This window comes from Girardinichthys multiradiatus, chromosome 22, assembly GCF_021462225.1.
Source record: "Girardinichthys multiradiatus isolate DD_20200921_A chromosome 22, DD_fGirMul_XY1, whole genome shotgun sequence".
Classification (NCBI taxonomy): Eukaryota; Metazoa; Chordata; class Actinopteri; order Cyprinodontiformes; family Goodeidae; genus Girardinichthys; species Girardinichthys multiradiatus.
In genome coordinates this window covers 8,712,048-9,703,809 of record NC_061814.1, presented here as the reverse complement: position 1 = coordinate 9,703,809, position 991,762 = coordinate 8,712,048, and the positions used below count along the sequence as shown (strand labels likewise).

The following is a 991,762-nucleotide window of genomic DNA, read 5'->3' as shown; positions in this document are numbered from 1 at the left end:
AAGTCTGTGGGAAGGAAAAAGTGTGGCAGAAAACGCTGCACAACGAGAAGAGGTGACCGGACCCTGAGGAAGATTGTGGAGAAGGGCCGATTCCAGACCTTGGGGGACCTGCGGAAGCAGTGGACTGAGTCTGGAGTAGAAACATCCAGAGCCACCGTGCACAGGCGTGTGCAGGAAATGGGCTACAGGTGCCGCATTCCCCAGTCCTGGGCTACAGAGAAGCAGCACTGGACTGTTGCTCAGTGGTCCAAAGTACTTTTTTCGGATGAAAGCAAATTCTGCATGTCATTCGGAAATCAAGGTGCCAGAGTCTGGAGGAAGACTGGGGAGAAGGAAATGCCAAAATGCCAGAAGTCCAGTGTCAAGTACCCACAGTCAGTGATGGTCTGGGGTGCCGTGTCAGCTGCTGGTGTTGGTCCACTGTGTTTTATCAAGGGCAGGGTCAATGCAGCTAGCTATCAGGAGATTTTGGAGCACTTCATGCTTCCATCTGCTGAAAAGCTTTATGGAGATGAAGATTTCATTTTTCAGCATGACCTGGCACCTGCTCACAGTGCCAAAACCACTGGTAAATGGTTTACTGACCATGGTATCACTGTGCTCAATTGGCCTGCCAACTCTCCTGACCTGAACCCCATAGAGAATCTGTGGGATATTGTGAAGAGAACGTTGAGAGACTCAAGACCCAACACTCTGGATGAGCTAAAGGCCGCTATCGAAGCATCCTGGGCCTCCATAAGACCTTAGTGCCACAGGCTGATTGCCTCCATGCCACGCCGCATATAAGCAGTCATTTCTGCAAAAGGATTCCCGACCAAGTATTGAGTGCATAACTGTACATGATTATTTGAAGGTTGACGTTTTTTGTATTAAAAACACTTTTCTTTTATTGGTCGGATGAAATATGCTAATTTTGTGAGATAGGAATTTTGGGTTTTCATGAGCTGTATGCCAAAATCATCTGTATTAAGACAATAAAAGACCTGAAATATTTCAGTTAGTGTGCATTGAATCTAAAATATATGAATGTTAAATTTTCATCATTACATTATAGAAAATAATTAACTTTATCACAATATGCTAATTTTTTGAGAAGGACCTGTACTCTACTTCTGTAGATGGAACATTCAACCCCGCTATGTGGATCCTTAGAACCATCCAGTCAACACTAACACTGAATATGGGTAGTATTTATCAAAGTAATTGTGAACAAGGCAACACCATGTGTCTACTTGCCCTTTAGTTCATTCTGGATATTAAATTCTACATGTAAGTAATGGAAAAACCCAGGGAGCGATGGAAGAACGTGGGGCTCGAGGGCTATATTGTGAATGATCTACTCCTAAGCTGCCAGCAGTCATTTAAGATGGAGGCTACAAGAGGTATTGCCACATGCCACTGGAGACTGGCCGAATCTGTCAGCACCATTTCAGATCTTCTTAGTGGCACATCACCCATTTCCACCTGCCTTGCCGATACTGACCATGTTCTGAATGTTCCACCACATGTTTTCAGGGCCTAAGATTGCAAGGCATCTAGGTTTTTGCAAAATTAAGAGTCAGCAGCTGACATATGAGCAACACATCCATAATCCAGCACGGATCTCAGGAGTACCAAACCTATTTTGGAGAGAGAACCTGCTTACACATCACTTCTGTCCTGCCAACCAGCCAAGTACATGAATCATATTTTTTTTACATTGATCAAAAAGTGTTTCAACATGTATGGTCAAGTGATCATCACTGTTATCGAAAAACAGGCCGGGCAGGAAAATTGGAAGCGTGAAGATCGCCCAGTGAAAAGAAGGAGCATTCCCTCGGCCAGGTGAACGGGGACTTCTGCCGCTGTCAGCCTTTTTTCTGAGAGGAGAGACTACTAAGCTCATCAGGTCACACCAAAACTAATAGTCAGTGTAAGATGGAAAGCAATTAAATGTCTTTTATTGAAAAATGACAACCTCAAGCAACATTTCAGGATCAGAAACAGAAAAAAAAAGGAGTAGTGTTTCACACGTACAAGGAATTTGCTTTGGTGGTAAGGTGCTAGACATAGACACACATACAGTTGACATAAATACATCTGGAAATATATAGTTAAAAAGCAAAAACAAGTTGTATAGGAATGTCATGAGAATACAATAACAATATAAAATTGAATAAAATAGTATTGACATGTGCTGAGATATTCGTATTATTTGCAAGGGGGAAGTGTCAGTGGAGGACCGGGGCCTTGTTAATGAGGCTAGCTGCAGAGGGAAAGAAGGTATTTCTGTCGCGAGAGGTTTTAGTCTTGATGGACTTCATTACCACAGAGGGCAGGGTGATGGGTCTGAAGTCATTTAGTCCTGTGGTCCTTGGTTTCTTGGAGACAGGGATGATGGTGGATGCTTTAAAGCAGGCAGGTACATTGCATGTCTCCAGTGAGGTGTTAAAAATGTCTGCGAACACCGGAGACAGCCGATCAGCACAGCGCTTCAGGGCGGATGGGGAGACATAGTCCGGCTCAGCTGCTTTACAGGGTTCCTGCCTCTGAAACAGTCTATTGACTTCCTTCTCTGACACGGAGAAGGTAGTGGGTGGAGTGAAGTGCAGCTGAGGGCGAGCATGTGAGCAGAAACAGGATGCGATTGGTCTATGTACACTCTGTGACATCCAGCCTCTTCTGCTGCTGCTGTACAGTTCTGGCCAAATTCTGTAAAGAATAAATAAATAATAGGAAGAAGAAAACAGTAAAGTTAGCGTTGAATAGGGGTGGGTAGGGGGGTAGAAGATGCTACACAATATAAGTCTCACATCAGCTGCTCAGAGGATTCTGCTGCTCGTAGGCTGAGAGGTTGGCAGGTCTGTTAGGATCCTCTTACGGTTGCCGTTCGGACTGTAGACAATGCGTGTTGTTGGCACCAAACAACATCAATCCTTTTACTTTCCTCATCTGTACCTGGATCAGGAGATAACGTGGCTTCAGCCGGAGGTACGGATGCTTCAGCAGCTACGCAACAGAGCTCCTCTCTCTGGGGTTTCCTACCAAGCACCTGGGATAAAAACAGAGAATAAAAATGACCATTAAGACTGGCTGTATACTGGCAGCGTGATGCATGCTTTGAGAGCAGACAATGTTATGGTTTATTTCACCTAGATGCATCCCACGAGTGTCCCAGTTTGATCTCAAGAGGTATGTCAACTACAGTCCTGGCATGTTACCTATTATTTTCTTGCTGAAAAACACACAATCTGAAAGATTGGACAGCAGTCCTTTGAAGGAGATGACAGAGAAAGTGCACCGGCGATTTCTCCATTTTTCCTTCTCAGGAAAAAAAATGACACACGGTGTGTAAGCTAAAGGAGTCCAAGCTTTGAGTCTTATAAAGGCAACCGTGTTTTAAAGCCACGTGGAACTGCTACACATCTACATGTAGCTGCAATGTATGGGAATTGAAATAATAAATGATGTAGATAAAGTATTACAAGTGTCAGTTCTTGTTTAAACCCTGTGACAATGTGCTATTTTTCCTGAAGGTTATGAAAGTTTGAGAATGTGATAGCGACGACCTATGCTTAGACATGATGATTTGAAGTGGGGGGGGGAAGCAAAATTTCGGCATAATGAAGCAGAAATGCATACAGTAAAGGAAAAAGAGAGAGGAGATAATGTAAAAAGAACAAACGCATGTTTAAGGAAAAGGAAAAACAAAATATATAAATTTCTGCTTTTATTTTTGTCAGGATCGTCCCTCAATACCGGCAGGCTGTAGCTGCCACCGGAACTGCCAGTTCTGCCTGTCACTGCCACAAATTGAGCTCGGCCCTGCTGAAGATTGGACAGCAGTCCTTTGAACGAGATAACAGAGAAAGTACACCGGCGATTTGTCCTCAGGAAAAATTACAGTCAACGTAAATGAAAGAAATGTCCTGTAAAGTTGGAATTTCAAAAGTTGGTATTTCAAATGTTACTTAAAATAAAACAGGTTATCTACGCTTTTGATAATTAACAACTATGTACAAGAAAAAGAGATTTTCAGCTGTTGGTGCTTATATACCCAAAGGTCTAAAGCTGTTAAAAATAATAATTGAGAATATTGATAAGAAAATATCTTGAGCTATATTAGGTACATTTTAGGTGCTACTATTAAAAGAAAATGACGGTTTGAATTGAGGGAAAAAACATTGTCCCCTCCGAGGCGGAGTTGAACCAGCGAGTCCCACGAGTATCAGCTTCAGCTCTACAACGGAGCTGGCGTGCCCAGCGACTCCAGCTCGGTTCTAACGTTGGCTTGTCGGACTGAATTTGAAACCGAAAAGCCAAGGTTTCTGTGACTGGCGTTGAGCCGGGGTCGAACCACCGACCCAAGGCTTTCAGTACTGCTTAATAAAGCTCTCCGCGCTAGCGTCAAGCTATCGAAGGGGAACCCGTCCGAACTTGGCGAATCGGGCTTTTAACATGGCTGAATCCTGAACTCACGCCTCGGCTGTTTTCTGGCATTTGTGGGTATATTACTGGCTTCTGGAAATGTTACTCCCATTACATAGTAGGTCAGCTCACCACTAAGCTTTAGCCTATAAATAACATCACATTTACAAAAGTACGGGAATAAAACTGGCCCATTTCTATTTTCCAGTGAATTTAGCTAACAGTGCGTCCTATGAAACACAATAATTAGCCGTGAACTTCCCGCCTTTTCTCAAAGTTTCACATAAGATCATTTTGCGAGCCTTTATCATCATGGTGTGAGTGAGAAAACTCATCTATAAGTAATAAGTTATTCCTTACAGGTTAGACCCCCTACAGACGGGTAGTTGTGCTGGGTCCATGCCGAAATAAACCGGCCTAAAGCAAAGCTGCATAACCACCTAACTCCTGTTTAATTTAAGCCCTACGTGTAGCTTCATCCCATCGTCAAAACAACATTTACTCTCAGATTATAACAAAGTTACCTGAAGCCTGTTTGACTAACCGAGTTTAGATGGAAAACACATGAATGCGTTTAAAACGGTGTGAATGTGGGAGTTAAAGCCGGTCAGGCAGCAACTCACCATGTTTTCTCGGACCGGAAGCCAAAGCTGCTGCGTGTCTTCGTCTCCTTTTTGAACGGGAGCTGCAGCCCACAGACAGCTTCTTCTTCTTCTGTGTTATTTTTTGCCAGTTGGCAAATAACGTTATGATGTGCATTACCGCCACCGACTGGTATGGAGTGTGGTTCTTCATGGTTTTAAATCTTATTTACTATTACAACAATCAAATTCTATTTATTAATTTAGTGCTTTTGAAAAATCTAATTATAATTTGAATATGCTTGCTACCTAAACTTCTTTGCAAAGTATCTCTCAAAATAAAATTTTCTTTAATACCTACAAATTCTCTCCTTAAAATTGTTCTTTCTTGTTCACATTTCTGACACTTCAATATTACATGTTCTATTGTTTCCTCCTCTCCACAATGATCACATTTTCCTGTATTATGTTTCTTTATCTTGAACAATGTAGAATTAAGTCCTGTATGTCCTATTCTTAATCTTGTAATGAATCTTTCCTCTTTTCTGCTCCTTCTTCCTGTTCTTACTTCTCCTACTATCTTGTTGATTCTGTAAAACCATCTTCCTTTCTTTTCTTCATCCCACCTTTTTTGCCACTCTTTCCTGATTCTCTGTTTAATTATATTTCTTGCCTCTGACCTACTAATATTTATTATAAAGCTAATGTTCTTTTGTGTTGCCTTCTTTGCCATCCTGTCCGCCTTCCCATTCCCTCCAACTCCTACATGTGCTGGTACCCATAAAAACACTAATATTAATCCCATTCTTTGTATTCTAAATAAAGTATGTTTTATTTCCAACAAAATGTCTGGTCTACCCTCTGAATGATTATGTTTTAAACTTAATTATGCTGAACTTGAGTCTGAACAAATGATTGTTTTTAATGGTTTTATATCCTCCACCCACTGCACTGCTAACAATTTTGCTAATAATTCTCCTGAATATACTGACAATCCATCTGTAATTCTTTTTCCTACTTTTATTTTAAATTCTTGTATTACAAATGCTACTCCTATTTTTTCATCTGTTTTTGATGCGTCTGTGTAAATCTGGACATAATGATAGTAATTGTTTATATATTCTTGTATTATACTTGAATCTAAACTACATTTCGTATCCTTTTTCTTTTCCATCAATGCCCACAGACAGCTGCAGTAAAGGGGCCTTCAAGTAGCCACCATCGTTGGTGTTCTTCGTTTTCTTCTTCTGTCCATCGGCGGCTGGCAGACTAGTTTAAGGGTGCAATACTGCCATCAAGTGAGCTTGGACTGCAGGACAGAAGTTTATTCAGCCAAATAAAGTCTTTTAAAAAACATTTCATTCTCAGATAAAAAGGAAAACATGCTTTACTGTTTCAAACCGATTGATTGCATTTGTTCTTCTTCTGATGGTTTCAGGGCAACGACAATTTTAAGGTGCATACTGCCACCTCCTATATCAGAGTATGTAGCATGAACTATGTTCAATGGAATTGCTTTATTTCACAAAAAAAAAAAAAAAAAAGTCCTATAATATATCCCTATATTTTTCAGATATGGTATAACAGCGTTATGTGTTTCATTTACCCCCTCTCCTGCTGTTCCCAACAGTCCTTCAAGGTTCCAGTTCCTTCCTGCCTGACTTATCTTTTGATTTAGTTTCATCCTCTCATCCTTATATATAGAGTGAAAATGAATGATGAGAGTACAGTTCCCTGTGGTGCTCCTGTGCTGCTGACTACCTGGTTAGACACATACTCCTTCATTGTCACAAACTGTGGTCTGTTTGTCAGGTAGTCTACAGGAGGCCTCCACCTGAGTCTTCTGTAGTTTCTAATGTTGCCAATGTTCCTGCAGGGCCTAAGACAGGCTCAAACATGCCTTTTAAAGGATAGGTTGTTTGCATTAGAGGAAATAATTACACCGTTGAGTGTAAAATGTGTGTACTGTGCCTTTAAAATGAAGGTAACAAACACTCAGGAATAAAGTTAAAGATAACTGTTGCTTTAACATATTGGATGCAAATCACCACTTCCTCCCTAATGGTCAACTCAGAATGATCTGTATAAACGAGCAGAGGATGTTGAGCACAACCAGGCCTCATTCAAAGCAGCTAGCTGAATTCTGGAGATAAGGAAGCTGCACCAGAAACTGGCTTCCTAGGAATCATACAAACTGTCACGCAGACACTTTATGCAGTCAGTAACCAACCTGGAAACTTCTCTGGCTCCCTAAGAGGACCCTGAGATATTTTAACAAAATATTGACACCCAATGAGGTTTTCTTTCTTCAGCTACAAACAGTCTGGAGTCACAGCAAGTTGTTTTAAGTAGATGGAAGTTGACTAATTCTTCACAGGTAAGAGGAGGAAGAACTTTTTTAGTACAAGTTGGAATTAGATTTCTTTAATGGCACCCTAAAACTAAATCATCAAATTTTAGCTGTTTAAATTAAGAGGCTTATTAAGTGATTAATATATTGTAAATGTTTTCATTTTCCAATGATAATAAAACATGCATAATTTAATTAAATGTGCCTACATGTTTCAGCCTGTCTTCATCCAATTTAATTTGATGTTTTACAGAAGCTGGATTGTATTGCTCATTCTAAGCAGGAAATTTGCAGCAAGTACATCTGGTAAAGCTTCCTTTCACTACCTGTCTATTGCACAAGGTAGCAGTAGAGCATAGAGTTAAAGTTTATTCAGTTAGGCAAAAATTTTGTATTTAGACTATTTTCTCAAAATGTTCACGTCAAACAAATCAATTTTTGTCATGCGATAATGAATAAAATCAGGCTATAGTTTGAGAGCAGAATAAAACTGTTTGATTAGTTGTTTATGTTCAAAATAAAACATGATGCTAAACCTAAAAATAAGTGAGTTCAAATGAATAACCCAAAAGTCAGTATCAACAGATTCACAAATAAACTTCCCTGCCTGGCAAAGCTAATATCTCATCTCTGAACTTACTAAATAGTTTTCTCTCTCTCCCAACTAAATAGTTTTCCTCTTAGAAGTTGGACAACCAGTACGATTCATGAACAAGTATGTTCAGTGACTATTATTAGTAGTTTATAAATACGGATAAATTTGTATTTTTAGTTTCAAACACTGAAGTAATATCGTCTCTCTTGAACGTTCTTCAAAAGTGTCAATATTTCTTTTACTATGGCAGTCACTTACTTGCCTATGCAAGGAAGCCATATTGGATTTTGAGATTGTAACTGACAAGAAACTTCTAACTTTCCCACTTCAAATCCTGATTAAGGAAATCTCTTTGTTAACTTTCCTGGAACTTGGAAATCTAAGCTTCTGAGTAAAAGGAACGTTTAATTAGTTGCATCAATTAAGCAATTATACAGAACCAAAAGGATACAAATGTTTTTGTTCTGCTCTTTGTTATATCCCCATCACATAATAAACAATTGTAAATCAGCTGGAAATTTGTATGGCACTTTGAAAATTGTGTGTGTAATGAGGTAGTAATTTTTAAATATTTGAAAATGAGTGGTTTAGTGAAGCATTTTTATGTTTTAGAGTGGCCCAGTCAAAGTTGAGACCTAAATTCAATTGGGAATCTGTCAGTCATTTTCTACCGCTTATTCCATAGTGGGTCACGGGGGAGCTGGTGCCTATCTCCAGCAGTCTATGGGCGAGAGGCGGGGTACACCCTGGACAGGTCGCCAGTCCATCGCAGGGCAACACACATACAACCATACACACACTCATTCATACCCCTAAGGGCAATTTATAGTGACCGGTTAACCTAACAGGTATGTCTTTGGACTGTGGGAGGAAGCCGGAGTACCCGGTGAGAACCCACGCATGCACAGGGAGAACATGCAAACTCCATGCAGAAAGACCCCTGGCCAGGAATCGAACCCAGGACCTTCTTGCTGCAAGGCAACCGTGCTACCAACTGCACCACCGTGCAGCCCCCAATTGGGAATCTAAAATGAGGTAAAATGTCCAAGGGGTCTGAATACTTTTAAATTACATTGTAATTGTCTTCATTAAAGCCATACCCCTAAACTAAACCTTCTTTGAAAAAGTTTCACATCCTCATTTCAGAGGATCTTCCTGACCTCCTGCTGTTCATGATATCAGCTGAGAAACATCTTCACAGGACCTCTGTGCAAGCTTGAACAACAGAAAACATAAACAGAGACTGTGCTGCCTCTTATGGCTAACAGCAACGCAGTGGGCGCAACTCCTGAAATCCTCAACATCACCGGCAACTTCACAGGCAACAGCACCACATCTAGCGCTGTGCATGTGGCCAGTGTGATCAGCTGGTTGACATTCTGCATCGGGCTACCCGTCCTCGGTCTGGCTCTTTACGCCCTCAAGAATCTGTCTAAAGGTTTGACATGATTTGTTTTAATATTTTGCACAAGATTACACTGCATAGCAACTTTATGCAACTTTTATGAGATGATTGAGTACAAGCTCTATAAGTAGAAGTAAATAGTGACAGCAACCCTTATTTTTTCCTCCAGGTAAAGATGTGTAAAGAGTCTTCAAATATGATGATCTTTTTTTTTTACTGTGGCCTAATTTCGCATTTAAAAAAAAAAAAAATCCAGCATTTAATTTGAGCAGATTGATTAAAGGTGGAAATAGTTGTCTTTAACAAAATCACTGACCGGTAAAAGTTTTGGTCACCCTGTTGTAACAGGTTGTACAACCCACTTTTGAAAATAGGACAGCATTAAGTGCCTGTGAAATACCTTTCCCGCAAATGCAGGAATAGAAAGAAAACATCTTAATATTGAAGGAATTGGGCTGTTATTGACGTGATATTAGTATTAAAGACATGATAAAGACAATTGGGACACAAAATAAGCATATTTCGATATTAAAATTTGCAAGTCCAAAGTCGCTGGAAATGATCTCTAAGGGGAAGTCTCCAGTCATTCATTGTGTGAACATCAATGATAAATGGTTCAGGTAGAAGCCAAGTTGAATTAAAAACAGCGTTAATATGGTGAAACGGTGCATCGCTAGTGGTGGCAGTATTACAACGATAGTTAGTCTGCACTACTTTCCTGAAGCAAAGAGGATCAGAGCTGGCTGGATCAGAGCTGGAAAACTGACGACGGACAGATTGGCTGGTCCCACCAAGCACAGCCAGTTGTGAGGCAAACTGCTTCGAACAAGAAACCTCTGAATTCACAAGAGAAATGATGTCGGAGGTCGGAATATCTGACAAAAGAAGAAGAATGTTAAAGCAGATGCTATAGCCATTCTGTTTAGAGCATCTGATGGGAAAAGATTGCCAAAGAAAAGGTTGTTGTTGCTAAACGGATCAAGGCTCGGCAGCTAAGAACACTTCATTGTTGCAAAAGTACATTCTTCTTCTTCTTATTATTATTAATCCAATTATTAATTATTATTAATAATCTGGATTTATTATTATTATCATTTAATTAGGATAAATTACACGTGAATACGACATATTTAAATAAATGTTTCTCTAAAGATTCTGATATAAAGTAAACAAAATGAGACACCAGGTAGTATCTCCAGATCTTGAATCATCCCTTGTGTTTGCTGCTGCTGCTCCATGCTGCTCACTTCGCCTCCAGTTGTTTCACTGAGTGCCGTATTTACTGCAGCTGCAGTGTACTGTGAGCGCTGTATCTGCTCCGGTCCGGTCCAGTCCGGTCTTGTCCGCTGCGACGCCCGGAGGAGCTCCAAGAACCATACGCAGATTGCGCAATAAAATCCAGTGATAAATGCGGTACCAAGTCCAAAACAACTTATTCTGTGGAGGTTAAACCAGTTAAACTGCTTCATTTTTCGTTTTATACATCCAGATATTTTCATGTGTTTTGTTCCACAATGGGTGAGTTTATTGAGTGCAGTGAAGCTGTTTGTTGCTTAGTTTGGTGCCTTTAACGTTTAATTGCTTGGTTTATAATACCTTAGTTAACCAGTAACTGATCTAAGATATCTAATGTTACTAATGTTAACAACTGTTAATATTTACACGTGTATATATAAATATGTGTTTGTTTACTAATATAGTGAGTTCTTTTGACTCTGCTGCGTCTCTCTGTGAGAGTGAGATACAGCTATAGAAATATCAGATTCTTCGCTGCTGTCTGTGTTGTTGCCATATTAGCAGCAGTCAGTTTAGGTGCAAGGGCTCCGACGTCATAAAAGAGCGCAACAAAATTGCAAAGTAGTAGTCTGGAAATGCTTTTTTACTGAAATTTATGACCATGTATCTCAACAACTGTTCATTTCAGTGGCATGAATTTACTTTTTGAAATATTGTATCAATGTTTCCTTTCCATAAATGTAAATGGATTTATCATGAAAATTCGTTGTCACAGAAACGTTAAGTCTTCTCTCAACACATTTCAGTGTTGGAGCAGACAGAGATTGAATCTCTGTATATATCACATTTTCTTGACATCATCCGGACTCCTCGGTCCTCTCTGATGCTCTTTCCTCTACAGTTCAGCACACGGGGTTTCTAAAGGATTTACTGTAGGTCCTGGGACTGAGATGACCATTGGAGAAGGTTGAGTTTGTGTCTGTTAAAGCATTTCTGTGGTGATTTCAGTAAATGTTTTAAATCACTATCCTACTGAAAACCCCAGTTTCGACCTATTTTCACTTTACTCATATGGTTCATGGCTGCACAGTGGCATAGTTGTTAACTTCACAGCACAAGGGTCCTGGGTGTGAATCCTGACTGGGTTCTGTTTGCATGGACACACACACACACACACACACACACACACACACACACACACACACACACACACACACACACACACACAAACATTCTTCAAATAATACAACAGTGTTGGTTGGTGCTGTGACAATTTAGGTTAGTGTAGCTATATTTTAAACATTTCAAAAGAAGGTTTTAAAAGGTCAACAAGGTTAATTAACATTACCCAACTCTAACAAAAATGGCATCAATGATCTATGCTCTGTTTGTGCTACAAAAGTTTGCAGAATCATAATTTTTTTAGACATTATAGCATAGAGGTCATCCAAAGGTTGTAGCTTTTCCTGGTGGTCATAAACAAAAGGCACCTCACAATTTTGGATTTTTTGTATAGAATAACGTTTAAAATATTGAAACATATGGTGGCACAAACTAATTTGTTGCTGCACAAACACGTTACAAATCATTTTACCGTTTGTGTGACAAGGTAGTGTGGAGGAGCCTGGTTGACCTTTAGAGACCTACCCTCAAACCTTAAATAACGTCTTTAAAATGAAAGCAGAGTAAACTAAACTTTTACTGCACAAGCCATCACAAACATGCTCATAGTTTAATTCCTTCAAATCTGATCATTATAAAGGTGCTGATGACAGGATTGCTTTTACAAAGTAAACTTCACCAGGGAGAGTCATTTCTTCAGACTAATGTAAGGACCGAAAACCCACATTCCCATTTTGCATTCACCAACTACAGCTGAAACCAAATGTTTACAATACAAATACTTAGAAAAAAAGTATTTTTTCTCACTGTCTGACATTAAATCAGACTAAATGTTTCCTGTTTTAAGTCAGTTAGGATTACCAAAATTATTTCTATTTGCTAAATGTCAGAATAGTGCTCTGTTTTGTTTATACATTTCTTTCTTGCGTTCTTGAAAATAAGTTTAAGTCCTTTTAAACAATATGAAAAAGATGATGATGTCACAGCTTTGTAAGCTTCTGACAGGTTAATTCACAACATTTGGGCTAAATGGAGGCACATCTGTGGATGTGGAGACAGAGATCCATCGAGATATCAGGAGGAGAACTGTGGACCTCCACAAGTCTTGTTCATTCTTCAGTATAATTTCCAGACAATTGCAAATTAAACCCAATTTCTGTCAGAGGCCAAATAGGGCACAACACCTCCTACAAAAAACCAAGAGTCTTACAATCTGTTGTTCAGTCAGATATATTCTGGGTGCATTTTGTTCATTTGGGAAATGCAGTCAGGAGGCCCAGTGGCCTAATGGACAAGGCATCAACTTTCAGAGCTAGGCATTGTGGGTTTAAGTCCCACCTGGGTTATTACTCTGGCTTTTAGAGCAAATGGAGAGATAGCTCCAAAAGGGAAGAAAACGTCTTGTGATGTTCCACCTACTAAACTGAATTAAAATCACCCTTAAAGACAGAGGAGCTCTATCATTCAGAGGTACTTAATAAATGAAACCTGAGATGATCAACCTAGCTTTGTCTCGTAAGGATCCATTGGGTTTGTGCATGTTTTATTTGTGCCCCATAACATAACATAACATAACATAACATAACATAACATAACATAACATAACATAACATAACATAACATAACATAACATAACATAACATATTGTAACATGACTGTAACATGAGAATTTACACCATCTTTTGCCACAGATGGCTGTAAACAGATGATGATTTAGTGATTTAAACTTGTTTTAAACAGTTGGCAGGTGATCTTTCGACTTTTTCAAATTGATATGGATGAATTGTAAAGATAAATTTCAACCAATTACAAAATGCTCAGCATTCTCCCTCCACCAAACCCCATCCGAAAGTCCCTCAGAAAAGGAAAAAGTATGGCCTTCTTACGTAGGCCTATTTTTGGGATAAACCTCTGTTCTTGTAATCTGTTTTTATCCTGGTAACTGCAGTAAAAGTGCACTGGAAACAGATAACTATCCTGGTTCCTAGAGAACATAACGTTAGTGGAAGCCTATTGTGCTGAATATTAATCCATACAGCTATTCTCTCAACATGTTAAATAAAATTAGCATATACACACCATAAAGCTTCTAACCTAGATATCAATATATTAATTTCCATCTCTGAAAACCCTGGCATTGAGCCAAATGTTGCAGAGCAGTGATGAAATTACATATGGAAACTAAAGCTATTATTTCATTGCCGTACTAGCGTACCAATTGGAAACCAATACAACAGCAAGACCTTAAGATACTCCATAAATGCCAAAATAAATTCAGTTTCATAAAGGCCTGTCTCTAAAGACTGTGTCAGAAAAAGATTTTTAAAGTGACGTAGCCTCAAAATCAGTAGGAAGGTTGATGGTGATTAATGTTAGAACGTATCCTTTTGGAAATTATTTTACATTTCAATTAAGTGATGCTTTTGATCACAATACTGTGCAAATGTCCTAAGCCATTTCAGATTTTTTTTTAAATTTCTTTCAAGGAGCCAACTTTTATTGTTTCAGAAATTTTTATACTTTCTGAAGGTGTGTAAAAAAGTTTCTAATTCAAAGAGTTTTCTTTATTTTCATGAGTATGAATATTGTAGCTTCACACTGAAGGCATCAAAACTATGAATTAACACATGTGGAATTATATACTGAACAAAAAAGTGTGAAACAACTGAAAATATGTCTTATATTCTAGGTTCTTCAAAGTAGCCACCTTTTGCTCTGATTACTGCTCCGCACACTCTTGGCATTCTGTTGATGAGCTTCAAGAGGTAGTCACCTGAAATGGTTTTCACTTCACAGGTGTGCCCTGTCAGGTTTAATAAATGGGATTTCAAGCCTTATAAATGGAGTTGGGACCATCAGTTGTGTTGTGCAGGAGGTGGATACAGTATACAGCTGATAGTCTTACTGAATAGACTGTTAGAATTTGTATTATGGCAAGAAAAAAACAGCTAAGTAAAGAAAAACAAGTGGCCATCATTACTTTAAGAAATGAAGGTCAGTCAGTCCAAACAATTGGAAAAACTTTGAAAGTGTCCCCAAGTGCAGTCGCAAAAACCATCAAGCGCTACAAAGAAACTGGCTCACATAAGGACTGCCCCAGGAAAGGAAGACCAAGAGTCACCTCTGCTGCGGACGATAAGTTCATCCGAGTCACCAGCCTCAGAAATCGCAGGTTAACATCAGCTCAGATTAGAGAACAGGTCAATGCCACTGGTTCCCACCGTGAAGCATGGAGGAGGTGTGATGGTGTGGGTGTGCTTTGCTGGTGACACTGTTGGGGATTTATTCAAAATTGAAGGCATGGCTACCACAGCATCTTGCAGCGGCATGCTATTCCATCCGGTATGCATTTAGTTGGACCATCATTTATTTTTCAACAGGACAATGACCCCAAACACACCTCCAGGCTGTGTAAGGGCTATTTGACCAAGAAGGAGAGTGATGGGGTGCTGCGCCAGATGACCTGGCCTCCACAGTCACTGGACCTGAACCCAATTGAGATGGTTTGGGGTGAGCTGGACCGCAGAGCGAAGGAAAAAGGGCCAACAAGTTCTAAGCATCTCTGGGAACTCCTTCAAGATTGTTGGAAAACCATTTCAGGTGACTACCTCTTGAAGCTCATGAACAGAAGGCCAAGAGTGTGCAGAGCAGTAATCAAAGCAAAAGGTGGGTACTTTGAAGAACCTAGAATATAAGACATATTTTCAGTTGTTTCACACTTTTTTGTTCAGTATATAATTCCACATGTGTTAATTCATAGTTTTGATGCCTTCAGTGTGAAGCTACAATATTCATAGTCATGAAAATAAAGAAAACTCTTTGAATGAGAAGGTGTGTCCAAACTTTTGATCTGTACTGTAGGTAGGTAAATTGCATTCTTAGACACTTTGTTACCACTTGTTCCCATTTCCATGTCAAACCTGGCATGCAGTAGATGTTTGACTGAAGGATGAGTCAGGTCTTTGCTGGAATTTCTTTGACTTTTAGATTCTAAGCTGCAGTAGATGTAATGGACGAGGACACACTCTCTTTTATCCTGCACCTGTCCCCTATTCTCACTTCTTTCAGTCAAACACTGCAAGATTTTGTCATGGTCAGGTACAGAACCAGAACAATAAATAACTGAAAAGAAATGAAAGTATCAAAGAAAACATGGATGTACAGTGAGTTTGTTACCAACTAACCTCTGGAGTTTGTAATTTATCTAATCAAAGCTTTGCACAGCTGCAGTACACAGACCAGTCCTCAAGATGGAGCTAAAACTTCTTTAAAAGCAGAACCACTCAAGTTCAGTCTATTTAGTAAGAGGAACTTTAACAGTAAAACAGCTCGGTGGGCTGATTTTGTTAGTAAAAAAGCTATTTATGATCTGATAATAATGCTACATGTTGACGTGCAGTTGTGCATGTCAATCTCTGCCATTCAAGACGCACATGATGTCTCCTCCCACAGAAGTACACACTGCTGAGAGGAGAGCAAAGTCTGGAAGCTCAGAAAGAGAACCTTGCAGGTGAGAGAGACCAGATTTATCTGTCTGGATCAGATGTATTTGTATTCAACATGGTTTCTTTTTTTCTTTTATCATGTGCCCTGTCTTGGCATTTCAGACATACAATAGAGAAGTTGGGTACCTACATGTGCCAGGGCACTTTTGCTCTACAAGAAAGATATCTGAAGGCAGAATCCTAAGTGCGTGATTGACTGTATTAAATAATGACTGGATCCAGCATCAAAGTAGGAAGGCCACATTGATGTAATAGTAACCTGTGTTTGTATGATCTTTAGACATCTGGATTGTGTTTCGATGCGTCTGTGTGTGTCTGTGAGTGTGTGTGTGGGTGTGTGAACGTACGTGTAGAAATAATAGTGTTTGTATTTTGAGTAGGTGTATGTGAGCAGGTTTGTCACCTGGAGATGCACAGCAGTTTGAGTGGGGAAAACAGCAGAAGGCCTGCAACACACAGCACCTAAGAGCAGCAAAGGACAGGTGGATTTAGTTCTGGAAGGCCCCAGGGCAGCCATACCTCCCACACAGAGGAAGGTTGTCAGTGAAGCACAGTAGCAGTGGCCCCCGGGCCACAGATGCACAGGGTGATATGTAGCTCCCCCTATCCAGTCACATTGCCATCTTCAGACGCGCAGGCCAAGCTCTGAGACCCAGTCCCCCAGGCAGAACAGGGCCAGCACCAAACCCTGGCAGCAATACCCTGCCTGCACCAAGCAGGGAGATCCCCCAGAGCCACCAAAACCCCACATAGGCACCAGACAACCACGGCAGCTGGGACTTAGAAGGACCAATGTAGAGAGGGCACCTGGTGAGCTAGCCCCTGGGAGGTCAAGACAAAGGGATGTCCACCACAGCCCAGAGTAGCCTATGTGGCCCACAGCACATCCCCAGGGAACCATTGGCTACTAAATGGGAGACCACCAATGCAGGACGTGGCCAGAGCACCCACACAAACAGCACTTAGACTTTATGCATCAACTATGACAATACTTCTGATAATATCCAACAGTTAAGACAAACCTCACAAATGAAAGGTCACACAACGGTGCCTTTTACATGACCCTTGCTCACAGAGTTTGTATTTTCTTTGTAGATGCAAATCGCCTACATACAAACATACACTGCTCAAAAACATAAAGGGAACACTTAAACAACACAATATAACTCCAAGTAAATCAAACTTCTGTGAAATCAAACTGTCCACTTAGGAAGAAACACTGATTGACAATCGATTCCTCATGCTGTTGTGCAAATGGAAAAGACAACAGGGGGAAATCTTTGGCGATTAGCAAGACACACTCAATAAAGGAGTGGTTCTGCAGGTGGGGACCACAGACCACTTCTCAGTACCTATGCTTTCTGGCTGATGTTTTGGTCACTTTTGAATGTTGGTGGTGCTTTCACACTCGTGGTAGCATGAGACGGACTCTACAACCCACACAAGTGGCTCAGGTAGTGCAGCTCATCAATGGTAAAATAGTAAATTAACTGAACTTATATAGGGCCTTTCCAGTCACACAGACCACTCAAAGCACTTTACACTAGAGCCACATTCACCCAATCGCACTCACTAACACATTCATACACCGATACACAGATCAGGAGGCAACTTGAGGTTAAGTGCTTTGCCCAGGGGCACATCGACATATGGCAGGAGGAAGCTGGAATCAAACACACTACCTTCTGATTGCAAGATGACTACTCTTCCTACTGAGCCACAGTCGTCAATGCGAGCTGTGGCAAGGAGGTTTGCTGTGTCTGTCAGCGTAGTGTCCAGAGCCTGGAGGCGCTACCAGGAGACAGGCCAGTACACCAGGAGACGTGGAGGAGGTCGTAGGAGGGCAACAACCCAGCAGCAGGACCTCTACCTCCGCCTTTGTGCAAGGAGAAACAGGAGGAGCACTGCCAGAGCCCTGCAAAATGACCTTCAGCAGGCCACAAATGTGCATGTGTCTGCACAAATGGTTAGAAACTGACTCCATGAGGATGGTATGAAGGCCCGACGTCCACAAATGGGGGTTGTGCTCACAGACCAACACCGTGCAGGACGCTTGGCATTTCTAGAGAACACCAGGATTGGCAAATTCGCCATTGGTGCCCTGTGCTCTTCACAGATGAAAACAGGTTCACACTGAGCACATGTGACAGACGTGACAGAGTCTGGAGACACCGTGGAGAGCAATCTGCTGCCTGCAACATCCTTCAGCATGACCGGTTTGGCAGTGGGTCAGTAATGGTGTGGGGTGGCATTTCTTTGGAGGGCTGCAAGGCCTGACTGCCATTAGGTACTGAGATGAGATCCTCAGACCCCTTGTGAGACCATATGCTGGTGTTGTTGGCCCTGGGTTCCTCCTAATGTGGGACAATGCTAGACCTCATCTGGCTGGAGTGTGTCAGCAGTTCCTGCAAGATGAAGACATTGAAGCTATGGACTGGCCCACCCGTTCCCCAGACCTGAATCCGATTGAGCACATCTGGGACATGATGTCTCGTTAACATCCACCAACGTCACGTTGCACCACAGACTGTCCAGGAGTTGGCGGATGCTTTAGTCCAGGTCTGGGAGGAGATCCCTCAGGAGACCATCCGCCGTCTCATCAGGAGCATGCCCAGGCGTTGTAGGGAGGTCATACAGGCACATGGAGGTCACACACAATACTGAGCCTCATTTTGACTTGTTTTAAGGACATTACATCAAAGTTGGATCAGCCTCTAGTGTGTTTTTCCACTTTAATTTTGTGTGTAACTCCAAATCCAGGCCTCCATTGGTTAATAAATTTGATTTCCATTGATGATTTTTGTGTGATTTTGTTGTCAGCATATTCAACTTTGTACAGAACAAAGTATTCAATGAGAATATTTCATTCATTCAGATCTAGGATGTTTTATTTGAGTGTTTCCTTTATTTTTTTGAGCAGAGTATGTAGAATCTTAGAAGAGATTCTCATGAGAAAGTTAATGTTTTCCCTGCACTGTCTCGGCTTTCACTTAGACACACGCTGTCACACACACACATTAAAGGATGCAGCGCTGTCTCTGTCATATGTTTGTTTCCTTCACCCAAAGGAAGTGCCCTTGAGGTTACCTAGAGGTTAGAGGAGGCAGACGGATTCGAGGTCAAAAGATTGCTACAGAGATCACAAGATGTTGCCTGGTGTAAGGCCGTCTATTTCTTACTTCAGGTTTAAATAGGACAATCAAAGTCACACAACATGTGTACTTAAACTCCACATAAATGAAAACAATAAAGGAAAAAACTTGCATGAATGCATTGTTCAATTTTTAAGTGGCTTTACGTAACAGACGTTTTTAAAACAGGTGGTTTGGACAGAATACAGTTTGCAGAAACTAACTGTGCAGTGTGTGTTTTCTGAAGGATACAATCAGGATTCTGTATGTACAGTTTTTCAGTCTGGGTTAATTTCAGACGTCAGAACAGCTGTTGGGTTAAATTAGATTGAGTTTGAATATCAAGACAAATAAAATCCATTTCTTTGAACCTTCTACAGATTGTTTTGATAAGAAAGAAGTAAATGTATTAAACTCAGGCCAACAACAGTGATCTTGAAATGATCCTTTTTCTCACTGATGTTAAACCAGACCACACCTTTCTTATTTTAGGTCAGTTAGGATTACTAAAATCTGTTTTATTTGTTTAATACCAGAATAATGAAGTAGTTTTTTGAAATTAGGAAAATACAAGAGACTTTTGTATCTCAACAAGTATGGTTATTTGTTGAGTACAATGTCCTGAAGGTGCCACGTTTATCTTTTCAAAGATGAACGCAAGTGTTAAAAGCATGGGAATGTCCAGCCATCGCTCTGTTCAGTAAAGAGACAGATTCTGTGTCCCAGAGACAAAGTGTTTTAGGGAAAAATGTGTGAAAAAACCCCAGAGGAAAAGCAAAAGACCTCGTGAAGTTACTGACTAATGCTGGAGATTATCATTATTCAAAGTGAAACGAGTCCTGTACCGAGATAGTACTTAAATGGAAGAAGCCATTCCTGTAAAACATTACCATAAAAATTCAGATGACACCTTTCAAATGAACCTGGTACAGAGAGCCCTAATTTTGGGGACATGTTCTGTGGTCTGATAAAACTGAAATTTGAACATTTGGTCATAATGAACATTATTCATTTGGAGGAAAATGGGGAATCTTGCCATTCTGAGGATACCATCCCTTCTGTGAAGCACCGGGGTGGCAACATTATGTTGTGTGGGTGTTTTGCTGCAGGAGGGACTGGTGTACTTCACACAATACGGTGGATGGCATCATAAAGAAAGAACAGTGACATTTTAAAATAGTGTCAAAGGACTTGAGACAGGAAGGGAAAGCTTGGCGCAAATGAGTCTTCCAAGTGGAATATGATCTTCATCAAATTAGTTACAAAGTGGCTCACAGACAGCAAAGCCATCACAAACCCCTAACTTCATTCAACCTACAAACCTGACTCAGTTACTCCAGTTGAGAAACTAGTGGAAGGATGCTCAACATGTCTGACACAGGCCATACAGTTTAAAAGGCAATTCTAGCAAATATTAAAAATATGAAAGGAAACTTGTGAACTTTAAGGCTGCTATTGTTATATGTTTCTAAAGCGCTTATATAACAAGGGAACTGGAAAAAAATAATCTTTTGTCCAATTTATCTTTTTGTCCCAGCTAATAATATCAATATTTTGATACAGTTTGTATATTTGAATCGATGACAATTTAATTTCCTGTCAACATGTTAATTTAAGTCATTTGACCTTATCCCATCAAAAGGCTTATTTGTTGGGCCTTTTCCTGACCGGTCCAAATTGGGATTGAAAAAGGTCAAACAGCTGAATGATTGAGTAACCAATGCATAAACTCTTTATTTTTGTGTTTCCGAGATCAAAACAATTGCTGATAACACAATTCTAGGCTGAAGGGGCTTGATCTGACCAAGTATTGTATGAATGCTGAATGAAAGCATTCCCATAGGGAACAAAAACTTGGAAAAGACTTAGGACATTCAGTTTGTAAATAGTTAGGAGACGGTAGATAGCCATTGTGTTTCATTCTCGCTAAAGGACCAAAATAGTTGGAGTCCAGAGTTGTTAACACATCGAATGCTGACTGATTCAGTGAGGTCTGCATTTCTGAGAATGGAGAATTTTAGAGCAAAAAAAAGAAGGTAAATTTTCTCTTTCTTTTTAGAAAACAAATTTAGAGTGAGTTGGCACTTTATTTTATAAATTATAATAAAGCTAAGCAGTTTCATAGAACACAGGAGTCACTCTCATAAATATTAACTCATTCAAAAACAGCTGATTTCTGTATTTCTATTGGTTACAGTGTCCGTTTTTATTAAAAGGAACCTGTGGAGTTTAATGTTTTTTGAATAAAATTATTTTCCCATACATCCTTTTTTGTTTCAGGAAGGACCAGTACTTTTTTAGTGTACTTTTGTGTGAGCTGATGTGCTGTTAAAACTTAACATTGCTGTAAAAGGTGACTAAATTACTGCAGTCTGGAGCCATAAGGAATTTTTTGCTTTAGCGATATCCTGTGAGATAATGTAAAAGGAATTTTATTTTGGAGGTGCATTAATCAGAGTTTTAAAGCAGATTTCTGATCTCTGGTTTTTGTGAGGCTTTGATCTGCTAATAATAATTTTAGCCAATATTGATTCCTCTTTTTTTAGGGCGTGGCAGTGGTGCAGGGGAAAATCGCTTCAGTCCTTGATGCATCTGTCATGGGTTTGACTCCTGGCCCAGGTGACCTTTGCTGCATGTCTTCCCCCCCTCTCCACCACTTTCCTGTCAGCTTACTGTAAAAAGAAGACTGCCATAAATAAAGGCCAATAGTGCCACAAAAAACATTTAAGAAAGAACGATAATATAAAAAGACATGAGAACAACATTTACATATATAAATATTCTTTTAACCTTTCTGTTGTGAGCTTTGATCAACTATTTATATTAGCAGCATTAGTAAGAGAATAATGGCTGTAAAACAGGGTTTTTTCATTTAAAACAAAGGGAAAAAGATTAAGGAGTTTACATTTAGGTATTTAAGAATAAAGTGGTTATAGAAAATGGATGGATTGAAATGGGTCCTATTTGGATTGTCTCTTGACTCTATTACTTAAGGTTCACAATAAAGTGAAGTGGTTTAGTAATATGCAGTTGTGTTACCTAAGCATAACATAAACTCAAATTGGCATGTCAGTCTTGAATCATTTGCTAAAGTAGAAAGGAATGCGTGTAATGGCCATCTTTATTAACGTTCTGTAACACTAACTAAACACTTAATCCACTTGTTGAAAATTCTTGTGGAGTCACTATGAGCAAGGTCCTGTTTTGTAATCTCTGATTTTGGTTACATAGTTAATACAATAAGTAGTTTTCTCTGAAAAGCCTTTTTTGAGCATTAGGTCAAAATGTTGTTCAATTGGGGTCAATATGTGCTTTCAGAACTGCTATTTTGGTTGATAATGCCATCAATTTAACAAAGACTCACTGAGCATTGCCTTAATCTTATACCTTGTTTTAGAGTAAAATAAATGTTGTAATTTGTGAAGTAAGACATTGTTTTAGATAAACACTTCTAAAGGGGATTTGGAAATTCATCAAATTGTATAAAATACAGGAAAAGGAGAGAAGCATCTGAAGGTAAACAAAAACTGAAAGAGGTAAGATAGCTAACAGCACTGAAAATGTTAAATCCGAACATATGCACCCTTAACATGGGAAACTGCATGTTGTTTACAGTTTTATATGAGCTCTGTTGGGGGGAACAGTCCCACCCGGAGCAGAGCGTTGTCTTGGGATTGGATCGCAAAGTAAACACAGTCCTCTGGGCAGCTCATAGGAGAACTGTCCCAAGACACGCATGTCGCACAGGACAGGCAGGCATGCGCATAAACAGACGGTGGATTGAAATAAGATGAGTCAGATCCCATCATGACATAAAAAAGAAATGTCTACTTTATGTGTTTTACCTTTAACAGCAGATGTTTTTTGGACAACAATTTCTTATTCTTTGAATCTTTTTCGCATTTCGTCACATAATCCCAAACTTCAATTTACTTTAGGGATTTTTTGATGATTGACCAACACAAAGGTGCATAATTGGGAAGGTTAAGAAAATACATTGTTTTTTAGAAATTTTTTACTAATCAGAACAGTTTGGCATGCACATGTCAATACTAAGAACCACAATTTTCTCTGAATACAACTGCAAAGGGTTTCTTGTCCACATTCTTGTAGATGGGCAAAACTCTGCCAGTTTCACACATCTAGAAAGTGTTGCCCATTCTTTCTCACAAACTAGTTCAAGCTCAGTCAGATTGAACTTAGAGAGTCTGTCAACATCAGCTGTCAAGTCTTGCTAAACATTTCCAATAACATTTAGGTCTGGGCTTTGATTGGGACCAATTTAACACATACATATGCTTTGACCTGAAACATTCCACTGCAGCTCTAGCTTCCAGCGGGACAACGACAGTGTAGCTGTCTAGCTGGAGCGTGAAGTTCCACCCACGACCTTCAGAGTCTCTTAATAGCTTTTCGTCCAGGATTGTCCTGTATTTAACTCGATCATCAACTCTGACCAGCTTCCCTGTCCCTGATGGAGAAAAGTGCCAATAGCATAATGCTGCCACCACCATGTTCCTCTGTAGGGGTTATGTTTACAAGGTGATATTCAGTCTTAATTCTTTTTTTTTTTTTTTCTCCTCTGACCGCAGCACCTTCTTCCACACATTTCCTGGGTCCCCTTCATGACTTATGCATTTTTCTTGTGAATTCTTTACCAATATTTGCTACTTCTTTATATTGGACTATCACATATAAATCCGAAAGGAACACATTTAAATTTTTGGTTGTAAAGTGGCAAAATGTGAAAGAGTTAAAGGATGAACTTGAACAATGAAAACTGCAAGACACAGTGAGAATTACAGAAAATTACATTTAGTTTTGTCTGCCTGACATTATTTGCAGTTACCACCAGGGCCAGAGCTAGGTGGTGTGCATCTTCCAGTTAAGCATGGACCCTGCACACTTAACACTGTGATCTAACAAATCTGGTTTTCCCTTACCGACCAAGGTTGTTTTGACACCTATAGTTTGTTTAGGTCGGTCCAAATCAGTTAATGCATTTATTAACCTGTAACTTTTTTTGATGGCTCAGTTATGTATACCAAAGTATACCGAGTTGATTTAAAAAAAATTCTTGAAAGTTGCATAGAGCTTTATGCTTTACAAAAAAGATGGTGGTCTTTTTTATCAGCTTGTCTACTCTACCACGTCCCAAAATAAAATGCAAACCTGGCTACGGGAAGGTGTTTGGATCAAGCTTGCAGTGAACACCTGGTAGATGTGTTGGATCGAAGTAGGCTCACATTCACACTATAAACAACCTGCTCTAGATGTTATTTAGAACCATACTGAGACCACCTCCCAATGGTACTTTTTTTTTTTTGCGAGTCCGATTACTGTGTTCACATCTATACAAACACCTCAGGTGTATAGTCACCCTAAGAGATTTTCACCCAACACATTGATAAATAAAAGAGCAGTGATCTACTTGTGCGATGCCCAGATGAGGCTCCCCTCTCCTTTTGACCTAAAGCCTTGTAAGGGAGACCTGAGGACAACACGGAGCTGAAGTACCTTAAAAACAAAGTGCTCTGTGCAAAAACTTTACATTTATGTGTCAGGAAATTTAGTTCGCATTTAACTAACGAGGAAAACCTGTTACAAGGTGATTTATTAGAGAATCATATCAGAACGGAGAGAAAACAAGCTAGTCTGTTTATTCAGAAAGATGCTTTCTATGCAACGACCCTCTGTAGAGGGGATATGTGAGTTTACTTAAGAGGTTTTGTTGCCATATGTGCTGAATCAGACATTCCTTTAGAAATAAAAAACAGAAACAAAGTTTTGTGTGTTTTAAATGAAGTTTTGTTTGAACATTGCAGCAGCGTTTTTAAAACCCTTTTAAATCTGTGCTGTAGTAGAAACTCCCGCAGAAACAGCTGCTGTCATAAAGAACTGACAGGAGGAATCATGGGAGTCAGTACAGGACACAATGTTGAGCATGTTTTACTGATGAAATGATGTATACATTCTTTAGGTTATGGCTCAGTCACATTTACTTGATTAAAGGAAGACTGTTCTTTAAACTTAAGGGAAAAAACAAAATATTTCCACTACTTGATTTTATAATACAAAAGTCTTTTAGTCACATATGTAGAACTACATGATTTGCCACTTTCTAAGCAGTAAGACAACTGCCCTTTTTGTAAAATATAAAAATTTAGAAAAATATAAATACATGGATCTGTAAAAATATTTTGATGTAATAAATGCAGTGACTTTTCAAACTTAATGAGACTAATGTTCATGATCTCTACATAAACTTGAATAATTGTGCTTCAGATTGTTTCTATAATCAAGCTGCCTTCTCCTGGTTGCCACAATGAAACTAATCAATAAACATTCACCTGTTTTTTAACTAAAGTGTCTTTCAATCACTTCCTGAAAGCTTTCTTTCAGGAAGCAACATTAGAAAGGTAGCATTCTTGCACCTCTGGTTTACCGTGAACTCATGTGCCTTGCTGCAAAATCTAGGTTTCTAGCTAATGCAAAGACTTTCATGCACATTGGAGTCAGCGATCTGCGGGGTGTTGTGTTTGTGTGGTGTTTTTCTCCCAATGAGCTGCAGGTTTCCTCGGAGGGCTGGACTGAGCGATGTGCTCTTGCAGATCCCAGAGCTCTGAGTGTCCACCTGTCCGTGATAAAGGAATCCCTCAAACCAAGACGTCTCCATTCACTTTGTATTTCAACTAACCGGTTAAACTTTGATCATTGTCTCCTGAGCGTTTTTTGCATGTAGGTCAGAAGTTTGCCTTAAAACTTGACATTTGGCACCAGAAGCTGTATCCCCTCATGTCATTGTTGCATGGATAAAAAGCTTTGGGGAGCTCCTGCTCCTTCTGAATCAATGTAATACATGTTTCTGCCTACTTCACTGTTTCTTGTCTGAACTAATGCTTTTTTATCCCAGATATTTTCCTCTTCTGTAAATGTTTTATACATTGAAACCTCATTAGTTTGTTCTATAAGTGTGTCAGGTACTGCAGCACATTTAGCTCTCATTTGGAATAATGAGATTCTATAATTGTTTAGAAAACATTTTTGTGCTTTTTCAGTGCCTTATAAAAGAATTAACACCTTAACTTTTTGGACATTTTCCTCTTTGATGTGTTTGATTTAGATTTTGTGTGAAGACTAACACTAAGTAGCAAATAATTGTAAAGTGAAAGGAAAAGGAATGCAAACTTTTCATAATGTTTTATTAATAAAAACCTGAAAGATTTTCAGCCCCTTTTTGCTGATGCCATTTTCTGAATAAAATCAATTTCAACCAAATGCCTTCACAATCACCTAAAAATTGAATCTCAATACACTAAAATTGGCTTTTCTTTGAGGTTTGTTAGAGAACAATTGTCAGCACACAGCATCATGAAGACCAAGGACCACAGCAGGGATGAAGTTGTGGAGATGTATAGAGGAGAGTTTGGTTATTAAACAATAGGCCCAAGCTTTGAACATCTCACGGAGAACTGTTAAGTCCACTGAAAACAGGAAGGGTCTAGGGCAACTGCAACCCTACTAAGACATGGGCGTCCACCTAGACTAGCAGGTCAGGCAAGGACAGCATTAGTCAAAGAAGCAGACAAGAGGCTAATGGTAACTCTGAAGGAGCTGCAGAGGTCCACACCTCAGGTGGGAGAATCTGTTGACAGGACAAATTTTGATTGTGGACTCCACACATCTGGCTTTTACACAAAGATTCAGGAAGAAAGCCAATAATGAAAGATAGTCAGAAGAAATACCAATTGTAGTTGGACCCGAGTCATGTGGGGGACACAGCAAACATGGAAGAAGGTGCTCTAGTAAGAAGGCAAAAGTTTACTTTTTGAGCTACATGTAAAACGTTAACCCCAAACACCATCCCCATTATGAAAACATGGTGATTGCAGTATGATGCTGTGAGGATGCTTTTTTCAGCAAGGACAGGGAAGCTCTAAATTTACAATCAGAGCTACAATGGAATGGTGTTCTTAAAAACATATTTATGCATTAGAATGCTGAAATGTATGTGCAAAGTTGTCAGAGACATACCTCAAAACATTTGCAGCTGTAACTGCAGCTAAAAGTTGTTCTACAGTGTGAATTCAGGGGGCTAAATGGGGCATAAATTATTTACTAGTTTTTGACACATGTTCTAAAAATGGACACAAAACCAAATTAAATAGAGAAAAACATACAGAATTATTTGTTGTGCTCAATCAGCTTTTTAGGTTCATGAGACAAATCTTAATCAGGTGTTTTTGTTGTTGTGATGAGAGTTGCATGTGAGGGAGCACCCTGGTTTAGTGTTTCTGATTCTCTTTCATTATTCAAATGCATCTGCCAGACTCTCCACTCTGTCATGTAGAGACGCACGTTTGACACATGATGACATGTTTGCAGAACCCATCTTGATTACAGCCCAATCAGTTCAACACATACAGTATGTCAAAAAAAAAAAAAAAAAAAGATGATGCACATTTCAAAAACCACCCAGTAGCTGTGTGGAAGAAGTTGTTGTTTGGATGTGTGGGAGATTTGGGAACATTCTGGTGCGCCATGAATTGTTCTGAATAAAGAGGTGCCTCGGAAACCTGAAACAGGAGGAAGCCGGCCGACCCGAGTCGCCGGTTCCTTCCATTTTTTACCTCCACCGTGTTTTTCTGACTCCCTGCTTGAAGGAAACAAAAGGGCTTGGAAAAAACCTGGAACAAAAGGGTGTTTGTGTGTGATGTTTACCTGTGTTTCTCTGTGAATGTCCCACATGCTTATTTTGTGTGCCCAAAAAACTTTGGGTTCCTGTCTTCATCCAGAGGAAGGAAGAAGTGCAAAAGACACAATACAGCTAAATGTATTCTCACTGATAAGCAGACAGTCGGACCTGTCAGAATGTGGTGGCACAACAGTTTACAACAGCCTGTGCCAATGGTTTCAACTTTTGGTTTTCACTGTTTTATTTGATTTCAGAATATCCAGCGGCATTGGTTGACACAGCTATTAGCTAAAATCCTCATTTTTTGAAAGTAGGTTTATATAAATAGATCTCACACTAATTTTCTTTGGAGGTTTATTATTTCCTCTAGATGTGTAACATATCTTGTTCTGAAAAGAAAGTGACACTATAACATCTAGCATTGTCCTACAATTACAAACTATTCTGTACAGTGCTTTGCAAAAGTATTCCCATCCTTTGAACCTATTCACCTTTTGTCACTTTAAAACAAGCTTTATGTGGGTACTGGGATTTTACGTGATGGAGTCTGACATTTGAGGAGGAGCGGTAAGTTGAAAGAAAGCCATAACGAGATCATTTACTGATTTCCCTTGATTGTTGAACGATGGCCCTGTGTTCCATACAGGCCAGGGTTCATATTGATGGCGAGTTACGGAGAGGCCTAGAACCTGAATGAAAGGATATGCCTTAAGGAGGATTCAGACTGTTAAATCTCTATCCTGAAGGATTTCACCTGCTCTGTCTGTGCTGGTAGGAGGCTGCCTACAGCCAGTTTAGTTTTCCAATTAATGGTGGTGTTTTGTATGTTTATTTTTGCCCCTTAATAGATTGTACCATCAAAACATATTTTCAGCTTCTGTGTCCATTTTTACCCTCCAAGCTGAGTCTTACCTGCATCTGTAGAACTAGCTCAGTAGTTGATATTAATTGGTGATCATTCTAATTACTATAACTATTCAGGCTTAATATGATAGCCCTGCTACAGAGGCATAATTTTAATCTGCAACTGTGTGGCAGTGTGGAGCCATTTGTGCCGCGTATGTCTTTCAATTAAAGTAAATGAAGGGTGTCCATTATAATACAAGACAAAACATATGTAAGAATTACAATTATAGATTAATTAATATTTATCTAGAATTATAATTTTAAATCGTAATTTAAAAAACATTTATTTCTTAACCAAAAATCATTACTTACAAATAGAAATTAGACATATCCTCTGGAGTTGTGACTATGGGCTCAAAGCTCTTTAATAATTACAATTAGCTATTCATCATTAGTAATTGATAAATTATTAACTAAACAAGAAGGTGGTGAACTTCGACCTTGTTTTGACAGCTAAATCACTCTTGCATGAAATAAACACAAACACTACTCTTAATTATATATATAAAGATTTATTGAAGCCAAATAATTCTGATATACCATTATTCTGGTCCAAAAACCTTCACCTAACTAACAACCACCATTCTACACAAAGGGGATTAAAATGACTACCTAACAATTATAATAAAAGAAAAATATATATGCATTTCTGTGAAGATCAAACCAGCAGTTTTATGGACAAAATGTGTAATTTGGGTTAAATGGAAAGAAATCCTCTTGGTGTCCTGATGTCAAGCTTGCAGCGATCAGCTGATGAAACGGTGGAGCCACGCCCCTTTAGCCACAACCAGCTGATCGCCCCAAATCTCGAACAAAGAGTCATAAAACTCTGAGGCGGGAACTTAGTGGAAAAACTCCAGTAATAAAACTAGAACAAAATAGTGGTCAGGTGAGGCCCAGACCACAGCTGCTTTGAATTAAAACTTTTTTAAGTCCAAATTCTAACTCCTGGCTGATTTGGGATCAGCCGGACAAAAACATGAACCTCAACAAAAAAAAACAGTAAACTTCTCATCCGTCCAGGAGGGGAAAATATCAAGAACCGTTTAGTTGACTGAATCAACAAGGAGGAAACTCATCTCCTTGGAAATAAACCTCTGTGGGTTTCCACCTGCGCCGGGTGTCAGCGTGGTCTTCAATCGGCAAATAAATCCTCTGACCATTTTGTATTAGACAGATTTCCAGCTTCCAAGCTCTTCCGGGAATGGCCTTGCGGCTAATTAGAAATGTGCCTCCATTGCGTCGTCACGTGAGACAAGCTGGAAATGGCAACGAAACTTTATTTTGTTTTTTCCGGTGGATTTATAATCCCGGTGACGCCAGAGCTGCGATGTTGTTCCACTGTGCGACCAAAATAGATGACTCCAACACATCAATAAGAAGGGCAAAGTTGAATGAAAGCCTAGAAACCTATTCTATATAACAATGAACTAAATCTGGCTTTCAAAGCATTTTAAACATTTTAATACCAGGGGAAAATTAAGCTGAAGTGTAATTCTTGGTGAGATTTAAATTAAAATTCTTAAAATTGTCTAGTTGAATAGTTGTTGAAAGATAATGTTTTAAAATCTTCCTTCGAGCTACCTCAGTATTACAATTAAAGTGTAGAGGTACATACCTCTACATTAGCATTCTGTTAAATGTCCAACATTTTGATTTGGAAACCACATGGAGAACAAAAAGAAACAGAAAACAATTGAAAAAAAAATCAAGGCTTACTTGCTCGAATGAGCCCTTATAAAGGTAGATTTGCAAATATTTTCACATGCTTGCAAAAAGCAATGAAGAGAATGTTCCCAAATTAAACTGCTTGACTTGGCTAAATGGACTTGAACAGAACTCTGCACTGACTGCAGACTAATTCAAACCATAAGAGACACACACAGTCATACAAAAACATGCATGGGAAAACTAACACCTATCAGATTAATAGTTTCATAATCTAATCTACTGTATATATTATTCTTTTTTCTATCAGCATGATACTTCAGTCTTTTATGATTCACATACTAGTCACATACTTTTCTGGAAATCCTAACTTATCTAAGGTTTTAGGTCAATCAGGGTTCATTGTAATTATTTCTATTTGCTAAAGGCCAGAACAATAAGAGATATACAGGTCCTTCTCAAAATATTAGCATATTGTGATAAAGTTAATTATTTTCCATAATGTCATGATGAAAATTTAACATTAATATATTTTAGATTCATTGCACACTAACTGAAATATTTCAGGTCTTTTATTGTCTTAATACGGATGATTTTGGCATATAGCTCATGAAAACCCAAAATTCCTATCTCACAAAATTAGCATATTTCATCCGACCAATAAAAAAAAAGGGTTTTTAATACAAAAAACGTCAACCTTCAAATAATCATGTACAGTTATGCACTCAATACTTGGTCGGGAATCCTTTGGCAGAAATGACTGCTTCAATGCGGCGTGGCATGGAGGCAATCCGCCTGTGGCACTGCTGAGGTCTTATGGAGGCCCAGGATGCTTCGATAGCGGCCTTTAGCTCATCCAGAGTGTTGGGTCTTGAGTCTCTCAACGTTCTCTTCACAATATCCCACAGATTCTCTATGGGGTTCAGGTCAGGAGAGTTGGCAGGCCAATTGAGCACAGTGATACCATGGTCAGTAAACCATTTACCAGTGGTTTTGGCACTGTGAGCAGGTGCCAGGTCGTGCTGAAAAATTAAATCTTCATCTCCATAAAGCTTTTCAGCAGATGGAAGCATGAAGTGCTCCAAAATCTCCTGATAGCTAGCTGCATTGACCCTGCCCTTGATAAAACACAGTGGACCAACACCAGCAGCTGACACGGCAACCCAGACCCTCACTGACTGTGGGTACTTGACACTGGACTTCTGGCATTTTGGCATTTCCTTCTCCCCAGTCTTCCTCCAGACTCTGGCACCTTGATTTCCGAATGACATGCAGAATTTGCTTTCATCCGAAAAAAGTACTTTGGACCACTGAGCAACAGTCCAGTGCTGCTTCTCTGTAGCCCAGGTCTGGGTAATGCGGCACCTGTAGCCAATTTCCTACACACGCCTGTGCACGGTGGCTCTGGATGTTTCTACTCCAGACTCAGTCCACTGCTTCTGCAGGTCCCCCAAGGTCTGGAATCGGCCCTTCTCCACAATCTTCCTCAGGGTCCGGTCACCTCTTCTCGTTATGCAGCGTTTTCTGCCACACTTTTTCCTTCCCACAGACTTCCCACTGAGGTGCCTTGATACAGCACTCTGGGAACAGCCTATTCGTTCAGAAATTTCTTTCTGTGTCTTACCCTCTTGCTTGAGGGTGTCAATAGTGTCCTTCTGGACAGCAGTCAGGTCGGCAGTCTTACCCATGATTGGGGTTTTGAGTGATGAACCAGGCTGGGAGTTTTAAAGGCCTCAGGAATCTTTTGCAGGTGTTTAGAGTTAACTTTTTGATTCAGATGATTAGGTTCATAGCTCGTTTAGAGACCCTTTTAATGATATTCTAATTTTGTGAGATAGGAATTTTGGGTTTTCGTGAGCTGTATGCCAAAATCATCCGTATTAAGACAATAAAAGACCTGAAATATTTCAATTAGTGTGCAATGAATCTAAAATATATGAATGTTAAATTTTCATCATGACATTATGGAAAAGAATGAACTTTATCACAATATGCTAATATTTTGAGAAGGACCTGTATTTGATCTTTTTCTTGAAATTGAGAAGTTTACATACATACATATGTTTTTGAACAATTTGGGAAAGCCCATATGAGGCTATCATGTCTTTGTAAGCTTCTAATTAGCAACACTTAATTTAATTGGAAGCCATTGTATGGAAGTATTTCAAGGCACATTTTGAGTTTGCCAAGAGGCATGTGGGCGACTCCCCAAATATATGGAGGAGGGTGCGCTGGTCGGATGAGACTAAACTTTTCGGCCACCAGGGAAAACACTATGTCCTGCACAAACACAGCACATTCCATCTCTCCAACAACACCATCCCATCAGTAAAACATGGTGGTGGCACCATCATGCTCTGGGGACATTTTTAGGCAGCAGGGACTGGGAAACTGGTTCGAGTCGAGGAAAAGAGGGATGGTGCTAAATACAGGAAGTGAAGCATGGTGGTGGCAGCGTCATGCTGTATGGGTGTTATGCTGCAGGAAAGACTGGTGCACTGAACAAAAGACGTTGCAATATGAAAAAAAGCGTTATTATGAAATCTTGAAGCAACATCTTAAAACACTAGTAAGAAAGTTACAGTTCGGGAACAACTGGGTTTTACAAATGGACAATGGCTCCAAGCTTAACATGACCCTACAGACAACTAGGTCAGTGTTTTTATTTGTCATTACACAACATTTATCTTAGTTCCAAAGAAAATCTTGAAGTGTTTGTGAAGCTTGTGGAAGGATATTCAAAACGTTTGGACCAAATCATAGTGTTTCTTTTTATACACTATTTAAACATCTGGCTTCAACTGTATATTGTCAGGACATATGGGTATAATTTTATTTTTTAAATTTTCTTTAATTTTAATTCTATTTATAATTTTATTCTATTTATACAATACTTGTGATCCTGGAATCTTATATTGCAGAATGACATTGAAGTTGTTAGTTATAAGTTATCCCAATTTTCCTAAAAGTCGAAAGTTCCAAAAGGAAATTAAACAAAAATCACAGATTTTGGGGCAAATTTCCCATTATCAACTCCAAAATCAGTTGATTCTGATTTTAGCCTTTTCTGATTTTTCATTAAGAGCTGTAAATAATAACATTCATATTTACAAATTTCTGTATTAATTGAAATGTAACAGTTTTAACAATAAAATCAAGGCCTCAGAGTCTGGAGGAAAAATAAAGATTCTGTGTGAAGTTGCCACAGTCAGCAATGATTTGGGGAGCCGTACTGTCTAATATTTTGGAGAACTTCATGCTTCTTTCTGCTGACAAGCTTGATGGAGATGCTGATTTATTTTCCAGGAAAAATAGGAATATCTAATGCTTTTTTTAGTAATGGAAATCTTTGATAATGAAGCCCTTTGTTTTATCACAATTCAGTGTTTATTGAGAAGACAACATGTAGAACATCACGTCAAATTAAATAAACTCCAACAAACACACTGAGCCTTTTTGCATAGGTAAGATCAGTATGCTTTAATAAGATATCAGTGCAGAAACACAAACTTCTTATTGGGTTAAAGTCCCCATATAGTAATAATGATAACAATGTATTATAAGATCATTATGAATTTTAGTATATTAAAATATATCTGAATTAGCTAATATAACTGTATGGTATGACAATGACAACAGCAGGAAACAAGTAGCTGAACATGGATCCCAAAAGAAATAACAAAAACACTGTCGTTATACACGACAAAAGACAAAATGCTAACAATGTGGTGAAAGAGAAAGCGCAGTGAGTAAGGGGGGTTTACTCCTGAATGATTTCTCACTTTAGTTTTTTGGAAAAGCCCTTCAAGGAGCACAGTATGTTGAGCACTAGAACAGGTTTTGAGTTAAAATAGAACGCCTATGTCCCGTCTACTTTACACGCCAAAGCTTTTGATTCTCACAATTAGTTTTTTGGATTTCTAAATATAAAATTAGTTTCTGGTTAAAACTATACGAGCAGAAGCTCATTTAAATGGGAGGTGGGACTTATAATAATTCCTAAATCATTCGGCCTAACTGTCTCCACATAGAATAATGCAGCTTATTTCTTTTGTCAGGAGCTGCTTAAAGAACAGCCGAATCCATTTTAGGTGCTGTTCTGGGTTTTTTTTCACATCACTTGTTTCCTGCCTGTCTGTCTGTAGTTGCTCTTTGGTCTTTAAAAACATCATCTTAGTGATTGGACAATATTGCACTTTTTTTTCCCAACAATAAAATTTTAACAAAGATCTAGTAAGGTGCTTTTTACTGGAAACCTTTCAATAATTCAAAAATTCTACAACACTATACATAGTTCTATAACCTTTATAACATTTTCTCCACTATGAAATATGAATCTTATTCGATTAGCAATAAAATTGAGTTCTTGTAAGGATTATTTTAATAAAACATATCACTCGACAAAGTGATATGTTCAGTGGAAAAATGACTGTTTAGGCGTTAATGGTTTAAACATTTCTCATGTTTTGTAGTAGAAGTTGCTTTTTTGAGGTAAACGTGTTAAAACATAGAGGAAATGTTCAGTTCCGGGGCAACATTTAGGTTTAGGCGATGTGACTTAGAGGTATACTTTCATTTTTTTTAGCTTTAGTAATAACTGACCAAAAACAGGAAGTATTTTAAACTGAAAGGGTAAGCAGTATCTGCAGTCTGTTTCTCAGACGCACTTAATGTAAATCGTTAGCCTCATAGAATAATTGCCTATGATTGTGCTATGAGACTAACAAAATGTAGCTTTTAACAACTTAACAAGATTGGTTAGTGAAACTATCAGACATTTACAACCTAAACTGATTTAATCACTCATTAAATTAGATTATGTTTATAAAGCTTATACGGTCTTATAGTACAAAGTGTGCAGTAAACTGTGATACTTGCTTATATTCCCAATTAACAGAACATTTAGCTTGTATTTAAACCATGATAAAAATTTGGAATGAGCTAACAGATACATGTTTGATAATTTTCAAAGGCTTCTAAACTCCTAAAGGAAGTATAGTTTTGCCAGACTTTTACTGTAATCTACTGTATATGCACCTTGCAGCTGTTACCTAAAGTGTGGCGCTAGTGCCTCACCCTGAACATTCATCCGAACTAGAGTAAGGGCTCAGCTTTCTCCCTGAAGTCAAACCTTTTCCTGCTAATAATAAAATCTTTCAAAGAAAAAAAAAGCAGCTTCATCAGCAGAACCGACGTTCCTGTTTCTCTGATGAGTTAAATGTTTATTAAAGCTCCCTCACAAAGTTTGACTTGTCATCACCAGAGGATCTATGATTTTTTGCTTTAATGGGAATTCTGCTGCATCACTGGTATTCTGCTTTGGGCTATTGGATATAAAAGGAAGCTGTGAAGGAGTGATTCAATCAAAATCCTCAGAGGTCATTATCAAAACATCCAAACTTTTACATCTAATCTTTGCTTCCAAATTCATTATATATACTTTGTAAAAGATTGCATAATGTAACAATTAACCATGAGGCAGTATGGGATATTCATGGTATGATGACCACAAATAAAAATACCATGGTTTAGCTTTATCATGATATTACAAAAATGTAAAACACTGCTTTTTTAGAATTAGAACATACTTATTATTACAGTTCTAATGAAAATATCTGGCCTATTTTATAATAATAAAATATGTAATTAACACCCGGTAAATTTTAGTGGTAGTTCTTAAAGGCCTATTGCAGTAAATATTATACCCTTCTGCTCCTTATTTAGTAACAACTATAACATGAAATTAGCTAGTTAATTAGTTGGGCTTTATCCTCAGGTGGCTAGCCTGCAGTCTGCTGCTTTACAGACATGTCACTTGTAAACTGTAGTAATTTTTAAAGTCATGGTCAATGGTAAAGTCAATGGTACCTTACATTACCTCATAGCATTAATCAGACCATACTAATATGAACATCAGGTTACATCACTTTTAGATGCAAATTTCAATTAAAGCTACCACCCTAAGGGAGCATTTGGACTTTGTTGCAGCAGATTACTTAATATTTTGAATATTTTAAGAATTTCCTTTATTAATTAATAAACCCTGAAGCTGAATGATTTTGTTGGCATTTTGGAGGGAGCAAACTGTGCACTTGAAGGGTGAACTCACTACATCATGTCACAATAAGGCACATTGTATGGTTTCACAAAAAAAAAAAAAAAAAAAACATAAAGCAGAGAACATCAAAAAAATACAGTGTTAGTGGATCCAAGACATATAATAAAAGTTCTAAAAATGACACATACATGGTCTATGAAGCCCAATTGCTTTTATATATGCAACTTGAAAACTATGCGATTATGCGGCAACTTCACCTTCCTTACAATAATTAAGATGCTACATATCTGTAAAGTGAAACTTAGAAAACTCATGTTTACTTTTTTTACTCTGATCTTTCTTTTTTCATGTAAAAGTATGAACATCAACAGTACTGGCCAGCCAACAGATTCAACATATATTTTAGCGTAAAAGATAAAAAAGAAAATGGAGGGGGGGGACCAATACCACGACACGAAAACAGGACGAGAGGAAACGGCACAGCAAAAGTTCTTACCTAAACAGCATCTATGGAAGGAGGGGTGTCTGAGGGTAAGTACCAGGACACATTAAACGCTAAAAACACTATGTTCAACATCAGTTCTGTTTTCTGTTTTTGAATACATAACGTGTGTGTGTACAAAGATCTATAGTTTAAAAGTGGTCACCACACAAAGACATTAACCTCGGAATGGACAGTAAGATGAAGAAAAATACATGAAAAAGGTGAGAATCATCTTTCACTTAAGGCATAATGACATCACTGGGGTGAAAACTAATTTCTAGCTAATAATATTCTGTAACAAAGCTCTCTGGTGTTGGCAGCCACTCTGGTGTGAGAAAAAATAAACTGGCCTTGTCCAATAACTGTAAAATATCTAAACTTTGCTTTCACAGAGACTGTGGTCTCTGCTTTTTACAAACTTCCATTCAGAGTGAAAAATCTGTGACTTTCTGCTGTCGCCTGATCTTCCTGTGTCTGGTATGTGCAATGGTGAGCACAGGAGTCATGGGGCTGACCTTCGTGCTCTAAAGGGCCAACTAAGGTTACAAGACTTACACAAGTAGCTGCTTTCTTAGTCACTACCAAACCCATAAAACCCTCTAATGTGTCTACATGGTTAAAGTGCCCTCTTGATTGGCCAAAATGCCCTTTTAATCCCTCCAAACGCCCTCTGATTAACCTGAGTTACCCGTGATTGTCGGAAATACCCTTAAATTCGCTTCCAGTCTCACGTTCCTTTCATTTATACCCTTTCCATTGCTGCAAACTGCCTTTTCTTTCATTCCAGGTCATGATTTCAATTCATTTCACTTTTGATTGTGCAACAAAAACTTGCGCAAAATACTGCATCTCTAGTACTTCTTTCATGTCTCTCTCTGCTATGCGGTTGTAAAGTAAATCTTTGGCTTTTGGACTAAACCTAATGAAAAACAAAGCATCAAGCTGTGATAATAGGCCAGTTTATGTAACATTTTAAAGCTAAAAAAGCAACAAAAAACCCCCAAAAACTACATTTACCTGAAACTAATCTTTCATATTTTTTAAATTTAAAATTCTTTTAAATTTTTGGGTTAAAATGATGATTATCTGCAGGTTTTTTCAGTCAAGTAATTTAGAAGTATTCAATTAGGTCAGTCTTAAAATGAAAACTAATAGCAAGAGATGCACCAAGAAATCAGCTGATGACCAGGTATTAAACATTCTTAGCTTGATCGACACCGACTGGTGAACAGCTAGCTGGAAAAAGAACAAAAGGGTCTTTATGAGATCAGTAAGCATACCATTGGGATAACAGTTAGCGCTAACCCCTGCAACCGCTGTAAAAGTTGTTACTAAATAAAGTTAGCTATTTTCATTATCGGTGAAGTGCTCAAAAACAGAGTCAGAGGAAGCGCAGTGATGTAAGAAGCTCCTTGAGAGAAAACTGTATTTTCTACAGAAGCATGTCGACTGTTCATTTTAGCTGCTACAACAGAGCGCCCGAATTTAGCAGCTTCGGGTCTTTTCAGGAAAAAACCTGGTGGCAATTTCAGCAGATAACAGAAAGAAGTTCTGCTTTATTCTTTTGAACGTTCAACCTCTGTCTGTAAAGGTACATGGTGGATTAGAAACTTTTGCCAGCCTTTTTGGAAAACCTGAGCCAATATACTCGGGGACTGATGTTTTAGTAAATCTAGCTGTGCTAATCGCTAATACAAGATGCCAGAGGCAGCTTCATCATTTTGTCTTAGATTTAATAAAGTAAAACTTGGTTTTGTGATATTGCTTCTGCTACCTAATCAGTGTCGCCAGGTCAAAGCATAAAAAAATTAGACAATGGTAATCGGGAACAAATCTCTGTTCGATGCATCTCTGCTAATAGCTGTTTGTAACTGCAGAAAATCTTTAATGACTCTGAAATCATATGAATTTCTTTACTTAAACCATTAAATATAATCACATATCTGTATGTACGCACAACCAGCACCCATTTTGAATTCTCTCCCCTGGTCATCTGTGCACACCACTTCTTTTTATGCTTTTCTGTCCCATATGAGCACGTGCAAGTCAAATTCTTCTGTGCAAGCTGTAAGTTTGGTGAATAAACAGCACAATAAGAAAAATACCCTGTCGCCACACAAGATGTTACTCTATATTAACACAGACACATTCAAAATAATCAGATTTAAGATAAAATGTATAATATTTAACTTACACAGGAGTACATGTATGTGTTATACTGATATGTGAAAGAAATACATAAATAAGAATCTAGCTGGCTGAGTAAGAACAGAAAATCCACAAGAAGGCAGTCTTAATACAGTGTTGCATCAATTGAATTAGGATAATCAATTTGGTTAATACAAGTAGAAGGAATTGTGTCAGTACAGACTGATGAAGACTAAAGTAAAAATATAAAATAGATTTTATTGAGATTTAAGGCTGTGACCAGTTCGTGTTACAGTGACTGCTCGAACAGATTCAGGCAAGAAGAAGCAAGATAATGAGTGTCTGTTTGCATGTAGAAAAAGGCTCAAGTTGGTCAACAAAAAAAAAAGTAAGAGCACAGTGTCTCTACTAATGTGTAGGTAGTACATATTCTCCTCAAAGCTACATGGTTCAGGTGATGGAGAGAAGGCAGGGCTGAGACTGAAGCTGCAAAGACCGCACAGCTTCAGTGGGAGTAAGCTGCTAGTCGGGCTGTGCAGCTGGAAATGCTTTGGCAGAGCCTTTTTATATGCAACCCAATCTGTAATTCCCAACATGCCGTCAGAACTCTTTCATACACAACACAAGTGAGAGTAACATTATATAATCTGTTAAATACCCAGCATTGACCTTTTTTTCTCCCCCCAGTGACCCATTTAATCTCATACGGTGTAGGTTGGTCTTCTCAAGCAGGGTCACTCTTTCACTCAGCTTGCATCTGATTTAAGCTGCAGAATTTGGGGGTAAAAAAGGGTGAATGTAGCTTGAGCCTGGTATCATACTGCATATTTAGTTTATGCTGAAAACTACAGGCAGGACGGGAAGAAGGGGATGAGTAAGACAGGATGGGGCCAAGAATACTGTGCTCTACAAGTAGCCTAGTCTCGGGGCTCTCAGACGGCTCAGAGGTACAAAGGCAAAAAAAAAGACTTAGTCACGGGCTGTAGGCTGAGGCCCAGGCCTAAAGTCCAGGCTTATAATGGGGTTTGAATCGGGGGAGGGAGGAGGGGGGCTTTAGGTGCTCTGGTCCAGGGCTTGCAGCAGGTCACAGCCCTGGAGGAGGTGGAGGTTGCCCTGCAGCGGGACGTTGACCTCACAGTCATAACGGGTCAGCTCTGGCAAGCAGGAAGGCTCAAATGAAGGGCCCAGTAACCAACTCGCTATGCCTGGAAAAGGGACAGAGACAAAGAGGACATTGAACTTCTTACCACAGCTCCTTATTTCTTTAAACGGAGAATACAGACTGAAACAGTAGTAAAATCGCTTCAAGGTCAGTAGAAATTTGCCATAGCTTTTAAATGAATTGAACACATTATGTCTAGCTGTCTGCATAAGCAACGGTCAAATTAAGATAAACAAAATCCTCTATTGATATACATCAAAAGATTTTAAATATGAAAAAAAAAAAGAGGAGCACTGCCAGTTGCACTTAAAGCTTGGAGTGACCTTTTGTTTTCTGTGCAGCTACACACACAATTCAATGTAAAAATCTCTTAAATGTTTTAGAAACTAATTCATATTTGATACAACACATTTTCTCCAAGCTTGGAATGGTTTACTGTTCAATGTAGACTGTAATCGCATAAAAACCAGTGATAGACTAGCACAACATAGCAAACTACTGTTAAATGGAAGCAAAGGACACATGATTTTCAACAATTTTAAAAGTTATGAAAAGTACGTTTATATTCAACCCCCTGACTTTGATATGGCTATATAAAGTCTAAAACTGAACTTTTTGTTGTTTTTGTTATAGAAAATCCTGTATAACCAATTGCCCCCAGAAGCCACCTCAATAGTAAACATAGTTCATCTGTGTGTAATTTAACCATAGTAATCTTAAACACAGCTCTTTTTTGCAGTGAAAGAAAAATTAAGGATGCTTTTCTATTTTTTGCAATAAATCTAAAGTGTGCTGTGCATTTGTATTCAACCCACCAAGAGTCAAAAATAGTGAAACCAACTCTCTGCAGTTAGAGCTTCAAGTCTTTTTGGAGTGTTTCTGCCAGCCTTGCACAAACTGAATTTTTCAGCCCATTCTTCATTGCAAAACAGCTCACACTCAGAATGGACGGAAAGTGTTTGTAGTTATTCATTTGCAAGTCTTGCCACATATTCTCATTTGGATACAAGTCTAACCTTTGACTTGGCCACCGTAACACGAGAAGATGTTTTGATCTCAAGTCTTTTGTAGCTTCTAACAGGCTTCCAACCAGGATCCATCCATCTTCCTATCAACTCTGACCAGTTTGTAAAGAAGAAAAGCATCTCCACACTATGATACTGCTAGCACCACGTTTCACAATGAGGATGATGTTTCCTGCAACACAAAACACTCTGCGTGCTAATGAAATGTTAAACTTTGGATTTTATTTGGGGGCATATGAGTAAAGGGGGTTAAATAAAAATGTATCTATCCTTTTCCATGTATATCAAAGTGATGCCTTGGTCGATAAAATTAAATCCTAATAAAACGGAAGGTTTGTGGCAGATACAGTCTAAACTAATGCTACTTCAAATAAGGAAGGCACACATATGCACTGATTGCAGCTGAGTCAATATTTAAACCTATTCAGCTCACCTTCTGTCTTGTTAGAAGGCAACAGGTTACACACTGTGTAGCTGCAGCTTTGTCTGGAAAAGGGTTTTTCATTTGGGCCCCTTATCCCCTCCACTGGATACTGAGATGTCCTGTGTTGTAGTGAGCTGGGAAACAGGGGTCCGTTGCCTGGAATCATCCGCCCCATCAATCTCGTCTCTGAGAAAAGAGCCGCAAGTTAACATAATGACCGACGATGTTTAAAAACGACCAGGTGAGTAAAAGACAAAAACTGTACCTGTGAGTGATCCTGCGCTAAGGGAGCGATCCATGCATCCATCACCTCTCATCTTCTTCCATATGATGTCTGTCAGTTTCCTTTCGCCCTGAAAAACAATAACCGCCACGAGGCCATCTATACTTTTAAGATCAAAATCGATTTTTTAAAGTTGCAAGCAGTTTAAACCTGTTCAGCCCTGTTCAGCTTCTACGCATTGATATACACAGACCTAGCGTAACATACAGTGACGACTGTAAATCAACTGATAATGTCTTTATTTTGCAGTATTTAAATGAAATTTATTCTCATGCCTTTTACCTTCCAACTGTTACCTGTTACCTGCCACATGCACATGTCACATGTATCTCTGCTACTTTTACCCTTTAAAATAAAACTGTCTTTACAGTAACACAGGTAGGGTATAAGCACATTGTACAGTACATTATAGTTACTTCAACCTTGCAAACAATACCAACATTTCTACCACTAAAGTACCACTAAAGGCAGGCCAAGTACCACTAGTAGTACCTCCATCATAGATTGAGGACTAAGGCTCTAGGAAGTGGACAAAAAAGATGACTTTTACAATTAGTAATGCTAACCTTATCAATCATGTTAATCACTAATATTAGATGCTAAAGGCAGCTTAAAATGTATGAGTGTGACATTGTAAAAACTGGAAACTTTCCACAAACTGATCACTTGTTATTTGAGAAACTCACCAGAGCCATCTGGTTGAAGGAACGCTTGATGCTGTTATTCATGGCCACTCTTGTGGGATTCACATCTTTGTAGGCTTGCACAAAATTGTCAAGGGACCTATTCAAACACAGATGTCAGAATAAATAAATAAAAATTGATCAACATAGTCCACAGGAAGAACTTTTCCATTCAAAACCCTAAACTAAGTATGCACCGATGTTACCTCACCTCTGTTTGTGCATTAGATGTGATATGTTCTGCTGGCATGATGGGCGCTCTTCGCCTGACAGACTGTCCATCAGACAGGCCTTTGGCGCCCGGTGTTGTTGGTAGGTTATTATTGGGTCTGGAGGCCACTGCATGGAAGACAGAGGTGTGCTGGCTGGGCCTCGGAAAGAGTGATTCTGTATAGGGCTCATCATGCATGACCTCTGTCGAGAGTCCACAGAGTCCGGGTTGGAGCCTCTCCTCTCACCAGTGGCCCAGGACGCTTGTGGTTGTGGTTGATAGCAATTGTGAGGCTGAAGAGGAGGGGCCAGAGGCTGGAAGAGGCTGGCGACATTGTTGCAGTTCTGATGGCTGTTTAGGCTGCTGATGCTCCCCATGGATCCTGCTTGAGCCCCCTCCATGGGATCTGACTCTAGAATGATTGGATTCAGCTGGAAGTCTTCTCCATCCATCGGGATGTAAGGAGCCAAAGTCTCCAAATCCAAGTCACTCAAGTCCTCCTGGGAAAGAGGTAATATAATAAAAGGGTAGCATGTTTGAAACTCTTATTTTGAAGTAAAACAGGAAGTAGTTCCTGAGTTGCCCTGTTGTGTGGATAGACTTGACTAAGATGAGATAGTTGACAGAAGACTCCACTTGTTTTAAATCGCATTAAAAAAACAAGAAACAGTGCCAAAGAATGATTTATAAGCTACAATATACCTCATTTCAGGGTGGAGGCTACACGTAGGCCTCATTTAAGCGTGATTGTGTCGTTAAAGTTATGCGTAGCTCAGATGTACGTAGATATCTTGTCTATATTTGCACCATATTTAGGTTTATAAATTATACATAACTGCCAAAAAGCAAAACTTAAGTACCTTCTTAACCTGGTGATAGCGTGTTAATAGTTTCAATGTGTGGGAAAAGTTAAAATGTGAGGGAATAGTGGTTAATATTATGACATATTTACATATCATTACTGTACTGGTAGATAGAAACAATGCAATTTTTCATTAAAAGTGTTGAAAGCAACAAGATGCTTTTTGGATATCATTAGCGATTAAGTTAATAAGGTGGCAGCACCTCTGTGCCTCTGAAGTTTATTTGTTCATTTGCCCTGGTAAAACACAGACTACACCTTGTGCTAAGAGGATACAGAAAAGGAACATCTTACAATGTACTTGTTCAAAAAAATCAGCCATTTTGCACAGGAATGTGCACTGATAAGTGTGTACTAGCTATGTAGCTCAACTCGTTAAGATGGTGTCCTTGTTACTGAGATCACATCAAGTTTGATCACATCATGTAAGATATCTACATGTCACCCATAAAAATCCCAATTAAGACGCCCTAAAACATTTTCAATTTAGATCAAATGTACCCCAGTTTTAGCCCTATCGTTTGGAACCATTTAGATGTAGTTTAGACGGGACGGTGGAGAGCTCATCTCTAGCCGTTAACAATGCTAAAGTTAGCATCTGATCTACAGCTTTCCATCTAGCCTAAAGAGACATTTTACTGTTTTTTATTGATCACTGGTTGTTAAAAATCTGAACTTGTTAATTGTACACAAAACATAGATTCTTTAAAGGATTGTTTTAATACCGTTTAGGCATTATGACCACCTTAGGATTAGCCATGTATAAAAAGCACAATTGATGACCTGTTGAACCCTATACTGGAATAATTCGAGCATGACTCAGTTGTTAAAATCTTGTAGTCATAAAATGTTTTGTTACCCCCCTACTGAATATGAGATGACGTTGGTCTGGCAGACACCCACCTCTCTGTGTGCAGAGCTGTCATTTCCCTCGGTCTCCAGAGCAAACAGCTTCTCAGTAAGCTCTAACCTCAGGTCACTCTCCACTGAGCTGTAGTAATCACCTGGGCTGCTGGGCTGCAGATGGAATACAGAAAAATGAGACGAAAGGATTGTGGCAAGAGGAGCCAGGAAGCACAGACAAAGGGATAAAATGTGAGAGAAAGAAGGAGCAAGAGATGAGCTCCGACAAAGGCTCCATTCACAGCTAACGGACTGTTCCATCCAAACCTCCACCCACGACATTCTCACACACTTTGCCCACTTTTACTGACCTCACTGAACACACAAACATTAAACAAGGAAATAAATGCAACCAACCAGTGGGTGCCTAATTAAGACTTTCAACTGAACAATCGGGCTCTCAATCTTCCCCCTCCTCACCGTGGAGCAGCTGCTGAGGCTTGGTGTGGCGCTGCCTGGCGGAGGTTTCTGCTGCACGCTGAAGGCACTGGCTCTGTTAGGTATGTCCCCTGACACTGAAGCTGGGGTCTGGGCTGTAGCAGCAGGAGCTGGCTTTTGGTTCTCGCTTGTCCAAGATGAAGGTCCAGGAGGGGGCATTGATGAAGAAGACACCGGGGTGAATGGTGCTGGCTGCTGGGACTCCTCAAACTCAGGGTGACCTATGAGAAAGAGTCAAAGACAAATGTAAAAACAAATAAAAGTGTGTCTTTTTGAAACAACAATTCCCAACAAGTAGAAAATGTCAGACGTCGAAACTGACCAAAGTCGAGGGAAATGATGGTGTCTCCATGTGTTGGAGCCAGCTGAGCCAAGTCGTCTGGCTCTTCCTTGAACGTGGTGAAGAGAGAAGCTGTAGTCATGCCTGCTCCTTCAGCTGTGAAGAAGGTGCTCATGTGTGGCGGCTTGAACAGCGCCTCCGTCTGTTCCAAGGAGAAAATCACTGACTTCTCCTCCACATCACTGCACGATAAACAGTTAGTTGGAAAGGGAATTCAGAAAGAGCAAAAATATCTTGTAGGCATTTTAGCAAAGATGTGGCAGAAGTTTACCTCAGCACGTAGTTGATGCACACAATGCACTGTGGCTGAGAGTTGCGGCTGTTGTAAATCACGGTTCCCTGAGTCTCCACCCAGACGTAGCCTCCGTTCTTCGACAGCATGCGATACTTGCTGCTCACTGCCTGACCCTTGGTGCACACTGTAGAGAGAAACGGACATAAAAAAGCTATGAGCAACTTATGATCAACACCACAACTGATTTATGTTCAGTTACAAAGCTATAGCTCCAGCTTAATTGTTCATAACGTTATTTTTTAAGTCTTGCCACAGATCCCTGATTGGATCTAGATCTGTCCTTTACTGGGCCATGTTTAGAGTTGTTGTCCTGCTGAAAGACAAATCTCTGTCCTAGAGACAACTCTTTTGCAGCCTCCAACAGGTTCTCCTCTAATACTGCCCTAGATTTAGCTTCATTTATCTTCCCCTCAATGCTGACTATCTTCTCTGTTCTCTACCACCACCATGTTTTACTCTGGGAAGGTCCGTTCAGGGTGACGTTTCATGTTTTCTGCCACACAGTGTTTTGCATTTCGACCAAAAAGTTACGTTTTGATTTCCTCTGACCAGGGCACCTTCTTCTACATGTTTGCTGTGCCTCCTACATGCAGGTTTTGATATGGACAACATGAGCAGATGGCCCCCTCCTGTGTTGCGTAGGTGCACGCTGTTTGCTGCTGACTTAAGAAGGAACAGCCTACCTGACTGTGCTGCACAGCATTCCCCTCCACCCCAGATCCGAGCGATTTCCTGGATTTGATTGGTTTGAAGGAGGCATAGCTTCAATCACACTTAGCCCACAAAACCTGTGATGTCCTCTTCGCCTCAGGGAGGCATTCATGTAAGAACTGCCACTGCCTACATGGCTAGTGGCAAAGTAAAAAAAGGACGTTTTATGGCTTTCTCTCAACAGTGGCTTTGTTCTTTTATTGTCTCCCCTATAAATGTTTACATGATGCTTTAAGCAGTGCTCCTTTTCAGTAGATGTTTAAAGCTTGGGATATTGTTTTTTAACCTGATATTTGTCCACATGTTTTTTGCTGACCTGTCTGCTGTGTTCCTTGATCTTCATGATGTCGTTTGCTCTCTAATGAACCTCACAAAACAGCTGGATTTATTCTGACATTAAATTACACACTAGAAGACTATGTACCAATTAGGTACCTTCTGAGTCCATTTTTGTTAGGGGTAATAAAAGGGGTGAATAGAAATGCACGCCATACTATTTAAATTATAATAAAAAAAAACATGAATAATTTTTCTTCCACTTCACACTTATGCACTATTTTATGCAGGTCTATCACATAAAATTGCAACAAAATACCTTGAAGTTTATGGCAGCTGAATAATAAATGCTCCTCTAAAGAACTTTTTATACAATCAACTTATCAACACAAATAAACACAAACTGACTTCTCTTTTTTGGGTTTAAAGATACTATTTCAAAATCACAAGTCGCAAGAATCATGACAATGTCCAGTTTTTCTTTTAAATAATCAAGTATCTCATAAATTTCTGTTGCAAACAGCATGACAAACTGGATGTTTGACTTCAAGCTGAGAAAGAGATCTGCTGGCCTCAGTCCAGGGTTCTCAGAGCTGGCGTGGGAAAGGAGCACGGCTGGTCAAAAAGCGTACATTAGGCCACTGACACCGTGTGCTTGTGTGTGTCTGGGTGACTCCCCGAGGACGTTTAGGCAAAACGCTGAATGTAGCGGAGAACTGCGTTACATGTGCTGATCAACAGGCTAGTCACGTTGGCAGGGAGAGCAGATCATGGCCATTTCTGCATGCTGACAGAAAGCTCCTTTTATCTGTACAAATTTCACCCAGCTGATGTCTGCAAACACTTGAAGCAGAGGAGAGGAGCACCATGAAGAAAAAACACAATTGGAAACTAAAATCACTTTAAATAAATGTATTAAACAAGAACATGCAGCTAGAAATCTGTTGGTTCCTGCGACAATTAAAAAAAACCTTTTTCTTTAAAAGAGACTTATTGGTGAAATTGGCCTTTTAAAACATGTTCATATCAATGTTTTGTAAATGCTTGTTTCTAGTTTGTAACAGGACAGAGAAAGCCTGCCTTTAAAAGCTCAGCTTGTTTCCTACAAAACTGACCTCATTCCAAGTCAGGTTAGATTCAAGAACACGTCTATATAGAATTTCTTAGGAGGTTTCAAAAGAAATGAAAAATTCAACCGGACCACTAAAAAAATTGCATATATGAATTGTGAATATGTCCCCTGCTAACAACTAATTAGGTTTTTTTTAAACAGATACCGTGAGAAGGATTTGGGAATATTAATGTTAACACATTTTTTTTATTTTTAACAAACAATGTCTTGTTTTGTTATATGCTACTGATTACCCCAGGGGTCCCGGAGCCACATGTAGCTTTTTAGGCCCTCTTCATAACTTTCGTCAAATTAAGAAAATGGAAAAATGAGGAACGATGACGAAAGAAGAATGCATTAATTAAAATTAAGATGTTAAGCTCTATTTGAGGTGATTCTTTGCTATAGCAGTTCTTATATAAAGAAATGAGCAGTGTCTTTAAACATACAGGTATGAAAAAGGTTTCTTGGATTTTCAAGCTAAATCTTCATAAGACTTCCAAAACAAAATGGCCTGATAGTGTTGGGACCCACAGCCATGGATACAACATGAAATATGTGGTACAAACTTTTCTGGAATTTTCAAAATAAATTGCATTGAACCGACTTCCAGCACAACTTCAGAAGGGGAAGGGGGGGTAACAGCGGACTTCCCATGATGCCACTGGCCGTATAAAACCCCCACCTTTCCAATGGTCCTTTCTCTTCCACCTGGACTCCATGCGAGGCTGGCCAGGGAGACAGTGCGCTAATGTCTCTTTGCTGGCCAGCAGGCATAAACTCTTCAACTGGATCAGAGAGTGTCATACAATCACACGATCATATGCACGAGTTAAGTACGAATGAATCACTGTTTGTGTACCCGGTATTTATTCATAAAAAGGGGAAATTAAGGTATAAGCATTTTGCTTGACTTTCTCTCTGAGGCCTGCAGAAGCAAACTGTGTTCCAGAGAAGCCTCCAGTAGAGACGCTGTCTCTACAAAGCCGAGTGAAGCGGTTTTCCCAGTCTGGAAAGAGGACAACAGGAGCCGCATCACCGTGGTAACGTGCAGTTTGGTCAGCCAACAGCGGCCCTACAGTCACAGCTCGGGAGGTTAGCTGAAGCTAACCTTTGTTCACAAAGCTTTCTTCAAACGTCGTTGTCGCCCAGACAACTCCTCCTCAACACGTTTCAAACGAGGTTAGGGTTTGGGCAGAGAGATTTAGGGTGAAATGATCTAAACGTTTTTCATTTTCTGAAGTTTGGTTTTGTTTGTGAAACTCTGCTATCCTGGTGCTAGCAGGCTATCTGCTCAGAACGTGCTCAGTTTTGTGTTTTGTTTGTGTGTTTTTAAAGTTAAGACAAACTTTACTTGAAGGGTGATTTTAAACACAGAAGATTAATCATAACACGCCGTCCGCGCTTATGCATTTTAACCCTTTTATTAACGGTATTTTAAAGGTGTGTGTTTGATTCTGGTGCTAAGCTATCAGCTTCTTTTGTTAGCTTTAACTGCTAACAGCTAAGAACGTGCTTGCTGCTAAATAATATTTACCCAGAAAGGTTGTTAGTTTTCAATCTAGTAAATAATATTTCCCTAAACATTATTTTACTAAACTTGATAACTAAGTAAACACCGTTAAGCCCCATTTCCCCAGAAAGATTTGGCTCTTTTCCCAAATATTTCCTTGAATATTTTACCATTTCCTTAATAATATTTATTTGAATATTATTTTAATAAATAAAGGCATATATTGAGACACCGTTGAGCATTAGTCACCCAGAAGGTTGGTTTTATTCAGTAAATCATTCTTTAAAACATTATTTTATTAAAATAATTTATCTGATCTTGCATTGTGAATGATTGTCTAAACGTTTGCTGATTATTGCCTAAGTTAGTTCGAAGACTAACTTAACTTAACTTCCAGATTCTTAAAGATAATCCTTGGTTCTCAAACATAAACATTGCATGGTAATGTTGCATCACTCTTTTGGTCATGGTTTTCAACCATCTTTAATCAACTTGTTTATATTGTACATAGCCCATTAATCCTCCTTATTCTTTATTTCTGCTTGGTAGTTTAGTTGGATTGTTTTAGCATAGTAAAGTGTTTGTTAATTGAAATATGTTTGACTTGAGTTGACTTATTGTGGTTAATAAATTCTTGTATTTTAAGAAATTGTGTGAATTCATTCCATGTGTGTGCAGAGTTTATGCTGTTCAATAATGTCAGAGCTCGTCTCACACCTTTCTATTTTCTCCTAATACCATTGCCTTATTGGGCTGGTATTCACAGGACAACCCTTAACAGACCGAAATATTATTCAATAAAATATTAAAGTATTAATATTAAATATTAAATAATATATTCAGATTCATAGTCACAACAATAGCAAAAGGAAGCCTTTCGTTGTTAAGTGTTTTCTTCTTGTCAAAATGTATGCGTTTTTCTCTTTATGGGTATATTTTTTTAAATACATTCAAGAAAATATTTTGCCTCTCCTCTTGATGTTTTTCTTTGCTCTAAAACTTTGAATTATGTATGAAAATAAGGTTCCCTAAATTAACCAGAAAACGCATGGTAAATTTTTTATGCCTCCAGACAAACTATTTAGCAGCAGCGAGGGCAAAAATAACTCTTTGGGTTGCCACGGTTGTTGACCTCTGGGCTATACTATAAAACGTGATTTAATTAATGTAGACATGGTTTGTCACACAAATTGCTGCTGTTTTGTTATCAAACTAAGTAACTAAACCTTCTAAAAAAGCTCTTTTTCTTGATCACGCGTGCAGCGATTATGCTGCAGGTCTTTGTTGCTTAGAGTGGCTAATGATACGTTCCTGTCAGCGGAGAGAATAGCCATGACACTTCAAATCCTTGCCTGCACACAGATGCACACAAACAGTGTCATTAGATCGTAATAGAGGCCACCTGGTCCCCTGTCCACTGGGTTTGGGTTTGTGGCACCAGATGTGTGCAAACCTCATCAGGCCATCAGTGGCTTTACTTAATTTGATAAAAGACATCTTAATACCCCTTAATGCTCCAGCTCTGCACACACACTACACACAAAGAGAGAGGTGCATGTATATGACCAGAAATAGATGTATAAGTGATTGTATACAGCCTGCTAGCTACGCCCGACAAACATTTAGTCATTTATGTTTACTCAATCAGCAGATGTGGACTTAAGAATGAGTGACAACATTTAACTTTCTAAAAATTATTAACTTGAATCCAAATATAGTATAGAAAATGTCAGAATATCACAGAATTATAGCAGGTTCAATTTAACATAGAGCTCTAAGATAGGACAATACATATAGGACACTAAATTATACTATATTTTTTGTAGACTTAGAATGTAAAATAATTTTTTCCCAGGTGCTTTTCTGATTCAGTCTTCTATGTTTGATAAATACATCCTGAAATGTTCTGACTGAAGCTCCTGTGTTTTATACCACATTTTTACGTCATTGTTCATCTTTTTTATAGCCATCTCAAATTGCTTAAATGTGACAAAAAAAAAAAAAAAAGTTGTTAATATGTTTAAGGAAGTCGCGGTTTTTGATATGGGCCATATGGGCAGTTGCCCAGGGCATCATTAGAAAAGAAGTGGGGGGTCGGGGGAAACCTTAACAACAGACAAAATAAAAATAAAAAATAACATCTGTGAGCTGCACCCTGAACAAATTTTCTAATGTTTTTATGGATCTATGGTCAATGGAGTGGTGGAACCTGATGCTGAGAAAAAGACTTGGATACTTGCTCCTTGTAAAAATGCACTGCATTTTATCCATATCACAGAAGATCTCTCCATTTTGGTTGGTCAGGGGGCAGCAGAGAGAGTGGCATGCCCACTAACCTAATCAGAGGGTGAATTTAACTGCTGGCACTATAATAACTTGAGGGACAATTGTACTGACCTTTTAGTTAGAGAGAAAGTCACACATTTGAAAGCCAGCACCTAGTGGCCAACAGTGGTACTTGCACATTGAAAGTCTTTAATGGCTATGCACTTCAGATCTTTGGGACAGAGCAACATTCAGATTCTCTTTATCTGGAGCAGGCGCATCATTGCTTTGCCTAATTTGTGCAACAACATGTAAAGCTCTTTAAAACATAAAAGCTTACAGTGAACCAAGTAGTCATTTCAGTGCATGTACAGCACAGATTCACCTTTGGTCAGAATGAGTAAATATGAGTGAATGTTATATGTTTCTTATGGCTTCAAAGCTGCGTGTGGATGTCCTTTTGAACTCACCAAAGTGTGGGAATCAATTATTATCTCTTTCCTGAAGTAAAAAACAGGACAGAGGAAAAAAAAAAAGCCAAAAAGCTACATGAAAGCTCATCATGCTGCTTGATCTTGGCAGTCTTAACAAGAATGAGTCTTTGTCAAGTTTTTTGCCCCATTCCTTCAATTCAGTTCTCATATGTTTAATTATGATTTGGCTTTCTTTTTGCTAATCTAATATACAAAGAGACTCAATCAAAGAAAGTAATGACTGTACTCCTACACCTTCTTGTTATCATACATGAAAAATAACCTCTCTGCTGATCTGCTCCAAAACCAAGGCTTTGCTTGGTTTTCTACCTTTAATCTTCAGCTTTTAAAGGGATCTGGAAAAAACCCAGATAAGTGACTTTATAACACAAGTTTAGGGAATTCTCAAGCTTAAAAAAATGTCTAACCAAATGGGAATTTGAATTTAACATGCTTCACTTACAGTTGTGATGGCTCTTGGTGACGCTGTCTGAGTCCAGGGCGTGGTAGAACTCGTAGACTGATCGACCCAGCAGGTCCTCGGGGGTGTACCCTATTAACTCTGTCACCCTGCAACACACACATACACACACACACAACTTTAAGAATATTATTATTGCCACATTTTAATTCTAATCTCACATGCAATGACCCTTCACCCCATCCTGCTCCCCTGCACTTCAAAAGGCATCATACGTGATTTAAAAAAATCAAAAAGAGTGAAGGAATATTATCAAGAAAGAAAAAAAAAATCATTCACATTCTTTGCCTCCGGTCACTCAAGCTGCTTGTGAGAACGGTTAATCTCTTTCCGTCACTCTCATCACGAATTCATCTCCTTAATGAGGACTTTCCCAACAGCTTGGTGTTGCCAAAAGGAAAAATCTAATTTTCTTTCACTTCTTTCTAGCTCTTTTTAAAAAACCTGTATACAAGGCTCGGGAGAAAAATATAGCATTACAATGATAATGTTTAAGGTGCAAACTGATACACATAGAGTGCCTCCTTGCCTGGGTATTAATATTAAATGTAAATAAATGTTTTTCACATATTTGCAAGTTAAAACAACAAACTATAAAGTACTTTATTGGGATTTTATATGAGAGACCACCACAAAGAAGTGTATAATTGGGAAGAGGAAGGAATACATGGATTTCACAAATTTGTTCAAGCAAAAACAGTATTTATATTGTGTCCCATTTACTCTGATAGCCTTACATAAAATCCAGTGCAGGTGAAATAGATGCAAAAGTGTATTTGTGGTGGAAACGTAACATTGCAGATCACCCGGGAGTCCAGTCTGAAACTTGGTGGTGGAAGAATCTTGCTTTGTCTACATTGACAGGGAGGTTGGGCAGAGTTGTAGGGAAGATGGATGAACTAGAGGCTGCAAAAGACTTGGGGCCGAGGTTCATCTTCCAGACTGTGAGAAGACTCTCAAACTACAATGGAAGATCAAAGGATATTTGGGTGATATAATGGTCCAGGGAAAGCCTAGGCTTATATAATACGGAGAATCTGCAAAATTGCTGTTCACAGACCCTCATTCAAATAGGCTAATCTTGAGCAATTTTACAATGAATAATTGAGAAAAATGTCAGTGTCTAGATATGTAAAGCGTGTTGAGACATACGCCAAAAAGTTGTAATTGCTGTAGAGGTGTAAAGGGTGGATCAACAAAGCACCGAGTAGTGTACCGTGTCAAGTAGGCTGATAACAAATTCATGCCAGATTTTTATATTTTCTTTTTTCTTTTGAAACTGCACATCTTGTCCCCTTCACTTTCTAATTATGCATGACTTTATGTTATTCTATTTCATAAAACCCCAATTAAATACACTGAAGTTTATAGCTGTAACATGCTAAAATATGAAGAGGTTTAAATACTTGCCAAGTATTGCCAAATGGTTTTAAAGTAGATCCAAAACAAAATCAAATAGAGATCCAATATCGTACATGATTATTATTCTGTAAAAGAAACACCAGAGACTCTTGTTTTCTGTTATTGTGATGACATGTGAGTGAGCACCCTGGTTTAGAGTTTCTGATTCTTTTTCATTATTCATATACATCTGCCCTGTTTGACACGGCCTGTATAGAGCCAGTCTGTCCATTCTGTCTCATGTTTATGCACATGTTTTAGAGGCTGTGGTAAGACTTGAAAATTGCTGTTCAGAAATGTTCTCCAGCTCTAACTAAACGTGAGCTATTCTGCAAAGAAGAACTAGCCAAAATCTCAGTTCCCAGATGTACACAGCTGGTAGATAGATCCCCAACCACAGTGAAAGGTGGCAAAAGGTACAACATATTGACGTGAAGGGGGTTGAAAACATAGGCAAACAACAATTTTCACTTATTAGTTGTGAAAAAAAAATAATCCCAGTATAATACATTGAAGTTTGTTGGTTGTAATGTGAGAAAATGTGGAAAAGGGCAAGGTCAGGAAAATCCTTCCAAAGCAAACATAAAATACAGTTTCAGTTCTTTTTTTTTTTTTTTTTTTATCAGACTTTTGTTATGTTGGGGTCATCCATTTTGGTTGCACATTTTGACATGCGCAGCTCAACAGACGTCGCAGCTCTGACGTCACCGAGAGTTAAAACCGGGGAAAGTTTCGTGGCCATTTCCCACATGTCTCACAGGACAGCGCAACGAAGGCGCATATCTGGAAAGACAAAAGCTCGCAGGTGAACTTTTGCTCCACAAGGCCATTCCCAGAAGAGCTTGAAAGCTGGAAATCTGTCTGATACAAGAATGTCATCAGATTTATTTGCCGATCGAAGACCACACCGACACCCGGCGCAAGTGAAAAACCCACAGAGGATTATTCCCAAGGAGATGAGTTTCCTCCTTGTTTATTCAGTCGACTAAACGGTTCTTCATCTTTTTCCCTCCTAGACGGATGAGAAGTTACCATTTTTTTTTTCTTGATTTAATCACGGACGCGTGATCCCCCCTCATTCTTCTTCAGACCGGATCCCTCCAAAACTGGTGGAGAGAAGAAATCAACGTCAAAGTAATTTTGTTCTTTTCATATTAAACCGGATAGGTGCATTTAGAGGTCTGGGCAGGATGAGGCAGTTAAGGTGATGTAGGATCATCTGTAGTTAATCTAAGGTAGTAACTTATTGCATGCAATACTGATTGAAGTGTTTTATGCAGAGCTGTGTTTTGATTTGCTGCACAAGCTGCTGTATCATGTGTGGTTCATGTTTTTGTCCGGCTGATCCCAAATCAGCCAGGAGTTAGAAGTTGGACTTTAAAACTTTTTCATTCAAAGCAACTGCGGTCTGGGCCTCACCTGACCACTCCTTTGCTCCACTTTTATTACTGGAGTTTCTCCACTGAGTTCCTGCCTCAGAGTTTTATGAATCTTTGTTCGAGATTTGGGGCGATCAGCTGGTTGTGGCTAAAGGGGCGTGGCCCCACCGTTTCATTAGCTGACCGCTGCAATCGAGACATCAACACCAGGAGGGCTTCTCTTTCCATTTAACCCAAATTAAACATTTTGTCCATAAATCTACTGGTTTGATCTTCATAGACACTAAATGCGCATATATTTTTCTTTTATTATTATTGTTAGGTATTCATTTTTGTTCCCTTTGTGTAGAAGAGTGCTTATTAGTTAGGTGAAGGTTTTTGGACCAGAATAATGGTATATCAGGATTACTGCTCCTCAATAAATCTTCATATATATAATTAAGAGAAGCGTTTGTGTGTATTTCGTGCAAGAGTGATTTATCTGTCAAAACAAGGTCGAAGATCCTCCACCTTCGGTGAAGTGGTTGAATAAACAATGACAGTTTGTGGTTTTGGTTAATAATTTGTAATTATTAGAGAGCTTTGAGCCCATAATCACAACACCAGAGGACATCTCTGATTTCTATTCGTAAGTAATGATTTTTGGTTAAGAAATACATTTTTTTTTTCCAAATTATGATTTTAAATTATAATTCTTGATAAATATAAATTAATCAATAATCACAATTCTTACAGTTAGCTGTTTGGGTAAATTTAAAGTCTGCTGTAAATCAAAGCATCAGGTCAAAGTTCAGTGGTGGAAGAGGCTCTTCCCAAAATAAGAACTCTCAGCAGGAAATGATCCTCTAAACCAAGGCTAAAAGAATCTCAAATAATAAAAAATGAAAACTAAGATAAATGCAAAGAAAAAAACAGACAGTTTAAAGAAAGAAGCTCAAATAAAATTCCTGTTTAAATGCTTTATTTTAACTTTTTCTGTGTGGTCAAATTCTGAGAAGCAGGATTTAAATGTTCTGAATCCCACATTTTTATCAGTTCTTGGATTTTTGAATTTTTAAACCCAATTTATGATTGGTTTTGGATTACTCTCCCACCCCTTTTAATTAAAGTTAAAGTTATAGATTTACATTATTTGATCTAAATTAAGGACTAGTCCACACAAAGACGAAAACGCTCAGGAGAGAAAGCAAAGGCAGGAATGTAAAATGAATGACTGGACTGGCTCATCTTTAGGACGGGGCCAAACTTGGCAAAAAAAGAAGAGATCATTTATAGAGAAGAAAGAGTGGAAAGTTTTTTGAAATTCTTATTACGTCTTATTATCTAATTGATGAGATTTATTCTGTAACATAAAAATTCACAGCATTCACCCTGAGCTGGATTTGATTTAGGCTTTATTTGCTTTAAACAGAAAACCTTCTCTCCATTTTGAGCAGCCATCAGCTTGACTAACCCTTCTCCATGTTTCTCCAAACTGATGACTGGAGCTTTTGACCAAAATCATAAGTTAACTCACGTTCCCAAACCTCAAAGCTCTAAACACTTTAATCCAAAGTGTGAGGAACATGTGGGCTAAACTGGGGAGGTTGGGAATTAAACCAGCAACTACCTGAGTGAAGACAAAAGCTCTTACATATTTGAGCCATCGTTTTGGATTTTTGAACATATATACAAGATGCACCAAGAAACCAGAGCGTGACCCAAATCGGACAGTTTTTTAGATTGACCTGCCTGATCAGCGACTGGCTGGTGAGACGCTAAAAAATCCAGTCTTTATTCCAACCAGTGAACTCAACACACTAAATGCTACTAACTCACACAAACAACAGCACTCTTCAGAGTTGGCTATGTTCAGTCAAAGCAAGTGGCTTAAGATAAAATCAGTGGAAGCGCAGAGATGTATGATGGTATTTAAAAATAAACCGGATTCTCTTCAACATGTCTGTGGCTATTTTGGGCTACAAAAGAGTAAGAGAGAGCAAGACTTCAGCAGAAAACAGCAAAGCTGTATATTTTTAACCTTTTGAGCTTTAGAATGACAGGAACTGAAGGCTGTTTAAAAAATAGTAAAATTCTGTGGATATAGCTTGAAGATGTACTCCAGATATAACAAGATGGATATTCGTTAAACTGTCCATCAGAAAGACCTGCTCATTTATGACGGCATGATAGCATTCTGTCGTTTAATATAAATAGGACTAAAACGTTTTCTTTATAATGTCAGGCTAAATTTATTTCAACCACGTATGAGAATGGCAGGAATACAAACATGACATTTTTCAGGTTTTCCCAAGAAAAGTAAAACAATTTTTAAGTCTTAAAACCATCTACAGATAAGCTGAGAGAGCAGGTTTGCTTTCCAAAATTAATTTCTTATTACAGCATGTTTTATAATGTTAAAGTTGCTGTGACCTTCAGTGTTTGAAGTCGAATCTACCTAGATTTTATTTTTGAGGTCATTTAGGGCTCTATTTATTTTTGAACTTGAAGATGTAGGAATGTAGGAATTTATGGGGAAAAATCTTCTACCTTCAGATGTAAACCCTGATGTAAACCCTCAGTTGTGAAAAAAAAAGAAAACCTCTGTTAAAAAACTTGAAAGCTGTGCAAACAGAAGATTTTGGACTTGCTGCTGCTTGTTGAAACCTTGTTCTTTCCCTTTCTTTTCCTCCGCTCTTCTCACCACCTCTCCTTTTTTGTTCTCCCTTCAGCAGCCGCTCACACTGCCAGAACTGAGCTAAAGAAACTCTCTGTCCCTTCTCTAATGAGTCCAAGTCCATACAGGGCCTGCAGACTGACACACCTTCAGGACACTCATTTGCTTAATTGGAGAAAATAGTGGAGCAGCTATTAAACTGGACTTAAAAGGTAAAAAAAAAGAAGAAAGAAAATCAATAAAAAATGAAAGCAGCTCCATGTTTTTGTAAAAACTCACACACGTTTGTGTAGCTCCCAGTTCTGCAAAGAAACTAAATAAATCAGTTTTTGGGCTTTAATATTGCTGCTGTGCAACTAATGAACATATTATAAATCAGCAGCAACAAACAAAAATCAGCTCTAATCGCATGTGGTTTTCCAGGATTGTCGACAGTTATTCATGGGCTAAAACCTGTTGATAGGCTCTGAAAACATCTTCTTAGTGTATTAATGTTTCATGCTTGGCTTAGAGTTCATGGTGTTGTTCCTGCCAAGTCAAACTGATCAGTCAACACACCGTAATCACTCAGAAAGTGGACCTTCTTTGTGTGGGTGCTGCTTTAATGGTCCTGTTTTAATTGGCAGAAGTCCAGTGTGCGAAACTGCAGCTCTGTTGAACTCCTCTGAACTCTGACAGAAGTTCTGTAAGGAGTTCAGCAGTTATTTATTTTCTGTTATTATTCTCTGTTAAGTCTGTTTGTGTGGGTTTTTTTTTGTTTTATACAATTCACTGTTTATTTTTGAATCATTATAAATGAAAATTATTTTAAAATATAACATAAACAGCAGTTTATTGAAAGATTGACCACAATTTTGTAATTCAATGAAAGAAGGTAAGAAAAATTATTTTAGGAGTGCAAAAAGTTGTGGAATTACTAATTTTGTGAAAACAAAACTACAAGTGTGTTTTTGGGTCACATGAGGACAAAACAATGGAACCAACAACTTATGTTACATCAAACCCGGAATACCTTGGTGTGAGGTTATTAGGCCAGCGACTGGTATCATGGACGGCCATGGTTTCAAAAAGGTATGATCAGTAAAATTCCAAACAATTTTTAAAATTCTTTTTATAAGGTGCCAATGAAAGTGCCTGGATCATGCAGTAGCGAAGTATCACCCTTCCCCCACCTGTTGTTGTGCAGCTGGTTACAAAAAAAGACACATTCAGCTGTTTGGGAACATTTCTTGTTGTGAAAAACTAAGTAAAACTACGGTTATCAAGCGGAGAGCAGCATGTCTGTTAAGCAACAGACTGCAAGCTGGTAACCGGAGCAGCAATTAAGTGACCAGCTAATATTAGGTTGTGATATTTGTGTTGATCTGTAAAGAGCAGAACCGCAAACAGGGATAATACTCACAAATACACACAAAAAGAGAGTTTATATAATTAACTTAGCTTTATTATTATTATTTTATTATATATTATACTTTAACAAAACTACTACTTACATTTTTCTGCTATTACCGTAACTGTGAACCTGTGGTATTATAACTCAAAGTTAGCAGATTTATCATACCATGACCATTTTACTCCAGCCTAGCGGGGGTGTATAAACATATTCAGGGATGCTGTATCCAGGAAGAACCTAAAGCATGAAGGATCCAGGGACATATTCATATTTCGGGCCTCTGCTAGATTACATTCCCATGCCACACAAGTGGCTCCACCTGCCACAACCCCTATTAGGTAATTAATTTTAACTTGTTTCTCCCTGCCGCTCTGTTAGCTCTGATTAATCTCAACTGATTAGTTCAAAGTCCTGCACTGAGTCATCTTTTAGTCCCATCTTTGTCCACTTTGTGCTGTTCGGGGTCGGGGCAGGCAGCGGAACAATACACCCAGGATAGTTTGCTGGTCAATTGCTCTTGAAAACCAAATAAGTAGCTGCCAACTGGATGTGCCAACTTGGCCACCATGCAGGTATTATACAAGCATTTTTGATGATGATGATGTCATGCTGCATGTTTTGATGACAAACATGCAACCATGGCTAAAACTAAGCACGTCCTCTCTGTTTCCATAGGACTGAAGATGGAAAGTAGCAGTCAAATGCTGCTAATTAAATGCCCTTGATTAAATGATCATTAAGTGTGGGGAGTGCTAAAAGCAGGTGGTTTGCAAGCTTGCTGATCTTGACCTACTGGTGTCTTTAAATAAAACACAAATGATGAGATATACCAGTAATGAACTAACAGAAGCATCTATTGCTGCCCATCCATGTGGGAACGGAAATAAGACCGTTTTCCGAAAATCTGCAGTTCATCATTATGCAGGAAAAAACATTTACAGTAGCATTTAAGACAGTTGCCAGTCTTCCCAGGAGTGGACGTCCCAGCCAATTTCTAAGGTCACATCTTGCAATGCTCCAAAGAAAAAAAACCAAAGAGCCCCAAGTTGGACTCCCTGGGCCTCAGTCAGCATGTTAAATGTTGCAGTTCATGAAAGGACAACTCGAAAAAGACTGAACAAATATAGCTTGTCGGGAATGGTTGCTAGGAGAAATGTTCTCTCAAAAAAAATATGGAAGCACAACATAGGTTTGCAAGACTTCTGGGACCACGTCTTTTGGACTGATTAGACCAAAGTCCAAATGCTTTATTTTCATCATGGCCAAAAACCGCATACCAGCACAAACAGCTTATATTAACTGTTAAGCACAGTGGTGGAGGGATGATGATTTGGGCTTCTTTTGCAGTCACAGGACCTGGACACCTTTGTGGTCCTTGACCTCACCATGAACTCTTCTGTATAACAAAATATACACTGTAACTGGCCCCACACACGTAAAGGGGCACACTTTAGATAATTTTTTCCCTTTAGGATTAAATATTAATAATATTTGTATTGCAGATGTATATGCAAGTGACCAGCTACATTTTTTAAACCTGTCATTGAAAAAGGAGAATCATTAATCAAGATAGACCTGAAAGCTTTTCGGCCCTGTTTGATTTTAATTTAGATGAAAATGATGTTTCTGCACTTGTTAAAACTTTTGACAATCATTGTAAAACTATTTTAGATACAGTAGCTTGTTTTAGGGTAAACATAGTTAGACATTCAAAAGTCTGTCCTTGGATAACTGAAGCTATACAAAAAAACGTAGGAGATTGTCGCAAAATCGAAGGCATCCACACTCAAGTTTGGATGTCAATTTTCTCAGTAAATGACATGTTAAAAGAGGCTCCAACTGAGTTTTTTGCAAACCTTATAGCTTCTAAAAAGAAAAACCCTAAAGCACTGTTTGATATAATTAAGAATATTGTGGCTCCTGATGTTCCTCAGATTCCAGTCAGTACTAAGGCTGACGGAAATCAGTTTTTGATATTCTTTTCAAACAAGGCTGCCGACTTAAGATTGAGCATTTTTCCTTCACCCTTGCGTTATCAAGAATGTACTGTGGGCCCCGTCCTTTTTACCTGGTTCATTTTTGATCCTGTTACTTTGCAGGACATTACTTTGCTAGGTCGTATAAAACCAACTACAAGCCCTTTCGATGTCCTCCCCGCTAGTTTATTCATTCTGTGTTTTATTTTATTGGGCCCTGTATTGTAAAGATTCTTACTCTCTCGTTTCAAACGGGAATAGTTCCTGATATTTTTAAACAAGCAGTTGTTAATCCGATTATAAAGAAATCCCATCTTAATCCATCGCCACCCAGCAGTTATAGGCCAATATCTAAAATCCCTTTAGTGTCCAAGCTTCTAGAAAAGGTGCAGCAGAACTTACTTATTTTCTGAAAAGAAACAATATATTGGACAATTATCAGTCTGGTTTTCGCGACATGCATTCAACGGAAACCCCTTTACTTAAAGTGTCAAGTGACATACTGATGGCAGCTGACTCAGGAGAGTAGATTTAGGAGTTTCTGGTGTTGTTTTATATCTTACCTTTCAAAGAGATCGTTCAGGGTTTGCATAAACAAAGTGTTGTCTGACGCATCAGATCTGCCATGTGGTGCACCTCAGGGATCTGTTCTTGGCCCAATCCTGTTCTTTTTGTATATTACTTCATTAGGCTGGATCATCTGATGTTTTAATCATGTTTCTTATCATTTTTATGATAAAGACATACAGTTATACTGTTCTTTTAAACCCTCTCAGTTTTTCAAACTATCAAGTGATTGCTCGGTAGAGATTAATAAATGATTAAATGTAAATTGCTTACAGCTAAATACCAACAAAATTGAAACACTGATTGTTGGACCTGATGAAAAAGTCCAGAAATCAGAAAGCACATCGAATTTCAGAAATCTTGGTGTGACTTTTGACAGTTGTATGTCTCTTCATCACTATTCTAAGCAATTAGCTCAAAATTGTTTTGATCTTTTAAGAAATATTGCTAAGCTCAAACCTATGGTATCTAAATTTGAATTAGAAATTATTTTACATGCTTTTATTTAATCTTGGGTGAATTATTGTAACGGAATTATTATCTGTTGTAACAACTCTCAGACGGTGCAGAATGCTGCAGGAATAGGCAGAAGAGTCTACTATCTTAGCTTCACTTCACTGGCTACAGGTTAATTTTAGGTTTCATTTCAAACTTCTTTTTTTAACTTTTAGGGCTCTGCAAGGTCAGGCCCCTCAATATATCTTAGATATGCTCAAGCCCCAGTCTTCTGCCAGAGCTCTGAGGTCTGCTGATCAGGGTCTATTGCTAGTCCCACGAACAAGGATTAAGACCCATTGGGATTGGGTGTTCCAGGCCGTTGCACCCCGAATGTAGAATGTTTGTACAGACAAGCTTTGAATTAATGTGTTTATATTTGCCTTGCTTTTCTTATGTGTTTTGTGAAGCATCTGTGCTATACAAATAAAATTTGATTTACTTTACTTACAAAAGAATTGATGTTAATAAAACAATCAAGATGTTGCAAAGGCCCATCAAAAAGTCCAGACTTCCATAGACCTATGAGAAAGAAAGGTCTGCGAACCTCAATGATGGAAGCAACACTATACAGAAGAGTCAGGTGACTGAATTGAGGGATGTAATTATTTTTCTCAACTGTGCTTACCGTCAAGACAAATCTTTTTCATGACTAAGTTTTGTATTCTTTGAACTGGTTTGTAGATATTACAAATTGCAGAAATCAACAGGAATGGCCCCCAAAGTCAAAATGCGAACTCACCAAGATTGATCCTAACTATCCTATCCAATATGGCTGCACAGTACATCAAGAGAGATACTGGCTTCAACATGTGAGTTTGTATCACAAGATATAATCCACACACAGTAGTTTGGTTCTGACATCACTCTGACTTTCATGGTTAATTAAAAACAGTTACGGTGTTTTCCATAAAGTGTTTGTTCTAAAAAATGCCAGATAACACTGAAAATAAACAACTACAAGTATATAAGATCTCCTGCAAGTTAGAGAGCTTTTATATAATGAACTAAAGTATACTATACAATATATAATAAACTAAACACCGAAAACACTTTAGCAGTGCACTTTACCACTGTATAAGGCTTCATGTTCTGGCTTCAGCTCAGAAAAACAGACTCGATGAGTGGCGTAGCACTATAGCTGTTCTCCTTACTTGTCGTCACAGTAGGTGAACTTCATGTCCATGCTGTGTCGGCTCAGGAAAGTCCTGCTGTCCAGCGGTGCGTCGATGTTGGATGGGTGCGGGATGGGTTCGCACATCAGGATCGCGCAGGTGAGCGGAGGCTCCTTATATCCACAGAGAACCCGTGACGGGCAGCCGTCGTAGATCTTCAGGTGGCCGGTGCAGTGGAGCACCTGGAGAGAGACGCGGGTGGTCATCTGAATGGAAATCACATCTGTGCAGGCATGTCTTATACAGCATCAAGTCTTGAACTAATACACTGATCAAGCAAATCTTCTTCACTTTGTCCTTTAACTTACCTGAATGCCCAAATAATGTCACTGAATGGAAAAAATGGATTTTAACATGAAAAAAACTTACACTTTGTTTGACCCTGTAATTAATTACCATGTGAGTATGTGCATATGTTGCCTCCTGAAGGCCTTTACAATGAAATCTGATGAATCCGTTTGAATGCCAGTCTCACCATCACATGTGTAGGACTTCCTTACCTTCCAGCTTGCTGACTTGAGGTTGACAGTGCGTCCTCTGTTGGTCACAGTGCATTTCATCCTCATGAAGAAGTCTCGCTCTGTGCTCAGTTCTTTGCCTTTTTTACGGAAGCTCCCTGAAAAACAGAATATCCTCATGTAGCCCAGCATGCAGCAGTTCTCTGAAATCCATACTTCATTAATCATTTGAGGTGGACTCAAATGAAGGATAACAGATTTCACAGAATCTCGTCCTTTGTGATGGCCACTACAATCCAACACCTAGGCTTTTAAAACTTAATTTCAATGCTTCATTTGTTTTCCAGTTTCTAGAAAACTCTTTCCTATCTTCTCAAAAAGTAGAATTTTATGCAGATTTTCATGTACCTTCTCAGGATTTTATGTGATACATCAACACCAACAGGAAGTAGTGCAAAATTATGAAGCGTAAAAAAAGGAATACATGGTTGTTAAACATTCTTTTAAACTACAATCTAAAAAGTGTGGCAAGCATTTGTATTCGGCCCTTTTTTACTCCGATACCTCTAAATAAATTCTACTGCAACCAATAGAGTCCCCCTATGAGTGTTTAAAAGGGTTTGAATACTTCTGCAAGGCACTGTAGTAATATTGAAAAAAGTAACGGAAGATCAGAAATTATTCAGATTTGTAAAGAAATCGTTGCCCATTCTCCCTTAACACCAGATTCCAGCTGCTCCAGTCTGGTTTTCTGCTACTTTTTAGTTTATTTTAGTTTCTTCTTCAAAACAGCCCTAGATTTATAGAAATGTCAGAGGAGACAGACTGAAATGAGCTAAATGTTGGTCTAATCTGACTCTGTGCCCAAAATCTCAGTCTTGGGTCTTTCCAGACTTCAAATATGTCTTCCTCCTTGTATTAGAAAAAGTGCTGGACTATGGTGAAAGCTGATCATTTCCCAAAGTACTTTGAGCCTGTGGAGTTACGCTGATCACACTCTCATGATGATTTATTAGACAGCCTGAGGGATAAAAGGTCATGAGGTATCAGTGTCTAGCTCTAGCTGTTACGAACTAAGATTTCCTCAGAATTCCTGGATCTGTTTACAATATTATAGTCTACACAAATTAAAATACATGTTCTTGGCAATTAATTGTCTGCATCCATGCAGAACTTGGCAGTTATTTTTGCCCCCATAAGCAACAGTGACTGTTATCAGTGGCCAGACTATTGGCTGAACACAACTTTATCAACCATGTTTTTGATTATAAGCTGTAAATACAAGTTGTATCTTCTGACAACAGCAGCTGTGACTTACCAAACTGGCAAATTAAACAATTTTTATAATGTGACTTTTGAAGGTCTCTTTATTTTGTGCCCCACCTTTTTCCCTTGGACATGGAAACAAAGGGACACCACAGAAACATTATGTTTCAACTGATTTCATTTTATGCTATTAATAACTATGGTCCTCATACAGATATACACAGCATATGTGTTTATAATCACTTAACTGCTCCTTTTAGTGATTAAATTCTATCTTTCTCTCTTTTTGTAGATAAAAGACAAAATGTTTTTCTCTTATTCACATACAGATTTTATTTGATATTAAAAAAGTAGACTTTTTCCCCTGTCCCATATATGCGAAACGGTGGATTTAATTTCTGAGTACAAGACTGAGTCTGTTTTTAGCAAATAACTTCCACTTCTGTAAATAAGTACTTTGATCCATGTCTTGTTGAAAAGTCTACATTTTGTGCCAGTCTTCCTTCTTTTAGCATGAGCTGGCATCTCTTAGAATAAACTGCATCTAACTTTGACTCGACACAGGACCTGCGTACATATCCTGCTTTAGGATTGCATGATGTAGCTTACATAAAAAAACAAAAGGCGTCTCATTCAAAGATAGAAAAAGAAAGCGTTAGTTTTTCCACAATAAAAGCTGCCCATTTGGATTGTGCACAGAATTTACATGTCCTTTAAAGGGCCAGATGTTGCCCACAGGCCATACTATGATTTAGTAAATGGTTTTTATGCAATTTATTTGTTTGTCCCCTTTACCATTTAATAAGCTCCAACTCATATCAAATTTTTTATCTTTATGCTTTCAAAATATATTACATCTGTTCAATAAAACCCTGAAAATGGTTCTCTTTTAGCCTAAACCTTTGTTTTATTTTCGAAAAGTTCCAACTGTTCTTGAATTGTTTTTTCTAACCCTCATTCTAAGCAAAGAGTGTCTTGTAAATATAGCGTGCATCCTGCAACTTGCAAGCAAACTCTTAAAAAAATTCAACACTCCCATTATCTGCCTTCCGATGTGTGCAATGGAAAACAGCCCAAGAGAACATGGAATTAGGTTGAGCTGTTACATCACAAGGTCAGGGTTCAACTGTGGAGCTGGAGCCACAGAGCCAAGTGTTGTATGGTATCATTCACTAACACTATGATCATGAGCGTGTTTCCATCGTTATACCGGGCGGAGGACATTCTAGTATGAAACACAATCCGTTTAATGAGATTATGCATCATTTAGCAAAGTAACACAATGTATCAGTCCTCATCATTACCAGATATTACCCTATTCCCTTGTATGAATCTTCCCCACTCTTCCATGATCCTACAACTTCTTATTCTCTTTGTTGCAGTACACGTTAAGCACACAGAAACCTACACACATACTGTTCCTCTCTGCAGTATGTGACCCCTGGCCTTATGTCCTTATTCCTTTTCTGGACATTTACCCAAATAAATATACAGGATTATGCAACATCCTGTACTACTGTGAGGTGTTCTGTACTCCACACAAGAGCTCAGCACAGTAGATTTAAAGGTTGCAATTTGGTTCTTGTGTTGAGGCTACACATCAGAGTTGCAAAATATAAATGGACCATAGGAACCAAGGAACAGAGCAAATAGGTCAGGTTTAAAGTTGTGAAGACGTTTAAAGGTGGGTTAGGTTATAAAACAATATCCTGGGCTTTGAACATCTCACAAAGCGTTGTTCAATTCATTATCCTAAAAAGAAACGGTATGGGACAACGGCAAACCTACTAACAGACGGTTGTTGTCTAAACTGAGGCCGGGAAGGAAGAGGATTATTTCAGAGAAAATGTTGAAAGGCCTTCCTAATTTCCCTCCATTCTACAATTTGTGTTGGTCTACAAAATGTGTTTGTGGCTGTAATGTGACAAAATCTGAAGACCTCAATGGGTGTGAATTATTTTGAATAGGACTGTATGAATATTAAAAGTGATGCAACACTTGTGTCAGTTTCATGAAATGCAGCAGTAGAGGTATCCCGTTAAAAGATTAACAACTCCAAGTTGTTCATGGTTTAAAGAACTAAGGGGGGTGATATGGCATATATATATATATATATATATATATATATATATATATATATATATATATATATACACACACAATACATACAGTACTGTGCAAACGTTTTAGGAATTAAGAACTATCTTCAGTGTAAAGAAGAACAGGACTTACTGGAAGTGATGGTATGGCCCCCACAGAGCCCTGATCTCAACTTGATCCAGTGTGTCTGGGATTACATGAAGAGACAGAAGGATGTGAGAAAGCCAGCATCTACAGAAGATCTGTGGTTAGTTGTCCAAGATGTTTGGAACAACCTACCAGCTGAGTTCCTTCAAATCTGTGTGCAAGTGGACCTAGAAGAATTGATGCTGTTTTGAAGGCAAAGGGTTGTCACACCAAATATTGATTGGATTTAGATTTCTCTTTTGTTCATTCACTGCATTTTGCTGATTAATGAAAATAAATAATTAGCACTTCCATTTTTGAAAGCATTCTTTGTTTACAGCATTTTTTCATACATGCCTAAAACGTTTGCACAGTACTACATATATATGTATTGTGGCTTTCAGCCCTGTTTTAGAGTCAACAGTGATGAGCAAGTTTTAGAAATGGGCAGCTCAGTCTCAGCTCATTATGCATGGATTTGTGTCTTCTTGTGGAGCAGAAATGAAAGGTCTAAGGGCATCTGAAGGAAGATTTAAAGAATGAAAGGCTGCACACACTGGCCACAAAAAAAGAGATGTACTGCTTAGTAAAGCAAGATTTGCAATGAGTTCCCCTGAGAAGGCTCAAATGATAAGGATGACTGCAGGTACAATATTGCTCAAGACCAATATGAAACAGAGGATCATACATGATTTTCATGACACTCTGGACTTTCCCCTAGCTCCACCAACCAGCCAGCATTAATTAGCAATTTAACATTCAGCTAACATTCACAAGTCTTTCACTTAAAGATTCTTTCCATAGGCATTGATTTAAATGTTAAATCGGTTTTGCATCTTTATCCATTTTATCACATGTCAACATCTTTGCGTTTTAATATTGCTTAGTTAAACTGTTATAAAGCAGAACTCTTAAAAAAAAGAAAAACAAATATTTTCCCAAACAAATTCCAAAACTGTACAAACTAGTTATTTTGCTTTAGGCTTCCGGATGTAATCAAAACCCCACATAAAGGCAAGTATAGCTAGTCAAATGCACAGTGATCCTTGCATGCAGTTAGCAAGATTTAAAACTGCTACAAACAAGTGGAAATAATGCACGCCCCCAATCCCATATTTTCCTATTCACCAACACAGCATAAATGAAGCAATGTCTGTTGGCTGTTTTCTGCTCAATCATTAACTCTGCTGTGTGCTCATTTTGCCCTGGTTTCCAGCTCATAGAGCAGACTCCTTCATTCATTCGGCTTTTCATAGGTTTCCCAATCTTTGCAGTGGAAATGTGTTTATCCATATTTACACTGTTTCAGTTTTCCATGATTTAAAACGGTATAATTCAAAGAACACAGCTGCTGTAATACCCCTCCCTCCTACTTCCTTAATTCTAAAAGGGATTGCTCAATCCAGCTCTCCATCCAACGGGTCCGGACTTCCCTAAACCTGAGAGGTCTTACTAAATAGGTTTACTGAAAGTTCTGTTTAAGCTGGTGTCGGGAAATGACTCGCCTAGCCTCTGACAGCCTACATCCAAAAGTCTCACCCTTCTTCAACTGGAGGTCCGGGTGACCGAGTAGCCTCTCGCAGTCATCCACACCTTCGACAGTCACTTTTGTTCACGGCTGCTCATTCCCTAATTTACAACTGGCACTTGGTATATGGGCTAGGTTAATTTTAGTAGCTTGGGACAAGCTTCAAGGGCGTTGTTTTGTCAAACTTTGGCTAAGGCAACCAATAAAAACCTCCTAATACATCTCAGAACCAGGCAACAAGACTTTTTACCACCACTGAAAAACCAACAGTATAGTGACTCATATAATTGAATGTCCACGAATGAACTAGAATTTTATATGCTTGCTTTAATTAGTAACGCTTTGGCAGGAGTCAGTAACAGCTTAAATTCAGCAATACAATTAATTATCACAAAAATAGTAATGAATCAATCAACTCAACCTGTCTTTCCCTGATGCTGAAACTAGTGGATTAAAAGAGGCTTTTGAAAACGGAGACTCATCCATGAACCTGATGGAGAAGAATTCTTCTGGTGACAACGAGTGGTGAATAGTGCATGTATACTGGGGACAATGGAGTGGAATTTGCAATATCCACACATGTCAGGAACGAGTATATGACCTTTATGTTTGGGAACTCACTGTCTGGGAATGACACTTCAATGCTATATGAGCGCCCCAAAAAGGGTAGAATAACTGTTAGCCAAATGAATTAGAAATAAGGTTATGCTGTCAGTTTCCAGCAACCAGTATACAGTGGTGAGTGACATATGTCCAGAGCATAGTGTGATTAGATAAAATTACTGGGTTCATTGCAGGGATATGATCCCCAGTTGCATCAAATCTGTAGCTGTGGGACATATGTGTGGTGTACATGTGGCAGAATATTTTTACATGTCAGAAAAATCTTTGGCAACCTGGCTTATCTGGTGATCAAATTGTCTATGCTAGCGTGTCAGATGTGTAATATGGTAGTGTGGCAGCGTATCTTCCTGTGGTCTGTTTTCTTATGTCTTATGCCAAAAAGGCTGATTCGTAATCGTAAGTAAAATGGGTAAAACAGCCAAATTAGCAGAAGTTAAATGAATATACAATGTTTAATCATCCTTCCTAAAGATCTTTATTACTTTGACATAGCAAATCACCCCAGGTTAAAAGAAAAGGTAAACTCTGACCAGAAATATTCTAATGTAGTTTGCCTTGCAAATAACTAAGTATATTTCTACTCTGTGAAGAAACATTAGACTTGAGTGAGAGACTAAAATCAAACAGAATCCGGGTGAGATTATTCATTAAAAATGTATTGTAGTTGTAATGTGGGTTGGTAAGGCTGTGTGCTTACCTGCTGACTTCAGGCTGAGGTTTTCTCTGATGTCCTCATGGTCACATGGGTGGGTAAAGTCAAAGATGCTGTGACCTGTGAGCTCCACCTAACAAAAAAAAAAACAAAACATAATGAATGTTCATTAGAATCAGACATGAACAGGGTTCCCATGCTCTGGGGGGCCTTTGTATGTCTGTGGTTCAGATCTCCTCTGTGTCTGTCTCTCCGGTGTAGCAGGTCTGTGGCTCCTCACACTTGTTATAGCATATTTTCCATGGAGAAATATTATATATACAAGTGCAGCCACACATAAACCCAGAGGTGTTTAGATTCAGGTGTTAACAGATACACAGATGTCATATATTGAGACGCAGTTACCACCAAATATGTCTTGCATTCATTAGTACATTTGCACTTTTTGATAACATTGCTATTGTTATATACGTTTCATTGCAATTGAAATAATCCCAAAGCAGTTTCTAATAAAGTTTCTTTTATAAATATCAAGCGAAGCAACATAGCATTAGCTGTAATGCTCCACTTGTGAAAGTAAATCTGTCGGGTTTCTTCTTAGCACTCGGGCAACACTAGTGAGTGCTACTCTGCCGGACAGGATATGGTAAAAAAAAAAAAAAAAGTTCTCAATGTTGAAAGATTCAATAAACAGAATCTGATGTTCGTCCAATAAAAAAAAAAAAAAGAAAAAGAATCAGACGCGAACAAGATAACATCACATCTTGTCTTTTAAATGTCCAATAACCGTTATGGCATGAAGTAGGAGCCAACTTATCAAAGAGTCAGATCAAAACATAAAGGAAACATGCTAGCATTAGCCTATCACTTCAGCTAAACTGTTCTGCTTAAAAATGTCATCAATTAGAGCAAAATGTGAATAAATTAAAGAGCTACACGTGTCTTGTCAGGTATATCTTTAGAAACAAATTAAAAAACATTTTGTGTTTTTGGTTACACATCAGAACATTATAGTAGTTTTCTTAATATAGTTGAGCTCGTTGATTTTAAGACCCCAAATCTCCAGTTGGGACGAAATATATGTTGGACTCAAGAAATGACAGATACTACAGCATCATTGACGAGATACTAATGAGACAGCGCTAATGTGCCCATTGCTAATGGGCCACATAGTGTGTTACTTTACTGTACTTTAAAAGTTACTGAGTTTGCAAGGAAATACCTAATACCTATTGACTTGGACCACTATCAAGAATGGGACTTTCGCAAATAAAAGTAGAGGTGGCAGAGTAATTGAAATAATAGTTTACATTTGTTTTGTGTACCAAATAAGACTGTTAAGTTCCACCAAAGTGGTACTTTTCTAGAAAATACCATTTTGTCATTTCACTAAAGTACACCTTTTTAGATTTTTCTTTTCAATAAGATTTTTGTCTGTTATTTTAATGAAGGTTAGATATTCATACAGGTTAGCTAAGGATTAAAGGATGCTACTTAGCATAAAGCATGAATGTAACTTAACTAGCTTACTGCAATGTCCCACTGAATAGTAACCATAAAAGCCTAATAAAGCTTCTCCGTAAAATAGTTACTTTATGCCAGTTTAAGACATGAAAAACCTATGACTAGCAACATTCCTAAACTTTCATACCAGTAGTCATTTAGTGCGGTCTTACTATCAAACAACCCAACACTAATTTAGTAGCACTCATGCAAAAAGGGATGGAGGCAGTGCAGTAGTTTAAGGTACTTGGATGTACTCCTCAGATGTTCATTATTACTAATTGTGCAGCCATCCTGTCGTTGGGCTAACAAGCACAATAGATGAGCATAAAAATGCTTTTCTCGTTAGCTGGCAATAGCGCTTTATTTTGTGACAAACTCATGAAGAACTCACTGATGATGAGCATGATGAACAACAAAGAAAAGTGTGTCACCTCCACAAGCACACCTTGTTGTAACCAAAACAGAAATACATCACTTCAGATGTTCTGCAATCACACAACAAACTTCCTTTCTTGGATGATCCGCTTTTGAAGTCGGTGCCAGAGAAAACAAAAGAAAAGCTCATTGTGTTTAGAGCTAAAACTATCTTGTCTTCAGAATACGCAGAGCTGTCCTCAGAAGGATTTCACACAAACACAACAAGGTTATGTGACAGGTTACATTCAAAAGCCTGAGTTAATGTTCTCCAGTCCATGATTATTTGTTTTAAAGATAGAAAGAGGGGATTTAGTAATAATAGTACAGGAATTTAGTTTATTAAATGCAGAATAGAATCAAAATAAATTTTTTATCTCCTACTTTGCTCAGCTATGCATGGCTGAATATGAAAAGCTCAAAACACAGTCCCATTAACCGCAAACGCATCAAAATCTTCGTTCAAAAAATACTTTTAAACAGAAAAAAAATATATTTATACAAAACCCCAAGACACATTTTTACAAGTCCTGGAAGACATTTTAGGCAAAAATGTCATAAGGGTTTTCTGTGTTTTCATTTTTGTTTTCTTCATTATTTGTATTATTGTGTTTCCTGACTATTATTCTGAATGTATTTTTAAATAATCAGCAGGAAGCCCCAGTCTAAACCCTACAACTAATCCTTGATGTGGGTGTACTGATTGATTTTATGTCACTTTCACCTATAGTGTTCGCTAGTGAACTGTGTGGCTGTGTTTTGCATGTCCAAATAAAGAAAAAAAGCCTCACCTATTTTGCTGTTCATTGATAGAAAATCTGTATTATTGGCCTAATAATTATATATATATATATATATATATATATATATATATATACACAGGTCCTTCTAAAAATATCAGCATATTGTGATAAAGTTAATTATTTTCCATAATGTAATGATGAAAATGTAACATTCATATATTTTAGATTCATTGCACACTAACTGAAATATTTCAGGTCTTTTATTGTCTTAATACAAATGATTTTGGCATACAGCTCATGCAAACCCAAAATTCCTATCTCACAAAATTAGCATATCATTAAAAGGGTCTCTAAACGAGCTATGAACCTAATCATCTGAATCAACGAGTTAACTCTAAACACCTGTAAAAGATTCCTGAGGCCTTTAAAACTCCCAGCCTGGTTCATCACTCAAAACCCCAATCATGGGCAAGACTGCCGACCTGACTGCTGTCCAGAAGGCCACTATTGACACCCTCAAGCAAGAGGGTAAAACATAGAAAGAAATTTCTGAACAAATAGGCTGTTCCCAGAGTGCTGCATCAAGGCACCTCAGTGGGAAGTCTGTGGGAAGGAAAAAGTGTGGCAGAAAACGCTGCACAACGAGAAGAGGTGACCGGACCCTGAGGAAGATTGTGGAGAAGGGCCGATTCCAGACCTTGGGGGACCTGCAGAAGCAGTGGACTGAGTCTGGAGTAGAAACATCCAGAGCCACCGTGCACAGGCGTGTGTAGGAAATTGGCTACAGGTGCCACATTCCCCAGGTCAAGCCACTTTTGAACCAGAAACAGCGGCAGAAGCGCCTGACCTAGGCTACAGAGAAGCAGCACTGGACTGTTGCTCAGTGGTTCAAAGAACTTTTTTCAGATGAAAGCAAATTCTGCATGTCATTTGGAAATCAAGCTGCCAGAGTCTGGAGGAAGACTGGGGAGAAGGAAATGCCAAAATGCCAGACGTCCAGTGTCAAGTACCCATAGTCAGTGATGGTTTGGGTGCCGTGTCAGCTGCTGGTGTTTGTCCACTGTGTTTTATCAAGGGCAGGGTCAATGCAGCTAGCTATCAGGAGATTTTGGAGCACTTCATGCTTCCATCTGCTGAAAAGCTTTATGGAGATGAAGATTTCATTTTTCAGCACGACCTGGCACCTGCTCACAGTGCCAAAACCACTGGTAAATGGTTTACTGACCATGGTATCACTGTGCTCAATTGGCCTGCCAGCTCTCCTGACCTGAACCCCATAGAGAATCTGTGGGATATTGTGAAGAGAACGTTGAGAGACTCAAGACCCAACACTCTGAATGAGCTAAAGGCCTCTTTCGAAGCATCCTGGGCCTCCATAAGACCTCAGCAGTGCCACAGGCTGATTGCCTCCATGCCACGCCGCATTAAAGCAGTCATTTCTGCCAAAGGATTCCCGACCAAGTATTGAGTGCATAACTGTACATGATTATTTGAAGGTTGACGTTTTTTGTATTAAAAACACTTTTCTTTTATTGGTCGGATGAAATATGCTAATTTTGTGAGATAGGAATTTTGGGTTTTCATGAGCTGTATGCCAAAATCATCCGTATTAAGACAATAAAAGACCTGAAATATTTCAGTTAGTGTGCAATGAATCTAAAATATATGAATGTTAAATTTTCATCATTACATTATGGAAAATAATGAACTTTATCACAATATGCTAATATTTTGAGAAGGACCTGTATATATATATTCCTTTGATTCCTTATATATATATAAGTCATTATATAGTCCTTATATATATATAAGGAATCAAAGCAAAGTGCTATGTTCATGAAGCAGAAAAAAAAACTTCTACATTTTTAGTGCGAGTGAATACCTAAAGCCCCAGGTCAATATGTTATGTGAAGAATGATCAACAAGTCAGATCAAAACAAAGAGGAAACATGCTAATGTTAGCATAACCCTTTAGCTAACTGGCTCGCATGAAAATATAGTCAGTAAGATCTAGATGTGTTTATTATAGACCATAGTTGTGTGTGCTGTATCAGTTTTATATTTAAAAACAAATGATAAAGCTTCAAACATCTTATGTAACATGCAGTTAAAACAGAATAGCAGCTTTCTTTATTATAACATAAATAAAACTAACCCCTTATCGAAGAGGCATAAGGTTGTCCTGTAAAAACTTAACTTTGATGTAGTTTTGGAACCTTACATTAGTTGAATCGGGATTGGGGACAACAAAATCCTGAGTGGGATTTTCCTAGTTTTGTCTTTTTTGTAAGATATTGTTTCATTTCTGTTTTAGATGTATTTTACTTGTGTTTTATGTCACAGCCAACAAAATTAAACATTCATCTCTGAGCTTGGACCAGGCTAAATCCCTACAATCATCTGCTTTGCTTCTACAAGACCCTGAAAGATGCCCTTTTGAAAGATCATTGGTCAGCATTTGTGTTTCTGAATATTCATGCTAATGTCATAATTAAAGCCTATAAAATCACAAATCTATCAAAAAAACCCATCATTTCTGATAGTGATTGGAACATTGATCTTTATATTATCACAATAATTTGATGATGAAAATGATTAAGTCAAACAGAGTTATTTCAACATGAAGCACTGCTCCTCAACTTCAGCATATAAAGCGTAAAACTGGAGTGATTTACATTATACAACAATTGCCTTAGATCAGGGGTTCCCAAACATTGGGGTCACCAGACTCAAATGGGGGGTCTCCAGATGATTTTCTGAATCACCATGAAATGACCCCCTGAGGTGTATGGAGGACCAAAAGGGACAAAATTACATAAATATATCATGAAATAAATGGCAAAGCCCCATCAAGAAAATAACAAATGAAATAAATGTACAATTTATTTATGTAATACATTATTGAATAATTAAATGTATCATGAAATTATGATATGCACAATTAAATAATGTCCCATTAAAAACTAAATACACCTTTTAAATGATGAAATTAAATTGATTTAATGTCATTAAAAAATACATTTAATTATTTCAAAAATTTTATGTATTTTTAGGGGGTTGACCAGGTCTACAGTAGGGGTCGCCAGTCCCTGGCAGTGTTATATTGGCCGTCACAGGCTAAAATGTTTGGGAACCCCTGCCAGGGGCATAAAAGTTTGAAGACCAAAAGTAACAATCCCAACCATAGTATCACTTTTCTGGGGCTTGCGAACATAAAATAGATTTTATTGTTATTCCTACTGGGTGACTTCTTTTCAAATTTTTCTTTGGTATCTGATAAACAACAGATGGAAACAAAAAAATTGAAGATATGCACTTTGCAACCTGTATTAGAAAACTGATTGGTTTCTCGGTAAAATATTTTTATAGTGTTATAAAAATTCTTTATTCCTTCTTCCTTCTCATATATTGTTTTGGCCTAAAACAACCTGAACTAGCTGCAACACCCCCCACGGGAGTGACGCCATCTTTTGAACTCTTTGTGCCTTTTTCTTTTTTTAGCCTGCTGTTCCCTTGGAGTGCTTGTGTACCTGCGTTAGGCCCATGAATTTGTTGATGTTCTCAGACAGGAAGATCATGTCGCCGTCCGCTGTTACCACGGTGATGAAGCCCTCCAGAGACTTCAGGTACAGATTGTCCATGAGTCCATCCTCTCCGCCGTTGCAGCTGCCACAGCCTGGGGGGCGAGGTGAATATTTCAGTCACTTGTTGCTGATGTTAAAACTTATACCAGTGTAAATCTCTACAATAGGCTTGTTTTCCTTTTGCAACAGATTATATACAAACTACACAAGCATTTATAATCGGCTGCCTGATTTCAGTGCACAACTCACACATTATGCAATTATGTTCAAATATACTCAGCTCATTATCCAAACATTTACACAGAGAGACTCTGGTCTGTCCGCGAGGTCTTGTTTCAAAGAAAATTTATATAAAAACACTTCTAGCTCAGCTCAGAGGGGACCCTGTGTGTGTGTGTGTTTGTGTGTGTGTGTGCCTGGACAGCAGCTTCAAACTGAACAAAGCCCAATAGTCGGTTGGGGAGGAGGGTGGGAAGCTTGCAGTTCCTCATCTGTGCTTCCCTGAGATAAGAGGACAGCAGTTCTCAATACTCCCGGTGAGGCCTGGGGATTGAGTTTGGATCCAGGCCCGGTCAGTGTAAACTCCCATAGGAGTGCGGGGCTTTCTCATGGGCCCCAAAGCACAGCGGAGTTCTTTGGGACCCTGATCCAAAGAATAAGTGCCACCTTTGGCCTACATTCTCTACTTAGCCATGATTACCATTCATGTTGGCTGAGTCGCACTTTTCTCTCCTCTGTTGTTCTCCGGTTGTGTAACCGACCTCGTTTAAAAATAAGGGCGTGCAGAACATAGTCCGACACGCAGCTGCAGGACTGATAATTTCCCCTCTTTCTTGAAATTTGCAATGCAGCCTTGTGCAGAAAACAGTGGTAGGACAGGGATTTGGTCTCAGACTGTAACAAGAGGCAGAATTGGACTCAAACAGGAAAAAAGAAAACATAAAAAGACATACTTGAGGGTGTGTAGCTCCCAACAAAAGTGTCAGGAAACCTTGATAACATCATCTGTGCTCTGAGGTGGGCTTAGGGGACTCAGGCTCATAAGTTTTCTATGTCAGGATTTGATAACAAGGGAGGAAAAGAATACAAAACCATCTTTTAATTTTACAGAAAAATGCAGTAAAGGAATATATATTTGAAAAATTGTAAATGAGAGAAACGCAAGAAATTAAATCAAATATTTATATCTCAAAAATATACATCCCCCTGCTCAAATATCTAGTTTTGTAATGTTAAAAATGAAACCATGATAAATCATTTTAAACCTTTTGCACATATAATGTGATATATACTCTGAACTATTCTTGGGCCACAATTCCAAAAGTGATGTCTGCATCATATCAAAAGAACATTACACCCACAATTAAACATGGTGGTGGCAGCATCATGGTGTCCGGTTACTTTTCTTTAGCTAGAACTAGGGCTTTTTTTTCCCAACCTGGATGAATTGAGTGAACAATTCCAAATATGAGCCAGTTTTGGCCCAACACCCTCTGTGTCTGTTTGAAATCTGAAGAGGAAGAGGAGTTTTATTTTTCAGCATCACAGTGAGTCAAAGCGTAAAAACAAACAAGCCAGAGTTCAGAATTACACTACCGGTCAAATGTTTTAGATGGACTTTCTCCCTCAATAGGCCGCTTTATTTTCATGACTTTTTAAATTGTAGATTCTCACCAAAACACATAAAATTATGTTGTAAACAAAAAGTGTGAAATGACTATATTTTAGCCACCCTTTGCTTTGATTATTGCGTTGATCTCGTAACATTCTCTCCATGAGTTTCATGAGGTGGTCACCTGAAATAGTTTCCCAAAGAGTCCTGAAGAACTTCCCAGAGGTTCATTGAGAGACGGCCAGAGGTTAATGTCAGTCATCACAGCGGCGGCTACTAAGGCGGCTACTTTAAGGAATCTAAAACTCTAATTGGGTGCCAGTTGAGACTTAATCTAACAGAGTTTTTTTTAACATACACTTACTTTACATAATATTTATTTTTCGGTGTATTACAAACACCGAAAAACAAATAAAGTGTGAAGATAAGTGAAGTAGTATTTCGGGAGGGTGGATTGACACAGAGCCAAGGTTCAGGTCAAATAACATCCGACAGTTTTTATGTACAGTACTCACTCTATTTCAAACCAGTCTTTTATTTTTCTATCATAGAAACACGATTTACAACATCAATGTTTTCTTCAATGGTAGGTTGTAGGCTATCTTCTAAAGATATCTGTTTTTTTTATTTTAATTCTAACTTTCTAAAATGTATCTTTTTAAGGGAGCATTTACATAAATTAACTGTAGAAACATGTTTGTTTTTTTTTAATGTACTTTGTTAAAATTTTTCATTCGGTCAGAGTTTTCAACCAAAAAAATAAATAAATGTTAAAGACTTTTCAAACAACTTCTCTGTGTAAACCTGATCATCTGAAACAGGTCCTCATCATCAAAGTGCTTTATCTCCCAGTGAGCTCATGTTATGTGACTGAGGTGTTTTCTAACAGCAGCTCGCTCCAACTGCCTCTACATGTACAGCACGCTCCGCCGTGTGTTGAAGCACGCGCGGTGTGTGCACGCCAGCTCGTTTTAGCGCCACATCGGTCGGGTGTTATGGCTAGTGGGGATAATGCCAGCACCAGCTGAACGATGGGCAGAGCTCTCTGCTTCCTCTCCAGTATCTTGGCCCATCATGGAGCAATCAGAGCGGCCCGATAACGTTATCTGCCATGCATCGCATGGATCTCCCTGTTCTCCCCTGCCCTCTCGCCGGCTTCTTTCCTACCCTCATTACCTTTACTCCTCCTCTTCCTCCTCCTGCACGCTCCTTCTCTGTCTTGTCTTTTCTCATGCTCACCTGCTGTCTGCCCTTCTCTTTCTCCTCCTCTGCATCGTTCCTTCAGAAACCCCTTTCAATGTGGTGATTTCACTTGAACTTCAGGAAAACTGCTTCTTAATTTAAGCTACATGAAGCTTCACTCAGCACCCTTATGTTCGGCTTCCAGCAGATGCTTCAAAAGGAGGTATCTGAAAACCTTGGAAAATAAAACTGAAAACACCATTGAATAGCTTCTCCTTTTTTGCATAGTTGTATTCTTTTTGAGCTAATTTAACTGTACTCTACTATAAACAATTCATCAATGAGTTTACTGCATATATTGTGTGCTGTCATTGTCTTTTTATCAACGGCACTGACCGTTGATGTGGGCAGGCTTACGTGAATACCTATTCTGTTGTAGCCTCTTCTTGGCGCATGAAGATCAGCACACATCTGCCTTATTTGAAACACATACCCTCTTGTCTGTCCCGTTTAAAAGACTGGTGAAGAGAAATGGACCTCTGTTTCACTTTGTATTTATATAGGAAGTCATGGATTCATTATTGAGAGGCTACAGAGCTCTGATCAACTCAAAAGAGTAAAAGTATAAATAAAAAAATGCTTCAGTCAGACTTGCTTTATGCTAATTACATTATGTCAAATTAGCTACTTGTCAATGAATAAATAAATTTTTTCCAGAGGGATATTATAATAAAAACATTAACTATCACATTATTTCAGGATTTTTACTTGACATTCCTTGAACAACTGCTCTTAAACTCAATATTACTGTCGTTTTGCAGCCCGTGAAAGCACCTTACCCAGGTGCTACCAGGATGCGGTAACTACAACACTCTTCAGTACGGAAGTTATAAAGGCAGGAAGAGGTCTTGAGAATGGTTATTTCCATTATCAGTGAGGCTAGTGGAGTGGCTCGAGGCTTAGTGGTAGACCCATCTTGGGAGGCCTTAGTCCTCAACACAGATGTCCAGGGTTCGAATCCTGACCCAGCAATACCTTTCCTGCATATCTTCCTCCTCATGGACCCCATGTCAAGACTGACCACTTAGAAATAAAGGGCATTAGTGCCACAAAATAAAAAATGGGTTAAAACTTTAAATTGTACTGGTTCTTTTTGTCCTTCTCCATTCTGTACTTTTGCAGTTTTGGTTGCCTGTTTTTGTACCTGGCGACAATTGGTTAGGGTTGGACGAGGGGGGAATGAAATGTTGTTAAAGCAAAGTTGTTCGGTTTTATGGAAAATAATGGGTTTGGCAGCCTTTTCTTAAATCTATGTAGTAATGATCTATATTCTCTAAGAAATACGCAGGGAGACTGCTGCTTACAGCTAGTTATGCTAATGGTGCTAATTGTGCTAACTGCCAATCAAAGAGGCTAAAGGCAATCAACTCCTTAATCATGTTGTGTTTGCTTTGAAATAATACTATAGTTTTAGAACAACTGCTCTCTCACACAGAGTGATGTCGCCTCTGCTTCTAACATTAATAAACTACGACCACTTCATAAAAAATATTCTGAAAGCTGTTGGTCATAGTTCTTCAAGTGAAATCTAAATTTGTATCGGCTGGTCAGAGCTGTGCAAAAACCAGAGATTGGATCAGCGCATTTCTAGGTTTGACACAAGTTTATCACAGGCCCAATAAAACAAAAATGCAACGTTGGGCTGGATTCTTTGGTTGGGAAAAAGTCAACACAAGAAAGATGCTAAACATTATGTTTACAAATGCTTTCATCTCTTATAATGTTAAAATAATTTTTGTTTCTGTGCACATTCATTTGATTGTTTCTATTTAAATTCTTGATTTTTTTTCATTACTTACATTTTCAAAAATGATTTACCCTTCTTGGTGACATATAAGGTCATTTCAGCAGCTCTAAAACTGCAGAACTGTGAAATTATTGCCTTGATAAATGAAGGTGAACAAATCAAAATGTCAGAGCTAGCAATCGTTGTTTGTTAAGGAAGCATTCACTGTGTGCATGACTGTATCCTCCGCAAACAATGCAAAGCAGTCCATTACAATATAAACAGAACATCAAATGATACACATGAGCAGAGTGACGGCGGATTACAATGGCAGTGAAGATTTATAGAGATCACTAAGCTTTCAAATTAGTCAAAATTATTTCCTGTTTCTCTGACATGTTTTTAGAATAAATTGTTGAGCTGGTAGTAATTGTTTGGACTTACACAAGATCGGCATCATTAAGTACAGGAAAGCACTTATCTATAAAAAGGCATCTGAATTATGTAAATGATAAATTATCACTCTAAATATATCAGTCTGTGGAGTATTACCCTGAGAAAAGATTGTTATTATTCGCGGATGTTTGGTTAGAAAACCTGTTCATGTTGTCGAATAAAGCCGCTGCAGTAACAGTTTCAGTCATTTCACATGGAAATATACATAAAATAGCTTGAAAAAACATATTAACAATAAATAATCCAAAATTTAAACAGAAAGTTGGCATAACCTTGTAAAAGGATTCATACTGTATGAATCTTGTCACATTGCGTCACATTACAATATCAGACTAAATGTACGTTACTGGGATCCAATGTGATAAAACAACACAAATTAGCTAATATTTGAAAAGTGGAGATACATGACAGATAATTTTCACTTTTCTTCCAAGTAAAATTCTAGAAAATGTGATGACATTTATATTCTGCTCCCTGATTTAATACTTTATAGAAGCAGCCCTCATTAACATGATCACCCTGAATATAGCATCATCCATCCTGCCATCAGTGCTGACCCATCAACCGTTATGTCAAGAGATTCTCCCTCCTGCGCTGTGGACCTCTGCAGCTCTTCCAGAGTTATCATGGTCTCATGGCTGCTTCTTTGGTAGGTTTTCAGTGAACTATACTGTTTTTAATTTTCAGATGCTAGATTGAACAGAGTTCTGTGACAGGTTCAAAGCTTGGGATATTCTTGTATAACCTACATGTGCTTTAAACTCCACAACTTCTCCCTGTCCTGTCTGCTGTGTTCCTTGATCTTCATGATGCTGTTTGTTCTCTAATGTCTTACCAAATAAAACACATTCATGTTTCAGGTTAAAAACAAAATGTAAAAACATTGAAGAAGCATAAATAGTTTTTGAAGGAACAGTAAAAACTGCTTTAACATGTCAGACTTGAAATTTTAGAATCTAAAAGACTAATGCATACTCTATTTCAGTAACTCTGTATATTATTTGACTTTACTGAAAACAAATAACGTCTCTTGTTGCCTTTACAGATGCCAAATATCAAAGGGTCCCCCAGGCTGACCACATTTTTGTTTCATTTTTTCATTCAATATGAATATATTCATAATTGTTTTGTTATTTACTAAATTAACAGGAAACCCCTTCATTAATAAGTAACTGAATTTAGATAGAAACCTAAATAGATATAGGGAAAACAAACTGTGGCATTTTATTTATTTTTTCAAACTTAGTTTCCATTCGTTCTTTTTTCTTTCTCATATCCAAATGAAGAAATTATAGCTTTCAGATTTAGCTCAAGCAGAACCTCGATCTAGTCTGAAACTACATATGCTAACTAGCTTAACATTTCAAAGAAAGAAGTTCTTAAAAATCAAACCAAGATTTGACTTTAAATGAACAACTTAGACTTTTTTATTTCCTACATGCGTTGCAGACCGAAGCCTTACCTCACCTTTGCGATTAACTGAACACACAAAGGATTTTGTAATTTGGTTACATAAAAAATAATTATTTTTTTTTACCCCAAACAGTTGTGACATTGACCAGTGACGTTACAGTTGTTTAATTTGGTTTCCCTTAGATCTCATTTTGAGACACCAAAGCAGAAGAACAATAAGTTTGCTGCTTTTGTTGAATTTCCGCAGGTTCTAATTTTACTAAGACAAAGGAAGGAGGAGGAGCCTTCCAACCTCAGTGGACAATGAGCCACATACCAACACTTCCACTCAAACTAGATGTCGCAGAACCTGCAGCGGGGGCTGTGCTCTTTATTTGAATTTTTTATCTTTCTGCACCTTGCACCTGTTTGTGTGTAAATAAGTGTGTATGTGGTCATTTTTGTGTTCATACTTGTTGCGAGCAGCTTGTGTGTGCGCAGGAAGCTGATGGCGAGCCTCATGATGGAGGCCTTGTCCAGGTGGCCGCTGACGCTGTGGGCCAGAGGCAGCTGGTGCGCCAGCTCGTAGAACACCTCCGTCTCTTTGCTGCGTCGACAGCGCGCTGCATCCCGTGACTTCTCCTTACGCCGCTCTGAACTGCTCCTGCACCACAAAAACACACAGGAAACAAACAAACAAAAAAACTATGAGTGTGTGAAAACCGCTTCAATGTTTCTGGCTTTCCTGGGATTTAAATTTCTGCTTGCTTCATTCATAAAGCTGCTTTTAGTTGAGGGTTATATACCTCTGATTTGTTTGAATCATTTCACAATAATTGAGCTTGAATTCCCACACTGTTTGGGGTATTTCCTGTTTCTAATTGGACACTGTTGCAGTCAAAAATCAGTGTAAAGACGCCATCTCATAAATTCCTGTGTGATTCAAATGCAACACAAAATGTAGCCTTCATAGAGCTTGTACTGCAGCCTCTGTCACACGGCCCCTCTTACATATCCCCAAGTAAGCACGCAACATGGAGTGATTTAACCTTGTGGATCCATGAGGTTATCGTGAAAGTGATAACATGAATATCGTTTAGAATTTCTGTTGTCTATTAGTCAGTTTTTTGCAATCAGCAGTATTCTTGTTGTCAGTATGCTTTTACTTTTCAAAAAACACTTTTCGTTTGGTTATTCAGGCATTCAGGGACTATTTCCACGCTGCCATTGAATCTGCATTGACGTTCCAGCCTGACGGTCCTCAGAGGTCATCTTGACATGCACATCCACTCCTCCCACCTTAGATCAGTTGTTCTGCTGCAGGGGATCTCCCCATCTCAGGAGGAGGAGGAAGTCATTTCAGCTCCATGGTCGGGTACGTTCGGCAGGTTTTGAGGGAAGGAATAGTTTTGCGCATCAGGGAAAGACAGAATGGGAGAGCCAGAAATAGACTGCTAGAGTTTTTTGTTATGAGTTTTCATTTTCTCATGACATTTAAAGCATTTTACTATCATCTACTAGTGGTAAAACATAAAGTAGGAGTTCACGAGACCGTAGCTTTAAAAAAAGGAGGGTAGATGTCACGTTTGTGGCCCATGTACCTGTTTGTGTCCCTGTTTGTTTGTTCGTGTTGATTCTGATTGAGATGACACATACTGGGTCAAAATATGAACCTTGGAAACAGGAGGAGAGATAGGTGTACCCAGCAACAAGGGTACCGAGCAGATGTTCCATTTGAGTAGAAATTAGCTTAAATAGAAGCCGATTTGTCTTTGAAAACACAAGTTTGAAAATGGACAGCCACTTGAAGACTCAGAGCCAAGTGATTATTTTCATTTCCTCCGATTAATTCTTGCTCAAAGACGTCACAGGGTTAAAAATAGGCGTTCTGTGTTATGAAATCTGTTCCCAGTTTAAAATGAAAAGTCAAACCTCCACCCCACATTAGAAGATTTTAGCCTTTGTCACATGTTCACATTCCTGTTGCAACATATCAGCCCCTTTTATGCAACCTATAATGAATGCATCGGTTAATGTGAAGCGCAACAGTGCTCAGGAAAAAGGCCCGAGCAGCAAAGCGAGCGGTGGAGAATGCGGGTTCATAACTGATGGCAAACATGACGTTACCATGCTGGGTTTACCCCACTTCATCTTTTCCAGACAAGCAGCAGCCTGCTGCAACACATTTATGTAATAGGACAGGTTACCTACAGGACACGTATAAATGGACAGAGACCCTCCATGCAAGTTAGTTTGATCACATACAGCAGATGGTGGAGAGGTCCATATGCTCCCTTAGAGAGGAAAGAAAGCTAAACGTTCAACTTCTTCTGTCATTTAGTTAAAAGCCTGAAGATAAATCAAACTGTTTTATCACTGTGCATAAGGTGGTAAACAGTATTAAGGCTTACCAAAAAAAAGGTTTTCCATCATACATTTCCTAGGTTAATGTGAGATTAAAACCAGAGATTTCTGTGGCTGTACAGAGTTTAGAGTATTGCAGCACCGCCGGCCACATTTGACTACACACTGCCAGTCAGCTGACTGAAAGAACTCTCCCTTGCTTACAAAAAGGTATAATATTGTCCACAATAGCCAGTGTTATCATTGGAAGCTACAACTGGAAACCAACTTCAGCTTCGTCGCTTCCTTCTGGGTCAAAAGAAGAGCCTCTGCAATGTGAGCAAATTGGTGAGTCACGTGATCAAGTGAGCGTAATTTGATTGGCTACAAGCCCCTTGACTCTTCTTCTTCTTCTTGGATTTTTTTGGTGGTTGGCATCCAACGTTAAGATGCATTATCAGTCGCTTGACTCAATCTAGTGTTGATTGGTTTGGCTTGAGTCACCAGAAGGTCAACACATTTGCAGGCTAATTTTTGCAGATGAATTTTCGCAGTTGATTTTTTTCCATCGAATGTCCGCAGTTTAATTTTTGCAGGTGAAATTTCTGCTGGCGAATTTTAAGGAGAAAAAGAAATGACATACATAATTGCTCAGGATAAAAATTCTGTTATAAATTCAAAGTCTATTGAGTGTTATGATACTATTTTACTTCCACAAATTCCCCTCGTCAAATCTCCGCAGAGAAAGGTTTTACCAGTTTACATACTGCATTTAGAAGACAAATGTGTTGTGTTTAAACACAAACCAAAACCAACAGGTCTCTGATCTGTCTGCAGGCTCTCTGCTGAAGATAACTTTACCAAACCACAACAGAAGAGCTGCAGCCCCGCTGAATTCCACACACCCGCCCTGAGCAGTGACACGATGCACTTTATCAAACCTGATCACATGCAGAAAACACTGAAGGACAGATAACATTAACATTTTGGCTGTAAAACATGAATAATGATGTGCAAAGAATCAAATAGAACCACTGCAAACTCTGGGTTTCATGTTTCTCACCCACAAAGATAAGTAGATTGAGCAAAAGATGATGAAAAACAGAGCTGGGTAAAGTTAGAACTAAAAAAAACCTGTTAAATCTGTCATCTTTTAATTCTCCTGCTGCACCCACATTTAATCCATCAACACAGGCAATGGTGCACGACAGAAAAATGTGAAACCAACATCAGCTGTGTGCGTGTGGAACAGCAATCCCTGGCGCAAAAATATTTGGAATGAGAAATCCAGTTGGAAACTGCAGTTTAATTTACCACAGAAAATAAATGTCTTCATTCTGGCCAAATATTACATCCATTTCTCTGAATGTTCCTTAGCTTCATAAAAACACAAATTCTAGCCAAAACAAGTATTTGAAAATCAACCGATTTTATCCTTTACTGACCTTCATCAGTTTCCTTACTCTTCTTCACGGCTCAAACAGAGAAAACAAAACAGTCCAAACAACTAAGACATTTCTATGTTCTCATCACCAAACCCCTTGAACAAACCAAGTTGTAAAACCAACGACACAACTTTTTCTTGAAGTAAACTTTCTCATTCTTTAAATGCTGACGGCAGCTGCGAGCTGTTTTTAATGAAAATCTTTTAGGTTCTGAAATCTGTTTTGAGTAAAACAACAAAGCTAAAAACAATTACTACAAAAGAAAGGAACAGGAAAGCATTTCTGAGCATTTTGCTTGGCAGCAAATCCAGTTGAAATTTCTATTTAATTAACAGCACAGGTTAATTTAAAACAACATAATATTTAAATTTAGCCAACAGCTGTCAACATGCGACTTTCTCTGGTCAAGGAAGTGTAAGCTATTATTATAAGCTCCAGAATAGATGACTACTTTAAGCGTGACACCCAGCTATATTTTTGTTTGAGACTCTTAATCTGAAGCAAGAAAGGAAAACGTTCTTGTTCTTGCTGTGTTGTATTGACAGAGTTAGCTAAAGACTAGGGTGACCAGACGTCACCGTTTTGACTACCTGTTCCCAGCTAAAGCTGTCCCCAGTAAATGTCCCTGATTCTAGCATTTTGCGAATGACAAAAAACATGTTGAGTATAGACTGTTATTACGGTAACCGGGGGTAGAAATGTGAGTGAGCATGTTGTGTGCAACAACAGCTGTTACGGGCGCCTTGGACTGGACTGTCCTTGTCCGGATGAAGGTTTGGTTCACAGCAGGAAACAATACTAGTGTTATCAACGTTAGCTGTGCCCCGGTACAATATTATAAGGATTGGATGTGTTTTCTTTTACTAAAGGTGAGGTCCAATATGCAAATAAACAAGGCTTTTATGAACAAACAGAACATAAGGCAAGACAAAAGCACATGGAGTAGCTCCAAAACTGAGTGGGTGAGTTAGGATTATTCTAATTTCTCATCTAAAAATAACCAACTTCTAAATGGTTTCTGAAATAAAAATATTATTTTATTTGTTAAATTATATTTTTCAGTGTATTATATGTTCTAATATTTTTGAAGGACATTGTGATTATATTATGTCTCTGTTTTAGAGTAGTGAAAGACTGATAAAAGAGCAGAGGAAAATAGAAACACAGACAAAAGAGTGAAAGAGCAGAGAAAATTGGATATGTTAAAGAGAGAGGAGGGAGATAGAGTGACATAAAGAAGAGTAAAGCTAAGAGGGGGGAAAGAAAGAGCGTTAGACATTAGACCATTAGGCCATTTAATTCTTTTAATCTCTGTGCTGGAAATGTCCCTAGAGTTGATTTCAAAAATCTGGTCACCTTACTATAGATGGCTAGTTGGGCTGGCTGACAAAACCTTACAATAGAAGCCTACAGCAGTTTTGGGTTCTGTGGCTGCTTTTTTGGTACTCAGTTACAGAGTTAGGGACAAGATGATAACAATTTATAATCACTGAAAAAACACAGCTGATGGTTAACCGTTAGCAAGGTTCATAGTTGCTTCCCAGCTTTCTATCGCTGCTAAGCTAAAGGGCTACTTCACATTATTAAGACTGGACTACATTTGATTATCTGGTTAAAAATGTAAAGTGGTAAACAGTTTGAGATTCATGAAATCTTTATTCTATTTGCAAAAGCTCAAAAAGCAGTATAGGACAACCACAATATATGGACCTGGATTGGAATATTCCTTACTAATTACAGACAGTTTGGGGTTTTTGAAACATCTACTGCTTATTTAATAAGGTCATGTCTTGTGTGCTAAATGTGTCTTTACATCCTTAACAGCAGGTGTGATGCACAGGCCTGCAAAACATAAATTAAAAAAGGATAAATGTTATGGTTTTAAACTTTTAATCACTAGTTGGAAGGATTTTTGAGAATTTTTTGTTTTCAAAGTCTCAAAGCATCTGCAGCTAGCTTGAATCACTTGGTATAAGTGAAGATGGGACACTAGACCTCTGTGGTTTCTGTTATAGGATGCTCACTGAAAAACTATTTGAGTTGTGGGATGAATCCTTTATGGACTGAACCTCCTCTCTGAGGTGTCATTAAGCATCCCATTCTGCCCCTTTCTACATATATATACATGTCATATTCAATAAATTACATTATTTAAAATGTTTATTTATTTCAGTAACTTAATTAACTAACTGATCCACATTATATAGAATAATTACACACAGACTGATGTTTTCAAGCCTTTATTCCTGTTAATTATGATGATTTTCTGCTTACATCTAATGAAAACATGACATTTGAGATTAGAATATTACATCAAACAAATAAAAATATTTTAATACAGAAATATGGACTTAATGAAAAGTATGCTTAATCCCTGCTTACATGTTGTTATTTTAGTTAGTATGATGCATTTACTGATCAGGAAAAGATCAGATTTTTGACTTTCCAACTTGTGTGTTATCAGTCAGGGCGTCATCAACCAATTCTATTTAAAAGCTATTTTCTCTGTGGATCTCTAGATTGTGTGTTCATTTTGTTTAATATTTCTAATTATTTCTAAGATTTTTGATCTTTTGAAATCAGTCTATCCCTCTGGTGCTTAAACCATGCAACATTTTCCAGTTTAGGGACAAATAAATAATTGCTGTAATCTAAATTCTTTCAGTTATTACTCACATTTAGAGCGCATGTTTAATACTGATGCCCTGAAATAAGAGAAGCCTGAAAAGGTCTAGGCAGTGATCTGTGTTACAGCAAATCAAACAAACGAAAAAAAAAAAAAGTGAAATATTTGTGTTATTTCCATACAGAATACACTTTATGTAATAAACAAACACATGATATGACCATCAGGATATGGTCGTTGTCATGCTAATATCTGCCTCAGATAATAAAAATACAATATTACCTTTCGGGCTATGATCTAGATCTTTCACAAAAATGCAACAAACTGCACAGTCAAACATCCAAACACTGATTACAGAGATGATAACATACAATTAGCAGGAAAGGGAGAGCACAGAAGCGCCATTATCTTATCAGATGCAGCATATGTCCCATCATCTGCCCATCTCTGAGGTTTAAACTCATAAACCCCGACTGACAATCACCCAAATCCCCATTACTGATGAGACAGCACAGCAGATAGGCCGCGGCTACCACATCAGGTCAGCTGAAAGGGCTAATTTCAACCAGCCCCTGGTGTGTGTGGTTCCACTCTTTGATCGTCTGGGATCATTGTTGCCCCCCCCACCCTGAGTCCCTGCAGTCTATTTCAGGACATGAAACAATGAAAGTCGCACAGCTTTACCGGGCCACAGAGCCTTCTGATGCACCCACTGAACCCGTCCGCATCCACCCCGCAAACACAAAGCAGAGGTCAAAGGTGACACTAATGGTCACGCACTCAGGTGAAGTTCAAAAAGTAGCTGTTTGCTCTCTTTTTTTTCTCCCTTCGCTTTGATGTTACCGCCTCTGCTCCCAGTCCTATATTCCTTTTTACTTCTGACATGCAGCATTATTTTTCACGTTACGGATTTAAGTAAATATGTAAACATGTCCTTAAATGCAAGTGACAGGAAATCAATTTCTATAATAAAAGCATTAAGGAGTTTAACCTTCGTGTCAAGTGGAGAGTCTTCCTGAAAATGTTTGCTCAGATTTATGACAAATCTTGTGTCAAATTTAATCCTGTTAAGACGACTGTGACTCAACCTTGGTGTTTCAAAAGTTCAATAGAAAGCAAATATGACAGCAATGATGAGCCTTTATCAGCTAAATCTATATTCTCCCAGGTTTGATGGGATGGGTTTGATGGAACGAAAACTAGCAGCATCAGCACTGGCCACTCAGATGTGCTGCTCCGGGGCAGCGAGAGTCAAAATAAATTTTCCTGTTCAAACCTGCGTTGGTTTTCCTGGACTGTGCGTTATTCTGTCATATTGTGATGCAGTTAGTTATGTCTAAAAGGAAAGGTTCTGTGCAAATAAACATCGACGTTCAGCATCAGTGTTTGGATTGAAGCTGCCGCTCGATGCGAAGCCAAATTTTGGCAAGACACCTCTGTCTGGCTGCAAAGGGGAACGAGTTCATGTCATCCAACCACGTGGAAGTTTATTCTGTGCCAATACTGCTGCAGTCAGACACTCAACTCAACACAAGAAAACTGGTTAAATCTCAAAAAGCAACTAAACCCATGCTAATTTGTGAAGGCCGGACCTTTTTTTCTTTTTTTAATCAGCGGTAGAATCTTTTAACAGTAACGATTGAATTGGTTGAAAGTTTAAATAAAAATAAAGATATTCCTTGGAAATATAATTCAGTTCACACTAGTGGTCCAGTATACAAAATATTTACAATTTCTAACAAAACCTATTTACAGTATCTAGATGGTGTAAAGTACCATAACATAATAATAAAAAAAACCATACATTTTTTCGAGAACATCAGCAATGTGCTGATGTTTGATGTTTTAAAAGTAGCTTTAAACTTGCAAGGTAAAAGTTGCCATTTTAAACTCGTTATAAAAAAAAAAAACGGTAGCTTGTGGAAAAATTCAACTTTTATTCATGGTGTAAAATGTATCCAGGTGCACAACTCTCCAAACCTAAATCTGAGTTCTGATTTGCATCTCGTTGTTTGTGAGCGAGTGAACACTTTTTGTTGAAATTTGCTGCAGCAAAATGAAACCGTATACTCTTCTCAGACAGAATTCTGACATGATTTGTAATCCAAAAGGACTTAAAGAACGTATAGTTGAAAAAGAAAACATTAAAAAGTGATTCTGTTTAGCTCAGTCTTATTTGTTAATTGAAACAAAGCTCTTATTACAATGACCTTTTTCAGTAAATTTTAAAAACAATTCACCCACCAATAAATCCATACATGTATATACTGCAAACGCTTGAATGTATATAACTCTGGAAGTGAATCTTGGAGCATCAATCTGTTTCTAGTATCGAAAGTTTTTAACGGAAACAGATCTTTTAATGACGCACAGAAAGTGACTGGAGTTTTGTTCTGGCTGTATGCTGCATAGAACAACACTTCAGTGCCCCTCTCCCACCTGTTCCTGGGCACTGCCTCTGTTCCACTTCAATCCTGAGTTATAGAAAAGACTAAGTCTACTGTCTAGAAATATTGCTGTTTACACAAAAATTGTGTGGAAACTATGAGCCCCACCCATGCATACTGTTAAAGTAATGCTGTTTTAAATCTAATGCTGGCAAGCTGTAAGCAGCATGTCTGTTAAGGAGCAGACAGCAGGCTCGTTCTATGAGCAGACAGACCCGCTAATTAAATAACTAACATTATTTTGTTATACCTGTAAAGAGATGAACAACAAAAAAAATATCTTCCACACAATATGTACACTTACTTCTTAAAAATCTAGCAAATGTTCGTTCTGTCAAGATCAAAATAACAATGAACTGATACCATTATAACTATAATAATCAATGTTATTTTTTCCTGCACCTATGACCTTAGGACTAATAGTTGTTTTTCTGCTTTAAACAAGACATTTAATCATGTTATAAATTTTGTTTGTATTAATATGGCAATGCTGTTTGTTTTTTGTTTTTTTTGCTGTGGCATTTTTTTTACAAAAGGTTTTTGTGCTGTGAGAATATCTTATTGGGTCATGCCTTCACCCAAGTAAGCCTTTTTACTACGTTGTTTCTGGACTGGTGTGTTAAGTTGGTCGCTCTAGATGGCCTCTCACACAAAGTTTGGATCTACTGGAGGCTTCTTCGTGTTAGAAGAGTTGTTCCTTTCCAATGCCACCAAGTGCTTGCTCAGGAGAAGGGGTTGATGCAGAGTTAATGGCCCAGTGCAGTTTGCATAAGATTGTTATGAGTTTAATTAGCTGAAATTTGGACCTAATTAATTTCTGAATAACTCCAAACGAATTGGACCTATTTGTAAAGAGCTTATTGTATTTTGGAGATATTAAAATTAAGTGAATGGAACATGCATCATCATGTCTAAATGTATTTTAAGTATGTATTTTGAGCGCCATAAATAGGCTGATCATTCAAAAATAGCACCAATAAGCTTCGGTCTCTTATACAACCACAGCAGCTTGGTGACAGCATTTCAACTGTAGCCAATTAGAGCTCTGTGGGCAGCAAACATTAGCCTGTCACAACTGTCTTGTGATCTCAGCTGCTACCGATATGGATTCATCACCTCTGACCCCGCCCTTTGGCTACAAACTAATCCATAAAGACATAATGTCAAAAATGCCGCGACCCAACATACCACAAGTTGCTGCCACAGCAGACTGACACACACAACATGTAATCAGAACACTGAAAACACTTAGAGAGGTCACCTTTGTAGAGTGGTGACTAATGTGCCTTCACTTGAAAGATTCCTAAGAGGGGATGGCAAAATAACATCAGGGAAAAAAAAAGGCAAACCCCGTGGCCTCACCTTATCAACCTCAGTAGTCTTTGATATCAAAACATCGCACGAATCGCAGCTCTGACTACTCTCCTTGCCAGACAATGATGTAAAAGGGCTGATAACATTCTTTGTTCTGCCTCGATTTGCCAGCACATCTCCATGCTGCTTTTAGACCTGTGAGAATAGCAACCTGAGCTGGGCGATGCGGGCGGCCGCCGATTTTCATTATCCTGGACTCACGCAAACATCAGTGAGGAGGTTTAAACGGATATCTTGGGGTCGACATGTTTGGACCGTTTAGGTTTGGGCTTAAACACATCCCTTGTTGATGCAGCTCTTGGAAGAGCACCATCATGGAGAATCTCATAATAAAATCAAGTAGAAGTACCATGTTGTTTAAAAACAAACGGACGCACAAAACGGCAGTGAAGCAGGGAGAAAACACATACCTGGCATACTGAAACCTCAGTGAGAGAAGTAGAGCTGTCACTCTAAACCACAGTGGGTCACATGACAACATAACACACACAAGACTAGAGCACACACACCTCAACCTGACCGGATTGAATGCAAAGCTCCAGCAGAGCGAACTATGCTGAATACTTACAACTATTCAAACAAACTCTATATCCTTCTGCAGATCACTGGGATCAATTGGGATTCCACTTTCAGCAAAAACATTATCCAGATTTAACCTTATATGCAGCATTTGTCTGAAGTCTTCCAACTTAGTTCCAAAAGCTTTCATAAAACCAATTATCAAATATATGCTAACACTCGTATTTAAAGCTTCTTCATATCTTCTGGAACTCATTCTGAATCTGGATCTAGTCTTGTAGACATGTCCTGGCTTATTCTTGTGTTGGCGTTGATCTAAATGTCTTTGGTTCTGCTTATCCAGAGGCTTTTTAGGGAATTGATCACTAGCTCTCAAGGAACTGGAAGGATTAAAAAAAGTCTATACTTTCAGTGTTCTAAGCTTGGAGTTGACCTGTTCGGGTTACACCTTGAGTCTTGCCCTTTAACAATTGGAGATAGGCACCAGCCGATTGGTGCCTCTTCATGGAATAAGCGAATATCGATAATAGATGGATGAAAGATCACAAAGTCACTCTTGCCATTATGACATGGTCGGGTCTAAGAACAGTGAAAGGACTCATGATAGCGCTCAGTGTTTCTATACCAGACAAATAGTTTTCTTTCTTCTAAAGATTCTTGGGCACTACTGGCCTTCATTGACAGTTACCAGACAGGAAATGAGCATGGAGAGAAGGGGGCAAGACTTGCAGCAAAGGTCTCGAGGTTGAGAATCGAACCCAGGACGGCTGCGTCAAGGACAATAACTCATGTTTTTGGGGCGCATGCTCTACCACTACACCACACAATGCCCCAGACAAATAGTTTTTCTATACAGTCAGAAGAAGGATTAATCAGAGATGACAACTTTATACCAGTCGTGTGCTGTCCATCCTTTCTGCAGAATTTCTGTCTGTCCTTGATATTTTTTCTTGGATACAGGTCAGTTCTTTGCTGCTCATCACATCGCAAGGCTGTTGTCAAAAAGTCAGGTCACTGAGCCTACAAGTGCACCTGCCTGCTGCCAATGTTGTTCAAGCTCTACATTGGCGGTAGTGAAGTTCTGTAAGACATTTCTGACAATCCTGGATGTTCTGAACTAGGGTTGAAACAATTAATCAAATTAATCATGAATAATTGATTATTGAACTATTCATCAACTAATTCAGTAATCGAATAATCGTTAATTAGAGTACACAGACCCTAAAACATGCAATTTGCTGAAAGAACAACCCTCTCAGAGCTTTAATTAGGCAAACATTGTACAAAAAATATATACATTTTGGATTTAAGATGAAAGACCTTTGTTTGTAAATATGCTCTATCCAGAACTCCTCAAGTGGCATAGCTTTAGCTTCACCTGGTTCAAATTCTGTCAGAAATCTCCTATTGGGCACCATTTGTTATCCGATTATTAATCCGAGTTATCAAAAAAATAGTCAACAGATTAATCAATTAGCAAAATAAACATAAGTTGCAGCCCTATTCTGAACCACTGTCCACTGTATTTCAATCAATTACTATAAATTCTTGAAGATCCAGAAATCTGTTTGGTCATGTTGAAATATTTCGATGCAAACCATTGATGGTTTGGAACCAGAATGGGATGGAACCATTGCTAACATATAAAGACAATCAGTTCAACCAGATCTGTCTCTCATAGCGTTCAGTAGGCTAATTAGATTGACAGTTGATTTCAACTTTATTCTTTCACAGTTTCAACTATGGTTATGATATGACTGTACTGAAAGGAAGATAGCAGATTAGAGTAAAAATCTACTGAAAACAGGGTTTTCATATAAAGTAAAGTTTTTAAGTCAAAAAAGCTCTTTGCAGTTAAGAGAAAAACTGAAACTATGACGTTTGCAAAACTTTTGTGCTACTGCCAAAATATTCATGCCTGTCAGTAAACCTCTTATACAAGGGGTAATTCATATATTGCGTTCAAGTTATGGTCAGGCTTTTTTGGTAGTTCCCTGAATGTTTTTACTGCTGCTGGTTAGTGCTACAATGTTTTTATCATTTTATTACCCTCAAAAAATGGTGTTTCAATTTACACGGTTCAGCAGATGATAAAATCCAGTCTCTTCAACCTTAAAGGACAATTTAAATAATCAGCTGACCAGACACCTCTATATTACTAACAGCTAAGAAAACTCTTATGGCTAAGGGATTACAATATGATTACAGACAGATGTTCTTGGAGAGTTTATTTTTTGACAGTGTGTGATCTTTGTGGTTTATCCTTACTGAAATTAATATTTCACAATTTTCTAGTAGGAGAAAAACATTTAATAAGCAACATTCTTTTAATAACAGTGCTGTGAAAAGGTGTTTTGCCTTTTTAAAATGAACTGTGATTAACTACAGTTTTTTTGGAAAGCTGAGTTCAATTTCACCAGCCACACCCTGGCATGTAGAATCGAGAAATCACTTAAATAAAGCCCACAGAGAAAACATGGAACAATGGAGTGGTCGGCCTAACAAAAGTACCCCGAGAGAGCATCATCGACTCATCCTGGAGGGTCACAAAAGAACTTAGAGCAACATCTAAAGCACTGCAGGTCTCACGGCCCTTAGTTAAGGTCAGTAATCATGATTCAACAGTAAGAAAGAGACAGGGCAAAAACTACAGGAGAGTTCTAAGATAAAAACCACCACTGACCAAAATAAACACCAAGACCTTGCCAAAAAATTTCCTGATGATACCGAAGACATTTGGGAAAATATTCCATAGACATAGGAGACAAAACTGGAACTTTCTTGTAGGTATAGATGCTGGTAAATTTGTTGGAAAACTAACTGCATACACAGGTTCTTCTCAAAATATTAGCATATTGTGATAAAGTTCATTATTTTCCATAATGTAATGATGAAAATTTAACATTCATGTATTTTAGATTCATTGCACACTAACTTAAATATTTCAGGTCTTTTATTGTCTTAATACGGATGATTTTGGCATACAGCTCATGAAAACCCAAAATTCCTATCTCACAAAATTAGCATATTTCATCCGACCAATAAAAGAAAAGTGTTTTTAATACAAAAAACGTCAACCTTCAAATAATCATGTACAGTTATGCACTCAATACTTGGTCGGGAATCCTTTTGCAGAAATGACTGCTTCAATGCGGCGTGGCATGGAGGCAATCAGCCTGTGGCACTGCTGAGGTCTTATGGAGGCCCAGGATGCTTCGATAGCGGCCTTTAGCTCATCCAGAGTGTTGGGTCTTGAGGCTCTCAACGTTCTCTTCACAATATCCCACAGATTCTCTATGGGGTTCAGGTCAGGAGAGTTGGCAGGCCAATTGAGCACAGTGATACCATGGTCAGTAAACCATTTACCAGTGATTTTGGCACTGTGAGCAGGTGCCAGGTCGTGCTGAAAAATTAAATCTTCATCTCCATAAAGCTTTTCAGCAGATGGAAGCATGAAGTGCTCCAAAATCTCCTGATAGCTAGCTGCATTGACCCTGCCCTTGATAAAACACAGCGGACTAACACCAGCAGCTGACACGGCACCCCAGACCATCACTGACTGTGGGTACTTGACACTGGACTTCTGGCATTTTGGCATTTCCTTCTGCCCAGTCTTCCTCCAGACTCTGGCCCCTTGATTTCCGAATGACATGCAGAATTTGCTTTCATCTGAAAAAAGTACTTTGGACCACTCAGCAACAGTCCAGTGCTGCTTCTCTGTAGCCCAGGTCAGGCGCTTCTGCCGCTGTTTCTGGTTCAAAAGTGGCTTGACCTGGGGAATGCGGCACCTGTAGCCCATTTCCTGCACACGCCTGTGCATGGTGGCTCTGGATGTTTCTACTCCAGACTCAGTCCACTGCTTCCGCAGGTCCCCCAAGGTCTGGAATCGGCCCTTCTCCATAATCTTCCTCAGGGTCCGGTCACCTCTTCTCGTTGTGCAGCGTTTTCTGCCACACATTTTCCTTCCCACAGACTTCCCACTGAGGTGCCTTGATACAGCACTCTGGGAACAGCCTATTCGTTCAGAAATTTCTTTCTGTGTCTTACCTTCTTGCTTGAGGGTGTCAATAGTGGCCTTCTGGACAGCAGTCAGGTCGGCAGTCTTACCCATGATTGGGGTTTTGAGTGATGAACCAGGCTGGGAGTTTTAAAGGCCTCAGGAATCTTTTGCAGGTGTTTAGAGTTAACTCGTTGATTCAGATGATTAGTTTCATAGCTCGTTTAGAGACCTTTTTAATGATATGCTAATTTTGTGAGATAGGAATTTTGGGTTTTCATGAGCTGTATGCCAAAATCATCCGTATTAAGACAATAAAAGACCTGAAATATTTCAGTTAGTGTGCAATGAATCTAAAATATATGAATGTTAAATTTTCATCATCACATTATGGAAAATAATGAACTTTATCACAATATGCTAATATTTTGAGAAGGACCTGTAGTTTCCCCAGTCAGAAAAACAGCAATTTGCATGTATTTGGGTAAGATTATCTTTGTCTAATATTAAAATCAGTTTGATGCTCTGACAAAGAAGCAAAAACAGTAGAAATGTGTAAGGGAGCTGGTAGTTTTTCACAGCACTGTATATCAGATGCACATCTACCCACTCAGGTTTGAATTAATTTCTAACCATCATTACGTGATGTTAACATCTGTTACTCGGGCCTAATAACCAGCAATCAACAAACATCGTCAGGTCAAACCCAACTGGATCAACCCAGCTGAGCCAGATGTGTTTTAGAAAAAAACCTAAAGCTCAAGTTGGAGGAAAGGTAAACCTTGATAGCTGCTGTTCTTCACACTCTCGTTCATTTTCCTTTCACACCCCGCAGATTTTTCAATCACTTCTCACACAAAGCATGTGTGTGATTAACTTGTCTGTCAGCGACAACAGGAGCCCGAGGCGATACATGTGCGCATTACCTGTCATGCAATGTCACTGACCCAAAACAAAGAACATCTCATAATCTCACTCAAACCTTTTGGAAAAACAAAGTGCAAACCAATAGAGAAAAAAGGCAGAAGCAATATTTCTGTTTGTGTCTCTGCTGGCAGTAATGGGACAGTTAATGCAAGGTTTTCCCCCTGCAGCGCTCTGCGCAGCGCTTCATCTGTTTAGATCTGCATGCTAACGTGAGTCAATGTGTCGTTCACAATTCTCCCAGGCATCCTTTCACGTGAGCTAATGTAAGAAAATTGCGCTCATGTACTTATATATATAACTGTCAACTCCAAAGTGACACACAGAAATAAGACAAAAGGCATTAGGAGCTGATGTAACTTACAGGTGCACACTTCTAGAAGGCTCTACAGCGTTTAATGGCTTCAAGAGACAATCAAGAGTTAGCATTATGTAATGCTGATTTAACTTATACAACCATGCCATCATCACATTCATTTTAAACAGTTTTCTTTCATCATTGGAATAAAGTTGTCTGCTTTAAATGTATTAAAGACTAGAGATGGAAAACTATGCTGTAAAAAAGTGCTGCTTTGAATCATGAAACAACTTTTCTCTTGTTTGTTTAGCCTTTTTAGTGTTCTCATTCTGCATTTTATCTGCAGCAGATGCCTACAGCGGCACTTTAGAGGAAAAAAACAACTCATTTTCTAAAGAGTCCTTATGCATCCATGACCTGTGTTTTTTTACCAGCTAAAAAATGATAATAAATCTGTGAATTGTGGCACATGAGAAGTAAAAATGCTCAAAAACAGAAAAACATATTTTATATTAAATAACAAAAAACTGCAACAATCAGCTTTTGTATGGATCATTTCAATTTTTTTTATGTATTTTGACCATATTAAATAAGTAACATTGTTAGTTATTTATTTTAAATAACTAACAATGGACTGCTAATCACGTTACAGAAAAAATCTGGAAATTTCTCACTTTTATTTCAATGGCTTCGCCACAATCTCACTTTCAAGACGGACCTGTTCACACAATCAATCACACTAACACAACACAAATGAGATGATGAGTACCCATTTAGTACCCATAAATACCTGGCTTAAAAAGATATATTATGGTCAACTCCTTGCTTTCTCCCCGTTTATGTTCTAGCACCTCCGTTCTTCCTCCATGTCTCAATACTGTCCTCTGAGCCCAGTGACTCTTCTTCAAAGGATACAGAACTGTAATAGTTACACAAGAGTCCAGACACAAAAGGACACAACAAAATTTGACATGCTGGATTTAATATTAGCTGCTCTTGTAGGTAAACGTCTATGCACTTAAACTTTGTTTGGTATCCTGCAAATAATCTCGTCACAATGCTTTGTCAAGGACACGCGTATGAAACCTATTGTGCCTGAACTTAACTGCAACACAATACATTTCTACTCTACCAGGCAGCAAACAGGCCTGTTATTCAGAAAGCCAATTCAACAGCCAAGTTTTCCTCTTGTGACAAATGTTTTCTCTGTTCAGTATTCTCATCAGCAAAACAGGTTATAACATCTGAAGCCCAAGTGATTTTAGTAATAACAAGGCAAGAGGTGTTTATAGCAAACAGGTCCTGAAACCAGAGCAGGTTTGTGTGTGTGTGTGTGTATGTGTGTGTGGGCCCCGAGCCGCCAGGCTGCATGGAACATTTGCACTTTGACTCTGTAACTAAAAAGGTTTTCATTGCTTAGTTACTGCTTCCATGATTCTCATGAAGGACAGATGGACAGATTTCATTGAGACCAACTGAAACTTGAACATCTGACCACACCCTTCTTCTGCTCTTAAAGGAATAGTGAACTTTTTTTGGAAAATCGGTATCGATTCTTGGAAGGAATGTGAACTCGCGAGCTTTGCTAAGTCAAAGGTACATTTCAAAACAACCGTCATGGTTGGTTTTAATGAATGCAAGCAGCTTTAAATATTCAGCCAGATAAGAGCGACTTAGAAGAAATTTGAGTATACTTGGAAACAGATAAAAAGGAGGAAAGTTGGCATTTAACAGTTTTTTTCCAGAAATCCAGAAATTATAGTTTTTTTTAATGGTGAAAAACCTGTTACTTTAGGATATAAAGGTGGTTTAAGGTGTAAAAAGACCAACAGCTTGCCCACACCCATAACACACACACACACAGTTGTCCTTGCTTACAGTGGGCCTTCCTGAAGTTGTGGCGCCTGGCCGAACACAAACACAGAGCAACAATACAGTACTGGCTAATCTGTGATCCTGAGGAACATGGAGTTCTGGAAACATAGCCAAATACACACACACGCACACACACACACACACACACACACACACACACACTAACAAACAGCTATCCCAGACAGGGGCCCCGACTTCGGCTCAATCAGGGGAAGAACGATGCAGGAGATTGCTGATGATTTTGATAGTCCATGAAAGAGGCACAAACATACACACACACACACACATACATATAAATACACACACCAACACACACATTGCGGCACAAACAAACAAACACGCCCACAGCACGCTGATGGTTGGGATAGACTGGCTGATTGAGAGAGGCACAGAGGGGGCGCAGAAAAAGAGTCAGAGAGAGACCACAGGTGGCGAGCTAAGAGGACCCTGCTGCAGAATATCAAACAAGCAGCACGGGCAAAGTCTAACTGAAATATAATAATGATGCACAAAGACGTAAAGCCATGCAAGATCATGCAGATTGCACAAAAGTTAAAAGGTATGCAAAAAAATCTTAGCCTGCATCGTTACAGTTATTTAAATCCTAAATGTTTGGGCGGTCTGTTTCATATTTATGCTGTGTTTGCATTGGAACTTTTCATCAGTAAACAAAATGTCTAAGAATTGCAATAAATATTGGCTAAAACATACAGATAAGGCATTGTTTAGGCTGGATGGGGCTAACTTATTGCTTGGTAAAAGAAAATCTTTCTTACTTCTTAGTACTTCTTATGGACTGTACGGTGGCACAATTGATAGCACAGTTGCCTTCCAGCAAGAAGGTCCTAGGTTCTAATCCTGGCCTGGACTTTGAATGTTCTGCCCATGCATGGGTTCTCTGGCCTTCTTCCCACAGTCCAAAAACATAAATGTCAGGTTAAATGGTCTCACTAAACGATGGATAGGTTTTGTTTTCCGTCCATTTATCACTTATCACTGTTTCCTCTAAATATTAAGGTACTGTATATGTCAACTTTTCTAAGTCCCGGCTTGGTGAAAAGGGCTGAAAGTGTTGCCTTTTTAAAATATTGCATCTTTTTATTTGTTGAAGTATGATTCCTGGAACCTTGTTAAAGAAAAACATTTGTTACCTTTGGGTAGAGACAATAAACCATATCTATCAGACAAAACAGCTACTGCTGTTAGAGAACTGAACTGTAATAGTTGACCTTTGAATGTCCAATATGTCATTGGATTGCAATATTCCCATGCATTTTATTAAAGAGACTTCCCCGTATTCAAGACACAAACCGCTTAAATTATAAGTGGTTCAAGAATAAAACTTGAATTTAATGTGGAAATATTCAAAAATGTACTCACTTCAATATCTTTTTTGAACCTTTTTCAAACCAGAGTCAAGTCTTTGTTATTTGTTTTCTTAGATTTCCATGATCAAAGGGACAATTTCCCACATATCGCACTACTCTGAGGGATATTTCTGATTACGGCTCACCTTTTCTACTTCATTGCTTAACCTTGTCAAGCATATTACCTTTGTAAACTGATTGTAATTGTATTGTGCATCTGGCAAAAACTTTTTATCCGTATAGCAGCCTTCTTATTAAGGTGTAAATGTTCACACCTCATTAAAGCATTTGGGTTGACTTCTATTGCTTCTAGAAACAATTTTGACCTTTGGCCTTTGTTTTTCTGGCAGGAACAGAGCTAATCCGAAGGCGCTTAAAGTTACACCAAAGGTTCTCCTATCTTTCAGCTCTTCTCAGCCCTGTTCTCAGACTGCTGAATGTAAGGCTAAAGGAGAAAGCTCTTAAAATATGCGAGGGACAAACAGAAAGGGAAACCCTAATCTCTTTCAACTTCTTTTTGGAACAGAAAAACTGACTGAGAATGAAAACGGTTGGGAAAACAAACCAAGAAACCTGCATTTTGCCAGAAAATTAGTTCCCTACATTCTGAGCATGCCAATTATAAAGTAATTTTTTACAGTAGTTGACAGCTCCCTCTTGACCTTAGAAAGTTGAATACTTTGCTTAACTGATTCATGGCTGGTAGCAGGAAACGAAGCCTCAAGGGGCCACACCAAGTTTACAGAGGACTACAGACAATAACTTCTGTGTACTCTCAGCGACTCAAAACATCAAAGATTGTAGAAATGTAGAGGGTTTTTTATATTTTTATTTTGCATGAAAACCCCTCAAACACAGCCCTCTTATGTATAAAATGTAGAAATTAGAGCAACAAAATGAGAGACTGTTATGTGACCTGATTTTTGATGTCCGGACTTTGTAAAGTGTTTTACTGCTGATCTCGACTGCAACCGATTCCGGTAGCCTTTCCACTGTGGTCGATATTTATTTATATAAGGAGGAAAGGCAGGTCTATCTAAACTGAGATTTCCTAATCCAGCAAGTCCCTTAAGAAACTCAAGATGGCCTGGCTGTAATAAATTCAGCCATCCTGTTATCTGCCAATTGTCTCTCTCTCTCTCACTCTCTCGCAGCCTGAATTATCTGCGGAAATGTATCAAAATGCCATAGAAAATAAGGTTTCCTTTTTAATAGCTTGTTAAACATCATTGTGCTTTTACCTAATTTTGAAATACCTTTCTGATCATTAAAATGCTTAACTTTGAGTCTTCTTCGCTTGACAAGATCTCCTACCCCAGAGATTGTTGCTGTGGGTGTGCAATGACCTACTTTCAACTGTTGATTCTGGTGAATCAGCCGTTTTAATTCCTCTTGATCTTACTGCTGCTTTTGACACAGTAGATCATGACATTTTAATATCACAGCTGGAGCAATCTGTTGATATTACAGGCACAGCCGTAGAATGTTTAAGTCCTACTCATCCAATAGACGTTTCTCTGTCCAGTTGGGACAGTTTTTGTCCTCTGTTGCTTCTCTTAAATATAGGGTACCTCAAGGCTACATATTAGGTCCTGTTTTATTCTTGTTGTACCTGCTTCCTCTGGGGTCCATTCTCCAGAAATACATTGTGTCTTCTTAACTTCCACTAAAATCCAGTGAAGTGAGCATAGAGGCTGTTGAAGTGTTAGGCAGATGTGAGAGCATGGATGGAGCTGAACTTTCCTTATTTAAATGATAAAACGGTACAGTAGTCCAGTCTAGCTTTCATCATCCATGGTTTATTTGTAAAGTCAATGATTATCTTCCCTATGATGCCCTTGAGAGGGCTATTTATGCTTTATTATTTCTAGATTGGACTGCTAACGGGGACAAGACGACATGGTCATATCACCCAGGTTATGTATTCCTCCAAGGTGCGCCTGTTTCTTTTAGGTTTGCTTTTAAGATTTCACTTTTAGTTTTTAAATGTCTAAATGGACTTGCACCTCTATATCTCAAGGAGCATTTACATCCACACATCTCCAGCAGATCTCTAAGACCTCAAGACCAAAAGCTCTTATTTGTTTCCAAGACTCGGCTCGTGACCAGAGGAGACAGAAACTTTTTAGTCACAGCTCCTACGCTCTGGAACAGTCTCCAACTTTCTCTGAGGTCTGGCTTTTAATTCCGAAGAGCAGGACCATAAGTCCAGTCTGTTTCTTCTATACCCTTTTTGCTGATTTTATTGCTTATATGGTCAACTTTGTATTTTATCGCATATTGCCTTTTTATAATTTAGTTACTTGGTTGCCCTTTGAAACGTAAAGCGCTTTATAAATAAATAAATGGCGACGATGTCAAGCCTGGTAGCACTAATGCATGGTGTGTTCAATGGACAAAAAAAAAAATAATCTGACTTGTGAGTTTCCAGCTGACCAGTTACAGGCCAGGACCAATCAAGTCGGAGAAATGTTGATTCCCAGCCAGCCTCGACTTATCTTTAGCTTAACCTGTTTTCTTTTGTGTAAATGTTGGATTAGCTCATTCCATCTAACAAGGGAAATGCACCTGAAAAACTGATGTCTTTTCATGGAAAATAGCACTAAGGTTATGATTACTCAAGGTACACAAACAGATGAAGGAAAACAATACAGTTTGAGTTAAAATTACACCTTTGTTCAGATTGAAGGGGATTTATTTTTTAAAAGGAGGCAATGATTAAAAAAAACAACACAGTGGATGTGCAGCTTATTGAAAATCATCTAGCCAATATTTTTCAAATAATCTCTTAACTACATAACAACAAAGCCTAAACTTGTTTTTCTTTATCTGACGTTGAACCCGGACGGCAAACCAGGGAGAGGAAAGTCTGAGTGTACGTGGATCTGGGCCAGATGAGACACAGTGGATGCTGGAACTGGGTCTGTTTCGGTAGCAGAGGAAAAGGAAGAAGGGGAGCTGGCGGATGGAAGAAGAGAATGTCAAGGAGACAGAGTTATGAAGGAGGGCTGGAGAGTGTTCGGGTCGGAGGGAGCAAGGGAGGCAGCAACAACAACAAAGAGAGGAGGGCAAACAACACATCTGGGAGTCAAGGATGGATACGTGACATTGAGCGAAATGACAGATGAAGAAAAAAGGCAGAAAGGTTAAAGAGGGTGGGAAGTGTGGGCAGGTGAGAAGAAGGGAGATAAAAATAACAGAAGAAGAGGCAGAGAGATTTATCAGACCCCTTTCTCTCCTCCCCTGCTGGTTTACCCTGTCTGAGTGCGAGGCCTGGGGGGCCAAACAGAGATCTAAACTCTGGCCCCAGGAGCCTGAAGGTTGACCAACCTAACAAATATAATCCATACTTTGATTTCTGCTATATAAACCCTTCCTGGTTTTCACACACAACAAAAATAAACAGAACTGTGAAAATTGAGATTTGTAGCTACACCTTTAACTTTCACATTGTGACACATTTTTACTTTGCAACTCACTGTATTTTATTACGATATTATGTAATAGACCAACACAAAGCAGCACCTAACTGAGGTGGAAGGAAAATGATACCCTGGTGTCTCTAAATAAAGTTCAGTGCGACCAATTACTTTCAGAAGTCACTTGCTTAAAGAATAAAGTCCCCTTGTGTGTAATTTAATCTCAGTTTTAATCCAGCTGTTCTCTAAAGGCACAACAGGTTTGTTTGAAGTAAACAAACAGCAGCGTGAAGAACAAAGAATACAGCAGACAAGTCAGGGAGAAAGGCGTGAAGATGTTTGAAATCAGTGAGAAGAAAGCTGAAAAAAAGCCATAAGAAGTCAAGAAGTCCAGTTTGAAGGAGGTACCAGTCACAGACACGTGGCAGAAGGTGCTCTGGTAGAACCGGACCATAACTGAAACTGCCGGCCTACAAACAATGTGCCACATGTGACAAAAAGATAACATCACCCAGAAAACATCATCGGCACTGTGAAGCATGGTGGTGTTTTTGTGTAATTCCACAACGCATTGGCTGTAGGGTGCTCAATACAAAAACTTGCCAAACCTTCCAGATCTTTATTTTGTGAAGAAAATGTTGGAATGTTGGAATAAATCTTATTATTTTTATTGTTTTTCTCTATGCTGATTGTTTTTTCCATTATTTATATTGATTTGATTACTTTCTATGGGTCGGTTTTATGTCTAGCTGTGTATTGGCTCCTAAAGCTCTCAACAGCCCTTTGACTGAAAGGGTTTTATAAATAAATACATTTTTATTATTATTATCATCATTATTATGCACTACTTTTCCACTGCATAAAATCCGAATATATTACATAAAAGTTTGGAAGTTAATGTGACCAAATGTAGCAAAGGCAGTGTACGTTACTGAGAGTGAGAGTCAGTGGAATTGTTTTTATTATACTTTATTATTATACTATATTCAAAATGTTTTTGACCCTCAAACACAGACCCAGAGGACCGGCGACAGCAGGAGAACCGGCTGGCTTGAACTTACGTAAAAACCATCAGCCGTCCAAGCCTGACTCTCTTTCCTCTGACCTTTTCTCCAGTTTGTTTCTATTGTCCTGCATTTCTATCTTCGTCTTCCTCTCACTTGTTTACACCAAGACACACACTAAAGAAGGACTTTAAAGTCTGAACAAAAGCAAACATTTTAAACCAGATAGTCAAAATGAATCATAATGTTGCTGCTGATTGAGTAATCCAAAATGAATCTAACAAATATCCCCTGCAAAAACGCAAAGGTATGGTGTAATAATACTATAATATATTTTAACAGGAGCCAATAAAGACAGTCCACAGGTGATGGTTGTGGTAAAGTTCACCTCTGGACTGGGAGGAGCGAAGGTGGCTCTGGTAAACCATAAGACCAAACCCAAATGGGAAAATTCCAAATCCATCACAACTTCCAAACAAAGGGATGAGCCATGAGGAAGAGACGCAGCATTTACCGAAGGCTTCTTCTGCTGTGAACTTCCTTCCGTGAAACCAAGGTCAGCTTTATGTTCAGGAAAACCTACAGCCAGGCTCTTAACAAAAGCAAACACGTCAGCAGTAAAAACACTGATAAAGGAGTCATCTGTGCGTGATTCTGGCTGACAGCATATGAGTTGACAAAAAAACTTGCAGTGACTTTAGACTGTAAAGAGTGGAGTTGAGGAACCTTAAGAGAACTATCCAATCTTCCAGGATTGAAAGTAAATGCAACTAGAGAATGTAAAAAAAAAAAGTATGTCAAGGGATAAAACATCTTTAAAGTTTTTATACAAGAAGATAAACTTCCAAAGGGGGATTTAAAAAGAATATCCATCCCTCTTGAGACAGACACACCAGAAATTCTCAGAAAAAAAAAAAAGAAATCATGTAAGAAAATTATGTCATAAATTTCTGCGAAATAACAGTAATTTCAATCTGCAACTGTCTTGTTCCTTTCTCTGTATACATTGAAAAAAAACCTTCTTCTAGGGATTTTAATCGAAATGCTGTAAAATTCCTCCTTACACTCCATTCAGAGAGCCCGTCAGCGGGATGGTTCAGCTAAAGAGGCAGTAAATCCCCTCGGATCTCCTCTTTGACTGTCCGGCCTACACTTTCCATCTCATTTCTGCTTTCCTCCGTCCTTCAGTAGGCTGCTGTGCTATAAGTGATGTTTTGGTAGTGTTGAGGGACCGGATCTGACTGGCAGCGGTTGAAGTGCACAAAAGAAGCCAGACCGGCTCTATGCCAACCAGGCCTTGGGTTCACAGCAGTGATGTGAAACACTGAGTCGACAGGCTTGTAGTGCCGTCACAGCGCACTTCTGATCAGTCTTTCAATTGATTGATTCAACTTTATCGCCTCGGCATAGGTGAGGCAACTGAGCAGGGTGCAGAAATGCAACAATCTGATGCACTGATTAGACTTCTTAGGACCCAATCAATGCTTTAAAGTGAGATCACTTCAGCAGCTAACACAATCCTACAAGAGAATGAGACGTAATTTTTTGCAGAAAATGCAGCACAAGGCAGAGAACATTCAACATTCCCAGCATGCTGTACACATTTCCTCTCATTATGATAATATACTGTATCATGCACTTACTTGCTGTTTCAGAATCAGCTTAATTCGCCAAGATTGTGCACACACACAAAGGATTTAACTTCAGTTTCAGTTTCCTCTTAATCAAGACATTTTAAATGTAAATATATACGAAGGGAAATAAATAACTTATTTATATATATAAGTGTTTTTCTATTTTTGTACAGTCAGGTTTATCAGTGGTCAGTGTCAGTTCCAGATCTCCTGATTGCAAAAGTGCTGAGATGTCTTTGGAAGACACAGAAAACCCAGTCGTATGGATCACCCAGCGTTCAGCCGTGAAACCTATATCTCCCAGGCAGCTGACCCGGACTCCAACCTTTGCACGTTGTTTCCAGTGGAATCACATGTTGGGAGATGAAAGTGTGTGTGGTTATGGGGGTGGGGGTTTTTTTTGGGGGGGGGTGTACTCCTGACACACCAGCCACTTATTTCTGGTGGCAGTCAAGGAGTCGTGTTTAAATACAGTCGTTTTATGGAGTCAGCAGCGGGAAGAGTAACGGGATAAACACTGCTGATGTGCAGCAGCTGTGACAAACCACAAGAAGGCACAACTGACCTTGCGCCTGTCACCACTCATCAGAAACAACTCAGCTGAGAGAAGTTCTGACAGCATGGACGCCGTGCAGAGCTCGGTATACTGTAGCTTAGACAGGTTAGAAACAGACATTTGTTCTCTTTCTCTTTAAATCTATAGAACTTCACTGAGAGACTAAATGGATCAGCTAAGATAATAATTATTGCTGATTTGTTTTTTTGTTGAAATATGGTACAAAATTTTATTGTCAGCATTTAGTCAGTTATAAAAAACTGTTATAATGAGGGATATAACTATCCCCCACTATAACAATATGCTAGAGACTAATTCCACTTTTAGATCCGATGCCTGGCGCTTAGAGAAATTAATGTCAAGCATTTCAAATTTAAGCTTAATTGGCCTTAATTGACCAGTTATTGATATCAAGATACGTCCTTATGGTTTTTAATTAACTAAAAATTTCCATCAAACCATTACTACAGTCTAAAGTACTTTAGTAAAAGTAGATTAACTCAGCGCTGCCACTCCCCCACCTGAACAGTTCTGGTCAGCTGGCTGAAAGACAGCTTTCCCTCGCTTACAAGAAAAACTAATTCTGCTGTTTTCCAGTTGAGTAAAACCCAGTGTGGAGTCCTTGTGTGGAAACTAAAGGAGTACCATGAATCACTTTTGTTCAGGTTCGGTGTTGGCAAGCTACAAGCGGCATGTGTGTTAATCAGCTGACTGCAGGCTAGCAAGCGGAGCAAAAAGCCCGATAGTTGACCAGCTAATATCAGCTTGTTCAACTTGAGTTATAAAAAGAGCAGAGCAACAAAATTTTTGTAACATTCTGTCCAAAAAGTCAGGGGCAGGGCATGAAACACTTGGGCTAGTTTGTGTACATCTACCTTCGCCGTATGTACCAGGAGTAGGGGTAGGGGAAACGCTGCAGGTGCTTCCTCAGATTAGAAGTATTCCTGCCGCTGGTCTTGCACATTGCATTACAAATATTGCAGCGAGCATAATCTGAATAGCATTTTGAAAAGTGGGGCCATACTTTCCAGCACGTTCTATCAGCCATGCTTTGTTGACGGTACCAGCGGCTACTGACGTCATTACACTCTTGTGCGTGCAATGCTATGTTCATGTCCAGCATGGAAAATCACCCACTCTTCCACAACATTACTATAACACTAATAAAGGTTATATGATGTTAGAAAATTTTAGCAACATTAAGACCAATTGTTGCTTTTGAATTAAAGTAGATAGATAATGGTATACTGATTTTATTCTTACTCGAGGCTATCACACCCAGGGACTCACATGCCAGTCAATATGTTGTTTGGATCTGAGGATTTAGTCTCAGACTTCCTTGTTTATGACAAAGACTTCAACAGTTAAACCTAATTTGAAAATCTAGTTTACTTTTCTCCGGAAATCTCAACAAGCTTCTCTTCATTTTAGGTATTTTACAATGAATAAACTTCAATTCATGGCTGTAATTGCTAGATTTGCCCAATAAATAAGATTATTTTGCTGTACATGCAGGATTTGCTTTTTTGTAATTTTTTTTTTTTTTAGGGATAAATAAGTTAGAAAATGATAAAGTAAATAAAAACAAAAACTGCAATATCGAGCTAGATAAAGTTCTGATGCATGCGTTGAACTCCTGGTTTACACAACCTGGAGATAAATACCCGCTATAACTATGTTGCTCAAAAAAATTAATTTCCACACTGGAGAATATCTGAATTAACCAAATAAGTGCGTTCATACAATCGGCAGACACATTAGACAGCTGGAGTCCTAAGAGGAATTGTTAAAGTTTGTTTTGTTCTAAACGGGATCATAAACTAAAGCCATAAAACAGAAAGTAAAAACTGAAAGTAAGGCAGACTGGGGAAATGATTAATCTCTTGCCCTTTTTCTCTTTGTTTGCTTTCAGGACCGCTGGTGCTGCAGAATCAGCATTCCAGTTTGCAAATCAGAGATTTTTACAACCCTAACAATAGCAGACACTCCAGTGATTCATTCCATCACATCTTTTAATAAATCCCAATCTGAGGGACATCAGCTTGTCCGTGTTTGCCGGGCAGCTGTCGTGAATCACACAACTTTTCAGAGCAATTATGACTTCCAGGCAGCAGCCATGACAAAGAGCTACTGTGCAACACAACCACAAACACTCACATCAACGGAAAGAGCGGACAAAAACCACGAAACCCTCACAAACACACAAGTCTCACAACTCCCTCCCTAAAATGGCAGCGAGGAAATGCTTGTCTCTGAATCCTCGGGTAATTTTTTATTTCTTTAATTGTTTTTTTTAAAGCCTTTATGGATCCTGGGGTATTTATGTCAGCAGCCTAAATTCTTGCTCTGTTCATGTTTAGGACCAGCAGAGCCACAAGCGTTGGACTGGACAGACAGGGCGGCGTCAGGCAAACAGCAGCTGATTGAAATCAATTTCTTCCCTAAGAGGTGTGTAAATAAATCAACAAATATTCAAATAAATTCAGTTTTCTCTTCATGCTTAACTTAAACCATCTGACTGGATGATAGTTTTCCACAGGTAGGATGTTAATTGTCTCCTTTGACAGATGTAGTATAAGGGTTTATTTGGGCTGTATACGTTGGGACAGGCTCAAACCAGCAGAGATATTATGCAAGACCGGCTCTGTGGCCTCCTTACTGCAACTCCTATCACTACTACTACTACTACTGGTGATCAATTAAAAACCAGGATCTGCACACAACACAGTCAGGTCAAAATAAAAAAAGGTCTTTAAAAGGTCAGTTTTTATGGCAGCTATCCCAGCAGAAGACACTTCTGTTTAAGAAACTGGTTCCAGGACATAACATAAAACATTAATGTGTCATAAAGCTCCATGAATGTTGCCAATTAAGCTGCAAAACATGCAGCGGGTCCAAAGCGTCACGGAACCAGATGTAATCATCTTCTACTGACAGTGGAGATACCTAAAGTTCTGGAAATTTCCTGAGCTGGCTGGCGTGATATCTGTTGCGATCACTGAGCGCTGATTGTCCAACACACACACACACACACACACACACAGAGTCTGGATATCTTCTCAAATAAGGTCAAGGGTCACAAATGGAGATTTTGATCTGCGTGCACTGAAAACCCCATGTGGTCATTTTGTAGAAGTCATCACAATTTGAATGATACAAAACGTGCATTTTATGCACTATAAACCAGTTTTTTTTCTTTTGATTTGGACAATCTTTAAATTCAAAGGGCAATTGTTTACTTGGAGAAGCCAGATATGTCACAAATGTGCTACTACAGCTTTAGCAAATAAAGAATAGTGTGTTTACAGTTTTTTTAAGAATAGCACATCAATCAGCGAACAGAGCATAAAAAACTTAAAACAGTTGAATGATGCTTTTAATTAGAGATGCACAGGCCTTTTCAGGCTGATACTAAACTATAAAAATTAAGAAAAGAAGAAAGGAATTGCAAGATTATCTCTATATGGCATTAAAGCATACTTTTATTTAAATTAATTAATTCAAATTACAGGCTGTTGGGTTGGTTGGGGGTGGGGGGTGTCTGACTTGTCACTATTTGACCTGAACAAAGGTAAAATGGTCAATTCTCATCAATGTTTGGATTATAAGCAGGTTACTTGATGCAGAAAATAAAGGAATTATTCCCATTTATGCATCAATGCATAAAGCCCTAACCCTTTTATGACCTTTATTCAACTTTAAAAAGTAAATCAGAGTACATGCTGTTTGGGGACTCAGATTTTTCAATATTTGACCTGCCAACCACGGAACATAACTGATCAGGTTCCGAGCATCAGCTGATTGAGTGGCGCATCTCTAGTTTTAACTGCATGCTGTCAAAAAATAAATCAGGCTTATTTTGCATGATAATAATATTTTCTCACTGTTGCAAACAAATGCCATAGACTTACCTTGCATAAACCCTAATCAAGGTGACGTTAAAAAAACGTTTTACATTCGCACACGTTAAAGCAATCAGGGCCGTGTGAGATGGGACGTCAGGTATCTTCCTTTCAGTGTGATTACTGTCAGATCTTTTCGCAGCTTAATAATAAATTATACCAATTGTGATTTAACAGCCTTCCAGAGATTCAATTAGATTTCTTACCTCTTTTTCTCCTTATCGGCCGTCATGTTTTCAGTTAATCTTAGTTGAAGTGTTGCAACTCCGACCATCTGAGTTAAGTCCAACTTTTGAGTCAACAGAAGTTTGTTTTTTGTGAAAAATGCAAAAAATAAAATAAAATATTAATAATAAGTGCCGGTTTTAGACCCAAGTGCGCAGGTCAGAAGGAGCCAGGTGCCGGATCATGCCATGAAGCAGAGAACCGCTCGGTTTGGTCCGTGAATCCAGGCTGGGGGGTGATGGAGGGGGTTCGGGGCCGTAGGGTCTCAGAACACTGCCGAGGATCGTACAGCCTCTCACCCGCGGAGGGAAGCAATCCACACAGGCTAGACGTGAGCTGAGCTACCGTCGCCAGAAATACGCCCGCAGGTCCGCTTGTCAAAACTTTTCCTCGCTTTCTGATACGAGGAGTCCCTCCGCAGGCTGCCCGGTCTCTGACCTGAGTGTCAGCTGGTACGGTGACAGCGGTCCCGGGGCGCTGATTGGCTCGCACAGCCGCCGGGAGCCACCCCCTCTCGGCTGATCTTGTCCGCCCTCCCCGGTGAGCTCGGAGCTCCTACCTGTTTGTCCATGCAGCAGGTGTCAGGGGACCCATTCATTCACCATCCTGTGGCCCACTATTATATCAAAATTTGGTGTTTAAAGGAAGAATACTCCTGGATTCGACAATAATTTAAAAAAAAGTTAATAGAAGGTTTAATTGTACATTAGGGGAGGACAATTTAAAACCGAATGGTAGCCCCGGACACCCCTCATAACCAGGAACCCTGAGCCGAACCGCATGTGTTAAATATTTATTTATTCCCCTGTAGTCCAACTTGATAGCAGACTCGCATATTAAAGGAACATTCCTCTGTTTCACGGTGTAAGATCCTGAAAAGGTCATATGGTGGATCCCACTCAATATTACAGGTCCTTCTCAAAATATTAGCATATTGTGATAAAGTTAATTATTTTCCATAATGTCATGATGAAAATTTAACATTCATATATTTTAGATTCATTGCACACTAACTGAAATATTTCAGGTCTTTTATTGTCTTAATACGGATGATTTTGGCATACAGCTCATGAAAACCCAAAATTCCTATCTCACAAAATTAGCATATTTTATCCGACCAATAAAAGAAAAGTGTTTTTAATACAAAAAACGTCAACCTTCAAATAATCATGTACAGTTATGCACTCAATACTTGGTCGGGAATCCTTTTGCAGAAATGACTGCTTCAATGCGGCGTGGCATGGAGGCAATCAGCCTGTGGCACTGCTGAGGTCTTATGGAGGCCCAGGATGCTTCGATAGCGGCCTTTAGCTCATCCAGAGTGTTGGGTCTTGAGTCTCTCAACGTTCTCTTCACAATATCCCACAGATTCTCTATGGGGTTCAGGTCAGGAGAGTTGGCAGGCCAATTGAGCACAGTGATACCATGGTCAGTAAACCATTTACCAGTGGTTTTGGCACTGTGAGCAGGTGCCAGGTCGTGCTGAAAAATGAAATCTTCATCTCCATAAAGCTTTTCAGCAGATGGAAGCATGAAGTGCTCCAAAATCTCCTGATAGCTAGCTGCATTGACCCTGCCCTTGATAAAACACAGTGGACCAACACCAGCAGCTGACACGGCACCCCAGACCATCACTGACTGTGGGTACTTGACACTGGACTTCTGGCATTTCCTTCTCCCCAGTCTTCCTCCAGACTCTGGCACCTTGATTTCCGAATGACATGCAGAATTTGCTTTCATCCAAAAAAAGTACTTTGGACCACTGAGCAACAGTCCAGTGCTGCTTCTCTGTAGCCCAGGTCTGGGGAATGCGGCACCTGTAGCTCATTTCCTGCACACGCCTGTGCACAGTGACTCTGGATGTTTCTACTCCAGACTCAGTCCACTGCTTCCGCAGGTCCCCCAAGGTCTGGAATCGGCCCGTCTCCACAATCTTCCTCAGGGTCCGGTCACCTCTTCTCGTTGTGCAGCGTTTTCTGCCACACTTTTTCCTTCCCACAGACTTCCCACTGAGGTGCCTTGATACAGCACTCTGGGAACAGCCTATTTGTTCAGAAATGTCTTTCTGTGTCTTACCCTCTTGCTTGAGGGTGTCAATAGTGGCCTTCTGGACAGCAGTCAGGTCGGCAGTCTTACCCATGATTGGGGTTTTGAGTGATAAACCAGGCTGGGAGTTTTAAAGGCCTCAGGAATCTTTTGCAGGTGTTTAGAGTTAACTCGTTGATTCAGATGATTAGGTTCATAGCTCGTTTAGAGACCCTTTTAATGATATGCTAATTTTGTGAGATAGGAATTTTGGGTTTTCATGAGCTGTATGCCAAAATCATCCGTATTAAGACAATAAAAGACCTGAAATATTTCAGTTAGTGTGCAATGAATCTAAAATATATGAATGTTACATTTTCATCATTACATTATGGAAAATAATGAACTTTATCACAATATGCTAATATTTTGAGAAGGACCTGTACATGTCGATTTGAAAAATTCATCTTATAAAATTTGTGGCTCAGTAGGAAGAGTAGTTGTCTTGCAATCGGAAGGTTGTGGGTTTGATTCCAGCTTCCTCCTGCTGTATGTTGATGTGTCCCTGGGCAAGGCACTTCACCCCAAGTTGCCTACTGATCTGCATATCGATGTATGAATGTGTGAGCATTAGTGAGTGCGATTGGGTGAATGTGGCTCTAGTGTAAAGCACTTTGAGTGGTCTGTATGACTGGAAAAGTGCTATATAAATTCCGGCCATTTATTTGGTGCTAGTGCTGCTGCTTCTTCTCTTCTTCTGCTGGCGGTTCGCAACAAATTCAGAGGTGCATACTGCCACCTACTGTACATCATTGTATACTCCACCCACTATATTCTGAGCCTGAGATCACGTGACACCAAGTCGCTGATGTAAATTCGTATTCTCAAAGAAAAGAAATTGTATTCACAAACTGTTATTGCATATTGTATCCATAAAGAATAAACCACAACTGTAAACTTGAACTTTGTGTTTGTAATTTCTTGAAGCTGTAACATTTTATTTTGTATTCTTATAGAGAAAATATACAATACCTCTTTTAGATTTTACTTATGCACAACAATTGACTAATATGTACACATTTCCGTCTTTACATACACATTGTTTTTGACAGCGTTCTTACCCCATAGTATCTGAACTGAAAGACGGTGCGTTTGCTTTGTATTGTGAATGCACATGCTATCACCAGGCAGTTAAGTGAAGCTTAATCTTCAGCAGAGTTAAACTTTTGTAAGACACAGGCCCAAAGTAAGCAGCCTAATGAAGCAGTCCTGGTCACACTGGTTGTTGAACAACTGCCTTAAAAGCGGGTCTGACTACATTTTCAGAAGCAAAGAACGAGATAAACTACCTCTGACAGTTGTTCTGATTAACAAGATAACTGAAACTGCAAGATAATAGCTATATAACTGTTAGGTAATAATAACCTAATATAAGTACTAAATTTAAATGAATAAACTGTTAGTATATACAGAATTGATAAAGAACACAATGTTGTTTCAACATCATGATATTTAATTCATTTCAAAAATTAAAATACACCTTCATATCCTTTAAAAATACAGTGCATTTGGCACAAAGCGCAACAAAAAAAACAACCTCAAAACCCAATATAAACTAACATGACGGGCATGGAAACAACAAAATAAAACCACAGGTTTGACTACAGAATGTACAGTCAAATCTTCACAAATACAGGAACTTCAAAAAACCCCAGAATATATGAAAACAGTAACACTGTATTTGAAGAAGACCGATTTTAACACCTGACATGGTTTTCACTGTTGGTTACCGCTGTGAAAAAAGTCAGTGCATGGAAGCTTGTTACACGAAGGATGTTTTTGTTGGAAACAGCATTCGGCACAGAAGACCTCTGGGACACAACGTCCTTTTTTGGGGCGTAGTGGGACAAACAACTTGACATTTTAACATTTCCAACTAAACAAAGCTGCAAAGGGAGACATGAAAAGGGGGGAGATGTAGAGGAGGTGAAAAAGAGAAGTTGAAAGTGATGGACAGAAGAAATGTGGCTATGATTCTCTTCTGTCTGCTCGGCTTTCTGTAAAGTTTGCGTTTGAAGTCAGTTAAAAACTGCTGCATCAAACATCTGCTCCATATTCTACCGCTACAACGGGCTTCATGGGTACTGCTACATGTATGTTCTTACCTGTTAGGTATAGTATAATAGCAGGTCACGTAACAAGTCTCCCAAACTGTAATGTTTACATGTTGAGATAAATGCAGTTTGCTCAACAGGTTCTTTTGCCAGCCATTCATCCAGCCAGCCCAGCTCGATGTAACAGTCCATATCCTGCTTGTTCAAACATTAACTGCTATTAATTTTCACATGCACCATTTAAAAAGTAATTATCTTTCTTTACACTGTGAATCAGTGCGCAGTTTTTTTTAGAAATGCTTCCCTGTCACTTTAAAATGTTTTCTGATTGGCCAAATGTGGATCCAGTTTATTCCTTGCTAAAATATCAAATTAGCTACTGAAGCACATTATTTAAATGTTTTTTTCACAGTGATTTCATAAAGTTTTATAAGTGATCTGTTTTACCGTGCCTTGCAAAAGTATTCATCCTTTTTCATATTTTGTACATCTAAACAATTTAACGTAATTTATCGGGATTTTATGTGATAGACCATCACAGAGAAGTGACTAACTGTAGTAGAAAAACAATGATAAATGGTTTTCAAAATTGTTTAAAATCAAAAATCTGAAAAGTGTGGCTTGCATTTGTATTTACTTCACTCTAATACCCTTATATACAACCCAATACAACCAATTGTCCTTAGAAGCCACCTGATTAGTAAACAGCATCCACCCTACAGTAATGAAGGGTGGATACTAAAGGTGCTCTCAGAAGCTGCTCTGATCAGATTGGAAACGGCACCACCAGCAGGATGCAAGGGAAGGATGACGGAAACAGGGTTAGGTTATAAAACATTATGCCAACAATAAACCTAAGCTTTGAACATCTCATCGAGCACTGTTTCATCCATCATCTGAAAATTAAAGACATGGCTGTTCATGGACAGCATTAATCAGACAAGCAGCCAACTCTGGAGGAGCTGCAGAGACTCACAGCTCAGGTGAGAGAATCTGTCGACAGCCCAACTATTAGTCATGCACTTCACAAATCTGTCCTTTCCTGAAGAGTGGACAGAAGAAGGTTATTGTTGAAAGAAATCCTGTTAGCGGTTTGACTGATGAAGGCCACAAGCCGAAACGCTTTAAGGGTGGAGGCAGCATCATGGTGTGGGGATGATTTTCTTCAGCAGGGACGCTGGTCAGAGTTCATGAGAAGATGGATTTTGCTGAAAAACAATAAACTAGATGCTGCAAAGGTTTTCTGGAAGGAGGTTGACATTCCAGCAGGACGTCTTGGCCACCATCTTTGGACACCTAACATTAGAACACCGTGTGCCAGGGTCTCTTTCATTCCTGCAGCCACTGAGCTTCATCTACCTGGCTAGGACTGCACTACCCAGACTAGACTACCTCTCAGGTCCCTGAACTGAAATGAACTTTGATGTTCATGTCATCCTTGGAGAACTAAGAACTTACATACAGTATGTGCAATGTTTGCGGTTCACCATGCACTAAAATGTATCAACAGCATCTGAGAATAGTAGTTTTTAATATTGGTGTAATCCTCCTGAAATCTGTTGTGCTGTATGGTTAATTGTGTTGTGATAGCTGCTAATCGAAGTTTCTTTGGGAAAACAATAAAATTGAACTTGACAATGACTCTAATGACACAAAGCCAAAACTACAATGGAATATTTTAAATCAAGCATGTTATGTGTTAGGATGGCCCAGTCATAGTCAGGACCTAAATCCAATTGAGAATCTGTGGTATGATGCAAAAATGGATGTTCACATTTAGTCTGAGCAGAAGCTACTTTGCAAAGAGGAATGGGCATAAGGTTCAGTCTGTAGATAGGACCCAAAGGGCTGGTTGCTGTAATTACAGTGAAAGGTGGTTCCACAAAACTATTGGCTCAGGGGATCTAAATACAAATGCACAAAACGATTTCCACTTTTTTTTGCAGAAAATCATGAAAACCTTGTATCCTTTTGTGTCCAATTTATGCACTGTGTTGTTTGTCCATCACGTAAAATCTCCAAAAAAATACAATGTAGTTTGTGGTTTTAAAAAAAGTAATGACATAAAGTAGGCACTCTAAAGGCTGTAGAGTGTCCTCGTCTTTCAGACAGACCAGTGATTTCCTTTTTCACTCGGGTCTGTAAATAACACTCTAGAGCTGGGCCAAACCAGCCCACCTGTTTTAACCCCAAACCTTCAAGACCTTTCCTGCTTTAAACCTGGAATTTCATCTGAACTGTCTGCTTCTTTTAAAACAACTTCTAGGGAAGCATTTGGATGTTACACACCAGATGTGTTGCTACTGTAGCAGCAGCATTTAAAAAAAATAAATTTATGTCCACAGTAGTCAGTTACACAATGTTAGAAGTCAGTAAACTACAAATTTGCTTTGTTTTTACGCTTCAATTCTTGCAGTAGTGGCGGTCCCAAATGTTCTGCATCACACGCACAAAAATCAAGGCCCAGTAGTGGGTATTAATTGCTGGAGAAATCATGATAAGTGCAAAAACAAAATTGCATTGAAATGCTATCTCCAATGATTCCGACTGAAATATGACGACTATGTTGAAATATGTGGAGTCCTTCTTACTTCTCTGCCTCATTAGAAGCTGAAAGTATATCTGTGTAAGGGCTTGAAAGCAAGGCATGGGAATGAAAGGAAAGAATACAAGAAAACGAGTACATTTGCCTAAAAGAAAAATCTCCTGTGGAGTATTGCACATGGAGTTTTAGATCTTTTCTGACCTGTAACATAAAGCAAAGCCTCTGAAGGAACTTCTGAGGTGGGTATGAAGGGTCTCAGAAGATGAGGGTGTCACTGAAGTCTATCACATGAACTCTACAGACAGCAACATGGAGACAATCCAGTAAAAACTGAACAGCAATGAAAACACAGATGCTTTAAATAAAACATAAAGACACAACAATAGCTCTTTGGATATGTAAACACACACACACACACACACACACACACACACACACACACACACAGCAGAGCAAATACATTCAGCTTCACATGTTATTCAGTCACGTGAGCCCATATGCTCTCCTCTGAGTAGGGTCCACCAAGGAATCTTGGTTTAGTTTGTGGTGCTCGGCAGTGTAGGTCCAGTAGATTAACTGCTTACAGTCACTGCTCAAAAAAAAAAAGGTGTCCTATGGAAATCGTGGTCTTAAAATGTTCAAAGGAGCTGACCTGAGACCTGGACTACAAACCAGAATAAGCACACTCATCAAATCCTTTGGTTATCTGGCTAAACAGTTCAGAAATGTTATCATCATCTTGATAAGAGATCCAAAATCTTCAGGAATGGCTTCACCGACTTCCAAGGTGCATAAAGAAGACCAAAGTCCTGGAGAGGTGAAGACTTACAACTGAAATACTGAGGAATCAGCTTTATGAACAGACCAACACGTTTTGGCTTGTGGCCTTAATATTACAGGGTCTATTTTCAAATGTTGTTGGAGTCTTCACCTCACCACCACCTTGATAAGCAAATGAAGATTTTTTGGTTAAAGTTTGCCCATGTAACAATGGATGAACCTTCTAGACATGTTATTATTAAAGTAAAACAGTCTTATTGGGTATATACTGTATAATCAACAGTGAATACCAATAGTGTGCTGCTGTTTTACAGTTTGGACTTTATTCTTTTAAAAGCAATCCTGATTGTTTCAAATGCTTGATAAAGACATGTGAAATCAAACATAGTTTGGCTAATATCAGCATGCATCAAGGTTTATTTCAGATGTCATACAGACCAGATATTCGCTATTTTTTAAGTATATTTTAGAATCTAGATGTCTGTGTATTGCAGAAGTACTCATGCCACTCGAACCTTTTCCATATTTTGTCAGGTTGCAACTGCAAACTTCACTGAATTTAAGTAGTCTTTTGTGATAGAACAACCCAGAGTAGTGGATAAAACTCAGAAAGGTGTGGTGTCTATTGTATTCGGCCCCCTTCACTCAGATACCCCTAAATAAAATCCAGCAGAACAAATTACCTTCAGAAGGATGGAAAACTGAATTTCACCCCTAACACGGCACAAGCAGGGTGAAACATGTGAAGGAAGAGGGAAGCTATTCAGAGTTGATGGATGCATCTGTACAGGTCAGTACTGGAACCAAACTGGTTTGGTGCTTTAAAAGCCTTTAAATGGAGCGGAGGTTCACCTTCCAGCAGGATAACAATCCTAAACATACAGCCAGAATAGCATTGGAATGATTTAGATCAAATGGTATTTTTGAGTTAAAATTGTCCTAGTCAAGGTCAAAACCTAAATCTAATTGAGAATCTGTGTCAAGCTTTGATGTTTACAGTTGGTCCCCATCTAAACTAAGTGACCCCGAGCTTTCTTGCAAAAAGAATGGGCAAACATTTCAGTCTCTAGATGTGCGAAGCTGATAGAGACACACCCTAAAAGACGTGTAGCTGTAACTGCAGCAAAAGGTGGTTTTACACAGTAATGGCTCAGGCGTATTTGTCAAAATGTTTGTTATCCACGATTCATTTCCCTTCCACTTTTCAATTATGCACTACTTTATGCTGCTCTACTACATGTAATAAAAATGATAAAATAACATTAAAAAAAAAAAACTGTTAAAGTTGATGACAAACTGTGAAAAGGTCCAAGTGCTATGAAAACGTTTGAATGGCATTGTATGTAACTGGATTTTGGTGAACAGTCTGAGGTTGCAGGAGTCTGAGAACTTTGATTGCTCAATGATTTTTGGCAGAAAACAAAGTATTTCATGATACACAAGAAGCTTTGGGATACCTTTCGCCGAAAATAAACATTCCTCTCAGCTGAAAAAGTGGTCAGAACTCACTGCTTCTCTGTAGCTCTAAACCAAAATTGTTATGAAGTAAGTTATCTTCCTAGTTTGAGTTGCAATGCCAGTGCACTTCGCTAAGAAAAGCACAAGCAGCTTTATAAACCTGAAGGCAGATTTCCAATAATCCTGGTTCGTAGCACAGGCAGTGGCTCAGATTGGCTCCTTACCAAAGGAAAAAAATCTTAAAGGGCCTCTTCAAGAGCTCAGTATGTCTGATTATTTGACTCAATGGACGCTCCCAGTGTTATGCTACTTCAGGTCAGTTAGCCAGCAGCCCATGGTACCACTTAGAGCTTAATTAAGACCTGGAACACCAGTTTTCTGCTTTCTCTCTGTTTATGTTGGAAATAAAATTAATGGACTAAAATTAAATCTTAACAACACAAACATTGTTGCTGTGGTGCCTCTTTCTAACATTTATCTTTCTGCTTTGACTAAGAAAGCAAGAGATAACCTCCAAAACGTCTTGTTCTGCCTTTCCTTATCTTATTTCACCAGGAATAAAGCACTTTTTACCTTTAAATACAATCACTTGTTCATAGTTTTTGCCATTCATAGACAGGGAAGAAACACGCAGATACAGGATACATCACATTATGTGAAGGAATGAGCGTCTCTTTCAAGATGCATGCATGCCGGTACACACATTACCAGGCTGACCTGCACTCACATGATACTGAAGCATACAGTTACAGTTCGTATGTACGAGTGGACAAACAAGAACACACAATCCATAATGAGACACACAAATGGTCTGGTATATTTCCTGGAATAGTCAGAATCTGGAGGAGATTGTGTTTCTTTAAATGTTTTTTTCTGTGTGTGGGGGATTCATTTCTATATGTTTGTGCCTCAGGGAGCGGATCTAAGCTGGGGCGTCATCTCCAAAGTAGGAGAATCCTTTAAACTCATCTTGGTTGATCTGCTTGATGATGTTATCGTCCACAGGAGTCAGAACAGGTTCTTCACGTGTAAAGTCCTGGTCAAAGTTATTGACATCCCTTTTGGTTTTCTGTAAGAAACAGAACAATTGATAAAGTGCTGCTAGGTTGGATTTCAGCCTTTGTACTTGTGGGGAGGCTAGTTCTGCAGCTATGTCAGCAGTTCTAACCAAGTAAGATAAAGATAAAGATAATTAATAATGTAATTTCTCAAAGATTCTTTTTTTGCTACATCAGTGACAAAGTATGAAAGGAGAATGCATGTTTCCCCAGACTGAACTTACAATGCGAGGTTTAAACGGTGGTTTGACCTTCCGTTGGTCCAGCAGAGTCCAGTCGATCTCTTTGAAGAAAGGATGGAGCTTAATGGCCTCCTCAGAACCCTGGGCCACCGCGCAGCCCAGGCGCTTGTTAGGACTCTTCGTCATGAACTGACAAATAAAAGGAGACAGACAGGATAATTTTTTTAATAGACTTTAAGTGATATTTTGGCAGCAAGGTCACAATCTGCAGAAACATTCCCCCTGCAAAAAAAACCCCATAAAATATCTAAAATGTTTTTCTGCAGTCAGACTAAAATAACTGCACTGGTTAAATAGCTAAAACAGAAAAATCAAACTTTCTATATTTTGTAAAGAAAAAAATATTTTTTCAAATTAATTTGTATTAATTTGACAAATTACACCTGCAGATGAAATAACTGACATTGATGAGCTGCCTCTGTTTCCAAAGACTAAACAGATCAGTGCTCTATAACATGAAAAAATAATTACCACGGCTAATAAAAAAAAGGAATTCTGAAGACCACACTTTATTTTAAACCGTTTATCGGTAAGGGCTCTGGTGTTTGTTTTCTTCCTCCAGGCTTTGGTTGGAAACCAACACTGTGCTTACTGGACCCATGTGACTTACCCTATACCCTGCTGATAGTGTTACATGACCTTATTTATTCAATTCAAACAAAAATATGCTTTATCCTGACAATTTGATAGAGCAAAACCTACTTTGTTTAAAAAAACCCCACAAGGATTCCTATCAGCATATCTGTGTTTCACAGATCTTAATAAATCCACAGCATTATAAACAGGGTTTAACTCATAGAGTACAGGAAGTTAATGTCTTAAAACACTTTGTTTTGACACCTTGATTTTAATTAGCAGCAAAGACACTTCTATAATTACAAATCTATTTAGTTTATGTTTGACCTATGAAAATAGGTAATTTTTTGTTTTCAGGTTTTTGGACCTGCATATTATTGAACCCTTTGGAATAAGAACGGGATGTCACTTAAGGTCATATGCGAGTCAAGGCAGGTGAGCGAATACGTTTGGCAATATAGTGTAAGTTGGTGTATTAAAAAAAGATGGTCTGAATATGAGGGAATGAAGTACATTTTACAAATCATGATTCACAGCCTATCATGCATTTGAAGTATGTGTTATGATGCATCCTGTTTCTGTCGCACTTGTGTATTGGGATGAAGAATGTTAAGTTTATAGTGTTTTACTGCATAGGGATGGAGAACATTAATTCTGCTGTGCCATCACCATCTTATTATTTATTTTTCCATATTTAAGGATCAACTGACTAACTGGTCAAATATAATTTTGATAAATGAATTAGAAAATAGGACACACTGCTCTTGGAGCTGCTTCAAGCACTGAGCATATGGAGGTGACTGAACCTTCATTAGTGCAGACAGAGCACCACAACATTGGTGTGGTGGATGCTCCTACAAAAGGACTGGAGGGGGGAATTCTATTTATTAAAGTTAACCTTAGTTATTTATTTTTGTCACTTTAATATTCACTTATTACTTGTGCTAAGTTAAAGATAGTTTTGCTTATTTGTCTTATATGTTGCTTTGCTAATTAGCTTTTTTTGTAACTTTGTTCCTTCGCTATGTGTACTTCTCTCATGTGGCAAGTTTAGGTTACTCCACCCCTTATTTAAGCAGCCTTTGTTCTTTGTCTGGAGGTCAGTTTTTTTGAGTTGAGCATGAGATTAAGTAATGTTAATATAGTGTCATTGCTGCAACATTTCAGTAGTTTTTCCATCAATTTTCTGACAGAGAAACATATGTGTGGTACATATGGTGTCTTGAGGCTGTGATGCTCAAACCCGAATTTTATTTGTCTAAAAAAAATTAGGATGTTCTGTCTACATTCGAGAATGGCTGCCTACCAGTTCACAGCAACCTCTCTTGCTCCAGGGAAGTTAAAATTTGGCTTCGTGAGCTAGAATATATATATATACATACATATATTTATAGAAGGCTTTTTTTTTGTGCTTTGGATGGAGATGAGGATAACCTTTGACAAGATATGGAGGATGGTGGAGGAGGGACTGAATGGCCAACTACTGACGGGGCTAGAACACACGCAATGTGTCGCAATGTGGGCTTGCCGTTAGCCAAGCACAGCTTCATGAAGCAGCTAGACCACTTCTTTCACCTGCCAATGTTTGTCTCTTAAATAACGGGATGGAAGATTTACAGCTGCAAGAAAACAAGCACCATGTGCACTAGGACATAAAAGACTGCTGTGTTTTTGTTTCTGATCGTAACCATAGCGGCTTTTCCTGATGCAGCTGGATTTACTCGTGGGCTGGCAGCTAACATCCTATCGATGCAGTAATAAAAGTAGTGGAAACAACCACCTTCCATCAGCCTGTACAACAGTTGGTTGTCATGGAGATGGACCGCAGACTGGTGAATTGATAATGTGGCTGAACAAGGAGTTACATTGACTCCTTTCGTAGCTCCCCATGCTGCTTGAGCACCAAGAGATGTAGCAGGTGCAGCTCCTCTCCCAAGCTTCATTTGATCTCCTAACCCACCAAGCAAATCTATGTTGAAAAGATATAGAAAAGACAACGTTTCCTTTGCTCTTAACAAGTTGAAACAATGGTTTACAGATTTACAGACAGGTAAAAGGTCTGAAAAACGACATATGTTGACATCTAAATGCGTTTGATCATGGCTAGAGCCGGTAATGAGCTAACCAAGCTTGACTTTCAAAATTCTGAATTTGTATGGGACGTATTGGATAAAAAGTCCAATTCTAAACATGTTTTGGTAGGCTAGATAAAGACAAGCACTAGCCAGCCTTAAATAAACATAAAAAAGATGCATAGAGGAAATATCTGACGGAAGACTCTTCCACTATACAGGTCCTTCTCAAAAAATTAGCATATTGTGATAAAGTTCATTATTTTCCATAATGTCATGATGAAAATTTAACATTCATACATTTTAGAATCATTGCACACTAACTGAAATATTTCAGGTCTTTCATTGTCTTAATACGGATGATTTTGGCATACAGCTCATAAAAACCCAAAATTCCTATCTCACAAAATTAGCATATCATTAAAAGGCTCTCTAAACGAGCTATGAACCTCATCATCTGAATCAACGAGTTAACTCTAAACACCTGCAAAAGATTCCTGAGGCCTTTAAAACTCCCAGCCTGGTTCATCACTCCAAACCCCAATCATGGGTAAGACTGCCGACCTGACTGCTGTCCAGAAGGCCACTATTGACACCCTCAAGCAAGAGGGTAAGACACAGAAAGAAATTTCTGAACAAATAGGCTGTTCCCAGAGTGCTGTATCAAGGCACCTCAGTGGGAAGTCTGTGGGAAGGAAAAAGTGTGGCAGAAAACGCTGCACAATGAGAAGAGGTGACCGGACCCTGAGGAAGATTGTGGAGAAGGGCCGATTCCAGACCTTGGGGGACCTGCGGAACCAGTGGACTGAGTCTGGAGTAGAAACATCCAGAGCCACCGTGCAAAGGCGTGTGCAGGAAATGGGCTACAGGTGCCGCATTCCCCAGTCCTGGGCTACAGAGAAGCAGCACTGGACTGTTGCTCAGTGGTCCAAAGTACTTTTTTCGGATGAAAGCAAATTCTGCATGTCATTCGGAAATCAAGGTGCCAGAGTCTGGAGGAAGACTGGGGAGAAGGAAATGCCAAAATGCCAGAAGTCCAGTGTCAAGTACCCACAGTCAGTGATGGTCTGGGGTGCCGTGTCAGCTGCTGGTGTTGGTCCACTGTATTTTATCAAGGGCAGGGTCAATACAGCTAGCTATCAGGAGATTTTGAAGCACTTCATGCTTCCATCTGCTGAAAAGCTTTATGAAGATGAAGATTTCATTTTTCAGCACGACCTGGCACCTGCTCACAGTGCCAAAACCACTGGTAAATGGTTTACTGACCATGGTATCACTGTGCTCAATTGGCCTGCCAACTCTCCTGACCTGAACCCCATAGAGAATCTGTGGGATATTGTGAAGAGAACGTTGAGAGACTCAAGACCCAACACTCTGGATGAGCTAAAGGCCGCTATCGAAGCATCCTGGGCCTCCATAAGACCTCAGCAGTGCCACAGGCTGATTGCCTCCATGCCACGCCGCATTGAAGCAGTCATTTCTGCAAAAGGATTCCCGACCAAGTATTGAGTGCATAACTGTACATGATTATTTGAAGGTTGACGTTTTTTGTATTAAAAACACTTTTCTTTTATTGGTTGGATGAAATATGCTAATTATGTGAGATAGGAATTTTGGGTTTTCATGAGCTGTATGCAAAAATCATCCGTATTAAGACAATGAAAGACCTGAAATATTTCAGTTAGTGTGCAATGAATCTAAAATATATGAATGTTAAATTTTCATCATGACATTATGGAAAATAATGAACTTTATCACAATATGCTAATATTTTGAGAAGGACCTGTATCTTCCAAACATAAGAACTGCAAGAACTGTATTTTAATATATATAAAATCACCAAGCGGAATGCGTTACTTGTTTATTTGAATGTGTCTATAGTTTCTATATAGTGTATTAATACTGTTGACCTGAGCTGCCTCCTTGGGCTCTTATTCAATTCAATTCAAAAATACTATTAAAAAGACATTTCAGATATCAAGAGTTTTCTATGTCCTGATCTCATTAAAGGTTATATTGTTTAAAAACATAATTAGCGTCACAGATTCTCAGTCATCAATTAAGTTTTGGAATAAATAGCTTCTATGTTAATGAAAGAGGAATGACGTTTTTAGACCCATGAATTAATTTCGTTTGTGCTTTCCACACCTCATTATTTGGTTCAACACATTTGTGTGTTTTTGGATGTGTTGAGGACATCGGGCACTTCTGTTTGTTCCACCTGATTAAACCAACTAATAGCCTATAAATTGCCGGTCACCAAAAGTTCCCAAAATAGACAACAAACGTCCACAGGCTGTGTGGACAGAACATGAGCTGTAAATAAAAATAAATGCAACCATTTCCACAAAATCAGAAGATAACTTTCATATGCAGTTTGCCATGTGAGCACTCACACTGGATGTGTTTTTACATCTTGATCCAGGGACCATGAGCCCTCAGGAGCAACCTGCAGCGTTCAGGAGATGTAACTCAGCAGAATTAAAATAATAAAACTGAAATACTAATAATATTTGGATTAGTCATCAGCTAAAGTTGGTTTAATCACAGTCTGATCAATGTTCAAATCATGTTCATGTCTATGATGAAAAAGCAAGATGTCTACAAAACTGTTGAAATCACTCACATGAAAGTAAAATCGATCTTGCGCTGCATCCTAGCATCACTTGGGGGAAAAGAGGATATTTGAGCTCCTACACTTTAGGCAAATACCAACTTCAGACTTGGAGGCAGCTACCACCTTTTTCTGACTGACAGCCATGAGATGCAAAATATGGGTTATGCATTTATGCATCATTGTATGAATTAGCAATACATAATTCATAAGATTTGGTCCTTGGCCTGCAGCTTCAATATTATTTTTGTAGCTAAAGGGCATTGTTGTCTCTTGTTTTTGATTTAAAGCTACTTTTTGTTTTACCACTGTCGAGTCCATCACATAGAACCGGCAGTCAGTTATTTAGTTTTTTTGGTTGATCTCTTGTTCGGTTCTTCACATCAGAATAAACACCATAGAATTAAATAAATTTATTGGTACAAGGCTTACAGATCATAAAGTTTAAGGTGTATGAATACATTTGGAAGGCACTGTAGCCTTAACATCATCAACATGGTAAAAAGAATGCATGAGTACACAGTTTTAGTTATAATTTGTTCTGACTGACTCTTTTGTTACGTAAAACATTTGCTGCAGGTAGTAATTCTACAGCGACAACTGTAAACAGAAATGCATTCTTGCATTTATTTTTCTTGGTATTAGCACATACAAAGTCATTTCCACCATTTTGTTATAGAATCTGCTTTAAAAGAAATTCTTGGAACATAACTGCACATTAACATCATATAGGGGCTCTGGTAAAATTCACATGTGGTGTGACAGCAGTGGGAGATTTTCTCATGCACTTTGAACAAGAGCTGAGATGTCAACAAGCTGCTCGGTCATCACAGTGAGCTAAGAGGGTTTGTCATGTGACCTGAAGTCCTTCAGCTGGGTGACATGTCCAATCAGAGTCCAGACTTCCGGTCAAGAGACTGTCCAACATAAACACACACTTTCCCACAAGGCTTTGCAGTGACAGTGTCCCAACAGCCAAGCATTTGTGATGGAAACATAGAGAAATTCACAGAACGATAAGCATTAGTGCACAGATGCACAGAATTTGACCAACACAAAGAGACAAAAAAGTAACAGAAAGGGGAGTTATCTGAGGTTCTGCCTTCAGAGGAACAGGAAACATGGATCAACAGACGACAGTGAGAAAACGGCTGCATCCTTGCTCACATGGTGCGAAATTAGAGAAACAAACTTGTCCCCAAGATTATTCTGAACCAGCTAGAGTCTATTAATCCATCACAGGCTGGTGTTATTTAAATATTTCATCACATCTTCAGAGAGCACAAACGAAGATGGATGAAGGCATGAACAACCAAAAGCCACGTAGCCAACAGTTCTGAGCCACATTACTGTGTAAATATCTGCTGCAATGATGCTTACAGGTTGTTGGGACCTCCTTATAATACTTTCTGAATATCTATGCAGGGAGGCAATTTGTTTTCTGTATGGATCCTTGTTTACCATGCAACTCTTGGAAATGATGTAGCTATTCCTTTGAATAATCCAGATAAACATAGCTCTGATTGCCTTTTTTCCAGCACAAACATACTCTAACATGCAGTACTCATTTCTGGGTCACACAGGGTCTTCTCTAAAAACCAAGAAGGTCCTGATGGTTCACCACTGCAATATACAAGGGTTGGACAATGAAACTGAAACACCTGTCATTTTAGTGTGGGAGGTTTCATGGCTAAATTGGAGCAGCCTGGTAGCCAGTCTTCATTGATTGCACATTGCACCAGTAAGAGCAGAGTGTGAAGATTCAATTAGCAGGGTAAGAGCACAGTTTTGCTCAAAATATTGAAATGCACACAACATTATGGGTGACATACCAGAGTTCAAAAGAGGACAAATTGTTGGTGGACGTCTTGCTGGCGCATCTGTGACCAAGACAGCAAGTCTTTGTGATGTATCAAGAGCCACGATATCCAGGGTAATGTCAGCATACCACCAAGAAGGACGAACCACATCCAACAGGATTAACTTGGACGTAAGAAGAAGCTGTCTGAAAGGGATGTTCAGGTGCTAACCTGGATTGTATCCAAAAAACATAAAACCACGGCTGCCCAAATCACGGCAGAATTAAATGTGCACCTCAACTCTCCTGTTTCCACCAGAACTGTCCGTCGGTAGCTCCACAGGGTCAATATACACGGGCGGGCTGCTATAGCCAAACCTTTGGTCACTCATGCCAATGCCAAACGTCAGTTTCAATGGTGCAAGGAGCGCAAATCTTGGGCTGTAGACAATGTGAAACATGTATTGTTCTCTGATGAGTCCACCTTTACTGTTTTCCCTACATCCGAGTAAGTTATGGTGTGGAGAAGCCCCAAAGAAGCGTACCACCCAGACTGTGGCATGCCCAGAGTGAAGCATGGGGTTGGATCAGTGATGGCTTGGGCTGCCATATCATGGCATTCCCTTGGCCCATATACTTGTGCTAGATGGGCGCATCACTGCCAAGGACTACCGAACCATTCTTGAGGACCATGTGCATCCAATGGTTCAAACATTGTATCCTGAAGGCAGTGCCGTGTATCAGGATGACAATGCACCAATACACACAGCAAGACTGGTGAAAGATTGGTTTGATGAACATGAAAGTGAAGTTGAACATCTCCCATGGCCTGCACAGTCACCAGATCTAAATATTATTGAGCCACTTTGGGGTGTTTTGGAGGAGCGAGTCAGGAAACGTTTTCCTCCACCAGTATCACGTAGTGACCTGGCCACGATCCTGCAAGAAGAATGGCTTAAAATCCCTCTGACCACTGTGCAGGACTTGTATGTCATTCCCAAGATGAATTGATGCTGTATTGACTGCAAAAGGAGGCCCTACACCATACTAATAAATTATTGTGGTCTAAAACCAGGTGTTTCAGTTTCATTGTCCAACCCCTGTAGTATAATGTTTTTACAAGGACAGCGCAGAATGAAGATTTCTGTAAGGATGATTTTAAACACAAGGGGACATGGCAATTGCTCTCCACCCAGGGTGCCCTTCTGCTGTAAGACACAGAAACTTGCATTATGCTCAGTAACAAGTAATGATGGGAACTCCTGCTCCTTTTAGGCAACAGGTTCTTTTGGCTCCCAAATGATATCATTTATTGCCCACAATGATGTAAATAACCACACTAAATGATTTATGAATTTCAAATGCAGCCAGACCAAGATGTTGAATCTCATTTTCAGGAAGAATTGACTTAATCTCAATTCACCAATTTTTCTTTTCTCAGTTATATTTTGCAGCTTAATAAAGTACAGAACCAGAACCAGAATTAGGATCTGGTCCTGAACTAACTTTGAAAGGCTTAATAAGTTTCAAGGCAACTCAGGGTGTAAAAACTAAAGAGATAAAACAGGAGGTGTCCCTTTGACTGACCGCTCTCAGGATGGACACGGCTTCCTTGCTGAGCCACACAGGGTAGAGAACATCATCGTGGAGGATTGACTCGAATAGGTCGTCCTCGTTATCGGCTTCGAACGGCGGCTGTCCTGCCATCATCTCGTACATCAGCACCCCCAGAGCCCACCAGTCCACTGACGGACCGTAGTCCAGTTCCTGAAGGATCTGATCATATGCAGAAAAACAAAAATGTTTCAAAGATCTGCAACTTCTCTAAAGCACCAAACTGCTTCCACTCCACTTGGAGATTTTGTAAACAATCAAGCTTTAAGGCTCAGTTAGATACAGGATGGCACATCATGAGTAAAACAAACAGGCAGACTTCAAATCGCTCATGGAAATTGTGAAGAATGCTGTCAGCCTGTAGAGCTAAAGCTGATGGACGACAAAGATCTTCCAATGTTTGCACATAAAAGGGCAAACATTGCTGCTAAAGCCAATCAGATCAGAGATGAGCTGGGTTCAAAAATACAGAGTGTTGTTTAAAGCAGCGTCAATAAATGAGGAATGTGATATTAGGGCATCTTTTTGATGATAAATAGTGTTATTCAATGTTCTCTATGTATTGTATTCTTCTGCAAAGAAATCAGAACAAACTAGACAGCTAATGAAACATTTCCTCAGTGGGTCATTCATAGAGTGACTTGGCTCCGAGCTATTTTTCTACTGGGTCTTTTACGTAAACAGTAAAGAACTGGCTCTAGCAACAGCCCTGGTTAAGGGAAAATACCCACCAGCGAAAACGTTTAGAGCATTTTAGGAGATCATCACCAGAAAATGTTATATATTTTATCATTAAATCTTAAGACTTGAGAATAATGTCCATGTATTTGGATTTTGTGCTGCTGGATCATTGTCTTGTATAAAGTTGATCTGCAAAACGAGAAGGTATGAGTAAGAGACAGAACCGAGTAGGTAAATGTTTTAAAATGACAAACAGGGTGTTCCCTTAGCTGATCAAAAGCTTAAGACCCTTTACCTGAAAAATGTGAAACAGAACTAAATGTTTAAAAAAAAGGAGTAATGAGCATTCCCTTTGTTATGGTTAATCATGTCAAAAATTTTTTAGACATGCTTGATATGTTGTGCGGGGTGGTCCAAAAGAGGTCAGTCTTTCTCCTGGACGAAGTCTGCTTTCAGAGGGGTGCTGTGAACTACAGGGTTGCAACATCTCCACATGGCCAGCCTTGACTTGATGCCCATGCACAAGAAGAAGCTCAATTGTTCCACTGAGGGAAAAAGCTCATGATCATGATAGAGCCTACACCACTGTGCAGGGTAGAAAAACATCTCCAGTGAGACATCTTTGTCAAGCCAGTAATCCTGGAGGCCATCAGGACCGTTTTTAGGTTATTAGGATTTTTTTTTCCTCATCAGAGATTAAAACTTTCTTCCACCTTTCAGTGTCCCATGTTTGATGCTCCCTTTGCAAAGTCCAACGAAGCAGGTTTGTGGCCTAGGAACAGATGGTGCCTTTGAATCTAGTGCAGTGAGCATGTACTTCTGAGCCTAAACCTGTCATATAATGGGCTTTGTCTAAATGAAGCATGACGGATATTACACTTGACTCGTGTGAGTTACTGAATGCTGTCGCTTTAACATACCGATGAACCCATTAACAATCTAATGTGAAACTGGCTTCATTTTCTTGGATTGTTTACCTCTGGTGCAATGTAGTCTGGCGTCCCACAGAAGGTGGTGGTAGTGACTCCGTTCAGGATTCCCTCCTTACACATCCCAAAGTCAGCCAGTTTGCAGTGACCCTCTGCATCCAGCAGTATGTTATCCAGCTTCAGGTCTCTGCAGAGCAGGAAACGATGCGTGGATGAATGATGGCAACACATTTAAAGATTTTAAAGAAGACATTTACCACAAATGTATGTGTACATTTTTTTTTAATACAAGACAAATCTAATACGATCTGATGTTATGGATGCTTCTGATGCAACACTAGTTATCTTAGGTGACAGACTGAACTTGCAAGGACAACTAACAACAAATCCCACATGGGTTGAAAGAAGATTAACTCGCATAAGAGAAAGATGGTCACTGAACGGGTGGAACGACATAAATAGCAAAGAGAAAGAGACAGAAATAAAGTCGAAGAGATAAGAGCCACTGTTTTGACAAAAGACAGGGCTGGTCATGAATGCAGCCGCTCTCGACTTGATGGTTGATTGCTACAAAAATGTCAACATCTCCTCGCTGCAGTCACTGCATCCATTCAACCAAAGGTGTCTTCAGAAACCGCAGCCACCCGAACGAGCAGCAGAGGAGCCGCAGCGTGCATGCTTCTTAAGTCCGGGACTTATGCAAGTGTTCTGTTATTATAAGCCCTAAAAATAAACGTTAAAGAAAACAAACGGCAGAAAAAAAACACAGTTTCGAAATCATCATCGGGCGCTGCTGGGATTGGCTAGTGGAAAGTTTGTTCTTTTCTGTCCCATCATGTTTGGCTCGGAGGATTTCCACTGGATTAGCGGTGAGAAAACATTTAGTGAGAAAATGATGGAAACATTTGGATTATGTCAAACAGCATTCACCTTTTTTTTTAATCATTGTCTGGATGTGAACTAAATCCAGCCTGAAAAAAGTGAAAATCTGGAACAGAATATACAGCACATCAGACAACAAACTAAAATGATCAACATGTTCTTCATTCTTACCCCAATTCCAGTTTACATTTGTCCACACACTCACAGACACGACATTTCCTGTCAGTTATAGCAGGTATCTGGATATTGTGCGAAGCCGCAACAATCCCTGGTATGCTAGTGTTCTTCGGGTCCTAAGGACTAATGCCACAGTATACCGGATGATGTGGAGCTTGTCAGCTGGCTTTGAAACTGGTTTTTAGGTTAAGCTCTGGTCAGTTAAAGTGGACGGTAAACATCATCAATAACAGACCTTTGGGATTTTGAAGGTTTAAAATGAGCTAACCTTTAGGCTGATTTTGCTTGACAAATGAGAAAACAGCGACTTAGACCTTCCAAAAGTATTTACACCCCTTTAACTTTTTTCAACCAAACATTTCATTTTATTTTCCCATGACTTTATGTGATGGACCAAAACAAAGTAGCATATAAATGTGCACTGTGAGAAAAATTATACAGGATGTGTTTTTTTTGGGTATGTATCAGCTCTGCACATCTAGATACCAACATTTTTGCTGATTCTTCTTTCCAAAATTGCTCAAGCTCAGTCATATTGAATGAAGAAAATTAATAATTGTTGTCAGATTTGGGCCGTTATAACAAATTAATATGCTGTAATCTAAACCACTTCATTGTAGGTCTATTTGTACGTTTTGGGTCTTGAGTCTTTTACAGACCCCACCAGGATTGGGATTAATATGTAGCTCTATCTTCCAAACAACTATGACCAGCTTTCATATACCTTCCCCACAGCATGATGCTGCCACTACCAAGTTTTCACAATGGGAATGAATCTTCCAGGGTGCAAAGTTAGTTTTTTTGTGACACACAGAAGCCTTCACTGGACTTATAGTGAGACTGAATTACACTCAGGTGCACAGAATTCTATTTAGGAGTAACAGAGTAGAGAGGGTGAATACAAATGCATGGCACAATTTTCAGATTTTTATTTCCTAAAGGGTTTCAAAATGGTTAATCATTTAATTACTTATTTCACTGCTTTGTGTTGGTCTATCACATAACATCCCAATAAAAATACATTGTAGTTTGGGGCTGCAGTGCGACCAAATGTGAAAAAGTTTAAGGTGTATTGATATTTTTGCAACCTGTGTTCAGTTTTTACAATGTTTCAATTTCAATGTTTCTGCAGGGCTCTTCCCTTTCATTTTCCTGCACTCAGGCTGAAATCCAAAACATTGGTAGTCAGTTGCTCTGCATTCATTGTACTGCGGCTCGTGACACCAAAAAGAGTGGTGCTTGTTTCGAGTCTCCCAGACGACAGATTAAAACATGCCACCCTCGGCCGCCTGCTCACATATCATGCCTCCAGGTGACTTTCAGAGGATTAAACACCTCAACTGCCCCGAGCAGGAACATTACATATAAATTTAATGCATTGAAGATTGAATTTAAATTGGCGCTGGCGTTAATTGTTCTATTACACATCAGATCCCTGAGGGAAGATTTAATATTAAGTGGCTGCAGGTGTTCGGCAGAGATAATGGAATGATATTTATTTCAGAGGAAATGTTTAGCAAGGGAACTAGAGCAGTCAACAGGAGCTAACAGTGTGATGCATTCATAGACTGTGAAAAATATACTTAATGTTTAACTCCCCTTTAGTCTTTGTGGTATTTATTAATGAAAATACTTGTAAACGTAGATAAATGGAAAAATAAACAGGTGAGACTCAGTGTAATCAATACAATCAAAACAAGTTTCAGGCTTTAAGAAATGAGAGAACTCTGAATTAGATATTTTAAATGTAAGCCTACAATAAACCTCTGTTTGTACAAAACTGCATAAATCTAAAATGGTTTAAATCCAATTCAGTCCAGTTTAATAAAGTCCAATTCAGTCCAGTTTAATAAAGTCCAATTGAGTGACTGACTCCGTCCACATATGACACGACATATATTCAGATCCTGAAACATGCAGTCCAACTGTAACATGATTTTTGCTGTCAGCTGATCATGTTATGTCATTTAGTAAAATATTTTCTGTCTAAGCAAGCTCTGATTGCATCGAGTCATTGACTTTGATCCAATTCCTCTTCCTGAGCAAGCATGTCGAGACAGTGGAAATGAGTGGCTTCTTTTTCACAGGATGAAAAACCTCCAACGGGAACAGGGGCTCACTGTGAGAAGCCATCTGATTCCAAACCTTGGGTAGCAGCTCCCTCACCGAAGAGAATTTGTCAAGAGCTGCAAGAACGTAATGAACAGATGGGGTCCTTTAAGTATTCAGTAGGGGTGTGACACAATCTCGTTATAGTAGATACACTACAGTCAAAGTGAACTTGCATGATACTGTAAGTGTTAGCGAATATGAGACAGACAGCAATTTTAGCTTGAAACCAGGTTGTATCTATGTTAAGTTGGAAGGAGGGAGAAATTCCTGCTTTGCTGCTTGTTATATTCACACCCTCCACTGTCACACCAGTTTTAAGTTATTTTTGTGGCAGCATTTTGTGGAAGTCATTGTGGAGAGACAGACAAGATATGAAATGAAACCTGGCCAACCACTTGCTGCTAATGATACCAAAGTTGCTTCAGAGCAGTGCTATAAAGGACAATTTCACAAATTTTATTGAGAGATAAGACTGAATTTGATCTTCTGTCATTCAAAATCTAAAACAGTTGGACTAATAAAACTGGAACTGGATAATTCTACACTGAACAGTGAAGATTTATATGTAGATAGAAATTAGCAGGAAAAAAAAAATCTAATTCATTGCAGTACATCTTAGCTCTTTGTGCTAAATGTTTTGTTCAAATTCTTGCAGATAAATAATGAAATAGATGAAAATAGATTCCTTAAAACATAGTTTTACACAAATCAAACTTTTATTCTGTTTTTGAAACACTAATGCTATAAATGTTTAATACTTTTCTGCCATTAGGACACTCCCAAGAATTAGATAAGCATTAGAACATCAATATATGGACTAGTCAAAACTGAATTGAGTTGTCATACACTGAATATGGGTTTAAAATGAAAATTGTACTATGAGCTTGTCTTGTTCTCATGAACTCAATATCATTTATTGTCTCATCTTGTAAGCTGGATGTATTGTTGCAAACCGAGTACTAAGGAAAATAACAATCCAACAGGCCAACATAGAAGTAAAAACCATGTAAATGAAAGATTTTGAGTCGTAGTTGTCCACAGTGCATTTATAGAGGTTTGTCTATTTCTTAATTAGTAAATAATTCATTTTGTACACCCTAGGCAGGAGGTCGATGATCGACTTTGTTGTCGTGCCGTCAGACCTTCGGCCGCATGTTTTGGATCACCATCTGCTGGTGATTTGGATCCGGTGGAAGTGGAGAAAGTTGGACGGACTTGGCAGGCCCAAGCGCATAGTGAGGGTCTTCTGCCAACGTCTGGCAGAGCCCTCGGCCAGGGATGTATTCAACTACCACCTCTGGGCGAGCTTTGACCAGATTCCGGGGGATGTTGGAGACATAGAGTCCGAGTGGACCATGTTCTCCGCATCTATTGTCGATGCTGCTGCCCATAGCTGCGGCCGTAAGGTCTGCGGTGCCTGTCGCAGTGGCAATTCCTGAACCTGGTGGTGGACACCGGCAATAAGGGACACTGTCAAGCTGAAGAAGGAGTCCTATCAGCTGTGGTCGGCTTGTGGGACTCCTGAGGCAGCTGACGGGTACCGTGAGGCCAAGCGTGCCGCAGCACGGGCTGTGGCAGAGGCAAAAACTCTGGCCTGGGAGGAGTTCGGTAAGGCCATTGAAGAAGGACTACCGGTTGGCAAACTGTCTGGCGCCTCAGGAGGGGGAAGCAGTGCTTCGCCAACACTGTTTACAGTGTGGGTGGGGAGCTGCTGACCTCGACTGGGCGGTGGAAGGAGTAGTTCGAGGATCTCCTCAATGCTGCCGTCACGCATTCACTGGTGGAAGCAGAGGCTGGGGACTCGGGGTTGGACTCTTTCATCACCCAGGCTGAAGTCACCGAGGTGGTTAAAAAGCTCCGCGGTGGCAGGGCTTCGGGGGTGAATGAGATCCGCCCTGAGTACCTCAAGTCTCTGGATGTTGTGGGGCTGTCATGGTTGACGTGCTTTCAACATTGCGTGCCGGTCGGGGACTGTGCCTCTGGACTGGCAGACTGGGGTAGTGGTCCCCTTTAATAAAAAGGGTGACCGGAGGATGTGTTCCAACTATAGTGGGATCACACTCCTAAGCCTCCCTGGTAAGGCATACGCCAGGGTATTGGAGAGGAGAGTCCAGCCGATAGTCGAACCTCGGCTTCAGAAGGAGCAATGTGGTTTTCGTCCTGGCTTTGGAACACTGGACCAACTCTACACCACTACAGGGTTCTCGAGGGTTCATGGGAGTTTGCCCAACCGGTCCACATGTGTTTTGTGGACCTGGAGAAGGCATTTGACTGTGTCCCTCGTGGTGCCCTGTGGGGGGTACTCCAGGAGTATGCAGTTGGGGGCCCTTTATTAGGGGCCATTCGGTGTCTGTACAAGCGGAGCAGGAGTTTGGTCCGCATTGCCAAAGTCGGACCTGTTCCCGGTGCATGTTGGACTCCGGCAGGGCTGCCCTTTGTCACCGGTCCTGTTCATAACTTTTATGGACAGGATTTCTAGCCGCAACCAATGGCCGGAGGGGGTCTGGTTTGGGGACCAGTGGATTTCGTCTCTTCTTTTTGCAATGATGTGGTCCTGCTGGCCCTCTCTAGCCTCTTCTTAAAATATATTTACTTTATATATATTCATACTATACTATACTATTTTTGACAAAGCACACCTCCTATGAGAGTAACAAGAATTGCACCAAGGGGTAATTATATTATATTATATTTGTTGGGGTTATCCATTTTGGTTGCACCTTTTGACATGCGCAGCTCAACAAACGTCGCACCTCTGACGTCACCAAGAGTTAAAACCGGCCGAGGGGGAAAGTTTTGTTGTCATTTCCCACATGTCTCACAGGACAGTGCAATGGAGGTGCATATCTGGAGAGACAAAAGCTCTTTCCTTTTAACCCAAATTACACATTTTGTCCATAAATCTGCTGGTTTGATCTTCATAGACACTAAATGCGCATATATTTTTCTTTTATTATTATTGTTAGGTAGTCATTGTTATTCCCTTTGTGTAGAACGGTGCTTGTTAGTTAGGTGAAGGTTTTTGGACCAGAATAATGGTATATCAGAATTATTGCTCCTCAATAAATCTTCATATATATAATTAAGAGAAGCATTTGTGTTTATTTCGTGCAAGAGTGATTTATCTGTCAAAACAAGGTCGAAGATCCTCCACCATCGCTGAAGTGGTTGAATAAACAGTGACAGTTTGTGGTTTTGGTTAATAATTTGTAATTATTAGAGAGCTTTGAGCCCATAATCACAACACCAGAGGATATCTCTGATTTCTATCTGTAAATAATGATTTTTAGTTAAGAAATTTATAATTTTTTTAAATTATGATTTTAAATTATAATTCTTGATAAATATAAATTTGTCATATTGAGTTTAAAGGATTTGACCCACATGCAGAAAGCAATTCAGGAGACGGTATTGTTCGGTAAAGTGTTTATTTACAACTGGGTGAATAATGCAGGGAACTGTAACCAGGATGCAAACTGTAGAAATAAACAAGAAGGTAAGCAGGGATAACTCTGGGGCTGAACTCATGAAAATAATAAATCTGTCTTACAAAGAATGGTGGAGGGATCCGCCAGAGGGGGAGTGGAGAAACCAAATGGTTGTTTGCCGGTGAGACTGAAGTTGGTGGATGTGGTACGCCAGGAGAGTTTGTAATCCACGAGGTGCGATGGAGGGAGGAGGGTGGACAGGGTTCGCAGATGGAGGTCCGAGGTACGCAGGAATCAGGAGGCTGCCAGCCGGCGTGATCCAACGAAATCATGAGCGACTTGAGTCTTTGTTCATGGAACTGGATTGCTTCCTTCCGGGAGACAGTTTATCCAGGCAGGATTCAATGCATGGCAAAATCAGGTTCAGGAAACCTGCAGGATACAAAGACAAAGTTACTTGGTGTACAAGGCAAGGTCAAAGGCAAAGGTAACATGACTGAGTAGTACCACTGAGGGCAACACTCTGGCAGTGAGTTGCTGGCAGCCTCCTCCTTAAATAGTCCTCTGCAGAATAATCAGGGGAATAGCGAACACCTGTCACCTCTCCTCCAGATTCCACGCCATCTAGGGGCTGAGCACAGTAAAAGCACCAACAGACACACAAAGCACAGATCCTGACAAAATTAATCAATAATCATAATTCTTACATATTATATTATATTATATTATATTATCCTGTGTCAGGAGCATAGAAAAATGAGTCATTGTTTGGTTTTGGTGTGCTGTCCTTACATTATCATTAGCTCCCATCTTAGCACACCTCCCCCCCATCCCTTTGCAAACTTCTTTCAGGCACCCCCGCAGGATGAAATTTTATGGAAATTTAGGCTCAGCGTGACACAGATCCTATCGCCAGGGGAGACGCACCATTATATTTTTCTAAAGGAGCTTTAATAATGCTCAAGAGACTCTGTCAATAAACAGAAGCTGCTGTGAGGCGCAGACACACATACAGGAGGCAATCAAGCTCATTTGAGAGCATTTCCTGTGTTTCATGGTAATACAGAGTGATTTTTCCATTGCATCCTCATCGGCTGCCCCTGAGCCCTGTGACAGCTAACCCCCCGTCCTTTTTCAGCCCTCCTTCGCCTCTTCTGGGTGACTAAATGTTTCAAACACACATCTGCTCAGATACACAAACACAATACGTTGCCACTGGTATATTTATTTGTGTGGGATCAGGGCATGAGAGGCTCATCAGGGAGAGAGGATATTAAAATCAATAAACTGAAGGGTTTAGTAATTACATTTTAAAATGAATATTAGAAAAGACACATCATCATAAAGTTTAGATTGGACTCCAAATTTAATGGAAACAAACTATGATGGATCTTGAACTAATGCAGCATTTTTATTATTCAGAGGCTTTTGGTTGTCAATGCAGAGAAGCAAGTTAAAGACTGTTTTTAGAAAGCAGAAGAACTGGATCTTGCCCAAAGACTCTTAACTTCTAGAAAGAGAAGCATCAGAAATGAATTGTGTGATGCACTAGGTCAGTGGTTCTCAAATTATTCATTTCATGTACAGAATGGTGATAGTGTCAGACAACTGAAGATACACCTAAGAGAGGGATGTGCATCTTTATCTTGCTGTTTTTTAACAGCAGTGCTTTAAATGTACACAGTTCCTGTCAAATAACCCTGTTCTACACCATAATTAATCCTAGCTTCAACCTTGGGTTTACATCAGCTGCAATTCAGCTTCTGTGTTTTGTTTTAACGAGATGGCAAGTGAAGCAAAGGATCTTCACTTTACTGTTGTATCCACAAATCGAGCCAGGATGAACCTTTGAATGCAGAATTCAGTGTTTCAACACGACAGTTCTATCAAGCTCTCTTGATCACTGAAAGTTGATACCTTCGGTATGTCAGAGGTGTTGATGATGAATGGGTTTCTAATCCAGTTGTTCCGGACGTCACAGGGAAAACGTCTTGGAACTGTTGCCTGTGAGAAACGAGGTGTGCAACAATGTTGTCCCTGACTGAACCTGAAGAGTCAGGCTGTGTTCATACATACCAGAGTATGTTGCCAAGGTGGCAATGCGCATAACGTCTACACCACTATGTGATGTATTCAAATATTGGAGACTAAACCAATTCAAAGTTATTCTGTTGGTTTTTCTGACAAACAGATCTTCTATGCATAGAAACAAAATCTAATAACATATTCCAGTACCAGTTCTTACATGTTTTTCTTTTCGCAATGCTTAAAACTGCTAGAAGGATGTGGCATGTATTTGTTTCGTAATTTACTTTTGTGATGTCACCAAGAAGGCAAAGTGAAGGACAGATTGGAACTGTATACTAGACAAGTTGGTAGGTCTTCAGATACTTTTAGCCAGAAGCCATAGACAGACGGACAGTGCCAGAGAGCATGTAGATAATGTTCAGATAAATCTCCTATGCAGTTTAGACATGTTTTAATAAGTGAGTAACCCATTTGAAACATCTTTTTTTCCTGTGTAGTGCGTTCTATGAAGGATTTTGTATTGTATCAGCTGAAGGTTGGCAGTTTGAGTCATTCCAAAAACATTTATGAAAATTTTACTCCAATAGATAATATCTGTACCGGTAGATAAATCAGCGTCCCTTTTACTATTAGGAAGGGAGATTGTTAAATCTACCATTATGTTAATTTGTTTAATCTTAAAATTGTACAGCATAACAGATTCTAGTTGGTTTTATTTAAAGAAGGTATTTTTGTCAATGCCATATGATTCTTCTAAAACATTAAAGGGTATGAAATCATTTCCATCAAATATGTCCTCTAAATGATTTTTTCGTATTACTGTACCATGTAGAAAACTTAAGAGCCTTTTTAATTTGCAGGATGTCTGGGTTGTTCCAAATGGGTGTTCATTTGCATGGGAGAATTGAAGAACTTTTCATTTTGAGATATTCCCACTAGGTTGTCAGAGATGTGCTGATATTGATACTTTTAAAGATCTGTGCTGCTTAATTAAAAGAATAATAAATGGAATATCTGAGATACAGGTTTCCTTACATAGCGTTTGTTTAATTTCTATCCATATATTGTCTGACGGATTTTTCCGAATCCATTTTAAGATATATAGTAATCTATGTAGGTAATATTTATAACAATCTGGGAGTTTCAATCCTCCTAAACTTTTAGCCTTTGGTAAAGTTTTTAATGTTATACGTGGAGGTTCAGATGCCCATAAACAGTGTGATATGACAGAAACTAGGCTTTTAGATACTACATGGCCTACTCCTTCTTGCAGAATTGGTTTAATTCAGCCACACTGGAGGGTTTTAAGCACGAATGGCCTGTTTAAGGTCATGTCGAGAATGGACTTTGTCTAGGCCACTCAAAACGTTCATTTTCTATTTATTAAGACATTCAGAAGTGGGCCTGTTCTGTCACTCTAGATCATTGTCCTGCAGTGTGCCCGAAGAAGACTTGAGGTTAAGGTCACCAACTTATGGCCAGACATTGTCCTTCATGATTTTTTGGTGGAAATTAGTGCAGTAAAATTTGATAGGAAAAAACTGAAGTACAGAGGTGGTAAGTTGATGACGTAAAAATGAACAGGTAATCATCTTAGAATGCCACTGAGATGCCATTCATCCCGTACAATTCAAAGGAAAAACTAATACATTTATGAGAGGATAAATAAATATGGAGGATTTTCTCATTCTCCTCAGTCACACAAGTTCTATGAAGGAACTGGCCAACTAGTCAGGATAGAGGGAATGATGTACAGAGAAATCCTGGATGAAAACCTGCTCCAGAGTGCTCTCGATCTCAGACTGGGGGGACGGATAATTTTTCATGCAGGACAATGACCCAAAGCACACCACCAAGATCTCAAAGGAGTGGCTTTAGAACTACTCTGTGCGGTGCAGGCTGTGTCCTTTGTTGGATGTGGTATGTTTGTGTGGATGTGGGGGCATGGTGGGGGCCGTCGGCCCCGGGTGCGTGCCACCGGCCGGGGTCTATTGTGAGTACGGTGTTTGGTGGTGTCTGCTCTGTTGTCCTTGTGGGCGGAGGCTGGGGAGGCATTGCGTGGGACCCTTGCCTTGCTGTTGCGGTTGGGGTTCATTGGGGGTGGGGGGCTCATGGGGTTGAGAGCAGAATTCATGGGGGTTGGACTGCTTTGTCCGGGGGTGGCTCATGTATGGGAAATGTGAGTGAGTGTACGACATGGTAGTGGCAGCATCATGATCTGGGGTTACTTTTCTTCAGATGGAACTGAGTTTTTTACCAGGGAGGTTTTAAATACCTGTACATTCTCACCAGTAACCTTTAACTATCTGCTCAAAAGCTAAAGAAGAAGCGGAACCTCATCTTTCAGCATAACAATGTGTCCAAGGATGCATCCACTGTATGCAGAAGTGGCAACCTGTGTGTTTGGTTAAAAGAAATTTGCTTTCCAACTCCTAAATGAATTTAAAAGCTATTTTTGAAATCAAATTTAAAAGATTTTCTAAGTTTGCAACAAATTCTAAAGATTGATAACCAATCTTAGCAGCAATTGTCTATGTTTGTGTTTGTACAGACTTCCATCTGCCCCCTGAACCACTCTCAACCACTCTCAGCTCTGTCAACTGTATCACCTCCAAACACCCCCTCAGGCTACATGGTCACAGAGCAGTGCTAAAAAGAAAGGGAACATGTGCTAGAGTCCTGGTGGTGGAGGGAGCTTCAATGAGGGGCCGGAAGAGGGAGGGAGGTGGAGAGGAAGAGGTGGGAGGAGATCGATAGTCAGGACGTAATGTTCCCACAAAACTTGTTGTTCATTCGCCTCCGGTCAACAAAATGGGTCAGGACTGAAACAGACTGAAAGGCAGACAGAAGGAGAGGATCAGGTAGCTCAGCTGTCATGAATTAGCACGCAATGTGTGTGCTGCCGCTAACAGAGTAATATTCCCTATCAAAACACCATGTCTGGGAAAACAATGTTGAAAGACTCAACCATTAATCTTAGTGCTTCAAACTGTCAACTTCAGTCGGTCTATTTAAAACCCCGCATCTAAAATAAATTCCTTTTGGAGGTGAGGACAAACGAGACAGATATTAAAGGTTAGAGCTGCTGAGCAGAAAATTTGCACTGATTTAAAGTGAAACTAATTTAGAGCAATTTCACAATGATGAATGTCTGTTTTATTAACTGATGCATATTGAGAGAAAAGAAAGGATACTGAGAATTCAGCTGATAAAAGTGGAGCCAACAAAGATGATCAAAGTAAATGTTTATATGGTCAAATTACTCAAATCTACCTGATGACTCAATATCCTGGATCTTTGGTGATGTTTTGCTGTTCATCCTCCCTCCATAAGACAAACACCAGAGAGGTGGTCGTATTTGTAGGTCTGTGATGCAATGATTCCAATCCACAAAATGACCAGTGAACTGGCCTGTTTCTCAACCTGGAAGCTAATCAGTCACTAAATCAAAACTCAACACAAAACACAGACGGCATCAACAAGTATTTTAACCTTTTCTGACAAACGTTTCTATTTGCTTTCACAATTACAGCTAAAATATGCTGGCAGCATATTTTACAATAATTCCAAAATGACAAACACCATGTTTCACAACCCAGCGTTGACCCCAACGAAGGGATCCACTAAACTAAAAGGTCATACAGACGTTTTCTTTAGCTAAGATTGTAGCCTGATACTGATTGCTCTGTTTCAAAAACCTATGGCTGCTGCAAAATTTAGGTTCAATGAAAAAATAGGAACCCAGTGATCTTCAGAACAAAGTTCAAAAACCCAGAGCGCTGCATCTCAAAGTGCTGAACCATAAATTTGGATTAAGAAGCAACATAAGCTGCCATCTCATAAGAACCAGGTAGTTATGTGGAAAATAACTATTTCTAAAACTGTGTACAGTAGACGCAAATCAAATGTCAAATTATTACTTAAAGGACTTCAGTGCACAGCATTTAGATACTGATCAAATATTAATATAAAAATGTTGAAGGAACTCTGCTACTCAACCCACAAATGCATTTTTCTTTTAACCGTGGCACCACTTAAAGGGAAATAAACAGACTTTCCTACTTTATTTACTGCCAATGAGCATTGTTACAAGAAAAAAAAATTAACAGAACTAAAATGTTCTTATTTTGTATATGATTCTTATTAAGAATAGTTAAAATTTAGGACTCAAACAAAATGACATACCCTATATCTATAGGACATTGAAGACGTAGGCCATGATATAGTTAGCTTGCACGCCATTATTTTCTGTATATTTGCAAACTTGATGGAAGCAAGAGAAAATGTAGCCGGCTTATGTCAGTGTACAGCAACAGGTGGGGGAGGGGCAGCATTGTGTTACGTCATGCTCTATAAAAAATGAGAAAATGGTGGTCACTGCAGCACTTTCTCTTGCATCTCACTGAAAAGACTCTAAACCATAGGGACAGTTTTGAAAATCAAATTTTTTTAAAACCTCGGTATACATCAATAATGGGAACCAGCCCATTGGTGCCCCCCAAAGTCGGCACTTTGAGTCGCAAAGTTGGAGCAACCGGACCACACCTGACTTCCAGATTCTGGATACTTGTCATTGTTATTGTTGTAAAACTGCTGTTACAGTTGCTATCAATACGAACAAAAACAAGCAGGAAACTGGAATGCATAACTCAGAGATGACATAAACTCCGACTTCCCAGTTCTAACGTCCAAGGTTAATGGAATGCATCACATGCCTGATCGGGATTTTTTGTTGAATAGCCAGAAGGAAAAACAAAGAGGTGTGTTAAATATGCTCCACAGTACACCCCTCTGATTTTTATGTTTTATAATCTGCCTTCACCTCTTCAGCTTTGGATGCTCTTAAACCAAGCAATGATGTAAGCATCGGAATCTTTTTTTCAAACAAAGATCTACCATCTGATATACAGCATGTCCATCTGTGCATTACTTAGGAGCAAATACAGACCTAAGTCCAATACATTTAACAGAGTCCTAATGAATTCTGAAAAAGGTTCTTCCCAATGCAGTAAAACAACAGAACAGCAGGTTCATTATAAACAAGTTTGTCCTTTGTTCGAAACCTTGTTTCAACTTACTGTTGATCCGCATCTAAAGGCCAAATGCTCTAATAAAAATAAGGCTCAAAGCTTTCAACTCTGTCATTAAAAAACACATTTACACATTCATAGTGTTGAAACATTATGATTACACAACCCCACCCCCCACCTTATTCATTAATAAAACAATTGTCACAAAAACTGAGTGAAACAATGAGTCCTAGTCAGCAGGCACCAGCAGGACTAGACATACTGGTCAGAGATCACGTATCCAAAACAGCTCCAAAAAACAGGCAGAGTTCTGAAAAATATTTTTATTCCACATCATCATATAATAAAATGTAAGTTATTCAATCCTGCTAAACTTTCATGTTTTACATTTTTTTATATTTAAATAATATTTCCACAGTTGACACTGAATCAGTCTGGACCCCTGTTGGAATATATATACCCTGCTAACAAAGTATTTTATGCCACTGATTTGATTTATTTATTTAAGATTTTTGCAAGGTTAAATTTTCAGCAAATGTTTTCTCATTTGTCCTTAAACAGCTGCAAACATCTCTTCACTGAACTGGTTTTATTTATAATTCACAGGTGTCTTTGCATCCTTCCTGAGCCTTTGTAAATAATTTCAACATAGAACTATTCATATTCCTTTACTTTCCCACATTTTATCATGTTAAAACCTAACTTTGGTGTATTTATTTAAGATTTTATGTGATAGATCAACACAAAACTGCTTACCACAACAGACAGGTCACAGAGAAAGATGTGGAGCACAACAGCAAACCTACTAAGACAAGGCTGTCCAATTAATCTGACTAGGAGAGCATTAATCAGAGTAGCAGCCAAGAGGCCCATAGTAACTCTGAAGGAGCTACAGAGCTAGAAATGTGAAAAAAAGAAAAAAAAAGAAACGTTATGCTTCAGGTTTGCCACAAGCCATGTAGAGGACACGGGAAGAGCTTGGGTCAGATGTTGTCAAAGCTGAACCTTTTGGCTAACAAGCCACAATATGTGGTGGAAAAATAACTCCGCACATAAAGCTGCCATACACTATTCTTACAGAACTACATGGTGGTGACAAGATCATCCTGTGGGGCACTTTTTCTTCAGTGGAGCCTGTATTCACAAAGATTCTCAGAGCACTCTAAGAGAGCTCCTATCTTAGCCTAAAAATTCTTGCCAAGGTCTCCTAGCTTAAGAGTGATTCTGTTCTCTGCTGAGGGCGACTCTAAGCAAGGAGACGACAGAACTTCCAATCTTAGAGAGGAGGTGTGGTTGACCACGATGTTAGGTGTGACGCTGTCTTCTAAAAGCTCTGATTGGTTGTTAAAAGAAACAAACAAACAAAAATGACAAAAAAAAAAAAACCCAAAAACTAAATGTGCTCCTAGTAATCAAAGGGTAGAAGTTAACAGATGATAGATTTTGGCTGGATTCAGAAATGTGTAAATAATGATGATAAAACTTAGCAAAATTAAATTGTCACACAGCATCACCATGTTTGAACGTAGCTCATTAACATGCTCGTCATTATTTTGATTTGTTTATTATGTTTACTCGCCATGCTGGTCGTTTTTATACTGCATCTACAGGGGTTGGACAATGAAACTGAAACACCTGTCATTTTAGTGTGGGAGGTTTCATGGCTAAATTGGACCAGCCTGGTAGCCAGTCTTCATTGATTGCACATTGCACCAGTAAGAGCAGAGTGTGAAGGTTCAATTAGCAGGGTAAGATCGCAGTTTTGCTCAAAATATTGAAATGCACACAACATTATGGGTGAAATCCCAGAATTCAAAAAAGGACAAATTGTTGGTGCACGTCTTGCTGGCGCATCTGTGACCAAGACAGCAAGTCTTTGTGATGTATCAAGAGCCACGGTATCCAGGGTAATGTCAGCATACCACCAAGAAGGACGAACCACATCCAATGGGATTAACTGTGGACACAAGAGGAAGCTGTCTGAAAGGGATGTTCGGGTGCTAACCCGGATTGTATCCAAAAAACATAAAACCACGGCTGCCCAAATCACGGCAGAATTAAATGTGCACCTCAACTCTCCTGTTTCCACCAGAACTGTCCGTCGGGAGCTCCACAGGGTCAATATACATGGCTGGGCTGCTATAGCTAAACCTTTGGTCACTCATGCCAATGCCAAACGTCGGTTTCAATGGTGCAAGGAGCGCAAATCTTGGGCTGTGGACAATGTGAAACTTGTATTGTTCTCTGATGAGTCCACCTTTACTGTTTTCCCCACATCCGGGAGAGTTACGGTGTGGAGAAGCCCCAAAGAAGCGTACCACCCAGACTGTTGCATGCCCAGAGTGAAGCATGGGGGTGGATCAGTGATGGTTTGGGCTGCCATATCATGGCCTCCCCTTGGCCCAATACTTGTGCTAGATGGGCGCGTCACTGCCAAGGACTACCGAACCATTCTTGAGGACCATGTGCATCCAATGGTTCAAACATTGTATCCTGAAGGCGGTGCAGCAGATTTCCATGATACCACTGGCTGTATAAAACACCCCCTTTCCAAGGAATCTTTGGCCCTGTCCCAATACCCGCACTTCCACCCTTGTGTCCCTGTATTGCGGGTTCCTGTTGATGGGTTCGAGTGCGTAGTGTGTCCCAATTCTCCAGAGTCGTCCTTAGCCCCGCCCCCTTTGTGCCCCACATCCGCCCGCTTCTAAGCGGACTTCGCCGAAGTATATTACCCACAATTCACTGCTGCAGAGGACGTTCTGAGCAAAAAACAATCACAACTGTCAACGTAACCAGCCATCAAATCAGAATAATAAGAACTGCGTAAACTTTAGACAGCAAGCTGACAAATATATTTTTTTACTGGTTTTCCAGGCTCAACATTGTAAGATACCACTGGGTTCAGAGTGAGTCTGGGCAGTGAGTAGGCCATAACACTGAAGTTACCTTTCAAACAAACAGTGGCGCAGCGAGAGTCTTGTGTAAAAGCCTCCTTCGCTTCCTGCACAGGCTATCTGCAGCACACGTGCTCAGTTTTGTGTTCTGTATTTTTTTTTTTAAAGTTAAGACAAACTTTATTTAAAGGGTGATTTTAAACACAGAGGAATGATCATAATGCGCCATCTGCGCTTATGCATTTTAACCCTTTTATTGACGGTATTTTAAAGTTGTGTGTTTGATTCTGGTGCTAAGCTATCAGCTTCTTTTGTTATCTTCACTGCTAACAGGTAAGGACACGTGCTTGCATACTTAGGCCCATTTCTCCAGAAAGATATGGTTCTTTTCCAAAATACCTCCTTAAATATTTGACAATTTCCTTAATATTTCTTTGAATATTATTTTAATAAATAAAGGCAGCAAATTAAACACTGTTGAGAATTGCTCATCCAGAGGGTTGGTTTTATTCAGCAGATCATTCTTTAAAACATTATTTTATTAAAATAATATTTTATCTGATCTTGCATTGTGAATGGTTGTCTAAAGGTATGCTGATTATTGCCCAAGCTGGTTCCAAGACTGACTTCACTTCACTTCCAGATTCAAACATAAACATTGTATGGTAATGTTGCATCACTCTTTCGATCATGGTTTTCAATCATCTTTAATCAACTTGTTTATATTGTACATAGCCCATTAGTCTTCCCTATTCTTTAATTCTGTTTGGTAGTTTAGTTGGATTGTTTTAGCATAGTAAAGAGTTTGTTGACTGAAATATGTTTGACTTTGAGTTGACTTATTTTTGTTAAATTCTTGTATTTTAAGAAATTGTGTGAATTCATTCCATGTGTGTGCAGAGTTGTGCTGTTCAATAATGTCAGAGCTTGGCTCACCCTTTTGATTTTGTCCTATTACCACCACGGTACTGGGTTGGTATTCACAGGAAAACCCTTAACAGACCGAAATATTATTTGATAAAATATTAAAATATTAATATTAAATAATATTCTCAGATTCATAATCACAACATATGGTAATAATAAAAAAAGAGCATTCAAGGTACTATAATCTGTCATATTCACTGCATTCCAACACAAAAATGTAGTAGTTTGTTTTTTCTCCCACAGGCTGCACAAAAGGAGATAAAAAATACTGCATTGAGTTTGACAACCCTTGATTTGTTTTGGCCAGGTTATGATTGTTCATTTGGGTCGGCTGACGTTGGTCATATTTCATCCTGCTGGAGGCCAAAGAATAAGAACATACCGGGCAATATTGTGATCAGATAAAGCAAAATGAGCCTTTATTAAAATCCTCTGACATCAATGGCGCAAAAAGACCAAGACTTTCAACTAAAGAACGAAAGCATGTTCCAGGAGTTATTCAGCAGATGGCTTGAAAAGAAAAAGCTGGAACTGAATGTGACATTTAAAGACATTATATAAACAGCTAAACAAGATGAGCAGGGATAAAAAAGTTATAAGAATAATATACCCTGCAGAAGAAGACATGGAACGATACACTATTCAGCTCCGTGGCACACTCGATGCATATGTGTGTTTATGCAGCAAAATTTCATCTTGTTAGTTTATTTGTTGATTTAAACCACTGCTGTACATGGACAATAATAGGATAAAGTAAACAAGGACTAGAAGCAGAAAAACACTGAGGCAACAGCAACATCTCAAGTCAATATTTGTTAATGCAATATATTATTTTAAGACATGTCTATCTTATTTTAGTAAAACAAAAAATGCTTAAAGTTCTAGCTACGCTTTTTTTCTAATATGATCAGTCATTTCGGATAAAGTTTGTCATTTATGAAACATTTGGTTATTGTGAGTTTTTCTATTAGTTTGCTAAATCATAAACAGCTATTTAATTGTTATAAAACGTACCCTTTGAAACACACTTCCTCTTCCTCTTGTGAGATTACAACAGGCATAAATCAACAGATTAGCGCACTTCTGACCACATCTGATTTTTTTCTTTGCTTTTTATCAAATTCGTTCTTCAGTTGCTTTACAATAAAGTCTGCAGCAAAGCTTTTGAGCCTAACATGAGAGCACCGCATTCATTTCCAGAAAATGTGGCGATGGGAAACACATGGAAGTTGTTCATGAAGATGACCAGGGCAGACTGGAATGGCCAGACCTCGTCAGTACAGATTTGCATCTTTCAGTTTCAACTCCAAGTAAAAGGCTAGTTCAGTGTAGTGTGGGATTATGCAGTCCAGGTTTGGCCACTCTTAGTATTTTTTGATTTTCAATTAATCTAAAGTAATCCAGTATTTAAAAACAGTAAAAAAATCTTTACCGAAGCAGAAGCTTCTATTCAGATGCTAACTTCATAGTTGTCACTACAACTGAGAATAATTCCCAGGTAGGACTTGGTGAGCCTGAATAATTACACTACTGGAGAAACAGGTATAAGCGATGGATGGATGGAAGGATAGATGGATGGATAGATGGAAGGATGGATGGAAGGATGGATAGATGGATGGATGGAAGGATGGATGGAAGATGGATGGAAGGATGGATAGATGGAAGATGGATGGAAGGATGGATAGATGGAAGGATGGATGGAAGGATGGATGGCTTCAGCAGGTAGCTGGGGTAGGGATGCTCAGGAAACTGATCTGTATTCTCAGGAATGACTCACACCCACTGCATGACCTGAGAGTGTTTAGGCAGAGCACCTTCAGTCACAGACTAATACCACCTCAGTGCAGGACTGAACACAGCAGGAAATCCTTCCTGCCATCAGCCAGTAGACTTTATAATGATTAAGATTAGCTTACATTTGTTTTCTGTGATTCATAAGTGCTGCTTCTGTAACAAAGCAATTTCCTGTAAATGATTAAAAAGGGTTCAATTCAATTCAATTCTATTCTATACTATTCTATTCTATTCTATTCTATTCTATTCTATTCTATTCTATTCTATTCTATTCTATTCTATTCTATAACGTCATGATCATCGCACGTGAGAAGTCTTTCCGGTGGCTTGCAGCAAGAAGGTCCTCGGTTTAACCCATGCCCGTGGGTCATTCTGCACGGAGATTGCATGTTATCCCCGTGCATGCAGGGGTTCTCATCGGGTACTCCGGCTTCCTCACACAGTCCAAAAACATGACTGCTAGGTTAAATGATCTCTCTAAATTGCCCTTAGTTAAGAATGGGTATGTGCATGGCTGTTTGCCCTGTGTGTCTCTGTGTTGCCCTGTGATGGACTGGCGACCTGTCCAGGGTGTACCCAGCCTCTCGCAAGTAGAATACTGGAGATAGGTAACAGCTCCCTGGTGGCCGTGTACGGAAGAAGCGGGTATAGAAAATGGATGGATGACATTGTCTGTTCTGTTTCTCACCATTTATTTGGTGAGTATTCCAAAACTGGCCTGCCACTATTCTGGCATGTGACATAACTAGCCAGTACAAGCAGACCATTGACATTTACTCGTTTTACAAATAGCTAAAATGCACAAAAAACAATAGTCAGTCAGTCATTTTCTACCGCTTATTCCATAGTGGGTTGCGGGGAAGCTGGTGCCTATCTCCAGCAGTCTATGGGCGAGAGGCAGGGTACACCCTGGACAGGTCGCCAGTCCATCACAGGGCAACACACAAACAACCATGCACACACTCATTCATACACCTAAGGGCAATTTAGAGTTACCAATTAACCTAACAGGCATGTCTTTGGACTGTGGGAGGAAGCCCTGTTCATAGCAGCATGTGGGGATGACCAGAGTCAAACTCTAGCTTAAACCATGCTCTTCATAGTTTTAGTCATATTCCTCAGGAAAAAACCAACACAAAAGATTATAACCCTTCAGACTCTGCTTCATGGTCTTCATGGTGGTCAATAACACCAGGGGGTCCTCTGCAACTTTACAGCTTTCTGTCGAATCTTGCTGCTTATTGTCAGCCTCGCTGCCCACTCTGAAATATCACTGTGTCTAGTGTCAGTCCTTACTGTTTGGTGTGACCTCATTGACCCAAAAACATTTGGTTGGAGAGTTAGCACATTTTTGTTAACAATTCATAATAAGACCACCCACACACTAGTAGTGTTATTAGGCATTAGTCAACAGGAAAAAGAGAATGGACAAAGACCAGTTTCTTAAGTTGAGTGTATGTGAAACTCAATGTGTTGAACCTTTTGTTATTGTCTAAGCAAGTTGACCAAAGATCTGTATGTCTGTCATGTTCTTTTATTTTAATGTGAAAACAGTAAAAATAAAAATGTAAAACAAAAATAAAATAAAAAACAAAATAAAATAGCAATTCTGTATGTATGTATTAACATTTCTTTATAGGTCTTTATTATAACTGCTTACTTATGGCTTATTCCGTTTTTTTGTTTAAGTATTTACAGCCTAATTAATAAGGGGCTTGTGAGCTATTTACCCTATAAGGTTAGTCTTGTTTTAAAGTGGTGCTGTTAATTCTGAAACATACATTTTAAAATCTTCAATATTTTTATAGAAATTGTGTCCTAGTCATCCATACTTTATTATCCAACTGTTTTATTTATTTATTTTGTTGTACAGTGAAAATAAATACTCCAGTGGCATTTTGCTTGAACAGAAAACAAGCTAAAGCTTAATGATAGATAACTAGATGTTTTAGCTACCCCAGACTTATATGATTTCTTTCCATATTAGTTTGTAGTATTTTAAATAAATACATGTTGACGATACGATGTCTCATCATTTTTCATTTATATCTGGTTAAAAGTTAAAAGTGATTTAATTACAGGTATACACCAAAATAAACCTTGTTTTACTCATTAAACACAAAATGTTGACACATATGTGTTTTCTAACTGAGGAAAAAGTTAGTGCACCCTAGCTTACGATAGCTCTTCATACCAAAATGACTTATTATACATCTCTGACATTGGTTCTTGAGTTTGACCCACTTCTCACTTTCAGCATCTCAATAAGATCAAGATCTAGGCTTTCCCATTCCTACGTCTCTGTTGTGATTTGGGGTTTTTTGGTTTTTGGTTGTGGGTTTTTTCTCTTAGATTTCTCACAGTTAAGGTTTTGAATCATGCTTCTGTTTATTATTTTCCTGGTCATACTTTAGTTTTTGTCTTCTAGTTCCTGTTTTGTCAAGTTAGGTTTTTGGATCTGGTTATGCTTTAGCTTCATGTTTTTCTAGTTATGTTTCTATTAGTTTGTATCCTTGAATTTCTGTTTTAATCCACTCATGTTGTGTTCTGTCCTGTCCTGTCTGTCAATTAACTTTATTCGGTTCACCTGCACTAAGCAAATCACTCTCCTCTTTTCACCTTGTTCTTGCTCCATATATACACCTCTGTTCTGTTCATTCCTCGCGGAAACATTAAGGATCATGCCATGCCTGTCTCTCCTGCCTGTTCACTGTTTTGTTCCTGCTGCCTCTAATAAGTGAGTTTTTGTTTTTTTCCAAGATTAAATATTCACTTACCATCATGCTACCTGTTCGTCTGCATTCCGGGGTCCTCCGTTACACCGCACCTGACAGTCTCAGCCAGTGCTTGCTGGTTTTACTGGTATGTTTTGGGTCATTGTCATGCTGCAGGGTCCAGTTCTGTTCAGCTTAGATTTTATATGGATTGTCTCACATTTTCCTCAAGCTCCCTCTGATACACAGTAGAATTCATGGGGCATTCTGTCCTGGTGAGCTGGCCCAGTCCTTCTGCAGCTAAGCATCCCAAACCATGATACTTTCATCTCCATGCTTTATAGTTGCTATGATGTTCCTTTTCTGGAATACTGTATTTCCTTTATGCCAAACATGTCCTCTGTTCTGGTGTCCAAATAATTCAATTTTAGATTGACCATACATTATTCCAGAAGTCTGGCTTTCACAGTTTTTTGGAGAGCAATAGTTTCATTATTTAACACCTTCTATGAAAGTTAAACTTGTGCAGTCTCTTTCTAAATCTACAGACATGCACCCTCTCAGATCAACAGGAGCAGTTATGAAGTTATTTGCACAGATAAACCTGGGCATGTTAGCAGTTGTTTTAAATGTTTTCCACTTGTGCACTATTTTCTGTACATATGAATGGTTGATTTTACACCAAACTAAATGGCTGATCTCATTCAAAATTCTGAGTAATGGTATCCCCATCATGTGCACCTGGTGTTATATGCTTGTGTGTGGTTTTAGTCATTTTAGGTAGGAGTATATGGGGCTTTTCTAATTTATTTCTTGCCAGAATGACACTTTTCTTAAATTTTACAGAAAATCTTAAAATGTCTTTTCTGTGGTTTTTGTTTATTTGAAATGTTCAGGAAAGGATTTACGCAAAATGCGCCCTAGTAGGAGCATCCTTTTCTGGGCAGAGGGACAGCACTGCTCTGCCTGGATTTGTTGATTCATCGTGATTAGAAATGACAACGTGTTGGTCCCAAAGTGTTCTGACAAGGCCTCATCTCTCCTTCAGAGAAACCATCTGTTTTAGTCGTTGACAGTGGGGGAATGTTCGGCAAGCGGCTCAGGCTAATCACGTTCTCTACAAGTGAGAAAGTGATTAGCTATTTGGAAACACTTAATGGAAGAAAATACTTCAGAAAGAATAACAACTACAAAAGTGTGTAATCTTTTCCTGAAGGGTTAATGGTTTCAGAAAGGGAGAGGACATTTTCAGAAATTTAGACATTTTACAGACAGTTTGTTAAAAAGGTTTAATTTAAGAAAAGTCTCAAAGTAAAAGCGTTTATCAAGTACTGAGAATCATCTTTAAAAAAATAGGAGTGTAAAGAAAACACAATGTAACACACACAGAAGTTGCATAATGTGGAACTCCAAACACCTAATTACACCGTACATTTCTGAGGGAAAAAACACAAAACATAAAATCTATTTTCTTCCTATGCAGATATTTTTGGAAATAAAACAGCCTGAAACTAAACTGATCCTCCGTCACAATGGTGTTGTGGTACCATGTTTTAGCGACCTGCTATGTGTTTGCAGTCAGCTGACAATGATATTATGACTGAAGGAGTCCACGCAGACAGATAATGCATGAAGCATAAAGGGCAGTGGGGCAATCTTGACACGCAGATCCAAAAAGGTCAAAAAGTTTGCAGTTCATAACTGAAGAAAATATTTAGAAATGTGTTTCATTGTGACTGAACTCTGGAGTACACCATGAAAGGCCGACAACAAACATTGCTTTGTTATAAAATAACATCTGACAACTTCCTGCACGAGTCATTATGACCTCTCCAACCTGACCATTGTTAGCTCAGCTGTCAAGATCCGTCACTTTCATGTTCATATTTTTACAGAAACAAATTGTAATTTTACCTCCCCTGCCCTGAATGACGTCACGCAAGCAGAGCCTCAAAGTGAGCTTCATTTTCATGGGGACATTCAAGATGTGAGGCATACTGCTTTCAAAAAAATAGCTTCTGAGCTCAGTTTTATTTTGAAAGTTGTGAAATTTCAAATTCGTTATATGAAAATTGCTTTTTGTTAAATGTGTGTTAGTATTTTCCCCTTTAAATAACGCAGCATCTTGTTGGTATTTTCCTGGTGTCTTTGTTGGGGGAATTTCCGAGATGAAGTGCTGCTATTATCTTCCTGGCTGTGCAAATGAATATAGGGCTTCAGAGAAAAAGCTGTTAGAGACCATCCTCCTCATGTTATGATTTGCATCAGAGTTGGCTGGAGTAACTGTTTAGGTGGTAGGCTAGATGAACACTGGAGAAGCATAAAGCTGAGCTGCTCTGATTGCTGTCTTTGCCTTGTGTTGTATCACTACGTCACACAGGATTCTGTGATCCCATCTCATACTCATTAGGCCCTTGTGACTGCCTCACAAGGTGGATCATAGCAATAAGCAACTTTGACCCCCCTATTTCTGTTTTGGGACTTGTCAGCAGATCGCGAACCGTAAAGAACACAACACACGCAGATCAGGCATTTAAAGGATGATCTGAGAGGGCTTTGTGTTTCTCATCTGTTTGGTGTTTAGTATCTTTTAGTAGGCAGAGGCTTTTGTGTTGGAGTCTGGTTTGATAGTCTTTTGTTATGTATTTCTGCTATGTTCATAAGTGGCCATTGAAGGCTATAAGTGATACAGTGTTTCTGTTTGGACGTCAAATATTTCACACTTCAAATTTCACACAATATTCATGTATCCCTTCTGTTTAATTAGTGTTTATGACATACATTCGAGAGTATAGTCACTTATTGAGACCATATGAAATCAGCCAAAGTGAGAAGAAATCACTCAGGTTAGAGCGGTTATCACACAGGTTATTTGAACAACCTGTGTGATAACTCTACCCAGCTTGTCAACTGCTTAGGGGATTCAAATTGACATGATCAGATACTACAAATATTTAGGTATTCTGATTGTTGAGAATTTATCTTTTTAACCTCATGTTGATAAACTGGTTGTGAAGCTGAAACTTAAATTGAGTTTATTTTTTAGAAATAAACAAAAAACACTTATTCATCTCTACCTGTCTGCAGAATCTCTTACTGGGTATTTTTTTCATCTATACATGCATTCTTGGGCTTCTTCCTCCAGATTTATGCTCATTTCTGTGTAAGAAACTCAAGCATTATGATCTGCGCTATCAGGACATCATCTGGATGCAGATCCCAATAGGTCAAAACCGAATCAGGTAAAAAGGCCTATAAATATTTGGTTCCTTGCTACCTTGAATAACATGAAAAAGTATTTAAAACTGTCATCTCTTATGATTTTGAGGGAATTTAAGTGAACTTAAGGACAAAGACATTAGCTCACTGAAACTGTCCAAATGTGATATCTCAGGGGTATTTTTATGAACTGTGAAACTGTTGTTTATATGTTTGTAAATTTGTTTTTGGTCTTGTATGTTTTATGCTGCTGTCTTGGCCAGGTCTCGCTTGGAAAAGAGGTTTTGATCTCATGGGTTTTTGGTGATGCATAAAAGACACAACTGCACAAATTGTCCAAAGGGTAAAGAAGCAAGGGAACAATGAGGAATTCCTTTGTAAGCTGGAAAATTCATGTGCAATTATGTAACATTTGTGAAAGTAACAATATTTCAGTTTTTTAAATGGCACAATCTATTTCACGTCTCCACATTATTGTTTATTTTACTTTTAAAAGGAATCATTCCATTTGTCCTGTAACAGAGATGCATATCACAGCTGGTGGCACTAAATCAAATAAGCATTAGATTCAAACTTCACAGTATATCAAATGATAGGATAAAAGAGAGAGAGACAAAAGGAAAAAAAGAGCACTCCTCCCTGTGATGGGGAGAGATACTGCCAAGCAGAGGCCAGAACGCCTCAAAATGTTCTGGTCACGGTGTTTGGAAAGTGCAGATCATACCTGTAGACGACTCCGTGGCGGTGCAGGAACATCAGGGCAGATGTGACCTCGGCGGCGTAGAAACGGGAGCGGGCCTCGTCAAACTTCCTCGACCGCTGGATCTGGAACATCAGGTCGCCTCCGTTCACGTACTCCATCACGAAGAACAACCGGTCCTAGATGGAGAGAGAAGGAGGAATACAAAAAATGCTCTGAATTTATGATGTAGTTACAGTCAGGTTGGAAAATTCATGGTGCAGCAACACGTGTTTAAAAATCATACTGTTATTGTCCACTTTGCTGAAAATTATGTTAGAATTATGGTTATATTGAGTTTTAAAGTCAGGTTTATAGATTAAATATTATAGTAACTTGTCTCTAGTTATTGTTCACTTGGAAAAGTCTTGTAAAAGTTTTTTTCCACATTGATTTGTTCTTGGAATGTTCTTGTAACAACTGTGCTGTTCTTATCTTATTATTTTCATTTTCTTGTTTTATCTTGTAATTGCTATGTAAAGTGACCTTGGCTATGCTAAAATAAATAAATAAGCATAAATAAAATATAGTATGATTATAAGGCAGACATTTGTTTTTTTTCTTAATTAGCAGTAGAAAACACCAACTACTGTACACCCCACCCTCTGTGCCTTATGCTCTTGGTAGAACAAAATGTCTGGGCAAAAACAACCCCCTTCCTGAATTCCAGCTTCTTTTCTTTATATAGGAAATAAAAGAGAGAGAGTGTGTGTTGCAGATGTAGCTGTGATATAAACAGCAGCATATATAAGAAACAAGGAGAGATCTGTAGGAGTCATAGCAGGAGTAATTAGGGTTTGCACTTTGAGTTAGAAAGACATCCTCCAAAGGTAAATGCACATACAGTATATTCGTCTGTACGCTTGTTGGTTCTATCCTACAAAACCTATAAAAAGACACAGGAAGTGTGGTTTTTATTTAAAGGATGGTATAGATAGATCCTTTCAAGATCAACGTTGATGATAATACAAACACTTGAATTTATAAAAGTATTTACGGTAAAAACCACCAAAAAAAAGTTATTTAGTAGGTCCGTCTGAAACTGGCTCCTGGCATTTCCAAGGCATTTCAAATTATTGGTATTGAAACCCTTTATCAAACCAGTCACTGCTGTTGGTGTACTGTCTTGATTTTAAGTCTGTCACACTCAATAAGGGCAATCTTTTAAAATCATAGCCGGTTCTCATGTGATCAGCTTGCAAAACTGTATTATTTCATTATTTAGGCCATGCATACTATGTTGTTGATTGTTAAATTCAACAATGACACTGACCATTTTGACCACTGCAGCTCTGCGCAGTTGAAACATAACATTTTATGACGTTCAAAGGAAAACCCTGAGCTTAGAAAGCAGAACAGATTTTTTTAGGTGTTTCCACACACAGTTAACTGGAAATGCATTAAAACATGTTACGAGCCAAAGTATCAACAAGTCATATCAAAACACAGAGTAAACAGGTTAGTGTTAGCCTAGCAGTTCAGCTCTGCCCCAAAAAAACATCATCAGCCAGAGAAAGACACATGTTTACTGAAGACTGTAGCTGTCTTGATGAACACATTCTTCTTTTGTAGTTTAATGGGCATATACAGATGAATTGAAAGTGAAAAGCCAGTAAAAGAGCAGGTATATAACATTACAGTGTACTCTCACATTCATATTTCAATCAAAAACAGGGAGGAAATTGTTTTAAGTTCCCGTGTTACTGACACAGAATAACCCAGCAGAGACCATAAACAATGAGGAAAGGATCATTTATATCTGGTTAAAAGTTAAAAGTGATTTAATTACAGGTATACACCAAAATAAACCTTGTTTTACTCATTAAACACAAAATGTTGACACATATGTGTTTTCTAACTGAGGAAAAAATTAGTGCACCCTAGCTTACGATAGCTCTTCATACCAAAATGACTTATTATACATCTCTGACATTGGTTCTTGAGTTTGACCCACTTCTCACTTTCAGCATCTCAATAAGATCAAGATCTAGGCTTTCCCATTCCTACGTCTCTGTTGTGATTTGGGGTTTTTTGGTTTTTGGTTGTGGGTTTTTTCTCTTAGATTTCTCACAGTTAAGGTTTTGAATCATGCTTCTGTTTATTATTTTCCTGGTCATACTTTAGTTTTTGTCTTCTAGTTCCTGTTTTGTCAAGTTAGGTTTTTGGATCTGGTTATGCTTTAGCTTCATGTTTTTCTAGTTATGTTTCTATTAGTTTGTATCCTTGAATTTCTGTTTTAATCCACTCATGTTGTGTTCTGTCCTGTCCTGTCTGTCAATTAACTTTATTCGGTTCACCTGCACTAAGCAAATGAGGAAAGGATTAAAAAAGGCTGATTTACACATAAGTGGAACTAACTATGCCATAGAGGTGAATCTGCAGGTGCTGACTCATCTGGCCCATGTTGCTGATTTCGCTGCATTCTTCTGGGTATTTTTAAAACTGACCTCAGACCCTTTTCTTTTCTCTGTTGTCACTTTGAAGGGGTCTCAGGATTTGGTCTTGCATAACTGAGGAACGCTCCACCTCTCACGATTTTTTTTTCTTCCTCCGCTCCTCCTAAAAGCGACTTTAAACAGGATGCTGAAATAGTTTGTTTAAATGTACCCAGAGTCCCGACTGGTCCCACCCAATCAAACATGAATAAACATTTCCTGACTGTAATTACAAATGTACAGATACTAGCTTCCCCTCTCCTGACACACACACACACACACACACCAATGCACGCACTTTCTCTCGCACACACATTTATTCCACGTTCTATAGGCCCACAGCCAGATGATCCACAATCCAAGGCAGACAACAACGTCTCGATGGTTATCTCGGCCTTGTGTCTACATGTCCGATGTTTGTGTGTGCCGTGCCCTCAGAATGCCACCCTGCTGTAACATATGTCGCCAAGTCCGAACTTGTGCTTTATATAACCATTAACCTGTGCTGTTTACTGTCACACACAAACACACACAGAAATTTCAAGTAAAGGCGGGTGCAGTCATATCTTTGACATATTTTAATGATGCCATCAACCCACATTACAGATCTAGAGGTATTATTTATAAAATATTTAAAAATTAGAAACAAGTATCAACAGGATAGTTTGAGGGCTGACATCATCCATCCATCCGTCCATCCATCCATCCATCCATCCATCCATCCATCCATCCATCCAGCCATGGTGGAGCTCTGGAAAGCAGTGCAGGAACCACTGGAACCCTCGGTGAGGCCATGGATATCTGCGGCGTAGCCATTGAGGCTCAAGAGATGGAGGCAGTTCGTCCTCAAGCTCCTCTGGGACAGGAACAGGAAGTGGGGGCGGTTTGTCCTCGAACTCCTCTGGAACAGGACCCAGAAGCGGGAGCAGCTCATCTTTGAGCTCCTCCGGGACAAGAACAGGAAGTAAAACACAAACTAATAGACAGACAGATCTTGACAAATTTATTGTTGTCACAATAAATCCAAACTATTATTTTTAAAATGTCTTTATGGTAATGATACATGATGCAATACCGTTCACGGCTTGTTGGATTACAAGTCATTTTGATGCTGATTGATGTGGCTTTTCAGATAAATAATTTTACCAGCATTTTCTCCCATAAAATAAGCATCTCACTAAACTCTCTATAGTTCAGATTTAGAAGAAATGACTGGTCAATCTGGAAATAATTGCAACACATAGTTGACAAGAGCATTTTTTCATAACAGCTTATACAACACCAGGGCTAATAACAATACTAAATGTTGAAGTAAAAACCTTTCCGATCAGAAACTAAATGGTATATAGGCAAATATTTAAATTCATGCAACTCGATCAGTGAAAAAAGGGTTGGGTAAGTGAAAGAAGAATAGTAAAACTGCTCATATAACCTATACCATATTAGCATGACTGCTGATTCATTTATGTCCTTCTGTTCATCACTACAGTCTTTCCAAACTGTTATTTATAATTTTAATCATATCCAAGGATAATCATCAAGTGGAAGCTAAGAACAGTTCTCTCAAAGCATGAGGGGTTAAATTGCTAATCTAATCTAATTAAACTCAGGTAAGATAACAGTTATGTTGCACTTCTGAAGTTATGACAGTTTTCCAGCAGAAGCAAGTATTTGTATTTAATGTCTAAAAACACAGACCGTTTTTCTGGTAAATGTAACCACGTTGAATAAAGTTACAATAAATACATTCATCATAATCACTCAAAACAGGGAGAAAAAATAACTGGAGGGTTTGAACTTTTGTCCGTGTACCAAGAAGAAGGAAAAAAAGAAAAGTGAATTGCTGCTCTATTTTCCTCGGAACATTACGAGCCATTACCGTTTGGCTGCTGGCCATTACCACACAGAGGCAACCAGTAAAGATGCGCTGAGTGATTTCATTCAGCACAACTCAAAGCCTCAAAGAATCTTTCTGGGGTTAAGTTAACTTTTTGACACTAATAAATCTGTTTTAAAACAGCTCAGAGCAAAAATAAATAAAGGAATAAATAGTCTTATTACATGATTTTTTTTTTTTTACTCATATTTGTTTTTCTGTACTTCTTATATTATTTTAAAAGATGACATCTGGAAATTATTGTAATTGGTGCAAAGTGTTTGTTGTTTGGGTGTGTGGCAAATACAACAAACAAACAAAGAACCGTATTTATTTATGTGTGATGCATCTGACAGGCCTGAGCCTATAACTGAAAGTTTTTAAATTATCCTTCAGAGACAAAATTCAGGAGCTATTTTTTTTTTATTAAAACAATAGAGTTTTTAGCCAACAGAAATGGCCCCAAACAATTTTTGGGCTAAGTCTGTTAGCGAGATGTTTTAAAAAATGTCTCCGTTTCTTTTCGGATATAGAAATGTTTGGAGTCAGCACCTGTTGGCCATCAGTGGGACTGCATCCCAAGACACCATTGAAAATTCTGTTGTGATTCTGTTGTTGCATGTCCAGTTGGCAGTACGGTGCCATACAAAGTATTTGTCCCCTTGCAGATTTCATCTGTTAAACAAATGAATATAAGACAAAACTAACACGAGTAAATGAAAAAGCAGCTTTCAAATAATTTCATTTATTAAGGGAAAACAGCTACCCTGCTCTAAATGAAAATATAACTGCCCCTCCTTGTTGAACTGTAAGTAACTGTGGTTAACCACATTTTTGGACAGCTGAGTTCAATTCCACTGGGCGCACCTACGCCTGATTACTGCTAGACCTGTAGAATCACGAAATCATATAACAGAACCTGTATGACGTAGGCTAAAAAATCAAAACATTTAACACATCATGTCCCAATCCAAAGAAATTCAAAACAGATGTTACTGATGTCTATCAGTCTAGAAAGGGTTGCTAAGTCATTTCTAAGGTGTTGGGAATCCAGATAACAACAGTGAGGACGTTTATCCACACAAAAGAAAACATATAACAGCAATGAACCTTCCCAGGAGTGGCCAGCCAACCAAATGTACTTACTAAGAGTATATCAATGACTGTAGACCTGACTTGCTTCAGTGAAGACATGATTCAGCCATAAGGAAGAGACTAAACAGAACTGGCATCCATGAGGGAGCCCTGAGGCGAAACCCATTCCAGACCAGAAACAACAGAAACCCCCAAATTTGACAGAAAATATCTTGATGTGTGTATTTATGTACATTTACAAAGATATTCTTTAATTTTGACAGTAAAGTGTACCGGAGTCAAATTCCTTGTTTGTCTGTACAAACTTGGCAATAAAGCTGATTCTGATTCATGATCTCCAGGAATTTTAATAAAAAATCTGTGAACTGACGAGACAGAAGTGGCGCTTTCTGGAGAGTATGCATACCATTATATCCTGACAGAACAAACAGTATTTCATAACACAATTTCTGGAACACAATAAAATCACTTGAAAATAGTTAATGTTGTTATTTTGGAACTTTCAAATATGACTGTGCCGACATTTGAGAATAAAAAAAGATTTAAATCAATTTGGAGTTGTTTGGATATGTTGACAATCCAGTGTACCAGATGTTCTCGGATGCACCGTCACCTCTGGTAAGAGGGACACCTTAACAGTACAAGTGTGTTGTCACATCTGATATGCTATGCAGTATTTTGGACTGGCTGAATACTTCAGGCAGCTGGATTTGGACTTTAACTGATTTTTCTCCAGTACCAGGGATGTTTACAGTCAGACTGACTTTGTTTCAAGTAGGTTATTTGGTTAAGTGCAGTGCAAGCACACACACACACACATGAAGAGGATTGCCGACCTTACCTTTAAGGAGGTACTGAGAAAACCATGTGACCTTTAGATTCTACATGCTTCACCTTTAAAATAAATACACTACAAAGTCATTCAAATGTGTTCTAATAAGAACTAATAAAACTGCAATTTATGCACATCTAAAAGCAGGTGAAGCTAATTAAGGTCCACATCTCTCTATTAAAGGCAGCACATTAAATAACACTGTTGCTGTGCAAAATTCTACTTCAACACATCTAATCCAGCCACAGATCTGTTACTAACTCAAGTGGAATGCACCTAGTACAAGATGAAGGCAGCACAACAAGAACAAGGCTGTTTACTGGGCTATATGGGTTCATCGGTACCCATCTTAATATAGAATTGATACACCTATAAGGGTAATAACAAAAAAAAGTATTTTTCTTACAGAAGAGATTTACGTAGGTAATAAGCATATTGGTCATTTGATTTTCCAGTCTTCTTCAAAGCCACCCACACTGCAGCTCAGAGGTTTTCTATGAATGTTCTCTCAACTGCCAACTTTGTGGTGGTAACATCTGAGTAAAGGTTAGGCTCTAAGGCCCATACCATGTCAATAAGACTCCTATCAAGGATGAAATTACTAAAACTGTTTTTGTATGCTCCAACTGCAGCGCAAGAGCAGCAAACAAGTCTACACTAATTACCGCACCTTAGCAAAATAAAAAGAAAGAAAAAAACATTACTCAGATATTTAGCTGGGTAAACAACGGTAGCTACAGTGCTATTGTTAGCTAAACAGGAAAAAATGTTTTCCACTGTGTTTACTTTTTCTGTACTCCCCCTTAATGGTTAATGGTTCTACTGGTGATACAATATTCTTTGAAAATAATAAAGTGTTCTGCTGCTGCTTTATATATATAAAACAAAGTATCATAACCATCCCTTCTTTATATGTATATATATATATATATATATACAGTATATATATAAGATTGGCTGTACTTCATGTTTCGTTCAACGTATTTTATTTCCTTTAAAGTTTATAAATTTATACCTAATGTCTGTATGCTGCGAGCGCTTGAAACCGAGGTCAAATTCCTTGTTCATGCACAAAATCTTGGCTAATAAAGCTGATTCTGGTGCAGGCCTAATAACTGCAGGCATCTTTAGGAAACCTAGCTCTGCTGCAACAAGGTGAAACGTAACGTTGAGGATTTGGGGTTAAGGTAGCATGCATTACAAAACAATAACAACCTTTCCTGCGTCTGTAGTACTATGGAGCTCCCATGCTTCCAATGGCTGCTGTCAGAACCTTCTCCAGCCATATACAGTGGAAGCTCCAAATACAGTCTGAACCAGATTTTTCCCAAAGATGCCTGACAGCCCCAATTTCAAACATTACTTCGAGTATAAATGTCTAGAATTCCTTTAAGGATGCATGGTTTCATCCAGAGTCCACAACTAGAAAATGTTTGCTAACATTAGTCCTCAGTAAGATGATGCTAAATGTTGGATCTCAGATTCCTATCACTTAGTTGCATTGCATTTTCTGCTCTGTGTGAAACAGCTGTTAAGAGAGACATTTTTAGCCCTACATCATAAAGGCCTAAACATGCATTGTGAAAAGCTTTGAATGGCTTTGACTGTGTGCCAACATCAATGACTCAATCAGCATTTGATTTGTTCCGCCTCAGTCCTCTGTATGAACCTCTCCCTGTCCAAGCCAGTCTTTATCTGTCTATCTCTCCGCATCGCTCCATCAGTCTGTCCTGTCCTGTCATGAGTGGCCGAGAACAAAGCCTCATTAACGCACCTGGCTGGTTTCTGGTCGCCTCTGCTTCCTCTGATATTCACCCATTACAGTTCATTAAAAAGAAACACTCTCTCTTTACTGTACTGCATGTTGTTCCGGACTCTTCTTCCCTGTTTCCCTTCGCTTCATTTTCTCACTTTCTTATCACAAACACTGAAAGAAAAAGATCAGAACTAGATGTCCCTTCTTCGTTCTCATTTTCCTCTTTCCTTTTGTTCCTTTCTTTGCTTACTTCAGTGTGAGCAGCAGAAAGAGGCCCGGCGTTACAGTTATATAATGTTATTTACATTTCTCTGTGGTAATTAGGCCGATAAGGAAACGGCTGTGATCCCACAGTCGATTAAGAAGAATGAGAGGGAGGAGGAGGAGAACACAGGAGGGGAGGGCGTAGGTTGGACACAGGTCACAGAAAGTACAAACACACCTTTAAATAAGGTGATGTCCTTGGGCAAAACATGGTTTCTACAGAAGGGGGGCTGTTTCACATAATAAATTAATCTATGAATTCACTGATATAAATGTGAGCTTTTGTTTGAATAAATTCTAAAACTAATTTGATTTAAATGCACCGAGTCTTTTCAGACTGCTCTGGCAACGACGTTTACATCAAGAATTTAAGTAATTCTTTCAAAATGACTTCAAAAGACGAAAATGTAACTGCCGTCCAGCTATTCAGCATCATAAATGTGTGAAGAACATATCTGAACGCAGAGTTCTGTGCCGAGGTCCTCCAGGTCAACACCACCACAGGTGGAACAGAAAGGAAAGGCCAGGAGTGGAAAAAGCAGGTGTAGGCTGCGTGGCTAAACTCATTAATAGAAGTAAAAACGTTATAAAACAAAAATATTTTAGGTACGGAGCAAACTAAGAGACGTTGCTTTGTAAATTGTTTTGTAATTACTTTGAATCATGTTTTTTTTAGGTCTTTAAAGTGTATTTTGGGTTAAAATGAACTTCAATTGGATGTAATTAATTTTGTACTTTATTTGATTGAAAGCATATTATCTGTAAAATAAATAAAAATAAACTGAAACTTTATCAAAACTCATTTAAATACTAATCTGAATAAAGGTGCAAAGTTTATTTGAATTTGAATAAAATTGCAGTTAAAAGTAGAAAACAATCGCGGTTCATAACTGTATTTATTGACAGTGGCTGAATAACCAAATTTATTGATAAAATTAAGTAAATAATAAAGAAAATATTTTCCCCATATCACTTCTAGAGACTTCCCTTTCAGTTGTTGACAATGCACTGGCTAGAAGTGATGACGAGAAATGAAGGAGGAGTTTCTTTCTAAAGGGAGGGAAAAGTGTTTGTCAATGAGAGGAGCTGTCACCCTAAATCAGGGATGATCTATGCAAGCAATCAAGGCTTATATTGTCATAAAATGTTCACAACATAACTGTTCAATCAGAAAAAAACAGGTAGCAGAGAACACCTTCTGATTAATGTACAAGCCCAAAATCAAAACAACATTGTTAACATATTGTCATAATGTTGTTTATATTAATCTCATTGTGAATGTGGGTGTAAGGAGCTCAGTGGGAAATTCGCAGTGTGTCTGACATAATGCATGGGACAAAGTGTAAACTTCACCTTTTTAGAACTGTTGCCTTGCTGGCGTGTGAAAAATGCGGAGCCACTTTCTGACACCAACACAGTTTTATGACATTTCCCATTTAGAACTTATAGGCTGGGTGCTTTCCTCAACAGTCAGCCGGCGGACCGCCCGGAAAGAAGCAATGAGAAAGCAGTGTGCAAGGTGCTTATAATGGAAGGCAAACTGTTTGTATTTGTGAGATGACCTGTCAGTGTGTAAGTCATGTGAACTGCTCACCACATAAACATGCAAAAGCAAAACTTTCTGATGATTAAATATTCAATAAGTTTTTTATTTTTATGCCAGCACAGAAACAATTCTGCTTTGTTTATTTAAGTCCGATGGCTGAGGTGGACATCGATGTCAAATTCAACATCTGAAATGGTGCGCAGCCAGGCCTAGCTGGTGCACCAATTTCCTCACTGGGTGACAAATAGTGAGCATCCACTTTATGTAAAAAATATAAATCAGGTTGTAAAACACTGAGAATGGGGAATATCCCTCAATGTGCACTAATGAAGAATATGGTGTGTGCAAAATGAAATGTGGTTTTATATCAGGCAGGAAAAATGTTCCCAAGTCTATTAAAGTGACAAGTCTATATATATATATATATATATATATATATAAATATATATATATATATTTCTCTACAGTCGGTTTGCCTATAAACCTTTTTTTGTCAAACAGTTCTGCCACTCTTACATTCTAGTTGAAAACCATGCAACTGAAACAGCTCCTCTGCTGGTGCTGGGTGGAAATGTGGATGAACATTTGCAGAAATTCTGGGACTAAACAAAAATGAGGGAACTGACAAAGAAGTAAGGGCATTCAAGATAAACCAGACCTTTGAGACAGAAATCTGCACTTAACTTGAGAAAAAAGGACAAGAATTTGAAGAATCTAGCATTAATCAAAGGGAAAGTGGAACATTTAGATACTAAAGGAGGCAGTCAGAAGTATGGCAATCAAAGAATGAAACCAGGTGTACCTCTAAAGCCCGGAAAACGTTTCCATGCATTTTCCAACAGGGTTTAAAGCAGATTTACCATGTTTAGAAACTTCTGATTTTAATATAAAATGTTAATAAACTCTACATTGCAGGGCACATTAAGACAAGTTTGCAGGAACAGTACAAAATAGGGTCTAAAATTCTTTATCTCTTCGTAGCCTTTATGCGAGAAAAATTCAATGTTGGAAGATTTAAAAGCTTAAAAATTACAAACTGCCGTTGTTGTAGGCCTTAATTACATTGCTAACTAATAACATGAAGTTAATTAGGTAAACCTCAAATATCTTGAGTTCATTTTGTCTACTAAAAGACAAAGTTTAATGTTAATGTTGGTGGAGTCCTTAACGTCAGCCAGCAGATCAACCAGGAAGAAGTGATGAAGAGCTGCTATCAAAGGAGATTACCTCTTAATTGGAGGACAAAGCTTTTTCCGGGGTGTGTGAGGAGAGAGACGACCAGTTAGAGCAATTTGCATTAATAAATTAATTAAATTAATGCAACTTTAAGGATCACACAGGTTATACATTATTTCTGACAATAATTCTATCTCTGGCCCCTAAAACGGTAGAAGTGTGTGTCCGCTGCACTCGCTAGTGGATCTGTACGGTCCATCCGGAGTGAGGCCCATCCAAACTAAGCTGGGTGACAAATGGTGCACAGTGTAAGCCAGTGTGGTTTTTCATTTAGCTGTCAGAATAACTTGGAAAAACGATTAAGCATTTTTAAATTTGATCACATTACAACCACAAACCTGATTGTATTTTATTATTGTTCGTGTGACAGACCACCACAAAGTAGTGCATAACTGTGGATGGGAATAAAAAATTATGTTTTGTTTTCAGCTCCCTCTCCTCTGATACCCCTAAAAAAAATCCAGTGCAACCGCTTGCTGTCAGAAATCACCTAATTAATCATAATTAATTATAATTAATGATTGGCAATGCTAATCAACAAAAGGTATGTTGGTATGTATTCTTGCTAATGTAAAACAACTGTAGTAAAAGCTGTAAGAACAATGTCAGCATCACATGTTCTTGTTCCTGTTTTATTCAAGACTTTTTCCAACATTTTTCAGGGTGCTGTTTCATATTTAATTAATTAATCCCATCTTGCTTTGGCCTGATCAGCAGTCAAAAATATATCCTTTATTTGCAGAGATTACTAAGATCAGAACATGAATATATTACATTATATGTTATATAACAACTCTAAAAAGTGTAATTAAAAATATAAATCTTCTTGCAGAAATCTGAGCAGCACCTTTGTGTCACCTCTGTTGCCACGGATCAGCCTGACGGCGGGCTGACTGGGCCCTTGTGCATTACAAAAGAGGTGCTGCGTGACACTGCGCCGAGGCCGTGACTGTATATACAGCACAAGTATATACAGGGGTTGGACAATGAAACTGAAACACCTGGTTTTAGACCACAATCATTTATTAGTATGGTGTAGGGCCTCCTTTTGCGGCCAATACAGCATCAATTTGTCTTGGGAATGACATATACAAGTCCTGCACAGTGGTCAGAGATATTTTAAGCCATTCTTCTTGCAGGATAGTGGCCAGGTCACTACGTGATACTGGTGGAGGAAAACGTTTCCTGACTCGCTCCTCCAAAATACCCCAAAGTGGCTCAATAATATTTAGATCGTGTGACTGTGCAGGCCATGGGAGATGTTCAACTTCACTTTCATGTTCATCAAACCAATCTTTCACCAGTCTTGCTGTGTGTATTGGTGCATTGTCATCCTGATACACGGCACCGTCTTCAGGATACAATGTTTGAACCATTGGATGCACATGGTCCTCAAGAATGGTTCGGTAGTCCTTGGCAGTGACGCGCCCATCTAGCACAAGTATTGGGCCAAGGGAATGCCATGATATGGCAGCCCAAACCATCACTGATCCACCCCCATGCTTCAATCTGGACATGCAACAGTCTGGGTGGTACGCTTCTTTGGGGCTTCTCCACACCGTAACTCTCCCGGATGAGAGGAAAACAGTAAAGGTGGACTCATCATAGAACAATACATGTTTCACATTGTCCACAGCCCAAGATTTGCGCTCCTTGCACCATTGAAACTGACGTTTGGCATTGGCTTGAGTGACCAAAGGTTTGGCTATAGCAGCCCGGCCGTGTATATTGACCCTGTGGAGCTCCCGACGGACAGTTCTGGTGGAAACAGGAGAGTTGAGGTGCACATTTAATTCTGCCGTGATTTGGGCAGCCGTGGTTTTATGTTTTTTGGATACAATCCGGGTTAGCACCTGAACATCCCTTTCAGACAGCTTCCTCTTGCGTCCACGGTTAATCCTGTTGGATGTGGTTCATCCTTCTTGGTGGTATGCTGACATTACCCTGGATACTGTGGCTCTTGATACATCACAAAGACTTGATGTCTTGGTCACAGAGGCGCCAGCAAGACGTGCACCAACAATTTGTCCTCTTTTGAACTCTGGTATGTCACCCATAATGTTGTGTGCATTTCAATATTTTGAGCAAAACTGTGCTCTTACCCTGTTAATTGAACCTTCACACTCTGCTCTTACTGGTGCAATGTGCAATCAATGAAGACTGGCTACCAGGCTGGTCCAATTTAGCCATGAAACCTCCAACATTAAAATGACAGGTGTTTCAGTTTCATTGTCCAACCCCTGTATAAAGCTGTTTGTTGTACCATGTTCCCCGGGACATTTAGCATGTGTTCCAAGAAGAGTATGGTGGGAGGGCGAGGGGAAGTGAGCGAGGTAAGGCAGGTGAAGAGAGACGCTTTATACAACATATGGAATACACATCAGGTTGCTGATAAGGATCAAAGCAGTTATATAAGTGCCACAGTTCCTTTGTTTCGTCCGAGGACACACAGGCAATCACCCCTGACAGGCCGCTGTGTGTGTGCGACTCAGACAGTCTGATGGGGAGGAATGAGAAGAACAAAATAATGCAGTATAAATGGAAAGAGAGAAAGAATGTGCAACATCTGAGAATAATGTCCCGTCTCTCCCTCTGCTTCTAATCTGTCCACCCTACATGTGTTTGTGTTTGCTGCGAGGCATAATAACAGGAATAAATAAAGTGAAAAGGAGACACCAATGTGAGACTTCCCAGAACATCCAGAAAAAATAAACAATGCTGAATATCTCCTGCTTATCCTCCCTGACCTGCCTGAGTCGAGCCGAACCCCGGAAAATGCAACAAATATGTTTTTTCTACAAGAAAACTCTCTTCAGATGGGAGAAACGAAAGTTTAGCAAAATAAAGAAAAGAAACTGAAGGTGGAAGAAGTTCACGGTTGACTTTGCTCTAGTCTCGAGTAAACTGTAACTTAACAAAAACAGTAGCTTTTCATTTCGACCCCTAAGACTCCTAGAACTAGTAATACCTGCTCTTAATTTGTAAGTATGCCATTCCCTGTTAAATATTTGCTTCTGTGGTATGTAATCCTAGGCATACATGATCAAGACTCTGTGTAATTAGTGCGCTCATCTAAACTGGGACACAGATTGGTGAATTCACTAGAAAGGAGCTGGGATGTGTGGTATTTTAAAGGGAATATATTGAGTCACTTTAAAAAGAAAAAATGTTCTTAAATAAAAAACTTTAAAAAGTCTGAAAAAAACCACTGCTGTTTTTATTGCTGGTTTTTTTCTGTATGGAACCTCAAGAGTGTGATTCAACAATTCAATAAACCATTAAACTATTACTTAAATATCTATAATATCAATAATTAAATAAAAAGATGAATGAATAAATAAACATTATTTGACATGTAAACTATTACTCATTCATATTTTGGTCATTTAGAAGAATATGTGATTATTTTACTTTTAATTAATTATTTCATTGTTCTGCAGCCGTGATAAATTTAGATGTAGTAATAGATTTTTGACCAAAAGCTACGTTAGTTTTTTTCTACTTCTAGTCGTCTTTCTGCACATTAACTGAGTGAAGCCACAGAAGAATGCATTTTAGGATCTGCAAAAAAAATTTTTTGACACCTATGTGACATATTTACCCTAGGATAGAATGAAGTTAAAAGTAGATTTTGCCAGAGCACAGAGATGCACATTTCTTTTTTGATCATAAAGTGTAGATGAGTTTTTTGTTTGAACTACTGAAATCATATTGGATTAACTTTTTCAATAGTTTCAAATACTTTAAAAATTTTAAATAGTAATAGTGTCTCTTGCTCCAGATTTTTTCAAAATGTCTACATTTTGCTGTCAAATTTGAAATGTTCCTGTCTTCTTTTTATGTCTATATGTCGTCATTTCTTTGCATTGGTCTAATAGATGGCCTTATCCTCATCCTCAAGCAGTCATTCACTTCCCATAACTCTAGATGATTAAGTCTCATTAGCTAGTTTCATCCCCCTCCAATATTTCTGTCTCATTTTTATTGGTTTAAGAAAATATTAATCTTTTTCGTCATCATTCTAGACATACTGCATGAGTTTATATTTTGTTTTCTGAGTGTTTAGGTGGTTTTCTACTGAATAAAGGGTAGTTTTTATGAAAATCGTTCTTCAAACTTAATGCCCTGAAGTGTATTGTAATTTAATTTTATCTGTCACCTCATAAAATGTCTCCTTTCATTGCTTTTTTCTAGTAAATGCAAACAGGAGTTGAACATTTCCTTCTACAAAGTGAAACAAGCTAATAAACTGAAACCAGTTTTGCAGCTAATTTATCTTGTGTTTTAAGTCCCAACTAGAAACATTTATATTATTGGTAAATTTTTACCAGTCAGAATTTAAATTCTGAATTTCCAAATGCAACAATAATGCCAGCTGGCATTATTGGTTATCACTGCTGAAAATGACACCATATAGGGAAAAGTACCTAACATTAGCCTCTAAAAACATGTAAAACAGAGCGACTGAAGCCCAGGATTTATGAAGCCAGATGTTGATGGAAGAAAAACATCATAATTATTACATTTGTCAATGTTTTTAGCTGTGAGGAGGCATTAACTTGCTCTGTCAGTTCTACAAATAGCTCATAGTGAGATTGTGTCTAAAGTGGGACTATTGCCAACTATCTATGACCAAATTACAGACAAGGGAGCTACGTAGAAGAAAGGGGAGGAGGGGAATCCAGATTCTAATTCAAGCGGATTCATAACTCTCAGTGCCCTCTACTAGCCTCTACTTGAAGCAAATTAATGCTGTAAAATTTTCTTGTCGCCAACGATTACACCAAATTCTCAGTCAAAGGAATGGACTAAACACATAGCAGAAAACAATTTTATGAGCGGAAGAAAAAAATCAACAAAGACACTTGTTTTTTTAAAGAAATACAATGTAGAGCAGTGTGCTGCCTTCCCTGTTTGGATCAGTAGTCTCTCCGTACTAAGAAAACTGCAATGATACCATGATATATATTACTTATTATTGCCAATATTAAGACTGTGATTAAGAATGTATATTTCTGAGTGAAACATTGGGTGTGAATGAGTGTGTGCCTGTGTTGCCCTGCAATGGACTGGCGACCTGTCCAGGGTGTACCCCGCCTCCTGCCCATAGACTGCTGGAGATAGGCGCCAGCTTCCCCGTGACCCACTATGGAAGGAGCTGTATAGAAAATTACTGACTGACCGACAATGTGACTAAACCGGGCCAGTACTGGTGCGTGTGTGTTTCTATGGTCCAAGAGGCGTGAGTGCATGGAGACATGGAAGTATGTGGATATAAGTGCTGCAAGTCTGGAATATTTTAGTAATCCAGTACTCTATCAACTTTTTCTTTGATTAATTGAGTAATTGGACGTATATATCTATATACACGGCTCAAAAAAATAAAGGGAACACTCAAATAACACATCCTAGATCTGAATGAATGAAATATTCTCATTGAATACTTTGTTCTGTACAAAGTTGAATGTGCTGACAACAAAATCACACAAAAAACCATCAATGGAAATCAAATTTATTGACCAATGGAGGCCTGGATTTGGAGTCACACACAAAATTAAAGTGGAAAAACACACTAGAGGCTGATCCAACTTTGATGTAATGTCCTTAAAACAAATCAAAATGAGGCTCAGTATTGTGTGTGGCCTCCATGTGCCTGTATGACCTCCCTACAACGCCTGGGCATGCTCCTGATGAGACGGCGGATGGTCTCCGGAGGGATCTCCTCCCAGACCTGGACTAAAGCATCCACCAACTCCTGGACAGTCTGTGGTGCAACATGACGTTGGTGGATGGAGCGAGACATGATGTCCCAGATGTGCTCAATCGGATTCAGGTCTGGGGAACGGGCGGGCCAGTCCATAGCTTCAATGTCTTCATGTTGGAGGAACTGCTGACACACTCCAGCCACATGAGGTCTAGCATTGTTCTGGATTAGGAGGAACCCAGGGCCAACCACACCAGCATATGGTCTCACAAGGGGTCTGAGGATCTCATCTCAGTACCTAATGGCAGTCAGGCTACCTCTTGCGGCCCTCCAAAGAAATGCCACCCCACACCATTACTGACCCACTGCCAAACCGGTCATGCTGATGGACGTTGCAGGCAGCAGATCGCTCTCCACGGTGTCTCCAGACTCTGTCACGTCTGTCACATGTGCTCTTTGTGAACCTGCTTTCATCTGTGAAGAGCACAGGGTGCCAGTGGCAAATTTACCAATCCTGGTGTTCTCTGGCAAATGCCAAGCGTCCTGTACGGTGTTGGGCTGTGAGCACATTTGTGGACGTCGGGCCTTCATACCATCCTCATGGAGTCAGTTTCTAACCGTTTGTGCAGACACATGCACATTTGTGGCCTGCTGGAGGTCATTGTGCAGGGCTCTGGCAGTGCTCCTCCAGTTCCTCCTTGCTCAAAGGCGGAGGTAGCGGTCCTGCTGCTGGGTTGTTGCTCCTACAGCCTCCTCCACGTCTCCTGGTGTACTGGCCTGTCTCCTGGTAGCGCCTCCAGGCTCTGGACACTACGCTGACAGACACAACAAACCTTCTTGCCACAGCTCGCATTGATGTGCCATCCTGGATGAGCTGCACTACCTGAGCCACTTGTGTGGGTTGTAGAGTCCGTCTCATGCTACCATGAGTGTGAAAGCAACACCAACATTCAAAAGTGACCAAAACATCAGCCAGAAAGCATAGGTACTGAGAAGTGGTCTGTGGTCCCCACCTGCAGAACCACTCCTTTATTGAGTGTGTCTTGCTAATCACCAAAGATTTCCCCCTGTTGTCTATTCCATTTGCACAACAGCTGTGAAATTGATTGTCAATCAGTGTTGCTTCCTAAGTGGACAGTTTGATTTCACTGAAGTTTGATTTACTTGGAGTTATACTCCGTTGTTTAAGTGTTCCCTTTATTTTTAATCAAAGTCCACAAATTTATACCCTTTTCAATATTTAGTGTATAAATCTTTATTGGCCTGACAGTAAGGAAACACTTCTTATCGCTGACCAGTCTTTGCGTGGTTGCAATGTTTTTTTGTTTTTTTTATCTGTGGTGCTGAGCTCAAAGTTTTGGGGGTAGAAATCCTATGTGCCATCACCCTAATCTTTAGCTCCCTCCACAGATTAGATTATTGTATTATATTGTTTTGTTTAAGTGTTCCCTTTATTTTTTTGAGCAGTGTATATAGATATATATAGATATATATCTATATATATATGAGAGGTGTTCTCAATCTTCATTTTCTCATGGCCCTCTGCTCAAATCTACAATAACAGTGCTAAACCTTCCAAACCGAACCCACTGCAGATTTCTCCATCTCAGCAATTCAGGTTTACATGCATGCGCATATTTTAGCCCACCATTAACTATGTTGAGCGATTCTTATTTATGCATGAAAAACTTGTTTCAAGACATTTTCTTTTCAGAAGACAGCTAGTATATATATATATATATATATCTATGAATCTATGAATGTCACAAACTTCTCTGACTTTGAAGTGATTATAATTCAGTTTCACAGTTTTAAATTCTTTGTAACGATCACAAGTTTATGGCTAGAATGAATAGTTTTACCCAACCACAGCTGTTTGTCCTCTCGCCCTAAAAGCAACAGAACATGGATGTCAGCGTCACTTTGCAGTGACTGCATATATGCTACAATGTGTAGTTGCTGCAACAGAATCAGCTGTTATGGTTTTATTGCAGAAAATCAGGGCTTTTAATTCCGTATTGGGAACATTTCTCTCCGGTGACCTCGGTCGACTCCACACTCACATTTGCAGTGAGGGGAGTTACCGCTTATCCTCTGCAGCCCTAACATCTCTGTTTCACAGTGGAAAGCTCTCTCTCTCTCTCTCTCACACACACACACACACACACACACACACACACACACACACACACACACACACACACACACACACACACACACACACACACACCAAAAAAAAACAGGGTAAACAGGCAAGGTAAAGGAAAATTCTGGAAAAATATGTTCTGGGTTTCATAGTCGAAACAAACTTTTGTTTGTGAAAGTGCCAAACAGGACATTATGGGTCTTATTCTCAGATTCTGCCCTTAAATAACTCCCATCTTTTTCCATCACACTTAATGTAAACTGTTGCATGTTGTATATCAATCTGCAGTAACAGTACCTGGGGAAACACATGACCGAGAATGAAACAAAGTATCGAGACAGAGATTTTGTCATATTGGAGGTCCTTACTCTCCCAAATCAGGGACACTAAAACAGGCTCTGAAGACTGACTATCTAGATCGCTTTGGTACTGTACTGGAAATAAGCTGCCCCCAAGCTGTCACTTGGTACTACATGGTACTACCCTTTCTTTCAGTACCTACTTGGCCAAGGTTCCACGCGAACCGAGTTGAGTTGAAAACACGTCAGAAAACTGTCGTTCACTGATTGGGTAGAGAGTGTCACAAGCTAACTGCTGGTTAGCTAGTGACACTGCTAGCTAACTGGAGCGACTCCATGACAAGAATCAGACCCGTCATTTGTAAAAACTCACAACAACGACTGAGCACATTCCAAGCTTTAAAAAAAACATAGAAAATGGCCATTAGAGTTCAGAAAATTGGGTTATATATTAAACATATAGTCTATACCAAAGCTAATTTATCTGCTGATAGATTTATCCATCCTCAGGTTTCTTAATCACCTCACGTGCCGACTGTCTGTTCTATTTTAATAAATGTCTGATGACAAAGGTCAACACCTGTTCAGCCCTCAAAGGCAAGAAAAAACAACAGTGTAACACCGTCAGGCTCAAGTTGCAATAAAAAGACAAACACTAACACGGTACAGTAACAACAAGCACTTACATAAATGTACAAACCTACTATATGTTTCCTGACAGGGACAAGGGTGGCTTTTGTGTGGCTGGCTGTCAGTTTCAGTGCATTGAGTATATAGGCTGAAAGTGAAGATGATGAAAGCTGAGCAGCTGGCTGAAATGGTGGGATAAGTACGGATCTTTCACTAAGCGGGGGATCCTGATGGCAGCAGCTCCGCTGGTGAAAATTCTGTTTTGAGTGTTTTGTTTTTACTATTCAGAGTAAAAAATATGAAATTGCATCGATCTCTGACAAACTTTTAAACAGCACAGTTTACATACAGTGTTCAAACTTTTTGAACACTGGACTACTGGACTGCTAAACTTTCTCAGGCTTTTGTAGGCCCAGACTGAAAGTTTGACTGTGATCCTCATGACTGTTTGACCCAATTCACTAAATGAAGTTCCATCTATAACCTGATTGTAAACAAAAGTTGGGATTTTTTTTTAAAGAAGCTGAAAATAAAGTTTTTCGATAAGTAAAGTTAAGTTAATATGACTTTTGGACCCCATACTGACATCATTTCTGCACTGAAGAGTGAGGTCACTGATACACCCGTGATCCAGACAGCATGGTCCTGTTTTGCTGCAGGCCACTTTATGACTCATTTTAGCTTGGAGGTTTAAGCTTAAAACCGAAACCTTTTGCAGTATAAATAGATCTTAGACTGTAATATGTATTTATACTGACTTTAAATGACACACAGGGAGGTGTAGGTGACCAATGAAGTCAGTTTGTTCCAGTAGATTTATTTAGAGGAATCAGATTAAAAAGGGCTGAATACAAATGCATGTCACAAAGTTTAGATTTTCTTTCATAAAAACGCTTGAAAATAATGTGTATATTTTCTTCCTCCAAACAAATAAACAGTATTTTATGTTGGTCTATCACACAAAATCCCAGTAAAATACATTTAAGGTTGCAGTTGTAAAGTGACTAAAATGTGTAAATGTTCAAGAGGCATGAAAACCTGGATAGATGTTTTGTACATATTTATTTACATAAATGCATGTATCTGAAGAAGCAACACAAAGTTTCAGTAGCAACTGGAAGGCTTACTGGAATGTGGATGGTACCTTTATTTTCTAATTTTGAAAATCTATCAGCCATGGAATACAAACAACTAGGAAGTACTGTCAGTCTGTTGGAAGACAGAGACTTAAAGTAATGGTAATTCTGATGCTAATAGCAATGGTAATTGCTAGAAGGTCTACACATATTGCTAGTGAAAGTTGTTAAAAGTAGTTCAAATTGTGCTGATTGGTTTACATTCCCCAGCAGGAGTTCTGATGTTTTCTTACCAATTTTCAGTGAACATAGATGATAACCAACCTCCCTGTGCCTTTGTCTCTCACTCACACAACCCAAAACATCAGCGACCCACCTCTGTGTTTCACAGTAGGAGGGATGCACGTTTCACTACGGGTCTTGGCGACTCCTCGCCAAATCCATTTTTCGGCTGCGAAGTACTGGAGGAAACCTGCAGGGGTCTGTCAAGAGCCGTGCAAGTCACTGACCTTTTATAGAGACACACTAGCTACAAGCAACTTGATCACTGGTGAGGGTAGTTACCTTTAGTTGCCATTTAAACCACTACCTATCATCTTGCAAGCATATTATAATGCCAATATAAAACACATTGAAAAGTCCAGGTAATATAAACTTTTGATCAGGGTCATTTGGGTGTTTGGATGACCACTTCGAAAAAATGTCCAAAACAAAATCATAGATTCTGCCAGGGTATGTAGACTTATGAGCACAACTCCAGACATAGAATGTGCAACGAGACAACTGACAGTGTCTGGTTTATATGTTTTAGCAACAAGGGTAAAAAAAAAAAGGTTAACATATCTGTGTATCAGAAATAATCTGAACCCAAAAAACTTGGATTAAAGCATCCCTATTCACATCATCTTAGATGCTGCTGGTTTATCATGAAAATAAACCCTGAACATATGGTTGACTGTTTTACCTTGAGGCCCCAAAAAAAAAATGTCATTTTTGTTTTTTTATTTATCTCAAGGGGACACAGCAGAGATCTGTTTATTTCTTTTTGAAATTAATAGTTAATAGTTCATTTTTATTTTTCTGTCAAAAACAGTTTTGTAAGTTAATTCCTGTAATTATCTGAAAAAATAATGTCTCAGACTATATAGTTTTATTTGTGTGAGAGCTGTCAGTGCCACAGCTGGAAGCTCCAGTTCTAATTTGGCCTAATGCTGCCCTCTGGTGGTGCACAATGTTTCTGCATGTGTGTGTTCCTACTTTAGTCTGGAAGCAATAGAAGAGCTGTGTCAGGTAAGGGTGTTTCCTAGCCAGCGCTAGGATCCTTTTCTCAGTCATGGTGCAGTCCACATCGTCGTCCTGCTGGATAATGTCTTTCTTCAGCACTTTGACAGCGTAAACCTCATCGGTGCCTTTCAGCTCGGCCAGCATCACCTGGTCAGGGGACACATGATGCACAGAATCAGAAGGGGTGCTTGCTTTTTTACTCTCAGGTGAGTGGAAATCTTTCACCAACCTTTCCAAAGCTTCCTTTCCCCAGAACCTTTATGAACAAAAAGTTGTGCAGGTTCATCCTTTTTGCCTCAGGAGCACTGTGACCTTTGACCTCTCCGTTCTCCTGGCTTCTCTCTTCCTTCATGCCATTTCCATCCCCAACCCCTCTTTCTCCTCCCCCTCCTCCTCTCATTGTGGCAACTGACGTGAGGGAAGAAAGAGGGTGTGTTTTGTGCTCCTCTTCACGATGGTCAAAGGACAGAGCTTTCCGAATGTTCTCCAGCTCCTTCACATCTGCACAGAGACAAATGAAAGATGACCTATGATTGCTTGTTCAACACTTTTATTTCTCACTGCAGAGTGGATGTGATCAGTATCAGGTTCCCTTACCTTGGTCACATGGGGAGGTGGGCGCAGACCTTGAGCGGTCCTCCTCTGTCTGAGGTATCTCTGATAGGGGCTGCTGAGGATCCTGAGCCTGAGGGAGCTGGTTGAAGACAGTTTGTGACTGCTCTTAGTTCCAATAAATGCACACTTTTATCCTTAGACTTCATATATATATATATATATATATATATATATATATATATATATATAGGGGTTGGACAATGAAACTGAAACACCTGGTTTTAGACCACAATAATTTATTAGTATGGTGTAGGGCCTCCTTTTGCGGCCAATACAGCGTCAATTTGTCTTGGGAATGACATATACAAGTCCTGCACAGTGGTCAGAGGGATTTTAAGCCATTCTTCTTGCAGGATAGTGGCCAGGTCACTACGTGATACTGCTGGTGGAGGAAAACGTTTCCTGACTCGCTCCTCCAAAACACCCCAAAGTGGCTCAATAATATTTAGATCTGGTGACTGTGCAGGCCATGGGAGATGTTCAACTTCACTTTCATGTTCATCAAACCAATCTTTCACCAGTCTTGCTGTGTGTATTGGTGCATTGTCATCCTGATACACGGCACCGCCTTCAGGATACAATGTTTGAACCATTGGATGCACATGGTCCTCAAGAATGGTTCGGTAGTCCTTGGCAGTGACGCACGCGCCCATCTAGCACAAGTATTGGGCCAAGGAAATGCCATGATATGGCAGCCCAAACCATCACTGATCCACCCCCATGCTTCACTCTGGGCATGCAACAGTCTGGGTGGTACGCTTCTTTGGGGCTTCTCCACACCGTAACTCTCCCGGATGTGGGGAAAACAGTAAAGGTGGACTCATCAGAGAACAATACATGTTTCACATTGTCTACAGCCCAAGATTTACGCTCCTTGCACCATTGAAACGACATTTGGCATTGGCATGAGTGACCAAAGGTTTGGCTATAGCAGCCCAGCCGTGTATATTGACCCTGTGGAGCTCCTGACGGACAGTTCTGGTGGAAACAGGAGAGTTGAGGTGCACATTTAATTCTGCCGTGATTTGGGCAGCCATGGTTTTATGTTGTTTGGATATAATCCGGGTTAGCACCCGAACATCCCTTTCAGACAGCTTCCTCTTGCGTCCACAGTTAATCCTGTTGGATGTGGTTCATCCTTCTCAGGAGCACTGCTGACATTACCCTGGATATCGTGGCTCTTGATACATTACAAAGACTTGCTGTCTTGGTCACAGATGCGCCAGCAAGACGTGCACCAACAATCTATCCTCTTTTGAACTCTGGTATATCACCCATAATGTTGTGTGCATTTCAATATTTTGAGCAAAACTGTGCTCTTACCCTGTTAATTGAACCTTCACACTCTGCTCTTACTGGTGCAATGTGCAATCAATGAAGACTGACTACCAGGCTGGTCCAATTTAGCCAGGAAACCTCCCACACTAAAATGACACGTGTTTCAGTTTCATTGTCCAACCCTTGTATATAATAAACGAGTTTCACATTTTAAATTGTAGTACTTGCATAAATTTAATTTATGTCATATTTAGATCCAAAGGGGACAGAAAGTCGTAGATTACTAATTATTATATAAAAAAAGCAACAAAAGATGGTTTTATGTAAAGGATTTTTACACATCTTTACCAGCAGTACCAATACATTTGTCCCAGTCTGTACATCTACAGATTAAGCACTAAAGCCAAGTCGTCCAGACCTTTTTCCGCCTCTGGGCACTGTTGGAGATCTTATCTGGTGTCAACCCGAGATCTGACAACACAGTTGCAATTCTTCTAGCATCTACGCCACACGTTGGAGCAACGTTGCTCTCACACCGCCTGTGTACGTTTACTTTACATACTGAAACACAAACACACAGAAGAAAGCCTCATATATGTGAACAGGCAGACTGAAATAAACAGCATGTTGTACATTTCTGAGTGAAACAAGCTCATTGGGCTCTTGGCACCTTTACACTGGAGTCCCTGTCGCAGCAGACCCCACAGCAGAGAGCCACAATGGTCGCAGAAGGTGAGAACTTTAAAGTTGTGGATGCTGAACTTGTGTGGTACGTTGACGCTGAACCTTTGAGACCCGACTTGCTGCAAGAAACACAGCAAGACAAACCAGTGTGGTTGGTTAAATAATCTGGAAATATCTGGAAACCTGACTGCCTAATTTTAAGATAGAACTAGACAACATCTAATCAAATGACAGAACCTTAAGCATGGGCAGAAGGGAATCAGAAGCAGTAACAGGGCTTTGAGTTCCATTAAGGTCAAAATTGTTCTGTTGCGGACATCATGTCCGTACTTTTTCATTAATTTCTGCTGTCTGAACCGCAAACTAATAAGACAAAACCAACCCAAACCATTAGCCAGGGCTCTCACCTCTCCGACTGTGTCATCCTGCTTCTTCATTCCAGCGCACTTAGTAATGATGAGCTCATGGCAGCGTTTATGGACCACGCAGGTACAAACTGCAGCAGGAACACAAAGTCAGCACTACAAATCCTTTCTAATTAATTACAGGTTAAATCGTTTGTCAACTGATAAACATAAACACAGAAGTAGCTATGCAATTAATACTGTTTATTATTACTGTTAGTAATTATTTAATGATTCAACGTGTAATTGTAGAGCAGTGTGGGTCTTCCTATGTGATTTTGCATGTTCTCCCTAGGCATATATTCGCTTTCCCTGGGTACTCCAACTTCCTCCCACAGTGTTAGGTTAACTGGAGTTAGCACATTGGCCTGGGGCTGTTGTGAATTAGTTCATGGCTGTCTATCCTGTCTCTCTTTGATGGACTGAGGACATGTCCAGAGTGTTTCCTCCTGCTTCTTCCTCTTGTCTGCTGGAGTGGCAGTCATGTGAAATGAATAACCCTAATAAATATTCAGTTCTTGATCAAAACATTTTCGCATACTAATGTCTAATGTAAATTTCTTATCTGGAATAAAAATGTGTTTAATTGCACTTAAACAAGAAGATCTAGAAGTGTTCCAGTTATTAAACAAAATATGTCAAAGAAAATGTGGATTCCAGCTAAGGGAAAACGTTAAGGCACCCTAGCACTTAATGGCTATTGTTACCCTGTTTTGGATGAATAACTTCAGTGAGACGCGTCTTTTACCTCTACATCTACCAGTCTCTGACGTCAGTCTGTGGGACGTTTGCCAAACTCTTTCCTTTCAGCTGTGAGACGTTTGAGGGATTTCTTACGTGTTTCACGTCACCCCGCAGCATCTGGACTTTGAGTCAGTATCTAACTAGCTAAGACTCTGTAGAAGTATTAGAGCGTGACACTTACATGCTTTACAGTTGGTATGAGTTTCCTTTCTTAGAATGCTCTATTTGATCCTCCATTCTGGGGTGTAAATAATTCAGTTTTAGACTCATCTGTTCAAAGAACATTATTGGGGAATTTCAGACCAGCCTTCATACTTTACAAAGATTTCCTCCTTGAACACCTATAATGAATTATACATTATGCATTCTGTTCCTGAGTTTTCAGGCATCCACTTCCATACCCAGACCTGGGCATGTTTGCAGGTGCCCAGTTGAATCTCCTCCCCTTATAGGCTACTTTTTGTACAGTGGATAAGCTGATTTCAAGGTCTTTTGAGAATTCTTTAAACCCCTTATAAGACTCAAAATCACAGTGAATAAAAATTGTCAGTCAGTCATTTTCTTCCGCTTATTCCATAGTGGGTCACAGGGGAGCTGGTGCCTATCTCCAGCAGTGTATGGGCGAGAGGTGGGGTACACCCTGGACAGGTCGTCAGTCCATCGCAGGGCAACACACAAACAACCATGCACACACTCATTCATACACCTAAGGGAAATTTAGAGAGACCAATTAACCTAACAGGCATGTCTTTGGACTGTGGGAGGAAGCCAGAATACCTGCTGAGAACCCACACATGCACGGGGAGAACATGTAAACTCCATGCAGAAAGACCCCCAGCTGGGAATTGAACCAAGGACCTTCTTGCTGCAGGGCAACAGTGCTAACAACTGCACCACTGTGCAGCCGCGGTGTTTATAAACATATAAACAACATAATTGTTCATTCATTCTGTTTAGGTTTGCACTGTAAATTGGACAAAGTCCATCCCTTTAAGTCAGTCTGCTTATAAATTGGCTTAAAGGGATAATGCGCGGCAAGGGGGTTTTGTTCTTAAACAGAAGGCAAGGCGTTTGCCAGCGTGAGGAGGAATTTCTCTTAAATTAGGCACAATTGGTCAGAAGAATCTAATCTATTAACTCATTGCCTAAGTTCCTACTATGTAAATATTATAAATCACCAACTGATTATGTACAAAAGTCAAAGTCCAAAGAAAAACTGTAAAAAAAAGTAAAAAAAAACTATTGATCAAGACCTTCTTAAGGATAATAAGTCGTTCTCTAAATAAGCAATTGTATAAAAAGGTGAAAGGCAAACTATACCATAAAACTATAAATTATTTTTTCTTTTTAACTATATCAACTCAAATACATATTCACTTTATTTATGGACTAAGTAATTAAAAAATTGACATATTAGTATTTTACTGATGGTAGTTTAAAATTCTTATTAAAGGGAAAAGGTTTAAAAAGTGACTAAAAAAGACATTACCTTGACACTGGTAGCCCTGCTTTCCTAAAACGCCCCTGCAGAAACACAGACACACATGAGAGGAACACAACATTTCTAACTGGTTCTAAAATAGATTTCTGGAAACGCAGAAAAAGAAGTGATAAAGAGAAATGTTTATTCCCTGGCCAAAACCTCTCTGTTAGAAACCTTTTTACATCAATGATTGTGAAGCAATTATGCTTTAACGGAAAGACCAACCCAAAGCTCACAAAGAGAAGAAGACACAACACAGTTTTATTCCATGGTGACAACAGATTGCTCTAGCGCAGCCAGCCACCAGAACATTGAAGCCAAGGCAGGTGTTGTTTGTTAGCATAAAGTTGGCTAAGAAAGCGTGTTTCACTAACATTTTAACTTTGTATTTATCACCTGTCAGAACATGTCATTGATGTCGATGGATCGCTTTATTAAATAAATCATAAAGCAACCCAAACGATCCTCATGCATATCTACTTGTAATAATTAGGTGCACTAGCAACTCTTTTTTTCTAATTGAGTGAGCGAAATTACTAACAGATTGTATATCAGTATTTTGACTTCCCTTCCAATGACCACGTGTGTAGCACTAGCTTAAAGTGACTCTTAAGAGCCAAACCGACATTGTGTTGAGAGAAAGCTAATTGTAGATGGACTCATTGAACTATATTGTAGTGACAGACAATGTCCTCAGAATAACATTTTGACATCTTTACTGTCAGGTAGCTAAAACCTCATAATTAAAACATGAACTCATTATGTGTAGAAAAGTGAGACCTACACAGTTTCTGCAAAGTGAGCAAATTTAAGGTAATTTAAGGTTGTGGTGACACAGCTGCACAGCAGATTAACAATGCTGGTTAAAACCCAAGGAAAATGTCTACCAGAATTTTAATTTCAGTGGTTATCCATTACTGCAGTCAATTACAGGGAGTTTTTAAATCCCTGACTAGAGTGCTGGGGTCTCATTTTGTAAACATTGCATGGGATCTACACTAAAAGTGTATGTATGCATAAAGGCCGTAAATTGCGTATGCCATAGAAAATGCGCACACACACCGCAAGCAATTTCCTCTTTATAGCTGTACCTCAAAGTTTGCGTACAAGGTTCCTCTTCATGTTCTGCTCTCCACGTATCCACATTCAACCATATATGGGCAATGCAAAGCACTTCAGGACTGGCAATGTCTATTTCAATGAGCCAACTGATCAATGTTATTTCATGGTTAACAATGGCAACCATGGAGAAAAGAACAAAGAAACGCAATTTCGCCGAGGAAGAAATCGAGGTGTTGGTGCATAAGCTCCAAGAGCAATGCTCTAGGGAGTCTAAATCAGCATATTAGCCAGTCATTGTCATGGGCCAGGAAACCTTGGTAATCCCTGAAAACGCGTTCCCTCCTAATTTTCCTATTTGCAGGATCTTCCAGCAGTGCCAATGCATCCATTTCACAGCATTAAGCGCTAGTGTCACCACGATATTTATATGTGTACAGCAGTCAGTGTTATTGCCTCACACCTTGACACAATTTATGTGTTAATCTGTGGTACACATCCCCCTGGTGATCATCTGGGAGAGGAATGTGATGGAGAGAAAACTTTGATGAAATGTTGCAAGGACTTTGATTTAAAATTTAAGTTGGCTTATATGCCTTTTTATTTATTTATGTGAAAGCTCTTTATGTATAGTTATGGCTCATCAGTGGGAGCATATATTACACTGCAGTTTGTTTATGATGGTGTTGATGATTAAAGTTTGATATGGAGTGGAACTGAATGTCTGAGAGGAATCATGATGCTGTGTGGCTTTAATTCCCCACCTCACCATCTGTGTCACCAGTTTCCTCTGTTTCCAAAACAAGCGTACGTAAGGGTCAGAGTTTGCGTGAGGGCCACATTCTCCCGTCACGTTTTAGTTTTATAGATTACAACCTTTGAATGAAAAGTGGCGTACGCCAGTTTCAGCCCCCGTTGTGTCCATACACCATGTTTATAAATGACTTCATCCTTATCACTGAGGAAAACAATGAATCTTTAATGTATTACCTTGAATAGTAGCTGACGACTTTGCTATCTCTAGTCTTTTTCTTGTAAAACCACTGTATGATGCATTCCACGTTCCATACATAACACCACCACTCTTTATCAACCTCTGGCTTCATGCTCAGCTGCCTTGTTCTCACTTTTTGTCTTTTACATGTTTTTTCATATTTCATTATTTTTAACAAGGAGATGAGCTACAAACCCAAACACATTTGAAAGGGAATAGCTGTATAATTTGTGATTGGAGTCTTTTTAGGTTAATTTACATCAGAGGGTCTGCACATTGAGGGGCTCAAACAGAGTTCTTGCCCTGACTGATTACACACCAACTTTCTCTCAGAACGCCACATGGTTTCCATGTGAATGAACGCAGTTCGTCAGGATGGGATCAAACACAGCTGGATGTGTTTGTGACTCTCCACTTCCCAGCGTCCTCCGTGCTCACGTGTAAAACAAAGGAGCAAGTTATTTTGAGGAGCTTCATAAAGCAGGAAACCAGGGAGGTCCTGGCAGTTGTAAAGGTTGCAGCTGGTCGCAGACCCAGCATGCGTGAAGCACTGCCACAAGCTGCCTTTCCTTTCATCTGATTGCGCCCCTGCCACACCCCTCGCCTGATTTTAATGACCACACAGTTTGGTTTTAAAGGAAAGCATGCAGCTGTTGGAAAATAAAGCATGAATAAAGGGTTTGCATGTTAACCTAATGATCCCATTTATTAATCTACTTAATGAAAACTCAAATAACTCTTGTTCCTCTGTGTTAATTTTAATGTTTTGGTGTGAGCTCCTGACCAGATGAAGTCCCTGCAGTGAGAGCAGTAGGTGGGCTGTCTCAGGTAGGTGGCCATGAACTTGTGCCCGTTGACCTGGTGAACCCTTCGCCGGACGGCCCCCTGCCGTTTCCTGGGTCGCATTCGCTGTCGGAAAACCCGCTCCTCATTGTCAGTGGAGCCTGCATCTGCAAAACAAAGCACACAAGCCAACATGACTCCAGATTATTATATATGTGATGCATTCTAGCTCACAGTCACAGCTTGAGAATTTTGCTGGGATCTGCATAATTTGTTTCCTGTGTGGTTTTATACAAAACCTGCACTGCCATAAATCCGCCACTTGATGGAGACAACACTGCATGGTAAATGTTCTGTTCTGTGCTTTCCTTGGTTTAAATGTACCATGAGCCTTAGTTCTCCCAGATTTGTTTCATTAAGGCACTGCCTGGTTTCCAGATGGATCAATAGGGGTTCCAGTTAAGGTTTAAAACAAGTTAATTATGCATATTACCTGAGGGAGTTTGTCATATCACATTGTGTTTGACAAGAAAAATGTGAGAAGGTTCTGTTGAAAAGACAGCAACAAAAACGAAAAATGGAAACATTCTTATGTGATACCCCGATTCAATCCCAGGTATCAGCTCTGAGTTCCAATCAAGACTTTTTAAAATATTGGTGTCCCTGACAAGTTTCTACTCTGGATATCTGTTATTAGTGAATATATGTCAACCATGTCCGTCAATTTTTTTAATTACAGCCTATCCCTGTGTGCATGGTTTGTGTTAGAAGGTGCAATTATTTAGTTGATCCATCGAATTTGAGTTTTCCCAAAAATCTGCCTGTCACCCTTTAGAATAATGTTTACATTGGAAAGGAGATGTTGCACCTGCTGGTCTGTGTCATGTGACCTTGCTCTACAATGTGCTGCACTTTGTAGCCCTCCCAGCTATCTTTGTAGAGATATACAGAGAGCAGCTGAAACACCAGTCATTACATTTTACAACATTCAATGCTAAGTGCTAACTTTACGAAGCAAGAAAATAAGTTGTTCTGTAAATTTGTTCTGACAATCCAGACAGACAATCCATACAGAAACTACATTGAAATTTATTTCAAGCTGAAGTATCAATATGATAGTAAGTTCTTTATTTGCACAATAAGACACAAAAATTCACAACAGAACACCAAGGAAATAAACAAAATGTGCAAAGGGACAAAAGGAAACCCCAAAAGGCTTAGTATAAATGTCACCCCAACTAAGTTAAAATTACAAATGGATAAACTCAAATTTACACATTTAGAGTGTAATCAAAATTAACCATGAATATTAATATAACAATCAAAAGAGGAAACAAAAGTGAGAATTAATAAATACATTAAACAAATTATAAAATTACATAATAAATAAATAGGTCAGACCAATACACACTAGCATTAGTCTAGCACTTCAGCTAACTGCTCCGGATAAAATCATTTTTTAGGTATATCTTCTGGGTCAGACATATCTAAAGAAACAGTGGTTTTGTGTGCTGCAGGCAACACAACATCAGAACATAATAGCAACTTTACTAACTTTATTTAACTGTGTCAGAGCAGCACATTGAGTCTACAAAAGGTCCAGATGGGAAACAAATCATCGGTGAGTGAGTTAAGGGTTATATGATCACCATACTAATGTAAACCATGTAATACCGATGGAACTTTGTGTATTTCTACTGCATATATATTGGCGTTGACAAAGTATCCGACGGGACCCGTTATCATATTGCTTACCAAGTCAGGTTTTAATTGTTGTGAAAAATAATTCTGAAAGGGACATGCCTAATTCTGATTTTGAAATGGACTTCAGAAATCATACCCTAATTTAAATAAACTGTCCTGGCAACAACAGCAGTCCTGCAACGTTTCCTACCAAAAAGGACAAAACTAGGCAAATTTTATACTGCATTCAGTTTGGTGTCCCCCATACAAACACATGAGGATTTCTGACATGTTAAAACATGCATGTTAAACATACTTGTAGGAAGTAAGAATATTCCTTCAACAGAGTAGATTATACTAGTGTTTCAAAGCAAAGTGGGATTCCTGCATGTTAGGAATGTTTAAAACTGGAAACATTATTTAAAGCAGATGCAATCAATCATTGAGAGTCAATCAGAGGCATTACATTGAATTAATTTAAAACTCTTTATACTATTTCCACACTTGTACACAAAAACATTTTCAGGACAAGTTTCAAGTAGAGAAACATCACTGTTCGTTGTATTTCTTAAAAACGTTATAGCATCTAACTTCTGATGATTCTTTATCAGATAAACCTGTCCAGTGACACCTTATTTCTTCATGTAACTTAAAAAATATAGCTAAAGTTATTCTGCTATTTAACTCAGAAATACAGGGTTCCCCAAGACAAGCATAACAAAAATAAAACAGAGCTGGATCAATCAATGCAGGAACAGTTGCTGCCCCAAGGACTTGAAAAACTAGCGATTTAGCAATAAAGAAAATCTAAACATCTAAAAAGAACTGATGAACTAAATTAGATCAGATTTGCATGGACAAAAACAACAATAATAATATATGAGCAGCGTGTCATGACATTCTTCAGTTGTATTTTTTGTTTTTTATTGCCGCAGGGTGTGTGTTCAAAATCTTTCCAGCCCTGACAGGATGATTCCACAGTCAGACAGGAGAACTCCTCCAACGTCTGCTGCTCTGCATTTACAGTAACGTCACTCCTAAAGACTCGGAGCACATTCTTTCCTCCCCGTCCTCCATCTTGCTCCTTCACCCGCTTTACTGTGCAACATCACAATTGCCTAGCAACTGCCAACTGTTTCTTTGCAACACAGTTGGACTTTTTAGGGGAATAGATGGGATGGGACAGATATCTTCCTTCTTTAAAACCACAAGGATCCAAAGTTACAACCTGATGAAATAGTCTCTGTCAAAGCTAAGGGGATTGAAGATTGGAACACCATCTAACACACCTGTGGTAGAATAAATACTATGAATATGTGGCCCATTACCTGCTAAATGTTGTGAAATATTACTATAATTAGTTATAATAATATAATTATATTATAATATAATAATATTAACAATGACCTTAACATTAATATTAGAAGCTCAGCAGTGAGTGAGGACTCTACCTTCTACAGCAACGCTATGAAGAGCTTCCTGAAGACCTCCATCACATCTTGGTCATGCAACTGCACAGTAACTGACAGGTCATCGGGGTCTCACGCCTCTCCTTGAAAGCCATTTTCAAGCAAAGATTTGTCAAGAAAGCCCTTAATATTTTTAGAGACTCCACACAGTCCTCCTGTCCTCTGGTGTGCTGCCGTTTAGTGACATATGAGCAACAACTGGTGTAAGAGTATTAAAAAAGAAATACTATTTGGAAAATTGCACCTATGTTTTACTTCTAAGGGAAATGGCCCAGTTGTGCACTATCTGTCCAAGGTTCCAAATATCAAACCCCATATTGTTTAGCTTGTATAAGATTCTGTCATGTGTTACAAAATCTCCAAACCCCAATTGAACATCAGAGGTATTTTATTCATCTCTACCATTTTTTTAATGTCTCAAACACTAAAGATATTCTTCATCCTGTGAGGCTTTTGGTTTTGATTTTATTTTTAGCGTTTTGTTAAACCTACTTTTTAAAATGTTTACCTGCAATTTTTCTCCCCCAAAAAATAATAAAAATACCATATTTGTCTGCATACGATTTTTTTTTACGTGATATTTCTGTCTATGTCTTTTTAACATATGTTGTTATTTGAAATATTTTTTTGGCTACCTTTAGGGTTTCTTCAAATGTACGTCATGACCCATCCCCACAGGCAGCGTTTTACTGGTGCTTGGTAAAAAAAAGAAAAAAAGAAAAACAAAGCTTATTTACATGTTCAGTCGATGGTGAATGGGTTCCCCCCATGTGTTGTGCAGCTGCCACTATGTTTGCTACAAAGAAGGTGTAATTACGGTCAGAGGAAATGGGACTTGTGGATTCAATTACACCTCAGATTCCTTCCAAATGCACACATTTTTATTCTCTAATATAAAATGGCTTATATAGTTTTTTTATTTTGGGTATGTAATGAAATGGTTATAATTGAACCAGACAGGCAAACTTTGTTTTTCTTTTGCAGGGTCCAAGTCATGCTAGAACCATCACTGTTGGGTCCTACTGTTTTGGGACATTTACTGTAATATCTTGTCTTCTTCAACTTTTTTAAGCCACCTGTTTTGCTCGCCCATCTTTCATATCTTTTGCTAATATATTTAAAAGGCTGCCCAACGTTTGATTTGGCACAGTATTACATATGAGTAATCCACATTAATCCATTCCAGTAAACCTTAAGCTGAAGACAGCTGGGCCAGAAGAGTTTTCAAGTGCTTTTAACCAATGGCAGTAGTTTATCATCCTGGTGTGTTTATTTGTGTGTATTAAAGTTAATATGTTGCATGGAGCTCTGTGGACTAGCTTTTCAACCATCTGCTCTCTGCTACGCAAAGCCATTCAAGTAATGATTGTGATTTCAACAGATCACACTCGTGTCCATTGCAAACACTGTGGACGGAGCTGCACACAGAAAAATGAGCAGAAACATAATAAAAGTAATGCAAATCCAAAGTCTAAAGAAACATACAGTGGATATTTCTCTCATCCTGCGCTGACCCCTCGCTCATTCTGTTCCTCTTCTTCAATTATGTAACTGGTCCATTAGAGAACACTCCACTTTACTAATCAATTTATCACCCATCCCCTCCCTGCCTTTTTCTTCCTCACAATCTGTCCAACATATTATCCACCAGATAATTACATAAATTAAATTTTTTCAACAAGTTTAAAAGGAAAAGTTTCATTAAAAAGGTGAATTGAGGTAAGAAAAAGTGAGCAAGGCAACATTGGGAGAACCCCCTGGTGTAATGAGGTGTTGAAATTAGTTGAAATTTGGAAATCTCTAAATCATTTGAAAACAGCATGCATTTTAACCTCCAATGTTTTCATTTGAGTCTGTCTCTCTGTGTTTCCAGTGTTGTTTTTAAAGAATTCTTCACCATTGGCAGGATTTTTACCATTTTTGCATCTAATGCCACAGAAACAAACTATAAAGGCTTGACAGAAAATAAGGTTGAACATAATCATATGTTCGCATGGCAGAGTTTCTTGATGATCACAGCAGAATTCCAGATCTTGTGATCAAGAATGTGGAAAAATATAGGGCCAATAAAAAAAATATATATATATTTTGTTTAGGATAACAACTAAAGTTGGAGATTTACAACTTACACCAAAGTGTAACTGAAGCTCTACTTGTTCGGTGAGCTAACAGTGATATAGATGTGAATCCAAGTGCTAGTGGTCTGCTCTCACGGTCATAGAAGTCAAATATCATAAAAACGAGTTGAACCTTTTTTGTTCCTTCACTAAATTGGAGTAGCTGACTTTGCCAAACAGGAATCTGTGGAATCAGTAACCCTACGTTGGGTGACAGAGGTATGCAGTATCTGACTAACCTGTTTGTTATTGTAACAAATGACACTGCCACATACTTGTACCTCCAGATATAAAATCGCATAATACAACAAGAAATTAATTCAGCCAAAATTGCCAAAAGACATTCCTGAACCACACAACAAGTGGCAATACTGTCTGATGATAATAGTTTGCGGAATATGAATATGTTCTCTGCTCTAGGTGGCACTAAATAAAGATGAAATAAACAGCAATTCTCTCAAAAACAGATGTCTATGTTTTGATATACTGGACCATGACAGGCAGAAGGCTCTGGTGGTTGCTCATTTGAATTGTCAAGTGTCTACACTGTTTTATTTAGGAGATACAACAATTTCAAATCATACCCACTATGGAATAAGCGGTAGAAAATAACAGACTGACTGACTGACTTAACCTTCATTGTTTCAGGAGAAGAGTCAGGTGATAATTAGAGTGGAAAAAAATGGGAGACTGGAAGCAAATGTTCTGCTTTCAGGAAGGATTTGAGTAAAACTATCAATCTTAGAGCAATGACAAGAGAACTGTCTGAGGGTGTATTCACACCAGGAAAGTCCTTTGGTCCGCCTGTTTGGTCCGGACCAAAAGCGAACTTTATTTTTTTCATTTGGTGCGGTTTGTTTTCACATTGTACTTTTTGCAAGCGAACTATTACTTGTCAACAAAGCCACGCGGGTGACGATCATTGTTCCCATTGGACAGAAATGACGGGGGCGGGACAGAGCACAGACCCGGAAATTGAGGAAAACATCTGTAGACAAGCTGCGTGCAGCACCTCTGTTCTGCATATTTGTGCCGTTATTACAGCAGCAATATTATTGTGAGAGTCAAGAGCAGCTCATTCAACACAGACTTTGAGACGTTCCATTTATAATTTTGGAACCCCGTCGGAGAATGCGTGCTGGACGCCGACGTTCTCTACATGCCTTTTCCCACAACAAGCCAGTAGCGTTGCTAAGCAACACACAGCTTATCAGGTGTGATTACCTTACAACACACACCTTTGCTACCGGCTACGGTGGCTTTTTATGTCCAAAGAAACATACGCTTTTTGTAGTTGGTTTGGATCGGGGCCGGTTTGTATTCAGACCATAAGCGAACTGCACCAGAGTCCATTTGGAAGCGGACCGAGACTACCTCAAAAAGTGGGTCTCGGTCCGGTTGCTTGGTCCGGACCAGGGTTCGCTTGAGTGTATTCACACCTGCGCAAAAGGTCCGGACCAAGGGGGGAAACAAACTCTGGTCCGTTTAAAGCGGAACAAAAGTGGCAAATGTGAATACAACCTGAGACTGCCTACATATTGATCTACGAATGTTATTTGTGTTGTAAAAGGTGTAGCCTTAGGAAGAGTTTGTTGAGAAAAGTTCTGAACTTTTGAGGGTGTGACATCTCCCACTTGTCTCCTTAGTGACCATAGCGCCCCATGTATTTTGGGTAAAAAATTGTCAAATATCATGAAACGTAAATTTGGATTTTAGAAAGAAAATAAAAAAAATACATATAAAAAACGGAACTAATTTGTCAGAGCTTAATGTCTTCAGACTCGTTTAAAGGGTGAATTGCAACTCTAGTGGAAGTACAGCAGCAGATGTTACCTTGTGATGGGAAAAGATTTTTCCTTACTTTTCATTGTAATTTTTATTGAAAATGCACCTTTTAGAAGTATAAAAGTTTTACATTTGTGAAGAAATTTCTATAATCACTGTTTTTATTCAAATGTATTATCTATTCATAAGCATAGGCTATTCGATAACAAAAACTGCTGACATAGAATCAGGAACAAGCACACACATGACGCAGTGTCCACTAATCTCATATATGAAATCAGAAAAATTAGACTTAGCTGCAAAGTTTTTAAAGAAAGTATTCAAACAATACTATTTCTGGGTATTTTCATCTAACTAATTAATGCAACATAAAAAAGTCAACTTTCATTGGCTTTGTTTTCTTTTTTCATTTTATTTATTTCACATTTCGTTTAAAAAAAAATAAAGCTACGCCAATCTTGAACTTGATGCTAAATACTAATTGTAGAAACCCTCCCAATGTTGAACTTCCATGCAGTTCCCTTTTCTAGTTTTCATATCAGAATACATTTAAAAAGAAACCCATCCATTATTCATCAGGTATTAAAATGAGGTAAATCACACCTAAGCTGATAAACAACATGACATATGACATCGTTGCATAATGTACAAACACACACGATGCCTTGATGAGTCAATGAAACCTCAAAGTTGATGCAACATGTTGCAACTGTTGCAGCACTGCAAGTTGCATTTTCTGTGCTTCTGAAACTGGTTGTGATCACTTTTTATAAAATAAGACGCCATGCTCTTCTGAATGGCTTTGTCGGCATAGAATCCAGTGAAAAAAGAAAAATTGACACTCGAAAAGGAAGGTTAGGACAATTACACAACAGCTTCTATCAGAAGATCCCCACAGTGATGAATCTGTACTCCACATTTAACTTCAAGTCGACCTTACCTTCACTGGAAGATCCCAATAGGTCAATAACAACAAAGACTTTTCCCTCTGGTTCCAGATCAATCTGCACACAAAGAAGAAACAGAGAAACAAGATGAAATTCATGTCATGTGTCAAACATTTGATTTAATTGAGTTTGTGTTGGATGGGTGCACCCATCCAACAGTTTGCAATTTTAATTCTAGACAACTTAATTAAAATAGGATATTTAAAGTCGAAACTACATTTGTATTATATTAAGTTCTTTACCAAAAAGCAGTTCAACAAAAAGTAACTAAAATAATGTAAGTCTTAAACAGGAGCTGAACATTAGAGTAACACTGACATGTCATTCAACAATGGGAGCATCCTGTTGCTGGATGACTGACCTAATGAAGGAACGTTGAAGAGAAATCCCGAGGATCTAACATTATTATAATCAGACTTCATCTAACAAGACTACATTGGGCTTGAAATTTAAATGCAAGAAACTTTTTAATTAAATCTGTATCTCATGTGGAGATAATGCATCCTGTGTCATTGTAAGGCTTTCCTTCGTTTTTCTTGCACCAACATTTTTCAGCAACAGTTGAAACGTCAAGGTAAAGATAATACTGAATAACAGTGAGGTTGAAAAAGATAAATCAACCTCATAGTGATTTATGATACAATAACCATGTTTCACTCATTAAAAGAGAGAGAACACCTTCTCTTAGCTGTAGTCCTTGACAGGAGAGAATGTTTATCAGATGTCAGCCCTGACTCAGAGAGAACACCAGACTTTCTGGTACAGACATGTAGATTTAGTACTACTATTATTACTATACTTTACAGTTCACCACAGAACTGGGAGACCAAAAACAACAAATTATGTCTTGCTGAAGATAGTAGTTTCCAAGAGGAAAGTGATCATTCTCTTTTACTTAGCTTTTTTCCAATAATTCAGATGCATTGGAGGCCATTAGCTTACAACTTCACAATGATTAAGATACCTATTTATCTAAATATCAACAGACTTCTTTTTCCTGTGTTCACATCCTTAGAATTATGACACAGCAAGTTTTGCTAATCAAGAAATACATAATAAATATGTATTAAGCTCGAGCTCCAAGTTTACATCATACGCAAATCTCCTTCTACATTACCCAATGCATCCGTTCAAGCTGGATAGAAAGGGTTCTAGATCAGGAGGTAGGCAAGTGAGGAAAGACCTTATTTACAAGAAAACCAAAGGTACTGAAAATGCAAGAAATGGAGGAAAAAACAATGTATAATTTATAAAAACACTGTTTAACATTTCTGAAACACAAAAGAGATCAATTTGAGTGCACTTAGACTTAGACCATAGACTTGAGCAAGCAAAAAAATCATTAAAAGACCCATCATACATTGGCTAAAATATTCTACACTGATTAGAGATTTTTTAAAACACATTTTTATTAGATTTTGTTTTAATGTTTACTGTTTATTCTGTCATTAGACTCTATAATGTCACCTTTGACCTACTGTAGTTAACCAGTGGTTTGAACAACCTTTGCAACAATAATAAAAATTGGTGCGCAGCAAACACAAAATTTCAGATGCAATACAAGCTCCCACACTCTAATTAGTAACAGAGAAATCTTTTCCAGTTAATAGGTATTTGATAAAAAGAATCGATGATTGACTGTTGATGGAAAAAAACAGAGAAATATGTCTCTCTTTTAGTCTATGCATCATTTTGGCTTAGTTACCTTTCATTGAATGGTTCTGCCTTTTTTTTCTTCTCTTAGTCATCCTGAGGATGCTCAGGGTTGTCTTTAATGTTCTTCATTTTATGAAGAATTTTTCTTACCGTACAGTACAATCACCTCTGGATGCTCAAGAAGAGCATACCCTTTCTTTCTTAGCAGCTTGTTCAGCTTCTTTAAGTCACTGGTTCTGATGCTGTTACACCAACAGATGACAGCAGAAAAGATCACACTCTCCTCAATAGACGCATAGAAGACCTGCAGCAGCTTGCTGCAAACACTGAAGAACCTAGGCTTCCTCAAGAAGTACAATCTGCTCAGTCCCTTTTTGTAGACAACTTTACGATGCATCTCCAGTCCGGTCTGTTGTTCGAATTTTACACCAAAGTATTTATTCTCTGTCACCACCTTCGCTTCTGTACTATGGTAGAAACTGGATGTGACATTTTTTCCTCATAAAATGTAAAATCCTCTCCTCTGTTTGAACAATCTGTACACAGTCTCTTGTCCAACTCCGGTACGCCTAACGATTGCAGATTCATCAGAGTATTTTGCAGATGACAGGACTTGTACTGGATAGTCACATACAACTGAGTTCAATTGTGTGAGATTTGAGAAGTTGTATGACCACTGATTTCCAAATGAAAGAAAACACTTCAATGAAAAAAAAAAAAACCTATACGCCATGATTTTCATGGCTTTATCTCATAACAATGCACTTCTTCCCAAAGTTTTATGTATTCCAGACCTAAGAATAAGACCTATAACTAGTCAGTTAGTGTACTGCTGTTGAAGAAAAACGAACAAATAAAAGTAGCCCCCCCCCCCCCAAGGTTGCCACAGGGGGGCAGAGTTGTGGGAGGAAGAGAGCCCAACTGTACCTATGGCTGCATAACGGCTTTTGGCAAAAAAGATAACAATAAGGCAAACTTCAGCCAGGATACAGGGAATATTTTTGAGAGACAGACCGGGAGCAATTAAGTGACTGTTAATGATGTTGTCTATAAACTTGAGGGGGTGTATGAGCCTCAAAATCAGGAAGACTGAGTTGACCAAGCAGCTGTCTCCTTGCGACCCAGATTGTTATGTTGTCATTTGTAGTCATTTTGGTTATTATGCAGGATGAGTGTTTTTCAGGTGCTTAGTAGAGAAATTTTCTTTATTGTTGGGCAATCGTCCATTTTGTGAGGTAAATGAACCACTACGCCTCTAAGCATGCATGGGAGCTCTGACATCACCAGAGATGATAAACAGCAGCTGAAGCCAACGCTAGGGGTTATTCCAGTGCGAGCCGTCAACGGACTCACGCAAAGGGAGCAATCTTTGGAGAAACAGGAGTTTGCGGGTGGGTGTCCAACCTTTTTCAACATGGGTCAATCCATGAAGAGCTTGACAAAGCTTGAAATCTTGATGGGATAAGAAGACTGCAAGATTTATATCCCAGTCGGAGACCTGTTTGAGTATGTCTAATTGACTGCTCAGAGCGGTTTGCAGACGCACACCATTCACAACTTCACCTTTTCCTAGGAGGAAGCCTACTCGTCTACACCGATCCCCAAAGAGAAGCCGACATCAAGTAAATTAGTTCTTTTTGTTATTATTTTGATACTTTTCTTGCTAGTCTGGGCAAGGTAGGTTGTAGGGAATGAAGGTGATCTAGGATCAGCCAATTAATCCAGTGTATTAGCATGTATGTGCATGTCAAAATTTGAATGTCAGTTTGTTCATCGGGTTCTTGATCAACTGTGTGCTGAATCACTTGCAATTAATGTGGACTTCGAAACAGGCCGAGGCTGCTATCTGTGCCTCATGCTACAACCAAACTATCCCATTGTCTCAGAGTTTTATGGTCTTGTGTTTTTCCATTGGTTTTCCGTGCTGAGGTTTTATGAATATCTGTTCACACGAGTTCGCTATCAACTGTTAGTGGCTACGGAACTGGCTGCTGGGTGCTATACTGCACCGGGTCTGAGCTGGCCTGGTTCTACCATTCTGTCAGCTGATGGCTGCTGGTCTTGGACGCATCACCGAACAAACGAAAGCTTCACCATTGTTTTAATTTGGTTCTATTTTTCCTAGTCAATTCAAAGCTTTGATCCATTCCCACTTAGTCCTTAAACTGCTGGTTTGATCTCCATCTATACTCAGTGCATATCCTTATTCTTGATTGTTAATCTATCCCTTTTCTTTAGAATAGTGCATGTTTTTATTAGGTCAAAGTTGTTGGACATGAACAGCGAGTGTAAGAGGAAACTATTTGTGTAATAAATTTTTACATAGATAAAGTGACAACATTTGTGTTTATTTTGTGTAAGCGATTATCTGACAACTAAGGTTAGTGTTCCATACGATTTGGTAAAATGGTTGATAACACAGGGACATTTAGCACGGTTTTGGTTAATTATTCTCAATTATTAATGAAAATTAACTAAGTGCAATAATTAGGGGCTAATGTTAATGTAAACGTTGTCTCCAGGAGCAGTGGTGGTATTTACAGCATGTTCCTAAAGTCTGTCCTTTATGGCTATAGATTGAACAGGACTGGGCTGAGAATGTTTGCTGTTCTTCATTGTTTCTTAAAATAGGACAGAATGAAGCCAATGTAAATAAATTTAGTCATTAACATAGATGTAAGCTAGCTAGTTTACAGCACAGAAAGTGAATTAACAAAACCATGTTTTTATGGATGTTAATGGTAAGGGGATGCCCTGATCCAGGGTCTATAGGGTGTGAAATATATGTACTCCATTAAGTTGTAGTACTAATAGTAATATAAGTAGTACTACTAGTACAATACTTATTAGTAGCAGTACTAATTAAAGCCCCAACTGATACAGAAAAGGGATAACGCCTTACAGAACAGAATTCCCTCTAAAGAGAAATATTGTCATATCCTAATATAACAGGACATCGGAGCACAATATTATGTAAGAGACTTGTTTGCAATATAAAAACAGAGTTACAAAGTAACTGTGTGCTAAACCCCAAGTCTCTGCACTGTTTCCTCTCCCACACAGTTTCTATTCACCACTCCTAAATATAATTTCAGTAGTGGCTATGTAAATGTGCACATAACATGCCATAAAGTCTATCAAAGAATGCAAATGGCAGAGAAAAAAGCCACCTGATATCTGAAAGAGCAACATGTTTACAGAGTATAAATGTACATATAGGAAAAATTATTTTCTCCAGCTGTCTGTCAGCAACAAATGTGGTAAAAACCACTGTGGAAAGCAAGAACGTGATTCTGACATGTTTGGCCAGAATCTGTCACACTCACAAACAACACGCAAGTCAACATGTACAAGAAGAAAGTTAAAAGAAAAAAAATTAATGTGGTGGTTTTTGACTCACAGTGAACTAGAGGTTTACAGATATCCTGTCTCACACACACAGAAAACATACACATACATAAAGGGATCAGAATAGTTGCTTAGGAATAAAAGGCAAAGACACACACTAGGAAGCGAGAAAAACTTTGTGTGCACATAAGTAAAGCATATCTAGGAGTTAAAAGCTGCATGTTTGTGAGAGCTATTGGCCCAGGATTTCACTCCTTTTGGCAGAAGTTTGCACCGCCCACGGCATCCGTAAACCCCATCACCCCCCACCTATCTGTCCCCACATTGAGGTACTAATGCACTCACAAGTGAACAGCATCGAGAGAAGACATGGTGCAGCAAATGTGAACAGGCGTGGGTTTGGTAATGCAAACAGTGAGACATGAACCCAGAGAGCTGGATGAGGGGGAGGAGAGAGAAAGTTTGTTCCAACATCCGAATGCAGGAGGGAGGGAGGGTGCCGTGTCTCATTAGTTTTTATTGTTAAAACACTTTAATTTATTCAGCGCTCAATCCAGAACAGCATGCTGTTGATGTTTTGTAGCTACAAGGCGAAGCAGGACAGTACGCTGTGAGTGTTTTGAGGTTTAATAATGTAATTATTCTCATTCATCTGCATTTTCTGAAAGGAACGGAAGGAAGGAAGTCGTTGTGGCAGATGGACAGATGAGGGAGGCAAAATATTACATTCTGTTGTCATGGCTGAGTGATTTAAAAACAAGAACCATTATTTTCCATTTGTATCTTTTGATCTGATATGAAAAGCAACCCTAGCAGCTACTCTTAACCTCCAAGTTTCAGATACATTCTTACCAATGCTATTTACAATGTTTTAAGTAACATTGTAAATAGCATAGTTTGACAGAAGGATCTAGATGCATTGGGTCACTAATAAATCTGCAGTGACAACACAAACACACATACACTGCCTCCCTTCCTCTGAGGTCACAGCCCTCCATTCCTCCGTTGCTCACGGAGCATGCTCAGACTCACAGGTGCAGATGTACCTAAAAATAGGAAAAACGGACCTCTATGTGTACGTGTCCGCTGCTTCCGTTGTCGTACGTTAGCTCTAAAATACAGCACAAGACGGAAGAGGCAAGTTCAATCAGTGGTCTCTGCACTTCAGAACAGTTGGAAGTCAAAGAGCTCAGGAAGGATATGCAGATTTGGTGCAGTTTCACTTTTTGACATTTAAATAGCTCAGAAAATCTAAATTTAAAAAATATTCTCAGGGTTTTAGGACACTTTGTTACCTTGTTTTTAAAGATTTTTTTGTTGTTGCTGGACAGAAGTGCTTCAGAGTGCAGAGAGAAACATTTGTAACAAGTTACAATGTTGGAAAGCAGGAACCTCTAAGTTGTATGGTATGTTTGAAACTATTAAGATGAATTTTTGTCATAATAAAAGCAATCAAGAAGGAAAGGTTCAATCTCAGGCTCTACCAAACATTCCACGGTCAGCTGTTAGCGATACAACAAAGTGGAAGCAAATTAAAACAACACAACCGCAGAGAAAATAACAGAGTGCACACTGCACATGCTCACTAGGGCTAAAACTCAAATGGGGCAAATAATTTTATAAAAAAAAACCTTGAGACGAAATCTCTTGATTCTTTGTTAATTTCGTATAACTTTACACCCCCTAATTTGTTTCCCAGAGAAGGTAGAAAATAAGTGGAGAACTTTAATAAGTTTAGCTCTGTATCAAAAAAAAGAGAGAAGCGAACATCTACTTTAAACCAAGTTGGCTTAGCATAACAGCATGGTTTCAGCAATACCTCTCTGTAGAGAGGACTGTTTGATGCTTCCACACTGAAAAGAGCTCTGGCTTAACTGGAGTCCAAACTTTATTTGGCCTTCACGTTAACTCAATGCACAGAGAATTTAATGCAGTAGAGTCCAAATGTTTTGCTATGGGGGCAAAAAATGTCATGTTGAGGGGGCACAAACTTTTTATTCTATTTTTATTAAAATTACAAAAACTAATTCATTTAGCTTTTTTTCTTTTTTACCCACTCAACAATAGACTAAACACACAATATTTTGATGAAACAAGCAACACCCCACTGCAGACCCTACTGCTGTGTGGTACTGCTGCATATTTACGGGAGGAGGTGTTTGGAGCCAAGGACCAGAAAGAATCCCTCTTTGAGGTCCAGCTCCCCAACTCGAAGCCAGGGAGCCCCCAGAGACCCCCAAAGATACCATGAAAGTAGTCGGATAACTGTAGAAAAGGGATCTATAAATCATTGATGATTAGAAACATAAAAAGGGTCTTGCAGGCTTTAAAAAAAAAAAAGAAACAGCATACAATGTCCTACATTTCTCGGGTTGATTAATTGTCTAAATTTTTTTGTGTTTGTATATTCAACAACAAAAACAGGACATGACTCACTCTTAATTTATTTAGCCAATCTAGTCTGCTTTTCAGTACATAACTGGATTTGTATGTATTTTGTTGGGACCACAGCCATGGTTACAACATGAAGTCCGGTACAGACTTTTCTGGAACTTTCAAAATAAATTGCTTTAACCTACTTCCGGCACAGCCAAGGAAAGGGGTACTTCCCATGATGCCACTGTCTATATAAAAGCACCCCCTTTCCAAGGAATCGATCTCTTCTACGCGGGTTCCTCCAAGGGGTCCCGACAGAGAGACACGCTGCCTAATGTCTCTTTGCTGGCAAACAGACATTCTCTTTGCTGGCAAACAGACTCTTCAAAACTGGATCCAAGAGTGTCATACAATCATCGATCATATGCACTAAGTTAAGTACGAATGAATTACTGTTCGTGTATCCGATATTTCATGCATGAATGGGATAATTAAGGTACAAGTGATGCTTGACTTTCTCTCTGAGGCCTGCAGAAGCAAACTGTGTTCCAGAGAGTTCCCAGCAGAGACGCTGTCTCTACGAAGCAGAGTGGAGCAGTTTCCTGGTCTGAAAGAAGGACAACAGGGACCACATCACCGTGGTTACAGTAACTGTGCAGTTGGCCGGCCGACAGAACGAGCCATCCTTCACCCACAGCTGCGGAGGTTAGCTGAAGCCAACCCTTTGTTCACAGAGCTTTCTTCAAACTTCGTCGTTGTTCGGACAACTTTCCCTCAGCACGGTTCACATATGAGGTTAGGGTTTGGGCAGAGTGATAGAAGTGATTTAGAATACAATCTAAAAATTTTTCATTTTATGAAGTTTGGTTTTGTTTGTGTTGAACTCAGCTATCTTGGTGCTAGAAGGCTATCTTCTCAGCACGTGCTCAGTTTTGTGTTCTGTTTGTGTGTTTTTAAAGTTAAAACAAACTTTATTTAAAGGGTGATTTTAAACACAGAAGATTGATCATAACGTGCCATCTGCGCTTATGCATGTTAACCCTTTTATTAACGGTATTTTAAAGGTGTGTGTTTGATTCTGATCCTAAGCTATCAGCTTCTGTTGTTAGCTTTAACTGCTAACAGGTAAGAACACATGCTTGCCTGCTAAAGAATATTTACCCAGAAAGGTTGCTAGTTTTCAATCTAGTAAATAATAGTCTCTAAACATCATTTTACTAAACTTGAAAACTAAGTAAACACCATTAAGCCCCATTTCTTCAGAAAGATTTGGCTCTTTTCCAAAATATTTCCTCAAATATTTTACCATTTCCTTAATAATATTTCTTTAAATATTATTTTAATAAATAAAGTCAGCTAATGAGACACCATTGAGGATTAGTCATCTAGAAGGTTGGTTTTATTCAGAAGATCATTCTTTAAAACATTATTTTATTAAAATAATATTTTATCTGATCTTGCATTGTGAATGGTTGTCTAAAGGTATGCTGATTATTGCCTAAGTTGGTTCCAAGACTAACTTAACTCCGTTTCCAGATTCCTCAAGATAATCCTTGGTTCTCAAACATAAACATTGTATGGTAATGTTGCATCACTCTTTTGGTCATGATTTTCAATCATCTTTAATCAACTGGTTTATATTGTACATAGCCCATTAATCTTCTCTATTCTTTAATTCTGCTTGGTAGTTTAGTTGGATTGTTTTAGCATAGTAAAGAGTTTGTTGATTGAAATATGTTTGACTTTGAGTTGACTTATTTTTATTAATAAATTCTTGTACTTTAAGAAATTGTGTGAATTCATTCCATGTATATGCAGAGTTTGGCTGTTCAATAATGTCAGAGCTTGTCTCACACCTTTCTATTTTGTTCTAATACAACCGCCTTACTGAGCTGGTATTCACAGGACAACCCTTAAACAGACCGAAATACTGTTTGATAAAATAGTAAAGTATTAATATTAAATAATATATTCAGATTCATAGTCACAACAATTTGTATTCCTTTTCACTATTAAATCAAATTAAAAGAAATGGTTAATTAAAAATCAATACTTTGTGTTTCACATTACAAATTCTATTTTTCCTGTATCTTTGTTGAATGGCCTCCATTTTCTCAAGGATTCAAGGATTTAAGGATTTTTGTCATACCACCTCACGTTTACATGTTAAGGTACTAAATTTGGACTCAGGTCCCAGTTAAGAAGCCTAATATTTAAATAAAAGAAAACCAAGTATAACATACAAAACTAAATCTAACAATAAATGGCAATCAGTAAAAATATATACAGTGAAGAGAAAGCAAAAAGAAACATACACAGTTAAATAGTGAAGCTGAAATTAACCTTGCAAAGTACTAAATACACGTAGAGCATGAGGTAGTCCTTAATATTGCACCTATAAGTGAGTGAAATATTCCACCTTTGGTGGGTGAAGTGTTTAGTGCAGGTCAGTGTGTAGTGAGAGAGTCTACAGAGCACGGTTCGAGTTCAGCAGTCTGAAAGCTTTAGGGAAGAAGCTGTTTCTGAGCCTGGTGGTTTTGCTCTGAATGTTCCTCAGCTGCCTGCCTGAGGGAAGGGGCTGAACCAGTCTGTGTGCGGGATGGGAGGAGTCCTTCATGAGGCAGAGGGCCCACCTCTTGCATAGTGATGTGTAGAGGTCTACAGTGGTGGAACCTGCTCCACACATTTTTAAATGTCAGTCAGTCAGTCATTTTCTACCGCTTATTCCATAGTGGGTCGCGGGGGAGCTGGTGCCTATCTCCAGCAGTCTATGGGCAAGAGGCGGGGTACACCCTGGACAGGTCGCCAGTCCATCGCAGGGCAACACACAAACAACCATGCACACACTCATTCATACACCTGAGGGCAATTTAGAGAGACCAATTAACCTAACAGGCATGTCTTTGGACTGTGGGAGGAAGCCAGAGTACCCGGTGAGAACCCACGCATGCACGGGGAGAACATGCAAACTCCATGCAGAAAGACCCCCGGTCGGGAATTGAACCCAGGATCTTCTTGCTGCAAGGCAACAGTGCTACCAACTGCACCACCGTGCAATGTGCAAATGTGTATCTGCATAAACCCCTGAGCTGACAAACCAAATCTATTTATTTAATTTATAAATTCTTGAACTGTGACTGAAATCCCGAGGGCCACAAATTGCCCTCTGGCCGCATTTTGGACATCCTAGATTCAATGGAACAGATTTTCATGATGTAAAGCACACTGCCACTGGACTCTACACCTGTAGGGACATGTTCTTCAGAGGGAAAAATAAGTCACTGACTTGCAATCTGATGAAAGAGTATGGGTTTGGCAGTTGCCAGGAGAATGATACTTTTCTGACTGAACTGTGCCAAGACTAAAGTTTGATGGAGAGAGTATTTGTTTTTTCAGGATGTGGACTTAACCCCTTTAGCTCACGTGAAAGGAACTCTTATTGCTGCAACATTTTGGACAATTTCATGCTACAAACAGTATTGGGTTGACCTTGAGACAGTGTACAAAGCATACTCTGTCAAGTCATGAATCATGGAATTTGGTGCGGAGGGACTTCACCGGGTTGCACAAAGCCCTGATGTCAATGTGATACCTTTGAAAACCTTTTGGTTGAAGTAGAGATTGCAAGACATGACATCCCGTCCAACGTCAGTTTCTCACCTCAAAAATGATCTTCTCATTAAAGTACATCAGTGTGCAAAGGGAAGCCAGTATTTGACACAGTCACTCCCAACACACGAGTAAAACAGGTGTGCCTTAAGGCTCTGTATTCGGATCTCTTTTTACAATTGGCATAACTAATGTGGCGTTGAATGTGACCGATGTATTAACATATCTCTATGCTGATGACAAAGTAGTTTAATATCATCCCAACACTGGTCCCCTGACATTTAATCACCTGCAGTCTGCATTTGCCATTATTCAGGCCCATTTGTTCCACCACAAGCTCCTATCAAACGCTGAAAAAGCATAAAGAAAACCTCAAATTTTCCCAGCTATTGTCTCTACACAAGGTACACTGAAATATTTCTTCTTAAAGTACCTCTATTCTACTTGATTAAAGATTTCCATGTTAAACATCATCTTAGAAATTTTAATAAAAATATATATTTTGTAGAAATAGAACATGTCTTTCAGTTTAACATAATAACTTTATAGCCACATTAACTTTGTTGACAATATTTATATAAATAGTGTATGTTGGACATTGTTTGTAATAGAGCACTGACAACAGGATGTTAACCCTTTTACTCACAAGTGCACTCGGCACTCACTTGTTAACTGCTCTTTATTGTCTTCACAAAGACTGTAGCGTGGTATACTTTCATTCCAAAACAATTCTTGGCTTGTTATTAGTGTATCCATCTTGCTATATGTAATGTAATAAAAGCAGCTGGAGCCAATCATGACATTACCTTAAGCAGTGCAGCTTAATTGGACCAAAAGATTTTATGAATGTTTTAAGACCAATCGAAAAAGCATCAGTGGACAGTTGTTCCTGTTTTTATTGTTTTATTGCTATTGTTTGTTGATTTCATTTGATAGATTAAGTCTTTTATGCATTACATTGGCTATTTTAGTAGTTTTTAACTTCCTTAATTGTATGTTGTTTAAATGGCAGGTAAGTGCCGGTAATCAAAAAGACTCAATGTTGAAACTGAGTCAAAAGGTGGTTCAGCAAAGTATTAGCTCAAGAGTGTGCACAATTATGCAAGCAGATCTTTGCAAGGTGTGTATTTTTCATATTTACCCTTCAACAGGTTTGTTTGTTTTTCAGTTCAACTGTACAGGACAGCACCACCAAAAGGAGACAGAAAAGTGACACCAGGGGCCAGGGAATCTCTTCAAAGCAACTTTTAAATTAAAAGACCAGTAAATGTCACACCTACTGTCAATATTCAATAATTGACATATAAGTGCAATGTGTTCACTATCGCTAAACCAATTATTGTCAATAAAATGGACATGTTTTATGAAACCAGACCCCTGACATAACTCTAAGCACACCTGGTGATCATGAAAGGGCCCTGCATATCAGTTTCCACACACTGCATCTGCAGGTCAAACATCACATGGTCTTCATCATGTGTGAATACAAAGACAGTGTGTGCTTTGTTCCACTAGAGTCTGAGAGTGTGTGCATGCAGGCTGCATTTACAGATTCAAATGAGATCTATGTCCCTTTCTGAGAACATCCTCAAACTGAGGACACGCACACACAAAAAACTTTGTATTTCTACCCATATTAGGATTTTGTATTGACTTCCTTTAATTTTAGTAACTGCATTAATGCTAACATACTTCTAACCCTAACCCCTTACTTTAAAATGAGGTTCCACTGCATTAGCACCAGGTTCAGTCTCCGTAAGGCCCATCGGTCTACAGAAGGTTAGCAAATGAACCAAAAAAGGTCCTAAATGGGCAACATAAACTAGTATGAACACACACACACACACACACACACACACACACACACACACACACACACATACACACACACTCTTGTTTTGCTATATGTAGTGAGGACCATGTGTTGACTCCCATTGACTTCCATTGATTTTCAGTCATTTTCAACCCTTTCTATGCCCTAACCCTGACAATAACCCTAAACCTAACTATTACCAGTGCATGCCTAACCCTAACCTTAACCTAAAGTCAATTCACATCTTAGTCCTAAAGCTAACCGTTAGCAAAATAGGTCGTGAGGACCAGCAAAATGTCCTCACTTTGGTACAAACGGTCCTCAATTAGATGGTGAAATCGGGAAAACGGTTCTCACTGTAATGCCAAGACAGGAACACACACACACACATAAGCACAAACAGATACAAAAACAGAACTTGTTCTTGATGGAGGAGGCCGGTGAAGGGAAAACCTGCTCAATTGAGTTAAAGCTTTCAATTCAATTTGCCTGTGTTGTTGTGTGTGAGTCTGTGTGTCAGTGTTGTGTTGGCTGGTCATTACTGTGCGCCTCTGAGATTATCTGTCACCCTGACCTGTTTATCGCTGTCTTCTGTCTTCTCATGCTTGAACTGCGGTTACATAAGGAAACTAACTATTGTGCATTGTTTTCTTTAGATATACAATTACAATAAGTCATCACTGTTTCAGGTATATTTAATTAGAAAACAATTTTACAACAAGAGCATGTAAGAATGTGTCTGAAAGAAATTAAACTTTTTAGGCTAATAAAGGTTTAAAAGGTCATTACATAATCCTTCTAGGGAAGAACCTCAAACAATGTGAACTATGGGCAGAACCTGCAAAACACAGCATTTCTGTCAGTGACAAAGCTTTTGGCCACCACTGTACTTGCCTCATTCAATAATCACATTAAATAATCAGCTTTTGACTGAACATTTCGCAACTCACTTTCAGTTGCACACTTTTTACTGTGACTTTCAAGGTTATTCAGCCTCCTATAATAATAAATAATTAAGAATTTGGAGAATATGCTGCATGCTTGTATTCAGTTCCCATGAATCAATACTTTGTAGGACCATCTTAAGAGTGTCTGTGTCTGTGAAGGTCAATTTTCAGGTCTTGTGACAGATTATCAACTAGATTTAGGTCCGGACTTTAACTGGGCCATTGCAACTCTAAACAACTGCATTGTAGCTCTGGCTTTTTGTTTAGGGTTGCTGCCCTGCCAGAAGGTGAACCTCTATGCAAGTCTCAAGTCTTTTGCAACTCAAACACACTTTCTTCCTGCATTGCCCTGTATTTAGCTCACATGAAATCCCAACTAAATACACTGAAGTTGAGAAAATGTGAAAAAGTTCAAGGGGTTTGAATACTTTTGCAAGGCATTGTAGCTTTATGGTACATGGTGACAGTTTTCTGTGACTGGTACTGGCTCCTTCAGCGAGTCATGACTCCTGTCTACACCTGCTGGCCGTCAGAAACCCACACAAACACTCCTAGAGTCAGTCCAGGTCCATGTATAAGTCCAGGACTTTGGTGAACCATGGGATGGAATCACAATACAAATACATACAGGTCCTTCTCAAAATATTAGCATATTGTGATAAAGTTCATTATTTTCCATAATGTAATGATGAAAATTTAACATTCATATATTTTAGATTCATTGCACACTAACTGAAATATTTCAGGTCTTTTATTGTCTGAATACGGATGATTGTGGCATACAGCTCATGAAAACCCAAAATTCCTATCTCACAAAATTAGCATATTTCATCCGACCAATAAAAGAAAAGTGTTTTTAATACAAAAAACGCCAACCTTCAAATAATCATGTACATTTATGCACTCAATACTTGGTCGGGAATCCTTTGGCAGAAATGACTGCTTCAATGCGGCGTGGCATGGAGGCAATCAGCCTGTGGCACTGCTGAGGTCTTATGGAGGCCCAGGATGCTTCGATAGTGGCCTTTAGCTCATCCAGAGTGTTGGGTCTTGAGTCTCTCAACGTTCTCTTCACAATATCCCACAGATTCTCTATGGGGTTCAGGTCAGGAAAGTTGGCAGGCCAATTGAGCACAGTGATACCATGGTCAGTAAACCATTTACCAGTGGTTTTGGCACTGTGAGCAGGTGCCAGGTCGTGCTGAAAAATTAAATCTTCATCTCCATAAAGCTTTTCAGCAGATGGAAGCATGAAGTGCTCCAAAATCTCCTGATAGCTAGCTGCATTGACCCTGCCCTTGATAAAACACAGTGGACCAACACCAGCAGCTGACATGGCACCCCAGACCATCACTGACTGTGGGTACTTGACACTGGACTTCTGGCATTTTGGCAGTTCCTTCTCTCCAGTCTTCCTCCAGACTCTGGCACCTTGATTTCCGAATGACATGCAGAATTTGCTTTCATCCGAAAAAAGTACTTTGGACCACAACAGTCCAGTGCTGCTTCTCTGTAGCCCAGGTCAGGCGCTTCTGCCGCTGTTTCTGGTTCAAAAGTGGCTTGACCTGGGGAATGTGGCACCTGTAGCCCATTTCCTGCACACGCCTGTGCACGATGGCTCTGGATGTTTCTACTCCAGACTCAGTCCACTGCTTCCGCAGGTCCCCCAAGGTCTGGAATCGGCCCTTCTCCACAATCTTCCTCAGGGTTCGGTCACCTCTTCTCGTTGTGCAGCGTTTTCTGCCACACTTTTTCCTTCCCACAGACTTCCCACTGAGGTGCCTTGATACAGCACTCTGGGAACAGCCTATTCGTTCAGAAATTTCTTTCTGTGTCTTACCCTCTTGCTTGAGGGTGTCAATAGTGGCCTTCTGGACAGCAGTCAGGTCGGCAGTCTTACCCATGATTGGGGTTTTGAGCAATGAACCAGGCTGGGAGTTTTAAAGGCCTCAGGAATCTTTTGCAGGTGTTTAGAGTTAACTCGTTGATTCAGATGATTAGGTTCATAGCTCGTTTAGAGACCCTTTTAATGACATGCTAATTTTGTGAGATAGGAATTTTGGGTTTTCATGAGCTGTATGCCAAAATCATCCATATTAAGACAATAAAAGACCTGAAATATTTCAGTTAGTGTGCAATGAATCTAAAATATATGAATGCTAAATTTTCATCATGACATTATGGAAAATAATGAACTTTATCACAATATGCTAATATTTTGAGAAGGACCTGTACACATCTGTAACTTTCTCTTATTAGGTTTTAGCAAATCAAACATTAAAAATCATGAAGATGACATACAGCCACATCCCTTTTTGGCTTATGAATGCAGCATACTGATGGTATCAACTAAGGCATGCAGGCTGAATTTGACCTGTCTGGTTGTGGATCATTTTTGGACTGTAGCTGGGAGAGAACTGACACATTTTATCTAGGCAGAAATGCTATTATATCTAAAAACATAAAGTTATAGCTGATTTAAATCAATCTCAACTCCTAAGATGATAGAAATCAGCTCAGGAGAAAACTTATGTATTTATGACAGGGGTAATAAAGGATTAGTTTAGTCTAGCATGGAAAAAAAGTAGTTTGAAACGAAGGAGACCAGAAAATGTCACACTATTCTGTCAGAAAGCTTCAGTTCAGCCATGCTGGTTACAAATCAGACGTGTATAGCTATAGACAGATGTAAAGAAAGATTGACATTATCTCTGTACTAGCACAAATATTAACATTAGCAATACATCAGCAACATCTAGACGTAAACAAAATCAAAGAGTTAAAAGAAATCCCAGTGAGAATGACTGAGAGACAAAGCCAAAGAAAGAGAACATGGAGGACATTGTGTTTTATCTGTTCTCGATGACAGAGAGCACACGGCGGCCGTGGAGTGACACTCTGCAGGCCCTTCAGGCTCACACACATTGCACTGCTATACTTGTGAGGGCACTGACCCAGCTGATTTAACACACACCTAACAAAAACCCATACAAGGTAAGCTGTAAAAGTCCTCATGCAAATACAGAATACAGTGCTGTGATAAAACTATCTGCTATCTTTCAGATTTCTCCTGATTTTACTTTTGGGGGGGGGGGGGGGGGGGGGTGTATAGTAGTTGAACTACTTGATTCCCCACGTTCTGTTCTAGCTCTAGACGGTCAGAAATTACAGCAAACAGCTCAACGGACCAAACCAGTAGAACTTTTATTGTCAGGCAATCATAGAGAGCACATCGTTTTTTGTGTTGCAGTCTTCCAACATATTTCTGGGCTACATCCTTGAGGGTGGACAGGTACGTTCAGATCCAGAGAAAATAAAAGCAGTACTGGAATGGCCGGTGACTGACTCTCGCAAATCATTACAGCGTTTTCTGGGATTTGCAGATTTTTACAGACATTTCATCAAGGATTATAGTCTCATTGCTGCACCTCTGACTGCAATAACTTCCTCTAAGTTCTCATTTTCCTGGTCATCCGAAGCCGAAACAGCTTTCCAAGCTCTCAAAGAGAAGTTCTCCCAAGCCCCCATCTTAGTCCATCCGAATTCCTCAAGACAGTTCATCCTGGAGGTTGACGCCTCTGACATTGGAGTTGGAGCGGTGTTATCACAGAACTCAGAAGACGGTAGACTCCATCCTTGTGCTTTTTTTTCCCACAGGTTCAGTAACACAGAGAGGAACTATGACATGGGTGACAGAGAACTTCTGGGAATTAAACTAGCCCTTGAGGAGTGGCGCCACTGGCTTGAGGGGGCTGAGCATCCAATCCAAGTCTGGACTGATCATACGAACTTGGCCTACCTCCAGTCAGCTAAAAGACTTAACCCACACCATTCTTAGTGGTCTTTATTTTTCTCTCGTTTTGACTTATGCATTTCTTTCATACCCTGACCTAAGAACACTAAGCCGGATGCCCTCTCCAGACAGTTTGCCACTGATAATGGCAAATGGATGGCAATGGACCGCCAAACTGCATCTATGTTCCATCTAAAGTACGTTCCTGACTAATCGATTGGTTGCAAACAGCAAAATTTTCTGCCCATCCTGGTGTTAGCAGAACTATCGCACTAGTTCAAAGAAGGTTTTGGTGGCCCTCGCTGCATAAAGATGTGAAAGAGTTTGTTCAGGCTTGTGCAATCTGCGCCAGAAATAAGTCCAGTAACAAGTCACCCGCGGGTCTTCTCCAACCTCTCAGCATCCCAAACCGACCTTGGTATCATATAGCATTGGATTTCGTTACCGGACTACCCCTTTCCTCAGGTATGACAACAGTTCTCACTATTGAGTATCGTTTCTCTAAGGCAAGTCATCTCATTCCCATCAGGAAACTTCCGTCAGCCCTATAGCCAAACTTCTCACAAAACATGTGTTTTGTCTTCATGGGATGCCACAGGTCATTCTATCCGACCGAGGCCCACAGTTCATCTCGCAGGTTTGGAAACAGTTTTGTTTAGCTCTAGGAGCTAAGGTTTCATTGACCTCAGGTTATCACCCTCAATCTAATGGTCAAACCAAAAGATTGAATCACCTTATGATGTCTCACATCCACTAACCCCTCAGATTGGTGCTCATATCTACCTTGGGTTGAGTATGCATTAAATTCACACATTTCTTCAGCTACTGGATGTTCACCTTTTGAAGCTTCCCTTGGTTATCAGCAACCTCTGTTTGCTGCCGACGAAAAGGATATGGTAAATGGACTGAATTTATATAGCGCCTTTCCAGTCATACAAAGCGCTTTACAGTAGAACCACATTCACCCAATGGCACTCACTAACGCTCACACATTCATACACCAATCGGTAGGCAACTTGAGGTTAAGTGCCTTGCCCAGGGGCACATCGATATACAGCAGGAGGAAGCTGGAATCGAACCCACAACCTTCCGATTGCAAGACGACTACTCTTCCTACTGAGCCACAGTCGCCTCTTTGGTTTCATATCATGGTTTCATCTGTCCACCAACATGTCCGCCGCTGCAAATCCATCTGGGACTCAACTATCCAGACCTTGCACCGCACTGCTGACCAAAACAAGCGTTTCACTGATCGGAAATGCAAGCCTGCACCTGAATACCAGCCTGAACATAATGTATGGTTCTCAGCACGTGATCTTCCCCTTAAATCCATGTCTCGGAAGCTTTCGCCCCGTTTCATCGGTCCCTATGAGATTGAGACTGTGATTAGTCCCTCTGCTGTTCGCCTTCGTTTACCGGCAAGTCTTCGCATTCATCCTACATTCCATGTATCTCAGATAAAGCCAGTGGTCTCCAGTGACTCTTGAACCAATCTTTTTCCGGCCAGCAGATACCAAATCGCCTCTGTTAGGATCTGGGTTGTGTTTGTGTTTTTGTGCTTGCTACATGTGTTCAGTGTTTTCAGACGGTGCTGGAGTTCTCAGGTGTGCTGGGTGACAGGTGCGACTTATTCTACTGATTACTTTGAGGAGTACTTAAGCAGGAGGCTGCCAACACTTTGACGCCAGAGTGTTTTGCCCTCAGTGGTAACAAGCTCAAGCCAAACACTAAGTCTATGCTTTGTTCTTCGACCTCGTGTAACTTTGTTTATGCTCCTTCGCAGGCTAAGTAAACCTAAACCCTGGATTTATGTCACTGAATACTGACTACATGTCTGGAAGTCTTTCTGGATGATCAAGACTATCTATGTTCTGAGGACTTCATTTCCTATCTCCTGTCTTCGTTTGGATTCGCATCAAGGTGGCAGTTTCCTGCTACCTTCGTCTCCTGGACCAAGCCGTAAGCGTACCCTGTCCACCCTCCAACGTAAGCATCTGCACACCGAACTCATTCCTGTTTGCTCCGGGCTCACACAGAACAGCACCTAAAGAACCTTCTACAAACTCAACCTAGACAAACTTGGTTCCTGAATCCCTCTACCCCTGGCGACCTGCCCACACCTATTTAGTAAGATGTTCTCTTGATTACATTAATTCCTTGTTCTTAGTTCGATATCATTCAGTTCCCTGTTTTCACTAGTTCTCTTCCCCTCTTCCCATACAGTTGGAGAATCATCCGTTACGTTTCTGATTATCATTGTCTCAGTAAACATCCTTTACTTATTCTGTTCTCCGGAGTGTTCTCTGTATGTGGGTCAGATCTATTGCAAACAAAATGACGGCCTCCAGCTAACAATAACATCTTACCAACAAGCGGCAGTTTTTCTATTACATTTTACAAAAAGTTTTAAATGGGATCCGTTAAAAATGTTCTCTGATCCTAAAAACAAGTATTGCATTTGAAGAAAAAACATGCAGGCTGTCATAAAAAAAGAACAATGCAACTAAAATCAGAAGTTCAATAGAGCTCCTGACTTAGAAAACCTAGACCAAGAGTTTTTATGGATCATCTGCAAACAGCAGTAGTTTAAACCATATTTATTGTTTGATAATTAAGTCAGGAAGACAGAGAACAGGTGTTTTAGTAGCTTTTCTACAAAACAGAGCAGAGAATAACCCACTAGATACTTAAAAAGTGAATGTACTACAATCAGTTTATGCTAAATGGACACATTGAAGTGGAGAAAGGAAAAGGTGACACACACAAACACACAGGTCCTGGGGAATGAGTGTGTTACAGCTGTAGTTCTGCAGCTACTACACCAGATTTACTTCAGACAAAGCAGAACAGTACCAAACTCTGTCTCTCTCTCCCACACACCCACCCACACACACACACACACACACACACACACATTGTTGTTTGACAGAGCCTTGCACATTTTAAGGTTTTTCAGATTTTGTCACATTATGACCACAACCGGCGCTGTATTCTGTTGGGGTTTAATATGACAGACCAACGCAAAGTAGTGCATAATTGTAAAGTGGAGGGCTCTTGAAATTATTTTGTGTGGTCCCTGGCCATTAGGTACAATACAAAGCACTTATCTTTTATTAACAACATTTGTTGCTTTTATCTTAATTTGATTGTAAGTAGGACCCTAAACGTTTTGCAACTTTCACTCAAAGGCAGATAATTCATTAAACTTAGCAAAATACAGCAAGCATTTTTCAAACAACGACCGACCTTTTTGGGATGGGTATTTATTGTACCATTTGTGGTTATCACTAAAAATATTTTGAAGAAAATCTGGATTTGTTGGAATAATTTTTTACTGTTTTCTCTATTTTTGATTCAATGAGAGCATCAATAAACATCAAACAATCAGAAAACTATGATTAAATGCAGTTACTGTGTGAAGTTTAGTGTTAAAAATTACCCTTCATTATGTAATTGGTGTCCTAAAGGAAAGCCTATTTAAAAATAGGTTTGTTTTTTAAGAGCAGTATTTGAGTTTGTGGTGCTATGATAGCTGTGACATGCAGTCACAGCTATAAAATTACCTAAAAAAAGACTGTAAAGTTGTAAAGTTTTATTTCACCACTTATATTGTTACCACAATAACTTCCAGAAAATATAACATTTTATGTCCAAATTGCCCACCCATACGACACTTATTCCATTAATGTTGCTGAGCATGGGGTAAAAATACTTCTAGACCAACAAAATAGAAAAACAAATGACCTCCAAGATATTAAGAAATTGAATGCCTTCCTTCAAAAAAGCAAAAGTGTGAGGCCATTTGTCTGTGCTGGATCTACAATGATTTACATACTGTATCCCTTCTCTCCAAAAATCTACTTTTTCTTGCTTAGTTGTTACACAGGTAAAACAACAAAATAATCACAATGAACTTTCTTTGCGTTTATGATGTAAAGAATGTTTTTTTGTTGTTTTTTTTGCAGCCGGCTGGTAAAACTTGCCGATTTTGGCCTGCCTGGCAAACAATTGGATACACCAGACCTATCCCTAAAAGAGAGTACATTAATAAGAAAGCCAATGGTAACTCTGGAGGAGCTGCAGAGATCCACAACTTATATGGAAGAATTTGTCAACAGGACAACTATTTGTCATGGGCTCTACAAATCTGGCCTTTATGGAAGAGGGGCAGTAAGAGGTCCCATTTGCAGTTTGCCACACCAAACATGTGGAAGAACATGTTCTGATCATATGACTCCAAAGCTTTAAGTTGTTCACCCTGAACACATCATCCCATGGAGAACAAAAGTTGCCGTGATAGTATGATGCTATGGGGCTGCTTTTCTTCAACTGGGGCAGGGATGCTGGTCAGAGTCAAGGGGTAAATGGATGCAGCTAAATATAGATCAGACCTGAAAGGAAACCTGTTAAGAGGCAGCAAAAGTCTTCAGACTCGTTCACCTTCAGGCAGGACAACAACCCAATACATGCCTAACGAAAGAAGTGAAACAGGAATCATCTGGCTTGAGTTCAATCAATATTTCTTAACTTCCTCTGCTGATACTGGGCTGCTAAGTAGTCCATTCATCCCCTCAGTTCTTCACACTCGCTTTGATGAAGCAGCGTTGGACACAAGCTTGAAAACAATAACACAAACAGATTAGTAAGAGGCTCTATGGAGAAGATGTTTAAGCTGATATTGGAGTTTATTTTCTCGGATTGAAGATCAGCCATGTGCTGATCTGAGGAAAGTAAACCAGATTAATGCAACATGGGATTAAATATACCAGGAAACTATGTGGTGCAAACTGAAAAGGAGATCAGGGGGAGCAGAAAGAAGTGTTTGGAGTTGATGTCTTCTACCATACTGACTACAGAAAAAATACTTTTTTTCTAAACTCTGTTGGACAACACTAAAATGACTAAAAGGTCAGATGTCTGCATTCTGACATTGTAAGGGTATAAAAGTCCATCAGAAAGTTCTTCACATTGCCAACAAATGCAAACTCTCTTAACACCCTCTTTGCTATCATCTGCATGTTGCTGAATAGGTTCAAATGTGCATCTGTGCATAAAGTGACAGTTGAGGTTTTAGGGAGATAGAGATCGAGATCACAGCCTCAAATAAAGGAAGAAAGGAGAAAGAGAAACATGTGTCTTAACCCCTAACTGACTCCTGGCAGGGTGGATGACACATTTATAGGAGCAAGAGGGAGGTGGACTGAAAAGAGGGGTTGCTAATGGACCCAGAATGGTGAGATTGAAATCAACAAACTTTCAATTTAAGTTTCAACAGAGCAGGAAAAGGCAGTAGCACTCCATGGTTTCATCATCTCCCATTGAATACTCTTTTTATGTTCAATCTTAGTCTCCGCATTAGTGGAGGAACTCTGAAGAAGCCGCCCACACATCCATCTGCTTCCGCTTCTGTGCGCAGTCACCTACACACTCTAATGAGCAAACACATGCATTTGATTTTATACAAAAAAATAAGACACATTTTCAGGCAATAATTTGGCTATTCTTCACTTTAAGTATGTCATAGATCATATCATCAGGACTTCGAATTTATCTCTGTATAGCCTGAGATAGGCAATAACACATGAAATCTCACACTGTACTAATATTCATCAGAAAGTAGAAGTAGAGTGGTAGAAACTCGTTTCACCCCATGACTGTACAGCTTCACAGCCTTTCAGCACTGATAATTTGAAATAGTAATTTTCTGTATGTCTTTATCAGTCTCTCGCATCATTGTTTCACAATTTTGACCAACTTTTCTTAACAAACTCCTCCCTTTACCTGAGGGTTGCAGACTTTGACTGGGCCAATGCAATACCAAACCATTTAGTTCCAGATTTACTGCTATATCAGGGACACGGTTTCGTTGCATGACCCAGTTTTGGCCATGCTTCAGCTGCCCGGGACATGGCCTGACATTTTTGAGTTCAGGGTGAACTTAGTGACTGCAAGCCCAAATCATTACCTCTCCACCACTGTGCTTGACATCTGATGGGATGTGTTTCCAGTGTTTCCTTCAGATGCAACATGTTGCCAAATGTTTGTTAGAGGACTATTACTAAACTCAAAAACTGCAACATGTTAACATCCCGTGGCTGCAAGACAAGCCCAAATCATCACTCCTCCACCACCATGTTTGACAGTCGATATGAGTTGTTTATGCTGATATGTCTTGAGGTCGATTCAGGTACAATGTTACAAATATAAGCCAAGCTGCCAGAATCCTTTTGTAGGAAAAACTTTCACCAGATGATCTTTTCAGACAGGCCATTCTTGTTCAAGTTTTTTTTGTTATTGTCCTGTCATAAACATAAACATTTAACATGATAATTGAGTCCTGTAGATTCTGAGATGTAACTCTGGGCTTTTTGCAAATTCTATGAGTATCGCATGGTCTGACTTTGGGGTGAACTGCCATTTAAAATGTTTTCCACTTTATTATTCCACCATGTGAATAATCTCCCTCATTAAGGTCTTGGAATTTTTGGCAATGGCCTTATAACCCTTCCCAGATTCGTGACCAGCAACAGTTCCTTCTCTTTGATAATTGCTTATTTATTTGTCTCTTGACGCTGTACTAGCACACACATGTATGCAGCAGTCCAGCAAACTGCCAAATATTAATAATCATTTGCATTGTATCATATGCATGTATCCCATACTCATACACAACAGGCCTCTTCAAAACTGCGTGTAGTCAGTGACAATGCCTCTGGACTGGCAGACTGGGGTATAATTACCATTTGGTCTCTGTACAAACCGAGTAGGAATTTGGGGATGAGGATCACCTCTTCCAAATCTGAAGCCAGGGTTCGTGAAAAGGTTGGCCTGCCCTCTAAAGGTTGGAGGGGAGTTCCTGTCTCAAGTGGAGGAGTTGAAGTATCTTGAGATCTTGTTCACAAGTGAGGGGAGTAATGTGGATGCTGCTCCGGTCCGCTGTGGTGAAGAGAGAGCTGGGCCTAATAGCAAACATATTGATTTACCCGTCAGTTGACGTTCCTATCCTCACCTATGGGCATGAACTTTGGGTCATGACCGAAAGACCAAGATACTGGAAACAAGCGGCTGAAATAAGCTATCTCCGCAGGGTGGCTGGGCAATCCCTTAGAGATAGTGTGAGGAGCTTGGCCGTCTGAGTGGAGTTTAAATTAGAGTCGCTGTTCCTTCACATTGAGGGGAGTCAGCTGAGGTGGCTCAGGCATCTTTTGTGGTTGCCCCTTGGACACCTCTCTTGGGAGGTGTTCCAGGCACGTCCCACCAGGAGGAGGCCTAGAGGAGGGCACTGGACATGCTGGTGGGACTATGTCTCTCGGCTAGCCTGTAACAGCCTCGGGCTTCCAGAGGAGCTGGAGGAGGTTCCTGGGAGTGGGAAGTCTGGGCATCTCTGCTAAGACTGACCCAGTCCCATATAAGCAGAACAGAACAAGTATGAGAACGAGTACGAGAACAGAAGGAGCATTTGTCCTAAGAACATCTTGCGTAAAACAAATGCATGAATAAGTGACATACTGGTGTACAACCTATCCATGTGCATATGTTGGTTTTCTGCAAGTGACATGCATGTTTAAATAACTACTGATTTGTTGGGGTCATCCATTTTGGTCAGACAGACTGAATAGGCTGCACAGTTTGACATGCGCAGCTCAACAGACGTCACCCAGGATTATTAAACCCACGGAAAATAAATTTTCGTTGCCGTTTCCAGCGTGTCTCATGGGACGACGCTACAGAGAAAAGCTCGCAGGCAGATCTTTTTTCTCCACATGGCCATTCCAGGAGGAGCTTGAAAGCTGGAAATCTGTCTGATAAAAGAAGGTCAGAAGATTCATATACCAATTGAAGACCACGCCGACTCACGGTGCAGGTGAAAACCCACAAAGGTTTTATTCCAAGGAGATGAGTTTTCCTCCTTGTTAATTCATCCACCCAATCTTCCCCTCTTAGACAGATGAGAAGTTTACCGTTTTGTTTTGAGTTGATCACGGATGTTATCCCCCCTTTGTTTTTCTTCAGACCTGACACATCTTCAACCGGTAGAGAGAAGAAATCAATATCTATCAAAGTAACTTCGTTCTTTTTTTAATATTAAATATGATAGGTGCATTTAGAGGTCTGGGCAGGATGAGGCATAGTTAAGGTAATTTAGAATCACCAGCAGTTAATCCAAGGTATCAACTTGCTGCAAGCAATACTGATTGAAGGGTTTTATGCTGAGCTGTGTTTGATTTGCTGTGTATTCCATTCAAAGCAACTGGTGTCCGGGCCTCGCCTGACCACTCCTTAGTTCCAGTTTTATTACTGAGGTTTTTCCACTGAGTTCCCTCCTCAGAGTTCTATGACCCTTTGTTTGAGATTCGGGGCAATCAGCTGCTAGTGGCTAAGGGCGCAGCCCACTGTTTACCAGCTTATCGCCACAATCGAGACATCAGCACACCAGGAGGTCTTCTCTTTCCAAGATAACCCAAATTGCACATTTTGTCCATAAAACTGCTGGTTTGATCTTCATAGAAACTCAATGCGCATATATATTTTTTTATTATTATTGTTAGCCCCTTTTGTGTAGAATAGTGCTTGTTAGGTGAAAGTGTTTGGATTACAATGGTGGTACAGTACAGACCAAAAGTTTGGACACACCTTCTCATTCAAATAGTTCTCTTTATTTTCATGACTATGAATATTGTAGCTTCACACTGAAGGCATCAAAACTATGAATTAACACACGAGGAATTATATACTGAACAAAAAAGTGTGAAACAACTGAAAATATGTCTTAAATTCTAGGTTCTTCAAAGTAGCCACCTTTTGCTTTGATTACTGCTACGCACACTCTTGGCATTCTGTTGATGAGCTTCAAGAGGTAGTCACCTGAAATGGTTTTCCAACAGTCTTGAAGGAGATGCCAGAGATGCTTAGCACTTGTTGACCGTTTTGACTTCACTCTGCGGTCCAGCTCACCCCAAACCATCTCAATTGGGTTCAGGTCCGGTGACTGTGGAGGCCAGGTCATCTGGCGCAGCACTCCATCACTCTCCTTCTTGGTCAAATTGCCCTTACACAGCCTGGAGGTGTGTTTGGGGTCATTGTACTGTTGAAAAATAAATGATGGTCCAACAAAACGCAAACCAGATGGAATAGCATGTCGCTGCAAGATGCTGTGGTAGCCATGCAGGTTCAGTATGCCTTCAATTTTGAATAAATCCCCAACACAGTGTCACCAGCAAAGCACCCCCACACCATCACACCTCCTCCTCCATGCTTCACGGTGGGAACCAGGCATGTAGAGTCCATCCATTCACCTCTTCTGCGCCGCACAAAGACACGGTGGTTGAAACCAAAGATCTCAAACTTGGACTCATCAGACCAAAGCACAGATTTCCACTGGTCTAATGTCCATTCCTTGTGTTCTTTAGCCCAAACAAGTCTCTTCTGCTTGTTGCCTGTCCTCAGCAGTGGTTTCCTAGCAGCTATTTTACCATGAAGGCATGATTCACACAGTCTCCTCTTAACAGTTGTTCTAGAGATGTGTCTGCTGCTAGAACTCTGTGTGGCATTGACCTGTTCTCTAATCTGAGCTGCTGTTAACCTGCGATTTCTGAGGCAGGTGACTCGGATGAACTGATCGTCCGCAGCAGAGGTGACTCTTGGTCTTCCTTTTCTGGGGCGGTCCTCATGTGAGTCAGTTTCTTTGTAGCGCTTGATGGTTTTGTGACTGCACTTGGGAACACTTTCAAAGTTTTCCCAATTGTTCGGACTGACTGACCTTCATTTCTTAAAGTAATGATGGCCACTCGTTTTTCTTTACTTAGCTTCTTTTTTCTTGCCATAATACAAATTCTAACAGTCTATTCAGTAGGACTATCAGCTGTGTACTGTATCCACCTCCTGCACAACACAACTGATGGTCCCAACCCCATTTATAAGGCTGGAAATCCCACTTATTAAACCTGACAGGGCACACCTGTGAAGTGAAAACCATTTCAGAGTGTGCGTAGCAGTAATCAAAGCAAAAGGTGGCTACTTTGAAGAACCTAGAATATAAGACATATTTTCAGTGGTTTCACACTTTTTTGTTCAGTATATAATTCCACATGTGTTAATTCATAGTTTTGATGAGTTCAGTGTGAAGCTACAATATTCATAGTCATGAACATAAAAACAACTCTTTGAATGAGAAGGTGTGTCCAATCTTTTGGTCTGTACTGTATATCAGAATTATATGGCTTCAATAAATCTTCATTTATATAATTCAGAGATGCGTTTGTGTTTATTTTGTGCAAGTGTGATTTATCTGTCAAAATAAGGTCAAAGTTCCCCCACCTTCGGTGAAGCAGTTAATTAAACAGTGACATGGTTTTTGGTTGATAATTAAATTATTAATGAGAATTTACTAATTGTAATTATTAAGGGCATTGAGCCCGTAGTCAAAACACCAGAGGACATCTCTGATTTCTATTCGTCAGCAATGATTTTGTTTAAGAAATTATTTTTCTGAATAAGGATTTTTTATTATAATTTTGATAAATATTAACTAATCAATAATCATAATCCTTACAGACTGTACAGGTTTCTTTACTCCATATGCATGAATTTTTATCCTGTGAGGGAAAGCACAACTAAGAGCAAGTGAAAGAACTGTGAAGATTTATGTTATTTAGCTGTTTGCAAGGTCCACAGCAATCCTCCATGTGAAGCCTCTAGAAATGAGGTGTGTCCAAAAATGCTTAGACATCTTCATAAAGTTTTGTGATCTTCTTCACCTCTGAGGAAGATTTATTCGGCCAACCCGCAAGTCACATGCTGTCAACCATAACTTCATTACCTTAATTTCGACTGTATCCCACTGACACGCATTCCTCCGAGATGCATCCATAAACACACACAAAGCTGTCCTGAAACTTTTGTGGGATCACATGAGGTTTAGTCAAGCTGGAGTCATGCGGCTGCGTGTATCCTCAAAGAGACCTTCAGCTACAAAGCCTTGCTTATACTACTAAATGACTGTCAAGACAAACGCATTAGAGGAAACAGCTTCACCTTCGTTTTCAAAGATGCAGGAAAACCGTGATCCTTGTGAAAATCATGTTGTGCTCACTGTACCTGAGACTGGCATAGTTAAAACCTTGTATTTCTGTTTTTTACTGTGGCTTTAAAACTCAAAAATCTGCTTTTGAAGTATGTACAGTACTGTGCAAAAGTTTTAGGCAGGTGTGAAAAAATGCTGTAAACAAAAAATACTTTCAAAAATGGAAGTTTTAATTTATTTTCATCAATTAACAAAATGCAGTGAATGAACAAAAGAGAAATCTTCATCTAATCAATATTTGGTGTGACCACCCTTTGCCTTCAAAACAGCATCAATTCTTCTAGGTACACTTGCACACAGTTTTTGAAGGAACTCAGCTGGTAGGTTGTTCCAAACAGGGCTGGGCGATATGGCCTAAAATGAGTATAATGATATTTTGAGCAGTACACCTTGGTAATGATAAATGAACTACCACTACCAGCCGGACACGCCTCCGCAAACCCCCCCACTCCTTGAGCCGAACCTTATCGCCGCAATCTTTTGTACAACATCGTCCCTACTGAACCCACTTTCTCTGGGAATGAGCTGCTCCTCTCCCCCCATGACCAGCTCTACCGCTGCTTCAACATTTTGAAATTTCCTCAATTTTTTCAACGTCACCGTCTCGTTCACTTCTTGTCGCAGACTGGGGTGGAGTCACGTGACTACAAACTGTACACATAGCGTAGCGTCTTAAAGGGACATGAGGGACATTTTTTTTAAATATCAGAATTACTGACACGGGCAAAATGATGGTTGGTTATTGTCGTAAATTTTGGTGTCAGTAAATGTTCAGTTTATCGCCCAACCCTAGTTCCAAACATCTTGGAGAACTAACCACAGGTCTTCTGTGGATGTAGGCTTTCTCACATCTTTCGGTCTCTTCATGTAATCCCAGATACACTCCATGATGCTGAGATCAGGTCTCTGTGGGTAAGTCTTGTTCTTCTTTACGCTGAATGTAGTTCTTAATGACTTTGGTTGTATGTTTGGGTTCGCTCACTTAGCAATTTGTAAACCTCCTAGCTAATATTAACTCTTTTGTGAGAGGCTTACTGGTGATTTGTATGACAGGAGTCCTGTAGATGCTTGACCTACGCACTTCAAATTCTAATATGTTATAGAGTCCATTATGCTTGTTACACAAGCTCTGCAGTATCCCTACATCTGTGCATGTAGAAATATTGCATGTGCATGTCCATTTGCTCACTTGGCTGTTATTCCTTTTGTCTAATTTCTGCTGAGCTGCAGCTTTTACATTACTGTAGCATGCCCTGCCATGCAATATGATCTCAGCTTCATGCTGGTATCCTCAGTTATTTTCTTGTAACTTTACTCAGGTGGACATGAATCTTTACTTTCTAAAATTAAGCAGACAGTGTGAACATAAATACAGATCGAAATAGGTCACCCAATAGTTCATTTAGTAAATTTGAAATACATTATATAGGAATTCCGTTTATTATTAATCTAAGGTAACGCACAGACTTTAACACAAATTAGACAAAACAAGGTAATACAATATTCATGAAATGTAACTCAAACAAACATTACGTTTCTTGAGTTTTCAGATTGATAAAGGCGTCTTTTATCTGTAAGAAAATCACCTGATATCTTAGGTATCCATCCAACTCTCTCACATTTTGAAGATTTCTCTGAACAGAGAACCAGAAATGCTACCTCTTATAAGATAAGCTGGCCAAGGAAAGAACCCCCAAATAAATGCACATCAAAAGTGCAAAGTGTGCCCTTTTTAGTATGATGTGATGGAAATTTCCACTTCAGAATGACTTCGCCACAGCGGTTCATTTAAAGTTCAGTTTAACCTCCATTCTTGTTACAGAGATTCTATTTGTGATTCTATGATTTAGTAATTTCTATTTTTTTCAACAACTATGCTTCTAAGAGTTACAGTACTAAGACAGTGACATTAATTATTACATTAATTGAAAATGAGGGACAATAAGTAGTTTTTCAGTTATTACCTCCCACTTTACATTCTAAAAACCTTAGGTAATTTAAAGGAAGTCACTAAACCCAACATGAAAAGAGAAAGATATGACAAGGAGCTGAGAAAATCAGAGAGTATGTGTCAGGATCTGTGCCATGTCTGTGTGTTTGGTGCTGTTTACTGTGCTTAGCCTCTAGATGGCGTTTGAACCTGGAGGAGAGGTGACAATTGTTCTCTATCTCCCTGGTCATCTGCTGAGGAGTATTTAAGGAGGAGTGTTGCCCTTAGTGGTACAGCTCAAGCCACAAATATCCTTGCCCTGACACTGTTTGGGTTGTTGACTTCTTGAGAAGAGCTCTCCAGCTTCATAAACAAAGACTCAAGCCTCCTGTTACTTCATTGGATTAAATCGGCTGACAGCCTCCTGATTCCTTCGTTCCTTGAACCACCTCCAGCGAACCCTGTCCACCCTCCTTCGTCCATAGCACCTTCACCAGAAACTCTTGATCCACTGACGTCCCTTGCATTCCAGTATTCACCATCTCCAGTCACACGGGTACACAACCCCTTGGTCTCTCCAACCTCCTCTGGCGGATCTCTCCTTCATCCCAGTAAGATAAAATCATTGTTTAGAACATTACTCTTGAATTTTCCCCTGTTTACCATTCTACTTATTTTACAGTTGCATCCCGGTTCCAGTCCCCTGCATTCCTCAGTATTACTGTAAATAAAATCCTTGCCGTCAAACTCTGTCTCCTGATTGCTTTCTGCATGTGGGTCAAAGCTGTTAAAAACAATATGACAGTATGAGTACTGGGAGAGTGATTACTAGAGGTGTGATTTTGAATCTAGCTTACGAGAGAAGACAAGATTTTAGCAAAATTTCTTGGAAAACCAAGAATTTAAATTTTAGGTTCTCAAAAAGATTAAATTTAAAGTATTACAAACTGTCTGTTAAAGAAGTTGTAATCAATGGAAAAAATTGCAGTACAGGTTTGACCAGTACATATATGGAGTTTTCTTTTTATTTCTGTTTGTTTCATTCTAAGGTTGTAGTCGTCTTCCGCTTTATCCTAGACCGGGTCGTGGGGGCAGCAGACTTAGTGGAGACGCCCAGACTTCCCTCTCCTCAGACACCTCCTCCAGCTCCTCTGGGGGGAGCCCAAGGCATTCGCAGGCCAGCTGAGAGCCATGTTCCTCCAGCGTGTCCTGGGACATCCCCTAGGCCTCTTCCCGGTGGAACGTGCCTGGAACATCTCCCGGGGGGAGGCGTCTAGGGGGCATCCGAAACAGATGCCCAGCCCACCTCAACTGATTCTGAGCAGCAGCTCTATTCTGAGGACCTCCCAGATGGCCGAGCTCCTCACTCTATCTCTTAGGGAGTGCTCGGACACCCTGCGGTGGAAGCTCATTTCAGCTGCTTGTATCCAGGATCTTGTTCTTTCGGTCATGACCCAAAGTTCATGCCCGTAGGTGAGGGTTGGAATGTAAACTGACCAAATCAAGAACTTGGCTATCGGCTCAGCTCTCTCTTTACCACAACAGACCGGTGCAGCATCCACATTACTCCCCTCACTTATGAACAAGACCTCAAGATACTTCATTACTGCGGCAGCCGTACCAATCAATTTGTCGATCTCCCACTCCGTTCTCCCGTGACTCATGAACAAGACCCTGAGAAGTTTAAGGATCAAGAGATCGGGTCGTCGAGGTCTCCAACTTCGACCGTTGCCCGATCCTCTTCACATCCGTCCTTATTCTAAGGTGATTACACTAAATTGACCTTAGGTGTGAGTGTGTGAGGTGTGAGTGTGCCTGGTTGTTTGTCCTGTGTGTCTCTGTGTTGCCCTTTGACAAACTCGCTGTCAACTGTCCAGGGTGTACCCTGCTTCTCACCCAATGGCTGCTGAGCCACCAGCCCCCCATAACCCTTCAAACATATGCAGGTATCGACAGTGGATGGATAATTCAAAGGTACACCCAACCCAATGGCTGGAAATTAAAAAAAATAATGAACAAAATTGCTCATAGTGAATAGAAATTCCATCAAAATGCTAACTCATACAAAAACACCTTTACTAACAAACTGCTCATCAATTCAAAATCACAGATCAAAGGTGATCAGGGGAAAACTGTCAGATTTCCATCTCTGGCCAATTAATTGGTGCATTACTATTTAAACGCAATATACCGAAGCTAAAATGTTTTAGAACATTTTAACTACAAGACATTAAATATCAATTTCAAAATAGGAAAAATCATTTTAGGGTTAGGTACAGGTACAGCAGGAAGGGGTAAAAACCTTTCTTGTATTATTTTTCTAGCCCTTTGTTGGAGCTAAATGCTGCTGACAGGGGCAGAGGGAGAAGCAGAGAAGCTTTCGTCACCACCAGCTTCCCTCTTCATCCTGCATTCCTCACATATTTCTGCGAATGTACTTGGCTGCAGTGTTCCACAAAGCCACAGAAACATAAATGACTGCAAACGTTTCAGGTGAGGAGGACACCTGAGAGCCATGCTTCTTTGTCTCCTATCTTCTCTTCCTCTCTGGGAAGTAAACATTGGGCAGTAAAAAACAGGAAGTAGGGCCTCCCGTGTGACTTAAACACGCTGCCTCTATTTTTAGTTTCATAGACACACACCAACACGCACACAGCCCAGCCCCCGTTTCCTTCAGTCCACGCAGAGGACATCCCTCTACAACAGCCCATAGGGAAACCAGGGGTCAACAGAGCGCAGGCCTCAGCTCTTCCGCTGCTCTCAGTACACCCAACATGACTACAATGAAAACACTCACATGCCTTAAAGGTAAACCATACAGAGGTGGTAAATGTCAAAGGCAGAACTTTTGAGATACTAATGTGTGCCTGCAATCACTTGGCTTTTGAATAAATTCAGCTGAATGTCAACAATTCTCCTCAGGTTTGACTACAATGGTTAAAGATCTTTTGTAGTTTTCGTATTTATGATCATTCAGACTGAGCCATTCTAACACATACATCTGCTTTGATGTAAAACATTCCACTGTATCTCTGGTTCTGTGTTGTTTGTATGTGTGGAAGTTCTGCTGGAAGGTAGAACCTCCACCCCAGTCTTAACTCTTCTGCAGCCTCTAAGTGGTTTTCTTCCAGGATTGTCCTGGAGGTAACTACGTCCATTTCCCAATCAACTCCGATCACACCATCCAGTCCCTGCTAACATAAAAGCATCCCCACAGCATGATGTGGCAACCACCATGTTTCAAAGAGGGAAATGTTTCTAAATGGTATTTAAACCCCTTACAATCTGATATATATATAGAGATATCTATAAATCTATCTATATATAGATATATATAATATCTATCTATATATAGATAGATATATATATATATATTATATATATCTATCTATATATAGATAGATATATATATACATATATATAGATATAGATATATACTCGTCGTTGTGTTTTTGCAGTCAACCATATTAGGTAGACATTTTTCATTTGAATAATACACAAAAATTGATCATAGTAGGTATTTTGTATGCTAATTAGGTAATTTACGCAGGATTGAGTATACATCTGATGGGATAGATGACTACAAAGGGCTTCCAATGCGAACCCTGGTATTTTGGTATATTCATCAATCAGGAATAGTGAAACGTATGCATTAAAACTGTAAGACGTTTCAGTTAAATGTGTGGTTTTAGTTTACAATGGATTAAAGAAGAATAATTAAAAAGAAGAAGCCTAAGAATTAGACTCACTTTGAGGTATTGTTAAGTGATCAGGCATTAGAGCCAAATAATCAATACTAAGAAGCTTAGAATAAAAGGTGTGTTTAGAAAAGGCTGCATAGGCTGTTGCTCCTGTTGTAATGTTTTGATTATCTTAGTTTCCTTTTTCTTTAGTGCGTTTCAAGAAGATAGAGATTAAATGACCATGCAGGGGTAGGAAGTAGTGATGGCACAAATTGTCAAAGCGCCATAATGACCTGCAACCTATCGAGGTTTCTGATTTATTTAATTGGTTGCTGGGTTAGACGGTTACTGCAGCTCTTCTTTGTATCCTGCATCCTGTAATGTAGGATGATCAATAGACATGGAGAAACATGAGATTTGTGTCTGAAGTCGGTAAAACAATAAAATAATTTGTACTTTTACTTCATTATAATTAGAGTAAGATAATTTATGAGGGGTTTTAGGCTGAATGTGAAATGAAAAATTGTCCAAATAAAATGCCTCTGACCCAGAAACAGAAATCACAGCATATGTTTCTGCAGTAAGTTGACCTTTCTGGTTCATAGACGTCTTCTCATAAGAACAAAGTCTGCCAAACATCCATCAGTCTGTCGGTTTGACATTCTTCAAACGACTGGTTATGCTGTATTCAGCATTTCATCGCCCGGGCGCTAATTAAAATGACACTCACAGCATGTCGCACTAGTTAGGCAATCAGTCAAAGGCTGAAATCGGGGTTCCTCTGTGTTTGGAGACTTTTCCTTTGTGTCTCTGCTGCCAGCTCCAGCAGCTAAAACCACAATGGCTGATGTCTCAGACCGCAGACAGCCACACAGTCATGTGGCTCTGTCACAGCTGAAACACCAAAAATTCAGCATTGGAACCACAGCTGGGAACAAGAACACTGCCTGTCATGACTATGGGTTTGGTGGCAGGACCAGAATGCAGATCACGGCGAGAAGGCAGCATGGTGAGTTGATGAAGTATTTTATGTTGAGGTAGACAGGCTTACAGGCAGGTATGCAGTGTACAAAGTACTGGCAGATGGTCCAAAGCATATTTACAGGAGGCAAACAAGAAGAAAACCTCTAGGAGGAACTCAAGACTTCAGCTAGGGTAGCGAGGGAAGATAACATGGAATGATAACGCGGAAAGAAAACATGAGGAACCAGCGACCAACAATGAAAACCAGTAAGCCTAAAAACTGAGGGAAGTGGAGTATGGACCAATGAGACAGGGAGGCAGGTAATCAGAGGAAACATGAATCAGGTGTGGACCAGGCTGCTGTTATGATTTGGGGTTGTTTGGTTTTTGGTTTTTTCTTATGTTTTTCACAGTTAAGATTTTGAATCATTCTTTTATTATTATTCTTCTTAGATTTTGAATCATGCTTCTGTTATTTTCCTGGTCATGCTTTAGTTTTGTTGTCTTGTTCATGTTTTGTCAAGTTTGGTTTTGTTTGTATATTTGAATTTCTGTTTTTGCCGCAGCCATGGTTTGTTCTGTCTGTCAATTAAGTTTATTCGGTTCACCTGTCCAAGTTAATCTGTCTCCTTGCTCCACCTAGTTTTCACTCCATATATACACACCTGTTCAGTTTGTCGTGGCGAAAACATTTCTCATGCTCATGTCTTGTTTTCATGCTCAAGTCTTGTTTTTTGATCATGCCATGCCTGTCTTGCCTGCCCGTTTGTTTTGTTCCTGCCTCCTGTAGTGAGTGAGTTTTTTGTTATTAAATATTTTGCACTTACCGTCATGCTGCCTTCTGGTCTGCATTCTGGGGTCCTATGTCTTGCAAACCGTAACAGAATGTTTCTGCCATCCATGGACCCCGCGGAGAAACAGAAGGCAGATGCCTTGGATCGCTGGGTTGAACGGCAGAAGGAGGAGGCGATGAGGAATCTGCCGACCGACCTGGAGGTTCTACCCTCTCCACTGCTGCTGGAGCAGATGGAGTGTGAGGCGGTTCAGCGCCGTTCTCCGCCTGCTCCCCTGGCTGCGCACTCTGGCCCAGCAGTGAAGCCCTTGCCCTCCTCCCGTCGCAAAAAAAGCCGGCGTGGAGCGCCTTCCTGTGATTCAGCTGGTGAGGAGGTGGTTTCCCAGCCAGCCTACAAGAGGGCTGCGGCAAGTAAGCCCGCATCTTCGTCTGCCACAGCACTGTCTCCCAGGCTCGCTGCACCTCCGCCCATGCCGTCTGCGCCCGAACTATTAAAACAAGGAGGCAGGAGAGTTCCAGCCCGGTGTTCTGAGGCAACACCTGTCAAGCTGGAGCAGCGCTTGAGGTTCTATGCACGCCAAATAAAGAGCCTCAGAACGACTGGTCTCCTGTATTCCTCTCCTGAGCTGATGGAGAGGATAAGGCAGATAGAGATGGATTATGAAACGGTAGTAAGGTTGTTTTACTGCCGTCCTCCTTCACCCACACCAAGCCACATGAGTGCTGCTGCTGAGCAGCCCACGCCAGGACTCCAGGGAGCTGCTGCTGCTGCAGAGCAGCCCACGTCAGGTCTCCAGAGCGCTGCTGCAGAGCAGCCCTCATCAGGTCTCCAGAGCGCTGCTGCAGAGCAGCCCGTGTCAGGTCTCCAGAGTGCGGCTGCAGAGCAGCCCACACCAGGACTCCAGGGAGCTGCTGCAGAGCAGCCCACACCAGGACTCCAGGGAGCTGCTGCTGCTGCAGAGCAGCCCACGTCAGGTCTCCAGAGCGCTGCTGCAGAGCAGCCCTCATCAGGTCTCCAGAGCGCTGCTGCAGAGCAGCCCGTGTCAGGTCTCCAGAGTGCTGCTGCAGAGCAGCCCACGTCAGGTCTCCAGAGCGCTGCTGTAGAGCAGCCTGACTCCAAGCCTGAGACACCACAGCCTGACATGACGCTTGACCCTAAGTCAGCCTCTGCTCAGGCCACTGAGGGTCCAGCCGACGCCTCAGCTCCTGCACACGTCACTGAGGGTCCGGCCGACGCCTCAGCTCCTGCTCACGTCACTGAGGGTCAGGCCGACGCCTCAGCTCCTGCTCACCTCACTGAGGGTCCGGGCGACGCCTCAGCTCCTGCTCACGTCACTGAGGGTCCGGCCAACGCCTCAGCTCCTGCTCACGTCACTGAGGGTCCTGCCGACGCCTCAGCTCCTGCTCACGTCACTGATGGTCCGGCCTACGCCTCAGCTCCTGCTCACGTCACTGAGGGTCCCGTCGACGCCTCAGCTCCTGTTCCTAGTCTGCAGGGGTTCAGTGAGGAACTGGTCCTTGTTCTGGCTTCTGAACCCAGAGCTGAGGATTCGCCAGGCTCTGCTTCAGCCTCTGAGGATTTGCCAGGCTTTGCTTCAGCCTCTGAGGATTCGCCAGGCTCTGCTTCAGCGTCTGAGGATTCGCCAGGCTCTGCTTCAGCCTCTGAGGATTCGCCAGGCTCTGCTTCAGCCTCTGAGGGTTCGCCAGGCTCTGCTTCAGCCTCTGAGGGTTCGCCAGGCTCTGCTTCAGCCTCTGAGGGTTCGCCAGGCTCACCTTCAGCCTCTGAGGGTTCGCCAGGCTCCACGCCTCTGGGGTTCCACTGAGTTTTTGGGGGGGCCTCTACTCTCCTCTGTCGGCCTCCTGACCTACCTGCAGGTTCCCGTCGCAGGCCGCCACGGCTTCGCCGCCGACCGCCCAGAACTCTGTGGTGCAGGTCCGGTCGCCCGCCGGAACTCTGTGCCTGCCGGGGACGACCTCCTGGTCGCTCGCCTGAACTCTGTGCCTGCTGGGGACGACCTCCTGGTCGCCCGCCTGAACTCTGTTTTTGTTTCTGCCCTCCTGCCAAGGCCCCCTCCGCCCACCCTGTGTGGGTTGTTTTTTTGTTTTTTGTAAACTAGAAGAATGCAGCAAGAAACAAATAACCTAACCATAAACAAACACGGAGACACTAAGCGGGAAACTAAACTACAGAACCCAAGAAAGCAAGAGAACTGTAATAATAATAATAATAATAATAATAAGAAAACCATTCTAAGTAATAAATAAATGAGAAAGCAACTACCAAGGGAACTATGGGCGAGGGGAGAAAGAACTATTAAAACAAGGAGGCAGGAGAGTGAACAAAAGTATCAGGAAACAGAAGGAATAAACAAACATGACTACTAAACCCAAAGAAATAGAAACACGTAACTGAAGAGTAAATAAACACAAAACCAAAACAAAGTCCTCAATGGCAGATCCTGACACTACCACTGTGCTGTTCTGAATTTTACCTGCTGATTACTCTTCTCAATTGGATTTAGTAGTACATATATATGTATTATTGTTGGTTTTAACAAAGACAAACCAGAGCGCATTGTTGGTCAGTTTATACCACTAAAGGTTGTAACAGTCATTTTTTGTTCTTTAAGAAACAGGAATATTTGATCTTGTTAGGTTGCTCTGTAACTTATTTATATACAGCTGAAACCCAGTTTTTGCCAAAAAATAAGAGAAAAAAGTTTGTTTTTTATCATGTTCTTCAAAATCAGAAGCTTACATAGATTAGTATTACATTGTGGAAAACCCAAATGGTCAAGTTAGTGTTTTTTTCACTGAAAGAACTGTCGTTCTTGAACCGGTTCAGTTTGGGCGCCTTTGAACTTTGGTGTTTTGTTGAGTATCAATGTGTATTTCCACCAGTTTTCAGAACCAAGCATGAGTCATCCACATGCGTGTTACACAATGAGGGGAGAAAGCGAGACAGACGAGTTTGCTAAGTTGCAAAATGTTCATTTTAATGCAAAAAGAGAACATCCATAAACTACAGTTAATACTACAGCTAAATAGAGATGGCAACTTCATGCAATAACAATTGTTTGTACAATGTTTTCATTTCCATATGTTCCACAAGTGTAACGGAAACAAATAGTTATACAATACGTGTTTAGTGTGTTTTAGCAAACATCTAGATAATGTTTATATGGTACGTTTTTTGTCTTCGCCCCATACTTGTTGCCTTAGTTGTCTGCATCTTTGAGCAGCTCATGGGTGACATTGCAGTATGTGCAGAAGAACCAAGTATTCTGCAGTGCCCGGGTTAAAACAGAGTTTGCACATTACAACCTCTTTTTGTCGGTGGAAACATGCATCGGTGGTTTGAAATCACGTTTGGGAAGCGGAAGGGGCCCAGAACCGCGTCGGGTGTGAAAGGAGTAGCTGTGGCTTTATAACCCTCTGATAGGTTAAGTCACAACATTTAACTTAACTGGACGCACAACTGTGGATGTACAGTATGTGGGATATAGCTTGAGTTACATAAAAACAGTGAGATTAGGAGACCACATGGCAAAGCAAACTATGGCAACAGCTTTAGTGCACCACATGTGTACAGGTACATCTAAAACATTTTCAGTCAGTCGTTTCAGAAGGTAAACCTCATACATTATACAGATTCATGACACATAGTGTGAAATATTTTAAGCCTTTATTTTTTTGTAATGTTGATTATTATGGCTTACAGATAATGAAAACCCAAAATTCACTGTCTCTCAGTCTTGGTCAGGAGACTACACAATCATGGGAAAGACTGCTGATTAGACAGATGTCCAGAAGACATTAATTCACACCCTCAACAAAGGAGCTTGACAAGCTCCCCCCAAAGCTCTTACACAAGTATGTTCCCAGACGAACTATGAGGTCAGGTAACCTCAAGGGTGTAATTTACAGGGGGGGTTAGGGGGGTTAAGACCCCCCCAAAAATCTGATCAAGTCAATATGACCCCCCATTTAACATCACTCTGATTTACAAATAAATAATGCATAAATAACTTGTTGATTTTCTTTTATTTTCATTTGCCATCAAAATAACATCATCATCTGGTAATGTAACCCCCCCTCCTCCTACAAAAAACGTCGTATGACCCAACCCACTTTCTCCACCAAGTATTCACTGTTTGCTGTACTTTTGATTCAGTCGCCAGTGAGAGTGGTTGTACTCTCAAAAAAGTGGACAGACAACGATTTTCACTGTTGGTCGACAATGACACCTTGTAAAAAGAGCGAAAATCAAAGTGAGGTAAATACATATGTATTGTTATGTTAGTTTTTTCTATGCTGCTCACACAGACCTGTACACGCAGACACACTGAATGGCAGTGCATGTACACTAGCTTCGTCATACAGTGGTACCCAGGTGGTTTGTTAGACCTGTCACCTGGTACAGCTCCAGATGTTTTCAGAACAGTCCTGAATCTCATGAAAGAAGACATTTAGGAGTTTGTCTGTTCAAAAGATGCATCAAGCCCCAAAATGACAGACTTCACATTTTTATTTAAAACAATCAGATTTTTTTCTATTGTGTTCCAAATAATCACTGCCTGCTCCACCCAACCTGACAATGAGTTGACAATGACAACCTGACTTTCACCTGAGCTACAGGTGAAGTTAAATGGCCTGACCGTGATAGAAAACAGTAGGAACCCTCTCTGTGAGCTTCTAGTTGGATCTGCATCAAAAATATCTGATCTTTAGTCAAAAGGTGGAACATATTTTAATGAAATGTTGGGATAGCTCACAGCATAATTAAAATTAAAATGACAATGGAGCCTCAGATGAGGGAGAGAGAGTGGGAGAGTAAATATATGACAAAAGAAGCACATTTATTTGAGCCACAATAAACAGTTTCTCTGAGTTTAAGAACAACTGTAGTAGGATGGACTGAGCAAGGTTTTTTCTAAATATCACAAAATGTGTCATTATCTGCTTCAGCCACATGTTTTTTTTTATCAGTTATAAACTGTTAATCTTCATCCTTAACTTAAACTACTAGCAAAAAATTAAAACTAAGTCAAATTATTGTGAAGCTTTTGGAACACCACAATGCAGCATACATGGATATGAAGGTGCTCTAAAAATTTTAAATATTTGGTTCTGTGTTAGAAAAAAGATGAAGTAAAAGTAAGCTTTTTATTAATTGCTGAACTGATGTGGAACAGAAAAACTGCTGAGTAAATACAAAGAAAACAGGGAAGTTAAGTTAATCACAGTAAATTAAAAAAGGTAATGATTCAATAAAAAAACAACTAGGCAGAGAACCTAACTCCCCCAATGCCAGACACAAAGATACGCCTTCGGGTAACCTGCTACTTTAAGATGTTCCTAGGCCTCATCCTGTGAGCAGAGGAGACAGAGCTTTTTCTTCTGTGGCTCCTAAACTTTGGAATGAATCTCCTACTCCTACTCACTGGAAGGATGGCCAACAACCTGAGTGATTTAAAATCTATTTTAAAAACTCATCTTTTTAATTTGGCTTTTAATTCCAGCTGAGTAGAAGTTTATTAATAGTTTTCATTTTCTTATCTTTTATTGTTTTAACTGCTTTTATTCTATTAGATTTACTGTAAAGGTTGAAAATATTTAGTTTCATGTTTTGTTTTTTTTTTTTCTTTTTAACTTATGGACCTGTACAGCACTTTGGTTTTGGGGGTGGGGAGCGTTCTATAAAAAAGCTTGATTGATTAATTGATAAGGAGTAGATTGAGGTTGGAATCAAAGCAACCTGGGCTTTCATTACACCTCAGCAGAACCACAGGCTGATAGCAAAAGGAGGCACAAACAAGAATAAAGTGTACTGAAATGAACACACTTTTCCGAAGCCTGACATTTATTTTTAAAATATACTTTTTAGTTGATCTTATGTAATATTTTAATTTCCCAAGAGACTGAATTCTGGATTTCATCATCAATATTTCACTCTATGTGTATCAGTATTAGCACTCTGATACAGATAACACTGCATGTACTATAAATAAATTGCACATGCAATAAGCGGGCATGTTGGGTGCGATTTTCGAAGATTGCGCGTGCAATGGATAACCAGTGCAAAACAGCTGCAGACCGCCCTATTTAAATGAGGAAATTGCGTGTGCTACTGGCTGGAACAAGAGGAAAAGCAAACATATCCTCTGCTGTGTTGCTAGAAATCTGCAGGGATTGTTACGCATCATCATTATAAATGATCCAGTTGCTATTTTTTTCCTTCTGTTCCGTTCAGCCCTTGCTTTTCTGGACTGTTACAGTTAGTTAACTTTTGTTGTGCTACTCACAGCAGGTTTGTCATCTGCCCTGACGAGATTATTTCTCTTCTCTTACTCGACGTAACTCACAACAAATTGACCAATCAATATTAACAATATAAAAGAAAAATATGTCTGGTAATTAATTTGTCTCCCTTGATCTTTTAATTATTTTCGTAGACTCACCGGGTTGTGTTGTTTTTTTGAAAGTATATGTTTGAGGAGTTCGGAGTTCATGATAAACATTCAGAATATTTAAGCCTTAACGTAATATTAGCAACATAAAAATAGATTGTTGTAGAAGTTGGCAATCTGTATGTTATAGCTTTGCTAATTTTAAAACATAGCATCAAAAAGTTAAATGAACATTTATGTACGTAAAAATAAATTATTTTTTAATGATTTTACTAAATTCGTTTTGTTTGTTTTGCCAATATTTTAACGATATACAACGTGTTTGATTATTTACATTGTTTTTTGGGAACACAAAATTATTTTTTACCGCATAAACAAAACTCTCCCCTGTCGTGTTCACATTTAAACAACGTAATCAAATTAATACAGCTCTGACTGCCCTGCAATGACGTTACTGTTAATAATTCTTGTTTAGTGACAAGGTTAAAGCATACACTGTCTTTGTCACCACATGGAAAAGCTGAGTTAAAATAGTGATTTTTCACCTGCTAAGAAGTGATTTTAGCATCCAGTTTGCAAATGAAGGATTTAATCTGCCTTATAATGTCTTTATTTCTTTCCTATTGATTATATTATCAACATCAAAGCACAGTGGGTCTTTTGCATGATATGCGATTACCGCACATCCTGGATATTCATAAAAGCAGACACGGTAAACAGTTTGCGCCTTCAGTTCCGCTGATGGTGATAATCGGATTGCGTTTACAATCGAATTACCACCTCGTTCGTAGATCAGCTTTGCTGATGCAAAGAGGTTTGCATGTGGTTTTGTACACACAAATTATTTAAAGATCAGGCCCTATATGTATTGAACTTTTTCCCAATATCTTCATTTTTTTAGCTGGTTCAGAGCAAGATCAGAAAAGTACTGCAACAGCAGGGGACAAAGTGCATGACAAAGGAAGCATACGGTGGGGAGAACAAGTATTTGATACACTGCCGATTTTGCAGGTTTTCCCACTTGCAAAGCATGTAGAAGTCTTTAATTTTTATCATAGGTACTCTTCAACTGTGAGTGACGGAATCTAAAACAAAAATCCAGAAAATCACATTGTGTGATTTTTAAGTAATTAATTTGCATTTTATTGCATGACATAAGTTCTCCTCACTGTATACACCAGCAGCAGGTTTGTTTTGGTCTGCTATATGGGATAAGTTGAGGTTTAATGTAAAGATCGCTGTTGTCCAATTTGGGCTACTGTACCCAATGTAAGTAACTGGTTCTCACAGCAACACATTAGTTTGTCCTCTCTGCATCATGTCCCTAAAGAAGTTGTAGCACGAAATCGGCTGTTAACCTTTCACTCTCAAAAAAGATATTTTGCCAATCAGTGAATGCATCAATGCTGGCTGCTCTTATGAAGCAAAAATATATTACAATATATTGTATAATGGAATACAACATATTACATATAATACATTTACGTATATGGGAAACTAGTGCTTATATTTTTCTATATACTGCAATATATGCATGAACAATGTATGGCTATATATTACTAAAATATATATTGCAATGAAGACAATGACGGAGCTACATTTTTATATGCACTAGTTTTATTGAAACGGTAATTCACTCACTCCATTCTTGCATGAGTTAACATGATCAGCCATCTTACTATATTTCTTGCAGTTACACATCTTAATAAAAATGAGATAAATATAAACATTTATACCATTCCTTAAGCAATGAGCCAATATTGGCCAATATATGAGACTGATATTCCTGTCTTTTAAAATATATATTGAATAAAATGTTTTTTCAGTATATTACAATATACTGGATAATACATAATGCTGCTTTTCATATATTGTAAAATACATGGTAATATATTTGGTGATATCCTGTATTTTTAATATACATATATTTTACATTTTATTATTATTATTTTATTCAGTAATTCACTTCAAGTTAACGGTGTTGTTTATATTCACATTTGAAATCAGAACATGCAAGCAATTACTGTAACAAATTAGGAACAAATATTAAGTAGTTATAGTGCATTAGGTGATTTAATAAGTTCTGTGAATAAATTATAAAAAAACTGGTAAGTCATACTTTGTAAATGTTATCATGCATTTAGAATTCATTTTGGTACAAAATTATATAGGTTCCTTAGTTTAAAAGCCTTAAAATGCTTATTACTGAAATTATATGTGACATTAGCACTGAAATCATGAGTGAATTCGAAATCTTACAAGATCCATCAAAAGCGACAGAAATCACCTGGACTATAAACACAGAAAAATGAAGCTCTCCTTTGTGGCTATAAAAGCAAAGTACAACAGAAACCGAACCAGAGTAAGGACTTAAAACTTTGCACTTATGATAACATCATCATCAACTGACAGCATTGCATATACTTTGTCAGTGATTCCTAATAGTGATAGCTGCAGGTCACCTGTTGCTGGTATTACAACCTAAAAATGTGTATAGGACATCAACATTTTATGAAATCACTGCACATGTACCAAATCATAATGGGGAGATCAAACAAACTCCCCCACCCACCAGCCAATCTCCCTCCCACATTCATCCATTCAAAACGCAACAGCTAACTTCAACGCCCTCTTTGTTTCGCTCTCGACGGTTTTGTGCTTACTGACTGTTTCCCAGTCACAACAAACACTTGCCTCTTTCTCCCGACTCCTCACTTCTGACTGCCTACACATCACCCTCTGTTCAGAGGACTACTGAAGATTCCTGACAGACGGAGGAATCTAATCCCCATTTCAATGTGAAATTGTCATCCTTTCTGCTAATTTTTTAGGGCTTTTGCAGATTTCTCAGCTTTAACCCACAAATGAGGCTAAGTTTTAAAAATTATGACATGGTCTGGGTAAATCACTCCAGGCTGGCTGAGGTGGTCAGATTCAACTGTCTAACTGGCTGAGGAGGTTCGAGCCAAAATTGTCATTTCAGTGAGTTGACATTAAGCTTCCTGAGCACTTTGAACACTTTGTTATGCAACAAGCTTAATATCACTGCATTTTGTTCTTCATGCATGCCTGAATAATGAGCTGAAATTTCTGGGAAGTGGATTCACTGTAATGACAGTGTGTGCATATGTATGCATGTGCGGGGTGACCTGTTCAGTCGGTATCATTTTCTGCTGAAGGTGAATGTTGACAAAACCTTGTACAGGCTTGCAGCCGAACAGCGACAGGGTGAATGTTTGCTCTAAAGGCTTTCTCTACATCCAGCTGCAAGCCCCAGCATGGCTTTGAGTTTTCACACTATGTTCTTGACCAAAAAAAATGAAAATCAGTCAGTGTTATTATTAGTTAAATTTGTGGATTAGAAGGATAAGAAGATGCCACCTCTAACTCTCTTTAATTGGCTTTAGTGTGTTATGGGATTGGAATTCAGTTGGTAAATTAACATAAACCTCATTGGTCATTTCTTACTTTTTAATACTTAGGAGCCAGACTTTGGTGTGATATTTTTAAGTAATATTACTTAACAGTACTTTAGGCTTTCTGGAGAATTTTGTGAGATAGGAATTTTGGGTTTTCATGAGCTGTATGCCAAAATCATCCGTATTAAGACAATAAAAGACCTGAAATATTTCAGTTAGTGTGCAATGAATCTAAAATATATGAATGTTCAATTTTCATCATGACATTATGGAAAATAATGAACTTTATCACAATATGCTAATATTTTGAGAAGGACCTGTACTTTTGTCATGAAATCACAATATCTTTTTATATATATTTTTCATATTTAAGGATCAGCTGACAGACTAGGAATGAAACCGTAATGATCTATAAGTGCCCTCAAGTGCTCAAATACATTTTAGCAGAATAAATCAGAAAGTAGGTCATGTCAGTCAGTCAGTCATTTTCTACCGCTTATTCCATTGTGGGTCGCTGATGCCTATCTCGAGCAGTCTATGGGCGAGAGGCAGGGTACACCCTGGACAGGTCGCCAGTGTATCGCAGTAGGTCATGCCATTAGTATCAATTTCAAGTGACTGGCATGCTGAAATGGGTGAGTCATTCAGACAGCACTACATAGCGAAAGATCAAATAATGTCATTTCTGGGTCATTTCTACATTCTTTGAGTTGAAATTGTGTTGATTTTGTAGCAATGGTGCACATCTGCAGTATACGTGGTATGTCAAAGCTATGAGGCAGCCTGGCTTATTAGGTGATCACAGTGTCAAATGTGTGGTGAGATGAAATGACATATTCAGACATATGCAGGTAAATCCTTATCTCGTATAGGTATATTGAGATATCACAGAAAACTAATTCATTTACTATCCTCAGCCAAAAAAGACCAGCTCCTAAACAACATTGTGCTCTCTGTTGAGTTGTTTGCTGACACATAAATAATTTATCAAATGAGTTGTAAATGACTGAAAGAAATTTCCACTGTGCTATCTGCTCCTTGTCTTTCACCACATGAGTCTGTCTGTTATCTATTCTTAACATCTGCTCTACCTGTGGTGCAGTTGTGTCAGATTTTCTGAAACAAACATCGAGTTTGAAAAAAAGCCCAAAAGCACACTCAAGAAAATAAAACACTTAGGGTATTTGAAGAAAGGGAACCAATGGAAACATCTAATTCACTCAGATTTAGTTAGCATTACAACAGAAACTACAGCAATCTTGTACTGACTGACTCACCTGGGTGGATGGGAGAATGAGAGGAGTGTATAAGAGGTATCCTGTTGCAACTTGGCCAACTATGCAATAATTGCTTGTTGAGACACAGGATCTCAAATGACTTCAGATATTTTGTCAAAGACAGCTAAAGAAAAATTGGGAAGTTCTGATTTATGTTTCATTTGCCCACACAAGAGTTTCATGTTAAAAATGTATGAGATTATCTAATTTCTGCAGTTAGCTCTTAGCACTGTAGCCTTGCAGAATAAACTCCTGAGTTTGAGTTTTGGCCTGGGGTATTGTTGTATGAAGTTCTCTCTGGGTACTCTGGCTTTGTCCCACAGACCACAAACATGACTGTGAGTGTGTACAGGCATGGTTGTCTATCGTTGTGTTGTCCTATTAAGGACTGGCAACCATCCTTTATTTTCATGACTATGAATATTGTAGCTTCACACTGTAGGCATCAAAACTATGAATTAACACATGTGGAATTATATACTGAACAAAAAAGTGTGAAACAACTGAAAATATGTCTTATATTCTAGGTTCTTCAAAGTAGCCACCTTTTGCTGTGATTACTGCTACGCACACTCTTGGCATTCTGTTGATGAGCTTCAAGAGGTAGTCACCTGAAATGGTTTTCCAACAGTCTTGAAGGAGTTCCCAGAGATGCTTACCATTTGTTGGCCCTTTTGCCTTCACTCTGCGGTCCAGCTCACCCCAAACCATCTCGATTGGGTTCAAGTAAAATGACTGTGGAGGCCAGGTCATCTATGGCGCAGCACCCCATCACTCTCCTTCTTGGTCAAATAGCCCTTACACAGCCTGGAGGTGTGTTTGGGGTCATTGTACTGTTGAAAAATAAATGATGGTCCAACTAAACGCAAACCGGATGGAATAGCATGCCGCTGCAAGATGCTTTGGTAGCCATGCTGGTTCAGTATGGCTTCAATTTTGAATAAATCCCCAACAGTGTCACCACCAAAGCACCACCACACCATCACACCTCCTCCTCCGTGCTTCACGGTGGGAACCAGGCATGTAGAGTCCATCCGTTCACCTCTTCTGCGCCACACAAAGACACGGTGGTTGGAACCAAAGATCTCAAACTTGGACTCATCAGACCAAAGCACAGATTTTCACTGGTCTAATGTCCATTCCTTGTGTTCTTTAGCCCAAACAAGTCTCTTCTGCTTGTTGCCTGTCCTCAGCAGTGGTTTCCTAGCAGCTATTTTACCATGAAGACCTGATTCACACAGTCTCCTCTTAACAGTTGTTCTAGAGATGTGTCTGCTGCTAGAACTCTGTGTGGCATTGACCTGTTCTCTAATCTGAGCTGCTGTTAACCTGCGATTTCTGAGGCTGGTGACTCGGATGAACTTATCGTCCACAGCAGAGGTGACTCTTGGTCTTCCTTTTCTGGGGCAGTCCTCATGTGAACCAGTTTCTTTGTAGCGCTTGAGGGTTTTTCGACTGCACATGGGGACACTTTCAAAGTTCTTTCTCTCTGAGGCCTGCAGAAGCAAACGGTGCCCCAGAGAAGTTCCTGCAGAGATGCTGTCTCTACAAGCCGAGTGAAGCGGTATTCCTTGCCTGAGAGGAGGAGAAACGAGTAGCCGCATTACGGCAGTTAATGTGCAGTGTGGTCAGCGGACAGAACGAGCCGTCTTCCAGCCACTGCTCCAGTGGTTAGCTGGAAGCTAACCCTTTGTTCACAGAGCTCTCTTCAAACTTCATTGGAGCTTGGACAACGTTCCTCACCACAGTTCATGAGGTTAGGTTTGGGCAGAGCAGAGAAATAGAAGGATTTAGATTGAACGTTTTTCATTTTATGAAGTTTGGTTTTGTTTATGTTGAACTCAGCAATCTTGGTGCTAGCAGAATATCTGCAGCACACATGTTCAGTTTTGTGTTCTTTGTCTGTGTGTTTTTAAAGTTAAGACAAACTTTGACTTCTGTGCTAGTCACGGATTGTCCATAATGAACACCATGTTCAAACATAAGGGTGTCCATCAGTGCACTTGGCACCAGGATACCCTAGGCAGGAGGTCAATGATCGACTTTGTTGTCGTATCATCAGACCTTCGGCCGCATGTTTTGGACACTCGGGTGAAGTAAAGGGCTGAGCTGTCCACTGATCACCACCTGGTGGTGAGTTGGATCCGCTGGGGGAGGAGAAAGCCGGGATGTATTCAACTCTCACCTCCGGGAGAGCTTTGACCAGATGCCGAGGGATGTTGGAGACATAGAGTCCGAGTGGACCATGTTCTCCGCATCTATTGTCGATGGTGCTGCCCATAGCTGCGGCCGTAAGGTCTGCGGTGCCTGTCGTGGCGGCAATCCCCGAACCCGGTGGTGGACACCGGCAGTAAGGGACGTTGTCAAGCTGAAGAAGGAGTCCTATAGGCTGTGGTTGGCTTGTGGGACTCCTGAGGCGGCTGACGGGTACCGTGAGGCCAAGCGTGCCGCGGCCCGGACGGTGGCAGAGGCAAAAACTCGGACCTGGGAGGAGTTTGGTGAGGCCATGGAGAAGGACTACCAGTTGGCCCCGAAGCGATTCTGGCAAACCGTCCAGCGCCTCAGGAGGGGGAAGCAGTGCTTCGCCAACACTGTTTACAGTGGGGGTGGGGAGCTGCTGACCTCGACTGGGGACATTATCGGCCGGTGGAAGGAGTACTTCAAGGATCTCCTCAATCCTGCCCTCACGCATTCCCTGGTGGAAACAGAGGCTGGGGACTCGGGGTTGGACTCTTTCATCACCCAGGCCGAAGTCACCGAGGTGGTTAAAAAGCTCCGCGGTGGCAGGGCTTCGGGGTTGGATGAGATCCGCCCTGAGTACCTCAAGTCTTTGGATGTTGTGGGGCTGTCATGGTTGACATGCCTCTTCAACATTGCGTGGCGGACGGGGACAGTGCCTTTGGATTGGCAGACTGGGGTGGTGGTCCCCCTACATAAGAAGGGTGACCGGAGGGTGTGTTCCAACTACAGGGGGATCACACTCCTCAGCCTCCCTGGTAAGGCCTACGCCGCGGTATTGGAGAGGAGAGTCCGGCCGATAGTCGAACCTCGGCTTCAGGAGGAGCAGTGTGGTTTTCGTCCCGGCCGTGGAACACTGGACCAGCTCTATACCATCTAAAGGGTACTCGAGGGTTCATGGAAGTTTTCCCAACAGGTCCACATGTGTTTTGTGGACCTGGAGAAAGCATTCAACTGTGTCCCTCGTGATGCCCTGTGGGGGGTGCTCCAGGAGTATGGAATTGGGGGCCCTTTACTAGGGGCCATCCGATCTCTGTACAAGCGGAACAAGAGTTTGGTTCGCATTGCCGGCACTAAGTCAGACCTGTTCCCGATGCATGTTGGTCTCCGGCAGGGCTGCCCTTTGTCACCGGTCCTGTTCACAACTTTTATGGACAGGATTTCTAGGCGCAGCCAAGGGCCAGAGGGGGTCTGGTTTGGGGACCAGAGGATTTCGTCTCTCCTTTTTGCAGATGACGTGGTCCTGCTGGCCCCCTCTAGCCAAGTGTGAAGCGGCTGGGATAAAGATCAGCTCCTCCAGGTCCGAGGCCATGGTTCTCGACTGGAAAAGGGTGGCTTGTCCTCTTCAGGTTGGAGGGGAGTTCCTGCCTCAAGTGGATGAGTTTAAGTATCTCGGGGTCTTGTTCACGAGTGAGGGAAGAATGGAGTGGGAGATCAACAGACGGATCGGTGTGGCTGCCACAGTAATGGGGGCGCTGTGCCGGTCTGTTGTGGTGAAGAGAGAGCTGAGCCAAAAAGCGAAGCTCTCGATTTACCGGTCGATCTACGTTCCTGCGTTTGAAATCCCACTTATTAAACCTGACAGGTCACACCTGTGAAGTGACAACCATTTCAGGTGACTACCTCTTGAAGCTCATCAACAGAATGCCAAGAGTGTGCGGAGCAGTAATCATAGCAAAAGGTGGCTACTTTGAAGAACCTAGAATATAAGACATATTTTCTGTTGTTTCACACTTTTTGGTTCAGTATATAATTCCACATGTGTTAATTCATAGTTTTGATGCCTTCAGTGTGAAGCTACAATATTCATAGTCATGAAAATAAAGACAACTCTTTGAATGAGTAGGTGTGTCCAAACTTTTGGTCTGTACTGTATATATATATATATATATATATATATATATATATATATATATATATATATATATACAGCACATTTTAGGCAGGTGTGAAAACATGCTGTAAACAAAGACTGCTTTCAGAAATATAAATGCTGATTGTTTATTTTTATCAATTTACAAATGCTAAGTGAGCGAACCTAAACACACACCCAGAGTCATTAAGAACTATCTTCAGTGTAAAGAACAACAAGACTTAATGGAAGTTGCCAAAAAACATGTGAGTGATCTACATTTTGGATCCCACATAATCTCCATCATGGTTGTGATACTATTAAGGATCCTCCCTTTATCTTATGTGTAAAAAAATCTTGTTTTTTGGGGTAATTCCTCCTTCAGTTCTTTCTCCCACTTTTTCTTTATGTGCAGCTTTGAAGTTTTTCTTTTGGCCATAAATCCTTGATATAGCCTTGATATAAGCTTACCCATTTTGTTCTTGTATTCATTTCCTAATATTTGTGTGATTTTTTTTATTTCCCCTAGGAGACATGATCTCATTTCATTTTGATAAAAATCTCATGCTTGTAGATACCTGTAAAAATCTTGATTTCCCAAATTAAATTCCCTTTGTAAGCTTTGAAAACTTTTAATTTCCCCCCTTTTGTTAATTTGGATAACATAGTCAGACCTCTGTTTGACCATTCCTTAGATTTTGAATTTGTGATTCTTGGTTTAAGATTTGTATCAAAGGCAAGCCAGCTACAAAATTTTATTTCATTTTCAATTTTATATTTCCTAACTACTGTAAACCAGCTCTCCAGTGTGTATTTTGTAATAGAGTCTAGCTGTTTCTCATTTTCTTTAAACATTTTCTTATTGACAATCATAGCCCGTATATGGTCTCCCTCAGCACGTCAGCTCTATTTTCTTCCACTTTGTTATACAAACAGTGGGACACCAGCACATCAATGGTTTCAATTGTGAAGCATAATAATAATTTTGGAGGTCTAGCAGTGATAAACCTCCATGTTTTTTGGATATTTGGAATGTGGAATATCTAATTCTTGCTTTACCCCAAAAACTATTTTTACTGCTACTAAAATAATATAATTATTATTTGTCACGATGCTGGGGTGTTGGCTTTAGATTTCCCAAAAACCAAACATGACATTATTGCAGATAGTATAATATACTAATTTATTTTGATTTTGATACAAATACTTACATAAAAATGTTGAACAAACACTGTGGATCTAAACATGTTTCTCCTTGAAAATGTTATGTCTTTTAGCAGCCTGCCTCTTACAGAGTAATACAAGCATAACAAGCTGATATTAGTTGGTTAATCCATCACACCAACATGGTTCTTTCAGCTAGCTGAGTGGCAGTTGTTCGCAACAAAACCTCTGGTCACTCTCTGACTTTCTCATTAAAATTACTTTAAAACACAGGAACAGGTTGACAAAGAAATGTTAACGATTTTGTAACATAAACGTCTGAAAATAATAAATTTTATCTATGCTTATTTAAACTTATGCTTATTCACTGTTTTGTGGGACAGAGATAAGAGAGAGGATCTGTGCTACAAAATTACTGACACATGATCCTAAAACAATGTGCTGACTAACAACACTCTCCCCAAAGCCACGTCTCTTTCCAGAAAGCTTGATTTATATCTCTCAGACAGGTGACGCAGCTCTCCTGAACAATCATATACGCACTGAGCAAACAGTGAGATCATTGTGTTTTTGACCCGTTCTTGTGTGATCGTATTTTAATTCAAATTCTTTCTTCTAAACAGATTACATCTACATAAATCATGTTGTGCAAAAACCGACCCTATATTTGATTATTCCTTGACAATGGACCAGGCAGGACCAGCAACAATTCCATAGTAGTGAAAGTTTGCTCGACATAATATTACCTGATTAAATTAGTGTGGGTCCTTCTGTTTCCTTAAGAAAATCAAAGACAGTGAAGGCTGTTAAATACTAAGCTAACAACAGTAAAGCAATTCATCAAAAAATGGATAAAATCAGAGAAAAGACAACACAGCTCAAGGTTGAAAAGTGTCAACTGAAAAGTTTTAACTGATTAGGACAACTAATTGCACATTGATTTTATAAGCAGGCGTAATTAGTTACTAAGTACCTTTTAATCTACACTGGGTGCTCCGAGCACTCTAGAGAGGGTTTCTCATTCACCCATTTAAACCCACATTTCAGAGCCGAATATCTTTTTTCATTTTTTCACATCAGTCTATTGACACAGCACCAATTTGCAGCAAGAGTCACCCAGGAACATTTTAAAGGTGCATTCAAGGTCAAGTACAATGCAAATTCAGTTGAACTCAGAATTTTAAACGTACTTCATTTCTACTGCAGAAAAAACTAAAATACAGATTCAGACAAATAGTTGGTTCTTACAGTGGAACTAAATCCAATGCAAAAGAATAACTCCGGCCCCAGACCAATTGTGAAAAATGCCACCAAAGTGGGCAGAGTGGGAGAGGACGAGGGAAAGTGGCGGCTAGCTTAATTTGGTATACCGAGAGTGAGCAGAGCACCAATGGTAGTATCGCCATGGATATGTCTTTGAGGTAGAGGATTTTTAACCCCTCTCATCGTCGGAGGTTAAAAGAGGCTTTATGGAGCCCAGCAGGCCTGAGTCTCATCAGTTCAAGCTGGTGGCTCAAGGCGTTGACTCAGCTATGCCCGACGCAGATGCTCCCAAGCCAGTGGAGGAATAATTCCAATTCCTGACTCACTTTGGGGGTGTGTCAGAGTGAGATGGTTTTATGCAGGGGGCTGTTATGTAACCATGTACAGGGGTTGGACAATGAAACTGAAACACCTGGTTTTAGACCACAATAATTTATTAGTATGGTGTAGGGCCTCCTTTTGCGGCCAATACAGCGTCAATTCGTCTTGGGAATGACATATGCAAGTCCTGCACAGTGGTCAGAGGGATTTTAAGCCATTCTTCTTGCAGGATAGTGGCCAGGTCACTACGTGATACTGGTGGAGGAAAACGTTTCCTGACTCGCTCCTCCAAAACACCCCAAAGTGGCTCAATAATATTTAGATCTGGTGACTGTGCAGGCCATGGGAGATGTTCAACTTCACTTTCATGTTCATCAAACCAATTTTTCACCAGTCTTGCTGTGTGTATTGGTGCATTGTCATCCTGATACACGGCACTGCCTTCAGGGTACAATGTTTGAACCATTGGATGCACATGGTTCTCAAGAATGGTTCGGTAGTCCTTGGCAGTGACGCGCCCATCTAGCACAAGTATTGGGCCAAGGGAATGCCATGATATGGCAGTCCAAACCATCACTGATCCACCCCTATGCTTCACTATGGGCATGCAACCGTCTGGGTGGTACGCTTCTTTGGGGCTTCTCCACACCGTAACTCTCCCAGATGTGGGGAAAACAGTAAAGGTGGACTCATCACAGAACAATACATGTTTCACATTGTCCACAGCCCAAGATTTGCGCTCCTTGCACCATTGAAACCGACGTCTGGCATTGGCATGAGTGACCAAAGGTTTGGCTATAGCAGCGTGTATATTGACCCTGTGGAGCTCCCGACGGACAGTTCTGGTGGAAACAGGAGAGTTGAGGTGCACATTTAATTCTGCCGTGATTTGGGCAGCCATGGTTTGATGTTTTTTGGATACAATCCAAGTTAGCACCCGAACATCCCTTTCAGACAGCTTCCTCTTGCGTCCTCAGTTAATCCTGTTGGTTGTGGTTCGTCCTTCTTGGTGGTATGCTAACATTACCCTGGATACCGTGGCTCTTGATACATCACAAAGACTTGCTGTCTTGGTCACAGATGCGCCAGCAAGACGTGCACCAACAATTTGTCCTCTTTTGAACTCTGGTTGTCACCCATAATGTTGTGTGCATTTCAACATTTTGAGCATAACTGTGCTCTTACCCTGCTAATTGAACCTTCACACTCTGCTCTTACTGGTGCAATGAGCAATCAATGAAGACTGGCTACCAGGCTGGTCCAATTTAGCCATGAAACCTCCCACACTAAAATGACAGGTGTTTCAGTTTCATTGTCCAACCCCTGTACCAAGCTGTATCGTTTGAACTAATAGAAAAATCAACTTGCAGTAATCACCGTGCAACCCAAAGAGGGAAGCACTAAGATGGTTTAAGGACAAATATTCCAGAATCAAACAAGCTTACATGAAATAAAATAAATAAATGTATATATATATATATATATATATAATATATATATATATATATATATATATATATATATATAATATATATATATAATATATATATATATATATATATATATATATATAATATATATATATATATATATATATATATATATATATATATATATATGATTAGTATTTTATTTGAAAAAGTGAGGCCTAGTTGAAAATACAGTCTAACATTGTCAGGGTGTGTGAGGATGTGGTGGGACCAAAGTGCAAGAAAGAGCAAGGGAGCAGTATGGTCAGTAAAGAGATGCATTTACTAAGAAAAACAGGTAAATAAAAAAAAAGAAAAGAGAAACAAATAAACTCACAACTGTAGGCAGGACATGAAAAAAACAGGCAGGTCTCAGGACATGGAGCGCTGAATAGTCAGAGTAGTATGCATGGTAGTTTTCAGCAGGAACCAGTAGAGAACAATGACAATAAGAGAGTATGCGTACTGAGGGAGAGTGGGAAATGTACCAATGAACACAAGGAGTTACTCAGAAGGGAATCAGGATCAGCAGGCAGATTATGACAGACATGCTTATTACCTACAGGGACTATAATGTGTTTTCAATATCCAGGTCTTTGCTGGCAAAAGAAAAGGGTTTCTTATGCTTAAAAGCAAACCTTCTGACTTAAAAAAAATTTTGAATCCCCTTTCCATGTGCCAATTGTATTTACTTTTTCAAATGGGCATCATACCCTGTAGTAATGTATTGTAAAAACAGAAGAAAGCTGTAAGTTGAGGTCATGTTCAAATAAGTAATTTTGCAAATGTTTTTGTCGTTTTTTATTTGTGATTCACAAATAAAATTTCATAAATTTTTATTACTGGTCTCAAATAATGCCAAGTTCACCAGTAATAAAAATAATAGTGTTTGTTAACTGAAACAGAAGTTAACATAACTCGAGGATGTAAGTAGTATAAATATAAACATAAAAATGTGTGTTGAAAGGATGTATAATTCTATGTTCTTTGGCAAAAGTAAGCAAATTTGATCCAATAATGTAATATAGTGAGTTGCTTCACCTCAGAGTATCAAATACAGTAAATGATCATTATTTAAACAATTGGTATAACCGGATTTGGGAGTTGAAATAGCACATAATTGTATGTTACCTTAAACAGACACAGTAAGTTGTCTTTAATAAATAAAACAATATCATCAGTTACCTCAGCTCAAAAGTATGAAGTTCAAACAATAGATGATTGTGAATCCAGTAACTTAATTTTCTAATTTGACAAGTCTTTCTTTGAAGTTGAGTTAACATATGTTTTTTTAAGGCAGCAGCTGAACTTCAATTCAATTCAATTCAATTAAATTAAATTAAATTCAATTCAAAAACCCTTTATTAATCCCAAAGGGAAATTAAAGGTTGTTGCAGCTCATATCATGGGTTTTAAGCACGCAACCCATATACAGAGGCTTTAGTCCTAAATGTTGCCGTTCCAAGTTTGAGTCCCGGCCCCGGCCCCAGCCCCGGCCCCGGCGATATTTGCTGCATGTCTTCCCCTCTCTCTGCCCCCATTTCCTGGCTTCCTAGTTTAAGAAAATACTAAAAATAAAGGCCACTAGTGCCTCAAAAAAATATAATAAAAACAAATCTACAATCATCTTTGTTTTATTCATGTTTAAGATGAGGTTGTTGTTTCTATGCTATGCCACAAAGCGGTTCACCAGCTCCCTGTACTTAGCTTCTTGTTCATCTCTGATCCACCCCACGACTGCAGAATCATCCGAGTATTTCTGCAGTCTGTCTTGTTCTGGAAGTCTGAGGTGTACAGAGTAAAAAGGAGTGGTGAGAGCACAGTCCCCTGTGGTGCTCCTGTGCTGCTGACTACCTGGTTAGACACGTATTCCTTCAGTCTCACAAACTGTAGTCTGTTTGTCAGGGAGTCTTTGATCCAGGAGATTGTTAAGGCCTCAACCTGAGTCTTCTGGAGTTTCTGACAAAGCAAATCAGATTGAATTGTGTTAAATGCACTGGAAAAATCAAAGAACACGATCCTCACAGTGCTGCCTACTTTGTCCAGATGACAGAAGGTTTATTGAAAAAGGTGTATGATACATCCGTAACTCCAACTCCTTAGCAGTAAGCAAACTGCAGTGGGTCCTGAAAGTTGCTTTCTTGCTTACTGTGGTGGGCTAACATGAGTCTCTCTGGGACCTTCATGATGTGGGATGTCAGGCCAAAAGGTCTATAGTCATTGAGGACTGATGGGTGAGTTTCCTCTGGTACCAGAACAAGACAGGAGGTCTTCCACAAAACTGGGACCTTCTGCTGGGTGAGGCTAAAGATGAAAAGGTGCAGCAGAATCCCACAAAGATGCTCTGCACAGGCCTTCCGGACTTAAGAATTCTGTGACTGACACCATCTGGACCTGCAGCCTTATTGCATTTCAGTCTTTCCTGCTGCCTCTTCACCTGACTTCTAGAGACACATTGGTTGAAGGGGAGACAAAAGGAGCATCACCTTCTTCTGGTTTAATTGAAGACAAACATGCATAAGTCAGTCAGTCAGTCATTTTCTACCACTTATTCCATAGTGGGTCACGGGGAAGCTGGTGCCTATCTCCAGCAGTTTATGGGCGAGAGGCGGGGTACGCCCTGGACAGGTACATGTAAAAGTAAAAAGGTTGGGGTGGAAGTCAAAACATCTCAGATGTCACAGTGAAGCTTTGGGTCAAAGGACGGTTGATTGTCTGTTTGGCTCTGGGCAGGAGAGAGGAATACTGAGCTTATTCCTAAATTGAATCTATTGAAAAATGTGTTTTGTTCATTTGCTCTGTCCAGATACTCATTGGTCTGATCCTCCTATTTGAAACATTTGATCTTCTTCATCCCTGACCACATATCTCTGATATTGATTTACTGGAGTTTACTGTCTAGCTTCTTTCTATACACCTCCTTGCTGTCTCTTATCTTGATGACTTTAAGTTGCTTCTGTATACTTGTCAATAGTTCCTTGTCTCCCTCTCTGAAGACTCTTTTTTCTCATTAAGCAGGTCCTGCAGGTCACTGGTGATATAGCGTTTGTTATTGGGGAAGAATCTCACCGCTCTGGTGGGGATGGTGCTATCCACACAAACGTTTATGTAGTCGGTCACACACTCAGTCATAGCACTGATGTCCAGTCCATGAGCTGGCACAGTGCAGGCCAGTCTATAGCCTCAAAGCAACCTGGCAGAGCTTCTTCAGCTTACTGTGACCAGCTTCACACAGTTCTCATTATAACAGGTTGCCTCTGAACAAGGGGTTTATATTCGGAAAGAAAAACAAGATAGTGATCGGATTTGCCCAGAGGTCTTGCTTTACAGATGTAAGATTCCTTAATACTTGCATAAAACAAATCTAAAGTTTTGTTTTTTCTGACAGACTGTTGAAATGTTGGAAGTGTAGCAGATAGTAAGGTGTGACTAAAATCACCAGATAATGCCACAAACGCAAGGAGGTGTTGTGTCTGCAGCTTAGCAAAAACTGAGCTGACGGCATCACATGCAGTGTTGGCAACAGCTGATGGTAGAATATAAGCTATTACCAAAATAATACTGGTGAACTCTCTGGGTTAATAATGTAGACTAAAACTTTCTACTAACAGTTATATGGGCTGAGGACACAACACTTCAGAGTAACATGTCGTGGATTACACCACCTTTTGTTCACAATCACTGCTTATCCACCTCCTTTGTGTTTGCCACTCTTCTTTAAATCTCAGTCTAATTGTATGTTCAGTGCAATCAATTTGCCCTTATATGATGTATCTCTGTTTTATCAATATACTAAAGTTTAGAGAAATGGAGCCCTGTCTGCTCAGAAATGGGTCAAGCCATGTTTAAAAAACACTGCAACTAAGTTAGTAAATCCCCACATCAGGTTTAGCTGCCAAAAAAGAAGTTTGCTACAGCAAAAACTGGAAATGTTATTCTTTTTTAATAAATATGACTTCAGATTTAACAGTGGTGGTTAAAACTAAATCTGGAACCATCTCCTATTTAACAGCAGAATGTTTTCAGCAACTTGTTGTTTATGTTGTCAAAATTTCCTTCCATTATGTTGTTACTCACAAATATTCACAGATTTTGTCTTTGTGAGAAGGTTTGGAAACAACAGGAAGTGTTTCCAAAACATAATGACAAAACACAATCCAGAGCCGACTTCTCTTTCTAGTTAACAACGACGTTACTCACCAGGAAATTACACAAGAGCTTCAGTTCCCACAAAGTTTCATGTTGAGGTTTATCCTCTGACATGATCCAATATTTGTTTCCAATTTTGCAGGGATTGAAGCTAAAAAATTTTAATTCAGGTGGATCAGAAACTGACACCTCATTGAAAAACACACACTTTGTTTAACTGACACATTTGATCAGCAATTAGGTGATAGCTGAGACCAGAAGCTTCATTTTTAAACCGTAAACGCAAGATCCAATTTTCTACTGTATTATGAGGTACGGTGCCTTGTAAACATTTTCACACCCCTTGAACTTTTTGATATCTTGTAACATTTCAGTCAGAAATCCTAATATATTTTATTAAGATTTAATTAGTATAATTGTAAAAATCTGCATCCATGTCCCCATCAACCCTGATTAGTTTATATGTCCCTGCTGAAGAAAAGCTTCTTCACCGCATGATGTTTATGGTAATGTGCAATGTTATGGTGCATTGGTTCTGAAGCTTTTTTTTTTCACTCCCTGTTGTTTGCACTACAGGAACTAGGACCAAATCAGATTACCAGAGTGGAAGTCAGGGTAAGAAAGGGTCCAGTAGGGACGTAGTACTTAGAAGACTCTGAGGACTTTACTGGTTGAAAAGTCATTTGTAGTTTAAATTTCTTATTCATTTTACATTAAACAACAGGAGATCTCTTTGCAAGCACAACTTTCAAACCTTGACACCCATATTATTACAAATATGTTGATAAATATATGGTGAATTTGCTATTTTTTCATAACTTTATACTTTTTCAGCTGAACGATGAAGCAGTTCTCAGCACTGCAGCCTTTCATTTCACCATGAAGGTCCTGCATTTGAATCCCAGCCTTGGATCTTTCTGCATGGAGTTTGCATTTTCTTCTTGTGCATGCATGGGCCCTCTCCGGGTATTCCAGTTTCCTCCCACTATCCAAAAACATGACTGTTAGGTTAACTGATTACTCTAAATTGCCAATAGGCGTGAGTCTCTGTCTCTGTGTTGTCCTATAATGTACTAACGACCTGTCCAGGGTGTACCACGCTTTTCGTCCAATGACAGCTGAAGATAAGCACCAGCCCCCCCCCGCAGCCCTACAATGACAAACAGATATAGACAGTAGATGGTATGGATGGATAGTTTTTCTTGTTTGTATATTTGACATTACATTACAGAATTGTTTTATTTAAATTTTTTATAATTATTACCAGTTTAAAGAAATATCTGTGTGCTTTCCATTTTCCGGTCACTTTGCTGCTTGTACACCAGATTTTCCTATTGAGGGACACAAAAAGAATGATTCTATTCTATTCTATTCTAAAATCAGCCAACAGCAGAGGAGATTAAGGCTGACACTATTAGGAAAATTGAGATGTACAATAATTTTGGTATATGTTGTGTTGACATTCACTCAGATATGAGTTGCAATAAATAAACAAGTACCTAACAGTCTTAACATCTTTCTGCTTTGGTTTCTTGCAAACACAGGACTCAGATAACGAGTAGCCTATCCAGTTACTGGAAAAATGAAATTACTTATTCTTATCTCAACAACAAGGTTCTATTGAAATAGTTGCATCTGGCTACAGCTGCTGTTTTTAAAACAACTAGATTGTAGTTTCTCAATGACCTTATCAGAACATCTTAATGCCAAAATGAAACATTTTCTGCTGCATCAAACAACAAACGCTACCAATTCACCAATTTTAAATTTGAATGGAGCAGACATGCTGCTGCAGCAGTTGTTTGTCATTACTGTTCCTTCAAACACATCTCCCAGACTTTAATTATAAAAAATCTGTGGATCGTTCCAAAATTTCTCTGAGTCAAAACAGATTTCAATTCAGTTTCAAAATTATGTTTTTGTAACTCATAAGCCCAATCTGAACTCTCATCTCCTTTTCCTTTCCCAAGTATATATTTCATTCAAAATCCATTCTAGCTACACATTTTTACAACACAGTTTGCAGTGGCAGTACATGCCTTCTAAACCGCTTTGAAATATCCTGAGATTAATACTGTAATGGTCTGATTTCACTGTTTTAATAGCAATCTTGACTCTGGACATACAGGCCAAAAAGGTCAATTTTGGTCTCATCTTCCACATGTTTGCTGTGTTCCCTACATCAAAGGAATTCTTATGGATTTTTTTCAACAATTACAAACGTCTTTTATAAAGACCACATTTGTGGAGTGGGCCATTAGAACTGTAAAACCATTGTTCTACCTGAGTGGGGGATCTCTCCATCTCCTCCAGAGTTACCATGGGCCTCTTGGCTGCTTCTATGATAAATGCTCTCTTTGCAATAATCAATGGGTTGAACATTTCTCTCTGAGATGTTGAAAGCTTTGGATATTGTTTAATAACTGCTTTAAACCTAAACCACAATTTTCTCCCTGCTGTGTCCCTTAGTCTTCATGGCGTTGTTTGATCACTAATGTTCTTTATCAAACTTCTCAGGCCTTCATAGACCTGCTGGATTCATACTGTGTTCAAATAACACTAAATTAAATAAAAGTGTTAAATTAGACTATTTGCTGATTAGGTAACCTCTAAAAGTGCACATAATTTGATTAAGGGGCATCAGAGAAGAAAGGACTCAATACATATCCATGCCATATATAATATTTCATAAAATATCTATGAAAAGCCTGTTTTTTTCTGCTTCACAATAAATTGCCACTTTATGTTGGTCTGTCACATAAAATCTCAGTAAAATACATTGAAGTTTGTAGTTGCAATGTGACAAAATGAGGAATTTGTTTGAGAGAAATTGTAGGCGTCAGTAGTTTTGTCTCACCATTTTACAAATGAGGAACGCAGACAACAATAATTAAACCTACGAGGTCAGTGGTGCCACTTTCGTCTTGTTCCAGTCTTAAACCAAAATCACTTTTCTGTTAAATCAGAAGAAGTTTGGCACTGGTCCTGCAGCCTTCATTGTGTCTTCCAAGATTTTTTATGCACAGCTTTTGAAAAATATCCGCCTTTCATCTTGTCCTGTCCCCCTCATTCTCTCCCTAATGGACCTAATGGTCTCATCAATAATGCAATCAAACAATCATGTGCTCCAAAGGCCTCGAACAACAAAGAACCATTTCTTTAGCATCCTGTACTTGTTAATAGCATAGTGCGAAAATCCGGAGGTGGTGCTTTTTCTTTCTAACTATCTTCAAAGGAAAAATACTTTCTTGTCATTTTGCACCAGGGTTGTAAAGAAACCTTTTCCCGGCTTGTCAGAGTTTTTGTCTTTGGATTATTTGATGTTTCCCTGTTGCCACAAACATGATTTAAAATAATGGGTCAGGCTTCTACAGAACCTTTTGGCATGTTGAGGAGGTAAGACAGTCATATGATTCAGGTGTACTGAAGCAGGAACACATCTAAACACATGGTGGGCACTGAGGAAAGGGGTGGAAGAGCAGCGGCTGCTCCTAAAGGCTATTTTTGATCAGACATTTTAGCCCCTTTTCCATTGCAGGGACTTTTAGCAATTATCTGGGATTTTCAAAGTCCTCCTTATGTTTCCACATAATTTTACCCAAGTAGTTTAATTTTCTGGATCCACACTTTCTCAGGTAAAAGGTCAAGGTCTAGGGGTATGACTTTTAGGGGATTGCTGAGGGGTACGGTTATGTGCTGAGCAATGATGACTGGTGCAGTGCAGCATACTTAAGACCTGTATCTTTTTATACATTGCACAAGATTCATATTTAAGCGTACTTTTTGTGATCGAGAATAGAGCAAAGGAAGAGGACAGATGATGGATGGACGTTAAGGTCCAGGCTTATTTGGGGGGTTTTGCTCAAAAGAGCCAAGTGATGAGTTTAAGTTGCTCTCCCTTTTCTCTGTACACTGCCGTGGTGTCGTTACGAGCCTGAACAGTTTTTTGGTGACATCATTGATCTTACATTCGGCCACCGCCGCACGTTGACGACATATTTGTGTCACCTGCAGCAGGCTTTTCTCGCTGAGGCACAAGTGTCTGAGACTTTTTAGTCTCGTGACTTTTTTTCTGAGACCCTTTATTCAGAAGTCTAAAGCTGTTTGATCTGATTTCTGAGGATGTTTTCCTGACACCTGAGGATGTTCTAAAATATACACCATACTCCTGGTACTCCGGCTTCCTCCTACAATCCCAAAACATGACTAATAGGTCAATTGTTTACTCTATATTTTTCTTAGGCATTAGTTATATGTACATGCATGGTGGTCAGTCCTATGTGTCTCTGTGTTGCCCTGTGATGGACTGGCAACCAGTCAAGGTTCTACCATGTCATTCTCCCAAAGAATGGAGATGTAGACAATGGATGGGTGAATACTTTTGTTTGTTTGTAAAGACATTTCGCATTAAAGTATTTTGTTATAACTACTAAATAGGGTTTTACTTTCATCCTGTTTTTCTGCTGCTTCACAGAATCATGTAGCCTTCACTTTGCAACATAATCAAGAGTGATTTAAAAATAAACTGCTTCTTTTGTTTGTTTTTTTCTGACTCAATTAACCACTTTTTTCTGAAACTAACATGCCTATAATGTAGATGAGAATCAGAGGAATGACAACCGTATTTATGGGCAAACACAACCTGAAGGTTTACTATTCATCAAGGTGTAGCAATGCTTCAGAAAATTACTGTTATTAAATTGTTAATGTTTTACGTCATACCATTGTTACAGTTTAAAATCCTTTTAAAGAGAGGCCAGAGAAATCACCAGAGTGAGTTTTTCTGCTTGTATGGAGCACAGAGAAATGCAGCACTGCCCCTCCCCCACATATTGCTGGTGGAGAGGCAGCAAGCCGGCTTACAAAAAGGCATTTTTTTGTTGAGAAATACTTCACAAAAAAAACTAATACCCCATTACACTATTGCATTTCTGCTGATTTCGGTGGCATAGGAAGATGCACTGCCTTTGGTAAATGATGCTCCTGCAACCACCTTCCTAAATTTCGGATACACCATATGATGACCAACCTGATTTTTGGGGGGCATGCCAAAGAACCCTTGGCATAATTGTCACCACTCTGAGACACTAGATATATCACACGCATTTTCCAGTGGTTCAGAATTCATTCAATTGCAATTGAACAGTTGCAAGAATGACCCAATAATAACATCACCTAATCTCATAACACGCCTTGCACATGTTCTGTCAAAGACACATCAACTTTGACCTCTATAAAGATCCAAAAAGAACAGGAAGGTGCAAAGATGTCATCCTCCATGAGACTGCCATGTCACTCCGCAGACAAACCTCTGTGGGTGATATGAAACTGGCAAATGTTTCTACTAAGAACCACCTTCTTTACAAAAACACAAAATGGTCTTGAACTTTAAGACTGAGCACAAATAACAAGCAAACATTGCATTAAATTATTGTAAAATTGCATGAATTGCAGCTTCAAGCTTTAATAAAGCAAGGCAGCAACATGAGAAACCAGTGTGCAAAACATCAGTCATAACTTGATCTTATCAGCCTTACTCCTGGAGGTGTTGCTGTACGAATGATTCCGGGCACTTGAATCTTCCTGTGACCAGTGGTTCAAGAGATGTGAAACTGATGAAAATGTGTCCAACGAATCAAAAATGGAAGAAATCACTAAAAACCTAGTATATTTGCTCTTTTCAAGGCTGAAGTGGAAAACCCTTACTGCACACTGTGGTTCGGCTTTGACCATCTACCAGAGAACAAGCATTAGCTTCTGAAATGGATTAACAGCACTGCTGAGGGCAGAGCAGGTATGAAATCAGGCATAAGAACAGGTGGTAGTTAATATTTCACCAGTGTATGATATCCTGTCTTTCACTCCCTGGTGTCATTCTCACCCAACAACAGAACTTTCCACTTAAACATAGTCAAATACACAATTAAAAAGCCACAAACTGAAACAGCATTGAAAACAAAGGATCGATAATGAATTAAATTATATTTTATATGTATATTTTTTTGTTTAAGGTGTAAAAGTTGATATTCCTGCAGGTTTTTATCCCTATTTGACATGTGAGCAATGAAACACATAATTAATGCAAAGCAACATGGATTTAAGGTGAATGTAAAATAGACCTAAACGCTAAAGCTTCCTGTTTCATTAGCATCAAACCCAACAGACCTATGCTGTAACCCTGAGAGGATAACAAGTTAACTAAGATGGATAACTCAAATGCATCGGACTTGCTTATTATTACAGTGTTTGTTGTAAATTAAAACTAAATATAACAGCATGAAACTAAACGCAAAATTATTAGACAAATTCCAAAGTTCCTTTTTTATACCCGTGTATGTTCTGAACAACAGAGAAATTAGTTATTTTACTCAAGGTGGCAAGAACAAAGTTCTTTGTGCACAGAACATTTCATAACCGTGTTCAGGGCGTACCCCGCCTCTCGCCCATAAACTGCTGGAGATAGGCACCAGCTTCCCCGCGACCCACTATGGAATAAGCGGTAGAAAATCACTGACTGACTGACATTTCATAACTCATAAGAACTCAACTGCAGAACCTCTATAAAGTCCTGTTAGGTCCTTCCCACTGGGGAAGACTCCACAGTAGTAACCATGCCTGGTTCAGAGTTCTGACCAATCACAACAGTTGTTGGACACCACACATGAAAAACCATTTTGTTCAGAATATATGTCAAAACAAACTGCATGAACCGAATGATGCCATTTGGTTCTTGCACCACTAGCAGAGTGAATAAATTGTTCTGTTTTTGTGAAGTGTGTCCCTTTAAAGTGCACCACATACAGTCAATGTGAATAGGGAAGAAGAACCTTTTTAAAGTCTAGGATGTTGCAGTATCTCACGAAAGTGAGTACACTCCCAACATCTTTGTAAATATTTTACTATATTTCTTTATGGGAAAAGACTGAAGATATTACACTTTGGAACAATAATGTCCATATTGTGTCCAATTAGACATTTTCCCTCCCTGTTGTCATGTGACTCATTAGTGTTACAAAGTCTTAGGTGTGAATGGGAAGCAGACGTGTTAAATCTAGTGTTATCGTTCTTGCTCTCTCATAGTGGTCACTGGAAGTTCAATATGGCACCTCCTGGAAAAGAAGTCTCTGAAGATCTGTTAAAAAGAATCCAAAAGATAAGATAAACTTTGGTTTAGATAGTGTCAAGCATGTGTGTTGGCAATCAGGTGAGGAGTATACAGAGAAGTGTGTCTTGCCTACAGTCAAGCATGGTGGTGGGAGTGTGATGGTTTGGGCTACATGAGTGCTGCTGACTATGGGGAGCACAGTTCATTGAGGGAACCATGCATGCCAAAATGTACTGTGACATACTGAAGCAGAGCATGATCCCTTCCCAATGGAAACTCAGCCCCAGGGCAGTATTCCAGAATGATAGTGACCCCAAACACATCTCCAAGACGACCACTTCCTTGCTAAAGAAGCAAATAGGTCCTGGACTGACCAAGCATGTCTCCAGATCTAAACCATATTGAGCATCTGTGGGGCATCCTCAACAAATTGTGGAGGAGCATAAGGTCTCTTTTCACTTAGGTGTGTACATTTATGGCTGTGCGAGTTATTTTGAGGGGACAGCAAATGTACAGTTATAGAAGCTGTACACTCACTACTTTACATTGTAGCAAAGTTTTATTTCTTCAGTGTTGTCACATGAAAAGATATAATAAATTATTTAAAAAAATGTACGGGTTGCACTCAATTTGTGAGGTAGTCTAGGCTGAGATTATATTTACATACTAATAATTTATCACATGGTCATATACACAGGATTTTATTTAGGAATAGCGGCATTAAGGGACCAAACTGCAACTAAATGTCCTACCTTTCAGATTTTTATGAGTAATTACTTTTTAACAACCATGTTTTTTTTCCCCTTCCACTTCACAAAGATGCACTACATGGAGTTGGTCACATATAACGCTCATATTTGTATTTATGAGATCATAAAACACTTTTAAACCTGTTAGTTACTCCGTGTATTCTGCAAATTAATGCTGGCATCATGGCAAACTTATTACAGGTGCTGCATCAATATTCATATTTATGTAGTTGAAATATATGTATCTTGTGGGGGGATGAAACAGTGGCTTGACTGACACAAATGACCAAACCCTGTCAGCAGGTTTATTTATGTGTTTATTTCTTCGTGTATTTGTTTGTTTGTTTTTGTGTGCAGAGTTGCAGCACATTTCCCAAACTGAATACTGAGTGTATTTGCGGGTTAGACTCACCCAGTCCTCGTAGCGCTTGCTGCCGTTGTGCAGGATGTCCTCAAACTGGATGATGCAGTTGGCCACGAAGTCGTCGTAGCCGATTGGGGCGTCGTGGAAGACGGACAGCTCTATCCTTCGGCCCTCGATGACCTCCGTGGTGAACTCGTCGTTCCACGTGGGGCTGTTGGTCTTCTGCCTGGTGGAGGTCTGACCCACGCGCGAGTCGTCCACGTTCAGAGCGATGTACGTGTCCAGGAGGAAGGTCTGGGTCTTCGGACCCACGGCGTGACGCAGGGACCAAGCCGTGGGCTTCAGGTTCCGCGCCTCGCAGATCTTGATCTTCAGCTGCCCGTTGAAGACCACCATGGCGCCAGTTATTGCCGAACTGTTCTCCCAAAGTACAGCGAGGAAATCAGCTGCTCTCCGTCCTAATAAAGACGCTGTTCAACCGGTGGTCCTCTGGTTTAAAATGACGCTGAAAGCTCTCTGGAGGCTTCGTGACTCAACCTGTTTATGTTCTAGTTCTGAAACGTCAGCACTTAAGCAAAGTACCAGAAATTCTTCACCGCGATGGAAGGTGGACGACACTGCCGGAGAAGCGGCTGTTTGCCCGGGGAAGGCTTCCTCAGAAGGCTGTCAACAAGCGCGAGTTAGCAGAAAACATCCGAGCAGAGGCCCCAGATGTGAGCCGCTGTGTCATTGTTCTTACCTTCGAGGAATTAAACAAAACTTCTGCAGCTGAGCTGGAGCTCCCTGGAAGCAGCGGAGCGGCGTGTGTCACTGTTACCGCGCCGTGATGCGGGTGAGAGGCTCCGGATGCCTGCCTGGCAGCCGCCGGGACTCATCAGCGGATGTTCACCGGACCGCTGCGAGCAGACAGCGGCTGCTGGCGACCGCTGCAGGGGCGTGGAGGCGGGGCGGATCCTGGGGGGTGGTGGCGGGTGGGACTCCTGCAGCTGGCGCCTGGTTTCATCCACTTCTCCCTAACTTCACACCTCTGGCTGCTTCTTCTCTTCCTCTGTCTCGGTGTCTGTCTGGTGCAGGAAATGCAAAAAACACGTCAGATTAATGGGTGCCTGTCTGGTGCGAAGGACGGGGGAGGTGTTCATTGGCAACATGCTTGCAGGGATGGGAAATGTGCCTTCATTTGCAGAGGAGCGGGGTTGCACTCACACGCATATACAGTTCAAAATTAACGAAAAAGGGTTGAAAAAGCAATAACCTTTAACACTGAGCTGTTGACATGAGCCAGGTGTACTCCTCCTTTCCTGGATGTTTAGGTGCAAAAATATGAACATTCACCCACTTAATAAGGGCCAGTTGACAAGTCCATAAAATGGGACCTATGAGGACGAATGCAGGAATGTGTGAAGCATAATTGGAATTTCAAGGAGATGACTGCAAACCATAATATCCAGAAGCTTGATAATCACCTCAGTCCAGCATTAAAAATAGAACGTTCATTATGTGCTCTAGTATAAAATATAACACAGGGTTATTAAAATACTATCAACTAAAACTTCAATTGGGTTAAAAAAATTTGTTATTTGACGTGATTGGCAGAGGTCATTGTTTTGAAAGTCAGGTTATCCACTTAAGTCAAACGTCAAGACATGTATGACCCGAGTAGGGCTGCTACCTTTCAGAGATGACAATAAGGGACACCCTAAGGGACAACTTCTCGGGGCCACGACCTTTACGGCCTGAGTCGCCAGTCTCTCATGGGGTAGGGCGTAGGCATCACTGGTATGTTTCATTTTATGCCAATGTTTTCTTTAACAGGGAGATCAAGAAAGCAACTAGTCATACTCAAAGCTTAAAAATGCGTCATTAGCAATGGTGTCTTCTGAAAAGTTGAACCATTTCTTAACATAAGAGACTGATTTGTTAAGAAATGCAGTGAATTCAGCCCTTGCTATGTCCTCATCCCATGGAAGTAGACACTGCAGCTTCAATATAATTAAGTAGCCATGGAACTGGTCATCTGTGTGAGTTTTTGCCTGAAGCTATCCATAATACAATATAACGCAACACATATAAGGAGCCTACAGACCTCCTGGGTTTAAGTCACGACCCCGGAGACCTGTGCTGCATGTCACCCACCTCTCTCCACCCCATTTCCTGTCTGCCTACTTTCAAAGAAAAATAACAAAAATAAAGGCCATCATATTACTCAGCACAAGTGGGTCATTACTGTCTAGCTTCTTTACAACTTCTTCAAAGAGAGGGGATATTATTGGAGAAGAGAAGGTAAACCTCCACAATGTCTCCATCTTCCTCAGTTGAGTCCTTACTGAGTTTTAACAAAGCTTGAGCTTGTTTGAGACACTCCTCCCCCTGAATGATGAAGTAAGACTTCACTGCAGTCCAGGTTTGCATTAGTCGGGTGATGGCAGGGTTAGGGGACAGTCACTTAGTTGTTACATGTCATAATTTCCTGGAACTTCACATTACAAAACCTACAAAACTCTTCAAGTAATTCTCTTCATTTGGCAGATGTGGAAAAAAAGCGCTAGACCTTCCACACAACATTTTCCACATCTACAGTGAGCTGATTTTGTCAAGCGGCGGCTCTATGACAGCTACAATACCAGTAGCATTCTCATCAGCATTGTCCATAAAATCAAGGATTTTGTTGGTGGCCCCAGATTCTGTCTTATGACCTGAAAGGAAGTCAGATCTTCCAAACAGTTAAACCACACTAAGAAAAAAATTTATGAAATCTCTTCCCATTGATGTCTGTACTTTTGCAGGCTTTTTCATTTCTGAGGAAGTGGTAGAGTATAGCAAGCCATTGTTGCCACAAATCATCACTTTTACCACACGCACAGTCTCCAGGCAAACGCGAAGCCAAGCAGGCAGCACCTGTCTGGAGCGGGCCAAAGGAGTCCTGTGTAGATCCCTGTTTTATCATTGTTAGATTTGGTGTTAATGTGTGTGTGTGTGTGACAGACATGGGTATTGGGCATTTATGAAAATACAGAACAAAGTATTTAACTGCCAAATAAAGAAAGATTCCCTACTTTATGGGCAACCGTAGTCCCAGTTTAAAATGTGCATGTTCCGATTCCAGTTTCAAGTCTAAACATGTGAATTCAAGGAGAAAACAAACAAGTCTTGAGTCAAATCCCGAGTCAAAATCTGCAAGTTTGGTCAAGTCAGTAAAAACTGATTCATAAAGGTTAAGGTCTCGAGTCAAGTCCAAGGATCAAATGTACAAAACCAATTGAAGCCCAGAATTAAAACATGCTTGTTCTAAAACAAGTTCCATGTCTTAAACCTTGAATTTTGAGTCTTCAACAAGTATGCTGATCAAATAAATACTTTAACCACAAAATAATTTAAACTAAATTTTCAAGCTGTAATCAATGGCTCTTTAAACATGTATTTGCAAGGACAAAGTCCTACTGAACTTTAAAATGACACTGCAAGCTGCTTAACAGACATACATGTTTGCTTATTTTAATTTTTTTATTTACATTTTATCCTTTTATTTCTTTACCATCATTTTTAGGTTTGCATAGTTTGTTAGAGAAAAAAAAAATAAAGGTGTTAATTTTCTGATTTATTTTCAGATTAAACAGCCAGGAAATTGAGAAAATAATGAGTATATTCCTTTTTTTAAAAATACTGCATTTATAAGCAAAGGTAATAGGAGATTGTAAAAATATAATAAGTTTACATAGTATATTTGTGACTCATGTCCACAACTCTGGTAATCAGGCTGCACTAACTGGAAAAGTTAGCATTTTCATTTGTGTGCAGACCATCTGGAGAATGTATGACCTTCATTATATGTAGCATGGAGTACATTGGAATTACAGTGACACAGAAGCAACATGCAATATACAGTCTAAATGGATTTTCTGCTTTGCAATAAAGGAATGTTTTCCTGACATTAAACCCCCCTTTTGTCCCAGAAATGACGCGGTTCCTTCTGAAACTCAAACCACGTAGATCAGCTATTTGTGTTATATTTGAATGTGTCTCGGTGGTATTAGTCTAAGAGGATATTATGCCCAAGACAATTTCACACATCAATGAGATATGAGATATTATATCATATGATCAGAAGCATGACATGCATTTAACCAAAATCTAATTTGTTACATTAAAAACAAATTTTTTGTCTTTGTTATTTTTTACAGGTTTAAGTAAAGTTAATTACTCAACTGTTTTACTATGAGTATCATCCTTTCAAAGCCTATAATTCAACAGAGATAACTACCAAAATAAAACTCCTGACTATTAATAAAAAAAGAGTCATGACAACCTTTATACTGTCTGGTAATGCTAAGTTGAATACATACAAGTGGTACCCTTAAAATTAGAAGAAAACGTGCCATGGAAGCAGTTCTCAATCTTAGTATGAACGTCTGCAATGTCATTTTTAAACACTGCTGCCCTCTCCCGGTAACGTACTGCAGCTTCAGGCTTCTATCACCCGTAGAAGTCATGCGGTTTGGGGCATGTTTCAGCATTAGTGTAATTTTCTTTTCAGACTATTTTTGAAAATGAATTAAAAAAGTATTCTTTACCTGATAATGCTTCGGTTCAAAAGAAAAAGACAACAACAACCGAAGCCAGAATAGTTGGATGACACTTGAACGCCTTTGGCTGCAAGAAAAGACATTATGTCACTGTGATTAATGTCTCCATTAGACTCAGGAGTATTTTGGGTAACTGGTGGCATTAAACAAACAGCTGAATCCAGGAATGTAAACACAAATCAAATAAATTCTGAGCATAAACATCATCAACATTCTTTCTGAACACATTCCAGCTGCTTGCAGAAACCAAGGAATGGTAATATGGTTCAGAAAAAATTATGTCATTCATAAATTCCATCAACTGTAATCAGCTATCCTCTCCCTGCTGAACAACAGGTTCCCCACAGCATGATACTGCCACCACCATGTTTCAGATAAGGGATAACATATTTCAGGGTGATTTACACTTTTGAATGTCAGCCAAAAAGTTCAATATGGATCTTATCTTACCAGAGCACCTCCTTCCACATGCTTGTTCTGTCCCCTGCATGGACTGTGGCAAACTGCAAACACTACATCTTATGGTCCTCTTTATACTACTTTACCACAAAGGCCAGAATAATGGAGTGCTGGATCTTCTCCAGAGAACCCGCCACTTACCGGCTTGTCGGTTCTTTTTTCCCAGCTTGTTGAGTTTTGATATTGAAAAATTGCATTTTTATAGGAGCAGACTGAAACAGTGATTGTGTTCCTGAGTTAATTTGACTAGTTGTCAGACTCCTTTTTACAACATGTAATTGGAAATCTCTCGATAAAACCAAGCCTGTTTTTAAATACTTTATTTAGACTGAATTTTGACAAGACATATGATCTAAAAAGGGGATTTTGTAAATGTCTTTATCTAGACTAAATAAAGACAAGTGCTGGACAACTGGAAACAGCCATAACAAATGTCCAGAGACACCCAGTGCTTGGAGAGTTAGGTTCTGTAGAAAGAGAAAAATTTATTGAAATGTGGGTCCCAAGGCTCAGGACTGGAAAAAAACATCCTGATGGGTAATGTGGTTTTGAAAATTGTGCCCTGATATAACTTCATTGTCAGGAACCTATTATTGTTGTAATTAGCACAGCTATGGGATGGCTTTTACAGGTTTTATTTATATATTTTTTCCACTTTTTCTTATCATATAAACTTTTTTTTTTCATCATTGTGTCGTGTTTTACATCGTTTGGACAATTTTCTCCTCATGTCCTCTTTAATCTAAAGTGGGAGAGCAACAAAAATGAAACACTTCCTCCTCAAATTTTTTTTATCTCCAAGTGACCCTAATACTTGTATGTTGGTCCTTTTAAGGTCCTTTGAAGCATTTTTAAAAGTGATTTTGAAAGACATGATACAGATCCAATGTAGTCTGACCATGTTTCTTGACAATGAACACCTTTCCAATTCAATCTCAGACTAAATCTGGATAAAGATCACGTTAACAAACCAAGTCTTCACCATTTGATCGTCAGTGTCTAAAGCTTTGAGTGAGTCAATATACTCACATGAACAGTGCTTTATCTTTTTTTTCTTGCTACTCTTTTACATGTCCAACATAACAGGTGCCTCTGATCAAGAAAGCGAAGACTGCAACCCTTTAAGCCCTTATCACTGTTCCAGACTAGGACAATTATTTTTTTAATGAATTCATGGATATACAGTGCCTTGACACTTGTTTAACTAATTTCAAAATTCATTTAATAATCCCGAAGCGGAATTAAATGTTGCATTAACTCCAACAATCTTTAAAGTTTCTTTAAATAATTATTATAGATGTTGGTGGTTGTTGGGAGGAAGGATCTCCAGTAGCGGTCTGTGTCACAGTGGATCCGACAAAACCTCTGACTGAAGACACTCTGTTGCTGCATTACAGTCATTTGAAGAGGAAGTTCAGAGTTGTCTATAATGTCCCCCATTCTTTAAACAATCCTTCTTTGTACAATTATCTTTAGTGACTCCAGAGCAGTACCCCAAACAGAGCCAGCCTTCTTTATCAGATTGTTGACCTTCTTTTAGTCCCTGGCTCTGATGCTGCTTCCCCAATAGATGATGGCAGAAGAAATCACACTCTCCACAGCAGAGTTACAGAAGATATGCAGAATCTTACTGCAAACCTGGTGGGACATAAGCTTCCTAAAGAAGAACAGTCTGCTCTGTCTTGTTCCATCACCAGTTGAGTCTGTTCTCTAGGTGAGAATACTGAGATATTAATACTTATTCACCACCATACTTCTTGTCCCTGATGGAAATAATGTTTGACATCTCCTTTGTTTGGTTCACATTTAAGATAAGATGGTTGTGGCCCCACTATGCCACAAAGTGGTCCACCAACTCTTTATATTCTTTTATTCATCCCTGACACACTTGAAAACTATAGATTCCTCAAAGTATTCCTGCAGATGACTGCACCTCAGGCTTCCAGTACAAGTCAGAGTTCTGAGTAAAAAGAAAAGGTGAGAATACTGTACCCTGTGGTGTTCCTGTGCTGCTGACCACCTGGTAAGAAACACAGACATTTAATCTCGCAAACTGTGATCTGTTTGACAGAGTCATTTATCCAGACAATTGTTGAGGGCTCCTTTCCCAATTTTGTCACATTACAAACACCAAATCATTGTTGTTCTGTGGGGATTTTTTGTGAGTCCTACTCAAAGTAGCACATAACAGTGCAGTGGAAGAAAAATTTTATATGGTTTTCAAGATGTTTTTCTAATACAAATCTGAAAAGTGTAATTGCATTTGTATTCAGTTTTTCAGATAGCCTTTTTTTTTATGTAGGCCCAAAAGTTAATAGGGCTAATGTGCACAGAGCACCTTCTTCCACCTTCCCTGTGACAGTGGGGAAAACAAGTATTTGATACACTGCAGATTTTGCAGGTTTTCCCACTTGAAAAGCATGTAGAAGTCTTTAATTATTATCATAGGTACTCCTTAACTGTGAGTGACGGAATCTAAAACAAAAATCCAGAAAATCACGTTGGATGATTTGTAAGTAATTAATTAGCATTTTATTGCCTGACATAAATATTTGATTCCAGTAAGAATCCCAGCTCTCACAGGCCTGTTAGTTATTCTTTAAGAAGCCCTCCTGTTCTCCACTCATTACCTGTATTAACTGCACCTGTTTGAACTATTTATCTGCATAAAAGACACCTGTCCACACCCTCAATGAAACAAACTCCAACCTCTCCACAATGGCCAAGACCAGAGAGCTGTGTGAGGACATCAGGGATAAAATAGTAGACCTGCACAAGGCTGGGATGGGCTACAGGAAAATAGCCAAGCAGCTTAGTGAGAAGGCAACAACTGTTGATGCAATTCCAAGAAAATCCGTCGGTCTGGGGCTCCATGCAAGATCTCACCTTGTGGGGCATCAATGATCATGATGTCCCACAAGTACTTGTTCTCCCCACTGTAACTGTTGGCAAACTTCAAACAGGACCAGTTATGGCTTTCCTCTTGCCACTAATTCTTAAAGCCAGATATGAGGGGTGTATAACTGATACATGCACAGTTGGAAGATTCTCCCATCTGAGCTGTCAGTTTAGGTGGACAGCCATGTCTTAGCATGTATGTGGTTCTTCCATTTTCAGATGATGGATTGAGAAGTGCTCTGTGAGATGTTTAAAGCTTGAGATATTGTTCTAGCTTCACCTTTTTCTAAACTTCTTCACAACTTGACCCCTGACTTATTTGCTGTGTTCCTTGCTCTTATGTTTTTTGTTCATTAATGTTCTTTAACAAACCAATGAGATCTTCACCGAACAGCTGAGATTATACTAAAATTAAATAGCACAGACATAGATTCTGTTCTCTAATTAGGTGACTTCTAATGGCAGTTGGTTGCAAATACTTTAATATAAGGGTATCGTAAAAAGGAGGGTGTATACAAAAGAACTACACTTTTTGGATTTGTGTTTGTAAACTATGTATCATTTCCCTTCTACTTCCAAATAATTGTCATGATTCTCCTGTGTTAACCCTTATTCCTATTAGATTAAGTTCATGGTTCTTGTGTTTAGATATTTATGTTACTTCCCTGTGTTCCCTCTCATCTCTGTTAATAAGCCTTCCTCCTCCAGTTGCTCTGCATTTTCCCTTCCACCAGCTGGTCCACATTTCACCTGATTAGATCTTCTTGGTCATTGGTCATTTCTCCACCCTGCCTCCATATTTGTACTCTGGTTTTTATTGCTCGTCACAGAATCCATGTCCCTGTGTGCCTGCCTGTTCCAAGCCTGTAACTCTGCCCATGTTTCGTGCCTTATGTGTCTGTGTAAGTCATCCATTCGGTTCTTATTAAATAACTTCAATTCACCATGCGGCTCCCACACTCTGCTCGCATATTGGTTCTAAGAAACCTCAGCTCAATGTGACAGTTATGTCACCTTGTGCTTTCCTATTACATACAATACCAGTGAAATTCATAGAAGTTTATGTTTACAACATGACAAAATGCAAAAAGATTTAAATCATATGAATACTTTTATTTTAAATAATTTATTGAATGTTTATTGAACAGAGATTCAAGACAAAAATATCATATCACAGTGGCTGTGTGCAGGTTTTGTGTTTGTGCCGTTTTCTCTCTCCAGGTGTTCTCCATTGAGCCCAATCACCAAGGCTTTCTTAATGAGCTTGAACCTGGAGGGAGGCGTCAACTCGTTGTCTCTGCCAGTGTGCAGAGCGACCAATAAAAACCAGAGAGTACAAATAAGGAGGCAGGGTGGAGAAATGACCAATGAACAAGAAGATCTAATCAGGTGAAATGTGGACCAGCTGGTGGAAGGGAAAATGCAGAGCAAATGGAGGAGGAAGGCTTATTAACAGAGATGAGAGGGAACACAGGGAAGTAACATAACCTGACCATGTTCTGCAGTTTTCTGCATTTCTCCAAACTTGCAGCTCTGAGATCACCTCATGGGAACACCTTACCATTGCTCACCTGCCCGTCCACCCTTCTACACCGCGGGCTCAGCTGAAGCACAGCTGCCCCAGGATCACACAGAGAGAATTGCAGCACTCTAAATCCCATGCATCTCCTCCTCCTGAACTCAGCCTCTGTGGGGAAGACTTGCCTCTTCCAACAAGCCATCATCCACCTCCAACAGTAAGCAGACCTCAATCCTTCTCTGCACCCTTCTACGAGACTCAACCCAAGTGTAGGAGCCATATGCATAATTGAAGCTTAATACTATGTTATTATTATTTTTTTTTGAATTTGTAACTGAGTTATAGTTGTTACTCTACTGTTGGAAGAAGATGGGCATCTGTGATCTTATTTGTTGAAGCTCATTGCATGGTGCCTTCTAATTGTCTGTGGACATTTAGTAGAAGGAGAAGAAGACTTTTTTTTTGGACTGAAGTCTAGCACCTCAGTAGTAACAATCTTTTGACCGTCACTATCTTTGTTTTGAGTCTGTATCTTTGTGTTTTATTCTTTCAACTCAAGCAAAAGTCACAAACTTAAAGAGCAGGTTCAAGACCCTTTTTTCATACGAAGTAATGTCGCGTATGAAAGAACTCAAAAGGCCCAGACAAGTACGAACTTCCTACACCAAGCAACAATAACCTCTCTCCTCTCCTCCTTAGTGCCAGTCCAGATCCCTTCAGTAGATCCAGTCTGGGCTCAGTCTCATTTTGTTTACATTACAAATAAACTGTTAAACTGACAGTTGTCTCCATATTTGTGCCAGTTCCAGAGTCGGTTAAACCCACCATTATGACAATAATAAATGAAGGGCCCATAGTATTTGTAGATCTACAGTATGTAGCATAGATTCATACATCTACACCACCTATCATTTTCATACATATATATTATTAACATAAAGAATATTACTGTTATAGCAATCCACATAACATGACTTCATGACAGAAAAACAAAAATTGCTTATTTCAACTACATCCGAACCATCACATTTATTGTTTTTCAGAAAATGAGAGAAAACACCTCCAATATTCCATAACTTGCCAACCTTGTTTTTTGTTATCTACTCTAAAGCAAATTAGAAAGTGCAAAGGCACAGCACAGTCTTGCAGCTCAGAGAGCTTTGACATAAGCAGAGTGAAGCAAGGTTGTGTACTAGTACCTTTTCTGGTTGGGATCTTCTTTCCTATGCTTTTAGTATTGCATTAAATTGCATCTACCTCTATATTAGATCAGGTGGCAGACCTCTACATGACCAAAGTTTGTGAAGGCCTCATTGGAGATGCACTATTTGCTGATGAAGCAGTAGTTACCACCCTCACACAGCAGCAACTCCAAACCTGGCTTTGGCCTCATGATCCGTCTGAAGAAGACGTTTGTGATGGGACAGGAAATTGCGGACCTTCTTGCCATCACTATCGATGACAAAGGAGACAGAATTTCATCGTTAAGTCCTACTATAGTAACAGCTATGACACCAGAACTTCTATTGTACACCAGTGTGCCTCTGGCCCTGGTCTCAATCGAAAAAGAGATTTTATCTCTAGGGGACTTCCTGGTAAAATAAATTTTAAAAATCTTAAATTGTTAATAAAATTAATACATCTGCTTTCAGGTACTTTACTTCTTCTTTGTGCCTTTCTCTATTGCACTGGTGTTTCTACTAAATTTACAGGATTAATATAATTTCTTTCTTGTCTACATTTTGATCTTTCATTCCATATGTATTCTTACTAAAAAAAAAGTTTTTTGTAAAAGCTGAAACACAAGAATTTTAAATCATCCCTGAATACTCATGCACTGTTAAAGGTCAACACGTGACGCTAAACGCTCTGAAAACATCCGTCCCTGGATCTTATTCTACGGCTCAGGTTCAAAGTTAAAGGGCAAAAAAACTTTGGGACTGATATTGTTTGGAACACCTGCATTAGCAGCTGTTAAACAGTAGGGGTCACCAAACACATTCCTCCCTCTTTTTTCTCTTTATTCACTTTGTTCACCCCTGCGTGTGCTTTAGGGTGACTTTTTACCTATATTGTCAAAGCGGAAACAATGAGCACTTTCAGCATACTCTGCTTTAATTAAACTAGCTTTGATAAATATCAAACAGCTGAAAGCTAGAGACACTAATGTGAGAGCAGAGAGGATGTGCATAACAAACTAAAAACCTTTAAAGTCCTGGACTTTGTGTCCAGCTTATCTCTGCATGCACACCTCTGGTAGCTTCACTGTTTGATTATAAACAAAATGACAAAAATCAATGTTATTTTATTTGTCCCTCTTTTCATTTTTCTTAAGGCTGGTTCTTTGTGTAAGCCAATCAATAGCTAGCCCTTGAGGGGAGGTTAAAAACGATCTATAATAGGATTCAACTCGAGCAGCAGGAATAAAAACAAGCCAAAGCAATTTCCCGCAGGCTAACAGTGAGGTTTAATACCGACTGTTGTCTGTCAGAGCTTTAAAGCGGGAGGGTGCTGGCTCATGTTTATAGGGCATTTCTGGCAATGAAATGTTTAAAAAGAAATGTACCTTTTGTCCTGTTCCAGTCAGGAACATAAACCAGCATGAATGTACCTGCTTGGTAAGCAAGACAGAATTTCATCACAAAGTCCTACTATATTAACATCTGCCATTTATCCTAGAACCTGGATCAGCATTTGCGTCACAAGACATCTGATAAATGCTTTCCCTAATTTGGTGGCAAGGCAGATGGTCCTGGTGTTGGAAAAAGTACTGTAAATTATAGGGTGAAAAAAGAAGTGTGCGTCAGCAGCAGCAGCAGCGGTGGCAGCAAGGTGTAATGTGAAGAGAAGGAGGCAGAGCTGCAAATCCCGGTGGAGAAAAGAAAAATATATGGCCTGAAATAAAGCATCTGCCTCCTGGAGAAATGACTGCATGCCCAAAACACCTTCTGTATCCCAATAATTAGGAATCACAACTAAAATCAAGCAGGTATTTCTGATTGGGTAAGGTAAATACAAGGGAAAAGCAGAAAGAAATGAACAACAGTGTCTCGCAAAAGTATTCTTGAAGTCTTTCATATTTTGTTCATCTATGGCCTAAAATTACATGTACAGTAGTTCATTCGGATTTTATGCCATAGAACAACAGAAAGTAGTCAGTTATTGTGAAGTAGAAGAAAAGCTTACATGATGTCTTTTTTTTTTCTTTTGTTTACAGACAAAAACGTGAAATCCCCATCCTAAGCCAACCAACCGCTGCCTCCTTAAGTCATAATTGGATGTTGCAAACATTAATGCCCCTTTTTCCACCGGCTCGATTTGGCCCAGCTCCGCTCCACTCGACCCAGTTTGTGAGCATTTCCATTACTATTTGTTCCATACCGGGACCTGCTTTTTTGGTCCCTGCTTGAGCAGGAATGACTGGGGGTGAATAGGGACTACATGTGACGTAAACAGACTGCTGTTCACTGATTGGCCATGGGACCAGGAGAAATAAGAAGGTATTTAATAACATCTTAAACCAGCTGATCACACATAAAATCAGCTGTTCAGACGCACAAACATTTCCTTCAAAACACAAAATAACACCACCATGAAACAGAATGTTTGGTTCGGAAATGTATTGTCGGTCCACAAGCGAACTACGGTCTGCAGGAGGAGGGAACAGATCATTTTCCCAGTGGATTGTTTCAGACATGAAAAAACATATATTCCTAAATGATAATAAACATGATTTGTATTTAGTTTATTTCTGTTTCTATTTTATATTGTTTTATTTATTTTAGTTTTACACAGATTACTTTAATGTGACAATGTCACAGTAACATTAATAGCGGCATAGCGCCAGCTGTTAGTGGGTCAGTGGAAACACAACAGGTTCAATGTAGAGTAGAGAGAGACCGAGTGGAGTAGAGCCATGAAACCTAAAAAGAGCCAGAGAAAAAGGGGCACTATTCTCAAGTCTTGCCATAGATTTTTAAGTGGATTAGGTCCATTCTAAAACATGGACATGCTTTGATCTTAACTATTCTGGCTTTATGTTTGTGTTGTTATCCAGTTGGAGCGTGAACCTCCACCCCAGTCTCAAGTTAAGAGGTTCTCTTCTAGGATTGCCCTGTATTTAGCTTCATCCATCTTTCCATCAATTCTGACTAGCTTCCCTGTCCCTGCTTACAAGCCTTCCAGCATCATGGGAGAAGCTACTGGTTCAGTCTGATTATCGTCCCAGTATATTGTCCATCAGTCCTTCGCGTTGTTGACCTTTTATGAGTGTCTGCCACAACTCTTTGTCACCTTTATAATGACGTGTTCAGGCTGATGTTTGTTTTCTGTCACCCTTAAGCTGTGAATGTGGATGTAAGAGAAGAAGTACAAGATTGGTCTCATCTAACCAGAGCACCTTTTCCAACAGGTTTCCTATGTCCATCATATGGCTTGTGGCAAACTGCAAATGGGATGTTTTTTGGCTTTATTTTACTATTGGCTTTCTTCTTGCCATTGTTCCATAAAAGCAAAATTTGTGAGCTACATGACTGACAGATGAGCTGTCAAATAGGTTATCCTATCTGAGCTGAGGATCTCTGCAGCTCCTCCAAAGTTATACGCCTCTTGGCTGCTTCTGTGTTAAATCAATTCCATGCCCAGCCAGTCAGGTAAGGTGGACGGCCATGTCTTGGCAGGTTTTCAGTTGTGTCGTACTCATTTCAATATCAGATGATGGATTTAACTGCCCTACATGAGATGTTCAAAGCCTGGTATGTCGTTTTATAACCTAACCCAGGTTTAAACTTCTCCACAGCCTTAAGATAGCTTCATTCCTGACCTGACCGCTATGTGAAGTCTTCATGATGCTGTTTGTTTACTCATGTTCTTTAACAAACCTGTAAGGCCTTCACAAAACATCTGGATTTATACTGACATTACATCAATCTTATTAGGTGATTGAAGGGGGATTCGTTTGCCCTGATTTTTTCATTTAGGGGTATCATAGTAGAGGGTCTGAAGTCACGTGCGCCACGCATTTCAAATTTTTATTCATAAAAAAAATTAAAACAATGCATCATTCTCCTTTCAATTCATAGTTATGAACTACTTTGGGTTGGTCTTTCACATAACATCCAAATAAATACATTGACATTTGTGGTTGTAATGGTACTATTGCATGGAAAAATATAAAATCTAATTATTACTGAATAATCATGTAAAATTTACATCAGTACAATAGAAAATGCCTCTCACAATTGTTAGTTAATCAAATTTGAAGTCATTCTTTAAACTGAGCTTTAATTCCCCCTGCTTGCAGCAGAGATTAAAGTTGCTAACAATGCTTTCGGTCAATTTGCAAATAATTGCTTTCATGTTATGCAAGTGAACACACCGGAGTCTTAACCTGTACTTAGCAAAATAACAGATCAATGGATACATCAATAAGCGTCTTTTTATTGCTTGAAGTTTTCTGCTGCTGAGGAGTGATGTGGATTGATGGAACAGCCTGTCCTCGTGCTCACCTTGTGAGAAAGCTGCTTTGTTCACAACTTCAGCAACCAACAGCGAAAACCTTTTAAATATTTTTTGAAACACTCTGCAGCAGAGTAATATCCTGCTCCAGAAGAGTCTATCTCTCAGGTTGCAGATTATTGTCTCCCGGCTTGCTGGCTGTTTGTGTGAGCCCTCGGTGAGCACAGATGCAAATCTTGGCTCTGTTTTCCAAAAACCTGTGCTTGGCTCTAAAGAGTGTTTATGTCCTTAAAACCTTCAGAGATAATGTTATAAATCAGGCAGACAGTTTGTGGAATTATGCCTTGCCCTGTCTGGTTTTATTATGTCTGCCATATCTGTTTATTAATCAACGTTAATATACCCAAGCTTTGTGCCAGAAATGTTATGTGAATAAAAAAAATGGTTTGTGATTGAATCACATTTTTCCTCAGAGAATCAGAATATATATGAAGCTGACTTTAATGTGATGCATTTGGTATGATATTCAATTCAAATTCAAAAATACTTTATTAATCCCAAAGGGAAATTAAATGTTGTTGTAGCTCATTATGAAGGTTTCCTCAAAGAGCCGTTGTAGATGCTGATTAAATTCAATTCAATTCAAAGATACTTTATTGATCCCCGAGGGGAAATTAGAAAATGGTGGCTGTGGGCAGGAAGGATCTCCTGTAGCGCTCCGTCTTACAGCAGATCTGAAGAAGCCTCTGACTGAAGACACTCTGTTGTTGTAGGACAGTCTTATGAAGAGGATGCTCAGGGTTCTCCATAATGTTCTTCATTTTATGAAGAATCCGTCTTTCCACAATGATCTCCAGTGGTTCCAGAGGAGTCCCCAGAACAGAGCCAGACTTCTTTATCAGATTGTTGAGCTTTTTTAAGTCCCTGGCTCTGAAGCTGCTTCCCCAGCAGATGATGGCATAAGAGATCACACTCTCCAAAACAGACTTATAGAAGATATGCAGCATCTTGCTGCAAACACCAAAGGACCTAAGCTTCCTCAAGAAGTACATTCTGCTCTGTCCCTTCTTGTAGATGGCTTCACAGTTGCATCTCCACTCTAGTCTGTTGTCCAGGTGAACACTGAGGTATTTATACTCCTCCACCACCTCCACTTCTTCTCCCATGATATAAATAGTTTTTGACTTATTCCTGTTTCTCTTAAAATCTACAATCATCTCCTTTGTTTTAGTCACGTTCAAGATGAGATGATTGTTTCCACACCATGCCACAAAGCGGTCCACCACCTTCCTGTCCTCAGCTTCTTGTCCATCTCTGATCCACCCCACGACTGCAGAATCATCCGAGTATTTCTGCAGATGACAGGAGTCTGTCTTGTACTGGACGTCTGAGGTGTACAGAGTGAAAAGGAATGGTGAGAGTACAGTCCCCTGTGGTGCTCCTGTGCTGCTGACTACCTGTCTCACAAACTGTGGTCTGTTTGTCAGGTAGTCTTTAATTCAGGAGATTGTTGAGGCCTCCACCTGAGTCTTCTGGAGTTTCTGACAAAGCAAATCAGGTTGGATTGTATTAAATGCACTGGAGAAATCAAAGAACATGATCCTCACAGTGCTGCTGGCTTTGTCCAGATGACGGGTTTGTTGAAGTAGGTGTATGATGGCATCTTCAACTCCAACTCCACAGCGATAAGCAAACTGAAGGGGGTCCTGATGGTTTACTGTTTGCTTACTCAGGTGGGCCAACAGGAGTCTCTCTAGGACCTTCATGATGTCAGATGTCAGGGCAACAGGTCTATAGTCATTGAGGACTGATGGGTGAGTTTTTGTGGTACCGGAACAAGACAGGAGGTCTTCCACAACACCGAAACCTTCTTCTGGGCCAGGCTAAGGTTGAAGAGGTGCTGCAGAATCCCACAGAGCTGCTCTGCACAGGCCTTCAGGACTCTAGGGCTGACATGATCTGGACCTGCAGCCTTATTCCGATTCAGTCTCTCCAGTTGCATCTTCACTTGACTTCTTGAGACACACAGGTGGAAGGGGGAAGCAAAGGAAGCATCAACATCTTCTGATATGGTTAAAGGCAAACATGTAGAAGCAGAAGGGTCTAGGGCTGAGGTGGAAGATAAAAAATGTGAGGTGTTACTGGACAGCTGTGGGTCAATGGAGGGTGGGATGTCTGTTTGGCTGTGAGCAGGAGAGGAGGATGCGAAGCTTGTAGAAGTTTATATAGGCGGTTACACACTCAGTCATGGCATTTATGTCCTCTCCATGTGGCTGGCACAGTGTGTCCCAGTCTGTAGCCTCAAAGCAACCTTGCAGAGCTTCTTCAGCTTCCTGTGACCATTTTCTCACAGTCCTCTTTATTACAGGTTGCCTCTGAACAAGGGGCTTATATTTCGAACAGAGAAAAACAAGATTGTGATCTGATTTGATTTGCCTAGCGGAGGTCTTGCTGTAGAGATGTATGAGTCCTTGACATTTGCATAAAACAAATCCAATGTTTTGTTTTCTCTGGTAGAGCAGCTGACAAACTGTTGAAATGTTGGAAGTGTAGCAGAGAGTGAAGCATTGTTAAAATCACCAGAAATTGCCACAAAAGCATTGGGGTTTTGTGTCTGTAGCTTAGCAACAACTGAGCTAATGGCATCACATGCAGTGTCGGCAACAGCGGAAGGTGGAACGTAAACTGTTGCCAAAATAACACTGGTGAACTCTCTGGGTAAATAATATGGACGAAAACTTACTGCCAACAGTTCAATATCTGGACTGCAGAGATGACACTTCACAGTTACATGTTCTGGATTACACCATCTGTTGTTCACAAGTACTGCCAGTCCACCTCCATTACATTTGCCGCTCCTCTTTAAATCTCTGTCTGCTCGTATGGTTAAAAAGCCCAGCAGAGAGACGCTGGAGTCGGGGATATGATCCTGCAGCCATGTCTCAGTAAAACACATAATACTGCATGCCCTGTACTCTGGCTGGGTCCTTTGTAGGGGTTGGAGTTCATCCAACGTGTTTCCCAATGATCTCACATTGCCCATCATAATCGACGGAAGAGATGGTTTGAACTTCCTCCTTCTCTCTCTTCTCTTAGCTCCTGCTCTGCATCCACGGCGTCTCCTTTTCAACTCATCAGGGATTTGGGGTTGTAGTTGAAGTATTATTCGAGCTTTTGAGATATTAATCAGCTGCTCCCGGTTGTAAGAAACAACCCCGTTGCCATGGCAATGCATCATAACAAATGTCCAAAAATATTGAGTATTAAGAAAAATCCTCCAAGCTGCACAGCATTCGACACCGGAGTGGACAGTTGTCCAAAAAAAATCAACTGTATCCACCACAAGAGGACTAATTCCCAAAAAAGAATAAATCAGAATCAAAAGTAACAGAGCTACTCCAACCTGCTGCCACCTTGAGCGGCACAATTCTAGAATATGGATGTTATGCTGTCTTTATACAGGTCCTTCTCAAAATATTAGCATATTGTGATAAAGTTCATTATTTTCCATAATGTAATGATGAAAATTTAAAATTCATATATCTTAGATTTATTGCACATTAACTGAAATATTTCAGGTCTTTTATTGTCTTAATATGGATGATTTTGGCATACAGCTCATGAAAACCCAAAATTCCTATCTCACAAAATTAGCATATCATTAAAAGGGTCTCTAAACGAGCTATGAACCTAATCATCTGAATCAACGAGTTAACTCTAAACACCTGCAAAAGATTCCTGAGGCCTTTAAAACTCCCAGCCTGGTTCATCACTCAAAACCCCAATCATGGGTAAGACTGCCGACCTGACTGCTGTCCAGAAGGCCACTATTGACACCCTCAAGCAAGAGGGTAAGACACAGAAAGAAATTTCTGAACGAATAGGCTGTTCCCAGAGTGCTGTATCAAGGCACCTCAGTGGGAAGTCTGTGGGAAGGAAAAAGTGTGGCAGAAAACGCTGCACAACGAGAAGAGGTGACCGGACCCTGAGGAAGATTGTGGAGAAGGGCCGATTCCAGACCTTGGGGGACCTGCGGAAGAAGTGGACTGAGTCTGGAGTAGAAACATCCAGAGCCACCGTGCACAGGCGTGTGCAGGAAATGGGCTACAGGTGCCACATTCCCCAGGTCAAGCCACTTTTGAACAAGAAACAGCGGCAGAAGCGCCTGACCTGGGCTACAGAGAAGCAGCACTGGACTGTTGCTTAGTGGTCCAAAGTACTTTTTTCGGATGAAAGCAAATTCTGCATGTCATTCGGAAATCAAGGTGCCAGAGTCTGGAGGAAGACTGGGGAGAAGGAAATGCCAAAATGCCAGAAGTCCAGTGTCAAGTACCCACAGTCAGTCATGGTCTGGGGTGCCGTGTCAGCTGCTGGTGTTGGTCCACTGTGTTTTATCAAGGGCAGGGTCAATGCAGCTAGCTATCAGGAGATTTTGGAGCACTTCATGCTTCCATCTGCTGAAAAGCTTTATGGAGATGAAGATTTCATTTTTCAGCACGACCTGGCACCTGCTCACAGTGCCAAAACCACTGGTAAATGGTTTACTGACCATGGTATCACTGTGCTCAATTGGCCTGCCAACTCTCCTGACCTGAACCCCATAGAGAATCTGTGGGATATTGTGAAGAGAACGTTGAGAGACTCAAGACCCAACACTCTGGATGAGCTAAAGGCCGCTATCGAAGCATCCTGGGCCTCCATAAGACCTCAGCAGTGCCACAGGCTGATTGCCTCCATGCCACGCCGCATTGAAGCAGTCATTTCTGCCAAAGGATTCCCGACCAAGTATTGAGTGCATAACTGTACATGATTATTTGAAGGTTGACGTTTTTTGTATTAAAAACACTTTTCTTTTTTTGGTCGGATGAAATATGCTAATTTTGTGAGATAGGAATTTTGGGTTTTCATGAGCTGTATGCCAAAATCATCCGTATTAAGACAACAAAAGACCTGAAATATTTCAGTTAGTGTGCAATGAATCTAAAATATATGAATGTTACATTTTCATCATTACATTATGGAAAATGATGAACTTTATCACAATATGCTAATATTTTGAGAAGGACCTGTACTTAGTGCAGGGCAGTTGCTGCTTTAGAAATGATCATTCTTCCCACTTTTATTAGCTATGACTCATAGGGATTACTCTTCTTTATATGTCACTGAGCAAGTATCTTAAGTAAAAGCTTAAATTTCCTTTGCCTGACTTACACAAAAGGATTTTGATAACAATCAGATTGGAAGAAATCTGAAGCAGAAGGAGGCTAAGGCCACTGTTGGAACTGCCGTGGAGCTTTTACTCTGCTGCTATGTTGCATTGCTGACACATAAACTGTTGCATTTCAAAGGTAGATGGCAAAGGGACTCTCAAAAGACAAAGTGTGTCATTTTAGCAATGCTTTAAGTGAATATGTTCCAACATACAAGGCAGGTGGATTCATTTTAATTTATTGGAGGTGGAACTGTGTTAATTTGGTTTTAAATGTATTGATTTTTTTATCTTAAGCAGAACTCTACAGGTCTTTACAGGCCTAAAAAAAAAAAGTCCAGTGTAAAATTTCCACAGTCAGTGATGATTTAGGGTGCCAAAGCATACTGGTGTTAGTCCATTGTGTTTTCTGAAGTCTACAGTCATCACAGCCATCTACCAGGACATTTTAGAGTACTTCAAATTTCCTTCTGCTGACAAGCTTTATGGAGATGCTGATTTAATTTTCCAGCAGGACTTGGTACCTGCTCACACTGCCAAAGGTACCAAAAGCTGGTTCAATGACCATGGAGTTACCGTGCCTGATTCGCCAGCAAACTGGCATTGACAAGTAATATTGTTAATCAGTACAAGGAGGTGTCATGGTATAAAAAAACAATATCATGGTTTATGAGTGGACAGATGTATAGATCTTAGTTCTTTGACAAACCTGCCAATTAATTTGTATGATGTGCTCATTTTAATAAAATGTATTATAGTATCATCATAAATCATTAATCATGATATAAGATCATAGCTTTTTTTCACCTAAAAAACATAATACTTCTTAATATTATATTACAACTTGCTTCAATTTGCACTTTTTATAGATTCAAACATTAATTTATTTATTTAATATTTTTTTTTACAAAACATGCAATACAATTTTATACAAATCTTTTACCCATTAACTCATTTAAATGAGTTATGAAACTCACATCAAATGTCTAATCATTTTCTCGACCTTTGCATTTTTAAAAAATGTGTTACATTTATTATTTTTTTCAACTACACTATTCGTCAAAGTTTGTGCATTTTTCACGTTTTAATTTTGTATATTACAAACATTTAAGATTTTTTTTTTAAATGAAAATGTTATCTAGTTTTTCCAACATTGTTCATTTATGAATTAATTAATTAACTTATTGTTTTTTTTTAACCAAGCCATGTTTCTAACTGTGCATTTTATATTCCTTAATTTTGCATACATAAAACCTCTGTCAAATATTTTTATTTACTTGACTGTGAAACTAGTGTCAGGGAACTAAAGCATCTTTAAGAATCATTAACTGGGTTCATTGGACATACACCCTTATTGTGACGACTTTTTAACATCTCTGCGTTCTTTGGTGTGAAAACTGGCCACTAACGCTGCTGCAGACGGATGTCACCAGCTTTGTCCCAGCCTTCTTTAAAGGAGCCTGCCCCTTTAACCACGTGTCGTGCTCGTACTGCTCATGCTCGGGGCTTTGTGCAGGACTTTTCCCCGTCAGGAGCCAGCTGTGGAGCTATGACATAGCGGAGAGAGGCGCCTCTCCGGGCGTGCTGTAGGAACCGTGGCTGTCGCATCCTTGGACAGCAGAGGTCTTTGTAACCAGATAAGGAGATACGCAGGAGGATATGAACATGCTTACATCTCTCGGATGTTAATTTCCAACGCAAATAGGACATCATTCTGCCTTGGTTGTGTGTTTACTTCCTGACATCGGATCCCTCATCACAGCTGAAGTTGTCTGGAAGACTTGGAATGCAGAAAAGGGATTTTCTTTCATGTTTGTTTGCTGCTCGGTACGGATTGTTCCAGGTGGAGAAGCATCTATAGAGTTTTCCTACTGCTTCCATCAAAGTTTCTTCTCATTGTTTTGTCCACCCTTTTAATTCCACCCCGCTCAGCATGTTCTGACAGCTTGCAGGTTATCATTGTTTCCAGACACCATCCTCGCCGAGGTTACAGGTAGGCTACCTGAGCCGACTCACCTCACCGCTAATGCCCGCAGATCAGCTCACGGAGAGCGGCAGTCTGTCTGAAACACAGCGCGCTCCCATCATCATGGATACTGCTGCGTGGAAACCTCTGTCCGCTTGGACCGGGTCATCATTTGGGATGTGGAAAACATACCTGGGAATACTGATGCTGCTTCATCTGGTGCTCCACGGCGGGGCTTCATCTGCGCTCAGGTCCTGTGATAAAAGCTGTTTTTCAGGGAGGTGTGTCAACGGGAGCTGCGTGTGTGACCACGGCTGGGTCGGGGATCAGTGTCAGCACTGCCAGGGAAGATTCAAGTAAGTTCCTCACTGATCTGATGCCTGACATTTCGTACAGTTTAAACCTCTGGTTTCATCTTTTTTCCTTTCCCTTTCTGGAAATCATCGCTTTGTGTCTTGTTTCTGTGTATAGAGCATATGAGGGGTAATTAGTGCCACAGCAAACCAAAGATTAAGTAGGCTACCTGGATGCAGTCATCATCACCCTTGAAGGATGATTACTATTTAACTGCAAGTGTATAATCCAATATCCCTGCATGAAAACAACACTTACACAGGCTTAGTCTATGAACACACCAGGCAGTCTGGTCATATTTTTAGAAATGAAAATATTTGTTTTGATAACACAGACTGCAGATTGCTGACAGATTGCCAGCACTCTCAGCATCTTAGATTTAATCACCATTTTGGCTTCAATTTACTGGATGGTAAATAAATAAATTTGTCAGTCAGTCATTTACCGCTTCTTCCATAGTGGGTCGCGAGGAAGCTGGTGCCTATCTCCAGCAGTCTATGGACAGGAGGCAGGGTACAGCCTGGACAGGTCACCAGTCCATCGCAGGGCAACACACAAACAACCATGCACACACTCATTCATACACCTAAGGGCAATTTAGAGAGACCAATTCACCTAACAGGCATGTCTTTGGACTGTGGGAGTAAGCCAGAGTACCCGGTGAGAACCCACAAATGCATGGGGAGAACATGCAAACTCCATGCAGAAAGACCCCAGGACCTTTTTGCTGCAAGGCAACAGTACTACAAACTGCGCCACCGTGCAGCCCTAAATACATTTGTATTAAGATTATTCTTTCTGACATTTCCTAAGGTGAGTTATGTTTTACTTACCTGTTTCAGATTTTGGCAACGCCACAATGTCAGTTATTTTTAATGCCATCTACCATAACTTGGGTTCCCACACATTTCTCTCTTTCATAATTCCATACTTTTCCACTTTCCTCATTCATATTTGGCCAGTTTTTATAGTTTAAATACAAACGTTTAGAATCAATGTCAACGCTTGATATTTCTTCAGTGCTCAAATTTGAAAAATAAAGTAGCATCTCATGACACAAACATAGGAATAAAAATAGGAAGAAAGGAACAACAAAATGAGGGAACAAACAGGAAGGAAGCAATAAAGAAAGGTTCAAGGAAAAAGATATGGATTGAGTCATTCTCAAACAGTGGTACGCCAGCGCCCCTGGTGGTATGGGGGAGCCCGAGGTTTTTAATAAAAGTAAATATTTGAACTCTAGAATTGTATTTAATTCAAAAGAAAACATGATTTATAATGTGTGGTGGTCTAATTTCGCATGCTTTCGCTATTTTTAAAATGTATTTTATTTTAATACAAATTTTTTTTACGACCTCTTAGTACGACAACAGCCAATTAACGCACATGGTTTTTGGTTGGTTATTGGTCAACAATCCCAAACAACCCAGTAGTGAGAAGCATCTTGCCTTCAGACCAATAAGATTAGTTAGATGTGAAGCTGTTCTCATGGACAATGGTTATCATGTTAAGCCCTAAGGGTTTTTTGCCAGTTTTCGCGTAAAATTACACAACTTAAATAAACCAAGTATAGCTCCAGTTATAAAGTCTAAATGCAAACGTTTGGTACCTGTGTAAAGGTAAGATATAAAAGGATATTTTTCTAGTGGAACCACTATTGCAACTGTTACTATATCTGATTTATTTCAATTCAATTCAAAAATACTTTATTCATCCCAAGGGGAAATTAATTGTTGCTGTAGCTCATTTTATGTTGGTTTCTTTAAAGAGCTGTTGTAGATGCTGATGGTTGTGGGCATGAAGGATCTTCTGTAGCGGTCTCTCTTACAGCAGATCTGAAGAAGCCTCTGATGCTGCTTCCCCAGCAGATGATGGCAGAAGAGATCACACTCTCCACAACAGACTTATAGAAGATATGCAGCATCTTGCTGCAAACACCGAAGGACCTAAGCTTCCTCAAGAAGTACAGTCTGCTCTGTCCCTTCTTGTAGATGGTTTCACAGTTGCATCTCCACTCCAGTCTGTTGTCCAAAGCCACTCTAACCTGCTGCCACCTAGAAGGGCGGTGCCATTCTAGAAATAAGATTAAACTAAGATTAAATTTGAGATTAAACAAAGAAAAACTAGAATTTCTGCGTAATTTTTACGCATGCAAATTACATCACCGGAGATGCTGCTAGAAAGACAAGCTATGTGTTGTTAGAAAGGCGAGTGCCTCTAGTTTTTAATGATATCGGACATGGGGGTTGCTGCAGAAAGAAGAGTACTTTACGTAGCGTTTTGTTCACAGAGTCAGCAATGTCTTTCAATTTTATCACGTGTGTTTAAGTTGGTGTAAAACCGAAACTATTTGTACAAAATTAATTTGGGGAATTGTTTTGTAAACGTTAAAGCCTCCTATTGTAAGGGATTTAAGAAAAGAAGCTCTACGATGCTGTTTTCGTACCAGTACCGGTATACTTGGGCCTAAGGGATTACACAACTACGTATTATTGAGGTGGTTCGATCTCACTTTTTGTAGAGCAATAATAAACGTAATACATTTTTCTTCATGGTTTCATTTGGAGTAGATTGTGAAATGTTCCCGATGCATTTGTGTGTATGAGAGTAAAGAAAAGAAGGTGAGACCAGAAATTTTGCACTCTCTCTACCCGAGAGAACAGCTCAGACAATGAAATCCTGTCCCCACTCTTTCTCTGTCTGTGGCCTTATTCACCTCTCACATCCTCCAGGGAAGGAGAGGTTACCTTGTCACTTCACTTACAGCCTGCTCTACACAAACATGCAGAAAAACATGGCATCACATCAGTCTGAGCTTTTCTTTCTGGAGGATTGGATTGTTTTTTGTATTTTTTAGTCCTTGTGATTGTTTCAATAGAGACAGACAACAGATAACAGCCGAAGGCTGAGCGACAGTCAATACAACAACGATGCCTTTGTTGTTGTGGCTGCACAGTGGCCCGTTAGTGTCCGTTAACACTCAATGTTTGTTGAATTCTCAGAGTTCCCTTCGAGTCAAAGAAGAGCTGTGCTGTTAAACATGTGCTCTTAGTCCTCAGATGGGGAAAGTAAGAATTCTTTATTTTTATAATTTTTTATTTTTTATACAAAAACTGTTTGTGACTAATAGGTGATTAAAAACATTACAACATGACTAAGAAAAATAAAGAGAAACATTTTTTCCAGAAAAATAATTGATTCAGAATCTCTGTTCAGTGTTGAAAAATCTAGTTTGGCCAGTCTAAACGATATAGAAAACCCAAAATGCTGCGACAAATAGTTTAAAAGTGTTGGGTCTTCATCAATTCTTTGGTAACCTTGTGATCAGTCTAACCAGTAGACTTTGTAAGTTAACGCTCTCAATCCCAACAAAACAGAAGTCTCAAGCACAAATTTTCCCCTCTGGAAATGATAGCTTGCACTTATTGAGCCAGATGCTATGGAAAAAAGACAGCAGACCAATATGGCTTTAAAGTCAGATTTGGTGACAAATATGGTGGCGTCTGGGTTTAGAAGTAAATATTCAGCATATTTTTGTGCTCAATGTTAACGCACTTGAAAACAGAGTAGATTCCTTTCCAAATAAAATCTGTCAAATTTCTCTCTGGTAAATTCAAAAAGATAAAACACATCCAACTGTCATATTGCACATTAGAACATGAACTGTACCTGATGAATGATGTTGGTTCACTAAGGTGGGTCAGCTGGATTAAGCTTGATTTTTCTACATACCAGTGATGTTTACAGTCTGGGTTTAAACATGTTTTTCAGAGGTTTTACCTGATTTTTGCAGACAGACTCATCATAAGGAAAGCCACAATCAGGACTTTTTTTTAATATGAAATAAATATTAAGTTTCCTAATTAAGTATTGTTAGTACCAATTCTTAATTTAAATCCTAATAAATGTTTCTGGGCATTTTAAACGTCAAAAAGCAAAAAACATTTCATATAATATGAAAAAAATTTATTGGTTGCCTGAGTCACTTGTAACCTCCTTAGGGCTTTTCTGTTTTGTAGACAGACTCAGAATATGGAAAGCTGGAATCAGGATGTATTTAAATGATGTAGATATTTTGCACGTTCATTATTCTTTCTTAAGGCTTAAATCAGATTTCATAGTTCTTCTGCTATTTTGTCCCCCTGACCAAAAATCCTGTGAGAAATAAATTCTGTACGTGCCCACTTGGATCAGCTAGGACTCTCCAGTCTTTAGGACAATGCTGACAATGCTTACAGACAGTGGCAATAACACTTCATTTCAAAGGGTGGCACTAAACGCACAAGAGATAAAGAAAAACGTCACCAGCAGAAGAAAAATCACTACAGTACTTTGTAGCAAACACAGTGTGGGGTTATTTTTCCTCTTTAGACTATTCGTTTGCCAGGAACCTCAAGAACCTGAAACCTGCATAGATACCCTGCTCTGAAATCACTGTAGTCTCTCAGTTCAGTTGTTTTATTTTTCTTCTGCCATGAATGCAAAGATCCATGCTCAGGCTTTAACTCTTAGAAATGTTTTAATGCCAAAAACCTGACAATTTGTCAAGCATTTAACTAGCTAACTAGCCCAGGTTGTTGTTAAGGTGTTTAAACTCAGCAAATAGATGCAAAGAAACCCAAGGTCTTTCTTTTCTAAGTGACTCCCAACCATTGTGGCTAAATCAGCTGTATTTCAAGCTGGAGAGCAGTGGAGCAGAAAGGAATGTATTTTAATATCAGGGCTATGTCTTGAGAATACTCTGTACCAAAGCTTCAGTTGTATTTTTATTGCAAATGGGATGATCATGACAGAGAAAACATGCTACCATGTCATACATCCACAGGGAACAATAAAGCAGAAAAAGGAGGCAGACTGTGTTCGTGTATTGATTTAAGGTATTAGTGCTTTGTGTACTTTTATTGGGCTCACCCTTTGTTTTCCAATGATTTTTTTGTCATTTTCCTTTGTTTGCTTGTTTTTTTTATTTTTATTTTTTTTAAGAGGAGATATGATCTTGCTTTATGCTGAAACATTTGCTTCACACAACTGTGGGAAAACAGCTACTGATCATTATTCCAAAGTGATCCTGTCTATAAACACAGATTATTTTAGAAATCTTCTTTATTTGATTTACTCTGAATTATTGCTTTTTGTGGAGTAGCATTTGTTATATTCATAACATTTGTATTTGCAAATATCTAGAATCAAGTTATAACGTGACCATGATCCTTGTATAAACTACTGAACTGTCATAACCAAACAGGTTTAAACAATGCTTATTAATGACAGGTAAACCATTCTGTGTTTCACCATACACTGAATTTTTAAATCTGATTTTGCTGCACTCAAAGCTGTTTCTAGTTCTGTGTAATAATTTCACACTGTTTGTAACTTCTTTATATATTATACTTGGTATATACAGTTTTGTGGAAAAATTAGGTCACCTCAATAAATATACAGTTCTTTTTAAAACAATGTTCACATATCTGTGTCTAATCTTTTCTTGGATCTATGCCTGGAACAAAAAGTGATCTTATTTCGGGTAAACACCAAAACCTAACCTTTTGGGTTCAGCTCTGAGATGTTTGAGGGGTTTCATGTACAGCCTGTTTCATGTCATCCCATAGCATCTCAATGAGATCAGGATCTGGGCTTTTTTATTTTGGGAACTATCAGGTGTCCTTGGTGGACTTACCGGGATGTTTTGGCTCATTTTCACCTTGCAGAGTCCAGTTCTTCTTCAGCTTTCATTTTGTTTTTATAGATAGTCTCACATTTTCCTCAAGTACCCTCTGAGAAGCGACACTTCCAGCTAAGGTGGGCGTTTAGACAAATATATCCACCATCTACGATGGGCTGGGACCTTCAACGGTTGTTTTTTTTTTAGAGCAGTGTGTTTTTTTGGGGGGTTTTTTGGATTACGAGTTAAGGGTAAAACATAATCAGGTGTAGCCTACCTGACTCCGTGGATGTACGTGCGGACTTTTACAACATGTTGGCACACAATAAACTGCTTGGCGGGAAAAAAATCTCCACATTGAACTGTTTTATATTCAACACGCTGCTCCGAGCACCCAGTCGCAAGGTTTGAGTCCTTTACTGGCATTATACGTCTGGACAAGCAGCACACCGCTATAATTACATCCTGTGGTGTACCTCTTTCATCCAGTTTAAAGTCAAAGTAATCCCAAATAGGCGACTTGGTATTTTTCTGATAACTAGTTCCTTAATTTTTGGACATTTGTGTTCTAAATTGGCAAATAAGTCCATGGCTGTTTACATTGCTCCGCCCACAAAAAAGCCCAAACATCACCTGCGTCATTACAGGTCCTTCTCAAAATATTAGCATATTGTGATAAAGTTCATTATTTTCCATAATGTCATGATGAAAATTTAACATTCATATATTTTAGATTCATTGCACACTAACTGAAATATTTCAGGTCTTTTATTGTCTTAATATGGATGATTTTGACATACAGCTCATGAAAACCCAAAATTCCTATCTCACAAAATTAGCATATCATTAAAAGGGTCTCTAAACGAGCTATGAACCTAATCATCTGAATCAACGAGTTAACTCTAAACACCTGCAAAAGATTCCTGAGGCCTTTAAAACTCCCAGCCTGGTTCATCACTCAAAACCCCAATCATCGGTAAGACTGCCGACCTGACTGCTGTCCAGAAGGCCACTATTGACACCCTCAAGCAAGAGGGTAAGACACAGAAATAAATTTCTGAACAAATAGGCTGTTCCCAGAGTGCTGTATCAAGGCACCTCAGTGGGAAGTCTGTGGGAAGGAAAAAGTGTGGCAGAAAACGCTGCACAACGAGAAGGGGTGACCAGACCCTGAGGAAGATTGTGGAGAATCTACGTTCCTACCCTCACCTATGGCCATGAACTTTGGGTCATGACCGAAAGAACGAGATTCCGGATACAAGCGGCTGAAATGAGCTTCCTCCGTAGGGTGGCCGGGCACTCCCTTATAGATATGGTGAGGAGCTCGGCCATCCGGGAGGGGCTCGGAGTAGAGCCGCTGCTCCTCCACATTGAGAGGAGCCAGTTGAGATGGCTCGAGTATCTATATCGGAGGCTTCCTGGACGCCTCCCGTGGGAGGTGTTCCAGGCACATCCCACCGGGAGGAGGCCCAGGGGACGGCCCAGGACACGCTGGAGAGACTATGTCTCTTGGCTGGCCTGGGAACGCCTTGGGCTCTCCCCCGCAGGAGCTGGAGGGGGTGTCTGGGGAGAGGGACGTCTGGGTGTCTCTGCTGAGTCTGCGGCCCCCTGACCCGGATAAATCGGAAGACGATGAGTACGAGTACTCATCTGTCTGAAGAACATTATTTTATAAGTCCCAGTCTTTTTTTCATTTTCCTAAAGAGCTTGGACTATTTTCTTGCAGTATTGTCCACACAGTGGTATGGCTGATTTCAAATACTTTTAACTCCTTTATCAGAATCATATGCTACTACAATCTTCTTTCTGAGGGCCTCAAACAACTCTCTAGATCCCAGCATGGTGTTCAAACACACCTACAAGCAGGGCTTGACATTAACACCCGCCAAATGCGGGTGAATTTTAGCAGTGGCGGGTAACATAGCCACTTCGACTAGCCACTTTGGCGGGTTGAATTATATATACAGTTTTTAATTGTAGTTTTCTCAAATGGGATCCGAAATAATAAGCAAGTTGAAATGCGACACTACGACACTACAACTCACATGAGCACTGCCTGCGTACAGTGTTTGCTCTCTGGTCCGTTCATGACTGACGTCGCTTTAGATGGACAGTCCCTGTGGAGAACCCGGTTGTGAAGCGGTGGGGGCGGTAATGTGGAGGTAATGTTTCTACTTTGTACACTGCCAGTGTTGCCAAGTCCGCTTATTATAAGCGACTTTGGGCTTTTTTTTCTCTAAAGTCGCTTGCAAATCTCGTGGGTTGCAGTTTTGTGGGCTTGTTTTTGAACGTGAAGTTTGAGCTTGGCATTCCTTCCGAGTGAAACCCCTTGATTATCTCCCAGCTCCCAAAATAAAGCTAAACACAAGTGGTAGATAGTTTGTCGCTGTTTCCTGGTTATAGCGCCCATCAGAGTTGACGGCACACCCCGAACACACTCACGCTAGAGCCCAGAGTGACAGGGAAACGAGTGATGAGACAGCGTCAGAATGAGACGCAGTAAATGGGGAAAATATGGGATAAATTTTAATACAGAGTGTGAGAAACAAAACGCACTGCAAGACAGGATCTGACCTGAGATGGGAGCCTCCCTTCTGATTCCGCAGTGTGAAATATGTGCTCACCATGCCTTTTTTTTAAAAACAGACTTTAAAGAAAGTTGTTTCTTGACTATGTTTATTGTCATTTTGCTGTTAGGTATGCAAAATGCAGTTTTCTTTTGATCAGTTGTTACTCAAAATTTTAAGTTATTCAAAATGTTTATGGTGAAAGTGTTAGTAATAATTTTGCTGTTGCCTTTGTATAATGCCATAATAAATGTATTCATTTATGCTGTTTACAAGCGCCTCTGTTTTACACAGTGGTGTAAAGCCAGTTGGGTTTCTTTTGGGCTTGTTTTGATAGAGCTGGTTGCTTGTTTCTTTCACGAGACCTGGCACCATTGATCACTGCACATTTTCATATAAAAGGAGCTTTACACAGAACCCTGTCTTAGCTGAATACTTGATAATGACCTGAAGTGGTAAACATTTTATGTAGTCTTGATATGATTGTGTAAAAGGGTCATTTACATTTAAAAATGTTGTAAATCTAGTTAAAGTAAACTTTAGCACACTATAGTCAGCTTTAATCATATTAAACAAATTCTCAACAACAAAATTGTGGCTGGTGAAAATGCAGAGTGGCTAGTAACATGGAAAAACCACTAGCTACAGTGGCTGGTGAACAAAAAAGTTAATGTCAAGCCCTGCCTACAAGTCTAAGGTTTAAACTGGGAAATCATTCTTCACAATGCTGAGTAACACGGTTTTTATCATGTGCCCCTGATGTGAGACACCTCTGTGTGTTTTGGTTATTTTAAGTGAAAATAAATTTGGGGTAACCTAATTTACTCCTGATCAGAATGGCTTCTTTTTATTTTATAAAATGTTTAATTTATTATGGTTCAGTTTTTTTGTTCATTTATATTACTTGAATAACTAAGTATTAATAAATTGATGTTAAATATCACTTTAATTTTTGTAGGGTGTTGTAGGGTGTCGCAATTTATAGACCTGGTTGTTTATTCTTTATGTTATTTTTTTTCAAGTTGTCTTACTTAAATGTTCTTTAGGCTTTTACAATGACATTCAATGTTTTTCTTTGGACTTTGGTTGCTTTTTCATTCATTATTTTTTGTCTAGTCCATATAGCTGACCTTGACAGCATATTCTTTAGGTTGTGCCTTTAAAAATGAGTACGGTACAAAAATAAAGCCTCAGATCTAAAACGACTTGCGAGATGAATCAGCCTTCAGTTTGAAATGATCAGCTACGACCGGGCCGGTTACCAATTTCAGGGCATACCACAGCTACGATTTAAAAAGCACCAAAAATTTCCATCACACCTTTCTTGTTGTTGAAAGTGTAGAGAAAGTTCTGCACTGTCCCTCCCCAACCTGCTGCTGTATACTGCTAATCACTTTGGTAGCTTACAAACAAGATAAATCCGGCTGATTGAAAATATTTTCTGTAGCGACTAAACACAGACAGTCATGGTGTGGAACCTAATGGAGCTCCACACGTCACTCTTGATAACAGAACACTGTTTTAAAGATACAGTTGGTTAAGCTATGAGTCCAGGTCTGTTAAATGGCTGACTGAATACTCTGTCTTGCTCTCAGTGGAAGACACGCGTTTTCTCTCCCTCCCTCCCTGCTGATCCCTGCTTATGCTTTTGTCTGTATTTTTCTCAGAGCCTTGCTTTGCATATCCTCCAAACTTGTAAATTATGGATTTGGTCAGCTCGTCTCTCAACATAATTGATAAAATCTTTTTCTTTTCAACGGGAAGACAGGGTAAAGGAGAACCCTCTTGTCCAGACGGGAAGTTCTTATCTGGATACGCAATGGATTCTTGGCAGCAGTGGAAGATTGTGTGCCTAACTACGATGTCGGTCGTGGACGTAGAAAATGTGTACAAATTTGGACTTTTGATAACAGGATTTCTGCTTTTTGGAGTGGGTGATTACCTGGTTTATCGAGTGATTCGCAAAATGTGGCCGGCTGTTCAAAGCATTCCAAAGCTGCCTGCGATGTTGGAAGGAGTCTGTAGAGTGATCAACACTCAGACTGAAATGTTAAAAGAGCAGAATCGCAAGCTGGACACGATTCTTGAACAGAATCGCAGTCTGGCAGCGGTTGGACTCAGAGGTTAAAGGATTATAATCTTGGAGAAGCTGTACGCTCAAGATCTGTGGAAAGTACCAGAAATTTGGCTATTTGGATTCGCAATTGAGACATACCAGTAAAACTCTTAAGGTAGTTAGAAATTCACAACTGCCTGAACCACAACATTTATTGTTTTTCCAAATCTGGCGCCCCAATGTGGCCCTGGCAACTTCTGCTAACAGGCTATCGACAAAATATCTCCTGGATGTTATATAAACACGATGCTCTTCCCCAGCACTCCCCTACCAGCTGTGTGCTGGTAGGATTATGCAGCTGATTGATAAAACTTCCATCTCTCTTCTCAAAGACAATGGCGCTTCTATCAGTGTCGACAGTCTAATTCTTGCAAACACACTCAGACTTACATTCGCAACCTCAAAATTCCACCGTACCCTTGCAAAATCTTTACTTATGTGTGTGTTGCTTACCCCTGCTGAGGTTTTTTATGTACTATTTCAGACTGTATTCTGCTAAGAATACAGTCTGAAATATGATTTTTCCCCCTCCTATCTTACTTTACCTAAATGTGTGATTTTATTACTTTTCATAGATTTTCAGATTTCTCAGAAGGATTGCCAGCAAAAGCCAAATATTATTAGTATATGAAAATTTGACTAAAGCTGTTTTTACACCAATGACCAGAGATTTTTAGATTTCTTTGAAGGATCGTATTACAACAATTTCATACCAGTGAAAGCCACATTATTAGTATTTAAAAAGTTTGGACAAAAAGTGTTTTATACCAGTGACCCAGCTTCTTTACTTAGACTTCAGTGAATGCCCATGATGTTACTATTTGAATGATGGGACCACAACTGCCTCATACCAGCGATCCCAAGGATTAATATTATAATTTTTCTTCTAGCACAGGATGAATTCCTTACCACAGAGGACTTAATGAGCTAATTACCCTATTAGAAACATTGCATTAGAACCAGCTCTTACCAGTAAACCCCCAAGGATTATTAATGTTATTTGATTTTTTTTTCTGTGTTTGATTTTCTGTATCATTGTGGTGTTTTTCCTCGTGTACAGCGCTTTGAGTGCCTTGTTGCTGAAAAGCGCTATATAAATAAACTTGACTTGACTTGACTTGAAGGCTGGTCACTGGAGCAACATTAGCTAATTATTAACTACTGACTTATTAACAAACCAATATTAACTTGTAATACTTCTTGTTATACTGCTTGTTTTACAAAATGGGATAATAAGAGAAAAACACACTTAAAAAATAGGATTAAATTTACTTACAGGTTTTTACTTTATATTTTTGATTCACTCTGAATAGTCACTCTTTAATAATCAATGTGTTATCCTATATTAGCAGTAGTAGAAACAGTTACTGTAATGCTTCAGATCATTTTTAAATTTTTGCGTAAAAACCATGATTCCATAAAACGGCTTGTTATTTCTATTCATATTTTCAGCTGTTTGTTTTTATGAATCACTGCTTGAACTCAGATGTGATTTCCTGTCTGACAAACTCTGTTATCATTGTTGTTTTTATTGTTTTTTACAAACAAACCTCTATCTAAAATGAACTGACAAGATATAAAATGAGGGAAGTTTAAAGAGAAGATCAGCAGAAACCTTGAAGAACTATTGATTGAGAACCACTTTAAAAATTACAATAACATCTGGATAGGAAGAAAATGGCAACAAATGAAGGATGATTCAAGATCTTTATTGTGCATTTTGTTTTTGGCAGTCAGCAGTGTTTGCCTGAGGCAGACAGAATTGGGTGGTGAAAGCCGATTAACTGTTTATTACTGCTCCTCCTCTGGCGTTCAACATTTGCCAGGTTCTGATTTGCTCCTGTTCAAATAGTAGTGCTCAGGATATTATTTTATTGATTATCTTGACACTGGGATTTTAATCATTTTCTCAGGAAGAAATTGCACCTGCACTTTTTAGATAAATATTGGCTCCACTGTTGTAAGGCCAACAAAAAGATTAAGGTCTGACTCCTCCATGGTGGGCAAATGTAGTCCCCTAAATCCCCTTGTTGCTTCATCTTAAGAGTTATTGTCTTGCTAAAATGTGAACTGAAGATTTTGGCAGTAAATTCTGGGTACTTCATTCCAGCAAAGATTTTTTTTTTTTAAGTTAGATATGCAAGCTCTTTAGCAAAGGTGTTCAACTCACTTGTAATTTTCCACATTCTGTCATTTCAAACCCAAAACCTCAATGTATTTTATTCAGATTTTGTGTAATAGTACAACAAAAAATGTAAGCACATGCTTGTAATGTGGAAGAAAATGGATTTGGTTACGATTTGGTTTTCTCATATTTGAACATTTCATTGAGCTCTGTTCAAGCAATCATCTGAAAATGGAAAAAGTATAGCACAACTGCAAGTGTACCAACACCTGGCCATCCACTGACTTATCTGTCCTGTCCTTATCTGACAGGACAGATAAGGAGAGGATTAATTAGAGAAGCAGCCAAGTAGTTCTGGCCCATGGTAACTCTGGAGGATGTACAGAGTTGCACAGCTCAGGAGGAAGAGTTTTTTTTGCCAGGAAAATATTAGTTGTGCACTCCACAAATCTGGTCTTTGTAGAAGAATGGCAAGACGAACCCATTGTTGAAAGAAGGCCAATGTCCATTTGCAGTTTGCAAAAAAAGTCAGCATATAAAGCTTCTCTGCACCAAGGGAACCAAATGTTTAGCTGGAATAAACCTCTGCATTAATCCCACGTTATCTCCTGAATGCCAGGTGCAGGCATACAGAAGGGCTGGAGACCAAAGCAAAATGAACTGAAGTTGATGAAACATTTGGAATCATCATCTCTTAACAAAATTAAACAACTTAAGGTCAGTCTGTATAGTGAGGGACATTAAAGTCATATTCTTCTTTCATCTTGAAGAAATTCCACAAATTTGATTTTTATTCCCAAAATGGGATTACAGTTTTGGATTAAAGCAGCCCACTTCATGACTGATTTAATCTGCTATTAATACTGTGAGTGGAGCTTTGATGTTATAGAAGCACTGAAAATCCCCCTTCCATTATGGTTGTCAGCTCCCCACTAAAGTTCTTGACTCTCTCTGTAAAGTCATCATAGTTCCCTTGGAATCTGAATCCTGCAACTTCACACCCAAAACCTACATTAGTTTTAATGAAATTTTCCTCTTGACACTTTTATGATTCCATATGATCACATTAGATAAGATAGATGTGCTTTATTTAGAAAGCATCCACTATAGACAGCCTGTAATGAAATGTTCTTCATCTAAAATACCAAACGTTCATTTGTAGCTTTGCACAGTGACTAATCAGAACTCTGTTTCTTACTATGGATATTTCATTTTTTCATGTTAAGTATCTATGCTTTGGATTATAGAGCAAAATGTTTCACAATTAACGCTCAAAATTGAACAACAGGCTTTGTAAAACTCCATACCCAATGGAAGCAGTAGAGCTTGTAGGACAATGCTCATGAAAAAAAACAACAAAAAAACAAAACTAGAATAAATACATTTGTAATAATTTTACATGCAGATATGGCATTTTATAGCCATTTCAGCCATAAAATACCTTAGGCTGTGGCTTCACTTAATCCATGAATTTATTTTAGACTTTTATCCAAGCTATCGATCATTTTCTACAGTTTATCTGAGATCGGGTCGTGGTGGTACCACTATCTGGAGGGAGACCAAGACAAACTTCTCAGCGACATTCTTCAGCTCCTTCTGGGAGATCACAAGATGTTCACTCTAGTCTTGTCACAGTGGAACATGAATGGAACATGGAAATTTTCCAAAAGGAGGTTCCAGGGAGGCATCCTCGTTTACTTGACTCATTTTGATGTAGACGAGCAGCAAGTCTATTTTGAGCTCCCCTACGACCTTCTAAGAACATATTTCATAAGTTAAATTTACTACGTTAGTCACTACATTCCAGTGCATTTACTAGGGTAAAAGGCCCTCCTAAGGAGGTAGCACTTTTTATGTACCAGAAACGTTTGGATGGCGGGTCAGTGCTAAGCATTTCCCATTAGTTGAATCTAATTCTGCAACAATCTAATTCAGTATGATCAGTTTACAATAGTCTAAAGGTCTGTGGAACACCATTCTTTGGCCTCATTTGTTATATCTGTGAATGTTAAGAACCTTCTCTAATTTTGAAATATGTATTTATATAAAAATCCGTCTACAACTGTCAGCCCCAGAATGAGATCTCGGTCAATAACCTTGATTTGGAACCCACAGTCCAAACCCTCAAATAAATGGACAGTCAGAAAGTTTTAGGAAAAAAGATTTTCTGAGAAAAAGATGACATTTGTGTCCGAGAATGAACTAATTTCTGTCAGTATCAATATAACAAGACCAAAGATAAACATTAGAACCAGTAAATAGAGAACATGTCTCGTTCTTCACTACTCCAAATATTTTTATTTCCATTGTATCTTGAAAAATCAGCTTCCATGCATGCTGTAATCCCAATGGCACCTGTATGTGTAGATGGCAACAACATGAACATTAACAATATTTAAATAAAAAAAAAGCCTTGGCATGTGTGGGTCTTAACCTTTTTGTTAAAACGTAATTTGTTTCTGGACTTCATATGCAGTGTGTCCTGTGAGATGTCTTAGACACCAGGACTGTGACATACTGGGGGCTCGTTGGGTTTCAAAAATGTTTAATAACATATTCGGAGGACCATTCAGTATCATGATGTTTATGGTGCTGTCTTTTCTAACTCCTCTGTGAGGGGTATCTTTTGTGCCAAGCTAGTGGGGCATTTCTGGAACTGCGTAATTTAAATAATGTGGTAAATTTCCTGCTAGTTTGTTTATGTGGTTAAACGCAAAGTGAGCGAAGCAGATACTATCATTTCCACTCCTGATCGCGTGCGCCGCAGCCGCCTGTGTCACATAAACATGCTGAAAGAACATTACGAACGGGATGAAAATTGTTCAGTTGCTTTGACTTTTTTTTCTAGTGAAATGTCGCTGCTCTCAGCTTTGCTTGTGACACAGCTTCCTCTTGAGAAGAGTTCTTTGGAGGAGCTGTCCAGTGCTGAACTCGACACTGACTGTCCGTTGAAGCTAGGTTGCAGGGTCGATTTAAAAATTCGGAAATACTGGTTGATCCGGATTCTTGCTTATTGCATTTTTCTGATAATAAACAATAGGACATGGTGGATCTTATTAAGTCATTGTGTTTTGTTTTCAGATGTGCCCTCTTAAATTCATGTTTTACAACATGTCATAAATGTTTGTGGCTCTTCCCCCATTAAGCAACATCCGAATAGAGTAAACCCAGATAAAAGGAAACGTCTATAAAGCCGAGTTGAGTACATGTTGCCACATGGTATTGCTGAACCAAGCTATAGTGCGTGGAGTTCACCTTGGTTATTGGTCATCAAGTCGGATGGGTCTGACTGCTTTTGCACAGATTTTAGAAAAGTTAACAATGTCACAAAGCCGGATTGCCACTTGCTTCCTCAGATGGAGGACTGTGTAGATCAGATTGGCTCCGCAGCTTTTGTAAAAAGGTTAGACCTCTTGAAAGGTTATTGGTAGGTCCCGTTGACAGAACGGGCCATGGAAATAACTGCTTTTGTGACTCTGGATGCTTTTCTGCAAAATACAGTGATGCCATTTGGCATGCTTAATGCACAAGAAACTTTTCAGCGTCTGGTAAGCAAAGTTCTGTTTGTTGTAGAGGGGTGTGAATCCCAATTAGATGACATAGTTATTTATTCAGACTCCTGGGAGGAACATGTAGAACAGGTAAAAACAGTGTTTCAAAAACTGACTGACGTCAACCTGACAGTGAACCTCGCAAAAATGTGAGTTTGGTCATGCCATCGTGGTTTTTTTTGAGTAAAACAGTGGGCAATGGACAAGATGAGCCAGTGGGCTCGAAAAGAGAGGCAATCTCATCATTTCCTATTCCCTCCCCAAGGCGGGAGTTGCAGTGTTTTCTTGGAATGGTGGGTTATTACAGGAGTTTGTGTAAGATGTTTTCTGCTGTCGCTGCTCCTCTTACTAACTTGGTGAGTCTGAAAGTCCTCTTTATTTGGTCATCGGACTGTCAGCATGCTTTTGAGTGCATTAAGGTGCTCTTGAGCAATGTGTCCGGCCTTGCAGCATCTTTAGTGTTGCCCTTTAAACTGGCGGTGGATGTCAATGATGCAGGAGCTGGCGCCATTCTTTTACAGCATGGTCCAAATGGGATAGAACACCCTGTGTGCTACTTGTCTAAGATGTTTAATAGACACCAAAGGGTGTATTCTACCATTGATCATGGCTCTGAAACACTTTGAGGTTTTTGTGGGATCCTCTAATGGCCCAGTTGTGGTTTATACAGACCATAACCCACTCAACTTTATTCAACAAATGCATAATTCATACTGCTAGCTGATGCGGCGGGCCCTCTGACTTCAGTCCTTCCACCTGGAAGTAAAACACATCAAAGGTAAAGATAACATCTTGGCTGTGACATAGTCCCGTTCCTTCTACTGATGCTGGCTGGTATATACACAGCTAAAAAAAATAAAGGGAACACTCAAATAACACATCCTAGATCTGAATGAATGAAATATTCTCATTGAATACTTTGTTCTGTACAAAGTTGAATGTGCTGACAACAAAATCACACAAAAATTATCAATGGAAATCAAATTTATTAACCAATGGAGGCCTGGATTTGGAGTCACACACACAATTAAGTGGAAAAACACACTAGAGGCTGATCCAACTTTGATGTAATGTCCTTAAAATAAGTCAAAATGAGGCTCAGTATTGTGTGTGGCCTCCATGTGCCTGTATGACCTCCCTACAACCTCTGGGCATGCTCCTGATGAGACGGCGGATGGTCTCCTGAGGGATCTCCTCCCAGACCTGGACTAAAGCATCCGCCAACTCCTGGACAGTCTGTGGTGCAACGTGACGTTGGTGGATGGAGCGAGACATGATGTCCCAGATGTGCTCAATCGGATTAAGGTCTGGGGAACGGTCGGGCCAGTCCATAGGTTCAATGTCTTCATCTTGCAGGAACTGTTGACACACTCCAGCCACATGAGGTCTAGCATTGTCCCACATTAGGAGGAACCCATGGCAAACCACACCAGCATATGGTCTCACAAGGGGTCTGAGGATTTCATCTCGGTAACTAATGGCAGTCAGGCTACCTCTGGTGAGCACATGGAGGGCCATGCGGCCCTCCAAAGAAATGCCACCCCACACTATTGACTATTGCTGACCCACTGCCAAACGGTCATGCTGAAGGATGTTGCAGGCAGCAAATCGCTCTCCACGGTGTCTCCAGACTCTGTCACGTCTGTCACATGTGCTCCGTGTGAACCTGCTTTCATCTGTGAAGAGCACAGGGCACCATTGGCGAATTTGCCAATCCTGGTGTTCTCTGGAAATGCCAAGCGTCCTGCACTGTGTTGGGCTGTGAGCACAACCCCCATTTGTGGATGTTGGGCCCTCATACCATCCTCATGGAGTCGGTTCCTAACCGTTTGTGCAGACACATGCACATTTGTGGCCTGCTGGAGGTAATTTTGCAGGGCTCTGGCTGTGGTCCTCCTGTTCCTCCTTGGACAAAGGCGGAGGTAACACCTTTGTCCAAAGGGATAAGCTCCAGCCACCAGGAGAGCGAGGGAGTCCAGACAAGCATCTGTTCCCGCTCCCGCTTTAATAGATGCCATCTTTTGCACCTGAAGGCCATGTTGTTGTGAAAGTGCTGTTTGGTCTGGGAGCCTTTGGTTGTGTTGAATTTTCCGGTTTTTGGTTGCAGGGTGAGGTCTTGAAACATAGGGTGAGGGGAGTGGCCCGATGCCAACGGTTAACTGCTGGCTGGTTTGTGACTTGTCCCAGTTCCTTTATTGTGTCCAGACGTGGGTGTAATAAAACCTTTTGTTAAAATGTAATTTGGTCTGGAATTCATATGCTGTGTGCCCTGTGAGATGTCTTTGACACTAGGACCGTAACATTATGGCTAAAGAAGTTCTAAACCAAATACTATTCCAGGACAATCGTACCTTTTGTCTTCCACCATCCACTGTTTGCTGTCAGTCATGATTTCTTCACTTGATATTTTAATTTCATGGAAATCAAGGCTGGGTAAAATGAGACACGTGGATAAACCAACGGAAAAGTTTCATCATTGCTTTGCTTTCTTGGTTACAAAGCAAAAATGGAAAAACCCCAAAAAGCCAGCTCCATTATTGTGTCTAATGATTAGACAAAGGGTACAAAAGCAGCAAATGTTTACAAAATGTAAAAGTTAACACATGTAGGGACTTACACAGCTTATTAGAACAAACAAGAACAAACAAGAAATTCCTTTATTGACAAATAACATGAGTTTTGACACATAGTCACTTGTTACTGCTTTGTCAAGTGGTGTCAGACTGCCAGGTATACAAGCAACTTTGCTTGCTAGTTTGCTTTTATCAAGTAATGAGAAAGATTACTTTTTTTCCCTGACAGTTCTAACTAAAGTTGGAAAGGGGACTCCTAAAAAGTCAGCTGACTGTGAAATCCTTGACAAGTATTCCAGTGCAAACCTTTATTTTGCTATATAGACTACTTTCACTTTAGCACTTCTGTGTGCGCTGTCTTTACCAATAGTTTATTTACTTTGGGCCAAATCCCACAATCCCATAATGCAACACAAACCTGGCTATGGGAAGGCATTTGGTTAAAGCTTGCAACGTGCACCTGGTAGCTATATTAGATCGTGGTTGGATCATGTTCACACCACTCTAGAGTTTGGTCTTGGTACGATTATTTTGGTCAGCACCCTAGTGCAATTGCTGCATTCACATCTACACTAATGAAACATACCAAGGGGGAAAGAAACCAGAGTTAGTTTTAAATGGACTTAACACCTCGGATGTGAAAACTCCCTTAGGCTGTGAACAAACTTTTTGTCTCCGTATGCAAAGTCTTCTCTTAGGCTTTCACTTATTCACTTATAATTTGAAATTGTAAAATCGAAATGTTTAACATGATTTATTGCAGTCAACTTTATAATTGTGATGAGTGGTGCTCGTGTCCCTGCCATGACTTTCCATGTTATTTTTTCCGGGAAATCTTTCCAAACAGCCAAAATTATCTTTGTTGGAAGCGAGGGAAAAATTTAGTTTTCTTTTTTGAGCCAGTTGATTGGCAATGCACAGTAAAAGTGGAGAATCGTGCACTCTGTGTATATACCCTGCCCATTCTCTGACATCTAATTAAAAGTACTTTAAACCATAGGAACTCTATGACAATCAAATCTCATGGTTTGAAAAACATTCAATAACAACTTAAAAAACTTTTGAACAGATAACATAATTTAATTACTCTGTTGTTTTTTGTGACAATTGAGAAATGTTTACCTTTTATAGTCTAGGTATATGACTGGTTATGCAGCAGGATGCAATCCAGCTTTCTGAATTTATAGGATAAACAGTTACTGGCATTATTATATATTATTAGATAACCTTAAAAATGTTTCCTGGACTGAAAGAACGTCTCAATATAACGAAGTTGCTCACAAATTGCTCTATCATAACAATATTGTTATGATAGATATCCTGCTACATTGTTCATGGCATTAATGTTTGACATTCATTGACAAAGGAATTATACCTGTATCGGTTGTAGGAGTCAGTCAGGTGTAACATTATTTAGGTAGTGGTAACCCTGGCAATTCCTTATGCAGTTAGGGCCTGTGCACATAGCATATTCAATGCTGGAAATTGCCAGTGCTTTTGCTTTGTTAGAATTATCAACATTGCCAGATAAAGGTAGAACCAAGCAACCAGAATGATGAAAAGTTTATAAAAATAGTCCCGCATCTTTTTAAGAACAAAGCCAGCCCAAAAAAGTTAAAGGTTTAGATGCGTAAAAGACTTGAACTAGCCCTTTTATGTAGTGTGGATAGTAATAAGTGAAGACTTTATTTATTCCCCAAGGGGAAATGATTAATCTTGTAGTAAATGTGTTCATTTAAAGCGACAACTGAAGCATTTTCACAAAACCAACCAGTCTTTTGCAATTTTGTTTATTATTTATTCTGCAATTACAGATGCTAAATGACATATTGTTCTGCTGTAGTTTACAATTCACACCAAACCATTGGAAAATTTTCTACCATGCCAGAGTTTGGTTTAATGGGTTCACACCAGCAGATCACAATGGTGTGAACCCATCCCTGAACCTGAAATGAACCAGAGAACTACACCCTTGCGTTTTGCAGCTGCCAGTCTCGGCACTATTTATCTGGATCCCGGAGCAGTTCACATTTTCATGTGAATTTATTTGTGTGAGTCCGTGTAAATGCATGCCATTCCTAGTATACCATAGGATGTGATGCAAAGAGCAGCGCATTTGAGTAGAACAAGAAAAACGTAGTAAGAGCTCAAATCCGAAGGTAAAAGAGTGAAAGAGTTTGAAAATGTCTATTGGGGCTACTCCATGTAGCCCCAATAGATTTATAGATTTGAACACCAAATTAGCAACAGAAACCCAGATGAGACGGTCTTTCTTTTGCGTACTCTTTTCAATCAATCAGTGCAATACTGGCGCAATCCTGCCCCCGAAACAATTGCAACTGCATGACGTTGTTTGGTCGGGTCAAAAAATCTGTTTAAAGCAAACAGTGGCAACTGAAGGTATGAATTGTCTCACTTTTACCCATTAGTGGACCGAACCAAAAGTGTCAATACGCCCTTAGACCCACACAAGACTGGTTTTGCATACACTCCCAGTTAAAAGTAATGAAAATGTGTGTCCAAACTTTTGACTAGTAGCGTATGCCAAGATGCATGACAAAATAAGAAACTGTGTAACAGCAGCTATAGAGAAACTATCTAAAATACCTTCAGAAAAACTGAGAACTACTTAAAACAATGAATAAAATGTGGCTTATTGGAAGCAAAGCATAACAATGGAACTGATTTAAAACATTTGCATGTTCCTGTAGTTTAAAAGGTATGTGGGCCTTTTTAAGTACAAAGAAGTCTTTACTCTTATTAATTCAGAAAGAAAGACTCGAAAAGAACACATAAAAGCTTAAAGAGTAAACTCAAAGCTCATATTTGAGTTATACAAAAGCCATATTTGAAAGGAAACCTTGAACATTGTGCAGCTTTTTGCCAAGCAAAGTGTTTAAAATTGCATGTAATTTGAGGTATGGAAATTCTTTACAATAAATGACTGCCATGAAAGATCCAAGGCAAGCTGCACATAAAATCTGCTGGATCACTGATGCCTGTGCATAAAGCAAATGAATCCACAAAAAAATAATAAAAGCAGCCCTATGACAGTTTGTAAGTTAAAGGGGGCTGCACGGTGGGGCAGTTTGTAGCACTATTGCCTTGCAGCAAGAAGGTCCTGGGTTCAAATCTCGGCCGGGGGTCTTTCTGCATGGAGTTTACACGTTCTCCCCGTGCGTGCGTGGGTTCTCACCGGGTACTCCGGCTTCCTCCCACAGTCCAAAGACATGCTTGTTAGGTTAATTGGTCACTCTAAACTACCCTTAGGTGTATGAATGAGTGTGTGCATGGTTGTTTGTGTGTTGCCCTGCGATGGACTGGCGACCTGTCCAGGGTGTACCCCGCCTCTCGCCCATAGACTGCTGGAGATAGGCACCAGCTTCCCCGCAACCCATTATGGAATAAGAAAATGACTGACTGACTGACAATCAGAGTGTCCTGGCTATGTTTTTCTGACATCAGAGTCATCATCTGCGGATGCGGACCTCATCCTGCATTTCAGTGTGTGTTTGAGTGTGTTTAAGCCTCCACCTGTGCTCAGAGACGATGACACAGCTCACACAGCAAGGCTGCCACCATACTGCGCTGAGTTGTAGTGTGTGTTAGTGCATTGCATGTGTGGGAGGGAGGAGCATCACACTGCCATCTGTCCTGTGTAAGTTAATCCTGCCATGATAAGAGTGAGAGCAAGGTCAACTCACACACACACTTGCATACACACAGAGTTGGATTGGTAGGTGTGTTACATGAATATTATTCCCACATGTGTTCCTCCCTGAGGCATTAGCAGCTTCAAAAACAGAGGGAGGATTTTTCTATTATGATGTCACTGCACTGTTTCTGCAAAAGCTTTAAAAACCTGCTAGTGTTCCTCTTAATTTTTCCATTTTTTTTAGTTAGAAGAAGCAAATATTTTGAGTTGTCATTCTGTCATTCCACAGTAATCTCTGTACCTGTTAATACTTTCTTTCCTAAAGGTTCAAATACAGATGTCTGCTAAAATAGAAACCTGAACAAAAGCTAATTATGAAGATGACCTCTTTATGGATGAAAATAAATATTAAACTATACAAGATAACTACCACAAAGTTGAATGTTTTTTATTTGATTTTGTAGTGTGGCATCCAGTAAGCTTATATGAGTCAGTACTTTGTAGATCCACTTATCACTGCAATTGCAGGTCCATGTCTAATGGGGGAATATCCCTACCACCTTTGCAGATTAAGAAACAACAATTCTTGCCCAATTTTCTTGCACATTAGCTCAGTCAGATTTGATGGACAGTGTTTTTGCATGTTTGAAATTTTGCCATAGGTTAACGATCAGATGTCGGTCTGGATTTTAATTGGGCCAATTTTAACATGAATAAGCTTTGATCTTATCCAGTGATGTCCAAAGATTTTGAAGTGGGCCAAAATTGTCAAGTTGAAAGTACTCAGAGCCCATGTTTTCTTTCAATTAAAAATGGTAGATAATTTTAATCTGAATTCTTTTCCTTTTGCCTGCTCATCATTAAATGAACCATATAATATTTGAATCAGGCAACATAGAAAGGAACAATTTTTGAAGGTCCAAAAAAGGTCTCAGAAGTTTGCCTTGATTAAAGAAAGGTTTACAGTTTCCTAACTTTTTAGGTCGAATGTTTTTTATTTTGTTGGTCTAGAGAATGTTTTAGTTTATTCCCACCAGCAACAAGAATTTTCTTAGAAAACCCTTGCTTTATTTAAACAGATTTAATGATTGGGTGTGTCTGTTTTTGAGTAAAATGTTGGTCGATGTTATGGCGTGACTTACTATGATATAAAAATGAGAGCAAAGATAACATGGCCAAGAAAAGAAAGATCTTATGTGTTCTAGCTAACATTTTCCACTTCGTGAGGTATACTATTGTCATTGAAAAATCCTTAAAAAAATTACCACCCCATTAGTTCCATTTGCTGGAGGGACAAATGTTTACCATTCTCTCTCTCCAAGGATCAAATTGGAATGTGAGCTGCACCGGGGCACAATTGTTTGCACTGTTGGGTTGCAGCAAGAAGGTCCTGGGTTCAAATCCTGGCTGAGACCTATCTTGAGTTTGCATGTTGTTCCCATGATTAGGTACTTTCACAACTGTTCATTCTGGTGTTTATTGGTGTTTATGATGGCCTTCATACTGAGGTTGAATTACACACAGGTGGACTTTGTTAACTAATTACGTGACTTCTGTACGTTCTGGGTTTTATTTTGGGGTATCAGAGTAAAGTACAAACACATGCCACACTTTTTAGACTTTTACTTGTAAAAATGTTGAGAATCATGGACACATCACAAATATGCCAACTTTGTGTGGGTCTATCACATAAAATCCCAATAAAAGCTAAAACAAAAGCTAAATCTAGTAACTGGAATTTGGCCTCGGAAACCCATGTTCCAGATTATATGGTGCCTTTTCCCCTAACTTCTTTCTATTGGTGTGATGTGGTTTTTTGTGCATCACAGCTACTTGGTAAGAGTTAACCTAGAAAGAAGACAAGACTTGGATCACTTATGGTGCACTTATCGGTTCACACCGAACGCAGATTCTACGAATATTTCCCCTCATTTGTATACTTTTGCCCGCTTGACATTCCGCGTGAACTCCGCATTGGCATTTGGCAACAAGCAGAAACGCTTCGCTACGTCATCAAGTAGGAGGAGCTTCCATCTGCTGCTTGCTGGTTTCAACTGAACATGGCCGACATGGATTTCACGGATAATTACGGTGTTTTACCTGTGGAGAGCCGAAAAACGCTGCCGACCTTGACGTCCCTGGGTTCACCAGAATCTGCATGGACGGGAACAGTTCGGAGAGTACCACCACCTACTGCAGGAGCTGCGTCTGGATGACGGTCGATTTCAGCGGTACTTCCGTCTATCCAGGACCCAGTTCGAAGATCTGCAGTCCTGTGTTGGGAGACGAATCGGCCTCCGGGACACCAACTACCGGCACTATATCACCCTTGCTGAACACCTGTCCATCTGTCTTCGGTGAGTAAATAAATCTCAGCTCAGTGAAAAAACAGCCGATTTTTTATGTCCACATTTCCTAAATATAAAATATTTGTGCCTATACATAACCAGGCCAGGTCCTTTCTGTACTTGTCTCGGTAAAAGTAATTAGTTGAGTCATACGACTCTAGCTTGTCGCACACCGCCACTATGATCTGGTCCTCCATCTTCACTGACAACTGCTTCTTCTCCGCTGTGGTCCTTCACCCTACGTCACAGCCACGTCCAGTCCCTGATTGGTTGACGTGACGCGAATTTAGGAAAAGGTTCAGATTTTTCAACTCGTCCATCGCTCTCGCGCCGCGTCCTCCGTGTCCTTCGCACTGTGCCGCTCCGCTCCTGAACGCGCCTCTACATAGGGATAACAAGTAAATCGGCCGCTCCTTTCACAGAAACCCTGTTCGGTGTGAACGCACCATTAGAAAGTGACAGAACTCAACAGCTCCCCCTCAGGCAAAAAGGATTGTTGCTCCAAATACAATACATGTCTTTACTCCTTTCTGCCCTTTTCTCTCCTTTGTCTTATATAAACACACAAGAAGAAAGGACTGACTGGAGAGCCAGGCAAAAACATTATGTAAAAAAAAAAAAAACATCAAAACTGCACATGGGTAAACAAGCAGACACAAACAATCCAGACCCTTCTCTCTGCAAACACACCCACCCACCACATTTTTACAGAGTCCCACACGGAAAGACAAATACACAATAACACCAAAGGTCCACAGGAATGAGAGCACATGCTTTAGTGATGTTATAAAACAGGAAAATACACCTTGTAACCAACTGGAGATTTGTTTTATTTTGTAAGGAAAAGCCTGTAGGTGTGTTTCTGTGTGAATTAACTGGGATGGACAGAATGCCAAAGAGTGCTCTGATGGAGAAAAAGTGGTAGAGGGATATAAAAAGAAAAGGTCTAAATCCAATGCACCCTGCCAGGAAATAACTGAAGTGTTAGCAGAGAGCAAGAAGATCAGCAAATCCTGACCGACCACACACACACACACACACACACACACACTCTTGTTTTGCTATATGTAGTGAGGACCATGTGTCGACTCCAATTGACTTCCATTGATTTTCAGTCATTTTCAACCCTTTCTATGCCCTAGCCCTGACAATAACCCTAAACCTAACAATTACCAGTGCATGCCTAACCCTGACCTTAACCTAAAGTCAATTCACACCTTAGTCCTAAACCTAACCGTTAGCAAAATAGGTCGTGAGGACCAGCAAAATGTCCTCACTTTGGTACAAATGGTCCTCAAATGGATGGTGAAATCAGGAAAATGGTTCTCACTGTGATGCCAAGACAGGAACACACACACACACACTCTTGTTTTGCTATATGTAGTGAGGACCATGTGTTGACTCCCATTGACTTCCATGGATTTTCAGTAATTTTCAACCCTTTCTATGCCCTAGCCCTGACAATAACCCTAAACTTAATCATTAACAGTGCATGCCTAACCCTAACCTTAACCTAAACTCAGTTCACACCTTAGTCCTAAACCTAACCGTTAGCAAAATAGGTCGTGAGGACCAGCAAAATGTCCTCACTTTGGTACAAACGGTCCTCAATTTGATGTTGAAATCGGGAAAATGGTTCTCACTGTGATGCCAAGACAGGAACACACACACACACACACACACACACACACACACACACACACACACACACACACACACCGAGCTGGTACTGGGAAGGGAAACAAGCACATCCTCACTCAGATGTCTCTTTGAACCTGCTGCTAGGAATCATAATGAAATTTATTATACAAAAACAGAAAATGTATCACATGGATCCCACTGTATGTATTCAAAATCTAGAGGCACAAGCCAAAGCACAATTTAAATTGCAATTACAATCTTTACTAAAATATTTTTGTTAAAATACAGTGACTAGGTGATTCAACAGTACTGGTAAACTGTGACAGTTAATATGATTTTTTGCCATGTCCAGTTGTAAATGAAAAGCTATGACTGCAGCCATCAGGACCTGTCTAATGTTCCTTGGCCAAGGCCAGACAACGCAAGATTAATCCTTTTAAGAACCCCCTAAACAAAAAACAACCTATAGTAAAAGAACCTCCTTGAACAGCCACCCTTACGTTGTGGAGGGATTGAAATGCTTGAATAATCCCAGAAACTATGTTGTCCAGGGCTTAGGTGCTTCTGATATGGTCTCCTTTGGCAAACAGATTCTAGGTGACGGGTCAGACAAAGAGTGGTTCAGAAGCCTTTATGTGGACCAGTAGAACGAGGCACTGGAGCCTGGAGTCCTACTTACGTCCACACATAACGTGGGCTCTGAAACCCATCTCCTTGTAAGAGGGTAGATGCTCTCTGGTACACTGGAGTGGCCAGCAGGGGAGAAGCAGCGGGCTGAGGTGAGATTACTTTTCGCCTCCCAGCACAGTTATCTTGTGCTGGGGTTTACCCTGGTGGATAAGAAGGTTGTATCCCTGTGCCTTCAGGTTGGGGAGAGGTCTCTGAGTGTTGTTTCAACCTACGGGCTGAGTAGCGGTGCAGAGTACCACTTCTTGGCTTCCCTGCCTGGGGTACTGGACGTGATCCTATCAGGGACTCCATCAATCATCCATGTGGGAAACAAGAGCCCTTGGTCGGGATATATTGAACTCCCACCTGCGGGAGAGCTTTTCCTGGATCACGGGGGAGGCTGGAGGCATAGAGTCTAAGTGGACCGTGTGTTGTGCTGGCAATCCCCATAGAGATCTGCCCTGAGTACCTCAGGTTTCTGAATGTTGCGGGGTTGTTGTGGCTGACACGCCTCTTCAACATGGCGTTATGATCGGGGCAGTACCTCTGGACTGGCAGACCGGGGTGGCACTGGAGGGTGTGTTCAAACTACAGGGAGATCACTCCTCCGCTGGAAATCTGCCTGATATGAGAAGATCAGAGGATTAATGTGCCGATCGAAGACCCCGCCACAACCGGCGCAGGTGAAAACCTACAGAGGTTCTATGTCCAAGGAGAAGAGTTTCCTCCTTGTGTAATGCAGTCGACAAAAGGTTCTTCATATTTTCCCCTCGTGGACAGATGAGAAGTTACCGTTTGTTTTTCCTTAATTCGATCACGGACGCATGATCCCCCACCTCCCCTCCTTTTCTTCAGACTTGATCCATCCTCAACTGGTGGAAAGCAGAAATCAACTTCAAAGTAATTTCGTTCTTTTCATAGTAAACCGGATAGGTGCATTTAGAGGTCTGGGCAGGATGAGGCAGTTAAGGTGATGTAGGATCACCAGTAGTTAATCTAAGGTATTAACTTATTGCATGCAATACTGATTGAATAATGTTATGCTGAGCTGTATTTTTATTTGCTGCGCAAGCGCTGCTGAATTGTGCGTGGTTTATGTTTTGTCCGGCTGATCCCAAATCAGCCAGGAGTTAGAAGTTGGACTTTTAAAAGTTTTTCATTCAAAGCAACTGCGGTCTGGGCCTCGCCCGACCACTCTTTGTTCCAGTTTTATTGCTGGAAATTTTCCACTGGGTCCCGCCTCAGAGTTTTATGACCCTTTGTCAAGATTTGGGGCGATCGCTGCGATCGAGACATCAACACGACAGGAGGATTTCTTTCCATTTAACCCAAATTACACATTTTGTCCATAAACTGCTGGTTTGATCTTCATAGACACAAAATGCATATATATATTTTTCTTTTATTATTATTGTTAGGTAGTCATTTTTATTCTCTTTGTGTAGGACAGTGCTTGTTAGTTAGGTGAAGGTTTTGGACCAGAATAATGGTATATCAGGATTATTTGGCTTCAATAAATCTTCATATATATAATTAAGAGAAGCGTTTGTCTTTATTTCGTGCAAGAGTGATTTATCTGTCGAGGTCGAAGTTCCCCCACCTTCGGTGAAGCGGTTGAATAAACAGTGACAGTTTGTGGTTTTGGTTAATAATTTGTAATTATTAAAGAGCTTTGAGCCCATAATCACAACACCAGAGGATATCTCTGATTTCTATTCGTAAGTGATGATTTTTGGTTAAGAAATTTATATTTTTCAAATTATTATTTTAAAATATGATTCTTGATGAATATTAATTAATCAATAATCATATTCCTTACACACACACACACATATATATATATTATATATATATATAATAGTAATAAAGTAATAATATTTTACTTTAGTGTAGGCTGTCTGTATAAGGCAGATATTAGAATCACTTGACAATGTAGAATATATATATATATTTCAATTGTTAAAGAATTGCCATGTATATAATATATATATATATATATATATATATATATAATGTTCGTTCGTCGTCTTCCGCTTATCCAGGACCGGGTCGCGGGGGCAGCAGACTCAGCAGAGACGCCCAGACGTCCCTCTCTCCAGACACCTCCTCCAGTTCCTCCAGGGGGAGCCCAAGGCGTTCCCAGGCCAGCCGAGAGACATAGTCCCTCCAGCGTGTCCTGGGCCGTCCCCTGGGCCTCCTCCCGGTGGGACGTTCCTGGAACACCTCCCGAGGAAGGCGTCCAGGAGGCATCCGGTATAGATGCCCGAGCCACCTCAACTGGCTCCTCTCGATGTGGAGGAGCAGCGGCTCTACTCCGAGCCCCTCCCGGATGGCCGAGCTCCTCACCCTATCTCTAAGGGAGTGCCCGGCCACCCTACGGAGGAAGCTCATTTCAGCCGCTTGTATCCGTGATCTCGTTCTTTCGGTCATGACCCAAAGTTCATGGCCATAGGTGAGGGTAGGAACGTAGACCGACCAGTAAATTGAGAGCTTTGCTTTTCGGCTCAGCTCTCTCTTCACCACAATGGACCGGCACAGCGCCCCCATTACTGTGGCAGCTGCACCGATCCGTCTGTCGATCTCCCGCTCCATTCTTCCCTCACTCGTGAACAAGACCCCGAGATACTTAAACTCCTCCACTTGAGGCAGGAACTCCCCTCCAACCTGAAGAGGACAAGCCACCCTTTTCCGGTCGAGTACCATGGCCTCGGACTTGGAGGAGCTGATCCTCATCCCAGCCGCTTCACACTCGGCTGCGAACCGCCACAGCGCATGCTGTAGGTCTTGGCTAGAGGAGGCCAGCAGGACCACGTCATCCGCAAAAAGAAGAGACGAAATCCACTGGTCCCCAAACCAGACCCCCTCCGGCCCTTGGCTGCGTCTAGAAATCCTGTCCATAAAAGTTATGAACAGGACCGGCGACAAAGGGCAGCCCTGCCGGAGTCCAACATGCACTGGGAACAGGTCCGACTTAGTGCCGGCAATGCGGACCAAACTCCTGCTCCGCTCGTACAGGGACCGGATGGCCCCTAATAAAGGGCCCCCGATTCCATACTCCTGGAGCACCCCCCACAGGGCATCACGAGGGACACAGTCGAATGCCTTCTCCAGGTCCACAAAACACATGTGAACCGGTTGGGCAAACTCCCATGAACCCTCGAGCACCCTGTAGAGGGTATAGAGCTGGTCCAGTGTTCCACGGCTGGGACGAAAACCACACTGTTCCTCCTGAAGCCGACGTTCGACTATCGGTCGGACTCTCCTCTCCAATACCCTGGCGTAGGCCTTACCAGGGAGGCTGAGGAGTGTGATCCCCCTGTAGTTGGAACACACCCTCCGGTCCCCCTTCTTATAAAGGGGGACCACCACCCCAGTCTGCCAGTCCAGAGGCACTGTCCCCGACATATATATAATGTGTGTGTGTTAATTGTTACTCTCATCTGTGGCCCTCTCGAGATCTCTCTCTCAGCAAAGTCCAAATTCAAACTAATTAGAACTTCTGAATATTTTACTTTACTGTAGGCTGTCTGTATAAGGCAGATATTAGAATCACTTGACAATGTAGAATATATATATATATATATATATATATATTTCAATTGTTAAAGAACTGCCATGTATATAATATATATATATATATATAAAATGTGTGTGTGTTAATTGTTACTCTCATCTGTGGCCCTCTCGAGATCTCTCTCTCAGCAACGTCCAAACTCAAACTAATTAGAACTTCTGAATATTTTACTTTACTGTAGGCTGTCTGTATAAGGCAGATATTAGAATCACTTGACAATGTAGAATATATATATATATATATATTTCAATTGTTAAAGAATTGCCATGTATATAATATATATATATATACATATATATATATATAATGTGTGTGTGTTAATTGTTACTCTCATCTGTGGCCCTCTCGAGATCTCTCTCTCAGCAACGTCCAAACTCAAACTAATTAGAACTTCTGAATATTTTACTTTACTGTAGGCTGTCTGTATAAGGCAGATATTAGAATCACTTGACAATGTAGAATATATATATATATATAGATATATTTCAATTGTTAAAGAATTGCCATATATATATATATATATATATATATATAAAATGTGTGTGTGTTAATTGTTACTCTCATCTGTGGCCCTCTCGAGATCTCTCTCTCAGCAACGTCCAAACTCAAACTAATTAGAACTTCTGAATATTTTACTTTACTGTAGGCTGTCTGTATAAGGCAGATATTAGAATCACTTGACAATGTAGAATATATATATATATATATTTCAATTGTTAAAGAATTGCCATGTATATAATATATATATATACATATATATATATAATGTGTGTGTGTTAATTGTTACTCTCATCTGTGGCCCTCTCGAGATCTCTCTCTCAGCAACGTCCAAACTCAAACTAATTAGAACTTCTGAATATTTTACTTTACTGTAGGCTGTCTGTATAAGGCAGATATTAGAATCACTTGACAATGTAGAATATATATATATATATAGATATATTTCAATTGTTAAAGAATTGCCATATATATATATATATATATATATATATATAAAATGTGTGTGTGTTAATTGTTACTCTCATCTGTGGCCCTCTCGAGATCTCTCTCTCAGCAAAGTCCAAACTCAAACTAATTAGAACTTATGAATATTTTACTTTACTGTAGGCTGTCTGTATAAGGCAGATATTAGAATCACTTGACAATGTAGAATATATATATATATATATAGATATATTTCAATTGTTAAAGAATTGCCATATATATATATATATATATATATATATATATATAAAATGTGTGTGTGTTAATTGTTACTCTCATCTGTGGCCCTCTCGAGATCTCTCTCTCAGCAAAGTCCAAACTCAAACTAATTAGAACTTATGAATATTTTACTTTACTGTAGGCTGTCTGTATAAGGCAGATATTAGAATCACTTGACAATGTAGGATATATATATATATAAATATTTCAATTGTTAAAGAACTGCCATGTATGAAACATTGATAAACCATTTTCTGATGCACAACTTTTCATCTTCAGTTTTCGTTTTGTTTTGAACAAATACGTTTTTGTTCTCTGCATTGTGGTCAAGTTTTGATTTCATTTAAATAAAAAATTTGACAGTTTGGTTGTTTTCCCAGCTTTTATTTAAAAGTCTGTAGATGGTAAGTGATTTATTGTTCATCCTATCCTAATACAAGCGACATGTTTTTATGTCTGTGCACCACCTGTGTAAAATCTCCCAGTCCATTAAATCGAATGCATCGATCTCCTTGGCAATCGCTCAGTTTTGGAGGTAAGCGCGCATGCGCTCTCGTGTAGTGTACGTAAAATCTCTGGTCATAAGCGGTGTTTTCAAGCTATACTGTGTTGTAATTCAGCAAAATAACATGAAACACACCTAGTTGCTCTCCCTGTGCTTTTAACTGGGATATTTAGCAGCGAGCAATATAAATAGATTAAGTTGTGTTTTAGACTGCCTATTGGTGGCGGATCTGGTCTTCTTTGTGTGCTCGTGAGTTTTTGCAGCTGTAACTGGTTCTGAATGACGGCTTCATAGCAGACAGCCGTTCTTCCCTCTTCCCAGTACTGCGTGCCGGTGCAGAATCTTTTAGTGGTATGCAGCACTGGACCATACCGGCTTACTTTCTCCCCTGGTGGTGAGTCAGTGATGGTTTGGGCAGGCATATCCATGGAGGAATGCACAGACTTGCACAGGATAAAACAATGGCACCCTGAGAGCCATTTGGTGTTGAGGTAAAATCCTAAGACCTATTGTTAGACCCTTTATTGGTGCCGTGGGTCCTGGGTTCCTCCTGGTGCATGATAATACCTGGCCTCATGTAGCAAGAGTATGCAGGCAGTTCTTGGAGGATGAAGGAATCGATATCATTGACTGGATTCCATGGTCTCCTGACATAATTTGGATATAGCATCTCTGGAACATCATGTTTAGGCTCATCTGATGCCACCAGGTTGCACCTCAGAATGTCCAAGAGCTCAGTGATACCCTCGTCAGGATCTGGGAGGAAATACCTTACAACACCATCCGTCATCCCTTAAGGAGCATGCCCCGACATTGTCAGGAATGCATACATCCCCGTGGGGGCCATGTAAATTACTAAGTACCATTTTGAGTTCCTGCAATGACATTTTAGCAAACTGGACTTGCCTGCTGCATCTGTTTTTTATCTTGAATGTCTTGGTGGATATTTATGTTTGAGAACCAAAGTTTATCTTGAGGAGTTTGGAAATGAGGTCAAATTAGTTTTAAAACTAACTGACAATTATTTATATGTGTTCAAACAACCAATTCACAAAGCAAATCATCAACAGTAGATAAAACATTATCTTAATAAAGTAATATTTTAAAGATTAGCTGAATTAGAAATCAATAACCTTTATGGAAAATTGATTCTTAATGTTTAATTAGCCATCGTTTTAGTAGCCATCACATGGAGAAATGGCTACTAAAATGGCGGAGAGAAATGTCTATGAACTCTCACAAGATAGTGACGAGTGAGATATAAATATTTGACCTGCCTGGCGCTAGAATCAGCAGTCTGGGGTTTTAGCTAACAAAGGAAAATGGCTTATTTAGCAAGCTATAAGTGATTAATAGAAAGCATCTCTACCTGGACAGAAAACCATATGCTTGGAATCAAACTGATATCTAATCCTGAATTTGACACCCAGACGTGTAGTAATATTCCACCAACAGCAGGAGGACATTAGGATAGATCTTATTTCCATTATATTAATCCATTATATTAATATTCAATACATAAACATACTTCTGCCACCCATGATATTTATTATGGTATGCCCCCTTTTCTTCCCTTGTTTTATGAGATTGTGTGTTCAGTGGGTGTGGTTGTTCGCATTCAGTAAAACCAAAAAGGCCAACAACACAGGGATTTTACCCCGCATGGCAACCCATTGCTGTCCCAGAACACACAATAGCATTTTAGCGCAGAACACATGTGATGGGTCTCTCTCTCTCTCTCTCTCTTTCCCTCACACACACACACACACACACACACATACATATTTGTATTGGCTTTAGGACACTGTGTATAATCAACTTGTGGCCTGGCTTTGCGCGAACTTTAATAAGAATGTTATAAGGGCTCTGTTTCTGCCACAGGACATACACTGTGCTGTGTGGTTTTGTCAGGACACAGAAAACACAAAAGCCTTTCCATGTTTGGGCTCACAACCCAACTGATTTATTATGATTTAGAAAGCAAGCTTCTTTTCTGATATTATCCTGCTCATATGGTTTATCAGTCATCATTTGAATGATAAAATCTGGCTCTGGGAACTGAAATGCCGGCTAAGAGGATAAGTAAAAACTGATGGTTACTCAGCATCCTATAGCTTTAGTTGCTAATTAAGCTTTACATGAACCCAGAATATAAGTGCTCCCTCTTTTCAGTTCCTCATTATAAATACGTTAAACATTAGCTATGTTTACATGTACACATTTCTTGATCGGATTGAAATATGTTTGAATTAAACAAAAAAGAAAAAAATCAAAAAATACTGTTTATATGGGCGCAAAATGAAATAATCCTGACGTGCGTTTACATGCACCATGCTTCTTTCAGATTAGGAGCACTTTGACATGCCCACAGTTGTCCCAAAAATAACCGTAGAAGTAATTGTATTTCCACCTGTGATGAAAAAAAACAGCAAACACAAAAGTAAGTTGGTTCTGGGAGTTCTGAGTGCCCAGCATGGACCCGCGGCAGGTTCTGGGAGTGGTTATGGTGTTATTGCTTTTTATAATCAGGCTTCAGGCTTTGCAACACATGATGTTGTTCCTGTGTTACAGGATGAGCGAGTGGGAGGAAATTAACATCCCTCCAAGCTGAAAATGCGTCAAGTTGACATAGAGCACACATGCGCAGTTTGGTCAGTTTGCCCCAATCAGAATGACACGATCAGAACAAATGTTTACATGAATGCAATTCGGATTATGCATTGGCATAAATCACCACTGTCATTTGGAATACAATTTCATTCTAAGTGAGCAGAATTAGATCAGAATATTCCTATTGCAGAGTTTCCATGATACATTTTTATTCCGATTGGCCCTTTATTTCAAATTGTTATATCTATGTAAACATGCCTACTGATAACAATAATATACCAAAATGTTGTTGGAAATATGTCTAAACCATGTGTAAACCATACATTAACATTTGGGCTAATATAAACAAAGCACCAAATTTAGAATAAAATGAGCTCAAAGGTATTTATTACATGAGCTGCTCAATTGATGTTGTTCCCTCATCATTGTGATAAACATTAAATTGCAAATTTATCCCAAAATCTGGATAACATAAATCTTTACCTTTTAAAAATATGTAATATATAAAACACATGTCAAGAAGGATTATTCTCGCTGTCACATTCCTACTTATCTTGCCATGTATTCTGGCATATGGAAAAACATGTTTCATGGCTCTAAACATAAGGAGTTTAAGGGGATTTTGTGGACTTTAAACTCCTGTCACATATTTGATGTATGTGTATTGCTTTTGATGCACTGGTTTTCTGAATAGTGCATGTAACTTGGGATCAGTGGTGTAGAATTTGGAGTTCGGCTGCATGAAGACCAGGTTTGCTACTTCTCCATGATGACCCCATCTCTTTTATCTTTTTTTCATAATAAAGGAATCAACTTACCATCTGGGGATGACATTTCAATGACCTTTAAGTGCCCTTGAGTGGTCAGATAATCATTAGCTAAGTTAACCTGACAACCATCTGTTAAAATAGTAATCAACTATTACAGTCAGTTTTGCCTAAAGTTTAACACACAACATTTGAGATGAGTGAAAGTGTTTATGAGATCAAGAATTCCTGTTGTTAGGCCATTGCTGCATTACCTGATTTCCAGTTGCATCAAATGGCACGGCTAAAAAAATCTGTTGCACTGTAGCACAGCTGGTGAGCAAACTGTGTAAACTACAATGTCAAATACATGATGAGGTTGAAGATTTTTATCCTCATTATTATTGTCTCTCTCTACAACATAGAAAGAAAGGGGAAGGTGCATTAGTGAACATGTTATATTTATTGACTGGTTGCTCGTTCTTCACACAGCTTTGGTGATGGTCTAAACAAATAAGTAGCTGCCAAGTAGAGCCTTCCTTGTCACCATCTTGTCCCTTTGTACATCCATTTTGTACTCGTGAAGGAAAACAGTTTTTACTCATGTACCTAACCATGTAAGTATTTATATGATGTAGTGAGATAAATAATATTAACTTGCACAAATCATATGGATATTTAAATTTTATATTATTTTCGCCAAACTTTCGTTTACACACTACATATTTCCATTTGTTTTTGTTCTGGTCTCCTTTTGGACCAGTTGACTTTTATAAAATAAGACAGATTAGAACTGCTGATCAAAGAAAAATACCTCTAAGCAATCTTCTGTTGGGAGACATTTCCTTATAGTAGACTCTGAATAGAAGATTGAAAATTGCTTGTATAAACGTTCCCCTGGTGGGTACAAATTGATGCGTAGTGGTAGACCATGTCTCATGGCTGAAGGCTCCATTGATACCCAAAAATCTTGGGTATGAAACAACCAAAACTACAAAGGTGGGAAGAGATTAAGCTATGATCAATGCCTTTCCAGAGCTTTACGTGTTTATCCGTCTGATATCACAAAGAAGTAGGTAAATACTCTTTTATTTACCTAAGACACTCAAATAAAAAGTATTTATAGAGTAGAAATGTCATAATGTGAGATTGAACAGAACTGGTGTGTAGAAAAACACTTGGCAGTAGCATTGCAGATATAAGAATTTTTAGGATTTAATAAAAAATACATCAAGTTACACGACTATCCAAAGGTTCAAAACAATGACAAGGAACAGGGATCAGCATGGAAGTAATAGGAGGACCAAGCCAGGAACAATGAAAATAACCAAACATATATACTGAGGGAAGGGGAGTGTGAACCAATAAAAATGGGTGAGAGGTAATCCGATGTCACGTGAAACAGGTGTGGAACCGGGTTGCAGGGGAACTGAGGGAAGGTGACTGATTACACTAACGAGACTGGGCGGCTGAGGGAGAAAAACAAACATGAGGACAGAAACTTAAGAAACAATACAAAATGACAAAACCCGGGGAACACAGATAAATAAATGAACTAAAAGGAACACAAGAAGCTAGAAGGTAAAAACCAACAGAAGTAAACAACAAAAACACCTATAAACGAAAAAGGTAAACAAAAGATTCACTCCAAAAGGGCAGAGCATGACAAGAAATACGTAGTTGTATAGATAGTGATTTTTTACGATCAGTTTTCTTTTGTCATTTTTAGAAATACCCAAAAAAGATTAAATCTGCCCAGGGTTGCAATCAAGTCTTTACTACTCCACACTTTACAGGGTTGTGATGTGGCCAGAGAGAAGCTGTTTCGCTGGGTCTAGGGCAGTGGTTAATAGACTGACTCCTGAAAGCCACGTACCTTTGGAGTTTGTCGAGTCATTAGGGATATAGATCTGACAGCTTAAAGAACTGAGAAGCGTCTTCTGTGGTCTCAAACGTAAAAGGATGAATATTTGAATTTGACATTCACCTCCTCAGAGGCAGATGGTAACAGCAAAGTCACCTCATGTATATGGATGTTCACATCAATATGTAGCTAGCTAGCTCTTTTGTGTGTTTTATAGAATGGGTAATGCGTGCGGGTGGGGGGTCATTTTAATATTCTTTCGGCCTTTTCCTTATTTTTTCCCCCTCATTTTTACATTGCTGTTTTCTTCTTTACTATTTTCCACTTTTCATTTACTATGTTTCTGATGCTGACCATCTTCTACTTCTTGAGTTCATATATTAAGGTTTGATTTAAGATTTAGTTAGATCATCATATGTTGTTTAATTGCTACTGTTCCTTGTCTATTTGGATAGCTAATAGCTAAACAATTTACATGAAATAAATTACATGTTCAGTAGCAGAACAACTATGTTTAAGTTTGAAGGACCCGCTTTGTTATGTATCTGAGAAGCTTAATAAGATCACATTAGTAATATAGAACACATCTTAACTTATTTCAGCCTTTATCACGGTTAACTCTTTTTTTTCTTATGGCAATTTCTGCAACAGGCCCATGGTCAGATTGAGTTTCTTTTTCTTTTTTTAAGGTAGGTGTTATTAAAGGCACAGGGGGGTTCTTGGACAAGAGACACTGAGGGGCACGGCTAAGTGAGGGGATGAGTGAAGGGGGTTAAGTGGGGCTGTGGTCAGGAGGACGAGGAGAAGTGGCAGCTAGCTTAATCTGACATGTTGAAACATGGAGAGTGAGCAGAGCCACGCTGGTAGTTTTGCCACGGATAGATCTTTTTGGATTGAGGATTTTTCTCCCCTCCTCACTGGAGATTAAGGGAGGTTTGTGGAACCCAGCGGGCCTGAGCCTTATCGGTTCGAGGTCGCTGGCTCAGGGTGCTGGCTCAGGGTGCTGGCTCAGGGTGCTGGCTCAGAGTGCTGGCTCAGGGTGCTGGCTCAGGGTGCTGGCTCAGGGCGCTGACTCAGCGATGTCCAAAGCCGCTGCTGTCGAGGCAGTGGAGGACAGAATGGGTCCAGTTTCTGGGTGGTAATGTGATGTTGGCAGTATCATTGCTAACATGGGCTACTGTTCATAGCAGTAAAAAACTTTCAGAAAGTTCAAATTTACATGTAGATTTATATTAATTCCAACTCCTGACTTCCTACAGGGGCATGTCTGAATGACATGGTTTTATATCCGAACACAGGGTTGTGACGTGGACATGTACCAAGATGTACCATTTGAACCAATAGGAAAATGCAACTGCAGTAATCACTGTTGAATCCAAAGAAGGCAGCACTTAAGACAGTTAGGACAAATATTGCAGAATTAAACAAGTTTAAATGAAATGTGAAAAATTACACAGTAATATAAAGATAGCACCCTTAAGGCCCAACTTATACTGTTTATCTGCCAAAAAAGTTGATTTGGGGTTTAGTTCCACTTTAATCCACCTCATCAGCAGGTACCCGTCAGTCCACCCTAAATCCACCAAGAGTTGAATGAACCTTTGGATTTTGTCAATTACCATCAAAGATGGAACATTCCTCTGTTTTTCCAGGTCTTTTAGTAGTTTTGAAATTATTCCAGAATTTGAAGGAACATTTTGATTCCGGGTCACTATTTTCTTTTTCAAAGTAACAGCCAAGCAATCACCCCAGTAGATTTCACAGTTCCTGAGATTAGAGAAGATTTAAGAGTTACTAGGTTTATGGTTGTAGACTTAAAATCCCTGAAATGTATTAAACGATGATGCCTTGGTGTATTTACTTTAAATGTTTTATTGTGCAAAGAGCTATGTTTGTATGATTTTTAGACTACTGATATCAAGTGATATAAAGGACCTTACAAAATTATTCATTATAAAATTATTATTTTGTGACATTACAGTTTACTAACACTGGCTTTTATTTATGAGTGTCAGAGTGAAGGGGGGTGAATGCAATTGTAAGCCACAATTCTTAAAACATTTTTTTAAATTAGTTTTTAAAACAAATGTTTGAAAAGTAGATACAGCGCTAAACGGATCTTCCAACATAATTCTGCAAAGTATCACGGAAGTTGTCCGGCTGGGGAAACAGTGATAAACTCTACAGCTGTCTCTTGCAAAAGTGTTGCTGTTTAATATCTGCTAATATCTGCCAATTCTATGCCTGACTGATAGGAACATTTTCAGCTGAAGTTGCTTTAAATCTCCTGAATTTGTTGAATCAGGGGGCCAGTCTGGCTACCTATTAGTCTCCAACCACTCTGAGAAGGTGGCGGAAGGCTAACATGATTGTATTTACTTTCTACATACTCATTGCGATATGATATTTCTACTACAGGTATGGGTGCTAAGCTAACAACTTGAAACACTGAACCTTGCATTAAAAAGTGAACTACGTGAACTTAGTGCCTTGTCGCCCCCTTGAGGTAATGTTTCAGCTGAACATTATTGCCTTAAAAATAGGGTTATGAAAACATTATTCCTTCACGGTACTATACTTAAATTTGTGCACTTCATAGACTAATCAAATATTCAAAAGTCAGATTGCTGCCGTTACCCTATTTCAGACTTTGTTAAAATGGTGTGCTTCTGTTTACTTAAAACATTTTTAACAATCTTTCCAAATCCCTTTCAAAAAGAGCCTAGAATAAGACATTTGTATGTACATTTTGAACAATTTGTTTAAACCATTGTTCACTGGTTTTTACTTCCGGTGTGTCAGATCGGTGTTAGGTTTTACTCATATTTCTGGTCGAGACTTGGTTTGGTAAATCAACATTTTGTGTTTTATTAAATAACACACACAATCTACTGTCATTACAGTAGATTCAGTGTTGAGCAATCACTTCTTTTGGTTTCTTTGTTTTTATGTATATGTTTTTGTCCCCTTTTCCTTTTTGCCTTTTTCTTGATTTATTGAGTTTAATTTCTTCTCTCCTCTATTCCTTGTTCATTCCTTTAATTCTCTGTTTAAATGGTGGGTTTTCTTATCTATTCGAGCTGTCTTTGTTCTTATCTAAACAGGCCATGTTCCTATTAGCTTTGCCTTGACCTTATTTGAGCTGTGTGAAGTGTGTTGGTGTGAGTTGCTGCTAAGAAAAACTGCGGGTGCTCCCTGAGAATGATGTGCCTGTGTGAAAGGTATTGGAGCATGACTTCACTGTAGGCGAATGAGACCCAGTAACATCAATCATACACTCTAACACACACAAACACACACACACACACACACACACACACACACACACACACACACACACACACACACACAGTCCCTGCCTACCCTCGTTATTCCCAGTAGAAGGGCATTTCTTGATTTTTAATAAAGGATATCTACAGGGAAGGTCAAGGTTATTCAATTGTTGCTCATTCATCTCCGTTTTTTTCCCCCTCTTGGTGTACACACATGGATCTCTCAATCTTCGCTGCCGGCCCTTGCGTAAAGACCCCTTCACCTTTATGTGTGTGTGTTTGTGTGTGCGCGCCTGCTTATCGGTGTGAACAATGCAGCCGTCATCCCCAGGTTGTCTGGTTATCCGTCACAGAGCCATATGCAGTCCTGCTACTATCTTCTGTGTTTTTTATCCACTAAGAGAGTTTTACGCAGGTTCCGAAGAGGTGCCACAGATAATATTAAGGGGTTGTTTTATCAGAGGACAGTTTGAACTCAATGCAAACATAAACACTGTGGAAATTGGAAGCTGGATGTGGTGCCAGTGGTGAGATAATGCTGCTGCTGCTGTACGTCCCAAATATTGTATGGAAGCATGTAAAATGGCTGCGGTGGCAGAGCAGATTGAGAATATAAACCTTTTTTTTTTCTGACCAAACTAATCTGTTTAATCTGTTTTCTCTGGGGATGTCAGATGCAGATTTGCAATACTAACAGATTATTAAAGAACAATAAATTACCAGATGTAACATTATATGCAATCTCAAATTCTTGTATTGGTGGCTTTATAAATCAGGGATAATACCTTCCGACCATCTTGGATAGCAGGAAATAAATACTGACAAAGAATTTTCTCACTTAAGTAAGAAAACATGAAAATGTACTGAACCTACCCAGGAATGACCTGGATTGCATTAACGACTCAGCCAAGAGGTAGCAGAAAGACTTCAGAACAACACTAAAATCAGGGGTGCCCAAGTCCAGTCTCATTGGAGCTACTAGGGAGCTACTATACTGCAACGTTTAGATGTATCCCTTTTCCAACACTCCTGAATCAAGTTATTGACTCCTTACCAGGCCTCTGTGGAGCTGAATGACAAGCTGATGAGGGAATTCAGTCATTTGATTCAAGTACGTTGGAGAAGGGTTGCATCTAAACGTTTGTAGCTTACTTTGACTGAACTTTAGCACCTCTAATCTAAGGCATGGCCTCAGTAAGAGACTGGGCAAAAATCACATCTGTGAAAGAATTCCAAGGTGACATGGCTGGCCAAAAATTATCCATCTTACACTGATCAAAAATCATCTAATGATTCCACAAGATTTTTTGAAAAAATATTATGTGGACTGAATATTTTTGGAAGCTTTTGATCTCGGTACATCTGGCAATAAACAAAGAGTCTGAAAAAACAAACCCCCAAAACATCATAATGCAAGTCAATAATAGTGGTGGCAGTTAGAAGGTCAGGCTGTTTTGCTGCTTTAGGACCTGGATGACCTGCTGTAATTGGTGGAACCATGAATTTTGCTCTCTAGAAGAAAAACCGTGAAGAAGAATGTCCAGGTATGTGTTTTTGAGTGCTTGGGTTATGCTGGTGGACAAGGGTTTCCATGGACCAAAGCACACCAGCAAGTCCACCTCTGAATTACTAAATTAAGGTTTTGCAGTGGCCTAGTCAAAGTTTAGATATGATTGAGAGGCGGCAACATGACCCTTCAAAGTGACTGAAAGAAGAAAAGGCCAAAATTCCTCTTTAGTGAACAAAATATCTCAGTGTTTGTTTTCACAAAGATGGATGGATGCTATATCTATGATTCACTTTTCAGTTCTTACAGTGGATGATGGATCTAAACATGTTCAGAATCACTAAAGAGGCATTAGGCTTTTAAAGACCGGAAGCTTTTGCTAATTGCTTGTAATTGGACCAAACAGGTTCAAACAAGCTTTGATTTTAAACACAGAACAGGAGGCTTGTGAGTTTATCTGTTAATTTGATATTCGCTAAATGCCAAAAAATGACTCCAACACTGTTACAAGTAAAATATCACATGGTTTCTTTACATCACAGCAACTAAAGTTTTTTTCTTAAAGCACAGTGTGGGAGGATGTGAAAACAAAAATCGCAGGAAATCAATGAGTTGATTTCAAAGCAGTATCAGACCGAACAAAAGAGAGCACACCATTAGAGAATCAATACATCAAACTCACTGAAGGAGAGAAGAATAGTTCCATCACAGATACAGGGGTTACAGAACAGAGAACACAAGACTCTAATCAGAGTCTGATAGAAGAAAGCTCCTGTGAGTGTTGTCAGAGGATGAGCAGCATCTTAAAAACCTCTTCTCAGGGGTGAATCAAGGACAGACACTAAAACTTGAAAGCATTCACAGTGGATGATGGGAAGAAAACCTTTGAGATGAAGAGTGAGAAGGTGTGAACCTAATGGACAAAGAAGAGGGAAAATTATAAGGAGTCTCTAAAGCCCCCATATATTTAATTGTTCACAGATAAAATGCCCTACGCAATGTAGTTTGTATTAGCCATTAAGTATAACCCATATATATACTATATCTATATATCTATATATATATAGGTATATAGATATAGTATATATATATAGATATATATATATTTCTATATATATCTATATATATATATATATACATATATATATATATATATATATATATCTATATCTATATAGATATATATATATATAGATATATATATATATATATATATATATATCTATATCTATATAGATATATATATATATATAGATATATATATATATCTATATCTATATAGATATATATATATATATATAGATATATATATATATATATATATATATATATCTATATAGATATATATATATATATGTATATATGTATGTATATATCTATATATATCTATCTCAATGGTCTGATCGCACCACATCGTCCTGTCAAAGCGGTTAATTGAAGGTTTTTCTTTGAGACCAGGTTACTGTAGAAGTTGAGGTTTGTTTTTCCACATTTAAAGCTATCTGGCATTTTTACTGGCCTGGGTTTCATTATTGTGAGTCACAGTTTTCTTCGGAGTGAGTCACTGTACTGGAAGGTGTTTTCCAAATATGGCCATCTTACAGTATTAAGTGGTTATGTTGCAGATTTCCTTCATTTATGCATTTACGTCTGATTACTTATTGTAAATGTCTGGCACTGTATATGTGAATGCACTGTTTCTAATAAAAAAGGACATTTTCCTTGAAACAATGGCCAGGTCATGGAACAGTCTAATAACAGGCATGTAATGTGATGATTTAGAGCTCAGGAATGAAAACAGCTGAGTTAAACAAAAACATGGGTCTCTTCTGTTGCCCACATTGATGTCATTCTCAGCTGTAAGTTGTAAGAGTTCTGATTATGTGTTTTTCATGTGAGTGATTCACCATGCTGTTGTGGTGTCCAGGAATCAGAATGTTTTTGTTTTTTGAACAGCAGAGAAGATCCAGCAATTGGCCTGAAGGTTTACCCCTTTGCTTTTCAGGTCGAACTGACAGCTTCCTGAACTTAGATGAGTAATTCAGTCAGGCAGCGAGACTGCCAGGGTTTTAAAGTACACTGTCTCCACGCATTACTGCTCTTACTCCTTAAAAGCAGCCACAAGTGTAATATGATTTTCTTCCCAGAGAAATAAAAAGCCATTAAATCTTAAACTAAGTGATGCATTTGCCGTGGCAGGAGCTGTACAGGGTGACACTAAAGAAAGCACAAGTTCAGGGTTTTCTTTTGAAAAATTGAATTGAAATGAAAAACACTGAAATATAACTGGAATACATGTAAATGAAGCTAAAGTTGTCTCTCAAAGCAAGCAGACATTCAGAAACACATCTATGTGGTTTCACTCTTCTTGTAATAAAATTGATATATTATCTTTGGACAGCTTTAATGGCCGTTTAAACCAAAAGTAATTAGCAAGGCTATACATTTTTATACTGCTGTGCAAAAGTATTCATACCGTTTGAACATTTTCACATTTTGATTACAACACATTTTACTGGATTTTATGTGGTAGATCAACACCAAGTATTTCATAACTGTCATGTAGAAGGAAAAGGACACATCAAACTTTTTACAGATAAAACAACTGAAAAGTCCGGTATGCATTTGAAATTACCCCTACTACTCTGATAGCTGTAAATAAAATCCATTACAACTAACTGCCTTAAGAAGCCACCTAATTGCTGTGGGAGTCTTTGCAAACAATCTAATTGTGGTCATTGTGTTGTAATATCAGTGATACACAGATTCCTCGCACAAAGTGGAAAAAATAGTGGAAAAAAGACACCTGAAGCACACAATGAGCAAGCTTTTCTTTATTTCGTTTTAAGTGAAATCAGATTTTGTTAATTAATCATGTTAAATTGGCATGGGAATATTTTCACAACAGTTTTAGTTCTTTCAGTGACAGACATGCACCTATCTGCCAGGTTAGGGTGAAAGGACGTTATAATCTTTGATTTTGATCCGGACTTGCCAGGAACCAGCTCTAGGCTTTAGCGAGACAGACTGATTACATTTTTGACAACTCTGAAATAGTTGTACTGCTGCAATCAAAAAAGTTAAATGTGATTACTATTTATCTCAGACCATAGCCAACATCAATAATCCTGGAACATTTTGGCAAACTGTCAAACCGCTTTCTGCTAACTCTTGTCCTTCTGAGCTTCCTTCACATATTGTTGTTGATTCTATGCGTGAGAGATACAAAGAAGGTTGTAGCCCAGCCAGGGAGTGAAACATGGACGGCAGTGTCCACAAACAAAGAGACTGCTGAAAACTCTGCATCTTTAATTACAAAAACTAACCTACTCTTAATACAGCCCAGGAAGGAGGAGTCACAGCTAGAATCCCTGTGATGTCATGGAGCCACTAACAAAATCAGAGAGTCTGAAACTCGGTGGTGAGAAAGACTTTAACTTTAAAGAATCCCAGGGATCCAAAGTAGAATACGATCTGGTGTTTGTGTACCCACTGATTGAGGAGGACAAAAACAAAGTAATGATCAGCTGTTCTTGAATCCGGCGTTCATGAAAATAGGTAATTAATACAAGCTTGTATTAAAACTATTCTTTCTGAGCTTCTGCTGAAAAGGAATATTCTTTCAATGATCAGTCTGATTTTAGAAAGAAGCGCAGTACAGTTACTGCGACCACAAAGGTGATTAATGACATTATATGCTCATTCAACTCTTAAGAATTACTGTGTTGCCCTCTTGACCTTTAGACATGGCATTTTGGCACAAAAGAAAAGGCAAAAAAAAATAAAATCTAGAACTCTAGAAAGAAAAGCTGATTGGAACATATTCAAAAAGCATTGCAGGAGAGGGGGATTCAACAAATAAATTATTGAATCGGGGGCACAGAAAACAAATGCACACCCCACTTTTCAGACTTTTTTAAAAACATTTTGAAAACCATTCATCCTTTTCCTTCCTTTTCATAATGACACACTGCGTTGTGTTGGTCGTTCACATAAAGTCCCACAGATATTCTTTGAAGTTTGTGGTTCTAAAATGTGAAAAAGTTAATTGGGTGTAAATACTTTTACAATGCATGTAAACTAGTATCACTCTGATTCTTATAAATTAAATTCAATCGTTTTATTTCTTCCTAATACATAGCATCACTCACACAATGCATCATCTGTACAGGTGAGCAGATGCAGAAACTGGACTAGAAATTATGACATTTCTTTTATTCCATTTTTAACAAAGTTTTTGTAAACTTTACAAAATTTCATTCAGTTTTTGTTACTTTGAGAAATGAGATCATGAAAGCCGAGATAAATGCAGACTGACAGAAAGATTAAATGTTTGATATAGTTCACAGTTTACTGCTTTTTATTTGTATGGATAAATAAATAAATGAGTTTACTTCATGAGGCAGACATTTTTAAATAAACAGTATGGAATAAAGGAAGTGTCACATGTGAGATTTGCTCCTGAACTCCCTAAACAGATAGGGTTCTCTTTCTGTCTGCCCTTCTTGCTCTTTTTTTCCATCCATTTATCGGCCCCTCCTTTGAGAACTGGTCTTCTGTTCACCATCAATTATTCAACAGGAGCAATGAATATTTCAAATGGTGCTGGACTCTTCCTCAGTAGCTCATGCTTTCGTCCCTGCCTCTGTTTTCTCATCTCCAAGCTCTACCCCCCATACTTCATGATCATCCTCTACCTTTAACAGCTTTTTGGATACCTGCAAAATATGTATGTGCTCCCACATACCGTGGTTCTTGTAAAATGGGCGGCTACTGGAGTGACAGTTTGTTGAGGCTCCATCTGTCAGCTTCTCATTAACTATGAATAGGAATCTCACTTTTAGATGGGTCGAACATGTTCGCTTATTCTCACACCTAACCAGAAAATCCAAAACAGTTAAATGTGCCCTATTTTGACACATTGGTTCCTAAAATTTAGAGAGTTTAACGTGGATAGCAAAAAAATAAAAATGTAATGAATAAAATTATTAAACACAAATCGTCCTTTGAACTTAATGTAGACGGCACAAAGATAAAATATTGAGTACAGAATTTTCCGTTTTTTTTTTCCGGTTTCAAGTGTTTTTAAAGTGAGTTGTGAAGATCACTGTTCTAACTCCAGACCCAGTTTAGAAAGTCACCAAATTTGTTTTTTGTTAGTTTTTGTCACAATTTCTAACCTCCTCCTTTATTTGGGTTTGGACAGTCCAAAGTGACCCAGAAATGACATTGTTCTTGAGTTTGTGAGGTTTTTTTTTAATTCCTAGTTATCATAATTTTTAATGTTTGTTTATTTACAATTTTTTTGTGTGATATACAGGTCCTTCTCAAAATATTAGCATATTGTGATAAAGTTCATTATTTTCCATAATGTAATGATGAAAATTCAACATTCATATATTTTAGATTCATTGCACACTAACTGAAATATTTCAGGTCTTTTATTGTCTTAATACGGATGATTTTGGCATACAGCTCATGAAAACCCAAAATTCCTATCTCACAAAATTAGCATATCATTAAAAGGGTCTCTAAACCAACTATGAACCTAATCATCTGAATCAACGAGTTAACTCTAAACACCTGCAAAAGATTCCTGAGGCCTTTAAAACTCCCAGCCTGGTTCATTGCTCAAAACCCCAATCATGGGTAAGACTGCCGACCTGACTGCTGTCCAGAAGGCCACTATTGACACCCTCAAGCAAGAGGGTAAGACACAGAAAGAAATTTCTGAACGAATAGGCTGTTCCCAGAGTGCTGTATCAAGGTACCTCAGTGGGAAGTCTGTGGGAAGGAAAAAGTGTGGCAGAAAACGCTGCACAACGAGAAGAGGTGACCGGACCCTGAGGAAGATTGTGGAGAAGGGCCGATTCCAGACCTTGGGGGACCTGCGGAAGCAGTGAACTGAGTCTGGAGTAGAAGCATCCAGAGCCACCATGCACAGGCGTGTGCAGGAAATGGGCTACAGGTGCCGCATTCCCCAGGTCAAGCCACTTTTGAACCAGAAACAGCGGCAGAAGCGCCTGACCTGGGCTACAGAGAAGCAGCACTGGACTGTTGCTCAGTGGTCCAAAGTACTTTTTTCGGATGAAAGCAAATTCTGCATGTCATTCGGGAATCAAGGTGCCAGAGTCTGGAGGAAGACAGGGGAGAAGGAAATGCCAAAATGCCAGAAGTCCAGTGTCAAGTACCCACAGTCAGTGATGGTCTGGGGTGCCGTGTCAGCTGCTGGTGTTGGTCCACTGTGTTTTATCAAGGGCAGGGTCAATGCAGCTAGCTATCAGGAGATTTTGGAGCACTTCATGCTTCCATCTGCTGAAAAGCTTTATGGAGATGAAGATTTCATTTTTCAGCACAACCTGGCACCTGCTCACAGTGCCAAAACCACTGGTAAATGGTTTACTGACCATGGTATCACTGTGCTCAATTGGCCTGCCAACTCTCCAGACTTGAACCCCATAGAGAATCTGTGGGATATTGTGAAGAGAACGTTGAGAGACTCAAGACCCAACACTCTGGATGAGCTAAAGGCCGCTATCGAAGCATCCTGGGCCTCCATAAGACCTCAGCAGTGCCACAGGCTGATTGCCTCCATGCCACGCCGCATTGAAGCAGTCATTTCTGCCAAAGGATTCCCGACCAAGTATTGAGTGCATAACTGTACATGATTATTTGAAGGTTGACGTTTTTTGTATTAAAAACACTTTTCTTTTATTGGTCGGATGAAATATGCTAATTTTGTGAGATAGGAATTTTGGGTTTTCATGAGCTGTATGCCACAATCATCCGTATTAAGACAATAAAAGACCTGAAATATTTCAGTTAGTGTGCAATGAATCTAAAATATATGAATATAAAATTTTCATCATTACATTATGGAAAATAATGAACTTTATCACAATATGCTAATATTTTGAGAAGGACCTGTAGTCCTTTCCTTATGTTCCAGTTAGTAGCCCACAGTATTTACAGTTAAAAATGAAAATTTCTAACCAAAATGTTTTGAACTGATTTTTTAATACAATATGACTGCTCTGACTAAAGCTAAGGGGGACTGCTGCAGGAGGACTAAAGGATAAAACATAGTTGTGCGTACTTGACTTGACGCAGATGTCCACAAAGCTCAAATTTTAGGACTGCTTACACCTACTGACTGTTGTATTCCTCTTCTTAGTCCCTGGTGTGGTTTAATTGTCTTTAACACCACCTTCCTTCCTTTTCTTCTGCCTCCCCACCCAATCATGCTATGGCATAACATGTGGGAAACATTGGAATTTGGCACCAGAAATGTAGGAAACTGGTACGCTCAACTATAAAGCCTCTTACGTCCACAGATAGTGCCAACCGAGTCTGTGCAGCTCACAGAATGCCTGACTATGTTCTGCCCTTTAGGTGCCTGTAAATGCTTCGGGACAGAGTGGGGGCCCAAGGCATCTTTTTTGCTGTTATATTTAGTGAGGTTTCAGACCTTTTTTACAACTATTTTTTTAAAAAGCATCTGGTGTTGTCAGGGACTGATGTCCCATGAAGGCTTATGCAACTGTTACTTTTTTCCACAGTCCTATGGCACTCACAGGCAGCACAGTCCTCGCACAGCAGGCTGGTTTTTAAAACATACCAGACTGAAGAAAGCTAAACTGGAAAAAAAGTAATCTTGGTAAAGCGATTAAACAGTGGCATTAAAAACAGAGCAACAGAATTGACAACAGAAAGTTCATTTGTAGATCTAAACATATTTACAGTTGTATTTTACTCACTTATTGATGAAGCCACATCCATCTCTTCAATAATATCCATTACAATTACATGCAACTGACCAATTATGGAAATTAAATAATGATAACAGTGTCCATATCAGCACTCGCTGCTGATTAAGAAGACTAAGGAGCCAATTATAATTCTCACATAGAGCCACGTTGGCTTGGATAATTAAATTTTTTTCACTTGAAAAGTAGTTTTGTATTAACTCTACTATTAAAATGTGTTTGATGAACATTCAAATGTGATAAAAGAGCATAAAAAGAAATACTGAGTGAGCCTTATCTCCTTCTGTTTGAGGGATTGAAAACTTAATATTGAAATTTTTTACAGCTGCTGGTTTAAGCGTGAATTGTTGTCAATCGCACTAACTTGTAAAGCACTTACTGGTATCTTCTGCATAGTCATTTGAAGCTGTACCTCTACATTCCTTGTTCTTTTTAATTCACATTTTAAAACATGTCATCCTCTGTTAAAAAACAGTTTTAAAAACAGTTTGTAAAATGTGTTTTTAATAGGTGTAATTAAAAGAAGACATTTTGTAATTATTCCTCAGGTGTATTTTTGTGTCATTAGCAGGGATAAATAAAAAGCAACATTTTATTCTCATCATAAATATCCTCGTCATTCAAATCAACCGTAATCTTGACATGAATATTCTTTTTCTAATTTAATTTGAAATTATAGCCAGATGTTGTAACTGGGATCAGCAGCAAAACAGAATGAAAGCTATGGAAGAATGAGAAGATATGGGATGGTGAATATAACCAAAGGCTCCTTGTAACTCCTACTGTTCTTATTATCTGTCTCTAAAACTTACGTTTGTGCATTTATGTGTTCTCTGAGATTTATTGGCAGTGCTTTTCCTGCATCCTGCTGTGCCGCAATCTGCGTGCTCTTCTTCATTTTCCCTTCCTCAGATTCATTTTTGCTCACACTCTAAACGTACAGATTGTGATAAAAATGTGCTTCCCAGTCAGCTTCAGTTTCACTGGAAGAAAAGACATAAAGGTATGTATTTTATTATTTGTGACAAATAAAACAACTATATTACGGTTTTACATTGTTGGTTCTACATAGAAAGCATGTAACCTCTGTTTGTGGGTTATACCACTTCGCCAGACAAACCAAGATGTTATGGCGTTTTAAGATCAGAAGAGATTTCGGGATCAAAATCCGTTACACAGAAAGGTGAAACCGCTTGTGTTTTTTTATTAATAGTTTGGTTAATAGGTGGGCAACAAACCTTCATAATTTCTTTTAGGGTTAGGTTAAGCAAAATAATATCAGAGATGTAAACACATTTTTCAATAACTTCAGTTCAGAAACAAGCTCAGCATCCTCCTCGTTTGCTCACAGCCAAACAGACATCCCACCCTCCATTGACCCACAGCTTTCCTGTTACACCTCAAATATTTTATCTTCCACCTCAGCCTTGGAGCCTTCTGTTTGTACATGTTTGTCCTCAACCAAATCAGAAGATGCTGATGCCCCCTTTGCCTCCCCCTACCACCTGCGTGTCTCTAGAAGTCCGGTGAAGAGACAACTGGAGAGACTGAACCAGAATAAGGCTGCAGGTCCAGAACATGTCAGCCCTAGAGTCCTGCAGGCCTGTGTAGAGCAGCTCTGTGGGATTCTGCAGTCATGGGGTGGATCAGAGATGGACAAGAAGCTGAGTACAGGGAGCCGGTGTACCGCTTTGTGGCGTGGTGTAGAAACCATCATCTCATCTTGAACATGAATAAAACAAAGAAGATGATTTTAAGAGACAGGAAAAGGTCAAACACTATTTCCATCATGGGAGAAGAAGTGGAGGTGGTAGGTGTTCTTCTGGACAACAGACTGGAGTGGAGATGCAACTGTGAAGCCATCTACAAGAAGGGACAGAGCAGACTGTACCTCTTGAGGAAGCTTAGGTCCTTTGGTGTTTCCAGCAAGATGCTGCATATCTTCTATAAGTCTGTTGTGGAGAGTGTGATCTCTTCTGTCATTATCTGCTGGGGTAGCAGCATCAGAGCTAGGGACTTCAAAAAGCTCAACAAGCTAATAAAGAAAGCTGGCTCTGTTCCTCTGGAACCTCTGGAGATCATTGTACAAAGAAGGATTCTTCATAAATGAAGAACATTATGGAGAACCCTGAGCATCCTCCTCATGGGACTGTTGTAAAACAACAGTGTCTTCAGTCAGAGGCGTCTTCAGTCAGAGGCTTCTTCAGATGCACTGTAGGACAGACCTCTACAGAAGATCCTTCCTGCCCACAGCCATCAGCATCTTCAACAGCTCTTTGAAAAAACCTGCGTAACATAAGCTACAACAACATTTAATTTACCTTTGGAAAGTAAAGTAGTTTTAAATTAATTGAATTGAATTAATCTCTTAATTCTTGTTTTTTTTTTTATATTATGAGAATAAAGTCATTATATTATGAAAATAAAAGTATAATATTGTGAGAAAAAAGTAATAATATTAGGTATTAGAGATTAAATTACATTATGAGAATAAAGTCAATATATTGCGAGAAAAATATCATAATATTATAAGAATAATGTCATAACATTGCCGGAATAATCTCATAATACTATGAGAATAATGTCAAAATATAATGAGAGTAAAGAGTATTATATTATGAGAATAAAGTTGCAATTTTATGAGAACTTTACAAGAAAGCACAGTCTTCCCTTCACGCTGAAATGAGAAATTTTGAGCATCTTGTGAAGTAATAATTTTGTATTTGTTTCACAAATAAGGAAATACTTAATATTTTAGGATATCATCATCAAATTATTATCTGTAACAGGACTTTGAAATGATTGTGCAAACGACTGTGTTTTTCGAAGAAAGAACCACACAGACTTGGAAGAAGTTGCTTCTTTTGTGGAAGAGGAGCTGTTTCATTACAACTTTAATATGGTAGTATTACGACTTTATTCTCGTAATGTCCCCCCAAGAAATATGTTTGTCTGGCCCTAATACACCATACGAAGTTCTTTGCTAGGGGAGCAAAATGTGGGATTTTACGTCATTTATTTCATTGCATTCAGTGTTTTGTTTACCATGTTTTATGAAGTGTCGATATATATTTCAACAGCATCTTATGAAAACATGGTTTTTGTGCCTACGGAGGTTTCTGAGTTTTACAGTGTTTATTCTTGTTTCTCACTGCTGTGCCAGAATCACTGCAGGCCTGGATAATAAACACTCACTCTCATGAGATGACACACTGTCCAAGCAGAGACAGGCTGCGATGTCTTCACTGGTTTTTTATGTGTTCATGTGTCTGTGTGGTTTTTCCTCCAATATGCAATTAATTGAATGACACTGGTGACTTCTGCTTTGTAGTACATTAGATACATATAATCTTTATCTGCTCAAAAGGCTATATTCTTATGTCTTTTTAATCAAGGGTCAGTCTGACACACTTAATTATGATGGAAATGAAAAATATGACCACAAATTATTGTGATATTGGAATAAAAACGTAGGGAAAATGGCAGCAGGAGTTTGATATGATTGTATAACACAAGCTGGACTGCCTTTTTGCTTTCAGAACTGTCTTAGTTCTTTGTGATGTAGATTTAACAAGGTATCTAAAACATTACTTGTGTTGTTTTAGTTTAAGAAACTGCCTGACACATTATTTGAGTGTACATGGTTGCATTTATCTAAAGAAAAATCTTGATTCTATCTGATTTGATTTTCTTTGACCTCCTTGGCTTATTGTTTGAGCTCATTTCATACAATTCTTGAATTTCTTTCGTGAGCAAACAGAATAGCTCCTGCTCTTCATTGATGGTTTCTAATTTAGAAAATGCATGAAAAACGAATGCTTTGGTTCAATATGAGCTGAACCTGCAATTTAGAACAGACCTGGTGGTGCTTTTATTACCTCTGGTGAACTCTCCCTGCAGTTCTCTGCCACATTTGATCCCATCGTAGTAAATCAAACATTGACCGAGGCAACAACTAGGTCAAGGAAAAGCCTTGACCCCTCAGTTTGATTTGGACTCTGTCTGATTCCTGATCCTTGTCATTGTAACTAAATCACCAATTTCTGTCCTTTTCTCCTCTGCAGGTTAACAGACCTGTCGGGCTCTCTCACAGATGGTCCAGTTAACTATAAATACAAGACTAAATGCACTTGGCTAATAGAAGGATAGTAAGTACTTATAATTTGTTTTCTTCAACGTATCATCATAATTTTACTGCTTCCACATAGTTTAAAACCAGTTTATGAGCTCAAGGGAGCTTTATTACCATGTTAACAGAGAGAGATTGTTTATCAGCATAGCTGCTGATCTGCTTTGTGACAATTTAGTGTGAAAGGAACCAGCTGAAAGCACAGTGTCCACCATGTATTTAGAAAAAAAGTGCTGCAAGCCCAGACATTCTGCAATCAAAGGGGTCCAAAGCCCAATGTAAGAATTAAAAAAGTATACATTTTCAAACATTTTATATATTTAATGGGTTTTCCCATTATCTGACATAAATAAACAACACAAATATAAATAATAAAGGACATATTTGGCTCAGGTTTATAAATGTAAACTTCGCTAGCAGCCTGGGCCTAAAAACAACCTTGGACTTTTTCCAGAATAGACTCAGATGCACTCTTACCGCCACCAACAGGGTTGTCCTCATATCTGTGTCTCTCAGCATATATTTGAAGACCCTGCCAGCATCCTATGCATGTTGTGTTTTTCATCAACCTCCACGGTTTTACGAACATCCTTCTTCCCCAAATTGACTTGTTTTATCTGTCCCAGCAAACAAACGGATGTTCTGCACAAGGCTTGCAAGCCACCAGTGCCATCTTTACAATTAAATAACTTACAACTTATGGTTAAAATATTACAGCAGAGTCTCATTCTGACACTTTCTTGCCCTCTTCGTTATCTTTTGTGCTGCTGCCTTATGATCCTCCAAAATATATAGTAGGGTACTGTTATTACTTTATCTTCAATGTGTTGTGTAATTCTGAGTAAAATAATTTGCCTGGTTTATTAGACTTCTACAAATCTAATATTACACTTTTGTTTACACTAAGAGAAATGATAAAACAATTAAATAAATGCTAAAATAAATACTGAGGCGGCTGACTGGTACCATGAGGCCGAGTGTGCCGCGGCCCGGGCTGTGGCAGAGGCAAAAAACCGGGCCTGGGATGAGTTCAGTGAGGCCATGGAGAAGGACTACCGGTTGGCATCGAAGCGATTCTGGCACACCGTCCAGCGCCTCAGGAGGGGGAAGCAGTGCTTCGCCAACACTGTTTACAGTGGGGGTGGGAGGCTGCTGACCTCGACTGGGGACATTATCGGGCGGTGGAAGGAGTACTTCGAGGATCTCTTCAATCCTTCCAACACGCATTTCCTGGTGGTAACCGAGGCTGGGGACCTGGGGTTCGACTCTTTCATCACCCAGGCTGAATTCACCAAGGTGGTTAAAAAGCTCCACGGTGGCAGGGCTTCGGGGTTGGATGAGATCCGCCCTGAGTACCTCAAGTCTCTGTAGGGCTGTAGGGTTGTGCATGGTTCAACATTGCATGGCGGTCGGGGACAGTGCCTCTAGACTGGCAGACTGGGGTTGTGGTCCCCCTTCACAAGTAGAGTGACCTGAGGGTGTGTTCCAACTACAGGGGGATCACACTCCTCAGGCTCCCTGGTAAGGCCTACGCCAGGGTATTGGAGAGGAGAGTCCGGCCAGTAGCCGAACTTCGGCTTCAGGAGGAGCAGTGTGGTTTTCGTCCCGGCCGTGGAACACTGGACCAGCTCTATACCCTCTACAGGGTACTCGAGGGTTCATGGGAGTTTGCTCAACCAGTCCACATGTGTTTTGTGGAGCTGGAGAAGGCATTCGACTGTGTCCCTCGTGGTCCCCTGTAGGGGGTGCTCCAGTATGGAGTATGGAATCGGGGGGCCTTCATTAGGGGCCATCCGGTCTCTGTACAAGCAGAGCAGAAGTTTGGTCTACATTGCCGGCACTAAGTCGGATCGTTCCCGGTGCATGTTGGACTCCGGCAGGGCTGCCTTTTGTTACCGATCCTGTGCATAACTTTTATCGACAGGATTTCTAGGCACAGCCAAGGGCCGGAGGGGGTCTGGTTTGGGGACCAGTGGATTTCGTCTCTTCTTTTTGCAGATGACGTGATCCTGCTGGCCCCTCTAGCCAAGACCTACAGCATGCGCTGTGGCGGTTCGCAGCCGAATGTAAAGCGGCAAGGATGAAGATCAGCTCCTCCAAGTCCGAGGCCATGGTTCCCGACCCGAAATGGGTGGCTTGTCCTATTCAGGTTAGAGGGGAGTTCCTGCCTCAAGTGAAGGAGTTCAAGTATCTTGGGGTCTTGTTCAGGAGTGAGGAAAGAATGGAGCGGGAGATTGACAGACGGATCGGTGCGGCTGACGCAGTAATGGGGGCACTGTGCCGAACCGTTGTGGTGAAGAGAGAGATGAGCCGAAAAGTGAAGCTCTTGATTTACCGGTCGGTCTACGTTCCTACCCTCACCTATGGCCATGAACTTTGGGTCATGACCAAAAGAACGAGATCCCGGATATAAGCGGCTGAAATGAGCTTCCTCCGTAGGGTGGCCAGGCACTCCCTTAGAGATAGGGTGAGGAGCTCGGCCATCTGGGAAGGTCTCGGATTAGAGCCGCTGCTCCTTCACTTTGAGAGGAGCCAGTTGAGGTGGCTCGGGCATCTATACCGGATGCCTCCTGGACGCCTTCCTCGGGAGGTGTATCAGGCACGTCCCAGTGGGAGGAGGCCCAGGGGACGGCCCAGGACACGCTGGAGGGACTATGTCTCTGGGCTGGCCTGGGAACACCTTGGGCTCCCCACAGAGGAGCTGGAGGAGGTGTCTGTGGAGAGGGACGTCTGGGTGTCTCTGCTGAGTCTTGCCGTCTCTGCTGCCCCCGCGACACGGTCCCGGATAAAGCGGAAGACGACGAGTACAAGTACGAGTAAATGCTAAAAGCTGACAGAAAGGCATTTTACTGCTTGGACACTACTGCCTGGACATCTGCAACTGTAGCTCGGGTGTCTGTCCCACATCATGACTACCATATTGACCCTCCTCTGGTTTAACTTGTACCTATTGTCTCATTGGGTGAGTCTGTGTCTTCATTGACTTCTAGGAATACATCACTGCTGCTGCTGGAAGTTACTTTGCAGCCACAAAACTCTTGATTTTGACATATTAAATCCAGCATTTCTGAGAAAATGTCTTTTGTTTTAGCTTCTCCTCCATGTTTCGCCTTATGTTCACAGCTCATCATTACTGATTACTGATGCTTCACACTTCTACTTTAACACCAGTTTTAACCCATATTGCCCTGGTCTCCAGATTATTGTCACGTGAGCAAGGAAGTTTCCTTTATGAGCCAAAGGCTCTACTTGTAGGATTAATTCAATTTCTCCAGCAGAGGGAAACAGAAAGTAAAGTCAACTTAACATTCCTGTCCTGCTGTGGCTGGCTCTCTGTAATTTTTTGGTAATGATCTAAGCTCGGATATTAACCTGCTTTAGTGCTCTTTTTGTCCTGCTTATTCAGGTTGAACTTGTTTTAGGGTTCAAACACCATGATATCAACTGAACCACATATCTGCATACCTTTTGAGGACGTAACACCTGCTGTATAAAAAACCCCCCAAAAAAACAAGGTCATACTTCACAAAGAATCCAAGATGGCAAAAAGCCTTTTTTGAGCTAGAGTCCCTGAGGCATCAACAGATGTTACAAAAATTATGGACACCTTAAGAAAGAAGAATGTGAAGCATCCATAAAAATTTATATTCATCAGCTGTTTCTTTCTTTCCATTTTGTGCTTGCTTTCTCTACTTTCTCCTAGCCCTAATGCAGCGTTACGGCTGCGCTTCAATCACTTTGCCACGGAGTGCAGCTGGGACCACATGTATATCTATGATGGGGACTCCATTTATGCACCTTTGATTGCTGTGTTCAGGTAAGTGTCTGCTGCGGTAAATAGGTGAGGTGTCTGAGGGAGGAGATAGGGAAATGACTGAGGAAACCTTAACCATCTCTTTAATTGCGTCTCTAAACATGCACACTTGAAAGCAAATGAGTTAACATACAGCCAAACAATAGGCCTCATAATTGCAGTCATTCCACAATGCAGCAATAATAGAGGAAAAATAAGTCAATTATTTCCATTACCCCTGAATGCCACTTAAACCTTTTATGGAACTTTACTGCATAATCTTGCTTTTGTAATTGGCAAACACGAGGGTAGCCCTCTTTCATGTTACACACATTCCTTATCTACAGCAATACCACAATAATTTACCACCCAGCTGCTTTCTACTTATCTCCAAATGGTAATTTTCTCTCCTTAGTGAAAGCTTTAACAGTTGGAATAAAAAAAAAACAAAAAAGCATGTAATTGTACAAACACTCAAATTCTTATCTACAGTGCTGTGAAAAAGTATTTGGTCCCTTATGGATTGTTTCTGTCCAAACATTCATATAATTTATTGTGAAAATTTTTTTTTCCAAACCAGCCTAGGGCTAAATGAAAAAGTAATTAGCCACTTGTTAAATCATGAATTAGCCATTATTAACTACATTTGTTAGAAGGCTTAAAGGTTAAGGTTAAATTTTACTAGCCATACCACATCTGCTTACTGAGCTATGGAATCAGGAAACCACTTAAATAAAACCTGTCTGACAACACAAAGTAGGCTACAAAATCTCAAAAAGCAACACATGATGCCCTTAGCTAAAGAAAGTCAAAAATAGATGACAAATGAAGTCATTGATGTCAGTGTGGAAAGGGTTACAAAGTAATTTCTGAGGCTTTGGGACTCCATCAAATCACAGTAAGAGCTGTTGTTCACATATGGAGAAACACTCTAAAAACGCATTGATGACTCATCCAGGAGGTCACCAGAGAACCCAAAACTGCATAAAAGGTTCTGCAGGCCTCACTTGCCTTAAGGTCAGTGTTTAACAATACGATAAGAAACTGGACAAAATAATATTCCTGAAAGAGTTCTAAGGCTAAAGCCACTGCTGAACAAAAAAGAACATAAAGGTCCGTCTCATATTTGTCAACAACATCAATATCTGCAAGTCGTTTGGAAAAATATTTTGTGGACTGATGAGAAAAACAGAGGAAATTCTGTAAGTTGTGTGACCCGTTACATCTGCTGTAAAACGAACACAGTATTTAAAAAAAGAACATAATACCTACAGTAAAGCATAGTGGGATTGTTTTGGGGCTGCTTTGCTGTTTCAGAAGCTGGACAGCTTGTCACAAATTGATGGAACCATAAATTCTGCTCTCTAGCAGAAAGTCTGGCTAGTTTGTGACCTGAAACCCAAGCATATTTATACATCTGAACCTAGTCAAAGTCCGAACTTAATTCTGATTGAGGTGCTGTGACAAGATATTAAACAGGTGGCTCATGCTCATAAACTCCCCAGTGTTCTTAAAATGAAACATTTCTGCAAAACAAGGTGGGCCAGAATTACTTGACAGCCATATAAAAGACTCATTGCCAGTTAGCACAAACCCCTGATGTTGTTGATGCCAAGGGTCCCAGAACCAGTTGTTAGGTCTAGGGGGCAATGACTTTTCATATAAGACAAACTTGGTTTGCATAACTTTTATTCCCTTAATAAATTAAATAATCATTTGAAAACTTTGTATTAACTCAGGTTATCATTATCTTATATTAACATTTGTTTTCATTTGTTTGACAGCACTGTGGAGGAAAACAGTTTAAACACAGAAAGCAGCTCAGACCAGGTCTAGTAAGAGTATACTGGTGCAGTACAGTTGAAAACATTAGATGTAACAGGCCAAACAAATAAAGCACTGCCAATCGTTAGAGGAAAAACATCATCAAACAAAATAATAAAATGAATTGTGCCTCTGCACTGCAGTAGGGTTTTGTTCAGAGCTAATCACTGTCATCATTTCAGCAGGGACTGCACTTGCTGAGATGATTTTCTTTTCATCCTAAATCTCTTGGGGGTGTGCTTTAAAATTAAAGTTTATAAAATACAACAGCACTTCAAAAAACCTTTTCATTATTCATTAATAACACTGAGCTGTCTGAATTTCTTTGTTGGATCTATCTCAGTGGTCTGGTGGTACCGGAGATGAAGGGGAAGGAGACGGTACCCGAGGTGGTGACGACGTCTGGGTATGCCCTGCTCCACTTCTTCAGCGACGCTGCATACAACCTGACGGGTTTCAACATTGCCTACTCGTATGTCCACACATTGTCTTTACTGCTGTATGTGTCATGCCAGCTGTGGTCTCCTTTGTTAGTCTTTCTGTTTTCACTCATGGCCTTTTGCTTTGTGGTGGTAATTTGACAACTTGTGGTTAAAAAGTCACAAATGCAGTCCCACAGTGGGAGATTCAAAGGCTTTTCGATGCTAGAAGAGATAGTCTCTCCAGTTGGTTGTTGCTCTGCCCCAGGGTCACCTACCAGTGGATCGTGCCTGGAAATCCTCCAAATGGAGGCACCCAGGAGACACCCTGATCAGATACCTGAACCACCCAGATTACTTCTTTTTGATCTGGACAATCTTTTTCTCTGCTTTTCATTTCAGACCAAGTTGTTATAAAAACCTCATGGTCTGGTTAATGCTTTCTAATAAAATAGTCCAAGCTATGTTTCCTGCAGAACTACTGCATCAACAACTTCTGATTCCAATTAGAAAGAAAAACTGAAATATTTGTACCAGCTAAAATTTTGAAGATAGTCCTCAAAACTTGGGTTGTATTGGAGTCAATCTTTGGCTAAAACATACGTTTGAACCTTTATTAACTCAAATGAAACTGGAATGTTTTAGAATCTGCAGTATGTGAAAATTTTAGGGCATACAATAGTGTTTTGTGCACACATTTGGATGTATGGATATTCAATGTGAGGCCTCCTAATAGATTATTAGCATCTTATGAACCTGGTAAGGGATTTAAACAGGTATTAAAAAATGGAATCAGCCAGTCTTCATAGTACATAAAGTACTCTGGAATTGGAAGTCTTAAAAAAACTTCCAACATGCTGACCATCCAACCAAGTTCACCCTGAAAGCAGACTGCATGATGCTTAATGAATTGAACAAAAACCCTAAAATGTAATTTCAAGGCATACAGCAGGCTCTTTCTACTGTTGATATGACAGTGGACATGTCTGTAAAATCATAAAACTACACTCATAACACTGCACTCTACCCAAGTAGACTGCAGACTGTGGGCTGAGTCAGAGCCCAGATTTGTATCCTTTTTAAAATGCTGTGGGGTAACTTTAAATGGTCTGTACATGCAAGCGCAAACATTCCTTATTCAGAGACTGGGCTAGAATAACATTTTTCCTCGGCAAGCAACATGTTCGATATATTTTGTTTAATGTGTAAAAAAAGATTTTTTGCTATTAAATTGCAATTAAATAACTTTTTTTTTCAGAGATAAAATAAGATTATACATCCATATATGAACTTTTCATAATATAGAACTGAATGTTTAAATTCAGCGGAAGGAGCACAATTTCATATAAAGTCATGTAAAAAAACAGAATAATGTCAAAATCAGCCAAACCTTCATGTGTTTTATTCATCTTAATAAGTGATCAGTGAACTGCATTGTCTGTATTTCCATAAGATGCTCCTGTGGAAGGATGACAATGTGCAGTCATAGAGCATGCAGTATCAGCCTTTGAGTCATGAGTGACAGTGAAGAAATACAAAGAGTGCTGAAAACTGGGGGGGTGCCCTTACACGGTAAAAGCAGGCTGTTAAAAACACTTCCTGGCTTTTAGTTTGCTCTCTTCTTTATCATCTCAGACTGAATGTAGGGGACTGGAAAATCCATGAGAATGCTGAAAATGGAACCATTTCTGGGCCATAAGACAGGCAAGAAAGTGAGACTCTGCAAAAACATAGGAACGTACATAAAGTTGAAGGACAGCACAATTCCTGTCTCTGGTTTCTAACAGCTGTTACAGCTGTATCTCAGTAGAAAAATGTGAGAAATATCTTTACATTTGCAGAGGATTTTTGTGCAGTTTAAAACAATATTTCTGATGGAGGATTCAACTGCTAGTGCTTCCCTGTTGATGGTCTTTTTTTGACCTCTTGGACTGCTCGAGGAAGGTTTATATGGGGAAACCCATTGAGGATTTGATTGGTCTTTTTCATCATGCCATTTCATTTTATCTTGGAGTTTTTATGATATTCAACACCAGTTTTTAGTTTGAATTAAAGTAACAAAACAGCACAAAGAATTTTAGATCCAGCAAGTTGGTTTACAAAGATCTACTAGCAGAAAACCTTGCAACTGCGTCAGGTATTTACCGTACCGGATTTCTTATGTCTGAAACCTCAGCCTTACCCCTGTGTATGGTTTTCTTAAACAAATATGTTTTATTGTTATAAGGAAAATGTCAAGAGAAAAATGCTGCAAGATAACAGCTACTGTAATAACCATGCCAGAACTCCATGTGGATATTTTGATATTTCATATCAACATTTGGATCTCCACTTATAGCTTATTTTTGTTAGACATTGCTACCATTGCCCAAGTAATTAATTGTTGTAAATGGGCGAAGTGTAATGTTGACTAAGTAAAAACAAAGCTGTCCAGCCAATGAGAATAAGGTACATACAAAGCCATAGTAGTTAAATATTTTAGGTTTTGTTAGTGTAAAATACAGCTGGTTTTCTACACCAAAAACAGCGATTGAATGCTGATGAGATTTGGAAATTTACAAAAATGAAATTTTTTTTTTTTTCAAAACAGCTCCATGACTTTGGAGGACACAACATTCAGATACAGTTAATATGTCCTCTGGGTAATTATATTAATTTGCATGTCCAAGATTGCTAAACATTTAAATTAATGTTAAAGGATAAAACAGTGAGCACAAGATAGAAACCAAAGAGCTTGAAATCAATGGATGTCATAATGTCAACCCCAAGACAAAATTGGAGTTCATAAAGGGATTTAAATGAAGACACATCCAGCGAGAAAAAGGAATTTAGGAGAAACGTTGTCAGAGAGCCTCAACTTGAATACCTAACAAACTGGCAGCCTACCCAGGGATTTAGTGGGGGTCTGAATGCATTCATTGTTAGTTTAACATATATGAAGACAGACTGCAGCTAGAGTCAAGCACTCTCATTTACTTTGCTCATACACAGAGAAACAGTGAAGGTGATGCTAATTATCATTGCTAATCGTTGCTTTCATTGATTTAATGGGATCTGCAGACGTCCACTGACTTTTTGTACTGATGGAAGACACATAAATAGTAAAAAACTGATGTAAAAATATTTTTTTTTCTGGTAAACTTTTTGCTCACAAGGGATAGTCCCGTCAATGGTCTGGTTCTCCACTCACTGCTTGAGATAGCAATCCTTGCCTCCGCTTTGAATATATATTCCTGTTGTTTTTTCTTGTTTTTGGACAAGAAGTGTTTCCAACAGAGAGCTGTTGGTGGTTGGGTGGGGGAGTACCACCTCTAAACCTTTTTACTTCCATGAAGCTCATCCATATTTCCCGCATGAATGATATCTTTGTAGCAAAAGCGTTTGCCATATCCTTTTTTATGTTGCCAATGTGTCGCCACACATACATTTGACATATTCCGGTCAAAAGGTCTTTTTCGATTGTTGGGGTCATCCATTTTGGTTGGACAGACCGATTAGGCTGCGTAGTTCAACATGCGCAGCTCAACAGACGTCGCAGCTCTGATGTCACCCGGGATTATAAAACCAGCGGAAAATAAACTTTTGTTGCCATTTCCAGCGTGTCTCATGGGACGACGCAACGGAGGTGCATATCTGGAGAGATAAAAGTTCGCAGGCGAACTTTTCCTCTGCACGGCCATTCCTGGAAGAGCTTGAAAGCTGGAAATCTGTCTGATATAAGAAGGTCAGAAGATTCATAACCAATTGAAGACCCCACCGACACCCGGCGCAGGTGGAAACCCACAGAGGTTTTATGTCCAAGGAGATGATTTCCCCCTTGTGATTCAGTCGACTAAACGGTTCTTCGTATTTTCGACGGATGAGACGTTTACTGTTTTTTTTTTTTTGAGTTGATCATGGACGCGTGATCCCCTCTTGTTTTTCTTCAGACCTGACCCATCTTCAACCGGTGGAGAGAAGAAATCAACGTCAAAGTAATTTCGTTATTTTCATATTAAACTGGATAGGTGCATTTAGAGGTCTGGACAGGGTGAGGCATAGTTAAGGTGATTTAGAATCACCAGTAGTTAATCCAAGTTATTAACTTGTTGAATGCAATACTGATTGAAGTGTTTTATCCTGAGGTGTTTTGATTTGCTGTGCAAGATGCGTGTTCATGTTTTTGTCCAACTGATCCCAAATCAGCCAGGAGTCAGAAGTTGGACTTTTAAAGTTTTCCATTCAAAACAACTGCGGTCTAGGCCTCGTGGCCTGACCACTCTTTTGTCCCAGTTTTATTTCTGGAGTTTTTCCACTGAGTTCCCGCCTCAGAGTTTTATGACTCTTTGTTTGAGATTTGGGGCAATCAGCTGCTAGTGGCTAAGGGCGCAGCTCACCGTCTACCAGCTAATCGCCGCAATTGAGACATCAGCACACCAGGAGGGATCTACTTTCCAAGTTAACCCAAATGGAAAATTTTGTCCATAAAACTGCTGGTTGGATCTTCATAGACACTCAATGCGCATACATTTTCTATTATTATTATTGTTCGGTAGTCATTTTTATCCCCTTTATGTAGAATAATGCTTGTTAGTTAGGTGAAAGATTTTGGACCAGAATGGTGGTATATTAGAAGGAGGAACAGGAGGAGCACTGCCAGAGCCCTGCAAAATTACCTCCAGCAGGCCACAAATGTGCATGTGTCTGCACAAACGGTTAGAAACCGACTCTATGAGGATGGTATGAAGACCCGACGTCCACAAATGGGGGTTTTGCTCACGGCCCAACACCGTGCAGGACGCTTGGCATTTGCCAGAGAACACCAGGATTGGCAAATTCGCCACTGAGCTTAAATTTGACTTGTTTTAAGGACATTACATCAACGTTGGATCAGCCTGTAGTGTGTTTTTCCACTTTAATTTTGTGTGTGACTCCAAATCCAGGCCTCCATTGGTTAATAAATTTGATTTCCATTGATGATTTTTGTGTGATTTTGTTGTCAGCACATTCAACTTTGTACAGAACAAAGTATTCAATGAGATTATTTCATTCATTCAGATCTAGGATGTGTTATTTGAGTGTTCCCTTTATTTTTTTTGAGCAGTGTATATAATTAAGAGAAGCTTTTGTGTTTTTTTTTCGTGCAAGAGTGATTTATCTGTCAAAATAAGGTCGAAGTTCCCCCACCTTCAGTTAAGCGGTTGAAAAAACAGTGACATTTAGTGGTTTTGGTTAATAATGATAAATTATTAATGATAATTAACTAATTGTAATTATTAAGAGCTTTGAGCCCATAATCACAACAACAGAGGATTTATATTCATAAGTAATGATTTTTGGTTAAGAAATTATCTTCCTGAATTCTGATTTTTAATTCTGACTTTTTATAAATATGAATTAATCAATAATCATAATCCTTACACACTCTAGAAAACAGTCTGTGTCTGATGTACAAATAGTCCTCAGACACTAGAGATTACAATGACACGTTATTATCCACATAAGGTTCTCACTTTTAGAATAGAATAGAATACAATATCCTTTTCTGCCATTGTCACCAGTACAACGGAAATGAAAGAAAGCTATCTGGTCAGTGCATAGAAAAATAAATAATTTATGTAAAATAAAAAACTATGTTTGTACAAATGTTGATAGAACGGACACCCACACATTGTGCTTAGTTTTCCCCCAATTAGACTTGATGTTAATGTCAAAATCAATGACATCAAGCAAACAAAAGATTTTTCTTGTATAATAACAATGATACTATAGCAGAAAAATGAAAATAACATAGTGACAGTTTAGTTTTGCTTGTGCTGTGTTGCCACCTGGCTGGTTGGTGCGTCACACAAAGCAGACATACCTGTCTGTCTGTGCCAATAATAGCCTTGATGAAAAAATGGAACAATATGCAGTAGGATGCATGGGAGAAGGGAGGCTCTGAGTGACACAAACACACACACACACACACACACACACACACATACGCACGCAAACGCTAGGAGGTTATACTGGTTTTCCTGACTACCTTGTACTGTAGCAATTCAGATAATTTTTTTGTACCTGTGGTCCATGACCCCCATTGAATCCTATTTTATATTGGATTTACGGTTTGAAACATAAGTATTTCACCTCTCCTCTTAAAACCCGTCTTTCTTTTTTCTTTGTAGATATCCAGCTGAATGTCCTTTGAAAAAAAAAATCTATTTCTTTTACTTGAAGCATATACAGGTCCTTCTCAAAATATTAGCATATTGTGATAAAGTTAATTATTTTCCATAATGTAATGATGAAAATTTAACATTAATATATTTTAGATTCATTGCACACTAACTGAAATATTTCAGGTCTTTTATTGTCTTAATACAGATGATTTTGGCATACAGCTCATGAAAACCCAAAATTCCTATCTCACAAAATTAGCATATCATTAAAAGGGTCTCTAAACGAGCTATGAACCTAATCATCTGAATCAACGAGTTAACTCTAAACACCTGCAAAAGATTCCTGAGGCCTTTAAAACTCCCAGCCTGGTTCATCACTCAAAACCCCAATCATGGGTAAGACTGCCGACCTGACTGCTGTCCAGAAGGCCAATATTGACACCCTCAAGCAAGAGGGTAAGACACAGAAAGAAATTTCTGAACGAATAGGCTGTTCCCAGAGTGCTGTATCAAGGCACCTCAGTGGGAAGTCTGTGGGAAGGAAAAAGTGTGTCAGAAAACGCTGCACAACAAGAAGAGGTGACCGGACCCTGAGGAAGATTGTGGAGAAGGGCCGATTCCAGACCCTGGGGGACCTGCGGAAGCAGTGGACTGAGTCTGGAGTAGAAACATCCAGAGCCACCGTGCACAGGCGTGTGCAGGAAATGGGCTACAGGTGCCGCATTGAACTGTTGCTCAGTGGTCCAAAGTACTTTTTTCGGATGAAAGCAAATTCTGCATGTCATTCGGAAATCAAGGTGCCAGAGTCTGGAGGAAGACAGGGGAGAAGGAAATGCCAAAATGCCAGAAGTCCAGTGTCAAGTACCCACAGTCAGTGATGGTCTGGGGTGCCGTGTCAGCTGCTGGTGTTGGTCCACTGTGTTTTATCAAGGGTAGGGTCAATGCAGCTAGCTATCAGGAGATTTTGGAGCACTTCATGCTTCCATCTGCTGAAAAGCTTTATGGAGATGAAGATTTCCTTTTTCAGCACAACCTGGCACCTGCTCACAGTGCCAAAACCCCTGGTAAATGGTTTACTGACCATGGTATCACTGTGCTCAATTGGCCTGCCAACTCTCCTGACCTGAACCCCATAGAGAATCTGTGGGATATTGTGAAGAGAACGTTGAGAGACTCAAGACCCAACACTCTGGATGAGCTAAAGGCCGCTATCGAAGCATCCTGGGCCTCCATAAGACCTCAGCAGTGCCACAGGCTGATTGCCTCCATGCCACGCCGCATTGAAGCAGTCATTTCTGCCAAAGGATTCCCGACCAAGTATTGAGTGCATAACTGTACATGATTATTTGAAGGTTGACGTTTTTTGTATTAAAAACACTTTTCTTTTATTGGTCGGATGAAATATGCTAATTTTGTGAGATAGGAATTTTGGGTTTTCATGAGCTGTATGCCACAATCATCTGTATTAAGACACTAAAAGACCTGAAATATTTCAGTTAGTGTGCAATGAATCTAAAATATATGAATGTTAAATTTTCATCATTACATTATGGAAAATAATGAACTTTATCACAATATGCTAATATTTTGAGAAGGACCTGTATACAGTGCGGAGAAAGCGTATTTGCTTGTTTAAACGTTTATTCTGTTTCTGCTTTTTTGTCACACTTAAATATTTCAGATCATCAAACAAATATTTATATCAGAAAAAGATCACCTAAGTAAAGACAATAAGGAATTTTCTATTGGTGATTTATTAAGGAAAAAATCTACCTAAACCAACACTGGTTCATTTTCATCAGCCACATCTGGTTCTGTTTACTGCATTACCTGTAGAATGAAGAAATATTTTCAATAGAACCTGTTGGAAAATGTGACATAGGCCAAAAGATTTAAAAAAACATCACATCATGCCCTGTGCTAGAGAAATTTAGGAAGAGATGAGAAACATATTGGTTGGCATTTAAACTCTCCAAATGTTTCAGTTATAGATTTAAGGCCTAGCAGTTAGTATAGAAGCAAACCTTCAATGGCAAACACTTTTATCTAATGATAAAACTGAATTCTGCCACTTAATGAATCAGAGTTTGTTGATAGGTTCTGTGTCCATTCATTTTGTTGGACTGATCTCAATAATATGTGTTGCTAAGCAGCAGTGACAGTTGAAAGGTCTGGTCAAATAGTCTTTTTCTCTTTGGAATATTCTCAACTGAGTGAAATGGCATAGAAGTATCGCCTGCAGAGCTGTAAGACCACACAAAACTAAGAAGAAAATGAGCTCTAGTGCCTTCCTTCATCATCTACCTAGCCACAGGGAACACATGACCATCCTTATCATCAGTGGAGTTAAGATAGATATGAACTAATACAAATCTGTTTATATACCTGATTACATTTTTAATCTAACTGGTTTCCGTGTTCCCTCTTGTATATTAGGTGAACAATGTATACCCCCTCTATCGTCTTAAACAGTTATGTGATCTGCCAGTAAAGTAGCATGGCAAACTCCTACAACTTCACAACTGTAGCTTACCTGAACAACTTATTTGTTTCTGTCAACCAATCAGATATTTCTTAGTTTCGCCCTCTGGTGTTGAATTAAATATAGGCGTGTGTGTAGGCTATATACTAGAGGTGTAGGAATGATGGTACTAACTGTGAATTAGTTGGCTTGGCAATCATTTTCAGCAGAAGTAGTGGTCATGAAGCAGTAAACATGATCTCATCATTTTGCTGAAGCTGTACAGAAAATATGTAACATCCACTGAAAAAGGATTTAATAAAAAAAGGAGCAGAAAAACAGTACAAGAAAAACGTTCCTGCTTTGAGATTTCCTCTGTTTTTGTTTTTTTGTCACACTTGAACGTTTCAGATCATAAAATAATATTAGACAATAATAGCATTTTTCAATGATGGTTTTATTTAGTAAGGGGGGAAAAACAATCCAAAACAACCTAGCCCTGTGTATAAAGTAATTGCCCCTTTAAACCTAAAAACTGGTTGTGCTACCCTTGGTAGCAGAAACTGCCATCAAGTCTTTATGATAATTTGCAATGAGTCTTTTACATCATTTGGAGGAAACTTGACCCACTCTTCCTTGTAGAATTTTTGTCTGGATTTTGACTAGGCCACTCCAAAACCTTCATTTTTTGAGCCATTTAGTGGTGGACAAGCTGGTGTGCTTCAGATCATAATCCTGCTGCATAACCTAAGTGCTCTTGACCTTAATGGCCAGACATTCTCCTTCAGGATTTTTTGGAAGAAAACATAATTCATGGTTCACCTGTCCCAAGTCTAGGCCCTGAAGCCGCAAAACAGCACCACACCATCACACCACCAACATCATGACTGACCTTGTGTAAGATGTAACAAATGTAACACAGGAAGGTCACCTTCCAAAAAGTTCCCCCTTTGTCTTGTTAGTCTACTGAATATTTTCCCAGAAGTCTTGGGGTTCATCAAGATTATGGCATATGTCAGATGGTCCTTTGTGTTCTCTTTGGTCGGAAGTGGTTTTGTCTTGAAACAAGTTTTTGCTGGACTCATGTTGTATTGTTAAATCATGCACTCTGACCTTAACTGAGGCAAGTGAGGCCAACAATGCTTTAAATGTTGTTCTGGCTTCTTTTGTGGCCTTCTGGATGATACTCTTGGGAGTAATTTTTGTTGGTCACCACTCTTAGGAAGGTTCACCACTGTTCCATGTTTTGTCCGTCTTTGGATAAAGGCTCTCACTTACATCATGACATGACAGAACAGAAGTCTTTTAATGATTCATCTAATTTACAGTTTGCTGCTGTTTCAAACAATTTACATGAAAGTGGATGTTGAATCGTTTTGCACCTTTAAGGACATTAAATGCCTTTAGATTAACTTAAAGTAAACTGAAGTAGTCTAAATAGAGGATTTTAATAAACTTTCATTCACATTGATTTGGAACTCATTCGCTCAAAATTTAATTCTAAGCAAGAAAACCTCCATAGCTGATTGAAATTGAAATTTTATATGACATCCACAATATCTCCACAATATCTCAGGGCTTTTTTAAATAACTAAGTTATGCTGCATTTCCTCAGAATAAACTCCTGTCCCAACAACTGCTCGGGCCACGGCCGATGCAACGCTGGGAACTCTGTCGTGGGCCGGGTGTACTGTGAATGTGATGAGTACTGGAAAGGAGAGGCCTGTGACATTCCGTACTGCAGAGCCAACTGTGGCAGCCCGGATCACGGCTACTGCGACCTGACGGGAGAAAAGCTGTGTGTCTGCAACGACAGCTGGCAAGGTAAACCAGCACAGACAAATACAAATCAATTTTTTATTATCAGGGAGAAGAAGTGTATAATCACAACAAAACAAGGTCAATGAGAGTTGTTTTCATTCTCAGAACAAAGACCACATTTACCATTATGCCATACAGGGATTGGACAATGAAACTGAAACACCTGTCATTTTAGTGGGGGAGATTTCATGGCTAAATTGGACCAGCCTGGTAGCCAGTCTTCATTGATTGCACATTGCACCAGTAAGAGCAGAGTGTGAAGGTTCAATTAGCAGGGTAAGAGCACAGTTTTGCTCAAAATATTGAAATGCACACAACATTATGGTTGACATACCAGAGTTCAAAAGAGGACAAATTGTTGGTGGACGTCTTGCTGGCGCATCTGTGACCAAGACAGCAAGTCTTTGTGATGTATCAAGAGCCACAGTATCCAGGGTAATGTCAGCATACCACCAAGAAGGACGAACCACATCCAACAGGATTAACTGTGGACGCAAGAGGAAGCTGTCTGAAAGGGATGTTCAGGTGCTAACCTGGATTGTATCCAAAAAACATAAAACCACGGCTGCCCAAATCACGGCAGAATTAAATGTGCACCTCAACTCTCCTGTTTCCACCAGAACTGTCCATCAGGAGCTCCACAGGGTCAATATACACAGCTGGGCTGCTATAGCCAAACCTTTGGTCACTCATGCCAATGCCAAACGTCGGTTTCAATGGTGCAAGGAGCGCAAATCTTGGGCTGTTGACAATGTGAAACATGTATTGTTCTCTGATGAGTCCACCTTTACTGTTTTCCCCACATCCGGGAGAGTTATGGCGTGGAGAAGCCCCAAAGAAGCGTGTTTCATTGTCCAAACCTTGTATATGGAGACAATCATTTTCAAGCCTTTGTTTTGATCATTATTAGTTACAAACAGTGAAAATGCAATCGGGATTAGAAGGAGATTTACAAATACAACAAACGGGTACATCCTTCCTGCTTATTTCCAACATATTCTGATTGTTATTTTAATGAAAAATGTTTGCTAAATGTACAATTCTGCTCTCTAAAATCTTTTGAACATCTCTGTTCCAATATGTCAGTAAATTTTTAATGTTTTAATGAAAAGTTTTTAATCTTTGATTTGGTTTGGGGCTTGGACTTAGTTACCTGATAGACCGTCTTTATGTAGAAAAAAAAAAAAAAAGAAAATACAATTTTTAAAACTTAAAAACGTCTCCACAAGATTGTTGAATAATTTAATTGGAATTCTCACCTCAAACAGCAAATTACTCGTCCAAACCACACGTACTACATTTGATGATGGTGCAGTGCCCTCTCCTGGACAAAGGTCAAAAATGCAGGTAGAAAAAAACTACGTTTTTTAAAATCCAAAGATAGTAGTGGTAATCTTTTTTTTAAATAATTTGTTACAGTTTTAAAGTGTTTTCTTCTAAAATAAAATGATAAGCATGCATGCATGCTCAGTATGAGGGATTGCTGCAAAGTCAACGCCAGTGACTGTCTACTGTCTCTACATGCTCATCCAGGAGGAGTGAATGCTGCAAGTCATTGACTGGATGCAATCTGCTGGGTTTCCTTAGATAGAAAACCTTTTAACAATTTTGAATAATAAATTGAATCTGACTGCACTGCTTGATAATTAGAATTAATTGGAATGTATGTACCTGACTTGAAATCTGAATGATATGATTGAACTGACTTTGTAAAGTGCCTTGAGATGACATGAGTTGTGAATTGGCACAATATAAATAAAACTGAATTGAATTGAATCGAATAAGGGATTAAACAGCTCAGTCAGCTTTTTGCGTTCTTTACATAAATGCTGGGAGCAGCTGTCACTCTTTGTTGTATTATTGTTTTCCATTTGAAATTTAAAGGATAGTTCGATCCCTCCTCCTCAGTGTGCTGAAGTATCTTTGAGTAAGGCACTGAGCACAAACAGTAATAGTATATGTATGTAAAGCCCAGACATTATGGAAATTTGTGACAATTTTGAGCTATACAAAGTCATCAGTTACTGTCTGTCTGCAGCACCTTGCAAAAGTATTTGCACCTATGGAATTTTTTTTATAATTAGTTACATTACAACCACAGACGTCAGTGTGTTCTTATGGGAGTTCATGTGACAGACCAACACAAAGGAGTGGATAATTGTGAATGGAAAGGGTAATGATGCATGATTTCCTTAAGTTTTTTTATAACTAAAAATCTGAAAAGTGTGGTGTGCATTTCTATTGCGCCCTCTTTACTCAGATGCCCCTGAATAAAGTCCAGTTCAGTGTAATTAGATAAAATACTCCACCTGTGTGCAGTTTACGTCAGTGTAAATACAGCTGTTCTGTTCTGTGGCACTGTAATTAACATGTTATTGTTTAACCGTGAAGTGTTCAATGCTAGATACTGTGTCAATGTGATTGTTAAGTCATTTAAAAATAAGACAGATGATAAAGACGTAAGCGAGACAGACAACAGCCACCAATCCACACAGAAGAAAAAAGTATATTTTTTTATGTTCTCCCCTTTTTCTTCCTTAAACCCACTATACATATTTTCCTTTTTAGTTTGTTTCAACGATGGGGGGATTTGTGGTTGCTTCTTCCTGTTTCTTTTCTATTACCTGATGAATTATATATTTGTCAGTCCCACTGCTACCTGTGAATTTATTTCTCTTGGTGTCTAAAACCACTGGTATGCAGTCATATTCAATAAATTAGAATATGAGTTTTAGAGAGGGTTGTTTGTCAGAAGTTAATAACAACCATTTTAACAAGTATTAAACAGTCTTTTCATTAAGCCCAAATTTCTGTATTAAAATTGTTTTTATTGGTGATGTGATATTCTAATGTTAAATGTCATGTTGTCATTAGTTTAAAGTGGAAAAATCATCATAATTAAAATAAATAAAGGCTTGAAAACATCAGTCCGTGTGTAATTAATCTTTATAATGCGTTTCACTTACTAAATTGAGTTAGTGAAATAAATAAACTTTTTAATAATAATCTAATTTACTGAATATGGCTGCAAAATATCTCAAATACAAGTAAATACTAATTTCTTTATACTTTGCCTCTAAAGCACCAGAGTTTATGGTTTTCCATAAAAGAACAATTTATCATCAGGCTTTTTAATGGTTGCATTTCCACCCTTTCCTATCCAGCAGCTGGCTTTAGAGTGTTCAAAGTAAAGTTGTTTTTTGTTGGTTAGGCAGACTAACTGACCTATGTATGACTCATTCAGGCATAAAAGTCATTTAAAGGCAAAGGATAATTCACCGTTGTGTCTAAACATAACAGACAACCTAGAGGAAATGATTTTAAGGGGATCTTTGTTGTTGCTACCAGGCTGTCACAAAACTATTTAAAAAGGGAATAGTATTTAACACCAAGGGGATTCCCAAAGACCTGCTAGCTGGCAATTCAGTGGAAGAATAATTGTAGGACTATATGTCTGTTATATATATCTGACATATTTGCAGACACAATTACCTCCTCTGCTTTTCTTCTTTTAAAGCACATTCTGAAGCACGTGGCAGAAAATGAGTGGAAAAAGAATCCAGAGTCAAAAATAAACATTGAAAGACCTTCAGAAGCTACTAAGCAAGTCATTTGAAAACATCACCTGATGGTTTGAGTCCTTGAAAGCAAAGCGTACTAAATTTAGAGGATGTTTAACACTCTTGTTCAATTCTGTACTTAATATAAAGCTTGTATGTAGATGGGAAACATCACATTTAGCTTGTTAAAACAGAAACATTATTGGAGTAAAAATAATCTATTCAAAAAAATACGTATTAAAACTGATGCACTTTATATGTGCCTTCTTCTTGTTACTACTAGGGGGCGCCAGAGTCAATAATTTCATCTTCTTGAATGCCATTTTAAGTTAATAATAAACACTTAACACTCAGTCACATTTAGTCTGCTAGTTGTATGAGATGTTGTTTTTACATCTATAGACTCTTGTATGAATAAAATGTGTTTCTCTCTCTGCCTCAGGTCCTGACTGCACTCTCCCTGTTCCCTCCACGGACGCCTTCTGGATGTTGCCCAGCATCAAACCGTCAGCTCAGTCTCTGGGCCGGGCCTCCCACCGAGCCCTGGTGCATTCTGGGTTGATGTGGGTAGTGGGAGGCTACTCCTTCAACTACTCCAACTACCACATGGTGCTCAAGTAAGCTCCGTTGGCAGAAATCAGGCTGTGCTTTATTAAATGTGACGTTCATGGCCGTCAGTGCTGACGTTTGTCTCTCTCTGCACAGTTATAATCCAGACATGAGCACCTGGGACGTGGTGCCTGCCAGCAACGGACCCCTCTACAGATATGGACACTCTCTGGCTCTCTACCAGGTGTGTCATCTACAAGTTTTTATTTATTTATTTATTTTTTTAATACTGAATAATTTCCAAAGCACAAAACCCCAATCAAACCTATGGAATTTTGTCATAATGTATAAAACATGTGAAAAGGTTCAAGGAATGTAAATACTTTTAAGAGGCGTTGTAAACATCAGGTCCTGCATTTTAATCTTGTAACAAATCCCCAAAAATCTTGGAATAAATTTCAATGATGTTAATGTGTTTCCATTCCTTTTACCAACATGAAAAATACACCTTGGCATCCAGGACACCAAGAGATGAAGGGTTTTAGGTAATAATTTGTCCAATAATTCATCAGCATTTTAAGGTATGCAATGAAACCGGATGACCGTTTTTGCATTTTTAGTAATTTGAATCGTTTAATAATATTCTCAAGTGCAGAAGAAGAACAAATTAAAGCCTTTTCCAGTCTTTCTTCTAAGGAAAATGTATTTAAATTAAACCTTTAAATTATTTTTAAGCATATTTGTTCACAGGTATCTGCAGATTTTCCCTCATGAAGTTTGCCTCGTTGTTCACCTGGACAACACGACAGAGCAGACCGTTCCTCTTGTTGAACCTTAGGTCCCTCAGTGTTTGCAGCAAGATGCTGCATATCTTCTACAGGTCTAATGTGGAGAGTGCGACCTCTTCTGTCATCTGTTTGGGTCGCAGCATCAGAGCCAGTAAAAATCAAACTAAAATCAAAGTAAATATAGGAATGACTGTATTATATGATTTTTTTTTCCATTTCTCATTTTAACTTTCTCTGATTCTGCCTTTGCTCAAATGTTTAACAGTTAAGTAATTTTTTAAATACTGACTAACTTGAACATTATTTGAAGCTTAAAATTTTAATAGTTTACTGATTTCTCTAAAGAACAAAAATAAATCACTTCACATTTGTCTGTTTGTTACCTTGTGAACAGTGTTTCACATTCTTCTTCTTATTATATGGATCATTTATTAGAAAGGTGGCCCACCAGTAACTTGATAATAAAAGGAAACATATTTCAAAGCCATTATCTATGAGCTGCACCCGCTTTATAAAGTGTGCTCCGTTATATCAGGTCATTTTGTAAGACTTTTCTAAACTTTCATGAAAAGAATGAAAAACAAAATAATCCTTTTTAGTTAAATCGTGTTTTTGTTTGGAGGTTTAATTTTGTTCCAGAGTGTTACTCTGTCCGAACATGTTTAATATATTCCCTTTTTATTGTATCTGTGAAACATAATAAGGTCGTTGTTATAGCCCACTACAATGGTCCTTTGCTTAAACAACCAAAAACCTCTATGGAAAAAATAAACTCAAAAAGTAAGGAAACGCGTGTTTAGTCAATGTTTTTTTTTTTGCTATAACAATGCTGCTTAGCACTATACCTCATACAGTAGGTAAGCCTGTTAATTTCCCCTTAAACTGTGCCCTATGTGGAATAGAAATGCAGAAGATTTCCATATGTGAGCTGCACCCCTAAAAAACTTGTCAAATCCTTTCTACCAATGACAAACAGCTTTTGGTGGAGGCAGTGTGATGGTGTTGGGCAGCATCCCCGTCACTGAAAAAAGGCCTGTCTTCATTGGATGTTATCATATTACAGAGAAATATCAAGATGAGATTCTGCAGACAGTGGCAAACCCATATCTCCGCTACAAGCTCTATCCTCCAAGATGCCAAGACTCCAGAGTTTTGTGGTGGAGAGGCTGGAACTTCCTGCCCGCAATCCTGACCTCAGCCCCATTGAACATTTGTGGAAACAGCTTGTGCCTGCTGTTCATGGCAGGCTGACTAAAACAACCACACTGGCTGACCTTCATTAAATGCTGGGTGAAGAATTGAATGCCATCCCAGAGCAAAGTTTGACCATGCTAGTGACCAGCATGAGGTGCCATGCTGTTCTGACTGTGTACATTTCCACCAGGAACTACTAAGGGCACTTTGAAAAATGAATAAATTGTTAAACTGCCAGTCGTCCAATAAAATAACACCAAACAAGTCTGTTTAGCATTGGCAGAGAAGATGTGGCCCATCAGACTTAACTCTGCTGCTCAAACCACAAATGCACTTACATTAAAAATATGTCATCAGTTAAAAAGAAGTAAAACAGTTTTCCAACTATACAAAATTTGTGAAATAAGAAATATTGATGAAACTCACATTTTGTTACTTTTGTTATTTTTAAGGCAAATATGACTGCTTTTTAAACTGAAAAACATGCTTGTGATGTAAAGTGAAAAGCATGGTGTAAAATAGTTTGCATGTGGTTGATTATTTTGGTCTTGGTCCCATTTGGACTCCTTATTAACGTTAGCCTCTTTGGGAAACAAGTCAGTATTTCTAAAGAAATGAATAAAGTATAAGCATTTTATACAGCAGGTTGTCCTGATCAGGAGTTTGGGGCCCAGGTACCAGTCCGGTTTATTTAAAAAATGGCATATTATGTTACAGTTCGAAACTTCTTTGAAATCAAAGCCATGCTACAATTTCCATTTTTCTCATACGTGGTCCTAAAAGGAGCTTTTACATCACAGTTTTGAGTTTTTCTGAAGACATATCTGAGTCCATCCATACAGCTAAAGACTTCTGCCCAGAGTAAACTCCCTTCTGGAAAGAGCAGTTTGATGGAGTGCTTAGCAAACACCAGCATTAGCACTCTCTCCTAAAACATGTTTCATTGTGGTTCCAATAATGATGTGCACACAAAACCTTCAGGAAGAGTTCATCTCTTGCTTCATAAATATAGGCGTTTTTTATATATACACTGAAAAACAATGTAGTCATTGTTGAGGTGATAGATGTGAGACAGAGTGCATTATGTTTTATGCTGGACCCATTAATGGAGAAACCATTGAACATTTAGGGTTCCCTGAAACTGATCCAAAGTAATATAAAACCTCTCAAAAACATTCTCAGGAATAACTGTGTATCTAGTAAGTGCAATGTTACATTAATGGAATATCTGCGTAGCTCAGAACACGTTCTTCTTTTGCCTTCCTTTCTGTAGGAAGACATCTATATGTTTGGTGGAAAGCTGGAGGCAGGACCTGCTAACATCACGGATGAGTTGTGGTTGTTTAACATCCCCACTCGTACCTGGTCACCACGGAAACCAGCTCCAGCACCTCTTTATGCTCTTGAGGGCCACACGGCTCATGTGGTGGAGCTGTCCAACGGTGACCCGGTGATGCTGATCTTCTTCGGCTACTCGCCCATCTACAGCTACACCAACAAAGTTCAGGAGTACAACATCAGTAAGTGCACCTGTTGATTCTGGTGTTATTTTCTTTTCCCTTATGTCGATTGTTAAATGGCCTTTTATAATAGTGGAAACCCTTCAAAGGGACTCTGCCATGCTACCCTGCACTATTTATCCACACTCTCATAATATTTGTGCTTTAGTTTGTAGTCATGTTTTTCCCATTATGGAACTGTACCATTATTGACACAGATAGATCCTCTACTGATGAAATGGTAACCGTGGAAGTGTAACTTTTTTCTTCATTCGTCATCTTTTCAGATCAACCTCAACCAAAGTTTCAACAAGATCTCTTCATCCAGTCCAGATTTATAATACTTGTTTTACAAGTTTTATTATATCACCCTCTAATCCGTGAACGCTTCTATTTAGCTGTTGATACTTATGCTTGTGTCTCTTATACCTTTTATTATCTCATTATTTCACCCTTTCCAGTTTTCAAGGCACATCACTTTACATCTTCTGTCCTGACCCTTTGGCATCCTTCTAACTTGGGTCTTGTTTTTTTCAGTCAGCAATTGATCAAAGAACATGTTGTCAGACATAGAATACATTTGTCACGGGGTATCACCTCTCTCTCACATGTGCTTTTATTACTGCTAAGTGCCATTGCATAAAATTACTGATTTAAGCTCAATACCAAATATGCCACCAGGTACCACCAGACACACCCCAGCTGATGTGCATTATATCAGTCTTTCCCTTCCTTTCTTATCTCTTCCCATCCATTTGTCACTATAATCTGCATCTACTTTTGTTGCTAACTGTGTCTCATCAATTGAGTGAATGTATAAAATTTTATAACCCAAACTCACTCTGTCAGTGTTTTAGGGCTTTTAGTTTGACACACTGCCTGTTTGACACTGCTGAGCTTAAAGTGGATAAAAATGTATAAATATTTAAACATGTGCAGGTATTTGTTTTTGCTAATCATAATTGGTGTTTTTGTAAAACTAAACAATGATGCACAACAAAACAAACCAACTATTTAATAAATGAAGTGTTATAAGGCCTAATTGCATTAGATGGTTGAGACTCTTATTTTGAAATACAAAAGGAAGTAGTTCTTGAACTTCCCAGTTGTTGAAGACTGCTCTTTGGTCTGGCTGGCAACACTTGGTTTGCCCAATATTAAATATGCTTCTTTAAAACACAAGTTACATTAGGAAGTGCAATTGCAACACTCAATAATTGCACTTGATCATAATTTTTTAAGATATTGATATTCATTGCTGTCTGCATGGAACAAACAGTGGAAAAGAAAATTGAAAATAATAATCCCAACAATAGTTTTAGTTTTTGGGGTTTAGAAAAATCATCATACAGTTTGTTGCTGTCACATTGAATTGAAATGCTCACAACTGAAAAAAGGTTTTTTGATAACGATAAACGTTACAATAATTGCCCAGAGTTATACACAAACTACAACCACTTAAATTAATACTAGAGTATCTGTTATAACCTACATATTAAATCAACTGACTACTGTTACGTGCGCAACATTCAGCCCCAGGTCTGTCCTGCAGCTAAACAGTTTTTTTGTCAGAGCACAGCCAGTAGATGGCGGTGTCGCAGTGTTGTTATCGAGCAGCTGACTGTGTTTAAAGAACACGTGCTTACTCAACCCACTCAGCCCCCCCCCCCCCCCGCGCACGCACACACACACACACAAACACACACGCAAACAGGCGGATAGCCAAACAATAACTCATACACACAGTGGTGCACAGTGAGAGTGGTCATTAAGAAGAGGTTGCACCCGGGCTGGAGTGTCTGGAAGAGGACAGTGACTAATGAATCCACTGTTTTCCTTCACTCTCCCGCCTTCCTGTTTTTCTCTTCTTTTCCTGTCCCTCTTTTCAGACATTCACATCCACCTCTTGCATCCTCTCAGTTATCTTTTTCCCTTCATCTGCCAAGCTCAGTCTCAGACCCCCTCAGTCATCACTCCGGTTTGGTCCTCATCAACCTCTTCTCCACACCGTTTCTGTCTTCCCTTTCTTGTCTCTTCTCATCCATCTGTCACTTTAATCCGCAGCTACCTCTGTTGCTGGCTGCCCTTCTCCTTCTCTGACATTAGTATTACTCTGCACGGAGCATCATTAGACCTTAGAGGGAGGGACGAAGAGTCAACCTGGAAGAGAAAAGGGGGAGTAGAAGTAGAGAGTAAAGTACAAGGTAACCGGATTTAATGAACAGACTGAGATGCTGGTTTACAGCAATTAGCTGCCAGAGATGAGCTGGAGGTTGACCTTCTACTTTCTCAACACGTTTTCTCTGTGGTCCATTTTTACATCACTGTTTCAATTGTTCTTTCCTGCTCTTTTTCCTTTTTTTTTTTTTAATCTTTTGCACTTTTACCACCCCTAAGTCAATAGGTTGTAGAGCCACCTTTTGCTACAGTTACAGCTGCAAGTGTTTTGGGGTATGTCTCTAAAATCCATCTATCTACTAATTGACTCTGTACCTACTGAAGAAACTCATTCCCAAACTATGATGCGACCACCATTATGTGTTAGTTTTCTGCAGCACATATTGTTTTGCACGAGGTTGAGTTTGGGTCCCATCTGACCAACCTTCTTCCACAGTGTTCACAACTGATGGCTGGTCTACCAGATTTATTTTCACACCTGAGCTATGCATCCCTCCAGCTCCCCCTGAGTTACTCTGAGCCCCTTGGCTACTTCACTGATTAATGTTATTTTTTTTTGGTTTGCTTAGGTCGATGACCATGTCCTTGTTTGCAGTTGTATCATCCTCTTTCCATTTTTAGATGATAGATTAAACAGTACTTTGTTAGATGTCCAAATCTTCGGATATTATGTTATAACTTAATAAACACACTCAACTATTTTTTATTTTTATTTGTATTTGTAAATGATTTTGCAAACCATGCATCATTTTCCTTCCAATTCTCAATTGTGCATTACTTTGTGTTGGTCTGTCACATAAAATACTGATAATATGTATTAAAGCTTGTGGTTGCAGCATGACCAAATATAGACAGGTTTAAGAGGTATGAATACTTTTGTAAGGAACAGTAACTGAAACGTTTCATGAAATATTTGTAATTATTTTTAAGGGTGGAGCTGTAGGTATTTTAAAACAGTTTTTTTATGCAGAATAAAGTTCAGGGCATTTTTTTGTTTCCATAGTTTATTTCTTTTGACAAAGACGATTTCTGCCTTTTCTGTGTACATAAATTAATAATCATGCATCACAATGCTCTATTACACAGCTTTTAACTTCTTTTCACCCTTATTGTGAACCCTTTGGCTTCTCTCACTGTTTGGCACATTCTGTCTCCGGGTTTTTGTTTTTGTGCTTTTTAGTTTCACCTCTTAAATTAAATGTGATTTATTTGTTGTTTTTATTTTTTGGTGTGAAAGTGAAACGCTGAACTTGCCAAGGCATCAAAAGCCTTTTAAGGAATCCGCTTTGTTCTGCAGGGTGGAGTGCATGTGTTCTCCATTAATCACCTTTGTGTCTCGCCCTCTGTGTCTGTGCATCAGGGTCAAACTCGTGGCAGGTTGTGTCTGTCGGAGGCGCCGTGGTTCAGGGAGGTTACGGCCACAGCAGCGTGTACGATGAAGCCAGCGGCTGCGTGTACGTCCATGGGGGATACAAGGCACTGAGCAACAATAAATATGGCCTGGTGGACTACATGTACCGCTACAGTGTTGGCACGAGAACATGGTGAGAGAAAAAAATTTCATTGCAGCAGAGCTTTCCAACTTAAAGTGGATTTTGGTGCTAAATACACATTTCTACCTTGCTACAAGTTTTACTGTAAAGTATGTTCCCCCTTGCAAAGGCACATTTAAATGTTTCACCTCGTAATGCAAATTTAAATATCTACACAAAGATAACCTTAATAAAAACAAAAAGCTTTCAAATGATAATCTTAATTTATTAGGTGAAAAAAGCAGTCCAAACCAGTCTGGTTGTATGTGGAAATATAATTAATCTCTGTTGTTAAATCATAAGTTCATCATGATTAACATTTTGTTTTATATGGTTTAATTTCACAAGAAAAAAATAACACAAAGTTCTGTTTCACATTTTCCAAATATAAGTAAAAACATCTTTATCATCTTGAAGACATATATATATTTGAATAATGAAACTTTTTGGAAGGTATGCGTCTCGTTAGCTCTGGTGTAACACTAACAATTCAGAAAAAGAACATAATACCGAGATCCGACATGTTGGTGGTAGTATTATGGTCTGGGGCTGCTTTGCTGCTTTAGGGCTTGGACAGCCTGACATTTCTAATGGAACCATGCTCTCTAGCAAAAACTCCTAAACGAGAATTTGCAGCTGTTTGTCCAATGGACTGGGGTTATGCAGAAGGACAGTGATCCGAATCACATGAGAAAATCCACCTCTAGCCAAAGTCTGGACTTGGATCTGATTATAATGCTTTGGAGTGGCCTAGAAAGGCAGTTAATTCTTGAAAATATTCCAGTGAAGCTGAGTTAAAACAATTCTGTAAAGAAGAGTGTGCCATAATTCATCCACAGCAACCTGGTCTTCCATTGCACCTCAGCAGAACCCCAGGCTGATCACCTCCATGCCAGGCAGCATTCATGCAGTAATTCATGCAAAAAAAAGCCCCAACCAAGTACTGAGTGCATAAAAATGAATAGACTTTGTAGAAACCTGGCATTTCTGTTTAAAATATTATTTCTTATTCATGTGATGTAATATTAAAATTTTCTGAGAGACTGAATTTTAGGTTTTTATTATCTGAAGTCCATATTCACCAAAGTGAGAAGAAATAAAGCCTTGAAGGATTTCATTCTATGTATAATGACTATATAATTTATGGGTTTCACTTTCTGTAATGAGAGACAAAGACATTTTACTTTTTTACTATATAAATGTTTTTAGATGTGTCTGTATAAAGAATTGAGAACTCCAGAAAGCTGGAAACGTATGGTATTTTTGCATAAACACTGTGTAGCAACTCTGCATGCAACTCTCCTGTAGCTGTAACATAAACTTCAGCAGACCTTGATACAACCTGATTATGCATCCTTCACACTGAATTAAGACTCTGGTCTTTTGAACCTCCAAGACTGAAGGAACATCTCAGGATCACACCGAATTAGTGTGTAGGAAGGAAAGATGCTACAACCTGGAAATCTCTAGAAGAGGTGATGTAGGGTCAGACTGTTCGGTTTATTTTTGCCTTGAAGGCTTTTTTTACCAGAACAAGTAAATCACCAATAAATTATCAAGGTTTTTTTTTCCCATTATTAATATTAAGTCATGTAGACAAAACTAAAAATTATTCATTTTGGATTTAGCACTTTTTAAGCATACTACTCAGTGTTGTTTTTTAAACTGACAAAATAGCACAGCATTGAAAGAAATATGTATAACAATAAAACAGAAGTCACACACATGAATACAGAATATGATGCTAGCATTAATTCTTGTTGTATAAATGTATTTGGAAACTGTTTGGTTGAGGCAGAATTACTTTGCAGCAGTAAGAAAGAGGAGAGAAGGGTGAGAAGAGAAGGATCAGACAGGCTTGACCTCAGGTGACTTTTAACAGATGGACGGCTGAAAGAGGAAGCTCATCCCCATTAGTCTTGCTCCCTTCACACTGATCACATGCCCAAGTGTAGCAGTGTCCACAATGAATGTGCTCGTGTACGCGTGCGACCTGCTATGTCTCTGAGGCTCTCACTTTCCAGCAGGAAATAAATGCTGTACTCCTTTGTCACTTCAGGTGCTGGACTTTGGAGCATTTCGAGACTGAAATGTTCTTGTAATCCACCAGTGGGAGGCTGGTTTTTGAAAAGCTTCTGACTCTTTCAGTAAAACCCAAGGGCCTGTTGACCCTAACACAGATATTCTGAAAACCAGAATATTCACTTGCTGCCCCGATCCACACACCAGCAGATTTTTGGTATATAAAACAGGGATTTAAAAAATGGTTTCCAAAGTGAATTTGTTACTTTGTTACTTTGTCCTAACTCTGTTTCTATTAAACTTCAAATATAAACTGAAGATGTTACTGACCAGAAAGGGTAAACAATATGAAAGAAAACATGGCCTATAGCTGATTTTACAGAATATGTAGACCAGAATTTCTTGCTCATGACCTCCTTCTGAAGTTTAATGTAGTCAATGTTGATAGCATCGCCAACTGCTGGCATAGCTATTACATTTTCAATTAGAATGGCAAAGACTTTGTGTAGATGCAGATTTTCTCTAAAGCGGAGTAAAGAATATCTGTTGGAAAAAAAAATCTACCTTGTTAGCCTTTAAATACATTTTATTGTGTCCTTGAGTGCTGAAAAGTTGAATTTAGTCTCTCCAGATGTTACGGAGATATCTTTATATTCTGTTTGGGTGATATTTTTCAGTCCATTCAGTTTTCTCTATCATCTATTACAGTTTTTGAAATGTTACGTCACAGTATTTGCTGCGGAACAGCTAAATAAGGTCATGGACCTCTGGCTGGTCATTTTCGCATATCTGCCATTTTTATTTCTCGCTGTGATTTTATAGTCCAAACTCAACTAGACTGAAGCTGCAGGAGGATAAGTCTAAATGTTCGGTTGTTGGGTGTATTAACCCACACAATTCACTACACTGTCCCCAGGCATCAGAACCTCTTCGAAGTGCCTGGTTAAATTGTATTTTTCATGGAAATGTTTCCATATCAGTTGGGAAATTCCTATTTTTCAACTTCATAGACAAGTGCCTTCAGCAACCTCCACCAGTATCAAAAAGGTTTTGCTGAAAGACTTTACGTGATTAATTGGTTTAGTTTGGTTTGGTTTGGACCCCTCCAAACAAATCACTCACAGCATCTCCTTAGTGGAGTTTAGGAAAGTTAAAGACCTTCAAGCTACCTGGAAGAACTTCCATGCAGTACACTCTACTGTAGACGTAGATTAAAATGCAACAGGCTGAGCAATATTACATATTCTTGAGCAATTTTATCATCATTACAGCTCATTAGTATGTTCTCTGAGACATAGTTTCTAGATGCCGGTGAGAGCGGCTGCAGTAACTTCAGAAGCCATTTGTTCACATCTATGTGACCCCAAACCTCAAAGAAGTTTCACACAGCAGACTGAGACCTCCTTTGATGCCATCATTGTGTGTGTGTTTGAGTTTGTGTGCTCGGCTCTAATGACGGAACAGTTGGCATGAAGGGCAGTCACCACAGGCCGGGTCACACAACCAGAGAACTGCTTTCAATAACATGCCATCGTCTCACACACAGAGAGGAAGCCACATTCCTGACAAATGAGTACAACTTTAATATATCCCCTTCCCCTGACTATTATCATGCCTGTGTGTTTTTGCTGTGTGTGCAGGTTGATTCTCAGAGAGAGTGGTTTGCCACGGTACCTCCACTCGGCGGTGCTGTTGAGTGGCACAATGCTGGTGTTTGGAGGAAACACTCACAATGACACATCTCTAAGCAACGGAGCCAAGTGTTTTTCTGCTGACTTCCTGGCATACGATATAGGTAAGAACAAGCCCTGAAGATATAATAAGCAGGATCTTTTTCCTCCTTAATTTCCAGCTTTTGGGATGTCTTTAGTTGAATCTTTTAGGCAGTTGAAATGTCATGATCTTCCAATTAATAGAACTGAGGGTGTGGGGACTCAAACCACATTACAGTGCCTTAAAAAAGGGTTTATAACCTTTGAATTCTTTCACCACTTGTCACGTTACAACCACTGACTTCAAAGTATTTTATTGGGTTGTTATGTGATAGACTAACACAAAATGGTGCATAGTTGTGAAGCAAAAGGAAAAGAAAAAACTTTGTTTCTTTTTTACCAGTAAAAATCCAAAAAGTGTTATGTATATTTAGAGTCAATTGATAGTCTTTGATAGTAGAACCACATGTTGCTGCAATTACAACCTCTGTACAACAAACCTGTACAACATTCACCCATTCCTCTTTGTAAAATAGATAAAGCTCAGTCAGACTGGATAATAAGTCTCTGTGAACATCAATTTTTAACTCTTGCTATGGATTCTCAATTTGATTCAGGTCTGGACTTTAACTAAGCCATTTCAACACATTAAAATACTTTGATAAAAAACACTGGCTGTATGTTTGAGAACCATTAGTTTGCTGGAAGGTGAACCTCCACCCCAGTCTTGCGTGTTTAGCAGCTTCTAAAAGGTTGTCTTCCAATCTTGCACTGGATTTAGCTCCATCCACCTTCCCATCAACTTTTACCAGTTTCCCTGCCCCCACTGAAGAAAAGCAGTCATGATGCTGCCACCACCAATTGTCATCATCGGCGCCACCCTCTGACCACTATCAGCAGGCAAGGTGGGTGAAGTGCCTTCCCCAAGGACACTACAACTGAGACAGACAGAGAGGGGTTAGAAGCAGCAACCCACCACTTACAGGACGAACTCGTACCACTGCTGCCACCGTTACCTCTTATGTACAATACATATTAATTATTTCATTATAAAATTAATTACATAAATAATTCTTATTATATGAATAGATATTTATTTATTTGGAATAATTTCATGATGAGTCTCTATGATGATTCAAATAAAAGCTTGGGCAAAAATGCCCCAAGGGGTTCATAATATATTAGAGAGAAAGAAATAACTTACTGTACTACAATTAAATACCTAATAAAACTAAACAAACAAAAATAAAATCAGACCCTCAGACAGGCACACCTGAGTAAGCATGAGTGTGGGAGATGCAGACCCTGCGATGTAGGAACAGTATGGATGATTAAAGATCCTATTAAATAAAACTTGCATCATAGAGCAGATGGCAAGAGCCTCCACCTCTTGTCACGACAAAGCAGAGAAAGAAGAGGACAGAACTGGAAGAGGAAAAGAGGGATTACAGCATTTCTTTACAGAGGCAAAGCAACAGGGAGCACAGAGGCCAACAAAAGGAAGATGAATACTTGTTTATTTAGAAAGTGGCAGAGTATCGCAGATTTAAAAAATAGCCTAAACAAACCACAACATGGAGACATAGGATAAATATTGTGGCAATAAGGCTCCAGTCCTTGCTATGCAAGTGATTTTTTTGTAAAGCACATGTACATATTGAGTTGATAATATGCTGAAACTAGGGTGGGATTGATGAGATGAGTAATTTTGATCCCTTACTTTAGATTATTATTTTAACTGACAGTTTTACTTGGTTTTTTAGATTTTATTTAATAAATCTGGTTTAGGATCATAGTCCAAATAATGCTTTTGTGTTTGTAATATATGTTGGGTCTGCCTCAGCCAGTAATACTGTAAGAATTATGATTCTTGATTAATTAATATTAATCAAGAATTATAATTTAAAATCATAATTTGAAAAAAATTAATTTCTTAACCAAAAATCATTACTTACGAATCAAAATCAGAGATGTCCTCTGGTGTTGTAATTATGACTCGAGGCCCTTGATAATTACAATTATTAAATTCTCAGTAATAATTGATAACTATTACTGGATGTCACAGTTTAATCTACCAATTCACCGAAGGTGAGGGAACTTTGACCTTATTTTGACAGACAAATCACTCTTGCTCAAAATAAACACAAACGCTTTCTCTTTATCTACGTGAATATTTATTAAATCAACAGCCCTGATACACCTTGCTATTCTGATTCAATAATCTTCACCTAATCCAGCATGCAAACGTTCTGCACAAAAGGGGTAAAATAACTAACTAAACAAGATAAAACAACATTGAGTGTGTATGAAAGTCAAACCAGCAGTTATGGCAAAAACAAGAGAAAATATGGTACTGGGTGAAGCTTTGGGAGCAGCCTCCACCAGGCTGCAGTCATAAAACCCCCAAAGTTGGAGCTCAGTGAAACTCAAAGGGTGATAAAACATTTAGGCGACAGCCAGTGGAAAAACACGAAGAGTGAAGACAAAGGAATAGTGAATATTCCACCATGAGGTTCTAGCAGTCCAACTTTAAGTTCACCTGAGTCTGTGCTCAGGTGTTCAAACACAGTGAGACACGCACAGCTTCAAAGCGCGGTGGCTTTCAGAGTCCAACAGCAATCAAAGTTTCAATAAGACACTGCATGCACATAAAACTTAGAACACATTGGACTATAAGTGGCGATTCTAAATCGCTCTAAAATCCTACTCTATCCTGCCCAAGCTATTTCTAATAGAAATAAAAAACAAAACGGGATTACTTGGTGTCTCCTTCTCTGGAGCAGGGGGAGAGAGGTAGTTTGTTACATGTCCGTAACAAACTTAAAGATGGCTGGCCTTCCTCCTTTGGCAAAAGGGGAAAAATATGATGGACCGTCAGCAGTCGACTGGAACAAAAACAAAGAGGAAAATTTCGTCTCCTTGAGAAACCTCCATGGTTTTTCTTGGGTTACGTGTTAAATCCAGGCCTTCGATTGGTAAAGTAAAGTCTACTGGTCTTCTTATCCCAGAAAACTCTTCTCATGAGTTTGGCCAGTGAGGAGAATTAATGAAAACCCACGTGTGGTTTCTTCTCCAGAATGATGCGCCTCCGTTATGTGGTAACCGTGTCTCGGTTTCCAGCAGGAGAAAAGCAATGGTGGGGCATGTCCCATGTTCTTATATAACCCACTGTGACATCAGAGCTGTGACGCCCCTTCCTATCAGCTGCAATACATGCTGGGAGTTGTGGTAGCAGACAATACTGGGGTATATAGTAGCAGATGACACCGGGAGGTATAGTAGCGAACAAATGGTCCAACAAATACCAACAAGACATCAATATGGACCTTTTTCCAAATCCAACATTGTTCAGCGAAAAATGAAAGTACGGATTTTTTTCATAAAAAATACAATGGAAATCGGTTGTTGACTAGTCTCAGATAAATTTTGTCTTGAAGTTGGAAGGCCTCCTTGCCATCACCCTAATCTGTGGCTGTGTTGGACCATTTTGTTTGCTGAATGTTGGACCATTTGCACGTTGCTGGACGCCACCAGGCCTTCTGGCATCATCGGCCATTTTGTATCCCAGGACAGTCCGCTACTACAAATCCCAGCCAGCACCGCGGCTGATAGGATGGGGGCGTCGTAGCTCTGATGCCACAGTCAACTATATAACAGAGTATGAGACAGCCCACCATTGCTTTTTCAGTTGGGACCGAGACGCAGTTACCGGCATCTGAAGCGCATCATTCTGGAGAAGAAAATCCCACGTGGACTTTCATTAATTCTCCCCGTTGGCCAACGAGAAAACGAAGCGAATTAAGCTTACAGGAATAAGAAGGCTTTTAAGTTTTCAACTTTACCGATCGACGACGTGGATTTAACACGTAACCAAAAAAACCACAGAGGTTTCAAGGAGACGGAATCGCCACCCTTGTTTTTGTTCCAGTTGACTGTTGACGGTCCGCGATACTGCTTTTCTGCCAAGGAAGCCAGAAGAAAACAGACCATTCTACTCTGAGTTATCCACGGACGCGTGGAGACTCTTCCCCCCTCCTTTTTCTGCCTCTTTGGCCCAAGGAAGACTTCAACAAGTAAAGTCCGTTCGTTCCTTTTATTTCTTTATTAGGAAGAGCTTGGGCAAGGTAGAGTAGGGATTTAGTGCGATTTAGAATCGCCACTTATAGTCTAATGTGTTCTGAATTGTATGTCCATGCCATTGTTTTTTTTAAACTTGATTGCTGTTGAATTTTGGAGGCCGCCGAGTCTCACAAGTTGTGTTTCACTGTCTGGACACCTGAACGCAGGTGCGCTGTGAAACTGGACTGTCGGGAAGTTTTATGACTGCCTGTGTCCCACTGAGCTACACTTTGGGGAGTGGCCTCCCAGAGCTTCGTTCAACCATATTTCTTTTGTATCTTGCCATAACTGCCATAACTGCTGGTTTGATCTCATACACACTTAATGCTGTTCTTTATTTTGTTTAGTTAGATATTTTACCCTTTTTAGTAGGACTTTGCATGCTTGATTAGGTGAAGATTATTGAATCGGAAGATCGAGTTGTATCAGGGCTGTTGATTTCATAAATATTCACGTAGATAAAGAGAAGGCGTTGTGTTTATTTTGTGCAAGAGTGATTTGTCAGTCAAAATAAGGTTAAAGTTCCCCACGTTTCGGCAGAAACGGTTAAACAGTGAATTCTAGTAATTGTTTTCAACTATTACTGAGAATTTAATAATTGTAATTATCAAGGGCTTTGGGCCACAATTACAACACCAGAGGACATCTCTGGTTTCGATTCATAAATGAGGATTTTTGGTTAAGAAATTAATTTTCTCAAATTATGATTTTTAATTATAATTCTTGATAAATATTAATTAATCAATAATCATAATCCCAACAGCTGCCTTGACAGATTCTCTATAAGTACTCTGGTTGAGCCAATCCAAAACTTTAGTACTACTACCAGTCAGAAGAACCTGTCAAGCCTGTGAATACTTTTTGGCTTAATGGCATCTTCCGGTATAATAGGTTTTGAAGAGAAATCACAACTGTATTGGCAGGTCAAAGCTTAAAAAGAAATTGTCCACAAAATTCTAATCGTGCATCTGTCATCTCAAAAATTCCTACCTTCTGTCTGCGCTGCCCTTAGAGCCCCTTTTTCCCAGCCAGTTTTACAGGGCGTAGTGAAATCCTTGCTCTATTACACAGTTGGTATGTCAGCATCATGATACACTGTCGACAATAAAATATTATAAAGATATATGAGCAGAAAACACAGATTCAATACGATTAGTTAAACACTCAACCAGAATTCATTCAGATGGAATATTTTAACAGAATATGTGGAAATTAAAAGATTACAATAAATTAAGACAAAGTGAATTATGTTTTACGGCTGAATACAAATTGTAATTAAATGATAAAAAATGCTGTCTTTCACAGGAAGTCCTTTTATACACTTACAAAACATCTGTAACTCAAGTAATAAAATAATGAGTCCCAGTGATTAATAAAATAAAATCAGGCCTGTAATAGAAGTACCTAGAAGCGTTTCAGCAAAGTGTGAATTTCGGGTTGATCCCCTCCAATAATGATTGAACCCCTCTAAAAGAAGTAAAAATACCAGGTTGGGATGCATAAAACGTTTCAATATTCCATTCCACTTGTATCATTACATTTTAATTAAATGTTTGAACAGAAAGTATGAAAAAAACTTAAGACTTCATGCTCCCCTAAAGTGGACCGTACCAAGTCTGAAGTTGCCGTCACTTTTCAAATTCACTTCTAGGTTTTCTCTTCAGGGTTCCCTAATTGTATTTTACAAAGGTTGTGAAGGTGAATGCTAATCTTTCTAACACGTTTCCATCAGTTACTGTTTACCTAACATTAGCAATCATGTTCTGTTGTTCGTCTGAGCCGGACTTAGCATTTGATTTCCAGCTTCTGTAAAGGATGTTTTATTTATTTTACATCAGATATGAATGTCTTGAATTTAGATACCAACTTCACTGTCATGCCTTGCAGCTTAAACACCTGTGAACAGATGGTTGAACAGTGTTTAGCCACTATGTTTGAACAGTACTTTTTTTCTGAATTGGAGGAGGAGAAGCCATGCCATGTTGGAAATAAATTAAGAATTGTTTTTAAAAAGATCATAAATATCTTTTTACTCCAGATCTGTCATTTTGTTAATTATATTTCTGTCCTCTATCTGCTTATATCTTTTATCTAATAACTTATATAGATTGGTTTCCTGCTTAGTTCTTATGCTTAGTTCTTATGCCCGTGATGTTTGGCCTTAAAACTGCGACACTTCTGGATACCAACACAAGTAATTGATCCTTAAAGGGAGCTATTTGCATGTGTGCAATGTTGTTAATATGGTTACTTGGGCCTTGTTTACACAATGTTTTCTGAGGAAATATGTTTACACGACAACGGCAAACGTTTTCTCTGAAAATAGCACAATTTGAAAATTGGTTTCAGAGTGTAATGGTTTGAAAACATCGTGGTCTCTGTCATGTAGATGCAAAAAATGCAATCTTTCTTATGGGGAAGTCCTGGCATTACACCATCTTTAAATCTCTATTGTTGCCGTGTAACCGGAGATTATAGGTAAAACGTTGTCGTGTAGTCGTGTTAACAGAAACCGAAAACAGGACCTTAAATATACTGTGTGAAAGAAAATGTAAGCAGTTTGTAAGTATGTTAGTCCTCTTTTTGTGGTTGAGTTCTTGTGCTGCATGTCTATTAAACGAGCCAAGAGGGCACCTCTAGCACTGAACTGAAAATGAATATCTTGAGACCAAACAAAGTGGTATGGAGAACCGACAAAGCACCATTATTAAATCTCTAATCAAATCAAAAGAAAACATGAATAATATTATACCATGTAATATCGTCTAATGGCTCATTGTTGTTCCAAATCAGACACTCACTTTTATTTTTGCTTTCTTTTGTCCTACTATTCTCTGTGGTACAAAATACAATGAAGTTCTGATTGTGCAGATGCAGATGAAATAAGGAAGCAGAGTGCTTGAGGGGAGCGCAGAGTTTTTTTAGAAAATTAAATGAAGCAGGGATTTAGGGAGAGAAAAGAAAGCACACTCTGCTGCAAAAGAGAATTGCCTTAAGACAATAAAGGTGTGGCAGGTAATAACTGGGAATAAAAAGCTAAGGTGATAAACATTACAGCTTCAGAGTATTAAGGTTTTTGATTTAGTGCTTTTTATTCCGTTGCAATTCACTGTAACTGCTGTATTTGTTTGTCCCCATGCTTTGCATGAACTCTCTTTAGTTTTTGTAAATATCATAAAATATTAATTAGCATTTTTTTTCTTTCTACACTTTATTGTCCACAAGTGAAACAAAGACAGAAAGGGAAAATGTGTGTTTAAAGAAAACATGCAAAAAACATGACTTGATTTAGAACTTCATTGAAGTTGGAACAAAGAAAATCTTGTATTGCACTTTGCTCCAGGCAGACCGAACAGCCAGCCAGATAAGAGAGAAGTCCGTTCCTCCCATAAAGGATGGACACTGCTGGCTAAAACTGACTTTGTCTTCTCCAGTACATGCATTTGATTCCTGCTCAAATTATGACTCTGAACTTGTTGGAGAAACCTTAATTGCCAAGTAAAGCACAGAGCCAGTTCTTAACTGGTTCTATGTAAGACCTGCTTCACAGGTCTCAAGAATAGGGGTGGGCCTTTTCCAGTTTTTCATTTCTGTTAAGCCTTTCTGAGAGAAAACTGGGGTATACAGTACACCGTTACCGTCTACTGCTTGTAGTTTAGGGTATTTTGAGGCTTTCTCACATATTTTAACATTTGTTTTTGAGATTAAAGATGGAAAATATACTGTAACTGCAGTTTTTTCACTGAAATCACATCATGGAACAAAGCATCTGAGCAACAGAAGAACAGCTAAGAAATCAACAAAGGTTCTCAATGTAATGGTAATGTTACATAACCAATCCATTATCTATGAAGGCTTCTTTTCATTAGAAATTATCCTACCAGCATCATGGCTTCCTCTGTTTGGAGCAGAGTGTGCAGCAGGCTGCGACGCGTCTGGCTGATGATTGGATCCAAAGATCAGCTTGTTGTGCAGGAAAGGTGGTGGAGGGTTACCGTAATCTTTGTGAATCACAGAATCTCTGTTATATCCATTCGTCTTTTCAGGAGTATGCAAAGCTTCTAACTATTGGCCAGTTCCAAAATGTACATGGAGCACACACAGAAGGAAAAAGGCATTTTATTTTTTTGGATCACAGACTTTCTCTGATATAAACTTAGTCTTGCTTGATCTTGTGCTGCTTCTGTCCATCAGCTGTTTTATGTTTAAAGAGGAACTAAACTCCAAATCAACTTTTTTGCAGAAAAACTGTATAAATTGGGCCTTAAGGAGGCAATCTTTATGTCACTGTTTAATTTTTTACATTTTCATATGAATTGCTTAATTCTGCAATATTTGTCCTAAAATTATCTTAGTACTGCCCTCTTTAGGTTGAACGGTGGCTACTGCGCTTGAATTTTCCTATTGATTCAAACAGTACAGCTTGGTACATATCTAAATCATTCAGGTATAAATTCTGTCTCACTCAGACACAGGCCTCCATAGCGAGTCAGGAGTTGGAATTTCAAGCATTTACCATAGCGTTGTATGCTTTATATCTTCGATTATATGCTATACTTGAGATGATATAAATCTAAATGTAAATGTAAATGAAAAATCGTCCACCTCAGAAGATCTGTCTATGGCGAAACTACCAGCTCTGGTCACTCTCATCCTCCTGATCACACCCTCGCTCAACGCCCTCCGCTCATCCCCACACTTGGCCGTTCTCCTCAGTGTCTGTTGGCACTGCCCACTTTATTGGAATTTTTCAAAATTTGTCTGGGGCGGGTTTACGCTTTTATATCAGGTTTAGTTACACTTTAATGGGTCTAGGTTTGATCATTTAAAGAACGTTTTATGTTATTATTCAACTAAGCTGCATTGAAGGAAGTTGTTGTGTCTTCATGGAGGAATGTTAAGAGCTGTGAATCACACTCACTGTTGTCTGCTAAAGTTTTGGCTACTGTGGAAAGTAATACCACTACACAGCTGGAATGGCAGCAGAAGAAGAATTTACATTCTTAAAACACAAAAAGAAATATAGCAAGTACCTTTTTTCATGACGGACATGCAGCTCTGTTCAATTATGGTAATCAAGCTGTAACATTGCTGTTTTTGGATACCCTATTATACCTTATTACTGTTTTACTGGCAACCCTACTCAGGAGAGAATTTAGATAATGACCAGAGGATTACATTTTTTATTTCCTCCAATGAATTTTTCTGTAACAATTTTTTGACAAAGAATCAATGTTTGTTATCATTCCTGCTGTGTTCACAATACAGGGCCAACAGCTTTTGTTGTACTTTGAGAGGTTACCATACCAAGGCAAGCAACACAGACTCAATGAATGAACTATACAATAGATCCATCAGTGTTTTGTTTAAATTAGTTTAAATTTAAAGCTCAAAATCTTTGCCAAACAGTCTCTGAAGGCCTTTCTTGTAAGTTGCAGATGTGTTCAGGGGAAAATTTTTGTCAGTGACTGTGTGCACGTACAATTATGCCCATAATTATTCATACCCTTAGCAGATTTAGGTTTAAGGTGATCTAATAATTTTACCGCCATGTCTCATTTGATCACATTTTGAACTCACTTGAATGCAATAGAAACTTTATGGAGGGAGCTAAAGATTAGAGTGATGGCTAAGAGGCCCTTCAAACACTTAGAGCTCAGCAATTTTTGGAATGGTTTGATTCCTGCAAAGCCAAAAAAGACTTTTTCTATTGATTATTGAGAAGGGTGTAAATATGTTATTTTGTGCCATTTTTACATAAAGTTTAATTAAATTATTTTAAAATTGATTGAAGTGATACTCTTTTTACATTATTTTATTGTCTGTTAGGTTAGCAAACACGTCTTATTTCCTATCAGAAACAAAGTTTTTGGCTAAATAACAGTCTATGTGTCCACGTTCTCAACAGGTGTGCCCTTAGTGATAGACCAACAGGCTGTCATGAGTCAGGACCCATCAAGCTGAAGATCAACAGATTTTAGTCACCAGCAACACATTTTTTTTTATATCTTTTTATTCTTTTTGCTGTGTGTTTATTTATAGTTGTGCTAGCATTTCCAGTCTTTGATCTCTGGACTTCAGTTTTTACCTATGGAGCTATTTCAACTTGTGGGGTCCAACATTTTTCTTCCCATGAGGCCGCCAACAAAAAGATGAATAAAAAGAAAACTTGTATTAGGTTTGATGAAGGTTCTCTGAAAGCCCTCTGCCCTCTGTATTATATCTGCAGGACATAGTTAATTAGTTCAATCTGTGGAAGCAGCTTTCCACCATCCCTGGTTTCGTCTTCATTTACTCTTTCTTTCCTCCATGCCCCTTCATGTATGCTGCAAGTGGTGGTTTGGCGCACTAATTTGTTTTTGTTTTTGGCCGTGCTAACCTTGAAGGGATGTCATGACGTTATTAGCATCTCCCATTCCTCCGCTGCCACACATTAGATTCTGCTTGACATGGAAAGCACTTTTCATTTGGATTTAATTCTCCCTCTCTCTCCTTTCAGCTTTGCTTCGCCCCATCTTCTCTCACTCTCCCCCACAACAGCCCTGCCACCCTCACGCTTTCTAATTAGATTTGGGGGAAAATGAACTCTGATTAAAAAACCCAGTTCTCTCCAGCTTGACACCCGCACACTGTTTGCTGCACACAAACACTCACAAACTCACATACCCTCTGAAAGGCTCAGAGCTTGTTTTTAAGATGGCGGGGTGCCGATGGCGTTCAGTCCTGCTCTTCTTCCTCCTCCCGGCCTTCTTCATCAAGTTCGCTATTAGTGCAGATCAGATCAAACTGTCAATCACAACAGCCTGCCTGCCTGCTTTGATCTGGCCTCGCGATTACGCTCTCTGTCCCACCATGCATTATTAACACAGATTTTCTCATATCCTGAGAGGAAATTAAAATCTTTGTTGATGTGTGGGTTATATATTTCTCTGTGTGTGTGGTGTGGCTTATAGAATGTGTGTTAATCCTACAGTTTAGTAGTTTCACACTCACATGAAGTTGGTAAAACTGGGTATGTCCAGTATGGCTACCATGTAAAGTCAAGATGAGAATATTGACGTTACATGGTAGCCACACTACAATCTACTGAAAGTTTTTACCTGTGGCTGCCATCTGATTAAGTACGGAATAAATTTGAAACTTTCTCATGAGGGAGAAATATAAATGTAACAACAGAAAATCTTTGCAAGTAAATACAACAAGGTTACATACCTTGCAGTCGGATATTGGGTTGGGAGCTATGGCCTAAATATTAATATCACGATATAGATTGGATTTATTGTGATCTTGTATTTTTATCCAGATATTACAACTTGATCTCAATGTTTGTAGTAATCCTCAACTCTAATGCAGCTGTGAACACTGAGTCAGACTTTGACCTACCTTCTAACAGCAGGACAAAGGCAACACTTTTTGCAGCTGTTCTTTCACATAATCCAACAGTAGAAGGTATTTTTAAACAGTTCTGTTGCAAAACAAAGCTAAAGTTTGTCTGTGCATTTTTTTAAGTACATAAGCCCAACTGACATATCTGGAACAAATAAGCAACAACTCCTGATCTAAGACAAATCCAAACCCATCTAAACAATAATTAGACGCTGAACATTAAAGAGATCACAATGTTATCTGTCAAGCACCCACAAACACACACACACACACACACACACACACACACACACACACACACACACACACACACACACACACACACACACACACACACAATAAATGAAAACACTGTATGGTGGTGCACATGGGAGCCAGGAACCGAAACGTCAGACCAGTGTTTAGTGACCAGTGACTGGAAGAAGGGCCTTTTAGATAAAAATTCATTTGGAAAACACTCACTACAGGCTGATGTTTTAGGTTGAAAATAAATACAGTTAAATTTGATCAGGAACTCTGTTAAATGATTCATATTTATACGATTATAATTTAGCATTCAAAGTCACTAACTGGTCCAAATGAACCCTGACACAGACAGGCAGACAGCAGAGCAAAATAGGACCAAAACCTGTAAAAAAAAAAAAAAACTACTTCTGAACATAAGGAAAAATCCCATGGTGATAAGAACAGCAGCCTAATAATAATAGTAATATAGACTTTATTGATATAGACTATATAATGCCTATAGACTTCCTATAGTTTATTTACTTTAATGTTCTCTTCTCTTGCAAGAGGAGTGATGACTCTTATTCATGGATCTGTTCCATTTTATGTAAAAAATGTTATCAAAGATAACAAGGGCAGGTATCTAATATGCATGGGGTCCTTATTGTTAGAGAATACACATTTGGTTAAAGTTTATGGATCTAACCTAGATGACTGAGTTTTATCAAGACATATTCCTTGTGCTTCCAGCATTGCCGGGGCAATACGTGATTGCTGGAGATTTAAATTGTTCCCTTAATCCAAACATGGATAGATCCACAGGAACGGACCAGACACACAATAGCTGTAGAATGACTATAAAGAGATTTATGAAAGATTTATGATTGGTACATATCTTTAGGGAATTGAACAAACTAGAGCCTTTTTGTGCTACTCAGCAACATGTTAGACATATTCATGAGTAGATTATTTTTTAATTTCCTTAGAACTGTTCAGAACTAGAAATGTTCAAAATTCAAAACTGTCTAAATGATAGCATAGTAGTCTTTGACCATGCATCATATTGCCTTCTTCATAGAGAAGAAAAAACAAACTGCGACCGACCTAGATGGCGATTCCAGCATAAATGGTTGCAGAATGAAGATTTTGTTAAGTATATTGATATCGACCAACAGACTGAAGTGTTTTTTCTGGAAGATACTAACCAAACATCAGCATGTATAAGATGGGAAGCTTTGAAAGCGTTTCTTAGGGGGCATATTACCGGTATTAGCTATACAAACAACAAACCTAAGAAGGTCAGGAGAGATAGGTTGGAATAGGAAAATATGATAAAGAACATTCAGGAAAGCGTTTATCAAACTAATGATTTGGCAGAAGAACTGCTGATTTTAAGAGCTGAAGGTGATAAACAATCTAGTGTTAGGACTGCATACAGTCTTTTAAGATTAAAATAATTATTTTGTGAACAAGGGGATAAAACCGGAAAATTATTAGCTTGGCAAATTAAACAGCTTCAAACAGCGACGCCAATTACTTCTATTATAACACTGGATGAAACCCTTAGAGATCCAAGAGATATTAACAAAGCATTTGAAGATTACTACCAGAAATTATATGATGCCCAGAAAATCTAGACTGTGATGATGTAGTTTTGAATGGGTTGAATATTTCAGTTTTTCCAGGTGAGTAAATAAATAAAGAGGAAATAGCTCTGGCTATTCATGGAATTAACTTGGGGGCCAGATGGTATTCCCATTGATTTGTATAAAAAATTCAAGTATAAATTATTCGGGAAAGTTAATCTTTCACCTTTTGCGAATCAGGCCTTAATTACCCTACTGCCAAAGCCTGGTAAACCCCCTAGTAAGTGTAAAAACCTCAGACCTATAAGTTTACTTAATTTTGACCTTAAAATCATCTGTAAACTCTTAGCAAAGCAGCTTCAAAAACTACTGCTGGACATAACGAATAAGGACCAGAATGGTTTTATTTTCAGAAGGCAAGGACACTATAATGTAGGGTACTGAATGGCGGGTACTGAATGTTATTTGGTCTTAGAAAGAGGCTAAAGGCACAGCGTTACTATCATTAGACACAGAAAAGGCCTTTGATAGGGTCAAATGGCCCTATCTTTTCCATGTACTGGTAATGTTTGGATGTGGAAGTAACTTTATAAAATGGGTCAAAATACTATATTATTATCCAACAGTAGAAATTGTGTCAAATAGAACATTTTCAAGCCCAATAAAAATTAAGAAGGGCTGCCGTCACAGAATATCTTTATATGCGGATGATGTCATTTTGTTTCTGACAAATCTAAGGATCTTTATTCCGGCAGTCATGGAATTGATTGGTGAATTTGGGAGAATTTCAGGTTACAAAGTAAATAATGCTAAATCCTCTATTATGTTTTTAAATTGAACCGAAAGGACTAATCCTATTCAAGAGATTACACAATTTAATGTAGTGGGAAAGTTACTAAGACTATTTTAGGTGATCCGATTACTCCAGAATTGAAGCAGGTTGTTAAAACTAATTACGAGTATTTTAAGGAACAACTAACTCTTCAATTAACAGATGGACAACCCTGCCTATATCTCTTTTGGGATAGTCAGTATTCTAAAAATTTATGTATTGCCAAAGTTACTTTACCTTTTTCAGAACATTCCCCTGCCGCCTCCTCCTGAATTGTTTCAATGGTTGAAAAAAAAACCTACTCTAGGTTAATATGGAAAACTGAAAGGCCTAGGTTGCGTCTCTCTTTACTCTATCTACTGTTTGATAGAGGGGGGCTAAAGTGTCCCAATTTTAAACTTTACTACTGGGCTACACAATTAAGGACTATTATGTACTACTTCTCAAACACAGATAATCCATATTGGGTAGCAATGGAGTCTTACAATTTGAAACTATCCCTGCCCTTCTTGTTATACTGTAACATAGCAAAAATCTGCGGAAACAAACTACAAATCCGGAGCTTAAAAACATGATTAAAGTCTGGCATGATGTGCAAAACTTTTCTAAAGAATCAGGATAATTGTCACAATTTAGCCCAGTGTGGGGTAATCAGTTCTTTGTTCCAGGAAGGGCGGATGCAACTTTCAAATTAAGGGCATTTGTAGGACTAAAAACAGTTAGTGACTTTTTTCCATCAGAGTCAGATATATTTATGTCTTTTGGGGAGTGGCAATATAAGTTTAAGCTTAATAAAAAAGTACAACTGAGAAGCTTTGTGAAAGTGAATGGTAGTAACCTAAACAAGCCTCCCCTTACATCATTAGAAAAATTGATGAGTAAGAATAAGTTGAGAAAGGGTATTATATTTGATTTTTATAAACCATTGCTCTCTAATACATCAGAGAACTCTAGAGATAGACATGTGTCCTGGAATGGGGACCTATCAATATCTATAAAGGAGCAAGATTTGGAAAGGGCCTGTGCCAAAGCACACTAAAGAGCCGTTTCAGAAGTTTATATGGCTATATGTTACATCTGTTAAACTAAACAAATATTATCACAAAAAAATGGATGTATGCACTAAGTGTGGCTCCAAAGGGACTTTAATACATTGTATGTGGGAGTGCAGACAAATTAAACATTTTGGGTAGAAATATCCAGAGAAGTGTTCTAGTAAAGCTGAGTGCACTTTCATAGATGTTAGCTCATCGGCTGCAAAGAAATGTATTGCTTTGGATTGGAAGAATGTAAATGGACCCAGCACCAACCAGTGGTTAAAACAGATGATGTGTAGCCTTCCACTGGAAGGAATGGCATACATTAGCAAATCCAAACAACATTTATTTGAAAAGGTTTGGAGACCTTTTATTAGCTTTATCAAAAATTTGGATGTAACAGATGTAACAGTTTTTTGAAATTTGGAGATAATCCAACACACAGTTTCAAGATTTAAGTAAAAGTATACAATTGCAGACATGTTATAAGACTAAAGTTTAATTTATAATGCTCAAGTACCTCTGTTGATGAGATAAGCATTGTTTAGGGGTTCCTTGTTTTCTTTTTTTTCTTCTTCTTCTTCTTCTTCTTTGGATATAATATGAGTGGTCATATACCAGTCATGGAAGAACTTTGTATGGATCAGACAGCACTCTGTTGCCTGATTCTAATTTCATGGTTAAAATTTCAATAAAAATATATGGACAAAAAAAATATTTAAGACACTGTTAGATCATAGTGCGACAAAAACATTAACCTAAATGACACACAACGATTACAGATCATGTGTTATCTGTGCTTGTAGAGCATGTAGGTGAGATTATGGCACCAAAGGGGTGTGCTTCACAACTTGCAGCTTTTGCCTAAGCAATGCATAAAATATGTGGGGGATTTTTACCAAGGAGGTTATATTTTTGTCGCTGTTGGTTTGTCCATCTATCTATCCGTCTATTTGGAAAATATCTTAAAGAATGGATTTTGAGGAAATTATCAGACAAGGTGTGTATTAGGACAAGGAACAAATGATTAGATTTTGGCGGTGATGTAGAGCATCATCTGGATCCAGGATTCTTTTGAAGGATTCTTTATCATTGCCTGGCCGTAGGTCGACAACTTGGAATTCCCACATGGTTTGTGACCCTGTCAGCAGCTGACATGCAGTGGCCTTGGCAGAGGTTTGCGCTCTCTGAGTGCTTTTCTAATTTCTATTGTATCTGGCTAAGCTCTGTGTTGCGGTCCTCACGCAGGCTGGTTAAATGTATTTAGTGCTTTAAACACAAGCAAAGTTCTGGTACATTATTTCCTCAGCCAAGGAGGTTATGTTTTTATCTGCGTTTATCTATTCATCTCTCCGTCTGTTTGCGAAATATCAAGAAGGTATGAACAGATTTGCTGAGATTTTCAGATGAAGTGTGTATTAGGACGAAGAACAGATGGTTAGATTTTGCTGGTAACGCGGAGCACCATCTAGATCCCATATTTGTTTTTTTATTGCCACACCATGGTGCGACAAGAGTTCCCACATGATCCATCACCGTGTCAGCAGCTGACATACAATGGCCAAACGTCATCCAGAATATAGCTCAACAGAATAGAAAAAGTTGACGTGCGTCAATAACCCTATTGCCTTGGCGGAGGTTTGTGCTCCGAGTGTTTTTCTAGTTCTCAACATGTTATTAGCTACTGTAAGGAGGATTGTGAGACAAGGTACAGCTTACAGTCTCTTTTTCATTTCCAAGTGAAACTTCAATAGTCCAGCTTTAAACTCCTGACTGATTTAGAATCAGGATCTGGAAAAGAAACCTCTCTGGTTTTCTTTAACTTCACCTTGGGTAGCGGTGCAACCCGCAGGTCTTCGTTCAGTATATCTTCTGATCTTTTATATCAGCAAGATCCTCAGCGTATTGGCATGTCACTATGGCTGGAAGTGGCAGTTAGCGGTAGATTCAACTGATATTTATCACCTCTTGTGGTGACATCAGAGATGCTGTGCATGCTGGGAGGTGTAGTAGCAGTTCGTTTCTGTTTAAATGGACAATGGCCCAACACTTTGTTATTTTAAATTAGGACTTTAGAATGAACGAATCATAATAATCACAATATATGGACTAGTCATAGCTGAAGTGGATTGTTCTACATAGTCTGTCTTTTGTGCAACCTTTAGTCTAAATATGAAAACAAACCAAAAATGGAATTGAGGAATAGTGCAGGGGTCTGCATATATATATCTATATATATATATATATATCTATATAGATATATATATATATATAGATATATATATAGATATATCTATATAGATATATATAGATATATCTATATAGATATATATAGATATATCTATATAGATATATATAGATATATCTATATAGATCTATATATATAGATATATCTATATAGATATATATATAGATATATCTATATAGATATATAGATATATCTATATCTATATAGATATATAGATCTATATCTATATAGATCTATATATATATATATATCTATATATATCTATATCTATACATATATATCTATAGATAGATAGATATATATCTATATATATAGATATATAGATATTTAGATGTGTGCGTGTATGTATATAAGGATATATATACAGGGGTTGGATCACCCTTATACTTCATATTTCTATTTATGTGCAGGTTAGTCAACATAAAGCCTAACGCAACTTTTTTTGTAGATAGAATACAGGTCAACAAACTACTATTTCTTTTTTGACAACTTCAACGCCCACATAAAGTTATTGACCTGTATGTAATAACACCTCAGAAGCTCTATAGAGGTTTGAAGTGCTTGCTATGACCAACTGTAATTCTTCAAAAGTGACTCGTTCACAAGCAACAGAAGTGTGTTTGATATGCTTGGAATCTCCTTGATTGCTTGCTTTTATGCTTCTAAGCTATGAAACTGAAACACATGATCTGCTGGCCATGTACCACAGTCCACATTTGATCAATGTGGAATCTATCTAGTGTGCTGTGAGTCTAAGCTGTGACACTGAGCAACAATTCTGACTCCAAAGTTCTCTAGTAAAGGAGCAGTCACATCACATTGTATATCGTTGCTGTCAGGCAAAACCCTTTTATCTCCATTTTTACTCATTTCTGTTTTCTTGTGAAAATCAACTCTATTCATCACCCTTCACATCGGTCTGATGTTTTGTTGACACATTTGCAAAAGTATCAAAAAGAGCATGTAAATATGACTAAACAGTAGAAAAATACATTTTACTGAGACAGTTTTTTTTTTTTCCTGAAAAGTAAAATTTTGGTGGAGGTGAGGTTTCTTTTTGAAGCAATATGTGCAGGCGATGGTGAACTGTGTTATCCAGCTTGAGTGGCACTGTGTTGGCTGTGCAGTGCAGAGGAGAGGATATACAATAGTTTCATCAGCTACAAAAGGCATCAAAAAGTTGTTTTCTCCCACAGTAATGTTTTATACACTTACCCTTATACCTGTATACCCCATGCTGCAGAGGTTTTGTCTGTTACTGTGAACTGTGGGTGGAACTTCCAGGCTTGGTGATGTATGATTTATTTTATAGCTTGCATGAAAAAATATTGATATAAGTAAGTATTTCACCAAGTCCATGTTAACAGAAGAAAGAAGATCAACCCAAGAAAGATCAGAACACTGATCACTCAACATGCTTACACTAGCGTACATTCCACTCAATCGTGCACACATTCATATGCTGATACACAGATCGGTAGGCAACTTGAGGTTGAAATTGAACCCATAGCTTTTACGTTGCAGGACAACTAATCTTCCTACTAAGTCAAAGTTACCCAATTAAATAATGAAATGGTGAAATCTGGTGAAATAGTGCATGGTTTTATTTATCATTTTAGAATCAGGTAAAGACCAGTCATTGTTTAAATTAAAACCCTAGAGATAGGATTTACTTTGTTTTACCATTACTGTATACTACTCCCAAGCTGTTTGACACTGACACAAGTGTTGCTCCAGTTGGCACATCTGAATATGACTGACCTGCGAGTTATGAGCTGTCACAATGTCCTCTACATCGTCTCTCGCTTTAAAGACAAACTCTCTCAATTAGCAGCCGCCTAACGAGGTCATTAGCAACCTGGCGTTCCAAACTTTCTCATTGAAGATCCTTACATATTGAGATGGCACATTTTGTCTGAACATTTAGTCCTACACATTCACAGATGCAGTCATTCCAATATTAAAACAACACGAGTACACCAGGGTCATTCAAACATCGCAGAGATGTAAAATGATAATGGTAAAACACACAGAGCTGATGGCTTCAATATTTACACAGAGACAAAAGGAGAGAGGAGTTCTTAATAATGATAACTGGTGGTATGATTTGTGAAGTCATCTCTAAGCTTACCAACCCTTTTTTACATTCAACACCACTAAAATTTGATTTGACAAGTTTAGGGAAATCTTTTTTATGGAAATGGATTTGAACCATGAGTGACCCTTTCATTCTCCTCAACTTACTTCTCCTGATCTCCATTATTATCATTAAATTTGATGCCAAATTTTGAGGGATAGTGAATTATCCAAGTATTTATACCACTTTACAAGTTACAACCACATACTTAAATATATATTTTTTGATTTTGTAGAATAGACAAGCATCACTAATATGTGGTTTTCAAAATATTTTTCACATAAAATGTCAAAAAATAGTGGCCCACCTAAACTGACAGGTCAGGCAAGAAGAGCATTATTCAGGTCAGCTGCCTGGATCCTGATGGTAAATCTAGAAAGGCTGCAGAGACCCACAGCTCAGGATGGGAACATTTGCCGACAAGACATACTGTATATTTAATATAATATTTGCTCTCCACAAGCCTGGCCTTTGTGAAAGACTGGCAAAAAGAAAGTAATTGCTGAAAGAAAATGATAACCTGGAACACACCTTCACAACTGTGACACATGGTAGTGGCACCATCATGCTTTGGGGATGCTCTTCTGGAGACGAATACAGTGCAGGCCTGGAGGAAAACATATCAGAGGCTGCAAAAGACCAGAAACCGTAGTGGAAGCACACCTTCCAACAGGACAGCAACCCTAAATAAACAGCCAGAGCTATGATGAAATGTTACAGATCGAAACATATTCATGCGTTGGAATGTCACTGAATATGAATGACTTTGCAAAGAAGAATGGGCAGATGTTTTCGACTCTAGGGGCCTTATCTTCAAAGATCCCAAATAGCAGGTGCTAATTGGCGTTATACTGTAAATAAATTGCAGGTGCAATAAGTGGGCATGATGCATGCGATTTTCAAAGATTGCGCGTGCAATCTCTGAAAATCAGGTGCACATTGCCCTATTCCGGTGTGCACCTGTTTTGCACTGCTACGTGCAAAACAGGTGCACACCACCCTAATCAATTGAGGAAATTGCGTGTGCTACTGGCTGGAACAAGAGGAAAAGCAAACAGATCTTCTGCTGAGTTACTAGAAATCTGCAGGGATTGTTACGCTGCATCTGCCCTGATGAGATTTTCTTTTTTTTCTTCTCTTACTCGACGTAACTCGCAACAAATTGGCCAATCAATATTAACAATATAAAAGACAAATATGTCTATTAATTAATTTTGTTCCCTTGATCTTTTAATTCTTTTCGGAGACTGTTGAGGTAGGAAAACTTTACTGGCCATTAGTTAACTCTTACATTACTCCTCACCTCTCCCCGACTTTTTTAATTTGACACTCCAAAGGACAATCCTCAGTCAGAGATCAGTTGTACGTTTCCACAAGTTTATTAAAACCAATCTGAATTCAGAGAGGGGACCTCACACTTACACTGGTACCTGGAAACGTCTGTGTGTTGTCTCACTGCGGGTGCGCCACATTACATTTTATACCCCACACTGCTATGCAGTACACATACACAATCATTCGGTCTGTGGATGTCTCCCCAGCAACAGTATCAAAGAAACAGAGATACTTTTCATCATTTAATTAAAGAATTGTTTCCCAAACGTCTTCAGGAATCTTCAGGGAGAGGAGTACCATGCCTCCCTAATCCACTGTCGTCTTCTCACGATACAGACAGAAAACACCTGCAAGCTTTAACCTTGAATAATAAACACTCATTGTGTGACCACACTAGAAGCTACTGTTTAAGGATTTTTCTAACTCTCAAAAGCATAAATAAAAACTCCTAATAATAATCAATCTATAAGCAGCAAATCTCAAATATATCTTAGCTTTAGCTACTAATGATAAGGCATTTATATTTCCACAAGACTCAACGGGTTCTGTTGTTTTTTTGAAAGTACATGTTTGAAGAGTTCAAAGTTTATCATAAACAGCCACAATATTTAAGCCTGAACGTAATATTAGCAACTTAAAAATAGATTGTTGTAGGAGTTGGCAATCTGTATGTTATAGCTTTGCTAATTTTAAAACATAGCATCACATCGAATATATGTACGTAAAAATAAAGGATTTTCCAACACCAAATCACAGTGGGTCTTTTACATGATGTGTGATTACAAGCTGTGCTCGCTTGATCAATTATGTAAGCATTTTGCCAGGATCAGGTTTGTGCGTATTCAGTAAATGATCACTGACAGCGATGTTACGCTGGAATGATGTTCAATGAAGTGTTGAAAGGAGTTTTACCATAAGAGAAATATTGCGGCGTCTGTTTGTGATTGGCTCAAAATCAGTTTAGATAATCCTACATAGAATCCTCTATTCTCATCTGGTTTTAATATATTTTTTTTTGTCAACCTAAATCTGTTGGCACAGGTGTCATCTGTCATTCTTGACACCAGACATTTTTTGCGTCTCAGTTAGCAACTGCATTTCAAACGTGCTAAATCCGCACGCAGTAATTGTGCCCGCAAACCGTTTCAGGGTTTGAAAATCGCATTGCACGTGGTAAGGGATGACATTTGCATATCCTCCCTCCATGAATTTGCTCGTTTGGGTCATTATCATATGTTTTGCATATTCAGGAAGGCAAACACGATAAATAGTTGGCACCCGCAGTTCCGCTGATTTTGCACACGCAATATGATTACCACCTTGTTTGTAGATCAGATTTGCTGATGCTAACAGGTTTGCATGCGGTTTTGTACACGCAAATCTTTTGAAGAACAGGCCCTAGGTGTACAAAGTTGTATTTGCAGTAAAAGTAAAAGTATTGACTAAGCACGGCTGAAAACAAATGTGCAGTACACTTTTACCGTTTTTATTAGTAAAAAAAAAAAAACTAATTTAAAAATCATTTCTAATTTTCCTTCCACTTAACAGTTGAATTAAATTGCCCTCTTCTGTCACATAAAACACCAATAGAATTTATATACATTTTTGATTCAAATGTAACAAATTTTTAAATAAATGCAATGTTTATGAATATTATTGCAAGGATGTATTTGTTGATTTTCTTTCGAGTTCAGTTCCGACATGTCTTGGAAAATAAGTGACCCTCGTCATTTTTGTTCTAGTTTCAGGCATGTTTAGAAACACCTTTACCTCTTTACCTCCTGTGTGTTCTTGTCTTTAAGCTTGTGACAAGTGGACAGTCCTTCCTAGACCAGGGCTTCACAGGGACGTAAACCGCTTTGGACACTCTGCTGTGGTTAGCAACGGGTGAGTCTCTCTCTTCCAAGCTACCCATCATCACCCCTGTCCATCTTAACAGAATTTACTTTCGTGAAACTTGTACTTTTAAAATACACCATTCACCTTTAAGGTTTCCTTGATGTCTTTTCTTCATGTCCTCAAAGCTTCTGCAGTACCCTTTAAGATTTTTGTGGTTTTCTTGTTTATGGGTTGATTCCTGTCGGTAAATGTTATATTTAGCTACACGTCTCCTGCTTTTCTTCCCTTTCTCTATCTCCTGTGAAGCTCTTTGTCTAGAAACACCTTTGTATGGAGATGCTGCTCCTGCTTCACATTTCTCACTAACGTTCTCTTTATAGCTGTGTTGCTGTTCCTGTCGTCATCTCCACTGAACAGACGACCTTGATGCTGATAAGAATTTTTGCTTTGCAACCCTTCAAGAATTTGAAGAAAAAAAAGTGTTAGCTTAAGTCTCTTGCTATGAAAATCAACCTTCTTATTGTAGGTTTAAAAAAAACTGTCTCTGAATGTCAGCCTTTAATATAAAATAAGTGGCTGCTTCACAAAATCCATCAGAATATGGACGAATGTTTCTTTCTTTCATTTGAAATGATGGTCTGATCCTTTCACACAATGTACCCTCCAAAAAGTCAGCTTTGGCCACAGAAATGTCAGCTTTTAACTTCAGAAGGCTTGCTTCAAGCAACAAAGTTCAGTTTTATTTTATAGGTCTTTCTGCTGCCTTTCAAAGTTTTATACTTGTGTTAATCTGTGCATACATTTCTTGTCTGTGTAATATTGCTGCTGTCTGACCATGTTTCAGCTGTAAATCTCTCCTAAACTCTTCATGATGTGATTTGCTCAGCTCCATGTACGTCTTTGGAGGCTTTTCGGGTCTGCTTCTGAATGATGTGTTGGCCTACACCCCTCCGTCCTGCCGAGCCTTCTTATCCTCATCTCTGTGTTTGGCGGCTGGGCCTGGAGTTCGCTGCCACTGGGTGAAAAGTAAATGCCTCCCATGGGAGTCAATACAGCATGACCACATCATTCCAGCTCCTTTTTGCCCTGCACGACCTGGTAGGCTACAGTGGTATTTCAACTGCTTACTATTTCTATTTATCTACATCTTACCAAAACCGCAAGACCCTGCAATTTAAGATGAGCTTTAATCCCAGTAGCCTGATTGTTTCATTATGATTGTAATTATTCTGAAAGCTTTTGATTTTCAAGTTTGTTTGTATATTGTAATTATGCAAACCGTAGGTCAACAATGTTCCAATTAGCTCACTTAAAACCAGTTGGGATAATACTGAACCAGATGTGGCTGCAGAAACTCTTCTTTGTGTTCTGCTTCCTTCACCTCACTGCAGATTTAAATAAAAAGTATTTAGAACATTTGTTTTAACATAAAGCACAGTTCCAGACTGCCTGAATTGGATGACCATGTCATGTGTTTTAATTTGTGAAACTAAATGAAATGCATTTTTACACAGAGCTAAATTATCACTACAATTTAAGTGAATAAAGACAAAGAACAATGGGCACAGGAGAAACTAAATGTAAACACAGATAATCTAATCAACCAAAAGACAAGGACCATTAACATGTCCAATCAAACCCAAAAGAACAGAACAGGACACAAGAAAGTACCAAGAAAATCAACACAAAGGAATGAACCAATATGGTGAGAGCCTAAACACTAACACTAAAATGACCCAAATACCAACACAAGTGAGAACCAAAACACAAACAGCTGTGGATAATGACAACTTTGTAAAAACAATTTGTGATTTTACTATTAGTCAGATGCTAAGTTAATTAGACATTTGTAATTACACCTAAAATTACTGTAAAGATTGGTATGACGTGAACTACAACATTATACACTAAGGAATAAATCCAATTCAAATTCAAAAATACTTTATTCATCCCAAAAGTAAATTAAATAAAATGTTTCAGTCTCAACTATGTAGCTTATTTTATTAATGGTACCATTGTGCAAACAGGACTTTAAAACTAAACATCAACATTTGTTTATGAACAAATATTACTTTCCATCATCACAGAGGCTAATATCTCTTTCTTCGCAGTAAGAAAAACTTCTTCTTGTGTTTTTTTTTTTAAATCATTGCTTCTTCTGTGTTAAATGTCTTAAATTCAGCTAAATACCGCAAAATCCCTTTACTGCCCATTTTCAGGGGTTTCAATCCTGCAATAATTTATTTATACATTGTTAATTGTTTTTTTTTAATCTAAAGTATTCATTTAATTCAATGTTACATAATTGAAATATATGCACATGATTACCAATTTCTACAATCCTAACAAAATTAGGATTGACAGTTATATGCACTGTCATAATGTGGTTTGGTAAAAGGCCCAAGTGCAGGCAAAAAGGTAGGGTGAAGGGAGTAATGGTTTATTTACAAAAGAAAAATAAAGGACAATTACAAAAGGTGAAAACTCACAGCATAGCACAAGGGGATCAAGACATGGAGCACAGATGTAGTAACAGGAGCAACAAAGAATCAAGCAAAGAACAAGAGCCAGTGAGTATATATTAAGTGTGGAAAGTGTTCATACAATGCAGGTGTCTGTAATCAGGTGATAATTTGGAACAGCTGATGCACAATGAAAGCAGGGAGCTGAGGGAGGGAGACAAATTAACCTGAAAGAAACTGAACAGAGATATAAAAAAATCCAGAGAAAATATCTAACAAAGATCTAATAGAAAATAACTCAAAGTACAAAGAACATAATAAACAAGAAAGCTAAAAACAAAAGAAAAATTAAAATAAAGTGCCTACTAACAAAAAACTATTAATTGAGAAAATAAAACCTGAATATGAACACAGAGAAATGACAAAACAATGGGAGGATCAAAGTACGCACACAATAGAAAATCAAAAACCATACACCTCAAGATTGTGACTGTTATGTTACTCATTTGCATCTCATTATTACCTATTGTGGCAAAACCAGTATTTACAAAAAAAATACATATATTTTTATCTACTTTGATATAACAGTATTAAAAGACATCATTAAGCTGGTTTGTATTTATTGCAAAAACTACTTTAGACTCGAACAATTTACTAGAGTTTATCATCCAAAGTCCATGTGGTCTGCTGCATGGACTTCCGCTTTCATGAACCAAATGCAGCTCACAATTTGAACACTAGATTATGGTGAAATACTTCAAATACTATCCTTAGCATGGAAATCATATGTATCAGCCAGCATTTGTAGTACACAAACACTAAATTGGCTATATTTAGACTAGAACAGGATTGATTCTAATGTGCAACACCAGCCCAAAAAGGGATAAAATTTGCATAAGCATAAGCAAGTGCAAGGATGGCTGTATAAAAAAATAATGACTGTAAATTTGGAAACATTAATGGTCTCAGATAAATAACTGGCAGAATAACATTTAACTTAGAAGAATACATTACACAGGATGATGCTTCACTTTCCAAATCAGTTTTTTGGTTAAAAATAGTCAGCATATAAAAAGGTTGGTTTATCGTATAAGAAAAAAGAAATGCCACAAAGATCTTAAATGTGTGTTGTTGTTTTCACGACAACAATGCACGTTTTTTCTGAAAATGGCACAATTTTTACACCAGGTTCCAGAGTGTAATGGTTTGAAAACATTCCAGTCTCTGTTATCATGTTGACGGGAAAATGGAATCTTTCTTATGGGGAAGCCCTGGCTCATGCACAGTATGACTGAAATCAATAGAAATTATTGTGCACCCACACAACATACCGGCTGCAAACCAGTTTAAAACCCAAAGAAGATATCAACAATAACAATGGCTGATTGCTGAGTAGTTACTGTTGACTCTTTTGAATCTAACGACTTTTCTCCAACAAAGCGCTCATTTTATCCCCCATTTTTAAGCAGGAAGTATTTGCACAAGTTGAGTTTGAAAAAACTGTTGCTCACTAGTGGTGTGGTGGGGGAATTACAGCATTTTACTTCTCTACTGAGACTGTAATTAAAACATTGTCATGTTAACGGAAAGAGAAAAAAAAGCCCGTTTTCAATGGATCATTGTCATGTAAACATGGCCTATTTAGTGTTATAATTGCTAAATCTGCTATATTAGACTTGCAGTTGTGTCAGTTCTGTAACAGTGTCTCTCATAGTGGTAAATATGTGTGTGTGTGTGCTTGTCATGCAATGAGAACTGCACACATTAATAAAACAACGGGCAGATATGCAACAGTGTGACAGATTTAAATTGTCACATGAGTTTCTGGATGTTTTCTTAGTATATAAAAGCAATAGGACCAAAATGCAAGGGAATAACTTATGGTAACCTGCTTTCTTGATTGACATTTGGATAAAAATGATTGATCTTTGCATTTTTAATCGGCGTTAGAAAGACAAACAAAGCAGTGTTCTGTTAAAATGTTTCTGTATGTCTAAGCTGAAGAGCATGTCTCGCTCTTTCTGCAGATAGTACAGATGAACAGTGTATCCACTTCTCAGACTGCGCAAGCTGCACGGCCAACACCCGGGGCTGTCAGTGGTGCGAGGACAGGAAGTGCATCTCTGCCTCGAGCAACTGCACTGTGGTAAGTCCATACAGGTTATCTGTTAAAAAGTATTTAAAACACACATCTACTACAACCCTCCTGCTTTTCAGACAATCATGCAGTACCTTCTATTATTTGAAAATATATATATTATATATATATAATATATATACATATTTATATAAATTTTTATCTCAGAAATGCTTGAAATGCCAGTTAATGATCAATATACAGATTCTTGAATTGTTTTTTGATCTTCTACAGCACTTTTGTTTATTTCTTCCATCTGTTTCTCTGTTTTTAATCTGAACAATGCTCTGACTGTTTTTCTGCGTGTGCCTTTGTGTTGTTTTTCTTTCTGTGTATTTGCTTGGCTGCATCTGAATATGAATCAATAAATGAATCTGATTGTGCGTGTGTGTCTGTGTGTGTACAGCTAACTCTGGAGCTGGCCCAGCACCATGGTGGCGCTCTGTCTCTGTCTCCTCCTCCATCCATGTTGTCTGAACATCAGCTCAGCTTGTGGAAGCATGGAGGGCGAAGGAGGGGACATGTGTGTATTATTTACAATAAGGAGAATATTGAACTTTTTCTGTTAGGCTGCAGCCTTTTTCACTTTGCTCTTTCCTGGGAACATCTACTTGACTGTAATTTCATATTTAAAAATTATTTAATTTTAATATACTCATGAATGATATCTAAATGCAAAAGGTTTTAGTAAACAAGAAATTGGTCTTTAAAATAAGAAAGCATATTTTTTAAGGGTTTGCAACATTTTGCTCAATTGAAAAAGATATGTACAGCTGTAATTCTTTTAAATTAAAGAGCCATACAGTCAGACAAGTCAATTTCCAATCTTGATGGAAAATATTATAAGTTTAAGGCAAGCTGGCACATTAGGCCAGGACAATTTCTTTTGTCAGAAAGTGAAAGCTATGTCTTATGTAGCTGATTGGAGAAAATTATTTTCTTAATTGAACTCAGTTTTTTTTAAATCATTTTTAAGTAAGAATAAGAAAAAAGGTGTGGCATATGGAGCAATTTATAGTTCTTAAGGACATAATAAATCTGACATAATTAAGACTGGCATTGCAACAGAGGTATATTATCTAATCAATCCAATCCAACCAAATACACTAATTTAAATTCAATTACATAGATTCCAGTTATAATACAATGTAGTTTCTAATGTCAATTGGTGTTCTGTCTATGGACACCCAGACAGTTGCATCTAGTTACTGACTTTGACTCCTGAGCAAGCATGTGGGGAGTCTGCAAAGAAACAACTCCTGTTTAACAGGAATTTTGACATGTATTGATATGCACCTAAATAAATACAGGGGTTGGACAATGAAACTGAAACACCTGGTTTTAGACCACAATAATTTATTAGTATGGTGTAGGGCCTCCTTTTGCGGCCAATACAGCGTCAATTCGTCTTGGGAATGACATATACAAGTCCTGCACAGTGGTCAGAGGGATTTTAAGCCATTCTTCTTGCAGGATAGTGGCCAGGTCACTACGTGATACTGGTGGAGGAAAACGTTTCCTGACTCGCTCCTCCAAAACACCCCAAAGTGGCTCAATAATATTTAGATCTGGTGACTGTGCAGGCCTCTTACCCTGCTAATTGAACCTCCACACTTTGCTCTTACTGGTGCAATGTGCAATCAATGAAGACTGCCTACCAGGCTGGTCCAATTTAGCCATGAAACCTCCCACACTAAAATGACAGATGTTTCACTTTCATTGTCCACCCCCGGTAGTTCATCATTACAGCTTCACAGTCATAACACATTGCATTTGGATATGGTTTAACAATTGTAGAATCGTGATCTCCAGGATAAAAGATTATTCCAGCTCATGATGAAGGCAGTCTGTCAGAGTGTGTTATATCTGCAAAAAGGCTTAATATTTTGCCATGCAACAAGTTGTGGTGTAGTGTCCATGTAAGTCATTCAGTGTGCACATTTATACTTTCTGAACTCTGCTGTTCAGTCACATATCTAACAACATCAGATCAACAGTCATTTGCAGTTCCTGTGGCATAGACAAAAAAAGAATTACTTTTGCATGTGGTTTAGAAGCAGCTATTGATACTCTCAACAAAACTGAGTAAACAAAATAGACTTTTCTTGTCTGGACTACATGTTTAAATGAATGACTTTGCCAGATTTTCTTGCAGGTTATTTCAAAGTGCCAAGGTTAAAAGTACTGCTGCAGATAAAGAACTGCACAAATTATGTTAGACATTAATGAGGTTCATGCATTTATTCAAGGTAAAAACAAAGTATACTCACTTCTAGGTATAGCATTGTAGATATTATGACCTAATAAAAATGAAACATTACACACTTTCACTAACTGTCAAACAAAGATGAAGATAGAAATGAAATAGCTGTGTGAAAATGGAAAAATTTAAATGTCTTGATCATCATCAATGTGACCGCCTCTGCCTCTTAAAGTCCATCATTCTATAGTGAGAGGAATAAACAACATTAAAGATAGCTGCCACCTTTCAGGGGTGGACGTCCCTGCAATTTCCCTGAAAGGTCAGACCATACCATGCTCATAGAAACTGAAAAATAAAAGCAAGTGCTACACCACAAACGTTTCAGGCCTCAGGTGCTAAAGGTTAATAACAGAACAACTAGAAACAGAGTGAACAAAGATAGGTTGTTTGAAAGGGTCAACAGGAGAAAGCCTTTTCCCCAAAAAATTAATATAGCAGTCTGAATTAGGCTCGCAAATTTGCATCTGAAGGAACCGCAAACATTTTGGAAGATCTTCCTTTAGACAAATAACACCTATGACCACTATGTCTGGTGAAAACCAAACTACATATCTGCACAAACATCTCCCGACTGTGAAGCATGGTGGTGGATCGATCTGATTTGTGCTTTTACTGCCACTTTGAAATCTTTAAGTTGACCATCAACATCTCCGTTTACTAAAGAAATCTACAGTCAAATATGAGGCTGTTTGCCAGTTGAAGCTTGACCCAAAGTGGGTCAGGCAACAGGACAATGGTCCCAAACACATCAGCAAATCTACAACAAATTATCTGAAAAATGAAAGCATGAACGTGTTGCAAGGGCCCAACCAAAGTCTAGATCTTAACCTGAGATAAAAGCTTTAGTGGGTACTTTTTATACACCTGTGTAGAAATAAATGCATTCAAATTTAATGAACTGAAGCAATGCTGTGGAGCAAAAAACCTTCAAAATGACATGAAACCCAAAAAGACACAGCTGACTTCCTCAACTTGCTTCTGCTTACGTTTCTCTGCAAGCTGTTGAGTTATGGGGTGTACTTAGTTTTTCGACACATATTTCCATTCTAAAAAAGTGGGGATGTGGAATCTGTTGTATGTTTTGTCCATTTGAGGTTAGATTTAAATACATTTAGATTCTGGTAAAGACCAGATGATATTTATTGTGAATATGTTAACAACTTTGACAACTTCAGGATTAGAAAATGGAGCATTTTCTTGTTTTTTCTTATATCTTACTCTGTGCAGTCAGATAGCCACTGCTTTTAGAATGAATCCTTCAATAAAAAACGTCTTCTGTATAAAATGCTCATATTGATTTCATTTCTCACTCTGCATGCTCTGTTTGACTTCTCATTCACCACGCCCATCACTCTTTATTCATTTTTCAGCCTCTATATATATTTTTCCAGGTTTATTGTATTTACTTGAAAATGAAAAACTTTAAAGTGAACAGTTATTGTTTCTTCATATCACCTCTCTGTGTTTGTGAAGTCTGTGAGAGACTCGTCCAGGTGCAAGCGCAGGGAGGAGCAGGAGTGTTCCCGACTGGCCAGCTGCAGGAGCTGCTCCCTGAACATCAACTGTCAATGGGAGCCGCAGCAGCAGGAGTGTCAGGCACTGCCCGGTGAGGAGATACACTCATTAAAACACATGTAATACTGAACCTAATTTTGTTGGCAGTTGATCCTAAATTCATGAAGTTTATTCGTAAAAGTTAATGCATTAAAGGCCTGATCGTCAAAGACCCCAAATAGCGGGTGCTAGTTTACATGTACTGTAAATAAATTGCATATCCTATCTCCATGAATTTGCTCGTTTGGGTCATTATCATATGTTTTGCATATTCAGGAAGGCAGACACGATAAATAGTTTGCACCTGCAGTTCTGCTGATTTTGCACATGCAATCGATTACCACCTTGTTTGTAGATCAGCTTTGCTGACGCAAACAGGTTTGCGTGTGGTTTTGTACACGCAAACCTTTTGAAGATCAGGCCCTAAAGGTTTTACTCTAGACTTGTCTGATCATTGTTGTACCGTGTTGTGGAAATGTTTTTTTTCCCCAATTACAGTTTTCATTTGTTTGGCATACCTATATGTTTCAGATCATAGAGTTACATAATTAGAACCTGTCAAACAACATGAAGTAGGCTACAAGATTTCGGAGCAACACATTTTGCTCTTATTGAAAGAAATTCAAAACAGATGAGAAGCAGTTATTGACATCAATATGGAAAGGATTACAAAGCGGTGAACCACAGTGAGCGCCATTGTCCACAAATTGATAAAAAATTGAATAATTGATCTAATGGACAACTATACAAAGTGCATTGATATTCAGGTGAAAAATCACAAAAATCCTCCTTTTGATTCTTTTCTTCTTCTGACAATGTTAAGAGACAGTAGTGAAAACTGTGTATCTCTAAGTATAACACGTATGTTCAGCTGAGCTGACACTAAAAATGAATACGGGAATATCCTTGTCCACAAGTCCACTTCTAAAAACACTACCAGTCAAACGTTTTAGACACACTTTTTCACTTAATGGCTCTCTTTATTTTCATGACTATTTAAATTCTAGATTCTCACCAGAGACAACAAAGCTGTGAATGAACACACATGAAATTATGTAGTAAACAAAAAGTGTGAAATAACTCTAAACATGTTTATATATTAGATTCTTTAAAATAGCCACCCTTTGCTTTGATGACTGCTTTGCTCTCTTAGCTTTCTCTCCATGAGCTTCATGAGGTGGTCACCTGAAATAGTTTTCCAAAGAGTCTTGAATGAGCTTCACAGAGGTTCATTTAAGGACGGTCAAAGGTTAATATTTCAGTCATCACAGTAAAGGACTTTAAGGAATCTAAAATATAACATTTAAAGTTGTTTTACAAGTTTTTCTTTGCTACATGTTTTGTTTGCTTCCATATGTGTTCGTTCATTCACTGTTTTGATACCTTCAGTGAGAATATACGTACAGTGTAAATAGTCATAAACATAAAGGAAACCATTGAATGAGAAAGGCGTTCTAAAACTTCTGACCAATATTGTAGCTTAAAAAAACAAAACTAAGTTTTTGTAGTTCCCTAGTCCATAATGAATCCATCTGAATTCTTGTGGCATGGCCAAAATTCCCCCACAGCAATGAAAAAGACTAATTTCCTGAGAGTGCTTAATGGTGGCTGTTTCCATAAGAGGTGGTGCTACCAGTTATTAGATCTAGGGAGCAATTACTTTATCACATAGAGTGAAGTTGGGTTTGCATAGCTTTTGTCCCTTAATAAGTGAAAACATAATTTAAAAAACTGCTTTTTGTATTTATTCAGGTTATATTTGTTCAATATTAAAATACATTTGATGATCTGAAACATTGGAATTAGAACTAACCCCGCCCCCAGACAAATTTAGAAATTTGCCACCAAAGTGGGCATTGCCAAGAGACGGAGAGGGGCATGGCAAAGTGTGGGGATTGGTGGAGGGGGTAAAGTGGGGGTATGGTCAGGACAAGCGACAGATCTTTTGAGGGGGAGGATTTTTCAACCCCCTCATCACTGGAGATTTATGGAGCCCAGCGGGCCTGAGCCTTATCAGTTCTAGCCACTGGTTCAAGGAGGTGACTCAGCAAAGCCTGAAGCTGGCGCTGCCGAGGCAGTGGAGGACAGAATGGATCCATTTCTGAGTGGTGATGTTAGCAACATCATCGATAGCATGGGCTACTTTTCAAAGCAGTTACAAACTTTACATTTGCATGTTGATTTAAATTATCTCAAGTAAAACATATGATTGAAGGTATAAGGCATACAAATACAATTCTCTTTCACCAGGTGCACTTGTGACATGTACATCGACCAAGCTGTACTGTTTGTAACCAACAAGAAAATATTGCAGAATTAAACAAGTTTACATGAAAATGTCATAAGTTGCACATTAACACAGAAATTGCAACTTAAAGCCCAGGTTATAAAGTTTATCTGCAAAAAAAAAAACTGATTTGGGGTTTAGCTACTCTTTAGGTGACAAAAACCAGAAGAAATTCTGGTAGAAATAAATTTTCACTCTACTGCATTTGAAGCTTTGAAACTTCATATCTCTAAGAGCCTGAAAGGCAGATTCTTTTAATGTACATCAAGTTAGACATCAAATACCAGTTTAAACTTTCACATTTATTCCCATCGATGGGAAAGCCACCTGGTTTTAACCCTGATTCCCAGTCAGGAAAGGTCTGCGTCAGCCTGCACTAATTGTTGTCAGTCGGCAGAGCGAGTCGGCACAAAAATCTCTTTGTGTGGGACTGGGTGAAGACTGGAATCCGTAAGTGTGTAAAGCGAACCGAGCCGACCTGACCTCAGTCACAGTTGAACAAGCATGTTTGAATTTTTTTGAGGAGAGCCCAGTTGGGTAGTGTGAATGGATTACCAACCCAACTGCTAACATTATATTGTTGTGTGTTAAAGACAGAAATAATTAACATTTTTAGATTAAATCCAACATTGACAGTCATTTTAAAACCCACAAACAAACTTGCTACCTCAAATAAATGTTCTACACTCTCAACATTAGTATAATGGAGAATACATATAATATTCACCGTTGGATTATGGTTATCATATTTTTAAGTGCATCTTTTTTATTTTGTGGGCGAAGGTAAGAAACATAATCTGTCCGAATTCTAAGCATATCTTCTATTGTCGCCACCTATTGGTATAACTGTTTCCACTAGAGTTTCCACAGGAGTTTGATGCACTCTGTTGGCTTTGGTTGGTCTGATAAATCCTGTAGTCTGTGATCCAGCAGCTGGTCCAGCTGTTAACTGTGTGATCCCCAGACTTTCAGTTGTGAAACAAAAAACAGCTTTTTAGTGTGAGCAACCAGTCTTTTCTAGGTCTAACATGACCAATAATGTATTTATTATTTATTATTATTTTTATTGCACTTAATCCCCACAGTTGAAATAGATCTTGGGGACCAAGCTGATTAAGTTTATTGGGATTGGTGGGGACAACATAAAAATAGAAAAGAAAAGGAACAGCAGTGAACATGTGGGTTAATCCTAACTGAAATTGTTATCACACCATTCAATAATAACATTGCAAGTGCTTGTTTTCTAACATGCAGTTCTAGTTTTCCCTCCATCCACACAGACATGCAAACCTTTTTCTGCTTACCTCTATTCTAAATAAAACATATTTTTGTTGAGAAAAACTTTTGTTATTATAATATTTTTTGAACTGAAGAGCCTGCTAAACTACTGATTTTTTCTGTGTTTTTGACTAAGTATGAAACTACACTGTTTCTGTAAAAAGAACTGGACTGCTGCCCAGTGGTCCAAAGTCCTCTTTTCAGATACCATAACCATCTTTATTTATGAAGCACTCTAAAATAAACTAAGGTTTACAAAGTGCTATACATTTACAAAATAACAGAACAAAAGAGGAACAAATAAATAAAAAAATACAAGTTAAAATAAACATGTTTTAACAAAAATTTTAAAATATGTTAAAATAGAGCCAACCTCTGATGATGTGCAAAACGCTTTAGCAAATAAATGTGTTTTAAGAAGTTTCTTAAATTCAAAGAGTGACGAGGCTTGTCTTACATACAAGGCAGATCATTCCACATCTTTGGGGCAGCCACCAAAAGCGCAGTGACCTCTAAGTTTACGTTCAGTTTTTGGCACATTAAGTAGCTGCTGGTCAGCAGACCTTAGGGAGCTGGTTTTAAAACAGACCCTAAAATGTACAGGTAGCCGATGAAGTGAAATTAAAATGTGGGTAATGTGCTCAGACTTTCTTGTTCCAGTCTTCTAACACCTACCAACTGCTCTAAACAAGAAATTAAAATTGTATGATCCACTGTGTCAAATGCAGCAGTGAAATCAAGAAACACATTAATAACAGTCACCTGAGTTATTTGCTAAAAGCACATTGTTTAAAACTCTTAAAAGGGCAGACTCAGTACTGTGAAAAGCTTTAAAACCAAATTGAAAAATCCCTAACATAGCATGTTCTTCTAAAGATGCCATTAATTGCTTGTAAACTATCCTTTCAAGAATTTTTGACATGAAAGTAAGTTTTGAGTTAGACCTGTAATTTTCAATAGTATGAGGATCAAGAGCAGGTTTATTAAGTAAATGATAAATTACTGCCTGTTTAAGAATTTTAGAAACGACACCAGAGGACAAGCTAGTATTTATCATTGAGAGTACAACTGGTGCTTTGGTGTTGAAGACCTCTTTAAAAAATCAAGAAGTGAGAGCATCGTATGGAGATCCTGAGGGCTTTAAACAAGCAACCACCTCTTGTAAAGAAAGCAAAGAAACTGGATCAAACTCGTCAAAGAGCAGATGACGGGGGCAGAAGGGTCTTCAACAGAGTGGGAGATCTGAGCTTTCAGAGGTGATATTTTATAGATTAAGAAGTGAAGAAAGTTTCCCGAGAGGTCTAAACACAGACAGTCTGAGGGACAAGAAGGACCAGCTCAATAGTTTTAAAGAAAACATGGGGCTTGTGACAATGTGCCAGATTATTAGCAGGAATGGGCTTTTTTTCTTAGCATCCTTAACAGCCTTCTGATAACAGTTGTGTTTTAAAATTTCATGTGACACCTGAAGTTTATCCTTCTTCCATTTATGTTTGGCTCTCCTACACTTTCTTGTAGCAGCACTGATGGTTTCATTCAGCCAGAGGTCAAATTTGGCTTTTACCTGCCTGATTCTAAAGGGGGCCACAGAATCTAGAGCAGTTTAGCAGGTTGAGTAAAACCATGAGCTGAGTTTGTTACAGTCGTCATGTATAGGCTCAGGAAGGCTGCAGTTCTGATTAAAAACAACAGAGTATTGACCAGCGGTGGAAGGGTTAAAAACACGGCAACATCTAGTGACTGTAGGAGGATTAACTTTGGAACAAGGGATGGAAACTTCAAACAAGACTGGCTTGTGATCCGACCAAACTACATTACAGAGCTCGAAGTTAAAAACTGGTATACCGTGAGTTAAAACAAGATCCAACGTGTGCCCACATATTTGTGTAGGCACAGACTGCACAAGAGTCAATAAGATTTAAAAAGTCCATTGCCATTGGCTTATCAGGACAGCACACATGAATATTAAAATCACCTACAATGAAGCATGAATAAGTCAAGATAAAAGTTTTATTTGTCAGTGATCTGGCGTTAACGAATCCAAACCTGGCAGAGATTGGCGCATCTATGTCCGTTGCGGTCTGCGAGACCCGGCCCAGCAGCTGCAGGTGCAATGGGTTACCCCGCAACGGTGGAGCTGAGGATTGAAGGTCCTGTGAGGTTAGAACATCTCATCCAAGCCAACAATGGACAGCAACCAGGCATCGCGAGGATCCAGAGAGAAAAAGGCGAAATGAGGCTTAAATCCATGCTCATTCCAAGAAGCTGCTGAAGAACACACCAGATAGGCCCTAAACTTCACGAGGAGACCGCTGCGTTCGCACCAGTGTCTGAAGCGGTTTTGTTGGGAGATTGGGGCCAAGGTGCGGCAAAGGTGAGCTGGAATCACAGATGAAAATGGAGACGTTTTTTCTCCGGGAAAAATTGCATTTATAAAGTCACTGGAAAATGCCAAAGGTCCAGCAGGGTTTGGCGATTGTACCCCAAAAGAGAGTTGACTAGCACCAAGACACAACAGGAACAGCACAAACACACACAGCAAGGGCAGAGACAGATACATCATTTAATCAATCCTTGTGTAAATATTTTCAGGCTTCCACTTTACACTCCCCGTTATTAATCTGGTTTCTAACGTGTTCTGTACTTAGCTCATAGGTGTAAAATATTATTTTTCCGCAATTTAAAGCTGCATTTCAACTTCAGGAACATTTTTTTAGGGAAAAAGGTCTTAGCTCTGATTTTTGGAAGGGAGGTTCTGTGAAGTTAATTTCTGTTATAGTTCCCTTACCTTTAGTAGAAAGATGTCAAATCACTATGTCTTAAAGCTGACTAGCAGTTCAAAACAGCCTAAAATGAAAATGTTCATGTCAAACAGATAGAACACTTTGTTAGTGGATATTAACAGTCTGGAAATTCATAGGAGACCATTGTTCCATTTGGAACTGTTTTTCCCACCTAAAGAACGCCCATTGTACTATGTGAAGCTACATTGGTCGAGGCCCTATCAATCCGCTCTAACTTGGCCAAGAATGAAGTAAACATTTTATCTCCCTATCAGGGCTGAAACAGTCCAGCTAAAGTAATGTTTAAAATTTCTGTTTTTCCAATCAAACCTTCAACGTGGACTTTGGAAGAAATGCAAAATAAATCGGCCGCTGTAATCTTTTAGATTAACGAAAGTCCAAGGACATTTCAGTTCTTGGCACTTGGGTCTGTTAAAATTTAATGGGGTCTTTTTATGTTTTTGTTCTTGCACTAATGGAAAGCACTTTGGCCCAGTAGTGACTGTTGTAAATTGCTATACAAATAAAATTTAATTGATTGATTTATTTGATTGGTTTTGTTTCAGAAATCCACAGATGTCAGGGTCAGTTATATATGACGGCCTAAAAGTTTTTGTTCCTTCTGCTTCTTAACATTAGTTTTTTGTTGCGTAAAGAAAGTAGTTAGTCTTTTTTGCACCACTGAATCTGGGACAGCCTCTGTATAGCCATCTTGTCTCTGAAATTTGCATTTGAAAACATATAGCATCATTTAGCATGAAACCTCTTGATGGGTCATTGACTACACAAATTAAATGAAAATGTTTTTGTGTGTGAATCCATTAGTGATGCTCTGATGTCTCTTGCAATTCCACCTGATGATGTATTTGCTTCTAATAGTGGTAAAGTTTTGGGTGGTATTTGGAGGTAGCTCCACCATCTTGGCAGCTCTGGCCTTTTCTTTAGACACACTGTGTGAAAAATATTCGAAATAATCTGATGTGTTTATCTCTGCTTTGCTCTGAGCTATAACCCAGCCTATCTAAACCTTCTTTTTTGTACTGCTATTCTTTCTGCCAGTCATCCATCTTTCTCCTCCTTTTTTGGTCAGTTATTGCCCTTTTACTATTTGTTTGAAAAACACAAAAGAAAGGCAGAGACATTCTTCTCTGTTGCTTGAAAGGTTGGTGATGGAAACCATTTTGATGTTTTCTTTCTTTTCATCCTGGTTTATTGAAAGCCATCTTTGCTTTTTCAGTCTCCTGTATCCAGATACAGTGACATCATAACAATGACATCATACATGTGTTTTATAGGTTAATCTATTTACTTCTAGAACACAAAGTAACGTCAATCCTTCTTTGCTTATTTGCACACTTTTATGCTAACGCACTCAGCATGTTGTCATGCTAATCTAAATAATACATACAGTTCAAACCAGATTTGTATTTCACTGCATTAAAAGACACTCGGCATTTATTCATCCTCTCCGAAGTGCCTTGGTTGGCTGTTCCAACACGAGGTTAAAAAACTAGTCCTGCTATCACTGTGTCGCTTGTAATGTGAATAGCGATATAATTTTTTTCTTTAGATATGTCATTCTTAAGAAATACAGCTACAGTCTTCAATAAATTCATTTCTAACAATGCTGAGAATGTTTTCACCTGCAGTAGTTAGCTGAACCGCTACATTAACACTAGTAATAGATAATTCATTGCGTAACATATTTTGAAGTTACAGGTGATTGTGTGCGAACAGAAATACATGAAAGGTTGTTCTCCTGCTGCAGAAACATAGTCCCTTACTTTGAACATCATAAAAGTTAATGTGAAGTATTTCAGCTTTGCCCTCATAGACAGCTGGGGAGATCTGAGCAGCTATCACCAGATATCAGCAAATGGGATCCCTGGATGGGACTCTAATTCAACTTGTGTCAGCACTTTACAAATTTTTACTATATATAAATGTTTTAACTGTAGTTTGTCTAAAGCAATTACGATCACAGATTCAAGAGCAAAAGCAGTACAGCAGATTTTGTTTCTGTGTGCAGGCCAGATGTGCGGGGACGGCTGGTACCATGTCGGAGAGGTCTGTCTGAGGATCAACTCCAGCAGAGAGAGCTACGACAACGCCCAGCACTACTGCAAAAACCTGGGAGGAAATATCGCCTCCCTGCTCACAGACAATCAAGTCAGTTTTATTCTGGAGGAGCTACAAAAAGATCAGCTGGAAAATCAGGTGGGTGGTGTGCCTAAAATGACATGATGCACATACATTTTATTTGTAAGCCCGGTTTCTTGACACCGGATTTCATCTCAGGAAACACTTTATTTGCTTTTATATAGATGGTATTTTATTCATAGTTTCTAAAATGATGAAATAATTTAGAACTTTTTAGTTGACAGTATTTATTTTTCCTGTCTTTTTTTTTAGTTTTTACCTTTTCTGAAACAAATGTGATCGGAGAAATTTTAATGGCACTGAAAATAATGTCATTGGGAGCTATTTTTCCCTAAGTAACTTTGTTTAAAAAGGCTACTCCACCAGGCTGGTATATACAGGGTTAATAAGAGAAACAACTATTTTTTGGGGTCATCCATTTTTAGGGAATAGACTGGCTGGGCTGCGTAGTTCGACATGCGCAGCTCAATAGATGTCGCAGCTCTGACATCACCCGGGATTATAAAACCAGCAGAAAATAAACTTTAGTTGCCATTTCCAGCATGTCTTACTGGACGATGCAACGGAGGCGCATATCTGGAGAGACAACAGCTCGCAGGCAAACTTTTCCTCCACAAGGCCATTCCCGGAAGAGCTTGAAAGCTGGAAATCTGTCTGATACTAGAAGGTCAGAAGATTCATAACCAATTGAAGACCTCGCTGAACACATCCTCAACTGGAGGAGAAGAAATCAAAGTCAAAGTAATTTGGTTCTTTTTATATTAACTGGGATAGGTGCATTTAGAGGTATGGGCAACGTGAGGCATATTTAAGGTGATTTAGTATCACCAGTGGTGAATCCAAGGTATTAACTTGTTGCATGCAATGCTCTTTGAAGTGTTTTATGCTGAGTGTTTGATTTGCTGTGCAAGTGTGCTGAATCGCAGAGCGCGGATGTGATCAGCAAGGTGTGTGTGTCTTGTCTGTCTGATCCCAAATCAGCCAGAAGTTAGAAGTTGGACTTTTAAAGTTTTCCATTCAAAGCAACTGCGGTCTGGGCCTCTTCTGACCACTCCTTTGTCCCAGTTTTATTGCTGGAGTTTTTCCACTGAGTTCCGCCTCAGAGTTTTATGACCCTCTGTTCATTCGGGGCAATCAGCTGCTCGTGGCTAAGGGCGCGGCCCACCGTCTACCAACTGATCGCCACAATCGAGACATCAGCACACCAGGAGGGCTCCACTTTCCAAGTTAACCCAAATGGCAAATTTTGTCCATAAAACTGCTGGTTTGACCTTTATAGACACTCAATGCGCATATATTTTCTTTCTATTTTCTATTCTATTTGTGGGTAATGATTTTTGGTTAAGAAATTTTTATTATAATTCTAGATAAAATATAATTTATCAATAATCATAATCCTTACATATTAATAAATTTAATTAATTGTTGAAATGAAGTATTTGATTCATGTGAACAGGTCTGATTTCACACCGATACTTAAATCTCTTCACTGCCTCCCCATAAGTCTTGTTTTTAAAGTTCTAAATGGTTTGGCTCAATTGTATTTTTGTAATCTTTTAACTGTTCGTGTGCATGGCCGAGTCTTAAGGGCCTCAATTAGCACCTGTTGGAAGAGCCCAGGTCTAAATGGAGCCTTTTCTGTGGCAGCTCCTAGACTTTGGAATAAACTTCTGGCCGAATTAGGACTAATCTCTGAACTGGGCCTCTTCAAGTCGAGACTTAAGATGGCTTTTAATACTTATTAGTGTGACACTTTTTACATCTATTTTTTGTTTCTTATGTTTCAAATTTTTTTTCACTCTAACGCTGTTTTATTGATTGTGTTTTGTGTGTTTTATTTTATTTTAGTCACTGTAAAGCACCTTGGTTAACCTAGTGGTTATGGTAAAGGGCTATACAAATAAATTATTATCATTGTAATTATGTACCTTGGAGCTCATTCTGAAATATAGTGTACGCCCTACTATTTGATTCATTATTAACAGCTATACAGCCTGTTACCTTAGCACCATAAATTTGTAATATTTATAATTAGATGCCAAGGACGTTTTAGTCCAGCTATGATAAAAACACATCTTTAAAATGATAATTTAGCAGAAACCGATAAATAATAAACCAGTCTGGTTGGATTGTTTTTCTGTCTCACATAAATCATCATTACTGGCTTTACTGGACGAATAATAGATCATGTTAAAATATTTAAATGTTTGAACGCAATTTCCCTGGCTTCCTACTTCTGAGAATAGGAGAGGTAAATTTTTTTCAGTGTCATATTTCTGTCTTAAACTTTGCTGAGGAGACAAGAAACTTTTTTTAATCCCCAGCCTCCAGGAGCATTGCTCCTTTTGAATTCACTAAGTCCAGATGTCTGAGAAAACAACTGGCAGCTTGGATGGGAATGTTTTAATATGCTTTGCTCTTGTAATGTTTATGATAGAAATGAAAATTTAGGTACATGTTTTGCTGCATACAGTCCTTCTGATTTTGATTATTCCTGTAACAACCACTGAAGATAACATTTCTTCTTCTTCAAATTCTAAATGTTTGATTTCAAGCTTACTGTAGGGCAGCAGTTTCACAGTCTTTCTCTGAACTAGAAGTGTTTTATGTAATAAGTCACAGCTGTGGGGATAGATTCCCTAATCGTTCCTGGCCAAATCACAGTAATAAAGTGTTCATTGAACTCGGGTTCTGTCAGCTGTTGCAGATTCCCAGACTCCTTTGAACATTTGAACATCTTGAATCAGTTTTTACTTTTGTAATGTCTTTTGCAGAAGATTGTCTTTATAATCAGTGTTCATGTGAAATAATATTGGGTCTTTGGACCTCCTCAAACCAGGCTAAGACTGTACCACAACATCAAGCAATCAAATAAGGATGATCTCTGCAGGTTCTCGTAGAGGTCTTCTGGGGTGCAGCAAGGAATGAGTGTGCACCACATTAGGTCGGATGGAATCAGAGAGTATCCTGACCATTTTGAACCTATGGGTTGAGATTGTGGTGGTTCATCATGGTGGTGTCGGCATATTTGGGTCTTGAGTGTGGAGAAGCTTGGTGGGGGCAATAGTAGCTTATGTTTGGTTCACTAGGTCATCAGAGTGTTTAAAGGAGGACTGGTCATGCTGGCCTCATGCCCAGGAAATAACCCAGGTCCAGCAGTGCTTCAAGGTCCAGCAGTGCTTCAAGCTCCATGTGTCATTTATAGCAACTTTTAGTTCCGCGACTACTATCAGCTTGTGATGCATTCATCGGATTTCAGCAAAACAATGATCGAGGAGTAACGAAGAATCTGTGCTCATCAACACAAAAAAAACCTACAAAACTCAAAAAACAACTTCAGGCTTTAAAGTTTCTGTGTAATTAGTAACAAAGACTTATTTTATTCTTCTGCATGGTTTCTCCTGAGTGCTCTCACCTAGATATGTCCACAATGTGCTTCGTTAGGATAAAATTATTGCAAAAAATGGCATGTTCAGCAGTGCGCTGTGCTCTATGCAAGCAAATCTTACAGGAACAACATCCTCTCATGTTGCAGATAAGATATTATTAATGTTTCCATTCTTGAAGTAATTTACAACTAATGGTTGAGGTACAGAAACTTGCCATAATTACTGGGAAATTCTACAGATTGTGAAACAGCCTGTGGTTACTATGGTGATACTACCAATCATAATACAGTCATGTCTTCCTACCGATGTTTGGTTTTTCCAAATTTGCCACCTTCTGGCAAAGTTCAAGTGGACTTAGTGGTCCTGTAAGTGCTTGAGACTGTAGTTCACTTGTGAAGCAGCCCTTGCTTTTGTTACAGTGGTTCCAATATTATTGTATTTTTGTTTTTTGCCCTATGTTACTATGGCTGGCCTCTCTGTAAATGTGAACTGCAAAGAAGAGGAGTTCCATATTACATTTCTTTTGTTTATAAAAGTAAAGTTAATGACACAGGAAACTCACTTTTTCGGTTTATTGAAGCTCAGTTTATCTCTTCTTCCCATAAAGCTTATTTAGATTCTATACCTGCAGCTTTAATCGGTGCATTTACCTAATTATTGTTGATGTTAATTCCTTTTTCCATCCTGTCTTGAAAATTGTAAGTTCTGATTATTTTTAGCTTTTATTGATTGCTGGGCTTTGTTTTCTTAAGCCTGAAATGGAATTCTCTCCATATTTTACTGCCACAAGAACTCATTTAGACTAATCACTGTTTTTCACTGCTGTTGTAAGGTAAATAATTTAGTAGACAATAAAGATAGAGAATGGGACACAAGAGGAACAGGTAGTTCCTTTTATAACTTTACTTGAAATGTGACTGCACGAATTCTGCTGAGAAAATGCTGCAGACAATCCCACATACTGTTGCGCGTTTAAATGTTTTTTCTAATGCACGTGTGTTAGAAGCTGGTATTTACTGTTGCTTTTGCCCAAACAGCGAACCAATATCTGTCTTCTTTAAACGCGAGAGTAATTTTAAACAGACTAACAGAACCTGCAGAGGAATAATACAAATCTGTTTCTCTCTGTGTCCACAGAGGTTATCTCCGTGGGTGGGCCTGAGGAAAATCAATGTATCCTACTGGGGCTGGGAGGATACATCCCCATTTACCAACACCACTCTGCGATGGTTGCCCGGAGAGCCCAGTGACTCAGGCTTTTGCGCCTACTTGCATAGAGCGGAGACGTCCGGACTTAAAGCCAACCCCTGCACCGCCACCGCTGATGGCCTGATCTGTGAAAAAGCTGCTGGTGAGGAGAGGATTGAACGAGACGAGACGGGAGGGGTTTGGGGGGGGTGGAAGAACTGGGGCAGATCACAGGATGAGACTTTGTGAGGGTTTTTTTCTGATAAACGAAGAAGGGATTAAATAGATGACACATTTTAATTATCTACCCATGTGCCAACTTAATAATGACTTCAGAGTGTGATTTAATAAGCATTAGCAGAAAACTGATCATTTGTTTCATCACGTGTCTTTAAAAGCTGCTTTCTGTTGCAGTTTTGAAAGTTTCTTTAAAGGTTTTTTATCCAAACTCATAATTATTCTGTCTTTGTCCATGTCTGTCCTTTCGTTCGCTTCTCAGGGAGTCCACAGAGTCAAAATGCTCGTCCCTGTAAGATGCCCTGTGCTCTGCGGACCAGCTGTGCCAACTGCAGCAGCCAAGCCATGGAGTGCATGTGGTGTGGAAGCACCCAGCGCTGCGTAGACTCTCCAGCGTACGTCATCTCTTTTCCGTACGGTCAGTGTATGGAGTGGCAGACCCAGGATTGTTCCGGTAAGATTTTACAAAGTTTAACTTTATGTACTCCGGAATAAAAATAAAACCCAGTAATTTCAGCTTCAATGTTGTATTGTTTACATCTAAATTCTGAGTGGGTGGAGTATTAACATAAATAAACTATTAAGCTGTATTAAGCTGTCGAGCATCCATGAAACTCACCAAATGATAAATGCATGAGTCTTCTGCTCCTTTACCCCTTACCTATACCGGTCTCAACTTGTTTGAAGTTCTTCCTTCTGGTAGTTTTCTTTCAGTTGGTCAAAGTGTTTTGTTCTGCTGATTACTATAAAGAATACTTTTGCTATAATCTAAAATAAATTAGAAGTAGATTTTTACTTAAGCGCAAATGTAGATGAATGGTTTGATTTGAAAACATCACTTCCAACAACTGTTTTTGCCTCAGTACAATACGTGGACAGTGATTATAGACAATAGTGAGCTTATCCTTAGCCTCACACACACACTCACACACCATAAAACACATTCCATCCTGGAGGCTGGGCCACACCTCCTGTAACCACATGGGAGAAAATTCTTGTATTCTGACAGCCGTGGCACAATATGAACTACTCTTCGCTTTCACTGTAGCTGTCTTGGCCTTAGATTGTTATTTGGTGTACTGCTCAGTAGTGATGTGATGTTCACAAGCGAATCGATTCTTTTGAACAGCTCCCTACCTTGAACGAAAGGACTCGAGTTTTGTTAGTGAGAGCCGTTCTTTGTTTTTTACTACTTTGCTTGCTTATGATGCTATTGTTTCAATTTAATTTATGTATTATATATATATTATATATTCATTTTAATTTATACTGTATGTTATGCCACTTAGGAAATTAAACACAAAATCCGAAAGGGGCGGTAGGTATGAGCATACAGCGCGCATGCTCATTGCTCAATGTTTGTTTTCGTCACTTGTCATGGTGGCAGGGTGTGTGGTGCTGTGTGCAACCTGGCTGCGATGCAGACGCAGGCTGCATGTAGTGGGAGAGAGGAGGACGGTCACTGTGCTCGTTGATCGAGGACGAAACAATGAGTGGCGCAACCAAAAGTCTGCACACTTTATTCGGTTAATTTTTCTGGTTAAGTTTTTTCACATTTAGTGTGTTGCCTTAATACTTCCGTTTAATGGTGCAGATTTTTGTTTCTGCCAAAGTAATTTTGGTGCACTTTTTTCTCTTAAATTTTATGTTGATTTTTTTGTTTTGTTTCTATATTACTTATACCATTGAAATGCTATTAATGCACACGACACTTGTAGTAAAGAACTACATAGGTATTTGACATTTATTTTTTGATTTTTTATACTTAAGTTTAAGGTAAATATATACACGTTTTATATTTTGCACCTTTTAAATAATAATATTAAAATTCCCTAATACAGATGATTTAGCTTTAGTTGTAAATGTCACCCACACATGCCAGGTTTCCTAAAATTAATATATTTAACATTATGCAAAGCGGTTAAATTGCTCGTTTTTTGAAATATGTACATTTTCAAAAATAAATCATTTAAACGGCTCTTAAGTCCCATTACTACTGCTGAGTCCAATAAGTTCCTGGATTTCATTGATATTTTTTCAGTGGCTGCAAACAAATAACAGTTTTTTCTGTTTTACAAAGTTTTCAAATATAATTTTATTTTCTGAGTGTACCTATTTTTGCATAATATAATACAACATAAAAAACGAATGAACAGTTTTCTAAAAACTGTACCATTGTTCTACAGATCAATAAGGTTTTGGTATAAAAACTCTCAAAGTATTCTCCTGAAACAAAACGTTTTATTGTTATTCTATCACTTTTGTAGACAAACAGGCACTGCAGGAAAATGTTCTTGTTTCTGAATTTAAAGACACAGCTTCAAAGTCATTTGTTTTGTCTTTTGTTGATAATGTATGTTCTTTCTATCTTGCCTGGAGTTGAGTGTAGACAGCTCTCCAGTCTGCAGTTTGAAGCCATGATTGTTTTCCCTTCTTTGGTTTTTCCTTCACTCCTTCATCATCTCCTTCCCTTCTTCCCTATTTATCTGTTGTTCGGTGACATGAGGTGTGTAGGAGGCTATTGTTCTGCTACGTTTTTACCTTTGTCGCTCAGAATGCATTGCTTTGCATAAAATATGACAAAGTTTCATTTAATACCTCAGATAGGACATTGTTACTCATTTAAAGTCTATTGTTTTATAATCTTCTGTTTCAGCTTTTTGTTTTATAGAATATTAATGTCCTGTTTATTAGCTTTTCTATTGGAAACAATATGTTCCACATTTGTCTGAAGATTTTAATTGAATAATTTATCTGTCAGATTTTAATGGCTGCAGGGTTTGTGTGTAGTTCCAAACTTTCATGCTGGCTGGTGGTTACCAACCCATTTCTTATCTTTGCATAATAAAATAATTATTTTCAGGTCCAACAATTTGGATGTTTTAGAAACCTGTCTGATTCACTCCTGTCCCAGTTGACATGACAGTATTGATTTTCCACATGCACCACATTTCCTCCTGGCTTATTTCCTCCTAAACTTTCCCATTTCTGGACACAGCCTCTGCTCCTGTACTTGTAATTATTTGGCTTTAGGTTATGCCAAATTTATGTTAAATATTAAGGATACCTCTTGATGACCCTCGCTTAAATGCAGTTGTTAAATTGATTTATTGATAAAAATGTAATTTGGGAAAAAGAGCATACATCATTTTGGTAAACTCAAAGTAAAAAATTGTTCAGATTTCAGCAACATGTAAATGACTATATTTGTGTTATACTGCAATACCAAAGGTGGCAGCAGCATAAGCAGAAGCCTTTTGCCAATGTGCCGACCAATTTTCAGACAATTCTGCATCAGATCCAGACATTTCTGGATCTGGCACCTAATGTGATAGGCACCTAATGTGATAGGTGCCTATCACATTAGTGGTTCTTACATCTTCAGTCACACATTTGCTAGAGCACGCAGGTTTGTTTTTCATAGCATGGTTCAGACATTATGTATTTTTTGTTCAAAACACATTGAGAAGATTGAGATTTCCTGATCTAAGGTATTATGGATGTTCTCCTTTTTCAAATTTATTCAGTCTTCACAAATGTTATAAATATGTCTCTGTGCCAAAGAAAATGTTTAAAATATGTACAGTGTCAGAGCTTAAATATGGAACAAATAAGTGCTATGCCTAATTGCTGCATTTAGGTCGAACAGAATTTCACGAAAAACTGTTTGAGATAGAGCATGTTCCAGTTGAATTAAAACTAGGTGCATAGTGGTCACTGACTTCTCTGGGTTTGCTGCATCTCAGCCTTCCATTGGATGTTGGGGAGCTAGGTTTCTGCAGCATGTGCCTGACTCTGAGGTTAAATAAATTGTGCTGTGATTTACATGCCATAATTTATATCCAAAAAGATTTTCAGCATAAATTGTACAGTGCTTTACAAAAGTGTTCATACCCCTTGAAGTTTTTTTTACATTTTGTCACTTTACAACCACAAACGTTAGTATATTTTATTGGGATGTTAGACCAGCACAAAGTACTGCCTCATTGTGAAGTTAAAAGTTAAAAGATACAAGTTTTTCTCAACTCTAAAAGGTGCATTGCAAATTTGTGTTAGACGCCCTGGGTCAATACATTGTAGAACCACATTCCATTTCAATTACAGCTGCAGAACTTGTTTGATACGTCTTTACTAGCTTTGCACACCTAGAGACTCAGATTTTGTTCCTGTTCTGGTTTGCAAAATAGCTCAGGCCCAGTCAGATTGGCTTGAAAGCATCTGTGAAAATCTATTTTCAATTCTTGCCACAGATTCTAAATTGGATGTAGGTATAGATTTTAACTGGGCCATTCTAGCACTTGAATTTGCTTTGATGTAAACCGTTCTATTGTAGAATACCCTGAGCCAGTATGGCTGTATGTTCAGAGTAGTTCTCCTGCTGTAATGTGAAACCTCTGACCCAGTCTGGACGTCTTCTGCTGCTTCTATCCAGCAGGTTTTCATATAGGATTGCTCTGTATTTAGCTTTATCCATCTTCCCATCAACTCTAACCAGCAATGCGCATCACATACCACATTGTGTGGTATGTGACACAAATTCCCAAAATAAAAAATGCTGATGTTTGTAGTTGCAACATGACAAACTGTAAAAATATTTTGGAGCTATCTACCAAATGGTTCTTGCTCTTTGATCCATTGATTTAGCCTGTTTATTGTGTTACGGTGCAAAAGACTAAACTCAGTGTTAAGAGGCTAAAAAATAGGGTTTGTCCTAAAAACAACAAAGAATATCTCTTACAGATGTATCAATAAATTATACCAACAAAGCAACCACCTTGTAATATTTTCTTATCAGTCAGTGACAGGTGGAAGACAGACAAATGATTGAGTTTTCAGCTGGGATGTGATAGTCTTAAAAAAAGACTTGTTAGTTCTAGTGTTATTAATATTGTTGTGCTGAAGACTGATGCCTCCTGGGTTTGAGCTTCTAGGGATGTGACACTTAATATGAAGGAGGATTACACATTCAGACTAAATCAAGTTAGATCAGACAGCATAATCACTCATCACTTTATCAACCGAGACCCGAACATGAACGCTTTAGCATTAATATTTTTCGCTTTAGCTTTGTGAAGCATAAGAAGCTCGTGTTGAACCTGCCCTCAATGTTTCCTTTCCCCTCAGAGAAAACCTCAACTTAGGTCATATTGAACCTTATCCAACCAGAATCTGAGTGCCGCTAGAAGGTAAAAGGTAAACAATTAAGTAAGCACACATCCTTACTTCACTGAGAATTAAACCCATTTAGAGTTCCTTCAACTACTGACATTGGGCCGGGTACCTCCAGTTTTAACTGCTTTAACACCAAGGCATGCTTTACTGGTAAGTTGCACAATTTTGATTTATTCATTCTTTCTAGTGGCCTTACAGGTCACTTAAACCAGGGCATTAGTAATCACCAGACACCACATGTATGAAATATTTCCAGGAAGTGAAATATGTGTTTTAAACAAAAAGGGTCAATCCGTCTTTTATGACCAATTTCCCTCAGCACAATCATCTCCATGCAACATAGAGATCTGATAATGTCGGGTCTCATTTTTGGCATCCATGGAAAGCATACATCTGATTTTATCTTATATCATCTCTCATACACACACACACACACACACACACGCACACACGCACACACACACACACACACACACACACACAAACACACACACACACACACACAGACTATTAAGCAAAGACACACAAAACAGACAAATCAAAACCGCTCACATATCTTGGGAAAACTGCCCGAGAGAAAATAGAGCTATTGCTTTCAGGAGCAAGACCAATATTGTATCCAGAAACATAAGCATCATCTGGTCTGAGTGTGAGAATAACAAATCACACTCACCAAACAAGAGAAACACCAATACAATGTCTTTTATCACAGTTGTAACACTGCGACTTAACATCAAGGTGTGGATTCTTCCAGAGTAAATTCTGAATCTCTAACGTATTTTAACAAATAATTTCTTGTGAAAAATATAAGAGGAGTTCCAGGAGGACTTGGCTTAAAAATCATTGCAACTCCTTGGTTGGTAGTCTTCTTAGTTAGTCTAAATAGTAAACAACTGTTGGACTGGCTCATTGATGTGGTAGTCTCCACTGGATTCCATTACTGTTCAAATATTCACCACAGTTATAGGACATACAGGTAAAGCCAGATAATATATATTGTATAAAATTAGACATGACCTTTTTGCCACAGCCTGACTGTAAATTTGACTGAACAAGTTTTAGGTCTGGTAGGATTGCCTAAATTTCCGAAATTATTCTCAATAATTTCTATTTTGTAAATGTCAAAATAATGATTTTTTTAACTGGCATTGAATTCAGATGTTTGCATACACTAACATTGCCACTCTTAAACTATTTGAGAAAGGGCAGATGATTATTTCTGACATTGTGAGCTTCTGAGTTAAATAGAAGCATACCTGTGCATCTCTTTGCAGGCAACACCTCAAACATGTTGGTTCTTTGTGTTTCAATATGGAAAAATCAAAGGAAATCAGGTAAAATATCAGGATTAGAATTGCAAACCTCCACAAGTCTAGTTTATCCTTAACAGGTACAATTTCTAGATTACTTAACCATGCTCATCGATTCAAGCAATTATTCCAAACCCTATGGAAATGTCCAGCCATCATAATGTGCCCCAGAGAACATGCTATTGTGCATATTAACACCAGAATAAAAGCAAAAGACCTTATGAAAATGTTGGGTAAAATTTGTAAGAGAGTGCCCTCTTGACATGGGCTGAAAGGCCACTCAGAGAGGAAGAAGCCATTACTTGGCAACATAAAGCAACTTACAAAACTGAATTACAGTTTGCAAATGCATTCATGGACAAATAGCTTCTTTTTGGGGACATGTCCTGTAGTCTTATTAAATTAAAATTGAAGTGTTTGTCCATAATGACCATCATAACATTTGGCAGAAAAAAGAAGGAAGCTTGAAAGTTTGAGAGCACCATTCTAACCGTGTAACAGGGGAGTCAGCATCATGTCGTGGGAGAGCTTGCGTTAGGAAGGACTGGTGAACTTCACAAAATAGATGGCACCATGAGCAATGTTGAAAAATTAGGGCAATACATCAAGACATTGAAAGGAATTCTCGAACAACTGCTTCATATCATTTAATAAAGGCAAAGGAAGTAAAATACTTAAGTTAATAATATTTATCAGGTGAAATACTTTCCTTAATTACAGATATCAATTTTCAAAGGGGCTACGAAGAAACTGGAAATGTGAATATAAAGTTAAACTAAACCCAAGGACAGCATTTAAAACAGTCAGTCAGTCAGTCAGTCATTTTCTACCGCTTATTCCATAGTGGGTCACGGGGGAGCTGGTGCCTATCTCCAGAAGTCTATGGGCGAGAGGCGGAGTACACCCTGAACAGGTCGCCAGTCCATCGCAGGGCAAAGTCTATGGGCGAGAGGCGGGGTACACCCTGAACATAGCATTTAAAACAAACAAACAAAAAAAAACTAACAAACAAAATTGTAAGGCAGGAGTTCCCAAACTTTTCCATGCCGTGGCCCCCCAAACAGAATTGGCTTCTGGCTGGGGACCCTCTTTGCAAATCCTCAGACAATGTAAAGAATATGTAAAGACACATCAACTTTTAGAATGCTTTTTCTTACTTTTATAAATTATTCAATAATTATTACATTTGTTTAGCATAGGAATATTATTATCTAATAGGTTTTCAGCACTGTCTCATAATCCCACTGAGTAACAACAAAGCTACTGATGAGACCAGGGCAGAATAAATCAAACCTCTCTTTGAAGTGTGTGCGTGCAGAAGTGAAGTCTATTAAAATTAGAAAAATTAAGAAAAATCTTTTTTTTTTATCTTTTGAGAAAACGCTTCACTTCTGTAAATAAATCTTTAATAGCAAAAGGTTGAATTCTCACGCCAATAATCAACATATTTATCTCGTACTCGTACTCGTCGTCTTCCACTTTATCCGGGACCGGGTCGCGGGGCAGCAGACTCAACAGAGACGCCCAGACGTCCCTCTCTCCAGACACCTCCTCCAGTTCCTCCAGGGGGAGCCCAAGGCGTTCCCATGCCCGAGCCACCTCAACTGGCTCCTCTCGATGTGGAGGAGCAGCGGCTCTACTCCGAGCCCCTCCCGGATGGCCGAGCTCCTCACCCTATCTCTAAGGGAGTGCCCGGCCACCCTACGGAGGAAGCTCATTTCAGCCACTTGTATCCGGGATCTCGTTCTTTCGGTCATGACCCAAAGTTCATGGCCATAAGTGAGGGTAGGAACGTAGACCGACCAGTAAATTGAGAGCTTTGCTTTTCGGCTCAGCTCTGTCTTCACCACAACGGACTGGCACAGTGCCCCCATTACTGTAGCAGCCGCAACGATCCGTCTGTCGATCTCCCGCTCCATTCTTCCCTCACTCGTGAACAAGACCCCGAGATACTTAAACTCCTCCACTTGAGGCAGGAACTCCCCTCCAACCTGAAGAGGACAAGCCACCCTTTTCCGGTCGAGTACCATGGCCTCGGACTTGCAGGAGCTGATCCTCATCCCAGCCGCTTCACACTCGGCTGCGAACCGCCACAGCGCATGCTGTAGGTCTTGGCTAGAGGGGGCCAGCAGGACCACGTCATCTGCAAAAAGAAGAGACGAAATCCACTGGTCCCCAAACCCGACCCCCTCCGGCCCTTGGCTGCGTCTAGAAATCCTGTCCATAAAAGTTATGAACAGGACCGGTGACAAAGGGCAGCCCTGCCGGAGTCCAACATGCACTGGGAACAGGTCCGACTTAGTGCCGGCAATGCGGACCAAACTCCTGCTCCGCTCGTACAGGGACCGGATGGCCACTAGTAAAGGGCCCCCGATTCCATACTCCTGGAGCACCTCCCACAGGTTATCACGAGGGACACAGTCGAATGCCTTCTCCAGGTCCACAAAACACATGTGAACCGGTTGGGCAAACTCCCATGAACCCTCGAGCACCCTGTAGAGGGTGTAGAGCTGGTCCAGTGTTCCACGGCCGGGACGAAAACCACACTGCTCCTCCTGAAGCCGAGGTTCGACTATCGGTCGGACTCTCCTCTCCAATACCCTGGCGTAGGCCTTACCAGGGAGGCTGAGGAGTGTGATCCCCCTGTAGTTGGAACACACCCTCCGGTCCCCCTTCTTATGAAGGGGGACCACCACCCCAGTCTGCCAGTCCAGAGGCACTGTCCCCGACCGCCACGCAATGTTGAAGAGACGTGTCAACCATGACAGCCCTACAACATCCAGAGACTTGAGGTACTCAGGGCGGATCTCATCCACCCCCGAAGCCTTGCCACCGCGGAGCTTTTTAACCACCTCGGTGACTTCAGCCTGGGTGATGAAAGAGTCCGACCCCGAGTCCCCAGCCTCTGTTTCCACCACGGAATGCATGATGGCAGGATTGAGGAGATCCTCGAAGTACTCCTTCCACCGCCCGATAATGTCCTCAGTCGAGGTCAGCAGTCTCCCGCCCCCACTATAAACAGTGTTGGCGAAGCATTGCTTCCCCCTCCTGAGGCGACGGACGGTTTGCCAACCGGTAGTCCTTCTCCATGGCCTCACCGAACTCCTCCCAGGCCCGTGTTTTTGCCTCTGCCACAGCCCAGGCCGCAGCACGCTTGGCCTCACGGTACCCGTCAGACGCCTCAGGAGTCCCACAAGCCAACCACAGCCGATAGGACTCCTTCTTCAGCTTAACAGCATCCCTTACTGCCGGTGTCCACCACCGGGTTCTGGGATTGCCGCCGCGACAGGCACCGCAGACCTTACGGCCACAGCTACGGGTAGCAGCATCGACAATAGATGCGGAGAACATGGTCCACTCAAACTCTATGTCTCCAACATCCCCCGGGATCTGGTCGAAGCTCTCCCGGAGGTGGGAGTTGAATACATCCCTGGCCGAGGGCTCCGCCAGACGTTCCCAGCAGACCCTCACTATGCGCTTGGGCCTGCCAAGTCTGACTGGCTTTCTCCTCCTCCAGCGGATCCAACTCACCACCAGGTGATGATCAATGGACAGCTCAGCCCCTCTCTTCACCCGAGTGTCCAAAACATGCGGCCGAAGATCTGATGATACGACAACAAAGTCGATCATCGACCTCCTGCCTAGGGTGTCCTGGTGCCAAGTCCACTGATGGACACCCTTATGTTTGAACATGGTGTTCGTTATGGACAATCCGTGACTAGCACAGAAGTCCAATAACAAAACACCACTCGGATTCAGATCGGGGAGGCCATTCCTCCCGATCACGCCTCTCCAGGTGTCACTGTCCTTCCCCACGTGGGCGTTGAAGTCCCCTAGCAGAATAATGGAGTCCCCGGGAGGGGCACTATCCAGCACCCCCGACAGGGACGCCAAGAAGGCCGGGTACTCTGCACTGCCACTCGGCCCGTAGGCTGAAATGATAGTCAGAGACCTCTCCCCAACCCGAAGGCGCAGGGATACGACCCTCTCATCCACTGGGGTAAACATCAACACGAGACGGCTGAGCTGGGGGGCAACAAGCAAACCCACACCAGCCCGCCGCCTCTCCCCGTGGGCCACTCCAGAGTAGAACAGAGTCCAACCCCTCTCAAGGAGATGGGTTCCAGAGCCCACGCTGTGCGTGGAGGCAAGCCCGACTATTTCTAGTCGATATCTCTCGACCTCCCGCAGAAGCTCAGGCTCCTTCCCCCCCAGCGAGGTGACATTCCACGTCCCTAGAGCCAGCCTAAACATCTGGGGATCAGGCCGCTGAGGTCTCCAGGGTGGGACCCCGGCTCCGCCGTACCGGGCGACGTCACGTGCCTCAATATTTTTTTCTTCATGGGGGATTCTTGAACCACTCTTTGTCTGACCCATCACCTAGAGCCTGTTTGCCATGGGAGACCCTACCAGGGGCATTTAGGCCCCAGACAACATAGCCTTTAGGATCATTTGAGCACTCAAACCCCTCCACCACGTTAAGGTGGTGGTTCAAGGAGGTTCAACATATTTATATTTAAGAAAAACAACATTGAGAGATCCTCGACAGCAGAGTGACTGTATGAAGCCACGTGGTTAACGTACTTACAGAAATGTTAAAAGGACGATATTGGAGTTTAAACAAAAATTCAACATGGAAGACTCGCCATCACCTCCAGCTTTGTCTAATTACTCCTCAATGCAGCTCTGCTCCTCCGATCAACGTCAAGTCTGCATTCCTCCCCGGCCAATCATCCTTCAAGGCTCCGCTTTAAAAGATCTTCATCCATGGATTCCTCCGTTCTGCAGCTGAACTTTGACCCTCCTCCACCCCATCTCCACCATTTGGCTTCTCCTCAGGCCTCCACTCCACCACCAGGATCGGATCTCAGGGGAAAGACATCTCTAAATCTAACCCTAAGATGTTCATTCAAGCGCATGTCATTCTCAGCATTCACGTCTTCCACTGGGGTCCAAGCTCCAAAGAAATAAACATTCACTAATAAACTTTTCTAATTGCATCCCTGTCTTCTCTTTGTGAGTCTTTCCAGGTTGAATTTTCATTTGAATTTTAAACATGTATGTTGTCAGGTGAAATGCAGGAACAAATGTACGTTCACACCATAACTCGCCTGTAGTTCATTTTATGTAGTGCTTTAGGTTCAGGTAAATCTTCCGGTGCTGTTAACTATAAGAGAAAACCTTGTAATAAGCCTGCAGGCACGCACAGTCTTGATTTTTTTCTTTCTGCTCCTCATCTACATGGTCGACAGGACATTATGAGCCAACAACCTCTATAAAAACCTACATCAGGGACACAGAAAAAGCCACTTAACTCTGCAAGTAATTACAAACAAAAAAGGACAGAGAACATGCCAAGTAAGTTATATTATATACATGAGAATAAGTTTTCAATGCTGGACAATAAGCATTTTCTTTCCATTCTAACTGTTCACATCAAATTCAATTCAATTCACTTTATTTATATAGCGCCAATTCACAACACATGTTGTCTCAAGGCACTTCATAAAAGTCAGGTACATACATTCCAATTAATCCTAACCATTGAACAGTGCAGTCAGATTCAGTTATTTATTCAAATTGGATAAAACGTTTTTCTGTCTAAGGAAACCCCTAGTTCCTAGTATGGACTAGTGATTCCACCTCAGGGCAATTTAGAGAAACCAATTAACCTAACCGTCATGTTTTTGGAGGAAGCTGGAGTACCCGATTATAGACTATAGTTATATAGTTTAATTACTAACTCAAAAATGAAAGTTATAAACTTTTTTGTCAAATTCAATTTGTAAACAGCTAAGTCACTTTATGTTATGTAAATATTTACTGTCATGGCAAAGGGAACCCCGGCTTTGTGTGGATTAGCTTTTTCCTACTGAAACATTCGGTATTGACAGTGGTGCAAAATTGTGTGAGCACAGAAGGAGAGAGAGAGTCAAAGGACTGGTTTATTTTCCCGTAATTTCATTTATGCCTTAAGGAATTTAGAGCTATACTAGAAATTTAATTAAAATGAGAGAAAATAGGTGCAAGGGGATATGATGCTGAAAATAAAAGCAGTGAATGAGTCCAAGATGACTTGGTTAAGGAAAATGAAGAAAGAATAAAAATGTAGTAAGGAAATAAAGAAAAAAACAGAGCGGAAGTTTGGTTATTCAGGGGAGGAAGAACAAATGTATCAGCATCTTTGTATGTTAAATAATGCAACTGCAGCAGAGACACAAACAAAAGACAGTGTCTGCATTTCACGCTGGGACGAACTGCAATATACTTGTTAAGCTAGAACATCTGTGGCTTTGGAAACAGCTCTTGCTAAAAGAGGAAACAACTTCTCGCAAAAATGCTAATTTTACTCGTTGCCGCATTTAAATAATCTCACTGGCCTGTGAGAGACAACTGTTGATAAGTTCTGTCAGTTCTGTCTGTTGTCATGTTCTCACCAAAACCCCCACAAAGTCTTATCTTCCCCTTTGTGTTTGTATGAGTGGATGCTCCTACCCCATCTTTGTAGAGTAAAACTTCTCACAACAGGAAGACGAGTGGCTGCTCTGAGTGAGAGCAAAGCATAGCTGACAAAAACAAGCTGTAAAGTTAAGTTTGGAGTGCCATATTTTAGAAAACACACACATAAACACACACTTGATTTCTTATGCATGTCACCTTTCGCCTGTTTTCTACCACAGCTGGTATCTCGGTGTGGAGTTTTTTATTTCCATTCAGGAGCTCTGAATGCAATAGCATAAAACAATGTGTCATATTTAATTTTAACTTCTGAAATGCTTTTTGAATGTCACATCCACTTCATGAATACAAATGATCCTTCAAATGTTGGAAGGTGGTGAAATAAAAAGTCAATTTCTGTATAAATGGTGAGGGTCAAAGAAAAACGGAGGAAACAACTAAACATCTATTAGGAAGACAACATTTCATCCTTGATGATTTTGGTTTTCTATATATTCTGATTGGCTTCTGTTTATGTATATACCCTCTGGCCACTTTATTAGGTAAACCTAGGTAGATTTTGGCTTAAAGCTAAAGCTTAATGCAGTTCCTGCAGATTTGCCACGTAAACATCCATGATGCAAATCTTCTGTTCCTCTATAATCCCTAAGGGGCTCTGTTGTATAAAGAAATTCAGCAGATAAATTATAGAAATGTGCTGCTCAAGGGGGGCAGCATGTTGGAATAGCTCTGTTACTTTCCTACTTATTTATGGGTTGTTTTTTTTTCAACATTTAATTCCTTCTTTTATGGCTGAAGCATTGCCTCTGGGAGGATTTTTGCTGCTACTTTTTTTTACTTTTGGACATTTGTTATGATATATGTAACCGTAGCAACAAGGTGGATTTTGACAACCATAAGCAGCTTTTTTGATTTGATTTCCGCTTCGGATTAATAAAGTTTTTTTTATTTATATGAGGACTGTGGAGTCATCTGAAGATCGGCACACTGTGGTCATAAAGGGATGGATATGGTACACAGAAATACTCTGAGCTGTTGTGTTAAAACAATGCTCAATTGGTATTAAGAAACACAAAGTGTGCCAGGAAAATATCCCCACATCCTTATAATACAACAACCACCAGCCTGGATCATTAAGAAAAGGCAGGATGGATTCATGTTTCCATGTTTTTTTGCACAAAATTCTGATCCAACCTTCTGAATATTGCACCTAAAACCAAACTTATCGGATCAGTCAATGTTTTTTCAGTCTGTTATTGTCCACTTATGGTAATATATGGTAATATATGCCTGTTCTTTGCTCAATCTCATGTGGTCTTCATCTGATGTAGCCCATCTGCTTCGTTTTGTGCGTTTAGAGATGGTATTCCACATTCCTTGATTGTCATCATTTCTGTCATCTTGAACCACTCTCCGCATTTTCTGCTGACCTCTTTCTAAATATCTAAGGTTACTAAAAGCTATGAATATGACCTCGTTTAGTATAACCCGGTTCAGAAGATGTTTCCTAAATATCAGTGTTTTGTTCATGTTATTTTGTTGTTTATGATAGAGTAGTACTTCATTATTGCTTTACGTGAATATTGTTCATGAAGGCTTCATGTAGTTCATGACTCCAGATTTGCAGTTTACCAGCAGTCATGATCCTTGGAGGGTTTTAAATTGTTCTGTCCCACAGAATAAACTATCTTGAGTAGTTTGGAGTTTTCAGTCCAATTTTCCTTGTTTAGAGGCCCCTTCAAACAGGATCATGCTGTAAAGGAAAAAAAAAAAATCACCCAGAATGTGCATAGACTTTGCAGGGTCTTGGCAAGGTCTCCTGTAGTGTACCAGGAATAGAGAGGACTCTCCATTACCCTTGATAGTATTTGAAGTATTTTAGACATATTGGACAGTTTAAAGCAGAATTTGAAACAGCCAGAGCACCCCTCTGCCAATGATACAGCCTGATCACCCAATTACCAACCTAAAAAATACATATTTTGTCAATTTCAGTTAAAATGGGACTAAACCCAATGTAAAAGCATAATCCCACCCCCATATAAATTTAAAAAGAGCCACCAAAGTAGGCAGTGCGAACAGACACCAAGGGGCACAGCTAAGTGTGGGGATGAGTGGAGGGGGTTAAGCGGGAGGGTGGTCAGGAAAATAAGCATGATGCCGGTAGTTTCGCCACTTAAGGGAGGCCTGAGTCTTATCAGTTTGAACCACTGTCTCAAAGCGCTGACTCAGCGATGCTCGAAGCCAGTTCTTGGAGGACAGAACAGGTCCAGCTTCTGAGTGGTAAAGTGATGTTAGCAGTATAATTGCTAACATGGGCTAACATTCAAAGCAGTAACAAACTTTCAGAAAATGTACATTTACATGTAGATTTATATCATCTCAAGTAAAGCATATGATCAAAAGTATAAAGCACAAAATTGTGACGGGTCAAAGTAACAAAAATTAACTTGAAATGAATTGAAGGTGTGAAATACTGAACATGGTAAAATTGATCATCGCGTTCACAGTGTAATTTTTTGTTACTTCCGGTAGATTGGAACATGGCAGCAGCCTCGGTGCGACAGCGAAGTACTTGAAGCCCATCGCTATTTGACTATTTGTCAAAGGAAATAAATCAACCAAACTAAGGATTTAACTCAAATAATCACTGATGCGCACCATGGTTTTGTGGTTTAGGCAGTAGCTTGTTATTCAAAAGAGTCCAATATACAAACAAAAGTATATCTTTTCAAAGGTTTATTTTCAACAAAACAAGGAAAAGGACAATGGCAAATGTGGGTTCCACCCTTCCATCCAGTAGTTAAACCCAGCGGTAGGTCCAACACGATGACCCGGTAATCAGGCACCTTCTCTACAAAACAATACAGAGCACAATATAAACAAACATTAGAATACAAACTCTCAAGCTAGGGGGCGTGAAATAATGATAAAAGAAATTAAAAATTACACAAGGGAGGAGCAAGACAACTTTTAATATAATTAGTCCTGTTTTCCACAAAAACTTTAAAATAATAGAATTAGCTTTCATCATATTTTGAGGTGATATATACATAGAATGACATAAATAACCTTTGAAATGCAATCTGCTTTAATTAACAAATTTCTTCCAAAAATGGTCAAGTCCCTTGACAACCAACGGCTAAGCCTTTCTTTCATTTCAACTAAATGATCTGAGATGTTATCACCTGCTCTTCTTAAAAAATTTTTAGATACTAGTATTCCCAAATATATGACTTCATTTTTGACTCTAATTGATGAAATGCTTTGATGTGTACAATTATGATTTGGTAGAATCTCACATTTTTATCAGGCGTCTTCTCTGGAAGAGGGAGGGAACAGTGCTCGGTCAGACAGCTGCTGAGGCGAGCTGGTGCCGAGAAACGCCGAACCTGTTATTTTAAATTAGAAGGAATCTTAATAAATCCGCTTCGACCCGCAATGAATCATGGGAAAATTGTGGGTCATGGACTACAAAACTCTGTGGTCGCGCCGGGGCTGCTGCCATATTCTGACCTACCGGAAGTAACAAAAATTACATTGTGAATGCGACGAATGATAAAATTGAAGTAGTGAAAATGAGGGCGCTAAAATCAAGGCGGTGTATGAAAACAGGCAATGTTAAATTTGATAACCTTAATATTTATAACATTAATATTTACCATGTTATCATTTTAACGACCTCTAAATTCCTGGATTATAATTTTCACAGAGGCAAAATTAAACACATGTTGGTTTTTACGGCATGTAATTTTACCATGTTCATTATTTCACACCTTCAATTCATTTCAAGTTAATTTTTGTTATTTTCACCCCTTATACAAAATACTATGATCCATGTTCGCAATTTCAACTCCCGACTCGCCACGGGGGCGTGTGTGAGGGAGACTGTTTTATACCTGAATATGACGTAGACATGTACCAAGCTGTCCGTTTGAACCAATGAGAAAATTCAACTGCAGTAGCCATCATTCAACCCAAAGAGGGCAGCACTAAGACAGTTTAAGTTTGCATGAAAATGTAAAAAATTGCACATTAACATAAAGATAGCACCCTCAAGGCCCAATTTATACAAGTAAATTGGATTAGATGACTGCGAATGGGAAAAGTGTCTTAGGTTGATGTAATCTTGCTAGTTTTATTTCTAGTAATATTTTTTTTGTGATTTTTCATCGTGTTCTAAGAAACTGTTGCCTTGATGTATTTCACATTATTGCAATTACTTATGCTTTATCTGTCTTGTGTTTTTATCTATTTCCATTTCCTATTAAATATTTATATATTTCTTTAATAATTTCTCACTCAGATATGTTGTAGCTAATAGATAGACACTGTTTTATTTTATTGCAGACTAAGTAGTATACAGTGAAATCATAATAATTTGATATGATCATGTGTGATCCTTCTTTTCGATTTAGTTCCTCATCAACACGTCTTGATTTCTGAAAAGAAATCTGTGCAAATGGGTTAACACACAACAGAAATTCTGTTTTCTACAGTATAACGTTATTTGCTGATTCACTCTTAAAGTTGTCAAATATTTATTTCTCTTATCATGCCATGTTTTTTATATAAGTCGACTTTCTTTACTGTAATCTTTCTTATGCCTGTTTTATTGCTTTTCGTAATGCATTCTTTGGTGTCCTTTAAAATGATCTAGAGACATTGCAGATTTTCCTCTAGTCATCACAACTTCTCAAAAACATTTGACGAAGCTGTAAGAGATCTGAGCCATTGTGACCTCCTCTAAAAAACATGTACCTTGAAAAACATCTAGTGCTAACCTGACTGTCTGCTGCAAAAAAAACAAAGTGTAGAAGTTTTATTTTTGGAGCTTTTGACCTCTTTTGGACTCTTTTTCATCGTATTTCTCTGTGTCTCCACACCCTCCAGCCCGGAACTGTTCCGGTCTCAGAACCTGCTCTGAGTGTTTGGAGAGAGTCGAGTGTGGCTGGTGTGGCGATCCCAGCAACACCGGTAGAGGTGTGTGCATGGAAGGTTCCTACCGAGGCCCCCTGAAGCCTGCGAACACACGGTCTGCATCTAGGGTGCGAGACAGAGACATGGTGGTGGATCAGAGTCTCTGCTCATCTGACAGAGGCTACAACTGGGCCTTTATCGAATGTCCTGGTGAGTGGACCTTTGCACCAGATCGCACAGAATTTTGTTTGTGTACTCTTCTGCTTTTCACTTAGCATAAATAATGTACTGACAGTTGAAAAAGTTCAACAGGTGTGACTACATTAGCATTTTATCATGTTGCAACCACATACATAAAAACTTTAAAAAAAAGTTTGTCATAGACCAACACAAAAATGCACGTGCTTGTGAAGAAGGGAAAATGATACATGGTTTTTAATATTTTGTAACAATACATTGTTGATCCACTTTTCGCTGCATTTGAAGCTGCCAGCTTTGCACCTCCGGAGATAGAAAGTTTTGGCCATTCTTTATTGTAAAATCACTCAAAGTCACTCAGAATGGATAGAGAGCACCTGTGAACATCAGTTTTCAAGTATTGCCGCAGACTCTAAAACGGATTTAAGTCTGGAGTTAGACTGGTCCATTCTAACACATAAATATATTTTAATAAAAATTATTCCATTTTAACTCTGGCAGTATGTTTATGGTAATTGTCCTGTTGGAAGGTGAACCTGCATCCCCAGTTTCAACTCTTTTGCAGCTTCTGACAGGTTTGCTTCCAGTATTGTCCTGCGTTTAGCTCCATGTTCCTATCAACTCTGACCAGTTCCTCTGTCCCTGCAGAAAAAAAAGTTCCCAACAGCATGATGATGCCACTACTACGTGTCAATATGGGAATGGGGTAATTAGGTTTAGGTGAGATGTTAGGGATCCTCTAAATATAGATTAAGTGAATTTTTTTGTTTGCAATGTATTGACTTTATTTTGATTTAGTTTAATACTTTTCTGGAAAAGAAGGAGAAAATACATTTGCATGTCAAACTTATGGATTTACATTTGAAAAAAATGTGATACCATGTGCAATTTTCCTTTCAGTTCACAATTAGGTGCAAGTTTGTTTTAATCTATCACATAAAATACCAATAAAATACAATGAAGTTTGCCGATATGAGAAAACATGATGATAAAAGTTAAAGCGGTGTTAATAATTGTGCAAAGCGATGAACATTCCTCTGAAGAACAGAACTGTTAGTTCTTTTCTTGTTTGACTTCAAGCATGCAAGTTCACTAATAATGATTCAGGTAAAAGAACATAACAATCTAGTCCAAAGTTAAAGTAGTGAACTATTTTAGCAACAGTTTAAAATAAAAAGTGCAAGGAAAGCTATTCCATTTCTTCTATTGCACCTAATAAACCCACCAATGCTGCGTGTCTTGTTTCCTTCCAGCGTGTCAGTGTAACGGCCACAGCAGGTGTGTGAATAGCAGTGTGTGTGAGCACTGTGGGAACCTGACAGGAGGGACGCACTGTCAGACCTGCATGCCCGGTTATTATGGAGACCCCACCAATGGAGGGAAGTGTAACGGTAAGGTCCCTAAAGGTTCAACGTGTTTGTTCGAGTCTGTGAGCTGCGAATGTGGTCTGATCATTGCCAGATCTCTCCAGAGAAAATGTTATCAAAGGAAAATCCATAAGATCCACAATTTTTTCAGGACAATTATATACTAATCCTCTAAAACTGTATAAAGCATTTTATCTCCCTCTTCACAGCTTTTATGTCATGAAGCAGTCATTCTTTTAAAGCACAACATTGTAATAGTAGCCCACAGCCTTATGGGGGCAGTGTTTAAAAGCTTTGGGATGTGAAAAGTTGTTATTTTATAGCAGAAAGTGGAGCTGCATGTACAGGGGTTGGACAATGAAACTGAAACACCTGGTTTTAGACCACAATCATTTATTAGTATGTTGTAGGGCCTCCTTTTGCGGCCAATACAGCGTCAATTCGTCTTGGGAATGACATATACAAGTCCTGCACAGTGGTCAGAGGGATTTTAAGCCATTCTTCTTGCAGGATAGTGGCCAGGTCACTACGTGATACTGCTGGTGGAGGAAAACGTTTCCTGACTCGCTCCTCCAAAACACCCCAAAGTGGCTCAATAATATTTAGATCTGGTGACTGTGCAGGCCATGGGAGATGTTCAATTTCACTTTCATGTTCATCAAACCAATCTTTCACCAGTCTTGCTGTGTGTATTGGTGCATTGTCATCCTGATACACGGCACCGCCTTCAGGATACAATGTTTGAACCATTGGATGCACATGGTCCTCAAGAATGGTTCGGTAGTCCTCGGCAGTGACGCGCCCATCTAGCACAAGTATTGGGCCAAGGGAATGCCATGATATGGCAGCCCAAACCATTACTGATCCACCCCCATGCTTCACTCTGGGCATGCAACAGTCTGGGTGGTACGCTTCTTTGGGGCTTCTCCACACTGTAACTCTCCCAGATGAGAGGAAAACAGTAAAGGTGGACTCATCAGAGAACAATACATGTTTCACATTGTCCACAGCCCAAGATTTGCGCTCCTTGCACCATTGAAACCGACGTTTGGCATTGGCATGAGTGACCAAAGGTTTGGCTATAGCAGCGCAGCCGTGTATACTGACCCTGTGGAGCTCCTGACGGACAATTCTGGTGGAAACAGGAGAGTTGAGGTGCACATTTAATTCTGCCGTGATTTGGGCTGCCGTGGTTTTATGTTTTTTGGATACCATCTGGGTTAGCACCCGAACATCCCTTTCAGACAGCGTCCTCTTGCGTCCACAGTTAATCCTGTTGGATGTGGTTGGTTCTTCTTGGTGGTATGCTGACATTACCCTGGATACCGTGGCTCTTGATACATCACAGAGATTTGCTGTCTTGGTCACAGATGCGCCAGCAAGACGTGCACCAACAATTTGTCCTCTTTTGAATTCTGGTATGTCACCCATAATGTTGTGTGCATTTCAATATTTTGAGCAAAACTGTGCTCTTACCCTGCTAATTGAACCTTCACACTCTGCTCTTACTGGTGCAATGTGCAATCAATGAAGACTGACTACCAGGCTGGTCCAATTTAGCCATGAAACCTCCCACACTAAAATGACAGGTGTTTCAGTTTCATTGTCCAACCCTTGTAGTTTGAAACCGGAATGTGGTGAGTGTGTTGCGACCTAGACCAGATGCAGCAGTTGAGACATTCCTTCATGCTTTGTTTGGTGTCATATGGAAATCATTACAGACCAAACAACACAACCATAGGAAAAAATGTGTGCTGTAGTTTGAGGGGTTGTTTGGGGGAATTGTTTGGATTGTGTGTGCCGAGGTGGAGAAGAATCAGTAGTGACCAGAGAAAGGACTGAGTGAGTGAGTGCTGGTGAAGTGAGACAGAGGTGAAGTTGCATTAGTTTCTCTGTGACTGATGTGCGTTTTGGCTTGGTGGTGGCGTGACATTAAATCACTCTTAATCATTTTCTTATTTCCTGGCGGATTTTCACAGCGAGTGTTGCGCTGATGGATGCATGCCTCCCACACCCACCTCGCTCCTCTGTCCTGAACAGCCACTGAGTCGCTCTCTACTCTACTTTGGCCTCATTTCTTTCTCCATTCAATCTTTTGTTACCTTTACACACACACACACATATATATATATATATATTAGTGTATATATATATTAGTGTATATATATTAGTATATATATATATATATATATATATATATATATATATATATATATTAGTGTATATATTAGTGTATATATGTATATATTAGTGTATATATATATATATATATATATATATTAGTGTATATATATATATATATATAGTGTATATATTAGTGTATATATATATATATATATTAGTGTATATATTAGTGTATATATATTAGTGTATATATATTAGTATATATATATATTAGTATATATATGTATATATATATATATATATATATATATATATATATATATATATATATATATATATATATATATTAGTATATATATATTAGTATATATATTAGTATATATATATATTAGTATATATATTAGTATATATATATATATATATATTAGTATATATATATATTAGTATATATATATATATATATATTAGTATTATGTCTCAGTTGTCATCACTACTTAATTCTCTCCTCTTTTGTTTTTGCATTTCTTTTTTAACTTTATTCTATATTTTGTGTTTGTGCTTACTTATAAAAACTGTTTCCTTTTCTTCTCTGTTTTCTAATCATTCTTTAAGAAAGATGAAAAATATTTATTTGCTTGTTTTCTTTGTGGTGAGCCTTTCACATTTTGTTACACTGCTAGCATGCAGCTGAATGTATTTTATTAGGATTTTATGCAGTAGCTTTACTGCATGTAGCTTTACCACATATTTGGGAACTGGAAAGAAATTAATTCAATACTCAACCTTGAACATTTAGAGATTTCTGCCTCTTCCTAAGTTTCTCAAGATCACTCAGATTGGATAGAGAGCATCTGTCAAGAGCAATTATCAGTTTTACCTCATGTTCTTCTTTGCATTTACATCTGGTTCTTGATTGGGCCATTCCAACACATAATTATACTTTGACCTAAACCAGTTGTAACTCTGGCTGTATGTTTAGGGATACCTTGTTTCTGGATGCGATCCTCCAACCTACTAACAAGTCGTTTGCAACCTCTAACAGGCTTTCTTCCCGGATTTAGCTCCATCCATCTTCCCATCAACTCTTATCAGCTTCTCTGCTCCTGTTAAAGAAAAGCAATGGGAATGTTACGGTCACCACCACACTGCACTGCATGTAGCCCAGAAGGTTTTATTTTGGTTTTACCTGACCAGAGCACCTTCTGCCACATGTTTGCTGAATTGTGAATAGCCCAGCCAAGGGGAGGCTCACTTTATTAATTAGATGACTTCATGAAGCAATTAGTTGCACAGAAACAAAGGGGGCTGAAAACCATACTCTTCAGATATTTGTTTGTAAATAAATGTACCCTGTCCTTCTAATTGAATTATGCTCTACTCTTTCTTGATCTGTTTGATAAAATTTTTTTTTTATAAAAACACCTAATAGGTTTGTGGTCGTAATGTCACAAAAATAAAAAGCTATGGGCTGTTAAATTCTTTTGCAAAGCACTGTATCTCCTACAGATAATTTTCTTTCCTTCGGTGCTCTCCTTTCCAGTGGCGGCTCTTGAATAAATGGTGCCATGGGTGAGCCCTTCCTTCTGCTGCCCTCCAACAAATTATAACGTAAGAAATTATCAAGGGGTAGCATAAAATGCAGTGCAGTCCTGCAGAAAGCACGTAACCAAGTCTCCCTTCTCTGCAGCAAGTAGGGGACACCTATGCAGCACATGGGATTGCCAAATCCACATTTGACTAAGCATAAATCAAATAAAAAAACACAACTGGCAGATAAGTTATCTTTTTTATTTTCTGGTGCTCATGCACCCCTCCCTTTGTAATGCCACCCAGGGAGACTGCCCATATGGCCCAAATCAAAAACGACCTTCACCTTTTGAACCCAAACTAAAATACTTTAAACTGGATTCTTCGTCTTTGATATAGCAGTGCTGTATATATAAAGACTCAGGTTTGTCAACTATCACTACTGAAATCCATCTGTTTCTACGTCCTCACATCTCCAACTTTTACCTCCTTTTGTAACACAATCATTTGGTGCTTCAGTTTACACTGACTCCATCTTCCACCCTTGTTTCCCCTTTCCACCAAGCCATTCATCCTTTTTTCTGTCTCTATTCTTTAGATTTACCTTGGACTAAACAGCCGGGACTAAATGATGTGTGGCCGATTAGAGCGCTGAATGATGGAGAGACAGCTCTCACCCTGCCACAAAGGAGGGGAGAGGGACAGGATTGTAGTGGGAAGGGTGGAAGGAAGCTTTGACAAGAAGAGGGAGGGGACAGGAAAGGGGACAGAAAGGAAGGACATGAAGCGGGGCTAATATGGGTAGAAAAGGACAGATGTCCTTGGTTAGAGGACATGACGGAAGAGGTGGAGGGAGGAATGGAGCAGGAGAGATGGACGGAAGATGGAGGAGAAAGGGAGTCTGTCCCTTCTCTGTCCCTGTGACAGTTGATTAACTAACCTTGTCAAATCTGGATAAAGTGTGTCTGCTTGAGTGTGTGCAGGGCATTAGTGTCCTTTCTCTTTGACTGGATCATTCACTTTGTCCTGCACACTTACAAAATCAAACCCGTTCACGGGGACCTTTAGAGCTGCGGCTGACAGCCAGGTGAGATCATAGATTTTAAACACCGGACAGAAACCATAAATGTTTCAAGCACCTCCTGGCTCATTTTGTTTCGCCGATTCCTCGTCTCATTTTTACTAAAGAACACAGCACAGTTACAGGAAAGTTTCTGTAAACATATTTTTCATGGCAATGGTTGTGCCAGGCTGTGTTAGTTTTACAGATGGAAACACGTCCACACCTGGTAGTAGCACAGCCACAGTTGGAAACACATGATGCCAGAACCCACCGCCTGTTCTGCTGCATCTTTCCCACATGTTTAAAGACACAAAGATACAATGGTAAACGATGAAGATGTGGTGGATTGCATCTCCATCAAACTTGCAAATTACTGTTGAAACAAGACTTAAAAAAAGACAAAATGTTTGTTAATTTGGAGTAAACATTTCCTGTTTTAGGTCCGTTAGGCTTACGTAGATTATTTCTATTTGCTAAATATCAGAATGTTGAGAGATCATTTACTATTCTATACTGAATCTTTTAACAATTTGAGAAAACCCAGATAATGTCATGCCCTTCACAACATTTCAGCTTACTCAGGCCCACAAGTAGATGTTTTTTTATTTACCATCCAGATTACAGTTTGCAGATACACTTAGGGCAAATATTTTAATTTCTAATTATATATTCTGTACTATGATGAAGCTGAAATGGAAATATTTGACCATATTGACCATTTTATATTTGGAAGAAAAAGACTGAAGCTTGCAGGTCTGAGAATGCCACCCCCAATTATGAAGTTTAAGGGCTGGCATACTCATGTTGGTTAGTGTTTTGCTGCAGGACCGACTGGTGCACTTTAAAAAATAGATACCATTACGAGGAAAGAATATTATGTCTAAATACTTAGAAACATCCCAAGATATCACCCAGGAATTTAAAGCTTGAGCAAACAGGGAGCTCCCAATAACTCTAAGCATATGATGAAATTTGTTACAAATGCCCCTTTTACACTAGTCCATATTCAGTGCGGTTCAAGTACTGCTCTGCTTGCTTTTTAGACTTTTTCATTAGTAACATTTATGTGAAATCGTTACTATTTTTAGTACTTGCTTGCTTGCAGTTCCAAGCGAGCTGACCCATGCTGAAATTACAACGTCAGAAGACTGTCGATCACTGATTGGGTAGGGAGCAGTGTCACTACTACGGCATACATATTGTAGTAACCAACTAACACCTTCAACCATTAAATCATTGTACGCTGGGCTTATTGTGTATATGACCACAATAGCAAGCTTGCATTTGGTAGCGTTAGCTTACCCTCACATGTCCTCTAGCTTGTACCCTTCAGTTTCTTTCTCTCTGTCTCTCTCTCTCTCTCTCGTACTTATCCAAAGTGCTTTGTCTTGCTGCCTGCAGCCTTCTCTGGCTCTCTCCTTTCACTCTTAGTCTGACAACAGCCATAAACACAAGGCTTTTGTTGTGTTTGTGTCACTACAAATCACTTCACGTTACTTTTTCTGTTGGTAGGGCCACCTTGCTATTCATGATCCCGCCCACATTTAAATGGTACTCAATTGTAACGGAAAACAAACCAAACTGTGTAGAGTAGGTACTAATGGAAAGGGGGCAAAAGAGGTTCTAGGGCAACAAAGGAAATGTTTGGGAGAGACCATAAGTCCCATTTAAAATTTGTCGGCAGAGCTGAAAAGCTGTGTGCAATCATAATGGCCTACAAACCTCAGACTCAGTTACACCAATTCTGTCAGTAGGAATGGGCCAAAATTCCAAAGCAATCTTAAGTATCAAATCAAAGTAATCCTAAAAGACCTAAAAAAGTTCACTGCATGTCAACATTGGCAGTTGCATATAACTTTTTTCAGTCTTCATGTAGAGAAGGTTATCAGTATAGTTAATCATTTACATGAAACATTTATTTTATTTTATACCAAACCTAAGTTGTGAGTGAAGTGCACCTTTACACTGTTCTGGTGTTTGCATATAGGACATATGTTTTCATTTTACAGGAAAATAAAAACTTTAGCTTATAACAACCACTTGGGCCTCATTTCACTGGCTTGAGATACTCTTAACGTCATAATTTCTAATATGTTAGACAAAATGACCAACCAGATGTTCTTAGTTAATTCAGTATACAAACACTGAAAGCTGAATAAGATTCCAATTTATATCTGCCTCACTAATTTGTGGCAATATTTTTTAAGTTTCCCTGATCCACATTTCTGGGCCTAATTAGATCCTGATATTAGAATAAAATATTAATAAAAACAAAAAAATGCATATAGCAATTTTTTTTCATCCACAGCATTTTTACTTTAATGTTTATATTTTTGCTTGCTGATGGTGTTGGGTTAGAATAAATGAATAAACCATGCAGGTAATGTCAGCTTTACCATTGAAAGTTTTGGCCATTATACAGTTTTTAAAATCTTTCACAAATAGAAATGTGAAACATGTGGCATCTATTTGTATTCAGCCTCGTTTACTCTGATACCTCAATAGAATACAGTGCAACCAGTTGCCTTCAGAAATCACCTAATTTGTACAATTAATCTCTGTAATTTAATCTCACTTCATAAATAGAGCTGTTCTGTGGAGACCTCATATGTTTGAAAAGTCAGGTATATATGATTGTATTGAAGTTTAAAGGAGAGTTGGGTAATAATACAATATCCCAGGTTTTGAGCATTTCATGGAGCATTGTTCCTGTCATTTTCTGGAAATAATGCAAGAACGTTTCACGTGCTGGCATAAATGTCAACAATAGAAAAAAAAAAAAACACAGTCTGCTGCAGGACAAGAGTCTGGATCAGTTGATGGATTAGAGACCAAAGCCCAATATTCTATCTAAGACTGCCTTCAGTAGCAAAGACTGATACCAATATTGGATCTGATCAGTCCTGAGTGTATGAAGTTTCTTATCAAGGGCTGTATGATATTAGGAAAACAAGAGATTGTAATATTATCACTGAATATTGTGATGTTGCAATTAATCCAACGTTTTCTCACTACTCTACATCACTGCAAAGTCCCCTCCACTCTCCTTGAGCCTTCTTACCTTGATCTAGAAGATCTTTAGTTTGGATCAAAATTATTTGCAGTCCTGGCAAATTGAGATCTAAAGTTATCTTTTAATTTGACCAACATGTTTCTTCTGACTGGAAGAGTCCAGTCAAAGTCCCAACTTGAATCTGGCAGGAAAATGTAGAAGAAGGCAAAGATTATGCCTTCTAACCCCAATGAGTTTTAAAGCATAGCAAAACATGAATTGTCTGCAGGGTGTTAATAATTTAAGACATGCTATTGCTTATTAAAATGTAAATAAAAACAGAGAAAATTATTTTTATCAAAATTGATACACCTTTTAATTGTCGCATTATTTTCATTAAACTTATTGGTTGAAATAAAATTATTTTAAATCTATTTGTCAGGTGTATGAATAATTGTGGCCTGAACTGTGTATGAGATATGGGCATAAAAGGCAGTGAAAGTCCATCCAGGTGGCTAGTACATAATGAGCAAAATGAGTTTTAATGTATAGCATCTGTAATATTATGGCCTACAGAATCAGAATCAGAATCAGAAAAGCTTTATTGCCAAGTACGTTTTTGGACATACAATGAATTTGTTTTGGCGTAGTCGGTGCAATACAGTACAAATTAAACAGTATAAACATATCTACAATATAATATAAATATATGTGCACAGTTTTAAGTGAGTGAGAGTAAATGCATCTAAGCGGTGCCCAGGTCAAAATTGTTAAATACTCATGGGCCACAAAGGTCTTTGTTGTTCTTAGATAGAAAAGGCAAAAGTAATCTTTTGTGGAACTGTTTTCAGTTCACCTGCTGAACAATACAATTAAACATGTAATACAGTATTTTAATGAAACAAATTAGCTCCTTTTTTGAAGAAAAGCGATTTGTAAATCATAGATTTAAATATAAACAAGGGTCTTGCACTTTTTCCTTTCTTTGTAATGAATGGGATATTGGTCAGTCTTTCTTTGAAAATGCTTGCTGTGTTTACCTAAGTTCAAAGAATGGTTTCTGCATGATTTATATTGTGTTAAAAGGAAAGGCAGTTGATAAAAGGCAAATGCTTGGTATGGTACCATACAATTTTCCATTTGAAGATGTGAATTTGTCAGTAAACATCTTGCTAGGCAAGGCAAGTTTATTTAAATAGCACATTTCAGTAGCAAGACAATTCAATGTGCTGTACATGGGGAAAAAAAAGAAAAATAAATACTAGGAAAAATACACTGCCGTGGCATAAAGGTAATTAAATAAGTAAAAAGGATAAAAAATGAATAATTGAAAAGATATAAATAAATAAAAAATTAAATACAAAATAATAAGAAAATGAAAGGAAAGTTGGACTGAAAACTTAACTAATGTTTAGATAGCACAGTCAAAGGCCACTCTAAACAAATACATGTTTAATCTTGATTTAAAGCAACTTATGGTGTTGTAGAAACATTTGAATCCAGAGACTGATGATTGTCACTCAGAATCAGCTTTATTTTAATCTTGCGAGAGAGAAGGATTTTACAGCATTGGAGATGTGCTGAGTAGTGCTGCCAAATCATTCTGACTAGACAAAGCAAAGGTTCTCCTTATAAGCTACAATAATTTTCAAGGTAACTCTCATGAGTTCCCAGGTCCCAGAGAGACGAATCTTAACAGTGTGCCATACATATTATCTCACAGAGGTGCTAGGAGAAGGCTGAGAAACCATTATTCTAAGACTAAATAAGAGAAGAATGGAACAACACCGACGGGTTCTAATACTTTTGTCAGTTCCTGTACCGTATCAAAGAGCAAACCAAGCAAGGCACTAAAAATTTCTATAACGATGGTTTCAGCCATATTTGTACCATTTTTGAATTGTGGTCATTAACTGCACAAAATCAATCCAAACACCACAGAAGGCCCTCTGGACATACTCTGGACACTCCTAATCTGAGCAGTGCAATGTAATGGAGATATTGCACAAACTTATATTAAACATGTTAGTGGTACTGTAGGTGCAGCTTTACCCACCTCCATAAAACAAAATGTTGTTACACTGAAGTAGACATGCAGTTATCAAACTTATCATTAGTACTTAAGTTCTTTTACTACCTTGGTTATTCATGCACATGAGCTTGTGACCTTGAGGCAGATTCAGTGTCCACACTATACTTTTTGAAGAAAACTGTACAAAAGTTTTGCTTTAATCCAGGAGTGAATTTCAAGGTTTGCTGGGTAACAATAAAAACAAAAGCCTGTTACAGTCTGTCACAAAGCTCTCAACTGACACCTTGTCCCTGAGACGGTTTTAAACCTCAAGATGCCTTTTAGTTTTTATTAAAGAAACTCTGTAAACATGAAGAAGGAGGCCAATAAAACTTTGGATTCTTTGTGTGTCAGTAAAAGTCTGATTAACAAATACTGCTATATAACTCTTATTATATATGTGTTTGTGCGTGTGTGTGTGTGTGTGTGTGTGTGTATGTGGGGGGGCTTCAAGCAAAAGTAGGAACCCTTTTGGCAGTAGGAAAGCAACAAGCAGCAACTCCTGTCAGCACATATAACTATCTTTATTAACAGTTTCCACAGCTTGGTTTCTGTGTTATTTGAAATGAATGGTGCTTGAAGACCCCAATAACTGATAGTATTGTCAGAATTGTTATTTTGGCATTTTCTCCACTGTTTGTTCCAAGAGACCATAAATACATGCAGTTACTATGTGCAGTTTAGATATAAAAATCACACGTCTATATGTAACTGGTGCCTATTTAAAAATGTGTATGTTTTGTGAGAGGAGCATGTCTTTTTGTGGGGCTTTAGCTGCAGTGACATGAAGTCACAGACATCCAGTAACCTTAAAATACTGCTACCAAGAAGTTATAAATACATTTTTATCGTTATTTATATTGATATATCAATAAATACCTCAAAATATCCTGATAACATTTTAAGTCCATACTTCCCACCCTTATTCTAAAGGAAATATTTGTTGGCCAAGTACTCAGATGAACCTGAGCTCAATTACACCCACAACAAACACACCTGTGTCCTCTTCTGCTGCCTTCTTCATTGTCTTTAGGGAAACATCTATGCTTATATTATCTCTTCTTGTACTTGTTATGTTTTGTGCTTTGCTGTATAACACTCCTCTGCCATGGGCATCTATAACTGAGCAGTTTTATTGCCGCCATACATTTTTGCATGATTCACATCAGCAGTTCATTTCCCCTTCTCACTGTGGTATTTAATTGTTCTCTGCACCATCAGAAGTATGATGCTCTCTATGAATGTCTATGGAGAATTATAGAGAAAAGCATAGCGACACTTTTTTAGCCAAAGGGTGGAGCTGGGACATGTTTCACTGAATCATTTTTATAATTTCCTAACAGGTGCAGCTCTGGTCCTGTTTTGTTTGTTGTAACGATATGAACTCTACCTTCAAAGCAACATAATGATTTCTGCTGTCCATTTGAAGATAGCTGGATAAAGCTAAACAATGGACTGCTAAAAGGTTGTTTTTTAAGATTTTGTGATGCTAAGATTCAAACAGGCAGGAACCTGTCTCTGAAGAGGGGTGCAGAATGCTTGGAAAGCTAAATAGAGCAGGATCTCTCCAAGAAACTGGTAATCCAGCAGTATTGACAAGAGAGTGTGCCTAAAACCCACCCCACCTCTGTAGTGTAGTCCTAAATGCTAAGGTAATCCCCTACAGAGAGAGTAAATGGCGCCCAGATCCAATGACAATATCCTCTGTTTATATCTGAATATAGAAGTAAAACAGTCAGTCAGTCAGTCAGTCAGTCAGTCAGTCATTTTCTACCGCTTATTCCATAGTGGGTCACGGGGAAGCTGGTGCCTATCTCCAGCAGTCTATGGGCAAGAGGCAGGGTACACCCTGGACAGGTCGCCAGTCCATCGCAGGGCAACAAAACAAAACAATAAAAATGATTTAGGCTTTTACGCCTTTATGAGATGCTTGATTAGTTTTATGTGGATAAGTGTGTCATCTGCTTAGCAATGGGTGTTTTGTATGGGGTAAGAATGCTGTCAAAAACAATGTGTATGTAAAGACAGAAATGTGTGCATATTAGTCAATAGTTGTGCATAAGTAAAATCCAAAATAGGTATTGTATATTTTCTCTATAAGAATACAAAATAAAATGTTACAGCTTCAAGAAATTACAAACATAAAGTTCAAGTTTACAGTTGTGGTTTATTCTTTATGAATACAATATGCTATAACAGTTTGTGAACACGATTTCTTTTCTATGAGAATACGAATTTACATCAGCGACTTGGCGTCACATGATTTCAGGCTGGTTAGTGGAGCACAGAGTTAGCACACATTTATGTTTTTACATACACATTGTTTTTGACAACGTTCTTACCCCATAGTTTTGTGTGTCTAGTTATATTACCTAATGGAAACATACATAAATGAGAAAGCATTGCCTTAAGCAGCTCTCTAAGGCTAATAGTGCTGTGTAAGGTAGATTTGTGTCCATTAACAAACTAATCAAATATTCTAAATCTCAGTTAAATATGACTTAAACCAGCCTACAACTGTTCCCATAATCCCTACAAAATGTTTAATCTCTGTGATAGATGCATTTCAGGAGTTATGCTGAATTCAGTAACATGAACTTCAAACTTAAGAGGTCCGTTGTCTGAGACCATTAAAAAAAGCTTAGTAAATTTTCCCTGTTATGATGAAATTTTTCTGTTGCTGCTGTAGTGAACAATTGTAAATGGAAGAAGAATGAGCCATGGTTATTAACAGTGTTTTGCAAATACAAATCTGAATAGTATGCTCTACATTAGAATCAACCCCCTATACTCTTTTGTGTTATTTAAAAAAAATCACTGCTGCTCTATGTAGGCATCACTGGTTTGTTTAAAAATAACATTAAGAAAAAAATGGTTAAGGGCAAAACATAGTTGCACGTACTTGACTCCACGGACATACACGCATACTCAAAGTGGACGTCCGCTGGACATGTCCACGCAAAACTGCATATGCAGTGCCATGCAATAAACTCCTCAGCGGGAAAAAAGTCTCCTCATTGAATAGTTTCATATGTGACACACTGCTCCGAGCAGTCACAAGTATGCACAGCATCACAGACACCCTCTGCCTTACAATGACAGGTGTATTCTCAAAGTTTTGTTAGAATCACCCTGGAAGCTGGGCGGTAACAATAGCTGTTAATTTGAATAACTTTGTATAACTTGCTGAAACACCTCCCCCAACAATGTTTGTCAACAGAAGCTTCAATGACTGCATTGTCATTGAACTCACAGCACTATTTTACTATGTAAAGCTAATTCACAGCACTGCATTACAATATTTGTGTGCATTTCACAAACATCTTTCAACTGTCCAAACAATTACAACACCAAATTTAACAGTAACACACACACAAGTAAAAACTTAACTTAAAACATTTGACATTTTTCAAAATTGAGAAATGTTAACAGTTTAGTTTTTTTATTTATTTCTCTATGTTATTTGTGTATGCAAATTGCAGTCGGAGTAAATTGTAAGTTGGAGCGATTTCCGCAGCTGAGACTCATGTCTCATCTTGAAGAAATAGCATTCAATTAGAACTGTGTTTTTTGTGGCCTACAGTGTATGCTAATTATTGCAGACTGACATTAGCTGTCATGCATTTGGCAACATAGCTCATGTGCTATCATGTGTGACAGGCACCCAAGCTGAATATAATTAAACAATGCATGCTTTGTTTCAGTGCAATTAACATGACAACTTTACTGTCGTACCAAACTGAACCATTCTACCTTCCAATTCTGCCACTTATGATTACTTCGTACTCTCAAATATAATTTACTGTTGAGTAACAGTGCATCACATGCTTGTTATCTAAATGAGAGCCACTGAATCTTAAAGCAAAGTGGAGCAATTAAAGCTCATGTGTTGCTGATCATCTTGTGGATTAGGTGAAGATACATCTCTGAAAACACTTTAATCTGGATCCTTGAATACCATAATGTTATACTGCCATACTTTAACATTACCTGCCAGACTGTGCAGAATAATGTTTATTGTCTAAACTGTTTCCAACATTAACTTTGCAAAAAACTGAATCAGAAATGAAAGGCTCTATCTGCTGAGAGCACTCTAACGTTTTGGTTCTTCAGTCAGTTCTTCTGCTCAAGAGTGCCACCCAGGGGTTTTTAAAGTGTACTGTGACATTACACACTTTTAACAAAACAGCCAGCATGAGGCTTAACAGGCCACCTGCTGTTAAGCCTCATGTTACTACACAGGCCAATGTCAAATAGAATCATGGTGAACAAAAAGTGATTGGTACATAAGCCTCTAATACCTCTATCACCTAGGAACTATAGGAAGATGTGTAAAAATGGCGTTGCTATACATTTAATACTGTAGGATACACAATATGATCACTGGCTAAAACAGGATGCCACAGGTTTTCTGGACATGCTGAAAAATGCAGTTCAATAAACGACAAATAAACCTAAAATATGAAAAAGAAATAATGCAAGTGCTAGTCAAACGCTGCTGCAATGAACCAATTATAAGTTTCATGCTACACTATGCAAACGCTCTGTCTGAGCTGATGAAGTATCACCTCGGCTTGATGAGTGCTCGGAGCATCTCTAACTGACGGAAGCTGACCCTCTTTTTGATTAATACAGCTGATAATGTTTTTATCCTTTGGCGGCACTTGTAGACTTTATAATGAGTAATGAAGTTTTATATTAAAATCATTATGAAAATGAGTGCGTGATGTCACAGGTATAGTAACTTACTCTTTTGTTTAAATTCTCAGACGCTGCCGCTGCCACCTCAACCAGCTTCATTTGGTCCACCTGTTTCATGCCTATCAGTCTCACTGCTTTCACCTGTGTCATGCTTCATATATACTATCTTCGTTCGTTCGTCGTCTTCCGCTTATCCAGGACCGGGTCGTGGGGGCAGCAGACTCAGCAGAGACGCCCAGACGTCCCTCTCTCCAGACACCTCCTCCAGTTCCTCCAGGGGGAGCCCAAGGCGTTCCCAGGCCAGCCGAGAGACATAGTCCCTCCAGCGTGTCCTGGGCCGTCCCCTGGGCCTCCTCCCGGTGGGACGTGCCTGGAACACCTCCCGAGGAAGGCGTCCAGGAGGCATCCGGTATAGATGCCCGAGCCACCTCAACTGGCTCCTCTCGATGTGGAGGAGCAGCGGCTCTACTCCGAGCCCCTCCCGGATGGCCGAGCTCCTCACCCTATCTCTAAGGGAGTGCCCGGCCACCCTACGGAGGAAGCTCATTTCAGCCGCTTGTATCCGTGATCTCGTTCTTTCGGTCATGACCCAAAGTTCATGGCCATAGGTGAGGGTAGGAACGTAGACCGACCAGTAAATTGAGAGCTTTGCTTTTCGGCTCAGCTCTCTCTTCACCACAATGGACCGGCACAGCGCCCCCATTACTGTGGCAGCTGCACCGATCCGTCTGTCGATCTCCCGCTCCATTCTTCCCTCACTCGTGAACAAGACCCCGAGATACTTAAACTCCTCCACTTGAGGCAGGAACTCCCCTCCAACCTGAAGAGGACAAGCCACCCTTTTCCGGTCGAGTACCATGGCCTCGGACTTGGAGGAGCTGATCCTCATCCTAGCCGCTTCACACTCGGCTGCGAACCGCCACAGCGCATGCTGTAGGTCTTGGCTAGAGGGGGCCAGCAGGACCACGTCATCCGCAAAAAGAAGAGACGGAATCCACTGGTCCCCAAACCCGACCCCCTCCGGCCCTTGGCTGCGTCTAGAAATCCTGTCCATAAAAGTTATGAACAGGACCGGCGACAAAGGGCAGCCCTGCCGGAGTCCAACATGCACTGGGAACAGGTCCAACTTAGTGCCGGCAATGCGGACCAAACTCCTGCTCCGCTCGTATCCTGTCTGCTCCTTGCTGGAAAACACTGTGTGCCTTGCCACGCCTATGGATGACTGTTATCATTTCAAACCTGCCTATGTTTATGCCTGCATCTGCTGCCACCTGCCTGAGTTTTTACTTTGTTATTAAAACCTTTTTTTCTATACCTGCCTGTCTGCACTTGGGTCCACTCCAAAAACCACACTCCATGACAGGTACTCATTCCATTAAAATACATTGATCAACCTTGAGCTTATGGCCATTCAATAAATATAGATTTTTATTTCTGTTCTGGTCATGTCAGTAGCAGATCATTTTTGTCCTCTCATGAACACTTAAGTCTTATTGCAATTTTCCTTAATCACTTTTTAACAGTTTTTCTACATGATAGAACAAATTAGCCCCTGCCCCCACGCATACCTGAATTTTAGCCACCTTTAACCAGCTGTTGGCCTCTGGTTCAATAGTTTCCATACAAGGACTAATTTGGGCTGGTCCTAAACACTGTTCACTATTGGCACTCTACGAGAGCTTTGGATTGAAGTTGCTTACCATCAAGCCATTACATGCTGGCATTTACCACCATTGGTGCAGTACAATTGTTATGCTTCAAACACAGTGATCATATCTCTTATTTGGTGTAGCTGAGATGTATCCCCTTTAGAGTGTCAGTGTTATAGCCAATCAGTGTTAATTATATTGAATATTGTCAAAAATTACATCTGCAACAGTGCTTGTGCTAAGGAGATATAAGCACTGCTGAACAAAAGACACTTGAAGTCACAACATGGTTTTGTTTATGAAGCTTCACCTAAAACAGCATATTATGGATTAAAATATTTAGTTAAAGCAAACATCCTCTTTTCCCTCACATTAAGGTGCGGGGGGTTTATAGCTGCAAAGTCACTATGTAGAAGAAAGACCCGTGTGTAAAAACAGACAAAGTTTGTTCTCTAATATTTTCTCACTGATTTATTTCCACGTCTATGCTTTCCTCTAAACGACTCAGACTACCCACACTGACAACATACATTTTTGGATTTGTATGTGTTTAAGTGAGTGGATGCATACGCACACGCAGAGGCAGTGGGTATGCGGTATCCCTAGAAATATGATTTATATTCAAGTCTTTAAATCAGCCTTTTCTGCTAAGAGATCAGGTTTTCCTTCACATTATTTTTGTATTGTCAGCAGCTATGTCGCAGGATGCATGTTCTTCTCTGACCATCTGATGTTTCTGCTCAAATTGAGTTCATTGTGGATACAATAGCCATGTCTGTAGACTAGTTGTATGTTGAGTCACATAAAAGGGGGTTTCATTATGTAGTTGAATCCAATAGAACAAACAGTGATGCTTGAAAGTCTGTGAATCATTTATAATTGTCTGTGTTTCTGGATAAAGATGATATTAAAGGCCAACTTACAGTATGTTCATCTAAAAGCAAATGACTCAAGACCCAAATTACACTAATGAGATAAATGCATTGTAAACGTTTTAGTCAATTACTCAAAATAGAAGAGGTTCAGCTCCTTATTACCTCTTAATTTTAGGTCTCTTAGCCACTGCTTTGCCAAATGTATAATACAAGCCAATAACAAAATACAGAGTAGAGTTAAGATGCAAGTTGAAGACTTGGCAATATGTAAGGCGGTTAACTCTTGACTCTCATGTGTTTCTTCCTTACGATTTATTCAAAAAGTGTTTGAGCTCCTGGATTCCATCCCAGTCATCCTAAATAAAAAGAGTTAATTATCGGCAGATAGATCCCCACCTCAGCTTAGAAGAATTTGTTGAGTTTATTGCCATAAATTGTGAAAAAGAACATGCCCTGAGAACCTGTTGAACCTAAAGACTAAATGATTAACTTTGCATTTCAGTGTTCAGTCAACCCACTTTTCATCTGCAGATGAGAGCAGAAGCACCCACCCTAACTTGGCCTGATGCTTAAATGTTTTTTTTTTTAATCCAAGATAATTTTCAATGCCTTTCAGGTCTATATAGAACAATTTAACATACACTGCTGAAAAAAAAAAAAGCAATAATATGAAATGAGATGACAGACGGTTTCCTGGGGTTTTTTTCTTCCCAGATCCTGACCAGTGCATAGAGAATTTAAGTACACCCTTTCATCAAACTTTTTGACAGGTGGGTGGGCGGTGAGGACGGGATTTCCGGTGGGGGCCATGTGGGCGCCATGTGGTTGCCATGTGGGCAGGAGGTCATGTGGTCAAGCAGGTGGTGTGTCCAAGGGGGCGTAACCGTGGTTGCTGATTGGTTGTCGTCATTAGGGGCAATACCTTAAATGAGTCAATTAAAACACAGGGGTGTGTTTGTTATAAATAGAACAAGACAAATATGGTATTATCGGAAACTGTTTGGCATCAGCACCAATTAAAAATAGAGGGGGTGTGTTTGTAAGCATCGTTAAACCTTGAATAACCCAATGAAAACAATAGGGCGTGCTTTAGTGTTTACTTTAAATACAGAGATACAACTCTGCACTTTACCTGCAGCATTCGTTGGAAAAAAGAACACCCGTTCAACAATGGCTAGAGTTAAGAAAGTTTATCGTCAAGCGGAGGAGAAACGCAACGCGTGCCAAGATGATAATGATGATGAACAAGCAACTGCATCATATACTTCCTCAACGGAGATACCTATCGGGATTCCCGTCATGACATACTCTACCGATGATGAGGATCCAACATCAACTTCAACAACCATGGTTGAAAATCAGACCTCGGTTCGGCCAAGAGGTATGTCAGTTCTGTGCGAAACCCCAGTGACCGTCTACCAGTATTCATCCCGTGAATTGAATGCTCCTAAGAAATCAACATACTACATCTGCAGGGTACAAAGACCCCCGTTCGACACTCTGTAGGAAGAATGGTCTTTGGAGCCATATGGCCTGGTTGGCAGCTGGGGTTATATTTTCATGTATGAAATAGGAGAGCTTTGCCTGTATCAATTGGATCAAGATGAGGTATTTAATGGATCACTGGCTCTGTGTACACTCACCCACAGCGACTGGGCTGTGTTAAAGCTTGCAATCCCGCACCTTAATGATAGCCCTGAAACAGTCTCAAGGCAGGAGAGGGAGGAAGAAGAAGAAGAAAATGAACTGTCTCCTCGACCTGTAAAACGGGCGAGAATGTTTCATATACCATCCGATGTTGAAATAGCTGAGAGAGAACCTCTCTTTAGCGCAGTGTGGGGGTCCAAAACCACAGCAAATGGCCGCTGGTCTTTTCGGGCAAGCAGACGCAGGAACAACCGGACGAGTCCCTCAGATCTGTTTGTGTTGGAGGCTTTCAATCAAGACTGCGGCGTATTCAAGACAATGCTGGCTCTGCCGTTTGAAGCTTGGGCAGAGAAGATGAGTGAAATTGGACATCGTCTTTCCGACCTTTTCCAAAAGTCACGAAGTTGGATCGATGTCATGTCAGTGAAAAAAACGCTGACGTTTCCTGTTTTACGTTTAGAACGAACCCTCTTCTGAGGACACGCCCCTTCCTATGATATATATACGGGGGGATAACTGCAAGCTCACAGACACTGAGAATCGTATCATGAGAATGAGTGGACCGACACCATACAGGGATCTCTACAACCACCGAGCAGAGATCCACTTCTCTCCTGAGCACGATGAAAGCTTCAACATTGGACCATATCATCCGCCTTCCCCTGACCTCTTCTCACCATCCACCTCAACATCCTCATTCTCAGAGAACCACTTCAGTCCGGCATCACCTACAGGATACAACATGAAATATCTACCGCTTTCTCCAGACCTCTGCTCACCATCACCGCTATTCATGGCTGAGTCTGTAGACGCGAATGTCCTGCCTGAAGACATGAAGGTGGTCGTGGAGGAGGAGGTAGCCACCGGCTACTCACCCTCTACCGAAGCCCCTACACAAACCCTGGGACCGATGGAGGACCCTCAGCCTTCAGCAGAGGATGAGAGTAACCAGGAGGACGAAATTGACGGTTGGTTCTCAACCACCCTCATCAATACGGTGAAAACAGCGATACTTCATTTATTCAACATAACCTCTTTGAACTATCTCAGAGAAACCTGCTATGGATGTATAACGAACCACCCAAGCCAGCGTCAACACCATTGCCTGGAGGTACTGGGGGAGGATTATTACCAAGTCAACTTTCAACGCATCGTACGACGACTCGTAACCCCCAAACTCGTTCCTGCTATTCAGAATCTTCTGGTACTTCGAAGCATACAAGCGGATGACTTCAGAGTGAAGACGATTGCCAAGACGGTTTTATATGAACTGAAATCGGTACAAGGCATCCAAAGTGCAATAGCGCACGTTTATGATCGCATGGTCGATGAGAAACATCTCAAACAACTTAACTCTGTTTCAGAGTGCTATGGACTGACAAACTGATCTCACATGTTTGATGACTTTTTGTATCATTTGTTTTTTTTTTAGTATTCCACTACTTTAGTTAATCTGCATTATATGATTTTTCTTCTTTTTTCTTTTTACTATTAAATACAATTAAAGTAGGAACATAGTAACCTTTCCCAAAAGTGTTGTTTAAAAGCTAGTAGTGTTTGAATTCATCTGCATTTTATCTGATTTTGTTTTCTGGTTGTTTTTTGTTTATATTAAATACAAAAATAAAATAAAAAAAATAAGGATAAATCTACCCTCCTGTGTGTTTTTTTTCATTATTTAACAAGTAATCGGCAGAGTGAGCATAAGGCAGAGATGGCAGGAAGACGGCTGATGAAGAAAGTATATTATAGCCCTTCAAATCCGGGAAGGTTTGGGGGTGTAGAAAATCAGACCATCCTCGGGTTTGTGATGCTCCAGATTTTTTAAACGGAAGCATGAGATTTTTCAACAAATCAATCATGTGGGACCCTTTTATAACATTTCCGTTAAATACAAATTCACCTCGCGAAGTCCAACTCTCACTTCTTTCGGATAATTTCTTCATAATGTACTCGGCATTTTTACGATTGTGTTTAGGAAGGCTTTTCAGTACTTCCGTAAGAACCTGATCCTTAGGGGCCTCGTCCTGCCCTGGGCCTTGTTTTTCTTGGGACCGCTCATGTTCAGGAATCTCTGTGTCACGCTGCAGCGTTAAACTGACCCGCTGTTTTTCTTCTTTGACACCTTGCTTAAGTAAAGTCAGATACCTCTGGAGAAGAGCATCGTATCTCTTGATTTTTTCATAAGAAGTCAAACCCAGCTCGTTTAATATCGCTCTCATTTCAGCATCCAAATTCTCCTCCGCCGTCTGTCTGATGGACGTGTCTGACTGGGTCAGACGCTTGAATTGATGAGGTGAAATGAGAAACATCTTCTGCGATGTTCTGAGAGACATTATCTCCTGATGATTCCACCCACTAGATCACCGATCAAGGGTGCAAGAGCCGTTAAGATGGGGAGAATAAAACCACCTCGTTGCTTTTTGAGAGCCAACTGTTTAGTTTTTATCCCGGTTCTTTTATCACCCAACAATCTGATGATATTTCTTTGTTTCTTCAATTGTCGGTGTTGAGAGGGTGATAGTTTAATGTTACCTTTTAGGATATTCAGTGCAATCTCACACAGAGCCTGAATAAAGTCGGGAGAGCAGTGTGCGAGAATATCTTTACGTTTCTGTGGACAGGCCTGGTACAAAGCTCTGAATAATGGTAAATTCCTTTTTATACGCGCTGACATGATGACTTACTTTGTTCTGGGTACGTACACAGCAGGCCACTGCTGAGGAAGTATCCCCGTTCTCAGTCTGAAATGTTCTGGGCAGGTAGGCGTAAAATCGATGATTAAATATCCATGAGCTTCTCTCGTTGCGTCTTCAAAACTCTCCAAGAAGAGACCCTTTTGAGATGGAAACATTTGGCGGGCCAGTATATTCAGCTGGAGTTTATCTCTCGGGTTCTTAAACAACACCATATAATTACAGTTCAAACTAATAGTGCGACTGAACTTTCCCTGATGAAAAACATTCTGAGTCAACATCATAACACTCATATTACGATGGTGACGAAACTGGGTAAAGACCTTCATCACGTTTTCATCATCTGAGGCTTGAGCAATAACATCGTCTAGAATAATCAGATGATTCTGATCAGGAGGAAACAGGTTTTCATCTTCAAAAGAATGAGGCAATCCTTCCACAAAGGTAATATTTTTATTATTCTTCTGCAATTCAGCATACATGGGTTGAAAAGAAGTGTAAATCCATACAATATTTTCTGGAACAATATCCATGACATGATTACAGTTTTGTAAAATACTTTTTACAAAGAAAGTTTTCCCGCAGCTGCTGGGTCCAACTATCATACATGAGAAAGGTGCTCTAAATCTAGGATCAAAATCAATCTCCTGTAAATCCATGTGACTTTTTATTTTATTTCTTCTTCAACTCTAATAACCGAAAGGCTGAGTTGTCACGTCAGAAAAAAGATGTCTCTTATCATACACCAGTCGAAACTTTTTAAGAAATGTCGCGTTTGTCAAACGGAATCTCTTTTTATCCCTCCTGATCGTGTGCTGAGGGATTTCAATGACACCCTCACTTGACCCCTGTAAGTAGCCCTCGACCAGCCCTTTGATGCTGTCAAAATTGACCCTCTCGCTGCATTCATGCGTCTGAGTGATGCCTTTAGCACGTATCACTACTTTTTTACGGTTTTTAGTTTGGTATGCATAACTCTTGGGTCCTGTCGATGCAAACTCCGAAATGCTGTCACCATCTAACTCGTCAGTAAGATCACCCAGATAATTCCAGAATTCCAGAGGAGTTTCACCACTTTTTGTCACATAAATCAAACTGTCCGTGTCAATATAAATCAATCTGTCCTGTAACTTCTCCATGCTGCTGAGAAGTTTTAAACGTGCATAAGCGGTGGTGATTGCTGCTATAAACACATTATTTGTCTTACTTGGTGGATATATGACACGTTTGCTGTAGTTCCACTGCACTACACACATTTCAGGGTTGAAAAAATGAAAATAGTTAACCCTGTATTTACTCGAGAACATGAAGCTGAAAAAGTCTTCAGGGTTAGTGATGACTGTGGTCTGAGACAGATCACTTCTTTGCGCAAATTTCCCCCAAAAACTGTTTAAACACAATTTTGCAACCTGCCTTTTGGCAGGATTCATCTCGATTTTCTCAGGGTCTAATTGGATGCCCTGATGCTGTTTGTAGTCGCTTATATACTTTGACTTACTCTCCTGATCCACTGCTTCAGACGGATAGCCTGAAACCTCCTGCTTACCCTTTAAAAAGCAATGAATGTAACCTTTAAAAATTGTATCACTTCTCTTTTCAAAATGCCACACCTCTGTGATTTTAGCAAGACGATAACTACACTCCAACGCTTTACAGAGTTCTACACTCGCCCAAACTCCAGTCAGAGCTCTGACCTGATCATTATGCATGCAAGGACCTGACTGGTAATTTATTTCAGCGCATGTGCGGCAGAGAGTGAACACAAGTTTACCTTGGGATGTTCTGTAAGGTAAAACAGGGAACAACAGGTTACGTGGTGGGTAGACCACAGCTTTGATTATACCGAAGTAGCTGCTGGGGTCATCAAAATCTTTGTAAATGATGGTGGGGTGTCCGAGGGGAAAAACGCAGTTGGCGTTTACATAAGGGTACAGAGATGTGTAATCCACATAGTGTACAGTTTCATCCGGTTCCGCTGTGTACCTCAACTTCATAGGACAGGTGCGTCCACCATACAGCGCATCCCGGTGGGATAGCGGTTCGGGTGCATTAACTTTCTCAAGAAAGCTGATCACCCCTGGGTCTGATTTTTTCATTTCAATCCACTCATGCTCCCATATGACTTCGAGACGAAGGCCGTACACAGTTTGTAACACCTTGCTTCTCTCAACAGTGGCTGCGTAAAACTGTTCAAATGTGACCCCTCTCAACGGACACTTGTCATGAGGCATGTAACACTTTTTACAGCCGTGGAAAAAACAGCCGTAAAATTCAAACGCAACTTTGACACCGTTAATCTCTGCATACCCATCCACTGAATATGGCCCGATTTTCTTTTCACCCCTATTTAATGCATGCTCGATAAATATGGCTCTGCTGTCTGCAATCCAGCCGAGCCATTGAATGGACGCGCTGGAGAACGTTTTACTGCTACGTCTGTAGTCCAGAGGTGATGGAATGGCTAAGGTTTGAGGAGGAAGGAAATTGGTTACAAAAACCTTCATGCAGGCTGATGCTATTGTGATACTTTTAAACGGATCCACACTTGTCTCCTTAAAGAACTCGTCTCTGAATTTTAAGCATCCTTGAAAAAGAATTTCAACGTCATTTTTACAATAACGAATAGCTTCTTTCTTAAAGTCAAAGACCTCTTTGCTCGCTTCACTGTACCAGCTGTTAAACACCTGTTGTTCTTGAAGACTCATGCGTTCTACAGCGTAGCAGGATGGAGGAGGAAAAGCCCCCACATACTGGAGATGTTGTTCAGAGGAAAATAGGTGGGGAAAAAAACCCTTGCTTTGATCGGTAAAGCCTAACGCTTTCGGCATGGCACTAAGCTTCATGCACATGAAGGACAGGCTATCAATGTATTTTAACCTGTAATCAGGGTCGGTTAAACAGAGAAGTTTACTTCCTACCATGACGAGATGAGGTTTAATGCCTAACTGCAGCATTGCTGTGAGAATCAGGTAACCATCGTACCCCCGCGCATTGTGCGCTATTAAGGTGAAGCCTCTGTACTTTGGCCTCCTGAAATGCAGGAGAAATTTTTGGGTGCAATTCAGTCCATAAGCGTACCATTCATCACCTTTCAACGTTTTAGCACAGACCAGAAAGGGGCTATGCATGCCGCTCTCATTGACGAGGCATTCGAAATAATAAAAAATCAGTTTATCATCAAGCTGATTAATTGCACTGCAAGGCAGAATGTAACACTTATGATCATCGCATGTAATGTCTAGGCTGGGAGGTACATTTTCACCGCAAATAATGCATTTTACATTACACACGTGTGGTTTATTCGGTTTACTGATTGGAATAACGTATATTCGTTTGCATACTTTACACAGTTTTACCAACTCACAGTCACTCATAGGCCTTTCAGCACTATTTCTGATGCGCAGTTCCCTGTGTCTACTGAAACATGAGGAATTACGACAGATTCTTTGACAGCCTGCACAGCTTACAGGATTGCTAATCTCTTGCATACATTTATATGTTCGACACACTGGACAATAACCTTCACAATGGTGTGTATTTGCATTCTCATAGCTGGTGTAACAGTAATTACAAATATATCTGCACCCCATAAAACCTTTGAGATTTTTTATCCCATAGTTATGACCTTGAAATAACAGCAAAAACAGAGGGTTTGAACGATCAGGGAAACTGGTCTCAAATTTACACAGAGCAGTAGAGCCCGTGGTTCTGTGAAACACTAAAATATTTCTCTTCAGAATGGTTTCAAATTTAACAATATCACTAAAAGTAACTGCTGTTTGCTCGTCGAGGCCTGCCTGATGCTGCCATCTCCTCCCCAGTTCTACAGCACGGTTATCCGTGAGCTCAGGATCAGAGACGTGTGCGAGGCTGATTGCAAAACATAACTGATTACCGGTATTGTTTATAATATACAAATGACGCATTTTCTTATTAAACAGTTCACAGTCTAACGTTCCTGCAGCTTTACGCTTAGAACCTCCTGCTGGGTCATTAACAACCTGAAGAACAAATTCCATGTTATTATCTACAGGTATATTTGCATTCGATTGTACTAAATCGTCGAGGAAGTTTTCGAAAGCAGGCAGGATCATATTTCCATCATCTGTAACAGTAAATGTGATGTGACGATTGAGATTTTCACCCACTAATTCCAGCTGCACAACGTCGTTACGTCTGGTTAACGATCTCGCAGCGTGGGCTAATTCAATGATAATACGCATGATCTCTGTATAGAATGCGGCTAAATCTGGAACGTTACTTGGACAGGGCGGCGGTATGGTAAAAGGTCTCCTTATTTCATGGTTATTAAAATGTTCACGTTCAACCACCGCTGGAGGATTTCGCTCTATTTGATCAGAACTAACTGCTACGTCCGTATTGAAATGACCCCCGTGATGATCTGCGGCAGGTGACGTAGAAGGATTCTGATGAGTGTCAGGTGGATCATTTTGCTCAATACTGAGTGGACAAAATGCGCTATTTAAATCGTAAAGAGCCTGATTGATTATGTTTAAAACGTCACCGTGCTGATGTTCATTTATTACATTTTCACTGTTAGCAGGAGATGCATTTAAAACGATGTTATCTGCTACTTCTGCATTAACGGGAATTTCGTTAAGTTCATTAACTAAATTTCTTATTTCATCCAGGGCAAGTCTGATTCGGTTATCCATTTCTATGAACATAAGAAAAAAAAATAAAATAAAACTAACCTACAGAAAAAAAAAAAACACAGTGATCAGTTCAGTTTAAAATCACCTTGATGTCACCAAAATGCTTCTTTAACAGAATCTGACATGCTGCCAGAAGCGTGAACGATGAGGCCTTATTACGAAGATCCCGTGAGGCTGTAGAGACTGTCTTCCTGCGCTGTCCGTTTCTGTAGCCAATCTGTCCTACCATCAACGTTACCTCTGTAAGGAGAATGAACAAAAAATAAATAAATAAATAAATATATATATATATATATTGAAATAATCACATTAAAGCTGGAAAAAAAACAAAGGAATTCAAATTAATTCAGTATGTATGTATGAATTAAAACGTACCGTTCATTAATTCACTCACTAGCGTTGCTCTGCTTTGTAGCGCAGAGAGTCGCTGTCTTTTGGCCGGGGTTAAATATTCTGTAAAAACAGAAGACAATAAAAGTTATCTTACGCTGCGCAGCACAGCGTTCATTAATAAAACGAAAAATAGTTTTTAAAATACACAAGTTTTTTTTTTTTTTTAATCTTACTCCGATTCTTTGCGGTAAAACCTCCAGATTTCACTTCTTGTTGAACTGAAACGGTGCCTCTCTGCTGAAAGCTGTCTTGATCTTTGAAAAGCGACCTTCTGGTGGGCGGATTCAATGTGGCATCTTTGGATGTATCTGTAAACAGGTTTATATGACATTTTATTGAACTATGCTTAAAATACATATATATTGTTTTTATTTAATTTTATTTATTTTTTCTACCCTGCTGCTGCTGCTGCTCGACAGCTGTGTCTTCCACAGAGCTCTCAGTTGAATCTGTAAACAGTTTTTATCTGAGGTTTAAAATACATTCACTCTCAAAGAAAAATAGATAGTTCTTAGGACTTACTTACTTTCTGGTGGTGCTGGTAACTTATCCGGTGTGTCTTCAGGGGAAATGATGATAATTGACGGGGGAGTATTCAAAGAATCAGTTTTAATTTCAGTTGTTGTTGTTGCGAGTTTCTCTTGTTTGGAAATAATTCGCCTTCTCAATTTTGACTGTCGATTCCAGCCACTGAACCCTCCAACTTGATCATTCGGGTTTACCTCTCTCATCAAATCTATAAATTGAAACATTGTCAAGGGTTAACTATAATATATATATATATATATATATATATATATATATATATATATATATATATGCTTTGAAAATCGCATTGCCGGTAGTAAGGAATGACATTTGCATATTGTCTTCCCATGAATTTTCGCATTTGGGTCATTATCATGTTTTGCATATTCATGAAGGCAGACACGCTAAAACGTTTGCGCCCACTGTTCTGCTGAGTTTGCACACGCAATCTGATTACCACCTTGTTTGTAGATCAGCTTTGTACACGCAAATCTTTTGAAGATCAGGCCCATAGTTTTTTACATGCAGGCCAGAAAGTTCAATATGGGTCTATGTGTGGCAAACTGCAAATGTTTTAACAGAGGATTTCTTCTTGCCATTCTTCTATAAAGGTCAGATTTATGGGTGTGCACAGCTAATAGTTGTGCTGTTAATAGATTAATCCACCTGAGCTGTTAAGCTCTGCAGCTCCTCTTAAGTTTCCATGCTTATTGATGAGCCACTGTATCAAACAGTGCTGAAATGAAAACCAATCCTACCAAGATGGCGCCGACAATGGCCGCCTCGGAGCTTTGCTCTCTCTTTGTTTGTGTATTTTGCGTGTTTATATGTTTTTGGAGCCGCAGTACTGTGGTCTCGGGCCACAATTCTGTGGTCCCATTCAGTAGAGAGGAACTTCTCAACATCAGAGAGTCCTCTCTAGGGATTTTTTCACCATCTTTCATCGATCCGAGGTTCACTGAGCTTTTGACAAGCAGAGCTGCGGCACTCTATGGGATTCTGCGCGGACGGACACATCAGAGAGGGAAACGTGCTGGCACGCTGGTAAAACTCTGCAAAAGAGGACTTCCAGCTGTTCAGAGCGCATCGCAGCGCGGAGCTATCGGGGAAGAAGCGAGGAGGCAGAATAGAGACATAAAAGTGCTGGGGAAAATATGTAGTCCTGATCTGGAGGCATTTTATATAAACTATAAACCGTTTTATTCACCGAGAGAGTTTTTAATTGGCTCATATATTCCACAGCATGGCTGCACTTCTGCTGCTGAAAAACAGCTGAGCTGATTACAGACGTGCAGAAAAAACACATGGACTCTTTCATCATAATACTGGGAGATTTTAACAGAGCAAACCTCTCCAATTAACTCCCCAAATACAGACAGCATATTAAGTGTCCCACCAGAGACAAAAACACACTGGACCATTGTTGCACAGCTTTAAATGACTCATATGCTGTTACCAGGGCTGCTCTGGGATTTTCGGATCATTCTCTTATCCACCTCATCCCAACCTACAGACAGAGACTAAGAGCTTCCAAACCTACGTTTCACACTGTTAAGAAGTGGACTGAGGAATGAAAGCAGATGCTACAGGCCTGCTTTGAATGCACAAACTGGACTGCTTTTGAAACTTCAACCACTGACCTAAACCAACTAACTGATGTGGTGACATCATACATCAGTTTCTGTGAGGACATGTGTGTGCAGACCAAGACCTTCTGCACCTTTGGGAACCACAAGCCATGGTTTACTCCACACCTCAGGAATCTGCGCAGGGAAAAGGAAGAATCTCACAGCAGTGGTGATTGGGTGCGGTACAGGCAGGCCAGGAACAAACTAACAAAGGAGATCAAAGCAGCCAAGAGAAGCTACAGTGAGAAGCTAAAGAACAGCGTTTCTACTGGTGATGCTTCAGTTGTATGGACCGGTCTGAGAAACCTGACTGCCTATAGGAGCCCCCCCACCCATCCTGAACAGAACCCTCGACTGGCCAACCGTCTGAATGGCTTCTACTGCAGACATGACAGGAAGCTGTTCACGCCTCAAATCATCTCCTCCACATCCCATTCATGGAACAAGTTCTTCCCACAAAACAAACAACCCCCTACCTTCAGATCCTCTGCCTGCACTAAAGATCTCCGAGGAAGATGTAAATAGGCTCTTTCAGCGCATGAAAACAAAGAAAGCTGGAGGACCCGATAATGTCTCCCCATCATGCCTGAAAGCCTGTGCAAATCAACTCGCTCCAATCTTCAACAAGTCGCTGGAGACGTGTGAGGTCCCCTCCTGCCTCAAACGATCCACCATCATCCCGGTTCCCAAAAAACCCACCATCCTAGGATTAAATGACTACAGGCCTGTAGCCCTGATGTCTGTGGTCATGAAATCCTTTGTGCGGCTGCTGTTGAAGCACCTGAAAGACATCACAGGCCCCCTGCTGGACCCCCTGCAGTTTGGTTACCGAGCAAACAGGTCTGCAGATGATGCTGTCAACTTAGGCCTACACTTGGGTTTGGCTCATTCACAAAACAGGACAGGTCCAGACTGCAACGAATAATCAGGACTGCAGAGAGAATAATCAGGGCTGACCTTCCCTCCATCCAGGACTTATACAGGTCTAGGGTCAGAAAAAGAGCTGCAAAAATCTCTGCAGACCCCACACAACCTGCACATAAACTGTTCAGAGTTTTACCTTCAGGCTGGCGCTACAGAGCACTGTTCACTAAAACCAGCCGCCACAGAGACAGTTTCTTCCCCCAGGCTCTTTCTCTGTTGAACATTTAAAAGAGTTACCAAACAACAGCATACAGATGTTGCAAATGTACCTTTTTATTTATATATGTGTATGTATGTATATTCTTTAATGCAAAGAACAACAACCAGAGAGCAAAGTGTACCGGAGTCAAATTCCTTGTTTGTATGTACGAACTTGGCAATAAAGCTGATTCTGATTCTGAATGAAATGTCATAGTTATTTTGTGCTTGAGTTTTGGTTCACCTTAAGAAATGATAAGACTATGAAAGCAGTTCCGCTCTTCTTCAGAAAGAGGGAGGATGATACCCCACTCAACTGATTGACTTGAGATACATTTTTTCCAGCTCAAATTACAATTTGAGGTAGTCATAACGTTTCTGCGTGTAAGAGAAAATGAGATGCACCAGTAGCTTCATAGCTCAGAGCTCATCAGAGCATGCTGAGCAGGGAGCTGGTTTTTCCTTGAAGAAGAACTGTGTTTACAGCTCAGAGATTTATTTGGATTCCACTGTTTTCATGTTCTTTCAAAAAGAGGCTGGGCAAAGATGCACTTCAGTACTGTTTGTGTTTTCTTTCAGCTTTTTAAATCAAGTTGCATCATAAGAAGTTATGCTCTCTTTTTATGGCATTATTCATCATGTATATTTATAAAAGCCCCCAGGACTATTGTAATTTCCTTCCTATGTTGGATTTCGGTGCCAATTTCTCTTTTTAAGTTTGGGTAAAGTGTCAGTGACATTGTGTGATGACAGACTTTGGTTATTAAGCTCCATGTAGAAGCAAGGCAGGCCATTTTTATAGGCAGGGATGTCTTGTTAATCAGGTTACTCCCACCAAGGAGTGAAGATTTCTCTTGCCTGTATACATAACTTAAAGAAAAAGAAACCATTGGGATGTTTTGTTCCTGACATCCAATGTGATTCATTCCAAAAATAGGCATTTGCCTATCCCATATCCCCATCTGATACTTTACTGAAATCAATAAAATATATGTACAGGAAAACGCATGTGAAAATGCATTTAATCTGTATTACATTATTTCCATTAGTATTGTGATTGTTTCTCAGTTAACTCACCAAGCAGATTCTGGTTACAGGAATATACACTGCTCAAAAAAAATAAAGGGAACACTTAAACAACACAATATAACTCCAAGTAAATCAAACTTCTGTGAAATCAAACTGTCCACTTAGGAAGCAACACTGATTGACAATCAATTTCACAGTTGTTGTGCAAATGGAAAAGACAACAGGGGGAAATCTTTGGCAATTAGTAAGACACACTCAATAAAGGAGTGGTTCTGCAGGTGGGGACCACAGACCACTTCTCAGTACCTATGCTTTCTGGCTGATGTTTTGGTCACTTTTGAATGTTGGTGGTGCTTTCACACTCGTGGTACCATGAGAGGGACTGACTTCTTTTAAGGACATTACATCAAAGTTGGATCAGCCTGTAGTGTGTTTTTCCACTTTAATTTTGTGTGCGACTCCAAATCCAGGCCTCCATTGGTTAATAAATTTGATTTCCATTGATGATTTTTGTGGGATTTTGTTGTCAGCACATTGAACTTTGTACAGAACAAAGTATTCAATGACAATATTTCATTCATTCAGATCTAGTATGTGTTATTTCAGTGTTCCCTTTATTTTTTTGAGATGTGTAGTTTGTTGACAGTGGCATATTTGTCCTACCTGGAATTTTTGCCTAAAAGCCAACACTAACAACTAAAGCTGATTATGCTGCTGCTGACAATGTGTCACATGGAGCAGTTTGCTAGACTAATAATGTTTATACTGTTAAAATATGACTTGTTGATCATTTGCCTCAGAAAGGGTTGTTCTCCTGCTTCCTTAACTCACCTTTGCTTTAAATATCATAAAGTGCATTGACCACTGTGTCAGCCGCTCTCTGTACTGTTCTCCCCTACAGTAACAGCTATCCATGCACAATGAGCCAGTCATATGGCACAGACCAACCTTTCGCAGTAAAAATCATTGTACACTATAAAAACACTCAGAATCTAAGGGAAAACCCTCATTAGTGAGATCAGTAAAATAATATGTGCAGCTTAATAAAACATTTTGCAAGCTCACTAAAACAGGCAATGATTTTAAAGCATTGGCTATACAATTAGTGGCCATACGAGTGCTGCTAAGACAAATCACACACAGCAGAATTACAGAAAGTATTGAAAGTTGAGTTTAGTAAGGGATTCACAGACAGAGTATTTAAAAAAAGCCAAGATCTCATCTCCGAGCCAAATTCTTGAGATTGGATCAGAATAATCCTTAGTCTACACTTTATACAATCGTTAGATAATGACCCCCAGGAGCACATATGTGGTTTATTCCGCAAATGAAACTTTTTCTGGATGAGGTTTGAAATTTACAGTAAAGTGTGCCTCTGAAAAATTTAAACTGTATCCATGGGCTGCAAAAAAAACCTATATGATATAATTTTATCCATACATTAAGATTGTCATAAAACAAGATAAATTGTTGGTTTCAAATAGTCTGTTTGCAACCAAACTGCCTAATATAGTTGTTATTTCCTTAATTTTGCAGCACAATCTTGTTCCAAGTCCCACCTGACATTCAGACTTTTAGATACCTTCAGACTTTGCTTCAACATTTTCCCAGCATAGAACCTCGGTACCTAAAATATTAGGAAACATTATTTCTAGCTGGCATGAATGACTGTAGTCCACCTATTCCTTGGTTTAATTTCAATGCCACAACCTTAAATTCATCATATGAACTTGGAACTTTCAAATCCCACAAGTAGTGCTGTGAGCCAGTTGTTGTAGTTACTTGCATAAAACACTGTTCTTAAATGAAACTTTGAAAAAAAAATCCTTATCTTTTTTATTGGACTAACATGATGTAATTTTCAGAAAACCTCCCATAGTGTGACATGAAGAAGAGAGGTGAAGAACTTCAGTTTGTCCCATTCCCAGCTGAATCTGTTTCTGCACAAAAGCACAAAGTCTTATGGACTTCTCACATGACCACAATCCTTTGTTATAAATATTTTGTCATATCTATTTATAAAATGATATCATGCTCATTGTTATCTAAACTTCCGCTGAACAATATTTTAGTAAATGGTCCCAGCAGGATCATAGAACAAAGATGTTTACAGAATCCAAGAACAGGAGATGCATTGATCCAAATTTTGTGGCTGCCCCTTTTACAAAACACTTTCAGGCGGTATTAAGGTGCATATTAGCTTTTCTGTATGGGTTTTGTGAAAGGACCTATAGGGATAGAACTCAGTCTGCCATTGTTACATCCTTTTAGCCATGGCAAGTTCAAGTTTATAAGAAGATGAGGTATTATATATGCAGGAAATCGCCATCTCCACTGGTAATTTTTTAATGGTTAGAGGGATCTCAGAAGCAGTTCGTCTTTATGAGTTCATGACGGAAATGATTTGTGAAAGAGGCTAAAACTGAAAACCTTAGTCTCTGTGGTTTACCACTGATCGGTCACCGGTCATGGCCAATCAACTAAAAATAATCTGATTCCAGCCAATTTCTTGCTGGATCTCCTCTTACAATGCTGTGTATCCACACAAATGAATGTAAACTGAATAAACTTTTGAGATTTGCTTATTTTCTGACAACAGTTCCTTTGGCTTTCAAATGACAAACAAGATTCAACGTATAAAAAAAGAACACTGTCAAAAACAAAATAGGCTTTCAATTGTTTTAAAAATGTATAACAAGGAAAAAAATGCTATTTTTGTCCATGTAATCTTTTTAATTGTTTACTCACATAGAAGCCTAGCATGATGTAACTCTGTGATTCACACAAGACTGTAATTCCCCCCTAAATCACTCCTGAATGGAGCCACTACAGGCAGAGACAAACAAGAATGTTCTCTATAACCTTGTGTGATCACATCCACAGACTCAAAGCTGCTTCCCACTCCAGCTGTATTGACTATCTTGCTTTGCTATTATTCTTTCCAACTGGCTCAGAGACAAGCCTCGTAATAAAAGAGTGGTGAGCTCAGGTCAAGGTAAACTGAAGGCGGTGGGCAGATGATGAGAGGAAAACAACCAGCCTTCTTCCCATCCTTGGTCTGATTATGCAACAGTCCAATAAAATTTATTTATTAAGCAATTTTAAAAATGGCAAATGGTTGGCTAACATGCTGTACAGTTAGACAACACGACAACTTACACAAAAGAACAAACAACTCATGCTGTGTTGAATGCCAGGGAAAAAAAAACAAAAAATCAAAACAGTCTTCAAAAAGGATTTAAATAAGACAGTGATGGAACCTGCCTAACATGTAGAGGCAATCCGTTCCCAACTTAGGGGCAACAAAAGCAAACCTGATCACCTCTGAGCTCAGCCTCGTCTTTGGAATGACTAACAGCAGCTATTGCACTGACCAGAGAGACCGTGAAGGACAGTATGGGTGAAGCAAGTCCGAGAGATACGGAGGAGTACGGCCATTAAGATATTTAAACACAAATATAATCATTTTAAAATTAATTTCTGTAGCATACAGGGAGCATACAGGGAGCCAGCAAAGAGCTGCCAAAAGTGATGTGTTCTCACCTGTGTGATCGAGTTAGGAGATGAGCAGCTGCATTCTGGACAAGCTGAAGGCGAGAAAGGGAAGCCTGTCTGATCCTAAAATACAGCGTGTTACAATATTCTTGGCATGAGGTAATTAAAGCATAAATGATCTTTTCTAAGTCCTGCTTGGACAAAATGTTCTTGATTTTAACAATTTGTCACAGGTGAATTAAGCTTGTTTTTACTACAGAGCTGACGTGTGTCAAATCTAAGGTCGTCATCTAATTTCAGATTGGTCGCAGTAGATTTCAAATATGGACTCAAAGGGCTACTTGGGTCTTTTTATAATTGAAGTTAATAAAATCAGGGGCATCCAAGGTTTGATTTCATTTACACATCCAAACAAAGGATGAACAGAGCAAACATTGTGTTTTTTCAAATGTACATAGACTGGATAATCATCAGCATAACAATGAAATGAAATTCCAAATTTCCTCACACAATAGACCTCAAGAGGAGGAGATACAGAGAGGAAAGAAGGGATCCTGAAACCTCTACAGGGCTGCATCTTTAATACCAACAAAATTCCCAAGATGAGGGATTAAAATGCCATGATCCATTGTGTCAAAGGACTAATAAAGGTCTAAGAGCAAGGACAACATTATTATCAGCATCAGAAGCTAAAAATATATAATTAAAAACCCTTAAAAGAGCCAATTCTGTGGTGTGAAGTTTTTTAAAACCAGACTGACACACCTCAGGAAAGCCATTTCTCTCTGAAAAACACTTTATTTGTGTAAAAATAACTTCCTACAGGATATTTGAAAGCAAGGGGAGTATCATCATTAGGGAAAGGTTTCATCCGATTAATAGGCTCCTTCAGAACTGAGAGAGACGCAGGGTTAAACTGGTTAAAAGCAGCAGAGGCTGAAATGGAGGGGTCGTATCAAGGAAGTGAAATTAGGGAATTAGTTAAATAAGCTTTTTCAAAAAAGAAACAGATTTCAGATGAGGCTTCCAAGCTGACAGACTGGGGTACATTAAGGATCAAGTTTATAATGTTGAACAGGGCATGTGGCTTGTGACAATGGGTTGAATAAGTTTGGAAATAATTTCATTTTTACAGTGGTCTGATAAATGTGCCAACTATATTTCATGTCAAAGGACATGGTCCTTCTCCCACTCAGCTCATCTACAGGCTGGTCTGGCAGAAGGAGTGACATCATTAAGCCAGGGCTGACGTGTCATTTTGGGACGCCTGGGTTTTATTGGAGTCACCATGTTACACGACAAGACACAGGCTGACAGAAACTCTAACGTCAACTCTTCAGTATAAGAACCCTTGGAGTAAACTTTCATGTTATCATTAAAAACAGATGAGAACCAAGCAGATGTGAAACGGTTAAACATATGACAGTTCTGAGCCAGAGCAGGTATTAAGTAACCCCAGTGATAAAACCAAGTTGAATGTGTGTCCATGTTCATGTGTGGGGCCAGTCACAGTCTGGACAAGATTGAAAGAGTCTATAACATTTGAAGGGGACATATCATGCTTTTAAATCATTCCTTTTCACCGTAAATCATTCAGTTGTGGACTATATAAAGCGGAACTGCAATACTTTGGTCTGAATTCCTTGTTAATGTAGTTCCACAGGCTCCTCTTTTACTCCTGTTCTGAGGTGGGTCTGCGAGCAACTTGTTTTGGTGTCGTCTCTTTAAATGCTATTAAGGCACTTCACACCCTGCCTTCTGCCAGGTCAAAGAGTGTTTCACTCCATCCTGTTCAGCCATTTTTGTAGTTTGATAACAGAGGTACAGTTATCAAGTGGTGCAGAAATAAGACGGTATTAACAATGCAAAACTCTTTATGCAATAATACTATTAAAAACACGCAGTACGGTTCTGTCCTCAAGGGTCTAAAAGCAGCACACAGCACTAACATAAGCAGAAGGCTTGTTTATACTGTTATCAAAACAATGCCCAGCATTTCATATCAAGACACAATAAATTCATGTCTAAAATAAAGTTTGTTGTCATTTTAGCGTTATTTGCAACTTTCCGCTTTGCTGTGTCCATTGTTTCCATAGAGAGAAGGAACTGATCCGTTAATCAGATTCTTTCAGAAGTCTTTCAGCATATCCTTCCTGATAATGGCGAAGGTTGCTGAAGGCACTCGTCCTTAAAGTGGAAAAATAGACATTGGCCCACTGATGTGGGTAGATTTCCATGACAAATCAAATTTAACTAGACACTTTGTACAAGTTCTGATGCTGGGCAATGGTGTGTAATGAATTGTGTAGGTTAATACACCCAACAACAAAACATTTAGACTTATCTACTTGCACCGTTGGCATACTTGAGCTTGGGTTACAAAACCAAAACCACAGTGAGAAATAAAAATGGCAGATATGTGAAACTGGTAGCTGGAAGTCCATTACCTTGTTTAGTAGTTTCACAGCAAAAACTGTGACATAACAGTTGAAAAAACGTGGAAGAGAATAGGGAAAATTGAACGGATTGAAAAATATGACCGAAACAGAATAGAAAGATATCTGGAGAGACCTTTCTGCACTCCAAGGACACAACAAAATGTATTTAAGGGCTAAAAAACTTTAGCATGATACTGTATGTCCCCTTTAAAATGTCTTTAGCCAGTGGATGTTAAAATCCCTGACAAATAAGATTCGATGATATTTCGTGTCCCATCAAGATATCAGAGAAGTAATTTAAGAAATCCCCATTATATTTATGGTCAATAGATCATTGCATCTGGGACCAGGCAAGAGCAACCCATTTCAAACACAACCATCTCAAAACTGGAAGGGGATCAGCTTCATTCAAGAAATCATTCAAGATAAAAGTTTTGTTTAAAACAATAGAAAGAGCAAAGAGGATCTTTTTTAAAAAGTGAAACTTTTGAGTGCACACATGAAACAAAACAAGGTAGAAGAGTGGGCGTTTAAATGTCAGAAGCTGAGTTGGTGTTCGTCAACATGAAAAAATGAAATGTTGAAAGGAAAAACAGCATCTTGAAATTATCCTGACCAGCATCAAAAATAGGAGAAATAGGCTGATGACAGCCTTTTGCGGTTCGGACAGCTGACAGATTACAGGTTTATTAGAGTAGGTTAGGGTCACCTTGCAGTTTACACAATCGTGATTTAGAAGGCTGACTACAAAAGGACACAGTTGGGAAAAATGTGCCTCATTTTCTCGTAAAGTGTCACCACCAGTGCCAAGAAAAAGTCTAAGGATAGAAGAAATAGTAGCTGTGAAAATAAGGTGAAGAAAGCATAGAAAATGTTTCAAAACAGCAGCATAAATAAAACAGTATAAATACAACAGAAATGTTGTATTTGGCAATAGTGTCATTATGCTTGAGATAGTTCTGACCCACATGCAGATGAAACACTCAGAAGAAGAAACTGGATTATGAAGAGGATTTATTTTCTTAAACAAAGGTAAATGGGAAATGTGCAGGAACTGGTAAATTGCCAGCTGTACAATGAAAGAGAAAAAGCAGGTAAATTGAAATGCTATAGTAAACATGAAATAAATAAATCACTACACTGAACGTGATAAATGAGTTATGAGATTAAGCTTACAATGTTGGAGTAATCTAACCGCCAGGGGGGGGGGGGGGGGAGGGGGGGGGGGGGGGTTGAGGGAACCGGTAAGGCTTGAGAGATGTGTGAGGGATGATGAGTTCAGAAAGGAGGTACTTGTGTTGGTTACGCTTATACCAAGGTTCAGATGACGGTGAAGACAGGAAGCTGCCAGCTGGTTGTTGTCCACACGAAGTAAACAGGAATCTTGGATCTTAATCCACAAAAACAGGACTGTTACTGTTACTGTTTCATATGGAATGCCAAAAAAGTTGTGACACCAAAAGTCGCCAGCACAAATATAAGACAAAGATTTTTTTCGCAATGTGTCCGATGGGGTGAAAGAGGACAACGGGAATGTCTGACAGCAGTAGTCTGAAGATCCTACAGACCGGCAATTTCCCCATGTATTTAAAAGAACTGTGATGATCCCTTTCTTTTTGTAATTCACCACAGTGGGAAGTGATGGTTGGGGACAAAAATTGTTATTCCAGGTACAAATAGAATTCAGGTAGATGTTGAAATTTCGGCTCTGGTTTGGACTAGAGTTGTTAAATGCGCCAACACTCCCTTTTGTCCAAATAATTGTGTCAGGTGGGGAATGGGCATAACTGCATTACTCTGGTCCCTGTGACACTTTCTCCGACTTCTCAAGAAAAGGACTTTATGCCCTGGGAATGGTATGATGGAAAATTTTAGTGGCCTTGCAACATTAAAACCTTTGTATATTTTGTTACCTGGTATCTGCATGTACCTTTTGAAAATTTGAGTCTGTCCTTGGTATTACGTCCTTCGCTACCTCTCAGCTTGAAGTTCTTGGTGATCCAGAAATCTATTCATTGAGTTGTGATATGTTTAGCAGCAGTGCCTTAACATGCAAAGCTTTAAATGATGGCTTTACACTTTCCTTCAGACATACAGGGGTTGGACAATGAAACTGAAACACCTGGTTTTAGACCACAATAATTAATTAGTATGGTGTAGGGCCTCCTTTTGCGGCCAATACAGTGTCAATTCATCTTGGGAATGACATATTCAAGTCCTGCAAGTCCTCAAGTCCAGTGGTCAGAGGGATTTTAAGCCATTCTTCTTGCAGGATAGTGGCCAGGTCACTACGTGATACTGGTGGAGGAAAACGTTTCCTGACTCGCTCCTCCAAAACATCCCAAAGTGGCTCAATAATATTTAGATCTGGTGACTGTGCAGGCCATGGGAGATGTTCAACTTCACTTTCATGTTCATCAAACCAATCTTTCACCAGTCTTGCTGTGTGTATTGGTGCATTGTCATCCTGATACACGGCACCGCCTTCAGGATACAATGTTTGAACCATTGGATGCACATGGTCCTCAAGAATGGTTCGGTAGTCCTTGGCAGTGACGCGCCCATCTAGCACAAGTATTGGGCCAAAGGAATGCCATGATATAGCAGCCCAAACCATCTCTGATCCACCCCCATGCTTCACTCTGGGCATGCAACAGTCTGGGTGGTACGCTTCTTTGGGGCTTCTCCACACTGTAACTCTCCCAGATGAGAGGAAAACAGTAAAGGTGGACTCATCAGAGAACAATACATGTTTCACATTGTCCACAGCCCAAGATTTGTGCTCCTTGCACCATTGAAACGGACGTTTGGCATTGGCATGAGTGACCAAAGGTTTGGCTAGAGCAGCCCGGCCGTGTATATTTACCCTGTGGAGCTCCCGATGGACAGTTCTGGTGGAAACAGGAGAGTTGAGGTGCGCATTTAATTCTGCCGTGATTTGGGCAGCCGTGGTTTTATGTTTTTTGGATACAATCCGGGTTAGCACCTGAACATCCCTTTCAGACAGCTTCCTCTTGTGTCCACAGTTAATCCTGTTAGACGTGGTTCGTCCTTCTTGGTGGTATGCTGACATTACCCTGGATACCGTGGCTCTTGATACATCACAAAGATTTGCTGTCTTGGTCACAGATGCGCCACCAAAACGTGCACCAACAATTTGTCTTCTTTTGAACTCTGGTATGTCACCCATAATGTTGTGTGCATTTCAATATTTTGAGCAAAACTGTGCTCTTACCCTGCTAATTGAACCTTCACACTCTGGTCTTACTGGTGCAATGTACAATCAATGAAGACTGGCTACCAGGCTGGTCCAATTTAGCCATGAAACCTCTCACACCAAAATGACAGGTGTTTCAGTTTCATTGTCTAACGCCTGTAACTATTACCAACAAGACATTTTCAAGCACATCTGCTTTGTGCTCCCATTGTGCTTGAAACAGATTTCAGTTTACCTCTTTCACAGCTTCATGAGTACTTAAAACATGATTCTATTGAAATTACGTTAGCTGATTATTATGTGTCAGGACAAAAACAGTGTATAAGTGTTAATTTTTTAGTGTCAGCTCTTTAGAAATAAATCTTTAAACATGAATTTTCAACACAAAAACTGAAGCTGGAAAGATAGAGAAATTGCCGAAAGCTGTACATTTCTTGAAAGGTCAATGTAGTAAAAGTATACACTATTCATTGCTTTGAAGGCCATCACATTATGAAATAATTAATAGCTGTTTAGATGGTATCAGCAGAAAGTGAATTCAGTGATGAGCAATAAGGGGACTCATTATTAATCGGAGACTTTGCACATTGGTAAAAAAGTGGGAATGACTCAGCTGGATGGCACTTTCAGCTTTTCAGAAAATGTTATTCATCCTTTTCATTTATTTGATCCCTTCTTTCTTTAGCCCCTCATCTAATCTGACTCCATTTTCCTCTCTCAACCTTTCCCAACAGCACTCCTCCACATATGTCCCCTCTCTCCTCCCTGTCCCTTTATCTGCATTTATTTCCACACTAGGAGCTGTAATAACCACAATGTTGAAGGATTATTGTGTTTTTACACAGAATGCAGCCACATCATAGTTGCTCAGGATTATAGTCTTGCCTGGGGAGCAGTTCTGCAGTTTTTTTATTGAGTTGTTTTAAAGAAAAATAATCATTCTTGAAATAGTATTTTTAAGTTTCCTGTCTCTTATGCTTTCTTTTATCCTTTGTGTTTGCTTTGCAGCTTGCAAGTGTAACAGCCACGCAAATTTGTGCCACGTCGGCTCTGGAAAATGCTTCTGTACCACAAAGGGGGTCAAGGGAGACCAGTGTCAGCTGTAAGTGCACAAACATGTTACAACATTATGATTAAACACCTCCCAGACTAATATATCACTGTGATCAGCATGTGTCGGAGCTGGCTGCAAGGTTAGCTACAAATGATCAGAATAACTTTCTTTAATGAACTTTTGGGAATTTTGAAATAAAGGAAACTATTAAAACACTTAAACCAGAATTTCTTTTAGGAGGATATTTGAAAAGGTAAAAATAAGGGTGTGTTTTAGTGTGTGTGTTTGTGTTATCCTCTGACTGTACCAGACTTGACCGCAGCAGCACTACAATATTCTAAATGGCTTGGCAGACAAACGTAGTACGGAGACAGACTGGGAAGTGCTGCATAGATAAATTTAGCAGGTGAGGTTACAAAGCAGGGACGGGCAGTACACGGTGCTGGGTATAGATGCGTGTGTGTGTGTGTGTATATGTGCTGTTAGCAATTTGATGTAATAGCAATGCATACTAAAATGACAGTCATGGAGAACAATGTCGTTGCTTTTTAGTTAAAACTAAAGACTCCCAAAGTATGATAACCTCAGGTAAAAATATGGTATGATTGTATTAACATAAAAATTAAAATCAAAAATGTGCTACATGATTTTCATGATGCTGCTAAAATTACACATTATATTGATTAATGTATTTAAAATATTGTTATCCTGTATTTTCAAACATTTTGCAAAGCTAAGTTATAAAATAAACACCTGCTAACGTTAACTGTATTTTTCATGTACTTAATGCAAACAATATTATCCCTGTTAGCTACCCTGTTCTTTATAGAAAAGCAGAAGTGTAAAACGGCGAGATTACCCGCTAAATTAGTCAGTCTTTCTGCTCCGGTAACAAGCCTCCTTTCAGCTGGTTAACAGACATGCTGACTGTAGTTCCAATAACAGCATTATGTTAATAAGAGATAGATAGTTGGAGCAGTATAACAGTAAATTTCCTTGATGTTGAAAGTGTGACTTTTAAAACCATACTCTGGTACCAGTAACTGAACCATGCATATCGGTATCTCATAAATTCAATCTAAGGTGAGAGATTTCAGCTCACACTGACTAAAGAGCGAAACATGAACTCCACCAGTCTGGAAACAAAGATTACCCCTCAGAAGCCAAAAAATACATCAGGGTTTCCTAACTGTCATGGAAAAATATAAACTACTATTAAAATAGTAAAGAACAGCTGCATTACCAGATATATAAAATTCCAGGTTTCTGAAAAAATACTGAATTGGCCAATGCACTAAATATGTCTGATTGAAACATTTAAAAAGACTTGTGCAAGATTGGTTTTATGAAATCTGACAGCCAGCATCACACTATTAAATTCAAGATTTAATAGATGCTGATGCACAATTTTTGTAGTGCCTCAAAATTGCTTCACAAACATCTGACAGAGATATCAGTTGAATTATGAGTGGACATTAGGGGTGTAACTGTACATAAAAATCACGATTTGGTACATTTTTGGCTCACTACAAGCAAGAGAAAAAAATAATAAGTGGCCACTATGAAACTGAATTGAGATTTAGTGATTCTCCAGTTTGGTGATGTATTCAGCTTGATGTTTTTTCAGGTGAGTTATTCAGTTGAGTGCAGATTGAGCTACAAACCTTATTGCTGTTTAAAAATGCATAAGCTGACATGATGTTTTGGATCGATCCACCTTTTTTCCTCCACTGTAGCTGCATTAAAAACCTTAATGTTCTCAAATAGCAGAGTTTCGTGATAGCTGGGAGTCCTTTCTGTTTTGTTTTGGTGTCACTTTTTAAAGTTGCCCTACAGAACATTACACACTTAGTTTCACACAAAAATTCTGCATGAGTTGAGGTATAAAACAACTTTATATTTGTTTAGCAAATATGCATACCAAACCGACAAGGCTGAAGCGGATAGTTTTGGTTGTTGGGACCCCAGCCATGGGTTACAACATGAAAGGCCTGTAAGAACATTTCTGGAACTTTCGAAATAAATTGCATTAACCTACTTCCAGCTCAGCCAAGAACAGGAGGTGTGACAGCAGACTTCCTGTGATGTCACTGTTTGAATAAAAACTCTGCGTTCCAACAAGCAGACCTCTTTGCATGCGGATTCCAAACAGGAGAGGCACCACACGCATGTATGTCTCCTTGCTGGCAAGCAGACATAACTCTTCAACTTGGATCCAAAAGTAACTACGATCACTACGACCTCATTTACCCAGAAAGGTTAGTTTCCAGTCTAGGAAATCATATTTCCATAAATATTTTTTTACTAAACATGATAACTAATTAAACACCATTAAGACTCATTTATCTAGAAAGGTTGGGTTCTTATACAAAATATTTCATTAAATATTATTTTAATAAATAAAGGCAGCTAATTAAACATATTTGAGAATTAGTCATCCAGAAGGTTGATTTTATTCAGCAAATCATTCTTTAAAATGTTATTTTATTAAAATAATGTTTTATCTGATCTTTCATTGTGAATGGTTGTTTGAAGGTATACCGATTATTGCCTAAGTTAGTTCCAAGACTAACTTCTTCAAGATAATCCTTGGTCCTCAACCATAAAAAACATTCCATGGTAATGTTGCATCACTTTATCAGTCATGGTTTTTAACCATCTTTGATTCACTTGTTCATATTGTACATAGTTGGTCTTCTTTATTCTGTCATTTTGCTTGGTAGTCTAGTTGGTTTGTTTTAGCATAGTAAAGAGTTTGTTGATTAAAATATGTTTGACTTTGCTCATTTAGTAGGTCATTTTAACGTAATATTATAGCATGGAAAACAGTATGTTTGTAAAAAAGTTGTGGAGTCTGTTCAAAACGTGGAGATTTATTTGTGAGCCTTATTTTTTATCATTTGAAACTTTTTTCTGGTGTTTCTCTTTAAATTGGTTACATAGGTTATTGTTCACCATTTAATATATAATTCACCTAGTTTTCTCCTGATATATTTTTGATATAATGAAAATAATTTGTGAACCAAAAGTTGTTTTAAACAGGCATTAAGTGCTACAGTGCGTTGCAAAAGTATTGACCCCCCTTGGCATTTGTCATGTTTTGGAAACAGCGTGGAAATAAATGGATTTCCATTTCATTTACATGGCTACAGCTTTGAAGATTTATAACTTTTCTTATTGTGAAGCAAAGACCAAATACAAAAAATAACAGAAACTTCAACGTGTCTAAATGTTAACCCCCTCTAAAGTTTCTGAGTTTTCCACATCTTGCTGCTGGGATTGTTGACCATTCCTCAAAGCAAAACTGTTCCAGCTCCTTCATGTTGGATGGACCTTCTGTGGATGGACACAGAAGGTCCTAAGCTTCCTCAAGAAGTACAGTCTGTTCTGTCCCTTCTTGTAGATGGCCTCTCAGTTGCATCTCCACTCCAGTCTGTTGACCAGGTGAACACTGAGGCATTTATACTCATCCACCACCTCCGCTTCTTCTCACATGATGGAAATAGTGGGCGGAGTCATCCAAGTGGTGCTCCTGTGCTGCTGACTACCTGGTTAGACACACAACCCTTCAGACTCACAAACTGTGGTCTGTTTGTCAGGTAGTCTTTGATCCAGGAGATTGTTGAGGCCTCCACCTGAGTCTTCTGGAGTTTCTGACAAAGCAAATCAGGTTGAATTGTATTAAATGCACTGGATAAATCAAAGAACATGATCCTCACAGTGCTGCTGGCTTTGTCCAAATGACAGTGGGTTTGTTGAAGCAGGTGTATGATGTCATTTTCAACTCCAACACCACAGTGATATGCAAACTGAAGGGGGTCCTGATGGTTCAGTGTTTGCTTACTCAGGTGAGCTAACAGGCGTCTCTCTAGGACCTTCATGATGTGGGATGTCAGGGCAACAGGTCTATAGTCATCGAGGATTGATGGGTGACTTTTCTTTGGTACTGGAACAAGACAGGAGGTCCTCCACAACACTGGGGCCTTCTTCTGGGCCAGGCTAAGATTGAAGAGGTGCTGCAGAATCCCACAGAGCTGCTCTGCACAGGCCTTCAGGACTCTAGGGCATCAGCATCTTCTGATTAGGTTGAAGGCAAACGTGGAAGCAGAAGGGTCCATGGCTGAGGTGGAAGATAAAAGATTTCTCAATTGGATTTAAGTCTGGACATTGACTGGGTAATTCGTTGTTTAATGTCAGTGAAGCAGCCCCTGGATACATATATGCAGAAGTCAAAGTGTGAACTCCTCATTTATTAAAGCAAATAAACAGTGTCACACAACTGTCCTACGTTTAGCTGATATGTAACTGAGTGTAGTGGCTCACCCCCGACACCCTTGTATAAATGTCAGGTTTTTGTGACATAACGTGAGACCATAAAAAAAAAAGCAAAAATATGTACACCTTTAATTTGATTTAATTTAAATTTCAGTCAAAAACATATTTAATGGGGGTATACAAATAATAAGGTTAAATCCCCTTGTTTCAAAAACAACATTACGTCTTCTTTGGTAAGAGTCTATCAGTGTCCAGCATCTTGAATGGGCCGTGTTTGCTCATTCAACCTTGCTAAAGTTATTCAAATCTTACAGACTGTGAGGTCATCTCTTGTCCACAGCCCTCATTAAGTAACCCCCCAGATTTTGTGGCAGATTTAGTTCTGGACACTGGCTAGACCAATCCCAAACGTAAACTGTTTCCACCTGAAGCTATGCTTTTGTTCACTTGGATGTTTGGCTCACTGTGGCTCTAAGAAAATGAAATTAGCAGTCAGTTTTGAATACAAAAGTGACAGGTATTTGGAAATAGAACACAGCAGACAGGTCAGGGATGAAGTTGGTTTAAAAGCAATATTCTAAGCATTGAACATTCCACAGACTACTGTTCAATTCATTATTTAAAAATGGACAGAATACGGCACAACTGCAAACCTTCTATGACATTGTCAGCCTAGCTGACTGTCTGGGCAAAGAAAGCATTTATCTGATAAGCAACCAGGAGACCCAAGGTATGATTGGTTAGAAACCCAGCCTTTTTGGGCAGGTGGCATGTTGAAAGCCATTGTTAAAAGAACTGAAGCCATGAAAATACCATTTTGTAGTTGCCGCAAGTCATGTAGGGGACACAGCAAACGTGGACGAAGGTGATCTGTTTAGATGAGTGCATGGTGGCAGTAGCATCATGTTACGGGGATGCTTCTCTCTAGCAGTGACAGGGATGTTGGTCAGAGTTGATGGCAAGATGGATGGAATAAAATGCAAAGCAAACTGGGAGGGAAAACCTGTTTGAGGCTGCATATTCTTGAGATTAGGCTTAAGGTTCAACTATTAGCGAGAAACCGACCCTGAACATGCAGCTGAATCTCTGATGCAGTGTGTTATTGTGTGTTAAAATGGTCCTGGCAAAATCTAGACCTAAATCCATTTTACAATCTGTGGCAAAAACTGGTACAGACATACTCCAAAAGACTTTCAACTGATATGTGGCTTTATACAGTACAGACTCACATGAGCTGAAATAGTATTATATGCACTCCAATTCAAATTGTATACACAGGAAAAAATCTAAATCATGCTTTTGGTTCCTGTCACTTAACAATGATGCTCTGCCTTGTGTTGGTCTGTCCCATAAATTCCCAATAAAATACACTGAAGGCTTGTGATAGTGACTTGAAAAAATGTGAAAATCCTTAAGAAGTGTGTGTATATTTAAATGGCATCCTAATGAAAACTGTCTATAACCTTGATAATGTAAAATAACTTGGAACGTTTTAGCTGCTCTTAAGGACCGTCACCACATGTTCTGTGATCGCAACTGCCTAATTGAAGCAAAACATTTTAAAATCCCCTGATCAGTGAAAAGACTAACATGAACATGTGTTGATGTAAATAAAGTATAACATGATGGCCCTTCAGCTTGCACATCATGCTTGCAGCTTGTTGGCTTATGGCGCCCTGTGCACTGTTCCAGCTGAGAGTGAGTAAATGTTAAAAATGGATTGGTGAATCCACATCTGCTCACTTGGCACCTGCCATGTTTTTTTTCCTCTTTTTTAGTGTACACACATTTTGTTATTTTTGGGACTGCAGAAGCTGAAATGATGCATCTGTTATGCATTCACTTATGCATCTCATAGTCACTTTGTTTAATATCTTTTTAAATGTACATATATAGATAATTGACTTTACAGTGGAATATGATGTGAGATCAGTCCAAGCATGCATGGTGTTGTTCTGGAACTCAAGTGTTGTTCAGAAAATCAGCCTGGGGGAAGGAACTGTCTCTGTGGCGGCTGATTTTAGCAGACAGCGCTCTGTAGCGCCAACCTGAAGGTAAAAGCCTTAACATTTTGAGTGCAGGTGTGTGGGGTCTGCATTTTAGCTGCCCTTTTCCTGACCCTAGACTTGTTTAAGCCTTGGGTTGAGGGAAGGTAATGTAAGGATTATGACTATTGATTAATTAATATTTATCAGAAATCATAATTAAAAATCCTAATTCAGGAAAATAATTTCTTAACCAATAATCATTACTTACAAATAGAAATCAGAGATGTCCTCTGGTGTTGTGATTATGGGCTCAAAGCTCTTAATAATTACAATTAGTTATTTATCATTAATAATTGATCATTGTTAACCAAAACCACTAAATGTCACTGTTTAATCAACCACTTCACTGAAGGTGGGGGAACTTGATCTTATTTTGACAGATAAATCAGTCTTCCACGAAATTAACATTAACGCTTCTCTTAATTATATAAGTGAAGATTTATTGAAGCCAAATAATTCTGATATACCACCATTCTGGTCCAAAACTTTCACCCAACTAACAAGCACTATTATACATAAAGGGGATAAAAATGACTACCTAACAATTATAATTAAAGAAAACATATGCACATTGAGTGTCTATGAAGGTCAAACCAGCAGTTTTATGGACAAAATGTGCAGTTTGGTTTAACTTGGAAAGAGAAGACCTCCTGGTGTGCTGATGTCTCGATGACTGCTATCAGCTGGTAGACGGTGGGTTGCCCCCTTAGCCACTAGCAGCTGATTGCTACAAATCTCGAACAAAGAGGCGGGAACTCAGTGGAAAAACTCCAGTAATAAAACTGGAACAACAGAGTGGTCAGGCCACGAGGCCTAGACTGCTGTTGCTTTGAATGGAAAAACTTTAAAAGTCTAAATTCTAATTCCAGGCTGATTTGGGATCAGCTGGACAAAAACATCCACCTTGCTGATTGCATCTGCGCTCCGCGATTCAGCACACTTGCACAGCAAATCAAAACAGCTCAGCATAAAACACTTCAATCAGTATTGGATGCAACAAGTTGATACCTTGGATTAACTACTGGTTATTCTAAATCACCTTAACTATGCCTCATCCTGCCCAGACCTCTAAATGCACCTATCCTATTTAATATAAAAAAGAACGAAGCTTCTGATGGAGGATGTCTGGGTTAATGGTGTTGAAGGCTGAGCTGAAGTCCACAAACAGGATCCTGGCGTACATCCCAGGGTGGTTGAGGTGTTTTAAGGATGATGTGTAGTCCCAAGCTGACCACATCATCTGCCGACCTCTTTGCCTGGTAGGGAAACTGCAGGGGTTCGGGCAGGGGGCCTGTAATGTCCTTCAGATGCTCCAGTCGCTCAAAGGATTTCATGCCAGACGTCAGGACGACAGGCCGGTAATCATTTTATCCTGTGATGGTGGGTTTCTTGGGTACTAGGTGATGGTGGAGCATTTGAAGCAGGAGGGAACCTTTCTAAGCTCCGGTGACTTGTTGAAGATCTTAGTGAAGATGGGTGCCAGTTGGTTGGCGCAGACTCTTAGACATGATGGGGAGACATTATCAGGTCCTGAGGCCTTCTCTGTTTTCATGCACTGAAAGAGCCAATTTACATCTTCCTCTGAGATCCTAAGTGCAGACGGGGGGTCTGAAGGTAGGGGGGTGGTTGGTGTATGGCAAGAATTTGTGTCTGAATGGGATGTAGAGGAGTTGGGTTGAAGTGGGAACTTATGCATTTCGTACGTGCAGTAGAAGCCATTCAACTACTTTGCCTGGTGAGGATTCTGCTCATGGTTGGGGGAAGGGCTCCTGTAGGCAGTCAGGTTTTTCAAACCATTGCAAGCAGCAGAAGCGTCTCCATGTGTGAAGTTTTTATGTAGCTTCTCACTGTAACTTCTCTTTGCTGCTTTGATCTCCTTGGTCAGTTTGTTCCTGGCCTGCATATAGGGCCCGATCCCCACTGCTGTGAGCCTCTTTCTCATCCCTGCACAGCTGCCTCAGATGAGAAGTGAACCCAGGTTTATTGTTAGTGTATGTGCAGAAGATCTTGGTCTGCACACGTCCTCATGTCTCTGGCAGTATAGCCCATAGAGAGCCGCTACTTTCATCAATGAATGATGGTGAAAAAATGCCAAGAGAAGACTGTCTAATGTTTAGAAGTTCCTCTCTGCTGAATGAGACAACTGAATGGTGGCAGAAAGCACCATAAAAACACGCAGAAAACGAGAGAACAAAGCTCGGAGGCGGCCATCAGCGGCACCATCTTGCATGAAAATCAATCTTCCTATTCATTCACGTTTATCCACAGTGCTCGAAATTTCTTCACTGTCTGAAAGTTTCTCTTTTATTGCACTGCTGTTTTCAGTTTGAATCACTTCTAAACATGACAAGTGGAGGAAGATTAATTTTCTTTTTGATTAAAAATGAGAATTGTGTTCCTTCATGGGTGGGTGTCCAAATGTTACAGCAGGTGTGCAGTTGTGTATATATATATATATATTATATATATATATGCATGTAAGAATAATGATTATTGATCAATCATAATTATGATTAAAAATCATAATTCAGAAAAATGAACATTAGTTACAAATAGAAATCAGAGATGCACTCTGATGTGGTGATTATGAGCTCAAAGAACCTTATAATTACAATTAGTTAATAATCATTAATAATTGATAATTATTAACTAAAACCATGCTAAATGTCACTGTTTAATCAACTGTTCCACTGATTGGTAGGGAGCACTAACCTTATTTTGACAGATAAATATCTTGCTCAAAATAAACACAAACGCTTTCTCTTTATCAAAGTGAACATTTATTAAATCAACAGCCCTGATACACTTTGCTATTCTGATTCAATAATTTTCACCTAATGAATCATGCAAAATTCTACACAAAAAGGGGTAAAATAACTAACTAAACAAAGATAAAACAACATTGAATGTCTATGAAAATAAAACCAGCTGTTTATGGGCAAAAATGGTAATGGAACAAAGCTTTTGGAGTGGCCTCCACCAGCCTGCAGTCATAAACCCCCCAAAGTGGGAGCTCAGTGAAACACAAAGGGTCATAAGACTTTTAGGCAAAAACCAGTGGAAAAACACTAGGAGTGAAGACAATGGAAGAGTAAATGTTCCACCATGAGGTTCTAGCTGCAGCTTCAGAGCTTCTGAGAACCTCTAATAGTCCAACTTTTCAGTTTACCTAAGTCTGCACTGAGGGGTTCAGGGCAAAGTGAAACACACACAGCTTCGAAGCACGACAGCTTTCAGAGTCCAACAGCTGTCAAAGCTTCAATAAGACATTGCATGCACATACGACTTAGAGCACGTTGGACTACAATAAGTGGCGAATCTAAATCGCCCCAAAATCCTACTCTATCCTGCCCAAGATATTTCTATCATACTAACAGAAATAAAACAATAATGGAATTACTTGGTGTCATCTTCTCTGGAACAGGGGAGAGGGGGGAGAGTTGTTACTTAAGGACAGTCGGCTTCTCCACCTTTGGCAAAAGGGGAAAAATATGACGGAACGTAAACGGTAGACTAGAGCAAAATACAAAGAGGAAAATTTCATCTCCTTGGAAAACCTCTGTGGGATTTTCTTGAGTTGAGTGTCAGGTCCACCACGCCTTTGATCAGTATCTCAGTAATTTTTTAGCTTGTTGAGTTTCTCATGAGTTTGGCCAGTGAGGTGAATGAATGGAAACTCACGTGCCTCCGTTGCATGGTAACCGCGTCTCGTTTTCCAGCAGGAGAAAAAGCAATGGTGGGGTATCTCACGTGTTCTTATATAGCTCACTGTGACATCAGAGCTGCGTCACCCACTTTCTGTTAACTGCAATACATGCTGGGAGGTGCAGTAGCAGACAATGGTCCAACATGTGTATGCAAAGTTACAATCTAAACTAATGGGAAGATTAGCTAAAGCAGTTTTTTTATCTCTTTGTGTGTATATCATGGGGCTGCACAGTGGCACAGTTGGTAGCACTGTTGCCTTTTAGCAAGGCCTGAGTTCGACTCCTAGCTGGGAGTCTTTCTGCATGGAGTTTGCATGTTCTCCCCGTGCATGCGTGGGTTCTCTCCGGGTACTCCGGCTTCCTCCCACAATCCAAAGACATGCCTGTTAGGTTTATTGGTCACTAAATTGCCCTTAGGTGTGAATGAGTGTGTGCTTGGTTGTTTTTCCTGTGTATGTCTGTGTTGCCCTGTGATGGACTGGTGACCTGTCCAGAGTGTACCCTGCCTCCGCTCATAGACTGCTGGAAATAGGCACCAGCTTCCCCGCGACCCACTATGGAAGGAACGGTATAGAAAATGACTGAATGACTGTATATCATGGTGTTTCTGTGCAACTGAATATATTGTCACAGTCCTCCCTACATGACAAGTGCATCTTTCAATTGTCAAAATCTCTTAGTTTGCTTGATTTACCACAGTTTGTCCTTTTATTCACTTTTGACCCCACTTTAGCCTCTCAGATCCCCATGTTGGGAGTATGATTATTGATTGAATAATCTTGATCAATAATTATAATTACAAATCATAATCTGACAAAATCAATTTATTAACCATAAATCCTCATTTACGAATCGAGACCAGAGATGTTTCTGGTGTTGTAATTGTGGCTCAACGCCTCTGACAATTACAACCGTTAACTACTCCGTAATAATTAATAACTATTGCCGGAGATGTCACTGTTTAATCGACCGTTTCTGCCGAAACGTGTGGAACTTGAACCTTATTTTGACTGACAAATCACTTTTTGCACACAATGAAACACCAAACGCTCTCTCTTTATCTATGTGAATATTTATTAATTTTCACCTACCCAACATGCAAAATTCTACAAACACAGGGGTAACACATCTAAATAAGCAAAATCAACAAACGGTAGTGGGTATGTATTGAGTCAACCAGCAGTTTATGGCACTACAGACGAAGGGAGAGGGGGATATGAGTGGTGGCGAGTGGTGGGGGTTGGAGCGCAGCTCCGACTGTCCTTATGGTCTTCTGATCATAAAACTTCCCCCTAACTCCTGACCACAAAGGATTGATAACTTTTGGCGGCAAGCTAGCACAGTGAGATTGAAGACAAAGGTAAAATGGACAATTTTACCATGAGGTCGTCTTAACAGTCCAGTCTTGCAACGCACCCGCGTTCAGATAGTAAACACAAACAGCTCGAGGACACGGCGGGTCCCGATATTACATAACACATCAAAGTTTCAACAAGCAAGGTTACATGCACATATTATTCAGAACACATGAGATCCTAACCAGCGATTCTGATCGCTTCTACAACCTCTGACCCTGCCCAGGCCTTCTAATAAAGAAATAAAAAAAATGGGTTTTACTTGTGTCGTCTTCTTCCGAGTGAGGGAATTCGAGCGAGGAAAAGTGGGATTAAGTTAATGTGCGTCCACAATTAACTTCAGGGGAGCAGTCAGTCTTTGTCCTTTGGTCTTCTTGACAAAAAGGAAAAAGATGATCTGACCATCAAAGTCGACTTGAAAATGAAACACCGTAGCGGTTCGTCTCTCCGAAACTCCGTGTCTCCAGTTACGTGTTAACTCACGTCTTCGATCGGCAAAGTGAAATCTCTGGCCTTCTTAGTCCAAAGACTTCAGTTATGAATGGTTCGTTGTCCAACGAGAGAGAATGAATGAAACTCTTCACAGAGTTCTTCTCTTAAAGTGACGCGCTTCAATCACCAGATCGATTTCTAGCAGAAAGCGTGTTTTCAAACATGGGCGCCTCCTATATAGCACCCTGTGACGTCAGACTGGGGACGCCCAGTCATATCAGTCGCAATGCTCGATGGGATATGTAGGAGCGGGCTGTCCTGGGTACAAAATGGCCGATGCCATTGGAGGGGCACAGTGACGTCCAACAACGTGCAGATAATCCAATACTCAGCAAACAAGTGGTCCAACACCCAACACAAGTGTTAGAGCCTCATTAAATATTCACCTTTTCTTACTTATCAAACACAAGATAAATGAAAATGTGTTTTCTACAGGAGAAAAAAAAATAGCACTTGCTACCAATAATAATGATCAACACCTTAAGTTTGAAAAACTCTGGTAAGATGCTTCTTTTTGCTATCTAACATACTCTGACATTGGTCTAAGGAAGGTTTGCCCCCAAAGCTTACTTTTAGCTGTGAGATCTTTCAGGGGTACTTTTGATGGAACCACTGTTTTTGGCTTAGGTCCTCTGTTCTGGTGTCCAAATAATGAAATTTTAGACTCATCTTTTAAAGAACGTTTTCAGAGAAGTCTTATTCTTTGTGCTCTCTTGCTCCATGTGTAATTTACATGTGAACCAGTGCTACAGCGTTTATACTATACAAATATTACAGCACTGATGCACTAGTAACATTAATTTATTGTAATCAACTCTGCAAATGCTCCCGCTTTACTAATGAAGGTTCGTCTATTTTGCTAATAATAATCAGACTACTCATGGGTATTTTTAGAGCTGCAAGTCTTAAATATGGGAAAAAATGGCCACAAAAAAGGAGATCTCACAGCAAAAGTAACACACACTGCATTAGAACACTGAATTCCACACCATTGATCCCAAAAGAGACACACTATTCAATCCAGGAACATGTTAAAAGTTGCATAAGTTCTAAAAAGACATTACTGAGTTTGATGCTGCACAAAATCCCTTTAATTTCCTCACATTTTTTTCAATATGCCAAGATTCTTGCCAAGACAACAAATAGTGTGAAAACAGCTATACATTAATGATGTTAAAGTTAACTGATCTTGATTAGAAACATTATGTATGGCGTTCTATTCTAAATCTTTGTATGTCGATATTTTGATATTATTCTTTGTAGTATTTATCTCCTAAAACAAGACAAGTTTGTAAAACGAAACATAGGTGCATGTGCATGTTGTTTCTATTTGCCAAAGATAAAACGTTAATAAAAAAAAAATAGGACAGGCTGGGGTGTGTGTCTGCACCATTCCTAGCAACCTTACATATCAAACTTTTCACTTTTATGAACATTTCATTTACCAAATCTTAACTTATCTTATGCTATTAGCGCTAGTAATTTCTTTGGTACTTTACAGTTTCTCTCTCATTAGATAACTAACTTTTTAGACTTTTATTTTGTGCCATCAATGTTTTCATTTATGTAGAACTCTTAAGTTTGGCCATTTGGTCCTGAGATCACGTTAGCTGAAGATCTGAGGATCAGTCTTAGGAAATACTCTAAAAAGTAGATTAAAAGGTTAAGCTGTCTGTAAGCTTTTTTAGGCTGTTATGTGAAAAGTCCAATTAGTTTAGCAGCAGGTTTTTAAATATGTGGAAATAGTTTATATTTACAGTCATAAGTAACAACTTTTGGTTTGTATTCTTTATTTTCTTTTTGTTTTGGAGTTGTGTTTATTTACCAGGAATCTATGCAGTCACTAATTGTCTACAACTATTAAAACCACAGCAATGACAGATTTTTTTGATACACACGAAGGACCAGTATCAGCTTGACTCTTTATCTTTCATGGTAACGTGAGGCTTATATTATCAGCAAGTAGAGCCGAGCGTTCAGTACTGGGATGGTGTGTATGTGTGTGTGATCGCTTGTGGAGCTGATTGACCTCCTGTTTTAAATGAAGAGACAATCCAGTCTCATGTGGCCCTTATCTTCTGCCCATTAGGGCTTCTGAAAGCAGCTTAAGTGTATAGCTTGTCTTTGTTTGAGCTCTGAGTTCGGGACTAAAGGGTCCCACCACTTAGGAAAGAAAATGGCTTGATTTGGCCCCTGTGTGCCTCCTTACAAGTTTGCTTATCTGTCTTCTGTGTCATGCTATACATGATATATTTTTTCTCACGATCAAAAACATTTCAACATAACTAATAAATAAATAATTAAACAAAAAGCAGTTTTCTAATGATGATTTGTTTAATAAGGAAAAAAAGCTATCCAAAGCAACCTGGCCTTAGCTGAAAAAGTAAATTTGCCCAACAAATTTTGGGTTGTACCACCCTTGGACGCTGCCATCAAGCGTTTGTGACAGTCGGGCTTTGACATTGCTGTGAAGGATTTCTTGCTAACATTTCTTTCTTTATTCAGTTAGAGTGGTGGTGTTTCCAGTGTGAGTTCCCTTATGTTCATCCCATAGCATCTCATGCAGATTTGAGTCTGGACTTTGACTGAGCCACTTTCATTTTGTTTTTTTCAACCATTCAAAGGTGGACTTGTTGGTGTTCTTTGGATGATTGCCCTGTGTAACCAAAGCAAGCTCTAGGTTAACGTCACAAACCGATGACCACACATTTTCCATCAGAATTTCCTGCTAGCAAGCAGAATTCATACTTCCATCAATTGTGGCAAGTTGCTCAGTTCCTGAAGCAGCAAAGGAGCCCCAGACCATCACACTAGCTCTACCAAGCTGTACTATAGGGATGATGTTTTTTTAGTCTACAAAATCAGATCATGATGGAGCCTCCTCCACTGTCTGGTGTGGTCCCGTGGGAGCTTCTGGTCATGCCAGTAACATTATAAACCATCAGAACAATCCAGAAAAAAAATCTCGAAGGGTAAAACTTTGTTCTACTTTTACTTGGTTCTTGAGGTTTCCTTGAAAAGTCCAAATGGGCAGGTTTGTGGTTTTTGAGGAGATGTTGAAGATGTTTTTATCCTTAAATCAATATTTTCACATATCTTCTTTTGGTGATTTAGTTGTAGTCAGAATCCGTAAAGGCCTTAATTTGAATCGAAGTTCTGCCTGTGTCTTGTTAAGGTAAAATAATTCCACCAGATATAATACAGCCTCAAAACCCTAGTCTGGATGTTGTGAGAAAGAACAGATGAAGAGAAAGAAATTAAGATTAACACAAGTTTCATTTAATAAATGATAAGTTCAATAATTGTCAATGCATATTGAATACAAAAGAATGATACAGAGAAAAAAAGAGTTTACCAAAGGGCCCTCTGGGAAGAGACTCGGTCAGCAAAACGAGGCCGTATCACCGAGTGCTCTGTCTTACAATAAATGTTAAAACCTCTTATACCTTTTGCTTCAAAGCTTACTGACTGACCCTCCCCTCCGAGAATTATTACGAAGTCTGTGTCTGCGCTATAAGTTAGCCAACCCCAATGTGAGTACTTTATTATCCATACCATGCCCGACAGCTGACATTTATTGCTTACAACTGCTGGGAACATCCTAACCTGGAGTTCACCCTTGCTCCAGCCTGAAGCCTGCTGTGACCCTGTGACTTCTCTCCCTAAGGCTCACACATGTTAAATCTCAGTTTTATGGTTATACATGCGAACTGAACTAATAGCATGAAAGTACATGATTTTAACTCTCAACAGTCTTCACAGTTTGCCAGTTGCCAGTTCCAGCATTCACTCAATTTGTAACATTTTGGGATGTTCTACCACATTAAACTATTTAGGGTTTATCTGAAGATAGCTGAGTTTATTTCATTCAACGCAACCCTGCAACAAATAATTCATTGGCTATTAAAGTTTGAGTTTGTCCCCAGTCAAAACCAGATAAATAAAAACCTAATAACAAATTGAGAAAATTTAAGCCACTTTCAGTCATGTTACTTTCTACAACTCTATACAGTTCCTTTTAAAATATTCACACCCCTTGAACTTTTCCATATTTTGTCATTTTATAATTACAAATTTCATTGTATTTTATTGGGATATTATGTAATAGGCCAATATAAGGCAGCCCATAATTGTAAAGGGAAAGAAAAATGATATGTGGTTTTTAAGCTTTTTACCAATGCAAATCTAAAATGTGTGGTTCCATCTGTTCTTTGAAGACCTCAGAGGTTTGTTAGAAATCATCAGTAAACAAACAGCATCATGAAGAACAAGCAACACAATAGACAGGTTAGGGAGACAAGTGTGGGCAAGTTTAGGTTAGTATTTTTAACGTAACCTCATGAGACATCCATCAAACTCCATCATCTGAACCTGGAAAGAGAATAGTGCAACTGCAAACCTGTTAGGACATGAGCGGTCACGTAAACCGACAGGCTGGACCAGGAGAGCATTAATCAGAGAAACAGCCAACAAGGCCGTGTTGCAAGACATTGTCCGAGAGATGGTTTAGAACTCAGCGTGAAAGTGAACAAAATCTAATGAAAGTGTAACATTTTTCAGCATCCCTGCCAAGATGAGACAGATTACATGGACTGTGTCCAAAGTGAAGGCCCTGACATCTTGACAGGTGTGTTTGTAAAAGTGTATGTCAAAAGAAATTGTTTCATTTGAAAGGTTATTAAATCACAAATTCAACAAATTCAACTAAGCGATATCAGGTACAGTTAGGCCTAAAATTATTCATACCCCTGGCAGACCTAGGTTTAAAAATAATTTTATACTAACAAGAACTTTGTTTCTGGTAGAAAATGAGACTAACATTTCTCAAAAGATATAAATGCAATGTAAAAGCAGTATCAATTCCAAAACAAATTACTTGTTTCACTTTATTGAAAACTGCATTTGGATAATTACTTATGCCTTTTCAAAAATCTGTTGAAACTTCTGTATTGTAATAATAGCAGTCAAACCCTTCTTTTAATTGCTGACCACTTTTTTACATTTATCGAGTGGTATTTTGATTATTTTCTCATGAACTTCAAGTCTTTGAGTTTGAAAGGCCTCTTCGCCATCACCATAATCTTTAGCTCCCTCCACAAATTCTCTATCAGATTCACATCAAGACACTGGCTGGGCCACTTCAAAACATTATAACGTATTATAACATTATATTACTTCTAGTCACAGGAAACATGTTGATCAAATTTAAACATCACTTCAAAGATGAATCTTCCAGGAATTAAAAGTTGGGAAATTACATTATTTAAAATAACTTTACAATAATCTGGGGGCTGCACAGATGTTAGCACTGTTGCCTTGCTGCAAGAAGGTCCTAGGTTCGACTCCTGGCCAGGGGTCTTTCTGCATGGAGTTTGCATGTTCTCCACACGCATGCGTCGGTTCTCTCCAGGTACACCAGCTTCCTTCCACAGTCCAAAAACATGGTTTTTGGTTTCACTAAATTGCCCTTAGGCGATCTAGAGAATGAGTGTGTGCGTGGTTGTTTATTCTGTGTGTGTCTGTGTTGCCCTGCGATGCACTGGCGACCTGTCCACGGTGTACCCCGCCTCCTGCCCATAGACTGCTGGAGATAGGCACCAGCTCCCCCGCGACCCACATAGGAGAAGTGGTAGAAATGAACTGACTAACTAACTTTAAAGATTAATCTTCCAGGAAGTAAAAGTTGGGAAAGTTACATTATTTAAAATGTGTTTATGTTTTTCAATAGATGTTAAAATGTGGAGAACATTTTTACTCAAAACAGAATATCCATTGCAAAAATTGGTATAATTTCTAAATTGTTAAAGAATTGCTATGAACCTTTTGGCAAATTTTCTCTGATAACTGATCTGTCTTTGTCCGTGTTTGGAATAAATAAAAATCACAAAATTAACCTCTAGTAGTACTTCATTCAGTACTGTGGAAAAATTATTTATTTTAATCATTAAAGCAGCCAAAGACATCAGGCCATGAAACACAAAGGCACACAACTTGAATCCTTTTCAGAGCAAACTTTAAAGCAAGTGTTGTATTCAGAAGTAAATATAAAATATATTGAATATGACATTGAACAAAGCTCATTTGTAGGGTCAACCATACTTCTAACTACTGTTTGAGCCCTTTTGATATGGACACTGGTTCTTGCTCTGGTTACAAGTGTGCTCACAAATTAAATCAGTCAGTTTGTGGTATACAGCTTCTTGAAAACATTAACAGTCTATAAAGTTCATTTATAGAATTAGTTTTGTTGAGATAAATCAAACATGGATTTATCTCAACGTTGTGTCGTTGTGCCCTGGCATATATATATATATATATATATATATATATATATATATATATATACACACACACTGAACGAGAATATAAACGTCCCAAGTAAAATTTTGTTGTCATGTGGAGTTAACAACTGTAAATGAACATTTGCTGACATTTTATTGTACAAAAGTAAAATTTCTCTTGATTTGTGTATAATTTTTTATTCCAAATTGCAGTCAGTGAACATTAATCAGTGAGTAGTTTTTTACTCAGTGCATGGGTGGGCCATGTCCAGTGGGTGATCAGACAAGATGACAATCCTTGGACTGGGGACAATAAAAGGCCACCCCTAAATATCAAATTTTGTCACAGGTCATAATGCCTTAGATGTCGCTAGATATGAGGGAGCGTGCCATTGACATTTTGGATGCAGCGATGTCCACCAGAGCATTAGCTGCACAGCTCAATGTCCATTATCGGACCATAAGCCGTTTAAGAGTTAGTTTTCAACAGACTGGCACTACTGCAAATCGACTTCATCCTCGTCGGCCACGTGTGACCACTCCAGCACAAGATCGCCACATCCAGCTCATCCATCTGCGGGATCGGCTAAGACCAGCGACACACACAGCTAATGAGACTATTGGTCTGCACAACAGAGGCATCACACCTCAGACTGTCCGTAACCGCCTACAAGAAGCCAACTTGCATGCTCAGTGCCCTCACTGTGGTCTGGATCTCACTGCTGTCCGGCATACGCAGTGCATACGCCAAATGCATAAGCGCGAACAGCGCGTTGTGGTCGATCTTCTGTTTTTAAAATCACCCTTTAAATAAAGTTTGTCTTAACTTTAAAGAGACACAAACACAGAACACACAAACTGAGCACACGTGCTGAGCAGATAGTCTGCTAGCACTAAGATAGCTGAGTTTCAACACAAACAAAACCAAACGTCATAAAACGAAAAATGTTTAGATTATTTCATTCTAAATTACTTATCTCTGCCCAAACCTAACCTCTTAGGTGAACCGTGCTGAGGAAAAGTTGTCCAGGCGACAAAGTTGCAGAAGGCATCCACAGTGAACAAAGGGTTAGCTGCAGCTAACCTCCGTAGCTGTGGGGTGGGGCGGCTTGCTCTGTCGGCCGGCCAAACGGCACGTTACTGATGTAACCACGGTGATGCGGTCCCGTTGTCCTTCCTTCAGACCAGGAAAACTGCTCCACTTGGCGTTGTAGAGACAGGGTCTCTGCTGGGAAATCTCTGGAACACAGAGAGTTTGCTTCTGTAGACCTCAGAGAGAAAGTAAAGCAATGCTTGTACCTTAATTACACCCGTTTATGAATGAATACCGGATACACAAACAGCAATTAATTCCTACTTAACTTAGTGCATATGATCGTGTGATTGTATAACACTCTTGGATCCAGTTTGAAGAGTTATGTCTGTTTGCCTGCAAAGAGACATTAGCGCACTGTGTCCCTCCGTCCAGCTCCTCTGGGGACCCATGTGGAAGAGACAGGATGTAGTGAACGCGGCGATTTTATTTGGACAGTGACATCACGGGAAGTCCACTGTTACCCCTTTTCCTGACTGTGCTGGAAGTAGGTTAATGCGGTTTATTTTAAAGTTCCAGAAAAGCTCATACTGACCATTCATGTTGTCCCCATGGCTGTGGTCCCAACACAGTTGTATCGTGCAAATAGAAGACAGCGTGTCTGGTGACGTGTGGTTGAACAGTTTGCAGCCGCAAATGTTATGCCCAGGGTTGCCCATGGAGGTGATGGCATTATGGTGTGGTCAGGCATCACATACAGGCAAAGGACACCATTGCACATCATTTGAAGGGAACCTTAATGCACAAAGATATCGGGACGAGAATCTCACCCCATTTGTTGTGCCGATTGTGCGCCAGCATGACACCTGTCAACATGAAAATGCCCTACCTCATGTTGCCCTCATCTACATGGAATTCCTTCAAACACAGGATATTGAAGTTCTGGACTGGCCTGGATATTCGCCAGATATGTACCCAATAAAGGATCTTTGGGATGTTCTGGATAGGCGTGTCTGGGATTGTATTTCAGTTCCTGGCAATGTGGGTCAGCTCCATGTGGCACTCCAGGAGGAATGAAATAACATTCCGCAGGCCACCATAGACAATCTGATCAACTCCATGTGAAGAAGATATGTTGCTCTGAGAGACGCAGCTGGCGGACACACAAGATACTGAAAAATCAAATTCCTCAAGGACTGTCAATCCGCTACAAATGGCCATACCACGTTGTTATCAATGCCGATATGAAGATCAGTAATTACTGAAAATATATTTTGAGTTTCTCTATATATTGCGTAACCCAAATGTTAATAAAACTCTTATATTTGACATGGGGCGTTTTTATTTTTGTTCAGTGTATATACACTGCTCAAAAAAATAAAGAGAACACTCAAATAACACATCCTAGATCTGAATGAATGAAATATTCTCATTGAATACTTTGTTCTGTACAAAGGTGAATGTGCTGACAACAAAATCACACAAAAATCATCAATGGAAATCAAATTTATTAACCAATGGAGGCCTGGATTTGGAGTCACACACAAAATTAAAGTGGAAACACACTACAGGCTGATCCAACTTTGATGTAATGTCCTTAAAACAAGTCAAAATGAGGCTCAGTATTGTGTGTGGCCTCCACGTGCCTGTATGACCTCCCTACAATGCCTGGGCATGCTCCTGATGAGATGGCGGATGGTCTCCTGAGGGATCTCCTCCCAGACCTGGACTAAAGCATCTGCCACCTACTGGGCAGTCTGAGGTGCAACATGACGTTGGTGGATGGAGCGAGACATGATGTCCAAGATGTGCTCAATCGGATTCAGGTCTGGGGAACGGGCCGGCCAGTCCATAGCTTCAATGTCTTCATCTTGCAGAAACTGCTGACAAATTCCAGCCACATGAGGTCCAACATTGTCCTGCATTAGAAGGAACACAGGGCCAACCACACCAGCATATGGTCTCGCAAGTAGTCTGAGGATCTCATCTTGGTACCTAATGGCAGTCAGGCTGCAACGTCATTGCCGTGCGGCCCTCCAAAGAAATGCCACCACACACCATTACTGACCCACTGCCAAACCGGTCATGCTGAAGGATGTTGCAGGCAGCAGATCTCTCTCCTTGGTGTGTCCAGACTCTGTCACATCTGTCACATGTGCTCAGTGTGAACCTGCTTTCATCTGTATAGATACTGAGAAGTGGTCTGTGGTCCCCACCTGCAGAACCACTCCTTTATTGAGTGTGTCTTGCTAATCGCCAGATTTCCCCCTGTTGTCTATTCCATTTGCACAACAGCATGTGAAATTGATTGTCAATCAGTGTTGCTTCCTAGGTGGACAGTTTGATTTCACAGAAGTTTGATTTACTTGGAGTGGAATCAGTTCTGGGAGCAGCTTCTTTTTCAGCTCTACTTTTTGAAACTTTAGCATATAAATGGATGCATCTCTGCTAACATATGTGTGAGATTTCCTCATTAAAACCTGTGTCCATCTGTATTTTGTGTCTGAATGTGTGGCTCTTTGGGGAAAACCAAGCTGCTTTGGCTAGATGGTACTGTCAAGGGACATTGAAGAGCCTGAGGAAAACAAAAGCTTGTCTGACAGAACCACAAACACCATCTTTACAAAAAAGTTCTTTAGAAAAGCTTACCAGTGCTGAATGCTAATGCCTTTTCACTTTCCTTCCCCTGTTCTTCCTCCTGCCCCTTCCTGTCTGTGTCCCTGTGTTGCTACAGATGTGACTCAGAAAACCGATACCTTGGTAACCCCCTCCGTGGAACCTGTTACTGTAAGTATGCTCTGACATGGACACATGCACACTCACCTACATGATCCGTATGTCAGCATCTGTGGGCACTGTTCTATATTCCTGGAAGCAAACTGACCTTAGGAGCCACTTTATATGTAGACACACAACTCTGGAGCAGAAACTATTCCTCATCTGAATTTTAACCAGGCTTCATCTGGGCTGTAAAACACACAAGAAGCATGAACCACATCTGTACTGTTTAGCTGTGTGCTACTGCTGCAATGGCGCCTCACTGTTCTAGAAACACATATAAAACGTAATAGGGGAATCTGTCTTGGCCCCCCTCTCTGTGATTAAAACACCTCTGCATTCAGATTTCAAAGAGGGAAACATAACACAAAAAAACATTTCAAATTCAAGTCTTGGAGTATAAAAGTCCAAAGACGTGAATTTTTAACACCTTCTGCTGTTCTGAAAACAACAAAATTCATTAAAATGAAGCTCAAACGTAATCTGAAAATCATAACAAGACACTTCTGCCTTTTAAATAACCAGAGGAACCAGAAGAAACCAGAGACCCAGAGAAAATCCCTGGGCTTTATGTGGAAGCAGTTTATGTTGGCAAAGATTTTTGTTTCACATTGCATTGACTTCATATTGCTGAAAAGAGTGTCAAAGCAATTGGCTAGGGACACATGTAAGTTATGTGTTTGCACGGTGTGTGAATAAAGAGACGCTGCTAAAACCTACAACCCTGACAAGTGACATGAGTATGCCGTTGTTAAAAAGAGCCAGGCTTGTTTTGTCTATTGTTTACATTTGATCTCACCACTTGTTGCCTCTTCCTTTGTAGAATTGTAAGTCTGCCAGAGGCAATGACTAAAAAGTTGGATAAAATGTAAAATGACCATTTAGACAGAGGTTACTTTGAAAAACAAACCTGAATTTGATTTTGGGCCAGATATGACCGTAACCTGGGTCTGATTTAAAAAAAAATCTGACTTTTACTGATCAGACAAAAAAGAAAATCCGATATGGTCACATACGAGCAAAAACATCGGATTTGGCCCACTTTTACCTGCAGTGTGAATGAGGTTGTTTTCCCTTCATAATTAGAGCTGCTCAATATATCAAATCACAGTAATCATTGCAGTATCAGTGTATTCAATATTGCAATCACAAAGCACTCCTTTGATGTTGTATTTGGTAGGTATTATATTTCAAGTGTCAGGCCATATATTTGGTCAATGGGATGGACTTTATCTACCCTGGATGCCCAACTTGATTGTTCAACTGAAACTCGTGGGGATATGGTTAATGGTAAAAAAAGAAATGTTGGAAAAATGTTGGGTTTATCGTCATCACCATATTCAGTAATGGCAGTCAAATGTTTCCCAGATTTCATGCAGCCTTATTTTCAGTAAAGCTCTCAGTGAAAGAGAGACTGTATATGCCACTCTGCAATCTGCTTTCTACATTGTGCCGAGACAGCTGTAAATTTAAAACATTAATTCTTCCATTTATTGATCATCAAAACAACCACTAAGTTTTTAAAGCAGAATAACAACTTTTGTAAGATTTGTCTGCACATAATTAACTAGAACTACATTTGCATATTTTGCAATCGATGAGTCTTATCAAAACTTGCTAATTTTAGCGTAATGTCAGAATTAATTGAAGACTGTTGCCTTATCTTTGTGATAACTCAGAAACTACTGGAAAAATCTCTTTTGCCATTAAAAACAGGTACTATGATATAAGAAGGTAAGTGATAAACAAGTAAATAGGACAATGACAATACTGATGTAATACTGATAAAATGTAGTGTGTTATTTACAGCACTTTAACTCTACTGGGTTTTCAATCACATACACAGCATTAATTTCTATGTATTATTGGATTGGAACTTGGCACTAGCATTTATCTTACTTCAAATGACTTGGAAAGGTATTTGTGACAAAAAGAAATCCTGATAAGAACATCCCTGAAGCAGAGAGATATTAGAAAAAAATAAATGTAATCTTTCTTTTCTTGTTTTGAACATGGGGAGAGAGAAAATAAAAGTTGTGTTTATGTCCTGGAGTTTGTTTTCATGTTTCCAGATGCAATTGACTTAGCTCATTTGCAACAAATTGCTGGTTTTTGACTCTGGAGGGCAGATGAAGGAGGAAAGCTGTAGACTAAACAGATGTTTTGCAGCATGCAAGCGTGCTCATCTCCATCTCTCCCACACAAACACGTACACACATGTACAATCCTAGAAAAAGAAAGTTTAGTCTATGAATTGCAGTCATCGTTACAAATATTACACCATACTGACTAAAAAAATGCATACAGACAAAATGCAGCAATTAGAAGAGTGCTGCCAGCAATTGCACAGATCCCACAGAAAGTCAAAAATGTCCTTCAAATATATGTTACGGTTCTGGATAGGTAGAAAGTAAGACAGTTTAGAGAGATGTTTTGAAGGAGAAGCTGTAAAAACAATCATATAAAGGCCAGAAACCGAATTGCAACTGTGTTAGGCAAGAAATGTCTTTATCTGAGCAAACGTTTTCAGCTTCTGGCTTTGGGACTGATGTTTAAAAGCACTAGATGGCACCAGCGCAGTGCCCTTTTCCAGCATTTTGTGTTGCGTTAGATAATCCACATGCATCCAGACTCACATGCACTTGTTTTAGGAGCTATTAGTCTGTGAGTGCAGGGCTCCTTGATATCGCTATGGCTACGGCTGAAGTGCTGTGTGTTTTTTCCACATGCGTTTGACTCCATTATGAGTTTCATTAATGTGGCATTATGGCGTAGCACTGTTTGAACAAGAGCAAGCACAATCAGATGTAAATATATCAAAACCTTTTCCCACCATGCAGTTGCTGTTTTCTGCACATGCATGCGTGTGTGTGCAAATTAGAAATTTAAAAGCAATTCACTTCTTTTTACTGTAAGTAGTGGAGCTGCAATTATGGGTGAGGTCAATATTAGCTTTAAATGTCATTGAACAGAAGGGACCGATAAGAAAACTTAATCTGTTTCAGGTCACCTTATACAGCACAAGAAGGGAAAGGCTGTATTGGTGAAAACTGACGCATTTAAAGTAAAAGTTTGCATCAGCTGGCTTTCTGTGCTTTTAAATTAAGATCTTTATCTGGTTTATTAATAGGAGAGAATAGAGAAATAGGACTGTTATACTGTTTACCTTTTTGAAACTTAAGGACACACACACACACACACACACACACACACGCATTACATAACTTGTTCAGATTTTGTCTCATTACAACAACAAGCTACAATGTATTTTATGTAATCAACCAACACAAAGTTATAAGTGAAAAAATGCTAAATGAAAGGAAAAGGACCCATGATTTTAGAACTTTTTATACCCCTAAAAAACAGGAAAAGTTTGGTGTGCATTTATGTTCAAACTCAGACTCAATAACGTAGAACCACTTTTTGGTGTAATTAAGTCTTTTGGGGATATGTCTCTATCAGCTTCTACATCTAAACCCAGACATTATTACTTATTCTTCTTTGCAAAGTGGCTCAAGGAAACACTTGCTACGTTTATAAGCACAAAAGTTTTGGATTAAAATGTATTTGGATTAAAAAACAAAAACAAAAATCAGATTGTACCGTTTATATGGACATAAGTAATCAGAATAAAACAGCCGATCGGACTAAAATGTGTCATTTAAACTTGCTGATCAGAATATTCTGTTAGCATCTAGCCAGAGCGATTAGCCTCTCAAGGCGTAAATACGTCACGTTGACGCAGGTTGCACATGCGCACTCAGGTCAGTTTGCCTCATTCAGAATAACTTGATCCGTCAAGTGTTTACATGCATGCCGATTGGATTGTGAATCAGCATAAACCACCCCTCTCAATCTAATTACAATTTCATTCCGATCCTGCCAAATCCAATCAAAATATTTGGACTAACATGTTTACGTGACACATTTTTTGTCCGATCGGCTGTTTATTCCGATTACTTACGTCCACGTAACAAAGTTACTGTCAGGTGAGCGTCTGTAAATAATTTTTTTTTATATTTTACAAGGTCTGGAATTGGACTGAGTCATTCTGAATATGCTTAGAACAAAACTATTGTAGCTCTGGCTGTATGTTTAGGGTTATTTGAAAGGTGAAGATCGATCCCACGCTCAGGTCTTCTGCAGCCTTTGATGGGGTTTCTTTCAGAACTACCCTGTATTTTCCTCCATTCATCTCCCTGTTACTGAAAAGTATCCCCGCAGCATGATGCTTCCACCCCCATGTTTCACTGTGTGGATAGTGTGTGCGGGCCGATGTGTAGTGTAATGTAGAGTTTTCTACTGTACAAGGAACATATAGAATTTGACAAGGCACCGTATAAGCAACATACGGTTTCTCATTACAAGTTCAAATTTATTTGAGTCATCTAGTATAAACAACTGCAAATGACAAAGCAGTGCAGTGATTGAAGTGTACCATAGATCAACCTTAACATATAATGCACCTTGTTAACCAGTTCTTTCCTCTGTCCTGTGAAACTTCTCTGGACATTGATTAGATTCTTAAAATTAATTTCTTCTGGTAACTATCAATTTAGAATGCTGATATCACACCACACCTTGCTTCATTCAGTGTTTGAAAATGGGTGAATATGCAGATTGTTTGTTTGGGGACTTTCAGCCACAAATGTGCATTTCTGAAGTTCACTTCAGAATTATAAAGCTGAATATATTTTATTCTAGTGTATTCTAGAGATGCTGATATATGGATCTATTGATATTACTATTAGCCAATATGGTCTTATCCAAGGTTTTCATTGGCAAGACCTTTTTCAAAGACACCTTTTCTTATTGTTTTAAAGATATTATATAATATTATGAAAAGGAGACAATTGTTCATGTTTTAAACAAACATGAGGAGTCTTAATCTATCTCCTCCTAATCAGGACATTCAAATCACTTCTCTGTGATACAGTCTGGGTCCCAGTGGTAACTCTATCAGAAATGAGCATGTCCAGGAAAAACTTGGGCCCCTAATAGGAGATAGTTGTAAAATCTCTGTGCTTATACGTGACAGAAAGAGCAAAGCCAGAAGGATAAGAGACAGTAATAAACAATCAACAAAAGCCATAAACTGTCAGATACAACCACACACAGAGTTAATATCAACAACTAAATCATATAAACTGGCTTTACTGAACATTAGATCTCTGTCAGGAAAATCATTTTTAATCAATAACTTCATTACTGACCACGATCTTGATGCTATGTTTTTAACAGAAACATGGTTACATGAATTTAATGAAGCTCCCATTCTGATAGAGGTGACGCCTCCGAACTACAATTTTCTTTGTGAGAGCAGACAGCAAAGAAAAGGTGGAGGGGTGGCCACTTTGTTTAAAAGATTTATTAGAGTGTAAAAAAGTATTTCTGGGAAAATTTGACTGTTTTAAATATTTGGCTCTCCAGGTAAAGAGCCCGGTCCGAACCATGTTCTTGTATATTTCCAGTCCTCCTAAGTCCAAAACAAACTTTATCAGTGATTTTAATGAGCTTTTATCTGTGATTTGTGTTTATTATGACTGTTTAATTATTGTGGGAGACTTCAACATTCACCTGGACAATCCTGAAGACAGAAGTGCAATAGATCTATGTGACACTCTTAGAAATTTTGGTTTGACTCAACATGTTAAACAGCATATGCACAAACAGGGACATATTTTGGACTTGATCATCACTAAGGGTTTAAACATTTCCAAGGTGTCTGTAAGTAATGTTGCCCTATCTGACCACTTTTCTATTATTTTGGAAAGCATCATCTCCAATGACTCCGTTAGCCAAAGAGACATTATAAGAAAACGCATCTTTAAGGACGGTGCTGCTGAAGCCTTTAACCTCCACTTTGCCCTGTAACACTGTAGATGAGCTGGTAGATAACTTTCATTCTAAAATCTCGGACATCATTGATTCAATTGCTCCAATTAAAGTAAAAGTCGTTTCTGGGAAGAAAATGTCTCCATTGAGAAGTGCTCCACCAGTCAGAAGTGAAAAAAAGGAGTGTTGAAAAGCTGAACGCAGGTGGCGAAAGACAGGACTCCAGGTTCACTATATTATCTATAAAAAGAGACTATACAGATATAACCTACAACTACAGATATAACCTACAAAAAATGCAAGAGAATCTTTTTTTTCTGAGATCATCAGCAAAAACATTAACAATGCTCGTGCATTATTTGCCACGGTCGACAGGTTAACAAACCCTCCTGTAACTGTAGCATCTGAACTCCACTCTACCAGGGCCGGCAATGAATTTGCTAAATTCTTTACTGAAAAAACCCAAAAGATCAGAGAGGCAGTCAGCATATCCACATCAACTCCAGTACCAATGTTGTCTCCAACTAGAACCGATTTTGACAAAATTTCCCAATTTCACCAAATAAATTGCAAAATCTTAGAAGAAATCGTACAGCAACTAAGCTCTTCTTCCTGCTGTCTCGATCTTTTACCCACAGCTTTCCTCAAGAAAGCTTTGCCTATAATAACATCTGATTTAACTCAAATAATAAACACAGCCCTTTTTGTCAGGTGTTTGTCAGGTGCTTGGACAAGCTGCTACTACAGAACTACAGGCCTATATCAAACCTCCCCTTCATCAGAAAGATTATTGAAAAGGCTGTGTTTCAGCAGTTAAACAACTACCTAACAACGACCAACCGCTTCAATGTCTTCCTGTCAGGCGTCCGTGCTCACCACAGTACAGAGACTGCTCTTGTCAAGGTGTTCAATGACATCCGTATAAATGCAGACTGTGGAAGAACCACAGTGCTGGTATTATTGAACCTTAGTGCAGCATTCGACACTGTTGATCACTCCAATTTATTAGAGCGCCTGGAAAACTGGGTTGGCCTTTCTGGTACAGCACTCAACTGGTTTAAATCCGACTTGAAGGACAGGGACTTTTTTGTGTCAGTAGGTAACTTTACATCAGAGAGCACAAAAATCACATGTGGCATTCCCCAAGGGTCCATCTTAGGGCCCCTTCTATTCAATATCTATATGCTCCCCCTAACTCAAATTTTAATAAACAACAACGTACGTTATCATAACTATGCAGACAACACACAGCTATACGTTACGATGTCACGAGGTGACCATGAACCCATTCAAGCGCTGGGTAAATGCTTAGAAGAAATCAGTGGATGGATGGGCCTAAATTTTCTTCAGCTGAATCAAAACAAAACTGAAGTAATAATCTTTGGACCAAAGGAAGAGTGTTTAAAAGTTAGCACACAGCTTCAGTTAATACAGCTAGAAACCACCAGTCAGGCTCGAAACCTGGGTGTAGTGATGGACTCAGACCTGAACCTTCAGAGGCACATAAAGGTAGTAACTAGGTCGGCCTTCTATCACCTAAAGAACATCTCCAGGATTAAAGGACTAATGTCTCAGCAGGACCTTGAAAAACTAATTCATGCGTTCATCTTTAGTAGAATTGATTACTGCGACGGTATCTTCACAGGTCTGCCTAAAAAGTCGATCAGACAGCTGCAGTTGATCCAGAACGCTGCTGCCTGCGTCCTCACTAGAACTAAGAAAGTGGAGCACATCACCCCAGTTCTAAAGTCCCTACACTGGCTCCCTGTAGCTCAGAGAATAGACTTTAAAATACTTCTGTTAGTCTATAAATCACTGAATGGCTTAGCACCAAAATACATTACAGACTTGTTGTCAGTGTATCAACCAGCCAGACCTCTCAGGTCATCTGGCTCAAATCTACTCAGCATACCCAAAACCAGAACTAAACATGTAGAAGCAGCTTTTAGTTCTTATGCTCCACTAATCTGGAGTAAACTGCCAGAAAATTGTAAAAGCACCAAAACCCTAAGTTGCTTTAAATCAAGATTAAAAGCTTATTTGTTTAGAGTGGGCTTTGACTGTGCCATTTAGGCATGATTAGTTGCGTTTCAGTCCAATTTTCCTTTAATTTTCTTGTCCATCATTCTGTTCTCTTTATTTTATTTTAGTTTACTTTTTTAAATTACCTCTGTTGTTTGATTTTATCATTCGATTTGTTTTTCTATATCTGTATATGTTTATTTGCTTTGTGATTGTATTGTAATTGTATGTACAGCGCTTTGAGTGTCTCGTTGCTGAAAAGCGCTATATAAATAAACTTACCTTACCTTACCTTACCTTTGTTGCTCAGGGTCACTTTTCTGCATGTTTTAGACCTTCCCTGCCTGAAAATGCCTAATATAAATAAATAGCTCATCATGAGGATTTCACTGACCTTGACAACATATGCTGAGGGTGTAGTTTAGTTTTTTGAATAAGGTGTGTTCATGGGAAAGATCAAAAAACGTGCAGAACAGAGGACCCCAATGACCAGCAGAGGTGAGCACTGCTATGCATGTACTCCTTTACCAGCGTAATTCGGCAGTTTATGGATTTAAGTAAAACATCCCTTCCAGTCGACTTTTGCTGAGTTTAAATGTGTGTAGTTATTCCACACACATCACACTGTCCTTTTTAGTAGAATGCACCTATTGTCCTAAACACATGCAGTGAGTCAGAGGTCCAAAAAAGAAAATTTGTGCCTGAGAGTCCTTTATAGGCAGGGATATACGATCTATCTAAACCAAACTAATACTCGAAGTTGAGTAGTAGCGTATCATACAAATCACCCTTTACATTAACTCTTATGTCTTGCCGAATCTTCCTTGAAATAAACCTATTGTAGTGGTGTTGTGCACAGAATTCTAATCAAACCATTTTGCATTTGAGCAGCCCGAGACCCACCTGTTCAGGGCAATTTTGTGCATAAACATTTTGTCACATTTCTTGAAATGTTCACATTACCACAGAGTACTAACATCAGTTTTCTATATTATAACCTGTCAAGTGTGAACTAAGTGCAGGTGTGAAAAAAATCTGTGAAAACACTTCTTTCCGACTCTGACTTTTTAAATTGTTTTGCCTAAATAGAACAATAAGATCTCCCAAAGTTTTTCTATAAACACATCTGAGGCATTTTTCTGACATACCACTGAGATAAAAAAAAAAAGGCAGGCAGTGATTATGTGATGATACATACTGTGAAATGATACAATGTGGAAGCAGTGAAATAACAACCACTATGACTTGGCATGTCATGTTTGACATAAATTGGTAGCAGGTAAATATAAGTCAGTTCATCAAGCCTATGGAAAAACAAGAGAACAGCGGTTCCCTAAAATGTACACACCCAATTAAAATAAAACAAACATTGATAGATCATTTCAAAGCTTTTTTCCTCTAATGTGACCATACCCTGTACAATATAAGCGATCTGGTTTGTTGTGGGCAGTGATGACTATATAATCTAACAGCTGCTGAGATTTAAAGTGGATAAGAGAGATGCATCCATGTTCAAAAACTTAAAAAGCTGATTCAGACTCATTAATTTATTTATCCATTGCTGTGTGACTGGACGGATAATGTCAGAATAAAGCGACTTTACAAGAGCTGGACATTTTCCAAACGGATGGAAAGGCAAGACTTAAACTAGTCATGGAGGCTGACAGCAACACTGAAGGAGCTGCAGAAATTTCCAACAAGTATTGGTTTTGTTTTACATTTGTTTTACAATCTCCTGTATTCTCAATATGTCTAGACTAAAGGGTCGCGTAGCAAAGCAAAATTCTGTTTTTTGAATAACCTCCATGACTAACTAGAATATCCCAAGCCTGTGTGAGAGATTGTGTTATGATCTGTTGAAACCAACTTTGAACTTTTGGGCCACATTTTAATAAAGTAGGAAAACAAAATTGCACATTACCAAAATAAAGCCAAGCCCAGCTTGAGAGGTGTTTGTAGCAGCACCGTGCAGCGGGGTTAGTTTTCCACTGATAGAACTGACGTTTTTGTCAAGGGTCAAGAGTTCTAAATAGTTCTAAATACAGACTGGTACTTGGAACTAGCCATAGTATGAAACTAAATTTGACAGAGCATCTATGGGGTCACCTCAAAAGGGCTGTGGAAGAGGTGTCCTCGTAATCGGATAAATTTGGAGAACCTTTGCAAGGCAGAGTGAGTACATATTAAGTCAAGATGTGGGATTCTAATTCCACTCCTATCAAAGACTGAATGCTAAATTCTAAACAAACAAAAAGTGCTTTACCAAAGTATGTTAGTGGTGTGCACACTTTGATGGGATTTTTTCAGTTTCGATTTAGATCACATAAACCTGGCATTTTAACAGAGTTAAGAGGAACTGTATATTACAAGTAAAAGCTCTTTTGTTGGATGTGAAAGTAATGAAGTAAAAAACACAATCAAATAATGCCTAATGCATTATTACTCCATTGGAAGATTGTATTGATTAGCCTGGCCTAGTATTAAAACAAAGTAAATGCCAGTCGCATTAGCTTGTCCCAGGTTTATATGCTCATGTTACAGCACCTGTCAGAAATTTATGTTGATGAACTTGATAAATAGAATAATAAATCCAAGTATCCAGCTATTGACTGGCATGTTCCTTATTTCTTTCAGCGCTGAAGCACAGAAAGAATTGCTTCGGTTCAGTAAAGGCTTTCATATTGAACCACAAGTCAATTGATGAAAGACAACTTTGCTGTTTAATGAGTTTGCCCCTAGTCTGGCTATCATTCATGAGTGGGCATCACTACTACAACAATTTAATGAAGCACTGTCATACTCCATCACAACCAGCTACAAGGGATGACTCATTAGCAGCAGGCACTGAGTGTCCCACAGCTTCCACTCCTAAGACCAGCAGACAGCTGAATTGCCAGCTAACACCAGTCAGTCTGCACACAGTAGGGCTTGATACCCTCAAGCCTGCTGGAAAAGCTTAGCTGGGCTGAAAACAGCTGGAACCAGTGTTTGCTGATTAGCTTACATTCTCATTTAAAACACAACTATACTCAAAGAATGACTGAATATTTATGTCAGGCTTAGATGATTGAAGGGATTAATTTGTCATGATTTTTTTTTAAACATTCAGGCTTTGATATTTAAGGGGTAAAACAACATCATAGACAAAACATGTTCTGAGAATGTTGCAACCACTTCAGATTTCAGTCTTTGTATTAAAGAACTCAGCATTCAACAGCTTTTGTGACTTGAGGCCATTCATTATAACTACAATCTATTTCTGTCAAAGATGCCTGGATTCTGTGCTTGACTATTTGCTACACTGACATTTATCTAGGTCCCACTGTGGTAACCATAGGTCACATGGTACACATAGACCAGGAGCTGCGGCAGCCAATACAGTGTCACTGTCACTATCAGCGTCATTGTAAAGGGTTCATTGGATACATCTCTATGACCTTGCCACATCTTGCCACTGGTATTTTTGCCCATTCATCAAGGCTAAACTTCTCCAACTCCTTCATGTTGGATGGTTTTCACTTGTAAACGGTGACCTTCAAGGCTAACCACAAATTCTCAATTGGATTAGGGTCTGGACATTGACTAAGCCATTCCAACACATTTAAATGTTTCCCCTTATTAAACCACTCCAGTGTTGCATTAGCAGTATGCTTCAGGTCATTCTCCTGCTGAAAGGTGAACATCCATCCAGTCTCAAATCATAGGGAAACTGACACAGGTTTTGCTCAAGAATATCCCTGTATTTAGCACCATCCACCTTTCCCTTGACTCGGACCAGTTTCCCAGTCCCTGCTATTAAAAAAACATCCCCACAGCATGATGCTGCCACCAGGTTTATATACCCAAGAGGTGTTGGTTTTGCGGCAGAACATTGTGTTTTTCTTGGTGGTTAAAAAGTAAAATTTTGTCTCATCTGGCCAGAGCACCTTCCTCCATACATGGGGAGTCACCAACATGCCTTTTGGCACACTCAAGACGTGGCTTCTAATTGTTAACACTAAGTAATTGCTTTTTTCTGGCCACTCTTACATAAAACCAAGTACTAGGAAGTGTACAGCTTATTGTAGTCCTGTGATCAGATAAATTTAAGTAAAATAAACAAACAGCAAAAAAACTGAAGAAAATGCATTTTAAAATGTTCTGTAACACATAATAACAATTTTCAATATTTGGTGAGGAATAAATTAGGTCACAATGGGCCTACAGAAAGAATATTGTAGCAGCTTACAAGGGATTTGATGTCCAGGCAAGTTCAGCCTAACAGCAGACCACAAGGTGCTACAAGCAGTCCTCAAAAATCATTTATATGTGATTGTGGGATGACAACAGGCCCTCGCTACTGTTGATAGAATGTGAATGTTTCTGCAGTCAAAAAGAGACTGCACAAGAGGAAACCTCTGCTATTTGTAAAATGCATCAAGGCTAGCCTGACGTTCTTCCAGAGGGATCCTAGATAAAGATAATGTTCTTTGGACACCAGAAGAATTCAATTCAGTTTAGCTTTAATTTATATAGCACTTTTCAAACACATTTGAAATTGAATAAAACAAACTCACAATTAATAGAATAGTCAGATGACATGTTTGGCATACATCACAAACAGCATTCTGGAAAAATAACTTCTTACCATCTATGAAGCATGGAGGTGAAAGTGTCATGGTTTTGGAATGTTTTGCTGCAGCAGGACCTGGTCAATTCAGTGTCATAGGACCATGCATTCTACTGTGTATTAAAGGATACTTGTGTAAAATATGAGACCATCTGTAAAACAATTTAGGCTGGTCAACATGGCAATGCCCCAAAGCGACCAAGGACTGGCCGAAACTTTGGAAATGGAAGTTATTTTGCATAGTCAAAGCCCAGATCTTGATCTCATTGAGGTGCTGTGAAAAGTGGAGCAAACTTTCTTTAAATGGACTGGAGAGTCTGAGAGATGGCAATAAGAGGCATATCCTTCCAAAAGGGTCTTACCATAGCTAGGGGGAGTAGGGGGTTCAAACTTTTTCTTCAGCAAGAATGCACATTTTTGTTGATATATTTTATTAAATGGGTAAAACGTGGTTACTTTTTGGTTTTTAGCTGTAATTAGGTCACCTATTGTTCGAGAGATAGATTAAAAAAGATTTGACATATATTATTTAACATTTCTTAATATGTTAAGTATATGCAATTCTCATTCTCTTGTTTATTTCACCTGTTTCCTGAACACGGTGATGTTGCACAGTGTGCTTTACGCTTCATCGGAAAAGTGTTGCAAATGGGAAATAATGAGTTGGTAACAAGCATTAAATAAAACGTCAATGAGACATTCTGTCAAAATGATATTGTTGACAAATTGACGCTTGTTTGTGAGCTGCTGTTCACTGCAGATATCTCTCTCAGATTGTGTTCTGGGTGGGGGTTTCTGTCTGCTCTACATTGAGTTGTTCGAGTTCTTTTAGGCTGTATCAGCTTACAAATTAGTAAAACTGAGAACATGGCATAGGGTTTTTCATTTTAGTTCTTCTTGGGATTTCTAGTACATCTAGTGATACTTTGATGTGATTTATCTAGAGTTAGAATATTCACATGTAATTGTCTAAATGAAACTGCCGTCAGATTTCTCAGATGGGATTTGTAATTAGCAAAGATTAACTTTTAAACCTGCCTCTTGCTCTTGTTCCTAAATACCTTGAAATTAACCTGTCGATGTGTGATTTTTGTGAGTTGAATGTCTTTTTGTTTTTTATGGGTTTTTTTCCCCTAATTTTCTTAATTAACAGTGCAGGAAAATCCACTCTTAAACACACATGACAGTAATGCACACACTGGATACATTGAAGAAACACTCACACATACATGTGTGCACAAGTTTTCTTTTTTTTCCCTTGACAAATAAAAACCCACATTCTCTGATGCTGTATCGCAGACCCTTATGGAATAAACAAGTGAGCAGCATTGGAGCATGTCTGCCTGGAAGAGAAAGGGAAGGAAAAAAATATTCTCTTTGATCTGATCATATCTGCTGTTCAGGCTAAGTTGCCATGAATGCTGAACAAAACAAGAGTGTTTGTCAAACATAATTTGCTTTGGTCTCGGTGACGCCCCGGGATTGTACAGCTAAGAGGAAGGTGATAACACAGAATCTCTCCCGGCAGTGTGACAGTGAGTTGGTTTTTTTTCTGCTCTGTAAGCTGAAAAAGCTTTACAGTGTCTCTGGTGAGTTCAGCCACAGAAAGTTAGAAACCAGCACGTTACCTGTAGAAATGGAGCATTTTTTCTGGTGACAGCTCCATGGTTTCTGATTCAGAGATGCACAAACTTTAGGAACTCCACCAGCGCCAAAAAAAGAACAAAATTAAAGAAGCTAAATTGACCTAATGAAGCCACATACCATGGTCTTATTACACAGAAAATGTACAGTTTCAATGCTACCAGAATATATTATAAACACCTCGATGACATTAAGCTTTTTTCCCCCAAAAACCGAAGTAATTCACTTGGAAAAAGGTTGAACATTTATGTATGTGGAAAATGCAGTTTTATATAGTGGTGCATCAAATCGATTTTGGCCAATTTCATAGCTCCAAAATTTGTTTAGCTCTGACTTACCATTAATGGGTTCAGTGATTTCTAATTAAAATTTAATAAGAACATTGAAAATATATTTTTCTACTTTCTGCTCAAATTTATTGTACCTGTCTTCATAATAAAATGATTACAGCCCAATAAAACAATGCCTTTTCACTAAGACAGCAAATGGTTACAGAGCTTTCTTGATCTTCATCAATGAAAATCTTCTCATACACTAAAATCTTCCAGGTTATTATATTTTTATTTCATTTTTCTGAAAGATGCATTCAATTAGCTGTGTGAATCTAGGCGCAAAAACCTTGCTTTACTGTCAGACATGTTCAATTTATACATCTTTAATTTATTTATTCTAGCTTTTCAGGTTGCCTTAGGAGCCTGTCTGTGTATAATGGGGATTATTTTTATAAAAGCACAAGCATCATACAGTAGTGACGATACAACTCCTACGGCTCCCAATTAGTAAACAAACATTTTGTTCTAAAAATAAGGTCCTGCAATGTGTTTGAAGTTTGTGTGCCGCTTTTAAAGTGGTCCTGTTCCAAATAGTGTGTGCATTACTTTTGCCATGACCCCAGCATCTCATTGTGGTTTTAATTACAATCAAGGATTAACTGACCATATTGGTATGAAATTTCAATTTTCTACGAGTGCCCCCTAGTGGTCACATCGTCATTAGTTAAATAAGTCACACAATAGGTCATGGTGTCAGTTTCACTTTCAGTTTTAAGCATCCTGAGGTCAGGGTGGCGTCTGGATAATGTAGTGTGAGATTAATGTGTTTTATTGGGCCATTGCTGCCATAATTGATTGACAGCTGCATTGATTCAGTAGCGCTGGCATACATGTGTTGTGTACATGGTATGTGGGAGGTGTGGCATTGATGTGGTGGAAAAATCAATGGCAGCCTGGCTTTTCTGGTGATTACATTATTTGTACTTTATGCTTATGAAGAACTATTTTCCTAAAGGGTTGTGTCTTCCTGCACCATTGAGACAAAAGACAGATACTCAGTAAAGTGACAGGCATCTAATTTAGATTAATTATGAATGGGTTCTGTGTTGGTCAGCATTTCTTTATTGGGTGTGGTTATTTGGTCTGATTTTATGTCAATAGTGAGAAAGAAGTTATGTGTATACTCTTTTTCCACTTTACTGTTATCGTGGTGATTTACCCCCATTTATGAAAGACCTAATAGTGCATTGAAAGGCATAAAAAATACCTGCTACCTGCCGTTGTTTTGCTACTAACAAACTTTAAGTTCAGTTCCTTTTCTGTGGCACAAGATGGGATAAAAAAAGAACTAACTTTTTGATAGAAAATTAATAGAAATGATGAAGTAGGCTTCACAAACAGGAGGTGCTTTTCTGAAGCAGTGTGGCATTTAGTATGTACATTCGATTTCAAATCTCACCCTTGTGTTTAATTTTCGTTTTACATATGCATTGTGAAAAGAAACTGAGCAGCACTTAGCTGCTGTATCACATTACATTTCAGTGAGCACAAATCTACCCAAAACCTTTATTATAACTTTTTTATTAAAAGCTACTTTGTGCTAAAAAATGGTTTCAAAAAACCTTCAACCAACTGAGTGACTCTTTAAGACTTTCAATGGCAAAGGTAACTTTTTGGGCAACATGTATAAAGTTATTACTTTCAGGCCAAAATCGATGTGAGACATTGATAAATATCAGCCATTGCAATGATGGAATGGCAAGGTGCCCATGCTGATGTTAGGTTAAGATTTTTTCAGAGACTGTCCTTATACTGGCCTGGATTGGAGGTAGAAGTTGTGAAAATAGTCTGAGAACATAAACTCCCGTTGAAGCTAAAAATACAAGGTGCTGCTTGTTTGAGACCGTTCTGCTTTTTATGTGCACAGATTTTCACAACCCACCTGAGGGGTTAACAGTCATACTGATTAACCAAAAAATACATTTATTTTCCTCCCGTTATCTTCTCCTGGCCACAGAGCTGCCTTCTCTTCAGATTTTTTAATCTTCCTCCTCCTCTGCCTTTGTCCTTTGTGGTCTTACCTCCCCTACCCCCAGTCCAGCAGGCAAACAAGGTGACCCAAGGAAGCTCCTGCTGTCCATCCAGAGGTTGAATCACTTACGATTCTCTTCGTATGCTCCTTACTGTGTCTCTGAAACAGAGCAGCCCAGACACTCATCAGGAGCTGCTTTCAGAAATGATAAACTCACTCAGAGGACATGATTATTTAGTCTCGCTCATGTTTTTATTGATCCATCTGGACGATCATTTAAGAAACAGACGAGCACGATAAAGTTACTCATGTTCACATTTATAAAACACATCTGTTTATTTTTACCTTCTAACATTGTTTACTTTTGCCTCCGACTGAGATCATTTACCAAAGCTCTTGACCACTGTAGCTTTAGTCATCTAATTGAATATTGACTCGCAGCCAGCAGCACATTGTTTTACTCTCATAAATCTGTTTCTGTGAAGGACTTTAATGAAACATGTCGGGGTGGAGGTTATTTTTGGGATGGTTGTACAACAGAGAAAATTAGTGGAAACTGATACTAAGAAAATAGCCGTTAGGCCCTAGAGTATTTTTATTTCACTCATTCCTTTTGTTGTTTAGACAACCTGCTGATCGACTACCAGTTTACCTTCAGCCTGCTTCAGGAGGACGACCGTCACTATACCGCCATCAACTTTATGGCCACGCCAGAACAGGTAAACTGGACTTTTATTTGTGTCATAAATGTAGTGTTTAGAAATACGAAATAGTTTAATTATTTCTATAAGCAGCATTTCTCTTTCACTCTAGATGGCAGGAAATTGTATAGGTGAAATAGAAAAGAGGTTGTGACAAAATGTTCCATTAAACCCATAGTTTATTTTTATTTTTTGAAGAGCATTGAAAATGGCAGAAAAAATATTTTTTCTATGCCAAAAGATGATTAAAAACCCAAATTTGAAGTAGAACTTCAAGGTGACACTGCAGACAGAAAGCAGATTGAAGACAAACAGATTGTGCTTTTTTCTGTAGTGGAGCAATCACAGGCAAGGCCACATCTCCTCCAACTAAAACAGCTTTGCATCTTTTTGTGCAGGCCAACAAAAACCTTGACATATCCATCAACGCATCGAACAACTTCAACCTCAACATCACCTGGTCCTTCAGCTCAACAGGTAATTTGTAGCTTTATATCAGAAATTTATGCTGTTCTTCAAGAGTTCTCCTTGTTCTATTTCCTTCAGTGATTCTTTGAGCCATGATTTTGGCTTCAGATCAAACCCCGATATCTGAATTTAAGTGTTTGCTGGTACCGATATTTTCCATTCAACAAATGCTTAAAATGTTAGTGTTGTTTTTGTCATTTCATTGTAAAAGCGAATTAACAGCACTGGCACAGTTAATTCTGTTAATTCTGAGAAAAAAGAACCCAAACCAAACTTAAAATAAGATTTATACTGTTTTTATGCCTTTGCAAGATTTCACATCTTAATGAATAATTCACCTGCTTAAGACTAAATGGTGTTACAAAAAAAAAAAAGATAAAGCTGCTGTCAAGACCCCAGAGGCTTTAAACGTTTTCACTCCAACTAGCCCCTTTTAAACAAACTGAAGATGGCAGTACATTCAGATAACAGTTTTCATCTCTTGATTTGTAAAACTTGTGTTATCAACCTGTTCATGACATTTATAAACCTGCAGATGTGTTGGTTGACTTGGAAACCGAACCACTCTTTGTTGAATTGAACAGCTCTTTAGGATGAACTCCAGCAGAGTTCAGCTCACCTGCAGCCTGATTATGTAAAGGTCTAATCAACCAGCGAAAGTGGAAACAGCTGCAGGAGGCTGAATGGCCTTCATGAACTGAAATCAAGGCTGTGTGTTGTTCAGTAAACTTAAATGGAAGCTTCATATCCTCATTTATGTGCTCAGTAGATATGGACTGGTTAAAAGGGTTATAAAGGTATATCAAACATTTAAACATTAAGCTTCTAAACCCATAATTCCCATAAAACTTAAGATAACACTGTTCTAAGTAAGAATAATTGTGGCTCTCCTTATTAAATAAGGTATATTTGACAAGTTAGATGTTTTTGTATTAAAATTGTTAGTGATTAACTTGATACTGTATAGCTGTGATATTTTAAGTCATGGTTACCACTTGGGACGAGATAAAGCTTTGTGAAGCACTGAAGCTTTTCATCCAATTGGTTCGCTCATGAGCCGAAGCTTTATGATGCTTCATTTGCTCTACTCTGCCATCAAGTGGATGATAACTATAAAATAGGATTATGATTAAATGACTTTGGTGTGTGAAGCTTTAAACTAAATAAATAAACGAATGATGTCCGTGACGCCGATAAATAAATTCTGAATATGTCCTCAATATGATATTAATCTGTCTTGATAATACATTAGCTGGATTAAAAGGGAACATTGTTACAAATAGAGGAGAGGATTGCAATGTGAATGTGCTTATGTTATTTTTTAACCATGTTTATGTTACTAGGGACATGTTATTTATTATTTAAAAATAACTTTTTCACTGTGCTGAGCTTCAGGCAGTTTCTCTTTGAGATGGTTTCACCTGCTTTAGAAAATCCCATTTCACAGGGCACAGAGAGGGGGGGGGGGGGGGGCAGAAAAGCAACAGCAAGTTTATACAAGTTGGAATTGACAATTTCTGTCTGTTCCAATACTCTCCTCTTTGTTGATGGTTCCATTGCGAAAAAAGACCCTCAAATAAATTGGAAGTGCACACGCAATACAATCCCAAAACAATAAAATGTGGCGGGAGTACCAGCAGTATTTTATTGTCCCACATATTTGGAATCATGCACAGACTGGCGATCCAGTTCCTGAATCAGTCACATAGTGCGACAGGGCCGCGAGGCTTCATACATAACCACAAGCCTCGATACGCGCTTCACAAAAATCTATTTGGGGTATTTGACACTCGCTTTGACAAAGAAAGATAATGTACTACACATGTGAATATGGCTGATATACTGTAAATCCATAAGGAACATAAGATAAAGTTAAAAGCATTGTAATGTCTCTGTAGATAAGTTTTAACCATTAGACCGGGGAAATTTTGTTAGCGTTTTTCACTGTTTACCAGAGCCGTGATGTCAGCAGTAACTTCTGCAACACTGTCTACCAAGGTCGATCTCAGCAGCTGAGAGTTGGGGGTGACGCTTACATCTTAGACTTAAAAGCTTGCAATATAGCAGTTATAGTTTTATTTGAGCAATAAAACTACAGCTAAAGGTTCTGTCACAGCGATTGCACTATATAACTTACACATTTGTTTTTATTTTACCTTGAAACGTAAAATGTTTAAAACCAGAAAACATAACTTAAAGTAAGTATTTACTTCCTCTTTCCTGTAAATAGCTGTTAAAATAAGTTGATGATTTAAAATCTATTACAGGTACAGTTACCAAAATATATGGGCTGTTAACTATTTTAAGCTGAAACTAATCTGACTGAATGAAAATGCGGAAAAATTCTAAATATTTAGCACTCTTCCTCCAAAACACCCCAAATACACACATCCAGAAGTGGCTGGTAAAGTCCTACCTACCTTCCTGTGCCTTTATCAGGGTAAATTTCTACCCTGTTCATTTGTGTTTAACTTGACGGAAACGTAGGAGGGTTATAATGAACAAAGAAATCTAACCTAGTTCCTGGAAAAGGTTCCTTTAATAGGCACACGTGTAATGACAATAAGAAATTGTGAAACTCAAAGTGAGCCATAATATTTACTGAAGTTAGATTTGAATAATGATCCTCTAGTGGTTTAGCATGTCCCCATCACTGTAATCATGTTGAACTGCCAGTATCTCAAACTTTTGGACAAGAATCCTTAAGTAAAATTGGTCAGATCATCTTTCTGTACGCCTTGAGGGAATTTCCAGTTTTGATAAAACACATCAGAAACTGCTTTGAATTCTTCCCATTGGGGCATTTTATGAATTTTTCCCTTCTGATTTCAATTAAGATAGAAGCACAGAGTGCTTACATTGAGTTCCTTGGGCCCTCAGCTTCCTCAGTTTGTGCGTGTGATTGTATGCAGTCCATTATAGTGTTTAATGGTCCCGATAAAGTAGGAGGTGGAAATATCTTATTAAAAGCCCCTGAAAAACTGAGCCATTAACAGAGAACTGCTGATAATACTCTGAAGGATACTGAAACCTGACTACTTCAACTCTGTGAGAAATTTACAAGCTTGCTCTGAATTACTGTCAGGTGTCATGAAAATAATTTGACTATGAATATTTGCCTGCTTGAGCTTTAAGTTACTAATTTTAAAATCCTCACTGATTTCACTCACTGGGGCTTTGAACATTATTTGTATGAAATAAAAATAGGTGAGCACTTCACTTAATAAAGAGGTTCGCTGATGTTTAGTCCTATGAATTTTTCCAGTAAAAATCTTCATTTTCATTGTAGGTTTTATCTTAGTTATTTATATTACCAAATATCTTTTAAAACAAAATCTTTTAAATTTGTTCTAGTTGTTTTAACATTTCAATCATTTATGTCATTATATTCTTTTTCTCATATATTTAATATTTCAAAATAAAAGAAGGAAAAAGGAACTTACAGGGGTTGGACAATGAAACTGAAACACCTGGTTTTAGACCACAGTTATTTACTAGTGTGGTGTAGGGCCTCCTTTTGCGGCCAATACAGCATCAATTCGTCTTGGGAATGACATATATAAGTCCTGCACAGTGGTCAGAGGGATTTTAAGCCATTCGTCTTGCAGGATAGTGGCCAGGTCACTATGTGATACTGGTGGAGGAAAACATTTCCTGACTCGCCTAGATCTGGTGACTGTGCAGGCCATGGGAGATGTTCAACTTCCCTTTCATGTTCATCAAACCAATCTTTCACCAGTCTTCCTGTGTGTATTGGTGCATTGCCATCCTGATACACGGCACCGCTTTCAGGATACAATGTTTGAACCATTGGATGCACATGGTCCTCGAGAATGGTGACCCGCCCATCTAGCACAAGTATTGGGCCAAGGGAATGCCATGATATGGCACCCCAAACCGTCACTGATCCACCCCCATGCTTCACTGTGGGCATGCAACAGTCTGGGTGGTACGCTTTTTGGGGCTTCCCCACACCGTAACTCTCCCGGATGTGGGGAAAACAGTAAAGGTGGACTCATCAGAGAACAATACATGTTTCACATTGTCCACAGCCCAAGATTTGCACGCCTTGCACCATTGAAACCGACGTTTGGCATTGGCATGAGTGACCAAAGGTTTGGCTACAGCAACCCGGCCGTGTATATTGACCCTGTGGAGCTCCCGACGGACAGTTCTGGTGGAAACAGGAGAGTTGAGGTGCACATTTAATTCAATTCAATTCAGTTTTATTTATATAGCGCCAATTCAGAACACATGCTGTCTCAAGGCACTTCACAACAGTCAGGTACATACATTCCAATAAGTCCTAACCACTGAACAGTGCAGTCAGATTCAGTTATTTATTCAAATTGGATAAAAGGTTTTTCTGTCTAAGGAAACCCAGCAGATTGCATCCAGTCAGTGACTTGTAGCCTTCACTCCTCCCGGATGAGCATGTGGAGACAGTGGACAGTCACTGGCATTGACTTTGCAGCAATCCCTCCAATTGAGCATGCATGTAGCGACAGCGGAGAGAAAACACTCCCTTTTAACAGGAAGAAACCTCCAGCAGAACCAGGCTCAGTGTGAGCGACCATCTGCCACAACCGACTGGGGGTTTGAGAAAACACAGCACAGACACAAAGAGAACAAAGAAGCACTGATCCAGGAGTCCTTTCTATGGGAAGGAAAAGTAAATGTTAATGGATGTAGCTCCTTTAGTCGTTTCACCTAGAAAGAAAGAACAGATAAACTCTGAGCCAGTTTTCAAGGTTAGAGTCTGAAAGAGAGCACATACAGTTAGTTACAGTTAAGCTCAGTCAATCGCCATGTCTACGAGGGAGAAAGGGTTAAACACTAAAAGACAGGGCCATGTGGATCATCAGTAGAGGGTGTGCATTAAGTTGTTGCCAGCAGAAGCTCGGACGATTCCCCTCTCCAGAAAGGTGTCACAGGTAGACACAGAGCCAGGCTAGGTGTAGCTTCTAGGAAGAGAAAAGAGATAAACTTAAAAGCTGAAATGACAGCAAATAATGCAAAATTGGAGAGTAGTGTGAGAATGTAGCGACAAGGGTGAAAGTGGTCATTATGTCCTCCAGCAGCCTAAGCCTATAGCAGCATAACTACACAGATAGTTTCAGTTCAGATTATTTAGTTAAACGGCGCTTATTTAAAACAAGGTCGTCTGAAGGCACCCCACAAAGGGTCCCACTGATGGTCATTGTTATACTAAAAACCACAAGGATTGGGATACCTCTCTCTGTCAGACTAATTATAACTATGGGAAAAGAGAAGGGGTCATACAGGTAGCAGAAATGGAGGGTGTGTTTGCGCCTCAACCATAACTGAGCCGGTTTAGGCTAAATCCGACGCCCCCTTACTCCAACCAACAGGGAGGGAGGAAGGCTCCCTCCCTGATAACCTAAGCCACTCTAACTATAAGCTTTATCAAAAGGAAAGTTTTAAGCCTAGCCTTAAAAGTAGACAGGGTGTCTGCCTCACGGACCAAAACCGGGAGCTGGTTCCACAGGAGAAGAGCCTGATAACTAAAGGATCTGCCTCTCATTCGACTTCTAGAGACTCTAGGAACCACCAGTAAACCTGCTGTCTGAGAACGAAGTGCCCTGTGAGGAACATATGGATCAATCAGATCTCTGATGTATGATGGAGCTAGATCATTAAGGGCTTTATATGTGAGGAGGAGAATTTTAAATTCTATTCTGGACTTAACAGGGAGCCAATGAAGGGAAGCTAAAATAGGAGAAATATGATCTCTCTTTTAAATTTTCATCAGAACTCTTGCTGCAGCAATTTGAATCAGCTGAAGGCTTTTAACTGCATTTTGTGGACATCCTGATAATAAAGAATTACAATAGTCCAGCCTTGAAGTAACAAATGCATGGACTAGTTTTTCAGCGTCACTCTTGGATAGGATATTTCTAATTTTGGCAATGTTCCGGAGGTGAAAGAAGGAAATCCTAGAAACCTGTTTAATATGGGATTTAAATGACATGTCCTGGTTAAAAGTAACAACAAGGTTTTTTACTTTATTACCGGAGGTCAATTTAATGCCATCCACGTTAAGTGATTGACTAAGCAGTTTCTTTTTTAAAGACTCCGGTCCAAAGACGACAACTTCTGTCTTGTCTGAATTTAGAAGCAAAAAATTTAACGTCATCCAAGTTTTTATATCTTGAAGACATGCTTATAGTCTATCTAACTGGTTGGGCTCATCAGGATTTATGGATAAGTAAAGCTGAGTATCATCAGCGTAACAGTGAAAATTTATCCCATGCTGCCTAATAATTTGACCTATTGGGAGCATAGATATAGTAAAAAGAATTGGCCCAAGTACTGAACCCTGTGGTACTCCACAATTAACCCTGGAGTTTAAAGATGATTTATCATTTACATGAACAAACTGGAATCTGTCAGACAGATAAGATTTAAACCAGCCTAGCGCTGTTCCCCCGATCCCTACAGCATATTCCAGCCTTTCTAAGAGAATTGTGTGATCGACTGTATCAAATGCAGCACTGAGATCTAACTGAACCAGTACAGACACAAGTCCATTATCTGAGGCCATAAGAATATCATTAGTGACTTTCAGCAGAGCTGTTTCAGTGCTATGATGAGCTCTGAAGCCTGACTGAAACTCTTCAAACAGGTCATTGCTGTATAAATGCTCACACATTTGATTAGCAACTATTTTCTCAAGAATTTTAGATAAGAATGGAAGATTGGATATACGTCTGTAATTTTTCAAGTCATCTCGATCAAGCGAAGGTTTCTTAAGTAAAGGTTTAATTACAGCTATCTTAAAAGCCTGTGGTAGATATCCATTTACTAAAGATAGATTAATTATTATCTAAAATGGGGCTGGTAATCAGAGGGAACCCTTCCTTAAATCATTTGGTTGGGATTGGGTCTAGCATACAAGTTGAAGGTTTAGATGAAGCTAATATTTCTGATAACTCAGGAAGCTTCACAGGATCAAAACAGTCCAAACACAAATCAGGTTCTGCAGTTATTTCCAATTCAATTCAATTCAATTCAAAGATACTTTATTGATCCCCGAGGGTAAATTAGAATTCCAGTACAACCCATCCAAACATACATCATGACACAAGACAATGAGGGGACGGGTCACCGAGGCTTTGCTGCCCACTCACAGGCGCTGCCCTTGTTGTCTCACTTGTTGAGGATGAAGTAATCATCTTCGGGAGTATGTCAAAGATTTTCTTTTTAATAGAATAAATTTTATTTAAGAAGAATCCCACAAAGTCATGGCTGCTAAAAACTAAGGTAATGGATGGCTCAACAGAGCTATGACTCTGTGTAAGTTTAGCAACTGTACTAATCTTCTATTAATGATGAAAAATAAGCTGTTCTGGCTTGGTGAAGTGTCTTTTTATACAATAGGCTATTTTTCCAGATTAAGTAGGAATCCTCTAGGTGTGTAGAGCGCCATTTTCTCTCCAATTTTCTAACATTGTGTTTTAAAGTATGCAGCTCTGAATTAAACCAGGGAGCCTGCCTTCTATGAATGATTACCTTCTTTTTCAAAGGGGCTGCATTGTCTAATGCATCACGCAATGATGAAGAAACACTATGAACAAAAGAATCAATTTGTGAAGGGGCAGAAACAGAATTATTGCCCTCCACTGTGCTTTTCAGTGGTAATGAGGAAATTAAAAGTGGAACAGATTCTTTAAAGGTTGTTATAGCATTGTCTGATAATGATCTACTGTAATGACATTTTCTTTCAGGTGTGGAGTACTGGGTTAAATTAAACTCAAAGGTTATTAAGAAATGGTCAGACAGGACAGAGAAAATATTGTTATGTTTTTACACTCGATGCCATATGTCAGCACAAGGTGCAGAGAATGAAGACAAAGGTGAGTAGGTTTGTTAATGTTTTGAGCAAAGCCAATTGAGTCTAAGATAGCATTAAACGCTATATTTAGGCTATCACTTTCAGTGTCAGTGTCACTTTTCAGTGATATTCTTATGGCCTCAGATAATGGACTTGTGTCTGTTCTGGTTCTGTTAGATCTCAGTGCTGCATTTGATACAGTCGATCACACAATTCTCTTAGAAAGGCTGGAATATGCTGTAGGGATCGGGGGAACAGCGCTAGGCTGGTTTAAATCTTATCTGTCTGACAGATTCCAGTTTGTTCATGTAAATGATAAATCATCTTTAAACTCCAGGGTTAATTGTGGAGTACAACAGGGTTCAGTACTTGGGCCAATTCTTTTTACTATATCTATGCTCCCAATAGGTCAAATTATTAGGCAGCATGGGATAAATTTTCACTGTTACGCTGATGATACTCAGCTTTACTTATCCATAAATCCTGATGAGCCCAACCAGTTAGATAGACTATAAGCATGTCTTCAAGATATAAAAACTTGGATGACGTTAAATTTTTTGCTTCTAAATTCAGACAAGACAGAAGTTGTCGTCTTTGGACCGGAGTCTTTAAAAAAGAAACTGCTTAGTCAATCACTTAACCTGGATGGCATTAACTTGACCTCTGATAATAAAGTAAAAAACCTTGGTGTTATTTTTGACCAGGACATGTCATTTAAATCCCATATTAAACAGGTTTCTAGGATTTCCTTCTTTCACCTCCGGAACATTGCCAAAATTAGAAATATCCTATCCAGGAGTGACGCTGAAAATCTAGTCCATGCATTTGTTACTTCAAGGCTGGACTATTGTAATTCATTACTATCAGGATGTCCACAAAATGCAGTTAAAAGCCTTCAGCTGATTCAAAATGCTGCAGCAAGAGTTCTGATGAAAATTAAAAAGAGAGATCATATTTCTCCTATTTTAGCTTCCCTTCATTGGCTCCCTGTTAAGTCCAGAATAGAATTTAAAATTCTCCTCCTCACATATAAAGCCCTTAATGATCTAGCTCCATCATACATCAGAGATCTGATTGTTCCATATGTTCCTAACAGAGCACTTCATTCTCAGACTGCAGGTTTACTGGTGGTTCCTAGAGTCTCCAGAAGTCGAATGGGAGGCAGATCCTTTAGTTATCAGGCTTCTCTCCTGTGGAACCAGCTCCCAGCTTTAGTCCGTGAGGCAGACACCCTGTCTACTTTTAAGGCTAGGCTTAAAACTTTCCTTTTTGATAAAGCTTATAGTTAGAGTGGCTTAGTTTATCCTGAACTATCTTCCTTATTTTTTACCTCCGTCTTCTTCCCTCCCTGTTGGTTGGAGTAAGGGGGAGTCAGGTTTGGCCTAAACCGGCTCAGTTATGGTTGAGGTGCTAACACACCCCCCATTTCTGCTACCTGTATTACCCCTTCTCTTTTCCAATGGTCATAATCAGTCTGACAGAGGGAGGTATCCCAATCATTGTGGTTTTTAGTATAACAATGACCATCAGTGGGACACTTTGTGAGGTGCCTTGAGATGACATTGTTGTAAATAAGCGCCGTTTAACTAAATAATCTGAACTGAAACTATCTGTATAGTTATGCTGCTATAGCTCACCCTCTACCGATGATCCACATAGCCCTGTCTTTTAGTGTTTAACCCTTTCTCTCTCCTAGACATGGAAATTGACTGAGCTTTTACTGTACCTAATCATATGTGCTCTCTTTCAGACTCTAACCTTGAAAATTGGCTCAGAGTTTATCTGTTCTTTCTTTCTAGGTTAAATGACTAAAGGAGCTACATCCATTAACATTTACTTTTCCTTCCCATAGAATGTACTTCTGGATCAGTGCTTCTGTGTTCTTTTTGTGTCTGTGCTATGTTTTCTCAAACCCCCAGTCGGTCGTGGCAGATGGCCGCTCACACTGAGCCTGGTTCTGCTGGAGGTTTCTTCCTGTTAAAAGGGAGTTTTTCCTCTCCGCTGTCGCTACATGCATGCTCAGTATGAGGGATTGCTGCAAAGTCAACGCCAGTGACTGTCCACTGTCTCTACATGCTCATCCGGGAGGAGGGAATGCTGCAAGTCACTGACTGGATGCAATCTGCTGGGTTTCCTTAGATAGAAAAACGTTTTATCCAATTTGAATAAAAAGCTAACTCCGACTGCACTGTTCAATTGTTAGGATTAATTGGAATGTTTGTACCTGACTGTTGTGAAGTGCCTTGAGACAACATGTGTTGTGAATTGGCGCTATATAAATAAAACTGAATTGAATTGAATTGAAAGTGTCAACATGAATGTTAAAATCCCCCACTATAATGACTTTATCTGTATTTAACTCTAAATCAGATAAAAGATCTGAAAGCTGATCTAAAAATTGAGAGTAAGGGCCTGGTGGACGGTACAAAACAACAAACAGAAGTGGTTTCAGTTCTTTGCAATTTGGATGAGGAAAACTCAGGATTAAATATTCAAAAGAGTTGTAGCTATTGATTGGTCTGGGACTAATCAATAAATCGGACTGAAAGATGGTTGCTACTCCTCCTCACCCAGTATTTTGAGGAATGTGAAAATTTAAATAATTAGTAGGAGTTGACTCATTTATAGTAACATAATCCTCTTGCTGCAGCCAGGTTTCTGTGAGGCAAAATAAATCAATCTGATTGTCACAACCTGACAGGGCACACCTGTGAAGTGAAAACCATTTCAGGTGAATACCTCTTGAAGCTCATCAACAGAATCAAAGCAAAAGGTGGCTATTTTGAAGAACCTTGAATATAAGACATTTTCTGTTGTTTCACACTTTTTTGTTCAGTATATAATTCCACATGTGTTAATTCATAGTTTTGATGCCTTCAGTGTGAAGCTACAATATTCATAGTCATGAAAATGAAGACAACTCTTTGAATGAGAAGGTGTGTCCAAACTATTGGTCTGTATTGTATATGTCATTTTGTTTGATGATGATGTTTGAAACATGTTAAACCTTAATGCATATTTAAACTTCTATTATTACACGTATTTTTAATTAAACGTAGTGTATTTTGGTTTGTAAAACATTGTTTAGCTAATTACATTTAGTATTACCTTAGTTGTAAACTTATAAGGTGAATTAATTGAGTTTTAAATGCAGCGGTCAAAATTACCACTTGTGGCAGTTTTAGTAGTTACAATAGTGGCTGTGTGAGTGTTAAATCAGTTTTATTCGGCATCGCTGAGGTTTCTTTCTGAGCAACTACACTTTATAACTTATGCAGAGTCACTACAAAGTAAGGTTGCCACTTTACTAAAATTTCAAACTGGATACCTATACTAAGAAAAATACTCTATACTCGACAACATTTTCAGTACCGCAGCAACATTTAATGAAGACACGGTACTTTCTGTTAAGAGTAAAAAATATGATTATTTATAATGCGTAAAGATTTTAACTTCCTTAATTGGGGAAAAATAAGAACTAAAATTTAGCCCTTGTTTAGAAAAATATATAATTTAAAATTGTCACTTCCGTTTGGCTAAACAATTGCTAAAAACAACACTTAGTAAGTGTTAATGTCTTTTGTGGAATGGTATATCTTTAAATCAGTTGTTTAATTATTTTATTTTATTATAATAGCTCACCTTAAAGTGCCATTGTGTGCTTCCATGTACAGGTCCTTCTCAAAATATTAGCATATTGTGATAAAGTTTATTCTTTTCCATAATGTCATAATGAAAATTTAACATTCATATATTTTAGATTCATTGCACACTAACTGAAATATTTCAGGTCTTTTATTGTCTTAATATGGATGATTTTGACATACAGCTCATGAAAACCCAAAATTCCTATCTCACAAAATTAGCATATCATTAAAAGGGTCTCTAAACGAGCTATGAACCTAATCATCTGAATCAACGAGTTAACTCTAAACACCTGCAAAAGATTCCTGAGGCCTTTAAAACTCCCAGCCTGGTTCATCACTCAAAACCCCAATCATGGGTAAGACTGCCGACCTGACTGCTGTCCAGAAGGCCACTATTGACACCCTCAAGCAAGAGGGTAAGACACAGAAAGACATTTCTGAACGAATAGGCTGTTCCCAGAGTGCTGTATCAAGGCACCTCAGTGGGAAGTCTGTGGGAAGGAAAAAGTTTGGCAGAAAACGCTGCACAACGAGAAGAGGTGACCGGACCCTGAGGAAGATTGTGGAGAAGGGCCGATTCCAGACCTTGGGGGACCTGCGGAAGCAGTGAACTGAGTCTGGAGTAGAAGCATCCAGAGCCACCGTGCACAGGCGTGTGCATGAAATGGGCTACAGGTGCCGCATTTCCCAGGTTAAGCCACTTTTGAACCAGAAACAGCGGCAGAAGCGCCTGACCTGGGCTACAGAGAAGCAGCACTGGACTGTTGCTCAGTGGTCCAAAGTACTTTTTTCGGATGAAAGCAAATTCTGCATGTCATTTGGAAATCAAGGTGCCAGAGTGAGGGAAAACTGGGGAGAAGGAAATGCCAAAATGCCAGAAGTCCAGTGTCAAGTACCCACAGTCAGTGATGGTCTGGGGTGCCGTGTCAGCTGCTGGTGTTGGTCCACTGTGTTTTATCAAGGGCAGGGTCTATGCAGCTAGCTATCAGGAGATTTTGGAGCACTTCATGCTTCCATCTGCTGAAAAGCTTTATGGAGATGAAGATTTCATTTTTCAGCACGACCTGGCACCTGCTCACAGTGCCAAAACCACTGGTAAATGGTTTACTGACCATGGTATCACTGCTCAATTGGCCTGCCAACTCTCCTGACCTGAACCCCATAGAGAATCTGTGGGATATTGTGAAGAGAACATTGACTCAAGACCCAACACTCTGGATGAGCTAAAGGCCGCTATCGAAGCATCCTGGGCCTCCATAAGACCTCAGCAGTGCCACAGGCTGATTGCCTCCATACCACGCCGCATTGAAGCAGTCATTTCCGCAAAAGGATTCCCGACCAAGTATTGAGTGCATAACTGTACATGATTATTTGAAAGTTGACGTTTTTTGTATTAAAAACACTTTTCTTTTATTGGTCGGATGAAATATGCTAATTTTGTGAGATAGGAATTTTGGGTTTTCATAAGCTGTATGCCAAAATCATCCGTATTAAGACAATAAAAGACCTGAAATATTTCAGTTAGTGTGCAATGAATCTAAAATATATGAATGTTAAATTTTCATCATGACATTATGGAAAATAATGAACTTTATCACAATATGCTAATATTTTGAGAAGGACCTGTACTTGTCAATTGCTGTTGATACAAATGCATTTTACTACTGAGAGATAAATAAAAGGATCATTCCATACTAAAATAAACTGTGTTCAAAACAAACATGGATCTGGCGCATGCTAATTAACAGTTTCTGTCTGGCTCCAACATGTTTTCATGTTTACAGGTGTTATTATTAGCTATATTACCCTCCAATGCCTTTACAGCTAACGGAGTTTATTTTGTGGTTTCCCTCTTCAGCAACCCACTGAGCAACCCACTGAGCCATTTTCCTGCATTAAGTCGTACCACAGTAGAACGGTGTTGCGTGATGCAGAACTGGACATCTGGGAAGCACATCTTAACGAAGGAGCGCAAACTGACAGAACATCGTCATAGGGCTGTCTGTTTCCAAGAAACTAATATTGAAAACCTTTTAAAGTTGCTCTTAAACAGTGTGGTAGTGTTAGCTAGTGTCGTTAATGCAGCTAGCATGTGGGATCCTTCAGTATTCCGTTTTTTCTTGTACGTTTGCCTCATAGGGAAACTTGCCTTGTTGGCTAAAGAGGGTCATTTATGTTTTTTTCTGGATGTACTTGCCATGTTAGCAGAGTTAAACAACCAGCAGCAGCTGGTTGTTTTGGTCAGGTGAGCACCTGCAGGGAGGGTAGGGACTGAGTGTCTCTGAGATTGCTACCGGAAGAAGTGCGACAATTTGGGCAAATGTGAATAAGTCAGTTTGTATCGATTTTGATGCTAATCAGTAATTTTAAATAATTGATTTTTTAAATTTTGGTTATATCAAATTATTGGTTATTTTGACAACCCCACTACAGAGTCCACAGAAAGTTGTAACTGCAACAAATTTTAAAGAATTTCACTGTTGCTGACTTGTGTTCGGTGTTCGGGTTAATAGCTGGTGTTTTCGACATAAACTTGTGATCATTCCACAGTGTTTACACTGTGACACTAAATTACAATCCCTTTAAAATTAGAGGACATTTGATGCCGCGTTTGATGCACATGAAAAATGTATGTTTACGATCAAGCAAGTGGATTTCAAGTTTTAATGTTGTTGCTTTTTCATACTTAAGAATTAAACTGGCTATCTGGGAGGAACAAGTTTTGTGCTTTGAGTTCCCCAAATTGTCAGAAAATTATTTACCGATTTAATAAGAAATATGTCAATCTGTCAGATTCCTGTTCAGTTTGAAGCATTCGGCATGTGAAGGTTACTGAATCTTCATCAGTGCAAGCTGTAGAGAATAGCGAGATAGTACGCAACATTGTTAGTGGGTCATTGCTATGATATTTGGGAGTCTGTGGCGTTGATTCTGTAGCAGTGGTGGACACAGAGAATTGCAACTGAATTTTTAATGATCACATTGTGCTCGCCACAGTGTCAGATGCTCTGTAAAGTGATGCCAGAGCTCTACTTTTAAATGGCATTGTGTAAACCAAATCAACTGAAACAAAAGATAGATATACAAGAGTGTATTGATGGCATTATGACACTTTCTTTCTAGGGTGAGTTGTATGGTCCATACAGCATCGCAATTTAGATCAAATTGTTGTCATATTTCATACTTATATATACTTATATATGTCATATATCATACTTGAGTTTAAAAGCTCCACTTTTAAATATTTTTAGTTTAATCAAGTATAACCTTTTCTGTTACCCACAGCTGGTACCATATCTGGTGAAGAAATGTCCATCATAGCGAGGACTAACATCAAGGAGCACAAGAACAGCTTCTCGTGTGAAAAGTTTAACTTCCGGCTTCACCACAACATCACCTTTTACGTGTATATGTCCAACTTCAGCTGGCCGATAAAGATCCAGGTAGGAAGAGGGATACATGTGTACACAGGGTAATCTTTTTCACATTTATTTTACTAAAGATTTTGACCAATAGTGGGGAGGCCTGCCAAATAATAATTCTTATTATTCATGTCATAATTCTTAATTCTTGCCATTTTTTTTAACCTAAATTAAAAATTAAATGTGCTGTAAGTTGTTCAGAACCAACAAAAAAGCAAACAAACTATTTTGCCAGTTTATAAAAGTGATGATAATCTTTATGAGAAGACAGAAATCTTGATTAATGCCAAAGTAAAATGAAGCATCTGGTTACAGCATATCAGTAACAACATACAAATTTCTAGTAAAAACAAATAAACAAAATAAATTTGAAGTTGATTCTATTGGCAAGTGAAAATCCTTAAGCAAACTGTTAGAAATTAAAAATTAAGGCCAAGTAAAATTATGATTAAGTTGAATTTGAGAAATATGTCTACACATTAAATAGATTTAATGGACCACAATGTGTAAAGTAAGATGTAATGCAGGTGGTTCAGTTAATATAAAACATTTTTCATTTGCTCTGTCCAAGCACATGTTTATCTGAAGTTTTTACAGTTTAAATTCCTGTGATGGTTTAACATGATGATCACGGTGCACTAGTTTTTAACAAGTGCTAAGCCTGATGTGGACCAGTTCAGGTATTAGTTGCGAATTTGAATCAAGTTTTTATTACATCCATCAAGGAGGTTATGTTTTTGTCACCGTTTATCTGTCTGTCTGTTTGAGAAGTATAATATATACCGGGTTTTTATAAACTTTCCAGACAAGATGCGTATTAGGACACGTATTAGAACAGATGATCGGATTTTGGTGTTCATGTGGAGCACCATCTGGATCCAGGATGTTTTTAAAGGATTCTTTATCATTGCCAGACCATGGTGTGACAACTTAGAATTCCTACATGATTCATCAACATGTCAATAGCTGACATACAGTGGCCAGAAGTCATCCAGAGTAAAGCGCATCAGTATAGAAAAAAGCCCTATTGCCTTGACCCTATACCTTTGGTGGAGGTCAGCAGTCTGAGTGCTTTTCTAGTTCATGTTATAATTTCATGTTGAACTAGCAACCAATTCTGCAACAACATGCAGAAATCCCATTTTAAGCCACAGCCTATTTTCACTAATATGCAAGAATGTTTCCAGATTTTGTTTATTGGGAGTGAGAGTATAAGTTTGCCTAGTATCAGTTGTAACAATATGAGCTCTCACAGATGGGGTAACAAAAATCATCATGTTACACCACCACACACACACATATCATAAAAGAGCTATTTTGTTCTAGTCTTGATGCCTTTAGTGGTCATTAATCTTTTGTCTTAGGGGCAGACGTCAGGCCATGCCATATGTGTGACAGTTGCTGTTACTATTCTTTTACAATAGAAAAAAAGAAAAAAACTTAACCGTTTGAAAAAGTTAATATTTCAAACGGTCTCTAACATATCACATTTGGTGCATTTAACACGGGTAGCAGTAGTAAAACAACAGTCTCTTTGTATTTCCTGGAGACCCCTTAACTGTACTCGTACTTGTCGTCTTCCGCTTATCTGGGACCGGGTCACAGGGGCAGCAGACTCAGCAAAGACACCCAGACGTCCCTCTCCCCAGACACCTCCTCCAGCTCCTCCAGGGGGAGCCCCCTTAATTGTGAGATTTCCAAAAGGCTGCCAACGTTTTCAAATTAAGCATGTTCTGCAACAGATGGAGGTTGAAAGCTCAAAAAGGACTGAACAGACCTAATTTGATGTATTTCGTTCAGTCTTACTGTAATAGATTACTGTTGCTTTACTGTCATTCAGTCTTGCTGCCTGAGTAGACTGCGGACATGTCAGAAAATACAATGGCTTCTTACGTCTCTGTGTTTCCTCTGAATGTATTTTCAGAAAGACCATAATGAAACCTTAAAGATAAAAATGGCGAACTTTGAGTTTTCTTCAGTGAGGTAAAAACCATTATTCATTATTATGAATAATATCCGAAAAATAGAAACAAGCAAACATTTTCATATTTTGTGCAACCCAGTAGAGCTTCATGCATTCACTGATTGGAAACTTTTAATATTTTGATTAGGCAGTCAATGCTCAGGGTGGATCAAGCTGAAAATCTGACATTTCTTGTCAACACCCAAATTCTCTGTTCATCTGTAATTTTGGAGTATTTTGGCTAAGAAGTCTGAAGGCTTTTAAAAGGCTTCATTGAAAGTGTGCTAGAGAGAGCTTTGTCAATGGCAGCAAGTTTGCGAATATGACTGGAGAAATAAAGATATGTGAGGAGATAAAATCAGCATTTCAAAAAATTCTTCCAAGCAGCCAAAATAATCACCACAATGAACACTGACAAATACATTATAGATAGAGCCTCACAGGCACGCACTTGGCCTTTGAACTCCTACTTTCCCTTTAACAAGTGGTGTAATGTTTAAAGTAAAACAAAAATCAGGAGGCAGTCAGTGAAACTTAAAAAAAGTGTTTGTTTATTTGAATCAGCTGTAAAAGTAAAAAGGAAGTAAACCACTATTTTTTCATCATATGCTCTTTTCATGAACAGCTTCTCTGCTGAGCACACGCCCCTGCTAGAACATCAGACTATTCTGAGAGGTGCTTTGGTAAATCTACTATCACATTTAATGATCTGTGAGTTTTCCAGCGTCTCCATCTATTACGCTGCTCCGGATTAAATCCCCAGTCACAAATTATTCACTCTTCAGCCTTATGATCCATTAAATGAAAGCAGACTTAAAGCAGTGATATTTTAAGAAGACTGCGGCGCTGTCTGCACTTGGCGCTGATGGATGGAGTCACGAATTGACAGAATTGAGAAAATGAGGAGGGAGTGAAGACAGACTGACTCTTCACGTGAACCTGGCATTAAAGTCAAAATGTTCAGTGTTCGGAATATGGAGATGGAATAATTGACAGATTGAAGGTGAAGCACCATAGATCTGGAGACAGGAAAATGGATAGATGAATGGATGGATGGATGGTTGGATGAAAGAATGGATGGACATACAGTGCCTTGCAAAAAATTCCCACTCCCTTTAAACTTGTTTAGATCATCTCATGTTAAAGTCACAAACTTAAATGCATTTTACTGGGATTTTAAACAGTTAACAATAGAAAGTAGTGCATAGTTGTCAAGTGGAAGGAACATTATATACACATATACTGTTACAGCAAAAAATTTGAAGTGTGACATTTGTATTCAGCCCCCTTTATTTTAATACCCCTAAATAAAATCCAGAGCAACCATATGGCTTCAGAAGCCAAATAATAAATTAGTCGAATTGGTTAAAGGAGTCCACTTGTGTATAAATTTATCTCAGTATAAATCCAGCTTCTCTGTGAAGGCCTATGAGGTTTGTCAACATTAGTGAACAAACATGCATCATAAAGACCAGGGAACACAGCATGGATAAAACCAAGGATAATGTCAAAGCAGCTTTAGGTTACAAAACAATACCCCAAGATTACCCCAACATCTCACAGAACATTGTTCAGTCCATCATGCAAAAATGGAAAGCGTATGACAGAACTGCAAAGCCACTGATACATTGCCTTCCACATTAGCTTACAGGCCAGGCAATCAGAGCAGCAGCCAAGAAGGCCATGGTAACTCTGGAGGAGCAGCAGAAATTGGCTGTCAATTGGAAATGTATGAGTCTTGCAATCCACAAATTTGTTCTTTATGGAAGACTGGAAAGAAAAAAGCAATTCTTAAAAAAAAGACACAAGAAGTCCTGTTCATAGTTTTCCACTAGCCAGGTCAGTGGGCACGGGAAATGTGTGGTCAGGTGATCTGTTATAAGATGAAGAAGACTTGAGATTCACCTTCCAGGAGGATCATGACCCTAAATCTACAGCCAGAGCTACACTGGGATGATTTGGATGAAGGCATGTTCATGTGTCCCAGTCAAGGTCCAGATGTAAATCCATTTTAGAAGCTGTGGTACAACTTGAAAATTGATGTCTGCAGATGCTCTCCACCCAGTCTGATTGTGCTTGAACTAAACTGGAAAGAATGTGCAAAATGTCAGACTTCATAGCATATTTTCTTTAAGAGAAATTCTTTAAACACCACACCAGGAAATTCTTTTACTTTTATCCTTAACGGTGTGATTTAAATGATCCATTTCTGTTTTATAATTTCTAATAGAGATTTACAAGAAACATGACTTGGAAACCTAATTCCGACCAGCTTGACTTATCCCAGTCATTACTGAGTGTCCTGCGCCTTGTTGTGGGTCAGTTGTCCATTGATCTCTCCTTTCATATGAATTTTGCATTAATGCTACATTATCAGAACCCCATGTATAAGTTGATGGAAAGGGGATATGATAATTACCACACTGAAGCTAATCTCGCCTCCATGTCCAACTGGATGTTTGTAACTTGAGAAGCACTCAGTGTCTGGTCTTTTGACCTTGGTGACTTCCGATGCCAGAACAGGGCAAGCATGAAAAATATTCCTCACAGTTAATACTGACTTGGACCTGATATATGTAATCTAACAGGACCGACACACATGAGTAGAACAAAGCGCAGTGTCGTAAATCTCACCGTCTTCTGACTAGATGGTCAGGAGAAGTGGAATTTATTACTATTTTGCATATATTCCAATGATTGCCATGTTCTTCTCACCTTGTGGTGTTAACATATTTACCTACTAGATAAACGATAAGGAGTTTCTAAAGGAAGTGATTGCAAACGTCTTTCCAAAATTAAATTAATCTTAATAATAATATTTTAGATTTTAGTAAGCATGAATTTAAAGTGTTTTCTGCAGATTTTAAAATTCTGAATCAAAGCAAGCATGTGAACGCGAGCATAGTGCTTCAAACCAAGTGAAAACAATAATCAAGCAGGAAATCGTGCACCTATGTGTCCTACTCATACACATGAAGTCCAACAGGGCTGGTGAGTGTTTCCCTTTTGGCGTCTAGCTGTCAGCTGAGGTTGGGAAGCCTGTACAAAGGCAGAACGAGATGTTGGAATCAGGTGTTCTGCTGTAACAGAATTTTATTGGCTCTGTCATGTTGGCCTCGCACCTCAGTTCTCACACTCATTACACCTCACTTTTTGAGTGTTTTACATTTTGTTTAAAATCATCTTTTTTACTGAAATACTTACCATAAACATCAGTTTTAGATAATAACGGCATGAAAGATTAAACCCACAATTTTTATTTGTAACTGTATCTTGATCTGTAGGTAAATAATGTTGTCCAGTTAATTCGTTAATTTATGTCCAATTGCAGAAAAAAATATTACCTGTGTCTTTGCTGTCAATCAGATGTTACATTAATAATAGATTATTAATTTAAACTATGCACCTACTATAAGTGTAAATTCAACACTAGGCATTTAAGGAATGAAAGGAACTTTTTAATCTCTGTATATTGACTATTTTATTGATGCTGCTCCCCTTGGTGTCCCTCTTCAAGGGGAGCAGCTGCTGGTAAAAGAGAGCATTCTGCTGCTCACCATAGTTTTGTAGACCTATAATGTCACTGGGATTCCAACTGTGACTCCTCCTTTCTGGGAGCTATGCAGGAGGATGGGTTAAGAATATGCATTCTCGGATTTAGAGCTTTTACCAGTCTCTTTTGTTTGTGTAGTTCAGTGGTTGTTCTCCATCCAACAACCTACACCAGGGTTAAGACTTAATGAGTTTATCACCAAATTCAATGTGGCCTGCCCATTGTTCCATGAACCGGGTGTAGTTCACACTCTGACCGCTAGATGCTGTCAAAGCAATTCTGATAGTATGCTTAGTATGAGAGGCATGTGTATTAAAGCTGCAGAAAGTAACTTTTGTAACTTTTTTACATATGTTTTAAAACTGTCACTATGTCCTGACAGTAGAATATGAGACTGGTAGTCTATGAAAAACTCAAGCTCCTCTGGCTCCTCCCAGTGGTCCTGTTGCTATTTACAGAAATACACTGCTTCAGGTCAGAGACAACCAATCAGAGCAGAGAAGAATGTCTTGTCAGTGTCAATCATCAGAATCAGAATCAGCTTTATTGCCAAGTTCGTACATACAAACAAGGAATTTGACTCCGGTACACTTTGCTCTTTTGTTCTGTTTTTGCATTACAGAATGTACAAATTTACAATGTACAATATACACATATATAATAAAAAGGTGCATTTGCAACATGTGTATGCTGTTGTTTTGCACTTTATTGAATGTTTATCAGAGAAACAGCCTGGGGGAAGAAACTGTCTCTGTGGCGGCTGGTTTTAGTGAACAGTGCTCTGTAGCGGCGGCCTGAAGGTAAAACTCTAAACAGTTTATGTGCAGGGTGTGTGGGGTCTGCAAAGATTTTTGCAGCTCTTTTTCTGACCCTAGACCTGTATAAGTCCTGGATGGAGGGAAGGTCAGCCCTGATTATTCTCTCTGCATTCCTGATTATTCGTTGCAGTCTGGACATGTCCTGTTTTGTGGATGAGCCAAACCACACTGAGATGGATGAAGACACGACAGACTGAATGATGGTAGTGTGGAAGATGACCAGCAGCTCCTGTGGAAGGTTGTACTTCTTGAGTTGCCTCAGGAAGTACAGTCTCTGCTGGGCCTTCTTTCGAACATCGTCTATGTGTGAGGACCATCTCAGGTCCTCAGAGATAGTGGTTCCTAAGAACCTGAAGTTGTCCACAGCCGACACGGTGTTGTTGAGGATGGTGAAGGGGTGTATGGGGGTGGTGTTCTCCGAAGGTCCACCACCATTTCCACAGACTTGAGTGGGTTCAGTTCAAGGTAGTTCTGACCGCACCAGTGTACCAGCCGATCCACCTGCTGTCTGTATGCAGACTCATCACCGTCCTGGATCAGTCCAATGACAGTGGTGTCATCTGCAAACTTAAGGAGTTTCACGGACGAGTCCGATGAGGTGCAGTCATTTGTGTACAGGGAGAAGAGGAGTGAGGATAGAACACTCCCCTGGGGGGCACCAGTACTTATTGATCTGGATCGGGAGAAGATGCTCCCCAGTCTCACCTGCTGCTGTCGGTCCGTCAGGAAGCTGTTGATCCACTGACAGGTGGAGGCTGGGATGTTGAGCTGGGTGAGCTTCTGGTGGAGGATGTCTGGTATGATGGTGTTAAAGGCCGAGCTGAAGTCTACAAACAGGATCCTGGTGTACGTCCCCGGGTGGTCGGGGTGTTGCAGGATGTAGTGTAGACCTAAGTTAACAGCATCATCTGCCGACTTGTTCGGTAAGCAAACTGCAGGGGTCCCGCAGGGGGCCTGTGATGTCTTTCAGGTGCTTCAACACCAGCGCTCAAAGGATTTCATGACCACAGACATCAGGGCTACAGGCCTGTAGTCATTTAATCCTAGGATGGTGGGTTTCTTGGGCACCGGGATGATGGTGGATCGTTTGAGGCAGGAGGGGACCTCACATTTCTCCAGTGACTTGTTGAAGATCCTTGTGAAGATTGGAGCGAGTTGATTTGCACAGGCTTTCAGGCATGATGGGGAGACGTTATCAGGTCCTCCAGCTTTCTTTGTTTTCATGTGCTGAAAGAGCCTATTTACATCTTCCTCGGAGATCTTTAGTGTAGGCAGAGGATCTGAAGGTAGGGGGTTGGTTGTTTTACGGGTCAAATTTGTTCCTGAATGGGATGTGGAGAGGATGATTTGAGGTGTGAATGGCTTCTTGTCATGTCTGCAGTAGAAGCCATTCAGATGGTTGGCCAGGAGATGACTCTGTTCAGGATGGGTGGTGGGGGGCTCCTATAGACAGTCAGGTTTCTCAGACCGGTCCATACAGCCGAAGCATCACCAGTAGAAAGGTTGTTCTTAGGCTTCTCACTGTAGCTTCTCTTGGCTGCTTTGATCTCCTTTGTTAGTCTGTTCCTGGCCTGCCTGTACCGCGCCCAATCTCCACTGCTGTGAGCTTCTTCCTTATCCCTGCGCAGGTTCCTGAGGTGTGGAGTAAACCATGTTGTTCCCAACAAGCCATGCTTGTGTACGCGCTGTTTATACCCCCTCCCCCACACAGCGTGCACCATCGTTCAACTCAAGATTGCTGGTGTGCTGCAGCTGTGCTAATGGTGGACAAACAGCATAGTCTGAGGGATTTAGCGATAGAGATAGTCTGAGGGATTTAGCGAAAGACGTATGTGAAAATAATTTAGCTGATTCATTACTGCCACCTTGTGAATCATTGTATTTCAAAGTAGATGTTGGGGCTCTTCATGAGGGCAGATCTCTTCATGTGAGTGGAGCTTCAGTCCAGGACGGCATTCTTATGCTGTATCTGTCCCACCTTGAGCATCTGATGATAAAACAAGGCTGATATTTTAATGTAGTGGAAGCCATTATGCATTGCATTCAGATTGCAGCAAAGGTACAGAGGTACAGATCGACCTACCAATGTTTGATCGTATTGATATCCCATGCTAAGATGACTACTTGAAGCTTCAACAATCTGTGTCCTTTCCTATTGTTGGACAGGACCTTGGTCTTTAGGAGATACTCCTTATATAGCCAGCTGTAATACTTGTCATTACCACAAGTTAACCCTTTGAATGGAAAGTTTTGTTTTTTCAGAACTGTCACTTGTCTCATTGCTTCTTCATTTTCTTTTTATCACTGACATCGAAATGAGTTGAACTGTTCCCAGTTGCTATAGGATTGGTGTTTGTGAAATGTTAAAAAGGAAACCCTAAAGACCATTTTAAATAAATGTACTGTTACCAAACACTGGAAACACTAAATATGCCACAGAAGAATATATTTTATTGCTGTGTTTTTTCCCATTTGATGCATTTTTTTTTGCTTAAAATTAGAACTGTCCTGGATTTTATTTATAATCATACAATTATGTTTTATTGATTGAGCCCACAAACATGAGGAAATATAACCCAGTTTTTGCTTTGAACAAAACTATGAATACAGCCAGAGGTTGTGTAACCTAATTTAAACATGTCCATTTGTAACTGACTAAGAAAATATTTTTTCAATAACCAAAGGCTTTGAAATCTCTTACTGTTACAGTTTTAGATTAACACCAGGACAAATCACAGCACTTGCAGCTCTTTGCGTGTGTACGTTTAGTTTATTTGTATTTTCTTGTCGCCACTTTATGTTCCTTGAACCATTACAACCTATAGAGCGGGTGATTAAAAGCATCTGTCTAAGGTGGCCAGCTACTTTGTTCCTGAATGTAGTAATTTGATTTGTCTCTCAGTGCTCACTCACTTATTTACCCACTGTGCTTGCCATCATTGAATAATATGCCTCTCCTAATCCGATATCTGACAAAAACACCCTCTCTGATCAGGTCAGTGGGTAAGTGTCTGTTATTGGATTAACACAGAAGTTAACTATCTGACCAGAACACACACACACGAGAGGGAAGCATCAGGTTTATCTGAATGTGCCAGTATTATGTGTCATAGGGTGCAAGAGGAGGATAAAGGCTGAGTGCTGCTCAACGAGGCAGGAAGTCATCAGCAACATAAGGATAAATTACCCAGAGATGTGGGAATAGATACAAAGTGTTTTTATGTGTATTTAGGTAGAGAAGGGTTGGACTAAATCTATTACAGCTACATTTTGGTCCGATAAACGTAAACAGTTCTTCAAGTAGGTAAAATATGTTTAAATGTTTAGAAAAGTTAAAATAGTTTTGAGCATTCTCATGTTTCAAAAGATTCAATTTGAACTTCTGCGTCACAGTAAAAAGGTTGGAGAGGCCAATTGTCCTCTATATACAGCTTAAACTAGATATTTACACATGTAGCATGAAGAAGCACATAACATATTTTCTCACATTTAAATTGGACTAAACCTTTTTTGTTTTAGGTCAGTTAGGATTACCAAAATTGTTTCTGCTTGTTAACAGCAGAATAAACAAGATAGTTTTCATGCAATTATTTTTAGGTTTACTCCAGTCTCCATACATTATAATAATTCAGTAATTACAAGGAGTCATTGACGAACAAAGATTTGCCAATCCTGAGTCAGTGCTCGATAATTCATCTAAATTAAGCCATGTAGATGCATTGAAATAAAATCTGTAGTAAATGATCAACATTAGTGTTGTGATTGTGTCCCACTTAACCCACTCACCAGTGACGTTCAGGGCACCGGACTCCTGAGGTGGAAACAAGTCACTGTTCTGCAAGTCACAAAAAAGTTTCCATTCTTTTCACCCAAGTCTTGAGTCAAGTCCTAAGTAAAGGCATGAAAGAGCCGAGTCAAAGTACTAAACCTTTAATTTCGAGTCTTAAACAAGTCAATTGACAAAATATGTTATTTAGTTATAGTAATATTTTTGAGATTTTCAAGTTATTTTGAAAGGTGTTTTTGTTTTTGCCAGAGCAACCAGAAACAGTGCAGTGCAAACCTGCTTTTTTACAATGTTATATGAATAACATCAGAATATAACAATAAAAAGTTACATTATTTATACAATTGTAAAAAAAAATAATTTTTCAATGAAGCTCATTTTATAAGAGCTAATTTTGGTGCTGCTATCTGCCAGGTTGGATGAACTGACTGACTGTGTTTCAGGCTCAAAGCACAGAGATGCATCTTGTACAATTTGGAACCTGTGACTTTCCAGGCTCCATGAATAAATTAGTGAGTACAAAAAAACTTAGTTGATAAGCCAATATTAATCGTACATTAGGTCCTTTATTAGCTTTTATTCATCATTTCTTGTGTAAGTTTAAATGTCGGAATGGAAGTTAGATGTGGTTGCCTCCTTACTTGTCTCCTTAGTTTAGTTTTCAGCACAAATTTTCCTAAATTATTTCTTTTTGATCCCCTTGTATTCTGTTCAAGCAAATTAAATAAAATATAACATTTCTCTGTTGTGTTAGATGTGGGTATTCTGGAAATCTGTAAATAAATAATTCCAACTTTAATTGATTCAAGAAAGGTGACACTTAAGTGACACTTAAAATACAACTGATTTCCTAAAATAAATTGTTACATTGAAACAGGCAATTTGCATCTAATAAATTTGCATGTGGAAGGATAAATTATTTAATAAATAAATCAAACTTTTTAGCATAATATAACACTGAAGCATTCCATTTGTGATATTTTAATGAAATCTAAATAATAAAGACAAAGAACACATTTTCTGTGGGTGACCCACCTGCTTGACATGGAGGGGAGGAGGGGACATTAAATCATATATTTAGTTTCTTTTACTTAAAAACACCTCCAATATGACTTCAGGGAAGACAACATGGTCACTGTCTGTCTTGCAGGTTTTTGCCCTGGTCCATCACCCAAAACAATGACCACACATTTATGGCAGCTCTAGGTTAGTTAAAATGTCGATACAGCCACTGGCAGCCTTCGCATCACTGTTTTCAATCTTGCAATTTGGAATCGGATTGAGGAATGTGCTTCTGTCTGTATATAAAATATTACTGAAAGTGCCTGAATATTATGGTACACAGTTGTGCTGCATTGCAGCCTACCCCTTGTTTGGTTGATGCTTTGGGTATCTTTTTTTTTTTCTTTTCCCAACTTTGTGCAGACCTCCCTGGTATTGTTCCCTGCTCCTGTCTACCACCATAAGAATCATTGCAAGTCCAGATGAAGTCATAATTCATTGGTCCAAGTCAAGTCCAAAGTCTTATAAAATCATCCAGTCGAGTCCAAAGTCAATAATTTGGTGACCCGAGTCTGACTCGATTCTAAGTTACATACTTCGAGGCCACACCTCTACTGCTTTCTGTTCTTTTAATGTTTCTGGTCCAACACAAGTTAGGTCTAGGAAGCTGATGTTCTGAAAGTCACTTAATGTATTCATAGCTTTATCATTTCTTTTTCAAGATATATCTGACTTGACAGATATGGTCAGTCTGTTTTGATATGACTTGTTGATTATTTTGCTCATAGCAGTCGGTACCTGTTAAATCAAAAGCAGATTAAATTAGCAAAGAAAACAAAACTTCTTGCTTCATAAATTTAGAATCTTATTTTGAATGTGATTTATTGTTATACTGTTTTTGTAGTGTGGGCCCACAAAGTGCAGCTGTACAGCTCACTGCAGATGTGGCTGATCATTAAAAAAAAACAAATCCTTGATCCAATATGCAAAATTGAATCACACAAGCCTGAGCTGATGGAAACATCTGAAATAATCCCAATCTAAATAACAGAGCACCCTGTGAATGTTGAACATCTGGTTTTAAAATTGTATTTCTCAGCTGTATCATATTTCCCTGGAGTTTTTTTTTTACTTCAGTTATTGTGGTTATTATTATGATTATAGTATTTATTATTTAATTTTAATATTTTATTAAATAATAATTCAACTCAAAGTCAAACATATTTCAATCAAAAAACTCTTTACCACACTAGAACAATCCATCTAAACAACCAAGCAAAATGAAAGAATAAAGAAAACCAACTATGTACAATATGAACAAGTGAATCAAAGATGGTTAAAAACCATGACCGATAAAGTGATGCAACATTACCATTCAATGTTATTTATGTCTGAGAACTAAAGATTATCTTGAAGAATCTGGAAATGAAGTCAAGTTAGTCTTGGAACTAACTTAGACAATAATTGGTATGCCTTCAAACAACCATTAACTCAATGCAAGATCAGATAAAACATTATTTTAATAAAATAATATTTTACAGAATGATTTGCTGAATAAATCCAACCTTCTGGATGACTGATTCTCAATGGTTTATCAGTAGCTGCCTTTATTTAGTACAATAAAATGTATGGATTGCACGGTGGCGCAGTCGCTAGCACTGTTGCCTTGCAGAAAGAAGGTCCTCGGTTCGACTCCCAGCCAGGGGTCTTTCTGCATGGAGCTTGAATATTCTTCCTGTCCATGTGTGGGTTCTCACCGGGTACTCCGGCTTCCATATGTCTCTGTGTTGCCCTGCGATGGATTGGCAACCTGTCCAGGGTGTACCTTGCCTCTTGCCCGTACACTGCTGGACATAGGCACCAGCTCCCCCGTAACCCACAATGGAATGAGCGGTATAGCCGATGAATGAATATTTAAGGAAATGTTATTTTGAATAAAAACCAAACTTTTCTGGATAAATTAGTCTTAACGGTGTTTAATTAACTATCACATTTAGTAAAATAATATTTTGGGAAATAATATTTCCCTATATTGGAAACTAAAAACCTTCCGGATAAATGACTATTAATTTGGTGATGACATAGCCTATGGGCTCATAAGATGGCGGTCATAAATCACGTGTTACCTTAGCCGTTAGCGGTTAAAGCTAAGAAAAGAAAGCCTATAGCTCTTCAAAGTCGAACATGTATCTTTAAAGCCTTTCAAAGTTGAACATGTATCTTTAAAATACCATCAGTAAAATGATCATAAGCGTTAACACCGCGTAATGGCCAATCTGTGTTTTAAATCCACCCTTAAAATAAAGCTTGTTTTAAAATAATCAATCTAAAAACTGTGTTAATTGTCACCACAAAAACTGATGCCATAGTTTACACAACACATTATGTCACAGCCCAAACCTTTCAGCATTGTTGTAATAATGGAGTAATTCATGTTTCTTGGGTCATTAACCTTCCTTTTGCTGTTAAATTGACTATCCTCTGAATTTTTTTTTACATTTGGTTTGCTTTTAATTTACATATGACATTTAAATTTGACATGAGTTATTTCAGCAGGAACCCTTGTTTTTTAAGCTATGAACATAAGGTTGATGGATACAATATGCCGTTATTTGTCTTTCAAGACAAGTGCTTCTCTAATGAAAGTTGACCATTTACCTTAAAATACCATTAATATCAGGATCGTTGACGTCATGTTATGATTGATCTGTGTTTAAAAACCAACTTTTAAATAAAGTTTATCTTAACTTTAAAACAACACAGAACACATCATTAGTTGATCAGCTAGTCTGCTAGCACTTGGATACTTCAGTTTCTCAACACGAACAAAAGCAAATAAATAAGCAAATATTATGAAATAAACATTATTAACATACTCCCCCTTACTCCTCCCTGTTGGATGGAGTAAGGGGGAGTCAGGTTTAGCCTAAACCGGCTCAGTTATGGTTGAGGTGCAAACACACCGTCCATTTCTGCTACCTGTATGACCCCCTTTCTTTTCCAATGGTTATGGTCAATCTAACAGAGAGAGGTATCCCAATCGTTGTGGTTTTTAGTATAACAATGGCCATCAGTGGGCTTTAGAAGGACAAACTGTTTACTTTTAAGGCTAGGCTTAAAACTTTCCTTTTTGATAAAGCTTATAGTTAGAGTGGCTTAGGTTATCCTGAGCTATCTCTGTAGTTATGCTGCTATAGGCTTAGGCTGCTGGAGGACATAATGACCACTTTCACCCTCTTCGCTACATTCTCACACTACTCTCCAATTTTGCATTACTTGCTGTTATTTCAGTTTTTAACTTTATGTTCTCTCTCTTTTCTCTTCCTAGAAGCTACACCTGGCCTGACTCTGTGTCTACCTTTCTGGAGAGGCTTCTGCTGGCAACAACTTGCTCACCCTCTACCGATGATCCACATGGCCCTGTCTTTCAGCGTTTAACCCTTTCTCTCTCCTAGACATGGCAATTGACTGAGCTTTTACTGTGACTAACTCTATGTGCTCTCTTTCAGACTCTAACCTTGAAAACTGGCTCAGAGTTTATCTGTTCTTTCTTTCTAGGTGAAACGACTAAAGGAGCTACATCCATTAACATTTACTTTTCCTTCCCATAGAAAGGACTCCTGGATCAGTGCTTCTTTGTTCTCTTTGTGTCTCTGCTCTGTTCTCCCAAACCCCCAGTCGGTCGTGGCAGATGGCCGCTCACACTGAGCCTGGTTCTGCTGGAGGTTTCTTCCTGTTAAAAGGGAATTTGTCCTCTCCACTGTCACTACATGCATGCTCAGTATGAGGGATTGCTGCAAAGTCAACGCCAGTGACTGTCCACTGTCTCTACATGCTCATCCAGGAGGAGTGACTGCTACAAGTCACTGACTCAATGCAATCTGCTGGGTTTCCTTGGACAGAAAAACTTTTTATCCAATTTGAATAAATAACTGAATCTGACTGCATTGTTCAATGGTTAGGACTAATTGGAATGTATGTACCTGACTTTTGCGAAGTGCCTTGAGACAACATGTGTTGTGAATTGGTGCTATATAAATAAACTGAATTGAATTGAAAACTGAATATATTAACCCTTGTCAAGGTGTTCAGTGACATCCTTATGAATGCAGTGCAAGTACCGCAGTGCTGGTATTATTGGACCTTAGTGTAACACTGCTTTTTGTTTTTTTTCACGGCACCAGAGGCCTTTATTTTTCATTTTTCGATAATAGGTAGACAGGAAGCTGTGAATTGAGGCTGAAGTGTTTTTCAAACACCTGTTTAAAACAGCTGAGTTCCTCTAACACACATGGAGCAGCTGGGCTCATTTCCATAACAAGTAGGTGGAGGCGGCTCTTGGCAAGTGGCTCACTTTGGTCGTTAGGTCCTCATGAATATGCAAGTTTTGAAGAAGTGTGTTGCTGTAACCAATTTTTTTTATTTGTTATCATGTATATATGGACCCTATGTTCTCTTTAAAAAAAAGTCAACTTACAGTGATTTTCAAAATAATTAATACTCCTTGTATTTTAATTGGATTTCTTTTTCACACTATATAGAGCATACCACATATATAGCAGATGGCTGCTTACATGTACACGCTGGGCAGGCACCAGCTCAACTTGGAGGGACCAGAGTAGGTAGGGTACATTCCATCCACCCTGGTGAGCCAGCCCCTGAGAGGTCTAGAGGGTGGAATGTCCACCAGAGCTCAATGCAGCCCCCGCAACCCACTGCCATCCAGGAGCCATAGCCCTCTAGGCGGGAGCCCACCTCTCTGGGATGTGGCTCAAGCACCCACACAAACAACAACCCATTCAGGAGGGCAGCCCCCCACTGGGTGACCCCATTAGACCCCCAGACCATCCCCACACTCCCAATGTCTGCCACACTGCAGGAGCAAGAGGAGCTTGAATATGGTTAAGATCAAACCACAATCATGGGTTAGAATTGTGCAGACAAAGCTCAGGCAAATGTGAATTCTAAGAGTAAGTAGCAATATTTAATAACTGATGTTCACAAGAACTCGTCATCTAATCTGACAAAGATTGGATGGGCAAAGAAATTAGCCTCTAGGTGTACAAGGCTTCTAGAGACAAACTGAAGCCCGGAAGAGGTAAAACTTTAATTGCAGCAAATGTTGGTCTTACAAAGTTGATTCCAGGAGCTGAACATGCACCCAGAACTTTAGCTGTACCTTTTGCTTCCACTTCACAATTACAGGTCCTTCTCAAAATATTAGCATATTGTGATAAAGTTCATTATTTTCCATAATGTCATAATGAAAATTTAACATTCATATAGTTTAGATTCATTGCACACTAACTGAAATATTTCAGGTCTTTTATTGTCTTAATATGGATGATTTTGACATACAGCTCATGAAAACCCAAAATTCCTATCTCACAAAATTAGCATATCATTAAAAGGGTCTCTAAACGAGCTATGAACCTAATCATCTGAATCAACGAGTTAACTCTAAAGACCTGCAAAAGATTCCTGAGGCCTTTAAAACTCCCAGCCTGGTTCATCACTCAAAACCCCAATCATGGGTAAGACTGCCGACCTGACTGCTGTCCAGAAGGCCACTATTGACACCCTCAAGCAAGAGGGTAAGACACAGAAAGAAATTTCTGAACAAATAGGCTGTTCCCAGAGTGCTGTATCAAGGCACTTCAGTGGGAAGTCTGTGGGAAGGAAAAAGTGTGGCAGAAAACGCTGCACAACGAGAAGAGGTGACCGGACCCTGAGGAAGATTGTGGAGAAGGGCCGATTCCAGACCTTGAGGGACCTGCGGAAGCAGTGGACTGAGTTTGGAGTAGAAACATCCAGATCCACCGTGCACAGGCGTGTGCAGGAAATGGGCTACAGGTGCTGCATTCCCCAGGTCAAGCCAATTTTGAACCAGAAACAGCGGCAGAAGCGCCTGACCTGGGCTACAGAGAAGCAGCACTGGACTGTTGCTCAGTGGTCCAAAGTACTTTTTTCGGATGAAAGCAAATTCTGCATGTCATTCGGAAATCAAGGTGCCAGAGTCTGGAGGAAGACTGGGGAGAAGGAAATGCCAAAATGCCAGAAGTCCAGTGTCAATGACATAAAATGCCGATCCCAATGAAATAAATTAATGTTTGTATTGGTAATGTGACAAAATTTTAAAACTTTTAAGGCAAATTAATACTTTAGCAAGGCACTGTGTAAATTTGACAAATATCTGTAAATTGAGTCAAGGATGAATGAAAATTTTGGGTTGAATAATTTTTTTAAAGAGATGGTTTAGATTAAAGTAATTAAACCCTTACCCTATATACAGAGCAGGGAAATGTTTGATTCAACTGAAACAACTGCACAAATTGTTCAAACCATGTTTGAATAGGCTTAACAGGATTTGTGCAGTGCTCTGTACCTCATCAGGAAACACTTCAGCAAGAAGGCCTTTAGAAAATGTGCTGGTTTTTATTTTTTTTATTAAAAAGTTTATAGAAACAGAATTACTTTGAGTATTTTCTTCTTAATAATGTGGTGCTCCAGTGAGCCTTTTCATTTTTTTATGATCTTCTGTCCCAGAAGATCATGGGTTGGTAATTGCTTAGCAAGGCCCTCGAAACGTGGGAAAGGGTACACATCTGGTTAAGAAGGATGAATAAATTCCCACTACTATTGGTCAGTCCTGGGTTGCGCTTAGCTTCTGCGTCTTTTTCCTGTTTTGTAGCTAAAAGGCTCTTTGCCTCTTTCCTTTTTTTTTTTTTGCGCTCTTCTCATTCCTTTCTTTATTGATTAGCCAAGCACTTTCTTTCGTTCTGGGCTTTAACGAGCAGCTCTTAGTTCAGGGTTAGAGAAATAAAAGCCAGCCCACTGCTGTCACAGCTCCTAAGCTTGTCCCCAGAGGGCTGCCGTTGGTCTTCCATAATGACTGCACTGTAGATTCAGGGTCCTTGGAGTCCTCTTTAAATCATTGCTGTCCTTCTCATCTTTTACCCGTCTCTCACTCCTTCCTCCTTACCCACCCCTACAATATATACTGTGGTAATTACAGCACGAGTTTATAGAAAGAATTGGAGTGGGGAAAAAAAGACTCTCCCTGAACAGTTGACCCCTGATCTCAAAACAATTACACTCTATTGTTCTTGTGTTTGTGCTCTGGAGTGGAGGTTATTGTGTTTATATGTGAAAGTTTGAGAATTCCATCTGTTTTTATTTTGTTTTAGTACCGTTTGTCTTTGCAGCATTTTCTCATGCAGGGGTGTTGTTGGTTCTTTTTCTGCCCCTATCTGATTTTAATGATAAACTCGAGATTTAATACGTGTACATGTTTTTGCCTTAACTGAACTTCTATAAATTATCTAAACTAATGTCAGTCATTTCCAGTGAGCCTAAAGTGCTCCATAAATTACTGATCTGAAATGAAACACTTTAGTGAACTTAAACTATCAAGGTTTGATTTGGTGGGAATACTTTTCCCCTTCAAGGAAACTTTAAATAAAGATTAAAAATAGTTATATATATATATATATATATATATATATATATATATATATATGAAAGTGCAGTATTACCAGTTTTCTGTTCTTGCTGTTGCTAGTATGCTTCAGGTCTTCTGTTTATTTTCCACCAACCAGGCTGACCATTTGGGGGTTTTTGCTCATTCTTCACGTTAATATGTTTTATAATATGGATGCAAAACAATATAAAACACAAAGACACAATATGATGAAATTTTGTGCACCAGCGATGTCCTGATGTCATACTTTGATTCATTCTCAGTAAACGTGTTGTGTGAAAAAGTATTTGCCCCTTTACAGAATTCTTCAGCTTTTTGTCACACTTACAGGTCCTTCTCAAAATATTAGCATATTGTGATAAAGTTCATTATTTTCCATAATGTTCGTTCGTTCGTTCGTTGTCTTCCGCTTATCCAGGACCGGGTCGCGGGGGCAGCAAACTCAGCAGAGACGCCCAGACGTCCCTCTCTCCAGACACCACCTCCAGCTCCTCCAGGGGGAGCCCAAGGCGTTCCCAGGCCAGCCGAGAGACATAGTCCCTCCAGCGTGTCCTGGGCCGTCCCCTGGGCCTCCTCCCGGTGGGACGTGCCTGGAACACCTCCCGAGGAAGGCGTCCAGGAGGCATCCGGTATAGATGTCCGAGCCACCTCAACTGGCTCCTCTCAATGTGGAGGAGCAGCGGCTCTACTCCGAGCTCCTCCCGGATGGCCGAGCTCCTCACCCTATCTCTAAGGGAGTGCCCGGCCACCCTACGGAGGAAGCTCATTTCAGCCGCTTGTATCCGTGATCTCGTTCTTTCGGTCATGACCCAAAGTTCATGGCCATAGGTGAGGGTACGAACGTAGACCGACCAGTAAATTGAGAGCTTTGCTTTTCGGCTCAGCTCTCTCTTCACCACAATGGACCGGCACAGCGCCCCCATTACTGTGGCAGCTGCACCGATCCATCTGTCGATCTCCCGCTCCATTCTTCCCTCACTCGTGAACAAGACCCCGAGATACTTAAACTCCTCCACTTGAGGCAGGAACTCCCCTCCAACCTGAAGAGGACAAGCCACCCTTTTCCGGTCGAGTACCATGGCCTCGGACTTGGAGGAGCTGATCCTCATCCCAGCCGCTTCACACTCGGCTGCGAACCGCCACAGCGCATGCTGTATGTCTTCGCTAGAGGGGGCCAGCAGGACCACGTCATCTGCAAAAAGAAGAGACGAAATCCACTGGTCCCCAAACCAGACCCCCTCCGGTCCTTGGCTGCGTCTAGAAATCCTGTCCATAAAAGTTATGAACAGGACCGGCGACAAAGGGCAGCCCTGCCGGAGTCCAACATGCACTGGGAACAGGTCCGACTTAGTGCCGGCAATGCGGACCAAACTCCTGCTCCGCTCGTACAGGGACCGGATGGCCCCTAATAAAGGGCCCCCGATTCCATACTCCTGGAGCACCCCCCACAGGGCATCACGAGGGACACAGTCGAATGCCTTCTCCAGGTCCACAAAACACATGTGAACCGGTTGGGCAAACTCCCATGAACCCTCGAGCACCCTGTAGAGGGTATAGAGCTGGTCCAGTGTTCCACGGCTGGGACGAAAACCACACTGTTCCTCCTGAATCCGAGGTTTGACTATCGGTCGGACTCTCCTCTCCAATACCCTGGCGTAGGCCTTACCAGGGAGGCTGAGGAGTGTGATCCCCCTGTAGTTGGAACACACCCTCCGGTCCCCCTTCTTATAAAGGGGGACCACCACCCCAGTCTGCCAGTCCAGAGGCACTGTCCCCGACCGCCACGCAATGTTGAAGAGGCGTGTCAACAATGATAGCCCTACAACATCCAGAGACTTGAGGTACTCAGGGCGGATCTCATCCACCCCCGAAGCCTTGCCACCGCAGAGCTTTTTAACCACCTTGGTGACTTCAGCCTGGGTGAAGAAAGAGTCCAACCCTGAGTCCCCAGCCTCTGTTTCCACCACGGAATGCGTGATGGCAGGATTGAGGAGATCCTCGAAGTACTCCTTCCACCGCCCGATAATGTCCTCAGTCGAGGTCAGCAGTCTCCCGCCCCCACTATAAACAGTGTTGGCAGAGCACTGCTTCCCCCTCCTGAGGCGCCGGACGGTTTGCCAGAATCACTTCGAGGCCAACCGGTAGTCCTTCTCCATGGCCTCGCCGAACTCTTCCCAGGCCCGAGTTTTTGCCTCTGCCACAGCCCGGGCCGCAGCACGCTTGGCCTCACGGTACCCGTCAGCTGCCTCAGGAGTCCCACAAGCCAACCACAGCCGATAGGACTCCTTCTTCAGCTTAACAGCATCCCTTACTGCCGGTGTCCACCACCGGGTTCTGGGATTGCCGCCGCGACAGGCACCGCAGACCTTACGGCCGCAGCTATGGGCAGCAGCATCGACAATAGATGCAGAGAACATGGTCCACTCGGACTCTATGTCTCCAACATCCCCCGGGATCTGGTCGAAGCTCTCCCGGAGGTGGGAGTTGAATACATCCCTGGCCGAGGGCTCCGCCAGGCGTTCCCAGCAGACCCTCACTATGCGCTTGGGCCTGCCGAGTCTGTCCGGCTTTCTCCTCCTCCGGCGGATCCAACTCACCACCAGGTGATGATCAGTGGACAGCTCAGCCCCTCTCTTCACCCGAGTGTCCAAAACATGCGGCAGAAGGTCTGATGATACGACAACAAAGTCGATCATCGACCTCCTGCCTAGGGTGTCCTGGTGCCAAGTGCACTGATGGACACCCTTATGTTTGAACATGGTGTTCGTTATGGACAATCCGTGACTAGCACAGAAGTCCAATAACAAAACACCACTCGGATTCAGATCGGGTAGGCCATTCCTCCCGATCACGCCTCTCCAGGTGTCACTGTCGTTCCCCACGTGGGCGTTGAAGTCCCCCAGCAGAATAATGGAGTCCCCGGGAGGGGCACTATCCAGCACCCCCGACAGGGACGCCAAGAAGGCAGGGTACTCTGCACTACCACTCGGCCCGTAGGCTGAAATGATAGTCAGAGACCTCTCCCCAACCCGAAGGCGCAGGGATACAACCCTCTCATCCACTGGGGTAAACCCCAACACGAGACGGCTGAGCTGGGGGGCAACAAGCAAACCCACACCAGCCCGCCGCCTCTCCCCGTGGGCCACTCCAGAGTAGAAGAGAGTCCAACCCCTCTCAAGGAGATGGGTTTCAGAGCCCACGCTGTGCGTGGAGGCGAGCCCGACTATTTCTAGTCGATATCTCTCGACTTCCCGCACAAGCTCAGACTCCTTCCCCCCCAGCGAGGTGACATTCCACGTCCCTAGAGCCAGCCTAAGCATCCGGGGATCGGGCCGTTGAGGTCTCCACCTTCGTCCGCCACCCAATCCTCTTTGCACCGGTCCCTCACGGTTCCCCCTGCAGGTGGTGGGCCCACTGGGGGATGGCCTCGCGTCTCTCGTTCGTGCTTGGCCCGGCCGGGTACCGCGAGGAGCAACCCGACCACCAGGCGCTCTCCGACGAGTCCCGACCCCAGGCCTGGCTCCAGGGTGGGACCCCGGCTCCGCCGTATCGGGCGACGTCACGTGCCTCGATATTGTGTTCTTCATGAGGGGTTCTTGAACCATTCTTTGTCTGACCCATCACCTAGAACCTGTTTGCCATGGGAGACCTTACCAGGGGCATTTAGGCCCCAGACAACATAGCCTCTAGGATCATTTGAGCACTCAAACCCCTCCACCACGTTAAGGTGACGGTTCAAGGAGGGGTATTTTCCATATGAATGTTAAATTTTCATCATATTTTCCATAATGTCATGATGAAAATTTAACATTCATATATTTTAGATTCATTGCACACTAACTGAAATATTTCAGGTCTTTTATTGTCTTAATACGGATGATTTTGGCATACAGCTCATGAAAACCCAAAATTCCTATCTCGCAAAATTAGCATATTTCATCTGACCAATAAAAGAAAAGTGTTTTTAATACAAAAAACGTCAACCTTCAAATAATCATGTACAGTTATGCACTCAATACTTGGTCGGGAATCCTTTGGCAGAAATGACTGCTTCAATGCGGCGTGGCATGGAGGCAATCAGCCTGTGGCACTGCTGAGGTCTTATGGAGGCCCAGGATGCTTCGATAGCGGCCTTTAGCTCATCCAGAGTGTTGGGTCTTGAGTCTCTCAACGTTCTCTTCACAATATCCCACAGATTCTCTAGGGTTCAGGTCAGGAGAGTTGGCAGGCCAATTTACTGACCAGTGATACCATGGTCAGTAAACCATTTACCAGTGGTTTTGGCACTGTGAGCAGGTGCCAGGTTGTGCTGAAAAATCAAATCTTCATCTCCATAAAGCTTTTCAGCAGATGGAAGCATGAAGTGCTCCAAAATCTCCTGATAGCTAACTGCATTGACCCTGCCCTTGATAAAACACAGTGGACCAACACCAGCAGCTGACACGGCACCCCAGACCATCACTTACTGGGTACTTGACACTGGACTTCTGGCATTTTGGCATTTCCTTCTCCCCAGTCTTCCCCCAGACTCTGGCACCTTGATTTCCGAATGACATGCAGAATTTGCTTTCATCCGAAAAAAGTACTTTGGACCACTGAGAAACAGTCCAGTGCTGCTTCTCTGTAGCCCAGGTCAGGCGCTTCTGCCGCTGTTTCTGGTTCAAAAGTGGCTTGACCTGGGGAATGCGGCACCTGTAGCCCATTTCCTGCACACGCCTGTGCACGGTGGCTCTGGATGTTTCTACTCCAAACTCAGTCCACTGCTTCCGCAGGTCCCCCAAGGTCTGGAATCGGCCCTTCTCCACAATCTTCCTCAAGGTCCGGTCACCTCTTCTCGTTGTGCAGCGTTTTCTGCCACACTTTTTCCTTCTCACAGACTTCCCACTGAGGTGCCTTGATACAGCACTCTGGGAACAGCCTATTCGTTCAGAAATTTCTTTCTGTGTCTTACCCTCTTGCTTGAGGGTGTCAATAGTGGCCTTCTGGACAGCAGTCAGGTCGGCAGCCTTACCCATGATTGGGGTTTTGAGTGATGAACCATGCTGGGAGTTTTAAAGGCCTCAGGAATCTTTTGCAGGTCTTTAGAGTTAACTCGTTGATTCAGATGATTAGGTTCATAGCTCGTTTAGAGACCCTTTTAATGATATGCTAATTTTGTGAGATAGGAATTTTGGGTTTTCATGAGCTGTATGCCAAAATCATCTGTATTAAGACAATAAAAGACCTGAAATATTTCAGTTAGTGTGCAATGAATCTACAATATATGAATGTTAAATTTTCATCATGACATTATGGAAAATAATGAACTTTATCACAATATACTAATATTTTGAGAAGGACCTGTAAATGTTTTAATCATCAGAAAAAAAAATTATATCAGGCGCAAATGCAGTTTTAAAATGATGAGTTTATCTTTTGTGGAAAAAAACACCACCAAACCAACCTAACCCTAGGTGTGAAAATATCTTTGCCCGCTTAAAACTAAAAACTGGTTGTGCCACACAGAAACAACTGCCATTAAACATATCAGATAAATGGCAATGAGTCTTACATTCTGGCCCATTCTTCACTGCAGATTTCTTTTTAAAAGTCAGCCACGTTGAAGGTTGTTCAAGCATAAACCTGCCATTGTTTTTTCTAAAATTGTGTGTTGGTTTTATACCAGATGTTTTTTTGGCAAATGAGTGTTCGCTGCACTTTTTGGGTGTATTTACACCTGTCATGTTTCATTTGCTTTAAACGGACCTAAGATCGTTTCCCCATAGGTCCAGACCGAGACCCACTTTTTGAGGTGGTCTCGATCTGCTTCCAAATGGACTCTGATGCAGTTCCTTTCTGGTTTAAATACAAAAATACAAATTTTTAAAGGCACGGGTCGATTTAAACAAGAGTTTTCCTCCATTACAGGTCTGTGCTTTGTCTCGTCCAGTGGGAGCAACGATCCTCACACTCATGGCTTTGTTTACAAGTTATAGTTCATAACCCTGACATCTCATACATACATGTGACATCAGATGTTTCATCTGTTAGAAGTTTAGAAGTTGCAGATGCAAGTTACAAATTCGCAATACAAGTACAGATCACAAATTTCTGAGTACGGATCACAAATTTACAAGTACGAATCAAAAACCCCTGATGAAGCTGTCACACTCCTTACCAGCTGGTGGCAGTAATGCACCTGAAAGTTGTTCACCTACCCCCATTAAACAAGAAGAAGAAAAGTAAGTGGGTCTTGTGCTGATGTCCTGCGAAGATCTGTTCCAACATCAGGGAATAAAATTATAATAAATAAACCTGGTCTTGTGGGTTTTACTGTTCCTTTCATCGTGGAAAAAACGTCCTGTGAATTTGGAGACATTTGCTCTTTAAGTTACGGGGGGGAACAAAAAATGGCTGAAATATAAGGTCTCCCACCATATAACTTTGGCAAATAAAAAGCAAATGTCTCCAACTTCACAAGGATAGTTGTGCATGATGTAAGGAAAGAACAACCCAAAACATAAGATGATTAGTTAATCCCTGCCCCATGGGGTAACAAAACTTAAAAAAAAAAACAACATAAAACTGTAAACAAAAAAAACCACAAAAAAAAACACAAGACACAGGGGGAACACATCTTTGCAGGGGAACAGCACAGTGTTGTCTTCTCCTTCTTGTTTAATGGGGGTTGGCGAACAACTTTCAGGTACATAACTGCCACCAACTGGTAAGGAGTGTAACAGCTTCATCAGGGGTTTTAGATTCGTATTTGTAAATTTGTGTTTTGTAGTCATAACTTTGTGAGTTGTGCTTGTATTGTTGTAACTTTGTAACTTGTATTTGTAACTTCTAAACCTCTGTTCTGTTCTTGTGTTATGTTTGTATAAGTTGACAACAAGGTACAAATACAAATCTTAAATTTATACATGTTTATTTACTTACATTTACAAATTTTTGACACCTACGCATTTGTTTTTTTGACAGTAATCTTACCCCATATAAAACCTTTATAGATCCTCCTCATAAAACACATTAATGGATGTCAGGAAAAAGTGCACTGTTTTCGGTTGTATATAATTGTGATGCTCTTAGTATATGCAAGTAAAGTTTTGGGTTTGTAGGTGTTTGTGGGTCTGCAGTGGTGGAAAGAAAGGAGCATGGTCTAAACAGCTCATTGATCATAGCTGTGTTTAACGACTACAGTTGATGTAAATTGAAATGATGGCTGTTGGCTGGTTGCCTGTATTGAGGCAGGGTCCCTGTGGACCAAAATAAGCTTTTCTGCAAGGTTTTCACTGTCAGGCCATTTTACCTGCTCACCAAATGCTGGTAAACCTTTTAAGCTCACTCTGCCTCGTTTCTTTCTTCTTTTCCTTTACAAGTATTCTCAGAGGATTCACCAAACACAAAGCAGCGTCCGATTATTAAGGCTTATTAACTGTATGTTAAACATGCTTTAAATCCATAGCATCACCTTTTAAATCACACATTTGTATTTTTAGTAAAACAAATATTGCAGGACCTGTTATTGTAACAAACTGTTTCAACAAAAGTAGTTCTGTTTTATGGAGAAAAAACACAAAACTGTGCTTGGACATGGGGCATGCTGGAAATGTATAAATTAGAAAAAAACATTGTGGCTGTGAATACTACCAGTTTTAAACCTGAAAGATGAATAATAAAAATGTTCAGGTCATTGTATTAGCAGTTAATACATGTACATTCCTTCTGTTGTCTTGTTTCCAATAGATCGCTTTCTCTCAACACAACAGCATCATGGACCTGGTGCAGTTCTTCGTGACCTTCTTCAGGTAAGCCTTTCTCTATGCTACCGGTAGAGCATCTAGCATCACCTTGTTGAACTTGCTTGCTTTTCAGTGATTCAGGTCCCAGAGGCTCTTACTGCATCTGGGTTACAACCTGAGCTCACTGAGTTACAGTAGGTAGCAGCGGCCTCAGGCAAGACAGAACACCCTCAACAGTGTTGGTGGATTTCACATCTGCTCAACAGCATCAAGATGAACTGTGTAGGAATAAGCAGAGGTGGTGGAAGAGACCAAGGTATATGGAACTGATTAAAACATGGCTGGGTTGAGCCTGAAGACAATCAGAACATTGACTCTTATAGTGAGCTATTGATGTAAGGACACCAAGTGATGTGTCTTTGATGAAGCAATGTATTGATGTTTTTGTTTAACATTAAACAAAGTAAGATTTTCTTTCAGGTTTCAAGAGGTAAAGATTTATAGAAGATTTCTCAGCTCTGCAACCTCAGTTGTTGCTCCATATTTAAATTATTTTAGTTCAATAAAACATGCTTTTTAATGTGAACTAGAAACAGCTGAAATCACCTATAATGCCACAGTCATCGTTAAACATACAGTTCTGGTGGCAAGACTGCATGCGTTTATTGTGGTCGTAAATGTCATTGTCAGTTTTGGAGTTTGAATGATTTATTAGAAACACTCTTTTTCCAGGTTGGATTGAATACACAACAGATGTGTTTGCTGTTTTTCACATACAAACGTTAGGTGCAGATGTTTGAATGTACTGTGTATTTTCTGGGTCATAATTCTGTGCACAGGTTCATATGTATACATCACCAGTAATGTTTGGATAAATGCCAATTAGCAAGTTGCAACTTGACCATACACTTTTAATAGTATTAACAGGCTTCCAACATATTTTGGGCTTGGCATTCTCTTCTTCCAATGATAGGTGAATGAGTTGTCGATTTGCATTGATCTGGCTTTTGGGCAACATCTAGCAATGTTCAGTAGAGTTGATGTCTCTATCAGGAAGCTATTCCAGAGTTTCATTGTTATCCAGTTTTATCCATTATAAACCAGTTTTGATATGTTTTTAGGATCATTGTTTTGTTGGAACACCCATTTCTTCCTAAGTCTCAACCATCTAGCTGTTGACTTGTGGTAGTATTGAAGATAATGGAGAGGGTCCTCCTCCTTAATTATTCCACCCACTTTGCAAAATGTACCAGTTCAGATCTTAGCAAAACAGCCCCCCCAGCATAATGGTACTACCACCATGCCGCATAGTGTTCTTTGGTTTGAAAGCCTTTTTCTTGTCTCCTTCAAACACACTTTTGGTCATTGTGGCCAAATAGCTCAAGTGTTTTATTGTCTGATTATTAAACATTTCTCCAGATATTGTCTCGCAGTATGGAAAAGATTAAATCACTATTGAAGCAAGGGATTTTGTTTTGGGTTGTTGTAAAACTGGTTTATTGTGGACAGTGTCACTGGACTTCCAATGGTTTCCAGTTAATAACTTTTAGTTTTACCTTAGTGTTTCTGAAGATCGAAGTACTTGGCAAAGTTGTGACAATTCCCAGTAACTTGTATTTGCATCTTGTTTGCCCAGCTCTTTTGTTCAGTAGTTTTCAAACATTTGTACAATGTACAACTTAAAACAGTTGTAGCCATCTGGTCTAATCATCTATATATTACTATTAAAAGATGGACTTAATGCCAACATCATATCTGTCCTTATTACACATTACATATTTAGGTAAATCTAAAGGCTATAAATGTCTGTGTGCCACTGGTGGGACAAATGTCATATGTAATGGTCACTGTGCAACATCCTGTAGCTCAGGGCTGCACTATTTTTACCCCAAGGGCCACATGAGCAATTTTGACTGTTACCGAAACCCTTGACTTAACACACATTTTATAAGTATATATTTTCTCATGTACTGGAAATTGTAGAGATTGCATACATTGCATTACCATAGACATATTAAGAGTCAGTGTATATCCATGCATTGTCTTCCGCTTATCCGGGGTTGGATCGCGGGGGCAGCAGCCTAAGCAGAGAGACCCAGACTTCCCTCTCCCCAGCCACTTGGGCCAGCTCGTCCGGGGGAATCCCAAGGCGTTCCCAGGCCAGCCGAGAAACATAGTCCCTCCAGCATGTCCTGGGTCTTCCTCTGGGCATCCTCCCGGTGGGACGCACCCGGAACACCTCACCAGGGGGGCGTCCAGGAGGTATCCTAACCAGATGCCTGAGCCACCTCAACTGGCTCCTCTTGACGTGGAGAGGCAGCGGCTCTTCTCTGAGTCCCTCCCGGATGACCAAACTTCAGCCCAGACATGCTGTGGAGGAAACTCATTTCGGCCCATAGCTCATGACCATAGATGAGGGTAGGAACGTAGATCGACCGTTAAATCGAGAGCTTCGCTTTTTGACTCAGCTCTCTCTTCACCACGACAGACTGCTACAGTGCCTGCATCATTGCTGACGTAGCACCGATCCGTCTATCGATCTCCTGCTCCGTTTTTCATTCATTTGTGAAAAAGACCCCAAGATACTTGAATTCCTCCATGAAGCAGGACCTCCCCCGCGACCCGGAGAAGGCGCTCTACCCTTTTTTGGCTCAAGACCATGGCCTCTAATCGGAGGCACTGATTCTCACCCTGGCCGCTTCACACTCGGCTGCAAACTGCTCCAGCGAGAGCTGTAGATCACGAGCTGATGAAGCCAATAGGACCACGTAATCTGCAAAAAGCAGAGAAGCAATCCTACGGCCCCCAAAACGGATCACCTCAACACGTTGGTTGCGCCTAGAAATTCTGTCCAGAAATGTAATGAACAGAATCGGTGATAAATGGCAACCTTGGTGAAGTCCAACCCTCATTGGAAACTAGTCCGACATACTGCTGGCAATGCGGACCAAGCTCTGATACCGGTCATACAGGGACTTAACAGCCCATATCAAAGGGCCTGGTACCCCCCTTAGGATTCCCCAAGGGACATGGTCGAACACCTTCTCCAAGTCCACAAAGCACATGTAGACTGGTTGGGCGAACTCCCATGCACCCTCCAGGACCCTGCTGAGGGTGTAGAGCTGGTCCAGTGTTCCATGGCCAGGACAAAAACCACACTGCTTTTCCTGAATCCAAGGTCCGACTATCTGATGGACCCTCCTCTCCAGAACCTCCGAATAGACCTTACCAGGGAGGCTTAAGAGTGTGACTCCCCTATAGTTGGAACACACTCTACAGTACCCCTCTTTGAATAGGGGGACCACCACTCCGGTCTGCAAATCCAGTGGAACTGCCCCCGATGTCCATGTGATGCTGCAAAGTCACGTTAACCAACACATTCCTACAACATCCAGAGCCTTAAGGAACTCTGGGCGAATCTCATCCACCCCCAGGGCCTTACCATCGAGGAGCTTTTTAATAATCTCTGTGACCTCAGCACCAGAGATTGGAGAGCCAGCCCCAAGGTCCACAGGCTCCACTTCCTCAGTGGAAGACGTGCCAGTGGGATTGAGTAGGTTTTCGAAGTACACTGGCCACTGACCCACAGCGTCCTGAGTTGAGGTCAGCAGCACACCCTCACTATTGTAAACAGTGTTGGTGGTGAACCTACCCCCTACCCCCCCTTCGAGATGCTGGATGATGGAGCAGAATCGCCTCGAAGCGGTACAGATGTCGTTTTCCATGGCCTCTTCAAACTCCTCCCACGCCTGAGTTTTTGCCGCATGTTGCTTGGACTGCCGATACCCATCAGCTGCTTCCGGAGTCCCACAGGCCAAAAAGAACCGATAGGACTCCTTCTTCTGCCTGACAGCATTCCTCACCGCCGGTGTCCACCAGTGGGTTCGAGGATTGCCGCAGCGACAGGCACCGATAACCTTGCGACCACAGCTCCGGTAAGCCGCCTCTGCAATGGAGGTGCGGAACATGGCCCACTCAGACTCAATGTCCCTCCCCTCCCTCGGAACGTGTTTGAAGCTCTCCCAGAGGTGGGAGTTGAAGCTCTGCCTCACGGGAGAGTCCACCAGGTGTTCCCGGCAGACCCTCAAGATTTGTTTGGGTCTGCCAGGTCTGACCAGCATCCTCCCCAACCATCGGAGCCAGCTCACCACCAGGTAGTGGTCAGTGAAAAGCTCCGCTCCCCTCCTCACCCGAGTGTCCAAGACATGCGGCCGCAGATCAGACGACAGGACAACAAAGTCGATCATCGACCTGCGGCCTAGGGTGTCCTGGTGCCAGGTGCACATATGGACACCCTTATGCCTGAACATGGTGTTCGTTACGGATAATCCATGATGAGCACAGAGAACCAATAACAAAACATCACTCAGGTTCAGAATGGGAGGGCCATTCATCCCAACCACACCCCTCCCGGTCTCACTGTCATTGCCAACGTGAGCATTGAAGTCCACCAGCAGAACAAGGGTCGCTCTCCAACACCCCCTCCAAGGACTCCAAAAATGGTGGGTAGTCTGAACTCCCGCCTGGTGCATAAGTACAAACAACAGTCAGAACCCGTCCCCCCACCCGTAAGCAGTGGGAGTCTACCCTTTCGTTCACCCTCTCACCAAGGGCATCTCCAGAGTGGAAGAGTGTTCAACCCCTCTCAAGGAGACTGGTTCCAGAGCCAGAGCCGTGCATCGAGGTGAGCCCGACTATTTCTAGCTGGAACCTCTCTACCTCGCACACCAACTCCTTTCCTACCAGAGAGGTGACATTCCATGTCCCAAGAGCCAGCTTTTGCAGCCGAGGATCAGATCGCCAAGGTTTCCGCCTTTGGCTGGCACCCATACTACCTTCCACTCGACCCCTTTGGCCCCTCCCACGGGTGGTGAGCCCATCGGAAGGGGGACCCACATTTCCTCTTCGGCTCGCCAGCGTGCCCCACCTCTAGGCCTGGCTCCAGAGTGGGGCCCCGGTGACGCGCGTCCAGGCAAAGGAACACTGTTTCCATCTATGGTAACCATCATATGGGGTCTGTAAGCTGCGCTTTGTCTGATCCCTCACCTAGGACCTGTTTGCCTTGGGTGACCCTACCGGGGGCATAAAGCCCCTGACAACATAGCTCCTAGAATCATTGGGACACTCAAACCCCTCCACCACGGTAAGGTGGCAGCACAGGGAGGGGCATTTATTTTCATGAATGCCATTATTACTTGATCTCCACACCATACATAACAACTATCCATGATTTCTTGGTGTTGTAACCCTTTAAATCCTATATATCCCATATATATGCAAATTGGAATTTAAATGTTTTGGAGGGATATTATGTAAAACTGGGAGTGTCAAAAATTTGCAGCAAGGATTCTAATAATTTATTTTGTTCATATTACTATAAAAATCTATAGATTTACATTTAATTGTAAAATATCTTCGCCACATGGAAAACAATACATTTTAAAAGGATTAAACACGATAGGATGGGGATAAAAAAACAAATAATACATAGGACAATGGTAGCCGATTCAACAATAAAATCATGAATAATCATGAATATGAAATCATGAAAAAATTAAAATCACCCAATGAAATTTTAACAGGAGAGGTCTGGACTTTAGCTGGGCCATTTGTATACACACAGGGAAGGTTTTGCAAAATATAATTTAAAATACATAAAACCATGCCCAGGGAACCTACGTATCCTTTACCAAAACAATTTTCAAACATGAGCAAGCTCTCATATTTCACTGCAGTCTAACAATTGAAATTCAAAATGTTATTCATGAGCACACCAGTTTTTGAAAATAAATAGTCAGGTCCATATCTTATCAAAACTCTACGTCCGGTATAAATTTGTCTTTATTTCAACATAAGCAGAAATTTGGATTCTCATACAGACACAACACCGTGTAAACGTTTGCTTTTCCAATTTTCATGTGGGCCGATTGAGGCCCACAGCTCGTAAAAAGCCCCGTTCTACTCTAGCTGATCATTAGGGGTATATGAGTAGCTTTGAATGTCTTTGTGCAGAGGCATTTCAAGTTAAAAATAACTTTACTGTCTTCTGTCCGCATACATACACATAAAATGTGCAACATTATTTGATGTTTAGACCTCAAAAATACCTAATTTGGAGGAATTATGTCCTCTCGCATAAAGTTAGCATACCTTCAGCTTTCACCGGAGAACCGGGGTCTAAAACTCAAAAACAAGAGTTGTGTTCTGAGCATCCGCTACTCTCAAAGCATAAAAGCAAGAAATCAGCAGCCTCTCTCAAGTTCCTGAGAAACATCTCAAGTGGACCAACAAACTGAAAGTTAAAAGTAGATATACTGTTCCCCAGTTTAAACAAAATCCACCTTATTCCTCCTGAAAGCAAGCCATAACATGTCCCTGCATGTGGCAAAACATTTGCCAGGAAGGCTGAGAAATGTGACATATCAATGTTTAAAATGTGCCTCCTTCATAATGTTAGATAATGACTTGTGACACAATTTAAGTTGTGTGGTTAAAGGAATTAAATATCGATCTAGAGTCCAATTCAAACCAACATTTCCACAAAGCCGTCATTATCGTGGATGGGATGAGAGTCACTTATGTTTCAGCTCACAGCGAAGCAGACTGACGCAGGATCTAATGAGAGGTTTTTAAGGAAAGAAGTCCTGTGTCTTCAGGCAAAATTCTGCCACTCAGCTCAACACCAGCCAAATGTGTGTTTGTCTTTGCATACAAGTGTGTGTGCAGACGTGGTTTTGTGTGTTTGTCCGTATGTGTCCTCCTCACTGTCTCCATGCCTGACTGTGTGTCACTGTGCAGCCATGTGAGTGAGTGAGCTGTTTTATTGCCCAGGGACCTGCTTCTGGACATCCGCAACCTTTAGGCCTGCATGTAGGAGGTGATGTCATCAGTATGGGACAGTTTTGGCTTTTGCCGGGAGAGTTTGGTGTGTGTGTGTGTGTGTGTGTGTGAGTCACTTCCCTGTTTGAGTTTGCTCTCCTATGCAATCCACCAGATTCTTAGTAAGAAAAGGTTATGTGCTCTGACTTCAGGTCATTTTTATGTCTTTTTTTATTCACTGCCCTTTTTTATAATGCTACATAGAATGTTATTTTTGTTTAACTATGAGTCCTGTAATTAATTATATATACTAATTTGCTAGCATTTTACCACCACCATAAAGGCCACCAGTGATTCAAATATGATGTTGCATTCACTGTTAACTAGGGCCATAGGATCCCCCATTTGAAAACAAATAGTACAAAAAAAGGAAAAATGTCCACATATAAACATTTATATGTGGACATTAAACAATAAACCACATAAGATTTCCGTTATTTACAGAACAGTATTGTTTCTTTACTTTAAAGTGAACTCAATTGTTATCAAATTCAAGGCTGTGATGCATGGGCTTGTGCCATCAGAAACTGAATTTGAATTGCTTAAATTGAATCTGTATTTGTGTAAGTTAAAATTAAATGCAATGGTTTGAAAATTAACTTCACTTAATTGAAACTGAAATTAATGGTTTGAAACTGAATTCGTTTGATTTAAAAATGTATTTCATTGTATTAAAATTCAGTTTGACTACTTTCACTTTCAACAACTGTCATTATTTTGTCATAAAAATATATTTTAGTAAAAAATTGTTTATTAGACTTATTGATTGAACATTAACATATTTATGCTGTCAATGCTCCTCGCGATGTCTCCAAAGGAGGGATGTCTCCCTCTTATGAAGACATTCGTTTTATTTTTTGCTGGAATAAAAATCCACATCTTTTGAAAACATTTTGTTATCCAGAAGAAAATGCAGGTGACGAAAGACTGCAAACCATTCTGTGATCAACACTGTTGGAGTCTACTGTACAGACAGAATCAAATGTTCAAACAAATTTTAATTTTTGCTCTGTGATGAAATTATTGTGCATGCTCAGAGCAGTCAAAATGGTGTAACAAAGTTAACCATTTTTGTCTGTATTTTGATATTTTTTTATATTTGCCTTACATCTTATATTGTTGCCTTTGCTCACATAATCTGGGTAGTATAATAGCCAAATCCCTAAAATAGCTTCATTCACTCAAATATGTCAATGCTTTTGTTGTAAGAAAGCAAAACAAATTACATTTTGACTGAAAAACTGTTCATTTAAACTTTGTTTGCAGTTGTGGTCACTGTTAAACCACCCATGAGGTTGGTGTTCCACTGTAATAACATCCTGATCATCATTTACTGTTAGCTAAAGGATCAAAGTCAGAGATATGTTTTAATTGGATTATGTGTAAAGCATCAATGAAAAATACTTGACTGTCAACCAAAATCTTTCAGAATTTTGCTAGAAACTAAATGTTGACAGAGAACGTAGTTTTGAAGTTATATCTGTGGATTCTTGGAGTCTCATAGGTTATTTGGTGTTCAGTAGCTTCACTACTGCTTTCGAAACGGCAAGGGAAAAATTGATTGCTAATCAGACGACTGAAAGCTGCAAGTAATTGGACGGAGCTGAACTGCAGTGTCACCAATTAGCATTTGAGACTTTGGAGCGGAGAGATACGCAATATAATTATAACAATTCTCCCTTTTTCCTTCCTCTGTGAGAAATAAGAATACACATGCAAAATGTTAAAGGGATGAAAAAGCATACAGAGGAGAGTTCATAAAACTTTAAGAATCTTTGTGGAACAAAACATGTTACAGCAACACGGTGTAGTATTGAGACCCTTTTGGCCAGTTCTACAAAAGACTGCTATTACTCAGCCTCAGTTCACTCTGAGATTTATTTTTTGTATATGTTACAATAGATTCTAAGTTGTATTGTAAACTGGGCTTACAGTACTTCAGGCAGCAATGATGATAAACCTCTTAGAGGGTGCTTATTTACAGGTCAGTTGGAAGCATTTTATTGTTCCATTATTAAACTAATTGGTGGGGTTTTAACAGACCCAAACAGATTAATGTTTAGGCACAAGGCATTGTAGACCAGCACTTTAGCAGGAACAGCACTGATGGCATGAAGGAGCAATGAAGATTGAGATCCCATCATTGACCATAGTAAGAAATCAGGTTGATTTTTCTTTTTGTAGAAATATTTTTTATTTTGAATTGTGCAACCTCCTGTTAGAGCCCTATGAACAACTCCCAGGTTTAGTGGGTGTGGTTTTCACCTTTTTTTTGCAACTGTACACTTATCTTGTGGAAATAATCTCTAGACCCACAATACCTTTCATTAAAGTTGACAGGCCATATAAAGATCCACACACTCTTCAAAGTTAAACAGTTCAAATGAGTTAGGGTTGAAATATATATATATATACATATATATGTATATATATATATATATATATATATATATATATATATATATATACAAAAGTTTAGACACACCTCATTCAGAGTTTTCTTTATTTTCATGACTATGAATATTGTAGCTTCACACTGAAGGCATCAAAACTGTGATTTAACACATGTGTAATTATATACTGAACAAAAAAGTGTGAAACAACTGAAAATATGTCTTATATTCTAGGTTCTTCAAAGTAGCCACCTTTTGCTTTGATTACTGCTCCGCACACTCTTGGCATTCTGTTGATGAGCTTCAAGAGGTAGTCACCTGAAATGGTTTTCCCTTCACAGGTGTGCCCTCTCAGGTTTAATAAGTGGGATTTCAAGCCTTATAAATGGGGTTGGGACCATCAGTTGTGTTGTGCAGGAGGTGGATACAGTACACAGCTGATAGTCCTACTGAATAGACTGTTAGAATTTGTATTATGGCAAGAAAAAAAGCAGCTAAGTAAAGAAAAACAAGTGGCTATCATTACTTTAAGAAATGAAGGTCAGTCAGTCCGAACAATTGGGAAAACTTTGAAAGTGTCCCCAAGTGCAGTCGCAAAAACTATCAAGCGCTACAAAGAAACTGGCTCACATGAGGGCCGCCCCAGGAAAGGAAGACCAAGAGTCACCTCTGCTGCGGACGATAAGTTCATCCGAGTCACCAGCCTCAGAAATCACAGGTTAACAGCAGCTCAGATTAGAGAACAGGTCAATGCCACACAGAGTTCTAGCAGCAGACACATCTCCAGAACAACTGTTAAGAGGAGACTGTGTGAGTCAGGCCTTCATGGTAAAATAGCTGCTAGGAAACCACTGCTGAGGACAGGCAACAAGCAGAAGAGACTTGTTTGGGCTAAAGAACACAAGGAATGGACTTTAGACCAGTGGAAATCTGTGCTTTGGTCTGATGAGTCCAAGTTTGAGATCTTTGGTTCCAACCACCGTGTCTTTGTGCGGCGCAGAAGAGGTGAACAGATGGACTCTACATGCCTGGTTCCCACCGTGAAGCATGGAGGAGGAGGTGTGATGGTGTGGGGGTGCTTTGCTGGTGACACTGTTGGGGATTTATTCAAAATTGAAGGCTTACTGAACCAGCACGGCTAACACAGCATCTTGCAGCGGCATGCTATTCCATCCGGTTTGCGTTTAGTTGGACCATCATTTATTTTTCAACAGGACAATGACCCCAAACACACCTCCAGGCTGTGTAAGGGCTATTTGACCAAGAAGGAGAGTGATGGGGTGCTGCGCCAGATGACCTGGCCTCCACAGTTACCGGACCTGAACCCAATCGAGATGGTTTGGGTGAGCTGGACCGCAGAGTGAAGGCAAAAGGGCCAACAAGTGCTAAACATCTCTGGGAACTCCTTCAAGACTGTTGGAAAACCATTTCAGGTGACTACCTCTTGAAGCTCATCTACAGAATGCCAAGAGTGTGGAGAGCAGTAATCAAAGCAAAAGGTGGCTACTTTGAAGAACCTAGAATATAAGACATATCTTCAGTTGTTTCACACTTTTTTGTTCAGTATATAATTCCACATGTGTTAATTCATAGTTTTGATGCCTTCAGTGTGAAGCTACAATATTCATAGTCATGAAAATAAAGCTTCCAAACTAGGGTAGTTGCTAAACCTGGACAAGACCTTCTTACATGGAATACAGATTCCTTAGAATGAAATTTGTGATGTGAAGAAAAAAATGTTATATTTGATGCTTAAACAACGTGCCCTTCCTAAAAAAAACAAAACACAATCCTTGTATGGCCCAAATATGGACTGGATTGTTTTGGACCGCAAACCGATTATTTATAACTAAGAAAAATCTGTGAAATCTTTATTTGTAGAAATCCTTTACAGACACAAATTATGTTTTGAAGAATCTGTTATCACTGTAGAATGATCTGATTCAAATTTGACCAGTATAAATATTATAATACTGTATGCAATTGATTAAATTGGTCCAGAGTTAATCTAAAGCTGCTCAGATTCACACAGAGTAGAAGGCTCTATATACATTTCAGTGAGTAGCTTTCTTAGAGGGTTAACAATCTTGACTCTTCCGCTTCAGTGCACTGTAAAAGTTCTCCAGATGTTTACCCCTTTTTAAGAACGTTTTTGTTCTAAGCAAAGCTTCCAAGGTGAAATATAAGGAGTTCAATTATGCATAAAAGGTCCCTCTGCTGCTACCTTCATGTGTGACTCTTACTAGTAGAGCAAAACATAGCTCAGCAGAAATATGCTTTGCTGACCAGAGTTGGAAGCCTCACCTCAGCCTTTTTCAGCAGTCAGAGTTGATTTGCTGCCTCTGCTGATAGAAAGCTGTTTCTGATCATGAGCTATTTATGGCCAATGTTCAACACACAGCATATTGATTTTTGCTATGCCTGCTGGTGTTTAGATGTTTCATGGTCTTCTCCTTCATATTTGTGTATGTCTTTTCCAGAGAGCATTTGCTATTTTCTGTAGTTGTTAGCTTAAGATAAGCTGCATCAGTTAAGAGCAGAAACATACATTAATGCACTGGCTTTTTTAGTTTATACTTCAACATCCTCAGTTTGTTTAACCAGCTTAATTGCTCTTACCTGTAGCTGAGCAGTCTTGGAAATAAATACTATAACTAAAATGTGGTTCAGCAGAGGATACTCTTCTTCGTTTTATCCATTCTCCTCCCTAATGCCTCTGTAATGGCAACAATTAGCCACTCTGCTCCATTGGTTTGATGCCTAAGCCCAGGCCTTGTAGCCCTTTAATGGAGAGCTGAGGTAACGCTGTGAAAGTGGGAAATAATCTGCCTGAATGGATGTAAAACCTACCCAGTGGAGAATACTCAGAATATAAATATAAAGGATTGTTGCAATCTTTAATTGTTCTGGGAATAATCTGTGTAATAGGGGTCAATGTTAAAAATAGTGTCAGTCTCAGTTGCCAAATAAAGACACTGAGACTACATTGACACATGCAGGAAGAATTGTTTTTTCATTAACATTTTATTTGATCAATATTGCTTTTCAGCAATTGGAAACAAATGCAGACAATGTGAAGTGCTTCCCAGACAAGATGGAATGAAAAAAAAACAAAAAACACATAACACTGATTCTTGAGAATCGGAACAAAACAAGTCCTACCGAGAAAAGCCTATTTTTGTTTTTAATTAAAAATCAAGACATTCATCACGAGAATATTCAACAGTACATACTACTAAGTTACATCTAGCGTAACACTGCATACCAAAGTTATTTTTGGCAAACATTTTAAACTCTTTTAGGAGGATTTTGTTTAAGTAAATGGTCTGTAGCTAGGAGGTCTATGTTAATAAACATCCTCAGAAAGAGGCCACAATATTGACCCACCCCAAAAAACAAAAACAAAATAAAACCTGTAAATTTGCAAAATAATACAAAACATTTTTCTAATAAATGAAAATACCTAAAACAATACATAAACTGAATTATAAACATTGTTTTACCTAAAAATCTGTCTGTAAAAGTTTTGTCCTCAATTTCTGTCAACTCCAGAGTTGATGTGTCTGTTGACGGAGTTGACAAATTCACCAATAATCTTTTAGTATACTAATATATTATTTGTGAACATACAAAAAGATTTAAATAGTCAGTCAGTCAGTCATTTTCTACCGCTTATTCCATAGTGGGTCGAGGGGAAGCTGGTGCCTATCTCCAGCTGTCTATGGGCGAGAGGCGGCTAACACCCTGGACAGGTCGCCAGTCTATCGCAGGGCAACACACAAACAACCATGTACACACTCATTTATACACCTAAGGGCAATTTAGAGTGACCAATTAACAGGCATGTCTTTGGATTGTGGGAGGAAGCCGGAGTACCCGGTGAGAACCCACGCATGCACGGGGAGAACATGCAAACTCCATGCAGAAAGACCCCTGGCAGGGAATTGAACCCAGGACCTTCTTGCTGCAAGGAAACAGTGCTACCAACTGCACCACCATGTAGCCCTGATTTAAATGGTACTCCAGGGATTTATTTATACATAAAACTATTTCTGTAACAATAATTATATCATTTAACCTGGTACTTAATCTTTTAAACCTTTGAGTTGTAGAGGAAGGACAAGTCGGGGCCTGCTTTGTAAGGTGTAATTTCTTCAGAATTCCTATAATTTAATTATGTATTAAATTTAAGTCTCAAAATGTAAATCCACCACAAACAACTTTATTGTTTTTTGCATCAAGATTTTGCTTTGCCAGTGCTTTAGTCCAGCAACTATCTATTTACGTGGCTGGCCAGAGCAACAGCACAGTGATGCATGAAGAGCACCTCTTCTGGCCACGTTGATGGAGGAGATGAGAAAAGAAAAGGAGGAGGATATGGAGACAGAAGATGTGATGCAGGGAGAGTTGGATGAGAAGCCTCAGAATGGTCCGCAGGGTACTATAAGAGTAACTGCTGTTATCAGCCTTAATAATGGAGAATGGGTGGCAGTGGTATGCGATGACCACTGGTGGCTAGCCAAGACAACTGCTGTGGATACTGAGCATCAAGATGTAAAAGTGGAATTTCTGCCAATAAGAATGGTGAACCTAATAATGTCGGAAAAGATGTCTCCAGTTAAGATGTACTGTTTTAACTGTATCCCACACCTACACAAACACACATACCCTGACTCTTCCCCGCCTCACATAAACACATGCCATGTGAAATTTTAAAAACGAAAATCATGATTCGGACCAAGCAAATAAATAACTGGCACACAAAGGGGGGGGGGGTTGAGGAAGACAAAAGAAAAGCAGAGGATGACGTGGAGGAAAAGAGAAGAGGAATTCATATTTGTTTGAATAGTTTGAAAACAGCGCTATTTAGGATTTCGTCAACACCGTCATTTCTTCGTCAACTCCACCAGAAGTATGTTTTTGGTGATTTTTAAAACATAAACAAAATCTTTGTTTAGTTTATGTTGTTTATGTAATCAATGACCATATGTTCTACATCTTCTTATCCATTAATAATCCAAGTAATTTGTTTTTATAATTTTACAAATACTGAAAATGTTACATTTGGAAATTTGGGTTTTCAGAAGTGTGAAATCACAACAGACGTTTCTATTTTGTATTTCGTTACATGTCACAGTAACCAAATGTTATATCAACATATTTAAAATCTTCATGTTGGACTGAAAAAATAAAATTTATTCGGTTTTAGAGTGTCTGACGAAGTTGACGCAAAACGTTCTGGAGTGAAACATTTTTATTTTATTTAAATGTGTTTCTGTTTAGAACCTGTTCCTTTACATGGTTAAATAGATTAAACATTTCTTTACATACGCATACAATTGCAACAGCTGTAGTCTGGATTTAAAGAAATAGGACCCCAAAGCGCTTTACACTACAATCAGTCATTCACCCATTCATACACACATTCACACACTGACAGTGGTAGATTACATTGTAGCCACAGCTGCCATTGGGCTGCCATAAAATCGCCGCTACCGGGCCCTCTGACCACCATCAGCAGGCAAGGCGGGTGAAGTGTCTTGCCTGAGGACACAACGACTAAGATGGAAGGAGTGGAGTATCGAACAGGCAACCCCACTGGTTACAGGACTAACCCCAACCACCATTCCCAGCCTCGGAGCTTCGCTCTCTCTTTGTTTTTGTATTTTGTGTATTGTTATGTTTTTCGAGCCACAGTACTGTGGTGTTGGGCAACCATCCTGTGGTCTCATTCAGTAGAGAAGAACTTCTCAACATCAGAGAGTCCTCTCTTGGGATTTTTTCACCATCTTTCATCGATCCGAGGTTCACTGAGCTCCTGGCAAGCGGAGCTGTGGCACTCTACGGGATACTTCGCCGAAAGCGGCAGAGGGGAAAGCGTGCTGGCACGCTGGTAAAGCTCCGCAAAAGAGGACTTCGCACACCACTGCCTTCAATCCACCTGGCAAATGTCTGCTCTCTAAACAACAAGATGGACGAGCTGCTTCTTCTCACCAATAAAAACACCGACCTCCGCGGATCAGTGATTCTCTGCTTTACCGAGACATGGCTGAGTGAAAACTTCCCGGACCGCACACTGCTGATGCCGGACTTCCAGCTGCTCAGAGCGAATCGCAGCGCGGAGCTATCGGGGAAGGTGCGAGGAGGCGGAATGTGCTTTTATATAAATGAAGGTTGGTGCAGAGACGTAAAAGTGCTGGGGAAAACATGTAGTTCGGATCTGGAGTCATTTTCCATAATCTGTAAACCGTTTTATTCACCGAGAGTTTTCCTCGTTTATAATAATCGGCTCATATTTTCCACCGCATGGCTGCACTTCTGCCGCGGAAAAACATCTTGCTGAGGTGATTACAGACGTTGAGAAAAAATACACGGACTCTTTCATCATAATACTGGGAGATTTTAACAGAGCAAACCTCTTCAATGAACTCCCCAAATACAGACAGCCTATTAAGTGTCCCACCAGAGACAAAAACACACTGGACCATTGTTACACAGCTTTAAAGGACTCATATCATTCTGTTACCAGGGCTGCTCTGGGTTTTTCGGATCATTCTCTTATCCACCTCATCCCAACCTACAGACAGAGACTAAGAGATTCCAAACCCAAGGTTCACACTGTTAAGAAGTGGACTGAGGAATCAAAGCAGATGCTACAGGCCTGCTTTGAATGCACAGACTGGACTGTTTTGAAACCTCAGCCACTGACCTAAACCAACTAAATGATGTGGTGACATCATACATCAGTTTCTGTGAAGACATGTGTGTGCAGACTAAGACCTTCTGCACCTTTGGGAATAACAAGCCATGGTTTACTCCACACCTCAGGAATCTGCACAGGGAAAAGGAAGAAGCTCACAGCAGTGGAGATTGGGCACAGTACAGGCAGGCTAGGAACAGACTTACAATGGAGATCAAAGCAGCCAAGAGAAGCTACAGTGACAAGCTTAAGAACAGCCTTTCTACTGGTGACGCTTCAGCTGTATGGACCGGTCTGAGAAACCTGACTACCTATAGGAGCCCCCCCACCCATCCTGTCGACAGATGATGCTGTTAACTTAGGTCTACACTTCATCCTGCAACACCTCGACCACCCCGGGACGTACGCCAGGATCCTGTTTGTAGACTTCAGCTCGGCTTTCAACACCATCATACCAGACATCCTCCAGCAGAAGCTCACCCAGCTCAACGTCCCGGCCTCCACCTGTCAGTGGATCAACAGCTTCCTGACGGACCGACAGCATCAGGTGAGACTGGGTAGCATCTTCTCCCGAACCAGATCAATAAGTACTGGTGCCCTCCAGGGGTGTGTTCTATCCCCACTCCTCTTCTCCCTGTACACAAATGACTGCACCTCATTGGACTCGTCCGTGAAACTCCTTAAGTTTGCAGACGACACCACTGTCATTGGACAGGACGGCGATGAGTCTGCATACAGACAGCAGATGGATCGGCTGGTACACTGGTGTTGTCACAACTACCTTGAACTCAACCCAGTCAAGACTGTGGAAATGGTGGTGGACTTTCGGAGAACACCACCCCATACACCCCCCTCACCATCCTCAACAACACTGTATTGGCTGTGGACCACTTCAGGTTCTTAGGAACCACCATCTCTGAGGACCTGAGATGGTCTTCACACATAGACACTGTTCGAAAGAAGGCCCCGCAGAGACTGTACTTCCTGAGGCAACTCAAGAAGTTCAACCTTCCACAGCAGCTGCTGGTCATCTTCTACACTGAGATGGATGAAGACAGGACCGTTTAATGATGGCAGTGTGGTTTGGCTCATCCACAAAACAGGACAGGTCCAGACTGCAACGAACAATCAGGAATGCAGAGAGAATAATCAGGGCTGACCTTCCCTCCACCCAGGACTTATACAGGTCTAGGGTCTGGAAAAGAGCTGCTAAAATCTCTGCAGACCCCACACACCCTGCACATAAACTGTTCAGAGCTTTACCTTCAGGCCGCCGTTACAGAGCACTATTCACTAAAACCAGCCGCCACAGAGACAGTTTCTTCCCCCAGGCTGTTTCTCTGTTGAACATTCAATAGAGTACAAAACAACAGCATACAGATGTTGCAAATGCACCTTTTTATTATATATTTGTATATTGTACATTGTAAATATGTATATTCGGTAATACAAAAACAAAACCATAGAGCAAAGTGTACCGAAGTCAAATTCCTTGTTTGTATATACGAACTTGGCAATAAAGCTGATTCTGATTCAGATTCTGATATAGGGTCAGGTAGTTGGTTTACTTTGACTACAGTTTCATTAGCAATTTTCTGATTCAGTTTTAGCTTCTGTTTTTTTAGCAAGGTATGCTCCTACTACATTCTGTAAAACATTTCTTTACAGTGGAACTAAACCCAGAGAAATTTTGAAAATTGCCACCAAAGCGGACAGTGCTAAGTGTGGGGATGAGCAGAGGGGGTTAATTTGGGAAGTGGTTAGGAGAATGAGAGAAAGTGGCAGCTAGCTTAATTTGACACATTGAAACATGGAGAGTGAGCAGAGCCATGTTTGTAGTTTCGTCATGGACAGATCTTTTTAGGAGGGGTATTTTTTCAAGTTCGGCTTCTTCAGTAAATCAGTTCACCAATTTAACAGTCACGCTGCATTTTTTCAGTAAATGTGTGTTTTTCTAGTTTTTTAAAGTCTTTTTTGTCGTCATTATGTATTTAATTTATATATATTTTAGAAGTTATTTTCCAGTTTTAGACCCTGTTTAGCAGTTAATTACTTCGCAAGTATGCTGAGGCCATTTTTCTAAACCTAAGGAAATGTTATCTAAAACCATCATAGGAGGAATTCTTTAAGTAAAATTGAAAACTGTTATCTCAAACATGACAATTGCTAAGACAAATAATGTCCTTTAATCGGATTTAAATGGAAGATCAATGTAGTTTAGTAAACGCTGAAGGTTTAACCTGTAAATGTTTGTTTAGAGGTTGAGAAATGATGCTTCTCAGTGAACAGGGAGACGTTTTAGATTACACTGTGCTTTGATGATTGATGTGGTGAAGTGGATGGTGGGGAATCATTGCATAATTAAACTGGATATTTTTTTTCCCACCATGGAGGGAAACCATTGTGGGTTCCTTCAACCAACTGGTTTGCCTCCAGCATCAGCAGTCAGCAAATTGTCCTTGTCACTGGAGGGCATTTCATTTCCTGGTTGTGGAGCCTCTGAGGTCGTCAACAGACTGAAGAAGCCCCGACTGCTGCCTCTTCAACATGCTGGCTCTGAAAATGTCACGCTTATTACAGATCTAATACCCTTAACAAAGTTGCCATCTCCATTCTGAGGCATTGAAGGAAGCATGCACACAGACACTAACAAGTTTCTCACAACTGGACAAAGATGAGAATTGTTCCAGAGCTGCTGCTCTCAGCTGTTTTTTAAGCACTTCCTGTTGTTAGGACTTTGGATGCACTTGTTGTGAGTTTTGTCAAAAGCTGTGAGGTTGAGAAAGGATCTTTGTTTGTTGGCCTGATAACTTAGCCATCCGGATACTGAACTTTGAAACAGTGTGTGTGTGAACAGGAGAGCTTGTTCTTTGTTGGAGAGCATCATGTTGCTCGTTGACCTCTCGCTGCTCTGTACTGTCCTGTACACCCCCTAACTGCCTGAGGTCACTGTGGTTTTGTGTATAGACTCAGATTTCTAAAGAATGTCTCTCTTCTTTGTCAGATTTGCTCCCTGGAAGCTGGAGCTGGTGGGCAGTAAATTATTGTGAACCTGCTGCTCTGTGACTGTACAGTTTTCTGTATTTTGTTTCTACTTCTGCAAAAACCGCTAAAAGCATTAATGAATGCTGTTTGAAAATTTTTGTTTGCAGAAAACAGTTATACAATGCAGAGTAAAAAACATAATGACATTTTCAAAAGAACCAAAAAAGAACCAAAATGATCATGTAAGCAACAACACCTTAGTATTCTTGGTATTTAGTTTAGCTTGGGTTTTTTGTGTGGGCAACATTTCACTGGAACCACCTCCACATCTTTATTGTCTTCATGTAGAAGACAGTGCACAATATTTACTTTTCAGTTAAGTGAAATGTCAGTTCACAATTGTTTAAACCAATCACAGAAAACTGCATATTCAAGGTTCAAAACACACATTACACTAATTAAAAAATTATGGTTTTTAATTTACATCATATAACAGTCAGATAGCTACATTTTTCATGTTCTCTGACAGTTAATAAATTAGGAAAAAAGACAAAAAAAAAAAAAAGTAATTTGAACAAATGTATTATAAAAAGACACAAACATGGAAAGCATAACTGGCCTCCATGACAACCCAGCATGAAAATCGCTACATAAATGAACTTGATTTGACAATAAGCAATTTTTAAATCAAAGGACATGTTTTATATTGGATTTAGGTTTTACATTGGATTTTCACTGGATCATTCTAATGCAAATGCTTTGGTCTAAACCACTCCATTTAAGTTATGGTTGTATGGTACTGTTGTAATTATTATTATGAATGTATTATTTAATATTTAATGTTAATAATTTAATATTGTACTAAATAATAATTTGGTCTATTAAGTGTTGTCCGGTGAATACCAGCCGAATAAGGCGGTGGTATTAGGACAATAGTCGTCAACAGACTGAACAGCAAAACAGGGAATAAATTCACACAATTTCTTCAAATACAACAAAGTCAACTCAAAGTCCAACATATTTCAATCAACAAACTCTTTACCATACAAGAACAATCCAACTAAACTACCAAGCAAAATTAAAGAATAAGGAAGACCAACTATGTACAATATGAACAAGTGAATCAAAGATGGTTAAAAACCATGACCAATAAAGTGATGCAACATTACCATTCAATGTTATTTATGTCTGCGAACTAAGGATTATCTTGAGGATTCTGGAAATGAAGTTAAGTTAGTCTTGGAACTAACTTGGACAATAATTGGTATACCTTCAAACAACCATTAACTCAATGCAAGATCAGATAAAACATTGTTTTACTAAAATAATATTTTAAAGAATGATTTGCTGAATAAATCCAACCTTCTAGATGACTTATTCTCAATAATTGTTCATCAGCTGCCTTTATTTAGTACAATAAAATCTATGGGCTGCACAGTGGCACAGTTGATAGCACTGTTGCCTTGCAGAAAGAAGGTCCTCGGTTCGACTCCCAGCCGGGGGTCTTTCTGCATGGAGTTTGAATATTCTCCCCGTGCATGTGTGGCTTCTCACTGGGTACTCCGGCTTCCATATGTCTCTGTGTTGCCCTGCGATGGATTGGCAACCTGTCCAGGGTGTATCCTGCTTCTCGCCCGTAGACTGCTGGAGATAGGCATCAGCTCCCAGCTTAAGAAATGTTATTTTGAATAAAAACCAAACCTTTCTGGATAAATGAATCTTAACCTGGTGATGACATAGCCTACAGTCTCATAAGATGGCGGTCATAAATCACGTGTTACCTTATCCGTTAGCGGTTAAAGCTAAGAAAAGAAAGCCTATAGCTCTTCAAAGTTGAACATGTATTTTTAAAATACCATCAATAAAAGGATCAAAATGCATAAGCGTTGACGGCGCATTATGGCCAATCTCTGTTTTAAATCCACCCTTAAAATAAAGCTTGTTTTAACTTTAAAAACACAACACAGAACACATCATTAGCTGAGCAGCTAGTCTGGTAGCAATTAGCTGAGTTTTGTCAACACAAACAAAAACCAAATGTCATTAAACAAAAATTATTTAGATTATTTCATTCTAAACTAATCTTCTCTGCCCAAACACTACCTCTTACCTGAACTGTGCTGAAGACTGGGTTTTCTGGGTGACGACCTGAGAAGCAAAACTGTCCTGGTAATCCACATGCGGGCATTAAAGGGACTAGTGTCGCAGCTAATCTTAATAGCTGTGAGGGGTGAGCTGTTTAGCTGGCCCAGCCGAACTGTACAACAAAGGCACATTGCAGCAACATCAGTGGGCTCTCGCTATCTAGACATGTAAGCAGGTAGGCGTGTGATGCTGTAGTCCCGTTGCCTTCTTTTTCAGTCCATGGGGAATATCAGCTTTAATTAGGGCTGCTTCTGGACGCCTCAGAAGAAAAGTCATGCTAGGCTTGTTTTATTACACCCTTTTTATGAATGAATGCCGGATACTCGAACAGCAAATCATTAATTAACTTTGTTGCATACGATCAGCATGATCGTAGTCACTTTTGGATCCAAGGTTTCTTTGAAGTAGAAGGCTTCTCGCCTGCGAGTCACTAGGCTTTCAGCTGATGCATTGTCTGGTCCCTCTATTGGCTGCTGTCCGCAGCCAAAATGAGGCCGACCAGAGGGAGAAAGGTGTCTTTGGGTCACAGATTCCAGCTCTGACTCCTCTTCCTAGGCTGAGCTGGAAGTAGGTTAATGCGATTTATTTTGAAAGTTCCAGAAAAGTTCATACTGGCCTTTGTTGTTGTAACCCATGTTTATTCATGGCTTCTGTCCCAACAGTTAGTGTTCTTGAAAGGTGGGCCTCCACACCTGTCTCTTGCAGCTTCCAACAGTTTTTTAAATGGTTTGAGCCTTTTTGCCTCTTGATTATTTGTCTTTGTGACTCTTTGCAATACGTTAATATATGTCTCATCATAAATCTAAAAACTGTGTTAATTGTCACCGCAAGAACTGATGCCATAGTTTGCAAAACACAACATTATGTCACAGCCCAAACCTTTCAGCATTGTTGTAATAATGAAGCAATTCATGTTTCTTGGGTCATTAACCTTCCTTTTGCTGTTAAATTGACTATCCTCTGAATTTTTGTTTTTTCATTTGGTCTGGTTTTAATTTACATGTGACATTTAATTTTGACACAACAAGTTATTTAAGCAGGAACCCTTGTTTTTTAAGCTATGAACATAAGGTTGATGGATACAATATGCTGTTATTTGTCTTTGAAGACAAGTGCTTCTCTAATGAAACTTGGTCACAGAATGTTCATTTCCAACAATGAAAACAGTTCATATATAATCTTTTAGTTGATTCTACGATAAGCCTTTGTGAATTTCAGACATTATTAAACAAAGAAACATATTTCAAGCATTTCTTAAAGCTTTTTATTTTGTGCTTCATGAAGCTCATCATTAAACATATCAAAACATTCTTACTACCCACTTTTACACAACAGAAGGTGGTTTTAGCTTTATTATTATCACATAATCAATATGGTGAGTAACTAAATCCACTAAGTATTGTCAGATTTGTAACTAAATGTCTGTATCACTCTCCTCTCTCCAGCTGTTTCCTGTCATTGTTACTGGTTGCCGCTGTGGTTTGGAAAATCAAACAGACCTGCTGGGCTTCCCGACGTAGAGAGGTAGGACACACTTATTCCTGTGTGTTTACAATATGCATCTTCATCCGTATCGGATCATGTACAGGCAGAGGCTGTGTGTGTGTTTGATGCAGCTCACACACTGATCCATTTGTCCGCCCACAATTTGTGAAGGGTGCATTAATGTCACGAGTTCCAAAAAAGGGAGAGGGAATATCTGCTTAATGAGTGTCGCCATGAAAGTAAACAAGGCCATTCCCCTTAATTAGTGCTCCTTATGAACCAATTAACTCAGACGAAGTGATACTAAATGAAGTGGAATGGAGTGATATATCACTTAAAGCATCATTTCAGATTTAGTCTTGACCCTTCCAGGCATGCAGACATGCACGCACACACACACACACACACACACACACACACACACATATATAAAAGAGTATGAATAGTGAAATTTTCTCCCTAAATCAATTCATGATCACCAATATTCAACATAGTTGATTATCAATTACAAATGATGACTTGTTTCTAAATTCCTGCTGTTATTTTAATCTTTATTTTTTAAGTAATCATTTAGGAATAAATCTTCATTATGATTAGATTGGGTGGGCTAGTACTGGCTAAGTTCCACTCTCCTCTGGTAATAGTAGACATAGCAACTGACATGGGACTCATCATACTGACAACTGAAAGGTTCTATTTTATGTTGCGTTACGTATGTTATGAACACTATCACTGGAGCTATGCAAGCTTATTGATGTAGCGCCAGTCATGTAGAAGGTAATTCAAAATGCTTTACAGGAAAACAAGAAAGACAAGAAAATCACATTAAGAGCAAGAAATGCAGTAAAAGAACAAACAGAAATGTTAAAATGCAAATGTAATACATATTAAAGCTAATATGGGAGTAAACAAAAACAGCAATCCTTGGCCTTTCATCTTCATCATGCAGAATAAAGGACACATTTATTACTTCTGCAGTATAAAGGACACATTTATTACTTCTGGATGTGCTACCCCTTAAATGCCAGTTTTTGTAACTAATGTTCTGCTCAAAAGAATAAAGGGAACACTTAAACAACACAGTATAACAGTGAAATCAAACTGTCCACTTAGGAAGCAACACTGATTGACAATCAATTTCACATGCTGCTGTGCAAATGGAATAGACAACAGGGGGAAATCTTTGGCAATTAGCAGACACGCTCAATAAAGGAGTGGTTCTGCAGGTAGGGACCATAGACCACTTCTCAGTACCTATGCTTTCTGGCTGATGTTTTGGTCACTATGTTTTTTTAACCGAACCCGAAAGAAGGAGTAGTCAACATCAGCTAATCAGCACAAGATGCCTTTCTTCACCACAGAGGACTTCAACAGAACAGAAATTGACTGTTTTGGAGGTTAAACTTAATCAACTAGCAGTGAATATTGAGGTAAATATGGGTTACAGCGATAATTCAACTCTGCCTCTAATACCAAACAGTGACAGCCAGCTCAATGACTCAGCCAGCAAACAGAATGCCAAGAATAAACCCACCGGCAGTCCCCCCGGCATGTTTTAGGCCCAAGGCCTAAAAATCAAGGAAGACGACTCACTGGAAGATCTCAGCAATTAAATAAATCAGAATGCCCACAATTACCGAGAAATGCCCCCGTTTTTCCTGGGAAAAGGAGACTTTGACAGTGAGCTGTTGTCACAACAACTGATAGTAGTGAGACAGCTGGAAATAATGGAATTCCCCTCCAAAACAGATTTGCCCCACTACAGAATGAAAACCAGGAAAATGATCCATCTTCAGAGAACAATAAAAGGTATGACAACAGTCTTCATTCTTAGCAGTCTTCTCCTAAGCTGCCAGAGAAAGAGCACCCCACCGGCCAAGGACCCTAATAGTGCATTCACGCACCTGTGAATGGGGTCAAAAACTTCTGCACCCAGAAAAACACAGAAGTTATGATTAGTACCATTAATGTAGTGACTGATATCTCAGAGAATATTCTGACAATCACAGGAGAGCACTTGACCCTCGAAAACCTTATAATACACTTTGGAGCCATGGATGACATAGCTAAGAAAAAGTCAGAAGTATTGAAGGAGGATTTCATTCGTCTGCTGAATAAAGTTGGAGATATCAATATCAAGGTCTTTCTCAGCAGACCCTTTGCACCGATTGAATTTGGAGATGAGATTTTTTCGAGACATTTGATGAATAATAAATGAGTGAACAAATCATGTGCTACAACATCTGTGAACTTCATCAAACTTTAATATTTTTGGGGAAAAAAGACACCTTTTCAAGCAAGATGGTTTCTGTTTGTACAAGCTGGGAGCCAGACGTCTCACATCTAATCTCTTCTACTCAGTAAATAATTCGCCAGCAGCCTTGACCTTCAGTAGAGAGCATGGAGTATCAACAACAATGATAACGCTGCCACCAACAGCTCCAGCAGAAAAAGAGCAGTTGGTTGAGAGAGAATATTAATCACAAAAGGTCTCCCCGCCGAATTCCACAGGAGAAGTGGACCCCACAGTTAAACCCCCCTCCCCCCCAACCCCGACCTATGCCGCACAGAACTCCACCGTCCCTCCACTGAGCCCAATTCTTGTTTTTTCTGGATTTCACTGACAACATGAAAGACGTTTTTTAAGATTGGGACCAAAATGACTCTGACATCTTCTCCATTCAACACCCCCTGTGGCCGAGGCCCTGCTACTAAACCAACATCCTCCAAAAGCTGCAGAGCCCCACCACCTCCTAATCAATCACCTTCAAATCAGGACCATCAAATCTCTTTTCTGTGATACAGTCTGGGCCCCAGTGGTAACTCCATCGTAAATGATCATTTCCCTGAAAAACATGGGGCCCTTATGGGAGATAGTTGTAAATCTCTGTGCTTCTACGTGATAGAAAGAACAAAGCTAAAACGATAAGAGACAGTAATAAACAATCAAATTTAAAAGCCATAAACTGTCAGGTATGACTAGACACAGAGTTAATATCAGCCACTAAGTCATATAAATTGGCTTTATTGAACATTAGATCTGTCAGGAAAATCATTTTTAATCAATGACTCCATTACTGACCATAATCTTGATGTTATGTTTTTAACAGAAACATGGTTACATTAATTTAATGAAGCTCCCATTCTGATAGAGTTGACGCCTCCGAACTACAATTTTCTTTGTGAGAGCATACAGCAAAGAGAAGGTGGAGGGTGGCCACTTTGTTTAAAGGTTCACTAAAGTGTAAAAAGGTATTTCGGGACAAATTTGGCTTTTGAATATTTGGCTCTCCAGGTAAAGAGCCGAACCATGTTCTTGAATATTTCCAGGCCTCCTAAGTCCAAAACAAACTTTTTCAGTGATTTTAATGAGCTTTTATCTGTGATATGTGTTGATTATGATTGTTTAATTATTGTGGGAGACTTCAACATTTATATTGACAATCCTGAAGACAGATGTGCAATAGATCTATGTGACACTCTTAGAAATTTTGGTTTGACTCAACATGTTAAACAGCAAACGCACAAACAGGGGCATATTTTGGACTTGATCATCACTAAGGGTCTAAACATTTCCAAGGTGTCTGTAACTAATGTTGCCATATCTGACCACTTTTCTATTATTTTGGAAAGCATCATCTCCAATGACTTCGTTAGCCAAAGAGACATTATAAGAAAACGCATCTTTAAGGACGGTGCTGCTGAAGCCTTTAACCAGATTTACTCTTCTACCTCCACTTTGCCCTGTAACACTAGATGAGCTGTTAGATAAATTTCATTCTAAAGTCTCAGACATCATTTATTCAGTTGCTCCAAATAAAGTGAAGGTCATTTGTGGGAAGAAAAAGTCTCCATGCAGAAGTGCTCCACCAGTCAAAAGTGAAAAAAGGGAGTGTGAAAATCTGAATGCAGGTGGTGAAAGACTAAACTCCAGGTTCACTATAACATCTATGAAGACAGACTCCACAGATATAACTTACAACTGAAAAATGCGAGATAATCTTTCTTCTCTGAGATCATCAGCAAAAACATTAATAATGCTTGTGCCTTATTTACCACGGTCGACAGGTTAACAAACCCTCCTGTAACTGTAGCATCTGAACTCCACTCTACCCGGGCCTGCAATGAATTTGCTAACTTCTTCACTGAAAAAAAACCAAAAGATCAGAGGAGCAGTCAGCACATCTATATCAACTCCAGTACCAAAGTTGTGTCCAACTACAACAAGATTTTGACAAAATTTCCCAATTTCACCAAATAAACAACAAAAACTTAGAAGAAATTGTACAGCAACTAAGCTCTTCTTCCTGCTGTCTCGATGTTTTACCCACAGTTTTTCTTTAAAAAGCTTTGCCTGTCATAACATCTGATTTAACTTGAATAATTAACACATCCCATTTGTCAGGTATTTTCCCCCAGACCCTAAAAACTGCAATTATCAAATTACTATTGAAAAAGAGCAACTTGGACAAGCTGCTACTACAGAACTACAGGCATCAAACCTCCCCTTCATCAGTAAGATTATTGAAAAAGCTGTGTTTCCACAGTTTAACAACTACCTAACAACGACCAGGTGCTTCGATGTCTTCCAGTCAGGCTTCCGTGCTCACCACAGTACAGAGATTGCTCTTGTCAAGGTGTTCAATGACATCTGTATAAATGCAGACTGTGGAAGAACCGCAGTGCTGGTATTATTGGACCTTTGTGGAGCATTCGACACTGTTGATCATTTCATTTTATTAGAGCGCCTGGAAAACTGGGTTGGCCTTTCTGGTACAGCACTTGATTGGTTTAAATCCTACTTGAAGGACAGGGACTTTTTGTGTCAGTAGGTAGGGACTACGAAAATCACATGTGGTGTTCCCCAAGGGTCCATCTTAAGGCCCCTCCTATGTACATGCTCCCCCTAACTCAGATCATAATAAACAACAACATAAGTTATCATAACTATGCAGACGACACACACCTTTACATTACAATGTCACCAGGTGATTATGAATCCATTCGTAAATGCTTAGAAGAAATCAGTGGATGGATGTGCCAAGATTTTCTTTAACTGAATCAAATCAAAACTGAGGTAATCATTTTTGGACCAAAGGAAAAGAGTTTAAAAGTTAGCACACAGCTTCAGTTAATACAACTAGAAACCACCAATCAGGCTTGAAACCTGGGTGTAGTGAATTTATGCGAATTGGGAGAATTACAAAACATGGAAAAGATGAAACATGACATTTTGAAGGATTTCAACACCAGGCAATGGTAGTGGAATCAGTGTAAAAAAAAGAGAAGATTGAACAAATAGTTTTCTATTTAGTTTAATAGGTATATGGAAGGCTCAAAAGAAAAAAAAAAAATTTTATACAAAAGCGGGACAAATTGGCACAAAAACATTTAAAAACACAAAACATGTCTGGGAACCTTAAGCATCTTTTTACCATACAATTGACATAAATAAGCATTTCACTACATGTTAGTTTTAAGTTGGAACTTCGGAGAATTATTCTGACACTGATTTTCCACAAACCGCCACTAAATACTGAGGTCCATTGTTTAAAAACTCTACAATCTGCATCCATTGTTCTTTTTTTAAGAATGAACTGACATTTCTTAGAGGGCTGCACAGTGGCACAGTTAGTAGCACTGTTCCCTTGCAGGAAGAAGGTCCTGGGTTCAACTCCCTGCCTGGGGTCTTTCTGTATGGACTATGCGTGTTCTCCCCATGCATGCGTAGATTCTCCTTAGGTACTCTGGCTTCCTCCCACAGTCCAAAGACATAACTGTTAGGTAATTGGTTTCTCTAAATTGCATTTAGGTATGAATGGTTATGTTTATGATTGTTTGTCTTGTGTGTCTGTGTGTTGCCCTGCGATGGAACTACAAATGAAAGCATTTTTGGCTGATATGGCAATCTTAGATAACATCCTAAAGAAGAACAAAGAAGTTGATTAGAAGGGATAGGCTTGCATCACCATGTGTAGACCACCCAACACAAACTATAAGGTCATTCTGTACCAAAGTATTTGGTGCTAGCAGTATTAAGTTACTCTGATTTGTGATTTGTGGAACCTCCAAATGCTCTTCATCTTCCTGAATGCATGCAAACTATTTCCAGGTGATGCTGGGAAAATCTGCACAGAGATGACCACAGCATGACCATAACATGATTTGGGTGGTATAATAAGTCATAAGGTTTTATTTTGCTATAAATCGCTTTGAGGCAAAAGGAATAATCGTCAATTAATCAATAGTCTGATATGCAGGAAATACCCTTAGAAGAGTCTAAGAGAAATGATCACATCTTTAATGAAGAGATGTAGGTGCTATTTGGTTTTATCCATTAGTTTATATAGCTGAGAGAGGAGATTTTGCATGGTACTTTTGGGAGTTTTGGGGCAAACAAGTGCATTTGGAAATCATCTGTTGGTGATCATATTTTGATTATTGTTTTGACTTCTCTGTCAGAAATCTTATGGCTGTGTCTTGTTTATGGTGAAACAATGCTCTTTTCACTTCTGAAAAGAGCAATGCAACATTAAGACTCCCAGTGTGGATGTAGCTGTAATTATTTTGGATTGTTCTGGGGTAATAATCTCTCATATTTCATAAGAGTCAACAGGCCTAAGTGGGAAGCAAAGCAAAATGGAAATGTGCTTGTAATCTAAAGTATTTCGAAAATAATATACATTTGAATCAATTATTTTTGAGACTTGGGAATTTTTTGGAATTTTTATATTACTAGTTAATGAAAATACTTGATTACAAAGAGCAATAAAAAAACTGATACCCAGTGGTTCAGGTACTCTCTAAAAGAAAATGTGAGTTTGGGTTAAACATTGCCTTTTTAAGAACTTTAGATGAACCATAGTCCAGAAACAATTCTTTGAAAAGAGTACCTGCTGAAAAGGCTTTGAAGAGGTACTGTAAACTGTACACCCTACAGAAATCAACTCCTCTTACTCTGCAATTCAGTCTGATCTACTTGGATTATTCTAACTAAAATGTCTTACCCAGGATTGACAGTAAATGCTAGCTTTGAGCTTTTTGATATCTGGCTTAAATATGGTCTATTATGTTATATGATTGCTGAGAAGATTCCCACTCTAACATAACTGGATTGAATTGACTTTGTAAAGTTCCTTGAGATGGCATGTGTTGTGAATTGCCATTATATAAATAAAATTGAAGCGAACTGAAAAAATGTATACAAACCTGAGTTCACCAACTAAAGTTTTTTGTTGTTGTTGTTGTCAACCTTGTCTGCACACAGGTGTATTGTTTCCAGAACAGTGAATGATACCTGTCTCAGGTGTGTGTTTAGTCATCTGTAACCGGTCATCATGCTGTTTGTTTAGCCTGTTTTCTTCACCGAGGAGCGGTGTTCTGGCTTGTTGGCTGGCTGCTCGACACAGCTACATTATTTATGAGAGCCACTCTTACATCACAGCAGAGCTGCAGTGCTGCTTTTACTGCACTGTTGGTTTGTTTACATCTAAGCCCTACTTCTTCTTCATCTTTCTGTATTCTCTCTGAGTCACCCTAATTCATCCTTTTTGGAAGCATCTCCACCAGCTAATACATGGAGACTTGTGCCTCTGAGGGAGAAAGCAACACTTAAACAACACTGGTTGTTTAGGCTCCACTATAATCTTTAGACTCCTCTATAATCTGTAGTCAAATTTGAAATGAAATTAGCTACTTTTTGCCGCATAATTAATTCTTCTCATTCGGCAAATTGAGAGCCATCAGAGTGTAATCTTTTGATTTGAGGGCAGCTCAAGCAGTGTGAGGAATAAAGTGGGAGCACAGATTTTCATGAATAATGGTTCTAAGGCAAACTTAGTCAGAAACATTGGATTTCAACAGTGAAATAGTGAAATAGTGCTACATTCCAGTTGTTTCCAGAAGCAGGAATTTCCAACTGGAAATCAGAAAATCCATTGGCGATTTGCTGTCGAAGGATTACTGACGCTGTGTGTACAATCCCTCAGAATGCTGCGTGCCCTGTTGAGATAGCGAGTTCTGAAGAGGTCCTTCAGGTAAGGAATGATTTTCTGGGCGGTGTTGATGACCCTCTGTAGTGCTGTCTTGGCAGTTAGTCAACACATTCTCCATGGAGCAGCGGTAGAAGATAGTAAGGAGCTCCCACCTCAGGTTGAGCCTTTGGAGGATCGAAGTTGAGATGTTACTGGGCCTTCTTCACAATCACCATGGTGTTAGAGCTGCACTGGAGGTTTGCATTCGTGTGCACCCCCAGGAACTTAAAGCTGACCTCCCTCTGTACACGTTCCCCACTGATGTTAATAGATGGCACGTCAGGCTTCCTCCTCCTGAAGTCAACGGTCACCTCTTTGTTCTTAGAGGTGTTAAGGGCCACCACTCCATCAGCCACTGGTGACACAATTAAATGAAAGCTCTCTACCCGGAATGAGGTTTGAAGTCTGGAGATGACAGACGTCAACAAACAAGGCATAGAGCTGCCTATGTGTGCTTTTAGGGAAATATGGCAGTCAACTTAAATGATAAAACCTAAATTAATATTACACGTTTTCTCACAGTTTGCTGGGATTTTAATTCTGTTTCAATTGTAGCTGTAAAAAAAAACAAACAAACAAAACAACCCATACGGACATTATAGCTGCAGACCACCAGGTTGAAATCCTGATCTGAGCTCCTGTTCGTTAATCTTCTGCCACAAATAAGAGTGAATGGGCTAATGGGCATACATGAAGTACATTTGCATTTGTTAAGTTTCAGATAATTGATAAAAAATAAATGCAAATTTATTCAGGGATTCACTGAGTACTGCTGGAGATTCAATGTGACTTATTAAGAAGTGTATCTATTGTCATAAACAACAGGTGACAGCTACAGCTCCTGGAGATGATTGTGGAACATGAGATAATTAAACCATCAAATAAAATACAAAAATACATAAATCAAGAAAAGAATATAATAGCAAAGAGCAAACAGTGCATTTTTGTCCATGCATCTTTTACATTTTGTTGATTTTCACATGTCATAAAGCTAACTTTTATTAAATCCAGAACATCTTGTTGAGAAGCAGAGAATATTTGTGTAACAAAAGCCTAGCGGTAAAAATAAATAAATAATCACACTGGAATGTAACGTCAGTCCCACTATGTTTTGAGGGTTCATTGAAAAATACCTTCATATAGCATTGATTATTGTAATTAATTTTCCCTTTACCCTAAAATTTTAGTTACAAGTGTTAGATTACCCTGACCTTATGTAACAAAGTTAATAGAAAAAGTAGGAAAGCAGCATCATAATAAATGATCTTGTGACAAAACTCTGTCAACGTTCCCATCAAGCTCCTGACAGATTGGCCTGAGTTAGAAAGTTCGGCTTCAGTTTATGCTGTGTCATCCACTTTTAAATTCCAGCTCACTATGGGAGACAAAACACAATAAACATATCAATTTCATAGTATTGTTTTTTTTTAAACTAAGGATTACAATATTTGTTTTAGATTGACTTTTATTCATGATTGTCAGTACAAATCACATTACATACAGTCACAATACAATGAACAATTCAAACAATATAGACACATGTATCTGCATTGCTCATTATAAACTGTTGTCTGTTCATAGTATAAAAAGAATGTAAAATATAGAAGAGTAGTGCAGCTAGCACAGCAGTCACAATACACACAGACTCAACTGGACTTTGAAATATATTTTAAAATGGGGAATATTTTTGCCTAAAAATTTCCCTTTTCGTGCTGTAATTTGCTCCATGTAGTATACTATACTATACTATACTTCCACTGACACTGTGGAGGGTTGCGGGTTTCAGTCAGGAATCCATAATCATTTTCATAGGTAGTTTGGATTTTATTCTGAAAGATTCTAAAATAATAAAATATGGTTGTAAGAAAATTGTAATGACCAAAGATGTAAAAAATTCATTTTGTATATGTTTCCACTAGTTTGATCATTTTGGACAATCCTAAAAATATATGAGTATAATCTCCTAAATGCCCACAGCTCTGCCAGAATTTATCTGAGGTATTAACCTTTCTAGATGTGACAAGAGGGGTCCTAAAGACTCTTACTTTGATTTTCCACTCATATTCTTACAATGTTGAGCTGCTTGATATTTTTTGACCCTAACGAAACATCTGTTTCCATTCCTCATCCATAATTATTACATTCGTTTCTAGTTCTCATTTCCCCTTGATGTCTGTTGTGTCATCTGTAGCTTCCTCTTTTAATATTTTGTAAAGATGATATGTGTATTTCGTAGTTATAGCCCCTTTGATTACTGAGAGAACAAATTGCTCTATGTTAGAGGGTGGCGTTTGTTAGGTGTTCCAGTCCTTATGTTTATGTAAATAATGCCTGCATTGTAAAGGCTAATTTTTATACTGAAAATGTGAAATTTAAAGTCATATCTGAAGAGTTATTTTTTTTTTCTTTTTACAGATATTGTGATTTGTTTTTTAACTGGGTTGCTTTGTAACTGTAACTGTATAATAGTCTCTGGGTATCTGTAAGTTTTACCAAAGTTTTTTCTTTTATATTAACGCATGGTTTCCTTTTAGGATTGTTTTATTAAGTTTGTTTTGCTGTGGTATGGTATGAAAACAGTAGCATCAATACTGTCGTCTCTGAGGAGAGTTATCGGTTTTCCAGTGTGAAGTTAATTTTTCTGCCTCTTCTGGGCTCTCCAGAGGGCAGGCCTTGTGGGGAACCAATGCAGAAGGTGAAAATGGGATCGCTTCACCGTTAATTATGGATCACAAACAGCCATGAAGGCACAGAGAAAACTTCTTATTAATAGAATCACCGCTATATGTTAATTGCTTTTCCTTGTGCTTTTTTTTTTATTTCTAACAGTAATTTTTGGATATGAGATCAAAGAATCAAACACTTTGAAATTCTAATACGGATGCATAAAGAAAGAGTGCACAAGAGATCTCTGTGTTTTTCTAACAGGGTTGTTCCTCAGATGACGTGTGTGAGAGAGGCTGCATCAAAAAAATCCACAAAAGCTAATATATAAATGTAAAATTTTAAAACCAAAATTTTTCATCCCTCTTTTACGTTGCAATTTTGTTCAGTCTCTTAAGTAAGACTCAATATATTGTACAGGACGTTTTGGCCCTGGTAGCGAAGGAGACTTTTATTTTTTTAAGTGTGCATTGATTTGGCGTATCTACTTAAGCTCCAGGACTCCACCTAAAACAATCAGTGTCTAATGTCTGTTGTCAGAGTTACATTATTTCAATGCAAATTTCAAACTAAAAGTAGAGGTACATTTTACTTGTGCTAATGTACTTTAAACTCCTTAAAGTTTAAGTTGAACTAGTGCATCTATAAATGAGTCCAATCACATATAAAATGTCTTTGTCTTCTAAAAAATAAGTTTTTCTTTACAAAGACAGTAATCTACAAGAAATACAATTAATCCGTTTTCTAAGCAGTCTGACATATTGTTAGTCTGAGTAGCAATGGCTGTTCAGCATATTGCTTATGTAGCTTTTGCAAAGTATTATTTCAGTACTTGAATCTTTGATATGGAATTTATTAAGAGTGAACAAAACAATCTGCTAATACACTGATGACATAGAAACTTCTATGGTTCCTCATCCATGGTTCATTAAGCTTATAGAAACTCTTGGGGATTGTTTTCACATGAGTCCTCAGACCAACTATAAAAACCTTCATACTTGCCCTTAGTAAAAATTAATACAACTTTTTTGATTCAGTCTCTTGTGTATTAAGTTCCATTTAATGAATAAAGTAATAAGATGTCCATTTGTCAAACTTTTGGCCACTTGCATCTTCAGAGCACTTAATAGGGATTAAATATGAATCGGGTGACAATAAATATCTAATTTATTTATTTAATATTTTAGAGAAACAATGTCTTTACATGCAATATTTTTTGGAAGTTTCTTCTTGGTGCCAATATCATAGTCTTTTCCTGGTTTCTGTTAACCATTGCAGTGCTCATGGCAGTTATATGGACTTAAATATGCAGTGGGTCTGTATGACCACTCGGCTTCATGCACATCCAAAATATGCTTCTTATCAAACGCCAGCAATTGCTAATACAGTAATGTTCCTGCAAGATACCCTCTGCTGGATGCTTCGACAACAGCATATAACACATTGCTTCATTGTGATTCTTTCTTATATACCCTCAAGGGTCTATTCAACACTGTCAAATATTTAAATATCTATAGCTGGTTGGCCAGTGTTTAACCTGGTGCTTACGTGGTTTTATTAGTGTATGAGCTTTTAGGCCCCAAGATGAAAAAAAGACAAATGCATAAAACACTTTCTAAATAATTGTATGCCTTAAGATAAAGCTAAAATGCTAAACGGCCTGCATTAGTATAGCACTTTATCAAGTCCCCAAAGACCCCAAAGCGCTTTACACTACAATCAGTCATCCACCCATTCATACACAACGTCTCCCACTGACAGTGGTAGGCTACATTGTAGCCACATCTGCCCTGGGGCAGACTGACAGAAGTAAAGCTGCCATACAATCGGCACCACCAAGCCCTCTGACCACCATCAACAGGCAAAGCGGGTGAAGTGTCTAAAACATAAAACACGAGTTTGTTTCATAGTGCAGGTTCTAGGTTGCTATATAGAGGTGATCAGGCCTCCGAAACCAAAAGAACACAATTAGGCGTGGTCCAACATCTTTTTGTTTTGTTTGCTAACTACAATAGAATAGAATAGAATAGAATAGAATAGAATAGAATACTTTATTGCCAATGTCATTTCTATGGTGTGGGTAGAGAAGTGCATCTTCTGCAGAGCAAAACATAAAAATCAGATACAAACCACAAAAAACGCTATAAGATACAGATACATAATTTCCAGTTAAAGGAGAATCTATCTACAATGAAAGAAAGGGGCATACACACATTCTGACAATTTTTATTGTTTGCACATTCCCTGCTGAAATCACAGAACAGTTATTTGTAATATTTATTCAGTGTAACAGCTGCCTTTGGGTAAAAACTGTGTTTATACCTGTTTGTTTTTGTTTTTATTGTCCTGTATCATCTTCCTGAAGGCAGAAGCTGAAACAGACCATGTGCTGGGTGTGTTGGATCTTTTATTATGTGTGTTTTCCCTTTTTGTTTGCCCTTCCTCAGACAACATGGATGATAGAGTTCATCCAGGGTAGGGAGGGAGCAGCAAATAATTTTCTGGGCAGTGGTGACAACCCTCTGGAGTGCCTTTTTCAGCTGGTGTGCCAAACCCACACACAATATGTGGGAACGCACTCCACACAGCAGTGGTAAAAGGCCATGAGCCACTTCTGGGAGATCTGGGTCTTCCTGAGGATCTTCACCACTGTGATATTGACACTCCAGGTCAGATCATCAGAATCAGAATCAGCTTTATTGCCAAGTTCGTACATACAAACAAGGAATTTGACTCCGGTACATTTTGCTCTTTTGTTCTGTTTTTGCATTCCAGAATATACAAATTTACAATTTACAATGTACAATATACAATGTGCAATGCAATATTCTGCATTACAGAATATACAAATTTACAATTTACAATGTACAATATACACATAACTAATAGAAAAGGTGCATTTGCAACATCTGTATGCTGTTGTTCTCTACTCTATTGAATGTTCATCAGAAAAACAGCCTGGGGGAAGAAACTGTCTTTGTGGCGGCTGGTTTTAGTAAACAGTGCTCTGTAGCGGCAGCCTGAAGGTAAAACTCTAAACGGTTTATGTGCAGGGTGTGTGGGGTCTGCAGAGATTTTGGCAGCTCTTTTCTTGACCCTAGACCTGTATAAGTCCTGGATGGAGGGACGTCAGCTCTGATTATTCTCTCTGCAGTCCTGATTATTCGTTGCAGTCTGGACCTGTCCTGTTTTGTGGATGAGCCAAACCCCACTGAGATGGATGAAGACAGGACAGACTGAATGATGGCAGTGTAGAAGATGACCAACAGCTCCTGTGGAAGGTTGAACTTCTTGAGTTGCCTCGGGAAGTACAGTCTCTGCTGGGCCTTCTTTCGAACAGTGTCTATGTGCGAAGACCATCTCAGGTCCTCAGAGATGGTGGTTCCTAAGAACCTGAAGTGGTCCATGGCCAATACAGTGTTGTTGAGGATGGTGAGGGGGTGTATGGGGTGGTGTTCTCCGAAAGTCCACCACCATTTCCACAGTCTTGAGTGGGTTCAGTTCAAGGTAGGTCTGACCGCACCAGTGTACCAGCCGATCCACCTGCTGTCTGTATGCAGACTCATCACCGTCCTGGATCAGTCCAATGACGGTGGTGTCGTCTGCAAACTTAAGGAGTTTCACGGACGAGTCCGATGAGGTGCAGTCATTTGTGTATCACCTTAACACCTCAGAAACCGGGAGGTCAATACCCTCTACAAACAGTCCCCATTTATGATGAGCAGATGAATGTATGTTTTGTTTTTCCTGTCTTTTGAGTGTTAAGGAACAGGTCGTTTTCTCTGTACACCATCTGGCAAGCTGCTCCCTCATCTGCAACCTTTAAAGTGGTGTTTCGTTTTCCGATGACCTAACCCCTCCCTCCTACTTCCCTATGTCTAAAGGGATTGCTCAATCCAGCTCTCCATCCAACGGGTCCTAAACCTGAAATATCTTACTAAGCAGGTTTACTGAAAGTTCTGTTTAAGCTGGTGTCGGGAAATGACTCACCTAGCCTCTGACAGCCTTCATACAAAAGTCTCTTCTTCAACTGGAGGTCTGGACAACTGAGTAGCCTACCGCAGTCATTCACATTTCAGCAGTCACTTTTGTTCACGGCTGCTCATTCCCTAATTTTACAACTGGCTCTTTGTATATGGGCTAGGTTAATTTTAGTGGCTAGGCACAAGCCCCAAGGGCGCTGTTTTCACAAACTTGGCTAAGGCAACCTATAAAAACCTCCTAAAATTTCTTAGAACCAGGCAACAAGACTTTTACCACCAATGAAAAACCAAAAATAAGGTGACTCAATTAATTGAATGTCCACGATTTAACTAGAATTTTATATGCTTTCTTTAATTAGCAACACTTATGCAGGGGTCAGTAACAGCTTCAATTCGGCAACATGTAATAATTTCAATAAAATAAATAAATCAATCAACTCAACCTGTCTTACCCTGCTTTTGAAACTAATGAGGTTGGAGAGGCTTTGAAAACTGAGGCTCATCCATGCACCTGATGGAGAAGATTCTTCTGGTAACAACGAGTGATTTCTTGAAGGGAATACGACTTAATCTTCAGTTTTCTTCCTTTAAGTGTCAGGCACTGATGCGCCAGGCTTCGATGGTTAAATGGGAACTCTGTTGTCATATGTCTCCGAAGACAGTAGTTTCCAGAGGCTGAAGAGTTGAAGGAAACCCAGAGACATAAATGAGGTTGATTCAGGACTTCCAGAAGCCTGAAACTTAGAGCAATCAGCTGTTCACCGATCAAGTTCACTTCTGTTGTATGGATAAAAAGGCTTTAGATGAAATCAGATTCTTAATCTTGAGGCACAGTCCTTCTAAGGCAAACGGGTTGATCCTCTTTTTAATGCAGTCGATCAGCTGGGCTGTGTCTCTGGTCCTCTGATTCATCTGTAGCGTCTCTCCGATCTTGTTCGCTGGTCTTCTGCCCATTTTATAGAGCATTTCCACCTAACTCTTTGTGCTCATTGGCCAGTGGTTGTTGCCATGGCTGTCCCATTCGTCACCCGTGACATAAGGTGATCTTTTTTTCTGGAATTTCCCGAGTCGTGTCCATATCAGACATGCCATCACCACCTCAGTCCTGAGATGGCCTCTTCTTTGACCTGCGCCCCCGCCTCAGTCATCAGCCTTGTGCTGTAAGCTACAGCTCTCACTTCCCCAATTCCTGAACATCTGCTCTATTCCTGTCCCACTCAACATTACACTTCGTCTTAAACAGAGGCTTTAATTTTTACATCGGTGCTGCTCAAACTTTTAGTAACAGCATTTACTTCATTTACAGTTTAAAACCATTATTAAACTTCATCCTTTTTATTCATACACCACACAACATTATCTCTTTCATATATAGCTGATTGAGAATTTCTAAACCTTAATGTTTTTTATTTTCATTATCAGTTCTCAATCATGTTGGACCACTTGTCTGCTGAATATCGGATCATTTGCACATTCCTGGACGCCACTATGCCTTTCCAACGTCATTGGGATAGGATAGTCTGTCCTACAAAACCCAGCGGCCACTGCGGCTGATATGACGGGGCTGTCCCTGGTCTGACGTCACAGGAGGTAATATAGGAAGGCGAACGTTTGAAAGAAGCGCTTTCCTCGTTGGATACCGGACCAACATCTGAAGCATCTCTCTCTGGAGAAGAAGAGGTCCCACGTGGATTCTTCATTTATTCTCCTTCGTTGGCCAATGAAAAATTCATGAAAGAGGTTTCTAGAATGAGAAGGCCAGAAATTTCACTTTGTCGATCCAAGACATGAGTTTAACACGTAACCAAAACCACGGAGTTTCAAGGAGACGCAACTTTCCCTCCTTACTTGGTTCTAGTCGACTGCTGGCGGTCAGATCATATTTTTCCTTTTCGCCCAGGAGGCCAAAGGACGGAGATTGACCACTTTCTTGGAGTTTAACTGCGGACACGCAGTTGCTCTTCAATTTTTTCTTTTTCCTCTCACTCGCCGCCCCAGAAGGAAGACTTCAACAAGTAAAATACACCTTTTATTTTTATTTCTTTATTAGGAATAGCTTGGGCAGGATAGAGGAGATTTAGGGCAATGTAGAATCACCACTTAGAGTCTAATGTGTTCTGAATTGTATGTGCATGCCATTGTTCTATCGAAACGTGATTACTGTTGTTGTCTGAGGTCGCCGAGTCTCGCAAGATTGTGCTTTTACTGTGTGAACACCTGAGAGCAGGTGCGCCGTGAAACTGGACTGCTATAATAACCTTAAAGGTGAAAATCAACCATTTTCTTTGTCTTAAACTTCATGTTTTACTGGTTTGCCGTCAAAAGGGTTTATGATCCTTTGTGTGGGCTGAGTTTTACAACCTTGCTGGGCGAAGGTTTATGACTGCCCGTGTCCCGCTGAGCTACACTTTGGGAGGGGTGCACCCAAAGCTTCGTTCAACCATATTCCCCTTTTATTTTGCCATAACTGCCATAACTGCTGGTTTGATCTCATACACACCCACTGCTGTTTTGCTTTATTTTGTTTAGTTAGATATTTTGCCCTTTTGTGTAGAACTTTGTGTACACTTTGCTCTTTTGTTCTGTTTTTGCATTCCAGAATATACAAATTTACAATTTACAATGTACAATATACAATGTACAATGCAATATTCTGCATTACAGAATATACAAATTTACAATTTACAATGTACAATATACACATAACTAATAGAAAAGGTGCATTTGCAACATCTGTATGCTGTTGTTCTGTACTCTATTGAATGTTCATCAGAAAAACAGCCTGGGGGAAGAAACTGTCTTTGTGGCGGCTGGTTTTAGTAAACAGTGCTCTGTAGCGGCAGCCTGAAGGTAAAACTCTAAACAGTTTATGTGCAAGGTGTGCGAAGGTTTATGACTGCCCGTGTCCTGCTGAGCTACACTTTGGGAGGGGCGCACCCAAAGCTTCGTTCAACCATATCCCCCTTTTATTTTGCCATAACTGCCATAACTGCTGGTTTGATCTCATACACACCCACTGCTGTTTTGCTTTATTTTGTTTAGTTAGATATTTTGCCCTTTTGTGTAGAACTTTGTGTACACTTTGCTCTTTTGTTCTGTTTTTGCATTCCAGAATATACAAATTTACAATTTGCATGTTTGATTAGGTGAAGATCATTGGATCGAAGAGCTGATTGTATCAGGCTGATTGGTTTAATAAATTTTCACATAGATAAAGAGAAGGCGTTTTGTGTTTATTTTGTGCAACTGTGATTTGTCAGTCAAAATAAGGTTAAAGTTCCACATGTTTCGGCAGGAACGGTTGATTAAACAGTGACATCTCTGGTAATAGTTATCAATTATTACTGGGTATTTAATGGTTGTAATTATTAAAGGCGTTGAGCCACAATTACAACACCAGAAGACATCTCTGGTTTCAATTCATAAATGAGGATTTTTGGTTAAGAAATTAATTTTCTCAATTTAAGATTTTTAATTATAATTATTGATAAATATTAATTAATCAATAATCATAATCCTTACAATAATATTTCAATCATATGTGTTTTAACTTTAAGATTGTTTCATTTAATACTTGTTTAACTTGATAATCAAAGATGACTAATTTCATTTAATACTTGTAGAAAATGGAAAATCATCATACATTATTCCTTTGGTTACACTTCTTGGTTATACTTCTGCAAAAGATAAGACAGTTAATATGTGACGACACACAGGCCTCTCCAGTCTCTCAGTTCTAGAATATGAGAATATGTTGGTTTCACTCTCTACTGCTTCAACTGTGTATTTTAATAATTATTGCATGGATTACACAAAAGGATATTTATTGTAGTTTTTATGGATTTAACTGTGAGCAGTTAATGAATATTGCATGGATTACATGGAAAGATCTCACCTTATTATGACAGGTGTTGATTGAGTGAGTGGGGCACAGCCATAGGTGTAGAGGAAGAGCGGGGGGCCTCAGCAAGCAGCCCTGAGGGGAATCAGTGCTGAGGCTTAGAGCAGCAGACGTGTGGTTGCCACCTTCTGGGAGCACTCTAAGATAGATATATACGTAGATGAAATGCTAAAGCCTATTCTATACTTCCTATTTGCTTGAGCTAATTTTATTCATTGGAAGAGGTTTTTGCTGTAATTTCATATCTGCAACCAGATGTTTCCACACTTCTGTTTGGGAAGACTTGTCCTCAAGGCTTCAATGCTCTGCAGCTCAGCAGCTTCATCTTATGAAGACTGAAGCTCACTCTGTACTGCCTGACCTCTGCAGCGCTCAGACGCTATTACAGCGGCCCTTACATCAATTTCCCTAAATTAGATGTTTGCTCTTCTCTTCCATGAACCAATTAACATACTGTGTCGTTTATTTCCCCTCCACTCATTAAGGAGTTCTGCTCAGAGATGCTCCACTCTGAATTACAGGAGGGGAAGAAGTTGCCGCATAATGAAGAGAGCTTGATTAAAATTTAAGTTTAGAGGCTGTTCTGTTTGTTCAGGACGTGTCTGTGTTGCACTGTAACCGACAAGTTGGCTCATGGAGCTAATTATGCTGCAGTAAATGCTTCCCTGAGGTCTTTCACAGATTTTTTCAATACCTAAATGATGAGTAAAGTTAATTTTACTGAAAGGATTGTCAGAATTATGGAGCTGTTGAGCTTGAAGGCTTTTATTAAGACAACCAGTAGTATTTTGAATCTCTATGAAAACTTTTAAAATAAATCGTACAATGCATTTAGTTTGAGGAGCTGTTATTAAAACCCCTGGCCTCCACTGTTGTGCTGAGGTGACGTTATGCTCAGATTACTCAGTCCTTGGCTCGGCTAACCCCAATCTGTAGTTGAAGAGATTAGCCTGTCTGGACCACTGAATGCCAAATTACTTGTGTACGTGTGAGTTTTGAGTTTTTGTGTGTTTTAGTGCTGTATGTATGTTTGTATGTTTGGTTATGTAGCTGGCAATAGTGGAGGTGGCAGATTTACAGAAGAGGTTTAAATGTGAGCAACCGTAGCTGGGTTTCTGCTGATGACCACTGTGGCAACAAATCAAAAGGAAATGCACTGGAACTGGTTGCCAACTTTATTCTCTACAGTAATGCAGAAAGGCATTCACATGGCAGGCAAGCAATGACGGTGCACACATGTGCGGATAATCATTTAAAAAAAATCTTATTTTATTTACAGTAGCACTAAACAAAAACACTATTATAGTGCCTAACACAAACAACGAGATTAAGAAAAAAATAAAGTACAACACCAATATTGGCCTATAACACTTATAAACCTTCCCTCTGAAAGGGGTTGGAGCTCTTGGTCAAAAGTAAAGCTGCAGTCACACTGTTTTCTATATTGCCTTGGGTCTAAACGTGAGAAATGAGGGACATTTTGTGAAACATCAAGGCCTGTGATGTTTTTGAAGTATATGTGTCACTTTTGATGCACCCCCATCATAAAAGCTTTGTGCATACTGAGATCAATGATGTGGAATTTCACAGGGTTCTGCTGCTTCATTGGACAATGAAACTGAAACACCTGGTTTTAGACCACAATAATTTATTAGTATGGTGTAGGGCCTGCTTTTGCAGCCAATACAGCGTCAATTCGTCTTGGAAATGACATATATAAGTCCTGCACAGTGGTCAGAGGGATTTTAAGCCATTCGTCTTGCAGGATAGTGGCCAGGTCACTACGTGATACTGGTGGAGGAAAACGTTTCCTGACTCCTCCAAAACACCCCAAAGTGGCTCAATAATTTTTAGATCTGGTGACTGTGCAGGCCATGGGAGATGTTCAACTTCACTTTCATGTTCATCAAACCAATCTTTCACCAGTCTTGCTGTGGGTATTGGTGCATTGTCATCCTGATACACAGCACCGCCCTCAGGATACAATGTTTGAACCATTGGATGCACATGGTCCTCAAGAATGGTTCGGTAGTCCTTGGCAGTGACGCGCCCATCTAGCACAAGTATTGGGCCAAGGGAATGCCATGATATGGCAGCCCAAACCATCACTGATCCACCCCCATGCTTCACTCTGGGCATGCAACAGTCTGGGTGGTACGCTTCTTTGGGGCTTCTCCACACCGTAACTCTCCCGGATGTGGGGAAAACAGTAAAGGTGGACTCATCAGAGAACAATACATGTTTCACATTGTCCACAGCCCAAGATTTGCACTCCTTGCACCATTGCAACAAGACGTTTGGCATTGGCATGAGTGACCAAAGGTTTGGCTATCGCAGCCCAGCCGTGTATATTGACCCTGTGGAGCTCCCGACGGACAGTTCTGGTGGAAACAGGAGAGTTGAGGTGCACATTTAATTCTGCCGTGATTTGGGCAGCCGTGGCTTTATGTTTTTTGGATACCATCTGGGTTAGCACCCGAACATCCCTTTCAGACAGCATCCTCTTGCGTCCACAGTTAATCCTGTTCGATGTGGTTCGTCCTTCTTGGTGGTATGCTGACATTACCCTGGATACTGTGGCTCTTGATACATCACAAAGACTTGCTGTCTTGGTCACAGATGTGCCAGCAAGACATGCAACAACAATTTGTCCTCTTTTGAATTCTGGTATGTCACCCATAATGTTGTGTGCAATTCAATATTTTGAGCAAAACTGTGCTCTTACCCTGCTAATTTAACCTTCACACTCTGCTCTTACTGGTGCAATGTGCAATCAATGAAGACTGGCTACCAGGCTGGTCCAATTTAGCCATGAAACCTCCCACACTAAAATGACAGATGTTTCAGTTTCATTTTCCAACCCCTGTAGAGTCATGCTGTGTCCTTATAAGTAGTTATTTTTTTGGACTGTTGACATTCTGTGATACAGCTACTGGCAACAAAGACACAGAGAGCCTGAGGAGGAATCTTTTTGACATAACTGAAAGAAACAGCACCAATTTCCAGCTGCTGTACTGTCTGTAACTGAGGGGGCCACCATCAGCAGCTTTGGGTTCCCCCAGCGCTATGCAGTGTGTGCTCTAGTTGTATCCATTTGTTGCATTTCTTGGCCTATGTGCTCTAAATCAAGTCTTTCCTGCCTGATCTTAATCACCACTGACTTTTGAGCCATTTCTAGTTTCATATCCAGTTTTGAACTTCCAAAAACATGCACTGGCAACTCTTGCCTTTAGGTGTGTGTGTGCCTGTGTGTATGTGGTTATAGGTAGATGTCATCTGTCCTGTGTCTCTGTGTTTTACTGTGATGGACTAGTGACCTGTCCAGCTTGAATAGCTTTTCCTCTTATTACTAATAATTAGTAATTACAGTGCCATGCAGAAGTATCCCTGCCTACATTTTTACACATTTTGTAGTGTTACTTTCATGGTATGCATTTGTATTCTGATCCTTTTACTCTGATATCCCTAAAAATGTATTCAGCCCCCATACGTCAGTGCTGTGCAGAAAGACAATTACAGCTGCATGTTTATTTTTAGAAATGTCTCTACCAGCTTTGCATAGTCAGATTGGACAGAGAGAATCTGTGATTTAGGTCTGGTTTGGTTTGGTTTGGTTCACTTCACGATGCACTTTAGAAACCATTTAATGTCCTGCTGTTGCAGGAGCTGCTTGTCTGGAGCCTTATCTCAAGAAGAACATGCGAGGCAGTGAGCTTTCCAGCATGTCACCCTGTACCAAAGACAAATGCAGCAGTAAGGAAAAAGACAGCAGTGAGGGACATACAATGTGGTTCCCTGGTTGCACAGAGCTGGGTAGTGCAAAGACTTCAAGTTTTTGAATCAAATACATGTCTGATTTGTGTATCACTTGCTGTGTTTGGTAGTGTTTATTAACTGGGTGATTTCTGAACGCAGCTGGTTGCACAGGATTTTATCCAAGAGTATCAGAATAAAGGGAGTTGAACACATGCATGCCACACAGTTCAGATTTTGCAGCTGTAACAGATTTGTGAGTATTAATAATTTTTCTTCGACATTATAGTTAAACAGTACTTTGTTTTGTTTTGCCAAATAAACTCCCAGTAAAGACTGTTTTAATTTTAATTGTTGAGTTTTAAATAAGGGTATGGTTGTAAAAGTAACGACTAATATAACCCCCATGTCCTTGTGTATACCATCAGCAAGCACAAGTGGATGGAAAAATATATTATAAACGTGGATTACTGTAAATACCTACTGTAAGGAGAACTTCAAATATTGAAATCCACAGCAAGGAATATGCAACAATTTCCCTTTATTAACAGAGTGTGTTATTTTACTCGGTTAATGTCTGTTATTAACTTGCCTTCACAGCTAGGCTTCTGACCCCTTTTTTAAGTTCAGTTGAATTATCCAACAGTGCTCACATTTTGTTTACACCATTACTGATTTTCAGAAATTTCAAAGCAGGAGATGCTGTGAATGTTGATGCTTCCTTTGCTGCTATCAGCATTGGCCAGGTGACTGCCATCGGAGATCCAGATTACCGTAAACGTGTTCAGAGAGAAAGTGAGCAGCACTGAACGGCAACCAGCAAACTTCAAAAGCACCTAAAGGAGGAAGGTGGGAGGGAGGTCTGATGCTGCAGAGAGAGAGAAGGGGGGTACTCTCAGGGACACAGCAAGGACATCTCCCTGGAGCCATATGGTGGTTGGGATGGTTTTATACGGTTGTTTGTGTCTGTCTGTTCCGTTTAGGATTTTTACCAGAAAGTGCTGCAGGCCATCCATCTGTAATAATACCAATCCCTCCCTCCTTTCTCCTCAGTACCGTTTTTCTCAGTAGTTTCATATCGCCTTCCATTGGTTTTGTTTTTCTCTGCTGATATCCAAGGAATCTGCTCTCCGTCGGCATTGTGACTGATAACCAGTGATGACTAAAGGTGAGAAAAGGCAAACATTCTGTTATAAATCCACCCTGATTGGAGTAAAACAATTGATTTGACTCCTAAACTTTAGGAACGTTTGGTCCTTATGTGCAGCTATATGTTCATATGGAACTACTGTCTCTCTGTGTTGTAAATATTTGTTATACACCTTTATATACATGATTTACAGAAAAACACCTCTGATTTCTGGGGGCTTTGAAACATTTAGGGTGTTTTCACACCTTAGAGATTTAATCCATTTAAAATGAAACTCTGCTTCATTTTCCCCCATGGTGCAGTTAATTTGTGTAGATGTGAACACAGCAATCCTACTAGAGTTCTGAAAACAAACAACTCTACCGAAATCGTTTGAAGGAGTTGGTCTCAGTACGGTTCCAAACACACTATAAAGCGGTCCATTTATGGTGTGAATGTGATCCGAACTCGAACCGACACATCTACCAGGTATTCGCTGCAAGCTTGAGCCAAACACCTTCTCGCAGGCAGGTTTGCATTGAATGGTGGGATGCGGTAGACTAAACAAACTAATTAACTGTGTGTCTTTTTTGTAAAGCGTAATCCCCTTTCAAGACAGCTTCTCAAAATAATTTGGGGTACTTCTCAGATAATTGTCTCTGAGAAGGTACCCAGAAACACAATTGTTATCCATGTTCACCACAAATTTGTGGAAGTTTGTGGTGAAATATTAGGTACTTCTAAGGTGCATTGAGAGGGAGGGAAATCAATGTAAGGACTTGTACCACTTGTAGCATTGAGAAATAGCTTTGTTATCAGACCAGCGTGTTTTAGCTTGTGGCTTTAATCAGCACCAACCTTTATGAAAATGTGGAAAGAAAGCCCTTGTTCAGAAGAAGCAATAAGAACTCCCATTTGCAGTTTATTATAGGCAATGAAGGCAACACTGCAGACATGTTGAAGAGAGTTCACTGGTCAGATGAGGCTTAATTAGAACTTTTTGTGATTACCCATGGCCACCTGCATTTATAATAGACAAGCACAAAGTAGGAGTGGGACAAAAAATGATAAATGGTTTTCTTTATTTTGTTACTTTTTTTTCCACATAAAAGTCTGAAACGGGTCATGTTCATATTTTTACAGCCCCTATTACTTTGATTCCCCCAAATAAAATAAAGTGCAACCATCAACTTTCAGAAGCCACCTGTGTGTATTTTAATCTAAGTTTATATGCAGCTGTGCAGAAGTTTTCAGCAGTTATGTTAACTCTCTATTGCATAAAATCACTACTTATTACTTACACATGGTAAAAAATGTTTTCCGTGTTTTTATTACTTAAAATGAGGTAAATAACAAATGTGTAAAGAAAATTCTTAAAAAAAAGTTTAGTGGGGGATTGCTGGTAAATTGCTGCCATATGGCAACAATATGCAATCTTGGAATGTACCATAAAATCAATTTTTTTTTACCAAAAACTCATTTAAAACAAGATTCAACAAATCCATTTCATACTTAGTGAAAAGTTTACAGTAAAAACATTATACAAGTTCAACAGTTATCTGAAATGTCTAGTAATAACAACCCAGAACTTGGAACATCATTCATTCATTTTGTTTCACTTCATTTCATTAATTTTTCCCCACCACAACAGCTTGTGAAGGTCTCCCCTTCCTCTTGTTGCTCACCTTGCTCTTCATGCACAAGCATGAGGCCACCTGGATTTTGAAGTCCAGCAGTGGGAGATGGGACAGCTAATTCAGCCCTGTTCTCTTTCCCTCTCCAATAGAAGTAGGTGGGATGCAGCTTTTATGGAGGAAATGGGACAATATTTTACAGATAACCTACACAGTACCGTAAACCACAAATATTAAAAATATATATAATGTTTTTACCTTTAAAGTATAAGCAAAAGTTGTAGACATAGTCTCAGAGTAGTTTCATGCTATGCAAGTCAATGGGCCTCCATGCAGTTGAATGCACCTGGATGTTACCATATTTGTATACAGTTGCCATATGGCAACAATTGTATTTTAGCATATAAAAAACCCTTCTAATCTCAAAACTGAATTTAATGTTAAAAGATTAAAGTTTACTTACCTCAGATAGTTATTTAAATTTTTTATTTGATGAAACATTTTCAAAATTCTGAATAAATGCAATCATCTGGAGCCCCAGATTGATGATGTTCACATGTCAATTTTCTATGAGCAAAACGGACTGGCAAACAGGATAATCCTGGTCATGTGACCTCATACATTCCATTTCCATCAAACTAAAAGCCTGCTTTTTACAACAAACTCTAAAAACATAGATTTTATATCACAGCTTTTTTTAAAATGAAGATAAAGTAATTGTTGCCATATGTCAACATTACGCAATCTCAGAGCTGTTTAATCCATTTGAAAAAAAGAGTATGGCACATTTGCAAACCTGACAAGAAATGCAGGTCCATCTAAACTGAGAGATCCTATAAAAGAGGAATAATCAACAAAACAGCCATGAGGCTCATTATAACTTTGGAGATGCGGGGAAGACCCACAGCTTGGAGAATCTGTCCTCTGGACATCTACTAGTTGTGCCCTCCGCTAACCTGGCCTTCACAGAACATCAGCAAGAAGAAAACTATTAATAAAAGAAACCCATCAGGAAGTCATAATTAAAGTATGCAAAAACCCATGTAGGATTCACAGCAAACATGTGGAAAAGAGACTTTTGATGACAGGAAACCAAACCCAAACATTCTGGGCTGCATGCAAAACATTTTGTGTGGTGGAAAACTAACACCGTGAACACAGCATCCCATGGTGGATTACGGTGGTGGCAGCTTTATGCTGTGGGGACGATTTTCTTCTGCATGGACATTGAAGGTGGTCAAAGTCCAAAGGAAGATTTGTGGTGCCAATAACTAGGTGGTCTAAGAAGTAAACCTGTAAAGTTTAGCTTTCTGTAGGATGGTTACCATAAACACACATCCAGATCTGCAATAGAACAGTTTAGCAAATTAAGCAATATTATAATCAAGTAAATTATAATCAGTCAAAGTCCAGACCGAAATCTATTGAGAATCTTCACAGACATTCTCCATCCTATTTGACTGAGATTTAGCTATTTTGGCAAAAGACATTCACTCTCTGAATGTGCAAAGCTGGTTAGGATATACACAAAAGACTTGAAGCTATTATTGCAACAAGGATGGTTTTACAGGGACTAAATACAGATGCACCCCACATTTTAAAAAGTTTTAATTTGTGAAACATTTTAAAAAGCATTCTTAATTTTCCTTCTGCTTCAAGGTGCCGCACTGTTTTATGTTGGTCTATCACCTAAAATACAATCAAAATGCATTGTTTGGTTTGCGCCTGTGGCATCACATTTGGATATATTCAAGGGTATGAATACTTTTGCAAGGCACCGAAGAATGTTCCACTCCTTCCTGATTAATAATACGTCAATCAGAACATACAGTACTATCCAAACATTGGCAGAGTCGCAAAACTGTCAGGTTTCAACAGGGGGCAATAAAAAATGTTTATGTGTCTGGATCCCCTGCTCCTACAGTCTGCATTTCAAAGACTTTTGGAGAAGAAAAATCCTCTAACACTGATGTACGAGCGGTGTGTGGCAGTGATAGGAATGGCACATGAGTTGTTTTTTTGTTTGTTGTTGTTTTCAACCAAAAGCTTCCACAAGAAAGCTTTTGTCTGAGTAAATCTTGCTCTACTGGAATTATTTCTGCTGTTATTTGGGGCTCATTTCTTTCAATTATATGTAGTTGAGCCAACAGAGATTGAGGCGTTTATATATATATATATATATATATATATGTCCTTCTCAAAATATTAGCATATTGTGATAAAGTTAATTATTTTCCATAATGTCATGATGAAAATTTAACATTCATATATTTTAGATTCATTGCACACTAACTGAAATATTTCAGGTCTTTTATTGTCTTAATACAGATGATTTTGGCATACAGCTCATGAAAACCCAAAAGTCCTATCTCACAAAATTAGCATATTTTATCCGACCAATAAAGGAAAAGTGTTTTTAATACAAAAAACGTCAACCTTCAAATAATCATGTACAGTTATGCACTCAATACTTGGTCGGGAATCCTTTTGCAGAAATGACTGCTTCAATGCGGCGTGGCATGGAGGCAATCAGCCTGTGGCACTGCTGAGGTCTTATGGAGGCCCAGGATGCTTCGATAGCGGCCTTTAGCTCATCCAGAGTGTTGGGTCTTGAGTCTCTCAACGTTCTCTTCACAATATCCCACAGATTCTCTATGGGGTTCAGGTCAGGAGAGTTGGCAGGCCAATTGGGCACAGTGATACCATGGTCAGTAAACCATTTACCAGTGGTTTTGGCACTGTGAGCAGGTGCCAGGTCGTGCTGAAAAATGAAATCTTCATCTCCATAAAGCTTTTCAGCAGATGGAAGCATGAAGTGCTCCAAAATCTCCTGATAGCTAGCTGCATTGACCCTGCCCTTGATAAAACACAGTGGACCAACACCAGCAGCTGACACGGCACCCCAGACCATCACTGACTGTGGGTACTTGACACTGGACTTCTGGCATTTTGGCATTTCCTTCTCCCCAGTCTTCCTCCAGACTCTGGCACCTTGATTTCCGAATGACATGCAGAATTCGCTTTCATCCGAAAAAAGTACTTTGGACCACTGAGCGTCCAGTGCTGCTTCTCTGTAGCCCAGGTCAGGCGCTTCTGCCGCTGTTTCTGGTTCAAAAGTGTGAATGCGGCAGCTGTAGCCCATTTCTTGCACACGCCTGTGCACGGTGGCTCTGGATGTTTCTACTCCAGACTCAGTCCACTGCTTCCGCAGGTCCCCCAAGGTCTGGAATCGGCCCTTCTCCACAATCTTCCTCAGGGTCTGGTCACCTCTTCTCGTTGTGCAGCGTTTTCTGCCACACTTTTTCCTTCCCACAGACTTCCCACTCAGGTGCCTTGATACAGCACTCTGGGAACAGCCTATTTGTTCAGAAATTTCTTTCTGTGTCTTACCCTCTTGCTTGAGGGTGTCAATAGTGGCCTTCTGGACAGCAGTCAGGTTGGCAGTCTTACCCATGATTGGGGTTTTGAGTGATGAACCAGGCTGGGAGTTTTAAAGGCCTCAGGAATCTTTTGCAGGTGTTTAGAGTTAACTCGTTGATTCAGATGATTAGGTTCATAGCTCGTTTAGAGACCCTTTTAATGATATGCTAATTTTGTTAGATAGGAATTTTGGGTTTTCATGAGCTGTATGCCAAAATCATCCGTATTAAGACAATAAAAGACCTGAAATATTTCAGTTAGTGTGCAATGAATCTAAAATATATGAATGTTAAATTTTCATCATGACATTATGGAAAATAATGAACTTTATCACAATATGCTAATATTTTGAGAAGGACCAGTATATATATATATATATATATATATATATATATATATATATATATATATATATATATATATATATATATATATATATATATATATATATATATATATATACAGTGCCTCGCGAAAGTATTCGGCCCCCTTGAACTTTTCAACCTTTTGCCACATTTCAGGCTTCAAACATAAAGATATAAAATTCGAATTTTTTGTGAAGAATCAATAACAAGTGGGACACAATCGTGAAGTGGAATGAAATTTATTGGATGTGTCAAACTTGTTTAACAAACAAAAAACTGAAAAGTGGGGCGTGCAATATTATTTGGCCCCCTTGCGTTAATACTTTGTAGCGCCACCCTTTGCTGCAATTGCAGTTGCAAGTCGCTTGGGGTATGTCTCTATCAGTTTTGCACATCAAGAGACTGAAATTCTTGCCCATTCTTCCTTGCAAAACAGTTTGAGCTCAGTGAGGTTGGATGGAGAGCGTTCGTGAACAGCAGTCTTCAGCTCTTTCCACAGATTCTCTGTGGGATTCAGGTCTGGACTTTGACTTGGCCATTCCAACACCTGGATACATTTATTTGTGAACCATTCCAGTGTAGGTATATATATATATATATATATATATATATATATATATATATATATATATGCAGGGGTTGGACAATGAAACTGAAACACCTGTCATTTTAGTGTGGGAGGTTTCATGGCTAAATTGGACCAGCCTGGTAGCCAGTCTTCATTGATTGCACATTGCACCAGTAAGAGCAGAGTGTGAAGGTTCAATTAGCAGGGTAAGAGCACAGTTTTGCTCAACATATTGAAATGCACACAACATTATGGGTGACATACCAGAGTTCAAAAGAGGACAAATTGTTGGTGCTCGTCTTGCTGGCACATCTGTGACCAAGACATCAAGTCTTTGTGATGTATCAAGAGCCACGGTATCCAGGGTAATGTCAGCATACCACCAAGAAGGACGAACCACATCCAACAGGATTAACTGTGGATGCAAGAGGAAGCTATCTGAAAGGGATGTTCGGGTGCTAACCCGGATTGTATCCAAAAAACATAAAACCACGGCTGCCCAAATCACGGCAGAATTAAATGTGCACCTCAACTCTCCTGTTTCCACCAGAACTGTCCGTCGGGAGCTCCACAGGGTCAATATACACTGCCGGGCTGCTATAGCCAAACCTTTGGTCACTCCTGCCAATGCCAAACGTCGGTTTCAATGGTGCAAGGAGCGCAAATCTTGGGCTGTGGACAATGTGAAACATGTATTGTTCTCTGATGAGTCCACCTTTACTGTTTTCCCCACATCCGGGAGAGTTACGGTGTGGAGAAGCCCCAAAGAAGCGTACCACCCAGACTGTTGCATGCCCAGAGTGAAGCATGGGGGTGGATCAGTGATGGCTTGGGCTGCCATATCATGGCATTCCCTTGGCCCAATACTTGTGCTAGATGGGCGCGTCACTGCCAAGGACTACCGAACCATTCTTGAGGACCATGTGCATCCAATGGTTCAAACATTGTATCCTGAAGGCGGTGCTGTGTGTCAGGATGACAATGCACCAATACCCACAGCAAGACTGGTAAAAGATTGGTTTGATGAACATGAAAGTGAAGTTGAACATCTCCCATGGCCTGCACAGTCACCAGTTCTAAATATTATTGAGCCACTTTGGGGTGTTTTGGAGGAGCGAGTTAGGAAACGTTTTGCTCCACCAGTATCACATAGATTTCAAATAGCTTTATACTTTTTTTTTTTTTACCACGTAAGTTTTATTTTTTATTCCAGCGTGTACTAGATTTGTAGCAAGATCTTATGGCGCAGGAGCTCATAATACTAAAAGGCTACAATATTTCTTGTCAAAATAAAATTTGTCAGCATGTGACTTCAGCTGGTGAGGTAAGTGTAAGCTGTTATTATAGGCCCCAGATGGGAGTGTGTGTGCTTTAAACTGTGTTTTCTATTTCTATGTTTTAGACTTTGAAGGAAGTGGATCCTGAGATGCCTTGTTGTGTTGCACTAAACGTTGGTTTGCTTAAAAGGATAATTGCAAAAAACAGCATCAGGAAACAATTAGTCAACAAACAATAAAACAGAGACATCAGCAGTACTGTAGAAAAAAAAAGATGCTGTATTGAACTTTGAAAGTGTAGGATCCTTGTTGCATATAGAACTGTAAATTACAGTACTGTTGAGTTTCATAGCTGAAATGACATTTATGGTTTGTGAAATATAAAGATAAGACAGATGTTACCTCTATTTTCCTTATGATTAAAAGCTATTTGATTAGTCTACTTTAAAATTTGTTTTAGAAAGATGTAGTTCCTGTATTAAAGAATCAGAAAAATCATTCCGAAGCATTTTACAGCAGGACATATCAGTGAGTAATGTTTTAATGAAAGAGTGTACATTGTCTTTAATGATACTAAGATATCTGATGGGGGTCAACTTAATATCCACATGCATAGCAGGTCCCAAGGTTATCCAGCAGGAAATCATACTGCGTCCACCACTTTGCCTTCTTCCCATGGTGCATTCTGGTGCCATGCATTCCCCAGCTAAACAACACACTCGATGTGATTCAAAACATAATTCATCAGACCAAGCCACCTTCTTCCATTGCTCTGTAGTCCACCTCTGATGTATGTGTGCTCTTTGTGGTAGTTTCTACTAGTGGACAGCGACCAGTATGATCATCCTTACTGATCAGAATCAGCATTAACTTAGCAACAGTAGCATGTCTGTTGGATTGGACCATGTGTGCCGACCTTCACTCCCTATGTGCATAAATGTTCACTACTGTTCTTTCCTTGAACCAATGATGATAGATACTGACCACTGCAGACCAGATAAACCCCACAATAATTGCAGTTCTGCAGATACTCTTACCCAGTAGTCTAAGTATCCCAATTTGTCCCCTTTAAAACTTTCATACAACACATCAACGTTTAATGATGAAATGTTCACTTGTTGGCTAATGCATCCCACCCACTCGGAGGTGCAATGATGGGGGGTGATATTATTGAATTTCTCTGTCAGTGTAAGGTGACCAGATTTCTGAAATCAAATTGAGGACATTTCCAGCCAACAAATTAAAAAAAAATAAATGTCATCAACATATAATAAAAACAGTAGTACAGTTATAATTTCATTTATTTAAAAATATTTATTCCTAATTAAACATTAAAAATCAAGTGTAATTGCAGGAAAGCGTCTATCCACACTTACAGTAATAAAATGAATAAAGTCATGGCAGTAGTAATGTCTGTCTTCTTTCTTCTCTTCCTTCTTCTGTCACTCTTTCTTTCCCTCCTCTTAGCTTTACTCTTCTTTCTATCAGTGTATGTTCCTTCCTCTCTAACATATCACATTTTTCTCTGCTCTTCCAACTCTTTTAATTTTCCTCCTCTCTGCTCTTCTATCAGTCTTTCACTCCTCTAAAACAGAGACATAATATAATTACAATCCCCTCCAAAAACATTACAACATATAACATACTGAAAAATTACAATTTATCAAATAAAATAAGATTTTTGTTTCAGCAACCCTTTAGAAGTTGTTTATTTTGAGATGAGAAATTAAGATAATCCTAACATAATCTCATTAAAATATTAAAGTTTCTTTAATTATTTTGACTAGTTCCCTCAGCTGACTAAATGCCAAAATTGTTATATTTAGCCAACAAAACCCCAACTATTTTTACCTGGAGCTAAAAGCTCATACATCAGAAGAAATGCACATTTAACCAGGTGATTCTCTGTCCCTCCTTATCATGTTAGTTCATGCAGTTCTTGCCTCATTCAGTTTCCCTGTTACTGACTCCTGTATTTTTATGAGGAACTTTCATATGTCCAAAGTGAGTAGACAAACACTGCTCAGCCTGAAAGTCTGTGTTTACATATTACAACAATAAATTAACAAAACTAATAACTAGCTCTGAAAATATTAACTAAAGGTCAACAATCCATTCTAAAACGTCCTACTTTGGAGGAACCCTTGTTGACACTGTAGTTCCACTTTCCTTATTCAGGCTGCGCTTAAAAAGTTGATTTCTCCCTCACTCAGCTGAGACTACTCCCTGCAGTCCTGTCTTGCATTTTGTTGTTCTGTTTGTTCATAAAAGCCTTGTTTATTTGCATTTTGGACCTTACCTTTAGTAAAACAAAACACATCCATGCCTTATAGTGTTTTACTGGGGCACTGCTAACGTTGATAACAATAGTAACGTTTCCTACTGCGTACCAAACCTTCATCACGACAAGGACAGTCCAGTCCAAGGAGGCGTGCTCAGCTCTTCTGCTCTGTAATGTTAACTGCAACATGACCAGCTACCGTAACAGCTGTTGTTGCACACAACATGCTCACTCACACTTTCTACCCCCGGTCACTGTAACAGTCTAAACACACCTTTTTTTATTCTCATTCACAAAACGCTGACATCAGGGACATTTCCGGGGACAGCTTTAGCTGGGGACGTCTGGTCACCCTATGTGAGTGGTCATTATGTTATGCTTGTTTTTTGTATGCCATGTTTAATGTTACCATTCTTGTTACCACTCACATTTGCACAATTCAAGTTGTAGTTTTATTGGTTTCTTTAAATATGTCCATGGAAGCTCATAACAGCTTCACCTGCCCTTGACTGAAACATGCAGCCAGCCATTCAAAGGCTTTTGATGGAGGGTAACATTTAGGACAGCCATCTATCCTGCAATGTTAACTTTTCAAAACAAGAGCAAAATCTAATATAAGACATGATTTCAGTTTGTGGCATGACAGACAAACTTGGGATCAGCTCGACCATGGACTTTAACCCATACAGAGGCAGCTGCCACACAGTCAATAATCTTTAAGCTCTATCCCAGCATACAGACCCTGTGGGGATGTTACATTTCTGGAATGTGTAAACTAAACATATCTTCATTCAAACATAATCCTTGTCGTATCATAAGCCCATGGACAATACCGATTGTAATCCTGCTCTGAAAAGCTTTTTATAAACTGGATCCACACATGGACACCCAATGGAGCTTCAGCACAGGAACTTTGAATGCACTTTCTAAAATAAAGTTGTAAAAGATGTTTGTTAACACTGTGAATTTAGGTAAAGCTTCTTTCAGCCTTGGGTAAACATTTCAGTCAGCACTTAAACTGTGAAGATGAAAAGGCAGCCAACAGCATTACCAGTGCTGCCTAACCCTAACCCTTTCTCTAAAATATGAAACATTTGACCTCTTTGAATATCTGTAATTTAATATCATTTATTATTTTTAAGTGGTGCAAATTTGCCAAAAATCATGCACACTGATAGATCTGAAGTGCATAAACAAACAGCTTCAAAAAAATTGAATCTTTAATGTGTTTTAAGGTTTTTAAACAAAACCAGCAGGAGTGAGTTTCCCAGTTATAAACCAACATTGCAAAAATAATTTTATGTAATTTTTAAAGAGAAGCTCTTAAACTTTATAAAAAAGTGAACCCCTTATCAAACTCTGTCCTCTTTTTAAACCTTTTAGCACACATCTTTAGTAATCAAGCAAACACGCAGGTGTTTCCTAGAGTGCAAAGCAATCTCAGTCCTATTAGCTGCTGGCACAAGTAATTCATCTAAAGCCATGGAGTAGAGTTTGTGCTGTTGCAGCCATGTCGATTTGTTTAGGGAAGCAGATTAAACTGATTCTCAGCTGAGCCAAACTTCATTTCATATACCTGAACAAATACCAGGCTAAATATCTGGAACCTCTTGTGTTTTTTGGGCAATGAAAGCAGCATTGCTCAGGTGGATTAAGCAAGGTTCATACACAGTAATGAGGTTTGGACAGCACTTAACAAATTGTAATGATAAAAAGAGAGTACCCCTCTTTTTTCTTAACATTTTGCATATAAGAATACAAACATTGTTCTGCTTTATAAACAATGGCTATGTTCCCACTGCAGGCAAATGCAACCTAAATTTGACTTTTTTGCCCATATGTGACTCATATCCGACTTGTCTTTTCTGAATGGCGGAATTCCAATATTTGTACCTCCAAAAAATATCAGAATTGTGCAACTTTCAGATGTGCTACTAAGTCGGATGCGTATCTGCTAGTTTTTAAAGTGTCCGCAGTCTGAAGAGTCATGTCGTATTTTGTCCAGCTTCAAAAATTTCACAATTGAACGTAGCCTTATGCCCCTTTTCCACTGGCTCGATTTGGCCAGCCCGGAACAGCTTCGCTCGGCTCTGCATGTTGTGTGTTGCAATTCCATAGACCCGCTTTTGCTCCACTGAAGGGAACACCTCCTGGAGGCACGGCTTTAAAGCATCATGTGTCATGCTGCATAACCGCAAATGAAACACCCAACCACCAATGTAAAGAAGAAAGATCGAAACGCGTTACAAAAACAAGAAGTAACACGTCTATTGCCTGGGGATTAAATCTGCTGACTGCATTGACAATCAGATTTGATGAGTAGGATTTTGACATCCGTTTTCTTATTATTATTAAAGATTTCACTTTCCCTTTAAGAGACTTGGAAAGATTTGAATTAGGTCCCATTTTATTTCTAATAGTCGTTGCCTATATATTTATTCAGCTGCTGCTGAATATTGCAGTCTCCTATGATCGCCAGAAAAGCTTGCACCTCATTATTGCTCCAAGGGGTGACTTTTGCGGATAACTGCGCAAACTCCATCATATGTTTCTCTCACTCGCTTGAATGCACGTTTGAAAATGCCAGTTTTTTTTTTACGCTGGTCGACTTTTACAGCTGGACGCGCCCACGGCCAATCAGTGAACAGCCGTTTGTTCACATCACGTACAGTACCGACTCAGCCTCGCTTAGCCATGCTAAGAAGGAGGTACCAAAAAAGTAGGTACTGGTAGTGAAATAACAGTAATGGAAATGCTCATGAAGCAAGCCGAGTGGAGCCGAGTCAGGCCAAATCGAGCCAGTGGAAAACGGGCATTAGAGATTAACTTTGTATGTCCTGACATTTATTTAGCAGTGTTTCAGGTGCATTCAGCATCAGCTTATGATAGAGTTATGTAAGCCATACACAAATGAAATAGTCTTTGGACAGCGGGAGAAAATGGCTTGCTGAGGTTGTGCCTGACATATAATCACAGGTGGTAACAAGTATCAAAGGCTTGAATTTAGACAGGGACTCCGTTACTGTTCATTTAAAAAAGCGTTAATTGGAACTATAGCTATACAGGTCCTTCTCAAAATATTAGCATATTGTGATAAAGTTCATTATCTTCCATAATGTCATGATGAAAATTTAACATTCACATATTTTAGATTCATTGCACACTAACTGAAATATTTCAGGTCTTTTATTGTCTTAATACGGATGATTTTGGCATACAGCTCATGAAAACCCAAAATTCCTATCTCACAAAATTAGCATATTTCATCCGACCAATAAAAGAAAAGTGTTTTTAATACAAAAAACGTCAACCTTCAAATAATCATGTACAGTTATGCACTCAATACTTGGTTGGGAATCCTTTTGCAGAAATGACTGCTTCAATGCGGCGTGGCATGGAGGCAATCAGCCTGTGGCACTGCTGAGGTCTTATGGAGGCCCAGGATGCTTCGATAGCGGCCTTTAGCTCATCCAGAGTGTTGGGTCTTGAGTCTCTCAACGTTCTCTTCACAATATCCCACAGATTCTCTATGGGGTTCAGGTCAGGAGAGTTGGCAGGCCAATTGAGCACAGTGATACCATGGTCAGTAAACCATTTACCAGTGGTTTTGGCACTGTGAGCAGGTGCCAGGTCGTACTGAAAAATGAAATCTTCATCTCCATAAAGCTTTTCAGCAGATGGAAGCATGAAGTGCTCCAAAATCTCCTGATAGCTAGCTGCATTGACCCTGCCCTTTATAAAACACAGTGGACCAACACCAGCAGCTGACACGGCACCCCAGATCATCACTGACTGTGAATACTTGACACTGGACTTCTGGCATTTTGGCATTTCCTTCTCCCCAGTCTTCCTCCAGACTCTGGCACCTTGATTTCCGAATGACATGCAGAATTTGCTTTCATCCGAAAAAAGTACTTTGGACCACTGAGCAACAGTCCAGTGCTGCTTCTCTGTAGCCCAGGTCAGGCGCTTCTGCCGCTGTTTCTGGTTCAAAAGTGGCTTGACCTGGGGAATGCAGCACCTGTAGCCCATTTCCTGCACACGCCTGTGCAAAGTGGCTCTGGATGTTTCTACTCCAGACTCAGTTCACTGCTTCCGCAGGTCCCCCAAGGTCTGGAATCGGCCCTTCTCCACAATCTTCCTCAGGGTCCGGTCACCTCTTCTCGTTGTGCAGCGTTTTCTGCCACACTTTCTTCTTCCCACAGACTTCTTCCCACTGAGGTGCCTTGATACAGCACTCTGGGAACAGCCTATTCGTTCAGAAATTTCTTTCTGTGTCTTACCCTCTTGCTTGAGGGTGTCAATAGTGGCCTTCTGGACAGCAGTCAGGTCGGCAGTCTTACTTATGATTGGGGTTTTGAGTGATGAACCAGGCTGGGAGTTTTAAAGGCCCCAGGAATCTTTTGCAAGTGTTTAGAGTTAACTCGTTGATTCAGATGATTAGGTTCATAGCTCGTTTAGAAACCCTTTTAATGATATGCTAATTTTGTGAGATAGGAATTTTGAGTTTTCATGAGCTGTATGCCAAAATCATCCGTATTAAGACAATAAAAGACCTGAAATATTTCAGTTAGTGTGCAATGAATCTAAAATATATGAATGTTAAATTTTCATCATAACATTATGGAAAATAATGAACTTTATCACAATATGCTAATATTTTGAGAAGGACCTGTACAATATATCAAGTCACAATCATCAGTGCATTATCAATCTTTGCATTATTTCAATGGCAAAGGACGGCTTTGGTGCAATTTTGGGCCCTCAACTCACAAAACTATATTTGTCCAGTTGGATGGTTTCTAACTGCCCTTGATTGACCCCATATGTATATTTATAGCAGCTGGGAAGCTAATGCCTACAGCAGATGGTAGAGAAATTGTAATGACGGAAACAAAACAAAACAGTCGGGATAATGTGGGTTAATCATAGCCAGTGTCATCATCCCAATATTTTCTGTACATGAGTCCTACTATAATCCCATTGTCTTTATACTGATATATAATTGCAATATATTATACACCAAATTATTTTTATTTGACAAAAAATACTGATGAAAGAGAAGACATGGAAGTTATAATCTCATCATAACCTTTTTTCCTATCACAAATGTACCATTAAAGTATCTCTGCAGCCTAGCAACAAGCACACAGTGAAATAAATCAGCAGGAAAAGAGCCACACAGCTGGGCGCACTCTCCAAATAAGACAACCTGAGTGACTGCAGTGCTACAAGGACAATCGACGGCCCTAATCTGAGTCTGATTGAAGCTGAGTACCTCTCTTTGCGATGCCTCGTGCCTACTGTTCACACTCTGCCAGTGCTCTTTCAGTTCATTCTCTGTATTACATCTGAGATGGGAGAAACAATGTGGACATATTGCATATGTGATTTAATACCTTTTGGCAAGTGTTAAGAATAGTTTATTGAACTATTTCCTTCAGTGTATAAACAATTTACTAACATTTACTAACAAATTTTATTTTGGACACTACCATGTAATTTACCAAATCCAAAATCCACAACAGAGAGAGTCATTCCCAAAGACAGTCCTATAAACATTTCTAAAAACTCTCATTGGTGATGGAGGACTTTCTTCCATTTTCATAAATTATATTTGCATAATTCTTAGTTTGATATGAATAAAGATTGAGCAGCTTTTCCCACTCTGCCATTTTAGATCAGTGAGCTGATCAATCAGAAGAGGAGGTGTTTTAGACTAATGCCAAGCCAAGGTTTAGCTGGATAGAAGCAGGTCCATTAGCAATGTATGAAAAAAAAAAAAAATCACTGCAGAATCCGAATCATTCACCTAACTTAAAAATAAAAATATTCAAATTCGTTGACTCAAAAATTATTATTCTTCTTTTCATTTGGCTCTACTTACATTATATGGTCAAAGATATTCACTCACCCTTACAAATCAGTGAATTTAGGTGTTCCAATCACTTCCATGGCCACAGGTGTATAAATTATTGCACCTAGGGATGGAGAAAGCTTCTTAGAGCATTCAAATTGTTGTTTGAAGTCTTACTACAACGGCCAATAATGCATTAAATAAAAAGCACGTGACCAGAGAAATTGCTGTAAAATAAGGATGTGCTATTGCTTTAAAACAAAGACAAAATTGTCAGAGCACTAACAATTTTAATTGCATTTAACATCCTATTTTAGTAATAAGCACCAAAAACAAGGTTAGCATTGCTTCCTGTAAGCATCAGGCTTTTCCATACTGAAAAGCTAACTTTGAGGTTTTCTTTTACTTTCCAAAGAGGTTTTCTTTCCACTGTAACTACTTCCACATAGTAGAATGCTGTTGTTAGTCTAACCGGCTGACATACATAGGGTGCATTCACTGACTTGAAAACAGTGGATGGTCCAGCTCAAAGTCAGCCTATTACAGTCACCGGACAATTGGTTGGTGCATCAACTACAGCAGGTAATGATGCACAATATTTACACTATTTGTCATGATCTTTGGGTGTTTTTGTTTTGCATTTCATCCCTCTGTTTTCTTTTGTATTTCCATTTTGTTCATTTGTTAGATGTTGGCTTGTCATTCATTTGTGCTTACTTTATAGTTTATTCTCCTGTTATCCTTCATTGATTATATTCTGTATTCCTCCATGTCTGCCGCTGCCATTATTCTGACCCTCAGTTCCCTGCTTTAATTCTCAGGTGTTGCTCATTCTCACCTGCTTGCCATAGCTTTCTGCTCCCTTCTCCCTGTGTACCATTTAGAATCACACAAATCTTATTGGTGGGTTTAAAAAAAAAAGGGGGAAATCGGCTACAAATCTCGTTGAACCTAGTATAAAAGTATTTGTTAACGTCAAGCTAAATTATGAGGCATTAAATTAACATAAAAGAACTTTTAAGAAACCCATGAGACAGTAATGTACTGGGGTTAAATACATCAGAATAGAATAGAATAGAATAGAATAGAATAGAATAGAATAGAATAGAATAGAATAGAATAGAAATATCCAGAATTGTCCCACAATGGGGAAATTCAGGTGTGTCAGCAGAAAAGTGAAAGACAAATGGAAAGATGCAGAAACACACAAAGATGAAAAATATATAAACAAAAAAATAAAAACTGTCCAGAAAGGGAAAAATGTACAACATAAGAAAAAATGCTGTAGTTATTAAAAATAGCATACTCCGATTAAATAAAATGTGGTGCATTTGGCATGGGTTGCAAGACATTGTCCAACGATTATGTCATTTTTGCCAGAGTCCTTCTGTCTCCACCACCTCCACTGGGTTGAGGGAGCATCCTAGGACAGAGCTGGTCTTCCTAGTGAGTTTACCTAACCGCTTCCTCTCAGCTGTAGATAAGCAGCTGCTCCAACAAACTGCACAGAAGATGGCTGATGCCACCACAGAGTCAAAAAATGTCTTATGGAGCGCCCCCTGCACTCCAAAAGGTCTCGTTCTCCTTAGCAGGTAGAGTCTGCTCTGACCCTTCCTGTGAAGAGCATCAGTGTTGTGACTCCAGTCTAGTTTAGGGTTGAGGTGAACACTTCGGTACTTATAAGAGTCCACTATCTCAGAATCGTCCTCACATGTAATGAGGCTAACTATTGCAGAGTCACCAGAGACCTTCTGAAGATGGCAGCCTGGGGAGTTGATAGAGAAGCCTGCAATGTAGAGGGGGAACAGGAATGTTGCCAGGACAATTCCCTGCAGAGCCCTTGTCCTGCAGACCAGCCTGTAAGCTGCCATTCCTCTGTTTGCTCAAACGTTAGATTTTAAATAGGGTTATATTAAAGATTCTTTATTGAGATGTACATCTATAGAATACCAACAGAAATGCTGTTTAACTGCAGAGCAAATTTACCCTTCAATTTACATGCCTTTGTTTTGGAAACTTTTAATGGTTGCATGATTTTCATTTGTCTTTAAATTTGTCAATTGAAGTATCTAGTAAATCACCACTCATCAATCAGGACTACTTTTTAAAGTCCCGTTGGTTATTTTGCAGTTATGATGCTTGTAGGAATGCTGGATAATAATTCTTGACATCCATTAGACAAAATCATCTTTTTGTGACATCTTTTTGTTTATCATCTAATCAGATTTCATTTTGTAAAGTTGGTTTAAAGGCATAACCTGTACAAAACTTTCACGAGCTAACATATAAAAACCATTGAGCCGCAGCCAGTGGCTATTATCTATTTAAACTTGAATGATTTTACTTTGGTAAAAATCTTGGATAGGTCACACCAGAGCGCAGCCTTGACTCTCACTAGGCTGTAATGGATGGGCCTTGTTCTGTCTGACTGATTGGTTCAGTAATGTAGGCAGAGAACTGTGGTGGCAGGATAATTGGCCATGATTTAAAAACCCTCTAATGGCTAAAGTGGGAATGTGGTTGGGCAAATTAATGGTTTCTAATTGAAGATATGTGAATAGTGTAATATGGTGGAAAAAGACTCTGAGGGATTTAATGGAGAGCAGAGATTCATCGGACTCCTACTTAAACGGAAGCGGCTAATAGTTATCTTGTAGATGAGAGAGGGTAAAATAGATCTCCTTAACTGACAGACTCTATTTTTTCTGTTTTTCTAATACATTTAACTCTTTATTTTCTCATTGAAAGCTTAACTCCCTAAATAGTATAAGCTCTATGTTCAGTTCTCCAGTTTTCCTTACTATATAAATTTAAATACTCGCTGCATTCGTTTTGACCATGAACAACTTTTATCCTTGTCTTTTAGGCTTTTTAAGGAGCTCTCCAGTTTTCTTAGGACTATGATTGATTCTTTGTCTCTGTGGGCTGGATAGCAGGCAACTCTCCAAAAGACTAAAGGGTCAAACCTTATGACCAATCATGTTAACCCTTTGATAAGCAAAGTAAGCTCAAACCATTTTTGGTACTTTAGGTTTACCTGGCGATAGGCAAAAATTGAAGTATGTACAGTAAAAGAAAATTAGATAATTCAGTACAGTTTCTATTTGTACTTGGTACTAAACTGTTTGAAACTAGATTGTGATGGACTCTCTTTAGTTCAAGGTATCATTCAATCACTATTTGAAATTAGTTAAGGAACATTTTCTTCACAAGCTGAGTTGAGATGCTCTACGTTGGTTAGAATGATGGAATCCTGTACTGTCAGATGAAAACACTGGAAATAAAATCAGACAACACTGATCAAAGCATCTTTTTTCTATTTCTGTCACAGCTTGAAGGAGACTTACTTTTTTAGTATTTTATGGGTGTCTTAAGCTGAAACCCATGTCATCTCTTACTCTTAATGTTTAGCTTCTGTGTTCATAGCAGGAAGAAAGGAATCACTGGTGAGGTACTGTATGCCAGTATGTGGTGATGCCAGGGATTGGTAATTCTTCTCATGTAAAAGGGAGAAATGTTATTTTAATACCTCTGTAAAACTATTTTATTGTCACAACGACAAAAACTCTGAAATCATGGAAATGTTCACTTTGAATAATTAAGTGCCTGTGACACGCTTTTCCCACAAATGCAGAAACTCTCTCTGATAGTGACTGAGACACATCTAAAGAAATATCAGATTCTTCGCTGCTGTCTGTGTTGCTGCCATTGTAGCAGCATTCAGTTTATGTGGGGGGGTTCCCCTTCTATGTCATTAAAGAGCGTAACAAAATAGTAGTCTATATGAGCCTTTTTAGTGCAATTTATGACCATATATCTTAACAACTGTTTATTTCAGTGGCATGAATTTATTTTAATTTTTTTTTATCAGTGTTTACTTTCCATAAATGTAATTGGATTTATCATGAACATTTGATGTCACAGTCACTTCAAGGTGATGTATTTAGTACTATTATTTAACATTTTGTGTTCTTTTTGTCTTATGTTGGTTTTGCTATGGATGCCATTTATGCCCAGTCTCTTTTCAATGTTAAATTATACACTGGACGTTATTATTATTATTATCATTATTGTTGTTGTTACTATTGCCGATACTTACAATTCAGGGTGGCCCATTGCAGATATTTGGGACTGGTTCGGTTAATTTTATTTAGCCTACGTGATTTTTTGTTTTCAATATTTTCGACCTGTGATCAGAGGTTTGCCATTTTCTTTCACATAAAGCAAGTGCAATTGTAGCCTGAAGTTAGGCGGTTGAAGCACTGGCTTTCTTTTTCCCTCTGTAATTCCTGTAACTTGGCGAAGGATATCTTTAAGGTAGATTTTGTTTTGTTTATTCATCACCTGTCCTTAAAGAGAAACCCTATCACAGTCAAGGAAGTTGAGCACCCAGAAGAACTGTTCTTCTTTTTGAAAGTAAATTTACATATATTTTTGATATTTTCCTAACAATTTTCCTAGACTATTTTTCAGCTCATATCTGCAGCCATAAGGAGAACATCATAGAGGCAATGTCATAGATTAGGACCCCAATCTTGTTAACCAGTAAAGCTCCGTGCACAGAGTTTGCTTATTTTGCTATGTGTCCGCAATTGAAACATATTCCCCTTCTCATTCAAAGTAATTTACAAGGTCCACTATCAGCATCAGCTGCTGTCCGGCTTAATCAGCTCCACCTTCATTAAGAAGAGAAGGTCTGTGAGCATGAAGTGGATGGAGCACAGAGTTACTATGTTGCCACAGATGTAATTCTGTTTTATTCAGTGCTAACTCTCTGCATCCAAAGTTGTGAACATGCTGTCTGTGTCACTTGTGGTGCACTAACTTATAAACACATGCAGGTAACTACTAAAATGGAACAACTTCCATCAGTGTGTGTAAACACAGAGCGCGTGTAGCTCCTCTGACTAGCTTATCGTATGCTTCCGCCTTTGCAGAGAACCAAATGAGCAGCAGCTGATCTACCCATCATGCAACAAGGTAATATTCTACATGTGCCATGCACAGCACAACAAAGCAAAATTTAAAAATGCAGCACTTGCTGTGTCTCCAGTTTGAGATTTTCATGATTCGAGGCAGGTAAACTGCAGCCAAATAACTCAATTCTTCACTGCGAAATTAAGGTTATGCACATTTTTACTCTAACAATAACCTATTTAATGAAGTAAGTATAAATTAATTCATTAAATAAGTTATTTTGGATCATAGAGTAGTAAGGACTGTCCTCTTGGTTCTACCTGTAGCTCTATCACACAAAGAGGTGTGCCGCACATCACTGTCTCAACACATTTGCTGGAGCTCTGTACTGCCCAGAGATATGCCTGTTTAAAAATCAGTGAAATGTGAATGGTCAAGACTGATTGCAAACACTATCACTCGACCTTTATCAAGAACACGGATGTTAACTGAGCCCTGCACTGTTTTAATTGTTATTGTACAGTAGCTTCTTTGGTGACCTCCTTGATCTTCATGCGCTCTTGGTGTCATTTTGGTCGGCCTGCCCTCTTAGGAAGATCCACCTCTCTTCCATGTTCTTTTTGTTGGTGGACAATGGCATTCACTGTGGTTTTCTAGAGCTTTGCAATACTTTCCATACTGATAGATGTCGATGAGTTTGTTTCTCATCTGTTTTTAGATTTCTTTAGTTCAGGACATTATATGTTGATTTGTAAAACCTTTAGTCTACTTCATGTTGTCAGACAGTTTCCAAAAACAAATAAATAAATACATTCTTTATCCTACAGGTTTGCCAGCAACCAGCACTGGGTGTAGCTGGTGAAATTGAACTCATTCTTCCAAAAACCTTTGGTTAATCATAGTTAATTCAAGGGCAGTGGTTTCTTTGTAACTTAAGGCCATGATGGTTTAGATAGCTTTTTTCCTTCACCAAATGGAAGCACTGTTTCAAATTTGCATGTTTTATTTACTGTCTGATGATGATCTGAAACATCTCAGTTTGACAAATAAGCAAAAAGAGAATAAATATTTAAGGGATATGGCAAATATGCATACTTTTGACAATATTTTGTATGTGCCAATGTTATAAAATCAACATTATGCATCTGCAGATTTGCAGCAATGGACCAATAATAATGTTACTTAACTGCTTTGCAGTTGCTCTGGACTGAAAAAGATTTACTGACCTCAGCATGCCATATGCTTGAACCTGCTCTGATAGCAGCCTTTTCTAATTTCTAAGAATTGTTTGACCATGTGGGCAATCAAACTGTTTGTAGTTAATTAAACTTTCATCTCCAAATTAGAAAATGTATATACAATGTATATTAAAAAAAAAATGTATATATTGAATGGTGACGTCAGTGCAAATGTAACATGTGATGTCCCGGTACAGTGCACAGAACATTGAGAATTTTACATACTTAATCCCATCGCAGATTCACTATTCAAAACAGGTGTGTATCATAATAAGCACAGTAGTTCATTGTTATGACAAGACTTAAAATGCTACAAAACACAGCTCATTTCTTTATGTTTAGACTAAAATTAGCGACCTGAGTTTGAGTTACCAACTTCAGACTTGACTTTAACCGGTGCCCTAAAGACTTGAGACTTGACTTGGACCAGGAGTCCAAGTCAAGTCGGTAACAACTTTTGTCTCATGTGATGAATAGTGAAAGAAAGTGACATGTAAGCTACAGACAGGTGCTTTTACTTTGAAAGGATGTGCTTTACTGTGATGTTTGTGAATTTGTGTTCATATTAGCTGTAGCTAACAAAATTACCATATGGATGTCTCTGCAAATTAATGCTGTATTAAATGACTTTGGATAATTGTGTAAACAAAATAAACTTAACTTGCCTCCGACTTTCTACGACAAAGTAGCTGCAACATTACTAGGACATTTCTGGTTGAAAACCTGAAAATAAAAGCACTCCCTGTTCCATTTATTCAGAGGTTCAACACTCTCTTTCATTTACTTACTACACTTTGTCTCGTTCATTATGTTGTAATTTGGACCTTCCATTTTAACATGTGTATTATTTAGAGAACAAAGATTTTAAATGTGCACTTGGAAAATCATCTCCCAATATTTAAAAAAAATCTACAGCTCAGAGGGGAAGAAAACGCTCCAAACCATATTTAGTGCAATATATAGTGAAGGAGCGGAAAATATGAAGACAGGGGTAAACAGGTGTTAACTTCACGATATCAAAGAAAAAAAATTATGTTTTTTGGGGGGATTCTGCAGGCCTGTCATATGATGTGGTTTATACCCACCCATCGAAGCTCACATGATTTTAGAAAGCTTTACTGTTAGTGGTCGCATAGGGTAGAAGGAGCAGACTCGGCGCATGCGCTACAGCCGACATAAAAACCACACTGAGAGGAAAGCCAGATGTCAGTCAAAGGGCCGCTACGCTTATTTTTAATTTCAGGCGACCATTTTCAGCATAGCGGCACGCTACGCTGAAATGCGCTGGCGAGAACCCATTAGATATCACGGATATGAAGAGAAAGTGTTTATTTTAGTCATTACAGGCTTGAAATTAGATTTGAATGAAAACAACTTGTGAATGTTTCTGGGTTTGACCCATATAAGGCACATGTTTAGATACATACAAGACAACATAAAATGTGTGCTCTAACAAGCATAAAAAACTTGGCAGGATCTGTTGCAGTCTTCAAACTTGTTTGCATTGGTATTTGTTTGCATACAAGGACTTTGCAACACTTCATGGCATCTGACTTGGTATGAAGTCCCAATGGTGAAACCATGGCATAGGCATAAGGATAACTCCGTGCTTTGGCCAAAGCTGTGGCATTTTTAAATGCACCAGAAATAGTACTTAACTAGACATAAAGCAGCATGTCCACTGTAGCAAAATGACTACTTTTGCAAAAAAAATTACTGCTGCAATTGTTTGGGTTGGAACTATCCTTATAAACCTTTTGAAGGATCATAGAAGGAAATTGATTGTAAACTGTTTAAATAGATGAACTGCAGTTTCTTAATGATACATTTAAGTGTATTTTTTTTATATTTGAATCCTTATGCTACAATGTCGGTAACCTAGAATGTCACCAAGAATAAATGTTCAAACATTTGATAACATGGATCAATGAAGAGCTGCTGGTGTTTAAGATTTTATCAGTTCTTTTTTTGCACCCCAACGTTAGAATATGACAGAATATGAAACTGCGCTTCATATGTTCATATGCGTTTCATATAAAACTGCGTTTCATATTCTGTCAAGCTTATATAGGAGATAGTTGAGACTGTAGTACCATTACAGCCTGAGATTGTAAAATAAGTATTCATCAATGTAAAAACCCATTAAATGCCTCTGTGCAGCCATAGTTTGAACAGTGTCCCTTCAGGCTGTGAGTGTGTAGGTTTCTCTTTGATTACTTGAGAAGGTAATTATGGTTGTGCAGTGGAGAGAGAAGCAGGTGAGAGACAGAAGCTCCTTAAGGTTTGGCTGTTTCTATTTTCTGCTTGATGGAAGACACTGAGAAATTAGAATAACCAGAACTGGAGCAACGGAGGCAGTTAATGATCAATAGCTTTAGAATTTTTCTAGATAACAACTAAATGTTTGAATGTGTAAGAAACTCATACCTGACCGCTTCATTAGTTTTCTTTCCTTCATAGCTCAGCCTGGAAGAAGATATTTGATCTAATTATGTCTAGTTTACAACATTGGGGATAACAGAATTTAAACTTGTGGAATTGGTTCAAGTTCAAGCCTATTTCACATTTCTGTGTTAAGGACTGTTTACTAGCTAGAAAGTCTGAAATATTTGAAACAATGTAAAACAGAAATGTATTTTCAGCTGTTTTTAATCTAAAAGCAATAACATTTTATGTTTTCCACCGGGTTCTTCAATTCAGTGGAAGTAGTTTTCCAAACTGGGAGCAAACCATGAGGTAAAACAACATTGGTGAACAGCCACAGGATGATATTGAAGACAGCTTTTCTCTTGAAATGTCTTTACCTGTTTATCTGCTATGTTTTAGCATATCCTGGAAGATGTTTGTAACTTCTTACTATAGAATGCATAAAAACAGTTCATATACAAGACAAAATAGAACACATTCATTATAAAGGGTTAGTAATTGCAAAACATTTTTGGTAAGAATAACCCGATGACTGTGATTCTCCATTTGCTGTATACTGTAAAATTTTGTTGCAATTTGCAAACTTTCTCCAAAGTAAACATTGCATGAATACAGTTGGCTTACTGCTAAGCTAAGCCAGTTGCGAGACCCTTTTGTTGGTTGTCACTGACAACGTTCTTACTTTATTGTTTGAGTGTTAGATATTAAAACAGTTATGGATATCATTAATTTAACAAGGGAAACTTCCTGTTTTGCATAAAAGAAAAGAATGTATAACTGGTTATAAGTTAGCATATTGCAAAATTGGAAACCTATGCAAGTTAGACTAGTTGGCCAAACATAGCTTAGACCTGACCTGCATGACATGATTACACCACTGCTTTTTCCTGCTAGCATTCCTAATTTGAATAACAGGATGGATTATTTCCAGCTACAACTATACACTTAGTATGGGAACCAGCATGTAAGAGACTGCTGTGTTTGTGTTTTAGCAACGTCTCCAAATTCAAACAGTGCTGGCACCAAAATGACGAATCAGTGAGTCTGTTGTGAATCCTATGTGTTGCTGTGGTGCATTTCTGAGTTAAAGCAAAACAAAGTTATGGAAGTAGTCAAGACTATTGCATCGGTATTGCTTGTCTATATAGTGCATGTCTTGTCTGAAAATGCTGCATAATTAAAACGTCTTGTAGATGTGTTAACAGAAACAGAAGAAAATCCTGATTTCAATGGATTGTTGTCATGTAAACAGGGCCTACCACTACTCATTAGCCAGTACAGCAGTTGGTTACCATGGAGATTGAGCACAGGGCGATGGATAATTGGGAAAATTTGGTGCACAGCAACAGTCAGATTGCCAAGATATAATTCACCTATGTCAACACAATTTTCACACCTAATAATAATCAAACACATTGACAAGGATTAAAAAAAAAACTGTTAAATCCTGTATAAACAGTTATCCCACCAGTTCAAGCTATAACGTGCATTTTCTCAGTTGTCTGAATACACATTTGGTTTATTTACCATCAAAATAACATTGGTTGGGTTGTTGAAAGAGAAATGCAAAGCTATGTGTTAGAATGAAGATGACCATATGATAAACGACTGATTTTCAGTGAAGTCAAAGCAACAATTATAGGTACTTGTGCTAACTTCTATTTGTACTGTACAGTCCGAATTTTGACTCGGAAAATTTGAGGTTTCTAACCAACTCCTCTCTGAAAAACCAATATGGCTCCCACACTCCTACTACGTACTTTATTAAAAGGTTCACTTTGGGTATGTCCCAATTCAGGGGCTGGATCCTTCGAAGGACCTGGTCTACGTGGGCTGGGTCCTTCGTTGACAGCTAAAACCACAGAGGCTGGAAGTGAGCAGCTGTGGATTGGGACGGTCTAGCCTCACCACCGGGAAGGCTGGCGAGGCAAGCCAGCAGTTTTGATAAATCAAGCAGATATTTAACGTCTACATAGTTATATTCCAGTACTAAAAACATTGTAGAAGTTCATTTGTGTCACAGAAAGTGTAATTTTTCACAATTTAATCACAGCTTTTGCTGCTATGGGTGCCCCTGCTGGACCAATACGCTTCGACCTGCAATGAATTATGGGAAATGATGGACCCGTCCTTCAAATCGGGCAAAAGAAGGACACATATGTCGGCCGCATTTGAAGGAGTCTCAGAAGGATTCATGAATTGGGACAGCCTTTGTCACCGTGCTGTGACGTAATCGGCCTACAAATACGGCCTTCGAAGGATCCAGCCCCTGAATTGGGACACACCTTTGACTTCTAACGGTATCATTTACAGTAAACCCACAGCAAGAGCTATCACTGCTGTAAAAATGCTGTACTTAATTTCAAATAGCAAAACCACATTGTAAACCTAATGTAAGAAATAAAAAGTAAATTTTTCACAGATAGACCTAACTTACTACCTTACATATCTGATTCTGACCATAGAATTAAGATAATGATTTCTTGGGTTCCAATATTTACAATTTACATTCGTGAATCCACAAGTCTTTAACTGTCTCTCTATCTGGTGAACAAGCAAAAACTGGCACTTTCACATTGTGTTTCTTTCCAAAAGATCCTGTGTTATCTTTTTTTCTTATCAGAAAGAAATGAAAAGGAACTGCTTGGTTCTGTATAAACATTCATTTTGCAGAAGCTAAAACTTCCTAGCTTTTTTTTGGCTTTTCATAATCTAATTTGTCTTGTATTTTTGTGTCTCACTTTGTTTGGTTATTTCTGTTTGTGTGTGTGTGGGTGTGGATGTGGGTGTGTGTGTGTGTGTGTGTGTGTGTGTGTGTGTGTGTGTGTGTGAATCTGTCTGATTTGTATGAATATGGAAATGAAGAGCAGATAAAGACTGTAACTCTGCAGACTAGTGGAAAAGTCTCCAGGGGCGAAAAGCCACTACAATCAACTAAACGGAGATGACATTAACTCCCCACTGGGACTCAGGCCTTTGAGTGTGTGTCTGCGTGTGTGTTTCTGAAGCTCCTTCTTTGCATTTTACACCATTAACTCAAAGAAGGGAAGACTGTGCATTCAGTATTTGGTGTTTGTGTTTATCCGGTTGCATGTGTTCATGCTTCTATATCGTTGTATTTGGTGACAAACTCTTTTAATCAAACACTCATGTTTCTTCTGTTTTTAATTATGCATGACTTAATGACGCATATAGCTTTGTTGTTTTCATTAAAACACTCTTTTGAAGTTGAACTGTTCAAACTTTTCCCAAACCCCTAACACAGTGAATAGCAGAATAAAATGAAGTCAGCAATTCAGTGAAAGTTCCTGGTAAACAGTTTGAGCTCACGATGCTCATTATTGTAAGCACTTAAACCCATCTAAATGGTTATCAGCCATAAGATTATGCTGACTGAGTGATAAAATTACAAATATCATCTGAGTGAAGGCCACCCATGGTATTATGATCACATACCTTTTGACAGCTACATAACTTTTTGGCACTATAACTTGTGTCAAAATAAGGTGAGATCTTTCCATGTAATCCATGCAACATTTAGTAACTGCTCACCGTTAACTCCATACAAGTCACAATAAATATCCTTATGTGGAATCCATCCATAATTATTAAAACACACAGTTGAAGCAGTAGGGAGTGAAACAAGCATGTTCTCATATTCTGGAGCCGAGAGACTGGAGAGGCCTGTGTGGAGCCACATATTATCTGCCACATATTATCTGTCTTGTCTTTTGCAGAAGTATAAACAAGTATCCAAGGATGTATGATAATTTTACATTCTTTCACATGTATTAAATGAAATTAGTAACCTTTGATTAACAAGTTAAAAGATGTATGATTGGAATGTGGCTAAGAACTGAGAATTAGAGTAAAAACATTAAGGTTTGACATTCTCAATCAGCTATATATGAAAGAGAAATAGCGTTAATCATTTGTGAAGCATGAATAAAAAGAATGAAGTGATGGTTTTGCAACTGTGTTTTAAAATAAATGCTGAAAGCTGAAGAATGGAACGTGTAATACTGTGTAAAGTTTAAAACTGAGCAGATTAGGGAAAGAACTGGAGGATGATTGGGAGTGACGAGAGCCAGCTGCATGCTGACATCGAACCTTTTGAAATCTAAACGGAAGGAAGGGAGGATAAGACTACAGCCAGCTGCGTAACTATTATCGGCATCTCCAAGGCCGAGAAACAGAATCAATAGGTCACGATGACCATGACTAAAGTATTGAGCAATAACCAAGAGGCTGAGCTGAATAGGTTGCACAATAACTGAGAAGCCTAATAAGGGTCTGACTGGTGAAAGCATCAAGCACCATAAAAGCAATACTGAAGGAGTGAACGGGGTTGTTTCCTCGCACAAGATCGGACGGAGAAAAGAAGCTTAGATTGAAAAGGAACAGAGACACAGCCCAACTGATCGACTGCGTTAAAAAGAAGATCAACCCGTGGGCCCAGAAAGGACTGTGCCTCAAGATTAAGAATCTGATTTCATCTAAAGTCTTTTTATCCAGACAACAGAAGTGAACTTGATCGGTGAACAGCTGATTGCTCTGAGTTTCAGGCTTCTGGAAGTCCTGAACCTCATTTATGTCTCTGGGTTTCCTTCAACTCTTCAGCCTCTGGAAACTACTGTCTTCGGAGACATATAACAACAAAGATCTTGTTTAACCATCAAAGCCTGGCGCATCAGTGCCTGCCACTTAAAGGAAGAAAACTGAAGATTAAGTCGTATTCCCTTCAAGAAACCACTCGTTGTTACCAGAAGAATCTTCTCCATCAGGTGCATGGATGAGCCTCCGTCTTCAAAGCCTCTCCAAACTCACTTGTTTCAGCATCAGGGAAAGACAGGTTGAGTTGATTGATTCATTTCTACAGGTCCTTCTCAAAATATTAGCATAATGTGATAAAGTTCATTATTTTCCATAATGTCATGATGAAAATTTAACATTCATATATTTTAGATTCATTGCACACTAACTGAAATATTTCAGGTCTTTTATTGTCTTAATACGGATGATTTTGGCATACAGCTCATGAAAACCCAAAAGTCCTATCTCACAGAATTAGCATATTTCATCCGACCAATAAAAGAGAAGTGTTTTTAATACAAAAAACGTCAACCTTTAAATAATCATGTACAGTTATGCACTCAATACTTGGTCGGGAATCCTTTTGCAGAAATGACGGCTTCAATGCGGCGTGGCATGGAGGCAAGCAGCCTTTGGCCCTCCTGAGGTCTTATGGAGGCCCATGATGCTTCGATAGCGGCCTTTAGCTCATCCAGAGTGTTGGGTCTTGAGTCTCTCAACGTTCTCTTCACAATATCCCACAGATTCTCTATGGAGTTCAGCCCAGGAGAGGTGGCAGGCCAATTGAGCACAGTGATACCATGGTTAGTAAACCATTTGCCAGTGGTTTTGGCACTGTGAGCAGGTGCCAGGTCGTGCTGAAAAATGAAATCTGCATCTCCATAAAGCTTTTCAGCAGATGGAAGCATGAAGTGCTCCAAAATCTCCTGATAGCTAGCTGCATTGACCCTGCCCTTGATAAAACACAGTGGACCAACACCAGCAGCTGACACGGCACCCCAGACCATCACTGACTGTGGGTACTTGACACTGGACTTCTGGCATTTTGGCATTTCCTTCTCCCCTGTCTTCCTCCAGACTCTGGCACCTTGATTTCCGAATGACATGCAGAATTTGCTTTCATCCGAAAAAAGTACTTTGGACCACTGAGCAACAGTCCAGTGCTGCTTCTCTGTAGCCCAGGTCAGGCGCTTCTGCCGCTGTTTCTGGTTCAAAAGTGGCTTGACCTGGGGAATGCGGCACTTGTAGCCCATTTCCTGCACATGCCTGTGCACGGTGGCTCTGGACATTTCTACTCCAGACTCAGTCCACTGCTTCCGCAGGTCCCCCAAGATCTGGAATCGGCCCTTCTCCACAATCTTCCTCAGGGTCGGGTCACCTCTTCTCGTTGTGCAGCGTTTTCTGCCACACGTTTTCCTTCCCACAGACTTCCCACTGAGGTGCCTTGATACAGCACTCTGGGAACAGCCTATTCGTTCAGAAATGTCTTTCTGTGTCTTACCCTCTTGCTTGAGGGTGTCAATAGTGGCCTTCTGGACAGCAGTCAGGTCGGCAGTCTTACCCATGATTGGGGTTTTGAGTGATGAACCAGGCTGGGAGTTTTAAAGGCCTCAGGAATCTTTTGCAGGTGTTTAGAGTTAACTCGTTGATTCAGATGATTAGGTTCATAGCTCGTGTAGAGAGCCTTTTAATGATATGCTAATTTTGTGAGATAGGAATGTTGGGTTTTCATGAGCTGTATGCCAAAATCATCCGTATTAAGACAATAAAAGACCTGAAATTTTTCAGTTAGTCTGCAATGAATCTAAAATATATGAATGTTAAATTTTCATCATGACATTATGGAAAATAATGAACTTTATCACAATATGCTAATATTTTGAGAAGGACCTGTATTATTGAAATTATTTTGTGTTGCCGAATTTAAGCTGTTACTGACCCCTGCAAAAGTGTTACTAATTAAAGAAAGCATATAAAATTCTAGTTAAATCGTGGACATTCAATTATTTGAGTCACCGTATTTTTTGGTTTTTCATTGGTGGTAAAAAGTCTTGTTGCCTGGTTACAAGATATTTTAGGAGGTTTTTATAGGTTGCCTTAGCCAAGTTTGTTAAAACAGCGCCCTTGGGGTTCGTGCCGAGCCATCAAATTAACCTAGCCCATATACCAAGAGCCAGTCGTAAAATTAGGGAATGAGCAGCCATGAACAAAAGTTACTGTTGAAAGTGTGGATGACTGCGATAGGCTACTCAGTCGTCCAGACCACCAGTTGAAGAAGGGCAAGACTTTTGTATGAAGGCTGTCAGAGGCTAGGCGAGTCATTTCCTGATGCCAGCTTAAACAGAACTTTCAGTAAACCTGCTTAGTAAGACCTTTCAGGTTTGGGGAAGTCCGGACCCGTTGGATGGAGAGCTGGTTTGAGCAATCCCTTTAGACATAGGGAAGTAGGAGGGAGGGGTTAGCTCATCGGACAATGAAAGATGGCGCCCGAACAGGGACCCTGACAGAGATAAAGGGGCCCTAGAAGAAGGATGCTCAGCAGAAGGACGTCTCTGCCTGAGCACCCCGGACCGACAGCCTGAAAGTGAGTAAGGTTGTCTGTGACTGATAAGGCCGTCAGTCACAACCCTCGCAGTAACTGCATAGCATGCAGGTGAGGATAGGGCTTTATTGAGGGTAGACTGACCAGACCCAGACAGCAAAGCTAGTAGCCAAATAGTCTTAATCCATCCCTACTCGAAGGATCCTCGAGAGGCTTTGGAGATGGACAACTCGAGACGACAAAGACATAGCGATGGACGAAGAGAGTGAAACGCAGGAATGGACGGAGCGGGGAGCTGAAGGACCACTCCCGTCAACGGAACAACTGACATCAACACCATTAGAGCTACACCGCTTACCTACCGAGTTGCTGTTAGGTGGGGATGGATATTCAACGTGGGCTTCATCGGTAAAGAAAATGTTCTTCAGTTTTAACAAAGAGCAATCGAAAGAAGTACTAGAGAGTCAACTAGCATACCACCTCCAAAGAGATGAAGCATACTATTGTTCAGAGATAAGACATGGATATAGACTGGTCGTGATACCATGCCCCAAAGCAGTCCAGAGGAAGGAAGACATTAATCGATGGTTACGATGGTGGACAGGGTTCCTTGAACTTTGGGGACTGGGGAAACTGGTGTCACTGTACAGTCCATCCAAAAAATATGACCCGATCGTAAAGATGGTTTCCAGTGAGTCTGGACTGAACGGGTACCTCACAAACCCCAACACTAGAGCCCCGGTGAGGTTGAAAGAGTATGTAATAGAGCCCAGAAAGATGACCCAGTTCAAAGAAAAGCTCCGAGCCATCCAAGATGAAGTGAAGGAGTGAAGGAGAGGGCGACGAGTCAGAACAAGAGCAAGACCCAAGAGGAGCTGAACCCAGTCAAGGACCAACTATTACCCCATACATCACAAGGCCGACGGGTGAAATCTTTCAACGAATTGCTCAGGCCAGACAAGAACTGCAAGAGACTACCAGGCAGGAAGCCCTCTTATCAGCAGCCCTCGAGCGCCATAAGGGAAACCTCCAACGTATGGCCAACACCCCAAGCCACAGGGAGCATGTGACCCCACACAAAGTAAAGTAAGAGACCTTACCTTCCAATTTGAACAAGAAGCCAAAGAAAACAGTGCCAGTAACCAACTCAGAATGACAGGAAAGATGGATTTTGAAGGAAAAGAGCCAAGAAAGGTTAGTCAGAAGTCAGACAGAGTTATGATGAGGAAAGTCCTAGAGCCGATGCCCACAGATGCAAGACGAATTTCCCTGCAAAACGGGACTTGACTATACCAAGTTATCAGAGACCCCTGGGACATAGAGGGAGATGGACTGTTAGTTTTCACAAATGACAACTTCAAGATCCACAATACCAAATTCAGGAAAAGGTTTAGAACCCAGGCAGGGGAAGATTACTAAAAAGAGGTTCGAGAGCTGAGAAGACAAGTGGGCCAGAACAAAGCAAGCAAAGTGCATCTGACTAGTGGGGCCGACTTCACTTATTATGCTGTCATCCTCTCTCCCATTGCCGCCTACAAAAAGGGAGAAGATTTGAAAGAGTATAGAGAAAAAATGTGGGTAGCCCTGGAAGAAGGACTGAATGCTACCATCGACCATGTGTCCTAAAAAAGATGTATACCAAGCTACCTGCCAGTGTGATTAATGGGACTAAGAAACAGGCCAAAGCTCCATTAAAAAGTTCACAATAGCTGTCAATACTGTACACATACTTTAAAAATAGTTAAAACACATAATATAGAAAACGTGTTTGCACCTTGCAGGTATAATATGTTGAATCGGATAGCAATTCATCATCTTACAGGGTCATAGAGGAAGCAAACATCAAACAAAGCTCACAGTTTGTCCCTCATCTTACAGTAGTTTAACTCTAATGTAAGATGGTTGAAGCAGGCCCTGACCATGTTAAATCACAATTTTAATGCCCAACATTCTATCTGCATTACTCCTTTCCTACAGGCTACCATTTAACATTTCACTTTATATTGTTCAACCCCCACTGCAAATTAGGGGTACTGGCAAAATATCCAACTAGCAACTAATGATTACAATTAACAAATCAAGCAAGAACAATTTAACAACCCAACACCAAAATTCAAGACAGAATTCCACTTTCATTTTAACACTGAAGTCTCAAAATGAATCATCACCTTCATGACAAGCATCTTTTGTACTTAGTAGAACACCCTTTTGCTTTTATGACCGTCTGCAAACATCATGCATGGCGAGAAAGTGTTGCATTGCCTGAAGTACTAGATCAAAAGTCTTTAAAATGAGCTTGCCTGACTATTATGATTGTAGTAACATAAGTTATGTTTCTCAAACAGGCATATTTTAAAACATCCTTTTGATTCAGTCACATTAATTCAATGCAAAGATGCAGTTTAAGTTTCACTGTGTCAAGACACAAGACAAAGGCTTTAATGCTTGATGATGTAGATGCTCAACAATGTTAATTTGAAAACATTCGGTCCTTTAAATAAGGATACTGCTCAAATCTACTGAAGAGATTGATTAGAATGATAAATCAGTTTTGAAATGGCTAACCTAAAAATAAATTTTGCATGTCGACAGAAAAGGTAACATAATTTTTGTTTGTCTTGACAAAGTCAAGAGCTGACAAAGCTCTTCCAGTGGTACAACTAATTGCTTCATTTGCAGGATTAATAGTGTCAGATATGATTAATGAACAATTTTTCAGTACACAAAGAAAATAAGGCTCATATCCCTGATTCTCTTCAGCTCTCTAGATTGTGGACAACACTTTCCCCCTCATTCCCTGTTCTTTTGTTTTGTTCTCTCCAGTTTGACCTGTTCAGTAACAACCATCCGCCTCTCATTAAACAGAACCACTCTGTCTCTTAATGAAGCTGCTGGTTGGAATAACTAGTCAGTAGCACATCTTCACCCCCATCCACAGACAATATGAGAAGGAAAACCATCTCATTAGTCTGACGGTTAGTGTCGTTACTGCCAGTTGTGTCACTGTCGACAAAAACTTACATCATTAGGGGGTTGATGTTGTTCCAGGCCCACCAGGGTGTCAGAAACCTTTCATACTGTTCATGTTTGCCTGTGTAGCAGTGTTTTAACTATACAGCTATTGACATTGACAATTGTCCTAAAATATGTCTGTGAAATAATATTTTATATAGAAGCAAGTTATGAAGAAGATATTTATATAATTCAGCCAGCATTTCTATTATAGAAACACCAGACACTTTTAGGTACACTTGTTCATTTGCTTGTTAACACAAATAAATGGCAATCAAATGGCAGAACCTCGGTGTATTTAACCATCTCGATGTAGTTAAGACCACTTGCTGGAGTTCAGACTTGGTATGAGAATGGGGAAAAAAGTGGATTTAAGAGACTTTGAATGTGGAATGATTGTTGCCAGATGGTTTGAGTATCTCAGAAACAGCTGATCTAATAGACGTTTCCTGCACAACCTTCTTATAGGTTAACAGGAGGTGGTTGGAAAAATATATATTATTCAGTGTATAGCAGTAGTGTTAAAAAATTATCTCTAGTGGCAATGGAAGTATGTACTATCTTTGGATGCACAACACACAAAACTTTCAAGCAGAAGGGCTGCAGCAGCAAAAGACCATACAGGGTGCAGTTCCTGTCAGCTAATGTTGCATACTTAAATAATGAACCAATGTGTTCTTTTGCGGGTTTTGTTGCAGTAGGCTGTTAACAGACTGTATCAGATTGTATCCAGTCCCAAAATATGCCATGTATCTCCTTTTAATGTCAAAATTGTGCAGTCGATGTCATTGTGCACAATGACAATCAATCACTGGATCCACCTGTATTGTTAATATCTGCAGAGTGCTCTGAGAGTAAGGTACTTTAACATACAGTACAGACCAAAAGTTTGGACACACATTCTCATTCAAAGAGTTTTCTTTATTTTCATGACCATGAATATTGTAGCTTCGCACTGAAGGCATCAAAACTGTGAATTATCACATGTGGAATTATATACTGAACAAAAAAGTGTGAAACAACTGAAAATATGTCTTATATTCTAGGTTCTTCAAAGTAGCCACCTTTTGCTTTGATTACTGCTCTGCACACTCTTGGCATTCTGTAGATGAGCTTCAAGAGGTAGTCACCTGAAATGGTTTTCCAACAGTTTTGAAGAAGTTCCCAGAGATGCTTAGCACTTGTTGGCCCTTTTGCCTTCACTCTGCAGTCCAGCTCACCCCAAACCATCTCGATTGGGTTCAGGTCCAGTGACTGTGGAGGCCAGGTCATCTGGCGCAGCACCCCATCACTCTCTTTCTTGGTCAAATAGCCCTTACACGTTACATGTTTGGTGTCATTGTCTTGTTGAAAAATAAATGATGGTCCAACTAAATGCAAACCGGATGGAATAGCATGCCGCTGCAAGATGCTGTGGTAGCCATGCTGGTTCAGTATGCCTTCAGTTTTGAATAAATCCCCAACAGTGTCACCAGCAAAGCACCCCCACACCATCACACCTCCTCCTCCATGCTTCACGGTGGGAACCAGACATGTAGAGTCCATCCGTTCACCTCTTCTGCGCCGCACAACGACAGGGTGGTTGGAATCAAAGATCTCAAACTTGGACTCATCAGACCAAAGTACAGATATCCACTGGTCTAATGTCCATTCCTTGTGTTCTTTAGCCCAATCAAGTCTCTTCTGCTTGCTGCCTGTCCTCAGCAGTGGTTTCCTAGCAGCTATTTTACCATGAAGGCCTGATTCACACAGTCTCCTCTTAACAGTTGTTCTAGAGATGTGTCTGCTGCTAGAACTCTGTGTGGCATTGACCTGTTCTCTAATCTGAGCTGCTGTTAACCTGCGATTTCTGAGGCTGGTGACTGATGAACTTATCGTCCGCAGCAGAGGTGACTCTTGGTCTTCCTTTCCTGGGGCGGTCTTCATGTGAGCCAGTTTCTTTGTAGCGCTTGATGGTTTTTGCGACTGCACTTGGGGACACTTTCAAAGTTTTCCCAATTGTTCGGACTGACTGACCTTCATTTCTTAAAGTAATGATGGCCACTCGTTTTTCTTTACTTAGCTGCTTTTTTCTTGCCATAATCCAAATTCTAACAGTCTATTCAGTAGGACTATCAGCTGTGTACTGTATCCACCTCCTGCACAACACAACTGATGATCCCAACCCCATTTATAAGGCTTGAAATCCCACTTATTAAACCTGACAGGGCACACCTGTGAAGTGAAAACCATTTCAGGTGACTACGTCTTGAAGCTCATCAACAGAATGCCAAGAGTTTGCTTAGCAGTAATCAAAGCAAAAGGTAGCTACTTTGAAGAACCTAGAATATAAGACATATTTTCAGTTGTTTCACACTTTTTTGTTCAGTATGTAATTCCACATGTGTTAATTCATAGTTTTGATGCCTTCATTGTGAAGCTACAATATTCATAGTCATGAAAATAAAGAAAACTCTTTGAATGAGAAGGTGTGTCCAAACGTTTGGTCTGTACTGTAGAAACAAGCTGTACCTTTCAGGACATGTTGAAACTTTATACAACATGTCTCCCTTGTATTTGGCATTTTAACTAAAACACCAAACTGCACACTAAAACGTTCTCTGAACATATTACAAATTATTAGGTTTGTTAACATGTTACACCCTTGCAACTCATTCACATGACATAACAGTCTGTTCTAATTTATGATAAGTAAATCTCTGGTTTTCTTTTTTGATAAGGGTACTTTCCTACTCTGTGGGATGATGTGCCTCTTCTTCATCACCAGGAGCTGAATGGTAACACTCATTGTCTTCCAGTGTCTTATCCACTTTCTCACCCAAAGTTGGTTGTGGTATTGTTCCACCATCATCAGTCCAGTCAATTTGCACTTCTCCACTATTTGGGTGAAAGTCCTGTACCTCTGCCCTCAGCTGACTCTGTGTGATGACCTGACTCCATGTTGTGATGCTGCAGATGTGGACTAATGATGGCTTCCCAGTCTTTTACATGATCAGAGCATTCTCCATGCCTCTGTTTCTCTCTTTCTCTGCTGGGTCTCTTTGGCTGTGTGGGTACTTTTCATTCTGTAGTTGAAAGGAAATCAAATAAAAACATATTTCAGATACTAGGCTTTCGTGACTCATTCTTGCCCTCCCTTATTTTGTATATTCCTGGTGAGAGGAGCGCCAGTCTCTTGCATTGAGACCGAACATGAGGTCAATGGGAAGTCTGGGTTGGCGACCAAATAAGAGGAAATAGGGAGCATAACCAGTAGCTTCACTACCTGTGTAATTGTATGCGTGGACCACTTGTGCTACACAAGATTTACAGTCTGTTTTCTCAATCTCTGTCAGACTTCTCTGTATAGCCAGTAGTTTCCCGATGAACCTCTGTACCTGGCTGTTCCCCTGCAGTGAAGTGATGGTTCCAACATCATAATCATCATCTGAGAAGGCGGCACACTCTTCTCACAGCTGTTGTTTCACCAGTTGTTGTTGTTGTGCCAAGGAAAGGTGGCTGATGGAAACTGGCAGATCTCAACTACCCTCACTCCCACCCTCAATTACCCTCACGCTCCATGTTCTTGCCATTGGAGCAGTTTCTTAGTCGAAGTTTCGAAACTTAGCTGTAATATGGCATTTTGTTAAGGCAAACTTACTAGTGCAGGAACATCCTTTTAAGCTGTGTCATCAGCCACCTGTGACGTATTATATTTCAAATTTCTTTTGCTTTTGATATTGCCTTTTATATCTGTTGAAGTATTCACAAGCCATGATCTATCATTCTCAGTAGCAGTGTCTGCTGCTACACTTATTAGTCTGATCAGTGTGCAATTTTGGTTCTAATTTTTAGCAGAGACCCTTGCATAGAAACACACTTCTTGTAGCTGGTCTTCTTTCAACTGAACCAGAACTTAGCTGATCCCGTAGTTGCTCCAACTCCATTGCTGGTGTGTTGACATCGAGGTTTCACTCTGCCTTCTTTGAAGCACTGATGATTCCCTGTAAGGGCCGCAATTTTTTATTTTTTTTGCGGTTTTTAATGGCAAATGTGCTGTTAAACATACATGAGAGCAACAGTGAGCGTCTTCGTTCTTCAGTAACCAACAATACTGAATTGCCATTCCTGTGTATGCAATAAACCTTTTTAACTTGCCTCTAATTGCAAATTATTCAGTTGCAGCTCACTTCTCAGATAACAGTTACACACACAGGGATTCTCCACATTAGCATAGACTTCCCAGCTCATGCATTGCTATATTGATGTCAATTGTGCATATTTACCAGTTAACAAAGTCCAAAGTCTGTTCTCTCATACAGGGAGATGAGGCTACAATTAGCACAGGCTCACCAAAATTGTAACTGGTGATTGGAATAATGTTGCCTGGTCCAGTGATGCTTGATTTCAGCTGTAACATAGAGATGGTAGGGTCAAAATTTAGCCCTGAGTTGTATCAATGGTTCAGGCTGGCGGTGGTGGTGTAGTAATGTGGGATATAGTTTCTTGACACACTTTGGATCCCTTTGTACCAGCTTAGCATTGTTTTTAACAATACAGCCTACTTTAGTACTATTGCTGATCATGTCCATTTCTTTATGACCAAAGTTTACCCATATTCTGGTGGCTACAGCTCAACTGATTTAATTCGATTTTCTTGACTATCCAATGAGTCGACTGTACTATAATAGAAACAGCAGAACGGGTAGCCATGGTGGAGCTAAAGGTAACGCTAAGCTAGTGACTCCTTACCACTACGAGAAAAACTGTGTAAGACACAGAGGGTCCCCAAACGTTAAATGCAGCAACAGAAAATAGTGTTTTAACGTGCTTATGTATTAGAACAAGTCAGAAATAAAACCAAATTCAAAGATGAATCCAAAAAACATAAAACCACGGCTGCCCAAATCACGGCAGAATTAAATGTGCACCTCAACTCTCCTGTTTCCACCAGAACTGTCGGTCGGGAGCTCCACAGGGTCAATATACACGGCCGGGCTGCTATAGGCAAACCTTTGGTCACTCATGCCAATGCCAAACGTTAGTTTCAATGGTGCAAGAAGCGCAAATCTTGGGCTGTGGACAATGTGAAACATGTATTGTTCTCTGATGAGTCCACCTTTACTGTTTTCCCCACATCCGGGAGAGTTGAGGTGTGGAGAAGCCCCAAAGAAGCGTACCACCCAGACTGTTGCATGCCCAGAGTGAAGCATGGGGGTGGATCAGTGATGGTTTGGGCTGCCATATCATGGCATTCCCTTGGCCCAATACTTGTCCTAGATGGGCCAAGGACTACCGAACCATTCTTGAGGACCATGTGCATTCAATGGTTCAAACATTGTATCCTGAAGGCGGTGCCATGTATCAGGATGACAATGCACCAATACACACAGCAAGACTGGTGAAAGATTGGTTTGATGAACATGAAAGTGAAGTTGAACATCTCCCATGGCCTGCACAGTCACCAGATCTAAATATTATTGAGCCACTTTGAGGTGTTTTGGAGGAGCGAGTCAGGAAACGTTTTCCTCCACCAGTATCACGTAGTGACCTGGCCACTATCCTGCAAGAAGAGTGGCTTAAAATCCCTCTGATCACTGTGCAGGACTTGTATATGTAATTCCCAAGACGAATTGATGCTGTATTGGCTGCATAAGAAAGCCCTACACCATACTAATAAATTATTGTGGTCTAAAACCAGTTGTTTCAGTTTCATTGTCTAACCCCTGTACTTTTTAATGAAGATCAGAAACAAACATGAAAAAAGCATGGGGCTCGAGGCCGACTTTACGCAGGTGCAGAAGGGGGGCAATGCCCCCTCAAACACATGCCTGGCCCCCTCAAATCATTTCTCAATCATACAAACACAAGTCCCTACCTTGACTCTCCCTCCTCCTCCTACATTAAAGGGCAGAACATAGCCGCACTTGACTCCGCGGACATACGCGCGGACTCAAAGCGGACGTCCGTGCAAAGCTCAATTTTCACGACTGTGTACGCAATGTTATGCTTAACATTAAATGGCTTCTGGCCTGACGTTTCTTCAAAGAAAGGGCCGGAGAAGGAGCATTTTGGCACCACACCTTGCGTTTTCTTCCAATCAGCATCTATGCAAGACTGCGTAACTCATTGCCTACATGTTTTTTACTCATAAAATCCAGCTGTTGTTTTGTACTCATAAAATCCAGCTGTTTACTGATGTTTGTCAGGTTTAATGAAGAGAGAAAGGGAGATATACAACCAGACAAATTAAACCATTTCACTCATTTCACTTAATTACTTTGAAGGTAAAATCTGAAGAAGAAAAGAAAAAGCATGACTGCAACCTTTTTTCTGATTGTCTAGTAGCCTAACTCTCACAACAAAGTGTTAAGAATAGACACAAACATACAGTATTGTATAATTACAGCATACTGGCCAAACTTTGTTCAGTGTAGGTAAAAGTCACTTTAACTTAAGGAGCTCTTTTAATGCAAGCATGTTGAGGAATCATTTTTCTAGCTAGTTAAAATTACAGGCTAATATATACCAAAGGCTGAATATAATGCTCTATGATAGAAAGCAGCAAACAAAAAATTAGAAATAGGAAAATGTTACTTAGCTGTGTGTTTGATTTTATTACCATAATAATAAAGCCAATGCCAACATTAACTACCTAAGGTAGGTTTGTGATTTGAAATGAAAGGCAGGTCTTAGGTTGAGCTAAGTGTGGTGAGTTATATTGATATTGGTAATGGTTTATTAGTAATTATTAGTGTAATGTTTCAACAGTCAGAAAACAAATCATGGTATAAATATATATGTTTTTAAATTTTTTATTTTATAAATAAATTTGACAATGGATGCCCTTTTTTTGGCTTAAGCACCTGCCTCCAAAAATGTATGTGCATGTTCTGGTCTGGTTTTAGCTTTTTGAATATCTTTTTTATTTTCCTTTTCAGCATGATGCTGTCTCTCAACATTAAGTCAAAGCTTGACAAAGTAAAGGCTGTACCTCAGTGTATATTAGATGAACTCTTAATATCATTTTGGGCGTTTACAATTGAACAATATAATTTTACAGTGACAGTTGATTAACCAATGACCATCACTGACTGATGATGTCATGTTCAACAGATTCTCTTTTTCAAAATAACTGAGCTATTAATGAGTAAAAAGACACAACATTTTGAGATGTGCAGGTTTTTACTTTTTTTTAAATATGAATAATTACTAAAAACATTCCAAATGTGAAAAGCAGCCCAAATTTTAACAATCTGCCCAAAGCTATTTTTTTCCAGCCCAACATGTTCAAAAGAAGCCCAACTGGGAGGAAACCAGTGCAGTCTGGCAAATTGCACAGTACTACACAGTTTACTACAATCCCATAAAGAAAACACTAATCAACAACAATAATAAACATGCAGCATGCACATAATGTGTGCCCATGATGATGCCTCCTTCACATTTCTGCCTGCCCCCTCATATATGCATGCCTATAGCCAGCCCTGATGGGGATGGTGGTCATTTTTGCCCCTTTTCCATTTTGTATCTTTGCAGTTTTGGTCATCTGGTATAATAACGAAGCCATTATACTGCTTTTGCATCAGTTTGTGCCCACAGGGGGATGGCGCCGTAATATAGCTAACAGCAAGTTGTTAATATTAAAAGAAAACACATTAGCTTTTGCCATCTGACATGTCTAACACTCGCTGTTGCAAAAACAGAAGCTTTACTGACCATTTTGAATTCCTTGTAAAAATCAGATGTTTTAGGACCGTCACTATGCTTGCAGTGCTAATCATAGATGGGCGACTTGAGTCTGAGACTCTGACATAAGTCGCAAATACCGTAAATTCTGGACTACAGAGCGCACCTGATTAAAAGCCTCATGCTCTAATTTTAGAAAGAAAACCAATTTTGTACTTGTACAGGCTGCACCGCATGTTAAGCCGCAGGTGTCCCACGTTGTAATATTATTTACACAGAAAGATATTACACGTTAGGAATTTTTTACTTTTAACTTAATCCTTATGGTAATATAAACAAATGCATTTTGCAAATGTTTTTTTTCGAACAGTGGCTAACACGGCTACCTTTAAATATACTTACGTTATCAGTAACACAAATTTCGTCGCTAATGCTTTTTTACTGAAAAGTGCACGAACAACATTCCAATATCTACTAACTGATTTACACTGCAGCCTACCAGGTCAAAAGTCATTAATTGCCTTCTTCATCTTCTTCCTGTGCACTGAAATCATCAAAGTCCTCTTCTTCAGTGTCCGAATTGAACAGCCTCAGGATCTCACTCACTTCAGCCTCTTCGTTGAGGCTCTCACTTGAGCGCACCCAGTCCCCTTGATCATGCAGCAGTCCAGCCTTTCGAAACCCGTTGGTGATTTTCCATGTTTCCATGTTGAGAGTGAATATAAATGTCTGATTTACAATACCGGTAATTGAATTGTGAAAGTGCTCTTGATTTATCACCCAAGTTCATTGAACCTCTTTGAACTACTCATCAATGTGATTGGTCTTCTGTTACCAGGCAAAATGTTTTTGGCGGCATGAAAAAAAACATGCATTAGCCGCACCGTTGTATAGGCCGCAGTGTTCAAAGTGTATGAAAAAAGTAACGGCTTATAATCAGGAATTTACGGTAAGTAGCAAAAAACAAATGACCTCAAACTTGACATAGACTTGTGCCTTAATGATTTGAAACCTGACTTGGAATCCTGGTTTTTAGTAAGAGTTTTTGACTCATTTCTTTAGAGTGAAAGGAGGCTAGTATGTGAGCTACCGACTGCAGCTTCTTTTATTGTGAAAGAATGTTCTCTATTAGTAGCCAGTACTGATATGGTATGGCTACGGTGTTAGAAACAAAAAGACGCCACATCATTTGATAAATAAATAAAAGTGATTAACCCACAGAGGGCTTAATCCACTTGAGACATGACTTGGACTTGCAAAAAAAATGACTTGTGAAAATTTTTGTTGCTAATCAACTTTATAGTCACCATTCTGTATAGGATTACATGCATCACAGGCAACATACCTCCAAACACCGCTATTGCTTTAGCCTTTAGACTAAAAAGGGTCACAAAGGCTCTTTTCCAGGCATTTCCACTATTTACCATGTTAAACCTCCAGCAGCTTCTCTCTGCTCTGATCCTTAGCAATGGTTCTTTGGGTAACCTGCTGCAGGGGAGTGGCTGGATATGTGTGTGTGTGTGTGTTTGTGTGTGCTTACTTTTTGGGGAAACTGTTCAAATCAAACTTTCTCTGCATGGAAATTCTTGTACACTTCATCCTAGCCTGTGTCCTGCAGATTTTTTTTACTAATTACTCTGAAACTGTCATTATATTTTATCATAATTTCAGGGGAAAAGCATGATTTCAGGGGAAAAGCAAAATTATTGTTTTGTCGAGGCATAAAAAGCTTAAAATTTCCTATTCCTTTATGAGCTGTCAGTCTGCACAATCTCTATTTTTGTCTGAATGATGAATATGTTGCTTTCAGGATGCAGCTCATTCATTTCCACCTCCTGTAAACTGGAGTGACTCAGGAACAGACTGATATCTGCCTTCCAACAATCTGCTCCCCTGCTGTCTCCATCTCTTGTAATTTCCACACCTCACTAAGTTCATAATTATAAGTCTGCGCAGCCATTATTTGTGCTTCAAAACAAACAACAGAGCCCCCGCAGCTGAGAAGCGAAGCATGACTGCCTAAATACTCTTCTTTTCCTTTTATTAGCTGGCTTATTAACATTTCAGCCATCAGGGCTTTAAGGATCCAGGCTGCCACACACAAGAGATGAGACTCAATATCCAAAGGATTATTAGAAGTAAGTGGGACATTATTATTGTAGAATGAGTGTGAGGACTATGAGAGCATAGTGACAAATCAAGCTTTAAAAGTTTGACAATCACTCCTATAGAGTCCTTATAGTAAACAGAGAGGAATAATAAAGTACAATGCCAAATCAGGAAAAAGAGACTGCACAGAAATATGGTGCGAGGGAGTTTGGGAAAATTATTTTGTCATATATTATTACCATAATCAATAAACTTATGCTTTTTAATATGTAAATATATTGATTGGCTGATGATGTGCTAATCAGAGTATGAACGTGTTAGCATTAGACAATATTGTTTCTCTTGTCTGGAGGATATTGATGAAGTAGCATCTTCCCTTCGACTTTTGGGGATGAAACAGCTCTTGGAAAGAGAGTGGCACCTGTCATATCTCTTCACATCCAGACTGCAAAGGGAGTTCCCCAAGGAGTAAGTGTAACTCCTGGGACAGCAGTAACCTCCATCTACCAGTCCGTGTTCAGTCTCTACGCCAATCTAGACTTGTACTGGCAAATGGATGGTGACATTCTTCACCATTTTTTTTACTGCGCTGGGTTTTAAAGCAAAAATTCTCCACAGAAACAGGATATCTTGCAGCAGAACCATTGCTTTTTTTACATTGCAATGGAGTCGGACAAAAACAAAACCACAACAGGTGTATATGCTGCCTGTCTACTTATAGCTATAAATAATCCATCCTGTTATGAATGCAATGAACAATAGCTATGTTTGCCAGCCTACATCTCCAGAAACACTGCATTCCATGCATCTCAACTTGATCAATTTGGCCTGTTAGGACTCTTTTAGAAGTTTGAATCCATCTCAACCTGATATCATGACAAGAAACAAACAAATACTCCACACCATTGGACACAGTAAATATACTTGCTAAAACAATTGGATAAATACCACCTAAATAAGCTTAAAGGGATAATGACTTTGATTGAGATAGAACAACCTAAAAAAAGATTTGCTAACTGCAATTAAACGTATCAACCCACAAGAACACATTGCTAGTACCTAGTTTGACTCCTCATTCAAAAGTGGCTTAATTCAACGTATATTCAAGAAGGCATTCTATATTTTCAATCCCCCATCTTTCCCATTCTGATGCTTCATTGAACTCAAGCAAGTTGTCTGTAACAGTGTCTAGATGGTTAAATAACTAAGTTGCAGCAGTTTGAATAACTGACTCAATATTTGTTAACAAGCAGTTAAACATGTGTACCTAATAAAGTGGCTGATGAATACATGTGGATATTTATTTTAACTTGATGAATAAATAAGAGACAAAAGCTGAATTAAAAATGATTGTACTAAGACAAATTTTAATCAAACACTATGACACAGCCCAGTGAACAGTAAACATTTTAGTTGGCAGAATCAAGAGATTGCAACATGTGAAGTTGAATGCATACAACAAATGCACATTAAATCCATTGAGAAAACAGTAGTGTGGGTAGTTTAATTAGGTTCCTTAGCAAAGGGGCAGATTTTCACAATAGAAACTGTTCAGATCAAATCTTCACAAAAACATGTTTGTAATAAAAATGCAGATCTCACATAAACATTCACAAGTAAGACTATAACCAGATGAAAGCCAGACACACACACACACACACACACACACATTCCAACATTGTAACTGTTAAGACCACATCCAGTAAGATTGGTGCAAACTGCTGTAATAGGCTTTTGAAGAACAGTCACAGGACATTTCTTGCTTTAACGTAACCTTTATTTTAGATTGAATTCTTTATTTCAATTCATTTTTTCCACTTGCAGTGCATTGAGGAAATTACTGTGCAACTGCAAGCTTTTATGTATTTTTTTCATATTAGTGGGGTTACTATTTAGACTTGCAGAATGATGAGAAAATCTATTGTTTTTTTGATGCTGTGATACCGCTGCAGCTCTAAGACACGTTCTGTTTAGTCGTGTATTTATATTCTGGGAGGTTGTTCCTGGGAACTTGGCATCCTGCATTGATTAAATGCAAGCCTGCTTCAACACAGCTCATTCAAATTACTGAGTTTTCTTCTTCACTTGTCACAAAAGAGTATTATCCTCTTCTCTTAGGCTGATGGTGGTCAGAGGGCTCGCTGATGCACATTGTATGGCAGCCTCACTTCTATCAGTGTTCCCCAGGGCAGCTGTGGCTACAATGTAGCTCACCACTGTCAGTATGTAAATACATGTATGAATGGGTGGATGACTGATTGTAGTGTAAAGTGCTTTGAGGTCACTGGGGCGCTGATAAGGTGCTATATAAGTGCAGGCCATATACCATTTAGGTCAGGTGTTTTTAAGCAGTAAAACATTTAAAACATGCAGGATGGATTTCGCCATCCATTGTTTATGCAGGTAGCAGAAGGGGTAAAAAAATGTTGGCGCAATGTTGGATCACCCAGTTCTTTTATTGTTCTGCTCAACCTTGTTATGGTTAGGCCTCATTGAATCTATACTTGGGCCATAGACGTGACCATGACCACCAATGTCATAGCTATTTCCTTAGGGAACTACAGGATGTGGGCAGTAGACCATACAGTGTGTTAGAGTTTGTGGTATGTCTGTATTTGAAACAGGGTAAGTGTAAATCTGAGTTTATAGCCATGCTATTTGTGGGAATCAAAGACACGAGGCACTGTTGTTTCTGCTTTTGTAAAACCTCCAGCACAGAACAATGAGGTTAGGCTGATTAGGTATCTTTTAGTGCCTTTTCATTTTTTATCTTTTCATAAAAGTTACATTGGTTGGTTCTCAGTGACAAACACCAGACCAAACTAGTTTAATTATATTTTTGGCAGAAACAAAGGTCTTAAACAGCGATCAAGAGAGGTGATAATAATAATGGATGGTCAAGACTTCTAAAGACCTAAAACTAAACCCCTATTCAGTTCCATAGTCTTAAAATGTATTAGATTAAAATAATTGCAAGTACATACAGGGGTTGGACAATGAAACTGAAACACCTGGTTTTAGACCACAATAATTTATTGGTATTAGTATTAGTAATTTATGTCCGCGGAGTCAAGTAAGCGCGGCTATGTTTTGCCCTTTAATGTAGGAGGAGGAGGGAGAGGCAAGGTAAGGACTTGTGTTTGTATGATTGAGAATTGATTTGAGGGGGCCAGGCATGTGTTTGAGGGGGCATTGCCCCCCTTCTGCCCCTGCGTAAAGTTGGCTTCGAGCCCCATGCTTTTTTCATGTTTGTTTCTGATCTTCATTAAAAAGTACAAGGGTTAGACAATGAAACTGAAACAACTGGTTTTAGACCACAGTAATTTATTAGTATGGTGTAGGGCCTTCTTATGCTGCCAATACAGCGTCAATTTGTCTTGGGAATGACATATACAAGTCCTGCACAGTGATCAGAGGGATTTTAAGCCACTCTTCTTGCAGGATAGTGGCCAGGTCACTACGTGATACTGGTGGAGGAAAACGTTTCCTGACTCGCTCCTCCAAAACACCTCAAAGTGGCTCAATAATATTTAGATCTGGTGACTGTGCAGGCCATGGGAGATGTTCAACTTCACTTTCATGTTCATCAAACCAAGCTTGTGTTCCGAGCAATGAAACAACACTTTGTTCTTTTAATTTATATACCTTAAACTAAATAGTTCGGACTGCAGTCTGTAATATACAACAGTTTATCTGTTTCCAAAATGTATGACAGCAGATATATTGAATGCAAATTAAAGGGTTATTCAGGAAGAAACTAACAGAACTGCAGAAACTGAACCTTACAGGAACCTTACAGGAATGTATCACATCATTGAAGCTGCTGCATCATGTTTTCAGGTTTTCAATGACTGGACTGTGATTTGCTGGACTTGTGTGTTGGCTGGTGTGCACATGGGGGAGAGAGAGAAGAAAAACAGAACACAGTACACAAACATGTGAAGGATAGTGATTGTAGCTAATTGGAGAGCTGGCATCTGCTCTTATCTTTCTGGAGAGATATTTAGTTGTTTTTCAAGAGTTTTCCATCCACCCATTGGCCAATCACAGCCTCCTTTCTGAGTCAATGGCCCAATCATACTGAAGGACAACAGCTCCTCAGTCAATTACAAAATCAAATGGTATTATAATTTTTACTATAATTTTTTCTTCCAAATGTGCCAAATGCCAGACTGCCCTAAATAAAACTGTTACCTGCAGTAGATTGTGTTTTGTATGTAGAAAATCACAAAGAAATCCTCCTTGTTAAGTCAAAATTACAGATGTATTTAAACCACAGACATCTGGGAAAATATCTGTCGTTTAAAATAACTTCACCACAATAGATTTTATCGCAATGCCAAGATAGCACAGTATTCCATATTTCTTTTATGCCATCGTCTTTGCATCTGACATTTATTAGCCCATTTTATTATTTTTTTTAACAAAAAAAAAGTTCTGTGGTACATTTTGTCACAATCTATGTTTTAAAAAGCAATTCACAATGTGTTGTTTATTTAACCATTCATTTCAATTCAATTCAAAAATACTTTATTAATCCCAAAGGGAAATTAAATGTTGTTGTAGCTCATTTGAGGGTTTCTTCAAAGAGCCGTTGTAGATGCTGATGGCTGTGGGCAGGAAGGATCTCCTGTAGCGCTCTGTCTTACAGCACATCTGAAGAAGCCTCTGACTGAAGACACTGTTGTTGTAGGACAGTCTCATGAAGAGGATGCTCATTTACATTCATATGCAGTGTTTCTCAGGAAACTGTGGGGCAGTATTGCCCCAAACCAGCACTAACAGAACGAAAATAAAAAAGCATGAAGAGGAAGAATCAATGCCCTTCAGTCAGCTTTTTCACAAGGAAAACAAAGAACAGAGCAATACCAAATTGATGCAGACTTGAAGTTTCTGTTTTTTACCAACCCAGTTGCTTTTTCAAGAGAAACTGCCCAGTATGACCAGCAAGTGATCCAGCAAGTGCAGTTCCTTTCTTCCTGTCAGTTCCTGTTCACTTCCTGTCTTTAATTTGCTAAAGAGTACGTTTGCATTTCACACTCTAAGAGAACCGCACCAGGGTTTACTTGCAAGCAAACCCAAACCCATATTTCCCTTTAAGTGCAAACATGGGTCATGATTCTAAGAAAACAAACCTTTTTAAATAAGATTTAATGAGCAAACAAAGACTCAATAGAAATTTACCCTACATAGACAACGCTTCATGACGGTTCCCTCACAAAGTAAGGCAAAATTTGACATTCCAAATGTAAAACCTTCAGAGTAAGAAAGTCTAATTAAGACTGGAGATATTCAGTTTGCAAAATGAATCAAGGAGAGGAAAACAATTTAGTCATGACTCACAATACATAAATCAATATTGTGTTGCCTTTAAGTGAAGAAAGTAAAATAACTTAAATTCTCAGTTTTATTTAAAGAAAATACTGTTTTCCAAAACCAGATTGTGATGTCTGTGGTGCATAATTGAAAAACCAGTCCTCTCACCATAAAATATTTCCAAAATTGATTTCTCATAAGAGCACCATCATTTTAAAACATTTTAAAAAGTAATTTGGTGAAACAACATAATTAGACTACCAGTCATTTTAAATATTTTGTTTACCCACCAGCACTGCTTGGGGATTTTTTTTAAAGAAGCATGGTGATTCATTACTGTCAGTGAGGGCATTTTATTCTTTATCATGTTGTTTGATGTCAAAGCTAAAAAACTGAATAAAATCTTTGCATAATGTCTGAAAATGGGTTATTTTTCATGCTGCATAGGGAGGTGTAAGGAAGTATAACAATGGCTTTGATATTAGTTAACATCAGGCTCTGAGTAAGATGAATGGAAGAGCATTAGTGCTGTGTTTATTAATGGTTTGGAACAAAAGAGCTGAAAAGTTGCTATGAAGCATGTTTTATTTTATTTTCCTCCTCTGTACAGAGTTTCTGCTCAATTTTTCCTCCTTAACAGCCATGTCTGAAAGGGCCAGTTTGCAGTTCTATTATCATCTAAAGTCTAAAATTGAGAGCATAAAGATTATAAATATGAAAGCAGAATAATATATAAAATCATTTTTTTGCATTTGATGTTTCTGACAGGTTTCAATAGGTAAAAATATGTGGTGTTTTATGCTGGTGGAACAGTGGTTAGCATTATTAACTTACAGCAAGAAGAGTTCAGGTTTTATCCCGGCTTGGGCTCTTTCTGTATGGAGTTTGCATGTTTTCCCTGTGCTTGCGTAGGTTCTCTATGGGTACTCCGTCTTCCTCCCTCAGTCCAAGAAACACTGTTCATTGGTCACTTTAAATCGCCCTAAGGTATGAGTGTGTGTGCATAGTTGTTTGTCCTGCGTGATTCTGTGCTGCCCTGTGATGGTGTAGCAACCTCCCCAGGGCTGGCTCCAATCACCGTTGGAGATTGGACCCAGCCCTACGGCCCTGCAAGGGTAAGCACGTTTAGACAATACATGAATGGATGGATGCAGTTCCTTGCAAAAGTTGTTGTTCCCTTAAGCTTCTTCTCATTTTGTCATGTTACAACTACACAGTTTGATTTTGTGGAGATGAACACCAAGATGAGTAATTGTAAAATTGAAGAAATGATACATGTTTTTAAAATTATTTCTGAATAAAAATCTGAATAAATTTGCTTGCCTTTGCTCTTCAGATGCACCCAGTCAATACTACTTTTTATCACCATTGTGTACAACTTCCGCTGCAGGTTTTTCAGTGACTCTACTAGAATTTGCACAAGTAGAGACTAACGTTTTCTTATTTGCCAGATAGGTCAACCTTAGACAGGCTGGAATGAGAGCATCTGTAAAAATCAATTTTCAAATCTGGCCACAGATTTTTAATTGGATTTAGATCCGGACTTTGATTGTGCCATTCTTAGAAGTGAATATGCTTCAATCTGAATCATTCCATTGTAGCTCCTCTGTTTGTTAAGGTGTCGTTGCCCTACTGTGGTTGTTGTTCGAACTAATGTTTATATACGATGTGGCTCAGGTTTGTAGTGACCAGAAAACACAAATGGTCACTTCACTTGTAAACAAAAAATAAAATGCACATACTTTAGTTTTAGATTAGTGTGAGGAACAGATTAGGCTGTGTCCTTGACCAGGCAGGTCGCACTCGTGCATTAGAAGTCTCTATTTAGTTCATATATTTGGTTAAGGCTCATATACTCTACATACAAAGTTACCAATAGCTTGACCTAAAATGCTATTATGCTAACTCGCGACTAGCATCATACATTTATTCACTTAAACATATCGTTTTAGCACTAACATCATATAAATCAAGTACTCACTCATTCCGAGGCTAAACACTCCAAAACAGGAATGTATACTCGGAATCTACAGGTAAAAAAAAAAAAACCTTTATCATTTTCATAATTATGCACTGCTTTGTGTTGGTCTGTTACATAAAATTTTAATAAGATACACAGAATTCTGTGGTTGGATCATGACGAAAAAGGGGTTATGAATGCTTTTGCAAGTGATTGTAATATCTGTTTCAATTCCAAGTACCTTTATTGTCATGATAAAGCAAAACATACCTGGAATAAAACAGACAAAATGATGGTGATGACAAGAAAGTAAAACAAACTTTTCAAACTTTTACACCTTTATCAGTATTTTTTAACATGTTTCCCCATCACTGCATTACCATTCAAATTTCTCTTGAAGTAAGCAAACCCAATGTTTTGTCTTGACACATTTTGTAGCTTGTCTCTTTCTCCTTTTGGGCAACATATCTGTTTCCATTTTCTCGCTGCCTCCAATCCATCCCCCCCATCAGACACCACTTCTCCCTCCTTTTTTCCAGCAAGCTCAGCTGCTGGTCCTTTATCTTCAACTTCTTTTTATCTTCTCTTCCTTTTTTTCTTTCTGTTGAGCTCTGTGTCGTGTTGAGTATCACTGACTTGTATCAGCACACATCTTTTTTATCTCCTCTCTTACTGCTTTTCAGCTATTTTAAAAGCTCTCACCCCTGTTTGACATTTGGAATTGTAACCGGTCTCAGTGCACACGCCCATATTTAAATTGTTTTCTCTGAGGAATATAGCTTGGTTGTTGTGGCGGTGACTCTTTGACTTTTTGATGTTTACTGTCATTACTCTGTTTCTCAGGAATTATATCCCTGCCTCCTTATCTGGGTCTTAAACAATCTCAGTGTCACTTAGCATTCGTAGGGCCTTTGTCCACATATTGCCTTTTTCTTAGCAGCATCTTTTTGTTTTCATTTTTCTATATGGAGAGAGTGCATGCAGCAGCACAGACTGGCCTAGTGGAAAAGTGCAGCATTCACTTTTTTTTCAATATTTTGTTTTTAGCATTTGGCCTTTTTGTGGCAATTTCAAGCACTACTAGATCAAAACCAATCATATGATCACAGATTGTCTCCTTGGTGACCAGATTAAGTTTGCTTAACATCCTTCCTAAGCTACTATGACAAGTCAAATAAAACAAATTTAAATATATCTGGGTCGGCTGAAAATACAGGTTAAATCACATTCCCAAATGTTGAACCTCATCAACTGTCGTCAATTTGTAGTGGTTAATACAAGGGATGAAAAATATTTAAAAGTGCTGATATGTCATCATGATATAAGAGAATGCATTAAATGTGATAATACAGTGGTCACATGCAAAATGGTTTGATTGAAGAAATGCAACACTATTTTGCAAGGTTTTTGTTTGTCCTAAATGCTATAAATTGGGATTTTAATTCAATTCAATTTATCCTTGCATCAAGTCACAGAGTTTGCAGCAATATGGATAATCCATGTGGCGACAGTGAGAAGGACAGATGATGTTTTAACAGGAAAGATTCTCCCTCACAACCCGTCTCAGTGTGCCTTGTTTTCTATAGTGCATTTTCAATACATTTGGCAAAACAAGGTAAGTGTATCTCTGACAGTGCTTCTGCACAGCATAGCATGAGACTGAGTAACAATACTATTGGTTTATTGCTGCAAAGTGTAATTTTCATAGCAGGGGCAAAAACGGTCAAAGGTTTTAGAACTACTTTCTCATTTACTGATTTTGTTTATGTTTATGACTATTGTACGTAGATTTTCACTGAAGGCATCAAAACTGTGAATGAACACATATGAAATTATGCAGCTAATGAAAAATTGCAAAATAACTTTAAATATGTTTTATATTTTAGATTCTTTAAAGTAGCCACCCTTTGCTGTGTTGACTGAAATATTAAACTTTTCTCTCAATGAACCTCTGGGAAGTTCTTTCAAGACTCTTTGGAAAACTGTTTCAGGTGACCACCTCATGGAGAGAATGCTAAGGGTGCAAAGCAGCAATCAAAGGGTGGCTATTTTGAAGAATCTAATATATAAAAATGTTATTTCACACTTTTTGTTTACTACATTATTCCATGTGTGTTCATTCATAGTTTTGTTGCCTTTGTGGAGAATATACAATTTAAAACATCGTGAAAATACAGACCCATTAAGTGAGAAAGTGTATCTAAAACTTTTGACTGGTAGCGTATATGCATTGTATATTGTCTTAAAGGTGCCTCGCCTAACTGGAGATCATGTGCTACAGTATCAGATGTATAGGAAGGCAGTGCTGCAAGGTAATGCATCTTCCTACACCAGTGAGCCACAAGGCAGTTTTAAGAACGTGATACATTTTGAGTGTATTTGTAAGTGCAGCCTACTGTAGGCTTAATTTAGCTGGTTATTAGCTTATTCTGCATAAGTTGACAAATCTGAAATTAAATTGACAAACCTTTCTCAGAGGTACGAAGATATATGGTTTTATCACAAATCCAATGAAAAAAAACTCAAATCTAAAATATATCCCTGTATCTGATTAATCACATCACAACTCTCCATCAACCAAATTGTTGTGGATCCAGAACAGGTAAGGATGTTGATATTCAGTTAATAAAGATGTCATGTTGACTTTTAACAAGGTCATGCTTTGATAATGAGAACATAGGTTGGCTGCTCATGCTGTTAAAACAGTGATTGAAGCGAATTCATGTTGGAAATATATTGTTGTCATAGATGCTAAAGAGTTTTACTTTGTTGGATGCTTTCTTGATGACAACATAAAAATGTATAATGTGGAAATGGAGTGGCAAATCCAGCGACAAAATGCAGCAAATAAAACCAGTTCTTTGAGATTTGTGTTGCAGAAAATCAGAAAGATTTAAAAAGCAATTGTTGTCTCTTCTGGTAATTACAATTAGAAAGGGTTTTGTATTTGTATGTTTTGCAATAATTAATGTGATTAGTATTTAAAATGGAAATCCTAATAAGTGGAATGGTTTACAAGGACAGAAGACTGTTGGGCTTTTAAGCAGAAAGTCACAGAAGTTGCATGGGGGTTATTGCTTTGTCACTTCAAAATCAGAATCAGAATCAGCTTTATTGCCAAGTTCGTGCATACAAACAAGGAATTTGACTCCGGTACACTTTGCTCTTTTGTTCTGTTTTCGCATGACAGAATATACAAATTTCCATTTACAATGTACAATATACAATGTACAATGCAGTATTCTGCATTACAGAATATACAAATTTACAATTTACAATGTACAATATACACATATCTAATAGAAAAGGTGCATTTGCAACATCTGTATGCTGTTGTTCTGTCCTCTATTGAATGTTCATCAGAGAAACAGCCTGGGGGAAGAAACTGTCTTTGTGGCGGCTGGTTTTAGTAAACAGTGCTCTTTAGCGGCGGCCTGAAGGTAAAACTCTGAACAGTTTATGTGCAGGGTGTGTGGGGTCTGCAGAGATTTTGGCAACTCTTTTCTTGACCCTAGACTTGCATAAGTCCTGGATGGAGGGAAGGTCAGCTCTGATTATTCTCTCTGCAGTCCTGATTATTCGTTGCAGTCTGGACCTGTCCTGTTTTGTGGATGAGCCGAACCACACTGAGATGGATGAAGACAGGACAGACTGAATGATGGCAGTGTAGAAGATGACCAACAGCTCCTGTGGAAGGTTGAACTTCTTGAGTTGCCTCAGGAAGTACAGTCTCTGCTGGGCCTTCTTTCGAACAGTGTCTATGTGTGAAGACCATCTCAGGTCCTCAGAGATGGTGGTTCCTAAGAACCTGAAGTGGTCCACGGCCGATACAGTGTTGTTGAGGATGGTGAGGGGGGTATATGGGGGTGGTGTTCTCCGAATGTCCACCACCATTTCCACAGTCTTGAGTGGATTCACCTCTTAAAGGAATTTTCTCACACTGTTCTCTCATAATAAGGAAACTGATGAGGATATAGGACCTAGTCCTAACACTGTTCATGTTTTCAAGCTAAACTCTAAGAAACACTGTGACCTCGGAGAACATTTCTGAGGTTGTATCTGGGTTGTATTATGGAAATGAATCATAGAAATCTTGTTTTAGGCTCAACTATACCAGGCAGGTTGGAAATCTATTCCATCACAGATTAATTCATCGTCCATTGTTTCAGGAAGCGAAGCAAATCGATGATTTTGTGATTGTTACGGCCCTCAGGCACAAAAGATAGGAATCTAAGCAGATAATAAGCCGCTACTCAAAGCTGCAGGGCAGCAAATAATAACAAATTAGACATCACACATGGCTGTACACACATACACAACACACACACACACACACACACACACACACACACACACACAAAATAGTGAACTGTTTGCTGAGCTGAGCATAAAGGAAGTACATAAAGATAAAAAAAGTGAAAAAAAAAAACGTGAACATTATTTCACCTCTGCACAGAAAATAATGATAGAGCTCTTTTTTTAGGAACAATATATAGATTTTCTTTTTTTAATCTAATCACTATCCTCAAAGTCAGAGGTTTGCATACATTTCTTCCTATATAGTAAAATTGTAATTTATATTGTATGACTTGGGTCATATGTTTAGGATATCCTTCAGCAGGGATCTCACAATAGTTTGCTGGAATTTTGGCCCATTCTCCCTGACAGAACTGGTGTAACTGAGCCCAGTCATATAGCTTACAAGGCAGTTCTAGCAAATACTAAAGAACATTGACTTTCTTGACCTCGGGTCCAAATTATGTTGAGTTTGAATTTCCTGGATGATGTCTTTAGAGGTTACTATGAAATTCAAGTAGAATGTTGATGAAAGGAAATGCCTAGGTAATTCTATGTAATTGTCTGAACAGATGATGATGGTACCTTCAGACATCTGAAAATGTTCCCACGGATCAGCCAGATTTCTGGAAGTCCACAGTTGTCTTCCTGAATTCTTGGGGAAATTCTGTGGATTTCCCTATAATGTCACACATGGAAGCAATGTGTATGAAGTGTTGCCTTAAATACATCCACGTGTGTGTGCTTCTATTTAACTCAAATGATGTTAAAACATATCCAAACCTTACACAACCATGGGCTTTCCCAAACTGTTTAAATAGAAAGACAAACCTCTGGATTCTTTCTCTGATTGTACTGCCATTTAGCAAAAAACCGGAGATAAAACAGGGAACGTTTAGTCTGATTTAATGTCAGTCGGTGAGAATCACATTTTATAGAAATAGTTGATCAGAATTTTGTTCAGATTATTTCATTTCTTTCCAATACAATCCAGTAAAATCAACAATGTATAATTTAATCTACAGTCAGATTTAGACCAGATTACATACAGTTCAGGTCAATCAATACAGTCAGATTCAGTTGATATAAATTGCTATTTGTCATCTTAGTGTTAGACACTTAGTGTTGTATCATACAATGCATATCATACTTCTTTCATCCCTTTCAACCAGTGATTTGTTAAATAAATTGAGTTTTAAGCATCATCACATCGGCAGTTTATCATGTTTTTTTAAAGCAGACCGGATTTTTGGGAGAATTTGTGGCTAAAATGGAAAAGGCAAAGCATTCATTAATAATAGTTAAATAAAAGCTTGTTTTGTTTAGTTTGGACTGAAAATACTCCAAAGGACTGTGAGATCAAGAGGAATCACAGAAAAATTAACATTATTCTTATTTTAGAATATCAGAAAATCTAATTTTAAAATATAAGAAATTTGTATTAAGCGTACATTCAGGTTGTTTTTTACTGAAAACAAAATTAAATGGGAACAATGTGAGTTTTGCATTGAATTTGCCTTGAATTTAATGAATACATTTTACAGAGTTTTGGCAAAAAGGCTTTGGCTATTATAAACAAACATCTTAATATGGTCATTCAAATATTTTAGTTTTTAGAATAACTACAGAAAAATAATACCCTTCATACTGAAAATTAAAAGAAAATCAGCCTGTTTACCACAGACATATTCTGTTTTCTACAAGTTACCACACAGACACCCCTCCACAGATGCATAATCAGCTCTCTTTAGGTTGCTCTAGGGGGATGGACTCTCTTATGTGTCTATTCAGTATATTTAAGCTCTACGGCAATCTGCAGAAGTGCTGTGCTTGCTTGTTTATTGGCGAAAGCCTCTGTCTCACTGCTCTTAGTGTGTTCAAACTCTGGGCCCCCCTATTGCTCAGACCGACGTTATTGACTTCTCCCTGTGTGCCAACTTTCCCTGGTGGACGCCGAGAGCTCAGCTCAAGATGCTACTGCTTTTTCATTTCCACCACTGGCACTGAAAGGAGGCCTGACAGCCTGAGCACTATATGTCTAGATGTCTGAATTAGTCAGCCTGAAACACACACACCTTACCATTGGTGGGCTCCAGATAGATATTGATCAGAGATTGATTGACCGGCTCCTTGTTATAGGATCTGAGGATGAGGCCTGCAGCCAGGCCGGAAAACCTGCTGACTCCTTTGACATGAACAAACGAAGTGAAGGTTTGCACACAAATGCACACGCTCAGTTGATGAGTTGTGTGTACTGGTGACCTGAGGCCATTTCTAATGAGATGGGACCTTGTTGTGTTGAGTAGTGCTGCGATCTGCAGCTTTACCTGCACATTTCAGTGGTGTTGAAATAGCTATTTGAGAACAAGCAAGATATAAAGTGAACACAGAGACAGATAGAGCAAAGGTGATGGTGATGCCAGACTTTTGGCTATTAGTTCCTTATATTGCAAGGTTTTCACCTGTTTCGTCCGTGTGAATATGCAGAGTTGTTGGATTTGGTGTGTATCCAACAGCTAGTTCAGAGGAATTTGGCCGCTCTGACGCTGAAGTGTTTGATAAATCAGTGAAAATAACAAAACAAAAAAAACAAAAAAACAATGCCTGGGTCTACATAGCTGGATTAAAAATGTTATAAAGCACATCTTGTTTCATCTGTGCAAAGAGGTGAGATCCTATACCTTGCAAAATAATTCCTACACTTTAAACGTTTTCAGTATATAATGTCACAAACTCAAACCATAATGTATTTCATTGTAATTTTACAAGCTTGTGGAAGAAGGTGCTCTGGTTAGTGTGGACCAAATGAGAATTTTTCTGCCCTGTTGCAACACGCTATGTGTAGCAGAAACCGTGAAACAGTGAATATTACCCTGAACACACCACCCTCACTGTGAAACATAGCACCGGAAGCATCATGCTTTTCTTCTACAGGGTCTGGGAAGCCGATTGGAGCTGATGGTAATATGGATGGAAATAAATACAGGGCATTCCAGGAAGAAAATCTGTTAGAGGCAGTAGGCCAAAGAATCCCCCACATTGATGCCAATCAATTGTGCTTCCTTAGTGCTGTTTTGTGCAGCAGAAATATTTGTCTGTATTTCTTTAGTTTTTAAGATATTAAAGGTTTACAAAAGGTGAAAGGTCAACAACCCCCCACCCCGTGCGCGCACACACACACACACACACACACACAAAATGTTGAAACGTTTGCTGAGCTGAGCATTAAGAAAGTACATAAATATAAAAAAGTGGAAATAAAAACATGAACATTTTTCATTATCTATTATTTCACCTCTGCACAGAAAATAAACATAGAGCTCCTTTTCCACACACGCACACACACACACACACACACACACACACACACACTTGCACACACACACATACACACACGGATATTGTTTAAATTTAAACATTTACATATTGATTTTTTGTATTCCCGGTGCTGCATCCTAAATGAATAATTCATTTTGCATGTATGTTTACATTATGGTGGGCAGTAAATTATTGAAGCAACAAGTATCTTCCCAAATCTTTAAGATTTGTTCACTTCAAAGAGTTGTTCAAATGATACATTTTTGAAACTGTTCATATTTCAAAGAACAAACCATTTATCCCTAATATAGTGGTAAATGTATTAATTTTAGGAAAACTTGATGGGTGAAATTCATGAAAAATAAGTTTAATCCTCTATGAAATAAGACTAATACTTCTATTTAAAAGGTGCAAAATAGAATCACAGTATGCTCTTGCAAAAAAATTCTTTATGTATACATTTTCATAAAACTAAAGTATAAAATAGGAAAATATAGATATCAAATACCCATGTAGTTGTGCATTGATAGCATTTTAGTGCTATTTGTAGTCTAAAACCAAAATAAAGAGTAACTGTGACTAAATAAGACTCGAGCCCTATCATCCAAGGTAAACAGGTGTTCAAGAAAATCGGATTGTTCGTAAATGTCAAATCATTAACCGGTTCTCTGTAAGGAACCGGAGTTCCCATCGCCAGTCTTTTAGCTTTACTATTTGTAGAAACATTTTTGTTTTCCTGAAAGTCACCCAAGAGTTACTTTGAGCTTGAAGTAACACCATTCAGGTTGTTGGGATTTGAATAAAATCAGATTTGACAGTGAATTAGATACTGAAAGATGAAACATCTCCTGGAATTATCCTGTTGTAAAGATGTAATGATCCCATTAAGAAAAGGTTAGCCTGTGTGATTGTTACCCCATTAACAACAATTTAGTCTTGCTCTCCTTGACCTTAAGGGTTGACGGCCTCATCCAGCCCTAGCCAGTGTCACCTCCTCGATCTAATCTAATTGGACACAGGGCAGGAAGTGGCAGTCAGCTGGCTCATCAGCTGTGGAGTTTAATTGGTGGATAGGACGGGTGGCAGGCAGGCAGCCAACCAGAGAGGTCAGGGATAATGATTATCTGCAGTGTTGCTAGTACAGGTGGGAATTGATGGAAGTTAATCTGATATTTGATTAGTTTGTGCAAGAGGAGGGGGAGGTGATCAGAAACTCACACATACACTAAACATTCAGCATGGACACAAACAGATGCACACATGCATAGGGAGACACACAAACACACGCTGATGCTCCTTTGAGACTTAGTAGACAGATGGGAGGTTGGCACTAATAGGAAACATGGCTAAATGGGCTAATGGACTGTTCCTAAGGAAACCGAAGGACTGTGCGTATGTGTAAGAAGACAAACAGCAAAATAGATTGGCAGCACACTGCAGTTACTGTTTGCATAATCTGTGTGGTTAAAGAGTGGCAGCTTTACAAGTCTGTGTGCCCACTGTGGACTGTTTGTGTGAGAGAGATGTGGTCAAAAGGATGTGCGCTTGTTTAAATCCTGTAAATCAAAATGTCAAGGTGATAATAAGAACCACCTGCAGGTTTCACCACAGGCAGACACACAACAGCCTGCATCACATGGAGACAATATGTGTATAAAACCATAAATTCATTCTTAGTTTCTCGTAGTTACCTTTTTTGTCTACAAAGGACTTTAGTTCACAGGTTATTATCGAATAATTTTACTTAAAGCCATCTCTAAGCAGTTACATATATACTTTAGTATTACGGTTAAAACCATTAATATACACTGTATGAAAAGACACACACAGTGGACATGAAATCAGATTCAACCTTTTCTGTTTTTTTATCAGGATTACATTTTTTTTCCATTAGCTAAATGCCAAAATAATGAGTGACATTTTTTTTAAACATTTGTATTGCTTTCTTTTACACTTCAAACAGTTTGGTAAAGCTCAGATGCTACATTCATCTACCCATACGATTCTACTCAAGTGTGAACACCATGGGAATGTCCAGCAGTCATACTGTTCAGGAAGGAGACAGGTTCTGTGTCTTGGAGATTAATGTGATTTGGTGCAAAATGTGCAAAGCAATTCCAAACCAAAAGTGTGTAACGATGTGGGCTGATACTGGCACCATTATCCTAAGTGAAATAAGTCTTGTACCAACATGGGCTGAAAGGCCACTCAGGAGAAATAAGCCATTACTCTAAAATGCAACATAAAAAAAAAACCAACAGATTACAGTTTGCAAATGTCCTCAGGTACAAATCTTTGGAGACATGTCTGGTGGTTTGTTAAAACTATTACTGCTTGGCCCTAGTGAATATTGCTACACTTGTAGATAAAAGGGGGAAGCTTATAAGCCTGAGAACACCATCCCCACTGTAAAGTATGGTGGTGGCAGCATCATGTTATCTGAAGGTTTTAATTCAGAAGGGACTGATGCAATTTACAAACTAGATGTCATTATGAGGAAATACTGAGGCATCATCTAATGACATCAGCCAGGATGTTAAAACTTCAGTGCAAAAATGTCTGTCAAATGGACAATGACCCTAAGCACACAGCCAAATTAGTTACAAAGAAGCTTAAGGTCAGTAGAGACCGTGGTTTGGAGTGGCCATCACAAAGCCTCATAGAAAACTTGTGGACGTAGCTGTGTGTGAGCAAGGTGGCCAATGAATCTGGCTCAGTTAGTAGTTCTGACAGGAGAAACAGGCCAACATTTCAGCAACATATTGTGAGACATCTGTGGCACAATACCCAAAACATTTGAGCCCAGTCATGCAGTTTACAAGGCAGTCCTACCAAATACTAAAGAAGTAGGCGAAATTAGGCATTGGTATTGTAAATCTTCCATATCTTTCTGACTTTACCCCTTCATTTTATGACATATTTAGGTGCTCATAGAAGAATGTGGATATTGCAAATTTCAACAGAAATTCTAATCTAATATTACATCAGTGATACAGCTGTAGGATCTATTAACAGGTTTACCATTGTAAAAAAAAAAAGAATAACTGCATAAATTATTTAGAGAGCCATCTGTTTTCAGATATGTAGCCGATGCTGAAGTGTGTTAAATCGATACTCCAGGATGATGTCTGACTCTAAAATATATCTGGATTGAAAAGACAAATGCTTTCTTTTAAGTCATTAATGTATCTGATAAAATTATATCTAACTACTGAGTTGATCATACTTCTAAATAAAACAGTAATTTCATATTTGAGACAATTAAAAAACACTATTTTCTTGTAAACTTTGAAATATTGTTCTTCAGTCATTGGTTACCGAAAGGCCAAGATCCCAGGTTTGTGGGTTCAGAGGAGCAAGTCAAACACCTAGATTAGCATGGAGGATACATACACATAGTCACCTAAGAGTCATCTAAGAGAAATCAAGAACCTTTCTAGCTGACATGCCTCTTATAATGTTTAAAAAATAACTCTACATATCCAGTTGAAGATGAGAATTATTGGTCTCTGGCTATTGGTTACAGATGCCGAGCTGTAATATATGTGTGGGAACCAGCAGAACATAGTAAGGAGTTGAAACACTGGCATGCTTTAGACTTGGGAAACATCCACATGTAACATGAGAGTTTGGTGTGCAGAGTACTCCAGATTAACTCCAGCTGCAGATCATGTGAATAAAAAAATAGGATGGAGTAAAGAGTTGAGGTCAGGAGCAAACACACCTCAGCTATCCCTTCATTCTGTTGGACTGTATGTGTGTTGGCTCCTGGAAAATGGGGATGGATGGCTGAGCTGGCCAATGATGATGGCTAATCTGATATGGTGCAATGGATGCGCTTTAAAACACCTCGTATTTTCAACTTTTTAGTTTTTGTGTCTTCGTCTTGTTCTGTCAACAGCTGTTGATTAAGTGGACCGGGTCACCACAATGCTAAACACTTTGGCCACATTTAGGGATTAAACATCTCAGCCTTAAAACCCAGAGTCCTTTGAACATTTATTTATATTTATTTACGCTGTCATGTGCCCATACAGCTTGAGAAGGAACTAGTTCCGTTTAAACGTGCCAAAACCTAATTTATTCACGTTCATAATTCATCTGCTACACATTCTAAACATCCCCAACATGAACTAGTTCAGGTTTGAACAGTTTTGGCTTATAAAAAAAGTGTTACGAAAATATATGTGATGTCATTCTCATTGTCTTTGTCTCATAAAATGTATTTTATTTTGGCTAAATTCCTACAAGCTGTTTTCATTTACAATTTTTTGGATTTTAGCTGTCGGAAAGTAAAAAATAGTCCTTAGGTCATCAATATCACAATTCTATTTGTGGTTTAATTGAGGTTTAATCTTCCTCTTTGATAAAATCTTGATTCTGTTAACACATAAGCTGTTAGAATTGTGCATTAGAGATAACATCTGTGCTGAAATAAAATAAGGAAATAAAATAAGGCGGAAATAAAAATAAGGATAAAAGAAGCAGTGTGTACATGTATGTACAGTCATTTTGTATGTAAAGCCAAAGGTTGTGATATATGCTTATTTTGTTTCACAGCATAGTGGCTGACTGCTCAGGTTGTTAGGTGTTTATTGTATTCATCAGAGAGAGAACCTGGGGAAAGAAACTGTCCCTGTGGCGGCTGTTTTTGGCAAATAGCACTCTGTAGTGCCGACCTGAAGGTAAAAGTGTAAACGGTTTATGTTCGGAATGTGTGGGGTCTGCAGAGATGTTAGTTGCCCTTTTCCAGACCCAAGGTCTGTACAAGTTCTGGGTGGAGGGAAGGACATCCCCGATTATCCTTTCCTTAGACCTGATTGTTCATTGCAATTAACTAAATAAAGCTCTTTGTTGATGTGTAGGCCTAAAATCAGAATACATTTGGTCCATATGTAAAAGCTTTGTTGACATCTAAACCTAGCTGTAAGCACTTTGCATCAGACAGAGTACAAAATAAATATCACTGACAAATAAGGGACTGAACCTGACAATGCTGTATTTGCATCATACTGAGCTATATAATGTCTATCGGGTGGTTGCTTTAGGGCTACCTGTTTGGGCCAACATTTTAATTGCATCAAAATCATGTAAGAAGGCGATGCTAATAAAAAAATTTGAATATACGCTCTAATCTTCTCAAAAGTGAATGCAGTAAATCTATTTACTTGCCCCCCATTACCCCCAGCTCTCCAGCCAAAATGTTTTCCCAGCTTTGCTCTCCTGTTCTATAACATCAGGTGCCTTTGCAAATATCTGTTTTATTTCTCACATTTTCAATAAAATTTGGTTTACTTATGCTTGTTTATATTTACTGTGGAATAGTTTTCTATTCTGTCTATATTAAGACTTTCATTTTCTTCTTTCTTTCTTGCGTCAATGCAACAGCAGAAATTGACAGTTAAATGTGAAGGACTGATTGGTCGTAATACAAGAGTGTGTGGGTATTGTTCACAGTAAGAGCTACAAGCTGTCCGATCCATAAGGCCTTTCTGTCTCCCTGTGTCTTACTGGCCTTCTCTAATTAGCTCCTCAAAACAACTGGGATTTACTTCATGGCCTTGCCAGAATGTGTCAAACAAACTGTGCAAGTTTCACAACTATCTTTCTTAAGAGAGTGTTGAATGTTTATACAAAAAGAATCCAAAGTGCTGCATATCATCAGAACTATAAATTTAATTGCAGCAAGTCTAAACAGAACATATCAAATGCTTTAACTGAAGAAAAGTCTTGTTAATTGCATGTTTACAATTGGATTGCATCAGCTCATCTTAAGCCAGAACCAATAGAAATCAAGTCACTGAACAGCTCTGGGCATCTTTTGTTTTATCTGAAAAGCCTGGACTGTGGCCAAGCCAGAACCATCTGATACTGTTACTTTTTTCTGGGAAACATTTAAACTGTACATGGCTCTGGTGCTTTATAAGGAATAATTGCTGTTGAATAATCCAAAAGTTTAACCACCATCCTTCTAGAGCCACAGACCACTTGAGAAAGGGTGGGTGCCAGTTTTGGTAACTATTGGATTTTCTCACTGTTGCTGCTTGAAAAAAAAACAACAACTTTTTAATATATTAGTTCAGAGATCTTGTATTATGCCATATGCAGGTCGGGTTCTTTTTGTATTACAGGTGATAAGTAACTGCACTTAAACTTCAAATCAGTTACATACTTTAGTTCATTTGCCTGTAAAATTGATTGAAAAAAAATTGTAATTGTATGCGACCTTTGCTGGATTCACTCTGATGTATGTCAGCAACATCCTGCAAAGCATTTTTTAATGTTTGTCTTATTAGTTAAACGAAAACAAATGTGTACAGCATACCATACTTTATCAATCTATCTCTCCAAGTATCCATGACCAGACTGCAGAAAGTACTTCTAAGCCAGCCATGAGTTCTATTCTCTCTAGGAAGACCTAGGTCTGTTCGAAAGACGCTTTTCTTTAGAACATTTCTGAAACACCTCCATATGAAGCTGGCTCGCCTGGCTTCGAAACAAAACCTGTATCCTGAGCTCTCTGTGGAGGACGTTTATTGCAACTATTTGAGTCCAGGATCTTCTCTTTCAGTGTTATCCACAGTTTATTTTTATAGATAAGGGTCCACATCTATTTTTTTTTTGGTCTAAAGACCTCCAAACTGGAAACACTCTGGCCTGTAGTTGCACCAAGGAATTCTGTCAGTAAAAGCTATGAGCAGAAGCAGTGACTTGAAAGAACCATGGAATGAGTTGGACCTATAAATCCACTTCTATGAGTACTGAATGATTCTTAGTAAATGACTTAGTAAATCACTCTTGGTAAATGGCCCCAAACCCAATACTTATAAGGTAACACCTACAGGATTTCTCCAAGTCATAAAAACATGAAAAGGCAGGTTGGGCATATTTCCCTTTAAGGGTAAAAGGTAAACAACTTAAACCCAAAATTTTTTAATCTTTAAAACCATCCACCAGTGAGCACAGTGAGGTGCAAGGTTGGAGTTTAGTGCTTTTCCAAAGATCACACATGGAGTAACCTAACTGGAAATAACACCACCAGTCTTCCCATTCAAAAATTGGAAAACAACAAGCATACCTTCATGTTTACTAATAACAATTTTAGGGATGACAGCAAATTTAAATGACGTATAAATCAATATGTATGAAAAATAAAGTGGTTTAAAGTCTTCGCACATTTCTTAAATTAATCTTGGACCACATATTGTTTCAAACCACGGATTTTGTCACAACCTTACTGTATGTCTTGTTCAAAATATACTAGTATGTACATGTGGTCTGTGTCTATTTCTGTGACAACAGAAATAAAAATGAAGGTCAGAGTTCTTACCCAAATAATGAATGGGCTTTCTGTACAAAGTATGTGAGAAAAGTTATTTCCCTTAACCAAATGTTACTGATGAGCCCTGTAGTACAAATTCACATGGATTTGTAAATTATCTCCATTACAAAACTTTAATCCAACTAAAGAGTACACACCTGAAGTTTCAGTGGAATTGGTTCAACCTGGGTTTTACATCTAAATCCATAGTTGTGCAGCAGGTGCTGAACATGGTCCTTGAGTGTTTGTCCAGTCTCTGATGGAAGCTGGTATGAAGTGGCAAATTCTATCAGACAGGGATATCTGTGCCCTTGTTTACTCCACTCAGATCCCACTCCCCACATTCAGCCAGAAGACAAATGCTGTCTGGAAACTTGGCAAACATGCAGGAAATGAGATTTGTTATCACCTCCCGATTCTGGCTCGGCTGGCATACAGATTTCACTGGCAGGGAGGTGTATGTGTTTGTGTGTGTTTGAGTGTGATTCCCAGTATGTCTGCCTATGCCTGCACCTGTTTGTCTGCACATATTTGTCTTTTTAGCCAAGTGCTTTTTATGATGTAAATTTGCAAGTGCACCCATGTGTGTATACTTTATAAAAAGCAGCTGCGTTGTATCAAATAATCAGAACAGCAGCCCCTCTGTGGACATATTGTCTGCATGCATTCATTCTTTTTCAATAGCTAATATCTTTATGCTGAGAGGGAAAGCTGGAAATCATGTCTCCAGTCACAACACTGAGCTTCAAAGGCACATAATCAAGGAATAATTGAATACTTATCACTATCAATCAGAGTTTTATGAATGTGTTGTTTGTCTTGATGTTTTTTATGACGTTCCAACAGAGCAATGCTTTCAGAGTGTGTGTCTTTTTGTACATCTATGATCTTTTTCGGAAGCATCAGCATGTCCCGGCATCTTTTTGTGCATTTGGGCTATAAAACCGTGTGGCACACTCATGACAACTTCATGCTTTTAGTAAAAGATGCAGTTTCTTGGAGTCCATTGTTTCCAAATTAGTATAGTCATAAAACTGTTGCACTCAAATAGATATGTTGATACAATTTAGCTAGGGTCTAAATAAAAAGACAATGTTTCATTAAGATATCTGTCAAACAAAAAGGCCTATAGTTAGTTCTGGCTAAATGTTTAGTATTTAGAGTTGATAGGTCATAGGTGTTTTTTGTGAAGCTCTGTGGGTTTTGGTTGAATCTTTATTTCTGTCCTGAAACAAGACAAAATCAAAGCTCTGTATGTTGCAGATATAAAAGAAAGAAGAACGAGTATTTTACCTTAGAGATATAGTGGTTAGTGATTTTCTAATCACCATCTTTAGTTGCGACTTCCCTTTAAGAACACTAAATAACTGTAAAAAAAAATTTTTTCAAATTCTGTATGAAATGTAATGTAAATTGCTGTAACATTAAAAAGTTTATACCAGTCAGCTATACCTTTTGTTCTTGCAGGGTCTCAGAGGGGCTGGTGCCTATCTTCAGCAATTATTGGGCAAGAGGTTGGGTTCAAATATTTATAATAAAGTAAAATAAGTATCTCAAAGCAGATCACATTCTTCAGGTTATAGAATGGAGGCATCTTAATGCAAAAAGTAAGGATATTTTATGTTTGGTTGAATTTTTCTTTGTTGTAACAATGCATCTTGGCAATATACTGTTTTGACTAGCAGTGTTGAGGCCATGAAACCTTTTTTGAAATCCTCTCTGCCAAAGCCAAACAACTCGTTCTCCTATTGACTCTTGTTTGGTGTATTGGATTGAATGACTGAAGTTTGAAAATACAAGATCTATTCAATAATTTGTTAATTTAACAAGCACTGGCAAATACTCATGTTAGTCACCAGCTTGGTCACACATTGCTGTGGGATGCCATTCTTTGTCAAGTCAGCCAATGTGATTGTGTGGGTCTCTCTTGCTTGAACATCACACCCATGCTGATCCCACAAGTTTTCGATCGGGTTAAGGATTGCTGGAAGGCCATTCTCTGACATCTTAAATTCGGGAGGTAGTCTTTGATAAACCTGCCATGTGATTTGGTCCCTTAGAGTAAAGATATGGAATTGATACTGGTTGCAGAACCTTATCTCAATACCTCTCTGAGTTGAAAATGCATCCAACAAAGACAAGCCTTGTGTTTCCAGTGAGGGAAATCCCAATCCACACCATTATACTGCCTCCACCAAAAGCTGTTCGGCATTGGCAGATAAGACACTGAATGTTCTCCATGGTCGTAACCCACATGCACAGCTCTGCTGCTCAACTCATAAATGCATTTTCCTTATAAATGTGGTGCCATCAAAGAGAAAATAAAGTGTCTTTACAGTGGTATAGGTTTTTTTTTGCAACATTTTGGGCTAAATTTGTCTTTTTTGTGCGTTTCAATTTTTAAAATAATTCAGTCACGCCAGACCTCTTAAAAATTTAAAAATACATACATTGCAAGAAAACAGTTATCAATATAAAATTTGTCATTATTTGTTGAAGTTCTATTGAAATTTAACATAAGGAATAAAATTAATCTCAGAAACACAGTCTACTACTTTACACTAGCTAAATATTTTGTCAAACAGATGTGCTACATATTGAGGATGATAATGACATATTCAGTAGCTCTCAGTAGAGATTAATGCAGTAGTTCAAGGAATTTAGGCACTTTGCTGCCACTCTACAGTTCTGCCACTACATTCCCACATGCATTTGTACAACTATTGAGTTGCACAGAAATATTTGCATGTTTAGGCAGCAAGACTGAATTTTTTATTAGAACTGTCCCAATTTAACCACCTCAGTGACTTATTATACCTCTGAAATGAATGTAGTTCCCTTAATGTGAGCTACATCCTATGATCAAGTTTGAGACAACTGTAAACCTGATATATCTTACCCTTCATCCTGGAGTCTTGTCAATAACATGAAGACCTGTTTCAGATAAGTGGTACTGTCACTTAACTAAGAGAGTTTACTCCTTAGGGATAAAACAACTGTCAGCATAACTTTCTAATAAAGAGTCACATAACGCAATAAATAACTGTAAAATGTACTGTGAATCACCTTTTTCATATTTTTCTACAAGTTTTCATTTACTGCTGAGGCACCAAATTTTAACCTTTGCTATCATAGCCAAATTACACTCATCTGACCTTTAGAAGATAGGAATATTCACTATGAAGATTTAACATAAATGTCACATATAGCAGCGAAAAACTACTGATAGAGAGTATTGTAACTAGATCGTAACTTGCATTGATGCTCATCTAAGCATTTTTGTTAACTTTTAGCGTTCCTGTGAAGCATACTTTAGAACTTGGTTGGTAAGAGTTACAATGCCTTGTACAGAAGGGGACATTTCTCTTGTGCTTCTGATTAAAACATCAATCAGACAAAACAAGTTGCCCTCCCTGGAATTGATTAAACCATCTTGTCAGGTTACAGATAGACTGGAGAAACACGGGCAGAGGTTTTTTGCATTGCATCCAGAGGGGAATCATTATGTTCAATGTGTTTTAGCAGAGATTCATTAGTAAAAATAGATTTTTCTAGTTTTACAAATTGAGTTTGGTCTAATGCATTTTGTTTATATTTGATCTATTATTGTCTTAAAAACTAAAAACAGAGTTGTGCAGAACAGGATAATTCATGTAACAAATATGTCTTTTTTTTTAAAGTTTTAAGTTTCATATGTACAGTCGAGTTAAATGTTGAGCAGCGATAACAATGTTGTTTTTGGCTGAAACATGTTACATGTTTTTATGGGATACAGGAGAACAACAAAAAAACGTTCAGTGAAATTTTGTCAGTTTTTGTTTTCCTTTTTGCACAAATACATTGAGTTTGTGTAAGAGGTCAAGATTTAGTGTTGACCCTCTTCATAATGTCTGGGACCCCTATTTGGCATACCAGACCTCAACTTCTAGTCCAAGTTCTGACTGATAGCGACCTCTTCTTGACCTAAAAGTGTTTGAAGTTTAAAGATTGTATCAGGATCATCTACTGTTGGGACATAGAACTCGCAGTAGAACTCACCTTCAGAATTAGAGAAAATTATTTTTCTTCTTGTTTCCTGCAGAATATTAAGCTGTCATAGATGTTTTCTTAGACAGAAGTGTCTTCTTTGCTGTCCTTCTCTGCCTCACTGTCTGTGCAAGTGCACCCACACCTACCAACTGTCAGCGCTAACTAAGCCCTGCATTGGTAGCAGCATGGTTAGACATGACTAGAGCTTGCTTAACAATCTTGGACATCCCGAGGCTTTTTTTCACTGTAAATTAGTCTCTAAACTTAAAGTTCTTAACTATCCAGAACAATGTTTTTTAGAATGCAATATTGATAGCTGCAGGTTTTTTTTAAAACTCAAGGCTTTATGATGGGTCCATACTATTCTTTGGAGGTAATCATTGCCAACACAAGAAGATAATGATTTCAAGCATATATGCTCCTCTTGTATGGCAGTCAAGTCAGCATGCTTTCTGAACTTCACCTGTCCTAAGGATATTTCAACCACTCTTGAGCTCAACTCTAAGTGTTTAACTGAAGGCAACTGGACTTTTCTCTTGTTACTTGAATATGTTTCACATACGTTTCTCATCCAAAAGGCTTCTTAAGTTCTAAACATGGGTTGGAATTGTTGGACATATGAGTGTTAGTCAAAACAATCACACTAATAAGGCTGTTAAGGTCACCAATGGGGTTGTTAAGGTCATATGAGCCTCTGGCCCTACCCTCCATTCAGTTCAACGTTTTGGTTGTTGTTACATTATTCAAATGCCACCTAACAATGCCAACATGTGATTTATTTTGGTCACATGCCCCAATGTGTGAATGGTTGTAAAACCTGTGGGGAGATGAGTCAGGGCTGCTCTACAGGTGTTAGGTTTTCATGCTAAACATACATGGCTCCTGTCTCAAATCACATTCCTTGTCTAAAATATACACATTGCTATTTTTAAAAATGTTGCTCCATTGTCTTTGAGATGTACACTCACCGGCCACTTTATTAGGTACACCTTGCTAGTACCGGGTTGGACCCCCTTTTGCCTTCAGAACTGCCTTAATCCTTTGTAGCATAGATTCAACAATGTACTGGAAACATTCCTCAGAGAGTTTGGTCCATATTGACATGATCGCATCACACAGATGCAGATTTGTCGGCTGCACATCCATGATGCGAATCCCCTGTTCCACCACATCCCAAAGGTGAGCTTATAATCTAAAACAGATTGAGATCTGGTGACTGGGGAGGCCATTTAAGTACAGTGAACATGATAAAAAGTATTGTAACTAGATCGTAACTTGCATTGGTGCTCATCTAAGCATTTTTGTTAACTTTTACCGTTCCTGTGAAGCATACTTTAGAACTTGGTTGGTAAGAGTTACAATGCCTGTCATGTTCAAGAAACAGTATGATTGGAAAATATCCTTCTTAGTTTTTCTGACACTGCTGCCACACATGGGATGACAATGTTCTTCTGCTTCTTCTTTGTTTCTCCCTCACTGGACTGAGTTTTCTTCTGGATGCCCTGTTGCTTTGTTGATGTGTTTGTTTTGCTTCCCATCTCTTCTTGTTGGGACCTGCTTGGTTCAATGTTGAGTTCTGAGTGGTTATGTACCAGTGGGCAGTGAGAATCAAAAAGTATGGAGAAGCCTTTTAGATGAGACACAAAATGTCTTCAAGAAACAAGAGAAGAAGTCCAGTTGCCTTCTTTTTAAGCACTTAGAGTTGTTGTATGCTTGATGACTGGCAATCTACACCAGTGTATCAGATAGAATGTTAGATAAAACAACAAATATAAATCATAAAAAACATGGAATAAATTAAATCAGAATATGTGGATCTTGAGCCCAAAATGCTTAGCCATGTACTTTGTGCAGATGCAACGCAGTTCCCAGTTGGTCTCTTTATTGAAAGTCAGGAGAATGTTTTTTTTTTATCCTAGTACAAACTTACTTATGAAGTGAAAAGAGCTTTTCTAGTGCAATGAGTGTTCATGGTCGGTCCTATTTGTCCTGGTGGAAGAAGGGATAAGGTGCTTGTTGTACTTGAACTGTTACTACCCCTCCCTAAGCTAAGCAGTAACTGAAGACTAGGGTTTTGTATCCAGTATCAAACAGAAGACTCTGTGGCCATCAGGTGAAGGTGCGACCTATTTAATGTCAGTATTTTTATTACAAAGCTGAAAAATCAAAGCATAACTTGCCTTGAAAAAATTATGTTGAGTCTTTTGATACTTGTATCGATAGTGCTTTTCATGCTAGGCAAACCTATAGTTAAATCTTTGCAAGAAAGAAAAACAACAAAAACTCAATTTTATGAGCCATAATCATCAAGAGTTCCTGCAATGTTGACTAAGGAAATCAAGAGAGAAAGCCAACCACTTATAATAGTTGGACAATACTTCAGGAACATCTGAAAGCCTCCATACATTTGGTCACTTTGTGAATCATTTTAGAAAATTCAAACTAATACAAACATCAGTGCCAGCTGGCTTAATGCATGTGTTTACAGTAATTTGATGCTGTGGGATACAGGATGCATGTAGCTTCATTATTCTCCCATCTACCTACACATGAACGTGTGTTTATTTCCCATACTTGTGCCCTAGCTGAGCCGAAGTGGTGTTTAATTGTAGCTGTAGTAGCAGTCAGCCACTTGTGGTGTTTTTAAGCTTGTCATTTGCACAGGAGTGCTTCCGAAATCAGCAAATAGCACATTACACAGATATTTCCAATCCATCTAACAGGACTGGCAATTTGAGCGCACAGGTGCTCTTTTGGTTAAGCGGCGTTCTGTGAAACATAATTCGCCATGTGATTGGCTTCATTGTTGCAGCTCCAGGCTGTTTATGTCCCGTCTGTCCGGCTGACACGGCCGACAGGACGGACGAACGGACGGCCGAATGCATATTTGGATGTAATGCCTCCCCTTGAGGCTAGATAAACAAGAGTATTGAAGTGCAGGCATGAAGAAATTCTCACTCTGAACGATAACTCCGTGTCTTTTTGTGATTCAGTCTGAATTTTTGGGTACCTCCCTTAAATCCTTACAAGGAACTGAAACGTGCAAATGCAAACTCCAGCCAGTCTCCTTCCCTTTTTTTCTTTCCAGTTGATGGAGGCTAGTGCAATGGTGCTTGTTTACAGCACTGCAGAGTTAATTAGGCATTTTATGGCAGATTTACAGCCTGGTGGGCAGACACAGAAGATGGTTACTATCTTGTCCTTGCTGTCCACTCAAGGACTTGTCAAAAGGGATTTTACAACAGCCAACCCATTCAAGAGCACATGCACATGCAAATGGTATTCTTAACCAAGATAGGAATGAGCATTTTTTCCCTAAACTAAGAGAGGAGTACTGTCTTTAGTAGGATAAGAGCAAAGAACACACCTCACTGTAAGAGAGAAACTGTCACAAATCATTGTTTGTGTTTGCAGTGTCTGCCTTATTTATTGGCAGCCCAGGTAAAGATGAATAAACTGCAGATGACCCATATTTAAAAGGATGTAAGGGAAGTAAAAAAAAAAAGTCTTCAAAGCTCAGTGATGAGGAATCACTGCAAAGAGAAATCTTGTGGTCACATCTACATGCCTAATGGTTCTCTGGTGGAGAAACAAGATAAAAGCCTTTTCCATCCCAAACATATACATGTGTAGTTTGCAAAACTCTACTGGGACTTTAACTGGAACTGTGTCATAAGATTGAATGTTTGGCGAAAAAAAAAGAGGTTCAGGTTAGGTTTGGTGTGAAACAAAGGATACATTTGTGGCCATTGCTGTGAAGGATCTGTGATGCTGTGGGCTTGTTTCTCTTCCAAACACCCTGGGAACATTTTATGTTAAAATCTGGTGGCCTCTACCAGAATATTAAAAATGGGCTGTCAATTCAGTGGAATGATGAAACAAAACACATGGCCAAGGCTCTCATTTTGGTAAAACAAAACTTTTTCAAACCTTTTCTGTTTTAGATTATACTTCTGCATAAAATCAGAAAGATTTGCTAAAAGATGTGGGCAACACTGTAAACGGGTCAAATGAAGTTCTCTGAAATTCTCTCCGGTTTTATTGTGTTTTGTCACTAGTCAAGAGTTGTTTAAGAAACACAAGATACATCTTTTTAATCTTCCAGGGGGAAATGTTTAGGTTAATCTTTTAACAAGGAGTGCTAAATAATATTTTTTAAGATATAAAATAAACACAAATTCCTGTCAAACAGTTTAAGCTGTTTTTATTGACTTTGCAAAGGCAGTTCAGAAATCTCTTAGATCTCTGTTTGGTTAATGTGAAGTGTCAGTCAGCTGTATATTATAGCTGCTGACAATGCTGTCCTCTGTAATGGTTTTCATATGGACAGACCTAGATCTGATTACAACAGATTGTATTTTGGATAAAAAAAAGAACAAATCAGTTTTTTCCAAACGTTTTGTTATCTACCAGTCAGAAAATGACAAGAAATGTGAAAAACATCAGGCTATTATAATTAATCTGGGACTAAAAATTAAGATGTTAACTAATTTCTGTTAACAGTGAACTACCAAACAATTGAACATATACTCTGAAATGCTGCTAACTATTATGTTTACTACTTATCTAAAACAGTTTAGAGAGGATGTATTCCCCAACACTTTAAGCTCACAGTACATCCCACCCACGCCTTCTCACTTCTCACTGATTCAAGCTGGCATCAGCAGGAGCCTAACAGGGATGCTACCGAGCACAATCTGTCATCTGAGCAGCGTTAGCAAAGCACTGACAACTAACAAGAGAAGACATCACATTAGCCGACGCGGCAGCATGCTAACAGAGCGAGCTGCTGCCTCTGGAGCGGCTGATTGTGCCTCTGTAGCTACAGGTGTGGTATTCATTCATGCTTAAAGAGCCTGACACCGGCAGGCGAGCACCCTGCGGCTTGCTCCCACAACACCTGACAGCTAGTTAATGTCAGTGCGCAGGCTTTTTCAGAAACAGGAGAGGACACAGAGGTACAAGAGGTACTTCTGTTTAGGGACAGGTAACAGAGTGTGGAAGCTGTTGACATTTAAAAGTGGCTTATTTCCCTTTTCTTTTCATGATCCTTTCAACTACTTTATTTCTTTAATACTTTGTACTTCTCTATTCTACACTGTCTTACACTCTTGTTTTGCTACATTTTATTGTTTCCGTGTCTTTTCTTTAAATCATAAATGTTATTTTAGCCCAGCAGTTCCCCAATGTTACATCCAAAGGTATAAATCTATTGTTTAGATGAGGTCAAAGGTCTGGAGGAACTGGTGATCAGCGGATATCTTCATTAAACTTCCCCTAACCCCTAACCCTAACCCCTAACCCTAACGCCAAAACAAATTCCTTGTATGTCCAAAAACGTACTTGGCAATAAAGCTTTTCTGATTCTGATTCTGATTCTGATTCTGATTCTGATTAAATGTGTTTAAACCCTAGAAGCAAAACACAATGGCACTTTATGGCTGTAATTGTTTCTTAGTGACCATAAGCCCCTATAAGTATTGACTGTAAACCTTAATTAGTGCTCAAATTATGGTAAACATTTTAACTTAACATTGATTAACTTCATAAATTTGTCTGCCTCAACAAAGTCCACCTTCTTACTCCTAAAAATAAACAAAATAAATTCCATTCAATTCAAAAATACTTTATTAATCCCAAAGGGAAATTAAATGTTGTTGTAGCTCATTATGAAGGTTTCTTCAAAGAGCCATTGTAGATGTTGATGGCTGTGGGCAGGAAGGATCTCCTGTAGCGCTCTGTCTTACAGCAGATCTGAAGAAGCCTCTGACTGAAGACACTCTGTTGTTGTAGGACAGTCTCATGAAGAGGATGCTCAGGGTTCTGCATAATGTTCTTGATTTTATGAAGAATCCGTCTTTGCACAATGATCTCCAGAGGTTCCAGAGGAGTCCCCAGAACAGAGCCAGCCTTCTTTATCAGATTGTTGAGCTTTTTTAAGCCCCTGGCTCTGATGCTGCTTCCCCAGCAGATGATGGCAGAAGAGATCACACTTTCCACAACAGACTTATAGAAGATATGCAGCATCTTGCTGCAAACACCAAAGGACCTAAGCTTCCTCAAGAAGTACAGTCTGCTCTGTCCCTTCTTGTAGATGGCTTCACAGTTGCATGTCTACGCTAGTCTGTTGTCCAGGTGAACACTGAGGTATTTATACTCATCCACCACCTCCACCTCTTCTCCCATGATGGAAATAGTTTTTGACCTATTCCTGTTTCTCTTAAAATCTACAATCATCTCCTTTGTTTTAGTCACGTTCAAGATGAGATGATTGTTTCCACACCATGCCACAAAGTGGTCCACCACCTTCCTGTACTCAGCTTCTTGTCCATCTCTGATCCACCCCACGACTGCAGAATCATCCGAGTATTTCTGCAGATGACAGGAGTCTGTCTTGTACTGGAAGTCTGAGGTGTACAGAGTGAAGAGGAATGGTGAGAGTACAGTCCCCTGTGGTGCTCCTGTGCTGCTGACTACCTGGTTACACTCATAACCCTTCAGTCTCACAAACTGTGGTCTGTTTGTCAGATAGTCTTTGATCCAGGAGATTGTTAAGGCCTCCACCTGAGTCTTCTGGAGTTTCTGACAAAGCAAATCATGTTGGATTGTATTAAATGCACTGGAGAAATCAAAGAACATGATCCTCACAGTGCTGCTGGCTTTGTCCAGATGACAGTGGGTTTGTTGAAGCAGGTGTATGATGGCATCTTCAACTCCAACTCCACAGCGATAAGCAAACTGAAGGGTGTCTTGATGGTTTACTGTTTGCTTACTCAGGTGGGCCAACAGGAGTCTTTCTAGGACCTTCATGATGTGGGATGTCAGGGCAACAGGTCTATAGTCATTGAGGACTGATGGGTGAGTTTTCTTTGGTACCGGAACAAGACAGGAGGACTTCCACAACACCAGAACCTTCTTCTGGGCCAGGCTAAGGTTGAAGAGGTGCTGCAGAATCCCACAGAGCTGCACTGCACTGCCCTTCAGGACTCTAGGGCTGACATGATCTGGACCTGCAGCCTTATTCCGATTAAGTCTCTCCAGTTGCATCTTCACTTGACTTCTTGAGACACACAGGTGGAAAGGGGAAGCAAAGGAAGCATCAGCATCTTCTGATATGGTTGAAGGCAAACATGTAGAAGCAGAAGGGTCTAGGGCTGAGGTGGAAGATAAAAGATTTGAGGTGTTACTGGACAGCTGTGGGTCCTGTGGGTCAAAGGAGGGTGGGATGTCTGTTTGGCTGTGAGTAGGAGAGGAGGATGCGAAGCTTGTTTCTGAACTGAACCTATTGAAGAATGTGTTCAGTTCATTGGCTCTGTCCAGACCTTCATTGGTCTGATTATCCTTCTGCTTGAAGCCTGTGATCTTCTTCATCCATGTCCACACATCTCTGATATTGTTTTGCTGGAGCTTGCTCTCCGGCTTCTTCTTGTACACCTCCTTGCTGTCTCTTATCTTGACTTTAAGTTGCTTCTGTAAACTCCTCAATAATTCTCTGTCTCCCTCTCTGAAGGCTCTTTTTTTCTTGTTAAGCAGGTCCTTCGGGTCACTGTTGATCCAAGGTTTGTTATTGGGGAAGCAACTCAAGGTTCTGGTGGGGATGATGATATCCACACAGAAGTTTATATAGTCGGTTACACACTCAGTCATGGCATTGATGTCCTCTCCATGTGGCTGGCACAGTGCGTCCCAGTCTGTACCCTCAAAGCAACCTTGCAGAGCTTCTTCAGCTTCCTGTGACCATTTTCTCACAGTACTCTTTATAACAGGTTGCCTCTGAACAAGGGGCTTATATTTCACGCAGAGAAAAACAAGATTGTGATCTGATTTGCCTAGAGGAGGTCTTGCTGTAGAGATGTATGAGTCCTTGACATTTGCATAAAACAAATCCAATGTTTTGTTTTCTCTGGTAGAGCAGCTGACAAACTGTTGAAATGTTGGAAGTGTAGCAGAGAGTGAAGCATGGTTAAAATCACCAGAAATTGCCACAAAAGCATTGGGGTTTGAGTCTGTAGCTTAGCAACAACTGAGCTGATGGCATCACATGCAGTGTCAGCAACAGCGGAAGGTGGAACATAAACTGTTGCCAAAATAACACTGGTGAACTCTCTGGGTAAATAATATGGACGAAAATGTACTGCCAACAGTTCAATATCTGGACTGCAGAGATGACACTTCACAGTAACATGTCCTGGATTACACCATCTGTTGTTCACAAGTACTGCCAGTTCACCTCCTTTACATTTGCCGCTCCTCAACATTGTACCTCTAAAATAGCTTTAGATCCACAGAGAACAGTTATAATGCTAAGCAACCTAGTATGAAAAATAGCACTGTCTGCCTTTAGTGAACCCCCTTAACCCCATAAAATATATTATGCTTTTTTCAAAACTACGTTTTTATCCCACATTCCATTAGGTTTTTCATAAGCTCACGTTTTACATTGTAAAAACATTCTTCAACCTTAAAATGTCATGATCTGCCTGTGTTAGGTTTTGAGTTCCTTGTCTGTTTTCCCTGCACTTCCACTTTTATGTTCTTCTGTTAGTGTTATTTTAGTTCATTTATTGTAGTTTAGGTTCATGATTCATTCTTGTGTTTAGATGTTTCTGTTACTTCCCTGGACTCAATACTCATCTGTGTTAATTAGCCTCGCTCCTTCAGTTTGCCCTGCATTGTTCCTGCAACCAGCTGCTCCATATTTCTCCCGATTAGCCCCCCCCTTGTTCATTGGTCCATTCTCCAGCATACCTCTGTATTTATACCCTCTGGTTTTCATTGCTCACCAATTGTTCCTCCTGTTAACTACCTTGCTCCATGTCAGTTTAGCTGCCTGTGTTCCATGTCCTGGTCTCCTTGTATGCCTTTTCTGATTATGTTCTTCAAGATGTGTTTTGGATCTTGTTTCTGATCATATTCCAGGTGGTGCTTTAGTTCTTTCCTTAGGTTTAGTTTCTCATGATTCTTGTATTCTGTAGCTATGTTTCTTAGGTTTGATTATGTCCTTGTGTTCCTGTTTTAGTTTTAGCTATGTTTTGTGTTGGCTACTGCCACAGCCTGTAATTAGCTCATCTGGTCCACCTGTTCCATGCCAATCAGTTCTCTTTTTTCACCTTTGTCTTGCCCATATATACTCTGTTGTTCTGTTTACTCCTCGTGGAAATATTCACTGGTCACTTTGGCGTGCCAAACCTGTCCATGTCCTTGCCTGTTTGCCATACCTGTCCAGTTGTCATGCATTACATGTTTATTGAATGACATAAGTATTTGATCACCTAACAACCAGTAAGAATACCGGCTTTCACAGGCCTTTTAATTCTTCTTTAAGAAGCCCTCCTGTTCTCCACTCATTACCTGTATTAATGACACCTGTTTGAACTTGTTATCTGTATAAAAGACACCTGTCCACACACTCAATCAAACAAACTCCAACCTCTCCACAACGGCCAAGACCAGAGAGTTGTGTAAGGACATCAGGGATAAAATAGTAGACCAGCACAAGGCTGGGATGGGCTACAGTAAAATAGCCAAGCAGCTTGGTGAGAAGGGAACAACTGTTATTATAAGTTATATTATAAGAACATGGAATAAGTTAAAGATGACGGTCCATTTCCCTCGGTCTGGGGCTCCATGTAAGATCTCACCTCATGGGACATCAATGATCTTAAGGAAGGTGAGGGATAAGCCCAAAACTACACGGCAGGACCTAGTCAATGACCTGAAGACAGCTGGGACCACAGTCTCAAAGAAGACCATTAGTAACACACTTCGCCACCATGGATTAAAATCCTGCAGCGCACTCAAGGTGCCCCTGCTCAAGCCAGCACATGTCCAGGCCCGTCTTAAGTTTGCCAACGACCATCTGGATGATCCAGAGGAGGAATGGGAGAAGGTCATGTGGCCTGATGAGACAAAAATTGACCTTTTTGGTCTAACTTCCACTAACCGTCTTTGGAGGAAGAAGAAGGATGAGTACAACCCCAAGAACTCCATCCCTTCCGTGAAGCATGGAGGTGGAAAAATCATTATTTGAAGATGCTTTTCTGCAAAGGGGACAGGACAACTGCACCATATTGAGTGGAGGATGGATGGGGCGATGTATTGGTAGATCTTAGCCAACAACCTCCTTCCCTCAGTAAGGGCACTGAAGATGGTTCTTCCAGCATGACAACGACCCGAAGCACACAGCCAGGGCAAGTAAGGAATTGTTCCGTAAGAAGCATCTCAAGGTCTTAAAGTGGCCAAGCCAGTCTCCAGAACCAGAACCCAATCAAAAACTTTGGAGGGAGCTGAAAGTCCATGTTGCCAAGCAACAGCCCCGAAACCTGAAGGATCTGGAGATGATCTGTACGGAGGAGTAGTCCAGAATCCCTGCTGCAGCGTGTGCAAACCTCGTCAAGAACTAGAGGAAACGTCGGATATCTGTAATTGGAAACAAAGATTTCTGTACTAAATATTAAGTTTAGTTTTTTCTTATGTATCAAATACTCATGTCATGCAATAAAATGCAAATTAATTACTAAAAAATCACACAATGTCATTTTCTGGATTTTTGTTTTAGATTCCGTCACTCACAGTAGAAGAGTACCTGTGATAAAAATTAAAGACTTTCACATGCTTTGCAAGTGGGAAAACCTGCAAAATCGGCAGGGTATCAAATACTTGTTCTCCCTTCTGTATGTGTTCAGAAAGTTTTCAGTATACCAGCATCTCGCTCTACTGAGGATCTTCGCACAGTGGAAAAATGTGTTCAGATACTAAGCTAGAGTTAGCTGGCTTCCTTTTTGTTTTGTTTTGTGGTTCCAATGAATCATGCACATACTTTAGGGGACGAGTTTTTTTCTCTTGTTTCATAAACTAAATGCTTGGTTTTCAATGTCATAATTATTAACAACTAATGCTTAGATGTGCTCAGGTCTCTACAACACTGCTGTTAGTCATTGCAGATAGGGAGCAGCAGTGACCAAATTTAGCCTCTCTCCTTTAGTGCTCCTTTCAAAGTGAAAGAGACTTGTTTGATCCAGAACTTTGATCCAGCACTTTTATTTAATTACTTATAAAGAGTCATTCTAGCTCTTACTTATTAGACCTGCTTTTTTGGAACATTAGTAAGGATTTTGTCCGTTCATAATCATGGCTCACCTTTTAAGTTCCAAACATCCATACGGAGCAGAAAAGATCTGCCTTCTGTTACCATGCACCTCACATCTGGAACATGTTGCTACGGAGCTTTCACTGGACTTTATGGATTCCACTGTCACAGTTTGTTTTTCATAAAGTGTCTTTGTCGAGATTTTATTAATTATCTCTTTTTGGTGAATGCATTTTATGTGTTGGATGTACCATTGACAATAACGATTGTCCCTCAATGGGCTATCAGAGTATAGAGAGAGAGAAAAAAAGCGTCCATGTTTTACAATTTCTTATGCAATTCTCCTATTCAGTCTGTCCCCAGCATGGAAATTACAGGTTAAAAAAAAAGTTGTGGACTGGGTCCAGATTTGATTCAGATCTGAACTGAACTTTGAGAATCACTATAAAGACAGTTACAATCTTTGATTTCCTTCCCGAGGCTCCTCTCTGTGTGATCTTTGTTTGATTTATGCCTTTGAGCAGAGAAGAGATGTAGCAAAGGTCATGGTCATTCTGCATGTCCATTCTTAAAATCTTATTTGTTGAGGCGGTTTGGTGTGTGGGAAATGTGATTATAAAATGGATACAGAATATTTGGTACAAAGAAACTACAATGATGATTACTGAATTCTGTATAATTGACCATGGTTTTTGTATGCATGTGTGTATGAAACAGGTGGCTATCCCCCAAGCTAATTGTAGAAACAAAACCCCATTAACATGTTTTTGGTGAAGTGGAAAAAGCTGGGGAATAGGACTCAGGATGAAGAGTGTAATGAGAATCGTTTTTCACATGGGAATCTGGATGTCTGTGCATATGCATTTCCTTTCTCTTTTTGTTTTTGAAGAGAGTGCTTTCAAAAATTGGTGTTATATTAATACACATGATCTGTTTTGGTTCTGATTTTGGTTTGCTTTGAGCGGTCTGTATGACTGGAAAAGCACTATATAAGTTCAGTCCATTTACCATTTACCATTTGGATTCACATTGACAAAGGTCTGACCATCTGCCTTTGTTTACCTGCCATTTCACTATCAATGAAGTTGTCCCTCCTGTTTTTTTCTGACTCATTAACTTTCTCCATCTGATGTCTACTTTGATGTTTGCCACCCATTTACCAATATTTCCTTCTTCCCTTTCTCATTTCCTTATTCCTTTAATGCTATCCTATTTATAATGCCTTCTTGTTTCATCTGCGGTTCCACTGCCTTTCTTTTTTTTTTTTTTTTTACATGTCCTGTCTGGCAAAGTAGCACTCAGAATTGTTGTCTTACTGCCAAGAAGAAGCCCAAAAGATTTACTTTCACAAGTGGAGCATTACAGCTTTATATAGATATAGCAAGCAGCCACTGGGAGTGAGCCATCACACACCAAAGCACCCAGTCCCGGACACTGAGAACCAACCACCAGGCAGAGACACCAGCCACCGGCAGGGAGTGTGGTGGGAAGGATATAGGCCCCATATTTGATGGGGGCTAAGTTGATCCAGGAGAGGAAGCAGCCCAAGACCCAACCTGAGATAAAAACAAGTGCACACAGTCCCAATCACACATTCCCACCCTCATGCGTACACATAAAAACATTCACACCCATGCACCCAATGTATAGACACACAACAGTGAATGTTATTAAAACAATAACAGTCCCCATACATACACTTTACTCCCAGGTCCAGGTACCGATGCCCCAGAGTGGCAACCAGCCTACGGACCCAGGAGGTGGTCTCCGGAGGGAAGGCAGGCAAACCGCACCAGCCCAGACCCCAAGCCCCAACTCTGACCCCAGCCCCCAGTGACCCCTTATCCCTATCTGGAGAGGGGGCTATGAACAAAAAAATGGGTCTACCAGGTCCAAACAAACCTGCCAACCAGAGCCGCCACAGGATGAAACAGTCCCAACCCCCCAGCAAATTCTGATGTAAACCCAATGAGCCCCCCACCCCACATTAACCCCAACATGCATTTCCGCACAGGGCCACCCACATCTAGGACACAAATATTGAACACATGCACATAGTGAACAGTTGTGAAAGCTGAAGTTGTTTGTTATTTGTCCTAGTTGTTGTTTGAGGATGTATTTCTTTACGTGAAACAAAGTTGAAGGCATGTTCTTTAAATGAAATGGTGCAAACTCTCAAACAGTCCATTTCAATGCCAGGTTGTGAAGCAACAACACAAAAAATGCCAATGGGGTGAATACTTTTGCAAGGCACTGTATGTCTTCCTTGCAGCTTCAATTAAAATTCTGGCTGCATACAAGACATGTAGACAAAAACAAGAAACATTTGAAAAAGCAATACAAAAAAATAAATAAAAAGACACACAAAATAAACTGTCATATGGATTTAAAAGCTAAAGATTTTCCACTGAAATTCTTTTCTTTTTCTCTGTTTTTCTGTGTAGCAGCTGATGAGAGAACGGCAGCAGATGGCCAGTCGTCCCTTCGCTTCGGTTGCTGTGGAACTGGAGGTGGCCGGTGACCAAGAGGAGCTGCAACAGGTCAGAACAAAGCTGCAAACACTGGTGCACTCACACAAGTATCCACAAACAAACAAAACACACAGAATATTTAAATTTGCAAATTTCATAAGGTTTTTGTTGAGAATAATGAGGCTAAAATATGTTTTTCTGAAATACTTGCATTTTTAAACTTGTTTTTGTGAAGCTGTCATAAATTATTGAAAGCACAAGATACGGGGATATGAATCATGTGGACAACCTAAAGCCTTTTGTTTGCTTTTGGTTTGTTAAATGTTAATGTTAAATGAACAAAAACCAAAGTAAATACACTTTGTGCAAGTGTATTTTAAAGATTAAATAAGAGCACCCCTCATATATTGCCATTTAAAACTGGTAGTTACTTACAGTTCTATCACATTTGGTGGACATGATTACAACATTGTTACTCAGCTTTCTGAGGGGGTTTGGTTTGTTTCGGACTGTTGAAGTAAAAGTCAAGACCACAGTGAGATAAAGAGTTGTCTGAGGCTTCAGGAAGAAGATATTTGCAACTTGCGAGACTGATAAAAATATCACAGAGGTCTGAAAATTCAATTCAATTCAAAAATACTTTATTAATCCCAAAAATAATTGTTACCTACTGTGGTACCTACGGTAGGCTTTTGCTACTGTTAACATGCAAGTGTATGCTTGTGCAATCAGACTGAGATGCACAGGTTCAACTTTCATGGGAGATGTGCATGGAGGAATTTTTTTTTTTGTCCAAAAGAACATGAACGCCAGTTTAAGGTTTTTCAGAATGAACGTAGACAAACACCAGGGTCCTCATGTACAAAATGCACTTATGCACAAAAATCTTGCGGTGCAATATTTTACGCACAACTCGGCATGTACTAAAATTAACGTTGCATCAAAGTGTGTGGAAATCCACGCAAATTTTTGACCTGCTGTGAAAATGTGCGGAAGCCACACAACCTTTTTCAATCGACAATATTAAACTACAGAAAACTTAAACTCATGTAAATACACTGAAACATGACTGCATTCAACTTTATTTACTTCATGGAGCATCAAACCTGATATTTTTTCATGAGTTTGATCTTTTATGGTTTAAACCTGAGCTATGAAACTGAATTACATTTAGCCTCATACAATTATGTAACACACATCTGAAAAATGTTAAATTTTCATCATTACATTATGGAAAATAATGAACTTTATCACAATATGCTAATATTTTGAGAAGGACCTGTATACAGAATAATATACTGGCTCAGACTGCGCCTCAAGTCTTTAGAGTGCGAGTCTAAGTCAAGTCTGAAGTTTGTTTTTGTGTACCTTGACTGTTCTGAGATTCAAGTCATAATCTCTGAACTATCAGATACACGTATAAGAATTGATCATGGTAAAATATCTCTTTACAGTATTTTGTAATATATAATGTTTTGACAAAAACTAAAGCACACTATAGTCTGTTACTTTCACCATAGAAATGATGCAGAAACCTGCCAATGTCCTCTACTTTTGGGTCCTAAGATGTTTGCATAACATAATGTTAAAAAATGTTTCGGGACGTCCACATATTATTTTAAATGTTCGTTCGTTTTGATCAGATTTGTCTCAGCCCAGTTGAGTTTGTTTCTCACCTCTTGGGAACCCTCTGGAGGTTCTTCCCTTATCTCTGCTTCAGCCTGGTTTTCATTTCAGTCTGGAAGGTGAGAGACAATGGACCAGCTCTCTTCACACTGAGGTTAATTACACAACATCTGGTTCATAGGCATGCATGCAGCTTAGCATAATTGTGTAATTAATGAGGGAAAGGGAACATTTCCATCCTGCCCTTGTATTTTGTGTTGTCCTGTTTATGCAGCTACAATGTCTCGTTAAACAAATGGCGTCATAATCACTTCATTTCATGGTGGGTTTGGACACTGAACAAGAGCAGTTTAAAGAGTAACAAAAAATGTATCTGAATTGTATTTTTATTTTGATCAGATTCTTATCTTTTATTTTTAATTATGTTTGCACAGACATTTAACTTTTTAAAACAATTCTGCTGTTCATTGTTAATCAAACTGTCTGAATGGTCATCAATGGTCATCATTCATTCAGTAAAACATGAACGGTAATCTAGTTTGCAATCCAAACAAAGTAAATCAGATAGAAGTAATTTAATTTAGAACATATTGCCCCAGAGCAGGGGAACCTTGGTAAGTTTCATCAATAGAATTTGGTGATTAATTACTGCAGATTTTATTACAGAAGTTCATTAACTGTCTATATTTATTGAAGTATAACTTTATTTGTTAAAGTGTAATGCCTGAGAACCACCAGTAGGAGGACTGCAAAGGTCATGTTCAAAACAAGTGCCTTGCAAATGTTTTCATACCCCTTGAACTTTTTTAGATTTTGTCACTTGACAGCTACAAACTTTATTGTGTTTTACAGGATTTTATGTGATCACCCAACACAAAGTAGTGCATTTCTTTAAAGTGAAAGAAATTAAAATGTATGTTTTTCAGATTTACCAAAGAAATATCTATAAAGTGTTGGGTGTATTTGTATTCAGCCCCACTGACATAATACTTCGCAGAACCACATGTCTCGCGTTGGGGAAAGAAACAGCATCCCCACAGCATGATACTACTACTACTTCTTTACTGTGGAGATGGTGTTTTCAGGTTGTTATGGTTGCTATTTCTCCTTCAATGCTGGAGGCAAACTACAAATGTGGCTTCTCATGGTTTTCTTTCAAAAAGGTATTTGCTCTCACTCCTCTATCAGTTTCATTTCAAATTTTGCATTGAACAAGGCATAATTAATAGAAATTTAGAAAGAAAATTTGTTTTAATTGAATTGCCTGTGAAACCAAATCATCTGACTCATCCTTACTGTATTACCTGTTTTTTGTACAAAAGTGTGGAAGACAGACACATAGATAACCTCCTCACATTTTTGCTTAATCTGCAGAATTTGCGTATAAAATTAAAACAGCTTTATGTGCCCTTTCTACAGGAATGAACACCATTTTCGGATCTGTCTTAAAGCTTTATGTAAACTCATGTAGATGTAAGGTGCACTTATACTTTTTAGGATGCATCAAAAGGGAATTTAAAATTTCCTTAAGGTGTTTTTCTCTCAAAGACATCTTTTCTGTCCTCTGAAGACAAATGCAAATAAAGTGACTTTTGGAACAAGAGGCTTCCATCTTTTTAAATTTCCACATGCTGAGATGTCTGGGATCCGCTAATTAGCTTTAATGATTCTGATACAGTCCTTTAACAACTAACAAAATTTAATCTTTTAAACAGACTGGGGAAAAAGCCAAACAAAATCCATTGTTGTCAAATTACTCTTCACAAAGTGAGTTGGCTTCACTGCATGTGCCTGCTCTTGTGCCTCCATCTAAAATGCCTGACATATCTCATTCTGTTTCAAATGAATAATTCACTACACAGGAAAAAAGGAGCAATGAGATAGTTTTGAAATGTCTGAGCATTTTGCAACAATTGCATAGCTTTCTTTGTTTAAACTTGAGAAAGGCCACTAAAGAGTGATTTCTTATGTGTTATTACTGACTGATCCACAGTAAACCACCAAGCTCAGAATATATTAAGTCCAAATAGCCAAAATTAAATACTCTAATTACCAAACCCATTTTGTTTCGGTTACACAACCTCGAAATATTCTTTTTGCCAAAAGGAATTAGAGTAAATACTGTTTTTGTAAAGGCTGTCTATATTTCAGCAGTGCAATCTCTCAAGATCTCATAAAATGACAGACAAGTCATCAGCATCTCAAAATCTGGTAATTTTTTGAATTGCAGCAATAAACTTAGATTTGCAATTTGGAAGATTTTGTCAAATGTAGAAATTGATATCAGCAGCGCACTGAGAGAAACATTGTGTAATATTGGAGAGCCCTTTAACCACAGTGCACTTAGTATATAATAAATATTATAATAAAAAAATACCTCACTCACAATGTCCTGATATCCACTGATCAATAAAATCTGGGCCTTTTTCATTTCAATAGGGAAAGATTCCAAGCAGTGAACCTGTTAACTGAAAAATAATCCTATCTTCAGAAAAATCTAGATGATGTTTAATTATTTTAGATTAGCTGAGAACAACACTAATTTTGGCAACACTGTTTATGTTTTTTATTAAACATTATGCAGCTAATGTGCTGTTTAAGGAGATTAAATTATTAATGGAATGAACTTATATAGAGCTTTTCTAGTCATACCGACCACTCAAAGTACTTTACACTAGAGCCACATTTGTCCAGTTGCACATATTCATACAACTATACATAGGTTAATAGACAATTTGAGGCTAAATGCCTTGCTTAGGGGCACATTGACATGTAAAGGGGCAGGAAGCTGGATTGAAACCACAACTTATTGCAGAACTGCTCTTTCTGTTGAGCCACCTTCTTCATATCATTTCAGCGGTCATTCGTATGTCTCAGGACAGATGATGTTCAGACTGCCAATCTAATGCAGGGACAAGTTTCCCAGTCCACTTCCATGGAAAGAAGAAAACTGTCCTCAACTGTCTTCAATGTAATCACTCCTGCATTCAGTACTGTCTAGGCGTGATCTCATCAGTCTGGTGCCTGTTAATGCCTGGTGGAAAAGGGTCTGATTTAAACTTTTATACCCAGTGAAGACACCTTCGCCTGTCATACACCTGCGATTGTATGCATCTTTTAACTTTGCTTTGTATTTGTCTTTTAAATGCCCAAATGGATCAATAAATTACTGAGCTAAATTAAGGGCCTTCATATTACTGCACCATCCTCAATCTGCCCTAAAAATAATTTCCAAATTAACATGTACATGCAAATAAAAAAATTGCTGCCAATTTCTTTTTTTATTTAAATACAGCTCTTGTAAAAAAAAAAAAAAGGTTAGATACCACCAAATAACGGGGTATGTGGTTCTGTTTAGCAGCTAAAGGCCACCTTCTCCAATCCCCAGCCTGATCAAAGCTTCACAGCATGTCTTGGCTGTATTTCGGTACTGAGGCAGAGTCATCAGCATAAATTGATGATTCGGCTGCCTCCATAAAGAACCAGCATTACGTCGTAAAGCTGAGGAGCCTGCAGCAACCAGCATCTGCACGCCTCCGCCTGCGAAAACTAGTTCCCACCTTTCAGCTGATTAACAACCCTCTCCTGTTTTCATAATGCTATTTAAAGCAAAGAATGAATCAATTTCATATCTAGTGTTTTAATGTGCCGTATTTATTCTTCAATTGCATGGATTTAAAATGCCTGAGGAAGGAGGGTCGGTGGGTGGAGAGGAATGGATGTAGTGTAGGGAAATGAAGGGGAAAGGAGCAAATAAAGAATATTAATGGCAGCTGGAAGTAATGTATGTTTTGTACGAAACACATAACTGAATCCTGAATGCATCTAGAAACCACCACAGAGCTTTTCAAACAGCACAAAAAGGTTCCATGAGAAAAAGGGCAGAAAAATTAGACCAAAACAAACATATGAGCATATACCTTTAAACACAGTGATGTTATTAACTCCATGACTTCCTGTTCTGCCAACACAACCAATACTATAACAAACCCATTATTATTTATGTTGTTTGTAGATTTAAAAAATTACTTTTTAAAAAACTATCAGATCGACCAGAGAAACATTTAGAACTACATTGAATTACACATTATGTACGAGAAGTACCTGCAGCAGCCCGCCGCTCAAACTCAGACGGGTTCCTCTACTGTTATCCCCCATTCTTCAGTTTTCTTTTCTGTTCAACTCAGCTACCTTTCAGTTTCTTTGTAAAGGGCCTTTTTTTATCTTTCCAGAGGCAGGAGATTGGGGGTAAACAAACTGTACACAAGCAATTTTCTCTTTGCCCTTCTGCAGTTCTCAATGAACACGGGGTGAGGACAAAGATGGCAAGCTCTCACAGAAAAAATAAGTTATATTGATAGAAAATTATGGTTGAACTATGCTGACTGAGCTCAGATAAAATAGCTCAATCACAAGTTTCCCCCTCAGATACCTGCTGTGCTCCTTGAGGGACTCTGACTTCTTGTTGCAGAGGATAAAATAAAAATACAATCATTTTCCGCTTTTCTTTAAAGATGGCAGCTCAGTAAAATGGGGAACAGTTCAATTTGTTTATTCAATAGTGACACTCATTTTGGATTACTGCATTAATGTAGATGTAGGCATGGAGGGGCAGCTTGATAACCTTGAAAAAAAATAAATTCCACACCTTTATTACGTGATCCAACTGAGTTTATTTTAAAAACAGATATACTGCTGCTGCCAAATAATATTCAAGTAATGCTAACCTAATTTTGTTAACGATAAACAGATTTAGCAAAAACACCACCCAGCCACTCTATGTGATTTTAGCCAATTTTACCCATTAGCAGGATACTTCCCTGTCTCTCCACCCCATTTCCTGTCTACTCACTTTCGAAAAGATTAATACCAAATTCATGTGAATGTAGTGCTAAAGCAAAATTGCTAATCGTGAAGAGCATTAAAACATATCTTTCCTCACTGTCACAAACAAAGATACCCTTAAATGTTTGGACTTTAAAAGACCCAAAACAACTGTAACCAAAAGTGAAGATGAATTTTCAGCTAGTTTTGAAAGCAATCAAGACTTCTGATACACTGTAAAATAAACATAATTTTATTCGTCCAACAGATTGCTACAGTTTGAAAAGTGAAAAGTCTAGGGTTTAACATGTCAGAAATATACCAGGGTCTATGACCATTTAAAGTTCCTAAAACCTTAGAAGGTGGACATTGGGGGACGTCACTCTTACTCTCTGCTTGCAAACACTGTGAAATGATACTGGGTTTCCTCCTCTGGACTGTGGTGGCGATTTACCTGCTCCTCTTGCCTGTACAGAATTTACCCATGCTAGACTGAAACAGCACCGTGGTGGATCTTATCTGAACTGACGTTGCAGGGCAACCAGGTGTTGAGTCACAAGTTCTGCCAGACCTGAAGTTTTGGTAGACGTTTTCCAGGAATACCCGAGAAAGTTCGAGCACATCTACAGGCCCTTTGCGTACTATTAGTGAGATGTGCCAGCTGCTGTGGGGATGAGGACTTGGAAGTGTCATACCACAGAAAATTCAAATGTCACAATACAGTTGAAAATCCAACCATCAGAAACAGTTGCAGAATATGTTAAGATGACCTTTGTGGAGCACAAGGCATATAAATGTAGAGTTCGTAAAAACCTTTAGCGAACTTTGGAAGGAAAAGTCAAAGAGGGAGAAAAAGGAAGAGAAAGGAGAGACAAAAAAACAAAAGACCGTAACAAGTGCCAGATTCCTTGCAGATAACTTTGGCGGCAACCCTATGCTCCGTTCCAGTGTGGCTGACTATTTATCTGCAGCCCAGTGACAGCATCAGGACAGTGTTTCTGCAATGCCAAGGTTCAATAGAACGTGTGTTTCGATTGGTTGAAATTCTTTCTCTTACAAGTACACCCGTAACTTTGAAAAACTGCTTTTATGTGAACAAGGCCCAAGAAATTTGATGTTGATGTTCGCCTTTCTTTCTTACTAATAACGTCAAAGAACCACACCTCAGAAAATACAAGCTATCCCTTTAAAACTATGTCTTTTGAATGAGCAAGCATATGATGTTACACAGGTGTTTCCTTGACATATTTACCGGAGACTGACTATACGCATTGCATGGATGTATTTACCATTCATATTTTTACCACATATGTTCATGTTTTGCCTGTCTGATTTAGTTCTGGATGTAAGAAAATTAAATATACAGGTGTTTCTATAATGTTTCATAAGCAAATTACAGTGGGGAGAACAAGTATTTGATACACTGCTAATTTTGCAGGTTTTCCTACTTACAAAGCATGTAGAAGTCTGTAATTTTTATCATAGGTACACTTCTACTGTGAGTGGCAGAATGTAAAATAAAAATCCAGAAAATCACGTTGTGTGATTTTTAAGTAAGTAATTTACATTTTATTGCATGACATTACATGCCATTGTATCAAACACCTGTTCCTCCCACTGTAAATGCTTAAATCTGCATTCTGCCTGTCCAACACTTAAAATTTAAATAATCCCTGTGTTTTTACCTATTGGATATCTTTCCTAATGTGTTCACCGGGCAGTTTTTGAAACGGACTGTTAAAAAGTGTTAATTATTTGTTTAGAACTATCTGGAGACCTTCAAGGGCTTAATTTAAGTAAAGCTTATTTAAAATATTCTGACCTAGAGAAAATAAATCTAATGATAAATATTTATATTTATGTGTGTTTCTCATCTGGTTTTAATTTTAGAAAATTTCGAAGGAGGAAAGCTATTTTGTTGATCATCTGTTTAGGATGCCTGTCTAGACAAATAGATTGAGTCTAGGACAGTATGGCGTTTTTGTTTTTTGTTAGCAGGTAGTTGCTGTTTTTCTTTAACAACTGTAATACTTGTAAGGATAAAGTTTGGCAGGTTCACCTACTTTGGCCATCATATACAGCAAGCTTAAACCAAAATGCTGGAAAGTTACTCTGCTCTGAAGCCAACCTCAGAAATCTCTGGTCTGATCAAACCTTCAAGCTACAATAATAAGACTATCTTTTCGTATACTTTTTACATCTTTTTGTGATTTGGAATCAGTAACCATTAAGACCATCTGAAATTGCCTGTCATAATCTGCTAAAAGCATTTTAGGTATTTTTATCCACATGTATTCCATTTATCAGTACTCTCCTTTTATTATAATAATTGTTTCTTCCTCAACAGAAATTGTTTCAGTATGAATTGTGAAAAATAAACATTCACAAATAAATGAGTCATGTCATATAGAGGCGTTTGCTGACGTCAATACATTAAGTGTCTGACATACAGTATGTAACCTTTTCCTGAACCTCAAGGTGTTTGTCAACATAATGTACAATTCCTCATAGTCCATGCATTTGACAAAGGTTAGTGCCCAAAATGTAGTGTGTTGAATTTTGTTGCAGTTAATTTGCAAGGTATTTCTGTGATTTAATGGTTGGTGGTACTAGATGTCACTAAAGCTTGGACATTGCTCCTTTAAGACATCAGAAAGAATAGTAAAATTTTAAACTTGGTTCTCAGGATAATAACAGCCTTTATGCATTTGAAACAAAAGAAAGCAAGGTTCCTTTTCCATTATGCTAGTGCTTACATAGTTTAGTAATGTAGAGATATTATGCTATAGTTCTAGGGATGCAACAAATACTTGTTAGTTAGTGGCTGCATTATCTTGATGCCTTTATCTTCTGGGGATGCTTTTAGGACAACCTTGTGTTGACATTTATGAGGAGCTATTATACCTAACATGAAGGCTAGGATTATGATCAGAAAAATCTTGGAGATTTTGCAGGTCACCTGAAAACCAGCAAAAGGCCACATTTGCTGCTTCACCTCTCTTAATGAAAAGAAACCAAAGTCAGACAACCTGTGAACCTGTTGTTGTTTTATTTTCTCCGTCCACTCTCCTGTAGTGAGGTTATTACGTTAAAACAGCAGGATGGGATAAATGTCCTGCCAAGAAGGGGCATAAAGCAATAAAATATAACAGTTACCCTTTTATGATTGGCATTTTTGGAGATTTTGGAGAATTTTCTTTCTTTTGTACTTTTGTCCTGGGTCATTTATTTCTAATAACTCATGTCAGTCAGAGGTGTAGGTTTTAAAAACAGCTTGCCCGTTATACAACATCTGTTTAATTTTAACTTTGAAAAAACTTGATGAAAGCCTTTGATTTTCTGACTATTTTCAATTGAACTCACTGTTCAGAGAGATGGTCCTGTCACATGGTTTCAGATGTTCCATATTCTTTAAAGCTGCTTCAGGGTTATGTTCTCAGTACTGGCTTGAAGGTTTTTTGTTCAAACTTAAAAAGCATCTTAAGCATTTTACTTTGTCTCTTTTATTGTAAATTAGCTAAATTTCAATGAAGTTTTAGATTGCTGTAGGGTATAAAATTTGGTATGTATAAAATACACAGTGGCTTTAAATAGCCCTCATTGCTGATATTAAAATTAGACGTAATTCTACAATTGGTTGTAATTGAGTTGTAATTTTTTTGTACGTGTAACATTCTAAGTAGCTGGCCGTGCTAAAAAAAACATTCATACATCAGTTCCTGGGAGGACACATAAAATAATAATAAATCTTGGTTCACTTCTCATTTAAGGAAGTTGAGCAGGGATAAGGAAGAGGCTCACAGCAGTGGGAACAAGGGCCTGTATGAGGAGGCTAGGAACAAATTGACCATGGAGATCAAAGCAGCGGAGAGAAACTACAGTGAGAAGCTAAAGAAAAGCTTCTCACATGAAGGTTCTGCTGTTTGGAATGGTTTGAAAAACCTGAATGCCTACAGGAGATCTGCCCCCAACCCTGAGCAGAATCCTCGTCTGGCAAATCAGTTGAATAGCTTCTACTGCAGGTATGAAAAGCAGCAGTTCACACCTCAACCCAACTCCTCCACATACCATTCAGACACAAATTCTTGCCATAAATATGCCTGAAAACAAAGGCCTCAAGACCTGATAATGTCTCCCCATCATGCCTGAAAACCTACACGACCAACTAGCACCCATCGTCACTGTGATCTTCAACAAGTCACTGGAGCTGTGTGAGGTTCCCTCCTGCTTCAAATGCTCCACCATCATCCCAGTACCTAAGAAACCCATTATTACAGGATTCAATGACTACAGCCCTGTCGCCCTGACATCTGTGTACATGAAATCCTTTGAGCGACTGGTGTTGAAGCACCTGAAGGACAACACAGACCCCTTGCTGGACCCTCTGCAGTTTGCCTACCAGGCAAACAGGTCAGCAGATGATGCAGTCAACTTGGGACTACACTTCATCCTGCAACACGTCAACCACCCAGAGATGTACGCCAGGATCCTTTTTGTGGATTTCAGCTCAGCCTTCAACACCATCAATCCAGACATCCTCCACAAGAATCTCATCCAGCTCAGAGTCCCGGCCTCCACCTGTCAGTGGATCACCAGCTTCCTGAAGGACCGGGAGCAGCAGGTGAGGCTGGGGACCATCTTCTCCCGCACAAGAACCATCAGCCCTGGTGCCCCCCAGGGGTGTCAAGTCAAGTCAAGTTTATTTATATAGCGCTTTTCAGCAACAAGGCACTCAAGGCACTGTACATAAGGAAAAACATTAAAATGATACAGAAAATCAAACAACAGAAAAACAAATCAAATGATATTAATAATCCCTAAAACAAGTTTATAATCCCTAAGAATACAATCCTTCTAAAAAATCAAAAAATCTATGAATCCTTCTAAGCTGGGTCACTGGTATAAAACAGTTTTAGTCCAAACTTTCAAATACTAATGTTTGGCTTTCACTAGTATGAAATAGTTGTAATACAATCTTGCTAAGAAATCTAAAAATCTATGAATCCTTTCAAGCAATCTAAAAATCTATGAAGCCACAATTAGTTAAAAAGAGGATAAGAAGAAACACCACATTAGGTAAGAGGAGAAAAGAAAATCATATTTCACACCTTATCCTTAGCAGGATACAGTTTGAGATATCAAAAAAAAAAAAACCTCAGCACAAATAAGCAACACATATACGAGAAAACATTGCAAGGATACAGTGAAGGCTATATGTCAAGGGTGCGTATGTTTATATAAGCATATACGTGCGTGAATGTGAGTGTGTGCAAAGTAAGTCCATGAAGCACTGTCACAGAGGCCATTGTCCTTGATGGTATGATGGAATGTTCATCAACTGGCCATTCTGAGCAGCTCCACAGATGTCCTCAGGGAAGGGAGGTGGCAGAGGGAGCAGAGCGTCATGTTTACATAACTTCCAGAAGTTGAAAATAGCCAGCCATCAAGGCCGTGCAGGGGAGCCAGATTCAGAAAAACAACAATTATTTGGGTCAGGCTGACTCTTAATTTTCCGTCGGCCTTGAGAGTCTCGCTGTTGCTTCTCAATGGCGAATCCAAACAGCCAAATTCCTGGTCTTTCACCAAATCCGAGCATGAAACTTTTCCAAGATTTATCCCATTTCACTACTGAGTCCAAGAACCACAGCCAGCCTGCAATCTTGTAGGATCACATCCAGTTTGCGATTCTGCTCCCTTAGCATTTCAGACTGAGTGTTGATAGCTCTGCACATCCCTTCACATAAGCTGGGCAGCCTTGCAATGGCCAGAACTGCTGCAGATGTTTCCTAATTTCACGATATGCCAGGTAACTGCAAACTCCGGAAAGCAGAAATCCTGTTATCAGAAATCCAATTATGTACACATCTTCCACGTCCTCGACTAACATCATTGTCAGACACACAATCCTCCCCTATGCATCCTGTGTTCTACTGAGTCAGCCCTGGGTTTTTGGTGGGTTGCTCTCTAATTCATTTTTGTTTCAACACGGTCCCTATATATATTTTACTGCTGTGCTTAACTCTTTTGTGGTAACCAATATAGTATAAGGAAAGATGGAGGTTTCTGTTGAATGTGTCTTCTGGAATTGCAGAAGTCCTACATAAACTTACCAAATAAAACAAGTCATGGGTCAAATGAAACAACTAAAAGCTAAAATTATATTCCTACAGGAAACATACAGTGGTTGGACAATGAAACTGAAACACCTGTCATTTTAGTGTGGGAGGTTTCATGGCTAACTTGGACGAGCCTGGTAGCAAATCTTCATTGATTGCACATTGCACCAGTAAGAGCAGAGTGTGAAGGTTCAATTAGCAGGGTAAGAGCACAGTTTTGCTCAAAATATTGAAATGCACACAACATTATGGGTGACATACCAGAGTTCAAAAGAGGATAAATTGTTGGTGCACGTCTTGTTGGCACATCTGTGACCAAGACAGCAAGTCTTTGTGATGTATCAAGAGCCACAGTATCCAGGTTAATGTCAGCATACCACCAAGAAGGACAAACCACATCCAACAGGATTAACTTGGACGCAAGAGGAAGCTGTCTGAAAGGGATGTTCGGGTGCTAACCCGGATTGTATCCAAAAAACATAAAACCACGGCTGCCCAAATCACGGCAGAATTAAATGTGCACCTCAACTCTCCTGTTTCCACCAGAACTGTCCATCGGGAGCTCCAGAGGGTCAATATACACGGCCGGGCTGCTATAGCCAAACCTTTGGTCACTCATGCCAATGCCAAACGTTGGTTTCAATGGTGCAAGGAGCGAAATCTTCATTCCCAAGACGAATTGACGCTGTATTGGCCGCAAAAGGAGGCCCTACACCTAATAAATTATTGTGGTCTAAAACCAAGTGTTTCAGTTTCATTGTCCAACCCCTGTATGTTAGCTTATAAGATGATCAAAATTAAATCTAGATGGTGAGGTTAGGTCCTACATTTGACTTTCACATCTAGTTAGGGGAGTTATAATAATGATACGTAAACTTATCCTGTATTGTATTGATGAAATAAGTGAAGACCCCGACGTCAGATACTAAATAGTACAGGGAACTATTGCCCCGTTTTCTACTGGCCCTACTCAACTCCACTCGGCTTGCTATGCGAGCATTTCCATTACATTTTTTTCCATACCGAGACCTACTTCTTTGGTCCCTGCTCCTGAGCAGGTCCGACTGGGGCTGATTAGGGACTACATTTGACGTGAACAGACTGCTGTTCACTGATTGGCCATGGAACCAGGAGAAATGAGAAGGTTTTTGCTGAGGTAGTGAAGGGAAAAGTTAATAAAACTCAAGAGTGACTACAATAATATGAAGGACAACAATGGCTGGAGCGGGTCAATATAATTTTACTATTTACAAATCAAACCATGCCTGAAGGCTGAAAAAAAAAGAAAAATGACAAATCAGCTTTCTGAATTACATTCAGGCAGAGCAATGTATTTATAACATCCTAAACCAGCTGATCACACATACAATCAGCTGTTCAGGCGAACAAACATTTCTCCAAAACACACAAAACAATCCCACCATGAAACAGTGGGTTTGGTTTGGAAATTTATTGACAGCCCAAAGAGAACCAGCGTCTGCAGGAGGAGGGAGCAGGCAGAGAGCAGCTCCCCGTAATCAGACTGCCTGAATCTGGTCAAATGGGAGGTAGTGTCCGCTGAATCCACGAAGCACGAATGTCCAATATTCAACCTACAACTAACTTCAAAGGTCAAAAGTCTGTGGTTTTGAGCTTTAAAGTCCCTGTCCTCGTTAATGCCATGGCTGAGACAAAAACTTCCTCATAAAGCCCAAAATTGTAACTTCTTCAGGCAAACTTTGGAGCTTCACCAGTCCAGACAGCTGGGTCTCTCCTCTCTGCTTCTCCTGCCACACCCCCTCACATCAGAACCCCTGAGCCTTATTTTATAGGTTCTGACTGGGCTGTGGTCCAGATAATTATCCCAGTGAATCATTTTATACATGAAGAAATGTTGATAAGACATTCTTTCATATACAATATTACAAACATTATTTGTATCTTATTTATGTTTTAATTTCAGTTTATTATTTTTATTTGTTATCGTGTCATGCAGATTACTTTAATGTGACAATGTCACACAGTAACATTAATAGCAGCACAGTGCACTACACTGAAGCCTGGAGGCAGGGCTTCAGGCCATAGCTAAAGGCATCAGTTCATTAAAGTTACAGGAAAAGATTTTACCATTGAACCAGTGAATAATTTGTACTAAACTTGTACATATACTCATAAGTTCCAGCAATTGAAAACAGTCGCCACCCGCCCCGTTGTTCGCAATATGATTGTTCAAGTATGGGCTAAGGAGGATTAAGTAAAGACGATGATGTTTTTGTGGAGGGAACTCTGATGTCATTTGAGCAAATAGCTAACAGAGATGATATTCCAAGAAAACATTTTTTTCAATATTTTCATATAAAGAGTTGTATTCTCTCTAGGCAAAACCTTTCAAAAGTGTTGCCTGCACTTTCTCCTTTAGAAGACTTACTTACCAAGAAATGTAATAATAAGGGATAATTATGCTGGCATTGGGGTCTACTGAATCAACAACCCCTTAGAATCATGGAAGATGGATTTAATAGGAGACATTTCAGAAGACGAATGGAGACAAATATATGTTAAATCCCTGAGACAATCAGGTAATGTTAAAGCTACTTTATTATAATTAGTTGATGCAAACATAAATAGCTTCTGTCAAATTAAATCTATTTAAGAAACATACCACATATACAGGTCCTTCTCAAAATATTAGCATATTGTGATAAAGTTCATTATTTTCCATAATGTAATGATGAAAATTTAACATTCATATATTTTAGATTCAGTGCACACTAACTGAAATATTTCAGGTCTTTTATTGTCTTAATACGGATGATTTTGGCATACAGCTCATGAAAACCCAAAATTCCTATCTCACAAAATTAGCATATCATTAAAAGGGTCTCTAAACAAGCTATGAACCTAATCATCTGAATCAACGAGTTAACTCTAAACACCTGCAAAAGATTCCTGAGGCCTTTAAAACTCCCAGCCTGGTTCATCACTCAAAACCCCAATCATGGGTAAGACTGCCGACCTGACTGCTGACCAGAAGGCCACTATTGACACCCTCAAGCAAGAGGGTAAGACACAGAAAGAAATTTCTGAACGAATAGGCTGTTCTCAGAGTGCTGTATCAAGGCACCTCAGTGGGAAGTCTGTGGGAAGGAAAAAGTGTGGCAGAAAACGCTGCACAACGAGAAGAGGTGACCGGACCCTGAAGAAGATTGTGGAGAAGGGCCGATTCCAGACCTTGGGGGACCTGCGGAAGCAGTGGACTGAGTCTGGAGTAGAAACATCCAGAGCCACCGTGCACAGGCGTGTGCAGGAAATGGGCTACAGGTGCCGCATTCCCCAGACCTGGGCTACAGAGAAGCAGCACTGGACTGTTGCTCAGTGGTCCAAAGTACTTTTTTCGGATGAAAGCAAATTCTGCATGTCATTCGGAAATCAAGGTGCCAGAGTCTGGAGGAAGACTGAGGAGAAGGAAATGCCAAAATGCCAGAAGTCCAGTGTCAAGTACCCACAGTCAGGGATGGTCTGGGGTGCCGTGTCAGCTGCTGGTGTTGGTCCACTGTGTTTTATCAAGGGCAGGGTCAATGCAGCTAGCTATCAGGAGATTTTGGAGCACTTCATGCTTCCATCTGCTGAAAAGCTTTATGGAGATGAAGATTTCATTTTTCAGCACGACCTGGCACCAGCTCACAGTGCCAAAACCACTGGTAAATGGTTTACTTACCATGGTATCACTGTGCTCAATTGGCCTGCCAACTCTCCTGACCTGAACCCCATAGAGAATCTGTGGGATATTGTGAAGAGAACGTTGAGAGACTCAAGACCCAACACTCTGGATGAGCTAAAGGCCGCTATCGAAGCATCCTGGGCCTCCATAAGACCTCAGCAGTGCCACAGGCGGATTGCCTCCATGCCACGCCGCATTGAAGCAGTCATTTCTGCCAAAGGATTCCCGACCAAGTATTGAGTGCATAACTGTACATGATTATTTGAAGGTTGACGTATTTGTATTAAAAACACTTTTCTTTTATTGGTCGGATGAAATATGCTAATTGTGTGAGATAGGAATTTTGGGTTTTCATGAGCTGTATGCCAAAATCATCCGTATTAAGACAATAAAAGACCTGAAATATTTCAGTTAGTGTGCAATGAATCTAAAATATATGAATGTTAAATTTTCATCTTGACATTATGGAAAATAATGAACTTTATGATAATATGCTAATTTTTTGAGAAGGACCTGTAAATGCTTCAAATATAGAGAGGCTAAGTAGACGTTCATACATTGTGTTTGGGAGTGCAGCATTATTAGAGACTTGTGGGTGAAAGCGATTAATATCACAAAGGTAATCTTATCCTTGAATATCTCGTTAGATGCAAAACTGATTTTGTTACACTCGTACCTAAAGAACCTTAAACTAACACACCAGCAGCGCACATTTATATATTTTGCAATATTACATGCAATAGAGTTATAGCTCTTAGCTGGAAAACATCTGAGCTACCTACTATTGGAACTTGGATTAAATCATTAGCACCATGTATGGCCCTTGAAAAAACAACATAATTATTACAAACAAACTAGATTTATGCAAAGAAATCAGCAAGCTATTTACTACTTACATTAAAATGATTAATCTTGGTCATCTGCTATGGTAGGTGTAGAGAGGTATTATTTAAATTTTTCTGTACTTTATCATACTTTGAAATGTAACTGGTTTTTGTAATCCATATTTGGTCTTAAGGTATCTTGCAATACTGTGAGAGTGTTTTTGTTTGATGCCTTGAAGAACAGCTGTGTTTTGTTTTATTTTGTTCACTGTTGGTGTGGGAGATATTGTCATCTCATCACAATAATATTGATTTATAAATTGTCTTTTCAAATAAGAAAATGCGATAATCACACAAAAACAATTGCATGAAGTAATCAAATGGCCATTGAGCCAGTTTAGCTCATCCCTCCTCCCCTTTCTTACAGCAACATGTTTTTTTCTTTTAATGTTTTCTTTCCCTTCTTATTAATCAATCTTCCTTTTTGTCCACCTTATCGCTTTTCCTCTGTCTGACTCTCTCTATCATGTCGCTTAGTGCCAGTTTCAGGTTCAGCTGACTAAGCAGGAGCACCCATTAACTCCTAAACACTAAGCCAGTGAACACTTTGAGTGTTTCTCTTTTTTTTTTTTTTTGAGTGGGTGAGACTGTGCCAGCAGTAGCTCTAGTTTCCCAGATCTGAGTAAAACATACGTGTAGTGAAAACAGAAAAAGATGTAAACTGGTCAGTAAACATGTTAAGAAACAAGCATGGCAAGTTAAGATATTTCAACTATAGTTAGCTATGTGTGACAATACCCATTTTATAGTCATACAGACATGAAGTACAGATGAGTAGCTTTGTTTTTACATCAAGATGAAGCCTTCACCAAAGTGTTTTAATCATGTTAAAGTCTGAGCTTTGGATCATCTGCATTCTTTTCTTTTTCAGCCATTCTGTTTTAGATCTTATGCTTCCATGTTTAGGATCACTACCCTAATGTATGGTCAAAGTTTAGTTGTCGGACGATGGCTCCACATCCAGTACGCTTTTGTCTCCAGAGGAATGCATGGCTAACAAACTGACTGCAAACTGCCCAGGACCTATGGCTGCAAAAAAAAAACAAATCATCACTGTCACGGAGTGGTTTTGGGTTAGACCAAAGCGCAGACAAGAGCTTGGTAGCAGCATTGTGAAAGATCCAGGGCTTTATTCAAGTTCACAGACATAACAAAAACACACAGGTACTGACCAGGGTCGAGATCCAAACGCTAACAAGACCGACTCTGCAGGAACATGGAAACATTTGGCATGGACGAGGGTAGATGAGTTGAAACGCAAGGAACACACCAAACATAATGAAAAAAACCAACTAATATGCAGAGAGAGAACAAAGGCAGGTAATCAAAGGAACTAAGGACAGGTGAGACAAGGAGGCAGGAAGGCAGAGGGAACAGGTGAACCTAATACAACTAATTAACAAGACAATGAGCAGACCTAAAACAAAACTATAAACAAAGATAAATAAAACATAAGAATCAAGAGTAAACATGAACTAAAGGAAACAGAGAAATTTGAGGGAACACAACAACCTAACGCCTAAACACTTAACAAAATAGGAACCAAAAGGGAACCCTGACTAAAAAGTAAACAAACCTAAACAAACACTGACTGAACCAAAACTGAGGATGAAGCAGAGAAAGCGAGGACTAGAATAAAAGTGAACAATAACTAAAGCTAACCTATAAAAGGAGGAACTAGAGAACAAAGATAAACTAGAGGAACAAGGCTAAGGGGGACCGGAGAACTAATAATAATAATAATAATAATAATGAAACCATTCTGGAAAGCAATGTCAAGGGAACAAAGGATGAGAGGAGAACACACTGGGAGGCAGAAGAAAACCAGAACTGTAGGAAAAACAGAAAACATGAATACAAAGCCATTAACAAGAAACCTCTAGTTAACAGTAAACAAAACAAAACACAAAGTCCAAAATGTCTTGACACACTCCCCCACTGCCATGCTTGACAGTTGCTATGGTGTTGCTGGCATTGTGTAAACAAACAACTGAATGCTCCAGAAAGGCACACAGAAATAAGATGTTTACACTATGCTATGGTGTAAACTTACTCTCTAATTTCTTTTAGAAGCATTGTGGGGTGGGTGTTTTTTGTGTTTTGAGTAATTTTATGTACGCAGTACTGACTACAACAGACCAAAATTATCCAGGTGTAAAACTTAGTTGTGCTTAAATCATCTGCTCCGGAGAAGTGAAAAACAGTTCAAACCAACTCCAAAGTGGCTTATGGTGGATTGAGCAAGGCTGTGAAGAACTTTTAATCTGCCACCTGACTCCATGTATTTGGTATTTGGTTAACTATAGACAGGCAGGTATTAAAAAGAAAGTTGTTCCTGTTCCCCCAAAACACAAGTAGATTTATTTGAACACATTTACCCCATGCGGCTCAGAATATAGAATAAAACAATAATGTTCTGGACTCAGCATGTTATTACTAAAAACAAAACTGTTTTTGTATAAAGCTTTTGTTTAAAACCACACATCCTTGTTGATTTGTGGGATCATCCAACTGAAGAAGTAACATCAGACCTCTTTAACTCTCTGACAGAGCTCCAGCTTCTTGGCAGTGGTTTAGAGGTATGGCAGCCATGCCCTTTCTCATTTGGCCATTTTCACAGTAAACACTCTTCTTCCCTGCCCCGTTAATAATGAATGTGTTTCTCCGCTCTTCTGTTCCCTCCCCTCCTCCTCCTACAGTCCATCAATACGGAATTTGAAGGAAGAAGAGACATTTTCAGGATATATGATGGCCACTGAAGCCTTGGTTTGATTGTTGGTGTCCATGTGATCACATTTGTACAGTACAAATGTGACTGTGTGTCTGTTTCTAAGATAACTGTGTGTGAAAACCACCACATCAGATTAATCCTTCAAACACTGACAGTAAGGATAGCGTGAGTAGAGGGGTCGGTGAATGAAATATACATTCTACCTCCTAAATTAGGAAGAAAGTTTGGCCTCTTGTGGCATTAGAGAGATGATTAATTTGCCATCAGTGAGAAAGATGAAGGGATGGAGGGGAAGGTTGTGAAGTGGCCCTGGTGTCCTCCTATTCGATAATAAGATTGTTCGCTTACTGATGTGCTGATTAAAATGGAAATTCAATGAATCGCCTATATCACATGGACACACATGAAAAGCTCTCATGGCGTATGCAGAAGTGTTCAAGTCTGTCCAATGCCATTAATATTACTGTGCATGGACACTAGGATGCGACCAGCCGGATGTGACATCAGAAAATAACAGACATGAAGTACACAAGTAGAGAGAAGGAGAGAAGGAAGAGCTTGGGAAAAGAGATGGCAAATGAATAAAAAAGCAGGGGAAAAACAACTCAGACAAATCTGAAGAATTAATGTGTTTTCACACCTGAGGTGTTTAGTCTGTTTAAAAGTAACTGGTTGGTTTTGGCCTTGGTCAGGGTTAATTTGTGTAGATGTGAACACAGCAATAACACTAAGTTGCGGACCAAAATAACCACACTGAGACCGTTTGGAGGAGGTGGTCTCAGTACAGTTCAAAACAAACTCTAGAGCAGTTTGTTTATGGTGTGAATGTGAGCTGACACAAATACCAGGTATATGCAGTTTATCTAAACGCCTTTTGGGATGCGTAAACAAACTAATAAAGTCTGCTTGTCTTTTTCAGAAAGCATAAAGGCTTATGAAACTTTCGAGATGGAGATGGGCAGAAATGATATGAATACATTCTACGATTTTTCTACTAGCTCAGAACACAGCATTTGCTTCCTGTATTTGCATTTGGTAATCCCGCCCCCGACACATCTGACCAACAAGCAGACTAAAATTCCTCATGTGATTTATTGCGAGAAGTTTTGTTTCACTTAAGAGTTTTTCTCTGTGTGAAAAGGAACCAAACTCACCTGAAAATGTACGAGTTAACAAAGTCAACAACTTGGTTGAACCAAAGTAAACTATTGTTATGATTCTGGCACGTCTGCTCTACCCTGTCTCCCTGGCTGCAATCAGCAGATTTGATGCACCTGGTGGCTGCTGCAGTGTAGTGCAATCTGTGGAATACCAACCACCTGTGTCTTCCCTGATATATACTGACTCTGACAAGCAGACGCTGCCAGATTTTTGAAAGCCATTGTGTGAGTAGATATCCAGCGTTCCTTCCTGTCTGATCATTGTTCTTGACCTTGCCTTGCTTTTTGGATTTATGCCTCTGCCTGCTCCCTGTCGGACTATTTGGATTCTGGTTGTCAACCTTGTTTCCTGCATCTGGTTTATGCCTCTGCCTGCCCCTTGCCTGACGCCTCTTGTTCCGATCGTTGACCCTGATTCTGTCCTTGGATTATTGAGCCAGCCTAGCCCTCGGATTATTCAGCCTTGAGTCACTTCTTACCTGTGCTGTGGAGATCACCCCCTGCCGCCCACTGAGGATTCCCCTCTGAGTTTCAAGTTCCACGCAAGACAAAAGCAGGTTAGTGGCTTTTCTGATCCCCGCAAAATCTGGAGAGACTACAAGTCACTAATCCCTCTTTCTGCCTCAGTGATTCCTGGAAGCTGTGAGGAGTGTTACCTGTGTGACGTTTTCCTGTGGCTGAATAAACCTTTTAAACTTTCATTACTGTGTCTGGCCGAATCTTAGGTCCACCTTTTTCTGATTCATAGCAGAAAAATCTGGCCAAAAATGGACCCATCGCCAGCACAACAGTGGCGTACCCAGGTTGATGAGACCCTTTCCTGGTTGGGTTCCAACATGGAGGAAATAATTTCCACATTACGTTCTGGCAATCTTGTCTTCGAGCCGCCACCGTCACAAAGAAACCACGCCCAAGTAACATGGACAACAGCAGAGGTAAGGGAGCCACGCCTCTCTCCACCTGAGATGTTCAGAGGAGACTCAGACCAATGTCAAGCTTTTCTAACTCAGTGTGAAATTCATTTTGAGCTTCAGCCGTCATCCTTTCCCACTGAACGTTCCAAGGTGGCGTTTGTTATATCTCTGCTGGCAGGAAAGGCAAAACAGTGGAGAACTGCTGAATGGCATAACAGGTCTGCATCTTGTGATCTTTATGAAACTTTTTCCAAGGAACTCATTCGAGTTTTTGACCCGGTCATTCCAAGTCGTGAGGCCGCAAGAAGATTATTGTCCCTCAAACAGGGTGATCAACCTGTCTCGACCTATATAATTGACTTTCATTTGTTGGCTGCAGAGAGCCGTTGGAATGAGGCAGCACAAATGGATGCATTCATGAAAGGATTAAACGAAGACATCAAGGATGAGCTAGCGACCCGTGACTATCCTTCTTCCCTGAAACAACTTGAGGATTTGGCTGCTCGCATTGATATTCGGCTGGCAGAGAGAAGGAAGGAGAAGCGCCATGAGAAGGGTCGCTCATCATTAACTCAGGTTTCTGCACACCGGTATGAGAGAAGGAGTCGGTCACCTCTCACTGAGGAAAATGATAATTGTGAGCCCATGCAAATGGGCAGAACCAAGATTACCCCTGAGGAGAAAGATCGTCGGAGAAGATTCAAGCTCTGTTTTTATTGTGGAGAGAAGGGACATTTAGCACTCAGGTGTCCACTAAAAGGACAGGCTCAGCAGAGGAAGGGAGGTCTCTGCTGAGCCAAAGTCAACTATCTGCTTCCTCCTTCTTGTTTCCTGCCCATTTTCAAACCTCTTCTTTGTCTCTCCAGGGGGCCGTGTTTATTGATTCAGGAGCAGATACTGAATTCATGGATGAAACATTTGCAAATAAGAACAGCATAAAACTTATTCCGTCAGCTGACACAAGAAACGTGCTAGCTTTGGATGGTCACAGCATGAACAATTCACATCTCAGGACGGAGGAGATTACCTTAACAGTTGGAGGTAATCATCAAGAAAAAGTAACTTTCATGATCATTAATTCACCTGAACTTCCTGTAGTCCTAGGGGCCTCCTGGTTGCAGAAACACAACCCTCACATCGACTGGAAGAAAAAAGAAATTTTGAGTTGGTCTGAGTCATGTTCTGCTGACTGTCTTTTGTCTGCTGCTACGGAGGTCAATGTGGAGAATGAGGTTGAGGAGACCTATCCGGATTTATCCAAGGTACCGCAAGAATACCATGATTTAAAGGAGGTTTTTAATAAAATCAAGGCCACAGCTCTGCCACCCCATAGACTTTATGATTGTGCTATTGATTTGCTTCCTGGCACATCACCCCCTAAAGGCAGAACCTATTCTTTGTCTGGTCCAGAGCACAGGGCCATGAAGAGTTATGTTGATGAGGCATTAAAGGCAGGGCACATTCAACCCTCTTCCTCTCCTGCAGGTGCTGTTTTCTTTTTTGTTGGGAAGAAGGATGGTTCATTGAGACCATGCATTGATTACAGAGGCCTTAATGAGACAACAGTTAAAAATAGATATCCCTTACCACTCATGAACACAGCTTTTGATCAGATCCAGGGAGCCAAGATATTTTCTAAGCTGGATCTAAGGAATGCATATCATCTGGTCCGAATCAGAGAAGGAGATGGGTGGAAAATGGCTTTCAACACGCCTACGGGCCATTATGAATACAAGGTCATGCCATTTGGACTTACTAACGTTTCTGCAGTTTTTCAGTCATTGGTCAATGACGTTCTAAGAGACATGGTGGGTCAATTCGTATTTGTTTATCTTGATGACATACTGATTTATTCTCAAGATCTGGAAACCCACAGAAAACACGTCAGAGCTGTTCTCCTGCGTCTTCTCCAAAACCAGTTGTTCGTCAAGGCAGAGAAATGTGAGTTCCACATAACTACCACTTCCTTTTTGGGCTTCATCATTTCCCCAGATCAAGTGCTTGTCGACCCCTCCAAGGTTAAGGCCGTATTGGAATGGCCTGTTCCAACTGATCGCAAGCAGCTTCAAAGATTTCTGGGCTTCGTAAACTTCTATAGGTTGTTTATTAGAAGTTACAGCCTGGTTGCTACTCCCCTAAACAATCTTACCTCTTCCAAGGTGAAATTTGTGTGGAATAAGGATGCAGAGAAGGCCTTCAATAGGTTAAAGGAACTCTTCATGTCAGCTCCAGTGTTACAGTCTCCTGACCCAGAGAGACAGTTTATCGTGGAGGTGGACGCCTCAAGCACTGGTGTCGGAGCTGTATTAAGCCAAAGAGGTGAGGATGATCGTGTTCACCCATGTGCCTTCTTTTTAAGGACTCTGTCACAGGCTGAGCGGAATTACGACGTGGGAGACAGAGAGTTATTGGCTGTCAAGTTGGCGTTGACAGAGTGGAGACATTGGCTGGAGGGGACTAAGGAGCCGTTTATGGTGTGGACTGACCATAAGAACTTGGAGTACCTGAAATCAGCAAAACGGCTAAACCCCAGACAGGCTAGGTGGGCTTTGTTTTTTGGTCGTTTTAATTTCTCCCTATCTTACAGGCCAGGGAGTAAAAATGGCAAACCTGACGCCGTATCCCGGATTCAAGAGCCTGAAGAATCTCAGTCTGCGGGTGAAGAGGAGTTTATCCTTCCTGAAACCGTCATGTTGTCTGTGTCCCAATTGGAGGTGGAAAGGGAGGTCCAGGAAGCCATTAGAGATCTGCCTATCCCACCATCATGTCCACCTGACCGCTGTTTTGTCCCTGAACGCCTTGTGCCTAAGGTACTAGAGTCTTGTCATTGCTCTCGTTTAGTTTGTCATCCAGGAATTAGCAGAACCATTCAGACAGTTGGAACTCAGTTTTGGTGGCCATCTCTGGTCAAGGATGTCAAAGACTTTGTTGCTGAATGCACTCAATGTTGTCGAGCCAAGCCTTCTCGTCGCCCCCCTGTGGGGTTGTTGCAACCTTTGCCAATTCCCCCTCGCCCATGGTCACATATTGCGATGGATTTTGTGACAGGTCTACCGGTTTCTAATGGTCACTCTGTACTACTAACCATAATTGACAGATTTTCAAAAATGGTTCATCTGGTGCCCTTGGAGAAGCTTCCATCTGCTAAGGAGATGGGTGAGATATTGACCCGAGATGTTTTCAGGCTCCATGGAATTCCAAATGACATTGTTTCCGTTAGGTATTATTTAGTCAACTCAGAGGTAAGAACGATACAGAGTCAGTTTTACTTGTAACAAGGGTAGCCCACTTTGCAGTGCAAACTACAAAGTTTTGACACCCTATCTCTTTATTTATATGCTGTGGTCCAAACACAGTTCAACAGACAGTTCAGACAAGGTGTGTGTGTGTGTGTACAAATAGATAACGGAATCCCACACACACAGGGAGGACTGCACACAGGGAGAGCTGCATACCAGAGCATGATACAGAGCAGAGTGCAGGTGCCTTGCAGCACAAAGTTTTTACATGAGTGATAACAAGTCCTCGCACCCATCCAACAGTCCCTCCTTTTATCACAAGTAAAAACATTTAATATAAAAACGAATAAGAAAAATACTCTGTATGAGCGAAAACCCATGGACGGTAAACAGATTATATTTTGTGGGAAATACTCATACGGCCCCGCCGCCCTCGGCGACCATTAAAAGTTAAATGTTGATCAATATTTGAAAACATAAAAATAAAAGAATAATACTTGAAAACATAAAAATAAAAGAATAATACTTAATTAAAACAGTGAAACATAATAAAGGAATTTAAAAATCTGCCCTGTTTATATCATCATTGTACTTTTTCTCATTTCACTTAAGCAACAACTTCTTTCGATTTTCTGCTGTAAGGTCATTTTATGAAATACAATGTATGAGTACACTCAGGCTTTTGATGTGATTTATTTACAACATGTCATCATAATCGTCCCCTTCATTTTCGTGCATTTCTACCTAGTTCAGTGTTGCATATGCCACCATGAACGATACCAGAAATTCTGTAGGAATGGATGTGCGTCATGTTCTTCCGTCAGTGGTCTGAGATGCATTCCGTCAGATGTCCATCTCTTCTGGTGCGGTATCGCCTCTTGTGGATCCTGCTTTAGACATAGAAAGAGTCCTGCCACCAGAATTAAACTCAGGCTTATCAGTCCTGTCCACATGTAACAGAAAGCCATTTTATAATTGGACGCAGATCAGCTGTTTTCTTCACCGGTTTGAGACACTGGGCCCTATGGGTCCTCCAGTCCCTTTGTACCCAGTCTTCCTCTGCTACCTCGTCAGTTGGTTTGGCTCCTGTAACGGCAAAACTGGCTTACAGTGGCTTTTATGGATCCAGGAAGGTCTCTCTGCGATTTTCAGAGCTGTCGGTGTGGTCAGGAGAACACGGTATGGCCCTCTCCAGCAGGGGGTGCTCCAGTCCTTTCTGTGGAATGTCTTAATCAGGACCAGGTCTCCACGCCTGGTCTGTACTTCTTTTGTTTGTAACATTTTATTCATCCATTCAGCTAATGATGTTTCCTGTTGTGCTTTCTCTATTTCATTCATGTCAGAGGGCAGAGAAAATGGTCTGCCATGTACTATTTTTTAGAGAATACGAATTTACATCAGCGACTTGGTGTCACGTGATCTCAGGCTCAGAATATAGCGGGTGGAGTTATACAATGATGTACAGTAGGTGGCAAATGGAGTAAGACCAGTTTGATTTGGAGTTATTCTCATCCATAATTTAACCAGGGATAGGCATCCGGGCCATGGCCTCCCTGTTTCTTCCATTGTTTTCCTTAATCTTTAACTGAAACCCTAATGCTTTAGAACATAGTTCTATTACACTATTTACAAAATGAGTTCCATTATCTGACTTTATAATCTGTGGGATACCATATGTGGGGAAGAAATGTGTCACTAGGTTTTTAGCTGCTGTATATTTCAACCCATTTAGAAAATGCATCTAATATCACTAGGCAATATTTCTTCCCCTGTGACCTTGACAGTTCGATGAAATCCATATGTATGGTATGAAATGGGTGTGCTGCTGCTGGGAACTGTCCTCTTTCGGGCCTCTGGTTGCCCTGTGAGTTGTGTTTGCAGCAAATTATGCATGATCTGCAAAAATTCTTTGCATAGTCAGAAAAATTTATAGTGTAGAATTAATGCTTTACCAGATGTGACATATTCCCCCTTGCTGTGTTGTATAAATTTTTTGGGAGGACTGGTTTATCTTCTATCTGATAGATGTCATCTTTTTTCTGTGCTCCTCTCTTTAGCCAGGCCTTTATTTCAGTACTGGGTGCTGTCTGTTGCGCATCTTTCAGTACTGACATGTCTATAAATAGCAGGTCAGACATTTTTAGTGTTAGGGGTTCTGTTGCAGCTTTCTTTGCAGTTATGTCTGCAAAAGGTTTCCCCTTTGTTTCTGTGCTAGAATCTGTTTGGTGAGCCTTACATTTACAGAGTGCTATTTTACCAGGTAGCTGTATTGCCGATAATAATCTTTTCAAAAGATTAAAATGTGTTAATTCTGTTCCAGATGATGTTTTGAACCCTCTATTCTCCCATATTTTGGCAAAATGGTGAACAGAACGGAATACATATTGGCTGTCTGTATAGATGGTTAGGATTTTTCCTTCATGTAATTCACAAGCTCTGATAACAGCATACAGCTCTGCAGTCTGTGCTGAGCATGTATGGGGTTACTGCATAACCAACTCTGTTTTTTCCATATTCATCTTTTGATGCTGACCCATTTACAAAGATTATTTGTGAGTTTTTGAGAGGGGTCTGAGAGATATCTTGCCTAGGTTTTGTATCTTCTACCTTTGTTTTACAGGAATGTGGTTTTCCATCTTCCGCAGTAGGTATTAGAGTACTTGGATTAAAGGGGCACATCTTTTAGAGTTATGTTTGGCTGTGATAATAATAGCGATGTCAGTGTGATATGCCTTGCATGTAGCGTCAGGTGCTTCTCTTAATATTCCTGACTTCAACATATCTTGTATTACTGGATTAATACCTTCTTCAGCTTCTGGCTTGAAGGGGTATTGGCGGACTAATGGCCTTTTTTCAGATATTAGTTTAACCTTGTATGGTGGGAAATCCCTTTATAAGCCCTACATCAGTTGATGATTGGGACCACAGTTCAGGTGGGACAGCATCTAGGGCAGGGTGCCTGTTGCTCTCTTTGCTCTCAGCTAAGCGCTGTATTTGTCCCTCTGCCTCATCTAAATGTGTCCTTGGATGGACTTTGACTGTCTACCCTAGAGTGAGCTTCCAGATTCCTGTATTAGGATCTACTTTCGACAGTGTCAGTGCTGTTCCTGCAGAGGTTTAAAGCCTCTGTTTTTCCAAATTCTTATTATTCTTTTTTATCATATTTTATAAAGTAAGTCCTTATTACATTTAAAAATGAGATCAATATTTGTGGTAGTTACTATTATTTTAAATAATGCTTGGTTTAGTTCTTATTAAAAATAAAAAATAAAAACTCATTCACTGATGAACACAAAAAATGAAGGGCATATTATATCTTATAATCTTAGTTTGTCTTACCCAGTTTTTTCCCATCTGCCACCAGCCTGGTTAACAAAGCCCAGAAACCCTGACACTCTCCCTTTGCCATCTTTATATGATTTTTTGGAAAAGATTCTGGAAACCCTATCAAGATATAAGTTTGGCAATGATCATCAGAACATCAGACCTTTATTAGCGCTTTTAAGGTCCCTCAAAGACGCATTACAATGAAATCAGTCATTCCCATTCACACACATTCACACACTACTTACTTATTTCTCTGTCAGAGTAATTTTATTTGCAAAAATCTGAACATAATTTGACTTCTATTATTCTTAAAATGCACATTGTTTCCTCATAACCCCTTTTGTTTCCACTAGGCCTGTTTTGAATGCTTCAATTCTTTTTTTATTCACCAAGAATCAATAAGGTGGTCTTAGTGGGTCCACCTTAAAGGTGTTATCTGTTGGGTGTCATGTTATCATTGTCAGGTCAGTGAGGTTCATAAGTCAGTCAGAACCTTGGTCATTTGGTCTGTGCACATAATGTTTCATAGATCCAGCCTATGATTAGTCGGCAAAACTTCCACCTATAGGAGAAAAATTGATTGTTAATGAATGAGCTGCATTTCCTAGGAACACTGTCTTCCTCCTGGATGAGCATCACCTGTTGAAAAACTTTTATCATTGTTTGTTTCACATATTCAATCAGATCTTTATATTATATCAGTAGGTGAAGTTGTTAGTATCTCATGTAGACTGACATATACTTTTGCATTTGGAGAGGATCTCAGATTAAATAAACATAGTTAGAACTTCAATCCAGGTTAATTTTGTGTCTGCAGACTTTAGCCAATTTTTCTTTTTTTTTTATACATAAAGAGCAAGATTCAAAACATCTTCAAAAGGCAGATTGTGGCAGAATGTAGACAAAACTGCTTATTTATTGACAAAATAGCATTCAAGCACACTGTGGCTCAGTAGGAAGAGTAGTCGTCTTGCAATCGGAAGGTTGTGGGTTCGATTCCAGCTTCCTCCTGCTGAATGTCAATGTACCCCTGGGCAAGGCACTTAACCTCAAGTTGCCTACTGATCTGCGTATCGGTGTATGAATGTGTGAGCGTTAGTGAGTGAGCGGTCTGTATGACTGGAAAGGCGCTATATAAATTCAGTCCATTTACCATTTACAATCACCATATTAAAAGGCTCAACTTCTAGAGAATCACTAAATGTCTGGAGGCCAGTTTTGGCCCGCGGACCTTGAGTTTGACACATGCAGGGTAGAGTTACAATTTTTATCAGACCTTTCAGCAGAGACGGGCTTCTGCTGTGTGCAGAAGTTTTATCTTTGTTTTCAGGCAGCTGCATCTCTTTGTCAAGGTCGTTTGACAGAGCTGGAATTTAACTTCTCTCAAAGAGGAGAGAATCAAGAATGCACACAATCTGAGCCAATATGGAATTATTTCCCTGTAAAATGAATCTTTTGCATTTTATCATGGTATTGTTGGTAGTATAACACCATTATAATTTGGGGCTACCTTGGTATTCTAAACTGGGATGGGCGGCGGTCCACCCCCCCTTATTTGTTTTCAGTTAAGCTAAAAGCTTTTTTTGTTTTTTTTTGTGCTTTTCTTTAGGCCTCAGTATTATGGCTATGTCAGTTAAAGGCTGCTCTTGTTGTTTTTTTTAATTCATCTTTTTGTTTTAATCTGTTTATCAACTGTGTGCACTCAGGGACTGAAAGGTCCCCTTTGAAATTATAATCTGGCAAGGTTTTTTATTATCTCTTGAAACTTTTGAATGCATAATCTCCAGTTTAAGATCCCCTTGTAGTTTTAGGATTTCAGTGATAATTAATTTACCTGAAAATCCGTATTTGTATGCCATCATGTACATATTTCTGTTAAATCAGAGCTTTTGCTCTGTCCCTTCCCCATTGTTCTTTGTTATTTTTCTTCAAACTATGAATGTCCCAGATAAAAGGTCACTGGCATGAGACCTATGGAGAGGACATTAACACAGTCTCCTACTGTGACTAATCCGCAGCGGTGTTAATTTTCCGGAATGAAATCCGACCTTAATCTCCAAAGTCACCAGTACGTAGTTTTAATCTGGGCAAAAGAAAACACAGGACTAGCAGAATCCTGTATTTTAAAGCTATCTCACCTCGGAGTTGACTTCTAGGTGACTCTGATGGACCTCCCAGAGTCACCCGGCATCAAGCAAGACGATAACCCACCGGCCAGATGCAAATGTCACACACCGGGACTTTCAGCCACCAGGCCTAGGTGCGGCTGTGCGGCAGCGCTTAACTCGACGTCAGGCTGTTCCCGGAGATCCGCCAGTCACTGCAAAGAAAAATAAGATCAGTTTAGTTCTTATAATATCCAGCTCGAAGGACCAAGTTATGTTAGGTATTATTTAGTCAACTCAGAGGTAAGAACGATACAGAGTCAGTTTTACTTGTAACAAGGGTAGCCCACTTTGCAGTGCAAACTACAAAGTTTTGACACCCTATCTCTTTATTTATATGCTGTGGTCCAAACACAGTTCAACAGACAGTTCAGACAGGGTGTGTGTGTGCGTGTGTACAAATAGATAACGGAATCCCACACACACAGGGAGGACTGCACACAGGGAGAGCTGCATACCAGAGCATGATACAGAGCAGAGTGCAGGTGCCTTGCAGCACAAAGTTTTTACATGAGTGATAACAAGTCCTCGCACCCATCCAACAGTTTCCAATAGAGGACCCCAATTTTGTGTCACGTTTCTGGAAGGAGTTTTGTTCGTTGTCTGGAATTTCTGTTAGTCTTTCCTCAGGGTTTCATCCTCAGTCTGATGGCCAAACCGAGAGAGCCAACCAAGAAGCTGAAACCAAACTTTGTATATTATGTGAGTCTGACCCGACCAAGTGGTCACAAAATTTGCCCTGGGTTGAATACGCCATGAACTCTATGCAATCAAGTGCCACTTGTTTGTCTCCTTTTCATGTTGTGTTTGGTTTCCAGCCACCCATGTTTTCAGTTCAGGAGAGAGAAGCTAATGTTCCGTCCGCCCAAGCGGCTGCCCTAAGGTGCCAAAGAATATGGAGAAAGGCCAGGAGGTCGATGATCAGAATGTCACTGGATCAGTCAAGAACGGCAACCGGAGACGGATCCCTGCCCCTAAGTACCAGGTGGGGCAGAAAGTTTGGCTCTCCGCCAAGGACCTCCCATTAAGGGTAGAATCCTGGAAATTGGCACCCCGATTTGTTGGACCTTTCCCAATCTCCAAGATCATCAACCCTGTCGCTGTACGACTGAGATTACCCAACTCCATGAGGATTCACCCCACGTTCCACGTTTCTCAGGTCAAGCCCTTCGTGGAGCCCCGACTATGTCGATGTGCCCCTGGGCAAGGCACTTAACCTACCGATCTGTGTATCGGTGTATGAATGTGTGAGTGTTAGTGAGTGCAATTGGGTGAATGTGGCTCTAGTGTAAAGCGCTTTGAGTGGTCTGTATGACTGGAAAGGCGCTATATAAGTTCAGTTCATTTTTCATTTGCTAATCATACTAACTAGGGTCCCCCATCGTGGTGGATTTCAGTCAAATAAAACAATTCATGAACCAATTTCATACTGGTAAAAGTGAAAGGTTTATAAGATGATTATATATATTGCTTTGTTGTTATGTTCTTGGCGAAGCAAAGGCCATGCATATTCAAAAGGTTTACTGATGCTGGTTGTATCAATCTGCCTGATTGTGTTTTTCAATTGCTTCCTCCAGATTTCATAGAGTTTTTTTCTTAATTTCTGAGTCCAATGCCTCTTTTCTGTGCTATTGTTCTTTTCTGTTCTCTTTAATCTGCTCTGTTGTCTCATTCCTCTCTGACACTTCTTTTGTATATATAAACAAAGGGCAATAGATAATCCTTAACATGAATAGTTCAGTCCATACTTCATACCTCATGAATCAGTCATAAACCTATATTGCTTTTATAGTCATTTTATGTGACAGACCCACACAAAGGACCACATTGTTGTGAATTGGAAGAATAAGGATATCTGTTTTGTTATAAATGAGAATCTAATAATACCCTTATAATTTCTATATAATTACTTTAGTTGTCTTCCTTCCCTTTTGTTTCATTTTTTTTTTTTTTTACTAATTTCTTCTTCTCTTCTTTTTGGTTTTTACACCCCTAATTTCTTACCCTTTTTTAGCCTTTCACTGTCCTTCAGAACTCTAAAACGTTTTTTTTTACTTTCCATGAGCTTTTTTACTACTAGTAATTCAGAGACCCTTTATTGAAAAACAAGAAGCGGAGGAGAAGAAGATGGAATAAGAGCTCTGATCACAGGGATAAGGATATCACTTTGTGCGGGAAAACCTCCACTTACTCTCAAAGCGTGATAGGATTGCTGTTTTTTCCCATCACTCCCTCGCAAGGCTTCTACCTGAATCCTGAACTTTGATTCACCTTTTACACTTACTTTATTGATTGAAAGAAAACAGCTTCCATCAAAACTCCTAAGGAGGCAAATGCAGCAATCCATGCTCACTTTGAAGCCATACATGTTTGAAGCTGTTTAACTCTACTTAATTGAGACTTTTTTTGTATTTGACTCACATGGGAGCACCCAATCAGATGGGAAGATTTTTTTCACTTGGGTTTATAGTTATAGTGACACATGCCTGAACTGTGATTCTGATATGAAAGGAAACTGTTTTGTCCCCACTGGACTGTGAACAGTTTGAAGCAAAATTATCACTTTAGAAAGGTTGAAAATCTCGTGAAAATATACAGAGGGACTATGTGTAATGCAAACTCCGCTGACTGTGCTAATTGCTGATATAAGGCGCTAAAGACATTTGAAACTATGCTTTCTTTCTCACAAAATCTCTAATTGGTGCATCTTTACCTTAAAGATTTACAAATCACCTGATCAAGCATTCAACAAGAGACAGACTTCACTCAAACTGAAGAAATACCACACAATTCAATTTCAATGAACTTATGAAGTTTGATCAAATAAACAGAAAATAGTCCACTAAAACTAATGTTTTTCAATAACATTTAACTTAGATTAAGGAGGCGCACCTTTTACAGTTACCTAAAGTTTCAAGAAAATTCAGAAGCTTAAGTTGTTTAAAAGTTTGACGTTAGCTACTTAATTGGAAAAACAATAGGAGGGAAGCGAGAAAGTAAAACAGTTAACGGGATACAGAAATAACCCCATTTTAGAAGATACTACACTGAGATTAACTGGGGACTGGTGAGTATGCCAGATATTAGGAATAAAATGATCACAATGATGATTGCAGCAATTACTGTATGCAGCTCTGTCAAGATTATCTACATCATTAGAAAATGAGATGTCATTCAGTGACAAGAACACCCTGTCCAACTTAGACGATCTAGAGCTAGTATTCACTGATGGCAAATATAGACGGAGGACAGATAGAAACAGTTGTGCTGTAGACAAGAGAGGATTAAAAATGACCAAGCCCAAAAAAAGTGGGCTTTGTTTTAAATTTAGGCAGAAACAAAATCTCAATCTTGCTGCCAAAAAACTGAATATCGTATTGATAAGCACATCTTTTTCACTCAATACACAACCATTGTCTGTCTGGCTCCCTGATCTGCACCATTCCCTCTCAATCCGGCAGACCCCCTGTGGAGAACAGTGACAACATGCAGACACAGAGATGACAAAATGGAAAAAGAGGGTTTGGATGTAGAGAGGATTGGACACGACAATTTTCTGCCCTGAGGGGGTGGACATGCATGAGTGGCCTAATCGGCTAAGGAGGGCACAACAGGGGGGATGCTCTTCACACCTCAGGGGTCTCAGAGCGAGACTTTGTGTATGTGTGCATTCCTGCGCGCAGAGTGGTATGAGATGTGTTGGACATGGAGGCCGGTCTGAAGGCTGAAGCATTTTGCTCAGTCCAGCAGGAAGCCTGCTGAGTGTCAAGCCCCCTTAAAGCCCCCAAAGGCAGGGTGAAAAGGGTAAAGAAGGAGTTGTAACCTATGACCTACACCTTCATTTGTTTAGGTTGTTATTCTGCTAAATCAATTTCCCTAACAGGGGGATTCTCTGAATCTGCTCCCGGTTTATTCAGTGTGTGGAGTACAGGTCCTTCTCAAAATATTAGCATATTGTGATACTTTATCACAATATGCTAATATTTTGAGAAGGACCTGTATAATGTTGCCCTCACCAGCCAAACATGTCTGGTTCAAAGCCAAGCTCATGTCAAATAAAATTTTAAAATATTAAATATTAAAAAACATTTCTTTCTGAGGACATGGATGTCTGGTCCTGTGGCAACTGACAACAAAGTAAGGCACATAGTTTTTAATGCACTTTATAGAACTGCTATTTAGTTGTAGTTCATTTAATTAATACACCCAATATATTTAGTGTTAAATGTACAGTTTGTTATGTTACCACAAACTTCAGTGTATTTTGAGATTTGCATGTGACAGATGAACACATAAAAGCTGAAGGAAAATGATACACTGTTATTTTTATTTTTTTTACAAATGCAATCTGAAAAGTGTGATGTGCATTTGTATTCAACCCCCTGAGTCAATACTTTGTAGAACCACCCTTTGCTCTCTGTGCAGCTGCAAGCCTCTGGAGGCTCTGTATATCTAAAGAGAAAAATACTAGACATGTGTTCTTTGTAAAATAGCTTATGGCTAGTCAGAGTGAAGTGAGAGCATTTGTGAAAAATAGTCTTCAAGTCTTGCCCCAGATTCTATTGATTTAGCTCTAGACTTTGACTGAGCCTCTCTAACTGATGAATGGGCTTTGATCTAAATCATTCAGTTGAAGCACTGACGGTAGCTTCAGGATCATTGCCCTGGTGAAAGAAGAACCTAAACTCCAGTCTTAAAATTTCCTCCTGGATTGCACTGTATTTAGTTCCATCTTTTTAATCAATTCTGACTAGCGTCCCTGTCCCTGGTGAAGAGAAATACCCGCACAGTATGTTATGGAACCACAGTGTTTGAATGTAGGTATGGTGTGTTTAGTGCAGCATTAGTTTTCCATCATGCATTGCGTTCAGCATGTGGACAAATAGTTTGGCTAAGGTCTCATCAGACTAGATCACCCCCTTCCACATGTTTGCTGTGTCCTCTACATTGCTTGAGATACACTGCAAACAGAACTTGTTAGGGATTTCTTTTCAACAATGTCTTTCTTTGTGCCTCCCTTCCAAAAAGGCCAGATAGTGTTCACAACCTCTCAACAGATCTCTGTGTCTCCTTCAGAGTTACCATAAGCCTCTTTGCTGCTTCTCTGATTACTGCTGTCCTTGGCTCCTAGGTAACCATTTAGAACTTTGTAAATAGCGGGGTCCTCTTCAGTGCTTTTAAAATCGAGTGCTTTCAGACAGCCTGATGAACATTATTTAACCAACTCTGTCAGCACAACAGGCCAATACAAGATCTACTTCTTTTTTTACCTCAAAATAACATCTCAGATGATGATTCCATAGGATGTCTGGGTTAAAAGACTTAACATCATTTCCATGGTATATTGAAATAGCTTGGACTTACTTCACCAGACAGACTAACACGCTGACAACCATTTAATATTGCTTCGTGATACAGACTTTTCAACGTCGATAAGTATTTTGCAGTATTAATGCCTCCAGATGTTGTACACAAGATCTCAATTCATGCCTACAAACAACAGAAGAAAACACACCCCAAGGCATTGGCGGGCTCCTGCCTCTTTCCAGCAGTCATTCGGCAAAAGGCAGGGGTACACCCTGCCTTTTGGACAGGTCGCTGGTCACATGCGAATATGTGTTCATTAGATAGCAATATCTTTTTTGTTTGTCAGTTAGTGGAGTAGCAACTTTAAATATTTTGTTATGTGACAAAGCAGTAAACTTTGCGCAAACTGTACAAGTAGTGAAACCTGGAACATCATGTTCTGCTCCACAGTCCTAGTAAATAAAGATGTTTCGATTGTTTTTGAAGACAGGATGTTCATGAGGGTGCATATCTCTCCTGTGAATCGTTCTTTGCCTCTTTCATTACTTCAGAATACAAGAAACTAAAGTCAAGTTAATTAGATAGGAGACTAAAGATGAAGGAATCTCATTTGGATTCGAAAAAGGTTTTAGATTAGATAAACAAAAAAAAAAAAAACAACCTCCATATTGGTGCTACACACAAAAACCTTAGCGTGTAAAGAGGTATTATAGCTGTGAAATCAGTATAATCACCATATCAAGGATTCAGCTGTGCACTGAGTCTGTGCTCCAGGCATCTGTGGATGTGAACAAAGATAAGAAAAAAATTATTTCCAGAGATAAATCTGATACAGAAGTTCTGTTTTTCCTGTATTTGTTGGAGAGTATTAGACTGAGGCCTTACTTTGACTCCCAATTCCTACAGTCTGTATGTGGTCATATGAAAAACAAAGTTCACCTTATTTCACCTGTGAGCCTAAATAAAAACTATTTGACACTCGCTGACACTTGAAAGTTGGTAAATATAAAACTAAACAAAAAATTTTTTTTCCCGTGATTAGACAGTATATAGAACCATATTTAGCAGAACCAACTCCGTAGTCCTTTTCCGAATGACCTTTTCAGTTTCCTACAGCATTGCGAAAAAATCCTGTGCTGTTTTGTCTTTCCAGATCGCTTGAGTTTGTTGAGATTTGCAACTAAACTGGGTCATTGCAGTACCTTGATTCCATTTCCAGTCTGTCTGTTTGCTGCTTTGGCTGTGTTCTGTTGCATGACCCGAGTAAGGTCCAGGCTCAGCTGTAGTTTACCATAGCCATAGAAAGATTTGGTATAGTGAGGAGTTCATTGTTGGAACAAGCACAAATCATCAGCTCTCCACCGCCATGCCTGAAGTATTCAGATTTGTCTTCTGATATATTTGAATCAATTAAACATGTTAAACTTAGGGGATTTAAAACGTATTTTTAAACAATAAAAAGGTAAGAATGGAATTTAATGGCTACACATTTGCACATGTACTGTTGCAACTAGATATTTAGTCTAGGTATCAGTAAAATAATAGTGAACCTTTTGAAGTCTGGTTGATGCTTGGGTATGATTTCTACATGCCTGAATTTGCCTCGTTCATCTGTTCAAACAAGTATACGCAAGTATGAACACCAGTTGTGTTTCTGCTTCAAAGAGGAATGTGTATTGGTGCACAAAATGTACATCTGCCCCAGAACAGAAGACCTTGTGAAAATGAAGCTGATAAGACTGTGTGTCATTATTCGACTTCGGTGGAGAGGCCACTCAGTGTGGAAGAAGCCATTACTCCAAACACTACATAAAAGACCAGATTACAGTTAGCAAATGCCCAGAAAGACCTTCATTTACGTGCTGTGGTCTGATGAAACAAAAAATTTGGTATTTTACCATTATGACAGATCAGTACATCTGGTGTCAAAAGGAGGAAACTTGCGAGCCTGAGAACATCATCTCAACTGACCCAGGGAGTGTCCAGTGCACTTCCAAAAATTAAGAGCATTAGGAGAATACAGCAAAATAGAGAAATATTTAAGCAAATACTACATTTTATCAGCTAGGAAGGTAAAGCCAAATGGGTCTTCCAAATGCAGGATGACCCCAAGCATGCCGCCTAGTTACAAAGTGGCTTGAGGGTAACAAAAGCAATGGTTCAGATTCATATTAAATGAACCCTGAACTCAAAACCACTGAAAAACTGTCAGTGGCCAAAATTCCAAGAAACTATCACGAGAAGCTTGTAGAAGAATAACCAAAATGTTTGACCCGTGTCATGAAGTTTAAAAAGCAATTCTACACAGATTAAGGAAATGTTTGTTAACATCTGAATTTGAAGGGCAGTGTTCATTAAAAGGGCAGTGTAAAATGACCTTGTCTAAAAGTTTCTTTTACTTGTCAATTTATATGTAAGAACTTTCATTTAAAGTTTTATAAAAGGCAACAACCAGAACGTCATCTGCCACAGAAAGGTTTGCTGATGGGAACAGGGCCTATAGGGTAGAAAGGCTACTTTTTACTTCACATTTTTATAATGTTCAACATGGCCTTTTTTTATATTAAAATGTAAATGAAAGCAGAGGCATGATTTGGTTTCAAAAGCTATACCCTTTGTACATTGTCTTAATATCTACTGGGAGATGCTTTTGTCATTTTGTATCAGAATAAATTTCTTAACTAAACAAAATAAACTCTTAATCTAACTTTGGCATGAACAACTTTGGACTTTGATGTAAGGAATTATGGAATTAAGACAAATAGAAAAACAAATGGAGATTACACCGATCTGCGTAATTTTGCTTGTATAACATAGATACAGATTCTGTAATGGACAAATGGCTAAAGGGTGTAACGGTACATCCGGCTCATCAGACAAAATGATAGATGATATTAAGTTCAGTAGACAAGGTGAGATTTTTGGAAGGAAAAAAAAAACCAAAGATCTCTTTTTTAACCCTTCACTCTAAAAATAGAACAAAGGCACTCTGTAATCAGTGCATAATATTTCAGTTTAGGTTAGACCATTCTATATGGTGTGTTTTTTTATGCTTGTCCAATTCTAAAGTGGGCCAAATGCAAGAAAAAAAAAGCTTTAAAATGCCTTCATTTTGTGTTTGACAAATAAAATGGAAATTTCCTAAATCGTAATTTGTGTAGAATTATCCAGTTTAGGTTGGATCAGTTTAAGCATTCCAAGTGGTAAATTAAACATAATCAAATACAGTCCAGACTCCTTAAAAACTGAGAAATAGCTCCTTAATTTAACACTGATATGTGAAAGGAAGCAGAAACCAACAGTGTAGTTAACCGTATGTTATCTCTCAATGCCAGTGTTTCTTTTTTCTACTCATTATCTAAATTGTTGACACAAACCCATTTTAAAAGTGTTGGAGGCTTCTTCGGGGCTTTTGTAACTGAGCGCTGTGGGCCAGCACAAGGAGTTGTCTTTAAAAGTTGACTATCAACACAACAAGAGCTCCTTCCTTACTTTAAAAATTAAAAGAAAGAAATGTTCAGGGTGTACAGCTTAAAGCATCCATCTTCATTTCCAAGGTTAATAATGGCTTATCCTTCACAAGATGATGTCACATGCTGACATTAATTAGATCAGGCTTCAAAGGACCCTTTCCTTTGTCTAGAAATATACATCTTGTGGCACAAGATGTCTACAAATAGTGCATGTTATAATGGACATGAGAAGCTCATCTTCACCTTTCCTGAGGAAATCTAAAAGCAGGAAAAAGACTTCTTGGTAGGCACCTGAGGCGTTGCCTTTGCTCTGTGGTGGACCCCTCATGACTGCAAACAACCTTCCTTTTGGAAGATGTCCAATAATTCTTTATAGAACGATCTGCTGGAATGGTGCTGCTCAGTGCTGCCAAGTAACTAATTTCAGCTTTACATGCAGTCAGCAGAAACTGATGTCTGGGTTTCAGCAAAGCTTGATATTAAAAATCTAAACAAACTAGAGCAGGACACCCGGATCTCCCTCTCTCTCGGTTCAGAATCTCTGCCCCTTTAAGCAGCTGACAGTGGACAAGACTGGACACAGAGCTCAGCAGGATTTTACAATACATTTAAATGACTATGTTGACATCACCCTCAACTGTCCTCCCAACCCTTACATCCTTAGTTGTTCTGCCCTTGTTTTCCTCACTTAAGTTGATTAGTTTGGGAAAGATGCCAGGGAGAGCTCTCACAGACGTCCCATTGTGGTTCTGCTCCATCATTAACTTTCATTACTTTTTGAACTGTTACGTCATAGTATTTGATGTGGAACTGCTAAACATGATCATAGACTTTCGGCTTACAGCTTTTGCGTTTCCACCATTTTTATCTTTCGCTGCAATGTTGTTGTCCAAGCTCAAGTATGACAAAGTTCCAAGTGGATAAGTCTAAATGTTCTGTTGTTGGGTGTATTAACCCACACAATTCCTTACACTGCCCCCAGCATCAGAACCTACATAAAGAGTTTAGCATTGTTTTTGCCATTTTTGTCTTGTTTCTGCACCACTAGATAATTGTATCTGTTATCAAACTGCAAAAATGGCTGAACAAGTTAAAGTTGAACGCTCTTTGACCTGGCAGGAGGCAGGGTGTGAAATGCCTTAATAGCATTTAAAGAGACGACACCAAAACGAGTTGCTTGCAGACCCCCCTCAGAACAGGAGTAAAAGAGGAGCCTGTGGAACTACATTAACAAGGAATTCAGACCAAAGTATTGCAGTTCAGCTTTATGTAGTCCACAACTGAATGATTTAAGGGGGGAAAAGGAACAATTTAAAAGCATGATATTTAACGTTTATAATGATTTCAAGGATTTCTACATATCCGTATTGGCATTTACAGGGTCTATATCTTGGTCTAATTAAATATATTAGTGGTGATGCTATCATGTCACTGGACTTGACCTCATAGAAAACACATGGCTTTTTGAACATGCTGTGCTGTTTCATACAACAGTATGCACAGAGAGTTGGAAATATTTCAAATTAAAGAAGATCCACTTTGGTTTTGTCCATCTTTAGACCTTTAGATTTCAAACCAACTTGTTTCGTTGCCGGGCTGCAGTTGAAAGGGTGCCTTTTACTGAGAACCTCTTAGCTGAAAATCAGAGGGCTTGCTTTAGGGTAGATAAGCTTTGTAACCATAGAAGCAGTCAGATATTTTGGTCCTATATCTTTAAAGGTTTGCAATGTTATGTGGCCTATCAGTGAACAGAAGGGATGCCATACTGTTATTTAACTTGTCTGCCAATTATACCCAAGCACCTCAAAGTTACAAAACCCTCAGATGGTTGAAGCCTCACAATAAAGCTTTAGGCTTGTTTTAAGATGACATAAATCTTTGTCTTCTAAAACATTTTCAGCAGAAAATAGCCCATTTGGTAAGCACAATATAATGTAAGATTTTCCTCAATCTTTTGTAATTTATGTGAATTTTACATCAAAGATGTTTCTAAATCCCAACTATTCAGAAGCCAAAAGCTACAATCAGTGACCACTGTCAAAGAAAACAAAGTAAATGCAGCAGTGATGTGAGTAAATGAGTGAATATTAGTGTTAATAACTGAAATGTTAATAACCTGCTTGTGTCATGCCAACCTCCTTATTTTGTCTGCATATAATCTTAATCAGTAAGAGTGCTCTACTGGTAGAGGTTCCAGTGCCAGTTTTGTTTGTGTAGAGACACATTCATCACTTCCTGACATTCTGGAAAAAAAAAAACTAAACAAACAAAGCAGTCTCTAATTAAACCGTACGCTCCAGCACTTAAACCTATTAACGCAGGAGGGGATGTTTGTGTGACTGTTCTTTGTGTTTGTACCAAGGTGGCCTAACTCTGCCGCTAGGAACCAAGTTGCTGTTGTCCTCTAATTACTTACTGTCCGTCTGCTGAATGCTAAATATGGAAATGTACTTTTAGATGTGGTTAATTTTTCCACACAACTAGCTATTAGCAGAGCAGGTATTTGATGTAACCCTCTAAATGTACTAGTTAAATATTATGTTTTAGGAGGTTTTTTGTGAATAATAATTTCCCCCCAGCATTTTAGACTGAGGTTTGAAAGTTGATTTTTTTCCCGAGACCCTTTACAACACTAAAAAAAAGCCCACATTATTATAGTGTGCCACTATTTTGGACCAATCGCTCTGATACAAAGAACATTTTTATACTGTCATTGCACTATAATAATATTTTTTTCAATGTTTTTCCAGGATTGATGACAGGGATGTACTGACATTTTTTATTTTGTTGTTGAGATAATTTATTCATATAAAAACCTGCTTTGAAATGTGAGTGATACAGTAGCTGAGGGCATTCTTGGGGCTTTTACCGGCTCCCCCACTCCAGAGGGAAGCCATCAGCACCTCATTGAGTTAAAGAGATGAGCTGCGCCCCAACCCTTAAGGAAAACTATGTTGCCTGAGGATGCCTCACAAGTATCATCCAAAGTTGGTCCCCTCATTGCAATTAACTGCAGTTAAGGGTTTGAAGCCGAGAGGGGGGCAGCAACTGGTTACCTATACTGATGAACAACTGGCGGCCCATGGTGGTGTTCTGCAACATTTTTGAAGCAGGACCTACATCCTGCTGGTGCTGTGGTCAGAAGTAATGCCCAAGCTTTAGTTGAACTGAGGGAAAAACACCTTTGGCAGGAGGCACCGCATGCTTTAAGGCAATTTTGACCTACATCAAAGCCCTGTGGAACCCCTAAAGTAACCATTAGTGCTAGTTCTTCATTTGATTATTATTTTATGATTGATTTGTGTCTTTATCATTGCTTGCAGTTGGGATTTAAAGAACCAAAGACAGAATAATGAAGAGATATTTGTAAAACTGTGTGATGTGACAGATATACAAGTATATATATTGTGTAAGATGTAACTTCCTTCACAGAGCTCAGTGTGAAACAATCAGAGACATTTGTGGTACAGTATGGCAGAAAGGTCAAACTAGATCAATATCTGAGTGACTCTCCTTATTTTGCATTGAGATGAATGGAAATATTATCCCAAGACATTTGACCTTGGTACACAGGAAAAGTCTCAGAGGGATCACACATAGCAAACAAAACAACCAAAAGGAATCATAGCAACAGAAAAAAAGTAGGCTGGGTTTTAGGTACGGCAAAAGCAGTTTTACCTTTATATATATATTTTGGGACATAATGTACAGATCTAAACAAAATATTTTTTAGGATGCTAATTGTGACGGCTTAATGGCACTAATTAAATCTTTATTGATACAAAAACCAGTGACTATATTTGAAGACTGCTGTGGCACTGGTATTTAGCTCTGTGTAGGTGTACCTAAACAGGCTGATGTGTCCACATATGGCGCTCAGCAGGTGAAGCTCTACAGGCTGCTGAGAGCTGGGTTCTCCCAGCCTGGAGCTATGTTTCTGGAGCGTGGTGGTAACAGGGAACTGCTCCACACAGCTCCAACACTCACTGTTTGCTCCATGTTTCAAATACAGCACACTTTGTAGCTGCTCTGTGAGTTCCACATGAGTGTTGACAACATTCCCCATACATATCCCAAACAGTCTTCCAAACAGCTGCAGGTGTCAACATCCAAGAGTATAAATGAGTTAGAATTATTTTATTTGCACAGAGCAGGAGCTCATTACAGCACAGACATTGTGAGGGGATAGCTAAAAGCTAAAGGACTCTGACTGAGATGAAAAACCTAACAAAAAAAGATTATAAACTTATCTCATGTGTTCCAATGTGATGCCCCTCCGGCGTGACTAAATTACCTAGAGACCTACAAAAATGAAAGATATGCCAACAGAGTGCCTTGCACGATGAGAAAGGTATTCATGCACCATGGACTATTTTATATTTTGTTGGGTGTTTTATTTGAAAGACCAACATAGAGTAGTGTATATTTGTGAAGTAGAATTAAACGGTGATATGGTTTTCATTTTTAGTTTTAGAAATAAACACCTGAAATGTGTGGCAGACATTTTCATTCAGCTCCCTTTAGATAATACTTTGTAGACCCATCAAGTGTTTGGCAGTTTGACTCTATCAGCTTTACACATCTGGAAACTGAAAATGTAGCTCATTCTTCTTTACATAATTGCTCAAGCTAATTCAGATAGAGAGATATATACAGGTCCTTCTCAAAATATTAGCATATTGTGATAAAGTTCATTATTTTCCATAATGTCATAATGAAAATTTAACATTCATATATTTTAGATTCATTGCACACTAACTGAAATATTTCAGGTCTTTTATTGTCTTAATACGGATGATTGTGGCATACAGCTCATGAAAACCCAAAATTCCTATCTCACAAAATTAGCATATCATTAAAAGGGTCTCTAAACGAGCTATGAACCTAATCATCTGAATCAACGAGTTAACTCTAAACACCTGCAAAAGATTCCTGAGGCCTTTAAAACTCCCAGCCTGGTTCATCACTCAAAACCCCAATCATGGGTAAGACTGCCGACTTGACTGCTGTCCAGAAGGCCACTATTGACACCCTCAAGCAAGAGGGTAAGACACAGAAAGAAATTTCTGAACGAATAGGCTGTTCCCAGAGTGCTGTATCAAGGCACCTCAGTGGGAAGTCTGTGGGAAGGAAAAAGTGTGGCAGAAAACGCTGCACAACGAGAAGATGTGACCGGACCCTGAGGAAGATTGTGGAGAAGGGCCGATTCCAGACCTTGGGAGACCTGCGGAAGCAGTGGACTGAGTCTGGAGTAGAAACATCCAGAGCCACCGTGCACAGGCGTGTGCAGGAAATGGTCTACAGGTGCCGCATTCCCCAGGTCAAGCCACTTTTGAACCAGAAACAGCGGTAGAAGCGCCTGACCTGGGCTACAGAGAAGCAGCACTGGACTATTGCTCAGTGGTCCAAAGTACTTTTTTCGGATGAAAGCAAATTCTGCATGTCATTCGGAAATCAAGGTGCCAGAGTCTGGAGGAAGACTGGGGAGAAGGAAATGCCAAAATGCCAGAAGTCCAGTGTCAAGTACCCACAGTCAGTGATGGTCTGGGGTGCCGTGTCAGCTGCTGGTGTTGGTCCACTGTGTTTTATCAAGGGCAGGGTCAATGCAGCTAGCTATCAGGAGATTTTGGAGCACTTCATGCTTCCATCTGCTGAAAAGCTTTATGGAGATGAAGATTTCATTTTTCAGCACGACTTGGCACCTGCTCACAGTGCCAAAACCACTGGTAAATGGTTTACTGACCATGGTATCACTGTGCTCAATTGGCCTGCCAACTCTCCTGACATGAACCCCATAGAGAATCTGTGGGATATTGTGAAGAGAACGTTGAGAGACTCAAGACCCAACACTCTGGATGAGCTAATGGCCGCTATCGAAGCATCCTGGGCCTCCATAAGACCTCAGCAGTGCCACAAGCTGATTGCCTCCATGCCACGCCGCATTGAAGCAGTCATTTCTGCAAAAGGATTCCCGACCAAGTATTGAGTGCATAACTGTACATGATTATTTGAAGGTTGACGTTTTTTGTATTAAAAAAACTTTTCTTTTATTGGTCGGATGAAATATGCTAATTTTGTGAGATAGGAATTTTGGGTTTTCATGAGCTGTATGCCACAATCATCCGTATTAAGACAATAAAAGATCTGAAATATTTCAGTTAGTGTGCAATGAATCTAAAATATATGAATGTTAAATTTTCATCATTACATTATGGAAAATAATGAACTTTATCACAATATGCTAATATTTTGAGAAGGACCTGTACATTTCAACTCTTTCCACACAGTGGGTTGAGGTCTATAGTTTGACTGGGCCACTCTACCTTCTTTCCGCACATCAATAAAGGCCAGATTTGTGGAGTGCTTCATTAATAGTTGTCCTGTCCTCAGATTAGCCCGCCAGATTTGTGTATCTCTGTATCTCCTCCAGAGTTACCATGGGCCTCTTGCCTGCTTCTTTGGTCTCTACTCTCTCCTTATTTAATAACCAAACCTTGCTTAAGCAGGGTTAGATTACAAAACAATGTTCCAAGATTTAAACATCTCACTAAACACAGCTCAGTCTGAGCCATCATCTATAAATGTCTGGCTTGACTGCACCAAGCTTCATATTTTCCCCTCTAGGATAGTATATGGTAAATCACACTAAAGGTCGGAAGGTTTTGGTTTATCAGGGCCTTGTTAATTTTGACACCATAACATTATTTTGATCAGGGTCTTGTATACTTTGTATATCCATGCTTCTCTCAAATGTTAATGAAAGCTTATGGTTTCTTACAAAAAAAATGGGTGTAAAAGATATTAACTTATATCAAAAATTGCAAAATATAGGAATATGTGAAACCACACTTGAAAGGTTTATTTCCAGGCATGATTCAGACAAGATTCTTAAAGACCACATTAATATGCTTTTCATAACTAACATAAAATTGTCTCTAAAATGGTACAAATTCATCTCTCTGCTTTGTGCAGACAGCTATTCACTGATTGTTTTTTCAGAGGATTCTTACCTGAATGTTAGCTGAGGATTGTTGTCCTTGCGTTGTGTGTAGGCAGTGCCAAAACCAATCGCCATGGAGCCGTGTTGGGGGAGCCGAGCAGGAGTTCTTACAGTGGTAATGCACCTCCCAAGACTCCCTTCTGGAATACCTCCACCGGGACAGTCTGGTATGATCCTCACACAATGTACTGACTGACACACATTATGTTACAGTGTAAGCACAATGCCTGGATGTGATGCTATTGGATGATCGGTTAATAATGATTAATGTTCTTTGTTTTCTACTCCTCTAAAGCAGTCTCGCACATTTGCATATAGGTGGTAAATATGATAAAATGGCCACTGAATTTTCCTGATGATTGATGACACACGTATAGGATATGGAGCATTGTACCGTTTCTGATTAAAATAAACTCGTTATAGAAACAAAAGAAATTATCAGAGCTGATGTAAGGGAAGCTTAAAAAAAATATTTTTTTTAGTCAGTCACAGGGCCCAAGGATTTACAAGTCTTTACGGCAAGAGATTGACAAACCCGACCGGAGTACTTCGGATGACATTCATCTCCTCTGTAATCTCCCATAAAAAATGTGGGCAGTCTTTCCTCAGTGTGCCTGCAGCTAAAACCCAAACATTATCATGTTCTAAGTATTGCCCACACAGATCAAATTTCTGAATTCATTCATGTCCTCAGTTCAACTCCTAAAGATTCAGAATTAAGTTCACATTTCTTTAAAAATATAAACATGATGTCAATTAGCATATCGATCATCTCATTGTGTATCATTTACATCTGTTTGATTCTCTGCTGTTATCTTTGCTACTGTAATCTGGATTTCACCTAGGCCAAATTCCCAAGTCATTTACCTATTTCGTGCTTTTAGTGCCAGAAAGCAAAGTGAGTAGAACCTTCAGAGAAAATATGCCTACTAAGACTATGTTTGAGACTGCCTTGACCGTTAAAGCACAACGGAGTTGGTGTCTCTGTTAATTAAAATCTTGATTCTATTTTAAAATGTCAGCTGACACAATCATCAATCACATGAGGATGAAATATGTGCTGGTATTTCTTTCCTAAATTTAATTTGCCCAAATTTTATTTCCCTATACAGGTCCTTCTCAAAATATTAGCATATTGTGATAAAGTTCATTATTTTCTGTAATGTCATGATGAAAATTTAACATTCATATATTTTAGATTCATTGCACACTAACTGAAATATTTCAGGTCTTTCATTGTCTTAATACGGATGATTTTGGCATACAGCTCATGAAAACCCAAAATTTCTATCTCACAAAATTAGCATATTTCATCCGACCAATAAAAGAAAAGTGTTTTTAATACAAAAAACGTCAACCTTCAAATAATCATGTACAGTTATGCACTCAATACTTGGTCAGGAATCCTTTGGCAGAAATGACTGCTTCAATGCGGCGTGGCATGGAGGCAATCAGCCTGTGGCACTGTTGAGGTCTTATGGAGACCCAGGATGCTTCGATAGCGGCCTTTAGCTCATCCAGAGTGTTGGGTCTTGAGTCTCTCAACGTTCTCTTCACAATATCCCACAGATTCTCTATGGGGTTCAGGTCAGGAGAGTTGGCAGGCCAATTGAGCACAGTGATACCATGGTCAGTAAACCATTTACCAGTGGTTTTGGCACTGTGAGCAGGTGCCAGGTCGTGCTGAAAAATGAAATTTTCATCTCCATAAAGCTTTTCAGCAGATGGAAGCATGAAGTGCTCCAAAATCTCCTGATAGCTAGCTGCATTGACCCTGCCCTTGATAAAACACAGTGGACCAACACCAGCAGCTGACACGGCACCCCAGACCATCACTGACTGTGGGTACTTGACACTGGACTTCTGGCATTTTGGCATTTCCTTCTCCCCAGTCTTCCTCCAGACTCTGGCACCTTGATTTCCGAATGACATGCAGAATTTGCTTTCATCCGAAAAAAGTACTTTGGACCACTCAGCAACAGTCCAGTTCTGCTTCTCTGTAGCCCAGGTCAGGCGCTTTTGCCGCTGTTTCTGGTTCAAAAGTGGCTTGACCTGGGGAATGTGGCACCTGTAGCCCATTTCCTGCACACGCCTGTGCACGGTGGCTCTGGATGTTTCTACTCCAGACTCAGTCCACTGCTTCCACAGGTCCCCCAAGGTCTGGAATCGGCCCTTCTCCACAATCTTCCTCAGGGTCCGGTCACCTCTTCTCGTTGTGCAGCGTTTTCTGCCACACTTTTTCCTTCCCACAGACTTCCCACTGAGGTCCCTTGATACAGCACTCTGGGAACAGCCTATTCGTTCAGAAATTTATTTCTGTGTCTTACCCTCTTGCTTGAGGGTGTCAATAGTGGCCTTCTGGACTGCAGTCAGGTCGGCAGTCTTACCCATGATTGGGGTTTTGAGTGATGAACCAGGCTGGGAGTTTTAAAGGCCTCAGGAATCTTTTGCAGGTGTTTAGAGTTAACTCGTTGATTCAGATGATTATGTTCATAGCTCGTTTAGAGACCCTTTTAATGATATGCTAATTTTGTGAGATAGGATTTTTGGGTTTTCATGAGCTGTATGCCAAAATCATCCGTATTAAGACAATAAAAGACCTGAAATATTTCAGTTAGTGTGCAATGAATCTAAAATATATGAATGTTAAATTTTCATCATGACATTATGGAAAATAATGAACTTTATCACAATATGCTAATATTTTGAGAAGGACCTGTACAGTGTTGACTCACTCCCTGCCAGCAGCAGGCTTGTGTAAAGTGACCCCGCTAAAAGGAGAGAGGACAGGACTTGGCTCAATCTATGAGTTTGTTGGTTATAATATCAGCCCTAAGTTCATATTGTGAAATATAAATCAAGGGTAGAGGCATATTTTCTGAATAACAGATCCTCACAGTGACAGATGTGTTTGCATAACAGCCTGAATTATCCATACACAGCATTCACCAATTTATTTCCTTCCTGGGTAAATATGGCCACTTTTTTTTTTTGCATGAAACAGCTAGTTTGATTTAAAATTGTCTCCGTTTACAGCTCTGGTTCACTCCCAGAGCCACATTTCTAATCCAGAGTTGGTCAAAAATTGTTTTAGTTCAAAGCTCTTGAAATAAATGCAACTTCCCTCTTAAAAGCTCTTATTTGATCTAGGGCAGCAAAATATGTATTTTTGTCACAATATCACTGTATGCAAAATGCATATTGTTAATAAATACCTAGTGTTAGCTAATTATGTAAGTGCCCTGCATAAACAGCAGACGCCCTCTAAAGGCAACTTTTTACACAGAGCTGGACAGACTACCCTTTATCCGTGGTCTATCTTTTCTACAAACACAAAGCAGAAATACATTAACCCTTTCAAATTATTTGTTTATTAATCGCAAGTCAAATCCTCATCAGAACATTCTGTATTATCGCATGTTTTCTTATTATTGCGCAGCCCTAATTTGAACACTGTTACTCGCTAAAATTGCAAAATTATTTTGCTGGGATTTAGTTTTTCTTAAAATTGTCAAAGTTTTGACAAAGTTTCTCTGTGAACCAAAATGTATCCAAATATTGCAAACTTTAGTTTCATCTTGATTTTCTAATTGTCCCTGTCTCGATATTCTTTATCAAGATTTTGTCCTGAAATCAGAGAGTTAAAAAGCATTTTGTTTATTTAAGCATATTGTGGATCCATTTGGCACTGTATTGTTCCTAAACTTCATTTGTAGGCGTGTGATGGTTTTGGTTGATGGCTTCTTATGATCATCCCACATATGTGTCCCCTCAGAGGAACACAAAAGTGCTGCCTTTGTCGTATTCAGATCATTTTCCCAGCCACAGTATAAGCTGCCATTAGCAGGTGGCACTCCTGCCAAAGTCTTTATGATTAATCATAACACATAGCAGCTCTCATTCTGGTTATGTCTTTCTGCTTTGAATTTTTTGGGTTTTTTACTGTTCTTGTAAACTGTGAGCTGCCTCTGAGCCACATCTTGTTATTCTAGCTTCACAAAAAGAGCTTTCATAATTCACGACACTTTTAAAAGCCATACTGTTCTCAGCAGCACAACAAAGTCTGAAAAAGCATCTCTCCCTTATCAATTTCATGGTGAACAGGCACTGGCATTTTAAACAAAAGCTGTGAAAACTCTAAACTGTGACATCACTCGAGGCATTGTTCAACGTGGCTTTGTGTTTTCTGGCTGTAGTCATGAAATCGCTGATTAATCAACCAAATGCTACATGATTTTGCACATAGTTAAAAGGTTTTTATATCTTGAACAGACAGATTTACAGCTGCTTGATGCATTATTAAACAAAAACTTGCCAGACAGCTTAAATTCAGCGAGCCGCTTTCAGACCTGCCAGGTTTCCCCTCCAACACTTTCTGTTGGATCAATTGTTCCCCTCTATGAGACATCCTGACTTTCCACCATCTGAGCTCATGTTGCTCTATAAACGGGCGTCATGTGATATCCCCCTGTTACCGCAGCAGAGCACCAAACTGGTATGAAAATCACTAAAAAGACAGCAGCACTTCCTCAGATCTGACCAAGGCTTGAAGCGTTATGCACCATCAGCACAGGGCTGATGTTCTCTCCCCTCAGCTCATCTTCCACCGCACATACGTGTTTAGTCTTCCTCTTTCCCCTCTTTATTTTCCTTCCCTCCTGCAGCTTTCTCTGTTTTCAGGCTGCTGTCAGAGCATGTTGGGATTATAAAGGAAACTTTATGGAACTTCAGTAGATGTGAGGACCTTTTATTCATGAGAAAATGAGCAGAGCAGACATGAGAGGCTGCATTTCCCACAAAATGTCATGGAGGGAGCTATATGTTAGAGCCTCCTAAACGCAGGAACCAACCGCTTGGTCTTTCATTTCAAAAGCAACTATGTGTCAAACTGTGAGCACAGAGTGAGGTTGAGAAGTACAGAAGAGTGTGGATAGCAACAAAGTTGTAGTATAAACATGCACTATATTGTCAAAAGTATTTGTTAACCCATTCAAATCATAGAATTCAGGTCTTCCAGTAGTTTCCATGGACACAGTTGTGTCAGGAACTTAAGCCCCTCTTCCATGGGCTCTGCTTTGGCTGGCTCCACTCCACTCAGCCCGTTTTACGTCCGTTTCCATTACTGGCTTTTTGGCCACAACGGGACCAGCTGACGAGGGACGAAATGTAACATGGACAGATTGATCGGCCATGGGCGTGGTCAGCCATAGTAGTCCCTAAAAAGAAAAACAACCACCATTTTCCTAACTCACTACACTGCAGGAAAGCCATGAAGTCCTCACATGCAACCAGCAGGTTTATTTCTTGGTGCAACGATGAGCTGCAGGCTTTTCTGTGCATCATTGGAGCCCGCAATGTTCAACGGCAGCCCGACGGTGTCTCAGAGAAATGACGACACACATTTCGGTAGCATGGTTATGAACGTGGGTGTTTTTAGGATCTTGAAACATTGGGATCTTTAGCCTAGACCCAAAATATTTTAACTTTCTTAAGACAGCAGACAGGTTTTTAAGTAATTTAAAGTTAAAATAACATAGTACATGTTGTACCAGTTCTCTGTCTTGGCTGGGTTTTGATTGAATGTAAATTATTGTGAATCAAACAAAAAAGGTTTACAATAATTTTAAAATAATGACGCTAAATGAAGAATAAGGAGGAACAGAGTTTCGGATTGAGGAGAAAAAAACCATTTTGCATAAGCAGATAATGACACATTTTGTGCTTTTTAGAAAAACACCTAATCTGAATTTTTGCTGACAAAATTGTTCTTAAAGTCCGGAATGTTTACTACGGGTCAAATAAATGTGCTTCTTTTCTCATCTATGCAAATTACAATTTTAAACGTTACACTCTCATCAAGGTGTTCCACTCCTAAGGCTCTATGGTCTTAATTTCAAAAAATGAAACTGGCATAAAGTTGATTTTCTTAAGTCTTAGTCCAATACTAAGATCCTGAAAACACATTTATTTATTTTAATTATGCTGAGAGCTCTTCAAACATTTGATTAAAATTATTCATTCTTTCATGAACCTGTTATGTTTTAATGCCATCTTTTCAGCCCTTCATTCCACTTAAGAGTCTTTACTATTAAACACTTTATGAGAGAAAAAGATGTTTAGAACATTGAGCCTCATCTGGGACCTTTCTTGGACTCTTATGTTTTGCCCTGTCATCAATATTAATATTTCAGTTATTAACTGTATACCCATGGTAGGTATTGTAATAAGTAAACTGTATACTTGTTTAATTAGTTTAGTTTATATATTATTACATGTATTACTCAGAAAAACAAAACAACTTATTAATTGTGCACTTGTGATCAATTGCTTTGAGCTATTTCTTATTAAGACTGCACCTTTAAACAGTCCAGAGCTGTATGTTTAGGATCAGAAGATTTAAAAGAGAAGAAGGCTTACTGTTGCTCTTTCTATTGTGTCTTTATTTTCCTAGTTTATTGAGCAACACCTTTTTCTGTCTACATGTAGAACTGGACCATAGGACTGGCTGCAGCAGTGAGAGCAATGTGGTGATCTGAAGGGCATTTTTTATGTTTTTAGTAACTTTAGAATTAAATGCTTTGATTTTGACTGAACTAAAGGACCAGATATTTTTATCATGATGCAAATCCAGCTAGTAGCTCACAGAGAGGGCTCCTGCTGTTTTCTATCATGGCCAGGCCATTTAAATTTACCTATAGCTCAGGTGAAAGTCCCTCTGCTTTCTTGTCCCCATCAATGACCCTGATGATGCTCATTAGTGAGCCTCCACCTCATGTCTTGCTGGGTGAATAAGTAATGAACTGTTATTTACAGTTAGCCCATACTGAGCCAGCATTCAGGTTTTACTGCCAGCTTCATCCTGGGTTATACCTCTCTGTTTCCACCTGTTCCTGGGCTCACACACATGCACCAGGCTCCCATTTTCTGGCTGGCTCTGCGGCTGCTCTGAAAGGAGCCCTGTTCTAGCCCTGTTTGAGTCGCTTAGTGTAACTTAGTAATGAACAAGGCAGGCGGATGGCCCTGGACTGAACAGCTATTCTGGACTTCTCCAGAATAGACAAATTGATAGTGCGCCTCTGCCCATCTGCCTTTGACTGGGCGCGTAGTTGTGCAGTCAAGGTGCTGCGTGTGCACAGATATCCATTTATTGTTTTTTCTTTTAATTCATTCTCAGTTCAGGTGAAGCTGACAGTGATTATATGGAACACAATAGAAACAAATCTGAGTGTTTTTAGATGAAAATGTGAAATCCAATGCCATTTTGAGGCTTTTTGTTTTAACTTATAAATTTCGTCTTTCAAGAGATCCGGGACTATTCAGAAACCATCAGGGGTTTCAGCCCCAGAAGCCCAGGTCTAACAACACACATGGCCATGAAGCACAGCACATGGTGCTGACAGCTGGAGGTGGGGCCTCAAACCACACCTCCAGCTGTCAATGAGTCAACTGAAGCACAACAGGTTTCATGTTGAGTAGACTGAGGTTGAGTAAAGTGAAGGAATGTGCTGGAACCGTGAATGGAAAAGAGGCATTAGTGAATCCCAACATGGTACCGGGATAGGATGGCATCTCTGCAATAAGTCCAGACGTACCATAAGTCCATAGTCCGGTGTTTGTTGGAATGAAAGTGGAAGCAACTGGGAACAACAGCAACTCAGCTAAAATGTTTTAGACCACAAAAAAATCAAAGAGCAGAATTTTTTTTTTAAATTGTAACAAACGAAGAAGGCAAATAGCTTGACTTTTTGTGTTGTGAGAGGTGGGACGAAGTGCTTGTATTCAACAAAACAGAAGCTCTCCCTACACACATCAAGCAGGAGACCACCGGGAAATTGGTAGAACCGCGCTGGTAATATGTTCGTCCTTATGGTTTGGTTGGGGTTGGGTTTGCTGACACTGTCCAGTATGTCATCAACAGCACTGCTGAACACGGCCAGGTTAATGTGAAAGACATCTTGCCGCATCCGACAACACAAAGTATGTTGAGAGAAAAGCAAAGATAATACAGGTGTCTGTGGCAGCAGGGATGAAAGCCACTTTGATTAAATAAGAATTTGTTATTCAAAGCTCAGAGATTTTTGGTGAATATGTTTTATTAATTCAGCCAGCTAAAAGGAATATGCATAATGTGAAAATACATTCATTTATTCGTACTAATTTTGAAGAATAAAGAAATAAAACAAAATCTGAAAACTATTAATTAAGAGTTAGATAAAGATAGAAATTTGGAAATAATTTGATATACAGAATGATAAAACTTATCAAATGAAATATAAGAACGGCTGTCAAAAGTTTGTTCTTCTGTCTCAGCTGGTTCATTTAAATAAACTTTTTTGTATCAGCAACACATTACTGACCGGCTGCTGTGAAAGCAAGGAATGTTGAGATCAAATGACATTTACATACCTCATTACAGGAATTATTACTATGTCGAGATTCAGAATTTAGTGGAAAATGCCTAAAAGCCGGCTTTAGATACAAAACTTTATAAATTAGACTCGACCAAACCTTAGCAATTTATATGATTGTACAGAAACACAGAAATAATGGCGCTGGATGCACAACAAACAGTGTTTTGTTTCAATTATGTTGGAAAACATTATCCAAGATTAAAACAGTTATATTTAAATTACTGGATAACTTTCAGTCACTCACATATGTGACCATGTTTGATTTAGTTATTGTTCCCATGTAATTTTTTTTTAAGAACTGGGGGTGACAAGCTTTGGCATATAAGTCAAACAGCTCTCTAGAGGCTCTACAGTCAGGCTCATCTGTTTTTTTCTTCAACTGATCACTCAGCATCAGTCCTCTCTGCCGGTGTTTGAAGCCTGCAGCCAATGGTTGTGTCTCCCTGCATTCATGTTGAAATTAGACTGTCAGTCACGATCACAGTATGTGCAGTCGAAAGTGAAAGATGTAGGTCCAAGCACGTAAACACACATGACGTATGCTCTTAAACACCAAGGAAATAATTAGAGTGGTCTCGCCCCTCTCTGCTTTCATATCTCCCACCCATGAGCTCCCATGAGACACTCTGTACGGTCACCAGACAGCAGTCCTCCTCTGATGTTGGCATGAACGAGCGTGAAGTCACTGCAGGCTAGCTCCACCCGCTCGCAGTGGGAGACACTTCAAGAGGAATCCAAGACGAGGGAGCCCATTTTAGCTCAACTTCACCCACACAGTCTTCTCTTTCGAAGCTTTGTTTTGTACTTGTCCTCCTTTGCCGCTCCCCGGAGGGGTCACCATTAATTGACCCTTTACATTTAACAGAGCACAACTATTTCATGTTAATGAGGAAGGAAAATGCAATCTGGATCCAGACCTAAATTTATATCTCTCATCAGAGCTTCATCCTTATTACATTTTCCATTTCTTTAAATGAAATGTACACGTCACAGGAATCACACTCACCAGTGGGATGTTTAGGAACATTCCTTCAAGGCATGCAAGTTGTTGCCAGGCTATTCAAGATACATTGTCTCTTCATCATTTCACAGGTCTGCCCAAAGGGACATGTTCTCAATTGGCAAAGTCTTTAACTCTCAACTTTCATGTACAATTAAATAAGGAATCTTGATAAAAAATGTGGGACTTCCTGGATTTAGACTGCAGTTGTTGTCAGTCAAACTGTTGATGGCATTTCACACATGGAGCATGCCTCCGAGTTTCTCTGAAAAGGGACAGCTTGTCCACTAAGTGACTGAATCACAGTCACAGTGACCTGAAATGATGGACAGAGCTGCAGAGAGAAAAAAAAAAAAGTGACAGGGAAAATATTTTATATTTGGCTCCATGACAATAACCCACTTTCCCCTCAACCCCTGAGTGCTGCTAGCTTAGCTACCGAGGCTAATGTCCAAGGCCAGTCAAACATAATGTTGGAGTTGAAAAAACCAGGATGAATATAATCACACTGAGATGTCCCTGGAATGACTGGAGCAAGCGGTTCCAGACATAAAAGACCAAATTTCCAAACACGATGAGCGAATGGGACAAATAGAATTGAGTGCCCCAGTATGGTAGAAAATACAGTCAAGAGACACCAGAGGGCACTGTGGTACCTAATCCAACATGATATGAAACTACAGTGCAATGTGAAGTTCTTCAAAATAGAATGAGAAGAAAGAACATCAACATTTTTCAGATTCAATAAGGAAGTGAAGGAAGCTGTTTTTATAAACTAGATAGACTACCTATGATTACAAAAAAAAAAAAAAAAAAACTCAATCTAAAATCTCTCAAAGCTTATTGGGTTATTCGGTATAGTAGATGCCTGAAGGCATCTTCACCCTAATGAGAGACATTTCGTGTTCTGGTCTCAGCCACATGGGAGTTACATGAGTAGAAGACAAGAATAGACTTTTTTTTGGATGTCGGGTCACCGGCATTTGAATCGACTGAGCGGCGATGGTGGAGCTGACATGCTTAATATTTCTCCCTGGCGTATTTTTGCAGCGGCGGTGATGTGGTGTCTGCACTTTTGTTCCTGTGGGCGGAGGCTGGGGTGGCGCCGTGTGGGGCCCTTGCGCGCCACGCTTTGTGGTGGGGGGGAGGATGCGGTGGGGTTGCTTCAAGCAGGGCTACTTGTGGAGCTTGCGCTGTGTGTCTTCGTCGGCTTTTCGGGGATGTAGCTCACCTGTGGGGGTGTGCCCTGTGGGGAGGGGACTCATTGCAATTGGGTTCTGGGGGTTCGGGCTGGTGCTGGGATGGTCTGCCTGTCTCCACCCCTGGAGAGAAGGGGACCACCTCCTGGTTGCCCCTAAGGGGTATCGGCACCTTGACCTGGGAGTATAGAGTACGTATGGGGAGTGTGAGTGAATGTATGACGTCCATTGTTGTTTGTCTTTATGTTGGGTGCGTGGGTGTGAGTGTATTTATATGTACGCCTGAGGGTGGGAATGTGTAATTGTGACTGTGTATGCCTGTTTTCATGTCAGGTTAGGCCCCACCACACTACCTGCCAGTGGTTGGTGTCTCTGCCTGCTGGTGTACTTGTGATTCTCCGTGTCCGGGGCTGGGTGCTTTGGTGTGTGCCGTCTCACTCTTGGTGGCTGCTTGCCGGGGCCTGGGTCCCTTGGCTCCCTCGGGCCTCTGCTTGGGGAGTGATGTGTCCCGGGATCTTGGGTCTCTGGGTCTATGGCTGGATCTCCTCCAGCGTTAACGGCTGTTGGCAGGGCTTGTGGTTTCGTTGCTGCAGCTCCCTGGGGCTTCTGTACTGTGGCTGCTGGGTGGTTCCCCTGGGACTCTCCCCTGCACTCTTTCATGTTTCTTATTTTTTCCTTTTCGTTTCCATCACCACGTCCTAACAATTGAAATAATCCGAATACAGTTTCTAATAAAGTTTCTTTTATAAATATCAAGCAGAAAAACCCCTGGCCAGGAGTGGAACCCAGGACCTTCTTGCTGCAAGGCAACAGTACTACCAACTGTGCCCCCGTGCAGCCCCAGTTTAAGAACTGAAAACTAAATATGTCATTACTGACAGATAACAGATTTAAACAAGAAATTCAAATTGCACTACTGGAATACTTGCTGTAAATCATTACAGTAATTTATCCCATTTGGTGGCATGGGATGCAAATAAAGCTACAATATGAGGCAGGATGATCTCTGCTGGATCTAGAATAAAGAAGCAGGGGCTTAAAAAACAACAAGAATTGGAAAATGAAATAAAAAGACTAGAGGGAAAACATAAGCAAGAGAAAAGAAAATGCACTTAAAAAGTAAAAAAAATTAATAAATAAAAAATTTAGACAACATCTAAATGTAGTATTAACATTCAAAGCACAACGGTAATACATCTAGTAGGTTGTTAGCCTTTCAGCTAAGAAAATCTCAATCCAGTCCAGTAATTCTTAAAATCATACATCCAGAGACTAATCTAGTCAAAGCTCTCCCAAAGGAAACATCAAACATCAGTCTTTGCCAAATACCATGAGGAACTATATAAAGCAGAGACATTAGAGTACCAAAAAGAAAACCTAATTTTCTAAAACATCATAAATTGGTTAAATTGTCTAAAGTCAAAACATTGCTAAACTTAAAAATAATAAATAACCAGGGACAGATGGATTTGCTGGATCACACACATACAAAAGGTATACAACTATGCAGTAAACTCAAAAGGTTTTGCACAATCAGCTTTTTATGTGCAGACTATAAAATCATAATCCTAAACTTAGCCACAAGAATTCAGAACTATATAAAAACGGTAAGACAACCAGACCAAACAGAATTTATTTTAAGCTGGCAAGGAACAAACAATATAAGAAGAGAAACCTGCAATTAAAAAGCAGAAAAAACACAACACCCTCAATGCTTTTAATCTTAAAGTTGATTGGTTGTTCTTAGAAAAAAATTGCTGGAAATGGGATTTGAAGATACATTCAGCACATGGGTTGAAACTCTTTATGAAAACCCTAAGTCAAATGTTAGGGTAAATACATTCTGTTCTGACGTATTTAAGGTAAAAAAGGGAGTAAAACAGGGAAATCCTTGTCTCCCGTCCTCTTTTCACTGAGTATAGAACCCCTGGCGGAACCTATACGTCAAAAAATACAAATTGAGGGAATTGAGGATGACAGAAGTTTTATATACATGACAGCCCTTTTTGCTGACAACATATTTTTTTTAAATAACCCTCTACGGTCTATCCCTGCACTTATGCGATGCCTTCACAAATCCAGCATAATTTCTGGATATTAAATTAATGACAACAAATCAGGGGCAATGATGATAACAGGGAACTGGCCTGTACAGCTAAATGAAAATGTCTCATTCCACTGGCCTGGACAGGGCTTTAGGTACCGAGAACATTTGGTTACCAAAAACCCTGCAAAATTATATGATGCTAACTAATAAGGCAATAATTAGACAAATAAAAAAGATCTAACATGATAGGGAATTTTCCTCTTTGACTGAGTGGAAGGGTTGAGGATGAATCTCCTATTTCTATTTGGCAAAAAGGAGAACTGGAATTGGATTCAAAACTCTTCTCTTATCAAAATAAAACTGGGGTCTGGGTCTCTACACAACTGAACACAGCTATGGCATGGATCGGAAATTACCTGGAAACAGGTTCGATACAGATTGAGCAAAGCATAACCTTTTAAAGGGGTAGATTTATCAACTCTACTATTTAAAATAGAAAATGAATGTATGAACATACATTAAAGGTCTGCACAACAGCCAGAAAAAAAAAAGCTAGGGGGGCCTTTAACACTGTCAAGATCCATGTCAGTAGCGGGCAGTATTGATTTCCCCCTATCACTGTGGGACTGCAGGTTTAGGAGATGAATAAATAAAGGGCTTAACTCAATAAATATATAATTTTGCTGGATCAGAGCTTAAGTCATTTAGCCAGCATCAGGAACAATTCCAATTATCATCTAATGACCTATACAGATATTTTCAACCGAGACATTATATTACAAATCACAAAGAAAATGAGAATGAATCCAAATAGTGTAGAACAGGACGTTTATACACAGTGGTGGTCATGTGTCACTTGGTATTTGAAGAAAATGAGGAAAGGATGTGAACTAGAATCAGAATCCCTTTATTGTCATTGTACAAAAAAAGCACAGCAAAATTTTAAAATATCAGCTCTCGAGGGGAAGAGAAAAATATACATACATACACAAATACACACCTACATATATACATATAATATAGATAGAATCAAATAATAAAGAAACAACTGGAATGGTATGTTCATGTTAGAATATAACTCTTGTATGTATTATTATTATTGTTGCACTAAAAATGAAAATGAAGATTGTTTAGCTTTTGAATGAATTTGCGGTGTTCAGGGCAACAACAGCTGTTGGGTAGAAGCTGTTTTTCAATCTGTTTGTTTTTGTCCTTTTGCCCTGAAACGCCACCCTGAAGGTACAAGTTCAAAGAGGTGGTGACCAGGGTGTGAGGGGTCCTTGATGATGCTGTGGGCTCTCTGGAGGCAGCAGGTATTGTAGGTCGCCTCCAGAAATGGAAGAGGGCAGCCAGTCACTCTTTGGGCAGTTTATGACCCTCTGGAGCTGCTTCCTCTCTGCCACAGTACAGCTGGGGAACCACAGTGAAATGCTGTGGCTCAACAACAACTCCACTGAGCAGCAGTAGAAGGACATCATGAGCTCAGATGACAGGTTGTTTTTTCTGAGAATCCTCAGGAGGTAGAGTCTTTGCTGTGCCTTCTTCAGGATTGAGGTGGAGTTTGCAGTCCAGGTCATGTCTTTACGTGATGTAAGTGCCCAGGAGCCTGAAGTCTGGCACTCTCTGCACCCTGTCCCCATTTATGGTGATGGGCTGAATGTCTGGTTTACACCTCCTGAAGTCGACAATCAGTTCCTTTGACTTGGAGGTGTTCAAGATGAGGTCGTTAGTGGTGCACCAGACAGACAATCGCTCCACCTCTATTCTGTAAAACAATCTCATTTCCTCTGTAGATGAGCCTCACCACCGTGGTATCATTTGCGAATTTTATGATGGTGTTGTTCAGGTGGGTAGGGATACAGTTGTGGGTATAGAGGGTGTAAAGTAGGGGCTTAGCACACAGCTCTGTGGAGAGCCAGTGCTGGTGCTGAGTACTGAAGACAGATGGGACCCTACTCTCACTATCTGGGATCTGTCTGTCAGAAAGTCCATGATCCAGCAGTAGATGTTGTGGGAGAGACCCAGGTCCCCCAATTTGCTCAGCAATCTGCTCGGGATGATAGTACTGAAAGCTAAGCTGAAGTCCAAGAAGAGCACCCTTGCTGTTCCACGTGTGTCAGCATGGTGTGCAGAGCAGTGGTGATGGCATCCTCTGACCGGTTGGCTCTGTAGGCAAACTGGTGGGAGTCAAGTGGACGTGGCAGGCATGAATTTAATGTGTTTCCGATCCAGTTTCAAAGCACTTCATCATGATGGTGGTTAATGCCACTGGCCGGTAGTCCCTGAGACTGCTAGTATTGTTCTTTTTTGGCAAAAGTATGATGGTGGTGAACTTTAGTCAGAGTAGGATGGAGCACTTGGTGAGGGACTGATTAAAGATGCTGGGGAAAACCCCAGCTAGGTTGGGGCTCCACTGGTGACTAAGCCTCGAAAAGGGTGAAGAAGTGATTAAATTCCTCTGCCAGTGAGATATCCATGGAAACTGGACTGGTGTTGCTGGATATGAAGTTGGTGATATGCTGGACCCCTTGCCACACCTGCTGACTGTTGTTGCTGTTGAAATCCTCCTTAATCCTCTTTTTGTAGTTTGCAATAACCTCTCTGATGCCCCTCTTTAAAGCACCCAGAGTGCAGCTGTTTGTCCCTCTTAAGTCCCTGTCCCCGGACCTTCTCCTTCAGCAGTAACTTCACTTAATTGTTCAACCAGGTTTTCTGGTTGTGAAAAACCCAGATGTGCCTGTTCAATGTGATGGTGTTAATACAGTGCTGGATGTAGCCGAACACTTCCAGGTCCAGGTGGCAGAAAATGTCCCAGTCTGTAAAGACATATTCATTTCTTCCGTTGTCTGACTTCAACATAGCGATGGGCATCTCAGTCAAAAATATAATTATTAAATCATATGATATTCTTTTGCCTTTTTTTTTTTATTCTCATCTTCAGATAATGCCTTGTCACCACCTTGTGGTAGCTGGAACCATTTGTGATGTGTGTGTACCATTTAGTTCTGCACACATACAAAAAAGCCTCATGGTAGTGTAGGGGCAAAATGGAGCAGTCATGCCCGAAAGGAGTGAAAACCAAGGAGGTCCAGAGATTGAGCATAACTCACCTGGATTTTCCAGTCTGCATTTTGGGATCAGTTAGGGTTTTGCTTAACCTATCTTAACAGAAAAAAGAACATGATGAATAAAATAAATTGTGCGCAAACCTTATGAGACACATGTTAGACCCGTTAGCAGCAACATGTTTGCTATGTATTCCCATCCTCAACGACGGCAAAAGAGTAAAATTCAACTTGGAAAGTGAAGGTTCTACTGACCAAAGCTTTGTTGCCATAAGCAAGCTATGCTTTCTTTTTTGCAGGAAGTGATATATGTTTTGCTATTTGCTGAAACTCGCATTACAAGTTGGGAAAAGAACACACACACCCAAAATTGGTTTGGCTGTTATTGATACAATTTTATAATGATTGAGGTGATGCACTCAAATAACTATTTCTAAATATACTTCAGATTGTCTAACAAATGCCTTTTAAAGCAGTTCAGGTACAATGTCTTATAATTAAAACTCAACTATAGACCTCAGTATGATCAGCTCACTGTGATCAGTGCGGAATTTGTTTTTTTTTAGTCTGTGTGCATGATTTATTCTGATTTAACAAGCCAAGATCTCTTTAGAAAGCACTGCATCTATAAGTGGCACACACAAACTACCTTGTTTATTTGAGGTTTTACATTAATATAATATGTCTGTATGGTGGAGCTGTTATTAGCACTGTTGCATTGCAGCAAGAAGGTCCTGAATCTTTCTGCATGGAGCTTGCATGTTCTCCCCACACATGTGTGGGTTCTCTCCAGGTACTCCAGCTTCCACCCACAATCCAAGAACATGACTGTTAGGTTAGGAGGTCTCTCTAAATTGTCCTTAGGTATGCGTATGTGGGTGTATGCTTGTCTCTCCAGTGTATCTCTGTGTTGCCCTATGATGGACTGGTAACCTGTTCAGGGTTTACCCCGCTGAGCAACTATATGACCGCTGGAGATAGGCACAAGCTACACTGTGACCCTGCAAAGACAAACAGGTATAGACAAAGGACGAGTGACTATAATAAACTATTCAGAATTACTGGCAGTTTTAAAATGTATTAATGTGAGACCAAATGTGAGTAAGGCATGATATTTCTTTGTTTTTGACAATACACAATATAAGGTGAAAGAAACTGAGCTGAAAACTGAAACAAAATTGTGTGCGAACTTGGGGAGATGAAAATGACTCATATGTAAATACAGGGGTTAGACAATGAAACTGAAACACCTGTCATTTTAGTGTGGGAGGTTTCATGGCTAAATTGGACCAGCCTGGTAGCCAGTTTTCATTGATTGCACATTGCACCAGTAAGAGCAGAGTGTGAAGGTTCAATTAACAGGGTAAGAGCACAGTTTTGCTCAAAATATTGAAATGCACACAACATTATGGGTGACATACCAGAGTTCAAAAGAGGACAAAATGTTGGTGCACGTCTTGCAGGTGCATCTGTGACCAAGACAGCAAGTCTTTGTGATGTATCGAGAGCCACGGTATCCAGGGTAATGTCAGCATACCACCAAGAAGGACGAATCACATCCAACAGGATTAACTGTGGACGCAAGAGGAAGCTGTCTGAAAGGGATGTTCGGGTGCTAACCTGGATTGTATCCAAAAAACATAAAACCATGGCTGCCCAAATCACGGCAGAATTAAATGTGCACCTCAACTCTCCTGTTTCCACCAGAACTGTCCGTCGGGAGCTCCAAAGGGTCAATATACACAGCCGGGCTGCTATAGCCAAACCTTTGGTCACTCATGCCAATGCCAAATGTCGGTTTCAATGGGGCAAGGAGCGCAAATCTTGGGCTGTGGACAATGTGAAACATGTATTGTTCTCTAATGTGTCCACCTTTACTGTTTTCCCCACATCCGGGAGAGTTACAGTGTGGAGAAGCCCCAAAGAAGCGTACCACCCAGACTGTTGCATGCCCAGAGTGAAGCATGGGGGTGGATCAGTGATGGTTTGGGCTGTCATATCATGGCATTCCCTTGGCCCAATACTTGTGCTAGATGGCCACGTCACTGCCAAGGACTATCAAACCATTCTTGAGGACCATGTGCATCCAATGGTTCAAACATTGTATCCTGAAGGCGGTGCCGTGTATCAGGATGACAATGCACCAATACACACAGCAAGACTGGTGAAAGATTGGTTTGATGAACATGAAAGTGAAGTTGAACATCTCCCATGGCCTGCAGAGTCACCAGATCTAAATATTATTGAGCCACTTTGGGGTGTTTTGGAGGAGCGAGTCAAGAAACGTTTTCCTCCACCAGTATCACGTATTGACCTGGCCACTATCCTGCAAGAAGAATGGCTTAAAATCCCTCTGACCACTGTGCAGGACTTGTATATGTCGTTCCCAAGACGAATTGATGCTGTATTGGCCGCAAAAGGAGGCCCTACACCATACTAATAAATGATTGTGGTCTAAAACCAGGTGTTTCAGTTTCACTGTCCAACCCCTGTAAGTGTCTGTAGAGAATTCTTTTTTTGTTATTAATTATATGAATATAGATTATTTTGATACCTCTAGTACATAGTAGGATTTTAAAGATTTCAGATGTCACAGTATTTCCTGCCTTGATATTGTTTGATATCGGGCAATGTGCAATGTCAACCGCCATGAGCCCTCAATCCTTGATGCAGGCTGTCGTTGGCTTGAGTCCTGGACATTGACGTTTTAATGCATGTCCATCCGCCCCGGCCATTTCCTGTTAACTCACTTTATACTGGGTTCTCACCGGGTACCCCGGCTTTCTCCTACAGTCCAAAAACATGACTGTTGGGTTAATTTGTCTCTGCGTTGCCCTGCGATGGATTGGCGACCTGTCCAGGGTGTACCCCGCCTCCTGCCTGTATACTGCTGCAGGTAGGCACCAGCTCCCCCATGACCCACCTATGGAATCAGTGGTATAGAAGATGAATGAATGAATGAATGAATAAATGAATGAATGAAAACTAAAGGCCACTAGTGCCTTCAAAATATGTATTAAAAAAGTAAAGAATATATGGTTTGTTATGATTGGTTACAAGGCCTCTGTACAGCTGAATGACATGCTTATGAGGGAATTCAGCCATGTTGAAAAACATGTTATGGAATCTAAATTTCTTTTTAGGTATGTGTGTAACTTCTGACGTGTTCCTGTTTTAAATAGTGCATTTGTATTTGGATCAAGGGTGTGAAATTCATTGTGTCCAAATGGTAGGTCAGGTTAACTTACTTTAGCATCATCATAGTTAGTTGTCACAAGAAGTCATTATTAGTCCCTAACATAAAACCTTTAATAGCATGAGCCACAGGTTGTGACTAAGCTCCTCCAGGGGAGGATGTGCACACTTGGTTGAACTGCAATATTAGAGTCACAACGGGAAGATTTTTTTTTCAAAGTTCCCATAATAACAGCAATGCAAGAACGGTGGTTGCTGGGATACAAGAGTTTGAAGACGTCTTAATCAGCAAGGCCCCAAATGTCTAAATTATGGTCTACTTATCTGTATACACAAAAAATAAATCCAGCATTGTCTTATTAAGTGTTTTTCGATTATGAGCCATCTATCAGCTATAACAACATGAACTGAAACTCTTCTGCTTTCTGTGACCTTTGACTAGTGGCCTGTAAGAGCTTCTCTGCCTATATCATTCTTTTCTTCCTTCAGCGCATCGACTTCTTTCCGTCCTCCTCTTCCCCTCTCCATGACTGCTTCTTGATAGAAATCGGTGGACAAAGCTCCCAAACTGAGCTCCATTGACCTGAAATTGAGCTCTGACACTTTGATCCTCTGTCTTTGAAACAATCCACCCCACTGGGATTGATTCCTGTCAGTCCCACTCTTTCATCTGTCTGCTTGTTGACTCTTAGTCAAAAATTAAGGGGTTTTACACACAATGTTCCCTCGCTTAACACTTTATTAAGCATATCTGTTCAGTTTGCACAAGTAGTGAATCAACTAATCTTAAGGAGATTGAAGAAGAACTGCTGAAGTTGAAACCACGCATCGGAATAGGGATAATACAGGTCCTTTTCAAAATATTAGCATATTGTGATAAAGTTCATTATTTTCCATAATGTCATGATGAAAATTTTACATTCATATATTTTAGATTCATTGCACACTAACTGAAATATTTCAGGTCTTTTATTGTCTTAATACAGATGATTTTGGCATACAACTCATGAAAACCCAAAATTCCTATCTCACAAAATTAGCATATCATTAAAAGGGTCTCTAAACGAGCTATGAACCTAATCATCTGAATCAACGAGTTAACTCTAAACACCTGCAAAAGATTCCTGAGGCCTTTAAAACTCCCAGCCTGGTTCATCTCTCAAAATCCCAATCATGGGTAAGACTGCCGACCTGACTGCTGTCCAGAAGGCCACTATTGACACCCTCAAGCAAGAGGGTAAGACACAGAAAGAAATTTCTGAATTAATAGGCTGTTCCCAGAATGCTGTATCAAGGCACCTCAGTGGGAAGTCTGTGGGAAGGAAAAAGTGTGGCAGAAAACGCTGCACAACGAAAAGAGGTGACCGGACCCTGAGGAAGATTGTGGAGAAGGGCCGATTCCAGACCTTGGGGGACCTGCGGAAGCAGTGGACTGAGTCTGGAGTAGAAACATCCAGAGCCACCGTGCACAGGCGTGTGCAGGAAATGGACTAAAGGTGCCGCATTCCCCAGGTCAAGCCACCTTTGAACCAGAAACAGCAGCAGAAGTGCCTGACCTGGGCTACAGAGAAGCAGCACTGGACTGTTGCTCAGTGGTCCAAAGTACTTTTTTCGGATGAAAGCAAATTCTGCATGTCATTCGGAAATCAAGGTGCCAGAGTCTGGAGGAAGACTGGGGAAAAGGAAATGCCAAAATGCCAGAAGTCCGGTGTCAAGTACCCACAGACAGTGATGGTCTGGGGTGCCGTGTCAGCTGCTGGTGTTGGTCCACTGTGTTTTATCAAGGGCAGGGTCAATGCAGCTAGCTATCAGGAGATTTTGGAGCACTTCATGCTTCCATCTGCTGAAAAGCTTTATGGAGATGAAGATTTCATTTTTCAGCACAACCTGGCACCTGCTCACAGTGCCAAAACCACTGGTAAATGGTTTACTGACCATGGTATCACTGTGCTCAATTGGCCTGCCAACTCTCCTGACCTGAACCCCATAGAGAATCTCTGGGATATTGTGAAGAGAACGTTGAGAGACTCAAGACCCAACACTCTGGATGAGCTAAAGGCCGCTATCGAAGCATCCTGGGCCTCCATAAGACCTCAGCAGTGCCACAGGCTGATTGCCTCCATGCCACACCGCATAGAAGCAGTCATTTCTGCAAAAGGATTCCCGACCAAGTATTGAGTGCATAACTGTACATGATTATTTGAAGGTTGACGTTTTTTGTATTAAAAACACTTTTCTTTTATTGGTCGGATGAAATATGCTAATTTTGTGAGATAGGAATTTTGGGTTTTCATGAGCTGTATGCCAAAATCATCCGTATTAAGACAATAAAAGACCTGAAATATTTCAGTTAGTGTGCAATGAATCTAAAATATATGAATGTTAAATTTTCTTCATTACATTATGAAAAATAATTAACTTTATCACAATATGCTAATATTTTGAGAAGGACCTGTATGATTGTTATTACTAGACGGGCTGGTCTGAGTACCAACTGAGGTCAAAGAAGAATGGGCAAACTGGTTCAAGGTAAAAAAAAAAAGAAAAGGACATAGCATCACAACATGTCAATCCTTGAATTAGACAGTCTATAGCAAGGGTGGGCAACTCTAGTCCTCGAGGGCCAGTGTCCTGCAACCTTTACATGTGTTTCTGCTTTAACACCTGAATCAAATGCTTGGCTCATTGCCAGGCCTGTGCAAAACTTGACTTCATACTGAGGAGGTAATTCGGCCATTTCATTCAGGTGTGTTGGAGCAAGGACACATCTAAAGGTTGCAGGACACCGGCCCATGAGTACTGGAGTTGCCCACCCATGGTCTATAGCAACAGAAGACCACACCCAGTGCCACTGAGGGTATAATTCAAACAGGCTCACCAAAATTGTATAAGAACAGATTAGAAACATCTGTAGGTGACGGGTCAGACAAAGTGCGGTTCAGGAATCCTTCATGAGGACTAGTTGATCAAGGCACGTGACGTCACCCGGTACGGCGGAGCCGGGTTCCCACCCTGGAGCCAGGCCTGGGGTCGAGACTCGCAGGGGAGCGCCTGGTGGCTGAGTTGCTCCTCGTGGGACCCGGCCAGGCCAAGCCTGAACGAGAGACGCGAGGCCATCCCCCAGTGGGCCCACCACCTGCAGGTGGAACCATGAGGAATCGGTGCATAGAGGATGGGTGGCGGACGAAGGTGAAGACCTCAGTGGCCCGATCCCCGGATGCTTAGGCTGGCTCTAGGGACGTGGAATGTCACCTTGCTGGGGGGGAAGGAGCCTGAGTTTGGCGGGAGGTCGAGAGATATCGACTAGAAATAGTTGGATCCACTGGAGGAAGAGAAAGCCAGACAGACTTGGCAGGCACAAGCGCATAGCGAGGGTCTGCTGGGAACGTCTGGCGGAGCCCTTGGCCAGGGATGTATTCAACTCCCACCTCCGGTAGAGCTTTGACCAGATTCCAGGGGATGTTGGAGACATAGAGTCTGAGTGGACCATGTTCTCCGCATCTATCGTCAATGCTGCTGCCCGTAGCTGCGGCCTTAAGGTCTGCGGTGCCTGTCGCGGTGGCGATCCTAGAACCCGGTGGTGGACACCGGCAGTAAGGGGACGCTGTCAAGCTGAAGAAGGAGTCTTATCGGCTGTGGTTGGCTTGTGAGACTCCTGAGGCGGCTGACGGGTACCATGAGGCCAAGCATGGCGCGGCCCGGGCTGTGGCAGAGGCAAAAACTCGGGCCTAGGAGGAGTTCGGTGAGGCCATGGAGAAGGACTACCGGTTGGCCTCGAAGTGATTCTGGCAAACCATCCGGTACCTCAGGAGGGGAAGCAGTGCTTCGCCAACACTGTTTACAGTGGGGGTGGGCGGCTGCGGACCTCGACTGAGGACAGTATTGGGCGGTGGAAGGAGTACTTCGAGGATCTCCTCAATCCTGCCATCACGCATTCCCTGGTGGAAACAGAGGCTAGGGACCTGGGGTTGGACTCTTTCATCACCCAGGCTGAAGTCACCGAGGTGGTTAATTCAATTAAATTCAATTCAGTTTTATTTATATAGCGCCAATTCACAACACATGTTGTCTCAAGGCACTTCACAACAGTCAGGTACATACATTCCAATTAATCCTAACAATTGAACAGTGCAGTCGGAGTTAGCTTTTTATTCAAATTGGATAAAAAGTTTTTCTATCTAAGGAAACCCAGCAGATTGCATCCAGTCAGTGACTTGCAGCATTCCCTCCTCCCGGATGAGCATGTAGAGACAGTGGACAGTCACTAAAAAGCTTCGCGGTGGCAGGGCTTCGGGGGTGGATGAGATCCACCCTGAGTACCTCAAATCTCTGGAGGTTGTGGGGCTGTCATGGTTGACACGCCTCTTCAACATTGTGTGGCAGTCAGGGACAGTGCCTCTGGACTGGCAGACTGGGGGGGTGGTCCCCCTTCATAAGAAGACCGGAGGGTGTGTTCCAACTACACAGGGGATCAAACTCCTCAGCCTCCCTGGTAAGGCCTACGCCAGGGTATTGGACAGGAGAATCCGGATGATAGTCGAACCTCGGCTTCAGGAGGAACAGTGTGGTTTTCGGCTCAGCCGCGGAACACTGGACTAGCTCTATACCCTCTACAGGGTACTCAAGGGTTCATGGGAGTATGCCCAAACGGTCCACATGTGCTTTGTGGACCTGCAGAAAGCATTCCATTGTATCCGTCATGATGCGCTTTGGAAGGTGCTCCATATATTTATATTATATTGTAGATATGTTTATACTGTTTAATTTGTATTGTATTGCACTGACTACGCCAAAACAAATTCCTTGTATGTCCAAAAACGTACTTGGCAATAAAGCTTTTCTGATTCTGAGTATGGAATCGGGGGCCCTTTATTAGGGGCCATTCGGTCCCTGTACAAGCGGAGCAGGAGTTTGGTCCACATTGCCGGCACTAAGTCGGACCTGTTCCTGGTGCATGTTGGACTCTGGCAGGGCTGCCCTTTGTCACCGGTCCTGTTCAATACTTTTATGGACAGGATTTCTAGACGCACCCAAGGAGGGGGTCTGGTTTGGGGACCAGTGGATTTCGTCTCTTCTTTTTTGCAGTTGACGTGGTCCTGCTGGCCCCTCTAACCAAGACCTACAGCATGCGCTGGGGCGGTTCGTAGATGAGTGTGAAGCGACTGGGATGAAGATCAGCTCCTCCAAGTCAGAGGCCATGGTTTCCGACAGGAAAAGGGTGGCTTGTCCTCTTCAGGTTGGAGGACCTCAAGTGGAGGAGTTCAGCTATCTCGGGGTCTTGTTCACGAGTGAGGGAAGAATGGAGTGGGAGATTGACAGACACATTGGTGCGGCTGCCGCAGTAATGGGGGCACTGTGCCAGTCCGATGTGCTGAAGAGAGAGCTGAGCCGAAAAGCGAAGCTCTCAACTTATCGGTCGGTCTACGTTCCTACCCTCACCTATGGCCATGAACTTTGGGTCATGACCCAAAGAACGAGATCCCAGATACAAGCGGCTGAAATGAGCTTCCTCCGTAGGGTGGCCGGGCACTCCCTTAGACATAGGGTGAGGAGCTCGGTCATGCGGGAGGGGCTCGGAGTAGAGCCGCTGCTCCTCCACATTGAGAGGAGCTATTTGAGGTGGCTCGGGCATCTATACCGGATGCCTCCTGGACGCCTTCCTCGGGAGGTGTTCTAGGCACGTCCCACCGGGAGGAGGCCCAGGGGACGGCCTGGAACACGCTGGAGGGACTATGTCTCTCGGCTGGCCTGGGAACACCTTGGGCTCCCCCCAGAGGAGCTGGAGGAGGTGTCTGGGGAGAGGGACGTCTAGGTGTTTCTGCTGAGTCTGCTGCCCCCGCGACCCAGTCCCGGATAAGCGGAAAACGACAAGTACGAGTACAGATTGTAAACATGTCACCTGGTCCAATGAGACCTGACTTCAGTTGCAAAAACTATGAAACATGGGCAAAGTGTAGCGGTAGTGCGAGCTACCCACATACGGAGGCCTCCGTCCCCTAAGCAGCCATTCCGGGTTTGAGTCCCATCCCTGGAGACCTATGCTGCATGTCTTTCCCTTCTCTCCACCTCATTTCCAGTCTGCTGACTTTGGAAAAACAACATAAATAAATAAAGGCCTATAGTATTGCTAAAAGACACAAAACTATAAAACATAATGTTGATCCATCCTGTCTTGATCCAACAGGTCAGATGGGTGGTGGTTGTGTAGTGATTTGGGGGACATTTTCTTGGCACACCAAAATCTGAGTTTCTGATGCCATGTTGAATCTATACAACAAAAAAATGACAGCTCTGGGGGCAAAATGGGATTCATCCAGGTCTTAGCAAAGTGCACCTAATAAAATTGCTAGTGAATGTTTCTCTGTATGTGGACATTAAAGGTTTGATAGTAAAACTCCCATAAAAGAAGCTGAACAAATGCAGCCTAGCTCCTTTTGGAGACAGTTTCATCCTGCATTCTGTAAACAGGATGAGCTCCAACAAACACTTCCATGTACTATTCATGAAAGTCACCCTAGTTTTCCTGTATCAAACCTTATTATTACATCAAGGACTTTGTCATCATCTGTTTTGTTCACTGGTCTTTTATTTCTAAAATCTGTTGTATTAAAACTTAACGCCAGTGTGTTGGTCGTACAGATGCTTCAATGCCTTGTGCTATGATTCAAGGTGATTACACGATCTTTGATGTTTACAAGTTCAGTATGACCAGGCTGTGACCAAGTTAGCAAGCAGGCTCCTCCCGCCACAGATGCTTCCCAGATGCAGACCTACTTTTTTTTGCATCATTTCTGAACCTTTATGTGTTTTCACAGAATTTGTCTCTCAAAAATGACCCCATTAGTTTATCAGAACATCGGGAGTGTTGGGGGTTTCCACATTGTGGTGGGGATGTTAATGATGTATCAACACACCTGACAAAAAAATCACATTAATGTGGATGGTCACCTAGGTAGCAAATGAGCACTTACACTCACCTGCAGCATAATTTGATTAGGTTTGACCAATTTAATTTTGCAAATGGAGATGTGTGTTTTCAGCTGGAAAAATCAACATAATCGTAATGGCAATTTGTCAAAGGCAGAATCCATTTTAAAGTAGAAATATTCACATTAAGGTCCCTATATATTCTAACACTCCTAGCATTCGTGCATTGTGTCTAAACAAGGAGCCTTTACTGAAAGTGAAATTGTTAAAGTTGCGTGTCTATATGACAGGTGGACATGACAGCTGTATACAGTATATCTTTTAGGTTTGGTAGTGACATTTGCACAAACAAAACAAAAACAAAAAAATAGGTGATATAATCAGATTATATAAAGCCAGACCAGTGGTTTCAAATGTAAATAAGACCCCCTCAAGAAAACCAGAAATGCGTCAATAGATTACCAGCAAAATGTAAGAATCACTAAAAACGAAAACTTGATTAAAAAGAACTGATAAAGCCATATTTGGCCTTGATGTTTCTACACATCTTAGGTTTTTAGGGAATTTGTTCAAGAGTTGAGGAGCATATAAACTAGATCCTGCTTCCCTCTGTCTAGCTCTGGCCCTGAGAACACTAAGTAACAGGTCTATGATGACATCAGGGTCTACACCATGCATTCAATGCCTGACAGACAATCAAGAGTTTTTAATTCTATTATTTTCCAAACAGGAAGCCAGTGCATTGATTTAAGTACTGATGATATGAATGATTTTACTTGGGGGGCCAGCACATGATTGAAGACACCATTATAATTAAGCTCACCACTGTCAGTGTGTGAATGGGTGGATGAATGGGTGGTTGACTGAATGTAGTGTGAAGCGCTTTGAGGTCTCTGGGGACTTGATAAAGCGCTGTACAAGTACAAGCCATTTACCATTATAGTAACATAACCTACTGAAAGTTTTTACATGAAACACTTTATCGTGGCAATTGTTTTAAGATACTAGGGCTGATTTAGTTTCTGCAAAAACGTTGAGAAAATTCTTATCTATCCAGCCATATATATGTTTTAGAGATATGGACTTAAAGATCATGTAGTGACAGAAATATAAAGTTGTGTGTCATCAGGGTACATATTGTTAGCCTCATATGTCTTAGTCATATTTACCAAAAATATAATTTAAGCCATTATAATTTGAAGCTAGCAATATAATAAATGCTGTTCTAATATTCCCTAATCTGAGTTGATGTTATTAGGTGTTGAACAAGTGGCCTAAGAAAGAAGCCTTGACGAATCCCATATATACAGGTCCTTCTCAAAATATTAGCATATTGTGATAAAGTTCATTATTTTCCATAATGTCATGATGAAAATTTAACATTCATATATTTTAGATTCATTGCACACTAACTGAAATATTTCATGTCTTTTATTGTCTTAATACGGATGATTTTGGCATACAGCTCATGAAAACCCAAAATTCCTATCTCACAAAATTAGCATATCATTAAAAGGGTCTCTAAACGAGCTATGAACCTAATCATCTGAATCAACGAGTTAACTCTAAACACCTGCAAAAGATTCCTGAGGCCTTTAAAACTCCCAGCCTGGTTCATCACTCAAAACCCCAATCATGGGTAAGACTGCCGACCTGACTGCTGTCCAGAAGGCCACTATTGACACCCTCAAGCAAGAGGGTAAGACACAGAAAGAAATTTCTGAACGAATAGGCTGTTCCCAGAGTGCTGTATCAAGGCACCTCAGTGGGAAGTCTGTGGGAAGGAAAAAGTGTGTCAGAAAACGCTCCACAACGAGAAGAGGTGACCGGACCCTGAGAAAGATTGTGGAGAAGGGCCGATTCCAGACCTTGGGGGACCTGCGGAAGCAGTGGACTGAGTCTGGAGTAGAAACATCCCGAGCCACCGTGCACAGGCGTGTGCAGGAAATGGGCTACAGGTGCCGCATTCCCCAGGTCAAGCCACTTTTGAACCAGAAACAGCGGCAGAAGCGCCTGACCTGGGCTACAGAGAAGTAGCACTGGACTGTTGCTCAGTAGTCCAAAGTACTTTTTTCGGATGAAAGCAAATTCTGCATGTCATTCGGAAATCAAGGTGCCAGAGTCTGGAGGAAGACTGGGGAGAAGGAAATGCCAAAATGCCAGAAGTCCAGTGTCAAGTACCCACAGTCAGTGATGGTCTGGGGTGCCGTGTCAGCTGCTGGTGTTGGTCCACTGTGTTTTATCAAGGGCAGGGTCAATGCAGCTAGCTATCAGGAGATTTTGGAGCACTTCATGCTTCCATCTGCTGAAACGCTTAATGGAGATGAAGATTTCATTTTTCAGCACGACCTGGCACCTGCTCACAGTGCCAAAACCACTGGTAAATGGTTTACTGACCATGGTATCACTGTGCTCAATTGGCCTGCCAACTCTCCTGACCTGAACCCCATAGAGAATCTGTGGGATATTGTGAAGAGAACGTTGAGAGACTCAAGACCCAACACTCTGGATGAGCTAATGGCCGCTATCGAAGCATCCTGGGCCTCCATAAGACCTCAGCAGTGCCACAGGCGGATTGCCTCCATGCCACGCCGCATTGAAGCAGTCATTTCTGCAAAAGGATTCCCGACCAAGTATTGAGTGCATAACTGTACATGATTATTTGAAGGTTGACGTTTTTTGTATTAAAAACACTTTTCTTTTATTGATCGGATGAAATATGCTAATTTTGTGAGATAGGAATTTTGGGTTTTCATGAGCTGTATGCCAAAATCATCCGTATTAAGACAATAAAAGACCTGAAATATTTCAGTTAGTGTGCAATGAATCTAAAATATATGAATGTTAAATTTTCATCATGACATTATGGAAAATAATGAACTTTATCACAATATGCTAATATTTTGAGAAGGACCTGTACACAAAAAGGGCAGGCTACTGTTTGTGTGTGTTTTTTATAGAAATAATCTTGCCACTGGTTTTTCTTCCAGGTATCCATTTCCTCTATAGATAACTACTCATGCATTTAAGAAATACCTAGAACTTTTTTTATAGAAGAGTGTGTGGGATAAGCCTCTGCAATAAATCTGTGACTTTTTGGTCAGAATGAAAAAAAAAAAAAAAACTACTGTTTTCTGAAATTTCCTAAAAACAGAATCCACCTTGACAACAGGTGCTGGAGAGAAAGAGCTTAAAACAAATCAAAAAGTTGCAGAACTGTAGCAGCAGTCCAATCCGCTGACCTCTATGTTTTAGGACAACCAGAGCTGGCTGCCATCCTCAGCTTTACGGTTCACCGTGTCGGGATTTTGCAAAACATTTCTGTGCAAAGTTGCACACACACAGACATACCGACTGTTGTCTGTAATCAGCGTTCCCCTTTCTACCCTCTAAAAAAAAATCCAAAGAAGCACTTGAGTGTGAAATGCTGAAAACATCCTGCATCCAAACCATATCAAGAGTAGAGCAGATATCCTGCACTGTTTGCTTATTTGGCGTCTGCAAACCAGCAGATTGAGCCCTAGTAGTAAAAAACATTAGTACCATCGTCGAAGGGAGGGAACTGAAAATGTCTGCAACGGCACTGACCCACATTAACAATGGCACGCCTGCTAAGATAACAAAAGGCATCCAGTTTGCTCCCTTTCAGCCATGCTGAAGAAACCAAGTTTAGCATCTGTACAGATATATAGTTTATAAATAATATGTTCTAGTAGCTTTTATGTAAAACATTAATACCACTGCTACAGCTGATTATAGGGCATCACTAAGGTTCTAATAAGTATAATCTGTAACACACATGTGTTATTTATATAATATATATCTATATATCTATAGATATATATCTATAGATATATATCTATATATCTATAGATATATATCTATAGATATATATATATATAAACACACACAAAATATATATATATATATATATATATATATATATATATATATACATATATATATATATATACACATACATACACACGCACACAATATATAACACTCGTAGAGTAACAAGTTGCTCTGACATGTTGCTCTTAGCTTCCCATCTCCGTCTGTGATTTTGTATCAGAAAAAGGAACAAAAGCAGGCAATATATTTTTTTTTTGTGAAAGTCTTTAAGCCAGCTGACAACTGGAGTAAACACTAGTCACCCTTTTAATTGGATGGACTTTAAACCGTAGCAACACTATGGACAAAAATCTTTGCTGTTTTAAAATCCTAACTTTTTGAAACCTTGGTGTACATCACTGCTGCTAAATGGCCAAGGGCCATTTCAGTACTTTCAGTATGTTCTTTGAGTATTTTTTGGGGTCGATTAGAGTCAGGGGGGCGGGGGAGGGGTGGATTGAAAAGCTCAACAACAAACTCGATTTTTTAAAAACTTGTAACACAGTCTTCGCTCTCCACTTGCTCAAATCAAAAACTCACATGTTCATGGCAAATAATGTTTTTTTATGTTTTTTTGTAACTGCAAAGTACTTTTTTTCATCATGTAAAGCACTTAGAATCGTATTGTTGGTGGACTGTGATATAGAAATAAAATTGCCTTGCCCTTTAGACATTAGCTCTTTGGGTGTTACGTTTCTGATTGGTCCTTCCCCATTTCTTCTTCCACTGTTGCTCAATCCAGATTGGTCCTCTTTGATTCCATGACCACTTGCCAACAACACACATCCATTTTGCCTGCAACACTTCCTTGCTGTTTGTTTTTATTAACTTGAGAGGGATCCTTTTTGACCAGATTAAAAAACCACAGAGTCGACTCATTGCAACTCCATGTTTGTTTTTTAATGCTAAATTTTATTAACTTAATTTTTTTTTTAGATTCTAAAATCTTCATTATCATATTATTAATACAATAATACAGAGTGGATTTGTGGGGCCTATTGTTGTTTTGTTGGTGATACAAGTATTTATTCCCTCAATTATTTAGCTCTGTCCTGACTTTGTTAAACAATATTTATGGAACCTAAATATGCATTAACACCTTCAACAGTGGCATACTGCTATAAAAAACAAAACAAAACACTGTTGTTCAGAGCATCAGATACAGTATTGTATTTATGGTTTATTTTCAGTTTAGACTTTACAAGACTTTACATTACATTATTGAGAGCAAACAAACAAGACAACCACCAAAATTTGAAACCATGGTCAGTAAAACAAAAGTAAGACTCTCTCTGAATTTAAATTATTGAAAGCTGAGATTAGGTATGCTTGGATAAAACTGTGCCCGTGTTTTAATTCAATTCAATTCAAATATGGCCTTAATTTATGACCCTGCTACTCTAAGCTAATTTTGACCAAAATACAAATTCTTAGCCTAATTGGTTGAAAGCACCAACAGAATGATGTGATTGTCAAATAACTAAAGCTGTAACAAGATCATGTAGGGGGCCACCTTAAAATACCACAACACAGAAGTTTTTCTTGACAAAATGAAATCCCACAAACCTGTCTCTACTTCCTAAGTGCAAGTTTTTATTATGTGAGCCAGATGTAAAAGTGATCATCAAGATGGACACTCTGGTATATCTCGGTAAGAAAGGAAGGAGTTTTTAAGGTGCCATTTGTGTTGATGAAGTGTTTACACTTCTTGCTAGGTAACCTAGGACTAGCCAGAGTTGAAAAATAGCAGCTTAAGTAAAATCAAGTCACTTGTTGTAATTCATTTAGGTGTTAAAATGAATATACTGAACCTGGTAGAAACCCTGGATCTAACCTTAATCACTTCATTTTACAATGAAAGGAGATTCTTTAAAACACAGTTCAAGATTAATTTACGGTATTCTTACTTTGAAATACAAAAATAAGCATTATTAATTGTTTGTTGGCATTAGGACCTCCTTAGAAAATTATTCAGTCAAATCTGCATAGATCATTTGCACTGAATAGTGCTTCTGCTCATACCTATCGAATTGTTCACAAGGCAGGAAGAGGCAGTCAGCTGGGTCATCAGCTGTGGAATTTAAAACAGTTTGTGATTTATAATACCTTTACTCTGTAAGTGAAAGCAGAAACATTGGGTTTCTTATTTTTCCCAAACATATTGTTTAAATTTAACTTCGTCTTCTGAACCAAATATGTTTTATCTAGTCTCATTAGCTGAACGTGTTGCTGTGCCTCTGCAAATAGATGTCCAAGTCTTTATGTTCCACCTGCACAAAAATTACACACATGCTTGCTATTTTTTTCACTTGAAGGCTAATAAATCGTAAGTGGACTAAACTTATATAGCGACCACTGAAAGCACTTAACACTGGAGCTACATTCAACTAGTCAAACTTCGAAATACAAACACATTCATACACAGATACGCAGATTGGTAGACAATTTGAGGTTAAGTGCCTTGATCAGGGGATAATCAAAATGTGGCAAAAAGAAGCTGGAATTGAACTCACAACTTTCAGAATGCAACATGACTACTCTTCTGAAAAGTAGTCATCTAGCTCCTTAACAGAGCACCTTGCTTCTGTAAGTTCCCTAAAAGAGCTCTAACTGTAAAACATTGATATTTCTCTTTGTTCTGTGGAATTTCAGGTATTGCTATAGCGAGTGCTCTGGTGGACACATCCCAGCAGCGAGTGGTGGACTTTAAAGAAAGAGGCCTGGGTCTGAAACACCGCAAACACACCGTACACCATCAGGGGACCTGTGTTTGAAAGAAGTGACCCCCCACACCTACCACCTGAGGGTTGGACTTTACATAAGATTGATAAGAAGGTGAAAATGGACAGCAACTCCTGGATTCTTGGGGTAAAATGTACTTGCTCTCGCATTTTCCCTGTTATGTTACATCTGTTTATGCAAGAGAAGGCAGTTTTTTTAACCAGTAAACCAAAAGTCTCAAGAGCTCCAGTGAAATAGTAAAAGCCTTCTTGACTTAGGAACTCACTTTAGAGCTTTATTCAAAGACAAAAATAAACTCATGTTAAACTTTAAACTGAGTGTACTATTATGAGGATTTCTAAAGTCTATTGTTGTTGAAGAATTGCGTTTTATTATCTGGATTCATGGCTGTTGAAATCCATCTCCTCCTTTGACTTTTGAAGTATATTTTCTGCACCATTTTATGTTGTAGATTTTGATAACTGCTCAGGTCCTCTGTGATCGAGAGGTTCCATCTGAATGCACTGAGACTGAAATGCTTTATCCGTTCACCCTCTGAGGGACCTTTATGCAAATATGAAGCAACATAACCTAGACGTCTCTGTCAAATAAACTACTAATGCCATTCACATGACTATTCATTAATCACTGTGAAGCAATATAATACAGTTTTCCTCTTTATGTTTATTTGATTGTAACATATCAAGACATTAACTATTTATTAATTATGCAAATTAAATGTAAACAATTAAGCAGGTTTTACAAATGCACTTTTTTTACTTAAAATCTGAAACTGAAATTATGGAATCTGTACAGTTTACCTTTTATATTAGGTGTGTCAAACTCCAGTCCTCCAGGGCCGGTGTCCTGCAGCTTTTTAAAGTGTCCCAATTCCAACACACCTGAATCAGAGGACTAAATTACCTCCTCATACACCCAAGTTCTACAGAGTCCTGCTAATGACCTCATTATGTGATTCAGGTGTGTTGACAGAGGGACGAATCTAAAAGCTGTATAGCACTGGCCCTCGAAGACTGGAGTTTGACACCTGTGTTTTATATGATGTCAGACATTTTCGCTCTACGAAGCTTGTTCAACCTTTATTTAATGTTGTAAAATCACTGTATGAAATGCATAAATGCTGTGAAATTACAATATGACTTGACACACCTGTATTGTCAGTATGTAATTTTTCACTGGATTGTTGCTGAGAATTGGATCAACAAATGGCAGCTCACAAAACTGTTTTTGTCCAACTGAGCAAAGAAATTCTATAATTTAAACCTTTTGATGCTTCTTTGTTCTGTGTGCATTCTCAAACGTTTTGACAAACAAGTGCCTGAGGTGCTCTTGTCATAATGAAAAAATGTAATGGTGCATTCCATTTGTACTCGTAAGTTGGAATTTTCGACCTTCGAGTCGGAAATTTAAACTGGAACACCCCCAAAAGTTGGAATTACGAGTCGGAAAGTTGGGGCAACACAACCATACCCGACTTCTGCATTTGAGATGGCTGCAACTCGCATTAATAGTAGTAAAATGTTCTTACTTTGACTGTTTTTGGCAGTTCTTTAGTATTTATGAAACATTTAGTCAATCGTACACATACTACTTTTTAGTGTTTACTAGACAAGATGTTTCACACTGTTAATATGCATGAAATACAGCATAGGACATATTAGGCCCAAGCAGAAATGCGCTGCAAAGGCCTATTGTAATTCAAATGTTTCTGCCGTATGTAATTTGAATGTTTCTTATTATTATTCATCCTGGAAATGAATTACCTTTTTGGCATTTTTAACATATTCAAAATGTCACCAAACTACACAGAAAATTGACTCCCACGTGAAATTTTAGTATTTTTTTAATGGAATTGAAAATAGGCTTGGCCAAACGGCTCTACAGCGCCACCTAAACTGAGATAGGCCAAGTGGTAAGTCCTACAGATTCAAAGTTTGGTAGTTAGGTAGATCCTTCCAAATAATGAAAAACAGTTTCTTGGAGGTATGCCCAAAAGCCAACAGGAAGTCGGCCATTTTTGGTCAAAGGGTCATTCTTTGTCCGTTTTTGATTTTTTATACATGTTGAACAAACTCCTCTTTGGAATTTTAAGCTATCAGCTTCATATTTGGTCAATATGCCCTTAAGCCATGGGGAATTAAATGTTATCAAAATTGTGAGTTTTTGAACTTGTTGAAGGGACAGGGCCAGGCCTCAACAATTGCCTTCTCACCAAACAATTCGAACAGCCATGACTTTCATATAGAATGGTTTAATTAGACCAAACCGGGTATAATTGATCCCTCTCAGGTAACCAACAATCCTTTGTGGATAAATAATGACATCGTCAAAATCACGCCATCTTAGAACAGGAAGTCTCTTTTTTTTGCTTGGAAAGATCCCTTTCTGACCCTTTTGACCGAATCAACTTGAAAGTGTGTCAGAAGACACATAACAAGTTGGTCAAACTTTATATAGAACACAGATACTGTATGCTGGAGGGTGTGGCCGTGCTGAAGTGAGACCTCATGCAGTGGCCATACGTTTGGCCCTGATTTCCACAGATATCATCTGATCTGCGCCAAATTCAATATGATGGATCCTAGTTCAGTCCCTAAAAGACATCTAGTGAAATATTTGGTGGGTGTAGCCTAATTTCTCCACAGCACCCCCTAGAGCATTTTAAATAATCAGCCAAAAGCCATGCTTTAACCGAGGATTATGAAATTCGGAACACATATGTAACATTTCAGGACCTAGAAAAAAGTATCTTGGAGCCTTGGTCCAAACCCCACAAGAAGTCAGCCGCTTTGGATTGAATTTGCGATTTTCTACCCGTTTTTGTCATTTCTATCCTACGTACCTGAGCGATTGCCTTCTACAGCTTTTAAGTTACAGACTTTGAAATCACTCTTAAGGCATTGGGGATCAACAGTTATCAAAAGCTTTTTGCTGTATCAAATCATGGCCAAGCCTCAAAATCTTTCCTGCCGTAAGACAAAATTGTTATAGCTCCTACAAGGAAAGGCACAGAGACACAAAACCCTCTGGGATTTATCCACATTGGATCCTAAACAAAATTCAATGATCGAATGGTGACATCATCAGCCGGAAGTGTAATGTTCACTATGGATGGTCCATATTTGATCCCATTCGCCTAATCAACATGAAACCGTCCCCAGTAATCAGTGACAGATAGCACGATGGTCTAAATTGGTCTCCAGTACTGAATGGTTTGGCTGGAGGGTGTGGCAGTGTCAAAATCTGACCACACACCATAGACTTACGTTTGGCTCTAAATTACACACGCCCAGTCCGATTCACTCCAATCTGAATACGTTTGATTTTTGTCAACCCCCAAACAGCTTTATTGGATTACATTGGAATTTGGATCGACACCTCTTAGGAAACTTAAACTGCTTCATCTCCCTCATACGTCATCAGATCCACACCAAATTTTGCATGCATCATCACGGAAGAATACTGTCAATTGATGACATCACTTTACCCCGCCCACTGACCAAATGACTGGTTTCTTAGCTGATTAACCTTCCTTGACTATCTCCAGAAGTTTCAAACCTTCTCTAATAAGGCATAATAATTTTAGATGACATTTTCAAAGCACGACAAGAAGTCTTCATTAATCCTTTGCCACCAAAGAGGTAGTGAGTGCAGCTTTCATCAAGAAGGTAAGATTTCAGCTAAATTGTTAAAGGCTTCTCGCCGGAGCAGAACTCGGCACGACTTAAGATTGTATAAAAGCTTGCTCACAGTGCTGCCTAGTGGCAACATGCAGAATGTAGTAGTTTGCTCAACAGCAGCAAGGATGCGGCAATGCCAGGCTACCAAGGTCGCTACACAGGCCGAGCGGGACTAAGCTGCAAGAGCCGGCCAATGCTGTTTGCAGCTTTAATGGTAATTGTTATTGTTGTAAGACTGCTATTACACTTGCTAGCAATGTAAACAAAAACAAGCATGTACCTGGAACGCTACAACTTGGAGATGAGTAAACCTCAACTTTCCAGTTCCAACTTCCGAGGTTATTAGTATGCAGCATAGTAGGAAATAACTGTAGGAAATAATACTAAACACTAGGTACATCCAACTGAAATAAGTGAGCAATACAAGATATTCCTAAGAACAAGACATGAAATTTTCACAATAACGGACAAAACTCTAGCTCCCTCTCTTCACAAATAAAGGTTTTACAATTCACCAACAATGTTTTAAATAGTAAAATTTATAAAAAATAAACCATTCCAGTTTGGACTAGTTCGTTGTGTTATATGCTTGTCTATTTTCAGTTGTGTCTTAAGTCCAGAAACCATTGAAAATGCCTATTTTTGTGTTTTCACAGCTAGAATAAAGGTTTGATAAATATCAGTGTTTTTAAAGAACCACTGTTCAGTATTGAAAGATCCATTTCCAGATTGTATTTTAGATTTTGAACTAGAAATGATACATTCCAAACTCATTTAAATATCTGAAATAGCCCTTTAGTTTGATGCCAACAGGAAGCTATTTAGTAAAGTCTAACTTTAGCAACTAACAATTAGCCACTCTATTTATAAAAAATGTGTTGGGGGTTTCTGAAGTGCTTTAGAACCTAATTGCTGCCAGCCAGCTGATGAACTGTCTTTATTAGTCAATTTGTTCAGTACAACAGGTCAACTCAACAACTACTTTTATTCATATTTCAAAATATCAGTATCAAACCAAGAGAAAACATGGTTTCAAGTTTAAGTCATGTACATTCACACCCTGATTCCATAATAACAGCTTAGACTTACTTTAAACAAAATCACATACTGGCAGCCGCCGGATTACATTGGTCAGGCATTAAATATATAACCTGCAAAAATAGAGACTGCAAGGAAGAAACAAATAATAGATGGTCAAGTGATACCATCACTTGCACTGATTGATGCACTAATGGATGGATGGATGGAGGGACGGACGGACGGACGGATGGATGCAACACTTTCTATCACCTGTTTACCTGATAAATTTGTTACTGTAATCATCTATTCCATCACCTGAATAACATCTATTTTTCAGACAAGGACCATGCATTAAGACCCAATTTAAACTACATCTTCAGAATTAGACCATTTTGTTGTGATTATTAATCTGAGAATATTATTTAAAATTAATATTTTAATATTTTATCAAATAATATTTTGGTCTGTTAAGGGTTAAAATGCATAAGCGCGGACGGCGCGTTATGAGCAGTCTGCTGTGTTTAAAATCACCCTTCAAGTAAAGTTTGACTTAACTTCAAAAACACAGAACACAAACAGGGCACGTGTGCTGCAGATAGCCTGCTAGCACTAAGATTGCCGAGTCTCACACAAACAAAACCAAACTTCATAGAATGAAAACATCCAGATAATTTCTGCCCAAACCCAACCTCTGACCATGGTGAGGAAATGTTGTCCATGGGGCGAAGTTTGAAGAAACGTCCACAGTCAACAAGCGGTTAGCTTTCAGCTAACCTCGGTAGCTTCGCTGGGGGATAAAGGTGCGTTCGCTCTGTGAACAAAAGGGTTAGCTCCGGAGCTGTAGCTGGGCGGCCCGTCCTGTCCGCTGACCACACGGGTTAACACGATGAGGCGGTCTCTGCTGTCTTCCTTCCAGACTGGGAGACTGGGGGGGGGGTTCTCTCGAACACCATTTGCTTCTGCAGGGCTTGGAGAGAAAGTCAGCAATGCTTATACCTTAATTTCCCCTCTTTATGAATGAAATCACCAGTTACACAAACAGTGCTTCACTCATACTTAACTTTTGCATATGATCACATGATCTTATGACACTCTTGGATCCAGTTTGAAGAGTTTATGTCTTTTTGCCAGCAAAAGACATTAGCGCACTTTGTCCCCCTCCTATCCCGATGAACACCGGTGTGGAAGAGAAAGACTTGTGGGAAGGTGGGGTTTTTATGTGGGCAGTGGCATCATGTGAAGTCCTCTGTTACCCCCCTTCCCCCTTCTGAAGTTGTGCTGAAAGTCTGTTAAATGCAATTGATTTTGAAAGTTCCAGAAAAGTATGTACCAGAGTTTAATGTTGAAATCCATGGCTGTGGGTCCCAACAATTTTTTGTGAATAGAGAGCTAAATGTATATAATGATTTCTTTCCAGGAATAAGCTTCAGAGCTCAACAACAATTCAATTCAATTCACAACACATGTCGTCTCAAGGCACTTCACAAAAGTCAGGTACATACATTCCAATTAATCCTAACCATTGAACAGTGCAGTCAGATTCAGTTATTTATTCAAATTGGATAAAACGTTTTTCTATCTAAGGAAACCCAGCAGATTGCATCAAGTCAGAGATTTGTAGAAGTCACTCCTCCTGGATGAGCATGTAGAGACAGTGGACAGTCACTGGTGTTGACTTTGCAGCAATCCCTCATACTGAGCATGCATGTAGCGACAGTGGAGAGGAAAAACTCCCTTTTAACAGGAAAAAACCTCCAGCAGAACCAGGCTCAGTGTGAGCGGCCATCTGCCACGACCGACTCGGGGTTTGAGAGAACAGAGCAGAGAGACAATGAGAACACAGAAGCATTGATCCAGGAGTACTTTCTATGTGAAGGAAAAGTAAATGTTGGTGGATGTAGCTCCTTTAGTCGTTTCACCTAGAAAAAAATAACAGATAAAGTTTGAGCCAGTTTTCAAGGATAGAGTCTGAAAGAGAGCACATATAATTAGTTACAGTAAAAGCTCTGTCAATTGCTATATCGGTATACAAAAAGGTTTAAACACTGAAAGACAGGGCCATGTGGATCATCGGTTGAGGATGAGCAATAAGTTGTTGCCAGCAGAAGCTTGGACAATGCCCCTTACCAGAAAGTTGTCACAGGTAGATACAGAGTCAGACCAGGTGTAGCTTCTCGGAAGAGAAAAGAGAAAGAACATAAAGTTAAAAACTGAAATAACAGCAAATAATGCAGAACTGGAGAGTAATGTGAGAATGTAGCGAAGAGGGTGAAAATGGTCATTATGTCCTCCAGCAGCCTAAGCCTATAGCAGCATAACTACAGAGATAGTTTCAGTTTCCGTTTATTTATTTATATAGTGCTTATTTACAACAATGGTGTCTCAACAAACAGGGATAACTCCATCCTTCAAAGTCTGTGATGGAAAGGTAAATAAAACCCTGTGTAAACAAGGCTTTTATTCGAGCTGTTATTACGATATGCTTTCTTTAGGCTTCTTTTTGGTCTGGCGCTCCTCACCAAGTCAAGAAACTATACTGTTCCTGAGTCCCCACATTTATGTTCCAGTTTTTTCAATGCTACATACAGCCATTTGAACGCTTACTTTAAAATACTTGTCAATAAACACCATTTTACATGTTGTTTGTCTGACTTTTGCTTTGAACTCCTTTCTTTAAAGGCTTCAGAGTCCCCTGAGCATTAGTTGAGGTTAACACAGCTGCTGTCTCCACCATTAGTGACCAGGAGGAGATAAGTGCTCCTTGTTACGCTCCCTGTGCACTGTATTTTCTCCTCAAGATAAAAGACTGCAGTTTTTTACCATTAAGTGGATTGCTGGCAACTTAGCTCTGCTCAATACCTGCAAGTCAGGAGAAGCAAGAGGTCCTCCCCTTTCATCCCCATCTTATATGTTTTTGAAGCAGTTCAGGAGATAAAAGAAGCTGTACGTTTGAGGAGCAAAGTCAATGGAAGGAGTTCAATAGAGGAGCACAAAAGGCTAATACAAAAACTAAATGGAAAGAAGGAAAAAGGGAACCCTGACTCATCAAAGTGAAGACATTGTACTGGGGCTCATCCTGTAAACCTTGCCTCTGGATTTTCGTTGACAAGGTTTGAAGGACTTTAGCCATCTCCACCGCTACCTTGGGTGTATATTCGAACTGTAGCTGGACTGCCCCACTGCAGTATTGTTATATGTTGGTATACCAGCCATGGACACATGTGGACACACATCCTCAAAATAACGGCAGCTTTTCCTTTCATATGTATTTTAAAATTACAAATAATTTCTTATTGAAAAATGTTCTCTACAGATTAAACAAATAAAACCATTAACTCACCTACTTCTCTATCTTTCCTCCGCAATTTTGTTGCTTCTTTTCGCGCTCTTTGCTCTTCTTCTTCTTATTCTACTGGAGTTTAATGGCGGTTGGCAAAAATCTGAAGCTGTGCATTACTGCCACCACTGTTATGGAGTGTGGTTCATCATGAATCAAAATCTGTCTTATATAATCAAATTCTATTAAATAATTGTATTCTTTTTAGAAATCGTAAAATAATTTGTATATGTTTCCCAGGTTCATATGTGTGTGTTATGTCTGACTAAACTTTTCTTTAATCCATTCAAATTCGCTCTTCATACACTTTCTTTCTAGTTCATATTTCAGACACTGAAATAACATGTTCAGTTGTTTCATCCATCCCACAGTGGTCACATGTTCCTGTAATATGTTTATGTATTTTAAAAAAGTTTATAATTAAGACCTGTATGTCCTAATCTTAATCTTATTTTTCTTTCCTCCTTTCTGCTCCTTCTTCCAGTTCTTATTTCACCTATTGCCTTCTTGATTCTATTAAACTATCTTCCTTTTCTTTCTCCATCCTACCTTTTCTGCCATTCTGTTTAGTTAAATGTACTGTAAAATGTATACAATTTTGTGTTGCCTTCTTAGCCATCCTATCTGCCATCTAATTTCCTTTAACTTGTATGTGCTGGAACCCGGAAAAATACTATTGTTAAACCCATCATTTGTGGTCCAAATAAAGTATGCTGTATTGCTAATAAAATGTCTGTCCTGCTGCCTGAATGATTATGTTTTAAACTCAATAATACCGAGTGTGAATCTGAACAAATTTTTGTTTTTAAAAGTCTTATGTTTTCCACCCACTGTATTGCTAAACGTATACCCAACATTTCTCCTGTGTATACTGATAAACCATTTGTGATTTGTTTTCCTACTTTTATTTGAAATTCCTTTACTATGAATGCTATTCCTAGTTTATCTTTTGTTTTTGATGCATGAAGGTTTTGATAATAATTATTAACATATTCCTCTACTGTATTTGAATCTAATATGCATGTCATTTTCTTTTTTTCCATTAATGACATATCTACCTTTACTTCTGGTAAAATCCAGGGTGATATTCTTTGCTCTTCACTTCCTTCTCCTCGCCTTTATACGCTACTCACTAGATAGAGCCAATGAGGTTGGCGGAAATAGGGTTTATGTGTTAAGAATGGCTAACAAGAGCGAAGGACTGGTTTTGAATTGGCTGGTTCGGTAGTTTTCTTGGTGGTCAGGGAGGCATCATAAAACACTCTTCTGAATAGTGAGAGATGTTATTTATAAGTCTTAGATTTAAAGTTGTCCTGTAAATCAATAACAGGTCAGGCTAGTGCCATCTATTAATTACTCTAATCAATTAATACTTTTTAAATTATTGCTCATACAATGCTGACAAAGAAAGGACAGTATTTTGAATGCATAGTTTGAATGTAATTGCTATAAACTAAATTGAATTAGTGTGGTGGGCTGTGAGATACCATTAAAGGTAGAAAATAGGTAAGAAATAATTATTTGAAGCATGCCATGGGCAACATAAGGTCAACCACAATTGGCCCATATATGGCATGTACGTATCCGGGCCACATAAACCAAACCATCATCAGGCCACCTGTGGTGTGCCATGGTATAATTGATGCCGTCATTACCAGACCTTGCCCAGTTCCGGTTGAAATGCCAGTTGCCATGCCAGGAGTTAACCAGCAGTGCCGGCTTGAAGCCAGATCTGGCCCAGACCTGTTTGCTAGCTGGGTGGTCAGGGAGAATGAGTTCTAACCATCTTTTAGTCTGATTTATTGATAAGTCCCAGACCAATTAATAGCTACAACTCTTTTGATAATTTAATCCTTAGTTTTCCTCATCCATATTGCAAAGCACAAAATTTTTTAGATCAGTTCTAAGAGTTCTTATCTGATTATGGGTGTATTCACACTTGCCACTTTTGGTCCTCTTTAAACGGACCAGAGTTCGTTTCCCCCCTTGGTCTGGACCTTTTGTACAGGTGTGAATACAATCAAGCGAATCCTGGTCCGGACCAAACAACCGGACCGAGACCCACTTTTTGAGGTGGTCTCGGTCCACTTGTAAACGGACTCTGGTGCGGTTCGCTTATGGTCTGAATACGAACCGGCCCCGATCCGAACCGACTGCAGAAAACACACGTCTCTTTGGACTTAACAAGCCACCGTACCCGATAGCAAAGGTGTACATTATACTCAAATCATACCCGTCCAGCTGATTGTTGCAACACCAGGCATGTGGGACCAGGCACGCAGAGCACACCCTCTTGTTCGGCATTCAGTACGCATTCTCCAACGCTGTTCCAAACTTATAAATAGAAAGTTGCAAAATCTGTGTTGAATGAACTGCTCTTCACCCTCACAATAATATTGCAACTGTAATAACGGCACAAATATGCAGAACAGAGGTGCTGCACGCAGCACATATACAGCTGTTTTCCTAAATTTCCAGGTATGTGTTCTGTCCAGCCCCTGTCATTTCTGTCCAATGGGAGCAATAATCGTCACCCACGTGGCTTTGTTTACAAGTAATAGTTCACTTGCAAAAAGTACAATGTGAAAGCACACCGCACCAAACAAAAAAAATAAAGTCCGCTTTTGCGCCGGACCAAACAAGCAGAGCAAAGGACTTTCCTGGTGTGAATATAGTGTTAAATACAGATAAGGTCATTATAGTGGGGGATTTTAACATTCATGTTGACACTGCTAATGAAAGCCTAAATATAGCCTCTAATGCTATCTTAGACTCAATTAGCTTTGCTAAAAACATTAGCAAACCTACCCACCTTTGTCTTCATTCTCTAGACCTTGTGCTGACATATGCCATTGAGTTAAAATAAATAACAATATTTCCTCATAAGCCTGCCCTCACAACCATTGTCTGATCATTATCAGACAATGCTGATAATGATCTTTAAAGAATCTGTTCCATTTTTAATTTCCTCAAAAAAACACATTAGAGGGCAATAATTTTGTTTCTTCCCCTTCACAAAGGGATTCTCTTGTTCATAGTGTTACCTCTTCATTGCATGGTGCATTAGACAATTTAGCCTCCTTAAAATAGAAAGTAATTATTCATAGGACGCTGGCTCCCTGGTGTAATTCAGAGCTGTGTACTTGAAAACACACTTTGAAAATTGGAGAGATCTTGGCGCTCTACGCACCTAGAAAACTCCTCAGGAAAAATAGTCTACTGTTGTATAAAGACACTTCGCCAGGCTAGAACAGCTTATTCCTCATCATTAATAGAAGAGACTAAGAAAAAACCTAGGTTTCTTTTTAGCACAGTTGCTAAACTTACACAGAGTCTTAGCTCAGTTGAGCCATCCATTCCATTAGCTCTCAGCAGTGATGACTTTAAGGGATTCTTTTTAAACAAAATTGATTATATCAAAAATAAAATCATTGGCATACTCCCAAAGATGATTACCTCATCCTCAGTAAGTGAGACAGCATTACATGTAACAGTAGTAACTGGTCTGATCTGAGCTCCAGTAGAGCTTCCTGAGTTATAAAACATTTTAGCTTCATCTAAACCGTCAACTTGTCTGTAAGACCCAATCCCAACCAAATTGTTTATGGAAGTGTTCCTTTTGATTACTAACCCAGTTTTAGATGTTATTAATCTATCCTTAGTAAATGGCTATATACCACAGGCTTTTAAGGTAGCTATAATTAAACCTTTACTTAAGAAGTCTTTGCTTGATCAAGATGACTTAATAAATTACAGACCTATATCAAATCTTCCATTCTTATCTAAAATTCTTGAAAAAATTGTTGCTAATGAAGTATGTGAGCATTAACATGTCAATGATCTGTTTGAAGAGTTTCAGTCAGGTTTCAGAGCTCATCATAAAACTGAAACAGCACTGGTGTCACTAATGATACTTTGCTCGTCTCAGACAATGGACTTGTGTCTGTACTTGTTCTGTTAGGTCGCAGCACTGCATTTTATGCAGTCGATCACAATATTCTCTTAGAAAGGCTGGAACATGCTGTAGGGATCAGGGAAACAGCACTAGGCTGGTTTAAATCTTATTTGTCTGACAGATTTCTGTGTTTTTATACTGTTCACACTTTGTGAAGTACCACAGGGTTCAATTTTCTTTACTATATATATATGCTTAAAATAGGTAAAAAATATAAGGCAGCATGAGATAAATTTTCACTGTTATGCCAATAAATCTCAGCTTTATTTATCCATAAATCCTGATGAGCCCAACCAGTCAGACAAACTAATGCTATGAATCAGAAAAAGGCGGACCCAAGATTCAGCCAGATACAGTACTGAAAGTTTAAAAGGTTTATTCAGCCACAGGAAAACGTCACACAGGTAACGCTCCTCACAGCTTCCAGGAATCACTGAGGCAGAAAGAGGGATTAGTGACTTGTAGTCTCTCCAGATTTTGCAGGGATCAGAAAAGCCACTAACCTGCTTTTGTCTTGAGTGGAACTTGAAACCCAGAGGGGAAACCGCAGTGGGCGGCAGGCGGTGATCTCAACAGCACAGGTAAGAAGTGACTCCAGGCTGAATAATCTGAGGGCTAGGCTGGCTCAATAATCCAAGGACAGAAACAGGGTCAACGATCAGAACAATAGGCACCGTCTGCTTGTCAGAGTCGGTATATATCAGGGAAGACACAGGTGTACGGCATGCCACAGATTGCACTGCACAGCAGCAGTCACCAGGTGCATCTAATCTGCTGATTGCAGCCAGGGAGACAGGGTAGAGCAGACGTGCCAGAATCATAACAACTAAAGGCATATCTTGAAGACATAAAAACATTGAGACTTTCAATTTTCTGCTTCTAAATTCAGACAAAACAGAAGTTGTCATCTTTGGACTGGAGTCTTGGAGTGCGGATGGCATTAAATTGACCTCTGGTAATATTTTTGACAAGGACATCATTTAAATCCCATATCGAACAGGTTTCTACGATTTCATTCGTTCACCTCTAGAATATTGCCAAAATTAGAAATGCCCTATGCAGGAATCACACTGAAAACAAGTCCATGCATTTATTACTTCAAGACTGGACTAGTGTAATTCTCCAAATGTCCACAAAATGCATTTAAAAGCCTTCAGCTGATCCAAAATGCTGCAGCAAGAGTTCTTATGAAAATTTAAAAGACAGACTATTTTTCTTGGGCTGCACGGTGGCGCAGTTCGTAGCACTGTTGCCTTGCAGCAAGAAGGTCCTGGGTTTGATTCCCGGCCTGGGGTCTTTCTGCATGGAGTTTGCATGTTCTCCCTGTGCATGTGTGGGTTCTCACCGGGTACTCCAGCTTCCTCCCACAGTCCAAAGACATGCCTGTTAGGTTAATTGGTCACTCTAAACTGCCCTTAGGTGTATGAATGAGTGTGTGCTTGGTTGTTTGTGTATTGCCCTGCGATGGGCTGGTGACCTGTCCAGGGTGTACCTCACCTCTTGCCCATAGACTGCTGGAGATAGGCACCAGCTCCCCCGCGACCCACTATGGAATAAGCGGTAGAAAATGACTATTTTTATTTTATTTTAGCTTCCTTCATTGACTCCCTGTTAAATCCAGAACAGAGTTCCCTTCTCACATATAAAGCCCTTAATGATCTAGCTCCATCATACATCAGAGATCTGATTATTCCATGTATTACTAACAGAGCACTTCGTTCTCTTACTGCAGGTTTACTGGTGGTTCCAAGAGTCTCAAGAAGTAGAATAGGAGGCAGATCCTTTAATTATCAGGCTCCTCTCCCAGTTTTAGTCCGTGAGGCAGACACCCTGTCTACTTTTAAGGCTAGGCTTAAAACTTTCCTTTTTGATAAAGCTTATAGTTAGAGTGGCTTAGGTTATCCTGAGCTATCTCTGTAGTTATGCTGCTATAGGCTTAGGCTGCTGGAGGACATAATGACGACTTTCACCCTCTTCGCTACATTCTCATACTACTTTCAAGTAGTTGCATCGGCCAATCTTCTGCTGCCAACAACGTAATGCTCACCTTTTACCGATGATACACTTGGCCCTGTTTTTCAATGTTTAACCCTGTCTCTCCTAGACATAGCTACTGGCTGAGCTTCTACTGCGATTAACTGTATGTGCTCTCTTTCATTCTCTAGACTTGAAAACTGGCTCAGAGTTCATCTGCTTAGCTGTCTTTCTCTCTTAGATGAAGCTACTAAAGGACCATTAAAGTTTTACTTTTCTTTACCACAGCAAGTACTCCTGGATCAGTGCTTCTGTGTTCTTTTTGTGTCTATGCTCTGTTTATCCAAACCGCCAGTCGGTCGTGGCAGATGGCCGCTCACACTGAGCCTGGTTCTGCTGGAGGTTTTTTCCTGTTAAAAGGGAGTTTTGCTCTCCACTGTTGCTACATGCTCATCCAGGAGGAGTGAAAACTGCAAGTCACTGATTCGATGCAATCTGCTGGGTTTCCTTAGATAGAAGAACTTTTGAACCAATTTGAATAATAAACTGAATCCAACTGCACTGTTTGATAGTTAGGATTAATTGGAATGTATGTACCCAACTTGAAATCTGTATGATTCGATTGAATTGACTTTGCAAAGTGCCTTGAGACAACACATGTTGGGAATTGGCGCTATATAAATAAAACTGTATTGAATTTAATTTTATCCGCACTGTAACTGTTTGGGAGTTCAACACTTTCCCATTGTAGCCTACAAGCAAATTTCAAACATCTCACAAGTTATTAAACTTCCACTGGGCTTGGTTGTAGGTGGTTGCTCAGAGTCTAATTCAACCTTGAGCAACATGGACAGTTGCTCAGGGCAATATTAGGATATACAACGTACAAGCACTAGATAAAATAATGAGCCTTTTTATTTCTCAGTTACGCCCTGAATGAATTAGGTTGGCATTCAGACAAGAACTGCCCCCCGTCTAGGTCAACATACACAGCACACAAAAAAAAAAAAAAAAAATCACTCTGGAATTAATTTCAATTCAGTTATTTTGATTCTATGTATGTTTTTTTTTTCACTTAAACAAAGATTCATATGTTGCAAGAATAATTTTGTATTCATTTTTATTAAATAAAAACACTTTGCTAAACATTGCATTTGAATAAAAAACAATATAATAAATTTACATTTCAATAAGCCCAACTAGGAAATGTTCTCAGTTTACTTTTATGTATTTATAAGTGTCCAGTGTTCTATATAAGCTGTCTTTAGAAATAAAACGGATCACCCATGGCATTCAGAACTTTTTCTGCATTTATCCTGTATCTCTCTGAGCTGTCCTCACAGCCTCGTCCTCCATTAACTCATCTCCCTCTGGTTGAGGACTCAGGGTCAGCTGAGCCACGTCCTCATGATTGATGCCCCGTCCAGACCTCAATCTTTATGCCATTACAGGCCAATTGTGGTGGGTTAATTTGGGCCACAGTTTGAGGAGGACCTAGTCAGTTGGATGGGGGCAGCCGGGTTACACAGGAGTACAAAGCATACGACTGTCCTCCACCCTCCTTCATGAACACAATGAAACCTGCCTCAGCGAATGTGAAGAATGATGCCACTGTCAATGATGCCCTCTATGTAATCCCAGCATGAACTGCTTGGTCAAAGTGGCCTTCTGTACTGACAAAGACGCCTGCTATCTTTTTCCTCGCTGCATACAAAGAAGAAATGAAGGATAAAGGAAAGAAGGGAAGCTTACGATGCATCACCAGCTCAAGAGTTACCCAAAGAGAAGTTCCACAGGACTTTCCAAACAGTAAGGAAATACTTTTTTTAACAGTAATCCTCTTTGTTAGGACTGACAATATGGGTATACCGATACATCTGTCTCATGAGAAGATACAATATTAGTTTAATAATATTGAGATAAAATCTAGTCATTTTGTTTGTTTATTTTTACATATCCTAAACTGTTTTTTTTTTTAAGAATCTGTAATCACTGTAGAATACTCCAGTTATTATGCTCATGTAATCTAAAAGGCATATGGACTCCTGCTGACTAAACATTAAAAGATTTCCAGATTTTGTGCATGTAGGAAATAGGTTAAGGGTTTCATAAGTTTCTTCATGTGTTTTCAAGGATCTCTGTTAATTGTAGAATTATCTGGTTTAGGTCTGATCATTGTAAGTGTTCTATATTCTGAACTAGAGATGAGCAAACACAGTCCTTGGAAAAACTGTAAAATAGCTCTTTAGTGTTGTGCCAAAACAAGCTAGTTGGTAGGTTTGTTGTCGTTAGCAGCTAACGCACAGTCACATTCTCACATTGATAAAAAATGTTTTGTATCTTGTCTGTCAGTTTTTTTCCGTTTCTTTTTTCTTGCCAAAATATTGTGGGTCTGATGGACAGTCAGCACTCTCAGCATTTTATTTTAAATTCTGCCTGAATTATTATTTTTTGTCTGCATTGTTTCATCACCTTTTTTCCTGGTTCTCCTCATCATCTTAACGACGGCTACGCTTCACTTCTGTGTTTTGTTTTGTTTTGTTTCATTTTATTAAATGTATCAAATGTTCATTAGCACAATGAGCCGTTGTTTATAGCAGGAATGCACTTTTAACAGGACAGGGAGGGTGCTGGGTAGTCAGCTTGCTTTACAAAAAACATTTGCTTAAAATTTTAAAGACCAATCCTGTTGTACTACCAATATGGTAGACTCTAAATAAGACATGTGGAGCAACATTTAATTTATTGGAAATCTAAAGCCTGGGATGGATGGATGGATGGAGTTTTCCTCTCCACTGTCGCTACATGCATGCTCAGCATGAGAGATTGCTGCAAAGTCAATGCAAGCGACTGTCCACTGTCGCTATTTGCTCATCCAGGAGGAATGAATGCTGCAAGTCACTGACTCAATGCAATCTGCCTGATAAAGAAAAACGTTTAACCAACTTCAATAATAAACCGAATTTGACTGCACTGTTTGAAAGTAAGGATTAATTGGAATGTATATATCCGACTTGAAATCTGTATGACTCGACTAAATTGACTTTGTAAAGTTCCTTGAGACAACCTGTGTTGGGAATTGTATAAATGAAACTGAATTGAATTGAATTAAATTGGATGAATGGATAAATGGATAAATGGATGGAGGGAGGGAGGGATGGATGGATGGATGGTTGGATGAATGGATGGATGATTCTATTTTTTTGTGTCTATGTTTGACTACAAAAAAGTTGAAAAATGGACTAAAAAGATTTTTGTTAAGGAGCCTTTTTGAAAAAAAAAAACTTTATTGTATTTAGGTCTGTCATCTTATTTCTTACATAATCTGAAGACAATGCCAGTATTGTCATTATTGTGGTGAGAATACAAAAGAGAACAAACATCCATTTTTAGAAGATTGTTAATGTACAAAAGACTGTAATTGTAATCCCATTTACACTCCAGTTCCAACCCTGCTTGATCTGGCTGATTGGCTTGAGTACGAGGTACGAGTTCAAGTTAGTAATGATCAGCAGAGCGGTACCTCTACCAGAGAGAGACAAGCTACACACCAAAGTCGACGTCCAGACTACAAGTCACAAAAATCTAAGGCTATTCTACTCGGCAGTCAGTCCACTCAATCAAAGGTGAAATCAGATAAGGCTCCAGCTGTGAAAGAGATCACACAAGACAAGCCAAAGAAATACTGTCCTTTCTGCAATACTGAGCAGCATTAATTTAACCAGTGCAGCAACTTCAATCTCCTGTCTGGAGAGCAGAAGACAGGGTGGATTAAAGCAAACAATCGATGCTGGCGCTGCGGTCGTGAACATCAGGCCGCTAGGTGCAACCTCAAAGCTAAGTGCAAACAATGTGAGAGGAAGCATCTGGATATTCTGCATGTGGTTAACACCAGCCAAATGTCTACAGCAACTGGTGATCCCCAAGCACCTGAGCCAAGCACATGCCTAGTGAGTTCTGTTTCAGATACTCTGTATATTGACCGGCCAGCTCAAAGCAATCAAGTGCTACTCAAGTTATGTCGTGTCCTCCTCCAAAGTGGTACAAAGATACTGGAGACTTATGCAATACTGGACGATGGGTCAGAGCGCACAATACTCCTACAGGATGCCGCTGTTAGCCTGGGCCTTCAAGGGAAGCCGGAAGATCTCACACTGCGCACAGTCCGACAAGAAGTTTGCACCATCCATGGCTCTACCATATCCTTCTCAGTAGCTCCTGCATTACAACCCAGCAAGTCATACCATCTCAATAGGGTTTTCACAGCCAAAGTGTTGAACCTAGCCTGCCATACCTACCCATTTGAAGCTCTGCAGGAGAAGTATTGCCATCTCAGAGACATTCCACTGGCAAACATTAAAGGTGCTCAGCCCTTACTGCTGATTGGATCAGATTATCCACATCTGGTTACGCCAGTGGAACCAGTACGTCTTGGACCACCAGGTTGTTGGGACCACAGCCATGGGTTTCAACACTAAAACTCCAGTACATACTTTCCTGGAACTTTTCAAAATAAAGTGCATTAACCTTCTTCCAGCACAGCCAGGAAAGGGGGTAACTGCGGACGTCTTGTGGCGCCATTACCCAAATAAAAGCCCCCACCTTTCCACAAATCTTTCTCTTCCACACGGCCTTCCAGAGGTACTGGATAGGAGGGAAACACAGCGTGCTGATGTCTTTTGCTGGCAAAAAGACATAAATTCAACTGGATCCGAAGCATACGATCACCGATCATATGCAAAGTTAAGTAGAATGAAATACTGCCTGTGTATCCGGTATTTTCATTCATGAACGGGGAAATTAAGGTGTAAGAGTTGCTTACATTTTCTCTTCGAGGCCCCACAGAAGCAAAACTGTTCGAGAGAAGCCCCGAAGACGGCAGAGACCGCAACGGACAACGTTCGTTCTTCATCCACAGCTGGAGGTTAGCGGGAAGCTAACCTTTGTTCATAGAACGAACGCACCTTCTGATCGGAAGAAACTGAGGAAGTTAGCGGGAAGCTAACTCTTTGTTCACGACGGATATCTTCTTCAAACTTCGCCCTTGGACAACATTCCCTCAACAGGTTCAGAGGTTGGGTTTGGGCAGATTAACAGATTAACAGTTAGGATGAAATAATCTGAACGTTTTCATTCTATGAAGTTTGTTTTGTGGAACCTGGCGATCTTTAGCGATAGTAGGCTAGCTACGGCACACAGGCTGGTTCGTGTTCTTTGTATGTTTTAAAGCTAAGATAAACTTTATTAAAAGGGTGGTTTTAACCAGAACATTGCTCATAACGCGCCGTCCGCGCTTATGCATTTTAACCTTGGTATTTTAAAGGTATGTGTTGATTCTGGCGCTAAGCTATCTTCTAGCTTAGCACTTTAGCTAGTTTTTAGTTAGCCCAACGGCCAGCCGGTAAGAACACGTGTGCTAGCATTAAGGCTAGTCAACAGAAAGGTTGTTAGTTTTCAAGCTAGTGAATAATAGTCCCTGAACATCATTTGCTAGAGTTGATAACTAAGTAAACACCATTAAGCCCCATTTCTCCAGAAAGATTTGGCTCTTTTCCGAAATACTCAATAATATTTCTTCAAATATTATTTTAATAAATAAAGGCAGTTATTAGGCACCGTTGAGAATTAGTCATCCAGGAGGTTGGTTTTATTCAGCAGATCATTATTTAAAACATTATTTTATTAAAATAATATTTAATCTGATCTTGGATTGTGAAGGGTTGTCTAAATGTTGCTGATTATTTTCTAAGTTAGTTCCAAAACTAACTTCACTTCACTTCCAGATTCTTCAAGATAATCCTTGGTTCTCAAACATAAACATTGCATGGTAATGTTGCATCACTCTTTTTGGTCATGATTTCTAATCATCTTTAATCAACTTGTTTATATTGTACATAGTCCATTAGTCTTCGTTATTCTTTAATTCTGCTTGGTAGTTTAGAGTTTGTTGATTGAAACATGTTTGACTTTGAGTTGACTTGTTTTTGTTAATAAATTCTTGTATTTTAAGAAATTGTGTGAATTAATTCCATATATGTGCAGAGTTTATGCTGTTCAATAATGCCAGAGCTCGTCTCACACCTTTCTATTCTGTCCTAATACCATCGCCTTAATGGGGCTGGTATTCACAGGACAATCCTTAACAGACCGGAATATTATTTGGTAAAATATTAAAATATTAATATTAAAATATTAATATTAAATATTAAATAATATTATCAGATTCATATTTCCAATAAGGTGGACCTGCAGCAGTTCATACCAGGTTAGGATGGACTTTACAAGGCCCCACAAGTCTGTTACGCAACCAACTATTCCCACAGCAGTGCCTTTTCACTAAGTGTAACTCACCAGAGACTGAGCTTCTAAATCATGTGGAGAAGCTGTGGCAGCTGGATACACTGCCATACAGGAGTGAGCGGTTGATCACCAGGTCAAGACAAGATACAGAGGCAGTCCGCATACTAGAAGAAACGACCACCAGAGTAATGATCGATAATGTAAATAGGTATGCAACTCCATTACTATGGAAACAGAATCTTCCCTCTCTCCATGCAGGTGAAGAAGCAGTCTTGCCACAACTATGTTGTACAGAAAGACGGCTAGCTAAAGATCCAGATAAAGCTGCCATCTATTCCAAAGAGATCCACAAGCTCATTGATGCTGGTTATGTCAAAGAAATACTCCCGGCCAAAGCTAAGGAGAGTAACTTTTCTTGGTTTATTCCGCATCACATTGTCGAGCATAATGGGAAGCATCGTATAGTTTTCAACTGCTCTTACATTTTCAATGGGCAGAGCCTCAATGACCACCTTCTTCCTGGACCCACGCTTGGAGCTAGTCTTCTGGGAGTCCTCCTCAGGTTCCGAGAACACCCAGTAGCTATCAGCAGTGACGTGAAAGGAATGTTTCATCAGGTCCGGATGCTGGATGAGGACAAACCCTTCTTACATTTCCTGTGGCGAGATATTAAAGTGGACCAGGACCCTACCATTTATGAATGGCAAGTGCTCCCATTTGGCACCACATGTAGTCCATGTTGTGCCACCTTTGCCCTTCAGACTCACGTCCAGAGACACACTGCCCCAGGAGAGGATGTTCGCCTATCAGTAGAACGCTGCTTCTATGTCGATAACTGTTTGCAGAGTCTCCAGTCTGAAGAGCAGGCCAAGCAGCTGGTGAGTCGACTGCACACATTACTCCTGGACTGTGGATTTGAGCTCCGAGAATGGGCCAGCAATGTTCCTTCTGTCATTGAAGATTTACCCGAAGACTCAAGGTCACAGAGCAGAACACTTTGGTTTGCACAACAGTCAACTGAACCTCAAGAGCACACACTTGGACTGTTTTGGCAGTGTAAGTCAGACACACTTTGCTATAAGCAACACTATAGTGATTGCGCCAAACCGACTATGCGCAACATCTACCGTCTTCTTGCACAACAGTATGATTCTCTGGGGTATATTATTCCATACACCACCAGAGCTAAGATCATTGTGCAGCGTCTCTGGGATAAGAAGAGAAGTTGGGACGATCCCAATCTCACAGAGGATCTGCTTCGAGACCGGAAATTATGGGAAGAAGAACTTCCTCAGTTATCCCAGATCACCTTGCCCAGATGCTACACTGTCCGCGGCACAGGCTGTAGCACCACCAGTCAGACCATTCATGTGTTTTGTGATGCGTCAGAACGCGCTTACGGATCTGTGGCGTATCTGCGCAGTGACGATGGTAATGGACAAATACAAGTGGCATTTGTGGCTGCCAGATCCAGAGTTGCCCCAAAGAAGCAACTATCAATACCCCGACTCGAGTTGTGTGGCGCCTTAACCGGGGCACAGTTAGCTTCGGTGCTACTAAAATAATTCACCATCAAAATCCATGAGGTGGTATACTGGACAGATTCCACCACAGTGCTCAACTGGCTCCAGTCCGATTCCTGCAGATATAAAGTGTTTGTAGGCACGAGAGTTGCAGAGATACAGGAGTTATCAGACATCAGAGACTGGCGCTACGTTGACTCAGCCTCTAATCCAGCAGACGATATCACACGAGGGAAAACGCTGTCTCAGCTCACTGGAGTGAACCGCTGGAACAGTGGACCCTCATGTCTTCTGCAGTCATCCGGCCAGTGGCCTGAAGTACCTCTAAGCCAAGTTACAGAAGTAACAGAGGAGCTGAGGAGTACAGTGTTTTGTGGTCTGACATCCGATTTAACAGATCAGCTTATACCCGACGTTCAGCAGTTTAATACCTTTCAAGAGCTACTAGAAGCTACTACACGAGCACTACATGGGGCGGCTAGTGGCACACCTCCCACTGCTGAAGACTACCATAATGCTGAGCTTGCTCTCCTTAGACATGCACAGAAAGAGAACTTCCCTGAGGAAATGGCTTTACTCAAATCTGACAAAGCTCTTCCATCTACTAGCAGGGTGCTAACACTCGCCGCTGAATATGACCATACTGCAGGCCTAATCCGTGTTGGAGGCAGGCTTCGTCGATGTGAAAGCTTAAGCTCAGATGTGCTGCAACCCATTCTACTTGCATCCTCTCACCCAGTCTCCAAACTCCTGATCCAGCATTATGACAAACAGCTAAACCATCCTGGATCAGAACGTGTTTTTGCTGAAATGCGTAGGAAATACTGGTTGCTAAGAGGAAGAGAAGCTATCAAGAAGCACCAGCATAACTGTGTGGATTGCAGGAAATGGAGAGGAAGCCCTCAAGTCCCGAAGATGGCAGATTTACCACCCTCCAGTTTAAGATTTTTCCGACCTGCTTTCTATTCAACAGGCGTGGACTGTTTTGGCCCTATGATGGTAAAGGTGGGAAGACGTATTGAAAAGAGGTGGGGCATCCTATACAAATGCCTTACAACTCGAGCTGTCCATCTTGACCTCCTCCCGAACATGGACACTGATTCATTCTTAATGTCACTCAGACGGTTCATAGCTCGAAGAGGAAAGCCTTATGAGATCCTTTCAGACCAGGGCACTAATTTCAAAGGAGGAAGTAAGGAGCTTCATGAAGCCTTCAGTGCCTTGGAACCAGCAGTTAAGGATCAGCTCGCTGCTCAACAGATTCTCTTCCGCTTTAATCCCCCGAATGCTCCTCATTTCGGTGGATCTTGGGAGCGTGAGGTAAGATCTGTAAAGAATGCCCTACGCATCAGTCTAGGAGTTCAGACAGTGCCAGAGGAGGTGTTAAGGACAGTCCTTGTTGAAATTGAGGGCATTCTCAACTCTAGGCCTCTGGGCTACATTTCCTCTGACCTTTTTCTATTAACGTTTCTTTTCGTGTAGTTCTTATTTCTACCACTAGATGGCTATCAGACCACATTAATGCATGCACTGTAGTTCTGTGCAATACGTTGTTCTGAGACGATCAGCATGAAACGGATATTATTTAATCCAGTCTCTTAACTGTGTGCGTCCATTAAAAGTGAGTAATACTATTTATGCTCTACCCTTGTCTCTTAAAAGCCTTAAAGCTGTATTTGAGATAGTTTGAGATAGTTTTCTGTGTAGTTTGGGGAGCTAACTGCTAGCTGCTTTGCATTGGTAATAAAGCTCTGTTTAGTTCCATCTGATTCTGTTGGTGTTGTTGCTATCATTTACATTTCAATGACTTATTTGTGCTGTAAGTCTTTATCTATCATTAGACTATTATTGACAGCTGTTATTATTCATGTGCATTAATGTTGTACATTTTCATAGTTAGTTATTAGTTAATTCTTAATCTTATGAGAGACTTTAGTCACATGTTTATTCCCCCGTGTGGACAATTTTAGTTATCTTTGTTAAAGGAGTACTTACAGACTAGTACTAAGAATTGCTAATTGGTTTATTTCTCCTTGCAGAAACCACACATACACTTACAAACTGCTGATACCTGTATGGAACAATGTTGATGCCTTATTAAAGACAACTCGAAGATTGGACCCGGATATTGTGTTTTGTCATCTCAACTCGCCTGAACATATAAATTGCTGTCCTGACCCGACACCCTGAAGTGATTGCTAAACCTCCTACTAATAAGTTACAGTCCTCTTTACAGTTAAGTTTACCATCATTTCAATTAAACAACATCTGTGCTACTGTGATACCTCAGGTGGTGTGGTATCATTTTGCTTTAGCTGATTGGGCAGAGCAGTTGATCATGAATCCACCAAAATAAATTCCAAATTATGAACCCTGGAAAAGGAGATGAACAGACCATTTTGATGCTGCTGCATGTATAACAGCATGTCAGAATCCAAAATGTTGCTCCTGTCTTGGTACTCCGAAACACAGAAACTCAACTGCAAAATCAGCTTTATTTGCCCCCCTGCCCCCCAAATGAACACTGTTGCAGTGGATTATAGGAGTGATATGGCAATGATTTCTTTACCTTACATTTTCAATTGCTGGTTGACTGTGAAGATTCACACAATTCACTCAGTCTGTGGTGCTTGTCGCAGCAGCAATGCTCGAACCCCTGTGGTGGACACCGACAGTAAGAGATGCTGTCAAGTTGAAGTAGTAGTCCTATCGGCTGTGGTTGGCTTGTGGAACTCCTGAGGCAGCTGACGGGTACCATGAGGCCAAGCGTGCCACGGACCGGGCTGTGGCAGAGGCCAAAACTCGGGTCTGGGAGGAGTTCGGTGAGGTCATGGAGAAGGACTACCGGTTGTCCTCAAAGCGATTCTGACAAACCGTCTGGCTCAGGAGGGGGGAAGCAGTGCTGCTGACCTCAACAGGGGACATTATCGGGCAGTGTGAGGAGTACTTCGAGGATCTCCTCAATAATGCCATCATGCATTCCCTGGTGGAAGCAGAGACTGGGGACTTGGGGTTGGACTCTTCCATCACCCAGGCTGAAGTCACCGAGGTGGTTAAAAAGCTCCATGTGGCTTCGGTGGTGGATGAGATCCGTCCTGAGTACCTCAAGTCTCTGGATGTTGTGGGGCTGTCATGGTTGACAGACCTCTTTAACACTGCGCGGGGGTCGGGGACAGTGCCTCTGGACTGGCAGACTGGGGTGGTGGTTCCCCTTTACAAGAAGGGTGACTGGAGGGTGTTCCAACTACAGGGGGATCACACTCCTCAGCCTCCCTGGTAAGGCCTATGTCAGGGTATTGGAGAGGAGAGTCCGGCTGATAGTCAAACCTCAGCTTCAGGACGAACAGTGTGCTTTTCATCCCGGCTGTGGAACACTGGAACAGCTCTACACCCTCTACAGGGTACTCGAGGGTTCACATTTTGCCCAACCAGTGCACAGGTTTTGTGGACCTAGAGAAGGCATTAGACTGTATCCCTCGCGGCGCCCTGTGGGGGGTTCTCCGGGAGTACGGAGTTGGGGGCCCTTTATTAGAGCCACCCGCTCTCTGTAAAAGCAGAGCAGGAGTTTGGTCCACACTGCCAGCATTAAGTCAGACATGTTCTCGGTGCATGTTGGACTCCGGCAGGGCTGCCCTTTGTCACCGGTCCTGTTCATAACTTTCATGGACAGGATTTCTAGGCGCAGCCAAGGATCAGAAGGGGTCTGGTTTGGTAACCAGTGGATTTGGTCTCTTCTTTTTGCAGATGATGTGGTCCTGCTGGACCCTCTAGCCAGGCCCTACAGCATCACTGGGGTGGTTTGCAGCCGAGTGTGAAGTTGGGATGAAGATCAGCTCTTCCAAGTCCGAGGCCATGGTTCTCGACTGGAAAAGGGTGGCTTGTCCTCTTCAGGTTGGAGGGGAGTTCCTGCCTCAAGGGGAGGATTTCAAGTATCTTAAGCGGGAGATTGACAGACGGATCAGTGCGGCTGCCTCAGTAATGGGAACGCTGTGCCGGTCCCATATGGTGAAGAGAGAGCTGAGCTAAGAAGCGGAACTCTTAATTTACCAGTCGGTCTACGTTCCTACCTCTCACCTATGGCCATGAACTTTGAGTCATGACCAAAAGAACGAGATCCCGGATACAAGCGGCTGAAATGAGCTTCGTCCGTAGAGTGGCCGGGCACTCCCTTAGACATAGGGTGAGGAGCTCAGCCATCCAGGAGGGCCTCAGGGTAGAGCTGCTCCTTCACATCTTGAAGAGCCAGTTGAGGTGGCTCAGACATCTATACTGGATGCCTCCTGGATGCCTCCATCGGGAGGTGTTCCAGGCATGTCCCACCGGGAGGAGGCCCAAGGGACGACACAAGACACGCTGGAGGGACTATGTCTCTCAGCTGTCCTGGGATTGCTTTGGGCGCCCCCTGGAGGAGCTGGAGGAGGTGTCTAGGGAGATTGAAGTCTGGGTGTCTCTTCTAAGTCTACTGCCCCTGCGACCTGATTCCGGATAAAGCCAAAGAGAACTAATGCAAGTAAGAGTAAATCTTTGACATTACCAAATTCAAACCCTTCTATTAATTACTGGCCAGCTTTTTGCATCTTTCCACTGTTATTTTGACGATTAATCCTTGGTTATGTGCCTTAAGTCATTGAGGTTGAAGGCCTCCTTGACCGAAATCTTTAACTCCCTCCATCCACTTTGGCGCACCTAAATCTGCTATTAATTGATTTATTAAACATGGCTAAATACAGCAAGCATTGTAAATGAAATAGTGACCCAAATTCTACTCTTATTGATGAAAATTGACAATTCTTTTAATTCTTTTTCCCATTCCAGTCCAAAATAATTTTCAAACTGGATTCCTTGGGGCTTGCATTCCTTTACTACAAAAAATCCAACTACTAGAATCAGAATCAGAATCAGAAAAGCTTTATTGCCAAGTACGTTTTTGGACATACAAGGAATTTGTTTTGGCGTAGTCAGTGCAATACAATACAAATTAAACAGTATAAACATATCTATAATATAATATAAATATATGTGCACAGTTTTAAGTGAGTGAGAGTAAGTATAGAGCAGTATAAGATGCAAGAGCAATACAACAGTGCAGATGATCAGTGTGCAAGTATGGCAGTGCAAGTAAAGCAGGAGTCCAAGCTGAGCGCTAATGTAACTCATAGAGTTACAGTTTACAAGTGTCCTGTCTGCAAAACAAAAAAGGGGGGGGGGGAGTGTCAGTGTGGTTTCCAGGCTTTGTTAATAAGGCTGTTGGCAGATGGGAAAAAAACTGTTCTTGTGGCGTGAGGTTTTGGTCCGGATGGACCGCAGCCTCCTGCCAGAGGGGAGAGTCTCAAAGAGTCTGTGACCGGGGTGGGAGGGATCAGCCAGAATCTTCCCTGCCCGCTTCAGGGTCCTGGAGGTGTACAGTTCCTGGAGCGACAGTAGACTGCAGCCAATCACCTTCTCAGCAGACCGAATGACACGCTGCAGCCTGCCCTTATCCTTGGCTGTAGCAGCTGCGTACCAGATGGTGATGGAGGAGGTGAGGATGGACTCAATGATGGCTGTGTAGAAGTGCACCATCATAGTCTTTGGCAGGTTGAATTTCTTCAGCTGCCGCAGGAAGAACATCCTCTGCTGGGCTTTCTTGATGAGGGAGCTGATGTTTGGCTCCCACTTGAGATCCCGGGAGATGATGGTTCCCAGGAAGCGGAAAGATTCCACAGTGTCAATTGTGGAGTCACAGAGGGTGATGGGGGTAGGTGGGGCTGGGTTCTGCCTGAAGTCCACAACCATCTCCACTGTCTTTAGAGCGTTGAGCTCAAGGTTGTTCTGGCTGCACCAGTCCAACAGATGGTCCACCTCCCATCTGTACGCGGACTCGTCACCATCAGAGATGAGTCCGATCAGGGTGGTGTCGTCCGCAAACTTCAGAAGCTTGACAGACTGGTGACTGGAGGTGCAGCTGTTGGTGTACAGGGAGAAGAGCAGAGTAGAGAGAACACAGCCTTGGGGGGAACCGGTGCTGATGGTCATGGAGTCAGAGACGTGCTTCCCCAGCCTCACGCGCTGCTTCCTGTCAGACAGGAAGTCAGTTATCCACCTACAGGTGGAGTCGGGCACACTCAGCTGGGAGAGTTTCTCCTGGAGCAGAGCTGGGACGATGGTGTTGAAGGAAGAGCTGAAATCCACAAACAGGATCCTGGCATAGGTTCCTGTGGAGTCCAGGTGCCGGAGGATGAAGTGAAGGGCTAGGTTGACTGCATCATCTACAGACCTGTTGGCTCTGTAGGCAAACTGCAGGGGGTCCAGGAGGGGGTCGGTGATGTCTTTTAGGTGTGAGAGCACAAGGCGCTCAAAGGACTTCATCACCACAGAGGTCAGGGCGACGGGTCTGAAGTCATTAAGCCCTGTGGTCCTTGGCTTCTTGGGAACAGGGACGATGGTGGAGGACTTGAAGCAGGCTGGCACATGACATGTCTCCAGTGAGGTGTTAAAAATGTCTGTGAAGACTGGAGACAGCTGATCAACGCAGTGCTTCAGGCTGGCTGGTGAGACAGAATCCGGACCAGCAGCTTTCCGGGGGTTCTGTCTCCTGAAGAGTTTGTTTACGTCCCTCTCCTGGATGGAAAGAGCCGTCCTCGGCGTGGGTAGGGGGCTGGTGGGGGGGAACTTCAGGGTGGGGGTTGGAGGTGCCAAGGCCCCTCTTGAGGTTGGAGAGATGGGGGTGGTGGATTGTGGCTGCAGCTGTTGGGGGGCGTCGTGGGGGATGGTTGCAGGACTGTCCCTTTGTCTTTCAAAGCGGCAGTAGAACTCGTTCAGGTCGTTGGCGAGGCATCGGTCGTTGATGGAGTGGGGGGCTTTCGGCTTGTAGTTGGTAATTTGCTTGAGCCCTTTCCAGACAGACGCAGAGTCGTTGGCTGAGAACTGGTTTTGGAGCTTCTCAGAGTACAGTCGTTTGGCCTCTTTCACTGCTTTGCCAAACTTGTACTTTGCCTCTCTGTATATGTCTTTGTCCCCACTCCTGAAGGCCTCTTCCTTATCCAGTCTTAACCTTCTGAGTTTAGCTGTGAACCAGGGTTTGTCGTTGTTGTAACTCACCCTGGTGCATGATGGTACACAGCTGTCCTCACAGAAGCTGATGTAGGAAGTCACAGCCTCTGTGTACTCGTCCAGACTGTTGGTAGTAATCCTGAACACATCCCAGTCTGTACAGCCTAAACACGCCTGAAGATTCTCCACAGCCTCACTGCTCCACTTCCTTGTCGTCCTCATAACAGGTTTGCAGAGCTTTAGTTTCTGCCTGTATGCAGGAATCAGGTGGACCATGATGTGATCGGATTGGCCCAGTGCAGCACGTGGGACGGCGTGATAAGCGTCTCTGATGGTGGTGTAACAGTGATCCAGAATGTTGTCCTCTCTGGTCGGACATTTTATAAACTGTCTATATTTGGGGAGTTCGTGGGTCAGATTACCTTTGTTAAAGTCGCCAGCGACGATTACTAAGGAGTCCTGGTTGGTCTGCTCCACACTCAGTATCTGGTCGGTGAGCATGCGCTGTGCGATCTGCACGTTAGCTTGCGGCGGGATGTAAACACCGACCAGGATGAACAAAGCGAACTCACGGGGGGAATAGAAAGGCTTACAGTTTATGATGAAGGCTTCCAGGTCTGGAGAACAGTGCTGCTGAATCACTGTCACATCGTTGCACCAACCACTGTTGAGGTAAAAACAGATTCCTCCACCTTTCGCTTTGCCGGAGAATTCCGTGTCTCTGTCCGCTCTGTAGAGCTGGAATCCTGCCAGCTGCAGCGCAGAGTCCGGTATTAATCCACACAGCCACGTCTCCATGAAGCACAAAACTGCCGATGAATAAAAGTCCCTGTTTTTCCCCAACAACAGTTGTAGTTCCTCAATTTTGTTGGGAAGTGAGCGCACATTAGAGAGAAATATTCCAGGTAACGGTGTTCGTAGTCCACGCTGGCGAAGTCGTACCAGCACCCCAGCCCGTTTCCCTCTCTTCCGGCGTTTCACCGCGTGAACAAAGGTGAGCGCACCTTTGACCAGAATGTCCAAAAATTCCAGAGCAGTAGGCAGAAAAGTTGGAAATAACTCCTCTGGTGTAGTAGCCCTGATGTTCATGAGTTCTTCTCTGGTGAGAGAGCTCCGGGTACCATCACAGAAGACCGTTTTAAAGCAAAAAACAAAACAAAACAATGCGCACCAACACGCCGAGGCGACCATCTGCGGCGCCATCTTGGATTTAGTTTTTACTATATTTGTTACAATATAATTTTTTGTGATTTTATTTTATTTTTTTTTTTATTATGTTTTTGGCCCCTAAGTACCTTTTTAATTGATTATTTTGGCCCATGTGACTAAATGTTTGGGCACCTCTGATTTAATGGCAACTATGTCCAATCTGCAATGTTCAGGATATTTCACAAACATCTACAAATATTTTTTTCCTACAGGAGGAAAGATTTTTGTGATGAAAGATATTGTGAAAATGAAGAGTATTTGGTATAAATGTGAATTTTAGGTACAGTGATACTCTACTGGTATACTTGTAAATGACCAAATCGATAATAACTTCATACTTAGATTCAAACACTAGAGAGAAACAATTGGAAATGACCGCTCTACTACCGCTGTCCCAGCACTGGTGTTTCGCTTTTAGTAAAAACATCAATTTCTGACTCTCCATATGTTATCAGTTTGGAAATCCTTCAGTGAGAGATATATACAACCTCAGTTATTAAACTGTGATTATAAAAAAGCAAAGATGATTACAAGAAGAACATTGATTAGTATTCATAACCTCTTTGTCACTGTGACATGAAATGGCTGCACAGGAGTTTACAGTGCTGCTTAGCAATTCCCTGTTGAACATTAATAGTTGTTAATTCATGCTGGTGTCAGGCGAACCAATGTGTTTATGTGAAGTTTTATGGTCTCCTCTTTTAAACTGTCTATTAATGAATAGAGCGGCAGTATTGATGAACAATAACAATATATCAGGAAGCTTGTTATGGGACAGAGCGGATGAGACCGCAGGATGGCGGTCAATTGTAATGACAAGTCTGGTTCTGGTTTATTCCGGTTGTTATTCAAATGCACTCATTGCCTTAATGCTGGATTCAAGGTGTTTACTATCTTACGGATTTTTTTTTTCATATGTTCAATGATGGAGTCCCACTAGCGTAACACAAACCACAATAGGCAAAAATATTAATGATCTGTGTTTTTCTTTTGACATGTGGTGCAGATTGAGCTCCAAGCAGACCATCATTACCTTGTGCTTTTGTTGTGTACTTTGGTATTTTCATTTGTTCTGTGTCTATATTCTACTGAGTTACAGCTTAATTTGTTGTTTATAGATCTTAGTTCCATATTTTCTGTTTCAATTTTGTCCCCTCCACTCTCAATCTGTGTTATTTGAATTTCTGTTTGCATCTCTGCTAGTGTATACTTCTGTTAGTGTCTTGTTAGAGTTGCTGTGTCTCGATTCCCTGCACTTGCAAGCTGTCTCCTATCAGGTCATTAACTCACCTGTCAAGCATCCCAGTAATCAAGCTGCCCAGTAAAAATATGACTTGGCTTTCTCGTTTACTGTCAGATCCTCCTTTTTTGCCCCCAGCCTGTTTCCTTGTGTTAATCTTGTGATATTTTATACTTGATTCTTCAATTTTTGAATTTCCTTTAACAAATTTTTTTATTTTCACCTGCCTACCTCCTCCCTGTATTTGGGTCCTGCTTTTCACCAGTTCTTGATAGTTTATTTGACTGAGGTTGGGTCATTTCTAAAATATTACTTCCTCTTGTTTTAAAATGTGTTGGTGTAACCCCTAACAACCCATGACCGGAAGGTTTTAGACTCCAAGAAAGTGGTCTAATAGAAGTTCTAATAGAGCTGAGATTTAGGTTGGAGCTTGACCACATAATACTCTAAAAGTGAGAATGAAGATTTTAAAATGAGTTTTAGAATACCTCGGGAGACAATGTAAAGAGAATAAAATGTGAGTAATGTGGTGTGTTAATTAAAAGCCTTGCAGCTGCGTTCTGTAGACTGGAAACAGTCAAAATTCCCTTGTATCTATATATATAAAGCCTGTTATAATAATAAAGATAACAGAAAATAAAAGCATGAAGAAATATCTCTAACTCAGCTTTTGACACCAGAGTAAAAGAATGCTTAGATTAAAAAAAAGGTTTCTCGAGAATGATGCACCAAGGACATGGCAGAATCAGAGATAACACCAAGGTTTCTGAGGTTTGGCTGGATAGAAGAGAAGTAGTAAAACAAGGTGTTGCTTGGTTTCCCAAATTCGGCTCTGAGAAACAATAATTACAGGTTTTGTCTTAGAGTTCAACTGGAACTAGTTGTCATGCAGCGACTGATGCTGGTAAGGCAACAACAAAGAGGCAGATCTTTTAGCTTTCTTGCTCATGTCCTGTGGAACAAGTTCCTAGTTTTTTTCATTACTTTCAGGCTTCGGAATCATTGCAGCAATTATCTTTGTGTCCTGTTTGTTTTTCTTTTCATAGAAACTACACCTCGCCCCGTGCTTGAGTGTTTTTGTGTCTCTTTCTTGTTTTCTCAGCCCCCAGATTGCTGCCCAGCCTGAGCCTGCTTCTGCTAGATGGTTCTTTCCTTTACAAACTATACTATCACACTTGGTAATGGTAAAAATGACCAACACAGGATTAAGTATTGCCCTTTTCATATCTAGTGAATCTAGCCATATTGTATTAAAGATTGAATTATATGCAGTTATATTTGAATCTGAACTTGATGGTTTTGGATAGTATGATAGCCCCATTGCGGGCTTTCAGGTTATTTGTACACCCCAACAGAAGCAAAGACTCTTCAGTCTGAACAGTGAGCATTAAACAAATTAATTCAAGCAAACTACAAAAACCGAAAATCAAAAGCTCTTTGAAAACTGATGTCTTTGACTGAAATGCAATTTCAGAGTGACACATCTCCAAAGTTAGGAATGAACCTCTCAAAAATGATACAACCTTCAATTTTACAAAAAACGATTTTATTTTAGAAAATAAATAAAAAAGTGAACTGGATATAATTAAAAATACAAACAGTTGACCCTATTAAAATCTCAGATGTGAGAAGATGCCTACCTGCACTGATCTGAAGAAGAGAAATATGGGTGTTGCACACCTACAAACACCTAAGCAAGAAAAATTAGCATTAATGGCCCTTAATTGGCAGGGTCTCTGCACACACATCATTACCTATTCATTTTTAATAGCTGTCTTCACTGCTCTATTTTAAAGGCCCCAGGGTTTAATTTCAGGTATTCATGTGACACTATTAGCTTTATTTTACAGTGAGGAGGAAAACTGTGGCCCCTGGGCTTGTGCTTCAAAAATCTCTCTAAATATTGAAGGAAATTTAAGATTTTTCCAAGTTAAAGTCTTAAAATTATACAGGTGAAAGTTCATAATTTAAAACCTAACCCTTTTAATTTCTTTTTTTATTTTCTCTATGTTGGGATCCTTTTACATGACCTAACATTTGCCCCTGTTAATGCGCTACATCAGTGCCAACTTTAATATGAAAGGCATTAAATAATTGTGTTTGGGAGCTTCTCTGTGGCCTTATTCAGTTTAACACACTAAGACCAAAAATGTCTCTAATTCAATTCAATTCAATTCAAAATATTTTATTAATCCCAAAGGGAAATTAAATGTTGTTGTAGCTCATATTCTGCAGGTTTCTTCAAAGAGCCATTGTAGATGCTTAGGGCTGTGGGCAGGAAGGATTTCCTGTAGCGCTCCGTCTTACAGCAGCTCTGAAGAAGCCTCTTACTGAAGACACTGTTGTTGTACAACAGTCTCATGAAGAGGATGTTCTGGGTTCTCCATAACGTTCTTCATTTTATGAATAATCCTTATTTGCACAATGATCTCCAGTGGTTCAAGAGGAGTCCCCAGAACAGAGCCAGCCTTCTTTATTAGCTTGTTCAGCTTTTTTAAGTCCCTAGCTCTGATGCCGCTTCCCCAGCAGATGATGGCAGAAAAGATCACACTCTCCACAGCAGACTTACAGAAGATATGCAGCATCTTGCTGGAAACACCAAAGGTCCAAAGCTTCCTCAAGAAGTACAGTCTGCCCTGTCCCTTCTTGTAGATGGTTTCACAGTTGCATCTCCACTCCAGTCTGTTGTCCAAGTGAACACCGAGGTATTTATACTCCTGCACCACCTCCAATTCTTCACACATAATGGAAAAAGAGATTGACCTATTCCTGTTTCTCCTAAAATCTACAATCATCTCCTTTGTTTTAGTCACCTTGAAGATGAGATGATTGTTTCCACACCATGCAACAAAACGGTCCACCACCTTCCTGTACTCAGCTTCTTGTCCATCTCTGATCCACCCCACGACTGCAGAATCATCCAAGTATTTCTGCAGATGACAGGAGTCTGTCTTGTACTGGAAGTCTGAGGTGTACAGAGTGAAAATGAATGGTTAGAGTAAAGTTCCCTGTGGTGCTCCTGTGCTGCTGACTACCTGGTTAGAGTCACAACCCTTCAATTTTACAAACTGTGGTCTGTTTGTGAGGTAGTCTTTGATCCAGGAGATTATTGAGGCCTCCACCTGAGTCTTCTGGAGTTTCTGACAAAACAAATCAGGTTGGATTGTATTAAATGCACTGGAGAAATCACAGAACATTATCTTCACAGTACTGCTGGCTTTGTCCAGATGACAGTGGGTTTGTTGAAGCAGGTGTATGATGGCATCTTCAACTTCAACTCCACAGCAATAAGCAAACTGAAGGGGGTCCAGATAGTTTATTGTTTGCTTACTCAGGTGGGCCAACAGGAGTCTCTCTAGGACCTTCATGATGTGGGGTCTCAGGGCCACAGCTCTGTAGTCATTGAAGACTGATGGGTGAGTTTTCATTGGTACCGGAACAAGACAGGAAGTCTTCCACAACACTGGAACCGTCTGATCTTCAGGATTCTAGGGCTGACACAATCTGAACCTGCAGCCTTATTCCGGTTCAGTCTCTCCAGTTGTCTCTTCGCCTGACTTCTTGAAATACACAGGTGGAAGGGGGAGGCAAAGGGGGCATCAGCATCTTCTTTTTTGGTTAAAGGCAAACATGTAGAAGCAGAAGGGTCCATGGCTGAGGTGGAAGATAAAACATTTGAGGTGTGACAGGAAAGCTGTGGGTCAAAGGAGGGTGAGATGCCTGTCTGGCTGTGAGCAGCAGAGAAGGATGCCAAGCATGTTTCTGAACTGAACCTATTGAAGAATGTATGTAGTTCATTGGCTCTGTCCAGATATCCATTAGTCCGATCGTTCTTTTGCTTGAAGTCTGTAATTTTCTTCATCCCTGACCACACATCTCTGACATTGTTTTGCTGGAGCTTGCTCTCCAGCTTCTAAATGCATTAATGATGGACAGCAAGCCAATCTTATGTCCAACAGAGAGATGGAGACAACTGAAGCCAACTGAAAGTAAGTAGGAGGGAAAAAATCTAAGATTAGGAAACCCGTTGGACTAAAGTTAAACCTGGTTGTGCCCCCCTTTTAAGAGAGTTCAGCGAATATTTGTGCTGCATAAGTTTGCACACATATGCCTCTTTTCCATTTCTAGTTGCTCTTAAGGTTGTTGAGCTTTTATCTGCACTGTGTGTGATTCAAATCCGTGGATTGCCATTCTCTTCGCTACCTCTGCGAATACTTTGTCATGTCGCTGACATACAACTGACCATGCTCATGGCCAATCAGTGAACAGCAGTATCACATCACATTTCCACCCTGCATAGCCCCAATGGGAGCTGCTGACGAGCAGCTACCAAGAAAGCCAGTACTGAGTCAGAAAAGCCAATAATGAAAACAGTGGAAAACAGGCCAAGTGGAGTGGAGCCGGCCAAAGTAGAGACCATGGAAAAGTGGCTATGTTGTAGAGTTGCCGTAATTACTTTTTCCATTTTTTTTGTTAAACCTTTGAAAACACATGTCTGTAAATAACATACATATTTTTTGTTTAACGTACCTTTGATGGTCTTTTGTAAAAGTTTATAGTTGTGTAGAAAACCTAAAAACGGGATCGATGCTAATGCTTTGGTGTCTATGGCAATTTTAATATTTGTTAGCATTAAACTCATTGCCACCTTTCTATTTTATTTATATATATATATATATATATATATATATATATATATATATATAAAATCCTTCTTTCTGCTTATTTTCAGGCTTCTCATGAAGGACGTCCAGAGTATGGGAGTCTTTGAAATTCCGGAACACAACTTGCTGTTTGCTTACAACCAAGCAGTTTACACTGGAGGCAAATTAGCTGCCTGGTCTATTGGTCTATCTTCATTCTAATAAGGCCAGATAATGAAGGATTAAGAAGAAAACAGTGTTGTTTTGTGTGTGTACAGGAAAATAAGAGAATAAACCAGAGATCTGTGAAAGCAGCGGGTGAGGGGAACCTTAACGGTACTAACATAACCTCATTCACAGTTGATGTACACTGATCTCTGGGCAGGGCCCATAAGGTGTGATGTGAAATAAACTCTTGTGTCAGAGAGGACAATTAGATTCCTCTCCAAAGACCAGGTACAGGGGGACATAGCAAGCTAAAGCTCCTGGTTGGTCAGAGTGTGTGTGTGAAAGATGGCCCATACAGCGCAGCTGCTATATTATCAACCTTGAAAAACAGGCACACTGACTAAATCCAGACTGGCGAAGGAAGCTGACTTGCCTCAACTGACCAGACTTCACTTCAGTAACTGCTTTTACAGTGGGAACTGCCCTCCTGTTCAAGCAGCCCACAAGGAAGAAAAACCAGATCCAAAAAAGAGGGGAGGTCAGAAGGCCCAAGAGATGATGGAGCTCATGGAGTCTAATCCATTCACAGAATGGTCAGAAACAAATAAGGGGAGAAAAAGGCAATTTTACCCTTTTGCTATACAAAGGCCAGTGGTGCAGATAACTAAAGGACCGTTAGTGTGTGAATTGCAACCCACCAAAGATGAGGAAGGAACTAGATGAGGAAGATGCCTCCACCTCCGACACTAAAACCTCTTTTCACATTACGTGAATCTCCTCTTCTTTCCCTAGCTGACCGTCGTCATTGCCATGGTTATTTGGACACGTGGTGGGTGCCGTTCAGCTATTTGTACTGCTTTGCATATGTAATTATGGGCGGGGGCCAGGCGGTTCAGGCGCCACGTGCAGTTGCACCCAATTCACCACAAAGTGGGATGTATAAGGTCAATGCATGTGGTGTCATGCCTATGCACAGTTTTGTACATCATAATTTTTTTTTTGCGCCAACTTTCAGAATTTCTCCCAACCGCCAATTTTTTGTATGAAAGCTGCACACTCTTCCCAGGTCAGAGGACCCAAAACTCTGAGTTCTGGCTCTTCCCCGGGTCTCTTTCCAATGGGATCTGCCAGGAAAACCACCAAAGTGAAGACACATCCTGATCAGAGGTGTGATTTAAACTTATCAAAAATTTGAGCTGAACAATATAATGAATTGAAATTGTAGTTGCAATGTTAGTGTGTGCAAGGACTGCTTGGATACAATATTTGGGAGGTTTTAATATTTACCTGTCAGACATTCACACTCTGCACACTGATAATATATTTAGCCATCTTTTTGTTTAAGATACTACAGCTCACAGAGGGTGGTAGGGAAATGGTGAAGAAAGAAAAGGGTGAGGACAATGTGGAATGGTTATAATTAATAGTATGAATACAGCTGTTCTGTAAATGTCTAAAAAGTTTGTTACAGAAACTAATATTTTGTTAATGAACAAACAAAATCAGGCTGACAAGACAGGAATCCTTACAGCCACTGAATCTGTGATCATCTTCATGATTGGATGGATTCAGTAAATCAGTCCTTTATCCTCATGCTGGTTTAGCATCTGTGAAACTGAGTTAATCTAGGTGCTTTGAAAAGGTTTGGTTAAGATTGGCATTCTTCTGTGCTCTGGATTAGTTAGTTCTACTATTATGAAACGTTCTCCTGTGATAGGAACCTTTCTGGCTGGAAACACTAATATATCCCTGATGAGAAGTGAAGGAAAATGAAACAGAATTATTTAATCAATTCAATATTCAACTGAATAAGTAATGAGATCAAGATGGGACTATATTTTAATCTGGGGATGAAACCAACCCTAATATGTTTGTATCAGCCATATGGCTAATGTGAGCAAATGCTGCTCTCGCTGCTGAATATGAATGGGGTATCCAGTGTACTCATACACCAGCTTAAGTACTGTGCAGACACCACCTACTCATAGTAGACCTAAAATAGGTCAGATTGCCACATGCAGAGGTTGGGAAACTTTTATTAGTGTAGACACAATATTATGACACTAAAGCAGTGTAATTATTTGACATCTAGAAAGTGTGGCAGTTTGGCTAGATGGATATCACACTGTGGTATTGTTTACTCCACTATCATGTAAAAAGCCGAAACAGGAGCATAACATAAAGTCATTCACCTTGTCATGGCATTGAAATACGAGATAGAGTATTTTGATGAAGGTTATGCATGGACTCCTCCACTCCTCAAGTGGAGGAGTTTAAGTATCTCGGGGTCTTGTTCACGAGTGAGGGAAGAATGGAGCGGGAGATCGACAGACGGATCGGTGCGGCTGCCACAGTAATGGGGGCGCTGTGCCGGTCCATTGTGGTGAAGAGAGAGCTGAGCTGAAAAGCGAAGCTCTCGATTTACCGGTCGGTCTACGTTCCTACCCTTACCTATGGCCATGAACTTTGGGTCATGACCGAAAGAACGAGATCCCGGATACAAGCGGCGGAAATGAGCTTCCTCCGTAGGGTGGCCGGGCACTCCCTTAGAGATAGGGTGAGGAGCTCGGCCATTCATCTCTGCTGTGTCTGCTGCCCCCGCAACCCGGTCCCAGATAAAGCGGAAGACGACAAGTACGAGTACGAGTTATGCATGGCCTCGTTATTGGTATCAAGGAATACTAGGGTTTTAAAGTTACAGTTCCAGAAACACAAATACATTTCAACATACTGTTCTTACATTAAAAGTCTTTTTAGTTAGAGACCCAGGAAATTACCAGTTTTATGCAGGTTATTGTAGGGTTGTGCTTTCCCTATTAGAAATAATTAAGCCACACAAAATGTTGATATGTTCAACACTTATTTTACCCACTTCATTTACATGTTTGTAATGTAATGGCAGATGGAAACTATTTCTTATCTAGAGTCTTAATCATCTGAGCTATACAGGTTGTGCGCTGACAGTAAGTTGTTTCCTGGATATTACTTGACCTCAAGTGGAGTTTGTTTTCACAAAAGCAAAATGTCATATTTTCAGCATAAATCATGTTTCCTTAAATAATTTCCACTCTGACACAACTGCAGCGACCTCTGTCACGGTGATTTTTTTTATTTATTACTCGTCATTCTTGCCTAAAACATGTTTACAAACAGATCACTAATAAATATCTAAAAACCCAATTCAGACTTTGAAGAATCGGTTCACTTTCAAACCAAAAATGATTTGAGTTTTACACTGAAGTGTACCCACCAATCTAGCTACAAGGACAACTTTCTTTTAAATAGTGATTTATTTGTTCATTTGCAACATTTGATTTCTAAAATATTTTTGAAAGTTCTAGCATTTTTTCCCAGGTTTCTACTTTGTTCTATCTGATAGAGACAATTTTAGTTGTAAACTGCATAATTTAACCTGTTTATCACCAGACACGAACAACTGACAATGATTCCAGTGCAACGGGTGTTAGAGCACTCCAGTTTTATAAAATCAGGGTCACACTGGATTCAAATAAAGTGGTTCTCTGTATTAGCAGGAGGACATGCAATTCAGAGAAAAGATGAGTCAGATAATAAATGATGGTGAGAATAAAAAAAAAAAATCCTCAAATGTCAGACTAATCTTCTGGCATTCAGTGGAGACACACATGTCAGATAGTTTTTCAGTTTCATCCATAAGGCTAAAAATGGTGTCTGTAGCAATTAACACTCTTTTTCCGACAGACTGAGCCACGAAAAGCAGCTTAAGGTCTAGCATTTGCCTCTTCAATATGCCCAACAGGTCCTACAGTAACTTTATCATCACCGGACTTTAAGCTCTCCTGGTTTACAGTTTTATCAACAGTTTGACCACAAATAATGAGGTGTGCTAAAGAATTGTACTTTTATGATTAAACAATAAAAAATATGATGACAAAATATGAAAAGGAAGAGAAGAGTCACATATGCTCAACAAGCTTTCCAAAACCTGGATGAAGAAATATACACTGCTAAAAAAATAAATATAGGAAACACTCAAACAACACAATATAATTCCAAGTAAATCAAACTTCTGTGAAATCAAACTGGCCACTTAGGAAACAACACTGATTGACAATCAATTTCACAGCTGTTCAAATGGAATAGACAACAGGAGGAAATCTTTGGCGATTAGCAAGACACACTCAATAAAGGAGTGGTTCTGCAGGTGGGGACCACAGACCACGTCTCAGTACCTATGCTTTCTGGCTGATGTTTTGGTCACTTTTGAATGTTGGTGGTGCTTTCACACTCATGGTAGCATGAGACGGACTCTACAACCCACACAAGTGGCTCAGGTAGTGCAGCTCATCCAGAGAGAGATCTGCTGCCTGCAACATCCTTCAGCATGGCCGGTTTGGCAGTGGGTCAGTAATAGTGTGGGATGGCATTTCTTTGGAGGGCCGCACGACTCGCCAGAGGTAGCCTGACTGCCATTAGGTACCAAGATGAGATCCTCAGACCCCTTGTGAGACCATATGCTGGTGCGATTGGCCCTGGGTTCCTCCTATTGCAGGACAATACTAGACCTCGTGTGGCTGGAGTGTGTCAGCAGTTCCTGCAAGATGAAGACATTGAAGCTATGGACTGGCCCGCCCGTTCCCCAGACCTGAATCCGATTGAGCACATCTGGGACATCATGTCTCGCTCCATCCACCAACATCACGTTGCACCACAGACTGTCCAGGAGTTGACGGATGCTTTAGTCCAGGTCTGGGAGGAGATCCCTCAGGAGACCATCCGCCGTCTCATCAGGAGCACGCCCAGGCGTTGTAGGGAGGTCATACAGGCACATGGAGGCCACACACAATAGTGAGCCTCATTTTGACTTGTTTTAAGGACATTACATCAAAGCTGGATCAGCCTGTAGTGTGTTTTTCCACTTATATTTTGTGTGTAACTCCAAATCCAGGCCTCCATTGGTTAATAAATTTGATTTTCATTGATGATTTTTGTGTGATTTTGTTGTCAGCACATTCAACTTTGTACAGAACAAAGTATTCAATGAGAATATTTCATTCATTCAGATCTAGGATGTGTTATTTGAGTGTTCCCTTTATTTTTTTGAGCACTGTATATTAAAGTATAATGCTGCACTGCAGCTGGTGCAGCAACATCTAATACTTCAAATCTGATTTAAACTGAAAGAATCAACACCTGCAAACTAAATCGGATTTAAAGCAGCAACAGGAAATCAGACGGTAAAACAGATCTGCAGAGTTTCTTTCTGTTCAGCATTTGCACAAACACCCGCACATATTCAAATACACACACACACACGTGCTGGTCATAAAATTAGAATATAATGAAAAAAAATTATTTCAGTAATTCCATTCAAAAACTGAAACTTGTATATTATATTTATTCATTACAGACAGACTGATACATTTAATATGTTTATTTATTTTAATTTTGATGATTATAACTGACAACTAATGGAAACCCCAAATTCAGTATCTCAAAAAATTTGAATATTTTGAAAAGGTTCAGTATTGAAGACACTTGTCGCCACACTCTTATCAGCTAATTAACTCAAAACACCTGCAAAGGCATTTAAAAGGTCCCTCAGTCTAGTTCTGTAAGCTACATAATTATGGTGAAGACTGTTTACTTGACAGTTGTCCAAAAGACGGCCATTGACACCTTGTACAAGGTGGGCAAGACACAAAAGCTCATTGCTAAAGAGGCTGGCTGTTCACAGAGCTCTGTGTCCAAGCACATTAATAGAGAGGCGAAGGGAAGGAAAAGATGTTGTAGAAAAACGTGTACAAGCAAAAGGGATAACCGCACCCTGGAGAGGATTGTGAAACAAAACACAGCAGTTTTACAGAAAAAATGTGCAATTTGGGTTAACTTGGAAAGTGAAGACTTCCTGATGTGCAGATGCATCTCGATGACAGCTGTCAGCTGGTAGACGGTGGGCCACGCCCTTAGTCACTGCAGCTGATTGCCCCAAATCTGGAACAAAGGGTCATAAAACTATGAGGCGGGAACTCAGTGGAAAATCCCCAGTAATAAAACTGGGTCAAAGGAGTGTTGAGGCCACGAGGCCCAGACCGCAATTGCTTTGAATGGAAAAACTTTAAAAGTCCAACTTCTAAGTCCTAGCTGATTTGGCATCAGCCAGGCAAAACACATCTTGCTAATCACATCCGCGCTACGCAATTCAGCAGCACACTTGCACACCAAATCAAAACAACTCAGCATAAAACACTTCAATCAGTATTGCTTGCAACAAGTTGATACCTTGGATTAAATGCTGGTGATTCTAAATCACCTTAACTATGCCTCACCCTGCCCAGACCTCTAAATGCACCTATCCTATTTAATATATAAAAAAGAACAAAATTACTTTGATGTTGATTTCTTCTCTCCACCAATTGAGGATGGGTCAGGTATGAAGAAAAATGAGGGGGAGAATCACGCGTCCGTGATCAACTCAAAAAAAAAAAAAAATGGTCATCCATCCAAAACGGGGGAAATATGAAGAACCATTCCAGTCGACTGAATCATAAGGGTCTCCATGGAAATAAAACCTCTGTGGGTTTCCACCTGCGCTGGTGTCGGCAGGGTCTTCGATTGGTATATGAATCGTCTGACCTTCTTGTATCAGACCGATTTCCAGCTTTCAAGCTCTTCCGGGAATGGCCGTGTGGAGGAAAAGGTAACTCGCCTGTGAGTTTCTGTCGTTCCAGATATGCAGCTCCGTTGCTTCGTCTCATGAGACATGCTGGAAATGGCAACAAAAGTTTGGTTTCCGCGGGTTTTATAATCCCTGGTGACGTTAGAGCTGCGATGTCTGTTGAGCTGCGCATGTCGAACTGCTCCATCCAGTTGACCTATCCCCCAAAAAGGATGACTCCAACAATATTCTAATTTTATGACCAGCGTCTGTATAATCAGAGTCCTGAGGCAAAGGGGCGTGGAGCAGAGTAACATAAAAAACGAAAAAGGAACAAAGAGAACCAGAGAGTATATATACCGAGGCAAAATAGAGAAAAGGCATGGAGAACAGGTGAAAGCAATCAGGTGAGAATGAGTTACAGCTGAGACCAATGAAGGGAGAGAAACGGGGGGACAGGATCTGACAGAGAGGGAAAGAGATTTGGCACAGGGAAGAATTCTATCAGAAAATAATAATGATAATAATATCTCAATGTAACAAAACAAACAGACTCAATAAACGACGAACGAACTAAAATGGCAGCGAACCAGAGAACACAAACAACAGGGTACTAAACTAAAACATAAACACGTAAAACAGGTGAATCATGACAGAAAAGTAACTCTTATATGTGCATAGATATTGCAAAGTTTTGTGTCCATCATTTAAAAATGCTGTAACTCTCTTCAAACCAGAATGTTTGATCTGGTGGTCATTTGTACATTTATTTTTAAATAAACTATTTTGAAAATCTTGCTAACATGCCTACTTTTATGTCAAGCATGTGGTCCCCTGGTTAGCTAAAACAAAATAATTTTTAAGTTGAAATCTCAGGGTTATCCTGTTTGCCACGGCACTGGAACTCTGATCAGAGAATGACGCAATTTAACTCTAACTTAATAGACAGGAATGTTGCATAACTACAGCACACTGAAAGCTGAGGTTGTCCTTGAAAAAGGAGGAGAAAAACACACTCATTGCACATTTTTTAACAATTCTACAGCCATAAAATTTTAAAAATACCAGGCAATCCACTTAAAATATGGTCAAAGGAAGGTTAACTGTGTTCCAGCTGCACTTAGCCCAGCAGCTCACCGACCAGGCTGAGTCCTATTAGCATCAGCTAAGCATAAGCTGACAGCTACATACATCTCTCAATTTTATGCATTTAAATAATCAAGGAACAAGTATTCCAATGAATGTTGTATAGGTGAAGTGTGAAAGTTGTATACCACAGTGTTTTATTTCTGTGTTTTAGATTTGAGGCAGCCAGTTTTGGATTTGGTTTGATTTTGGTTGGTGAAAAAGAGACTTTCCAAGTTTGAATTCAGAACGTATCCAGATGCTCTTTAGAAGGTTTCAGCATTTATGGCAGAGTACTCACAATAGCACTTTGCATTTATATAGAGCTTTTCTAGTCATACTGTCCACTCAAAGCACTTTACATTAGAGCCACATTCATGCAGTGAACTTGTTAGGTGCCTTGCCCAGGGGCACATCAATGTGTGAAGAGAGAGGAACCAGGAATCAAGCCCACAACTTTGTGATGGTAAAACATATTACTCTTCCCACTGAGCCACAGTTTTTAAAACTTATGAGTTATTAAAAAAGAAACTGTCTCACCTATGAAAATGAAGAGTAAGAAATTGTCAGAATTTGGTAAATTTCTCTGGTCGAAATCTTAAGTTAGTTTTGAAGGCAAATCTTTCAGATAACAAAAAGAGGGAAAATATTTCAGTTTCACTGAATAGTAATAAACAAACATACTAATATATAAACTAAAAAAATAAATTATTTAGGACATATTTCAGCCTGATATGCATGCTTTTCTCTAATGGTTGGACTGGGGAAAAAAACAGGAGAAATGATCTGGAGAAAATTATCCCTCACATCTCAACGGACTCTATATGTCAGCTCTGTGTGTCTTTTAATCCGTCTGCAGTGAAAAACAAAAATCACACATAATTTGAGTGAAGTAACAGTTTTTAATTAGAAGTTTTGTACAATAAATTTTACATTTTCACAAGCTAGGAAGTTAATGATGTTGGACTGTCAAGGGATTCGGTATCTTGAGTCAAGCAATTTCTGGTTATTTCAGACAACAGATGGGATGGCGGTAAATGGCAAACATGTTTACCATCTTCAGTTAATATCAGCTCCTTTGAGCTGACATTGATGCAAATGACAGAAACCTTCTCAAAATTGGTTCTGAGTGAGAACCTGAATGTGAGCCAACTTGTTCTTAAGTTTTCCACCCAACCTTTCCACAATAACCTGCCATGTTAAACCTAGAACACTATAGAATTGCCTTATTGGTTTACTCCCTTTTTTAACACCAAAGAGTTTTCCCTTTTGCCTATCACCAAACTAATTACAATATCTGCTTGAAGCAGTAATAGAAAGCGGTCAGTCCATCTCCTTTCCTTTTAGCTCATCAAAATAAAAACAAATCAGTAAATAAAAGATAGAAAAATAAGTGTCAATCTTTGCCAAAAAGAAATTAACAGCTCATTTCAGCAAGTTCATACATAGGATCCGTCATACAAACAATATACTTTAACTACAAGGAGAGGGTTGTCCTCTTTCTCAGATGCAATAATATTCCATATTCATATACATAAAGAGAGAAATATTAATTGAGCTTGTCATAAGAAAAACAATATTCTGGCATATTTGTTGTACTCTAAGCTGAGTTTGAAAGTCAAAATAGTTCACAATGCTCTGAAATAGAATATTATTAGACATTAACTTGTCCAATTCAAATGTTTTAGCCAAGTACATACAGTGCATATACCATGTCTATGCTTGTTAAATAACATTGAAGTTCAACTATACATTAACTGTGTTCTGAGAGGCTACATGAACCTAAGCAGTGAGTCCTAAATGCTCCATCAGAGTTCAAACAGTGGAAGAGAGAAGCTCAACATGCCAAGGTGACACACGCTGGGAGAAGATCTGAAATGAAAATGGTTCCATTTCTTGTGGGAGGAATCAGAGACTATATGTGTTCTGCAAAGTTAAAAAAAGGAGTGCCATTTAAAGCACCAATTACGATGACATGTCTCCTTTTTAATAGACTTTTTTTAACATCCTGGAAATCTTATGAAGCAGACACAAGTTAAAAAAATGAAAACTGAGGATTAAAAAGATGAAAGTTGACTAGTTGCTCAGCTCCAGCTAAAGGCAGCGAGAGATCAGTCATAGTTCAGCAGATGTAACCAGGTAAGATGAACAGATGTTTTGGTTATAGGTGCTGTTTTATTCTTTAGGTTGATCAGTTGATTAATTGATTAGATTGGGCAATTGTTACTGTCACATCAAACTCATACCTTTTTGTATGCCTTTTTGCTAACTGATTGAAGATGACAATGTTCCATTAAGCTACATCATTAATCACTGCAATACAATAATAAATCGTTCCCTAAATGTCTCCGCAACTAAACACTGAATGATAAAAATTAATGTAGAACCACAAATTCTCCTACTCTTTGTGATGTGGAGAAAGCATAGTTCTTTATTAAACAACAGTAGCTTTGCTTTCTGAACAACAAGCAAAAAACTAATTCAGTATTCTTGTAGTTTGCATCAAACTGGAGTTTTTAAGCTGGCAGTACTAACACCATCAACTACAGCACAGTCGGATGAATTTAGGAATTAAATAAATTCCAATACCTTATAGAAACAGTTACCAAGGTTAAAATGCTTATAACTGAAGCTGAACTTAAACTTTGCAGAGGAAATGTACTGTGTATAATTGGATCAACGTGTTTAAGAGAATTGCACCTTAATCCGTTAAAAATGCATTGGCCCAACAGAGTGAGCTCACAATGACTTTTACAGTGAAGACAACTGAGTCACCTTCAGTGTGATTAGTCAACAAATATCTTTTTTTAATCAGTCAGCATTCATTCTGTTAATTAGATACAGTTGATACGGTCTTGTACAGTTAATCAACTCATTGAACTGTTTCACCTTTTGTCTGTTTACACTATCCCCACTGTGATTAATGGTGGTGGCAGCATCATGCTGTGGGGATGCTTTTCTTCAACAGGGAAAGTTGGAGCTAAATCCAGAAACAGAGGTTCACCTTCCAGCAGAATTAACCTAAACATACAGCTGAGAGTAACATTAGAATGGTTTAGATCAAATGGCCTAGTCAAAGTCCTGACCAAAATCCAACTGAGGATCTTTGACAAAACTGAAAAATTACTGTTCACAGATGCTCCTCAACCAACCAATCTGAGGTTACGCTGTTTTCAAAAACAGAACTGGAAAAAAAAAATTGTCTGTTAAAACCTGTGTAAATTTTCCTTTGACTTCAAAGTAAGCACTACTTTGAGTTGGTCTGTCACATAAAATACCAATAATAAACATTGACGTTTATGGGTGTAACATAAAAATGTGTGAGATAGTTCAAGGTGTCGGAATACTTTTGCAAGGCACAGTAAAAACTGGTTACAGTCAGACACCACCAAAGAAAACTGAGATTCTTGTCAAAAATATGTGCGTGATGTGTTAACCAGTTTGCAAATGGTCTAGGGTTGAAAGGGTTTTACAAATAGTCAATTAAAAACTCACTCCGACAGTAGGGAAGCGTAGAAATTTGGGGGGGATTAAAGCCAGAGTTGTTGGACACAGTTGACAACTATAAGCCTATTTATTTGGCAGCTCTTGTTATGCTGGGCTTAGCGACAGTAGGTACATGAGATCCAACCATAAGATGATTGTTCAGGAGCTTTGCTGTCACCTTCCATAAAGAAACTAAAGCATGGAGAATTAGAAGCATTTACTGTCACAGATGAATGGATTGGATTCAGTGGCTGCGTTTCAGGTGTAAAGACTGGGAGCAACAAGCCTGCCACTTCCTGTATGCATGTGTCTGCATTCTGCTTTCATTCTCTGCATGTGTAATATGTGCAATACTTCTTTGTGGGACTTTGCCATGTGTGCTTATATCAGCTGACATTAACGTTCAGTATGAGCTACAGTAAAGACATTTTGGGCATGGATGCTCGAACTTTTTGGATGTTTTTAAGCAGGTAATGTTCATCTTAATCTTTCATTAAGCTCATAAAAATGTAAAATACCAGATCACATCAATATCAAAACATACACAAATCACAGAGGAGACTGAACAACACCAGAAAGGCTGCCCGAATGATAAATTGTAGCTTTTACTGAACTTTCTGTAACTTCCGAGCGAACGATCCCACTGATAGCCTCAACATATAAACAGACATGGGTGAAAACTGAATGGACAACTCTGAAAATTATGTTAATTTACACTGTGTTCCAAGGGTCTTCGCTCATCCATTAGTGGGACGTAGTCCTCAGAGTTATTTGTCACATCTGCCTGCACAAGCAGCGTTCATAGAGGCTAAAAATCCACATTTCTGACTAAACCAATGTGAACATTCAGCCAAGATGAAGTAAAAATGTAAATCACCATTCAAGCACTAAGCTACAATGCAAAAACAACAGATGGGAATAAACGTGTAAATCAAAAGATCCAAGGTCAATAAAAGTACAACAGAAGTTACTGAAAAAGAAGGATATCATTTCCTGTTTTGCTTTCTTTAATACAAATAATTTTTCAGTCCATCATTTGTAGCTTTCAAGCAGCAGGGCTACAAGTAGCCTTGTGCTCCAAAGTAGAGCAGCAGGGGCAGCAGGGAGGTGACACCCACACACTGTCTGCAGACGGCTGAGTCTTTCAGGATGGCGTTGGATGCGCTTGGACCATCTACCTTTGGAGCCTGCGGATCAGACTAAAAAAAGGATAAAAGTTGAATGATGCTAAAGGACTCATGGTGCATAATCAGACAGGATTAGCTACTGACAAATGAGAGGCCTACTTGGGGTCAGTGCTGCATTTCTACTATAAATCCTTCCACATTTATGAGGTGTCCCCTATATGCATTGTCACAAACTGACTTTTGTGTTTACTTTATATCTTTTATATCTTTTTTTTACACTATTCCATAAAGAGCAGAGATTCTTCCACCTGTGCTGCAGATCTCTGAAGCTCATCCAGAGTTAAAAAAGGCCTTTCATATTCTCCTTTTCTGGCCCGTCTGTTTAGGTACAATTCTGAAAACGTCATGCAGACACTTTGTCTTCGTTAATCTTGGAGTTTAAATTTAACAAACAAATAAGCTCTGTTTTGCAAAAAAAATTTCTTCTAGGTAAGGCAAAAACCAGTTTTGTCAAGGATAATGCATGTCTTTATCTCAGCTCTAACTACTGAAATGGCCTGTATTCTGGTGTCAGTCAAGCATGCATTTCACTTCTTAGTTCAAAACTGGAGCACATCTCAACTATCTTGTCTTCCCTTCATTGGGTTTCTGTGCATCACATAATTCATTTTAAAGTTCTAATGTTGGCTTATAAATGCCAAAACAGTCCTGCTCCTCTGTACCTGTCTGATTTACTCCAGCCTTTTCCTCCTTCGTGTCCCCTAGATCAGTCGACCAGCTGCATTTACTGGTCCCAAAAACTAGGCAGAAACGTAGAGACCGAGCTTTTTCTGTTGTGGCTCCCTAACTTTGGAAAACATAGCTCTTAAATATTAGAGAGGAATCTTCTCTTAATGTTTTTAAATCTCTTTTTTCCAAAGTGCCCAGCCTGGTGTAAGTTGACATGCTCTTTTTATTGTCTCTGTACTATTTTATGACTATTTTAAATGCTGTTTATGTCTTGGTTTTATCTCTACTATTGATCTTATTTTTGTACAGCACTTTAGGCCAACTTGCTGTTTTTAATTATGCTTTCTAAATAAATTGGATTTGGATTTGTCTGCGCTGATAAGCTTCACTCACCTCCATATACTGAACTGCTGAACTGATGGCAGCCTAAAATACTTCCTGAAAACTGTATTAACTGAAAATTATTTGAGCACTTGAAGCACTTATAGAGCAATACACTCTAAATCACAGACCATCAGTTAAGCAGCTCTACCCATGCAAGGTAGTGGGCTAATTAAGAAAACTGCCTTTAATATAGAGAGGGATCAAAACACCCACCAACAGCATTTTTTAACAATCCAGGAACAATTTGGTAATCTGGGTCGCAAGGCAAAAGTGATTCAAATATCACATTGTGCTTGAAACTCATTCTAAACCCTCATTGTATCATTATTCCACAGAAACATAAAAAGAAATCAGAACAGTTTCACTGCCAAAGTTTTTTGCCACCATTGTAGGTAAGGCTGTGAGAAGTACACAGTCAATTTGTGTTTTTTAATGAATTTTGAATGACTGGTTTGCCACATCTAGATCAGCTAGATTTTTAAGAAATTCAAAATATACTTTCTCAGTGATTTATACCTTTTCTTCTGCTTCTTGTAACTTTGTTATATTGTGAAAAGAGGACAAGACTACATCAAAGCACTTTGAGGACAGTTTGTTTCTTCTCAACTTTTTACATAAGCCCATTTTTCCAAATTATGACTGTTTGTGTTGTTTTAGAAAAGGTTATCTGGAAATTGGATCATTTGATTAACTTTTTTCCCTCAACAAAAATGTACAGGTTAAGCATTTACTATAAATGCTAAGAATTTTTATAAGCTTCTGAGAAATCCCTTCATCACACATTTATTCAGATATAAATGGCTTAAACATTGAAATTGTACATTGACCTAATCTATAAAATGTATCAATGTGACAGAACTATATTAAAAGGTTGTTTGTTGTAATTAAAACACATTGATGGGAAACAAATACAAATTTTCATGTGTGAAGGTATTTAAACTTGCATGGCCCACCATGTAAAAGTATGTGTATTCTGCTCCACTGCTTATAATGCTGAGAGCCAACGGCTGGGTCATCTCCCAGCGACCCGGTTCTGCCTCCACTAAATGTCAGTCCAGTGCATAACAGTGCCTTATTATTGCAGAATGACATTTACAGTGAACTTTAAAAGCCAACAGATAAGCAACAATCCCATTTCAGCCTCAAAGAAACTACAAAGACCAAGAGTTTACAGAGGAGGCAGAAAAAATTGCTCTGGCAATCGCAGTCACAGGAAGGTCAGTCACCTCCAACAGTGAGGTCGGATTAAACCTTGTGATGATTTGATCACTCAAACCATTCCCTGGTGGTCTTAAATAAAACTGTTTCCAGGAAGAAAAGGCTGAAACCATTTGATATTTCATGTGTTCATTGTTTCTAAGTGCTGTGGTATGTTTCTAAAATTTAGGACAACAATATGCTCACAATATTTAATCTCAGAATAAATTGTCACATGATCAGAACTGGCCAACAGAGATACTTTTGTAGCATCACTTTCATTCTGAGTTATCGTAATTTGTCAGTGTGGTAAATTAACTCTTTTCCTTGAACTGCAAAAAGAAAGTTAATCTGAAAACAAAAACAAAAATAAAACACATCTTCAAAACAGGACTGATTTTGTTCTGGCTTTTATGTGTTACTTAGAACAACACTTAAGTTTCAATTTTTACAAAATGTATTAATTTATAGGCAATAAACTTACCGAACAGACATCAACAGTGGTGTTTGAATGCAATTTTTGAGCCTGCAACAACAACAAAAAAAAAAGACATTGCTAATAAGAATTATAATCCAAATAAATTGTATACAGTTAAGCCAACATTATTCACAACCCTGGCAGAATTAATGATATTTTATGATGCTACTCATCATACAATATCAACAAATGCTGGTTCTGAATCACCGGGGTGGACTAATGTATGTGCAATCAATGCCAATGAGGGGACGGGATCAGTCTTGCTAACATTATGGGGGCACATACTGCTGCTACTCCTGCTATCATGGTGTGAGTGGCTATAAATTAAGACTTTAGGTACCTTCCTGGTAGTGATGCACCAAATCCAGTCTCAAGTATCACCTGGGAGGCCTGATTATGGTATTCCCTGGGAGACTTACAAAAAGTAGTTTCCCATTCCTTCAATATACCACCAGTGGGTATACCTGTTAAAGTTAAATTAGCACTTCATGAATGTGCCTTGGATGTAAATACTGTCAGTAGCAGAAAGACCTGAGATATAGCTGAATGTTTTGAGTTTGACACAGGTTTGGAAACACGGACGAAGCCATTAGTGTTTAGGGGATTTGTTGCCTGAACAGTGTTGCAGTTTTCTTCAGTTAACCGCTGTATAAAAGACAAATTTATCTATAACATCAGTTGTGAGAAAAAACTTAGCAGGACAACAGAAAGTTGGAGAGACTACAGTACCTGGATTGCCATTTGTAGGTGAGGTTGAATACTGATGTAGTGCAGTTATTTCACTGCACTGTAAAGCTACCAAGTTCAGAAGCATATACAAGGAATGTAAATAATTAACCTGCTCATTCTTAACTGACTCCGATCGTTATCAGAAATAAAAGAAATCCTGTTATAGGCATCCCGACTTTTTGGTAAATATCTGGTAGACTTTTATTTTACAGCACTACACCAGTGACATTTAGCCATCAAGAGACAGAGGCCTGGTAGAGACGTTCAGCAAAGCAGTACCTACGGAGACACATCATCTGTGTCTATGGATAGCATGCATCATGTTTGATCCTCCAATCGGACTAATTAAGGTCCCCCGATTTTTTCCCCCAAACAGAGCATTTGTGCAACCACCTCAGACGTCAACTCTGACTCAGTGCTCATCTGCAGGATCTTCAGTGTCAATTATGGTCTGACTCAGTTCTGCATCAAATCCCTGTCTATATCCAGGCCAGAACATATGGACCTGCACAGCCAAAGATATTACCAATTTGATCTGATATTGTATTAGTTGCAATTCCAACTGTGTAATATTTTATGTCCCCATGGAGTTTAGGGTGCTTACCTTTTCTGTCAGTTAGAGTGACAGAAATCATCTTTGGCTTCTTATGAAAATGTAATTTGTTGATATTATAATAAATTCTTCCTAGCCTTTCCTCATGAATCTCATTTTCCACATCCACCATCACAAGCAGCTAAAGAATTTCTTCACAAGGACAAAATTAGATTTTCTTATTTTCTCCCAGTGCTGTATTTTAACGGTATTATTTGTAGCTGTAGATTAGGAAGGGATTGTTTATTACAAATGTGCAACTTTAATTGCTTTCTGGGATGGAATGAAAACGATCCCTTATACATTAACCGCAGCATGCCATCTACCACTGTTCCCTCTGCTTCATTACATAAAGGTCACACTGTATCTACATCTGTTCTCCGTCTGGAAAAAAATCATGGGAGTGAGAAACCATCCAACAAAGAAGTAATTCCTTTAGATTGTTGGTTGTGAGAATGAAAGCAGAACATAAAGCAGGATCCGTGGTATGTAGAGCATAACTTGTACAACTTCTAACATTTTCCTGTAGATTTTGGACTGCATCTCACTGTTGTCGTTTGCTGCTGTAAAAAGTAAATTCTGAGGATATCTAAATTAATTGCTGCCTCAAGACATTTGGCCACCCCTCCCTAAGTTCGTTTTGTAATTTATTTGGTATAAAAATATCAAACTTTTTTTTCTAAAGAGCTGAGAGTAGGGCTGAATTTTATCCCTCTTTCTCTTTCCTATACAAATTACATCAGCGTTCCCATTCTTAATGCGCATAAACATAATCAATAAAACTATGTAGGAGGAATGCATGTTTTCCCCAACTGAGGATTTTTGTCATTTAATTTAATGACTTTTCATACTCTTTCAGTAATTTTTTTTATGACCAGCTCAAGCTGAATCTCCAAGTTGCAGGAAAAAAGAATAAAGAGCTTATTTTGTTGCATAAACACAGTGATGAATAAGACGTAACAGATCAAATTAATTAGGTAGATGTTGACATACTACAGCTAATAAAGAAAGCAAAAGGAGGAACTGCTGCTACTTTCTGAGGTTTTGTGTGTATTGTACATGTGATACAGAAATGTACATATAGCAGATAACTACACCAGCAGATTTAAAATGCTGGTTTGGAACTAAATCCATAAGAGATTGTCCCACTAATCCTGCCAAACAGCTAGATCTGATAACTTGGTCTGTACAATAAATGCCAGATTGTTTAGTGGCTTTCAAAAGTGTTCAAACTTGTTGAACCATTCCACATTTTGCCAGGGTTGCAACACAAACTTAAAATACAATGATGCATCATTTGGTAAATGCAATATCTGCCTGGAGTGTTTATTCTCAAAAGTTTAACCCTATCTGTCCAAAGCACTTTGCTCCATTTAAAGCCAAAGCAAAAGGTACACATTTGCATTTAGGATTTTATTACTGAAAATATTTTTTCTAAATTGCATGTAGATAGCATTAGTGCGTTATAGAGTTTTATGGAGACTTGGTGACCCCAGTATTTTGTTTTCTTTGATGCAGATGTCTATCATTAAGCTGTGAGGGAGTTTCTAACTGATTTATTTGTTTTTACCTCTCTTACATCCTGCTAATCCAGCCTTGTTTGTCAAAGTTGATTTTGTTTTAAATTTTGTCATTATTGCCCTGCCTGTAGATGGGCAAGCTTAAGAAAGAACCTCCATTCTATGAGCTATTTGTTTTGCTTAAAATATCAACCCACGTCTGCCTCATTTGAAGGGCATGTTCTCTTTCCCAAGAGTGTCTGAAAGGACCATTGTCATGTCATATTTATATTGATTTCTAATTAGAAGATCATGGACATTGATCAACTTACAGTAAGGTATTCCCCTTTCATTCATTCATAACCTTTATTTATACAGCTGGGTCTCATTGACACACATGTTCTCATTTTCCTGATAGACCTTATTCATGGCGGTGTTATTGCAAGACTGAATGTGGTCACAACCTCTGGTGAGAAAGTGAAAGGTGCAGTAAAGTAGATTGCTTTGGTAGCTAATTATATATAGTGAGTTGTATCTTTCATGTGACAGAATAAAACTTCAGGTATATGTCTTGTTTTTTGTCTGTTTCAAAAATAATACAGTTATCAACGTGTCCCTGCGCAGCTCCTGCTTTTTTTTATATGATTAACTAGTGTTCACTGTTGCACAATGGATGAAGCTTGACTTATGGCTGCAGCAGGTGCTTGGTAAACATGGACCCAAAGTGAAACAAGATAACTCCTGTGTTTGCTGTTCAGTTTTTAATTGGGTAACAGCAGACAACAAATCAAGACGAACGTTTCTGACAGATATAAATATGAAGCGACCACAGAGGGCCCTTCATGCTAGCTTCTTTCGCATTGTCAACAGAAAGCCCACAGAGGAAAATAGTTTGTGCTTGGTTGCAACAAATCAGCAAAGGAGAAGTATCATCTTATGATGAACAGCACTGCAGAGAAGATATCAGGTAAGATTTTAGGTTAGTTTTGCTGATTGCATTCAAAACCATAAAGGTCAGATCAATATTGAATTAAATTATATTTTTTACTTCAAAAAATTGCAGCTGAGTGGCTGCAAGATCACCCTGGTCTTAGAGCACAGTAGCAGCAAGCTAACCCATATCTGGTGAAGTGTAGTGTTAAGGCTCTCCCTGAAATCAACATTTGCTTTAAGGTACTGTACATGATGAGTCCGACCTCCTTCAACAAAACACAACCAACCTTATAACTTGTAGTTGAGGCACTGATATGCCTCAGAGCTTTAAACCTATTCATTGCTTCTCTGTCTGTATGAATGAAGTCGAATAGGGTGAGCTCAGAAGTATACATAACAAGAGGCGTTTTCTTCAGGCCTTAAAAAATATGTCAATGTATACATTTATTTTACCTGCTCAAAAAATTTACTTTTACTAATTGAAAAAACGTTTGTCAACCCCTGATTTAAACCTTTTATTTTCCTAAAGATTATTCCAAAATATAACAATTTATACATTGCAGACTACAAACTAAGATTGCACTGCAGTGAAAATTACAAACTCTAACAAGGTGTGAGGAGGCAGAGAGCAAAACAAATTAAAAGAGAAGCAAAGAGCAGACTAAACAAAACGAAACAAGCAACAATGATCTTATATAAACCCTTTTCCATATATTGTACCATCTCACTATAAATGTATAGCCATGGAAAACATAACAGAAAACAGCAGACCTTTAATTAAGTATACTGCTGGCTCAAGCTTAATGTGTGTTATAATTATTTTCCTTATATTAATTAAATTACATTTAATTCTTAAGGGATGTTCGATGCTCGCATTTCCAATTATATTGCAGCAGTAAATGATTGACAGTTTCCTGCATCCAGTTTTCATATACTTTGACAATAAACCAGTTTTTTTATTTGGACTTTTCTTTTGATCTGTGTTGTGGATAATAATGCTCATCCATCCAAGGTAATAACATGTTCAACAGCAAAGATTTTCTACAATTACTTTCTTGCATGTGAGTAAAAAAATATTGAACTCAAAAGACCTCAAGTGTCTTTAAGTAGAACAAAAGTCCTAAAAACAAGATATTCTGGTAAAAGTGTGGATTTTTCATGAAATACATGAATATTTTTACATTTATTCAAAGTATCTCCTAATACACAACCAAGCTCACTGGAAAACAAATATGTAAAGGTCAGTGGATCAAAATACATACATATAGCTCATGCTTGTGTGCTCCAGATCTGCTTAATTTTGACCATTCTGAAAAGTCACGTTAGCATGAGCTACACATATTTATCCAAAGCAGCTTCTGCTTGCACAAATAAAAATATGATATTTTCATAGAACTACATTCAATGACTGGTTCTGATAGATCAAAGAAGATGAGTGCAGATTAAGTGTTTTCCTATTTTCTCTAATCTACAAAAAAAAGAAGATGGGACTTTTTCAATACTTCCAAAAAAAATAAAACACATACAGATAACGACAAAATAGGAAGCTGTATATACAGTACTTTAGTCAAGCATGGCAGTCAGATTGACCTTATTTTGTATTTTTAAATTATATGACCACTGTTTCCATATCCTTCTAAAAGGGGTGCTTTTCATTTTGTTTCTGGAGCAACTAAGATATTTGAAAGCTTGAGTTGGCAGAAATTTGCTATTCATTGGGCTCTTCTTTTAAAAAGGCTCTTAGCTTGATTCACAAATGAGAAAATTAAAAATAGAAAAACAATTATTAGTGTTCATACGTATGTGTGTGTGTGTCTGTGATACTACTGAGGTGAAAAGAACTACATGAAAAACAGGTGAGTGCAATGAACAGACACACAAACAGGTGTGAATTATGACAGGGTGTGTTTGCTAAAAAAGGAGAGATCAACAAGGAAACCAGACTTTCTGACTGGTCTGTCCCCAGAGTACCTCAGTTCTGACAACATTTTTCTTGATGTTAGCATACAGTACAGACCAAATGTGTGGACACACTTCTCATTCAAAGAGTTGTCTTTATTTTCATGACTATGAATATTGTAGCTTCACACTGAAGGCATTAAAACTATTAATTAACACATGTGGAATTATATACTGAACAAAAAAGTGTGAAACAACTGAAAATATGTTTTATATTCTAGGTTCTTCAAAGCAGCCATCTTTTGCTTTGATTACTGCTCCGCACGCTCTTGACATTCTGTTGATGAGCTTCAAGAGGTAGTCACCTGAAATGGTTCTCTTTCAACATTCGTTTCGGTATCTCACTATGGGACACGCCTCCAGCGCCTGTCCCCCAGAAGCTCTATTACATTACGCCAGTCTTGACTGGCAGGCGGAAGTGACGTCCGCTCCCATGGGAGGACTTCCTCCCAGTATAAAAGTCGATGTCACGTAGGTGATCTTCAGTCTAACACCTCTTCTCGCTCCCAGAAGCACCTCTCAGACGGTCATTACAGTAACTTGAGCTAGCTTAACTGTTCACAGAGCGAGCTAACAACTCGGTCGCCGAGCGCTTCTCAATAACTGTGCTCGACTGTTCTGAGTCCCTTTCAACGCTGGTCTGTCGCCAAACAGCAGCGCTGCAACTGGTCATCAAACTAGCTGCAACCTTAACGGAGCTTACGAAGTTGTGTAACTTGCACTCGTTCTCACCATGAACAGAATCAAGCCACCATCTAGAACCTGCACATGTGGCAATCTCATAGCTGGGGCAGATACCCACTCTGTCTGCGCTTCGTGTCTGGGGCTGCAACATGCCCAGGACGCGTTGGCGTCACCGGCGAGCTGCGAGCACTGTGCACGGCTCTCCCTTAAGTCTCGTCGGCGCAGGCTAGCACGCCAAGCTAGCCTGCCGGAGGTTGATCCTATGACGGGGGTAGCCAATCCCCCGCCACCGGAGCTTCCTGGTACTGATGAGAGAGAGTCCACTTTGGCTGGAGCCAGTTGGGGTGATCAGCTCGACGCTGTCGCGCCACTGACTGACCCAGAGGAAGACGAGGCCGCACTTCCAGGTTTCAGTACTCTTGCTAATGCCGAGTCTGAATCTGAAATGGAGTCCATCAGTCTCGGGTCTGACGACGACGAGCTGGACTTATGCCATCCAGTCGGTTGCAAAGCCCTCGGTGACGGATGACACCAGCCGCTGCGGTTCCCCAAACCCGACGGCAATGGACCTGCATGATGTCTGCAGAAGGGCAGCAAAGAAGCTGGGCATCGAGTGGCCAGAAACCCTCACCGAAACTACCACATCTCGATATGAGGGGAAGCGGCTTCCGAGAGCCAAATCCTCCGGCAGACAGCTGTTGCCGGCCTTTCCCGAGTGCCTCGAGGAAGCAACCCGGTCCTGGAGCAATCCTCTCACCGCCAAGAACCCCGCCCTGGGAGGGTCGGCGCTGGACTGGACGTGCATGGAGGCCGGCGGTTTTTCACATCTGCCTCCCGTAGAACCTCTGCTGGCATCTCACCTGCACCCATCGCAGAAGTCAGCCATGACAGCGGCAGGACCCACCCTTCCCTTCAAAGCTGACTCTTTTCAGTCCAATCTGAATGAGAAAAGCTACAAGGCGGTGGCTGCATCTGTTAAAGCCTTAAACGCTTCGTCTCTTCTCCTCGCTTACCAAGCGGAATTACAGGAGCAGATGACTGGCACACCGATGGCCGATTTGTGGTACGAGTTGTGCGTGGTGACAGACCTATGCCTGCGTCTCCACAGAAGTGCTGTCCAAGCATCTGGGAGAGCCAGATGGTCACTCAGGAAAGAGCTAGATGGCTGAACCTGTCTAGCCTGTCTCAGAGGGAAAAGAACCACCTCCTCGACACCCCCGTGGACCCGAAGAGCTTATTCGGACCCACTGTGGCAGCCATGCAAAAACGCTGTGAGGAAAAGAAGAGGGAAGGTGAAGCGCTAAAGCTGTGTCTGCCCAGGAAATCGCAGCCTCCTCCCCCTCCAGCACCCCGTGTGCCGTTCACTCAAGCGGCGGCTCGACCGGCCTACCGCATCCCCAAACGCCAGCCGCAGTCAGCGGACCGTGGGAAACAAACCGAGCTCAAAGGTGCTTGGGGAAGGAAGCCATTCGCTCCCCCGACAACGCCGGGGAACCAAGCGACCCCTTCCGCTACTGTGAGCGCAAAGAAAAAGAGGCGCGCTACCTAGGGAGCCGTCTTCGGGGTGGGAGAGGAGCATCTGCCAGACACCTGCACCCCCCCTACCAGGACACGTCCTGTCCCAGTTCGAGTTCAGAACGCCACGTTCAAGGCAACTCAAACGGCCTGCAGAGCCGACGTTGGAGCTCATCGTTCAGAGCCGATTGAAGCAGAGGAGGATCAAAGCCACCGAGAGCCCAGTGGAGCCGCAGCTGTGGCCAGAAAGCACACACCAGTGCACAAACACATGCCAGTGTCTAAAAACACGACCTTCCCCCTTCACAACATGTTCAATAAAGTTGTTTTCTGGCACGCATCCAGGCCTGGAGCCGAGGGCGCAGCCACAACAAAAAAAAAAGCATGAAAAATATGTTAAAAATAACACAAGGACAGGACATGGCCGTGCAGCTGCACATGAGGCCACAAGGGGGAGCTCTCGCTCCAGCTTTGGCACAGCGGCAGGCTGGAGCTCCCGCTCCACCCTTGCCACAGCTGCACATGAGGCCTCAAGGGGGAGCTCTCACCCTACCTCTAACACAGCAGGCTCTTTTTTCTGTGGAAGAAGCAGACCTGGGACGAGCGCAGCTGGCAGTTGTAGCGGAACAGCAGATCCCTCAGCTGGTGTTGCGCAGTGTTTACACGGAAGCACCTTTAGGTCCACTGGCAAACAACACTCAGCTGTGGCGAGCGTGTGGAGCGTCAGATTGGGTGATAAAGACTGTATCCAAGGGATACAGGCTCCAATTTGTGACAGCCCCACCCCGTTTCAAGGGCATAGTACAGTCATACGCCCGGGGAGAGTCAGCTCGCGTCCTGCAAGAGGAAATAATTTCCCTGCAGCACAAAAGAGCTGTCCGGCTGGTACCGCAGGAGCAAAGCAGAGACGGGTTTTACTCCAGATACTTTCTCGTACCGAAAAGGGGCGGGGGTCTGCGACCGATATTGGATCTGCGGGCTCTGAACACATATCTGAGACGGTATTCGTTCAGGATGCTAACACACACAGCTCTGATAAAGTTTGCGCGTCAAGGAGACTGGTTTGTCTCCATAGACTTGAAAGACGCATATTTCCATATCCCTATATACCCCCCTCACAGAAAATACCTCAGATTTGCGTTTCAGGGAGAGATATACGAGTACCTGGTACTTCCTTTTGGCCTCTCACTGAGCCCACGTGTGTTCGTGAAATGCACCGAGGCAGCCATCGTGCCTCTGAGGGAAAGGGGGATGCGTCTGGCGACGTATATAGACGATTGGCTGATTGCAGCTCAGTCTTTAGAGGAGCTCAGGACGCATGCCGAGATGCTTACTTTACATCTGACAGCCCTGGGATTCACAATAAACTGGGAAAAGAGCATTTTAACCCCAGTACAAACAATCACCTTCATTGGCCTGTCCCTGAATTCAGTCAGGTTCAGAGCGCGCCTCTCAGCGGAACGAGTAAAAGCCTTTCAGGCTTGTCTGGCACTCTTTTGCAGAGGCACACAGGTGAAATTCAGGTTATGCCTCAGACTGCTCGGTCTGATGGCGTCTGCGCTGGCGGTTATCACACTCGGCCGTCTACACATGCGCCCGTTTCAAAGGTGGGTGGCGTCACTCAGCTTGAGCCCCACACGCCATGCTCACCGCAGCGTCCTGGTTTCTCTCATATGTGTACGCGCGCTGAGCCCGTGGAAGCGTCCCGGTTTTCTCAACACCGGCGTTACCATGGGAACCATCCTGACGAGGAAGGTAATTACCACAGATGCCTCGCTGACAGGCTGGGGAGCCACTCACGAGGGGATGATGGTAAATGGCGTTTGGAGTCCACAAACACAGACAGCTCACATAAATTGTCTGGAACTCCTGGCCGTGATGCTGGCACTGAGACACTTTCTGCCCTTTATCAAAGGGCACCATGTTTTGGTCAGAACGGACAACACAACAGTGGTTGCTTACATCAACAGACAGGGGGGTCTGCGCTCACGTCATTTACACGAGCTGGCATACAGACTGATAATCTGGACCAGCTCACACTTGCTGTCGCTAACTCACGTCGCGACTCACGTGCCAGGGGTAATGAACAGAGGCGCGGATCTGCTGTCAAGGGGCAATCCCCGCTACAAAGAGTGGAAACTCCACAGCGAGGTGATGACCCAGATATGGAAGAGGTACGGCCGAGCGGAGGTCGACCTCTTCGCATCAGGGGAAAATGCTCAGTGTCCGATGTTTTTCTCACTGACAGAGCAACAAGCTCCGCTTGGGCTGGATGCTCTAGCGCACAAATGGCCGCCGGCCCTACTGTACGCCTTTCCCCCGCTGGAACTGATCATTCCTACTCTCGCCAGGGTGCGAGAGGGAAAACACTCACTCATTCTGATAGCTCCCCGCTGGCCAGGGAAACATTGGCTAGCGGAGATTTTTCAGATGCTACACGGCGAGCCATGGCGGCTTCCCCTCCGCAGAGATCTCCTGACGCAGGAGAAATATTTCATCCGCATCCAGAGCGCATGGCCCTATGGGCCTGGCCTGTGAGGGGTTAAATCTGGCTGCCAGTGGGCTTCCCCAGAGCGTTATTGACACAATTCAAAATGCAAGGGCCGTTTCCACGCGTAACGTGTATGAGGGTAAATGGCAGGCATTCGTGGGTTGGTGCGCAAAACCTATGGTGAGCGTAATGCAAAGCCCTGTGTCGGACGTTTTAACTTTTCTGCAGGCACTGTTGGATAAAGGCTTGGCTTTTTCCACTGTGAAGGTGTACCTGGCTGCTATTTCAGCCTGTCACGTTGGCTTTGGTGACAAAACAGTGGGGCAGCACCCCCTGGTGTGTCAATTTATGAAAGGTGCGCGACGGCTCCGTCCAGTGTCGAGGAGCCTCACTCCTTCATGGGATTTACCTATGGTAAACTCGATACGTTGTCACGTGCACCGTTCGAACCGTTGCAGCAGGTTGAGCTCAAAGTGCTTTCCTTTAAAACGGCCTTATTGATTGCTCTGGTTTCTGCTAAGCGTGTGAGTGACATTCAAGCGCTCTCAGTTAACCCGTCCTGCATGCAGTTTCTGGGTGAGTCAAGGGTTTTACTGAAACCTAATCCTGCCTTTATACCTAAGGTTGCTACGGCTCTGCCATGCCGTGCCCTTGAATTAATGGCTTTCTACCCACCACCATTCTCCTCTCAGGAGCATGAATGACTGCATACGCTCTGCCCAGTACGAGCTCTGCGGTTATATGTGAAAAAAACAGCAGATTTTCGTAAATCAGAGCAGCTGTTTGTGTCATGGGTTTCACCACATAAAGGAAAGCCTCTCACAAAGCAACGTCTTTCGCATTGGGTAGTGGGGGCTATTATTATGGCTTATGAGAGCAGAGGCCTTGCACCCCCTGCAGGTCTGCGGGCTCATTCCACTCGTGGTGTGGCATCATCCTGGGCACTGTTCCAGGGTATACCTGTGGAGGAAATATGTGAGGCTGCCAACTGGGCGACCCCTCACACCTTCACTAGGTTCTATAAACTGGATATCACCAGGCCCACACTGGCTCACACGGTTCTGGGTGTGGGTTCCACATTGCCATGAATGCAAGATGCAATCTGTTGGTCTTCGAGTGAGCTTATCTGGCAATACGGGAGCAGAAATATCCCATAGTGAGATACCGAAACTAATGTTGAAAGAGAACTTTAGGTTAAAGATTTAACCCCGGTTCTCTGAAACATGAGTGAGGTATCTCACCAGATCACCCTCCTTGCAGGGAGCGAGGAAGAGGTGTGCTTATTAAACTGAAGATCACCTACGTGACGTCGACTTTTATACTGGGAGGAAGTCCTCCCATGGGAGCGGACGTCACTTCCGCCTGCCAGTCAAGACTGGCGTAATGTAATAGAGCTTCTGGGGGACAGGCGCTGGAGGCGTGTCCCATAGTGAGATACCTCACTCATGTTTCAGAGAACCGGGGTTAAATCCTTAACCTAAAGTTTTCACTTCACAGGTGTGCCCTGTCAGGTTTAATAAGTGGGATTTCAAGCCTTATAAATGGGGTTGGGATCATCAGTTGTGTTGTGCAGGAGGTGGATACAGTACACAGCTGATAGTCCTACTGAATAGACTGTTAGAATATGTATTATGGCAAGAAAAAAGCAGCTAAGTAAAGAAAAACGAGTGGCCATCATTACTTTAAGAAATGAAGGTCAGTCAGTCCGAACAATTGGGAAAACTTTGAAAGTATCCCCAAGTGCAGTCGCAAAAACCATCAAGCGCTACAAAGAAACTGGCTCACATGAGGACCGCCCAGGGAAAGGAAGACCAAGAGTCACCTCTGCTGCGGACAATAAGTTCATCCGAGTCACCAGCCTCAGAAATCGCAGGTTAACAGCAGCTCAGAATAGAGAACAGGTCAATGCCACACAGAGTTTTAGCAGTAGACACATCTCTAGAACAACTGTTAAAAGGAGACTGTGTGAATCAGGCCTTCATGGTAAAATAGCTGCCAGTAAACCACTGCTGAGGACAGGCAACAAGCAGAAGAGACTTGTTTGGAGTAAAGAACACAAGGAATGGACATTAGACCAGTGGAAATCTGTGCTTTGGTCTGATGAGTCCAAGTTTGAGATCTTTGGTTCCAACCACTGTGTCATTGTGCGGCGCAGAAGAGGTGAACGGATAGACTCTACATGCCTGGTACCCACCATGAAGCATGGAGGAGGAGGTGTGATGGTGTGGGGGTGCTTTGCTGGTGACACTGTTGGGGACTTATTCAAAATTGAAGGCATACTGAACCAGCATGGCTACCACAGCATCTTGCAGCAGCATGCTATTCCGTCCAGTTTGCGTTTAGTTGGAACATAATTTATTTTTCAACAGGACAATGACCCCAAACACACCTCCAGGCTGTGTAAGGGCTATTTGACCAAGAAGGAGAGTGATGGGGTGCTGCGCCAGATGACCTGGCCTCCACAGTCACCGGACCAGAACCCAATCGAGATGGTTTGGGGTGAGCTGGACCGCAGAGTGAAGGGCCAACAAATGCTAAGCATCTCTGGGAATTAATTCAAGACTGTTGGAAAACCATTTCAGGTGACTACCTCTTGAAGCTCATCAACAGAATGCCAAGAGTGTGTGGAGCAGTAATCAAAGCAAAAGGTGGTACTTTGAAGAACCTAAAATATAAGGACATATTTTCAGTTGTTTCACACTTTTTTGTTCAGTATATAATTCTTTATTAATTAAATTAATTAATTAATTCGTTATTAAATTCTTTATTAAATCATCTTTATTGGTCATTGCACATGTACAGGGGTTGAAACTGAAACACCTGTCATTTTAGTGTGGCAGGTTTCATGGCTATATTGGACCAGCCTGGTAGCCAGTCTTCATTGATTGCACATTGCACCAGTAAGAGCAGAGTGTGAAGGTTCAATTAGCAGGGTAAGAGCACAGTATTGCTCAAAATATTGAAATGCACACAACATTATGGGTGACATACCAGAGTTCAAAAGAGGACAAATTGTTGGTGCACGTCTTGCTGGCGCATCTGTGACCAAAACAGCAAGTCTTTGTGATGTATCAAGAGCCACGGTATCCAGGGTAATGTCAGCATACCACCAAGAAGGATGAACCACATCCAACAGGATTAACTGTGGATGCAAGAGGAAGCTGTCTGAAAGGGATGTTTGGTGCTAACCCGGATTGTATTCAAAAAACATAAAACAACAGCTGCCCAAATCACGGCAGAATTAAATGTGCACCTCAACTCTCCTGTTTCCACCAGAACTGTCCGTCGGGAGCTCCACAGAGTCAATATACACGGCCGGGCTGCTATAGCCAAACCTTTGGTCAATCATGCCAATGCCAAACGTCGGTTTCAATGGTGCAAGGAGCACAAATCTTGGGCTGTGGACAATGTGAAACATGTATTGTTCTCTGATGAGTCCATCTTTACTGTTTTCCCCACATCCGGGAGAGTTATGGTGTGGAGAAGCCCCAAAGAAGCATACCACCCAGACTGTTGCATGCCCAGAGTGAAGCATGAGGGTGAATCAGTTATGGTTTGGGCTGCCATATCATCGCATTCCCTTGGCCCAATACTTGTGCTAGATGGGTGCGTCACTGCCAAGGACTACCGAACCATTCTTGAGGACCATGTCCATCCAATAGTTCAAACGTTGTATCCTGAAGGCGGTGCCGTGTATCAGGATGACAATGCACCAATACACACAGCAAGACTGGTGAAAGATTGGTTTGATGAACATGAAAGTGAAGTTGAACATCTCCCATGGCCTGCACAGTCACGAGATCTAAATATTATTGAGCCACTTTGGGGTGTTTTGGAGGAGCGAGTCAGGTAACGTTTTCCTCCACCAGTATCACGTAGTGACCTGGCCACTATCCTGCAAGAAGAATGGCTTAAAATTCCTCTGACCACTGTGCACGACTTGTATAGGTCATTCCCAAGACGAATTGACGCTGTATTGGCGGAAAAATGAGGCCCTACACCATACTAATACATTATTGTGGTCTAAAACCAGGTGTTTCAGTTTCATTGCCCAACCCCTGTACATTACAATGAAATTTGTCCTCTGCATTTAACTCATCCCTTTAGGGAGCAGTGGGCTGCCATTGTGCGGCGCCCGGGTAGCATTCTGGGTCTAAGGGTCTTGTTCAGGGAACCAGAGTGGCAATCTGTGGGATACTAACCCGGCCCCTTGTGTCCCCCTCTGGAACGCAAACCTCCTGTTCTAACCGCTAGGCCACCACTCCCCTACACATGTGTTAATTCATAGTTTTGATGCCTTCAGTGTGAACCTACAATATTTATAGTCATGAAAATAAAGAAAACTCTTTGAATGAGAAGGTGTGTCCAAGCTTTTGGTCTGTACTGTATGTACAGATAAAACCCACAGATACTCTCACACACACACACACACACACACACACACTATGTGGGGAAGAGCTTAAACACAGAAGCTCCCTCTAACTTGTGGTTGGCATGCTCTCAGAACAGTACTGACAGCATCACTGCACCACCAAAGCTCATTATCAGTATGGACAGTGTTGGCATGTGTCACCGAGAGCACTGGTTTATATTTGCATGTGCAGGCTGGTGACTATAAATTAGTCCATCTGCTCACTGTATGGTTGCACAATGAATGTTTACAAAAACAAAATACAATCAAATTTTTCTAAGGAGATGCCATTCAAGAAAAAAATTGATGATAAAAAACTAGATAAAACATCTGAATACATCTTTTGATCTATCGGATAAAGAAACAGCTGTAGTATAATAATTTCTTTAAAAGTTTAACTAAATGACAAATTAAAAGTTATACCCAGTTAACACGGCAAGAAATTAAAATTGTCTTTTGAATTTCCAAACCTGAGACTGCACACATGACGATAAAAAAATTTAGATATAAAAGGTTTGGTCCCGCAGGGTGTTTTGTACAGCCATATGGCAACCACAACATAACACACATGAACAGATTTCCCTCCGGAAAATTCAGATGTTAAATGAGAAATCTCGCAAAACCTCTCAAGATCAAATGTGAGTTCAGAGTAAATAAGCATGGCCAACAAGAAGCAGCAGTGGTAATAGTTTGTGGACTGATTCTAACAGATTAAACACATGAAAGAAAGAAAAATACATTGGGTAAAGGTGTTAGGACAGTGCGAGCAGGGGCTCTACTTGCTACACTATGACATGGAGTGAGTTATGTTTTTATTTCTCGGAAAATGTCATTACACACTGTTTAGATTGTTCTCTGTTCCTATATTTCATTGAGTTTTCCCCCATTTTGGTTTCCCCTCTGTGTTTTCATCACCTCGCTTTCTGATTGGCTATACGTCACATTCAACATGCTTGTTTATCCTCGGGGAAAATCCCACATGCTAAGATCTCGGGCCAAGACAATCCAACATGTTTAATCTTCCTGATTTGAGGTCGGAGCAGTCCCGACGTCATTCCAAGCAGACTAGATCACTATTAACACCCACATCTTTAGTGCTTACTGGCCCATACACAGCACCTAGCAAAAACAGTTGTTTTTTTTTTACTTGCATTACCCTCCCTAAAATCAGACTCACTTTTTTGTATTCTCCCGTATGGAAATTCTTTAGATCACTGATGTGATTTTGTTTTACAAAAAGTCTAATATTGGGAAAAAAAGATAAAATGTGTTAATAAATTAAATAACTTCAACATAATCCCGGAAAATAAATATATTGTCTGATTTAGATTCATAATTTGGGATTATTTAAAGCCTGTATAAAAACATATAAAACAAAGGAGTATAACATTAACATTAAAGGAGTTTTCTGGATATTTACAGAGTAAGACTAACGCTCCATCACACTACGTCATAGGCTCTGTAACACACTGTGAATACAGCATTGAACTTTTTTTCAGGCAAGTTTAGTCGGGCAATCATTAAATATAAGAGAAAATACTTTGTGACACAAGCGGCAAATCTAACTTACTTTGTCCTGACAAAGCAGCAGATTCAATTTTAAACCCGCACGTGCACTATAGACAACGGCAGCACATTACACCTAACACAGTACTTTATAGATGGACAACACTAGATGCTTCACAAAATGTCCTTCATTTCTTAAAATATTCCCAACATACATGGCTGGGTAATAAATAAAAAGTTAACAGAAAAAAATAAATGTGCAATGACATCACAACTTGAAAAATTTTTTCCACAAAGTTTATCACATGACAAATCACATATGCCCAAACCAGCTTTAACCCTCAAGCAATCGAAGTTGCAGTACAGATACTTCTCCTCAGGGTCTAACTTTAACCTGTTTGTCTCACCTGTAAGTTGCCACAGAAGTGGTAGAGGCTGGAGTCGACATTAATGTGGTTGTCTATATTGTTGGGGTTGCGTTCACGGTTTCTTTGGTAGGGTGTGGTGATGGAGGTGGTGGTCTGGATGGGGGATAGTGGCGGCCACATCCCAATGTCCGTTCCATTCCCAAAGGCCTGGATGGCATTACCTGTGGAAAAGAGTGAGAAAGAAAACTAAATTGTCCATGATGATCCGAAAAAGTTTATCTCAGCTGCAACTGTCTCATGTTATAAAGGCTCTTCTCACTTTAGATGAGTCAGTGTTAGATAAGCTCAGCAGTAAAGTAGAAGTCTACCACATCAGGATTTCCAGTGTGTCAGTTTAGCACCCACCTGAGTCATATCATGAATCAGAAGCTTGTTATTCCCCATGTTAAAATAAAACTTTATACTGCAACCACAATTAAAGGAGAGTTAGAAGGTACTTAGGTTTTGTTATCACTTCCTTCCATTATAAATTCACCACACCGTCAAAAACCTGAGTGCTGATATGACTTTTTACCATTAGAGTCCATTAGCGGCACCAATTAATAGTCTACTGTGGCTTTGATGTAAAGCAGAAATGCACACATCAGAAGAATAGCTGAGCTCCACAGAGCTGCTGTTTGAACATAATGATATGCTTCCCTCTAACAATGAATTATGACCCTAATACTGTGGTACAGGAGGGACAAGCTGATCTACATAACGGGTCTTTAACCACACTAAAAGTTTCATGCATACTGTACAAGTGTGAAATGTCGTGGTTGTGTCTATATGGTGAAATGTATCAGGGCCTTAATTTGCTCTGTAAGTTTTAGCAAATTAAATATAAATCATTCAAAGTCTTTTTTGCTCCAACGATAATTAAACACTGTAGTAAATGTATTTTATTCTGTGACACACAAAACTTCAAGGGTAATTTTATGTACCCAAACAAAACAAATAAATAAAATAATTTAATTGAATCTATTCATTTACATATTGGTTAAACAAAAAAAACAAAACAAAAAAAACCTGTTTTTATCAATCTAAGTTCCAGGTCTCTTTATAGCATGTAGTGGTAACACGGTAGAGGTGGACCTCTACTGGGTTACCAGGACATGTAGGTAACAAGAAGCCATGTTGTCATGTGGACTTAAGATGAGAGAATAAGGCTAAAGACTCCAAAAATGTTAAATGACTTATAAATACAGGGGTTCGACAATGAAACGGAAACACCAGGTTTTAGACCACAATAATTTATTAGTATGGTGTAGGGCCTCCTTTTGCGGCCAATACAGCATCAATTCGTCTTGGAAATGACATATACAAGTCCTGCACAGTGTTCAGAGGGAATTTAAGCCATTCTTCTTGCAGGATAGGGGCCAGGTCACTACGTGATACTGGTGGAGGAAAATGTTTCCTGACTCGCCTAGATCTGGTGACTGTGCAGGCCATGGGAGATGTTCAACTTCACTTTCATGTTCATCAAACCAATCTTTCACCAGTCTTGCTGTGTGTATTGGTGCATTGTCATCCTGATACACGGCACCACTTTCCGGATACAATGTTTGAACTATTGGATGCACATGGTCCTCAAGAATGGTTCGGTAGTCCTTGGCAGTGACGCGCCCATCTAGCACAAGTATTGGGCCAAGGGAATGCCATGATATGGCAGCCCAAACCATCACTGATCCACCCCCATACTTCACTCTGGGCATGCAACAGTCTGGGTGGTACGCTTCTTTGGGGCTTCTCCACACCGTAACTCTCCCGGATGTGGGGAAAACAGTAAAGGTGGACTCATCAGAGAACAATACATGTTTCACATTGTCCACAGCCAAAAATTTGCGCTCCTTGCACCATTGAAACCGACATTTGGCATTGGCATGAGTGACCAAAGGTTTGGCTATAGCAGCCCAGCCGTGTATATTGACCCTGTGGAGCTCCCGACGGACAGTTCTGGTGGAAACAGGAGAGTTGAGGTGCACATTTAATTCTGCTGTGATTTGGGCAGCCGTGGTTTTATGTTTTTTGGATACAATCCGGGTTAGCACCCGAACATCCCTTTCAGACAGCTTCCTCTTGCGTCCACAGTTAATCCTGTTGGATGTGGTTCGTCCTTCTTGGTGGTATGCTGACATTACCCTGGATACCGTGGCTCTTGATACATCACAAAGACTTGCTGTCTTGGTCACAGATGCGGCAGCAAGACGTGCACCAACAATTTGTCCTCTTTTGAACTCTGGTATGTCACCCATAATGTTGTGTGCATTTCAATATTTTGAGCAAAACTGTGCTCTTACCCTGCTAATTAAACCTTCACACTCTGCTCTTACTGGTGCAATGTGCAATCAATGAAGACTGGCTACCAGGCTGGTCCAATTTAGCCATGAAACCTGCCACACTAAAATGACAGGTGTTTCAGTTTCATTGTCCAACTCCTGTATAACTAGTAACAAACGAGCCATGTGTTTTTGACTGAAAAGTTCAGTCTTGATTTGCTCTGTTCGTCCTTTTTGACACCAGTTTCACACAGCTCTATAACTTGTGCTCTAGCGCTACTTAATTCTTTAAGCAAGAATTAAATGTGGTGCTCTCATTGTGTTCAACACCTGAAGAAACATCTAACTTTAGATTTTATAAATTTACAATTCCTCAAGAAGCAGGTTATTGTTATCTGAATCTAAACTTTGTTCAGGTGGATATTATGACGCTACATCAAATGCCTCTCAACAACAAGACGTCTGGAAATTGATTGGATCTGCATTTAAAGAGACAAGCTGAGCAGAACTGAGTCTTATTGCTTCCTGTCTTTCCTTGTCCTTCCTCTTGTGGAAATGACTTCTGATTAAACTCACTCTGACCTACAAAGAACCTCTGAGCTAGCTCCATTCTGCAAATTTAATACCGTGACTGAACTAAGTAAATTTGGAAGAGAGTCGACACATCCTTAAAAAGTTCCTCCTATCACATGGAAAAACATTTGCAAATGCTTTCCTTTGGTCTATGTGCAAATCCCAGATTACAAGCAGAAAATTACTGTAGTAATTGGGTGTGATGCTAATTGAAAAAGTGTCAGGCAGGTAATTGATATTGTTTTAACACCGTTCTTGTTTTAAACTAACACTATTTTTTTATTTTGCTGAACACGTTTTGAGCAAAGAAGTAAATAAAAACATGCTGGTATTTATTTCTGAAACACAATATTCACCACGAAAGTAGCTTCTCAGTGTCCTAATGTCCTGATTGGGTGCAATTTTGCAAAAGAGAGTATGTGCATACTTTGTTTTTGCTTATGTGCATTTGATTGAGTAGCTGGAAGCTTAATGTCGAAGCAGCAGAAGGCTGATGAGCACATTGTGAGTATTGATAGGCTCTTTTCTGTCTTGTCTCTCTGCTCACCTAAAGTCTAATTACAGTGGGCTGTGCAGAGACAGACAATTTTGTTGCAATTTTGTATGCTCTCTTTGCACATTAAATGTTCTGTTGTTCCTGATCAGATGAGTTTCTTTTGTAAGCATAACACAATACGTGACCAGTCCAATGACAAATTATCTATCTCTAACTTCTCTAACTTTCTTTAGAGAGAAAACTTAATCCAGATTTATAGAGCAAGCTAGAATAAATACTCCAGTAAAATGTTTACCACGTTTTTTATGATTTCACTCCAACAGCAGGACAAGCTTTAACTTGTATATGTGTGTGCTTGTTTGGAGGGTTTGTCCAGTGGTGGAAATCTGGAAGACACTTGAGATCTCACTTTTGGGCTCCACGACAAATAAACTGCGCTTCCAGGATGATAGGACAAAAATTGAAACATGAATAAAGAGTTAAAAAAAAAACAAAGTCATAGCTTTACATTGAAAGAAAACTAATCAACCGTCTAAATTCAAGACAAGGAACATGACTGCAGATTTTAGATTCCTGTTTGTAAGACACCAAAAAATTATGGTTGCAGCAAATAACTGGGTACAGAGAATGACCTATTTTTTAAAACACAAATAAACATGAATTTGTTTTTAAAAAGTGAATACCAGGCACATTGCTTTTTCTAATAAGGAAGTAATACTGATCTATCTTGAGTTTGTATTTGAGGGTTCTCCCTGCATAGATTTAAGCTGAATGTTGTTAAAAGAGGTGGATTTCGTTTTTATTTATTTATTATAAAATAGGTTGTCTGGTCTACTAAAATGCTTTGACTGTTCAATTTCCTAAATTGAAAATAAGATTTTAAGGAAAATCTAATCATCAAATCTCACCAAAATTATCTTACAAAGTTGATGGTTTTATTGGCACAAATATATCCACATCAAAGTGTTTTAATGTCTTGCGAAGGTACACTCCGGCAAGCCAAGCCAGGCTACCAGAACGTTTTTGGACATGTTTAAAGTTCCCTGGCATGAGTATTTCAAAGTAGAGGTACAATGCGCATAGCATTGCGCAAAGCCTGGGAAAAGCACTTAACCCCAAGTTGCTGACCAATCTGCACATCAGTGTATGAATGCGTGCATGCTGGTTATCAAGACTGGGTGAATGTGGCTCTAGTTTAAAAAACTTTGAGTGGTTGGTAGAAAATCACTTTATAAATTAGTCAATTTACCATTTCGATGTTTCACAAAGTATGCTTTATTTCTTCATGTAGAGAGCAATGCAAAATGTGTTTTTTCAGACCTGCCAACACATGTGGCAAGAAAAGAAACACTGTGAAAGCAGCTTCTGACAAAAATATTTTCTAGAAAGCTGAATCTTGTTTAAGTGAAATTGCCTGAAATTCTTTCTTCCTCCAAAAGAGGGGCAAGCCAATAAAAGATCCACTGGTTTATCCTGATTGCATACAGATTAAACTTCAACACTGGAAAGTATTAATATAAGGGTATAGCAGTAATCCGCCAGTGCATTTGCATACTAAACTCTGAGTTAGAGTGTTTGGCTTTCCACAGAAGAGGATGTGATATTTCTGTTCCTGCTCAGTCAGGAGACATAAAAGCAGTTTACAGTCACTGCTCACTAAGCAAACTCAAATGTACCAAAAAAAAAACAATAACTGTAAAGTTTTCTTATTTATTTATTCAACCATACATTAAACATTCTTAACTGACTTTTGTTTTTTCCTAAACTGACACCTTCACACAGATTATTTGGATAGTATATGTATTGTTTGCAAATCAGTACAATTCAAAAACAACAGCTAAACCTCCTTCAGAAGACATATGGAAGAATCCTTCAACGATTTTAATACTAACATTGTACTGAAATAAAAGGAGCAAAAGAATAAATAAAAGGCAGGGACATGAATAAAGATAACACTTCTCTTCTCTGCTACTAATACCCTGCACCACAGGCTGGAATAGTGTTTTTCAGCAGCACAATATCATGCCTAAATTGCAAACAGTAGCACAAATATGACTGAATTCCTTGAAATAAAATTTTATAAGTCCGGGCATATTTTCCATTGTGTGTACACGTAAGTTTAACCATATGTGAAAACCAACCAACTGAATAATTGATAAATCTAGCAACACCTTGACAATTCTATTTTTAAATTGAAACCAGTTTGTTATGTTTTGCACCGACTAAAGTACCACAAAAGTGGTGCAGTCAGAGCACCAACTATTCAGAGCACCAACTATTTGGTACTTCTCTGATTTTAACAAACCAAATAGATTCTCATTGGTTTCGGAGAGAAACCCATAAATACTGAATCCAACATGCTTTGGATTCAGTATTGCTTTGGTTAAGTACTGGAATGGTTTTGGTACAACAACCCATAATGTTTTGGAGGTAAACATCAAGCCCCAAATCGATAAACAAGGACCATAATGAAATAATAATGTTATCTTAAAGTGTTTGACCTAGTGTATACATTTTGATGCACTTGGAAACAATTTGTGGTTTCAATTCTGTGACCTATAAAAATCTCATAGATAAGTATCTTCGTCTGAGCTAATGTTTCTGTCACCTGTCATTGACCTGAGAGTGGCAGGGTTACTTTTGTCTTGGAGCTGGTCTAAAATTCAAAACGTTGGCCATTTACTGATGTGAAATAAAGGTCACTAATGTAACATAATTTTTGATGGAAAAAAAAAACGTCCTTTTTTTCCCCCAAAGTTATTTCTTGTATAAAATCATTATGAGGTGAACGATGAGAGACATTTTCTGAAACTTAACAACTCACAATGACACCAAAAAACTGAAATGTTGGTCTCATGGAAACAAAGATACAGGTCCTTCTCAAAATATTAGCATATTGTGATAAAGTTCATTATTTTCCATAATGTCATGATGAAAATTTAACATTCATATATTTTAGATTCATTGCACACTAACTGAAATATTTCAGGTCTTTTATTGTCTTAATACGGATGATTTTGGCATACAGCTCATGAAAACCCAGAATTCCTATCTCACAAAATTAGCATATCATTAAAAGGGTCTCTAAACGAGCTATGAACCTAATCATCTGAATCAACAAGTTAACTCTAAACACCTGCACAAGAAAACGCTGCACAACGAGAAGAGGTGACCGGACCCTGAGGAAGATTGTGGAGAAGGGCCAATTCCAGACCTTGGGGGACCTGCGGAAGCAGTGAACTGAGTTTGGAGTAGAAACATCCAGAGCCACCGTGCACAGGCGTGTGCAGGAAATGGGCTACAGGTGCCGCATTCCCCAGGTCAAGCCACTTTTGAACCAGAAACAGCGGCAGAAGCGCCTGACCTGGGCTACAGGGAAGCAGCACTGGACTGTTGCTCAGTGGTCCAAAGTACTTTTTTCGGATGAAAGCAAATTCTGCATGTCATTTGGAAATCAAGGTGCCAGAGTCTGGAGGAAGACAGGGGAGAAGGAAATGCCAAAATGCCAGAAGTCCAGTGTCAAGTACCCACAGTCAGTGATGGTCTGGGGTGCCGTGTCAGCTGCTGGTGTTGGTCCACTGTGTTTTATCAAGGGCAGGGTCAATGCAGTTAGCTATCAGGAGATTTTGGAGCACTTCATGCTTCCATCTGCTGAAAAGCTTTATGGACATGAAGATTTCATTTTTCAGCACGACCTGGCACCTGCTCACAGTGCCAAAACCACTGGTAAATGGTTTACTGACCATGGTATCACTGTGCTCAATTGGCCTGCCAACTCTCCTGACCTGAACCCCATAGAGAATCTGTGGGATATTGTGAAGAGAACGTTGAGAGACTCAAGACCCAACACTCTGGATGAGCTAAAGGCCGCTATCGAAGCATCCTGGGCCTCCATAAGACCTCAGCAGTGCCACAGGCTGATTGCCTCCATGCCACGCCGCATTGAAGCAGTCATTTCTGCCAAAGGATTCCCGACCAAGTATTGAGTGCATAACTGTACACGATTATTTGAAGGTTGACGTTTTTTGTATTAAAAACACTTTTCTTTTATTGGTCGGATGAAATATGCTAATTTTGTGAGATAGGAATTTTGGGTTTTCATGAGCTGTATGCCAAAATCATCCGTATTAAGACAATAAAAGACCTGAAATATTTCAGTTAGTGTGCAATGAATCTAAAATATATGAATGTTAAATTTTCATCATGACATTATGGAAAATAATGAACTTTATCACAATATGCTAATATTTTGAGAAGGACCTGTATGTCTCAAACTGCTCTCTGTAGAATAATCAGTTTTAGGATTCATCACTCAAAGTATTTTAGATAGATGATCCAATGATTCAGACTCATTGAGATAATGTAAAATAGTCCTTAAGCCAACCCTAGTAACTAACAGTTAGCCAGTTAGTGTTCCTACAGGGCTTAAAACGGATCTGTATTTTGCCTGTCATATTTCCTTTTCCTACCGAGCAGCTAAAATTCTGCCACATAAATTATTTTTTAAATATTGGAGGCTTCTTCCAAGTAAGAGTGTTGTTGGGCAACCTGACGACAAGTCTTTATGAACACATGTGAATAACACAGCAGGGGAACTCTAGAACTACTTTATTTCTTACTTCAAAGTAGGAGGCTCAAACCTAGATCCAACAGGGTATTCAGTTCGAAGCACTAACCTTAAACTCTGGGGCTCAAAGTAATATCTTAGACATGCTTCACCAGATGAAGCAACATGCTAACAGCATCTGGTTAGTTCTTCACAAGACAAACATTACATTGTGTTGTTCTGATACAGCACACAAAACTGTCTGTTTTGCTGTATATAGATTATGGGTTAATTGTTACAGCAGTTATTTAGTTTCACGTAAAAATTTTAACCACTCTAATTCATCTGTTGGACTGTTAGCATACCCCTTTCACAACTGATAACGATGTTTTCCTTTTGTTTGTAGATTACACATGGACTGAACATTTACTATTTCCACCATGAAAAAAAAATCCTGTTACTTTAAGTTGGGTTCACATTACATGCGAGACATTGGATCATATGACTTAAACTAATTTTCCCAGTTTTAAGTTTCAAACACAGAAACCTTATACCACTTTATATCTCACTTTACACACACAAGGATTGTTGTACAGACAGAATTCACTTGGCTCGTGGCTCGACCTTTGCATATTCAGAAAACGAGCAGTAGAAAAGCTTTGAATACATTAAGGCTTCAGTTTTGTTTTGATAGTATTAAAGCAGCACACACGAATCTGAGCTGAGGAGTCACACCTCATTCGCTGATAAATTTTAAGACAAATTAGAGGACAGAAATGGATTTGTTATCTTCTCACCCGAAGTTCTTTGTGCTTCTATCAAGTTAAGAGAAAAGGCATGAGGAAAATATCAAACTGCAGACTATTGGCTTAATTTATTAGGGTCAAAAGCTAAAAAAGGTTGCACACTTTAGAATGAAAGGCTGATAATTTCAAATCTTCAGGATAAGGAGTCTAAACTGCAGCACACAGACAAGAAGTCCTCTCTACGTCTGTCTTTTTTCTTTCTTCCCATCTTTCTCTCTTGTCATGACCCTGTAGCTGGTGTGTGTCAAGATCTTTAGAGTTGTCAGTTCCAGTTACTGCTGAGCAAGCTTAATGAGAGCAGAAAGAGGCAGGGCATGAAAGGACGATGACTGAGACCAGAAAGGAAAGGATGAGCACCACGAACTGAGATGGAAGCGGAATAAGGAGGGGATCGAGTAGAAGGAAGGCAAAGCGATCAAAAAATATGGAAGCAGAAAAGAAAAAAAGAACAAACCAAACTGAGAATCGTAATTAAAAGTGACAAGAACCTGAATAGCATCAAATAACAGATGGAGAGATTTTCTTAACCTACATTGACCTTCTTCTGGCTTACAAATCGGACTTTGAGATTTTAGCCTGTTAAATCAGTATATAGTATGATTTAAACAAGGTGTCCAAAGACTAGCTGTAGCAACTTGTTTTGCTCACACCAGACTAACTTTGTAAACCCAGAGTAGTAAACGAATAAAGCTGATAAAAACATTGAAAAGGGTAAAATAAAAATAATAGGAAAGGAGAAGAATAATGAAAGGGTAAAAGAAAGAAGAGTCGATGAAAATGAGGCTGCATCTTGGTGTTTTCTCATCTGCTTGTTGTCATTCTGACAGGGGAAAACCAAACCATCCACTTTGCTCCTGCAGAGCAGAAATACAGGCAGTAGCTCACTCCCCTTGTTGTCACTAAAGCTCATTATTTTCACCGTCTGTGATTTTCTAAAGCACACAGTGATTTAGGAGCGCAGTGATTAACTGGCTGCTTGTCACAAGTGTCTTCTGGTTCGTTGTTTTATCGACTAAATCCATAACAGATTCATTAACAATGCAGTTGCACCTTTTGACAGCTTTAACCAATTTTCAAACTGGTGTAACTAAAACAACTGATATCCATTATGTTAGGGTATTTTTCCTAACATTACTGCAGTTTGCAAAACGTATGCACTTAATTTGATTAATTCATTTTTATTTCCACTGGTTGTTTTATTGCCCTGTGAATCATAAAGGATGGAAATAGAGTTTGGGATTCTTAATTTAATGTAAATAAGTGTGTGGGAATGGTTGGTTTTCTCAAACGTCTCTGTGTCAGTAAATGGACAAGGGCTACACAGTAGTGGGAAAATGTGATGTTGTGATTTTATTGTTGAAAATGCAACCCCATGTTTTCCTCACTACTCCATTCATTTCCACCATCACAATGTCTGTATCTCTTTCTGTGAGCTTTAGCATCTTGGTCACTAAGATCTACATCAGTTGTGGGCACGGAGGACAGTGAAATTACATCCAACTGAACAAATACATTGTTTACAAGCAGAGTTAGAATCCAGGTGGTCCCTTGCAAGAGTAAAGTTGCTCATATTGATATTACGATGATGTCTGCAATTTGATGTATTTTGCAGTTATAACATGGAATGAACCTCTAGTCATTTGACCACTCAAAACACTTCTACACTTCAAGTCAGCCATTCCCATACACCAACCCATTCCCTCAACCAGAAAATAACTTAGTATTCAGTATTTTGCCCCACGACTCTTAGAGACACTGTGTGAGGAAGGTGGAATCAAACTCTTGCCACTAAATAGAAAGCAGCTCATTCTAAGTGTACCTGACCCACAGTTCTGATTCTACAATGCAGGGGATAGTAGGATATTGTCATTGTATGACAGTTGTTTCGGTGAGGCACATGGTGTAGCAGTGGAGGGTGTGCCTAATATCCTGAGGGTAGTCATGCTCCATGCAGTTGTCCATGATTTAGTTCTTGACCTTGGGACCTTTGCTGCATGTCTTCCCCTCATCTCTTTCTCCCTGTTTCCTGTCTAATTGCTTTGAATACAGGCTACTGGCGCCAAACACAAAAACGACTGTATTTATTTAATTGGTGTTAAAATATAACACATTGATTATTACAGTTACAAGACTGTTATCCATAACATTTATTGTTATTTTGATTTTAAAAGGCAGACATAAGCAAAACTATAGAATGAAGACCTAGCACACTTTGATCACGGTTTTTAAGTTATTTATAACCAATAAATGTTTTCTCCTTTAGTATAACATTTTGGTATGGTAACCTTTTCTTTAAACATTGAAACATCCTTAGCTCTAGTGACCAGTCAGGTCAGTAAGATTATAGCAGTAATACAGCTCACACTCCAGAAATTATATGATCTATTCATGCATAAGAAAGTCACTCAGGTCTACGAAGACTCCTCTCTTCCTCTTCACTCGTTATTTCAGTTGTTGCCATGCAGCAAAAGACTTAAAGTACCACTATCCTAGAAAAACTGCTATAGGAAATGTTTTATTCCTTAAGCAGTAACGTTTTACACAAGGACATGAATGGAAATAATAATGAATTATGTTTTACTTTCACCATAATCACAAAGAAATCTTCCTCTTAAATGTTTGCATGTTGTTTTTGTTTGGGGGGAGACATAAATTACTTTGTATGGGATTATTTACTTAACATGTTTTGTTTTGAGCCATGTGCTTTGTGCATTTTAGAATTTATTTGGATTTCATTTTCTTGTTAAATGCAGAAAGAATGTTCCATTTTATGTACATTTATTGGATTATAAAGTATCATATACTATCTTATCTTAAGGCCTGCTAAATTGTGTTTTTCGTCTAGTCTCCATGCTGCTCTTTGTAGAGTTACACTCAAAGTGTTACAGGCTGATATTAGGTGGTTAAATAGTTGGGCTATCTGCTCTGGTAGCCAGACTACAGTCAGCTACTTAACAGAATGAAGACCAGGTCTTTTAGATATTATAGCTCTACAGTTGGGGCCTGATCTTTGAAGATGCCAAATAGTGAGTGTAGAATATAAAATATCTGTGTGTAATATGACTTATCTATGTGTGTAACTGCAATGTGTGGAAATAGGGGATCAAGCTTAGGGAGTGAAGCATAGAAGGGGCCTAGGGAGTGAGAAGCATAGAGAGTGCAAGGTCATAAATTAGAAGAGGACAAGGAAGGCCAGAGACAGGGGAGGATGAGTTGCATGTTACAATCAGAAGTATTCCTTATTTGGACTGTTATGTTATGTTATACATGTGTGCCATGATATATGTATATGTTGAACACACCCTTGAGACTGAATAAAACTAGCTGGAAGCAAGAGTTGATCAGAGTTGGGCTCGTAGATACTTGGCTGGAGTCTCCATCTCTCACTCTGCAGAGGCGAACATAAAGTAGATTGTACTTGTGTTTATTTCACTCTTTGAAACCTGTACCCAAATCAACGGACCCGGGGAAGCAGAGACGGCTTCAACATGAGTGTACTATAAATAAATTGTACGTGCAATAAGTGGGCATGTTGTGTGCGATTTTCAAAGATTGCGCATGCAATGGATAACCAGTGCAAAAGAGGTGCAGACTGCCCTATTTAAATGAGGAAATTGCATGTGCTACTGGCTGGAACAAGAGGAAAAGCAAACAGATCCTCTGCTGTGTTGCTAGAAATCTGCAGGGATTGTTACGCATCATCATTATAAATGATCCAGTTGCTGATTTTTGTTTTTCTGGACTTTTACAGTTAGTCAACTTTTGTTGTGCTACTCACAGCAGGTTTGTCATCTGCCCTGACGAGATTATTTCTCTTCTCTTACTCTATGTAACTTGCAACAAATTGACCAATCAATATTAACAATATAAAAGACAAAAATGTCTCTTAATTAATTTGTCTCACTTGATCTTTTAATTCCTTTCGGAGACTCACCAGGTTCTGTTGTTTTTTTGAAAGTATATGTATGAAGAGTTCAGAGTTTATGATAAACATTCAGAATATTTAACCATGAACATAATATTAGCAACATAAAAATAGATTGTTGTAGGAGTTGGCAATCTGTATGTTTCAGCTTTGCTAATTTTAAAACATAGCGTCACATAACTGTCCTGCAAAAAAGTTAATTGGAACATTTATGTACGTAAAAATTTATTACTTTCCAATAATTTTCCTAAATTAGTTTTTCCAATATTTTAACGATATACAACGTGTTTGATTGTTTAAATTGGCTTTTGGTGACACAAAATAATTTTTTACTGCATAAACAAAACCCTCCCCTGCGTGTTCCCATTTAAACAACGTTATCAAACTAATCCAGCTTTGACTCCCCTGCACTGACATAACATTACTGTTAATAATGCTTGTTTAGTGACACGGTTAAAACTTACACTGTCTTTGTCACCACATGGAAAAGCTGCCTTAAAATGGTGATTTTTCACCAGCTAAGAAAGGACTTTAGCTTCCAGTTTGCAAATTGATATTGGATAATCTGCATTATAACCTATTTGGTTCTTTCCTATTAATTATATTATCAACATCAAAGCACAGTGTGTCTTTTGCATGATGTGTGATTACAGGCTGTGCGAGCTTGATGAGTTATGTGCCCATTTCGCCATGATCAAGTTTGTGTGCGTTCAGCAGATGATCATTGACAGCGATGTTACGCTGGAATGATGTTGAATGAAGTGTTGCAAGGAGTTTTATCATAGGAGAAATATCATGGCTTTTGTTTATGATTGGCTCTAAATCAGAGCTTACATAATCCTACATAGAATCCTCTATTCTCATCTATTTTTAATATTTGTATTTTTGACCACCCAAATCAATCTGTTGTCACATGTACATAAGATTCTCTCTCCCTGTCATCTGTCATTCTTTCTATGCCTCCTTCTGGCCAAAGTGATTGCAGACATTTTTGCATCCCAGTTAGCACCTGCATTTCAAACGTGCTAAATCCACATGCCATCCTATTGCGCGTGCTAACCGTTTCAGGCTTTGAAAATCGCATTGCAAGTGGTAAGGGATGACAATTGCATATCCTCCTATGATTAATTTGCGCAATTGGGTCATTATCACATGTTGTGCATATTCACGAAGGCGGACACGCTAATACGTTTGCGCCCGCAGTTCCGCTGATGGTGGTAATTTTGCACTACGATTACCACCTCGTTTGGAGATCAGCTTTGCTGATGCAAACAGGTTTGTGTGTATGGGGTAAGAACACTGTCAAAAACAATGTGTATGTAAAGACGGAAATGTGTGCATATTAGTCAATAGTTGTGCATAAGTAAAATCCAAAAGAGGTATTGTATATTTTCTCTATAAAAATACAAAATAAAATGTTACAGCTTCAAGAAATTGCAAACACAAAGTTCAAGTTTACAGTTGTGGTTTATTCTTTATGAATACAATGCCATAACAGTTTGTGAATACGATTTCTTTTCTTTGAGAATGCGAATTTACATCAGCGACTTGGCGTCACGTGATCTCAGGCTCAGAATATAGTGGGTGGAGTTATACAATGATGTACAGTAGGTGGCAGTATGCACCTCTGAATTTGTTGCGAACCGCCAGCAGAAGAAGAGAAGAAGAAGCAGCAGCACTAGCACTAAGATGACGGACCAAGAAACTACGGTACAAAGTCAGGTGATGTTAAAAAGTTTATACAGGTCCTTCTCAAAATATTAGCATATTGTGATAAAGTTCATTATTTTCCATAATGTCATGATGAAAATTTAACATTCATATATTTTAGATTCATTGCACAATAACTGAAATATTTCACGTCTTTTATTGTCTTAATACGGATGATTTTGGCATACAGCTCATGAAAACCCAAAATTCCTATCACAAAATTAGCATATTTTATCCGACCAATAAAATAAAAGTGTTTTTAATACAAAAAACGTCAACCTTCAAATAATCATGTACAGTTATGCACTCAATACTTGGTCAGGAATCCTTTTGCAGAAATGACTGCTTCAATGCGGCGTGGCATGGAGGCAATCAGCCTGTGGCACTGCTGAGGTCTTATTGAGGCCAAGGATGCTTCGATAGCGGCATTTAGCTCATCCAGAGTGTTGGGTCTTGAGTCTCTCAACGTTCTCTTCACAATATCCCACAGATTCTCTATGGGGTTCAGGTCAGGAGAGTTGGCAGGCCATTTGAGCACAGTGATACCATGGTCAGTAAACCATTTACCAGTGGTTTTGGCACTGTGAGCAGGTGCCAGGTCGTGCTGAAAAATGAAATCTCCATAAAGCTTTTCAGCAGATGGAGGCATGAAGTGCTCCAAAATCTCCTGATAGCTAGCTGCATTGACCCTGCCCTTGATAAAACACAGTGGACCAACACCAGCAGCTGACACGGCACCCCAGACCATCACTGACTGTGGGTACTTGACACTGGACTTCTGGCATTTTGGCATTTCCTTCTCCCTAGTCTTCCTCCAGACTCTGGCACCTTGATTTCCGAATGACATGCAGAATTTGCTTTCATCCGAAAAAAGTACTTTCGACCACTGAGCAACAGTCCAGTGCTGCTTCTCTGTAGCCCAGGTCAGGCGCTTCTGCCGCTGTTTCTGGTTCAAAAGTGGCTTGACCTGGGGAATGCGGCACCTGTAGCCCATTTCCTGCACACGCCTGTGCACGGTGGCTCTGGATGTTTCTACTCCATACTCAGTCCACTGCTTCCGCAGGTCCCCCAAGGTCTGGAATCGGCCCTTCTCCACAATCTTCCTCAGGGTCCGGTCACCTCTTCTCGTTGTGCAGCGTTTTCTGCCACACTTTTTCTTTCCCACAGACTTCCCACTGAGGTGCCTTGATACAGCACTCTGGGAACAGCCTATTCGTTCAGAAATTTCTTTCTGTGTCTTACCCTCTTGCTTGAGGGTGTCAATATTGGCCTTCTGGACAGCAGTCAGGTCGGCAGTCTTACCCATGATTGGGGTTTTGAGTGATGAACCAGGCTGGGAGTTTTAAAGGCCTCAGGAATCTTTTGCAGGTGTTTAGAGTTAACTCGTTGATTCAGATGATTAGGTTCATAGCTCGTTTAGAGACCCTTTTAATGATATGCTAATTTTGTGAGATAGGAATTTTGGGTTTTCATGAGCTGTATGCCAAAATCATCCGTATTAAGACAATAAAAGACCTGAAATATTTCAGTTAGTGTGCAATGAATCTAAAATATATGAATGTTAAATTTTTATCATGACATTATGGAAAATAATGAACTTTATCACAATATGCTAATATTTTGAGAAGGACCTGTATATGTCTTAATGTCGTTAATATATGCGCTTGGTCCGTCATCTTGGCGCTAGTGCTGCTGCTGCTTCTTCTTCTGCTGGCGGTTTTGGATTTTAATTATGCACAACTATTGACTAATATGCACACATTTCCGTCTTTACATACACATTGTTTTTGACAGCGTTCTTACCCCATATATGTGCGGTTTTGTGTACTCTGTCTTCATCCCTGCGGTATAGATCATGGATGGATAGAAGGATGGATGTTGAGTTTAACTAATAATTTAATTAGTTTCAGACCACTAGTTGCTTCTTGACATATATAGAAAGAGGTACGAAGAGTTCCCACTTTTTGTTTTCAAAACAAAATTAGTTTGTGTTCAAACAGTTAGATAAAAAGCTTTTTGTTTCTGTGGAGTTCAGCAACAGCCTTCAAGCACACAAAAGGAGCACATGAATACAATGCACACACTGCGGTGCAGTAAGATTGGTTTCTCTGTAATGCTGTGGGATAATAACCCAACCTCTGCAAAGGGATATATTTGGTTGGCAGGAGAAAATAAAAGAGGGGGTATGAATGCAGAGCAGAATAAAGAGCAAGAGAGATGAGTGGATGAAAATAGAAAACATCTTAAGACACAGCCACATTTAAAACAAAATAAAACTGAATGGCAGGTTGAGAAAACTTACGGAGGCAGGTGTTCTCAGTGAAAAACTCGGTGAACTTGTCGCAGTCATCTTTGTTGTTGCCACTGTTGGTGCAGTCGCAGTAGGGGGAGACGCTGATTTTGGGGGAGCGCAGGTAGTTGGGGGTCATCACGGTCCCTGCAGTAGGTGGTTACAAGGATTCATTAAAGAATTCAAGTGTAGCAAGAAAAGTGATCATAAACAATGATTGTGTCTAAAGTTAAAACACAATGTGCTGCTGAGTGTCACAAACAAGCATTTTACACAGTTCTAAAGACCGTCTCACTTTGCATTCCATAAAAAATGAATGAAGTTATTCAATGCTACATTCATTTCTTTTCCCTTTTATTATGAGGGCAACAAACTGTGGAAGCAGAATGCAGACGGGCTAAAGTAAAGAATAGCTTTTTCTCTCAGCGAGGGAAAGCAAATAGCTTCAGTCAGTGATTTCTCACTCCCCCAATGGATTGTTCCCTTGAGCTGGCTGCTGCCCAATAAGGGCCTTTTTTGTTTTGCAGTAGGCAGAATAAATTGGCACTGTGTGGACAGTATATATACGAGTGGCTTGGTTTGGTCACTTACAGGAAATGGGAAGCAAGCTGACAGTTTGCTTGGATTCAAGGAAATTTAACTTCCTCAAAGTTTCCACTTATATCAGTGAAAAAATGTAAGATGCATAAACAAACCAGACATCCTGAAAAAAAAGAATTAATTTAAATCTTAAATCATCTGCCCCCCACAATACCCCCCAACTAAATCTCTCTCCCCCACACAATCACCACCAAAGTCAAAGCTACAATTAGATATCATGCTTGTACTCACCTATAAGACCAGAGTAAGACAGAAGGCAGTCAGCATAATTCTCTTTCAGACATCCTGACAGCGAGCGAGGTTCTGACATACAGTTAACAAAGAAGTCAGCCAGTCGGGACCTAAGACACACACACACACACACATCCTTTGAGATATTTACATGGACGATATAACTGGTCATCTTTGGTGGAGTAAGACGACCATATTTGGTTTGCATTATTTCCTGGAATAGAAAATCACTCAAAGATTTAGGTCGTGTTGTTCCTACATTGAATTTAGGTGTCATATGCTGATCTTCCAAGTCAAAACAAAAGATTCATAGCATGTTTTGAATGCCTTTTGTAGAATTTGAAAGTTTTTTGATTGCGATCAGTAACATTGTTCTGATATTCTCCATCAATAAAGGACCTCAGACACTCAGAGGGTTGAAGCTTAAACAAAAGTAATTTACCCAACAAAGCTAAGAGGACTGTGGTTCAAATTTCTGGTGAAACAGTTAAAACTAAACAGTGGCCAGCAAAAATCAATTGATGATTGAACATTCATATTTTTCTTATTAACATATGCCCAATGTTATGAGTCAAGGATCCTAACTCAATGACTCATAACACTGGCAACTGTTGCATACTATAGCCATATAGCCATACCAAAGAAGCAGGCTGTGGTGCTGTCTCTGCCCCTCTTTCCTGTCTAGTACTGAAAAAATTATATCTTTACAAAAAAAAAAAGGAAACAGGATGTTTTTTTATTAATTTACAGGTATTTTGCCACGATCCATAAGTGTTTTGATTTTCTGTTTCTGGCTTTGGTGGTTATCCTTATGTTATTTGTTTACTTAGAGATTTTCTGTTAGATCTCTGTTAGATATTTTCCTTGGGTCTTCTTGCATGTCAATTTCTGCTCTGCCCGGATTTGTTGCCTTCCAGCCTCATCGACAACCACTTTGCAATCGTTGATTCTGCTCATCTGCGCCTCATGTTGTTCACAGCCTGCACCTTTTTGGCCCTGCCTTTCTTCACTTGTCCCCCTGTATATATGTAAAATGGAGGAGCATGTGAAAGTTGTAGGTCCAATGAATGGTAAATTTAAATTTCAAAAATGCCCCAACGGGACAGTTGATAACGTTAGAGTGATATGTCTTCTTTGCAAGAAGCAGTTTGCTTACCACTAAAAGAGCTCAAGTTTAGCCTACCATATCAAATCAAAGCACGCAGTTACGAGTGCTGCCACAGCTAAAGTTAGCAGTGCAGAAGTTAGCAATTTAGTGAGCCATAGCAAAGCTCTTCGCCACAGTAAACCCGAGGACAACACCCTGCATATGAGCAAGTTTGCAGCCGACAGGTTTATGTATGTTCTTGCCTAGTGGATAGCCATGAACTATGGGCCAATAAACATAGTGGAAGACGGCCTGCCTTGACAGCAGTGGGTTTGCAGGTGTACTCACAAAGTCCAGCAACATTTTTGGACATTTTAAACAAAGACCTGCAAGTACCAGAGAATTTAACCAGCAACAAGTAGTACTCGGAAAAAAGAGCAAGCAACTTATACAAGATGTACTGACCAGGTAGAATTCCACATCTCAAATTAACACCAGTTCACTTTAATGAAATAAACTACTGTCACCGGTGTAAATGAAAGAACAAAGTTGATTCTTGTTAGGACAATTCAATTGGAAACCAGTTACATTTTACTTTTAATATTAAGCTGAGTTCATTCATCCACCCGTCCGTCTCTCCATCTTTTCATTCATTCAGGTATGGACCAGTCTGGAGAACATGCTCTAAACAGCAGAACCCAGAAGAGCAGCTGCTCTCCAGCCCTCCACAGAGGATAATGAACGTGCTGAGAAGAAGAAGAGGAGCACTCTTCTGCTGGGTTCAGACTCTGACTAAGAAGAAGATGGAATGGAGTCTGGAGCCCTGTCAGCCCTAGCACACAGGTACCTGGCCTCCCCGTCTACCTCTGTACCTTGTGAGAGACTGTTTAGTCTTGCAGGCCACAAAGTACAAAAGAAAAGGGTAGCATTGGTCCCTGAAAATGTGACCAAGCTGGTTTGTCTCAGCGACTGGCTGAACAAGAAGAAATAAGAGGCAGGAGGTAGCTGCTTTGTCCTCTGTAGCTTGCTAGAAGTGATTGCTTGAAGTTTTTTCAGTATTTTATTTTGTGATGATGAACAATGTGTTTTTTTAATGTGCTAGCTTACTGCACTGTGATTGATGAGTCTTTTTATTTATTTTATATTTGAAGCAGAACAAAAGCTGCATGTTTAGTGTTCAATGCTTGTATTGCTCAGAAAAGCACTCTGCTTTTTGATTTGTTAACTCTAAGCACCTATTATGGACCTGATGTTTTATTTTGTTTTTATTTTCTTAAGAACAAAGCAATATCATTTCCCCTCCGGTGGTCAAATTGAAGATAGCAGGTAGCACTTGGTACTAGTCTCAAATATAGCAGAATATAAATGGATAGTACTGCATAAGTCAAAAACAATGAATGCTTCATAAAGCCACTTTTTTGTTATACATTAATCTATTAAGTTGTGTGGGAATCATATTTCAAACTTTGCAAGATACTGTACATTAAGTTAACTTTTTTCCGCATGGTTATTATTTTTATATTTTCTACAAAGCTCCAAAAGGAATCAGTTGTAAGTATGCACCAGATTATCCAAAGACACCACCTTATTCTGCATGCACTCCCAGCAAGATCTATCTAATCCCACCTATCTGGAGCAGAGCAATGTGTAGTGAGTGTAAAAGCAGCCAGTATACAAGATCTGGCATATGCTGCTGGAGCCTGTGGAAATGCATTGCTTTAATCTATCTGTACTAACTGACAAATGGACTGGGAGGAAGCTGCATTGCAGTGAGACCTGTTGTTCAGCCCTCAGCATATGTCTGATGGATCGAGAGTGCCATGGGGAGAGAAAAAAAAACAAAGATTGAAGGAAGAGTGAAATATCTGTTGAATAAATTTATTGCTGTCATGCTGCCTGCTGTTAGGAGACAGAGGCAAGAAGGGGAGAGAAAACCAGAGGCCACAGTCTGAACGGAGATCATTTATGTCTAATGCTTCCCTTTAATCCAAAAGACCCACAAAACGATTGAATGTGTCCTCCATAGAGCATGTGTCAACACACATACACAATCCAGAAAGGGTGATGTCAGATGCCCAGCACTAAATTCTTTTATCTGATATTACAGGAGGACTGCTATACTGCTCAGTGAGAGGTATGATTCTGAGTTAATGTGTAAGCATACAAGTTATTTCTGCTGCCTAAAGTAGGAAGGGACATAATTGTGAAAAAAGTCTTGACACTGTCACACTGTTGATGATAATGTTACAGGTGGAGATAAAAAGAATGCATGCAGTGTTGCTGTGTCTGACCCTAAATGATCTTTGCTTTTAATACTGCGCTGTAAAAATGAAAATGCATTAAAAAAATCATCCCATATTTTTGACACTAAGTGCTAATGTTGAGTCTAAAATTACCTTAATATAAAGCATGCTAGCAACATTGCTCTGCTGCCTGTAGCATATCCGAGGTACTGTTATTAGCGCCTATAAACAGGTGCATTACCATTAATAGCAATTATAGGTTCAAGATTTATTTTTATGTTTGCAGACAAAGAGAAAATTCCCATTAAAACCAACTAAATTAGAAAAATTTGAAATATGTGTAGTGCAAAAGTCAATATCGTAAAGAATAGCTGCCTGACTTATGTATGTTTTTTTTTAACATGTCTCAATTAGAAGGATTCCTCAGTTAAATACAATTCAATTCATTTTATTGACAACAAATGTCATGTCAAGGTACTTTATGTGAAGAGCAGATCCGGTTAATATCCAGAAAGTTAGAATCAGTTACAAAGGTCCCAATCCCAGGTTTTGTCCATGAGGCAGACCGCTGGTCTACTTTGACTTTGCTTAAAACTTCCCTTTTTAAAAAAAGCATATAGCTAGACTGGCTTAGGTTATCCAGAGCTGCCTTTGTAGTTTTGTTGCTACAACAGTAGGCTGCTTGAGGACATGCAATGCACTTATTCTCACTCTGCTAATTTTCTCCCACTACTCTCACATTTTGCATTGTCTGTAATTATTGCTACCCTTAATTTTATGTTCTCTGTTTTTTTTTTCTCTCTTTCCATAAAAGTTACTTTTGGCCCAGTGTTTTTATTTAGCTATGAAACCTTCATGGAGGAGGCCATCCGCTGAGCTATTGCTGCTAATAACTTGCTAATAAAATGTTCTCTCTCAATAGAAAATACAATTTACTCTGTCTTTCTTTATTTAACCTACTCTCTCTCACCTTGACAAACCATTAAAGGGGCTACTGCTGCCACTTCCCATAAATATGCATTGTTTCATCCCATAGATTTTACTACTGGTTTAGAGCTAATGTGTTTACTTGTGTTTCTAACCTAGATAAAGCCAATAAAAGAGCTGCTGTTTTTTTTTAGCATAGAAAGTACACTTGAATCAGTGCCTCCATCTTTTCCATGTGTCTGCTCTGTTTTCCTTTGGGTTAGCAGGTACAAGTAATTTTAAGATTATGGATGTTCTAATGTTCTAAATCCAAGTCCTTTTAGAATGAGCATTGGGTATTACAGAGTTCCACTCTGATATTTTATTACCAGCGAATGCTTGAAAATTAAGTAGAGAGTGGAGATAAAAATGACTCTAGATTTAATTAGAATTACATCCTATGTAATTATCAGTGACATCCCAGACAGTGGACTAACAGTTCAGTTATATTGTTCAACAAACTCATGTCTTGCCTCTGCTGACAAATTTCTGCAAGGCAGTTTTCTGAAGTGCAAGGCCAATGCCAGCATGTTTCCTCTGTTTTTATTTGACTTGTTGATGATCCGGCTTGTAACATTTTTCAAAGTGGCTTGAGATTTTCATGTGTAATAAATTGTATTTCAGCTCTCTGAGCAGCTTTCCCCTACACATATAGCTGTCTGGGCAACGTGAGTAGAGCAGGTCACATGAATCAGACACACAGGAATTGCAAAGTTTTGAAAGCCAAATGTTAGGAAAAACCCAGATTTGTTAGGTTAACAACATAATTCAATAACCAATGATACAATTTTGTAAACCGTTCTCAGGAAGTCATGCCAATATATGTTTTAATGGCCCAAAGAAATTGTGCTGCATGGTTTGCTGGTGGTGCAGCTGTCAGACACCAGTAGAAGGTGTCAGGAATTTAGATTAATCAGGAAGTCCAATACTAATCAATTAGATATGCCTTGACTGGAATGTCATATCACTTTATTTCTAATGGTGTGTTCAGACTGACTGCGATTCCAGTGAATTTTTCGTCTCTTCACATGCAGTCACTCACCTGACATTTCGGCAGCAATTCTTGTGGCCAACGGGCGACAACACTCCACTCGCTTCACCGCGTCATCAAATAGGGGGAGCTTCTATCTGCTGCTTGCTGGTTTCAACTCAACATGGAGCGAGTGCTTTGTTATGGAAAGCCAAACAACTGCACCAGTGATGACGCCCCTGGGTTCACCAGAGACGGAACCAGTTTGGAGAGTACCACCACCTACTCCATAAGCAGTGCCTGGATGACGGTGGTACTTCCATCTATCGAGGACCCTCTTTGAGGACCTGCCATGGCGTTGGACCCCACAGCAGATAGCTTAAAGAAACAAATCTGTGCCTTCACCATCCTCTCTTAATGCCAGAGGATAAATAGGCAAAACACCTAAAATATCTACTCTCTTCCCGACTCGTATTAGTGAGAATCCTGACACAAGGGTGGTGGTTTAAAGATATTAACATATCCAAACAAATGCCAGTGGGAAGGAAAATTTAATTAACTTGAAAACAGCACAACAGTGTTTGTGTCAACCAGTGTGCTGATTTTTACTCCATCCATTCTTGCTTATTAGACTAGCTACTCTTTTATCTTACAAGGCAAAATAAAGCAGTCTAGTGAAGGAAAAAATAGATACCAATGTTTGGATTCAAGCAATGCCATCTCTGCTACAGAAACAGACCAGCATCTTGATCACATCCCACTGAGCTTTTCTCTGTTGCCTCTTTCCCTTCATTCCATTACTAACCAAAGCAATCCCTAAAGCATAAGTAGAATTCCTGCTGTTTCTAACCTGCAGATGTAGTTGGTCTTGCAGGTGGCCTGCAATTCCAGACAGTTTGGCATCTGCTTTTCCTCATACGAACAGACAGGGACAATGGTTTGACGCCTGCGTTCAGAGCACGCTGTCTGGTCGCTGACGGGGCATGAGCAGAACAACATGCCGTAGCTGTGCTTTGGAGGAACCTGTGTGACAAAAGGAAAATTATTTTAGTTTTTTTTTTAATTAACATTGTTTCCATGAGATTTCTGCTTTACATGCTGTGTGTTCTTTGCTTTAAGCATCACTTTTCTGCGGTTCTAACTACGTTTTTCTGAAGATGGAGAAATTTAAATCTATACCATACATTTTGTTATATCTAAAAAAAAAACCTATGGCAGCCTTGCTTATCTGGTGATCAATTTGTGTATGCCTTTGCATAAAATACATTGAAAGGCAATGCTGGAGCAGAATTTACCTAAAGCCGCATATCTACCAGCACCACTGAAATGCAAGAAATATTGCAGTAGTTTGAAATACGTATAACATCATAGGCATGTCATAACAATCTGGGGCTTTTGATAACTGAATTGGACATTTCTTATTATATAATGGAAACATTGTGAAAAGTAAAATTTCCTTTCTTTTTTAGAAGTTCCAATCCAGAAAGGCTTAAATATATGGATACACCTCCAGTAATAATTGATCAAATGTCTGTTGGCAAGTTGCAGAAAAATCACACACTTTGCAGGGTTTTTACTACTTTCAGACTAGTAGAAACTTGAAGATTACGTTATTCCAACTTTCCAGTTTTGAGTTCTGAGGGAAATGGAATGCAGAATTTATGTAGCCATCCACAATCTTCAGGCATATTTCTGGCAGGATATTTGACTACTCTTTGTATCAGGAATGGTAGAGATTCTTTAGTTAGTTCACACTGTCAATGACTGTTTCTGTGCAAGGAAACCATCCGATTTACATAAACTCTATGAATTATTTCAAGAAAGGTGGTCAGATGTTGAGCCACAATTATGCCAGGCTGTTTAAGATGGAGCTGCACTATGGTGCAGTGGTTAGCACTATTGCCTTGTACCATCAAGGTTTGAGATTTAAATCCCAGGACTCTGCATGTTCTCATGGCGTGCGTAAGTTCTGACTGGGTAGTCCAGTTAGATGACTGGTCTCTTTAAACTGTCTGTAACGAATGAGCATGTGTGTGCATGGTTGCTTGTCCTGTGTTGCCATTTGATGGACTGGCAACCCGTCCAGGGTGTATCCCACCTCTTGCCCAATGCCTGCTGGAAATAAGCACCAGCCCCCCAATGACAATAGACAATAGGTTGCTGGTGGTTTCTGTCTAACTTGCTGGGGGATGTTTAAACAAATATTAGTGTGGGTGCATACTTAAGCCTGAATGTACAATTTTGAACCTATTGGAAAAATCCAAAATAAATTCAAACATGTGCCCCCAGTTATTGTTTCTGTAGCTTGCTGCCTGTATCTGAAAGATGTTTTCTCAATGTGCCCCAGAAAAGAACAGTTAAAGAAGCTTAATGACATCCATATAGATGTGTGTTAACTGCTGACTGGCACTGTATTTAGCTTTCATATTCAGATAAAACACTTTTATACATCAGTTGTAAGAAATGAACAAATATATTTTTTTAATCATCTTCAACCAAATAACAGCATCAATAACCTAAAGTAAACATTTAATGTAGATAGCCACAGCAACAGTATACCCAAAAGAAATCAGTTTTATCAGCACTATACAAAATATAGATACTCCCTGCTTAAGTTTGACAAAGCACAGAAATAAAAAAAATACACCAGTCTAAGATTAATAACATTTTGCGTTCTTTGGAGCTTTCTATTTATTTCGGGTTGCACCAACAAGATTATGGTGCTGAACATCATAGGGGCTGGACTGACAATACCATGCTCCTCATCACCTTTCAGAAAATGAAAAAGACAGACAAAAAACATACTTCGTGATTGAAAATCACAGCCTTACCAAACAAAAGAAGGCCTACAGATAATTTAAGTTTTGACAGCTTCTCTAATTTATCTACTTGAAAAAGATTATTCTTTTTAAAAACCATTTCATAGTGACGGACATCAAACTTTTGTTCGATAAAAGTTGAGCTGCGTTCAGTGTTATAAACGCCTTGCCTTGTCAAAAAACTGCCGCAGGGCCTTGTGGCACTTCCTTTTGTTGCAGATTTCAGCAGTGGAGACGCGGCTGGTGCAAGGGCTGATGTAGGCCGATCTGTACTTCTTGCATGTGTCGTTTAGGTTGCAGGCTTTGGCGGCTGTCAGGCAGTTGTTTTCACGGGCCACCGCTGGCTCACCTGCAAGCATGAAGAGAAGACATGATTACAATGTATGCTCTGACGACACAGCAGTTTTAGATTTAAAATTTTTACAACTTCAGCAATAAATGAGTCAAAGAAATATTTAAGTGAGTGATGCACAGTACACAAAAAATCCATCAAACAGATCCCATCTTTATGAAACAAAAGCAGTACAATTCCCAAAGCTGCACAGCAGAGTAGAGATGTAAGGAGACAGAAATCAGATAGCAGCATAATGAATGTTTATATTTCATCCATGTAAAAATACTCCAAATACTCCACCCCACACACACACACATAAACTCCTGTCTGCCTTGTTATTTTTGCAAATCAGTTATGTGTGTACAGTTTGCGTCACCTATAGTCATCAGCACCCGGAACACAGCCCTACTCATCTGTCAGCTCACACTAATTGCCTGTGTTCTCCCCTATCCACTATTAATTAACATTTTCATACACTTCTCCCACTCCTGAAGTTTTTTTCGGTGTAAGTGGAGCAAAATCGAGTGTCAATTAAATTGGGTGAAGCTCGGCGTGACAAACATGCAGAAGGAGGGCGGCACATGGCTGAGGCGTAAACCACAATCTTCTTTAGTTGTGCTACCTAAGGGGAGCAATGTGTTGGACTGAGCAGACTGTTGTATCAAGGAAAGGAAGACAGAGTAAAGAGGATTAATGAGAATGTGGACACAGTTTGCTTAACAAAAGTTACAATGTACATGAATTTTGATGACATCCTATTCTTAACCTTTAAGGTCCAATTTGCTGATGGACCCACCATTGCCAGGAATAACAACTTTGACTATTCTCTAAAACTCTTCCACATGGTTTAGGAGTGTGTTCATAGTTAGATCAGAAAAAATATGACATCTTTGAGATTCACCTCCTTTAAAGAAGAAAGAGTCATCTTTTTGAAAACAAGAAACACTGGAAGCTATAGATAAGTACTATTACATCCACTAAATGTCGCCCATTGCACATCTTTCAAAAATTATATTATATATTATTACATTATAAACATCCATCCATTTTCTATACCATTCTTCCATAGAATGAGCTGGTGCCTATCTCCAGCGGTCTAAGGCACACCAGGGACAGGTCGCCAGTCCATCACAGGACAACACAGAGACACACAGGACAAACAACCATGCACACACCCATTCACACTTAAGGGCAATTAAGACAGACCTATTAATAGTCATGTTTTTGGATTGTGGGAGGAAGCCAACGTACCCGGAAAGTACCCACGCATGCACGGGGAGAACATGCAAACTCCATGCAGAAAGACCCCCTGGCCAGGGGTTGAACTGAGGACCTTCATGCTGCAAGGCAACACTGCTACCAACTGTGCCACTACTATAAACAGTTGATACAAATTACAAAAGTTGCATTATGTCAGCTTAATTTTGATTAATATTTAGAGAAGAAAATTATGCATTAAAAAAATAACACATTTATTCACATCTTTCTCAGTTCCCTCACATCTGGCCCTAACACTAAAGCACAAACTCCAGCCCACTAGGTGGCAGTAAGCCCCTAAATAACATATACCATATGACATGATGAACATTTTGTTCTATGGTCTGACGAGTCCACAGAACAAATTGTTTTAAGAAATCATGGATGTCATATCCTCCGGTTCAAATAGGAAAAGGACTATACATATTTTTATCAGCGCAAAGTTCAACAACCAGCAACTGTGATGGTGTGAAAGTGTGATAGTGCCCACTATCACACTCGTCATACCACAGCACACCTTTCCACTTTGTGTCAGTCCATCTGAGATGAGATCAGGTTCAGAGAAGCCGGCGCATTTCTGGGTGTTGTTGATATATGGTTTTCGCTTCCCATGGTAGAAATTTAACTTGCACTTGTAAATGTTTTAACTGACAAGGGTTTTCTGAAGTGTTCCTGAGCCCACGTGATAATATCTGTTATATAATGATGAAGGTTTTAATGTAGTGCCTCCAGAGGGACCAAAGGTCACAGGCATTTAATGTTGGTTTTTGACCTTCCTGCTTACGTCCAGAGATTTCTCCAGATTCTGTCAATCTTTTGACAATATAATGGAGTGTAGGTGATGAAATCCTTGAATTCCTGTCAACTGTATGTTGGGAAAAGTTGTTCCTTAAACTGTGGGACTATTTGCTCATGCTGTTATTGGTGAACCTCACCCCATCCATGCTGGTGAACGACCGAACCTTTTGGGGATGTTCCTTTTATATCCAATCATGACACCCGCTTGTTTCCAGTTAACCTGTTAACCTGTGGAATTTCCAAACAGGTGTTTGTGGAGCTACGCTCGGTATTTTCTTACCCCTGTCCCAGCTTTTTTGGAACATGTTGCAAGCATCAAACTCAAAATGAGTGACTATTTGAAAAAAAAAACTATTTTTATCAAAAACAAAGTTAATCAATTTTATAAATAAATATTTTGTCTTGTAGTGTCAATTGTATATGAATGAAAAGGATTTTCAAATCATTGTCAGTCAGTCATTTTCTACCGCTTATTCCATAGTGGGTCACGGGGGAGCTGGTGCCTATCTCCAGCAGTGTATGGGCGAGAGGCAGGGTACACCCTGGACAGGTCGCCAGTCCATCGCAGGGCAACACACATACAACCATGCACAACCATGACCAATTAACCTAACAGGCATGTCTTTGGACTGTGGGAGGAAGCCGGAGTACACGGTGAGAACCCACGCATGCACGGGGAGAACATGCAAACTCCCTGCAGAAAGACCCCCGGCTGGGAATCAAACCCAGGACCTTCTCGCTGCAAGGCAACAGTGCTACCAACTGCGCCACCGTGCAGCCTCAAATCATTGAATTCTGTTTTTTATGTTCATTTTACACAATGTCCCAACTTCATTCGAATTGGGGTTGTAATTAAAATCAGCACCGCTGCATTTTCAAACTATTTTATGAGGAAATATTAATTTCATTTTAATATTTTCTGCAAATGTTGTTTAAGGGATGATGTAAGTCTTAAGGCTTAAATAAATTGTTTGAGTCTCTGATTTTCATCTATGGTTAGTTTTGAAATGTAAGATGATTTAGGTATCTCATGTCTTTACAGAAATAAATAAAAACAAATTTAAGTTTATGGAAGATCTCAGACAGCCTTTTAGTGGTTGAACTATCTGCACTTTTTGCACATGTTTTGACTCACAAGAAGACAGAACAGGCTATTTTACCATAAAACATCATTAAGAGAAACTTGAATAACAGCCCTTCACTCTTAGGCTTAGGTAATGACAGTTACATTATTGGAACTAAGAGATGACCTCTTTGTTTTAGTTTAGTAAAAAGGGCTGAAAAAGAATATTACTGTTGAAAAGGTGTGGAAAACTATACTTTTCTTTGCCATTATTTTAGGCAACACAGGCCTTTAACACTTCATTTGAAACTTCACTTTTAACTTTGGTTGATGTGACAAACACATGGCATTTTTTTAATTAACTGGATTTAGTTAAGTTCTTCTGGGATGGTATTATGGGTGTACTATTTTAAAACATCTGTCAGCACAGTGAGAATACCTTGACTTGTAATAATGAGTCCTTAATGAGTCCTGGCAACTGCTTTGTAGAAGATGTGCTAAAGGGGGGTTTCCTAATGCGTTTTAGCATTAGAACCACCTAGGCTGGGTCACACAACATAAGGCCAGGTCAAAGTTGGTTTGTATTATTCTTCACTGATTACTAATTGTCTAAGACAGTTTGTGATCTTTTAGTTTTCCCACAAATATTAATGAAATCTCATCTCTTCTTATCCTCATAAAACCAACAATGTGTATCATCTAATCTATTAAGTGGATGTATGGTTACACCTCTCAAAAATACCTTATCTGCCATAGCCATATGCTTCTCTGTCTGAGAAACAACGAATTTAAAATGGTGAAATCAAGCAAAAATAATGCAAACAGCAAAACAATGAGAGATTGAAATTTTCACCATCTACAATACTTTTTGACTTAGACACTTTTGCCTTAGAGAGTATGCTCCGTGAACAACTCTACAACGTAAAATGGACTCTGCTCTGACTTGGTTCAGATAAATGCCTAAAGCAAAAGCAGTATTGTGAAAAGTATATTACACTGTTTGTTGTAACTGTTACAGCAATGTTTTTTGTTCCAGTTCCAGTTTTTAATGTAAGGTCATCTTGCAGCCTCATTCTGAACATCTGTTAAATTGGATTTCCAATGAAAACTCCACTGTAATTCCATAGCGAAACCTCCAGAGCTACTTTTACAAATCTACTTTTTCTAGGACACTTTAAAGCCCTAACTGCCTGAATATGCTTTAATATGCTTAACATGCTTTTGCTCTCAAACAAATTCTAAGTTAAGCATAGATTGTTAATTTGAATATGGCACGTACAGCACATATACATTAGGTAATCAATGTTCAAATTAGCAGAACTGCGCCTAACTCTGACCACTCGTTGGCATGATGTCACTTCCAAACTGATCCGTGGATTGGGTGTAATATGCATCAACATGCATTGGTGTTATACACACGCCACCTTGGCTATGTTGTGGTTTGAGGCAAATTCACAACAATAGTCAAAGAATGGTCAAGCTTTCCTGATAAGAAGGATCATATTTTATTTCAATTAAAACCAAAGGCACTTAGCATCATTGACCCAAACTGAGAAGTTAAAACATTCAGCAGTGCCAAAAGAAAACCAATTGTGATTAAGAAATGTTTTTTTCCATTTTGTTCAAGAAAAAGTAAATGGCTAAAATTGCTAAAAAAAAAAAAAAAGCAAAAACTCATTAATAAGCTGTTCATGTCAATGAGCTATTTACCTTTCTAAATTTAGGTTCTGTAGTAGTTAGCAGCAGCTTGATAAGATATCATACTCTCTAGTCTGAGCCAGCGTGTTCATACATCAGTCATCTGATTTTCAAACTCTAAAAGAAATGACACCTATTCTGACAGCATCAGATTTCATCCAACAGCTTCCCCATTATCATATGCTTCAAGCATCCCTGCAGGAAAGTAGATCATGCATTACCATAAAGATTATCTCTTTATGGTAATGTGGAAGCATTTAACGCACTTTTTAGTTAAACACCTAAGGTGTTCTGCCAATTTTCATTCACAGCCTGATAATGGAAAAGATACAAATATAGATAAAAAAAATCTGTGAAAATGTCTTATAGTGAAGCGATTCTGCAATCAAATTGGCTCTTCACAGCATTTCTCTAAACTTTGAAATTCAGCCTGGGACCAAAGAAAATATGCCTTGGTGTTCTGTCTCCTTAAATGCTTTTTGTTAGAGAGTCAAACATCCTAAACAACACAGTGTTACCCAGAAGACCATCATTAAGCGGAAATCTGTCCAGTGTTGGGCCATGCGTTTTGTGTGTGTCAGTGCTTTAACCATAAAACTTGAACAGAAGTGTTGACGCAGTTTGGGACGGAATCCATCCTACAACTGAAGCACATTAAAAAATCCTGGATCCACAATGTGATTAACATCAAAGCCGAATCATTTCTAAGTTGGGTCCTGCTTCTATGGATTATCTTTTTATATCCATAGGTGAAAGTAGAGCTTGAATTAAAGGTAATACCAAATATAAGAGCAGTTCTTGCCACTAAAGTATAGCATCAATTACAGGAGCTCATTTGAACCACTCTCAGCCTTTTCTTCCCCAAAACACAGATGGTTTGTGGATGAAAAAAGCAAATGTTCAGTTTGAACTGCAGAATATCCATGTCATCCAGAGCCACATTTAAATTTAGTTTTTAGCATAACCCCTCCCAACCAACATCCACCCCCCCACCCCCAACCACCACTACCAGATCCCCCTCCAAAAAAACAATCCTCCAGATAAGTTATTTGACAACTGGGTTTATTGCTTTTAGGAAACAAACAGACAGAAAAGTCGTTCAGCAGGCCGCTCACATATCAATTCTGTTCTGGTTGAGGGGGAATTTTCCATACCATACGCAAGCATACCTTCATAGAGCACTGCACATGTACTCAACTGTGCCCCTAGTGTTAGCAGTGCATCTGCTGAACTCCTGTTGCACTCCAAACAGATGGCATCGTCCCTCAGAAACTCATGCAGACACACATACATTAACACGCATACAGCGTGCACAGACAGGGCCCACACCCAGTTGGGGCTGGGGCCATCTGGAGGCCTGGTAGGGGGGAACAAACACTCCCCCACCCCACCCGGCGGCTCATGTTTCCGATTCAGTCTCAAATTGATTATCATGTTGCCTGTTTCCTCCAGTGCCGCTGCTACCCCCCTCCCACCATACTCTGCTTAATTACAGATGCCATGGGACACAGTGGGGTCAGAACCTGACCTGCCCCATCTTCGTGCTCCCCTACTCTACCCTTTCGATTTCTAATCTTCTCTCGTTTCACTCTTTGTCTCGTCTGAAACTCTCTTCCTTCTTCCCACAGTACCTTCCTTTTCTGTTCTGGTAACTGTGCTTCTCTTTCACAACTGCATGAAGCTCTGGATGTATACTAATCATTAACCCCCTTCCTCCATCCCCATCACCATCCATCTCTTTACTTTGTTTTTGTGGCTCCTACAGCTTTTGTTTTTCTGCTGCATCTCTTTGCCATCTGTGCTTTATTTCCACTTTGGAGTAAGGTGCTGGTTTTTATTGGCCTATGCATAAAAGCTATAATAAACCATGTATTTCTGGTATAAAGACCCCAAAATCATTGCCTTATATTTTCTCTTTTGATTTTAATTATGGTTTAAAGTTTTTAGAGGATATCTAACATCGGAGTGACTTTCACTGCTGTTTTCCAGGCATTGTTTGTCTTCTTGTTTGAAAGTACCTTTCTTCATTCAGCTGTTCAAGGGTCAGTTGAAAGCTGAGAGCATTTGACTGGTGTTTGTTTTCACTTTTCTTGCTGGGGATCTAGAGCATTGGAAACAGTCACTGGCTGCATGCTGTGCCACTGGGATACTGCCTATAATTCAAAAGCTCTCTGTTTGCTAAGTGCAATAAATAAAGCTATTTGTCCTGGTGGCACGGCAGCAAGGGATTAGAGAACAAACCCTCTGCCACCCAAGTATGGAGAGCCGTTTTCTTCAAAATTAATTACATAAATAAATAAATACTGCTATTGATAAATTATTAATAAATATTCCATTAAAAAAATAAATATCCCCATGAAATAAAACAAAATAATTATGTTAAAATAAATTTTCATCTTATTTAATTTAATTCATTTCAAGATTTATTTAATTTACTTAAAGATTTATTTAATTTACTTAAAGATTTATTTATTTCATAATGCAGTTTTATTTTGTGACACTTTTATTTTGTAAAGGTACTTTACGTATTTTGGTGACTTTTACTTTTTAACCCCGTTTTTCATTTTAAGCTCTTTTTATGTTCTTACATTCAAATGAGGGGGTGGAGTTTTATTTGTGGGGCAGCACTGGGACAGCAGGGCCGAGCTCAATTCATGGCTGAAGCCGGCAGAAGCATACCGCTGTCTGCCAGAAGACAGCATGACGGAGGAAGACAGGGGATTCTACGAGGATGCCAGAAGGTGCCAGACCGGCCGTAAAAGCCTACTGTTGCTGCTGTTTTTGTGGAAGCTGTTTGTGCAATAAGTCTTCAATAAGCACGTCTTACACACAGATAGTGCTAAGGAACAGGCTATAACAACAATGACATACCATTTGCCGATTATCAGCATTGGTTTCCACAAAAACAGCTGCAACCGCCGTGGCAGGCTTTTACGACTGGTCTGGCACTGGAATCCCCTGGCTCCCTTCGGCATGATGTCTTCTGGCAGGCAGCGGCATGCCGCTGCCGGCTTCAGCCACTAATTGAGCTCGGCCCTGCTGTCCCAGCGCCGCCCGACAGATAAAGCTCCACCCCCTCATTTGAATATAACAACATGAAATAAAAAGAGCTTAAAATAAAAAACGGGGTTAAAAGGAAAAGTAACTGAAATACATAAAGTATATTTAAAAAATAAAAGTGTCACAAAATAAAACTGCGTTATGAAATAAATAAATAAATCTTTAAGTAAATTTAAAAAATCTTGAAATAAATTAAATAAAATAAGATGAAAATTTATTTTAACATAATTATTTTTGTTTTATTTCATGGGGATATTTATTTATTTCATGGAATATTTATTAATAATTTATCAATAGCAGTATTTATTTATTTATTTAATTTTGAATTAAACGGCTCTCCATACCCAAGAGCAAACTTTAAACAGCACAATGAAAGCTACAGTTGAATATAAATTAAATGTGGTGCCAGCCACATTTGTTGGCATACCTGGTGAAAATGTGTCAAAAACATAAAAATTACTTAATCTCTTACTGCAGTGTTATAATCTCAACCTAAAAAAACCCCCACGTCTTTTAGTTACATGTGTTTATTCATCCTATGAGAAAAAAAATTATTATGTTCAACAAAATTACTGGTGGCAGAATTATTGGTACTACTGCTATCAATACTTTGTATAATCCATTTTTTTTCCAACAGGACATCACTTAGCCTTCTGTAACATTTCATCAAAGTGCATCATACTGAGACAAGGATCTTTGACCATTACTCTTTGCACAGCCAACATGTGTATCTGAGCCCTACAGGTCCTTCTCAAAATATTAGCATATTGTGATAAAGTTCATTATTTTCCATAATGTCATGATGAAAATTGAACATTCATATATTTTAGATTCATTGCACACTAACTGAAATATTTCAGGTCTTTTATTGTCTTAATACGGATGATTTTGGCATACAGCTCATGAAAACCCAAAATTCCTATCCCACAAAATTAGCATATTTCATCCGACCAATAAAAGAAAAGTGTTTTTAATACAAAAAACGTCAACCTTCAAATAATCATGCACAGTTATGCACTCAATACTTGGTCAGGAATCCTTTTGCAGAAATGACTGCTTCAATGCGGCGTGGCATGGAGGCAATCAGCCTGTGGCACTGCTGAGGTCTTATGGAGGCCCAGGATGCTTCGATAGCGGCCTTTAGCTCATCCAGAGTGTTGGGTCTTGAGTCTCTCAACGTTCTCTTCACAATATCCCACAGATTCTCTATGGGGTTCAGGTCAGGAGAGTTGGCAGGCCAATTGAGCACAGTGATACCATGGTCAGTAAACCATTTACCAGTGGTTTTGGCACTGTGAGCAGGTGCCAGGTCGTGCTGAAAAATGAAATCTTCATCTCCATAAAGCTTTTCAGCAGATGGAAGCATGAAGTGCTCCAAAATCTCCTGATAGCTAGCTGCATTGACCCTGCCCTTGATAAAACACAGTGGACCAACACCAGCAGCTGACACGGCACCCCAGACCATCACTGACTGTGGGTACTTGACACTGGACTTCTGGCATTTTGGCATTTCCTTCTCCCCAGTCTTCCTCCAGACTCTGGCACCTTGATTTCCGAATGACATGCAGAATTTGCTTTCATCTGAAAAAAGTACTTTCGACCACTGAGCAACAGTCCAGTGCTGCTTCTCTGTAGCCCAGGTCAGGCGCTTCTGCCGCTGTTTCTGGTTCAAAAGTGGCTTGACCTGGGGAATGCGGCACCTGTAGCCCATTTCCTGCACACGCCTGTGCACGGTGGCTCTGGATGTTTCTACTCCAGACTCAGTCCACTGCTTCCGCAGGTCCCCCAAGGTCTGGAATCGGCCCTTCTCCACAATCTTCCTCAGGGTCCGGTCACCTCTTCTCGTTGTGCAGCATTTTCTGCCACACTTTTTCCTTCCCACAGACTTCCCACTGAGGTGCCTTGATACAGCACTGTGGGAACAGCCTATTCGTTCAGAAATTTCTTTCTGTGTCTTACCCTCTTGCTTGAGGGTGTCAATAGTGGCCTTCTGGACAGCAGTCAGGTCGGCAGTCTTACCCATGATTGGGGTTTTGAGTGATGAACCAGGCTGGGAGTTTTAAAGGCCTCAGGAATCTTTTGCAGGTGTTTAGAGTTAACTCGTTGATTCAGATGATTAGGTTCATAGCTCGTTTAGAGACCCTTTTAATGATATGCTAATTTTGTGAGATAGGGATTTGGGGTTTTCATGAGCTGTATGCCAAAATCATCCATATTAAGACAATAAAAGACCTGAAATATTTCAGTTAGTGTGCAATGAATCTAAAATAGATGAATGTTAAATTTTCATCATTACATTATGGAAAATAATGAACTTTATCACAATATGCTAATATTTTGAGAAGGACCTGTATGTAGATTTTGCTCAGGCTTGATCTGTACTGAGTGGGCTGGGGCTAACAATCAGATTCTTGTTTGGGAATCATTTGGCTTTACTAAATAAAATTTTCAGCAGAAGCTGTTAGGCCATCTATGTGCATGGGTGTTCAGTGGATCATTTCAGACAGTTCTGATGTGTCCTACTGTTTACCCAGAATCATCCTGTAAAAGCATGGCGCTATTATATAACATGGATAATCTCGTATGGGCGTAATTTTCAGCCATGTTCCACCATAGTGGGACCCAGATATTAAAATCTGACTGGGTAGATCATCTAGAGTCATGGATTTTTTTCTATCAGGTCTCTGGGCTGTGATCGCCATGCAAAGTGTCTGATGAACCATTTCTGTGTTCATGTTTGGGATCATAATCATTTTGAAAGACTCAATGGTGTTTTGTTTTACTGGGAGAGTCAACCTGATTTGTATTTAAAATGTTCTGGTATTTAATAGGTTTATGATGCCATGCAGCATCCTGTGATCCCAGGGCTCACAGGATCACAGGTCCTTCACCATATCTACTAGTGAGGATGAAGATTTTTTGTTATGGAGATTCTGTGACCCCCAAAGATGCCCCTCTTTGCAGTAGTTTTATAAACATTAAACTTCGGAGTTTTTACCTCCCTTACCATGTTCCTCACTGTGTCTAGTGACAGATAATTGTGGGTCCATGTCCAGCCTGGTGGATAGTGGCACAAAAACTTCCTAGAAACTGATCAACTTAATAAGGCTTGTTACACATTTGACAATTATAAAATCTTGTCATTTTAAAATAAAAGCAAGATGACAAATCGCTTGTACAAAGTCTGCAAATGTGGCTACAAGAACCTTGCACATGGTGTGACAAAGAAAATGCAGAAAGAAACTGGAAAAAGCACCAACAGTAGAAGTAGTCCGGTTACACAAAAAGTCACAACCAGACAAGGGGCATTCTTGAATAATATAAAGAACCTTCTATGTCTTCCGCTCAGATCTTTTTTTCCTGGCTTTTGTGGAAAATATCACAAGGTCAACGGCAGAAGAGGAGCAGAACTTTTAACGACTCAGCAAAGTAGAGCAACACGGCAAAAAGTCGATGACTGGACCTGCAGACGTCTGTGATGTAGTTCTGCTTGGATTGGGGATCGACTTGTGTAAAGGCCAGCAAAAGAATGTATGTCAAATATTTATTTATGTATTTCTTCCTTGAAAACCATAAACAGGATCACAAAAGTAAATGAAAAAAGAAAAAAAAGGAGCACAGGGAATAATGTAGCTAGTTCTTATACAGAAGAGTTCTGTGTGTTCATGTGCTAACGGAAGCCTGAATGCTTCTTTTCTTGACATTTAGAGTTTTATCAGCTCTTTCCTTTCATTTCACTCATTAGGCCTTTCAAACAAATATGACTAAGACATGATAAAGCCATTACTGCTCAAATTAGCTAATTTAGCCTCAGTCTTTTGCTTATAATTAGCCCCAATTACTTTTTTTATAGGAACAGAATATACAACGATCTGATGGAATAATCTTTTCTTACTTAAAAAGGTTTGAGTAAAATGACTCCATGTTGACAAGTTACTTTTTTGTGTACTTAGAAACAATTCATGAGCATTTTATTGTCTTGCATTTTTAAGTGATAAGGCTTGTGAAACTGATAAAGATGTATGTTGGCTGCACTAGTTTGCAGTAGATTCAGCTTTCTTTCTGCTAATATAGTAAACCTAAATTGTGATCAGCAATAGATGTTCCAATAATATAGATCACTTCAATTACATACATTAAGCAAATAAGAGTTTCCCCTTTATTCTACCTTTTGATCACTGTACAGCAAATAAAAAAGCTTTTATTATTAAAAATAAAAATGTATAATGAAAAAATATCCATTTCCAAAATGGGTGTTAGATTTAGTCTCAGTTTCTTTTGGTTTTGGGATAAATTTTTAGCTTTTGATACAAACAGACATATAGAGAGATAAAATGTATGCAAACAATACTACAAAGTGGTTTCTGGGTCATTCTTCTCTAGTTCATTGAAACATCCTCAAGGTGGATACAAATTGACTTAATGATCGAAATGGCTCCTTATCATAGTAAAAGCATGCAAAACTGCAAAAATCCCAAATGTCGAAGGACCAACCTGAACCAGCAGCTGATGCATTCTAGCTTCCTATTGTAGCAACATGAAATGAACTGCCAACATGCCTTCAATAAAAATATTTCTCCTTTAACATTATTTCTAAACACCTCATTAAAACTGAAAACTTATAACTTTACGTTTTCTCACAACAGCAACTTCCTCACCAATGAGCGTTGTTGGTACAACCTGGTTGCGCTTAGATATGATGCTGTCACAGATCAGGAAAATATTTGATTTTTGAGTTTCTGGCCAGCTGGGTCACAGGTGTAGGCCAGTCAAGATAGCCAATTACTTTCTGTGCTCTTCATGGTGATGCATTCTGAAAACTCAACGGGTGAATTAACTTTGTCGCACCTCATTCTGATCTAGCAGACCGAAAAGAAAACCCAGAACATCATGAAGGCAGCCTGAGATCTCTTCTCTGCCAAACTGCGCTCTCCATCACTCCGTTGATCATTATTGGTGAGTTACATCGCCATCTGCTTTAATGGTCTTTACACTTGAAAGTGCAAGACAAGCACAAATGGAGAGAGTGGAGTGGTCAAGGAAGAGCCTCAAGGTTTACTTATCCTTCTTAGCCTTTACTTTTTTTCTTTTCTTTCTAAACTATGAACCTGTTTCCTTTATTCAATACTTTTCTGAATCTCTGTTGGCCCTCTCCACCTCACTTTCTGTCACTTCCTGTGTAGTTAATAATCTGCCTCTCCCTCCAACTGTCCCAGTGCAATAAAGCCACATGGCACTTGCTGCAGCAAATAACATAACTCACAGTTGCTAGTAATTGATCCCTGTAGTGCAAAGTCTTTCTTTCTCCTTCTTTCCCACTCATCCACCGCTATCTCTGCCTTCTGTGTAACTGCTCTTCAACTCTTAACAAATTTTACCTGTCAACTTCCTTAAATTTACTGGACCTCATTAGCTCACATTCCAATAAAATCTTCCAAAGACAATTATTTCTGTCTCCCATTGCTATTTTCATTTTCCTGACACTGCTCCGCAGTGCTTCCATTGCCAAAAAGAAAAAAAAAAAACAAGTCCAGCACCTCATTTCATTCATCCTGCTTCACTAACATTACAAATGAGGTCTGTACAGAGGCACTTACCTGAATACATAACATGTATTCATGCGCCTCATGAGCTTCTCCAATTTCATACTTGAAATGTAACTTTTTCTACAAATTGCTCATCTTCAAACATGGGATTATGGGTTCTGGAACTGATGACAGGGCAAAAATACAACCTGTGGGTAAATGCTGGCGAAAATGTTTTCTTACTCTGAACTTCATGCTGGCCCATCCTAACTTACTCCTTTTTGAACCCCTCAGGTCTTCTTTGCAATATCAACAAGCTCCTAAAGGATGCCTTTAATTGTAAAATGTTTTTTCTACTCTAGAATGAAATGAACTCCCATGCAGACAGAACACCACCTGAATTTCACTCCTTTGATTCCTCTCTGAATTGATTGCATTTAAAATAAAAACTGAAAGTTAATAAATAAAAAATCTGATTGCTGCTCTTCTTACATGAAGCAATGTCAAGGCAGGCAAGGACATCAAGGGGCAAATCATTATGCAATAGGATTAGCCATCCTTGTTTTGTGGCTGACATGATGCATATCTTAATATACAGATCTCATACTATAAAGATACAAACACTGAGTTCATCAAGCTCTGATTCATTGCTTCTCTCCATTTTTCTTTTTTGCCCCCACCTCTCTCTCTTTCATGCTTCTTATTTTTTTCCCTTTTTGTTTTTGTCTCCGTGTCCGTAACAACTAGAATAATCCCAAAGCAGTTTTTAATAAAGTTTATTTTATAAATATCAAGCAGAGCTTTAAAGCGTTAGCTGTAATGCTCCACTTGTCAAAGTAAATCACAAAGTGGGAAATACACTTTTAGATTAATTTATTTTCTTAACTTTTCAAATGGGGGTCTTTTATATGTGCTTATACATTAGAAAATGTAAAATTAATTACCTTTATGAGATGCAAATATCTTCTCTCATTGTTAAAACAATTATAACAGCAAAATAATATTCTTTATATCAGCACAAGAACAGCACTACAGGAAATAATTCCCAAGTGATTTCAATTTTACTGATACAAACATAAAAAAGGCACCTTATCCTGAATGCTCTATCCATACACTCACATCATACATGAATGTGAATTAGTACAAATTGGTTAATTTACATATCCCTACTATCCACGCATTGCCACGTCCACAGATCCAAGAAAATGAGGTCTGATGGTCCAACAATAGTATGCTAGCAGGTTAACTAGCTATTTAGAACTGGTCAAAATTTAAGAGACATTCAGAATTGCTAAGAGATCAATTTTTAGTACAAAGCACAGATCAAAAGCTCATATTTAAGCACACCTGACTGAAAATTGGAAAAATATTCCCACAACCAGGTTTCAAAACCCCAATTTCACCCTATTCTAATACTGCTAACACAGCCAGCTTAACAATTTTCTTAAATAGGTGGTTTTGCCCACATAAATGAGTTTCAAACCTCTAAAGTTAACTCATTTCATGTGGATAACAATTCTTAAAACTCTGATGGTTACTGAAAAACATTTCCAACTTGTGTGATAGCTTGCTGGATTGAAAGTTAAGAAGAAAGTCTTTGCATAGTGGTGAAATCAAATCAGAAAAGCCAATCAGGTTTTTATTTGTCTAGTTATCCATTCGTATTTCATTTTTGAGACCATTTGTAGGAGCCTTATGTTTTAAGATCTACATGATTTAAGGAAAAAAATTATATTTACTTTCTAACTTATTTATTTTTAATAAAAAAAATGGGGTTGGTTATATAACTTTGCCAAAATAACGTGACTTTAGAGCTCTCACATAGGCTACCTAATTTCAATGCCCTTTTAAAGTGAGCACACATTGGGCTAGCAGTTGCACATCATTGAACATGCGTCACTTGCCATCGTTACCACATAGTGGAGGCCTCTCTCTAAAAGGTCCAACAAAACACTAATTGCTGCATTCAGCGATTATAAACTTTTCATGACTTATTAAGATCCCACAGAAACCTTTACTGTATGTCGTTAGTTGGACTGTACAAACAGTAGTTGGTTTTCCAAATGCTGCAATAAAACATGATGTTTTCACCTGGGTGGTTAAATTTAAACACTGAACAGCACAAAAACTAAAACCTTTCAGTGTGGTCATTGGCAGAAGTTCAAAATAAACTAGAGAGCTTCATACTATATTATATTCAGTGTCAAAACAGATGTAAACAATGGCATACTAATGCAGGTCTGTGGTGACACCGTAGCCCATGGAACGCCTCTCACTTAGAGGCTTACCTACTGAATCAACGATGGCATACTATGGTCTGCTACCAGCATGCTGTCAAAGTGTTTCAGGAGTAGGATAAACAAACTCATCCTCGAACATTTATTTGCTCAGCAACTCTGAAATAGGGTAGTCTTTCGAGATTCAGATGTAACAATCTGAATACTGCTTTAAAGAGAGTATCACAGCAGACATTCTAAAAGATAGCAATGTAGTGAGGACAAAACCATTATCTGCTTTAGAATCAGATTTACTGTGGTGCATTCAACAGACCAAAACTGAAAAGTAATAAAACTTAAGAAAGGAAAAGTTGGGGAGAGCAGAGGAAAGAGTGGATGGAGAGAATAGCTTTGGCCCTTCATAGTGATGAATCCTCAGCAATGCCTGTTTCATAAACCCATCTGCCAGTGTGGAGATCAACCAGTAGAGGCAGGCCCTGTGGGGCTGAAGCAGAAATATATGGCTCTTTAATAATGTCCACAAACACATTCAGTGCAGTATGGTACTCTACACCACCCCTACATTGCTCCCAGGCTGGTCTGGAACCTGCACACTATTTACACTCCTACATTCTCTGCTTTAACATCTGTGTTCCCAAGTCAACTGGAACAAGTACAGGTTTAGAAAAAGATATCCAACATATTTTCAGACCTTCAACTTTTTTTTGCAACTGTCAAACTAGATACAAATTGCTAATACATTTCTGTATGAGAATGCTAAGACCAGTAAAACGGAGGTGTATAAAACTCAAAACTGTTCTGTAAGGTTTTTGTTTTTGATGGTAGTGGGGTGGGGTGTGGGGAGGCCGCAAAGGGAAATATATATATTGTTACCCAAAAGATTCATCATCACTCTGGCAGTAAAAAAGTTTTCTTCCCTGCCATACATGGTGAAGTTTCACCATCAGCAATATTCATCCATTATCTAGTTTTGGGCAAATAAACTCCTGGCCTTCTGTTTACACATTGATCTACTAAAGTAAACCATAGACAGTGTAGTTAGCATGTGTTTAAAACAAGTTAAGAGCAAAGCGATTAAGAAAAAGGATGAGGAACATTATGTGATGTTTATAGTCAGCTGCAAAGTGAACTAGTCCAGCTACACCTTGATTTCATACACACGGGCTAGATGAAACATCGATACCAGTCTTTTTGTCTTAGACATTTCCATTGACAGATACTGTTGATCATCTATGTGATCAGCCATGCTAGTTCAGTTTTATATTGATAGATGGCTTTATGTGCCAGTTAGCAGATTTCTTTACATCACTACATAATATTTGCCTATTTACCTGTGTTCACATGCTGTATACTGTACTTTAATATGGCTAAATCTCCAAGAAGCTGCTTTCATTCACATACTTGGTTTCTGTAGCCAGACAGGAGAAATGGCTGAATTTTCAACTTAAAACTGGCCCATATAGAGTGTGTTTTTATACTTGGGCAATATTTTAGCTGGCAAATGTCCATGTATTTATTTTTCTTAAAGCTAATTTCATGTCATTTGGTCAAACAGGGTATATACAAAACCTGGCATGAAGAGATATACATATGCTTTTACTCTCTGTTTTTTTCTAAGCTTGTTGTCATGGAAAATAAGGCATTTATTTGCACAACAAAGCAGTTCCTAGACCACAACCATGGAGAAAACGATCCTGCCCTCAAAAGGAAATAACATTACATTACCCTCTTCTTCAAGACATAGCTAAAGATTATAGTGAGGAATTCTCTTCACATTACAAAGCCATTTCCATCTAGACAGAGTGATGTCTAAATTCAGACCAGCTGCACATACAGGTCCTTCTCAAAATATTAGCATATTGTGATAAAGTTCATTATTTTCCATAATGTCATGATGAAAATTTAACATTCATATATTTTAGATTCATTGCACACTAACTGAAATATTTCAGGTCTTTTATTGTCTTAATACGGATGATTTTGGCATACAGCTCATGAAAACCCAAAATTCCTATCTCACAAAATCAGCATATCATTAAAAGGGTCTCTAAACGAGCTATGAACCTAATCATCTGAATCAACGAGTTAACTCTAAACACCTGCAAAAGATTCCTGAGGCCTTTAAAACTCCCAGCCTGGTTCATCACTCAAAACCCCAATCATGGGTAAGACTGCCGACCTGACTGCTGTCCAGAAGGCCACTATTGACACCCTCAAGCAAGAGGGTAAGACACAGAAAGAAATTTCTGAACGAATAGGCTGTTCCCAGAGTGCTGTATCAAGGCACCTCAGTGGGAAATCTGTGGGAAGGAAAAAGTGTGGCAGAAAACGCTGCACAACGAGAAGAGGTGACCGGACCCTGAGGAAGATTGTGGAGAAGGGCCGATTCCAGACCTTGGGGGACCTGCGGAAGCAGTGGACTGAGTCTGGAGTAGAAACATCCAGAGCCACCGTGCACAGGCGTGTGCAGGAAATGGGCTACAGGTGCCGCATTCCCCAGGTCAAGCCACTTTTGAACCAGAAACAGCGGCAGAAGCGCCTGACCTGGGCTACAGAGAAGCAGCACTGGACTGTTGCTCAGTGGTCCAAAGTACTTTTTTAGGATGAAAGCAAATTCTGCATGTCATTTGGAAATCAAGGTGCCAGAGTCTGGAGGAAGACTGGGGAGAAGGAAATGCCAAAATGCCAGAAGTCCAGTGTCAAGTACCCACAGTCAGTGATGGTCTGAGGTGCCGTGTCTGCTGCTGGTGTTGGTCCACTGTGTTTTATCAAGGGCAGGGTCAATGCAGCTAGCTATCAGGAGATTTTGGAGCACTTCATGCTTCCATCTGCTGAAAAGCTTTATGGAGATGAAGATTTCATGTTTCAGCACGACCTGGCACCTGCTCACAGTGCCAAAACCACTGGTAAATGGTTTACTGACCATGGTATCACTGTGCTCAATTGGCCTGCCAACTCTCCTGACCTGAACCCCATAGAGAATCTGTGGGATATTGTGAAGAGAACGTTGAGAGACTCAAGACCCAACACTCTGGATGAGCTAAATGCCGCTATTGAAGCATCCTGGGCCTCCATAAGACCTCAGCAGTGCCACAGGCTGATTGCCTCCATGCCATGCCGCATTGAAGCAGTCATTTCTGCAAAAGGATTCCCGGCCAAGTATTGAGTGCATAACTGTACATGATTATTTGAAGGTTGACGTTTTTTGTATTAAAAACACTTTTCTTTTATTGGTCGGATGAAATATGCTAATTTTGTGAGATAGGAATTTTGGGTTTTCATGATCTGTATGCCAAAATCATCCGTATTAAGACAATAAAAGACCTGAAATATTTCAGTTAGTGTGCAATGAATCTAAAATATATGAATGTTAAATTTTCATCATGACATTATGGAAAATAATGAATTTTATCACAATATGCTAATATTTTTAGAAGGACCTGTAGTTCAGATTCATCAATTAAGAAATAGACTCTTAAGTTCAAAGGTTACATGAATATTAATGGAAATTACAAACATGTAGTTTTGGTCAGCAATGATCACCATATCCTGTCAACTAATTTGTAATGTTTATATCCAGTGTCCTGTCTGTTCACATTTTTGCTTCTAAAAAACAATGAAAACTAGTTACCTTAAAAGATATAAGTGCAAAACAAAAGTATAAATGATCTATGAATAAAATAATAAAATAGTTTTTCTCTTGTTCAATTGTTCAATTAATATATCAAAGCTGCAAACTCCCACATTTTTCAGTGTGCAAACGCATCAACAACAGTACGTACCCTAATGCCCTTTGTTTCGAGTTTAATAAAATTCAGATGAATCACAGGAACACTTACTTTGATGAACAGAAATGAGGATAATCTTGCAATACCTTAATTCAGACTCTCACTTCTATCACTTATGTGCAATGGTCAATGTTTGTATTTGTTATAGTCCAAAGAGAGAATATCATCAGGAAAGATTTAAAAAACTGATAACTGGTTTTGGCTCTGTCAGCTCATCTCTATTAATAAGTCAATGCAACAAGGGATATTAATTCTACATCCCAAGACAACCTGCTTGGTATTTCACCACACTCTCAGGTTCCAGACCCGACTGCTCTGAACAAAAATAATAAGCACAACAGTGGTCCAGACTTAGGGCTTGTACCTGACAACATATTGAAGTAAATGCCATTATCACTCCACTATTTCCAACTGCCATCCTCTGATCTCAATAATACCCCAAGTAGCCATTTTCTTCAGTTTAATATATCCAACCACCTCCTTTCCCTGGTCTACAGCTCAGATGGTCTGCTTCCAGTCCCCAGCCTCCAATATCTCCTAGCCCTTCTGAGGCCCCTGTCCCCAACATGCGGTCCCTCTCTGAACATCAAGCGGTCCACAGCGGAGATGGATGTGGGCATCTAACAACTGGAGAGCCTGTTTACTCCGGTTTGAGTACAAACTGCAGCAACGTGCACATGCCCCATGAATGCATTCAGCACCTCAATCCCAGCTGTGTTTGACTGATTTACAATAGTGGCAGCAATGTGCCAATGAATTTGTTATGCTGCCGGGAGAGGAGTAGTGCTCGGGGGAAATTACTGTTATCCATAATTAGTCCTGCCGGAGCTCTCTTAGGTATATAAACTGCTCAAATAAATAAAGGGAACACTCAAATAACACATCCTAAATCTGAATGAATGAAATATTCTCATTGAATACTTGGTTCTGTACAAAGTTGAATGTGCTGACGACAAAATCACACAAAAACCATCAATGGAAATCAAATGTATTAACCAATGGAGGCCTGGATTTGGAGTCACACACAAAATTAAAGTGGAAAAGCACACTACAGGCTGATCCAAAGTTTGATGTAATGTCCTTAAAATAAGTCACAATGAGGCTCGGTATTGTGCGTGGCCTCCACATGCCTGTATGACCTCCCTACAACGCCTGGGCATGCTCCTGATGAGACGGCAGATGGTCTCCTGAGGGATCTCCTCCCAGACCTGGACCAAAGCATCTGTCAACTCCTGGACAGTCTATGGTGCAACGTGACGTTGGTGGATGGAGCGAGACATTATGTCCCAGATGCATCGGCATATGGTCTCACAAGGGGTCTGAGGATCTCATCTCGGTACCTAATGGTGGTCAGGCTACTTCTGGCCCTCCAAAGAAATGCCACCCCACACCATTACTGACCCACTGCCAAACCGGTCATGCTGAAGGATGTTGCAGGCAGCAGATCGCTCTCCACGGCGTCTCCAGACTCTGTCACGTCTGTCACATGTGCTCAGTGTGAACCTGCTTTCATCTGTGAAGAGCACAGTGGCAAATTTGCCAATCCCGGTGTTCTCTGACAAATGCCAAGCATCCTGCACAGTGTTGGGCTGTGAGCACAACCCCCATTTGTGGACGTCGGGCCCTCATACCATCCTCATGGAGTCGGTTTCTAACCGTTTGTGCAGACACATGCACATTTGTGGCATGCTGGAGGTCATTTTGCAGGGCTCTGGGAGTGCTTCTTCTGTTCCTCCTTGCACAAAGGAGGAGGTAGCGGTCCTGCTGCTGGGTTGTTGCCCTCCTACGGCCTCCTCCACGTCTCCTGGTGTACTGGCCTGTCTCCTGGTAGCACCTCCATGCTCTGGAACCTACGCTGACAGACACAGCAAACCTTCTTGCCACAGCTCACATTGATGTGCCATCCTGGATGAGCTGCACTACCTGAGCCACTTGTGTGGGTTGTAGAGTCCGTCTCATGTTACCACGAGTGTGAAAGCACCACCAACATTCAAAAGTGACCAAAACATCAGCCAGAAAGCATAGGTACTGAGAAGTGGTCTGTGGTCCCCACCTGCAGAACCACTCCTTTATTGAGTGTGTCTTGCTAATCGCCAGATTTCCCCTTGTTGTCTATTCCATTTGCACAACAGCATGTGAAACTGATTGTCAATCAGTGTTGCTTCCTAGGTGGACAGTTTGATTTCACAGGAGTTTGATTTACTTGGAGTTATATTGTGTTGTTTAAGTGTTTCCTTTATTTTTTTGAGCAGTTTATATGGTGTGTAATCATGAACAGAAGAGAAACAGGAAAGTAGCAATGGAGGGAGGATACAGAAGAAGGACTTTCAGAGAAAAATAGGATCATTCTACTCCCAAAGAACTCATCAATAAAAACACCAGCATGCACTCCATAAATCCAGATCATGGCTGAAATTAACATCACAACCTTGCTTCCATCAGCTATCTTTTCTCATTTCCCACCAGTGAGACAAGTTGAAGCCTTTGCTGCTTTTTCTTTATGACAGCAGAACGTGATGGCTGCTGAAAGCAATCTGACGGCTCAGGACTTTCAGATCGATAGTCGGAGGGGAGGGGGTGGGGGGCTTGGCAGCAGGCTGCTGCAGAAGTCAGCGCAGAGAGAAAGAAAAGAGAGACTGTCACTGCTGAGACTGAATGAATACATCACTGGGATTACTCGGCGTCACATCTGACTAGAAACCACCCACGCTTTTAATCTTCCCACCTGACAGAACTACCTAAACCTGATTGAGAACCGGGTAATAATATATGGGTGGATCTCTGTATCAAGACAGACATTTGAAACTGAAAGAGATGGAACACTAAAAAATTAAATGTACTTTAGTTCATTTACTATTCATCCCATCCCACCTGTGTGTCTCGCGGTATGAAAAAACCTGTTCAGATTACATTGATCTATATTTCTTTGGATTTTTGATCTGTCGGCTGCTGATACTCTTCACATCCAGACACAAGGCGATTCATGATAAAGGAGGTAAAGGACCATCAGAACATAGGGGTAACAATGTAAAATATTTTGTGATGATCAACAGAGACACATCAACCAATACCAATCCTTTAAGCTCAGTATTAAAGATGAATTGATGAAACATTTTTCATATAAAGCAAGAAATCAATGTTTTATGAGCTAAATCAAGACAAAACATCTGAGATGACAAGATAAAACAAATTGAAGTAGATTAAACTAAATCAAAGGTGACACAACATCTTGCAGAAGGATTATACCCCTTCAATGTTTGCACATTTTGACGTAAAATGTGTTTTAAAGCCATTTTATGTGATAAACTGATATGGAGTAACACATATTTGTGAAATGGGAGGAGCCCCCTTTACTGTGACAAAGCTAAAGAAAATTTTGTGCAATCAACTGCCTTCAAAAGTCACCTAGTCAGTAAATGGAGTCCATCTGGGTATAATTTAATCTCAGTATATTTCCAGCTTCCTGTAAAAGCCTTGTAAAGCAACATAAGTGAACAAACTGCATCATAAAGACCAATGATCACAACAGACAGTCAGGGAGACAGTGACAGAGAGGTTTGAACTAGTATTAGGTATTAAAACTATATCCCAAGCTTTAAACATCCCACTGAGCCGGTATAGGTATGACATGACTACATACCCACCAAGAAGACCTCTCCACCAGAAATGAAAGTCCAGGCCAAGTGGAGCATTAAACGGAGATCTAGCAAAGAGTCTTATGGTAACTGTGGAGAAGCTGCAGGGATCCACAGCTCTGGGGAAGAATCTGTCAACAGTAGTGTATCCCTCAAATCTGTTCTTTAGGGAAGAATGGTAAGTAGAAGACCAACGTTGAAAGAAAGACAAAAGAAGTCATGTTTGCAATGTGCTACAAAATATGTAGAGAACCCAGCAAGCATGTAAAAAGGGCTCTCTGGAAGGAACACTAATGAGGTTCACCTTCCAGTAGGACAAAGACCCCAAACATTAATCCAGAGCTACAAGGCCTTATTTGTTTTAATTAAAGACAAGGCAGGTTTATTAGTATGGTGCATTACAGCAACTAGACAATTCAAGGTGCCTTACATGACAAAAACATTAGAAAAGAAAACACAAAAGTACATTCCAGGGGCACAATAAAGCAAAGTAAAGAAAGGTAGTACTACAGACTGAAAATAATGATGTTTCAGTTTATAGTTTAAATAGAACAGTTAAAGCCACCTATGAAACTCTGAACGGGGGGTTTTAACCTTGATTTAAATAAACGTCTGGAAGTTTGTTCCAGATTAGTGGAGCATAAGAACTGAATTCTCTCTGTTTGGTTCTGATTCTGAGGATGCGGAATAGGCTTGAACCAGTATACCTGAGTGGTCTGGAAGGTTCATACATCAGCAATAAATCTTAAATGTATTTTGGTGTTAAGCCATTCAGTGACTTTTAAGGTAACACAAGTATTTTAAAGTCTATTCTCTGAGATACAGGGAGCCAGTCTAGGGACTATAGAACTGGGGTGATGTGCTCTATTTTCTTAGTTAGAAAGCTCTTAGTTCTTCGTTAGAAAGCTGCCTGGTCCTCACTGAGGACTGCAATGTTCTTGATCAGCTGCAGCTGTCTAGTTGACTTTTTAGGCATACCTGTGATACACTGTTGCAGTAATGAATACGACTTAAGATAAAGGCAAGTATGAGTTTTTTAAGATCCTGCTGGGACATTGATCCTTTAATCCTGGAAAAGTTCTTCAGGTAATTGAAGGCAGACTTAGTAAATGTCTTACTGTGCCTTGGAAGGTTCAGGTCTGAGTTTATCACTACACCCAGATTTTGGGCCAGATCAGTGGTTTCTTCAGCTGTGTGCTGCCTCTTGATCATTTGGTCCAAATATAATTACTTAAGTTTTGCTTTTATCCTATTGAAGAAAATGATGGCATATCCACACAGTGATTTGTTCTATCCATCTCCAAATGCTTGAGTGGGTTCATGTAGAGCTGTGTGTTATGTGCGTAGTTATGGAAACTTGTTTTTTGTAATCTGAGGTAGGGGGAGCATGTTGATAATAAATTGGAGTGGCCCAAAGATGGAACCTTGGGGAACCCTGTATGTGAACCCATGAAAGCATTTACAATTATGCACTTCTTTGTGTTGATCTATCACATAGAAATCATAATATTGTGGTTGTACAAACCAGTCTTGTTCTGGTTCTTTTGTGTGTCAAGTTTTTGGGAAAATATATACATAGAAATAGGCTCCTCCTTTGTAATTAGCTGTGCAAATGGCGCATGTCTGCCCACGGTCGCTGCACAAGTATTCTCAGAAATTTAGGAGCCCTTTGATGGATGGCGTTCATTTTCACTTTCTGTGTCTTGTGTCGGTGCAGACATCCCACTTTGTTTTAGGCCTATATGTTTTTAAATTAGCATGCTGGCATGTCAAAGACTGGCTGAAAGATGGATGAGAACTCCTGTACCTCTACTGGCAGGTTGAAAGAGAAAAACATAGTAGGAGGGTTGAGGCATAGCGGGAGGGAGGGCAAATAGTGAATTAAAGAGTCTATGAAAGCAGCCTTATAAGGGAAAGGAGGGAGCTGAGTGCAGCAGACACCACTCAGATTGCTGACAGAGGCAGATGACAGGAGTGAACAAGGGGGGAGAAAGAAAGCGCGAGTAGGCCGGAACTGAGGCAAAGACAAAAGTGAAAGCGGTGTAAGGGGAGGAAAAGTGTAACAATGTGAAGGTAGAAGTAGAAACAAAGCATGATAGACAAGTCAGCAGAACAGAACATTTGTGGAATTTTAGGTCTGGCAAAGGCGGCTTTAATCAGGGCAATAATCAAATCCATGTATAATCAAACATTAATGTGGCTTTTACTGTTATTTAATTAATTTATGTTTCAGAAATTCACTTGTCTCACTTGTATTATTTATTCATTCAATTCAATCATTGAGTACACACAAACATGCACTTAAAATCAGAGCACCCCTTAGGTATTTTGACACTGTTTTCTACGATTTCTAGTTCATTGAGGACATACTTGTATGTTTCAGGTTCTTCCTGTAATTGCTTGCAGACAGTGTTATTGTTTTTACTTGTTTTCTAGAGCTGCAATAACTGGAATTGTGGAGAGGATGAAATATAATGCAATCATTACAGACACTTTTTTACAACAAAATTGTGATTTATTCAAACTGTTTATTCTCAGTCATGTAAATGACTGAAAATAAAACTAAAATTGAATGCCCAAGGCTGAACTTGATTTGAAAGTCTTGATATGAAAAATTATACCAGCTCAAATATATACCACCCAATAATAGATGGCTACATGTTGCTAAGAAAGATCCGACAAAAACCTACACATTTGTAGCCATTAACAAGATCAACAACTGTCAAACTGTCAAACTCTGTCAGGAACTTTGTCAAATTCTCATACCAAAACATGATAATATGTTATGGATTATGTTGGGGTTTTGGGTTGTGTTTTGTGTATATTGTGCTTGCAACTTTGTGATCAGTTTCCCAGATGGTGCTGGAGTTCTCAGGTGCGCTGGGGGACAGGTGCGTCTTATTCTGCTGATTGCATAAGGAGTATTTAAGCAGGTGGCTGCCAGCACTTTGACGTGAGAGTGTTTGCCTACAGTGGTAATGAACTAAGCCACCTCTAGTCTAAGCTTAGTTTTCGTGCTCTAAGTAACTTTGTTTATGCTCCTTCGCAGGCTAAAACCCTTGGACTTACATTGCTGAATACAGACTTCAGTCTCAGAAGGTCTGTGGGTTAAGACGTCCTACGTTTTTGTGGACTTCGTTTTCTGAACTACTGACTTCAACTGGATTTCGCTCTGGCTGGCAGCCTTCCTGATTCCTCCGTTTCTTGGATCAAGATATTAAGCATACCCTGTCCACCCTCCAACATAAGCATCTGCATCTTGGATAACTACATGGTTTTTCCAGTCTCCCTCAAACAGCACCAGAGGAAACATCAGAACAAACTCTGCTCCATAAAACGAGACCCCGAATCCCTCAACCCCTGGCGACCTGACTGCATCTACTTAGTAAGCCGTTCACTTATCCAATTTAGTTGTTTATCATTAGTTCTGCCTCATTTTAGTTCCTTGTCTCACCAGTTCTCTTCCTCTTCCTTCCATACAGTTGGAGATTCACTCGTTCATGTTCCTGATTACTTGTTGCACAAGAAAACCTTATTTTATTGATTTTTGTTCTCCGGAGTGTACTTCTGTATGTGGGTCAGATCTATTCCGAAAACAATGACAGAAAATTCTCGCCAACCAGACCCAGCAGAAGCACTCCGCAGAACACTCTCTGAACACGCTATCAGATCCATTTTCATGATTCTTCTCTCCGTTCCCTTTCAGGGCAACAACACCAAACAAATCAACAGTTAGAGCAGATTATAGCCATGTTACAGCAAACCCTAAACTCTCAGTCCACCGTACAGGTAGATGGCACTGTCGCACCGCCAGTATCTCAACAACTTCCTCATTGTCGTGACATCACCTCCCCTAACTCAGAAACGTTTTCTGGTGAGGTGGGTAATTGCAAAGGATTTTTGCTCCAGTGTAACTTAGTTTTCAACCGTTCTCCCCGTTCTTTGCCCCATGATGATGTGAAAATTTCTTGCATTATTGGTTTATTGTTAGGCAAGGCTTTACAGTGGGCTGAAGCCCCGTTCTCTGATTGCAGAGACTTTGGTTGTTCTTTTGAGGACTTTGTTAAGGAATTTAAACAGACTTTTAGTCTAGTCTAGTACTGGCCGACAGTTGAAAGCCCTAAAATACAACGCAATAGGCCACTCAATGAGTTTTCCATTGAATTTCATACCTTAGCTGCTGGCTCTGGTTGGAATAATGAAGCATTAAAGACTACCTTTTTACACGCCTTAGACGATGCTTTAAAGGATGAGTTAGCCCTAGTGGATGAACCGCCTACTCTATATGAAGTTATTACCTTAGCTACTAGAGTTGACAACAGACTAGAGAGAGAAAAAGAGCCAGAGCGATGAGGTCCGTTGTCAAACCACTAATAACAATGAAATTTTCACCCCGTGTTAAAGCTCCATCTCAACAATCTTCATCTGATCCTGAGGCCATGTTGGTGGGACGTACCCGTCTCACTTTTGAAGAGAAACAAAGACGTAGACCAACTAGACTGGGTTTTTTACTGTGGTTCACCTGATCATTTCGTAGCTAACTGTCCAACTTGTCCCGGGCCGTCAAAAGACAGGGTCCACCAACTGTAAAGGGGGTGTTGGTGGACCACTCACAGACTAAAAGGCTCCCAGATTCAGCCTACCTGCAACTATTATAATAGATCAACATACTTTGTCCTTGTCTGCTTTAATAGATTCAGGATGCGAGCATAATTTGATAAGACTCTGAATTAGTTATCAAGGCAGGAATTGAGGTAGAGCCTCTTACTTCACCATGTTCCGCCTTAGACAGGAAGCTCTGAAAATAACTCAGCGTACCAAGCCATTAGAACATTTGTTGTCAGGCAATCATAGGGAAACTATATCTTTTTTTGTGTTTCCAGTGTGTTTCCAGTGTCACCCTCATTTGGATTGGTCTAAGTGCCGTGTTGAGTCCTGGTCCATTAAGTGTCATTCATCTTGTCTCCAGTCAGCCTTCTCCCCGAGCTCTCCACTGCAGGCTAATAAAGAGGATGAAGTAATAGATCTATCTCATGTGCCATCCGAATATCATGACTTAAAGGGAGTTTTTAGTAAGAACAGGGCCCTTTCTCTACCACCTCACAGACCCTATGACTAGGCAATCAATCTTCTTCCAGGTGCCCCTCTACCTTCTAGCAGACTTTATAACATCTCTCGTCCAGAACAAAAGTCAATGGAAGATTACATTAATGATTCCCTGTGGGCAGGTATTATTCGGCCTTCCTCCTCACCACTTGGGGCAGGATTTGTCTTTGTAGGGAAGAAGGACAATTCATTACATTCCTGCATTGATTACAGGGGCCTCAATCAAATCACAGGTAAGAATAAATACCCACTTCCTCTCATTACACCTGCTTTTGAACTGGTTCATGGTGCAACTACAGGGGTTGGACAATGAAACACCTGTCATTTTAGTGTGGGAGGTTTCATGGCTAAATTGGACCAGCCTGGTAGCAAATCTTCATTGATTGCACATTGCATCAGTAAGAGCAGAGTGTGAAGGTTCAATTAACAGGGTAAGAGCACAGTTTTGCTCAAAATATTGAAATGCACACAACATTATGGGTGACATACCCGAGTTCAAAAGAGGACAAATTGTTGGTGCATGTCTTGTTGGCGCATCTGTGACCAAGACAGCAAGTCTTTGTGATGTATCAAGAGCCACAGTATCCAGGGTAATGTCAGCATACCACCAAGAAGGACAAACCACATCCAACAGGATTAACTGTGGACGCAAGAGGAAGCTGTCTGAAAGGGATGTTCGGGTGCTAACCCGGATTGTATCCAAAAAACATAAAACCAAGGCTGCCCAAATCACGGCAGAATTAAATGTGCACCTCAACTCTCCTGTTTCCACCAGAACTGTCCATCGGGAGCTCCACAGGGTCAATATACACGGCTGGGCTGCTATAGCTAAACCTTTGGTCACTCATGCCAATGCCAAACGTCGGTTTCAATGGTGCAAGGAGCGCAAATCTTGGGATGTGGACAATGTGAAACATGTATTGTTCTCTAATGAGTCCACCTTTTCTGTTTTCCCCACATCTGGGAGAGTTACGGTGTGGAGAAGCCCCAAAGAAGCGTACCACCCAGACTGTTGCATGCCCAGAGTGAAGCATGGGGGTGGATCAGTGATGGTTTGGGCTGCCATATCATGGCATTCCCTTGGCCCAATACTTGTGCTAGATGGGCGCGTCACTGCCAAGGACTACCGAACCATTCTTGAGGACCATGTGCATCCAATAGTTCAAACATTGTATCCGGAAAGTGGTGCCGTGTATCAGGATGACAATGCACCAATACACACAGCAAGACTGGTGAAAGATTGGTTTGATGAACATGAAAGTGAAGTTGAACATCTCCCATGGCCTGCACAGTCACCAGATCTAAATATTATTGAGCCACTTTGGGGTGTTTTGGAGGAGTGAGTCAGGAAACGTTTTCCTCCACCAGTATCACATAGTGACCTGGCCACTATCCTGCAAGAAGAATGGCTTAAAATCCCTCTGAGCACTGTGCAGGACTTGTATATGCCATTCCCAAGACGAATTGACGCTGTATTGGCCGCAAAAGGAGGCTCTACGCCATACTAATAAATTATTGTGGTCTAAAACCAGGTGTTTCAGTTTCATTGTCCAACCCCTGTATTTTTACCAAGCTAGATCTCAGAAATGGTTATCACCTTGTCAGGATCCGCCAGGGGGATGAGTGGAAGACAGCATTCAAGACACCGTTTGGTCATTTTGAGTACTTGGTCATGTCATTTGGATTATGTGATGTTCCTGCTGTTTTTCAGGCCTTAGTCAATGACGTTCTCAGAGACTTTTTGAAAATGTTTGTCTTCGTATATTTGGATGACATTTTGATTTATTCTAAGGACATTCAGGAGCATCAAAAACACGTTCACCAAGTACTTCAGCGTCTTCTGGAGAACCGCCTGTTTGTGAAGGCTGAAAAATGTGAATGTCATCAACCTTCCGTCACCTTTTTGGGATACATCCTTGAGGGTGGACAGGTACGTTCAGATCCAGAAAAGATCAAAACAGTCCTGGATTGGCCTGTGCCCGACTCTCAAATCATTACAGCGTTTTCTCGGATCGGATTTGCAAACTTTTATAGACAATTTATCAAGGATTATAGTCTGACTGCTGCACCTCTTACTGCAATAACCTCTTCCAAGATCACCTTTTGCTGGTCATCTGAAGCTGGAGCAGCCTTTTAGGCTTTAAATGAGAAGTTCTCTCAAGCCCCCATCTTAATTCATCCGGATTTTTCAAAACCGTTCATCTTGGAGGTTGATGCTTCTGACATCGGTGTTGGAGCTGTATTGTCGCAGAACTTTGAGGATGGGAGACTCCACCCGTGTTCTTTTATTTTCCCGCAGGTTCAGCAATACCGAAATAAATTATGATGTGGGAGACAGAGAACTACTAGGCATAAAACTAGCCCTTGAGGAGTGGCGCCACTGGCTAGAGGGGGCCGAGCATCCCATCAAAGTCTGGACTGATCATAAGAACCTGGCCTACCTTCAATCTGCAAAAAGACTCAACCCATATCAGTCTCGATGGTCTTTATTCTATTCTCATTTTGATTTGTGCATTTCTTTCAGACCCGGATCAAAGAACGCTAAGCCTGATGCTCTCTCCAGACAGTTAGCCACTGATGATTCGGTGAAGGAACCAGCTCCCATTCTGCCACCCAGCTGGATGATAGGGGCACTCAGGTGGGAGCTAGAGGACACTATTTTTAGGGCTCAACAACAGGAACCTGGCACTGGGCCATCCAACCGCATCTATGTTCCATCTCAAGTCCGTTTCAGACTCATTGACTGGCTTCATACAGCCAGATTTTCAGCTCATCCTGGGGTAAGCAGGACTATAGCATTGGTTTAGAGGAGGTTTTGGTGGCCATCCTTACAGAAGGATGTAAGGGAGTTTGTTCAGGCTTGTACAACCTGTGCTAGAAACAAATCAAGTAACCAGCCACATGCAGGTCTTCTCCAACCACTCAGCAATCCTAATCAGCCTTGGTCTCACATTGCATTGGATTTCATTACTGGACTACCACTCTCCTCAGGTATGACAACCATTCTCACAATTGTTGATCAATTCTCAAAGGCATGCCACCTCATTCCCCTCAGGAAACTCCCATCAGCTCTGCAAACTGCTAAATTTCTCACAAAACATGCTTTTCGTTTAGATGGAATCCCTCAAGACATTCTGTCCGACCGAGGTCCGCAGTTCATCTCTCAGGTTTGGAAACAGTTTTGCTTAGCTCTTGGAGCTAAAGTTTCATTGATTTCTGGTTATCACCCTCAGTCCAACGGCCAAACTGAAAATTAAATCAGCAACTGAAATCCACATTACGTCACCTCACATCTACAAATCTCACAGATTGGTGCTTCCATTTAGATTGTGTTGAGTATGCACTCAACTCGCACGTATCTTCTGTTACTGGACGATCTCCGTTTGAGGTTTCCCTTGGTTACCAGCCACCCCTGTTTTCTGCTGACGAGTGATATTACGGTTTCTTCAGTCCATCAGCATGTCCGCCACTGCAAATCTATCTGGTCTTCAACCATCCAAGCTCTTCACCGTACCGCTGATCAAAACAAGCGTTTCGCTGACCAGAGATGCCAACCTGCACCTGAGTACCAGCCTGGACAAAAGGTATGGTTGTCAGTGCGTGATGTACCCCTAAAGTCCATGTCCCGAAAGCTTTTGCCTCGTTTCATTGGACCCTATGAGATAGAGACAGTAGTCAGTCCCTCTGCGGTTCGCCTTCGTCTACCTGCAAGTCTTCGCATACATCCTACGTTCCACGTGTCTCAAATAAAGCCTGTGATCCCTAGTGCTTTTCTCCATTTCTTGGATCAAGACATTAAGCATACCCTGTCCACCCTCCAACGTAAGCATCTGCATCTTGGATAACTACATGGTTTTTCCAGTCTCCCTCAAACAGCACCATAGGAAACATCAGAACAAACTCTGCTCTGTAAAACAAGACCCCGAATCCCTCAACCCCTGGCGACCTGACTGCATCTACTTAGTAAGCCGTTCACTTATTCAACTTGGTCATTTATCATCAGTTCTGCCTCATTTTAGTTCCTTGTCTCACCAGTTCTCTTCCTCTTCCTTCCATACAGCTGGAGATTCACTCATTCATGTTCCTGATTACTTGTTGCACAATAAAACATTATTTTACTGATTTTCGTTCCCCGGAGTGTATGTGGGTCAGATCTGTTACGAAAACAATGACAGATTATTGTGCGCACAATGCATAACCAGATCTTCTGGTGTCAGCCTAATCTGAGAATTATGCTGATTAGCAGAATCTATGCAAATAAGACATTAAAGAAAACACACAACAACTTTGCTTGTAATTATAGGACTGATTTAGTGCAGGGAGCATGAGGACCACAACAGGGCTCAGCCAGCTATTTAGGAAATATCCCCCACACATGTCCACATATTGCTCAGGTGAAAGAAGATGCATGATCTGAAAGCACACAATGCTCATGATGTCAGCATGACAGATAGACTTGTATGATGTTGAAGGAAAAAAGTGATTCATAATGGATTTTTTGATTTTGTGTTAATTGTGAAACTTAATGATCTTAAAGGGGCTTTTGACATATCTGTCTTTTGCCAGAAGGCATTTAGATTGTCCATGGAGGTAGCTGCAAATTTCAGGGCTTGAGGGTGTCCATATTGGATGGTGGCACTTCTTTCTTGTCTGCACTCTTTCAATTCATGGTGTTAAACAGACTTCACTGTGGATAGGAACACTGGTTCTTCAGCAGCTTCCTATTAATGGTCGACTTGGTTTTTGGTTCCTATTTTTGCTCTGAAAATCCACACCAAGGCCATCTGAGGGTGACAGTTTAGGTCGAAGGATTAAATCTTGGACATATTTAGGCATTCCAACAGCATAATGATGCCGAACACAAATCAAAACTAGCTTTAAAAATTGATGAAAGCAGGCTGGTATGAAGCTTGTGGAAGGCAACTGACCTTAACCTTAATAAAGGTTTCTTGAATATGCCTATAAACCAGCTCCAAAAAAGAAATATAAAGCATAACTACCAATTCTGCCAAAGGAGACATCCTTTGTATATGCCATTCCCAATTCGTCTTGGGAATGGCATATACAAGTCCTGCACAGTGCTCAGAGGGATTTTAAGCCATTCTTCTTGCAGGATAGTGGCCAGGTCACTACGTGATACTGGTGGAGGAAAGCCTTTCCTGACTCGCTCCTCCAAAACACCCCAAAGTGGCTCGATAATATTTAGATCTGGTGACTGTGCAGGCCATGGGAGATGTTCAACTTTACTTTCATGTTCATTAAACCAGTCTTTCACCAGTCTTGTTGTGTGTATTGGTGCATTGTCATCCTGATACACGGCACCGCCTTCAGGATACAATGTTTGAACCATTGGATGCACATGGTCCTCAAGAATGGTTCGGTAGTCCTTGGCAGTGACGCGCCCATCTAGCACAAGTATTGGGCCAAGGGAATGCCATGATATGGCAGCCCAAACCGTCACTGATCCACCCCCATGCTTCACTCTGGGCATGCAACAGTCTGGGTGGTACGCTTCTTTGGGGCTTCTCCACACCGTAACTCTCCCGGATGTGGGGATAACAGTAAAGGTGGACTCATCAGAAAACAATACATGTTTCACATTTTCCACAGCCCAAGATTTGTGCTCCTTGTACCATTGAAACTGACGTTTGGCATTGGCATGAGTGACCAAAGGTTTCACTATAGCAGCCCAGCCATGTATATTGACCCTGTGGAGCTCCTGACGGACAGTTCTGGTGGAAACAGGAGAGTTGAGGTGCACATTTATTTCTGCCGTGATTTGGGCAGCCGTGGTTTTATGTTTTTTGGATACAATCCGGGTTAGCACCCGTACATCCCTTTCAGACAGCTTCCTCTTGCGTCCACAGTTAATCCTGTTGGATGTGGTTCGTCCTTCTTGGTGGTATGCTGACATTACCCTGGATACCGTGGCTCTTGGTATATCACAAAGAATTGCTGTCTTGGTCACAGATGCACCAGCAAGACGTGCACCAACAATTTGTCCTCTATTGAACTCTGGTATGTCACCCATAATGTTGTGTGCATTTCAATATTTTGAGCAAAACTGTGCTCTTACCTTGCTAATTGAACCTTCACACTCTGCTCTTACTGGGTGCAATGTGCAATCAATGAAGACTGGCTACCAGGCTGGTCCAATTTAGCCATGAAACCTCCCACACTAAAATGACAGGTGTTTCAGTTTCATTGTCCAACCCCTGTATATATATATATGGATGAAAAAAAAAGCTGTGAATAAAGTTGTGAAGATACACACTTAATCTACCAAGAATACATCATTCCAATGCAGTTTTATGGAAAACAGTTGGAGCTGCACAGTATGTATGATGTTTGATTGTCTGAAACAGAGAAACATGCTGGTAATTGTAAACTTGTAAACCCATTTCTTGTTTTTGTAATTTTTGCTTGACAAAGCAAAACGTACGCTGTATCACTAAAAGGTGAAACACCTTTACTGAAACCAACCTTATTAATTTGTGATTTATTCTGTCTAAACAATGCAAATTAAAAACCAAACTAGGATAAAACTGTGAAATCCACAGAGGACTGTAATTCTTACTCTTCATTTACCTGACATTTAATGCTTTCATATAACCATTCGTAAAGACCGTTGGGTACAGGAACTTGCAGAATGATTATCCCCGAAGATTCAGATCCTGAAATGATTGTAGAAAGCAGTAACCTCTAATCTACAGCCTCACTCAAACAGCAACCAACTTAGTTTAATCATGTCAAGCAAAAAGTACATCAATAGTTTACTGACAATACCTTCTAATTGGTTGCTGAAAGCGTTTTCCTGATAATGCTGCTCTCAGCAGGTCTTATTGACTCCTTATGCCTCTCAGTTTTCCTCACAGAGCTGAGATCCAAACTACAAATGCATATAATCATATCATGCCACTTTTTCTCTTCCAGCAGAAAAACTCAATAAACTAATCCTGACATTCTCACTGCTATAACAAACAGCATATCGTTTTCTTACATTTTCTTTAGAGTGCACAAACAATGATTATTTGTGATCAGTAAAGCTATCTGTGCACAAGACGAGGTCTGAACACAGAGTACGCAAACACAGCAGGGCGGGAGAGGAGGTCACGATTAAACAGGATTAGTTAATAATCACTAAATGACAGGCGACCCTAGGCTCATTTTGTGACCAATGACTTCCTCTGCATGCTCGTTCTTTGGGAAGATGAGAACAACGGGTCAGTGTGTTCGGATGGGGCCTAATTATATTCACTGCGGACTCTGTCTCATTTCAGAGAAGATACCGCCAGTGAGCTTTCCTCAGAGCTGGTTCTCATTGGGTGCATTTCTGCCTTCTGTTAAAGAAGCAGTCACATTCAACAGTTTGTTTCTTTATGTTGCTTTCAGTCTCTTGCTGTCATTGCTCTGTTCAACATCCTCCTTTCTGTACATTTCAGTGAATCAAGACCAAACAGAAAGCACTCAGAGGAAATAAACAGCCACCTCTGGAGCTTGGCCATCCATTTGGTCTAAAGTACATTTCATTTAAGCTGTCTTTGTGCATTCTTATGTATCATAAAATCCTTGAAATAAATGTTTTATTTGAGTAGCATAATCCCACAGTTAATGTTTTTTGAAAAATTCATCATTCAGATCAAATATATGTGTTTGGTGCAGAGAAAATCCAACATTAAGACGCAACCGTCTCTGAGGTATTTTTTAAAATAATTTATGCTATTCATCTGAGAGTTTGGGAACATTTTATACTTGCATTCATCATTTCCTTTGAGTATAAATATTGCATGGAACACAGGCTATTTTTCTTAGCCAAACTTTTCAAGTTTTTGAGAGGTGAAAAGAAATTCCCAATGCGTACTGTTTAAAAGCTCCTTCAATGAGTGGCATCTTGGGGTCACAAAGTCTCTATTACAAACATTTGAGGCACTCTAAAAGCTTGGTTGGTTGAGGGGGCTGCTATGAAAAAGCCTCTTCTGTCCTACCAACACAAACAATAACATCAAGTTTGCTAAACTATACTTCACAGGAACTGTCTTTTGACATCCATGAGCATCTTTTTAAAATGGTTTTTCAGTCCTTATATTTGTTTAATCCAGAACATTAGGTAAAATATTTGCTTTAAGGCCAAAAAGAATTAAACTTTAGGCTTGGTAAGCACATTTGATCAACCCTGACTCCCTTTCAATCACATTTAGATGCCAGTTGGCATCTTTATGTTGACATATCTTTCCCTTTTAATTTTCAACCACAACTTCATGTTGTTTAGACATAATGGACTGTTGTTGTTTTGGCCAAATGACACTAAAACTGAGCTTAGGTGCGTTGGATTTGTTGTGAAACACAAAATGAATATAAGGAAGAGTACTTCATGCCCACACCTAAGTGTAGTGAATGATCTGTAATGCTGTGGGCCGGGCCGATTTTCTTTCAACAGGAAAATTATCTAAAAGAGTGAATGAAAGGACTGGATCAAACACTAGCTTTTTACCTAATGAGAAGTCAGTTCCACTCAGTGAGATCTTATATTTACCAAAAACCCTAAATCTTTCATAACTCACCTCTGGCAGATTTAGGTTCAACATTCACTACCGGTTAAAAGTTTCAGATACACTTCCTCACTTAATGGGTCTCTTTATTTTCATCAACTATTTAAATTGTAGATTCTCACCAATGGCAACAAAACTGTGAATAAAAACATGGAATTATGTAGTAAAGAAAACATGTGAAATAACTCTAAACATTTTTATATTTTAGATTCTTCAAAATAGCCACCCTTTGTTTTGATGACTGCTTTGCTCTCTTAGCATTCTCTCCATGAGTTTCATGAGGTGGTCACCTGAAATGGTTTTCCAAAGAGTCTTTAAAGAACTTCCCAGAGGTTCATTGAGAGACGGCCAAAGGTTAATATTTCAGTTGTCACAGAAAAGGGCGGCTACTTTAAGGATTCTAAAATGTAATACATATTTGTACAATGTAAATAGTCATGAAAATAAAGAAAACCTTTAAACGACAAAGTGGTTCTAAGACTTTTGAGCGGTAGTGTAATCTTTTAATTTTACCAATATATTTCTTCTGACTGGAATTTATATTTATGTTCTGGATTTGTCCGGTCAGAATACAAACTTGAATCTAATAGAAACTGTGGAAAGAACTGAAGAATAGGATGATGGCAAGTTGGCCTTCCAACCTTAAAGATGTCTTAAAGATACATCATCAAATTTACAGTAGAAACGGGAAACAATTTGGTCAGTAGACGGGTTTGATCACTGTTATACAAATAAAGATTTTTTCATTGATTATTGAGAAGGGTAAACATAACTTTTGACATGATATTTTGTAATGTAATGTAAATAAAAACACTTTTTTGTTTGAAAATTATACTTCTTTTACATTGCTTTTATTTCCAACGTTTTGTGAGACTCACTCATTTTGTACCAGAAACAAACATCTAAGCTCAATGAAGATATTTTTTAATCTAAACCTACCAGGGGTAGGAAATATTTTGGGCTCATCTTCAGATGAAGTCCTCTAAAACAAATCCAAAAGTTAGAAGTTGGGACAGAACATTCTGTGAGACTCACATCCCTTATTTCTAAACACATAAAAGTCTGTGGCTTTATTCAAGTGATTTGAGTATTTTGATAAATATTCTGCTTTTTATTTCTTCTGATAGCTTTTGCAGAAATGAGGCCACTGTTTTGTGCTAACCGGTAATTAAAATAAATAAAACCAGCTTAGAATTGTTTCCTCACTCAAATATCAGACAGGCTCATTTAAAATTCACTTTACTTGAATGTTTACCTCTGATGTTTTTCTGATTAAATGATTGGCTTAGCAATAATGTCCCTGTTGACGCTTGTCTCGTTTAAACATTATCTCTCGTAAAGTTTCTAGGTACCTGGAAATCCGCCCGTTTTGACTGACAGTTCGATTTCAGGTGGTATACAGCACACACTGCAAAGGATTGTTCATCCTCTTTGCTAAATCCAGCTTGTTATCTAAATCCACTGAGTGTTTTCTTTATGATTGAAAAGGGATAGCGATGTGTGTGAGAGCTTACAGCTGAATGGAAATTTGCACACTTTGCTGTGGGATTTTTATCTGAAGGTGTGTGTGTCCTCTAAAACCCGTGTTAGCCCACCTGAATGGATGTGCAGTCATATAAATATGCATGCTTACTGGTGTGTGTGTGTCGTTTATGGAGATTCATTAGCAGCAGAGGTGACACATGACAGCAGGCTGCATTATGGGGAAATACATAAAACAGCACATGCATGTCCGTATCCCGGACCTCTAAGGAATAAAAGCATGTGTCATCCTGTGCTGCGAATCGAGCGGCGCGCCTGAGATCCTGCGAGCTGAGACGACGAGAAACAAATCACCCGAACACATCCCCGTCGGCTACAGCACGATTTCATTGGCTGGAGGCCTCTGCGGCAAATCACTGCCTCGCAGTTATGTCATTAGTAAAGAAAAATCAGTCGTGATTGAGCTTTATTAAAATGGCAGTTTTTCGGCTGCAAATAGATCACAGTGGTGACCAGGGGACAAACTTTCATTACATCCAGGGACCATTTTAGCTGCTTTGCTCTTAATGCAGATATACCCACAGTCCTCATGTGATCAATAGAGATTGATCATCATAGCTAGATCCATAGTGTAACTAAACTGCGCCTCCTGAGGCGCTAACAGCTGTCGTTATTAACAACTTTCTCCAATTAAGCAAAAAAGGGAAATAGTTGTCCTGCAAAACTATTCAAGCCCCTAGAACTTTCTTTTTGAGATATGAATAATTTTGGGCTCCATATATCGGCAGTCATTGTGGGAACATCTGCAGCATAAAAGTGGGAATTAGCTTAAATGTTTGCAACAGGGACAATGAGCAGTAGAAGCAAATCATTTTAACTGTGTCAGGGCATAAATTATGTAAAAATGTGTGGTTTAAATCCTGATAAAGGAGGCCTGCATGTATCCAGTTCTTCCACAAAAGTGGATGTTAGCTAAAACACAAACAAGCACAGCACATTAATTATGGGTACACAGACACAGTTTCTTGAAAAGTAGGTCTTACCAATAAAAAATCATTTGTTTTTTCTCATTCTTGCTGAGCTCTGGGTGTTGTTTTGTATTCTGTGTTTTCTTTGTTCTGAGAAACTTGCTACAAATGAGGCTGAGGGGTTGTTTCGGTGCGTCTGAGCTGCGAGTGTGCCAGGGGTCGTGTTCAGGAGATAAACACAGGGCATTAGGTTCAGGTTGGATGAGACCCTGGGGCAACATGAACCAATCGGCTGTAATAGACTGAGCACATTCACTCATTATAGTGGCGGTCACTTCCTCTTTGTTTCAGCCAATCAGCGATGCTCACTGTGAGTTGAGAGATGGGTTATAAATAAGGAGGTGTTGAAAGGTAACCCCCACTGGCAAGGATTACAGATTATAATCAGTACATTCCTTTTCTGACATTTAAGTAACTCAACCTTGATAAAACATTTTAAAACTAAGAGATTTACTGTTAAACATCTGTTGTGGGAAAAACTTTCTGGAGCGTTCTGAAGAAACTTTACCTTGTTGTGGTCTTTAAGGGTCCTTCATTTTAACTTATAATGTTAGAAATGCAAGAATTAGAAATAAATATTTATATAATCTGATTTGAGGGGACTAAGTACAATATAGTATCTTCCTAAAATATTCATAGCTGTAGAAGGTTTTGAAACATTATGTTATTACAGTCCCATACTTGAATGTGTTTCATCAGGATTTTATGTGATAGACCAACACAAAGTGGATCATAATTGTGAACTGGAATGAAAAGGATACAAGATGTTTGGATTTTCTTTACAAATAAAAATCTGAAAAGTGTGGCATGTATTTGTATTCAGCACCCTTGAGTCAGGACAATCGCCTCATGCTGCAATTACCTCTGCAAGTCTTTCGAGTGTACCTCTACCAACTGTGCACATCTATAGAGAGGAGAGAGATGGAGAATGACTGTGAACATTTTCTTCAGTGGTGCCATAGATTCTCAGTAGGATTTAGGTCTGGGCCATTCGTACACATGGACATGCTTTGATCTAAACCATTCCATTGCATCTCTAGCTGTTTGATTAAGATTGTTGTCCTGCTGGAAAGTGAATTTCTGCCTCCTAACATGTTTTCTTCTGGAACTGATCTGTATGCAGCATCCATCCTTCCATCACTTCTAACCAACTTCCCTGTTGAAGAAAGGCCTCCCCAGAGCATGATGGTACCACCACCATGGTTCAGAGTGGGTGTTTTCATGGTTATGTGAAGTGTTAGTTTTCCACAAAAACTGCATATTTTATGTAGCCAAAAGACTGATTTTGTTCTTTCACATGTTCGTTGTGTCCCCTCCATAGCTTATGGCAAACTGCAAATAGGACATCTTATGGCTTTTTTACAACAATGGCTTTCTTCTTGCTACTTAAATGCCGGATTTGCCAAGTTTTGACAAATTGTCCTCTCTGTCAGTTTAGGTAGGCTTCCATGTGTTAGTTAGGTAGGTTTTAGCTGTCCCTTATGCTCTCTATCTTCAGATGATTTTGCTCTGTAAGATGTCAAATCTTTGACTATTGATTTTTTTTTTCACAAATAACCACAACACTTTTTAAATTTTTTATTCAACAGCCATGTATCATCTTCCTTCCATTTCATTATTATGTGATAATTTATGTTGGTCAATCACATAAAATCCCAATAAAACACACTAAAGTTTGCGGTTGTAACATTACAAAATGTTTAAATGTATATCCTTTAATAATAGAAAAACTTTTCATTTAAAATTACATATATCTACTGTGACCTGGAAAATAGTTTGAAATATAAGCTGTTTAGTTAAAAACCGGAAAACAAAAAGCAGAAAAAATGTTGTTTGGAGGAACTGCTTGATGTAGAATGGGTTACACTACCTAACAAAGAGCAGCTTTTTTGTTGTTTGTTGTCAAAAGCTTGAAAAGACTGAAAACAGCCTTTTGCCTCCTTAATCTTGTCGTGAAGTAGCACTTTACTTCTGCTGACACTGAGCAACTTCCATCAGCATCAAGGAGAGCACCTGAAAGAGGCATTTATATAGATGTGTAATATTCTAACCTGTAAAAACAAACTGCAATGTTTTATTTTAGCGTCACTGATTTAATGTATGGAGGTTTTATTTTCTACAAATTCTCGAGAGTGCTGCAGTGACCATTAATGCACAGGCAGTGACTGACCATATTTCCCCCCGACGGAAAGTGTCTGAACATCTTCACATGCATCACCGCAGCAAGCCCAGAGCCCTCTGATAAACCTGCAACAGCCTGATTACCTGCCCGCTAGATTCACTCACTCAACAAATCCCTCTTAGGGCCGAGGTCACTTTGCAGATTTGTATTCATCAATGCACATTTTTTTCCCAGAGTCAATCTCACCGGTGCACGATAATCAGGACCTTCACAACAGCGCTGGAGACTATTAAGCAAGACTCGGCACAGCACAGCCCATTCCATTTCCGAGAGCACGCCTGGCACCGATGGAGCCATCACCTCTGCTGGTTGTTAATTTACTCCTTTTCACGCTGCCGCCCCTTGTCTTCCTCTAAGTCTCTCTTGCGGTTAGTCTTCCTGTCTTTCTCCTGTTAACTGCTCCTCAGCAGTTTGCTCCTGCCAGCTTTGATTCTCTTGAACTTTCCCCGTGTCTCTCTATGATATTTGAGCTGATTTCCACTTCTGGCTTTTCTCTCCTTACTGTATGCTGGTGAGAGCGACTGCACATAGTTTGTGGCTGTATTAATCAGGGACACATGGAGCCGTTCCAGGGGCTCTGGGCCCATTACTGAAACAATTAATAATTGATCAAGTTACCCCGACACAGAGACACAAGACAGCGTATCTACAGATAAACAGGGCATAGCAAGATAAATGGCAACAAAACTGACACTCAGGAAATTCACAAAAAATCATCACTTTAAAAAAAAAAGAACAGTCCAATGTGGAACACCAGAAAGCTTTCAGTGTTATTCAATTTTATTTTTGTGCCATTTTTTGGTAAAAAAGCTAACCATTTCTTAAGAGTCAGACGTCAGTGCTAATTCAAAATGTCAGTCTCCAGAATGAGTCATGTGAGGCACTATTCAGTTTAAGACAGAAATGTGCTTTGCTGCTCTATAGAGCAAGTGAAGAAAAAAAAAACAAATGTTTGAAACTATTTGAATTGTATTTACCAGATCCATTTGGCTTCTATAGGCAAATATCATACATTAACGTTAAATCATATGAACAAATAAAATATAAATTGATGCAATATAAAACCTACTGCAATGAATTGAGTTTGGGAAAATTGGTTAAATTTGGTTTGGCCCATTTTATAGATTTTCCTGATAATGTATTTTGCTTTAATCTTTTTTCCAGACAGTTAAAGCCAGGGAAGATAAACAATGTACCCTGCATTGTTATTTATGTCACTCTGCATATCAAAACCACTAGAGGGGAGCTTTCCTTTCCACTGTCGCTACATGCATGCTCAGTATGAGGGATTGCTGCAGAGTTAATAATGCAAGTGACTGTCCACTGTCTCTACATGTTCTTCCAGGAGGAGTGAATGCTGCAAGTCACTGACTCGATGCAATCTGCTGGGTTTCCTTAGAAAGAAAAACTGTTTTAACCAATTTGCAAAATAAACTGAATCTGACTACACTGTTTGATAGTTAGGATTAATTGGAATGTATGTACTTGACTTGAAATCTGTTCGAATATACTAAATTGACTTTGTACAGTGCCTTAAGACGATATGTGTTGTGAATTGGCGCTATATAAATAAAATGAAATGTATTAAAGGATTTATCACTTTCAAATGTTGTAAAGTATGCCCTTTATGTTCTTGGTTTCACATGTAGATAATGTAAAGGGAAGAGAGAGCAAAGTCAAACTTAGGTGATGATTGTTTACATTTTCTTTTTCCTTAGAATAAATAAAATACCTGTTATTTTCCAATGTGATGTCACTTTGCAGCTGTAAAGCTCTAGGGTGGCACACGCAGTGTCAGGAACAGACTGCTCACAGCTGGAAGCTTTCACACAAACACCTAGTTCTCCATGAACACCTTCAAGCACTGTTGTTAGCGGCTTACACACACAAAGCACTTGAACTGGTTTAAAATGTTACAACATTCTTTGAGAACCAAACTGTTTTGCAACAACCTGTTTCTAGAAGCTGTAAAAATGAGCTCCTTTATGGTGACCAAGAGTGCTAAACAGCTTACAGTGGAGGAAAACACCTGGAAATTCACAGCACCTGGTGCTTAATATGCATGCAGTTCACAAAAGTAAGAATATTTCATGTTGTTGCAGCTTACATATTGTGTGGAATGCCATTTGACATAGTCTGTGAAAATTATGCAGCAGTGAACTGTAGTTAAATTTTTTCAGATGGCCACAAAAATGCTTTTGCCAATGCTGTAATATGAATATTGATTTGTCCTGTATTCCCAATTATAGATCCACAACAAATGCCTTGAAAACACTGTTACCTTCCTGAAACAAGTACAGATTTTGCACTTACTCACACAAATATAAAGACATACACTGCCTTTTAAACTAGAAATTCCTTAGTGTTATTGAAATATTTTGATATAAAATAGGAGGTAAAGATCAGCAGGTGATGTTCCACAGATGCAAATAGTCAGTATCACACCATACAATCTGTTTAAAAGCAGACAATGTAGCCTCACTTACAACACACACACAGACACACGAGTGGTCGTACTTTTAAACCTTGCTCTCTCATCCATCAGCTGCGGTGACAGAGCGTCGACCTTTGACAGTGTTTGAATAACATATCCTGATCAACTCAGTGACAACAGCAGCAGGGATCATGCTGTGACCCCTGCCCTGCCAGACACACTCCAGATAACATCACTAACCCTGTCGTATGCATCTCTTCTGTGAACGGGAAAAATCTAAGTTTCATGGAACTAATTTCCCCTTTTTTCTGTTACTCAACTTTTGTTACATTCCCCCTGCTTTGAAATGCACTCACACACTATAAATATGCTCCCATTCACAAAGAAAGATGGGATACTTTGAATGTATTTTTTGTACTCACATTATAAATATACAGAGCCTTCCAAAAGTATTTATTCCCTCTGACCTTTTTTCACATTTTGTCACCCTCCAAACACAAACATCCACGTCTTTACTGGGATTTAATATAATAAACTGACACTTAGTAGTGCATAATTATGACATAGAAGAAGCCAAATGCCTTTAGAAATCACATAATTAGTAAATAGAGTCCACCTCTGTGCAATTTAATCTTAGGGTTAGGTTATTAGCTTTAAACATCTCACAGAGCACTGTTCAATGCATCACCTGAAAATGGCACACCTGCAAACCTACTAGAGATGGTCATCAACTTAAACTTACAGGCTGGACAAAAAGAGTATTAATCTGAGAAACAGCCAAGATGCCCATAGTAACTCTGGAGGTGCTGTAGAGACATCACAACTATTAGTTGTGCACTTCAGGAAAAATAAAAATAGAACAAAGTGGTGGCAGCATCATGCTGTGGGTATGCATTTTTCCAGGAGGGACAGGAGATAAATTTGAATATAGCTAAATCCAATGTAATGCAAAACCTATTTGAAGCCACAAAAGATTAGAGACTGGTTCACCTCTAGCAGAAGAATGACCCTAAACATACAGCAGGGCTGCATATAAATAAGTAAATCAAAGCATTTATTAGAGTGGGCCAGTCAAAGTCCAGACGTAAATCCAGTAGAAAATCTGTTGCAAGACATGAAAACCGATGTGGATCAACAGTCCCCAGTCTGGCTAGGTTTTTTGCAAACTATTTGCAAAAAACAAAGCGTAAAATATTTGAGCTCTAGCTCAGCAAAACTGCCAGAGACAAAACCCCAAAACCTGCAGCTGTAGTAAAGAGTGGTTCAGAAAGGTTCCAACTCAGGAGAGTTGGAATCGAATTTTCATTCGAATTATGTGCTACTTTGAGTTGGTCTATCACCTAAAACCAAAATAAAACAATGACGTTTACCGTTGTAACCAGACAAAATCTGAAAAAAGAGCCTATGAGTACTTTTGGCAAGGCACTGTAAGTCTTTACAATATTTTTTACTTATGATTTGATTAGATTTTATATTTCTGTTCCAAACATGTTATTTGGCATTACTTTTTTTTTTTTTGCTTGTTAAAAAACAGCTTGATGAACAAATACATTTTAAGAATATTAAAGCTAGGTATCTAACATGCCTTCATTGAAGTGATTTAAATCATGCTACTCCAGTTTAGTCCCCAAACATAAAATGAAAAAGGAGTTTCATAAAAACCTATATTGTGCTTTATGGGCCTCAGAGAAGTAATAATCTGCCTCACAGACTTATTCCCACTCCTTCCCCAGGAAACTACGGCTCCTGTAGATGTTTACTTTTACTCGTAATCCAAATTACCAGAGGAACAACTCATTCCCTCTGTCAGCATTTCAACCCACACATTTCATCTTCCGGACACAGACCAGATGTCAGAGCCCTCTCCTGTGAAAAAGTGGGGATATTCCCAGGTTGTAAAGATGATGGAGAAGATAAACAACATGATGAGGAGGAAGCCGGGGAGCCAGGGGGAGAGGCCAGGGTCCTTGGTTGTTTCGGTTGAGCAGCCATTCATCAGGTGTTCAAGTCGTTGGGTAATCCATTTCTCGATCCTTTTAGCCATGTCGTTGAGATATGGCCTGGCAAACCTGTGGGCGAAGGGAAATAGGCTGTCTTTCTGTTTCCTCCAGGGAGAGGGATTTATTTCCTTAGAGTGAGGCTCAAGACAGATCCAACCAAACAAGACTGGAAACAAATAATTCTAGATTTGACGTAGAAAGTTTGGCAAGATTGGATAAAAAGAAAGCCTTCATGTGAAAACAGTTTAAATCAGCTGTTTATTGTCATGACTTCTAGAGCATCTGATGACCTTTTGTAGTCATGCATTGAACCGCTTCTGTATAAGTACCAACAGCTGATGTAGTCCTTTTTTGTATACAGCTGTACATATGTGAGGAAGTAAGCTAAAGAGGGTGGCTGGGCATGAGGGCAAACCTGCAGTTATCCGCAGTGGCCCCTGCCTAGAGCACCACAAACCTCCAAAAGCTCCAATGAGAGAAATGTACAAAATCATATAATAACTTTCAATTAAAACAAAAATTTTTTTCCTACCACACTCCAAAATAATATAAAATGGTTGTAACAGCCTATCTATGAGATTTTTCTATTGAGATTTTTTTACTATGTAAAGGTGAACCCATCAGAACTTTGTTCCCAAATACTGATTTCCTATTGTTTTAACATCCATTTCATAAAATACCAATTTCTCTTTAAGAACAAGAATATAAGAAGACATAAGAAAAACATTCAAAATATTGTTTTAGTCTTTGTACTGTTAGAGGTCTTCAGTTCTTTATATTAGGAGCAGAGGCAACTTCATAAACAGTATGTTATGTGTGTGAGAGCAGTCGCTGTTAAAGTATTATTTTCAAACAAAGCTGGAATGCAGTTGACCTTTTAAATTGGCTTTAACATCCAATATTAGCAATTAGCATGTTTAGAATGGCTATTAATAAAACAGCGGTTTTGTTGTGCATTCCTTAGAAAATGTCAACCCTTTGTCAGATATTTCAAAAAGGCTGCCAATGTGTCTATATTCAGCATGCTCCAAGACAAACAGAGGCTTTAAAGGTGGAAATGCAGCTACTTTGCTGTACTACAGTATGTTTGGCCTTCCTGTTCTCTGCTAAATGTCTTGCTCTCTTTCGTAGTCTCAATGTGTCAGTATGTGTAAGACTGCCTTTTTGTCACATTCTGTGGTTGCAGTAGTGGCCTTTATTGCTTAGCAGCCTGACAGGAAACGTAAGGGAGAAGGACAAGACATGTAGTACATGGCCTGGAGTTGAAAATTAAACCTGAGATCACCATATCGAGGACTATAGCTTCGATCAATGGTGCACCTGCCATACCACTGAACCACATGGCACCTCCATCGTTTCCTTTTAAATAGCTTCTTAAATCTCAGTTTCTTTCTCTGAGTTAAATATAAAACACCTCTCTGGCTTCCTAACAATAGATAACTTTGAGATTTCCTCCCTAAGTAAAAAACTTCCCCACCAAACAAGTGTTATCAACATGATTATGAGTATTGTGTCCGCTGAGCAGAAAAATATTGGAACTTTGAGCTTAGGAACAGTTAATTGAGCTGAAATTCCTTGGATCCCAGGCTCAGGCTGGTTTTACAGATCATCTTATAGTCTACCTTTTTGCCATTCTCCTCTTTATAAACACACAGATCATAAGAGGTACATCTTAGCTTAGCTCACCAGTGCTATCTCCTCGGTATCAGAACTATGGTGGGTTGCTTAACTGACATACTGACTGTAGTTTAACAACTTTAGTTATAAAGCAGCATTATTTTAGGTTTTTTTCAAGATATTCAAAAACAATTTCATGCCAGTGTGGACAGACTTTTGAAATCCTTTTTCATCCAGCTGATGAGTAGTGTGCAACAACAAGAGAGAGTGGTGAGATGCTATGCTGCTCTATCCTACATAGCTGGCGAAAGCTCCAGACACTCAAACTTTTCTCTGGCATATAAGGACTTTCTAAAGGGGTTTGTCAGAAAATATTAGCTTGGTTTACTTTAGTACCAGTAACATGCCCGTGCCTACCCATGACTGAGTTGGACCAAGAATTTTACCTTTTCAAGCATAATAGTAAGTTTCATCTGAGCTGATGGTCTAAAAGAAATAAGATAGGCTGCTAAAACACCTGACTAATTGCTGCCCTGCTAGCTTACATGTAAATAATATGTTTCGCAAGACTATTCATTAAGCCAGAGCTGCTCTTGCTTCTCAAGCGTTAAGATTACCTGACATGCTTTCCAGCTGTGAAATATGATTTCAGTCTATCTGAATGGGGTGAGTGTGTCTACTCTGCTCTGGGTCTCGGTACACCTTGTGTGGTTGTCTGGGAGGGACAGGAGGTGGGAGCAGCAGGAAATGGAGGTAGTGGGTGACAGGTGCACGGTCACCTGCTGAGTGTTTGATGTGTTTGAGTGGCCTGATGAACACGATGGCTGCAGGAAACAAAAGAAGTGGTCTGTGGGGAGGTTTGGAGCTGAGGCAGGCTGAATATGGAGTGCTATTAAAGAACAGGTTAGGGTCTTTTCTGTGGAAAACATGACTGAAACATGAGGAAAACAGGGCAAAGAAAGGGAAAGACAAATAAAATGTCAATAGGTCCTGAACCGAGAGAAAGAAAAACACCAAAGTACTGTCTGAACTTTATTGGTCAGCTTTTTTAGAGTGTGAATAAAAGTAAACTTTTATTATCAAGGTTAGCTCTAATAATCCCTCCTAGAAAAAAGAAAGTATTTGAGGTAGAAACGGCTTTATTTATTCAATTAAAACAGACAATGTTGGAATGGAGTATTAATTCTCTTTTAACTGCTGCCAGTGCAATATGGCTCAACCGACATCCATATTAAAGACCCAAGTGCATTAATTAAAATGTGAGGCAACCAGTGCACTCAACTGTAATTCTAGCACACAAAAGAAATTATTCATTTAGCCTAAAATAACCATTAAATAGTTTATATCTGGTTCCATAAGTAGGTGTTGGGTTTTCCTCAGTCTTATTTATTTTCTGAATGTCAGTTAACTTAAAGGTGTTTCATAGAAAGCAATTTTTAATACCTTACTTTCTCCACTGAGGGATAATAAAGGTTATTTCTATTCTATTCTATTCTATTCTATTCTATTCTATTCTATTCTATGCACTCGATTAATTTATCAGACTAGGAAGTGTGACCACATCATTAAAACAGGAGATTTTGCTGTATGCTGATATAGAGCATACAGGTGTGGAAATAAATCACTAATGGCCCTAAATAAGCATAGGTTGTTTTTCCATATCAATCTAGGAACGTTTTTTCTAATTAATTTGATATTATTCATTATATACTCTGGAGAAAGAAATTCAAATGTGGAAAACATGACTAGACAACATCAAATCATTTCATAATCACAAGCCCAAATGTTGCAGCTGAAACTCTACAGGCTTCAGTTAGCACGGTAAATTAGAAAAGTACAATTAGAAAAGGACTGAACAAGAGCAGCTTGTTTGCAAGGATTGGAAGGAGAAAGTCACTTCTCACAAAAAACACTGCAGCTCTACTTAGGGAGGAAAAGTTGCATCCAAATGAACCACCAGACTTCAGACAGATGAGAACAATGGACAAATGTTTGGCGTAACACACATAATCATGTGTAGTGAAAACCAAACGCTACATCAGCATCTTACAGCAAATGCGAAACATGATGGTTGGTGGCTGATGATCTGGGGTTCCACAGGACCTGGGCACCTTGCAGTCATTGGTTCAACCATGAATTCCTCCTGTGTTTTCCGGAGTATTCTAGGAACAGATGTGAGGTGATCTGTCCAACTGCTTAGTCTGGCCAAATGTTGGTCATTAATGAAACAACGCTCTCCCAAATAAATAAATCTAGAGAATGAAATGGCCTATTCAAAGTTTAGACCTTAACTTGATGAATATACTGTGCTGGGACTTTAAAAAAACCTCATTGAAGCTCAATTATCCACAAATATGTAGTAAAGAAGAGTGAGCCAAAAACAAAGGAAAGTCATTCAAAACTCAAGTTTTTGCTACCGAAGGTAGTTTTACACTGTATGAATAATGGGTTGCACGCAATTTCTATTTTAGCCTCGCCTATTCTTAATAAATGTATGAAATCAATTGAGGGTTTTGTACACTTGCTAGATTTAAATAGTTTTACAGCCTGGTAGAGATTAGATCACGATTATATCCTGATACATAAAACTCTAGGAATGAAAAAGAGTGTACTTTTTTTCCTCGACTGCTGGACAAAGAGGCGTCGGAGGGAGGACTCTGAAAAGACTTCACTATAAAACAATGGACGAGTATTGACAAACTAGTATTTTTGTCTGCTCTGTAAGCTAGTAAACATTTCTGACGATAATGTGATTTTAGGCCCCGAGGCGGAAACTCACCAGCGCAGTTTCACATGTTATTGACTGTCTAATTTGGTGGACATGCTTTGACCTTGACACACACACACACACACAGATCTGGGTCATAGAGCTGCACAATGTAGTATGAATACAGCATACACACGTGATAAAGACATATCCACTTACTGTAACTATAGTTTGATCAAATCTGCAGCTCAAGCTCCTTCAACAAATACTTTATTTCACTCTCTCCAATGTAATAAACACATGCAGAGGCACAACTGGGGTATGTTGCAAACAATATCAGGAAATTACACTAAATGTATCTAAATTGGAATCAAATCTAACAACACCAACAGTGCTACGTTGCAGATGCTTTTAATCTCTTATTGAGTTCTTGGAATCACCTCTGCCACTGTTTACATGGAGAAAATACCCAGTGATTGTGGAAAAAATCAGTGGGCCACTAAAACTTAATGATGGCTTTGTAAGTCAAACAACAGTTAAGTCACAGCAGCAGCAGCAGCTAGTTTTGTGTTTACAGATGTAGAAGATGTAGAGGCTGTAATGGCTTCCAGCAGGGGTTGAAAGTGGACTGGAGAACAAAACAGGGACATGAAGCACTCCAATAAATAAATCTGTGCAAAAAAAGAAAAAGCACATAAATAACACTGGTGTCAAATTGATTCCTCATTATTCTACTATATAATGTTTTTCGCTCTATTCATGTTCTGTGCTGACACTCAACAAAGATGTCTCCAATTTCAAGAGTCAATAAGGTCAGCTCCAGCTCAAGTTGCACCTTCACTAATTTGTACCCCGATTTTGTACAGAGGTATGTTGGCAATTTGTCCTACTTGATCAATTTGTCCTAATTTGTCATTTCTTGAGGCTTTTATGGTCAAAACAATGTAATCATTATTGAGAGATCACCTGGTAGTAGTTCAATATTTACTGAAGTCACATAACCACAATTCCATAGAGTAGAATATGAGTTCATCATAGATGATCACTTTAAATCATCCATTTTTAAGGGGTATGAGATATATCTAAGATGGTCATAAACAGATGCATGGCGAAAAAACTCCTGCGGCAGATGGTGTCTTTTCATTTTGAGTACAAAAACACCAAAGTTGCAAATGCATGAAGGGCAAGAGCACAAAATGGCCACCGTCTGTGAGGGCACATCTAAGGCATTATAACACCGACAGTTACTTTACTGTGGTCCAAATCAGTTGGTGAATTTGTTGAACCGGTATGCTTTTTCGGTGGTTCAGTTTCTTTTCACACAGAAAACTTCGAGTGAACCAAAGCCTGTCACCCAAAACAAATGAGAATTTTCACAATGCCACAATACAATGCAAAACTGCCTACAGGAAGGTGTGATCAAGCTTGCAGTGAACACTTGGTGGCTGTGTTGGGTCAAGTTCGAATCACATTCACACCATAAACCACAGGTGTCAAACTTCAGTATTCAAGGGCAGATGTCCTTCAACTTTTAGTTGTGTCTCAGCTTTAATATGCCTGAATCAAATAATTGAATCATTAGCAGGACTCTGGAGAACTTGACTGCATACTAATGAGATCATTCACCCATTTGATTCAAGTGTGTTGGATCAAGGACAGATCTAAACATTACAGGACACCAGTGCTAAGGACTGGAGTTTGACATCCCGGCCATAAGCGAACCGCTCTATGGTTTGTTTGGAATCATACCAAGGCTACCTCCCCCAAATGATCAACGTACAGTTGTTTTGATCCACACCCTTCCTGTGTTCTCATCTACACAAACGAACCGAACTAAGGGGGGAATAAACAAGAGTTCCCTTTAAACGGACTAAATACCTTAGGTGTGAAAAGACCTTTAGATACTCAGGGCCTGAGAGATGTTCGGCTCTCTTTCCACCTTCAACCCCCCTGTTCAACAGATTTTATTTAGTGCTTTTTAAAGTACAGATTTTTAAAAAACTGCCTGTTGTGAGCAACAGGTGTGCACATAGTCTAAAAAGAATGATCCAGATGTCCAATCCATGCATGTTTTGCGGGTGGTTTTTGCCACATTTGCTTCATGTTGTCTTGACTGTTTCCGTTGAACTTCTTCAGCTGTTAATGTTTTAGTGTTAATGTTGCTAATTACCTGCTGGAGCAGAATAAATACTACAACACTACAAACTCAACAGACACAACTTTCATATAAGAAATACAAAAATATATAAGAAATATGAAAAATCAGCTTTAAAGATTATTCAGTGTATTGTAGCCAGTGCTTAATTCCTTTAACAATCAAAATGCAATTTTGTCTCAGGGAAAAAAAAAATTTTGTTCCTTGAACCCACACATAGCAGCTCAGATTCTACAAAACGATCATTTTGCTCCCAAATATTGTTGATAAATGGTAAATGGACTGAACTTATATAGCGCTTTTCCAGTCATACAGACCGCTCAAACGCTTTACACTAGCGCCACATTCACCCAATCGCACTCACTAACGCTCACACATTCATACACCGATACGCAGATCGGTAGGCAACTTGAGGTTAAGTGCCTTGCCCAGGGGCACATTGACATATGGCAGGAGGAAGCTGGAATCGAACCCACAACCTTCTGATTGCAAGATGACTACTCTTCCTACTGAGCCACAGTCGATAAAACCCGTATCCAAAAGCACAAGGATGCTAAACATTCTGCTTATCTGTTTTGATATTTTCAGAACAACCAAGAGATAGGTACAATATTTCAGATTGCATCAAAAACACGGTGACTTTGTCTTTCTTCTCCAATAAGCTCCCTTTTAACAAATCTTACCATGCATATTGAGAACCAGTTTAATCTTTTTATGAAAGAAACTTTGCTTGAATGTGCAATTAAAACAGATAATTATATACGAAGCCTTGATTTTTGTCTCTGTTTTATAGAGCAGGCTAAACCTGTTTTAACTCAGTCAAGATGACCAAAATCCTTTTTATTTGCTAAATGCCAAAACAATGTATTAGTCATTTTGTTTTTACTTTCTTTAACGCAGTGCCGGTCCGTTGTGGTGAAGAGAGAGCTGAGCCGAAAAGCAAAGCTCTCAATTTACCGGTCGGTCTACGTTCCTACCCTCACCTATGGCCATGAACTTTGGGTCATGACCGGAAGAACGAGATCCCGGATACAAGCGGCTGAAATTAGCTTCCTCCGTAGGGTGGCCGGGCACTCCCTTAGAGACAGGGTGAGGAGCTCGGCCATCCGGGAGGGGCTCGGAGTAGAGCCGCTGCTCCTCCACATCGAGAGGAGCCAGTTGAGGTGGCTCGGGCATCTATACCGGATGCCTCCTGGACACCTTCCTCGGGAGGTGTTCCAGGCACGTCCCACCAGGAGGAGGCCCAGGGGATGGCCCAGGACACGCTGGAGGGACCATGTCTCTCGGCTGGCCTGGGAACGCCTTGGGCTCCCCCTCGAGGAACTGGAGGAGGTGTCTGGAGAGAGGGACGTCTGGGCGTCTCTGCTGAGTCTGCTGCCCCCGCGACCCGGTCCCGGATAAGCGGAAGACAACGAGTACGAGTAGGAGTAAATTCTAAATATTAATCACATTCCATTAGTATTTGATAAAATTGTCTATAAACTGTATAACTTGGGTCAAATGTTTTTTCTCACCATACAGGATTGAGATCAGAGTTTTAAGATGGCCCCTCCAAACACTGACTTCGTTGTCCCTAAGCGACTTTTTAGCTAATTTAGTGTAAATGCATAGCGTTATTAACCACTTGGAAGACCCATTTGCACAAGCTTTAACTTCCTGGCTGATGTCTTGACTCATTGTTTCTGTATTTCCTCATCATGTTCTTTCCCAACTTTTTTTGTGAAGTGTATCAGTCCCTCCTGCAGCAAAACAGCCCCAGAACGTGATGCCACTTCATACTTCACAGCTGGGATGTTGTTCTGTGGCTACCAAGCTTCCTCCTTTTTCCTCTGACCTTCACAGGAACTGATGTAGCCCAACCCTAAACCATGACGATACATGGTTTGTTTGACCAGCCAATCGCAGGATTTAGAAGTGTAGACAACAATGCAGAAATCATTTTCAATAAGAAGAGCCGGAAAGTCAGATAATTAATTTAAAATTTGAAGAATCTGCTCGGTCAACAACATACGGAGTTTGTTCGCCATTATTGTTTTAAAAAGAACGGTATGGGTAAACTTCAGACAAATTTCATGAGCCGCGCTACTGTCAATAATGCACCAAACTTCCTGTTGTCCTGCAAAAACTCATAGCTATCCACCTGCAATTTATGAAAGATCAGAAATCAGGGGTAGCACTTCTCTTTTAAAGGCATAGTGATCTCATTGTGTAAAATTCTGAGTTTGAAGAAATTACAAGAAAATCTACAAAAATGATCTCTCTCATTATTCTGGAGTTAACGAATAGAAATAACTTTAGGAATCCCGACTGACCTAAAACAGGAACAGTCAGATTTATTATCAGTTAATGAGAAAACTAAATAAAAGTCACGTGTCTTTTTATACAGTGTACTTTTTATAATATGTGGTATACTGTATACTGTACATTTGAAAATTGCAAATGCTAAGCATTGGAGATACGCGAAACGAGCACAAACTAAAAATATAAAATTATATATTAAATATTTTAAAGGTTGGCTCATTTCTTTAAAATTCCAGTACCGTTGAATCAGTTTTTAAGCTTTTGATTTGAATTATTCTACGTTTAATAATTGCTGAGGGGAATTATGTATTTTTGTGCTCCGTTAAGCGATTACAGGAGAAAACTTCTACCTTTTTATTGCCAGAGTGTGAGATCTCTGCTGGCTGGTTCTGGCACTTCATTGTTCTCAGCTGCAACTCATCCAGCTAATGAGCTCATGGCTTTTTAAGACAGCTGCTGACACAGTCTGTTGCTGGAACATAGTCTCTGTTATGTGGACTTCTGTCAACCTGCCTGATCGCTTGTTGTCCTGCCCATCTGTCTGCCTGCCTGTCGCCATATGGAACTCTTCTTCAGGAAATCTGCACTGTAAATATCACCGCCAGAACACTCTATCTCTGCTTGGATCCTTGAGGCTTCCTCATCCTCTGGCTTCTAACAACTCTAATCAAGGTCTACCTAAGTTGGAACAATAAAACCTCATTTCAATCTAATTCTGTGCATCGAATCTGTGTCATCTTCTGATTTGGTTATATTTCGACAACCTGAGTAAATATTTGATAGTATGTTCCAGCCAGCAGACATGTCGAAAAACAAATCAGATGAAGATGAACAGACCTCCTGGAGGGAACGCCTCCAATCCACTGAGACCATGCTTCAACAGTTGCTACAACAACAAAGGACGACAGATGCCCATCTCACGGAACTTGGTGGTATGGTACATGCCTTAAGTGAAATATTAACCAAACTCTCACCTGCTCCTTCCAATCCTCCAGCTCGTTCTGAGAATCCTCAGCCACCCACAACCCACTCGTCCGGAATCCGAGAACCTGATTTCCGTCCGTCTGAACTTTTTGATGGCAACCCTAATAATTTTGGTGGGTTTTCTCTCCAATGTGAGTTGGCTTTTAGTCGTTCCCCCTCTCTGTTTCCGAATGCTGCTTCCAAGGTCACTTTTATTGTTACCTCCCTAAAAGGATCTGCTTTACGCTGGGCGCATGCTTTTCTCACAACTAACCCTATTGAGTCTCTGAGTTACGCTGTTTTTTTCAGTCACTTCAAGGAAGTATTTGATCAACCACTCCAACAGGAGACAGCTGCTAAGAAGTTACTTACCCTCAAACAGGGAAAGAGGGCATTGGCGGAGTTCGCCATCGACTTCCGGGTGGCAGCACAGGAGGTGGGTTGGGATGAAGCGGCACTCAAGGGTATTTTTGTGAATTCCCTGACAGATCAGATAAAGGACCAGTTGGTTTTAAGAAATCAACCTGTGAGACTGGATGATTTAATCAAACTGTCAATCCGTATTGACAACCGCCTAAGAGAGAGACAAGCAGAGAGGAATCATAAGTCAGAGTGGCAGCACTTTATGGCACCTCGGACCGCTTACCTTGATACACCCACTTCCTCTTCGGAGGGATCTGTGGAACCTGAGCCTATGCAGATTGGTCACACTCGTCTCTCTCCTGAAGAGCGACAACGTCGTTTTGGGGCTGGTCTTTGTTTGTATTGTGGACAAGGTGGACATTATGTTGCAAGATGTCCTAAGAAGGGAAAAGAGGGGGCTCGTCAATAGGTCAGGGGACTTTGATGAGCATGTCCGATTTTTCCCCTATATCTCGTCTGTGTTTTCCAGTCACTATTATTATTGGCCAAGAAAAGTGTCCAGTGGATGCTTTTATTGATTCTGGTGTGGAACAGAATCTTATTTCCTTGGATCTAGTTGACAAACTTAAGATACCTTCTCAGTCTCTCAACCACCCCCTTTCTGTTTCGGGCATCACTGGTCAAACCATATCTCAGGTGAAGTTTAAAGTGCCCCACCTTCACATTATTACCTCAGGTAACCACCATGAATGGGGTGAGTTCTTTGTTGTCTCCTCTATCTCCCCACAATTGGTTCTAGGATTTCCGTGGTTGCAGAGACATAATCCCGCGATTAATTGGGTGGAGGGCAGAGTAGAGAAGTGGAGTGATTACTGTCTCCAGAATTGTCTAAAGACTGCTGTCTCTCACTCTAGCAAACAAATTGAACCACCTGAGCCTGTTGATCTGTCTAAGATTCCTCCTGAATACCACAATCTTGCATCTGTTTTTAGTAAACAGGGGGCTCTTTCTTTACCCATGCATCGCCCCTATGACTGTGCTATTGATCTCCTTCCAGGTGCTCCGTTACCATCCAGCAGACTATACAATCTCTCTGGACCGGAGAGAAGAGTCATGAAGGAGTACATTGAGGATTCCTTAGCATCCGGGATCATTCGGCCATCTACCTCCCCCGTTGGCGCCGGCTTCTTCTTTGTGGGGAAGAAAGACGGCACATTAAGACCCTGCATTGATTATAGGGGGTTGAATCAAATCACAATCAAAAATAAGTACCCCTTACCACTCATTGATTCTATACATGACCAATTACACTCTGCCAAGATTTTTACCAAGCTCGACCTGCGCAATGCGTATCATCTGGTTCGGATCCGAGAGGGTGACGAGTGGAAGACAGCTTTCAAGACTCCCCTGGGACATTTTGAATATTTGGTGATGCCTTTTGGATTGACTAACGCACCCGCTGTTTTTCAGGCTCTTATAAATGATGTTCTCCGTGATTTCCTCAACCTCTTTGTGTTTGTTTATCTGGATGATATTTTGATTTTCTCTCAGAACATTGATCAGCATCACCAGCATGTCAGGACCATACTCCAGAGGCTTTATGAAAACCAACTCTATGTAAAAGCCGAAAAATGTGAATTCGGTGTTTCTTCTGTGACCTTCTTGGGTTTTATTTTTGAAGCAGGCAGGTACAGAACGGATCCTGAGAAGACCAAGGCAGTGGCAGAGTGGCCTACTCCAACGGATCGCAGGCAACTCCAAAGGTTCTTAGGTTTTGCAAATTTTTATAGAAGGTTCATAAAGAACTACAGTCAGGTCACTGTGCCTCTCACTCAACTCACCTCCTCTCTGAAAACGTTCCATTGGACTCCTGAGGCAGAGAAAGCTTTTTGCAAATTGAAAACTTTATTTTCTTCTGCACCCATTCTGACTCATCCTGATCCTAGTGCGCAATTCGTTGTGGAGGTTGATGCTTCTGACATTGGAGTAGGGGCCATCTTGTCTCAACGTTCTCCTATAGACAACAAGGTGCATCCTTGTGCTTATTTTTCTCGTCGTTTGTCGTCAGCAGAGCAGAATTACGATGTGGGAAATCGAGAGCTTCTGGCTATCAAGTTGGCGCTTGAGGAGTGGCGGCATTGGTTAGAGGGGGCGGAAGTCCCTTTTCTCATTTGGACTGACCATAAAAACCTCTCTTACATCCAAAATGCCAAGAGACTTAACTCCAGACAAGCCCGTTGGTCCCTGTTTTTTGCTCGTTTTAATTTTTCTATCTCTTACAGACCCGGCTCCAAGAACATCAAGCCCGACGCTCTCTCTCGCCACTTTTCTCATTCTGAGCAATCCAAGACTGAAGCTTCCATCTTACCGGAATCCTGCATTGTGGGCGCCCTCACCTGGGCCATTGAAAAGGACATCAGGGAGGCACAACAATCTGAACCAGACCCAGGTACTGGTCCTGTAGGCAAACTGTTCGTTCCGAACTCCGTCATCAATAAAGTTCTGGATTGGGTTCATAATAATAAACTTACCTGTCATCCGGGGATTAATCGTATGATCACTTTTACCAAGAGGTATTTCTGGTGGCCCACTATGAATCCCGACATTAGAGAGTTTGTCGCAGCTTGTTCCACATGTGCCCGTAACAAGAACTCAAATCAACCTCCTGCCGGTCTTCTTCAACCTCTGTCTACCCCCAGTCGCCCATGGTCCCACATCTCTATTGACTTCGTCACTGGTCTCCCGCCATCTGACGGAAACACAGTCATCTTTACCGTTGTTGATAGATTCTCTAAGACTGTTCATTTTATTCCCTTAACTAAGCTTCCGTCTGCATTGGAGACTGCTCAACTTCTGGTTCTTCATGTCTTCCGTATTCATGGCATGCCCTTGGATATTGTCTCTGACCGAGGCCCGCAGTTCATTTCACAAATCTGGAAGGAGTTCTGTAGGGCTATTGGTGCTACCGTAAGCCTTTCATCTGGTTACCACCCTCAGTCTAATGGGCAGACTGAGAGATGCAATCAGGAACTGGAAGTAGCATTGAGATGTGTGATTAATGACAACCCTTCTTCCTGGTGTAGACATCTCACTTGGATAGAATATGCCCATAATATTCATACTTCCTCTGCTACTGGTTTATCTCCCTTTGAGATTTCTCTGGGCTATCTACCTCCATTATTCCCCAGTATTGAACCTGACACTGTTGTCCCCTCTGTTCAGCATTATATCTCCAGGTGTCGTAAGATCTGGCGTCAGACCAGGAGGACACTTCTACGCACTTTGGAACAGAATAAAAGGTTTGCTGACCGTCACCGTTCCACTGCACCGGTCTACTGCATTGATCAGAAGGTCTGGCTCTCCACCAAGAATATTAAATTAAAGGATACTACTCGAAAGTTGGCCCCCCATTTCATCGGTCCTTTTGTCATAGAAAGGATCATCAACCCTTCTGTGGTGAGACTCAAGTTGCCAGCTTCTATGCACATTCATCCTACCTTTCATGTTTCACAGATCAAGCCAGTCTCGGAAAGTCCCCTGAATTAACCCACCAAGCTCCCTCCCCCTGTTCGTCTCATTGATGACCATCCAGCTTACACGGTCAATCGTATCCTGGATGTTCGACGTAGGGGGCGTGGTTTTCAGTACCTTGTGGATTGGGCTGGATATGGACCTGAAGAAAGAACCTGGGTACCTCGTTCTCTTATCCTGGACCCTGCTCTCATTACATCTTTTTACAGACGTCATCCGGAGAAACGTTCGGGATTGCCTGGAGGCAATCGTTGAGGGGAGGGTACTGTGAGATCTCTGCTGGCTGGTTCTGGCACTTCATTGTTCTCAGCTGCAACTCATCCAGCTAATGAGCTCATGGCTTTTTAAGACAGCTGCTGACACAGTCTGTTGCTGGAACATAGTCTCTGTTATGTGGACTTCTGTCAACCTGCCTGATCGCTTGTTGTCCTGCCTTCCTGTCGATCTGCCCATCTGTCTGCCTGCCTGTCGCCATATGGAACTCTTCTTCAGGAAATCTGCACTGTAAATATTTCCACCGCCAGAACACTCTATCTCTGCTTGGATCCTTGGGGCTTCCTCATCCTCTGGCTTCTGACAACTCTAATCAAGGTCTACCTAAGTTGGAACAATAAAACCTCATTTCAATCTAATTCTGTGCATCAAATCTGTGTCATCTTCTGATTTGGTTATATTTCGACAACCTGAGTAAATATTTGATACAGAGAGGGCTTAAAATGCTTTTCTTTACACTCCAAACAGTGTAAAAAGTGGACCACGGGACCGACTAGAGCTAAAGTGCAATCCTTATCATATTCTCTACTTTCCTGCAGATAAATGCAAGTCATCCCACCCAAGTGCACTCCAAGCCGATTGTAGTAAAAGTAATAGTAAAAAAAAATGCCTCTCAGACTCCATTATTTTCTTGGCCTTCATCCAGGGTTTGGATATCTTTCAGCATTTAGTGAGGGGAGATAAAACAAGCCCACACCAAACTGTTTCTGTCAAATTTACAAACGTGCTGGATGATGATAGCTGCAGGTGGGGAGCACAGTTCTCTGGAAAGCTCTCTGTTTAATTTCCCAGGCTGCCCTGCCTGCTTGCATGCCATCCTGAGAGGATATGTTAAATGTGCTTGGCCTGGGGATGTTTGATTTCTCTCTGCTGTGCTCTCTTCCATCTGACAGATTGGAATAATAAGGAGAGCTAATTGGAGAGGCTGCTCGTATGCTGATTAGATGTAATTTTTTTTTAAAGAACCATCACCCTCCCACTCTGCGTATTCTGAGCTTAGTCTTAGCTCCGGGATTCCCTGCAGCTTCCTGGGTCTTTGAAAAATTTATAAAATAGCAAATATACTGTGACAAAAATGTATTTATTTTTTCTGTGTATGTGTGTTTGTACAGTACACGTGCTCTTTAATTTATCTGGGCATTGCCATGACTGTGTTTAGTTTCCTCTAGCCAGCTAGTACAGCATATCAGGACACATTTCCAGTTTCTAATGCTTAGCATCATGACGCCTCTTAATCCAGAGGAAAATCAATGCCTAATAACCTATGAAAATGTACAACTGCTGTTTTAACACTGCCAGAGGCCTTGTCTGCCTCCCCAGAGCTTTAGCTTATAAATATCCCTGCATTAGCGTTTAGAAAAAAGAAAAAATTATTAACAGGTTGAAGTTTCTACTGATTGTACTGAACTTTCGAGCAATGGAGGAAAACACATACATTTTTATGTTAAAGGTGATGAAAGGTTTTTGTAAACTACTTATATAGCACTTTGTGCCTCAACTGTTCCTCTTCAATGTATTTAAACGTTTAAAAAAGTTTGTAAGAGAGTTAAACCAAAAAAAAATATCACATGGCTATTCCCTGCACAGGTATGTTTGCATCTACTGTAGAGTTTAATTTTAGAATTCAATAGAGAATAGCACTTCACTGCACATGGATTTCCATAAAACTGTTTCAAATAAAGCAAACTTAGCCTGCCATTAAGGTTTAATTTTTTTTTTGCACATGTTCTTGTGCAGTGAGGACAGCTCGGAACATGGATATTTACACCCCTGTTGGAAAGAAACATAAAACAAACAAAGCAAAAAAAAACAAAAGAACATCTCCATCCAGATTAGAAATATCCCTGTTGGGGCCATAGGTATGGAACGCCAAAGTGCTCAAAATTAAATAAGTAAATGAAACATTATAAAATAAATATCTACATCAATAAATAAAAATAAACACATAATGTCACAATGAAATTGTGAAATAATTAAATAATGCAATGTGAAATAATGCATATTAAATTCTCAGCTCATTATTATGAAATATATTTCATTTTCCTTTTAAAATCAGCTTTGTAATATAAAATAATTTACATATGTAATTTTTACCTATTAATTGAAATTATTGTTGAGGCTATTTTTATATAATTCCAGCAGTTTGTTTTATTTCAAAATGTCATTTTTTAAAAGTCAGCTTTTATTTCCAAAAGCCAGCTTTAACAAGGGTTATTTCTCCCCATGGCCTATTTATTTATTTTATTGCAACTTTTCAACTGAATGACTGTTGGCCAATCAACGTCAATGGGCTGGACCTGCATCCTCATTCGCTGATCCTTTCATAGCAATTAGTTCTATTTCATATAGGCTTCGCCCTTTAAGCTATCGCCTTTGGGTTTATTCCTTCGCACGCAGTCATTTACTCCCTGCTAGAAGGAAAATTACCCAAAGCGGACCAATGCTCACTGGAAGAAGCACTGAATATCTCCGATGATGGGCGGGATTACCAGCCCTATTTGAATTGCATCTTTAGCCCTAACTCGAGATTGCTTCTGTCTTGGTAAAGGAGCAGCCAATTAAAATACTGGTTCCGCCCCTTTTACCCCTGATTGACAGGTCAAGTCATTCAGTTGAAAAGTAGCATTATGAAATAAATAGGCCATGGGAAAATATGACCCTTTTGAAATAAAAGCTGCCTTTTAAAAAAATGACATTTTGAAATGAAAAACTGCTGGAATTACATAAAAATAGCCTCAACAATAATTTCAATTACTCGTACTCATCGTCTTCCGCTTTATCCGGGACCGGGTTGCGGGGGCAGCAGACTCAGCAGAGACGCCCAGACGTCCCTCTCCCCAGACACCTCCTCCAGTTCCTCCAGGGGGGAGCTCAAGGCGTTCCCAGGCCAGCCGAGAGACATAGTCCCTCCAGCGTGTCCTGGGCCGTCCCCTGGGTCTCCTCCCGGTGGGACGTGCCTGGAACACCTCCCGAGGAAGGCGTCCAGGAGATGCCCGAGCCACCTCAGCTGGTTCCTCTCGATGTGGAGGAGCAGCGGCTCTACTCCAAGCCCCTCCCGGATGGCCGAGCTCCTCACCCTATCTCTAAGGGAGTGCCCGGCCACCCTACGGAGGAAGCTCATTTCAGCCGCTTGTATCCGGTATCTCGTTCTTTCAGTCATGACCCAAAGTTCATGGCTATAGGTGAGGGTAGGAACGTAGACCGACCGGTAAATCGAGAGCTTCGCTTTTCGGCTCAGCTCTCTCTTCACCACAACGGACCGGCACAGCGCCTCCATTACCGTGGCAGTCACACCAATCCGTCTGTCAATCTCCTGCTCCATTCTTCCCTCACTCGTGAACAAGACCCCGAGATACTTAAACTCCTCCACTTGAGGCAGGAACTCCCCTCCAACCTGAAGAGGACAAGCCACCCTTTTCCGAACCATGGCATCGGACTTGGAGGAGCTGATTTTCATCCCTGCCGCTTCACACGCCTCAGTGCACACTGTAGGTCTTGGCTAGAGGGGGCCAGCAGGACCATGTCATCTGCAAAAAGAAGAGACAAAATCCTCTGGCCCCCAAACAAGACCCCCTCCGGCCCTTGGCTGCGCCTAGAAATCCTGTCCATAAAAGTTATGAACAGGACCAGTGACAAAGGGCAGCCCTGCCGGAGTCCAACATGCACCGGGAATAAGTCCGACTTAGGCAATGCGGACCAACCTCCTGCTCCGCTTGTACAGAGACCGGATGGCCCCTTATTAGGTAAAAATTTATATAAAAGAAGTTACATTACAAAGCTGATTTTAAAAGGAAATTAAATATATTTCATAATCATGAGCTGAGAATTTCATATGCATTCAATTTTTTCACAATTTCATTGTCATTTTATATGTTTTCCAAATATTTATTGTTGTAGATATTTCATGTTTCATTTATTTATTTAATTTTGAGCACCTTGGCGTTCCATAAATATGGGGCACTAGCACAGAGATTAAATAGGGACACTGAGAAAATCTGACAATTTCCAGCCAATGATTGAATTGTTGCAAACTCTTAAAAAAGCTCTTTATCTTTTTCCAGTCATTTAATATATTCAAGAAGCATCAGGGCAAGCATTCAATCAATCTCCTGTGTGTACTCTGGGAAGAAGTCTTAAGGTTAGCTAATTTCAATATCATTGAAATTTTTCAAATTATGCATGCAGAAGTAAGTTGATTTTTAGAAGACAACTGTATTTTCTCCACCATGGAGGGATGTGTGAGTGGTTCAGGTGTCGAGAGAGAGGGAAACTTTAGGCACAGAACAGGAAGGCTGAACAAAATTCCAAAATATTTGCTGTCTTTACTCTTTGAAGCTTTTAACCAAACTTGTCACAGAATAAGAGTGTTTTGGACAGCTTTGTGGAAATCTCAGTGGAAATCTCAAGGTAAGGATCTACATTTTCTAGGGAGACTGTTCTTTAAGCTATGTTGTCTGTGCTAATTGTACTAACAGGTAGAAGATGCTAAAGATGGTTTGAATGCAAACTCCATAACCATTTGTCCTGGTTTTGAAATAATAAAACCCTGTCTTAAAGCACCTGCTGTCTTTCACTCACAATGTGACTTCACCTCTACTTTAATTAATGACCACTCATGGCAGGTAGGCTAGAAAAAATATAAAAATTCTGTTCTGAAGGAAAAGAGGAATTAAGTAAAGTTGATATAGGCAAACTAAAGCTATACAAAACTGATTATTTGAAATCTTTCATAAAATTCTCCTGCTTCTAATCTTATGAAAAAACATCAGTCCTGAGCATAACAAGAGATGATCCAAAAATGGTCTTTTAATGTTTCACATTACCTGTCATTGTCATTGAGTAAATAACCTTTACAGCAGTTGGCCAATGTTTAATGGTAACAAGACAACTTGAACCAATAAAAAAAAAAATATGTAAAATAAAAAAAGTCAACATCATGGCTTTGATGAAACAGTTTAGTGGACACATAGTAAGACATCCATGAAGAAGGCTAACATGCTTTAATATCACTGATCCTATGCATCCTCACATGGATACAAATCTTTTTTTTTCTTACTGATTAAAAAACTAAAACAGGTTTGATAAACATCCTTAAGATATTTATAAAGATTTGAGAAGATGCATCATAATGAAAGGGGAATTATTGTAAAGACAATGTACCTATTCGCTGATTGTTTGCACTTTGGTTTGAGCATCTTAGGTTAACACATCTAGGGACTGAAAGTTATGGCCATTTTGTTGCTGCAAATATAGCTCAGCCTTGATCAAAATGGACAGAGAGTGTCTGTGAACATCAATTTCCAAATCTCATCACAGATTTTCAACTGGATTTCGGACTGGCATACAAAGTATTAGCTCATTACACTCAATAGAAAAGTTTACTTTCAACCATTCCTCGATATTAATATTGCGAATACTGCAATGACATCAGAGGCCTCGTAGTGAACCATTAATTTGATCCAGGTGTCTTGAACCAAGGGAACATCTACTCTTGAGGCCTGGAGATGGTCACCCCTCAAGGTTCCAGTCTCAACCGATTTACTTTATCAACTAACCATTTTCGACAATGTCTTTCTTCTTAATACTGTCTCAAAAGGCCAGATTGTTGGAGACCTTTAATAATAGTTGTCCTGTCAACACATTCTACAACATTATGTCTTAATTTGGATTATTTAGTTTTCTAAATATGTGAATTAATGTTTTGTCCCTTTCAGATACCATCTTAGAAATATTTCTGCCAGATAGGCGCATCACTTATTTACATATATCATACAGTTCAGCACTGACAGCTTATACAAAAACTCATTTTTGTATAAACTTCAGAATTTGAGACTTATATTCCACCATTGTAATTGTAATTGTTTCTCCTGACAGTATCTTTCTGTAAGCTCATGGTTGTGCATAGATTTTGCATATCTGGGTCTCTATATTAGCTAATCGGACCTTTAGGTGATTTATGGGACAGACTGTTGCTGGTGATGCTGAACAGTTAAAGGCCTGGCTCCAATGGATGCAATCAGGCTCGGATAAATGCAACGGCTTAGCGGGCAGCCAGGCTGGAAGGAGTTTAGTAATAGCCTCCATCAACATGCCTTACAACACATCACATAATCTGCAACATTCCTGAAACTAAACGTCATCATTTGGAATGAGGCAAAGTTTTAATAATTTTTGTGAAACCCAGAAGTGTATGGTCTGCAATGTATCATCCACCTTCCAAAGCCTCTTCTTAATATTTTTGATAAAATACCTGGATTTGACAACTTTGACACCTTTTTGGAAAAATTTATTCTCAGACTGGACTGAATCAGAGCCTCTGGGTGAAGCTAAGAGCTTAATGTCAAGTGATATTGTTGAAAGAAAAACAAGTGAGGAGAGAAAGGCTGGAGAGCAGATGAATTAGGACATAAAAAAAAACACTGTATTCTGTATGTGAACATATTAAGCTCCCTTTAAGTGAATGTTTGCGAAGCCTTTAACAATGATTAGGAGTGCATGTATAGTAATTTTTAACCGTTCATCCAGAACCCCATTTGTGAGGTCAGACACTAATGTTGGACAAGAAGGCCTGGCTCGCAGTCTCTGGTCTAATTCCTCCCCGGGGATGTTCTGTTGTGCAGGTCAGTCAAGTTCTTCCACAGCAAATGTGTCCGTCTTTATGGACCTTTCTGTGTGCATTTCTGTGCACTCATGCTGGAACAGGAAGGGGCCATCCCCAAACTGTTTCCACAAAGTTGGGCAACATTAACAGCAACCCCCAAACAGTTCGCACTACATCGCCCCTTATGCTTGACAGATATAGATTGCAGTCAAGAGCTGGTCTCCTGGCAACAGCCAAACCCCAACTGATTGACTGAGAAGCCTGATTTATGACTCCAGAGAGCATGCTTTACGCCATTGCATCCAACCCTCTCTATTCCATTTGGTGATGTTAGGCTTGGATGTAGCTGCTCCGTCATGCAAAAAACCTATTCCATGAAGCCCTTAACTAATCTGAAAGCTACATCAAGTTTGATGGTCTGTTAGCTACTGACTCTACAGAAACTTAGCAACCCCTGCGCACTAAGGGTCTTTGCATACCATGACCCTGCTCTGCAGTATATTTTGGCTTACAAGCTTCTTGCCAAGATGCTGTCCTTCCCAACTGCTTTCATTTAGTTATATTGCTAACAGCTTACTGTGGAATATTTAGTAACAATAAGTTTTTGGAGTTTCCATCTACTGGCTGAAATTATTATATGGTTTGTGGAGCCAATTTATTAAAATCATGACCTGATCTTCTGTACACGACTTGGAAATTAATATTACAAACCATAAACATTGATTGTGGATCGAGATATTTTTGTTTTCCTCTTCTAATCATATTGTTTTCACCTTCGCAAAGACCCTGATAGTGAAATATATACTGTATTGGCTGCTGAAGCTTCCTGTGTGTTTGTGTCATATGATGTGCTCAGACAGCTGTCTGTGTAAGGGGAGTTATACACAGCAGAAATACTACAAGGTTCATAGCAACGTTTTAATTTAAACTTTTTCTGTAAGATTTCTGTCCAGACACGATTACCTTGAAGAACACCGATAAAGGTTATAATCCATGAGTCATATTATAACATACTGTACATACTTAATCTTGCCTAGCACTTTAGCTAACATAAAAACAATAGTCACAAGACACATCAAGGTGGGTTTAAGTCTTCTTTTTGCTGTCTCCATGTGTTTTTTTAAAGGACCGATGCAATGAGAGGGTAGAGGTCAACCCGCATCTGTTACACCCCTGGCTCACCAAGCGAGAAAGTCAAAGCCGACATCAGCTGACTTGTATAAAAGGAAGTGGGCTTTGCAGGTCAAGGGCTTGATGATGTATGGTTTGCACAACCAGCCAGCAGCAGGAAGGCCTGGGAATCATTTCCAATGAGAAGACCAAGAAGGTGATTATTAAATTTGAAGCATGTAATGGCCAACAACAGGATCCCTACACTGATCTCGCCTACCATTATTGTTACTGTGAAGGGAATGGTTTGGGGAAATTTCTGACAGATTTCATGTGTCGTGCAAAGGGCAATGTTGTACCACACCTCCTGTCATCCTGCACTGTGTAGCTTCTTATCCCGTAAGCCCATGTTAATGCAGCTTAAATTCTATAGATGAACAAGTGACTTACAGCCCAATGTTAATGTATCTACTTTACAAAATAATTATTTGTTTAACAAAAGTTTTAAAACTTAGATTTTCTTTTTTATGGTTAAGAATACTAGAGACAAGAAGGAGTGATTAAAACTCAAAATGCTATCATGTTCAGGTAAATGACTGGACAGAAGATGAGTGAAAAAGCAGTCAAAGGGCAAAGAACAACTTTTTGCTCAAAGACTATTGATCAAGACCACTGAAGAATGGACACCACTATATGTAGCTCATAGAAAAAATACAGCAATCTTTTCACTCGCAATCAGAGTTAGGGTGTATTCACACCAGGAAAGTCCTTTAGTCCCCTTGTTTGGTCCTGACCAAAAGTGGACTTTTTTGTTTGGTGCGATTTGCTTTCACTTTGTACTTTTTCAAAGTGAACTATTACTTGTAAACAAAGTCATGCGGGTGACAATCATTTCTCCCATTAAACAGAAATGACGGGGGCGAGACACAGCACAGACCTGGAAATTTAGGAAAATAACTGTAGACGTGCTGTGTGCAACACCTCTGTTCTGCATATTTGTGCCGTTATTACAGCTGCAATTTTATTGTGAGAGTCAAGAGCAGCTCATTCAACACATATTTTGCAAAGTTCTATTTATAATTTTGGAACAGCATTGGAGAATGCATGTGCCCTGTCCCACAACATGCCAGTAGCGTCGCCACCTTTGCTACCGGCTACGGTGGCCTGTTAAGTCCATAGTAGTCACACCTGTATTAACACCTGCACAAGAGGTCTGGACCAACGGGGGACATAAACTCTAGTCCGTTTAAAGCGGACCAAAAGTGGCAGGTGTGAATACACCCTAAGTTAAAGTAATGCTTATTTCACCCACACTTTATTCATTGTCTACACACAACGTGTAGAGAACTACAATTTTGACAAATAACAAACATTATTGATGTACAATATAAACAAGTTTGACCAGAGTATAGAACCTTGTTGTACTCCATGTATGATCTTTAGCTAATACAAATTTTTTGTCTTTATTTACACACGCTGCCATCTTCAACTGAGAAAGTATCTAAGGCAGGCTTCAGCTACTTTTAGAATCTCTTTTTTTTTATCAGGAATTGATGATCTTCATGATGTCAAAAGCCTTTTTATATCTGTAAACACTCTTGCTCTAAACTTGTTTTCAGTTGCAGTGGTTATATCTTCTGTCAGTTGTGTTAATGCCATTGCTGTTGATGTATTTATCCTAAAACCTACTGACATTCATCCAAAATGGTCATCGCTGCAAGCAAATATTGTTTATAAAATGGGATTATAGTGAGAGAGAATTCAACAGATTACTGTGCAAACTACTTCTTCCATATTAAAATCAGTCCAACAGTTGAGAATTCCTAGTCCCAAGTTCTTTTATAAGGTACATTCCTTCTATTCCACATGAAATGCTGATCATATCTGGGATTTAGTTGAGTTCATCTTTTTCTCTCCTACCCATACAATAAAATACCTGTTAGGAGAAGACAAATAGTGGTAAACAAACAGTCTATTTACCCTATAATGCAGGCATAAGTCAATCTAAAGTGTCTGTGAAGAGATCCAAAGCCTTCCTAACTAAAATTGGCAGCCGGAGCGTGCATGGTTGTGAAAGTGAGAGATTATATGTGCTCATTTATATTTCTGTTCATCCACATTAGTGTGGATGATGTGTTTGCATTTATCTTTAAGATGTCTTCTCCCGATTCACATCGCTTACTGCGCACAGACCTTAACGAGCTCCTTTCCACCCGTCAATCAAGCGGTTGATTAGATTGAAGTGTCAGCACCTAAACAGATTATTCCGGCAAGAGGCAGGCAAGAAAGCAATTTCTTCTTCCAACCTCCAACTGTTGCTTTTAACTTCGTTTCCCAAACACACTCATCTCACTCTCAATATCTCCACCAGCATTCACATAAAAAGCAATTAACGGCAGGGTTTAATGGGATCAATCGTCAAGCCACTGGCTCACCAACATCTACTCACATAAACATACCTTCAGAGAAATCTAAAAATAAAGAGATAATGTTTATATTTCCTATAAAATTATACATCTCTTCATTTAGCTCTGTATAGAATTTATTTCATTTTCAAGATGGCGCTGACGATGGCAGCCTCGGAGCTTCGCTCTCTCTTTGTTTTTGTATTTTGTGTGTTTTTATGTTTTTCGAGCCACAGTTCTGTGGTCTCATTCAGTAGAGAGGAACTTCTCAACATCAGAGAGTCCTCTCTTGGGTTTTTCTCACCATCTTTCATTGATCCGAGGTTCACTGAGATTCTGGCAAGCGGAGCTGCGGCTCTATATGGGATTCTGCGCCGAAAACGGCGAATGGGAAAGCGTGCTGGCGCGCTGGTAAAGCTCCGCAAAAGAGGACTTCGCACATCACTGCCTTCAATCCACCTGGCAAATGTCCGCTCTCTCAACAACAAGATGGACGAGCTGCTTCTTCTCACCGGTAAAAACACGGACCTCCGCGGATCAGCGGTTCTCTGCTTCACCGAGACATGGCTGAGTGAAAACATCCTGGACCGCGCACTGCTGTTGCCGGACTTCCAGCGGCTCAGAGCGGATCGCAGCGCGGAGCTATCGGGGAAGAAGCGAGGTGGCGGAATCTGCTTTTATATAAATGAAAGTTGGTACAGAGACATAAAAGTGCTGGGAAAAACATGTAGCCCGGATCTGGAGTCATTTTCCATAATCTGTAAGCCGTTTTATTCAACAAGAGAGTTTTCCTCGTTTATAATAATCGGCTCATATTTCCACCGCATGGCTGCACTTCTGCCGCGGAAAAACATCTTGCTGAGCTGATTACAGACCTGGAGAAAAAATACACGGACTCTTTCATCATAATACTGGGAGATTTTAACAGAGCAAACCTATCAAATGAACTCCCAAAATACAGACAGCATATTAAGTGTCCCACCAGAGACAAAAACACACTGGACCATTGTTACACAGCTTTAAAGGACTCATATCATGCTGTTACCAGGGCTGCTCTGAGTTTTTCGGATCATTATCTAATCCACCTCATCCCAACCTACAGACAGAGACTAAGAGCTTCCAAACCCAAGGTTCACACTGTTAAGAAGTGGACTGAGGAATCAAAGCAGATGCTACAGGCCTGCTTTGATTGCACAGACTGGACTGTTTTTGAAACCTCAGCCACTGACCTAAACCAACTAACTGATGTGGTGACATCATACATCAGTTTCTGTGAGGACATGTGAGTGCAGACCAAGACCTTCTGCACCTTTGGGAACAATAAGCCATGGTTTACTCCACACCTCAGGAATCTGCGCAGGGAAAAGGGAGAAGCTCACAGCAGTGGAGATTGGGCGCGGTACAGGCAGGCCAGGAACAGACTAACAAAAGAGATCAAAGCAGCTAAGAGAAGCTATAGTGAGAAGCTTCAGAGCAGCCTTTCTACTGGTGACACTTCGGCTGTATGGACCGGTCTGAGAAACCTGACTGTCTATAGGAGCCCCCCCACCCATCCTGAACAGAGTCGTCTCCTGGCCAACCGTCTGAATGGCTTCTACTGCTGACATGACAAGAAGCCATTCACACCTCAAATCATCCCCTCCACATCCCATTCAGGAACAAATTCCTCCCATAAAGCAACCAACCCCCCACCATCAGATCCTCTGCCTGCACTAAAGATCTCCGAGGAAGAGGTAAACAGGCTCTTTCAGCGCATGAAAACAAAGAAAGCTGGAGGACCTGATAACGTCTCCCCATCATGTCTGAAAGCCTGCGCACATCAACTTGTTCTGATCTTCACAAGGATCTTCAACAAATCACTGGAGAAATGTGAGGTCCCCTCCTGCCTCAAACGATCCACCATCATCCCGGTTCCCAAGAAACCCACCATCGTAGGATTAAATAACTACAGGCCTGTAGCCCTGATGTCTGTGGTCATGAAATCCTTTGAGCGGCTGCTGTTGAAGCACCTGAAAGACATCACAGGCCCCCTGCTGGACCCCCTGCAATTTGCTTACCGAGCAAACAGGTCGGCAGATGATGCTGTTAACTTAGGTCTACACTTCATCCTGCAACACCTCGACCACCCAGGGACGTACGCCAGGATCCTGTTTGTAGACTTCAGCTCGGCCTTCAACACTATCATACCAGACATCCTCCACCAGAAGCTCACACAGCTCAACGTCCCAGCCTCCACCTGTCAGTGGATCAACAGCTTCCTGACAGACCGACAGCAGCAGGTGAGACTGGGGAGCATCTTCTCCCGATCCAGATCAATAAGTACTGGTGCCCCCCAGAGGTGTGTTCTATCCCCACTCCTCTTCTCTCTGTACACAAATGACTGCACCTCATCGGACTCGTCCGTGAAACTCCTTAAGTTTGCAGACAACACCACTGTCATTGGACTGATCCAGGACGGTGATGAGTCTGCATACAGACAGCAGGTGGATCGGCTGGTACACTGGTGCGGTCAGAACTACCTTGAACTGAACCCACTCAAGACTGTGGAAATGGTGGTGGACTTTCAGAGAACACCACCCCCATACACCCCCCTCACCATCCTCAACAACACTGTATCGGCCGTGGACCACTTCAGGTTCTTAGGAACCACCATCTCTGAGGACCTGAGATGGTCTTCGCAAATAAACACTGTTCGAAAGAAGGCCCAGCAGAGACTGTACTTCCTGAGGCAACTCAAGAAGTTCAACCTTCCACAGGAGCTGCTGGTCATCTTCTACACTGCCATCATTCAGTCTGTTCTGTCTTCATCCATCTCAGTGTGGTTTGGCTCATCCACAAAACAGAACAGGTCCAGACTGCAACGAATAATCAGGACTGCAGAGAGAATAATCAGAGCTGACCTTCCCTCCATCCAGGACTTATACAGGTCTAGGGTCAAGAAAAGAGCTGCCAAAATCTCTGCAGACCCCACATACCCTGCACATAAACTGTTTAGAGTTTTACCTTCAGGCCGCTGCTACAGAGCACTGTTTACTAAAACCAGCCGCCACAAAGACAGTTTCTTCCCCCAGGCTGTTTCTCTGATGAACATTCAATAGAGTACAGAACAACAGCATACAGATGTTGCAATTGCACCTTTTTATTAGGTATGTGTATATTGTGCATTGTAAATTGTAAATTTGTATATTCTGTAATGCAGAATATTGCATTGTACATTGTATATTGTACATTGTAAATTGTAAATTTGTATATTCTGTAATGCAAAAACAGAACAAAAGAGCAAAGTGTACCGGAGTCAAATTCCTTGTTTGTATGCACGAACTTGGCAATAAAGCTGATTCTGATTCTGATTGTAAATCATGACAAAGCGAAAACAAGAACCCAATCAATTCTGTCTAAAAAGGTTCTCCAAGTAAGCAAGGGCTTGAGTACCATCCCTTCTGGCAACTAAAGAAAGTCAAACATAAAAATGCCATTAGTTTTATAAATAAAAACAAGAGTGAAAAAAAATCACTGACATCATGCCATTTTTCTGGGAATAATACAGTTTACAAGAACTCTCTAAACCGAAAAAAGCTTTCAGCAAGCATCTGTGAGCATCTTCCTACCATTTTCAAAGCAATAAAATCAATCTGCTTCACCTACACCTTTGTTTTGTTTTTTATCTTTCCTTATTTACGGGCGCCATATGGTATTTTTTTCAAACAATGAGGTCTTTTGCTAGTTACACTACCTGCAAAAGACATATTGAATGAGCAAACGTGATTAGACTTTGCATAAGAAACATTGCATTGCATTGTTAAATTTTTTAACTAGCTTTTGTTCTCCCATCAATCCCCAACTTTTCCTGCTGCGTTCCCTATATGTTGGGCAAGCACATAACAATGACACTTTTGAAATTACCCTTTAGACTATCTTTTGCATACATTGATAAAGTGTGTATAAAAACATCTGTGACTTATGTTGTTAAAGCCTCCCTGCGGTGAGCTTGTCTAATTGGCCAAGTGTCTTCAAGACCAATCAAAAGGGCAGATAATTGGACCAGGGGGCATGTGGACAAAAGGTCACACAGGACGTGGTCTCAGATGGCTGGATTGTTCTTTAGCTCGCTCTTCTTCTGCTTGTGCTTTCTGTCTTTTTCTGGTTTCCTAGGGTGAAATTACATCCTTTATTTGGCTGCTGCCACAACAGAAGCAACTTCCAAATGCCATGTCTTTTGTTTCTAGTGTGAAGGACCCAAGGTAATGTTCTTCGGCTCTGTCTGAAGCTTATCTCAGGCCCTGTTCACATGAGAATGTTTTCTGATAAAAAATGAAAAAGTCAAGTTGCATTTCTACTGTTTGTTTAGGAGCACGTTTTCTCTGAAAATGGCACAATTTGAGAACAGGTTTGAAAACGTTCCGGTCTCCGTTGTCACGTAGTTCTCATGCAGAAATCTTTCTTATGCCCTGGCTCATTCGCAGTTTGACTGAAATCAGTAGAAATTAATGCACAACATAATGGCTGCTGACCAGTTTAAAACCTACAGAAGACAAAGATACCAACAAGAACAAAGGCAGATTGCAGTGAACCTACTTGTGCTGCTGACTCTTTTGATTCTAACAATGGTTCTCCCACAAAGTGCTCATTTTCTCCCACATTTCAAAACAGTAAGTGTGTGTACATGTTGAGTGTCAAAGAACATACCGCCAATGAGTGGTGTGGCAGGATTATATGTGCAAGTTTCATGTCACCTTGGTTTGTTCAGATAAAAAATCAAATTTAGCCAATTTTTGATGCTGTTACTGGCAGCTGTAAATAACTACATCCCTTTGATTAAATTACAAATAATTGCATTAAAAAACTGCAGGGAAATAAATGTAGGCTTGAAAAGGGAAACTAGTATCTTTAAACAAATCAAGCTGATTATTTTTAAATTTCCTTTTATTTGATTTACTTCGCTAATTGTACCAAATCACCTTGAATTACTAGAGGTGTCTTTATTTAGAATAACCGACGAGGTTGAATTAAATCAGCTTGAAGTGGAAAATAGAAACCTGGACTTAGCTGACTAAATTAAAAAGTATTTATATGAATATAAATTAATTATAATTTGTTTATTGGATTTCCTTTATTTCTATACAAATTGAACAGAATTGGACCAAATTCACTTAAATTAAATAGTAATAATCAGAAATAAACTGGATAAAATTGGAAAACAAATCACTTCATAACAATTTTCAATTAACGGAAATGGATTATAATTTAACTGAGCAGCACTGGAATGGTATAGATGGTTTATAATTGGTTCATTAGACTGCAGTGATATTTTTAACGGATTAAATTACATTGAACTAATCTGAGTTGTTTTAAGGTAAATTTATAGACATACTTTATTTTAAATTCATTGATTAAAGTGTATCATAGTTAGCTTGAACCAAAATCTAAAGACTTTTTAAAATTAAGAGTGAATTTCATAACTGGATTGATTTTTACTGAACTGAACTTTATTGGCTTCAATTACAAACTTGAATTAAATGGTTTAAATGATTGGATTTATCTTTAAACAAATTTGATTGATTTGGATGATTTAATCAACATTATCATCATATTATTTTTCCTAAACAGGACTGATTTAACCTGAATGAGATTAATCTGTAATAAAGATAAAACTGAATTATAATTATCTGGACTCAACTGGACTGTCACCATTTTGAATAAAATGAATTAGATCTGTATTTAAACTGTATTTAGTACAATTTAAACAGTGTTCACTCTTAATAAATGGGGAAAAAAACTACATTATGACAAAAGGTTGCATTTATTTTTAAATGAATTGGACAGATTTGGGTAATAATTGAATTGGACCATATGTATTTATTTAAACAACAATGAACTGGCTTGAGCTCAACTGAATGTATCTTGAAAGAATGCCCATAAAAGGACTGAAAATTGAATTTCCGGGTTTAGATTTATGTTGAATGAATTGGAGAACATTGAATCATAATTGAATTGGACTGAACTGCATTTGACTACAATGAAATAGAATGAACTAGTTCAAAAGTATTGCTGGGATTGATTCCTGAAATGGGTGTTTATGCATGGAGTTTGCATGTTCTCCCATGCATGCGTAAGTTATCTCCAGGTATTTCGGCTTCCTCCCACAGTCCAGAAAAATAAATGTGAGGTTAACGTGTAACTTCAATTTGGGATTGCTCTGTTGGGCCGGCCAAACTGCACGTTACAAGGTCTCTGCTGGGAACTCTTTGGAACACAGTTTGCTTCTGTAGACCTCAGAGAGAAAGTCAAGCCACGCTTGTACCTTACCCCCGTTCATGAATGAATACCGGATACACAAACAGCAATTTATTCCTACTTAACTTAGTTCATATGATCGCATGATCGTATGACACTCTTGGATCCAGTTCGAAGAGGTTTGTCTGTTTGCCCACAAAGAGACATTAGCGCGCTGTGTCCCTCCATCCAGTTCCCCTGCGTGGAAGAGGTCAGTTTGTTGCAAAAGCGGTGACTTTAGTTGGACAGTGACGTCACAGGAAGTCCGCTGTTACCCTGTTTCTAGCTGTGCTGGAAGTAGGTTAATGCGATTTATTTTGAAATTTCCAGAAAAGTTGTTACTGGCCCATCATGTTGTACCCATGGCCGGGGTCCAAACGGATGGATGGATGGATGGATGGATGGATGGATGGGTGGGTGGGTGGATGGATGGAAAACAATTTGATGTAAAAATCATATATTTATTATATTTGATTGATTGAATAGGATACCATTAAACGTAGATCTTTTGTCTTTAAGATACGCTCATCATATGGGGCCTGAAGTGTATATGTACTTACTCTGCTGGCAACAGATTTCTGTCCCATGATGTATTTCAACACCACTAAATCCACACATAACGCTACAATAGCCTAAATCCATTAACCATGCAGCTGGTGCAATCTCCCCATTATACCATACTGATCCCAAATGGTTCAACAGGTATGTAATGAAGGAGCTGTTTATTTTTTCCACAGCTGCATGATGCAAAGACCGTACATTTCATTTCAAATGACATTGTTCCAACAGTAAAAAGCTTCAGCAAAGGAATAGTGGAGCTGTCCTTGTGATTACAAGTCTGTTTTGAGATTCATCAGGCAAATAAAATGTGGAGTAAACATGGACTCAAATGCTCATTGCTCCAATGAGAGTTCATGCTGCCTTATTGTGATTAACTTCACCCATGTCTAGCTGCTACATGAGCTGCTATACGATCTTCTGTGTAGGCAAAAGGATTAGCTACAGTGGCAGCACAGACCAAGATAGGTCTGACCCAGCAACATCTGTTTTTCCTCATCCTGATTTATGGTTCAGTCACAAAACCCCAAACAATGCACTGAGGAAAGTTGTAGTCAACTTTATAAACTGCTTTCTTTTTCCAATCCTTACTGAACTGAAAATTTGAACAGAAAAGAAAATTTCCCATATGGGATTCATAAGGCAACATATTCCTCCTTAAGCAGTTTGCACATTAAAAACGCCTCATGGTATTCCTATATTTAGTATGCTACGGGAGCCTAATGGTTATATAAACTAATTCCAACCTCTGTCCAACTTATTCAGCTTCTTGTAAAAACACACTGCAGGCCTCATAGCGGAACACAACCAAACCTAGCATAACTGGCATCTTGAGCACATAATCCCAACTTCAACATGGCACAAAGGAGGAGAGAGGGGGATTAGGGGAAGAGGAAAGAGAACACAACAAAACAGAAAAAAGGTCTGAGGTGGAGAGAAGAAAGAAGCGCAAAAGAAGAAGAGATGCCGGATAATCCAAAGGTGACAGGAGGTAAAAGACATAAAGATCTGAGATTGATTCACAAAGCTTATGTTGGCATTTAAGACACAAGATTCTCCCTGGAGGTTGTTATGTGAACGTGCTGCTAGCTTTGATCTATGTGACAATTTCAAGGAAACATCAAAAATAAATGTGACAAAACAATCCTGCAAGTGTGCAATATCATACTTAAACTCTTAAAGTACAATATTAGTTTTAAAATACAACTTCTGAATGTACAAAGCACAAACTATTGTGTTCTTACAGTCAGGTTAAAAAATGTTGGTCCAACTACAGGGGTTGGACAATGAAACTGAAACACCTGTCATTTTAGTGTGGGAAGTTTCATGGCTAAATTGGACCAGCCTGGTAGCCAGTCTTCATTGATTGCACATTGCACCAGTAAGAGCAGAGTGTGAAGGTTCAATTAGCAGGGTAAGAGCACAGTTTTGCTCAAAATATTGAAATGCACACAATATTATGGGTGACATACCAGAGTTCAAAAGAGGACAAATTGTTGGTGCACATCTTGCTGGTGCATCTGTGACCAAGACAGCAAGTCTTTGTTATGTATCAAGAGCCACGGTATCCAGGGTAATGTCAGCATACCACCAGGAAGGACAAACCACATCCAACAGGATTAACTGTGGACCCAAAAGGAAGCTGTCTGAAAGGGATGTTCGGGTGCTAACCCGGTTTGTATCCAAAAAATATAAAACCACGGCTGCCCAAGTCACGGCAGATTTAAATGTGCACCTCAACTCTCCTGTTTCCACCAGAACTGTCCGTCAGGAGCTCCACAGGGTCAATATACATGGCCGGGCTGCTATAGCCAAACCTTTGGTCACTCATGCAAATGCCAAACGTCGGTTTCAATGGTGCAAGGAGCGCAAATCTTGGGTTGTGGACAATGTGAAGCATGTATTGTTCTCTGATGAGTCCACCTTTACTGTTTTCCCCACATCTGGGAAAGTTACGGTGTGAAGAAGCCCCAAAGAAGCGTACCACCCAGACTGTTGCATACCCAGAGTGAAGCAAGGGAGTGGATCAGTGATGGTTTGGGCTGCCATATCATGGCATTCCCTTGGCCCAATACTTGTGCTAGATGGGCGCGTCACTGCCAAGGACTACCGAACCATTCTTGAGGACCATGTGCATCCAAAGGTTCAAACATTGTATCCTGAAGGCGGTGCCGTGTATCAGGATGACAATGCACCAATACACACAGCAAGACTGGTGAAAGATTGGTTTGATGAACATGAAAGTGAAGTTGAACATCTCCCATGGCCTGCACAGTCACCAGATCTAAATATTATTGAGCCACTTTGGGGTGTTTTGGAGGAGTGAGTTAGGAAACGTTTTCCTCCACCAGTATCACGTAGTGACCTGGCCACTATCCTGCAAGAAGAATGGCTTAAAATCCCTCTGACCACTGTGCAGGACTTGTATATGTCATTCCCAAGACGAATTGATGTATTGGCCGCAAAAGGAGGCCCTACACCATACTAATAAATTATTGTGGTCTAAAACCAGGTGTTTCAGTTTCATTGTCCAACCCCTGTATATATTTGACATATGAATGAACTGGGGTTAAAGATACTATCTGGTGGTGTATTTGCTTCACCATCAGACTTACACCAACAGTTAAAACAAGGGCGTGGAATGAAGTTTGGATTTCCACAGCAGGATTTCAGAAAATCCAACGATTTTAAAAAGTGGACTGAGAAAAAAAGCACTAACTGTGCTTTGTATATTTTATGTCGATGACATCACAGGAGGCACAAGAATTGGGCCCATCTGCTGGAATCAGTAAACATCATGACAGATGAGCATTTTTTTCAGATTTCAACACAGATTCTGAAGCCATGAAGTTGGAAGATGTTGAAACTTCCATATTTTAATCTGAGTTTAAATCTGATGAGACTCACTACCACCATTTTACAAACTTTAACCTGTACAAATCAGTTAAATTCCTGCTTGAGCTTTTCCATGTGATCGGTTTCCGTACATATTCAACACTCGAAATATGACTAAATGTAATTTTCTGCTTAAACAGTTACACAGTTAGACTCTAAACCATCACTGCATGTAGTCTGAACTATTATAGCTTACCACAACAGTTTTCCTCTTTCTGAGGGCCCATGGGATTATTTTCTCTCTTTGGCTTGTGGTAGCAGGTAGGAATTAACTGGTGGGACTGGGCTCTGTATAAATCAGTCTGTCTGGTGATCATTTTTGGTGGAGAAAGCAGGTGATGCTACAGTTCCACACTTAAAAATCATCCAATAGAATGCTTCTCCAGACTATATGGTTTTTAATACAAGAACCTCTAAATAATCTCTGACCTATATTAATAAAATTTACCAATTCCAATCTGCTCTGATTGTCTTTGTTAACCGGTTCCATGTGTTTTTTTTTTTTTTTGTTGCCAAAGTTTTCTGAAATCTTTGCAGTGTTTTCACATATGACTCAAATGCTTTGCTGCAGTTGTACTGAATAAAACCAGAATGTGGGGCCGTTGGGCAAACTTTCCTCTACACATGGAAATTACAATAGACTGACAGGTACACATCAACCTCATGGTTTTTTTAACTACATAACTACATAAACATTTTATTTTTCCTAAATAATCTTTGTGTTTGTCTTTTCAAACCAATTCTCATAAACAAAAATACTTGCGGGAAAATGCACAAAAACATTATTCACATTTGCCAATGTGAATCATTGCCAACCCTATGCCAACCTTATATGTGGCGATGTAACACAGTCACTGAAATATTCTTAATATGGGCTTAAAAACCTTCTTTGAAAAACCACTTTTGTAAAACATTCATTCATTAGAAATATATTTAAAAAAAATTAACTAAAACAAAAACCATTTGCAGCTGCCTAGATAAGCCCTTGCTAAAGTTCTCCAGATAATAATCCTTTAAAGTTTGATCAAAACATGCAGATCAAGAGGACAGAAACAGGTAGAAAAATACAAAAGGACAAAACTATAATTAGTTCCTTTATGCCTTTTGTGATGTCACCAGAGTGGTAGATGTTTGTTATTGAGGTAGATTTTATCTTGATGGAATCAAGATGTACAACCAAAAAAAGAAAAACAAATTGAAAAATCATTATAATGGTAGTATGTAAAGGAATGTATTATGAGAACTATAAGGCAGGGAGAAGTAGATTTTCCTTCAAACCATCTCATTAAGCTTTTTAACACAAAACCATAATGGCTGCCTTGTCAAGATCTGCCATTTTGTTCGTTTTTGTTTACTTTGCCGTTAAAGGTTTTCCCTGTTCTTGTGATTGGTAGTTTACTTTTGTTTAGCTAATATTTGCTTAGATTCTTGGGCTTGTTTACATGTCCTTAAATTTTGTTCTTTCTAGAGTTACTATTTATGTTAGATTATGTTTAGGTTTCTTTTCCCTGTTCCTTCCCTTGTCCTTAGATCCTCTTCAGTTATTGTTTACTCAAATGTTTGTTTCCCTTTAGATTTGTTGTTCTTTGTGTTAGTCCCTTCTGTTTTAGTTCTTCTTTGGTAGTTATTAGTATTTGATTATTTGTTCCTGCTAAGTTTAATTTCCTCTTATTGTTTATGTTTTAGTCATCTGTTATGTTAGGTCTTCACTTTCTCTGCTTCCCCCAGCTAGTTCTGTATTTATTGTCTCTTTCTTACCCAGTTTCCCATTTCCTGGTTTCTAGTTTGTTTACGTTTTCATGTAGTTTAGTTTCTCGTGTCCCTGCGTCCCTCAGCATTTATCGCCATAGTAACCATTCATTCCCTTAATCTCCACAGCCGGTTCCCACACCTGTCCTCACTTCCTTTCTGATTGCCTTAGCCTTCCCGCTCATTGGTCTATTCTCCTCCTCTCCCTGCTCTTCTACCTGGTTGTACTCATTGTTCCCTACCGGTTCCTCACGTCATAGAACCCATGAAAGGTCACGGCTCTTCTCGAGCTCCTAATGTTTCCCTACATTGTGCAAATAGCAAATAGAGTATTTCATCTGTGAATGTCCAGCGAACCTGTAAGTGTTTTATTACGAGCCTTTATTAAAGTTGATTTCACTCATCATGCCTAGACCAGGTCCCTCTTTGCGTTTTGGTCCAAAACAACCTCAAACCTTGACATGCCTGGAATATTGATACTATTTAAGGTTACCAGTTTTATGCAAATTTCACCTTAATCAGATCATTCAAAAGTTATAAAACTAAAGAGATCTCTGTTCTCCTCTGAACTTTGGGCAAAATTAAAAAATGACTTTGGCTACTTTGGGAACAAATTTGCTCCTGTCCAGCCAAAGACCTGCTGCACTAATGCATACTTCCACATTAATCTACTCACAGCCTGACCCCTTGAATCCCTCCCTTCTCTTATTTTCATTTCATTAAAGCGACAAAGGGATGAAGTCACTGACATGCCAAATAGAAATGATGCAGGCCAAAGAAATATGAAATAAAAAAAATTTCCCTACCAGCTCAGTGATGTCAGAGTGACTTCACACTTTATTTATTTTTAATATTCACATTGGGTAAGTAATTCTAAAAGTGTTGCAGCTAAATAGCAGGAGACGAATTAAGTTAAATCATAAATAGTGTGGCTATCCCACTGTGTAAATCTCTAGTCAAACATCCTAAGATGGAGTGTGCTTGAGTGTATGAATACATTACTTTGAGTTCCCACTTGTAAATGAAATTGGTTTCCTTTCCAGTGGTAAGCGTATTTGCACTGAGTACATTTCAACCTTCACTTCCCCAAGTTAAGATGCCAGAGCAGCAGCGATTTGCATGTAAATCTCCTAAGTTTAAGCACACAGCCTACGCTTGCTGGCTTGCTCTCTGTCTGTCCCCCGTTTTTTGTTTTTTTTAAACACCCATACACACACGGTCTGTCTCTCTCTCTCTACCCCTGACAAACACATATGCAAAAAGCTGCACAGCAAATCCAACTCAAACTTACTAGAACTCCATAACTTGATTTCCCGTAAATACACTGTAGGGCAATTCTGGAGCGAGTCGCTGGCAGAGGTGCAAAATCAAGCGAGTACGCAGCGAAAACCCACACAGTCTACTCTGCAAAACTGCACAAAGTCTCAAACAAGACACGCAGATACCTACACACACAAATCAGCATTCACCTGTCTGCTAAATAATTATGGAAGCTGCCTTTTTTATTTAAACATCCAGTATCCTGATAAAACTGAATATCAGACTCTGGCTCATTGCATTATTGTAGAAAAAATCAAAGCAGAACACAGTGTGGAAAGATTACGGTTACATGCTAGCTTGGTCACAGAAGACTCATATAACACTCCAAACATATTTGCCCTTGTTTGAACACCTTATCCCTGTTACTCAGCCTCAACCCTACATTCTGTGCATCCATGCAAAAGACTGGTTTATTTATTGATAATGAGCTGAGGAAGAAAGAAAATCAGATGGGACTGTTTGGCCATAGAAACAGAATTTTTTGGACTGTACATGGAGAACAACACTTCTGTTGAGGATTGTAACAGAATGCATTGCAGATCACTGGCAAGACTGCTAGCAAAGAAGTTATGAGTAACTTCTCCACAAACAAATGAATTAACTAATTTTGGCATCAACCAACAAATGTCAGTATTTCATCTATAAAAATGTTTAATTTCAGATTTGATGTTTATCAGAGTTATTACATGTTGTATTTCATAAGGCTTCTTTAACAAGAAAAACAATTCATGTTGTGTTTTTAAATAAAGAAAATAGTGCTATTTCTTCAATAACCAGTATGTGTATTTAAATTTGTTATAAGTTTCAGAAAAGATGCCCCGAGAAACAAAGTGGTGACAGGAATCAGCTGGATTTTCTGATCTGTTGGGATAAAAACACTTTAATGTGGACACAGTGGTGTGAAGAGATTAGCTATTTTCAGTATCAGTAATGTGTTTAAAAATATAGACAGACATGTAAGAAGCTATTTCACAGAAAACACAGTTTTATTCCGAGGCATATATGTGGATTTGGGCTGCAACTGTAAGAGAGAGAGTGGAACTTCAAGAGATAACAGGAAGGCTTGATGTATTACAGCAAAGTTGCTATGTTTGGTCCATTTGAACCTTCAGTTTTTGCCATAGAGAAGGCTGGATTTGTTGGCAGCAAATTCAGAGTCAAGCTAAAGACAATTTCTAGGAGAAACACAAGGAGACTGTTTTTTCCAACTGTGCTAACCATGCTACGCACTAATTTATGAAGCAAAAGGCAGTTTGAAATGTCAACTCTGCGGTTAACATTTTCTTTGTTTGAAAATAAGAGCAAAACTTACGACTGTTCTCCCAGCTAAAATGCTGCAAAAAACATTTTACAAGCTGTTTTATGCCTTCTCAACTAACAGTTCTTAAAGAGAAATCAGAATTGTTTAAAATCTACATTAGCAAGAGAAGACTTTACAAAAATTGGAGTTTGAAAATCAGCTACAAAATGTCAAGACCAAGTTACCAATGCATATTTGACCTCTTGACATACTGTCCATGTAACAAACATTGGTGAAAACTGATGGCGTACTGGCTCCTTGAATATATCTATTTTTGTAGTAAAATATTTTAACCATTACCCTCTTGTGATGTCAAATAAAGCACCAAAGGGACACTTGATATTCACGGGTAGAGGTGCCATGAAGAAATGAGATTCAGTCAAGTTGTAGAGACAAATATTAAAAAGGGTTAGCCCTTAGTGTCTCTTCTGTAATGACTTTATTGCAGAGTTTTATTTAGAATTTGTAAATAAAAAATAAAAAAATATTGTTCTCTAAAAATGATACTCTCAGTGGAAAGCCAAAATTAAAGTTGGTGCCGAAGACATTCAAAAAACATTTAAAAATGAATCTGCTCAGGATTTTCCACAACGCCTTCTCTTTCTGCCAAAATCAATCATGTATTTGCCAAATCCACAAGCCAAGTCCTTCAGCTTGTCCTCCAAGCCTAATGTGTGGAGTCTAAAAAGCTCTGCAGTGTCACGTCAAAACAGCCGCCAGAATCCCAGCTCCCACAGGCTTTCTGTTGATACTGTATACGGATGTCAGCAGGAAGGAAATGCCCCCGCTCATTTGTCAGCCCTGAAAAACGGAGCAGAGGCAGCCTTCTGGTGGGAGCGTGTTCACGTGTGTGTCATCATCAGTGATTTTAACGGATAAGCTCCACATGCCCAACAGCAGCGTATTGTGAATCACCCATCAGGACACCTGGCTCTCTGCGGCTCGCAAATAAAGGTTGACTACATGCATCACTGTCACACTAACATGTTCGGTCTGTGCCGTCCTCTTCCTGGCCGAACTGCATATTGTATCCCTTTCACTTTGTCCTGCCTCTGGCTGGACAGTGATAAGTGCCCCATTCTCAGTAAATGCGAAGATGTGAATAATGGATGAAGTACAAGCTGTGTGCGACCGCAGCAGAGAAACTGAATGATGAACACGGACACAAGGAGAGATATTTCAGGAGCAGCAGGAGTCTCAGTTAGCCATCTTGCTCCTGTCTTCTTATTTTCGACTTTTAGCATTTGTCATGAGAAATCTGTTATTTTATTCCAAAAATAACACAAATCAGTTGCCAGACAAACTAATTCTACTCAGAAAGTTGTTTCCATTCAGAGCCTCAAGCGTTCTGACCCTCAGTCAACTGGATTCACTGTTTAGTGTGTTATTTAACCTTAAAACCACTCACACCATGTCGGCCTCACTCAGTGAATAAACGAGGCTGTCACCGACATGCAAACACACATTGCTCTCCATTCCCTGTAGGTGGTACAATCATGCCAACTCCTATTCCTATAATGTTCTTCATATTTCATAATTCATGTTGGGATCCTTTTTTTTGACCATGCACGAGTGCAATGTACACATGTGTTCATCACTGACTGAGTGTTAGCATTCGTGGCATTTTGCGAGGTGTTTTTGCAGCTCAGTGCCAGTAACCTGTGGGGGCATTTGCGGGTGTCTGACTCCTCTGGTTAGTCGTCCAGCGGAGTTTCCTTCAAGGCTGAAAACACACTCAGTGACCTGTGCTGATGTGCTTGAGCAAAAAAGAAAGGCGGTTGTGAGTGAGGAGAGGAGCCTGAGATCATTTTGAGTTTATACAAAATGCATTTCAAAACTAAGCCTGTCCTGTTTTGTAATTTTGCATTAGGAGTAGATTTGCCCTGACAAAACTGGCTGTTGACCAGAATCTGCTAGACCAGCCCCGACCAGTGGCCGAATGATCAGTAGTCTCAAAAATCCAATATTTTACAGATTAGTGAACACATCAAACTCAGTGTACCCATGTGTTTAAAAATATAGTCATAAGGGCCACAAATATGTAAACTGCTATTTAAAAGTGAAATGTATTTTGTACATCATGCTGAAAGTTCTGCAGTTTATTCTGTCTGCAAGAAAGTGAGAGAGAGCAAGACTCTCAGCAGACACGTAACAGGAAGGCTAATCGAGTAAAGTATCTCTGTTTTATCCTTTTAACCTTTTAACATCTGTTTGTTATGGGATATGTAAGATTTTGAAGTGATGTCAACTTTTTAAGATCTTAACGTAGCTCCCCAAGTCCACGAATGAGAGACGCTTGTACCTCATGGACAACTATGTGCCCCAGTTCATACTATTTTGTCACCTATAGGGTTCTACTTGATAAGATACAGGTTTCAATAAATCTGTAATGCAGTGGCTAATACACTGTCTACTCATATGAGGAGAAGAAGAAAATAACCAAAAAGGGATTTAAGACAAAAGCGATTTAACACATTATATATCATAGTGGTTTTTGTATCCATGTTGTCCGCAAAACATATATATGCCCATGGGGAAAGATATTTTCTTGTTGTATTGTTTCAAACAGGCATTGTCATGATCCTTTATTTTCTTTAGCTGCTGTGTGTTTGATGCCAAAAACCTGGGCTGCACGCGGATGTCTTCAGAGACCTGAGCAGCCTGTAGTGGACAGGTACAGATGAGGTAATCTACAGCACACAGACTTCACTGTCGAGCAGACTAAGGGGTGTGAATTGGGCATTCGAAATATTAGAGTTCTGGTACGTGTTGATGTTCTAGACAATGTTCACACAAGGAGACTGCTGCTTTAGTAATGCTAGCCCACTAACTGAGCTAACTGCTAAGATTCTAAAAATTATTACAAATGTCAACTCCACAATCATTTTGTCTGGTATTCTATGAAATTGAAATACTTGTCTGAAAACAGTTTCAATGCTCTTTTTCATTTGAACCCAGGACCTTCTTGCTGCAAGGCAACAGTGCTACCAACTGCGCCACCATGCAGCCAGAAAAACAACTGGTTATGGCTAAATTTGTTATCATCAGCATAAGGCTTGACAAAAACTAGAGATATAAACATTTCCACACAGTCCTAACCAGTGCGTCTCTAGATACATGTGTTTGTTTTCTTCACCTTCCTTCAGTATGCAGGAGACCATTTTGTTTTTGCATTTATTTTGACTTTTGTCTTTTGATTTTTAAAGTCACGTTCGGTGTCGAGTTACATTCACAAACCATGCAATACAATTTATAATGACATGAAGGATCTTGGACTACCAATGAAGCTTTTTACTACGAGGAACAAATGTCTTCTTCAGGACAGATTAACAACCTTTGATGTGAACTTTGACTTTTGTCTCTTTGCAAATCGTTTGTATGTGTGGACAGGCATGAAAGAAAGAGGGAATTTCCAAATCAATGACATTGCCTCTTTAAAATAAAATCATTCCATTTGGCGTTTTCAGACAGTTTGAAGTACCCTCTTCTATCAGCAGAAACAGATGTGTCACTTTCATGAATTATACATTTACCACATCAAAAATAGTCCCATGATTTCTGAATATCATGACGCATGGCTCTTGACTAATGCTGCACACTTCCCATCACGAAATCGGCCATTTCACTGATGTGTTTATTATGCTCAATGACCTTTCTAAGAAAGCAGACATTTCTCTTTCGTTCACATTTTAAGTGAAGTTTCTGGTACAACGTATCTCAAATGGTTCCTTCGTGGCCTTTTATAAGCTTTTCTTTTGAAGAATGCTGATGTGAAATAAGGTTTTTCTCTCCCACAATAATGACTCATTTGGCTGAGGAGGAGTTTTGATGCGCACTCAGTTTATGACCATGGCTTATCCAAAAGATAGCTGGCAGGTGGCCAAACTTTAAGTGGAAAACGCCACAAGAAAACGACTGTCTATCCCTCGTGGAAGAGAAAGTCATTAAAGGTTCTCTACTTTGGCATTTTTAGTTTGAATTTGAGCAATAGGTAGAGCTCCCATTATGATCAGAATTTAGCCACAGAAATAGGGATGCCTTGATAAAATTGTATCGTCCTTAATTCTAATCTCGACATTTAAAATTAGGCCTTGGCCTTACACTCTTATACTTTATAAAAGTTAATCAAATCAAAACAGGGTATATGATACACAATATTAACACACTATAATGTAGCAGTATTACATGCCTACATTAGTATTGTGAATATATCACTTAACCTGGATGGCATTAAATTGACCTCCGGTAATAAAGTAAAAAAATAAACCTTGGTGTTTTGACCAGGACATGTAATTTAAATCCCATATTAAACAGGTTTCTAGGATTTCCTTCTTTCACCTCCAGAATATTGCCAGAATTAGAAGTATCCTATCCAGGAGTGATGCTGAAAAACTAGTCCATGCATTTGTTACTTCAAGGCTGAACTATTGCAATTCTTTACCATCGGGATGTCCACAAAATGCAGTTAAAAGCCTTCAGTTGATTCAAAATGCTGCAGCAAGAGTTCTGATGAAAATTAAAAAGAGAGATCATATTTCTCCTATTTTAGCTTCCCTTCATTGGCTCCCTGTTAAATCCAGAATAGAATTTAAAACTCTCGTCCTCACATATAAAGCCCTTAATGATCTAGCTCCATCATACATCAGAGATCTGATTGTTCCATATGTTCCTAACAGAGCACTTCGTTCTCAGACTGCAGGTTTACTGGTGGTTCCTAGAGTCTCTAGAAGTAGAATGGGAGGCAGATTCTTTAGTTATCAGGCTCCTCTCCTGTGGAACCAGCTCTCAGTTTTAGTCTGTGAGGCAGACACCCTGTCTACTTTTAAGGCTAGGCTTAAAACTTTCCTTTTTGATAAAGCTTATAGTTGGAGTGGCTTAGGTTATCCTGAGCTATCTTCCTTATTTTTTTACCTCCATCTTCTTCCCTCCCTGTTGGTTGGAGTAAGGGGGAGTCAGGTTTAGCGTTTAGCCTAAACCGGCTCACTTATGGTTGAGGTGCAAACACACCCTCTATTTCTGCTACCTGTATGACCCCCTCTCTTTTCCAATGGTTATAATCAGTCTGACAGAGAGAGGTATCCCAATCCTTGTGGTTTTTAGTATAACAATGACCATCAGTGCGACCCTTTGTGGGGTGCCTTGAGACGACATTGTTGTAAATAAGCGCCGTTTAATTAAATAATCTAAACTGAAACTATCTCTGTAGTTATGCTGCGATAGCCTTAGGCTGCTGGAGGACATAATGACCACTTTCACCCTCTTCGCTACATTCTCACACTACTCTCCAATTTTGCATTATTTGCTGTTATTTCAGCTTTTAACTTTGTTCTCTCTTTTCTCTTCCTAGAAGCTACACCTGGCCTGCCTCTGTGTCTACCTGTGACACCTTTCTGGAGAAGGGAATCGTCCAAGCTTCAGCTGGCAACAACTTAATGCTCACCTTCTACCGATGATCCACTGATGATTGACTGAGCTTTACTGTGACTAACTCTATGTGCTCTCTTTCAGACTCTAACTTTGAAAACTGGCTCAGTGTTTATCTGTTCTTTCTTTCTAGGTGAAACGACTAAAGGAGCTACATCCATTAACATTTACTTTTCCTTCCCATAGAAAGGACTCCTGGATCAGTGCTTCTTTGTTCTATTTGTGTCTCTGCTCTGTTCTCTCAAACCCCCAGTCGGTCGTGGCAGATGGCCGCTCACACTGAGCCTGGTTCTGCTGGAGGTTTCTTCCTGTTAAAAGGGAGTTTTTCCTCTCCACTGTCACTACATGCATGCTCAGTATGAGGGATTGCTGCAAAGTCAACGCCAGTGACTGTCCACTGTCTCTACATGCTCATCTGGGAGGAGGGAATGCTGCAAGTCAATGACTCGATGCAATGTGCTGGGTTTCCTTAGACAGAAAAACTTTTTTATCCAACTTGAATAAATAACTGAATCTGACTGCACTGTTCAATGGTTAGGATTAATTGGAATGTACGTACCTGACTTTTGTGAAGTGCCTTGAGGCGACATGTGTTGCGAACTGGCACTATATAAATAAAACTGAATTGAACTGAATTGAATATCCCATTTCTCTTACACAAGGATATTCAGGAGCCTGTTATCAATTTTCTTGCCTCTTATGTTGAATGTCTGTGGCCTGTAATTTAGATCTCCAGCACGGGGTTAACGTGGGTAATTAGGCTGCAATAACATTCTGATTATTTATTTCTAACATTACATTCCTGATCAGAATTATAAGACCAGGAAAAATGTTACAAGTATTTGCATTTGTGCCGCTAGAAATGCCAATTTGCAAGCAGAGCTTCAAACTGTAAAAACAACAAATGGAAGCAAAAGACAAAAAAATAATGGCCAATTTATTGAAAGGGACATTTAAACTTAGACTGTTCATAAACTGATCAAAAGTTTAGACCATAGCCAAAAAAAACAAAAACAATAGCTGAATGTGTCAAAGCTACTATGGTTAACCACTTAAAAAAGTTATTTACACATGCTTGATGTTTCCTAAAGGCTGGTGTGAAAATTGCTCCATGTGGTCAAGATGGCTTCATGAAGGACATTCACCATCTAGAACAACTGTCCATTTTTTGTAAACCTGTATGACATCCATTCTAACGATTGTAATTGGATTTTGATCAGAAAAAAATGCAGGATGGTCCAAAAAGATGGACTTTATTCTCCTAGAAAAATCAATCAAATTTTATTTGTAGAGCACTTCCATACAACCAGGTGTAACATGAAGTGCATTAGAGAGATTAAACATAGAGAGACACATAAAACCTCGAGACAGAAAAACTTGCAATGCTTTCAAGTTGTCTAAAGATTTTGATCAGGAGTGTATGTCTGACTTGACATATTTAGCTACAGTCTTTGGTAAAATTCATGTGTTGCTCCTGTTGACAATGGTATTCATGTTTACTTTCTGTTCTAATATGACTCTTTCATAATTCTGATTGTGACACATCGAAACCTATAGAAAAATGCAGTTATCCTGCAATACAATAAGTGTGCTTTGCTTTAAACGTCGAAAAATTTAAGGACTGCTGTTTCAGCTGCTCTCTTTGCCCTCCCACTAACAGCTGAATAGATTACTGGTCGTGCAACTCAAATACAATCACAGACATTTCTCCATAAACAGATAGTGGGAGTCAAATTTCATTAGAGTCTCCGGTGCTGATCGTTTGAGAGTATGATCAGAACTTTAATGTGACACCTTGGAAAAATGAAAAGAAAGCTGTTAATTTAGCAAAGGTTGATCAAAATGTTGGAGGAAGACTGGAAAGAAAAACATTTCCAAGGCAAGAAAATATTAAAATACTCCCCTCCCACTAATACTGGTGTCTACTGTAAAACCAAACTGGAATACAAATGTCAGAATCTCCTCTCCAAGGAGTGGATCCAACACAGGTTAACATTTTCATTACCATTAACGATAAATTAATTCTGGTGTTAAGACCTAATCATAAGTCACAATACCTTTAAAACCTAATATGCTTCAATAAATAGCTGATCATTTGAATGCCTAATCTTTAATCCCAAATGTACATGTTTTACTTTTAATTTACATTTAATCTTAGAATACAGTAATCAGTGTATGCAAGCACTGGGAAACTTCTATGTTGCACCTTCATTTAAGTTTGAAGATCACTTAGTAACCAATAACTAGTCAAATTTCAAGCCACTTCCTTAAAACTCTACATAGCTTAAAGTAAATTTCTCAGTTCAAACTGTGAGTATGCAGAAAGAAAAGCCCCATAAACAAAACAAACACATTTTTCCTGTTTTTCCCTTTCATTCTGGATGTTATCCAAAAGTATTACCTGCCAGGCAACTCCAGAACTTGGCTTCTTTGCCCAACAGGTCTTCTTGCACAAAGAACCCATTTTATATTGTTTCACTGAAAAGGTGCGATTGTCCTTGATATAGAAGAAAGACTTTTGGCCTGCCAGACAAAGGGTGAAGCTGCTTTCCAACTGGGACCCTTTTAATCTGAAGTGAAGCTTTTGTCCACATGCCAAATTTCACGAATGGGGAAAAAGCGGCTAAAAGGGAATAAAAGTGAAGAACATTTCTCATGGCAGCTCATGTGGTTTAAACATGGATATCCTCCATTCTAAATTAGTCTGGTTGGGTTTACGGTCTTCAGAGCACTTTGACTTCTCTTCCAATCTAATGACAGGTGTCATTATGATATGAAAGACGCTCTGACTTCATCTGTGATAATCCTTGATGCAGAGATTCTGGGCTCTCTTGGGTAACGTGCCCAACAGGGCTTCCTGAAGCAACATTCATGTTTAACGTATTTTTGATGAAAATATGCCAACTGGAGGCTTTTTTTAACCATTGTTTTCAAGATATATATTTCTTCATCTTTGTATCTTCTGTTAAGATTCCTAAAAGAGTATATTATTGTTCTGTGAAAAATCTATAACCACAAGATATAACTTGGCTTTACAGCGATGCCTGTGTTTTATTTTGATACACAGTATCAAAATAAAACACTCGTTATTACCTGGGACACTAGATCTTTTTTAGAGACAATCTTGCAGAAGCAATATTTACAGCTGATGCCTTGGAGGCATCCATATTCCTGTTGCAGAGCGGAGGGATTGAAGTTTTTAATTAATCTTAACGCACGCATCCCTGAGGGTACACAAATGCATCAAACACGCACTGCCACAAAACACAGACATATCCTTGTCTTTCTATCTTTACAAGGACTTTGCTTTGACTTCCATTCATTTTCCATTCACGTCTATGACTTAACCCTGTACCCTAATTGTAAATCTAACCAATACCAGTACATACCCAACACTAAACCTGACCTGAACTCAGTTCTCACCTCAGTCATTAACCTAACCCCTAACTCAAAAACAGCATGAAAAACGTGAGGACCAGGAAAATGTCCTGATTTTCCAAAAATAAACCTCTCTTTGTTGGTTATAAACCTCTGACAGTCCTCTCTTGGCAGCAACAACACACATACACACATACACACACACATACACAGTAAAGAATTAGGGCTGAAAGCCAATCTTCCATTAAACCACAGAACTATTTGTGTACACAGCTAATGTTGGATTCAGGATTACCTCTGAACATGTCTACATGTCAGTAGGAGTGCTGTCCCTAGAGTGTTTCAGAACTGATTTAGGAGCAGGTACAACATTCACTACACTGCAGGTGTTGTACTTTCACACCTTTAGGTTACATTGAGGTGCAATAATCTTGAGTCACCGGTTATTCCTTTATATTTTCCTTTCAAACAGACAGACAAACATTTTTTAAAGTGTCCATGTATAATAGTACTCCAGCTTTTCTGGAGTCTTTGAAAGGATGTCTTTGAATACTGGTTGCTACTTGATTAAAGCCAAGTTGACACATATGTGAATAGAGATTGACCAATACGGGTTTTTCTATCGACGTTACTGATCTTTAAAATTCAGGGCGGCCAGTTACTGGTACTTTTTTCCCATTTTGTTTGCATGATTTTTTTTTTTACTCTCAGTCTTTTTAGCCTGTGATCAGAAATTCGGGAGTTGCATTGTAATGTGCTGAAGAATGTGTTAAATAAGTAAATTCTATGTTTACTGTGGCCAAATTGGAGTGTAGCAGTCACATCAGAGATTAGACTCTAAAAGCAAAGTCTGTTTTACTTTACAACGAAAAATGCTGAATCATCTGTGACAGCTTTTTATCTATTGGCTTCTGTTACAACCATATTATACAAATAAAAATGTGTTTTCCGCTGAGGCCCGTTTGTCAGATTAAAAGTACCTTTTGAAATTAACAACCTTTAGGCAGGTATTAAACATACCTTTTATGAAGGCCACATTTCCGCATTAAAAATGTTTTTTTTATTGGTCTGATCTCATATTCTGATTTTAAATGTCATGTTTTTATTGGCTGTGAGTGATAAACAGATACTAACAAAAATAAAGACATTATAATTTATTAAATATGCCATTGTTACCATTAAAGTGCTATAAAATCTTCAAAAGTACAGGTCTCCAATTACCCTTAAAATGTAGTAGATTTATTTTTACTGCTTCCATCTAACCATCTGGATTCCTCACTCAGTCACTGCGAGCATGAATTGTTGACTTGTGGTAATATCTTTATGAATATTTTTGTGATACAAGTGAATGATGGGCAGCCCTCACACAGCTTATTTTAAAACTTTTATTGCTCATTGAATCAGTTTTCCAGGAAACTGTAAAAATTAAAGAAAACTGACAGTTTCTACAACCATTTTTCACATTTAAACTGATGGAAAAACAACACGGCCTCACTAAGGCAAAAATGCCACACACCATTGTTCTGTCACTTTTACAAGTTTGTCTTCATAAAACTATTAGAAAGATTAACTTTGAGGTGGCTGAATTATTGGTTACTGTTGTAAATAATGAATATATGATGTTGTCTACAATTTTAAAAAGCGACTTTAAGGAACACTGAGGTGTCTCTTGCTGCTTCATCTTTTTTGATCTCTTTGAAAAGAAAAAAGCACAAACAGCTGCAAAATAAATGAAATGTCTTTTTGCAAAACAGCAACCAAAAGAGTAATTGCTTAATTACTTGGTTAAAAAGAATCCTCTGAAACCTCTGAATTAAAAATTGGTATTAAAACAGGTAAGTGAAGAAGTGAAATCAAGCGAATAAAACATGTTCTGCCCTGCAGGTTTTATTCCGCTCGCGGAAATCGTGATTCAAACTCACGGCCTCATTGATGTAACTCTCCCTTCAGCAAGACCTGCAGCAAAAAGAGTGTGCCAAAGAGAGCGCATTTCTGTTTCTGATTGGTTGCGCACACAGAGATGATGCTCTGTGCACATGGATTTGCTTTCCTGAGTGATAAATGCCTTCTCGGTCCAACCTGAGAATATGTAAAGGCCCAAGTAGGTGAAGAGACCACATGTGGATGCAGGATGTTTATTAACCCCAAATGCAGTGAATCGTAACATAAAATTCATTCAAACACGTAGCAGGTCGACTTCTCAGATCGTGATGTAAAATGAATGATTTCCCTCCTGCCATCACAGCCTCCAATGAGCTGTTTTTGGCCATAAAACTAATGTAGCAGTCACACAGACCAACTGCCCTTTAAAATGGAAATTCATAACCCAAAATGGCATAGTGGGAACATCAAAGCCTGACATTCCCTCTGGTTCTTTGTTCCCCAAGCTTTAGCTTGACTCTTGCTTCCTCCTCCATCCATCTATCCCTCTCTTCTCTTGGGTTGTTGAACAGAGAAACACATTTCTCAAACCCCCAGTCAGTCGTGGCAGATGGCCGCTCACACTGAGGCTGGTTCTGCTGGAGGTTTCTTCCTGTTAAAAGGGAGTTTTTCCTCTCCACTGTCACTACATGCATGCTCAGTATGAGGGATTGCTGCAAAGTCATCGCCGGTGACTGTCCACTGTCGCTACATGCTCATCCAGGAGGAGTGAATGCTACAAGTCTCTGACTCGACGCAATCTGCTAGGTTTCTTTAGATAGAAAACTTTTTATCCAATTTGAATAAATAACTAACTCTGACTGCACTGTTCAATGGTTACGATTAATTGGAATGTATGTACCTGACTGTTGTGAAGTGCCTTGAGACGACATGTGTTGTGAATTGGCGCTATATAAATAAAACTGAATTGAATTGAATCTGCTTTGGAGATCCTACTGATGAGGAAATGGTTGTTTTCTCTCTTGGCAAACTGGACAGATGGACTGCAGCTGTCATTGAAACTTTTAACAAGGATAATAAGTGGGACAGGTTTACTTGAAACTGATATAACCACAGTTTGCCTTATTTCTAGATTTTGATTCAATTTACCTCAGATCAGTTTATTTATACAAAGCCAGCTTAGCCAGCCTGAACTCAGCTTAATTAGCATGGGCTGCAGCTAAGAACGTAACATTAACCAAGAGTACAAAACCACTAAAACAGGTGTCTTTATGGGTTAAAACAAATGAATCAAAATCAACACTTTACGACTTGTGACACATGAACTATAAATCAGGCTTTGACAATGTAGCATTAGTTATAAATTTTGACAATGTCTTTGTTCTTTTGTAACGTCTCTGACTCAGACTCAGGCTACTTCAACAAAACAATCATGCATCATCAGACACATAAAGACACAACATGCTTTCTTTACCGAGTATGGCCCAATTGGGATGAGCTCTCCTGTTTCTACTAGGATCCTGAAGCTCTGTGGAGGAGGGGCTCCCTCTGCCCAGAATAGCCTCTCTTCCCTGGGACACTCTGCCCTTGGCAGCCCCCATGCCTGGGGCTGAAGTGGCAGAGCTGCTCCATGGTTCCCCACCCTCTGTAAAAGATGTGGTTCACTCAGGACCACCAAGTCAAAATCCACCGGGGCTCACTAGGGTTCACAAGGAGGTCAAGACACCAGAAGAGAACAGGGGAAACCCACAGGTCAAATCTCAAAGGGGAAATCTCACAGAAGAACAGGGTCAGTTTGTTGGAAGGACAAAGTAACATTCTGTGTTTTTTCAAGGAAAAGGTGGCAAAGACAGAAGGAGAACAAAAAAGCAGAAAGGAGCAAGGTGTCTTATGATTTTAGGTTGCACAGTGGGAAGGAATCCAACACAGCTGAGCATACCACAGAGGAGAGTAAAAAAAGAGGAACTTTAGTCTGTAACATCAGCAGGGAGTATAGTTCTTTCTCCGCAGCAGACATAATGAGGAGAAGCTCTCAGCGCTTTAATGAACACAATCACAGCAGCTCTGTACCTGCTCAGCGCAGTCTTCCACAACTGACATGTTGGCAAATTAGGAGCCCAGCCGCAACTAAAGAACAATCTGAGCGCTGCTCACCTAAATTGCCAATTGACAAACTGCACAATTGGAGTTGTGATAGATCACTGTTTAGACCACTTATGTGTGAAGAGAGAGTACACAAAGGCAAATCGATTGAACAGTCACGCTAGCCTCATGTGAAACAAGCACAAGAACAGCCGCCTATGAAACTGTCTGGCAAATTGGGGGGGAGGGGGGCAGTTATAGGATTTAAGCTAGAATGATGGTTATGGATGAAACAAATGCAAATGTATGTATCAATGCCCTCGTTTAACATCTTTGAGAGCTAAAGACTGGCTCAGAGCAAAAGCTCATCTCAGTCCTTTTCTGAGTATTAGTAACAATAGGACTGTGTGTGCTCTGGCGTAGTTGTGCACATTCATTTACTGCTGGGGGGTGGTTGGGGGGAAGAGGGGTTCAAGGCCTTATTTGCTGTTCAGGCATGCTACTGCTCCATGATCAAAAGAAAAGGGACAGACGAATGGAGAAAAGCTGTGATTCTTTGTAGAAAAGTTGTTGGTTAGTTAGAGGCTGCATTCATCGGGGGCGCTGCGGCTGTTAAGAAATATGAGCACATGGGAAAGCTTGTGAATTCCACTTTCAATCAACTAGAGTGCAAAAAGTGCAGCGCAAACAAGAGGACATTCCTACTGCTTGTAGTTTATGGAAGCAAGAATTTCTATAGGATTAGGATTCATTCAAGAGCAATACCAGCAGTGCAAAATGTTATGCATTTTATAATGGCTTCAAGACAGACCAACAAAAAATAGTACATGAACATGAAGGAAGGGAAATGATCCATGGATTCCAACATTTTCACAAATAAAAACCTGAAAGGCATGCCATGCAAATGTCTTCAACCTCATTTACTATGATACCCAACAAAAAACTGTTATGATTCTGGCACGTCTGCTCTACCCTGTCTCCCTGGCTGCAATCAGCAGATTAGATGCACCTGGTGGCTGCTGCAGTGTAGTGCAATCTGTGGAATGCCAAGCACCTGTGTCTTCCCTAATATATACTGACTCTGACAAGCAGACAGTGCCAGATTTTTGAAAGCCATTGTGTGAGTAGATATCCAGCCTTCCTTCCTGTCTGATCATTGTTCTTGACCTTGCCTTGCTTTTTGGATTTATGCATCTGCCTGCTCCCTGTCGGACAATTTGCATTCTGGTTGTCGATCTTGTTTCCTGCATCTGGTTTATGCCTCTGCCTGCCCCTTGCCTGACGCCTCTTGTTCCAATCGTTGACCCTGTTTCTGTCCTTGGATTATTGAGCCAGCCTAGCCCTCAGATTATTCAGCCTGGAGTCACTTCTTACCTGTGTTGTTGAGATCACCGCCTGCCGCCCACTGAGGTTTCCCCTCTGGGTTTCAAGTTCCACTCAAGACAAAAGCAGGTTAGTGGCTTTTCTGATCCTTGCAAAATCTGGAGAGACTACAAGTCACTAATCCCTCTTTCTGCCTCAGTGATTCCTGGAAGCTGTGAGGAGCGTTACCTGTGTGACGTTTTCCTGTGGCTGAATAAACCTTTTAAACTTTCAGTACTGTGTCTGGCTGAATCTTGGGTCCGCCTTTTTCTGATTCATAGCAAAAACGGCAAAACAAATTCCCCTTAGAAACTACCCGCAAACCTAACATGAAACGGCTGTCCTCCTAAAGCTACCGACAGAGAAGTAGCCAAAAGGTCCATGATAATTCTGGAGGAGCTGCAGAGAACCATAGCTCACAAGGAAATGTCTGTTAACAGAATAACTTCTAATTGTGCACGCCACGATTCATCAAGGATGGCACGCGAGAGGGCTGTGTTCTCTCCCCACTCCTATTTTCTCTTTACAGAAATGACTGCACCTCAGTGGACCTATTTGTGAAACTCCCGAATTTTGCTGATGACACCACTATCATTGGTTTAATCCAAGACAACCATGAGTCTGCATAGACAGGAGGTGGATTGACTGGTTGACTGGTGCAGTCAAAACCACCTGGAGCTTAACCCACTCAAGACTGTGGAGATGACGGTAGACACCCACACTGCCTCCCCCCACCATCCTCAACAACACTGTGTCTGCTGTGGATCACTTCTGGTTCCTAGGAACCACCATTTCTTGAGACCTGATCTTGAGACCTCACATGTAGACACTATTTGGATGAAGGTACAGCAGACACTGTACTTCCTACAGCAACTCAAGAAGTACAACTCATCCACAAAACAGGAAATTGCAAAAAAGAATTAAGTCTGCAGAGAGGATCATCAGGGTTGACCTACTCTCCATCCAGGAGTTGTACAGGTCTAGGGTCAGGGAAAGGGCAGCTAAAAGCTCTCCGGACCCCACACTTCCTGGACACAAACTGTTTAGACTTTTACCTTCGGGTCAGATCTACCGAGCGTTGTCTGCTAAAACCAGCCGCCACAGACATAGTTCCTTCTCCCAGGCTGTCTCTTTGCTGAACACTTAACAGTTAGAATACCCAGATCAATACCATATATATTTGCACTAATATATATCATGTAAATATATTTTTTTACAAAAAGTTTTTCTTCCCTTTTAATATAATTACATTTAAAATGTCTTCATTGATAAGCAAAGTGGAACCAAAGCCTCTAGGGGAGACTGGCAATAAAAAGGCCATCATTGAAAGAAAGAAAATAGAAAAACAATTTGCATTTTGCTACAGTCCATGAAGGGGATTCAGTGAACAAGTGGAAGAAGGTGCTTAAGCATAGATGCTATGTGTGTGAGTGTGTGTGGTGGGTAACTAACACAACACACTACCCTGGACACATCATACTCACTGTGAAACATGGTGAGGGCAGCATGATACTTTGGGGGTGCTTTTTTACAGGGAAGATTATTATGCCTGATGGGTTGGTGGGACTAAAGGCAATTCTGGCAGAAAACCTGCTTCAGACTAGGACTTCCTGCAGAAGAAAAGGACCTGAACATACAACCAAATCTACAATGCAATGGTCAGGACCTATTTGTGTTTAAGTATTAGCAAGGTTCAGTTAAGGTCCATATCTGAATCCAATTAAGAATCCATGCCATAACCTAAAGCCTGTGGCTTACAGACACTCGTTATCTGTTCCAACAAAGTTTGAGCTGTTTTACACAGAATAATTCATACAGACATCTGTTTCTAGGTGTACTGGGTCCAACAAACTTGTAGCTGTAAGTGCAACAAAAGGTGGTTTGAAAAAGTATTGACTCAGAAGGACTGAATACAAATGCACACAACTCTTTTCAAATGTTATATGTAAATAATTAGAAACCTTTTTTTTGTCCCTATTTTGTATTGGTCTTTCACAAAAATACTAAATATACTGAAGTTTATGATTGCAACACGGCAAAATGAGAAAAGATCAGGGGCTATTAATAGTTTTATAACCCACTTTAATTTGTACTAGCTTCAATAGAAAACACCTTCCACGTGTACTGGGGTAAAGTTTCAATACCAAGAAAAATCTTTGCACTTCAATCCATAAGGAGTGAGAATATCACAGCTGTCAACGACAGAACAGCTGTAGTTTGACATAACATTTCAATCACGGCAAAGGTCTGGAACCGCAGGCAAAGACAGTTTTCTTTAGTATCTGACAGCAGTTGGAAGTAGAGCAACTCAAAAATTATTCCAAAGGAAATCCAAAAAACTACTAGAAAGCAGTGCCCTGAAACAAATGTATCATTAATCTTTCATAACTTACAGAAATCCTGGATGAATAGAGCAGCAATAAATTCCAGGGCTCATCAAAGCCTCACAAATCTGTAATACATGTATGTAGTCCTGTTCTTCACCAACCATCACCAATTAAAAGCACAATTTAAACTGCGTTTTTCCCTCAAAGAGGGGATAAGGGAAATGTAAAGTATGTGACGTTAAATGTGTCCAAATATTTGTTCTGCTGTGATTTTTATCCAAAGCATTTCATTAAAAATCTTACAGGAAATCTGTTTCAAATTGTGTAAAAAGTGTAACACAGCTTGCCTTTAAAAGTATTGTTGATAAAGTTTTGGGGCAAACAGTGATTGTTCTTCAACACTGAGAATAAGGCTATTTTAAACAAGGGACAAAGCACAATTTTACAAATTCCCCTTAGATTAATGAAACTGTATGAAACTATATTCTAGCACAGAACAGTTGTCTTTGGTTAAGAACATTATTAAGAAACTACTGGACCAATAAAACTCCCTGATGGCTCGACCCGAGGCTAGTTAATATTGTGATGTGACTGTGTGCAGCTGAGAGCTTAAAACAGCAGATTAACACAAGCACATGGCTTTACAGCACCTGCCAGGGTCACCACATTGTGTTTTGCTCTGCCAGTTTAGCATGACATCGTCAGACAGTAAACAGTCAAGCTCACATGCAGACCAGAAAATGAGTAGAAATTTGGTTTGCTTTTGACCTCTCTAATACTTGTTATTTCTTTGAGTTTTATTTTATGCACAGATTCGAGACTCCGGTGTACCTTTCTGTTCCTCCGTTGATACCTTTAAACAAGCATTGCCTGCAAACTGCTATCAAGGGTAAAACAACCATTATACAAAATATCAACGCAAGAGGCTTTTCCTAACACAAAGTTATTTTAAAAGGGCAGGAGAAGTGGAAGATGGAGGAGATAGACACAAATCCCACCACTGACAAGTGTTTTACTAGCTTCTGGGTTATGCTTTGTTATAATGCTTGACCAAATTATGACACTTTTTTCAAAGAATCTTTGGGTCTAGAAATGTAACTCTACTTGCTGAAGGTCCTTGTTCCTGTTTAATCATACCTCCAAGCAAAGCCTGGTGTTACACTCGTCTCAGGCTCCAATTGGGACCTGTTGCTGACCATACACTTTAAATAAATAGTTTGTTTAAATAGAAAAAAACATCCATCCATCCATCCATCCATCCAGAACCATCCATCCACTTTCCTATCCTTATCTGAGATTGGGCCCTTGGGCTAACAGGTCCAGAAACCCAGTCATCTCTCTCGCCAGAGACACTATAACGCTCATTGCTGGGGATCCCAATGTGTTCTGGGGCCAGAGAGTACATGGCCCCTTCGGTTACATGTGGGTCTGCCGTGTAGACTACAAATAAATGTGTCCAGGAGGCATCTGAACGGATGCCTAAACCACCTCTACTGACTTCTTCGAATACGGATTTCTTTTGCGATGAGACCATCACATTAATATTACACAGCTAATTTTCTGTCTTATCAAAAAAAGAATAAGTCAAAACAACACTTTTTGCATTTCCAGACAGGGTTTAAGCAGTTAAAGCTACTGGTTGGTTTGTATGCTTGATTATATTCAAAGGATCAGCAGAAATAAAACAGAAAATCTAAGATCATTCTTTTACCTTGTAAGTATTGCTGTACACATTCCTCAGCTGAGTCTTGCTGAACTGTCTCAGCACATAAATTCATACATAACCATCTGTGTAGGTGTCTGTAGCTGCATGTGAAAATGTAATAGTCCATATCTGCATGCAATATAAAGCACTGGCGGGAGGCAGACCTGGCACATGTTCCCTCCTGCTGATTTCAGCTGTCAGCCACATTTATTAACAAAGATGAATCACCACTCCACTTCACATCCAATCAAAGGCCTCTCAGAGGGACTCAAATCTGGTCACCTTTACTAAATGATTTTCTTGGCTCATGGTGCCGCAGCCAGGACTTGGACTGACAACCTGTTGTTGCGGCTGCTGGTGAAATCAAGCTGCCAACGGGTCCACAGCTGGATCTGTCATCTTTTAAACTGCGTAGAAAATTAAATCGCCAGCCGACACGTAGCCCCATTGGGAGCAGAAATTTTACAAGGTTGAGTCAATGAATATAAGTGTTCTTTTGATCTTCCCTAAAAGGATCTTAGCCTGCACCTGGGTCATTGTGTAAAATATTTCAAAATGGAAGCTGATAGTTATCACTAAATCATAAAATCCTTTTTTCATAATACAGAGATATACCTTTTTTACAGCCTTTTCTCCTGGACCTCAGCCATATTTGACAAAAAATTTTTCCATGTACATCACTGTAGTCTCTTTTTGAAAAATAAAAGTGTACAGAGAAAAGACAGGGTCAGTGAAAACACAAATCCCCAGCAGGATGAATCCTTCTCTCAGAGCGTAACTCAGTCTGGAACTGTGCACCTCAAGGACAAAACCTTTGATCTCAGCCTGAACGGAAGAGCTTGAGCAGAAAACAATGAGAGAGCAGCGGAAAAAAAGGAGCAATCAATAAATTCTTGTAGGCACGTCCTCAAGTTTCCAATCTAACACGGTGCTTTATTGATTAGGCTTCAAGGGACAGGGACTGTAATGTCAGCAGTGGATCTGGGAGTTTTGAAAAATCTTAACTATTCATACTGCAGATAGAGACACACATTGTGATGGCACAAGAATATGTACGTGATAACAAATAACTCCAGGACGAACTGTAAACATATGTATAGATTTAAAAAAGTGTAAATGCCAGATTTTTGTCATATAAAACATGTTTTTTTTCATTAAATTTCCTTAAGAGAATGTAGAAAGATTTAGCAGAAATGTCTTTACATTCAGGCTGGGCTGCCACAATCCACGGTCCTTTCCTGGTTTTGGTCTGAGATCTGATCCATCCATCCGTCCATTTTCTATGCCCGCTTCTTCTGTACTGGGTCGAGGGGGAGTTAGTTCCTATCTCTAGCAGTCTGTAGGCAAGAGGCGGGGTATAACCTGGACAGGTCACTAGTCCATTGGAGGCAACAAAGAGACACGCAACGCAGGACAAACAAAAACGCACACACCCATTCATACCTAACGGCAACTGAGGGACCAATTAACCTAGCAGTCATGGAAGCCACAGTACCTGGAGAGAACCCACACATGCATGGGGAGAACATACAAACTCCATGCAGAAAGACCCCCAGCCAGGAACCTAGGACCTTCTTGCTGCAAGGCAACAGTGCTACCAACTCCGCCACCGTGCAGCCTACAGGTGAATCCATTGTTTGGTCATTTTGATGTGTGCTTGGGGTCACTGTGATGTCAATACAAAAAATAATTTTTCATCTTGAGCTTTCTAGCAGACGCCTAAGATTTTTGGGCAAACCAATAATGGAAACTGTTCATAAACGACATCCATTGGAATAAAAGTAACCCCTGTGCATGATGCTGCCTACACCATATTTCAATGTAGTTATGATATTTTTTCAGGTGTAGCTTGTGCTAAACTCACCAAAAAAATTTAAACGTTGTTTCCATCAGAGTATAACACATTTTCCCAGAAGATTTCTTTAGAAGAAATGGATTCTGTCTTCAACCTTACTTCTTACTCCAGACCTCTGAGAGTTGTTGGGTCCGTTATCACGTAAAATTCAAGCAGTACTGCCCAGAGTGTGAGTATTATTTTAAGAGTGTACACATACAGGGGTTGGACAATGAAACTGCAACACCTGTCATTTTAGTGTGGGAGGTTTCATGGCTAAATTGGACCAGCCTGGTAGCCAGTCTTCATTGATTGCACATTGCACCAGTAAGAGCGTACCACCCAGACTGTTGCATGCCCAGAGTGAAGCATGGGGGTGAATCAGTTATGGTTTGGGCTGCCATATCATGGCATTCCCTTGGCCCAATACTTGTGCTAGATGGGCGCGTCACTGCCAAGGACTACCGAACCATTCTTGAGGACCATGTGCATCCAAACATTGTATCCTGAAGGCGGTGCCGTGTATCAGGATGACATTGCACCAATACACACAGCAAGATTGGTGAAAGATTGGTTTGATGAACATGAAAGTGAAGTTAAATATCTCCCATGGCCTGCACAGTCACCAGATCTAAATATTATTGAGCCACTTTGGGGTGTTTTGGAGGAGCGAGTCACGAAACGTTTTCCTCCACCAGTATCACGTAGTGACCTGGCCACTATCCTGCAAGAAGAATGGCTTAAAATCCCTCTGACCACTGTGCAGGACTTGTATATGTCATTCCCAAGACGAAATGACGCTGTATTGGCCGCAAAAGGAGGCCCTACACCATACTAATAAATTATTGTGGTCTAAAACCAGGTGTTTCAGTTTCATTGTCCAACCCCTGTATATGCAAGCAGATTATTGAACAGTCTTGTTGTTTTTGTTGTTTTTTTACATTTCCCCATCCTGATAGAATTGTTTTCTTTTTTTCCATTAAATTGTGCAGGACCTTGGTGACATTAACAGTGGAAATGTCATGATGTAGGGTTGTTTGGTTTTTGGTTTCGGGGTTTTTCCTTATGTTTTTCACTGTTCAAGTTTTGAATCATGTTTCTGTTTATTTTCCTGGTCATGCTTTTGTTTTGTCGTCTTGTTCATGTTTTGTAAAGTTTGGTTTTTCGGATCTGGTTATGCTTTAGCTTCACGTTTTTCTAGTTTGTTAGAGTCTCTGTTTTTGCCGCAGCCACGTTTTGTTCTGTCAATTAAGTTTATTCGGCTCACCTGTCCAAGTTAATCTATCCCCTTGCTCCATCTGGTTTTCATGCTATATATTCACACCTGTTCAGTTAGTCATTGCGGAAACATCTTTCACTCTCATGCTTGAACAAATTTGATGTTCAAGTCTTATTTTTTGATCATGCCTGTCTTGCCTGCCCGTTTGTTTTGTTCCTGCCTCCTGCTGAGTGAGTTTTTGTAATTAAACCTTTTCTTCACTTACCATCTACTCGTCTGCATTCTGAGGTCCAATATTAAGTTAACCGTGACAGGAAATGCTTTATCATGAAAAAATAGGTTTAAACATTGTGAACTCAACATTGGCTCCGGTTCCTAGAAACTGTGATCTAGCTCAGACCTATAAAATTAGGCTAGAGCTGATGTTAAATACAAAACTCATTATACCTAAATAAAATTGCTGAAATATGGGCTATTTTTACACAGATTATGAATTTTCTTGTGCTGGTGACATGCTGCTCATTTTGTAGTTTGAATGAGATTAGTTCAGGGAGTTGAGTCATTTAGGAAGCAAACTGATTGAGTAGTTGTTTTGTTTTTTTTGAAAAGATGCAAAATGTAAAAAACAAAAATGCTGTCGAGCTCGGAGGTGCATAACTACAACCCCCAAAACAAAACTGGGGAATTCATCCTTACAAAAACACTTGCAGTTTACTCTTCAGAAGAATGAGGCTTCAGTGACAACAGATTTGTGCCACATTTGAATTTAATCAATCTGGCTCAATTTTTTTAAGGTTTGAACTTAGTGTAGACTAACACAACCAAGACAACATAAGCTATGCATGTTGTCTATGTAGTTCTTGATAAAACTGTAGCATATGATACACATTAGGGATTTTTGAGAGGCTTCAAAAACACCTTATTTCCAAACAAATTCCAAGTGTATATGACCAAATAACGGTAAAGCCGGGAAAAGTAGCACTCAGTCAATTGACAAAAAACAGCAGGAATAAAGGGGTGATTTGGTTTTGTAAATTGGGGTTGGATTAGGTATTTCTAAACAGCCAGTATCTTAATTGGAGAAACTTGAAATTACCAGTGAATTACCAGCATTAAAACAAATCAAAATTTCACAAGAACTTTTGGTTTATGCACCACTACCTTAATAGCATCTATTCAGTCTTTAGTAAGATAAACAAAGCTCTTTAAATTGTGTTTCTCCTTCACCAGTATTACTATTATTATCAGTTATTAGACATGAATATATTTGCATTAGAAAGCATTAAAAGCAGATGACAACTTTGAGTTGTTAGTAGGGAACAGTTAGCTAGTTCAAGTATTCCTGAAATGCTTCAAACCATTTGGACTATGACATAATATTTAGAACATGGCCATGAGGATAACAGATGCTAGCAGGTAACTCCTCCCACTGTAGTTGTATTAAATTAAGACATAGCTTCACTGCTCTGTAGAAGACATGCGCCTATCACAGAATTAAAAGCCATTATTTACAGAAATGAAACTATAGCTGAAGATTTTGTCACAGCAACTATACTTCATAAAATACAGTATAGAGACTCATTAGAAAATACATGTACATACATTTCGCTGATGCAGACAACCATGTTCTATCAGTTGTTAGGCGAGGAGAGAGGAGAAAAAACGAGAAACAGCTCAAGCCGGGATCAAAACCTAATGTTCTAGCTATAATCTAGTCATTTTACAGTGTTTCCGCTGTGAAACTGAATTATAATCACTTATTGTCTCTTAAAAATCGGTAAACAATCCACAGGATTTGTGGATAATTGTATTTTTATGCCTAATTACATAAACCATTTAAAAACTTTACATTTAAAAACACTAAATTATTGATCCTGTAATTTCTATTCTTGACATTTTACTTATGACCAAAGAACTCTCCTACATATTCTCCTAATGACAGCAAGGAAGATGATTACAGTCAACTGGCTGAAGCCTGACTCACCAAATATGGATCACTGGAGACAAAAGATTAAACACGTGTATACAATGGAACGACTAACGGCTCAACTACAACAGAACTTTGAACAATTTTGGAAACCTATTGTGACTTATCTTATTTAGGGATGAATCCACTTTCTGATCATTATTATTGTTACTTCTTTTTTCTTTTCGTTTCTAGGTTTGGGATATTTCCCCTTCTTGCATAATGATAAATAGAAGATTGAATCTATATATGAATATTGATGTGAAACCCCAGTTCAGTCTCAGGTTTAAAATGTTTGTATGTCGACTGCTTGCTTTTGGTTGGCAATAAAGTAAAAACAAAAAAAAACACTAAATTATTAATTTGAATCAAGGATTTACACTCTCTGTTATCGGGTGATGATTTAAAATCTTTTATAGTTCAAGTTAACAAAAAGAGTAACTTTAGATTATTTTAAACTGTTATGATTGAATTATTTTTAAAAATCAGCCAATTCCAACCGCTCAGCCCTCTTCCTCCACAATACTCCATCCAAATGTTTTCCAGAGTAAATTCCTACCCTGCCCATTTGCTTTTGCCCTGGTAAATGTAGTGGAAATGAGGTGGAGTAATGATAGCAATACACCGGTACCTGGAAAATGTTTCTGTGTGTGCTGGTGATTTCGATTTAGACCAATTCCAATCTTTATTTCTTATTCTAACAAATTTGATAGATGTAGCCTTTTAAATCCAACAGAAAATAAGGGGGTGAGACGATTACCTCATTTATTTATTTTATATTGCCAGACAGCCAAAGTGCTTTACAATAAAGTCAGAAAAATTATTCAAAAACAGATAAAACAAATAAAACAGATAAAAGAATAAACAAACGTTATAAATCTGTAATAAAATACTACAGTGCTTCTGAGTATTAAAAGCCTTCCTGACTAAAAAGGACTTTGGAAATTTGGATTTAAAAAGACCCAGATCAGTGACTGAGTGTAGATCCAGAGGTAGCCGGTCATCCCATTGATAATACACTGCTCACTGCTCAAGGAAAACTTTTTATCAGAGTATGATACAAGTCAGTTAAACCATATTGTTTTGGTAAGTTATGTAGTAGGGAGGTTGTTAACTTGAGTCAGCTGTTTTGGTGCACTAAAGGGGTAACAATGAGATGACCCCAAAGACAAGAATGGTTTTGCAGTTCGGGGCGAAAGACATTTATTGCCTCGTCATTTTTTTCACTGCTTTTCAGTAATTTTGCATTTGACCAGGGTTAGTGTCGCTACTGGTAACATAAGGTGATACCTGTACAGAATAAATGATGGCAACCTGATTGACATTAGGTATTGGCATGAATGCACCTCAGACTGTTCAGGAGATCAGTGATGCCCTGGTCAGGAGATACCCCAGGACACCATCCATCATCTCATAAGGAATATGACCCAAAGATATCAGACTTACATACAAGCACGGGAGGGCCATACAAAATACTGAGTACCATTTTGAGTTGCTGCAATGACATTTTAGCAAATTGAGCAAGCCTGCTGCATCATTTTTTCAATTAAAATGTCTCGGTGACTTTGGATTAAGCCCTCTGTGGGTTGATCAGCATGATCCTTTTTCCAATTGTGATCTGATTTGTTTTCAAACTTTTCCTTTAAGTTTTTTTGAGCAGTATATTTAGCTCTCGCAAAATTAAAGACCTTGGACAATAACCTCAGGGATCGATCAGCATGCAAAAATGAATTAATCAGATAAATCGGTGGGTCAAACTATTAAGAACTTTAAAACCAAACAATAAAAGTTTTAAATATTTTCTAAAAGGTTGATGTGACTGCCCCTAGAGATGTCAGTTAAAAGATGTGCAGCTGCATTTGGACCAATTAATCCCTGTTGAGGGATGACTGAGAGACAAAAATGTAAAGAGTGTTACAGTAATCAATTCTTGAGCTGATCTAAGCATGCATAGTCTTCTTAAGATCAGCACAGTTAAAAAAGGGCTCAACTTTAGCTAAAATAATAAAGTGGTGTGAGTTCTGTTTGATTTTGAATCAGCTTGTTCATTGAATCCTTGTCAAACTTTGTTATAGTGTCACTAAAATTTAAATTCGGATCACTGACATCAATGGTACCATTCTTACCAGACAAAATGTATTTCATCTTTTGATCATTTAAAAAAATATATGTTGTTAAGTCAGTTTTACTGCAGAGATAGCATCAGGTGGGAGTGCTGAATGTGACTGTTTCCTGGTTTCAAAAACAGATAAACCTGAAAATCACCTGCATTACAGTGGAATGACAAGTAATGCTAAGTTATGATCATTCCGACTGGCAGCAGACAAAGGGAACAAAAGAGGGAATCAAGAATGGAACCCTGTGGGACCCCATATGACATAGGAGCGCTGGAGGAACTGTGAAAGATCTGTCTGTCAGATAGGATGTAAATCATTTAAGAGCTTAGTCACATGTACCACCATAGAGGCTTTAGTGAGATAGAAGGACAGACTGATCAACAGTATCAAATTCTGCCGTTAGGTCCAGTAGTACCAGGACAACGGGGCGCCTACAATCAACAATCGTTATGTGCTTTTTGTTATATTACCTTCCAAAATTAGCTGTAAAACCTTGGAAAAGAAAGGGCAAATGAGAATTAGGCACGAGACACAAGAGTAGCACCAATGATATTGAAAACCTCTTTCAACAACATGGTAGAAATAAAGTCAAGGGTGCAATTTGTAGTTCTCATGTGTTGCACAATTTGGTTCAAAGAAAAAGACACTGGTTTAAACTTTTCAAATACAGCAGAACCAGCAAGGACAGCATTTTTGCAATGGAGAAACAAGAGACATTCCTCACAAGTACTGACTGAGGAATCAAGGAAAACAGATGTGGGTGGATTTAAAACAGAGCTAATTATGCATTAAAGCATATGTTACCACATTTTATGCAATTTCTATCAAACTAAAAAAAATGTCAAAGGTGCTGCTGTTGGCTGATGGACCAAAAATGGTGGGAGTTTTGACAATCCTATCTAATGTATAGGAAAAAAGTCAGATTTCTCAGCATTTGTCCTTCTGATACCTATCACAACCGGATCAAGGGAGTCTGACTGATTGGTGCATCTCCAATTAAAAGTGGTGCTTTCAGTGCTTTAAAAACCAAATGTTGTCATCTTTATGAGTCAACTCTGTCAATGCAACAGGGCGACTCCAGAACTACTTCCTTTCTTACCTTAAAATGCTGATACAGAGTGTCAAGTTTAAACATTAATATCTGGGGCATATAATAAAATCATAAACTGACATAGAAACCAGATATGAGGCAGACTTCACTTTGATGAGAACTATTGTAGTGTTTTAAGAACATGAGGTCTCATGGCAAAAGATCGTATTACATCCCAAGTATTTACGTATAATTGTACAGTAAGAAAACAGTTACAACATGACCAACCACAAAAATGTGCTCTTGGATAGACCCTTGTTTGAGTAGTTTTTAACTCAATCATTCTGACTGCTGTCTTTTTTTTTTACACGTCGAGCCCCCTCAACCCACTGACATCACCATCCCCCACTGCGCAGACCAAGCCCGGGAACTTGCTACCCCCTCCCCTCACCCCGGTGACCATGGGCTCCCATCAACCCCTGGCAGAAAGACTGCCCAGCACCAAGCAGGGGGACCCTTCCACATCCCCCGACACGCCGGGCATTATTCTGACTGCTGTCTCATCCAGGTAAAACACTAACTGTTCATAGTCACCCTACGTAACCCATCACAAAACCCAGATTTCCTGTTTAAGAAAACATACAGTATACTTAAACTCCAACACAAAAAAATATTATGTTTCTATCACCGCATATTCTGTGAAGTGGAGACATAAAAAGACAGCGGCTAAAAGGTAGCAATGGACATGCTTATCTCTAAACACTGGCAGCTTATGATGAGAGTGACTTCCTCTGCAGCCAGCGGTGGAGTGGCACTGACAGCCTCTCAGCACTCGGTGTCAGCGCAGAAGGAATCTGAAACACTGCCGTGGCCTGACAGCCGAGGCCGCGTGCTTGCAGATGTTTTCACACATATAACACACACACACAAATGCAGACGTCGTTGCAGCTCTGCTTCAAGGTTCACTTCAGCTGTGGGAGGGAGGATGACGAGATGTGTTTGAAGTCTTGACACATGGAAGAGATAGAGTATTGAGCTGTGGTGTATTGGGGCTTATAAGTGGTGAGTGGGTGCTTCACAGAGAGTGGCAGTTCCAGCAAGTGAGAGGAGCACAAAGTTTAAAGCCAAATAGACCTCAACGTACAAAGGGTAATAATTAATTACGAGGGTTCTGATTACAGCTGAGCTGGCTGAACATGCATAGACTGGAGATAAATACCTCCAAAACTTTAGTTGGATTTAGGCAACACTGATGCCCCTGACTTATATAAAATTGCATTATAAAGTAGATGAAGTGTTTAAAAGTGCTGCAATTCTGTCAAATCCCTAAACGCTCTTTATGTGTGGTGGTTTAAGGTAACTCCTGCCAGCATAAATGCTAAATTATCACTTGAGAAATGCTAAAGAGCTTGAAAAGGTCATTTCACAAGCTTCAGTAAAAATGATAGTCATATAAGCTCATCTTTATTCCAAAGCTACACTCCCTGGAAACGTACCAATTCTCACCCACACCCCCAAACTACACTCACTTATTTTAAAATGCGACCGCCTTTCAAATGTGAAATAAAGTTGCTTTTTTGGAAAGTGCTAGAAAAAACCATGGATCAAAAAGGTTGGGAGGTGAAATTTAAACGAAAGCATTTTTTAATATTAAAACAAAAAAGAAAGAATTGTCCAAACCGAGAAAATAGAAATATATGTACGGTGGTTTAAGTATTTCGTAATGAGATTCACAACTTCCTGATTTCTGTTTGAACTGACATCAAATTTAGCATCCACGTTTTTGTGAATCTGACTAAAACATAAACTCCATACCTAATCTCAACTAATGTACCAGTATCAGTATTCCACTATAAAAGTACAGCAGTTCATAATGTTCATGTCAGAGTTAAAGTTGTGGAGAATTAGAGCAGGGTTTGGTTAGAAAACAATATCCCGAGCTTTAAACACCCCACAGTGTGCTGTTCAATCCGTCATCTGAAAACCAACCAAGTCATGCTGTCCACATGAACTAAGAGGCCAGGCAAAGAGGACATTAATCAGAAATCAGAAAAGCAGCCAGAGGCCCACAGTAGGTCTGAAGGAGCTGCAGAGATTCAGGCGGGGGACTCTGTTGACAGGATAACAAATTTTCACGTGTTGTACTTTGGGATGACCTGAAACGCCTACCCTGAAATGGGGAGTTAAAGTCGTCTCACCAATATTACACCCCTGATCCACCTTGAGAGGTACTCACAAACCCACAACAACTAATGTATGAACTGTAAAGCTGGGGACACACAACACGATTTTCTGCCCAGTTTTACCGCAGATTCCCAGTTGGGGAAAGTTTGCATGAGTCTGTAGCCTCTTTGTGCAGCCAGTTGACGTCAGTCGGCAAGGTGAGTCAGTACAAAAATTAGCTAGGGCAAGATGGGGGGGAAGACTGGAGTCTGCAAAAGTGAGAAGGTAACCATCACAACTCGACCTTAGTCATAGTCAAACAAACACGTGTATTTTTTTAAGTTGGATCTGGACGCAGTTGGGTAATGTAAACTGAAAACAGACCCACAGTTAACGCCTGTAAAAATAGAAGCAACTTTTATTTTTACTTGTAACTATACAACATTATGAACATAAATGCAATGAGCATAAGAAATATGTCATAATATAACTATTATGTAATAATAAACAAAGAAAAACAACAGATACCATGGTAAAAGTGTATGGATACTTTTGCAGGGTCCTATACTTCAAGACTAAAACTAAAACACAGTAAATGATGAAGGGCTACTTGAAATAAATCAAGCAATTTACATATTGAACATAAAGGTTAACATGACTAATTAAAATATTTTCCACATAGCATAAACCTGTTTATCCTTATTTCCTAATGTTTAATTGCACTAACTTAACTTATCTTATAAGATATGAAAGGACAAAGTCATCCTAAATCGGGGGCTGCAAGTTTATTGCTGAAATGTGATCTTAAAGCTGCTAATCACGACACATTACCCTAAACACACCGTCTTCTCAGTGAAACATTGTGGTGGAAGTGTCATGCTCCGGGAATGCTTTTCCTCAACGGGTACAGGGAGGTCGTCAGACCTGATGGGAAGATACTGTAGATGGAGCTGAATACAGGCCGACCCTGTAAGTAAACCTGTTAAAGGTTAAAACAACAGTCTTCAAACTTCGGCAGAGGTTAACCTTTCCACCAGAGCTGCAAGAGAATGGTTTAGGTCAAAACCAAATTATCGCGCTACAAGGATCAGTCAAATTAAAGACCTAAATCTAGTTGAGAATCTCTGGAAATGTTTACAGTTGCTCCAATCCAACTATGCTTGAGATATTTTACAAAAAGGAATGAAACATTTCTGCTTTTAGAAATACTCTTCAACTTCACACTCATGAGCTTCTGTGTTAATCTATCACATAAAATCCCTACAAAAATACAATGAAGTGTCTGGGGTATAACTTGGCAGAGAGGTATGAATACTTTAACAGGGTCCCGCACTGAAAAGTGCACCTTTACTTTCTTTAAAATCTCTGTTATACAATTCTTTAAGACTGTCATCTGTCACAGTTCATACCTGCTGTCAGTCCGATGCTCCAATGCCAAACCCCATTCTGCAGCTTTTACAAAAGCGTCCTAGTTAAAGGCCTTTCACAGAAATCTTTTTAAACAGCTAATGCTGAAATAAAAATGTAAATAACTGAACATCTAAGGTCCCAAAGCTTTTAAAGAAACATGGTGGTAAATCGAGAAAGGCTCATTTGTGCTAATTTGTAAAATCTCTGGTGTGGACGTTTAGTTTAGAAACTGTTTATCGAAACCTTATCTAAAAAAATAAGACATATGAGAGAGTGAATATAAAGCAGTAAATAAATGACAAGTTGATTATGTAACTGGAGCAGCCATTCTTCATGAACACAGTAACAGAAAACCACCCAGGCTTGGTATTCATCTATTTCCTGGGCCACTTTGATCTCCAGCATCCTGAGCCAAATGGTGTGGATGTAATTCTAAGTCCACTTGAATCTCAGAATAATGCTCTGAGTCTCTGTGTCGCTCCTGCCTGCACGGATCACTGACTTATAAACACGGCCAACTGCTGAAAGAAAGGCGACCATTTCATCTAAACTCAGCTCTCTGCATTCTTGGAGGTTACAAGAAGTCATGCAGTTCGACAGAAAATTATTGTTTTTTTCTGCTCCATGATGCCAACCTCTCTGATTGTAAAGTTATAAACCCGCTATACGCTGAAAGAAATGTTAAACCTCGTGAAAGCTGCAGAGGCAACTTTATACTTTTTTTCCCCACACAGCATCTTCTATGCTTATCGGTGCCCCTGGTAAAAATCCCGAAAACAAACGTATTTAATTTATTCTCGCAGAAGCTGAATCTCACGCTGAAAATCTTTGAGAAAAATCCTAAAATCTGTGTGGGATTTGTTTGTATTTTACTAAGTCACCACTGCCATATTATTGATAAACCTAACAGTTGCTGAATCATTATTTATATTTCAAAGTGTCAAAGTATCTAGAAACCTTTAATAAGTAATCATTTACTCAGTTTTTCCTGTCACTATGATGTGACAGAAAGGCTCATTTCTCTTAGTTGTGCTTAAAAATGGGAAAGACAACAGAACCATGGCATACAAGTAAGTTAGAGGTGTGGCTACAGGAAAATAGTTAGTTGCCTAAAATTGGTGGTATCTACAGTCACAGCAATAATTAAAAAGTTTGAACCAACTGGAACAAACAAATCTCGACGAACAGCATGGTATGGAAGAAACACGTGACATTTTAGGGTAACACAGTCTCCATAACAACCATTAGATGCTATCTACATGCCAAATATGTGTTTGAGAACCATGCTAAATGCTAACAGGACTTTAACTAGGACTCTACGCCTTGCTAAGACTGAGCCTTGGCAGCAAACACTCCAGGAGAAGGTAAAAATGCCCCTGTACAGTATGGTGGTGGATTTGTGATGATGTGGTCCTGTTTCTATTTCAATCTCTTTGGGAACCTTGTTGGATTATTGACTACTTCCTTACTTCTTTAAGGTTGTCTCATTTTTAAAACATACATGAAAACCTCTTTTTATTAGATTTTGAGGAAAAATAAAATACAAATATGAGGGTTAACTAAAAATCATTACTGCTGTCCTTAAACCCCCAACCATCCAAAACTTTTAGTGAATTAGAAAAGCCATTAGATGCGATTTTGTAATTAAACTTCAGTTCAGCTAAGTATTGCACTGGTTTTTAAAGTAAAGTTTATTAATCGAGCAAAGGTAAATAAAAAAAAAAAAGAACGTTGATCAAAGTGCTTTAAAGTTGAATGAAACAATTCAGCAATTAGCCTAACAAGAAAGTATAAGAGATAAAAAAGTGAAGCATAAAAAACTGACATCAAAGAGAGGAGATAAGTCTTCAGCTGTGATTTGAGCATATAGGGATTGAATTGTGCACTTAAGGGAAGCTAAACTGTTCCAAGATCAGCTTAAAACAAGGTAAAGCTGATTCATTAAAAACTTAAAATCATAACAGGAAACAGACTGAGAGCCAGTCTAGAGATATCAACACAGTGTGACTGTGGTAGTCGTCATGCAATCCGAAAGTTGTGGGTTCGATTCCAGATATATCCTGTCGTCGATGTGCATATAACCCCAGGCTGATTGGTATATAAATGTATGGCTGGCAGAATCTGGCTCTAGCTTAAATCACTTTGAGTGCTTACTGTGGTTATATAAACTCAGACCATTTACCAGTAAACATATGAGCTTGTACTTTTAAATGCCAGTTTATAGACAACACATTATTTCTCCATGCGTTAAACGAAGACATATATTTATTTCATTTGAAAGAAGTCTTAAGGTCGAACTGACTAAAGTAGCAGGGTGCAGCTTTGTGAATCAGAATTGAACCGTCTTAACAACCAAGGTTTGTTCTTCAATCTCTGGGGCCTTTCCTGTGCATCACTATTGTTAGATTTTACGAAGCACCAGTTTTTTTTACGTTTTCTCTGGCCCTAACCCTGAAAATCTGGCATCAGCACCAGTTTACAGCAGAATCAGAAAAAATAACCACTTTACCTAGAAGCTAGAGGCAGGCTCAAGGCGAGTTATTTCCTAATTCCATTTATTTATATAGAAAAATCAATAAATAAAACTCTTCACTGAGAGCAAAGTGTACCGGAGTCAAATTCTTTGTTTGTGTGCCCAAACTTGGCAATAAAATTAATTCTGATTCTGAACAGCAGCCAATCAAAATGCATCACATTTTTATTTTTGATTGATCAAATTTAAAACAAAAAACAGGTGAAAACACTTCACTTTGACATGTAGGATTTGCATCAGAATAACACCAGCTGACCATCTGCAGTATATTTTGACTTTTTACTGATTAAAGATTTAAATAACTCCCAAGTAAATGATTTGGTTTTTTTTTGTTTTTTTGATGACCTACGGCACTGATCTGCTATAAATTCTTCCATTAATTGTTGCATCTTTGAATAATTTATTTTCTGTGGGCTTAACAGATGGTGACACAAAGCTTGTTTTATAACAAGGAAATCGGAAGTTTATTATAAATTTCCAAATAATAGGGGAAAAAAATGCTCTTTCCCTTAACCTGGGTAAATGTATAATTTTTCTGAAGCTGTGTATGGGTCAGCTTCATTGTTCTGGTCTTGCATTAACCCTATATATTTTTTACTATTCCAGACATTTTATGTGACTGGCTGTAGAAAGTAAACAAACAGAAATTCAGTCTCTACTGTTTTTGAAGTCTAATAAGAGTTTTCTCAAGCCCCTTGAAGATTTTAAGTGCTGACAGTGTGTTCAGGGTTATGTCAGCATGGCTCCGTTTAGCTAAGATGGTGACAGTGTGTTTTCTAAGAAGTCATCAGCAAAAGCTGCTGCAGTGGTAATGGCTTGTGTTTCGCAGCAGAGCAGTGAGTGACTCACTGGACCGTCCAGAGGGAAAAGGCACTCTGCCCCTGGTGAAGATCTGAAAATAATTAGCCAAATAAACCCAGCAACACAGCAGCATGTTAGAGACACGTGCAAAAAAGTTCACACAGAAGATACAAGAACTGCCAAATAATCCTGTAATTTCAGTATATTACTAAAACTGTATGTTATGTTGTATAATTGTAACCTATGTGTAGAGATGCACCAATCAGGCTTTCGTTCGATTTCTAGTTTTATTCAAAGAATTATAGCACATAAAAGAGAAAAGAGTTATGAATCCAACAAAAAATAAGAACTGCAGGCAGGTATGAAAGAGTTCCAAGCCCCCCAGAGCAAGTCTGCCCTTGGCCACGCTCCTCCCAGTGCTCTGCCAGCCTGACATATGTCGAGCTGGTGGGGCACTGAATATTAGACATTTTTAAATGTATAAAAAATAAATAAAGTACAGGAGTACACAAGTTTTTATTGTATTTCCCACTCCTTCACAGCAAGTCTCCTATTGCTTTAGACTTACTAGATTATGCACATTTAAGCATTAAGGTGTACATCCTTGAGAGTTTTCTAATTTTTTTTTCACTCAAAATGTGCAGCAAAGTACATATTGCTGCTTGATGCATTTATCAGTGAAGGGTACTAGTTTGATGAAATTCAGATTTTTCAGTTTTTGACATGCTTATCCTTAATCAGAGCTAGTTAAGAGTGAAAGTGGCTAATTTTTGTCTGTATTTTTAAAAGTTATTTCAACTGAACTGTGGTGATTAATGATTAGTGGCAAGAAGGAAAGGGCAATTATGGTGGGGATGAATGAGATTCAGCAGGAGATGAAAAAAATCCTTGGTAATTACTCTCTAAATGGCAGACAGAATAGAACCAAGACAAATACATTAAACAGGCCTTCTGTCTTCACTTTAATCCCTATTAATCAGTCGTTACAGATTTATTTGATTTGTTTTTGTAACTTAATTAAATGCAGCCAAGATGACAGCAAGACGCTCTGATAATATCAAGCTGACGTCTGTGGGCGTGTCTCTGAGAGCAGGTGTTCAGTGAGCGGCAGAGTGTCTCAGCATCTGTGCGATTATTTGGCGTCATTCTCAGACTCATGCTCAATTACAGAATAACAGGATCATCATGGCTGCTGTTCCTTTAGATAACATGGGATCACTTTGCACGTACTCGTACTCGTACTTTACTGCTAAAGACGCTTTACAGCAGCTTCTGTTTATCATCTAAATTAAAAAGCTTGACTACTATATTTATGCCTGATCTAGCTGGTATGAGATTCTCATGGTATAACCTTGAGTGAAAATACCAGTTTTACAGTATCATTATTAGTGTATAACATCATCTAACTGATTTTAAAAAATAACTGGAAAACCACAATTACTCCAACTGCTGCTGAGATAATATCACATGTTTGCACTACAGTATAATAATGTTATACCTGATAGACTGACTTAAGCAAACTATTATCACATTAAATTCAGAAGTAGTTTTTCAGTCTTTTTATGCAGAACAATATCCTTATTTGCCGTTGTGTTTTTTTATAGACAACAGTGGAAGCAAAAAAAACAGCCTGCAGTCAACTGCTCATCAGATCTGCAATTCATAGGCTGCAAGCTGCAGCTTTAGTAATTGGTGGCACTCCTCTAGTTTACACTCAGTGACTGTCCATGCTTTATGTGACCACAAGTATTTCTGCTAAATCTGTCCATCTTGTGAGAGAAATGTGTACGAGGCTTCTTTCAGCCAGCTGTCCAGCTTTGCGCAGCAACCGGTGGGGATGGGTGCTCGCTGCTTTACTCTGTGTTTCAGACATCTCGTTAAAATGACTTGAAACCGTAAGAACATGATGGAAACCTGTTTTAGTTGGTATACCTTGGTACTGAAAACAAACCCATACCTCATCTCATCCTAAAAGTGACTGAAAACACAAGACATAATGCATTTTGTAAAATAAGTCCTGCTAAGGACAGTGGTGAAGAATGTAAAAGCAAGAATCACCAGAGGACATTTTTCACACCTCCCTATATATATATATATATATATATATATATATATATATATATATAGAGAGCAATCTGATGCTCTAAGCTTGGTGTTCTGTGTGGAGGAACTGAAACAGATAACACCTGGAGGCTCAAAAATCATCTCTCGATCCTCTTCCTGTCCAACTGATCCCAGGCTTTATGAGCCAGCGCTCACCTTGATCATTTAGACTTCCCTTGCTATTCACTGATTAACCCTTAACCATCAATCCTCTGCCCCTACTCTATGGCTCTCCACCAATAATCCCCACATATCTTTTTAACATATTTTTTCAGCACTAGGGGCCTTTATTTTTCATTTTCGACAGTACGCAGACAGGAAAGAGGTGCAGAGAGAGGGGGAGACATTCGGCAAAGGTCACCGGGTCAAGGACCCGAACCCGGGACGGCCGCATCGAGGACTGTAGCCTCTATATAGGGTCATGCACTTAACCCCTACACCACCAGCGCCGCCCCCAATGATAGACCATGTTTAGATATTAGAGCTAAAATAAAAAAGGTAATTGTAGAAAAGCTCCTCAGGCCCATTCTTAGGTAAGGTGGAGGATCTATGATGCAGTGGGACTGTTTTGTCCAAAACTCCTTGGAACCTTAGAGTACTGTGGTCCATTATACATTTATTTTTGGGTTCTCTGATTTCTAAAACATACAAAGCTTGCACCTGCACAAAATATATGTACTATTAATCTTTTTCTCAAAGTTAAGGTTATTATTCATTATCATCAAACTTTCAAAGAAAAAGAAGTATAAGCAGTAATACATAAACTGGCACAGAACCCATTATGCTAAACTATGAAACTTTACATTTTCTATTAGTAGAGAACAAAAATGCACACTTAAAAAACAAGAATTCACAAAAGAATATTATTTACATTGACCCTTTTTTACAATATGGATAATTCCATTTCTAGAGCTCTGTGCCCAGTTTAATGTGCTGCAATGTGAAGGTGCAATAAAAGCAGCTGATTAGCTGATCAGAAGCAAGCTTTAAATCTCTTCAGCAGTGATTCTCTCCTGTCATCTTCTAGTTCAACATCGATGAAAGAAAAAGGAAAAGGGGCTGATTGCACCTGCTTGCTCAGACCTTCCTTGTTATTCACAGATTAACCCTTAACCTCTGCAGCCTCCACACCTCAGGCCTCCACCCTCTGCTCCTGCTATATGACTCCACCAGTAATATCCATACCAAGGAGAAAACATACCAGTTTCTAATAGTCGCCATAATTGAACTTCAAATGGTTAGCAGTACAGTTTTAAAATTAAATTACCATTAAAACCAAGGTGACTACCTTGTTAAAAACCCCTTGGTTCTATCAAATGCAGCACCCCAGATGCATTGCTGCAAAGACAAGCAGTGGAAATCAGTCAGGGATATTTTAACCCCCAAAGTGCATCAAATCTGAGACTTTATTCGTTTCAGCGGTACACATATTGAGAAGAAAGCTCATAGCTCTAAAGTTATAATAACTGACTCATGTGATCGATGCATTGATCTGCCTTTTCCTGGCAGATTCCGATTTCCAGCTTTCTGCTGTCTTATTAGCTGGTTCCAATTCTGACAAATGTCCGATTTTTTTTTTTTATTCAATGGATTATAAAAAATAAGATAAATAAAAAATGTTTGGCATATAAGTTTGTAGTTTGGCATCTACTAGAAAAGTTAGAAATTACAAGATGATCATAATTTATACATGAAAGTATATTCCTTTATTTTTCAATCTCAAAGAGAATGAAAGCACATTCTGTTTCGAGGTATTTGTTGAATAGGAAACACTTTTTTTCAGTATTTGACCAGCAGCTCAACAATCCAATCCGATCAAAGGAAAATTGATCAGTGCATCTCTACATTTTAATCCTTATTTAATTATTTCTGCTACTTGTGTCTGAGCCTGCATCAAATTTCACACACACTGCATGTGTTTCTTAGTAATCCTTAATATGTTATATTTTACCGACCAAAGCACATCAAGTCTTACATTTTACTGCAGTTTGGACTTAATGGAAGGACCTCAGTAAATGCTCAACTCGACATAGTCCTCCTCCTCCTCCAGCAGACACTATAGCTGCCTAACATCTATTGCGAGGAGGTTCTAACCAGATATTTGTGGTCTTCAGAAGGGTTTGGTTTGGGTTTAACATGCAGTCACACATACAGCGTGTACTCTGGGGTGAACTTTGATTTTGTGTCATTTTAGCACCAGCTGTTCCCAACACGAACAAGCACTAAAATACACACATAGTTGAAAACACAAACTCTGTGAAGAGTCAAATCAGAAATTAAGTGCAAAAACAGCTGGTTTCAGTGAGATTTTTGGAAGCAAATGAAAAAATAAAGTCAAAATTTCAAAAAGATTTGCTTATGGGGATCTGAACAAAAATCTGGCAAATCACTGAAAACTGCCAAAGAAACAAAAAGGAAAGGTCCCTGTTTATCACAGTGGGTCAGAATATTAGCCCTATATGTTCTGAAGATCAGAGAGCAAAGCAAACCTATTTGATGTGACAGAGAGTTTATCACCTGCTGTGCAGCAATAAACGACACAAGCAGCAACATGACGACACAACAGATTGTGTCGAATCTGAGAGGCTGCAAATAACAAATAAGGGAATAACATCGCCATCTAGAGGCCAAACTGGCTCCCATGCTTGGCTCTGAGTAGAAAAAATGCTAGTCATGCTCTTTTGAGGTTCTCCACTCACACTCTCTTCAGTGTGCGGATTCATCAGCCACGATGACAGAGAACAATCTAAGAATCCAGCGCCAAATGACAAGAAACAAATACACACTGTATCTAAAGCTTTTTTATCCACTGCTTGATGAGACTGAACTATAGCTCCCCATGCAAGATCACTTCCAGCTCGCATGCAGAGGGAGGACAAGAGGAGAGAGTGAGGATAAATACTTCACACAGATAAACTCAGAAAGGTCGGTGTGTTTGCCACAGCTCAGGACGGAGGGAAAGCCTCAATGTTCTTACCTAGGATAGGGGCCAGGCGGAAGATGTCAGACAGACGTTTGTTCACTGGTTCATACGGAGACTCCTCCAAGAAGTCATTACCTGTAACCAAGACAAACCCGTGAAACACAGCTGAATACATTTGTGTATTTTACTACTCCCCCATCCCCACACCCCCTTCCTGGTTTGTTTATCATTTCTCTGGGCTTTGCATTGGCCTGCATGTGACATGGGTTATTTGGGTCAGTCGATATCCACGCTGGCACACAGCAACACGCTTGATTAGGCAGGTTGGTCAGCTACATTGCACAACTGGAAGCAGGCAAGGAACTGGACACAGTTTAGGGCGCTGAATAAACCCCCACTGTCACCACAAACCCCCCAACCACAAACAGTGACACTTAAAGATGCCGCAGACAGTGCTGGGGGGGCTTCATGCTCCATTAGCTGCAAGGGATGCGATTCAGGAGGTCAAGAAGTAACTCAGCTTTCTGAAATGAGTCAAGGAGGCCAAGTCTGAATGAGCACGTTAGTATATTGGTTCTGTGCTTGTGGTGTAGGTCTTCATCTGCATACCATCTCTAAAAATGCACATTTAGAATACTTTATTAAGGTGCATTCAATGTGTACTTGGAAGGCAGATTTTCTGTGTTCAACTTATAAGTGAACTTTGTGTCTGCTTAGAGCTCCCTGCTGGCCCCAAGAGCTCTTGAATCAACACAGGACACATTTATAAACACTGTCTTACATACAGTATACTGAGGAAAACTTTCATAATTTTAAAGTTATAGTAGCAGACTCATATTTTAATAGTGATGCACCAATCAGGCTTTTCGTGGCCAATACCCATTTCCAGTTTTCTCTGAGGTCTGACTTGCTGTCTCCAATTCTGACAAATTCCAATAGCCTAAGATAGATGATGATATGCAGCAGATTCATTTTGAATCCAATAGATGGATGGAATTACAAGATTATCACCATTTAGGCATAAATTCATATTCCTGTAACCTTTAAAATTGAAGGGATTAAAAAGTGCACGTTGGGTGTTTATAGACAGAAAATACTTGGAACTGTTAGTTTGATGCATTTAAAATTGGGAGGGGAAACAATCTGTTTTTCAGTTTTTGGCTTCTCGGACAAAATTACAAGAGAAAAATTGGCTGATTGAAATCTCTGCCCAGTTGATCGATGTATCTTTAAATTTTAATGCTTATTTAATTATTTCTGCTGCTTATGTCTGACCTGAGATTACATTTAATGCACACTTTATCTGTTTGTCGACTAAAGACTGTTAGTATTTTTACTAATAGCTGCTTGTGAACAAAATCGCTTAACTTTCCCCAAACCTCTTCAACTCTACCAAATTCCTGTTAGCTAGAATGAGTGTAGCTGTAAGTGAGTCCCCAGATGAAATTCTGCTTAAGGCCTCATACCACCTTGGGTCAGCCCTGGTGCGACAAACAGTCTCTCAAATTCACAGGACGAAATAGACCAAAGAAGGTTAATTTATACAGTAGGGAGTTCTCTACGTGCACCAAACTGAAGCTCCCAGGTACAGCAGATTTATAGGACTCCTATGAGATAAAACATCCATAATCTACATCACATTTCTTTATTCAATTCAATTCAGTTTTATTTATATTGCGCCAATTCACAACACATGTCGTCTCAAGGCACTTCACAACAGTCGGGTACATACATTCCAATTAGTCCTAACCATTGAACAGTGCAGTCAAAGTTAGTTATTTATTCAAATTGGATAAAAAGTTTTTCTGTCTAAGGAAACCCAGCAGATTGCATCCACTAAGATGTCTCCACTCAGTGGCGACACCCAGGGGGGACAGGGTGGAGAATAGCCACCCTTGTTAGATTTCCCTGTAGATTGCATGTTTAGCAGAGTCAGGGACCCTACATTAAATTAGTAGATTTTTGGTACATGCAGGGTGCTGAAAACATACACAATAAGTTGTTTAACAAATCCTAAGGAGAAACAATTGTTTTATTTTATTTTAATCAGACCTGAATTCCAAGTTTTGCAAAAAGAGCATTCCCAAATAAAACCACAAAATATCTGTAATGGGTTTAAATTTTGGTGAGACATCCCAGGATTATCAGTTGATCTATCTTACAAAACTTTTTGGAGACGCCCCATGACTCAACACTTCCAAATAAATACCTGACAGAATCAACTTTTAGTTTTTTTTAGTTAGTTTTATATATTGACAGTACCAACCTTGTAACGACTGATAAAACCCCCAGTAAATGCGCAGGCAGTTCTTTTCCTTCTTCATGCCCCTTTTGCACCGGCAGTTGTACAGCGGGCTCTGCTTGAGCGCTTCCATCGCGCTGCGGCACTCGTCCCTGGCTTCCACGCCGGCCACCAGGCTGAAGTTGCTCTCCTTGCCGCCGGCCACGCACTGTCTCATCGTGCGGTACTTGGTGCTGCACGCCTGCTCCCGCAGACACTGGTCGCTGGCCCGCACGCAGTCCAGCCGAGAAGCGCCGGCGCGCAGGTTCTCCTCCGCGTAGGTCAGCACATCTGGAGGCGGAATTTACAATGAAAATAAGACAGAGGATCCATTTTTTGTTTAAAGAAGGTCTATGTAAGGTTTGATCATTGATGTGGGAAACATTAAAAGCTTAAAGACTTTAAAAGCTGATTTTCAAGGATTAAAATATAGATCTGAGCTTTATGACAGAATACAGGTCCAGGTCGCAATGCATCATTTGTTTGCTTTAAAATCTGTTTTACTGAGAACTGAGTAAACATTTCCCTGTTTAAAGAAACGATGACGGACTTTTTTGTTGTTTTGGACCAGTTTGGAGTCAGTATGAGACCTTGCTGAGAAGTAATCCATTGTTTCTCTCTGCATATATAACTCAGCAGTACAGAACCTAGACCTCATAAAACCTCACCTCTTATAAAAACGAGTCCAAAGTTTCTATTTTCTAGAAATAAACTTACCAATGAGAGGCAGAAAATATAATAGTGCGAAGATCATGGTTTTCCTCTGCGTATTGAACAACATCCCAAGTCGGAACAGAAATAAACGAACTAAGAGGAGACTCAACAGTAGTTTGATTCCCAGAGCACTCCCACTGTATACAACTCCATGGAAAAGAAGCGGCGTGCGTTCCGCTGTGGAGAACAGATCCCAGATCGCCTCATGCGAACAATAATCCCCTTCCAAAAGGAAACCAATCAAGCAAACAAAACCAAACAAAAATGTCCTGTCAAGATATTGTGCAGCTTCTGTCACTTTTTAGTACACGCAAAATAGGCGCTTTTTGCCTTTTTTCCCGATCAAGCGCCGCGCGATCGGGAGCTGCGCTCTGAAGCGTGCTTCCTCCCAGGGTCCGGCCAGTAGGATGCTGCTGCTGCTGCTGCTGCGTCTGAGCGCACACCGCCAACTGGAGTCCCGCCGCCGTCTGCAGCGCACCCAGCAGCTTCTACCCCCACCCTCACCACACCCCGCTCTCAAGTACAGATCTTATTGTAAATAAATTTACAAGGATGCAGCTTCCCATAAGGGCACAACTTATTCACTGTCAACAGCACTTTATCAATCGTGAATAATCGACCATTTCTAACCATTTTAGTTCTGTTCTATGTCGTCAGTGAAGTTCACTTTGTTAAGAAACACGCGTTTCAATCAGCTTGAACACCAGTGAGAAATACTGTATTGCTTTTGTAATGTTAAAACGAAACAACTCTTGATGTGTGTGGGCTGCAGGAAGAGGTCAAAGTGCATGACCCCAGTACCAGTTTGAGACATGATGAATATAGCAACATACGGTGGGTGGCAGTTCTTGTATGAGTGGCGCCCTAAGCCCCTTCGTTTTAGTAATGACTATGGAATCCAATCCAATTTATTTATGAGGCACATTTTAAAACAACAAATGGTTGATCAAAGTGCTGTACATTATATGAATAAGGAAAAATAGTAAATAAAGCCAAAATAGACATGCTGTGTCGAACGCTGGGTAAAAAAGATGAGTCTTTAAAAAGGATTTAAAAGAAAAGGAAGGAGCCTGCCTAACATGTAGAAGCAATCCTTTCCATAACTTAGGGACCACAACCGCAAAACATCCTATCACCTCTGAGCTTCAGCCTCGTCTTTGGAGCAGCCAAGAGCAGCTGGTTCGCTGACCAGAGAGATGATGGAGAGTATGGGTAAACCAAATAAGAGATAGGGTGGAGCAAGGCCATTAGGATGTTTAAAAAACAAATAATAATAATAATTCAGTTCAGGCTTGGCCAGCCCATATATTGTGCTTCTCATGCTTGTCTCAATACCAGGTGGCTCAAATGCCAAAAACAAAAAAACAAAAAACCATTATAATATGGTGTGTGTGTGTTTGTGTGTGTGTGTGTGTTTGTGTGTGTGTTCTAGCATTTGTTACAGTGTAAGGTCCATTATTCCAACATTTATTACAGTGTGAGGACCTACTGCTCCTTATGTGGCCCAACCCCTTGGGGTTTAGGGTTAGGACTGAAGTGTGAACTGAGTTTAGGTTAGGTTTAGGGTTAGGGACAGGCCATAGAAATGAATGGAAGTAAATGCAAAGTCCTTGTAAAGACAAAAAGGCATACTGTATGTTTGTGGGTATGTGTTATCAGAAAGAAAACAGAAGTTTCAGAAATCTAAAAAAAAACTGTTTTAAAGAGTCTGCATTTAGTGTAGAATATGTTATTTCAGATAGGAACAACCTAAATATTTTAGATTGTCAACTAGAGATATTCAAATTCAGTCCAGATTAGCACAGAATTGTTCCGATCAGACACCAACTACACTGTCATTAGGCAGCCATGATGTACAGCAACATTTTATTACAGTTCTTAAACTGATGTCACCCCTGTTGGGATACCACCCTGCACAGTGAGCCATACTGCCCTTTCACTGTGTGAAGAGATCATGAAACATTAGCTGCAATCAGCATTTTTCAGGAGTGTAGCAACATGTCTAACAGTTCTGGGAATGACTTCACAACCGAGATGACCAGGTTCTTGTCACAAGTGCGACAACCAGTTAGCTAATTGTTGCGGTGCTAGCAGCTATCAGAGATAGAAACTGATAATGTGTAGTATTTCTCTCTTTATTTTTTTAACAATAAAGGAACATGTTTACATACATGTTGTATGGTGCTATGTCTACCACAGGTTTAATGAGATACAAAAAATGCTAATAAATACAGTGGGTTTTATTTATACTCAGAAGTGAGATTTTCTGAGTTACCGGTTATAAATACAGTAAGAACATTCCCTGAAATCAGAATTCCAACTTGGAAAGTCAAAGGGCCCAGTTTGGCCCGGGTTCAGCAGCCAACCAAGTAAGTTTTTGGGCATTTAAAAAATAGTGAAAGTGGCATGCAGGAACAACCTTTGTATTTGTCTTTCAGATGGTTTGTATCTCATTAAACCAGTGGCACACATTCAGCCTCTGTTTTGTAAACATGTCCTTTTATTGTTTAAACACATAAATAGAAAAAAATACACCTCATTATATTGTTCTGTAATAGTGATTACCATCAAAGCAATTAGCAAATCCCACAGCTTTTTAGAAATTTAACCAGAATCTGATCTACTTGGGTATGATGTCATTCCCAGATCTGATCTCCGACTTCTGAGACAAATTGATGTCAACAAATCGCCTCTCGAGTCAGAATACCATCTGGCAAAGCTAGGGATCGCCAAGCAGCGACGAGTTCAGTATCCTGTATGGCTGATGTACATAGAAAACCTGCTAAAACATTGCAGGTATAAACTACTTAAGACGGTTTGTAGCTCAGCCAGCAGCACACACATTCAGTGTCTGAATGCAAATAAGTTGTTAGTGTTGTTGTCAGGGGGCATTCTTGTATTTCCAACTGGGAACTCAGAAAATGTTACTTCTGATTACAAATAGAATGCATTAATAATAAGGTATTTAAAATGAACATTTTAATTTTGTGAAATGCAGCACGGTTGGCTGGCTCAGAGCTCCTGGTTTGTTTAAATTAAATATTGGCATTTTTATTGTCTTATACCATTAAATACCCCGCCTCCTGCCCATAGACTGCTGGAGATAGGCACCAGCTCCCCCGTGACCCACTATGGATAAGCGGTAGAAAATGACTGACTGACCATTAAATACATAAATGTACCATTAGATGTACCATTAAATAGGTACGTGTACCAATTATTTATGCAATACATTAAATAATTAAATATATCATTAACTTATTAAATGCACAATTCAACAATTGTGTCCATTAAATAAATAAATATTGATTTTTAATGATGAAAACAAATAATTAAAAGTCATTAAAATAATAAATTCATTCAAAAACAGATCTAATTATTTCGCTTTATATTAATAAATAAATATACAGTGAAATAATTAATGTACTTTTAGGGGGGCGCCAGTAGGGAGTCGCCAGTCTCTGGCACTGTTATTTTGGGGGGTCACAGACATGTTTGGGAACCCCTGCTCTAAAGTATGCTGCATGTAGCTCATGTTTCATGTCCAGTAATTTGTTCCCTGTAATCAGCGGATAAACACTAAGGGAGCCAAACGGTGAATGGACATGTTTCAGCTGCAGAGCATGTTTCATGAGCATGGACTTTCCGGTTTTCTGTCAAGTTAATGAAACTCTAAAGATCTAACAACTCTAGCGAGAAAGCAGTGCTTGCTTTGAGGTAGTAAAGACTCACGTTTCGGCTGGACAGCACAGAGGAGAGCACACTTTGATGTTGTCGCCATCTGTTGGCCATAAAATAAAATAAAAATCAGTTTGAAGCACTTAGGTGAAAGCCATGAATGATACTTCCATATGACATTCTGAGTTCATCATTTACTGGGAACCTAAACATAATGTTTATAACCATCATGTGACTTTCAGCCCATTGATTGTCAGTATTGTCTATTCAGCAGCTAATCCACTTGCTTAAATTCATGGGAGCCGTCAATGAGGCTCTCCGCATTAAAGGCTGGACCGAATCAATCCAGCATGCCGGTACCCGGCGCCGTAAATCAGCTCACGCACATGTACGCAGAGCGCGGTGCATTCAGCGATGGGAAGCAACTTATTGTAACACCGTCCAATAATTCTTTTTTTTTTTTAAGACTTATTTGCTTACATGCAGACGAAACAATGGTGCAGGGGGAATTAATTTGTTAAAATGCCTTTCAGTTTTCTTAAATGGGTATGCCTCGGACCGGCGGCACGTGCCTTTTCACTCGGAACACGACGGAAAGAGACAGAAAGCGCGAACAAATGAGCGTCAGGCTCCAGCTGCTATGTGTGGGATAACTGTCTGCTTCCAGTTTGATGACTCGGCTGTTCTGAAGGGAACCTTGCCAGTCGGCGCAAGGCTCAGTCCGGTGATATATGAAAGGCTTCAATCAATATGTGATATTAATTTTGCAAATGAATGTCAGAATGATGTAGTCCTGAGGTCAATTTACATCTCACACTATAATGTGCTTCATGGCACCGGATCAGAAGCTGGCTCTGTCTTAGCGCGAGAAAATTGGTCTAAGTCCGGTACTGCGTGAGTTATGTACGCAGAGAGACACAATGGATTACTTTTCAGAAAGCCGACAGTGCCATTAAAGCACTTCATAAAGTTAAACAGACAAACTTAATGGTGATTGATCTGTGCAAAACCGATTTCTTTTCTGCAACACTAATGGATTTTA

General features: G+C 39.6%; 4 protein-coding genes and 2 long non-coding RNA genes across 9 annotated transcripts; 1 reads left to right on the top strand and 5 right to left on the bottom strand.

Moving 5' to 3' along the window:
• Positions 1-1,967: 1,967 nt before the first annotated feature.
• On the bottom strand, positions 1,968-5,165 carry LOC124859683. The gene is made up of 3 exons (XR_007036172.1): positions 5,031-5,165; positions 2,793-3,031; positions 1,968-2,691 (listed from the first exon to the last, which is right to left on the bottom strand). It is a non-coding gene; the product is annotated as an uncharacterized LOC124859683 (long non-coding RNA).
• Positions 5,166-36,748: 31,583 nt separating this feature from the next.
• On the bottom strand, positions 36,749-113,631 carry epas1b (endothelial PAS domain protein 1b). Its single transcript, XM_047351100.1, has 16 exons — positions 113,155-113,631; positions 83,692-83,882; positions 76,737-76,882; positions 70,589-70,676; positions 64,290-64,405; positions 63,769-63,971; positions 52,730-52,836; positions 45,894-46,041; positions 45,605-45,804; positions 45,265-45,503; positions 44,845-44,958; positions 43,080-43,579; positions 42,872-42,968; positions 42,168-42,255; positions 41,912-42,088; positions 36,749-40,496 (listed from the first exon to the last, which is right to left on the bottom strand). The coding sequence occupies exons 1-16, from the start codon at positions 113,220-113,222 to the stop codon at positions 40,345-40,347; spliced, it is 2,634 nt and encodes an 877-aa protein (XP_047207056.1). The 5' UTR covers positions 113,223-113,631; the 3' UTR covers positions 36,749-40,344.
• Positions 113,632-116,690: 3,059 nt separating this feature from the next.
• On the bottom strand, positions 116,691-269,027 carry LOC124858840 (protein kinase C epsilon type-like). The gene is made up of 15 exons (XM_047351101.1): positions 265,670-269,027; positions 197,841-197,904; positions 189,848-190,013; positions 187,017-187,051; positions 184,787-184,875; positions 184,366-184,498; positions 184,114-184,256; positions 182,400-182,496; positions 182,032-182,303; positions 181,776-181,949; positions 159,609-159,763; positions 133,728-133,866; positions 132,043-132,231; positions 123,378-123,524; positions 116,691-123,164 (listed from the first exon to the last, which is right to left on the bottom strand). Exons 1-15 carry the CDS (start codon positions 266,015-266,017, stop codon positions 123,018-123,020), a joined length of 2,298 nt encoding a protein of 765 aa, XP_047207057.1. The 5' UTR covers positions 266,018-269,027; the 3' UTR covers positions 116,691-123,017.
• On the bottom strand, positions 140,267-140,845 carry LOC124858841. Its single transcript, XR_007035952.1, has 3 exons — positions 140,786-140,845; positions 140,401-140,710; positions 140,267-140,326 (listed from the first exon to the last, which is right to left on the bottom strand). It is a non-coding gene; the product is annotated as an uncharacterized LOC124858841 (long non-coding RNA).
• Positions 269,028-287,238: 18,211 nt separating the features above from the next.
• On the top strand, positions 287,239-769,243 carry LOC124859164 (attractin-like protein 1). Of its 3 annotated transcripts, none has more exons than XM_047351754.1 (30): positions 287,243-288,065; positions 342,082-342,165; positions 345,850-345,963; positions 348,107-348,235; positions 358,402-358,610; positions 362,610-362,784; positions 362,873-362,960; positions 365,972-366,218; positions 369,736-369,919; positions 373,570-373,724; positions 396,349-396,433; positions 397,272-397,483; positions 400,875-400,993; positions 401,391-401,507; positions 404,721-404,853; positions 413,179-413,366; positions 417,836-418,049; positions 418,386-418,577; positions 435,958-436,194; positions 437,436-437,573; positions 478,429-478,522; positions 500,400-500,452; positions 517,482-517,576; positions 517,957-518,035; positions 532,814-532,971; positions 559,282-559,343; positions 581,825-581,903; positions 689,009-689,104; positions 735,554-735,668; positions 767,892-769,243. In XM_047351754.1, exons 1-30 carry the CDS (start codon positions 287,770-287,772, stop codon positions 768,011-768,013), a joined length of 4,269 nt encoding a protein of 1,422 aa, XP_047207710.1. In that variant the 5' UTR covers positions 287,243-287,769; the 3' UTR covers positions 768,014-769,243. The 3 variants fall into 3 exon arrangements, with proteins under 3 accessions (XP_047207711.1, XP_047207710.1, XP_047207713.1); XM_047351757.1 differs by lacking the exon at positions 287,243-288,065 and adding an exon at positions 333,697-333,809; XM_047351755.1 differs by lacking the exons at positions 689,009-689,104; positions 735,554-735,668; positions 767,892-769,243 and adding an exon at positions 642,794-643,576 and having other exon boundaries at positions 287,239-288,065.
• Positions 769,244-814,600: 45,357 nt separating this feature from the next.
• gfra1a (gdnf family receptor alpha 1a) lies at positions 814,601-987,482 on the bottom strand. 2 transcript variants are annotated; one of them, XM_047351810.1, is made up of 11 exons: positions 987,046-987,482; positions 986,314-986,619; positions 984,102-984,182; positions 957,947-958,117; positions 861,663-861,841; positions 859,524-859,696; positions 853,408-853,517; positions 852,589-852,723; positions 835,952-836,133; positions 819,232-819,273; positions 814,601-816,509 (listed from the first exon to the last, which is right to left on the bottom strand). In XM_047351810.1, exons 1-11 carry the CDS (start codon positions 987,107-987,109, stop codon positions 816,369-816,371), a joined length of 1,584 nt encoding a protein of 527 aa, XP_047207766.1. In that variant the 5' UTR covers positions 987,110-987,482; the 3' UTR covers positions 814,601-816,368. The 2 variants fall into 2 exon arrangements, with proteins under 2 accessions (XP_047207766.1, XP_047207767.1); XM_047351811.1 differs by lacking the exon at positions 957,947-958,117.
• Positions 987,483-991,762: the final 4,280 nt, after the last annotated feature.

Bases quoted from the DNA above. Each gene is read 5' to 3' on its own strand.
- epas1b (XM_047351100.1), bottom strand. From the start codon at position 113,222: ATGGTCGGAGTTGCAACACTTCAACTAAGATTAACTGAAAACATGACG. The intron at 76,883-83,691 runs GTATGAACACAA...CTCGCCCCCCAG, and splicing joins ACACAAGCTGCTCGCAACAA to GCTGTGGCAGCTGCAACGGC. The intron at 42,089-42,167 runs GTACAGTTTTTG...CTCTTTTCTCAG, and splicing joins TAGCGCAGGATCACTCACAG to AGACGAGATTGATGGGGCGG.
- LOC124858840 (XM_047351101.1), bottom strand. From the start codon at position 266,017: ATGGTGGTCTTCAACGGGCAGCTGAAGATCAAGATCTGCGAGGCGCGG. The intron at 181,950-182,031 runs GTTGGTGAAAGA...TCCCCTGACCAG, and splicing joins GGAAAGGAAGCTTTGGAAAG to GTGATGCTGGCCGAGCTGAA. The intron at 123,165-123,377 runs GTAAGTTCAGTC...TGTTTCTTACAG, and splicing joins CACCGTTTAAACCTCGCATT to AAAACCAAAAGGGATGTCAA.
- LOC124859164 (XM_047351754.1), top strand. From the start codon at position 287,770: ATGCCCGCAGATCAGCTCACGGAGAGCGGCAGTCTGTCTGAAACACAG. The intron at 288,066-342,081 runs GTAAGTTCCTCA...TCTCCTCTGCAG, and splicing joins CACTGCCAGGGAAGATTCAA to GTTAACAGACCTGTCGGGCT. The intron at 689,105-735,553 runs GTCAGAACAAAG...CGTTGTGTGTAG, and splicing joins ACCAAGAGGAGCTGCAACAG to GCAGTGCCAAAACCAATCGC.
- gfra1a (XM_047351810.1), bottom strand. From the start codon at position 987,109: ATGTTGTTCAATACGCAGAGGAAAACCATGATCTTCGCACTATTATAT. The intron at 853,518-859,523 runs GTTAGAAACAGC...TGTGTGTCTTAG, and splicing joins AAGACCAACTACATCTGCAG to GTCCCGACTGGCTGACTTCT. The intron at 836,134-852,588 runs GTAAGTTTTCTC...TCTTTTCCACAG, and splicing joins CACTGAGAACACCTGCCTCC to GTAATGCCATCCAGGCCTTT.